Below are 1,153,433 nucleotides of genomic sequence, written 5' to 3' on the forward strand. Positions count from 1 at the left end.
CTCAATAAAAAGAATACGGCCTGTTACTGTGAATACTGCACTTTATTTAATGACTACAGAGATAAAAAGGTCTTTGAAAAAGAAGAGCTCCTTTTGTCTCTCGAGTATTTCTACTAGAATCTGTTCCAGTTTCATCTGAGATAGAGTTAATTTTCTTCATGGCTGGCATGTTGCCATGTTTTGGATTTAGGAGAAAAAATAATGCTGATAATACACTGATGTTTTTAGTTGTTGCTGAGCAGTACAGTCAAGGACTTTTCACCTTCTCATATTGCCCTGCCAGCAAGGAGGCTGTGGGTGCACAAGAAGCTGGGATGAGACAGAACCAGGACAGCTGACCGAAACTGGCCATATGATGTCATGCAGAGAAACTGGGAGGGTTGGCCAGTGAGGATTGTGGTCACTGCTTGAGGTCTCACCTGGCATCAATCAGCACGTGCAAGCACTTGCATAACTTGTTTTATGTGTAAAGCAGCACTTGTTTTGTGTGTGTGTATATATATATATAATAATTATTATTAATTTTCTTTCATTTTCTGTCCTATTAAGCTGTCTTTATCTTAGCCTATGAGTTTTACTTGTTTTCCAGTTCTCCCCCCCATGCACTGCAAGGAAGTGAGTAAGCAGCTGTGTGGCACCCAGCTGTCTGCTGGGTTTAAACGACAACAAAATCAAATTTTGTTTTAGCTTGATCTCTTTAACATAAAAAGGAAAAAGATAAGTGAGCTCTTGATAACATATAGTAGCCACGTGTCACAGTGGATTGTTTCTTTTAAATCTATCAAGAAGCAGCCATGGAACAGCTACGGGAAGAAGTGACTATCAGGGTAAATTTACTCCAAATGATTCTCAATAGTTTGAATCTTCAGTAGTTCAAAAGAACTCAAGTTGAAACCTCTTTAATACAGCAAAATGCAAACTGAAACAAAAATAACACCATAAAGGAAGTGACTTGTTATGAAGATTGAATGATATTGATGACTCTCTAAACCAATCCATTCATTAGTCAATTTGTAAAGAGAAAAAAAAAAAAAAAAGAAAAAAGAAAAAATTTTGAGTGGAGGTCATTGTATTTCACATAAGTTTTCTGAAAAAATCAGATAGCAGCTATTGCTCATAAAAATAGAGCATTTCAAATACAAGCCATAGGTAAGATCATACTATGTGGCCAATATATTCATGTGTGTGCTAGAATTTATTTCAGGTTTAAATTTGTCCTCTTCACAATTGCATAATATCAACAGTTCTTGTGTGTTTTGTGATCATAGAATCATTAAGATTGGAAAAGACCTCCAAGATCATCTGGTCCAACGTTACTACCAACGTCACCCACCAAACCATGTCCCTAAGCACTGTCTCCACTGTCTCCAACCTTTCCTTGAACACCCCCAGGGACGGTGACTCCATCACTTCCCTGGACAACCTGTTCCAATGCTTGACTACTCTTTCTGATGAGAAATGTCTCCTGATTTCTAATCTAAACATCCCCTGGCACAACTTGAGGCCATTCCCTCTAGTTCTATCACTAGTTATGTGTAAGAACAGGCTAACACCCAGTTCCCAACACCTTCCTTTCAGGTAGTTGTAGAGAGAAATAAAGTCTCCCCTAAGCCTCCTCTTCTCCAGACTAAACAACCCCAGCTCCCTCAGCTGCTCCTCATAGGATTTGTGTTCCAGAACCTTCACCATCTCCACAGCCTGGTCATGTTCTAGGACCTCAATGTCTTTCTTGTAGTGAGGATCCCAAAAGTGAGCACAATATTTGATGTGCGGCCTGACCAGAGTTGAGTATAGGGGGGTAGAGTATAGAGTATAGATCACTGCCCTGGTCATGCTGGCTATGCTCTTCCTGATACAAGCCAGGATGTCATTGGTCTTCAGTTAATATATCCATATCTTCATCCTCCTTATTTTCCAGAACAACACATTTCAGCTTATCTGAGAAAATCTTACTGGTCTGTAGAAATATGAGATTAGTGCTTCCATCATTCTACTTTTATCTGTTTTCATGGCCAGATGATTTTTTAAATCCACCCTTTATCTTGATCCATTTTTATATTGATTCTATTTTCTTTGTGCAAGATGATAGACATATTAAACTAAATCAGTCCCCCCAAAATATCTACCACCTTCCTCTTTGGGATATCAACTTCCTCTTTGTTCTAGATCTCCACATTTTGTAATTAGAGAGCAAGAGAGGCATATAACATATACCAGTCAGTAGGTTGTGCAATTATTTCTTTGACTTTCCTGTGGCAGGTTACCTATCTTTAACAAAATTTTAAATTCCTTTTTAGTAATTCAGATTGTTTTTCTTTTCAATAAATTACTGTATGACATTGGTCTGTAATTCTTCTGAAAATTTCAGTTAACTAAGTGTTCAGTTGAGAGAGTAGCTCTGCATCGAGTGTTATAATTAAGGGAGAAAAATTATAAATTTCTCTCATGTTAAAAAAATCTAAAACAATATGTAGACATCATGCAGTTTGTAATTCTGTCTTCAGATATGTCATTCTCTAAAATTCCTGATATGTAAGCATACTTGGAAAAAAAATATATATACACATACATATATATATATATACATATCTGTCATGTTTATCTGCTAAACCCACTAATACTCCTCTTTAAGAAAACAAAATGAACTCCCTACCAAAGTAATTTTGCCAGTTGATAAAGTTCCTTCACTGAAATATTTATCTGAAAAGATATTTATCTGAATATATTTATCTGAAATATTTATCTGAAAGAAAACATTTCTATGGAAAAAGGGGAAAAAGTGACTGCAGATAAATGGTGAAAAGGCTGATCTCATAGTAGTGAAAAAAGCGTGCAGGGATTTAGAATAAGGAAGCCATGCCTATAATGACCTAATGGACATCCATTTCTTGAGGAAAAAAAACAAGCTAGCTAGTGGGTAATGGAGAAGAAAGAACACCTTACAAAAGTGAAGGAAAAATACTTAGATTATGTGAGGTAGTAAATGGACCAGGAACAGAACTCTACCAATGGAGCACATAGAATGTCCCCCATAAAAAGTCTGTGTAAAATAATGAAACCTGAAGCTATTGCTAGTTTTTGTTTGTTTGTTTTTATGAAATCAAAACATTAACAGCAACAACAACAAATCTGTAGTGATAAAGTGCTACCAATTTATTTGTAAAACAATCCTATAATTCTTTGTAAGAGTTGCCTACAAATAAAATAATCCTTCTCAGATTAAATTAATCTCATTGCAGTAATTTTTGTTGCACTCCTTGAGGGCTTGTTTTTTCTGCCTTTTTTTTTTGTTTGTTTGTTTTTTTGAGGAGGTGGGGGTGTGTGCAGAGGGTGAGACAGTGGCATGATGTGAATACTGTCATAGAAAAGAAATTGAACACATAGGGGATAACAGTGCTTGAATAGCTTTCCAAACAAAAGTGGCTTCAATATAAAAGCAATCATTTCCTCAGTTACAGGTCTTCCACAAAAATGCAGACATTCCTCCAGCAAAAGAGCTGTCTCTGTAGATGGGCCCATCCATCATCTTCCCTGAGAAATTCCATTCACACATCCTTTTCTATACCTAACCACACCCACAGACCAATTCTGCTAGCACAGCTCTTTATAAACTGATCCATCAGTCAGTCCTATCTGTGATCATTACTTTTATTTTATTCTCCTCAATATTTCTCCATTGTAAGCAATTTTCCAGAAGCCAGGACACTGAACAAACTAAATGCTACATAAGTATTACAGAGAAAAATAAAATAAAATTCCAGTGTAGTAAGACCATTGCATCCAGATTAGAACCAAATCTCTGAGGTGACAGACCTAAAACACCATGCCATTTATATGGGATGAAGAAGCATACTGTTTATGTCAATCCAGGACATGTGAGAATTTTAATGGATTCCTAACAGTCTAATCAAAATGTATTATTATTATGGTTTCAGTGATACCAATACTTACTTTCTAAAGTTCGCTACAGTATTACAGATTCATTCAACATATGGTCTTTCTCAAATATACCCAATTCACTCGGCATTTAACTCATTCTTCCAGTACGTTCTGTGTCCTAAAGTTGATCAGGATGTTTTAGTCAAGAAGGCAGTAGAAAGGCTTTACATTATATTGCCTTCATCATGATTTATATCCTAAAGGACTGTGATATTGGTGTTAAGAATTTATTCTTCCTAATTCTGAAATTTGCTTTGGATTTTGTTTAGTAACATATTTTACATATTCTGTAACAGTTTTCTAACATATTTTACACCTTTGTCTTTCTCCACTGGGCAGTAATTCCACATGATGTCACAATTCTCTGTATGTGGTTCCTTTACCTATGCTGGATAATTGCTCTGTGTTTCCATTGTTATTCGTAAACCCAGTATTACCCAAGACCTCGTTTCTTTAATGGCCAGTAATTGACCACTAATAATTTGTATCTTGTCTAGAGATTCTAGTTTCACATTGTGCTCCTCATTTCAAGATCTCTGCTGTCAGCCTGTACTTGTATTCCTCAGTGTGAACAAACAAAAAACAAAGTTATTATTTCCTATTAGTTACAGAAATGTATAAAAATTATGAAATTATTAGAACAGTAGGTGCTACATTGCACAATTGCCCAAAGTTAAACTCAAACTCTAGCAGGTACTAGCTACCAGGTCATTACATGGTTGTTTTAATGGCTAAACATGCAAGATGATGGCAGACCAATGTAAATCCACACGAAAGAAGCTTTATTAATCAGTTTTCTGTGGCCTTGCAGAGTTAATAAAAGTTTCTGGTATGTTAAAACCATGGCAATATCATACTACAGAGTATAGAAAAAGCCATATCACTGAGAGAGATGAATCTTGTTAAATAATGTTAGAAGTCAGTGCCAGCTCCCCCAGCCACTCCAGAAAAGCACAACTCCAGCCTGGCCACTGGAGCCCAGCCCTGTGCCCGGGACTCAGGGTCTTTGCCCAGGCTGGGGGATATAGCTGCTGCTCTGCATTTCACAGGTTCAACCAGTTGCAAAGCTGACCACATATCCCAGAGAGAAACATAAAGTCACAAGATAGTGACACTGCTGGTCACAGACTGCCACAGATGAGGTGCTGCCTTCAACAGCACTGAACAAAGGGCTCATGAAAAAGACAGATCCAAGTCCCTCTTCCTCTCTGTTTTGCAGAGACACAGGTTACTAGTGAAGATACACACACAGCACTCTCTACATTCACATGCATACACACATTTGCAGATGCCTCAAGTACCAGCACAGTCCCTGTATCCACCCAGCACCTCTTCCTGGATTCTGGGCCCCTTACCCAATTCACAGGTAGCCTGCTCACTGGATAATCCATCTTGAATTTTGCTGCGTGCACACACACACACTTCTTTCTCATGCATGCCACATTTACAAGTCCCCTTGGACATGCCAGCATGGACCCCCAACCCACCTTATCCCCCAGCCTAGAACCAAGGACCCTGCTATTCACTGACTGGTCTAGCTTAATGCTTGCTAGCAAATACACTCTCACACTCCATGCACACCAGGCATGGGGTACATACAGACACTCGTCCCCACCCCTTTCAGCAGCTGGCACCAGGTACACAGGCTGTGACCTGTGGCCCTGCTCCATCCGCTGGTGTAGAGCCCACACTTGCCTCACTCATCCTGGTTTACTCCAGTGGCTGATTTTGGAACACATACCTCTCATACTCCAGTGGTTTGGAGCAGAAGACCACACTCCAGTAGTTGATGCTAAGACACAATAAGCTTCAGTAGTTGGCACCAAAGGATGGGGCTGCCTACACCCCTGGTCTGATTCCAGTACTAATTCCACTCGTGCTGGTCCCCAACAGTAGCTGCATTTGTGGATCAAAGTTTGTAGAACCCTCTCTAGATCCAGAAACACTCTTCCAACTACTAATGCTAGGACTACCATTTACTCTATCTGGCACCATAGGACAGCCTGACCCCAGCATCTCCACTGATTTCCCCTTACACAGACACAGGTATCATCACTAGCTGGTACTTAGTCATGCAGCACAAACACAGGACAGAATGTGAATACACAGAGAGATAGTTAAGGAAAAAAAAAAAAAAAAAAAAGTAGGACAGACTGCAGTGATCGGATGCGGGGTTCAGTCAGACATGCATTGATCAACCCTGTTTTACACACGACCAGCCCTTTTATAACCTTTTCTACATACCCACATCTTTGTTACTCCTTGCACCACCTTCCCCTGCACAGCCCACCATGGATTTGCAGAGCTCTACTTGATTCCCACACTCTTTCCTGTCCAGGACCCCCCTGTTTCACAGTCTCATCAGTTGCAAAGTGCAGGTTGATCTTCCTGGAAGTGATGCTTGTAGTTTGATAACCCACCAATTATCATGACTGGGAGGTTTGTTTCCTGTTATTTTCTCCATGATTGTTTTGTCAGGTCTATATCTTGTTATATTTTAGGTTTTGGCTTCTTTTTCCCTTAGTTTCCCAATTGACAAGGTCCCCAGTCAGATAACCTCACTGGATAAATATTCTCAGACTCTAACATGCCCTCATGTAACAGTTACCAGGTTTTGTTCCCATCACTGCCTCCCTTACCATTTGTCAGTCAGGTTTATGCACCTAAGTGTTCTTGATTGTGGTATTGATTATGATATTGATTCCTCTATTTCTTATTATCCCCTGTGGTACTGAAAAAGGTCTTTGACCATGCACCCTTAAAGGAGCAGACGCTCTTCTTCCACTAACCCTTACAAATTCCTAATTGGATGTTAATTACAGATACAGGACAGCTATGGACCTTACAGATGGAATGCATTTTAAATGTTGCAGTAATAACACTGTGATGTAAGTGAGGATGTCTTGACCAACATGGGTTGCTCAAAAGAACTCTCTCCAATGGGCTGTATCAAAAATAGCAACCGCGTATGTGTCCCTAGCACTTACTACAAGAGGATGTATCCACTATAAAGTGATTATGTTTAATTTACACTAGCCTTGAAAGGCAATAAAAGCATTAACCATTGAATTTGTATTGAGCTAAATACTATGGGAATAAGCAAAGCTTCTTTAGTATACTAAGAAATTGTGATGGCAGCTACAGGTATTCACTATTCCCAGGTTACAGCAAGTTGCATTTTAATATTTCATCCTCAAAATGTCAGGTTGATCCCAAATCTTTCAATATTATCAGACATTATGCCAGGACTCCTGATCTGTGTCCAGTTTATGATTTCACCATCTGTTTAAACACAGGATTTACCTCCACCTTCAGGCCAGCCACCAAAAGTCGAAACACTTGTTAGACTGAACACTGATCTGCATAGTTTTTTTTTCATTAGGCTTGTCCGGTGCTTCCAGTGTTATGCCAATTCAGAGCCTAAACCAGATTTTAAATCCAAATAACTCTTATTTATACAAAAGAGCTACAAACACTTTATTATTATTACTATTACTTTTTCCATAATCAAAAAAGAACAAATTCAAATGCTATTGTTTGTTTAAGAGGATTCTGTATAGCTTCAAGAGCATGCTCAGAAATAAGGCAAGATAAATGTTAAAAGCAGATTTCAACTAGTCCCACTCAAAGAATAATGACATATATTTATCTTCATCAACATTTTCTCTGCGAAGGCTCTAGGCTAGTGTAGACACTTATAGTGGGTGTCTCTTCCAGCTGTAAAATAATCAAGACTGGAACAAAAAAAAAAAAAAAAAAGTGAGTTAGCAAGTGTTTTTTGTAATTCAATATGTATTCGTTCAATTGATGTCATTTTTTGGGCCTGATTTTCACAAGGCTGAAATCAGGCCTCTTACAAAGCTCTCAAATTGCTGAGGGTAATTAATTTTATGAGCCTAAAAGTTTATTCAACTGTGAGTCAAGCTGCCTGCATTTACTGAACAAACCCCAGTTTCCCTGTAGTTTGGGGGCTTTTGTGGTGGTTGTTGTTGTTTTCTCCTTCTTGACTTTGTAATTTACATTGTCACCAAGGAGAGAAAGTCGCTTTTTGTTTCTTTCAGAAAATATGAAATTTTCTTTATGTATCTATGCATCTTTGAAACCATAGGGCATAGTACCCTACGTTTAGACATTTAGTGTTTACAGCCCTTTGTCTGGTACTTTACATCTTCAGGCAAGTGCACTGCTTGTTTTATGGATTATGTCAACTTCAGTTTAATTTGTAGCACTTTTGTCTGTCACAGATTGCTTGCAAAAAGACTGCCCTAGGAATGTATACTCATGTCATATATGTTTAAATATCATAAGTGGTCTCACTGCTGTAATAAAACTTGCTGAGGGGCAGTCATAAGTGACCAAGAAATTTACCTCTTTTCTTTACTTACTGTCGAATATTCTTTGTTTATAAATATGAAAGATAAAATGCCTGCTTGTTCCTTATCTTAACCAAGTCTGTTTCTGTGTATTGTGAAAGCAACCTGACAATGCTAATAGCATCTGCTAGGTCTGTTACGTATATCATAGAAAAAAATATTCCTCTCAAAGTGTTCTCAGAATAATCAAAAGATCTCTTTGGGATTCTGTTGTATGATGAACAAAGTTACCAAGTCTGCATATTTGTTATATATATATTTTTCATTAATTTCAAAATTTTCCTTTCCATATTTTGCAATAATTGTTGTAATAATTTAAAAAAATTATTAAAGTGATCAATGAAAAAGAAAAAAAGTGATCAATGACTGTCTTGTGATACTGTACTTAAAATCTTCAGCAAAATTTACCACATTGCAGAGAACATTCACTACTTACAGCATTATAGCATTTAGGAGACAGCCTTAAAAAATAAATAACAATAATAACAATAATAACAGTAACAACAAACAACAATAATAATAATAAAGGCTGCTCAGTGGACTTAGGTTGGTTTTAGTCAACACTGTTTGCAACATTTCAATAATTGCCATAGCCTGTATATTTAAGCTGTAGAAATTAAAATCAAGAAGTGACAAGAAAACAAATAGTAAAATGCCTTTTTGCCTTTTTGTTGTCTTTCTTAATGCTAATGGCCTTATACTCGTAATTACTATAGTTTTTGTTGTTGTTGTTTGACTGATTGATTCTCTTTAAGAGGATTTAGACTGAGCCCCTGCTATTTTTCTAGCACTTGTAGCTCCAGTCTGTGTCTTTTAATTTGCATTAATGAAATTTTAGTCAGATTTAATGAGATTTAAAACCATATGTGACATGTGTCAATAACCAGAATGATAGTGGCAGCAAGACGCTTCCTGTCAAGAAAATAAAAACTGTGCTCTGTTACTTGATTATGAACTTTATTTTACATGGATCCAAGTGACACGTATATATTTTTTTCTTACTTCTCTCTGAAATTAATGTTTCTGAGTGGGGTCTAGTGCTTAGGACATACAGTACCTCTAAAGTATCTCAGGAGCCAGAAATTATGAGAAGTTAATACAGCTTGGGAGCTATGTCAATAAATATTTTCACAGTTTGAAGTGCTTTTGATTCAGTCATGTTTGCATTTTTATATTTTCTGCTCTACAAACTTGTCAGTACTATATATATTTTGTTTGTTTGTTTTGCTCAGATCTTTGAGAAAAATGGTGTTTCTCATTTTTAGCAACACTGTTCTTTATTTGGTGATCATTTTTTGTCTTTGAAGCAGAAATAAAGTAACACCTGCAATTCTTTCAATTAAAGCCAACCTCGGGAAGGTAATCTGTAGGAATACTCATGTCATTGAGAGGTGTAGTTGGGCAAACCTGCATGAATGAAGTTTGAACGAAATATCAAGTTCTAAAAGCAGTCTAGTCATTCATCCTTAAGAGTTTCAGACCTGTCACTGGATGTCAGTCCCATCTTTAGCTGGTGCCACAATTACTGCAAGGGAAAAAAGCTTCTCTATGTAGCCAATGGAAAGAGAAGCATTCCACTATGTTGCCAGACTATATTTGAAAATTTGTGTTAATTTTGAACTTTGTAGCCAAAGTGCAAAATCAGGTAGAATAGTGTTAGTGTACTAAATAGAGCAGAGGAACTTAAGTATGGTGTATTCTCACCTGTATGGTTTATTGAAGGGGTACATGTAGTGAACTATCTCCAGAATCAAGCATTTGCATTCTGTGTTAAAAAGATCTCACCAGAAAGACACATATGCAGTGTAGCTGATCAGAAGAGTGGGACCTGAAATGGGAATGAATTTCCTATTGCAGAGGTTTTCCGAATTTGGTTGAGGGAACAACATAAAATGGCAACATGAAATGATCTTCTAGCTTAATGTTAGCATTAGCAAGAAGAGAATCCAGTCTGCAATCCAAATTTATTTTATTTTATTTTATTTTATTTTATTTTATTTTATTTTATTTTATTTTATTTTATTTTATTTTATTTTATTTTATTTTATTTTATTTTATTTTATTATTTTTAAGACTGTTAATGACACAACTCTCACACCATTGCTCTCTGATGTCTATCTTTATAACTTACGATTTTTACAGTACAGTTTATACAGCTGACAACCGTTTATGTTCTAAGAGCAACAAACTACTGAAGAAATAAATCCTGAATTTCTCCATCCATCTCTTATGCCTTCAATACTAGGCATATATGAAAGAATGAAAAGTAATCTACTTTGGTGAATGGCAAGAAAAATGCACAAGATGACATATTTTGGCCTGTACCCTAGTGTTTATAATACCTCCTGTAAACTGCTGAAAGAACAAAAGAAACATAGAGTATACATATTTTTGAACCACAGAAATTTGTGACATTTCTATTTCTCATCTTGTCTCTTGCCTGAAACCCTTGTGTATGGGAGGAATAAATACAAAATGCATCAAAAGTCTTGAACTTTTAACATAAGGCAAATGGAAATATTTTAGTTTCAGCTACTAAAGAAAATAAATAAATAAATAAAAATAAGAAAAAGTGCCAAAAAATTTAAAACACTAAAGCAACACAAGGCAATATAAATAGAAAAAAACATTTTCATTCTGACTACTTAGTACTCAGGTTTCCTAATTTTACTTACATGGTTTTATGTTTTGATTCAGTCATTGTCTGCATAACAAAGAATTGAAGTCAAATTAGGGTAAGGGTTTGTTATTGTCTTTTTCCTTTCACATTAGTATGTGAAAATATTTTTAATGGGGTATGAAATGTTATGATTCAGATTAAAAGCATCCACAATGTAAAGCATTCATATTTTAATGAATTTAAGATCAATTACATTATGACAAATTATACAGTTCAGATAGATAAAATTAAGCATATATTCATGCAATTTATAATTACAGGCAGAATTTGTTCTTTGTTGTCACAACCTATGTTCTAATATCAATACAAAATACAAATAAGCATGCATTTATCTACTAACTGTCATTCATAAGTTTTTGTCCCCTTTCTTGAGAAAGACATGCAAAACCAAAACATATTCTCTCCAGTTGATTTTAATTCTGCAAGAGAAAATCAGTTGTACCTAGAATCCAATCATTAACATACTCTTAATAGTATTTATAAAATCGATACAATAGTCAAAATATTCCAGAATACCTTTCTTTCCTGTCTCCAGTCTTTAACACTGTTCTTCTTAAGCTTTTTCTGTGAGTTTAACTACAAATAATGAGGTCTGAATATAAAGGGAATCTGATATAGCTGATGTAATGTGCTTGTTGGAAAGAATTTTATATCCTGCTCAGAAATATCAATGTGTGAACTGTGCATTTGTGAATCAAAAGAATGACACTTCATAAAATGTCTGAAGATCTCATAAAAATGTTTGATGTGAACTAAATATTGTCACCAGTGACTTTGCTTTGAATGGAGATTCCTAGAAGTACAAGGAAAGGAAATACCAAATTAGTGTTATTTACAGAAACATGAAATAACACTTAATTAAATTAAGAAAAATAATTTCTTCTTCTTGCTGTACTCATAAGTAATGCTGCATTTAGATTAATCATAGTGCACTTGGATTGTTTCCTGATGTTACTCCTTTAAAAATATTACACTAAAAATATGATTATTCTAGTTCATGCTCCCTGTAGCATATTTTTAAGAATTGTGCAAGTTATTATAAAGTCTATAGACATTCCGCAGAGAAAACAAACAAAATCAAAACAAGCAAACAAAAAACTCCTAAAATAAACAACAAATGTAAGCCACAACAACATCTTGCATCCCAAGCCAAAAGTTCTACATATACATACAGTCCATGAGGCTCGTAACTCTCAGTAACTCTCAGCATTTCCAAGATGATTGTGGTAGGTGGTACTGAACTTTGGTAGGTATTCCTTTTACCAGCCAGCATATTGCCAGCAGGGATCTGAACAGTCTGATCACTCTGCTTCAGCCTTTTCAATTATTTTTGCAAAGATGAATTATTTCAAACATTTATTTCATGGCTTTACCAATTCCAATGACCATCTTTGTAGAAGAGCTAGAAGAGAAATCAGGTCTATATAAACTATATAAGCTCTAAAACAAGAACTAAATTTAAGTAAAGTTTTATATATGAGCTGTTAAAATTTATTGAATGAAGAAAGAAAAAAGAAATGAATACTGCTTAGGTAGGAGAATCAAACTATTCCTTCTACTTCTCCTCAGCATTGTTTTCTTGGAACATGTGATCTTTATTTAAAATATTTGACTTTATGTTGTAAAAACATTAATTCTGTCAAATAAATAGCAAAATGTCTGGCCTGATAAAGTTATGGTGTAAAGCATATCAGCAAATAGAAAACAAAATAAACAGACATTCAGATAATGCAGAATGAATGGTCTGCTGAAAACAATTAATAAGAAAAAAAAAAAAAAAAAGTAAACAAACAAAAACATAAGGTGGTTTATTTGAATTTTTGTGTCATATTTATGGTATTCAGCAGAGGTAAGTTTCTTAATCCTCCTCAAAACTCCTCAAAACTAAATGAAATAAGATTAGATTTACCAAATTGATTTAGGTAACTTGATTCTGCTGTGCCTAAAATTTAATGGACATAAGATCCTTAAAAAAAATAAAATTAAAAAAAAAAAAAAAAGCAGATAAAAAATATGACTGGGATTCTTAACACCTGTCAGCTGTTAAAAAGCCTATAAAAAAAAAAAAAAAAGGCTATCTCTTATTTGCTATGTGGCTCTCTGAAAATGTGATTGACTCTCAAACATTGTTATTTACTTAGGCACATAGTTTGCTATTTTGATCTAAAGGAGTGTTTTGCATAATGGCCTAAATGAATTGTTATTTCTGCTTGTTACACTTCTGGCAGTTTGCTGCTTTATTTAACTGCTTATATGTCTCCTTTACAAACCGACCTCATAACTAGAATTAAAGTATTTTCAGTCTTTCCCAATGATACTGAGTCATTATAAAGCCAGGCTGCAAATTTCATGAAGGTCCCAGATAAACAGAAAATAGCACTACTTACCAAGGCAGAAGGACTTTGACATTGCTTGGTTAATGTAAAGTGTATGAGAAACAACTTGCAGTACTGAAAATTATGACTAGATATAAGGAAAAATAAATCATGGTTATGGCACTGCAACAAGATAGACAGAATATATGGAATCTACCCCTGTAGATTTAAAAAAAAACAACCTACTAGGCCAGGCCTTGAGCAACCTGACCTAACTTCAAAGCCATCCTTAGTCTGAGAAAGCACTCAGCTAGATGACTTTCAGTTGTCCCTTTCACTCTATATCTTTCTGAATAGGCTCCCCAAAGAGAGGTTTAAAACTCTAAAATATCTGTTTTCTTTATCCTAAATAGCTTTTGGTAAGAAATAGATTCATGCTTAGCAATGGCAGAGCCTTGCATGTCTAATGAAGTTTTAGAACCTAATGTTTTAGGCAAGGCTTTTCTAACGTGCTCTCCTGGACTGAAGAAATTATACTATGAATAAATTTCATAAAGTCTAATAGTCCAGTTTAAGGACTTTATTCAGACCTTCTTTAAGGTCTAAAATCACTAAATAAGTCAAGAGAAAATAGGACTCTATAAAGTGCATCGGGTAACAATGATGTTTGCAATGTCCATTCAAACTGAACTGATTAGCTAACCAGAAATGCAAAAAAAAAAAAGTATGCATCCTCCTTCCTCAGATATACACACCTGATGCTAAGATATGAAGGGGTGTTTATTTAAGATGAGATTAATTTTTCTTACATAAACGTAAGTTTTAAAAGAGTGCAAAGGAGTTTAAAAGAGTGCATCACTCTTACAAAAATAACAGGGGAAGACAGAAGAATTTTTAAGGTGTAGAAGATTTGCAGTTCATGTCATCCCTGTCTGGAGGATCCAAATCCTTATTTTTATTTATTAGAAGATTTTTCTGACCTCTTAACAATAGATTTACGAGAAAACAAATATGACTGTGCATCCTCATGGATACTGTTCTTTTGTAACAACTGCTTATGCCTGTGGTTCCAAAGATGTGGTAGACATGCAACCTGTGAGACACTTTAATATTATTCACATACAGGATATAAAACTTTAAAGGAAGGTTATTGCAGAAAAGCACATTGTGTTTTTAGTTGTTCAACATTGTTTTCTCTGTACTTGAAAATGTTGGGAAACACTGATTTAATGATACATTATACTCTATCTAGAAAAATGGAACAGGACATTGCTATCTTAAACAAGAAGTTGTATGAAGTTTTTAGTCCATTATGAGAAAGGAGAATTAAGAATTATGTTAAAAACATGAAGGGCTATCTTCACCACATATTTGAAAAGCGGTGTTATGACATGCTTGTGTATGAAACATTTTTCTAGTCCTCTGGCAATACAGGACATTATTAAACATCTGTTAGGAATAAACATTTTGAAATAAGCAGGCCTGGATTGCTTGAAGCTGTGTCCTAAAAGCAGCAGCTTAGGAGATCTCTGGCATACATCTTAAACTGGAGAAACATACAGTCAAACCCAACAAAAGCAATAAAGATATCATTTTTAGGATATTTTTTGTTATATCATCCAGTTAAATTTCAAATATATCTAGGAACTATAGGTCAGATCCAAAACTTATTGATTCTTGTGTGAGATTTAACATCAACTTCAATGTTCCATGTATCATGCTGCAGTTATTCAAGAGGCTAATAAAGAAATCTAACAGATTAAAAATTCAAAAGCTGTTTATAAACTTATGCCTGCCAAATCCATATTCTGATCTGACTGATATCTAGTACAGACCAAAATCCACAGTGGACCCACAAGGTAAGATTTGTTTCACCTCTTTTTCTTTCTGATACTAACACTCACATGCTTTTAGTTCTGAAAGATCATTTACAGTTTATTTTAAAAGGTGAGTCTGAGAAAAACAGCTTCCTTGTTAATTAATATTAGTTAATACTAATTGTTTGCAAGACTTTTGAAAGTATGCTAATGACCTGGGAAAGTCAGTAAAAGCGCTATCCAATGTCATGACAAGCACCAGTCTTTACACATATATGTTAGCCTTTCATCTAGTTATCCATAACTAGTATTTTCTTCCATTATTAATATTATACTTCCCCACCTGGATTCATTAGCTTGAAAGGAACAAGCTAATGCACAAATTCAAAAATGTATATTAAATATATATTAAAAGTAAAACATCGAAACCCCAAGTTAATACAGGATTTAGATATGCTACATCTACAGGCTGGTCACGTCCCTGAGCTCTGCACTCTAGATCTAGATTCCAAAGTTCTCTGTCAGACCAATCTAGCTGAACAGGATGGGAGATGCTATATCTTAAAAAAAAAGTGCTAGAGTAAATGCATAAATGATAAGGAATACACTGCCTATGCCTTCACACATCTTTGCCTACACAGTTTGCACGCATTGGACAAAGAGACTTAAAAGTCAAGTAGGTAGCAAGAGCTTTTGGTCTACTAAAGCAATTTTGTCATTCTTGATAAACCCTTGCTAAGCTTAATATTTCTACTTCGGGAAAAGAGGAAGAATAATTCTAATTATTACATAATCTTAGTTGTGTTTGTCCCCCTGACATCTGGCTAGAATCAGCCTGCAGGACAAGTGCTAGAAAAGTTTTTACAAGGCTATGCATCAAAGAAAAAGCTAGTTTCTGAGATGGAGTTACTTAATACAAAATAACAATGGATTTGGAAACTTAGAATAGAAACTTAAAATGGATTTTAGAAACTTAGAATGGTTTGTGTTGGAAAGATCCTTAAAGATCATCTAATTCCAATCTGCCTGCCATGGGCAGGGACATCTCCCACTAGACCAGGCTGCTCAAAGCTCCATCCAAACTGGCCTTAATTTCAGGGTCAGGGTATCCACAACTTCTCTCAGCAACCTGATCCATTGTGTCACCATTCTCTGAGTAAATATTTTTTTCCTAATATCTAATCTAAATTATATTATATTATATATATATATATATATAAATTATATTATATATTTTCCTAATATCTAATCTTCTTTAGTTTAAAGCCTTGTCCTATCACTACACTCCCTGACAAAGAGTCCCTCCCCAGCTTCTCTGTAGGCCATCTTTAGGTACTGGAACAATGTTAAAAGGTCTTGTGGAGCCTTCTCCAGGCTGAACAACCCCAAACCCCGACCTTCAGGTTTTTCTTATTTAGAGTGACAAAAGCTCAGTTAGCTAATGAATGAATTAGTATGAATAAAATCATGTGACACTTTGGTTACAAACATAATATGCTATACTATGTTAAGCTAATGCATATTCTAAGGAAAAACATAGAAACAAAACAAAAGTGTGCCTGCAGCCGTTGTTTAATCTTCAGCTAAACTGCCTAGTGAAGCATCTTTTCCAAATACACGCTTTACAGTGCAAGTTTAAAATTTAAATAGGTCTTTAATTAATTGAATATTTATTCTTGAAATTTAAATTCAAGCAGACCATTTTTCCTAATAGTACATTATTATCTAGTTATATATTCTGTGCTGCTGATTTGGAAATAAATTATATTCTAGTTAATAATACCAGATAGTAACATGCATACAAGGTTAAATATGTACAAAGTGAATAGGTAAATATTTGAGTCCCTTTGGGTTAGGATCAGCGGGAAGGCCAACAAGGCAAGCATCCTGGTGGGGGTCTGTTATAGACTGCTGAACCAGGATGAGGAGACTGATGGCAGGTTCTACAGGCAGCTGACAAAAGTTGCTAAATCGTCAGCGCTTGTTCTCGTGGGGGACTTCAACTTCCCAGATATATCCTTGAAGCACAACACAGCCCAGAGGAAGCAGTCTAGGAGGTTTCTGGAGAGCATGGAAGATAACTTCCTGATGCAGCTGGTTAGCGAGCCTAACAGGGGAGGTGCTCTGCTAGACCTTCTCTTCACAAACAGAGAAGGACTGGTGGGAGATGTGGTGGTTGGAAACTGTCTTGGGCAGAGTGACCATGAAATAGTAGAGTTTTCCATTCTTGCAGAAGCCAGGAAGGGGACCAGTAAAACCACTGTATTGGACTTCCATAGGGCTGACTTTGAACTGTTCAGGACACTGGTTGGTAGAGTCTCTTGGGAGGCAGTTCTGAAGGGCAGAGGAGTCCAGGAAGGCTGGGCACTCTTCAAGAAGGAAATCTTGATGGCGCAGGAGCGGTCTGTCCCCACGTGCCCAAAGACGAGCCAGCAGGGAAGAAGACCGGCCTGGCTGAACAGAGAATAGTGGCTTGAGCTTAGGAGGAAAAAGACAGTTTACAATCTTTGGAAAAGAGGGCGGGCCACTCAGGAGGACTATAAGGATGTTGCGAGGCAGTGCAGGGACAAAATTAGAAAGGCCAAAGCTCAGTCTGGAGCTCAATCTGGCTACTGCCGTCAAAGACAACAAGAATTGTTTTTACAAATACATCAATGCAAAACAGAGGACTAAGGAGAATCTCCATCCTTTACTGGATGCGGTGAGGGGAACTTAGTTACAAAATATGAGGAAGAGGCTGAGGTGCTTAATGCCTTCTTTGCCTCAGTCTTTAGCGACAAAACCAGTTGCTCTCTGGATACCCAGTACTTCGAGCTGGAAGGGGATGGGGGGAGAATGTGACCCTCACTATCCATTAGGTAATGGTTGTCAACCTGCTACAGCACTTGAATGTACGCAAGTCGATGGGGCCAAATGGGATCCACCCAAGGATACTGAGAGAACTGGCAGAGAAGCTGGCCAAGCCGCTTTCCATCATTTATCAACAGTCCTGGCTATTGGGGGAGGTCCCAGTCGACTGGCAGCTAGCAAACGTGATGCCCACCTACAAGAAGGGCCGGAGGCTAGACCCAGGGAACTATAGGCCTTTCAGTTTGACCTCAGTGCCAGGGAAGCTCATGGAGCAGATTATCTTGAGTGTCATCACGTGGCACTTACAGGGCAACCAGGTGATCAGGCCCAGTCAACATGGGTTTATGAAAGGCAGGTCCTGCTTGACGAACCTGATCTCCTTTTGTGACAAAGTGAAGCGCTGGGTGGATGAGGGAAAGGCTGTGGATGTGGTCTACCTTGACTTCAGCAAGGCTTTTGAAACTGTTTCCCACAGCATTCTCCTCAAGAAACTGTCTGCTCTTGGCTTGGACTGGTGTACGCTTTGTTGGGTTAGAAACTGGCTGGATAGCCGGCCCAAAGAGTCGTAGTGAATGGAGTCAAATCCAGTTTGAGGCCAGTCACTAGTGGCGTTCCCAAGGGCTCGGTGCTGGGGCTGGTCCTCTTTAATATCTTTATCGATGACCTGGATGAGGGGATCGAGTGCACCTTCAGTAAGTTTGCAGATGACACCAAGTTAGGTGCGTGTGTCGATCTGCTCGAGGGTAGGAAGGCTCTGCAGGAGGATCTGGATAGGCTGCACCGATGGGCTGAGGTCAACTGTATGAAGTTCAACAAGGCCAAGTGCTGGGTCCTGCACCTGGGGTGCAATTACCCCAAGCAGAGCTACAGGCTGGGAGAGGAATGGTTGGAGAGCTCACAGGCGGAGTAGGACCTGGGAATGATGGTAGACAGTCAGCTGAATATGAGCCAGCAGTGTGCTCAGGTGGCCAAGAAGGCCAACGGCATCCTGGCTTGTATAAGAAGCAGTGTGGCCGGCAGTGCTAGGGAAGTGATTGTCCCCCTGTACTCGGCTCTGGTGAGGCCACACCTCGAGTACTGTGTTCAGTTTTGGGCCCCTAGCTACAAGAAGGACATCGAGGTGATCAAAAGAGCCCAGAGGAGGGCGACGAAGCTGGTGAGGGGTCTGGAGAACTACGAGGAGTGGCTGAGGAAGCTGGGCTTGTTCAGCCTGCAGAAAAGGAGGCTTAGGGGCGACCTTATTGCTCTCTACAGATACCTTAAAGGAGGCTGTAGTGAGGTGGGGGTTGGTCTGTTCTCCCACGTGCCTGGTGACAGGACGAGGGGGAATGGGCTAAAGTTGCGCCAGGGGAGTTTTAGGTTGGATGTTAGGAAGAACTTCTTTACCGAAAGGGTTGTTAGGCTTTGGAATGGGCTGCCCAGGGAAGTGGTGGAGTCACCATCCCTGGAGGTCTTTAAAAGACGTTTAGATGTAGAGCTTAGTGATATGGTTTAGTGGAGGACTGTTAGTGTTAGGTCAGAGGTTGGACTCGATGATCTTGAGGTCTCTTCCAACATAGGTGATTCTGTGATTCTGTAACTTCTAAAAAAATAGTTTTGATATTTTATTTGCTCTCAGGTTGTTATTCTTTGCTGGTTTTGTTCCTAACTAAATGCTTTGTTTATTTCTTTCCCTTACAGACATATCTTGATCTTTCTCAAAACCACCTCATTGTAACAGCCTTCTGAAATACTGTCCCATTTGTCTCTTTCTATAAAACTCACACTATTGCATGTATCGATGTTGGAGTCTAGTATTATACCCTATTGAAAACTACTAAAACTATTAAAATCAGCTTCTCTTTGAAAATGTGTGAGCATGCACATTTGCTATTTTTGTTGTTTTTTCTTCTCCTTCTTTTCCTTCTTCTCTCCCCCTCCTCCCCCTCCCCCCCCCCCTTTTTTTTTAAATGTTTTATGCCTTTAGTCCCCTGAAATTGCTTCCAAGGAGAAGTAACAAATTGGTTTTGATTAAATTTCAAATCCTCTTCTTTCCATTTCTTTTGGCTTTACCTCCAAAGTGCATTTCCTACAGTTTGACATTCTCTTTTACATTAACTTTCAAAAGTATAAGAATCTTCAGATTCTTCTGTCTCCAACTGTTACAGAAACAGATCTTCTGGGCAGTCATTCAGGGCTCTAAAACATGTCCTGATGAGCCAATTACCTCTTAAAAATATATTGTTCTGTAGCTGTTCCAACAGCAGCCAAAGTGGTACTGATGGGAAAGCGATTGTGGTGGAAGAGAGTAGAAGATATTTTACTTCTTATTGCAGCCCGTGTGTGCTAGCTTTATGTGGAACTCCCACACTGTGAGGAAATTATGCACTTTTTTTTTTTTTTTTTTTTTTCCTCAAGTGGAGGTTTAATTTCATATAAAATGTGCTTGTTACATTTTTGGTAAATTTAAACTTGGCAAAATCCAGATTTCTGTTGTGGAAAACCACGGCCATTTCAAAATGAGTGATACTTGTGGCAGCACAGATAGTAGTATCATAAAATCATAGAATATCCAGAATATCCTAAGTTGGAAAGGACCCATATAGGTCATCAAGTCCAACTCCTGGCTCCACACAGGATGACCCAAAATTGAGCCATGTGTCTGAGAGCATTGTCCAAACACTTATCCACCAGATTGAGCAGTTCTTCAGCCTGTGTGCACCTCCCTCAGATGTACTCACTGCTGCCATCAGACACTGACAGAAAACCTGGGACCTGGATGCCCAAATGTTCCCTTGGGAGCTCTGTCTGTGTAGCTGTATCACTTCCAGTAGATGGAGAGGCTACAGGGAATGTGGAGGACGTAGCGTTCTGCTGGGTGGATACCATGACTGGAGATCTTTGTGAGCAAGTTACAACCACCATTGGAAGTGGCAGTGACATGCTCCTATGCAAATTGTTGTGCTCCACCCTGTTTGCTCATGTTCCCTAAGGGTTGTTTTATACATGTAGAGGTGGCCACTGTGGCTCCTGGCCCTGCTGAGCCTCATTTGCCACTCTCAGGAGACTGCCAGCAACCGGCAGCTCCCTCTGCTCCCTGGGGTTTCCTCCATGCAGGAACATCCCTGCACAGATCCCCTGCTCTACCACAGAACACACCTGCAGAAGTGCTGATCACTTTGGTGAGTTAATCACCCTGGCAATTAACACAATTATAAGAAATGAGGAATTCAGCTTCAAGACCGTTGGGAAAGACAAGGAGAGGAGAGCATAAACCTGTTTCCCTACGTTTGTTGTGATCACATGATTTAGCAGCAGAAGTTTGAATTGATTTTTTTCTCCTCAAAGCTCAAAATAAGACCATTAGTTTGAACTGGAAAGGAGGCAATCCAGTTCTGGTCACAGATAATAGTTTCCTAACAGTATATGAATAATCTGGGTTAGGCTACTGTATGTATAAACATATAGTGATAAACTGTTTGGTTGTTTTAATTCTTATTTCCAGCTACTTGTTTATGTTATTATCTCTGTTGTTTTATTTTTTTTCATTGAATAACTTAATCCATACTAAACTACTATTTGTTTTTCTTCTGCTGCTACATCGTTTATCTGATACCATGTGCAGAATTGTTCTATAAGGAGGAAGCTGGAAAAAGAACAGACAGCAATGTATCATTATAGCAGGATTGTTAATTTGAACTCCATGATATTGGTTAAAATATAACCATTGCTTTCTAGAACTGATTCCAGAGTGGCAGTTTAAACCTAAAAGTCTATGAAGATCACACAGAAGGATTATTCTGCACTGAAACTATTCTGCACTGAAACTACTGAAAGTTGTAGAGCAACTGCAGAAAGTATAGAAAGTATCCTTGCAAATTATGTGTGCTGATTTTTTTCACTCTAAATTGTGAATTCAAACAAGGCTTTTTTTTTTTTTTTAATAGAAAGCATTTTGATTTACATTAATAAAAGTGATGTTCTTTTATTATATATTTTACTGACAGTTAAACAACTGTGGGCTTAAAACTATATTAAACTGTTATGTTAAATGCTTGCAATTATATATTATTTATACCATTAAAATCCATACTCATTTGAGTGACAGTATTAAAGTGACACATCATTTGCAAAAGCTAAGATTAACACTGAAATAAAAATAGAATAATAGAAAACCTAGGTTTTTATTGTACATCTCATTTATACTTTAAAGACTGAGCATTTTAAACACTGTGAAGGGGCAACAGACCTAGCTATCTGGCTAAAATGAATGTTAATTTCTGAAACTATAACTGCCTCTTACTATCTTCAATATTATTGTGTATAGAACCACACAGAAGCCAGAAAGTTAAGGCCACTGCTTGGCAGATGAAATGTAAATTCAAATCTTTTGTCAGGCATTTAAAAAGGGTATTTTATATAATTAATAAATATTAATGGCATTTCTATTTAATCATATATTTGATAATAATGAACATAAATCCTGTGAGAATTTTAAGAAGGTGCTTTTGTTATGTTTCTGAATAATTACAGCATTAATTTAGAGCTATTTGAAGTTCATTCTTGTCATTGCCAGTAATTATTAAAGATTTTCACCTGTATAATTGAAATGAAATACTAACCCATTAGTAACTACAAAGATGGTCTCAGCATAAAGCCAACTTGTGTTGCATTTTTTGATTTACTTAATAAAACTGTAACAACTGCATAGTCTTTCCAGTTATGTTCTCAAAATTCATAAATTATTACGAATATGAATTCATAAATTTGTAGAGAACTTCTATTGCTCATTTTTAAGTATATCTGATACTTTTATTTCTTTTTATTGCAAGATCACATAAAGCTAACATTTGTTTTCTTTCCATACTTTATCAACTTTTCTTCAAACTTTTATTTGGATTTAATTTTTCACTGTACCTCTATCCCAGTATCTGTTTATGAAAATTCAAACCCAGACTATGAACATCTTTTCATGAATTATGTTAGGGGTCTAATACATAGATTTTTTTAAGGAAGTTTAGTTTAGCTTAGTTTATTATTATTATTTTAGTATATAAGTTGTGATTAGACTGTTTCAAAGTTGGAACTTGACATTTGAAAGAAGACATTCCTCCCTCTTGTTTATCCCTGCGAAAATCTTCCTAAATGCAAATGCAAATAAATAAATAAATAAAAATCAAATATTATTATTTAGCTTTTTGTTTGTTTGTTTATGTTTTATTTTTAATCTGAAATAAGTTAACCTGTGGTGCCACTGTACTGGGTCTGGCTGGAATGTTAACTTTCCCGGCAGCAGTCCATACAGTGCTGTACTCTGCACTTCTAGCTGGAACAGCAGTGTTATCACACCAGTGTTGTGTCTACTGCTGAGCAGCACTGGCACAGCATCGGGCCTCTCTCTAACCCTCCTAGGGGGTGGGCAAAAAGTGAGAAGAGAAACATCACCAGGGCAGCTGACCTAAACCAACCAAAGGGATATTCCATACCATGTGATGTCACACTCAGCAATAAAAGTTGGAAACAGGAAGAAGAGGGGAGGGGTGGGCTCTCGTTGTGAAAATGTCGGTTGTCCTCTGGAACACTGGCTACATGTGTTGAGGCACTGCTTCAAGGCCGTGGTCAATCATCGCTCATTTGTGGGAAGTAGAGAGTAATTTCTTTCCTCTGCACTTCCACATAGCCTTCATTTATTTTATTTGTTTGTTTTCCTCCCTTCTTTTTATTTTCCATTTCCCCCTCCCTTTTCCCCTTTCCCTTTTGATTTCCCTTTAGTTAAATTGTTTAGTTCATAATAATCTTTCTTTAATTATTATTATTATTTCCCTTTAATTAAATTATCCTTATCTCAACCCTTGAGTTGTTCTTTGCTTTACTTCTCCCCCTCCTCATCTAAAAGAGGGGGAGTGAGAGAGTGGTTGTGGGGTTTAGCTGCCCAGCACAATTAAACCACCACAGCCACACAAACTAAACAGACACCAGCCTAGGAATGAGCAGTATCTTTTCTTCATTTGATACTCAAAATTAAGGCTCTGCATGAGAAATGACAGAAGACAGTTTTGAACCTCTGTGCTCTTAATATGACAATATGGTAACAGGATTTATAAGTACAGGCAGGAGATGAAGGGAGCAGACTGGCCAAAATTCTGAGTCTGGGGGAGACAGAACAGAGCCTATGGCACCACATTCTGAACTACCCACCACATAAAACACAGACTGAAAGGATTGCTGTTACTGATGAAGCACCTGCTGAAATTCCACAGCACTCTCTTAAGTGAAAAAAAAAAAAAAAGTTTTATCACTCAATAAACTCTATTTTTATGTTAATCTCCTTGCCTCTGCTCACCATCTGTGCAATTGGGATAATAATTGACATTGATGTATAATTATACTGATTACATTTATGAATTAAAAACATGAATCATAGCTCATCTAACAATGAACATTGTAGACTTCACATATGCACACCGATACTTTCAGATTTTACAAAATTATGGGAAAAATTCTTGAACTCATATGTTCTTAGATGCTCAGAATTTTTCAGCATTCCCAAGAACTCAGAAAAAAAGAGAGTAGAGTGGAAGGTCCAATGCTTTTGAAAGTACTTTGATCCTTCAGTGACATTTATTTATTTATTTTATTTTAGGAAGATCTCTGAAGCAACAGGAACTGCCTTCTGGACAAACTAAAAAAATCAAAACAGAAAATCATGTTAAACTGTTGAAAGATACACTACACTGAATGCTACACTGAAGAGTAAAGGCTCTGAAGGTGATTTCACTGTCATAACGGACAATAAACTAACTGTAAATACTTAGTTTAACGCTACAAGAGATTGTGTGATGCCTATCTTGGATAAATCAATGTAAGGACTGTGAACAGGTTGATGAAATGTGAATTCCAATACTAAACTTAATTCAAGTTTATTTAAAGTCTTCAGCAAAAACCGTTAGCCAGAGGAACCTTGACATGAGTATCCAGTTAATGTATTTGAATAATTCTTCCTATTTCATATTTAAAGTTATTAACTCATTACTGAAATTATGATTTAGAATCAATCATAGTGTCTCATCTGGTGACTGACTGGATTTAAGTCTTAGAATCAAGTTGTCATGGATGAAAACTACTTAACATTTTTGTTTTTGCACTTTTTCTATCAACCCTGTTATCAAGGTCTTGATGAACAGGAGCTCAGTTGGAGCGAATTAATTGGTTCCAAAAGCTGAGTGAATATATCTACAATTTATATGGCAAATCATTTATGCTATATTTTTTGTTCTGAAACATCCTGAATTTTCTTACTGGGGAGATAGTGCACTCTGTCAATGAATAGCCAATCAAATTGTCGATCTATAAAGTAATATGCAATTGTATATTTATACAGTATATGTCACAATTTTGAAGTACTTGCAAATAAAACTGCAGTGCCTCTTTTGCATCTCTAATCAGAAAGGAAGAAACTGGGCATAAAATAACTACTGTTTTAGTAATGATATCTAGTTTATTTTATTTTTAAATTTATACATTTTATTATTTTATTGTATTTTATTTTTACTTAAGAGTTATTTAATATACCTACGACACTCTGAAAGCCAATTTATGTATCATGATGTGCAAAAGACAGATGGTAAAAGACCTCTATTTTTTTGTTTTTTGTTTGTTTTTCTGATTGTAGTTAATTTTGTTTAACTAACAAGTAATAGGTGTGATGCAAAAAAGCAAATATTTAACATTTTCTTGTAACAAGGTGAACTTGGATTAAAAGTGGGATTTATAGTAGGCACAACTGGAGTTAGCAATGTGGTCCAGGAGTATACTATTATAATAGAATGTTTCATCATAGTCAATGTCTGGAAAACAGGCAGATGTGGTGCCAAGATAAATTGTCTGGGTGTATTAAAATGATGTCTTGCAGCCTAATAATAACTCAAATCATTCTTCTAAAGGGACGTAGTAAATTGTGAATTGCTGGTATATATGGGCTAATATTAATGTATTGGGATGTCAACATAATGATGAAAAATATCTTTATGAAGGAGTTTCCTTTCTCTCTAACGTACAGTAATGTTGGAAATACTCAATTACAATGCCATCCGCTGAATGATACTTAGAAGAGTATTAAATATATTGATAAAAAAAATTGATACCATCAATTTTGTCAGTCATCATTTTGTCATCGATGTCAGTCACCAAGGAAGAAAACTTACTTCTCTGATAATGCCCTTTGATATTTTATAAAAAATATTTTCTCTGTATTGCTCTGACATTTTAGAGTTATATTATATGTGGTAAATGCAATATTCTTCAAACACAAGGGTATCACATGGAAGGAGAGTAAACACTTTTCCTGTGCAGGAATTATCAATGTGCTAATCCTTTCCTTCTAGATAAAAATTATAATCAAACCTTTGCTACAAGAGATTCTAGCACCTGCTTCCTTTTCATGTCAGTCTGGTGCTATGGTCCACACTGACACTCTTGCTTCTTTCTTGAAATGACGCAGTCATCTGAACCTTTCTCTGTAGTCCTGTATCTGTGCTTGAATTACCTTGTATTCATTATTGTTCAGGAAAGCTGAACAATATTAGCTTTCCTAAAGACATAAGTTATTTCCCTTCAGAGTATACCTCAGAGAAGAGATTTACTCTTCTACTTGATATTTTAGCTGTAATTCTCACACAAAAAGAATCCTTATATTCTGTGAAGGAAAATAAACCAGATTTTTGCTTTTATGACAAAATATGTCATGGAATGAGGAGGGCAAAATATACACAATAACTAACATAGAATAGAATCATAGAATATCCTGAGTTGGAAGGGACCCTTAAGGATCATCAAGTCCAACTCTTGACACCGCACAGGTCTACCCAATGGTATGTTCCCATGGTATGTATTTTAGTAAGATAGTTTTTCATAAAGAGCATGTATGTCTCAAGACAATAAGAAAGGTTTATTTATTAATGGAAAAAAAAGCAAATAATTGCTTAGTAACTAGACAGAAATTTTGGAAGGTAATCTCTCCTGGTCAAAGAATAATGATCCCCTGCTAGAGGAATTAAAACATAAAATGTATGCTCTTCCAGAAAAATTAATGTAGTTTTGCAAAATGCTTTCTTTTGGAATATTTTGAACAGTAGTTGTAAAACTAATTATGTATGATTCTGCATAGCAGCTGAGAAATAAATACTGAAAAAAATATGTAGATTTTACTGTTTAAAAAAGCAATTGGCGATCAGGCCAAAAATTTCATTCTAAGCTAAACAAAAGCAAACTAAACTGAACTAAGTAGATAAGTAACATCATATCTCAGCTGAGGTTTCTACTAGGAAATTAGAATTACTTCAATTGCATTTTTTCCTCTTTTTGTGCATAAGGTATGCAGACAGAGAAGAATCCAAACTAGTATCGACCTTTTTTGTGCAGAGAACAAATGAAACCCACCTAGGACAGCTTACCCATTAAGAAATAACTTTTAATTTTTCTACCAATCACTCTATGATGTGGTAGCATTTCAGATTTTTTCAGGAAGGCAGGAGAAGAGAGGGAGGGAGGGAAGGAGGGAGGGAGGGAGGGAGGAAGGAAGGAAGGAATATAAAAATAAATAAAATAAAATAACATAAAATAACATAAAATAAAATAAAATAAAATAAATAAAATAAAATAAAATAAAATAAAATAAAATAAAATAAAATAAAATAAAATAAAATAAAATAAAATAAAATAAAATAAAATAAAATAAAATCTAAAAAGGGAATAGGAAATGGCTACTATCTGGTCACAACACTACCCTTTGCCTGTGATACTTACTGTCCACACTGTATGCATTTCCACCTGACTTTGAATCTACCTTCCTCTTGAACAGTGAAAATTTTGCTTCAGTGATGAACCAGGTGTCAGGAAAAAATCTGTGGGAACTTTATAACCTATTCCCACCAGAAGAAATCTTTGTATATGCAGACTGCCATTTTTGTATCTATCAGTTGAAATATCTTGGTAGCCTCTGGAAAAAAGTTATAAGCACATAGAAAGCACCAGAACAAATATCAGTTTTCTTCTTTTGCTTTTCCAATTTCGAGGTAATATGAGTCAGTGCATATGTTTTGCTACATTGCAACATACAGAGTAATTCTTGCTATTAACTTTGTGGTTTTGAAGTATTTCAGTGCATCTGAAATTTATGTTAGATTACCAGATTACCAGATTACTCATGCATTCGTATTATAGTAAATGCTAAGAGCTAAAACTATCACCCATCTATATATCTTTCATTTAATCACAAATAATATGAGTGATTTTTCAAGTAAGAGTTGAAATATTTAATTAATGCAGAGATAACATGCAAGTTCATATATATTTTTAAACTAATTGACAGTATGTGGGTGTGTAGATAGATGATTTTCTCTAAATATATTATTTTTGAAGAGCAGAAAACTTAGCAAATTTGCAAGTGACCTTCTAACTCATGGCAGCTACTGTGGGGGAGGAATCTCCTATTTTTATAAAACGTGTTTTTTGTACACAAGTTCAACTTCCATTTTATCCCTGGTGTAAGGTGGTATGTAATGAAAAAAAGGCTTTTGGTGACAACACTGAAGGGGACAGAAAAGTTAACTTCAGTGTAAATATTACATTTAATGTAGGAATAAAAAACCTATTATTTCCTTTTTTCCTTCTTAAACATAACCTGCTTTGCATTTATGAAAATGGGTTTGAATACAGTTTCACACAAAATAGTCCATGACATTTAGACATTTGGAGTAAAAACTTGCTTCCCTTGTATTTCTCATTTTTCAAATATTGGGGGAACTGTCACTCACAGTTATTGTAACACTGTTCCAGTTATACTTGAAAAGAAAAGTTTAAAGATATATTTGAAAAATAGAAATACACACTGCAGTATAAAGAGCTTACAGAAAAGGATTATTTGGGGACAATAACATATTTTCTGCATATAGGTTCCATTCTGATGATACCTGCAAGACACTCATGATGAAACATCTTGCACCATGCTTTGGAAGTCAGCATTTACAAGTTATTTATTTATTTATTTACTAAATTTTGAGAAAGGAAAGTTTTGAAGAAGCCTATCAGAAAAACAAAAAAAAAACCCTCAGGGACAAATAAATTAAGGCCACAGTGTTCGAGAACGATGAATAAGGAAAGTACAAATCAGTCCTTCTAAGAATATCAGTTCCTTGTTAAAGTGTCTCAGGAAAGGTTCATATAGACACTCAAGAATTCTAGTTATTCTGATACATTATCCTGTTATGTTATTTTACAATGCTGGTCTAAGAATCTGAGCTGACACATAGGAAAAGACTGATGCATACAATTCCCTTAGTATGCACGATGTGGTCTCAGAGATGATATATTATAACTCGATGTGCTTAGGCTTGATGGATTTTTTATTGGGGGGAGAGGGAGGCAGGGGGGACTATGGGAGTTAGATTTTAGTTTAAAATACTTTATTCAAATACCTTACTATTTTTGAATACCTATCCACAATATGAATAATGAAGAAAGTGGCTTAATAAAGTGGATCTGCTTACACATATTTTTATTTTTCAATTATAAATCCAGAGTCTGCTTTTCAGGCCAATTATCACATTTGTAACGAAAGGCTAGCTGTTTGTCTATGAAATAGACAACATTACCATGAAAAATAGGCCTCTTCAACTTTCACTAGTAATATAAGTTAAATTAAGCATGACAATATCTATGCAGGATTTAACAGGAATTAAAATAATAATAATAATAGTAATCATATGAATTACTAAATTTATGCCTGTTAGTTGTTTTCATCAATGTATCTGTTATATTTTATTATCTATGTTTAGAGTGTTCTTAGTGTGTATGCCAAATGTTAACATTTTAATTTGTCAGGCACTCAAAATAAGCAATTTATACCCTTTTAAAGACACTTTTAATTAAGTTATTATAATACCCAGTAAAATCAAACTATATAGAATTGATTTCCATGCAGATTAATTTTATAAGCATTGGGATGACTTCAACCTTTACACTTTTCAGGATAATGTAATAATGCACAGTTTCACACACAGAAACACAACCCACCACATTTAAGCAACATCTGAAATAGTATTCATGACCTTCATCTCTCAAAACACCAGGTGAGATAAAGGAACAACTTCAGTATCTCAGCCAATTGTGAGGTACATACATAAGTTGGTTAGATCATAGTTAGATCAAGTTGGTTAGTCTACGGAACAGAGGATAAAGCCATCTCTTTGTAATACCATTGATATGTCAGAACAGTTGCTATTTTCAGAGTGTACACATATGCAGATCTTATTATAATTAGACAAATGTGAGAACTGAACAGTTCTCAAAAGGAGGAATAAGAAACCATTGTTTACGAAACTTCAAATTTTAGTTGTCATACAAACTGAGAAGGTATCAACTTTTCTTTGGCAAGATCAAGGCTTGAAGGCTTCATTAGAAAACTAAAAGGTATAGCAAGAGAAAAGCATGTAGAACCATCTCTGAAATATCATTACTTTACTTTTTTTTTTTTTTTTTTTCCTTCTTTGTATTTATTCTCTTCCCTACAGTTCATTATTAATGAAATTACATTGGGGCACAAACCTGACAAGTGGTACAGTCATGAAGACATTCTTTAGGCTAAAATGTCATGCTTATTATCATATGCAGTGAATTTCTAGTATCCTGAATGCAGATGAAATTTTGAAGGACAAAAATTAGGTGCAGAATATCAATATACACTTTTACGGTACATTTTGTACCATTTGTGTGATGATTATTATTATGGTTTTACATAGATATAAATAAACTGGGTCATATTAAAAGATTATCTTTAATTAATCTCCATACATTCTTGATGACTTTGATATCTCAATCAACAGAACTTAATGTATAATAAATGTTAAATGCTGTGCCTTTTATTTATTACTGCTGTGGTTTAACCCAGCTAGCTGCTAAGCACCACACAACTCACCCTCCCCATTCCCTCTCTGGGATGGGGGAGAGAAATGGGAAAGTGAAGCCTGTGGGTTGAGATAGAGATGTTTTTTTAAGACAGGATAATAATAATAACAATAACAAATAATAATAATAATAATAATAATAATAATAATAATAATAACAACAACAATAACAATAACAATAATGCGTATGAAACAAGTGATGCACATTGCAATTGCTCACCACCTGCTGACCCATGCCCAAGCTATCTGCGAGCAGCTGCCCCCCCCCATCCTGGCTAGCCACATTGTTTAGCATTACATCAGATGGTATGGAATACCTCTTTGGCTAGTTTGGGTCAGCTGCTCTGGGTCTGTCCCCTCCCAGCTCTTGCTGCATCACCAGCCTGCCTGTTGGCAGGACATAGTGAGAAGCCGGAAAGTCCTTGGCTCAGTGTAAGCATTGCCCTGCAACAACTGAAACATCAGCATGTTATCAGCATTCTTCTCATCCTAATCCAAAACACCCAAAACAATCCAAAGCACCCTACCAGCTACTAGGAGGAAAATTAACTCTATCCTAGCTGAAACCAGGACAATTACCTATAAACAATCAAACAAAAAGTTTCAATGAAATATAAAGATTACTTGCATGGACAAATCAAGATAGCTGCTGTATATATATATACACTTCACTTCTTATGTCAGGTTTTGGTTGTGTATTTGAAAACTAACTTTTGTGGTACCTTGAACTTGAGTTAACAGTGTAATGTTCACTTTACAAAAGAGACAAATGGTCTTTCACATTCAAATGGAATGTGAAAAGGCAAGAGTTAATTTCCTTCTTTAAAAATAAGGAGTACAAACCAACTGAAACAGTTGTTATTACTACCATTTGTAAAATACACTTTGTTAACTTGGCATACACCAAAAATTCACTACCAAAAATAAAAAATAAAAATCATATTTTACTTTCTGTAGTTCACAGATTCAAAAATCTGGGCAGAATCTTATATTTTATATTCTTAGAACATTTCAAAAATGAATGTGCAAAACTTCCATGGAATTGTATGGTGTAGACCTGTAGATGCCCTTAAAATATTACTACTGTATTTGTTCAAAGTTGATTAGAAATAATAATATAGTTTACTAAATGTTTTTCTTCCCTATCCCCACAGTGGTTTCTATTTACATATTAGACTCTATTAGTATAGAAACAGCCATAAACTATAAAATTTAGAAGCTTATATTTACTTATTGTAGATAAAATTAAACCTAAAACATTAAAGCATATCCATTCAGGCACAATAAAACTCACTGTTTTATGGCTGGGCATTTTGGGCTGCAAATAAGTAAAGGAATTTTGTTTAACTAAAGATGACAATTCTGTAAATACTTTTCATAACTAAGGCATGTGTCTTAGTGATTTACTATTTCTTTTCAACTAAAACAGGCACATGCAAATCAAACTTCATAACATAATTTGTCTGGAACAATCCCACTAAATATGATACGTACATGTAAAAAAAAAATAAAATACAGAGCAAAGTATTTATGTATTGTTTGAAAAACAATGCAAATATTCAGTTATTATACTTAAAACAGATTTAAAAGTTAATAGAACTACCTCTCCATACCAAAATGCCAGGAGGCATCTGCTAATTTAATTGTAAAATTTCATTATATACGACAAAAGAGCTGTACCTTGCCATGATACATATTAAATGTTGGTTGGTTGTTTTTTTTTTTTTTTTTTTTTTTTCCTTGGGTCCCAGGATAATGATTTTTCAGTTATATGAAATGCTTTTGTGTAAATAGACTCTTCCTTCAGGAAAATAAGAAATGACTAATAAAGAAACTTGGCATTTTCAAAAGCAATTAGTACAGCTTGAAATTAGATATGCAAATTAGCAATGCTCCAATAAATTGGTGGTTCGTTCATAGATTTTCTCTTTAGAAATACAAAACAAACAAACAAACAAAACAAAACAAACAAAAAAAAAAGGCCAAAATACAGAAAGAACAAATCTCTGCTTTCTTTTACTTTGAAATATTCTAGAGTTTTGAAATATTCTAGAGTTTTAAACATTCTATTCATGGTAAGTGGAAGAGTTTATTCCTACATTTTGCTTACAAAGCAATAACCATATTCTAGCAAAATAAATTTGGAGGCCAAAGAGGCTCATTAGTCTGTATAAAAATTTTATCACACCAACTATGACTTTCAAATTACTCTTCACTGGTAAATATATATATATTATTAATATTATTATTGATATTGTTATTGACATGTCTGGCAATTAAGAACAAAGACATCGCTGAACAGGTAGAAAAGTTGATGGGCTCTTGTTACATTCTACGAGAAAAGTGCTGGGGTCATCAGGCCACATCTGATTCAGTTGTTAGCAGCTGGTAAAAGAGCAACTTTTAAGCAAAATTTACTGAAAATTAGGGCTAGGGAAAATGGAATGGAATTATGTTTCCTCCTCCATTCCTGTAACTTATATTATATTTTGCAAAAATTACATTCTAAACTAAGATATTAAGAAGTAAACTGCGGAAATATGACCCACATTGTTTCATTTTGAAACTAATACATACATTCTGCAATAATGAATTAATTTTAGTAAGGAACTATTGAAGATCATTACTTCAAAGTTAACAAAACTTTGAAGGAGAAAGGAATGATCATGAATAACTGGAAAACTTTGGTGGAAAGAAAGGACAATTATTATTGCACTGGAACATGGAAAGGGGCAAATAACTTTGTGTCAAGCTTATGTTTACAGCAATCGAAGAATATAAAAAATTGTAGATCAAAATTTATATATATTTCCAGATGTTCAGTCAAGATGTATCACATTTTTCTAGGGTATTTAATTAAGTATCATTGAAAATAACTAAAATAATGGAATCAAATATTAAAAGTTCTATTATGATCATATATATTCTTATGCATAACATAGGACACAAATTTAAATCAAGTAGTTTCCTCGTCAAATGAACTCAGTGAGAACTCCCCATTACTTTCAGGAAAGTCTTAAAGCCCTCAAGTGTCATAAAATATATCAGGTTTTCTAACAATCATCTCAACAGTCAATGACTTACTATTAAAATTTGCAATATGTGCCAGATCTTCATATATGATGATAATGATGATGATGATGATGATGATGATGATTATTATTATTATTATTATTATTATCATTATTATCATTATCATTATTATCATTATTATCATTATTATCATTATTATCATTATTATTTAAGAGCTTTGACATTCAGAATTATCAGAGAAATTCATGACTGCTTTAGTTTATGCTTATCTTCTTCAGTTACCATGATGCACATGACAGTTTCATATTATATAATATATGCTTCATGCAATATGAAACTGTGGCTGCACTGTTAGATACATCCAAAACAGAGCACAAGTTTTGTTGTTGTTGTTGTTTGTTTATTCAGTGTTTTTTATGTAATGTGAGGGCAGTGTAATAGACACTACACTGGGATTTTCAGTAGCATGGCAACAAAGTAAGGGCACTCCATGACACTTGGAGATGTTTCAAGACTGCAGTTTGTTGTAAGTGTGTGCATAGGATAGAGATTGGCAAATTTATTCTTCTCCTATGCATGCTGCCTGTAAATATTGGTCAATAGTGTAAGACAAATGTCACTTCTAGAAGGGTAAGGAGAAGGATCTGAGCAACTATAGGCTGATCAGCCACATTTCAGTGCTGGAGAATATGGTGGAGTAATTCTTCCTGGAAACCATTTCCAAATATATTACAGATCAGGTGGTGATCAGGATTTACAAAGGTAAAACTGTGTTTAACAAACAAGCTAGATTTCTACAGTGGGATGACTAGCTCATTGGATAAGAGGAGAACAGTGAATCTTTTTCTGATACTGTCTCCCATTATGTACTTACACAAGCTGATAAAGTAAGGGCTACATAACTGGACAATGAGGTGGATGGAAAACTGGTGGAATTACCAGGCTCAAAGGGTTATAATTAGCATCATAAAACACAGCTGGCTTTATGATAGTACTCACTAGCACTAACTCAGAGGTCAACATTTGGGACAATACTGCTTATAAAGAACATTAATGATTTGGAATTTGGGACAGAAAAATTGTAATTGATAAAAGGAGGAGTGTTTGATACACCAGATCGTTTTGCTGCTTTTCATGGACCCTGATATGCAGAATGAAAAAAATACTGCTTAGCTTTGAGGCTCTAAAACAGGAATCAAATTTAAGCTCATCAACTTTTTCTCAGTAGTTAATCTCAAAATAATTGTGTAAAATGGAAGGAATGCCTCATCCTATGGAGGAGCCTATCTTTTCCTATGAACTGGAAAAGAAGCATGAAAAATGTGTCTTTTAAATAGCTGAAGTTAGATAAGATGAAGCATAGTTGGTGCATGCTAGATACATAATGAATAATACATAAAAGAAATCCTCCAATAAAGCTCCCAGAATCCTAGCACACAAGAACCCATTAGGTGAGAGTAAATCAGCAGAGCTGAGCTTATTCATCCAGCAATATTTTTAAATAATTAAATAAACAAAATGAAAAGAAAGTATGGACAGAAATGGACAAGCTATTTTAGCTGCAAATGAAATCAATCCAAATAACTTACCATGACTGAAACTTCTGAGACTCATTTCAATAGAAATTCTTGCTATTTATATGGTACTGCATGTGTTAAACACAGAAATAAGTTATATGTGTAGCTCTGCCATATTCCATATTGCCACTTCAACTGATCTTTAATTACCATACATAATATGACAGTAAAAGCACAGTACCGGTATCTATTTTAGATACAAGTGAAGGATCTAGAAGGCAAGATGTATGAGGAGTGGATGAAGTCACTCAGTTTGTTCAGAGAAAAGGGGGTCTGCTAGAAACTTGTAGGTATACACTTACACCCTTTATGTGTTCCAGGAAAAGGAGAATAGCACTGAAAAAGTTTGTTTGTTTGTTTGTCCATTTGTTTTGTCTCTTTTGTCTTTATGAAAGAAGCTGGTGAGGATCAATGGTGAGGACCATACAGGCAGCTGAAAAGAGGTTTTATACATGGATTGTAGCAGATGACTGGTTTATCAACAGCTCCGAGATTAAAAGATCAGTCAAAGGGGCTTCACCAGCTTCTAACACGACAATGCAAAAATACTGGGATTTTTTTTTTTCCCTTAGGATATTTAACGCTGGTTTCCTGTCTAAGTGAAAATGAAGAAAAAGCATTATCTCATTAACTGCCTACCAGTCTGGGCAAAGGAATTATCTGCCTCTCCATGACACGATTTCCTATGGCAGTTTCATGAACTCTTTTGATTTTCTTTTGTTGAATCTTTTGTTTTGTTTGCACGTTTTTGTTAAATTTGTTTTGCTTAACAGCTTGGGGGAAAAAAAGAGACACTATAGCATTGGTAAAGCTAAGGCTTTGCATGAATCTTTTGAGAGAGAGGTCAGATATAATTTATTCTAATAATATGGTAGCTAACATACATAAAACAATAAATTGCTTTAAAGGATTATTTTTAGTTTAGGATTTCAGTAATTTTGAATAATATTGCCAGACAATTAAAGAACCTAAAAGAAAATGTCATGGTAATGGAGCCATCTTTCCTAGTGTGTTAATCTTTAGTCAGAGCTATTATCAATTGCTGTTGCTTTACTTACTGTATTCTAGCAGCAGCTACATGACTTCTTTAAAGTCATGGACCAAGGATCCTTTCTGTTGCCTCAAGTTGAGCCAGGGGAGGTTTAGGTTGGAAATTAGGAGACATTTCTTCTCACAAAGGGTAGTCAAGCATTGGAATGGGTTATCCAGGTAGGCGGTGGCATCGCCATCCCTGGGGGTGCTTAAGAAAAGGCTGGACATGGTGCTTAGGGACATGGTTTAGTGGGTGACATTGGTGGTAGGGACCAGATGATCTTGGAGGTGTTTTCAACCTTAAAGATTCTATGATTCTATGAAAATCTTTTGTTTCTCATCTTGCTCCTACACTGTCAAGGCTGGTAATTATTTAAAAAACAGTAATGACTCCTGAGTGAAATTCTGTCCCCACTAACATCAGTGGAAAAATCTTGCAGACTGACTTGCAAAACTTTACTCATTAATGATATTCAGGAAATTCATGGTGAAGATATTTGTCAATATCAACAACAGCTTTACAATAACAAGGAAACATTAGTTTGGCTAAATGCCTTTTAGTCTTCTATAAAAACAAGGATTTACAAATCCAGTTGTTTATACACTGAAGAAAGCAAAACAGCTTGTTTTTTACCATTTAGTTACACAACATCTCTTTTCAGATTAGAAGTAAGAGTACTTCAGCATACTAGCATAGGAATGGTACTTCAGCATAAGTACATGTTATAGTCTGAACTGTACAAGTATTCAATCTCATTTTGCAAGTTATTTATCAAATTCATTTGTGAGACTAAAGTGGATGCTTCTCTTTGTGCAGTGAATTCAAAGTCTCTGGGAAATGAAATAGATCAAACACTTAAAATAGTATTAGCTTACAAGTTTTTCCTGTGTGATCCGCACAATGTACAGACTGGTCTTTGAAGAAAACAGTACAGCATGGACTTGAAGAAGTTCAATCATATCTGTTTCATATGTGCGTTTGTCTGTGCATGCATTTATGTGTAGGACTTGTGACTTATCTTCAAGTTGGATTGGCCAGCAAGTTAAAGGAGATCAGAATTTGGAAAGCACTTCCAGTGCTGTCTGGAGGCAGGACAAATGGGTCCCAGGGCCTGGGCAGGGACTCTGGGAATATGTGATCTGGACAGATGGATCTATGGCTTGATGGTCATACTGAAGCGTGTGTCAGTGGATCAATGAAATGTGTGGAGTGCCTACTGGGGAACTCTTACAGTGGTAAGGTGGAGAAAAAGAATTCAGCTGTCTTGTTGTTCATATATTTGTGTGTTCTGTTGGTGTTTATGTAGTTTCAACAGCACCGGATCGTGATATTCCTAACACAGTACATCATTATAAAAGTGCTATTTTTATGCACTAATCAAGAGATGCTTACTACATTACCAAGACAAAGTCCAGTTATATACAATAATTTTGTGTCTTCCTTTATTTTTCTAGTGTCCTCTTATAAACAGCTTTTCCATTTTTATAGTCATCCTGCCTTTCTCTCTTCTTGTTCCAGTTCAATTCATTTTCATGACCAGAGAGAACTGGAGCTGTATACAGAATATCAAATGAGTTCTCAGTGATCCTCTTTATAAATATATATATTTTAAAAAATAATAAGAAAAAAAGGAATATCTCTCAATTCCTAATAAAATTGTCTTTCTTGAAGGATTCTAGCTATGTAATCTGCTTCCATTAACAAGTACATCCACATCCTTTTCCATCTCAATTATTTCCAATTAATGAGCACAAAATCTTACTGAATTTTTAATCGACTCTAACACTGTAAATTTACATTTCTTATAACTGATTTTTGTCCTCTTTCTCTAGTAGCTCCTCCTCATATCTTTTTTTCTCCTCTTTGTTGTTGAAGTGTCTCAGCTTTGTGCCACTGGCAGATTTCTTCACTACTAGTTTGTTTGCCATGGTGACTAATTAACACAAAACTAGATGGATTTTTGTACATATTATCAACATTCTCATTTCAAGATGATACTTCACCTTTTAATATTACTTGCTAAACCATCTTCTGATATTTCTTCTATGAATCCTAGCCTCTCTGAATTTTATTGATTATATTGCACACACTGACATTCAGACAGAGAAGTTCAAAAACATATTCTAATTTTCTAAAAAATAGTTTTTCTTTCTTTTTTTTTTTTTCCTGTATATCTCTTTTTTTTTTTCTTTTAAAGTCTGAAGAGTTTAAGCTTTACTTATTCTTAAACATATTTCCTGTCTTCTGAAATGCATTTGCTGTCATACATTTATAGGCTATTAACAAGGTTTGATCAATTTCTGAACAGTTATTTCAGCAGAAAAAAATATTTTCTCAGGAGTTCTGAATAGTCCTTAATGCCCTCATGTTCTTTCAGTTTGCTTTTCAACTGAGCAAAAATATTTGTTTAATTTTGGTAATACTCTTAACGTATCCTATTTGAACTTCTCATTCCCTATTCTTCTATAATAGATGTATTCCTCAATACATCACTAAATTATCTTGCTTTTAATATGTTTTAAAGATTCAATATTTCAAATTCTCCATCTATACTCCTTCTGGAACTCTAAGATACACCTTTACTGAAAGATACATATTTTTTTCCTTCTGTATAAATTCTAATTCCCAGTAATTTTATTGCAGTAGCTATTTACTTAGTTGCATAAGGTAACTGCTCACCTATTTTCTTTCCTCTTTATTTCGAATAAAGATACCAGACAGTGGTTTTGACTAGATAAAATTCTAGGCCTCCCTTCAGTTTCAAGTCCTCCCAAACTGTCATTTTAATCTTAAATGGAAGGCATTCTGAGTAATAGATTCAGATCTTTTGATGGTTCTAAGCAGATTTTATGTGATCAGATAAATCTGAGAAGTAGAATAGTGTTCTGAAAATAAGCAGAGTGGAAAGCAACAGAGACAAAACACTTTTGCTCAGGCTTCACTATTACTGGATCTCAGATAAACCCGGAGGAAAAGATAAGGAAAAAAAGAACTTCTGGAGATGTTATAAGCTTTATCTTGTCTTTTGTCAATAATGTAAAGGGTATTTTTTTGGCTTATGCAGGTCTTCTGATAAAATATAGTCTGATGAAATAGATCTAAACTATTTTTTTTGTATGTTTGTTTTGCATTTTTAGTTTAATTTCATCACAGCCTATGAATTTTTAGGTTACATTGTGTAATTCCTGGGGAGGTGGGAGTGGGGAAGCCAGGGGGAAGAACTTTTGATCTGAAGGGAGAGATATGGAAGAATCTTAATTTTTTATTTTTTATTTTTTCTTCTTCCCAGTATTAGTCAGATGATCCACAGTGATTTACCAACTACACAGTAAATTCAAGCATGGAATGAATGTCCAAACAATGAACCCATCTATCATGTAGTGTATTTGCACAAGTTTGCATATAGTGTAGGTTTTACAAGCAAGTTTCTGTTTCCAGTATATTGTGCATCTGTTCTGGTTTGTTACTTAAGTGCCTGAGTCTCTTTTCTACAGACAGAAGAGTCATGATACCTTCATCTGAAAATAAAAGTGGATATTGCATTTCTACATGCTTTGTGTATTGTTTGTCTTAGTATTCTTTTGAATTAAATCAGCAAGATGAAGCAGGCAACTCCTACACCACCATGTGGAATGACATGTATGAGTTATTCTTATAGGATTTATTATAAAAGTAAGATGGTTTGGATATTTTCTTCTTTTAATTAAGATTTTTAATTATTCAAATATCAAATTCAAGTAAGTACATGTGTATTTTAGACTAATAAAAGGCTTTAAAATTAAAACATAAAACTAAGGATTACCTGTTTCCTTGATTTTATGTTCCAAAAAGACTACAATCCTCAGAGTTAGTAAGTCTTCAAGATCATGAGAAGTCTGAGACTCCAGATATCATCTTTTTTTGTATGAATGCCAAACAAACAACAACAACAACAAAAATCTGCACACAACAGCTGGTAGAGTGAGGACCAAAATGCCCTGCAGACCCCAAGGTCAGTTCAGAAGGACGGGGAGGGATGAAGAGCTCCAGGCTCTGGAGCAGCAGTTCCCCCATGGCCTGTGGAGAGGCCCCTGGTGGAGCAGGCTGTCCTTCTGCAGACCATGGTGCCCATGGCAGAGCATATCTCCACATTGCAGCCTATGGAGTATCCCACAGTGGAGTAGGTGGATCTGACCTGAAGGGGGCCGTGTCCTGTGGACAGCACCCCACAGGAGCAGGCCCCGGGCCAGAGGTGCAGACAGTGGAGAGGAGCCCACGCAGGAGCAGGTGACCTGGAAGGAGCTGCCACCAGTGGGCAATTTATGTTGGAGCAATTTGATGGATGGACCCTGTGAAAGGGACCCATATTTGGAGCACTTGAAGAGCTGCAGCCTGTGGGAAGCCCACCTCAAGATCAGTTTGGGAAGAACAGCAACTCATGGGAGGCACCCCATTTGGGGCAGGAAAAGAATGACTGTGAAGGATCGGCGGAGATGAGGTGACTGACCTCAACGCCCATTCCCTGTTCCTCTGTGCTGTCTGGGGGGAGGAGACGGAAGAGGGTGGATGGGGAAGGTGTTTTTAGTTTGTTTTCTTCATTTCTCACTTCCCTAGCTTGCTCACTTCTCTAACAGGCAATAAATCTTACCATCTCCCTACTCTGAGTCTGTTTTGCTTGTCATAGTAATTGTTGAGTGATCTCCCTATCCTTATCTCAACCCTTGAGCCCTCTTCATTGTATTTGCTCCCCCTTTACGTTTGAGGAGGGGGAGTGAGAGAGAGGTTGTGGTGGAGTTCAGCTGCCCAGCTGGGTAAAACAATCAAACAGAGACAGGTGGTTCTTTAAGCCATAGAGACAGAGGGATGGGAGCTACTTCAGGGCCCTTGGGGAAGAGACTAGGCTGTCTGGGCACTGTCCTAGTGTAATGGAGGAAGGGTAGCAGGGAAGTGCAGGGGGCAGCAGTTAGTGTTGGTCAAGTCCAACACTCACCCTGCACACCTGTACTACAAGGCAGGTTCAAGCTCTAGCCAGAAAGGAAAGTTGGTGGGCCAGTCAGAGATATGAGACTGGGCTGAGGGCAAAACTGCCATGTCAGTCGGGCAGAGACCAAAGGCAATTCCTTGAATTTAAAAGCAAGCACCAAGTAAAAGAGGGGCTGAATTTTGCTAAGTCACTGCAAGACCTGCCACTTGCACATGTCTGAGCTGGCCTGGAGCCCAGGCCACCAAAACCCTACCTGAAGGGAATGTACTCAGAGCCGTGACATGTGATTGGTTTTCTAAAGGAAGACTGTCCAAAACCTGTAATCCATGTTTTAGCAAATTAAACCATTTAGGAAAGCTGATATGTACCTGGCAAACCTTAATATTAGCAATTAATGAATCGCTAAATAAAATTCATTAAGAGAAAGAGCAGTATTAAAATATATATATGGTGTTACACAGGTGGGTGTAACACTGACTAAACAGTGGTGCTTTATCAAAAAAATAAAATTTAAACAGAAACTGATACATAGATTGTCCAAAGGGTTCTGAATCTCATTTATGTCTTTGGGAAAGCCAGAACATTGCAATGCAGTATGCCAGTGAATAGGAAAATCACAAGTTAAATGGGAAATCCAGATTCCTGTCTTTGCTCAGATGCAAATTAAATGGCCATGCCCTATTCAAAAACAGTCAACATTAATGTTTGTTATGCCTCTGTAGGATGATAAGCATTGAAATACAAATATTTGTTTTGAATCAATCAAAACAGAGCTTTTGATATCACACTTTCATATTAAAAACCCTCACCACTGACATGACATACTTAAATGACCTCTGAACTATTTTTTATTTTATGTATGTATGTATATATTTATTGTGCATGTAGAATAAATATATATATATTTCAAAATACACTAAGGAGGATAGATTTTTGTTTCCATCTTATCTCCCTTTGGTAGCAATGAAAACAAGCACATGTAATAAAATCTCTAAATAGGAATAAGAAAAGTATGTTATAAAACAGAAGTAACTGTCTACATCATAATTTATACTGGAAAAATGTACTACATAAAAAACATGTACAGCACTCACAAAGGCAGGAAGGAGAGGAAAAAAGCTTTAGTTTTCAAAGCTTCTATTATTGCATTTAGCATACCTGTCCTGTCTCCTTTAAGAAGCCAAACCAACTTCACTGAAACTTCAAAATTAAAAGCAATGAAGCATTTTAAATGCATGCTATCAGGTTCAATATATTGAATCTTAGACAATAATTGCTTATCTTGCTGAGACGACAGCTGCAGGCAATGCAACAACTCAGTTTTAGTACATACTATCTTCTACTGGCTATATGAAAATGTAAAAGCCATTTTTTGCTCTACAGTAGATAATGTAGATAATTTTACATCATAACTTCAAATGATAAGCTAATGTCAAATATCAATGAAAATGACATGTCCCACATAATCACAATAGATTGTCTAGAGACCATACATGGGACCATGAATCCACTGGTTCTAGGAAACTAAAATTATATAACAAACATACAAACAGATAGTTAGATTCCTAAATAGTCTAATTACAATACATTAGTTGTGTTTGCATGAATAGAAAACATATAATCATATGTTTTATATGATTATATGAAAATCATATAATCATTATAATCATTTAATATGATGTCTGGCATTTTATCAATATAGATTTTTAATTAATGACTATTAACTTATGTAGTTTATGATCATGACTCTTAGATAGACTAGCAAAAGTTATTCTGAAATCTTAGAATCATAGAATCATAGAATATCCTGAGTTGGAAGGGACCCTTAAGGATCATCAAGTCCAACTGTTGACACCGCACAGGTCTACCCAAAAATCTGTTACATTACCTAAAGACAATGTTTTATGAATACATACTAAACAGACACACACACACAAAACACTAAAATTATGTATTAATAATTAATTAAGTATTAATAAAATGCAAAATGCTACAGAAAAAAATGTGATGGTACTCATCAGTGTTTTTGTTGTAATTATTTATTGTCCTTGCTTGGTAAAAAAGAGGCAGAATAAGTACTATATTATTAATTTCTGTGATAATCATAACAACTTATTTTTGTAGTTGATGTACAATGTAACAACACAACTGTATCATGCTCAGCACAGACAGCAAAATATGGAATATTCCATTAGTCTACTTCAAACCTCTTGCTCCTAATATCACTTTCATGATATATGCTTTGCTTTCTTTAGTTATTTTTCTGGCATTACATATAGAGTTTCCATAGAAAATTACTGTCACAGTTAATCAATCAGGAAGTGCGACCTAGATGAGTGGACAGTGAGACAATTGAAGAGTGAGGCAATTGACTGGATGGCAGAACTCAGAGGGTTGTGCTTAGTGGTGCAGAACCTAGCTGGAGGCCTGAGCTAGCAGTGTCCCTCAGGGGTCAGGACTGGGTCCAGTCTTGTTCAACTTATTCATCAGCGACCTGGACAGTGGAATGGAGAGCACTCTCAGCAAGTTTGCTGAAGAAACAAAGCTCCGAGGAGTGGCTGATAACCCAGAAGGCTGTGCAGCCATTCAAAGGGACCTTGACAGGCTGGAGGGATGGGCTGAGGGGAATCGCATGAAGTTCAACAAGGGCAAGTGCGGGGTCCTGCACCTAGGGAGGATTAACACTAAGCACCAATATAGGCTGGGGGGTGAGCTGCTGGACTGCAGCTCTGCAGAGAGGGACCTGGGAGTCCTGGTGGACAGCAGACTCACCATGAGCCAGCAATGTGCCCCTGTGGCCAAGAAGGCCAACAGTATCCTGGGTTGCATTCAGAAGAGTGTTGCCAGCAGGTCAATGGAAGTGATCCTCCTCCTCTACTCAGCCCTGAGGGCCCTCAGGGCTGAGGGGAGGGTGTCAAGAGGTTAGAGCCAGTCTCTTTTCACTTGTGCCCAATGAGATGAGAGGCAACGGGCACAAACTGACGCACAGGAAGTTCCGGCTGAATATTATGGGAGATTTCTTAACTGTGAGGATGACAGAGCACTGGAACAGGTTGCTCTGAGTCTCCTTCTCTGGAAGGAGACCTGCCTGAATGTCATCCTGCGCAATGTGCTCTAGGTGATCCTGTTCAGGGGCATTGGACTAGATGATCTTCAGAGGGCCCTCCCAACCTTGGCCATTCTGTGATTCTATGATTCTGTGATCATTTAATTATGCCATACATATAAAACTGACTCCCCAAATGAAAGGCATGGTTTCTTTAACAAAATTGTCATAACTGTGTAGTACTGTGTTTTGATCCAGGAGCGGGTTTACAGTCAGGATTGTAGGATAGTGAGTAATTGACTAGGCAGTAGAGATACACCACCCTGCAATAGTGGTGTATAATTAAAGTTATTAGATTAAACATCTATACATTGTAAACAAATTACTAACTTTATTTATAAGTCTTATGGATCATTACTTTGTATTGCTTCATCTGAAAGATATGGAATCATAGAATGATTTAGGTTGGAAGGGACCTTAAAGATCACCTAATTTCAACCACCCTGCTATGGGCAGGGACAACTCCCACCAGACCAGGTTGTTCAAAACCCCATCCAACCTGGCCTTGAAGACTTCCAGGGATGGGGCACCCACAACTTCTCCAGGCAATATCAGGAGTAGATATATTTTTTCAAAACATTAGTCAGCACAGACCTTCCTAAAATGTTTTTTTTCAGCTCATTGGAGATTGACTGACATGTGATGATGTACTCTTGAGACATATCCTATTTTCAGTAGCTAAATAAAATTAGTAAATGTTCCAAATATTATGTTTTTCTGTAAATTATTGAGTTATTATTGAGAAGGGAGAGCAAGGATGATTGTGGGTCAGAAAAGAAATGAATATTGTGAACAGTAAAACAATTTAGTTTTTAAAATACAATCAGTGATATGATGTTGTAGTAGATCCCTGTATTTTGAATTATACTCTCCAAATTAAAATGTCAGCAATTAAGTACTGTATAACTACTGTATTTTAAAAATAAAAATATTTTTTCAGAGATTTGCTAATTAAGTAGAAATTATGTATAGAGTACAACCATAGAGTACAACCCTCTGAACATTCTTTGATTTTTTTTCCCTGTAAAATTTGCACTCAAATGTCCAGTTTAACTTATTTTAAAAGTGCAGAAATTATGTTGAGACTAGTAGGTGTTATTCCAGCAATTAATTTGGGGCACATAATTTATTCTGGCTACTGAATCCAGGCAACTGTAAATATATGTGTGTAATTCTATAGTGAGTATGAGATAAGGTTTTGCTCAGATCCTCGGACATAGGATCTGCAGCACATAGTGCTGCACAATACAGCACTACAAAATACCACAGTCCCATTATTATCCAAATAGAGTCTAAAATACCTGGGAAGATCTTAGGTTTTAGGCATTGTATATTGGTCTATTCCTGCAATTGATCTGTGAATAGAGCACTTGGGACCCTTTGGGTGTATTGGGGATGTAGAGAAAATAAGGAATTGTATGTTTCCAATACACGTTTACCCTGGTGAACCCATTACTATAGTATGCCTGTTTTGTCAGCCACTGTGAAATTAATTCTACACAATGTTCTTATGAGTCCTTGGAGATGCATATCTCTACCTTCACCTAGTGAAATTGCCCATAAAAATCCAATCTGAGTGGTGAAGTTGCCCATGAAACACCACTGCTCAGTCACTCTTGCAGGCTTTTTTGTCCCTAAAATACCAACACGACTTTCTGAAATTCTACAATTCTAATTATTCTAGGATGATATGCAAAAGAACACACAAGTGATGCAACTCAGATTGCAACAGGTTATGAAGGATCTTCCCAAAGGAGAAGGGAGCAAGACAAAGGTAGAACAGTTCTTTCACAGGTTTTTTAGGCTCCAAAGACTAGTTTATTGCTCAGGGTTCTGGCGAAAGTTAATTATTTGTGTCACTTGATACAAGTGAGGTCTCCCGTCATGAATCAGGTAATCAACAGACATAACAAAATGTTGTGATCATTAACAGCCAGAAGGGAAACCTTGTGGATACGATAGACAGTTTCATGCAAACATCAGCTCAGTTTTCAATAGCAATCAATAAAGCAAATAAGAGTTATTTGAAAAAGAACAGAGAATATCAGTATTATAGATGTACAGTTTACCTAACAATGAGTAATTAAGTTTCTGTAGCATTGAAAAAAGGGGAAGAGTAGCAAAAGGAATGGAAAGTACACATCAACAGTATCATAGTTCACCCTGCTTTGAGCAGGAATTTGGACTAGATATTTTCTGATTAAACTGTCTTATGAACAATTAGAGTCCTTCAGAAATCACCTTCAGGACACACAGCAGTATTTAGCAGATGTGAACAGACATATAACATAAGCATGCAAATCTGTTAACTATTATCAGCATAATTTCCTTTCTGTGGGCAAAGCATTGCTGAAATTTTTAATACAACCTTATAATAAATAAGACCCAGTAATAGTTATCTACATAAAATTAAGACAGGAAAAAAAAATAGATAAAGAAATCAAGTGGCCAGGATACTGCTGAGCAACAGCAGAGAAATAGAACTAAATGAATTACTTCAGAATCTGCAAGGGAGACATAAATTTTTAAATAGATATTCACTGAGACTAAAGTAAGAGTAAAGATATGTAAAGAGTAAAGTGATAACTTGGGGAACCCTGGATGAATTACTGTTAATGGGAAAACAAAAAGGCCACATAGACTAGGGCCTGTAGGCAAATGCTTTGTCTGTCAAGATGTTTATGGTCAGGTTTATAGTCCAGATTTAAGAATATAATTGCAGGGCACAGACACTGTAATTTACCAGATATGTTCCATGTTAGATAATGACTGTGAAGTGAGTGTTGTTAAGTTATATGTTTAGACTTTCCATCTTGTGCAGTAAGATATATAGAGGAACAGAGACTGAAGGGAATAATAGGACCACTACAATTATTGTCAGTGAAAAGCACAATGAAGGAATGGGCTTTCAGGGAGCTTAGGTCTCTGGATTATAACATGTCTACACAAAAAAAAAAAAAAAAAAAAAAAAAAAAAAAAAAAAAAAAGAGCAGCAAACAGCTCCAGAGACCCACTGGCATCCACATATTCATCTCATAAAAGGGCACTAGGGTTAAACCATCTCGAAGTTGTCTCTTCAATTACTTTAAAAGGCTAAAAGAATGATGATCTTTTTCTAAGGCCTTGTTACACTGGATAGTCCCTGCAGGTGAAAAAAGATAATCAGACTGACAAAATTCAATGAACAGACAGTTAGTGCTCTGTACTGCACAAGCCAACAGCCTGGAGACAAGGGAGGAATGTCAAGTCCCAGTTTATTATTGCTTCAGTGGGCTTGTTAACTGTTGCTTTTTTTAGTTGCATAACATTGATGATATTTTGGATGTCACTTGAATCTATTACCACATGTTCAACTCCTCTTAAATGCTTGCTTGAAGCACTGGACCAAACTGTAATCTCAGTTACCACGGTGTAAATTAAGAGTAACTCCAGTACAGTCACTGGACTAACCTCAGTTCAGAAGAAAGCTCTCTGAATATATGCTGTGAATTTGCCTAGGAGTTTTTTTCTGGCGCGTAAGTACATGTGAAATTACCCCTGAAAAGCTTTCATATAGCTATCCAGAATGTGTACAGCATGCACTGGTTCTTCTTCCCTGCAAACAACAAAGGTATTCTTTCCTGACTCCTGACTCATCCAGTCATCATCCCACTCCTAGATTTTGTACTACTCTTGTGTGTCTCATAAGGAACAGAGAAGCTGAAAAAAAGTCTTTAAAAATAGCCCTGAGAATTTTAATACCAAAACAAGACAGGCTTATGGACCTTATTTGCATAGATTTTTATGCTCAAAATTTTGTTTATAGGCAAAGAGAAAAAATACACTATGTACATACAAACCAAGATTTTATTGTTAGTATAAGTTAAAAATAAATATTATTAGCCAGTTAATTATTCCATTAAAAGAAATAATAATATATAAATTGATATTTTTATTATTTAATATTTTATTAAATATATGCTCTGCAGCTCCTACTCTTGATATCACAGAAGAAGTGATATCTCCTGTTATTATGCTCGCTCTTCCCTTGCTTCTATATCCTCAGTTTTCTTTCTAGTGTTCATAGTTGTGGGTGGGGTGTTACAGTGAATTGTTAGCATCTGGAGACCTTTGCCAAGATGGAAAGATATAATGTTCATGTCATTATGTTTTTCTTCGTCTCTCTATAGTGTATTTTGTGTCATATTCATAAGTTTGGTAGAATCCTCTTTCTTCAGTTGTCTTCATCTCCAAGTTATATCCAGATTGAGTGGGTGTTTTTAATGTATGTTAAGTACTTGTTCTCTGTTCTCTTTGTTACCCCCAGAACCGGTTATATCCAGCTCCAGGCAGGTCAGCATTTCTTTAACTGATCACAGGTGAGTGGTTTATAGTTGGAGGATATCCACTGATATCCACTAAGTGTGTTCTTATCAGCCGGTGTCCATACTCCTCTATGCTGTATCCTGTGTCCCCAGTTCTCAAGAGCTATGCTATCATATCAGGCCTGCATCATTGTGTTAGATTTGTAAAACCATGGTGCTACCATACAAGTTAGCTATAGATACGATGTAAATTAAAATAACAATAATAATGTTTTTACAGCGAAACCAAATAAATCATATCTGCAGGTAAGACATTAAAAATTCATAAAGGCAAACCTGGAAAACCACAGACTATATGCCTTGCAAACTTAGTATAAAGTTTACAGACTGTAACCAGCAGTGGCAATACCACATGGCAAGTCTATAGATTAACAGGTACAGCCTTCACTTTTCCTCTGGCTTATGCTTTGTGGTTTTTGGGAAGATTGTTTTTTGGGAAGCAGGTGAGATTGGACTAGGTGATCTTCAGAGGTCCCTTTCAACCTTGGCCATTCTGTGATTCTGTACTGAGAGTCATAAATATACAGGCTCACAGCCCCTCCAGTAAAAATTAAAGTAAAACAAGTATACTAAAACAGATTTTCATTCTTGAATCATCCTTAAATTATTCCTCTAACCTAGCAAGTACTATACATTGCATGAGAATTTGAATCACTTCATCAGAAGATACTAAGCTAGCTCCACAACTGAAAGTCCACTAATCTGTGTTTTTTTTTTCTAGATTATATTTTCAGTGTTGCCCAAGATAAGTGGTTTTTATTTTTTTATTTATTTCTCCTTAATAAGAGACAGGCAGTTCTCAAATCAAGCAATTCATGATAACTTATTAGGCTACAGTCACTGGATCATATGTGTGAGCACCTGCTTTCTTATCTCACGTGCTTTTCTACAGTATTTGTTCATCCTCATTGAAAATGTCATTTCAAACTCCAGCAGCTGCTTGAGTAACTTATGCAATACACATTACACTCTGCATTTTAAAAGAAACAGATAATTTATAATAATTCTGATTTTGATATACCAAGAAATTTTAAAAAGAGGAGAAAAACACACCAGGAGTTATAGTTTTTGTTAACGAGAATAAGTGATTACATTGTGACCACATAAGATAAAAATGTGGTCTAAAATAAAAATCTGGAGAACGTATCTGGATGTAATGAAGTACAAAGATTAAGGATGTTATAAATGGCTCAGTATTAAAAATAGGATTATAATCAAAGTTTACAATTTATTAAAGGAATAGAGGTAAGCAAACAGCGCTGGGTGCGCCGGGAGTCTCCGCTCCACCAGGACGCACACCAGTTACATCAAGTAGCTGATTTTTATGCTCCTAGACTGATACATATTCATTACTACTACTAAAAAAATAGGTTATTATAATTAGCTTCCGGGATCCAGTCCCTCCTACTGGAGCATGTGCATCAGTCTCCGGTGGTCCCTCTGGGGGTTTCTAGGGATCTTTCATGCTGAAGGCTCGTAGTCTTCCTCTCCAAGTTTTTTTCTTGTCCTTCCCCTTTGTACTCCTTGGCAGCATGTCAAGCTTACACAGCGTCCCCTGCAAGTTTTGTCTCCTAGCCGTCCTTCAGCTTCTTTTTTTTTTCTTCTCCTTAATCTCCTGGCCACCTGGCCAGATATCAGGGGCTTGCATAGTATCCCATTCAGAAGCCATAACAGTCACTTGTTGTTAGCAGTTGTTCTGAAACCCCCAGACATCAGAGACTTCAAAGAAAGAACATACAAACACAAATAGCTCTCTTATTTACACTAGAGTAGTTAAAACATTCCTCACAGGCCATTCACAGGGACAGTCACACCTATAGCAGTGCTAAATCAACCACAAAGAAGACAAAAAAGGCTGTAACTGTTAGAAATAAGAGTTCAGAATAACAAAAGCAAATAGGCTCATGGATTTGAGGAATATTTCTGAAGATTTGATAGTTTGACTATAATGAGGGGGAGATTGGGACACACTGGGAGGAAAGGGAAGAAATGTTCCATACTGACACGAATCAGATGAACATGTATATCAAGGAGAATGTAGATCTCTTGGGATTCTTGAAAAGACAGAAAAATATTTTTTTCATATAAGAAAAGTCTTTAATAAGGCTTGAAATGTGAATCATTAGGGATTTTAATTAATGTCCCATTGATTACTCTGGAAGGTTGTTTATTCCTGGAGGATATGCTTTCAAAGATTTCTGAGAAGTCTTCAAAATCAAAAGCTTTTAGTGACAAGACTCTAGAAACACTATTCTGTGTGAATAAGTAGAAGCTGATGAATATATTAATTAATTTGATTTAGCCATCAATTCTTAGGAAAATTCCTGACATCTATTAAAGTTTCTTAACATTTTACAGAAAGATACCTTTTGGAAATATGGAACGAGGAAGAATGATATTTAAAATGAAAATTTGTCTGAAAACTGTGATCTGTGTGTTACACGTTCAGATACCCCAGTGATTAGTTTCGTAAAGTCTTTCTTCATTTAGGAGAAAACGATGGAAGCTTGGAAGTCATTATGGAGATAATGTCAAATCAAATTAGAAATAAAACAAGTACTCTATCTAAGAGGAGAAAGTTCTAAAAAAAAAAAAGATGAAAAGGATGAAAAGGTGAATAATGGAATCAGGCAAAGAATTAGCTATAATTAAAGTGCAAAGAGGATTAATGAATGTTGAAATGCAAACCTGAAATAATAGCTAGGGAGTTATTTTGTTTAGGTTAACACCCTATTATTCTTGCAGGATAAGCTGATAAAATAAAGAAATAAACCCTCTCCTTACACATATTTCACGAATAATGGTATTTATTCTAAAATAAATAAATATGATAAAATAGTACGTGTGTCTTGCTCCTTCACTTACATGAAGTCAGGAAGAAATTCACATACTCACAGAGTGGTTGAGATTGGAAGGGGCCTTTTAAGGTCTGATTCATCAACACTGCTGAAGCAGGGTCATCTAGAGCAGGTTGCCCAGGACCACATCCTGGCATCTTCTGAGGATCTCCAAAGACAGAGAATACACAGCTTGGTCACCCTCATGTTAAAGTACTTCCTGATGTTCTGATGTACCCTTCTGTGTTCCACTTTGTGCCAATTCCCTGTTGTCCTGTCACTGGGAAGAGCCTGGCGTTTTCTTTGTATCTGCCTTTCAGATATCAATGTGCATTAATAAGATCCCCCCCGACCTTTCTCTTTCCCAGGCTAAACTACCCCAACTCTCCCAGTCTGTCCTCTCAGGAAAGGTGCTCCAGTCCCTTGATCATCTTGGTAACCCTTTGCTGGCATTTCTCCAGTAGCTACATTTCTCTCCTTTACTGGGAAGCCCAGAACTGGACACATTACTCCAGGTATGGCCTCACTTGTGCTGAGAAGAGTGGAAGGATCACCTCCCTCAAACTGTTAGCAAAACTTTGTCTAATACAGTCCAGGATATAATTATAGGATCATAGAATCATAGAATCATAGAATCATAGAATATCCTGAGTTGGAAGGGACCCTTAAGGATCATCAAGTCCAACTCTTGACACCGCACAGGTCTACCCAAAAGTTCAGACCATGTGACTAAGTGCACAGTCCAATCTCTTCTTAAATTCAGACAGGCTCGGTGCAGTGACCACTTCCCTGGGGAGCCTGTTCCAGTGTGCAACCACTCTCTCTGTGAAGAACCCCCTCCTGATGTCAAGCCTAAATTTCCCCTGCCTCAGCTTAACCCCGTTCCCGCGGGTCCTGTCACTGGTGTTAATGGAGAAAAGGTCTCCTGCCTCTCGACACCCCTTTACGAGGAAGTTGTAGACTGCGATGAGGTCTCCCCTCAGCCTCCTCTTCTCCAGGCTGAACAGGCCCAGTGCCCTCAGCCGTTCCTCGTACGTCTTCCCCTCCAGGCCTTTCACCTTTCAGTTAGCCTTCTAAGTGGCAAGGGCACATCGCTGGCTCATGTTCAAATGCCATCTACAAATTGCTGGGGATCTGAATGAACAGGAATATCTTCAACTACAAAATTTTAAAATTGTCCTATTCTTATATACTTGACCTATACATAAATAAGACTTCTGTCACAAAGAGATAAAAACAAATGTATTGAAAATATGCTGGCAAATTTTCTTTCAAAAACTTTGATTGTATCTTTACTGAATCTTCTTCCGTAAAGAAGATATACATCCAACATATATGGATAAAAATTCGTTTAGTTCCCAAGAGATGAAATCTTTGTAATAGGTTAGCCTGATTACAAAATTACTACTAGTCTCTCTACTTAGATACAACATATTAATTTAACTAATTTTTTTAGTCATAGTCCCCCCATTTCTTTCTGTGCATATTCATTTATTTTTATTTTATTTTACGTCTAGTAAGTATTGTCACAGTCTTGGATGTCAGTGAAGTTTCAACACGAACATGAATTTTTGGATGGAATATATATAAACATCCACAATTTTCATAGGGGATTTATAAACCTGGGAGATCTGAATTCAAGGCTTGCCACAGTAAGAAGGTAAAGGAACTGCTTGAGATGAAAAAGGCAAAACCAATCAAAGACAGAATAACAAAAGCAGCTGAAGAAGCAGTTGCTCAGCATTTTTTAGTGCTAAAGCCTATTTTTTAGTTATTTTAAGTTTCAAAGTTTCCAGGATACAGCATGCCATATATTGGAGTTCTCAGGGTGAAATGCAGACAAAAATAACTTTAAAGTTCTATTAAAAACTGATGTCTACTATACTGATAGTTTTCGTTATCTGCATGATTTGAAATTCAGTAAGGGAGTAGTCCTGTAATCAGTAATACTCTTAGTATCTTAAAAAAAAGGGGGGGGGGGGGGGTAGGAGGAGGAGAAGGGAGTTGGAGGAGGGAAGCATTTCCTGATATGATTTGCATTTGAATCTTTCAAATATCTCGCATGGATTTTGATTGACTTATGAAAAGTCAATACAAAATGTGTAACTCCTTGTTTGTTTTGTTGTTGTGGTGGTGTTTTTTTTAAGTTATTATTATTTTAAAGTATGCATATCAAAGCCTCTAGGCTTATGAAGGTTTGAATTTTTGACTCATAATATCCAGAGGACTTAATACTACAGTCCTGAGAGATGTGGCAGTGGACCTTACTTGTGACCAATTTTTTAAATATTCTTTCTGGATGGATTCCATCAAAGCCATAGGAATCAGAGCTTTTATTCTCTTTTTGCTCTCCTCAAGATACTCTACTATGCTGCATTACACAGAAGGAGGTTGACAACTCTAACAACGCTAATGTTTGAAGATCAGGGTCCAAACTTTTTTCTTCCCTATCTTTCTGCCTTACCTACTATCTATTTATTCAAATCAGAATTGTTAGGAAAATTGTAGGCAAATATCATGATCAGATTGTACATTTGTACAGCACAGTAATTAACACGTTTCTGGGGAATTCTCTAAGGTAACAAAATGCTAAAATAAAATCAATTTATTGTTAAAGTAAAGTTTGAAACAACAGTACTGTAAGCAATTTAGCTGGCAAAATTATAGAGCAATGGCATAAATAAGGTATGTTTTTGTTTTCTGTTCTGTAATGAACAGGTCCAATTTCCATTTATGATTGCCAAATAATATATATATATATGAAATACTACAGTTATTGTTCATTTTTTTAAGATGAAATATTTGAGAAACAAATGCAAAACCTATATTTAACCAGTTCCTTTCAGCATGGGAGTACACTTTTATTATTTTTATTCCAATGTAGATGCATTATATTGGTATTTATGTGTGCTTTCTGCTATCAAATTATGTGTAGATTCCCATGTTAAATGTTTCATATCTAACTGTCAAGGAGGTAAAGAATCATCCATGACGAATTGTTTTAAAAGCTTCTACTGGTTGATGTATTTAATCAGACACTTCCCAGGAGGCATATATTAAATATGAGCTAATTTTCAGTAATGAAAATTACTCCTACTCCTTTTTCCATACTTTTCTAAACCTGTGCCGTTGTATAGAAAATAATGAACAGTTTATGGAATGAAATGTTCAAGTAGCAAAGAACAGTAGGAGCATCTGTGTGTTCAGAGAAGTCATATCTTAGAGTTTCCACTCCCAGGGTTGCCCACACTTTTGGATTAAAAGATTTTGCATTTAGAAATACAACAAACAAAGAAAACATACTCAGGAAAGTGTTTAAGCAACTGTTTTGACAAGCTGAATAGATCTGAAGCCAGGAAGAGCACTGAATTTTTTGTTCTCCTACTTCTTGAACAGAGGCTTTAAGTTCCAGGCCTGGAATTTAGTTGACTGTATCTCTCCTCCACAGTGAACTTTATTTTTAAGCAAATACAGTACCTAATTAATTTCCAAAATGTTCTAAATTTTCTGCATGCTGCAGATTTCATCTAATCACATTCTTAATAAGCTAGGCCACTGAGAAATGCAGTTTTCCTCTGCGTAGGTGAGAATATGATTTTTCCTATAACTCAGACAGGATATAGATAGATAGCCATCTGTCAAGATGTATACATTCTAAAAATCAAATGGCTAGAAGTAGGGAACAATGACTTGTTTACTGAGTTTTAGGTACTTCCAGAGCATGGGACCTGCTGAGCAGAGTTCTCTTTTTTTCTTTTTGTGATATATAAGGTCTAAACAAATAATTTTATGGATCTGTGTGCAGAGTGATTAAGATTAAAAGTATCCTTTATTTTATAATTCAGAGTCTTGAGACCGAGTCTTGCATTTGTAAACAAAATGAAGCTAAGTCTTTATCTGTAAATTCAATATGACTGTTTTCTTGCTGTGAGGCTAGAAACTCTGGGGTGGTTGCCTTTTCCTTTCTAGGTGTCTCAGTCTTATCTCTACTATGAGCACCTGATCCTTTCATTCCTAGGGAAAAAAAAAAAAAAAAAAAAAAAGATTTGAAAAGAAAGAAACAGAACAACAATACTGTTGGATAATGAACATCCTGTCCAGAAGCTGGACGAAACAAAGAAAACTAGTTTTTATTAGGAGGTCTTTCATTAGACAATTGTAATATCATCTTACTCTAGTCAGGTCAAAGTAAAGACACCAGTGCGTAGTTTAGATCAAGACTTTACTGTGACTATAAACAAGTATAAACAAGTATCTTGTTTCATTGTCAAAAATGCCTGTCTGCCAACTTGAAATGTTCTTTAGAATCCATCATTAAAATAAATACATAAATAAATATTAAATGTGGGGACACTACATGAAGTAAATTAAGAACACCTTGGTCCATTTTATGGTACTGACCCTTGTCCAAACTACTTCATCTTGATTGTCTGAATAGATTTTCATCACATTTAAAATGCCTACTGAAAATTATGCCTAGCCCATACTAACTTCTGAGCCTGCTTAGAATTTGTTTCAGAATGTTTTTGTCCAAATTAACACTAAACCATGAGTTTTAAGTCCTTATCTAACTGCTTCCAATTCTAACTATTCTTCCAACTTAAAGACAATAAAGTTCTAATGACTGGGAATATTCCCTGACTTCACTAATCATACTATTAGAAATCAGAAAACAAATGTAAAGTTTATCACAACAGTTTTGTGCAGCATTATTAACAAGCTGAACATCAAGTGCAAGCTTAACATTATTCCAAAGGCAGTATTCAACAGATTTTAAAAGATTAGTTATCTTCCTATAATCTCCTGGCTCTAACTATATGCCTTTCAGCCTCAGTAACAAAAGGAGACTTCATTCTTCCACATAATAGGTATTCTATATTATCAAGATTCACATAAAGAACAATTCTATTTCTACACAGACTAAGGCAGGATTCCTGTGGAAAATATGAAATTTATGGTCTCATAAATACAGAATTGCAAAGAATTCTTGTAAAGAAATTAAAGAATAAATGGGTAAAATTATATCTGTCATGTGACTCATATAATTTTCTAACTTTCGAGGACTTTGTTTTCAAAGTTAAAAAATATAAGAATAAAATTTGTGGATTTAAAGTCCTAGGTGTGTGTGCATGTATATATATAAGTATGTAGAAATACTGACTGATTATACAGTTTCAGACTATTTTTTTGTATATTTGTATATTATGAATTGTATATTTCTTTTGAGCAAGGGAAATTTCTATATTCTCAGCTAAACAATTAACTTTCATTATCAAATCTAAATATCAAGGTATACGGTACAGTATATATATTCTATTTTAAAACATTATCCTCTGCAAGAATCCTCAGCATTAAATATCAGAAACCACCAAAGGAGGTCAGAAAATTATAATCAAACCAATAAATGTACTCTGATTAGCTGGGAAAAGAGGAAGTGTTTTCATGCTATTTCAGTGTGACCTGTTGTAAAGCTGCCAACTGAGCTAGTTTTGCATATATGAAGAACATGCTAATATGAAGCTTATATCATATGCCACATGTATATTACAAATCCAGCACATAATAGAAGGTAGCAACTATTTTATTTTCTGTTTGTTATTTCTTCTATTTATAAAAGCTTGTTAAGCTGTTTTTCTGTTTGTTGCAGAAATAGGACACAGATTTTACTGACATGATACCTTCAGTCTTTAAGAAAAGATCAACTATATAAACCTGTGAGCTGAAATATATATATATAATCAATGTTTTTCCTAAAAATATAACATGAAAATTAATTGTAGCAATAAAATTCAAGCAAGAGATGAGACACCTGGTGGTAAGGATAGAACAGCACTGCGGTACATAGGAAAGGCTGTGGAGCATCCACTACCACTGTTAGTTAAAACAGACTAGAAGACACATCTGCCAAAAATGACTTAATGCAACTTAAACAGAAAATGAATTAGTTATGTTCATGTGCCCCCATCCAGCCTCTATGTTTAAGACAATACATGTGACTCTAGAACAGAACAGAGATTAAATGAATGTCCCCCCAATGGTACAGAACCATTCAGAATCAAGATTCTATATAATAGAAACTATGCATATTTATAACATGAATTAAACAAGTTTATTTATACAATTTATGTAACTTTTTATATTTTTTTATTATTATTTTTATATTATATATTCAGCTGGAAAAATAACACAAATTCTACTTCATTCAAAGAACATTAAATGTATACAGTACCAAAGTCTTCAGTGTATTGTTTATAATACTTTAAGGTATACAGACTACAATAAAACTTAAAACTGAATGACTTTCTGTTAATAATCATAAATATAACATTACAGCTTACAGTACCTGCTAGATTGCTTCCTTTTTACATACTTGAAATCTTTTACCTTGATTATTTCAAAAACCATTAACTTTCTTATAACCTCTTAAACATTATTTCATACTTATTTTACCAAAGGTTTTACAGATTCCTCTCCATATAATAGACAAACATTTTTATGCTTTAATAACAGCTCATGAAATTGGTCTTAATGGTACTGAAACAATATCTTAATATTTTTTACTCCATTTGCTAGTTAATCACTTCTAGTTTCTCTCTCCTTTAATGTGTATATGTAAAACACACATTTCTGTGAACTCTGAAACCTTCAAACCTTCTGAAACCCTATGAGTAAAAAATTTCTTGCCAATAATTAATCTAAACCTACCCTCTGTTAGTTTAAAGCCATTGCTGCTTCTCCTATCAGTACAATCCCTGACATAGAGTCCTTCCCTAACATTCCTGCAGGCCCCCTTTAGGCACTGGAAGGCTGGTACAGGGTCTCCCTGGAGCCTTCTCTTCTCCAGGCTGAACAACCCCAGCTCCTTTAGCACGTCTTCACAGGAGAGGTGCTCCAGCCTCCACATCATGGAGAGGTGCTCCATGATCATCCATGTGGCCCTCCTCTGGACTTGTTCTAATACAGAATCACAGAATCACAGAATCACAGAATTTCTAGGTTGGAAAAGACCTCAAGATCATCGAGTCCAACCTCTGACCTAACGCTAACAGTCCCCACTAAACCATATCCCTAAGCTCTACATCTAAACATCTTTTAAAGACTTCCAGGGGTGGTGACTCCACCACTTCCCTGGGCATCCATATCCTTCCTTTGTTGAGGGGCCCAGAGCTGAACACAGCACTCCAGGTGCTGCTCATGAGAGCAGAGTAGATGGGGAGAATCAGCCTGACCTGCTGGCCATGCTTCTTTTGATGCAGCCCAGGATATGGCTGGCTTTTTGGGCTGCAGGTGCACATTACCGGCTCCTGTTGAGCTTCTCATCAACCAGTGCCCCTGGGTCCTTTTCCTCAGGGATGCCCTCAATCCATCTTCCACCCAGCCTATATTTGTGCTTTTACAGTGCAGTGGTAGAAAACCATATATACTCTTCACCTCTAAAAGCAGTCATAGAAACTGGAAACTATCCAGAAATTACTGGAAGAGAATGTAAAGCTGTCGCTGATACACAGAACAAGGTAAGAATAGTTTAAGGTATAGCTCATCTCCTCTGGAGTCATTGTACTTCTATGTCATTCTTTTACTAAAAACCCCAAAGCTGAATGCAGTACTCCAGAACACTGTATAATAGCAGTAGGACACCAATTTCGAAGTTATTACAGTTATTATAAGAATTACAGTTACTATTATATTATAATAGTAATATTAATTATAGTAATATTAATTATATTATATAATATTATATTATATTCTTAATTATAAGAATTAGAGTTACTAATTAATTATAGTAATATTAATTATATTATATAATATTATATTCTTAATTATAAGAATTAAAGTTACTAATTATTTTACAGCTTTAATCTTAGTAGATTACTAATTATTTTACAGCTAATAATTATTTTACAGCTTACTAATTATTTTACAGCTTTAATCTTAGTAGAGAGAGACACACTGTGGTGTAACAAATATATAGGCTATATGGTTTCAAAAATGATGTCTTCTGGCGAGAAAACAAACAAACCAAAAAAAAAAAAAACAACTAAAATTACCTCATATTAGAGGAGCTTGGTGCTGCAGTGACATGATTATGCAATTATACACTTCCACATAAGTTTTGGAAATAACTAAAATAAAACAAATCTCCTGGCATAGATTTCATGTTATAAACTAGTTAAAGCAATGCCCCCTAGGCACTGGAGTTGCTTTCTTGTATGAATTTTATTTTCATTTTTAGGGGAACTTTATGAAAGAGTATATGATATATCAGGATGGTCAACTTTTATAAATGTGAAGTCTATTATTACCTTGGTATCTAAGCATATATATATATATAATTAAGACAATATGTCCTATGACATTTTACAGCCTGCTTCATAAACATAAGCCTAGCTAAACCGAGTAGCATGGCACTCCTCAAAATTATCTCAGTTGTTCTGTAGATGCCATAGGTAGATGGTTCACTCATGCAGAATATGTCCCAGAGTAGTTATGTCTTGAAAAAGACAATGCTTGGGGCTCTGCTTTGACACTGGATGGGGAAGGATACCAGTGAGACACATTCAAGGTCAGGATTATGACTGCTTCATAGTATTAAAAATGAGAGGAGAAAAGGGCAGTTAGAATTATGTTGGAAAAAAATAGCTTGTACAGTCTAAAATCTTGACTAAAAAGTTAGAGACTGACCTTGCAACGATCTGCATTCAGGTAAGATTTTCTTTCCTTGATTTTTCTCTAAATGTTACTAGATGTTATGTCTCTTTGTTACAAAAAAACTATATAGTGCAGGACCTGAAAATGACTGATTTGCAATTCTACTGTGGAGAACATTGAAAAAAAAAACATAGAGTACCTGCACATGTTTTGATTAACTAGCTGCATGGACACATAGGTGTTGGGAGAAAGTATTTCTCTTTGTTTCTAGTGTTAGTCGACACATAGGTGTTGGGAGAAAGTATTTCTCTTTGTTTCTAGTGTTAGTCTTTCAGAAAGATATCATGTGTACAATAGTTCCATTTCCCCAAGTTACCCAGACCAAGACAATGAAAACGAAATCTCTGGGGGGAAGCACAACCATGTTACTCTAGCACAGGTTTCAGTTGTACTAGTTGAGGCAATAATTAGCAAACCAGATGGGCTTTTGGGGCACTCAAGTCCCTCTACATTTTGCAGGTAGTAGTTGTACATTTATTGAGGTAAGCTACAGGACAGAGTTGAACTCATTGGTCTCATTGTAAAGAGACCAAAAATGCTTATTTTCTAATAGCTGGTGTTTGGGCTTGGTTTAGTTTGGTTTGCTTTGCTTTGCTGTGCTTTGGTAGGGTTTTCATGTCCACTTGCCGTAATCATTTCATGATGTCAAAACATGTATTTCATAAACTTATCAAATGAGAACCAGTAAGTGAAAAACTAATTTTGAAACCTCTGACTTTTGCCACATTCTACCTGTATTGATATTGCTGGTACAGCAGCCATTTTCAGTTAAAAAAGTAATCAAAAAATCTCTTTTCATTTCTGAAAATAAACTGGTTTTCCTACCAGGATGTTCTAATAATGCCTATTCTATATGACTATTCTATTTGTCTATTCTAACAATGTCTAACAAGAATCAGAATAATAAAATGGTCAATCCTTTGTGAACAAAGCTTAATGACAGATGAAGTTGGCAACCCTCGGTGTTTAAATGAGTGTTTCACCAGGATTCTAAACGGAAGCAGATGGCAACTTCCCAGAGACTGTGCATATTCCCCAGGGGAGAGGAGAAGCATTAAAACACTCCACCATTGCACTGGAGCAGATAATTAGACAATTAGATCTATTAAAAGCTGACAAAGGAAAAAGTTTAGATGAACCTTCTCTTTAGGCTTCAATGTGGCAGTATTTTTAATAGCCGATATAGAAAATCCATTGAACACCTGATTTACAAATTTGAAAATTTGAAGACTTATTTATTGTAATTTATGTATATATGTGCATAGGCACACCTAATGCACTAAGTATATTTTACATAAACACATATATATATGTATATACACATATGTTGTATTGATTATGAATAGTTATTTCTCTTTTCAGACAATAACGGTTTTGTCCAAAGGGCAACATTTTGTCCAGTGGACTTAATTCCACACAGATCTATTTCAGGATGCCAAAATGTGAGTACTGGAATGTATTCTCTCTTCATAGAGGATAGTTATCTGACCCAGTGCATCTGGAAGATACAAATGTTCTCAACAGTACAAGAGGAGAGTGAGTTTCTCTACTTCTTAAGGAATATATTTGCTGATCCACTGGTCTGCAATGTGGACTCTGTGTGTGTGTTCATTTGTTTGTTCTTCAGCACTAGCCAGATGAGCCAACTGCAATGACGGATGTCATGGAATGAAAGATTGCTGTGGACTTTTTAACAAAGATTTGCAAAGTATTACTAGTTGTAGGGTGTAACATAAAGCTTCTTAGAAGCCTATGAAAAGAAGTAGATCTTAGTGAAGGGTATCCTTGTCAATGTTACCATAGAAACAATTCCACAAAAATATAATGCATTACATGAGACAGCTCTGTCAACAACTTTCTGTTCATATGATTTTGTACTTAGTAAAGCTACTCGTGGAACTAGAACTAATTTTGCTGTCATTTTCTTTGTTTGGTTAAATGTGAACACTGTAGGTGCTGTAATTCAATTGTATCAATTAGACCTGCTTCTTTTCAGTGCACAGTTGTCAATAATAGATTTTACAACTTGTGTTTTGTTTGTTTCTTGTGGCTAGAAGGAGAAAGGACAGATTCAAATATTCTTCTTAACCTTTTTTTCATTAGACAAAAGTGGAAGATAGAACTATAAAAAAAAAATGATATGCAGAGCAAGTTTATTCATAATTTTCTCTCTTGTCTTTTTCTCTCTATATATCCATATATATAGGAATGTTATTAATAGCCTATTATCAGTTATATATATTTCCATATACTCAATATAATTATAATATATTAATTATTGATATATATCAATATATATATATATTTCCGTCATGGCTCAGGAGCCAGTCACTGTGGCAAGTATATATGAAATAAACACAGGAGAAAACAACAACAACAACAAAACACTTATGAATCCAGACTTTCAAAATCTATACTACAAGTATTTTAAGAAATACATATGACAGTATGAATATAAAACATAATTGCAAGTCTGATAATCAAGTAAAACCAAATAAAATGACACAAAATAGATGAAAGTACAAGAAAGAGTATAAAAATTCACCAGAATTAAATTAATAATAAAAAGAACAAGCATAAATAAACAGAGAAGGCAGTCACTAGGAAAAAAGCACTAGGAGGTGATCAATATCATCAGTTTCTTAAGACCTCAAGATTCAAAAAAAAAAAATTATTTTAAATAACTTTTCTTTTTAAAAGGCAGAATACCATACTTAGTTTACAATTCACCAATATGTTCCTTCTTGCATTATTTCTTTGCATTGCAGACACAAGAAAACTGCAAACTTATTTATCTGCAAGTGATAATACATTTTCTCTATTACTTCTTGGTTTTAGTTATTTTTAAAAAGTTGGTATTCTTGAACTATTCTTACTTTGTTCTGTGTATCAGTGACAGCTTTACATTCTCTTCCAGTAATTTCTGGATAGTTTCCAGTTTCTATGACTGCTTTTAGAGGTGAAGAGTATATATGGTTTTCTACCACTGCACTGTAAAAGCACAAATGTAGGCTGGGTGGAAGATGGATTGAGGGCATCCCTGAGGAAAAGGACCCAGGGGCATTGGTTGATGAGAAGCTCAACAGGAGCCGGTAATGTGCACCTGCAGCCCAAAAAGCCAGCCATATCCTGGGCTGCATCAAAAGAAGCATGGCCAGCAGGTCAGGCTGATTCTCCCCATCTACTCTGCTCTCATGAGCAGCACCTGGAGTGCTGTGTTCAGCTCTGGGCCCCTCAACAAAGGAAGGATATGGATGCCCAGGGAAGTGGTGGAGTCACCACCCCTGGAAGTCTTTAAAAGATGTTTAGATGTAAAGCTTAGGGATATGGTTTAGTGGGGACTGTTAGCGTTAGGTCAGAGGTTGGACTCGATGATCTTGAGGTCTTTTCCAACCTAGAAATTCTGTGATTCTGTGATTCTGTATTAGAACAAGTCCAGAGGAGGGCCACATGGATGATCATGGAGCACCTCTCCTGTGAAGACGTGCTAAAGGAGCTGGGGTTGTTCAGCCTGGAGAAGAGAAGGCTCCAGGGAGACCCTGTACCAGCCTTCCAGTGCCTAAAGGGGGCCTGCAGGAATGTTAGGGAAGGACTCTATGTCAGGGATTGTACTGATAGGACAAGCAGCAATGGCTTTAAACTAACAGAGGGTAGGTTTAGATTAATTATTGGCAAGAAATTTTTTACTCATAGTGTGGTAAGGCACTGGAACAGCTTTCCCAGAGAAACTGTGGATGTCCCATCCCTGGAGGTGTTGAAGGCCAGGTTGGATTGGGTTTTGAGCAACCTGATCTGTTGGGAGGTGTCCTGGCCCATGGCAGGGGGGTTGGAATTAGATGATTTTTAAGGTCCTTTCCAAACCAAACCATTCTGTAATTCTATTAAATCTTTGTCCTACCCTGAAATGAAACTGGGAAACACTCAGACATCTCAGAACATCCCTATCTATGGCTTCTCTTTAATTTTCTGATTTCTACAATTCCTTTAAATGTTTCTCACCTCAGCTGTAGTTTGGTCTTTTTAATTACATTGAATTATCTCACTTTTGACTGCAGTTATTCTGTTGACTTCCATACATGAAATAAATGTTTGTTTTTCATTTAGGAATACTTATAACTGCAGATCAGAATTCCCCAAATGGTGATATACCATTTACTTTTTTGAGTACCCTTACAATTACTTACAGCATTCTCTTTCTGTCTCAGTTCTGTCTTGTACTTTACAGGCGTGATTTATTTTATTTTATTTTATTTTATTTTTCACAGCAAGAGCTGGGCTGTGTGGTTCCTTCCATCACAACTGTATCTAGTTCAGTTATATGAAGTTTAAAATATCTTGTGGAATTTACTATAATAATTTAGATATTTCAGAATTCACAACATCATGCCTATTATTTACCACCAAAGTTTTGTTCATTTTTATTGTTTTCTTGTAGAAGATTTATGGTCAAAACCCAGCAAAAGTTCAGAAACTGCATATTTCATTTTATTCTCAGAGTGTTTTGATGGCAAAAATACATATTTTGTACTTGGTCATTATTGCACTTGTCCTCTTTGCATTGTGTCCTTTCTATTGAAGAATGATGGACTAGTTTCAAAAGCTGTATTAGTACCTTAAAAAAAAAAGCATTCTTGTTGTCACCAAGCTCTAATATTCCAAAGCCTTAAAGATACCTTCCAGTTTGATTTCCTGAATCCATGAATAGTTATTTATTTCTAAAGAACATCAGAGCTTAAACAAGGGGGCAGGAGAGTTTCTTTTCTCCTTCAGTGTTTCTAGTCCAGACTATGCTATGTCCTGATATTTAAAGAACATCAGAGATGCTCTGGCAGATGAGAAATGTGGTTTGCATCCAAGTATCCTACTTATGCAGAAAGTGTGCAATCTGCTGAGACTTCTGAGTTTCTCAAAGAGATTTTTGTCATCTTATGATGGTGTAAGTAAGGTGATAACTGCTACAGCAGGGTAGGAAATGATTCCATTTTAATGAGTTGATAGACAAATGCACAAGTCTACGTGTAAGTATATTTACCTGAAACATGACAACACCATTCATTTCATGAGCCACTCTAGTGCTGCTATTTTTTGATGCACCTTTCACTTTAGAATTTTCTTTTGCAAAGACATGCTATGTTTTCCCCCTAGCATGAATTTCTATTACCACCAATTTGATTTTAAGAGTTTGACAGGATTGGTCATTTAATTTAAATAAATAAGCATTCTTGAAGTACTTTCTTTTGGTAACTCTTCTTTTTTCCTCATATCTTGCAATTCTTGGTTCTTTGTATATTTAACTGACTTATATGTTTCAGAATTGCCACATAGTCAGTATTCATCAGGAATTCTTGCTGGCCAATGTTTCATATCGTACTATTTGGTGGCAAAGCACACACATATGGTTGTCTATGTTTCTTTAGATATAGTGTGTCTAAAACAAATCCATATATAATCACTATTTTTTATGACATTTCCTATTTTACATTTTATGGTGAGTTTTGGTACCACACAGTTGGCATTTTCTTCAAATATTTTCCAAAGACCAATCTTTGAACATCAGGAATTAAGTGCCACTGCTTTTGCCCCAAACATTCACAAGCTATGTCAGCAAAACAAATGACAAAAAATTCAGGTTTACTGTTGGACATGGAAAGGAAATTATGCTCTCTCCCAGATAGTAGTTGACACATAGCCTTGATTTTTCTCAGAATCATGAGTGTTCCAAGCCACGTTATTGAGGTGGAAAATAAATTAACCAATAGCTGAAAACCTTTGTCACAATATAGCTTGACAAGGCATGCATTTAGCAGCTAGGTGCCAGTGCCAGAGCAAGGAATGTACCCAGCCTCTCCTGGGTGCAACTGCATGGGTTCAGGGCAGTCTAGAATTGATGCCACTGGTGGCCAGCAGACAAGTCTCCTGAAAAGTTCTAAGAAATTGCATGGAGGCTTCCTCCACTATAGTTCTGTGGACAAATTTCAGCAAGGTTTCTCCCCATTTTGCTCCCAAGTGTTGTTTAAGTGAAAGCATTTGTGCTTGATCCTTGCCTGATCTATGCCTGTGTTTGGCCATATACCCCACTGATCTAGAGATGGATGCAAGCTGACCTACCAGCTTGACCACAGGTTGGCCTCATCCTTATAGACTTTCTAGCAATCTGGCTTCTAAGCTGAGGCTGGTATTACTCTAAGTCTAAAAATAGGCAATGGCAAAATCTGTGCTACTGCCTCCCTGGGGATAGACTTCAGCTGGCAAGACACCTGTGTTGCTAATTACCTCCCTCAGCCTTTGAACAGCTGTTCTTGACAACACCCTAACAGACAGATATTCTTCTAAAGAGAAAGAGGTATCCACAGCACTTCATGGCATTGGAGATAGTGCTCTCTGTTCCAGAGAAATTCTGGATTGCTAGATGGGGAAGACTCTAGATCTGTAACTCAGGGTGTGAAATGGATGGGCGTTCAGACACCTGTGGGTGTTCCTGTTGTCCCTTGGTACACCAACTCACTCTATTACATCAGTACCTCAGTTTCCTGATTCTCTCCACAAAACACAGTGAGCCACAAAAGAAGGGTTCTGGGATATCGAAGAAAGACTCCTTCAATTTAAGAAAGAAAGTGACCAATTTTTAGTTGCTAATATTCTCTTTCAATTTACTCCTTGTTTTCAGTTCACAACTTGAGGTTTCAGGGCTACTAAAAGTGTTGTAATAATCTTTGTATGGGTTAAAGGGAACATATACATGTATAAATATAAGAAACCAAGATATTATCATCTATTCCTTTAACAGTCCAATTAAAATACTTCAATTAGCATTAGATCATTTACAAAAGTAATAATAATAATAATAAAAAATAGTCAAAAAGAATGCAGAAAAGACTCATTAATGGACTTTTTATTATTTTATTTGTGCCTTCATTTTCCCTTTGTGTCCTGTGCATCACCAGTCTTCCCCAGACAGTGAGTCATCAGCATATGAGGTCTTCACTGGGAGATGTTTGGTTTGTGGTCAGGGTTCTCAGTCCCCTCAGTCTCAAGGTCTGCTGAGGAATTTCTCATTTATTAATATACATTACTTTTTTAGTAAGCTGCAATTCTGGTGTTTTCACCCTGTGAAAGTATTTACCTGCTCAGGGCATACATAAGGATTTCAATATCTAGAATTTTGATTTATTTGAAAAACAGAGTGAAAAACAAATAAGCATTTTCCAAGTAAGAAAAGCCCCACCTCAGAGGAAGTAGCACACTGATATAATCTCTTATGCTTTATAACTAATAAGCAGACTTAACTCCTGGAGAAAATACCTTGCACTGAAAGCTTTCACTCCTTCACTCCTTTATGTGCCCTCTCCACATTCATCAAAATAAATAAATAAAACGTCAAAAGAGAAAACAATAGAAAAGATGTTCTGGAGGCAAAAAATATAGGAAGCTGAAGACCATGACTTCAGTAACATCTGCTGAAGTGATTCCAGCATACTCATAGGACCAAAGAGAGGGGTAGGAATACCATTTGCATGGCTGGTAGAGATGACAGTAAAAGAAGCAGATTCGGGAGGAGCTAGAGATACAGTAGGAATACAGGGTCCCAGTACAGAAGAAATAATTTCATTTGGACCATAAGAGAACCAAGCTTCTGTCACTTACAGTTAAAAAAAAAAAAAAGGTCAGAAGAGAGAATTTAAACTGAAGAACAGAAAGAATACTGGAAAACAAAGGAGCACAAACATTTGGGATGTTAGTTCTATTACAGATTAAAAAATTAATTTTTGTGTCCATTAGAAGAAAATATGTCATGCCAGATCTAACAGCCTGAGATAAGTGAGGCTGCCGCTCCATGTTCCCAGGGCCAACAGCCAGACACACAAATCACAGACAGAAATTCACAGATGTGATGGTTTCACACCAATAGGTCACTAAGCGCCACCATACCGTTCTCTCACTCCCCCTCATCAAGAGAACAGAAGGAGAAAATATGATGAAAAAAGGTCTTAAGGGTTGAGACAAGGACAAGGAGATCAACAAGTATCATCATGGGCAAAACAGACTCAAAACAGGGAGATTAATGCAATTTATTGCCTATTATTAACAGATGAGAGCAGTGAGAAACTAAAAGCAAATTAAAATCACCTTAATCCCATCCACTCTCTTCTACAGGGGGAATAGGGAATGGGGGTTGTGGTCAGTCCATAACACTTTGTCTCTGCTGCTCCTTCATCTTCATTCCCTTCCTCTACTCCAGTTTAGGTTCCCTCCCATGGGATACAGTTTTTCCCAAACTGATCCTATGTGGGCTTCCAACAAACTACAGTTCTTCAAGAACTGCTCCAGAATCAGTCTGTACCACAGGACGCCGTCCTTCAGGAATAGACTGCCCCAGCGTAGTTCCCCTGTGCATAGCAGCTCCCACCAGATCACCTGCTCTACTGTGGACTCCTCTCCACAGGCTGAACCTTTGGCCCAGATCCTGCTCCTGTGGGGGCGCTCCATGGGCCACAATCTCCTTCAGGCCACATCCACCTGCTCTGCTGTGAGCTCTGCCATGGGCTGCAGCATGGAGATCTACTCTGCCATGATACCCCATGGGCTGCAGAGGGAGGAGAGGGAGTGAAAGAATTGTGGAGCTGTTCAGCTGCCCTGACTGGTAAAACCATTACACTTACTTAGTCTGAAAGGTGATTACAGAGCTCCTGATGACTCATCTGGATAGGCTTCACACCTGGACACTGGGGCTGAGGTTCTTCTGGTACTACCATAAGAGGGTTGACTGACAGTGCTCTTCCTCTGAGTCCTTAATATGTATTCCTACCTGCCATCGTGTCCCTGTGATCTTCAGGGCTTATGAAGATGGGCCCGGGATAGGCTGTTTTTTTCTGTAATGGTCCCAAGAATAGCCAAGCAGGATACTGTGCCTCTTTGTGAGTATACAGATAAACTTTTATCAAATAACCTAACAGTATCCACATGCAAAGGAAAATTCAAAGAATGGAAAAATCAAATAAGAAATTGTAAACAAACTGTCATTTACACAGGATTCTAGAGGAACAAGAGTTGAACATGAATTCTAAGAAATAATATAGGACATAAGGCACCTTGGTCTTCATGAAGACATTAATGAATTAAACATACTGTGAACAAAGCAGAAGACAGCTAACAGAACACTGCAGTATTATCATACGAAAATAAGAAAGCAGACTGCTAGTCAAGAACCGTAGTATATCTTCAGCAGAGCTTTGAATCAAATTAATACACTAATTTAAGCAATTTTACATACAATGAAAATGGATTAGAGATTCTAGATAGCAAAAGTATAATAAATTATGGTGTGTCTGTCAGTTACCTTTGAATCTGATGAGAAACTCTGAGCAGAAAATAATTTGTAGTATGAGATTGATAAGTATGATACTTGAAAACTTTCCCTGATAATTGGCCTCATATGGCCATTCCTAGAGACAGATACTGGAATAGTTATGACATTTATATAATAAAAATTTACACATTATTATACATTGTATTTTTATTCTTTTCTAATTGTGAACTGTATGCATAGTCCTGCCAATGCAATACACGTAACTGCTATATTTAAAGACTTCTAAATAATAGGAGCCTCAGTATTCAAGAAGTCTCTATGGAACATGTCAAGGAAATATGAATTAGAAATCCTTCCCCCTTTTATTTATTTATTTATCATTTAGTTACCTTTAACTTATTTTTCAATTTTGTTTTCTTTAATGTTATCTTGATTTCAGGGATAGCACATAAAGAAGCATCACGTGAATCCCCAAAATGGCATCCCTGTCATCCACTAGAACTTTAATATGACTAATAAGAATAACTTCATAAGAGTTATTGTAACTGAAAGTGTCTTGAAGCTGATTGAAAGCTTTGACTATCACAAGGATTTATGCAAACTGCAGGATTCTTTTTCCCACTTAAAACAAACAATCAAAAGTTTATCAGATTGATATTGTGAGTGTCAAAAATGCAAATTATTAACAAGTCATCTGTAGTCACAGCTCAGCATTTCACTTTATTTGAACCAATATTATGTTCTGTAGATCAACTCAAAGTGCTGGTAAATTGATGTCACATACTCTACAGAAAAGTCTTGTTGTTTCACACCTCCAGTAGAGCTACAGTCACCAATCTGTTTACCCTCCGTGAGGTTTACAAACACTTACACAATTGACTCCCATTCCAGACTTTAATGCTTTTTTTATTTTTAGACTCTAGGTCTAAAAATAAGCAATGGCAAAAATACTAAACCTGAATATTGCAGATATCTTGTATGTTCAAAAGGAAAATTTTATTTGATTCACATCCCAATAATTAGAATCATTAGAAGACCTTAACAGCCCCAGAGTGCTTTTGGGCTCTTTGATTTGCCTTCAAGGAAGCTAATCATCATCCACTCGGCAAATAAATGCTTAAATGCTTATTTGCAGCACAATATATTGACATTAGCTGTGGACCCACCCATGAAAATATATATTTAATGTATAAAAACATGAAAGACTTTGAAAATAAAAGAAGGAGAATAAATTAAATTATTTAATTACAATATGACTGAGAAGTTAGGTTAGATTTCTGCATTTTTTCATAGGTTATTTGCCTATAATGGGAAAGTCTATTTGCTGTCTTTGTTATTAAATCATCACATGCTAAAATTACAATAGTGCATGCCACCAACAATATATGCTTGGAATTTAAAGTAAATATTTTAGCAAAATTTTCAACTAAGTATTTCTTTTCAGTCATAATTTGGGACAACAGTAACCTATTATTTATATTTTGGGGCCAAAAATGCAATATAGAAATACACTTCAAAATTTCTTCTAAACATATAATTATAAAGTATTAATACAGCTCTCTACACATAACCTCCTCAACCAGTAGATTTTCTAGACAAAAAACATAATTTACACCAAATTGTGGACAATTTTTAATCAGTCCTACTGAAACAATTCAGTTTATGACCTCCATTTGTTTAACATACTGTTACACTTACCCTAAAAATTTATGTCTTTCCATTTTATTCTATTATACAACACATTACGCCTTTTTCAGCAGCAATGAAAAATCTACCTCCACTTGTGCCTCCATAGAATTATTTTTTTCTCCACTTAATCTATGTTTCTTCCAGTTTACCCGTGTCCTTGTAACACAATGCCAGACTTTTATGTTCATAGAAGTGATCTAACAAGGGTCCCACAGAAACCGTTGTCTAGTTTGATCCAGAACATGATGCCTGTGTATGACCATATGTTTTCATTGATCAGTATCAGTTTTTCCTTTTTCCAATATCTTTCAGCATCATTTTGGGAATTAGAAAGATGGAAATAGGATTTTTTTTTTTTTTTTTTTTTTTTTTTTTTTTTTTTTTACAAAAGACAGAGGCATTAAGACCAACACAGAAAATTCTAGCAGAAGATGCTAAATCCTAGAGACAGCATAGTTTCTGGAAAAGAGAACAAGAAGACACACCAGTGTCGTGTTAAGAGGTGTAGATGATTAACCATTATGGGCCCATTCGGATTCAGGGTACTGAACTATCACAATCACAGATTTCACCAATAGCGCATTAACTGTTAGGAATCCAGTCAGATTCACCAATAACGCATTAGCCCTTAGGGGTCCAGACAGATATTCACCAATAACATATTAACCATTAGGGGTCCTGTCGGATATTCAACAATAACACGTTAACCGTTAGGGGTCTGGTTGGATTCAGAACGCTGAACTATCATGGTCATGGATTCACCAATAACATATAACCACCCTTACCCTAGCTGCACTTAAAGAGAGCTATAACAATGCAATCAAGTGCAATTTATTACAGCAACAGGTACACAGGTTCTTTGGATTGCCAGTGATAGTGGCTGTCTGAAAAAGCAAGCTAGCATGCATGAAATACACAGGTGTTACAGGTGCACAGCCTAGGAATTAACATGTTAAGAGGATCAAAGACTCTAGAAACATTTATAACCAAGTGTTCAAATCTCACCCAAAGGTGTCCCAATGTGGGGAAAGAGAGTCTCAGCCTGTCAACTGATCCCAGGAGTCAGGAGGTCCTAAGGATGTTGTATTCCCTCAGGATTGTATCTCCCCTGATGCTGCTATCTTCCCTAACATCCCCTCTCTCTTGGGCCAATTTATATTATTTTCTATCTTTTAGGTGGAGCTTGAGTGGCTCCAGTCAAGCATATCTTAGTTATGATTGGTGAAAAGTTCTCTCATTTCCATTTAAAGTAATAGGCTCCGAGAAATTCAGAACACATGCTCAATGAGGGGTGGTCGCACCTTGGAGGCTTTTGGGATGGAAGTGTGTTTTGGTATTATAATGATATTATAATGAGCAAAAGTACACTAGGGTACAGCATTTGGCAAAACATGACAGGTCCTTGGCTCAGGGTAGCAAAAAGTGCAGCTTATCTGTCTCAGTGTGCACAAGAACAATAGAGTCCCCACCTTGTTACAGAGCCTAGCTGTGGTGTCTCCACTCCACTCTATGCTCTGTACTGTTCCTTAGAACTAGCACATCAGGTTCCCCCAGTGTGATAGCATCTAAGGTTAGAAGCCTAGAGAACGCTCAGGTAATGCAGCTACGCCCCACCCTGAAAGCTTCTTCAATGCTGTACGTTTTCTTTAAAATGTGAATGTTAGTTTTATTTTCCTAGTTACTTCAGGCAATTATACCACAAACAGTCTGCAAGGTATTGAATTCTTCCCCTGAGGTTAACATAAGTTGAAGACACATTTTTGTAGGGCTTTCTTTATTATAGGCAACAGCATACAATCATACAATCACAGAATCATAGGCTTAGGTTGGAAGAGATCTTAAAGATCATTTAGTTCCAAACCCCTTGCCATGGGCAGCGATGCCACCCACTAGATCAAATTGCCCAAAGCCTCGTCAAGCTTTTTGTCCTCTAGAACTCCCAAGTCTTTCTCTGCAAGGCTGCTCTCAATGAGTTCTTCTTGCAGTCTGTATTCATGTCTGTGATTTTCCTGACCCAGGTTCTCCACCTTGCATTTAGACTTGTTGAACCTCATTAAGTTCACCTGGGCCTAATTCTCAAACTTGTCCAGGTCCTTTTGGATGTCATCCCTTTAAATCCATTTAAACAGGACTTTAGCTGCAGTGCAATATAAATATGCAGGACTGGCTTTCCCTGTTCCTTTTCCAAGTCAAAGGACCAAGCCATCTGTTTCTCATAATTTTACACTTTGGGGAGTTGAAATATATGATGACAGATAGTATTGCTAATGGCCTCAGAAATTTTCAGACAGCTTTTGAGGGAAAAATCTTTACTTTCAATTTACTGATATTCACCATCTATAGCAACAATAAGTGTTAGCACCAGAGAACAGGTCAAAAATAAAAATCCAGACAAGCTTTTCCAAACAGATGAGTGACTTCATACAGAGATATAAGTATCTATCTTGCCATGAGCAAGCAAGTAGATAAGGCTTTTAAACCCTTCACTTCATAACAGTCGTGTTTCCGACACTATACATATGCACCATGGGGGATGTTTCAGAGACATTATTTATACTGCATCTATTTCAGAAAATAAATTCATGTTTCAATTATTATTACTCTTTTTTCTGGCTTACAGTGTGGGCACTAAATTCACTGCAAAACTGAGCCATCAATAATCAAGTTAATGTAAAATTACTGGCATAAATAAGTATCATTCTTAGATACTTGTCTGAAAATCATAATGGAAGCACAGGCTAATTAATTAAAATTGAAAACAATAGGGGAAATATTGCAGTAGGATTCCTAATTACAGGGACATGAGAAGATATCTGGAGATATACAGGCTTTGCTGTTTCAAATTCTCCCACATTTCTAAGGGTATTTTCATCTGAATTTATTTTCCATTTTATTTCATCACATATGACTGAAACTGCTTAAAAGATTTATAAAGACAAAGATGTCAGTTTCTGGTGGGGATGCATTAACGCAACTAGGCTGAAGTGGCAGGTAAGTGATGGGCAGCTAATCTGAACTCCCACTATAAAAGAAAATGAGCCAGCAGAGGTGATAAAGGTCACATTCACCTGGTTAGTTAGTTGTGTACCCAGCTCCTATAAAAGACATGTAAGACTGTATGATAGTTTTTGTTCTTTTCTGCCTGTGAACTGTCACCAAGACTCATCTTCTTATCTTGTCTAAATGTATGAAAATGGTGATAAATGGTTCATAGTCTCATGAAGTGTTGCCACAAGTAATTCATAATGCACTGGTTAAATAATCATAGAATCATAGAATATCCTAAGTTGGAAGGGACCCATAAGGATCATCGAGTGCAACTTCTGGCACCACACAGGCCTACCCAAAAATTCAGACCATATGGCTAAGTGCATAGTCCAAATGCTTAAACTCTGACAGGCTTGGTGCTGTGACTACATCCCTGGGGAGCCTGTTCCAGTGTGCGACAACCCTCTCTGTGAAGAACCTCTTCCTGATATCCAGCCTGAACTTCCTCTGTTGCAGCTTGACACCATTCCCACAGGTCCTAGCACTGGTCACTAAAGAGAAGAGATGGGTGCCTGCTCCTCCACTCCCCCTCATGAGGAAGTTGTAGACTGTAATGTGGTATCCCCTCAGCCTCCTCTTTTCCAGGATGAACAGGCCAATGGACCTCAGCTGCTTCCCCTCTAGGCCCTACACCATCTTCATAGCTCTCCTCTGGACACCCTCACATCCTTTTTGTACTGTGGTGCCCAGAACTGCACACAGTACTCGAGGTGAGGCCACACCAGTGCACAGTAGAGTGGGACAATCACTTCCCTTGACCAACTAGCAATAACATGCTTGATGCACGCCAGGATACAGTTGGCCCTCCTGGCTGTCAGGGTACACTTCTGGCTCATATTGAGCTTGCAATCATGGATTTTTATTGTAACCTCTGAGAAACTGTAAGGTAAGATGAACTCTCTTATGTAAGACCAAACAGCAAGTTATTGTCTTGTTCCACCTCCCTCAAAAAACAAACAGTTCACGTTTCCTCCAAACCAGTAGTTTTCAGTTCGGTAGTTCACATGATTTATAAAAGCAAGTTCAGCCATACAAAAGTCCTGCCAAACAGTGAAAAATTTCCTCTGCTTCTGAGACTCACAGAAAATTGTCTTAGAAATTTCTGCATTTCTAAAAAAGTCTTAACTGTTAGAGACATCTGTAGCCACTACTATCTCTCAAAAACTGCACATTTTAGTTCATGTGCTTGAACATTTCTGAAAGCAGATTGGAAACCTGTCAACAAGGACCTTATTTAAGCAAAAATAATTTGTGAGTAGACAAGGCTTTCACTGAATTCAAAGATAGCTGAGAAATGCATAACATTTTTTAAAGTCTGTTTTTATGTGATTTTATGTCTTTGTTTCACAGTCTACTTACAGTCATCACTGTAAGTAACAACGAAAATGAATTCTATATTATATCTTGGCTTTATCACACACAATGTTTTATATGTACTGTATACTTATTCCTTGTTGCTCTTACCAAAAACATATTTGTCCAGCTCCCACAGCTGTATTCTTTTAGAGATCAGTAACTGACCATAAGTGTTTATCACCTTGGACCCTCTGTTATCATTCCATACCAGCACTTTCAAGAAAGTTGTCATCAAGTTGTGCTTTTACTTTGGGGTGCCTCTGTTTCACCATCTAGTACTCTGTACAGTTTCAGCAACACAATCTATTAATCTTGATCTGAATCACACTTGCTTCTCTTATCTTTTTTGAGAGTTTTAGACTATAAAATAACTGTGATTTGAGAAAATAAAATAAATATTCTAATTTCTGACAAAATCATCAAATCAGGCAAAAACTGTCCCAGACATTGAAAATGAAAAGGATGGAGAATGTGTGTGCAGGTAGCATGTGAATATCCAATGTTACAATCTAATAATCATTACTTGGGCTAGATAAGGTAATAAGCATACTCAATATTAATTGAGTTGTAGATTTTTTGATACGGAAGAATGAGGGTCTTTATCTCAACTTGAAAAAGCATTCCTATTTTAAAAGTCAAGAAGTGTGGAGCTGTATGTTACTGAAATGACAACAAAAGAGAAATTCTATATGTGCTCTGTCCTTTTTCTGAATACTGACCTGTTCAAGGCATCTTTTTGTGTAAGCCATATACCTGTTATGCCCAAAGAAACTCAAAGTCACAGAAGACCTGTTGCTATCTTCTGAAAAAGACATGGTGACAATCATTCTAAAAGAAAAAGGTTAATCAATTTAGGATAGGATAGGATAGGATAGGATAGGATAGGATAGGATAGGATAGGATAGGATAGGATAGGATAGGATAGGATGGGATGGGATGGGATGGGATGGGATGGGATGGGATGGGATGGGATGGGATGGGATGGGATGGGATGGGATGGGATAGGATAGGATGGGATAGGATAGGACGGGACGGGACGGGACGGGACGGGACGGAATAGAATAGAATAGAATAGAATAGAATAGAATAGAATAGAATAGAATAGAATAGAATAGAATAGAATAGAATAGAATAGAATAGAATAGAATAGAATAGAATAGAATAGAATAGAATAGTTGAATTGGAAGGGACCTTCAAAGATCACCTAGTCCAACTACCAATTAGGTCCTGTTTTCTTTCAGACAAAAGTATTTTATGATGAATTAAACAATTGAAATATATTTTTGGAAGCATTTCAAAATTTGGTTATTCCTAGAATCAATGGCAGCTGCCACTTTGCTTCGGAGGTACATGAGTCCACACATATTGCACTTCTCACTGGATCATTTATACATATAAAATATGACCTAAGTCAGAACTGTTGGAATCGGGTTTGTTTTGTTACTCTCCACTATATTTAATACACATGGAAGAGATATTCAGATACATATTATGCAATTTCCCACAACAAAATTGCACAGTCATAGGGTAAAGGCATACCCTGTGTTCAATGCTATGAACATGCTGACCATGATATGAAGATAGCAGCTCCTGCAAAGGTGGTGCTTCAAGGGCTGTTATGTTCTAATCACATGGCCACATGGCCCTGTTCACTCCAACAGACTGTGGTGGTTTTACCTTGCTGGGACTCCAACACAACCACTCTCTCACTCCCTCTCTTCAGAAGAAGAGGGGGAGAAGATAGTATTCCGGAAAGATGGAAAAACAAAACAAAACAAAACAAAACAAAACAAAACAAAACAAAACAAAAAAAAACCTCATGGGTTGAGATAAGGATAATTTAATTAAAGGTAAAAGGAATTGGGAAAAAAAAAAAAAAAAAAAAAAAAGCTGCCCTGCCGATGTCCCCTCCCTACCCCTTGCCCACCCCCAGCCTGTTGGCTACTCGGATGGGCTGGAGGGAGTCCTGATGCTGTGCCAGTATTGCTCAGCAATAGACAAAACACTGGTGTGATGCTAATGCTGTTCTAGCTACAAGTGCAGAGCACAGCACTGTATGGACCACTGCAAGGAAAGTTAACTCCATTCCAGACATACACAGCGCACAGGCAGACCACACACTGTAATACCAGAAGTGTATACTGGTATGGTACATATACTGCTCTTCTGGTACATATACCACTCTTCTGTTAAATTAATTGTAAAAAGCATATTTGACCCTTATATGCCAGATAGCTACAACCTGCTACAGAGTCTGCTGGTAATGAAGTGGATCGTGACTGAAATAGCAGAAGCAAAGAAATTAAAGACACGATGTAAATATGAGAAATCTGAAGACAACAGGGTGAGAGAATTTGGAAGTCTTTTCTGACTGGAAGAAGAACTGAGGGCATTGCTGTTAACACTGTCTCCTGCTGAAAATACAGGGGGGGGGGGGGGGAGGTTCATTTAAATGAAAGAGAAATGATTTTTAAAAGGCCCAATTTCATAAAATGTTAACTCTCTCACCCAAAATGATTGACAATATTCCAGTGCAAATTAAAGTGGCAGGTTAAAGGGTCACCCCTGAATTTTGATTTATACTTAAGTTCAATATGCAAAGGTATGACATTCCCAACACAGAATCACAGAATAACAGAATTTCTAGGTTGGAAGAAACCTAAAGATCATCAAGTCCAACCTCTGACCTAACACTAACAGTCCCCACTAAACCATATCCCTAAGCTCTACATCTAAACGTCTTTTAAAGACCCCCAGGGATGGTGACTCCACCACTTCCCTGGGCAGCCTGTTCCAATGTCTAACAACCCTATTGGTAAAGAAGTTCTTCCTAAGATCCAACATCACATTTAAATTAATTCAGAATACTTACCTCTTTGTTTCAGCCGAAGGACTATGAAGAATACTCTTTATAAAACTAGAAAGAAATATATTTAATGAAAAAATAAAATTAATAATAATGTTACTTACCTTTCTAGAAGATAAGAATATATTACTACAAATTTGAGTGTAATAAAGCCCAAGGAATTATTTCACGAAGGGATTTCTTAGATTAAGGTTAAGCATTATTCAAGATGTTCTACTTATAAAATCTATGGAGATCTTATTTAACATTTTCTTCAGTAACAAGTAAAAGTAAAAGATAATTAAGATATCACCAGCCTACTGCAGACTGGGATTTTCTGTGATATTTAACACAAATCTCATACTTGAACTTTTACTATTATTTTAATTAGCTTTGCCTTTTGGCTCATTTAATCTCACAGAGAATGGAGGATGTTTAAAAAAAAAGTCCAACATCTGTATTTAATTTTAGGAATGTAAATCATAATTATAATGCTGATTTACTATTATTACTATTAACAATAATAGTTCTGAGACTGAACCAAAAATGTGGAGGAAGAACTGCAGAACTATGGAATGGTTTTCACTGCAGTATGTATTTCCACTAGTGTGTTGGGTCTGTCTGAGCTGGAGTCACCTTTTCCCTGCAGCAGCTCACACAGTGCTGTGCTCTGCACTTGTAGCTGGAACAGCACTGATGTCACTCCAGTGTTGTGTCTATTGCTGCATAGTGCTGGCACAGCATCAGGACTCCTTCCAAGCCCCCAAGAGCCATCAGGCTGGGGGTGGGCAAGTGATGGGGAGGGGACATTGCCGGGGCAGCTGACCTAAACCAACCAAAGGGATATTCCATAACACCTGATGTCACACTCAGCAATAAAAGGGGGAGCTCTCGTGGGGGAGGGGGCTGTTCCTCCTGAACAACCACTACGTGTTTTGAGGCCCTGCTTCCCAGGACATGGCCAAACATCACTCATTGATGGAAAGTAGAGAATATTTTTTTTTCCCTTCTCTCTGTGGTTCCGCGCAGACTTATTGTTTCTTTTGTTTCTTTTTCTTCCCATTCCCTTTCCCTTTAATTAAACATTTCTCATCTCAAACCTTGACTTCTCTGTGATTGTATTATCTCCCCCTTCCTCCTTGAGGAGAGGGGCAGTGAGAGAGTGGTTGTGGTGGAGTGGGGGAGCTTGGCTGCCCACCTGAGTAAAACCACCACAGTCCTTTTTTGCACACAACATGGAGCTCGAACCCACAACCCTGAGATTAAGAGTCCCATGCTCTACCAACTGAGCTAGCCAGGCAGCACCTTTTACCGGGAGGTAAAAGGACTGTGGTGGTTTTACTCAGGACTGGGAGGTAAAAGGACTGGCAATGTCCCCTCCCCAAAATTAACTCTATCCTAGCTGAAACCAGGACATTTGGTGAAGTGAATTTATCACCAGCAATCCAAAGAACCTGTGTACCTGTTGCTTTAATAAATTATACTACTCATTAAATCTAGCCATGAGAGTTACAGAATCACAGAATCACAGAATCACAGAATCTCTAGGTTGGAAGAGACCTCAAGATCATCGAGTCCAACCTCTAACCTAACACTAACAGTACCCACTAAACCATATCCCTAAGTTCTACATCTAAACGTCTTTTGAAGACTTCCAGGGATGGTGACTCCACCACCTCCCTGGGCAGCCCGTTCCAGTGCCTAACAACCCTTTCAGTAAAGAAATTCTTCCTAACATCTAACCTAAAACTCCCCTGGCGTAACTTTAGCCCATTCCCCCTCGTCCTGTCACCAGGCACATGGGAGAACAGGCCAACCCCCACCTCGCTACAGCCTCCTTTAATGAACTTATACAGAGCAATAAGGTCACCCCTGAGCCTCCTCTTCTCTAGGCTGAACAAGCCCAGCTCCTTCAGCCGCTCCTCATAGGACTTGCTCTCCAGGCCCCTCACCAGCTTCGTCAGTTCTAGTTGAACGTGACCAAACTCTAATTGTGGCTGTGGTAGTTCATGGAATGTAACTTTGATTGCATTCCTGCAAAATTGAGGGCGTATTATATTTTTTTGTGAATCTGTAATCATGATATTTCGGTACCCTGAACATGACTGGACTTATAACGGCTAATTGGGCATCAGTCCCAATTACGTTAACATTTAATGCAACATATTTCAGGTCCTGCACCCTTTGGAGATATCATTATACATACATGTATGTAAGACCTCATACTATAAATACTCATATATTTGTATGTCATATATTCCAAATTATGCCTTCAGACAGCACACAACCAGGTTCTGAGGGCAGTCAAAAAGATAAAGAAAAGAATATGAAAGAACATCAGATACTGATGAAACTGCATATTTTGAGAAGGTGTCTGTTGATATGCCTGTCTTCTGACACACCCTCAGAGACTAAAAGTAAGAAGGAGGAAGGAGCTTATATTGGCCTACTCTTTTTGATTGAAATCAAATAAATGCTTGTTAAAGATAATGACCCTTATTGAACAGTATTTTTTTCATTTAGTATTTAGTATGACTCTTCTGGCCCTTCTTGAATTGAGAAATGAAGGATGAGGACATCACCCTCTCTATTAAAAATGGCAACAAATAAATAGAGACAAAAGGTTATAACAACCCTGTCATTATTATAAATGTGTATTCTCTGTACCCCAGACTTGAACTTTAGTCTGCTCAGCCCTTACCTGCTGCTACTTGTTTCACCATAGCTCGTACATTTTTACTTACGTGTAATTTTCCACAGATTGGTAGAAATCTACTCAGTGTAAATATAACCAAAAACAGAAGAAGTACCTTCCAGGTCAGCTATTACTACTTAATGGAAATGTTCAGAGGAATTTAAATATCTGAAAATGCCAAATGTGATTTAAAATATTAAGCTATCTATCAGACACAAAGTTTCTATTTGAGAATATGTCTTTGAGAGCGTTACTGAAAAAGACATCATGAAAAGGTCTCAATAACAAATGTATATTTATTAAGGAATATAAGGATAAACACAAAATCCAAATTCCTGTAGCAAATAAGATATTTTTTCTTGAAAATCACTACTGCACATTTTATGAGGAGTTTCGTTTCTGTGTGACTATTCACTAAGTCTTTTATAATTACTGACGTTGGTTAACAAGTTTCTAATCAACAGAGCATTCCTGAGATTGGATAGTGACCTAATTCTTTCCAAACTGTTGAACAATATACCAAAATGTAATTTATATCTTTCTTCTCAAACTTCTGACTGTTCTTATATCTGAATAAAGGACTATTCAGCAATCTTTTTTGCATATATTTTGAGGTTCATGTTAGAAAATTGCTGCTAAACAAAAGACAATCTGTATAACCACTTTGAAAAAGGAAAGGAAAGTCCAGTTTCCTCCTCAGAAGGAGCCATGTACTACATCTATCATTTGTTTATCTAACTCCCTCCCAAAGTGCATAGCTATTCAACCAATATTCAGTTTGGCTGTGCATAATAAGAATTTTCTATAATAGTTACAAATGACTGCAACATGCTGATCTCTGAAATACATTTTTTTACAAAGCTAAAATCCTTAATTAAAATATACATATATTTGGATGTAAGATGATGTATTTTTATGAAAGAGAAAATTTCAGTAGTTAGCACTAACCTTCCCTAATGATTTCTTTAAATATAATTCTGTTTTATAATCAAAATGCACAGTTGGTCTTACTGAGCAAGGAGAATACTGAATTTCTGTTTATTTTAGCAAGGTCCTCCTTTGCTGCTGTTGTTGAAGATGAGTTATTGTACTCTAAATTAATCCTTTCATTTTCACTTGCATTAAATTTTAGGAAATTGAAAGCTCTGCTATTTTCATTTTATTATTTTACAACATACGTTCTGTTTTTTCCTTATTTGAACAAAAGCCATTTCCTGAGAATTCTAATTAAACAATAAACAGGTTCTGATATATGCTGAGATGAAAATGAAGCTCTATTGGGCCAAGAAGTAAATATGGTCCAAGATTTACCTCTTGGTGAACAACTTTTTCAGTGATGTGTCTCTTCAAACCTTATATCAATATTTTGTGTGTGCGCGTATTTCTACATGCCTACAACTACTGCATCTGCTTTGTTTTTGCTGTCTTTCAGAAGTAATGTGATTTTTTTTCATTAAATGGAAACAAAAACTACCATAAAATTAATGGTAAAATTAATGAAATTAATATGAATAAACTTAATTAATTCTGACATGAGGATTTTTCCACTTTTGAACCTCACTCAATCCTTAAAATGTAAGTATTCCATTGTATTTATATCACTGTATTTAGCTAAATAAGTAAGTGAAAGTTAGGTAGACTATCAGAAAACTGATTTTTAATTAGGTGGGTGTGGCAAGATTTTGGTAGTGGGGGGCTGCAGGAGTGGCCTCTGTAAGAAGAATCCAGAAGCTGCCCATAGTTGATAAGGGCTAGTTTCATCTGGCTCCAAAGGAACCCCATACTGCCCAGAGCAGAGCCAATAAGCAATGTTGTTTACACCTCTGTGAGAGCAGATATAAGACAGAGGAAAAAAACAAATGCTGCGCAACATCATCTGGGAGAGTGAGGAATAAGAAACAGCCTTGCAGACACCTCTGGACCCACTCTAACAGCTCCACAACCTTCTTGTGCAGAGGGCTCCAGACCTGAATGCAATGCTTCAAAAGAGACCTCACAAGGGCAGAGTAGAGGGGGACAATCAACTCCCTTGACACACTGGCCACTCCTTTTTTAGTGCAGGATGCAGCTGGCCTTCTGGGCTGCAAGTGTGCACTGATGGCTCATATCAAGCTTTTCTTCCATCAGAATGCCCAAGACCTTCTCTGCAGGGCTGGTCTCAATGAGTTCTTTACACAATCAGCAGGGTTCAGGGTCCTGATTTTGCTCTTTGCCTGGCACACATTCCTCAAAATCACAAACTCAACCAGGGTTTGGTCTCTGCACCCAGACTGCCTCCAATTTTGACCTCTTTCATGAGCTCTTCCATGTTGGTGAGCACTAGGTCAAGCAAACCTTCTCCTCTGGTTGGTTTGTTTAATACTTGGACCAGAAAGTTACCCTCAATGCACTCTAGGAATCTTCTGGATTGCTTACAGCCTGCCGTGTATTTTTCCCAGCAGACAGCTGGGAGGTTGAGTTCCCCCATCAGGATGAGAGTGTGTGAGAACAATGCTTCTTGTAGTTGAAGCAAGAATGCCTCATCCACAGGGTTACTTAATCAGGCAGCCTGTAGCAGACCACAGCTACAAGCTGTCTTCTATTGGTGTGGTCTTTAACTCTCACCCATAAGCTCTCGGCTTCTCTGTGGCTGTTTCTCAGAGGCAACTCTTCACAATCAATCCCTTCCCTAATGAAGAGGACAATACCCCCTCCCTTCCTTCCCTGTCTGTCCCTTCTGAAGAGTTTATAGCTCTCTATAGCAATATTCCAGTTACGTGATCCATCCCACCACATTTCTGTGATAGCAATCAGGTCATATTTGTTTAATTGCACCATTGTTTCCAATTCTTTTTGCTTGTTAACCATGCTGGGTGCATTGGTGCAGAGGCACTTCTGCTGGGCAATCGCATTTCTAGAACCCTTCCTGATTGCATTGGGACAGTTCACAAGATTTGCCTTCTGTTAATTAGAGTCATAGTGTTTTCAGGTATTCTTGTGATAGAAAAAGCCAGTAAAAAATAATGTTATTTCAAATCTGCACTGTTAGTACAAAGTCTTTTGTATACATTTTTTGAAAATTAGAGGTCATTTTAATAGAAATTTACAATCACTTAATAGACTGTAAAAACAAGGGGCTGAAGCCATCTGCTCTTAGGTTAAGGGATAAAGAAGTAAAAAGACAGAGATAGCTATATTTATTCATGGTAATGCTCTTTTCTACTAATGGCAGGTAATATATAGTGTTTCCCCTAGATGTAATTTGTTTATTTTTCATTCTTATTATCTTTTATATATACTGAAAAACTGAAAGCACATAACTGTACAGATCTCATCCAATGATGGCAAGCATCAGCAGAACAAGAAATAGTGCATAACTAGTAATGAAATGCCTTCTTCACAGATACTCACTTTAAGCCTTACTGCTTTTTGGAGGCCAAAGAGAAATTCCTGAGCAGGAACCTGGAGCTATCACTCTTCCAACCTCAATCTTTAGCAGAAAACTATCAATCAATCAATCAAATAAACAAACAAACAAAAAAACTTGGAACCAACCTCTGACAAGAATAATAAGACAATGGAGCTGGGGAAAAAATGTTTCCTGACATATTTATTAATTTAGTTTTGATTTTTATGTGTAACTTACCTGATGTTTTGATTTAAGGGTCTTGACATGGAAATAACTGCTGGCATCCCTGTCAATACACACAGTGTGCAGTTACAGCAATTTCCAGTGCAGTATGTATTAACAGACTTCCAGTCATATTGCAAAAGGGCTTAGAAAAAAAAAAAAAAAAAAAAAAAAGGAGGGTAGTATTTGAACTCTGCTCTCCTTGAAGGTCAGGCACTAATCAAAGCTCCCCGCATTTAAGAAAAGCCCAGGAAACTGCTATACTTCTCCAGTATATAATCACCCATGGAAAGAAAGTAGCTCTGACATAAATGAAGGGGAATGGACACAGACTTCTTCCCTCATTCCTCTTAACAATATCCAAATTGCTTTTCTAACAATATTCAAATCAGAAACTCACTTTATTTATTTATTTATTTTTCTCCAGATATGACTTATTTTAGCTACCAAAGCATGCTGGAAAATGTTATGCAGATTCCTTCAGTTCATCCTTGACTGGATTCACACCAACTTATATCCCCAAAGGTTTTGCTTAAAATATCCATAAACAAAACTTCATCTGCCTTTTCTATATCTAGTGGCCAATTTCATTCTATTGCCATACATATATGATATAGTGTGCCTAAAATGATCATAAGATTCTTCTGATAAACCAAGAATTGTAAAAGTTTGTTCTTAGGTCCTTCTGGTTCTTGGAGAAGTTGCCACAGGCTTCAGTGTGAGATGCTGGAGACATGAGGAATAGAACAAATAGCCAGAGAAAAAGCTGAAAGAAATGAAAATGTTGGCAAAATTTTCTTTGGTTTTAGAAAATCAGAATATTAAGATAAAAGTAATACTATAAAAGCACGTAAAAGCACGTAACGCTATAAAAGCACATAATACTAGACATTTTCTATTCAGGTACAAACAACTTTCATCCACCTCTCTCCCTCTCTTTCCTTTCCTGTTATCCAAAGATTTTTGAAAGTCCATAGTAAATCAAAGTTTAGTTCAGCTTCCAAAACTAGAAGTTAATTTAGGAGACAATAAAAGTTCGTAGATGTGCAAACATCTAACACAGCATCAACTGAATAAAGTTCAGACCAATAAGTTATACGTTATGTCTCCACTCCTGAGCAAAATAGGCATAGTGATGAAAACTCTTCTACTCACAAGCAATTATTTATCTTAGTCCTGACATTTTTATGAGCATCTGATTACTCAATTCTTGTTAAAAGAGAAGGTGAAAGAGAAGAAAAAAAAAATGAAATAACTTTTCTGATGGAAATATGGATAAAGAGCAACCTATTAGCCAATTCACCAGCAATAAAAGATACATCAATGAAGTCAATACATGAAGGTTTCTGAGTGGAGAATCAATCAAACCCTTGGTCCTTGTGTTGCACCCAGAGGAAAACAAAATGCTAATGTCTGTTCTGGACCTAAGTAAAAAATACTATGATTATGGACATGTTTTCTCTCATGATGTCTATCTTTCACTTCAGCATGTTCTCTGGAATGCTGGTGGTTTTTGTTTTGTTTTGGTTTGGTTTCTAGCAAAAGCAGATGGCAAATGACTAGACCCACAGGCTATATTTATTCTAATAAACTAAACATGCCAGGATCATTCTGTAAAATTGAAATGGATGGCACAAAATTGCCCATATTTATACTATGTAGCTCTTTTACACACTGGCCACACTCAAACTGCCTACTGGGATTTTTTTCTTCCCTGTTCCAACTCTCAAACAGTAGTATGGTCCAGTCCTGTCCCATGTACCAGTCTAGCCTGTTTAATAATATAGATGACTCAATTCTAGAAGGCACTCATACTTAAAAATTGCTAATGAAATAGGAATATGTATATATTTTGATACTTCCTAGACACCTCTATCTTGACAACATATCTTAAAAATAAATTCCTTACAGAACAGACTTTTTGTGAAACAAAAGGCTTAGGGAAAGTTGATTAATCAATTATTATTATTATTACTATTTATGCTGAATTTATACAGTGCATGTCTGAACTTGGACTCAAAAGAATCATGTCTACTTTATACTTCATTAAGGTAAATAATGAATGCATCCAAAAATGAGACATATTATAATTTACTGAGCAATAAACCAATGCAAAAGAGTACAGAACCAGAGAGCAAATTATTATTCTAATCTAAAGACCAAATAGAAGCCCCTCTACATTGTACCTCCAAGCTAAATGTATTGGTTCTAGCTTCTGTTATCCATATAAATAGATTTTGCAAACGGCCTTCCTTTGAAATGAGAGGTTCAGACTTAGTATAAAGAGAAACTTTTTCACCATGAGGCCAGTCAGGCTGTGGAACAGATTGCCCAGAGACATTGTACACTCTTCATTGTTGGAACTGATTAAGACTCAAATGACCAACCTTAGAAACGTGGTCTGACCTCATGACTGATCCTTCCTTGACCAACAGGTTGGACTAGACCTCTTCTGAGGTCCCTTCCAACCTCGACTTTCTTATGAGCCTATGATGTTGTAATGGATAGGACCGTTTATATCTTAGAAAACAACACAGATTTAACATAATTACAGATTTTACTTATTTATCTATTTATTTAAAAGTGATTTCACTTATTCACACTTTCATACACTTATTCTCCTAAGCAGCAAGAAATAAGTGTATACATAGGACAGCAGGACTAGGGAAGTGATTGTCCCCCTGTATTCGGCTCTGGTGAGGCCGCACCTCGAGTACTGTGTTCAGTTTTGGGCCCCTCGCTACAAGAAGGACATTGAGTGAGTTCAGAGAAGGGCAACAAACCTGGTGAGGGGTCTGGAGAACAAGTCTTAAGAGAAGCAGCTGAGGGAGCTGGGGTTGTTTAGCCCGGAAAAGAGGAGGCTCAGGGGCAACCTTATTGCTCTTTACAGGTACCTTAAAGGAGGCTGTAATGAGGTGGGGATTGATCTATTCTCCCACATGCCTGGATGAGGGAGAATGGGCTAAAGTTGTACCAGGGGAGGTTTAGGTTAGATATTAGCAAGAACTTCTCTACCAAAAGGGTTGTTAGGCATTGGAACAGGCTGCCCAGAGAAGTAGTGGAGTCACCATCCCTGAAGGTCTTTAAAAGACGTTTAGATGTAGAGCTTAGTGACGTGATTTAGTGGAGAACTTCTTAGTGTTAGGCCATAGGTTGGACTAGGTTATCTTCGATGTTTCTTCCAACCTAGATGATTGTGTGATTCTGTGATTGGAAACAAATGAAAAGCCTTTGACACAGTCTCCAACAATGGAAACAAACTGCATCCAGAATTCATCCAAGTTCAGAGAGACTTTTTCTTCAGCCTACCACTAGGGAACTTGCAGGTAATCTAAAATGATCTTTGAAATTTCAAAATATTGCTGTCTTGACTGTGCGATTACTTTTTTATTCAGCTTCTGAATTATGATTAATAAATTTTTATATCCTTGCATAAGTAAATTATTCAGATAGTAAGGGAGAAAAATCATGTTTTGTTTTGTTATATACTACATATGCTATGCAGGTAAAATGGGACCTGCCTTATTGATGAGGTGACCAGTAGCAAGAAGGAAACTAGAATTTTATTTATTATGTGTGCTTGACTACCAGAGCCTCAGAAAAAGTCAGTACTTGGCTGCTAATCAAGACATTTTCAAATTATTCTGTTTGCAATTAGAGTATACAAAAGTCTGAGACATTTTTCTTCCTTTTGACTACAAGTTGGTCTCTTAGGAGCCCCTTGCTCAGAAGAAAACAGCCTATAATGTCACTATCACAGTAGTAACTGATTTTGCTTTTAAACAATCCTCAACCAATGGAAAATGGCACTCACTTTATACTAATCCAAGACTAACACATTTAAAATTAATATAAACTGTATAAACAATCTCTAAGCTTTATCTTTCTGTATCTTTTACAAAATATGAATTGTAATGGTACATATAGAATCATAGAATCATTAAGGTTGGAAAAGACCTCCAAGATCATCTGGTCCAACCATCACCCTACCAGTAATGTCACCCAATAAACCATGTCCCTAAGCACTGTCTCCAACCTTTCCTTGATGACACCCAGGGACGGTAACTGTACCACCTCCCTGAGCAACCTGTTCCAATGCCTGACTGCTCTTCCTGAGAAGAAATTTCTCTTAATTTCCAACCTAAGCCTCCCCTGGTGCAACTAGAGGCCATTCCCTCTAGTCCTATCACTAGTTACCTGTGAGAAGAGGCAAACATCCAGCTCCCCACAACTTCCTTTCAGGTAGTTGTAGAGAGCAATAAGGTTTCCCCTAAGCCTCCTCTTCTCCAGGCTGAACAACCCCAGCTCCCTCAGCCGCTCCTCATAAGACTTGTGTTTCAGAACTTTCATCAGCTTTGTAGCCCTTCTCTGGACAAGTTCCAGGGTCTCAATGTCCTTCTTCAGGGGCCAAAAACTGAACACAGTACTCGAGGGGCGGCCTCACCAGAGGAGAATACAGGGGAACAATAACGCCCTAGTTCTGCCAGCTACACTATTCCTGATACAAGCCAGGATGTTGTTGGCCGTCTTGACCACCTGAGCATACTGCTGGCTCATGTTCAGGCAGCCATCAATCAGCACCCCTAGATCCTTTTCCTCTGCACATCTTTTGAGCCACTCTGTCCCAGGCCTGTAGAGCAGCACAGGGTAGTTGTGGCCAAAGTGCGGGACCTGGCACTTAGCCATGTTGAACCTCATCCCATTGGCCTCTGCCCATCCACCCATCCTGTCCAGGTCCCTCTGCAGGGTCTTCCTACCCTCTGGCAGATCAACACTTCCCCCCAACTTGGTGTCATTTGCAAACTTATTGAGGGTGCACTCAATTCCCTCATCCAAGTCATTAATAAAGATATTAAAAAGGATGAGCCCCATCACCTAACCCTGGGGAACACTGCTGGTGACCAGTCACTAGATGGATTTCTCTCTGTTAACCACTACTCTCTGGGCCCAGCCATCCAGCCAATTTTTAATGCAGCAAAGAGTGTACCTGTCCAAGCCATGGGCTGCCAGTTTCTCCAGGAGAATACTATGGGAGACTTTGTCAAAAGCTTTGCTGAAGACTAGGTAGACAAAGTCAATGGGCTTTCCCTCATTCACCAGGCAGGCCACCTGGTCATAGAAGAAGAAGAGGCTGGTCAGGCAGGACTTGCCTTTCATGAACCCATGCTGACTGGGCCTGATTCCCTATTGGTCCCACATATGCTACATGATTGCATCCAAGATGACCTGTTCCATCAACTTTTCTGGCACCGAGGTCAGGCTGACAGGTCTGTAGAACCCCGGGTTCACCTTACAACCCTTCTTATGGATGGGTGTCATGTTAGCAAGACTACAGTCATCCAGGATCTCTCCAGATGACCAAGACCACTGATAGATGATGGAAAGTGGTCCAGCGATAACATTCACCTACTCCCTCAGCACCTTCAGGTGGATTCCATCTGGCCCAATGGACTTGTGACAGTTCAGGTGGAGCAGGAGTTCTCTAACTGTTTCCACCTGAACTGTGGGGGAGTTCTTCTCTTCCTTGTGCCAGACTTCCATGTTTGGGAGTCTGAGTATTCTGAGGATAAGTGGTCTGGCTAATAAAGACACATGAAAAGAAGGCATTAAGAACCTCAGCCTCTTTCTTATCTTCTTTAGTCATGTGTCCGTCGTCCCCGCCCCATCCAGTAAAGAATGGAAATAGAATGGAAATTCTCTTTGGCTCTCCTCTTGACATCAATATATTTATAAAAACATTTTTTGTTATCCTTGACCATAGTGGCCAAGTTGAGCTTGTACTGGGCTTTGGCCTTCCTATCAGGCAGAACTAGTGATTAATAGGTCTGCTAGAAGCATCAAAATGGATAATTTTACTTACTTAACATGCACAATAATCACACTCAAAGAAATCATAATTTCTTGCCTGTAGAGGAGAAACACTTAATTCAAAAGTAGTTAGATGAGAATCATATCCAAAGTACATTTTGTCATCATAGATTAATAATGAACTAACTATTGAACTTATTTGTCATTCATTATTGAAAATGCTGTAGGATTTGGGGAGGAGGTACTTTGTGGGAGTGGTAGCAAAATTATTTTTGCTGTTCTCAAGTTTTTGGTTGTTTATTTGGTTGTTCGGTTTTAAATATGATATAACAATGTCTGTTTGTCCCAAATCACTGAAATATTTTTAATACATATTTACACATTCAACCTTACCCACTGACTTCAGTGGGATTTAATTGTTGCAGTACTTTGATAAATTCATATATATATATATATATATATATATATATATATATATATATATATATATATGTATATATATGTATATATATATATACATGTATATAATTTTTTTTCCCCCTTTGGCAACACCTGTAAGAAATAAGGCCCATGAAAGCAATGAGTTGGTAACTCCAGCTCCTTCAAAATAAAATCCTGTTAGATTTGACAGAATAGCTGCTCCACAGTCTGTGTCAAACAGAGACAGATATAAATGTGTCATGCAGGACTTCTTCCACCTGGCACAGTCCTCTACCACTATCTGAACAGGACTTGCACTTCCAAATATGTCAACATGCCCTCATGCTGTGCCCCATGTCAATACATGTTTCTGATGCCTTCCGATGAAAGGCATTGCTCTTTCCATATGTTAGGTGCTTTGAGCTATTAAAAAACAAACAAACAAACAAACAAAAACTGTTTAAAAGGATATCTCCATTCAAATGCCAATTACTCTGAATTAGCCACCGGTCCACTCCTGACTGAACTAAGAGAGGAATGAATATAAACAAGCATCCAGAGCTATCCACACAGCCAGCTCATTCTCTAAGAACACTTTCCTTGTGGTGGGTCTACAGGGAAAATATAGAAATAGCCACAGGCATCCAAACATATAGTTATGCTTAGGATCTTTCTTTATAGTATCATACTCTAGGAACAAGCCCTTCCTCCAGAATAGGAGTTGTGACTTAAATGTTTTTAAAAACAGAGAAAAGACATCTTTAATGTCTTAATCTAGTTGTAAAGGAAAATCACTTTGCATGAAATTCTCTTTCTGAGGAAATACTAATAAGCTGCAGACCAAGAAAAAAAATCTGAAAAATACTAAGTTTATGTAATGTCTGATACCTGAAATGTCATTATGGCATAAAAAAGGGAAGTGGTAATAAATACTAACTTCAGGTTTGGATTCTGATCCAAACCAGTGTCACACATAGGTAGTAGACAGTGGAACAATCTCTTAGAGTTTTTTTTTAAGCATAATACTTTTATGATACTTTTTACAGAGAACAGCAAACAGTCAAAGATCAGGTTAGGAAAGCTAAAGCCCTATTAGAATTAAATTTGTCCAGGATTCTTTTCTGTGTAGAGAGATGTAAATGCAAGATGGATGTAAGAGATGGGAGGAGGAGAAATGTTTGCTCTGTTGTTAGGCTCAACTGTGAAACTGTGAGTCACTTTATTAGAGCCTTATTAGTGAAGAGGAAAAAAAAAAAAAAAAGTTTTATGCTTTCCAAATCTCCTGCTAACTCCATGCCGTGCTTTAAAAAAGGTAGTTGTGGAAAATCCTGAGAGTTTTGGCACTAAAAATTATTCCTTGTTAAGCTTTTCAGTACGACTTCTGATACTTTTGCATAGCAGCAGCTGGTTAAGATACCCACCTGATAAGTACCAGGTTGTTCTGAGATGTGGGGTGCAATAACCCCAAGCAGAGCTACAGACTGGGAGATGAGTGGTTGGAGAGCTGCCAGGCAGAGAAGGACCTGGGAGTGATGGTTGATAGTCGGCTGAATATGAGCCAGCAGTGTGCTCAGGTGGCCAAGAAGGCCAACAACATCCTGGCTTGTATAAGAAACAGTGTGGCCAGCAGGGCTAGGGAGGTGATTGTCCCCCTGTACTTGGCTCTGGTGAGGCCGCACCTCGAGTACTGTGTTCAGTTTTTGGCCCCTCGCTACAAGAAGGACGTTGAGGTGCTAGAGCGAGTCCAGAGAAGGGCGACAAAGCTGGTGAGGGGCCTGGAGAACAAGTCCTACGAGGAGCGGCTGAAGGAGCTGGGCTTGTTCAGCCTGGAGAAAAGGAGGCTCAGGGGTGACCTTATCGCTCTTTATAGATACCTTAAAGGAGGCTGTAGCGAGGTGGGGGTTGGTCTGTTCTCCCATGTGCCTGGTGACAGGACAAGGGGGAATGGGCTAAAGTTGCGCCAGGGGAGTTTTCGGTTGGATGTTAGGAAGAACTTCTTTACTGAAAGGGTTGTTAGACATTGGAACAGGCTGCCCAGGGAAGTGGTGGAGTCACCATCCCTGGAAGTCTTCAAAAGACGTTTAGAAGTAGAGCTTAGGGATATGGTTTAGTGGGGACTGTTCGTGTTAGGTTAGAGGTTGGACTCGATGATCTTGAGGTCTCTTCCAACCTAGAAATTCTGTGATTCTGTGATTCTGACTCCGAATCATTGTACACCAAGCACAAACTGCTTTTAATTCCATAATGCTCGGTAATATAAGAGATGAATAATGTAGAAAGCCTTCTTCAACTGTATTATCCCATTAGATGACTGATTTTAAAATGTTGCTGGGTTTCTCTATAGTTTCTTAACTTAATTTAAGGTACCTAATAATACAGGATTTTCATGGTTCTAGTTCTGTGAAAATACTAATTTTAACAACACAATGGAATTATGACTAAACTGAAAATATTTTTTTCTCTATGCAAGAAAAAGACATTAAAAAAAAAAAGGAAAAAAGAAAAGAATCTCAAATTTCTATTTCTGTTGAAAAAGAATCCTACACATTTGCAATGAAAAAAAAAATGCTTGAGAAGGAATAAAGTCCAAAGCATTCTTGCAGTCTGGATGCATACATCAGTTGATGCTTAATGATGTCTAACAAGTTCAGCCTGTAAATCTTCACATATCCTCATCAGCTGCTGTTATACATCCCACTGTTATACATAGAAATAAAAATGTCATAAGGTTTCAAATGCACCAGTGAACAACCCCACCATCCTCCCAAAACTTATATATTAAACCAGGGAAAACAGGACATAAATCTTCATTGATAGTTTAGTTCAGAAATTATTGCATTGATAACCATGTCATTATGGGTAAAAATTGAACAGATCGCGGTTCTTCCAGGGAGGTCTTCTGCATTGAATTGGCCAGAAATAATACTATGGAAGAAAGCAATAATCGACTAATACGTAGATAATATAAAATGATCGACTAATATGTAGATCAATTTGTTCAAAGCGTTTATTCTTGCAGTGCGAGATTGCTTGTATATTCCAGTGCATCTGTGATACATAAGTGGGGTAAAAAAGGAATCATAGAAGGAAAGCAATTTGCTGAGGCTTTGTGCAAACATTACTGACATTCTTTCTGCCTATGTAACATGCTGATGAACAACTTACCAAATCTTCTCAAACTACTTTTCCTTTCAATATGGATAATGTACATGTATAAGACTGGAAATTGTGCTTAGAGCAAACTTTGCATTAGCACCTTCAATTGACCCATTAGACAACAGTAACAATATAGCTGCAGAACACATTATCATAGTATAAAAAAGTTATTGACATTTAAAATGCTGAGTTATATATTTATTAATATTAATCATATAATTCATGAACACAACTGTTTTTAGGTATTTGTAAAAGATTAACATTCTAATGGAAATTAATTTCCATCTTGGAGCCAAATATAACTTGCAGTTACAATCCATTGATGTATATCTGTATTGGACATATGTGGTGGTTTTACTTGGGTGGGCAACCAAACTCCACCACAGCTGTTCTCTCACTCCCCTTCCTCAAAGGGGAAAGGGAAGACAATATGACACAAAAGGCGCAAGGTTTGAGATAAGGATAATTTAATTAAAGGGATAAGGAAAAGTGTGGGGGGAGGAAGGAGGGGAGAGAAGCAAAGGCCACATGGAAGCACAGAGAGAGAAAAACGGTTATTCTCTACTTCCCATCACTAAACGATGTTGAGCCACATCCTAGAAAGCAAAGCCAATACGCGTAGTGGTTGTGTGGGAGGACAGACGTTTTCACAATGAGTCTTTCCTCCTCCCCTCCCCCAGTTTCCCTTTCCCACCTTTTATTGTTGAATGTGACAGCACATGGTATGAAATATCCCTTTGGTAGGTTAAGGTCAGATGCCCTAGTGATATCCCCCTCCTACCTCTTGCCCACCCCCAGACTGCTGGCTCTTGGGGTTTGGAGGGAGGCCTGATGCGGTGCCAGTATTGTGCCACAATAGACAAAACGCTGGTGTAGTGTTTTGTTCTAGCTACATGGGCTGCTGCAGGGAAAGTTAACTCCATCCCAGCCAGACTGAGAACAACATAAAGAGTAAAAGTTCATTCTAAATGTATAGGATTAGGATCTCATAAAAATATAGCTTATTTAAAGTTTATAAACAGATGAAAGAAAAACACAATGTAACACACAAGGCAGGACCTAAGACACAATCAGTTATTCTAAATTGCTTTTCTCTTTTTCCCTTTTCCACACAGGAATTTTTTATCAACCATGAGAGGAGAGGCAAGGGAATAGAAATATTTACCATGTTACTTTGGGTTTCCTAGACTAATTTATAATTAGTCTTTGAAGCTACAATATTGTCTTTTTACTCTATGGAGATGTTCTTAATACACCTGTACCAGTTTTGGCAGAGATGGAGTTAATTTTCTTTGTATTTGATGGTATGTTCTGTGTTTTAGATTTAACATAAAGTTAATGTTGATAACACACTGAAATTTTAGTTGTTGCAGAGCAGTATTTAGACAGAGTCAAGGACTTTCCAGGTTCTCGTAGTGTCCTGCCAGCAAAGAAGCTGGGCATGCACAAGAAGAGGGATTGGCCAGGGCAGTGGCTGCTGCATGGGGACTAGCTGGGCATCAGTTGGCAGGTGGTAAACTGCATTATGCATCCCTTATTTTGTGTGAATATATATATTATATGTACACATTGTTTTGTATGCACACGTACATATGTGTATATATGTACATGTGTATATAGATAAGGGTGTATACATATATATTTGTATCGTCATTATTTTCACTTCCTTTTTTGTCCTATGTGGTGGTTTTACCCAGCTTGGCAGCTGAGCTCCACCAAAACCACTTCCCCTCCTCAAAGGGAAAGGGGAAAAAATACAGTGAGAAGGGCTGAAGGGTTGCCATCCTTCCTGAATTGACCCTTCGTGGGCTTTCCATAGGCAGCAGCTCTTAAAGAACTGCTCCAATGTGGGTCCATACCACAAAGTCCATCCATCAGGAGCAAACTGCTGGGATTGCGTGGGTGGCACCTCCCTTCAGACTCCCTGATCCTGTGTGGGCTCCTCTCCATGGGCTGCAGCTCCGGCCCGGGGCCTGCTCCTGCGGGGGCTCTCCATGGGCCGCAGCCTCCTCCAGGCCACATCCACCTGCTCCACCGGGGGCTCCTCCATGGGGTGCAGCGTGGAGATCTGCTCTATGTGGGACCCATGGGCTGCAGGGGGACAGCCTGCTCCACCAGGGGCCTCTCCACAGGCCACAGGGGAACTGCTGCTGTGTGCCTGAAGCACCTCCTGCCCTCCTTCCACAAACACCTTGGTGCCTGCACGGCTTTTTCTTGCTGCTTACTCTGACAGCAGCTGCTGTGTATCAGTGTGTGGTTTTTGTTTGTTTGTTTTGTTTTGTTTGCTTGTTTCTGTTTTTTCCTCCCTTTTCTTAAATTTTCTCTCACAGAGGAACAAACAACATTACTTATTGGCCTGACTCTGGGCAGCAGTGGGTCCCTTTGGAGCTGGCTGAAACTGGCCCTTAACTACCATGGGGCAGCTACTGGATTCTCCTGACAGAGGCCACCCCTGCAGCCCCCTGCTGCCAAAACCTTGCCACATACATATAAACCCAATACATCCTCTTAAATTGTCTTTATCTCAACCAATGAGTTTTCACTATTTTCTGATTCCCTCCCCCATTCCATTGGGGAGCAAGTGAGGGGCTGTGTGGTGCTTAGCTGTCTGCTGGGGATAAACCACAGCGTCTGAAAACAGTTTTGTCCAGCTCTTGCAAAGAATGTTAGCATCTTCTATCAGGATTTTGATGTAATGATTCAGCTGTTTTGTCTTTTGTTTTAGGACTGCAGGATTTATTTTGGAATGAGTATCTTTACAGGCAAAATTCCCCTGGCCTTGAAAACCATGTTTTGGGCATAGTTTCTCTTCAGAGCATTGATTAATTTCCTCTCTGGGATTATTAGTTCATTAATGTTTTTCTGTATCTGTACTTTCTATTTTACTTTTGGGAAAATCACTATAACAACTCTATAAAATAATTTCCCAAGTCTCTGTTATTTCTTTAATTAACAACAGTATTTCTAACGGTGCTTTTTACTTATAGTGCACTATCTGTGTTAGAGCTCTTGTTCTACAACAGATGGACACCTTTAGTAGGGACTTTTTTTTTTTTTTACGACAGAAAAATTATTAAGCTTGATTATCAGTCCATATTTGTATTTAATTAAAGTGCCAAAGCTGGATTAAAGTGCCATAGCTGGATTGTTCCCTAAACTTCCTAACATTCAAGCCGTCCTACATCTTCAAACCTACCATTAAAATAAATACAAAACCTGCCCGCCACATTAATGATTAGCCACTACAGAAAACAGATCGTAAAGAATTCCCTTTATTGATCATACTTTGCTTCCCTGTCAATGAGATCTGGATGGGTGATGTCTTGGTATCTGGGTGGGTGAAATCTCCTCTTTTAGTAGGCTGCTCGTTTTGTTTTTTTCCTGTTGTGGATTTCTTGTGGTCCTTATATTGCAACATCTTGAAAATGTTGAGATTCTCAGGGAAAAAAATATCTAAAAAAGTAAAATTATTTTGAGTGTTTACAATATGTAACTACAAAATAAAATTATTACTTTATAACTATACACTTTTCTATTTATTTTGATTTATGTGAAATAATCTTAATTAATTATTTTTACCTTAAAAGTAACCCAAAAGTATGGAATAACCAAGCTGTGACTGTTCCTGACCGGTTATGAAGAAGGGCAAAATCTCTTGCTTCCACTAGACCATAGAAAATTCACGTTGTACATTCCATTAGATGAGGTGGTTTTTGTTTGTTTGTTCATTTCTTCCATAACTAGTTATTCATAACATCTGGATGCTCATCTTTCTCAGTTACTTCTTAAGCTTAAAACTACAAACTTTAAAATTTTACAGCTGTCCCTTAACCCAGAAGTGTTGAAAACAAATGGAAAGTTTTTATTCAATGTGGAGTTGAATCCTTACAGACAGAAAAAGAAAATCAGTAGATTTCTTCTGTTTCTTGAACAACTACTCCTACTCCTTAATTATCCTAGAAAACAAACCAATGAAGATTACCATCATTATTGCAAAATTAAAGCACCTACTGTTTGCCATCATGAACAATAGGGTAGAAGCTTTGACTGCCAGCACTCTTGTTTTCTACCACAGGTCCAATGTAAATAGTTTTTCTTGCAGTTTCCCATTCAGGGGAAGAGAAGCAATTCCAGTGTCAAATCTTTCTTAATCATTGTCTACTATCTAGGTGTCAACAGCTGACTTCAACGTAATGCTTCTTTGGGGCACTGCTCCAAGATTCTTTTTTCTTGTCACATAGCAGATGGTAAAGTGGGGTGATTCTTTTTGAGTTCCAAGGGTCGATCATTGCAGCATCAGAATGAATAGTAAGAGAAAAGGTGAGGGTATGCAGGGCATGTATGGACTGTGGGGACATGTATGGTTTAGTGGGGACTGTTAGCATTAGGTCAGAGGTTGGACTCAATCTTGAGGTCTCTTCCAACCTAGAAATTCTGTGATTCTGTGGATAGGAAGCAATATCCCTAATAATATTCTTAAAGGTTCCAAGAAGACCCTGGTCTTAAAGACACTGCTCTTTTAGGCTTCAGGGCAGATGTAAATAATGTGTTGGTCTAGACCAGACTTGGGCTAGTGATCAGTACTCTGATTTGGGGTGAAAGGGATATATATCCCTAGTAATAAGTAGACAACTGAATTTTAAATTTTAGGGATAAAAGATGTGGAAGGTACAGCACTGAAGCTGCAGATGAATGGATAGAAAAAATGTATGACTTCCTAACAGAAGGATGAGAAAGGAACACCTGGGACAGTCATGAGTTTTCACTGTTGCCATCACATATTGTTGCAATTGTCTTTAACAGTGGTAGCTGTGACCTCAGTTTCACCACTGTTGATGGCGTCTTCTTTATCTTTTGTCTGATATTGTTCTTTATTGTTACTATACCTTGCAATGCTGCTCTTATCATTTTTATTTTATTTTATTTTATTTTTAAGTCCTCTCTGTTACTTCTGTGGTCAATTAACTCGCTTTCATTTTACCACAACTCTGCTTCAAAGTTCTCTAGGATTTGTTCATCTACAGTGGTGGGTAACATCTTATTAACCAGGCACTTTTGTTTTCTTATGATGATCCATTGTGATGCAAGTCCAGCACTGAAACATTTAAGATGTTCTGCTGCTGCTTATAATTTCCATAAAGACTGTGGTGGCTTCATACTGACACCTAGCCAAACTGCACCACACCACTCTCTCACTCCACCTGCTAAAGGGGAGAAAATACAATAGAAAAGCACTCGACAGTTGACATAAGGACAGGGAGGTAACTCACCAATTACCGTCCTTGGCAAAACAGGATCAGCGTAGGGAGGTTAAAGTGATTTATTGCCTATTAGTAAAAGACTGGAACAGTGAGAAAAACTAAAACCAAACTAAAAACACCTTCCCTCTTCCCTCCCCCCATCTTCTACGTCCCTCCATCCCATCCCCTCCCTTCGAACAGTGCAGAGCAATGGAGAATGGGGGTTGAGATAAGTCTACAACACTGATATATCTGCCTCTCCTTCATCCTCACTCATTTTCCTTGCTCCACTTTTGGATTCTTCCCACAGGATGCCATCCTTCCCAAACTAATCTTGTGTGGCCTTCCCACAGACAGCAAACCTTCAAGAACTGCTCTAACATGCATCTATACCACAGGGTCCATCCTTCAGGAGCGGAGTGGTCCAGCATGGGCTGCAGCATAGGTATATGATCCATTGTGGTACACCACAGACTGCAGGGGGACATCGTGCTCCTCCACGGTCCTTTCCACAGGCTGCAGGCAACTTCTGCTCTGGTGCCTGGAGCACCTCTTCCCATTTCGTCACTGACCTTGGTGTCTGTAGGGTTTTTTTTCTCTTATGTTTTCTCATTCTCTGTTACAGTTTAAAACAGCAGGCAGCTAAGCACCACAGAGCTGCTTGGTCACTCTTCCCAGGAGGGATGGGGGAGAGAACTGGAAAGGTAAAAGTGAGAGAACTCATGAGATAAGACAAAGACAGTATACTAGGTAAAGCAAAAGCCACGTTCACAAGCAAAGCAAAACCAGGAATTCATTCACTACTTCCCATCAGCAGGCAGGTATTCAGCCACTCCCAGGAAAGCAGGGCTCACCACACATAACAGTTTCTTGGGAAAACAAATGCCATCACTCTGAATGTCCTTCCCCTTCCTCCTTCTTTATCGCAGATTTTATTGATGAACATGACTCCATATGGTATGGAATATGTCTTTGGTCAGTCTCAGTCACCTTTCCCAGCTGTGTCCCCTCTCAGCTTTTTGTGCATTCCCAATCTCATCACTGGCAAGTATGAGAAAGTACCTCTTATACTTTCTACAAGAAGTAGAAAAGTCCTCAGCTCTGTATAAGCAATATTCTGCAACAACTATAAATATTGGTGTGTTATCACCATCATTTTAATCAGAAGTCTAAAACACAGCATCATATGAGCATCTATGCAGACAATTAACCCAGTCCCAGCCAAAATCACGGCACTCTCCTCTCCCAGATGCTGTTGTGCAGCATTTTTTACACTTTCTTAAATCTGCTCTCACAGAGGCGCAACCAGTGCTGCTCATTGGCTCGGTTTTGACCAGCAGCAGATTCCCCAGGCTGGAACTGGATCTTATCTAACATGAGGCAGCTTCTGAATGCTTTTCACAGAGGCCACCCCTGTGGCCTCCTGCCCCACTACCAAAACCTTGCCATGTAAACCCAATACAATACCAAGATTTTTTTTTAACTTTATTTTGCTTTTATGTGACATTTTTGTTAGGTACTTTCACAATTTTAACTGTGCTTTTGATGCTAATTTATTAACAGCTATCCTCTTGCAGTCAGTTGTAACCCTCAAGTGCCATCACAGGTCTAATTATTATTCTTGTGAATTTTCCCTGCTGGTGCATCTTTTGCTTGCTCATCTGTATCTCTTTACCTTGCTGTTGACCATTCCTGATCTATCAGGGCTCTTCTGTTGCATGATCTAGAAGCCACTTTTTTATTTTCTGATGTCTAGTAGTAGCTTATGACTTGAATTAGTTTCCTTGAAAGGTTTATTTATTCAATTTAAGCCTGATCCTCTAACACACTCTCCATTAAAAATTTTCACTTTCCTTTTTGTTCTTTTATCACTTGCTCTAAAACCGACCTGACATTATGAATGTTGTACTATTTGCATCTCTGCTTTTCAAGATTTTTAAAATGCTGTTGATATTTTCTCATCTAGTCAGCATAATTACAGTTTGGATCTCTATTTTCCTTTGCAGCTAACAAATTGTGTAAAATTTTCAACACATGGCTGTAATTTAACTCATACTTGCAAATGCATTTCAAAGGAAAATAAAAGTGCATGTTAACACTGAAGAAAGCAAAACCTATTATATATAAAAAAATACCCTTTTCAGATGCAAATGTTTTATTTAATTTATTAGTGAAAAAATCCAGTATACAATGTCCTGTATTTTTACTGGCAACTTATATATAGATATGGATATTGATATGGATATGGATGTATATGTGCACATATATATAGATATTACAATGGAAAAAATAACACCTTTAAAGAATTAATAACAATTCTTTTAAGTTTTCAAAAACTTTCATTACAAATGATAATATATATATATATATAAAAGGAAAACATATTTCCTCTATCTGAAGAACTGTTGTCTTTAAATCTTAGGATAGTCATTCACTGGAAACATTCACTGTACACAATCATTGTGCATTACCTGTTCATTAGTCTGAGTACAATTGTTCTTATTTTGTGACTCATTCACCATACTGACATGGTCTTTAACTCTTCTGATCTTAATTATCTTAGTTTTGACTAGTTCCATTATTTGTATTATTGTATAGATATTGAAACTGAGTACCATAAGATACATCTTTAATTTTTTTGAGAATAGGGAAAGTCTGGTGGGAGAGGTGACAGTAGGTGGCTGTCTTGTCCAAACTGATCACGAATTAGGTGAGTTCAAAATTTTTGGTGTAAAGAGAAAAAAGGTCAGCAGAGTTGTCACCCTGGACTTTAAGGGAGCAAACTTTAGTAAACCCAGGAAGATAGTTAACAGTGTCCCCTGGGAATCTACTCTAGAGTGTTTCAGGTTCCATGAACTGATCACTTTTCAGAAACCACTTTTTAAAAGCCCAACAGCAGGCAATCCCACTGTATCACAAGTCAATCAAGCAGGGCAGAAGACTTGCCTAGCTGAAAAGGACCTGTAGTTCCTCCTGGAACAAGGTTCAGACAAGAAAATACATTATTTCTGGAAGCAAGGTCTGTCTTCACTGGGAGAGTACAGAACTTTAGTTAACATGTGCAGGTAGAAAACAAGGAAAGCCAAAGCCCAATTTGGGTTGGCACTGGCTACTGTGATGTGAGTCAACAATAAAAGAGCTTTTTGAAGTATGTCAACAGGAACAGGAGGTCAAAGGAAAACATTGGACTGGTACTCAGAGTGGATGGTAACTTAACAAATATGGAGGAAGAAAAGGTGGAGGTACTTAATGCCTTTTTTGTCCCAGTATTTAACATTGATGACAGATCTTGAGCTGCCCAGACCTCAGAGTTGGAGGACTGTGACTGAAGGAGCAGTGACTTTCCATCTATGGTACCAAAATTGTACCAACTCAACACTCAGAAGTCCATGGGGACTGAAGGGATTCACTCCTAAGTGCTGAATGAATTAGTGGATGTTATAGTTGGACCCATCTTAACAGTTTACCAAAGGCCGTGAGAGTGTAGGAAGGTCCCTGCTGACTGGAAGCTAGCCAGTGTTATACCTGTCCATGGAAAGAGAAGACCTAGGAAACTACAGACTTGTAAATCTAACCTCAGTCCCTGGAAACGTTATGGAGAAGATTGTCCTGGGGGATATTGAAAGGTACTTAAAGAATAAAGCGGTTACAAGGCATAGTCAACATGGGTTCATCGTGGGAAAGTCCTAATTTGAAAGGGGAAGAATTCCAGAATCACAGAATCACAGAAGAGACCTCAAAATCATCGAGTCCAACCTCTGACCTAACACTAACAAGTCCTCCACTAAACCATATCACTAAACTCTACATCTAAACGTCTTTTAAAGACCTCCAGGGATGGTGACTCCACCACTTCCCTGGGCAGCCTGTTCCAATGCCTAACAACCCTTTTGGTAAAGAAGTTCTTCCTAAGATCCAACCTAAAACTCCCCTGGCGCAACTTAAGCCCATTCCCCCTCGTCCTGTCACCAGGCACATGGGAGAACAGACCAACCCCCACCTCGCTACAGCCTCCTTTAAGGTATCTGTAAAGAGCAATAAGGTCACCCCTGAGCCTCCTCTTCTCCAGGCTGAACAAACGCAGCTCCCTCAGCCACTCCTCGTAGGACTTGTTCTCCAGGCCCCTCACCAGCTTCGTCGCCCTTCTCTGGGCTCTTTCAAGCACCTCGATGTCCTTCTTGTAGCGAGGGGCCCAAAACTGAACACAGTACTCGAGGTGTGAGGTGCGGCTTCACCAGAGCCGAGTACAGGGGGACAATCACTTCCCTAGCCCTGCTGGCCATGCTATTTCTGATACAAGCCAGGATGCTGTTGGCCTTCTTGGCCACCTGAGCACACTGCTGGCTCATATTCAGCCAACTATCAACCATCACTCCCAGGTCCTTCTCTTCCAGGCAGCTTTCCAACCACTCATCTCCCAGCCTGTAGCTCTGCTTGGGGTAATTGCGCCCCAGGTGCAGGACCCAGCACTTGGCCTTGTTAAACTTCATGCAGTTGACCTCAGCCCATCGGTGCAGCCTATCCAGATCCTCCTGCAGAGCCTTCCTACCCTCGAGCAGATCGACACACGTACCTAATTTGGTGTCATCTGTGAACTTACTGAGGTTGCACTCAATGCCCTCATCCAGATCATCGATGAAGATATTAAAGAGGACCGGCCCCAGCACCGAGCCTTGGGGAACGCCAGTAGTGACCGTCCTCCAACTGGATTTGACTTCATTCACCACTCTTCATTCACAACTCTTTGGGCCCGGCTATCCAGCCAGTTTCTAACCCAATTAAGCATACGCCAGTTCAAACCACGAGCAGCCAGTTTCTTGAGGAGAATGCTGTGGGAAACGGTGTCAAAAGCCTTGCTGAAGTCAAGGTAGACCACATCCACAGCCTTTCCCTCATCCACCAAGCCCGTCACTTTGTCATAGAAGGAGATCAGGTTCATCAAGCAGGACCTGCCTTTCATAAACACATGCTGACTGGGCCTGATCGCCCGCTTGCCCTGTAAGTGCCGGGTGATGACACTCAAGATAATCTGCTCCATGAGCTTCCCTGGCACTGAGGTCAAATTAACAGGCCTATAGTTCCCCGGGTCTACCCTCTGTCCCTTCTTGTAGATAGGCATCACATTTGCTAGCCGCCAGTCAATTGGGACCTCCCGCAATAGCCAGGACTGCTGATAAATGATGGTAAGCGGCTTGGCCAGCTCCTCCACCAGTTCTCTCAGTATCCTCGGGTGGATCCCATCTGGCCCCATTGACTTGTGTACATCCAAGTGCTGTAGCAGGTTGCCAACCATTTCTTTGTGGATAGTGATGGCCACATTCTGCTCCCCATCCCCTTCCACCAGCTCAGAGTACTGGGTATCCAGAGAACAACCGGTATTGCTGCTAAAGACTGAGGCAAAGAAGGCACTCAGCACCTCTGCCTTTTCCTCATCTTTTGTAACTAGGTTACCCCCCGAATCCAGTAAAGGATGGAGATTCTCCTTAGTCCTTTGTTTTGTGTTGATGTATTTGTAAAATTATTTGTAAATTATATCTCTTGAACTGCTTGCAGTGTTCTGCTTAATGCAGCCCAGGAGCATGTCCTTCGTTGTTACAAGGCACATGTTTGGCTTTTGTTCAATATCTCTATTATGATCCACAGCGTATTTTCTACATAGCTGCTTTCCATCATGTTTGGATTGTAGCCTGTACTCGTGCATTCTGTTGTTCCTCCCCAGTTGCAGACTTTGACAATTCCTCTGTTGAACTTCATGTTTTGTCCACTTATAATGTTTGTTAAAGTACCTGTGATGGCAATGCCCCCTTCCAATCTGCTGACCACTCCCCTCAGTCTGATGTCCTCCACAAACCTGCAGAGTGTGCTCCAACTTGACATCTATATTTGTAAACATTTGAAGTTAGAAATTAAAAAGTATTGTTCCCCAGACTGATCCCTGAGGTACACTGTTAGTTAGTAGCCACCTTCTGGACTCTACAGGTCCTTGTTCACTTTATTCACTAAACCATACATCTGGCAAAATGTTTTTGCAGCCTTTACTAGAAAAGACAAATTTTATATTTATATGTGCAAAGCTTAATGTGAAGTCAGTAGAACTTTCCTTTTATTATTTTTAATTGAGTTTTCAAACTCTAAAAGCTATTTCATAAGAGTTATGTAAGCAGCAAGAAACATATATAGAATGAAAAATGTTTCATCAGGGATATGTGCTCTAAAAGCTTCATATTAATCCTTGTAACAGAAGGTTTCGTACTTTGTCACCTTGAAGTTTTCCAAAAAGAATTTATCTATGATGTCCTTTTAAAATACCTCTTTTGAAAAAATGCCTTTTTAATGTAATAAATACCTTACCAATAGAAATCCATTTTATTTACTGCAGTGGCACTTTTCTCCAAGAAACAGCCAATCAGTATGCAATTGGTTCTGTCATATGTCCCAACACTGAATCTTAGAAAAAACATGAAGGAGAGTATTCTTGCTTTAACCCATAATTTCCAAGATGAAAAACATCAAAGAAGAAATAAATTCCTGCTTACCTTGATGTAGCTGAGCTGATGAAAATTATATCATCTCTTTATAATTCCCAAATAGCATAACAGCATATTTGCAGAATACATGGAACCATTTTTCAAGAGAGGCAAACAGTTTGGTATCAGAAAATCTACCACTGACTGCATTAATCTCTAGCTAAACACTGCTTCTCTGATCTTTGAAATTTTGCTATTTACTTCTGCTAAATATGAGGAGGACCTCTGCATTGTGGAAAGACTGATTCTGGGCTGGAATGTAGCTCATGTTTCACATGGGGTTGGCTAGGACATTGGGAATTGAACTGTTAGTTATATCTCAGCAGTTCCAGTCAAAAAGAACTGCATAGAAACATATTTGTCCTACTCCCATCTTTTAGATGGCTCCCAGTATGCAATGATATTGATGTTGAATTTCATTAAACTTTTATTGATCTTCTATGGGGAGTGAAATTCCACAAGAGTCTAAGATTTGTGCTGAATGGGCTGGACTTGCTCCAGATCAAAAGCATTTTGGAAATATTGTAATTCAGAAATGAAATGTTCTCTGGCTAGATTGCCCCCCAAGTGAGTCAGCCTCACTGATGTCAGTGAGAAAATGCTTACACATTGATTTCTCTAATGAAAAGCAGTATGTCTTACAGTGCTGTGTTAACCTTCCTTTGCAGTGAAATTATGTGAAAAATAAAGGTGGTTTTTTTTTGTTTGTTTTTTGTTTGTTTGTTTGTTTGTTTTTTCTTCCCATTATTTTTTATAATATGAATGTGAGCATCCATGTTGATTAAATGGATAATACGTGCATCTTCTAAGTTAAAAAGAATAATAGAAGTAAAATACAAGTAAAAACAGAAGCAAAAAAATAAATTCATCTTCATGCTTACTCAGAGTGCCATGACTACACTTTCCCTTTAAACTTAAGATGAAGTAAATTTTCTATAGATGAAAGTATATGCAACTGTTTCCTACTTCCCTGAAGTCCTGAAAGTAAATAAATAAATAAATAAATAAATCACTGGATTAAAACATTCGAAGCATCTTTTTGCATGTATGGGAAATAAATTTGTCAAGTATCAATTATTGACTTTACATTTGTTTTGCATCTACTCTTTTGTGTACGTGTGTGTGTGTAGCTACACTTCAGGCTGTTTTTTTGTTTTGCTTTGCTTTGCTTTTAGTAAACTGTTATTTGTTTGGATGTGTTAAGCATTTTATATCAGCTTCAGACATCTACATGATTCCTCTAGAGTAATATCTATGTTTGTTATTTTCTGTGATGAAAGGAGACAGTGCAGACCTTGTTGACGTGGTAGAGTACAGGTAATCAACATTATTAACCTGTAAGACTGCAAAAGCTCATGGAAGTAGCAAAACCTATCTGATGGTAAGAGATTAGTGTGAGCTTCTGCACTTCCTGTCTGTGTGCCCCTAATGCCAGTGAGATTTCATCTGTAAGAATAAATTTATGCATAGCTTCACTTCCTACTGACACATGAAACATGTTAGATTTATTTTATTTTAGAGAAACATATAGATTTTACCACTAAAAATAAAATAAAATAAAATAAAATAAAATAATAAAATAAAATAAAATAAAATAAAATAAAATAAAATAAAATAAAATAAAATAAAATAAAATAAAATAAAATAAAATATATTTTTCTTTTGATATTAGCCAAGGCATTTATATCCCTTTTTCTTAAGAAAAGACAATTTAACTAAGGTTAATTTGAAAAGAAATAAATGCTTTGTTGTAACTTTGTTCCTTCTTGGGATGGCTGTTAACTGATGAAAAATTTATATTATGTTCTAGTTACTTCTGATCAGTCCCTGCCAGCAGAAGAATCACCATATTCCTCTACATAAAGTTCCTAAGTTACAGCATATTATCTTTATCTCTGTATTTTTATGTGATAATGTAAGCATCTTAATTTCATGTCGCTAAACTAGTCTGCTTTCTTGTCCAAATGCATAGAATAGATGTTAAATTCAAAGCCAATTTTGATTATATTTCAACAGGTGGAAAGAATAATCCTTGTACAGCTGTACATTCTGATATAAACAATGTAGCAAATAAGTAATTGCAGCATATTTACTAGAAATTTTGTATCTGGCTAAACTGCAAATGCAAGCTGGATGTTAGAATTACTGATAGACTATTTCATATTTCATAAATAATTAGAATTAAAACACATAAAACAAAGTAGTCTTTCCATTGGAGTATACATTACTGGTATTTTCATTATTATAAGTAGAATGGCAGAGCATATTTTATACTTCCAAGTGCTGGCTCAGGCTAACTTGTGCTCAAAGGTATAAATATCCCAAAGGTGAGATACTGCCATTTGCAATTTAGTGCCAAACATACTGCATTTCATGGTAAGCAATGCTTTTTTGTTAAATTTAATCATGAAAAATAACAAGAAAAACTATAAAAATTTGAGTCTGCCTTTTCTTTTACAATTATTGTTTTTCCTTGCACCCTACACTATGTCCAAATGATTAGAAGAAAAGGAAAAGGAAAAAAATATTTTTAAAAGGAACAAAGTAAATTGTTTAAAAACTAAATATCCAATCCAACAAATCTAATCTTAAAAAATATATATATATATATCTTTTTGGTTTCCCTTTCTCAAAAAAAATATTTTCTGCTAAAGTTTCATGCAGCATATATGCAAAATAATGTTTTATTTTTTTTAAATACATTCATTTTCCTGAGAACAGTATTCAGAAATGTAACAAGATAAAAATGCATACATTCAGAAGAGAAAATAAAGCATTTGCATGTTTAACGTGAGCATGTAGGACAGCAGAACCTCTCCTTTTCTCTTGCCTTTTTTTTTTCTTTCTTCTAAATATCTCAAGATGGCAGTGTTTCAGAATAATTCTAATTCCTTTGTTCTACATAGCCTTAAAAATTGTTTGATCAGTTTATTCGTCATAATGACTGCATCTCAGTGTTTGAACTGTGTGGGGGTGGAATATAAGGTATGGGGAGATCCAAGTGTTTGTATTTGACATTTTTTATAATATTATAGAATGTCCAATATAGGGAATGTATGTGAAATATGGATCTTTATTTCAGAGTGACTAGAAGTTCCTGCAAGGCTGTTTCTCAGTCCTCCCTCTTTCCCAGCTGCTGTTCCCCAGCTGTTTTTTCTTAATATGCTGTCACAGAGAAAAACATAGTTTATTGGCTTGTCTCTGGCCAGTGGTGGGGCCTTTATCTAATGTGGGGCAGCTTCTGGATTCTTGTCTCAGAAGCCACCCCTATGGCCTGCTGCTGCCACCAAAACCTTACCATGTAAAGGGTTAAAGAGTAAGGTTGAGCCATGGGACAGGAGCAATCAACAATAAGGAAAAATAAATGGGCTTGATCAGCAGTCAGTCTCAAATGCTTCTGAATCAACTGGACAATCTCCTGTGCCAGCTGAAGGACTGCAGTAACTATGATATGCATGGGACAGGAATACATGACCAATCTCCTTCCAGGCATGATATCACAATCTCCTTATTTGGACAAATTTCAGTAGATAGAGAGTTGTCGGAAGGGATGGTAGCTCTTGAGAGAGCAGTTAGCTCCTGGATCTAGGTTGGGATTTCCAAGGTAATGGCTCTCTGGAATCTCTTTTTTGTTCCCAGAAAAAGAAACCATCTACTGGTCTTGTGAATCATCCCAGGATTAACAGCAATTTTTTATTCTCTGCTAGCAGCACCTAAACAGAGCTTCTTAAATAAGAGTCCCTTTGCTAACACACAGAAATCTAAAAGGCCTTCATAAGAAAAAAAATGTTTTTATTATTAGTATGGGATCAACACACAGGAAAAATAGAGAAAGAGAAGAAAGGAAGAAATGTAAGCATGTTCAACCAACACTCCATTCACCACAAAACTTAAGCATAGTTATAATTCTCCTCACTTTACTGACGTGAGAAAGTGAAGCTCTTTTTGACCCTCATGCTTTCTCATACACTTTACTTCTCTTTTCCTAACGTGTACAGAGATTTCTATCTTTAGTCAGTCAACCTTGATGTATAATTCTTTAAATTTTAATTTAATAATTTTCCAAATTTAGTTGGGCCCCTTTATCAGAGGAGTTCCTTGGGATGTAGACTGATCTGCTGAAATTGAAAGTTTCCAAATTAACAATGGAGTGAGAATGAAGAATACAACCTTCTACCCTCATTGGTGGCAATGTCTGCATTCATATCAAGGTACCAGTGCCCATGTAATTTCATTTTTCATTGGCCTAAATTTCTTGCATTATTGTTAGCAATGACACATCTTTTCCACTCTTCAACATAGTTTATCTCTGTGTTTTTCTATTACTAAGCTGATTTTGTCTGACCAAAAGCTCATTCTAAATGCTCATTCCTTCTAGCCTCCTTATTAATACTCTAATACTTGAACTATTCCCATTATTCTATAGCCACCCTTCATTTTAACCTTCTAGTCCTCTCTGAATAATTAAAAAGTTAAATAGTGGTATTTTTTACTGTAATTAATAATGTAATAGTGTAATTAATAGTTATTTGTGCTGTACTTTCTGCTGCTAAGCATCCTGAGTGTCCATGTTGATTTTTTTTAATACTGTAAGAAAGCTTAGAAAATTCAAACTCTTCAGAAGTCCATGGGGCCTGAAGGGATTCACTCCTAAGTGCTGAATGAATTAGTGGATGTTATAGTTGGACCCATCTTAACAGTTTACCAAAGGTCGTGAGAGTGTCCCTGCTGACTGGAAGCTAGCCAGTGTTATACCTGTCCATGGAAAGGGCATGAGAGAAGACCTAGGAAACTACAGACTTGTAAGTCTAACCTCAGTCTCTGGAAAAGTTATGGAGAAGATTGTCCTGGGGGATATTGAAAGGTGCTTAAAGAACAAAGCGGTTACAAGGCATAGTCAATATGGGTTCATCAAGGGAAAGCCTCACCTTATTAATTTTGAACTCCTTCTGTGATAAGGTCACCTGCTTGGTAGATGAAGGGAAGGCAGTGGATGTAATCTTTCTGGATTCTAGTAAAGCCTTTGATACTATCTCTCATGGCATCCTTCGGGACTAGTTGTCTATTGTGAGATAAACCGGTTCACAATATGATGGGTGATGAACTGGCTCAACAGTGGGTCTCAACGAGTGTAAAGAACGGGGCTACATCTTGCTGGTGGACAGACACTAGTGATGTTCTCAAAGGCTCAGTTATAGGGCCAGTCCTTTTCAACAATTTTATCAATTTTCTGGATACAGGAGTGGGATGCAACCTGAGCGGGTTTGCTGATGTTACCGAACAGGGATGTGCTGCTGACTTTCTGGAGGAACAAAGAACTTGCAAAGGGATATAAATAGTTTGGAGCATTGAATAATGAGAAGTGATGATTCTTCCACTATACTTAGCATTGGTATATATATTAGTGTAGAATCACTGGAAGTACATACTGTATATTAAAGTCTCTACAGAAACTGTTTTCCATTTATAGGCAGTATGAACAGAGGTGAAAACTTGTTTCAAAAACAACAACAACAGACCAAAAAAAATGGTTTGCTAGAGGTGACATAGATCTATTTCTGAGCACATGAATGACTACAGGAATCTTCTGATCTTCTGGCTTTTAATACATGGGTGGCCATGGAAAATTCTGGTGGTTATCTTGTAAAACGTAACGATTCTCCTTACATCTTTTCAGTTTTGCATCAGCCACAACAACTAACTTTATGTTAATCTGTTAGTCAGGTCTCACTAAAAGCATATAATGAGGCAAGTATACAATGAATTCCCAAATTTTTTAGTTGAAGAATATCAAATCTAGTAGCTTTTAATAAGTAAAATCTATGGTAGGAAGTATAAATTTGAATTTCTACTAAATCCAGTCTTCTAAATCCAATACACAAAGTGTAATCCACTGTATATCCAAACATCAGATACATCATATAAAGAACATGACAATTTTATTTTTACTGACTCAGATTAATAATAGAGATCTCTTTTTAAGCCCCGTTTCCAAATTCAGACATACAAATGAACTGAACAGTTTCAACTCTGCATAATTCATTTAGAATTCAGTAACTTTGTTTTGGCAGTATTTTGGTTAATAATTTGACATTAATACCTGATTTTAAAATTGTTGGCATATTTGTTGTTGCATATGTGGCCTGGAAAAAGTTGCATGTTCTTGGTGTTGATAGTTCTATCAAGCTTAAAAATAGTGTATATCAAATATTTACTCTTATTCTAATAAACAATTTAAGAACTGCTCAGGCTTAGCCCTTGAAATGTACATCACAATAAATACAGGGAAGAACAGTTTTCTATCTGCTTTCATTTTTAAAGGAAATTCTTCTAAAAATGTTTTAGAAAAGATATTTTTAAAATTATCAGTTTACTGCTCTGATTTATCTATAATGTCTTTTTGTCATGTTAGTGGACTTAGTATTGTCACCAATGTGTACTTTAAGCATCAAATGACTTTCACTGCAGCTATAGCAGAGGAGAAGGATTTTGCTCATATCTCACAGCATTAGTGAATATAGTATTAGTTCCAGAATGAAATAAATAAATATCAAAATCACAGAATGAATGAGGTACTTGTGGATCATCTAGTGTATTTAGTACAGCAGGGTGCTCTGTCCTGTTTCCAATAGATTTTAGTGTCCAAGAATGGACACTCCATAGTCTCTTTAGGAAACCTGTTCCAGGGATTGACCACTGACACACTTAAAAAAAAATAAATAAAAAAAATGTGGGGAGGGGCAGATAGAGTATACAAAGAAGAAACAAACAAAACCCCTCTTTATGTTTAAGTAGGATTTCCTATATTACTGTTTGAGCCCATTGCTCCATGACCTGGATTCTACTTTTTCTTTTTTCTTTTTTTTTTTTCTTTTACTCCCTGCCATTACTTTCAAAAGATAGATTCCATATACAAGATTCCCCAATGCGTTCTCTTCTCCAGGCTGAACAATCCCTGCTCTCTCAGTCTCCAGTAGTACCAGTACTGAGTGACATTCAGCTACACTTCCTGGAAGTTCAGAAAGTTTCACCTCGCTGTCCACTTATCTATGAGAATATTATGGGAAACAGTGTTGAAAGCCTTGCCAAATTGAAAATAAGCAATATCCACTGTTTTCATCTTATCAACAAGCCATTCATCTCATTATAGAAGGCTATCAAGTTGCTCAGTCATGATTTCCCCTGTGTAAATCCATGTTGCCTACTTTCAGTTACCTTCTTGACCTTTGTATCTTTGGGAATAGTATCAAGACAGATGTGCTCCATCATGCAGGATGTGAGGTGGACTTCACAGGGTGACTAGCCTGTAGTTCCCTAAATCCTTATTCTTGCCCTTTTTGCAGAAAGGGGTGAAGTTTGTTTTCTCCCAGTATGAGTTGTCATCACCCCCCAATCCATTCACAGTTTAAATCTCTCCTGTCCGGATTGGCTACCCTGTTGGCAAAGATATTTTTGCCTCATTTGATCAGGTGGATTTAGTCTCTTCCTAGTAGTCCTCAATGCTCAAAGACTGTTCCATGGTTGTAAAAAACAAATGCCTCTGTTAGGTATGGTATGGGATCTGCTGAGTCCAGCAGACTCCATGTATTGAGGATTCCCCTTTCCTGGCTGCTGAAGCCTAGGCAAGTGCTGTCTGGGTCCCCAGGAGGGTCCCCCAAAGTCTCTCCATCCCTGTCCCATAGATATGTCTGACACCGTTTCTGCTTCTAGGTTCAGCCAGCCAGTGGTGAGGTTGTGTGTATACCAGAGGGGCACATGCACACACAAATGTGCAGATCACACACAGCCCCTAATTTTATCAAATATCCATACCCCAACTGTGGGCTTCCTTACAAAGTACAGAGGTCTTCTTTCCAACTACTCCAGTTTGACACATGATGCATGCACTAACACACATATCAGAAGCACCCATTTAATCACAGGTCCCTCAAATATTAGTACAGGCTCTCAGTCTGCCTAATATCCATGCATAGGCACACTGAGCTTCTCACCCATCCCTGGCTCAGACACTGCATCTCTCCATGTGCAAGTCTTCTCCTACTTTTCAGTTAATCATCTCTGAAGTTTCATAGCAAATTAAACATACAAAGATGTGCACACAGGATTGAATTCATTGGGGAACAATAACCACTCCCAGGTAATCCCAGTAGCTGGCATTTAGACCTTTCGTTTTCATTGTGCCCCCTCCCTGGTCCCATCCAGACCTTCAAGTCCTGTGGCTCATGGTCCTCCCAGTTCCTGGCACTTTCAACACACGCATGGATTAATGCACCAATCTCTCCAGTTGTTGGTTCTTGGTTGTTTTGCCCTAGAGAAGTGTTGGTTCTTTCTGGATGCCAATACAAAAGGCAAAAAGCTTGCAGGATGGATAACTATTTATTACTAACCTTGAAAATACGATAGCTAGTTTTAAAATCTTACATCCCTCCTGATGCTGGAAATGCAAAAACAATACAGCATAGAATGAACCTCTGGTGAGGGCACAGCATACTGCACAAAGCACATCTGTAGTGAGATTAGTCCAGCTCTAAATTCACCAGCGTTGTGGTAGGGTCTTGTTCATAATACAGATTCATCAATTGCAGACAGCAACCAAATCTGGAATGTGGGCATAACTTTGAACAGTCCTCTAGGCAATAATCTCTAAAATTCTTGTCTCAGTAAAAAGTCAAAGGTCATGAAAAAGTGCATATAATATTTCAAGTGCACAAAACAATACCCTATACATATACTTAGATTATACGCACATTCTATATAAATTGACTTATTATGTAATATGTATACATCAGTTAAAATACTGATTAAATATGCCTTGATTAAGTAGCAGTCACAAAGTATCCATCATAGAGATATGGATTAACTATTATGGGGATCACTAATTTCTCATACAATACTACACAGATGTTTAGGACTTGTAAACAAAGGTCCCTCCTCCCGTTCTTACCACTTACACATCTTGCAGCACTCACCACTCACACATAGGGTAGAGGGAGATTGCAAGGAAAAAAAAAAAAAAAGTTAGGAATATTTAATAAAATAGGATAGGCTGATCATCGGGTGTAGGACTCAATTAGACAGGTTTGACTAGCTGCCTGCTTACATACCACAGACCCTTTTATTCCCCTTGTCCCCCTTTTCCTTTGCTGGTTCTTCATCAAAATATCCTGTTTCCTCCCTTTCCTTACCTTTGGCCTTACACCTGACATTCTATAATAAGTTTTACACAATCCTGCAAGTCCACTCAAATATTGCACAATACTCATGACAGTCTTGTTTCCCTATTTGTATCAATGGCAAATTCAGGTCAACACTCTTCAAGGCAGTGCCTGAGCTGCTCCTCTAAGGACCCATCAGTCTGAGGTGGCTAGTAGGTTCTGGTCTTTTTTTGCCTTCATTGCCACACTTAATGTTTGTGGATCTGCATGCTAACTAATTTCTTTCTTGTCTGTTATTTATTTTACACCGAATAGTCCTTAACCAGATAAATCAATGAAACTGATTATCTGACATTTCAAATACCCTTACACCCTCTGGCGGCACCAGGTCTTGACCCATAGGATCCGTACTCAAGCTTTTCCCTCTCATTGACAGGACCAAGGAGAACAACATCTAGGTTCCCATGCCTTTGGCTCCCACCTCCAGAGACAAGTAGTCAAGATTGATATTCTTTTGATTTCCCCTTGCAGATTCACATGTGGAAGAGCAGTGGGACTACTAGCCTGAGAGACAGACAAGTCTTGGCAGTCTAGATCATCCTAGATGTGAGCTCTGGCAAGCACCAAACCTCCCTAGACAACAGGTCAGGTTCAACCACTGGGGTCCTCTGTCTACCACAGTGAGGAATTTCTCACTTTTCAGGCTTGGAACACAAATTTAAGTTGGGTGGAAACACAAATTAGACAAATGATTTTGATTTCAATGTGATATGCTTATTTACAACAGATTAAATTTTGATCTTTTCACCCCAGGCCATATGGATCAGTCTTTTATAAATATATTATCATAATATATTTTAAATGTTTTATTAAAATGATATACCCTCAAGAATTTGTGATGAACAATTTCAAGGGGCAGATTTGGTCCTACTCTCATTTATAAGAAAGAATTAGCATTTTCTCAGGAATGACCTTTTTCATTATTGGCATTTTTCAAAAATAGCCATTGCAAAAGTATTCTTCCTGAACCATTATAGCTCAATATATTATCTCAACATACAGCAAATATTTTCTCTCATTTCATACTTTTTTTTTTTTTTAATGTCCCTGACATTACACTGATTCTACTCCTTATGGTGTCATGTGAAGAGGAGTTGTTTCTTGGAGTTTTTGAAAAAGAATGCTCAAACAGATCTCAACATGCATCTACAGCCTGAAGCAAAATTAACACTGCAGAAAGTATATGAGCCTTTTTGCCCTTTTCAGTATGTTATGCAATAAGGTGTGAGGTTCCTGAGGCAATCTTGGGTTTTATTTTTCTTCTCTTAAGTTTCTGTTGATTTTCAAACCTACTTTTGTTGCTGTTGTTGACTTGATTTCTCCACTGGATTTCTTTATTCAGCATTTCTGTCTTTTGAGAGTTTTTATCTATCTGTCTATCTGTCTGCCTGTCTGTCTATCTATCTATTTATTTTCTACATGAAATGTTGGAATGTCAGAAATGTTGGAAATCTCCCACTGAAATATATTAACCTGATTAACTACTTCCCAAGCAACATCATTCAATTACTTCTCCAATAAGGGCTGCTTCAACATTCTTGTAGAATGACCACAGAGGCTGCTTGTGCACTGCCCCCTCTGTCAGCACGTGGGAGAAACGTGCTCAGTTCCATATTCCTCAGGCAGAAAGAGGCATCAAAAATCAAAGTGAAGTGTCTACTGCTTCAGGAAATTGTCTGTATTCACTTCAGCACTTGTAAGAATCCCTCAGTCACTGGTTCACTGAGTACAACACACAGTTCAGTACAGTTCAGTATATGCAGTGATTAAAATGACAGTAATGTCACTGTAATGTCAATGATTAAAATGACAGTAAAAGTGATTAAAACATTTGTAACAACAGCAAAATTTATGCCATTGAACATATTTTTTATTATCTTTGTGTTTTTGTTTGTTTGTTTTTTCATTAAAGAAGATTCAGTATCACCTAGTCCAGTCTCCTGACTCCTCATCACTGCCTTAAATGTCATCTTTCTGACTCTTATGTTTTTACATTACTTTTCATAATTTCTTCTTTTTCATCTTGCAAATTTTAACCACTTCTGTAGAGGCAGGACCTGCCTGTTAAACCACCAGAAATGCAGTTCCCAATATTAGTCACAACTACTGAAAAAATCAAAGAAGTGAAAGACATGGTATTCACACTAGGATAAAAATAAATAAATAAATAAATAAATAAATAAATAAATAAATAAATAAATAAATAAATAAATAAATAAACACTGTCTATTAACAAAAAAAAAAAAAAAAAGTTTACAGTCAGATCACCCACTTCATCAATCTACACAGAAGATTTTCTTTCTTCTTATTATTTTTTTTTTTTTTTCATTCAGTAGCCATAATTCCCAGAATGGTATCCAGCAATGATACTGTGATTGAATATAACTGAATTAAAACAGAATACTGTACTCTCCCTGCAAAATGTCCATCTTGAATACTCTAATTTTACATTATACATCCCTTGAGTTCATTACTTTCTCTCAGATGACAAGTGTTGTTTTCAGTCATTTCCATAAGCATTAAGTAAGGCAGCAGAAACAATATTGTCAGTAAAGTGACTAATCCTGTATTCCCAATAAAATTATGTGAAAGCCCAATTCTCCAATTAGAACCATCAAAAAACACTTAGCACTTCACTCGATAGAATGTGTATGGGCTAAAGAGTCACAGGAAAAAAGGCAAATAGGGGAAAGTATTTTTGGTAAGTGTTATTATCTGGTGCCAGTTGGAATTTAATGCCAAGGTGGAAGATTATTTAATAGACAAGAAAAAATATTTAGGATATGACAAGCAAAAAAATGTTTTTTGTTATACATGGTTCATTCTAAATACTTCTACTCATTTTTTATTACAAATCAGTCACAGAAAAATACTTAATCTGCTTAATTATAAAAATTACAGAAAAATACTAATCTGCTTAATTATTTCAATCTCAGAGAAGTGACTGCACATTAAAATTTAGAATTGAGTGAAGGTAGTGAGTGAAAATTTGATAAGAAATCCAAGTCATGAAAACTGCCTGACAGAAATAACATAAATAAATGCTCAAAAAAAAAAAAAAAAAAAAGTGTTCAAGCAAACATATATAGATTTGCTAAAAACAAAAGTAGCCAAACCCAGCTTTCCTTCTCATGCTGTTAATTCCAAAGTAGTTAATAAAATGCTCCTTCAGACAAGGTTACCAGATTTTTTCTTCCCATGTCATTTGTTTTTCTTGACCATTTAACCTCTAGGTAATAATAATTAGGGATGAACAAGCTTGGCTCCCTTTGAACATTCAGACAATTATGTTTTCTGTAAGGAAAGAGCTTAAGACATCTCACTAACTGCCCATAGCTAAGGTTTAGCTCTTAACAATACCTTTATTAGCAATCTTAGCCTCTGTGCACCAGAAGTCAATATAAAACATCTTGAGTTACTTCAATCCTGTAAAGAAAAAGTTATGTCTCCTAAAATGCTGGATAAAGGATACATTGTCTACTTAACTAGTTCAGGAAGCTATCACAAATTCATATAAGAAAACACAAATATAATTATTAATGCTTTCAAATACCTGTTCTCTTATCATCATACTTCTTTTCTTTTGTGTTTGTCTACTGAGTTTATGTGTTTATGTCTTTCATCATATACTATGAATTTGAATAATACATATATATGCATATATTTAACATATATAATTGTCATGTATTATAATATAGATAAATAATAATAGAAGCAATACAAATAGATGCAAATGAGATGCAATTTTAGTATGGGAACTCTGATTTCAATATCTGCTTAGGAAATTTTTTTTATTATCCTTAGGTGCTTTTTCAAGTCTTGGGGAAAAAAAATAATAATAATATTTGCTATCTAGACTGTATTAACAAGGTAAGAAAAGCAATAGTGACAGGAGAACAGGATTTTCTTAAATTAATAGTACTATAAAATCAGAAACATGACTACCCAGAAAGGACAATGTTCAGTGCACTTTCTCATGTTTTCATCTAGCTGAGGATTCAGGCTTTCCGGTTTCTATAGAGGGTTTTATTGTTTTTTAAACTCTGTTTATGTGCATTTCACCAAGATTTGTATGAAGAGGCAGTTTATGCAGCTCAGTGTGTCCCGAGTCCAAGTGTTCTGCTGTCACATCCCCCCAGCAGAAGTTTATTTTGTTGATGTTTCCAGCCACCTGACAAAAAGTTTTGATGTTGGTTATCAGAACAGGATTTTCTGCTTTTCATATTGCCACAAAATAAATAAATAGTAAAATAAAATAAAATAAAATAAAATAAAATAAAATAAAATAAAATAAAATAAAATAAAATAAAATAAAATAAAATAAAATAAAATAAAATAAAATAAAATAAAATAAAATAAAAATAAATCAGTTATAGCCAGTAAATATGATCTGCTAGTAGAAGGCCACAGAGTTTATATTGACCTGACAGCAAAGGGCATGAGGGCATGTCTGATATTGCCTTGTTTTGAGCTGATTTGAACTTATTTTGGCTGTGTTATAAATTGTCTATTGTCTGTTGAAGTAGCCAAGAACCATAGTTGGTTTCAGTTTACCTTAGTTGGTTTCAGTTTGTTTAGTTTATAAAAACAGTAGTTATTTGCTGTGGAATGAACTAGCTGAGAGAGTAAAACGTGGTATGGATTGACAGAGAAATGGGATGATACCACAGTTCCCAGAGTCTCACAAATCACTGCAGTCAATTTCTGGTCACTGTAGCAATACAATTTTATCACTCATGTAAAAATATATTTTATTGTTAACAGAACAGAAAAAATCAATATTTAAGGGGAAGGGGAAGGAGAAGAAGAAGGGGAAGGGGAAGGGGAAGGGGAAGGGGAAGGGGAAGGGGAAGGGGAAGGGGAAGGGGAAGGGGAAGGGGAAGGGGAAGGGGAAGGGGAAAGCTATCATAAAGGGACTGAATCAAGAAAGCATGAAAATAGACCTAAGTGGCCCAAGACTGATGAGGAAGAGAGCAGTACCATGAAAATAATACTCATCTTGATTCATGACTTTGGTGGTTTTGAACTTCAACCATGTTGGAGATAGTAAAGTTGCATAGTTAAGGCAAAAAAGACTGGAAGAACTGGACAATGTCCCATCCTTGGAATTCCTAACTGACTGTTGCATAAGGCTCTGAAACTAACATTTCGTAATTATATTACAGTCCAGCATAGGAAAGCACTTATACATACATAAGAAAGCACTTAGATTTAAGAGGGTTTAGGAATACAGCAGCCTAATTGAAAAGTGGTACTGCTGGATAATTAGTAATGTACAAGTTATATAAATGTTATATATGTTATATATATAGTAATATAAATGTTATAGAAAATGGACTGAAAACTTATTTATTTATTTTTTTTAATGTTTGAGATGTCTGTGAGTTTTGTGCTTTAAAAGGTCTGAGACTCATTGTAGTGGGTTTACATGGCAAGATTTTGGTAGCAACGGGCCATGGGGTGGTTTCTGATAGAAGGATCTAGAAGCTGCCCCATGTTTGGTAAGGGCCCCACTGCTGATCAGAGCCAAGCCAATAAGCGATGTTGTTTTGCACCTGTGTGAGAGCATATTTAAGACAGGAAAAAAAAAAACAAACGCTGCACTATAGCTGGGAAAGTGAGAGGAGTGAGGAACAGCCTTGCAGGTGAAGAAGGAGAGAGAGGTGCTCCAGGTGCCGGAGCAGAAGTCCCCTGCGGCCTGTGGTGAGGGCCATGGTGAAGCAGGATGTCCCCCTGCAGCCCATGGAGTACCACGGTGGAGCAGGGTTCCACGCTGCAGCCCGTGGAGGAGACCACAGTGGAGCAGGTGGCCCTGCACCGATGGAGGCTGCCGCCTGTGGAAGACCCCTGCCGGAGCAGATTCTGGGCCAGACATGTAGCCCGTGGAGAGGAGACCACGCAGGAGCAGGTGACCTGGCAGGAGCTGCTGCCTGTGGGGGAGCCAGGTTGGAGCAGTTTTCTCCTGAGGGATGGACCCCGTGGTATGGACCCATATCTGGAGCAGTTCTGGAAGAGCTGCTGCCTGTGGGAAGCCCACGCCGGATCAGTTCATCAAGGACTGCATCTCGTGGGTGGGACCCCACAGCACAGGGAACGAGAGTGACCAAGAAGGAGCGGCAGAGAAGAAGCACTGTAGACTGACCATAACCCCCATTCCCCCATTCCCCTACGCCGCTTGGGGGGAGGAGGTGGAAGAGGGTGGATGGGGGGGGAAGGTGATTTTGGTTTCTTTCCTTTGTTTCTCACTTCTCTAGCTTGTTAGTAATAAGCAATAAATCTTACTATCTCCCTATGCAGAGTCTGTTTTGCCCATTACAATAATTACTGTGTGATCTTCTTGTCGTTAGCTCAACCTTTGAGCCCTTTTCATCGTATTTTCTTCCTGTTCCTCTTTGAGGAGGGTGAGTGAGAGTGCAGCTGTGGTGGAGCTTGGCTGCCCACTCAAGCGGAACCACGACACTCATTAAAAGCTAAATATCAAAAGGATTTTCAGTTCTTCCAATTTCCATGAGATAAAGACATTAAAGTATAATCTGTAAAACAAAGAACATCACTAACAAAATAATAATAATAATAATAATTAATAATAATAATAATAATAATAATAATAATAATAATAATAATAATAATAATAATAATAATAATAATAATAATAATAATAATAAAATAATAATAAACTCCTGTTTTCCCCTTTTCCCAGGGAACTTAATTAAAAAAAATCATCTGTATGTAAGCAGCAGGAAAAGATTTCTCTCATTTAAAGTTTAAATCGTATACTTGAGATATGGGGTTCATTTTTTTATTTAGATCGTTTGTTTTTTATCGCTATTTTTTAAGTAAAAAGTACCAGTGACTTGGAATAATTTTCTAATCTTTATTCTGTTTTGCTCTATTCTAAAAGTTAAACAAACATCAGATTTTGTTCAAAGCAGCAAAAATACCAGTGTAATATTAAATGTAATGTAACGTAATATTAAAATATTATGATATGTTTTATGCCATTGTTGATAATATCATGTTGCTGGCATATTTAAAATGAGGCATCAGTCATACATGAAAACAATAAGACAATAACAAGCATTTCACTGTCAGTTTTCTGACCCAGATAACCTGAAAATGAAATATTGGAATATACAGTGGGGGGCGGAGGGGGGGGGGGGGGGGGGGAATAAATAAATAAATAAATAAATGATCTGATCATTACATGGATTACCATAATCCTAATACATTGGAAAATGTGAAATGATAACATAAATATGAACACTTTTTAATACTTTGTATAACTACTGATGGGGGGGGAATTTATTTTATTTTACTTATTTCTTATGGGTTTAGACTTATTTATACATATATATAATAAACAATGGTCTACCTGGCTGAAAAATACCAGTTTAAGATTAGTATTTAAATAGATATCAATCATTGTATTGTTCCTGTTGTTTCTGTTTTAGGATGAGTACAAAAGTCATTTATGATCTGTTAAAGTCTTGGAACATCTTCCTTCCTTTCCTTCCTTCCTTCCTTCCTTCCTTCCTTCCTTCCTTCCTTCCTTCCTTCCTTCCTTCCTTCCTTCCTTCCTTCCTTCCTTCCTTCCTTCCTTCCTTCCTTCCTTCCTTCCTTCCTTCCTTCCTTCCTTCCTTCCTTCCTTCCTTCCTTCCTTCCTTCCTTCCTTCCATGGAATAAAATAATAAGACTACTTGTTCAGAATAAGATTTCATGTCTTCCACTTTAAAAGTCAGAGTACCATGCACAAGACACATGATTTCTGTGTTCTACAGACAGATGATGTCTTTTTCATATTCATGTCCATATAAGTTCTACAGATGTCTTTAGCTATTTCTGCAACAAAGAGCAACCAAGGAATCTGACATAATAGTGTCAACATGAGGGAAAAAAAAAATGCTTTGTGAGAAGTACATCTTTCTTTACCTGCCAAAATAAACAATTTCATATTTTATCAAACCAAGGAGTAAATGATAACACCATTTAAGAGTTTAATAAATGATTTCGAAATAGATCTTATGATGATTAATGAAAACAATACAAATAATATATTTGAAACCTCAAAAGTAATGAGAGATATAGGCCATTATGCAGTAGAGATAGCATTGAAAATAAATTAGGTATTTCTCAAAAACTACATAAATTCTTTGCCTCAGTTATCACCATGAATGATAACTTTGAATACAGTAAAAGTAGTATGGCTAATGGAAATGGAAGTATACTTATGGGAGCGTACTACATTTGACTGTAGTTCAGAGATTTATGCTTTATCTTTTTCTCATAACAATAAAACAAATTTATTTTAAATTTTCAAGTTTTTTAGCAGGAAATAATAATAAATCTATTGATTTAGGTATATTGTTATCACATTGGAGAATTAACAGTGCGGTGAACTGCTAAAGAATCTGTCTTGGGACTGATCATATTAATATTAAAAAGTTTGTTAACTTTGATGCAACAGGTATGATAATGTACTTCATTTGTAACACAAAAAGTAGAAGGCATGAGTAAGACATGAGAGAATTGGAATATTATTCATGAAGGGATGCATAATCCTTAGGGATTGAAAAGGAAGAATGAGATGAAATTCAATGGAACCATACCTAGTCATTCATTTAATACTAATAAGAAAGTGGGGACTTGGGACTAATTGGATAGAAGCCAACGAGAAAAAAGACCAGAATATATTAGCTGGTTGTAGGGTGGTTGTAAACCCTATTTGAAGTTGAAGGTATGAAAATAAACAAATGTGATCTTAGCATACAGCAAACAACATAGACAAAAGGTAATATTACTGCCAACATTCAAAGCATTGATTAAAACTTTCCTGCAGAATATGGACAATTGTTTAAACAATATTCAAGAAGCATGAATTAAAGTTGAAATAAATGCAGAAAATGCAGAAAGAAAACAGTTTGGGACTTATTTCTTCTCTTAAATGTAAGGTTAGAAAGGATAGTAGTTATTTTCTATAAGTAAACCAGAAATGCAAGCATAAATAAAAAGAAATTATTTAAGCTAAATGAAAATGACAATAACAAAGTCATATAAACTGACCATAGATAAATTAGAGGTTGCCTCTAAGAAAATAAAAAGAAGAAAATAAATGAAGCACAAAATTATGAAAAACAACATCAAAACTGACTAGTGTACTAAGTGAGGAAATTGGTCAACTCTCCTTCCAGAATTCACATCTACATGAGATAAGAAATTCCACAGAAGACTAGCAGAGTATAGATCCCCTCTGCCTCACATTGGACAAACACATTTTGTGAGGTGAGTTGGATTTCTAAAAATTGTCAATATTTTGCTTCCAAATAAAACCCTGAAGTCAATACTGATGGCTATCTCCTGACCAATTGTTTTCCCTTACTATTTTTGTTTCATGGTTTAGACAAAAATAAATAAATAAATAAATAACAGTTTTTAAGTCTGTTACTCAAGTATTTTCAGTCAGGCAATAAAACTAAGTCATGCCTTATGATAGACAGCTGTATAAGCACTGACATTATAATAGAAGTTCCAAGTGGAACTTGGTATGCCACCTAAGGAAATATTAATCTAAGCTTTTCTTTTTTTCTGTTTCTATATGGTCAGAGGCACAAATAAGAACCCACTCAATAGTCATATAATGAAATTAGTCTTTTTAGATATTTACTTAGAGTTAAGATAAATAAAAGGGATATATAAATGTTTTATGTGTTTTAAATGTAATGTGTTTTAAATTATTTTTTTTGGTTACATTAAATTATTGAAAACATTTAATGTCATGAATAGCTATGAAGATTATGTGTTAGCTGAAATTACTGAGCAGCAGTCAGAGAGATGCTCCTATTTTTGTTCTTTCTGAATATACTATGTAAAAGGAGAAGTTATCTATTCTTGCAAGATGTGATCCCATAATTAATGAAATGGATATAAATCATGCATAGGAAAGCATTGTGGAAGTGTTTCACAACAGTTCCTTTTTTGTTGTTGTTATGTTTTGTTTTTTCTTTTTTCTTTTTTTTTTTTAAGAAAAATAAGACAAGATTTCATTAAAGAATCTCAGACTAATAGACTTGAAGTTATCATATAGTGCCCATGTCATCAGCTGATCTAGGAATTTATAGCACCATCTCTTTCATCTACCAATGAATACAGATGACCATGTAGTTTTGGGTAGTGAATTTTCATGTGACTCAAAAGGGAAGCAATGTTTTGCAGCACTTAAAATGGAGGTCTGCATCAAGATGAGGCAGAATGAAAATAAATAAATAAAAAGACAAGAATAAACATTTATCTTTTGCATCAATTTGAATTATTTCTATCATTCTCTAGGCAATTCATTTCTGGACAGAAATTTTTATTTGGAATAAACCTTGCTAGCTAACGTACACTAATGCATCAAGGATTTCTTCTGTCCGAAGGATAATTAAGTACTTGTTTAAAGTGCATGCATTTACTGAAAAATGTGTCTTTCCTATCCCTAGCCCTGGGAAAACCTATAAACCTATAAGCTTCATTATGATGGTGGAAAATCACCATAGCTGGAGAGTAAATTTGAAGCTTGGTAGGTACTCCTTCTAAGCCCATATGACCATATGTGTTTAACTGAAACATTCTGACAAAAATAAAATTATCTGGGCCATTCAGTACATTAGGAACTTGCACAGCCAAATTGCTAAAGACACAACAAGTGGAAAGCTAACTTTCTAGAGAAAAAGTTCAAAATATTCTCCCTTTAAAATAAAATGATTTATGTCCTTTAGTAGAATTATGGAATTACCTTCTACCCTCTTCATTCAGAACAAGTTATTTAATGTGAAAGGAGAGGGTTTCATTGCTCTTCTACAAGTAGTCTCAGAAGAGAAGGATTTGCATGATGCTAAGAGGAAGCAAGATTTCAGAACACGAAAAGAACATAGTTTAATATTTATATTAGATATTATAAAAGTGGATGACTTCTAGTAATGAATACATATGTTTTATACGCTCTTGTTATTTATCTTTTCCATTTATTTCTATTAGATTAAAAATGCATCTCTACTCATAACAAAAGCAAGAGAAATCTGCTTAGAGAGAAGAAATACCTTTTTTTTGAAATGTATACTCTCATACAGCCTAGGAAACACAGACTTAAGTTTCCACTGAAAGATTTGTATATCAAAATTGAGCATCACTGCAAATCACATAAATTATATATTTACGATTGCAACTGCTAAAGTTAATGAGTCCTATAAAGATCTCTGAAGCATTCTGGAAATGGTCAATCCTAAGTCTGAAGAAACTCATGAACATAAAAAAATAAATAAAATTAAAGAAGAAAAAAAAAAAAAACAACTTTATTTATTTATTTATTGTCTGAAATTATCTGTTTTGGGATTAGAAAGTAGTTTTCATTTCTGAATACGTCTAACTGTTGAATGGAACATACATGAGCTTATGTAAACAAGAAGTGAATGACAGTAACTGATGTCATTTTTACATGTTGTTTATTTATACATACATTTTCTCTTCCTGTCTCTTACTTTTTGTTTTCTTTTTTGTATATATATTACCTGGGCAGAATGTCACCTCCTGCAAGGCTATCTACTCAATACTGATGAATTTATGATTAAACTTCCATATTTAACTTTAAACTTCCACACAGTATATAGCATATATACTAAACATATTTGTTTTTTAATAATGGTTAAATTGTCTAACTGATAAGTAAAAGAGGAATTAAAACATTTTTGATGTGTACCTTGCATAGAACTCAATATAAATATTTGGAATATTGCTTAGATTGTGAACCTTGCCAGTCCGTCAACACTATTTAAATATCTATCTTCTACTTGGTGGCATGATTTAGACAGCTGAACATTCTCTGAAATACACTTAGCTATCTTTGGTCTTCAAGCAGTCACATGAATTTGATCGCTTTCCAGTGATTATTTTTTTTTTGATGATTTACTGCTCAGACTAGGATCAAGATCTAAACTATGCACTTAGATGAATAAACAGTTGAAACTTCATTGACTTTATATGGGGAATATCTCAATATGAAGAGATATATTATTGTAGTAGATTTGCATATGTGCATGTATGTGTTTGTTCGTGCATGTATGTATACATGCATGTGTTCAGGTATTCTAGGCTGCATTAAGAGGACTGTTGCCATCATATTGAAGATGATCCTCCTCTTCTACTCAGCACCAAAGACACATCTGGAGTATTGTGTCCAGTTTGGGGCTACTCAGTACAAAAGAGATAAAAACATATGGAGAGAATCCAAAAAAGCACCATGGAGATGATTATGGAACTAGAGCAGATCTCTTAGGAGGAAAGGTCAAGAGAGATAGAACTGTTCAGCCTAGAAAAGAGAAGTCTCAGAGGGGGTTATCAAGGTATAGAAATACTTGAATGGAGGGTGCAAACAGGATGGAGACAGAATTTTTTCAGTGGTGCCCAGTGACAGCAAACACTTTTTAGGACCACAATATGCTGGGGTACACCTCGCAAGTGTCTGTACACTAATGCACACAGTATGGGAAATAAGACAAATTAGGGATGTTTGAATGTTTGAAGGGCTGTGATCTTACTGGCATCATGGAGACATGGTGGGATGGCTCCTATGACTGGACTCTTGGAATGGTAGGATACAGGCGTTTTAGGAAGGGCAGGCAGGGGAGATGAGGAAGAGGCATTGTACCCTGTGTCAATGAGCAGCTGGATTGCATGGAGCTCTGGCTGGGAATGGATGAGGAGGTAACCAAACATTTATAGGTTAAGATTAAAGGAATGACAGAGCTCAGTCACATTAAAGTGGGGTCTGCTACAGGCCATTTGACCAGGAAGACTGAGAAGATGAGGCCCTCTACAGACTGATAGAGTAGCCTCAAATTTGCAAGCCTTGGTCCTCATGGGGGATTTCAACCACACCACTGCCTTTTGGAGGGACAGCACAGCAGGGCATAGGCAATTCAGGAGGTTCCTGAAATGCATTGATGATAACTTCCTTCTCCAAGGGACAGAGATGCTATTCTGGACCTTGTTCTCTCCAAGTTGGTGCTTGTTGGGAATTGTGAAGGTCAAAGGCAGTCTTGGCTGCAATGGTCATGAAATGATGGAATTCAAGATTGTTAGGACAGTGAGGAGGGCGCACAGCAAGCTCACAGCCCTGGACTTCAGGAGAGCAGACTTTAGCCACTTCAAGGATCTGTTTGGTAGAGTAATGTGGGATAAAGCCCTGGATGAAAGCGGGGCCCAGGAAAACTGGTTACATTCACGGATCATCTCCTTCAAGTTCAAGAGCAATGCATCTCAACAAGACAGTCAAGCAAAATGCCAGGAGGCCTGCATGGATGCACAAGATGTTCCTGTCCAAAATCAAACAGAAATAGGTAGCTTACAAAGGATGGAAGTAAAAACAGGGAGCCTGGAAGGACAACAGAGACATTAACCTCCTTCACTTTCTAAAAGTGAGATATTTAACTCTAGACTTCAAGTATGTTGCCAGACTCTTGTGTCCTTACACTGTTCTTATACATATTCTTCTAGAGGTAGTAGATACCTTTCTAGTAGATACCTTTCTACATACTTTCTACTATTCTAGTAGATACCTTTCCACAGAGGAAAGTGAAGGAGTTTTTCATGCCTGTTGATTGCAAGGACTGTTCAATGTCTTTATCTGTCAGTAATTGCATGAAATAAATATTTGGAGACAAAATGAAAGAGGCTTAACTCTTTTCAGATGTGCCTTGAATAAGCTTAGTGGATTAGATACATCTCAGGAATAAGAGGAAATAAATTAATAAAAAGAGTAGGTATACATAAAACTTTGTTCATATCATAATGAAGAGCTATATGTACCTATCTTCTCAGGAATTTCTGCAGCCAGGCTTACTTTCAACAGCTTAGAAAACTCTTAGATTAAACGTGAAAGTCAGTGAGCATTTCACTTCTGGAACATCTGAGAACTTTGGTTTCTAGTTAAGATTTTTACAGCACTCATTAGACCTAAATCTTATAAGTTTGGATGGAAAACTGCTTTGGTCACTACGTACTTCTAGCATCAGCAAAGTCCCAGAATCCTTTTTCAAATTTTAAAGTGTACTACAGTGATGATCCATAGACCAGGTCTGTGGTAAAAAATGTATGCACCAAAGTCATCAAAGTTCAACAGGTCTATTTTTTGTTGTTTTTGTTTGTTTGTTTGTTTTTAAGGGGGGGAGGGGGCATTTGGTTGTTTGGTTGGTTTGTTTTGTTTTAATTAATGATGTTGTTTTGTGTTGTTTGGAATATATACATATTTATAAGCTATTATGCCCTGGCTTTTACTGTGTGCAAACAAATCTTGTTTTTCAGATTTCATAAAGTTTACAAGAACTTTCTTAACCTTCTGCATCACTGTTTACTTCTAAGCCTGGAGAGCTTAGTATCCATAGCCTAGGCTGTTTCCCTACATGTCTGGCATCTGAAAGTTCTGAGAATTCATGTTTTATTTGGAGTTTGGTTCATCCCTAAGTCCCTGAGGAAAACCCATCTGAAGTTAACACTGCAAAAATCACTAGCCTCTAACTGCAGACCAAACTATGTGATTTTCTTTAAATTCACAGATTCAGCCATTAATGTGGTGACCTGCTACAAAGCTAAACAAAATCAACATTCATCAGATCCATTAATGCTGTTAACAGCAACAACATTGACAAGAAGGTCAGTTTCACTAAGTAGCTATTGGGAAGCTTCTTGTTCACAGAATTGTTTTTTAATGAATTGGATCTAATTTTAATCAGAGGCATATTGTGAAAAATTATTTTTTTTTCCTTAAACTTGAGATCTTCCCTTATGAGTATCTCTAGTCCTAAATGCTGAATCCCTTTCATGCAATCTTGACATGGAAATGCACACCCCTCCTTATGTACCACATGCACTGAAACACATACACACACAGATATAGACACACACACATGAATATGCACAGTGATGCAAATAAGAATAATAAAAAGCTTCCAGGCATCTGTTCAGCACCATATTCAATATAATACAAAAATAATAAAATGGACCATGACAAGCCATTAAACAAGGGCACCTACAGACACTGAAATGGATTTTATGGGTGAGATGAATTTAATACAACCATTTTACCTCTTTTCCTGTATAGAAAGCAGTCTCCATCAGCTTTCAATTACTTCTTAAAAATCACATGGCGAATTCCAGGGAAACTCTTCTGTTTTTCTGAAGCTAGACTGTGGTTATGCCATTTACCACATTTCTTTTCATACCATTACTTTTATGTTGTTCTTTCAAACTATTTAACTTTCTGCCATTAACTATGCTTACACACTAAGCTGCTTAAGGAGAGGGATTATCATTAGCTGACTTCTGCAATTTGTTTACTGCTTTTGTGAATCAGTGCAATTTAGTGCATTGTGAATCAGGCTATCATGTAAAGTTTCTCAGCTTTTACAACCCTCATCAACATACATGTGAAATGGAGCTGTAATTCCTGAGTGAACTCCATGGTTTTATATATATAACATTTTTGTACTGCAAATTATTGTTGTCTTCTTCTCCATATGAGTCTATTTTCTCTGTGTCAAAAATTCTACTTCTTGGAAAATAAATAAATAAATAATATTATTTAAGAAAACTCTGTGAATAAATGCATTAAAAAAAAAAAAGTGTCAGTTAGGAGTAGATTCAATGAAAAGTTGTTACCTGAATAGGAAATTGTCAAGTCTTTAGGTTCCTTTTACAGTTAACAGAGAGAGGCAGGCGTTAGAAACACCAAAGTTAGACTTCTGTTTTGAATTGCCCTCTACTGAACCTTTCTCTCTACTCTATGTGTTGGCAGCCTATAATAATTTATTCATCTAAATTAAATATCCACATAATATGGCTTGACTGAACACTGTAGACCTTTCTAAGGATTTGATAAAAACACTTCATACAAACCATTCCTATCACCTTTGTCAATACAGACTGTCTGTCATACAGATTAGCAAAATGTGGTCAGGCAACTGAATAAATACTTGAGCCATGAGACATAGTAAGGTTAAAGTACATTAAATTGCATCTTTACACCACAGTATACAAATATGACTAAAAAATAAATACATTTGCAAGGTCAGGAAGACCATATGCAACTCTGGTGGCAATTTTCTTATTTGGAGGTAACAACTATGATGTAGTCAAGAGCTTGATTAGAGCTCTTATACAGCATATTGTTCTTCATAAAGGTAATATCCTCAGGGAGGACACTGAAGGTCTGGCTCTTATCTTCAGTAAACCTGTAGCACATTCATAGTTCATCTTTGGTCTATCTACACTGTTATCCATCTTTCAGTTACATTGTGCCTGTAAGAGAGATAGAGAGTTTTTTTCCATGTCAGTGGATGTTATTTGCCAAGACAACGTGCATTTAGATTGCCAGTGTGCAAATCACTTTTAAACCTCCTCCTCATGCTTCAGAAGCTCCCTCCTCTGAGACTTCATTACCTCATTATTTCAAGTGCATCTCTGTTGGACAGCATTTGATTTGCATGTGCCAAAAAATTACCTGAATAGAGCAGAAGAAAAAAAAAAAAAAAAGGATTCTATATATGCATGTGGCTGCCAGCAAGGCAGAATGTATTCCACTGGGCGTGGAAAACCCATTAAGAACAGCTGTGATGTCAAAATACATGCAGCTCAAGAGTGCAGTCACACATTTCATTTGAAGTTTGCAACTGGCAAACGGTGATATCAATAGAAATTGAACACACAATTACTTACATTTACTTGACATGGGTGATATATGTTTAAAAACATTAAAAATACATTATAGGTCCTTTAAATTTTGTTTTTCAAATGCAATTTTTAGTGTGAAGGATGTGGATCTTCAGACTCCAGGAGCCAATTTGCATGAATGAATCTTGTGTGTTTTGAAATAAGCATATACAATTGGCAGCTCCTGAAGAACACTGTGTAAAAGAATCAGCTGAATCCTTGGTTCAGACTACTTACAGTATATACAAATTTCAACTACAGCATGAAAAAATACTTACATTCCTCAACCTTCACCATAGACTTTTACACTTCCCTGATCCTGATCCTTCCACTTCCCTGATCCTTCTTCCAAACTCACCTGAATTCTCTCTTCATCTTCAGTTTAGTTTGTTACATGGGGGAGATTCCACTCCACAGGTCTTTCCCAGCATAACTAACACTCTGATTTTTGTCCCACCCTTAAGAAAAGGCCCCAGTACAGACTGAACTATTTTAACCAGGTTTAAACTGTGACAATTGTTTCATGGTGAAACTACTGTTGTCTACCTTATCTGCACCTGACTCTGAGACCGCTATATACGTTAAAGGACTAGCAATACTGGGTAACCACTGCATGAACAGTAGCCCTTCATGTGACTTGGGGCTGGGAGAGGCTATGGTGCAACTTTCAAACTGTAACATTAAAGAAAGGAGGCTGCAATAAGAAAGACAATGAATAGCATAGCATAACGTAACATAGCATATGAATAGCATAGCATACAATACAACACAATACAGTACAATAAAACACAATAGTTCTGTTGGAAGAACTATTCAGAGATCATCTAGTCCAACTGCATGACCACTTCAGGGCTAACTAAAAGTTAAAAAATATTATTGAGAGCATTTACCAAATGCCTCGTGAACACTGACAGGCATGGGCCATCAACCATATCTCAATGTTCATATCTCAAAGCCTGTTCCAGTGCTTGACAGAAAAGATTTTTTTTCCTAATATCCAGTCTGAACTTCACCTGGCACATCTTTGTGCTGTTCCCTGTCAACAGGTACAGGGGAAAAGAGGATGGCACCTACCTCTCCACTTCCCCTCCTCAGGAAGTTGTAGAGAGCTATGAGGTCAGCTCTAAGCTTTCTCTTCTTCAGACTAGACAAACCAAGCACTCTCATCCTCTCTTCATAGGACATGCCTTTCTGCCCTTTTACCAGCTTTGTTGCCCTCCTCTGGACACTTTCAAGTACCTTAACATCCTTTTTACATTGTGGAGACCAGAACTGTACACTATATTCTAGGTGAGGCCACACCAGTGCTAAATATACTGCAAGAATCACCTCTTTTGACTAACTGGATATGCTGTGTTTAATGCACCCCAAAATGTGATTTGTCCACTTGGCTGCCAGGGCACACTGCTGACTCATGTTAAGCCTACTGTCAACAAACACCCCCAGATCCCTCTCTTCTGAGCATCTCTCTAGTCACTCATCTCCCAGTATGTACTTTTTTCCTGCATTACTCTATCCCAAGTGCAGTACCTAGAATTGACCTTTGTTGAACTTCACATTCTTGAAGATTGTCCAGTGCTCTAATATTTCTAGATCCCTCGCTGCAAGTCCCTCCAGAGCATCGCCCCATCAACAGCATCTCCCAGTTTAGTATCATCAACTAAAAAAGGAGTCCTAAGCAGACTCAAGGCTGAGGATGAAGGCATCCACCATAAACTGCATTCTTTTCCTGCTAAATGACTTCAGGCACTGATGAATCAGATGACATTCCTCATATTTCTCCTTAATAAATGCTGTTGACATAAAGATTCAAAAGAACACTGTATAGGCAAAAGTAAGACCAGAGTAAAGAGAATGAAACTAAGCTTTTTTCTTTGTTTTAGATTTTTCTTACAGTTTCTTACAGAACTAGGAGTGTTGTCACCAGAAACTTCTTGCATTTATAATATTACTAACAGTTTTATTTTGATTGGATTGTTAACACTTGAACTAGACTAGTAATATTACCTCCACGTACAAGCTGTGATTTATTTTGCCCGGAACAAGCTGAATACTTCGTCCATCCCTTAGTCTGTTTGGTCAAACAACATGTGGAAACTTTAAAGAGAGATTATGATGAGTTTTCATAGTACAAGGACTGCATCCTCATTAATGAGTTGTTTTCTGGGAATTACTTCAAAATATTCAGTTAGGAATAGATCCAGTATTATGTCAAAAAGCTTAGCATAGCAGGCAGACAAAATACTGAAGTACCTGATTGTTAGCATACAGAAACTTTCCTGTGCCTTCTAGAAATTGATCCAATTTCCATAACTAATAGAGGTCAATAGATCAGTTGCTGAATTTGGCTTCTTGAACCCCTGAGCAACTAAACTTATTTAAATCAGTCTACCAAATTGTATTATTAATATATACCCAATTTTCTAGCATTAATTCATTTTAGCTAAGGTTGATATGAAGCTTTATCCTAAAGCATTATTATAAATATAACCATATTTTGGTTAATTATCTCTCTCTGAAAATAATATAGTTAACTAGCTCAATCATCTTAAAATATAATTAGCAGGGAAAAAAAAAGTTTTCTTTTGTTTTTAATATGAAAAAAAAGTATAAGTAGTGCAATCATTTTGCAATAGTAAAGGCAGAAGGAGTTTACAACTCATTCCTAGAATCACAAAGGGTAATTTTATTAAGCCATACCAACAACATTTAAAATATTACCATTCTTTCTCATGGAATTATATTTCTTCCAAAACTTGGCATCTAGTTTTGAAGGTAATTATATTTACTTCAGACACCACACATGCAAATATTCTTATTTCTCCCAGTGCAGTCATCAGAAAGAAAAGTAAAACCAGAATTTGTCTCAAGGTGATTTGCAACCTATGTGATAGAAGATGACCCCTTCATTTAAATATCACATATTTGCAAAGCCAACAAAATACTGTTGAAATGAACTATCAGTGGTTGAGAAAAACGTCCCCTTTTGTTGTAATAAATAGTATGTTTGATTTATTTATGTCATTATATGTTTTTTGCTGCTAAATTTACATCTTCATTCATGAAGGCAATTCATCTTAAAAAGATTTTTAATATTTTAATTTCATAAAGTGAGGCTTCTAAACTGAAGTGACAAATTACTGAAGCAGTATCACAAACGTAATCTTCCATTATGAAAAGAAAGAACTTAATGCAAAATTATTTCTACTCACATACTGAGCTATATCTACTCTTTTATTATTAATAATAACATGTGAGGAATGTGTTAACAATTCGTGTCCATAAAGGACAATTCTGTTTGAATCCTGTCTGCCTCTGGGCCCTGCACTGGCAATTTAGTTCTTGAACCACAGATGCAGTGTGTCCCAGTCTCCCCCTCATTCTAGTCAATTTATCACGTCTTCAGAAAACACTCCTTAAATTTATGAACCTGTTTGCTTTTGTTATTCCGGACTTCTATTTCTAACAGTTACAGCTTTTTTTTCCTGTCTTCTTCGAGATTGATTTAACACTGCTATAGATGTTATGTAGATGACTGTGAATAGCTGGGAAAAGAATGTTTTAATTGCTTGTGAGTCGTCAACCTGTTTGGGAGTTTCAGAACAACTGATAACAACTAGTGACTGTTATAGGATACTATGAGGATCCTTGGTATCTGGCCAGGGGGGCCAAGAGATTAAGAGGAAGAAAAAAGAAGCTGAAGGACGGTTGGGAGACAAGACCTGTGGAGAGTGTACAGAGAGTGTTCCATAAACTTGCAATAGTGCCGAGTGAGTACAAAGGGTGAGAGGAAGACTACGAGCCTTCAGCATGAAAGACCCCTAGAGACCCCCAGAGGAGACTGATGCGCATGCTCCAGTAGGAGGGACTGGACCCCGGAAGCTAATTATAATAATCTATTTTTTTAGAAGTAGTAATGAATATGTATTAGTCTAGGTGCATAAAAGTCAGCTGCTTGATGTAACTGGTGTGCGTCCTGGTGGAGCAGAGACTCCCGGTGCACCCAGCGCTGTTTGGTTACCTCTATTCCTTTATATTCTTCTAATAAATCCTATTTTTTTATTTAATCCTAATTTGAATCCTGAGCCATTTATAACAAACATATTTATGTTCACAAAATAATTTTATTACAAAAAAATGTGACATATAGATTTTAATTTTTGCTGAGCAAGCTGTCATTGAAGTTTTTCTTCTTCTAGTTCCAAAGATTTATTTACTATATTTCAAAATATGTTAATCACTTACAGTATCTTTTAGAAAAACACTTTTTTCAAGTTAGCATTTTAGATCTTGCTTTTTCTCTTCTACATCAAATATACTTGTTTCTTTTAAATGTGATTTTGCTTCTACCTGGTAGTTTTCTATTTCTATTTATAAAAGTCTATAGTATTAACATCATACATGCAGACCCTAATAAGTGAACACTTTATATAGTTTTGTTGACAATATTCAGTTCTTGACAAGGAAGCTGGAATGCTGACAGCAATAGATTCCAGAGAGGTCTTGCACATGATGTGAAGGGAATTCAGTTGCTAAGAGATATTTTTAAACATTTGAATATGTAAGCAACATTTCTGGGAGAAGAAATAATAGATTAAGAGATCAGTTGGGGGGGTAGTGGTAGTATAGATTACATATTTTCTGTTTTCAGATATAAACTTTATATTGAAAGGCTGGGTAGCATATAGGGGGCATGCTAATAGACTTACCATCAAATATTTTTTGAAGTTATTCACATTATTCTGTATGATACAAAACATATTTAAAGGCACTAAAAATATTTTCTATGCATTTTTTGTTTATTTGTTTTTATTACAAAATTATACTCTGAAAAGAAGTAGGGAACTAATATTTGCATGCTTATAATGCCTTGAAGTTTGATTCCTTTCTAATATATCCTGAAAAGTCAGAATGCTGATCTGTGCTTCAATAAACCAACCCCATCCAACTGTATGTCTTGTTAAGGGAACAGAGTGACTTCCATTGCTGTATTCAGCCTTCAGATCACCATAGATACTGCAAACTTTAGGTTTCGACATTCATAAAGGCTGACTGAACAGTGTACTGGGTCTGGCCACAAAACCACCACAAACAGAAACTTTAATTAGATTAGCAACTATTTGAATACTGCTATAAATAATATTCCAAAGAAAAGCTAATAACATAATGACCACTGATTAATATAATCTCATCAGCCTAACTGCACAAACAAGGATCTCTTACTGACAAGTAAGCTCCAGGTGGATTAAAAATATTTATGTACACTGGGAAACTGTTGTTACTAGTTTCAACATTAAATGCTCATTACAATCACATGGTGGTGCCATATTACAAAATAGAGCTGCTTTTATAGAGAAATACCTCACGCCCTTCTTGCTTGTGGTTGACGGTAGGTGGCTACTGCTTGCATGCATTGAGGAATACTAAGAAGAAGCACAATGCTTTGCAAGTGAATAGCAGCAGATGGCAAATGCAGTCATTCAAAAGATTCATGTAGTATCACCCCATGCAAACTTGGTAAGAAGATAATTTTGTGTCCTGACTTTGAGATCTGTTTTCCTCAGATATTTCTCTTAGGTCACTGTAGTCCAGGTCACAGCATGACCAGGTGCAGGCCATGCTTCAGGCATTAGAAGAAACATTCAGTACTTGCTTAATGAAGCCTTGTGAAAACGGAAGACACTTGTCATTAGCTTGGTTGTAAAAGGTGGAAGGAATTGCCTTCCACAGTATATCCTGACAGGGTCCTAGGCTTGTCCCTCTGTTTCTGGGGATTTGTCTACTGCACTCAAGGCAAATTATTTGTCCAGCTGGGTTCAAGGACAGGTGGTAAGATCTGTTGTGAAGAAGAAAGAGCCTCAGCAAGCGTCTGTTCCTCCTTCTCACAGGAGCTTCTATTAAGCTGAGGTTCCTCACAAGCTACAACTCCTGCCACACTGAAGCCCTGCCCTTCCCTGCCCAGCCATGGGACTTACCGACCTTGACCCACACCTATATGCTGACATCCCAATTCAGTCTCAGCCCACACAGTCTCACTCCACAGACCTGCCCAGCAATCCAGGTTTCCTCAGCGGGCCTGGTTGTAACCTCCCTAAGCCAACATCTTTGCCTTGCCTAAGCCTGCCTTGTGGAGATGCTGGACAACCAGGCTGCTTCCTGTCTGGGGTTATGTGACTGGTACTGGCTGTGACGCCCTGCCAGTACCCATGGGGACCCCTGCAGTCCTTGGCTGCAGGTCCCCACCCCCAAGGGTTGTTGCTGGCCCCTGCAGCACCCTGTTTACTCATATTGCCATCACCCACGTCCAGGGCAATATGTCCATGTCCAGGGTGACTAAAAAGATACCATGAGCAAAAATGCTTATTTTAGAAAATACGTGGAATGTCACCAATGTGATGATTAAATGTTTTGAATTCTAGCATATTGCCCATATGGCCAGCAGAGGTGGACAAGTAGCAAGTGTTGTGAAGCAAAGAGCAAAGAGAGTGAAGAAGGTTCTGTCAGCTGCTTCAACCCAGGACTGCTCCTGCCCAGCCACTGGGGCCCAGCCCAATGCCCAGGGACCTGGGGTCTCTGCCTGGGCAGAGGGACATGGTTGCTTCCTGTTGGGAACTACAAAGTTCCCTTTTGTAGGTCCAACCAGTAGCAAAGCTGAGCACATATCTGAGACACACGGAGACAGAATACAAACACAACCAAACACAAAGGCTGCCCTAGTCATGGACTTGGGCAGCATTTACACACAGGGCTCACATAAGTGTAGACACACAGCTGAGACTCCTTCTTCCTCTCTGGCTTGTAGAGAGAGGAAGGCACAAACAGAGAACTTTATAGGTTCACAAGCACCCACAAATTTAGAGATCATTCCAGTACGATGCATAGCCCCTCAGTCCACCCAGCACCTCTGCCCAGACCTCAAGCCCTCTTCATGGAGTGCCTACTCACCAGCTAGTTCAGCTTGACGCACATTCCTCTCATGCACACCACATTTGCAAATCCCCCCTGGCATTACTAGCATGCCACTGCCTACCTAATATTCCAGCCTGGAGCTGAGGCCCCTGCAACTTACCAGTTGGTCCAGGTTGAAGTTTGCTTATTAAGACATGTACACACCCCATGTACACCAGGTTTGGATAAGATGCAGACACTCAGGCCCACTGCTGCCAGGAGCTGGCACCAGGGACATGGGCTCTGACCCATGGCCACCCTCCATCTCCTGGTGCAGAGCCCACACTCACCTCACTTGTGCCAGTCCCCCCAAGTAGCTGGTTTGGGAACACACACCACTCCAGTGCCTGGAAGTAGAAGACATGCCCTAGTAGGTAGAACAACACTGCACACTCCAGTAGCTGGGACCACAGGCCAGGGGTAACTGCCACACACCCACACACAGGACTGACCCATAGCTAGCAGTCCTTGAAGTACACATATGCACAGGAGAGAGTGTGAATACGTAGAGTTAAAAGATTTAATGCGAAGAGATAGAAGATAGGACAGACAGCAGAGATAGGCACAAGGCTCAGCTAAAGAAGCAATCTGACTGGACCTGCTTTACATGCAACCAGCCCTTTTCTACCTACCCCTCTTCTTCCCCCTGCTACCTTCCCCCCCGCCACACACTCCTCATGGGATTGTCAAACACTGCAGTTTCTTACCCTCCCAGTCTGGACCCTCCCTTAGTTAACAATCTCATCAGTTGCCAAGGTTCATCCTTCCTGGAAGTGACACCTGTAACTTGTTAGCCCACAAGTTAATGTGACTGGGAGGTTTATTTCTTGTGATTGTCTCTTGCTTTAGAAGTCCTCAATCAGTCCTCAACCCTGCTGGCATAAGAATTTATCACATGCTCATAAATTAGTGTGACTTTTCATACTTGGTTCCCATCACTGCTTCATTTGATATTATTCATTGTTGTCTTTCAACCACTCTTAGAGCAACTCTTGAAGCAGAGAAAAGAAGGAAAACATAACCAATAATACAGTAGAAATATATAACTAACATCGCAACTTTATTCTAAAAGTCTTATTTAATGTTAACTTAAAGTCAACATGATTAGTGAAAATAACATTATCCATCAATAAATGGTCATAAAACATAGGGAGTTCAATCGTACTGATCAGTCTATTTATTATTAGTATTAATCATAATAATAATCTTCCATTACATAGATCTATCATTGCACTGACTGGCAATCTTTGAAAGAAAATGACCATATTACTGTTGTTGATAACACTTCTTTACTATCACTACTTTTTTGTTTGTTTGTTTGTTCATTTTTCTAAAATAAATGCTTGTAGATTCACCATGAAGAAAACCTTGATATGGTACCATACTAATGTTTCTATGGGACTTTTGTGTAGAATAGGCATCCTTCATATTGTTGATCTACAGTATATTTTTAACTGGAAAAAAGGTATGAATATAACTCGCTGACAAATACACCATAGTTGTGTCCGTTTGAACACAAGCTGCCTATCTTCTGCTAAAAAATCATACTTGTGAACTCGTCAGGTCACAGAGGACTGCTAGGTTCACATGAAACAGGCCAAAAGTTATAATCCTGCTACCTCTGTATTGAAAACTATAATAAATCATTAATGAAAATATTTTTTTCTGATGAGTGAATATTTAAGAATGCATCTTCTGTCTGCTAGCTCATTTTAATGACAGTCCCTTGTGTTGAAATGTATACTAAATTTGTCATTTGAATTTGACTGGTTTAGTTCAGCTCTGCAATCTATTTCAGGTAGTTCTAAGACATACTTTATGGAAGTCATCTAGAGGATGACCATGGCATTTGACATCCATTTGACATTTCTCATGGCCAGTATCTGGACTCCATTTAATTAAAGCAAAATTGCATGTAGCAAGTATGCTTCTCACATGAAACAGGTCAAAAACATTTTCCTTTTTTTTTTTTACTACTACTTTTTGTTTTGTTTTGTTTTGTTTTGTTTTGTTTTGCTTTTCCCCAGTAATATATGTTGTACAGGCTATCAGGGTATGATGTAGACAATTTTAAATTAAACAAACAAAAGTAACATTTTCCATCACACGGTGGAAGACATGGGTCTGAAACACACCTCGACCTTTATATTTTTTATACCAAATAAAGCATCGTGTTACAACTGTGTGTTATATCTAGTTCTTATGAAGAATATGAGATAGCAAATAAAACAACACATCATATAATGCTGAGGTATAGGATGTATAGTAACGCAGAGAGATATTGAAGTGACACACATATGAACTAAGTTCTTTAGACAATTCTTTATTTTATAGAAATTATTCTTATTCTTAATGGAGCTCCAATCTCCCCACATATAATCACTACTTATTTTTGGACTCTTCAACATCTGTAATCATGAAAATTTCCTGACACCAAAAGTGGGTATTTAAAAACTCACACAAGAAAAATAAATCAATAAGTAAGTAGGCGAAACAAAACAAACAGACAAAAAAAGCACAAGTAAATTTCTAAATGATTCAGTGTGACAATGAAGTTACATGGCTAAGTCAATGAATCCTTTTCATTAAAGATGAGCACCATCATAACATGTCTTTTCTCGTCTTACAATGTAAATAACATGACATCTTTGGACTTTCCAATGATGCCCATTTACTAATCTGTCATTGAAGCACACAAGTATCTTTGGAGGTGCCTTACAAGCTTGATTATTTCCTCTATAGAAGCCATCAAAAGCTCTTTAGTATATGCTTTTATGGCCTGTTTAATTATTTTCATCTGTAGTTGGATGATTCCTCTGTTAGTCACAGTGAAATTACTGCACCATATGCTGATAGAGAAAAGGATTCTACCTTGTCCATCACTGAACAGTTGCATGTTCTGAAATTTTCAGAGATCATGACTGAGCCTCTTGTTCTAGAGGCCAAAGGCAGATGATGTTTTACTAAATTGTTTGAAATCTGTTAGGCCCCTTTGGAAAGTGGCAAGGGAAAAAGACATGCCATAAATCTGGCAAATCAGCAATTCAGAAAATCCTTTGAATTGCTCACATTTAAATATGAATGTCAATATGTGTGATTCTTCAGATAAATATAACATATCACAGAATCACAGAATCATCCAGGTTGGAAGAGACCTCCAACATCACCTAGTCCAACCTCTGACCTAGCACTAACAAATCCTCCACTAAACCATATTACTAAACTAATACATAAGCTATATACATGAGGGAAATAAAGTAGAGAATACATTAAAATACTAAAAATATTAACAATAATTATAATAAAAAGAATAGCAACTAGAAATGTTAAAATGAGCAGAAATTCTTTAATTTGAAAATGTAGCACAGGCAGTACAGAAAATAATCATAAATAAAAATTGGGGAAAAGGTTGCTTGCACTGTGGCAGTGACTATCTGTTAGAACCTATAAAACACAAGGGAAAAAAATCAGAAAAAAAAAAAAAAAAAAAAAAGTATTATAAAAATCTCAAATAATACCAGTTAAACACTTTGTAATATTTAAAGTTTAGAAAGAAATGTTACTCACACATAACTGAAAAGCAGAGGTATATGTTGTTAGTCAATGTCTCAACTTCATTAGAGCTAATTTATTGAGCTTTTTGAAGACCCATGACCCATCTCTTGCCCAATGCTTCTCTGCTTCTTGATATTTGAGTTGTACCAAATGTGTTATGGATAATACCCTAATGCTGATTAAGGATTATGACATAAAAGTCATTTACAATTTGGGACTGGATTTATAAATCACTGTAAGGTTATTTATGATGATGTCGGTTTTTGATGCTATTGCACTGTTTAAGTGCAGAACAGCTCCTGCACTGAATCTGTTTTAAATAGGCCTGGAAGGTTATGTCATCCATTCAATAATACAGTGCAATCGCCTTGTGAACTGTATTTTAACTACAATTTTTAGATTTCTGAACCTCCTTCAGGTCCTAGTTTCATTTTCACTGTTCAGTTACACATACAGATATTCATCTGGCATACATTTACCAAAACCTGAAATTTCCTTGGAAGGTTCACAGATCATTTAAAATCTTTTAATATCTCAATGTTTTTTTTTAGGACAGAGGCTAATACTGATTTTGTTTGATACCTCATGACATTGTCAAAGTTCTTTCTTTATCTCTGTCTGCCTTTCTATTATTTGGTGACAGCTAGCTGCAAGCAAATATGAGAAAGTACTTGAAAATGGCTATATGCAGTAGCTGAATAGCTGAGTGTAATGTTTCATTGAAAATGTATAAACAAGAATTCTTCTCAGAGATGCACCAATCCTTTTAAAAGAAATATGTGTGTTTTTAAACACATACAAATTTATTCCAGGCACAAGAATCCTTCTGGGCAAGCAAAGGAGGTATACCACCATGAGATTTTGTTTCTGTGCTGCTGCTTTCTCTCTAAGTCATGTTGAGGTGACTGGATTTTGAGCTTTATTTATTCAAAATATTTTCAGCTACCATGTCAGTTAGCTTTATCTGTAGAAGCAAGAAATGTTTTCTTTTTTGGTCAGAAGGAAGGTACACTAGCATTCAATTTGTGGAGTCCATTTACAGTGTCAAATGGTGGAGATTAGGATCCTGAAGGCAGTGAGAAGGTGGACACACAGCAAGCTCACAGCCCTGGACTTCAGGAGAGCAGACTTTAGCCTCTTCAAGGATCTGTTTGGTAGAGTAATGTGGGATAAAGCCCTGGAGGAAAGAGGGGCCCAGAAAAGCTTGTTAACATACAAGGATCATCTCCTCCAAGCTCAAGAGTGATGCATCTCAGCAAAGAAGTCAGGTAAAAATGCCTGACATGGATGAAAAAGGAGATTCTAGCTAAAATAATTCAGGAAAATAAGGCCTAGAAGCTAGGACAGGTAGCCTGGGAGGAATACAGAGAAATTGCTTGAGCAGTCAGGGATCAGTCTAGGAAAGCTAAAGCCCTAGAATTAAATTTGTCCATGGACATCAAGGGCAACAAGAAAGGTTTATATAGGTACATCAGTAATAAAAGGAATACTAAAGAAAATGTGAGCCCTCTCTTGAAGGATACGGGCTACCTGGGACATGGAGAAGGTTGAGGTCCTTTTTTTGCCTCGGTCTTCAATAGCTAGTGTTCTAGCCAAACAGCTCAAGTGCCAGAAGACAAAGAAAGGGGCTGGGAGAATGAAGAACCACCCACTGTCGGGGAAGATCAGGTTCAAGTCCATCTAAGGAACCTGAAAATGCACAAGTCCATGAGACCTGATGAGATGTATCCATGTGTTCTGAAGGAACCAGCAGATGAAATCCATCATATTTGAGAAGACATGGCAGCTCAGTGAAGTTCCCACTGATTGGAAGAGGGGAAACAAATTTTTAAAAAGGGGAAAAAAGGAAGACTTGGGAAACGACAGTCCAGTCAATCTCACCTCTGTGCTCAGAAAGATCTTGGACCAGATGCTCCTGGAAACTATGCTAAGACACATGGAAAATAAGAAGGTGATTGGTAACAGCCAACATGGCTTCACATCACACAAATGAGACCTGACAAATCTGGTGGCCTTCTATGTTGTGGTTACAGCATTAGTGGGTAGGGAAAGAGCAACTGACATCATCTACCTGGACTTTTACAAAGCATCTGACATTGTTATGCACTACATCCTTGTCTCCAAATTGGAAAGACATGGATTTGATGTGTAGACCACTCAGTGGGTAAGGAATTGGTTGGATGGCCACATTCAAAGATTTGTGGTCAATGGCTTAATGTTCAAGTGGAGATCAGTAATGAGTGGTGTTCTTCAAGGTTCAGTATTGGACTGGTGCTGTTTAACATCTTTGTTGGTGACATGGACAGTGGGACTGAGCAAGTTCCTGCAAGTTTGCCAATGACAAACTCTGCAAGTTTGCCAATGACAAAAGGTGGCCTGAAAGATAACTGGAGAGGACTCTTTGTCAGGAAATGTAGTGATAGGACAAGGACTAATGTTGCTAAAGTAAAAATGGAAGATTTAGATTAAATAAAAGGAAAAAAAAAATCTTTACTCAGAGTGTGGCGAGACACTGGAACAGCTTGGCCAGAGAAGCTGTGGATTCCCCATACCTCGAAGTGTTTAAAGCCAAGCTGGACTTTGAGCAACCTGCTCTAGTGGAAGGTTTTCCTGACCATGGTAAGGCGGGTTGGGACTAGATGATCTTTTAAGAACCCTTCCAACCCAAACCTTCTATGGAATCATAGAAACATTCTATGTTTCTATGATTCCATGAGTCTAAGATTCTATGAGTTTGTATTTATGTGGAGCTTTTCAGGAACAGAAAGGCAGAAATACATTGTAGATTATTTTTTTAATTAATCCGTACTTCATTAAAAAATATCAAAACCAAAATGTTATGTATCTAGTCAGATTTTATATAATGCTAAGGGAAAATCAGTCTTTCATAAATGATTAGTCTGTATCTTTTTTTTTTTTCTTGAAGTTTCAGTTTTAAATATCCTTTAAAAAACTTTTACTTGAACTTCAAGACCTTGTCTTCATGTTATGCTTATTGAAGATATAATAGTAGTAAGACTAATGTGCTGACTCCTGAGATCTCATCATAAGATTTTAATGGCAGGTTGGCATGTAAATCCTACTGCCAAACATAGTAAATCAAAGTAATATCCTAATCAGCCATGGTGAAGGACAGTTCGTGTCCATGGTCAATTCAGATGTCTTCTTCCAATATTTTCAAACTGAGACTCATTATGGTATAATAATTGAGCATTATGATTATACTGTTTCGTGGAAAACCACATCTGCAAAGTAGCTGAATTAACAAATAAGTTCTGTCAGCAAGAATCAAAACAAAAAGAAGAAATAGAAATGAAGACAGGCAGAATTTAACATGGAAAATGCAATGTGAAAACTTTATATTGTGTCAGAAAAAGGGAAAGTGCTCAGAGAAACAGACTTTTCCTTATTTTGATAATATGCCAAGTTCTGTTCTTGAGGATATAGCAGAGTTGTCATATAATTTTTACAAAGAATGAAAGCACATGGAATTAATAGAAACCAAAATTTCTGTTGTTGTACATTTTCTACTTTACCCCATGAGTCAATACAGTACTCTTAAATGAACTTCCGTGTCCCAAGTACACCAGATCCATTTAAAGCTGATTTATCCAAACGATCTTTAGCAGATTTTTATTTAAATTGATATTGACTGTTCCCCAAGTGACACTCACTCCAGTTACTTTACTTTTATGGTATTATATATGCCTAAAACCAAGAGTCAAATCATACCTTGTGACCTTATTTCTAAGTGTTTCACCAGGCTTGAAGAGCATTATGTGTACAAAGATTGGGTCCCTTTGTGGTCATATCTATGGCATTGTATTTTTTTTCTTTGTTATTAGACATTTCCTGTGTATTTCCCTGAACTTTTTTGATGAGTACAATTTGATATTCTATTTCTGTCTTTTCATCCTCTTCCATTTATGACTTTAACAAGCAATGTGTTTATGACTTTAATGTGTTTGTGTGTTAATATGTTTATGATATGTTTATGGCTTTAACAAGCAAATTTTTCATCCCTTGTAAACTCATTTTTCCATTCTTTTGTGTTTTCTTTCTTGTGTTGCCTTTCTAATGCAAGTTTTATTCTGTTACATTCTTTGTGGCCCTAGCACCATGGTTTTGTTTGTTTGTTTGTTTGTTTTTGGTTGTTTGCTGTTGTTGTTTTTCATCAGCCACCTTCCACTGTTGAATGTTAACATTTCCTTCTACCATACATTCTTTCGTAGGTGCCTGCAGTTCTTTCTCATACAGAATTCCCAGTGAAAGTTAGAGTCACACCTAGACTCCTCTTTAAGAAGGAGTTTAGAGTGCAAGAGGCTCCATTCTGAACCTTGTAACTCAAAAGGAGGGTCTCCTGGATGAGTATGTTTAACCCTGTACTCTATGTCATAAGTAACTGAGTGTACCTTGCCATCAAATCTTGTTAAGTTGCTTCTTATTCAGAATCAAACTTTGTTAAAATGCTATATTATATGAATAAAACATATCACTGCTTCTCTCTTTTGAGTGAAGTACATTATTCTTTCCACAACAATTCTACTTACCTGATGAGTGAAAAGGCAGGATGATGAAAATCGCATGCAAAAATTGAATGAATATGAAATAATTGTAGACAGAACACACAAGTCTGTTCACTGTTTCATAGTGGTATAGCAAAGAATAATGAGAGAAAGATGGGATAAAGAAATATAGCCATGCCTAGAAACACTCTTTATTGATAATCCAGCTAAATATGCTATCTAACAGAACAAGGATAGCCAGTCAATGAATCATTCAAAATTGGATTTATCAAAATGCTTGAGAACATAAAGCATGTTACCATCCTTCATTGGTATGTGAGGGAGTAAATGACCTACAAAAATTTGATGCATTTTTTTCCTTAATACAGATTTTTACTGAAGAATTATCCCAATTATCCCTTATTGGAGCAGTTACCAGTGTCATTAACAAAATGATTTCACTAGCCAAATGTGCATGTTAGAAAAATATGAATACTAAAATAACAACAACAACAACAAAAAAAAACACACACACAATTTTTCATTCATGCTAATTAATTCAGAAGATAAACCTGCTATTAACGAGTAACTCCTAGGTTTTGTGTAAAAACATTTTCTGGATAAGAAAGATGTTTAAAATAAATAAATAAATAACAGAATTTTAACATATACACAATACAGTGTATTTCACTGCCAAGATATGATTTAATTTCTCACAATCAATGAAAGTCAAATATATGCATGAGTTACAAGGCATAGTAAAAACAGCTTTGTGTCTAGAAGAAAGATAAATTGTTCAACCTAAAGTCCATGTGCAACCACATTTATTTGCTTTAAGGAAGATTTTATTATTATTATTATTATTATTATTATTTTCCTTCTGTAATTCAGAGAGAGAGATCAACTAAATGTAGAGTAAGATATGATATACATGAGCTGTACTATACTTGAGGATCTTTGTAGCTGGTGGGGAAAGAAAAAAAAAGGAAAACAAAACAAAAAAAAAAAAGAGTTGGCTAGGTGGGCTAATCAGAGAAGGAAATAGAAGTATTTAGAAGATCTGAGAAAGAAGAATGAAATATTTTTCATAATCCTTCCATCTAAGGATATTCCCAGATTAAAACTTGATTAAAACCTCAAACATTAAAGCCTGGTCTTCTTTCCATTAGAAACATTTTTTTGACAAATAATCTGATTTACACTAGAATATTCTTATTTCCTTGATTGAAATAAGTCTGACTGAGTATGGAAGGAAAGCTTCCCTTTGAATTCAACCGAGAAACATCTTGTTCCTCCTTCTCTGTGAATTGGCCAAAATGCATGAGAATAGTAAATTTAAAAGGAAATTAAAGAGAGTGAGAAATCAACAGACACTTTCTATGATCACTTGGTCTCATTTCTGCTGGCTGTCCAGCTGCCATCCTTCACACAACTGGAAAAGAATTGATAAGCTGCTGTAATACTACAGCAACAACTGCAGAATGAAGTTCATTGTGAAAAATGTATCATGGTGCATTTGGCTACAGAACTACATCTTCCTGAGTGAAGATGTGATTAAAAAATAAAAAATAATAAAAAAAAAAAAGACAATATTTACCTGTGGAGAAAGGTAATGTATTCTACCTACATGACATTGACAAGAGAAATACTTGAAAGATAGTTAGGCATATAGAAACAGAAGTGTCTACCAACGTCATTGAGTTCAGGATTTTGCTATTCAGTGTGCTATATAATTGGAATTTAATCCTGAAGAGAAGGAAGAATAACCCAGTCTACATACATTCACACACTAAAAAACACAAAATGTTCCCCAGACCTCTGTCACAACATTAAGACCTCTACTACTTGAAACACAAACATTATAAAGCACTGGAGAGAGGGAGTAGGAGACATCAAAGGCAACATTATAAAAGGGATAAGAAAAACTTTTAAACGCCTCAGAAAAGTGCCTCTAGGGTATTTTGTGGACTGATTAATACACTTTCTAATAAGAAATGCAAGGAAATCACTATATAGCCTGTTGCAAAGAAGATTAAGAAGCAACTTGATCACAACCCCATGAGACACTATTCCATAATAGTTATTTAATTTGGTAGACAAAAGCATAACAAGATCCAATTACTAGGAATTAGGAAATTCTGACTTGAAATAAGCTTCAGATTTTTAACACTAAATGTTAATTGTGAATAGCTAAAAATAGTTAATCATTAATAGCTTTCTGGGAAAGGAAGAAAGGGAGAAAGGAAGGAAGGGAGAAAGAAAGGAAGAAAGAAAGGAGGGAAGGGAGAAAGGAAGGAAGGGAGAAAGAAAGCGAGAAAGAAAGGAAGGAAGAAAGGAGGGGAGGGAGAAGGGAAGAAAAGGAGAAAGGAAGGAGGCCAAGAGAACTGGTGCAATTTGCAGTTTTGATCATTGTTGAAGTTGTAAGCAAAAGTAAATAGCAGTGTTAATATAACAGCCCTTTTAGACTAGTGTAATTCTTCTGACCTCAAAATGCCTGAGATGACCACAATGCCAGCACAATGACTCTCCTGGCTAATCTCTTGCTGAGGCAATTGGCTCTGGGGCAGACACGTTCTGCAGCGGAGCAGGGGTTGAGAAAAGGCAGGGCCTTTTTTTGGCATCAAGGCCACTCAAAGCAGCTGAGGGAGCCGCCAGGACCCATCAGCCCTCGCGAAGGAGGCTGACAAGGCATAGGTGGAACCAGCAGTGCCCCCTCCCCAGCTGTTCAAAAACAGCCCCTAGAGAGCACGAGCGACCAGGAGCACAGCAACCAGGAGGCAAACAAGGCGTGGTACGTCAGAAGGGCACAGCATGTCAGTTCACACAGGCACGGCAAGCAGGGAGGGCCCCTCGTCGCTCTTTTGGAGTGGTCTTTCCCTTTGGTACTTGTAATCTGCTTGCGAGGAACCTGGCCATGGTATCAACCAGGCAGAAAACCATAGCCTCCACATCTTTTGCGGCTTCTTCAGCCACAGTCACCAACGTGGCTACTCAGACAGAGGGCTCGGGGAAACATACCACCATCCAGGTCTTTGGCTGCAGGGTGTGCCCGAGTCTTCTTTTTGTATCCGACAGCAGCAGTGAGGGGTATGCCTGTGGGAGGTGTGCCCAGGTTGAAGAGCTGCTCAGCCAGGTAGCAGAGCTTCAGGAGGAGGTGAGCAGGCTCAGGAGTCAGGGAGTCAGAGAGGGAAATTGACTGCTGAAGATGTACTCTACCCTCTCTGAGACAGACTCATGAGTGTGCCACAGCACTAGTGTCTCCTGCTACACAGAAGACAAAAGTTCCCTTGTCCCACCAGGCAGTAGGAGGAAACCTAGGCCAAGGGGGTAATGGAGGCAAGTTCTTGTTCGGGGTGGTAGGTGAGCCGTGTCCCTACCCACCTCACCTTTCCATCTACCCTTATATAACAGGTATGAGGGTCTAGAACATGACAGTGAGGACAATGAAGTAGACGAAAGCCCATCACAGTTGGAGAGGGTGCCTAAAGCAAGGCAACCTACCCCCTGCATTGCTACATCATCTGCTGAAAAAGAAAGAAGGGTTATTGGCGTGGGGGATTCCGTTTTGAGTGCCAAATGTGCTGACCGGACCCAACCCACAGGGAAGTCTGTTGCCTCCCTGGGGCTCGGGTGAGAGACTTCGCTAAGAAAGTCAAGCACCTCGTACAGCCCACCGACTACTACGCACTACTGGTTTTTCAGGCTGGTAGTGATGAGGTACCAACAAGAAGTCCAAGAGTGATCAAAAGGGACTTTAGGGCTTTGGGGTGACTACTTAAAGGATCAGGGGCACAGGTGGTTTTGTCTCTGTCCTTCCAATAGGGGGGATCAGTGCTGACAAGCAGATTCATCACGTTAACACGTGGCTTTGGTACTGGTGCAACTAGCAGAAGTTTGGGGTTTTCGATCACAGGAAGGTCTACATGACACCAGACCTGCTGGCACCAGATGGGATGCACCTCTCTCAGAGAGGGGTAAAGATTTTCGCTCAGGAGTTGGCAGGGCTGATAGATAGGGCCTTAAACTAGAGTTGAAGGGGAAAGGGGATAAAACCAGGCACACCAGTGATGAGCTAAGAGACGGTGCACTAGAATCAGAGGGATTGCATGCTAGTAAGGTCTATCGGTTGGCTCCACAAGGTGCTGCATGTAGGGAGGTGCATTTGAAGTGCTTCTACACAAACACATGCAGTATAAGGAATAAAATGGATGAGCTAGAAGTCTTGGCCCAGTCCCACAGCTACGACATCATTGGCATAAGCGAAACCTGGTGGGATGAGTACTGTGGCTGGTGTGTTGCAATAGATGGTTCCTCTTCAGGCAGGGTAGGTGAGGTGGCAGGGTGGTGATGTATGTGAAGCATGGGCTGGACTGTGTGGAACTTCAAGTTGGCGATGGCAAAGTTGAGAGCCTCTGGGTAAGGATTAAAGGATGAACAAATAAAGTGGATGTTGTTGTGGGAGTCTATTACAGGCCACCCAGACAGGACGACAACACCAATGAATTATTCTTTGCAGAACTAAGAGATGCCTCGAGATCAACTCCCCTTGTCCTTATGGGGGATTTAAACTTGCCAGACATCAACTGGGATCACCACACAGCTGACACAAGAAAATCCAGGAGGTTCATAAAGCACCTAGGAGATAACCTCTTGGTGCTGGTGCTAAGGGAGCCAACTAGGAAAAGTGCCCTTCTAGATCTGTTGCTGGAGAACAGAGAGGGTCTTGTGGGAGACGTGGCAATTGGTGACCGTCTCAGTCATAGTGACCATGAAGTGGTTGAGTTTAAAATTTATGGTGACAGAAGGAAAACTGCCACCAGAACGTCAGCCCTGGATATGGGGAAAGTAGACTTCAGGCTGCTCAGGGAACTAGTCAGCAAGGTCCCCTGGGAATCTGCTTTTGAAGGCATTGGCGTACATCAGTGCTGGTCAATCTTTAAGCACTGCCTCCTAAAAGCACAAGATCAAAGATCAGGCAATTCCAAAATATCAGAAGTCAGGCAGGTGGGGCAGAAGGCTGGCCTGGCTGACCAGGGATCTTCTACTGGAGCTTAAGCAAAAAAAGAAAGTGTAGAGCTGCTGGAAGGAGGGTCAGGCAATGAGGAAGGAATACAGGGATGCTGTTTGTGTTTGTAGGGAGAAAATTTGTGTGGCCAAAGCCCAACTAGAGTTGAAGCTGGACATGTCTGTGGGAGACAATAAAAAAAGATTTTTTTTAGATATGTGAACAGAAAAAGGAGGACCAAAGAAAACATAGGTCCGCTACTTGATGGGGAAGGTCTCCTCACAGACAATGACATAGGCAAAGCAGAGACGTCTTCTTCGTCTCTGTCTTCAACGCTGATGATGGGCTTTGGGACCCAGGGTGCCCTGAGCGGGAGGACCATGACAGTGGGAATGATAAACTCCCAACCGACCCTGAACATGTGTGGGATTTGCTGCTTCACCTGGATCCATATAAGTCCATGGGTCCGGATGGGATTCATCCCAGGGTGCTTAAAGAGCTGGCTGATGTCATTGTGGGACCTCTCTCAATTATTTTTCAACACTCTTGGGAATCTGGAGAGGTCCCAGTAGACTGGAAGCTGGAAAATGTTGTGTCAATTTTCAAGAAGAGTAAAAAGAAGACCCTAGCGATTACAGGCCTGTCAGTCTCACATCAGTGCCTGGTAAAATTATGGAGAAGATGATCCTTGAAGTTACAGAAGTGCATCTGGGGAACAATGCAGTCACTGGTTCCAGCCAACATGGGTTCATGAGGAGTAGGTCCTGCCTAACAAATTTAATTTCCTTTTATGATAAGATCACCCATCTAGTTGATCAAGGGAAACCAGCTGATATGATCTTTTTGGACTTCAGCAGAGCTTTTGACACTGTTTCCCATAGGATCCAACTGGACAAAATGTCCAGCATACAACTAAACAAAAACATACAATGGATGAGCAATTGGCTGACAGGTAGGGCTCAAATGGTTGTGGTAAATGGTGCCACATCTGGCTGGCGGATGGTCACTAGTGGGGTCCCTCAAGGCTCCATTTTAGGGCCAGTCCTCTTCAATGTTTTTATAAATGACTTGGATGTAGGACTAGAAGGTGTTCTGAGCAAATTTGCCAACAACACCAAACTTGGAGGAGTTGTGGACTCGGATGAGGGTGGAAAGGCCTTGCAGAGAGATATGGACAGATTGGAGAGCTGGGCGATCACCAACCACATGAAGTTTAACAAAAGCAACTGCTGGGTCCTGTACCTCGGACAGGGCGACCCTGGTACAGACTGGGCGACCCTGGTACAGGCTGGGCGACGAGTGAGACGAGTTGGAGAGCAGCCCTGCAGAGAGGGATCTGGGGGTTGTGGTTGACAGCAAGTTGAATATGAGCCAGCAGTGTGCCCTGGCAGCCAGGAGGGCCAACCATATCCTGGGATGCATCAAGCACGGCATCGCTAGTTGGTAGAGGGAGGTGATTGTCCTACTCTACTCTGTGCTGGTGTGGCTTCACTTCGAGTACTGTGTGCAGTTCTGGGCACCACAGCACAAAAAGGACATTAAACTGTTGGAGAGTGTCCAGGGGGTGACAAAGATGGTGAAGGGCCTAGAGGAGAAGACATATGAGGAGCGGTTGAGAGCACTGGGCCTGTTCAGCCTGGAGAAGAGGAGGCTGAGGGGGGACCTCATCACAGTCTACAACTTCTTCGTGAGGGGGAGTGGAGAGGCAGGTAACCTATTCTCTGTAAACACCAGTGATAGGACCCACGGGAACGGTGTTAAGCTGAGGCAGGGGAAGTTTAGGCTGGACATCAGGAAGAGGTTCTTCACCGAGAGGGTGGTTGCACACTGGAACAGACTCCCCAGTGAAGTAGTCACTGCACCAAGCCTGTCTGAATTTAAGAAGCGATTGGACTGTGCACTACACTTAGTCACATGGTCTAAACTTTTGGGTAGACCTGTGCAGTGCCAGGAGTTGGACTTGATGATCCTTATGGGTCCCTTCCAACTCAGGATATTCTATGATTCTATGATTCTGTAATCACTTCTCCCTAAACATATAACTGTTGTTACTAAACTCCTCGAACAATTTAATATGTTGACTTGCAAATATAATTCTCTCAAATATGCCAAATACTTATGTGATGTTTTTACAACAAAAAGCAGAATTTAAGCTATGTAACAGCCTTTATAGACATATATGCAATGTCTTACAGAACTGTTGACCAGTAACTTAAAGCAGGTACCAGCTTGCTTTTAAAAGAGGAAAACATTTAGAAACTGTAAATTTAAAATAAATAAATAAAACTCAAATACCTGCTGGAAGCTATACGTGGTTTTAATATGAGTGTAATTGCCAAGGTCTTCCATAAAAAGATCTGATATACACTTCAACGGCAGGCCATCAGCGGGATGCTAACCTCATGCTGTAATCCCAGCTCACTACTGGCCGATGGGTGGAACTTTTATCCATGCCGAGTCAAAGGGAAATGTACTGTGAACAGAAGAGCTCAGCAGAGCAGTTAAAGATGAAAAACAGAGGTGAGGGTAATAGCATGGGAATAAAATGCAATAATTTGGAACAGAGGAATAGGCCAGGATAGCGATTAAAAACAGAATGGAGACACACTGAGTCTTTCTTGTGAATAGCGAGGGAGGAGAGTGATTACCAGGGGGCAGAATAGACAGTACTGGAAGGCAGAGTATTTTTTACAGTGAATTCAGGAGAACAGCACTGTTGTCAGGGTAGAAGAAGAAAACAATGGGTTCCCACTGAGTGTGGATGGAGTCACCTAATAGCTCAGATGAAGCATTGCTAAACAACAGTAGGAATGTAACCATCAACCCTTGAAACAGAATATTCAAGCATAAAAATACCTTGAGTTTCAGAGCAGCAGAGAGCTGTCTAAGACCGCAAAAGTTAATATCTTGAAGAAATTTAAAACGGGATTACAAAGAAAGACCATGATCTTTGTCTTTGTCAAATTTCACATATTTTAGGTGTCCTAATAAAATGCTTCAGCAACCTGAAGTTTCATACTTAGGATCTCAATGGAGGTTTTGTGTCCGCAAAACACAAATATCTTATGAAGTCATTTCATCCATGAATAAATAAATAAATAAGTAGAATTAAAACACAGATTTCTCAAAACTACCTTCCTTCCTTCCTTCCTTCCTTCCTTCCTTCCTTCCTTCCTTCCTCCCTTCCTTCCTTCCTTCCTTCCTTCCTTCTTTTCACCTCAAAAGTGCTGGATCTTATTACTTTAGCTAAGAAGTTCTTAATCTGAAAAAAATATTTTTAAATGAGATCTGAAGTAATTTTTTTTATTGATGTGCTCTGCTCATCTCTCTTCTAAACATAAAGAAGAAAGCTAATTTTAGCCATATAATATTATAGTTTTGTTGTTGTTGTTGTTGTTTTAAAGACAACTCCCTGGCCACTACAGTCACCCTGCAATTGTTTATAAATGCTCAATACATAAATACTTAACTTGTTGCTATTTAAAAATAATATAATAATATTGATAAATCCTTCTTTTCCTATCTACCAGAATCTGTATATAACTTTCCATTAATATCACAATCAATTATGAAAGTAGAGTAATTTTTTTTCAATATTTTTCTGAACAATAATTTGTTATTCTTACAGTTCTTGAAAAACTAATATAGTTCTATCAGCTTCATCTCTACACTTAGGAATCTTAATATTTTTATACTTTTTCAAAATATTTTAAATTAAGTATAACCATTTAAATAATTTCTTCATCCCCCTAGTCCTATTATTATTTAAAGTAAAAAACATTAAATTACACAAACAAGAAAATGAGTGCTCTTTTCTTTCATAATAACATGTTTTTCCTACAGGAGTAAATAAATTAAAATAAATTGTATTATTAGCAGCAAATAATTAATAATAATAATAATAATAATTTTATGTGATTCATTTGTTCTGTTGAGTTTGACATAAAACAGATTATGACTGCTCACCCATTTTATGTTACTGAACTATTACGATTACAGAGTGACCTGAAATATTTGGTTGAATATATATTCACCAATGATGCATTTTTACATAACATGATGCTATTCATACGTAAAGGAATAGATGTCATGATTCCTCCACCCAAACCCCTGTGCAAAAAAAAAAAAAAAAAAGGGGGGGGGGGGGCGCATTTCCATCCTTCAATTTCAGTTTTTCAAGATAAATTTAAAACAGTAATTTAAACATTACTGAAAAAAAATGCAGAAATTGGGGTATTGCAACTCTTCATCACATTTAGCTAGTACTTATGACATTAATATATAATGTGAGATATAATGTAAAATCTCCTGATTTATAAGGCTAACTTGAACTCTCATTTGCTATTTTGTTAGAGATTACCCTAACCATTCCATTGTAAATTATAATAAACATATTTTTCCCCCTTCTCAGAAAAAAAATAATATATATATATTATATATATACAAGTAAGAATATATATATATTCTTATTTATATATTTTAATTATAAATAATATATGTATAATATATTAATATTTATATATAAATAAGAATATATATATATTTGTATATATATATACACAAATAAGAATAGTTCAAATAAGACAATAATAAATATACATTTATACCTTCTGGTTTCTGAATATGGGTTAAATTAACTCTCACACACACATAAATAAGTAAATAAATAAATAAAAATTTAGACTCTTCACCTCCTGAACAACTATGCTAACACTTTGACTTTTGTGTAACAAGTTCCATGACCTTGTCAGAGAGCAAAAGGATCTCCTGCTTCTCACTCTAAGAAACTTGTCAACAGTTCAGAGTGAGCCAGGTATTGAGGCAACTGTGGCTGATTAGCTAGGGTACCCTTTTCTTTGATGTTTCCTCTTGATTAGTTTAAGCAACCCTCATTTACCAGATGCCTTGTCTAGATCCTTTTTCAGCATATGCTATATAAGAAGTCTAACTCTATCCTAATAAAGAAGGTGAGGCTAGAAGACAATTTGAACACTGTTTCAGAACAGTTCATTCTATTTAATTGTTAACATGGTTAGAAGTGGTTTTGGCTTTCATCAGCTAGTGCTCTTCCAGATGATATTCAGGCAGTTTGGAGGACTGTGTACACCAGGACTTATTCCTCCCAGGCAGCAGGTGTGACATCTCCCTATTTGCAGCGAGGTGAGAGGTTAGCTAATTGACTACAAGCTATGCTTCAGTTCCTGCACTCAAGTCCAGGGAATGATCAAAGGCCATTTTTATTTTCTAGAAGACCCAGTAATATCTGAGTATTTTGGATTCCAGCATACTGTCTTCCTGAGCACCATGTACTTTGTTTTTCCACAGATATCCCTTAGTGATTTTCAAGATGTTGTGAATATTTTCAGGCCAAATACACGCTGTTTGAAGAAGTCTGGGAAAGACTCCAGGAACAGTACAGAAGAGAAAGCAGAATTACCTATCCTCAGACTTAATTTCAACACTTGAACTTTTACAGTCCTCAAATTCACCTGATTACATAGTTCTTAAAGATGAATCTGTCATCAACAATGGATAATAAATGATTCCCTCCTGCCCAAATGGAGAAAATTGAAATAAAGAGGTGAGTGATGAAATAATTAAGACTTAGAGCAAAGCAACAGATGTTCCTCTCTATGTAACAATTCAGAAAGACACTTAATCATATGCCTAGCATTAAGCATATACTTCAGTTTCATCAAACTCAATTGGACTTATGCATGTGTTAATATTAGATGAATAAAGACGGATCTACAGGCTAATTCAGACTGTGTGAGTTAAAGTATTATCATTCCAGTTGACATCAAACTGATGGATCTTATTAGCAATATCCCGATGGAAATACTAATACTAATACTAATACTAATACTAATACTAATACTAATACTAATACTAATACTAATACTAATACTAATACTAATACTAATACTAAATGATGATGATGATGATGATTAAAAAAGAGTGTATTTATTAAAAGTTCTACACTTTTAATTACTGTAAGAAAATTAAAGAATAAAAAAAATCTGGGAGGCAGAATAAAGAAAAAAAATAAGTAACCTAGCTTGTTAGCATAGTGGATATCTAATCTAATTTTTCACAGACTGGTGGTCTTAAAGTGAAATCTGCACCTAAGTTTTCACTATATTCATAGTTTTCATTATATTCATGCAATTAAAAACAAACAAAAAAAAAAATCACACTTTTTTCTCCTCTGTATTTCCTTAAATATGTTCTCTTCTAAATAAATTACCTGTTCCCATTTTTTCACTTTCAATGCAAATTATAAATATTAGAAAAATATTTGCTGAACGCATACACATTTTACAGTTTTGAAACTATGACATATTTTTGTCCTGACAGCTCAAACCAAAAGGCAAAACAACAACCAAATAAACACCAAATAGACATGACCCCCACACTTTGATTTACTTTAAAAATCAAGAAAAAATATGTTATTTTGGCTTCTAATCTCATGGTTTTGACATGTAGAGTTAATTAATCAATTTTAAACCATCAGAATGACAATAATATTTTTTTTCTTAAAACTAATGTTATTAACATATAATTGCTGTTTAATAAAGCAGGTTAGTATAGAAAATGTTGTGAAAGTTTTTGCTATTAAGAGAAAATACAACACTAAGTATAGATGGAAATACACTTTATGAAGTATGAATTCTCTTTTAACTGTAGAAAAGCTTAATCTAGCAATTGTTTATTGATTCACTGATTTATTTAACATCTTTGATGGTGACATAGACAGTGGAAATTAAGTGCACCCTCAACATAATCTGTATGGTTTGGTCAATGTGCTGGTAGGAAGAGATGCCATCCAGAGGGACCTTGAAAAGATTGAGAGATAGAGAGATATGCCCATGCTAAACTCACACAGTTTAAAATGTCCTACACCTAGGATGAGGTAATTCCAAATGCAAATGCAGACTTGGAGATGATAGGGAGCAGCCCTGCAGAAAAATACTTGGGGGTACTGGTGGATGTAAAACTTCATGTGATCTGGCAATGTGCATGATCTGGCATGCAAGAAAGCCAATCATATCCTGGGCTGCATCAAAACAAATGTACCTAACAGGTCAAAGGAAACTCTATCCCTCTACTCCACTTTTGTGAAACCCCACCTTGAATACTGTGTTCAGCTCTGGGGCCTCAAGCACAAGAAGGATGTGGCTCTGTTAGAGCATGCAGAGAGGAGGGCCACAAAGATGATCAAAGGGTTGGAACACCCTTTGGTATAGGTTGAGATAATTGGGTTTATTTAGCCTGGAGAAGAGAAAGCTCTGGGGAGACCTTATAGCAGCCTTCTAGTACCTAAAGCAGGCCTACAGAAAAGCTAGGAATGGACTTTGTCAGAAAGTGTAGTGATAGGACAAGGAGTTAAACTATATGAGGGTAGATTTATATTAGGTGTTTGGTAGAAATTCTTTACTTGGAGAACACCTGTTTAACTGGAACAGTTTGCCCAGAGAAGCTGAAGATGCCGCACCCCTGGAAGTGTTCAAGGCCAGGTTGGATGGGAATTTGGGCAACCTGATCTAGTGGAAGGCGTCCCTGACCATGGCAGGTGGGTTGGAATTAGATGATCTTCAAGGTCCCTTCCAACCCAAACCATTCTATGATTCTTTTATGATTCTATATTTCAGACTATACCAATAAAGAAGTAGCACTGCAGAAGAGATCAAATGCAGAACCAGATTTAGAAAATAATTCCCTATTTTTCCCAGTTCTGCATCTTGCTGAACCACAGGACCATAAGGCTTTCCTTAAGGCCATACAGTGATACTGTTTCTGTTGTAATCTGTTCAATCATTCTTGAGTGACTTTAATGGCACTTTAAGGAGAGTTTGGTTCTAAGAATTGCATAAAAATCTAATTAACCTTAGGTCAAAGAACATATGCCTTTCATACATTTTTATATGTTATAAATAAATAAATAAATAAATAAATTTGGAGTTCTGGTATGCACATTATTCTATGTCAGTATACTCTGTGTTGGTCTACCTATACTGCTGGTATATTTTTTTTCTTGGTGCTGCATTATTTTATTAGTTAGAGTAGAAATTAGCACCAGATGGTATTTTGCTACTCCTATCAAGCTGGGGTGGGGGAAGGGTGAGGAAAGAAAAATTAAAACCGGTATTTTGTGGGTGGGTATGAATGTATATGTGCTTTCCCATTTGAAAGGTAAAGCAGATGATGAAACTGACATTATATGACAGTGACATAACTGTAGAGCTGTGATTATCTGAAGATTTTGAGACACACAAAACCTTCGGATAATCAGAGGTAATGGGCTGCAGCTTCAATCATTCAGTATTATGACCTCCTCTTCCAAATACTTAATGTACACATTAAAGTCTTCCCATTATATTGACTCTGTAGATGATGAATCCTTTACAATGTATTTGACCATTGACAAATACAGAGCTTCAATTATGAAACTTTGTTATATTTAAATTGTTATATTTAAATATCTAAATCTGTATACACAGATTAAGACAATAAATTCAAACGTATTAAAATCAATGGAAACAGAGTAATATTGTTGTAAAAGTTCTGTGAAATAGTTGTAGAAAATAAAGAGTGTCCAACTGTAAAGTACAAATTTCTGTAACATAGTATGTGAAACAATTTCAGCAAACAAAATCAGCCCACAGAGCTAATAGGAATGTTTTTCTCTTACACTAGTTGTTTAAAAGATGGTTATATATTTTATTATTTTCTTATACCTAGAGGTAGGTGATATATAGCTTAGTAAGGGTAAGAAATCACATTATTTCATTTCTGTTTGATTTTTCTTAGATAGAAACAAATATGCCCTCAGCGTTTGTCTCATTATGCTCTTTTTGATTTCATTGAGTAGTTTCATAATGTAGTAATTCATATCAGAAAATGATCTCTTTTGAAAATTGGCATTTTAAGATGCATTTCCAAAGCTTTGGCACTTCAGTGGGACCCATTAAATAGCTTCAGGAAGTATGCGTAATATACATAATTTTTTTTCAGGATACTCTACATCACCCGAAGAAATAAAAAATTAAAAAAAAAAGAGAAAAAAGTCTTTTGAAAAAGTGAGTAATGAGATGCTTGAAGACGGAAAAGCTGAACTTAAGCTATCATAGTACATGAAAACTAAGTAGAAGCAAAATAAAATTGTTTTTATCTCTTTAAATACCCACATTAATTTTCAAAAATAATGTCTCATTTTGCTCTTCAAAACAGCAAGAAATAGGAGATGCCAAGTTCAACATACAAAAGGAACAGTGTCTGTTTTATTTTTTGTCATCCATGGACACTTTCTATACTGTCTGTACAATGGGAGTGTATTTTCATCCTTTGTATCTTCACTTATCTCACAAACATGCTCTATCTGAAATGTGCATGTGCACAGTTGCATGTCAAGTATATGCAGTTATGTCAGGGGATAATCTTTGGAAAGTTCAGGTCCAACCAGCTGAAACTAAGGCTATTCCTACAGTATTAAATTAAATAGTGCCAGCAAACACCCTATGAAGCTGTTCAATTTACACATATATACTTATCATAAATTTTGCCCCACGCATCAGGGTACTCTCCTCACATAATAGGTGCATTTATTTTTCTCATAAATACTTGAGTCTTCAAAACTAGTTATCATAAACATAGACAAGCTGTAATGACTCTCTTTTTACTTGAATATGGTGAAAAATTCTGTATATATGAACACTTCAATTGCTGGCGGGACTGATGTTATATTTCTCTGTTCATCTAGTCACATAGAGTGATCTTCACCCTAAAGCTGAAATAGAGTCATAAATAAGCCTGATAATGGCAACATCTCGGTCTTTCAGAAACTTCACAACATTATGAGAAACTGAAACGAGAAAATTATACACAAGTACTAAAAATGACATGCACAATGGCAATATCACACGTGTAGATAAAATAAATGTTTAGGTAAATGCTAAGACAGTTGACCAATGATAGTATTTCCTGTATAAATTTGATTAATTCAAAACCATTTGAAATTATTCTTTAACATTAATTAGTGTTTTCCATACCCACGACTGATTGAAAATTATATAAATAGACAACTTTACAAAATAAATAAATAAAGATTAAAATTAATCCAGAAATGGAATCTTGTTATATCAAAAGTCTGGAAGGGGCTATGCATTCATTTCCAAGACAATTGATTTGGGATATAAAGATGCTTTAGCATTATAATTAGGATCAATAATATGGAAATTCACTAGCACTGCTTCTGGGAATAGTGGAATTCTTTTTATGTTAAATGAAATCTCTGGTAATGGGCCGTTTTTAAAATGTGTTCCAAATAGACAGTGTGTCTTATCTTTTGCAAAGTGTAAGAAAATACTTTTCCTAAAGACAGGCAGACACTGCTGTTAATATCTATATAGAATATGCTGCAGTTTGCATTGGAACATAAAACTGCTATCAAATATGATGCATTTACAATAAAGAATAGATGTTCTGGAGAGTTCAAAGAGGTCAAAAGAAGTTCTCAACACAGTTTGTTCTATGATCAAACACAGACTCACACATTATTCCAGCTGAAGAATAAGTTTCAACTCATGTTTCTTCCTGTAACTGTATAAGATGATAATGCCAAATTGAATGGGTTCTTATTCACTGTTTGAATGTTCGTCACCATTCAAGCACAGACCTGAAGTCAGGAGTTTTAGGTGATAGTCCTCCTTTCAGGCTGTGGATTGGACATTCATTACCTATTTAGTACTCGTTAGAAGAGTACATGGCAATGTGACATTTATGAAGGAGTAACAGCTTCCTAAAAATTAACTAGTGATATGAACGTAATTAGAAATATTCCCATCTTATAGGCATGCACAAAGATGGGGTGACTGTGAATAAGGTCACTGATTGGGCGACTACCAAATATGAACAAGTACTGTTTAGCAACAACTCAGCGAAAGGATTATGAAATTCCATGTGATAACAACAACGATTGGCCTGTACTTTGAGAATAAGACATTATCTGTCAGAAAACAGATAATCATGTTCTCTACCTTCATCTGTAGTCTGACTCTGAAAATGTGTATTGAGGACCAAAACTTTCAGTCTGTCCAGAAAAGATAGATCATCTATTTGGTATATGGAAAAGGAAAATTGAACAGAGTCAAAAATGAAACTCTATTCTAAGAAATTCAACATAGAAGAAGTTGGATCTGCTTTTTTGGATGTGACAAATCTCTCTATCACAAACTGAGATCAGTAACACCAGGAATAAACCTTTCTAAAAAAAAAACGGAGCATGCAAGGATTTGAGCAGTTCAAAGGAAAATTTCACTGATAAATCTGAAAGACAAAGATAGAGACAACAAAATTTATACAATATTAAAATGAAAACAAACATGGAACAGATAAGAATTTTAACCCTTGCTTGGTACCTAGGCCATTAGAGACCAACATGCAAGCTGGCTTGGAAATATAATACATAATCAACCAGACAGACAAAAAGACTCAACAATGATAGGCAGTGAAGTGCTAATTATATTCACTTTGCATGACAGATTTTTTTCAAATTTCCTATAGCACTCTTTTTCTTAGATTTTAAGTTAGTCTTTTTATTTTTTAAGATGACAACTTCTAACATTCGTAATATTACCCACTCAATACACTGTTTTATTTATAACTGCTTAATGTTTTTACAGGCATTTTTTTAAACTTCTGATTTAGCAACTCCTTTGCTTCCTATCAGGAAGTCTCAAAAGGCTAACATCACTTGAAAAACGCTTGAAGAAATTAAGAAATTATGGAGTTCTGTGGAGAGTAAATGAAATTTTCATTGTTTTTTTTTTTTTTCTTTTTTATGAATATAAAAATAAAAATAAAAAATCTCTCTACTATTGCAAACAAAAAAGATTACATTGCTATATATTTTCTGACCTTCAGTGTTACATAATTTTAAAATGGTATGTATCATCATGAATTATTGTTTTACAGAAGATCAGCAGTATATATTATTCTATCTCATAAAAATTACAAAAAATAAGATACATATTTACAAAATATAGCCTAAATTAATGCGTACAGTAGAGAAGATGCACTGAGGATGATATGGTATTCTAGATAGGCCTTTAGTCCTATCATTTATGTATTTTTAAGAAATATGGTGGGGAAGAATTTGAAAGTCATGATTTATTAATATACCTTTTTGCCCCTTAGTTGCTCATTGAAGCAGACTGCTGGAAGCCAGAGATTTCTTGCTTCATAAAAGAGAATATCTCAGCTATGGAATTGATGATGCTGACTTCATGCCAATTAATACATATTAAAATGGAAAAGTGCTGGATGTGTAACAAAAAAAAAAAAAAAAAACACAAGGTTATGCCGGACTTAAAAAAAAAAAAAAGAAAAAAAGTTTGGTGTTTCAAAGTGTTACTTTTAATTTATGCATCAGCTAAAGATAGAATAGGTAGGATAATTCTGCCTGTAAGGGACCTCTGGAGTTCTCTAGTCCAGCAAGATCAGCTGCAGTTGCTCAGGGCTTTATGCACTTGGGTCTGGAAATACTCTAAGACTACACAGCCTCCCTCAGTAGCCTGTTTCAATGCTAGTTTTTCATTGTGAGGAAAAATTCATCTTCCACTCCCTGTCAGGTCCCACCTTTCACTCGTCCTCACCACCCCAGTGCTATCCCTTTTCCAGGCATCAAGCCCAGCTCCATCAGCCTCTCCTCACAAGGACAAGTGCTCCTGCACTGACAAGCTTGGTGGCCCTTCAGAGAACCCACTACACTTTATTGAAGCATTTTCTACATTGAAAGCCCCAGACTGTATACCAGATGTAGTTTGATAAGTGCTGACTAAAGAAAGATAATCACTTTATTCAATCTACAGGCTATGTTTTAACTTGTCCATTTTGTGTCAATCCAGACTATGTATTGGTGCCAGACTTTTTTTTTTCTTTTTTCTTTTTATAGGCTTTTTATAGCTAATGCTTATGGAAGATTTGTAATTCATTATTATTATTATTTATTTATTTATTTATTTTATAGTGCATGAGTTCTTTCAACACATTAATGACTTTCTATAATACTTCAAATTTCTGTGTATTTTCAGCTATCAATCTGTTTTTCTATTACTCTTTTTCCTCTGGGAATTTCCTGATCTTGCTCTCTCTCTCTCTCTGACTGTCTCGTTTTCACACCACCTCTTTACTTTTATTTATGATAAATAGATGATGATTTCCTTGGAATATATGTATTTCCCTCCTAAATTTTTGGAAGGAACCTAGCACAAACATTAAAATAATTTTTACCATAATATTTATTGCAACTTATTACATTTTTATGGTAATGCAAAGAGATGTTGAAATTAAACAACAAATTTTAAAAAGAAAGGAAGAGTAAAATGAAGAATTGTGTTTTGTTTAAGTGAGAGTAGATACTTGCAGGTTTTCTGTTGCTAAACTCTCTGTTGACAAAGTTTTATATTCATTGCTGCCACAGGGAGCTCTTCTGCATGCAGCTGTACAGGTGGAGCCGCTTCCAAATCTGACTTTCTCACCATCAGGGAGATTAAAGTGATAAAAAGGTAGCTAGAGCTCTGAGGAATAGGGAAATTCAAAAATGTCACTTATTGTTTTTCCTTTTTTTTTTTTTTCCTTCTAACACATCAAAATTGCTTGCCCAGAGGGTGCTTGCCTGCAACATTTCCAGTATGGCGTTGTCTTTTCTTCAGATATTTTGAATTCTATTTTTACACAAATGAAAAAATATCCTGTAAACTCTTACTTCCTTACTAAGTAGAAGATTTCAGCTTTTATTAAGAATAAGAATATTTTTTAAAAGACAGAGAGAGAGATTTCATTCTTATATTTCCAAGAAAAGTAATAAAAAAAAAAAAAAGCTGTCCTATAAATAAAAAATCATGTAAAAGTCATTCCTTTACACTATTCCAATTTAATAATTTTGGAAATTTCAGTGGAAAAAAAGTATGTTATTTGAGGGGAAAATTATTTTAAACAGAAGAAATTAAAAGTAATTTCTAAAAATATTTAAGCCTGTAAATACAAATTGAAAAATTGAAATATATACAAAAACTTGTGGGCATGGGAAAACACAGGAAACAGAATAATAAAGTAGAAGATTTTCTTCTTCATAGAACAGTACTGCATTTTCATCCATGAAAGGATGTGAGTGGGTCAGTAGATTCCTGACAGCCATTTTGTATCATCCAGGCTTAAAATAAGTGTTTGTAATGAACACAGTGTTTGTGTCATTAAATATTGCTCAAACACTGAAAGCAACACTGAAACAGATTTCCTCAGTTAGTGGGCCAAAAGCCAGCAAACAGTGTTATGCTAATACACTATATATTCCATGCTAGTGAGTGTGCATGATTCTTCCAAAATGGAAGTAACTGCAAGTAACTTTGAATAGTAACAGCAGAAATGAAACTGAGTTGTGTGACCTGATTGAAGTCAGACTGAAAATCAGATAACATTCATTTTAGGGGAAACAAGCAGAACACTGAAGTAGTATCTGACATACAGGAAAGCCATCACACATAGTAAATTTGGATGCAATGTGGAACTACAAACTAATGAAGGAAAAGCAAAGGTGTAAAAGTGTATTATCATAGTCACAAAAAAAAAATAAAAATGACCTCCAGTGGATCCTAGGGTAAGGAATTAGAAACTATCGACACATTATATATTACTTCTGGAGTTGAAGGTCTATAGGAGCTGACAATTGACTATTTATTAGCACCATGACCAGAATGAAACCATTAAACTTAGAACTCAGAGGAGCAGGGCAAGGGTGAGCATAAAGCCATGGAAGAGGTAGAAACAAAGTGTATATATAACAATTTGTACTGTGTTATTCTTTTTTTTTTTTTTTTTTCAATAACAATTTAGTCTGCACTAACGACTCTCCAGATTTCGATCACTATTATAACAACCATTTCTTGGCTTTATATAAGCAGATTGTGTATATGCAGATTGTCTGAGCATGTGTCTGGGAAGTCCTTTATATACAAATATCTCAGAGACATCATACATAAATTAACACAGCCTTTTCAAGTGCAAAAAGGGGAACAAGCAGAGAAAAGAGAAAAAGGAAAAAAAAATCTAGAAAGGTAAATGGCTTTAACTGCACCATTGCCTGAATCTCTTTGAGGAGTCTGCTTCTCTCTGTAAGAGGAAAAAAAAATAAATCATATCCCTCAAGATAAGTTCATGGGAACTTGCTTTTCTTAGGAGTACACCAAGGTAAAATTGACATGTACAAGTAAGGTAGTATCCAGTGAAAGACTTGACACAAGGAGCCGCAGCCAGATCTCATCTCTTACTGTCACTTTTTTAGTTATAACTCAGGTGGGAACTCCTGTGGTTGCTTTTAGCTCAGCATCCAGCTTCCATATTTGGTCACTGTCTCTGTTGGCCCATTCTTGGTCAGACAGGCATTTCTGAAGGATCTGTGTGATGCTAGAATAGGCAGTGGCATTTAAAGATCTTTGGGGAATATGAAAGTTCACAGAAAGCCTTGACATGCTTAGAAAGTAAAGCAAAACCCTGAGAAGTTCTGCTGAGGAAAAAAAAATAAATAATAATAACAAAGTCAATTTTAAAAGCTTGCGAGCACAGTCAGATGAAGGCAGGTTTTCAGGAAGACTTCAAAAGGCACATTTCAGATCAAGTTTCTAGACCCAGTTACAGATATGCTGCAGCTGTTCAAATTGAAATACTTAGCATGAAAGTTTAATAATTTTTCAAACGTACATCCAGAAAGAAAATCATTACTTCAAATGTTTAGACACAGAAAATGGAATCTTTAAATCAACAAGTCAGCTGTAGAAAAACTTAAATGTTTATTAAAAGAAAGGGAAAAGACATTGAAATTACAGTAAAATATTGCAATCAGAAATTGCGGAACTATTTAAACTTCATCTGAAACACTTTAATCAACACTGTAGTCAAAAACTGGGAAATGTGTTCCTCTGTTAAGAGAAGAAAATCACCAGATAAACCATGTGTAGCAAAGCCAAATATAAAACAACCTTTTGAATTTCAATCACAATGTAAATTTTAATCCATTCTATTCGCTACCTATAAAGGTACAATGATTTTAATACATGTCTAGAAGCACTTGAACTGTTCTTCATAGTTCACTCTATGGATAAAACTGGTATTTATGACAGTTTCCAGAGGATATCCAACTTTCTTAACTTACCTCTCTCCTTTGTCTCTATAAGGAATGAATAAATTTATTAGAGCTGTCTATTTCCCTACTTATTGTAAATTAAATTACAAGCTTAGTAGAAATCCACCCTACTCAATTTAAAAACAAAACAAAATGAAAAAAAAAAAAAAAAAAAAAAAAAAAAACAACAACAACAACTACTACAACAAAAACAGTACAGACATATATCTCCAAAAAGACTGAATCCGTCTCCAGTTTATCACTGCAGAGTTTCTCAGATGGTTGGCATATTCATTGCTTCATACACCACAGAAAGCAGATTATAGATAAACTTATATAATTAATGCTAAGAATCATAGATACTTTAAGGTTGGAAAAGATGTCCAGATGATCTGGTCCAACCATTATTTTTTTTTGAAGCATTAGGACAATTAAAAATTCAGTCTGATTTTCTGCAATAGCTGAGCTGCTCTTGGTCACATCTGAAATGTTCAGATACAACTATTTTTCCTGTTTTCTAACATCCACTTGCTTATATATAAATATATATATATATATATTACAAATAGGGTTCTACCATCTTTCTTGCCTAAAAATCTGGAACAAGAGTTTACAGTGAGGTTGTCTGAATCTGTTTTGTTGTTGTTGTTGTTGTTGTTGTTTTTTTAACGTTAAAATCCTAAAACGCATCAGATAAATATTTTCTGTTTACTACATTTAAAAATGTTTTATATACTTGTTTTCTCTTATTCCAATAATAGTCTACAAAATTACTGATTTATTTGTATTTCAGATTAATGGGCATACTAGAACTAGTTATTCAGCCAGAAGATTGGAAAAGGAAAAACTACTTTGCATATGAATAAAAGTAATTACTAAGTAAAAAAATAAAAAGTAATTACTATACTAACAAAGCAGAATGTAATCGAACAGAATTGTGAGGATTTTTTTTGAGAATGAGGTACAGCCAGACACCTTCTGCTTTCAGGACTTCCTACTACTTGATTGATTCACTGTACTCATGATGAAAATTGGCTAAGCTTATAAAAGGCCAGAGAAGTTTATTTGTAAGTGTTTGACTCTTGGTGCTAAAAACACTTTGGATTTGTCCCCACCTTCTCTTGGTCCTAATCGAATACCAGCCTGGCTACACAGGTAAGAATGACCAATTGCTTCTGTGTGATAAAAATAGATTTCCAGTTTCACAAATACACATTTAATTTCTAGAAGTTTTTCTTTAAGGAATTAATGAAGTCCACTAAGAACCAATTATCTGTGTGATCTAATTATTTATTTATTTATTAATATAACACATCAATTACTTTACTGAGAAATCAAGGGAAGAATAATAAATTTATTTTCATTTGATCCCAAGATCCTAAATAATACAGCAAGTGATAAATGGGACAATTTTCAGTCATTGTAGGGACCAGGCTGACATGCTGAACAGATGATTATACCTAGGAGAGATTTTTTTTTTTTTTTGTGCTAATGATATTTCAATTTCCTTGATGTAAAATAGACTCTGTTTCAGTTGCATTCCAAAAGCTGTACTTCTCTTGAGACCCATTTTAAATTTGGAACTGCTTTGCCATCAATATGTGAAAAATGAGGACAAGAGTCAAGCTCCTTGGATCTTGGTATTTTTGGACTTGTCCTAATTCTTGTCACAAATACAAGGGTGTATCTTCCCCCCAAAATATTTAGCTATCAAAATTAGATATCTTTACGGCCCCTCCCAACCCAAAACATTCTATGATTGTATAATCATCTTCATGCATGATAATTAACATTTAAAATGATAATTGGATCAGAAATTGCAGAATTCTAGAATTCTTTTTTTTTTTTTTTTTTAATAATTCCTTAAAACAGTCATTGAAAAACATATACAATATTTGTGACTGTGAAAAGACTCCACAAAATTAGCTTTCCACTCCAGATCTCAGGGAATTTTTAATTGTTCAGAGATAATTGTTGTATATCACATGGAGCCTACTGCTAAAAACCAGGCGTGGGAGAAACTGTGGGGGAAAAGAAAAATAGTCCCTCCAGTGGTGGCTTACTGGATCATTATTTTATACTGATAAAGACTTAATCAATATTTTATACTTCTGAGTGTCTGAACTATCACACATTCTGTACAACATTATTATTGTTCACTGATCAGAAAAATATCAGAAAGTGATAGTGCCATTCAGTCCAGTTAGCTCATTTGTGTCGGAAGTGCTACAGAAGCATAGATACAAAAATTTTAGATCTTTCCCACACAAGAAGGTCAAAGCTGATCCTTTAAGGTTCTGTTATATGGACACATCAACTGTTAGTTAAATAAAATATGTGTACAAAACTTCACAATTATACTTGCATGCAAATATCAGCCCATTTCTACATGTAGTCAATTAACAGGTTCAATGACTGACAAAATGTAGTATTTTGTCAACTCTCCTGATATATTTTATAATCTTTTCTAACAGAGAGTAATACTATTCTCATACTTTCTTCATATTTTTTTCTAATATTGGGAAAAATTGCTGAAGACAGAAGGTAAATTTGTAAGCTGGAGGAAGGAATCCATTCACTACTTTCCTAGCTGCTTTCTTGTGCTTTAAGTTTCCAGTACAGCTGGACCTGAATAATTTTCTCTTTTGTTCTTGATCTATTGTGAGACTTATTCTTAACTCCTCCATTCCTCCATTTTCCAATTTGGAAATTATTATTTCCAAATAAGAATACAGTTACAGTTGTATTGATACTTATGACTATCACATTTTTCACAAGAACTTGATCTTTTGATTGTTAAATATTATCGGGAATCCACTACTGAGAGTAAAAGGCCTGTAGTATCTTGAAAGAATGCATGCTAGACATACACTAAGATGTCAAAATCAAGTGTCATCCTTCTCATGAGGCTAAATTTTCTCTGTCAGTTGTATAGGAAAGCAGCAGGTACAACAAGCAGAATTGTACAAACTCTTCTCCTTTTACAGAATTTTAAGAAACATCTTTCCCTTTATTTTGAAAAGTACAAAGGATGATGCTTTCTCTGTCTATAGTGAGGGAAATCTATCAACCAGATTCACCAATCCAGTGAGCCATATAAGAAAATCTATGCAAGGTCTTCACAAGGGCATATCTCTCATCTGAAGGAAGATTATGTCTGGTCACATGATTTGTGTAGAAGGGCACCCTGTGGCCAATACACCACCACAAGTGTTCGTTCCAGGTAATAACAGTGCCTGTCAAGAAAGCAAAATTCCTTGAGCAAATATAATCTCAGCAGTAGCACAGTCCTTCTAACATATAATCCCACCGTCAGTTAGTGAAGTGGAATAAAAAGCTGTAAATGTAGGCATCACCAGGGCACAGGAAACAACAGCTGAGCAAGGCCCATGCACAGAGCAGAAGGCTCATCAAATCCATATAAATGATTGCAATGCAGTGTACCAGAAATCAAATGTTGCAGGTTTTCTCAGCAACTCTTGGCAATTCTTTAGGTTCTTTGCTGAAGCTTAAAATTATACATTCAGATTCCCAGAACACATGTACTATGCTATTTACTGTCATCACACTCATATCTGTGTGATATTAAGTAATGTGTTATACATAGTAATTTGTATATATATTGTAAATGTTTTATTCCAGCATCAGTAATCAACACTGAGGTCAAAGGTAATTTTTAAATGATGCATGTGTAGTGATATCAACTATTTACCCATGAATATGGAAATGAAAAATAAAAACAAAAACAAATAAAGAAAAAAACATCTTATGAAAGGTCTGAACACATATGCAGATCACTGTGAGCTTGGCTACTGCACCTGCCACTGCTGTAGCTGGTGTTTTTGCCTTGCATTGGATAATACCTCCCTGCCTTTCCTTCTTTATAGTTTTTGGGTTGAGTTCTTGGTGATGGTATCTGAGCATCACATCATTTCCGTGCTGTGTAACTTGCAAGTGTTACAATGCTAGAGCCAAACTTCTGAGATCAAGGCATCAGTTACAGATTCTCCATACAGTTTCTGTCTGCCTGGATTGCATCCACAGAACTCCAGTTCTGACTGGGCAACTATAACATAACACAAGTGATAACTAAACTTGTACCAGACTAAGTTATTGAAAAAGGCTCGAGATGACAAAGACCTCCATGCCAAGTTTTAAAAGAAGAACGAATAGACACAGGGTCTGCAGCAGTTGTTTGCATGGTTAGATAACAAAAATACTTAAATGTTTTTTTCTGTTTCCTTCGGTTTTTAAATCAGTCAGTAAATAGAAACAACAGTGACGTTCAGCTACTACTGTTATGGAGCAACAAAAGCAAGCTGCTCCTCAGAAGAAGGCAAGCTGTAGAGCTCTAGAGGTGATAGTAACATATGAAGGGCCTGTCTCAGCAGGATGAAGTCCTCCAGTCTTCTGTGGTCTTCTAAGTCTTCTAAGGACAGAAAATTAGGAGGTTGACTAGGGTCAGCCAACAGTCCAGCTCAACTGTAAAGTCAGTGCTGAAAAGACAGGCCAAGCCAGGAAGTCAAGTCAGCAGGGCAAGGTTGGGATAAGCAAGGTATGCAGGCATACCTACAGTACCACTGAAGCAAGAACAAAGGGAAAGGGCTTGAGCTTAAATGAAGCTTCTGTGCCAATGTGCAGAAGTCACACTACAGGTTTTCAGAACAATCTGTTCCAAGGTTACACACCTGTGCCACATCAGAGCAGGCCTTGAACACAGACAGCCAAAGGACTATCATGCCAAAGGGGCAGAGTTTTCAGACCTAAGTGGTCCCTGACAAATATGTGACACCTTAGGAACCCAAGCACTAATTTAACTTTTGAGGGCTGACGAGTATAACTTTTGCCCATGTCCCAGTAATAAGGTGGCTGCCCCAGCAATAGGCAGACTCCAAAGGGGGAAAGGGGAGACCTTGTTCTTACAAGAAGAAATCCTGAAGAAATGAGAGAAATACATAACTCATCAGCAGGTTGCAGTCCCATGACTTTTTAGGTCACTTTTTTTTAGACAGGTGTTCAGCCACTCCCAGGAAAGCAGGTTTCATCATGGGTAATGCTTTCTTGGGAAGACAAATGCCCTTACTCTGAATTTTCCCTCCTTTACCCCAGCTTTTACTGCTGAATATGACACCATATGGCATGGGACTGACCCTTTGGCCTGTTTGGATCAGCCGTCCTGGCTGTGAACCCTTCCATCTCCTGGTGCACTCCCAGCCTCCTCACTGGCAGGGCAGCACAAGAAGCAGAATATTTCTTAGCTCTGTGTAAGCAAGACTTTGAAACAACCAAAACCATCAGTGTGCTATCACTTTTATTTTCATCAAAAATCCAAAACACAGAATTGTGTGAACCTCTAAAAAGAAAATTAACTCTATTGCAGACAAAACCATGACAATGTTGGCTCTTATGTGGAGCTACAAACCGATGAAGGTGTAAAAACAAGGTGTAAAACTATGTTAGCAAACATAAAAATCACCTCAAGTGGATCCTAGATGAGGAAGAGAAATATTTATAAGGTGTTTCCTCTTTGCTCATCACAAAATTTAAAATGTAACAAAGTTGCTTTTTGATAATGGATCTGGGGCTGTATGAAATCCCTGACTATGTTATAGAATTGGCTTGGGTTGGAAGAGACCTTAAAAATCATCTAGTTCCAGCCCCCTTGCAAGGCACACGGATGTCACCCACTAGATCAGGTTGCCTGGGAAATTGCTTCTGACAAGGCCAAAGATGATAACTGTCCTCAACACAAAAGGTGTCATTATACAAACTCCCTTGTATTTCTCTCTGTCCTAACTGTGAAAGTGTACTCAACAGTTTACCCCTGAATACCCTCTACCTTGAGATAGCCACCTCCCAAGAGGATGTGAAAGACCAAGAATCAACTTTTTTTTTGGGGGGGAAAAAATCTTTCAACCCTAAATTCTTTTTTTCTATTGATTATAGAGCAGAACATGTCTGTCAGAAGTATAGACTGAGATATTTCAGAACAGACAGAACCCTGATAGTCACCCTGGACATCTGCGTTCAGCTTCAGCTCATGCAGACTTACATATTTCTGATATCTCCTCACACAGCTGAAGCACGCACATCCTATCCTCTTCTGAGGCTAGCACCTGGGGAACACTTATTTTAAGATTTTCTCTCCAGAGGTTTCAGCTGAAATTTCTTTTATCTCGTTACCTTTAAGAGCTTGTTTCATATTCACGAACCAGACAGACATCTATTGAAACAGTGATAAATAACATATATTGTGAAAGATGTCACAGGTGTCTGAGTAGTGGATTTAGGCACATAATAAAGCAGAAAGACTAATTATCTAGCATGATGTAGAATGAAGGAACAAGTTTAATCCTGCTGTCTTTTAAAGTCTGTCTTAAAGTATCAACCACTCAACTATAGTACAGCATTGAATAACAGAAATCACTTAGCAGTAAGTCACTTTCTTTACAAGCCTCGGGTGACAGGATTAAGTAAATACAATATATTTTCTAGGACATTTTTTCTCACATAAATGATTACATTACTGTAATATATACTCATGTTCTGAGGCTATTGCACTTGCTTGCTAGGGCTATAAACATCTCCCTCTCTGTTGTTTTGTTTTGTTTTGTTTTTCTTCATGGTGTAGCAAGCAATTCCAACTTAGACAGCTACTCAGTCACATTGTGTTGACTCTATTGGGCTACTATTGATCACAGTTAAATACCTTCTACCCAAGAAAAAAATATTGCTTAAGTAATTTTCCCTACTTTCACTAATGAAATGGGAATTGAATAACAAAAATATATATATATAAAATCAAGTTATAATACAGAGATTTTCCTAGTGATTTACATCTAAGTGAAAAACATGTTCTTTAAATAAATTAAATTCAGTATCTGAACAATGTGACTCATCATCTCTGTTTTGAAAATCCATAAAGATGCACCAAATCAAAACACCAAAGCCTAAGTGAGTAAGTAGAATTCATTGATAAATCTTAATAAATAAATATTGCCTTAGAAGAAATAGGTCACAGAAGGTGTTATGACATTTCCTTTTTAAGATTTCCATAGCTCTTATAACTCTAACATTTAATTTGTTTGTATTAAAATGAACTTTTATTCAGAATAAAAAGTATTTCTTAGGTAATAGTTTTTAAAAAGAAAATTTTGCTCACAGGGTCAGTAATTGCAAGTGTGTTTCAAGATTGCTCATTTTAGAGGTAATGTGATAATATACAGCTGGGAAGGTGGGAAAGTTGCAACCTAGTATAACTAATGACATACACATCTGGCTCACATCTGGCAGTTTCTACTACTGACTCCAGTCATGATTAAGAATCTCCTTTGCTGTTGCACTACATTCTTAGGTAGAGAGAGATGCCATCAGTCGTGCTTTTACTTGCTGTCATTGCCTGACACAGCATTTCTTTTTGTCCATGAGACAGAAAGGGGGACAGGCACCTCCACCCAGCCCGTTTTTTCATCCAGACTTCATTTATTTGTGCAGTGCCTAGTGCAGTGGAACTCCACTTTCAGTTGCACCTCAGTCACATGCCAATAAACAATGTTGTGGGCTAATCCCAGTAGGGAGCTAGGCACCACTCATCTGCTCACTCACTTGCCCCACACTGGGATGTGGGAGAGAATTGGAAGTGTAAAAGTAAGAAAGATCATGGGCTGAGATAAAGACACTTTACTAAATTGAGCAAAAGTCGCATGTGCAAGCAAAACAAAATAAGGAAATAATTCACTACTTCCCATTGGCAGATAGATGTTCAGCCATTTCAAGGAAAGCAGGGCTCCATCATGTACAATGGTTATCTGGGAATATTAATTCCCATTATTAATTAATTAATAATGGTTAATTGGGAAGCCAAACACTATAACTCTGAATGTCCCACCTACCTGCAGCCTTTTCATTGCCAGGGCAGCATGAGGAACAGAAGTGCATAAGCACTACTCTGCAACAACTAAAACATCATTGTGTTACCAACACCTTTTTTTGGCCACAAATCCATAAAATAACATCATATGAACTACTATGAAGAAAATTAACTCTATGCCAGCCAAAAGTAGCATGAACAGATATGGTCATACTCTTACAAATGTACATATCTGCTTCAAGTACTCTTAGCAATTGAAAATATTTTTTTAAATATTATTTATTGCTTGTATTATGGCAACAGCATGACATATACGTCATGTAGCAAAACCCTGAGGTGATGACGGGTATACAAATAATGTGTAATGATGGACATGAGATTTTTTTTTTGATGATAAGTGGAAAAAGATGCATAAAGCAATACTATAATGAGGTTATGAAGTGAAAAAAGTTTATATTGTTATTGGTGACAAATTACATCTTGTTAAATATATCAGCCATTGTTAGAATGAGTGTTTATAGGGATTTTAAGCTCTTTTGCCCTGTATTAGTAGAAAGCCAATTTGGAATGATATATTTTGATTATAGTAATCAGATTTCCAACTGAGTTCATTAGTTACAAAATAAGCTCATCAGAGAATGGAAAAAATACATGGAAACACACAGCATGCATTTCAAAGTTTGAATAACAATAACTTTTTTTTTGTGAACTAATCAGTAAGTATTTCAGAAGCTCATTAGATTTTGCAAAATTTATTACAGTCTATAAACAAAATATGCTTACATGTAATCAACAATTTTCTCATTTTCATTTATTCTCTCAAGTTTTTAGTAAATACAATTGAAAAGTTAAAGCTCAATTTGATTTTGCACCCCACTCTGTGAGGTGTCTGATTTTTTTTTCTCTTAAAAAAAAAAAACACAACAATGTATTAATTTGTTATTTAGTTTAACTTTTCAATTATTCCCTGTGGAACTGAAATAGACATTTGTGCCTATTGCAGAACAGCCTCCACACAAATTGATAATGTACTATTCATTCAACCATTTATCTACTTGCATCTGTTTGGCATCCCCACCATCTTCTGATTTGGTGAGCTAATTAATTTGTATGACTTTAATTTTCTCAGATTATGCACTTCCGTTTCATGAAAACAAGGACATTTATCAATATTAATTTTAATGAATGTGATTTATTTTTCATTTAGTATAATGTAAACAATCCAAAATTTAAAAAGTTTCTAAAAATATTTTTAAAAAAGAAATTAGTAGCAACTCAGTGGATTAATGATGCTATGTAGCTGGAAATTATATTTTTGGAAATATTGGATGGACAATTGGTTAATAGTCATAAATTATTTAGAACTTAAATTATCTCTGGCCTTCTGTTACTCCAAGCAGCCTGCTCTAGAAATGTCCGGTGTGTTTGTTCCTGACACACTAGAATATTTTAATGGCATTGCTCTACAAACAAATGCATTTTTTGCTGTTGTTGGTTTGGTTTGGTATGGTTTGTTTTTTATCTACAGAATCCACGTCAGCAGGATAATTCTTATTGAAGTCATACTTTATTAGGCAACCAAGGAATTCCTTTCCAAGTCATTTTATGCAAAAAAAAACGTTCTCTAAGTGAAGTACTTCCTTTTTCACACTGGAAAAAAAATGTTCAATGAAAAACAAAGCTCAATGAAATTATTTTAACTTTGTTAAATCATGACATGGATGAACTGGGATTAACTTGTTTTATCCTTGACATCTTTTGGTGCCTGTGGTAATAGGTATGCTATACAGTCATTTAATTTATCAGAAAATGACATAACATGGTCATAACATAGGCATTGTCAGTATTTTTAACTACTGTAAAAAATGTAAGTTATTACAGTAGGTGGACACAAGATTTCTAATATGTAGAGAAACAGAATTCTTGCTTATGAAAAGATGAGGTCTTGTAAGAATAGCTAAACACAGCAGAACACTGAAAGATTACCTTTTTTTTTTTTTACTTTTTTTTTTTCTCATTTAGAAATTGGAATAATGGGTAGAATACATGGGCTCGAATATGTTTTATCCCTGGTGAATACAAAAATTCCATCTCCAAACAGCTGTGGGAGGAAACACAAATATAAGACAAACAGCAAAACTCATTAAACAGTGAGTAACTATATCAATTTCCTTGAAAAACACACTGGTTGCAATATTTTGTTTTTCATGAAATTTCAACAAAAAATCCTATACTTACAAAGTAATTTTAGATCTCCATAAGTAAGAATTATATTACAACAGTATTTACAGCCTCAGGGAACTAGAAGTGGTATCTGTTTCATGGGTGGTTTCACATCTACAGAGTGAACTCTACCAAATAATATTATAACATATAATATCACCAGCTTTACATAAGTCTCTCCACTGGAGACAAGTTCTGATACAAAAATAACTTTATTATTTGGGCCATTAAATTCTCCCTAAACAAAATGGAGTTTTCTAGGACTTCAAAAAACAGATCCAAACCCTGATGTAAACAATGGAAGGAGATCAGGTTAGGTTACCTAGGTTACCAGGGATACTTGTAATCCTTTGTCAAATTACAATGTCAATGTCTGCAATGAAGTTGTGTTAATCTGCTTTAGTTTATGGCCTAGTATCAGGGTAATCATATTTCTCAGCTGCTATATATTACTATGGAAAGTAGAATTTTTTCTGCACCAAGTACTAGCACTGTAAAACATAGATCAGATTTACTGAATCTCTCAACTAGTAAAACTCTTTATATATGCTTTCAAGAAAAAAAAAATATATATTGTATGACTTTTAACTTTCTGAATTTAGATTTCTGCCTTCTATGCTAATTGGTTTGGTTCTTTCCTGTAGTCATTCCTCAACTGCAGAATATCCTAAAACCACTAGATTTTCTAAGCAACAGGTGATGCCAGCACGGTCCAGGTAGCCAAGTCTTCTTTAATTTTGTACTTAGCATAAATTGTCTTGCTGTTAGAAATGTCATTACGCCAAGGTATTGGTAATGTCCATCAATAAAATTGCTTATTCCAATTCTGGTCTCAGTGTTGTTAAACAGAACAATCTAGTTGTACTAGTACTCCATGGAAAATCAGTATTAAAGAAATACAGATAAAGGTATCATCAGTTACATAAAAGGAGTCAGAGAGACACACACAGGTGTGTGGCGTAGAAGTCTTTCTTTAAAACAAGAACAACAAACAAACAAAATATACAAATTAATTTCTTAAAAGTTCTTAGCTGTTATGCTAACATTTATAAAAATTAACTATATATTGTGCACTGACTTGTCAAACTTAATCCAACAGGAAAAAACAGTCATTTCACTTTACATATTGCATTTTTCACTTGTTGGATTGCACAGACACAGTAATCAGTAATTTATCTATGGCTCTTGTAAGAATGAAATATCTTTTTTTTTTTTTTTTTTTTTTACTCATGCTGTAAGAAAGGAATACAGTGGCTGTATTGTAGATATATGTATATTTTAATTTATCATGCATTTGCATGTATATTGTGTTTGTGCTTATTTATTTAATGTTACACAAAATCTGTAAAGTAACCTTTCAGATTTTTCCCATTGCCAAAAAAGGCTGTGAAACTCAATGCCATTTATGACTGTTTAACTTTCACCTTTGTCCAGTCTCATGGCAAAAAAAACATTAATTATTATTATCATACAGACTGAATGTAAAGAGTAAAGGGACAGTGCCATTCTTTTTATGGATGAAACAGAGAATGTTTTTTGTCTGCACTGCCATTTATCTGTCAGATGAACAAATGCTTTTCTCCTGGTTATTAGACAAATTACTTCTGTCAGAAGTGAAATATCAAATGTAAAATCCACATACAGGGTAGTTTTCCAAAGACACTTAATAAAGATGACTGTACAGTGGCGGAATTTTTCTGTTTACCCCACTACTTTATAATCCTATGTAATTTTCCCTTTCAGATGGCAAACACTTCCCAGATGCCAGCTGAAGAATTTTCCCTGCAGCAGCATCTGGTTCATTGGCAGATTCTTCAGGCAGTTGCACTGGAATCATTAGCACTGCTTGTAGGTCTTGCACATCATTATATTGATGGTTTGTCTGGGCTACTGGATATTTCTGTTAAAACTTTCATTTTGTTGCTTTTGTTCTAAATGATTTGTTTAATATATTCATTTAATTATCTAATTGCTGTACACAGATCTTTGGAATCACTCGTGATAAAACTCATGATTCTTGAATCAGCAATAGAACTATTTATGTTACAATAAATTCTTTAACTGGGGTGAATTTTGCAAGAAACTTAAATACCACTTTTTCCATTCTGTGTTCTGATGTTTTTTCCAGAAGGTTTTAACTGAAAACTGCAAACCAAAACTGATGATAAATACAAGTTCACTACCATGAAAACAAACCAAAACCAAAACAAAATCCTAATCTTAAGCAGAAATAAATAAGATTTTCTACTCTACAAAAGCACCCTTGTGGAGTTTGATCTGTGTCCTGTCTCTAAAAGTAGCAAAAACTAGATGATGAAGAGTATAATAACAGCACAAGCACATGTACTTCCCCCATATTCCTAAATTTCTCCGCAAATTTCCAAAAAAGAAAAAAGATTTTGAAGTGTTTAATAATTCTCAAGTAATTTCTTGTTCATGAGTTTTTTCTTTTTAAAAAAAAAAAAAAAGTATCCTGTAGAAGAGCTTCCACAGCCTTACTTGGTGTTTATGAACCTAACATCCTAGGTATGCCTTCTGTATCATTCTGTACAGTTGTACCAAACATGATACTTCACTGACTCCCAAGCAGAATGAAAGGTAATTTCTGCCTTAATTTATTGGTCACAGCCTAATTTGTCACTTTTTCTGTTGCCAATCAATAAACACTTGTAGCAATGATAGCAATTGTTGCCTAATTTTCTTAGCAAAAAAGTGTGTGTTTGAATTCTACTGGAATAACCAGGTTTCCTTTGAATCAATCACCGACTTACAAAGCATAAACCAGTCCTATTTTCAGAACACAAGGAAAGGTCTTCTAGAAAATCCACATCAATTTGCAGAAGTTATTTCCTTTCTTTCCATATCCGTTACATGAATATAGTCCATATGTCCCTGTTATTTCTGTGCTCTTTTTGATCAGTCAATAATTCTTACTTCCATTCCTCTGCATATAGAAAGATAAAATAGAGAGAATTAAAATAAAGGTGTGATCAAATATTCAACCATCCTTGCTACACAATCAATGCATACAAACATACAAACTTACCAATTTTTTTTTATTATTTTTATTTTTTTTTTCATGTTTTGGCTCAAGCACAAAGCTTTCCAGATAGCTGTTTATATCAGTTACAACAATATGAATTAAGAAATAGGTAATTGATTACTGGTCCCATTACACTCTCACTATATCTTGGCTTCCAGTCTCTCATCTGTGTTGATATTTCTCTTTAAATGGGAAATCCCAAAATTGGATGCAAAATGTCATACACATCTTCATGATGGCCAGGTAAAGGGCAGTCATGAAGATGTATAACTGCTTCCCTCAATCATTGACTTTGCTCTTGCTAATACAGCCCAATATAACTAATGTGTCATCTGGTGAATTTGCTAGAGGTGCTTTCTGTTCCACCATGCAGATTGTTTCTAATGATGTTAAAAACAGAATTGCTCCTAGTACTAACTCCTCAAAAGTACTTTCAAAACCAGTCACCTGTTACACTTTGAACCACTCCCTTATAATCCAAAAGTCCATTTTTTTACTTCCCATGTAGCCCTCTTATCCAGTCCATATCTCTCCAGTTTAACTACCAAGATCATGTGAGAGACTTCTAGTCTTCAGGGCCTTGATCACCAGAGCTTTTCAAACATCATAGAGACTTGCCTCACAATTGTATCTTGGTGCTCCATCTGCTCTCTCAAATACATTCAGCCCAGTCACATGAACTTGTAAAGGAGCAGTCCTCAGAAGTGATAGTTCAGTACACTGAACACAATCAGACTTGTAATGATGAATCACTCCCAATTACTTTAACCTTTAATGCAACAGTTCCTTACTGAAGTTATTCCGAATTTGAGAGAATATAATTGATCCATGTCTGCTTGAATGTAGTATAATGTATGCAGACTTTGTTTTTCTTTGAGCAATGCCACTCATTCACCCTACAATTGTGGGAAAATACTTGTGTTTTTTTTTGTTAAGAAAATCCAGTAAGCAAAAATACAGATATTTCATACATTGGTTCTAAATTAAAGCACTCAGTAAACAAAAATGGTGGTAGAAATACAGGAAAAATATTTTCAATGATTTTTTTTGAAACTTACAGAATTAATGATATCCATAAATGCTGTATATTGTTTGTTTTTCAGTATTTTTATAAAAGTCTGTGTCACTTCAGTTACACATTTGGATTTTCCTGTTATACACCTGTTTGTTTTGAGATTTTTTGTAAAAAATCATATAAAAGGATCTAAATGATGAATTGTGAAGCCACAGGACTCTCAAGATCAAGAGCCATATCAGACAGCCAAAGAAACAGTTGGTCCTTTTCTGTTTGAGCACACTGCCTGCTGTGGATGGGCAACAAGTGGAAAGTGAACATCTTTATTCCATAACAGTGTGTGCATTGTGGTTATGACTGTGTAAGAAGGCAAAACTATCTGCCCATCTGTCCATTTGAATGTTATCTAATATATTTCCAGTGCAGAAACCTTCAAAAACACAGATGGGATTTTTCATCCATTTTCACTTGATAAGGAATAAAACAAAGCATATGAATACTATTGGATCTCAGATCAATTTGTATGAGTTGATGAATATCCTGGAACATCTATCCAGAAATAAAACCTTATACTCAGTTAGTGTTTTATACAGAAAGAAAAAGTTTCAGAGTTTCGGGGCAGGGCAGGAATAACAAGAGAAAGAAAAATTTAAGTGAGAAAGCAGGCAAACAAAAACATTATTCATTTGCTTCTTCTCCTCTTCCATGTCATTTTGACTCTTCCATAAAATGATCGCTACAGATAAGATTTGATATTATTAAAAAAAAAAAAGTGAGAAGGTATGACAGAGAAATAATTTTGGTATCTTTCTTGTGACCAATCATCATTTTTCTGTGCAATGTTCATATATAGTTATTTGTGAAGCTTAGTATAAGATATCACAATTCCACAGAATGATGCCAATGTAACTCCAGCTGCTAAATAAGATCCATATTTCCATATTTTGCTGAAGTATTAGCTGATCTCAATGAAAGGCTAACAGAAATATGTGCATATATACATATTTTGGAAGTCACTGGTTCCAGATAAAGATGGAAGTTTTTATTTCTTACATAAATTAAAAAATAGAAGGAAAATTAATCTTGAATGAGTAAAATGTGTCAGTACAATATTATTCCATATCTTTATTATTTTGACCTTTCCAATACAGTGCCAAAATACTGAGTTCTACAGGAGGATGGGGCGATGTTGGTGGTAGAAAACAGCTTTTTTTTTTATTCATGTGTAAATTCTCACTCAATCTTTATCTAATCAGCTATGAGTTATGAGTGGTATTAACCTTATGCCAAGTACTGGGCTTTGTATTAAGCTGGCTGTTCCTGTTATGACCAAGAGCAAAGAGCCATTGTGGGCAGGAAAGTCCTAATGGATGGGAGAACACAGTGGCAGGATATCACTGTATCTCTCTGTTCTTGGGCATCAGTGAGCCATTTCACACCATTTATAGCAGTTGAATCAAGGACTGTATTACACATTTCCTGAATGTCATCCACAACACTGATATTTCTTTTAGGAAGACATTGACAATTCTTCATTTTACCATTTGACACAAGAACATTTTGTTTTAAAACATTGGAAGGAACCCACAAGAAACACAGAGTCCAGTTCCTGGCTTCCACAAAAAACAAACCATATGTCTGACAGTATTGTCCAAATGCTTCTTAGTGCTTGGTAACTTCCCTGGGAGCCTGTTACAGTGTCCAACCACCCCCTCAGTAAAGAACCTTTTCCTAACATACAGACTAAACCTCCCCTGTCTCAGCTTCATGCTATTCCCTCAAATCCTATCACTGTTCACTAGAGAGAAGAGATCAACACCTGCCCCTTCATTCTCCTTGCGAGAAAGCTGTAGGCCACTATGAGGCCTCCTCTCAGCTTCTCAGCTTCTTCTTTAGGATGAACAAACCAAGTGACCTCAGCCGCTCCTCATACATCTTGCTCGCTACCTCTTCCACCATCTTTGTAGCCCTCCTTTGGACACTCTAATAGCTTTATGTCCTTTTTATATTGTCGTTCCCTGAACTGTACACAGCTTTCAAGGTGAGGCATTACCAGCACTGAATAGAGCAGAACAATCACTTCCCTCGACTGGCTAGCAATGCTGTGCTTAATGCACTCCAGGATACAGTTGGCCCTCCTGGCTGCCAGTGCACACTGATGACTCATCTTGCTGTCAAGTGGAACCCCCAGATGCCTTTCCTCAGGGCTGCTCCCCAGTATGCACACCCGTCCCAGGTGCAGAATCCTGCATTTGCTCTTCTTAAACTACATATTGTTGGTGACTGCTCAGGCCTCTAGTGTGTCAAAATGTCCCTGCAAGGCCTCTCTGCCCTGAAGGGAGTCAGCAACTCCTTCTAATTTATTGTCATCTGCAAACTTTCTTAGTGTACATTCAAGTCCCACATCCAAATCGTTTTTGAAAACAGACAGGCTGCCAGTCTGTTGCAATCCCATTTACTATAATCCTTTTACCCTGACCTATCAAGTGTTCACCCATCATACCTTGTATTTGTATAGCTGTATTCTGGACACGGTCCAGAAGAATATTGTGATAAACAGTATTGAAAGCTTTGCTGAAATCCAGAAATATCACATCAACTGTTTTCCTTTGGTCAACTAGGTGGGTAATCTGGTCATAAAAGGAAATAAATTTTGTTAAGCAGGACACTCCCCTTGTGAACCTGTGTTGACTATGACCAATGACTGCATTGTCTTTTAAGTGTTTTTGAATAACACCCAGAATAATCTTCTCCATATTTTGCCAATCACTGAAGTGCAACTGACAGGCCTGCAATGACCAGGATCTTCTTGTCTTTCTTGAAAATTATAATGTTTGCCAGCTTGCCCAGTCTACTGGGACCTCTCCAAATTCTCAAGACCATTGAAAAATAATTGAAACATCACACAATGATATCAGCCTGCTCTTTGAGTACCTTGAGATGAATCCTTCTGGGCCACACAGATATATGCATCCAGCTGGAACAGAAAAGCCTGTACAAATTTGGAGATGGATGAGTGTTTATTGTTCCTGTAGTCATGGTCCTCCAACTAAGGGCTTTGGGGGTCCTAGGGCCCATCATCAGTGTTGAAGAAGCAAAGAAGGCATTAAACATCTCTCCTTTGTCTATTTCTCTGTTTGTGAAATGACCATCCTCAAAAAGTAACAGAGTAATGTTATCTCTGGTTCTCCTCCTGCTACACCTTCTGATGCTAGACTGTAGGCAGATACCTTTAGAAGACTTAGAGATTTATTTTATTACCAGGAAAAGTTTTAAGGCTTGCTTAGATATCCTTTAGATAGTTTTCTTGTGGGTGCAGGCTTTCTGCATTATACAGTTTTCTGACAAACTGCTAAGTGAGGTAGTTATCAATGACTTGGAGGAAACTGGAGAAATGTGGAGACAATCTTCACTTTCCCTTAATCCAGAATAAACTCTTCCCAGTCAATTGAAGATGGTACTGTCTTACTAAACTTATCCCCAAAGTACTGGCTACTGGCTGCTCAAATTGCAACTAGAGTTCAAAGCAGGTTGTAGAGGCGGAAATGTGCATACATGTATATTGTAAGTAGATTAGATATCTTTTTCTTTATAGTCTATTACCTCTCACTTTGTAGAAATGCACATTTGTTGTTGTTGTTGTTGTTTTTTATGTTGCCAGCTAGTACTTTTATTTACTTTATATTAGCATGGCCTGTCCTGTAAGCAACTTTAATATATTGGGTGTTTTAGTGTAAAGGAAGACCACATTGCGGTTAAAAAAGAAGAAATGTATATGGTTAAAATAAGAAAGCAAGAGAGTTACTACCTTTTTAGTAACTGCTACACAATAGATTTTGTCCAATATTTCCAAGAAACTAACACTCTTGCCTTAGCTTCACAAGCAAGTCTGAGATCTGCTGTCTAAAGGAGATGTATATCAGTATTTTTGATTGTCAGCATTATTAAAACTCTGGTTTGTGTACCTAAGTAACCTAGAATGTACTTGAACCTCAGCAGGACAGAAAATATTCAGTCTTCAAAATTATTTCTGTTAAAGCAAATGTACACCATGAGGGGGAAAAAAAATAAAAATAATTAAAAAAATAATGATAGTTTCTCAAATGTGTGGGCATTTCTGACATTAGAGATGTAATGAAAATAATTTGCAATCTAACTGTAACAATCTAACCATAGCAATCTGTTGATGCACTAATATACTACAAAGATCATCATTGTTTACATGAAAAACAAACAAACAAACAAAAAAAACCACCATAACTACACTGATTTTAGGACTTTTATTCTTATCTAAATAAAAATAAGTAACAGATGAAGATAACCATACTTTGGAAGATATAAGCAACGAAAATATTGAGTTGCAAGAAGTAATAAAAAAGATCCATAGATGTTGCTCTTTCAATGTTTGTTATAAAAACAGTAATACTGTTTTTATATACTGTTATATAAACAGCAATATACTGTTATATAAACAGCAATACTGACATATCAGTATTACATAACCTACTCTCTCTACGTTCGCCTCTCCTATTATTTGTCACATTCCTATTGGTTCTTCCTTCACAAATTTCTCTTAACCAGCAACCTAACAGCTTCTTTTTTGTTAGAGCCACCATTTTTTCTTAAAACTTTCATCTTTAATATTTCCTCATATATTATCTGATTCCAGATGAAAAATTGTCTTATATGTCCTTTAACCTTTAAGTTATTACTTCTGCATTGTGTAAATAGTAAGTTTTGTTTTGTTTTTTGTTTTTTGTTTTTTGTTTTTTGTAAATTTAGAAAGCAACACATGAATTTGTAAACCTTAAGGATGCAAAATTCACATAAAAGACAATAGTAGTTATGAGCACCTAAAAGTTTCAAGACTGGGCCCACAATGTGTGCATAAGCACCATGCAGTGCCATATACTACCACATGACACCAAACTTGGAGGAGTTGTGGACTCGAATGAGGGTGGAAAGGCCTTGCAGAGGGATCTGGATAGGTTGGAGAGCTGGGCGATCACCAACCGCATGAAGTTCAATAAGAGCAAGTGCCGGGTCCTGCACCTGGGATGGGGAAACCCTGGCTGCACGTACAGACTGGGCGATGAGACGCTGGAGAGCAGCCTAGAAGAGAGGGATCTGGGGGTCATGGTAGACAGCAAGTTGAATATGAGCCAGCAGTGTGCCCTGGCAGCCAGGAGGGCCAACCGTATCCTGGGGTGCATCAAGCACGGCATCGCTAGTTGGTCAAGGGAGGTGATTGTCTTGCTCTACTCTGTGCTGGTGCGGCCTCACCTCGAGTACTATGTGCAGTTCTGGGCACCACAGTATAAAAAGGACATGAAACTGTTGGAGAGTGTCCAGAGGAGGGCTACGAAGATGGTGAAAGGCCTGGAGGGGAAGACGTACGAGGAACGGCTGAGGTCACTGGGCCTGTTCAGCCTGGAGAAGAGGAGGCTGAGGGGAGACCTCATCACAGTCTACAACTTCCTCGTAAGGAGGTGTCGAGAGGCAGGAGACCTTTTCTCCATTAACACCAGTGACAGGACCCGCGGGAACGGGGTTAAGCTGAGGCAGGGGAAATTTAGGCTTGACATCAGGAGGAGGTTCTTCACAGAGAGGGTGGTTGCACACTGGAACAGGCTCCCCAGGGAAGTGGTCACTGCACCGAGCCTGTCTGAATTTAAGAAGAGATTGGACTGTGCACTTAGTCACATGGTCTGAACTTTTGGGTAGACCTGTGCGGTATCAAGAGTTGGACTTGATGATCCTTAAGGGTCCCTTCCAACTCAGGATATTCTATGATTCTATGATTCTATTATTATTATTATTTTGCACAACATCTGGCATTGATTCCCTATTAGAGATGATATATCTCAGTTCAATGCCTTGTGGCCAATATGGAGAACATCACACAGAGACTGACATTTGGGATCTGGTAGCAGTACCATCACGCTGCTGAACTGGAGGGTTTTAAAGACAATGGTAGTAATGTAAAGCAACTGTAGTAAAGGTTGTTTTGTTTGTTTGTTTGTTTGTTTTTGTAAAATGATACTGCAGATATACAGATACTCCTTGGCTAAATCTTAGAAAGAATACTGTCAGCAACTTTATAAAATGAGGATAGTGTTATATTAAAAGATAAAAAATTGGACAGTTAAGATTTAAAGGAAACCTTTCATTATTTCACAGAACTTGGTCTATCAGCACATTATCCATGTTGCTTTCTTCTGGGGTACTTTATACTAGCTGCAAAGAAGCAAATGCAAAATTCTCCGCTTCTTACAACTTTACCTATATACCTATATTGCATTCTTTATTCATACTGTTACTACTATCTGTCCTTATCTCTTCTCCAGAGTATTCATCAGCTAATGTTTTCCTCAAAGCACTCTTCAAACTGATGGTTACTTTTCACTAGTTTCTTACATTTGTCTTTTCTGTATTTCTTTTTCCATGTGGTTGTTCAAAGACTTCCTAACTCAGCAATATCTGGAACCAAATTCTGAGGCTCAGGTATACACTTAGTGTAACTAAGTATACTTTCAGGTAACTGTGGAAGATGCAGACCTATTGTAATCTACCTACTCTGGACATTGTGTTATAAAGTGATACTCTGCTACTTTTTTGTGTGTTAATATATTTAAATAGAATTTAAACTGTCCTCACTACCAGGAGGGGTTTCTTAATTAAGAAATAACACAACAGATGGATTAAGCAAATACATGAAAAGGAAGTATATTGAAAGGATGAGATAATATTGTTAGAATGTATGGTTTTGCTTTTTCGTTTTTGTTATTTTTTTCCCCTAGAAATTTTATATGTATGCTTTGAAGCAGCAAGCTACACTCTTACTGTAATTGACTAGGAAGTGTTGATAATGTGTCAAATACAAAATACAAGGGCAAAGTAGGCTGTCTTTGCCCTTGTAGAATCATTCCACAATGGAAGAAGAAAGGACATTATATTACTTTGTTTATAACTTTGATACTTTTGCTTTTGAAGTTATAAAATATTGAGAAAAATCTTCTATCCTTCTATGACATTTTATTCATGAATTTATGTTAAATTACTCATTATTCCAGCTTTAAGGCAGATTGAAATCATAAGGGTTTCTTATAAGGAGATTTTTTTGAAACAAGTATTAGAAAACATAATATTTGATCCTAATTTCTTTCTTCTGAGACATCACATTAATAAAGCACCAAACATATGTCAAGCAGCCCTGAATAACATTTACTGCTACTATCTACGGATATGAGGCATTTATTCTGCCAAGATCAATTATTGTTTTTCTAATGAAAGAGAGAATAGAGAGATCCAGCATTACAAATGTCTTCTTTTCACTCTGCGGCTAATGAAACCAAATGGTGGTGGAAAAGAGTTGTCCTAAGATGTAAGGCACCATAATCCTGAGAAAATAATTAATCTATAGAAATATAATGGCAACATTTCCATTTCCATCCATAGGATTGTTAAAGAGGCAAGAATGTGGCTGTTTTTTACCAAAATGAAGCAAGTTTTCTCTGATTTGTACTGATTCCTAGAAATTTATACTTAATACTAAGAATACTAAGATTTAGACTGCTTCTATATAAAACAAACAAACAAACAAAACAAAGCAAAACATTGCTTCTCGCTTGCATAAGCACTATAGAGAGTTATATATACTTTACTATTGAATGAGCCAAAGCTATTGAGTTACTGTGGCTTAACAAATTACCATGCATTAGCTGAGCCCTAATAGCTGGCTGCCATGTGCTCAATTACACCACTTCAGTTCTGGATAATTTTCTATATCCTACAAATATCTATATTCTATACCATTATGTTGAATCATTTGGCAATAGCTCACTGGGATGAAAGAAATCACCTTTTGTGATATGACCACATAGTTAATAAATTGCAACTGCCACAATAAATCATTTTCTAGTCTTAATTTTCATAAGATAGGTGTGAGAATTTCTCTACTCATACCCATTTAGTGAATCTATAGACAAAAATTTTTAGTTGATTATATTTACAAAACAGCAGGACAGAAATTTGCTTAGAGAAGAAATATTTCCTTATACATGCACAAATTAGGATCCAGCCACATACTTTTTATACAAGTACACATGCCTCTAAACTTTCAAAGAAGTGAAAAAATGATCATTGTATAAGTGACCCTATTAAATTAATGTATTCACTATAGTTTTGTTGTTGTTGTTGTTCTTCTTCTTCTTCTTTGTTTTGTTTTGTTTTGTTTTTCCCCAACAGCAATATTAAATGACAAATTTCCAGAGTGGAGTACCTTGGTCTAATCATCATGACATAGGTCCATTACATTCTGTAATATTTAAGATGTATTTCATTTAAAAAGGGGCCCAGTTTCCAACTCCTCTGCTTTCTTCTTCCCTCTAAGGAAAAAATGATTATTATATGACATTCATACACATTATCCTAATAGTGGTTTTACCTTGCTAGGCAGCTGAACTCCACCACAACCACTCTCTCATTCCCCTTCCTCAGAAGAGGAGGGGAAGAAGTAAAGGAAAGAACTCATGGGTTGAGATGAAGATAATTTAATTAAAGGGAAAAATAATTATTAAGGAAATATTATTATTAATTAAATAATTTAACTAAAGGAAAAAAGGGAAAGGGGAAAAGGCAGGGGAAAAAAAGGAAGAAAAGAAAACAAAATAAAACAAAAACAAACAAAAACAAAACAAACAAAACAAACAAGTAAAGGCTTTGTGGAAGTGCAGAGGAAAGAAATTACCCTCTGCTTCACACAAATGAGCAATGCTCAATGCTTGACCACTTCCTTGAAGCAGGGCCTCAACACACGTAGCCTGTCTTCAGTGGAGGACGGACAGTTTTGCAATGACAGCCCACCTCTGCCCTCTTTTTCCTTTTTCCACCTTTTATCACTGAGTGTGACATCATATGGTATGGAATATCCCTTTGTCTGGTTTAGGCCCGGTGATGTTCCTTTCTCACTTTTTTGCCCACCCCCCAGGAGGGTTAGAGAGAGTCCTGATGCTGTGCCAGCACTGCTCAGCAGCAGACACAACACTGGTGTGATATCACTGCTGTTCTAGCTACAAGCACAGAGCACAGCACTGTATGGGCTGCTGCAGCGAAAGTCAACATCTGAGCCAGACCCAGTACAATCCTCATCACATGGGGAGAAAAATCTTTCTGCTGACCAATGATTTATAAAGTGTAGCTTCCCAGACACAAAGTGATATTTTACTTCAAGTATGCTTTATGAACACCAAAACTTTTAGGAAAGTTTCCCCACTTCCATAGTTAAATAACATAGTTTATTATTCCATAAATTGCAGTTTTATGTTAATAACAACTGCATAATGCCCAACTTTGGGTATAAGTGGGGCAGATAAGGCTAAGGTACTAAATGTATTATTAACCTCAACAAAGAGAAGCAAAGGGAGACTTTCCACCTAGAAGGCATCCCTGCTCTCTTTGCTGAAAGGCAAGGCTCAAGGAGGAGACCTACCAGCAGTGAATGAGGACTTCAGAAAATTTAAGCTACATAAGCCCTGAGATGGGCAAACTATATCTGGTGGTCAATGGTGCTATGGCCAGGTGGAAGCTGGTGATGAGTGTTCTCCCTGAGAGGGTCTGTCTTGGGACCAGTACTGTTTAATATCTTTATCAACGATATAGACAACGGGACTGAATGCACATGCTCAGCAAGTTTGTAGACAGCACCAAGGTGAGTGGTGCAGCTGATAGAATAGAAAAAGGAATGCCATCCAAAGGAACCTGGACAAGTTTGTAAAGTGGGCCCACATGAACCTAATGAGGTTCGACAAGTCCAAGTGCAAGGTGCCCCTGTGTCAGGGCAATCCCAGACATAAGTACAGACTGAGAGAAAAACTCGTTGAGAACAGCTCTGTGGAGAAGGACTTGGGGGTTCTGGTAGATAAAAAGCCCTACATTATCCAGCAATGCGTGATTGCAGCCTAGAAGGCCAACTGCATCCAGGGCTGCATTGAGAGAAGTGGCCAGCAGGTAAGAAAGGTGATTGTCCCCCTCTGCTCCATCCTTGTGAGGCTCCACGTGGAGGCTCCAGCACAAAAAAAAAGATCTGGATCAGTTACAGCAGGTTGGGAGGTGGGACACAAAGTTGGTAAGAGGACTGGAGCACTTCTCCTATGAAGAAAGGCTGAGAGAGCTAGAGATGTTCAGCCTGGAGAGAAGTCTCTGTGGTTCTAAGGAGATCTCATTGCAGATTTTCACTACTTAAAGGGAGTTTATACAAAATATGAAAAGCAACTTTTTGCTCAGGCACATCATGATAAGACAAGGGGGAATGGTTTTAAACTGAAAGAGTGGAATTTTAGATCAGTTGTTAGAAGGAAATTCTTCACTCAGAGGGAAATGAGACTCTGAAACAGGTTGCACAGAGAAGCTGTTGATGCCCCATCCTTAGAGGTGCTTAAGATCACACTGGATGAGGCCCTAGGAAACCCAACCTAGTGGGTGGTATCCCTGCCCATGGCAGGGGGGTTGGAACTAGATGAGCTTTAAAGTCTTTTCCAACCCAAGCCATTCTGTGATTCTGTGATCCCATGATTGGGAATAGGCAGCATTAGTTTATCAAGACTAAATCATGTCTGACAAATCGCTCTTTGTTGTAGGCCTTGATTTCTAGACAAAAGGAGAGAGCTGTCTGTCATTTTCTTTGGCTTTAGCAAGGCTTCTGACACTCTGTCCAATACCACTCTTGTATCCAAGTTGGGATGTTGTGGTCTGGATACATGGATAACCGGATGGGAAAAACAGGGAGAAATAAATAAATAAATAAATAAAATGGTTGGACTATTACGCTCAGGGGGGCAGGCGTTAATGGGCCATCCTGTACCTAGATGCTGGTAAAAAGTTGAGTGCTACAGAGTTCCGTCCTAGAATCAGTGTCATTTAAAAGTTTTGTAAAAGACCTAGTGTGCCCTCATCATGTTTGCAGATAGCTTGGTGGACTAGTCAATACACTTATGGACAAAACTTCCACTGAGAAGGATCTAGACAGGTTGGATAAATGGATCAAAGAGGAGGTCCCTTATGGGAGGTACCGTACCTGGCAAAAAGAATCAATGACAGCAGTACGTGGTAGGGATTGACAGCGTAGAGAGCAACTCTGCTCTGATCTGGCCCTGGAGGACTTGCTAGACAGAAAGTTCATTATGACCCAGAAGTGTGCCCTGGTAGCAAAGAAAGACAAGATCATTCTGGAATCTACTAACAGAAGCACAGTCAGTTAGTAGATCTAGAGGAATGATTACTCTTCTTTAGTCAGCATGCGTTACACCAAATCTAGAACACAGCACCTAATTTTGGGTACCCGATACAGGTTAAAAGCTGTAAGTACAGGAGTAAGTACAATGAAAAGCCATTAAGCTGGTCAAGCCTGTAGCACCTACACTGTGAGGAGAGGCTGGTTCAGCCCAGAGAAGGGATGACTTTGGGGAAAACTCATAGAAACCAGTAAGTATCCATGGGGAGGTCATCAAGACAGGATCAGGATCTTTGCAGGGATGCCTGGTGGGAGAAAGGGAGACAACAGGCATAAGTTAAAATAAGAAAGTTTCAGACTGGCTATAAAACCTTATTAATGGTTTCAATTAATAAATGGTATCAATTAATTAAATTGACTATAAGCATAGTCAAGTATTAGCACTTGCTTAGCACAAGTATTAACACATCTTGCCCAAAGAAACTGTGCAGTCTTCAGCCCTGAGCAGCCCAGTCTGACTTCATGGACAACCTTGCTTTGAGCAGAAAGTAGGACTAGAGGCCTCCTAAGGTCTATCTCACCCTGCGTTATTGCATGATTCTATGAATTTGCATACAAAGCATTACAGAAAAATGCTCTAAGTAATGCTGACTTTACTGTCAGGAATGAAAATTGTCCTTTGTTTATAGTACCACACAAAAGTATTCTTATAGCTGGGAGTACAGTAGCCTTTAACTGCCCAGAACAACCTCACATGGGACTGTGCAAGTACAGACCTGGGATTTAGTCTCTGCCTGAACTATTCTGTAGGTGATATTTACAGGTTCCTCATATATTGCCTTTTAACATGAATACTATGAGATATGGAACAGCAGTAGCTAAATATAATTTTAAATTCTTTATAGTGATAACTGTGTTCTTCAGTGGACATGAAGATCTCACATTTCAAATTCACAGAAGCTTCATAAATAGTGTAGAACAGAAATAATGTTTAGCTGTATTCAAATAGATTAATATGATATGGATAGGTACCTTCACTTCTCCTAATTACCTGTGCTACACTGGCAATCAGGTATAATATGACAATAGCAAAATTAATGAGATCATTCTTTTTCATGTTAAAAAGTCATGTGTCAAACGTGCATTACACTTTTCTAATGACCTAATATAAAATTAAATGTTTAAACTGTATTATCTGTCTTGATTTATCATACTTAACTGCTACCTCTTTGATAAAATGTTCCTTAATGAAGTCAAAGCATATTCTGATCATAGAACTAATTGTATTTCAGTTAGAAGACTGAAGACATAGGACTATAACTGATAAAAACAGATTCAAATTCAGTGACACTAAAGAAGCTAGTATATGGTACCCACATAGGTGTCCAAATAGTGAGTAGAATACAAGAAAATGGCATGGTATAATGTACCCCATAGGCTTGTCTGTTCTGTGTCTGTGACAGCATGGTCCTGCTCCATAACTGCTGCAGTGTACAGAAGATTATAATTTGAGATTGGCTTTGATTCACTGTCCTCAGAAAAATTAAACATTCTACAAGACAAATCATTTAGAGGTTCCACCTAGAAAACAATAAAGTACATGAGGATAATAAATTTATAATTCCTCCATACATTTACATTGTTTTTTTGTTTTTTGTTTTTGTTTTTTTTTTCCAAAACATTCAAGTTTTTGGTGTTCATGCTTATGGGGGCAGTAATAGACCTAATGAGTACCACACATTTTCAGGAAAATGGGTCTTTCATTCACTGATATAAGGAAGGAAATAGTGAGAGCTGTGAAAGTCAGCCTGGAAGATACGTGAAAAGAAAGAGAGGATAAAGTTTGTATATATTAGCTTAATCAATCTCCATTGTCATTTCCCCCCGTTCAATAAATGAAGGGCAAACGAGAAAAAAAAATGGCAGCTTTTTATGACTGTGTTCCAATACCCATAATGTTAAATCATCTGAAATCCTTTTAAACCTGAGCAGCAGTGTTTTCACTCTTATGGCAATCCAGAAATTGTTATTCTGCACACTGAAAAGAAAAAAGCATAAATGAAATTACTATAGGCTTTAGAGATGTGGTGAAATATTTCATCCTGTTAACCAGGGATGTTTCTATACATCAGGGACCTAAGAACATGCTCAATGCCTTAGTAAAGTGGTAGTAATAGGTTGTGGGACTTTTTGGAAGAGGAGCAGGGAGGACTCTGACTGGAGACAGCCATCTTTCTGAAAATTCCTGTAAAGTTGCTCTGGACTCTCTTTTGCTTATTCTATTAAAAGTATGCCTATTGGACAAGCCCGAGATAAATTGTTATTCTCTGGTAATGTCACATCAATTGGTGGGAGGAAATAAAAAAGCTATATAGAACATACTACACCATTGTATTATATGCATTTAAAAGTAACCTTATAAAATTATTGGTATTACGGTTTTCATTTGAAAATAAAGGCTGCCAAATATAATGTGTATGATGTATAGAACAGAGACTTCTAGCTGACAAAGGCTAAGTAAATTTCCTACTGTGCTTAAAGCCAGCAAGGCACTTTCATTTTAGCTGGCTTTGTAGTGATTCTGCCTGGGGAGAATTAATGTCCTTTTAAGGTTGGACAGCATATACAGACATACTCCTTGACCATAAGTGCAAGGACTATTTCAGCCTGATCAGTAGACAACATTATAATAATCTGACTCCCACTGAGTTTAAGTGACAAGGTTTTGGTAGTGGGGGCAACGAATGGCCTCTGTGAGAAGAATCCAGAAGAATCCTTATCTATCATGGTAGATAAGGGCCAGTTTCAGCAAGCTCCAAAGGGACCAGCTGCTGTTCCGAGCCAAGCCAATAAGTTTGTGCATCTATGAGAGCAGATTTAAGAAAGGGGGAAAACATACATACAAACAACTGCTACACAACAGCAGCTGGGAGAGTGAGGAGGAGTGAGAAACAGCCTTGCAGACACCAAGGTCAGTGAAGAAGGGGGCGGGGGGGGGAAGGGGGGACAGAATGTGTTCCAAGTGCCAGATCAGAAGCTCCCCCAAGGCCTGTGGAGAGGACTAGGATGGAACAAGTTGTCCTCCTGAAGCAAATCGTGTACCATGACGGAGCAGGTTTCCATGCTGCTCCATGGTGGAGCAGGTGGATCTGATGTGAAGGAGTCCAGAGAAGACTCCAGTCCAGAACTGCAGTCTATGGAGAGGAGTCCATGCAGGATCATGTGGGAGCAATTTGCTCTTGATGGAACGACCCCGTGGTACGGAGCCATGTGGGAACAGTTCTTGAAGAGCTGCTGCCTGTGGGCAGCCCCCGCAGGCTCAGTTCAGGAAGGACGGCATCCTGTGGGAGGGACCCCATGGGGAGCAGGGGCAGAGAGTGACTGTGAAGGAGCATCAGAGACAAAGTGTTACAGACTGACCACAACCCTCATTCCTTATTCCCCTGTGCTGCTCAGGGGAAGGAGATGGAAGAGGGTGAATGGGGGGAAGGTGTTTTTAGTTTCTCATTGCTTTAGCTTGTTAGTAATAGGCAATAAATTATATTAATCTCCCTATGCTGAATCTGTTTTTACCCATAACAATCATTGTTGAGTGATCTCCCTGTCCTTATCTCAATCCTTAAGCCCTTTTCATCCTATTTTATCCCCCTTGCCCTTTGAGGCAGGAGATAGCAGTTGCAGTGGAACTCAGCTGCACAGCTGGGTAAAACCGTCACATGTACTTGTATCTAAGTTAACATCACAGATGCTTTATTTTAAAATTAGTGATTAGAAACATTCCCCCACCACCACCCCTTTTTCTACTTTGCTCACAATTCTTTACATGAAGGTCACATACTACCTTACAGAAGAAATGCTGATCTTGCCTCCTAAGCATATTTTTACTGATTTTTTAACTGCTTACATCTTTGCCTTGAGAAAAGAAAGCTTTAACGTTGCTAGAGATAAAACAATTTTCTCAATTTATCCGTTTTCATTATTAGTGTTTAGCATGTTTAAATTTACAAAATCATCTTACTTCATGTACCTTGCCCTATATGACTAGCTAAATTAATAAACTACACAGCAGTGAAGGAAAAGACATGTTTAACAGGTGTTACAATGGTAACATGCTCCTTCCAACTATGGAAGCTTAAAAAGACATTTTAAGCCAAACTGGCTATTTCTTTTGAAATAGATTAAGTTATTTTATGTTCTTTTCTTCTGGCAGAACAAAAGATTGTTTCACTTCCAGTATACAGCAGTAGCCAAGCAGCTGGGAAAGCTACGTCTTTGATTATGCCAACTGGAACCAGAAGAGCCAAAGCCTAAAATAAATTACATAGGATATAAATGCCTTTTAACATGCACTATGTAACATTTTAACTGCATGTCCATTTTCCTACATGCATAAAATCTATCTTAGCTAGTAACTTGACAAAGACTGTTCACCTGAATTCTCAGAATAGGAAGAAAATTATCAAATTTATTGGCATTGGATAAGAGTAAATAGTACTAGCGATAACAACTCATCACTAGGCAGGAAAAAATAAAAAGGATTTGCTATTAATAACAGACAATAAAGCAAAACCATATAGAGCAATTGAACTGGCTAAATTAGCAAATTTAGGAACAATGGGAAACAATGAGATATTGATAGTGCTAGAAACTTTGTAAACATGATCACTAGGAAAAGCAGAAAAAAAGTATCCTGTAGTTTTTCCTTGGTATACTCAGCGTGTATTACTAGTTTTTAGCCTTTTTTGGCTAAATACTGGATACATGGCTATTTGGCTGGATACTATTTGCAATTGTTAGGGGTCGCTGAACCCAGTAGCCCAATAGGGGTTTTGAAATTCGCTTGATCAAAAAAAATTGATGCTGTCTGTCGTGTCTCTATGCACAAACAAAATAAGGTACATAGATTCAAGAAGGTTCATAGACAAGTAAAGGTTACCTATATAGGTGGTGGTGTTGTTTTTATTTGTTTGTTTCTTTTCCGATGGATCTGTATGATATACAGCCACATTAACTAGCGTTACTACGCAGTTTTCTGATTACTAAGAACATTTGCTGTTTACAGAATTGTAGTGTTTTCACACAGATGTGCAGCTGAACGTCACACCACACATCTCTTCTCTCCACCTCAAAGGAAAAGGTGGAGAAATTCAAGGGTTGAGACAGGAAGATCACCCAACAATTACTGTCATAGGCAAAACAGACTAAGTGTAGGGAGACTAATGTGATTTATTGTCAGTTAGTAACAGACTAGAACAGTGAGAAATTAAAAGCAAACTAAAAACACTTTCCCAACCTCTTCTACCCTCCATGAGTGGCTCAGAGGAATGGGAAATGGGGGCTGCAATCAGTCCATAACACTGCCATCTGCCGCTCCTTCATGGTAACTTTCTTCACCTGCTCCAGCTTGGATTTCTTCTCACAGCACACGATCCTTCTCAAACTGTACTTATGCATGTTTCAAGAACTGGTCCCATATGGGTCAGTAACAGGAGGTACAGCAACAGACTTCTCCAGCATGTGCTCCCCAGAGGCAGAAGGCTCACCAGATTATCTGCTCCTGTGTGGGTATCTTTACATGGGTTGCAGTTCTGGCCTGCAGTCTGTTCAAGGGGACTTGTATCTTCCAACAGGCCTCAGCCTCCTCCAGGCCACATCCACCTGCTCCACTGTGGGTTCCGCCATGGGCTGCAGCATGAAGATCTGCTGCACCATGGTACATCATGGGCTGCAGAGGGCCTGTTCCACCAGGGGCCTCTCCACTGGCTGCAGGGGAACTTCGGTTCTGGTGTCTGGAGCACCTCCTACCCTTCTGCATTGACCTTGGTATCTGTAGGGCTGGATCCCTCTACATATTCTTGCACCTCTTTCAAAGCAGCAGTGTTTGTTGTTGTTGTTTTGTTGTTTTTTTTCCCTTTCTTAAATCTACTTTTCACAGAAGCACAACTGGCGTTGCTCAACTCTGTCCACCAACAGGTCCCTTTTGGAGATGGCTAGAACTGGCTCTTATCTAACATGGGGAGGGCTTGCTACCAAACCTTGCCAAGTAAACCTAAATTGGAATTTTAATAACTTTGTTCTTTTTGGAGATGCTAATTTTGAATTATTTTATGGATATACATGCACATGTTTGCTGTTATGGAACATATAGTGACTTCGCTCTCTAGACCCCGATACTTTTCATAGACAGAAGGGCTCTTCTTTTCATGTCCTTTTCAAAGTCTACTAGAAAGTATAATTAAAATTATCAGAGATACAAAGAAGATCGCGAACCAAGGGAGTGGAGACTACAATTTTTAGTTTGATGCTAAGATCAGAGTGGAGAAATGTTTCAGATAAATCACCCATAGATAATTTTGGTTTGGTATAGTATGGTTTTGTTTCATTCATTTTACTTTATTTAATTTTATTTTGCTTTATTTTAGTAAGTGAATCTACTTGGGTAAGTATTTCATTGGTTTTCTATGCAGATCAGTGAGCTAACAGAGAGGATATTTATAAAACATGCTATTCAAAAATAATTACTTAAGAAGACATTGTCTCATAAATACAAGAAGTAGTTTGCTCAAACAATGAGTAATTCCAAGAGACCACATTTATCTTAATTATATATCTGTAAGCATGTTTCTTAGAATAAATTTGTTATAATTTTAAGAACATTTTCTCATATTTTAAAACACAGAATACAGAGAAAAATGAAGTATTTGATCATACAATTATACAAGAATACTTGATGTTAAAGTTTGAAAGTTGCAAGTAAACTCCACAGAATTTTGCCAGTTGAAGATGTTACTTTCTGTGTAAGTAAAGCTTTAAGACTGAATTTTGGAAAGAAATTTCCATTTTACCCTGAACTGTAATGGAATTACGTCTACATTTTGCCCAAATAAGTCTTTTTTCAAGGGCTATTTGAAAAGCTACTAAGTGAAATATATGCATTTCCAATGGAATACAGATGAGTATGTTTGAAATTTCCAGTAGGAAGTTAGCAATTAATTTTGCTGAAACATGTTATTATATTGTGCTTTGACACATCATGAAGTACCGCTTAGTGAAAATATAAAAAGATTCAGAGTGATTTCCAATAGAAAAAACATTATTAGTTTAACATAGCAAATGTTCTGACAGAACTGTATATTTGAAATGCTTACTAACTGCTAGTGTATAACACACCTGGTGCAGATATAAAACCTAAATATGTAGAGACAAGATAACACACCTTTCCTTGCTCTGGCTCTTCTTTTTTATAATTGCATATCCAATCATACATGTAATAGAGTGACTTTACATAAGCTGGGGTAATAAAGTCAGAGTGGTATCATTTTTGTTGCTCTCAATTTTATCATACAAATCAGTAAATTCTTAAAAACTTACAGGAAAAAAAAATCTGAATGACAAACTATTATAGTACTGAAAACAGAAAAAAATAAGATTTTCACTTCAGTGATTCAAGTTGCACACTGGTTGCACACTGGAACAGGCTCCCCAGGGAAGTGGTCACTGCACCGAGCCTGTCTGAATTTAAGAAGAGATTGGACTTAGTCACATGGTCTGAACTTTTGGGTAGACCTGTGCGGTGTCAAGAGTTGGACTTGATGATCCTTAAGGGTCCCTTCCAACTCAGGATATTCTATGATTCTATGATTCTAAGTAAACTCTTCCGTTATGTTTTCTTCACTGTCTTGGTTTTGGCACGCTATAATCTCTTTCCAAGCTGTTTAATGTTCTCCAATTTCTTTTCTCCAGGCTGAAGATCCTTCTGTTGCTCTAATTTACCAAGTATATTGCCTCTTTGTTGTAACACACTCACCCTACAGTGACCCATACTGAACCCTCTGCAATGGAAGAAGGCTCAGTGGAGATAGCCAAAGGCTCATGAAGACTTAGGAATGACTGACCAGTGTTGCAAAGAAAGCTGAATTTATCTCACCACAAAGGAGATCGAGGGGTAGCCTTTGTTCTAGATAAATAGTTGTATCAGATGAGTGAATCAACTGCTTATATTAACTGAGTGAATCAATCAAGTGAATAACTGGCCATGAGTTAATCAGAAGACTGCCAACATATCTAACTTAGCCATATCCTTATGGGTTATGTATGTGCAGCTCAGCCCAACAGAGTATAAGAAAACAAATAGCAAACAGAAAGAACTCCAAACACAACAACAGGCTTGAGCTGCTTTCAACCCAGGTATTTCTTCCCAGTAACTGGGGATGCCTAACAATGTGACAGTGAGCATATTATACAGACCAGTAATGAAATTCACATTTGTACTGTGATTCAATTGTATATTGAAATTGGTACACTCTGCAAAGCATGTTTGTACACCTATTATAATTTAGATACATCTATCACTCCAACATCAAAAATCACAGAATTTCTAGGTTAGAAGAGACCTCCAAGATCACCGAGTCAAACCTCTGAGCTAACACTAACAAGTCCTCCACTAAACCATATCCCTAAGCTCTACATCTAAACGTCTTTTAAAGACCTCCAGGGATGGTGACTCCACCACCTCCCTGGGCAGCCCGTTCCAATGTCTAACAACCCTTTCGGTAAAGAAGTTCTTCCTAACATCCAACCTAAAACTCCCCTGGTGCAACTTAAGCCCATTCCCCCTCGTCCTGTCACCAGGCACATGGGAGAACAGACCAACCCCCACCTCGCTACAGCCTCCTTTAAAGTACCTGTAGAGAGCAATAAGGTCACCCCTGAGCCTCCTCTTCTACAGGCTGAACAAGCCCAGCTCCCTCAGCCGCTCCTCGTAGGACTTGTTCTCCAGGCCCCTCACCAGCTTTGTCGCCCTTCTCTGGACCCGCTCAAGCACCTCGATGTTCTTCTTGTAGCGAGGGGCCCAAAACTGAACACAGGACTCGAGGTGCGGCCTCACCAGAGCCGAGTACAGGGGGACGATCACTTCCCTAGCCCTGCTTGTCACACTGTTTCTGATACAAGCCAGGATGCCGTTGGCCTTCTTGGCCACCTGAGCACACTGCTGGCTCATATTCAGCCGACTGTCCACCATCACTCCCAGGTCCTTCTCTGCCTGGCAGCTCTCCAACCACTCATCTCCCAGCCTGTAGGTCTGCTTGGGGTTATTGAGCCCCAGGTGCAGGAGCCGGCACTTGGCCTTGTTGAACTTCATACAGTTGACCTCAGCCCATCTGTCCAGCCTATCCAGATCCTCCTGCAGAGCCTTCCTACCCTCAAGCAGATCGACACACGCACCTGGCTTGGTGTCATCTGCAAACTTACTGAGGTTGCACTCGATGCCCTCATCCAGATCATCGATGAAGATATAAAGAGGACTGGCCCCAGTACCGAGCCCTAGGGGACTCCACTAGTGACCGTCCTCCATCTGGATTTGACTCCATTCAGCACAACTCTTTGGGCCTGGCTATCCAGCCAGTTTCTAACCCAACTAAACGTACACCAGTCCAAGCCTCGAGCAGCCAGTTTCTTGAGGAGAATGCTGTGGGAAAAGGTGTCAAAAGCCTTACTGAAGTCAAGGTAGACCACATCCACAAATGCAGCATCATATTATCTTAAATTTACTAATTAAATATTAGGAACTCCATGTGCAGAAAAGCTGGAAGAATTTGGTCAGAGAATGTTGGATGTGCATACTGGCAGCAACAGAAGCTATGTCAAAATGCCTTATAATGGAAGTTAATAGCACTTAGATAGCCTAGGTATATTTAGGTCATATAACTAGGACTTTAGGTCATATAACTAGGACTTTAGGTCATATAACTAGGAAAGGTATAAAAGGCAAGTAAACAGTGCTGGGTGTGCGGGGAGTCTACGCTCCACCAACACGCACACATGAACATCAAACACTCTAAATATACAGAACACTGATTTTACATACTAAACCCGAGTACACCTATACATACGTACAATCAGAAAAGGTAACAAAAAAATCCTTTAAGTTTCATGACTTAACAGTCTCCATTTTCCATTCCTTTTGAACAATATGTCTCACTTTAAGTTGTCAAGCAACTAAGTCTTCAGGCCTTATGTATCCCGTTGATCCCGAATCAAAGAAAAGCATATCCATCTCGTTTTCAAGACCAATAGGGCCTGGGTCAAAAGGCACGTCCAGGTCAACAGGGGGCTTAAAAGCAAAAGCCTTCGATGGCAGTAGCGGCAGAGGGGCTGATGGTGTAGCAGTTGGATCAGTAAAGGAGCCTGCAGCTCCCTCACTGTCTGGTAAACCAAATGTTTGTGATTGTGGCCCCACATGGCCACAAGGCTATGGCTCTTTAAGGCCTCAGAGACTGCTCGCCAGGTGCCAAGCAATCCCACTGCAACCTTGTCGTTTTTAGTTGCAGAGTCCCACACCTTGACCTCAGTTTGGTCCCATATTTCAGGATCATAAACTGTCTCATTGTTAATAAGGAGAATAAGCTGTAAGGTTACCAGGACAGTCTTTGTTCCTAAGGACATATGATTCCCCATAATATGCAACTGATTACCAGAGAGGGGCAGTTGTGTGCGCGGGTTCGCTTCTCTCAGCTCAAGCTTCTCTCCAGCTCCAGTGCGCCTATTTTCAGCGACTTTCTGTACGAGCTTCTCTGAGCAGTTTGCTGAGTTTGGCTGAACCTATCTTCATGAGGAAATCAATGTACCTGTTCCTGTCCTGGTCTCCATTCTGCCAGCTTGTTCCTCTTCACTTCTTTTTCCTGATTCTTTATTGATGACATAACTTCATCGCATTGCCCTCCTTTTTTTTTTTTTTTATTTCTTCTTCTTTCTTGAGGGCAGGCCCCCCTCTTATACCCTTCTCTCCACAGCAGTTCTTTTCAAAACAACTTTTCATTGGTCAAACAACTTTGAATGTAACAACAGCAAACACCCAGAAACTTCCATGCCTTAATGTCTGGAGAACAAGAAACCCAAGACTGCATGGAGTCTCCTGAATCACCCTTCTTTGTTCCCTCTAAACTCTTTTATATTCCTGATGGCCTCATCCTTAAGAGTCTAATGTTATCTCAATCACGGGATTTTCCAACCCCCATGGTCACATTCTCGAATCTCCCCCTTCTTTATTAATATCAACCATTTTCTCAACATGAATTACCACTCCATATATAACATTAAGACACTTGTAAATCACCATCATTACTTCTTAAAGAGCTAAACTTATGGTTTTGTCTTACTTTTCTGAAAAACTGATTTTCCTAAATCAACGCTACCTTTAAGCTTTAATGTTCTCTTTTACAGATTTCAAATCTTTTCTGAAGACCCAGGAACTGGATGCATTTTTCCAACAGTAGTCAACCTAATTGTTTGTGTAGAAAATATCTTGTCTGTTTATAGTCTTCTGCTAAAAATGTAAATGTAATGCAAATTTACAGAGCTACATGACTGCAATAGGAACGCATTCAAATGGTTTTATATAGTAAGACAGTTATTTTCAGAATTACAAGATATACCTTCTCATCACTGTAGAATATTCACTTTGCAATGGGCATCATATTTGGTTACACCAAAGTTAATGCAATAGATACAATTCCGGGTTACTATTAATCTGTTTTCCAATATATCGGCCATTTCTTCAATGTAAGGGTATTGACAAGATCAAACAATGATTCTACAGTTTCTTCCAGAAAAATGATAAAGTTACTGAAGAGCATTGGCTGACAACAGATCTCTAATAGACCACAATAAATACTTATTGTAGCACAGCCGTAGATGTGAGGATACAAATTCACCATTTTTAATTGATCTGGCAAGAGTGACATTGATTTTGTGTCATAGCTTGCTTTTATTTATTTATTTATTTATTTATTTTCTATTCAGACTGCTATTTAAACACTGCATAGAAGTTCATGTATATTACATCAAGTTACTTATTTTAACCAAAGTTTTCATCAAAAATAATGTCAAAATCAATCCATACTATGCATTTTTGTAGTTTCTATTATGATTATGATTATGATTATGATTATGATTACATAACTTTCTCATTTGTTTAGATCAGTGATGACCTACTTACCATATTTGGTTATCAAGATAATTTCCTCTACTCCTTTTGAATATCACCTCTTTCATCTTTCAGTTGTCTGGTGCATTCCCAGAATTCCATATTTTTTTAGCAAACATTTCCAATGATTAAAAAATATTGCCACATAGCTAAAATCCTGCATATGACTTTTCAAGTTCTTTAGATAGTACTTTAGATAGTACAGTACTTTGATATGGGCACAATTATAATTTATGTTTTGTTGTTGTTGTTGTTAAAATGTTTTATAGGATGTTCTGTTTTGTAGTATAGGATGTTCAGCATATATCCCAGGAATGGAAATACTTCAAGTCTATATTTCTCATACTATTTTTTAGTTATATAAAAACAGTGTTGTTGTTGAAATGGTGAAATATACTCCGCTAGATCCTGCTACAAAAGAGATGACCTTTGACCTAACTTCATTGTCCTTACTCGGTTCTAGTGACTTCAAAATTGGAAAGAAAAATGAATTTTTCAAAAGCATTGATTAACAAATGTAGTTCAAGGTGAATTTTTTCTTAGCAATATGATCTCTAATAAAAATAATTAAACTTTTTTTTTCCTGATCTATAAAACAGGTGAGACATATGTCTTGAGGGCTAACCCATACTAGACACATTTATAGAGGAATTTCATTATATTAAATAAAGCGGCATATGTTAGTAATTTCTTATCTGCAACAAACTGGATCTTTTGAAATCAGATTATAGGTAATATTTGCAAATATTTTGCTTGTTGAATGTTGTTGAAGTTGTATTTCAGTTCAGTTTGGAATGTCTTTTACTCACTTCTACCAGAAGAACATTGCAATTGCTTGCAGTATTTTTCAATTTTAAGGTAAAATATTTAAGCATCTTTTCATTTTTAGCTTTGTAACAGCAAGTACTGGTGCTGAATTAATATTCCTACTAAAAATGAATTTAGTTCAGGGAAGGTAAATAATATGGCCCACCTTTAACTTGTCTAATTAATTCTGTTTAAAATATGTTAGGTTTCTGTTGACAAGGTACTATCTTTAGGGAGTGGACAGGAAGTGGTATGAGGACATCTTTCAATGTTCTTTGTTTTCCCCAGTTAGATAGTAAATCTAATGTACATTAAGGACAGATATATTCACATGCTGAATTTGAGATTCTCAGACTTTTACATGTCTCCCACAGCACTGGTACAGCTCAGTGCTTTCCTTAAAGACAGGCAGTCTCAAATGACAGCTACGTGGAAGGACAGCCTGGGAAGAACTGACTGAATAACAAGTCAGCTAAAACAGAATTTGTTTGTCAAGACAAAAGCTAGACAGGTCTGCCCTGTTGAAGAACTGACATTTCCACTGAGCAATGATCTACCAATGGATTATTTAATCACAAAATAATATGTAAGTGTAATTTCACTTTGAAAAATGAGGAGATATAATTCAAGTTACAATGTCAGCGTCAAAAGATGAGAAGCAGTAGGTCTAAAACATGTAGCAATAAAGAGCAATAATATTACAGCTTCAGCACAAGAATCACTAAAGTTTTAATGCTGAATGACAGGCACAGAAGCAAATAAACAGGGCTTGGTTCATAAATGCAGTAGTTCCATTAACCACTTGTTATTTGAGAGAAGAGGTTTAGATGGTCACATCATCTGGTGATAGCTAATAGAAAAAGAATTAACTGTCCTTCCAGGACTGTTTTTCACCTGTAGAGCTACACTCCCCTCATGCATACACAAAGTAAACTCAGGCCCACTTAATCATATGTAAATTTGAATTTGATCTTGCACTGTCTACCTTGTTCTTCAAAAAAGCCCCCCAAAATAAAAACCTATATTGAATCTGAAATTTACTGAAAATTTTATTTACTAATGTAAAAATTCTCCTCTATTTTAAGCAGATCCTACCTTCAGGTTCCAATTCAATGAGACTATTACCATTAACATCACAAGGAGCTGAATGCTGCCCTGAAACTGTGGAGGTAATTACTTTTAAAAGGCTTTGACCCCAGGACTCTAGTCATGAACAGATAGCTTACATTACCTCTTTGCTCATTCCACACATTTTCTCCACAGAGAGCGGTGTATTTACATTGAAATTGCAAAAATAACCTTTTATGAATACAGCACTTACTTTGTGCTTTATTTGTACCATCCTCCCTCTCAGGTTTTCTGAAAGGTGAACATTACGATAATGCATGCATATTCATAGAGCAATATTGCAGGATAATTCTCACAAAGCTATTATTATTCACAACTTATAAATGAATTGCTAATAGCCACTGAAATCTATAAATAATTGTCATATAGTAGGTTTTGTTGGTCAAATTAACTCATTTAACTGCAGCACAGTCACTAAAGAATATGAAGATCTAATTATCAATTCTTTTAACATAGAATTGAAAAAAAACAATTACGTCAGCCCAAACAGATATTTGATGTAGACCTATCTAACAATATCTTCTTCATTAGCTTTCATCGATAATCTTGCATCTTTCTACCACATTAGGATGGACATAGGTATTGCTACAGTGAAGTCAAGGATTCAGCTGACCAACTCAGGGTCAAAAGTACCATAATGCATCCGAGTTATTGCTCATTATGACCTCAGTAAGAAAGACACTCAGACTCCAATGCCATTTATTAGAACAAGCCCTAGAAAGAAAAAGAGGACAGATAATAGGATAGATAAGAGGAGTTACCAGTGGTGCAGTTAGTTCTGCCTACGGGGAGCTGCCTATTCCTACTGTGGGAATATAAATGTTGTTTTTGCAGAGTTACATTGTTTAGAAGGAAGGAATGTGGTATTGAGATACGCTTGCAGTGATAAGAAAGCTCAACAAACAACCTTGTAAAATGCAGACAACTGGACTCCTTTGAGCAATTAGGAGAAAATCACGGTGTTAAGTCAAGTCAGATAAGTGAAGAAATATTACCACTTTAAACAGAAAAAGTGTCAAAAGAAATTTGAAATTTAACAGGCCAGCAACTGAAGGCTGTGCATTGTCTGTGAAGCATCAGATAGATTGTGAACGTGGATTACTCACCCAGTGGGGAAACAGGGGAGGGTTCTGTCATCAAAAAGTATATAATCTGTGTTTTGGAACCAGTTGGTGCACTCTCCTGCTTGTGGGATGCCCGCCATTGCAATCGCGAATAAATTACTACTTCACTGTGATCCTCGCCTGAGCCTAAGTTATTGGCTACGGAGTGTTTCTCACTCTACCAGCCAGCTAAGTTTGTCTTCTGGCCAAATTATATGTACATCACAGCACACACCTACACCTACTCAGGTGAACTGTTAAGTAAATCACTAAATCATGTTATGTAAATCATGTTCAGTCGTCTGGTTAGTATCACAGCAGTTAGGCATCTAGATTTCCCTAATGCACAGAAATAAACTGTTACCTTTATGTTTTGATTCATTTTAATATGAAGTAGAAATCTAAAATAGGTCAGATTAATTTCTCCTTGGAATTATTTATTTATTTACATTAACTGTAATAGAAGGCAGGAAGAAAATTTTAGTTTAGATATTTGCACCAGGGTAGGTTTACGTTGGAAATTGGAAGACATTTATTTTCAGAAAGAGTAGTCAAGCATTGGAGCAGGTTGCCCGGGGAGGTGGTGGAATCAACATCCCTGGGAGTGTTTAAGCAAAGATTGGACATGGTGCTTAGGGACATGGTCTAGTGGGTGATATTGATGATAGGGGTATGGTTGGACCAGGTGATCTCAGAGGTCTTTTCCAACATTAATGATTCTATGATTCCATGATTCTTAAGATTTCTTAATTTGCTGAGGTAGTTAAAAGATTACTAGTTTATATACATGTTGCTGGAGATAAGCTTCCTTAACATATATAACTGTTTCTAAGCCTCCTTAACATTTATTATTGTTTCTAACTGTTTTAGTTTCATCAATCTAAGAAGAGTTAGTGAGTTTGCTAGACTCCGTTCTAAGACTCATTAAGAGAAAATTTCAGATTCCATTTTTCAGTAAAATAGTTTTTAGATCTCATGATTAAATAAAAGGCATAATAATAATAATAATAGCACAGTATATGGTATATATTTTAACTTTGGATAGGTGTAAGTTTTTTTTAGGGCTTCAGCTATATCAGTAAATTAAAAGATACTATGACTTATAGTCTACTTAAACTCTCAGTTCCCATTTATATGTTGTTTGTTTACATATAATTGATGAGAATTTAGGTAAGATATCACACTCTCTGAAAGCTCATTACTTAAACTGTACATCTGTGGAATACTTTTCAGCAAATGAAATATATAATAATAGTCTGCAGAGTTTTTAGCATATGGAAAATATTGCCAACACAGAGACATAAGGTGTCTAGAAACAGCAAAGACTCACCCTGCTACCCCACACTAATCATAATCAAGCTTATTTTTCCTTGAATTCACAGTCAATTCTCTATCAGCACTCTTAATTGTCTCACAGCAAATTTTAAGCTCTGTCCAATGTAATAAACTGGGTATTCATCAGACTCACAAAACAGAGTCAGATGTAAGATATCCACTTCTTGGGTGGTTTTGTCTATGTCTCCTTCTCACGGTTTAGGTAGAGGAAGGATCACCAAGATGATTAAGGGACTGTAGCATCTCTACTATGAGGAAAGACCAAGAGACCCAGGACTATTTAGCCTAGAGAAAAAGGAATCTTACTCAGGAGGAATCTTACCAATGTATATAAATAGATGAAAGGAGGGTGTAAAGAAGACAAAGCCAGGCTCCTTTCAGTGGTGTCCTGTGACAGGATAAGAGGCAGTGGGCAAAAACTGGAATACGGGAGTTTCTGCCTGAACATCAGGAAGTACTTCTTTACTGTGTAGGTGACAGAGCACTGGCATAGGTTACCCAGAGAGGCTGTGGAGTCTCCCTCATTGAAGATTTTTAGAAGCCATTTGGACATGGCTCTTGGCAACCTGGAGTTCCTGCTTGAGCAGGGAGTTGAACCAAATGACCTCCAGAAGTCCCTTCCTACCTAAATCATTTTGTGATTCTATGGAAAAGAGGTATTAGAGATGCACTAAACACCACCTGTCCAAAAATACTTGCATCCTGCCCAACCTTATTTGATGTCAGAGTAAAACTTTCACTTTAATGAGAAGCTGGCAACATTTTCTAAGATCCCCAAATATGTCTTTGCAGGGTGTCCAGAGGTATCTCTTTGGGTTTATAAGCTCAATAGGATTGGCTGGATTTGTAACTATATTTTTGAAATGTTCGTGAGATCACTTTAAATATTTAAGCAGTCTTAAAATAAAAATAAGCTGTTTTCTGGCAAAATAGTGGGTTATGCTCTCTTTCACACAGCTATACAGTTACTAACATTCCCATCCCTGTCACCCTGTCCTCTTTCAAATAAGGAAAGTTTCAAATATGACTAAAAATAATTTTTTATATTGTACTTGGTTTATAATTTTCCCAAATATCCCTCATCTGTGCTAGAAAATGACCAGCAAACCATATCTCACTTTAGGCATTATCTTCGATTCTGAACTCTGCAGGCATCTCCCTTATAATTTGAAATTAATCCTCAAAATAATTCCTTTAGTTTACCTTTCCTCTGGCTTATTAGGTTGAGAAAATAATTTGTATTAGCTGCTTTAATCAGCAGCTTTAATTCAGAATGTAAGTAAAACACAGTTCAGGGTTATGTAGGGTTTACATGATCTCTTCAACTATGTTGGTTTCCTATCTAAAAATGTTATCATCATCCCTTCTCATTTTTTCAAAACCTTGACTCACATTGCTTTTGTTGTTGTTGTTTGTTTGCTTGCTTCCTTTATTTCCCACTTTTTTTTTCTTTTCATAGCTCCTTATTACAATATGTAATCTTAAACACAAGAAAGACCACTCATAGCACAATAATAATTGTGATAGGACCAATATGACAAAGCTCATTACTCAGTTTCTCACATCTTTTAAGATCTGGACTTTAAGGAGAAATAAAATAGTAGAGAAGGCAAGCAGTAGAGATTTATAAATGAAGAATTATGAAGCACAATATTTTAAATGAAATAAGTTTTTTGGTCTATATTTTAGCTCCTTATATTTCTTACATGGATCCTAAAAAGAGGGCAATCTGGTTTATGGACTGAGGATAATCTACTTAGGACTGAGGTTCAGAAAGTTCTTTATTTTTTTTCATTGTTTAAACAACTCGTGTATTATTTCATCCTTTAACATGGCTTTTATCAATTAGTTTCTTCTTCTCATGACAGCATTGTAGACAAGAAATGCATGATGCAGGTTACTTTGGCAAGTGGGTACAAGAAGAGATATAAACAACTGACTTGAGCATGTTTACTCTAAAAGGTTTATTTTTGCCTGCAACATATTATTTAACATTTGTGTATCGAGAGTAATGGCAGACCAGGATATATCAACAGCTGAAAAACACTGTTATTTACTTTGTGGTTTGTAATCTAAATCAGACAACAGGAAACACATGCAAAAAGCTTGAGGCAAACTTGGTAAGCAATGATTAATGCTGCAGCACTCAGTATAAAGAATGCTGAGGAGAACGGGGAAAAGAGAACTATAACTTAGGAGATAAACATGATGATTATTAGCAGTGCTTGATTCTTTCCTTATGTCATGCATTCACCAGAAGGCCAGGAATTCACCAGGTCAAGGCAAGGTCCAGTCTTACCACAAACCCACTAAAAGGCACAGTCATTATGAGTCAGAACAGTGTACAAAACTACCAAGTGCAGCAATGGGCAGGAATTTTGGGAAAGATTACTGTTAGGAGAAAAATGTGTAGTGTAGCTAGAACCTTTTAGTCTTTAAAAATAAACTTTGAAAATGGGTTATTTTTTTAAAAGAATTACAATCTATTAAAAAAATGAAAATGATTAAATTAATGAAACAAACCCCAAAACACTTAGATTTGTCCTGAAAGTTACTCTTTTACCTCTGACAAAAGATAGCATCAAATAATAGATGAATATCTCTGAAGTGTTGAGAGACAGTAAGAGTGAGCAGAAAGGAGGACAGAAGGATGGGTGAATAAAAGACGTATTCTCAAAGAAAAATCCTGTTCTTGTCATGCTGAAATAGATTTTCATAAAATGAAAGTTCAACCTTACTGAATCCAGTAGAAAACATCAAAAATCTTAGAGGAGAAAATGGATTTTGGAAGTTAGAAATACAAAGTGGATATTCGATATGCAAAGATGCTAACAGGGGAAGCGAGTTATATGGGATACTCAATTTAAGAATTAGAAACATTTGGTGAAGATTGGTTTAACATCCTGGCTTGGTGCAGCAAAATTCATTCCTGACCAACATTTCCTGAAAATAGCTTTATACAGAAAAATTATAACTCTTATTAAGGATAAGAATATTGAGAAGAAACTACATTACTTCTACAGGGACACAAGATATTCCATCCTTTGTTTTGAGGGGTTAACAGCAACTGAAGCATAAAAAGGAAGGTGTTGAAAAGTAAATTATAAATGTTAAATATGTCTGAAGAAAGCACATGTACATATAAGAGCACATGAGAAGGCTAAAACAGTACCCATAATCTCTCATGGAATTCTGTTATTGTAAAGTACATTTCAGCTACTTTAGTTGACTGGAACTAGGTAAGACAAAGAAATGTAATAGAAATTGTTGCTTAAATTGCACCACTGAAATATATTTATAATGACAGGTTCTAAATAGAACCGATGTTAGAAATATTTATCACCCCAATCTGCATGTAAAAACATTTTGTAAAATCATTTGTAAAGACCTCTGCAGAGTTTTAAAAAGCTTCTGGCATGGACTATAACAGTAGATAAGATTCCATGTTGAAAATGATAAGGCTATTACTGTGCTTAAACAAACGTTTTGGGAAAAAAAAAAAAAAAAAAAAAAAAAAAAAAAAAAAAAAAAAAAAAAAAAAAAAAAAAAACAGTATCTGGACAAAACCTATTTCTTGTATGTTAAAAATTGGCTGATTGGTTGTATTTTTCCTTTTTAAAAATCAGCAGATTGTTGAGAAATTATTCCAGGGAAAATAAATAAATAAATAAATAAGTTGCCCAGAAATGGAATGGGGATAAGAATTGAAATTAAGGCCACACTGAATTGGTGAGAAGGTCAACAGCATTATTTTTTTTCCATCTTATTCTGAAAATACATGGTACTGGCTACTGCTAAACAAGGGAGTCTGAACCAGACAAACCATTGGTCTAAATCAGAGTGATTCCCTGTTCTTTTATTCCTGTGGCAAATTTTTTCTTACCTTGTATCTGTGCTTGTACTGGGTTTACGTGGCAAGATTTTGGTAGCAAGAAGCTGCCGGGGAGAAGAATCCAGAAGCTGCCCAATGTTAGACAGGGGCCAGTTTCAGCTGACTCCAAAGGGACCTGCTGCTGGTCAGTGCTGAGCCAACAAGTGATGTTGTTTGTGCCTCTGTGGGCGCAGATTTAAGAAAGGGGAAAAAAAAAATGATGCGCAACAGCAGCTGGGACAGAGAGGAGTTAGAACCAGCCCTGCAGACACCCAGGTCAGTGCAGCAGGAGGGCAGGAGGTGCTTCAGGCATGCAGCAACAGTTCCCCTGCAGCTGCTGGACAGGCCCCTGGTGGAGCAGGCTGTCCCCCTGCAGCCCATGGGACCCACATGAAGCAGATCTCCACGCTGCAGCCCATGGAGGAGCCCCTGGTGGAGCAGGTGGATCTGACTTGAAGGAGGCTGCGGCCCATGGAGAGCCCCCGCAGGAGCAGAGGGTCTGAGGGGAGCTGCTGCAGTTCTTTAAGAGCTGCTGCCTGTGGGCAGCCCCACAAGCTCAGGATGGCATCCCGTGGGAGGGACCCCACATGGGCAGAGAGTGACCATGAAGAAACTGCAGAGACGAAGCATCAGGGACTGACCTCAGCGCCCATTTCCCATTTCCCATTCCTCTCTGCAGCTTGGGGGAGCACATAGAAGAGAGTGGATGGGGGTAAGGTTTTTTTTTGGTTGTTTTTGGTTTTGTTTGTCATTGCCCAAGCTTGTTAGTAATAGGTAATCAATTTTATTAATTTCCCTATGATGAGTCTGTTTTGCCTATGATGGTAATTGTTGAGTGATCTTCCTGTCCTTATCTCAACCCTTGAGCCCTTTTCATTGTATTTTCTCCTCCTTTCCCTTTGAGGATCAGGAGTGAGAGAGTGGTTATGGTGGAGCTCAGCTGCCCACCTGAGTAAAACCACCACAGTTGTCTGCATCCTTAATTATACTTTGTTATCTGAGTATGAGAGAACTGGGACTATGTCCTGGTTTCAGTTAGAGCAGAGTTAATTTTCTTCCTAGTAGCTGGTAGAATGCTATGTTTTGGCTTAGGATGAGAAGAGTGCTGACAACACCCTGATGTTTTAATTGCTGCAGAGCAGTGCTTATACTAAGCCAAGGACGCCTCAGCTTCTTGCTCTGTCCTGCCAACAGGCAGGCTCGGGGTGCAGTAAGAGCTGGGAGGGGACAGACCCAGGACAGGTGACCCAAACTAGCCAAAGGGGTATTCCATACCATCTGACGTCATGCTAAACAATATATAGGGGTGGATAGCCAGGGGAGGAGGGCCGGACTGCTCAGGGTTAGGCTGGGCATCGGTCAGCAGGTGGTGAGCAATTGCATTGTGCATCACTTGTTTGTACACATTATTAATAGTAGTACTATTATCGTCATTGTATTATTATTATTGTTATTGTTATTGTTATTGTTATTGTTATTGTTATTGTTATTGTTATTTTCCTGTCTTATTAAACTGTCTTTATCTCAACTCACAGGCTTCACTTTCCATTTCTCTCCCCTGTCCCAGAGAGGGAGAGGGGAGGGTGAGCGAACGGCTGTGTGGTGTTTAGCTGCCAGCCGGGTTAAACCACGACAGTCTTTTTGGCACCCAACGTGGGGCTCGAAAGGTTGAGATAACGACAGATCTGACCAGAGTGTGTTAAACTAAAATTGGTGTAAGGATTAGACCTGCTTAATAGTCACTTGTCATAATGCTGATTGCTTTAATCTCAACTCTGCTGCGCCTGTTTTCCAAATTGAGTATTATAGCACATTATTTTCTGTATGTGCTCTCTGTCATGTTGTTTATCCTCTCCGGGCCCTGGTTTCAGATCATTATGGTACTGTGTGTTGTAACAGTGGCTTATGAGACGATGAAATATCTGGTCATGACTCTAACTTGGTATTTGTACTCAGTAACATCGTCGACTCTATACTTTGGAAACTGTATCTTGGAAACTATTAGCAATTATACCTGTTGCCTTTTTTCATTAGGGAGTCAATCTGTGGAGGGGAAAGGGGAAGATATTTTTTCTTACTTGATCACTCTCCCTTTCTCCTTCACCACCCTCTTATCCTCCAAGCTTGTTACAATATCTCTCCAAGATATTGAATATCCTTGGGATACTCAGACCAGCATGGTCTTGTTGTTATGCCTCCTGAACGTGCTTCAGGTTTTGCTTAAAGTTAAACAACTACTTAGGAAGCTCATCCGGAGATCAGCCAGGAGGCAGTATAGTTGTGGGTGGCAGGGTGTATGGGAGGATATGGGCAGGCATCTAGAGCAGTTGGCAAGTTCCAACAGCTGAGAGGAGACGCCTCCAGAGGCTGTGAGATTGTGCTCCATCTGCAATTGCTTTGTCAATGCCTGCATCTCTAACAAGTGATCCAAGCCGCCTGGCTTCCCTGCTGTCTAATTCTACACAATTGGCTCCAGTGTCCCAGCACCAGAGCAGCCAGGTGACAAGCTGCTCACCTATACAACGACCAAAATCTTTTCACACATCTCGTAGCTCACGCTCGTATAGGTTTCAGGTAGTTACTGTTGATTTTTCGGCATCCTCATCTTCCTCCTCCTGAATCCCTAATGGCCCAGCATCGTCGTCTCTATACCTAGATTTGGCAGAAGACTCTCCGCGTTCTAAACGACCTGAATCTCTATACCATTTTTTCACCTTCTCTACAGGGGCAACTTGCACTGCTACAGCTCGTTTCTCTGACCCCATTACTGGGTCTGCCACAGGGGTTGGAATACCCTCTGCAGGGTCAACTTGCACTGTTACAGCTCGTTTCTCTGACCCAGCCACAGTAACTAGAGCGGCTGCAAGAGCTGGAGCAGCTGCAGGAACTAGGCAATTTAGCCTAGGCAAGAGGAGGTTCAGGAGAGATCTTGTCACACCTAAAGGGAGGGTTCAAAGAGGATGGAGCCACGCTCTTTTCAGTGGTGTTCAGTGACATGAGGCAGATGACCTCCAGTGGTCTCTTCCAACCTTAAGCTTTCTGTGATTTTGTGATCTGCTATTTCATTATTTCCCATAGTAAAATGGAAAAGGAAAAAATAAACAATTGAAAATATGTTTACATATGGTCTTCTTTCAGCTTGTGGTCTTGCCATTCCCAATTATCCCATCTGCCGTATCAAGGGAGTAGAACATATTACAGAAAATAAACCTGAACCAAGTACAAGCATGTCCTTCTATTAGTTTTGCAGGGCACTTGCACTATGCGTCTGGGAAGCATATGGATTTTTCTGTTTCTTTTTTTTTTTTTTTTTTTTTTTACTAGCTATACACTATAAACTCAAGGACATAGAAAAACCTATAAATATGTCTGTAAAATTTTCAATAATATACACAGATAAAATGGGAGGTGTCATCCAAGACACAGCTAATAGCTGTAAAGCTACATAGTGTATAAAAATATAGCACTCAATACAGGTAAACATAAAGTATGTTGAAAACAAAACTGTGAAATATGACAGCAAAAAGTAGAGGAAAATATTTTGTTAATTTAAGTTCACTTAATAGTTCAGGTTTCTTCGTAAGCAGAAACAGATTGCACTAATACAGTGAACAAAAGTACTATTACTAACCTTGTCACAGCTATTTATCATTTTCAACCATCTGCAAACCATTTAGCCATCTGCCTCTTCAGGTTCATGGATTTCAAAAATGGAAACAGTAATATAAACGTTTAATGATGTGAACTATATTGAGGGGAAAAAAATACATTGCATGTAGAGTGTTTAAAAAAATAAAGTATGGTTCTGAAACACATACAGCACAAATCTTAGAAAAAGTGTCATGGTTTTGGCTGAAACAGGGTTAATCTTCTTTGTAGAGGCTCACACAATGCTGTATTTGGTATTTTTAATGAAAATAGTAGTAATAACACACTGATGTTTTTAGTTGTTGCAGGGCAGTACTCACACAGAGTCAAGGACTTTTCTGCTTCTCATGCTGCCTGGCCAGTGAGGAGGCTTGACTGGGAGGGGACACAGCCAGGACAGCTTATCCAGGCTGACCAAAGGGATGTCCCATGCCATATGATCTCATTCTCAGCAATAAAATCTAGAACAAAGAAGGAGGAAGGAGGGACTTCGGGAGTCATGACATTTATCTTCCCAAGAAGTTGCTACACATGGTAAGCCTTGCTTTCCTGGGAGTGGCTGAACACCTGCCTGACAATGGGAAGTAGCGAATGAATTCCTAGTTTTGCTTGGCTTGTGTGCAGAGCTTTTGCTTTACCTAGTAAGCTGTCCTTATCTTAACCTGAGTTCTCACACTTTTACCTTCCCAGTTCTTTTCCCCATCCCACCTGTAGAGAGGGAAGCAAATTATCTTTGGCAACTTGGTGCCTTGTCTTTATTAATCTTAGTGGTCTACTATCTGCAGCTCTGTAACCTTTCTTTTTAGTTTTTAAGGCAGTATTTTCCATTTTCTGTGAGTTAATGTGTTTGGTTTTGAGTGCTCATGCCATATTTCTCATACCGTATGGTTGCTTTTCTTATTCTTATGCACACATACAAGCAGATTTTGTGGTTGTGGTGTGTTTGCATGGAAGTGTGTATCACTAGTCTCAGAGCTGACTCTATCAACTCAGAGTTGACTGTTATCTGGCTTCCTTTCCTGGACTTGTTTTGTGAACTTTGTTTTTTATTAAAGACAACAAAGCATAATTCTTAACTGAGTGGTAATAGTCATTTGAATATGTGATAAATATTATCTAATAATTTTGTGAACAGGAATTTAACAGCCAATTAATGTGCAATTTTACTTCTGATTAACATACTTCAGTCAGTACTAATAACGTTGTGAAGACTCACATCCAATAGAGAGTTGGTGCTGCTCTTTATTGGAAGTCTGTAATATTAGGGATAAAGAACATAACAGTAAAACATCATCATCTTCATCCTCTTTACTGCTGACACCTACTGCACTGGTGAGAGCTCCCAGCGATGAATGCTCATCCAGGACTATTTTGCTCCTCTTCCAGACAGGACACCTACGGAGACTTTTCCCTCTTTTATTTACACTGTCAGTGCCTATCTCCATCTCTCTCCATCCCTCTGTCTTCTTTTAAATTTTTTCTGCTGGAGTAGATTTCACTGGGGATTTGATGAATACCCTCTACTAACAGATATCTACATCATAAAGGACTGTTGCAGCATCCTTGGTGCAATAGAAGAGAACTCGGCTGTGAGAAATGCTTACTTTAGGTAATAGTTGGGTCTGTTCCAAGGGTGAACAAAAGTACTTTGGGCTGAGAGAAAAAGAAAGGATAAAGTGAGTTGGGAATGGGGGTTGAATGGTGCTTTCAAAGAAAGGTGATATTTTACAGTTTTTAGTATTACTTTCTCATGTAGACAGAATTTTTTTCTTTACTTTCAGCGAGATCAAGGGCTTTTTTTTTTTTTTTTTCCAAGCTCTTTCTTCATGCTCTTCATCTTTCTTCATGCTCTTTATATAACTGCTTATATAACTCAGTGTCTATTGTCTGGGGTAGAAACAGTATTGCATTTGCTACAGTGGTTCCTAGAACCTATTTTCAGAGGCAGTTACTTACTGCCTTCATCATGAAATGTATATGGAAGAAAAATGGCATAATCTGAATTGAAGAAATTCTATAACAAGTCCTGAAAGAATCAAAGATATGATTAAAGTCAACTTTCCTGAGTGCGTGTTAAGATATATACAGAAAAAAACTCTTGCATGGTCTCTCTGGAGCACATAAAAGCAACCATACTGTCTTGCATAAAATGTTAATTCTTCTACTGTGAGTCTTCATCCTCTTTTTTTTTTCTTCTTTTTTTTTTTTTTTTTCTTAATATATAAGCAACTTGACCTTCTTCATCCATTTAGAATGAAATTTTTCTTTCCTCTTTCTCTTTTATGGGAGTTCAGTGCTTCCATATTTGAGGTGTATTTTATTTATTTTTAATTTTTTCCTTCTAGATAAAAGACAAGAAATGCTATTGCAAAATATAAAAAGATAAAATGAAATGTTGAAATTATCTTGTCCTTTCATGTGTTCCTGATATTTTCCCCTCAATTCCATCCAGTTTGTCTATGATAATATAATTTGCAGCACTGTAAATTTGATGAAGACAAGTTTGGCATTTGTTAAAGATATGAGGAGATTCACCAAACTCAGTGGACTCCAGGACACAGGATTCCTCCTCTGCAGCTGCTAAAGCCCAGATGGGTGCAGCCTGTGAAGTCAGGGGCTCCCACTCCCACAGATGCTGCTGGTTTTCCCACTTACAGGTATGGCTGGTAGTGAGGCTGGGCCCATGTCTTAGAGTTGTACATGCACACACACATACACACACACACACACGTGCATGACACTAACATAGCAGACTACCATAGAATACCACAGTCTTGCTTTTAGCAGCAGCCCCACAAATACCAACAGCACTCACATAAAATAGCCCAGTAATGCTCCTCCTCTCCAGCTGATTAGGACTGACATGTGAATCACACACACACTCACAAAGTCACATATTGCATATCAGTATACTAATACCCATGGCCAAACATTGGGCTGTGCATGCAGGTTACCCATATTCACAGGCTATTTCATCTTGATGTTCCTTACCACACAGACATGTTCTTGCATACTCACCTCATGTTGATGTTGCACCACTGCAGTCATAGATCCCTTGAACAGACCCAAAATCTACCTAAAGTCCACACCCAGACACTGGCTTAGAACTTTTGCCTTTCCAGTTGTAGGTCTCTTGCTTGCTGGCTAGTCCAACTTGATGTTTGTGGTGAATAACACATGTACACACATTCGATTTTAAATTCCCTTGGGAAGATAAACTCACAGTTGCTGACACACAGAGCTAGAGCCCTTGCAACTCCTAGCTTCTTTTTCATTTGATAATACTCACATATTACAGAATTCACATAGGACAGAGTCACAGAACAGAATAGTTAAGGATGTAACAAAAGGATAGACTGCATGGATCAGATATAGGTGCAGTCAGACAAGCACTGTAACTGGATGCCCGCTTACGTGATGAACCCTTTTACCCACCCTCCCCCATTTTCCCATGCTTCTTCCCTCTGAATGACCTGAGACATTCCTTTTACCTGTCTTTGGCCCTTCTCCTGAACATACAGTAATAAGTTATCACAGTCCCACAAGCCCTCTCAAATATCCCATAGTACTCATGCTAGTCTTGTTTCCGTCTTTTTATCAATGACCAATTGAGGCCAACACAATGGCCTCAAAACAGTACCAAAGCTCCTTCTCTAAGGACCATCCTTCAGATGCTGAAAGGTTCTTGTCCTCTCTGTTGTTTCCATTGCTACACAATGTCTGTGTATGTACACAATGTCTTAATGTCTGTGTGCCCATGTGCTTAATTTATCAGTTTACCTCTAACTCATTATTTCTGTTGTACTCTGTATAGTCCTTAACCAGATAACTTAATGAAACAAATGCTCTTTAATTTCATGTAACCTTGCAGACTTGCTACAAGCTCTGCTGAAAATAAACACAGTATTTAATAAACTGAGTATTCACAAATGAAAAAAAAAAAAAAAAGTAAAATCTGAATTTAAATATCTTTATTATTAACACTGTGCGTGAATTTTTGTTAAAACATTTAACTTACTTGGTTAATTACATTTCCATAAAGTGAGTTAAGAGAAAATGTTAAATCAATATTTTTGATAAGCTTCATTTCTTTTAGAGTTTCTGGTTTACACTGGGCCTTATCAAATATCAATTGAATCAGAAATGCACAGTATATATATAATACTGTGCTAATTGTAACAGTGTCTGTATAATTTTCTATATAAAACATTAGTATCTAAACCACACAACAGGAAGTCTGTATTAATACACTCAAAAAGAAAAAAAATACACACAAAAGAAAAAAAAAACACTTTTTCATATTGACAAAAATAAAAGGTGTCTGATTTGCAAATGGTTATGACAAATTCTGTTTCATATTTTCAGTCCTTTTTTTTCTTTTCTTTCTCTATTTCTTCTTATACATTTGCAGTTATGGTTTACTTTCTTATAGACCTTGATAAAGAGAAAAATGATACATTTGTGGAAAATCCCAATGATGTATTTTCATTACAAAAATATTGCATAGATTTTCAGACCTTTGAATACTGTCTGCCACTTACAGTTATAGTCTTCAGAATGGTCAGAACAGAATATTGGCATAGTATAAGGACTGATTGTTTATGGACAGGGAGTGTTTTGTGTGTGTTTTTACTGTGATTATAACTTTACAGGACTTTTCTGAAATGAAATAGTAAATCAAAGACCATAATAATAGTCTTAATGGGAACGTATAACATCCTGCACTTCTCTGTGTATATCAATAATAACTTAAACTGTCCTATTATTTTTAGGTTCAAGGTAACCTCTTGCACACAGTGGTATAGGTCCCCACCAAAATAAGTTCACTGGAGTCAAGACAATTATATGTATTTTAATCAAGGGGTATTTATACTCAGAAACAGTTTTTCCTGTATATAAAATAAAGATTAATTAATAGAAAGGCAGTTCACTAACATGTTGAAGAAGAGTAAATCCCTAAGAGATTCATCAGACCTTGTATATTTATTTACCGCTTGAATCAAATATTTACTAATAGGTAATCTGTTTATTCCTGTTATTCACATATGGGGCACCAACTTAGACGTTCATAGCATACCTGTGGACCTCTAAATATAGCAAAATCTAGCATAGGGTGAAAAAAACATGTTTTAAAAATACTCTCTGAAAATGTTTCAATAAAAGTTAACTGAGGTTATGGAAGTGGATGAATGACAATTCTGACTACAGAAGTTTTAGAGTCTTGAGTACAGAGTTTTCTGAATGCAAGTTTTTAATTAATCTGAATTCCTGTGGTTGATATATATCATGATATAATCTATACAGCCTTTATGTCCATTCCCCATTAACCCTCTCCAAAAGATGATTAGAAACTTCCACTTAAAAAGCTCTCTTTCATTTTCCCCAATGTAACAGTTTGTGTTCCTCTTTCATTAAAAATAAAATAAAAAAATAAAAAAAGGGCATTTAGCTTTTATTGCTATAATTGGATAAAACATACCTAAATGTTTTGAGATTGATATCCATCTTTGTAAATTTCTTTTACTCATTTCACTTATTTGGATTATCATTTTGTCCTAAATTTAATTAGCAGCCTTCTAAGTGCCAAATTCTTTTGGAAGTAGTTTGCTTTATTTAGCTATTAATACACTGGTTAGATTACAAATGTGTGTTTCAAGTTAGGTCTTTAGTAAGTAATTGAGTTATTATTAGTTGACTTATTCATTATGTGTAAGAAGAAAATAATAAGTTTCCAACAGCATGGCACATTAGTATGCAAAATAACAGGAGGATAATTACTGGCCACTTGCTGCAAGGTAAAGTGTTTTCTCTGAAATTATTTTTTTGAATACTCAAGGAATGTTTTATAATAGAACATGCACTAGTTGGTATGCCCAACAGAAGCATACTCATCTGCTTTTGGTAAATATAGAATCATTTTGTTATGACAGAGGGTTTGTTTGTTGTTTTGTTTTTGTTTTATAGTTTAGCAATGTAATATCTTGAAAAACTTTTCTGGGATATTGTTTTGATGCTTTCAGTTATATAGATCAATTCACTCACTGAACAGGTCACACTGAGATCACTTATAGAGTATGATACTACTTACAAGAGTATATGCCTCTGACATGTTTAAGGAAGGCCAGAAAAAGAGAAATTGCAATAATTGAAAATGATGTTATTAGTAATGATACTAATTATATTGATGATGATAATAATTGTAAGAATATGTAGGAAAGTGCCTGCTCCTTTAAGGATATCTGGTCAAGGACCTTTTCCAATGCAATAAATGGATAATTAGAAAGGGAAGGAGTAATGGGAACCAAGCCTAGTCAGGAAATAGAAATGTGGGAATGTTGATTTAAGCAAGGTTATCTGATCGAGGATTTCTGGATTGGGATGATAAGGAGTAAAGAAGGGAGAATGATAAACAAAATGCTGAGTCACAGACCTAACAAAGCAAAAAATGGAGACAAGAATGAAAAGAAATAAACCTCCCAGTCCCACTGGTTGATGGGCTATCAAAGTGCAGGATACACTTCCAGGAAGATCAGCCTGGACTTTGTAGCTGTTAAGATTGTGAACAGGGGGCTGAGGGTCAGAGGGGATGAGGCGGGAGCAGAATGAAAGGGTGCGGGAAACTGCAGAGCTCTGCAAACTTAAGTGGGTGTTTAGGAGGGAAGGGGGAGCAGTAGGAACAAAGAAGGGGGGAGGTAGAAAAAAGTGTAAAAGGTCAGGTAATGCACCTGTCACGCTGTGCTCTGTGTGTGCTGAAAGGACTAAGTCCCAGCTACTTGGGACTTGGTGAGACCCATGGGGGGAGGGGGGGTGAGTGCAGATTGGAGCTAGGGACTGGAGTCAGGCAAGGGGAGGGGGCAGCACAGGCTTGTGGTGCCATCTGCTGGAGTGGGTGAGGGTCCTAGTGTCAGCAGTTGGAGGGTCCTCTCTGGACCTAGGAAGGGCTCCACAGATTTTGGACCTGGAGACAAAATTCACCCCAGTGCCTGTGGTGTGAGTGAACTGCGTGCCAGCTACCGGAGTCAGACTGGGGTTTGAAGTGCTGTCAGCACATAAAAACCCTGTAAGGTCTTGGCATCAGCTACTGGAGAGAGTGGGGTCTTCTACTCACAGCCACTGGGGTGAGAGTGGTGTGTGTTCCCCAACCAGCTACTGGGGGGAAGGCAAATGAGTGAAGCGAGTGAGGGCTTCAGACTGGGGCTGGAGCAGGGCTGTGGGTCACCACCCGTGTGCCTGGTGCTGGCTGCTGGGGGTAGACAAGTATCTGTGTCTTCCCCAACCTGATTTGCATGGTGTGTGTGTGTATGCATTAGAAAACTTCAAGATGAATCTGCCAGTGAGCAGCTGGGGCCTAAAGACTGGGCCAGGGTATTATGTGAGTGGGGGGGGGATGTCCATGCTGGAACACCCAGGAGGATTTGTGAATGTGATGTGCATAAGGGATGAGTATGTTAGAATGAATGTTTGCAGTGAACTTCAAGCTGGACCATCTGGAGAGTAGGTGACCTGACAGACAGCGGGGCTCTGCCAGTGCTCAAGGTATCCACAAATGTAGGTGTGCTTGAGAACCTGGAGAGTGCTGTGCCAGCACTAGTGAACTTCTATCTTTACCATGTAGGGAGTAGGAAACTTAGGTGTCTAAATCTATGTTTTACATCAGGCCCATGTGTAAGTGGTGTTGAAGGCAGCCTGTGGCTGGGGCAGCCTATGTGAACTGTCCTGTCAGTCAGTGTTCTGTCTCTGCTTCTGTGTGCCTATGTGTCTCAAGGATAAATCTTCAGCTTTAAAAAGTCTTCAGACCTGTAAAAGGGCAGCAGTGGTCTTAGGCAGGAGTGACTGGAGGAGGCAGTCGTGCATCTTCACCTTTATTATTATTATTATTATTATTATTATTATTATTATCATTATTATTATTATTATTATTATTATTATTATTATTATTATTATTATTATTATTATTATTATTTAATATTTATTTATAATATTTTATAATTATATTTATTATTATAATTATTATATTATTTATTATTATTATATATAAATATATTATATAAATAAATATTATATATTATATAAATAAATATTATATATTATATAAATAAATATTACATAAATAAATATTATAAAATATTATAAATAAATATTAAATAATAATAATAATAATAATAATAATAATAATAATAATAATAATAATAATAATAATAATAATAACAATCATGAAATTCTAAGACATTGCCTATATAGACACCTCAGCATTGTGGTGTTTTGATAGCTAATCTGTAAGAATTTATATGCTTTGCTCTGAATATAAACTACCTGTCAAATCTTAAACATCTATTTACATGGAACTGGGCCATAACATCCATAGCTGTTTAAGCAAATGCAGCAATAATAATAGTAATAATAATAGTAACAATAACAATGAGATAAACCTGAAGGGATTTATCACTGTAACTGGACATTTAAAAACATCTGAAATTTGAAGAAAAAAAAAAAAAGAAACCAGAAACACTCTCTTTTTATTCTCTCTTTATTACTCCTGCTCCTAAATTTTCAGAGAGTGGGAGAAGGAAACCAAAGAAATTGAAAAGATTTATTTGAAGCATAAAAATGTAGTTAATGTGGCACCATTAGTGTTCCATTGTGGAACGCTATATGGAACAGACAAAAATGAAAAATTCAAATTTCTCTTAGAAATATGCTTTCTGATAAAAAATGTATATAGAATGAATGAAGAAATATTACATACTTATGTCATTGTGAAGCCTTAATGCCATATTTTATGAGCCCCTGCTTAAGTATTTTATTGTTTCAAAAAAAGTTCAAAAATCTTTACAGTAAAAATTCTGATTATAATCTATCAGTGTTCTTAGGCATATGTAGTTGATTCCTAACAACACATTTCTTTTTAACATACACAGTAAGGAAATATTCTTCTGATGATGTCTTCAATTCTGAAATTGTTCTGATACTCCTGCAGGAGGCTTAAACCATTTGATGACCAAAGCTACCTGCTTCTTGTAAGTAATTCCATTTTCCCTGATACATCTCCAGAACAATTCAGAGCTGTATGCTATAAATGTACATATTTGTTGAAATAAAAGCTGTTTATTGATAGCTTGAGTACAATAAATGCTCCACATGGTATTTTATTACTTATTTTGTAAATAAAAGTGTTTTGTTATGAGGACATGAATTGAATTACAAAATTCCATGTTTCAGAGAGAGAAGCAATTGATGGCCAAGGACCTACCAGTGCAGTTCTTCTTTATGGAACTTTTTCGTAAAGATGTTTCAAAAGATTTCAAGTATTAATGTTCCCTCATCATTAAATTAATCTCACTCTTGGACAGAGTTTAGTAGATGTACAATTTGAACTCAGAAATATAACTCATTCATCACACTAATTATTCCTCCATTTCAAAACAGAACACTCACAGCAGCTATACCTTTATCATCCCATAAGCTTTTAATTTTTCTGCCTCAGTTCCCTCCCTCACCACTTAATCACTTCATCTTTCTCTCTATTTTCTCCAGCTTGTTACTGTTTCATGTGTGTGCCAGAAATGAATGCAGTATGTGCCAAATCCACACAATTACAGTTCTGTTAACCAGCGTGGGACATTTATTCATGCAATCAGAATATTTTTCTTTGTGGTTTTCTGCAACAGACATTCCATTTGGTTCATTTATCTCTTTATTTGTACAGTCAAAAACTGTATCTGTCTATACTCTGAATTTTAGTTTTTCTTCTAATCTCAGAAACGCTGAGTGGTCAGCACTCTCCCTCACTTCCCACTGAGGAAGAAGTCAAGAGCAGCTGAGATACTGTCTCTCAAGAGCAGATACTCCAGGGTCACACATCCGTAATGCAAAATGAAAGAAGAAATGCTTTCCCAGGGAGGGGAAAAAAAAAAAAAAAGTGACTCAGCAAGGGAAGATTTAAAATAAAACACCAAACCAAACCAAAAATTTCCACACCTAAATTTCCTCTGTCATGTTTCCTGTAGCAACTGTTTACCATAAATCTCTTCTATACAAAAGCAATGCATAATACCATGATTTTTCTCCTTTTTTTAGAAGTAGTTACAATACTGCATTTCTCTTTTTATCAAATAATAATTAAAAAAAAAAATAAGATAGAGGACTGGAAAAAAAGATGATGTATTCTTTGGCCTGTGTTTTGTCTGGTGCACTTGCATCAGCAAGTACAATACAAAATAATTCCAAAATTACATGTATTACACCAGCCTTTGTGGCACACATATCAAACCTTTTCAGGAACACCTTTGTTACCATACCATCTGTCCACTGGGCCAAGGGGATTTGATTGAAAGGACAGATAGATATATCCCCACTAGTAAGGTAAGGTGTGTATGGGGTTTCCTCACTGAGGGATATCAGGAGCGCACAGTTTCTACCTGCTGACTCTTCAGCTGTTCTTCAGTGTGGAGATATGCCAAGATGTGCATTTGGGTTGGAGTACAATCAAGCATTCAAAAAGCCACCTAAACCTAGCCTGTGCATTTCCTAGAGCTATGTATATATAGGCTACTAGTCAAAGTGCAATTAGTGATGTCTCTACTAATACTCTTCTTTATTTTAATGTCAGCTACACAAAGAACTGAACTGCAAAACAACACAAACAGAAATCAGGGAAAAGCTATATCTGTAGCAAATAATATGTGGTATTTGACCATTTAGACCTGTAAATGAGTACTCTGTGAGACAGTTTAACTGCATCTATTTTGTTTCTAATTTGATTTGGAGTTATTCCTTCTGGTAAATACCATGATCCAAATATATATCCCCAACAATCTTTCCTAATTCATGTATATATATATATATATGTATTAATAGAGTTAAAGTGAAAACTAATGTTGCTTTACTGTTTGACTTTTTGTTTATCCTCTCAGTGAAAAAGTTTTTCCTAATATTGTACTGGGTCTGGCGGGAGTGGAGTTGACTAGATGCAGCTTCATGCCACTCCCTTAGGTTCTATCACTGTTCACCAGAGAGAAGAAATCAGTATCTGCCTCTCTGTTCCCTGTTGTGAGGAAGCTGTAGGCTGCAATAAGGTCACCACTCAGTCTCCTCTTCTCAAGGCTGAACAAGCCAAGTGACCTCAGCTGCTTCTCATTAGTTTCACCCTCTAGACCTTTCACCATCTTTGTTGATCTCCCTTGGATACTTTCTAGCAGTTTTAAATCCTTCTTATATTGTGGTACCCAAAAGTGCACAGAGAGAATGGGGTCTCAAGAAGACAGTCAAAATCTTTGCAGAAATACATGATATGAGAATGAGAAACAACAGTCAAAAATTGTTAAGGGAAGGGCTCCAGCATAACACACTGAGAAAACCCTTTCCCATGAGGCCATGAAAGTGATTGCCTAGGAAGGTTCTGTAGTTTCCATTCTCTGAGATTAATTTAAAGACCAGATTGGATAAAATCCCAAGCAACCTGTTCTGACCTCAGAGTTGACCCTGCTTTGTACAAGAGATATGGTTTCTATTCTTTGTACAAGGATAGAAAGCTCTTGAGGTATCTTTTAACTGGAATTATTCTCTGATCATATAATTCTGTGATTGTATGATTAAGAATGAACTACTTAGGTCTTTTGGAAATCTGTTCCTTCCCCATTGTCATATTCCTGGCCATGATAATTAACTTTTATTTACTGCAGAACAGTCCAGAAGAGCTTGAAGTTGGAAAAAAAAATGCACTAGAAATAAAGAGCAGGAGTTTCATACTTACATTTGAGTTCTGAAACTTATGATTTTGCTTCCATATCTAACATGAGTTATATAGCCTTATCTGCTCAACAGACTAGTGACTGGTAGAAACAGTGAAAACATTTCCAGATATTTACATGTATTTTTCCCCATAATTTGTTGTTCTATAAAAATAGTAATATTTCATAAAGACAGGTTAATGTCAACACAGTTCCACTAGAAACACTTCAGCTTTATTTAGTGCTTAGACCGTCTCAGCTATCTGTGTCAGCTAGGCTCTAGAAGTGATGGATTGGAGGAATTTGTGGTCAGCAGGTGTTCTCAGGACAGTAACATGCAGAACAAGATTCTAGCTGGACACATTTCCCCTCATGAATATTGAAATAACCCCCTGAACTTTCAACATTTTCCATAAAGTGGAATTAACTGTTTTGTTAGAGACTTTCATGGATCTGTCTTTGAATTGACAATCAGATCCCCTTTGGGATTCATATTACTGTATCATTTAAAATTGCTATATGGACCTCCCAGAATTCTTGCCTGTGTTGTGCAACAGCAGACACATTATCTGTTCACTCCTTAAGTAAACACTCTCATCTCAGGAAGATTTTCGTGGATGTTAACTATTTTTTTTTTTAAATCCTGTTTGTTTTTCAATGTTTGTGTTTGCTGAGGGACCAGCAGTTAAAACACTGTAAAGAGGCTGATGCTTTGTCATTAAGTACTACATACTTCCAGTTTTGCACATGCAAAGGAAAAACATTTAGTTTTGCTTTCTGATAATCAGGACCTGGTCTGATGATGAAGGATGGTAAAGAACAAGCATGTAGCACATCAGTTGCTGTTGCATTATAATTCTGTGCTGCACAAGTGTAAGCATCTCTTTCTGAAATCTATGGCAAGTTAAGAAAATAAAGCTTACTATCAGAGTTATGGCAGGTTTCCATATCTTATCAGCAGAAATAACAACAGCCATGTTGAAGGACAGAGTTACACATAGGTGATTATTTTTATTGTGGTATATTGAAAGTGTTTTATTTTTTGAGAATGAAGGCATGAAGCACAGATGGTGTTACTAGACTGAAAAGCATTAAAAAGGTCTTTTAAGATATGAGGCTACTAATGACTAAGTTGATTGTAGTTGTCTATTAATGCTATGATATTTGATACAGTATCTTTCTCTATAGTTTATGGTGTATCTGTATCTTTGAACATTGTTTGGAATCACAGCTTTAGCTTTCACCTTTAACATTGATGAATCCCGGCTCAGATGGCTTAAAGTGTTGCTTACATTTTATTCATCCACGGTTCTTTCACATAATGGGGGGAAAAGTATTGTATTTTCTAATGTTGCTTTTAAAAAAGAAAAAGTGCCATATTTTTATACTGACTTTTATAATCCCTGGATTTTTAAGATTGATTTAGTCTTAAGATAATAGAAACACTCTTTTATAGACAACTATACTGCATGTTCTATGAACATAAAGGCTCTTTAAAGTAATATTTCAGACTTTCAATCTTTTAACACTAAAAATAGTATTTTACTACATGTATCGAATACTCTTATTACTGGAAACATTTGCACTTAGCAGTTATCTACAAAAAAAGGTCCTTCTGCAGTTATGGCTCAATATGTGGTAAATGCATTGCAATTTGAAGCAATAAATGCTTCGCGATGATCCATTTAATGCAAAATTGACTTTACCAGATAAATAAAAGAATATATGTTTACATATATACCTCTACATACTACAAATAGATTTATAAATAGAATAAATAGTCACCCTAATCCTGCTGATTTTGCAAGCAGCAAAGTATGGAGCACTGACAAATATTCACTTGAATAATTGCTAGGGAATGTCATATCTCATTCGACATTCACAAATTTTCACAAAATGATGGAGATATTAATATTCCAAGGACCAAACTTTCAGAACTGCTACTACACTTACTCCCGGTGTGGGGTGAGGTGGGGGAACACAGCTACATCATTGGAATATTTTTTATTGTAACAAAATTTTAGTTTAATATGGGTTCTGTCTAATCTTTGACACTACAAAATCATACTTTAAACTATTTTTTTGTGAGCTATTACTCATTGTTCTTCTTTTTTTTTTTTTTTTTATATATTAGCTGTCACCTAAGATAGCAGAACAGAGTAGATAATGAACAAGATGGTTGTAGAAAGGGAGATTTATTCTGGATATAAAGATAAAGCCAACTCAGTGATGAAATAACAAGCCTTCACTTATTTAAAAAAATACTGTCTGGGATCACACAAGTATTTTGAAGAATAAATCGATATATGATAAAGGAATCTTAAATTTAAATTAATTTCCAAACTTTCCATGCTTCCCTCACATGAATGCTATCTTATGTAAGAATTATTTCATAGAGGAAATCTGAACTCTGAAAATACATTTAAAAATGAATCTAACAAAAAATTAATATAACAAATGATGCAAGCCATATTTTTCTCCAACTCTGATCATCCTATAAAGAAGCATGCTGCAATACTGCAATACATATTGCCTCTTTCATTGTGAAATATATCATCTTTTATAGGAAAAGCATGGGCAGAAGCATACAAGGTAAAAAGAATGCAATGTTCCAGCATTAGAGATCTATGCCTTACTTAAATATTGCAGGAGCTAGGTAAGACCTGGAATTTATAGCTGAATCTACATACTGGGATATAGGTCTGCTAACCTACTTGTACAGTCATATCCAAGATTTTAAAATTCCCTGCATCTTACTAACATTGGAAAAAATAAGATGAATACTTCATCATGAACATTTCATCCTGCTGTACTAGTGGGTTGAGATATAGCATAAACTTTTAAGACCTGGAAAAGAAAAACTGACTTTTAACTAAATTAATAGCTTAATGACTTGGCTTACTTTACTTCCCATTGACTATAAGAAGACATAAAACGTATAGCTATTAAGTTATTTCCCTGACTGGAACAACTTCTTGTATTGCCATGGAGTTCTTACTTGATAGGACGTCTAGATATTACTGCCAGACTTATTTCACAAATGAAAGTAAAATCAGATGTTTTTAACTAATTTTGTGATGGTCTACTTATGCTGAGTAGAACTTAGTGAGCTTAGGTGATACTGTGTGGTTTGGGGATTTTAGTAAAGAACCAGATTCTAGTAGGACTTTAATGAGAACTAGTGGACCAGGTAGCTCTTGGCATGTAGATAATGTAGAATTAAAAGAGCTCAATTAATTTCAAAGAACTCAGTGCTTCCAGGGGTCACTGTTAAGTGGCTATTGGTTAACTTAAATGAAATTATTGGAAATTTAAATGAAATTTTAAATCTCGAAGCCTTTAGTACTGCAGAATTTACCTCTATAAAGGACTCTCAGAGCTGCATAACCATCTCTGTATTCTCTCACATTTTCTGTGTGTGGTGTGTTTGCTTGAATATGGTAGCCAAAATGCTTGGAGAACAAAACAGTCCAATTATTTTCTGCTATTTTCCTAAAAAAAAAAAAAAAAAAAAAAAAAAAAACCAAGAAATAGTGAGTAGACTGTAAACCAACCTCTATCAGGCAACCTAACCTTGGAATTCCATATACCACAGTGAGAAATAACCACTGTTGTACTAGAAAGGTGTACAATTCACACAAAAACAATTAACGAGAGTCAAACAGGCCTGGAAAATACAGTTAAAGGAAAAATAAACAAATCTCTTATTTAGTATGAATGGTTCATCTGAAGTCAGTATAATCCTTGAAAAGTGAAAGCAGGATTGTAGTCTGAGCATTAACAGAATTGTTAAATCAGTTCAATCTAAGTTTTATTTACTTTTATATGTTAGAACATATAAGGTATAAAGCATAGGAAGGGTTTAACTTCATAGGTTGCATATGAAAATTTGACCACAATGTAACAGATTTTTCCCTTTTTGGAATTAATGAATTTGCTCTAGAACCCTTCTGAAAATAAAACATTAGTGCATGGCCCTTGTAATATCAATTTTTACAGTGACCCCTTGCTTACTTTTCCAATGCATTTAATAACACAGTCTGAAGTAATTTCAAAGCATGCCTGAAATCAAAGTGTGCCTTTTCAGTTTATGTGCAGCACCAAATTCGCAAAGGATTAGACTTTTTTTTTTTTTTTAACCTAGTTTTCCTATGAATAGCATTTCAGATGTGGATTTGTCATCCACTTTCCATGCCTGCAAGTAAAAGAGGTAGATAAAAGAAATTATTTTTTTATAGTAAAATAATTAAGATCTTCCCCCCCCCCCCCGCCCAAGTTCAATAAGACGTCACTGCTTTTTAATGCCAGAAATAAATACATACAATTGCATTACCCTTTAATGTGTCTTGTACATTTCTGCAGCAAGTAGAAAATTTTAATTTACAAAGTAGGCTTTCTACAACTTCAAGAAACACTGAACTTGTCTTAATTTGTTTTTTCTCTTGAAGTGAAAAAAAATAATCTGTTCTTTTTACTGGGTTGACAAGTACAAGCCTTTTATGGTTTTTTGGGGGGATCTCCTTCAAGTTAAATAGAAAATTAATTTTAGTAAATAAACTTATACATTACATTCATTGCTTTTTTGTGCAGGTAATCTAGGGCTTGCCACTTCACCTAAAATTCACATGAAGATTTAGGAAAAAAAGAAAACAAAAAGAATTTAAGATGATTTTAAGACCCACAAAAATACGAAGTTATTAATTTTGTTATTTTCTAGTCTTCACACCTGAAATCAGTTTCAAGCTCAACTTCCAAAGAAGAAACATAGTTAAAAAAAGCAATTGTCCATTTTTATTTTGTTTACATTGCACTGAAAATTTACATCATACTTTTACAAATCCTTTTTTTTTCATAAAAATATACTTCTTTACAAAAGTGTATGCATTAATATAAGAGGAGTAGCCAGTTGCAGAAGAAACATTTTAAACAATCTCAAATGTATTAACCTTAACATTAATGAATGAATTATAGTTATTGCAGTCATTTGAATAAACAAGAATAAATAACAACCAATGGTATAAAATATAAAACAGCATCCTTTTAGTAGAATACAGTTTGACAGAGTTGTATGAATATTCAAACAAAACGTTGTAAAATGGTTTATAAGAAATTCATCAAACATTGTAGAAATCCAAGCAGCAATCCTGGGTACAATGATTTTTGGTAGGCACTCTCTATTACGGTAATAAAAAGTTTAGATTTTCACAGAATTATTAATGTCTGAAAGGGACAAAAACAGATAATTTACACTGGCTAACACACAGCATTTGTGAGTCATGCTATAAACGGAAGACAATGACCTACATCAAATAAATTACTGAATTGCCACTGAATAATTCTTTTATGAAATAACTGTAAAACTAAAAACTGGATTTCCTTGGAAGTGGGTTTGGAATGTCTAAAACTTGATTTTGAGGGCTGTAGAGTCTGAATTGTCTCTAAAATGAATGGATTGTCCCTAATAAAATCATGGCTTTATATATATGTATATATATTTAATACTTTTATTTTCATTGCACTATGGTAATTCAATTTTAAACCATTAACTCTAAGGATTTGTTTCCATAAAATATGGACATGAAATAGATATGAAAACACAGTATTTCCAAATTGTAATTGCCTTCTGTCTTGTAGGTTTGATCCAAAGTTCACTGAAGTCTGTTAGAATCCCATCAACTTCAATGGGATTTTACCATGCTCTGTGCATGCATTCTGACAAAATGCTGAAAGAATAAACTGATATGATACAGTCTAGATTAACTGACAAATGAACTCCTGCAATTTTGATAGATGGATTTGATTCCTAATGTTACTGTAAAAAGCACTTTTGAACTGGAAACATCATTAAATTATGTTTTGACATTGAAAATATGGTTAAATGGTCACTCTTTTCAATGATCAACAGCGGCACATGACAAAGCTCAGTTCATCTTAGCTACTTGATTGGAAATTATGTCTAATTAATTGTATGATTGACAAAAGGAATGTAGAAACAGATTTACATCCATTCTGGGTGTTGTCAGTGGAAACAGAAAAGGAGTTTGACTTGGAACATGAAAAGGAATGATGTGAAGCACGGAAAAAAAAATCATTAAATAAGAATCTGACATTTTTGTTTTTCTTCCATGATGTAATAAGAGTAAGTTGTACTTGCTGATTTCCAAATGCTACTTCCTGGTGTTAAACAAAAACTGTTCTGAGAGAAATGAATTGCTAAATGCACTGAATAAATGAAAAAAATGGTACAAACTCATGAGAAACATGTAGCATATGACTGTTAAAGAGAGGTCAGTGACCTATTGTCTCCTGTAAGTATAGCTCTTATTTTCTACCTATATCTTTTTTTAACCCAGTCCCTCTATTATATTTTTATAAAGCACAGAAGTACTGATAGTGGATGCTCCTCCAATATATGCAAATACATTTTATGTTTTAGAATAACCTCCTTTTTTAAAAAAGCAAATAAACTGTGAGTTAGCACTCATGGAGTGCAGCAGGGTTTTTTTGTAAAACTCTCCATGGTAAACATGAAGATTTCTGATCCAGTTTATGAAAAACAAAATCAAAACAAAATAATCACAACCAATTCTTGTCTATCATCCTCAGGAAAAGGTGACCCACTATATCCTGAAAAGTGTGCTTTAATTTAAATATTTTTTTTTAAATCAGTGAACTGTGTGTGCACTGTGTTGTGTTTCAAATTCCAAACTTTGAAAACATATCATTACCGCATTATACCATTGTGCAAACAGTGTTCAAGTTGGGGTCAAATCGTACCGCTTTTCCTTCCACAGATTTTGCATTTGTGTCATACATAGGGTTTTCAAAAGCAGCTTGTCCATTATTATTTTCATGTACAGAGCATCCTGTATACTGTGTTTTAGGTGCAGTCCTGTTGAAGAAAGACAGACTATTCAGACTGCAGTATTCCATACCGACACGGCATGACTTAAAAATTTGTACAGAATTTATCTCCCAGTTCCAGTTAGGGGAGATAGATATAATGTATTACAATTTATTATTTTTTTTACAGTATGTTTCCTAAGAACTAGCACTCTCTTTAATCAAAGTATAAGATATTTATGATTCATTTGAAATTGTTTTCATTTGAAAGCTAAGTTAACAACCCAAGAAGAGGTAGATATTTCTCCTTGGATGATCATATGATAAATCATTAAGAGTACAACAAAGTCTTGTAAATATGCACTAATTCATGATCCAGATGACTGAGATATCCTTTTTTTTTTTCCTTCTGGAGACTCAAGAAGTTTATTGAAAGCCAATTCATAACTGAAACATTTTATTTCTTATTAAAACTCTCAAAATATCAAAGTTTAATCCTCTGAAAATTTGATATATATTGTTATGCAAAATGCACACTGTATTGTAAACCATTGATATAAATAGGAAAGACAAGTGATTATAGCATATTATTAATAGCAAATGTATAAAAAAAATCTTAGGCATCTACATTCCTTCACAATCTGAAGCAGTTCAAAATCAAATGGCACCATATGAAATTTATGTTACACGTTTTAAAATAATGCAGTATATATTACAATGATTATTTTCAGGCAAATGGTAGTAAATAACTATTTTTCTCAATTACTAGGCAACAAATTGGCTTGTTATTAAAGTGATGAAATTTTCTTTAGTCATCTAATGCTGTATTGCTACAGGAAAAGAGTAATTGAAACCAAGTCCAAATAATTGGATTGGATTGTGTTGGATTGGATTGGAACTGGTTTCACTATCATGAACAAAATTTGAATGTAGACTAATAAAACTGAGACGACTATTATGGCTATATAACATAATTAGATATGAACTAATGATTTTAGATGCAGAAATAGTTCCATAATGAAACTTCTCACTGGCATAGTACTTGCATATACTCATAAGCCATTGAACAGTGTAGGCATTAAAATAAATTATTCAGGCTATGATTCACAATTCTGTCACATGTCAAAACAAAACAGGCCAGGCAATCTACTGTAAATACACACAAAGCCTATTCCTTATATTATTTCCCATATGCCAATAATTAACAGCATCCATGATTTTCTAATTTAAATAAGTATGAATGAAGTTACTGCATGGTACAATAACCTGATATCTCAGTCATGTCAGATCTAAAATGTGGTAGGAAGGAATGTCTACATACATATTTTGCAAACAGTCTGTGGTTTTGCTCAACTCTTTGTTTACACTTAAAAGATCGAAGGTGATAAAAACCAAAGTAATACAGAGATTTTATTTACATAGCTTATACTTACCTTTGTTTATAAAGATAAAAGCCAAATCCAGCAAATATAAGGGCAAAGAAAGGCACAAGGATAGCAATGGCCACTGAACTACTATTTGTACCATGTGGTTGATTAGAAGAATTTGAACCCTCAGACATGTTAAGACCTAACAGGAATAATAAGAAAAAACAAGTAATATAACTGTGTGGTTTTTTTTTGTTTGTTTTTTTCCTGACACCTACTACTTCATAAACTTCATAATTCGAATAACATCTTGTGATTGTGTCATCATAATATGTTTAGCTCTATACATACAGCTGTATGCTGAGACCACCTGGAAAGCAAATATAGTGGAGAATACTATATACAATTAATAATGACATGCAAAATGTAAAGAGAACAATACAAGTACTCTGGGATATTAATTACCTTACTACATAATTCTGTATGACAGTCAAGTTTTTGGTGTTATTACTACACATTAATGTACTGTGCTACAAAAAGTCAAATGTAGAGTAACCCATACATTAGATTGATTATATTATTGATTACATTTGTATATATTACGAAGAATAAGTACTGCATATATAAATAGCAAACATGGTTAAGAGGAAAGGGTAAATCACCTGAAGAGGCAAAACGAAAATTCATCATACTGATTTCATTGGCTGTTGCTTTTGATACACAAAGTGAAAGAGGTAGAAAAAACTGTGCAGAGCTAAAGCCACATATTGATGAAAAAAATAAGAATATGATCTGCTGCATGGTTGAGGAACACATAAACTACTAGATTATCTACAAAACCAAAATACACGCTTTTTTAATATGGGAAAAGGGAATACCAATGCAGCTTCAACATTAAGCTTTAAGCTTTGAATTAGACATTGTAAGAATTGCATTGTCAAGTTAGTATTTTCTTTCTAGATCTCACAAGGCAATATCTAGAAATTATCAAAACAAAACAAACAAAGAGCCCAACAGATTACCAATATGCTAAATACAGAAAAATGAATTACATATTGTGAGGAAAATTGCCTGGGAACAATGACAAAAGCATTTTGTCATAGAAAAATCACATTTCTTTGTGTGTTTCTTTGCATAAAATAATGATGTGGTAAACATGATAAACAAAATCTGTTCACTGATTGTAAATCCATCCCTAACTTCAAAGAGAGACCGTTGACTCTCTCATTTTGTTGATTATTGACCTGATTAACCATGGTCAATGCTAGTATTTTATCATTCAAGAATTCAGCATTAACAAAATGAAAATTGAGGATTACAGGAGAAATATCATAGTTGTACACAATATCAGAAAAGTAAATGAAATTCTTCATTTTAAAATATTTCCAGTTATCATAGCTGTCATCTTCAAATAAATAAATAAATAAAATAAAGACTTTATTTGGTGTAGAAGTGAACCTGCAGAATCAGTAAGTTGATTTTTAGGAAATAAATCAGTAAGATTTTGGTCTTCTTATAAGCAACATAAAGATTTACTTTAAAAATATTTAGCACTTTCACTCTAATATTTAGGTGCGATATTTAGGTGTAATGCCACTTAAGCACCATGAATAAGAGGACTGTTTATCAGAGCATTCTATAACTTGGGCTTTCAAAATAGTTATATGTGAAACTGAATGCATTTTATATTCTTAGAAAAATATTGCTCAAGGAATTACAAATGCATATCTAAATTAAGCAGTACATTGCAAGAAACCTATAACTCCTTATAACTTCTGACATAACACTGTTTGTAAGTTCTACTTAAATGTGATTTTAAGATATGAATATCTAAACATTCTATATCATGTCAATAATGTTAACATCCTGCAGATGCCCTTAAGTTACTGGATGTAATAAAACAGAATATTGAATATTGAACAGTGAAATGACAATGACAAAATTGTCTGAATACCTAATCTTTGAAGTCCAAATTGTCCATAGTCTTTACCCTGGATGAACCCTTGAAAAACATATGTAGCTCCATCAGGTTCAGCAGAAACCTGCAAACAAAAAGTACTCTGAACTAAATGTGGAAAAAAATGTTACAAGAGTCTGTTTGGAAAAAGAAATATCTTAATATGTTTGACCGGTAGCTGTTATTCCCCATTAAAACACTTTTTTTTTTTTCTAGGAAATTAATTAAATTTAAAAGGAAAGACACAGCTGTCATGGGCACAGCTTAAAGCATGCTGGCTTATGGTGATCTCTACTGTTTTGTATTACTTCTAGCTTTTGTTTTGTAAAACCAACCAACCAACTAACCAACCAACCAAAAAATATATATTTCTGGCAATTCAAGATGTTGGTAGTTCTAGGTATCTTGCATACTTTTAAATTATCTGATTTCTTAGGAAGTACAAAGCAAAAATTGTATCACAGGTAATCCCTAAGGATGCAAGTATTCAATAATAATCACTTTAAAAGTACATAGAAAAGACTTTGCCTTCAATTGACAGTTAGTTGCTTTGTTATTACTTAATGCTCATCTATCTCAATAACTACATAATTATACACTTGTAGACCAGAAGAATATTGAAGAAGGCTCTGGAACAAAACCAAAATATGCTAGCATAATGACTTGGGGAAGGGAGGAAAGAGTTATGAATTATTAACCTTATGAGGGTTAAGTACATTTTAAAATAATAAATTTTATTCTAATTTATAGGTACTTCCTTCCCAGGATAGTTACTAAGTTTAAATTCAGTGGTCCCAAGGCATTTTCCTTCAAGATTTTCCCTTAAGTTTCCCTTTCTCAAGGCAACAAGCGTGTCTTTACCAATGACCCGAAGCTATGCTTTCACTGAAGAAAAGAATGTATTTCTCAGATGAATTTCTAACTTCAGGGTAAAGCAATCTGTTTGAGCTTTTCCAAGATCAAAATAAAAACAAAAACAAACAAAACAATCATTCACAGAATCACAGAATTGTAGGGGTTGGAAGGGACCTTGAAAGATCATCGGGTCCAACCCCCCTGCCAAAGCAGGTTCCTCAGAGCAGGCTGCCCAGGTAGGCATCCAGACAGGCCTTGAATATCTCCAGAAAAGGAGACTCCACAACCTCCCTAGGCAGTCTGTTCCAATGCTCCATCACCCTCACTGTGGAGTTCTCTCGCATGTCAGTGTGGAACTTCGTGTGCTCTAACTTGCAGCCATTGCCTCTTGTCCTATCCCCACAAACCACTGAGAAGATAAAACCACTGAGAAGATAAACTACTTCAAATAAGGACAATACATAAATAGCATATGGTATATAGATAGCACAAAACTCAATTGTGTACTTTTGTATATTTTATTTAAACTTAAATATTTTCCCTGAACTTACAATGAATTTTTCATTTCATTTAGTGAATCAGTATCTCTAACAAGATTCCAACTGGCATGCCTCAGCATTTTTTTGGTGCAGAACGTCAGTGTGATTTCAAATAAAAAACTTTCTTTCTCACTTTCTTTTGTAGCAGAAATATACTCACAAAACCATCCATAGCCCATTTTTCTTCTTTCAGCTTGCTCACGGATGTATGGGAGGGTGCTTTAATGAGATATATGTGGAGCATTAGCCGAGCTTCCTGGCTTTTATAGACTCCTGTAGAATAGACGTTTTAAAATTCATATTTGTGTTGACTAGAGAAATTACCTCATCTTTAAAAATAAGCATATAATTTCTTGCCTTAGATAGGAAAACAGGAAGAACAAGTAGCATTTTCACCAACGTTTTATTTTAACAAGATATATTATTTTGTGACTTTTTGTTTTAATTATTACCATAGAATTTCAATAGGAACTGATTTTAGTCTTTAGAGAGGACAGAAGGGAATTCCCTATACACACAGCTGTTACTTAACAATTATGGTAACAAAACATGCCTTAGACAGAACAAGCCTTGACAGTAGTTTGATATGAGATGAAAAATACTATTCTGAATAAGGCAGAATGTATTTGAACTAAGCGTACCACTTTCAAGATGTGTAATTTATCTACCAGGTAAAGAAGGTGATATAGGAATATACATATCTAAGAGCTTTCCCAAAAGCTGAATTAAAAAATTCTGAAGTTGAAAATATTTCATAAAAATGGTTCTCATCAGTGTTAAAACACAATTTCTTCCACACAATGACAAGACTTGCATATAGGAGGAAGGAAGAAATTCTGACACATCTGAATTGCTTAATATCGCAGTACTAGAAAAAAAGAAGAGAGAACAGATAGCACAGTTTTCCAACTAGAATATCAAGTTTTGTATATGTGATCAGAATAAAATGGTTGTGTTGTAATTGCAGAGGAGCAAAAATAATTTTAAAAATGGATACATCTGTCTTACTGACAGCTAAGTAAAAAAGTACATAAAATGGAAAGACATCATATGCTCAGACATATACCAGCTAAGAAAAGACATTTTACTCTGTCCTCTATGTTAGGACTTACTCACTCAAGGTTCTTACTATGGCAAGAGATGGGAACCTCAAATGTTCATTTCTGCCTAAGATGTAAATTTCCTAGCTCTATTCAGAAGCATCAGTAAGAGAGTGGGCAATAAGATTGCTAATTCATGTTTCTCATTTCCATGCTTAAAATCACAGAACAAAAGTGCTCTCCACATTAAGGATAGGTGCTTACCCTATAAGAAGTATGAGCTAAAAAGAATACTTTTGTGTTAACATTACACAGAATTCAAATTAATGTGCCTTGATAACATAGGGTTTACTCTCATGTTTTCAGGACTGCATTAACATCACATAGTGCTTGGTCACTTCAGAGCTTGGACAGTGTGCATCTACATATTTCTTTGGACTCGGGGGGGAAAAAAATCAATGCCATCTACTGTGCACGTATTGCATAAACATACATTAGGAAATGTTTGCATGAGGCTGAGGTCTTTAATGAGTGTACAGTGTCACAAGCATTAGTTTTGTACACTCAAGCAAGAATATAGAGATTTATTTTTATTTTTTTTCCCATAGACAAAGGCACCTCTGTCCTCTGCTGACTAACAATGATGGATTCACAAGCATTTCTCAGTGAAAGGCTGATGTGCTTCTTCAGTGCTGGCAACTTGTTTTCCAGTGTACAAGAGAGTGTTTTATCTGAGCTAAATCAATAGGTAAAAGCTGTACCTTTCTCTTCTCTTAATCCCTATAATAGCATTGCTATTTTCACTCACACTGACCTGATCAAATGAACATGCCCATTTTCAACCTGTAACAGACATGTATACTATAATCACAGTAAGCACGGGTGTCAAAATAAAAAAAAAAAATAAAAATTAAAGGCAACAAATGCTAGAATAAAAACAAACAAACAAACAAACAAACAAAAGTGAGAGCTGCAAGAGGAGAGAATTACTTTTCTTTCTGGAAAACCTCAAGTCAAATATAAACAACTTCTTGGCATCTCCATGTCTTTTTATTCCATCCCTGCTTCCCTGACCCTAAGACACTCTTTCAATATATACACTCTCAGTTTTCTACATATAAAATAGGGATAAATTAATTACCCAATGAACTGTGCATTGCTTGTATATAGAGTACAAATGGGCAACTAATACCCTTATGGAAATTACACTGTAGAACCTAAACAGACATCATATGAAAGATTAAATTCACAAAGACAGTCAAGACAAACATGGTTAACAATCAGAAATTATTTTAGGACACTTTTAAAAATATTTTTTTAATACCAATAGTCTGTTATTCACATCCCTGTTCTGTAGCTTGCTACTCCTGTGATGTGACAGGTCCATTGTCTGTGTGGCTGAGATGTCTCAATCAAGGAACTGACAGAGTTAGAAAAACAAAACAAATCCAAACATTTTTACAGTCTTCATGTTTGCTTGCTTGTCAAGCCATATTTGTGGTTTCTGATGATGGTTCACAATGCAGAGAGCTGCACATATTGTTGTGCCAACCTAACCACAGCAGAAATGTCATACCATACCATAAACAAATATTGTGGTCAAGGGATTCTTCTGAAACCACAGCAAGATGGGTAGCAACTTTTTTTCAACTATATCAGCCAGTCTAAAAAAAACTATGATCTCTCTTTGTTCTCCATGTTCTTTAACTATCTCTGCCTTGCCAAGTCAACATGTTGCTTATAAGTCAATAATAAGCTGTTGTAGGAAAAAAATCATTTAAGCCATTTAAGAATTAATAAAATGTAATGAATAGTAATTTAAGATTACTTATTCTAAAGGAAGAATAATGTGAATTAAGATGAATTAGTGGATTAGAATTCTTCTACTCCTCATTCCTATTAACTACAAATATAATACAAAGCTGGGAAAAGAGAAGGAAAAGGTAGAATAATCCCTTCTGAAAAAGAACTGAACTAGAATTAAAATTTTGATAAGACAAGACAGTTTTCAGCAGATGTTAAAAACTTAAGTGTTATGAATAAAGTTAGAGGGAACCAATGCATATAAAACAGAAAACATTAACTGAAATTAATATTTCTTATCCCATACCTGAAAGCAGCAATTCCATATTGCTGTTTGTAAGTGTTGCATTTACTCTTCCTGAAGTTGCATTGAAACTGGTGACTGTCAAAGTCATGGGCTGTTTCTTGCTTTTGTAGTTGTAAGAGCCTTTCCATATATAATTTTGGGCAAATACATCATCAGGAACTATACAGACATCAAACATATTTCGATACATATTTTAATATTTAGCACTTATGAAGTCAATCATCCAACATAATATACAATAAATATTAGCATTTTCTCTACTTTACCCTCTCTCCTTTTAGAATCATAGAATCATAAAATAGTTTGGGTTGGAAAGGACCTTAAAGACCATCTAATTCCAACCTCCCCGCCACAGGCTGGGACACCTTCCAGTAGAACAGGTTGCTCAAAGCCCCATCCAGACTGGCCTTAAACACTTTGTCATTAGCCCACTGTAAAATGATTCATTTTACAATTTAGTAAATGATTCATTTTACAATTACAATCAAGTAATAGTATTGTTCAAAAGTAATATGTTACCTATACATCAATACGGATATATGCAAATTTTCAAAGTCTTGACATGAGATATGAGATACCATTTAAAAAATGAAATTAAAGGTTCCTTAGAATGTCTTTACTACACTTTCCAAAGACAATATATCAAATTTAGCCTTATAATAAACCGTTAAAAATCCGCATACTCACATCATTTGGAGTTACTCTTATTTAAATTAAAGTTCTATGTTAGTGTGTACATTGGCATCTCACATCAAATAAGCACACAGGAACACTTGCCCCTTTTTCTCTCAGGGTGTCCCAAAATTAAAGAGTGAGGCACACTGGAATACCTGATAGTTTTCCTTCACTGTTTATTTTATGGGCCACAGACACAAGGTGTCTTCCCTATATAGCTTTCCTGGAGTTTTATCTGTGTATACATACAGGCATTTTTTGAAAAGTAAACCCATAAAAACATAACACCTGCATACTGGGCTTGTAAGCTACAAGCAAGGAAAATGCATGGTGCAAACAATCTGATACTGCTACCTGTTATGCCGCAATTTATTTTCCCAGTTTCAGGAAAATGGATCTTTATGTAATTTATTTGCAATTACTTGGGACTGAACAAAAATTTTCCAAATGAAAAAACTAGTAATATGCATACCAAGCAATATATCATTAACATAGTTATGAAGGTAAGAAAAACATAATAAAAAAGAAATTACCAAAACCTATCCTATAAAAATACTTTTTAAATCTTTATTCATATCAGTAGGCATTTAATAGGGATAAATTAAAAGGCTAATTTTAGTTAAGGAAACTTCTCTCTTAAAAAAAAAAATATTCTCTCTTAAAAACTTTATTAATTCTGAGCCACGCAGTGCAGTCTCACAAATCTATTCTGTTTATCTTTTCTACAGAAATATTGTTTAAAACTATAAACACTTGAAAGTATTTACCACTTAGTTTGGGACTTGGTGTTCCCAAAGCTGGTCTGGGATCCTTCACCAATATTTTGGAACCAGCTGTTAGAAAGAATGAATGACAAAAAGACAAAGTATGAGCAAATTGGTTACTCAAAAACTAGGAAAAATAATTTCCATAATGAAATTTACTTGTTATACAGGATTGAAGATGATGTTTCAAACTCCAAATACAAATGGTATTTCAGTCAATATTGAGCCTTAGTATCACAGGAGCACATACACATTGATTTCTTTTGTTGCCACATTTTTGCCAAATTTTCAAAGTTAACCAGATGCTACAAAGTCATTTGTTAATACCCAACACTGTAGGCATTCACTTCAGAATCCACATTTCAGAATTCGCAGTCTTGGACTAGGCATCTAATATGTGATATGTCTTCTAGTATTTTATCTAAGGCAAGTTTTATGATTTACAAATGTAGATTTAGTATTTATATTTAGTATAAAGTTATAGTTATATAGTATGTATATATATAGGGATTCATATCAAGTAGCACTGTGGGCAGTGCTTCGAATGTACATGCAATGTAACACCAAAGAAGAGACAAATGCATTTTAAATCATGTTCCTCTTCAGGATTTAATTATCTTCAGCAGTACTGAGAGAAACAACTTGGATTTATTGGAACAACTTGGAAAATTCTTGGATTTAAATAAAAGCCATGAAGTACATTTGGCCTGCTATAATGCTTCCTGAGTACTAATCAAGTCATGAGCTTTTTGGCAGATTACTTTCTAATACTCTCTCCCAACACTCTGCTCTGTTTTCCCCCAGCGCTTGCCTGGGATTTAATGCCAGGACACCTTTTGTGTTGTTGTTCTTTTGTTTTTTTTTAAGTAATACAAAATATTAACTTCCTGTGAAGTTAATTCCCCTTCCAAGTGGCAGCATGTGGTTATATAGCCTCTGAATGGCTCCGTAAAAGCCCTGGTGATAACTACATCTGGAAAATTAGGTATCAGTAACCTGACAGGCAGTTTAATTGTTCAGGAAATGGAATTCCAGACAGTTGCTATACTTGAGGATGTTTCTTATCTCACATGAAAAATACCATTCTCATCATGATTTTGCCATGAGGTTTTTCATGCCATGCCACCACAAGACAAAGTACACAGAAAAAAATAAAAATCTAAAACCTAAAAAAAGTGAATGTTGGAAAAGCAAAGTAAATAAATTAGTTTTGTTTGTGAGTAGTATATTGTTGTTCATATATGAATATAAAATAATCATAAACCCTATTAATTAATCCCATGCAGTAATTTAGACACTTCACAGAATCACAGATCACAGAATTTCTAGGTTGGAAGAGACCTCAAGATCATCGAGTCCAACCTCTGACCTAACACTAACAGTCCCCACTAAACCATATCCCTAAGCTCTACATCTTGCTTGGACTTCGTAGGCATCCTTCTCTAATATTGCAACTGTCATCGCTGTGTTGCAGCTGACATAGTCTCTTTAAATAAACTTATCCTTGTCTAGGTTTAATAGGTATGTGCAAAAACACTGAGGTCCTTACTCCACTGAGCTTATCAGAATGTAGACCACACCTGACTCAGTCAGAACTTTAAAAGCAGGTGTCAACCTGTCCCCAGAATTATACCTGTAATTGACACCTCTGTGCATGCAAATGAAACACAAGTACATGAAAGCATTTGTCCCATGAAACACAACTGACAAAGGATTAGAGTTATCTTCTTACATGTTCGCCCTCCTAGTTCTCCTTGCCATTCTGCCTCATCTTATTAGACTGCAAGTAAAGGAAACTTGAAATGTGAGATATGAGATATGCAGTGGTAAACAGAAGAGCCTACCTTCACAAACTGGAACTTTGCCAGTCCATGTACCATCAGACCTACAGGCTCTATGCTCTGATCCTCCCGCCAGGAAGAAGCCTGGCTGACAAGTGTAAATCAATGTATAGCCAAGTGAGGGAAGATCCATTCCTGCAACATTTGCATGAGATGGTGTTTCTGGTTGTTTACAGCTGTGAGCTACAAAGAAAAGATAAAATATCCTTCAGTCAAAATGGTCAAAATATTTCTGGAAAAAAAATAAATCTATATCCATTCTGAAAGGTAACTAATGAAGAAAAAAGCTTCAATAAGAATAACATATTAATATGTTTTAAAAAACTAGTGTTAGAAGTTATTGTATAGTCTATGATTTATAGTCCTGAGACTGTAACTACATTCTTGAAAGTGTTTTTTCCATCTTCAAGAGACAAAGAACCAGTTTAAATGCACCCTTGCACATCTAAAATTGCTCATCTGCATACATGAACACAAACAACACATTTTATCATAGTAAAAAGCAATCCTGATTTGTGACTTATATGACTTGTGACATAGAAAAATAGTAAATAAACGGGCCACCTCAAAAAAATACTATGAAAAGTCAAAGGGGAGTGGTAAGTGAGGCAAGTTTTAACTATCATAAACAAAAATTAATTCCCAACCCTAATCTCATGAGAAGTGTTTTACATCTTTAACAATCACCGGAATCTGAGAACCCTGTGTTATCTCAAAAACAGCATAGTTCCAGAGTATGAGAAGACCTTGGCTTTCAACGAACTGAGCTACTGATTTGGCGTTTGTTTAGGGGGAACATTAACACTAAATGAAACACAATACTGTTTTCTTCTGTGGATACGCTCACCACTGCTTCTCGAAGTTTTTCTGTAAGGTCAGACCATATAAGGTAAGACTGTTTCCAGAAAAACACAACTGACTTGCTGAAGAACAAGGAAGATTACCTATGAAGTGTAAAAGATGTAAAAAATGAAATGTTGCCTGCCATATGCAAGTAATAAGATAGTCTCAATTTCAGACTTAACAAATTCCAACTAAAAAAAATCTTTTTTTCCTTCTTAAAATACCCTGAGTACCTAACTGGGAAACAGTGCAAACTCTTTGCTAGACCTGGTTGTAAATTTCCAGTCCAGTACAAGGTAGGATTGTCCATGGCTTTCCTGCATGGCCTGTTCTCGCCACCTCTTCCTGACTCTGCACACTCTTCATTTGAAGGGTTGCATTCTCTTAGACAGAAACTTACTATTTTCACTATTTCTCTTGTCAATGGGCTGTCTGTGCTTCAAAAAGGATCAGATTTAGTATGACTCAACACACTAATATTCTCATTATTTTTTTTTTTTTTTAAATCTACAGGCTATTTTAGAACAATTGTTTTACTCACAAAATTTCTTTTTTCATTTCTAGCTGCTGTAAATTAGCAATGCAACTTTATATTAAATTTAGTTTAAAATAGCTATATATAAAAACAGGTAACTTTATAGAAATGTTACTGAAACTAAGTAGCAGAGAGAGAAAAAAAAATAAAATAATAATTTTAGAATTAGCATAAAAATGTATCCACCTATCAAATACTTACGTATACATTCTGGCTGAATTCCACTCCATGTAAGATCAGGAAGGCAAGTTCGTGTTGTTGATCCATGGAGAAGATGTCCTTTCTTGCACTGAAATTGAACAACATTTCCCACCTGTTGAAAAGTAGAAAGCAGAGTTATATTGTTATGAGGAAAGAACTTTTTTTTTTTTTTTTTTTTCATATCTGACAGCAAACTTCCTCACATAATACAGGCTCGATAAATTGTGGTACCCTTTCTGTAAAAAGTAAATTCAATCCACACAGGATACTGATATGAGATAGACAAATTGCTTCATTCTCATTAAAATTACTCTATCCACAAACCAAAATCCTCTGTGGATAAAAATCAAATCCTTGTGTCCTGTGATCTCTCTGGCATGTGATGACTTTCCAGGTGTGGACTTCCTCTGCCAGGTAAAAAAAAAAAAAGGAAGAAAAAAAAAAATGAAGATCAAGCTAGGAAATCTGGCAGCAAACCAGAAGGACAGTCACAGAGCTGTAATGGTCAATAGATTCTACTAGACCTTTGCTCCTTTGCTGAACTAGAGCCACTTTTGTGGAATGCTGTATGAATTCACAAGCTATAATGAGAAATTTTTCATTAGAACATACAAGGGCCTGTCAACAATGGTATCTCATGCTTCAGAAACTATAAGGTTCCTACAATATTTTAATCTTCCTTTTTCATCACAAGAGATAAAAAAATAATCTTTTTTTTATATACACATATAATAGAAACCAGAATGTAAATACAATATGGTTTATAATACTAATACATCTGATATTAGTTTTTAATTATTATTCTTATTATAGGTTTGTGTTTTATAAAATATGAAATATATTTTTTTAGTCAGTAATGGTTTGGGCATAAACATAACCTGGAATAACTTGTTAAACATGTCCAGTCATTATGATATAAATGAAAATGCAGACAATTTCCAATTTTATCAAATGCAGGGAAGTTAGATTTTAAGGATATTTGGGGAGTAGACTCTTACATGCTGTGAGTGGAGGACTCAAATATTAAGGTGTGTAGATCATATGTACTATTCTGTAGTCACCTGTATTACTGTATTTATCAAATTATGTTCAAACAAGAAGTTGAAAAGTTTGAATTGTATATGATTATTTATTTATTTATTTAAATTTTGTTTAAATGTAAAATGATTGACTCAATTTGATGCCCAAAGATAAAATATAGATGCTTTCACAATAGCTTAATCCTGGGAAACAGCATTTCACTACTACACAGTCATTTGAAACTTCATAGTACTATCTCTTTCCAGCTCAAGCTTCTCATAAGAATGAAATTTAATAAAAACCCATGAAATACAGATAGTAGCTAATCAACCCAGTGTATGATTTAAACATCATCTCTTTCCTTATTTATTTGCAGTGCTCACTGGACTATGTAATTACTTTTAAAAGATTTTGAAGAAAATATACTAAATCGCTTTCATGATTAAACACATCGTGAGAAAACACTAACAGCTTAAGTTGCACCAAACAGAAACAGAAGTACTCTTTAACTTATTTATTTACTTGTTTGTTTGTGATAAAGACCATAGCTAAAACGACCACCATCAATGTATTACTTTACAAGAAGTACTAGTCTTATAAAAGATTTGTTCAGTTTAGTCATCTAACAATGAAATCTGCATTTGCAACTATACAATGAATAACTACCCTATTTAATCTTTACCTATCAAGGAAGAAAATATTTTGAAACTGTTTTTTAAATCCTCCCCACATTTGCCTCCCCCAAAATAACACCAATTCTAGTGCAACTGGTAAATGTAGTTGCTTAATATGAATTTTTAATTTTCTTTCCACTTTATTCTTTCCAAAATGATTTTGTGATCTTCCTGAATAAAAAAGTATTTGAGAAAAGAAAAAAAGAAACTTAAACATTTTGTGAAATGGAGAAGTTATACCTCATGAAAGCCAATGAGAAAAAGGTATCTGACTGCTTATTCCCAGATACATAGTTCTAAAGTGTAAATTAGAGATTCAAGCTCTGGTAGTCAATAGCAACTCCAGGAATAGCTGCTCTAGGGGTTTAACTCCTTAGTCAAACTACATAATTTATTTCCAATTAACAAATTAACACTTTATGTGCTATATGCTCTTAAAAATAAAAATAATAATCTTTTTAGAGTTCAACAGATTTTAGGATTATCTTTCATAGATTATCTCAACATCATTTAAATATGGGCAATATTAGACCAATCAGATAACATCATCCTGAAACTTTCAGCTACTTTTGGAGTCAATCATTTAGAACTTTTAAAGTAGCGTATTATGTAAAATATATTTTTTTAATTGTATAAAATCTCTTCAGAGAAATAAGAACTCAATAGATTAAAAACTGCATTGAGTATACTCGGTAAAATTCAGCATATTATAATTCAACTCATCAAGAATTGCATCAAAAAGTTGATACTTTGTGAGTTGAAAGGGATGGAAAATTATGTCCATAAAGTCTTCAGACTTCCAGGACACTGTGTAATAGTGAAAAAGGGAGAAGTTGTATTTTCTGTGACTTCTATTTCTTCTTTAGCTGTCATATTCATGACTTTGGATAAGTTCTTTATGAACTGACTCCTTGGCCAGACAGATACACTGAAGATAAACCATTCCACCAGAAGATAACCAAGAAACACACTTTTTTTTTTCCCACAAAAAAAAAAAAGATGAGTATACAACTCATCTTCGCTGCAGCTCTAATATATAGCTTCACTTAACCAGTTCGTTAGCCCAGTACTACAAACACATTAGTGAGATAAGGAAATGGCTGTTGAACTGCCAACCCTGTTTAACCATCTTATTTTTCTTTTATAACAAGATTACCCATGTTGTTAACCAAAGAAAGCCAGATGATGTAATCATCCTGGGGCGCATCAGACACAGCATTGTTAGACAGTCAAAGGAAGTAACTGATGAGATGATGATGGCTGATGAAAACCTGAGAAGCTCAACACAAGCTGGCAATGCGCACTTGCAGCCCAGGAAGCAAACCATACCCAGGGCTGCATCAAAAGAAGTTGAGGCCAGCAGGTTGAGGGAGGTGATGCTCCCTCTCTACTCTACTCTCATAAGACACCCACATAGAGTATTGCATTCAGCTGTGGGGCACCCAATCTAAGAAGAACATGGACCTTTTAGAGTGAGTCTAACAGTGAGTCTCACAGAAGAGAAACAAGAATCATCAGACAGCTAGAACACCTCTCCTATGAAGGTAGGCTGATAGAGTTGGCATTGTTCAGCCTGGAGAAGAGAAGGCTTTGAGGAGACCTCATTGCAGCCTTCCAGTACCTAAAGGGGGACTACAGGAAAACTGCGGAAGGACTCTTTCTTAAGGAGTTATAGTGACAAGACAAGGAGTAATGGTTTTAAACTAACAGATGGTAGATTTAGATTAGATATTAGGAAGATATTCTTTACTCAGAGGGAGGTGAGACATTGGCACAGGTTGCCCAGAGAAGTTGTGGATGCCCCATTCCTGGCAGTGTTTAAGGCCAGGTTGGCTGGGGCTTTTGAGCAACCTGATATACTGGAAGGTGTTCCTGCCCATAGCTGGTGGTTGGAACTAGATGATCTTTAAGGTTTCTCCTAACCCAAACCATTCTATGATTCTACTATTCTACGATTATCCTTCTGTGATGTTGTGGCCTCACATCAACTACTACGTGCGGTTTTGGATGCTACAATGTAAGGAGGATCAAAAGCTATTAGAGAACATCCAAAGGAGGGCAAAAAATGTGGTGAAAGGTCCAGAGGGCAACACATATGGAGTGGTTCATATCACTTGGTTTTTCAGTTTAGAGAAGAGGAGACTGAGGGGTGACCTCATCCTGATTCCTCATGAGGAGCTGTGGAGGATGAGGTGCTGATTTTTCTCTCTGGTGACTAGGGACAGGAACTGAGGTAACGTCGTTAAGCTGTATCAGGGGAGGTTCAGATTGGGTATTAGGAAATGGTTTTTCATCAAGTGGGTGGTCAGACACTGGAACGGGTTACCCAGGGAAGAGGTCATGGCCCCAAGACTGCCAGAGTTCAAGAAGTGTTTAGACAATGCTCTCAGATATATGTTTTGCAGTATACAGGGATTGGATTCATCGATCCTTGTGGGTCCCATCCAACTCTGGATATTCTGTGATTCTATGGCTCTAGCTGCCAACCAGAGCCTAAGAAAGACTGAGTTGCTAGCATTCTTCATTTTCTAAAAATGATGATGATGATAATAATAAAAAAAAAAACAATACTAATAATAATACAACTGGTATTGCAATCAGCTGTTGCAATAACGCCTTTTCTATCCAAAAGAGTAACTACTAATTAAGCCATTTTCCTTATTTCCTCTTCCTGTTTTAAACAAACAAGTAAACAAAACAAAGCTACAAACCACCCATTAGACTTGATGTCAGTTTATATTCTATTTTATATTCTACTATATAACCTTTTTATGTAGGTCCACAAAGTAGCACCAAAGATACAACAGTTGACCTTATGATGAAGACATTAGAATTGCTACCAAGATATTCAATAGCAGGTTAATGAATAACTTAATGAATGAGTCTCCCTGCTAGAAGAGAAAAATAAACGAAAAGAAAAAAAGAAGAGGAAGAGGATTATAATTGTTTTCCAGTGTAGAACTACGTTTTGGGAAGTCTGCTTTGCAATACTGTCATGGCAAAAGCACCAGGTGGCGCTACAATACAGTATTCCATGGACTTAAAAAAAAAATCTGTGTTAAAATGGTCTATATTGTTCAATTCATTGTATATATTGTGTAGAAGTATCGGTGGGAAGAGCTGGAGAAACAGCCTAAATATCTATATCTGTAGTTTCTGTTTTTAGGGAGGAACGATTCTATGTGTAAAAGTTTTTGTATCAATCCTGGGGAGTGGGTGGTGGAAGAGGGCAAAAATGAAAAATATATTTTTTTGCATACTGTCGGATTGTCTCTGTTCCATAGTTACTTTTTCCATAGTATTGGTTATAGTTTTGATATTCAAATATTCAATATCATTAAATTTTCCTTTGCTGAGAACTAAAGACCATATATTTGCTATTTCCTAACAGAGGAGATATAGTAGTTAGGAAAGAAAATGCATAAACACAATCTGCAACCACCACTTATTAAAAATAGGATAGTACTTTAGATATGTATTTTAACCAAAAGTATTATAGTAACATATAATAATATATAATATTTTTTTTTATATATATATTCCTGTGGTGGTTTTACAGACCCAACACAATTCCGTATAAGAATACAAGGTATTTCTATGTGTCATGTGTTACCCCAGAATCATATTTTCTTGGTCTTTAATTTATCAAAAAACATGAAGATACTCTAACAAGCTTCTCCATACCCTGCAATTCATGTCAAAGTACTAAGGCAATGTCTGTCCTTTCTCTTCAGTAGCTTTCAGCATCATACTTAAATGAATGGAAATATAGCTTGTTAAATCTTTGGTATCCCAGTTCTACAGTATTGCTATTTTGCTAGCAACAGGCTATCGAGTTTGCAAGACTTCTGGGAAGCTTAACAGGTTTCCTATCTCTGAACTTGTCTTGACATCCTTGGAACATTTTTTGGTTATTTTTTAAACTTGGATTAATGGAAACATTTTTTCCTCTGATCACGGTCTGTGATTAATTGCATCCCTTTCTTTCTCTTTGTATGGTACAACCATAGTATATGTGTCTACTATAGTTTAAGTGAATTATAACTAGAGACATTTTGTGAGGAAGCATTTACTGTTTAGTCCCCTCACCATCCCCATCCTCTTTCTTTTTCTGCAGTTCTTAGATATGGACTAATCATTTTTGGATTTGGCTGCTAAGAGTTCAATTATACCACAAACTTGTGACTCTTTTTTTGTGTGTGTGTGTGATTTTTTAAGAGGTTTGTTCCCTTCTGGTTCATAGCAAGATGTGTAGTACATCCTAGTTCAAAACCTTCACAGACAGAGATATAGTTTGCAGGACACTGGATAGCCTAGGTAACTAACATTTGGGCATAAGAGACCATAGCAGATTTTATTTTATTTTTTACCATAATTTGATAATGTAATATACATGATTCTAAATTGTAGTTAGTCACTCACTCATTCTGTTTACCTAGGATAACACACACACACACACACACAAAGAGCTCTGTGTAATTATTGTTTGTAGTTGTATACACATTTGCATAATAAAAATCACAACACAAGTATCATCCTTTTTAGAAATTGTATGGTGTCTGATAAGGCTTAAATTAAAATGATGCAGTGATGATGCCAACTATGCTTATGTCCATAGCTACTGTGAGTTGTTACAGAACTTCTTTTGGAATGTAATCTGACAATTCAATCGCCACCGAAGTTTTGAGACTCCTTTCTGTCAAGTCTTGAATTACATCATATATGTCTGAATTTTCAATTCAAGTAATATCATAGGAAAACAAATAATAAAGACAGGAGGAACAACAAAAATAAAAACCACTGCTGTGGAAATTCAATACTTGTTATAAGTATTGTGAAAAGCAAGTGACAGTGTTATAGTCATGTAAACTAGGCATTTCTGTCAGTTGTTTAAAAGCACCAACAAAAGCAAAACAAACAAACAAAAAACCAGGACTCCATGTATGAAGACTTGAATTCTACTGTAAGCTTAGAGGCCCTCCCACCCCCCATTTGTTTTTTTTTAATGAGACAGAGACATAAATTTAAAACGTAATTGTTAAGTCAATTCAGTGACCTTACTACTATTAGTTTAAATGTGAAGCATTTGAGAGTTCCAAATCTGAGAGTTCCAACCCCCTTTCTCTTACAAACATACATAACAAAAGTACAGAACCCCAAAATGAGAAGAAAAAAAAAATACTACTTGGGGTTAGAGTCAGAAAACCATACTGTATTTTTTCAACAGTAACAACTCTTTGATATGCATGTAGTGGGTTTACATGGCAAGGTTTTGGTAGCAGGGGGTGCACATGGGTGGCTTCTGCGATAACAATCCAGAAGCTGCCCCATGTTAAATAAGGGCCCCACTGCTGGCCAGAGCTGAGCTAATATGTGATGTTGTTTGCACCCCTGTAAAAGCATATTTAAGAGAGGGAAAAACAAACAAACAAACAAACAAACAAACAAAATAACTGCTAGGGAACTGCATCTGAGAGAGACAAAGGACTGAGAAACAGCATTGCAGATACCAAGGTCAGTGAAGAAGGGGGGCAGGAGGTGCTCCAGGGGCCACAATGGAAGTTCCCCTGTGGCCTATGGTGAGGACCATGGTAAAGCAAGCTATCCCGATGCAGCCCATTGAGTACCATGGTGGAGCAGGGTTCCATGCTGCAGCCTGTGAAGGAGACCACAGTGGAGCAGGTGGACCTGCACTGAAGGAGGCTGCAGCTTGTTGAGGACCTCCACCAGAACAGATTCCAGGCTGCACCTGTAGCCCACGGAGAGCAGACCATGCAGGAGCAGGTGACCTGGCAGGAGCTGCTGCCCTTGGAGGACCCATGTTGGGGCAGTTTGCACCTGAGTTGACAGGCCACCGGTGGACTGTGTGGTACGGACCCCTACTTGGAGTAGTTCTTGAAGAGCTGCTGTCTGTGGGAAGCCCACACAGGATCAGTTCGGGAAGGACAGCATCCCACGGGAGGGGACCCCACATTGGAGCAGGGGAAGAGAGTGACCAAGAAGGAGCAGAGGAGACGAAGTGCTACAGACTAACTCCTATTCCCCCATTCTCCTGTGCCGCTCAGGAGGGATGGGGGAGAAGGTGTTTTTGGTTAATTTCTTCCATTTCTCACTTCTCTAGTTTGTTAGTAACAGGCAATAAATCTTACTATCTCCCCACTCTGAATCTGTTTTGCCCATCACAATAATTGATGATTTATCTCCCTGCCCTTATCTCATCCCTTTATCCCTTTACATTGGATTTTCTCTTCCTTTCCATTTGAGGAGGGGGAGTGAGACAGCAGATGAGGTGGAGCTCAGCTGCCCACCCAAGTAAAACCACCACAACGCATTTGCCAGCAGCAAACCATTTTTCTTAATTCTGCTTAATCTCTTTTGATCTATTGTTAAAAATTGCAGAGAACTTAAGAAATCTATCAAACAAAGCCATCTCAACTTCAGAATTTTGGAGTTATTTAACTTTCTGCTGTGGATAGAAGAAAAAGTCATTATATTATTATCCCATTCATAAAGGGTGTTAGGTATAATATAATTTAATTTATAATATGCTCTGTTTGTGGCTTAAACAAGTCATAATATTACTGAATATATATATTTCTTTTCAGGAACTACAGACAATAACTTGTCTAAAACCAATCATTTTCAGTGTCATTTCTACCCAATAAAGAGGTAAACTTTGCTTCTTGTGTGAGAATAATGCTCCTCCTCTGCTCTGTATTATCTAAGCAGTCATATTTATAGTAACCAGAAACCTTGTGCAGACGTTTAGTTCCTATACAAAACCAAATTCATTATATAGGAGCTAAAGGATTCCTTCCCTAGTCAGAAATATGACTATATCTCAAAACATTTTGCAAAATAGTTGTCATCAAATTAAACTTGCTGATTTTCCCCAGTTGTCTGCAAGGCACTAACCTTACAACTGTGGGATCAATGTTGTAAATCCTGCCAGCAGCTACACTTCTTTTAGAAATTATTTATCAGTTGACATTTTGCCTGGTATTTTAACAGTTTGATGTGAGCTGTGAGTGATGCTTTCATACACAACCACAACTACATCTCAAATGAGAAAGGCCATATTACTTCTTCAGTGATAGAAAGCTCATTAATATGCCAGAGAAAGTGTGACAATATAATATGTCTACAATATAATATGTCTACAATATAATATGTCTACAATATAATTGTAGAAAATGGTCATTACAATGATCCATTTCTTACACAGCTGAATAAAGAGTTGCTTTCTAGCATAACATAGTATTACTCCCAAAGGAAGTTAGCCCAAGGACTGCCCCTGCACATTCAATCTTAGCACAAAACAACACTCTACTTCATTCCCTGGAGAAAATTGACACAATTATATTACCACTTCTCAATGACTGTGATCTAGCAAAATCTGGAAACCCCAAATATTGCTAAAAAAATAATAAAATCACTAAGCAGTATTGCATAAAGACCACCAACATGACAAAACAAATAAATCTGTGGTAAAGACTCTGAAGAGCCTTTAGATTTGATCCATTCTTAAAAATATAATAATTTCATGTTGTAAATCTACTCCAATTTCGATTAGGCCTTTCCTGCATTTTTGGCAATCTGCAGTTTTTACTTAATTCCTGCTACTGGACAGGTACAACATACAACTTGGGAGCTTCTAGCTTGCTTTTCTATGTATGTCTGTTCACATGACTGTAGCTTTTATCCCTGATACCAAACACAGATGTACCAGGATAATTTTGACTCTTCCTTACTTTGTTCACAATTGCCTTACAGTATTTCTAGCAAACTATACAACACATTTCTACACCTGTGATTCTGCATTCATCCATGAAAACCTCTCACTGACGCTGCCATTTTGTGTGATTTAGAAATTCAGAAGCATTTTCAATTTTACATTTTTTTTATTGTTACTCTTTTAGCAGTATAATAAAAGTAAAGATCTTTCACTGCATTTTGAAGAATGTTTTCCAACACTGAACACAAGAGCAGTGCCCTTTAGCACTGCAGTGTCAAAATAGCATGATGTCTGTAAGTTTTTTTTCTGCTTATACTACATTCTAACATGGTAAATGCCTCATATATTATTCCAAAAGGAGCTCATGCAAACACCATTTGCTACAACAAAGCCTTGCAGCCCAAGTGACTGTTGGTCTACTTTGCAGCATCAGGTAGAACACTGCCATCAGGTCAAGGGAGATGCTCAGCTTTGCAGTGCAAGAGAGACAGGGACATAATGCACTGAGTCCAATGGAAGACCACAAAGGTGATTTAAAGACAGGAGCAGACAAGGAGAGGCTTAGAGAGCTGGGACTGTTCAGCTAGCAAAATAAAAGGCTCACGAGGAATGTTATCAGTGTATATAAGCAGCTGATGGGGGCAGGAAGGGAAAGAGGCAGACTTTTCTCAGTGGTGTCCAGTGGCCAGACAAGAGGCAACACAGGCAATAAGTGAAATATAGGAAATTCTGTTTAGACATTAAAAAAATAATAAAAAAATAAAATAAAAAAATACTGTAAGGTTGTAAGGGTGTATGGAGTGTCTGTGCCTGGAAATATTCAAAATTCACCTGGACAAAGCCCTGAGCAACCAGCACTAGATGATCTTTCAGAGGGTGGGGGTTTGACTAGAAGTTTTCCAGAGGCACCTGCCAGCTTCAGTGACTCGATCGTTCATTTTTGGTTATATAATGTAACATATATGTAACAACAGAATTTCTCTCAGAGAAAAACAAAAATACACAAGCACAAAGAAAGCAACAACAACCCACGCCTCAAACAAACAAACAAACAAAAAACAACACACTATTTTTTTAAAGTGTGCCTATGTTAGCAGTTTGGCATACAGTATACACACTTTTAAAGTGAAAAATCTTCACAGAATCACAGAATCACAGAATTTCTAGGTTGGAAGAGACCTCAAGATCATTGAGTCCAACCTCTGACCTAACACTAACAGTCCCCACTAAACCATATCCCTAAGCTCTACATCTAAACGTCTTTTAAAGACTTCCAGGGATGGTGACTCCACCACTTCCCTGGGCAGTCTGTTCCAATGTCTAACAACCCTTTCGGTAAAGAAGTTCTTCCTAACATCCAACCTAAAACTCCCCTGGCGCAACTTAAGCCCATTCCCCCTCGTCCTGTCACCAGGCACGTGGGAGAACAGGCCAACCCCCACCTCACTACAGCCTCCTTTAAGGTTATCTGTAAAGAGCAATAAGGTCACCCCTGAGCCTCCTCTTCTACAGGCTGAACAAGCCCAGCTCCCTCAGCCGCTCCTCGTAGGACTTGTTCTCCAGACCCCTCACCAGCTTCATCGCCCTTCTCTGGACTCTTTCGAGCACCTCGATGTCCTTCTTGTAGCGAGGGGCCCAAAACTGAACACAGGACTCGAGGTGCAGCCTCACCAGAGCCGAGTACAGGGGGACGATCACCTCCCTAGCCCTGATGGCCACACTGTTTCTGATACAAGCCAGGATGCCGTTGGCCTTCTTGGCCACCTGAGCACACTGCTGGCTCATATTCAGCTGACTGTCTACCATCACTCCCAGGTCCTTCTCTGCCTGGCAGCTCTCCAACCACTCATCTCCCAGCCTGTAGCTCTGCTTGGGGTTATTGCGCCCCAGGTGCAGGACCCGGCACTTGGCCTTGTTGAACTTCATGCAGTTGACCTCAGCCCATCGGTGCGGCCTATCCAGATCCTCCTGCAGAGCCTTCCTACCCTCGAGCAGAACAACACACGCACCTAACTTAGTGTCATCTTCAAAATTACTGAGGGTGCACTAGATCCCCTCATCCAGATCATCGATGAAGATATTAAAGAGGACCGGCCCCAGCACCGAGCCCTGGGGAATGCCACTAGTGACTGGCCTCCAACTGGACTTGACTCCAGAATCTTATTTGAATCATATAATTATTTGAATCATAGAATTATTTAGCTTGGAAAACTTCTCTAAGATCATCAAGCCTAACAGTTAACCTAGCACTGTCAAGTCTACCACTAAAGCATATCCCAAAGTACCACATCTACATGCCTTTTGAATACCTCCAGGGATGGTGACTCAACCACTTCCCTGGGTGGCCTTTTCCAAAGATTCAAAACCCTTTCAGCAAAGACATTTTTCCTAATATCCAACCTAAGCCTCCCCAGGCACAACTTCAGGCCATTTCCTCATCTTATCACATGTTGCCTGGGAAAAGAAACTGATCCCAATCTTGCTACAACCTCCTTTCAGGTAGTTGTAGAGGACAGTAATCTCCACCGAGCCTTCTTTTCTCTAGGCTAAATAACCCCAGGTCCTTCAACTGCTCCTCATAAAACTTGTTTTCTAGATCCTTCACCATCTTCACTGCCCTTCTTTGGACATGCTTTAGCAGCTCAATGTCTTGCTTGTAGAGAGGGGCCCAAAACAAAACTAATCACGGTGTTCATGGTGTGGTCTCATCTCACCAGAGTTGAGTACAGGGGGACAATCACTTTCCTAGACCTGGTGGCCACACAATTTCAGATACAAACCAGGATGCTATTGGCCTTCAGGGTCACCTGAGCACACTGCTGACTCCTATTCAGCTGGTTATCAACCAATACCTCCAAGTTTCTACCTGCTACTCTTTCCCCCAGCCTGTAGTGTTGCATGGGGTTGTTGTGCCCCAAGTGCAGGTTCTGGGGCTTAGCCTTGCTGAATCTCGTACAGATGGTCTTGGTCCATCAATCCAGTCTATCCAGATTTTTGTGTAGAACTTTTCTGCCCTGAAGCAGATCAACACTCATGCCCAACTTGGCATCATCTGCAAACCTTCTGAGAGTGCACTCAATCCCTTTGTCCAGATCATTGATAAAGACATTAAAGAGAACTGGCCCCAATGCTGAGAGCCCTGGGGGACATTATCTGTTACTGGCCTCCAACTGGATGTAACTCCATTCACCACAACTCTCAGTATTTTATCCAAAGAAGCATATGCCTGTCCAAGCCATGAGCAGCAACTTTCTCCAGAGAGTGCTGTGGGAAATGGTATCAACAGCTTTACTAAAGTCTAGGTAGGCAACATCCACAGCACTTCATCCACAAAGTGGGTCACCTTGTTGTAGAAGGAGATCAGTCTAGACAATCAGGATCTGCGTTTCATAAACCCTTAGTGACTGAGCCTGATCTCCTGGTTGCCCTGTATTGCGCTGCAAGATGGCACTCGAGATGATCTGTTCCATAACCTGGCGCTGAGCTCAGACAGACAGGCCTGTAGTTTCCTGGATCCTCCTTCCAGCCCTTCTTGTAGATGGGTGTCATATTTTCTAGGTGTTAGTCAACTGGGACCTCCCCTGATAGCTAGGACAGTTGATAAATGGTGGAAAGGGGCTTGGTAAGCACTTGTGCCACTTCTCTTAGTTCCCTCAGGTGGATCCCATCTGGTCTCAAAGGCTTGTGCATGTGTAAGTGGTTTATCAGATTGCTAACCATTTCTTCATGGATTATGAGGGTTTCGTTCTGCTACCTGTCCTTGTCTTCCAGCTCAGGGGGCTGGGTACCCAGAGAACAACCGGTCTTACTACTGAAGACTGAGGCATTAGGTACCCCAGCCTTTTCCTCATTCTTCATCACTATGTTCCACCCTCCCACCCCCCATGCAATAAAAGATAGACATTCTTCTAGTCATTCTTCTGTTGCTAATGTATTTATAGAAGCATTCTCAAACACTAGGGAGCACTTACATATTGCTTTGGAGTTCCTGAACTACTTCAAGGTAAAACCAAGAACTTGATCACCAGACTTTAATGTAGTGCATTCATTGCTAACAGGGACATGAGGTCAGTTTAAACCAGCAAGCAGAAATAAGGAAAGCACAACATTCCAGCAACCAACTTTTTTAAGGTGCAAGCAATTTTTCAGCCTCTATTAATGACTTTGTAAACTTTGAGGCCGTACAAAAAGACTTTAATATGGAAGTTAGTAAAAAATATCATACTCTACCTGATAGCCAAATGTGTTGTTTTGTGATCCATGCCTTGGGACTCCTGGATTTTCACATGCTGTGCGAGTAGGTTCTTAAAAAAATAATAAATGAAAAACAAAAAAGTACAATATTTTAGTGACATATATGCATGTATAACAAAGCTATATTTGTTCAAAAACATGCAATATGCCAATGAGAGAAACAAAAATTGAGTGATTTGTTTCATAGAATGGTTTAATTTGGAAGGGTTCTTTACGATTATTTAGTCCAAACATCCTGCCATGGGCAGGAACACCTTCCAGCAGACCAGGTTGCTCAAAAGCCCCAGCCAACCTGGCCTTAAACACTGCCAGGAATGGGGCATCCACAACTTCTCTGGGCAACATGTGCCAATGTCTCACCTCCCTCTGAGTAAAGAGTATCTTCCTAATATCTAATCTAAATCTACCATCTGTTAGTTTAAAACCATTACTCCTTGTCTTGTCAATAGTGACAACTCCTTAAGAAAAGAGTCCTTCCCCAGTTTTCCTGTAGTCCCCCTTTAGGTACTGGAAGGCTGCAATGAGGTCTCCTCAAAGCCTTCTCTTCTCCAGGCTGAACAATGCCAACTCTATCAGCCTGTCTTCACAGGAGAGGTGTTCCAGCCCTTTGATCATGCTTGTGGCTCTCCTCTGGACTTGCTCTAATAGGTCCATGTCTTTCTTATATTGAGGGCCCTAGAGCTAAACATAGTATTCTAGGTGAGATGTCACAGGAGAAAAGCAGAGGGGGAGAATCACCTCCCTCCCCACTTACTGGCTATTTATTTATTTATTAGATTTGTTAGTGATTCTTAGAGAGTTTAGAGTCACAAGAAGGTAATTCAAAAAAAAAGCTGGAAATTCCTAAACTGACTTAACAGAAAAAGGAATAATGAGCATTCAGGTAATTTCAGTAATATTGGTGTTACCTTACCTATACATCGGGGTGAAGAACCACTCCATGTGCCATCTGCTTGGCAAATCCTGGTGCTGGAACCAACCAAAATAAAAGGAGGATTGCAGCTGAAGGAGACTTCTGACTGGTAGATAAAACTCTTGCCTTCTCTTTTCCCTTGAGAAGGTACTCCAGGGTCACCACAAAACTTTGCTGTAAAAAACGACATGATAGAAAAAAAATATATTATTTATTTATTAAAATATATGAAAATAACATTTATCTAAACTCAGTCAAGCAGTTACTCCAAATGTTGCTTTTTATTACTGTTATTTTTAATTAAATAGACGTTAAATACAGAAATATTTACTGGAATTCAAAGAGAAATTAAATAGACAATTGTTAGTTTTACTTCAGTTTGCACTAAATAAAGGCTAGCTGTTCAAAATTCTTATGTAGTGAGATTTGGTCAGTAGCTTGCAGTTGATGCTCAAGGTTACAAGAGTTCTTTTATTAAGTCCCAAATATTCACAATTCACACCTTCAAACCACATCAATCTCCAAAGCTTCCTGTGGAGAGCAATTAGAGAGTGAAACGAACCTTCATGTTAGTCTTCCATCCTGTCCTGCTTATTGCCACCTATCTAGTGTTCTACATTTTTGTACAATTAAAGGATTTGTCAGATATATTTTAGGAACTGTAAATTCTTACTTCCTCATTCTTCGCTGAAAGATAAGGTTTGGTATGCAGAGAAATATAACACTGGAAAATTAGTATGGCTAAAAAAAATAAATATATTTTGGCAGCAATTTAAATGACAAACATTAATATACTGTTCTTAGTCAGGATAAATCCATCTCATAAGAACATGTTCTTAAACTGATCTTATTCTTTTCCACCTTTCTCTTGAATGTTTCCTTGTGACCGGTGCATAGCATAACTAAGTGAATGCACTGCTGTCAAATTACTGGCCTTCTTCTGTAATATAAAGTTCCAATAGTTGTTTAGAAGCTGGATTTTGAAAATTTGATTCAGGAAATTCAATCAGCTAAGATAAACTCTCAACATCAAAAAACTCCAAAAACAAATGAACACACAAAACATACCACATTAACCTGAATATACATAATGACATTTGCAAAGAGGCATCTTGCACAGGTAGTGGAATTTTCTATTCCATCTTTCTCTTCTAAAAACATAATTTAAATTATCTCTTAACCACTTTCAAAATACATTTCTAATATCTCTTTGTCACTTACGTCTTAATGCTTCCATACAACCAGCTCACAGGAAATGTTCCTGCCCTCTACCTATTACTGAGGACACTGAATGCACAGAAACTCCAGGCAAACTCATGCTGTTGAAGAAAAATGGCTTAATCGACAGCATATAGGAAATGTATATGATTTTACAGCTTTAAGTGGAATGGGACTTGTATCCCCAATTCTGAAAGATCTACGAATTAGAGATAGTGCCACATAACGAATCTTACTGGTTGACTGACAAATCGCAGTTGTAATTTATGTTTTGATTATTAAAATTATGTGCAAGTCTTAATTTGAGAATATACTAAATGTGTACAAATTTTTAACACAAAGGCTTGAAATTGTTTCCTTATCAGTTCTTTGCATTAATAAAGTAGAAACCACTCCCTAAGGAAAAGAAAAAGACTTACATTAAAAAATAGTGTTTTGTTAAGTTTTGTTAAGTTTGTTATTTTAAACCTACAAATAAGTAAGCTTCAGTGCTCATCTGTAAGATACCTTTAACCAGTCACTGAATATCGAGTGGGTATCTACCTTTGATATGGAAGCCATGGAAGTAGTATAATGGTAGAAGTGGTATATTCTGACAGTTTTCCTCAAGGTTCTCTAAGACAAATCTAGTAGGTCATAGATGACAAACAGTCAGCCAAAAAAAAAAAAAAAAAAAAGAAAAAAGAAAGAAAGAAAAAGAAAATAATAAAAAGAAAAAAAAAAAGAATATATTCTGTTCCAAATAATTATTCCACTATACTTTGCATATCTTCAGACAGTCTACAACTTTATGGAACCAAGCTGGGATCTAAATTTCTGATGTCAAGAGCTGCTTAAAGATTTCTCATTGGGAATGACTTTCAACAGCTCCTTCTCATTTCAGCCAGATGGCAGCTAGTTTAAGCTCTTTGACAAGCACTGGATGCCAATTGATTTCTACTGCAAGCCAATGGGTAACCTTTGCACATCAACAACACTCAGTTAATGTAATCTCAGCATGAAACAGCCTTTAATTCTCAGGCAGCTGTACTCTGTACTAACTATACCTTTTAAGTAGTTTGAAGGCAGAGTCTCCTTTTCAGAGTATACTGCAATATTCGAACCTCAAAGATGACAAAATAGTTTATGATATCAAAAAAAAAAAGTGAATTTAAGGACACTATTTCAATGAAGATCAAATGATGAAAAGCATTTCTTATGGCCTTTGCAGTTCTTAATATACCAGATTCTAGAAGACCTTCATTTAGTGAACTTAAACAGCAAATGGTAGCTTACAGAAACTGCCTTCACCATGTTCCAGTTCTGGTACATATAGTTTCAGCAACACTAATCAAATATTTTTGACAGTATGAGAACACCAGAGAGAGGAGGGAGGGAGATGTCATTATGATATGATGACATAATAGTAGGACCTAGCCAAAACAGAGGATATTTTTTAAAGGGAGAGATGAAAAATGCAAATAAACAAATAAATAAATAAACAAACAAATAAAAATAGTGACATAATGGATAATTAGTTTTTTCAACATTTGGAAAGCTATCTGGTAAGTTCAAATGAAGCTTCAGAAACTGTAGAGCCACCTAGATGAAATTATCCTCTTCCAGATAGACATCTAGATCAAGAATATTATAGTTTCAGAGTACTGCTGTTCTACAAATAACTACAGAACCTCATTCTTCAGTGCAAATTGACTATTATCTCAAAAGTATCACAATAACTTCCTTAGGAAGTTTTTATTTTTAAATAATAATAAAAAAAAACAACCAACCAAACAAACAAAAACATTTAAAAATAATGAGTGGAATATCACCAACCTAAAGAAAAAGGTGCATTTGCTATTATAATGAACTTTATAGAAATTTAAAAATTCATCAATGTTACACACTTAAAGTTAATAAAATTTATTGTACAAAACATATAACTTAATTTAGTCTACTGGGAAAATATAAAATTGTCAAGGAATCACCCTGGGATCTAGTAAACATTACCGACATATACAGATTTCTGTGATATCAGTGAAAGTTTAGCATGAGTAATGAGCACATAAAGTAGTTTATAATGAAATTTCCCCTTATTCTATAGGTAGCAGGATCTAAAAACAAAACAGAATTTCCTAATGCTGATTCTCCCTTGTTTATTTTATGTGCATTGCCTATAATATATCTTTTAGTTTTTATGTTTAAGGCTTCCTATGTGTTCACAAAAGATTTACAGATATTCCTATCTCTTCCTCAATCTATAAATTACGTTACAATTTTGGAAAATATACCAAAAAATATAAAAACGTTCAACAGTTATATAAAGAAATAGTAGACTATAGAGAAAATACTCACGCAAGCACTGAGGTACTTCACCACTCCATGTTCCATTCCCAACACAAGTCAAAACAGCAGGAAAAGAGAGTTCGTACCCTGGAGAACAGACGTAGCTAATGCTAAATCCCCAGTCCAAGTTTGTTCCTTCCAACCTTCCATTAGAGATCTGCGGAGGAGTTGGGCAGGTAACAGCTGCAATAACATTCAAAATAATTAGGCCCAGCTGCTATAAATATTCCCAGTGTACATAGTTACTAGAAGAACCATATGTGCTAATTTCACCTCTTTTGGAGGACAATAGAGTGAGAACATACTATCTCCTCACTGTGTTGTTGCCACATTTCCTGATGTTAGTACTTCTAGTTTGTTCCATTTCAGAGACATACTTTAATGGCTGACTGATGAAGTCTTAAATAAAACAGGATGTTTTTTCAAACAATGCAGTAAGCCTACTCAAAAATCAGTGTAGAGACTATGAAGTCTACAAAATAATATATATATATATATATATATATATATATATATGCGTGTGTCTGGTAGTAGTATACTAATTGAATTTGTTTGTTTGCTTAGATGACATAGAGTACAACTATTTTTAGTGAGGTAATAGTAAAATACTGTCTTCATATTGACCAATTTAGGCATATTCTAGATATTAATGCCCACGGATCAAGATCCAGGACATGATTCCTCCAGAATATGCATGGAAAGCCTGTTTCTTCATACCACAGTTTGGTTAGTATTTGCTGCATGAATAAATCCCCATCCAATAAATAAATAAATAAATAATCTAGCTTCTAGCTAGAGGGAGAAAAATTAACAATTTGCATTTTCTTAAAGCTGCTACTCCTAAGAATGTGAACAAGTACTGCAGTATAATTTCTCATTTCCAGACCTCCCAGGAAAAAATTGAAATATCTTCTACTCAGATGTGGGAAAGAGGACTGAAAAACATCACAGAAGGATTGTAGGAATAAACTGACTTATGTATTTATGAATGACTAAACCCTAGATATGGGTACTAACAGTTAACTGACGGTTGAAAAAAAAAAAGGATATTAAAGAAGTTAAATGAAGGAAAATGTGAATCAAAAAAAAAAAAAAAAGAAGGGGAAAATTAGGCAAAAGTTACTACAATGAATGTGAAGGAGAAAAAGAGGTGGAAAAAATGATGTTAGCAAAAGAAAGTAAGTGAAACTATAATTACTCAATTTAGTGAAGACAGGTTAAATGAGTAGAGGTGGTGGCTAAAAATAAAGAGAGAACACAGATCACAAGAATGAAGGAAATGAAAAGCATTCATAACCTTAAACTTAAGTTTAGACAGCTGTGATCTTGCATGCTCAGAGGTCAGAGGCACTTAATCAGGAACACTATGTATTTGAATGCAATCTGCAGAAAATTCTTCATGTACCATTTCACCACTAAGTTTATGTATTTAAGTTACAGAATCTCGACTACCATCTCTGCAGTGTCACTCCTGGCTCTCTGAGAATGCTGGATGAAAGTAGCACGATTATTGAGTAATGTTTTGCCAACCGGTAGAAAAATCTTAACTTTTTAAGGCCTTATTTTTTTTAATTTTTGTAGAATCATAGAAAGGTTTGTGTTAGAAGAAACCTTAAAGATCATCTAGTTCCAACCACCCTGCCATGGGCTAGGACACCTTCCAGCAGACCAGGTTGCTCAAAGCCCCAGCCAACCTGGCCTTAAACACAGACAGGGATGGGGCATCCACAACTTCTCTGGGCAACCTGTGCCAGTGCCTCACCTCCCTCAGAGTAAAGAATTTCTTCCCAATATCTAATCTAAATCCTACCCTCTTTTAGTTTATTTTAACTATTACTCCTTGTCCTATCATGACAGTCTTTGATAAACAGTCCCTCTTCAGCTTTCTTGTAATACCCCTTTAGGTAGGAAGGCTGCAATAAGGTCTCCTCAAAGCCTTCTCTTCTCCAGGCTGAACAATGCCAACTCTATCAGCCTATCTTCGTAGGTGTTCCAGGCCTTTGATTACCCTTGTGGCCCTCCTCTGGTCTTGCTCTAATGGGTCCACGTCTTTCTTATATTGAGGGCCCCGAGCTGAATGCAGTACTCCAAGTGGGGTCCCCAGCCTGTAGTTGTGCTTGGGATTGCCCCAACCCTGGTGCAGAATTTTGTACTTGGCCTTGTTGAACTTCATGAGGTTCACACAGGCCCACCTCTCAAGCCTGTCCAGGTCCCTCTGGAAGGCATCCCTTCCCTCCAGCATGCCAGCCACACCACTCAGCTTAAATTCATTGTCAAACTTGTTGATGTACACTGAATCACTTTCATGTTGTTTAAATAAAAAGGGTCGAAACAAATACTCTACAGATACTACATCAAGTGGCTAAAGTCTGTCGCATTCTTCAAGAGCTTCATTACTAGTCTTTTTAAAAAGATCTGCATATTTTAAATTCTGATCTGAATAATCAAGAAAGAAAAATCTATTAACAATTAGGAAAGCAAACAGAAGAATTAGCATGAAAACAGTAGTAATATCAGAAATTTGTGGAGAAAAAATATTATATATCTATTCATATGTATATGAATATATATATATGTATATTCAAAACAAACAAGCAAAACCCAGCAACAAGGCAGAACACCGCTCTAAATGTTTTGGTCAGAGATTCAACCAGAGCTCTGCAAACAGTCTACAGGGTTTTGGGGCAGTGTTCAAGACCATGGGGTCCCATGTAGTATTTTCCTCAATCCCATTGATCAGGAGAAAGCATGTGAGAAGAATGGCACTGATAAGAGAGGTCAGTAATTTCTGAAGAACTGGTGTTGGTGATGGGGTTTTGGGTTCTATGATCATGGGATCCTGTTTGAGGATTAATGTCTTCTTGGGAGAAAAGTGATGTACCTCTCTAAGTGGGGCAAAGATATTTTTACCAATAGGGTGGCTGACCTTATCAGGAGGGCTTTAAACTAGGAAGGAGGGGGAAGGGAGAAAGTAACCAGCAGCTCTGTGAAAGAGTGACACACAGTGCTCCTGTACAAAGGGATGGGGGTTAATGTGATAGGGAAGGATCACAAAATCACCAAAAAAGAGGCTTAAGCAAGGTCACCTCCAGCACTTGCAGGTTAGAAAGGAAATATCTGTGACGCAGCATTATGGAGAAATCTCTCAGACACTTTCCAGGTCTACAACATGCCGGGGTGCCCCTCTTCTATACGCTAATATATGCAGTATGGGGACTAAACAAGATGACTTAGGTATGTGTGTATGCTTGAAGGGCTGTGATTTTATTGGCATCATGGAGATGTGGTGGGGTGGCTCCCATGACTCGAGTCCTCTAATGGAAGAATACAGGCTCTGTAGGAAGGACAGACTGGGGAGACAAGGAGGGTAGAGTACCCTGGGATAAGGCCCTTTTAGGGAAGAAGGGAGGAAAGAAAGTTGGTTAGTATTCAAGTATCACTGCATCCAAGCTCAAAAGCAATGCATCCCAACAAAGAGGAAGTCAGACAAAAACACCAGGAAGGCTGAATGTATGAACAAGGAGCACCTGGTCAAATGAAAACTCAAAAGAGAAGCCTACAAAGGATGGAAGCATGGACAAGTAACCTGGGAGGAATATTTAGGTATGAGCAGCCAGGGGTCAAATTAGGAAAGCTGAAGCCCAAATGGAACTGAAATTGGCCAGGGATGTCAAAGGCAACAATTTGCCTTTGTTAAAAGGCAAGAAAAGTTAAGAACTTTTCAGCTTCTCACACCGCCATGCCAGTAAGGAGGCTGGGGGTGCACAAGGAGCTAGGAAGGGACAAAACCGGGACAGCTGACTCAAACTGGCCAAAAGGATATTCCATAGCAAATGACATCATGCTGAACAATTAATATGGAGTGGCTTGTCGGGGTTGGGGGGAGCCACTGCTTGGGGATAGGCTGGGAGTTGGTCTGTGGGTGCTGAGCAATTGCATTGTGCATCACTTGTTTTGTACACATTATAATTATTATTTTTTTCCCTTCTTTTCCATCCTAATAAACTGTCTGTATCTCAACCCAAAAGCTTTTAATTTTTTTTTCTGATTCTCTTTCCCATCCCACTAGGGGAGTGAGGATGAGCAAATGGCTGTGTGGAGCTTCACTGCTGGCTGGGTTAAACCACAAAACCTGGTTACCAGGATGGTTAGAAGGCCAAGGTACTGGATGCCTTCTTTGACTCAGCCTTTACCAGCAAGACTAGCCTTCAGGAATCACAGGTCCCAAAGGCCAGGCTGAATGGCTGGAACAAGGAAGATGTATCCTTGGTGGAAGAAGGTCAGGTCAGGGAATACTCAAGTAAACTGGACATTCATCAGTCCATGAGCCACAATGGGATCCATTCATGAATGCTGAGGGAGCTTGTGGATGTGATTGTGTGGTGACTTCTGATAATGTTTGCTCAGTTGTGACAAATGGGAGAAGTGCCTGGAGACTGAAGGAAGGAAAATGTCACTCCTATCTTTAAGAAGGGCAAGAAGGAGGACCTGAGCAACTACAGGCCAGTCAGCCTCACCTCATTCCCTGGGAAGGTGATGGAATAGCTAATCCTGGAAACCATTTCCAGGTACATGAAGGAGAAAAAAATCATCAGTAGTAGTCAGCACAGATTCACCAAGAGCAAGTTATGCATAAACAATCCCATAGACTTCTATAATGAAAACAACAGCCTGATGGATGATGGGGGAGCAGCGGATATTGTCTTTAATGTTTGAATAAGCATCCTTTTCTAGCTCGGCAAAGCCAAAGAATCATTTATATCTTCTGTTTCAATAACACTGTGACAATATTGTATCCACTTTCTAGCCAGTTAATTTTCCAATTATTTTAACTAAATGGTGCCAGAGGACCACTTCCTCCTGACAGTAAGAGCTAATTATTACACATTTCAAACATACTAATGGATATTATGTATTCCTTTTAATTGCACAGTTAAAAAAAAAAAAAAAAAGTGGGTATTATTAACTTACCTAGTGTACACACACAAACCTGTGCAGAGTAGAGGGAAACCGTGAGAATCCGAAAGATTCTGCATATGATTGTTATCTAGTACTTATACAAGATATAAGTATGTATGGCTAGAAACAGAAGGACTTAAGGCCAAAAGTGACAGTTTAACTCTTTCTTTGTATAGTTGTTTGAATAAAATTAGAGCTATCTTTCCTGTTCCCAGTTAGGTACCATATACTCCTTAAGAATTTCAGTCTGTGAGACTGTTGGGGAGACTGTATCGTAAATACTTGTTCTGCCTGATAATCTTTTAGCTGTTCACTCACAGACACTCTTGGAGACAGACAGACAATTGGAGCAGTATGGCCATTCTTATATTCTTAAAATTTGATTTGTAATTGAAGCTGGTTAAGAGCACAATACATGTAAAAACAGAAATAAGAGTGTTTTTTTCAAGAGTTTTTTTTTTTTTTAAGATGATCTTGAAATCTGACATTCTCTGGAATAGAAAAAAATCAATATGCTGGAAAAATAATTTAAAAAAAAGATTATCAAAGGTGAAATAGAATTAAATTAAACTTGGTAATATATGGGGACAATTGTAGTTTGTAAGGAAAATAATTGCAAATGGAGGGGGGGGAGGGGAGGAGGGAGAGATTTAAAGCTGATTTGATATGTTTTGATTAATGACATCAGGGGAGAAAATAAGGAATGTAATCATACTTCCAGAAAAGAAAACAGAAGGACGATGAATGAGAACAAAATAAGTACATGCTTAGCCAATTAAGTTTTAAAGGAATAGGGATTAGACACACTTAGTATGAGCCCAGAAAGAAAGAACACTGAAAATTTAATACCACTTTACCACAACTGTGATAGCAGTGAGAAACGCGACTCTATAGAAAGAAGGTGTTTTGAGGTTTAGCAAGAAAGATCCCGAGGGGTTTCTGAGAAAATTGTTTTGATTACATAGATAGGGTGGTCTTTCACTGAAGTTCTTTTTTGTTGTTGTTGTTTTGTTTTCTATTTAAATTTCAACAAAGATTAAAAAAAAACAATAATTCAATTAGTAAAAGAGAGAAAATTAGGACCTGGAGATTTATCATTCTGGTTTTCACTAGAGAAAATAAATCAGAAGAATGTTTATTAGGGAATTTGCTAGAAGGATTTAAACTTTTACTGAGTATGTTGATACATCACAGTGATACTCAAAAGTACACATCTAATGAGGTACACATCTTATATGGTATTATGGTTAGAGCAATTCCATAAAACTCAGAGCAATTCACCTTTGAGAAATTTCAGTATATGCAGACTCGCAAAGGCTCTCATCATATGCCTGAGTGGTGTTTTAGTAAAGACAGGGAAATATGTATATGGGTCATCTTTGTTAATTACATCTTAACCTTAACAAACAAACAAAAAATAAATATAAAACATCATAGTGGCAAATTTACCCTAGCAGCAAAGTAACAAAGTGTTCTATAAAGCTAAGAAACAAACAAACAAACAACAGAAAAACAAAACAAAACAAAACAAAACAAAAAAACAAACATGAACATACTATGCTGGCATCTTAACCTTTTAAAATGGAGGGAAAGAACCAAATAATTAAATCACTTTTCCTTCAGCCAAACAATCAATTAAACATTGTGGGAGTGTGGCCATGGGTGTCGACAAGCCCCATGGTTGGTGATAATATCGGACTCTTAATGATGAGGCCAGGAGGAACGTAAAGTGTTTAGAAGGAACAAAGAAGGCTGATTCAGGAGAAGCCCTGCTGTCTTGGACTGCTTGTTCTCCAGTCATTAAGACGTGGAAGTTGCTGGGTGTTTGCTGTTGCAAACAAAGTTATTTGACCAATGAATAGTTAGTGACTCTACTCTGTAAAGTAAATGGTATAAGGGAGCATGTCCTCAGTAAGAGTTGAGTTGAAGTTATGTCAACAATAAAGTGGTAGCAGTCACTGATCCTGAAAGAACCCTGCTATCCATGTGGTCAAGACACCACACAACAGTAATAGTAATAGTAAGTTGTGATTTCTAAAGAAGTACATGACTGACTCATTATAATAAGCAGTGGATGTAAATGACCTAGAAGAAATACTGGACAATCAAAATTAATGTTGTACCTCTGCACGTTGGGATTACTCCACTCCATGTGCCATTGCTAGTACAAGTGCGAATGGAGGAGCTATTTGATTCCATTGTATACCCAGGTTGGCAAATATAAGTAACATTTTGTCCAACAACATAATCATCACCATATCTCATGCCATTTGCTGGGACTCCTGGATCTCCACAGTTGATAACTGAAAGGAAATAATTGAAAAACAGATTTAAAAAAAAAAAAAAACTGAATTCATTTTATATATATATTTATATATATATTTATATTTGCATATAAACCATATATACCATATATATATTTATATATATATATATATATATATTTGAGGGAAAAAACAGGACAAATTAGGAACTTATTAGGGAAAACAGGAGGAAAAATATCATAAATCTTATCTCCATCAATGTAAGATAAACATGTATGTCATCCAAAATAGCTGCCAAACACAACTTGTGCAGCTGTTACATTTTGGAGAAAATTTATACACCTGTTCAAAAGCAGAAGTAATGGACTGTAAAATTTTAATCAGTAAAATTTTAATATCTTAAAAGGAACAAAAGCAAGAAATAAGCCGCTGTGCTTTGATACCCTCTAATTTTTATGTCACTATAGAGCCTCATTATTAAAGATGCAGGTATCTGTTGTTTAGTTCACTTTTTCATTTGAACATTCACTTTGTAAATGCTCACATTACAATTATACATAAACAGAAGAGAATGTTCAGGCAGTCTAAAAATATGGCCCATGGTTTATGCCAAAATTAGGCATATAGTTTTTAATGAGGGAGAGTGGGTATAAAACATCTTGTGATTTCTAGTGTAAGAAGCTAATTTATGTTAATAAGTAGATAAATAACTATAATATTTTTTTTTCTTTTTCTTTTTCTTTTTCTTTTTCTTTTTCTTTTTCTTTTTCTTTTTCTTTTTCTTTTTCTTTTTCTTTTTCTTTTTCTTTTTCTTTTTCTCAGATGTGGTAAATTTGATCTATCAGTTTCTGGAACGGTTTTCAGAGTAAGAAGCCTAGAAATCTGGAGAATTTAGATGTGACAATGATCAAAAATTGTTGTTTACAGGAAAAAAAATTAAAAAGCCACTAAATTTACGTATAGTTTGAACAAAGTACAACACTCGTGCGTTTGACAGTTCATTTTACAGTAAATTTTACAGTCTCCACACAGCAACTTTATTACTGCTGATTAATTCTGGGGGCAGTCTCCTGGGAAGAAAGCACATCTTGGCTACTTCTAACTCCATGCCAAAGCATGACCAATGTGAATAGTACCCTCTCTGTATCCTGGTTTCCAGAATGAGAAAACCTGCAGTGTGTTCTGTATTCTTGATCCAAACAGTTGATAAGCTCCAAGAAATACAGTATTTCTATACACCTGTTCAAAAGCAGAAGTATAGTACTCCAGAATTAGTATAGTATAGCTTCATAGTTTACCACAGTCTAAGTAAGCAGATATTAATTAAACTGCATAATTCAAAACTTCAAAAAGTATAAATGTCCCACACAATAGCTGCCTGTGGGTGCAGAATAGACTGTACAACATACTACAAGGTTACCTGGGTAGAGCTGTTTAGATAAAGAACACAGAAGATCAATGTATTTTGTTTTACCTGGCAACATAGTACATTTTTTGAAAACTTAAAATATATATATATTTTTATGTGTCATTCTTCAACAAATACAGAACTGTCAAAGACAGAACTGTTTTTCTTAGTTACATGAGTATATTCAAATACTGTAAATGTTCCACCTTTCTTTAGTTGACACTTTCCATTTACTGACCTTAATTTTGTAAATTCAACTAAAATCATCCTTGATGTTTCCATATACACTTCTGTTTTGACCAGATTACAACCTAATGTCCATGCCTATAATTCCCATCTTTTTTTCCTTAATATTCATTAATTACATTGTGAAGAATATTGCAAATCATTTCCTTACAAATTTAAGAACACACAAACACCATACATGTATGCAATATATGCTCAAACAGCTTCACAGAACTATCCATTTAGTTCAGGCCTGTAAACTATTTCTTTGTTTATTTAAATCTAACTAAAACCATATTCTCAGCTTTTTCAGTCATCTTCATTACAATTTCCAGGTTTTTATTTTTTGCCATTAATACCAAATTTTTGTTTCTTCCACTGTTACTTTTACTGTAGTGATTGCATTATTTCCTGCTGTTGGCACTTTGATCCTTCATACAGGAAGAGTCATCATGGCTTTGGTAGATCTCTAGATTCCATTACATTCTCAAAATTCCTACCTTCCTATCATTAACATTTCAAACCATATCTCAAAAGCAAACAATCAAATATACAAAAAAATATGATTTTCTTATCTGCTTTTGTTCTTCTGTACTCACTAGTTGTTATCTTACTATAGAAGAAAAAAGTGTTTAATAATAATAAAAAAAAGGTCAAGGGAAAAAAGTGTCATTCTTCATATTACTGTGTTGTAAAGTTAGAACCATTTGTAGAGGTAGAGAATGAGAGGTAAGAATAAGAGCCTTTCTTTTGTCTTATAGTGCAACATTTAACTTTCAAAGAAAGCAAAAGGGGATGTAAGAAGGTGTGGAATAATTACCTGAGGTGACTTAGAAATTAAGCTTATATTCACATTTCTAAGAAAAGGTACAGCACTGAAGAAGCTTCCAGGGTGGAGCATAGCTGCATTCCATAGAATTTCCCTAGATGTTGGCCACAGCAGGGGAACTTGGTGTGCTGAGTCTAAGAGAAACTGTATGGAGGGTGGAGCAGAGTGGAGACACCGCGGCCCAGCTCTGTGATAAGATGGGAACTCAAAGGTACATCGGAACCAATAAGCTGCATATTTGCTACCTTAGGCCAATGTCCTGCCATGTTTTTGACAAAATGTTCTTTGGGTAAACTTTGCACATTATAATATCATTATAATACCAAAACACACCTCCAGCCCAAAGGCTACCCGCCTCCAAAGTGCAACCACCCCTCACTGAACATGCGCTCTGAATTTCTCTGAGCCTATACCTTTAAACAAAAGTGAGAAAATTTAGCACCAGTCCTAACAAAGGTATGTATGACTAGAGTCACTCAAGCTTCCACCTGTTTGATAAGAAATTATATAAATTAGCTTAAGGGAGACAGAATGTTAGGGAAGATATCATTGCGAAAGAAAGGCTATTATCTCAAAAGATACATTCTGACTTCTGGGATCAGCTGACAGGTTGATCCTCTCTTCCCCCCTCCACTCCCCCATCCCCACCCCCATCCACCCACAGGGACACCTTCGGGTAAGATTTGAACACTTAGTTATGCCAGGAATCTCTATCTAGTCACTTCATATCTTTTAACACGTTTGTAACCAGGCTGTATTACTCAAACTTTTGGTATTTGCACGTGTTTTGCAGACAGTGAATTTATTACCAGCAATCCAAAGAACCTGTGTACCTGCTGGTTTAATAAATTGCACTACTCATTAAATCTGTCTGTGATAGTTCTCATTGAATGCGACTGAACTGTTTAAGTGTGGCTGTGGTAGTTCATGGAATGTGGTGATTTTAAAGGCGTATTACATTATTTGTGAATCTGTAATCATGCTAGTTCAGTACCTTGGATGTGATCAGATTTATAATGGCTAATTGGACATCACTCCCAATTACCTTAACATTTAATGCAACAGAAGGTGACCTGATTTTACTGAGATACCGTATTTGCTCATAAACATAGGATGAGAACTTTTATGAAAAGAAACATAACACCTACTTAGCAGGCTCAGTGGTAGTTTTAAAGGTTCACAGGTTCATAGCCTGAGGAGGTGCAGGCCTCTGCTGTGCTGCATGTCCAGCATGGCCTTCAGGCTGTGTTGTGCTGCACAGATCCCTTGTCCATGGACGCCAAGCCAGCTCCTTGTAACAGAGCAGCTGGAGGCAGCTCCCACTCAATACCAGTGATTACACCAGGAGCATGTCCTTGTTTTTATCTAGCAGTACAGCAAGAAGTTGTCATAAGAACATCATTTCTCTTTGACTATAGAAATGATAAATAGATTTGTTTCCTTGTAAGAAAATGCTGTAAGAGCTTTAATGACCAAAAGGAGAAAGTCCCTGCTATTGATGAGGTTTGCCTGTAATGCTGCACAGGGGTTGGAGTCCTGTTCAATACTACACCCCTGGGGGGCTCCCAGCATCTAAAGGGGCCCTAAAAGTTATCTATGCTATTCTCTCCTTGCAATGTTAGCTCTGATAAATAGTTTTTCAATGATACCTAACAGAGCCCAACTGACTTTCTTACTGGGATGATAACAAACAAGTACTCCTAGGTGCCAAACAATTGTGAACCTTGGCAGGTACAAAATAGTAGCATATATGCAGGGGGGTGGGGTGGGAGGGTGGGGGTAAGGGGGTACTCATGCTCAAAACCAAAACTTCTGAATAGTCAGGATGAAGCCTCTGGGTAATTGCAATGAGTGTTGTCTGGCTGTAAATTTTGAGAACACCTGGCCTAAACAAAAATGGTACATCCCAAATCTCCCTAGTAATAGAGGGGACATGAGAGATGACATTCCCTCTGGGAAAGACACAATACAGAAATACCAGTTAGGAGTCTGATACATTTTATGCACCTGCTTAGAGTGGTTTTGGAGGGAGGGGGAGTAGGGGGCTGGAAAAAAAAGTGTAGATCCTGGCTGGATAAAGGATCTTAGAAGTGGGGAAGTTCTTTGAAATGGGGGAGATGGGGGAGATGTAAGGAGACGAATGTCAGGTGATAGCCCTAGATCATGGTTGGTTACTCTTGAGTTTAAGTACAAGCAGTTACACAGCATGAACCAACATAACTTTAAACCCATCCTTCCCAGGCCAACAGAACCTTACTGGCTTCCAGATCCACTGTTCGCTGCTGTTCACTTTGTCTCACTTTTTTTTTTTTTTTTTTTTTTTTTCTCACTGTGTGACAGCCACACAGTTTAAGCTGTTCTAAAATGGTTCCACGAGGTTATAAGGAACTTTTGGGAAATATGGTCATAGTAAAAAATGCACAGCATGGTGGGAATCTAAAAAATACCAAAATTTAAAATATATGCTAGCAATGAAATAAAGTAGGTAGATAACCTTTAATCTGTATCTTTAAGCTGCATCAGTAAAATATTATAACAGCGATATGGTAATGTATTTTACTATACTTTGTCTGTCTTTCAATAAACACATCCATCTTTCTACAGCACTATATTTTTAAAGTATTCCATATACAAAATTATTTATGAAGTAGTGGGAAAAAAAAGCTGAAGACTTTATAAATCCTTTATATTGTACTTTATTGTCTTGCAATAAAGAGAAAGAGAAAAACAAGACTATCCATTAGACATGTCTTACTTGTACAGTTTGGCAAGGATCCAGACCATGTTCCATTAGCAGTGCATTGTCTTACAGATGATCCAGAAAGTATGTATCCTTCCATGCATGAATAAATTACTGAATTAGAGAATGTAGTTCCATCAATACGAAATACTTTTTCCATTAGCAGTTGTGCCTGGATTACCACATTGTACAGCTGTAAGTAAAATGTTAAATATGTTCAAAATTTAGTTTGTTAAGATAATTTATGAAATAGTACTGTCAAAGGACAATCATGCTGCCAGCAGTGTTATGTTGCAGAAACCTGTGCTGTTGTGCTGAAAAATGTGAAAAATGTAGGTTTCACCACTTACTGATAATGCATGTTGCACAATAGCTGTTTCCATTAAGTATTTGTTTTTATCCTTTCATATATAGGAAAACAAAGTCTAAGAATTTAATCAGAAAGAAAAAAAAAAAAAAGGAAGAAAGGGAAGGGAAGGGAAGGGAAGGGAAGGGAAGGGAAGGGAAGGGAAGGGAAGGGAAGGGAAGGGAAGGGAAGGGAAGGGAAGGGAAGGGAAGGGAAGGGAAGGGAAGGGAAGGGAAGGGAAGGGAAGGGAAGGGAAGGGAAGGGAAGGGAAGGGAAGGGAAGGGAAGGGAAGGGAAGGGAAGGGAAGGGAAGGGAAGGGAAGGGAAGGGAAGGGAAGGGAAGGGAAGGGAAGGGAAGGGAAGGGAAGGGAAGGGAAGGGAAGGGAAAGAAGGAAAGAAGGAAGGAAGGAAGGAAGGAAGGAAGGAAGGAAGGAAGGAAGGAAGGAAGGAAGGAAGGAAGGAAGGAAGGAAGGAAGGAAGGAAGGAAGGAAGGAAGGAAGGATAAAGAAAGAACGAAAGAATGAAAGAACAAAAGAACAAAAGAGAAAGGAAGAAAGGAAGAAAGAAAGAAAAAGCCAACAACCCTGCATTAAAGGAAAACTACTTTAGCTTCAAAGACAGACTCCCAACCAAGAAAATGCCTGACCTACAATTGTCATTGTAGACTTGACATCCTGGTATGTATGTGCTATGTATCAAAGTATCCAAGTCCTTTCTAATTCAAAGCACCAGATGGAGTCAAACTATTCTTTCATAGACAGGTTTAAACTTGGTATTTCCCAGTTCTTCAGTGCTCAGCATTGGAAATGGAATTCATCTTTCTTAAGTAATCACATATATACATCTAACCTATATGACTTAAACTAGAACAGTAGTTCTGTTTTTATATATATAACCAGAAAAGTTGTTTCCAGAGATTTAGGGGTAAAAAATAATACAGAAAGTATCTTAAAATGTAAGACAACAATTGGTCATTACTTTATATAATAGGTAAGATCAAAATAGAAAAGCAGAAAGTTCAGTTTGGTTAGGCATATTCCTTCAAAGACCAACACACCAATATGTATAGATATTTACTTTGCATCAGGGTGATAATTGTTTGGTAGGAATCATTCATATTACAAAACCAGCTTGTGAAATAAATTTTTAAAACAAGATGACTCTTCTGAACAAATAATACACAGAGTTAAAGTGGATAATAAAAGCACAGGTTCTCAAAGTATTTCATGCTATTCAGGAAGCTTTTCTTTTAAGAAAAGTCTGTTGGGAATTATTTCCTATATTTGAATCGAGATGAATAAATAATAAATGATTCTCCATAAATATCCTGTTAGAGCTCTTTTATGAAAATACATATAGCTTGAAATTTCTAAAATTATTTGCTCCAAATTAACTCGCTTTCATTTTCTATTGAAAAATAACAATGTCAATAGTTAACAAAATTAAGTGTGTTTAAAAAATGTTAACACTTCCTTGTGCCAATCATTTACTACTTAAATGTATCTAATGAAATCTTGACATTGTCATTTCACTAAAACAGCTTTTTTCTCTGAAATTCAAATGTACAAAGGTTGTAATTAAACACCAGATGATAGTGAGATTTTTGGGAAAAATCTTTCAGTAAAAATTGAGTTCTAGGGGCCTTATCTACTACTCTTTTCTGTTTATTTTTTCTACTAGATAACACGTAGAGTTGATGGTGGCTCAAAAACAAGGAACAACAGTCCAGTATACTTTTTTGTTGTTGTTTTTCCCTCAAAACTTTGAAAAAAATAAGCTATTTCTTGCTTGGAACTAATTTGAAATTTTCCATTTAAGGCCAAGCCACTGATATGTTGCAAAAACTTTAAAAAAATTGTAACGGTCTGTACGAAACCAACTTTATATCATTCACATTACAAAACTGGCAATATAAAATTGTTTTTCGGATAAGCATGTTTAACAACATAGTTTGAAAAAAAGAGTATGTCTTCTGTGACTTACCTTTGCATTCAGGTTGTTTTCCTGTCCAACTTCCATTTGCCATACATGTCCTTTCCTCTGAGCCATGGAGGATATATCCAATATCACAGCTGAAATGTACTGTGCTTTTAATTTTAAAGTTGTTTTCTTCCCTAGACCCATGACCTGGGATACCTGGATCACCACAAGAACCAGCTGTATCACCTAGAATTTGAAATGTAAAGACTGGAATAAATATGAAATGTTATTTTGCTGATACTGAGCAATTATTTTTCAGATACTGAGCAATTCTTTAAACTCTTTGGAATTTACTAATATTTTTTAACTGAGTCCTATTTTGTTATTAGTTTTTAAACATTTCTGTTATGTGTGCTGTAAATGTGTGTATTCTGAAGGTGTAACTAACATGAACAGTATATGTATGAATACACAAAAGAGATGTAGATGAGAGAAAAAAAAAAGTTTCATATTTACTAATACTATAAAAAACCCTGGCTTTTTTTTTTTTGTGTAAAACTAGTATAGAAACTACCACATTTGGTTATAATTTATTTTTCAACTTGTTTCAGCATAGACAAAAACGAGTACATTGACCAAGACAAAATATGTACATTGTTTTCTTAATATGTTCTGTCTCTGAAGATATCCAACTACTATCCAAGTACCAATTACATAGGTCAGAAAAAGATTAAAAAAAAAATAAATAAATGATTCCTTTAAGCTATATACTGGAAACATATTGATGGCAAGAAAGACTCCCCCTCACGCAATATTTACTAACAATTAAAACAGATAACATGACCTATCACAATCTATCGCCTCTATCAGAATCTACATTTACATAGATATTAAATAATAAATGGAATTAAGGCAAAGCAGAACATTTTTTAGTGACTTAGGTTTATGATTTTCAACTGATCACTGCTATTAAACTGAATCAAATTAAATTTGTGAAACAGAATATTCAGTAAAGGTGTTCAGTAAACATATATTGACTTAAGTGAGGGATAATCTATTAAAAGGACTAGACAGTTTTCTCTCAAAACCAAGTACCCTATCCTGAAATTATGTGGAGCATATCGGGCTTTATTATAAAGAGGTATTTATCATATAATTAAAATATACCAGAAGTGTCTATCAGGTAAATAGTTTCTTTGGAGATTAAAACAAAACAAAACAAGAACCCAAAAACATAATCTTAAAGATATGATTTTCTTGTTAACAGAGTTTTCACTTTTGGGGAGTTTTACCTCTTTTTACTTATATTGAGGTAGTATTTCAATTTTATATATGACTTTCCAGATTAAAAAATAGCCTTCTGATAAAATGAAAATAAATTCAAAATAACTTTAGGACACACATTAATTTAAAAGTATTACCTGAGCAATGAGGAAGAGATCCACTCCAGTGTCCATTTAATTGACACGTACGAGATGACTGCCCTAACAGAGAACGTCTACCTGTGCAAGTATAATGAACAGTAGATCCAAATGTATATTTATCTCCAGACAGGACCGCGTTAGGAGGAACGCCAGGATGGCCACAGTCAATCACTACAATGCATAATTATTGGAGATAAAAAAAGGTTATTATCACTGATCAAACAGTTTGTGGTTATCATTTTCATAACTCCAGACAGAAGTAGAACCTTTTGAAGAAGTAGACCTTTTTAGGGTTTGGTCAGAGGTGACCACATTATGTGATAAGAAACGAAAAGCATATTAAGGATCAAAAGCTGTGAAACAAATGTTTGTAGATGTCAAAAAGGTAGATATAGATATTGATGTCCAAAGGCACTCATTCACTAAGTTGAGCCTTATGGCATGAACACATACAGCAAAATTATGCATTTACCCTTCAAACAAATACAGGAAGACAATATCTGCCAAAGTCACTGCAGAAGCAGAGAATATGCAAACATGAATCTCTCATCCATTGGTCCCAAATCATTGGTCATGACATCTATTAGGCTTAGAAACAAGATAATGTTCTAATGTACCAATTCACAGGACTTTGGTTTACTTAAAATATTATGCTGTGTGGATATTCTTGTACATATTTTTAACATTTTATTGTTTTTAACTGTTCCTACATACTATCTATTGATTTTAATTGCACAGAGATTGCACGGGATAAGATCACAATTTTAGACACGATCATGGATAAACTCCCTATTAGTTTTTCTTTGTGTAAATTTTTATCAATAATTGTAAGTTATTTTCATACTGTGGTTATTTTTTAGTAACCTTGCCATTTTTGTAATTTCCACTTACAGATTGCACACCACCATATCCAAAGTTAGGTTGTACACACCTAATTCTACTACCTTGCTTAAATGTCATGAAATATGTAAACATAGCATGTCTCTTGGAACTAAAATGAGAATATGCTACAGTAGGAAATGAAACAAAAATTCTGTAAGATATATTGTCGATATGTACCTTTCATTCACAGTACACTTCACATTTAAAGTATTTTTTCTAGCAACATGTGCATAAATATGCTAAATAGCATAAGCCCCTTAAAAACTTTAATTAAAAGAAAGAATTGAAAGAGCATATTGGCCCAGGTCTCCACCAAATTCTATTTCTTCCTGTATTTATGTTAGCTAGAAGAAGAGAACACGTTGTAGGATATCACGTTTCAAAGGAATTCAGTTATTTTACAGGTGAATGACTTTTCCTTTGTCACACTGTGTCTACTCTACCGGTATTTCAAAAGAAGGTAGATTACTTGAGACTAGTTAAAGAGAGATTGAAATCCATCTAGGTCAAGATAACAATCCAACATAGGTCAAATGTTGGATTGTTAGTTTTCAGCTAGTTTTCAGCTTCTTTTCCATTGCTCTTACAGTGGAAAAAAATGTTCTGAATATTGAATGACTGCCTTGCATAAGTCCAGAAATTGAACCGATTTGCAAAATCTACCTGAAGCTGATGGGGTCTTATAAAAATATACAGTAGCTGCATCAGAATAGATTTCAGTAGACTTCTGATTATAAAATAACTTGGCTGGGTTACTATGCATTAACCCCTCTATCCAAATGACACAAATAAAGCTGAGGATGCCATTTCAAAATTCCATATGTAACTTTCACTGACAAAAGGCAACTTAAAAAAGAGTAAAATGTGCATTATTAAATTACTTTTGACAATTCTGAATGAAGACTAGGGGAGAAAAACACAAAAGTAGAAAGAAAAAAATATCTTTGAACCTTTACTTCTAGGATTTCTTTCCCTTTGGAGCTATGTCACTACTAGGTAATATCTGTCTTTCTGAAACAGTAATGGTATCTTAAAAATTAATGTTATTAACAGTTAGACTCTGTTGACTCTGTTATAAGTTTAACTGTGAATTGCTACTTATCAAACTACTTGTCCTGTTAAATGAAAAATTCCATAACTAAATGTTTTAGCCGTAAGAAGAAATAAAAATCACACACATATATATATTTAGAGTGAATAGCACAACTGGAGAAATCTCAATTAATTAAAACTAACAGAAGTAAAATTGAGAATGTGTACCTATAACACCGTAAATGCCTGTCCATGATTCACAAAAAATAAACGTCTAAGAAATGTCTGTGGTTATAACTACATTTAACTTTTTCTAACATCACAGTTAGAAAGTTATGCATAACAAGACGGAACAAACGCAGCATCTATGCTTTTGCCTTCCTAGTGTTAAATTGCATATGTCTACTGTTCAGGTACGTCTGATAGTGTGGTAAGATGAGGATATGATCCAGAAGATACTTTTGGTGCTCTACAGAGTCATACTTGCTTACTGTCTTCACAGATCTTGCTATTGTCCAAAGAGAAATCCAGGGGATATTATAGTAACATAACCCAACAGTTGGACACTGTTGTTTTTAAGTTTCAGTGTGATTATAGTTTTGTGGCCAATGGGGGAAATATATTGGTAAACTCAATAGATACGATTTTACCATTTGTCCCTGTTACTGATCATTGTGCTGAAGCATTCAGAGATTTTTGTAGTTCGGTTATTGCATTTCTCAAGGTTTCCACATTATTTGCTGCATACAATAATAATATAACTCTGCTACTTCAGCTGCCTTTGAGACCTTCCATCATTACCACACACGAAAATGTATATAAATATGATTATTCTAATTGCTGTCATAAGACTGATGTAGATGTTTTGTAAAATAATACCTATTTCAGTTCACATACTTAATAAAAGCAAATAAAAATAAGCAATAGAATAAAATAAACATAAAAACATGTTATCTACTTACTAATGCATTCAGGAAGAGGTTTGTCCCATTGGCCATTTGGCTGACAAATTAAAACTGAAGAGCCAAATAAATAATATCCAGGATTACAGTCATAAAAGACCACTGTGCCATATGTGAAATTTCCATGTTCTATTTTACTCTCTCTTATGGAATTTGCAGGAATTCCAGGATCAGAACAATTCACCACTAAAAAAGAGAAAAAGCATAAACTTGAGACCTATACAAATGCAGTTTATTAAAATAGTTGGTACATGGCTTCCTATCCATCACATATGAAACTTCGAATGTTTTCAACCTTGATTTTATTTATAATTATACTGACCTAGGAAGATGATATGAAACTAGTAGGTACTTAACCCAAAGTAAATAAAAGGAAATATTTATTCACAGCATGCTGATGTTATAATAGTCTTTGCCACTAAAAGTGGCTGAACATATCATTACATTTAGTGTATACTGACAAAGACTATTGCCAACACCTGGAAATTCGTTGGGCTAAATGGGACTAAATGTACCTTTGGTCCAACCCTTACAACAATGCAAATTTATTTTCTTCCTGTATTAACATTTGGATAATTAACAATACAGAATGATTTTAGAGTCCTTAATTACTTTAGGTTTCATACATTTAAAAATAATAGAAGACTATTTTTATTTTTATTTTTACTTTTATTTTTATTTTGGCAACTTACAGGTTTCTGTTGAGACACTGCATATTACAGACACAAGTAATAATGTTCTACAAAAAATGGGTTCTTTTTATTTTTAAATTCTGTTTTAAAACTAATAGATTTGATGCTGTGTAAAATATCAAAAAAAAAATAAAAAAATAGCCTAATCAGCTTATTTCCTGAGTCTCTGATCCCTACAAGTCAGTACCATATCAGACAGTTTTGCACATTGCTCCATTACTCTACAATTTCAGAACACCAGGGTGATTTATAGCAGTTAGACTGAAAATGATATTTATTAGGTACTTTTTTAAATTTTTTTATAGTAACTTCTCAACAACAAATAGGTCTGTGGAACTTAAACTTCTGTAAACTATTTGCTGTTATCACTTAAGGCAAAGTGATCAAAGGAAAGTGGAGAACATTACTGAAAGTACAATATAGGATACATTCCTATAAATACATAAAATAATTTGGAATTATAGAGTCACAGAATGGTTAAATTTGGAAGGGACCTTAAAGATAATCTAGTCCAAAATCCCTGCTTTGGTCATGGACAGGTGGTTCAAAGCCCCATTCAATTCCACGTTGAACACTTCCAGGGATGGGGCATCCACAACTTTTCTGAGCAACCTGTTCCAGTGTTTCATAACCTTCATCATAAAAATGTCTTCCCTATGTACAATCTAAATCTATTCTCTTTCAGTTTAAAATTGTTACCCCTTGCCCTGCGCCTACAAGCCCTTGTAAAAAATTTCTCTCTTTTATTTTTAATATATATTGAAAGGCTGCAATCAGATCCCCATGGAGACTTCTCCTTTCCAGACAAAAAGACCCTAACTCTCTCAGCCCGTCTGCATAGGTACTCCAGCCTTTTGATCAAATCTATGGCCTTCCTCTGGACCTGGAAAGACTATATCTTGTTCTCGGGTCACTAGTCCAGGTTGTGTCATGATGGTAGAGTAGAGGGGGACAATCACCTCCCTCAACCTGCTGGTCACACTTCTTTTGATGCAGGCCAAGATATGGTTGGCTTTCAGCTTTCTGGTCCAAATATGACAGAAGTGTTGAGAAAGAACACAAATGGAAAACAACGATAAGCAGTTAGATCAATAAAAATGAAAAAAGGGAAAAATACATTTTCCTATGCCATTTTTGAACTGTGTTGGCTAAAAATGCAGTGTTACTTCTGAATTAAAAACAAACAAACAAGCAAACAAACTTCTATACATAATTTTACTTAAGAAACTTGTATAATTACTTTACAAAATCAATAAAAACTACAGACATATATGAAAATTTCTCTGCAAGAGTTATCATGGCAATTTTTTGAATGTTGAACAGACCTAACTGGAAAATAAAACATGCCTAATGAACACAGTTATTAATGTAATATTAATAACTAAATGCCTGCTAGTAAGACTCATGATATTATTATTAATACATATTAATATTATTAATATTAATATTAACATATTAATATTATTAATACATATTATTATTAATACATACTTAATACATATCTTGACAGTGCCCCTTTACCTTCAATTTATTTTCCCATCTTAATTTTCCAACTTTGAAATCTGCAAATGCATGCTTCATACCTTTGCATATTGGAGGTGGGTGGCTCCACTGCCTATTGGCCTGACACTGTGCTTTGGTTGGTCCTTGCATAACGTACCCAGTATTACACGAGAACGTCACAATGTCATTGAAGTTAAAACCATTTCCACTTGTTCTTCCATAAATCGGACTACCAGGGTGACCACAGCTAACAGCTAGCATAACACAAAAAAAAGAAAGAAAAAAGCAGACAGAGCGTGCTGTTATAACTTTTCATGATCTATAATTATCATTATAATCATCACATAAGAGCATTTTAAAATTCTATAAGACAGTGGGTGCTTTCCATGAAAGGTTTACAGCTCTGAACTGAATAAGAATTGACATATTTTAGTAAATATTCAAGTGTTTCTTCTCTAATCATACTTGTATGACAAAAATATTTAAAATATTTTTTCCTTTTTTTTTGAATGGCTCTGTAGTAAGGATTATAAAAAATAATAATAAAAATATTTCATGCAGTTTAATAAAATATTTACATAAACTAATTAAAATGCGCCATATAGTAATCATAGTAAATGAAGACAATTCTTCTGAAGATTCAGCAGAAAAGGAAGCACTTGATTTTCATTACACATAGACTGACACTGAAAGGAAATACATAATTCCACAGAAATTATTTTTTGTAAATATGTCTTAACTAGTCATTCTTTTATCTTTCAGGCCTAAGTACTTAGTGAAGTTATAAACTTATGACTGGGTATATGAAATGTTATGGACAGAGTGAGTGAAAAATTTCTGGTATTTTTACATAAACTGACTACAGAAGAGCTTCCTTTTTCTCTGCCCACAAGACCAGATGTAAGAAAAATCAGTCAAAAATTAATTTGCATAAAAATAATTTTTAAAATGTATACATATTTTTCTATATTTTAACAAATCTAATAATTGATAAAGAATATAATCATCACTAATTTAAAATGAAAAGAAATAAGTGAAATATCATTGTATAAAATGCATTTTTTATCTTTTAAGAGTTTTTTTCTAAATAATTAATTAGGTCTAACAAACCTACATTCTCTTTTTCTCCTTTTAGGTCAGACCTGATAATACTAAAATAAGCCTATTCATAGACTATAATTTAAATAAACTTTAGCAACAACAAAAAAAAAAAACGTGAAAATGGTCTTTAAAAACTATTACGGCATACAGACGAGTCACAGAATATTCTATGAATATAGAATGAATATTAAATTGGTATGTTCAATTAATATGATTCTATGATTATCTTTGTATTACTGGTATCAGAGACTTTTAACATAAGGCATTGCATTTTTCCCCACAAGAGAAGTTAGAATAGTGCACCGAACTACAAACATTTGTAAAGCTGTCAGTATTGTGGTATTCAGCCACACAGAAATATTTTTCATTGTACCTAAAACAATAAAAAATTCTGTTGTGAAAACAGAAGTAGGAAATATGCATAAATATATTACACATGCATAAGCAGTAACAATACACAATGATATCAATATCTTTCCATTTTACAAGAAAGATGCAATTTTGAATTCAAAAGTAAAAAGGTCAGAACCATTAATTTTAAACATTCAATCTCAAAAAATCAGTTAAGACTTGTGGAGGTTAAGTAAATCCAAAAATGTGAAGTTATTCACTTCACTATACACTTCATTTGAGCGTTTAATCAAAAGTAAATCTGCTTCTAAGCATCTATCACAATGTTAGAGGCAGCTCCTGTTTATAACAGTCTTTGGAAAAACTAATTTTTTCCCCAAGTTTTGTGTGTTCTTCTGAAATGCTTTACTACACATTCCCTTCTATTCAGACAAATAGAGCACTGTAATAGATTGCCCAAAGAGGTTACAGATTCCTCTTTGGACATGTTCAAAATCTGCCTGGACATGATCATGGTCATACTCCAGGTGTCCCTAGTTGAGTAGGGGGCTTGGACCAGATGACCTGCAAAGGTCGTTTCCAACCTTAACAGTTCTGTAATTCTGTAAAACAGTTTCCAGTTGTCAGAGAAATGAATTATGCACACTTATGTGGCTCCTAGCAGATCTAAAACATTTTCTTTGTATTTAATTCAAAAATTCTTGATTAATGGATCAAGAATTTTTTCCTTCTTATTTCCTTGCCTCAATGTTTATATATAAGGAATATATCTGTGTTGGCCCGAAATGTAATATAAAGTAATGGTTTATTAATAGAAAATGAAGTGGAAACAAAATTAATAATATTATTATAGTAGTGTTAAGTACATGTATATCTCATTCTATGTAAAACAGTAAAGAGAGTGAGCAGTCAGGGTAGTGAACAAGGTTTTCTGCAACAAGAATGAAGGCATAAAAACAGAATATCTGCAGTTGGACAAAAAAGTATTCAATACAATATATTAAATAAAAGTGCATTCAATACACTAATATCATTGAAACAATTATCGAATTGTTATAATTCACTTGAGAATCCTTTAAGAACTCTCAAATTCTAAATGAAATACCATATTTTCTTATTACATAACAGTCTTTTGTATGGTATCACAGAATCACAGAATTGTAGGGGTTGGAAGGGACCTCAAGAGATTATTGGGTTCAACCCCCATGCCAAAGCAGGTTCCCTAGAGCAGGTTGCCCAGGTAGGTGTCCAGACAGGTCTTGAATATCTCCACATACTCCCTGGACAGCCTGTTCCAGCACTCTGTCACCCTCACCCTGAAGATATTCAGATATAGACAAACATGTTGACAGGTAGGTTGACAAACTTGTCACGTAAAAGGAATCTCATTAACAAAATAGAAAATTCATGTAAAAACAAACAAACAAGCAAACACACACACACACACAAAAACACAAAGAGTACAACTAATAATTGTATATTTTTAAGAAGTAGAAAAAAATACTATAAACTTCATGAAGCAATAATTTTAATTATCAATGCTGACAGTGTAATTCAAGAGGATCTACTTCACTCAATACTACAGTCAAAGTCAATTTACATTAGGTATTTCTAAAACCACTAAGGCATATAAAGCTATTTTCAAATTAGAGTACCTGAGTGCCTAAATCCCATCACTTTTTGAAGTTCATATTTACTTTTAAATAACAGGTATTTATTTGCCAAAAGATGCAGTAAATCTGTTGGAAATTTTAAGAGACAACATTTAACTTCATCTGATATATGAATCACATATTTTATGTAGCCATGTAGTTCTGAGGATCTACTTCAAATCATTCTCTTTTACTAAGTTTAAAGATACTCCTCATCTTTTCTGACATAGACATTCCTGTAGCAGAAATCAGTATGCATTGCCACTCTTACTTACGCACACAGGATGGAAGCTGACCAGACCAGTTGTGATCCTGTTGACATATTCGTACAGAAGAACCAATCAACCGAAAACCAGGACTGCACTGGTATACAACTGTGTCTCTATACCCATAATTTTCTCCAATTACTTGACCGTTGACTATAAGATCTGGACTACCACAGTGACCAGCTAGAATTTTCAAAATAAATAATAAAACCAAACAAGCAAACAAAAAGATCAGTAAATATGTCAGAGAAGTTTAAATTTATTTTATTTATTTTATTTAATTACAAGAAGAAAATCTTCAAATTTTTGTATAACTTCACTCAAAGGTTTATATTTATTAACTTAGGGAAAACTAAAGTATTGCACTTGTATAGGTAAGTCTTTACACATTTAAGAAATTTGAAAAAGACAGTGAGGCAAAGAGATTAAATTCCATTTGTATTATCAAACCTTCTTTCTAAAATAAGTGATTCCTTTTATCTACAGGTTTTTATCTACAGGTTTTAACCTATAGATTTCTAAATTATTTCTACTAGTTTTATTTTGGTTAAGATTAAATTGAAGTTAATGTTAGAACATTAGAAATTTAAAGAAATAAATATATAAATACATAGATACAAAAGTTCAAATAAATATATATATATATATATTCTCTATCATAAATGTAAAACTGCAGACATTATAAATGCAACCTTCTTGGCCCTTGACCCTCTATTCCCAAAATATGAGAAATATTTTATATGAATATCACAAACACACTTTTAACCTAAAGGAATCAGGGAAAGAATGAACCATGTGACTTTTGTTACCATTTTTCTAATGAACCCTGTAAAATGGGCACACAATTTGCCAAATCATGTGAAAATGGAGACCTCAGAGATGACAACACAGGACAAAGAACTCAGAAATAAATAAGACAAACAACAAAAGCAAGCAGTGTTACAACTAGTAGTTAAGGTTAAGTGGAAAAATATTACCAGCTACACAAACTCCTGTTTCCCTTTTGTCATCTAGTTCTCACAAACAAATAAATAAGTACACAAATAAATAAAGCACAATAAAATAAATAAAACGGGGTTGCTAGTAAGAAAATACATTTAGAGGGAACACAATTTGGATTTTTCTTTCCTTTGAAATTTGCAGTCTTTGTAATATAAATGCTGTTGTAAACTTGCACAGTTTTCTCAATTTTTTTGAGGGCTAGAAACTTCTCATAGGGAAGAAAAAAAAAAAAAAGGAAAAAGCAAATCTGAGATTTTTTTGCCTCAGGAACTTAATTAAAACTCACGTGGTACTCCATTGTATGAATCATGCCATTCATCAGAATTTTCAATACATGTAGTGTATTGAAAAATAAAGTGTTAAAAATGAAGATGCCTAAATATGTACCACTAAGGGGTTTTCAGAATTTATACATAACATTGGGAAAGTGATTTTCTCTCAGAAATAAGGATGAAAGTTTATTTCTCTCAGAAGTAAGGATGAAGTGCTCTTGTCCATGTTTCCACATGCTTATCCTTTCTTTTCTTTTTTTTTTTTTTTCCATCTTTTGCAAGTATATAGATTAATTCTGTAACATATCCACTGAGTTCAGGTCTACTATTTTACTAAGGATAAGTATTAAAGCTGACAGATCTATAATCCATCTGTCTTGCTGTGTATGTATAGGTCTATGAAGCCATATGCAGCAGTCCAATGACACAGGCTTTGCATGTATGGCAAAGGAATTCAAAAGGGATTCAAACTGTGGAAAGGTTACCACAGTTAATCTTTTGATAAGAAAAAAAGCAACGCATTTTTTTTCTTTAAATTTAGAACTCTCTTCAATGCTTGAAAGGCTAACAGAAAGAGGCATGTTAACTAACCTTGCTTACTTTTGTCTGATAGAAATAAAGAAAATAGGAATGTTTTGACAGTTGTATCCATACCTAAACATCTGGTCTCAATTCCACTCCAGAGTCCAGAAGATAGACATTCCCTTACAGCAGAGCCAACTAACATGTATCCTGAGTCACAAGTAAATATAGCTGTAGATCCATATGTGATTTGAGTTCCAATCTTATTTCCATTTGGAGGTGTAGGAAGTTCTCCACAAGAAATAACTTCGTGATAAAAACAGAACAGGACAGAAATGTATATCTGAGTATCACAAACATACATCCAATAATATGCAATGTTTATCAACCAGCTAAATCAAGATTGCAATATGAAGTATTCTATCTGTTCTGTAGAAGAGCTCTGTATATGAAGATTACTATTTCCTCACAAAAATACTCAAAAAATGAAAATAATAATTAAAAAACAATAAAATTGTTTCTGTAAAATTAAAAACAAACACTGTTTGGAACATTATTAATAATTGCTATTTAACTACCTCAGTTAAAGGTTAGGGTTAGTGACATTTTTTTCTAATTAAGTGATCTCAATTTCAAATTAGTTAATTGTTAATTAAGCCAAATAAAATATTTTTATTTCCAATCCACACAGCAAATACAGATGAAGCATGTACTCACTTTGGCAGTAAGGTCGCTCATTTCTCCAGCTCCAGGTTCCATTAGCAAGACACTCAATAGATGCTGGTCCCAAACCATAATACCCTGGGTCACAGCTGAAAACTACTTTTGTTTTATACTCATAATGTGAACCATTCACTATTTTCCATCTTCCATGTTCCAGTGTAAAAGAATTGATGCTTGGACACGTAACAACTTCCAAAATATCAAAAACACAGTTATTTGTGGTTTAATACAGACAAATTTCAAAAACCTGTAGAGCTATTAATTTAGAAATATATTTTATACCCAGTGAGATGATGTTCGAAGAATAAGGCTGTATTTGAAATTGCATGTATTTAAGCAGGTAACACTCTCATTTAATTAATAACAATCAATGTCCCAGACAAATCAGTGACTGGTGTAGACAGAGCTACGTAAATGGTGTAGATAATATAGCTCCATACATTGAAGTAATTCACTGTAGATTCATAGTCAGATGAATCTTTACTAAAATGCTAGCTAAGTTTAAATACAGGACTGATTTTCTACCCAGATACCTTATATAAAACTGTAAAGACTTTGGGAGGCTGCACAATGGTGGCAGGTAAAATAATATTCATATTCAGAATGCGTTTTCAGCAGCAAACACATCTTTTCCTCGTGCCCTAATTCAAAGTGTACTTCCTTTGCAAACAAACATCCTTCAACAACCCTGATCTAAGTGAAGAATGTTAGAAAGCATAATATTTTCCCCATGATCAAATGAAAATGTCACAGAATAAAATCTTTACTGGATATTGCTTTCTTTCTCTCAGTTCACATTGCTTTTTTAAACAAAGGAAAGGCATAAGGCATTGTGCCTTTTAGGCACAAGAGCAAAAAAAAAAAAAGAAAAAAGAAAAAAAAAAAGGAAAATCCTTGAAAATTATCTTGGGTATATTTTGTTTCCTTTCTAGTTCATTGGGTGAAATAATCCAAATTTTAATGTGCATCTGGCACTGTGACATTTCTGCATCAGCCTTACAGTCTTACAGGGTTATCATACCCCATTTATAAATTTGAAATTATCTGCTTCTCCTTGGAACTGAGCAGGCATTTTCTCTTCATTGATGTTTCCCAGAGTTTAGGTAGTGTCGGGTTATAATGATAGGCTGGATATAAATAATCAGCAATAATTTCAAATAATACCAGTGACTTTGGAATTCTGAACTGTTAATTGTTAACAGCATATGAACTGTGAAGATATCATTGCAGAGTTGACTTTTGCACAAACCTTTACAACCATTACCTTTGATTTAGCTGAAAATTAATTTTCAGCTTGAATGTATTCTGTAATCTGTGTATTTCTTCTGCTGTCACTGAATGTTTAGGAACATATCTCAGATACATATACTTCAAATATATACTTCACAGTAACTTAATATCAACAATTATACACAACTTAAAGTTTCCTGAAGCTGAAAGTTTAAATAATATATCGTTTTTCTATTTTGGATAAATAAACAAAATGTACAGTAACATTCTTACTCACTAGAGTTTTTTTACATATTACCTACCTACACAGCGAGGTGTTTTATTGTGATTGCTCCAGGTACCATCTGGCTGGCAGGACGCTGTGGTAAGTTCCTTGGATGATAGTCTATACCCATCATTGCAAAAGTAAGTAACACGGGTGCCAACCAAGTAATCTGTAGTTAATATCCCACCATTCACTGGAGATTTAGGAATTCCACAAGATATTGCTGATTAAAGAGAAAGCCATAGTAATTGTATCTGTTCTTCACTATAAACTGCCTTTCTCAGAGGGATTATGGACTGTAACTTCAACAGTCATAAATTCATACAAATGGATTTTTAACTCATTAATGTTTGTTTTAAGGCTACAAATAAATTCCCTTAAAAAGTTTAGGGAATCAAATCTCAGAAAGTTTTTGTCTTTTGATGGACTAGATGAACAAAAAAAAGTCCCTTCCAACCCAAACCATTCTATGATCCTAGGTTTCTATGAAAAAGAAAAAAATAAAACAAAAACCAAACAAATAATATAAAACATGGTTCGTAACCCTGCAGTTACTCATTCAAAATGCAGAAGACAATAAAAGATGATGATTAATGAAATAAAAAATATCTGGAAAAGGTATGACCATCATGGCTGAATGAATACAGCACCAGACTGAGGCATTGGAAACCTAGTTTGTAATTTGGGTTTCTTCCATCACATGACCTGTGTGACCTCTGGCAACACTAATATTAACTTTCAACATTCTATTCTTCCTCCTGTAAAGGAGAAATAAAATACCCTTTAAAAAGTATTTTTAAATTCACAAATGAAAGTGTAAGCTACTTTACTACTACTACTAGTATTCAGCAGAGGGAAAGCAAAAGAAGTAGCCCTAGAAATAGCCCTAACTAAAACATAAAAAAAATAAAAAAAATAATAAATGAATAAAATAAAATAATAAATAAATAAATAAAACCTGAGTTTTTTCCACATTTTAACACTACACATATAATGCAAGTCCGATCCCTAAAACAGAGCTTTGGCACTTAATTCTTAAGTACTTTAAAGTGGAATCTTGAACAGTAAGAGACTACCTATCCCTCCTGTGCAGAACTATAAAGAATTAAGCCTCACAATGCATAAACAGTATGTAGAAAAAAAAAGTCTTCAGTTGTTGTCCCTTTTGTGAGCTGGTCTGGTATAAGACAAATCTGCTTTATATGCAATGTAACAGTATGGCTCTGTACCAGAGCTAATAATCACAGCTGAGACACAGGTAAAGCACTAATGCTATCACAGTTTGCAGAACAAACATGGTAAGATCAGTGAAAAAAAATATGCTTGAATTTCCATGAAAAGAAACTGTGAATTCTGTGTAAAGTTAAACTATAGGACATGCTGTACTGAAAAGTTGTTAGAAAACAACAATTATTTTGCTCATTACCTTGTCTAGGCAACCATAAAAACATATACTTTATGGCTATCTACTGGCAAGTAGAAACATACATCTTTAGAAGAAAATAAGAAAACCAAGATTAGGAGATATTCAAGGCCCTGAGAGTCATTGAATTCAATCTACAACCATGTATGAAGACATGACCCAGAAGAATCAAAACTGACAAGTTAATTAAAACATATGGTCCATCTTCCACTTCTTAAAAAGCATCTGACAGACCTTTGTTATTTCACCTGACTCTACCAAAGAAAGAAACAGAGCTCTCATGACACTAAAATGCAAATGTACATATATATCAAATTCCCCAACAGCTTGGATTGCAGCACCAAATATTAGATAGACTCATCTACGCAAAGAGGAAGATAGCCAAAAGCTGGTATAAAAGCAAACAAACAAACAAGCTGGTATAAGCAATTGTTTCCAGCATAGCTCATCTCTTTAAAATCAGTTGATGGAGATTTTCACTGACCAAGCTAGCCCTGTCCTTCAAAACTACATGTAATGATAAACAGAAGTTTCAGAATTGGAATTGCCAGAAACAAGTCCATTGCCAGTTGCATCTAGGACAGCTTTCAGTAGGGTATAAAAACTAATATCCAACACCCTCCCACCAAAAAACAACAACAACACAACAGCTGCTGCTTATGATCCTGACATCTAAAACATGTCATAGCACTGTTTGTTCACGTACTATAGATTTTTGCTTCCTGCAATCAGCAAAATCTATATTTTTTTATCTATCTGAGATGTTTTATATCTACCATAGAGATTAATAAGTCCTTCAAAGTAAGTATTCAAAGTATTCAAAGATCTCCATTAGTATCTTACTTGATAAATTTTGAGTCCTATCATCCCTATTAACAGAATCAATCTTGTGGAGTAAGAAAAATATATCCTTCCCTTAACCTTAAAGTTTGAAGAAACAGATTTCATGTCAGTACACTGAATCTTTGATAACAGCCATTTATACAAATAAATAAAGTTTTCAGCAGTTACGAGGTGCATTTTACTTGTGTGGAACTTGCACAGAAAATGTCTTTTAGTTAAGGGAAAAAACTTGAAAAGATCAACACAAGTTATTGACATATCTGAAAACAGAATTAAACTCAAAACAGGATTTAAGAATACAGGTATGGAATATCCAAAATGCCCAAAACACAGATTTATCACTGAAATGTTTCATGATTATATATCAGCTTGGGCTGTAAAAAATACATTTTTGCAGATCAACAGTATAATTGTAATCACATCTGAAACACTAACACCTAGTCTTCTTTCGTGAACTTCTGAACAGTGCTCCAACCGCAAAGATCTACATGTGCAACACATGGAAGACCTCAGCTTTCTGAATTCTTGAAGATCACCTAAATACTTCTGAAGATGATCTAAAGACTTATCTGAAATAAGAAATTCATAAATTATTTTTGGACTTATATAAAGGTCTTAAATATCCTTTATCAAATGTCAAGTCACATTTAAAAGTTTCTGTAATGATAATTTCCCAAACACAAATCTGACGTTTTATCCTGTAAAAGACCTGTGATTGTTCATTTGTTCTGTGACATTTAAGAACTACGCTTAACAGATACAGCTTGAATGTTTAATATCTCAAAGTTAGAATAGTAAATGTTTTTACTTAATTTGTATTGTTATTATTATACAATCTAGAGTTCAAAGCAGTTTCCTTTTACTGCTTTCTATGGCAGAAGAATGGTGCTTTTGTATTAACTTTGAAATTTCTTTGAAATCTTTCAGGTAATTGCTGAAGTTTTGCTTGAGGCTTTTCTTTTTTCTGCTGCTTTGAATGTTTTCTACTGACATATATTTGGTTTTGTAGATAATGTAAAAAAGTTTTCACCCACTGTGTTGGGTTTGTCTGAGCTGGAGTCACCTTTTCCCTGCAGCAGCCCGCACAGTGCTGTGCTCTGCACTCGTAGCTGGAACAGCACTGATATCACTCCAGTGTTGTGTCTATTGCTGCGTAGTGCTGGCACAGCATCAGGACTCCTTCCGAGTACCCAAGAGCCAGGAAGCTGGCGGTGGGCAAGTGATGGGGAGGGGACATTGCCGGGGCAGCTGACCTAAACCAACCAAAGGGATATTCCATAACACCTGATGTCACACTCAGCAATAAAAGGGGGGCTATTGTGGGGGAGGGGGCTGTTCCTCCTGAACAACCACTACACGTTTTGAGGCCCTGCTTCCCAGGACGTGGCTGAACATCGCTCATTGATGGGAAGTAGAGAATAATTTTTTTCCCTCTCTGTGTGCTTCCACGCGGACTTACTGTTTCTTTTGTTTCTTTTTCTCCCCATTCCCTTTCCCTTTAATTAAACATTTCTCATCTCAAACCTCGAGTTCTCTGTGTTGTATTTTCTCCCCCTTCCTCTTTGAGGAGAGGGGGGGTGAGAGAGCGGTTGTGGTGGAGCTTGGCTGCCCACCTGAGTAAAACCACCACACCCACGAAAATGTGTATCTGGAAAGTTCTATAGAGCAAGATTTCAAGAATGGCCAGTATTATCTATTTAGAGGTTCAGAGATCAAGATTTCTGTTTATATAGGTATAAAAATGAGAACATAAGAAAATGCTCTAACATTATTTATGAATTTGAAAAGAATAAAAAGCAGTAATGGAAAAGGCTGCTGGCATTCATTAGTGAAAGAGTTCAGTAGTGACTAATTGTAAAGATGAAAAATGAAAAATATAAAGAAAATACATTAAATACAGTCAAGAAATATTCTGCAGGCAGCAAAAATGTTGGTCAAGGAATGGACTTGTTATTAAAAATAAATAAATAAATAAATAAATGTGCTGACTGCAGAGGTAAAGAATTCACAAATTTGAGATTTCTTCTTTCCTATAGAATGATGCCAGTAACTTCTACTGTGATTTGACTGGTAAGCTTCATTTAGGAGACAGAAAATAAATAGATTAAAATGTGATGCATTGGTAACAAAGAAATTGCAAATAACTTTTTGTTGTTGTTGCTGTTTTTTGTCTTTGCACTACTATGTAAAAAAAATTCTGAAACATTTTATGCTGTACTAAATGGTCACTTGTGGCAATCCCGACTTCAGATGAAGAACTGATTAAAATGGCTTTGCTAGCTAGACTGTGTTGGGAGAAATTGGTTAAAAGCAGAAGACTGGCAAGGAGGATGGGATCAGAATGGACAACTGGCAAGCAGGATTGTAAATACGCTTAAGTGACCTTGCAGCTGGGAACACATAAAGTCTGGGGAGCAGCAATGTAGAAAAACAAATAAATTATGTCTGCTGCTCTTTGTGTGTTTGATGACATTATCTATCTTTGCATAGATAACATAGGTGTTTGGTGGACTTCGAGGTGCCCTCTCTGATGTGCTTGAGCTCCCGGCCTTGGTATAAAGAAAATCAAAGAAGCACAGTGAGAATCACAGGATGGTGGTAAAAGCTGCACCTGCGCAAACTTTTGATAAAAACAATTGAAACCAGCAGGCCGGTGATCTCCTATCACGGACCCTGTTCAGTGGTTTCTGCATTCCTGCTTGTGTGCCTGTGCTCATGTCCCTCTGCTTAGGTGTTGTTTCAGGGATCCCCTGATTAGTGAGGTAACAAGAATAAATCTGCTCTTTACATTTTAACTGCGAGTCTGTGGTTGTTTCTGTTGCCTGCCTGTGCTGACTCACACGCACTGTAAATGTAGATGTGAAGTAGAAGGCAGGGCTCTGACTTTGTCATCTGATATTACCTGGAAAAATATGTGGTTAATGGTGGAGAACAAAACCTGACAGCAGACAAAAGCTGACTGACAGGTATTATGGGTAGTAAAACAATGATCATCACAATCATGTTATATGATCATCATCATATAACAAGTTGTTGTAAAAAGCACTAGCTCATGCTTAAAATGACTTTTGCTGAAGTTGTATTCCTCAGTAGTGGAGGCAAATGTGGAATGACAAATGGCTAATCCCTTCTGTAAATATCCTCTGTTAAAGAACATTATGTATATTTACATACAGTGTTCTCAAAATTGTAATGAAAGGGTTCATATCATAAAACTGTATCACCCAGGGATGGGGATAATTTTCACCTCAACAAAGTAAGGGGAAGTTTAGATGCATGAGTGATGCATGGAATCATCTTACTTCTGAGGGTTTTCACAGTAGTAAGGTTGATTCTGAAGAGTTTGCTGTTGTGAATTGCAAGCCACATATCATGGCCACAACCACATTTAGCATGTAGGGACTTGTTGGAAGACTTGAATGACATCTATATAATTTATCAAGCTAACCTTCATCATATGCATAATTATGATTAGCTGTTATTAAATTAATACATATATTAAGTAATTTTCAGTTCAAACAGTCGGCACCAACAATCTTTCTGTTTGATCAGACAGCACAACGTCTGACTGATATGTTTTAAAACAAAACACACACAAAAAAATAACAAATATATATATATAACAGTAGAACTTTCCAAATTATTTGAGATATCTAGGTAACAATCTGATCAGGTTCTACAAATAACTGTCACAAAAGCAGTCCTTATGTCAACTTACGAGCAGAAAAAGATAAAGAATGATATGAAGCAAATGCACCACATGTACCATAGTTTTAAAAAATACAAGCATACTTGCAGTTCAAAGACTTACTGTCAAAAAACACTTGTGGGAAATTAGCTTGGAACATTCATACAGAATTAATCTCCACTGCTCAACAGGAACAAAATGTATGCAAGCATCTAATCAAAACACTAAGCTGGGATGTCCTAATGAAGGATCTATTACTACCATGAACATATAATTTGTGAAATCTAACTGAATATAAACTGGTGTTTTCACCAGCTTATGTAAGAGTATAATGTAAATTCCTTGATATATGAAGTTCTGAACAAAAGTTAGAAAACACAGCTGCATTTTTTCATGGAAAAAAGTCATTTCAATACTTCACTGAAGAGAGATATGTAAGTTATCAGAACAATAACATTCTTCAGGAAAGGGATAATTAGAATACAATTGTGATGGACATCAAATAACCATTTTCTTTTTCTTGTTAAGGAAAACGTGTTTTGCTTTTATAATGCATAAGGGACTAAATACAAAACTATGGGGTGGGGCCTGGAGTACAAAGTAGATAGCCTGAAACATAAAACATAATCTGATTAATTGTTTTTAAATTTCAGTGTAAATCATGACAGATTAGAATGGCATTAAAGGTAATGATTTCTTTTTCTCCATTTTCCTGTTCTTGGAAATGTAGCAAGTTTCAGGTCTTTTTTTTTTTTTTTTTTTTTTTTTTTATATAGTGCTTGGATCATGATAAAGTGGCAATTAAAGTAAAATGTAAAATTATAAATTTAAAATTTTATTTATAAATTTAGAACCTAAACAAAAGAAACAAAAAAATAAATGAACTTTATACCGTTTCCTAAAAATGCATTTGTTTTTGAACAGTTTATTAGATAGAAACATACATAGATACCTCCTATTCATTTTAAGTCAGAAAACTGATTCTTTATGTTAGAAAAATAGAGTTAATTAGGATATATTATTTTATAATTAAATAGTTTACCTTGGCAAGCCGGGACTGGAACATCCCATGAGTAATAACCATATGGAGACTTCCTGCATACAGCAGTACTTTTCCCAACAAGCCGAAAACCTCGATCACAAGCCCAGCGAACCATACTGTTGAGCTGTCCACCTGTCTGACTGACAATGAAACCATGTGGAGGGGACTCTGGAGTACTACAGTAGAGGGCTTTAAACATAAATATTAAATAAATAAAAAAAATACATTTAGGATCCAGGTGGCAATCTTGACAAATTCTTATTGAATTCAGTGGACATCTGATAACAATATGAGAAAATATCAGTATAAGTTGTATTTCGTGTCCTGATCACACATGCATCAAGCAATTTCACTAAGTATAAAGGTAAAAGAATATTACATATTGCAAGAATATCACAATAGTACTGGGGCTTGTAATAGGGCTTGTAAGGGCTTCAGGGTTTAGTAGTCTGAGATACTGATCACACACACACTGATATACATGTATAAAGATAGTTCACTTTTCTTTTACTTACCATCTTCTTGTTAAATCAAGTAAACCATAGAAATTTATTGATGGTGAAATTTATTGCAATTATATACGTGTCTGTCGTATACAACACTTTTGGAAGAAGAAAATATCAAGTGCATACTACACATATTTATTTACAAATTATTTTTTTCCTTTTGGTCCTAAATAAGTTACTTTCAAGTTCTGTGATACAATGAACTGAAGTGAACTAGTGACAGCTAAATCAGATTTTAATATTTATGAGTGCCACTATGAGTGCCATGGAGAAAAAAAAAAATACTTAGAGAAGCCTTATTTGGATGTTATAAAAATAAAATAAAAATCCAGAAGCATTTATAAGAACAAAAATATCTTTGAGAAATACAGCTGTTCTAATGCAAAAGGATTTTTGTACATTAAATCTGCATGACATTAAAGATTGCTTAAGTATCACGATGTCATTATGCTTGCATTTCTTTTAAATCCCTTTTCCACTAAGTTCATGAGAACAAAGTCACCTGCTTTGGCAGTACCTTGCCAAAAAACTCCAACAGAAGAAACTTACAGCCTGGTAGCTAGTTTAAAACAAATGTTGTTTGTTTAAGCATTTAACTTAGTCTCCAATCTTTTTCGTCAAGGAGGAGGCAAGATGTTAGCTAAGATGGTATTTCCCCATTTTTTAGCACAGAAAAGTAAGTTAGAGGTTGGTTTCCAGGTGTTCCCTTCATGCTTTGAAGAAATACTGGTAACTATAAAGAAACTGTTCCATTCCTCAGGCAAATAGAGTTGATGCTTCACTTTCTCTTTAAGCCTTTCCACATCCTATGTCTTCAGGGCAATGGTTTTCTCAGGCAAAGGCATCCTTTGATAAGGATGGAGTCATATGGCTGTTCATATGGCTGAGTCATCTTTAATAAAGAGTCATATGACTTTATTAAAGCTAGCAGCAGAACATGATTTGTATCTTTCACAGCACATAATATGAAAATACTTTCTTCTTACACTACACTGCTCTTGCCTTATACTCTTAGAAGAAGCAGAGATACAAACACTTCTATTTTTTTAGTATTTAAAAACATGTACTAGTATTTTCTGAGTGTTATGGTAAATATTACTAAATACTTCCTGTCAATAGTTTTCTTACTGCCACTAAAGTTTTAAGATCTTTCTCCTCATACTCTTTTATTGGATCCAATGGGTACTATAGACAATAAGTACAGTGTAATATTTTCTGTCTAGCCAACAGTGAATTTTATCTAACTACACAGCAAACATTTTACCTCTGAGAAAACTGTCCTCTCTAAAGGGAGAGATGACACTAATACTGTTTTACAGACTATTGTGCTGTCTAATTATTTTCCTGCATTAGTGAAGTAGTCAAAAATTGAGTGAGGAAAAAGAAAAAACAAATCAGACAGAAGAATTTCATATCTATTTTCCGTTTCTTCACTTTGTAAAGTGAAATTGTATCATGATATCATGACACCAACTTCTTTACTATTATCAGTGAAACTGTTCTAAAGGTACTATCCCCAGGTCTTTTAATTCTGTGTATTCTGTGTATTTCATGTCTTTGTTCTATTATTTATTAAAAAAATATATATATACAGATTTCGTGTAACTGTTGCAAATAGTAAAAACAACTCCTCTACCTTGACTGATGAAAATTATTAACCTGTAAAAATGGTATTATACATGTACAATAGTTCTATAAAAGCAATTATATAAAAATCACTCTTTGTTAAGTGCCATCTTAATGTTAATTTGAATTAATAACACATACAATGTTGGCTTTTTATATCTGTATGCTGCTTCTGTTGAACCTTGAATTAAAGGGTATAACCTATCAGAGTCCCATATTTTCCCAGATTACAGCTGTTCACTACTGCCTTGTTGCCACCTCTTCCTCTGTCCCACCAAATACATTAACGTTGAATTGCATAAAGATCCGGGATGAAGGACAAAGGCACACAAGTGCCAATAAATGACATGTAAGAAGGAGGAAGCTGATTCTTTCAGCTTTACTACTGGCTTTAACCATGTAAAAGTTCAGTGAAACATTTGCTTAAATCTCTACAGAGCGCATGTGATGCATACCTCCTATTTAGGGTATGTGTTCTTTTTGTTGTTGTTTTGTTTTTTGCCCTCATGAAATCAGTATCACCAGGTTCACATACAAAACAGATTGGATTTCTTTTTAGTCTGGGCAATTAATGTCACAAAATACAGCTTATATTACTCTTTTCACATAAATAAATATGATCTATAATGAAACTTTATACACATTATAAAAATTTTGAATGGCATACCTATATATCTTATCCTGAATCCTTTTTTATTGGTGCCATGATCAGCTGACCACCGGAGAAATACCTCATGGCCATTGCTGGTTATGTTGAGAGAAGATGAATAGTCCCCACTGAGAGAAATGAGCAATGGGCTATGACTATTTGGTCCTTGATACAAGGAAGAAAAAATGAACAAACAAAGGAGTTACAAAGTTTTAAATCACATACAACAAATTGTATTAATATAATTAATATACAAAGAAAATATCCTCTATGCAAATGGTAAATTAATCTGATTTAGGAATGGAAATTTACATGTAGTGTATATGTATTATATACTACAGGGTACCTATTTGTTCTGAAAAAAAAAAAAAGTATTTCTAAACATAACTAATGTAGTATGGTTTTTAAACACAACATAATCCAACAACAATTCCTTTCAGAAAAACAATTCCAAATAATGTTTTATACTTAATTTATAGTTAATAATAATTAATAAATTAAATATTAAATCAATAAATTAATATATTTATAGTTAATAAACAGTGATTTGTGAGTTGCAGCACACTTAAAAAAAATGATGTATAGAAAATGTATCATACAAAACTGTGTATCCTATAGTTACCATCAAACACCTCGAGAATATCAAATTCCTTTTCTGTTTGGAAGAATTCGAAGAACATGCTGATATTATAACCCTTTTCCACAGAAATGGTCCATGCACACATCTGGAGATTTGGGTAGCTGTCAGGATAGCCAGGGCTCAGTATTACTCCTGTTGAATCCAGACGTATTTCATTGGCTGGACAGAGCACTGTGAAACAGATTGATAAAAAATCTAAAGCACTCCATTTTTGTTTCATTTTAATTGCAAGATTTTCCTTAGTTTAAAATACCTGCATTATTTATTTTATTTTCCTAAATATGGAAAGTCTGAAAACATTTTAAAAACACAGATAGTTAGTAGAAAAACACACACACACACAAAACAACAGAAAAACAGAAATAATATTTATCTTGAAAATTAGCTCTGCAACCTTCAGTAGTTATTCATGGTATTTTTCTTCTTTCAGTTTCTAGAATATATATGTTCAAGTACTAATTTGATCCATTGTTCAAAAAAAAGAAACATAGATTTTTCTTTGTCAGATTACTATTACTGTCAGCAATAATTCCATATAAAGTCTTGCACTTCAAATAAACTTGAAGGCATTGTGATTTTTGGTTGTCAAATTCTGAATAAAGTTTAATCAATTCCTCCCACAATCTGTCTGTATAAAAGAAAGCAGCACCTAAATTTTGAGATCCTCAATCAAGCTCCCAGAATGCTGACATATATAAACTGCACAATGTAGCACTATCCAGCTACTTAGTTTTAAGGTTCATAGAAATCCCAGAAAATGGTAAATTATTGCCTTTACATGCAACAAAAACTATTTGAAGTTCTATTTTTCATTCTCCATGCTATAGCCCCATTTATTTCCTATCTCTTACCAAATAAAAGAGCAAGGAAGGGTTATTATAATCACAGCTTGAGACTAGCAGTTTAGGTGTTGATGTTATACTTCTGAATGAGTTACAGAATCTCATGCTAACTCTCCTTTTTAAAACTGGTACAACAGTGCACCATAAAATTAATGCTTTCTAAGAAAATAGATATCAATGCGAAAGGAAAAAATTTAACCCTGACATACATATTTCTTTTAGCTCCATATAACTTACTATCATTCAGTTCTTTGATAACTGTGTCATTTATGTTATGTTCATATTGAATCTATATCTGCAGATCACTTCCTTTTTTATTAGATGTTTGTATGAGAAATCTTTGGTTACACATTCGTATTTCTAGTACAGTGAACTCTGAAGTTCAGAGAACCTGAAACTTTCTTTTAACCCAGAGACAGACCATCTCCCTGATAAGTAGGTACGTCAGCTGATGAAGAAACTCCAAAATAGAAAGTTTTTAATTTCTGACAGCCCTTATCTCAAATTCAACTCTAAGAAACAACAACAGAAAGGAATGTGATTTACCCTGGTCCCTTGATGGGAGAGGCTGGATCCCCAAAAATGAAAATGTGCCCTACAGGGATGAAAATTAACACTTGTTCCATCCCTGATGACTTTTTCAGTGGGTATTGCCTTCACCTTACTCTTAATAATTATTTTTTCTTAGTTTCCACATCATATTCTGAATTTATTAATCTTTCAGCTACAGATTTGCTTGAAAATGCATTGCAACTCTGGGTATTTTTAACTGTCACAGTTTCAGAAGGGAGAGAGAATGTGAGCATAGTAAATGCTAGTGTCAAAATTAATTAACATCACTACTTAAAGGATCTGTTGAAATTGAGAAAAATTGGGTTTAAAAGCATGATGTAGAGGTTTTGAATTAATCCAGATTCATTAGGTCTACATAGAATAACAATCTCATTAAAGAAAAGGATTTGATATTACCATTGGAACTTTTTTTCAAGAACCTGTTTTGCTTTAAGATATACGGACAAGTGACCTACAGGTTATTTAGAACTGAACACTGCCTGTTTAACAGGATCTTTAAAATCTGGCTTTAATATTCACAACTAACACATGAAAGTGAGTTAGTACTGAGCTTCTGTAGTTAACAACAGCATAACAGGATACTAGATTGGCTTATTAAATATGAAAATAGTTTTTTTTATGGAAAAAAAAAGTAATTGGACTGTGGAGAAAAATGTAAGTCACAGGAAATCAGACAAAAAAAAAAAAAACAGAGAGAGATAATGATCTTCTTTCATACATAAAACTCATGTTAAGATAAATTAATATGTCCATATATTTTAAATCTATTTGGTTAGATTTAAATCTATTATTTCCAAAATTACCAATTAATTGCTACATTAATAAATAAAATAAAAATAAATAAAAATAAAAATAAAAATAAAAATAAAAATAATTAATAAAAATAAAAATAAATAATAATAATAATAAAAATAAATGTTTCTCATGTTTCTGTGTTTGCCTCAGTTAATAAATAAGAGACTGAATAATAACTTCATTCCACATAGGAGTAACCAAAACTCTTATGCCTAGAATCTGGCTCTCAAACCACAGTGCTGGTAATTTAGACTTTATCTGAGGCAAATGAAAGAATTGATCCTGTCAAGTATTAAATGTACATATACACACACATGCAGAAGGAGAGAGAGAAAAATAGCCAGAAGGGCAACATAGTCATCTGGCTGATGACCATGACTATCTGGCTAATGGCTCTGACTAGCTAGCTTATTTACCACTAGTTTTGCTCTCTTTGCTTGGTTCTGCTTTGCATATTTGCTTCAGTTTCAGAATCGCCTTCTAATATTGCTCATGAATTTTGTAGAGCTCTTTAAGACCTATTTCCATACAATGGCTTCCCCTGTGAATCAAGTAGTTAAATTATTTTATGAATATGAGCTAATGTAGCTGAGATATAGTTGAGAGTTTTCATTCAATAATTTTGTCACGGTCATCTAATTATCATACAAAACATAATCTGAATCTTCTTATTCTGAAGCATTCATTTGATCTTGAATGTAGAAGCTAATTTCAAGGAAATTGAGGGCAAAGTTAGATGCTGGGTATGAGAAATACTCTAACAAAGCAAGATGATAAGCATTTACATAAGCTTGTGGAAGTAGGTGATTATTTTCTGATGGAAAGAAGGAAATCTGCATGTATTTTAAGAAATGTTCATCTAACTGATACACATAAGTGAAAAAAATAAGTCAATATAGTTTTAAATATCTGGTGTAAACGAACTTGTACCAATTATAATCAGCATACAAAATCAGAAATAGACTTTGCTTCAATATTTTCTTCTAGTAGACAAGTACACCTTTACTGAAGTATATTTGATTCAAAACAAAAATATTCGTATTTAAACTCCGTTCAACAGCACTCTTCAGTTTAAACAAATAAATGAAAGCTGAATGTAGGTATTTACAATACTGCAAATCAAGTTAAAAATTGAAGCAAAATTCAACCTAGACTCACTTCACACTGTCTAAAGTGTGTAGCATATACACCAGGTTAAGGCAGAAGAAGTTAACACTATAAAGTCTAAAATTAAAATATATGTTCTAACTGGTAAAAAAAAAAAAAAAAGTAAGAAAAATAGGATGAACATGTACCAACAGAAGAGCTAAATTTAATCCTTAAGAATAACTTTTGTGTAATGAGTTACAACCTACACAATCAAAGTATGCTAGCTTACAAATAGACCAGTATAGTATACTAAAATCATAAAAAAACATACCTTTTAGGCACATAATTTTGCTATCTCTAGGCTCTAGTTATCTGTAGATCCAGGTTTGAATGTTGAAATTTAGCTTATATATTCCTAACTTCAAATGCACACATTAAATAAATACAAGGGGAAATTATGTTGTTTCTTACCCTAGGTGACCATTTTGAACTGACATTTTAAACATTTTTAATTAATCTGATTTTTATTACATTTTATGAGACTACTAATTCTGAAGATTATGTTAATATAATTCAGCTTTAGACTGAAACAATGAGAGCACTGATTTTGCATTTAGTATTTGATCCAATATTTAGCATTTATATGTGACAAGGAAAAGATTAACTACAGTAACTGATCACTCCTGATTTTTTGACTGGGGTCTTGGTATGAATATTCACTTAACTTCAGCAACACATGCTGAGAGAATGTCTCAGGTTCAGCATGCATGTCTCTGATTGTTCCATCTACTATGACAACATTTTAACATTTAAGCAGTGCCTGGAGGTTCCTATTGTTTTCCACTCATTAAACGCTATGTGAGCACCCACTCAGTAAGCATTTTAATTTAAATTGGGGGTGTTTAAAGCAATTCCTAGACACAAGTGTACCTAAATAAATGCATGGATTTTAAGAAATTATGAGCATTATTGAAGCTCTTCTTGAAATTCACAATTCAAAAGCACTTTAAGAACTAGACTTAATCATAGGAATGACTTTGACTTTTACATAATTTTGTGCATAAAGCAGGGGAAAGTAGTTAGGGTTAGCTGACCCTTCCCATTTTTCATGACAATTTCTATACTAGTGAAACACATTAAATGTCAGATTAATAAAGACTGGTTTAAACTGTGATGTTAGTGGTTGTCAGGATTGTAAGCTTGTTTCAACCTTAACATTGAGGTAGTGTTGTTTCTCCAAAGTTTTCAGTAAAAGGTAGAAAATGAACAGACACACACACCCCTTAACAACATAAAAACTATCTCTGGTATACATGGAATAAAAATGTTGCACTGAAAAACTGATAGTATTTTGATTTTGCCATTCCAAATCCATGCTATGTTATTAACATTATATATTTTTTTTTAATTTCCATATAAATTTTCATAACATTGTGTCCTAGAGAAAATGAAATAATCTCATCTCTATTTTTTTAAATGTAGGCTCCGTCCAAAGAATAATCTGTGAAATTATTTTCACAAAATAGAGTAGTAACCCTTAATACTCATCAAATGTATTAAAACATTACTAATGATTTGGCATTAATATTTGACATATATTTGACCATATATTGACATATATTTGACCATAACAAACAGTGATAATATTGGGAGTATCTTTAAAAGTTTGAAATATTTTAAATATTGCATCTTATATAAAGATGTGGAGGGTAGTTAAAGAATCACCATTGAGCTGGTCTGGTAGAAGGAAAGAAAAGGAATAAAACACCTTGGCAAGTAGGTGGTGCTCCATCCATCTGAAGCCTTTCACCTAGTCGGCATGTCAGAATCTCATTACCAACCAATGTAAAGCCTGGTTGACACTGGTACCTTATTATGTCTCCTGTTTGATAAAAACAAAATAAACAAATAAAACAAAAAGCAAACAAAATACCATTAAACATCAATTAGTTGGAACTTTTAGCTTTGAAAACATCATTGATTAATGAAATTTCTTGCTCATGTTTAATGAGCTAAATGACCTCTGGCATAAACAACTTTGATTAATCTAAGAAGCATTGTGGTAAATGAATGTTGACTCCATTGAGGATAGAGAGACATTGCAGAGGGATTGTGACAAATCAGAGAACCAGGCAATCACCAACCGTATGAAATTTAACAAGAATAAGTGCCACATTTTGCACCTGAGAAGTGGCAACCCACCTGGGAACAGTGAATGAGAGGCTGTAGAGCAGCCCTGTGGAAAGGGATCTGAGGGTTCTGGCTGATGGTATGTTGACTATGAGTCAACAGCATGCCCAGGCAGACAAAAGGGCCAAATGTTTCCTGGGGTGCATTAAGCATGGAATTGCTAGCTGGTCAAGGGAGATGGTTGTCCTGCTCTGAGGTGGTGCTGCCTCTCCTGAAGTACTGAGTGCAGTTTTGGGCACTACAACATAAACTATAAAACTATCAGAGAGTGTCCAAAGGATGGCTACAAAGATGGTGAAGGGTCCAGAGGGATGTATGAGGATTGGCTGAAGTGAATTTGTTGAGACTAGAGAAGAGGAGACTGAGGGGAGCCCTCATTGCAGCATCATTGAGGGGGAACACAGAGGGAGATACTGATTTGGTGATGAGTGATAGCACCCAAGGGAATGGCAAGAAGCTGTGACAGGGTGTTGCAGACTAGATGTTCGGAAAAGGTTCGTCACTGGAAGGGTGGTGGGGCACTGAAACCCAGGGAAGTGGTCATGGCATTGAGTTCAAGAAGTATTTGGACAAGGCTTTCAGACATATGGTCTGGTGTTTTGGGTGGTCCTGTGTGGAGCCAGAAGTTGGATTTGAGGATCCTGGTGGGTCCCTTCCAACTCAGTATATTCTATGGTTCTATGAACTATATGGATATATACACAGGTATACTTATACACACATGACTAAAATGTTCTTAAATTTCAGTGTAAGAAAATGTGTTATTGCAAACTTTATGAAAAATGCACTAAGTTGTTTGGAAAGGAGTTATTGTGGTACTCAGATATGATCTCTAAAACATGGACAGGATTCAGGATGTATAGGGAAGAAGAATTATTTCTTAAACATTATTAGAAGAATTATTTCTTAAACATCCTGAAAAATAAATAAATAAATAAAACCAACTGATCTGTGCAAGTAGTCTTTTATACATTTTAAATATTTACATTTTTATTTATTTTCTCTCACATTACCTATTTCGAATTCATCATCCTCAGTTAGAATTTCAGCATTTGGGATGTTTGTTGGAGGCTGGCAGACCCGAAGCTGATAGGCTATAACAGAAATACAACACAGTTGACACTCCCAGACTTACACAGTTAACATAGCCATTAAACATAACTGAGATAATACCCACATTAACAGGATAAAAATAAACATCTAGTCATCTACCAAGAAGCTTTCAACAGAATCAAAAGAAACATAATTTTCAGAATGAATGAAAAATTAGAAGTTGCATTCTTCATTTTATTAGCAAAACTCTCTTTATAAATAATCTAAGAAGCTAAGAGGTAGTTACAAATTTTCTCATGTAAGTGTATACATCTAAAAAGCAGATTTTCTGTATTGTTCAATCATTTATTTATTTGTTTATTTACTAAAGTTATCCTGAATACACTTCTACTGCTGAGTGTTTCCTAATACTTTTCTGAGTTTTAATATGTATGCAACTGACAGGTAAAATAATTGGGTGAAACTAATTATTTAAATTAAAAAAAAAAAAAAGGAAAGAACAAAAACAACAACAAATAGGAAGAATATGAAGAAGCAATATAGCGTGGGTTTTTTTTTTTTTTTTTTTTTTTTACAGAGAACCGAGGAGGACAGACTTAGATTTGGACATGGATGAAATGTCCAAACCTAACATATCAATTGAATGTCTTCAATTTGAATGCAGAAATACAACCAAAGAAATCATGATGAAAGTTTTGCACTGACAATGTAGTTTTCCATGTTTAAAGGTATACAGTCAGGCTGGTCAATGACAGTATATTTTCCTGGTTTTCACTGATATCACATTTTCAGATAACATTGTTTTATAGCATCTCTCATAGCCAGGAAACATCATCAATTTACCGCAGATTCAGCTTCATTTATCCATGTCTTTGTTGCATCCTATTCTTGGATCCTTTAGTAATCGAATGTGTCAAATTTAGGTCAATCATACCTATTTCTGTTTTTCCCAGTTTAACCAGAAGATTTGTATCTTTTGTTGCTACTGAGTCACCCATATTTGATATGCTTTCATCCACTGTATGATGAAGAGCTGATTAAATCAGTGAGTCAGAAAGCTAACATCCTGCCTTGGGATAAACATACTTAAAAGAAAACACACCAAGCAAACATGGAACTGCTGTCATATTTGCATTCTTAAAAATAAAAATAAGAAATCATTAATTAAATTTTAAAAAATGATTCAACAAACAATTCACATCATTTATCTTAAATGCTTCTCATTTAAGAATATCATTCATTTTAATCCCCAAATTATCTGTTTTAAATAAATCTGGTTCCACACACTACCTCAGTTTTATTGCTGTAAATTGTAAGGAGATGACATGAAGAAGCACAGACTCAAGGATACAGAGAAATTTATTTATCTTGACAACATCAATTCATAAAGTGTTTTAAGCTTCTTCATGACTAATCCTTTGTGCTGTTCAGTTTGCATATATATTACACATTAGTTCCCACATTTTTGGAATGACAATTTGCATAATAATAAAGAAAAATAAGTAAAGGAGATTAAATTCTTTAGAGACTTTATGATCAAGTATGAACATTTTCCAATGTATTTGCTCATATATTGATATATTCATATACAAGAATATATATAAATTCACATATTCATTAAGGTAAACTGTCAGTTTGCCCTCTACAAACTGCAAGATGCAATGTAAATGCTCAGATCAAGAATCAAAATTGTGAACCGTATTGCCCAATCTTACTAAAGTAGGATATGCTCAAACCTCCATAAGAAAAATCAAGTGATGTTGTTGTTTTTTGTTTGGTTGGTTGGTTTCATTGTGGGACACAAGCTTTTTGTTGTTATTACTATTGTTTGTTTGATTGGTTTGGTTTGTTTACATTAAATTTCCTCTAATTCACCTGGTTCTTTTTTTCTGTATTCACCTTGGACTTTATTATGTCAAAAAGAAAGTCCTCTAGACCCCAAATCTGTTCAGGATCCAGAAAGCAGTCTGTTGTCTGTCCACATTGCCCGGAATAGTAAATCCAACCGGCATTCACAATGCACATAAAAGTACCCTTCTAATGACAGGACTGCAAGAGACACTTGGCTATAGAAGTGAATCACTACAAAAGTGTAATTCAGTGCATTAGTACTTACATCTTTAGTCATACAGTCAGTTTTTATTTCAGTAACAGCTTAATGTTAATTACATAGTATAGTTCACTATCTTGATATCTCTATAACAAGAGTACTGCCATCAAAATACTTAAATATCTAAGAGAAATTGCAAGCTCCTCACAAACATTTAGAGTGTGGTATTTTAGAAGCACTGTCAGCAGTGAGAAGATGAGCACCTCGAACTTGCAGGGTCTTGATTCTATCTTCTTTGCTTATGTCTCCTCACAATATATTCTGTTTTTTCTTGACTATTACTAAACTTAATATATTGGTTGAGAAAATGCTCTATTTTCATTATTCATATTAGTCTTTCACATATTTGCTAATGCACTAATGGTCACTCACATTAATAATAGTTACTCTTCCTAGAAAAATAATTCTATTAATTCAGTAATCAGTACAGACAGTAAAAAGTACAGTTTGTCATGCTTACCATGATAACTAAGTACAAAGAAGCCACTGGTAGTGAAATCACTGTGAAACTTGATCAGAATCTGATTGGAAGTGCTGTAGACTGATTCTAATGCAGTATTGCCACTAAATTGTCCAATCTGAGGAGAAGTTTGGTCTGGTCCATCCCTAAGAAAAACAGATAAAAGAAAATTTCTTTGCCTAAATAATTTAGTTTCTCCACAATTAAATACAAAGTAGCAATAGAAAAATTAAATCAAAACTAGTACTAAAGATTAGAACTCTACAGAGGACAGAATTGTAATGCAAGGGCATAACATTTTATTATTAGCTTCCTTACAGATAATAACTGATGAACATTAAATAATACAAGTTTACATTTTGTAATTGTTATATTGATAATACAATATTAACTGAAAACAATTTTAAAATAAAATTATGAATATATTTCTGTTTTGAAAATTTTGTGGCGGTACTTTTGTCCAAATTCTTGTACATTGCCCCTTTCCCTTCCCCTTGTAGTTTCTCAGGGAAATAATATGATTTGGAGAAGCATTTGAATTGTGAAAAAAATGCATTTTTTTTCCACTGGAAACAGTGCTATAAAAATTTCTGATCAGTTTTGTAAACAAATAATATCACTGAAGTGGCATAACCTATTTGATTATATATCCATTATGTATCAAATACTGCTTATACAAGCATATAAATCCTATATAAGTAACAGCATGTGTGATACATACACAAATAGCATAATACATGCTTTAATTTCAGAAAATAACCTAAAATTTATGTTAATTGAAATAGGATAGAAAATGTCTAAAAAAAAAGCATCAAAGAACATATAATGAAATTTTTTTTCTTTTTTTTTTTTTTTGATTTTTTTTGCAGAATAAAATTAATTACACAATTGTGTAATTGTGTAGAACATACACAATTACATTTATTGTTAGAACTAAGCTTATAATACAGACAGGAATATAACTGAAACCACATGAAATCATTTGGGAGAAAGGAAGAGCCAAATGGAAGGAGTACTGGAAATGGATAGTAGTGTTCTGATTTGTGTGGATGAAGTAGAGAAAGGATGTCTGTATGAATATAAAGATATAACTAAATTCAGGAAAGATTCTGAAGGTCAGCCTAAGTTTGATACATAAAACAAGTGGGGAAGAGTAAAACAGGATTCAAAATTATCTATCAGGACGATAGTCTAGATACATAATTCAAATGAAATTTTGGTTAAGCAAAAGGCAAAGCAATCAAATATCTGGGATATAGGACAAGACAGTTTGTATTATGCAAGGTGAAAGATATCTAGATCCCACAGAAATCACCACAACAAAGTACAGAGAGCTATTTAGGAAAATGGGAATGAAATGCTGATTTATATTGGAATTTATATGAAGCCAAATTAATATTTCTGTGCAACAGAAACAAAACAAATTATGAATATTCCAAATTTCCTCTCACTGTTTTGTGCTACTTAGACTACAAGACTACCCTCTCCACCTGCAGATTCAATAATCTGTGAATTACTGTTTTAGGCAAACTTCCAAAGTCTTAACTTCTGTTGAAACATCTAAGGTGCCCTTGGTAACAGTTTCATAATTACTACAGGAGATGTTCCTCTTGATTACAGCCTCCTGCCTTTACTTTGCAACTAAGAACAATGGCAGCTTTGATATCTGAAAAGATTCGTGATAGACATGGATTCGGGTATACAGAGAATGTAATTTATTTACAGCTATAGTTAGCTCAACTCTTTGTCATAGCCAAATACAAGTAAAGTCTTGACTTTTATGTACTCTTCAATAGTTTTAAAGAAGCCAACTTGGAAGACATGAAGAAAGTGTTGCTGTAGTTTCTTGTATTGGCATTAAAACACCATAATACACATGGCTGCAACTGCTTATTATCACTTTTTTCTTAATTATGACTTCTTGAGATAGCATACTTCTGTTAACTTGGCTTGATCAATAAACTGATGAGGACTACTATTATTGCTATGCTATTGTTTCCTGTATTCCTAACATCAAGGGCTATGCAACTTTATGTTGCACTGTTATCTAGAGAAAATGATACACTGGAAAACATGGATAAGTGCAAATCACTCATTTTCAGTAAACAGAACACCAGTGTCAAGAGAGAAATCACAAATATACTCACTTTCATTCATACTTTGTTGCATAGTGTTACATGAAGATTAAATAAAGAATAATAATAATAGTAATGTTTTCTTACCAGACAGTTATGAAATCATATATTGGCTCTGTTTGGAGAACCGTAAAATTGATGTAGATTCCATTTCCAGGTGGTACTCTTACAAGCCAAAAGCAATCTTGAAAATTTGGATACTCATCAGGGTATCCTGGAGAGTATATGGTGCCATTCATTGCAGTTATATTTCCTCCACAGAGAGCTATAGAGAGGGCATTTGTTTTAAAAACATTAGACACTTTTTGTATTCTTCTTAGATCATATGAAATTCATACCTTTAAATGCATTCAGTACACTGTAAATAGTAAACACCACTGTTTTACCTATAGCAAATAGATTTTACTGAGCTCCTTGCTCCTTACTTTTCACGTTGTTAGTCAAATCAGAAATAAAAATATAAGTAATTCCAAAATTATAAATACTATTTGATCTGAAACCAAAGTAATGTTTAGACATTGGGTTAAACCATTCCCCACACAAGTGAAAGCAATGAACAATCTTGTTCCAGCTTTGTGTTAATGCAAATTACAAATTAGCAGGAAAACACATGAATTATTTTCTTTATTGTCACAAGAAGATAGCCAAACAAAACTATCAGATGAAAGAAGATATATGCTAAGTTGACTGAGAATGTGTGGAAAAAACTTAGAGAGGAATTCAAAAATGAAAATTTTGTGTGCCACCGTATGAAAAACAATTTTGCACTTCCTAAGATAAATTTTGGTGGACAAAATAAATCCTTTCTGAAATTCTTACTGAAGTGTTATTTACTAATTTAGACATCACACAGTATAAGACTGACCATACAGTTTTTGGACTTTCCTAACTATGCATTTCAGGAACGCTCTTAGTGCTAACTATATGATTTTCTCCAAAAAGGTTTCAGATACATGTTGAATGTGACAACATCCATGTAACAGATGAGAAAATATGTTATAGAAACCTAGTTCTGGAAAACTGAGCAAAGCTGTGTAATTTGCTTTATTTTACATACTTCCCTCCCCATCCTAAAAAGGCAAGGAAAGGCAACCCAGATTCCCTAAAATATGCTTAAGAATCTCTAACCAAAGAACAGGTGTTTGGAAATGAAGATTTGCCTGTGGTGGTTCCAGAGTGGTATGCAGTGAAGCTCCGCCATACCACTCTCTCACTCCCCCTCTTCAGAATATGGGAAAAATAAAATGAATAAAAGCCCATGGGTTGAGGTAAGGACAGAGAGATTACACACCAGTTACCACTGTGGGAAAAAAAGACAGCCTAGGGGAGACTGGTGTAATCTATTGCCTACTGATAACAGACTAGAGCAGTGAGAACTTAAAGTCCGCTCCCCTTCCCCCCCCCCCCCCGTCCTCATCTACCTTCTCTCCCCAAGCAACACAGGGAAATGGGGAATGGGAGTTGCAGTCAGTCCATAACACTTCAAATGCCATTCCTTCACCCTCACTCTCTTCATCCTTTTCATCTGCTGCTTCCTCCTTCCTGCATATACCCACCATGGGTTTCTGACAAACCGCTCCCGCTTGGCTCTGTACGATGGGGTTCATCCATGAGGGGCAAATTGATGCAACCGGGGTTCCCCATGGGCAGCAGCTCCCCCCAGGCCCCCTGCTCCTGCGTGGGCTGCTCTCCAGGGCCTGCAGCTCCGGCCCAGGGCCTGCTCCTGTGGGGGCTCTCCATGGGCCGCAGCCTCCTCCAGGCCACATCCACTTGCTCCACCGGGGGCTCCTCCATGGGCTGCAGTGTGGAGATCTGCTCCATGTGGGACCCATGGGCTGCAGGGGGACAGCCTGCGCCACCAGGGGCCTCTCCACAGGCCGCAGGGGAACTGCTGCTGCGTGCCTGGAACACCTCCTGCCCTCCTGCTGCACTGACTGTGGTGTCTGCAGGCGTGTTTCTCTCTACGTCTTCTCACCCCTTTCTGTCAACTGCTGTTGCACAGAGGTGCAACCAGCATCGCTCATTGTCTCAGATTTGGCCAGTGGCAGGTTCCTTTTTGATCTGGCTGAAACTGTCTCTTAGCTAACATAGGGCAGCTTCTGGACTCTTCTGGACACACCTGTTTCTTTGTGTTTAGGTGAAGCATGAATTATGTCTTACATATATCCACTTTGATGCTATGCTGTAAGGTAAGGAGGTTTACTGTTCAAACAGGAAGCATGTTTAGTGACAGTTGATTCAGGTGGTCTGCTTCAAGAAGTCTGAGGTATTATACATGTATAATGTATAATATCTATGTAAAATCATGTATAATATACATTATACACTTAACCTATGCAGCCTTACTATAAATATACTAATGCAAACACAAGTTTAAAACAAAATGGTCATCTGTGCTATCTGTCATATACAAAAAAAAGCCCATATGTATATGCTTTTGGACAGAAGAACTTTACCTCAAATCAAAACAACTAGAAGATACCTAATTACATTTTTCCTTCACTAATGACAAACAAATAAACAAGAAAAGAAAGCATAGCATATAAAACTGTCAAAAACTTTACTAAAAATACTGCAGTAAATACTTGCACAAAAAAAAAAAAAAAAAAAAGCACATGTAACTTTAGAAATTTCTCTAGGAGCTACAAAGGTTGGCAATCTGTGACTATGCAGCACACATTAGAACCCCATTATCAATTAGGCTGATCTTTCGTCTGCATCTTCTTGTCACATTAATGTGTCACATTAATGTGTCACATCACATTAAATAGAAACAGAAACAGAACTTGCAGCCATTGCCCAGCAAGTTGATCAGAGGTGTCACAGAACAGCAATACGCTTTGGGCTATCTTAGAATTGGTGGTTCTGGTAAGGTAATACAAAGAAACAGAGTCACTCAATTCAGTAAGTAATTTGTCTTGATTCTGACACACAGAAAATGCAGCCAGAACTAACTAAAAGGAAAAAACTAAGCTGTTTAGCAGTTAAGACATAAACCAATACTATTCCCTCAGGATCCATAAAATGAAGGTTGAAACTCATTTGTGATGAATTAACTTCTTACCCTTTCAAAAGACAGGCTGTGTAGGTGTCATCTCTTTCTATATAATACGGTTTCTCTCTCTGAATTCAGTATTAGATAGCTCTTAATTTAGCTACTGAATCTCCCAGAAATGCCTATGGCTCACTGAATCCAGAAGGATTTTGAATAATGAGGCCTAAATTTAAATGCCTAAATTTAGGTTGATGATTTAGAATACAATGTAGAAATGCAGAAAATAATTATTTTTATTATTATTACTATTATTTTTCAGGCATTCCTTTTCAACATGCTCAATACTGAACATCTGATTCTTCATGCTGAGTTTTCCTATTTAATACAGAGAGAAGTTAGGCCTTTAATCTGAGTAACCCTCCTGAAACTGTGAGGAATCATAAAATCATAGAATCATTAAGATTGGAAGAGACCTTCAAGATCATCTAGTCCAACCATCACCCTACTACCAGGGTCACCCACTAAACCATGTCTCTAAGTACCACATCCAACCTTTCCTTTAACACCCCCAGGGAGGATGACTCCACAACCTCTCTGGGCAACCTGTTCCAATGCCTGACTACTCTTTTTGAGAAGAAATGTTTCATAATTTCCAGCCTAAACCTTCCCTGGCACAACTTGAGGCCATTCCCTCTAGTCTATCGCTAGTTGCCTGTGAGAAGACGCTGACCCCCAGCTTCCCATAACTTCCTTTCCGGCAGTTGTAGCGAGCAATAAGGTCTCCCCTGAGCCTCCTCTTCCCAGACTAAACAACCTCAGTTCTCTCAGCTGCTCCTCACAGGACTTGTGTTCCAGGACCTTCACCAGCTTTGTAGCCCTTCTCTGGACACATTCCAGGGCCTATGCCCTTCTTGTAGTGAGGGGCCCAAAAATGAACACAGTACTCAAGGTGATACATAGGAACGATCACCTCGCTGGGGTTCTGCTGGCTACACTATTCATGATACATTGGCCTTCTTGGCCACATGGGCACATAGACAGCTCATGTTTAGGCAAGTATCAATCAACATTCCCAGGTCCTTTTCCTCTGCACAGCTTTCCAGGCACTCTCCCCCAAGCCTGTAGCATTGCATGGGGTTGTTGTGGCCAAAGCACACAACCTGACACTTAGCCATTATGAACCTCATTCCATTGGCCTCTCCCCATCAACCTATACTGTCCAGGTCCCTCTGCAGGGTCTTAGATACAGGCTCCTTCCACTATAGCCAGGAATTAAATACACCTTTATAAAATCATCATTTACATACACATCACGTATACTCATTCTATCTCCCTTAAATTTTCAGCTATGTGCAAGTAACAGTTCTTTGAACCTGCTTACCTATTGCAAAGATATCAATGTAAAAAGAAAATGTAAGAAGTTAAAAAGTGTAATACAAAACAAAAACAAACAAACAAAAAAACACCATTCACAATAAATATATGTAGAAAGAGCATCAAAAAGCACTGACTGGAAGACAACTGCACTTTATAACTTCTTTGACATTTCTATCCAACTTACAAGACAGAATGTAAGTAGCCAAAGTTGGGAAATTCAATTTGTATTTCCATTTTCACTTGATTTGGTGCAGAGCTTTTACATCAGCTGGTTAAAAAAGAAGCACAGGTCTCCACATTCCTGACCTACAGCCTAACCAGCTGAAAGTAAACTTACTTTATCAGATACTTTTTCAGAGATTTCATACTTTCATAAAACATTTCACCTCTTCAGCATTACTACTACTACAACAACTACTACTACTACTAAAAATAAAAATTAAAAAATCACATAGTGAATTGAATACTTCAACTGTAAAGAATACAATATAATAATACAGGTCTCTAAAAGCTGAAACAATTTCAGTTATCAGTCCTTAGGAGAAGTTACAAATAATGAAAGGTTCTTAGGCTATTCAGGTCATACCTTCACATCTGGGGAGAGGGTGATTCCAGTTACGGCTAATACCATGAAGACAAGTCAGAGCAGAATTTCCAATCAATGTGTAGCCAGGAAAACACTCAAATGAAATAGTTTGTCCCACAGTAAAATCTGTCCCAATAACAAAACCGTTCCGGAATGGTCGAGGGTCAGGACAGCTTTGCAGTTGATATGCTGAAATAAATGAAAAATAATGTGTGGAAAGCAAATGAAATATTAATTGTGCTCACTTTAGACTTTCAAACAAGAAAGAAAGAAAAAAAAAAGCTTGAAAGCTTTTCATTAGAATAAAATTAAAAAATTGTGGACATCCAATATATCTTAAATTCCATCAGAGTGACAATTAAAATCATTGGTTTTAAACCAACAGAAAACATCCCCACAGAAATTCTGGAAATACACATAAAAATTTATTTACAATTGCTGACCTCAGATGGAAAACATACTCATACAACAAAAGTTTAAATGATCTCCTGTTCTTTAAACATTGAGAATAGAAACAACAACACAAACCAGCAACCTACTGTACAGGTTTTTGGAATGAAGCTCCTGTGAAGGCAAAAATGAGATGAGTCACTTTATCTTTTGATTTTACTAAGTACGGGAGTAATGTGCTAGAAAAGAAGAGAGTAGGAAAACAAATAGACTTTGTGTCTTCATCACTTAGATCTCCAAAAACATAGGCCACTGACAAAAAAAATGCTTTCAAAGTGTACCTTTAAGTACACCATATTCAAAATTGATCTAATTTGCTGAAAATGAAAATAAAGAAGGTGGCAGAGGAATCTTTAAACTAGAAGTATGGGAAAAGCTAACAGGTATAGAAGACAGATGTGAGGCTGCAGTGGGTTTACATGGCAAGGTTTTGGTAGCAGGAGCTGCAGGGGTGACTTTTGTGAGAAGAATCCAGAAGGTGCCCCATGTTATATAAGGGCCAGTTTCAGCCGGCTCCAAAAGGGACCCACTGCTGCCCAGAGCCAAGCTAATAAGTGACATTGCTTGTGCCTCTGGAAAAGCAGATTTAAGAAAAGCAAAAAAAGTACAACTGATGCACAGCAACAGGTGGCAGAGTGAGGAGTGACAAACAGCCTTGTAGAAACCAAGATCAGTGCAGCAGGAGGGCAGGAGGTGCTCCAGGCATGCAGCAGCAGTTCCCCTGCAGCTGCTGGAGAGGTCCCTGGTGGAGCAGGCTGTCCCCCTGCAGCCCATGGGTCCCACATGGAGCAGATCTCCACGCTGCAGCCCATGGAAGAGCCCCTGGTGGAGCAGGTGGATCTGACTTGAAGGAGGCTGCAGCCAGTGGAGAACCCCCACCAGAGCAGACTCCGGGCTGGGGTTGTAGCCTGTGGAGAGGAGTCCACACAGGAGCAGGTGACCTGGCAGGAGCTGCTGCCTGTGAGGCACCCATGCTGGAGCTGTTGCTCCTGACAGATGGAACCAATGTTACAGACCCATATTGGAGCAGTTCTTAAAGAGCTGTTGCCTGTGGGAAGCCCCCTCAGGATCAGTTTGGGAAGGACGGCATCCCATGGGAGGGACCCCATGTTGGAGCAGGAGCAGAGAGTGACTGTGAAGGAGCGGTGGAGACAAAGCATCAGGGACTGACTGCAGCTCCCATTCCCCATTCCCCTGTACCGCTCAGGGAGTGGAGGTAATTGAGGATGGATTGAGGGAAGGAGTTTTTAGTTCATTATTTGTTTCTCACTGTTCTAGCTTGTTAGTAATAGGTAATAAGTTTGACAAATAATCTCCCTATTCTGAGTCTGTTTTGCCTGTCACAATAATTGTTGAGTGATCTCCTTGTCCTTATCTCGACCCTTGAGGCCTTTGCATCTTATTTTCTCCTCTTTTCCCTTTGAGGAGGGGGAATGAGAGGGGTTGTGGTGGAGTAAAACCACCACAGATGCCATTGGAGGAATGAGGAATGAGGCTAACAGTCAATGCACCTCTAAAAAAAAGCAGAAGAAAGGTGAACAGCAGAATTGCAATAAATAGGAAAGGGAAATCAGGTAGTTTATACTGCACATCGTTGATGCATACAGTATTAAGGAACAGAATGAAGGCCAAAATGATAAGTACATACCAATATAGAAGCCTAAAGCGCTAACTAGATGTGCAAGCTAAAATGCTTAAACAAACCAAGTGCTTTGATGTGAAAGGCATTGCATAGAGCAGCAAGATGCAACGTTGCCAACACTGAGAAGCAGAAGCTTTCTTTCAGGTGGGAGAGTGACACTGTTGTTTAAGAATTGTAAGTGCCTAATAGTGGAAAAATATTATCAGGAAGAAAGAGAGGAAGAGAGGAAGAGAGAGAGAGAAAGAAAGAGAGAAAGAAAGAGAGAAAGAGAGAAAGAAAGAGAGAGAAGAAGAGAGAAAGAGAGAAAGAGAGAGAGAGAGAGAGAGAGAGAGAGAGAGAGAGAGAGAAAGAAAGAAAGAAAGAAAGAAAGAAAGAAAGAAAGAAAGAAAGAAAGAAAGAAAGAAAGAAAGAAAGAAAGAAAGAAAGAAAGAAAGAGAAAGAAACCTCATAGGTGGAAATAAAACTCCATAAACATAAATATAGTGCTTCTACAAAACTTATACACACAAAAGTGACAGTGAACAGGAAATTCTAAGTAAGATTAGAAAAGCTGCAAATATGACAGATAGCAGTAACGTAATATTCAAATATACATTAATGATTTGGATCAATACACCACTGTAATGACTGATGCACGGTATCATGCAGTGGTGCGGGCTGAACAACACCCCTGCCTTAAACCCTTGCAAGGGGATGGTGAAATAGTTTCCAACCTGAAACCAGTGGAATTGATGGACTCACAAGACAAGGGTGGCTGGACCCTTGTCTCTGCTCAAAGCAGAGTGAGGAATCTTCCTCTTGCCCCTGAAGGGCCCCTATACAACTGGGACTCAAAAAATAGGAAGTGTGCCAACAACAGCAGTGGTAATGGTAAAGACACAGGAATGAGCACCTGTAAAAAGGTAGACCAGCATACCACTTGTCTAAGAACCAGTTCCACAAAAAAAAAAAAAAAAAAAAGCATGGAGGGTGTTGGTAATTGGAGATTCCTCTCTGAGAGGCGCTGAAGCACCCCAGAAAATCTAGACAGAGAGGTTTGAGGCTACTAAGTTTGGTTAAGCCATAGAACTATCACCCGTTCCTGGTCTTTCACATAGGAAGAACTTAGGCTGTGACAAGGAGACTCAGAAACATCAAAAGGAACTTTATGTCCCTTGGAAAAGATGTTGAAGGGATCAGGAACACAAGTAGTGTTATCCTCAATCCTCTCCGTCAAAGACTGAGACCTGTGGAGGAGGCAGCGTACAGATCAGGTGAATGATCACCATAGCTGTTGCCATGATCAATGTTTTGGGTTCCAAGTTTTCAGGTGCACTTTTGAAAGACCAGGCATAGCTGACATGGGATGCTATGCACTTGAAGACATGGGGCAAGAGTGTTTTGGGCAGCAAGATGGCTGGACTCATTAGCAGGGCTTTAAACTAGATTTGGTGAGGGAAGGGAATGCACCTGTAAGTGACTCAAAAGAACTCCTGAATGCCAGTACTTTAAACAGCAGGGAAACAGCTGTGAATCATCCCATATGAATTAGGAAGGACTCATCTAAAAAGATGGCGCAGCCCTTAGCCCAACTGAAGTGCCTCTACAGCAATGCATACAGCATGGGAAACAAGCAAAAGGAGTTGTAAGCCACAGTGCATGTAGAAAACCATGATGTAATTGCTATCACAGAAACATGATGGTATGAATTACACAGCTGGAACATTGGAATGGAGGGCTACAAGAAGCATCATGCTCACAGGCTCTCATCCTCCTGGGTGATTTCAACCACCTGGATGTCTGCTGGGAAAGCTATGTGGAAGGCAGTAAGCACTCCAGGAGACTCCTGGAGTGCACTGAAGACAACTTCCTCGTCCAGGTATTAGACAAACCAAACAGAGAAGTGTTACTGGACCCGGTGGTCACCAAAGCAGATGAACTCATGAAGAAGAGGAGGCTCCAGGGAGACTTCATTAAAGAATTTCCATACTTAAAGGGGTCTTATAAAAAGATGCAGAAGGACTCTTTATTAGGCTAGTTAATGATAGGGCAAGAGGGAATGGTCTTAAACTAAAAGAGGAAGATTTAGACTAGACGTTAGGAGGAAATTCTTCATTGTATGGGTAGTTATGCACTGGCACAGGTTGCCCAGAGAAGTTGTGGATGCCTCATCCCTGGAGGTGTTCAAGGCCAGGTTGGATGGAGCCTTGGCCAACCTGATCTAGGGGGTGGCATCCCTGCCTATGGCAGGGGGTTGGAACTAGATGATCTTTAAAGTCCCTGTCAATGTGACCCATTCTATGATTCTTTTCACAAAGTGTAAAAACATATCAGGTCAAATGTAAATAGAAAATAAAGAGAAAGAAAAAAAAAAAAGCAACATATTTGAAAAAATGTCTTCCAGAAGATAGCTGATAATAATACATATATATATATATATATTTAACAACATCACAAGCAGGAAAACAGCTGGAGAACTAGTGGGCTCGATACAATAGGGTTTTTTTGTTTAAACGTTCTTATATTAAAGGAAGAGAAAAGATCAATCTGTCTGTAATTTTTCTGGGTTTTCTTAGAAGAATTTAAAGTCTCTGTAATGAATTATGAACATCAAAGATTTTCAAGATTTGAAAATAAGCTTCTTTCGCAAATCTTAGTGATCTTTTCCAAGATTTGAAACATTGACTTCTTATTATAGAATTGCGAAAATATATGCTATGTAAAATCTTTGAAATCAGAATGTTTCATGTTGCATATGTTTGATATAAACAATTTTCTCTTGTGTGGTTAAGAACTGAGAGGAACTTAATTGGAATTCTTTGCTCACAAATAACAGCATCTCCAAAATGATTACTGTTACTAGCAGTAACAGTACATACATTTAATATTACTGTCCTTCTTAGTGGTAGATTTTAGAGTTCCCTTATGGCTACAAATTATATCGTATTACATATACAAGTGAAGAAAATCATACCAAGCAGTTTAGGTCATAAACTGATTTTTGCTTTAAAAGCTAATACTTTTTCCAGTAGCTCAATTCCAGAATGTTACATAGAGTTCAAGTCAATTTGGGTTTGTTTTTCTTGAAAGAGAAATAAGGGAATGCTATAAAGGAAAATCTCTTGAAATCACCCTTTGAAATTGTTCACATCATGAATAGTTTAAAATAAACATTTGACTTTTTTTTTTTTTTTTTTTTTTTTTTCTGTGAACAGTGGTGATCTGATTTCTTTTAAAATGCATATGCAATTATGAACTTTTGGTCTTCACCAGCTCAGCATGACCTATTTGGGTACAAGAGAACAAGAACCTTCCAGGGAAATTACCAACTAGGAAACAAAATGGAATTGGAGATTTCTAGGTTAGTGTTACTCTAAACCAGCCTATATGGATCAAGTGATCTAAAACAATATTTAGAACTTTCCCTTCTCAAACCCAAGACATATCGTTGAGATTCCCATATGATTATAAAGATTGAACAATAGAGATAATAGAGATGCTTATTTTATAAGCCCATGCAATGTAAATTAATATGCCAACCAAATTCAAACATAAAATGTATCTTTCTGCCTACATTTTAACTCCTTTTTTTTTTTTTTTTTTTTTTAAGAGGGAACATTCTTTCCTTTTTTTTAATTGTAATTCTCTGGATTGGTCACAATGTGTAATGAGTTTGAAACAGAAAAAAAAACCAAACTTTTATTTCATATTTATCTTTTAGGAATGGCAAGACAAGAAATAATCTTCAACAACCATCTTGTTTTCATATAAGAATATTGAACTCTCACCTTGATACACAATATGAAATCCTTGTTTGTTCTGTGAATAATCACTGTGAAAGTATAAGGTAGTTTCATGAGTTGTGCTGAACAAAGAAGATGGTAGCTGAGGGCCACTTAGTCTCCCAATAACAGTGCTGGTTTCTGTAGATCCACTCCTAACTTCTAAGTAATCATGTATGGTCTCGGTTGAGAAATTCACAAATTGCAGATGGACACCTGAAAAACATTGTCAGCAAATAAAAAACATTGATATCAATACCAGGGGGAGAGGGGGAGGCAATAAAGTATGTAAATTTTACACTGATAATATCAGAAAATACTATAATCAGTGGAAATGCATGATATGCTCACAGGTTCTCGGTGTGAAACTGTCTTTCTTCTCATACATTACTAATCCTGAAATGTTAACAAGGCAGTACAAACCTTATCTAAGTCATTGAACTGTAAGTTATTTATAATTGCATGCTATTTTGGGGATGTTCAGGTATTTATTAATGAAAAACACCTGAAAGAACACAGTCATTGGTCACAGCCAACATGGAAACATTAAGAGGGGAAAGTCCTGTTTAACTACCTTAATTTCCTTTTATGACAAGGAAATCCCTAGTTGACCAAGGGAAGCCAAGGGAAGCCAGTTGATGTGATCTTTTTGGATTTCAGCAAACATTTTGATACTGTTTCTCATAGTGTCCTTACGGACAAAATATCCAGCGTACCAACAGATTTTGCCAGCCTTCCAAAACCCTATACACTTCCTTTCTTACACAGAGAATTCAATTCGTATCCAAAATTTGTGCTAAATTTAAATTGCCATTGCTTAATAACTGCTAACTCATGCTACCTTACTCTCTCTCTCTCTCTCTCTTTTTTTTTTTTTTTTTAACTCACTTTGATACAAAACCAGCTCTAAGATTGTTAGCTCTGACTGTCAGCATAGAGTCATTGGTTTAGATTACAATATTGGTTAACATGAAGGGGAAAAGCTTATGATCCATGACTTCTAACTTTGAAGAACTCTCATTAGAAACATTTCAACAAATGAAATCCTATAGAAGGTTCCTATGATGATGTTTTTGAAGTTTTACTTTTACTACTCAGAAGAGTTAGATGAATGTGCCTCCACAGAGCTCTAACTACAGCATCACTGAAAACAGGTTTAACCATCACTTTTCTGAATATAATTTGCTTTCATTTTTACAATGAAATGTAACTTGACTTAAATTTAAAATTCAGTTTTATTCAACTCCTATTTAACATATAGAAATGGTGCAAACGTCAAGCCCATTTCAATCTTTGCACTTTCGATTTTCTTCTAGTAAAGGGAGCTTTTAGTTTTCCTGTGCATGAACTGGAAAACAGTGAGTGTTAAATAAATAATAACATAAATACAGTGACTGAAATGCAATGTAGAAAAACTGTTTTTAGTGGAGCTAAACTGATTTATTTCAGCTAAGGCAAAACTTGAATAGTTAATTTTCCTTCCTAGTGGAGGTGAAATTAAATAGGATGTCAACAATGTAGTCTAAATGGGAGTTTGAAGACTCAAATTGGAATTGCTGGATGTGGGGTGTGAAATGGAAGTATTAATCTGGAGTATGCAAGCAAACAAAAAGGACTGAAGGAAGGAGTGAGGATTGGAAAAGAAGTTAGATAGCAATAAAGTAAGGCAAGAGGTAGAAGGGAATATATCTCGGATAAAAAGACAGCAGGTTTCATATCTATTTGAATGTACCAGCTTACGGAATTTGAAATGGAATCAACCAATATTCCAGAATTTCATTATTTCTTCTTTATTACAGAAAATGTCTTTGAAAATCTCTGGAAAACAATCCTATTCCCTTATAGCTCATGAATAGCTTTCTCTGTTGCTTTGATTTAGCATGATAAACCTACTACTGCTATTATTTATTTATTTTTAAATTTTATTTTATTTTAAATAATTCAACAAGCAGAGCTCTTAATGGGACCTGAAGATTCTAGACAACATTATGACTCATAAAGAAACACTAGAAACTATAAGGTCAAGCTCTCAAGTCAGGTAATGGCAGAATTAATGTGCCAATGCTATTTGAATAAAATGCTAATACAAAAAATCAATGATTCACTTGAATCTTATGACTTTTGAACAAAATGCACACAAACTAGTAGGGTTGTATCTGGAAATCCTTATCCCAAGATGTGTTTCCCACAAGGATAGATTCTGTTCAGTCAGTGTTAATGGAGGTTAAATATTCTTCTGTTTAAACAAGCCATGCAGAATGAATGGCTTTCTTGTAAATCATGAGTGAACCACGCTTACAGGTCTTAAAATTAAAAAGATCATACAAGTGACTTCAAAAAGAATGGAAGAATAATCTGAGCAGATTAGAATGGAAAACTATTTGGGATAACACATTCACTTTCTGAAGTAGACCCAGAAATTCTGTATTATCAAGTAAACAATATGACAAAAGATGGTAATTATCAAATTGAAAACAGTGAGGCATATCTGGAAAAAAAAAAAAAAAAAGAAAAAAAAAAGAATGCCATTCAACCAACATATAAATAAATAAAGAACAACTCCAGTAAGTGCATGTGATCCTATACAACTGCCAGACGTGTAAAAAATTAGAAGGGACAAAGGTATTGGCCAGCTTTGAATCAAAATTTTGCCACTGTAGATTTATTGCAACCTAGATGAGTGAATTGATAATTGGATGGATGGTAGAGCTCAGAGGGTAGTGCTTAGTGGTGTGGAGTCTAGTTGGAGGCTGGTAGCTAGCGCTGTTCCCCAGGTGCTGGGTCCCATCTTCTTCAACTTATTCATCAATGACCTGGAAAATGGAACAGAGTGCAGCCTCAGCAAGTTTTCTAGTGACACAAAGCTCAGAGCAGTGGCTGACACCCCAGAGAGCCGTGCTGCCATTTAGAGGGTCCTCAGCAGGCTGGAGGGTTGGGTCATGAGGAACCTCATGAAGTTCAACAAGGGCAAGTGCAAGGTCATGCACCTCAACAGGAATAACCCCAAGCACTAGTACAGGCTAGGGGGTGAGCTGCTGGATAGCAGCTCTGCAGAGAGAGACCTGGGAGTCCTGGCGAACATTGGGCTGACCATGAGCCAGCAATGTGCCCTTGTGACCAGGAAGGCCAACAGTATCTGGGGCTGCATTCAGAAGTGTTGCCAGCAGGTCCAAAGGAGGTGATCCTCCCCGTCTACTCAGTTCTGGTGAGGGCACACCTGGAGTATTGCGTCTGATTCTGAGCTCCCTAGTACACGAGGGACGTAGAACTACTGGAGCGAGTCCAGAGGAGGGATACTAAGATGATTAGAGGACTGGAGCACCTGTTGTATGAGGACAGGCTGAGAGAGCTGAGTCTGTTTAGCCTGGAAAAGAGAAGACTGAGGGGAGACCTCATTAATAAATATCAGAAGGAAGGTGTCAAGAGGATGGAGCCAGTCTCTTTTCACTTGTGCACAGCGAGAGGACGAGAGGCAACAGGCACAAACTGAAGCACAGGAAGTTCCATCTGAACCTGAGGGGGCGCTTCTTCACTGTGAGGGTGACAGAGCAGTGGATCAGGTTGCCAGAGAGGTTGTGGAGTCTTCTCCTCTGGAGATATTCAAAACCTGCCTGGATGGCATCCGGCAGAATGTGCTCTAGGTGATCCTGCTTGGCAGGGGGTGGACTAGATGATCTCCAGAGTTCCCTTCCGACCTCGGCCATTCCATGATTCTGTGATATAGGATCCATGTAAAGGTGTTCAGTGAGTTAGCCAATGTAATTGAAATGATGGTATTCTCCATGCAAAATCATGGTGAATGAGAGAAGTCAATGGTGACCATACAAAGGCTAAAGATGCATATATATTTAAGACACAAAAACAGACCTAGGCAATGGGAACTGCAGGTTTGCTGCAACCCACACGAAGATTATGGAACTTGTCTAATTGGAAGCAATTTCCAAACACATAAAGGATAAAAATGCACACAGAACCAGTCAACCTGGATTTAAAAAGAGAAAATTACACTTGATGAGTACTGATTCCTTCAGAGTACTGATTTCCTTCTGTGATTAATTTACTTGCTATACTGACAAAGGGAGAAAAGTGGATATAATATACTTTCATTCTTCTATGGTTTTTGATTTTGTCTTCTATAGCATTCTCATCTGCAAGCAGAAGATATATCAGCTTGATGAATGGGCAGAACGTGGGTTACAATTAACTGAACTTTGAGGCTCTAGTAATCAGTTGTTCAATATCCAGTTGGTAGCTAGTAACAATCACATTGTTCTATGTGTTGATATGGGAGCTTATACTATGAAATATTGTCACAAGAGACCTAGATAAGGGGAATGCATCCACACAAAATTTGTGGAGGATACTAAACAAGGGAATGTAGTTGCTAAACCATATAACAGAGCTTTTGCATTGCTTTTTTATTTGTTTGCTTTTACCCTGAGAAATGTAAAATAAAATAAAATAAAATAAAACAAAACAAAACAAAACAAAAAACAAAACAAAACAAAACAAAACACACTTGAAGATTGTGTCAAAAGGTTTGCATAAGAAGTGCAAATTTCTGCATCTGTGATCTATGGTGGAACAGCTTTATCTGTTTGTGCAGGCTGGAAACTGACTGGGAGAGCAGCAGCCTTGCTGAGAAGGTTCTGCTAGTCATAGAAGACTTCATTAAACATTACCAATGATTGCACTTTAAGTGGGAGGTCTCTAGTGGTCACTTCCAATAACATTTTCAATATATGCTGCTGCAATATTCAGTCTGGACATGCAAAAAACGATTAATGATAAAATAATGAACTCAAATGTAGCGTTTACCCCTTCTTAACTGATATTTTTGTTGGGTTTATGGCCTCACAAAGAGAAATCAACCCTTTTTAGTTAGAAAATTGTGCTTTATTCTTATTAAGCAATTTTATCTTAATCATAAAATTACAGTATATTTTAAATGAAAAGCAAATACATTTTTGCTTATTTTATTCTAAATCTTCCTTTTCAGGGTCTGATTGATTGTTTATATGAATCCAAAATCCTTTCTTACTGGGATAAATATTCAGCATATTTTAAAATGTGATTATTTTTTTAATCCATAAAACAAAACAAAACCATTTTTATCCATGAAAGGACACATACCAAAACCAATCGGCAGCTTTATTGTCCATGTGCAATCCAAACTGCTAGGATAGTTACCAGGAAATCCAGGGCTAAGGATCACCCCACTGAAGTCTGACATGGCACCACCACATTGTGCTGCAAAAAACAAAACAGACATTTCTCAGAAGAGTAGAATGAGCTAACAATTATTCCAGAATATCGAGGATCTTTTCAAGGTAAATAATATAATAATGTCAAAGTTTATATCAAAAAAAATAAATAAACATTCCTTTATCATTAAATATATGTAACAAAGTAATTTACAAGTGGGTACCTTAAAAATATTTTTCTACTCTGGATTGGCTAGGTTTAAATTTAAGCAACAAATGCACCTGAAAAGACGACAGCTGTTCACTCTGCACTGTCTGTGTGAACCACATTTGTGAACATGCAAGTGCCACACATCAGCTCATAGCTACATGAACACAATTCTGTTTTTTTGTGCATCTGGGTTTGTGTGCATCTGGGTAAGAGAAAAAATGTATTTTAAAAATATTCTGTATTCTTTTTTCTTTTTTTTTTTTCTCAAGAGACCTTTCAAAAACTGTATTTACACCCTACTGTTCTACAAGTGAGATAAAATTAATACTTCAGAAATGATAATGCATTAAATATTTCTAGAAATTCAACTAAACTCATTTTAGGGCTTAATTTTATATTTTTCCATGACATCAGTAAGTACTGTAACTTACAATTCAATGTAAGTTTTTTTTAAGAGATTAATCATGTTAAATACTATTTTTAAGTAACAGTTTTGTCCAATTAACAGTTGCTGCATCCTTTGAAACACAGTTAGAAATTATTATTTGCAAAAAAGAAAAAATAATAGAAAAAAACATCATTAAAGAGAATTGATCTTTTTCTTCAGAATTTTCCATATACTAGCACAACTCTTGTATCAGGCTTTCTAGATATATGTTAATGTTAAAAAATGAAAACTGAAGACTAACTTCCCCGAAATTATTATTAATTCCTGAATCTTTGTGAATATTAATGATTAATATATGAATCTTGGTGATTATAACATACTAACTGTGGGGACCCAGTATCTCATAGGAATTACCTCAAAGGATTAAGAACAGGATTATGTGGGAGAAGTCAAGAGGATAAATAATCTGTTCTGAAGAAAAGCAAATATAAATTTTTAATGAGATCTGCGGGATCTTGCTATCTATACGTTAGTCATCACAAATACCGATAACTTTTATTATTAGGGAACCCAAACAAAAGGCCATTTCTATTCAGTGAAAAAGAATTCAGGAACAGTTTTGCATTACTCATATTTATTCATCATCTAAACAGAACATATTTTAATTCATTTCAGATATTTCATTTAGGCTTCTGGCAGGCTCCCAGAGTTTCTTCCAATAGTATTAATATAGTCATCTGTATAGCTTAATTTGAAAGATAATACATCTTGTTAAATAGGGCAGACATGCCTTATGTTGAATTCATCAGAGATGATAATGTAATGCTATTTTTATTTTAGTATTTTCTGTAGTACTCATCACTCTACTGTGGAAATGATTCATAAATAAATTAAGTATGTGTGTAAGGGTCTCTGGAGGTCTCATCATTAATACAGAAGATTCTGACTGGAACATATGCCATTCTTTCTTCTGACTGTACATTTCAAAAAATCTTTGCTATAATATGTGCAGTACACTTTGAAAATCTTCAGATTAATCTGATCTTTTCACTTTTAATTCAGTTCTTTCACTTCTCCCTTTTTCTTCCCCTACACATATCTCTTATTTCTCAGTTCTCTGGATTTCTCATTCTGGCTTGTTTAAGAAAGTTTATGTATGATGGACATACCTAAACATATTGGAATCGGGTAATTCCATCTTCTTACTGGTCCAGGCATACAGGTGATATGTGAATGTCCCTAAAATGGCACAACATTTGCTAACTTATATAATAAAAAATATACAATATATGATACATCATTAGTATCCCAACAACAATATTTAAATAATTAAAAAAGTATATAAAAATAAGGTATAAAATATAGATTGTATACTCTGTGAATTGTATCATACCTTCTGAGAAGACTGTAACTATGTGACAGCCTACTAGAAAAAATATGTTTATTTCCTTAATATTATTTCTAATGGTCTCCAGACAAATTTCATAATACCAGCTCATTATAAACAAAGTGTCTACAAACTAAAGGTCTCATTGAAGAGATGTTTACATAGAATTTATTTGCATCATTTGTGAAACATGGAAAAAGATATACATACTATCTTTATATAGCTATATGCTATAGCATACCACCTATATACTACTAGCTTTACATCTAAAATTCATAATACCTATTCAAAATTGAGTCTTTATGCTCAACTCTGAAATAGCTTAAGTAGTGAAAAGCTGAGATATTTAAGGAAACTCTTTACAACAGATTAGGTATTATGATTTCCAGGTAATCTGTTACTGGTTAGTTCCAAGATCCACCAGAGTGGAACAGAATATGAAAATGAAAATTCTTAAGAGAAAACTGTACTTGGGATATCTTGCAAAACCACGTAGTGTACATATTAAGATGACCTAGTAGAAAAAGATCAGTAGCTTTTTAGCCTGTTTGTTCAACCTTCATATGAAAAGAAAAGTTGCTTTTCATAGCCTGTAGCATTTGACGGAACCAAGTATCTGTAAAGCATCCATGGTAATTGTAAATAATTTTTTTATTAATGTGCAAACCATTCATTTTCTGTCCTAGAAGAAAAATAAACATGCTGCCTTCACTGGCACGTGTAGGCATATCTACCCCTTGCTATAAATAAATAAATAAATAAATTGATAAATAAATAAATAATATTTAAGAGGCAAAGTCATGCTGCATGTGCTAGACAAACATTATAGAGGGAAGAGGTTTTTTTTGTGTGTATTTTCATGGTTTACATTCCAGAGTTCTTTGTATTTCCTTTATTTCAGGCAGGTATTGTCTTTTTATTTGCCAAAATAGGGACATGGTATGAATAGGTAATGATTGTTTTTTCTCTTATGCTCTCAAACAACTAGATAAAGTGGAGACTATTGACTTCAGAGTCACACAGGAGAAAACAAACAAACAAAAACCCAAAAACCAGTGATTGAAAACAGTAACCTATCAATGGAAACCTTAGTACCAGGAAGCATCTCAAGTGGAAACAATATTCAGTAACATAGCCATGTAAAAGGAACCATGTGAAATTGGAAACTTGGCTCACCTGAAGGGAGTAACCCTGGTCACACTGGAAAGATACCACATCTCCAACCATATATCTGTCTCCAATTTTGATCCCATTGCTTGGGGTCTGTGGTTCAGGACAAGAGTCCAAACCGATAGCTGTGAAAAATTGAGAAGTTCAGACATTCTAAGTAATACAGAATCCGATCCTAAATTCACACCATTTCTGTGTACATTGTATGTAGGCACACTGTACCAATGTTTTAGGAACCTGTTGGGTATCAGCAGTTTGTGGACAAACAAGTAGCATAATATTCTGAGAAAAAGAAAAAAAGAAAGAAAGAAAGAAAGAAAGAAAGAAAGAAAGAAAGAAAGAAAGAAAGAAAGAAAGAAAGAAAGAAAGAAAGAAAGAAAGAAAGAAAGAAAGAAAGAAAGAAAGAAAGAAAAAGAAAGAAAAAGAAAGAAAGAAAAGGAAAAAAGTTATAAAGGGAGGAAAACTTCCTTTCAAAAGCAAAGGAAAGGGAAAGAAATAAGCAGGGTGACAACAAACATTTCACAACAATCTGCAGTCTCAATGCAAAGTTTCCCCTGTATTTCCTTTGCTCAGAAGAAACGGTTCATACCAACTCATTCCTACTCACGGTCTCACCATAGCCTACCTAACTAAAATTGGGAGCACGTGCACTTTACTTTCTGAGCCTCTGTTCTGGGGAATGCTAGCCAATACTACAACAGGTACAAAATACAGGAAAAATAGTGCAAACCATAAATCTGTATTTATTTGCATTGTTTCTCCATCGGTCTGATGATATTTTTCCATCAATTTTTCACACATGCACAGAGTAAAATATTTGTGTAATAATCACCTCAAATTTTCCCTAATCTGTTATTTTTAACATGGTATCTTTAGTGTTATAACAGAAATATCTCAAATTCCTGACTGCAATAAACACCATGCATTGTATGTGTGCTTTTTCATGGTTGTCAAAAAAGAGAAAATAATACATTTTTCATTGCAGTTTCCCAGTGAGATAAGAATATGTCTAACATGAAGTGTAAGCAGTTCTGTTACTCTCTTTGCCTAGTACAAGTACTCCACCCTAGTTAATTGTGAAGCCAGGACTGATAAGCAACTAAACATCAGTACATAGGACAATAGGGAAATATTGTGAAATTCAGTAATGGCAGCACTTCACTATATTATCATCTTCTACATACTTGAAAACTTGGTAATGTAACTGATCTCTTCCTGTAAGAATTGAATTAAATAAAAATTACGATTTAAAGAATCTTTTACAAGTATTTATAATACATGAATGGTGCAAGCTAACACAAATTCTAAGAAATGGATAAAGTAAATACATAAATATTCTCTATAACATATAGAGTGCAGTGAAGCTTGACTTTTCCCTTTAAAACCTGTTTATACAATACATGCCTCAGATGATCGGGCCTACCCTCTGATCACATCTGGACCCTGTGATGTGGCTAATTGACAGGGACACAATTAAGGTCTAAGAGGAAAAGGACTGCACAGCCTGCTTACTAAACAAATTGGCAAAGACTTGAATTCTGGAATATTACTGACCAGAAAACAATGGCCTCACAATCGTATAAATAGCGATCCCAAACAAGAACTCTTGGAGCCCTCCAGGGATCACAGTGGGCTGCACCCTTGATCTCTGCTTGTGTTAGGACACCTCCCAGGGTACCCCTGAGAAGTGTATTTGTGAACCTTGCCAGTCACAAATCTTTAACTAAGTCACTGTTTATATTGTAGCAAATTTCTTTAGATCGTTGTGTTAATTTACTAATACTTAGATACTGATTAGGTGTCATTAAAATCATATTATCTTACTTTGTTATCTGCTATGGAGTTATACAATAAATCCTTAATTGCTACTACATTAGAGTTGTGTTAGTCTAATTCCGTGACAGAGGGTCAGAGATGATTAGAACTGTTAAGAAGAATGGGTGTTCAAATCAGTGAATTTTGCTCTGATCAATGCATTTATTCTGAAATCTCAGTTTCTTTATTCAGAGATGAAAGCTATATACCAGCAGTAAATTACGTATTTCAATTATTTGAACATGTATGAATATACAGATGCATTTTATTTTTCACTGGATTCAGTCTCATGCTAGTTTGTTTTCATAACTTTTTACATGTTTTTTCTCTCTAAAGTTGTGATAAGTTGAGACGGTACCTGTATTTCAAGAATATAGGATAATGCTAACCTATAATAAATGTTTAGATATGGAGAAGCTATCATATGGCACTTTTGCAAGGCTATGTACTCTGACTGGCTAATTAGACAAAGAGAGCATGAGATTTGCATACTGTAAAAATGACAAGAAATAACCATGAAACAATTATGCAGATTGGACACCATAGCCAATATGAGCAGAGGGAATTGTACACCTGGGGAAAAATAAAATTGTAACAAAATGTTAGTGACTGTCAGAATTCCTGTCTGTCAGCTAAAGGCAATCTCATTCAGATGGAAAGTATGTTTATAATTACAGCCTTTTCTGCTGGTGAAGTATTCAGCAATAATTTTTTTAAAATGAAAAAAAAAAAATTAAAAAATCTGCTGTTCTCTTATGTACTTAAAGGCCATTATGTAGTGCATATATTATTGCATTGGGCATAATATGCAGATTTTGGTAACAGTGGGAGCTGCAGGGGCCATTGTAAAGAGAGGTCAAGGGCTGCCCTGTGCTGGACAAAACTGTTTCCAGCTGGTTCCAAATGCAGGGCGCAGCTGAGCCCACCACAGGAGTTTTTGGGCCATGCATTTATTCCTGGCTGTTGTATGTTCTGAAAAGATTTTGAAAGAGCAAAAAATGAAGGTGAAAACAAGACAAATCAAACTTCCCAATCTATGCAATACAGATTTAAGGCCTGATCTTGCTACCTTGTAATTAGATGTAATTCTAACAAATACAGAAGTAACAGTATGTAGCTCATTATATTCAATAGGACTGAATATTCCTCTTTCGTATCATTTCAGTACACTTGATGTCTAGAACCAGAAAGCGGTCTTAATTAACAGAACATATCTGCATTACCTGTATATTCAAGATGAAATCCAGCAGCTGAAACACTGATATCAGACTGAAAGTTTAGGTACAGATTATTTGATGTGCTGTTTAGAAGTGGAGGTATGGTTGTTCCTGAAAAGAGAAATCAAAATATTATTGAAGTGCACAGAAACTGAACTAAGTACATATGTAAAATGGGTGTGGGTACAAAAAGACAGAGAAAAAGAGATAGAGAAAGAGAAAGAGAAAGAGAAAGAGAAAGAGGCAAAGATCATTAAATCAATTCTTACATATTTTGTCTTAGAATCATAAAAATCATAAAATAGTTTGGGTTGCAAGGGATCCTTAAAGATTATCTAGATGCCCCCTGTCCCCCCCCCCCCCCCCCCCCCCCAAACTCTGCCATGGGCAGGGATGTCTTTCATTAGATCAGGTTGCTCAAAATCCTGCCAGCATGCATGCTTGTCAAATATCTGCCCCTATTAAAACTTTTATTACATTTTCAGTGCATGACAATATTGGAGACAAGAACTGTGGACATTCAGGGAAACAAGGTCTAAGGTCATATCACACACTTTTATCAACAAATGGAGAAATACTCACTAGGGTTTTCATAAAAGCAAGAGAAAATCCTGTAACTGGAATAACTCCAAGCATTACAATCAAATATATAAAACAACACCAAAGATATTTAGTAAGGCTTTTCTTAGAAATGTAATTGATTACTTATTTGTTTCAGCATAAACCTGTAACAAGAATCTTAGAATGGCAAGGCAACAAACTCATTATTAGTAATCTCATGTCATACACAAGAAGTAGAATAAAAGAAAATAAGGAAAACAAACAAACAGATCTCATTTATCTAAAATAGGGGTAAAGAATGCATTCTTTAGTAATGTATTATTTCATGAGGCATCTAGTGTAGAGGTCTGTATTTCTGTCTCCTGCTATAAGAGTGGGCAAATCACGAGATTAATAGAAGCCAGCATTCATTAAGTTCATGCCTATAGTTTGGGAGTCTCTGAATATTATTTCATTCCTAAAATTTTCAATTTTTCAAATTTGTGAAAATGACTGATTACTAACAGATGATGACAGAAGATGACTTACAGAAGTCTTACAGAAGACAACTGATTACTAAAATAAAAAAAAATACTACCTGTTGTTAATCATGGGAGAAATAAACATAGAAAGGAAAAAAAAAAAAGGAACTAGAAAAAGATGTGTGTTTAAAATCTATGTTGACTCTGTGAAATATATCTTATAAAATATTCTCAGTCACCTGAATAACTTCCGAGCCTTGGAGCATTGTTGTCAGCACCATCATAAAAGTCTAAGGAATCCCAGTTGTGTTCTGTAGCAAAACTCACCACTTGAACCTATGAAGAAAAATGTGAGGTAAAGAATATAAACTTAATCCCCTCTGCATTAATGTAAAAATACTGTAAATTGTAGAACAGAACAGAAAGAAACAGAACAGAAAGGAATAGAACAGTTCATCTGGAAGGTCATCAAGTCCAACTTCCTGACCACTTCAGGAACTCTGTTGCTTTCAATCATGAAAAGTTGTTTTTTACTGTCATTGCCAAAGTCAATGGGAAATCAACATTAAGCAAATAAAATTGCATTCTAACAATTTTGTTTGGATTTAATTGCCAATTCAGACTTACAAATTATGTGACCCTTAGTGACAACCATATATTACCTCTGACAAGAGCTACACAGACATGAAAATCATGTATGCACAGAACACTATTCTAATACCCAGATTATTTGGAGGACATTGAGGGGAAGACAAAATAGAGTATTGCCAATTACTGCAGTTTCTTTGTGATTCTTTCTAGTTTATCCAGCATTAATGACAGTTCTGCAATGCCAGCTGTACGAGTATGTTCAATTCTACCACCAGGTAAGAGCAGCCTCCTGTGTTTGGTTATTTTCATCAGTAACTTATCTCCTGGGGAGGAGAAGTTACAAGCATGCTGCAAGCAAAAGGCTAGAAAACTAGGAAACCTGCAGATTGAATTTTGATATTTATTTATTTGTTTATTTATTTAATGTGTTTTCAGGGCCAGATTGCTGCTGACTGCAGTTTTTACATTAGGCATAAAACACCTAATTTAAAATATCTTTGAGAAGGACTCAAAAAAAAAAATAAAAATAAAAATGAAACTGGAAAGCTAACCCACAAAAGGTATTGTTATCCCTTCACAGAATCACAGAATTTCTAGGTTGGAAGAGACCTCAAGATCATCGAGTCCAACCTCTGACCTAACACTAACAGTCCTCCACTAAACCATATCCCTAAGCTCTGTTAGTGATTCAACTACATTTCTTTGAAGGCAGCATCCATACATTCTCACTAGGGATTTACTGCATCTTTTCTGCATTTTCAGTCTCTAGGATATTTCCCAAAATTGCAGAATGACAGACTGGCTGAGGCTGGAGGCCAACCCCTGCTCAAGCAGGACCACCAGAGCTGGTTGCCCCTGACCATGCCCAGCCATTTTTTGAAGACGTCCAAGGACAGAGACTGAGCCGTCTCTCTGGGCAGCCCATGCACAGCACCAAAACATTTCCTGATGTTCAGAGGAAACCCCCCCGGGTTTCCCCCCGGGTTTCGCTTTCTGCCTGCTGTCTCTTGCCATTGTCTTGCCATCCTCTACAGAGGATGTAACAGTCTGCAATGAATCAAGCAGATGGAAGATAATTTACGGGTTTTGTTCTTGGGTCCCACTCGAGTGTGCAGCACAGGACAGCTACTGGCAAAATCTTTGGTTCACGTAAGAGAAAGAAAGATGTAAGTCTACAGCTCTGGCTGAGACATCCTCAGCACTGTCAGGCACTTGCGGACACAGGGTTGGGCACTGGACATCTTTCATACCCTAGGTGTGAAGTATCACCTCCAGACAGCAAACATTTTTCTGCTGCAATTCAGCCTCAGCAAGTACCACACAAACCTTTAAAATGTGGCAGTGGGTAGGAAGTACCTGCAGGATTTGATGCTCTTGTAACCTTTGCTGGGCTGCTGATCTTCAAACCGATCTTACAGCTGCTGAATTTCCCTCCCCAGAATTACAAGCGGCTGGTGTTCGTTGTTATACTTTTATTTTACTTAAAGTAAAATAAAGTAAAATAATTTTATTTAACCGCTTCTTCTGCTCAGTGGGCACTGCTCCTGGCGATGCCATGGCCATGTCACAGGGGACAGAATGTTGGCGGTGGCCGTGTCACAGGGGGAGCGGCTATAAAAGGGCCGCAGCAGGCCAGGCCGGCCAGTCCGGCCGAGGAGCAGCCAGATGAGTTGGGGCTGAGAAGGGAGAGGAGAGGCCCTCCAGGGCAATGAAGGGCGGCCGCTCCCCTCCAGCTGTTGTTTTTTTTTATTATTTATTATTACAGATAGAATCCTGGAAAACAACAGAGCAAGACCATGGCTACAGCCTTCTTCCAGCACTCCACTGGAGAAGGGTCAACATTCGACAGGAGACATCCCTGGACTCCACGGCCACTTGCTAAGGAAGGTCAACACCCAGTCCCTTCCCATATTGTGCCGCTGGCACCAGCCCCACTGGTGTCACGGCCACATCACAGTGGGGCTGGGGACACGGTGGGCCCAGGAGAGGCCTGGTATTACACATGGGTGGTTCTCTTGTTGCCTAGCCTCAGCGCTGGACACGGACACGACCCCATGACACGTCAACATTCAACAGGAGAGATCCTTGGACTCCATGGCCACTTGCTAAGGAAGGTCAACTCCCAGTCCCTTCCCACATTGTGCTGCTGGCACAGGCCCTGGTGATGTCAGGCCACATCACAGTGGGGCTGGGGACATGGTGGGCCCAGGAGACGCCTGGTATTACACATGGGTGGTTCTCTTATTGCCTAGCCTCAGCGCTGGACACCGATGCGAGCCCCTGACACCTCAACGTTCGACAGGAGAGATCCTTGGACTCAATGGCCACAAGCTAAGGAAGGTCAAATCCCAGTTCCTTCCCACATTGTGCCGCTGGCACCAGCCCCACTGATGCCACGTCCACATCGCAGTGGGGCTGGTGACATGGTCATAGGAGGGGGGTGGCACAACACACAGGGGTTTGCTTGTTAGTGCTTTTGCTTCTCTGCTAGCCTCAGCGCTGGACATGGACACGAGCCCATGATACCATGCTCCTGGCCGCCTCTCCTTGACGAACTGCTGGAGACGCAGCAACATCCCACGGGACAGTCCTACAGAGGAGCAGATGGTGCCATCAGCTGCGGACAAGAATTCTGCAACACTCCGCACTTGCTATATGAACTTGTCTATGTGTAACCTTTTCTTAAGAAAAGAACTTTTCTTAATAAAATGTAATTTTGAGAACCACTATGAATTGTCATGAAGTATCTTTTAGCTGTTTCCTGCTGATTTCCTGTATGCTGTTCTCCCACAAAGACCAATGGAAACTTAATACCCATTATTCAGCCATGAGGCCATATTTACACTTCAGTCCCTTGTATGCATAAAATATTAAACTGCTCCTACACATGTCTAGAATTAATTTCTTTGGGAAGGACTCAAAAAGCTAAAACATCCTATTTTGAAAATAAAATGAAACTGGAAAGCTAACCCACAAAAGGTATTGTTATCCCTTCACAGAATCACAGAATTTCTAGGTTGGAAGAGACCTCAAGATCATCGAGTCCAACCTCTGACCTAACACTAACAGTCCTCCACTAAACCATATCCCTAAGCTCTGTTAGTGATTCAACTACATTTCTTTGAAGGCAGCATCCATACATTCTCACTAGGGATTTACTGCATCTTTTCTGCATTTTCAGTCTCTAGGATATTTCCCAAAATTGCAGAATGACAGACTGGCTGAGGCTGGAGGCCAACCCCTGCTCAAGCAGGACCACCAGAGCTGGTTGCCCCTGACCATGCCCAGCCATTTTTTGAAGACGTCCAAGGACAGAGACTGAGCCGTCTCTCTGGGCAGCCCATGCACAGCACCAAAACATTTCCTGATGTTCAGAGGAAACCCCCCCGGGTTTCCCCCCGGGTTTCGCTTTCTGCCTGCTGTCTCTTGCCATTGTCTTGCCATCCTCTACAGAGGATGTAACAGTCTGCAATGAATCAAGCAGATGGAAGATAATTTACGGGTTTTGTTCTTGGGTCCCACTCGAGTGTGCAGCACAGGACAGCTACTGGCAAAATCTTTGGTTCACGTAAGAGAAAGAAAGATGTAAGTCTACAGCTCTGGCTGAGACATCCTCAGCACTGTCAGGCACTTGCGGACACAGGGTTGGGCACTGGACATCTTTCATACCCTAGGTGTGAAGTATCACCTCCAGACAGCAAACATTTTTCTGCTGCAATTCAGCCTCAGCAAGTACCACACAAACCTTTAAAATGTGGCAGTGGGTAGGAAGTACCTGCAGGATTTGATGCTCTTGTAACCTTTGCTGGGCTGCTGATCTTCAAACCGATCTTACAGCTGCTGAATTTCCCTCCCCAGAATTACAAGCGGCTGGTGTTCGTTGTTATACTTTTATTTTACTTAAAGTAAAATAAAGTAAAATAATTTTATTTAACCGCTTCTTCTGCTCAGTGGGCACTGCTCCTGGCGATGCCATGGCCATGTCACAGGGGACAGAATGTTGGCGGTGGCCGTGTCACAGGGGGAGCGGCTATAAAAGGGCCGCAGCAGGCCAGGCCGGCCAGTCCGGCCGAGGAGCAGCCAGATGAGTTGGGGCTGAGAAGGGAGAGGAGAGGCCCTCCAGGGCAATGAAGGGCGGCCGCTCCCCTCCAGCTGTTGTTTTTTTTTATTATTTATTATTACAGATAGAATCCTGGAAAACAACAGAGCAAGACCATGGCTACAGCCTTCTTCCAGCACTCCACTGGAGAAGGGTCAACATTCGACAGGAGACATCCCTGGACTCCACGGCCACTTGCTAAGGAAGGTCAACACCCAGTCCCTTCCCATATTGTGCCGCTGGCACCAGCCCCACTGGTGTCACGGCCACATCACAGTGGGGCTGGGGACACGGTGGGCCCAGGAGAGGCCTGGTATTACACATGGGTGGTTCTCTTGTTGCCTAGCCTCAGCGCTGGACACGGACACGACCCCATGACACGTCAACATTCAACAGGAGAGATCCTTGGACTCCATGGCCACTTGCTACGGAAGGTCAACTCCCAGTCCCTTCCCACATTGTGCTGCTGGCACAGGCCCTGGTGATGTCAGGCCACATCACAGTGGGGCTGGGGACATGGTGGGCCCAGGAGACGCCTGGTATTACACATGGGTGGTTCTCTTATTGCCTAGCCTCAGCGCTGGACACCGATGCGAGCCCCTGACACCTCAACGTTCGACAGGAGAGATCCTTGGACTCAATGGCCACAAGCTAAGGAAGGTCAAATCCCAGTTCCTTCCCACATTGTGCCGCTGGCACCAGCCCCACTGATGCCACGTCCACATCGCAGTGGGGCTGGTGACATGGTCATAGGAGGGGGGTGGCACAACACACAGGGGTTTGCTTGTTAGTGCTTTTGCTTCTCTGCTAGCCTCAGCGCTGGACATGGACACGAGCCCATGATACCATGCTCCTGGCCGCCTCTCCTTGACGAACTGCTGGAGACGCAGCAACATCCCACGGGACAGTCCTACAGAGGAGCAGATGGTGCCATCAGCTGCGGACAAGAATTCTGCAACACTCCGCACTTGCTATATGAACTTGTCTATGTGTAACCTTTTCTTAAGAAAAGAACTTTTCTTAATAAAATGTAATTTTGAGAACCACTATGAATTGTCATGAAGTATCTTTTAGCTGTTTCCTGCTGATTTCCTGTATGCTGTTCTCCCACAAAGACCAATGGAAACTTAATACCCATTATTCAGCCATGAGGCCATATTTACACTTCAGTCCCTTGTATGCATAAAATATTAAACTGCTCCTACACATGTCTAGAATTAATTTCTTTGGGAAGGACTCAAAAAGCTAAAACATCCTATTTTGAAAATAAAATGAAACTGGAAAGCTAACCCACAAGAGGTATTGTTATCCCTTCACAGAATCACAGAATTTCTAGGTTGGAAGAGACCTCAAGATCATCGAGTCCAACCTCTGACCTAACACTAACAGTCCTCCACTAAACCATATCCCTAAGCTCTGTTAGTGATTCAACTACATTTCTTTGAAGGCAGCATCCATACATTCTCACTAGGGATTTACTGCATCTTTTCTGCATTTTCAGTCTCTAGGATATTTCCCAAAATTGCAGAATGACAGACTGGCTGAGGCTGGAGGCCAACCCCTGCTCAAGCAGGACCACCAGAGCTGGTTGCCCCTGACCATGCCCAGCCATTTTTTGAAGACGTCCAAGGACAGAGACTGAGCCGTCTCTCTGGGCAGCCCATGCACAGCACCAAAACATTTCCTGATGTTCAGAGGAAACCCCCCCGGGTTTCCCCCCGGGTTTCGCTTTCTGCCTGCTGTCTCTTGCCATTGTCTTGCCATCCTCTACAGAGGATGTAACAGTCTGCAATGAATCAAGCAGATGGAAGATAATTTACGGGTTTTGTTCTTGGGTCCCACTCGAGTGTGCAGCACAGGACAGCTACTGGCAAAATCTTTGGTTCACGTAAGAGAAAGAAAGATGTAAGTCTACAGCTCTGGCTGAGACATCCTCAGCACTGTCAGGCACTTGCGGACACAGGGTTGGGCACTGGACATCTTTCATACCCTAGGTGTGAAGTATCACCTCCAGACAGCAAACATTTTTCTGCTGCAATTCAGCCTCAGCAAGTACCACACAAACCTTTAAAATGTGGCAGTGGGTAGGAAGTACCTGCAGGATTTGATGCTCTTGTAACCTTTGCTGGGCTGCTGATCTTCAAACCGATCTTACAGCTGCTGAATTTCCCTCCCCAGAATTACAAGCGGCTGGTGTTCGTTGTTATACTTTTATTTTACTTAAAGTAAAATAAAGTAAAATAATTTTATTTAACCGCTTCTTCTGCTCAGTGGGCACTGCTCCTGGCGATGCCATGGCCATGTCACAGGGGACAGAATGTTGGCGGTGGCCGTGTCACAGGGGGAGCGGCTATAAAAGGGCCGCAGCAGGCCAGGCCGGCCAGTCCGGCCGAGGAGCAGCCAGATGAGTTGGGGCTGAGAAGGGAGAGGAGAGGCCCTCCAGGGCAATGAAGGGCGGCCGCTCCCCTCCAGCTGTTGTTTTTTTTTATTATTTATTATTACAGATAGAATCCTGGAAAACAACAGAGCAAGACCATGGCTACAGCCTTCTTCCAGCACTCCACTGGAGAAGGGTCAACATTCGACAGGAGACATCCCTGGACTCCACGGCCACTTGCTAAGGAAGGTCAACACCCAGTCCCTTCCCATATTGTGCCGCTGGCACCAGCCCCACTGGTGTCACGGCCACATCACAGTGGGGCTGGGGACACGGTGGGCCCAGGAGAGGCCTGGTATTACACATGGGTGGTTCTCTTGTTGCCTAGCCTCAGCGCTGGACACGGACACGACCCCATGACACGTCAACATTCAACAGGAGAGATCCTTGGACTCCATGGCCACTTGCTACGGAAGGTCAACTCCCAGTCCCTTCCCACATTGTGCTGCTGGCACAGGCCCTGGTGATGTCAGGCCACATCACAGTGGGGCTGGGGACATGGTGGGCCCAGGAGACGCCTGGTATTACACATGGGTGGTTCTCTTATTGCCTAGCCTCAGCGCTGGACACCGATGCGAGCCCCTGACACCTCAACGTTCGACAGGAGAGATCCTTGGACTCAATGGCCACAAGCTAAGGAAGGTCAAATCCCAGTTCCTTCCCACATTGTGCCGCTGGCACCAGCCCCACTGATGCCACGTCCACATCGCAGTGGGGCTGGTGACATGGTCATAGGAGGGGGGTGGCACAACACACAGGGGTTTGCTTGTTAGTGCTTTTGCTTCTCTGCTAGCCTCAGCGCTGGACATGGACACGAGCCCATGATACCATGCTCCTGGCCGCCTCTCCTTGACGAACTGCTGGAGACGCAGCAACATCCCACGGGACAGTCCTACAGAGGAGCAGATGGTGCCATCAGCTGCGGACAAGAATTCTGCAACACTCCGCACTTGCTATATGAACTTGTCTATGTGTAACCTTTTCTTAAGAAAAGAACTTTTCTTAATAAAATGTAATTTTGAGAACCACTATGAATTGTCATGAAGTATCTTTTAGCTGTTTCCTGCTGATTTCCTGTATGCTGTTCTCCCACAAAGACCAATGGAAACTTAATACCCATTATTCAGCCATGAGGCCATATTTACACTTCAGTCCCTTGTATGCATAAAATATTAAACTGCTCCTACACATGTCTAGAATTAATTTCTTTGGGAAGGACTCAAAAAGCTAAAACATCCTATTTTGAAAATAAAATGAAACTGGAAAGCTAACCCACAAGAGGTATTGTTATCCCTTCACAGAATCACAGAATTTCTAGGTTGGAAGAGACCTCAAGATCATCGAGTCCAACCTCTGACCTAACACTAACAGTCCTCCACTAAACCATATCCCTAAGCTCTGTTAGTGATTCAACTACATTTCTTTGAAGGCAGCATCCATACATTCTCACTAGGGATTTACTGCATCTTTTCTGCATTTTCAGTCTCTAGGATATTTCCCAAAATTGCAGAATGACAGACTGGCTGAGGCTGGAGGCCAACCCCTGCTCAAGCAGGACCACCAGAGCTGGTTGCCCCTGACCATGCCCAGCCATTTTTTGAAGACGTCCAAGGACAGAGACTGAGCCGTCTCTCTGGGCAGCCCATGCACAGCACCAAAACATTTCCTGATGTTCAGAGGAAACCCCCCCGGGTTTCCCCCCGGGTTTCGCTTTCTGCCTGCTGTCTCTTGCCATTGTCTTGCCATCCTCTACAGAGGATGTAACAGTCTGCAATGAATCAAGCAGATGGAAGATAATTTACGGGTTTTGTTCTTGGGTCCCACTCGAGTGTGCAGCACAGGACAGCTACTGGCAAAATCTTTGGTTCACGTAAGAGAAAGAAAGATGTAAGTCTACAGCTCTGGCTGAGACATCCTCAGCACTGTCAGGCACTTGCGGACACAGGGTTGGGCACTGGACATCTTTCATACCCTAGGTGTGAAGTATCACCTCCAGACAGCAAACATTTTTCTGCTGCAATTCAGCCTCAGCAAGTACCACACAAACCTTTAAAATGTGGCAGTGGGTAGGAAGTACCTGCAGGATTTGATGCTCTTGTAACCTTTGCTGGGCTGCTGATCTTCAAACCGATCTTACAGCTGCTGAATTTCCCTCCCCAGAATTACAAGCGGCTGGTGTTCGTTGTTATACTTTTATTTTACTTAAAGTAAAATAAAGTAAAATAATTTTATTTAACCGCTTCTTCTGCTCAGTGGGCACTGCTCCTGGCGATGCCATGGCCATGTCACAGGGGACAGAATGTTGGCGGTGGCCGTGTCACAGGGGGAGCGGCTATAAAAGGGCCGCAGCAGGCCAGGCCGGCCAGTCCGGCCGAGGAGCAGCCAGATGAGTTGGGGCTGAGAAGGGAGAGGAGAGGCCCTCCAGGGCAATGAAGGGTGGCCGCTCCCCTCCAGCTGTTGTTTTTTTTTATTATTTATTATTACAGATAGAATCCTGGAAAACAACAGAGCAAGACCATGGCTACAGCCTTCTTCCAGCACTCCACTGGAGAAGGGTCAACATTCGACAGGAGACATCCCTGGACTCCACGGCCACTTGCTAAGGAAGGTCAACACCCAGTCCCTTCCCATATTGTGCCGCTGGCACCAGCCCCACTGGTGTCACGGCCACATCACAGTGGGGCTGGGGACACGGTGGGCCCAGGAGAGGCCTGGTATTACACATGGGTGGTTCTCTTGTTGCCTAGCCTCAGCGCTGGACACGGACACGACCCCATGACACGTCAACATTCAACAGGAGAGATCCTTGGACTCCATGGCCACTTGCTAAGGAAGGTCAACTCCCAGTCCCTTCCCACATTGTGCTGCTGGCACAGGCCCTGGTGATGTCAGGCCACATCACAGTGGGGCTGGGGACATGGTGGGCCCAGGAGACGCCTGGTATTACACATGGGTGGTTCTCTTATTGCCTAGCCTCAGCGCTGGACACCGATGCGAGCCCCTGACACCTCAACGTTCGACAGGAGAGATCCTTGGACTCAATGGCCACAAGCTAAGGAAGGTCAAATCCCAGTTCCTTCCCACATTGTGCCGCTGGCACCAGCCCCACTGATGCCACGTCCACATCGCAGTGGGGCTGGTGACATGGTCATAGGAGGGGGGTGGCACAACACACAGGGGTTTGCTTGTTAGTGCTTTTGCTTCTCTGCTAGCCTCAGCGCTGGACATGGACACGAGCCCATGATACCATGCTCCTGGCCGCCTCTCCTTGACGAACTGCTGGAGACGCAGCAACATCCCACGGGACAGTCCTACAGAGGAGCAGATGGTGCCATCAGCTGCGGACAAGAATTCTGCAACACTCCGCACTTGCTATATGAACTTGTCTATGTGTAACCTTTTCTTAAGAAAAGAACTTTTCTTAATAAAATGTAATTTTGAGAACCACTATGAATTGTCATGAAGTATCTTTTAGCTGTTTCCTGCTGATTTCCTGTATGCTGTTCTCCCACAAAGACCAATGGAAACTTAATACCCATTATTCAGCCATGAGGCCATATTTACACTTCAGTCCCTTGTATGCATAAAATATTAAACTGCTCCTACACATGTCTAGAATTAATTTCTTTGGGAAGGACTCAAAAAGCTAAAACATCCTATTTTGAAAATAAAATGAAACTGGAAAGCTAACCCACAAGAGGTATTGTTATCCCTTCACAGAATCACAGAATTTCTAGGTTGGAAGAGACCTCAAGATCATCGAGTCCAACCTCTGACCTAACACTAACAGTCCTCCACTAAACCATATCCCTAAGCTCTGTTAGTGATTCAACTACATTTCTTTGAAGGCAGCATCCATACATTCTCACTAGGGATTTACTGCATCTTTTCTGCATTTTCAGTCTCTAGGATATTTCCCAAAATTGCAGAATGACAGACTGGCTGAGGCTGGAGGCCAACCCCTGCTCAAGCAGGACCACCAGAGCTGGTTGCCCCTGACCATGCCCAGCCATTTTTTGAAGACGTCCAAGGACAGAGACTGAGCCGTCTCTCTGGGCAGCCCATGCACAGCACCAAAACATTTCCTGATGTTCAGAGGAAACCCCCCCGGGTTTCCCCCCGGGTTTCGCTTTCTGCCTGCTGTCTCTTGCCATTGTCTTGCCATCCTCTACAGAGGATGTAACAGTCTGCAATGAATCAAGCAGATGGAAGATAATTTACGGGTTTTGTTCTTGGGTCCCACTCGAGTGTGCAGCACAGGACAGCTACTGGCAAAATCTTTGGTTCACGTAAGAGAAAGAAAGATGTAAGTCTACAGCTCTGGCTGAGACATCCTCAGCACTGTCAGGCACTTGCGGACACAGGGTTGGGCACTGGACATCTTTCATACCCTAGGTGTGAAGTATCACCTCCAGACAGCAAACATTTTTCTGCTGCAATTCAGCCTCAGCAAGTACCACACAAACCTTTAAAATGTGGCAGTGGGTAGGAAGTACCTGCAGGATTTGATGCTCTTGTAACCTTTGCTGGGCTGCTGATCTTCAAACCGATCTTACAGCTGCTGAATTTCCCTCCCCAGAATTACAAGCGGCTGGTGTTCGTTGTTATACTTTTATTTTACTTAAAGTAAAATAAAGTAAAATAATTTTATTTAACCGCTTCTTCTGCTCAGTGGGCACTGCTCCTGGCGATGCCATGGCCATGTCACAGGGGACAGAATGTTGGCGGTGGCCGTGTCACAGGGGGAGCGGCTATAAAAGGGCCGCAGCAGGCCAGGCCGGCCAGTCCGGCCGAGGAGCAGCCAGATGAGTTGGGGCTGAGAAGGGAGAGGAGAGGCCCTCCAGGGCAATGAAGGGCGGCCGCTCCCCTCCAGCTGTTGTTTTTTTTTATTATTTATTATTACAGATAGAATCCTGGAAAACAACAGAGCAAGACCATGGCTACAGCCTTCTTCCAGCACTCCACTGGAGAAGGGTCAACATTCGACAGGAGACATCCCTGGACTCCACGGCCACTTGCTAAGGAAGGTCAACACCCAGTCCCTTCCCATATTGTGCCGCTGGCACCAGCCCCACTGGTGTCACGGCCACATCACAGTGGGGCTGGGGACACGGTGGGCCCAGGAGAGGCCTGGTATTACACATGGGTGGTTCTCTTGTTGCCTAGCCTCAGCGCTGGACACGGACACGACCCCATGACACGTCAACATTCAACAGGAGAGATCCTTGGACTCCATGGCCACTTGCTACGGAAGGTCAACTCCCAGTCCCTTCCCACATTGTGCTGCTGGCACAGGCCCTGGTGATGTCAGGCCACATCACAGTGGGGCTGGGGACATGGTGGGCCCAGGAGACGCCTGGTATTACACATGGGTGGTTCTCTTATTGCCTAGCCTCAGCGCTGGACACCGATGCGAGCCCCTGACACCTCAACGTTCGACAGGAGAGATCCTTGGACTCAATGGCCACAAGCTAAGGAAGGTCAAATCCCAGTTCCTTCCCACATTGTGCCGCTGGCACCAGCCCCACTGATGCCACGTCCACATCGCAGTGGGGCTGGTGACATGGTCATAGGAGGGGGGTGGCACAACACACAGGGGTTTGCTTGTTAGTGCTTTTGCTTCTCTGCTAGCCTCAGCGCTGGACATGGACACGAGCCCATGATACCATGCTCCTGGCCGCCTCTCCTTGACGAACTGCTGGAGACGCAGCAACATCCCACGGGACAGTCCTACAGAGGAGCAGATGGTGCCATCAGCTGCGGACAAGAATTCTGCAACACTCCGCACTTGCTATATGAACTTGTCTATGTGTAACCTTTTCTTAAGAAAAGAACTTTTCTTAATAAAATGTAATTTTGAGAACCACTATGAATTGTCATGAAGTATCTTTTAGCTGTTTCCTGCTGATTTCCTGTATGCTGTTCTCCCACAAAGACCAATGGAAACTTAATACCCATTATTCAGCCATGAGGCCATATTTACACTTCAGTCCCTTGTATGCATAAAATATTAAACTGCTCCTACACATGTCTAGAATTAATTTCTTTGGGAAGGACTCAAAAAGCTAAAACATCCTATTTTGAAAATAAAATGAAACTGGAAAGCTAACCCACAAGAGGTATTGTTATCCCTTCACAGAATCACAGAATTTCTAGGTTGGAAGAGACCTCAAGATCATCGAGTCCAACCTCTGACCTAACACTAACAGTCCTCCACTAAACCATATCCCTAAGCTCTGTTAGTGATTCAACTACATTTCTTTGAAGGCAGCATCCATACATTCTCACTAGGGATTTACTGCATCTTTTCTGCATTTTCAGTCTCTAGGATATTTCCCAAAATTGCAGAATGACAGACTGGCTGAGGCTGGAGGCCAACCCCTGCTCAAGCAGGACCACCAGAGCTGGTTGCCCCTGACCATGCCCAGCCATTTTTTGAAGACGTCCAAGGACAGAGACTGAGCCGTCTCTCTGGGCAGCCCATGCACAGCACCAAAACATTTCCTGATGTTCAGAGGAAACCCCCCCGGGTTTCCCCCCGGGTTTCGCTTTCTGCCTGCTGTCTCTTGCCATTGTCTTGCCATCCTCTACAGAGGATGTAACAGTCTGCAATGAATCAAGCAGATGGAAGATAATTTACGGGTTTTGTTCTTGGGTCCCACTCGAGTGTGCAGCACAGGACAGCTACTGGCAAAATCTTTGGTTCACGTAAGAGAAAGAAAGATGTAAGTCTACAGCTCTGGCTGAGACATCCTCAGCACTGTCAGGCACTTGCGGACACAGGGTTGGGCACTGGACATCTTTCATACCCTAGGTGTGAAGTATCACCTCCAGACAGCAAACATTTTTCTGCTGCAATTCAGCCTCAGCAAGTACCACACAAACCTTTAAAATGTGGCAGTGGGTAGGAAGTACCTGCAGGATTTGATGCTCTTGTAACCTTTGCTGGGCTGCTGATCTTCAAACCGATCTTACAGCTGCTGAATTTCCCTCCCCAGAATTACAAGCGGCTGGTGTTCGTTGTTATACTTTTATTTTACTTAAAGTAAAATAAAGTAAAATAATTTTATTTAACCGCTTCTTCTGCTCAGTGGGCACTGCTCCTGGCGATGCCATGGCCATGTCACAGGGGACAGAATGTTGGCGGTGGCCGTGTCACAGGGGGAGCGGCTATAAAAGGGCCGCAGCAGGCCAGGCCGGCCAGTCCGGCCGAGGAGCAGCCAGATGAGTTGGGGCTGAGAAGGGAGAGGAGAGGCCCTCCAGGGCAATGAAGGGTGGCCGCTCCCCTCCAGCTGTTGTTTTTTTTTATTATTTATTATTACAGATAGAATCCTGGAAAACAACAGAGCAAGACCATGGCTACAGCCTTCTTCCAGCACTCCACTGGAGAAGGGTCAACATTCGACAGGAGACATCCCTGGACTCCACGGCCACTTGCTAAGGAAGGTCAACACCCAGTCCCTTCCCATATTGTGCCGCTGGCACCAGCCCCACTGGTGTCACGGCCACATCACAGTGGGGCTGGGGACACGGTGGGCCCAGGAGAGGCCTGGTATTACACATGGGTGGTTCTCTTGTTGCCTAGCCTCAGCGCTGGACACGGACACGACCCCATGACACGTCAACATTCAACAGGAGAGATCCTTGGACTCCATGGCCACTTGCTAAGGAAGGTCAACTCCCAGTCCCTTCCCACATTGTGCTGCTGGCACAGGCCCTGGTGATGTCAGGCCACATCACAGTGGGGCTGGGGACATGGTGGGCCCAGGAGACGCCTGGTATTACACATGGGTGGTTCTCTTATTGCCTAGCCTCAGCGCTGGACACCGATGCGAGCCCCTGACACCTCAACGTTCGACAGGAGAGATCCTTGGACTCAATGGCCACAAGCTAAGGAAGGTCAAATCCCAGTTCCTTCCCACATTGTGCCGCTGGCACCAGCCCCACTGATGCCACGTCCACATCGCAGTGGGGCTGGTGACATGGTCATAGGAGGGGGGTGGCACAACACACAGGGGTTTGCTTGTTAGTGCTTTTGCTTCTCTGCTAGCCTCAGCGCTGGACATGGACACGAGCCCATGATACCATGCTCCTGGCCGCCTCTCCTTGACGAACTGCTGGAGACGCAGCAACATCCCACGGGACAGTCCTACAGAGGAGCAGATGGTGCCATCAGCTGCGGACAAGAATTCTGCAACACTCCGCACTTGCTATATGAACTTGTCTATGTGTAACCTTTTCTTAAGAAAAGAACTTTTCTTAATAAAATGTAATTTTGAGAACCACTATGAATTGTCATGAAGTATCTTTTAGCTGTTTCCTGCTGATTTCCTGTATGCTGTTCTCCCACAAAGACCAATGGAAACTTAATACCCATTATTCAGCCATGAGGCCATATTTACACTTCAGTCCCTTGTATGCATAAAATATTAAACTGCTCCTACACATGTCTAGAATTAATTTCTTTGGGAAGGACTCAAAAAGCTAAAACATCCTATTTTGAAAATAAAATGAAACTGGAAAGCTAACCCACAAGAGGTATTGTTATCCCTTCACAGAATCACAGAATTTCTAGGTTGGAAGAGACCTCAAGATCATCGAGTCCAACCTCTGACCTAACACTAACAGTCCTCCACTAAACCATATCCCTAAGCTCTGTTAGTGATTCAACTACATTTCTTTGAAGGCAGCATCCATACATTCTCACTAGGGATTTACTGCATCTTTTCTGCATTTTCAGTCTCTAGGATATTTCCCAAAATTGCAGAATGACAGACTGGCTGAGGCTGGAGGCCAACCCCTGCTCAAGCAGGACCACCAGAGCTGGTTGCCCCTGACCATGCCCAGCCATTTTTTGAAGACGTCCAAGGACAGAGACTGAGCCGTCTCTCAGGGCAGCCCATGCACAGCACCAAAACATTTCCTGATGTTCAGAGGAAACCCCCCCGGGTTTCCCCCCGGGTTTCGCTTTCTGCCTGCTGTCTCTTGCCATTGTCTTGCCATCCTCTACAGAGGATGTAACAGTCTGCAATGAATCAAGCAGATGGAAGATAATTTACGGGTTTTGTTCTTGGGTCCCACTCGAGTGTGCAGCACAGGACAGCTACTGGCAAAATCTTTGGTTCACGTAAGAGAAAGAAAGATGTAAGTCTACAGCTCTGGCTGAGACATCCTCAGCACTGTCAGGCACTTGCGGACACAGGGTTGGGCACTGGACATCTTTCATACCCTAGGTGTGAAGTATCACCTCCAGACAGCAAACATTTTTCTGCTGCAATTCAGCCTCAGCAAGTACCACACAAACCTTTAAAATGTGGCAGTGGGTAGGAAGTACCTGCAGGATTTGATGCTCTTGTAACCTTTGCTGGGCTGCTGATCTTCAAACCGATCTTACAGCTGCTGAATTTCCCTCCCCAGAATTACAAGCGGCTGGTGTTCGTTGTTATACTTTTATTTTACTTAAAGTAAAATAAAGTAAAATAATTTTATTTAACCGCTTCTTCTGCTCAGTGGGCACTGCTCCTGGCGATGCCATGGCCATGTCACAGGGGACAGAATGTTGGCGGTGGCCGTGTCACAGGGGGAGCGGCTATAAAAGGGCCGCAGCAGGCCAGGCCGGCCAGTCCGGCCGAGGAGCAGCCAGATGAGTTGGGGCTGAGAAGGGAGAGGAGAGGCCCTCCAGGGCAATGAAGGGCGGCCGCTCCCCTCCAGCTGTTGTTTTTTTTTATTATTTATTATTACAGATAGAATCCTGGAAAACAACAGAGCAAGACCATGGCTACAGCCTTCTTCCAGCACTCCACTGGAGAAGGGTCAACATTCGACAGGAGACATCCCTGGACTCCACGGCCACTTGCTAAGGAAGGTCAACACCCAGTCCCTTCCCATATTGTGCCGCTGGCACCAGCCCCACTGGTGTCACGGCCACATCACAGTGGGGCTGGGGACACGGTGGGCCCAGGAGAGGCCTGGTATTACACATGGGTGGTTCTCTTGTTGCCTAGCCTCAGCGCTGGACACGGACACGACCCCATGACACGTCAACATTCAACAGGAGAGATCCTTGGACTCCATGGCCACTTGCTACGGAAGGTCAACTCCCAGTCCCTTCCCACATTGTGCTGCTGGCACAGGCCCTGGTGATGTCAGGCCACATCACAGTGGGGCTGGGGACATGGTGGGCCCAGGAGACGCCTGGTATTACACATGGGTGGTTCTCTTATTGCCTAGCCTCAGCGCTGGACACCGATGCGAGCCCCTGACACCTCAACGTTCGACAGGAGAGATCCTTGGACTCAATGGCCACAAGCTAAGGAAGGTCAAATCCCAGTTCCTTCCCACATTGTGCCGCTGGCACCAGCCCCACTGATGCCACGTCCACATCGCAGTGGGGCTGGTGACATGGTCATAGGAGGGGGGTGGCACAACACACAGGGGTTTGCTTGTTAGTGCTTTTGCTTCTCTGCTAGCCTCAGCGCTGGACATGGACACGAGCCCATGATACCATGCTCCTGGCCGCCTCTCCTTGACGAACTGCTGGAGACGCAGCAACATCCCACGGGACAGTCCTACAGAGGAGCAGATGGTGCCATCAGCTGCGGACAAGAATTCTGCAACACTCCGCACTTGCTATATGAACTTGTCTATGTGTAACCTTTTCTTAAGAAAAGAACTTTTCTTAATAAAATGTAATTTTGAGAACCACTATGAATTGTCATGAAGTATCTTTTAGCTGTTTCCTGCTGATTTCCTGTATGCTGTTCTCCCACAAAGACCAATGGAAACTTAATACCCATTATTCAGCCATGAGGCCATATTTACACTTCAGTCCCTTGTATGCATAAAATATTAAACTGCTCCTACACATGTCTAGAATTAATTTCTTTGGGAAGGACTCAAAAAGCTAAAACATCCTATTTTGAAAATAAAATGAAACTGGAAAGCTAACCCACAAGAGGTATTGTTATCCCTTCACAGAATCACAGAATTTCTAGGTTGGAAGAGACCTCAAGATCATCGAGTCCAACCTCTGACCTAACACTAACAGTCCTCCACTAAACCATATCCCTAAGCTCTGTTAGTGATTCAACTACATTTCTTTGAAGGCAGCATCCATACATTCTCACTAGGGATTTACTGCATCTTTTCTGCATTTTCAGTCTCTAGGATATTTCCCAAAATTGCAGAATGACAGACTGGCTGAGGCTGGAGGCCAACCCCTGCTCAAGCAGGACCACCAGAGCTGGTTGCCCCTGACCATGCCCAGCCATTTTTTGAAGACGTCCAAGGACAGAGACTGAGCCGTCTCTCTGGGCAGCCCATGCACAGCACCAAAACATTTCCTGATGTTCAGAGGAAACCCCCCCGGGTTTCCCCCCGGGTTTCGCTTTCTGCCTGCTGTCTCTTGCCATTGTCTTGCCATCCTCTACAGAGGATGTAACAGTCTGCAATGAATCAAGCAGATGGAAGATAATTTACGGGTTTTGTTCTTGGGTCCCACTCGAGTGTGCAGCACAGGACAGCTACTGGCAAAATCTTTGGTTCACGTAAGAGAAAGAAAGATGTAAGTCTACAGCTCTGGCTGAGACATCCTCAGCACTGTCAGGCACTTGCGGACACAGGGTTGGGCACTGGACATCTTTCATACCCTAGGTGTGAAGTATCACCTCCAGACAGCAAACATTTTTCTGCTGCAATTCAGCCTCAGCAAGTACCACACAAACCTTTAAAATGTGGCAGTGGGTAGGAAGTACCTGCAGGATTTGATGCTCTTGTAACCTTTGCTGGGCTGCTGATCTTCAAACCGATCTTACAGCTGCTGAATTTCCCTCCCCAGAATTACAAGCGGCTGGTGTTCGTTGTTATACTTTTATTTTACTTAAAGTAAAATAAAGTAAAATAATTTTATTTAACCGCTTCTTCTGCTCAGTGGGCACTGCTCCTGGCGATGCCATGGCCATGTCACAGGGGACAGAATGTTGGCGGTGGCCGTGTCACAGGGGGAGCGGCTATAAAAGGGCCGCAGCAGGCCAGGCCGGCCAGTCCGGCCGAGGAGCAGCCAGATGAGTTGGGGCTGAGAAGGGAGAGGAGAGGCCCTCCAGGGCAATGAAGGGCGGCCGCTCCCCTCCAGCTGTTGTTTTTTTTTATTATTTATTATTACAGATAGAATCCTGGAAAACAACAGAGCAAGACCATGGCTACAGCCTTCTTCCAGCACTCCACTGGAGAAGGGTCAACATTCGACAGGAGACATCCCTGGACTCCACGGCCACTTGCTAAGGAAGGTCAACACCCAGTCCCTTCCCATATTGTGCCGCTGGCACCAGCCCCACTGGTGTCACGGCCACATCACAGTGGGGCTGGGGACACGGTGGGCCCAGGAGAGGCCTGGTATTACACATGGGTGGTTCTCTTGTTGCCTAGCCTCAGCGCTGGACACGGACACGACCCCATGACACGTCAACATTCAACAGGAGAGATCCTTGGACTCCATGGCCACTTGCTACGGAAGGTCAACTCCCAGTCCCTTCCCACATTGTGCTGCTGGCACAGGCCCTGGTGATGTCAGGCCACATCACAGTGGGGCTGGGGACATGGTGGGCCCAGGAGACGCCTGGTATTACACATGGGTGGTTCTCTTATTGCCTAGCCTCAGCGCTGGACACCGATGCGAGCCCCTGACACCTCAACGTTCGACAGGAGAGATCCTTGGACTCAATGGCCACAAGCTAAGGAAGGTCAAATCCCAGTTCCTTCCCACATTGTGCCGCTGGCACCAGCCCCACTGATGCCACGTCCACATCGCAGTGGGGCTGGTGACATGGTCATAGGAGGGGGGTGGCACAACACACAGGGGTTTGCTTGTTAGTGCTTTTGCTTCTCTGCTAGCCTCAGCGCTGGACATGGACACGAGCCCATGATACCATGCTCCTGGCCGCCTCTCCTTGACGAACTGCTGGAGACGCAGCAACATCCCACGGGACAGTCCTACAGAGGAGCAGATGGTGCCATCAGCTGCGGACAAGAATTCTGCAACACTCCGCACTTGCTATATGAACTTGTCTATGTGTAACCTTTTCTTAAGAAAAGAACTTTTCTTAATAAAATGTAATTTTGAGAACCACTATGAATTGTCATGAAGTATCTTTTAGCTGTTTCCTGCTGATTTCCTGTATGCTGTTCTCCCACAAAGACCAATGGAAACTTAATACCCATTATTCAGCCATGAGGCCATATTTACACTTCAGTCCCTTGTATGCATAAAATATTAAACTGCTCCTACACATGTCTAGAATTAATTTCTTTGGGAAGGACTCAAAAAGCTAAAACATCCTATTTTGAAAATAAAATGAAACTGGAAAGCTAACCCACAAGAGGTATTGTTATCCCTTCACAGAATCACAGAATTTCTAGGTTGGAAGAGACCTCAAGATCATCGAGTCCAACCTCTGACCTAACACTAACAGTCCTCCACTAAACCATATCCCTAAGCTCTGTTAGTGATTCAACTACATTTCTTTGAAGGCAGCATCCATACATTCTCACTAGGGATTTACTGCATCTTTTCTGCATTTTCAGTCTCTAGGATATTTCCCAAAATTGCAGAATGACAGACTGGCTGAGGCTGGAGGCCAACCCCTGCTCAAGCAGGACCACCAGAGCTGGTTGCCCCTGACCATGCCCAGCCATTTTTTGAAGACGTCCAAGGACAGAGACTGAGCCGTCTCTCTGGGCAGCCCATGCACAGCACCAAAACATTTCCTGATGTTCAGAGGAAACCCCCCCGGGTTTCCCCCCGGGTTTCGCTTTCTGCCTGCTGTCTCTTGCCATTGTCTTGCCATCCTCTACAGAGGATGTAACAGTCTGCAATGAATCAAGCAGATGGAAGATAATTTACGGGTTTTGTTCTTGGGTCCCACTCGAGTGTGCAGCACAGGACAGCTACTGGCAAAATCTTTGGTTCACGTAAGAGAAAGAAAGATGTAAGTCTACAGCTCTGGCTGAGACATCCTCAGCACTGTCAGGCACTTGCGGACACAGGGTTGGGCACTGGACATCTTTCATACCCTAGGTGTGAAGTATCACCTCCAGACAGCAAACATTTTTCTGCTGCAATTCAGCCTCAGCAAGTACCACACAAACCTTTAAAATGTGGCAGTGGGTAGGAAGTACCTGCAGGATTTGATGCTCTTGTAACCTTTGCTGGGCTGCTGATCTTCAAACCGATCTTACAGCTGCTGAATTTCCCTCCCCAGAATTACAAGCGGCTGGTGTTCGTTGTTATACTTTTATTTTACTTAAAGTAAAATAAAGTAAAATAATTTTATTTAACCGCTTCTTCTGCTCAGTGGGCACTGCTCCTGGCGATGCCATGGCCATGTCACAGGGGACAGAATGTTGGCGGTGGCCGTGTCACAGGGGGAGCGGCTATAAAAGGGCCGCAGCAGGCCAGGCCGGCCAGTCCGGCCGAGGAGCAGCCAGATGAGTTGGGGCTGAGAAGGGAGAGGAGAGGCCCTCCAGGGCAATGAAGGGCGGCCGCTCCCCTCCAGCTGTTGTTTTTTTTTATTATTTATTATTACAGATAGAATCCTGGAAAACAACAGAGCAAGACCATGGCTACAGCCTTCTTCCAGCACTCCACTGGAGAAGGGTCAACATTCGACAGGAGACATCCCTGGACTCCACGGCCACTTGCTAAGGAAGGTCAACACCCAGTCCCTTCCCATATTGTGCCGCTGGCACCAGCCCCACTGGTGTCACGGCCACATCACAGTGGGGCTGGGGACACGGTGGGCCCAGGAGAGGCCTGGTATTACACATGGGTGGTTCTCTTGTTGCCTAGCCTCAGCGCTGGACACGGACACGACCCCATGACACGTCAACATTCAACAGGAGAGATCCTTGGACTCCATGGCCACTTGCTACGGAAGGTCAACTCCCAGTCCCTTCCCACATTGTGCTGCTGGCACAGGCCCTGGTGATGTCAGGCCACATCACAGTGGGGCTGGGGACATGGTGGGCCCAGGAGACGCCTGGTATTACACATGGGTGGTTCTCTTATTGCCTAGCCTCAGCGCTGGACACCGATGCGAGCCCCTGACACCTCAACGTTCGACAGGAGAGATCCTTGGACTCAATGGCCACAAGCTAAGGAAGGTCAAATCCCAGTTCCTTCCCACATTGTGCCGCTGGCACCAGCCCCACTGATGCCACGTCCACATCGCAGTGGGGCTGGTGACATGGTCATAGGAGGGGGGTGGCACAACACACAGGGGTTTGCTTGTTAGTGCTTTTGCTTCTCTGCTAGCCTCAGCGCTGGACATGGACACGAGCCCATGATACCATGCTCCTGGCCGCCTCTCCTTGACGAACTGCTGGAGACGCAGCAACATCCCACGGGACAGTCCTACAGAGGAGCAGATGGTGCCATCAGCTGCGGACAAGAATTCTGCAACACTCCGCACTTGCTATATGAACTTGTCTATGTGTAACCTTTTCTTAAGAAAAGAACTTTTCTTAATAAAATGTAATTTTGAGAACCACTATGAATTGTCATGAAGTATCTTTTAGCTGTTTCCTGCTGATTTCCTGTATGCTGTTCTCCCACAAAGACCAATGGAAACTTAATACCCATTATTCAGCCATGAGGCCATATTTACACTTCAGTCCCTTGTATGCATAAAATATTAAACTGCTCCTACACATGTCTAGAATTAATTTCTTTGGGAAGGACTCAAAAAGCTAAAACATCCTATTTTGAAAATAAAATGAAACTGGAAAGCTAACCCACAAGAGGTATTGTTATCCCTTCACAGAATCACAGAATTTCTAGGTTGGAAGAGACCTCAAGATCATCGAGTCCAACCTCTGACCTAACACTAACAGTCCTCCACTAAACCATATCCCTAAGCTCTGTTAGTGATTCAACTACATTTCTTTGAAGGCAGCATCCATACATTCTCACTAGGGATTTACTGCATCTTTTCTGCATTTTCAGTCTCTAGGATATTTCCCAAAATTGCAGAATGACAGACTGGCTGAGGCTGGAGGCCAACCCCTGCTCAAGCAGGACCACCAGAGCTGGTTGCCCCTGACCATGCCCAGCCATTTTTTGAAGACGTCCAAGGACAGAGACTGAGCCGTCTCTCTGGGCAGCCCATGCACAGCACCAAAACATTTCCTGATGTTCAGAGGAAACCCCCCCGGGTTTCCCCCCGGGTTTCGCTTTCTGCCTGCTGTCTCTTGCCATTGTCTTGCCATCCTCTACAGAGGATGTAACAGTCTGCAATGAATCAAGCAGATGGAAGATAATTTACGGGTTTTGTTCTTGGGTCCCACTCGAGTGTGCAGCACAGGACAGCTACTGGCAAAATCTTTGGTTCACGTAAGAGAAAGAAAGATGTAAGTCTACAGCTCTGGCTGAGACATCCTCAGCACTGTCAGGCACTTGCGGACACAGGGTTGGGCACTGGACATCTTTCATACCCTAGGTGTGAAGTATCACCTCCAGACAGCAAACATTTTTCTGCTGCAATTCAGCCTCAGCAAGTACCACACAAACCTTTAAAATGTGGCAGTGGGTAGGAAGTACCTGCAGGATTTGATGCTCTTGTAACCTTTGCTGGGCTGCTGATCTTCAAACCGATCTTACAGCTGCTGAATTTCCCTCCCCAGAATTACAAGCGGCTGGTGTTCGTTGTTATACTTTTATTTTACTTAAAGTAAAATAAAGTAAAATAATTTTATTTAACCGCTTCTTCTGCTCAGTGGGCACTGCTCCTGGCGATGCCATGGCCATGTCACAGGGGACAGAATGTTGGCGGTGGCCGTGTCACAGGGGGAGCGGCTATAAAAGGGCCGCAGCAGGCCAGGCCGGCCAGTCCGGCCGAGGAGCAGCCAGATGAGTTGGGGCTGAGAAGGGAGAGGAGAGGCCCTCCAGGGCAATGAAGGGTGGCCGCTCCCCTCCAGCTGTTGTTTTTTTTTATTATTTATTATTACAGATAGAATCCTGGAAAACAACAGAGCAAGACCATGGCTACAGCCTTCTTCCAGCACTCCACTGGAGAAGGGTCAACATTCGACAGGAGACATCCCTGGACTCCACGGCCACTTGCTAAGGAAGGTCAACACCCAGTCCCTTCCCATATTGTGCCGCTGGCACCAGCCCCACTGGTGTCACGGCCACATCACAGTGGGGCTGGGGACACGGTGGGCCCAGGAGAGGCCTGGTATTACACATGGGTGGTTCTCTTGTTGCCTAGCCTCAGCGCTGGACACGGACACGACCCCATGACACGTCAACATTCAACAGGAGAGATCCTTGGACTCCATGGCCACTTGCTAAGGAAGGTCAACTCCCAGTCCCTTCCCACATTGTGCTGCTGGCACAGGCCCTGGTGATGTCAGGCCACATCACAGTGGGGCTGGGGACATGGTGGGCCCAGGAGACGCCTGGTATTACACATGGGTGGTTCTCTTATTGCCTAGCCTCAGCGCTGGACACCGATGCGAGCCCCTGACACCTCAACGTTCGACAGGAGAGATCCTTGGACTCAATGGCCACAAGCTAAGGAAGGTCAAATCCCAGTTCCTTCCCACATTGTGCCGCTGGCACCAGCCCCACTGATGCCACGTCCACATCGCAGTGGGGCTGGTGACATGGTCATAGGAGGGGGGTGGCACAACACACAGGGGTTTGCTTGTTAGTGCTTTTGCTTCTCTGCTAGCCTCAGCGCTGGACATGGACACGAGCCCATGATACCATGCTCCTGGCCGCCTCTCCTTGACGAACTGCTGGAGACGCAGCAACATCCCACGGGACAGTCCTACAGAGGAGCAGATGGTGCCATCAGCTGCGGACAAGAATTCTGCAACACTCCGCACTTGCTATATGAACTTGTCTATGTGTAACCTTTTCTTAAGAAAAGAACTTTTCTTAATAAAATGTAATTTTGAGAACCACTATGAATTGTCATGAAGTATCTTTTAGCTGTTTCCTGCTGATTTCCTGTATGCTGTTCTCCCACAAAGACCAATGGAAACTTAATACCCATTATTCAGCCATGAGGCCATATTTACACTTCAGTCCCTTGTATGCATAAAATATTAAACTGCTCCTACACATGTCTAGAATTAATTTCTTTGGGAAGGACTCAAAAAGCTAAAACATCCTATTTTGAAAATAAAATGAAACTGGAAAGCTAACCCACAAGAGGTATTGTTATCCCTTCACAGAATCACAGAATTTCTAGGTTGGAAGAGACCTCAAGATCATCGAGTCCAACCTCTGACCTAACACTAACAGTCCTCCACTAAACCATATCCCTAAGCTCTGTTAGTGATTCAACTACATTTCTTTGAAGGCAGCATCCATACATTCTCACTAGGGATTTACTGCATCTTTTCTGCATTTTCAGTCTCTAGGATATTTCCCAAAATTGCAGAATGACAGACTGGCTGAGGCTGGAGGCCAACCCCTGCTCAAGCAGGACCACCAGAGCTGGTTGCCCCTGACCATGCCCAGCCATTTTTTGAAGACGTCCAAGGACAGAGACTGAGCCGTCTCTCTGGGCAGCCCATGCACAGCACCAAAACATTTCCTGATGTTCAGAGGAAACCCCCCCGGGTTTCCCCCCGGGTTTCGCTTTCTGCCTGCTGTCTCTTGCCATTGTCTTGCCATCCTCTACAGAGGATGTAACAGTCTGCAATGAATCAAGCAGATGGAAGATAATTTACGGGTTTTGTTCTTGGGTCCCACTCGAGTGTGCAGCACAGGACAGCTACTGGCAAAATCTTTGGTTCACGTAAGAGAAAGAAAGATGTAAGTCTACAGCTCTGGCTGAGACATCCTCAGCACTGTCAGGCACTTGCGGACACAGGGTTGGGCACTGGACATCTTTCATACCCTAGGTGTGAAGTATCACCTCCAGACAGCAAACATTTTTCTGCTGCAATTCAGCCTCAGCAAGTACCACACAAACCTTTAAAATGTGGCAGTGGGTAGGAAGTACCTGCAGGATTTGATGCTCTTGTAACCTTTGCTGGGCTGCTGATCTTCAAACCGATCTTACAGCTGCTGAATTTCCCTCCCCAGAATTACAAGCGGCTGGTGTTCGTTGTTATACTTTTATTTTACTTAAAGTAAAATAAAGTAAAATAATTTTATTTAACCGCTTCTTCTGCTCAGTGGGCACTGCTCCTGGCGATGCCATGGCCATGTCACAGGGGACAGAATGTTGGCGGTGGCCGTGTCACAGGGGGAGCGGCTATAAAAGGGCCGCAGCAGGCCAGGCCGGCCAGTCCGGCCGAGGAGCAGCCAGATGAGTTGGGGCTGAGAAGGGAGAGGAGAGGCCCTCCAGGGCAATGAAGGGCGGCCGCTCCCCTCCAGCTGTTGTTTTTTTTTATTATTTATTATTACAGATAGAATCCTGGAAAACAACAGAGCAAGACCATGGCTACAGCCTTCTTCCAGCACTCCACTGGAGAAGGGTCAACATTCGACAGGAGACATCCCTGGACTCCACGGCCACTTGCTAAGGAAGGTCAACACCCAGTCCCTTCCCATATTGTGCCGCTGGCACCAGCCCCACTGGTGTCACGGCCACATCACAGTGGGGCTGGGGACACGGTGGGCCCAGGAGAGGCCTGGTATTACACATGGGTGGTTCTCTTGTTGCCTAGCCTCAGCGCTGGACACGGACACGACCCCATGACACGTCAACATTCAACAGGAGAGATCCTTGGACTCCATGGCCACTTGCTACGGAAGGTCAACTCCCAGTCCCTTCCCACATTGTGCTGCTGGCACAGGCCCTGGTGATGTCAGGCCACATCACAGTGGGGCTGGGGACATGGTGGGCCCAGGAGACGCCTGGTATTACACATGGGTGGTTCTCTTATTGCCTAGCCTCAGCGCTGGACACCGATGCGAGCCCCTGACACCTCAACGTTCGACAGGAGAGATCCTTGGACTCAATGGCCACAAGCTAAGGAAGGTCAAATCCCAGTTCCTTCCCACATTGTGCCGCTGGCACCAGCCCCACTGATGCCACGTCCACATCGCAGTGGGGCTGGTGACATGGTCATAGGAGGGGGGTGGCACAACACACAGGGGTTTGCTTGTTAGTGCTTTTGCTTCTCTGCTAGCCTCAGCGCTGGACATGGACACGAGCCCATGATACCATGCTCCTGGCCGCCTCTCCTTGACGAACTGCTGGAGACGCAGCAACATCCCACGGGACAGTCCTACAGAGGAGCAGATGGTGCCATCAGCTGCGGACAAGAATTCTGCAACACTCCGCACTTGCTATATGAACTTGTCTATGTGTAACCTTTTCTTAAGAAAAGAACTTTTCTTAATAAAATGTAATTTTGAGAACCACTATGAATTGTCATGAAGTATCTTTTAGCTGTTTCCTGCTGATTTCCTGTATGCTGTTCTCCCACAAAGACCAATGGAAACTTAATACCCATTATTCAGCCATGAGGCCATATTTACACTTCAGTCCCTTGTATGCATAAAATATTAAACTGCTCCTACACATGTCTAGAATTAATTTCTTTGGGAAGGACTCAAAAAGCTAAAACATCCTATTTTGAAAATAAAATGAAACTGGAAAGCTAACCCACAAGAGGTATTGTTATCCCTTCACAGAATCACAGAATTTCTAGGTTGGAAGAGACCTCAAGATCATCGAGTCCAACCTCTGACCTAACACTAACAGTCCTCCACTAAACCATATCCCTAAGCTCTGTTAGTGATTCAACTACATTTCTTTGAAGGCAGCATCCATACATTCTCACTAGGGATTTACTGCATCTTTTCTGCATTTTCAGTCTCTAGGATATTTCCCAAAATTGCAGAATGACAGACTGGCTGAGGCTGGAGGCCAACCCCTGCTCAAGCAGGACCACCAGAGCTGGTTGCCCCTGACCATGCCCAGCCATTTTTTGAAGACGTCCAAGGACAGAGACTGAGCCGTCTCTCTGGGCAGCCCATGCACAGCACCAAAACATTTCCTGATGTTCAGAGGAAACCCCCCCGGGTTTCCCCCCGGGTTTCGCTTTCTGCCTGCTGTCTCTTGCCATTGTCTTGCCATCCTCTACAGAGGATGTAACAGTCTGCAATGAATCAAGCAGATGGAAGATAATTTACGGGTTTTGTTCTTGGGTCCCACTCGAGTGTGCAGCACAGGACAGCTACTGGCAAAATCTTTGGTTCACGTAAGAGAAAGAAAGATGTAAGTCTACAGCTCTGGCTGAGACATCCTCAGCACTGTCAGGCACTTGCGGACACAGGGTTGGGCACTGGACATCTTTCATACCCTAGGTGTGAAGTATCACCTCCAGACAGCAAACATTTTTCTGCTGCAATTCAGCCTCAGCAAGTACCACACAAACCTTTAAAATGTGGCAGTGGGTAGGAAGTACCTGCAGGATTTGATGCTCTTGTAACCTTTGCTGGGCTGCTGATCTTCAAACCGATCTTACAGCTGCTGAATTTCCCTCCCCAGAATTACAAGCGGCTGGTGTTCGTTGTTATACTTTTATTTTACTTAAAGTAAAATAAAGTAAAATAATTTTATTTAACCGCTTCTTCTGCTCAGTGGGCACTGCTCCTGGCGATGCCATGGCCATGTCACAGGGGACAGAATGTTGGCGGTGGCCGTGTCACAGGGGGAGCGGCTATAAAAGGGCCGCAGCAGGCCAGGCCGGCCAGTCCGGCCGAGGAGCAGCCAGATGAGTTGGGGCTGAGAAGGGAGAGGAGAGGCCCTCCAGGGCAATGAAGGGTGGCCGCTCCCCTCCAGCTGTTGTTTTTTTTTATTATTTATTATTACAGATAGAATCCTGGAAAACAACAGAGCAAGACCATGGCTACAGCCTTCTTCCAGCACTCCACTGGAGAAGGGTCAACATTCGACAGGAGACATCCCTGGACTCCACGGCCACTTGCTAAGGAAGGTCAACACCCAGTCCCTTCCCATATTGTGCCGCTGGCACCAGCCCCACTGGTGTCACGGCCACATCACAGTGGGGCTGGGGACACGGTGGGCCCAGGAGAGGCCTGGTATTACACATGGGTGGTTCTCTTGTTGCCTAGCCTCAGCGCTGGACACGGACACGACCCCATGACACGTCAACATTCAACAGGAGAGATCCTTGGACTCCATGGCCACTTGCTAAGGAAGGTCAACTCCCAGTCCCTTCCCACATTGTGCTGCTGGCACAGGCCCTGGTGATGTCAGGCCACATCACAGTGGGGCTGGGGACATGGTGGGCCCAGGAGACGCCTGGTATTACACATGGGTGGTTCTCTTATTGCCTAGCCTCAGCGCTGGACACCGATGCGAGCCCCTGACACCTCAACGTTCGACAGGAGAGATCCTTGGACTCAATGGCCACAAGCTAAGGAAGGTCAAATCCCAGTTCCTTCCCACATTGTGCCGCTGGCACCAGCCCCACTGATGCCACGTCCACATCGCAGTGGGGCTGGTGACATGGTCATAGGAGGGGGGTGGCACAACACACAGGGGTTTGCTTGTTAGTGCTTTTGCTTCTCTGCTAGCCTCAGCGCTGGACATGGACACGAGCCCATGATACCATGCTCCTGGCCGCCTCTCCTTGACGAACTGCTGGAGACGCAGCAACATCCCACGGGACAGTCCTACAGAGGAGCAGATGGTGCCATCAGCTGCGGACAAGAATTCTGCAACACTCCGCACTTGCTATATGAACTTGTCTATGTGTAACCTTTTCTTAAGAAAAGAACTTTTCTTAATAAAATGTAATTTTGAGAACCACTATGAATTGTCATGAAGTATCTTTTAGCTGTTTCCTGCTGATTTCCTGTATGCTGTTCTCCCACAAAGACCAATGGAAACTTAATACCCATTATTCAGCCATGAGGCCATATTTACACTTCAGTCCCTTGTATGCATAAAATATTAAACTGCTCCTACACATGTCTAGAATTAATTTCTTTGGGAAGGACTCAAAAAGCTAAAACATCCTATTTTGAAAATAAAATGAAACTGGAAAGCTAACCCACAAGAGGTATTGTTATCCCTTCACAGAATCACAGAATTTCTAGGTTGGAAGAGACCTCAAGATCATCGAGTCCAACCTCTGACCTAACACTAACAGTCCTCCACTAAACCATATCCCTAAGCTCTGTTAGTGATTCAACTACATTTCTTTGAAGGCAGCATCCATACATTCTCACTAGGGATTTACTGCATCTTTTCTGCATTTTCAGTCTCTAGGATATTTCCCAAAATTGCAGAATGACAGACTGGCTGAGGCTGGAGGCCAACCCCTGCTCAAGCAGGACCACCAGAGCTGGTTGCCCCTGACCATGCCCAGCCATTTTTTGAAGACGTCCAAGGACAGAGACTGAGCCGTCTCTCAGGGCAGCCCATGCACAGCACCAAAACATTTCCTGATGTTCAGAGGAAACCCCCCCGGGTTTCCCCCCGGGTTTCGCTTTCTGCCTGCTGTCTCTTGCCATTGTCTTGCCATCCTCTACAGAGGATGTAACAGTCTGCAATGAATCAAGCAGATGGAAGATAATTTACGGGTTTTGTTCTTGGGTCCCACTCGAGTGTGCAGCACAGGACAGCTACTGGCAAAATCTTTGGTTCACGTAAGAGAAAGAAAGATGTAAGTCTACAGCTCTGGCTGAGACATCCTCAGCACTGTCAGGCACTTGCGGACACAGGGTTGGGCACTGGACATCTTTCATACCCTAGGTGTGAAGTATCACCTCCAGACAGCAAACATTTTTCTGCTGCAATTCAGCCTCAGCAAGTACCACACAAACCTTTAAAATGTGGCAGTGGGTAGGAAGTACCTGCAGGATTTGATGCTCTTGTAACCTTTGCTGGGCTGCTGATCTTCAAACCGATCTTACAGCTGCTGAATTTCCCTCCCCAGAATTACAAGCGGCTGGTGTTCGTTGTTATACTTTTATTTTACTTAAAGTAAAATAAAGTAAAATAATTTTATTTAACCGCTTCTTCTGCTCAGTGGGCACTGCTCCTGGCGATGCCATGGCCATGTCACAGGGGACAGAATGTTGGCGGTGGCCGTGTCACAGGGGGAGCGGCTATAAAAGGGCCGCAGCAGGCCAGGCCGGCCAGTCCGGCCGAGGAGCAGCCAGATGAGTTGGGGCTGAGAAGGGAGAGGAGAGGCCCTCCAGGGCAATGAAGGGCGGCCGCTCCCCTCCAGCTGTTGTTTTTTTTTATTATTTATTATTACAGATAGAATCCTGGAAAACAACAGAGCAAGACCATGGCTACAGCCTTCTTCCAGCACTCCACTGGAGAAGGGTCAACATTCGACAGGAGACATCCCTGGACTCCACGGCCACTTGCTAAGGAAGGTCAACACCCAGTCCCTTCCCATATTGTGCCGCTGGCACCAGCCCCACTGGTGTCACGGCCACATCACAGTGGGGCTGGGGACACGGTGGGCCCAGGAGAGGCCTGGTATTACACATGGGTGGTTCTCTTGTTGCCTAGCCTCAGCGCTGGACACGGACACGACCCCATGACACGTCAACATTCAACAGGAGAGATCCTTGGACTCCATGGCCACTTGCTAAGGAAGGTCAAATCCCAGTTCCTTCCCACATTGTGCTGCTGGCACAGGCCCTGGTGATGTCAGGCCACATCACAGTGGGGCTGGGGACATGGTGGGCCCAGGAGACGCCTGGTATTACACATGGGTGGTTCTCTTATTGCCTAGCCTCAGCGCTGGACACCGATGCGAGCCCCTGACACCTCAACGTTCGACAGGAGAGATCCTTGGACTCAATGGCCACAAGCTAAGGAAGGTCAAATCCCAGTTCCTTCCCACATTGTGCCGCTGGCACCAGCCCCACTGATGCCACGTCCACATCGCAGTGGGGCTGGTGACATGGTCATAGGAGGGGGGTGGCACAACACACAGGGGTTTGCTTGTTAGTGCTTTTGCTTCTCTGCTAGCCTCAGCGCTGGACATGGACACGAGCCCATGATACCATGCTCCTGGCCGCCTCTCCTTGACGAACTGCTGGAGACGCAGCAACATCCCACGGGACAGTCCTACAGAGGAGCAGATGGTGCCATCAGCTGCGGACAAGAATTCTGCAACACTCCGCACTTGCTATATGAACTTGTCTATGTGTAACCTTTTCTTAAGAAAAGAACTTTTCTTAATAAAATGTAATTTTGAGAACCACTATGAATTGTCATGAAGTATCTTTTAGCTGTTTCCTGCTGATTTCCTGTATGCTGTTCTCCCACAAAGACCAATGGAAACTTAATACCCATTATTCAGCCATGAGGCCATATTTACACTTCAGTCCCTTGTATGCATAAAATATTAAACTGCTCCTACACATGTCTAGAATTAATTTCTTTGGGAAGGACTCAAAAAGCTAAAACATCCTATTTTGAAAATAAAATGAAACTGGAAAGCTAACCCACAAGAGGTATTGTTATCCCTTCACAGAATCACAGAATTTCTAGGGAGAGAAAGTAGATTTAGGTAAATAGGAAGAGTGTGCACTAAAAAACTATCTTCAGGCAGACTTAAATACCTTAAAATGGGAATTTAGTGTACTATAACTTTCTTATAATTTAAGGCAGAAAGTCATCTCAAATAGGTAATTCAAAACACATAGTACAGACTTACTTCACTGCCTGTCTTTACTGACTACATGGTAAGCAAGTTATATTAGTGGCCCTAACCTTGTTGAACTTCATGAGGTTCCTCATGACCCAACCCTCCAGCCTGCTGAGGTCCCTCTAAATGGCAGCACGGCTCTCTGGGGTGTCAGCCACTGCTCTGAGCTTTGTGTCACTAGAAAACTTGCTGAGGCTGCGCTCTGTTCCATTTTCCAGGTCATTGATGAATAAGTTGAAGAAGATGGGACCCAGCACCTGGGGAACAGCGCTAGCTACCAGCCTCCAACTAGACTCCACACCACTAAGCACTACCCTCTGAGCTCTGCCATCCATCCAATTATCAGTCCACCTCATTGTCAGATCATCTAGGTCACACTTCCTGAGTTTGTCTATGAGAATATTATGGGAGACAGTGTCAAAAGCCTTGCTGAAGTCAAGGTATGCCACATCCACTGCTTTCCCCTCATATACCCAGCTAATGATACACACCTAAATAGTTTAAATTCTGTCCTACACATTTCACAGAAGAATAGGCATTCATGATATATTAATCTTTTGTTCTTTAAATCTGGGAAAATATACTTGTTACTTTGGGATAATATATGATAATATATATTGATTATATGAAATGTCCAGCTATTTCAAGCATTTACATAAACACAAGAGCATTGTCTACCACAGTATCTCAAATATCCACCTTTGCATGCATTCACAGGTTGGAAATAATCAGTCACTCAAGTTTTAAAATGTTGCCTCAAGTAGCTGAATTTCAGAGTTATAATTATCTATATGTGTATATCATTTTTTTCCTTCTGAAGTGAAAAAAAAAAAAAGGCTAAACTGTTTCAGTCCATTTCTGATGTCATTAGAGGATATAAACGTAAGTTAAGTTCTCAGAAATATCTCAGTACAAATACTGATAGGAATTCTGATATGTACCCCATTTTACTGATCCAGTATCATCAGTTAATTGTATCAGGGACTTCAGCTTTCTCAGAGCTAGTCCTGAAAATCAAACAGGATTAAAGAATAGAGACTGAATATCATGCTTCATGACTATCTTCAGTGATAGTATTAGGCAGCCAGCATGGTTTCAGCAAAGGCAAATCTTGCCTAACCAATCTGGTAGCCTTCTATGATGGAGTGACAGCATCAGTGGACAAAGGAAGGGCGATGGATACCATGTACCTGGACTTGAGCAAAGCCTTTGATATGGTCCCTCACCACACTCTTCTCTCTAAATTGGAAAGGTATAGATTTGAAGGATGGACTTTTAGGTGGATAAAGAATTGGTTGGCTGGTTGCAGCCAAAGGGTTGTGGTCAACAGTTTTATGTCTGGGTGGAGGCCGGTGACAAGTGCTGTCCCTCAGGGGTTGGTCTTGGGACTGGTGCTTTTCCTTATCAATGACATAGAAGACGGAGTCGAGTGCACCCTCATCAAGTTTGCAGATGACATCAAGTTGAGCGGTGTGGTCAATACAATAGAGAGAAGAGATGCTGTCCAGAAGTACCTGGACAGGTTGGACAAGTGGGCCCATGAGAACCTAATGAGGTTCAACAAGGCCAAGTGCAAGGTGTTGCACTTAGGCTGGGGCAATCCCAGGTATTTATATAGACTGGGAGAAGAACTTGAGAACAGCCCTGTGGAGAAGGACTTGGGGATCCTGATGGATGAGAAGCTGGACATGACCCAGCAGTGAGCACTTGCAGCCCAGAAGGCCATCTATGTCCTGGGCTGCATTAAAAAATGGGTGGCCAGCAGGGAGAGGGAGGTGATTGTCCACCTCTACTCTGCTCTTGTGAGACCCCACCTAGAATACTGCGTGCAGACCTACTAGGGCCCCCAGCACAAGAATGATATGGAGCTCTTGCAACGAGTCCAGAGGAGGGCCACTAAGATGATCAGAGGACTGGAGTACCTCCCCTGTGAGAAAAAAGGTTGATGGAACTGGTCTTGTTTAGCTTGGAGAAGAGAAGGCTCCGGGCAGACCTCATTGTGGCCTTCCAGTACTTGAAGGGAGCTTATAAACAGGAGGGGGAATGCCTGTTTATGTGTGTTGATAGTGATAGAACTAGGTGGAATGGTTTTAAACTAAGACAGGGGAGATTTAGGTTAGAAATTAGGAGAAAGTTTTTCACTCAGAGGGTGGTAAGGTACTGGAACAGGTTGCCCAGATAGGTTGTGGATGCCCCATCCCTGAAGGCATTCAAGGCCAGTCTGGATGCAGCTCTGGGCAGCCTGCTCTAGTGGTTGGCAACCATACCCAGAGCAGGGGGGTTGAAACTAGATGATCTTTAAGGTCTTTTTCAACCCAGGTCATTCTATGATTCCATGATTAAAGGTTCTACAAACCTAATTATAATCATAGGCATGTCCATGAAATTGCATTTCTGCCATTACATTTTCACAACTATAAATGAATAACTTATTCAGAGACTGATAATGACAAGTCATGATCCCAGTTCTCTCAGCCGCTCCTCATAGACCTTGTTTTCTAGACCCTTCACCAGCTTCTCTGGACACAATCCAGGGACTCAATGTCCTTCTTGTTGTTAGGGTCCCAAAACTGAACACAGTACTCAAGGTGTGGCCTAACCAGACCAGAGTACAGGAGGACAATCACTTCCTTGGTTCTGATGACTATGCTATTCCTGATACAAGCTAGGGTGCAGATGGCCTCCTTGTCCAGCTGGAAACACTGCTGGCTCACATTCAGCCGAGCATTGACCAATACTCCCAGATCCTTTTCAGTCACACAGCTTTCCAGACACTCTGCCCCAAGCCTGCTGTGCTGCCCGAGATTTTTGTGACCGAAGTGCAGGACACGGTACTTGGTTTTGTTAAACTTCATCCCATTAGCCTTGGCCCATCAATCCATCCTGTTCAGGTCCCTCTGCAGGGTCTTCCTATCCTCTGGCAGATCGCCACTTCCCCCCAACTTGGTGTCATCTGCAGACTTACTGAGGGTGCATTCAATTCCTTCATCCAAATTATAAATAAAGATATTAAAGAGGATGTGCCACAACACTGACCTGTGGAGAACACCACTGGTGACCAGTCAACAGATGGATTTCACTCCATTCACCACCACTCTCTGGTCCCAGCCATCCAGACAGTTTTTAACCCAGTTTTTAAGACTGTACCTTTCTAAGCCACGGGCTTCCCCCTTCTCCAGGAGAATACTGAGGGAGACCATGTCAAATGTCTTTGTGAAGTCTAGGTAGACTATGTCAACAGCCTTTCCCTCATACACCGGGTGAGTTACTTGGTCATAGGAGCAGATGAGGTTGGTCAGGTAGGACCTGCCTTTTATGAACCCATGCTGGCTTGCTCTGATCTTCTGGTTGCCCTGCACATGCTGTGTGATTGCACTGAAGATGATCTGTTCTATAACCTTTCCTGGCACCAATGTCATGCTGACAGGCCTATAGTTTACCAAATCCTCTTTATGATCCTTCTTATAGATGGGTGTCACATTAGCAAGTCTCCAGTCATCTGGGACCTCTCCGTTTGACCAGGACCACTGATTTAGTCACCTAATGTGGTCTGTAATGATATATAAACTCTTCCAGAAATCAGCAGTGAGTGCCTAACTCAGGACCGCAGTCAATGTCTAATTTAAATGCTCTGAACTATCTTCACAATCTTTAGCTTTCATTACTGATTGCATAGAAAATATAGAGAATGCAGGATCCTAACTTAATCAACTGTTTTAATCAAGTAGTGTTCTTCAAAATCAATTTCAAATTTGTTTTAGTTTATAAACACTATTGCTGATGGGCAGTGATGGCTCTTTGAAAATAGAACTCATAATTTTCTTAAATGTTACCATGTATGAAATTAGGTTGCATTTGTGATGTTTCTGTTTTCTTTAAACTTTTTACATTTTTATTAAATATTTTAGTTATTTCAAACAAAAACAGAATTTTAAAAATGATTATATAGCAGTAAACTATAAAATACTATATATAGTATATTCATATACTATATATACACTATATATATAGTATATATATTCTATATATAGTCTATTCGTATACTATACTATATATATTCTATATATACTATATATAGAATATAAATAGCAGTAAACTATAAAATAATATTTTATTAAATATTATAAAATAATATTTTGTTCAACATTATACTATCTTGTACATCTTCATTGATGACCTTGATGAGGAAATAGAGTCTGCCCTCAACAAGTGTGTCACTGATACAAAGTTTGGTGGAGTGGCCAACACACCAGAAGGCTGTGCTGCCATTCAGCGAGACCTGGACCAGCTGGAGAGATGGGCAGGAAGAAACCAAATGAGATTTAATAAGAGCAAGTGTAGAGTCCTGCACCTGGGAAGGAACAACCGCATGTATCAGTCCAGGCTGGGGGATGACCTGCTGGAGAGGAGCTCTGAGGAGAAGGACCTGGGGGTCCTGGTGGACAACAGATTGACCATGAGCCAGCAGTGAGCCCTGGTGGCCAAGAAGGCCAAGGGGATCCTGGCGTGCATTAAAAGAAGTGTGGCCAGCAGGTTAAGGGGGGTGATCCTGCCCCTCTACTCTGCTCTGGTCAGGCGTCACCTGTGTCCAGTTCTGGGCTTGCCAGTACAAAAAAGACAGGGATATCCTGGAAAGAGTCCAGTGGAGAGCATCTTCCCTGTGAAGAAAGGCTGCTGGGTCTGTTCAGCCTGGAGAAAAGAAGACTGAGAGGGGATCTTATTAAAGTTTACAAATACTTTAAGTATGGAAGACAGAAGGATTTGGCCAACCTCTTTTCAGTGGTTTGTGGGGACAAGACAAGGGGCAATGGCCAAAAAATGGATCACAAAAAGTTCTGCACCAACAAGTGAAAGAACTTCTTCATGGTGAGGGTGACAGAGCAGTGGAACAGGCTGCCCAGAGAGGTTGTGGAGTCTCCTCTGGAGATATTCAAGGCCCATCTGGATGCCTACCTGAGCAACCTGCTGTAGGGAACCTGCTTTTGCAGTGGACCCGATGATTTCTTGAGGTCCCTTCCAACCCCTACAATTCTGTGATTCTGTCATTCTATGATTTTGAAAACTCTTGACGCATTAGAATACATTAAAATCTCTGTAATGTAATTTATTAAAAAACAGATATAATAATGGTTATCCTGTTTCCTTTCCAAAACTTTTAAATGTAAATTTAGAAATAATCTCTTCAATTTTAAATGGACTCCAATAGGCAATTGGACCTTTATTACATCTTTATATACAGAAACTAAGTTTTTTATTCTTTTAAAATTATTATTTTATTTTATTTTATTTTATTTTATTTTATTTTGCTTTTGAAGCAGGGACATAGAAAACTTGCTACCATGGTTTCTTGATAAATGTTAAGGTAGAAATCATATGAGATGAAGCTTGAAAGTTCTATTATAATAGCCATAAGTGCCTCACTAAATTTCTCACTAAAAAGTGAGATATACATAACTTAGCTTTATAGATAATTTTCTGCTATATATTCCATGAAGGTCTTAATCTAAATTTTTGTAAAATAGAATTACATCAGTATTTTAAAGGACTCGTTCCCAACTCCAGTTGAAGCATATTTATCTAACAATGAACTTTTGTAACTATATGTAAAATAACAGAACTTCTAAGAAAACATACATAATCTCTCCATGGAAAGAACCCATCTAATTTCACTCTGCAAGAACAAGATCTATGTAATTTGATGGAGGGAGGAAAACAAAACCAAACCAACCAAACAAACAAAAAACAAAGCAAAACAAAACTGGCAAAAAAAAAAAGTACACATGGGGAAGCATCTCTATTCCCTCTTCCTTACAATGAATCACTGACATACTGAAATAATATATCTTAAAGTTTTAAAAAGTTACGGGTATATCTTTTAAAATTTCTTTAAATCTTACATCCTTTAAGAACTTCGTGAATGAAAAGATGTGCAATGAGTTCCACTGTGACCATCATTAGTGAGAGAAAGGATGTATGAAAACCCTTTTCATGCTCTTGCACCAGGAAAAACATTTTTAAACACGATGATAACAAGAAAATAACAAGTATACTTACCTGAATCCCAGCTCCCTCTGGTACTGTGATCTTCCACACACAATTCAGATTGTTGTCATAAGGTTCAGGGTAACCAGGAGACAAAATGGTCCCTTTGCGCTTTGTTAAAATTCCACCACAGGGCACTGAAAGGAAATGCACAAGTCAAAAAAAAAGAAGTGCAAAGCCTCACAAGTGAGAAGAGTTATTATTATTAAAGCTTAATCAACATTCATCATACTATGTCTGAAAACTTTTGTAAATTTATGTTACACTTAAAAAAAATATATATTTGCCTCAGGAACAACAACAACAACAAGAAAAACAAACAAAACAACAACAAAGTGGCATCACAGCCCATGGAGCTACACAATATTTCAAGGTCCCTTCCAACCCATGTCATTCTATGATTCCATGATTCATTCATATTCCCCTGTCTTATTTATTTGGCCTTTAACAAAACAAAATTCATTCCAATATGTCCTAGGAACCTTACAAAGATAAAGTTTAATTGTTAGTGCTTAAGAATGAAGTTTAAACAGTTATGTATTTTATTAGTATAAAGGAGTAAAATAGAAAAATTCTATCTTAATATTGCTATTTTTATTGTCTAAATAATCAATATCACCAGTCTCAACTCCTTGGCAACTCTTCTTTGATTGTATGAATTAAGCAATTACAGACTATGGATCTATCATATTAGTAAAGAAATTGCTAAAGGCTTACTTCACTCATCATATCTATGTCCATGGATTAATAATAGTGTTACAGATGGAATGAGACAGAGGTGTACATCAACACCATTTCCCTTCTGAACGATCCAACTTGAATGTATCTTGACTAGTTTGTTAGATGCTCTGACAGGGACAAATAAAACTAAAGTTTAATCTAGATACAGATATTCTTTGGTATTTAAGAAGTTGAAGGAAAAGATTGATGAGATAGTTTAACAAACTGTTAGAAACATGGAATGCTTTGGGTTGGAATGGACCATAAAGATAATCTAATTCCAATCCTCCTGCCATGGATAGGGGTGCCAGACGCTAGACCAGGTTGCTCAAAGCCCCAGCCAACCTGGTCTTGAACACAGCCAAGGATGGGGCATCCATAGCTTCTCTGGCAACCTGTTCCAGTACTTCACCACCCTCTGAGTAAAGAATTTCTTCCTTCTGTCTAATCTAAATATTCCTTCTTTTAGTTTAAAACTATTACCCCTTGTAATGGTACACTTCCTGATAAAGAGTCCCTCTCCAGCTTTCTTGTAGTCCCTCCTTTAGGTACTGGAAGTCTGCAGTGAGGTCTCCCTGGAGACTTCTCTCTCCAGGCTGAAGAAAGCAACTCCCTCAACCTATCTTCACAGCAAAGGTGTTCCAGCCCTTTGATTGTGGCTCTCCTCTGTGTTTGGTCTCACAGGTCCATGTTCTTATTATATTGGGGATCGCAGAGCTGAAGGCAGTAATCTAAATGGGGTCTCATGAGAACAGAGTAAAAAATCACCCTCTCTTGACCTGCTTGCTGTCCCTACTTCTTTTGATGCAGCCCAGGATATGTTTGACTTTCTGGGCTGCAACACATTGCCATGCCCATGATGAGTTTTTCATCAACCAACCTCCCCCCTAGATCCTTCTCCTTGGAGTTAATCTTAAGCTATTCTTCACTCAGCCTGTATTTGTTCTTGGAATTGCCCTGTTCTTGAAATTGCCACTCGGCCTTGTTGGACATGAGGTTCACACAGGCCCACCTCTCAAGTCTGTCAATGTCCCTCTGGATGGCATCTGTTCCCTCCAGTGTACCAGCCGCACCACACAGCTTGTTGCCATTGATGAACTTGCTGAGGGTGCTCTCAATCCAACTGTCCATGTTGCCAACAACGATGTTAAACAGAAGCTAATGTATCATTTCTACGCAACTTCAATAAGTTCTGAATTGATTTCATTAGATAAAAATATGAGGATTTATAAAATATGTAGAAGAATGCCACTTAATAACAAATACTGTAGCTACATTTTGTATGGCATATAATTGTTAGAATCTCTTCAAATTACATAGATAAACTAAAGATCTATATAACTCAAAACGTTTAAATAATTACTTGTAAAAGGATGGACAGAATGATTGATGTCTGCTATCTCTAAGAAAACATTCAAACATTCACTAGAGTTAAGGCAATCTAATGTGGTCAGGTCTACCACTTCAATTATTAAACTGATTTAGTTCAATGGAATTTTATCCTCATATATATTTTATCACTGTTATTGGCACAGTAATTTTCACATGTAAAGTGGCCTGTAACCCTTTCACAGCTTGCCTAGAGACAGTTTGTCTTTCACAGAGTAAGTCTATATGTATATGCATATGCATATGTATATGTACATAATATAATACATTGTGATCAATGACCAAAATAATTATTTTGCTGAATTGTTATGTCTGAAAAAAAAGTGAATACATTTCAAGGGTATAAACAAAAATCAATTATATTGGTTCTACCATAGCAATTGAGGATAAATGAAGTATAGATAAATACTTCAGTTTCTTACTGATATATTAATCATGGTTCTATTCATTTTGACTGAAACAGTCCAAATAAACATTATTCATGTATAATATATTGTTAATCCTATTTTATTAATATTACTCCAGTGGCACTTGGTCGTTATCTCTGTCAAGATTTTAGTATTATGGAGGAAACATTTTGTTTTTATTGAAAAGCACTTGGTCTCTACCATGCAGCATTATATGATTAAGCAAAGAGGATTCAAAACCAACCTAATTAAAAATGTGTTTGTTTTTTTTTTTTTTTTTCCTTTTTCCCTTCCTCCTCCACTCATCTAAAACTCTGCTTATGTACTACTTAATGATGCTGGGGTCAGTTCTATAGTGTGGTTTTGCAACAGGTTAGGATGATTTTTCTAAAAAATCTATTGTCTTTCAAGAATAGTAAAGTAACTAACTCGTACATACATTTACTGTTTGGTTTGGGAACTGTGTTCTTCAGATGCCTTCATCCTCAGAATTGATGTTTTTTAATGTATTAAATTTTCACAAAATTAATGTATAGGGCAGTTGGTACTGCAACAGATGTTACAGGTGGAAAAGTTTGATGGCATTGCAAAAAAAAAAAAAAAATCCATGTAAATGACAACCAATTTTGATTCATTTATAAACAACTGTTTTTTTATATTAAAAAAAAAATCAAACAAACAAAAAAACTCAATTAAAAATAACATGCACAGCTGCCAATGTGTTGTATTTGCCCTTGATGTAAACCTATGGAAAAATCATTTTATTTCATTTTATTTCCTTACTCTGCAACTTTTCAGAACTATCACCAGATTTCCAGTCGGTACAGATCAGCTTTATTAATGTCAATGGATGCACATTAATTTTAGACTCAAATGTTGAGAATTTAATCTTGTATGACCAGAACCAGATGAGATATATTTACTGCTCTGGAAAATTACTGCTTTTTTTTTGACAAGCATTGAAATATTAGCTTAACTATTTTTAAATCTTTAATATAGTAGTCTTCTTCATAACAGCTTACACTATCTTATTAGAGACCCAAAAGGTGAGAGCATCTTAGTCTTGAAGGAGTGAGTGAGAGAATGAACTGTTATTTCCGAAACTTGATTAAAGGATAACGAGAGATGTCACTGATGTTAATGTAAAAGAAGGTAACATATAATTTATAACAGAAGGGTATGTTCATGAAACTAGTGAAATATTGCAGCAAGGTTAGAATTGAAAGGGTAATAAAATCTTAACCTTGAATGGAGAAGAAAGTGAGTAAAAGTAAGCAGGAATAAAATATTTTGTGGATGACAATGAAGGAAAACATTCAGCTAGAGATGATGGTCGACACTTTAGGCAGCAATTAGTCCTATTAAAAAGCCTGAAGAACTCACCAACACATGTAGGGAGAGAATCATTCCACTGTGCCAACGCATTTGGTACTGTATCACATCTAATTGCTGTTGATCCATGAAGGATATACCCTGGATTGCATTCAAAAAGAACCAATGACCCAACTGCAAATTCATTTCCAATCCTTTTTCCAAATCTTGGTTCAGGCACAGAGCTGCACTGTGTTGCACTTGTTCTTGGAACAGCTGCAAACATAAGAATTGTGGATTCCTAATTTTAGATTTGGTGGAGGAATACAGATTTTGAACCACAAATATTTGGAATGACTGGAAGTAACATTCACTTATTTGCCAGTTAAGAACATCTGCTTAATCCCCAACTTAATCTTCACAATGTGGATTACATACTTCTGATGACTAAGTTGCTATTTAGAAGCGCATAGCAGTGATATCCTTGCCAAGATGAAAAGCAATGCATAAAATCCATAATGAAACCTTTCTAAAATGGCACTGAAAAGAAATATCACTATGAAATGTTAATCTAATAGTTAAAAACACAAAACAAAACAAAACAAACAATCTATGTCAGATAGGTGTTTACATTTATTCATGTGGATTTCTAAATGTGTATTATGCCTGCCAGATCAGGATTTAGAATCCATAGAAAAATGGATTGCAGTTGCAAATACTGATGTATAACCATTTCTATGTTTTACCCATAAAAAGGCAAATAATGTAAATAAAGGGAAGCAGTTTAATGATAGAAAGATCACTGATTCACCCACAGGTAATACTATTTGCAGTTACTCATATTTAATGTGAGAGATTTAAAAAGAAAACCAGTTTCTTTAAAAAGAAACCAGTTTGAGCCACAAGATATATCTAGCATTAATCAATCATATTAGCAAACATAAAACAACTGCATTCTATAACCACCTTCTTAAATTTGGAACTTCCCTTATGCTTCTTAATTATTTGATTTAACATTTAAAATACAAATAGAAGAATGGTGCTAACATTATTTTTAAAAACAGGCAGAAATCATGAAACTTGTTACATCATTAACAGGCTATTAATTTCCTTTTAATTTTCAGTCTGTTCCTCTCTGATCATTTACAACTTGTGAAGAAATTAATAAATTTACAAACTTTTCCAGGCTCTCTCACCTTGGTAAACAAAATGAAATCCTTTAGCTGTTACTGGTCCAACTGAAGTAAATCTAACCGTGATCTGGTTACCTGAGCTCAATGGAAGGGATTCACCTACTCAAACAAAGCAAATATAAAGCTATCATAATCAGTTTTTACTAAAGAAACATACAAAATTCCTGTCAACAACTCTACAGCTAAGACAACCCTCCCCTCCCCCCTTCCAGTCCTGTTCTGTTTCTTTAACTTGGCAGGATAGATTCAACGTCTTAAGTTGGCAGTATCATGCTGTTCTAGAAAAGGGGGACTAAAAATCACTACGGTTATTATGAATATATATTTTTCCCTTATAAAAAGTATATATATATATATATATATATATATATATATATATTCACACCATGTCTCTGTAAATAAGTCAACATGCACATAATCTATACAATTTCACTTTGCTATAAAAAATATGCTGGCTTCCCTTTTATAATATCCATTTCAGATTGCTCACTAGATACAAGTAATACAGGCATAAAGTAAGAAGCTCCAAATACACACTATAACAAGTGAATATTAAAAAAAAAAATAAAAAAAATCCACTTGGCTTTTATTTCTTCACTAATGAACACAGTTTTGAGTGATTACATTTTTATTTTAAAATCCCAATTTCATATATTTCCCTGAACAGCATCTAAGAAAATATGACAGTTGTCTTTTCTTTTCTCTTTCCTTTTTTTTTTTTTTTTAACTACACTATCTTTATAGTTTATATAAAATAAATTTTATTTTAATGGTTTAATGACAGTTCTGTTAACAGATACCTGAATGAGATCCTGAGAGAGAAGATAACAGTGATGACTGCAGAGATGGGCCATCATATACTTCAACCACATCATGGAGTGATGTCTGGAAAAATACAAACTGGCCAAAAACCACTGATCAAACAGGAAGATGAAAAAGCAAGAAGCACCAACAGCCGAAAATGGGGGATAAAAAGAGAAGAAAAAAAAAAAAAAGAAAAGAAAACAAACAAACAAACAAACAAACAAACAGAACATACATTAATATACTGCATTAAAATATTTTAATTGAAAATATATTTATTGGTTGATTTCCCTGACCATTTAATTATTTTTCCCTGAGTATACTGTTATTTTTCATAACATAACAGCATTAAACAGATAAAAATGTAATTCTATATATAGAGAATAGGCAATGAAGGTATACGTTCATACATGTAATTGTTGGAAAATTTTAGTAATTAGGCAAAAAAAAAGTCTGTTTTTATATCTTCAAATTCTCTACTTTTCCCTCCCCACCAAATTCCTCAGCTCAATATCCTCCTTTATAGTCTTGACATATTCTTATATATGTTGTCTTATCCATTCATTTTGTTGATGTTTTCCAGCAACTAACTCAAAGTTTGTTAACTCAAACATTTGGGAATTCATATGCTGAATCACAAATATATTTATTTTTTAGTCATGCTAGATGAACAACTGAATTCAATAACGTTACTTTTGCACTTAAGTTCAGCGGTCTTTTCAGCACTTTCACGTCAGAGGTATTTGCTCTTTCAATATATACAAATAATTAAAATAGGAAAAAAAATTTTTGTATTAATTCTGACCCAAATATCTACAAAATACTTACACCCTAATTTTGTCACCATTACTAGCAATTTGCTAGAAAAGTGGCTTAAGGAGTATAAAGGGGTAAAAAAGATGGAAGAAGATATATATTTGTAGGAATAGTAACACCTACTAAGAACAGAAGGTAAACAGAACCAGTTTCTGGTTGTGGTTCATTATCCAGGTTAGGCATTTAGTGGTAAATATTATGATGTGTTGCTACTGGAGACATAATAAATTTCTTTGCCATATGGTCAGTAATATTTTTATCTGCTATATTTTATTGTAATAGATGAAGCTAGGCACTTATAGTTCTTCCAAAGTATACATTCTAATAAAGTTTTAAAATCAGTACATAAAAAATGTGGAGTCTTCAAATTGTCTTTTTTCCTCTTCCTCTTCTTCATCCTCCTCCTCCTTCTGTTCCTGCTCTTCCTCCTCCTCCTCCTCCTCCTCCTCTTCCTTTTCCTTTTCCTTTTCCTTTTCCTTTTCCTTTTCCTTTTCCTTTTCCTTTTCCCTTTCCCTTTCCCTTTCCCTTTCCCTTTTCCTTTTCCTTTTCCTTTTCCTTTTCCTTTTCCTTTTCTTTTCCCTTTCCCTTTCCCTTTTCCTTTTCATTTCCCTTTTCCTCTGCCTTTTCCTCTTTCCCTTTTCCTTTTTCCTTTTCCCTTTTTATTTTTCTTTCTCCTTGTCCTATTTCCTTTTCTATAAATTCATAGATGTAAAAAATGGCAATTGTACTCTGCTAGCTTGGGATCTTGTTATAAACTCTTCAAGAAGAAACAAAGTCCTTTTTTGAAATGAGAATCTCTTTTTGAAATGAAAGCATGGATGCAGAGTTTATAAAATGTTCAAAAAAGTAATTAAAAGAACAATTCCACGAGACATTTACAAAGTATTTTGTCTATCTTTGGGATGAACCATAAGTGAGATCTAAAAAATATCTTTATTTTTCCTCCAATCTTCAGAAAATGCTTATTTTTTAAATATTTAGTTGCATACATCTTCACTGCGGTGTTCCTGGAAATAACTAACAAGCTTAACATCTAATTACTTCTGCCATGTTGTCCATTCACGTTTGTATTTTCCTTGAATTTTCACACTCAATGAAGTCCACTTTGCCATTGAGCCAAGCAATATTCCTTGTGACTTCCACTGCTATTTTCCGTATCATGAAAAGTTACAAGCTATGTACAGAAATTTCAGGCAAGTTCTGAGGCATAGCTATTAGCACGAGCTGTATTGTGGGAAAACTGTAAAAACAGAATTGATGAACTATATTTGCGTTTTAATGGGCTATTGTAAGATATTCCGTAGCAATTATAACATAGAGTGGGCCAAGTTCAAAGGTCAATTTCTATACAAAAAAGATCAAATAAATTGAATTTATAGCTGAGACGGGAAGCCTCCAGAGCTCATCTAGTCCAACCTGCTTGCTTGGAGAGTCATCTCAAGCACAATTGTAAGGGTTGTGTCTTGTAGGAATTTGAATACTTTCAGGAATTGAGAGTCTACAACCTCTATGGGCAAGCTGTTTTCGGTTCCAATCACCCTTACAAAAAAATTTTTCTCTTTTGTTTAAATGGAATTTACCATGTTTCAGTTTGTACCCATTGCCTCTTGTTCTATCACAGGGCACTACTAAGAAGCCTGGCTCTGTCTCCTTTACTCCCTAGGTATTTATACACAATGATGAGATACCCCTGAAGCTTCTCTTCTCTAGGCTGAACAATCTCAGCTCTATTACATGTCCAGTTGCTTAACCATCTTTGTCACCCTTCATTAGACTTGCTCCAGTACATCCATGTCTCTCTTGTAGTGGTATCCAGCACTGGACATACCACCCCTAATGTGTCTCACCAGTGCTGAATGGAGGGATAGGATCTTCTCACTCAATTTTCTGGCAATGCTCTGCCTAATGTAGTCCAAGAGGCTGAAGGCATTCTTTGTGGCAAGGGCACATTGCTGGGTCATGTTCAGCATGGTGTCCATCTGTACCCCCAGGACCTTTCCTGCAAAGTTGCTTTCCAGCCAGCTATCTGCCAGTCTGTACTAGGGCACAGAGCTATTCCTCAGCTGCAGACTCTTGTTGAACCTCATGAGCTACCTGAATCTATATGGTATATCTATGTATATCTATGTATATCTATGTATATGGTATACATGTATCTATGGTATAGATATGGTGTACCATATAGATAGCACATCTATATGGTATATCAAACAAATTCAGTTTTGTATCATCTGTAAACTCACTGGGAGTGCACTCTGTCCCACCATACATATCATGAAGATATTAAATAATAGTGGTTGCAGCATCAGTCCCTAGGGTATGCCATTACTGACTGGGTGCCAGCTATCATTCATGCTGTTGATCACAACCCTTTGAGCTTGGCAGATTAGCCAGTTTTCAGTCCACCTCAATGACTTCTTATCTACTCAGTATGTCATCAAATTGTAAATGAGAATATTATGCAAGCCAGTGTTGAAAGCCTTGCTAAAGTCAGGATAAACAACATTCAGTGCTCTCCATTCAACCACCAAGCCAGTCAACAAATTGTAGCAGGCAATCAGGTCTGTAAGGCATAATTTCCTATTCGTAAATCCATGCTTACTACTTACGATAACCTTCTTTTCCTTGCTATGTTTGGAGAAGGTGACCAAGCCTGTATGTCCCATCTACCCAGGCATTTAGGGAGGTAAGGCTAACTGGCCTATATTTCCCTAGATCCATCTCTGCCCTTCTTGAAGATAGGAGTGGCATTTGTTTTTCTCAGGAACCTCCCTTGACTTCCATGATATTTCAGAGGTAACTAATCTCCCTCAGTACTCTTGCATGCATCCCATCAGGTCCCATGCGCTTGTGTACATGCAAGATGTTTAAGTGTTCCCTTACTTTGTCCTTCCTCATTCCAAACTTCTAATGGTCTCAGGGGCAAAGGATTGCTGAAGTCTGTCCTACCAGTAGAGATTCATGCAAATCACCAGGACCCCTGCACCTTTGAAAAGTGAACCACATTTTCCTACTCTTCTTTTTGTTGGTTCTGTAGAAGCCTTTCATATCTCTTGCTGGGGAGGGGACGGGAGGGGAGGGGAGGGGAGGGGGGCCAAGGTGAGGAGGAGGGGGCTGGTGGATAAAAAGTTCAACATGAGCTTGTCAGTGTGTGCTTGCAGCCTGGAAAGCCAACCATATCCTGGGCTGCATCAAAAGAAGTGTGGACAGCAGGTCACGCAGGTGGTTCTCCCTCTCTACTCTTTTCTTGTGAGACTCCACTTAGAGTAAGGTGGCTTCAGCCCTTGGGTCCCCAACATAAGAAGAAAGACCTGTTGTAGCAAGTCCAGAGAAGGACCCTGAGGATGATCTGAGGGCTGGAACACCTCTCCTATGAATGCAAGTTGAGAGAATTGGGATTTTTCAGCCTGGGGAGACCTTCCAGTACTTAAAGGAAGCCTATAGAAAAGATGTGGAAAAACTTTTTTATCAAGGAGTGTAGTGATAGGTTAAGGCTGAAAGTATCCAAGGCTGGGTTGGATGGGACTTTGGGCAACCAGATATAGTTGGAGGTGTTGGCAGGGTAGTTTTAACTAGATGATCTTTAGAGTCCTTTTCAACAAATCTTTCTGTGATTCTGTAATTCTACAATTGTATGATTAAGGGCATAATTCAAATGTCTCTTGAACATTGACAGGCATGGGACATCAACCACCTCACTAAGAAGCCTCTTCTAGTGTTTGACTATCTTCATAGTAAAGAATTTCTTCCTAATATCTAGTCTGAATTTCCCCTAGCACAGCTTTGTGCCATTACCTTGCAAACTATCATTGCTTACCAGGGAGAAGTGATCAGCATCTCCCTCTCCATTTCCTTTCCTCAGGAAGCTGTATAAAGCAATAAGGTCACCTCTTAGCTTCCATTTCTCCAAACTAGACAAACCAAGTGTCCTCAGCCTCTCCTCATAGGAGATACCTTCCAGCCCTTTTAGCAGCTTTGTTGTTCCTCTGGATGCATTCAAGCATCTTAATATCCTTTTTATATTTTGGAGATCAGAACTGCACATGATACTCAAGATGAGGCTGCACCAAGTCTAAATATAGTGGGAGAATCACCTATTTTGGCTGGTTGGTTATGTTGTGTTGAATGCACCCCACAATGTCGTTTGCCCTCTTGGCTGCCAGGGCACACTGTTGACTCATGTTGAGCCTGCAGTCAATCAGCACCCTCAAATCCCTTTCTGCTGAGCTGTTCTCTAGCCATTTGTCTCCCAGTCTGTACTTGTGTCTGACATTACTTCATCTCATGTACAGCACCTAGCATTTACCCCTGTTGAATTTCATGCCGTTGATGATTGTCCAATGCTCTAATCTATCTAGATCCTTCTGCAAGGCTTCTTGTCCCTCCAGGGAGCCAATAGCACCTCTCAGTTTAGCATCATCAGCAAACTTGCTGAGGTTGCATTCAACTATTGTATCTAGATCATTGATAAAAATATTGAATAGAACTGTCCCTAGAACTGAGCCCTTGAGAACACCACTAGTGACTGCCCACCAGCCAGATGTAGCCCAATTCACTACAATCCACTGAGCTCTACAATTAAGCCAGTTCATCACCCAGTGTAGCATGTACTTGTTCAACTCACAGTTGGATAATTTGTCCAGAAAGATACAATGAGGGATGGTATTAAAGGTCTTACTAAAATCCAGAAAGATTACTTCCACCATCTTCCCTTCATTCACCACACAGGTGATCTTGTAACAGAAGGAGATCAAATTACTAAGACAGGACTTTCCTTGGTGAACCCACGTTGATTATGTTTGATAATAGCTTTGTTCTAAATGTCTTTCAATATGCCCAAAGACAACCTTCTTCATAATTTTGTCAGGGGCTTACAGGTTTGTAGTCTCCCGGGTCTTTTCTTAGGCCCTTCTTGTAGATAGGTATAACATTGGCTAGCTTCCAGTCAGGAGGAACCTCCCCAGGCTGCCAAGACCTTTGGTAAGTTGTTGAGAGGGGTTCAGCTATAGCATTTGCTAATTCCTTAAGTACTCTGGAGTAAATCCTGTCAGACTTACGAACGTTCAACTAATACAGTGGTCCATATAGTTTCAGTGGAGTAAGATGAGCTGTGTTTCCTCACCCAAGGTTTCCTATTGACATGAATGGGGTATATTTTTTGGCTTATGATGTATCAAACTCAGAAAGCTTTAAGATGAAGTCTATTACTGATGCAATTCATTTGCCTTTATGATATTAACAAATGTCCCAAATAGGGCACAAATTATCTCTATAAATACATCTGCCACCAGGAACTATTAAAGAGTGGGAGTAAAAAGTCTGTTTCTGTGTGTGAAAGACATGAACGGCTAGCCAAAGCCATCCATTTGCTATGAATAATAATTTTAAGTTGTGCTTGAGCATGGTGTTTTACATAAATCTTTTATACTCTTTAAAAAATGAAAATGGAAGCAGGGAGTCTCAATAGGTTTCTTCTGATAGTAACTGTAAAGTCAAGGTGTTGTGGTATAGACAGAAGCTAGAGGACTTCCTCAGAATTTGAAGTTACTTCCAGAAGCTAGCTTCTCATCATTTCAAATAGAATTTTTGTCATCAGACTAAGCAATCTTCCAAAACTAGAACCTTGCTGACAGCAACACAAATGTTTGAGTTCAGTGAATCTGTAAAAAAAAAAATAAATCTTATTCTTCACTAGCTCCACTGTTGACATCTTCTCTTTGCTTATGATTTAGATGTGATGTTTTCCCTATCAGGCTTTTTAAAGCAGCATATTAATTTTATTTTATTTTTTTCTGGAAAAAAAAAATAAAGAAAAGTAGCATTGTTTAGAAACTTCAAAAGTCATTAAAGGACAGAAAAAGATAAATCTCTCACTAGCATCTTTGTGATGACTAAAGGTAACAGGTAATCAGTAAGAAACAAGAAATGCAAGCCTCTCCTGCTGGAACATAGTGTTCCCAGTGAGTAATCCCTTTAGTTTCATAAAAAGCAACATGAAAAAAAATGTATGAAATTTACTTTTCTATTTTTGATGACCTAGGAACACACTGGAATGATGGACTTACTCAATATTTTTAAATTAAATTTTATTCCTGTTGACAAACAACAAATAAATTGATATTCAACCCCTTCTACCTGAAAAAAAATGTCCAGTAAAACTGCAATATAACTTGAGTGTATGTTGGACTCTTCAAAAAGTAATTATTTTAGTAAACACAGAAAAGGTTTTTGAAGGGACAGACTGAAAGGTCACAACGAAAAAGAGGTGATCTTATAGAATTCATGCATATAGAAATATTGTTTTCAATAACCTAAATTAATTTTCACCAGTTCACACAAACAAATTGGAAGACCTGATCTTTTACTATGCAGCGGAATACGTGTTTGACATAACAATAGTGGAGTATCTTTGTGGTAGTAGTTTTGCTATTATTTAGTTTTTAAATAAAAATAGTCGTGAAATATTTTTCCTCTTACATTTCCAAACATTTTGTTTTCTACCAGCTACTGTTAACATATTCAATCTACCTTATTCCTGTAGCGGTAATCGATAATGATATGTTAGATATCTCGATAGTGGATGATACTTATTAGCATATGCTGTAGTATAACAAGAAAACTAATTGTGAATAAAATGTAGAGCCCCTACTAGTAGTATCCTGTAGGGCAAATCTCAATTTCAACGCAAATAGCCATTATAAAACAGCTGTCTAGCGTTCCTGAACTTGGAAACAGGAAAAATTAATTTGAATAGTATAAGCTTCTAGGGTGAACTGCAGACTAGACGTCAAAATAAAGCTAGTGATGGGTTTAGGTGTACACCACTGGAAGTGATGTTCTTACTGTCATAAGTAAGGGTAGAGAACTGCTTACCCTCAACAGAAAATTATTAACAAGGGCAAGTGACTTGAGCAATTGCAGATGAATGGAATTGATATAACGATACAAAAATAATCAGATGAAACAATAAAGAGAAAACATTAAATAACTGAAAATTAAAATATGTAAAAGGTATGAAGAGATAGAAGGAACAGGGCTACTGAAGCTCGATTACTCTTTCACATTTCCTAATGTATATACCAACTTCAAAAAGGCATCACAAATCTACAGAAGCCCTCAAATATAATGCAATTATATTTTAATATTATCATATGTATAATATTAGTGTAATATTATTAGAAAAAAAAGAAATATAACTGAATGAGGTCGCATTTAACAATAATGTTCAACATAAATATAGTAGAGATTTCCAAGCCATGCATACGTGTTCTAGTTGACTGTACTGGGGCAGGAAAAATTAATGTAAATTTATACTGTTCATAGTGTATGTGACATGCACCACTGTCTAGCTTTAATCCCTTTGTCTATGGAAAAAGCCTTAACTGAACTTTCTGCCTTGGATCATGAACTATCTGCTCCATTGGTAGCCTTAGCGATTATGCTCTCAGGTAGAGTCCTCCATCTCCTTGCAGAACATACAGAAGATGAGGGAGGATAAAAAAGATTTTTTTTCTTTCTGCAAACAAGGAATAGATAAGGGAGGGCATAAAGAATTCTTGTTCTTACTTCATGTGCTGTTTTCTTCCTTCCATCAAGGGGAAGAAAATATCCCAAAAGGTCTGAGCTGTAGCCCATATTCTGTTTCTTCCTTTGTTTTACTTTTGTAAAGAAAGTGTTGAATGAAAGCATGCTGGCCGGTCCTTTTTTTCATTACCGTATTCCTGCATTTCCAGAGCAGGAGGGGAAAAAAAAAAAGATGGGAAATGCTATATTTTCCCATTTTTGAGAAAATAAACTTTATATAAAGGTATGAAGAGACAAAAAAAAGTGTGTTTAGGGACACAGGGTGGAGCAGTTAGTAACACTAGAAGCTCAGCATGCAAAATAGTCAAGTGAAATTGTAGAGAAAAAATATGCACACATATTTCCCCACAAAGAGACATAATTCCATACAAAATGGAATGGGAGAGAAATGGCACTCAGGCCTTATCCTGAATTTGGAAGAGGAGTGAATTCTTGTAATACACACATTTCTTGTTTTTTCCTAAAATCAGCTATGTTGATTAGATTTCATAAATTATCATACTACTCTAAGCCTCAGAATTCTATTTCCCTTTCTGCAGCTCACATCCATCTTTCCTGGTTTGACTCATTATGATATTCACATATACTCATATGTGAAACCCTTCCTGAATCTGCAGCAGCACAATAGCACAGAAAACAAACACATAAAAAGACAAAACAACCCTAAAAACTAAAAAAAAACTGTAAATTTAAGTTTAAATACTATATACGCTTATTATATTGTATTATACTGAATATCACAGAATCACAGAATTGTCTAGGTTGGAAGGATCATCGAGTCCAACCTCTGACATAACACTAACAAGTCCTCCATTAAAACATATCGCTAAATTCAACATCTAAACATCTTTTAAAGACCTCCAGGGATGGTGACTCCACCACTTCCCTGGGCAGCCCATTCCAATGCCTAACAACCCTCTCAGTAAAGAAGTTCTTCCTAATATCCAACCTAAAACTCCCCTGGCACAACTTTAGCCCATTCCCCCTCGTCCTGTCACCAGGCACATGGGAGAACAGGCCAACCCCCACCTCACTACAGCCTCCTTTAATGTATTTATAAAGAGCAATGAGGTCACCCCTGAGCCTCCTTTTCTCCAAGCTGAACAAACCCAGTTCACTCAGCTGCTCCTCATAGGACTTGTTCTCCAGACCCCTTACCAGCTTCATCGCCCTTCTCCAGACTCTTTCGAGCACCTCGATGTCCTTCTTGTAGTGAGGGGCCCAAAACTGAACACAGTACTCGAGGTGCGGCCTCACCAGAGCCGAGTACAGGGGGACAATCACTTCCCTAGCCCTGCTGGTCACACTGTTTCTGATACAAGCCAGGATGCCGTTGGCCTTCTTGGGCACACAGCTGGCTCACATTCAGCCAACTATCAACCAATACTCCCAGGTCCTTCTCTTCCTGGCAGCTTTCCGACCACTCATCTCCCAGCCTGTAGCTCTGCTTGGGGTTATTGTGCCCCAGATATGTGATAATAACAAGTAATATTATTATGTCTTAAGTCTGCTTTGTAACACAGAGCCCTGAAAGAAACACCACACAATCTTCTTTATTTTGGTTTGTTTTAATTTGACTAACCTGAAATTCAAGAGTCTATTATTGTTATTTCTTTAAATAGGCAGTGCTGGTTTATTTATCCCTGCAGACAAAAACTCTGTCTTACCTTTCTGACTAGGTTTATAGTTCTTAAAATTGTTTCTCTACCTACAATTGTTGAATTTCATAGAATCATTGAATCATTTAGATTGGAAAAGACCTCTAAGATCACCAAGTCCAACCAGTAACCTAGCACTGCCAAGTCCACCACTAAACCATGTCACAAAGCTCTACATTTACATGTGTTTTGAAGACCTCTAGGGATGGTGACTCAACTACTTCCCTGGGCAGCCTGTTCCAGAACTTCACAAACCTTTCAGCGAAGATTTTTTTCCTAATATCAAGCCTAAACCTTCTCTGGCACAATTGAAGGCCATTTCCTCGTCTGATCACTTGGCGTTTGGGAGAAGAGACCAATCTCTACCTCGCTGTAGCCTCCTTTAAGGTACAGTGCAATAAGGTAAGGTATAAGCCTCCTTTTCTGTAGGCTAAACAACCTCAGCTCCCTCAGCTGCTCTTCATAAGACTTATTCTCTAGATCCTTAATCAGTTTTGTTGCCATTCTTTGGATGTGCTCCAGCACCTTGATGAAACTTAATACAGTATTTGAGGAGCAGCCTCACCAGATCCGAGTACAGAGGGACAATTACTTCCCTGATCCTGCTAGCAATATTGCTTATAATACAAACCAGGATGCTGTAGGCCTTCAGGGCCATCTGAGCACGCTGCTGGCTCATATTCTGGCTATTGAACAATACTTCCAAGTCCCTTTCTGCTAGGCAGCTTTCCAGACAATCTTCCCCCAGCCTGTAGTGTTGCATGGGGTTGTTGTGCCCCAAGTACAGGACCCAGGATTTAATCTTGTTGAACCTTGTACAGTTGGCCTCAGCCCATCAGTCCAGCCTATCCAGATCCCTCTGTACAGTCTTCTTACCTTTGAGCAGATCAATACTCGCACCTACCTTGGTGTCATCTGCAAAATTCATGATGGTGAACTTGATCTCCTCATCCAGACCATTGATAAAGATATTGAAGGGAAGTAGCCCCAGTACTGAACCCTGGGGGACAGCACTAGTAACTGGCCTCCAACTGGATTTAACTCCTTTTGCCATGGAGTCCTGTCCTGTCCATCCAGGCTGTTTTTAACCCAGTGAAACATATACCTGTCCAAGCCATGAACAGACAGTTTCTCCAGAAGAAGGTTGTGGAAAACAGAGACAAAGGCCTTACTGAAGTCTAGGTAGACCGCATCCACAGCCTTTCCCTCATCCACTGAGCAGGTCACCTTGTCGTAGAAGGAGATCAGATTCATCAAGCAGGACCTGTCTTTCATAAACTCACACCGACTGGGCCTGATTACCTGGTTGTTCTGCATTGTGCTGTGAGATGGCACTCAAGATAATCTGCTCCATAACCTTCCCCAGCAATGAGGTCTGACTGACAGGCCTGTAGTTTCCTGGATCCTCCTTCCAGCTCTTCTTGTACATGATCATCACATTTGCTAGTCGCTAGTTGACTGGGACCTTCCCTGATAGTCAGGACTGTTGATAAGTGATGGAAAGAGGCTTGGTGAGTACTTCTGCCACCTCCCTCAGTACCCTTGAGTGGATCCCATTTTGCCCCGTAGGTTTGTATATGTCTAGAGAGGGATAGCCTGAGAGTGTGTCAGTAAAAATTAAGGACTGGATCAACAAAGGACACCTTGTGTTTGGGGTCTACTACAGGTTGCCTGATTAAGATAAGCCTGTCGATGAGGCCTTTTTTCTCCAGCTACAAGAAGCATTGCACTTACAGGCGATCTTCCTGGGGGATTTCAACCACACAGATGTTTGCTGGGAAAGCTATGTGGCAGGCAGTAAGCAATCCAGAAGACTCCTGGAGTGCATTGAAGACAACTTCCTCATCCAGGTATTAGACAAACAAATCAGAGGAGAAGCATTACTGAACCTGGTGGTCCATTCAGATGAACTCATTAAAGAGGTTAGGATTGGAGGAAGTCATGCAATGACCATGCCCTGGTTAAGTGGATGATCCTGAGGGAAATGGGCCTGGCTAAGAGCATAGTCAGGACCCTGAACTTCAGAAGAGCCAAATTCCAGCTGTTCAAAGAATTAGTGGATGAGATTCCATGAGACATGATCCTTGGGGACAGAGGATCTGATCAGAGCTGTCAACTTTTTAAGGCTATTTTTCTTAGAGTGCAAGAGCTCTCTATTCCCATGTGCAATAAATCAAGCAGGGAAGGTAGGAAACTTGCATGGTTGAGTAAGAATCTGCTGATCAAACTTAGGCAAAAGAAGGACAAAGGGTGGAAACAGGGACACATGCCCTGGGAAGAGTACCAAAATGCTGCTCAGATGTGCATGGATGGGGTCAGTAAATCCAAGGCACTGACAGAACTAAACTTGTCAAGGAATGCAAAGAATAACCAGAAGGAATTCTACAGGTACATTGGCCACAAGCAAATGACTAAGGAGAGTGTACTGCCTCTAACAAATGAAGACGGATAACCGGTAACAACAGACGCAGAGAAGGCGGAGGTAGTTATAAACTTCTTTGTCTCGGACTTCACTAGTGGTCAGGATTCCCACACCTTTCAAAGCCTGAGCATCTTGGGTGTGGGAAGTCCCTCCCACTGTAAGCAAAGAGCAAGTTCAGGACCTCCTGATGCAACTTAACAACTACAAGTCTATGGGGCCTGATGACATGCATCCCAGGGTCCTGAGGGAACTGGCTGATGTAGTTGCCAAAACTCTCCATCATATTCAAAAAATCATGGCAGTCAGGTGAAGTCCCCTGTGACTGGAAAAGGGGAAACATCACTCCCATTTTTAAAAAGGGTAGAAAGGAAGACCCAGGAAACTACAGACTGGTAAGCCTCACCTCTGTGCCTGGATAGATTAATTCTTTTGGTAAAAGTTAGTTCTTTTGCCAAAGTTAGTTCTTTGGCAGTAATGGTTTTTAATTATGTATTTTCCTGTCATCCAACACAGCAGCTATCTATGATACTATTTCCCAGATCTATTAGTGATTAATGTTATAGTCCTACCTAAAACCAAAATAAAGAGAGAATTGTGTACATATGAACGAAATGTACACATATGAACATATATACTTTAAACATGCTGTATTTTACAAGGTTGTTTTACCAAGAAAGCAAAGCTTGAAAACTTTAATGTCTATGACACCAGATAAACTAGTGCTGGCCACACCTGCACTATTATTGCACTATATCCTGCAAGATTAACTAATCAGGTCCTTATCCAGAACAGATTTAACTTTATGACTATATCAGACAAAATTGTATAGTATCATGCATTATCAATTAGAAAGCTTTTATCCTTTCCATATTTCCATTGAGTTATATTACACAGCATTTCTGTGCAATCACTTAGGATATGGGTTAGATTTTTTATCTTAAGGAAATTATGCATATGTTAACTAAAAAGAGAATCTCATTTCACAGTTTCCAAAAAGCAATCCATAAGCTATTTCTGAAAATACTCTTTAAAAGAAAAAAAAACAAACAAACAAACAAACAAACAAAAAAAAAAACATGGTTCAACTTTAGGAAACAATAAGGAAACAACAACTGGTATAATTTTCTTGATGCAGAGAATGTCTGTCAGGAATTGTGATTTTCAATATATCATTAAATTATTTAGAAAGATGTAAAAAACAGTTACAAAATATGTTGATGGTGTTATGTTATTAAAGAAGTAAAAGCAAGAACTAACTGAAAAGTTACAGAAACACATTATGCTAATGAATGATGTGATAAAGTGTTAGATAAAATTCAGTGTAGATAAGTATAAAGTAGTGCACATGAATTAAAAAATAATCCTACTTTATATTCACAATGACAGGCTTTGACTTAGCTATTAACTATCTTGGACTAAGATCTTGAGGTTATAAAATTCCTATGAAACATCAGTTCTGCATTCAGTAGTGCCAGAAAGGAAATAAAATACCAGCAGTTATTAGGAAAAGAGCAGAGAACAAGCAATTATAAGACAAATGCGAAAATCTACGCTGCAAAGGATAGACTTTCTGGTCTGCTCTTTGCAAAAAAACGTGAGTGAAATGAGAAAAAGTATAGAGAAGGATGAACAGGATAACAAGAAAATATGCAATTGTCCCTATTGCATCATGAACAGATATAAATTCTTTCTAGAAATGAGTTGATTAAGGGACAAATATGATAGGAATCTATAAAATTGTGAGGTGAATAGAGAAATTGAACAGGGAATTATTTTTACTGTCTTTTCAAGTCTAAGAACTGGAGACCAGTGAATGCAAATGTCTATAACACATTTAAAACTGGGAAAATGTTTCTTTATACAATACATGTTTAAGGTGTGGAACTGCTTGCTAAATTATATCACAAAGACTATATGGGCTAAAAAGCAGTGATATAAATTAATGGCAGAAAGATTCATATGTGCTTCCTATAGATTAGGGAACCCTTTAAGTACAGATTAATGGTGACTGAGAAGGATCAGTGAGTATTTTCCCGAGGTTACACTTTTACCTGGTTTTCCAGATTTATTGCTGTTAAAAGGACACCGTGGTAGGCAGCTCCCTACCCTTGTTTTGTGACATGGAATGATGGTAATTCTTAAGGTCTTTGTCTTCAGAATTTATAGCTAAGACTGTAAAGTGTTTATATCATATAAACACTTATGTTGATACAAATAAGTAATGGGATTGCAGAATGTATTTAAGCAAATTATGCTATTGTCCAGTACTTCAGCTGTTTTAATAGCAGTGTGTACTCCTCTGAGTATTTCAAATTTATTTAGGTCTAAATTTTAATAAATATGAAACTAAGTCTGCAGCCTTCATCATTTTAATATGGTAACTGATACACTGTCTGATACCTGACTGTAACAGAATCACGGAATCATCTAGGTTGGAAGAGACCTCCAAGATCACCTAGTCCGATCTTTGACCTAACACTAACAAGTCCTCCACTAAACCATATCACTAAGCTTTACATCTACCCGTCTTTTAAAGGCCTCCAGGGATGGTGACTCAACCATCCAGTCTGTGTATATCACTTATTATTTGATAACGTTTAGGAATAGAAATAGTGATAGTGACAGAAATAATACTTACAAATGGTGATTTCTAATGGAGGTACATATACACATATTTTTAAGAAAGTTTTAAAAGTACTAAGTTTCAAAATCTGATACTATTTCAATTCTATTATACACAGCATAGGATATTATCCTTTATAAGAATAAAGGAGTATGCACTAAAAGGACAGAAACAGTTCTCCATTTCATATCAACTAACTATATATGCACATTACAATTGAACATGTTTCATGTAGAATAAATCATTCCATATTTGACTATATTATTGACAGTGTTAATTTTCTCAAGTGGCAATAAAAATCTAGAATCCTTTGATCTTAGTAACTGGCAATTTACAAACATTAAAAATGGAGACATGTTTGAATACATTAATATGTTTTACATATATATAATTATGCTTTGAACTGTTTTCTCAACCAGAAGGTTGAATCTCCTTCAACTATTTTATTCTCAGCAAGACATTAACCTTCATTGCTAGAAGACCAGATGATTATATACATTTTCAGAACTACTAGTTAGAACTGTGAGACTTTATACAGAAGTACAAACTGTTCCTTACTGTTTGTTTCAAATTACCTATTTCTTTCTATATACAAAAGAAAATATCTTTTTTTTTTTTTCAGAACCCTGCTTTCAGCCATTTTTTTCTCAATTATTACAGTTCTCTCCTTAGACTTCTAACATCTTCAAATCTACCTTGAACAGCAAGGGAGAAACATCTCCAACAGTCCATCAGTAAGCAAACTGAATTTAGTAAGCGAGCAAATAAACTTACAAAAGCATCTGCAAAACCATTTTTATAACTTACATTTTCTATAGGGTTAAACAACAACGACAAACACATTTTCCTACCTTAAAAAAATAAAAAATCATTGTGTTGCAAAATAATAAAAAAGCGTACTGTGTCCATCTCCAAATAGTTTTTGTTACTGAAATATTGGTTTTCATTAGCCTGCAAACCCTGTATCAAATTGTGATACATCATGGTTAGCAAATTAATTCTATATCATTTACAAGAAAATGGCACAACTTGTGAGGGAATATATGAGCTTATAAAAAGAAAAAAAATCTTACCATCAAGTTTGGTTTGTTTTATCGGTATGATATAAAACATATAATTTATATTTCACTTCACATTTCACAGAGAATTGTTTGTACTTAACTTCAAGTATTAATCTGATTAATTTTCACAGGACTTAAGGTAAATGTTATTATACCGTCTTACACACTTTTACACAGAGATACAGAGAGGTTGTGTTTTCCACAACTAATACTTGCATGCAAACATTTATTCTCCCTCTGTACTTGTTAACTATTGTTTTTATAGAACAATACCTAGTTCCTCCTTTGTTACAGTGAGACATGCAGTCAAGTATCCCACAGAAGACATGTTTTCATATTTACTAAGGAATTTTTTTTTTTTGTCTTAAAGGGACCAGGAGTAACTCGATACAGAAAACAGAATTCAAAACAATAATCTGGACTCCACCTAACTCATTATCTGTTTAACTATGTTTGGACTCTGTATCTACAGAACGTTCTTTCATTAATTTCTTCAACTCTTGAATATATATTCACATCAGAGTATGAACATGGTATTGTGGTTTTTTTTGATGTTAAGCTATTTACAGCTAGATGAAATTGTACTTCTGTTTAAAAAGCAAATTGCTGGTATAATCATCTTTCTCATCTTGTATAGTGTTGCATGACACATTTTAATGCATATTATGAATTCACTTAAGCAACATGATTTCTGCCTCTGAAGCTATACACTTTTTACTCAGCAAGGTGTTTCTTTGTCTATGTTTAATCTAGGTTGGAAAAGACCTTTAGGATCATCAAGTCCAACCATTCACCTGTCCTACTGATTCCCATCACTAAACCATGTTCTTTAGTGCCATTTTTTGTGCCCTCCCCCCCCCCCCTTTTTTTTTTCCTCTTATTTTATATCCCATTCATGGAGCAAACGAAATATGAAAGAAGATCACATTTCAGGAAAATTGGTGTGATTTTCAGTACAACATTTTATCTTGTCTTCTGTGAATTTTAATTTACTTTCAATATTTAGTTAAGAGATGGATTAGATACTTAGATAGGTATATTTTTTTTTTTGACGGTATTATTTGACAAAAGGCATTATGACATGACATCGCAAATATAAGGAATAAAAAATAAAACTGTAATAAATAATAATAATAATGCAATGCTATTTAAATTGGTGTACTGCTAACAAAAAACTTATTAAGATATCAGTTTTAATTCAAGCCTTCTTATTAATGACTTGTCTGTATACATTCTAGATTTCTGGGTTCTAGATTTAATGGCAAAGTCACTTTGAAAAAGCTGTTTGGTTCTTCAATCATCTCACAGCTAATTTAGAGCTACTAATTAAAATTACAACAGCTTTCTGAGTATAATGATTATCTTTTATTATCCTACTAGTAAATGTTATTGTTTAACTCAGATGATTCATCAGTTCATTCATCTGAAACAAATAATCACTTCATTTTACCGAATGGTGTGGATGAAATTAACACTTGAATAATTATTTTCATCAGTAGGCAAAGTCAAAACAAATCCCAGCAGAAGATTAGAAAATAAAACTAGGAGACATTGAAAAAATCCTTCATATTTATCATCTAAAGAAAAAAAAAAAACTTCCAGAAAACAACAGAAAAACTGTGAAACAAACAAACAAAAAATATTACAGTCGTTTGATAGCTGTGAATAAAAGAAAAAGAACTTTGTGGCTACAGTCCCTAAAACCATTCATCAGAGCTTCCCGTCTGGAAACAGATGTGTTAATTCCATAACTCTGTAACTGAAATGTGAACTCAAAAAATGTTTCAAGACCTAGATGAGAATTTTGTTTAATTAATTTGTGAAAAAAAAAACAAAAAACTAATCTTGCTTAACCGTAGATTTGTTGTTTCATTCCTAGAAATAACTCAGTACAGAAATAGTTGAGAATGTATTCTAAATATGAGAAGTATGTTATTATGGTGTTGTTTTTTTTTTTTTTTTCTAATTGAAAATACCAGTTTTTCATTATTATAATTAATAATGCTAGTAATTGTAATAATATTATAAAGTTGAAAAATTTCACCAATCTTTCTCTAATTCATATTAGTTGCTCTGCATTTATCACAGTAGTATGAGTAAAACTACTTTATAAACCTGAGTGACTAATGGAAATTGACTTCACCTACAGCCAGCATGTTAAAAGTATTTGTCTTTCATTTCTGCTGAGGATTTTATCACACTTCTCAGCATAAGTATCAATTATTCAAATTTACAATACTAAAAGCTATAACTCTGAACAAAACTGACTTTCATTTTTGAGGTTCAATACCACCACCATATTACTCCTTTGCTCTGTATTTTCTAGGGTACTTATTATTTCACAGTCAGCCTGTTCACAGTCTGATCTCTTAAACAATCACCAAAATCATTAAATGCCAGAATTTATACCACTTCACTTATGAGATGAAAAGAAAATTTATTCTCTTTGGATACAACATAAACATGCTAAACCTTAGCTCCTGTTAAGACTTCTCAGATCTGGTTTTGGACACTATGACAGGAAATTAAACCACCAGAGAAATCAGATTTAATATCTCACTGATATTATGACACAACATTAGGTTGGCATTATGCCAATGCTTTCAATTATAACATTCCCCCCTGTACTACTCCTCCCTTCCCCCCCACCCCCCAATAAAAAAATAAATAAAGGGTTTCAAAACAAGTATTTTGAGCTTGTGAAATTCTAAATGATCTCAAGAAAAGCATCCAAATCATCTAATAATATGATGCTATGCATACTTCCCCCTCCTGATCTGGAGACCTATAGTAAACCCCCACCACCATGTCCTCTATACAGCCCACCCCTTAATTCTTACCCACAAGCTCTCCACTTGTCCTTCACCCTCCCCCAGCTGGAGCTGGGTACACTCTAATTGCTCCCTCACATAAAGGGCAACCCCACCCTCTTGCTTCTCCAGCCTGTCTTTCCTAAAGAGGACATAGACCTCCATGACTGTGTTCCAGTCATGCGAGCTGTCCCACCACATCTCAGTGATCGCAATGAGATTGTGGCCCCAATACTGAACACAGACAGGCACTTTAGGGAAGCAGCAGGTGCAGTTACCCCTGGGGGGAAAACAGTGGATCTCATTGTCTTACCAGTGCATAATAGAATAATATAAGCAATTAAGAATAATAGAATAATATAAGCAATTATAGCTTAGTAATTCTCATCTAGCTGAGTGCTGCTTTCAGAGAGGCTTCACCCTTCGACAACATACATGTATATGTATATGCATCAATATATATATATACTACTTCTCCTATTCTTCCAAACACTTCTTCTGTTATATATTCCTTGTAATTACATAGTCCACTTCCATACTCTAGTCTAACTGACACACCTCAGGTGGAACCTGGAAACACTGGGACTATTATTAGTCTTCATGTGCACTGGCTTTATACACCCATTCCAAAGAAGAAACCAAAAATGTTCCCTAAGTCACAACTCAAAGCAAAGCAAATAGCTGCATTTTGGCATTTTAAAATGGTTTCTCAAAATATATTTCCAATTCTAAGTTCTTACAAAAATTTATTTTTGCTACAAAATGTATGCAAGGGTCTGGTTTCAATTTTTTTTAATTTTTTTTTATTTTATTTTTTTTCCCCTTGGAGGCTTTAACCACATTTTCCTGAAATTTACTTATGCTAATAGAGTAGATGCAATTCAGTTCTATCCCAATGTTTACTTGAACATTTCTTTTGAAATGACTATAAATTAATAATTGTATACAGACAGGAAAGCAACCTACTTCCTTCAGTAAAATAAACAGTGCTCAGAGATTTGGTTGTGAGACTTCAGAATAATCACCCATTTCTGCAGTCAGGACTGCAAACACTATGAAGAAACACTACGCAAAGTTTAGCAAGAACTGGAAATGCTTTTTTATTTCTTTTCTAAACAACGTTAATTGCAGGAAAATCACTCAGATAAATACTGAAATTTTGAAGATTGTATTTATATACACAAAGTGGTGAACACAGACACCTGAGTCAATGCAGATCAGTTTACCTGTGAGAATAATTTATATCCAAACAAATATAATGAAGAGGAAAGGTGACAAACATGGGCTATAACTACATGAGCAGGGCCTGATACTTGAAAGATTTACAAGGACTTTTGCAAAAGGATCTTTTTGCAGTTCCTTGACCCTAGCCTGATCCAACTAACTCCTTCCCTGAAATATAGCATACTTCAACATGGAAACTTGGATTGCACTCCTCAATGACTCCTCACTGATTTCCTGGCCATGTTCCTCTGTCCCTTAATACCTCTCAGTGAAACTCCTATACCATGGAGCAGGCACTTTGAGATTCCTCAGCTGTTCTTCTAGACTGATTGTCCTAAGGATTTTTTGCCACTACAAAAATGAAAAAAAAATACCAAAAAAAAAAAAAAAAAAAAAAAGAAGAAAAGGTTTGCTAAAATGGCTTATATCTCTTCTGGCAACTGTAAATACATTTAACTTTTTTTTTTTTTTTTTTTTCCAGATTATTTAAATCACATCTAGTGACATTTATGAGCAGCTAAGTAATGATGACTACTCATTCCTTTTCTGAAACCAGGAAGAGTTTTTATTTCCAAAACTTAATAACTGAGGTACAGGGCAAAATCCACCAATCTTTCTAGTAGAATGCTATTTGCCTACATAAAGTGTGTGCCTCCCCCTCCCCACTCACCCCCCCCAATTTTATCAATGCATTTCTTTTTCATATCTTTTTTTCATATCTTTTTTCATATATTTTTTTTCGTATCTTTTTCATATTTTTTCCAATTCATTTATTTTCCATATCTTTTATCAATCCATTGGCATTATACTCACTTTAGTTTACTTATTTTGAAAAAATTAATTTATTTGAATACCACAGATGTAGTCTTATCATCATTGCACTTTGTTATAGGCTATTAGTGAGGCAGCTATACTGTTGACATATCTTTATAATCAAACTCAATAACTTAAGCTGTTAGTGCTGTAAAAGCAACATTGAAAAAAAATAATTTCAAATCATATTAAGCAATTAAAATAGAAAATCTCTTCAAATTTTACTTCAAAAACACACTGTCTTGTATAATCTCCTTTAAAAGTCACCCTATGATGACTGCCTTACCGGCATCTGCTCACTTGGCAAACATGTTAAGTATTGAACCAATGAATGAAATACTCCCCAGCTGTGTGTTTGCGTATATAAAACCTGCCAGTCCCTGAGGAGACTCATAGATAAGTGGAAAGTGATATAAAATGACCTTCTGGCACCTCCTTAAATTATATAGTCAGCATCTAAATGACACAAATTTGGCTTTGAATTAGAAAAGTAAAACAGAAGTTAATAGTTATATAACTTACACTCATCTTTGTTATTGCAAAATTGTAGACCGCAACAAGAAGCTGTTTTAAAGAGAGTGGGTAACATACTAATTTGTGTGAAAATATTAAAAGCGTGACAAAAAATATATTCACTACCTACCTTCATACATATTTTACATACAATATATTTTTATTAACTTATTCATATAGACTGAAAATAAAAAATAATATTTTAGCTCTGTGTTTGACATATAATGAAAAACTATACACCTCTGTCACTTTCTCTTTAAAACATGCCAAATCTTCAAATACATTTTTTTACATCAATAGGAAAACAATTTCCTAATATAGATGTATATAGTCTTGCAGTACAATTAATTTTCTATCAAATTGTGAAAATATTTTTCACATATAGAGTATAATCAGCTACATCCTATGCATTTTTATAGTTTTTATTATATAGTTATATAATAATTTTAAGTAAATGTTATCAAGTCTTAAAAATATTTTATGTGTTTCAAACAAGTAGTTTATTCTGTATTTTTATTCAAAATACTGTATAATTAATGTATATTCAGTCATTAAATGAATGCACAATACAAATATTGAATTTCCACTTGTGGGAGAGGAGACTATAAGCTTCTAGTAAATGCACAAAATTTACATATTTTTCTGGCTCTAGGCAACCTAATGCCATTCAGTATTGCCCCCTTTAGTATTCTTCATTAACTCTCAAAGTTAACTTGACAAAAGAATCACGTGAAAAGTCATATCAGCCACAGGTCAGTCTACTCAGAGAATTTTCAAATAAAATTTTCTGGCAGCAAGCTAAATCAACATAATGCAGCGTTTACACTAGTGTTGCAAATGTTTCCTTTCTCGTATAATATGTGTCCATGCTGATACTACATCAAAGAAAACCAAACCAATCAACAAACAAAAAAACACTTTACCAATTGCATGTCTGACTGCATATTACTTTAATTAGGTTTATTATCTGTGGGAAGAAAAAAAATCACTTCTGTATCTGCCTGATACCTTTTGGACGATGATGTTTTTGTTCTGGCCAGGATTTCTAAATTCTGTCACAGATAACACTACCACTTATGAATGAAGATCAGTTAGTTGTCCATAGAAAAATGCAGAAAAGGACTTCCACACATTTTTAATGCTGAACTCTTGAAGCTCAGTTTTAAGAATATACTAAACATTATGGTTTTGGATACTAGTACAAGACCCTTTGAAAGTCTTGCAGAAACAAAATGCTGTTAAGAAAAATGGCAGTAGGGCAACAGAGTTGAAAGAATGCCAAGAAAAAAAAAGGGGGGGGGGGGAGGGGCTCAAGCTGTCTATCATTTGTTGATTTTAATCAGTAAATAATCTTTCCCTTGTCCTGAAATTAGCATCTTGAGACATTATGGAGTTAGGCATATAAGCATTTGGAGCAGTCTTAGTGGTTTTACTCCATTTCACTGACAAGTGATAATTGTTTGGACAATGCATTCCTATCAAAAGTCCTATTGACTTTGAAGTGGTTACTTGTATGAAAAGAGGGTAAAAATAGAGTAAGATTCACAGAATAAATTTCATACCTTTTTTTTTTCTTTTCTTTTTTGATTTTTCACATTGCCTTCTATGATCTGTACCTCCCATTCAGCAGAGTATTGCTTGGTTGAAAATATTAAAGCTAGACATTTCCATCTATTTTAATGTAAGATGTAGAGTTAAATCCTCCACATTTTAAAAACGTCATTCTATACATGTCTGTCACATTTCTAAAATGAAAGTAAGATGCACACAGCAGTGATGATGGATTCAAGTTATTAAAAGCAAATCTTTACTCAGCTAAGTATTTTCATAAATACCATTTGCTTCTTATTCCCTCTTGATGTGGGGTTGTCACTTGAGACATGCTGTTACTTATGATTCGCCCTTGACTATCTTTTTTTATTTGCAAATGTAAACTGAGTTCAAAATCCAATGAGTACTGAAATAACTCTGGTGTGACATGGCTTTTAAGTTGATGATGATTCTAGATACAGTGAAATGTCTACTCGAAATCACATGTCGACAGCATTATTTGCTCTTCGTGTGTTTTTACTGGCAGAATGTGAATGTACTTTCCAGAATTAAAAAAAAAAAATAAAAGAAAAGAAAAAAGAAAAATTACTCTTTCAAGGATCTTTTCATAAAACAAAAAAATGAATACGGTGTTGATTGTGTTTGTTTGTTTTCCTTCTCTCTATTGATTATCAACAATAATTTATTGATATTTCATAACACAACAAATGCAGAAAAGACACAAGGAGAAGATGTCTGTGAACACAAGCAAGTGTATATGGCTTTATAACGTTATTCAGAATCTGAAGAGAATAGCTGATTTTAACTTCCCTGTTTACACTAAGGCAGTAAACTAGGTCTACCTTCACTGCCAAAATTTTAAAAAGCCTTGTCCCAGAATGATGTTGTATTTGTCAATACAGTGCTTGTCATTCCTTTAATATTAGATCTTGATGGAAATGTAAAACAACTATAGTCTCCATAGAAACTAGAAAATTTCTCAATCATATGTATGTTTTTAAGCTTCTTTTTAGGGAAAAAAAAAAAAAAGTGACATAAAGTTCAAATTTTTCATTTGCTGAGGCAAGATGATATAAAATTTATTTTACTGTTAGGAATATAAATTTTAAAACAGGAGTATAGACCACATTGTTATGCAGAGCAGACCATACACAGTAGTTTATGTGCATCACGAAAACAAAATAAAATCTTAAATATCTGCATTTTAATTGTAACCAGTGCTGGATTTCAGTGTTGAACAATTAACAATCATTACACCATTTTAAAGTATCAGTGGGAGAGCATCAAAAAAGATGAGTATTCCATGTTTACAAAAGACTGCCTGTGGCATACTGTGTGTTTTTGTGAATAATTTATCTTCTAGCTTAAACCTGTCACAGTATGAAATATTGCAACTATGATTTTGCATGACAGAATAATGAAACAGTGAAAAAAAGTCCACACTGTAATGACTTTTCCACAGAATTTTGGGCATGAGAACTAGAAAAGCTGTACATGAAATAGCTTTTCCTTTCACTCCCTCTAAAACTAATCCAGGCCAATGAGTTTCCTCCTGCACATTTAATATATATATATATATATAGTTCCATTGTTTGTGTGTTTTCCTATCTGCCTTGACCTTGTCTAATGATTTTTGAATTGTGATCTATTCTAAGATATCACAGAGTGTATAGGATGCAAAAATAGTTCCTGGAGAAGTTCCATTAAGCAAATATTTGAATTCTGTATTTCACATTGAAAGCCAGCATGATAGGGAAGATTATGGAAGATGAGTTTTTGCTAGTTTCTTTATGTAAATTACTGAAAATTATTTTATGTCAGCAGTTTTGCTGGAGTACCCATTCATTCTCACAAGCATTTCTTTCAATTAATAGCTGCTGTGCTATCATTTCTGACAAATCTACATGTCATAAAGCACAATTGGATTCAAGACAAAATCTAATGTCTTCATTCACAAAGCACCCACATATCATTTCTTGGGGACCATCCTGTCAGTGAGTGATCCCTACACCATATATACCAAAGCAATATAATTTAATGTAAACTATTTTGTTAATGCAGTGTTCTCTATCAGAACCCAAAATAACAGAATTATGGGCAATACAATTCCTAAAACTGATCCTAAAGGTCTCAGCATTAAAAATGTATAGATATGCTTCTCTGCAACTATATTTGAATAATTTGTAATGAGATAAAGATAAAAGCCATTAGATCCAGCATATTCATTACACTCAATTATTTAAAATTTCAGTCTGAAACAAGTAATTATCTTGAGTTTTGAAAATGTGTTAAAATTAACTGGTGGTCAAAATTTTGGTGTTAAATAAAGTCATATTCTTAGGTGTGATGTGTCTGTTAGAATTGTTTGTAATGGTTGTTACTAGGAAAAAAAATAAGGGAACAATACATAAAAAAGAAAAAGGAAAAAAAAAAAAAGAGAACAGAGCACTATATAGTTCAATCGAAGACACACATTTTAAAAGTTGAGCTTTTGGTTGAAAGAAGTTCTGTTCCCTGTTAATGTAAGAGTATCATGGAAGAAAAGCAGCTAAAATGGAAATACTTCTACACTTATTTCACTTATTTTGGCCTCTTCAATGTATGACATCACCCTCATTTTTGAATGGCTATTGCCATTTATGTTTATTACCTTTCCCTTTAAACACACAAGTATTTATATTTTCTGTCTTCACAAAAGCAGGTTAAAAATTCTCATTATATATTTTACACATGCTTGGTGTTCTTGTCACAGTGTGCTTTTTAAGCACAGGAAAAATAAAACTTCCATCCTGAGACAGGACAGCAAAAGAGCTATCATATCATATCCCCAATAACTCACTGATTCCTTTATAACAGGGTTAGTAATATAAATTGTGATTTCTCAATTTCATATTAGCTTTTTTTTTTTTTTTTTAATATCAGCACTGTGAACAGCTAAAGAAAAAATTCTTAATACTGTTCCTAACATGCTTACTGTGGGAAGAAAATAAGTATTTGTCAAATTATTCCAAGTAATTATGTAGAAAGTTCTATACTAGGATTTTAGTAATTGTGTGGTTTCCTTCCCCCCATTTCCATAACTCATTTTGGGATCCTGTCTTCATTACAAGTTTCTTATCCTCTGATTGCAGAAGTTACAAAATTCCATTTCCATCCAGAATGTCAACGATACAAAGTACAGAGCAATAACATTTCAAATGAATCCTTTATTACAGAAATTGTAACTCTTTGAGTGTCCTCATCTGTGGCATTAACTATCTAAGAAGTATTAGACTGATTGAAACGGGAAGATATAATCTCTCCAGGTTATCTAAAATAGATTAGCTAGGTCAAAAGTGTATGCTTCTTTTATTTTATTATGAAGATTAGTAACACGAAGGAACATAAATGCCCATTCCCATCTACAGGCACCTGTTATTTAGTGAACAGCAATAGAAGCAGTGGATCAAAATCAAGTCGTACATAATCAAGCAGAAATCTGAAGTACAGGAATAAATGATATTCAATGCATGACACACTGCTTACCAAGGAGTCTAAGTGAACAACAATTTCTCAGTAGTCATCAAAGGCACTACTGGACAATAAAGTGAGATAAAATCATTCATAAGGACATATAAAACAGTGATTTAAAAGGCTGGTCTTTTTGAAGTTGTCTTTGAAAGATTCATACTATCACCAGAAATAAAAAAAAATGTTAGGGTTAGGAGTGAAGTTTTGATTGAGGATCTGGAAGTCTACAAAAAACAGACAGAGGCACACTGCTTGAATTTTGTTCTTCAGGAAAGGAAATACTAACATTGCCTCATGATACAGAGAAGCCTTCTGAAAGCAATATTCTCATCCATTTCATACAAATGGTCCTTCCCCTGCTTATTTGGACTTACTGGAGCTACATGACTATCTAGGTCTTTGGCACATGGTCTTGGGTGAAAAGCAACATTTGGCTATAATCAAAGAAATATTCTAAATTACTGTTTGGTTGTCAAAATGAGATAAAAATAAATGAATGGCAATTATTTTAAAAGATAAGGATAAATGCAAGTATTATGAGAAAACAGTGCACTACAAAAATGTTAGAAAAAAATATCAACAGAAACATCATTTTAAAATAACCTTTTCACAGTAGTATGTTTAATATTAAAGCAATCACGAAATTCATCCATAAGTGTTCAAAACATCCAAGCGATAAAAAGATCTGAATGACACCAAATCTACTTACCGAATTCCTTAGGAACTGTTATAGAGTAAACACAGTTGTGACCCACACTGTAATTCTTAGGGTAGTTTGGTGATAATACAGTGCCTTCAGAGCCTGTTGACCGGCTTCCACAGGGTGCTAGAAATTGAAGATAAGCAGTTTTTAATATTATATAATATCAGGAAAAAAAAAATCAGCTAGTGATGTGCTGTATGTTGGTATATGGCATAACAGTAAAATGTATTCCTCTTCTACACTAGATAAAATTATGTATCATTTGAAGTACTGAGTATGCTTGACTTTCTCATATTTCAAAAGAGAACTGATGACACTCTGCTACTTTCCAGATCAGTTATTGTTTTTCTTTAACATTTATCAACCATCTTAATAAAATAATGATGTGCTTTAGACACAGTGTGCTATTATTCATAGTATACAAAACTATTATTCATTTGTACAATGCTTTATATTCTGATAAAGGCATAGATTATGCATCCCATCAGCACACTAGTAAATGCCTACTCCTGCCAATAGGCTCATAATTCAAAGTAATGTATAGAACTACTCAAATAAGAGTGTCAGAATTTCTTGACTGAACATGATGTACCAATTATTTATATCTCATTTATTTATAAAATGATATATATAAGTTTATGAGCAAACAATTTTATTTATCATACAAATATCATGTTTATTCTGCCACTAATAGCTATAGTAATTGATAAAATGGGAGATAAATAACAATGCGATTTACTACAACGATGTATTTTTCTAAGACCAACAGAAGTTAGCATTTGGCTTTAGTCAAAATTGTGAAGCAAGAAACAGGGCTTTTTCTTCTCTTTCTTCATCAGATGTTCAGGTGTATTTATGTGAAACAGTAGTAAGTGTCAGGATTTTCCTACGGATATGACCTGCTTCTAATATACACTTTGTAATTTAGTAGTTGAATCTATTGTAAGGAATAAAGACATTTATTCAGAATATTTCTCTTAACTATTTCAGACTATAAAATATTTTTTGAGTTTAATGGTAACATATGCATTTGAATACATATATTTCTTCCATTAAGACTTCAGTGAGATCCTAAAATAAGTACTACTGTAAGTACTCAAAGTAGTACTACTACTATAAGTACTCAATGTTCCTATGTTAAACATATAGAAATCTATCTTTTGTGATATGCTCTCAAAATATAACCTTATGAATTATAGTGAAGAAAAGGACTTTTTTTTACTATTATTTCATAAGATTTTATCTCTTTACTTGTCATACTAAATACAAGCTATGGATTAGTGTAGCTATGAATTACGTATTTTAGGACTACTTTTAGCTAATTTACACAAAATATATACAGTAGAATATACTGTGAAAAGAAGAAATCTTTAATTGCTAAAATTTAAAGGTTTGACTTGGTGCTAAGGGACATGGTTTAGTGAGTGATATTGGTAGTAAGGGAATGCTTGGACCAGATGATATTGGAGGTTTTTTAACCTTAATGATTCTACGATTCTATGATTATATGAATTTTAAGGCTCTGTTATGGTTAGCATGGGTTTCTGTAATTTGCACTAATATGCAAGACACCTACTCTGAGTTACAGAGTAAGCACTAACACTATAAAACTTTCATGTAATATTGTTTTCCATGGCTAAAATAATAATCTCAGTGCCTTCACACAATCCACACATATGAAATATCAGAAATTCACGCTTCCTCATGAAAAGATGTTTAGCAAACAGAATTATTGGTACTTTTTGCCAAGAGGCAACACAGTCTTGGCTGCGCTTCACATCCAAGGAACTATTTGCCTTGAGTTATTTGAAAAACACAAAGTAGAAATTCTTCATGAGCTGAATCTGGCAAATACATGTATATTTTTTTATGAAAAACAACCTGCTTACTAGCTTGCAAATATTCAAAATTTTCTGTTCCAGAATTTGGATGAAACAGAAGAGATTATGGAAGAATATAAGCAACAAAGACTAAAGCTAGAGAAATAAGATTGACAAAAAGCTAATTACTTCCCCTTACACCACTTCCTTCTCTACTGTCCATTAGTTGAATAAAGAAGGTACTGCAACAAATACTAATAATACTGTCCTACTCCAGCACTCATATCATCAATATACTTCATTCATTAGCAGATATAAAACAATGTGCAAATTTGGGGTAAAATTATGATCCCACTGAAGTCAATGCCATTGAAATCAAAAGTATCAGAATTTAAACAAAGAAACAAACAAAAAAATCTTTTAAATAAGCATGCATTTTTTTTTCCATAAATAAATATAAAATACATTATTTTTCAAAGGCATAAAAATCAAGTTTATTGCAAGTTTTCCACACTTTTATTAATTTCAGCTTAATTTCCTTGTCAGCTTCCTCAGTACCTGTACCAAGAAGGTATCACCATTGTGCTTTAAGACCTGTTTGCATTAGCTGTATGGTATTCCCAGTTAATGTTACCCATAAGGACAAGGGCAGCTGATCTAGAAATATCCCTTAGTTCCTTAAAGAATAATTCATTGGTATTACCATCCTGATTGGGTGGCCTATAACAGATTCCAACAATACCTGTTTTACCTGCTTTTCCCTTAAACTTTACCCAGAGCCTTTCAACTGTGTCATTGCCACCTGCAAGCTCCATACAGTCCAGACCCTCTGTTACCTACCGCACCACCCCCTAGTCTCGCCTGCCCTTCCTATACCATCTGAAGAGCCTGTAACCATTCATCATAAAAACACCAGTCAACAGGCTCTTCCCACCAAATTTAACTTATGCCATAATACTCAGTATACTGTCCTTGTTGTGCTTTCCAGGATCATCAATGGAACACTAATGAGAGAGAAAGGCAGTTGATTGTGATAAGAATGTGATAAGAGTAAGTGTGTTGATGCATTTCACACTATTTTCTTTAAATATTATTAAGCATTAATGGTAAAAAGTCCTTTTGTATGTGTGCTGAATTTACTGTAATGGTATGTTTTCTTGTAAAATAGCACTCCCTGCAGCCCTTGAAAACATCCTATCATAAGAACAGTGAAGTATCACCTACTTCCTATCTTAAAGTGATAAACATTTTTATCTAGAAGATTGCCCATCTTGATCATTAGTATTCATTTCCCTTTGCATGTCAAAGAACTAAATTCTACCTTTTTGTGGCAATGCATCAGTAAATAGTACAATATAAAATGCATTACCATCAGCAGTGACACCTTTCCTTACATCTCAGCAAACGCTAGTTGTAAAAGAAATTTAGATGATCACAGCAGAGAGCCAAAATAACAGCTGAAACACAAATCCCTGCAGTCTATGCCTAACTACTGCTATGGAAAACAATTTTCTACAGCTCCATGAACACATTACAGGGTTAAAAGCCCCTGCCGTGTGCTTACTGCTCATGTTTTCTATCACGCTTTCACAGTTTAAACAAAAGAAAGAACTCACAAAGAAAACCTTCATTCAGTAAAAGAACTGTGAATAATGGCCTAAGTATGAGAATAAAGCACAGATGTCTTAATCTATTTGAAGAAATTCATATGTTTTCTACCAAGTATTTTTTTCTGCTGCTGGAAGCTTTTAATTCCTACTACTGCTTTCAGATTACCTAGTTGCTAGCTCCTGCAGTTAGGATCTGAGACAATATAATTGTATTTCAGATTTAATTGTCATACTGCACCATCCATTTTTTAAGCAGCATTCCTCAGTGCAATCAACAGGAAATATGACTTAAAACTGAAGGGTGCAATATGGCTTTATGTCATGCAGATAAATTTGATTACAGAGCTACACGTATGATAAAAAATGGAGAATAACAGTGCATAAACTCTGCAAAAAGAAGGAAAAACGTAACCTGAAGAACTGATAATAGGATACTGAGTTTTTATCTAGAGGGTCACTGCTTCAAAACCTAGACTCGAGTACCTAATATTTAGTTGGCCTAAATGATTACCTTAAGTAAAATACTTCATTGGTGACACGATGTACCTTTTAAATAATTGAATACATTAAATAGTTAATTACTCTTTTTCTAGTCTGTTACAGTAAAATGACATTCTGTTTACCCCTTTTAACCCAAAAAGTTTAGTCTTAATGATTTCAGTTGTAATGGTTAAGACTAACATGCAGATAACAAGAAAATAAATATAACTACCAATACAACGCCACAATAAAATAAAATAAAAATCATGCAAAGGAAATCTTAACAGATAAAAAGGGTAGGCAAATTTATTCTGAACTTCCAAATTATAGATACCTTACTTGTGGAGATCATTCTGCAATTCTGCAAATGTGAATGTGAACGTGCTGAAGCATATGAGATTGTTTTGACAATGCAATCAATGTGGAGAAGACAATTTGACATAGGAATATGTATTTTAACTACCGTTTGGAAATACAGAAATACATTAAGAATAATTAAAATAAACAAACAACAACAACAACAACAAAAAACACACCAACAAGCACCAACAAATACAGAGAGAGAACAAAAAAAAGGAGAGACAGAGAGTACCATTATGTAGCAGGAAGCAGTACCAAAGAAACTGATAGCAGAAAGAAAATGGAAACATTCCAAGTTGTTATCTCTTTTAATTTTAATAAAACAATTTAATTATGCCATTTAAAATTGATTTAAAATATGAGAAAGTATTTCAAGCCAATATATGTTAACAGTATTTAAAATTATTATTTAAAACAGAGACAATCAGGACCTGGTGAAATGCCCTCAGGAACTCAGTAATTTACAATAGCTGACTGAGGAAAATAAATTGGAGAGATTAAGAAAGTTGAAAATAAACATAACAAATTAAATACAGAGAAATTCTGAGTACCAAATGTGAAAATAAATATTAGCAAATATACAAACTGCAAACCAAAAGCAGGTGTCTGCATATTGCAGAAAAACAAACAAACAAACAAGCAAACAAAAAAAACAGGAACATCATGTATTGTTTTGGCATTAAAAAATATATAAATAAAATCTCTTAGATCTGTTGTGATCTAAAGAATTGGATGTTTACTCTCCAAAAGAAAATAATTAGATCATAGGCAGACTGATCATTTTTCCAAGATGCGGTGGAGATAAAGATCAAGGAAACAAATTGTTCTCTTCTACCACCAACAATAGAATATGGAATAATTGCCAACAGTTTTAGTAAAACCAATTAAGCTTAGATATTCTCATAACTACTTTGGGGAAGTTATTGATTTTTTTGATGATTTCTGGAAGAATAAGAGATATGAATATCAGTCATAATGGATTAAGTATATCCAAGCAGAGAAGAGAGAGTACTTCACCTTTTTACTGCTTTTTACTATCGGTTATGTAGATGTATCACTCCTGATTAATTGTAGCATGAGAAAAGGGTGCTGGCAATGTTAAAACCACAGACTTTCCTGTTATAGTTTGATGGGTAGTTTTATTTATTTATTTATTTATTTTCTAGAAGAGGAAGGATAGTATTTCATGTTGAAAGATACAAACTCATCATGCAAAAAGATTCATGGATAAGTAAGAGCAAAATGGGAAAAACTGCAAAAAACAATACTTTCAAAATTAAAACACTTTAATGAATCTGAATTGTAAACAATTTGGAAGAGTTCTGACACATATATTTCAGAATCAAGAAAAGAGGCTGAAATTTGGGATCTTGACAATCACCGTTTAACAGATGTACTACCAAATTCTGAATCTAAAAATCTAAAATGCCTTAATTGTAGATAATTATGAATATTAATCCTTTTTTTCTTTATTTTTTTCCTATTAGTCAAGAAAACATGGCTTATAAGGAAAGAATCAAGGAACTCAGAACCTGTGTAGCTTAGTAAAGAGAAAGATAATTTAATACATTTCAAGTAGGACTAAAAGTATCTCTTAAAAAAACACAAACCAAAACAAAACTTTTTTATATATAAAAAACTTTTTTATATAAAAAGTATATATAAATATATAAAATTCAATTAATCACTTAATTGAATTATTCCTATATTGTTTTATTTAACAATTCATCAATGATTACTTTTCAAACCAACCTCAACAATTACAAAAAACACATTCAAATAACTTTGCATCTGAATGTGCTTCAGCTTCCACTTATTGAAATCTTTAAATGAAAAATAAATGTCTTTCTGAAGGTATGAGAAGCAGATTTCATGTACCTGAATATGAGATATGAAATATAACTGAAAATTGTTCTAGCCTAAATTTAGATACAACATATTTTCTCAATTAAATGATTAGTGATTATTAAATTTAACTATATTACTTTTTTACTTACAAATTTTGGCACACTCAATTTAAACAATTTCTGAAGAGTTTTCTTAAGTAATGACATGACCTGTTCCCTAAAATTAGATTACTAAAGTTACTTGTTTTTGCCAAGTGTATAGAAAGCCTGCAATGAATTTTCTGGTATGAACTGAGATGTAGCAGTTCACATATCCTATAATTTTCCTCTGCAGAATGTGATCACAGCTGATGGTTCCTTCATAATACTGTCTGTTATCCAAATAGACAAAATACTACCTATTAGCAAATTTTCAGGTTCTTCATTTCTTTGTCCATTTTTTTCTTTTTTTTTTTTTTTTTATTACTAAAAAAATGTAATCAGCTAAAAGTTAAAAATGTTACTCTTTCTGTCCTGGCTGAGTTAATCAACGTCTATAATATGTGGTCAGTGGAGTGCAGAAACATATGAGAAAAATCTTGAGCTCCCATTTAAACTGTCAAAGTAGACTAGAGAGAAAAGTAACAAAAGTGAGAATGCCACTTTCTATAAATCAAAATGCTTTCCCACATAGTGTTTCCATTTCTAAATGGCAGGCTAGAGCTACAAATCAGGAATTATTTATTACCAAAATCTGTGACACGTAGATGCCAAAATGTCTAGTAGCTAAAGATAATCAGATATTAAATAAATACATGCTTCAGCCATTAATAATTTAGCAGTTACGCTAAAAATTAACCTGGTCAAAATTAGGCTGAAATTTCGGATCTTGACAATTACCATTTAACAGATGCACTACCAAATTCTGAATCCATAAATCTAAAATGCAGATTATATTGCAGATAATTATGATTTTTTTTTTTTCTATTAAAAAGCACCAAATAGCTTTTTGTAAGAAAAAAAAATCACCATGTAGTAGTGGTATAAAATAATGTCAAGTGTGGTATGGTCTTCTAGACTTTTAAGTGATGTTTAATGAACTATTTTTTTATTATTATTATTTTGTTACTTTTGGAGGAAGTATATGTGGCTCATGAAGGCCTCATTGAGTGATTACATTGTTCATTGCCTCTGGAACAAGAGATGGTATACAGACTCTGGTTCATGAAAGCTGGAGGTTGATGAGGAGCTTCCACATAAATTCATTAATGTTTCCCAGTACACCAGAGATCTCTAGCTTCAGCTGATGATAGGAACTCCATGAGAGAGAATTCCAGGAGTCTAGCTCACTTCAGGAATAATGAATAATGAGGTGCTTCCTTCATTTAAGTGAAATATTATTGTCTCTTTAACATTTTTTTAAAGCTTTAAAGTTTTTGTTTGTTTGTTTGTTTGTTTGGTTTGGTTTGGTTTGGTTTTGTGTGTGTGTTCTTTAAGTGATATTTTATTGTTACTTCAAAATCGAGTTAGCATAGCTAACTTTGAGAATGGAGCCTTCTAACAGCAGAAAATAAATAAATAAATAAATAAAAAGTGTAATATTTTGTGCTAATGTCCTTGCAGTGAAACTGCTTCTGCTCATAACAAATGGAGGTGGAATAGGTCTTTGCAGTTACTCTGTGCCTGACAACTGTTTAATTCTTCTGAAAAAGTACACTAATGCTATAGCTTCCAACAGCTGAAAAACAATAACTGTTAAAAAATTTAAAATGCTTTTCAAGTCTACCATCTGCAACAATGTTTTGATATGATATTTAGAACTTCTGAAGGAAAGCAATCTCTTTAAAACAATTTATCTATCAACAACTAAATGAATAAAAAATAAGAGAAAATAAAATTGTCGGTAACAGGGTCTTCTGATGAAAGAACCTGTTCTTTCAAGTTTATTGACAAAGCAGGAGGAAAAGAACATTACATGATGGATGTGTAAAAATAAAAATAAATCAGAGATTAATAAAGCTAAGACATTTTTAGCTACATTAGCAAGACTGAAAACATCTCTTGAGAAAGTATAAATGAAAGATATGTAGCAATCTACAGATCTCTTTGTAAGAAATAAACATATCTTCCAATGAGATATATATATATATGTGGTTTGTTTTTTTTTTGATAACACATAACTTTTGTATTATTTGTTTATTCACCTGTGGACTCTTATTGGTTCAAGAAAGAATCATTCCTATTATGTTATGAAGAGTGCCATTTCCGATTTGAACAGCTAAGGTGTTTGACAGACAATTTGGTTGGGTTCTTATTGAGAATATTTTTTGTTACATAACCCTAGTAGACAAGGGCATATGAAAAACATATTTTCATTAAGCAGTAACAAACAAACAAACAAACAAAACAAACTGTGATGACAAAAGTTAAAATTATCTGAGCTTCTTAAAACTCACTAATTTCATGAGTGCAGAAACCCATAAATCTTTTTATTCCTAGAGAGATGGTAAATGATATAATTTCCCGAATCTTTATTTGAAAATAAACCTCTCATTATTTTTGAAGGTGGGTAGAAGAGGGTGAGGAGGGAAGAGGGGATAAACTGCCTCTAAGGATCGCATTATGCATCCAAATACGATTGGTGTTCTGCTCTTTGCTACCAAACTGCAAATCCCTAAAGTGTCCCTTTACCTAAATGAATTTTCTAGCATTAGGAGTGAATCACAGCTACAAATAATGAGCTTTTTCTTGAGTTAACTGGGGATATAATCACTATATTAGAATGAAAACCTGTAACTCCTAAGGTTTTCAAGAGATTGGTTAAACAACACTGTAAACTGTCTCAAAGGCATTTACTGTGCAATATATTCAATCACAGAATCACAGAACTGTAGGGGTTGGAAGGGACCTCGAAAGATCATTGGGTCCAACCCCCCTGCCAAAGCAGGTTCCTCAGAGCAGGCTGCCCAGGTAGGTGTCCAGACAGGCCTCGAATATCTCCAGAGAGAGAGAGTACGTGTGCATATTGGCAGTTTGAAAAGAAATTACGTTAACAGTTTTAATGGGTTTTAATTCTAAATTTGAGATCTGACAACTGGTGATAAATTAACTAAAGTTACTGTAATCTGTTCCACCTCAGCTTTCTTTGCTAACACTGCTGTTTATGTTTGCAACACAGATATCAAATTAATTTTAAACAGATAGAGTTCTGCACTTTTAAAAGTTTTCTTTAAATAATCTCCCATTTCATTTTTCAACTGGATTCATGGGTAACTAAATTTACCAGTGGATTCATATCTACACAATAAATATCAGACCGCTATAATAAACTGTCAGAAGTTGAAGTAGCAAGTTGACTAATGAATAAAATGCCATTGTTCATTGTTTTCATTGTTACAATAGTAACCATAATAAATGTAGTTCTGTAGTTAATAGGGAAAAATAAATTAAAATGCAAAAAGTAAAAACAATCTTCTCAATTCAATACTTAAATTGTTGAGTTAATTAAGGGTTAACAGGGTCATTCTGAAAATAGTGGCAAATTAAATATGACAATTCAATAATACATCTGAGAGAAAAAGAAAAATCATGGAACACAAGTCATTCAGGAAAACAATAACAACAAAACATTGCTCCTTTTAGATATGTATGTGTAAATCAGTACAGTTGAAAAGAAAGAGATTTCCCCCAGAGGATGATCCATCTCACCCGAGGATAGAAATGTGAAAGCACCTCTCTATCAAACAGTAAAAGAAACACCTTTGAAGATTACTCTTTAGATGAGGCCAAAGATTCACATAGCTTCATTCCAGGTTTCTAAAACATAACTGACTGGTCATCTATAGTAAACAGTTGCTGTGAACAAAGGGGGTGGGACGGTGATATACTTATTCCCACTCAGGAGAGCTTAGTTCTCAGCGACTAAATGAAGAAGATGAAATATCTTCAATATACATAAATTTTAAATCAAGGAGTGAACTGGTATACAAAGAACCAGTATCTACTCTCTGAAGAAGAGCATAGCAGCTATTTTTCTACTAAGATTTTAATAGTCTTTGAATTCATTAAGTTAATTAGTTTCAACATCTAGCAGTGCCATAAGGTGAAAATAAAGCAAGCTCGCCCGACTTTGTGTGTGGAAGACCTTCACATGTACTTCACTGGCATCACTACAGACTTGGAAAATCTTATTACCTCCATTTCAGATCAATGAGTTGAAGAAAGTATTCAGTATCAGAAAGACAGATTTAAGGCACTTTGATTCAGCTATTTAAAAGTATTTTTAATTGCATTAATCCAGCAATCTAACACTATTTTGTTTTCATGTATTAAAAATCACATTTAAAAGTTTCCATTTTATTTTCCCATTAGCTCTGAGAAATAAACTCAGTTTTGAAGGCAAGAAGCCAACATTACTTTCATGTTTTATTATTTATTCCAGTGTTAATACTGACTCATCTGAATATTTCTCATGGTCAAGGATGCTCTACAAATAAAATAAATAAATAAGTAAATGAATAGTTCTTAAAATGTTATCCTGACATGGCTTTACTGTTTTGCAAAGTAATCATCATAATGATTCTAAGGTAATTTACCTAAATACTAAAAGCTAATTTGTTATCGTCAAAAACTTATATTTATGATTATTTCTTCTATAATCATTTATCTTGCTTTTAACAAAAGTGAAACTGATGAACATTTTACTCCCTAGTCACACAGTACTGAGAGATCAATCTTTGCACATTTGATTCTAGATTTGATGATGCAGCAAAATTTTGCAGTATCTGTGAACCCTGTTGTTTCAACCTCGTGTGAAGTTGCATTGGATGGCACAATTCCCAGTCCAAACATGTACAGGATCGTTGTGGTAACCTTACCTTACTGGATAACTATATATATATATATATATAGTTATATATATATATATATATATAGTTATATATATGTGTATATATATATATATATATATATACACACACATGTATATACTGTGTATATACATGTGTGTATATACTGTATGTATATATATATATATATGTATAGTAAGGTAACATTACCTATATATATATATAATTAGTATATATATATATATATATATATATATATATAAATAGCATAAAGCCCACCATAACACCAACTTTCTTATCTAATAACTACATAACACCCTGTACTATGTTTCACTTAAAATCCTTCTTCATGAAATTGTAAACGTTTTTAACAGTTCAATTATATTGTAACAATTGTTGCTAATTTCATCCATATCTCTCTGTTTTCCCATTAAGCTTCAAAAGTTCACTTCAAGAGTTACACTGAATTTTCTTCAACATGTTCAGTCATGCAGTCTCCTTATGCTGTTCTTTATTATAATATCTACCAATTTTCTAATATGGATATTAGCCAATCCTTCATCAAGGAAGACTTTTGACATATTCATTACCTTCCACTGCTTTGATATACAGGCAAACTTAACATTAAGGTCAACATTTGTACTTCAAACGCTTAATACCTAGGCTCTTTTCAGAGCTCCACAGAAAATATTGCTTAATCCTAGCAACCTTCTATGGTTCATTTTATAGATTTTCTTCTAGACATCTTCTATAACTGTATCCATTTTGACACAGTTCTTTAAACTGAAAGGTACGGAAGGACCTCTCTGGTCTCTTCAGGAACATAACTAACGTAACATAGCACAACATAACTAATTTACTTAGCTTTCTGCAATGACATTGTCCTTGAACACATTTTTGCTATTGATCTTGATAAAGTATAGATACTTTACTATGTTTCCTTCTTTTCTCATGCTTTAACAAGTACTTTAGTGGTTTTATTAGGTTCACTTCTTTAGAATTCATTTCTCAAAACCATGCTTGAAACACCTCCCTCATTTGAAACTTCCTCCCTCATTTAAACATGATTTATTTTTTCCTGGATTAGATATTTTAATTTTTGTTAGATTCCTTCACTTTGTTGCTTCTGTGTGCTTTGGTTATCCTTTCAGGGTTTGCTTCTGAATGGCGAGGCTCTAAAACTGCTTTTTAAAATGATTTCCATATCACCAGTAAATACTTCTGCTGTTTTCTTCAATTTCAATTGAATGCCACAGTATGATATAGTTACTTGTACCAAGTCAAAAATTACTTTGTTTTTCCTCTTCCCTTCCTCCCAGGGTGTCCAATTTGAGTGCATTGTGGACACTTTGGATACATTGTTAATATATTATTGTCACATTTACTCTCATTGAGAAAATCTGTTCTGCTTTAGGCCATCTGTTTCTCTATTCATTTGATACCTTTATCTCAATGCTGAATTAAAAAGATGTTAACTGGACCACTAATATTTGAACTGGGGATAATTAAAATATCACAGTAATGTTCTCTGACCTTCGTTTACTTACATGTACTCTCAATTGTAACTCTATCTAAATATAACTTAATGTCTAACTTTTAATAAAATTCACCCACGAACCAAAGCAATGTGTTTGGCACGATACATAAGTACTATTCTAAAATACCAAATTAATCAGCAACTCTTTATCAAAGCAATATAAAAATATAAACTGAAGTGCAATACAATAAGGAAGGAAATGTGATCCTCTTTATTCATAACAAGAAAATGAACTTGTGCAGTAGTTCGAATACATGGCTATGTATTAGAGTTGTAATTAATGAATTATATGTTAACACAACCATAATTCATGATATAATAAAGAAGTATGTAATATAAAGGTTCCAATTAATATCTAACAACAACAACAAAAAAAAAAAGTAAAATTTGTTAGGGATTATACTGTTTCTTCCAGACAGTATGAAATCAGAAGAAAAAAAAAAAAAGTTACTGTATACAGTTTATGAGTAAAATATCAAGAAACATGAGATCTTAAAAGAAGAGGCTATCCATGTTAAGCTGGAAGATTATCTTGTTTACCATTCTTAGAGTTGATTGATTAACTGCTATATGTGGCCCAGTCAAGAAGGAAAAGAAAACTGAATTCCATTTAAACTGATGAGGTTTTTTAATTGCAGCTTTTCCTGTTCTACAGAACACTCATCAGGTCCTCATTGCAAATCAATCCAAATATTATACAACTTTGTGCAAAGAATGAGATATGAGTCTTTTAAGAGTTAACCACCAACATTCTCCACCTAATTAATCTTCTTATAATTGAGTGGGTTACTGAAGTCTTAGACAAGAGTGAGAATCTTCAGACTGCTGCCCAAGATTAAGAAATACACATGCTTATCAAGTACCGCCAGCACAGATGACTGTATCAGTTTCTTTAATTCCACTTACTAATTAATTGATTTACCTTGATTACCGACTGATACTACATAATCCTATCCTACTTCAGTGCTTTGCAGTCATCGGACAATAAATATTTGCTTATCTGTGTGAATAAAAAGTGTGGATTCTTTTTTTTTTCACTCCAAGAGTAGAATACTCTAGTCATCTTGTCTGCTCAGAAAAAACTTTCAATGAAAAAGATGCAGCTGTGATGTCAACACTTAGAACAGAAACAATTATACAAAATTGTTTTTCTTCTCTTCATCTCAGAATGTATGATGGTATAAATTTTTCTTAAAGGAATAATAATGCTTTTCAATCTTCTACTGAAAAAAAAAAAGTATATATTCAAACAAACAAAATTAATGTGCAGCCCCACAAAAGTACATACTTCATTCTGCATTTTTATCTATTTTCTATGTGATTTTATTGTCAATTAATTTACAAGTTTTATTATTTGCATGCTCAATAATACACAAGTTACCTGTTACATTTTCTTTGCTTTTTCAACCCCTTTATTCAACATAGCAATTGCATCTAAGTAGACATATTTAAAATTACGGCTTGGCTATACAAGCTTGATTTCAGATACATTTTTTGCAGTAAGGACTATAAAAAATAAGACTAAAACCCCTGAAGTTTACATAGTTTAAACTATTTTTTCATGTTTATAACATTTTTCCTTCATTAAATATTGCTTCTAAAAATTGGAGGCAGATTTAATTCAACACAAGATGGAATAAATACTTGGTTTCACAGTGCACTCTATTTAACTAATCCCTTAAACACCTTGGAAATTAGGATTCCCTGGCAGCCAGTTTTAATGAGGTTATTGTAATTAACTACTATTTTTCACTTCTTATGCTTTATTTACCATTATATTACATAAGAACTTCTTAAATGAAAGCTTGAAATAATTATATACAGACTTCATTATTCAAAGAGCACTGTAAAGCAATATTTTGAATTCCAAAATATATGCAATAGGTGTGTACTCAAAATAATGCTTGCTGTGCGTATATGTATGTCTGCATTTATTTTAATTGTTTTGTAAGCTTCTAGAATTATTAACCTTTTTAGTTCTTCCCAGTAACATGTTCTCCGATATGAAGAGATGAACAGCTTTAAGAAAAGATGAAAGTTTAATATAATGACATGTAATAACATTTTCCAAAAGCTGCATGCTTTTTGGCAAAATACCAGGTACCTGCATAGCCATATAGAAAGACTTTATTTCTGTTCTCTATTCCCCAAAATATTTATGCATTTTACAATATAGAGTCAGTGGCCTTTCATAGGAAATATCTCAAAGAATAAATATATAAATGTATCATAAAGTATAAACATAATATAAAAATATAAGATATAGTATATAAAATAATATAAAATTTATAAAAATATAAATATATTTTTAATATAAAATAAATTAAATAAATTAAAATATAAATATATTTTTTAACCAAGTCTCTTCTCATTGCCAAATCCAGTAGGCAAAAGTTAGGTTTCCTCTTTTGGGCATTTTGAATTGATAGTTATTGGTGTACAATAGTTTATTTTCTACCAAGTAATGATGAGTGAGTTCCTAAAGAAACAGTGGTTTCAGAGTGAGGATTATAGGTTAAGGTATACTCAGATGCAAACTCTTACTTTCTCAGGAATCTTCTAATGGATATATTTTCACACACACACTCTCTCTTGCTCTTGCTCTCTCTCTCATTAAGTAGCCTTATAATCCATCCAAAATAGTGTCTGCTTTATGTTTTAATTTCAAGCAGTACAGCTTCCACTGTGTATTTGGATATTTCACTGTATTAATGGTAAAGGAATGGACGGAATAAGGAGTCTGAGTATGACTATGGGTCAATCACTTTATCTTATAAATGTAGAGGTTGAAGGAAAACATGGTGGAGAAGCCTTTCGGCAACTCAGCTATGGCTCATGATTACATAATGTTACTTCAGTCCCCTATTGTCAGTGGGCAACAGGCATAAGAGGCGAGTACGAACAGGCACTTCCTGAATGTATCTCAGACCCTGCAGTTTGGGCTCTGGGAAGTAACAGAACTGTGCATTCTAGGAGGTACCAGAATAGCAGGGTTGGTGGAAAATACCAGAATTGCCTTATCTGAACCATAGCCAGGATGGAAAAGTACTGATTAAGAGTAGATTGCCTCAGAGTCCTATAAAGAGTGGTCCCAAGTGAAAAGCCCCTTGAGCTCTCCAAGGACTGCAGCACATGACACATTTGATCTCCCTCTAAGCTGGAATGCATCTCAGTGGTACCACTGAGAGGATGCACATCTTAGGGTTGACCCTTTGAAGAACAAGCTTGTCCACAGGCAAACACCAACAAGGAAGCAGGGATACCCCTGAGGGGATGTGCATCTCAGGGCTGACCCTTTGAGGAACAAACTCATCTGCAGACAAACACTGACAATGGAGTAGGGTGAGTAATTTATTCTAGGGGGTGGTTTGGAAGCATGCAGCTACCTACCAGGACCCTGCAACAAGTCTCAGGTGAAACTTGTCATTCTCAAATTTTTAAATAAGTCACTGTTTCTTTGTAGCAAATTCTGTTAAAATCATTGTATTAAATTGGCTGATGATCAAATGCTGATGAAGTGCTGTTAAAATCATACAATTTAACGTTGTTATTTGTAAAATGAATCCTCAATTGCCGCTACATTAAAGTTGTGTAAAAATCTATTCTGCAGCAACATTGTATTGGGTTTATGTGGCAAGGTTTTGGTAGACAGAGTGCTGTAGGGGTGGACTCTGTGAGCAGAGCCCAGAAACTGCCCCGTGATAAATAAGGCCAAGTTCCAAGTAGCTCCAAAATGGGAGCTGGTATCTTTGCTACAACCCTTGGAATCCTCCACACACGGAAAGATGGATCTAGCCTTTAAACAGGCTACAGACCATGGAGAGGAGCATAAGGTGGAGCAGGTTTTCTGGCAGGAACATTGCCCATGGTTTATACATAATGGAGCAGTCTGTTCCTGAAGAACTGCACCCCATAGTACGGATCCATACTGGAACAATTCTTGAATAACTGCAACCTGTGGAAAGAACCCCACACTGGAGTGGAGGAGGGCGGAGCACCAGAGACAGCGTTATGAATTGGCCACAGCCTTCCTGTTCCCATCTGCCTGCACTGTTCAGGGGAGGAGGAGGTAGAACGATCAAGAGTGAAGCTGACTCTGGAAAGAATTCTGGTGAGGGAAAAGTGTTTTTGGTTTGTTCTCACTATCTTTGGTTTGGTCTCACTATCCTGCTCTGTTCTTAATTGACAAGAAATTACCCCAAGCTGGTCACCGGTAAGCAATCTATATGTCCTCATCTCAACCCCCAAGTGTTTTTGATTGTATTTTCTCCTGCTGTCCTGATGAGGAGGGGGAGTGAGAGAGTGGTGCTGTGGGCACCCTGGCAGCCAGCCAAAGTCAAATGATCATACATATAAGTTAACTATTATTAACAATGGTTTAATACTTTTAGAAACACACTATACTACAGTCTGTAATAATATTTCAAATATATTTAATATTTTAAAGAAAAAATGTTTTATCTCTACACACTTAATTTTCGTTTTTCTTGTTTCACTTCACACTTCACAATTTTAAACACAATCTTATGCAAATTAACAGAGTAATTACAGAGTATTTGGTGAACAATATCATAAACATGTCTACTACAGGGGATTTTTTTTTCCTAGTACTGGTTTTATAGCTGTTGATTACAAAGATTTAAGGGAACTGATTAGTGTTAAAATAAAAGCGCAAGTCTTGTCTCTTTGTTTATGGTGTAAATATAAGCATACCTCCATTAACTTTTTCTTTACCTACTCAAAGGAGTTGTGTAAGCGTGATGGCTCATGAAAAAAGTGTACTGAAAACAACAACAACAACAACAACAATCTGCTATATCTTATCTGAATGATCACTTAAGAAAGGTTTCTTACACAGAAGTCTAGCCAGAACAGCAGAGCAGTCCCTTTACAGAAAAAAATCAAAGAACAAGTAGGACAACTTGCTCCCATGCCCTTGGCAATTAATGATTTTCATTCTGTAATCATAGAATCATAGAATGGCTTGGGTTGAAAGGGATATTAAAGATCATCGAACTTTAATCCTCCTGCCACAGGCCACCTACTAGATCAGGTTGGTCAAGTCGCCATCCAGCCAGGCTTTGAACACCTCCAGAATTGGGCATCCACAACTTCTCTTGGCAAACTGTTCCAGTGCCTCACTGCCCTCTGAGTGAAGAATTTCCTCCTAACATCTAATCTAAAACTCTCCTCGTTCAGTTCAAAACCACCACCCTTCATCCTGTCATTATCTGTCTCTGTAAATAAAGTAGTTCTCCATCTTTAAATCCCATGCAACACTACAGGCTTGGGACAGAGTGCCTCGAAACTGTACAAATGAAAACGACCCAGGGGTGTTTGTCGATGCTTGCCTGAATATGAGCCAGCAGTGTGCCCAGGCTCGTGTGTGTGCCAAGCATTCTGGCTTGAATCAGGAATAGATAAGCCAGCAGGACCAGGAAGGTGATTGTCCCCATTCTCTGCTCTGGTACACACCTTGAGTACTGTGTTCAGTTTTGAGACCCGCACTATAAGAAGGACATCAAGGATGTCCTGGAATATGTACAGAGAAGGGCTACAAAGCAAGTAAAAGGCCTGGAACACAACACCTGTGAGGAGCAACTGGGGTTGTTTAGTCTGGAGAAGAGGAGGCTCAGGGGAGACCTTATTGCTCTTTCCAACTACCTGAAAGGAAGTTGTGGGGAGCTGGGGGTTGAACTCTTTTCACAAATAACTAGTGATTGGACTAGAGGGAATAGCCTCAAGCTGTGCCAGGGAAGGTTTAGGATAGAAATTAAAGAATCACAGAATCACAGAATTGTAGGGGTTGGGAGGGACCTCAAGAAATCATCGGGTCCAACCCCCCTGCCAAAGCAGGTTCCCTACAGCAGGTTGCTCAGGTAGGCATCCAGATGGGCCTTGAATATCTCCAGAGAAGGAGAATCCACAACTACCCTGGGCGGCCTGTTCCACTGCTCTGTCACCCTCACCATGAAGAAATTCGTTCGCATGTTGGTGCAGAGCTTTCTGTGATCCATTTTTTGTCATTATCCGTTGTCCTGCCCCCATAAACCACTGAAAAGAGGTTGGCCAAATCCCTCTGTCTCTCACACTTAAGGTATTTGTAAATATTAATAAGATCCCCTCTCAGTCTTCTTTTCTCAAGTTTGAACAGACCCAGGTCTCTCAGCCTTTCCTCATAGAGAAGATGCTCCAGAAGATGCCTTGTGTTATCTTTGTGGCCCTCTGCTGGACTCTTTCCAGGAGATCTCTGTCTTTTTTATTGTATGAGGAAATTTCTTTTAGGAGAGATTTCTTATCAGAAAGAGTAGTCAGGCATTGGAACAGGTTGCCCAGGAATGAGGTGGAGTCATCGTCCCTGGGGGTATTTAAGGAAAGTTTGGACCTCGTGCTTAGGGACATGGTTTAATGGGTGACATTTGTAGTAGGGTGATGGTTAGATGATCTTGAAGGTCTTTTCCAACCTTAATGATTCTATGACCCCTGTAGGTATTGAAAGGCCTCAATGGAGTCTCCCAGAGCCTTCTCTTCTCTAGGCTGAATGTGCCCAGATCTCTCAGCCTGTACTTAGAGGAGAGGTGCTTCAGCCCTCTGATCATCTTTGTAGCCCTCCTCTGGACCACAGGTCCACATCTTTCTTATGCTGGGGGCCCCAAACCTGGATGCAGTACTCTAGGTGGGGCCAATCACCTCCCTCAACCTGGTGTTCTTTTGATGCAGCTGAGGACACAGTCAGCCTTCTGTCCCATCTGGGGTGCCACGCTGGGTGGATGAGGGAAAGGCTGTGGATGTGGTCTACCTTGACTTCAGCAAGGCTTTTGCCACCGTCTCCCACAGCATTCTCCTCAAGAAACTGGCTGCTCTTGGCTTGGACTGGTGCACGCTTCGTTGGGTTAGAAACTGGCTGGATAGCCGGGCCCAAAGAGTCGTGGTGAATGGAGTCAAGTCCAGTTGGAGGCCAGTCACTAGTGGCGTTCCCCAGGGCTCAGTGCTGGGGTCGGTCCTCTTTAACATCTTCATCGATGATCTGGATGAGGGCATTGAGTGCACCCTCAGTAAGTTCGCAGATGACACCAAGCTAGGTGCGTGTGTTGATCTGCTCAAGGGTAGGAAGGCTCTGCAGGAGGATCTGGATAGGCTGCACCGATGGGCTGAGGTCAACTGCATGAAGTTTAACAAGGCCAAGTGCCGGGTCCTCCACCTGGGGTGCAATAACCCCAAGCAGAGCTACAGGCTGGGAGATGAGTGGTTGGAGAGCTGCCAGGCAGAGAAAGACCTGGGAGTGTGTGTTGGGTCTGTCTGAGCTGGAGTCACCTTTTCCCTGCAGCAGCCCACACAGTGCTGTGCTCTGCACTCGTAGCTGGAACAGCACTGATATCACTCCAGTGTTGTGTCTATTGCTGCATAGTGCTGGCACAGCATCAGGACTCCTTTCAAGCCCCCAGGAGCCATCAGGCTGGGGGTGGGCAAGTGATGGGGAGGGGACATTGCCGGGGCAGCTGACCTAAACCAACCAAAGGGATATTCCATAACACCTGATGTCACACTCAGCAATAATAAAAGGGGGGGCTCTCGTGGGGGAGGGGGCTGTTCCTCCTGAAAAACCACTACGTGTTTTGAGGCCCTGCTTCCCAGGACATGGCCGAACACCGCTCATTGATGGGAAGTAGAGAATAATTTTTTTTTCCTCTCTCTCTGTGCTTCCGCGCGGACTGACTGTTTCTTTTGTTTCTGTTTTTCCTCCCTATTCCCTTTCCCTTTAATTAAACTTTTCTCATCTCAAACCTCGAGTTCTCTGTGTTGTATTTTCTCCCCCTTCCTCTTTGAGGAGAGGGGAGTGAGAGAGCGGTTGTGATGGAGCTCGGCTGCCCACCTGAGTAAAACCACCAGAGTGATGGTTAATAGTCGGCTGAATATGAGTCAGCAGTGTGCTCACGTGGCCAAGAAGGCCAACAGCATCCTGGCTTGCATAAGAAACAGTGTGACCAGCAGGGCTAGGGAGGTGATCGTCCCCCTGTACTCGAGGCCACACCTCGAGTACTGTGTTCAGTTTTGGGCCCCTCGCTACAAGAAGGACATCGAGGTGCTTGAGTGGGTCCAGAGAAGGACGACGAAGCTGGTGAGTGGCCTGGAGAACAAGTCCTATGAGGAGCGGCTGAGGGAGCTGGGCTTGTTCAGCCTTGAGAAGAGGAGGCTCAGGGGCAACCTTATTGCTCTCTACAGGTACCTTAAAGGAGGCTGTAGCGAGGTGGGGGTTGGTCTGTTCTCCCACGTGCCTGGTGACAGGATGAGGGGGAATGGGCTTAAGTTGTGCCAGGGGAGTTTTAGGTTGGATGTTAGGAAGAACTTCTTTACCGAAAGGGTTGTTAGGCATTGGAACAGGCTGCCCAGGGAAGTGGTGGAGTCACCATCCCTGGAAGTCTTTAAAAGACGTTTAGATGTAGAGCTTAGGGATATGGTTTAGTGGGGACTGTTAGTGTTAGGTCAGAGGTTGGACTCGATGATCTTGAGGTCTCTTCCAACCTAGAAATTCTGTGATTCTCTGATTCTGGGTTGCAGGTGCACACTGCTGGTTCATGGCGAGTCTTTCATTCATGAGAACCCCCAAGCCTCTCTCTGCAGGGCTGCTCTCAGTGAGCTCTTTTCCCAGTCTGTACTCTTGTCTGGGATTGCCTCAACCCAGGTGCAGCACCTTGCACTTGGACTTGATGAACCTGTCCAGGTCCCTTTGAATGACATCTCTTCCATAATAATATCATTTAACTAGTCATAATTCAAATTTAAAATTAGTAGGGATAAATTTCTTTTACATCAAAATGTCATTCTCAAAGTTTCTGGCTGAAGCCATTTCTTAAGATGAGAAAGATTAAGATCAGATTTCTGAGGCTTAATTCTGCAACAAATTATTTAGTGATTATAAGTCATCCTGGGTTTGTATCTTCACTGTATCTCTGCTTCTTTTCCATCACCTCATTAAATCCTTTGCCATCTTCAAAGCATGAAGACAACGTATTAACTGTAAACTTAATTCTCTGTTGCAGATACATTATATTTAAGAAAGTCAACCATACTAAGACTCTGCAAGCCTCTTGCAGAAAACTGCAAAATCAAGCATCAGTCCAGCACATTAAATTTATGAAATATTGGAAGGACTTAGATATGAGTGCTCTTAGTAACAAAACTACAATGAAAAATCAATTAATGTGCAGTAACTGCAGTCAACTCAAAATGCAGTTATTACTATACATGTAGATATTATTGTAAAAAAGTCTGATCCTGACCTGAGGTACATTTAGACATGAATTTGTTCTTTCTACTGAAAACAATTTTGTTTGTTTGTTTGTTTGTTTTGTTTACTTGTTGTTTGTTTTTTTCCTAGAAACATATTTTGTTTGGTTGCTTTTTTTGATAAAGGTAAAAATGTTAAATACCACAGGTGGAAAGATGGGCATTAATGAATATTAGGCTTCTAACAAGTTTTTTGTGCTTTTCAAAATCTTCTTTTATTTGCTTGTGAATGATAGTTGAAGAACTGAGAATATAATCAAGAATTCTAGATTTGTACTGAAAAAAATGGAAGAAATATGCTAATGAATGTTCCAACTGCTTTAATCAAAATCTTGAAATACAAATACTATAAACACAAAAATACTTCTTACCTGCATCAAATAGATAAGCAAATTCTGGTTCTTACTAAATGTATTTAACATACTTGAGCAATATTAAATAATATAAATTAGAGTACCTAGAAATTCAACCTTATTTTAACCTATCTTTTCTAAATAAAAGTAATCCAGGAATATATGTGCTTCAGTCTTTTATATTCCTCTGGATTCAAATCTGTAAGAATATAGTCAATAATGGTTAATATATATTTGCTTTTTTTTTTTTTTTTCTATTTCTAATATTACTCAGTCTGACTATACAAATAATTGGCTGACAAGTCATGGTTTCAAAAGGCCACACTGGTATGCAATTACCACATTAGAATCATAGCTTTACTGTGTAAAAAGTGCCTTAAAATTCCTCCTGTAAAGTTAGTGATCAATATTGCATAACTGATGAAAAAGCTGTCGTATTGTATTGCAGAATAATAAATAGCAATATTAAGCTTTTCTGTGCAGCCTTCCATCCTTAAAGGTATCACATCCTAAAAGGTTTCAGCAGAGCACAAGTCAGAGCAAATTAAACCAAATGTCAATCTCAGGGCCAAAACAAAGGTATTTCCTCTGACATTTCAGTTTTTAGGTAAACATTACTTTGGGAGATGATACAGTTGCAGGCACCCTTTTCCAAACTCCTAATAATGCAAATTTTGTCATATGACCTTTAGGTCATATGACAAAGGAGTGTAAGACTCCTTTGTCAAGACTCTCACTTCCTTCCTCATATGCATCCAGTCTTCAGAATGGTCTGTAATCACTGAAGTGATATGGTATGTAATTGTGTACTTATGCCCCTAAGATTAGAAATTAATATTTCTTGTTGCAAACATAATTAAGAATGTTTCTGTTGATTTAAAATGTTATGGTGTGGAATTGGTTTTTTGGTTTTCTTTTAAACACATCTTACAAAAAACAGCACATATGAATATATTAAGTAGTGATTTCTTATTTTAAAAAAAAAAAAGAGGGAGAGAGAGGGAGAGAAATCATGGCATAGACATTTTATGACAATATGTGATACTGTTATCTATGTCTTTCAGATAGAGATCATTTGAAGTCTGCACTCACATATTTCTGAGGACTGAACAACTGACTATAAAGAAATTTAGCAATATTTTTTAGTGGTCAAGAAGTTATTTATTCTGTTCGGAACAAGGTATAACACTCAGTCATAAATGTGATTTTCCATTACAGGCCTTTTGTAATTTTGTGAACAGTTGTTGCTTATTACAATAAAATAAAAAATAAAATTAATTAAATAAATAAACTATAGTTGGTGCAGCTAGGAGAAATTATTTATCATCATCTCTGTCATGGGAATATTGCATTTGCATATGTTAATTACATCCTGTTCTTAACATCCACCATGAAATGCCAAGTAGCTTAGCATATTAGCCTGAATAATTTTTGCATGTGTTTATTAAAAAAAATAATAAAAAAATGGTTCGCTTCCCACACTTATTAGAGATACCCAAGGTCATCTTGAATAATGACTTCAACCAAAATCAAGTCATGCATCATGATTAATCCTATAGGACTACGCCATAAAAAAATATTTGGTGCATAAAGGTGCACCTGCAGAAATATTAGCTCTCTGCACTGAATAGATTTTGGAAAACTATTCCTCTATGATCATGAAAGCCTTTATTCTGCTTTTACGTAGCTCCAAAATCAAGTTATTAACTTTCAGTGTCTGTAGACACTCATATTTTCTAGTTTTGCACATTCCCAAGAAGGCATGTTTTGACAGACTAATTCATTAGCTAGCTCATGCTGAAGCCTGACCAGACCCAGAACACCGGTGTTCCTCAATAAATATTTCCTATGGCACTTGATGTAGCAGATGTTTGGGATGACTTTAAGCATGCTCAGAAAACAATTGCCCTTTCAATATCACAGAACCCTGGCCTACATTTTCTTTCTAATTATGAGTGGGATTTTTTTTTCCCCATATTTTATCTAAGAAGCTATACCTTAGAACAAGACCCTTAACCACTCTATCTAAATGGATCCCTCACCCTCACCTACAGTCTCTCAGGAATAGGTGTTAAACTATTAGAAGTTTTTGAGAATAGGTACAGAGATGGCACTCCATTCTCCTCTTTTGAGGAGAATCTTTTTTTTTTTTTTTTTTTTAACTATTCAAAGTAAGTATCGGTATTTATTGCAACAAGGAAGTCTGATTTTGTACTGGTGTATATCAGTTTCACACTGATACCAAGTTTTTCCATATTATTTATCTAATTGTTTTCTTAATGTAAATGATCAAATATTATTGGCAACAAAATTCTTTTTAAAAAGCAAAAAAAGCTCTTCTATGCTCTTTGAACTATCTTTATGAGACCAATTTTGCATATTGGAAAGCATGTCCCTTGAGCCCTGATAGACATTTGGAGTGTCAAACATTATTTGTACCTCTCTTCTGTCCTACTTAGCTCCAAACATAGGCAAAATGAAAATACCCTTTAATAATATTTTTCTTTTTCACTTTCTGAGGTGCCTCACTCCCCCCTATGACTAAATATGACTCACAGGATAGAAGATCCTCAATTCTAAATAAATATGAAAAGTATAAAGGTTTAGACAATGATAGTCAATTTTTAAACAAACTTCTTTACTGCCTTGATAACTAAAGTTTAGATCAAAATACTTCAGTGATAAAGGGTGTTCAGGTTCTCAGAAAAAAAAAAAAAGAAAAAAAAAGTATATTCAGGTTCTCAGAACAAATAGTAAAATGGAAAAAATAACACAAAACAAACTGACGTGTATTGTATACCAATTTTATTACAACACTGAGAGTTTTATGGAGTTTCAAAAATATAGTTGGCAGCATGGAAGACTATCAATTCTCGACTAAGCAATTTTTTTATTTAGGTCAGACTGGACAGTTGTCAGGCTCAAAAATGCAGCTCACAAAATGCTTCAGCCAGCTCCACGTAGTTGGAAGCTAATCTACTGTTATTGTCTTTCTAACTGTTAAGTGAATGTTCTGTTTTTCTTGAGTTAAATTCCCCCCAAATGGAAAGCATTGATTATATGGTAAAATACACATATAATACATCACAGCAACATATTTATGAATCTTCATCAACTCTGAACTGGAGAAAAAGCAATAAAAGAAATGTAAGTGAAAACTACAAAGCCAAGGATTTTTTAATGGATCTTAAGTTGTGACAGCCTATCTTAAGAAAGTAGGGGACACACCATCTTTAAAATAAGGCCTTGTTCATCCAGAAACAAACAAACAAACAAAAACAGCAAACAAACCAACCCTTGTCAAAAAAATATTGGTTTTGTAATTTTGCATTTTCATGTTCTTTACTGGTTAGTTATTTGATACGAGTTTTGTACTAAATATAGAATATGTGAAAATAGGTGTTTTTTCTTTTGGTTGTATTTGTTGTTGGTGGTGGTGGTTTGTTTTTTTCTGTACTGGTTATAAATTGCTGGAAAGCGTTAAAATCATATCAGGAAAATTGTGATCAAATCTTTTCTCAGTATCTAATTCTGAAAATTCTTGTGCTTGAGATAGTGGTAATATTACCAAAAGCCAAGAGGTTACTGAAATCAGTATTGTTCATGGAATATTTCATGTATTAATAGAATTATTCATATCTATAAAAGTTTGAAGGATTGGATGTTTGCTGCAATTCCAGGCTGAATTTTTAAAGGGACCACATGTCCAACAGGTTTAATCATGAAATCACAGAAAGGCAGACATTGGAAGGGACCTCCAGAGGTCTCCTTGTCCAACCTCCCTGCTCAAGCAGGTTGCCCAGGATGATGTCCAGGCATCTTTTGATTTACCTCCAAGAATGAAGACTCCACAGCTTCTCTGGACAACCTGTGCCAGTATTCCCACCCACACAGTAATCAAGTGTTTCTTGATAATCAGACAGGACCTCCTATGTTTCAGTTTGTGCCCATTGTCATGTTACTGGGCATCACTGATAAGAGCCTTGCTCCATCCTCTTTCCAAACTCATTTCAAATATTTGTACACACAGATGAGATCCTGCCCAAGCAGGACCCTGCCCAAAACCCTTTTCTAGGCAAGAGAGTCTCAACCTTTCCTCATAGGAGTGATGCTCCAGTCCCTTCATGATCTTCATCACCCTTTGTTGGACTACCTCCATGAGCTCCATGACTCTCCTATACTGAGGAGTCCAGAACAGGACACTACTCCAGATGTGACCTTACTAGTGCTGAAGGTACAGGCAAAGGATCATCTTCTAGAAATACCTTTATCTAATGCATCCCAGGATACCGTTAGCCTTATTACTTATTTTAGCCTTTTTTACTATTTATTTAGCCTTATTTACTGCAAATGATGTGATGTTGAATAAATACAATATTTTATTTATATGGTTAAAAAAGCAGTAATAAGAAAAAGAAACAAAAATACATTGTGGCATTCAGAGTATATTTACTACTGTATTTAAATAAATGTCTATGGCATGATATCTATATATGATATCCTGTAAATTAGCTAATTCAAGAATTCACACAGACATAGAGAACAGCACTACTATTCACCTCTATACTCAATAACAACTTAGCAATACTTATCCAATGGCATTAACATTTTGCAGCAATATTTATCTAGAGTTAATAAACATATAACTGGAAAGAGCTTTTGTTCTAAACAAGAGATTAATTAAAATTGTTTTTTCTAATTTCGTACTCTTTCTTCCGTGCAACAAAGCAAGAATAAAAGTAGCAAATTTAACAAATGAAAAATTGTTCTTACCATGACAACTGGGCAGAGCCCTGTTCCATCCAGGTCTTCCATCATCTCCCATGATACAAGTTAGTGTAGAATATCCTTGAAGAACATAACCTGCATCGCAGTAATAAGTGACAGTTGAGCCCAGTTTATAATCCATTCCAAGCCTCGTTCCATTCATTATATTTCCAGGATCAAAGCAAGACTCACGTAGTTTTGCTATAAAAGAAAAACATGTAAAGAAAATTCTGAATATAATCTAAAATATCACATGATTTCTAGAATTCTCTCAAGGTCTTCTTTGACCACCCTGTAGTCACATAATGCACTCTTTACTTTTATTTATTTTTTATTTTTTAAGAATCCCTCCCTTTTACATCAATTTCCCATGACTGTAGTCATCTTTCCTTTATTTTAAAGACTGGGTACATTGCTATATAATGACCCAAGCCATATCTCTTATATTTTTCCCAGATAATTCCCAGATTGCCATTACAAGAACTATTTATCCAGAGATCACTGTGAACAATGATGTAGTTATCCAGTTGGATGAAGTCAGATCTTATGGTCAGGAAGGAAGACTGAGGAAGATGTTGGCCTGCTGCTGAATGGGGCAGGTGCCCTGTTGACAAAGGATACAGAGAAGGCAGAGTTGCTTTTTATTTCCTTCAGTTTTTACTGCTAAGATCAGCCCTCAGGAATCTCAGACCCTGGAGACAAGAGAGGAAGTACAGAGAAAGGAATACTTTCCCTTGGTTGAAGAGGATCGGATCAGAGATTATTTAAGCAAACCTGACAAATCCATGGGCCCTGATGGAATGCACCCACATGTACTGAAGGAGCTGGCCAATGTTATTGCTAGGCCCCTGTCCATCATCTTTGAAAGGTTGTAGGCAACAGAAGAGGTGCTTGAGGATGGGAATAAAGCCAATGTCATCCAGTCCTCAAAAAGGGCAAGAAGAAGAGCCAGAAATCTACAGGCCAGTCAGCCTCACCTCCATCCCTGGAAAGGTGATGGAGCAGCTCATCCTGGAGGTCATCTCCAAGCATGTGGAGGATAAGAATGTGATTAGGAGTAGTCAGCATGGATTCGCCATGGGAAAATCATGCTTAACCAATACAATAGCCTTCTATGATGAGATGACTAGCTGGGTAGATGAGGGGAGAGCAGTGGATGTGGTCTACTTTGACTTCAACAAGGCCCTTGACACTGTTTCCTGTAACATCCTCATAGACAAGCTCAGGAAGTGCAGCCCAGATGATCTGACAGTGAGGTGGATTGATAACTGGATGGATGGCAGAGCTCAGAGTGCTGTGCCTAGCAGTGTGGAGTCTAATTGGAGGCCTGGAGGCCTGTTGGAGATCTGTAGGCCTGTTGGAGGTGGTGTGTCCCAGACCGGGTCCAGTTTTGTTCAACTTATGTTGAACAGTGATCCTGACAACGCAATGGAGTGCACCCTAAGCAAGTTTGCCAACAATACAAACCTTGGAGAAATGGCTTATACCCCAGACGGCTGTGCTGCCATTCAGAGAGACCTTAACAGGCTGGAAGGTTGGGATGAGAGGAACCTCATGAAGTTGAACAAGGGCAAGTGCAGGGTCCTGCACCTAGAAAGAAATAACCCCAAGCACCAGTACAGGTTGGGAGCGGACCTGCTGGAGAACAGCTCTGTGGAGAGGGACCTGGGAATCCTGGTGGACAGCAGACTGACCATGAGCCAGAAATGTGCCCTTGTGGCCAAGCAGGCCAACGGTATCCTGGGGTGCATTCAGAACAAGGGAGGTAATCCTCCCCATCTACTCAGCCCTGGTGAGATCTTACCTATGCTGTGTCCAGTTCTGGGCTCCCCAGTACAAGAAGGACATTGAACTTCTGGAGCGAGTCCAGAGGAGGGCTACGAATAAGTTTGGAGGACTGGAGTACCATCAGGACCCACAGATGTATCTTATAAGGTCCCATGGACATGTGCACCTTTGGGTTCCTTAGATGGTCTTGAACCAGATCTGCTTCTACACAGGGAAGTTCATTATTCTTCCAGTCCCTCCCTTTGCCTTCTGGGACCTGGGCCATGTGTCTGGAGCTATTGTCAATGAAGACTAAGACAAAATAGTCATTATGTAACAGCCTTCTCCATGTCCCAGATGACCATGTCTCCCATTTCCTTCTGGAGAGGGCCCACAATTTCCCTAGTCTTTCTTTTATGACCAGTGTACCTACAAAACCCTTTCTTATCGCCCTTGATGTCCATGGCCAAATTTAATTCTAAAAGGGCTTTGGTTTTCCTAAGCTGATCCCTGGCTGCTTGGACAATCTCTCTCTATCCCTCCACACTGATGTTTTAGTGGTTGCTGAGCAGTGCTTACACTAAGTCAATGTCTTCAGTTTCTCATACTGACCTGCCAGAGAGGAGGTTGGGGGTGCAAAAGAACAAAAGAAGCTGGGAGGGGACAGAACCAGAACTGTCCAAATTGATTTTCCATACTGTACAACATCATGTAGAACAATAATACTGGGAGGGTTGGCCAGGAGGGCAGCTACTGATCAGGGACTGTCAGAGCATCATTTGGCCAGTGTAGAGCATTCATTGTGAATCACTTGTTTTCTGCATATATATGTATTAACCTGTATTTATATATAACAGGGAGGAGGAGCGAGTGAATGGGTCTGTGGTGCCTAGCTCCCTGCCAGATTAAACCACAGCATTTCAATGAACTTACATACTGGTTGACTTAGGTGCTTCCTAACTCTTTCTTACTCCACTATGGATAAAGCTACACTCCAACAAACCCTTCTAGTATGCTCAGGGAGGACTGGGGACAAAATATGCCTGAGGTAAAAAGGTATTAGGTACCACAAACTTTTCTTGTTCCTATGCATTGAGTCCCTAGCCCACTGAGCAACGGACCACCATATTCACATAATCATAGACTCATTAAGGTTGGAAAAGACCTCCAAGATCATCTGGTCCGACAAATAAAGGTTTTCTTAAAAGTTTCTTATTGTTTTCAATTTACTATAAGGCCATCCTTGACCATCACGGCACTGATCATTTCTCTGTTAAGTGAGTAACTATTCCAGCAGAATTTCAGAATTTCCAGAATTTACCCTGGTCAGCTACAGTGTCACCTGCATCAAGAAATTGTAACAAACACAGTCAAGAGATGCCCTGAAGTAGCTATTGGAGTAATTAAAATCCCCCAAGATTACCAAGGCTAAATTTCTTCCAGATATGTGTTTTTTTTCTTGGCCAACTAGTCTGTACTAATCATCTACAACAACACTATCTGTAGTTACTTTCCTCAATAATCCAATCATTCTCTGTTCTTGAAAATGCAGAACACAAAACAACAGCTCTTACTCAAAGTAGTTTAAAACTTGCAAGTGTACACCTTAAACAAATTCTTCCTCTGCCTCGTTTATTGTATGTCACACCATTAACTGCTTAGTACATTGCCTGCCCAGTCACGCATTATGAGTTCAAAAGACACTAGGTTCATAAAGCATTCTGTTAAGAGTTTTTTCCTTATTAATGTAATTACTATTTTTGGCTAAGTTAACTGTATGTCACTTTTCTATTGCAGATGTCATACTTACAATGTTTTAATATTTACAATCCACTAATGACAATATTAGAATAAAACAGATAGTACCAGAGTCATGTAGGTGAAAATATTTCTTTCTAAATGTAAAAGCTGTCCTATTCAAATTATAGTTTGAATTTTTGTTTTAGTTTTCAAATGTTCATTCATTGTTGCTTGATTTTTTGCTTTAAATATGAGGATGTTTACTAAATTATTCCAGATTCTTAAACATGTAGACACAGACTGGAAATAAACAAGTCACTAAGAACAATTTAAATAATTATTATGAAATGTAACAAATGTTTTTTTGTCATCTAATAACAGTTATATCGCTTTCAAATTTTAAGGCTTGACAGTTACTACACTCTTATGATACCCCTAAAAATAAATTAAGCAGTGCAAGGTCAAATTTAGCAGAGAGTCCCAATTAAAACTGAATAATTCACCAAACAAGGTGTTTCTCTGCTCATCAGAGTTTGATCTGTCCGAATTTACTAATTCTTGAAGTTATTTTTATTGGCGATTTTAAAATGGCTCCTTTGGTTTATGTCTCACTCTTCAAAGGCAGATGTTGAAATGCATACTCCGGATATTCTGACAATATATCAGGTAAACAAGAAAAATTAGAATTAGGTTGATTACTCTCTCAACCTATCCCTTACTTGCATACAGATAAAAAATATATATATATATATGTATATATATATATATATATATATATATATATATATATATATATATAATCTATTATCTACATCCTTTTATTACTTAGATTTCCAGTCCCTTTACAGAAGGGGAAGATCTATATATTGTCTTTGAGATTAGAGGTTCTTAGAAGCACAGAAATAAATTATTTTAGTGGCACATACACAGATTAATAGTAATGCTAGAAATAGAATTCTGCCTGTATTCCAGACTACAGCAATTCATTTCTTTGTTTAAACCTAGATCAAGAATGAGAAAAGACTGTGTCCCGAGTGAGTATCTTCCCAGCTTTGATTGTTGTATGAGAGAAACCCTTTAATTCCACAAGACAATAATGTATTCAACTGCACAACAGAAAAAAAAGAAAAAAAAAGATTGGTCTTTTTGAAAAATCAATATAGTTGCTTGTTCTAAAAAAGTTCTGCATCGCTGAGCTGCTTTCAATATCACTCTCATCTTCATTTATCATTCTTCAATTTAATTGAGAAGCTAGAAGAAATATTTTAAAGTGATGTGGAACAGTGCATACACCTTGGTTTACCATCAACATGTGGAAGAGCTACTTTTAACGTATTAGGACCAGATCATATTGTGGAGACAATTTTCTTTACATACATAGAATCCAAGGCTTTAGGAATGTAAAAGAACACTTTGTGGTTTTGCCAAAGTAACTACATCACCAAAGTAACATATTTTTTTCATTTTGTATACCTTAATCTTTACTAATTTCTTTCAGAATACATGAAAAATAAAATCAGTCCAAAGAGGTTAGTTTGTATCACCACTGTTCTAGCAATATCCATATTTTCCCTCTGGTTGTCTTCACAGATTATTGGATATTTTTTCTATTGACTGTATAATGAATATTTCTGTTTCTTGAGTCACACAGAGAATTTTGAAAGGTTATACTGATTATGACTTTTACAAGCCTATATTTTCCTGTTTACTGTGTTATGACCTCAGAGATTTCTGTCAGAGATATATGGACAGATCTATCGTACAAACGTCTAGCTCTAATTTTTCACTATTGGTCTTAGCTTCTAGGACACAATTTCATTTGACAGGAATCGTAAATTCAAATATTTAAATATGCCCTACTATAAAGGAAAAAAAAAAACACTAATTATATTCTGGGAAAAAAAAATGCATCAACGTTTTGTTACTGCATCAATATTTTGAAACATTTAAGCCAATGTATTTTTTTTTAAAATCAATCATTTAACATTACTGGGTAGCAGCTAAATTAAATCATATACTAATTTAAGTCAGAACCTCTGATATGTTTATAATGTTATATTTTGTACATATAGATATATACATATATAAACATATGTACATCTACATATACACAAAAATATACATATAGATATGTGTACATATATACATTATCATACCTATAGACAAAACCAATATATGTCCAGGAATAAAACTGTGAAAAATTAAAGCAGATTAAACTTTACACTTATACTTAAAATATTTTAAATAGAAAACAAAAATGACTTTATTTACCTTTGTACTCCAGGTGGAATCCAGTGAAACTTACAGACCCATCGCTCCGAAAAGCCAAATGCATGGTATTTGAACTGCTTTCTATCCTCTCTGGAAGCTTGCTATCTTGAAAGCTTCCAATTAGTGGGCTATTACTATCTGGCCCATCATAGATATAGAGAAAATCATAATTTGGTTCTATACTGAAACTGTAGAAGAAAAAATAGAAATATTAGATAAAATATGTTTGGAAAACATTTTCACTCAAATCAGCTTGCCAGATTGTATAAATGTTCCCATTAGCAGTGTTTTACTGAGAAAAAAAAAAAAAAAGAAAAAAAAAAAGAAACACTATATTGGTTCTCTCTGAACCACTATTTTTCTGCTAGTCAGAAAAAAAAAAAAAAAAGTAAAATTTTAAAATAGAAAGAAAAAATGATTAATGACAATATTTCTGTGCCTGAAATAAACAACTTGAATCAGGAAAAAATCAAAAATAACAAATAATAGGAACCCTTGGCAGAAATGCTTTACAATATAATGATAGTCAGCAGTAGAGTAGATAGTACATAGCTCAGATAGTACACAGTTTAGTCAGACTGAATACTTTCATATAGCTAAGGGGTGATCCTCCATTAACCCTGTTAAGAAATTATAACATTTTGCCCATCATCAGTATAGCTGAAAAGGTTTAGTATTCAAATCTTTCTTTTGAACTTTTTTTTTTTTTAAATTTAATTAGTTTAGTTAATTAAATTAATATAGTTCATTCATTTAATTTTGATAATTTTGAACTTAATTTTAATCAAAATGTGGTTAACCACATTTCCTTGTAACATTGTCTGTGTAGAAAGAAGTAAAGCAAAAGATTTGTAGTAAAAGAATGAAGATAACCGCTAGAAATATTTTGTCTCTAGTTGCTAGTATGTCCTGATAAAATAAATGTAGAAATTAAAGGCCTAATCCAGCCTTTTCAGTGAAAATACTTTTTCTAACTTTTGGATTATTTCCAAAATATTTCCTTACAAAATAAATAAAAAATTCAATAGCTTTGATTTTCAAAGTACAGTAGTTGGTGTCTGAGTTTAGAAGAGGTAGGTGGAATAAGTCCCACTCGAGTCACATGTAACAATACTAAACAGATTTATTTTTTTTAATCCAAAGTTTTGCTCATATAGGAATTTTGTTGTTGTTGTTTTGTTTTTCTCTCACTCTGGGACAGTCTGCGTGTCATTAGTGAGGCAAGTCTCAGTAAGATCTACTTTGACTACGACTGAGCTTGTCAGTTTCTGTCAGGAATCACAATAACTGTCCAGATTTTTAGAATGACTGGCCAGTAATTGGGATCTATATAGTCTTCACATAAAATACTGGGTTGCACCGTAAAATACTTTTTTTATGCTAAACCTTAGAGTCTCGTATAAATAAATGTAAAATAGAAAGAGCAAATGGTACTTAGGCACCTTCTTAGGTACTTTGAGCTCATGATATTTCACAAAGCTAAAAAAATATATATACATATATTTACAAGTGCTAAAGTACAATGTCAAAATGTTTAGCAAGTTAAAACATACAGAAATCTCTAAGCAAATAGTTAACTTGTTAATTACATATATATTTTTGAGCAATTAATTTTTGAGGAAGGAATACTTTATGTCATATATTGTCAATGAATCATCAATGGAATAGTGAAATTAAAATTTTAAATTTATTATGTTGATTTATATCAGATATTACTGTCTTTGCAATGAATACTTTAGTTTGCGTTCTGATGTCTGAATCATTTACCTAAATATGAAACATAGCTCACTGAATGCTTTTGAAAATGCTTTTGTAAATGAAATGACTGTCTAGACTAATCAAACATAATGTAATAAAAGGTTTCCATGGTGCAATATAGTTGGCATCTAATATTATAAAAGTAAATATCAAATATATTTATCAACAAAGCAAATACTATAGCAGCAAATACAGCAGCAAATAAACAGCTACATGACCAACATCACTAAAGAGTCATCATATTGCCACTGATCAGAAAAATAAAGCCACTGTTATAAAACATTCAGCATAAGTAGGGCTTAAATTTGATGGGACATTACCAATATAAATTTTGTGTGGTATTACCATATTCCACTATCGGGATGCATATTTTTCACACATAGTAAACATGCATATTAACTTACTTTATGGGTTACACACAATGCACATATGAGAAGTTCCTCTGTAAATTCTATTAGCTCTATTTAATGTTTCATTGTAATAAAGGGAAATTGATCTTGGAGGTCTTTTCCAGCCTTTATGAGTCTATGATTCTATTTATGGACATGGTTTAGTGGGTGATGGTGGTGGTTGGACCAGGTGATCTTGGAGGTCTTTTCCAACCTTTATGATTCTATGACTCTATGAAATGCTAAAACTGTTCCATTTAATAACCAGAACAACATGAAGTATACTACTGTTCATGAAATGATAGGGGTTACACTGATAAATACATAATATAATAAAACTACATTTAAATACCACTTTTGATATTTTCTATTTAATATCAGATGAATTTTTCTTTAGTATCAGATGAATGTCTCATACATTTAATGCAAATGCATTAAAAGACTTTCCTGATGGACTGGGAAGTATTCAGAGTAACCACGTCACTTTCTCAGGAACAGAATCTCAGTAAATTCACCACTATCCCCTTCCACATTAGTCAGGGTAAACTGAGGAACTGAGGGTTCTTTAACTGAACAGGAGTAATGAGCTGCCAAGCTACATCTCTGTGTGCAGTGAATACTTTAATACCTTTGATGAGACTGCTAACATATATAACAATCACTAATCACACTGATAGTTAAATGGAATATATCCAACATCGCTCTATATATCCTACATCGCTCTGATCATCTGCCACTAGTAAAGTCACAGCCATGATTTTTAAAATTATGAGCAAGTAGCACTTTACCTGATAAATGCTAATGATATAACATAGTCATTATTAACAGTGATAGTCCAGTCACAGTCTCTGCTGTGGGGATAAGGATGAGGGAAGTTTGGTGAAAGTATAAAACCTGATGAGCCAGTCAAGTTTCCTCCACAGGGAGCTGTGAATAAAAACAAATTGGAATTAAGGAAAGAAGGTAGGAGAAAAAGCAACTATCAGCAATCTGTTCACCAACATTTAACGTCCCTGAAAAGTTAAACAAGAAACAACTGAAGTATCTAAAGGGCCTTAACAGAAACAACAGCTGAATTCACATTTCTCCTTAGACAAATACTAATAACACTCAGTAAAGCACTTGGTTTTGAACTCTGTGTCCTTTACTTTGTTTCCGTAACACTATGTGAGGCTTTTCTGAAAACACTGTGAACTTCAGACATGTTCTAACTGCAGACATAAAAAACATGACTGGATAAGCTTTTCACTTTCTACTTCTTGTTACAGGCATTCTAAAAGAATATTTTAAGGTTATGAAATATGATTTACTTACACTGATAATGCAACTACCTGCATTTTCACCATACAGAACTGATTAGTAATTCAGATCAAGACTGATAATATAAAAAATCAATAAATATAAAAATCAACAACAAAAAAAGTCTAGTAATTGCAACTTTCACATTCAATGATAATGAAATTAACCCCCTCATCCTGTCATTATCCGATTAAGCAAAGAGTCACTCTCTGTCTTTTTTTATAAGTCCCCTTTAAGCACTGAAAAGTTACAATGACGTCACCCCGGAGCTTTTTCTTCTGCATGCTGAACAGCTCTTTCAGCCTTTCTTCATAGGAGAGGTACTCCAGTCCATTGATCATATTTGTGGTCCTCCCCTGGACCCTCTCCCACAAAGACTGACTATCAATACTTAAAGGGTTCTTATAAAAAGGATGGAGAAGGACTCTTTACTCAGGTAGATAATGATTGGACAAGGGGGAATGATTTTAAACTAAAAGAGGGGAGATTTAGATTAGAGGTTAGAAGGAAATTTTTCACTGAGAGGGTGGTGAGGCACTGGATGAGTTTGCCCAGAGAAATTGTGGTCATCTCTGGAAGTGTCCAAGGTCAGGTGGGATAGGGCTTTGAGAAACCAAGTTTAAAAGGCACCTATCGTTTATAGTATTAGACACAAGACAAATACTGAATACTATAATAAACCATCCAGAAAGAAAGGCAAATGACAATCTACTAGGAAAAAAATATTTGTAATGTATTAGACAATGAAAACTAGATGTAGATTATGTCATCCTATCTTCACAGACTCAGAATTGTCTAGGTTGGAAGACACCTCAAGATCATCGAGTCCAACCTCTGACCTAACACTAACAAGTCCTCCACTAAAACATATCGCTAAGTTCAACATCTAAACATCTTTTAAAGACCTCCAGGGATGGTGACTCCACCACCTCCCTGGGCAGCCCATTCCAATGCCTCAGTAAAGAAGTTCAACCCTCTCAGTAAAGAAGTTCTTCCTAATATCCAACCTAAAACACCCCTGGCACAACTTTAGCCTGTTTCCCCTCGTACTGTCACCAGGCACGTGTCAGAATACGTCAACCCCCACCTCACTACAGCCTCCTCTAATGTACTTATAAAGAGCGATGAGGTCACCCCTGAGCCTCCTTTTCTCTAGGCTGAACAAGCCCAGCTCCCTCAGCCACTCCTCGTAGGACTTGTTCTCCAGACCCCCCACCAGCTTTGTTGCCCTTCTCTGGACTCTCTTGAGCACCTCGATGTCCTTCTTGTAGCGAGGGGCCCAAAACTGAACACAGGACTCGAGGTGCAGCCTCACCAGAGCTGAGTACAGGGGGACAATCACTTCCCTAGACCTGCTGGCCACACTGCTTCTTATGCAAGCCAGGATGCCGTTGGCCTTCTTGGCCACCTGAGTACACTGCTGGCTCACATTCAGCTGACTATCACCCAATACTCTCAGGTCCTTCTCCGCCTGGCAGCTTTCCAACCACTCATCTCCCAGCCTGTAGCTCTGCTTGGGGTTATTGTACCCCAGGTGCAGGACCCAGCACTTGGCCTTGTTGAACTTCATACAGTTGAACTCAGCCCATCTGTCCAGCCTATCCAGATCCTCCTGCAGAGCCTTCCTACCCTCAAGCAGATTGACACACGCACATAACTTGGTGTCATCTGCGAACTTACTGAGGGTGCACTCGATGCCCTCATTCAGATCATCGATAAAGATATAAAGAGGACCGGTCCCAGTACTGAGCCCTGGGGAACGCCACTAGTGACCGGCTCCCAGCTGGATTTGACTCCATTCACCACGACTCTTTGGGCCCGGCTATCCAGCCAGTTTCTAACCCAACGAAGCGTGCACCAGTCCAAGCCAAGAGCAGCCAGTTTCTTGAGGAGAATGCTGTGGGAGACGGTGTCAAAAGCCTTGCTGAAGTCAAGGTAGATCTCATCCACAGCCTTTCCCTCATCCACCAACCACATCACTTTATCATAGAAGGAGATGAGGTTTGTCAAGCAATACCTGCCTTTCATAAACCCATGCTGACTAGGCCTGATCACCTGGTTGCCCTGTAAGTGCTGCGTGATGACACTCAAGATAATCTGCTCCATGAGTTTCCAGGCACTGAGATCAAACTGACATGCATATAGTTTCCTGGGTCTGCCCTCCAGCCCTTCTTGCAGATGGGCGTCACGTTTGCCAGCCGCCAGTCAACTGGGACCTCCCCCAATAGCCAGGACTGTTGATAAATGATGGAAAGCGGCTTGGCCAGCTCCTCTGCCAGTTCTCTCAGTATCTTCAGGTGGATCCCATCTGGCCCCATCGACTTGCGTACATCCAAGTGCCATAGCAGGTTTCCAGCCATTTCTTCATGGATACTGAGGGTCACATTCTGCTCCCCATCCCCTTCCACCAGTTCAGGCTACTGGGTATCCAGAGAGCAACTGGTTTTGCTGCTAAAGACTGAAGCAAAGAAGGCATTAAGCACTTCTGCTTTTTCCTCATCTTTCATAACTAAGTTCCCCCCCGCATCCAGTAAATGCTGGAGATTCTCCTTAGTCCTCCATTTTGCCTTGATGTATTTGTAAAAACATTTTTTGTTGTCTTTGATGGCAGTAGCCAGATCGAGCTCCAGATGAGCTTTGGCCTTTCTAATTTTGTCCCTGCACTGCCTCGCAACATCTTTATAGTCCTCCCGAGTGGCCCGCCTTCTTTAACAAAGATTGTAAACCCTCTTTTTCCTGCTAAGCTCAAGCCACAACTCTCTGTTCCCCTTCCTGGCTTCTTCAAGAATGGAGAACTCTACCATTTCATGGTCACTCTGCCCAAGACAGTTTCCAACCACCACATCTCCCACCAGTCCTTCTCTGTTTGTGAACAGATGGTCTAGCGGGGTACCTCCCCTGGTAGGCTTACTAACCAGCTGTGTCAGGAAGCTATCTTCCACGACGTCCAGAAACCTCCTTGACTGCTTTCTCTGGGCTGTGTTGTGCTTCCAGGATATGTCAGGGAAGTTGAAGTCCCCCATGAGAACGAGCGCCAACGATTTTGCAACTTCTGTCAGCTGCCTGTAGAACTCCTCATCCATCTCCTCATTCTGGTTCGGTGGTCTATAACAGACCCCGATCAGGATGCTAGCCTTGTTGGCCTTCCTGCTGATCCTAACCCAAAGGGACTCAACCTTGTCATTCCCAGCCTTGAGTTCTACAACATCGAAAGATTCACTAATATAGAGAGCCACACCACCACCCCTTCTGTGCTGCCTGTCCCTTCTGAAGAGCCTATAGCCAGTCATTGCAACACTCCAGTCATGAGAGTGGTCCCATCACGTTTCTGTGATGGCAACCAAGTCGTAGCCTGCCTGCCGCACGGTGGCTTCCAGCTCCTCCTGTTTGTTACCCATGCTGCGTGCATTAGTGTAGATGCACTTCAGTTGGGCCATTGCCTTCTCCTCTGGCCTTGCCATTGTTCCCCCTGGCACAACTCTAACAAGCCTTGTTTCAGCCCTGTCCCCCTTCTCACCTAGTTTAAAGCCCTCTCAATGAGCCCTGCCAGCTCCTGGCCCAGGATCCATTTTCCCCTTAGAGATAGGGACCCGTCTGCGGCCATCAGGTCGGGTGCTGAGTAAAGCACCCCAATTTAAAAAAAAAAAAAAAAAAAATTTCTGTGTTGGCACCAGCCTCTGAGCCACGTGTTTATCAGGTGGGCTTTCCGTGTCCTCTCTGTACCCCTCCCTGCCACCGTAGGGATGGACGAAAACACCACCTGTACCAGCGCTCCATCTACTACTCGTCCCAGTCCCCTAAAGTCCTGTTTGATGGTCTTCAGGCTTCTCTCTTCAATGTCATCACTGCCCGCCTGGACTATTAAAAGAGGATAATAGTCAGAGGGGCGAACCAGGTTGGGAAGCTTTCTGGCATTGTCCCTGACCCTGGCCCCAGGGAGGCAGCAGACTTCCCTGCGGGTAGGGTCAGGACGACAAACAGGTCCCTCTGTTCCCCTGAGAAGGGAGTCGCCCACAACAATTTCTGTCCTGGTGGAGGCAGTCCTGAGGCATGGAGCTGGACTTCCTCACTCTAGGCATCCTCCTGGGTAGACTTACTACCTCTTTCTCAGCTACTGGTCTCTCAAGCTCCAGCACCTCAAAACTTTTGCATAAGGGCACCTGGGAAGGTGGGGCCAGTGGGGAAGGGCATCACCTGTGATGTCAAGCAGGGACCTGTCTCCATTCCTCCTCATCTCCTAGGTCCCCTGCCTCTGCCCGACAGCAACAGGGCAGGGGGTTCACCCCATTTGGGGTGTCTCACCCCAGTGCCTGCCCTTCAGGCCGCACAGGGAGTTTCTCCACAAGTCTATCTCGCACTCACACTCCCTGATATCCCTCAACCTCTCGACCTCCTCCATGAGTTCTGCCATGAGGTGGACCAGGTCATCCACCTGCTCTCACCTCACGCACATACATGTAGTCTCTTTGCCCCCCGCAGGTGGTAGCAACAGGCTCAGGCACTCCCTGCATCCAGAGACCTGAACTGCCGTAGTTTTGAGTCAGTCTGGGTAGTCTGGGTGTGTACAGACTTCCTGGAGAGTACACTGTGCCTGGTGTACAACATTGCAGCTGAGCTAGCAGTAGACTGCCATTAGAGGAGGTGTTCGTATGGACGGGGGGGTGCGCTCTTCCTTTCCTGCTCACCCTGCCTGCACGAACTGCAGCGCCACTCCCTTCTGATGCGCCACGCCCTGTTTGCCCATCCTGTTTGACCGTCCTGGTCGCTCTGGCTCCCTAGGGGCAGCTTTTGAATGGCTGGGGAGGGGGCACTGCTGGCTCCGCCTACGCCTCATTCTCGCCTCGTTCACCTCCCTCCTGAGGGCTGCCGGGTACTGGCAGCTCTCTTGAGTGGGCTTGGTGCCAGAAATATTAGCCCTGCCTGTCTGATCCCCCACTCCACTGCAGAATGTGTCTGCCCCAGAGCCAATTGCCATGGCAAGATTGGTTCATAAACCTCTCTGTAGACATAGTGGTAAGCCAGCATTGTACCAGACAGTCTGGTACAGAAATCACAGAATCATTAAGGTTAGAAAAGACCTTCAAGATCATTTAGTCCAACCATCCACCTACCAAGCAATATTACCCACTAAATCATGTACCTAAGTACATCTACCCTTTCCAGGGACAATGTCTCCACCACTTCCCTGGGCAACTTGTTCCAATGCTTAACCACTCTTTCTGAGAATAATTTTTTGCTAATTTCCAGCCTGAACCTCCCCTGCTGCAACTTGAGGCCATTTCCTCTTGTCCTATGTTACATGGGAAAAGAAGCCACAACTCTCCACCTCAACACAGTCTCCTTTCAGGTAGTTGTAGAAAGCAACAAGGTCTTCCTTGAGCCTCCTCTTCTCCAGACTAAACAAACCCATTTCCCTCAGCTGATCCTCATAGGATTTGTGTTCATAGTCCTTCTCTGGACACATTGCGGGGCCTCAATGTCATTCTTGTACTGAGGGGCTCAAAGCTGAACACAGTACTTAAGGTGCAGCCTTACCAGATCTGACTGAGTACTGGGGAACAATCACATCCCTGGTCCTGATGGCTACACTGTTTCTGATACAAACCAGGATGCCGTTGGCCTTGGACACTTGGGCACATTGCTAGCTCATGTTCAGCTGAGCATCAACCAACACCCCCAGATCTTTTTCCTTTGCACAACTTTTGAGCCACTCTCACCCAAGCCTGTAGCATCACATGAGTTTGTTGTGGCCAGACTGGATGACCCAGCACTTAACCTCATCCTGTTGGCCCATTGATCCATCCTGTCCAGGTCCTTTTTCAGGGCCTTCCTTTCCTCTGGCAGATTGACACTTCCCTCCAACTTGGTGCCATCTGCAAATTTACTGAGGGTGCACTCAATTCCCTCATCCAAATCATCAATAAAGATATTAAACATTACACATACATATTACCAAAATAAATTAAATACATATTGATATCAGTTGCTTTCATTTTATTTAATAAGAGACATTAAATATATTTATGTCACCTCAAATATACATAACTGCTGCCAGATCTTCAAAAAAGCACATATGTCCTTGAACTTTACTTGTCCCATAGCTATTGGAAGTATACATTTTTTCTGAGATCAATAATAGTGATTAGGATTTGCCTCAGAAGAAGTTATTGGAAGGTTACCATCTATTCATATACTGTTGTAATTTCTTATTTTTCACCATGAATCAGCTAACCAAGTTAAATGCTTTCAAAATCTATTTAATATGAACTATGTTAATCAGAATAGTATTAGACACTAAAACAGTATTTCCAGAAATAAATGGTAGATTTTTTTCTTTGTAAATAAATGAAGACTGCCACAGTAATGGTAATGTACCATCTTCTAATTATTTCCTTGCATAATTTTACCTTATCTATAAAAGTTCTCAGTGATATGCCCTTACATATGGGCACGTGAATTTTAAACATATCCTCCACAGTTATCACCATTCTTTAATTTTTAAGGCAAAGCTAACAGTGTAATTGACACTGATTTTCTTGCTTTCATTCTCATGGATCATCAAGCTATAAATAACATGGCCTTGTAAGGGAAAGGATAACAACTATCACACTAACAACTACAGAGGAAAGATTCTGTTAATTCCCGCTGAAGTTTTATACAGAGTAAATAACAAATATGCATTTGTTTCCTCCAATAAAATTCCTAGAGCAGTAAGATTAATTACACCAGAATTTCAAAATTTTGGAAAGCATTCTTTGATTGTTTTCTGCATACCTATACAGACTGGTGGGTTGGGCTGCCAGAAGTACCGATTTTCTACCTGAATGCAGGTTATTCTCTCATCTCCTTGCAGCTCATACCCAGGGTCACACTGAAAAATCACAGTGTCTCCAGGTTCTCTTCCATCCCCATTTCTAGTTCCATTCATAGGGACACCAGGATCACGGCAGGCAGTAGCTACAGAGCCTATCAGAGAAGAGGAAAAAATAAAATAAAGCAGGCAGCTTTTCAATCCATGTTTGTCACATTAAATTTTTCTAATCAGGTAGCTCTGCAAATCCAAATTTTTCCTACTGACTTCTAAAAGTTTGAGAAATCATCCAAACATATATGGACAACAGTATGCAGCTTTCATAAAAAACTATTTTTTTTTCTTTTTTTTTTTTAACCATGTTTTAATTATTTACAGTGTCTAATGTTTATTTAATATTTTTTGGGGGACAGATTCTGTGAAACACTGAAATTTGTAAAAAGAAAAGTAGAAGATTTAGTAGCACCCTGAACACTCAGGACTAACTAAGAGGAATTTTTAATATAAGTAATAGAAAGTAGACTAAGAACCTCAGATTGTAAACTATGCTTACATACATCTTAAATTCTCCATAATCCTGTACTTCTTAAATCTATGTACTGTGTAACACCTAGTTGCAAATTTGTAAGTGAATCTCATTCATTTTATATTTATACACTTGCGAATAAAATATCTACTGTGCTAGGCCTTTGCAACACTTAAAGAAATCGCCTACACAAAAGCATGCATAGACATAGTCTGAGAGAAGATATTTATACCTAATACATAAATACAGATTATTCCTGTGGTCCACACAGAATCACAATGAGAAGTTATTTCGAGATTTATATATATTTTCCCAAGTTTTAACATACTACGATCAATGTATTATTTAATGTTATGCAGCTAAATATGAAAGTTTAAGTGACAAGTAAGCACACTGATGTTTTTTGAAGTAAATATTTCCTACTTACATTATAGAACTGCAACATGCTATATGCACTATGAATATATGCACATAAATAACAAATGTCAGGGTGGTATGTGGAAGCAAACCCAGTGACCTCAGCAGTCTCTATAATATAAACACAAGGTAGCAGGACTAGGAATCAGTTTTGATACCCTCGTTCTGGGGAGCTTATATGAGCAGAAAGCAATATATTAATCTGAAACGTGGGGGTTTTACATATTTACCATATTCCTGAAGAAGATATGTTGGTCTAAATTTATTAATTCCCTTAAAGAAAAAATATAAATCTATATTCAAAAATAAATAAATAAACAAAATGTTATGGGGTTTCTTGTGGTGTTGTTTTCCATTTAAGAAGTCCTGAGTAAAGAAAAAAATAATAATAAAATAAAATAAAATAAAATAAAATAAAATAAAATAAAATAAAATATACGTTCAACAGAAATTAGGGAAAATTTTCCTCCATATTTCTCAAAGATTAAATAAACATTTCTTTGAAATGCTAACTGCTGATAACAAATGAAAGACTTTTTTTTTTTTTTTTAATATAATCATGACAGTTTTTAGAAGTTCTGCCTCAGACACAATGACCAGGTGTGCTGGTTTTACCTTGCTAGGCAGCTGAACTCCACCACAACCACTCTCTAACTCACCCTCCTCAGAAGAGAAGGAGAAGAAGAAAAGGAAAGAAACAACTCATGGGTTGAGATAAGGATAATTTAATTAAAGGAAGAATAATTATTACGGGAAAATTATTATGAATTAAATAATTTGACTAAAGGGAAAAGTGAAGATGGAGAAGGAAAAATTATAAATAACAATAATAACAATATATATATATATTAAAAAAAAAAAAAAAGCCCATACAGAACATGTGGAAGTACAGAGGAAGTAAATTTCTCTCTCTCTACTTCCCACAAACGAGCAATGCTTTACCACCCCCAGCCTGCTGGCTTTGTGAGTGTTAGAGGGAGTCCTGATGCTGTGCCAGCACTGCTCAGCAGTAGACACAACACTGGTGTGATACCAGTGCTATTCTAGCTACAAATGCAGAGCACAGCACTGTATGGGCTGTTGCAGGAAAAGTTATCTACATCCCAGCCAGACCAAGTACACCAGGACTCCTGTTTATATCTTCAAATGAGCTACTGATTTCTAATTTAAAGTATATTAATAAAATATGGAATTACTAGATTTCACTGTGCTATACTAGATCTTGTAAATGCAACATGCAACAGAATAAGATACTGGAGCTAAATCACAATATCACTTCAGTATTGTTCAACACCTTTGCTAACTACCTGGACAATGGGACAGACTGATCTCTTGCCAAGTTTCCAGACACTGGGGGATCAGTTGATATGCGGGGCTGCTATGCAGGGAGACCTCAGCTAGTTGGAGAAATGGCTTGAAAGAAACTTCATAAAATATTGTGTTTGGGAATTTTGGTAATAATATGCTGTTGTTTTTAGTTGTTGCAGAGCTGTACTTATTACACAAAGCCAAGGACTTTCCATCTTGTCATGCTGTCCTGCCAGCGAGTATGCTGGGGGTGCACCAGGAGGGGACACCGCCAGGACAGCCAGCCTAGACTAGCCAAAATTATGCCATATGGCATCATGCTCAGCCATAAAAGATGGGGAAAGAAGGAGGAAACGGGTGTGAAGGGGAAGTTTGGAGTGATGACATTTGTCTTCCCAAGAAACCATTATGTGTGATGAGCCTTGCTTTCCTGAGAGTGGCTGAACACCTTCCTGCCAACAGGAAGTAGCGAGTGAACCCCTGCTTGTTGTGTTTGCATGTGCAGCTTCTGCTTGAGCTAGAAAACCATCCCTATCTCACCTCATGAGTTCTCAAACTCCTACCTTTCTGATTGTCTCCCCCCTTCCACCTGGGGAGAGGGAGTGAGTGGCTGTGTAGTCTTCAGTTGCCTGCTGGGGTTAAACTACAGCATATTATGTCCAACCTTGGAGATATTCAAGGCCCTAAGCATTATGATCTGTTTGACTGCTATGATCAAGAAGTTGGACTAGAGGTCTCCAGAGGTCCTTTAAAACTTTGTGAATTCATATTAAATACACAGAGACTTCATCTAAAAATAAAAAGACTGCTTTAAAACTGATTTTTGCATTACAGCATTAAAATGCAAAAGACAGGTGCTCTGCATCCACAGCAGAGGCAGATAAATTGCTATTAAGTCTGGATTTTAGGCTTTTAAGCACTCCATCTTTAAAAGTCTAATTCTCATTTTTCAGAGTTTGTTAGGTAATTTGCAAGGCTTTATTAATAGTATCAATTCTAATTGAAGGATTTATGAAATAATCGGACAGACAAGGTGAGCTCTTATTTTAGAATCAACTGTTAACATCATACACAGATTCTCAATAGGTTAAATAGAGTAAGTTAATATATTTTCAATAAAAAGAAAGAAAGAAAGAAAGAAAGAAAGAAAGAAAGAAAGAAAGAAAGAAAGAAAGAAAGAAAGAAAGAAAGAAAGAAAGAAAGAAAAGAAAAGAAAGATGGAAATAACCCAGCATGTCATTAAACATAATAGGAGTCATGAAACTACATATTAATTTTTACTTTCTCATAAATAATTAGTCTTAATTTGTCTAAAATCTGTAGAAAATAATACTCACTTTCTCTGTTAAAGTCATTCTTTAAAGAGTCCATTTAAGAAAGAGAGAAAAAAAATCTCCCTATTTCATTACATGCTTTGTGATTTATTTATTTATATAATTGTATGACATTATTATCTGCAGGATAATAATGGCAGTGAGGACTTCTTAGTGCAACTATACTGTTGTATTACAAAGCTACTAACTTGAACAGTTAGAATAGTTGTCTTAGTCTGGGTTATGTGATTGGGCAAAATTGGATAAAATCTGTGGATAGGTATTAACATCGGACAAGTCTAGTAAAGATAAGGTTTTGACACATCTCTTGCTCTAAATGTTTACTTTATCTCTATATAAAAATGTTTACTTTATATAAAGTCTTCTAGATGTTTCTGTTAAGAGCAAGCACTCAATTCAGTTTTAAATCTGGCACCTCCATTTCAAAATATATACACCTATACAAGCGTTTTACAAATCTCACAGATCTGGATACAAAATTTCTCCTGTCATTTTGATTTGATAATATGCAAAGTGGTGATAGTAGTAGAGGTTTATGTTTTTTAGTAGAAGTAACTAAGGATTATAACAATCCTAAAAAGAGCATTTTCATCTACAGTTCTTTAAGTCTTTAAAGTTCCTTCCCTTTAAATCACTTTAAAAAGAATATAGTAGGAAAAGGTATCAAAAAACCTTTCCACACTTTTGCAGTGAGAATAAAATGAAAAATAATTATTCTCTTATTCTCTTTCTGACAACCACATATGTTTTTTTGTGAGAGTATGTTTAAATTAAACTTACTTTATTATGAGTGGGATTCATTTAACTTCATTTTGTCCATGAAACAATTAGGTGTCTTATATTTCAGATTCCCTATACAGACACTATAACAAGAGAAAAACATCTATTTCTGTCTCAGACACTTAAATTCTAATGTGACAGAATGGAAGGGAATATAAGGTCAATCTTTCTTCCACTCAGAGAAAAATCCAATATGAATTGTTTATATTAGAAATCTAACCTTTACCCCAAGAATATATTTGTTACAATAAATATTACTTTGACCCACATGACATCATATATTTGACTTAAAAGGAGATTGAAGTGAATTGTCATTTTTTTTTCTTTTTTTTTTTTTTGGTGTTTTGTTTGTTTTAAAACAAATCAAATTGTCAGAAAAATAAGTTTCAAATACGGAAATATCTTTTCAGGTAGACAAAGTTAAAAAATTGTGCCACAAGAAGAAGACCAGAAAAGGAAAATTTCAGTACTGTATATGGTTATAATACCACCACATTTCTTGAGAGCTAATACTTACTAATCATATATTCAAAATTAATTTCTTAATTCCATCTTTCTGTCATGTCTTCTCTAGTCTTCAGTTTCTATTTGATTGTGCCCATCCTTATTACTGTTTTAAACTGTGATTTGTTCATTTGTTTGATTGAGAGAGGGTCTCTATTATCAGTCTTGATAGGTCATTTTCTGTATTGTGTTCTCTACTCACTCTTTGCCTCTTCATTCTGCTTACTTATTAATTTATTAATTCATTTATTTTTCATAATCTTTCTTCAGATTATTTTTATCTCTTTCAAAGTGTATTAACTTCTTTACTTTTGAAATAGATATTCCAGTAGAAGAGCTGATCTCCACCCCCATTAGATGTTCAATAACTACCATCATCATTTCTCATGAATATTTGTTGAGTGAGCAGGAACAATGAAGTGCTGTATAACTCTGCTATCATACCTGCAATGCAGTCTTGAAAGCTTTCTGCAAAATAAATGGAACCAGCTATCACAATTTCATTATTATTCATATATAGGATCTAAAGTACTTTGTGACATATGAAATAGATAGCTAATTTATGAAAAGAATAGATTGATTTTTCATTCTGTCATTGTAGAATTGTCACTGTTATCACTGTAAACTCAGCATTACAAAAAATCTCTTAATGTCACATCATCTTGAATACCTCATGAGGTATGATTTGTAAATGTAACAGATTACAGTGCAATAAACTACATGTATATCTTAGCTGTGAAAAAGACATACTTCAAAAGCTCTCTATTACCTAGTACACAGCACAACAGGTGCAAGAACAACAGGGTTTAGCATAAACTTGTGTGGGGTCACTTGAGAGCTTTGTTTCCTAATAAAAATACAGAAATGTTCAAAAATAATTTATTCTATTTTTTGACAGTTGGAATAACTACACTGTAATTAAGTCAATAGATCAAGTACTAGATTAAGAGCTCAAAGAAAGAGTTCCTGATGAAGAACTCCAGATTCATGGTGGGGCTGAATGAAACTTGATACTCAGTAGATTACTTATTAGGGGACACATTAGACATACAGAGTTTGTATATCTACACGGTCGGGATGACAAAAGTGTTTCAACAATAGCATTTCATATTTCAGAACTGAGTGTGTTTTGGAATCCTCTTACAGAGCTGCAGAAGCCATTAAAACAACATTTAGTTGTACCCAGAAAGACTTCCAAACACAGATCTGTCTACAGATTTTGTTGATGTGGAGTATAAAAGCATTTTGATACATCTGTTTATCAATAAGGCACCAATGTACATTTAAGCAACAAAATAAGTATTACAAATTGATCATTCCTGCTGCAGAAAAGAGCAAATTAATGCCAAGGTCAAAAGGTTTCTGATAATTCATGAGCCCAAGCAGTTTGATATGTGACTAATGTCTAAACATGACAGCTTTATACCATATGCAGGAATATGCATATGGTATAAATGCAAAAGAGTGATAAGGCAGTAACAGTAACCAGTAACAGTAACCAGTAACACTGATGCTGGGATCAATATAATAAACCTCTGGATTTCTCACTGTTACAGTGATTTCTAAATTTAGTCTTATAATGCATGCCAAGTCTAATTAAAGAGTAAAGAGTCTGAATACCAACCCTGAGACAAAATAACTGTTTTGATTAATTTGCAAATGTCTTCTGGACAGAAAAGAAATAGTAAATTTTGTTTATCTGATTACTAGATTTATTTATTTATTACTGCAGAGCACAAGATCAGGGCAGAAGCTTTAAGTTTTCTAAGTTTCTAACTTTTCTGAACCCACAGCATGTCAAACAAAACAAAACAAAACAAAAACTTAACTTATTTAAATCAACATATTCTTCTGAACTCCTATCACTTTAAATTCAGCTTCCTATAACTGTTGGCATTTCAGGTGTGCCTCTGCCTGAACCAACCCTGACAGACTGCACCTTCAAAATTCAAGCTGTCCTAGACTCCTTTACCCATATAGACAGTGAAGTCTCCCTGCATCTCTAATACTTTCTGTTTCAGAATCAGGTCACCTTGATGTTTTCTATCTCAAAACCAACCTACTACACAACTTTTCCTGAAAAAGAAAGAATCAAATGGCCACTCTGTTTTCACTCAGTCTTCTACCAACAGAAACACCGATACGTTTTTGTCTATTTTAAGCTTTAGTATCTGCTAGATCTATCAGAGATTTAGGAGAATAGCCAATATAATTCTTAAGTAAATTCTAGCCATAGAGTTAGTTTGTTGATTTTGCATGACTTTGTAGATTCTAAGTTTGTCAGTTATTATTTGAAGATTAAAATGAAAAATGTTAAAAATAAAGCATTGAGTCAGAATTTCATCAGGAACCATCCCCAACAAAAGGAGTACAACATTTTGCACCGTCAGGGTCATTAAGGTTGCCCAGTCAAGTTCTCTGTTTGCTTAACTCTTAGCTACATCATAGGCACTTAACTTGAGGTTTCATTCCTCTGTGTCCTGAAACAGTAATTAAATAATTAGGAAGTGTAAGATAGGTGAGAGGGTTTTTTTTGTTGTTTTGTTTTTTGTTTTTTTAATTTTTATGAGGAAAACAGAAGTTAGGGCACACAATTAGTAAATTGAGGCAGACCATAGTTCAAATCTCTTGTTAACTTGAAGAAGGAGATAGAATAAATACTTATACAACTTATCACATAGAAATTTCTGAGTAGTTTAGAGTCAATAACTTATAGAATGCAATATATGTCTTAGTTTGAGGTTCTGTTTCAAATACTTTTCAAGTATTCTAAATAAAAGTGCTTAGAAAGAAAATTGCCATAGTTCTGTTTCAAATACTTTTCAAGTATTCTAAATAAAAGTGCTTAGAAAGAAAATTGCCATATCATCAATATAAACTCCTGTTGAAGATCTTCCAAGAAGATCTGGAAACAGATGGAATTCTGAAATTAATTTCTGGAAGAAAAGAAAGTCAATGTTGAATGTCTAGACCTTAGACAGAGGATTGTCTTGTTTCTCTTGTTGCTGTATGGATTGTGAGAGATGAGAGAGCAACATGTGCTGTGTAACACACTGTCAGTAGCAGACTCCAGGCTACATGCTCCAAACCTTCTTAGAGCAGCAGCAGCAACCTGATTGACAATCTAAGGTGTTGGCATAGCCAACAGGTCATTCCACTGTCCAAAACCTCAAGTACTTATCTTGCAGACAGCTGGGGCCGTATCCAACAGATCTTTATAACCCTCATTGAACTTTTCTGAGTATTATTTTCCTCTAGTATTAAGCATTGACTAAATGCATCCTAGCACCAAGCTCACTAACACACCAGGACAGGAAACAGATTGAAGAGGAGGTGTGTACTGGAGCAGGAAGGGTTACACTCCTGAGCAGTAGCCCTCCCTGATGTCACAGGGACTCCAACTTGTGTGGAGTTAAAAAAATAAAAAAAAATAGACATGCAACACAAAGTTTGAAGGTCTTGACACTTCAACTATCTTTATGATTTTCTGTACTTTGACTGTTGTCAAATGAAAGGTTAAGTCAAGAATTGTTTTGTGTTGAAAACCAAGTTCAATGAGTTACAGGTGTCTTATGCATTTGTGAACCTGTCTAGTCCTTCAACAGTGATTTCACTACCTGTCCCAAGGCTCACAGAAACAGACAAGCAACAACTTGTATTGAGCATGGAAAAGTGCATGAAGGAAATGGCTGCAAAGTCCTTTACAAGGTACAACCCCAGTTTGTCAAGGTAAGGCAAAGGAACATTTCCATTTTGTTACGATCATCTTGATAATAAATAAGCAGTAACATTTTTGTGTGGTACTGTTCTCTTAAACCTCTGTTGCATTATTCAAAGACACATGCACAGGTTTATACACCCACATCCACACATAAATCAAAAACATTTTTTTCTGTGAAAGTGTCACCAGCAAAAAAGCATTAGGCCTGAACCTGACTAGCAATCTTTTGATAACTATTATTACCAAAAGCTATAGAAAGCAAAGCCATGCCTAGTAACCTCCATACTATTCTCTAAGTACACATTTGACAAGTGGGAAATCCAAGTGAGAAATTGTAGGGATTTGGGGGAAAGGCTTTTACCCTCTGAAAATGACTACCAAATCCTGCAGCGTTATCATGGCTATGCCTGATTTGCAGTCCACCCAGGAAGGAAGCTTCCCACAGCATAGGGAAGAAGGGTCGGTACAGGATCCAAGCTGCCCACAGCTGCGTGTTCATCCAGAAGCCCGTGCAGGGCTGAGGGATCTACCCAGGTACAAAGCCCCCTACAGAAAATGTCCAAGGGGTCCAGACAGGTGACTGGAGACCAGCAAAGCACTGCTTAGGAGTCTTGTGCTGAGCTGAAAGGGGCACATGGGCCCATAGGTGAGGATGTGAAGCTGGCCAGGGCCTGCAAGGCCTACTTAGTGTACTCAGGATCCTGATATAGGGAAAGATTTCATACAGAAACTTTGAAAGGTAACAGAAGCAGATTAAGTTTTAAGAAGCTGGAAAAAGCTGATCTTTTAAAAAAATGTTTTACTGAATTCGCTGCTCTTGGAAAGACTGAAATAATTACTTAAATTTCTCTCTGCACGGAGTTGACATCAAGGACCTTATTCTTAGCTATCAGAGACAGATATTTTTAGCTATAGTTTATTGTAATTTCATTTAACATGTAGGAGAGTTATTAGTCACCTTGGGGAGGGAGGGGAGAAGGGGAGTTGAGAGAGGAGGAGGAAGTGGGGAAAGAAAAGAGAATAAATATGGACAGTGCCTTGAAAAAAAGAAAAAGAAAAGAAACATAATGTTGTCTGGTTTGTGTTTGCATCTCATGCCACATATTCATAGTTTTTAGTTATACCCCTGTCCATGTTTGATGTATTTTGGAGTTTATTAACCATTTAACTCCATAGACAGTCTGTTCAGTGTAGATTCACCTGTTCCTTGTGTGGACTTTTCATGACCAAACAACAGATGGAGTTTTGAAAGAAATCACAAAGTCTTGGTTGACAGAGATGCCAAGTCAAATGTTATTATATGGTCATAACATTATTTTTATTTTATATCGTATATAATTTTTTATGATATCTGGAAATTTTATAGTTCTGTATTTCAACAGTAATGGTTTGTATGACTGGTAATTACAAGTTTTAGAGTGCTTTTTGCACAACTCAAGTTGGAAAACACAGACTACTTGGCTAACTGCATACTAAAATATTAATTCATTGAAATTTTATTCAGAATTTGAATCCAGATTATTTTGTTTAACAATCAGTAGAATGTATAACGGTATTTAGTGGCAATTCTTAATGGAACCTCTTTTAAAAATATCTTTTACATTGTAATCTGGTATAGTCTGATGAATTTTTGTGGGGGGAAGTGTGGAGGTAGAGTTCTCTTCAGAGGGACTTTTTCTGATTTTACTGTCAGATACATTTTATACCTTTGCACATGTAGGTTTAATCATATGATCTAACTTGCTTAACTTTTTTGTTGTCAATTTACTTCAGATATTTTTAACAAAATGCATTGTGATGACTAAACATAGTTTTTATTATGACTTCTTGGACAACATTAAAAGCTACTTTTTCCCAGTTCATAAGTAGACCTCTTTTTCCACAAAATTACAATCTTCAGTTCTGAATATCTATTCTCTCTTAAGCACTTGCTTATAGCTCTGGCACTGAGTATGAAATCCAGCCCCAAATAAATTAACTTATGGTTTCAGATAATTGCTGGAAAACAGCATAAAATAGACACTGTGACAGCATGTGATCGTGCTGGCAGTGCATTCCAGCTGGGGAGGAAGTTTTATTTATTTACTTATTTATTTATTAAACCTTAGTGTCTTTCTTTTCTTTTCTTTGTTTTTTAATTACTGAATTATTATTTATTTTATTCTTTTGGAACTAAAAACTTCTTTAAGCTTTTTGTACTGGATCTATCCCTGTTTCAGACGGCATCAGGGAGAAAGAAATAGCTTTTCAGGAAAAAAAAATAAAAATCATTAGGATCTTGGATCACACACAAGGGCTACTCGTGCATTGAAAATCCTAATGATCATAATCCTGATGATGCATATTTTAATACCATTTCTACTGAAAAGATCATTAAGAGGACCTGAATGAAAATACATTTGTTTAAGTAGATTCTATACAGAATACTCACAACCTGTTCTGTTAAGGATACAGTTGTATACAGTTGTGCAGTATTGAACAACACTGCTGGTTTGCCTTGATTTTGCACTCTGGGTAAATTGGAATCCTCTGAAGAGAGGAGGTATTGCTCCCGTCTTTTTTATTTATTTATTTATTATTATTATTTATTTGTTTTTTTTTTTTTTCTTTTCCTGTCTTTTACAATTGTCACAGTTTGTATGCATATGTATATTTGCATTGCAGCCTTACCATTTCAAAACCCTACAATGTTCTGGGAGTTCTTAAACACAGGGCAAAATCCTGACAAATGGTTAAGTCAGAAGGTGTTTAATCTGTTTTTTAATCTATTTGAAGCATTCATTCTTTGTTGATCTGTTGCTTCTTCTTCTGTTCTTTTGTACTATAATTGAACAGGTTGGCATTGATACAGAACTGACCTTAGTATTGATAATATTCTAAGCTTACACATAAGCTGTTACTCTAATATTTGTTAAGACTATCAAAATTTATGAGTTAGGAAAGCATTATACTATTGGTCACTTGCAAAAAGTTACAGAACCTTAGTCAGTAAACAGCTTCTGTTTCAACATTACACCTTCCGAAAGCACAATGGGAATACAGAGAAAAAAGAGGATCCAATTGTTATTTTAATTTTCTTTTTCAGGCTTTATTGCCTTTATGAAAGTGAAACTAGAGAACCTGAGACTGCACAACTGAGTATGTCCAGTCAATAACTGAAGTTCTAGTTGATGCTTTTTTTTTTTTTTTTCCACAATCATATACATGTATAGAAGACTGAAGGATGAACATTGTTTCAGTCAAATCTCTTTGCTAGATCTGTCATTTATATATGTGGGATGCAAAAATCCATATATTCAATTTGAAAAATTACAGCTTGAGAAAGATGCTCTGGATTCCAGTGGTGAAAGATTTCTAGGTTAGTTACAGAACATGAAAAAATATCAGTGATCAAGTATAAATCTAGTTTGATATGCCTTCAAGGAATTTCACTTACATAAGTGTATTTTGGCCATTCTATCAAAATATCACTTCTTTCTAGGTACATTTTTGTGATGTATTCATTCCATTAAAAGGCAGCATATCTTCCAAAATATCCTTCTTTCCTATGGTACAGATTACCTAACATAAAAAATAACTTCAATAACACTCATTAACTGAAAATACAAGATGCATAAGTGACAGGAGGCCAAGACCTTGGAAAAACAGATGATACATCCAAAAATAACTTCACACTTATATTTATGCATTATACAGTAATCTAAGTGTGGTAAAAAAGTAACAGTCTTGAAGTCCTAACCTGTTCCTACAGAAAAAATCTCATCTTGTATGTGTGTTTATGTATGTAAGCATGTATCTATGTACATCTATAAAGAGTGGCTCACAAATTACACAATGGAAAGTACTGATACTGAAAATGAAGAGCAGCAGAAAATCCACCCCCAAGTTGCATTAATGCAATATCAGAGCTTGTCACAGGAAACAGAGCACAGAATACCTATGGCATCTAAAGTATTTACCATGGGGTAATAATTTTTGCAGTCACATGACAAAATGTCAAACCTGTTCTGTTTTATTCTGTTTTGTACCAAATACAAATAATATATAATAAATATAACAATATTCTCCAAAATAACTGTTGGAGAATACTACAAAAGTAGGTTGATTCTGTCCTACATGTAAAAGATATTCCACTGCTGCAGGATGAACTTTGTATGTATCTGAAGATACAAATGTCACACCTAAATGGTTCCACCAAAGTAATTCCTGTATACCTCAGCTGATGAATTTGCCAGTCACATAGCAGTTTGTGTGTAGTTCTCTGTAAGAGTGCCAAAAAAGACTGCTGAATAATCGATGTAGTGTATGAATTCACAGACTTTTTTTTCAGGGTGAAATCTCCACACGGAAAATGGTTAGGGAGATGTTTCTTTGCACAAAGAAAACGAAAAGTACTAAGTCCTGCTCTTACACCATTTTGCTCACACATTTGTAATAAAGGAAATGCAGGGAAGAGAAAGCTTAACTGAGATTTTGAGATTTTACTCTTTATCCAGCCTGTTATGAAACATAATTATGGTCCCAAAGCTTCAAGTCTCTCTAGCTACAAGCTATTACCAGGGCATTTACATGGAATCAGTAACTCATAGTATTTGCCCGAATAAAAGACAAATGTCCTATGTATACTAAGTGACAATAGCTACTGAATAGTTAATGTCATTTAATATCATTTACCTGTGACATTTTTGGCATTGAAATCCCATAAATGGTTATTCCGTTTACTATTGTTAGCTATTTTAAAGAAAGGCAGTTGCTGATGGAGGGAAACAGATCTACTTAACAGCCTTAACAGCTTCTTTCTCTTAAGTCTGTCAATGCTATTAAAACAAACAACAATAATAATAATAATAAAAAAAAAACTTCAGGAAAAAGAAAAAAAAGTTGCAGGAAAATAGTCATCCTCAAATTTTACATTTTACATCATTAAATATAAAGGCCTCCTCTCATGGTTGAAAGAAATCGGCAAACAAGGAAGCATTAAGACATGAAAAGCTTGTTCTGCTACGGAATAGACACAAGAAGAATAAATCCTATTTTCTGACTTCATAAAAGTGAAAACTGGAGAAAATAAAAGAAATAAAAAGTAAAATATGATGTTCAGTGTCAAAAAATCTTCCTAAATGACTGTGGTGAATGTGTCTTTCTTTGAACCACAATTAAAAAGTGAATAAAGAAACATTTACCAAACTGCATGGCTATAAAAAGGCACTAAACATAATTTCAGAAAACTGATTTGTGAGTGTTTAAGCTTTTAGCCATTTCAAGTAATCAAAGTAAGCACTATAATTCTAGACTGGAAACTATTATTGTCAAATTTAAGCCATCCAGGTTAGTATCTGATGCAAGTTATCTATGCTTTTTTTCCATCATCCACATGAACCAGCACTGTGGCCAGGTGGCGAAGGCCATTATCACCCTGGCTTGTATCAGAAAAAGAGTGGCCAGCAGGACTAGGGAAGTGATCATCCCTGTGTAGTCATCACTGTTGAGACTGCATCTTGAGTAGCATGTTCAGTTTTCAGCCCCTCATTACAAGAAAGGTATTTAGTTGCTGTACTATGTTCAGAGAAAAGTGACAAAGCTGTTGAAGAAACTAGATAACGAGATATATGAGGAGCGTCTGAGGGCACTGGGGTTTAATCTCAAGCAAAGGAGGCTAAGGGTAGACCTCATTGCACTCTACAACCTATCTGAAAGGAGGTTGTAGAAAGGATGGTGTCAGTCTCTTTTCTCAGGTGACAAGTGATAGGACAAGAACATCCTCAAACTGCACCAGAAGATGTTTAGATTAGATATAGGTTAGATATGAGGAAGAATTTATTCACAGGAAGGATTGGAACTCCCTCCCTACCCCTAACTTTTACAAAATTATTAATTTTGATGCCTTGTAAAGGACTGTGTTGGACAGGTCTGGATAGAGACAATTCTAATAGTACCAGCTCTAATTACAAATACTACTTAAATTATAATTATCTTTATACTGTTTGCATAATATATCAGCTTCTCTAGGCTTGTCCTCCTTCCCCATTTTATTTGGTGAAGAATGCTCTCAGTTGTTAATTGCTACCAGATAGAAATTTTTTTTCTGTATTTGCTGGGTGAATTATAAAGAAGAAATATCAGGTATATTAGTTAATTATCACATTAATACATTAAATTATTATATTATCATCATATTACATATATTATATCATAAACTACATTATTATTATAATGTATTAACCATATTACATTTGTTATAAATGTTAAATTAATTATATTGTATTATTATATTGTATTATTATATTAACACATTATAATTATTATATTAATACAAGTTATATTACAATATAAATGGTGAATATTTTCACTTATTAAATGAATTATAGATGCTGAATTGTGTAGGAACAGTTGATAAAAAAAAAAAAAAAACTTTAAGGAAAGCTGAACTAAAAATCTCTTTCTACAAAATGAATTAACAATTAAGGAAATAATATAAAAAGTCAAGCATTCTGGGTCTTCAAAGGGTTTGAATTCCTTCAAGAGGAATGCTACTAAACTACAACAGATATTGTAAAAGCACCAATAATCCACTTAAATACTCATACTCTCTTCCACAAAATGGCAAGAGGAAAGTAAAAGCAGATACCTCCCCTGTGTGAGCTTTCTGTTTTTTAATTACACTGCAGCTAAAGTACGCAGACACCATCTGTTTCACTCAGACAACATTATAGATTCAAAAAAAGTACATGGAAGATTAAAACAAAATTACATAGAATTTCTTTTTCCTCCCTCTACTCAAATATAATTCTTTCCTGGTTAGTAAAATAGTATGGCCAGAAGCCTGTGCAGGCATTCAGAGGGACCTGGACAGTCTGGAGGGTTGGGCCGAGAGGAACCTCATGAAGTTCAACAAGGGCAAGTGCAGGATCCTGCCCCTAGGGAAGAATAACTGAATGCACAGGCTAGGGGGTGACCTGCCGGCGTGCAGCTCTGCAGAAAGGGGCCTAAGGGTTGTTGTAAAAAAAATTAACCATGAGCTAGCGGTGTGCCCTTGTGGCCTAGAAGGCCAATGGCATCCTAGCTTGCATCAAGAGGAGTGTGGACAGCAGGTTGAAAGAGGTGATCCTCCCCTTCTACTCAGATCTGGGGAGGCCACACCTGGAATATTGTGTCCAGTTCTGGGCTTCCCAGTACAAGAGGAATGTAGAACTTCTGGAGAGAGTCCAGCATAGAGCCACAAAGATGATTAAGGGATTGGAGTACCTGTTTTATGAGGAAAGACTAAGTAAGCCTACTTAGCCTAGAGAAGAGATTGATAGGGGATCTTATCAACCTCTACAAATACCTGAGGGGACAATCTAAAGAGGATGGGGCCAAAGTCTTCTCAGTGGTGGCCAGTGATAAGACAAGGGGTGATGGGTATAAACTTAACCACAGGAGGTTTCATTGCTATCTGAGGAAGAACTTCATTACAGTTCAGGTGACAGAGCACTGAAACAGGCTGCCCAGAGAGGTTGTGGAGTCTTCTTTGGAGATACTCAAAACCTGCCTGGATGCAATCCTGTGTAACACGCTCTAGGTGATCCTGCTTGGTGGGGGGGGTTGGACTAGATGATCTCTGGAAGTCCCTTCCAACCTCAACCATCCTGTGATTCTGTGAATTAAAAACTATTCATGGCTCCAATAAAAGAGAGAAGAGGCATTCTTTCACTACAACTTAGCTATATTTTACTTTGTCCTCTCATTCACACACTTGATTCTTCCTTCAAATCACTGTATGCATGTCCACATGCATTTTTCATATACATAGAAAGAATGACATTAGGGGGAAAAAGGACTTAGACAAATATCAAATACAGAAAGCACAACAATGTTAATAATGTTACCATTAAAAGTACGAGTCTCTGTATCAACTAAATTATAAACATTGCTACTGCTAGACAAAATGATATTATGAGATGAGATCTTGCTACACTTGAAAAATATATATATTTCATTGATCAGCAGTGAGGTCAAAATGGACCTTATTTAATGACTTCTATTTCAACATGAAAAGTGTCTAAAAGGATTTAATAACAGTTAAATAAGTGTTTAGATTTGTCACTATGCTGCCAGCTTGATTAATCCAATAAGATGAAAGAAATAGTGCTAGAAGACAGAAAGGAGAAGGACACTACTCTTCCTGCAGTGCTATTTCCTGTTTCATCCTATACAAGTGCAACAGGAATTAAAATTCTGCACAGATGTCTCTGAAAGCAAAAACTCTTATGGATTAGAAAAGGATGAAGTTGTTAACATGCTTACAACACCTCCTTTGTGAAAAACGCTAGTCATAATTATAAGTATTCCTATGCTTTCCCAGTTGGTCTTGAAATAAAGCCAAATTAGTAAATGACATGGATTTGTATTTATTCATTTTAAATAAAAACATAGCTTTAGAACAAATCTGATAGTTTGGACCAACTCTTTCCTTACTGAAGTTAGAAATGGTGTCACCAATTTCAGCATAATAATAAATAAATCCATCAACTTACTTGAAAACTGTATGGCAAACCCAGATTTGCTGATATAAAAATCTGTGTCAAATTGGATAGTTACTATGTTGAGTGTACTGTGAATGCCTTCAGGAACAAGAGATCCACTAATTTCCTTGAGTAACATCTCGTTCTCAGGTGGTCCATCCCAAACTCGTAGAATATCATGTGATGCCTCAGTATCAAATGCAAGAAACTGAAGGCTGTAAGAACACCATGATTTTATTGTCATTTTTACATTATTTAACAATGTATCTTTAGCAAAACAAAAACAAAACAACTAAGAAAGCAAATAAACTTTGATTTTCAAATGTATTTTTTTTTTCCTCAATATTTTTATACCTGTATCATTGGATGCATAAAAGAGAAAAACAGAAATATATTTGAAAGCTAAATTCTTTCACAACCAGTATTTGAATTTTGTGAACCATGAAATGAATACATATTGCTTGAGCCATTCAAATAATATATAAGCATCCACAGACTTTTCAGAAAATATTTTTTATCTTAAAACAGCATTATGAACTGTATAATTGCATTCTCATTATTATTATTATTTTTAAACCAGATTTCCAATTAATATTTTGTATGTCTTTGAAAATGTTAACAACAACAACAACAAAAAAAAAAAACACAAGTAATTTTAAGGGTTGATTAGACAACACAAGACTACATATTGAAGTTTAGAATGAGAAAAATACTGTTCCTGAGCTGCATCTTAAATCCTAAATCCCTTTCTTCCTCAACTATACATGCAAGATTGCTTATTATATAATTCAAAAAGATTTGTTATAAGATTCATTTTCAATACCTGACAATATTTCCTGGGTCTACTTCAATCACCCACATGCAACGTAGATTATTATCATAGGGAAAAGGATAGCCAGGAGATAAGATTCTTCCTGATGATTCTCCTTTAAAACGGCCTCCACATTCAGCTGATGAAAACACCATTGCATAATGTTACAGATAGTTTTCCATGTGAGCAATCAATGATGAGATCTACTCCCTTGCTAAATAAGTAACACAGCTGAAACACAACACACCTGACTGTATGTCCCAAGATTGTATGACAACATATAAGATCTTCAAGTAGTTTGGGAAACAAACCTGCAAATGTGTTTTTACTTGAGTATTTTTGTATTTTCCTTTCATATCTATGGTCTTTCTAATAATTTTGAACACACAATAATTAAGAAGTATACTATGTTTAATGAAAGAAACAAAGATTGTTACTTAAAAAGAGAAACAAACAAAACCACAAGAACACAACATCACTCTAAAACAGTCAGATAAAATTAATAAAACTGCAAAGGAATAAGTAGGAAATTAAAAAAGAAAAAGAAAAAGAGAGAAAATACACTAAATTAAAAATTAAAGCAGGCTATTCAGAGAGGAAATCAGACTTTCAGTTTAGAAAATTAGAAAATTAAAAAAAAAAAAAAAAAAAGTAAGACTTCTTACCTGAGACTCGTCCTCATAGTGAAGCTATAATATTTCTTAGAGGATAATAGATGGTAAGTAGATCCCTGTTAGTTGGCATTAGCCAGCCAATCACTAGGCAAAATTCAGTATATAATAACCTAGATACCTAATCTATGAGATTTTTATTTTATTTTGTAATCCCTTAGGCCTTTAAAGTTTTCTTATTTCCCCTTCCTTCATTTTAAAGTTCCTCTAATGCTTTCTCTCTTGTGAAGTCCAAAGCCAAAATACTGTTTTTATTAAATCTCTTTGGATAGTTCAACTGCAGTTTTATTTTGATTTAATATCACCTAAAATATTTAGTTGACAGATTTATTATGATCAGTGAATTTCCTGATAAAATGTAATTGAAATCATGAAGTATTTTCCTGAAATAATAAAAACTTTTTTTTAGAAGACAGGTGGTATTTCATATCTTTTTAAACACTCTGCCAATCTGTTAATTCCTAAAATCCTTTAAAAACAATTTTTTAAAAATAGTATTTATTCAACTCATATGATAGAATAGTCTATTATTCTTCCAGTGGAGTAAGGATATAAATAAATTACACAATAAAGAAAAAAGCGTTCATTGGCAAACAATGAAATAAAAAAATAATTACATTTTGTCCAGGACCATCGAACAACGGTACATTTATAAATTCTAATTTTCACAGAGGATTACTGGTTTGTTTTTTATTGGGACTTTAGCAGGTCCCTCTCTCCCCAGTGGTTTATTTCCTCCTCTTCAGCAAGTTACAGCTCCCTATTTTTGCTGGTTGCTGACTCAGCCATGACAGTATTGACTTCTCAGAAAGCAGAATCCTCACTGATGGCAGTGAGAAGTAACAACGCAAAACATCTTCTCCAGTTTGCTCACTGTGAAGACAATCCTAATAAGAATCTTAATTCTTTCAGAATGTCAATTTTAGAGATTCAAGGATTTCAAGTTAAAGGAAATACTTAGTAATCTTTATATCTTCTTGCAAATTCAGTAGATAGTACTCTGTACTATAATGTTTACTATGTTTAAGATTTATGAATACTAGAACTGCTTGGAAATACTTTTATTTTATTATTTTTTTTAAGTGTAGTTGTGCCTCATGTATTGTGATTTTGCATCACACATGGTACTTTGAACTGGATGGGTAAGTAACTTCTGTTAATATCAGAATACATAGATGTGTTCAGAATAGCATTAATTTAAAACTGAACAAATTTACACTATAGAGAGGTTCACATTCTAAACAGGTTCATCTACACAAAACATTTAGGACTAATTATAATGTAGTTTTCACAAAGAGTCTGGTGACAGCACAAAAGATAGTTGCTTAATTTCTTTAATTTTTTAAAAGACAGTGATCTGAATTGGACAGTGAATCAGTATTAAAATAAAAAAGAATATGAAGACCATCAGGATATACAGCATATCATCATTTTTAACAGAGGACCAGCCTCACCTGTAGATTTCAGTTTAGTGATTTTTTTTGTTAGTTTATACCAATTCTGAATCCAATTCACTTTGTAATCCAAAACTGACCAAGCTTTTCATTTATATTCATCTATGTTGGAGAGGGACAGCTGAATAATTAAATCCCAAGACAGTTTGTATTAATCATTTTTGGACCTTCTTCCAAACTTCCTTCTTCCAAGGAGTCAACAATGTTTATTTCCTATATACATGAGCTGCTCTAGAGATTCCCTTCCTGTAGCCCTTCTAGATGTAAAATATATATTATGTTTTGAGTATTTTCTTGGAAGGATAAGGATGTTGAATCTCCCACAGTTGGTGAAAATAGTGCACAGTACACAAATAGATCATTAATCATTAAAAACATGAAGGAATAACTTTAGGCAGATTTACCTTGATCTGTTTTAAAATTAAGCAAGAACTCATTTATTTCTGTTACTAAGGTGATATATCCTATGATTTTTAATGTTAAATAATAGAACTGAAAATATTATTTATTGATGAAACTTTCGTTTTCAACTTTCTTGGACCATCACATTTTATTTTATTTTATTTTATTTTATTTTATTTTATTTTATTTTATTTTATTTTATTTTATTTTATTTTATTTTATTTTATTTTTAACTTCCATCGTATGTTCTCTCTGTGCCTCCTAGCTGCTTCTTACACTTTCCAGTGCCATGCTTTCCTCCTTATTCTACTGTTACAAATATTCCAAATAATGTAGAAATTAGTTATCATTGGGTATATTCAAATATTCAAATTTGGGACTTAAGCATTTATTCTTTAATAACTTCTTTCAGAGAACTTTTCAGTTCTTGATTGTTGTTTTATATATGTTGTTTTATGAGCTCTATCTCTTGATAAAGATATGCCAAAATACATTGTTTTCTGTCAAACTTAAACTGAAAACAAAGTGCATGTCATCCCTTGCTTCCTCTATTCACTCATGTCTCATTTCCTCTAAATAATTATGAAAAAAAGAAAGAAAAAAAAAAAAAAAAGGAATACTAGAGTAGTTTAGTCTTGTGTTATTTTTGCTTTCTCAAGGAAGGAATTGCAGGTGACCGCAAAACTTATAGTTACTGTAATATTGTAATAGAGTATATAATAATGTGTTGTTATTCATCACAGAAAAATTACAGAAGTGATAAAAATACAATATGCCTAATATGATCTTAGTATCTTCATTTTTTTCTTTTAATTTATTTTGTAGTATTTATATATAAACATATGAAAAGCTTTTTCTACTGTAATGTTATTTAGATACAGTTAGGGAAAACTAATTTTATAGCCCATCATTAAAATTATATGGTCCTGATTAAGCTTTTTATGTTGTCTATTTGCTGACTTTAACAAGACATTTACATATTAGCAATTTCATTATGCATGTTTAATAATTACTTTTTATTTTTTTCTTTCCTTTTTTAACCCCCAAAAAGGTAGCACCACTCACATATATTAGGTAAGGTCTAGTTAAATAGATCCGCCAAGGTGCATGTATATTCGTGTCTTTGCAAAACACAAGAGTATTTTTTTTCCTTGCTTATATTCAGATAGCAGTTTAATTAAAAAAAAAAAAAAAAGGAAATAAATAAATAAATAAATAAAGGTATACTACCAATACACGATGGCAGAGGATAGTCCCATGCCCTTCTTTCTCCAGTCATACACTTTAGAAGGCTACTTCCATGCAATGTGTAACCTGGATTACATCCATAAATTATAGTGCTTCCAGCAAAATGACCTTGGTCACTGATTTTATATCCAAACTGTGGCACGCCAGGGTCTTCACAATGTGAAAGCTCAAAACCTGCAGTAAGAATAACAAACTGTAGTTAAAAAATCAAACTCATAAATACATTGATCAAAAAATAAGATTTTCTGTTTTCTAGCAGAAATCAAGTATTTTTAGAATTCAGGCAGCAATATATTTAAGGTTTCTTTTCTGTTTCTAAATAGTCTAAGTAGGATAATTGTCTGTACATCTCTGTCATACTTCAGAGTGTAACTCTACTACTTTCAAGCTGAGCCTGCCAACCAAACTGTTGTAACATCTTTTTTTTTCTAAAAGCTCAGTTAAAGACTGAGGAGGGAATTCATGATAATTATCAATCAGTTCTGAAATGATATTATAATTTATAAAATGGCAGTTAAAATGACTGCCTGTTTATTTTGATGACAATCTAGTTTGTGAATGGACATTTGTAGGCTCATAAACAAGCCTTTGAAGGAGATTTGTTATTGTGCACACCAGTGTACACCAGTGGCAGAATAGCACCTATGGCACAAAAGAAATAGTGGTATTCATAACTTCCTACCCTAATCCTGCTTTCAGTAGTTTGTAAATTTAATCACTAAATGCAGGAGGCAACAATGATGATGATGATAGAGTGAATTCAAGCCAAATATTCGGGCACTTCAGAGAATTAAAGCTGTGGAGCAAGACTTAGAATGACCGAAACATTATAAATAAGTAAAACATTACAGGGAAACATATGGGGAAACATAACCTATAATTTGGGCAAAAGACTCTCTACTCCAAATAAGTTTTCCTGCTATTAACTGAGAAGCAGTTCAAAACCTCTTTGTTCAAGACCTCTTTGTTCAAAAACCAATATTTTTTAACAATATCATGCAGCTCAAACTGAGTGCAGCTAAAAAAGACACTTTGTGTCAGTTTGACATTCCTTTATGTAGCTGACATGGGAGCAAATGAAGGGCTTTTCATATGTGCATTGTTCATTGAAATCATTTACACAGTATTTGTCCAGCTGGCCAACAGTTGGTACAGTTGGTAGCCTTTCATCATCTCTCTGCAGGTACTGAATCACTACTACTTGTTAATTGAAAAAAGGTTCATTATTTTATTTTACAGACAAAATGGTTTGGGTTGGATACGCCTGTTTGCTCATATGAGGAAAAAAGTAGGTCAAATGCCATATCTTCACAGTTCCTTCAGCTCATTTCATGTCTCACTGAAAATGGCTTACCTCCTGAAGAGTCTCCATAACCTCTGAGCTGAACTTTTATCAATCTTAGATGAGATATTGTTTCCAGTATAGATCACACTGCAGAATCTCTAGAAGAGGCTAATATGAAGCCCATGTGAAGAACCCTTTTAATACTGCCAAACTATATATTTATTGACCAGTTAGAATTTCCTGTTTTCTAAGAGAAAATGTTGAACACAGTTCAACATTCATAGTGTGTGAAAAGAAGTTAAAATGTCTTGATCCCTGAGATGTCCTCCTGTATGGACAGCCTAATTAGAGATAAAGCACAAAAGTAGTCTTTTTGACAGATCACTTCCTTCTTAAGGATGAGAGAAAACAAAACAAAACAAAAACAAAACAAAAAACTAAAACAATATCAACAAATAGAAACAAAACAAAACAAAACAAAACAAAAAATCAAACGTAATTCCATTGCCTAAGCATAGGTACTAGCAGTGTTCAGGTGGTTCAGGTGCCCCAAGTGTAGGAACTACTGGAGAGAGTCCAATGAAGGACCCCTGAGATGATTAATGGACTAGAGCATATCTCAGATGAGGAAAGACTGAGATAGCTGGGACTTTTCATCCTGGATGAGAGAAGGTCCAGGGGGTCTTTAGGGTGTATAAATCCTAAAAGGTGTAAAGGAGTTGGAGTATACTTTGTACATATGGGATTGACTAACTTTTTTTCATTGTAGCCCATATGGTGCTGTGGATTAGGTCGACCAAACCGGTGTTGATAGCATACCAAATCTTTCTGCAATTGCTAAACATGGATATCTTCTCTGTTCCTCACTCCGCCCCACCAGGGAGTAGGCTGAGGGTGGCAAGAAGTTGGGAGAGGTACAGCCAGGACAGCTGAACCCAACTGATCAAAGACAAATTCCATTCCACATAGTGTAATACTGAGCAATAAAGCTATTTTTATAATCTTTCCAAAGAGGTCGCTGTTCAGAGACTGGCTGGGAATTGGTCTGTTTGTGGGAGATGATGAGTGAACTACATTTGCACTGCTCTCTTTCCTATACAACTCACTCCAAAAGTTTTTTCTCACTTTTGTTCCTTAGGTTCTGTCCTATGTCAACCATTCTGTAATACTTTTGTACCGATACTGAGCAATACTACAATTAATGAAGGGAGTGCAACTATGAGAATTAATTCCATGCTATCTGATCTCTTCAGTTAAGGGTAGTATTTGTGAAGTAAGTTATTCATCCTATTTAATTTAGGATGTCTAAGAAACCAGCATGTATCCCATGCAGTTTCCCAATGAAGTACATATTTACAAAAGAAGATTCAGCACAGTTCAGACTAAAAACTATTAATTCAGGCTAGGAAAGTATATTCTACAGAAAACACTAAGAATGCATTAGTAAGTACTCAAAGGACAGGAAATGTTAATTATAACGTTGAATTTACCTATATAAATAAGATAAAATGAAATATTGTGACACTTGCATAGTGACGCAGAACTGAGAAGACCTATTTTTAATCATGCAGTACAGTTCTATGATATCACAGGCTAGTACATGGCATATTTAAGCAACTTTGACCTCAAAAATAATTACATGCCTTTTCAGTATCTTGAAATATTTTACTTTCACTCTGCTAGATTTATAATAGTTTTATGAGAATTAGTTTTAAAAGAATGACAGAGATGTTTTGTAGCAAAATATTTTGAACAGTTGAAAATGAATGACAGAGGAAAAAAGAAGGATGATGACACAGAATTGCCTCATAATACTGTTCTGTGTGCTAAATCTGTTTTATATAGAAGGATAATTCAGCAATGACAAAATTATGCATAAAAGAAGTCACGTACACCATGTGCCAATTGACACATGTAACTATATACATTTTCAGAAGTTGCCATGTGATATACAAGATGAATATAGCTGTATCCTGTATACACTCTAAGCCACAGATCTGAAAAGATTTAACCTCTTCTAATATCTATAGTTTAATTTTGTCAGTTGATGTAGAGATAAAAAAGATTTGTTTGGAAAGTTTCTTAATCATTTGGGTTCCAAATTGGATTGTTTTAAACAATAATCCAAACTCAGAAATTGCTAGTCTAATGTAGTTTGTATTGTATGTGAGACTTAAAAATAGAATTTTACATATAAAAAGTCTTTATGAAGTAACAGCATTAGATTTCAAATTTAAAACTACTCATCTGCTTAAATACTTTCCTGTCCTCATACCCTTACTTGAAAATTATCCCATTGTTTCCTTATCATGTCCAAGACCGAAAAAAAATTCAAAATAGCTCTCCAGAAAAACACAGAGATTTTAAGTATCATACTAGACAAAGCACTCTAACATCTTTGTCGATGACGTGGACAGTGAGGTCGAGTGAACCCTCAGCAAGTTTGCTGATAACACCAAGCTGTGCACTATGGTTGACACAGTAGAGGGAAGCAGTGCCATCCAGAGGGACCTGGACAGGCTTGAGACGTGGGCCTGTACAAACCTCATGACGTTCAACATGCCAAATGTGAAGTCTTGCACCTGGTCTGGGGCAATCCCAAGTACATATACAGGCTGGGCAGAGAATGGATTAAGAGCAGCTCTGAGGAGAAGAAGCTGGGGATGTTGGTGGATGAGAAGCTCAACATGAGCCAACAGTGTGTGCTTGCAGCCCAGAATGGCAACCATATCCTAGGCTGCAACAAAAGAAGCAGGGACAGGAGGTTAAGGGAGGTGATTCTCCCACTCTGCCTTGCTCTCTTAAGACCCAACCCCAGCTCCGGGGCCCCCAGCACGTGAATGGCTTAGACATATTACAAAGAGTCCAGAGGAGGGCTACAAAGATGATTAAGGGTCTGGAGCACCCCTCTTGTAACTGGGGTAGTCAGGGTTTTTAAGCCTGCAGACGAGAAGGCTCTGTGGACACCTTAGCAGTCTTCCAGTACCTTAAGGGGGCCTACAGGAAAGCAGGAGAGAGACTCTTTGTCAAGGAGTGGAGGAGGTACGGTAACATTTTTAAACTGAAAGAGGATAGATTTAGATTACATATTAGGAAAAAATTCTTTACCCAGAGGGTGGTGAGGCACTGGAACAGGTTGCCAAGAGAAGCTGTGGATGCCCCATCCCTGGAAATGTCCAAGGCCAGGTTGGATGGGTCTTTGAGCAACCTGGTCTATGTGTCCCCCCTGTCCATGGCAGAGGGCTGGAATTAGATGATTTTTAAGGTCTCTTTCAACACAAACCATTCTATGATTCTATGATTCTGTGATATCCTTAAAGCAAGATTTTAGTATGTTGTTTACAGGAGCTTTTGAAACAAAATTATAAAAGTACTTTATTTTGATGAGTGAAGAGTGATTTGCTGTTGATTTTATTGTTTGACTTTGGACTGCATTTTTATCTATTACTATTGTTTTCTCAAATACTTACTGGTATACACAAGTTGAAAACCTTCATCAGTGGCCTCTACATCTGAGTTAAATTCCAACCATAAATGATTTGAAGTACTACTTAGTGTCAGTCCCCTTAATGATGCGCCAGTATATGCACCCAGCAGGTGAGCAGTGTTGTCTTTGCCATCATAGATCTGTAAAACAAATACGACATTTACAGTTACTAAAACAATAAATGCATATATTTGATTTCCAAAATAACTTAGTACATTTCAATTAAGTGGGAGGATAGCTCTGCCAAGGGATAGATATATTGCTAGTCAGTCCAGAGCACTCTTCAGATATGCTGTTTGCCTCTGTTCAATTAAGTTGATTTAATTGTGATTATTTTTCAAATGCACAATTTGAAATATGACAGTTGTTTTTTGTTTGTTTGTTTGTTTGTTTTTTTCTTAAAAATAGAAGTGGGCAGAGTTGCCATATCAGCTCAATGTTTTTGAACATCTGTGTTTTCTCTTACGCTGCCAATACTGTAGTACTGGTCACAGACTATCAGCAAACAACTGTTTTGCGTAGCTGTGTATGCCTCAAGTCACTGAGGTGGCACAACAGAAAAGCTAACATCTCCCCAGTTTTGACTAATAAAATAAACATTTTTTTTCCCTGTGTAAAGAGAGAGGTTTAAATATAACTAGAAAGTAAAAGGAGACTAAGAAACAAGAATAAAATAAATAGAATAACTGCTTCTGTAATTTTAAAGAGTAATATATATGTAAATTGGAATACAGAACTTTTATTATTTATTTTTCTTCAAGAGTTGAAATGGAAAGTTCTATCAGACTACTAAATATATAAAACAATCTTTTTGTAATAATTAGTAAATTTCCTCACAAGGTTTGTTGCTCTAAGACAGACTGGTCATTGCATTCCTGTAATTCTTTAAAATAGTTAAGCTATAATTTAACAGTGGTTGCTAATCCAAGCACTATATCTTGTAGGATTTGTTTATTGACTTCTATAATCTCTAAAACTTTGAAAAATGGGCATTAAGAAAAACTCTTGCAAATAAAAAATCTGAACTCTAAATAAATTTCAAGTTGCAATACAGGGAGGTTATAAAGCTTTTCTAAATAAACATGGAATTGTCTCCAGTTCTAAATAAGATCTAATTGTATTAATTTGAAATGTAATCAAAGCTTGCATTTTTAAACAGGAATTTATACCAGAATAAAACCAAAACAAATACACCAGCAATAGTAGTAAGACAACAAAGTGAATATAAACTATGATTTCTGTTCCCCATCTGTCGGACTTGTACTCTTAAGTTCTATTTTGCAGAAATTCTCATGTCTCTAGCAAAAAGAAAGACTTTTTATTTAATGATATGCTAAAATAAAACAAATCAAGCCATTTTTAGCCACCTCTAATCAATAAATAATTGTACAGCAGTTTACAAAGCACTGCCAAATGACTTGGCGTCATTTCTAGGTTTCATTGAAACAAGCAAATAAATTCCAAAGAAATATCACACTTAAATGCTAATGTCCTTACACGGAGAAAAAAAATAAGAAATTAAAGCAGAACAAGGTACAATTAATGGTTATCAAGTAAAAAGTACTTTAAAAATATATAATAACATAAATATGGATATTTTGCATAATTTAATTTAAAAATTCTTTAAAACTAAAGTGAGAAAGGTAGTCAAACAGGACAAGAAAAAAAAAAACAACAGAAAATTACTTCTGAAATGGACTTTGTTCTGTTTCAGAAACTGAAAGAAGGTCAATTCCAGGAGAATTACTGCTATCCTGCAGTGATATTTACGTTATGACAGACTTAAAGAAAACCCAGCTTGTATTTGATGCTCTTTCTCCTAATCGCTCCAAGATACTTATTAACTAATAAAACCCAAGGATTCAGGATTTATTTTATTTTTAAACACTACATAACAGTAATCCATTTTTGGCCATGTGTGTGAATCAATAAATTAACTGAAAGAAGCTATTAATAAGTTCATAGAATAATAAAATAAAAAAAATAAGTTCATAGAATAATATAATATTCCAAGTTAGAAGGGGCCTGCAAAGATAATCGAGTCTAACTCCTGGCTCCACACAGGAGCACCCAAAAATCAGCCCCACATGCCTGAGAGTGTTGTCTAAATGCTTCTTGAATTCCAGCAGGCTCAGTGCAATTACCATTTCTCTGGGAAGCCTGTTCCAGTGTCCGACCACCCTCTCACCTTTCCCTAATACCCAACCTCAACCTCTCCTGTCCCAGCTCCATGCCATTCCTTCAGGTCCTACGGCTGGTCACCAGAAAGCAGAGATCAGCACCTGCCTCCCTGTTCCCCCTGATGATGAAGCTGTAGGCTGCAGTGAGGTCGCCACTGTATTCTCTTCTCTAAACTGAACAAACCAAGTGACCTCAGCTGCTACTCATAAATCTTGCCCTGTAGACTTTTCGTCATCTTTGTTGTCCTCCTTTGGACACAATCTAATAGTTTTATATCGTTCTTACATTGTGGCTCCCAAAACTGCACACACTATTCAAGATGAGGGCAAACCAGTGCAGTTACATGAACTTAAAGGCTTGCCAGAACTTTGCAGAAGACACTTCTGATACAAATTTTCTTCACGTTAGTTTCCCCACACATATCTATTGCCAGTTTTGTTAGCTGTACTACCGTATTAAACCTTTTCCTTTGACACTGCCTATTGTGAACAGTGGAATCTCTTCAATGTTAACAGTAATTCTACTTTATGGACTAACTAGCTGCCTCACTCTAAAATATCTCCAAGCCTATGTCATTTCAATGAAGGAACAAAAATTAAAGTACTCTAACACTTCTGAAACTCTAATTCTTTGTATAGGAGAAATACTTATAGGTGAGGGAGAGATGTGATTCATTTGAACATGAAATTTAGCCTTTTTTTTTTTGTTTGTTTGTTTGTTTGCTAACTTTTAAATATTCAAAGTAACATATACTCCTCTTCTTGTGACAGTAGGAGCTCCCTTAGTACAATAAATGGATGCATATCGTGCAATTCTTTATTTAAGTCACATTGTCTTTCTTATAATTCATTTAATTACTTTGAACTAAATACAGATTTCTGGATCTAATTTAAATGATATAATTTATGCATTATATTCCAAATCTACCATTTTTAATAACATATGTAAGTTGCAAAGAAAGTCAGAGAAGCCTGCATTCTTCTGAGATTTGCAGACCCAGCATTGTCTTTCCAACCTTCCTAACATAGATGGGTGTTTTGCTTAAGATTTTGAATGAGTTAGTAATTCAGCATCAGAATTTGATCCAGAGGAAAATCTGATTATCTGGGGATTAAGATAGCATTATTATCTTATTTTTAATATAGGAATACTCATTTTCATCAGCCTTACCAGCACTTTGGGGTTTACATCACTTGGGTAATGTATGGCCCAGGATAATCTTTATGAAATATGAGTTCATTGTTTGTATTTTCTAATGTCATCCTGTACCACTAATGCAAAGATAATTGATCCATGACTGTATAATGTATGCATAACCCAATAACAAGCCTTTCAGAAAACAGAGGTCCAAATTTATCAGGTATTTAAAGGCCTCATTTGTTAAATGATTAATTCATACAGATGAGCAAAAGCACAGAAAAAATGCATTATTATTCCTAATATCGTAATGCTACTCTGAAATATTACAGAGGAGGATGCTAGCAGGGAACGATGTCTATATAAATGTAATTTGAACTGAGAGATGTACAGTTTATTTGGAGGGAGGGGGAAGGAGGACATTTTGTTATGCTTTCCAGGGACTCCATTATAAATACATTTAAAATGAAAAATAATGTGCTTTTTTTTTTTTTTTTTTTTTTTCTCTACCAACTTGTTTGACCATCCTCTGTAAAATTTTACCAAGGGAATAGTATAGAGTGAATTTAGTGCATTTTAATCAACTTTTTTGAGGCTTGCCATTGAAACATAAAAGGCATATGGATATGAAGATCTGTGCATTTATAAAGAGAAGAAACAACATAAAATCAGCAGCTCATAGCTGAGGCTGTCAACACCTTGTCAAATATATCATTTATATCACATGCAAATAGAAGCACTAATAAAAAGACAGAATAGGGCCCATATGTTTGGACTTTTTCCTCTTCTGCATTTGTTGTCTATTTCATACTCATGTTTTCAGTATGATATTGCTAAAAGGATTATGATAGCACATGTGGAAATGCTTAAGAAACAAATTAGCAAAAATCCACAAACATTACCTCCCTTTAAAGTCTTTCCTTAAAATCCTTCAAAAACTGAATGCTGCACACATTTCCAAGCTATCCCACAGGCTAAAGAGCAAACAAATGCAGTAAAACTGAATTATACAAATTGTGCAGGCACACAAAATAAGAGTGCTGAGCCAAACACAGGGGAAATTAAAATAAATATATAAATAACAATGCCAGTTCCTCTGTGTGGTTTACTGACACTGTTCCTTGCCTGTTGCTGCACAGTGTTTTGAAAAAAGTTAAAAGACAGACTGTTTCATTGCAGTATCAAAAATAATTCTCGAAGTTATTTTTTTCCTCTTAGGTACAATCCCATCTGGCACATCAGCTCCCACTCTACATTTAGCCAAGCAAAAGCACATCACATGACCAAGGACAGTGAGAGCTGTCATTCACTGCAGAGGTCTGTGTGTGTGCTTAACATTTCTCTTGCTCCTGCATGTCATCTGCTATCTATGAAATGTAATGACTTGCTGTTATACAAATTTTCAGAAGAACAAAATTATGTTCAAAAACAAGCGCATTGTAGCATTATAATTATTATTATTATTATTATGCTTTCATTATGATTTTTATATAGTGTTCTTCATTTTCAACTGTGGACTGCTTCTTTTTCCCAATAGATGTAACACCCAGTTAGACAAAACTCTAGACTTACTGTGAAACATTTTTCATCGAAAATGTTTAATCATTTTTCAACATCTAAAATGTTGATTCTTGACACTAGATATTTCTGCCTCACTCTGTAAGATCTTATTTCTTAGACACAAGATGATTTTCCATTTCTGGCAAAAATGAAACCCCAGAATCAGCGTGTGCTGATTTTGTTTCAAAAAGGGGATGAGTGGGTGGAATCACCCAAATTTTGAACAGTCTTCAGAAACTTTGAATGAAACGTATGTGATTTATCTTCAAAATGGACAAGTTTTTCCTTTTTCAATATTGCACATAACTATAGTCTTCAAAATGAGAATTTCAGAATTTCTCAGAATTTCTCAGAATTTCTCAGAATTTCTCAAAGCCAATTTTTTTATCTATTTACAATTCTTAAAAAACAAACAAACAAAAAACACCTTTACTATAAGACATTCTTGGTCAATATATCTACCACAAAGCGACAACAATAAACACCACCACCAATATAATAATAATAATAATAATAATAATAATAATAATAATAATAATAATAATAATAATAATAATAATAATAATAATAATAATAATAATAATAATTTTTTCCATTTCAGTCCTCTTCCTTCTCTGGAGATATTCAAGACCTGTCTGGACAACCTACCTGGGCAACTTGCTCTAGGGAACCTGCGCTGGCAGGTGGGTTAGACCTGATGGTCTCTCAAGGTCCCTTCCAACCTCTACAATTCTGTGATTCTGTGATTCATACTTAGTGTTCTTTTCTTCAGGTTCATTTATGGAACCTGCCTGCACTTTTGTGATTCATTTATTTTTTAAAACATTAACAGAAAACTACTCTCCTCATTAATCAGTACCACACACACACATATATATATTTAATTTATGTTGAAATCTACTGAAAATAAAGAAAACAATCATATCTGTGTTAAGAATTCAATTTTAATGAGTTGTCTTTCCCCTGATAAATTAGAAAATCATATTTGCACATCTTGGACATAAAATAATACTTTCTACTTTGAACTCATTTCAACACAAATAAAGTGTTCACCTACAACAATAAACTATTCAGACAAATAGGATAATGCCAATTCTGTTCCTTTCTGTACAAATCTGAAGAATTTGCTTACACCTAACAGACTACAGAGCTTAATGGCAAAACCAGCGAATTGAGCTAAATGCAGGAAGAAAAGCAGATACTCATAGTTTAGAAAACAAGTATTCTTTTTCCTGCCTTCCACACAGGCAGGAAATTATGGAAATATTTTAGTGCACAAACTGAATTATAAAAATTACAAAGAAGAAAACAATTGTTTTACAGTTTCTGATATTCATTTTTAATGGGTTGGCATATAGTGACTACACAAATCTTAAATTCTTCATATCCTTTCATGAAACTTTCATCAATACAAAATTAATATATGACAGTATCAAAAGCAGGTGATAGCCCTACAAACAACAACAATAAAAGGAACTTTGTATTTCCCATAGCTTAAAAAAAAAAAAAAAAAAAAAAAAGTAGTTAGAGAGCTAGAACTGTTATAGCAATAAGAGAATTGCATACTAAATGAAGCAAATGTAAAACAACATCTTCTGCATCCTTTGTTCTATACCAGTTCAGAATTGATAAATTATATCTCCTCCTTCTTCATCCGGTGAGTAACAGTAAGGGTGATTTATTTGTGTCAAATATGTTTCCCTCTAATGTGGTATTCCCCTGTCCAACTGTTTCATTGTTTCATTCATAGTGTTCATCAGGCATAAATTTGTTTCACAGTCAGTTAATTTACATGGTAACCAACTGACCCTGTGACTTGCTTAAACAAGAGTACCAAAAATTTTGGAGAATATTCAATTAATTCAGACTTCAAATGTAATCTATCTGCCTGGCTCTAGTAATCTAAAATATTAGCTCATAGAAATAGTATCTTTGCGTATTAAGTCTGAAGAACGGAGATTAACGCATTATCCATTTCTTCACCAGTTTTTAGCTAGAAGACTGGCATTGAATTGGGAAATATTATTGGATTGCTTTATTTTTGAAGCATTCATTTCCTTCAGGAAATGAAAGCCCTGTCCTGATGTTAAATATCATTGTTAAATATCTTCCAAATGGTGAATTACTTGCATCACATCATTCTTTACCTTACTTCTTACTATTCTTGACTCGCCTCAAAGATTTCTTAGGGTTTGGCCCAGGCATTCATATTCATATACGTTTACAAAGTAGTGATACAAATCTTAAATAGGTGTACAGTATTTCTTCACTGTTACTCATTCACGTAAAACTAAGGTTACAATAAAACCCTAATGCCCTACTGCTGTAGTGAACAGTGTATTCTTCACAGGCAGAAAAATAGGCAAATTAGGAAGTATTTTCTCTTTTTTTTTTTCATTGTAGATACCAGCTCCATAAAAATAAAAGAAACTTCTTGCAAACGTCCTTAAAGATGTTTTACTGAGATTTATGTGTATCAGTCTAAGAGAATAAAAGCACATACATGTATGTATATAATCAAGCCTGCGTTCCTGATCTTGAACATATTAACAGAAAATACTAGTCATATTCCCAAGTCAAACGTACACCAAATCTTACGGTGATTCTTTTTCAGAACCTGGATTTGAGCAGTAATTCATAGGATAATAAAGATCAAAAGAAAAATTCAGAACTGGTACCATGAAAAATGTTCTGTAATGTGTAACTGATGTTTTGTACTTCCTGAAACAGGCATCTGGAAAAAGAGTCTGATGGGATTAAGGCAATTTGTAAAAGCTTCATGTGAGAGATTAGGCAAGAAAGGGTTCAACAGATATTCTTTCCCAGGGGTGGAGGGCCTCTTCCTACAATGTCACACAGACGGAAAAAAAAAAAAAAAAAAGATAATTATAATAAAGAGTATTTCTTGCATTTTTATTTATTTATTTATTTATTTTTAAATAGATTAGGAGGAAGTTTGGCTCATTATAATTCAAGGCTGCTGACCTGAAATACAAAATACTCTAATTACTTTCATCTTTCAAAGATACTACGTTCATGTAACAGCCACAGCCACAAAACACAGCAAATATTTCAGCCATTTACATCAGAATATAATGGCATCACCTCTTTTATGATTAAGTTGATACCTCTCTTAAGTTCTCATTAATGGAGTAGCAATATTAAAATGAAAATTATTTTATAAACCTATAAGTTAATGTTTTCTAGTTAAAAATCAGTAGTGCATATGGTTGGAACAGCACTTGAGAAAACTTAAGTGAATAGATATTATAAAGACTGAATGTGCATTAAATGGTTAATGAAGATAAAGAAATAAAAAAAGAAGAAAAAATCTTTGATCTGCTTGAAAGTTTGTATTTATATGCGAAAAAGTCTTGAGGAAAATGTATCCATAAACTTTCAATGGACAAGGATAAAAATGTGAACAGAGATACTAGAATAGTAATTTCTGGACAGAAGGATTCCAGTTCAAATGTAAGAGTGGACTTCAAGTCTTATGCTAACGTTGGGTAACTTAAAGAACTTTCTGTAACTTCACTAATTTTTCTGCTTCACTGGAAAAATCTGAGACTGAAAAATTACATATCAGCATACATGATTTGGATGTTTTACTGTTAACTAAACAAAAACAAACAAAAAAAAGCTTTTTTTGCCATGTTATTTATATGCTAACAAATACTAAGAATTTCAAATTATTTTTTTTTCCTTTATCAATTGAAACACTGAAATACATCTCCTCAGTTATGATGCAAGCAATAAAACTAAACTAAACTAAATATACTTGAGCATTTTAATAACTAATATAATTAATAATAACTAATATAACTAATTAAATAAACTAAAATTAATACATTATTATTAATTCTATTAATATTTGCTTTACTTTTTTTTGCCTTTGTTTTGTTTCAATACAAAATACTTATTTTTATTTAAAAGCATATTTAATTTTTATATAGCTTTTTCTTGCTGCTGATTTCATTTTCATTAGGTTTCATTAGGTTGCTTAGGTGTGCTTATGCCTCAGCCATAATTAACTTATTTTTGAAGTGCTTATGTCTGGCAACGTATGACAGAAATTCTAACCTAACTCTCAGATGACCGAAGTTAATAAATCCCAGCTCCGATTCTTAGAGATAAATCTTACCATAGCCCTTTATATTTTGATAATTAAATAGAAGAATCTGGCAGAAAAACAGTTTTTATTAATCAAACATGATTGGCATGGTACTCTTACTCCTTGGCTTTCTGGTAGGCATATTTAATTAAATTGAGTGTTCTGAAAAAATAGACAATTAGTTCATCCCTTCTTACTGCATTTAGATTGCATGTGCTATAAGACACCTTGATCATCATCAACTTTAAATATACAGTTGGTTAAGCAATATATGAATTTGGAAATATGTACTTGACAAATACAGTAATAACATCTATGTACAAAACAAAATTAATGTTACTGAATTTATGAAGGACAGTAAGTCTATAAAAAATTGGAAAGTTCTAATATCCTTTTTTTCCCCTTTGGTTGTTTCTTCTTTGTTCAAAAACAAAACAGACAAACAAAATATAAACTGCCTTCACATAAAATTGCTAGTGATTGTCATTTTGCAGGAGATGCTACATACCAAAGAAGATCAGAGTCATTTGAAGTGTAAACCTCATGTACTGCAGTATGTGACATTGTATTAAATTAAATTTCTGTGTGTAAACAGCTAGGGAAAAAAAAATATTATGATTATATCACAGAATAACTAATGAAGATACCAAGGAAGAAAAGCAGAATTTACAAAAAAATGTAACCGTTCAAAGATGAATGTTTAATACTAAGAATAGAATACAAATATAAGTTAAGGCAATACTAGGTTTACAGTTTCTATTTCCTTTTTAAAATACGCATGGTCTGAAAAATGCATGTTTTAAAGAATATGTTATGGAAACATCTGAGGTTTCTCATTTTTAAATCTTTAGAGATAGAAATGGTTTAGACAAGTATTTTATAAGTACGTAATATAACCTTACCTGATACTGTACAGACAGATAAAATTAAATGGTTTGAGGCACTAAAAGCTTAGAAACAACAACAAAAAGCTACATGAATTCTACCTACCTTAAGAACATCTCCTTGGGCTAAATGAAATGTTCTGGCAGAAATGTTGATTCCTTTTCCTGCTTGTACTTGAATGCTATAAATACATTCATGGTTGTTTTCATAGTTAAGAGGATAATTGGGGGACAGTAAGATTCCTTCATTATTTGTCGTGGAGGCTCCACATTCAGCTGAAAGTAAAAGGAAATGTTAAGGTATATTTTAATAATAAACAAATAAATAAATAAATATTATAAATAATGGTGATAAGGGTTAATGAACTAGGTTAATGTAACCTAGTTCACATTAGTAATGCTTATTAATGTCATAAATCTAGCTGTTAACATATGTTCATGGTGATTGAAGAATACAAGACTACATTTCTAACATCTTATAGTACTTTAATAAATATGTGTTAGTAATATGGATAGTTATAATCATGTTACTGGCACATTCCATAATGCTAATGTTTTAAAGGATCCTTCCTGAATTTTGTTTTGGAAGAAATATATTTTGTATTTATTAAAGCTTATTTCTCCAATATAGAAATTCATAAAGACATATAAATGTCTTCCAGTATTCCAGAAGTTTATATGTGCATATATTTATTTATACACACACGGGTATATATATATATACATACATGCAGATATGCACATACTCAGATACAGATAAAAAAATCTCTAATATCAATTTACTAACATTAACATCATTCACTGCATAGAGTAGAAAAAGAGTTATTCTAAATTTACCAGCTAAACCAAAACTCATTAATAAGTAGAAAAAATGGTATCTCACAGAAACAAACAAACAAACAAAAAAAGTAAAGAAAAAAGTATGAAATATGCATAAGAATCAAAAATTAAAATTGAAAGGTGTTTTGAAGTAATACCATAATAATTCCAAAAATGAAAACTTTAGTTGAGGACTTTGGTGATTTATTTTATCACAGAAAACACAAACATGAAAAGTTCTGAGAAATCCACATTAGGCATTAATAGCTAACTTTCATTTACTATAAGATTTTGTAGTACTTGCATAATTTCAATTAAATTATTTTGAGCATTGAAGTACTAGGTGTATTAAATTATGACTGACAAACTACTACAATTTGTTCCTTCCCTTTATATTTAGTCTTTATAAATAAATAGTTTATATACTGCAAGGACAAAAGCAGTTCCTCTCTTTTGAATAGATTTAGATTCATTTTAAATTTAACCGTAGCATTGACTTTTCTGGATTTGTTTTCTGCATTACTTCATTATTGCAGTCATTTATTTTAGCCAATAATATAAGAATGCATCTCCAGTTGTTTTAACTTGGGGAAATCATTAGTTTATAACTTCACAGAACAGGAAAATGTATTATGTAAAACTATGTGATACTTTTAATGGGTTGAAGATACTTAAATAATCTATGATATCTATTTTAAGATCTCTTATTTTTATTAGCAATTAGGATCATGAGAGTGATATCCAGTATATTGAAATATACATTTTGTATATTAAACTTGTATATTAAATGACCATTAATTAGTTGTTCTTCAGTATTCAGCTAGAAGAAACAACTTGCATACAGATATATCAAACACAGAAGAAATTCTTGATGACTGTGTATACTTCAATAGGATTATGTAACAAGTACTCAAATAATTCAGGTGTCACCATTTTGTCTTAGAAAACTCAGAAAACACATAATCTAGATACAAGTGGGAATTGTTCTAGCCCACATGATCATTTCTTTCCTTTTATTGTCAAATACATGGCTATTTTCTGCTCTGAAGATGCATAGGTGCATAGGTCAGTTTGAATTATAGCATGTAGGAATGAAATGACTGTAATTCCATTTGCGGTATATCCTTTCCAATTTATGAGAGAGAGAAAAGTCAAAAGGCACAAGATTTGTACTATTAAGTTGATCAAACAATTGTGTTTCTGTCAGAACTGTAATTCAAAGCAATTTTTTCAAAAATCTGAATGCAGCAGTGAACCAAATGTTTGTTCATTTTTAACTGATATTTGAGAACCATGCATTATTTTCTGCTAAAAAAATGAAATTGCTCATATCATTAAATTTATCAATCTGATTGGACTTTTCTTAATATAGAGGGAGAATACACCTTAAGATGCTTGCAACACGTCATATATGGCCTCAATCCTCATGGTAGCAGAAAAGAAAGGAAGTGTAGTAACAGTAGTTTTGAAAACCAAAATATAAAAGAATTTCTCCCATAGTATTCAAGAAAGCCATTGTATTTCCCAGGAAGCATGCACCATGGCCTACAACAGTTCCTTCTTTTGTACACTTCTGAGATGTATTCTTACAAAACCAGTTATTCCCTTGCTTCTCTACTTGCCTCCTGTCAGTGCAAATTATTTCTTAAAACATAAAAGTATAACTCTAAATAAGCACAGAATCAAAAATAGAAGATATGTATCTAATATAAGATTTTCCAAACTATACCATAGTTGCTTCTATCTGCCTGTTTCCACTTTGACTTGTAAAGCTGAACAGTCGTTGTATTCAAAACTATATGCAACTTCAAGTAAGCTATGGCTATGTTCTATTCTTTGATGTTAATACTATAGCATAAAGCAACACAGACCATAATGCCTCCACATGTAGTTAAGGGCTGAGTAAAGAAAGGATTAGGGAAAAAATATTAAGTGAAATCTTAAGCTTAAAATGAATACAAAAATTAAACAAATGTAGTTTGTTTAAAGAGTTTGGAAAATAATCTTAGGTGCCACAGAGAGAATGTCAGAAAAAGAGACAGAAGAGACAAACTGTGATAAATGTAGGGAAAATGTGTAATCACAGAATCACAGAATGGCCAAGGTTGGAAAGGAGCTCTGAAGACCCAACTCCCCTGCTGGGCAGGATCACCTAGAGTGCATGGTGCAGAATGGCATCCAAACGAGTTTTGAATATTTCCAGAGGAGACTCCCTGACCTCTCTGGGCAGAAGGAAAAAGAAGGAAAAGTAGAAGACAGAAAAGGAAAAAGGATGTTTTCAGAAAACTTTTTTTTTTTTTACTTTTTTTTTCAGAAGTAAAGGCAAACTCACATGGGAACAGGAAGACTATGACCATTCTTTAAAATATACTTAGAGCTGTATCTATTGCGAAACATTTCTACATTGACTTAATGTTTCACTGTAGTAGTATTCTTCAGCAATACTCAAAAGAGATGAAGGTCAAGTTGTTTTAAAGACAAAAGTTAAAAAAAAATTTGCATATCTCAGATGAAATAAATTTAGCAACTGCCCTACATAGTTTACTTGTAGGTAAAATAAAAATAAAAATAAAAATAAATGAGAAAATACTCCAATATTTATTTTTTCCAAAAGACTTTAATTTAGACTTATGTAAAGCATAAGGATGAATATTAAGATGGAAATAAATCACTGTTTCTGAACTATACAAGAAATACCAAATCAGTTCAGTATTAGAAAGGAAAATAAAAACAAAACAAAACAACAACAAAAGGTAAAATACAAGTAATTAAAAATACTGATATAATGAGCGATTATGTATTACAGGAAAGAACTGTTAATTTTTTTCTTATGAATGTATGTACATCATTGCACATTTTCGTAATAGAACAGATGAGTTTAAACTACCAGTTATTAATGCATATAAATTCTGTAATTGTATAAAATACCATTGTTATTACAATTGAGGAATTAAATGCATCTGTTCTGGTAATGTAACCATTTGAAAATAATTCTTCAATGATGACTTTTTTTTTTCTTTATTTTTTTAAATATGCTCATTCTGGGGAATTTTGCAAGACTTCTCAAATTCAGTTGATGAAATGCTTACCATAAATTATCAAATACCAAAATATAATCTAATAATCTAAAATATAATATAATCTACAGACTGAAATTTGGCCATTGTTTTCTTCAAGACATTCCCTTGAAATCAGAGGATAAAACCTCCAAATAACAGTTCTGTATTTTGAAAAGATGTTATATCTGTTAGGAGACTAAATAAATTGCAAAAGCATGATAGGGCAGTAAGTGCAGCATTCTCAAAAGGATTTTATCTTAGTGATAGTAGACTGCAAATCAAAAGCTACTACAGCAAACATGTCTAAATTCAGAGGTAAATGAATAACTTTTTTATAAAAAATCTCTGGAATTTGTACCTCTTCAACTGATGGCAGATGTAAGCAAGACAGTAGTCTTGTCAAAACAAGACAACAAAACAGATGGTAACAACACAATCTTGAAAGGGTTAAATTTTGACTGAAGCATTCTTTCCTTGAATAACGTGAGTTATGATGTCATCAAGAGTTTTTCAGGTGGTTTTGGTATCCTGACAAAGTTAAGCAGCATTATTTTCAGGGAACCTTATGTTGAAGAAAATGAAAATAACATTGTCTTCTTTAATCAGCAGGAACAATAGTGTTTTCTACTTTTATTTTACATTGTTGCAAAAGATTGTATTCCCTTTTGTAGTTCTAGAAATGAATACTTGCATTTTCTGATAAAATGCAGTATATGCATCTATATTTGAGCTGATCTGAACATCTCAGTTTCCTTCAACTGAGATTAGATTAGAGAGTTCATCATGACTTCCAATAGAATTAAAGTCAAAATTCTTTTCCTTATGAAGTAGGTATCTTGCACGCTATGCTTCATGGTCTTTAAACAGGAATTCGGACAGTTAGCTCAAAACTATACTGCATCATAGAATCATAGGATGGTTTGAGCTGTAAGGGACCTTAAATATTATCTAATTCCAAGCCCCCTTTCCCAGGCAGGGACACCTCCCACTAGACCAGGTTGCTCAAAGCCCCATCCAACCTGGCCTTTAAAACCTCCAAGGATGGGGCATCCAAAACCTTTCTGGGCAACCTGTGCCTGTTCCTCACCACCCTCTGAGTAAAGAATTTCTTCCCAATATAAACCTACCTTCTTTTAGTTTAAAACCATTACTCCTTGTCCTATCACTGCACTCCCTGACAAAAAGTCCCTAAAGTTAAGATGGATCTTGCTCTTGATAACAAAAATAATTGCAAAAGCAAGAAAAAAAAATAGAGTGGAGAATTATGATATTCACTCTAGTTGGTGGCCACTAAACGTCAAAGCAATGTCTTTAGAATATTCTGATGAAAAGACAGAATAGTCAGGTAAATACTATTCATTATATGCACGTAATATCACAACAGGATATTTTTTTCCACTAAAATGGCCAAATAAGAAAGAGTTAATTTGTGGAAACAATATTTACATTATTATTTTCCATAATTAATAGTTCCAGTTGACAATGATGTGGAGGAGTCCCACATATTTTACAAAATACGCTTCTATATCACAACCAACAATAAGAGGACAGAGAATAACACGACCAATGAGCTTCTTCGTTAGTATTAGAAAGATAAAATATATTAACAAATATATGTTCTTTATCAGGAGAATTTTAACAACCAATGTGCACAATTTGGCTTAAAATAATGATAACCATGAAAAGCACCAAAAAAACAGACTCGAGAACTGTTGAAACTGTTGATTTTTTTTAACTCGGTAAATAGGAGCAATTAAAACATTTTGCAAAACATTGGGCTACGTAAGAAACATAATAAATGCTTATCATATTATGATGCCATTATATTACAGTTGGTGAGCCTTCAATGGCTGGATTTTACATTGTTCAGGACTTCTATCCCTGAGGAAAATAACAGAAACATGAGATATTCATGAAAAATGACATGAGAAATATTTAAAGGAATAAATTGACTTCTGACTGACAAAAGACAGATTAGGATTAATTTGTTTCAAAAGGAATCAAAGATGCATTTACTAGTAATATTACAAATCTTAAACTGAGCATCATCCCTGCCTCCAAAACATTCCGTATCTTAATACAACAACACAACACAACCATAACTAACTCAATTAAAACTAACAAACAGAGGCCTTTTCAATTCGAAAACATCAAAAGCAACATTATGCCTTAAGTTTTATATATACACAGTAATGGATAAAACACTGTTGGCAATATGGTATAAGAAGAGCAGAGTGTAGCTAATGGGTCTCCTGCTAAGGGACTTTGCAATTACTGCATACATACCAATTGTAGAACCTTCACTTCATTAGTTACCTAACTGTGCATCAGTTCAACACTGAATTTATTTTTTCTCACTTAGAATATAACCTTTTTCACTCCCCAGGTATTCCCTGAAAACCACATTCACTCATGCCATATACATAGAATCATAGAATCACCAAGGCTGGAGAAGACCTCCAAGATCATCTGATCCAAGTATCACCCTTCTACCAATGTTACCCACTAAACCATGTCCCTAAGCTCCAGGTCCAACCTTTCCTTGAACACCCCCAGGGACAGTGATGCCACCACGTCCCTGGGCAACCCGTTCCAATGCCTGACTACTCTTACTGAGAAGAAATGTCTCCTAATTTCCAACCTAAACCTTCACTGGCACAACTTGAGGGCATTCCCTCTAGCCCTATCACTAATTATCTGAGAGAAGAGGCCAACCCCCAGCTCCCCACAACTTCCTTTCAGGTAGTTGTAGAGAGCAATAAGGTCTCCCCTGAGCCTCCTCTTCTCAAGACTAAACAAACCCAGTTCCCTCAGCCACTTCTCATAGGACTTCTGTTCCATAGGCTTTGTAGCCAATCTCTGAAGGGCTAGAAGGGCTTTCTAGCCCTTCTCTGGACATGTTCCAGGGCCTCAGTGTCTTTCTTGTAGTTAGGGGCCCAAAACTGAACACATGATACAAATGAACGGGTTTGCCTGCGGATTTTACAAGCTTGTTTGTCTTCTTTACATATTTGTAAGAGATACAGTTTCTTGGAAATGTGTATGACCTAAACATCAGAGACTCTGACCTTTGCAGTTTATGACATACTGAAAAAAAAAAAAAAAAAAAGGACATAAAATGTTATATGGAGAAAAGTAACTAGGTGTATCAGCTAAGCAAAAGAAAACTATTTTAAAGTCAGCATCTTCCAGCTAATGTTGGGAGAAAATAAAAATAATATAAATAAATAAATAAATAAATAAATAAATAAATAAATAAATAAATAAATCATGGCCTTGAGAAAGCCAGTGTTGGAAAAAGTTCTACACAGCTGGAAAGCTGACTAGATTATTTTCTTTACAAAGAAAAGATATTGGACTAACTATGGATTATAAATTGTCACATGACTGCTATGGTGAAAATTAATGTTATTTAGCAACTAGGCAGCCTTATAAGGGAGGGAAGAAAAAAAAAAGCCAAGAAAGGAGGCCTGAGCGTACTGGGTTTACATGGTAGGGGGGACTGCAGATGTGGCCTCTGTGAGAAATGCCCAGAAGCTGCCCAATGTCATACAAGAACCAGCTCTAGCTGGCTCCAAATGGACCTGCTGCTGGTCAGAGCTGAGCCAATGAGTGAAGTTTGTCATGCGTCTGTGAGAGCAAATTTAAGAAAGGGAAATAACTACTGGGAGAGAGGAGTAAGAAAATGTAGGAAGGAACAGCCCTGCAGACTCCATGATCAGTGCAGCAGGAGGGCAGGAGGTGCTCCAGGCATACAGCAGAAGTTCCCCTGCGGCCTGTGGAGAGGCCCCTGGTGGAGCAGGCTGTGCCCCTGCAGCCCATGGGTCCCACAGCAGAGCAGTTCTCCACACTACAGCCCGTGGAGAGACCCCCGCAGGAATAGACTCCAGGCCACACCCACAGGAGCAGGTGATCTGGCAAAAGCTGCTGCCCATTGGGGATCCATGTTGGAGCAGTTTGCTCTTGATGGACAGTCCCTGTGTTACGGACCCATGTTGGAGCAGTTCTTGAAGAGCTGCTGCCTGTGGGAAGCCCATGCAGGATTAGTTTGGGAAAGACGGCATCCCGAGGGGGCAAAGAGTGACTGTGAAGGAGCAGCAGAGACAAATCATTAGGGACTGTCCACAACCCCCATTCCCCGTTACCATGTGCTTCTTTGGGGGAGGACACAGAAGAGGGTGGATAAAGGAGGAAGGTGTTTTCAGTTTGCTTTTTAGTTTCTCACTGTCCTTGTCTGCTAGTAATAGCCAATAAATTATATTAATCTCCCTACATTAGGTCTGTTTTGCCTGTGATGGTAATTGGTGAACGATTTCCCCGTCCGTATCTCAACCCTTGAGCTCTTTTCCATTATATTTTCTCCCCTCCTTCCCTGAAGGAGGAGGAGTGAAAGAGTGGTTGTGGTGGAATTCAGTTTATCAGCAGGGTAGAAAGACCACACGAAGAAAAAAAGACAGAAGAAATACTGGCATAAGAAGACTTTTTACATTTCAATAGAAATATAGGTAATTCCAAGAGAGTACAGTGTGTGTTGAATCTAAACACTGTTTGGTGATTATTATTAAATTAAAGCATAAATAGAAAGCATATAAGGAAGGACTGTACTCTGACAGATCTTCAATCTTCATTATTGTTCATCAAAAAAGTTTAATTTTATCTATTTTTTTTTTCTTTTAAGCAGCAATTGTTCATTTTTTCTTGTCTGTAATGTAGTCACAAGGAAATTTAAACTGGCTTCTTAAAAGCTAACTGTGACATTCAAAATTTTAAGGACCACTGGGCAGTCATCTGAATCAAGTCTAAATGCACTAGAATCAATTCAGAGATGTTACAACCCTACAAATGTACCTGAATTGTATATTCACTTTCTGTATCACAAGCTGAAAATGTATCCCTACACTATTGTTGAAAACGTTGCTTTCTCAGGACTAAATAGAGATTAGAATTTTTCTCCTAGATAAGTCTAAATGAACAAGTATTCAATACATTCTTTAAGGATTTTGTTAATCTGTTACTCAGAAACGATTTATTTTTTTCTGTCTATGTTTATGTTCAGAGCAAACATTTTCTTAACTTTAATTATTATTATTATTATGCGATTATATATACTCATTAATAGATTGAACAAAATTTGACTGGGATGAAGACAATTTATATCAGACCATACTGTGCTGTGTTTTAGATTTATGACCAAAACAGTACTGGCAACACATCATTTTAGCTATTGCTGAACAGTGCTTGCACAGCATTAAAGCCATTTCTGTTTCTCATTCTGCCCCACCAGCAAGTAAGCTGGGTGTGGGCAAGCATCTGGGAAGAGAGAAAGTTGGAACAGCTAACCCCAAGTGACCAGAGTTGCTATTCTATGTCATATAACGCCATGCTGAGCAATAAAACTAAGGGAGTTTCTACTAAATTGTTGTTTCTTAGAGATTGACTGGACATTTCTTTGCTGTTGGTGAGTGACATAACTTTTTTTTTTTTTTCTTCTTCTTGCTTTTTTACCCTTCCAATTCAACCAGGTGGGCACTCTGCTGCCGGCTGGGGTCAACCCACCATGTAGGTTAAGATCCTATAATATGCAGACTGTTTCAGAGTCGTTTCACAAAATATTAAAAATATGTTGCACTAACAAAAAATTAAAAATATGTTGCACTAACAAAGGAGCCTCAAAAACCTATTCTAGTGCAAAATTTCCTAATATTCTTTTTTTTTTTTTTTGTGTTCTCCCATGACATGCCATTCTGAATGTTGTTGAAATATTGAAATATCTTCAATAACCAGGAAGAAAATTCAGTAAAAATAAATGCATTTTTATGATTAGATAGGAGTAATACATTGCACAGAAAAATGTTGAGAGTAACAGAAATCAAAACCTCTGACTAGCTCACCAGTGTGGCTCACCAGTGTGGCTTTCTCACCGTATTAGATTAAGACAAATAAATGTGAGTACTGACTATGTCTCTTCTGTTTGATAGTGGTAAGGCTTCAGATTTGAGTACTGTATTGAACTTGAGGAAGTTCATTTCAAAGAATAAATAACTGGATAAATATAAGTATTCCAGAAGCAAGAGACAAGAATGATCACAGATCTGAAAAGACTGAAGATTGTTATGATTTAATAAGAAAAAAAATATGAGTCTTCAACATGTAGAAGCAACTGAAGAGAGAAGTGGAAAAACATATCAAATTAAATAGGCTTGCATGTGATTATTTCTAATTACCATGTTCATCACGATTTACAGCTAGCATTAATTCCATCACAGGTTTTCAACACTGAAATGATTAGTCATTTAATAGAACCAGCTAAATAAAAAGAATATTAAAAATATTTCTACATTTGTAGAAAAGCCTATTATTAAAATTGTTCCCACACAACATCATGTTCAATGGAATTCAGGGAATTCTATCATTTGAAAAGATAAACTTTGAAAATTTAGTACATGTTATTTGAACATTACTTTTAAATGTAAGCAATATAAAGTCTTAATTTTAATTTCCTTTTTGAAATAGTATATCCTTAGAAAATGAATAATAAGAACATCAATTAACATGTATTATTTATTTATACAAACACCTGAGTAAACAGAGGAAAAATAGCTTTTGCTTCTTTGGCATATTATTTCATTTAATTTCGACAAATGATAATCTATTATGATTTGTTATTTTTGTTTCAGGACTCACTGCATTGGCATTCTGTGCATCCATAAATGAATGTTTGATAAATATTCTGGCAAGAAACAGGAATAGGATTGTTATCCACTTATATCTACAACTGTATATTGAATTTATTTGTATTGTTGATCAGAACTATTTCCATAACTAAAGCAATGCTGAAAATTATTGAATTCTGTCAGGTTTTTTTTTGTTTTTGTTTTTGTTTTTTTTTTTTAATTTCAGCTAAATGGTTCTTACATTAAAGGGAAAAAAAAAAAGAATCTCTTCATTTTGTTTTCTTTTGCCATTTATTATAACAAACACAGAGGCTTCATAATCTCTCTTTTTAATTTTTAGATTAGAATGTGTATACAAACTCATTATCTCTTTTCCTGGCCCTTCTCTGAATTCCTACCAGTTGATGAACTAATGAACATCGCAGGGGACACTACAAATAAAACTAAAGTCACTGCAAGCAGTCTGTCCGAAGGCTTCTATACAACTTATTATTTTTATCTTGAACCCAGCCATCAACGAACTGTTCTCAGTGACTCTTAAATCAATTCGTTTGAATTCCTAATCCCATTAATTTAGAAGAATGATGACTCACTTTTTTTTTTTTTTTCTCCGTCATGGAGAGAGGTATCACGTGAGGTATCAACCTCACATTTATTTTATCATACAGACTTTATCATACAGATTTTATCATTTATTTTATCATACAGACTAGATTACCTGTCCATTCATTTAGTTTATTATATCTAACAGGTTCTTCAAAGTTCTCTTCTGGTTTAAACTATTCTAATCAATATTGCTATCATGGAGTTCACTTTACTTTTAGAACACTAATGAATGCAGTAAAGCAACATTAGAACAAATACAAAACCTGAAATAATTTTAATTGATCATTTCTAACATGCATGCTCTTCATTTTCATTGCTACCAAATTTTTGCTTCTTAAGGGTTATTTTAAACTAATGATAAATTCATAGAATCTCACATGAAAGCTTCTTAAGATTTAGTGGGGGGAAAAAAAAAGTTAAAGAGTTGCTCTTTATCCACTCCATATTCTTCATGAAAATTTAAATAATTATTTCTCAGTACAGGACCAAAAGCAATGGGTGAATGCTGACATGAAATTCTGACCTGTAAAGACTGTTATAACTGATGGTCTAACTGTTGCAATGTCTGCCCAAGGTAAAAGAAGGGGGGGGGGGGGGGTGAGAAGATGGATAATTTACCTAGAATTTTGACCAGTTAAAAAATGTCTCATCTATGTACATGAGATGTTTTCTTAATATACAGACAATTATAGAGAAGATTACAATCTCTTATTTCCTCAGGTTGCAAAGGAGATAAAACTATACTGGGACTAAACTAAAGAGTGATAATAAAAACTGAGAATTACAGACAGCATGTCTTTTGTCTGTACTTAAAGATTACAGACAGAGAAGAATTACTAACTCTTAAATACCCTCAGTCTCCTGGATATCTTATGTAGGTATGCACTTCCAGGAATCTCTGTACCATATCAACCAGACTTATCTGACATTTGGCAAATATGCCTTCTGTTGCTTCTCTTGTTCTTTTTGTATGTGGAACCAGAAATCCAGCAAGACCAATAAAGACTATCTTGTGATGATTCACTGAGAATCTGAGAAGAGCTAAGTTCCTAGACTAGGTATACTGACATAGCTACTGCATTTTTGTTTATTTTCTGTCTGTAAATTACAGGTTTTACTACATTAACTTAACTTTGCATTAAACTTCTAATAAAATCTGTTACGTATAACTCTAAAATATATTAATGAGCTATGATTCTTTCTAAATTCTCAGGAAAAGAAAACAAGAGATATAGATAGAAATATGGATAACCAAAACAGAAAAAAAAGTACATAAGACTACAAATGTATCACAAAATGAAGAATATTTTACTTATTTAAGTGGCCAACTTCAAGCAACCTAAGGGAGCTGATATCCCAAATTGCACTGAATTTTAATCACTGGAAACAAAATAATCTAGTATAAAATAATTTTGGCTACAGACACGTTTCTAAAAACAAACAAACAACAACAACAACAAAAAAACACACATAAACTTCATAATGACATTAATTTTGTAAGAGTACAGAATAGGTTGCGGGAAGATCACATGCTGTGACAGTCCAAAAACAGTCTAGGAGGCAGCAATAATACTTGTGGAATACAGAGCAAATTATTTCTTCCTACCACCTTGTATTTGCCTTTGGCTATACTGGAAAAGTGGCTCGTTAGAATGCATAAACTTTAAGCAATTGCTTCATAGGAAGAGGGGATAAAAAGGAATCAGTACAACCAGAAAGGATTTGGAAACTGACATATGGATGGTATCCACTCAAATTTCTAGGCATTAAGAAGTTATCAATGGTACATATCAGAGCAGCAATCTTTGTAAATAGGGCTTCCTTCTCAGCAGGGCTTAGAAGGCTTAAGTCCTCAGCAAGATGAATTTCAACAGTTGTAGCTGATTCATATACTGGTAAAGGAAGTGGAAAGGCCACACAGATCCCATCTGAGATCTGAGGAAGGGTACCAAGACTCTTATTGCAAGGTACAGCAAGGCAAGAACTACCCTCTAGTGTCTTGATGATTTTAGACAGAAAGCCTACACAGCCTAGCCACAGATAAGACCTGTTTTAGGGTTGGGAACAGTGGAGCCACTAAAAACCAGCTTGCATGAAACAAACAAACAAACAAAAAACAGCAGTTAAAGACCTATACTATCTGGGCTTCTGGTGGTAGCTTCCAAGCTACCTAAAATACCTGTATGAGGATATAATTAAAGCATATCTTCTATTCTGTTCTTTATCCCACCTGCCCAATGAAATGACCAAGAGTTCATACTTATCCATTGGATGTAGACAAGGCAAGCATTTTGAAAACAAAGCTGTTGATCTAAAACAACACCTTATTATCATGCTGTTGATCATCCCCGCCCTGCTCCCCCCCCCCAAAAAATCAATAATAATAATAATAATTATTGCTATGACACTAATGTCAAAGACATTTAACATACACAATGGACAATATATAGGCAAATAAAAAATGGGCTGAGACAACAATATATCTTCTGCAAGTGCTATGTATATGTAAATACATAAAAGAAGAAAAAAAAGGAAACATCAGAATCGTATTCCATACTATTATATTATCACAGTAGATAACCAATAATTTGAAAGAATGAAACAGCATATAGAAGATTACTATTAGAACACAGAGGAGAAAAATCAAAATTAGAAAAAGCAGACTTCATAATTATTTTTGGAACTTATAATTTCTTCATATTTTGTGACAGGAAATACTGCTTTGTGTACATACAACCGTTAACAATCATGTATCTTTCTCATCTAAATTTGAATAAGTTATACAGATAACAAATTATGCTAATGGATATAATTATACAGTTCATTATTTTTATTTATTTATTTTAAGAACTGTTACAATACACTATAAGTAGAAATAGAAGCAACCTCATGTTTTCAAGCCTTGGTCCTCATGGAGGACTTCAACCACCCCAACATATTTGAGGGACAACCCAGCTGGGTGTAAGCAATCCATAAGGTTTCCTGGAATCTGTTGAAATAATCGCCTTCTCTAAGTGACAGAGGAGCCAATAAGTAGAAGATCTATGCTGGACCTTGTTCTCAAGGTCCAAGGAGGGGCTTGTGGAAAATATGAAGGTCAGAGGTCAGTTTTGGCTTCAGTGAATGCAATCAAAGAAAGTACCATGAAATGGTGGAGTTCAAGATCCTTAGGACAGTGAGAAAGGCACACAGCAAACTCACAATTTTGGGATTTCAGGAGAGCAGACTGTGCTTTTCAAGGATCTACTTGATAGACATTCATGGGTTGGGTGCCCTTGGTAGACATGTCCTGGAGGAGGAGGGGAAGGAAGAAAGCTTGTTAATATTCAAGCATCTCTGCCTCCATGCTCAGGATCAATGCATCCCAACAAACAGGAGGTCAGGAAAAAAGGCCAGAAGGCCTGCGTGGATGAACAAGGAGCACCTAACCAAACACAAACTCAGAAAGGAATCCTACAGAGGCTGGAAACAAGGACAGGACCTGTGAGGAATACAGAGACACTGTCAGAGCATCCAGGAGTTAGGACAGCTGAAGCCCAAATGGAATTGCAACTGGCCAGGGATGTCAAGGGCAGCAAGAAGGGCTTTTATATATCAGTGACAAAAAAAAAAAAAAAAAAAAAAAAAAGACTAGGGAAAATGTGCACCCTCTTCTGAAGGAAACAGATGACCTGGTTAAAGAGGACAGTGAAAGGGCCAAGGAACCAAATGCCTACTTTGCTTGAGTCTTTACCAGCAAGACTGGCCTTTAGGAATCCTAGGTCCTAGAGGCCAGGCTGAAAGGCTGGAACAAGGAATGTTTACCTTTGGTGGAAGAGGATAAGGTCAGGGAATACTTCAGCAAATTGGACATTCCTGGGTCCTGATGTATGCACCCATGAACATTGAGGGAGCTTGCAGATGTAAGTACAAGACCACTTTTCATAAGTTTTGGTTGATTGTGGCAAGTGGGAGAAGTGCACCCAAAGTCTGGAAGAAAGCAAATGTTACTCTCATCTTCAAGAAGGGCACGAAGAAGGACTCAGGGAACTAAAGGCTGGTCAGCTTCATCAACTTCCCTGAGAAGGTGATGGAACAGCTAATCCTGGAAAACATTTCCAGGTGCAGGAAGGAGAAGATCCTCTTAGAGAAGCTGTTGAAGTATGGACTGGATGAACACAGTGAGATGGATCAAAAACTGGCTGAACAGCTGGACCTAAATGGTAGTGGTCAGTGGCACATAGCCTAGCTGGAGACCAGTACTACATGGAATAACTGAGGTGTCAATACTGGGTCCAATCCTGTTTAAGGTCTTCATTAATGAACTAGAAAATGGGGTACAGTGGATCCTCAGTAAATTTGCAGATGACACATAACTTGGGGGAATGGCAGATTCACCAGAGGGCCATGCGGACTGTTCACCAGAGGTCCAGAGAGACCTCAACAGGCTGGAGAAATGGGCTGACAAGAATCTTGTCAAGTTCAGCAAGACATGCAAAGTTCTACACCTGGGAGGAACAGCCCCAGGCACCAGTACATGCTGGGCACCACACAGCTGGAAAGTAGGTTTGCAGATAAGGTCATGGGAGACCCGGTGGACACCACGTTGAACATGAATCAGCAATATGCCTTTACAAAGAAGGCCAACAGTATTCCTGACTGCACTAAGCAAAGTATCACCGGCAGGTCGAGAGAGGTGATCTTTCCACTCTATTCAGCACTGGTGAAGCTGCACCAGGAGTATTGTGTCCAGTTCTGGGCTATGTAGTACAAGAGAGACATGGACACGTGAAAGAGAATCCAGCAAAAGGCCATCAAGAAGTTCAAGGGACAGGAGCACCACTAATGTAAGGAGAGGCTGAGAGAGTTGGGACTATTCAGCCTACAGAAGAGGAGGCTTGGATGACCTTATCAATGTATGTAAACACGTGAAGGGAGAATGAGTGAGCACTGGTACAAGTTGCCCATGTGTCATGGGGTATCCATTCTTGGAGATCTTCAAAAGCTGTCTGGAACTGGTCTTGGGCATCCTGTTCTAGGTGTCCCTGCTTGAGCAGGGGTTTGGACTAGATGACCTCCAGAGGTCTCTTCCAATTTCAACCATGCTGTGATTCAGTGAAACTGACATATTTATCTTTCAAATATAAAATTTATCCTCACAAGCTTCAATAGGAAAATCAGTTAAAAATAAAAACATCTATCTCTAAATCAGAAGAAAAATTTTATGATCCTTCAAAATACAATACAAAATAAAATACATAAGTATATTTATCTACCATCTGCTTGACAATGAAACAGAAACTTGCATATGTTGTAATGGAATAAAATGTAAAATACTTGTATAATAAGGGGCATTACAATTCTATATGAAATAATGGTAGAACTATTGATTTTTATTAAAAAAAAAATGTTCATAGTATGCTGATGTACCAAGAGGATGTGGGAAATTAGTAATAGAAGTGGTTTTGGATTAAAGCAAAATAAATGTCACTTTGTAAATGCAAACACCCTCATATGCATTGCTAATAAAAGGAAGCAACTTAGTCATGTACAAACAATCGATCAATTGCACTAATTCAGACTCTACTGTTGAATGATTTTTCACAAGACATTGATTCCACTGATTTTTCAAATTTTGAATTTAGTCAAGGTCAGGATTACTAAGTGCACAAGATACTATACGGTACTTTTGCAGCCAGTAAACTACATCTGAACATCACCAGAACAATTCATTCTGATTGGTCATAAACTCTATGCATCCTAGAGCCTTAAACATCAAGAGCATGTGAACAAAGAACCAGTCACAGATAACATCAATTGTTCTGATATTCTATTTATTCCTAGAGTCTTTCTGAAGGCCCCAAACACTATCTTCTGTCACATAGCTGGAATTTCTTATTTTGTGAATGAAAGCACTTTTATTATATGCTAAAGAAGCACTTTGGTCACTTTAAGTGTGTCTACACTACTAAATGCATCCACTCCTGGAAGAGATAAGTGGTGACAATGGTGTCCATCTACACCACTCAGAGCTAAACCCATCTGGAGAAGCCCAGGAATGTCTATAACAAACACTATTACATGGTGTTATTACACTGTGGTGCTTCTGTGGTCCAAAAGCATCACTAATTTTCTCTGTGTTCAGAATATCCAAAATTATTTGAGAACTATACTACACCCAGAATAACAGTGGCTATTTCTTGTACAGAATTAAGCAAATTTGCAATATGACACGAAGATTGGCACGGTTGTGACTGACTATACAAAACAGGCTTGTTGAAAATGCTGTTAGGAGGTCTCCACAAGGCATTGGGGCCAAGTCTAGCAAAGTTCGACTCATATCACCTACTGGAAGGGTATTCTGTGGTGAACTATCCTTAAAATAAAACCTTGTTGGGGATATAAAGGGAAACTGAATGGCTAGCACCTGAAGAGACCACAGAATGAGTAAAGAACTATGCAATTTGTACTATCAAAGGACCAAGACACAGGTGGAAGTAGACAACCAAGATATGTAACGTACAGCTATTCATTATGAGCATTTACTAATAAAACAGAAATAATAGTATGACCCACAGGACTCAACTAACTATCCCTATCAAGAGGATGCATAATCAAGAACACGGGAAAATTCAAGTTGGAAGGGACCTTAGGATGTCTCTAGTTCATCCTCCTACTCAAAGAAGGCTCAGCCCTGAGGTCAGACCAGGTTGCTCAGGGCTTTAACCAGTTGGGCCTTGAAAACCTCCAAGGGTGGATACCACCACCTCTCTGGGCAACCTGTTCCACTCTTTGACATTTTCTTCATAAAAAGGTTTCTGTTTATTTCCAGTCTGGAATTTTATTGTTTCATCTTATGCCTTTTCCTTTCATCCTCCTATCATAAACCCCTGTGAAGAGCCTTAATGGTCTCCTCACAGGTAGTCAGGGCTGCTATTAGGTTCTATTGAAGCTTCAGTCTGGAAAGGACCAGTTGTCTCACCTTTTGTTGCAGGATCAGTGGTCCAGCTACTAACCATCATTTATTTGTGTCTTTCTTGTATTGTACTGACCATGTGAGCACAAATAGTATGAACAGTGGTTCACTTCCAAGTGGGCTTTTGAGTATGTGAAAATGTATATATCAGAATTATTAAAACTTGTGAATCACTTCTGTAGAAAATGCCAGACATGAGCAACATGAACAATATATAGATTTCTGAATCCAGTAAAAGTGGTCAATGGAAGGTGGATTATTTACAGGGAGAAAGTAGTTCAGTAAGTTGTTCTAGTGGAGACCATCTTTCATTTTCAAAGACAAGGAGAAAACACATTGACTGAAACATAATTCAACCCTTGCATACCAGCTTTTGTCTCTCTCTCTTTCTCTCTCTTTTTCTATTTTTTCCTATCACACAAATATAGATATTATTTTCTATGTCATGAAAACTAAATAGCAATTATTTACATTTTTGTTTCTGCACAAGGTGTTTACTGATAACTTACTGATTCATTTTCAGTATACTAATATTTCCAGGTATTTATTACTAAAATTTCACCCATTTTCACAGCTTTGCATGCATTCATTATTTTTCTTCTGGTTAAAAAATCACCATCTCCTACACAAAAATAACTTTTATTCATACACTACACTGACCTACACTGACCTAGCCTCTAAACCATCTTTTCTGTAAATGCACACATAAATGTTGCTTGTGTATTTGTGAAATTCAGAATTAAATTTTTGATACAGTAACTAACACAGAGTATAAGCAAACAAGTAAATCAATTATTATACAATCAGATCCTGAAATAAATGGGTTTCACTATCATGCAATTTAGTTTGAAGAAAAGAAAAAAAGATTCCAAATGCACACTGATATAGATATTTTCATATATAAACATTTCCATACAGCAAATACCCTTACATAAGTAAAAAATTACAGACACTTAAGTAACTATCTTACTTTTTAGAAATATTATGCTTTTTTTTTCCTTTTCCTTTTTTCTTTTCCTTTTCTTTTTCCTTTTCCTTTAGCAATTCTCCATAGAAGTGAAACAAAAGACCTTTAGGAAGAATTCATCTCAGACAACTTTAGCCATTAAAAGTTAAGTTTCCAGTCAAACCTACAGTGAGTGGAAAGTTTTAGGAACCATTAGAGGTTACTTCAGTTATCATAGCTACTGTTTTCAAGCCAGGACAACTGTTCTCTGAAGATACCCTTCTCTAACTTATCTAGGAAGCCCATGTTGTCTGTTCTTCTACACATGGACCTACTTGTATGAAACATATCTGGTTTACGTTATCTAATTATATTTATGCATTTTTGTAATACAGGTATCACCTGGAAATTTGCACTGACAAACGAAAGCCAGTTATTAGATATCTGAACTGATAAATATTGACTTAAGTTTATACCCAGTTTTCCTAAGGTATTTATCAAAATAAGAACAGTAAGGATTTTGTCCTCAGTTTGAAATGTTATGAAATCTATGAATAATTCTAATATTAATTATATTAAAAATAAATTAAAAAGAAAGAAATTTGACTAAAGAGATATGGAGGATATGAAAGTACCTTACAAATTAAGAGGTGTATTACCATGCATTTCCATGCTGTATATCTGCAAATCCATGGACAATGACTACACATACAAGCAAATGAAAGCAGCTGACCACGTACCCACACACCTTGGCAGAGGTGCACTCCATACTCGTCGGCCACCACCTAGACAAATAATCTCTGAAGCTCCTTCCAAACGATATCCAGATGAACAGGAGAATGTCAGAGTATCTCCCACTCCAAAATTAAATCCTATTCTGTTACCAAACTGTGGGATCCCAGGATCTTCACAAGGTTCTAGATTATATTCTGAAAGCAAGAGAGCAAGTCAGCTTGTACAAGTGAGAACAACTTGTGTTTTCTATCAGCCTTTTTTCTAATCTTGCAATCTACTAATTTCTGTGTATTTCCAACTGACCTTGGATAAAGATTTCAGTTTTAAAAACACAATGAATGCATGAATGTTAAGTTGGCAATTAGACTACCTTCAAAAGCTAGACTAATGAATGCATTTATAACATTTTTAAGATGCATAACACAACATGATTTATCACACTTATTAGAGCCATAAATGCCCCAGATACATAAAACAAATGAAAACAATGGTACAGCGTAAGTCTGACTGACTGACTCATGGGCTCATCTGGAATTTCACTAACTGAAATTAGACCAATTCTGTTTCTTCCCCTCACTTGAATGCTGCTTACAGTTTAGTGTCCTCTTACTTATCATGTAGCAGAGATTTCAGAGAGATTTTCTTGCTTTAAAATTGCTGTGCTTAAACAAACAAACAAACAAACAAACAAACTTAAATAATTTTATGATTCAGTATATCATAAAACAAACTATTCCAGGTGTTGTTTCCTTACCAGAGAAAGAAATGTTAAATCCTTCATATGATATAGAAAAATCTGATATAAAGCGTAACTGGGCTCTGAAATTTCCATAGAGACCTGCGTTGATTGGTGAAGGAAGCTCTGAGCCAGTCAGACGTGCTAATGGTTGTGTGAAACTGCCATTCTCTGTTATTAGTAAGTAGTCGTGATGATCCTCCAAATGGAAAGTATAGAAGGTGAACTGTACTCCTATTAGAAAAAGTAGAATTAATTTATGTATCACACAGTTATCATGAATGTAACTAAGACAATGATTAAACCAATACATTTCAGTATGAATCATGGTTCAGAAAAGAAAGACTTTCAGTACTTAAAGGGGGCTCATAGAAAAGATGGAGAGTTGGAGATTTTTTTTTTTTTTTTTATGGGCAAATAGTGATAGGACAAGGGGAAATGGTTTTAAACTAAAAGAGGGGAGATTTAGATTAGACCTTAGGAAGAAATCCTTTACTCAGTGTGATAAGGCACTGGAACAGGTTGTCCAGATAAGTTAGGTATGCTCCATTCCTGGAGGTGTTCAAGGTCAGGCTGGATGGGGCTCTTGGAAACCTTATCTAGTGGGTGGCATCTCTGTCCATGGCAGGAGGATTGAACTAGATGATCTTTAAGGTCCCTTTCAACACAAGCCATTCTATGATTCTATGATCTTTGGGATTCATGCTTAGTCTTTCTGGACTAAGAATAAGTCTTTCTGCAATGGGAATAATGAGAGCAATCCCTTGGGTCTTAGAGACCTCTAGTTAATGTCTTAGCTTTTCAGAAATGGGAAAATTGTTCAGCCTTTTAAAGTAGATACCCTCTTTTCTTCTTAGAGCTCCCCAAGCCAAGACTTATTGTAGCTTGTGGATCCAGATAAACATGCCCTTACTTAGTAGCACTGGCAAAGAAATTACTGGATCAGGTTGCATTTAACGTATAAGATAAAACAAAACAATCCCCAAAATATCTTTGAGAATTAAAATATCTTAATCTAATAATTGTATAAGCAAAATCACTCATCTGCTTTGAGCATTGTATTTATTATCTTCAAAGAAAGTTTTTTGGTAGCAACTCCAAACATTGGAATTCCTATGAATTCACTGAGGTTCACTGAATTTTGTTCAAACACAAACTCAAATTTTAACTACAGGGAATGTTTCAGGCAATTTTACAGATTGCCATGGCATTTCTAAGCAAAACACCAAGGTATATCCTAGTTGTATAATTTGGTTTTCTGTAGAAAATGCTCTAATCTTATTAATATATTTTATGTGACATACTGTGTCACAGAGAATTATTTAAAAAATATATATTCAGGTAGATTCCTTCTTATTTTGCACATGCCCCTTTTTTTGTAAGGGGAACATATATATATGTACATATTGACTAAAACCAAGAAGGCATAATGTCATTTCTTAATATTGCAATCCAGAATGTTGGGGAGTGGGAGGAGGGTGTGGGGAGAGGGTAAATGAAATGAATTGTTCTACTAGTTAGTTGTTTAAACTATACCATTGACAGTCCACAAAATTCACTTCATTATATTTGAACTACATGCTAACAACAGACACAATATAGGAATTAATGTCACGATAGATGATTAATTTCCTCTTCAGGTATAGCACACATTCCTAGACTTATTAACTATACTTAAAGTGCATGTTGCAATATTCTAATTATCAAAAATAAAATTGAAAATAAAAAAAAAAATCATAGCAAAGTTTTTAGTGGACATTCAAAAATCTTAATACTGGTCCACATGAATATGAATGAGAAATCAATCCAGAATTTCCTGTTTAATGCAATTGAATAGTGAAAGCAAAATATAAAAATATATATTGCAGATGTTATTATTTCAGACAATACATATGCATACAGAAACAGAGCTTTTCTTAGCAATACAACATATGCAGATATAACATATAAATCTTAACTCAATAAATACATTTAATTACCTGCCATGAAGTAATAGCATTATGAAGTTGCAACACAAAGATACATGTTTTAAAGTACCCCCCCACCATGTTACATACATGTAACATACATGTTACATGTTACATACATTTGCTTGGTAGTCTGACATCAGACTGCCAAATTTTGTCCAAATAAAAAAAAAAGCTTAAAGAAAAATATTAATTATATTCTACCAAATGTATCACTAGTTAATAGCCAGTACAAGATACTCCTTGACATTCTGAAGTACTAATTATATTAGATATGAAATAGAGCAGAAAATTAGATTTCCAGAATAAACTTTCTCTCCTCCATTTTAAAATCATCCATGCATATGTATGGGATTAATTTTCTCTAATGGTAACCATCTAACACTTTAAAAAGTCTCTGAGTTTCCCCTTGGACAATTCATCCATCAGATAAAGCTCCTGGACATCAGATAATAGAGGTAAATAGGCACTTTCAGAGAACAATTCATTCCATCTATTTTAGATACGTTTACTTTGAGATAATCCATGTCCTGAAGATAAATGATTTTTTCCATTAAATACAGAAGTGGCCTAGTGGACTAGCCTACTGAGCATAACGCTGTACCACTAGAAGTTTAAAATTAAACCAGGTAAACTTAATCTTCCTGTTTCTTTGACAAAGGGAAAGTCCTCCTTTCTCCGGACTTCCTCCCTTGTCTCCAGGGCTGACCTTAGCAGTAAAGACTGAAGCAAAAAAGGCATTCAGCAATTCTGTCTTATCTGTATCCTTTGTCACCAGGGCAGCTGCCCCATTCAGTAGTGGGCTGACATTTTCCTCAGTCTTCCTTTTTCTATTGATGCATTTGAAGAAGCCTTTCTTGTTGTCCTTGACATCCCTTGCCAGATTTAACTCTGAATGGGCCATGGCCTTCCTTTTCACATCCCTGCATATTCTGACAGAGTCCCTGTATTCCTCCCAGGTGGCTGGACCATTTTTCCACAGACTTCCTTCTTCTGTCTGAGCTTTGCCAGGAGCTCCCTGCTCATCCATGCAAGTCTTCCCCCTTTTCTTGCCTTCATACTCATATGGATGCAACGATCTTGAGCTTGGAGGAAATGATACTTAAATACCAACTAGTTGTCTTGGACACACCTTCCTTCCAGGGCCCTAACCCATAGATTTCTTCCAAGTAGATCCCTGAAGAGGCCAAAGTTTGCTCTCCTAAGTCCAGGGTCGCAATCCTACTTTTTGCCCTGCTTCCTCCTTGCCAGAAACTGAGCTCCACTATATCATGGTCAATCAAGGCTGCCCCCAACCCTCTCATCTCCAACTAGTCCTTCCTCATTCATTCATACAAGGTCAAGCAGCATACCTCTCCTTGTTGTCTTCTACACAACCTGTACAAACTCAGGAAGTGAGCTTATCCTAGACAAACTCAGGAAGTGCAGCCAAGATAAGTGGACAGTGAGGTGGATTGACAATTGGCTAGATGGCAGAGCTCAGTGTTGTGCTCAGTAGTATATAGTTGAAGCCCATAGCTAGTGGTGTCCCACAGGGGTCAGTAGTGTGTTGTTTAACTTACTCATCAACGAACGTGATGATAAAATGGAGTGCACCCTCAGCAAGTTTGCTAATGACATAAAGCTTGGAGGAGTGTCTCATATTCTAGATGGCTGTGCTGCCATTCAGAGGGACCTTGAGATCCTGGAGGGTTGGGCTGAGAGGAACCTCATGAAGTTCAACAGGGGCAAGTGCATCTAAGGAGAAATTACCCCAAGCACCAGTACAGGCTGGGGGTTGACCTGCTGGAGAATAGCTCTGCAGAGAGGGATGCGGGAGTCCTAGTGGACAGCAGGCTGACCATAAGCAGGCAATGTGCCCTTGTGGACAAAAAGGCCAACTGTATCCTGGGGTGAATTCAGAAGAGTGATCCTCCCCATCTACTCAGCCCTAGTGAGGCCACACCTAGAGTACTGTGTCTGGTTCTGGGCTCCCCAGTGCAAGAGGGACATAGAACTACTGGAGTGAGTTCAGAGGAAGATCAAAGGATGATGATCTTATGAAGACTGTCACAAGTCCACGGAGCCAGATGGGATCCACCCGACAGTGCTGAGGGAGTTGGCAGATGTGATTGCTGGGCCACTTTCCATCATCTGTCAGCGGTCTTCGTTATCTGGAGATATCCAGGATGACTGGAGACTTGCTGATGTGATGCCCATCTATAAGAAGGGTTGTAAGGAGGGCCCGGGGAACTACAGGACTGTCAGCCTGACCTCGGTGCCAGGAAAGGTGATGGAACAGGTCATTTGGGATGCAAACATGCAACGTATGCTGGACAACCAGTGGATCAGGCCCAGTTAGCATGGGTTCATGAAAGGCAGGTCCTGCCTGACCAACCTCACCTTCTTCTATGAGCGGGTGACCCACCTGGTGCATGAAGGAAAGGCTGTTGACATAGTCTATCTAGACTTCACAAAGGCTTTTGACATAGTCTCACACAGCACTCTCCTGGAAAATCTGGAAGCTCATGGGCTGCACAGGTACACTCTTTGCTGGGTTAAACACTGTCTGGATACCTGCCTTCAACAAATAACCATTTTTTTAAAGTCTCCTGTCTCTCATTAGTCATTAGTTTAGTCATTAGTTCTTTCTTACCATTCTAAATGTCTCCTGAAGTGGTTGCATTATTTATCTTTTTTTCTCCATCCACATTTATTTCTAAACCATATTATTTATTGAATCTCTAGATGTACAATAAGCTACCATTTATATGCAGCCACCCTACATATAAATGAAAGAAACTATTTCTTTCCTTCAAAATAAAGAGACTTCTCTTTCTGACATTTCCTGGTCAACAGCTAGCCATAATGTAAAATTTCACATGATGAAAACTATATTTAAAACAATTCTCTTCTATCTTCACTTCTTTTTATGACATATGAATAACATTCTCACACAAGTCTTCACTTCAGATAATTGATAAAAAATCTAAATATCAAGGACTATTTCTGTCTAATGTCTCTAAGAGAAGGCATTTTTTCATGAACACAGAAAAAAATCCACCTTCTTTCACCTGTATGGATTAATGTGCATTTATACAATTGTCTGTTACTTGGACTACAGTCTTTCAGTGATATTTTGTTCTGTAAAAAACATTTGGCTTTCCATTGGGCCTAGTCTACATCTGGAATTCTAGGAATTAATACAATAAATATAAATACAAACAAAAATCAGCAATACAATCCTAATTCAGTGTGGAAAACCCAGATCTGGAATCTATATGCGTAGGACAGAACACTGGACCTTTACCTATATGTTTAAGAAAAAAGCAATTAAAGAAGGGAAGGGAAGGGAAGGGAAGGGAAGGGAAGGGAAGGGAAGGGAAGGGAAGGGAAGGGAAGGGAAGGGAAGGGAAGGGAAGGGAAGGGAAGGGAAGGGAAGGGAAGGGAAGGGAAGGGAAGGGAAGGGAAGGGAAGGGAAGGGAAGGGAAGGGAAGGGAAGGGAAGGGAAGGGAAGGGAAGGGAAGGGAAGGGAAGGGAAGGGAAGGGAAGGGAAGGGGAATAGAGAAAACAATGTATTTACCTTTCCCATGGGTAACATCCACAGTCCATGTACAATTCAGTGAATTTGGATAGAGTTCTGGATAACCAGGGGATAAAATTGTCCCACTAGGTCCTCTAACATCACCACCACACAAAGCTAGAATTAACAAACAAACAAACAAACAACTAGTATATTAATAAAATAATATAGAACATACAGCTTAGGAAAAAAAAAATGAAAAAAGAACAAAACTATCTTTTTAAAACTTCTGGTTTTAAAACTACTGAAAACTAGTTGATCAAATGGTTCATCAATCTTACTTATGGACAATAGTCCATTTAACACAATATGAAAGGAAATAAAATCAAAGAATGGTTAACGTATTTTTTGCTAGTTATTAATAAAACAAAAAGTGAGTTTCCTTAGCTGTTTTTTTCACATTTTCTTGTGATTCCGTGAAAACTCAAAAGTCCAGCAGGAGGATGAAGGCAGAAAATATAGAACCAACAGCACTTTAGCCAGGTGCTAAGAATGGAGAGTTAAAATTGAGTAGATTAGACCTTAGTATTGAAGAATTAGTGACTGGTAATATTAATGCAGGGAAGCATGACATCCTTTAGTGTATCATGCATTTACATCTATAACTGACAACTGCCAATATAAGAATAAGCCATACTGTAGTATCAATAGTGACTTTGTAATCAGCAATTGAGTGATATAAAAATTAAATTACCACTTGAATTAATACAAAATACAAAAGTAAAATCATCACAAAACTGGCATAAATTTCTTCAACATTCACCATTAACATAAGCCAATATTCAACACTTCCACTATAAACCATAAAGTTTTCCCTTTAGCAGAAACTTTTGAAAAACTGTTGAAAGGCAGTTTGGGAGACAGGTAGATGGCAGATGCATGTCTGCAATTCCAGTTGATACAACTACCAATTCCAGTTCGCCTCATTGCTCTCCAAGCTGTTGCTTACCTATAGCTCATCTCTGTGCTTCCCGGTGGTGTGCTGTTACATGAGCAAGGAAGAGGGAAGGAGGTTGTCACAGGCTGAAGAAGCAATATATTTATTTATTTTTTTTCTCTGAGAGGCTGCCCCACCAGCACTAACTGGTATAACATGCATCTGCCCCTCTTTGAACATCATCAGCAGCTACAAACACAACACTCAAACATCGTACAGAGCGTGAAGGTGGGAGAAGTTTGCATTTCCAATATAATAACAGTACTCAAACAACATCCTCACACATTAAGTTTTATATTTGTGATGATTTGTGCTAAACACTGACAGGGTAAATTATGAAATGCATAACTATGGTTTTTTTTGGTTGTTTATATACATGTATATATATATATAAACGTTACATATTACTCCCTATTATATGTTATAATGTGCTATATTAGCATGTTATATATTATCCCCTTTAGGGTACTGAACATAAAGAAGTATACATTTAATTACAGTTTTCTTATAGAAAATAAATGAAACTTGGATACTGTTACTATACACTTTATTCTATATGCTAGGATACAGTAAGACTGCGGAAACACTGAAGATATTTGCAGTCTTAGCTGGGGAGAGAAGACAGAGAAACAAACTCAACATCACCCACACTCTGATGGGAACCCTACTCCATTTATGAGAAAAAGTTTATGACAATTAAAGGTTGCTATTACCTGTAACCTTTAGTCTTTTCCCTACTCATATACACATCCAATTAAAATAAATAAATAATACCCTATTTTGCCTAGCTAAATTGGTTTGATTGTTGTAGCTAACCACTTTCTCTTTGAAAGGTATTTTTATCTCATCATTTTGTGTGTGTGTGTGTGCGTGTGTGTGTGTGTGTGTGTGTGTGTGTATGTGTGTATATGTGTCCATGTGCTGCTTTTCCTGCCAGCTTTCTAGCCTTTTTGGCCAGATTGTAAGCTAGAAAGTTGGAGATCCAATACCACAGGCTGAAATTTTAGGACCACTACTGCCCAATCTCATCATATTTGCCAAAAGGAAATGATGCTCCAACACATTTATTTTCCTCCTCATGATGAAGATCCAATGAGGTCAGTTATCATCTGATCTTGTTATATTTAGACATTAGCAAAATAGAATCAGGGCATGTTATAACAGCATGTTATTGCAGATTCTGATGGTAACTACCTACTTTGTCCACACTTTAGGTCAGCCCTATTAAGAAGGGCTGCAATAGAATATGCAATCAATTTTTATAATCATGGGAAACAGCCCAAAAAAATAATGCATTTTACAGTGGGTGTTTGAAAAATCTTTCAAGAATGCAAGTGATGACAAAATGTCTATGGCATTCACTGTAACTGTATGAAGGCTAGCAGATGGCAAACAAAGGCATCAAGGGACCAGCATGTTACGAAACAAAGCCAAGTTGACAGATCTAAAATATAAAGTGTGCACTGGTCCTGATAAGATGGGAAACAGCCAGAGCATATAATATCAAAACTAGTAGCTGACTCTTTTTTGGAATGCAAAGGAAAATAAAAACATGTTAAAATGAAAACAGCAAAAGATACTCTTTACACATTTTTCTAGAGTCTGTAAGAAACCTCCTTTTCACTTCATTGTCTGATATATGGAGACATACTAAAACAGGACAGACTAAAAGTATAATGAATAAATAAGCAAATAACTGAAGCACTAGCTTGGCATTCTAATGTGGAAAATTGGGTACATGAAATGTGTTGTTTTGTTTTGTTTTGTTTTTGATCATCATTTATTGTGTTGCTAACATGACATTTAATTTCTTTGTTATGTAAGAAAAACAGCTCAGTCAAGACATGCCTTAATCTTTATATTTATTTATTTATTACTGTGTTTTGTGAGAAGGAATTAAAAACTAACAAAAAATTAACAAAAATATCTGCATGTAATACAGATAGATATCTGGATGTATAGTACAAAGTACCTTTACAACAGTGTGATATTGGGAAATAATGTAATAGCTTATGAAGTAAGTCTTGGTTAAATGTGATTGAAGATTAAAATTTAGTAGTGGAATCAAGTGACTAAGCCAGCTGTTCAAGTGAAATAAGATTCTTATAGCATTGGGTTGCTTGAACACTTTTGTTGTAATGGATCATAACTTCATTCCTTTTGCTCAGTAACAAAAGGAGGAGTGGCAGCAAGCAAGACTAGCTTAGAAAATTGCCCTATATTAAATATATATATATATATTTTTCCCCAAACAATTTTAGAACCTTTACTCAGGCTACATATAAGTGTCTCAGTGGGAGGCCATACTTAATCACTGAAATACATAACTAGTTGTAAGGAAAACACGTGACTTATGTCATTCATAAAATCATCAAGCTCCATTTCAGGTCATATTTCATCCATCCTACTATTATAAAAAATCACTGTTCCATATTAGAAATAGACTTGTAATTTCTAGCCTAAATTTATTCATGGTTAATTTTCACCCGTTTATTCTTATTATAAACTGTCATTATGTTATTTTCCATCTTGGAAATTCACTTTGGAGGGCTGGCAAAGCATGACAGTTTCTAGCTTTGTTTGATTCACTTAAATGAGACAACATTTCTTAACCTAGTCTTGAAAGATATACTTTTGGTCTCTATGACCACTGTATTACCTATTTCTAGTACTTATTTATCTTTCTTGTCACAGCCTCTGTGCTACACAAACATATTGCTAGGACACTACAATAAAATGTGGCAGCAGTTAATGAGCAAGGAAGGTAACATTTCTGCTCATATAAGTCTTTTCCCATTTTTTTGCATGTGTCCTCAGTTCTATTTTTAAATGTTTATGTTTTACTGCAGAAGTAAGCCTGTATAATCTCCTCCTGCAGAGGTCAATCTGCATAGCTTTACTTTAGCACTTCTTTGTAGAAGATCCCCTTACCTCTTTATTTTATTTTATTTTATTTTATTTTATTTTATTTTATTTTATTTTATTTTATTTTATTTTATTTTATTTTATTTTATTTTATTTTATTTTATTTTATTTTATTTTATTTTATTTTATTTTATTTATTTTATTTTATTTTATTTTATACTATGAAATAAAACTCAGCATCCAGTAACTATGTTCTCTGTTATCTGAGGTCTCTGAAAAAGGATTATGACCAATTTAAAATGATTTATTTATTTCTATGTAACTATTTATTAATTTTAAATTAAATTTATTTTGATGTAACTGAAGTCTACTTCAGACCCATAAAGGGTATAGCAATGATATGAAGATATCAAGAAGACTAAATGTGAGATAAAAGGGTTTGACCACATCCAAGGACAGAAAACTGTCAAGAGAACATACTTGTTATTTAATTAAAGCAAAATAATACACATTCTACATAGATATGTGTATTGATGTATTTCAACATATGGTGTTCAATAACAATACAGAAAAAAAATAATAATCACTGACCCATTTTGCCTGACTGAAGATGGTGATATTTGTGAATTAGAAATGTTTTCCACCTTTTAAACTGATATCACCTACCATTTTCATAGATAAATTTAAAGTTTTTTTCAAAAGACTAGCTCTAAGTCACCAACCACAACATGAAAACTAATCTGCAATGCTTTATCACAGTTTTCTCAAAAAAGAGAAAATATGCATAAGAATAGAAGCTTCTGAAAAAAGGAAAAAAAAAAAAAAGACTTTTTTTTTTCAGTAAGATGAACTTAATGTAAATACAAATAAATGAAATCTATTTGTTTTCCACAGCGATGGAAGAGAAAGCATAAATTTATAATTTATGCTTTATGTAATACTGATTGGTTTTACAAAAGGTTTCAAGCATTAGCAAGAAAGACTGGTAACATGAATTCAGGAAGAACCACAGAATGGAAAGATAAACCTATTGTATGTGTTTGTATAAATATAAATCTATATACAAATACACACACAGTAGTACCATTGCATTCAGCTGTTTAATTGTCTCTGACTTCCAAACAACAAACTAATTCTAAGTTGATTTTCATTTAATATGTAATTTGATTATAGAACAGAAATATAAAGATAGCTAAAAAAAAAATTGAAACAGTGAATTACAATTTAAATCACATGCTGTGTTTCGTAGATAAAGAAATTTCAGCATCTGGCTTCCCTATTTACACTAGATGTAATGTGCCTTAAAATGGGATGCATGCAAGGAGTAAAAATAAAATAACAATACAGGCATCCAATGCTTACTAACAGCTTCCTGAAAGAAACTTCGGACTTGAGTTATACTATACAAGAAAAGAGCATAATAAAGTCTAGATTATTCATAATGAAAGCTGTTATATCTTTATCTCCTTATTTAAATCTAAAACATATCAGGACATACTAACACCTTCCAAGTGTAGATTCTACCATACTGAATATTTGCATTTGAATATATATTTTTAATAGTTGAAATTTTAATAAGATTATTGTTTTTATCTTAGAGATACCTTTACAAAAATAACGTAACACCTTTGCCAGATCTCCCTGATAGATTCCTCATGACACTGCACAAGTCAGATTTGCTAATTCATTGTAACATCTTGGTGTTTTCAATATAATCATTGAATGTCTTCCATCTAATTTGAATGTTTTTCTTGCTGATGTTCTCTGTTTATTCATTTTCTTAAGCAAATAAAATAAAGATCAAGTGGGATGCCAATATTTACCCCTAATCCAAATACCTGATAAGGATTATTAAGTAATTAATTTCATGTTATGATGAAGAAAAGAAAAAGGACATTATACTCTTAATTATTTAAACATTTACTATTTTTTCCTGTCATATTTAACAGGATTAATATATTACTTTGTATATTGTTAATATAGGTTTTCTCACAAATATTCACAGTTTAAAAGAAGATTTCTATTATAATATTCAAACAGAAAGTACACGATAAGCCAAAATTTTTCACTTAAGCACTGGGAAGAGTTACAGTCAAATTCAAGGGAGTACTGATAGATACATACTGAGTAAATCATACATGGATGTTACATAGGAATGGTATAAATGTAAAACAAGTAACATTTTTCTAAACAAAGCTCAAAAACATCTATTTTCTCTCTTAAGTGCAACTATTTTCTAAAGACCTGTTAATATTCTTATTAGAAAATAATATTTGTTATCTATTTGCATATTTGTTTTCCTAGGTATTGTGCCCTGTATTTAGAGCATATAAACCAAACTGCATCTGCAGATGTACTATTTAAGAATAAATAATTATAGAATAATACAAATAGGTTTTCTCTGTTCTATGTGGATAAAAACAAACAAAAAGATACGAGCATTTTACCCATGAGACAAAGAAGGAAAAATATAGCAAAAGTGGAGGCCTCCACTCTGAAGTGGAGGCCTTCATCACTGCCACTTCTTTTTAAAATAAATTATATATATATATATATACATCTATATATATATATAGTCAATACAGCTGTCCATAAATTGGTCACACTTCCCCCGAAGGACTGTTAAAGAATCTTCCTAATAACAAATTACTTCATTTTTTTGAAGAGACTGATGGCTGGACAAAGAGTTTTACTCTTAGTTTTATGGTTGTATAACATATTTTAAAACAGTGGAGCTGCTGTCTTGAAAACTGAAAGCAATTCAACTACTGGAATAAAAGTTTGGACTAAATCATATTCTGACATCCCTTCCAGCCATAACTCTTCTATGGTCTTGTATCAGAGAATTTGAAAATATTTTCCTTTATCTTTGAAAAGCATGAACAGCAACAGATAACATTATCCTCAAAATTTTATATTCAGAGATCTCTAAAATTAACATTTCAGAACTCCTTTGCTATTACAAATATAAATGTGTGATTGCATGTGTATGTATGTATACACACAGAGCAATGCATAATACAGTGACTGTGCATCCCTTATCCACACAGATACATGTAAAAATTAAAACTAAGGAAATGACCAATAAAATCCTTCATGTGTATCAATCATTCAGATATGAATGAATTATACAACCTGTCATGATACACCCCTCAGGCTAGTCTTTACAGATGGAGACAGCTGTTTTGTTTGTTCATTTTTAAACCATTATTCTCAGTATCCTCTAAATGTTCCTATAGACAATGAAGTGTGACTTCCTGGATAAGCTTTTTGTGATGCTTATCTGTAATATCCAAACACTTAATGAAAAAACTAGCTTATACTCTTTCAAAGAATGCAATCACAATCAATGCAGTCTTCAACTCTGAGGAAGAACAGGGTCTGAAAAATCTAATTTTTTTTTTTTGTATACCCCTCTACTTGAAAGCACTTGCATTCATGAGTTGTCATGTTTTGTTTGCACAATTGTTGCTACATGATGTAATTATCAAAAAGAAATACTTTTAACTATCTAGAAATAACCCAGCTCCCCAAAAACTGATACAGCAATATAACAAATGAGCAGGAACAGTTATCAACTTGTTTATTAGTGGCATGGTTAATATAAAGCCATCCTCATAGTTTATAAAACCAACAGCCCATTGAGCAAATGCCCTTTTTTCCCTGGAGGTGCAAGGACTCTGGATTCTATTTAAAAACATTTCACTAGAGAAGAAATTCAGCAATAAAATTAAAATGAGTTCAACCATGAATTGATTAAATTTACTAGAATAAATGTACTCAATCCTGCCTTTAGAGCATATTCATTCAATGGACAATTGCCATTTAGCGATGTGCTCTAGAGAAAAAAAAGCTCATTTACTTAATGAATGCATGCTAGTGCAGCATCTTGAGGAAGAAATTCATCACAATACATGCGTTCATTTCACAGCGGAGCACAGTATTCATAGGGAGTGTGTTAATACTGTTTGTTTTAGATGGTTAGCATCTAGTGCCTATCAACATAAGCCACATCTTCTATTTACAGCCTATCCAGCCAAATATAGTCTCCCTGCCTGTGAGCTATTGGAACTCTCATCCCAAGAATTAGACTAAGAAACAGAATCCTTTAGGTTTGCTGAATAGAGTGCCATTTTCAGGAGAGTGATTATTCACAAATTGCTGGTATCATCATACCCTTCCATGTTCAACATAGTCATATATAAAATATGAAGCATTTGCTAACTAATTAAGCTAAAGGCTTAAGTAAGACCCTACTGGTCAAAGACTCTATAATCTATAGAATGAAATTCAGTGGAAACTATTATATTTACATATGGAAAGTCATACATCCATGATTCAATAAACATTTTTCTTAGTCTTCTTTCAAGTTCAGCTTTTACATTCTGTTATAAGATGCTAAAAATTGTTCCAGGAAAATAGATTATCATATGCTTTACATAGAATTTATGTATTCAGTAGATTATTTTTTTAATAAATGCTACCTTAGAATTAATTGGGTGAATTATTCCTGACAACATTTTTATCATCAGAAAAGCATGTTCCATATTCAAAGGAAAATATTTATTTTGAGAAGAAAACAACTAAATATACACCCTAATAAACAGAATATACTTTCTTAATATTAAATATAAATGATATTATCCTAAGAGGAAAAATGTCATAAAATCGATAATTCTCAGAAATTATTAATTTTTCAAGCAGATTCCATAATGACATGCTGGCAACTCCGAAATATGTGAAAAAAAAAAAAAAGTTACTTGATACCATTTTTGTTGCATTTAACAATCATACGCACAAACATCAAATATCATGTGGCACTAATCAGTTCTTACAGTAATTTAAGGGTGACAAGTTTTGTTAACAAATTAGAAACACAGTGATCAACATCAAACTGGAAAAAATGCAGTTTTGAGTCAGGTAGAAATAAACCTCATCTCATGTTTTGTATATCAACACCAAAGATGGATACCCAACCACAAATATGTGTAGTTTGTAACAACTTTACAAGAAGATGCGCATTAGCCTTACATGCCTTAAACTAACAGGTAATCAGTTAGTCCATGGTAACATATATTCAGATATACATATCTTCAATAATCTTCCAATTTAAAGATTTATAGAATCATAGAATCATTAAGGTTGGAAAAGACCTCCAAGGTCCAACCATTTTTACATCATTCTCTCCATTTATTACTAAATATCACATCAGATATATCACAATATATCACAATATATAATCTTCATTTCATCCAACTATATTTTTTTTCTTAAAATTAGAGGATTTTTAAGCTCCATTTAAGTCATTTGACTAATATTTTGGCAAAATGTGTAAATCTTAAGGTACAATTTATTTTAACCATTCACTCTTACCATCACAAGTAGGGAGTGGGTGACTCCACCAGTGATTTTTCTCACACAGCAAAGGCTCCTCATGACTTAGCCTATAACCTGGATCACAACTAAATGAGACAGTGGATCCTATAGAGAAGTCATGTCCATAACGGCGTCCATGCACTGGTATGCCAGGATCCAAGCAAGAGTAAGTATTAACGGTTACACCTAGATTATAATAAATGAATAAATAAATAAATAAATAAATAAATTCTAACCAATTTGTTTGCTTGTTTGTTTGTTTGTCTAAGTAATTCTCTGTAATGGGGTGGTGTGTGGGAAAGTTCTATTATAAAACGTTTTCAGTGATTTATAAAGCAATTATAAAGCATTTTCATTGATTTATCCTTGACATTTGTTTCTCTGTGTTACCACTGTAGGTCATTATAGCCAATGAATTGCATTCTGCTGATATTGCAGACAAAAAACATTGCAGAATTTAGTGTAAATTTATGTTGATCCTATCTCAGTAATGTTATGCATTGATTTACAGAAATTATTTTTACATAAATTATTTTCAAATCTCATGTTCTTTGACATGTGAGATATTGGGGAGACAAAAAAAAATGCAGAAAAAGAAGTAAAGATAAGTTGACTTGATACAGAGAATATTTGTATGTGCTAAAAAATTAAACCTTCTACATTATTTCCCATTGAGAATAGTAACTTCATTATGAAAGAATTTGGGGAAAAAAGAACAAAAAACTCTAGGAATATTACTGAGAGGTAACAAATTAGAAGAAACAGTTGGTGTAGGATCTTCTGGGTGTTTTATCCTTCTACAAAAATTTGTACACAAAGGATATCCTTCCTTAAAAAATAATACAGTGTGGAAATAAAAAAAAAAAGCATAAAAAAAAAAAACACAAACAAACAAAAAAAACATCAGCTTTCAATAGGATTGCTGAAGAGAAAAACACTGAATCATTTAGCATTATTATCATCCAGAAAGAGGAAAACAGATTTGCCCTGTACTGGAAGCAAAACACAAAGAAGCAATAAAAATTGAACAAAAATAACATGCATATTAAATGTCTGTACATAAACAGATCATGGTAAGCAGAAAAGCTACTAGAAATAGCTTATATAGTGTAAAAATTATTAAAGATGCATATTTTTAGAATTCTCCTATATAAACTGAATATAGTATAGTAAAAACTATAGTATAAAGTATAGTATAATATAAATTGAATATAGTATACACTGCACTTTCATTCTTCACAAGTTTAAAGCAGAACTCTGGAATGGGGATCAATTTTAATGAAAATGCATTTTATAATGAAATTGAAGAATTCATACATTTGAAAAGAATATTCAGGTTCCCTTTCAAAATTTAGTTAATTAAAAGAGTAGATATAAAGGTACTTCTAGTAAGTACATCTTTCCTCTTTTTGCTGTTCACATTCCTGAAGTGTAATTTCTACCATTAAGCATTATACGTTTAGCCAATTATTTTAAGAATTAAATGGTCTTTGCTGGGAGCATTAATCTATTTTTCCTAATGTGTAAGGATAGATATCCCTCACATTTCATATTGATGAGAACTTAACACAATCATTAATTCTCCACAATGTCGATGATAAACATGGAAGTACTAAGTGAAGTACTCAGTGAAGGCTGAGACAGTAAAGAATTTTGAAATAGTAGATTTGCTGGGATAAAATGCCAGAACTTTGCATTTAATGGAGTTCAAAGCAGCCAAAATTGTAATAGGCAAAGGAAAGGCAAATGAAAGGATATTATATTTAATATCATTATCATTAGTGATCATAAATAATGTGAATGGTCAAAAATATGGCAAAAAATTAGGAACATCTGAAAATTCCTTAGTGGTAGTCCCAACAAGTATGAAATAGAAATTGATAACAATGTGTTCTTGATGACAGTAATTACAAAAACTATTTTTCACATTAAAATACATTTTGGTAAAACAAACATATATTTAGAAAAACAAAAAGTAAATGACATGATAATATAGCAAGTTACGTGAATTTTAAGCATTCATAAAAATACAAAATCTTACTGATACTTTCTACAGTGTAGTTTATACTATACTAGACTATAATATAATTTATAGACTATAATTTATATACTAGACTATAATATAATATAATATAATATAATATAATATAATATAATATAATATAATATAATATAATATAATATAATATAATATAATATAATATAATATAATATAATATAAGGGAAAATGAATACTTCTACATAAGATTTATAATCAACAAATCACATATGGGTTTTTAGATCCCTAAAAATCCATAATCATGCAATTTGGTAATTGATTTTTTCCACTCATTAATGTAAATCACATTTCCTATTAGCTTCAGAATTTCAGATCCATCAGTCAGGACAGTAATTCAGACATTTGCTTTAGAATTTCATAATTTTACTGATTTTATGCAGTCTTATACATACAAAAATACATTATATAAAAGGTAAGAAAAACAAGACATAATAGCAACATCCAGAAGAAAGGCATTTATGTGCCATTCTTATTTTCTGATTCTTAAAGCACAGAGCACTACAGTAATTACATTAAATGAAATTACTATGCATTGTTCTGCAGTTTAATATCACCAAATCTTATTCAATTTGAAAAAAAAATAAGAGGCCTGACTCAGCAATCTACCAAAGGCAGAGCATTTAGACATTTATATCTTTATGACCATGATAAGCAGAGAAGAGGAAATCAAACCACACAGTTCACAATGACTTACTTTCATAATGAATCTTGAATCCATTGTTAGAACGGCTGTTGTCAGTTGTAAAGAGGAGATAAATGAAATTGCTACTGCTAAATAGGAATTGTGGGACCTGAGTACCATTGTAGGATCCCAAAAGTGGAGATAATAAATTAGGTCCATCATGAACTTCTAAAACATCATAATTGAGTTCTGTCTGAAATCTGGAATTGAGGAAACATCCATAGGTACAAATATAAGAAGCAGATAAACCAAACACATAGCAAGTATGTCACATTTTTAAAACTATGCTTCTTTCCTGACTATAATATTTTAATTATTTCTCCATATTTCTACTTTACAAGATCAATTTTATTATTACATAATTAATACAATAATCACATTTCAGGTTTGTGTCCTGGTAAGATGAGAAATAAGTGTTAACTCCTTGAGCAGGTTTGTGTTGCAGAAAAGTAAACAAAAGTAAGAAACTAATAAAAAAAATCCTGGCTTGCTAGCAGAGATTAATATTACTTCCACACACTATTTTATATCACATAATGATTTTCATTTATGGAAAAATAAACTAAATGATATAGAGGATAGGTTTATGTGTTCCTGTATTGTATCTATTCCATTTGGCACAAATATCATCAAAGTACTTTATATTACCAAAAATCATACTCTGACCACTTACCCTCAAAATTGCCTATAAGCAGGGATAGAACCACTTAAAGACTCTTTGAGACTCCTGTCACTTTGTGCGAGTCACGGTTCAGTGCAAAGTAGTGGCAGAAGTTAAGTAAATAAATAAATAAATAATCAAATCTTATTTAGAAAGCATTACAAAGTGAAATGTCCCTTTGCAATCTGCATGTGTGCTGTCTTTGTCAAGAAAAAACAGAGTATGATAATGCTGCTAGATACCTACTTGTTCTTGTTTTTGATGGTATCACCAGTCCCAAACCTCTGTTTGTTATTTTGACAGCAGTTTCCCTCTTGCAGTGATAGATCTTACATTAATCATATTGCTTTAATGGACTCTCTGATGAATTACTGAAAAACCCTTCCAGCATTAGAAAGAAAAACATTAACAACAGGATCTTTCAGATATTCCTAACTCTCTCTCTGATTCACTTAGATGCCTAATTCAGCTTTGTGAAATCCATTCAAGGAACAGAATGACTAACAACAATGTACTAAAGAACTCTCTGTTTTGAGATTTTTGTCCCAGGAACCTTAACCTAAAATCTAAAGGAGTCTGGCAAAAGAAGAGAAACCATATTAAACCTCCAGAACATGTTTTCTTTTATTTCTGTTCTGATCATATGAAATAACATAAAAAGAGTGCAAAGAAATAAAATACTAGGGAGTTAAAAAAATAAAGCAGGATAAGCCTAGAGGCCAGACAGCTGAAAATTTAGGGGAAATGAATGTTTTGTTTTTTTTTTGGCTAGTTCCCACATGAGCTCAGAATATGTTTCTAAATCAAAAATACTCTGCTTCTGTCAGACTACAGTGTTCTTCCTCCTTAATAAGCCACTAATCTTAAATTAACCTGGATGCCTTCATTGCTGTGTTAAGTCTATTCTTATGGAGGACTTTCCAATGTTCAGTCGAACAGACAGGAGTGAAACAAACTTTAATACAGAAGGAGATGCACACTTTTTATCTTATTTGAACAGCTAAAGCTGCTCTAATATTTATAGCACACATTTTTGTTTTTGAGACAACCTGCCAACTCTGTGGTGTCAGGATATAAGCAGAATACCCCAACACACAGTGTATTCTCATTAGTCAAATGTGACTAGTGCTCCAATCAGTAGTTTGCTGATTAACATCCCTAGCATTTAAAGGCTCATAATTAGGCTTCATGATAAACACTTCATTACAATGAAGAATGGCACTCACATTTCTCACTTTCATCATTTCAACTCAGCCTGCATAACTACTGACTTACAACAGAAATCCAACAGATTATCATAGCTATGACTGTGTAAAAGGAGTAAACTTATCACACTATTTATTAACAGTCCTGAAGCAAAAAATGAAAAAGTCCTTACGAACTCCTGGAAAGCACTAAAAGAAATAGCTATTATTCTTTGTCTGTAGTTCTCTTTCTTTTTTTTACCTGTGTGTCAGGCTTCATGGCATAGGAATACAATAGTACATACAGGGAAAAAAAAAAAAAAAAGCTTTTAAACCTATCGCAATGATTTATTTTTTTTTCTTACAGAAGATCCTCATTTCCATATCCTGCTTAAAATGAATTTGAAATTGTATTAAAATGAAGCAGTATCTTCTCTTCAGATTGAACGTGACCAGGACCAGTCAGAAGATGCAGTATATATAGCAACTGAGAAGTACTTGAATGATATTTGTGCATATAACTTTTCAAAAGACTTTTTTTTTTTTTTTCCTGGATCATAATCTAATCTCTTAATATTTACAATTAAGAATAATCTAGAACATGCTTAAAATATGTAGAACATATGGATTTTTTTAAATTACATTTCATATTTTGCTTTCTCATAATGAGTTTAGATTCAACACCCACAGCTTGCTACTATTAGATTTAAGGCTCCTAATATGTTTCATTCCTTTGAATCAGGAAGGGATATAACAGGCAAAACAGGAGAAGTGAACTGCTTCAGTAATTTGGGGAAACTGTAATTGCATCCTGTAAGCACCACTCCTTTCAGAAAAACAGATCAGATGACCTTGTAAATATTCATGATGGATTAAAAAAAAAAAAATAAAGTATTTAATTCAGTTACGACTGTTAATTCGGATTCTCAGAGTTGAAGATTTCACACATTTGAGAAAAATAAAATGGCTTCATAAGTATAATTCATCACAGTAACACATTTACAAGCAAATTGAACATGTTAATCTTTATAAAGAGACCAAGCTATTAACTAGGGCAGACAGACTTAAATATATACAAAAGGTAGGAATTTCAAAAGCTTTTCAGTTCACTGAAATGAAATTTATATTGAAGATAAAATTCATGATCTGCAGGCACTATCATGTTTTGGAAAATTCTACCCAACAATACAATTACTTGATTTCAGAAAAAGTGAAAATTAAGTTTACAATAGAGCTAATAAACTATTGCTTCTGATAAAAACAAAATTGAAAATATTAAATAAGAAAAATATTAGCCAAGACCTTTCAAATGTAATTTTGATAGAGTGTCCTGGTTCAGCTTCTATCACCCACTCACAATTCAAGGAGTCTTTATAATACCCAGGCCAGCCTGGAGAGAGGATTACTCCACTGGGAGATGAAAAATGTCCACCACATGGAGCTAAAAATAAAACAAAGACAAAGGTATAATAACACAAACTTATGATAAGTAATTCACCATTACCAATTTCATTATAGCATATGTATACTTAAATTTAAAAAATCCAGCTGCAAGAAGATGCAAGAAGACTTGAAGCTGACAGACTCTGCAGGGCTTGGAATTAGATGGAGAGGACTAAATTATAGATAAAGAACTGAATTAAGATAAAATTAACATTGCTCAGGAAGTGATGACATAAGCTTTTATACTGTATTTTTACAGCTACAATACATTTTACTGTAATAACGGACATAGAGCAAAACACAGGGTTTAAAACCTGGGATTGTTTCTGCTTTTAATTATGAGCAGAGAGAATCAAAAACAAACCAACAAACAAACAAACAAGAAAACTATGCAGAAGTTTCAGTTGAATATTAAACTTGAAATTAGTAAAATGTCATTTCAGCTTTGACATGGATCCACTGTGAGACTACATGCATTTTATTTGTCAGCTTGGCAGTTCAAATTCTGTGTTCCTGAAACAAATATACTTACCATTTTTACAAGATTAGCTAATATTTTTGAAGCATTTGGCAAATACATTTTAAATGTTGTAAAATATCCATAGTCAAACAGAACTATTAGAAACAGTATGTACTATTTCTCTCTGTAATAGTAAGCAAAGACAAGCTATTAAAACATAACTAAAAACAAAATATCTGATAATCATATTCAAAGTTTTTTAATGGCTTAATAATGCATTAATTACAGGAATAATCTCCACAGCTGTAGGTCTTGCAGAGATGTCTGCATTCCTGCTTGAAGTGTCACCTAGAGCAGGTTGCCCATGAGCAGGTCCATATGGTTTCTGAAGATCTCCCAGGAGGAGATCCAAAATTCTCTGGTAAACCTGTGCCAGTGTTCTGCCTCAACAGTAAAGTGCTTCCTGATGTTCAGACAGAACCTCCTGTGTTTCAGTTTGTGCCCATTGCCTCTTGTTCTGTAACTGGGCACTACCAAAAAGTACCTGGCTCCATCCTTTTTTGCACCCTCCCTCTAGGTATTTTTAGATAGTGGTCTGATCCACCCTGATTTTCCTCTTCTCCAGGCTGAACAGTCCTAGCTCTTTCAGACTTTCCTTACAGGAGAGATGCTCCAGTCATCAAATGATGCATCCTTCATCATCTCAGTCAGTGGCCCTTTGTTAGATCCCTTCCAGCATGTCCATGTCTCTCCAGATGTGGTCTTACCGTTGATGAAATAGAGAAGGATCACCCCCTTTGACCTGCTGGCAAAATGTTGCCTAATGCAGCCTAGGATACCATTAACCTTCTTTGTGGTAGGTGTACATAGCTGACTCATGTTCAACCTGGTATCCATTTTCTTTTCTGCCAGGCAGAAAAGCTGGATGGCCTCCACCTGTACTGGTGCCTGATGTTGTTCCTCCCTGAGGACAGGACTTTCCACCTCTCCTTGTTGAACTTCTAGAGATTTTTGTATGCCCATTTCTCCAGCCTGGTGAGGTCCCTCTGGATGGCAGCACAAACTATCAGCCACTTCCAGCTTCATGTCATCCGTAAACTTGCTGAGGGTAGACTCTGGTCCATCATCCATAAAGCTATTTATGTACTTAATTATCAGAAGACACATTTATTTATTTTTTTTATTTACTTACTTATTTTGTTTATTATTACTAGTATCATGTAAGTATCCAGTTAGAGGGCAGAAACTTTTGGGGAAAAGAATGCCGAACTATAAACTTTCAGCACTCTTTCAATTCATTCTTTATGCATACATGGCTACACAATGATGAAAAGAAATGTGCTACATTTTATACGTCTGACTGTATTGTTGGGAAGTCGGCAAGTCTCTTTACTAAACAGTGAATTTAAAAAAAAAAGTCAATTTCTTACTTTTTTTTTTTTTTGCTTAGTCACTTCATATTCTCTGTATTTTTGCTGCTCATTTTAATGAAGCAGCACTGTACATGCTATTGTCTAAATTATTCTGTACTTCTCCATTACAAAAATGTTTTAATTTTGTTCCATTTGACACACCTTCAAATTGAAGATCATGAATTATGACATAAATATCTGAATATCTCATAAATATCTAAATATCTCTGTTTTTCTCAGGAAATTACCAGGGTCCTGTATTGAAATGATGAACTGTTGTAATGAAGCATTTTATATTTTTAAGGACATAATATCCCTTCTTCCTCCTATTGTGTGGAAAAAAATATATATATTCTAAAAGCTATATAAAATTTAAAGTTCAGAACTAACAATACTGCAAACATCTCTAAATATGCAATTATAGAGTTTTAGTCTCCCCAATCCAAACCCCTCCCTGTCTTAAAATATCATTTCTTAACTTTCACCTTAAGGTCCTTTTGTCAAACTACCTTCATCAAACACTATCAGTCAAACATACAGTATTTAAACTAAGAATTACATCAATACTTACAGTTGTAAGGTTAGCATTAAAACATTAATCATCCCTACATTTTATTGTATATAACTACTTATGCATATCCAAAATACATATGGAGCCAATATACTACAAAATATACTAACAAGAGTAATACCAGATGGTCTTATCCTGAGCTAGTGTACTAGCATAGTTGGCACGTAGTATTGCTAAATTTGTGCAAAGCTCCACTTTATCACTAAATTTACATTGAACTGTTAAAGATTATATTTGGAAAACAGAACTCTTTTACAAAAAATGATTCTACAAATATTACATTTGAAATAATACATATCTCTTTGATTGTGTAAATTCACTATGATTTCTCTTTGTATTTGGGATCTAACATAATAGTTTTGCTTTGATGTTTTTGTTGTTTTTTTCTATTGTTTAAAGAAAATTCTGCTTGTCCTTCCCATGATTATGGTTCTTCCTGATGTCTTCAGTGCAAATTCTTTATCTGACATTTACTATCACATGCTAATTTCTTAGATCCAAGAATTCTTCCCTTCAGAATAGCTGGGTGACTGGGCTTATCTTCTTCTCTCTTAAAGAGTTTTTTTTTTTTCAGAGATTAAAATTCTCCAGGCATCTTGCCAAATAACAGTTTCCCCATCTTTTTTTTTTTTTTTTTTTTTTTTGCATTGAGTTTTAGTCCCTGTTCTTCCAGTTCTGTGGCTGGCAGATGTATACCCACTGTCAGTGGGTTAAAAATAAAATACCAGAAATACACCATAACCAGTGTTTGTCATCAAACAGAATATTTTTATCAAACACAAGCTTATGCAAATCACCAAAAAATAGTCAGCCTGATCTATGAATTCCCACAAATCCATTTCTATTTATTTCCATTTCCTTGCATACTAAGGTATGGCAGTTGAGTCAGGAAATTTTTATGCATGAGTATGAGGAAAACTTTGATGATAGGATAATCAGTGAACAGAACACTTCGTAGGTTCACAGTTCTAGACATTTTTTTAAATTTTATTTTCCAAAATAAATTCTGGAATTTATTTTCTCACTGTAAGCATTACAGGAGTTATGCAGGTAGACCAAGAGTAGAGCTGCAGTCCACGTGTAACTGGACTATATTACAAGAGATTATGTGAAAGTCCTTCATATGACTCTCACACAAGGAGGATGAAAGACACAGGGACATGAATCTCACATGTAAATGCATAGTGGAATCACAAAATCAGGACTCCTCTGCTAGGTAAATGAAGATAGGAGCCAAGGGTGATGACACATATAGATGCAGTTAGTGCCCTCACCAACACAGCATCATTGCACTCCATCTAGTGCATCTAATGAATGACATTGCTAGTCGGTTGAGGGAAGTGATTCTCCTGCTCTACTCTGCACTGGTGTGGCCTCACCTCAAGTACTGTGTGCAGTTTTGGGCACCACAGTACAAAAAGGATGTGAAACTATTGAAGAACATCCAGAGAAGAGCTACTAAGATGGTGAAGGGCCTAGAGGGGAAGACATATGAGGAACGGCTGAGTTCACTTGGTTTGTTCATCCTGGAAAAGAGAAGGCTGAGAGGAGACCTCATCACAGTCTACAGCTTCCTCACGAGGGGGAGTGGAGGGGCAGGCTCTGATCTATTCTTGCTGGTGACCCATGATAGGACCCGAGGAAATGGAGTCAATCGGCGACAGGGGAGGTTCAGGCTGGATATAAGGAAGAGGTTCTTCATTGAGAGGGTGGTCATGCACTGGAACAGGCTCCCCAAGGACATAGCCATGGCACCAAGCCTGTTGGAGCTTAAAAAGTGTTTGGACTATGATCTCAGTCATATGGTCTGAATTTTTGGGTAGACCTGTGTGAAGCCAGAAGTTGGACTCAGTGATTCTTGTGGTTCCCTTCCAGCTTGGGGTATTCTATGATTCTATGATTTGAGCAAGGTGAGCAGGACTAGATTGGTGACAGAAAAGGGGCCTGGAGAACAAGTCCTACGAGGAGGGGCTGAGGGAGCTGGGTTTGCTCAGCCTGGAGAAAAGGAGGCTCAGGGGCAACCTTATTGCTCTCTACAGGTACCTTAAAGGAGGCTGTAGTGAGGTGGGGGTTGGTCTGTTCTCCCACGTACCTGGTGACAGGATGAGGGGGAATAGGCTAAAGTTGCGCCAGGGGAGTTTTAGGTTGGATGTTAGGAAGAACTTCTTTACCGAAAGGGTTGTTAGGCATTGGAACAGGCTGCCCAGGGAAGTGGTGGAGTCACCATCCCTGGAAGTCTTTAAAAGACGTTTAGATGTAGAGCTTAGGGATATGGTTTAGTGGGGACTTAGTGTTAGGTCAGAGGTTGGACTCGATAATCTTGAGGTCTCTTCCAACCTAGAAATTCTGTGATTCTGTGATTCTGTGATTCAAGTGACTATAGGTTGAATGATGAACCAGGAGTTGAAAGGGCAGGGACTGACAGCCCCAGGCTGAGCTGAAATGGGGTACTAGGCCATGGACAGGTTGGGGGGAGGCCTCAACAGAGGCTGTGGCAAAGCCTGCCTGTTGGTGCATCAGGCATATTGCCCTGACAAATTAGTATGCTGACCCTACCCACCTGTACCATATTATTATATGGTTCTCTCCTATATACTGTAACAGAAGACATTTCTGCAGTGAAGAAAAAACTTCACATTAGTCACATCCAGTATTTCCTGGTCAGCATGTTGAGTTCATGTATTTGACCTGTTATGTATGACAATGAAATTATGAGGTGTGTGAAGGGCAAGCAGACTTGAGCTTATATAAAATGTCATTGTGTTATGAAGTCAATAAAAATTCAAAACATCCCATCAGACCAAATTAATTACACTAATAGCTTAATCTTCAATCTTAAAAATATACCTAATTCTGCAGTAGATAAATACACTTAATTCAAATATACCAGCTACCCAACCTTTAGGATTCCAGTCTATGCTCCATCTAGTGTCTCAGACAATTTGAGCCATCTGAACCATTTAGAATGTATGGTTCAGACTCCGGTGTAGAGACAGACATTTAAAAATATTCCTATTATTTTAAGTATTTTATTAGCAATGTTTAACAGCTCCATAACATCATAATAAAGTAAGGTCCACGACTGTGTATCATCTAGGGAAACTGACCCATCTTGTATCTATGAAATCATTAGAATTTTGAACTTAAAGTTAAATGGATATGAATATTATAAGGAGTCACATTCATATATTAAAATTAAGAAAATTTTGTTAGGAAGGCAGTTCAATAGTGGAAATCTGAACTAAGCTTTTATTTGATATAAAATTGAACACACTTTATAAATCGCATATCATCATTGATCAAATCGTATTTTTTAAGAGATGAAAATATCTTAAAATACAGGAAATGTAATGAAGCAAAGTTTATATATACCTCTTAGTATAAAAAAATACACAGAAATATGCTTAACATTGTTTTAGAGATTGTGATGTACAGAAAGTACTTAATTTCTTTAATGAGAAAGATCAATTGTCAAGAGAATCTTCCAGAGGCTATATGTCACTGTGGATAGAAGAAACGTAAGTGGAGCAACAGACAACTAAGACCTCTCTAATGGTATAAAATATCATTGCCCACGATCTGAAAAAAAGATCAACTTCTCCATTCTAATCTAATATGCCACTGAATGCTCACTATTTAAAATCATTTATCTGTCTGAAGTCAGAAATTAATAGTTGTGTTCTGAAGAAAACCTTCTAAATGAAACTGGGTGAAAATAACCGAAAAGCAAACAAACAAACAACAAAAAAAAAGAAATTGAAGGACAAACTTCTTGACTAATAAATACTAAATACCGAGTGGCAAATTGAACTTAGATGTTTATATTTGGAAACTGAGGAACAGAAATCTTCAATATATTTCTGTCAGATTCAGTGAAAACAGTGATTTTCTTTCCTGCTATTTCTTTCTCCTATATATTGACTAAGCTGACCAGGATACTGACGGGATTGGAATTTAAAAATGAAGACATGAATATTGTTGGTGTACTGTGGTGCCTCACTAGACTCCTTATTATGGAGTTGGTATTACAGGAGCCTTCTGCTATCATTATCAAAAGTTTGAATTCCCTTTAGTGACAACTTAAAAGACATTACACTGAGTCTTCATGAATCAGAAAGAAATATTATACATACCTCCACACTTAGGAATAGGTCCACTCCACATTACTTTTCCATCCACTAGCATACAAGTAATTGTTTCAGTTCCCTGTGTTTTGATAAATCCTTCCTCACAGATAACAGAAATTGAACTCCCCAACTGAAAGTTGTCACCAAAACGCCGGGCATTGATTGGTACTCCAGGATCAGGGCACTCATTATGTCCAAATGCTGTGTAAAAAAATAAATAAATAAATAAAATGGGGAAGGAAGGAGAGGGGGTAAATAGTGTTATAATTTTTGCAAGTAATTTGTCAGAATTTTACTCTGTTAGTAAAACCAAACAATAGGGAAATAAAGCTTGGCCAACAGCAGAAAATACACACTATATATATACTACATATAGGACTATATGGTAAAAATATGATTTTTCACAATATTTTTCTGCGGTTTTACTTATACATCTGTTAGACAAAATGTATCCAAGATACCTCATGAAATCTCCCAAATGTAAACATTATTCAAAAAGAAATATTAATTTCTTAAAACATATTTAAGAAAAATGAATTGTTCCACTTTATTTCCAGGAAATTATTCAATTTACTGTTAACTGAAATCAAACAAGGTATTCATATTAGTTTGCTTTCATGCTTTGATTGCTTCCTGCAATGTGCAAGTATTCAAGAAGGTTCAACAGACACTCACACAATAATTATGGTAGTAAAATACTCTTTACAGAAAAATAAAATATATGAAGAACTTCCAAACATGTTAGTATACAAAATAAAATGGAAATGTTTAATTATTCTTATCGTTACTATAATTAATATCTACCTTTTTAAGAATATTGATTACACAAATATTATATATTAAAGGAATGCAAATGTTACACTGCTCTGAAAAGGATACAGATTATAACATGATTTTAAAATCAAAATACATTTAAAATGAATAAACAACCTTCTTCCCTTTCAAGAAAACTGTATATAAAAGTATATAAAAATAGCATATTTTTTACTAAAATTGTTAAGTCAGTTTGTATGAAGCAAGACTATAATTATTTCCAAAAACACAATTTTTGCTTGTGTTAGTTATATTTGCAAACGGTTATTATACTTTTCTTTTTTTTAAAGTTGCATCTTGTTAACAAAAAAGACTTTGCAGATCTTACATTACAGAAGTATTAAGCATCTGAATAATAACAGACAATAGAAAGTATTACTATATTAACATTTTGACTTAGAAAATGACACATACATGTGTATTGGGAATAAAAATAGTGCTTCAATAGTTATCTACCATTGGAGGATAGCTTTCAGAAATGATGCAATCATTTTTCTTTTTCCATACTTTTTCCATTGGGGTCACAAAATTTTTGTCAATACATTAAACATACTTCTCACTTTTAGTGAAGGACTGATTGCACCTTTTTTCTTACTAGCTTCAGATCAACCACACAGAGATAGATTTTTAATAGATATCTGCAAATTTAGATAAAAGTCAACTCCAGGTATAGGTTGCTTATGTATGACGCCAGCTTATTAAGGCTGTAACATCTGTTCATTGCTCTATATTTCAGCTCAGGAATTGAGAATTATGCTGCTACTGTTGCTCCCATGGAAGTGACTGCAGTGCATGGGATGGCTCTGGGAGGCAGGAGAGTGACAGATAGCCTACCCAAAAACAGTTGCTCTCTTAGCCTGGCCTGGCTGCAGTTACAGTACTTGATTCAGTATTCAGCCTGCCTACTCTTCTAAAAAGATTGATGGTGGAAATGTAATAGTAGTATGCCTGAAACTGAAAAGAAAAAGCACAAATTTGCATATTCTTAATATTGACATGTGAGCCATCATCTATAGATCAGAAAACAATAGAAAAGTTCTTCATGCAATATTACATGTAAAGAGGAGATACAGTTTTCTTGACATTTACTTATCCACTATTGTGTTTGCACTCGTATTTTAAGCAGAACCTCAAAAAAGCTATGCAGCATAAACATAGTATAGGGTGACAATGAAGTACTTTCACCTCTGATATTAACTCAGAAGGATGTTAAAACCTGTATTTTGCATTAAAAAATGTGAAGAGGAGGAATGGCAAAGATCTGAAAAGACAGGAAGGTAGGAATTAAGCTAACTGTAACCACAACATCTGTTTTGAAACCTGCTCTGAAAGGTCCTTGGAAATAGGGCCAGAAAGGAATAGTCCACTGGCATGATTAATTGTTTTGGTAGATCGTTCTGCAAAGAGTTTTAGCTGATGTCTACCAATGGCTTTGGAATATGTAACTCTTTCAGAGGAAAATACCAAAGAGGAACCAAGTTAAGAGAATATCAAATAATAAAGTGATATTTCAAAAAAAAAAAATGTTAAAGGTAATGTAAACAACTAATAGGCTACTCAGTATGTTACTTGTAAAATCATACTACTATGTAGCACACAACACAGTGTGAGGAATTCTATCCTGGGAAGTTCTGAGACTAGAAAGTCTAGCAGGAGGGAGTGCCAGCAAAAATTCCTTGTGATGGATATACCCTATCACTGCAATAACATGGACTAAAGGATATAAAATAACATGAACTTTGGATATAAAAACAGTGCTTGTGAATGTAAATGTCGTGGCCTACTGAGATAAAATCACACAAGTAATTTGGTGTAGTGGGTTTACATGGCAAGGTTTTGGTAGCAGGGGGCCATAGGGGTGGTTTCTGTAAGAAGGATCTAGAAGCTGACCCATGTTTGGGAAGGGCCCCATTGTTTTCCAGAGCTGAGCCAATAAGCGACGTTGTTTTGTGCCACTGTGAGAGCATATTTAAGACAGGGAAAAAAACGCTGCGCCACACAGCAGCTGGGAGAGTGAGAGGAGTGAGAAACAGCCTTGCAGGCGCCAAGGTCAGTGAAGAAGGAGGGGGAGAGGTGCTCCAGGTGCCGGAGCAGAAGTCCCCTGCGGCCTGTGGTGAGGACCATGGTGAAGCAGGACATCCCCCTGCAGCCCATGGAGTACCACAGTGGAGCAGGGTTCCACGCTGCAGCCCGTGGAGGAGACCACGATGGAGCAGGTGGCCCTGCACCGATGGAGGCTGCCGCCTGTGGAAGACCCCTGCCGGAGCAGATTCTGGGCTGGACCTGTAGCCCATGGAGAGGAGACCACGCAGGAGCAGGTGACCTGGCAGGAGCTGCTGCCCGTGGGGGAGCCAGGTTGGAGCAGTTTTCTCCTGAGGGATGGACCCCGTGGTACGGAACCATATCTGGAGCAGCTCTGGAAGAACTGCTGCCTGTGGGAAGCCCACGCTGGATCAGTTCATCAAGGACTGCGTCCCGTGGGTGGGACCCCCCAGCACGGGGGATGAGAGTGACCGAGAAGGAGCAGCAGAGAAGAAGCGCTGTAGACTGACCATAACCCCCATTCCCCCGTTCCCCTGCGCCACTCGGGGGGAGGAGGTGGAAGAGGGTGGATGGGGGGGGAAGGTGCTTTTGGTTTCTTTCCTTTGTTTCTCACTTCTCTAGCTTGTTAGCAATGAGCAATAAATCTTACTATCTCCTTATGCCGAGTCTGTTTTGCCTGTTACAATAATCACTGAGTGATTTTCTCATCCTTATCTCAACCTTTGAGCCCTTTTCACATATTTTCTCCCCATTCCTCTTTGAGGAGGGGGAGTGAGAGTGCGGCTGTGGTGGAGCTCGGCTGCCCACTCGAGCGGAACCACGACATTTGGGTGATTTCAAATGACCAGACACACTTCTCTAAACCTCTGACAACTCATTCCTCTGCCAGTGAAGAAAGGAGAGGTAGAGATAATTTTTCTGACTTTTTGGTCTTCTTTGCATTAAGTCCTTTGTCAGAGAAGCAATAAATATCTATACACCTTCACATGGGCCCAACTGTTGCACAGAAATTAATGTACACATTTTGCCTGTCCTGACCTAAACTAGAAAATCCAGACTGAAGCAAAGCAACTATATAGCTGCACTGATGTAATTTATGCGACTATATTCAGATAGTGTGTCTAGTTCTGATCTCCATAATTCAACAAAGATGTAGATAAAGTGGGAAGCATTCATAAAAGAGTCACAAATGTGATAAAAAGTTCATAGTTCTCCCTTAAATTGACGAGTCCAATGCATTTAGCTTATCAGAGGGAAGATTAAGGGATGACTGAGTTTATAAATAACTTCAAAGAGAACAGAAATGTCATTAAGGTCTCCTGGGTTTGGGATATAAACTGGTAGCAATGAGCCAGGAGTAAGTATGCAGTTCAAAGCAACTTAAACCAATGTAATTTCAGGCAGCTATGTTCCTATTTTCTGTGCTACCCAAGAAAGCACCTTCCAGCCTCATCATCTCTTTGACATCAACAGCGGTGCATAGGCTATATATAAGTAAACCCATACACAGATCTGACCTCACTGAAACTCACAGCTTTTAGAGTTGCTAGGTCTTTGGTTACTTAAACATTTTCTGTATCATCCATTTTTCATGTCACACAGTTCTGTGGGCTTGTCCCCAAATTTAAAATCAGATAAAAGATTTCTAATAAGTTATCGGATTTGTTGAAGACTTGGAGTAATTCTAAAATGAGATATTTGAAAAAGAAAACATTTTTTTTTACTTCCAACAGAAGTTGAATTTAGGTTTAATTTTACTGAAACAAGAATAATTATCTGAAACCATGTATGTTGCTGTAATAAAAACAAATATGGAATAAAAACAGTTTGTGAGAAATGCTATTTTCTCACAAATATATATATCAGATCATGTACTAGCAGATCAATTTTACTCTTCTCTATCCTATAACTAAGAAACCTATCAATAAAGTTATTTATATTAGTACCTTACATTATTTTTAGAAAAGAGTAATTATGTTGTACCTTTTCTGTGATATACTTTTTCTACTTTTGATGGGGAAAAAAGAGACTGATAGCTTTGAAAAGATTTGGATATATACATAGTGGAAGCATTAGCAGAAAATGGATATTTTTAATTAACTTTGGTTTTAAAATTGCCAAGACAAAGAGAAAATTACATTAATTCCATTTTTATTCTGTCTTGGTGTTCAACTATTTATTGTGGAAATTACTTCTGTAATTTATCAGACTGCAGCTGTTTTTACTAAAGTAAGATTGGACACATTTTCTGCAATTATTTTCTCTTTTGTAAGTAGATATTAACTACAGAGTTAAATGCACACACACTTCCATTCTAGCTTAAACATACCTTCCCCTCAATAAAAACATATATATGTTAAACATCTCATCTATATAAAATAATTCTTTAAAATAAATCTTTTTAGAGTGAGTGAGTTTCATTATACTACTGGTAAAAATTAATATTGTATTGTTACTTCTTCATAAAAATAAAATTGCACCATTTGGCATTATCAACACATTACTTGATATGATTGCTAATTGAGTGATATCATAATTAGACTAGCATGTAAAATAGCTAAACACAATATAAAATGTGACAGGAAATAACTGGCTTCTTTTCCAAAGGCTAGGTACAACTCAGAGCTCTAAAGACAGAACTGCTATTTACTGCTGCAGCTCTGAATGGCAGTCTAGAAATTTTTCTCCCTGTGTCTGTAACAGCTTTAAGTTAGAAATATATTAATCAGGATATAAATAATATTAATTTACCTTCAGCCTATATATAAGCAAACCAAAACAGTGTGACTAACAACAGTATTTAAGAATTCTTTTTAACCTTGTAATGGTGTAGCCAGACTCAACATACAAGCATTTTACATAAGCATGTGAGCAATCTGATTACCAAAAAGGAGGGATAGGCAGGGCAGGTGAGGTAGAGGTGTTATGTTGTACGTAAAGGAGAGATTCACAGAATCATCTAGGTTGGAAGAGACCTCCAAGATCACCAAGTCCAACCTCTGAGCTAACACTAACAAATCCTCCACTAAACCATATTGCTAAGTTCAACATCTAAACGTCTTTTAAAGACCTCCAGGGATGGTGACTCAACCACTTTCCTGGGCAGCCCGTTCCAATGCCTAACAACCCTCTCAGTAAAGAAGTTCTTCCTAATATCCACCCTAAAACACCTCTGGTGCAACTTTAGTCCATTCCCCCTCGTCCTGTCACCAGGCACTTGGGAGAATAGACCAATCCCCACCTCACTACAACCTCCTTTAAGGCACTTATAAAGAGCGATAAGGTCTCCCTGAGCATCCTATTCTCCAGGCTGAACAAGCCCAGCTCCCTCAGCCGCTCCTCGTAGGACTTGTTCTCCAGACCCCTCACCAGCTTCGTCGCCCTTCTCTGGACCCGCTCAAGCACCTCGATGTCCTTCTTGTAGCGAGGGGCCCAAAACTGAACACAGTACTCGAGGTGCGGCCTCACCAGAGCCGAGTACAGGGAGACAATCACTTCCCTAGACCTGCTGGCCACACTGCTTCTTTCTCTGTTGGCCTTCTTGGCCACCTGAGCCCACTGCTGGCTCATATTCAGCCGACTGTCCACCATCACTCCCAGGTCCTTCTCTGCCTGGCAGCTCTCCAACCACTCATCTCCCAGTCTGTAGCTCTGCTTGGGGCTATTGCGCCCCAGGTGCAGGACCCGGCACTTGGCCTTGTTGAACCTCATACAATTGGCCTCAGCCCATTTGTCCAGCCTATCCAGATCCTCCTGCAGAGCCTTCCTACCCTCGAGCAGATCGACACACACCCCTAACTTGGTGTTGTCTGCAAACTTACTGAGGGTGCACTTGATCCCTTGCCATTAGGGATGATGCAGTTGAAAGCTTCTGGGTGAAGATTACAGGGAATGGACAGCAAAGCAGATGTCATCATGGGGGTCTACTATAAACCGCCAACCCAGAACAATGGCACAGATGAACTATTCTACAGGCAACTGAGGGAAATTTTGGGACCAGTTGTCCCTGTCCTGATGGGAGACTCCAGCATCACAGACATAAACTTGGAAAATCATACTGCCACAACAAGTATGGGAAATTCCTAAAGCCTGCTGAAGACAACTTTCTGTCTTAAGTACTGAGTGAGCCAACTAGGAAAGATGCCCTCCTGGATCTGTTGTTTGAGAATAGGGAAGGCACTGTGGGAGATGTCATGGTAGATGGCTGTCCTGGTTTTGGCAGGGATAATTTTATTCCTAGTGGCTCTTACGTTTCATGTTTTCGATTTACGAAGAGAATAATGCTGTTAACACACTGAGGTTTTAGTTGTTGCAGAACAGTGTTTACACTAAATCAAGGGCTTTTCAGCCTCTCATACCGCCCTGCCAGTGAGGAGGTTGGGGGTGCACAAGAGGCTGGGAGGGGACAGAAACAGGACAGCTGACCCGAACTGGTCAAAAGGAAAATCCCATATGACGTGTGGATCCTATTCATCCATCATTCAGGACAATAAAAACTGGGAAGGTTGGCGCGGGTAGGAGGACTGCTGCTTGGCAACTGGCAGGGCATTGGTCAGTGGGTGATGTGCAATTGCATTGTGTATTACTTCTTTTTTATATATGCTTATTATTGTTAATATTATTTTCCCTTCATTTTCTACCCTACTAAACTCTCTTTATCTCAAATCATGAGTTTATATTTTTCCCTTCCAATTCTCTCCCCCATCCCACTTGGGGAGGGGAGTGAGTGAATGTCTGTGCAGTGCTGAGCTGCCTGCTGGGTTAGACCACAACAGTGACGATCTTGGCTGCAGTGATCATGAAATAGTTGACTTCAACATTTTTGGTGTAAGGAGAAAAAAGGTCAGCAGAGTTGCCACCATGAGAACAGACTTTAAGCTTCTGAGGGAGCTAGTTAGCAGTATCCCTCGGGAATCTGCTCTAGAGGAATTAAGGGTCCATGAGCTGTTTGCTTGTCGAAAAACACCTTTTAAAATCCCAGAAGCAGACAATCTTATTGTGCTGCAAGTCAAGCAAGTGGGGCAGAAGCCTAGCCTGTCTGAACAAGGAAGCCTTCCTGGAACTAGGGCAGAAAGAGACAGTATATGACCTGTGGAGGCAAGGTCTGGCTTCACAGGGAGATTGCAGAGCTGCAGTTTGCATTGAAAGGTATAAAACAAGAAAAGCAATACCCAACTCGAGTTGACACTGACCGGTGTGGTGTCAGACAACAAAAAAGACGTTTTGAAGTATGTTAACAGCAAGAGGAGGTCAAAGGGAAACATTAGACTGATGCTTGGAGCAGATGGTCACTTCAAATGTAAGGAGGAAAAGGTCAAGGCCTTTTTTCCCAGTGTCTTTTTTTACCTCAGTAACTTACAAGGGCTTCTGGGCTGCTGAGACCTAAGTGTTGGAGGACCATGACTTTCCATCTGTGGTCACTGAAATTGTAAGGAAACAGCTGTATCAACTTAATGTTCCTAAGTTCATGGGGCCCGATGGCATTCACCTCAGAGTGACGAAGAAATTAGCAGCAGTGTTCTTATTAGGTGGTCCCTTCTCAACAATTTACCAAAGGTCACGGGAGTCTGGAGAGGTCCCTGCTGACTGAAAGCTAGCTAGCATTATATCCATCTACAAAAAGGGCTTGAGACAAGAACCTACATACTTGTAAGTCTAACTTCAGTCCCTGGAAAAGTTATGGAGAAGATTGTCCTGGGGGATATTGAAAGGCACTTAAAGAACAAAGCTGTTATCAGGCATAGTCAACATGGGTTTATGAAGAGAAAGTCCTGCTTTATTACTTTGTTCTCCTTTTATAATAAGGCCACCCACTTGGTGAATGAAGGGAAGGCAGCTGACGTAATCCTTCTGGATTTCAGTAAGGCCTTTGATATTGTCCTTCACAGTACCCTCTGGACAAATTGTTCGGCTGTGAAATAAATGTGTTCATTCTATGCTGGGTGGTGAATTGGCTCAATGGTAGAGCTCAATGTGTTATAGTAAATGTGCCTGACAGATGGTCACCAGTGGTATTCCTCAAGGCTCAATTCTGGAGCGAGTTCTGTTCAACATTTTTATCAATGATGTGGATGCAGGATTGAAACTCAGCAAGTTTGCTGTTGATACTAAACTGGGAGGTGCTGTTTGCTCCCTGGAGGGACAAGAAGCTTTGCAGAGGGATCTAGACAGATTAGAGCACTGGAAGATTAGGAATGGCATGAAATTCAACAAAGGAAAATGCTGGGTTCTGCTCCTGGGAAGGAGTAATGACAGGAACAATTACAAACTAGGAGACAAGTGGCTAGAGAACAGCTCAGCAAAAAGGGATCTAGATGTGCTGGTTGACGACAGGCTCAACATGAATCAGCAGTGTGCCCTGGCAAGCCAAGAGAGCAAACTGCATTATAGGGTGCATTTAACACAGCATAGCCAGCCAGCCAAAAGAGGTGATTTTCCCACTATGGTTTGCACTGGTGGAGACTCATCTTTAATACTGCATACAGTGCTGGTCTTGAGAATCTAAAAGGATGTTAAAGTACTTCAAAGCATCCAGAGAGGGCAACAAAGCTGGTTTTTTTACAAGCTTGGATGGAAGTCATGTCCTATGAGGAGAGGTTGAGAACACTTGGTTGTCTAGTCTTGAGAAGAGGCTAAGAGGTGACCTCATAGTTCTCTGCAGCTTCCTGAGGAGGTGAAGTGGAGACTTCCCTAATTGTCAGTCTCTTCTCACTGGTAGGTTTTGACAGGACACACAGGAATAGCACAAAGATGTGCCAGGGGAGGTTCATACTATATATATGGAAAATTCCTCTATAGTGAAGGTGGTCAAACACTGGAACTGGCTTCCTAGAGAGGTAGTTGATGCCCCATGTGTCTCATTGTTCAAGAGACATTTGGACAATGTCCTCCATAATAACCTTTAACATTTAGTTACCTCTGAAGAAGTCAGGCAGTTGGACTAGATGATCTTTGAAGGTCATCTAACTATTGACATCCAGCTGAACTGTTCTGTTCTATTTTATTCTAAAGGCAAAGAAAGATGAGTATAGATGCACACAAAAGGTACCCAAGTAGCAAAACATTGCTAAAAGGCAAGATAAGCACAAGGGGCTACAAATAGCCAGCACATCATCCTGAATACACAAAGATGACTGGCAAGACAAAAACATTAAAAGATGTAACACTACCAATGAGAACAAGACATCTGTTTTCAGGGAGTGGAGAAAAAAGCTTAAAATCGTCAGGCATATGGAAGGAAGATCAGACAAAAAGAAGATAAGCTTAGTGAAGTTCAACATATCAAATAGTTCTCATGGCTCCTCACCTTGACTTCAATGACTAACCCGCAAAGATTGCAGCCATCAGCTCCAGGGTATTATATATTCACAGCTCAATTAGTATATGAGTTCTCAGTGAGCTTTGTATGTGTAATGATAATTAATATTATGTAACATTTAACCAGTAGCACGAACGTTTAAAGTGATTTTAACAAATTTACTAAAGTTTAATTTTATAATTTGAAAATGACCTAATTTTCAGTGTTCTAAACACTCCCATCACAATGATCTCTAATTCAGTAAGTGATAAATATACACGTTTTCAGCTGCAAAATTGCATCTGAAAGGCAATCTGAGCACCTAAATCAGGTATTTTTTTGGTATATAGGATTTGTGTGAAGGTGTCTTGTATTAGTGTAACATCCTTTTTACATGCGTATATATTCCCCTCAAACTATGTTGAAAACAAAATACACACTTTCATTAAAAAAGTAAAAATAAACTATTACTCACTGTTGTAAGTGATGTTAAATCCACGTCCTGACATGGAATGGTCAGCTTGAAACTCCAGCCGCAAAATATGACCATTACTGGTAAGATGGGAAGGAACTTCAGCACCAGTAAATGTTCCTATTATAGGAGAATCTGGAGAGTCACCATCTTTAACTGCAAGGAAGTCAAACTGAGATTCCAAATCAAAGTCATTAAAAGAGAGATGGATTCGGCTCCCAGGGTCTGAAATTATTGTCCAGATACAATTTAAGTTATTTCCATATCCTTCTGGATAATCAGGTGAAAGAACAGTTCCCATTGGTGCAGTGAAATTGGAAAGGCAAGGAACTGCCAAAAAAAGAGACAAAGACATTAGAAAATAGAAGAAAACAATTTAAGAATGATTTATTTTATTATAAGAGATCTTAAAACTTGGTTGTTTTCACAACTGAATAATTCAGCATTTGTTACAATCAGGTGTGAAGCCACAAAGGAAGGTTGCTGAGTCTTCAGGTAATAATGAATAGCCTTGTTGCACTGGAAACCTACAGCAGTCCTTATAATGTACTCATGTTCCACAGTCTTTAATCAGTTGGCACCACTTATTTTCTCCTTTAGGGAACTGTTTATATGAACAGACCTCTCACAAAGCCCACTAAGTTTCAAAAGGTCGAGTACCCTTATCATTTGTTGTTTACACAGAAGCTCAAGATATTAACTAGCCTCAAAGAGACAAAAGAGTTGTTTTGCTATCACCAGGATAATATTTTATATTCAACCATTTCAGTTTAGCCATATTAAATTGCAAGGATGAAAGCAACTGATTGCACTCTGTATATATTTGATCTGTACTATTTTAGTGGAAATGTTAAGAAAGAAATGTGTTGCCACAGACACTTATCTCAACATTATTTTTACTTATGTTGCATAATTTAAATGATAAATGATCATAGACATGTATAGCTCTAAATTCTAAATTGTGTTCAGATATAAGACATGGGGAAAAATCCATAAATAATTTAAACCCTTGATTACAGTTCAGCAGTTGGTAATCTAAGTAAATATATTACTTTAAAAAATCTACAACTTCCTATAAAAAAGCCAATAATAAAATATTACATCTCAGTCTATGACAATTTATATCACATAAAGGCAATTCCTTTAATACTACTACTAATAATAAAGTATTTTAACAGTTCTAGAATTTTTATTAGGCATAGCCTTTACGGAAACCCACCACTGAACAAAAGCAAATTCATTCTGTAAGCAGAATTAATTATACTATGCTTTTTAATAAATCATACAAATTATTATCTATAATTGAAAATGCATTGTAATGATATGTATGATAAAATAATAATAACAAAAGTTTTGTTACATACAAATACAAATTGGTATGTTTGCAGACCACTGGTTATTTTCTTGACAAATGATAGATTTCTCTCCGATTAATTCAAATCCAAACTGACACTCAAATCTTAAAACATCCCGGTTGGAAAATCCATCCCCTTCTCTGATACCATACAGTGGTGTTCCAGGATCCCCACAGCTTTCCTTTTCAATTTCTGTTGAAATAAAAAAAAATAATAATAATAATAAAAAAAAAAAAGAATTTACTTCTAGAAGAATAAAACATATAGTATAAGCAAATGAAGACTTCACATAACACCCGCTGAAATGCACCACTGAGTTTGATTCTATGCTCTAACTTCCTATTGAGGAAATTCTGTGTAAGGATTTTAGAAAAATCAGAGCTCTTTGTGTTAATAGGGCACTTCAAATTAAAATCAAATGAGCAAAAATATTTCTATTTACTTTAAAAAAAAAAAAACAAATTAGGCAATAATAGTATCAAGCAAAATACTATTTGCATTACTTAAGCATTTAAAATTACTGACTGAGACCAGTATCCCACTCTGTCAAACACTGTCCAAATTCCAATACACCTTAAATTAATGAAACAATGAAATAGGGGGGGGGGGAGGAAGAGAGAGAGTAGGAAGAGTCCTCAGAAGGTCTCTAGGCCAAGCTCCTGCTCAAAGCAGGCTCAGCTCTGAGGTCTGACCAGGTTGCTCAGGACTTCTTTTCCAGTCAGGTCTTGAAAATCTCCCAGGATGGAGAGACAGTTGTGGGCAATCTCTTCTACTGCTTGACTGCCCACATGGGAAAAACACTTTTATGCAGTATGATCTTCTAATTTTAATGGCCATTGTCTCCCATCCTCCCATCATATGCCAATGTTAAAAGCCTCTGTCTTCTTGATAACCTTCTCGTTAAGTACTGTCAGGCTGACATTAAGCCTCACTTCTCCAGGTTGGGCAAGCTGAGCTCCCACAGGCCCTTCTCACAGGGCAGGAGTTCCAGTCCCCTGAGCACCTCTGCAGCCCAGTTCCAGTTCCCTGAGCACCTCAACAGCCCTCCACTGAACTCAATTGATCTCTTGCTCCACTCAGTCGATATGTCCCTCAAACCTGGATGCAGTCTAATGAATGCCAGGTAAACAAGAATAATCACTTCTATCAATCTGTGCTGATGCTATCACCCTTTCTCTGCTGCCAAGGGCCTTTCTGAAGAGACTTTCCCCACCCAATGTTGCCAGGAGTTATTTGTTCCCAGGTGCATGGCTTTGCACCTGACCTTGTTGAATTTCATTGAGTGACAGCAGGCACATTCTTCTGGTCTGTCTAGGTTCCTCTGGATAGCATCCCTGTTTTTGAGCACATTCAACTGTTTCAGTTTTGTGTCATCTGCAGACTTTGTGAGAGTGCATTCCATAGCGTCTTCACAGTCCATGACAAAATGGAAGATGACAGAGTATACTCCTGTAGTATTCTTCTTGCTCCTGGTATTCAGGTACAGTATTAACTACATTAACTACTAACCTCTGTCCTTTCATCCAGTCTTACCACCACAACCACCTTGGGAATTTCACACATCTGGTTATCTTCTTCCTTCTGGTTATCTTGCATCCAAGTCAGGACATTATATTTACTACTTGGGATGAGTGGACAGAGTCTAAAGCCCCAATAAGGTTGGCACAGGCAACATCCACTGCTCTCCCCTTGTCCAGTGATCTAGTGATTTATTATAAAGGACAAACAGAGTGGTCAGATGCGATTACCCTTGGTAAATTCATGCCGAATGTTCCCATGAATGTTCTTTATGAAATGGCTTCCAAGAGGACTTGACCTGTGATTTCCCTAGGAGTTTTAATAAAGATGACCAGGCTGCAGTTGCAATTGCGCAGGTCAAGTTTCTGCCTTTTGTTGAAGATGGGTAAAACCTTTTTCCAGTCTTTGGGGATATCTCCTATGCTCCACAAACTGCCAGAGATGTTAGAAAGTGACCTTGCAAGAAGATCCCACAGCTATCTCAGCAACCTTGAATGCAGTCTGTCATGTCTCAGAAACTTGTAGGGAAATTGTTATGCTCAAGGTATGAAACTTTGGTTCATCATCATATAGATTCATCATCTATAAACACAGAAAAATTGTACATAGGTAATAGAGATTCAGGACAAAATTATTTTCTCTGTCTAACCCAATTATCACAAACTTCTTTCACAAGGGGTCCTAACTACAAAAAGGACATAAATTTTAAAATAAAATTAATGCATAATGTGCATTAGCAGTAGCAATAAGTATCCCTAAACTGTATTTTGAACATTTCACTTTAAGAACACTTTTTTGAACATTTCACTTGCTGTCAGTTATTCCAGGTTTCCACATTTGGTATTTCAATTTTCACTCAACTAAGTTTTCTAGAGTCATATTGTCATCAATAGAAGCCTCATTTCTGAAATACTTCTATTATTGCTCTGAATACAACTGAAACATGACAAAATCAAATTTATAATGTTAATTTCAACAAGGCAATTAAAAGAAGTTGAAGATTTGAAGACTGACTCTTCTTCTAGAGGTTTGAAAGGTTTTTTATTCCATTTGATTAAAGAAAAATCAAACCCAACCAAAAAATCTAACAAAGCACAATAAATATCAACACTTATTACATGTATTTTTTCAAACACTCCTAGGAAGAGGAGAATATGACTCATAATTAAAGAAAGATAAAAAAAAGGTTCAGACTCTCGCGCCAAAATATACAAATAATATATAATAAAGGTTAGAGCTGGTCTGAAGAAAATATCCTTAAAACATCCTAATGAAGACAAAAACTCTATCCTCCTACCTGCAATGTTGATGAGACTGTGAATGTCAAACTGACAGAATATTCAACTGTTGCCAAAGGGAAAAAATCTAGGCTATCCTGGGAAATTAATAATAATCTAAGTACCTCAGTCATTTCATATTTTGTTTGGGTAAACAAATATATTCTATAAATATTAGTTCTCCAACAAGTAATTACATCAGGTAACATTATGTAGTTTTCTCACAGAATATATGATAGACAGTAAATGTCTTTATATCTACTTCTATGTATTATCTTCTGGGGCTACTGTTCTGAAATAGCTACACCAATGGTTTTCTCTAATTACTATTTTATACTAAGTATACTAAGAGTTTCTATGTCTTTTTGTCACTTTTAATAAAAACATAATGGACTGAAGCTGATACAGTGAGCTTGCTCATCTTGTCTCCTACCAGACATTAAGAAGACTTAAAGGAATTGATTCTGCATTTCAAAAGATCTTATGTGGAGTATAATTATTAACAAGAGTAAGTTGGAAAAAAAAAAAAAAAAGTATGTCACGTATTTATCTTATTTATGTTATGTATTGTGTGAGAAAGCATTCATAAGTTCGTATTTTTTTTCACTTTTATAAATGGCATTAAGTCGAAGAAGATGTTATTTAAATGAGTTTTAAATGAAATAAACTATCCACAAGCTCAGTTTGTAAGTGTTTACATTTACAGCAATATTTTCTTTATTACTTTAACCTTTTCTGCACACCTTGCTTATACTCTACAGTCTAAATTTCACGTTGGTATCAGTTCATTTCTGAATTTTAAACAGAACACTTTTGTGTCATTACTTAGTTCTTCCTAAGAGTAGAAATGATAGCTATTTGTTGGATTTAAGTGCAAACAGCTTTTGGATTTGTTTGGAGAATGGCAATGATCTTTCTTCGAAACAAAAAAAAAAACAAAAAAAAAAAACTGCTTACTGGGCTTTTGTCAGATAATCACATTTTCAGTAACATGATTTTAGGATAGAGTACTATTATAGCTTTGTTTGAAATCCCTACAAGGGATAAATGATATTCAGATTCACAAATTTTGCTGCTAGCTCTTCAAATCTGTTTCAGCTTCCCTGAACTGAATATGTTTCAGTAACTCCTAAAAAGTTAGTTTCAGAGCCTGACAAAGTCTCATTTCTTGTTATGAACAGGTTCCTTACTGAAAAAAATAAATTTGTAATAAAGAACATACTTCATGGTTGTTTAAGATTATCACAATAGACTTTAATACATTTCACTGAGTAATGCCATCAATAAAATTTATTTTTTCAACAATATATAAATATAGACAGATATATATGACATAGATTGAGAAGATAGAGATAGAGATTAGATAGAGATATATAGATATAGACATATAGATAGGTATAGGTATAGGTATAGGTACAGAGGAGAGAGAGAGAAAGAGAAGAAACTTCAGTATGATTCACCAAACAGACAAGAGAAAAAAAAGGCATTATGGGCTAATATCCTGGAATATAGCTGCATTTAAAGAATCTACCTCTGTAACTTTTTGACAAAAAACGTCACAGATTATAATACAGGTTTTCATACAATACATACAACATGTAACAAAGTTGCAATTTACAGCAGAAGTTGTTATAACACATTTTAATGTTTGTTGTTGTTGTTGTGTTTGTTTTTTTTTTTTTTTAATTTTACTAATATTTTAGTATTTTAGTAGTTTTGTGTTTTAGTACTATTACAGGATATTGGATAGTATAACTGTTTGAAAGAAGTCTGTTACATGTAATGACTAACTTCGAAAAGTCAAAAGTCATCTTACTTCTCAAGCACATTTTTGCACTTTATTTTATATTTTGGTTACTTTATATTTTTATATTTTGCTTTATGTTATGTTTTATGATTTATTCTGCTTATTGAGATTTGCAGTTCACACTAGATACAATAAGAGATGGCTAGGATGGATTTGTCATTTTTCTGTGGTCACTACAACCAACTTAAAGTTTTATGATCCAGAACACCAGGATAATTATTTGTGCCTGAGAAAAAATGACTTATCATAATATTATTTCCATTAGATCATTCTTTCCTTCTTTGTTAAAACAAAATTAAATTAAAAAGCACCTCTATGTGTAATAAGAGTTTGATAAATGTGTTAATAATTACTCAGGAATCTCAGGTTTAAAGCTATTGATAGGAGCAACAAAAAATGCAATCAGTTTGTTTTCAGAAATTATTTCAAAACTCCACAGAAAAAATAAAAGTCAAAGGTCATGGCTGGTTAAAAATTCTGTTGATATTATAATATATATATGCTAATGCTTATTATGCTTATTATAATATATATATATGCTAATATATATGTGCTAATGCTTTCAGCATAAATCTTTCTTTCCCCACTGCTCCCGCCCCCTGTTTCTGAATGCCAGTGACTAGGGAGAGGGAAAGAGGGAAGGGAGTCAGCTGGAACAAAAATGTTTTGTGATTTTTCACATATTCCTTCAAAGTCCACTGTACCATGCGGAACATAATGACATGGAAGGGAATTAAAAGAGGCATGAGCTCTTTTTTTGTTAAAGACTAAATCTTGTTGGGATTGTTTGGGATACCCTTTGTTTTGGAAACTTGATCAAAGAAAGCTGCTAAGTCTACGATCCCAGTGCACTGAATCAAGCTTATAATTGCCAACATATTTTCTAACACCAAATATCAAAGACAGAATCACAGAATCAAGGAATCATCTAGGTTGGAAGAGACCTCCAAGATCACCGAGTACAATCTCTGACCTAACACTAACAAGTCCTCTGCTAAGACAAATCAATATAGAAGGAAAAAAAAAAAAAAAAAAAAGGAAAGAAGAAAAATTACCATTTTTATTGGGCATCTTACTGAAGGGTTCCATACATTTCCAGTGATGCACTGAAAGGGAGAACCCAAAACTACAGTACCTATTAGTACAGTGATATCAATTAAGGAATGTTCTTTTTCTCTTATTCTCTGTCTTTCTGAAGGACAGGCATATTCTGGAGGTGACTAAATGGTCCTTGGGGAAAAGAAATAGTCATTTACTACACAAATGCATTTTGACAGAGGGCACTGAAGTTAGACTTGTCTATCTTACCCTCCTGTAATTCAAGGGTAAATAGAAGAGGAGAATGTAATTCTTATAGGGGAAAACAATTCTGAAGGAAAAGAGATTACTGCTGCACAGTGAAAAAGTACATACTGAAGATGTGAAATGACCTCAGCAGAGACGCAAAGAAATCTATAGCACTTCATGGAAATATTAGTCAAAGACCATTTAGTATTTAACAACATTTTAACACAGTGTCCATTTGTTGTTTCACTGACCACATGAATGGAAGTATGACATTATTATTATTATTATTATTATTATTATTAATTATTATTATTATTATTAAAATTGAATTAAGTACATACTATTTGCTGCAACAAAGCATACTGGATTAACTAAATAATGGTATATGAAAAGGAATAGCTTTGGTGTTTAATTCAAAAAGAATAAAGCTGTCTGATATTTGAATTTTCTACAGCAAAAGCTGCAAATATTCACCATCATATATTGATATCTGGCATTTTGCAAGACAATGGGGAAAAATCTAAATGATCACACTTTCAAGCACAAAGGTGTATATATACCTTTGAATAATTTAATATATTTATTTTATTTTAATTTATTTTAATATATTTGCACAATTCATATATATGTACAAAACTGAGTACACTTTATATATCTAAATTTGGTTGTGAAATAGGCATGCTATTGTTTCCACTGTGGGACTTGCATACTTGAAATCCTAGGAAAAGATATTATTATATATTTGCACAACTTCTGACCACAAAGCACAAAGGCACTAGTAATAGTATAATTGCCTATCTTATCTTGAGCCTTAGAACTTAAATCATACAGAGAAAAAGCACTCAAAAAGCAGCAAGCCAGAAAATAGTGTCATTTGGGATGATACAAGCAATGTTAAATCATGCCACATGTCTTCATAGTATCTATCTTCAAGAAGAATAATCTTAAAACTATGTAACAGGCAAATAATTTTGAAGCTATTTCAGCAAGATTTTAGATTTTGCTTTCCAATTTACATAGGAAAAGATTAGATGAGACTTAGTCATATTTGCATGAAATAGAGTTTAGATATTGCTATGATCAGCCAACAAAACAGAAAGCAATTTGAATGATGTTAATGATTACACATTCTCCTAGATATTACCATGTCCATATGCTACTTCAGGTAAAGGAAACTGTTTTGGCTGTTAACTACTACTGTTAAAGCGTAAGTACTTTTATAAGCAAAGGATGGAAGCCATTTACAAAAGAAAAGGCTCCAGTGCAGTGTGATTTTTCAGTTGTATATTAAAGGTTATCAACACACTTGCTGCACTTTAGCCATCAGAATTTTTATGCAGATTTCATGTCTTAGGTATGTCTAATAAATAAAAGAGTTGCCACACTTTCCTATCCAGAACACCTATTGCAATGTATTTAGCCTCAATTCTAATTACAGTAGGTTTTATGTTTTTGGGTTTCATTTTGGTTAGTTTGAAAAAAGATTTGCTCTGATGTGTGTAGTGGCAACTTTCCTAGGAAATAGCAAATGTAAGTGTAAGGAATTAATCCTGCACTGCATGCAAATACTTATGGTCTAGAACATCTGTATCAAAATCAAGAGACGGTACACTCCACAGTGCCTCCAGCTGTACTGCACTGCCCCAGAGTGAGCATGTTGTAGCACTTTCTTTGTCTGTGCTGCTGGGTGCCCTTATAAAAGAAACAGGTATGCAAAGCGAGGAAAAGAGAGAGGAGGTGCTTTATGCATGCAGCCAGGTCTTCTCCCTGAATGGATTCACAAGGTGATAAACATACAGTGTTTTAAGTAGAACACCTGTTAACACCCATTTAAGTAGAACACCCATTCTGTGATTTTGGAGTAGTCTCTGGAACTTAATTTAGGAGGGTATTTTTTCCACAACTCTTTGAAATACATATTGAAATTTACAGACACCAGTCTTCAGGATGTTTTAAAAATTCTCTTAGCACAATACTGTCTTCATAGTGTGTTATGTTAGCTCTCATTAATACAGTCACTTCAGCCTGGAGAAACTGCATTTGAGTGTTATTAACTAACTTAATTCTCCTTGTCCTGATTGTTTCTTGTCTTTAGCTGGACTAAAGATGGATTACTGGATAATTTAAATAAAGTTTCATCCAACTATTAACATTTTTATTTTAAAGGCTGAAATACAATCCCATGTTCAGGAGTGCTTTATCACACAGTTACATTAAAAAAGCTTCGATAAACACAGCAAACACCTATCAATTTCTGCACCGCTCCCTAAAATGTAACTTTTAATAGCAGACAACTATGTTGTGAATTTTACTTATGGAACTACAGAAACTAGGCAACAGCAAAAAAGAACGACTGAAAAAGTAATACCAACGAATCTTATCATCATCTGTTGTCCTTTATGATAACAGTTCCAATAAGAAGACACAGAATATTCTACAGTCCACAGATCACTACTTGGTCTGTCAAAAATAAATCACAATGCAAGTAGAATCTGAACAAGTATTCTCAATTAATAAAATATTTGCAAGAGAAGTGCCAGAGCCACAGAAATATTCCAGGAAGAAAGATGCTAACAAAAAATGAGTAATAACTTTGGAATATATTTTTCTAATTCTTGACTTTGCAGGTCTTTTTAAAGGAAATGACAACAATAAAACACAAGCAACAGCTATAATTGCATTTGCAAAGTATATACTTTGGACATGGTAATAGTCACCATATGCAGAAATGACTGAGATTGTTTACAAGGCTGCATTAAGCCTGAAACCCATTTATTAGCAGTTACATAAACTCAATAATTTCTGTCTTTGAATCTTCTTTCTGTAAGTGGATGGGGTATAATATGGTGATTCTCTTTCTTCATTTTAAAATAAGAAGGGTTTTGTTCCACAGACGAAATCCCTCGATTTCAATGAGAAAAGTATAAGCACATTGTTAAAAACCATACAGAGAATGAAGGTGAAGAGAATGTCGTCCTTCAACGCTTGCAAAGTATTCTGAGACTATCAAGTCATGAAGTATACTATTTTGCTAATATGAGAAGCAGCAGGAAACTCATCTCTGTCACTGCTGATTTGACTAAGGCATTCCACTGTCAGCTTTAGAAAATCTTTGGGGAAAAAAAAGAATGTTTTAATAGATTCAGTAGCTTCATCTCCATCTGCCAGGATGCTTATGAAGACCATATAAATGAAAACAGATGGTTTCAAGGGATTTTTCTGCCATTATACAAGTAAAGCAGACCTGTACATACTCTCTTCACCTTTTTGTTCTGCATAGTACTGCTCTTTTTCTTCTTAATATGGTGTTTGCAGATAGATGTCCAAATGCAAGACTACTAAAGCTATCATCCAGAATTCAGCTCTTCACACATCCATAAGTTATCTGTTCACAACTGTGAATTTATTCGAAATCGGTATATCATCTGTAGAACTTTCAAATCTGTTGCTGTTTTTCTTACTAGTAATATGAAGTAGTATCATTTCTGCAACTCTTCTTTGGTAGAATTCAATGAATCTTGTCTTCCATTGCCTTGAAAAACTCACGATGATTATCTGCATTAGATTCTGAATATATGCGTGACTATACAATACCACTAAGGTTTTAATTTGGTATCATCCTTAACATTCTTAAAAGTTTGCAGTTTTGCTGACCTAAACATCTAGTCAGGATGTGAGACTATTAGTTCCAGCTTGCTTTTCTATAAGAACATTCTAAAACTTCCCTTGGGTCTTGTCAGACCAGTGCCAATAGGAAGAAGAAAGAGAAAAGTTAGTGACAAATCTATGATGAAGGCATCACATTTTGGATGAAGCAACAATCCAAGATCAAGGTCATAAAACAGAATAAAATAAAAAGCCTGTAGAGAAACAGGCTTTATATATATATATATATATATATATATATATATATATATGTATGTATGTATATATGTATATATGTATATATATATGCATATATATATAAATATATACACACATATATAATGTATATATATATATATATAGTCATTGTTAGCCGTTTATATATATATATATATATGTAGCTGTTATATATATGTATATAATAAAAATACGTGCTGGACCTATAACCACAATTTTTTTCTTGTGTGCTGATCTACTCACATGGGAGTAACAACATGAACACTACAAGTAAATTCCTGCACAACGCTGAAAAAAAAAACAGTAGTTAAGAGAAAAAGACAAAACACCATGAATTTCACGGCTAGAATTAGACAATATAAATTATACAGCCAAAAACAATTATAATTTATAGTAGGGATCCACTACTGGCAAAAGCTAAGCCCATCAGCTATACTTGCACCACCCCTGTGACAACATATTTAATAAAGGGTTAAAAAATACTGCACAGCAGCTGTGAGGGAATGAGAAAATGGGAGAGAAACAGCTCTGCAGTCAGTGAAGATGGAGGGGGAGGAGGTGCTCCAGACATGAGGACAGAAGTTCCCCTGCAGCCAATGGAGAGGACAATGCTGGACCAAGCTGTCCCATTGCAGCTCATGCTGTACTATGTCAGAGAAGATATCAACACTGCAGCCATTGGAGGACCTCACACCACAGCAGGTGGATATGGCCTGAAGGAATCTGCAGCACATGGAGAGCCACAGGAGCAGACTCAGAGCCAGAACTGCAGCCCATAGAGACAAGAAGCAGGTGGTCTAGCAAGAGCTGCAACCTATGGGATACTCATGCTAGTGCTGGCCATTCCTGCAGGATTGCACTCCATGGTACAGACCCTTGCTGGAATAGTTCTTGAAGAACTGCAACCCACACACAGGACCCACACTGGAACAACTTGTGATGGAGTGGAGCAAAGGAAAAGTGTAAAGAAGGAGCAGCAGATAAGTATTATGAAATGACCACAACCCCCATTATCTATAGTGTGCCAGGGGAGGAGAGGGTACAGCAAAGAGAAATCAGGAATGAAGGAGAGAAGTTGAATCTGGGAAGGAAAGAGTGTGCGAGGCAAAAAGTTGATTTTAGTTTTATCTTTGTTTCTCACTGCAATACTCTGCCATTAATTGGCGATAAATTAAATTAAACTTCCCTGAGATGAGTCTGTTTTGACCATGATGGTAACTGGTGAGTGATCTCCCTGTACTTAGCTCAACCCATTTGTTTTTTTCACCTTATTTTCTTCCATTGTCTTGCTGAGAAGGGAGCTTGGTGGGCACCTGGCAACCAGACGGTATCCCACCAAAATGTTGCATCTAAAGGTTATTGTTGAATGTAGATTTTTTCAGGTTAAAAATTCAGTACACTCACCACACCCACCCCCCAAAATAAAGAGAAAAATAGAGATTGCTGGAAGCTCTAATTAGATTACAGCTTGGATAAGGATGAAGCTCTCAGGGATTTTAGTATCTGTAACCTAAATCCTCTTAAAGAAATGAGTAAGCATATGCAAATTAGAATTTTGCAGACTGAATCTGGTTAGATATTCTTCCACTTGCCAAATTTCAGGGAGCTGATCTTATGTGCAGAAATGCTAGAACTTATCAAAAGGGTTGCCAGATTATATTTAACGGCTACAAAAGAATGTATTTTCCTGAAGCCATGTTCTTCAAAGCTACTAGTGTGTTTTGCTTCAATCTGCCCTTAAGCACTACAAATGAGACATCCATCAAGTACAGATAATTTCAGCCCAAACAGTTCAACTTTAAATTTTCTAAAATAGTAAAACATAGATTAAACAAACTGGGTTTTATCTTACTTAGGAAAGGATGATTCAACTCCAAACTAATGCATCAGCCTTACCCATAATATGTCTTATTATTTCACTCTCTATTATGGTTAAAATACATGTTAGAGAGAAGATATGATTTGTATACGTGTGGGAGAAAATTATGTAAAGTTAAGAAAAATACTTTCCCACTGTATAAAATAATGGCAAAGATATTGCTATGACTGTGTTCCCAAGACTTTTGAAAAGATATTGAAATACTAGAAAGATGGCAATCTGATGATGAAAGTTTTCCAACCCATGTATTGATATAAATCTCAGTCTATAAAATGTATGATTTATTTTTAATGCACATTTGAACATGAGAAAGTCTCAGAAATATCTAAAGAGTCTGAAACAGAGGTATAAAATTCCAAACTCTGCACATGCAATTTAATAGCAAATATTTTAAATATTAAAACAATTAATGACAGAAATCAAAAGTTTAGCTTCTAAATTGTAAAGATGTTCATCTGACAATTTAATGCTTTTTTAAACTATATGTTCCAGATCTTCTGCAGGCCATTGAACATACCCATCCAACAAAGTACAGAAGCACATCAGCTAGTCTTCCTTTTTCCCCTCTAATGTTCTCCTCCTTAGGCTGAGGAGGATCGAGTTAGAGATCATTTAGGCATAACTCAGGTTATGCAACCGTGAGTGCTGAGGAAGCTGGAAGATGTCTTTGAAAGGTCATAGAGAACAGGTGAGATGCCTGAGGATGGGAGGAAAGCCAATGTCATCCAGTCTTCAGAAAGGGCAAGAAGGAGGAGCCAGATATCTACAGACTAGTCAGACCCACCTCCATCCCTGGAAAGGTGACGGAGCAGCTCATCCTGGAAGTCATCTACATGCATGTGGAGGTTAAGGTGATCAGGACTACTCAGCATTGATTCACCAAGGGTAAATCATGCTTAACCAAACTGACAGCCCTCTATGATGGAATGATTGGCTGGGTAAGCGAAGGTGAGCAGTGGATGTTGCCTACCTTGACTTCAGCAAGGCTTTTGGCATTGTCTCACACAACATCCTCAAGGGTAAACTCAGGAAGTGTGAGTAAGATGAGTTGACAGTTAGGTGGATTGAGAACTGGCTGGATGGCAGAGCTCAGAGGATTGTGATAAGCAACACAGTCTAGATGGAGGCCTGTAGGTAGCAATAGCAATGTCCCCCAGGAACCAGTATTGGATCCAGTCTTGTTCAACTTATTCATCTGGATAAAGAGACAGAGTGCACTCTCAGCAGGTTTGCTGACGGCACAAAACTGGGAGGAGTAGCTTATATACCAGAATGCTGTGCTGTCATTCAGAGGGACCTGGACAGGCTGGAGAGTTGGGTGGAGAGGAACCTCTTGAAGTTCAACAAAGGCAAGAGAAGGGTCCTATACCTAGGGAGGAATAACCCCAAGCCCCAGTACAGGCTTGGGGCTGACCTGCTGCAAAGCAGTTCTGCAGGGAACAAACCTGGAGTCCCTGTGGACAAGTTAACCATGAGTCAGCAATGTGCCCTTGTGTCCAAAAAGGTCACTGGTATCCTGGGGTGCATTAGGAAGAGTGTTGCCAGCAGGTCAAGAGAGGTGATACTTCCCCTCTACTCAGCCCTGGTGAGGTCACACCTGGAGTACTGTGTCCAGTTCTGGGCTCCCCAGTGCAAGAGAGACCTGGAGATCCTGGATAGAGTCCAGCAACAGGCTATGAAAATGACTAAGGGACTGGAATATTTCTGTTGTGAGGAAAGGCTGAGCAAGCTGGGCCTATTTACCCTGGAGAAGAGATGGCTGAGAGTGGATCTTATCAATGTATATAAGTATCTTAAAGGGAGGGTGCCAAGACAATGGGGCCAGACCCTTCTCAGTGGTCCCAGAGGTGACCCTGCTTGAGCATGGGGTGGGTTGGACTAGATGATCTTCCAACCTCAGCCATTGTGTGATTCTGTGATTCTCCCCACTCCCCTCCCATGAAATATACTGAACTTTACTGACAGTTTATACAGCAGGTAAATGTAAATAATTCATTATATTATTATAATAGAATAGAAAATAACATCACAAAATAACATCAATGTTTCAGCCTTCCAGACTGTCTAAAAACAGACTGACTTTTAAGACTGACTCAAAACATTCTAAAGAGCTTTTTATAACCATTCATTAACCTTTCAGTTTGCATTGATCCATGGTACAGTGCATTTGTCTGGATTTTAATACATAGATCTCTCAGAAGAAACCCGCACAATTTTATCTTGGACTAAAGAATACTTACTACAAGCATCATATTATGAAAGGCCATTTGCATTGTTAGTAAGGCTGAACTGGTAAAAGAAGAAGTAGAATTTATAATCCTGATTTATTAAGAAAAAATGAACTAAATTCCGGAAAGCATTATAAATAGGGTTCAAAAAGCTGGGCATAGAATCTTACAGCAAGAAAAATACTAAAATACAGTTAGATTAGAGAAACAGAGATAACTGTAAACAGAGAATTCAGTGCTGCCATGCACATCTAGTCAATGAACTACAAATTTCTACTATTACTTGTAAAAATGTTTAGTATAAGTACTGAAGAAAAGCAGACATAGTTTGATGAAGTATGACATAACACCTCATATAAGAAATATAAATGGGAACTTCTATTGCTTTTATATATACAGAATGTCTCTCAAATAATATGGCTGCATACAACCTGGTAATGATTTTGCTATATCAGGACATTTTAGACTACCTGAAAATATTGTAGGAATCTGTCTGGATTATCTCTTATGAGCAACCTGAAGAACTAGTGTCCTTTACCTGATTAATTAACTTAATGTAAAAGTAACTTATGACATTTTCTGACCATTCCATACTGGATGAAAAAGCAGGACACAATGCTTCTACAGTTTATAATCAATGATGAATTTATTGACCAAAGAATATATCAAATGATTAGAGAAACAACTAAAAAACAGCATAGTTGAAAGCTAACATGTATGCAGCATGAATGACTAAGGAATTAAATCTTGGAATGAAACAGGAGGTGCATTAGAATAACAATGCAGGAACAGACTAACTGAAAACATTTTAAAGTTTGTTATATAACTGCTCATTAACCTTTCAATTTGCTGCTTACCTGTCCATACCTAATTTGTCCATGCTATGCATACTGGGTAATTTTATATTAAGCAGAGGTGTTTTCCACTTTAAATGGGTAATAAGAGTATTGTTACAAATTTACCAAGAAGCGCTACAGGAAACTTCAGTTTTGCTATTATAGAAGTCACTAAAAAAAACACCATCAGAAAAATCAACATGCCACCTACTGGGATATTTATGACACTGTTACTACACCATTTGACTTGACAGATATCAAACGCCCTTAAAAAGCATTAAAGAATGCATTGTTAAAAACTCTGAATCTTCTTAGCATTGAACTCATCTATAAAACAGACAAAGAAGAAGAACAAAAATAATATTCACCATTGTATGGAGTTAGATAAATCCCTGACAGCAATACAAGATTACTTTGTAAATAGACTGTGCAGATTATTCAGAGATGAGCTTCAGTTGTGTGAAATAGCACTGCAAGCCTTTCCTGATCAGATGAGCTACATATTATTTTTGAAGCAATGCAAAGGATTGATCATGAACAGTCAAATGTATCTAGACCGTGTGCTAACACAATGTGAATAGTGGTATCTCTGATTATGCACCTGGGCCAGTACTTTCTCGACTCCACAGGAAAAACACTGAGAAAGACTTGCACCTAGAAGAATTACCATCAAAGTGCTTGAAGATGCAATAACTTTTATTCAAATTGTGTGCGTATCGTATGACAGCCCAGTTAAAAGGATTCAAGCATATGACTATGAATAGACTGATGGACAGAAAAATTACTTTAATCTACCTATTACTATTTTCATGCACCTATTACCCATTCCCCTGTGCCACTTGGGGGAAGGAGGTAGAAAGGAGGGGTGGGGGAGAAGAGGGAGGAGGTGGTTTGAGCTTGCTTTTAGTTTCTCAGAGCTCTAGTCAGTAATAGACAATAAATTATATTTATCTCCCGATGCTGAGTCTGCTTTGCCTGTTATGGTAATTGGTGAGCAATCTCCATGTCCTTAGCTCAACCCTTGAGCCTTTTTTCATCGTATTTTCTCCCTGTTCTCTTGAGAACGGGAAGTGAGAGTGAAGTTGTGGCTCATAGCTGCCTATCAGCATGAAACCACCACAATGGCCCAACAATCTCAAATACCTTATACCAATTCTTCTAGAACACTGAGACTACAGCACAAAAATTAGATGGAGATGATTACAGAGTCATTATTTCAACTGGTTTGCCAGCAAATATAATATACCAGGGCCACAACAAACTCTTAGAACAGAACAGCACTTACGCAGCAATTATGCTTACTGTCAGAGCTAGATATTGAAACAACAGCTGATAAAAAGCTCTGGTTATTTTCCAGTCTCACATCAAGACCCAGTGATTCTGTTGCCTTCACAGCCTGCTCCTTTACCCGACCCTTATTTAGGTAAAACATTTAATTGACTTTGTAGGACAATTTAAATAAGCCACACTTGATTACTGCCTTGCTCAGAAATAACATTTCTGTCACTACCTCATTTGCTACTGCATAGTTCCACACTTCTGAGAATTATTTTCAGAAGAGATCAAAATCTGAAAGTTAGCCACCAATGATTCAAATATCTTCTTAGAACAGGAAAGCTTTCTGAAGACAAGTTGTTCTAGAAGATCACCAGTACACTACTTCCAAGCTAACATAGATATTGAAAATCTCACAAGAAATTTGAAAGGAAGTTCAGAAAACAAAACTCAGATAGGAAAGCTTGAAAGGGCATTCACTTCAGATTTTCTTCAGTATTCTACATTGGTAGAGGCTTCTTGTTAAATTATACCTAGTAATTTCTCCTACCTCTGGTAAAAAAACAGTAAGTCAAGAAATGCATCTAAGTTATTAGAGAGTATTTTTAAAATGCACTAAATATTTAGTAAAGGTGAATAATATTTCCTTCCAACCTGACAAGTTCAGCAACAATGGAGTTTGGCTGCTGAAGGCCACCAGATCCATTTTAGGTAAAGCAGTAAAAGAAGTTACTAAAACTGAGCTAAAATTAAAGGTGTGTACTACAGAACAAAACTATTATACAGCTAGCTGCAGCACAATTTAAAATAAGAATAGCCAAATGCTATCCTGAAGTAATAGAAAGGATGTTTATCAAGCACGTTTTAAGATGAGCTGCTCTGATGTTGACTAAGTGCTACAAAACTGTAAAGAACATTTTTGAAGTCTTTATTTTTGTCCCTAAATTGTCATATAACATGATTTCACCTGCAGCTGGTTATTAACCAGCATAAGAAAGAAAAAAGGAAAAATTAAAAAAAAAAAAGAGGAACTTGACCAGGTTTTCTCTTCTGACAGGCATCAGAAAATTATTTGCTTCCCCCATAAGTATGCACTTCTCAGAGTGAAGAAAATTTTGCCTGTACATCTCTCTTTTAGGAAGAAATTTAATCCTCTCTTATCTATCGCTTTGATCCACATACTCCAAACATAATTGTTTAGGATTGTAAGTTGGGGACAAGTTCTATTTTCTGATGCAGCAGAATAAACTACTCCCTGTTTTGGAGGAAAAATCACAGGAGAAAACAGCATAAGACAAACACTCTAGACAAACAATAGGCATTGTAGCCAAGAAAAACATGAAGAGACTTTGCTAGGAGTGGTCTAAAAGAAATAAGAAACAAAAATATTGGTGAAAATTATTATTTTTCCAGTGAACAAACCAGGTCTGGACATGCAGCATTCATTGATCTATCTGCATAGACTGTCCTAAATAATATATTAAATAATAAGTGATATAATAGTTCTGAGGGTAGGTAAATATTCTGCCTCACCTTGTGCAAATTTTATACGCTTCTGCATGATATATAGATCTTGTTGTTGCAACAAGTTGATATTTGATGCATTAGAATTTTATTAAAAGTCCTTAAATAACTAAACTTTCATATAAAGTTTCTGGGTCTTAAAATATTGTTGGGCTTCAAAGCGATTCTGGACAGGGGTTATAGGGTATCATCCAAAAATCAGAGGTAAAAGTTTTGTCTGTGATTAACATTCCAGTGCCAGTGTTCCTGACCTTACCAGTATATCATCCTAGTTAGCATACCTTACTATGATGAATCATATCCTATTAAACTTACTCTCATGTCTTGTGAATACGGAGTAGACACCCAAGCATATATTTCCCAAAGTGGGAAAGCAGCAAGAACTAAGTGTGTTTGAGACCAGACTAAGTACTTCATAACAAAGGAGGTTTCCTTTCAGTGTCAGAGCTGTATTTTTAGCCTAGGCCTGAACCCAGTGCCCTACTCCAGGAAGGTTTAGTCCAGAGACTTCAAATCACTGTCTTTGTACCTGAATTAGGGTAAGAATAATCATGTATGATTGATGGATAGCACCAATTTCAGCTGAAAGGGTGAAAAAACATATCTGAGCCTGGAGAGGAATGGAAATGGGTAGGCCATATTCAGTTTGAATACAGTCTTTATTACACATAAACTTTTTTTTGGGGGGAAAAAAACACTGGAATCAAAAGACTCACAATAGCCTTCAATAAAGAGGTACTGGATTTACAGGCTATTTTCCTTTCTTGTGACAACTCTTTTTATTACGCTATTCAAAGTTTGCAGTTGCATTGACTATAAAGTGTTCTGTTTGCATTGCAGAATAGCAGACTTACTTAAAGAGTATCTTAATTTATAAACTGATATTAAATATTAATTTATAAACAGGCAATATACATTGCCTGCCTTATTCAGGCATTGTTTTGATCAGTCACCTGGTCAATCCCATCTACATCAATCTGTCAGATATAAAGTGCAGAGTTCACACTTCAGAAAAATTTGTTATAGTTGTCCTAAAGCTTGCTTAATGAAAAACAAATGAATAAAACAAGCAAACAAAAAACATCACTAAACATAATTTTGATAAACTGGATCTACTTTGAGCAGATAGAGACCACAGGCAGTATATCCTTATAATACCTTAGAAATAACCAGAAACCCGTAAAAGAGCAAATTCAGAGCAAATTATTTTATAAACTGATTGTCTAGTTTCTTAGATGAGTACAATACTCAAGAAATCTTCTATTAGATCACAAAAAATATGCCAAAAATATTGTAGATATACGCTACGAGTTATGTGAAAACGTACCAAATACCCAAAAGGTAGGGCCTCAACTACCTCATGAAGTTATATATCAACACTGAAGCTAAATCATGCAGTCTGTAGTTCATGGACAAGGAGACTAGTCTAACCCAATGAAAGAACTTAAATGATAACATTCTTCTACAAGTTAGTCAACACAACAATAATTAGTAGTTATTTATTTATTTTTAAACTCCATCCAGTCATTGGAATGGGAATTTATTAACGAAAACAGAAAATTTATGTTCTTAGACAATATTGGATTTTATAAAGAAATTGATAAGGAATCCAACATTTCTATTCCCGTCTTTAAAAAATGTCTTTTTTAATTAAAAAAATAAAATAAAAAAAATCCCTACAGTCGTATTTAAAATCAGGACACTCAAAATCAACCCAAGCAACTAATTAGGTTTAAGAATAAACATCCATAAGCATCATTTATACAACTATGCCATAGTTTTATCTGCTACTTGTAATTTTTATTTACAAGTACAGCAGTGAGGTGGGCTGGTAGGTCTTTACAACAAACATTGCCAAGTTATGTCCACATGTATCAGTTTTATGGGAGAAAATAATGTATTTTAAAGTAATTTATGAATCACTTTATCAGTGCCCTTTTCAATGGTCATCAGGACGTAGTATTCAAAGAATAGTAGGAATCAGTGTTCCTGAGACCCACAGGCTAAATAGTTTAAACATACAAAGACAGACTGGTAATTAAATTGATAGGAAACAGACTTAGTAAAATATGTGGTAAAATAAATAAATAAATAAATAAATACATTTCATATTTGTCTTTGCCTTTATCTCATATATCAGTCCAGCTTCTTTATGTCATCTCTTATATTGCAGGTTATAACGTCCCTTTTAAAGCAACATGTATGTGTTGAACAGATTGTTTCCTTCACACTTTGATATTGATAAAGAGCTTATATTTTTTCTTGTTACGTAAAAAAGTATAGCTGGAATTAAAACATGTCTAGACATTCGTGCAGTTCTCCCTACACCTTTCCTTTGTGTATCCTTGCTCACCACAAGGGCACGTACCTCACTATTACCTCTCAAATCTGCTACTTCTAAACCCCTATCGCTTTTAGTAGAAATTAAATTAATTGCTTGGTTTTGCTCTTTTCTCTCCATCTCATGCACCTCTTTGTAGGCAGCTAAAAGATTTACCATCATCTTTTTTTCTAGGTATCCCTTTCTCTATTCTCCATCTATCTCAGCTCCACAATTAAGGGAGAAAGAAAATAAATTTAGGACTATTAAAAACAAAAACAAACAAACAAAAAACAGACTGGTGCACTGATAAACTCCAAAAGAGTTTGGAGTATGTCCTGTCATACTACAGTTCTGCATTATTCATCTGGAGGCAAACTAAATTAAGTGGATTTTCATAGTATGTACAACAAAAAAACTATGAGATTATTCCAGCTTGTCTCAGAACAATGCAAAAGAAATAACGGATTCAGCTGGAACCAGATTTTGAAAATACCATTAACTTAAAATTCTTCTGATCTCCTCATAACTTCTTTTAGTCAGAACTTGTCATCTTCTCTTTTCTCAAGAATGTGATAAGCAACTAAAGCTAGTTTCTCCCAAAACTGCTTTAGTACACTGGGTTTTAGAAGGAAAAAAGCAAACACTCAACCAAAACAAACAAAAATACTAAAAGTGTCCTGAAACACATGGTTGGACTCTGTTAACAGTTGTTTTGATTATTCCAACACTGGTTTTTTTTCATTGTGGGTTTACAACAGCAGAAAAAGGAGGTAAAGATAAAGGTGGCAGCTCATGAAGTACTAACCAGCTTTTTTTAAATGCAACTTCTTTATACTTTTCATCCAATTTCTATTTTCCTTTAATGTTATCAAAATAAGACTGTTCCCAGTTTTTTTTTTTTTCAGTGAATTATATTCCAATAATTAAACATTATTTTTTCTACATGTGCATCATATCTACCTGAACAGTATTATCAAGATCACAGTAGCCTTCAAAGATTCTCATGAGAACCCCAAGCAACAGAACTGCCTAACTCAGATGTCTTACTAACACATCCTCATAACCTATGTAAAAATGTCTCCATAGCCCATGGAAGTTTACACTTCTGCAACAGACTAACATGTCATAAGGCTACTTATGACATGTTACTTATTTGACATTGACATTGCTACTTATGACTTCCACTACTCTATTAATGACTTTATGGTAAAAAATTAAAATCTAATTAAATCTAAGAAAATTGCGAAGAGCTGCCTTTCAGAAAGAGCCATGGATGTGTTGAGAGCTTGTGGGTAAAAACAACAGACACGGAGAAGGCTGAGGTACTCGACAAGTACCTCAGTCTTCAGTACACCAGTCTTCACCTCAGTCTTCACTAGCTATCAGGCTTCCCACATCTCTCAAGTCCCCAAGCATCTAGTCAGGGGCTGGGGGAGCAAAGTCCCTCCCATTGTGAGTAAAGAGAAAGTTTGGGATCTCCTGATGAAACTGAACAGGTACAAGTCTATGGGGCCTGATGGCATGTATACCAGGATCCAAAGAGAACTAACGAATGCAGTTACCAAGCCACTCTCCATCATAATTGAAAAGCCATGTCAGTCAGGCAAAGTCCACAGTGACTGGAAAAAGGGAAACATCACTACAATTTTTAAAAAGGATGGAAAGGAAGACCCAGGGAACTGCAAACCAGTAAGTCTCTCTTCTGTCCTTGGGAAGACCATGGAACAGATCCTCTGGAAGAAGTATTAAAGCATGTGCAAGGAAGTGATACGAGACATGCAGTACAGCTTTACCAAGGACAATTTGTACCTCATCAATCTGATGACCTTCTATGATGAAATAACTGCATCAGTTGAAATGGGAACAATGTCATCTACCTAGACTTCTGTAAGGCTTTTGATACAGTTCCACACAACATCCTGATCTCTAAATTGAAGAGGTATCCACTTTATAGTCTAACCAAAATCAAATCCATATGGAGCTGACTGAATGGCTGAAGCCAGGGAATTGTGGAAAATGCCTCTATGTCCAGGTGGAGGTCCATGACAAATAGTGTCCTTCAGGGGACTGTCTTGGGACCAGTGTTGTTTAATGTCTTTAACAGTGACATAGACAGTGGGATTGAGTGAACCCTCAGCAAGTATGCAGGCGACACCACACTAACTGGTGCCGTTGGTACTGTGGAAGGAAGGGATGCCATCCGAAGGGACCTGGACAAGCTTGAGAAGGGGGCCCACAGAAACCTAATGAGGTTCAATGAATCCAAGTGCAAGGTGTTGCACCTGGGGCAGGACAATCCCAGACATGAATACAGGGTGGGTGAAGAGCTCATTGTGAGCAGCCCTGCAGAAAAGCACTTGGGAGTTCAATGGATGGAAAGTTTGACATGAGCCAGTGGTTATGTGCTTGCAGCCCAGAAGGCCAACTGCATCCTGGGCTGCATCAACAGAGGCATGGTCAGCAGGCCTTGTGAGGCCCCATTAGGAGTACTGCATCCAGGTCTGGGGCCCCCAGAGTAAGAGGATATGGACCGGTTACAGATAGTCCAAAGGAGGGCCACAAATCAGAGTGCTGAAGCACCTCTCCTATGAAGACTGAGAAAGTTGAGGTTGTTCAGCCTGGAAAAGAGAAAGCTCTGGGGAGGCTTCACTGAGGCCTTTCAGTACTTAAAGGGGGCTTATAAAAGAGAGGACAGTGACTTCTTTTGTTCCACAGGCAGATAATGACAGGACAAGGAGGAATGGTTTAAAACTAAAAGGGGGCAGATTTAGATTAGATTTTAGGAAGAACTCCTTTAAGTGTGGGAAGGCACTGGCACAGGTTGCCCAGAGAAGTAGTAGATGCCCCATCCCTGGAGGTGTTCACGGTCAAGTCAGATGGGGCCCTGGAGAACCTGATCTAGGGGGTAGCATCCCTGCCGATGGCAGGGTGTTGGAATTAGGTAATTTTTCAGGACCCTTCCAACCCAAGCCATTCTATGATTCTCTCCTTAGGAACCTTAAAAAACAAACAAACAAAACACCCAAACTACACACATACTGAAAGCATATTTATGTAAATATTATTCCTATAGGAAAGATACAGGATGCAAAGACCAACACACCACGCTAACTACAAGGAAGAACAAACAAACAAACAAACAAGTAAAACAAACAATTTCTCTCTTCAAGAATATAAATCTTGAACAGTAATTGTAAGTTGGAAAATGTTAATTCACCATTTTTTTTTTAATACACAAAACTTTGACATATAAGGAAAAAAGATCCCCCCCAATTTAAAATCTAATTAATTGCAGCAAGTTTGTATGTAGGCACTGACCTACCTCAGTGTCCAGCAAATCCTTTCCTGAATTTAGCAAATTCTTTAGAGATTAGTTGAGATTGACTCTTATCTCAGTTTTATATAATTAAACTACACTAAACCAGAAGTTCCTAAATATGAAAGAAAAAAGAAACATCATAACATCAGAGAAATACCAGCAGTGTCCAGATCCGAAGACACAGATTCTCAAGACTCTGGTATTTTTTTTTCAATTATTTTTGAACGTAAAAACCTCATGTTTATACCATTTACAAATAAAGCCTATTCTTCCTACTTCCGTATATTAATAACTGTATCACTCGGGAGAAGCTGCATGTCCTTTAAGTCGTAAAGTGTTAAGGACGCTACAACAAACAATAGACAATGGGTTAATTTACAGAATGTTTGTGCAGAAATGCATTATCTGCTTCTCCCTTTACCATATAAGATACATATTCTTTGTTTTTTAAACTGTAACTTGCACAGAATTAAACCTAAGATTTCTTCTAAACTAAACATTTCTTCTAAAATCCAAGAAAAGATATAGTATCTCCTCAAAGAGAGAATAAGTTTTGTCAAAGTAAATACAATATTTCTGGATAACATAAAACTACAAGTCTACAGCGGGCAGTATAGTGTTTTAGAGTTTTTTTTCTATGATGAATAAAGCATTAGATGAACATGGTGACAAAGAAAGAGTCAACATACAATTGTTCACAATCACAGATAAACTGAATAGATAAGGCCATGAAGAAAAGAGCAGAAGACTTCAGGACTTAATGAATCTTATTTTAATGACTGTGTAATTTCATCATATTTCATTAGTATCTTGGATAATAGGAAAAAAACGCATACAGGAAAACAAAACACCAGAATAAATAAATAAATAAATAAGACACACCAAAACCCTACATAGCTAAATACTCCTAAAAGTAATTGATGGAATAAGTAAATAAATATAGAAGGAATAAGTAAATAAATACATTTTGGAAAAGGCATTGTAGATCTTTCTTAAAATCCCCACTGGGTAATACATCACTAATAGGTGTGGGGACTAAAATTGTTGAAAATGGAATAAAATTTGACCCACCATCCATCTTTCTCAAAACCAAATAATTATTGATTTAATTGACTTGGCACACTATACATCACTCTTCATATGTCACACTAGATCATCAAGTGATTTTGTTTAGTACAAAGCTTTAGAAAAGATGCCTTGAAGCTTTCAGGTAACTCATTTCTGGTTGTTCTATTTTACAGACATTTTTTATTTTGACAAAATCTACGCCAAGGGCCTAAATTCCCCCATGTGCAGCTTTTACTCATTTTAATTCAGTACTAAAGTAGAAAACAATGCAACACACCATTATACTAAATGTAATGTATTATTTATTACATTGTGTTCATGCTTTCATTTTATGAAGCCTGGACTGTCAGGTTTCATGTGTCCTTTACGTTGATATAAAAAGTTAGCTATAGAGATGGATTTGTTAATATAACAGATAGCAACTGCCTACTGTCCAAGTATTAGTCATTCTCCCAGCTTATAGACACACTGACACAACACACATTTTCAGGATTATTTTTCATTTAATTTCTCTATCTTTCCTGTATGTTTATACATGACATACATACATATTTGCAAGCCTATAGATATTTGGAGGTTGGGTGAAAAATTAGCCATTTGTTGTGAAAATAGCATTAGTAAATTAAGTTTAAATAAATAAGCTGGAACTGCAAAACAATATCTTTATAGACAGCCACAGTGCTCAACGGTTTTGATCAATGCATATGACCTTTTAGAACTTAAATATCATCTAAAAATGCCACATGGAAAATAGCCATAACAGTTTTTCCAGAGTAATTTCATACTTTTTATAGTAAAATTTCAGATTTATTTTTAATTACATTTATTATTTCTTTCAGCATCACACTGCCAACATGAGTTTAGAGGATTTAAAAACAGGTCTTCAAAACTATTGCAATGTATGCAACCTATAGCGATTATGGTTGTATCTATTTTAAGCAACCTCAAGATAACCGTCCAAAACTAATGCATGGTTTTAAGTTATATTATTGACAAGTTCAAAACCTAATAGCTGAAAATGAAACGTGCTTTTATATTTTGAAGCATTCTGCTGTTATTTTCATCAATTAAAATAGGAAGAACAGGTGTAATTCACATTTTTCATCAAATCCTGAGGAAACTTAACTTTACCATTGTCTTAAATCTTATTATTTGACAATATATTTTGTGAAATTAATGCTAGAAATTACAGAGGTTAAGTGACTCTAACCTGTACTGAACAATATCACATTCTACAGTCTCACTACTCCTTGTCAATTTATATTGACTATACATGTATACTGACTTAAAGAACACCTTTTGTTTCCTCAATGAAGTGTTTTTTTGTAATTAAATGTGTATTTATTACAGCGTTTGTTTAGAAGAATATCTCTCAAAGTTCAGGGTGTCAATGTCTTTTATCCTTAAGTTAAGTTATCAGGATGCCACAGTAACTGCACCTTATATTCATTTACAGAATATTAAAATGATGCAAGATAGTCCAACTTATAAATACAAGCCTCCAACAACATGAACAAAGAAATATAGCTTTTACTTGACAAAAATGAAAATAATTCCAGGCATTAAAAAACAAAATCTAATATTACCAAAACTAAGTATATCTATTCTGATCTTTCATGACCGAATGTTAGAGAACAAGATCATTTTACATCATGAAATACAAACTCAAGGAGCAAAAAGCAAGCATTTACATGTTAGATTTCAGGACAGATCTCCAACATAAAAGCACATGTCCGTTCCCTGAAATAAATAAACTCCAAATAGGTAATTTGTGATAGTAACTAGGCTTTTCCAACAAAAAAGGGACTATATTCAGTATCAACTATGCATGCTATTTTTACCACTACAAGTGAAAAAAATACAGACAAAAGTGTTGTCTTAAAAAATCAGCTAAAATTTTAAAATGCATTTCCTAAGCTGTCTTCCATTTTCTTCATCACTACTGATACTATGCTACTATAAAAAGTTTTTTTTTTTTTAAATATAATACTGTTTCTCAGATAGACTAATGAAGTCTTTCCCCTTTTGAAATTTCTCACTGTTAATGCTTTCATTTTTTTTTTTTTTTTGTATTATCTGCTGTAAACTAATCTGTAAGCATAGTAATTTCTCTTTATTTATAGTTACCTTTGCCACCTGTCTGATCTTTCCCTTAGCACTTTTACTTGTGACATGGGAAATACCTCTTTTCATCCCTGCAGTGTTAGAATCATTTTCATGTAATTTGTTTTCCACATCATTAATTCAGATACTTTGACATCACATAACAAAATGTATGTACTTATGTAGTCTATTTCTTAACATCACCTAAGCATTCACCTGGAGAGAATTCTGGGTTCTGGACCCAAGTCTATGAAAATATTTCATTTTATTTTAGGCATATTATGTGGTCCAGCAAATATGATTTACTGCCCCATTACCATTAAATGACCACAGGCATATCTTTGACCTGCCAGGGCAGGACTTGGGTGTTTGACTCAGTTTGCCTTGGGCAGTGCTGCATCTAGCTGGTTTGTGCTGAGATTATGATTGTTTGTTAACAGAGTGGCTATGTCTTACCCTGAGCTGAAGTTCTGCAACACACACAGTTAAACCCTGACTAAACTGGAAGATGCTACAAAGCGTCCAACAGCCCTTGTGTTCATCTGAATGGGGGGAGACTACTATGACTATGAAAACTCGAAACAAAAGCTGAGAATCAAGAAAAACATGGCTGTTTGAAGAACGCATGCAAGAATTATAGCCCAAGCAGACTCAATGATAGAAACTACACTATGAACATTATACTTCTCCAAGGAATGACCCTAGGATGCTGTCAAATCATAGAATGTTCATCCCTACTCCACTCTGCATGTGGAGGGCAAAAGATGTTAACATTAGGACCCATGGAGACACTAGGAGGGTGAGAGCAATTTCTGGGAAAAGGATTAGATATTTAGGAAGGTCATGTACAACAATATCTGCACTGTTAATAAGACTTCTCTGTGCTTAGCTCTACTTATATCATGTTCCCTTGTGCTCATAACTAGATTGAATGTCGTAATAGGCTCCACTGAAGAACAAGTTACTCTTCTATCACATCCTTTGGCTAGGATTGGATGGCAGAGCACTCAACATCCTTGCTTCATCAGCTCACCTTCTCACATGCAGAGAATTCTGGAATACTCTTTCTGGATTTGAAGCTGTTGTTAGGTACTAGATGTCTAAAAATCTACCTAGTATCAATTTACAAACGGCTTTAAATTTGGAAATTTGTAACGTTGACTATTTCCAAGAACTTCAGTTTCTGATAATTTTACCAGTAGATGATCTACTAATTTCCATAGATTATTATATGCCTGCTGAAATTGACTGTCCTGGTTTAGGCTGGGATAGAGTTTATATTCTTCATGCTAGCTTGTATGGTCCTATGGTTTTGAATTTGCGATGAAAAAACAGGGTTGATAACACATTGATGGGTGTGCGATCTACTGCTGAGCAGTGCTTGTACAGCACCAAGGCATTCTCCGTTTCTCACACTGCCCCATCAGCAAGTAGGCTAGGGTAGGCAAAAAGCTGTGAGGGGACACAGCCAAGACATCTGATACAAACTAACCAGAGGGATATTCCAAACCATAAGACATCATGCTCTGCAGTAAAAGCTGGGGGGGTGGGGGGAAAAAGGAGGAGGCAGTGGAGCCTTGGAGTAATGGTGTTTGCCTTCCCAAGTAATGTTAAGTGTGCTGAAGCCCTGCTTTCCTGGAAATGGCTGAACATCTGCCTACCAATGGGAAGTAATTCCTTGTTTTGCTATGCTTGCACACACAGCATTTGCTTCACTTATTGACTTCTCATTTTCCCTTACTCTTCTGACTCTCTCCCCCATCCCACTGCGTCGGAATTGAGTGAATGGCTGTGTAGGGCTTAGCTGCCTACCAGGGTTAAAATACAATAGCTGGGCAAACCTGAAGAACCTAGAGTTTTATAGCTCACAAGAGATGCAAATACGTTACAGAAAATGCCAGCCAAGAGCAAACCAAAATAAAATGCCAACAAATATAAATTACAGTCTATTCTAATACAATGCAATTAATAGATGTTTCTCAGAACATGAAAATGCATGGTGAACTGGCACTGCTGATATAGTAGTTTTACAGCATAACAGCACTTACATAAATTAATTATTGATGGATTGGGTTATTAAAAAAGAACACTCTCATGGCATAACACTTAGCAATATGGCAAACTCATAAGTGCAAGAAAGAGAACTACAGGACTCTGGTTATACTGATTCTTCATCTGGAAATATTTTGAGAAAATCCATTCATATGCACATTTTAAATTTAAATTCTGTTTTACACATAGTACCTAACTGCTTGTAGCCATCATACGTACTAAAGTATGCAAAACCAAACATGTTTCTTTCTTCACTCTTCATCCAAGCAAGTAAAATAAATTTCCAGCTCTCTGTTCCATTAAATGCCAAGAGCTAAAGAAATTTATCAATAACTCTGTCATGATGTTACCTCAATAGATAGCTGGAATCCTTGCTTCTGCCACCCTTTGATAGGCTGCCTTAGCAGGAAATGCATGTGAACATTTTGAAAGGAGACATCTCCAGAGTCTGTCACATGCAATCCCTTCACCATTTCAGGAAACACACCACAACCATAAGGTAGACATTCAACCACATGATTTGAATAGGTGTAATAAAAGGAGACTAATCAGGTATATTACATTCTCACTGTTGCAAAATATGAAAAGGAAAGCACTAGGCTTGAACTAAGAGTTCTTTGCTAGCAGCAGACAGTACTGAGGTGAATTCATAAATAAGATTTAATAAATAAAGGCAGAGAACCTGGAATTAATGGAACTTCTTAAAGTTCTTCAGCTTCTAATTGCTGCTCTATTATGCTGGGGTTTCAAATTCTACCCTGTGCCCAGCAGGATTTTTCCAAATGCATGAATTGTTTCACCATTTGTCTGTGGGGTCACACTATCAGCTACAAAGTCCAGAAATGTTCACAAGAAAAAAAAAATAGATCAACTTCCACAAATGAACAAGCATCTTTAAGTATAATTTAACCCCAAAGAGGTAAATATTTCTATCTTGTAACATACATGCTTTATACATAAGGCAATTGAACTGATTGTAACTGAATACACATTGAATTGCTGAGGGGGATAAGTCAGACTAATGGCAATTCAGCTTGGTGTCCTGGCTCAAGCAGTAACTAATACTAAACAACATAGCAAAAGATGACCTTTCCAAATAGAATGTATTCGTTATTGCTCAACAGACTAACGTCAGGGCAGAGAAAGTCCTTCCCCTCTTTTCTTTATAAGTATTAGAAATCAAACATTTGTGAATGTTTTTCATTCTATATTGTAAAGCAGTTAGAGTGACCTACAGTTACACTGAACAAAATTAAAATGTCATGGGAGTTGCCTTCAAATAATAATTTCTCTGCCCAGCTCTCCAATGACATGAGGAGAGTTGTAGAAAAGGATCATAAATTGTCTCATGATCAAATCCCATGCAATTTATAATCTATGCCTCTATATAAAGCATAAAATAGTAAAGTATATGGTTTAAAACATGTATAAATTACAGATTATATACTAATATTTGAGTTCTCCTTGGATTATAAGTACACAAATGTGTTTAAATACACATGGACATAGTCAAGTAGCTTCATAGTCCTGATTAAGAGCGGACAGCATGTTGTCAGAACAACATTAATCTCTTCATTCAAACCCAAATGCAAAACATTTTCAGACAGTAAATTTCCTATCAGAAGAACACAGAAACTTTTCTAATAATAAACAGTATTGGGTTTATGTAGCAAGGTTTTGGTAGCAGGAGGTTGCAGGGGTGACTTCTGTGAGAAGAATCCAGAAGCTGCCCCATCTTAGATAAGGGACAGTTTCAGCTGGCTCCAAAGGGACTCGCTGCTGGCCAGAGCCAAGCCAGTAAGTGATATTGTTTGTGCCTCTCTGAGAGCAGGGAAAAAAACACAACCACCACTGTGTTGGGTCTGTCTGAGCTGGAGTCACCTTTCCCTGCAGCAGCCCACACAGTGCTGTGCTCTGCACTTGTAGCTGGAACAGCACTGATATCACTCCAGTGTTGTGTCTATTGCTTCATTGTTGTGTCTATTGCAGTGTTGTGTCTAGTGCTGGCACACCATCAGGACTCCTTCCAAGCCCCTAAGAGCCAGGAGGCTGGGGGTGGGCAAGTGATGGGGAGGGGACATTGCCGGGGCAGCTGACCTAAACCAACCAAAGGGATATTCCATAACACCTGATGTCACACTCAGCAATAAAAAGGGGGGCTCTCATGGGGGAGGGGGCTGTTCCTCCTGAACAACCACTACGTGTTTTGAGGCTCTGCTTCCCAGGACATGGCCAAACATCGCTCATTGATGGGAAGTAGAGATTTTTTTTTTCCCCTTCTCTCTGTGATTCCGCGCAGACTTATTGTTTCTTTTTCTCCCCATTCCCTTTCCCTTTAATTAAACCTTTCTCATCTCAGACCCCGAGTTCTCTGTGTTGTATTTTCTCCCCCTTCCTCCTTGAAGAGAGGGGAAGTGAGAGAGCAGTTGTGGTAAAGCTCAGCTGCCCACCTGAGTAAAACCACCACAACCACCAACACAAACAAACAAACAAAACAAAAAACAAACAAACAAAAAAAAGAAATAGCTGCACAATAGTAGCTAGCAGAGAAGAGTGAGAAACAGCCCTGTATACACCAAAGTCAGTGCAGAAGGAGAACAAGAGGTGCTCCAGGCATGCAGCAGCAGTTCCCTTGCGGCCTGTGGAGAGGCTCCTAGTGGAGCAGGTGGATGTGGCCTGGAGGAGGCTGCGGCTCATGGAGAGCCCCTGCAGGAGCAGGCCCCGGGCCAGAGCTGCTGAGTAGCCCACACAAGAGCAGGTGATCTGGGAGGGAACTGCTGCCTATGGGTGACCTGTGATGGAGCAGTTTGCTCTTGATGAATAGACCCTGCAGTACAAACCCATGTGGGAGCAGTTCCTGAAGAGCTGCTGCCTGTGGGCAGCCCACATGGGATCAGTTCAGGAAGGACAGCATCCCGTGGGAGGGACCCTACATGGAGCAGGGGCAGAGAGGGACCTTGAAGGAGAGGCAAAGTGCTACAGACTGCAGCTCCCATTCCCTTGTTCTCCTGCAACACTCAGGGGAAGGAGGCAGTAGAGTGTGGACAGGGGATGCTATTTTTGTTGTATTCTTTGTTTCTTACTTCTCTAGCTTGTTAGTAATAGGCAATAAAAATCTCTAATCTTCCTACACTGAGTCTGTTTTGCCTGTGACAATAATGGTTGCATTATCTCCCTGTCCTTATCTCAACCCTTGAGCCCTTTCCATTGCAATTTCATCCCCTTTCCCTTTGAGGAGGGGCAATGAGAGAAGAGAGGTGCTTCAGCACTCTGATCATCCTTTGTGGCCCTCCTTTGGACGAGCTGTAACAGGTCCATATCTTTCTTGTGCTGGGGGCCCCAGAGTTGAATGCAGTACTCCTAATGGGGCCTCATAAGGACAGAGTAGAAGTGGAAAATCACCCCCCTCAGCCTGCTGACCATGCCTCTGTTGATGCAGCCCAGGATGCAGTTGGCCTTCTGGGTTGCAAGCACATAACCACTGGCTCATGTCAAACTTTCCATCCATTGAACTCCCAAGTGCTTTTCTGCAGGGCTGCTCACAATGAGCTCTTCACCCACCCTGTACTCATGTCTGGGATTGTCCTGCCCCAGGTGCAACACCTTGCACTTGGATTTGTTGAACCTCATTAGGTTTCTGTGGGCCCCCTTCTCAAGCTTGTCCAGGTCCCTTCGGATGGCATCCCTTCCTTCCACAGTACCAACGGCACCAGTTAGTGTGGTGTCGCCTGCATACTTGCTGAGGGTTCACTCAATCCCACTGTCTATGTCACTGTTAAAGACATTAAACAACACTGGTCCCAAGACAGTCCCCTGAAGGACACTATTTGTCATGGACCTGGACATAGAGGTGTTGTCTACAATGAAGGGAGACTCTGTCTCCCTTCAAATCCATCTGTCTGCACTATAGATTTCAGGATGTTGTGTGAGACGGTTCCAGGGCCTTAAAGAAGTCCAGATAGATGACATTAGCCAGTCTTCCCTTGTGAACTAACATATGGATAAAAAAGATATCCACAAAGTAGCATGGCTTTTCTAAAGGAAGGTCCTACGTTACAAGCCTCCAAAGGCTTTCAGAGAGATTAGAAGGCACAGAGACGAGAGAAGTCCAGTTTAAGTAAAATATTTGCACTTTCAAAGGGCATTTGCAGAAGTACCTTATGACAGGTTCTTACAGAGACTAGAATTTCTGTCTTAGGTGCAGGCTTGATGGATGCTTATTTAAAACATATTTAACAGATGGTAGCAGTAAAATGGTTGCTTCCTCTGGAGTAGAGAAGTTAAATAATGGACTTCTATATTATGCATTCTGTTTGACAGTATATTCATAAATATTCTGGAAAGAAGATGATTAATGAGATGACCAAGTTTGCTGATAGTATTAGCTTATGCAGAGTAGCACTGTTGACAACCACCTGTGAAGAGATAATGGTCCTGCAAAACTGAGTAAGCAGTGATATGGTAGATTAAGTACAGTCCATTCTACAAAACGGATCAAAAGGCATCAGATGAAGCTAGTAAAACCAACATGAACAAAAAGGTACTACTGTACTGTAACCTCTCCAGCATAAAAAAATTTGGAATACTAAGAGTGTGCATGGGCTTAAGATGAAAATTAGACAAGTCATGGATGAAAAAGCATTCAAGAGCTTCTTATTATAAATTGACTATACTTAGGAAGTCTCTGTACCACAAACTGTTGGAGCATAGGAAATAATTCCAAAGAAGCAACACTATATCATTACTTGTTCTCTCTTCCATAAGCAGTACTTGGATAAAAGGATATTCAGTATGACTTTGTACAACTGTTCTTATGTATTTTATAATGTAGGGATTACAAACAGGTGCTCTTATACTTTATGTCCAATACACTGAGATAAATAAATTAATAAAACATTTGGATAATACCAACAGAGTAGGTCTCCACTGAAAAAGCTTGCCATGAGAGTTGTGAGCTACAAAGCAGGAAGAGCAAAGAGTAAAATAACACAGGTTGGCAAAAAGTTAGCCAGGAAGATGCCCCAGTTTTCTGTACTGGATATAATTTTGCTTAATATATTCAAAAGAGATGCAAAACAGGAATGAGATTGAGTTGCAACACTTGTGAATAACACACTTTCAACAAAAATTGAATCAGGTACAAAAAAAGTTGTGTTGTATTTATGAAGTATCTATGCTTTAGTACAGTTACACTAAAAGTGTAAAGTACTATTTTTTTAAGACTATACTACAGTATCTGTATTTGAGTATTTGAACTATTCCTGAGACTTAGAAAATTTAAAATCATTTGTATTCAATTAGCACAGAAATTTTAGCCATTAATGTGGAACTCTGCTTGTTGTTTGTTCTGCAGAATACAGTTAGGATGGCACAAGGAATAGAATGGAGGGTATTAGAATTCAATTAAACAAGTCATTGGTACAATTTCATCTAGTTAACACACCACAAAACACATACAATCACATGACAACAAACAGAGGACAGTGAATACAAAGGCAATAGAAATTATCTAAAGAGTGGAAACAACACAAGAGAACAAAAATTGAAACAAGGAAGACTGAACAGTTTGGAAACAAGAGATCTAACATGGATTTAATTCCTGATTTTGAAGTGCAGAAAGTACAAATGTTTCACTTCCTACTTCATCATTAAACAAGGATGAGGTAGTATTTAACAAAGTTTTGTAAAAACACAAAACTACAAAATGAAACTGACTAGACAATCTCACTGAGTTCAGTAACATACATTTAGAAAATAGCCTAAAATAATATGAACAAAAATAACTACAGCTGTGTTTTTAGTAGAACAGACATGAAGAGACAGGCTACTCTCATAACTTGTAGATGAGATATCATCTACATTTTAGAGATATCAGATGAGATATCTCTAAAGCCCATATTACTATAAATGTATCTTACTTTGCACATCTGAAATTTGTGTTTGCAAGCACAGTTAGAGGACTAACACTGTATTAAGCTGTTTATCTAATGCAGACTATTCAGTGTTCTGTCACCAACAGAAAAGCAAGTGCTGTTGGGCAGTTAATCCTGGAAAAACATCTGTGACAAAAACAAAAGAAAACCCATACACAGATATGTGTGCAACTTGGTGTTTACTGCTATGAAAACAGGATGAAATGTGGATGACAAATTCCAGAAGTCTACCCCAGGCTACAATAGTACCCCAAGCACTCAGGCACAGAAGCCATGCAGGCAAGCAGAATGAGTTATGCTTTAAACAGAAAGAAATCTTTTTAAATACCGAGTGTCAGAGTGTAAATCCCAACCCTAGAATTAGATCATCTCTGCAGAAAATCGAATAAGGAAATCTACTTCACTTTAAATTCACTATTTTACTTCAGTCTCATCTAGCTTGACATCTTAGACAAGCCTATTGTAAACCTTATCATTACACTCCAGTCTGAGTAACCTTTATTTTCTTATACAATTAAGTTTAAAGTATCTGATATATCTCAAAACTTAAAAAAAAAAAAAGAATAAATAAAAAAAAATGTGCAGATAAAAAATGAAAGGTGGAGATGTCAAAAGATCCTACTTGATTCAGGAGTTTTTATTAGTGTGAGGTCAGTTACCTTGAGAAAAATAAAATTAATTAAATAAATAAAAAATAAAAAATCCCTCACATCTGACCACTGCTCAGAACCTGAGGGTGTGACATAAGGACCTGACAGAACTAGACTACCCTGAGTGTTAAAAACACATTTTCTTATTTCAGCCCTAAGAGGATAGTGTCTTATGGATAAGAGGAATAACAGAAGCTCAGCTTATGCACATACGCTAATGCAGGATGGTTTTGAATATGTTTGCATGACTTTGACTTCATTCCTTAAAATATTTTTTCCTATGAACTGTCACTGTGATTATTTATTTTATTCTGAACTTCCACAAATTCAATGGTAAAAAGTGTCTTTGGAAAACGTGGATAAAACATAACTAGTTAAAAAATAAAAAAATCATATATATCCAAAATTAGAAAAGGAAGCTGTTTTGCATGAAAGATACTGCAATTCAAGAGTTCTTACAAAAAATTTCCAAGAGCTATTAGTACTCTATTGCTACATTTTCATTCAGTTTTTGAGAAATGAAATAAAGACATGTTTCTTCAAAAAGCACATGATCTTACAAAAAATGGTACTATTTTCTAGTCTTTGAAAGCTATGCCACAGTTTTATGAATACGTCTCTTTTGTATAGCTACTTTTTCCTCAATTCTAGATGAACTGGAACTTTTAGTTCGAGTGTTAAATATGTTGGAAACTGCCTGTTTATCCATTTTTATTCAGATGGAAACTTCTTTCCCCTTTACCATGGCTTTAGGAAGAGCTACTGTGATTAAATGGCATCATAGAGTTGCAGAATCATAGAATCACTTGGGTTGGAAGGGGCCTTTAAGATCATCTAACTCCAACACCCCTGCCATAGGCAGGGACGCCACCAATAGATCAGATTGACCAAGGCCCCAGCCAGCCTAGCCTTGAACACCTCCAGGGATGGAGAATCCACAACTGCTCTGGGCAACCTGTGCCAGTGCCTCACTACCCTTACAGTGAAGAATTTCCTCCTAATGTCTAGTCTAAATCTATTCTCTTTTAGTTTAAGACCATTCCTTCTTGTCCTATCATTGTCTAACCAAGTAGAGTCCTTCTCCATCTTTTTTACAAGATCCCTTTAAGTACTGAAAGGCCAAAATGAGGTCTCCCCAGAGCCTTCTCTCCTCCAGGCTGAACATCCCCAGCTCTCTCATGCCTTTCTTAGGAAAGGTGCTCCAGCTGTCCAATCATCTTTATAACCCTCCTCTGGACTCCTTCTAACAGGTCCACATCTCTCCTGTGCTGGGGGCCCGAAACCTGGATGCAGTACTCCAGGTGGGGCCTCACGATGGCAGAGTAGAGGGGCACAATCACCTCCTTCAACCTGCTGGTCACACCTCTTTTGATGCAGCCCATGATGCAATTGGACTTTTGGGCTGCAAGCATGCACTGCTGGCTCGTGTCAAGCCTTTCATCGACAAGAACCCCTAAGTCCTCTTCTGCAGAGCTGCTCTCAATGAGTTCTTCTCCCAGTCTGTTATCAAGTAGATAACATCAATAACATCGGTCAGACTTCCTTTGTTGACTGATACAGTCATTCCATCATAGAAGGCCACCATATTGGTCAGGCACAATTTATCCTCAGTGAAGCCAAGCTGGCTGTCCCAGATCACCTGCTTGTCCTGCATGTGCCTTAACATTGCCTCCAGGAGGATTTGTTCCATGATCTTGCCAGGCACAGAGGTGAGGCTTACTATCTGTTGTTCCCCAGGTCTTCCTTTCTACCCTTTTTAAAAATGGGAGTGATGTTTCCCTTTTTCCAGTCAGCAGGGACTTCACCTGACTGTCAGGACTTTTCAAATATGATGGAGAGAGTCTTGGCAACTATATCAGCCAATTCCCTCAGGACCCTGGGATGCATGTCATCAGGCCCCATAGACCTGTAGTTGTTAAGTTGCATCAGAAGGTCCCAAAGTTGCTCTTTGCTTACAGTGGGAGGGAATCTGCTCCCCCAGCCCCCGCCTAGAAGTTCAGGGACTCAAGAGATGTGGAAATCCTTACCAGTAGTGAAGACCAAGGCAAAGATGTTGTTAAGTACCTCCAACTTCTCCACATCTGCCCCTACCAGTTCTCTGTTTTCATTTGTCAGAGGTGATACACTCTCTCTTCTCTTTCTTTTGCAGCCAGTGTAGAACCCCTTCTTGTTATTCTTTGCATCCCTCACCAAGTTTAGTTCTGTCAGTGCCTTAGCTTTCCTGATTCCATCCCTGCACATCCAAACAGTGTTTCTGTACTGTTCCCAGGGCACATGGCCCTGTTTCCACTGCCTACGCATTTTCTTCTTTAGCCTAAGTTTGACCAGCAGATCCTTATTCAACCATGTCTGTTTCTTACCTTCCCTGTTTGATTTATTACTTATGGGAATAGAGAGCCCTTGCACTCCAAGGAAAATATCTTTAAAGAGTTGACAGCTCTGATCAGATCATCTGTCCCCAAGGACTGTGTCCCATAGGATCTCATCCACTAGTTCTTTGAACAGCTGGAAGGTGGCTCGTCTGAAGTTCAAGGTCCTGACTTTGCTCTTAGCCAGGCCCATTTCCCTCGAGATCACAAATTCAACCAGGGCATGGTCACTGTAACTCAGCCTTCCTCCAGTCTTAAACTCTTTAATGAACTCTTCTGCACTGATGAGCACCAGGTCCAGTAACGCTTCTCCTCTGATTGTTTTGTCTAATACCTGGATGAGAAAGTTGTCCTCAGTGTACTCCAGGAGTCTCCTGGATTGCTTACTGTCTGCTGCTTAGCTTTCCCAGCAAACATTTGCGTGCTTGAAATCCCCCAGGAGAATGAGAGCCTGTAAGCATGATGCTTCCTGTAGTTGGAGCAAGAAGGCCTCATCAACAGGCTCCTCTTGATCAGGTGACCTGTAGTAGACCCCAACCACATGATTTCCTTTGTTGGTCCCGTCCTAATTTTTGTCCACAGGCTTTCAACCTGATCTTGGCTGTTTCTCAGAGGGAACTGTACGTAATTGATACATTTCTTAACATAGAGGGGACCCCACCACCAACCTTCCTTCCCGCCCGTCTCTCCTGTAAAGATTGTAGCTCTCCATTCCAATATATCAGCTATGCAGTTTGTCCTACCATGTTTCTGTGATAGCAGTTAGATTGAAGTTTTCTAGTTGCACTGTGGCGTCCAACTCCTCCTGCTTGCTTTCTGTGCTGCATGCATTGGTGTAGAGGCACTTCAGCTGGGCTATGGGTTGCACCATCTTTTTAGAGGAGTCCTTCCTAATTCTTATGGGATGATTCACAGGTGTTTCCCTGCTTTTTAAAGTATTGTCATTCAAGGGTTGAGTCACTTACAGGTACAACCCCTTCCCCCACCAAATCTAGTTTAAAGCCCTCTTAATGAGTCTGGCTAGCTTGCTGCCCATTTCCTGAAACTGCATCATTTCCTGAAATATTGAATGATGTAAACTACTCATTTAACTTGTCAATAATCATTATTAATTTGTATTTTCCTTTCATAACAGTGATTTGGAAAGCCTAAAAATATTTACTTGTTTTATTTGATAATAGTATGAGCACGATAGTCATAACCCATATATAACGGAAGGACTATGATTGTCAAGGAATCCTGAAAATTATGACTTTGAAATAATGAACTTACAATTTCAGAATTGTAATTATTCCATACTTTCACATAAACCATAAAATCTACATTAACATTTTAAACACAAAAACACATTACACAACAGAAAGAGAACAGAAAAATAAAAAAATATCTCTATAATGAATCTGGGCTTGTGTTTCTCTCCTGTCCATTTCTGATATTTATTTTTCACCTAAGTAGGTGTTTTTGTTGTTGTTATTTTATTTAGTTGTACACTGGGATAGGACTTAAAAACAAAACAAAACACACATTTACTTTAAAATATTAATCTTTCTTAAATGTTTGCATCTCTATTTTATTTTTCAAAAATTGTAATGAGATCTAGGTATTAAAAGCATAAAATGTCTACATGGCATCTTAATCTAGAAAATGTCAAAGATTATTATTTCATGAATACCTTCTGGATTCTCTCAAATGGCAGATATGCAAAAGAGAATAAATTGTCTGTTTCTGTAATATTTTGAATTTCAAAGAATTCTTCAGCTGAAAATCTACTGTATTAGAGAATGCAGAAGTATTCAAGAACTTACTTTTCTATTTTTAATCATTGAAAATGATATACATTCCATCTTATTACAGTCAGAAAGGATTTGACCTTCTGTCTTCACCCTGGGCAAGTAAACCATTTTGGAGGACAATGAGTAAAGAGCACTGGGTAGTGACATTCCACAACTCTTCATTCCTCCCTTCATATTCCACAGAGGAATTGGAACAATTTATATTCTTGAAAATCCTCCCAGACTCAGACATAAATATCAACTGGATGGAAGAATGTCTCCATGAATTCTGATGGCACGAGGCAGGCACATCTCTGCCTTGAGCTTCAAGATTCACAGAAGGAGATATTTAGGCATCAAAACATTTCAGTGGGAATTTATTCTGGCTATTAATGAGTACATTATCAAGTAATTAGTTCCAAAAGAAACAAGATTGTAGAGTGAAGTAACAGAAGATATAGTATCAATACAATCTATAAAATTTCACTCTGTTTTTCTGTTTTTACTTTGGACAAGCTTTATTAGGACTTACAGACTAAATGCAGCTATTATATATCATGAATGTTATTCAAGTGCATTCTGTGAACTGCCTCAAAGAAATTTACCTGGTGCCTCTCGGGATTTCTCCATCATGAAAAGTGAAGCAAGCGGAGTGATTAGAAGATTCACTTCAAAACAAATTGCTGGATCTAATCTAAAATGCTAAGGTATTTGCACCTCTTATGTAAGCAGAATCCTACAGGATCTAAATATATAATATATAAAAATAGATACAGTATTAGCCATAGTTAAGATGTCTGTGTGTGTAGTGGAAACTGTGAGACAGAAGGAGCCAAGCTCTAGGAATGTTATTTCATCTAGTCCATTAAATAGAAATACAAGCAAATCAGGCATGTGTTCTTAATAATTTATATAGTCATTTAAACTAAAATGTCCTTCAACCCTGAAACTTAGAAAAATAGTTTTGTTAAGTAGTTGCATAAAATTTTGAAAGTCTTTGCAATTTTATTTACTTATTTATTAGTACAGAAGGCAGTGATATGTCATATGCTTAAATGAATCTCTGAATTGAAAGCCAAATCATAACTTCAAAAATTTCTGTAATCGCAAAACTGCTTCTTGTCTGTTACATGTTACATTATCTGTTTCAATTTCTCTATTAAGAGTCTACCATCACTACCAGGATGGACTTCAAAAATATTTTATGAAAGGAAATATTGGGTTTCTTGGCATCTTTAATGAAACACCTTCTCAACAATAAAAGCAAAGGAAACTGATACAAAAATCTTACCCTGTACTCTAGATTAAAAAACAACAACAACAACAAAAACAAAAAAAAAAACATCTATTTGTTGAAAGCTTGGTGCATTCACATGCTATTTAGTTACCTAGTATAAAGTATCAGCATAAGAAAATAGATACAGACTCAATGTTTAAGTACATGCAATTAAAATTGATTATATGGAGATGAAATTGAGAATAGTCATCACTACCGTCCACCTCTACCTACTCATATTCAATTAATTTTATTTTTGCAGAACAAGTGTTTATAAGAATTAAAAATAGCTCATGAATAAAACAAGATATAGTACACATTTTAAGAAACTAAACAATAATCCTTTGCCCCCTGAAAACTAAAATTGCTGCAAGTAAAACTAATTTTATTCAAAAAAAAGAAAAATCAAGTAAATAAAGTCAATGAGTACTGGAGTCCTGCAAAATATTTCAAACTCTGATACATAAAGATTCCACTTCCATTTTGTTATGGTTCAAGGTTTTTTCATATTTTCATATTTTTTCATATTAACAATAATACATGCCAACAGCCAAAAGAATCTTGGGGACATAAAGAAAGAGCAACTCATGTGTTACAGGTTGACTTCCAATATGCTTATCCATTCCATCTGTCATTCTTTTGATGTACCTAGCTTCCCCCTGTTCCTTAACCTCCTGCTTCTCATAATTCCATTCCTGTCACAGAATGATGAACCTCAGTCCTTCTCCCTGTTCTCCAAATTATTCATAAATTATTGTTGTATATTTGGTTCAGCTTCTGGCGTTTTTGTCTTCCCTTATGGAAAATAATTATCACACACTCTATTGCTTTTTGGCAGCAGGAAAGGACCGTGTAACTTTAAAATTTGTTTCAAGAAACATATGCAACTATGTCAAATTTGATATTAAAATAATAAATGTAACTATTCTATAATAATTCAGAAGTGTTCACATCTGATATTCTTAATTTTTTGGCTTATTCTGCTGTCCATGATATATGAAAATTATACATTCTCCCAGAAGAATTAGATAAAAACAGCTGTTTAACGTTTTGTATTAAAGATCCCTCACCTCTTTTAGACAATACGGAACACTATTAGGTCATTTTTTCTTTGTCTTGTCCCAAAACTCTTAAGTAATTCCAATTTCCGGCTTCTGTTTTTGTTTGTTTATTTGTTTGTTTGTTTTTTCTACTGTAGTAGGTATAATGAATGTTTCAAAAACACATAGGTGTTTATGCTTTATTTGTGCATTTATCATTAAATAGTCATATCATTTCATTTTTATCTTTTTAACATGAAATAACACAAAAATGTTAATCTATATGCCAAAAAATCAGTTGCTGTTATAACACATTTAATAAAAAGTAAATAAAAAGCAATTTCATATGACATAAGACTTTTAAATTGAGATTTTTTTTGTATATTTGTCCACTTAATTTGCATTTTCTTGTTTTGAAAACCAACAGAATTAGGAACAGAATTGAGATAAAAAAGAAAACCATGAAATAAAAACATTTCAAAATATTAATTTTGGTATACACTTAAAATTGCTTCTAATAATATATTGTTACCTTTGTAATTAACCTTGAAACCAATTGAGCCCACACTTTCATCTGTTTGAAGATGCAGCCACATCTGATTACTCATGCTCACAATTAAGTCTGGTACAAAGCTCCCAGTTAACCTACAGACAGAAAACAAACACAAACAAACTAAACCAGACGTAAAAGCCAAGAAGGAAACCTTAATAACAGTCTCAAAGAACTTCCACTATACCAGTAGCAATTAAGTATTTTTAAGTATTATTTAAGTATTATTTTTTGCTTTTTGTAAGTGTTGATATTTAGACCCAGGACAGCAGGAATTTAAGTAACTAATTTTTATGGATTTTTTTTTTTTTTTTATTTCATCATGGTCATCTCACACCAACTGAGCTAATACTAAGCTCAAGGATCCAATGAATATAGATTTGATAGTTTCAAAGTTCAAATTTCAATGCAATTCTAAATGTGTATCCTCTTTGCTGAATGGAATAGTGTAATAGTGTAATATTCTGAAACTTGCAGTTTGATGTTTTCACAAAATTTTGCCTGAAATTTGGTAAAAGTTTATCAGCTAGAACAGAATGTTGAAAAGTAGCAAAACATATTTCATTCTTGTAAAATGAATCACAAGCACAAGACTGTATGAGTGAAAACTGTTTCTTTTTCTTTTCTTTTTTTTTTTTTTAACCCAGTTCTGATTATTTTTAAAGCTAGCTGAAACTTAAAATGGACTATTTAAAATATATCATGCAGTTTGTAGTTAATTTTAGTTCTCCCCTCTGATCTTTTTTAGTTTGTTTTTTTATAAAATGTTCTGCTGTGGGAGAAACTCCTGTTAAATCCCCACATCTGTGTTCACAGATGGAGCTACGACAAAGACTCTTGCCAGAATTGAACAAGTAACTGCATGGCCAAAATGATGTACTAACTGCTCATTCCCACACTAAGGGAAAGTGGTTTCAGACTATGCCAAATTGAAAGATTAACTCTGTTGTTACTCAGAAACAACATTCTTGTTAACAGCTAACAGAGTTTTATAGCTGTCAATGGTGACTGACAGCAGACTTGGTGAATATCAAGACCATTGGGGATATTAATCTCTTTGTTGTATCAGACAGAATTCCTATTGCAAAAAACACACACAAAAAAAATTGTTATTTCTATTTTCTGAAGTAAATTATAAATGCATATTTTTTAATACACATTAATACACATGTTGGAGAGTGTCCAGAGGAGGGCTACGAAGATGGTGAAAGGCCTGGAGGGGAAGACGTACGAGGAACGGCTGAGGGCACTGGGCCTGTTCAGCCTGGAGAAGAGGAGGCTGAGGGGAGACCTCATCGCAGTCTACAACTTCCTCGTAAGGGGGTGCCGAGAGGCAGGAGACCTTTTCTCCATTAACACCAGCGACAGGACCCGCGGGAACGGGGTTAAGCTGAGGCAGGGGAAATTTAGGCTTGACATCAGGAGGGGGTTCTTCACAGAGAGGGTGGTTGCACACTGGAACAGGCTCCCCAGGGAAGTGGTCACTGCACCGAGCCTGTCTGAATTTAAGAAGAGATTGGACTGTGCACTTAGTCACATGGTCTGAACTTTTGGGTAGACCTGTGCGGTGTCAACAGTTGGACTTGATGATCCTTAAGGGTCCCTTCCAACTCAGGATATTCTATGATTCTATGATTTTTTCAGAAACCATATTTTTCAATGAAATAGTACATGGGGCAAAAATACAATTTGTAAATGCATTTTTTGAAAATAGTCAAAAAAGAGAACACAGAAATAACTTGTCCTTGCTCTTTTACATTGGTATTTTAAGTTACACATTTTAAAAAATAGTTTTCAAATTCTTAGCAGCTATAAATTTCTATAGCTCTTCAGCATCGAGTTGCTAATAAGCAGAGAAACTTGTCAGTGAGGGAACGACTTTCTGCAAGAAAAGAAAATCATCACTGATTCCAGAGAGGCACGGTTTATCTGTTATTTCTGCACCTGCAAGACCTGCAGAGTCCTGTTTTAAGTGCTTAGTGATCCGTGTACAATATTTGGGAAGATTTTGGGGCCATCAGTAAGATCAAGAAAAAAAATACCATTATGTGGCATATATATATATAGACTTCCTCTACTGTGGAGACCACTTATGGATGTAGGTTCTTAAACCTCTTTCAAAAGCTGATCAGTGAACACTGTCAACAACATAAATGGATAGATGCCTCCCTTTTTATTATAAAATTTAACAATAGTTATGACACTCAGCAGGGTGTTTTCCCCCTTTCCCTCTTCAAGACGATCTTTCCTACATGCTAGTGGAAGTCCTGGAATCACCAGGACTGCAATTCTCAAGTTAGAAAGCATAATTCAAATGCCAAATGAAAAAACAGACATATTCAAACCAATGTTCATCAGCAGTTTGCTGGAGGAAAAATCATTATTTTAAAATTTACAATCTAAATTTACAATATCTGATTTCTTTGCTGTGCATCACATCTTAGGCAAAGTGTGATTGGCTCAGGGAAGAAAATATTTACAAGCTTTTTTAAGAACTGAATTATGCTCCATCTTCTATGTAATTTTTAATGGTATTTTTAACCTAATAACCACAACTCTGATAGTTCTGATCACAGAATAACCGGTGATCAATCCACTAGTAAATGAAAACAATACATGTGACTGAATGACTGATTTTACACTGCTATTTAATATTTCAATATATATATATATAATTAACTGGGGGGCTTTCTGCCTTCTCAGTATCCTCATAGTAATTATTCTTAAAAACAATATTTCTCTAGTTATCTACAAAACAGATTCACTTACACGTTAATACTTGACAATTGTAAATAACTCCTTAATAAAATAAAATTATTTAGAATTCCTATGTATGGATTACAAGTTTAATTCTGCAATTCCATCACTTCTCCCCAACATGGGTCTCATCATCAGAAATACTTTTATAAAATATCAACAATGAAATAAAATTGGACCTTTAATTAAATAAAATGTACTACATCCATCAAAATTTAAAATATTTTTGTACTGTGCCTCATTGTGTTAATTTAATTTAAATAACAATACTTAGTTAAATGTTAGTAAGACTTGGTGAATTTCTGCTTAGTAAAAATGAGATGATAGTCAATAGAGTTTAGGCATCTAAGAATAGAGTTTAGTAGTCTTATATGAAAAATGATGAAAAACTCAGTGCCTTTTTTTTTTTTTTTAATAATCATAAGTGGTTTGGGTAATACATTGCTAAGTTTTTTTGTAGAGTTTTCTTCCCTATACTAACACATTTCTGAGCTTACCTACAATAGTTGATAAGAACTTAAAAATTGACATTCTATGCTATCCTCTTTTGCCATACCAAGCTTGCTAGGAGGTTTTAAAAGTTCATGTATAAGTTGCCCATCATTGTCTTAAGTGATCATTTTTAATATGAGACATTACTTATACAAATGGAGCACAACAGCCCCCAAAGTTTATATTCATATGTATATACAAAATATACAAATGTAAAACCTCTACCTTTACAAATTCTGATGTTAGTTCACTTTTTCTGCTGTTCAGTCCACCTCTTTCTGACTTTAGAACAGTAAATGTTCTAATTACATAATAATGTACTGTATTGGGTTTATTTAGCAAGATGTTGGTAGATGGGCTGCTGCAGGGGTGGCCTCTGTGACAAGAATCCAGCCCTGGTTCCAGCCCTGGTTCCAGCTGGCTCAAAACAAACCCACTGCTGGCCAGAGCTGAGCCAGTGAGCGATGCTGCTTGGGCCTCTGGGGGAACATATTTATGAAAGGAAAAAAACAGCAGCTGGGAGTGAGAAAATGTGAGAGAACAAGCCCTGCAAGGTCAGCAAAGAAGGAAGGAAGGAAGGAGGTACTCCAGGTGCTGGAGCAGAAGTTCCTCTGCAGACTATGGTTGGACTATGGTGGAGCAGGTTGCTCCCCTGCTGCCTGTGAACCCCATGCTGGAGCAAGGGAAGAGAGCAAAGATGGAGTACCAAATTATGAAGTCAAAGTGCTCTGGACTGAACACAGCTCCCGTTCCCCTGGGCCACTCAGGTGGAAGACACAGAAGAGGGTGGATAGTAGGGAAGGTGTTTTTGGTTTGTTTTAGTTTCTCACTGTTCTTGTCTGTTAGTAATAGGCAAACAATTATATTAATCTCCCTGCATTGAGATTGCTTTGCCCGTGATGGTAATTGGTGAGCAATCTCCCTGTCCATATTGCAACCCTTATGCCCTTTCTTATCATATTTTCTCCCCCTCTTAGTTTCAGGATGGCCAGTGAGAAAACAGCTGCGGTGGAGTTTAGCTGTCCATCAAGGTGAAATCGCCAAATGTACTTAACCACCACATTACCTTCAATCATTTTTCAAAATCTCAGTAAAATTATTTTTTGTTGTGATTCAACGGACTGTAGTCACTATTAACTCTCATCAAAAATCACATTAATGATATTCTGTAATGTATATAAACTGTAAATGCAAAAGACTCACACTTGAAGCACAGTTTTAGGATCACCCACTTCTCCTCCATCACCAATTGTCAGTGTGTCATAGCCAATCTCCAGATCAAATTCTTCAAAATTTATCTGTATGACCTAGGGAATAAAATGAACGAAAGTATTTTAAAAATACAGAAATAACCTGAGAAATGCCTGTAAATAAGCTTTTCAGCACTACAAGAAAAGGACAATTTCAAATTAATACTTTTACTTAACTTTAGAATATCTTACAATAAATTATTACAATTAACCCAGGTTTACTTCATGAAATACAAAATTATAATAATTTTAAGGTATCATCTCTGGTATCACTCTGCTGACCTCCTCAAAGTACTGTCATTTCACTTATTTATGTAGTTGTTACATATTTAATACAATACTGAATAATTGCATTACATTTTGATTAAGATATAGTCAAAGGGCAACATAATTAGTTGTATTTTGTGCAATGCAATTGTCTTCAAATAGCAACTGAATAATTGCACTTTGTTGAATAAATGCAGTAAAGGTGAGGAACATCATTTATACCTGACATCTGGCTCAAGTGGCATAATGCTGGATCAAAGGTATAAACCAATTTTTAATGAAAAATGCAACCTTCAGGAGCACTATTTTATTTTATATCATGTAATCTGAACTTCATTATGCATATTTATTGCTTGAAGGATGAAAATTTCAGCTCTATTTAAAGAATACAATGAGTATTTCAATTAGAGCAAAATTCAACCATATTGTTAGAAAAGAAACATATTTCTCCACCTATCTATTAAGCATACATAATCTTTCTTTATGAAAATAACAAAAGTTCCTGAAATATTCATATATACAAAAATGACAGAAGACCTATGTACAATAATTTTTAATACTCATGTCTATAATAAATGGTCTTTAATTATTGTTATAAGTGGGAACTAAGAATGTGCTTGAGGTGTGGAAGTAATTTTGATGGATAAATATTGAGTATTTGACAGCTCATGCTACTACTATGTTACACTGGGGTTCTAATAAGTGTTTGGAAAAGGACATTTTTATTATCTTTCTGAAAACATATTTTAAATCACCTGTTACTTTTCTTGGCCACAAAATATAATAAGAAATAACAACAGAATTGGGAAAGAATATTTGCAAGTGGAAGACAAATGCTAGTACAGGCAATTTGGAGAAACTGATGTATGTTGCAAGGAATGTAACATGTTCCAAAGGAAGGAGGAACTCTTTTCTTTACATGTGTAAATAGGAGCATATGTACAGTGAGGAAGTATACAGTTTACTCAACGTATTCACACATGCAAACATGCATGTTTATGTGTATTCATGTGTGTTATACCCCATGAAATAACAGTCAGCTAGAGATAGTTAAGCACCAGATGGAGGGGACAAGGAAAATTGAGTTGACGCTTAGCTGCTTTATTCTTACTGAGTAAAGTAGGCGAAATCTTCCTAATATAAAAACAATATTCCAGATAGCTAGTATTGTTCTAAGAATTTAAAGTTTGCCATAAGAATTTAAACTGAAATCTGTAACTAGATTTAAGGTCAATACATATCTTGTTTATTTTTTATTTAAAAAAAAAAAAAAAAAAAGGTTTCATTTCTGGCCCATCTTTAAATTATGTGCAATTATATGTACTGTTACATCAGAAAGGCACAAAAGCTAAACAACAGAACATGGGAGTTTTGGAACAAATAATCATAGAATCATAGAATCATAGAATATCCTGAGTTGGAAGGGATAATGTTAGTATTGAAATCAATTTGAACATATATATATTGCTTATTAATAGTTAAATAGATTTGCCTATCAATATCAAGACACACTATATGAATTCCCTATGCTATAAGGGAACAAGACATCTAAGATGTAAAGAAAAAAATATGTATAATTGTTTCATCAAGCTAAATCCTCATCCTGTGTTCCACTGAAGATAATTCATATACACTGGATACAGCCAAATTTAGGGAAAGCTTCTGTCTTTTTGTAACCGAATTACTTGACTTTAAGTGTCAGAATGCTAAAACAGCTTTTCATTAGAAGAATTAACAATAATACTTGGCATATTTCACTGGAAAGAAGAGGACTGAGGATGAGGAAAAATATAAGAAGTTCCTTTGCAAGAGTTTCATGGGTTTACTTAGGGCTGAATCAAATCTGTTTCTTTATCGATGACACTACAGTTCACAATATTTTATTTATTTCATTGGAAAAATGTGTGATTTTTCCCATTATTTCATAATGTTGCTCAAAAATAAAGAAGTAAGAGAAACTCCATGAAAATTGTCTAGCTGGTCTAGCAAGGGATTATTTTTTTTTTTTTTTTTTTTTCAAATCACAGGCTTCAGCTTGAGTCTACATGTCTCCAGTCAATCCCTAAGTTATTTACTTACTAGGTTATTGGCTGTTCTGATGTAATGTCTCATTCTTTTGCAATCTGACACTCTTTTCTGAGATAAAGAATGCTTTTATTTTCACTCAAAATGGATATACAGGGGAAAAAATGTTTATTTCTTGCTTTTCTTGCATTAAACTCTTTCAGAATAACCTATTTTATTAGATTTGTAACCCACTCTATTTGTAACTCACCTAAAACTGCCATAACAGGAAAGGTACAAATTTGAAAAGTGTACCTGTATAGAACCATACGTACATTTCTGGGATTTCATGCTGTGTTGTTTCTTTTTGACATGCCAAGTACACAATATACAATATAAAATGTACTTGAAATCTTTGCAAATGTGTCTGAATGGCAAGAAAATAAATACTTTGAGCAGTAAGATATACTCTTAGAGTCCTTGTTTTACAATGTATGATTTAGTTTGACCAGACCCCAAAATGACTAGAGCTGGCATTGTACTGATTATTCCCTTTAGAATACTGAGCAGGCATTTTGATGATATCATACAGAGTTGAGGATGGTGAATTCTTTCAAAATAAAAACTGAGGTTTAGGTAAGATAACTGAATAACATATATCTTTGTAATAAATGCACCAAATTTATTTTTATTATTTTTTTTTCCTGAAAAGGTGATATAGCTGTAAATGGCAAACCGAAGTTAGGTGGCATTCTTGAATTAATTTAACATGAGAGTAATACAAGGTAATTCTAGATTTTAGTCTGCTATTATTTATAAGAATAAATAAATACTTCAGGGAAAACTGTGAAACTATGCTGATTTATTATTATATTCTCCATATTTTTAAACCAGATCAGCATTACTAAATTGTGCCTTTGATATAGGTACTACATACACAGCAATCAGAGGCAGAGAGACTGATGTTCTTTATGTATAAATTCAAGTAAAGTCTTTTTTCCAGTTTTCCAGGGCAAGATGGAAGCAGTATTAATGTAAATGAGAGATGTGAGCTTTCCTTTCATCATATTTTCTCCCATTCTCTTGACGAGGGGAAGCTGAGAGAGTGGCATGGTGGAGCTTAGTTATCCATTGAAAAGCACCACACTATCCTGATACAGACTAATTATATTTTGAATTTTATTTCAGATTAGTTTATTCCAGGATATTATTAACTATGTTTCTAGAGGCTACTACAAAGGAAAAAATAAATTATTTTATTATTTTATTTTATTTTATTTTATTTTATTTTATTTTATTTTATTTTATTTTATTTTATTTTATTTTATTTTATTTTATTTTAATGTTCCTCCAAATATATGAAAACAACAAATTTATATAAAATTAGCGTATACTGAGCTGTGCATTCCTTATTAGTGAATAAGGATAAAATAAATAGAAAAGAAAAAATAAGGATAATAAAGAGAAAATAAGGATAAAACAAATAGAAAAGTAGCTAAAAGGAAGGCGATATTCTTTTTCCATCCTGGACTGCTTTTGCTGTTTACAAACCCAGAAGCAATAAACAATTTATAATTCATAGAATCACAGAATCATTTTGGTTTGAAAAGACCTCCATGATCATCAAGTCCAACTGTTAACCTATCACTGCCAAGTCAATCACTAAACCATGTCCTTAAGCACCACATCGACATGTCTTTTGAATACCTTCAGGGATGGCGACTCAACTCTGGGCACCCTGTTCCAATGTCTCACAAACTTTTCAGTGAAGAAACTTGTCCTAATATTCAACCCAAATCACCCCTGGCACAATTTGATGCCATTTCTTCTAGGCCTATCATTTGTTGCTTGGGAAACAAGTCCAAACCTCACCCCAACTGGAATTAATTGTTGAGTTAAATTCATAAACCTAAAAGAAAATAGCAAAAATACAATAATACTAATGATAACTATGCAAAGTATAATGAAAAATAATGAAAAAACTATCTGAAAATTATGATGTTAAACTTACAATAATTTTGTAAGCACTCTTCCAAAGGAAAAACGTGAGCACAGTTCTGGTCTAAAAAACTTCAGTAGACTTATCACCTTTTTTTTTTGCCTTGGAATACAATATCCTTTGGAATCCACTCCTTGGGCAAAAACTAGTTTGCTGCTCAGACTCAGAAGTAACACATCAGAAGACTTTTTCTGAAAGCTAATGTCTGATTTAAGAACTTCCAACAGTTCTTCTGAAGGAGAACATGCTTACATGGATGTCTTCCAGACATCAATCTTTCTAGACAATTGTTTGATATTGTCTAGTTCCTGATGGAACTAACTCACCAAAGATTTTTTTCTAGAAAATTAGTATTTCAGATGGAAAAAACAAACAAACAAACAAACAATGTTTTTAAATTTTAAAACATTTGAAGCAAAATGGTGTGTAACAGAAGTTTATGTGCATCAGAACTGCTTCTGAAGGGGAAGTGTAAAGATTTAAAGTTGTATGTATTTCCATATGTGCATCTGTTATCCTAAAGCTTCCAATGCAAATGTAACTCTAAAAATATTTTTGGATATGTAGTAATATTTTCACTCCATAAAATCTGTCATTTTTGCCAGTAAAATAACTATGAAGATATTTCTAAAAATGGTACAAATCTCTTCTCCTCAGAAGAGTACTTAGAAATTAAGCTAAGATATAGCTTAAATAAGCTGTATCTTAAGACAATATTAATAGTAAGAAATGAATTTGAATTAAAATATCCTGCCAAGAATACAATATAATTACACACAATTTTGCTGCACATTGCACATAATTGAATGATTCAAAATATCCAAGAGCTGCTAGCAGTGGTGTAGTATAACAATAATTTCATTTGCTCTTTGCTAGCTACCTACTACATGAGCAAAACGTAACCCCAAATGAAACAGTCTAAATATTAAGCACTTCTAGCACTTCTGTCCTTTTATTTATTTATTTTTTCAACATCAGAGGGGAAGAGAAAAGGGGGAAAAAAAGGAGACAGAAAATTTGGAGATTTATAAAACAGTACAGGAAAAGGCTACTCCTTTCAGAAGACAAACACTAGCTCATCCTACCACATTGCTGAGTCAATTAGACAATTTGTTAGCAATAGGACTCATACTTAACTGCAGGCATCTACAGTGCAAACATCAGTATTGGGTGTAGGTTTATTCATAACCAGTGAAAATATGAGTAGAGTGTAATGTATTTCACCAGAAGGCAGGTCAAGCATAGATCAAGCATAGATCAAGCATACTAGATCAAGCATAGTCTAGAAATACCTATTTCTCTTTCTTGAATATAAAGTAAGACTGGGCATTTTTGAATGTGTATCTACACTATGGACATCTAAAATGGAATTAACTTGCATAAATATATTAATGTAGTACCATCTGAGATGCAATGAAGAAGCCAAAAGAAACACAAAACTGGCAGATACCAGAACTCTTTTGGGCAGGCTGGTGGAGAGGTTTATCCTGGAGTATTTTATGTCGGTGGTTGCCAGTAATTTCAACCCTCCAGACAGCAGATGAATTCTGCTTTCAGAATGATTATTTATGTTATTTCTTTCATATAGTTCTTTAAAAGGACATTTTGTTTTGATTTGTTGTTGTTGTTGTTGTTGTTGTTCTAACTCCAATATTAATTATAAATTTAATTAATTTAATTTTCCATGGAGGCTAATCCTGCAATCAGTTATTTATAAAAATCCTTTAGTTATATGTGCTTTGGAGCTACAATCTTTGAAAAAAAAATGTGTAGCCCTTTCTCATTTGAGACCAAATATTATTAGAAAGTCTTACAAGGGAAGAATAGCACATTAAAACAACCGCATGAAAAGACTATACTTTAATTTTTTAATTGTATAGTTTTCTGTTTGCAAAAAAACTATAACCACTATTGTGCCTGTGCACATTCACAACAGTGTTTCAGGGACTAATTAACCAGAGGAATACAGCTTCAACATTTAATGTAGTCCCAACACAAAGAAGAATTCTACAAAACAGAAATCATCTTGTAAATAAGGCCTTCAATCGAAGAAAATAATAGTAATGAATTACACAACTTAATTCAGCTATCAATAGAGCACCCACAAAGGGAAATAAAGGAGGGCAAACAAATCATTAAACAGACACTTTGGTTTAAACTTAAGTCAGTGCATTTAATGTGTTCCCCATCACATAAATTATTATAGAACTTAAATACTATAAAATAGATTTTTATTTTTTTCTCTAAGCAAATATTTCAGATTGGATATTGTCATATTTTCTCACTTTAAACACCTTAACCTTTGCAAATACTATTTAATTATACATCTAAAAAAGCTGTAGTGTGTTTAAGTAAAAGTAAGTTATTTCCACTTGCTTTTATTGAGCCACTAGAAAATAAGATATATTTTTTGATCTGGACCCTGGAGGAAATGACTAGTAACTAATTTTAGGCTGGTATGGGAATCAAATTTGTACCTAGAAGACAGTAAGAGAGGTTAGATTTGGAAATTCCAGCTGTCTTTCTAGTGACAGAACATCTAACACTGATCCATAAAGAAAACAACTTCTGCAAGCATTATCTTACAAAAACAAACAAACAAAAAAGGTATGATCAAAATATACTAGCAACAGCAAGAACTCCACCCCAGTCAAACACGTGCAATATACTTACTTTCATCACTTTCTGCTGTTACTCTAGAATAACAACATCAACCAACCAAACAAAACTATAGATTGATGCCCATCCTTTGCTCATCAATCAAAATGAATTCTCTGTTTACCTTCTTCACTGGAAAAAGTGAAACCAAACAAGGAGATGAAAATACATGTTGTTTGTATCTGTTTGTCCTTAAATGCCCTCAGTGTGGTTAATTGCTTTTGCGCTGAGGATGTCTGACTACTTCTCATTTAGTAAATGATGTACATCTATATCAGATGGTATGAGGTAATGAAATTATGCCATCTGATTGATAGCTTTACCTCCATAATTTTCCATGGAATCATAGGTCTCTCAATAATATAACCATGTTATTGTATCTTTGATTATGGAAGAATAATTTCAGTAGGAAATCTATCACTTATTATAAAAATGAGGTTTAGTTTTATTTAACATTAATACTACCAAAATGTAATCAACTAAAATTAGGCGTCTAATAAAAAATGATCACTTTCACTACCTTCACAGATAGTGCTTTTGCACAGATAAGCTATTTGGAGAGGAATTCATCTTGCTTATTTCATTTCTCTTAGGATACAAAATTAATCAGTACATTAGAATTCATATCTTCAGTGAAACTAGTATCTCTTCATTAACTTTAGAGAGAGTCTAAAATAAAAGGTCTACCAGCTATGGCACTTAACCTTTTGTTGACGAGTTAGATGACATTGATATGCACAAAGCCTTTCTCTCCCATTAAATCATCCCTCCATGTCTTCTTCACTGCAATTGTGAAAAAGATGAGGGTGATTGTATGTAAAATGATGTGTTAATTATTTCATATTGCATCTAGCTGAATATGACTCCTATCCAGGTAGCATTTGATACATTAGCATAACAAAGAAATGACAGATTTTAGAGAAAGTTAAGTAAAGATAAAATTGCTTGTTACTTATAAGGTACAGAAACACGTCTATATTCTTGAAATATACATCCCAAGTTGGACACAGCTAACCTAAGATAACAATTGTTTTCTTAAGATCAGAATAGGTCAGCTGTAAACTCAAAGGAGAAAACAGTTTTGAAATATCTCTAAAGATTACTATACAACAAAGAAAAAAAATATATGCCAGAGATCAAAAGGCTAAGAATGTGAAGTTTACAAAATCCAAGACATTATATTTGGAGCCAATGATTACAACACAAGAAAGGGAAACAGGGATGCCCAGGTAGCCTAAAAATATAATTAGAGAAGACCATTAGAAATTATGGTGATAGGCACTGGCAGCAAATATATATATATGTATATATATATATATATATATATGTATGTATATATATACATATAAAGCAACGATACAAAGAATTCCTGAACATCCTTCCCTCATAAAACTGAGTTCAATGTCAGAGTTGAAAAATAAAAATAATTGTTCTGTAAGAGTAGTGCAATCATAAGAAGGGGCTGAGGGCTTCTGATTAACTTGTCCCTCCTGTTCTCTCATTCAGTAGTTTGTTAAAATCAGCATCCTTGTAAGCAGCACAAAATCTGCCCTTTATCATCCCTCTGAGAGTAAGCAGTCTGATCCAAAACAAAACAGAGAAGTCAGTGACTGATGCCAGCCTAACCTACAGCACATGCTAAACATTCTCAAGGGAACAAACACAGGAGTGATATTAGTGACTTATGTCTCAGTGGATGTGGCTCCCCTTCAAGCTTCCCCTTCAGTTCACAATGTGAATGGTACCGTGAGCCTTTACAGAAGTCACTTCATAGAAAATAAATATACCTATCAAACTATCGGTAGCTTAATTTTCCCATAAGATATCAGCAAAAGGTGTATACAGAAAAAAAGGTGTTTACAATATAAAGATCACTCACAAAAGAAACCAAGGGAATTCAAGTGTGGAGGAAAGATACAAGTCTTTGTACCAGAAATTCATCAAACAAAATAGACTAAACATACCAACTGTTCGTAGTGCATGAATTAGAAACTTCCTAAATAATTATCTGGGCCATAGACATTGATGTCTTTTTAAAAGTTCTAGCTATGTTTGCATTCAGAGTGTATAGTAGAAATAACTTGGACCACTTTTAGGAACCTATAGAACTAAACAGAACTAAAATTCAGATTCAGCTTTTAACTCTACCTAAACATTTAAACAAAGGCAGTGTTGATTCTTCAAACTCAAGTTATGGCTAGACCTTAAAATTGCTGTTGGCCAAAAGACAAACAGTTATTCCTGTTCCAGTTATTGCAATAGGTGTGATCTCTCATCTATCCCCTATAGGGAGATCATATTTTCACAATGTAAAACAGGTGCTACCAGGACCACACAACCATTCGCTCACTCTCCCCAAGTGGGATGGAGGAGAGAATTAAAAATAATAATAATAAAAAAATAAATGGAAAATAATAACAATAATGATAGAAGAATACAAAACAAGTGATGGACAATGCAATTGCTCACCACCCACTGAACAATGCCCAGCCAGCCCCCAAGCAGTGGCAGACCCCATCCCTGGCCAACTCCTCCAAGTTTCATTGTTCAGTATATTGTCATATAGTACAGAATGTCCCTTTGGCCAGCCTGGGTCAACTGTCCTGGCTGTGTCCCCTCCCAGCTCCTTGTGTACCCCCAGCATTTTTGCTGGCAGGGCAGTGTGAGAAGCTGAAACGTCCTTGACTTAGTGTACGCACAGCTCTGCAACAGCTAAATCATCAGTGTGTTATCATCATTACTCTCATCTTAAACACAAGTAAGTACCATAAACCAAAGTACCATACCAGCTACTAGAAAGAACATTAACTCTACCCTAGCTGAAACCAGGACAACAGGGCTCATATACTCACAAAATTAAAAAAAAAAAAAAAAAAAAAAAAAGGTTAGTTAGATAACATCTACAATAACTACAATAACTAAGGATATGCATCTGTCTTCCTCTCATAATGAAAATAGAGAAAACCAGACATAGTAAAATTGAAGGATTGGAGGACAAGTCATTAATCTGTTTGTGATTACATTATCTTTTTTTTCCCCTCCCCAAATCTGATTATTTATTTCACAATTTCTCTCCAATGCTTAAACCACAGCACATCCATATACCTTCTGACTCCAACTCCGCCTTCATCAATTGATTCCATTCCTTCACTGCCAAATCTGCTAAACTCCTGTCTCAGAAATATTGGGATATTTTCTATGCTTGTATGCCAATAAAACAATCTCCTTTCTCTCCAAATGTGTTTCTAGTATACATATATAAAACTGCTTTATGTATATAACTGATATTTTTAACTGGATCAAAATCATAGAATCATAGAATGGCTTGGGTTGGAAGGGACCTTAAAGATCATCTAGTTCCAACCCCACTGCCATGGGCAGAGATGCCACCCAATAGATGAGGTTGATCAGGGCCTCATCCAACATAGCCTTGAACAACTCCAGGGATGGGGCATCCACAAGTTCTTTGGGAAACCTGTTCCAGTGGTATACCATACTGTGAGTAAAGTATTTCCTCCTAATAACAAATCTTGATCTCCCCTCTTTTAGTTTAAAACCATCCCCCCTTGTCCTATCACTGTAAAAAGTTCTCTATCTTCTTTATAAGCCCCTTGAAGGAGAAAGGACAAAATGAAGTCTTCCAGGAGCCTTCTTGTGCTGGGTGTTTCAGGCCTGGAAGCAGTACTCCAAGTGGGACCTCACAAAGGCAGAATAGAGGTCCCCTTTCCTCAGCCTGCTGGGCACTCCTCTGTTGATGCAGCCCAGTCTGTAGTTGGCCTTTTGGGCTGCAAGTACACACATACTGGCTCATACCAAAACCCCCAGGTCCTTCTCTGTGGAGCTACTCTCATTGAGCTTTTCTCCCAGTCTGTACCCATGTCTGGGATTTCCCCAACCCAGGTGCAGCAACTTGCACTTGGACTTGTCGAACCTCATTAGGTTTATGTGGGCACACTTCTCAAGCTTGTCCATATCACTTTGGATGGCATCCCTTCCTTCTGTTGCATCAGCTGCACCACTCAGCTTGGTGTCACCTGCAGATTTACTGAGGATTCACTCAATTCCATTAAGTCATTGATAAAGACATTAAACAGCAAATGTTTTTGAATGATATGGAAGAATAGCAGCAATGAAACTAGAAGGCAATTCAATAGCTTATGATCAGGAGTGAAACATTTTACATCTCCTAGTTCCATATATAATAAATTATCTTATTTTGATAAATACAGCAGCAGATTTTCTTTATCCACAAATAACATGGAAGAAAAACGGGATTATGGTTAAAATATATAGTTAAGAGTGAGCTTAAATATTATCATATTTTCTGATCATTTAACTGCAATATATCTTGACAACAGGCTTAGGAAAAGCCAAGTTTGAGATATTTGATTTTAAAAAGAGCATTCGTGTTGTTTGTTCGAACAGGTCTGACTAAAACAGACATCATGAAATGAGTGTTTGATTTCATGGTAAACTACCCAGCCTGTCTGAGATTTATACTGTCAACATGAATAAATATGCATGGCAACTAGTTTTAAGCTTGATGACAAGCTTAGGAAATGTTCCATTGACAATAGCTAATGAGATAACACAGCTGTGGTAAATTAAATGTAAACATTCAGCTTTTTTGCTAAGTTTATTTCGCATATTTTGGCTTTGACTAAAAAGCACACAAATAGAAATGCAAAGATGAAGTTTTTACAGGAGGGAAACAGCAACATCGTGACATAAGGAAGGAGAAGGGAAAGAATGGAATATAAAATATTTGACAGCCAGAGAAAGACCAAGCAAATATACATATATATATATATCTGTATATAAGAGAAACAAAAAACGAACAACCAACTCCTAACTCTCAGAAGCAAATCATTATTGATTTCAAAATTATTTTGATATGCAATAGATAAAAGGTGAACACTGGCAAACTGTTGAAACATTCAGGATACATTTACCTATTTATTCAGATAGTAAGAATACTTTTACACACTAAGTACACTGAATATAAAATATAAAATATGATTGTGACAAATGAACAGCAACATAGGATATGATCATGTCAATTTCTTTATATAAATTCTTGTCAAGTAAAATTAAGAGAAGGACCTATTTTTCTAGTCCATCAAATTTAACAGTGATATTGTTTGATTAATTTCTCCTTAAAAATTTTGGAAAACAGCTTGATCTGTTTTTAAAGAATCTCTTTTGCTTATTTTTCTGCTTCCTTGTGGTGAATTTTATGTGGTGTGAATATGTCTGAGATCTGTCAGAAAGGCTGTCATTCTAGCACTGACGCTTTCCACAGCATTTCTATCACTGGATTACAAAAAAATCAACAAGTATAATTTGTAAGATTTGAAGTCTGGTTAACTTTAGCCCTAGTTCTGATCTCACTGAAGTTTTAGCCTGTTATTAAATCTAGACTGAGCATCTCATAAAATTCTCATCCTTTTGAAGAACAAAATCAAGAATCAAAACTGACACTATCTCATCCCACATGTTATTTAAGCTAAACAGTATGAACTAGGTTTTATTGCAGACTAGCAAGTATGATTTTTTCCATTACTAGTAAAAGCCTTCAGGATTTGTACTGACCTGACAAGAAGCATCTCAGAATTATTTGGTTTTCTCTTGGCCAAAGTTGGTTTTAGCATGCTTAAGCTGTGATAACAATTCATAGCTGTGAATTTGTGTCACTAGCGGCAAGAGTTGATACTTCGATTTACAGAACCAAAGAAGCATAGGAACTAAGGCTGTGTCACCAGACAGCACAATACAGAAAATCTTGCAGTGCTCCTAACAAAATGAAACTTTTTCCATGATTCTATTCTCTAAGTTCAGGGAAAAAAAAAAAAAAAAAAAAAAAAGCCTTTGCATGAGCTCAATCCACCTAGTGTTTTCTTTGCTAAGATGAGGTCCTGTAGGTATTTACTGAATGAAATGTTAAAGACACTGTCTTCATATCATTAGATTCTTCTACATATAGTTTTCACATATAAAGCTTTAAAGTCTGATCTATGCTTCTCTCTTCAGAGATTGCAAACTGCTATTTCCCTTTAACAAAGGCTGTTAGTCCATGAATAAAACAAAACTTTGTTCCTAGTCACATGAAGAACAAGGCCTAACAAGACCTGAGAAAAAGACAGCACTGGAGCAAGATGCAAGTAACTGTAAAATTCAGTCTGTAACCTGATTTCTGTGCATACAGGTCATACCCGAGATAGACTAAATGAAATGTGATACTACAGAAAATTATAAGCAATATGTGCAGCTATTTCTTGGTAAGAAAAATAACTCTCATCAGGCCCCATAGATTTGTACTTGTTTAGATTCATCAGGTGGTCTTGAACCTGCTCTTTGCTTACACTGGGTGGGACTTCACTCCCCCAGCCTCTGTCTACAGGTTCAGGGAAATGAAAGACTTGGTAAGCCTGACTGGTAGTGAAGACTGAGTCAAATAAGTTGTTGAGTACTTCAGCCTTCTCCATGTCTGTTGTTAACAATTCAAAATGACTGATGAAACTACCTGATGAGTTTGTACAACATCCCATGAGATACCCAAGTATCATTTCCCTAACTAGATGTGAGAGATGTAATGAGGTTGAATCCAAACTGAGAGAACCTTATTCTAATTTCTGTGCAGTATATTTCCTATGGACTCAAGAGATTAACAATATGAGAATTACAGTTCAAGCCAAAGCAACAAATTTTAAATTCTGTTCTGTATTTAATGTACCACAGAGAGGCACATTTTTCTTGAATGTTCTTTCAGGCAAATCTCTGTAACCCCACCTTTAGCATTTTAGATCAATTTTTTGAGAGTGATAATGAAAGGAGGTCTCCATTTGACATTACATTCCCTACATGAGCTATATATTTTTGGATAGACTGACAACTACATATATTCAAAATTAAGGAAAGACTGCAATACTTATCAAGACTTAATGACAAAACTCATAAACATTTAAGTAAAACATACATACATGTAGATAGGCAGATACACATAGACTGATATAAAAATTTGAGAAAAATATTTTAAAAATATTCTGTTTGATGCTCTTGTCATATTTTATGTACCTTTTCTTATAATCATTTGACCACATTGTGGCATGCAGTGCATTGTTCCTTATATGTTGTCAAGACAGTTTATCTCATTTTAATATTTGACAATTTTAAAAAGCAATAATAATTAAATATGTAGAATAGATTTTCACACCAAACAAAATAATCCATTGTGCTGTATTTTGCCATACATACATACATATGACCTCCAGTTTAAATTAATCATATTGGACAGCTCATAGCAAATAGGTCTGCTGCTAGCAATGCTACACTTCTGTATACATTCACATAGAGTTTTAAAGCCAAGATACTCTTTCTAACCAGACAGTAAAAGGCATAGTGACATAGTGATTTTTTCTAAAAAAAAAAAATAGAAAAAAAAAAGACACGAAGTTTTGTTTTGTTTAAAAGCATGTAATGAGAATATATTTACTTTAAAGACCTTCAGAGAGGAGACATCCCTTCTTTGTTTTCTCTAGCAAGGGACATGAGTGGAACAAGAGCTTCTACATGTATGTTAGCAATAAAAGGAAAATTAAGGAAACTACGGGCTCTCCACTAATGTAGCAGGACACATGATGACAAAGGACATGGAAAAGACTGATATACTGGATGCCTTTTGCACTTGTTTCACTGAATTCAGGAATTACAGAACCCTGAGATCAGAGGGAAAGTGTGGAGAAAGGAAGACTCAGTAGACGAAGATCAGTTTAGTGAAAATTTAAACTAATTGGAAATACAAAGGTGGTGAGGGAACTGACTAGGGAAGGTGCCCCACTTGTTTGTTAACTTGCCCCATTGTTTGTTAACAGGGAAGGTCTCATGGGTGATGGTTGGAGGCTGTCTTGGGCATGATGGTAATGAGATGACATTCTCAATCCTTGCAGAAGCAAGAAGGGTGGTTACCAGAACTGCTACTTTAGATTTTCAGAGGGCAGATTTTGGCCTGTTTAGGGAACTGGTTGAGAGAGTCCCTTGGGAGGCAGTTCTGAAGGGAGAAGGAGTGAAGGGAGGCTGGACATTCTTCAATAAAGAAATCTTAAAGGCATAAAAGCAGGCTGTCCCTAGGTGCCAAAAAAAAAAAAAAAAAAAAAGAGCAAAAAAAGACCAGCCTGGCTGTACAGAGAGCTTCTTCTGGAACTCAGGAAGAAAAAAGATTTTATGACCTTTGGAAGAAGGAGCCAGCAACTCGAGGACTGCATGTTGTGAGGTTATGCGGGTACAAAATTAGAAGAGCCCAAGCCCAGATAGAATTTAACTTGGCTATGGCAGTAAAAGACAATTTAAAAAGTTTTTATAAATGCATAAAAAACAAAAGAAGGGCTAATGAGAACCTCCATCCTTTACTGAATGGTGAGGGGGGGAGTGGAGGGGGAAAGACAGCAGATGAGCAAAAGGGGAGTAACTCAATTTGTTCTTTGTGTCAGTCTTTATTAGTAAGACTAATCCTTCTCAGGGTACTGATCCTTCTGAGCTGGAAGACAGAGACAGGAAGCAGAATAAAGCCATTATAATCCAAAGGAAATGGTTAGCAACCTACTACACTCCTTGAACACATACAGATCGACAGGGCCAGGTGGGATTCATCCAAGGGTCTAGTTTGCCTGAAGAAGGCTCAGTGGGATCTTAATGCATATAAATATCTGAAAGGAGGATGGATCAAAGATGGAGCCAAACTCATTTTCAGTGGTGTCCAGTGACAGGATAAGAAGAAAGTAAACAAACTGAAATGCAAACACGGGAAGTTCTGTCTGAACTGAGGAAATCTCTTTTTCATTATGAAAGTGAAATAAGCACTGGAATAGGTTGCCCAAGGAAGCTGTGGAGTTTCACTTCTTGGAGATATTCAAAGCACATCTGGACATTGTCCTAGACAACCAGCTCTTACACGTCTCTGCTTGAGCAGGGGGTTTGTAAAAGATGACATCCAAAGGTCCCTTCTAACCTCATTCTGTGACTCTGTGAACCATGCTGACTTCACCACTTGAGGGCAGTGAAACACTGGAACAGGTTGCCCAGAGGCCAGAAGTGTTCAAGGCCAGGCCGGATAGGCTTTTAGGCAACCTGATCTGGTGAGAATTGTCCCTGCCCATGGCAGGAGGCTTGGACTTAGATGATCTTTAAGGGTCCCTTCCAATTCAAACCATTCAGTGACTCTAGGATTCCATAACAATTGGAGACAAAATGTGCTCACTTCTTACTTTCCTGCACTCAACTTTAAATCCAAAATTTCTTAAAACAAAAAGTGGAAATGTGTAAGGAAAACAATACTGATGAATAATGCTTTTGAGTGCGCCAGTGAAAAGTACTTTTGATCGCAACAAAGTTTTGGAGTTTTGCAGATAACATGGCATCATCATGTTATGAATTGGTGAGGAAGATGAAGGATGGCATTATTAAGACATAAATGTTTCTGTCCAAAAGCGTAATTCGTAAACCTCTTCAAGTCATTAATATCTTAACTCTGGAGCCACTTGAGATTTGCCAGATGGTACATACTAATTGTGAGTTTAAAGTCATTCTCACATAATTTTTTTTTATGTAGGCATGCTCTTGCTGGATTTAAGAAAGTAACGTATTTTAAGTAAAAATATGTCCTAAAGGGTCTTCATTTAATTCTATATAATAGCTCAATGATAGTTTTAAAACCAAACATTTAGATCACGTGTTCAAATTGTAGGAACTGCACTTAACTTCCTCAAAGAACATGATATTAAATTCTATACACCACCAAATTTGACAGAATTTGCTCTCAGAAATTCTAGATATGCATAAATTTAATCTTATTCCCGAAGGGTTTTGATTAATAAAAATAAACAAATATAAAAACATGAAGCTTCTTTTGGATAGAGAAATGGAGCTTTATTATTTTGAACTTTGGAAACATTTCTGAAACTGCAAATACAATGTCACCTGGAGGACAGACAACTATTGCTCTCTGCATCATCTTTCAGGACCTCTTGACAGATTTTTAAAGACCTATAAATTGGATAAACTGGATTAAATAGAACAAGTATAAAACAAACAAACAATCCCCTCAATATCACCAAACTCCCACCAAAAACATCTACCCTTTCCATTATGAATATTCCAGTCACTTGATTAAATATTCATTTTTCTTCTTCCAAAGTAGAACACAAAGGTGGCTGGAGACAGACTCTTCCACACAGGACAGAATAGACAGAGAAATCTAGCAATGTAGTCAAATGGCTTTTGAAACGTGATCATGTTTTCGCTGCTTCATGATTAATAAATTCAGTGTGGATGAGGAGGCCTTCAAAGCCTCTGTGATCAGTTCCTGGGGTGTGATGCAGATGGCAACACAGAAAAGAAATGAAGAGGTAGAACATACTACTGATAGCAGCAAACACAGACATTGATAAAACATTCCTAAACTATACAGTTAATTTCTTTTGTTTTACTTCTAAACAAGTCCATTACTCTCAGTTAAGATGAAGTGATTCACCTAGAAATACAGTCATTGCTGCCAGGTGCCTATTTGTTGGAATTAAGGACAACTGGTATCATAAATTAGCTTTATTGCTTTTATTTGACTCATCTGGCATTATCAGAAATCCTAGTGCTTTGGTATAAACTGTAGGTATAAAGTGTGTGAGATTTCAATAAACAGTTCAGACAGTGGAATAAGTTATACAACTTTATAATAGTCCTTCAAGAAGTAAAAGTGAATTCATGAATTTCACTGATTTCTCATGCAGTCTGATGCCAAATACAATGCAAGCACTTTTACACACAGTGCAGCTCTACTAACTGTAACACAATATTTGTGGACCCATGATATTGTTTCATACCATAGGTAATTTCTTCTGGGAATTCATTTCGAGAACGATATAAAAACATGATGGCAACTACTCGGCATACAAAAAGTAAAACACTCTTAGGAAAAACAACATGTTTTAACATCTGTCCATACCCATCTAATATCAGCCATTTCATAGAAATTTCTGCAATGTACCACATACAGCAGCTGAACTGTGGAAACAAAACATATTAGTAACAAATGTCATGGCCTAATTATGATTTTGTGGCATTTATTTTTAAAGTAAAGCCATAATGTTAAACTTACCTTATTAGTATTGATAGCTGTGATGACCCACACACATTGAGCATTGCTGTCATACTGGAATGGAAAATTGGGTGATGTGAAAGTGCCACCAGGACCCTGAAGATTGGATCCACAAGTCTTAACTGCAAAAAGAAAGTTCACATTTTAATTCAAATATGAAATGCATGTAGCAGTATCATAAAACAAGCTCTAATTTAAGTTAATCAAGGTATAAAGGATTAAAATACCATTGAGCAAAAATAGAACCACCTAATACGAGACAATGGAATGACTCATGTTTAGTTATTCTAACAAAATAAAATATACTTTCGCTTGTGTCCAAGCTTTTCTTTCAAAAAACTAATGTACTTGGAGTGAAAAGAGAAACTGTACTAAGATAAATTGCTCTATTTACTTTAAATAACAGTTTAGATTGAACAGTTAAAAATAATTTAATAAGTTTATGCTATTACCTTCTTGAAAGACAAGAAGTTATGAAGTAGAACACCAAGATCACTCTTATCGCTGTATATTTTTGTTTGTTTATTTATTGGTGTATGACTATGTCTATATTTTTCCTAGCAACTTTAAAGGAAACGTATAAAACTCTTACACAAAATAGTGCTATCTGTTTTTAAGGATTGTAAATAACATTTAGTTACAAATTAAAGTCTGTATGGTTATTTACAGTAGTATATCATAAAAACAAAACAAAACAAGAAACCCACAACCCAACTGATACCATTATTTACTTTAGGTTGCATCTAACATCACAAATACCTCGAAGGACAGAAACAGGGACATTTCTGCTGAAGAATTTTAGGCACTAACTTCAGCCTGCTGAAGCCAATGAAAGGCCTTTATTGTTGGCTCCTTAATACTTAGATCTTTGTTGAATGCACAGTTGTTTTTTCCTGGATCCAGACTAATTTATCCTTTTTCCCCATTAGTCACCAGAAATAATTCAAAATGGAAGCACACAGCTAACCACTCCTTAAATAAAAAAATAAAATAATAATAAAAAAAAAAAAAACTAAAAAAACTCCTTAGGCATTTTGGCTCATTTCTGGTTCTAGCTTTTACTGCATTTCTGCTAGTATACAGTTCTTACACTTATGCAGCTATATGAAAACTTCTGCCGCTGTATGAAAATCTCCTGATAAATATGACCCTGTTAAAAGAGCTCATTCATAGAATGATTATGTGGAATCTCCAGTGGGAATTATTTATGCACCATTTTTTTCACCATACAAATTCACAAGCAATACCTAGGACATTAAAAACTTCCTAAATTCTTAGGAAAACAATGCTGGTGATCGATTACTGTGACATTTTTTCTTCATATACTATACAATTTTAAATACGTCAGAGAGGAAGAAAAAATTAAGGTTACTAGAAAAGACAATCAAATGTGACAAGCACATTGTTTCTTCAGTACTGCCACACAATTTGCACCACCTTTACCTATCAGAGAATCATCAAATTATGTATGTTAGAAAAGACCTTCAAGACCTTGTGAGCAGTTGCTCACAAGATAATTTGCCTGTCTGTGAACTGCCATTATGGTTCTGTGACGGTTCTTGCAGCACTGCAAGGCTAAAGCAAAGTAGGTGAAAAAATAAACTGTTCTCACTGAATTTTGGAAGTACTGACTGAGAAGATTTATGCATTTCTTCACATGAGTAAGTCTATTTAACATGAGCAAAGCTTACAGAGAAGCTGAAAGTTGCAAAAGTAACTACTGTTGAAGTAGATAATTCTACTAACCATCTGCTAACCAAATAAAGAATATGTCAGATGAATAGTTTGAGTCAACTTTAGTTCAGCTATCTGTATTTTCAACTGGTAAACATGCAAAACAGATTAACAATTTCCAAATTCTGTCATTTTATTTACCCATGCCAAATAGGTATCATATATATTTGGGAATATTCTCAAAAATGAGAATATAGGACTGATAAATGGAAGCAACATGACCTGAGAAATATATTAAGTTACTCTTTTAAAATTAGATTATACATTATATGCAGTTTGGCAGCTGAATTATGTAAAGCACACATACACATTTCCTCTATCAAGTTTAATAAGCAGAGACTGAAATCACAAGGTTTTAGAAACATGGGGGGAAAAAAAAAGTTAATTAAAAGGAAAACAAACTGTAAGAAACAGTAAGAAACTGATTTCCTGAAGACTGTTTTGTAAAATGCAAATAAATAAATATACTAGGAGCTAGTGCTGCTAATTCTGCAGACATGTCTAAATATGGGAACATAAAACTGATATTCTTATATTTGTGAGAAAACATTGCTAATGACAGATTTTTTACTTTCTTTTTCAGTGCATGCATCAATAATTTCCAACACAATTATGTTGTTTTTATTTTCTTCCAGAAGAAAGTGTCACAATTTATTTTCAAGTTGAAATGCTGAAGTTAAAAATCAAACAATATGTAGAAAAAGAAAAAAAAAGAAAATCACATACATCACCTTAAGAATTATTGTGTTACCCACTTTCCTGGTATTTGTCATCACTTAATAGAGAAAATTACTAATTTTGATGAATTTTTACACCATGTTCCCTAGCAACCCCCTTTGTTAGAAATAATATTGTTGGGATACTTGAAGTAAAATATGTCAGATTTTACTTCTTTATTTAAAATGGTAACAACGTCTATAACACTTATTTTTAACTCTCATGTAGATAGTTGTCCATTAGGGACTGTATGGAGTTAGGCACAGAGGAATTTAGGTTATCCTAATTTTACTTGCCTTTTTTTCAAATGAAATGGGTGACAGTTAAAAGATGGGACACAGGACACTATATGTTTTGCAAGAAAACTGATTATCTGTATAACAGATATTATGAACATGATTTTTTTGAGAGAGAAAATGAGGGAACAACCTAAGTGCTGTTCTTCTGTCCTAATAAATCATAACACAAGTTAGCAATACATGACAAGCAAAAAGATTCTGCATTCATTTAGAATGTAAAAAAAATCTTAAAATCAGGAAATAAAAATTTGCATAGAAATAATGCTAAAAACTATAGATTGTAGCGGTGGTGGTGTTTTATGTAAACACAGGTAGGAACTACAACTTTGATAGCAATGTAGCTGTTTGGTATTACATTTTAGACAAGCAGCTGCAAAAAGGCTTTTTCAAAAAGAAAGACTTTCAGCTCTTTGAACATTCTATAACATTTCTGCATGCGTTGAGAGTGTTATATTACATATTAAAAAATGTATAGCAGTAAGTTAACAACACAACGCCTTTTCCTTAATTTGTTGAATCTGTCACATTTTAGAGGTTTGAGAACCCTACTTTACAACCTTAATATAGGCTAGTCACTTGTATGGGTGGTTGGGTACCTGTTTCCAAAATACAATGCAGAACGGGAGTTTCACAGGCATTCAGATTCATCATGAGTAGTTTTTTTTGACATAAGAAGAGTCCTTAATATAGACATATATGATGCCTATTTTTGAAGGATTTTAAAAGTCTGTCAAAATTCATTATTTACTACTTCAAGATCACAGTACAAGCTAGCCTCAAAACACTAGTCAAAATCTGAGCTGTTGCATTTTCCAGTAATTGAAATATACTAGTGTGAATATCAAGAAATGAGTCACTATTACTACTGAGAAACCAATTAGTTCTTTCCTAGTTTACTCCTGTGTCTTCTGAGGTTTCTGTACTGGCTTTGGTTCACTATTAACCAGCTAGAAATCTCTTTATTTTTTGGAACTGTGACAGGAACTGTTAAAGGCATGAATTAGATTACCATTCCTATAGAGATAATACATGCATTTGAAGATTAGTTATGACTGTGCTTCTGAATATTTAATACAGAATTTGGAAATACATAAGCATAGAGACATGGATGTCTAACATCTTTAAAAACAAACATTTTTAAATTTATACTAGCAGCTTATGGTCACAGATGTATATTGAACTCACTGCCTTTAAACATAACATAAGCAGTTACTTCACTGACTCAGTGACAGCAGTAGCAGCTCAGTAAAATACAAATATGAGACTGATCAAATTTGACCTTTAATATTTTTCATAAAAAAGGGATTTTTACTGCACCCATCTACAAGCAAATTATTACACATTGGTATGTATGATCTGCCATTTAGAATTAATAAGGCTTTTACTAAATCACTATATGTTTGTGAAAACTGCCGTTTTCTTACAGTACCACATCTGATTGCAGACAAACTGTAAACACACACAAAAAAATCATTAATTAATTTTACATGTTACAGATAAAAAAGACTCATAAGACTACACTGTCTTCTGAGCGTTGAAGCAGCTCTTGGTGAGAGACAGAAATATGTGACAGCTTTCGCCATTTCAAAATACCAGTCTGCTCTTCAGAAGTTATTATGAGTTTTACTCATATGCACAGATACGCACAGGAATTTTGTATTTGAGATTATTATGAAGTAAGAAAACAACATGATCAGTATGGCAATTAATTTAGCTAAATAAATATGATACATACAAAGATGTAGTTATGAAACCTGAACAAAAATTTGTAGGATATCCGGCTTGCTGTCACAGCTAGTGAGCATCAGAAAATTAATATGATCAAAGATATGAAGGGAAAATATTTCTGGTGGAATAAGATTTTTTTTCTCTGACCTATAAATTTTCAATAGATGAAAATTAATGCTTATCTATTTTCAATTTCTTTAAAATAAATAGATGACCATTGCAGTTAATGGAGTTATGTGTATATATATCCATAGGAGATAAAAAACCCAATATTTCTGTTAAAAAGGAAGTATTTTTTAAATTACAAAGCCATTGGTGTCACTTAAGAGATTTCCTAAATGTCTAACTTCCTGAGGTTTTTACTCATCTATCTCCTTATCTGTTTCCAAAGTTGTTTTAAAAAATTGAAACTCACTCTAACAATGCATATGTGTGCTTTCTAACTGCCAGAGATGTGAAACCTACGTAGTTAATTTAAGACCACACTGAGAAATCATGAATGATAATTATACATATGGAAGTACGTGCATAGATCTATAAACTCTAAGGGAAAATAAAATTTAGAGAAAACAATGAACAACAATTGAAAATAAAAATCAACAAGGATAAATTAATATTAAAGAAAATAAATCTCCTTTTTTGGAGTTTTTACTGAACCTAGTAAAACAGTTAATCAGAGATTATATTTGTTGTACAAGTCATGTAGAAACTTTCATTTAAAAAATCTAACATCACCACTAAAACACATAAGCAGCAATACATCATCCTGAGAGCAAAAACAAACAAGGGACACCTTCAGTACAGGAAAACTGATTAAAGATACGCAGTCTATTGAAAAAAATGTAACTGATGATTTGCCTGAGTGCAATAAAGAGCTCAGAACAATGTGTAAAAGAGGAAATTTCAGCTTATTAGACTTCCATGGAAAATTTGCCAGATTATAAGATAACGTTAACCAGATAGACAGACTTTATTTGGATTTTCAAAGAGCTATTAGCAAGGCCAATCACTGAGAACCACCTAAATGGGAAAAAGTGAAAAGCAGTTAACCAACTAGAAAAAAGATAAAATAATGAACTTACAGATATTTCCATCACAGTTCTTATAAAGAATATAAACACGTGTGTACATATGTATGTATAGATGTAGAGAATGAATTTATATATTAAATGCAGAAAAGAACAAGCATCTTAGCATACCACATAATACACTAAGGTCTTACCAGCTAGTAGCTAGACCAAACTTTGTCCATGTTTTAAGATTCAAGGAAAAAAAAAAAAGTCATTCTAAATTAAAAAAAAAAAAAATCACTAGTCACTAACCTTTAGAAAATTTAGTCTTTGGAAGCTTCCATAAAAATCCTTAATTAATAGTACATATGTGAAAATGGCAAATAATAGTTTTTTGTTTGTTTGTTAGTTTGTTTTTGTAATAACGTTTCAGCTTTTCAACTTAACTAGGTTGTGAAAAACAGAACCTCACTGTTTGCAAAGTAATCTTGACTATACCTTACTTCAAAACAGTAAAAGGAGATATTTCTATAGTTTTGTTTTATGTATTCTAATTTGAAAAAGAAAAACCAAGATTTATTATTATTATTACTCTTTGGTTGATTTTTTAGAGTTCTGTTTACATCTGACAGCCATTGCTATTCTGAAATTATTTATGGATACTGTATGAATTTAATTATTCAGACAGTAGATTTGTCATTGTTATATCTCATGCTGTATATCAACAACACATTTCAGAATAATAAAAAACTAGTGTAGAACTAAAAACAAAATAGATCTAAGTAGTATTTTAAGAGTGTATTACAGTAAACAAATCCTACTATTGAAAAAAAAAAAAACCTTCAGTGAAATTTTCCAGAATGAGAGGACCTTTCATTGTTGCATTTAAAATAAATGTTTTTGTTTGTTTGTTTGTTTGTTGCTGATCTAGCTTGCACAGTATACAAGGAAAAAAATGCACAAAAGAAACAAAATATATGAGGAAATCAGACACAGAAGAACAGAACTGTGTGAATGCTAGTTTACAATGACAAGGCGAAAACTCAGTATAAGTTAAAGCACGGCTAAAATTCCCATCAATGTCCTTTGGAGAGGAAAAAAAAAAAAACTTTCATTAACAACCTTTTCATATATATATCACATTTATGTATGCATATGTGGGTGTATATACATATGTAATACCAATATATATTCATGCATGTGAATGGCTAAATAGCCAGAAAAATGGAGCAGCTCCAGGGGCTGAAATGGGGTCCTGGGCAGGGCATGGGGAAGCCTCAGGTGGGGCTGGGTGCAGTAGAAACAGCTGTCAGACTCTAGGAGTCCTGAGAAAATCTGCTTGCTGCTATAACCACATCGGTTTTGAGCAAGTCACCTATGTGTCACAGCCTACCCAGAACATCTTTCAATGTGGTAATTAAAGAAGAAATTGATTTCTTTTAATGATCTGACTAAGGATAACGAACAAAACCTATCTGTGTTTTTTCTCCCCAGCTTTGCCACTTTAGTCAGGTATATAAGAATATGAAGCTAAGTAACACTGATGACCTGGCTCAGAATAGCATCACTTATGGTGAAGGACACTTTCTAGGAGTGTAGAACATGCACTTTCAGATGTAGACACAGTAGATGTAAGTCTAAAAGTTTCAAAAGGTGAACTAAACCAGTGGTCTCTAAAGTGCGGTGTATGCATCCCAGGAACTGTGCAAGAAAATCTGTTGAGGTATTTGGCATCTATTATTAGAATAGAATTTAATGTGGTAATCACAGGTGCTTGCTTCTTTTACTTGAGATTACGTGATATTTGCCATGTTGACAGCAAGCTGAATATGAGTCAACAGTGGGTCTTTGCAGCCAAAATGGTCAACCTTATTATCCTGGAGTGCCTCAAGCACAGCAGTGCAAGCTGGTAGAAGGCTGTCCCACTCCTTGCTGATATGGCCTCACCTCAAGCACTGTGTGCAGTTTCAGGCACCACAATGTAAGGACATAAACTACTGGAAAGTGTCCAAAGGACGGGAACAAAGATGGTGAAGAACAACAAACCAGCAGTGGCTGAAGTCACTTGGTTTGTTCAGCCTACAGAAGAGGAGACTGAGGGGAGGCCTTAGGGTCACCTACAGCTTCCTCACGAGGGGGTCAGAGAGGCAAACACTGATCTCTCCTCTCTGGTGAACAGTGACAGTACCTGTGGGAATGGCATGGAGCTGGGACAGTGGAGGGTCAGGCTGGATGTTAGGAAAAAGGTTGAGTGGATGGTCAGGCACTGGAACAGGCTCCCCATGGAAGTGGTCACAGCACTGAGCCTGCCAGAGTTAAGAAGCATTTAGACAACACTCTCAGACACATGGTCTGATTTTTGAGTGGTCCCATGCAGAGAAAGGAGTTGGATTTGATGATCCTTGTGGATCCCTTCCAACTTGGGATACTCTATGATTCTGGGATTCTATATACAGAATACATGTAGTTCATTATATCTATCCCCCCAGATTAAAATAATTATTTTTCTAATGTAATAATACAGAAGCTGATACTGTTTGGTGTGTTTTAATCCTATTTACGAAGAATGGAAAAAAATATATATAATCCTGCAATTTTCTGTAAGCTTTTAGATAATGTATCTTCAGATGATGTTCTGGAAATTACAATTATTAAAAAGTAGGACTAAAGTAATAATGACAAGAAAGTTCAGAATCTTCACATAGGAGACTATGTGAAGATTCTGAACATGCAGATAAATCTTAACATACCTCATTAGGCCTAAAAAGTTACATGACAGTCAGAAAGCAAGATTTTAATACGTTTACAAGCCTGATGGAGCAATCAAGAGTATATTATGTTGCATATATGAAGAGTGACAGCTAATGCACATTTTATATATCACTAATTTCTGGTTAAGTCACAGAACTGTACTACATTTCAGTAAAACATGTTTTTCACATTTAGCAAGACTTCTACTTAAAGATTTAAAAATCATTTATAAACACTAATTATTTCAGTTTCACAATACCTGTGTGAGGTGAAAAGGCTCATAACTTTTGCAGAAAGAATATCCCCACTTAAAAATTATGGACTGTTTTCAGATGGTCTAAATTTTGGTTGAAATCCTTAATCCTTGCTTACTCTTCAAAGAAAATCTCCAGAAGCTCAGCAGCAGACAGTAGAAAACACCATGACAGGTGTACTTCAAGACATCTGTGATGGCCCAGGTTACACAGTAATTCAATTACAAGCTCAGAATTTCTCATTCAAGGCTTTTGCTTTATTAGGTCACCCATCTTTTGTCTCTGTTTGGGAATGCCAACAGAAGGATCTCTATTTAAAACATCTCTATGTCTGCATTTAAATGATGTCTAAATATATAAAGAAATTATGAATATCAAGCATATATCCTAACCCTTATCCAAAGCCAGATTATTTCCTAAAATATATCACTTTTATTTTGCCCAGAGTACTTTTAGTATTTAATTATTTTAGCTTTCCCTCAAGGAGAATATACTTTCCTCTCCACTTACGCAGACATAACATTGCCATACCCGGGCACAGAATATAATGGGATGTACTTTCTGAAATAGCTTGTTAAAATACTTTGGAGCTCAACAACAAATAATCAATGATGAGCTGGGGCAAAATAAATACTGACTACCATGCAAATTTTTTTGATGAAAATTCATTTTCATTTTTGCACTGGATTTTATAGTGATAGTGTCTCATGAACCGAGTCTCCCTGAAGAATGGAACATATTAATTTCCCTTTATGGGACGTCCAGTCTCCTAATTCTGAATTTCTGAATTCTACTCAGTTATTTTCTGTGGCCTTATTTCCATTAAGTTATAATCTTTGTCCTAAAAAAATTAATTTCAGTTACAAACTCATTACATTGCTTGCATGTGTTGCCATATGCATACACTTGAAAAGACAAATCTGTTTGAAACGGTCATGTCCCCCTCAGAACCAGGCATACTTTCTTGTTTTAGAACAAATTTAATCTCTCTCTGCCATAGAGACGATTACCTCTCTATACCTTAAATGGCGATGGTAACACTTTCTTATTTCTTCAGAGGGCTAAAGAAAATCTATTTGTTAGCCACGCTTGACTCCTAAAAAGTATTAACACCCTCCATCTAAATTAAAAAATACGTACAAATTAATTTAAAAATTAAACTAGCTCTGTCTTAATAAGTAGTTCTTACATGACACTCTTGAGATTTATAGGCATTTGCATAGATTTTTAACACAATTCTCATTTTTCTTCTTGTCAAACTATGCAAAGGTAAGTTGAAGATATAAATCAGGAGTCTAGATAGTAAGCACTATCCATATTGTGTTCCCGTCTGGCTGCAGAAGCCATTAAACTTAATTGGACATAGTTTTTAAAGTTTTACAAGCATACTTGTACGGAAGACATATCCTCACTGACTCGTAGGCTTTTACTTTTATGCCTATATCTTTACTGATGTACAACAAAATCTTTCAAACTGTATTTTATACATCCTCACTGAAAATACATTCTTTATCTGATGATACAACATGAGAATGTTTTAATCTTTTAATTTAGGACATCCTGTATATGTTTCACCTCTCTGAGGTATTACTTAAATCTATGTTTGTCTAATATTACACCGAAGTATGTCATTTCTGTCAGTATTTAGGAAGCAGCAGACAGATTTGTTTCAGATATTTTTCTCTGCTCTTGTCTAAGCTAGTTACTTCCAGTATAGAAACAAGAAACTAACAGTAATGAGTCTTTGCTTACTTTGCTATAAAGTAAATTCAAAATATGGAGATTTTGAGGAGTCTTCCCGAAGTTTCACTGTAAGTAGCTATTATATCTATTCACAATAAGTTATCACTCCAATTAAGAACGGAAACATTTTTACATATTGTACTCCATTACTTAAGACACTGCATGATATTTAAGACGCTAGAATGTAAGCTTTTATTTGAAATTCTTTAGAAGTATGGTGTTGATTTCCTTAACTTCAGAAATCTGTAGTGCGTAACAGCAGGAATATCCAAGGGCAACAATCACATCCATAGTTAAGCTGTTGAAGTATGTGATTTTTGGTGAGTCAATTTTAAATGAAAGTATGCTTGAAGAGTTTAATTTTACTGCCAATATAAACAGTAGCACATTTAGCTTCCTGATGGCATTTCAGTTATGTTAGTTCTGAATTAATAAATTTTCCCACATAATATGCAGTACAGTTTCATTTATCAAATTCAAAATCATAAATAATCAGGAAGTACCTTTTATCAGTGAAGATTTAAAAACACACTTTATTCTTCACTCCTTGTCTAAGAAAAAAAAAATAATAATCTGTACTGCAGTACAGTTTATTTGATTGTTTTTGGTTTTGTTGCTGAAAGAGAATGCAGGACTCTTTGTTCATGTGATCTGTACCTATGATTTTAATGTGCAAGTAGAAGACGTAAAGAAAAGAGAAAAAAGAAAAAGTGCTTAAAAGATGAAAATGTTTTTACTTGTGAAGACAAAGAAAAAAAAAGAGAGTGAGAAAAAGGCATACAAAACATCTATGTTTACACAGTTTGTTGTTGAAGAAATTTCTGTTGGAGAAGGCTGCAAAAAGAGGTGTCCTTCAAGAGCCTCAAATTTTTATTTCCTTTCAATTAAACATCACATGGATAAAACAATTATATGAGGAAATTTTTAGAATTATAATGGGAGGGAATATATAAAGGTGTGAGAGGAAAAACAGTTACAGGAGTGTATGACTCTCAGTGGTACTTGTTAGGCCACATCTACCATACTGTCCATTTATGGTTAAAAGAGATTGAGAAATTGAAATAGGTCCAGTGAAAATGCACCAAGATTAAGCATTGGAGAGCTTCACAGATGAAGAATGACTGAATGAACTGGGTTTGTTCAACCTAGAGATAGAATACTCAAGGTAGAATCTAATCACAGTCCTCTGGTACCTAAACACAGTTATGGAAAAGATGACACAGAAACAGAATAAGAGGTAGCAAGCACAAGTTTCATTAGGGGAAATTCCCTTAAGAACACAGGAACAGGTTGCTGATAGAAGTGGTAGAATCTCCCTCACTGTATCTAGTTTAGACTTGTTTTGAGATAACCATGGATTACCTAATCTAACTCTCTGCTTAGAATAGGAGATCAGACGATCTCCAGAGGTCCTTTCCAACCTAGACTTCTCTCACTCTTACTGTCAAAAGGAAAGAATAACTGAGAGGGGGTTTACAGAGGTTTACATAGGTCAGATTTCATTCAGTATTGTCATTAACTCCTTAGATGGCAGAATAGAGTATACTTATTAAATCTCCATTTAACACAGAGCTGGGAGGGACTGTGAATATATTAACAAACACAATTTGAATTGAAAATGAGAAACTGAAAAAAATGACACTGACGTAGGATACAATCCAATACAGACAAGGATAGGATAAAAGACAAAAGCAGGTATAGTCAATTAATAAATACAGTATAAGTAGCAAATCATTAGAAATAAACACTTTAGAGGTTACAGTGACATGGAAATGTAACCCGAGTAAAAATATCCTACTGTTATGAAAAGACAAGTGAAAGTGGATGATATGCTTTCATCCACTTTTCAGTGATAGGTAGAGAAATGTGTGAAAATCTGAAAAATTCCTCCTGTCAACTGAGTGCTGGGAAAGCCCATTCTAAAACAGAGTCAATTCTTAGAAACTTTATTTTAAGGAAGACATGGACCAGTTGGGAAAATGATGAAAAATATTATAAGTCTATAAATGTAACCAACAATAAAGGACTGACTGAACTACTGTTGGTAAGTTTAAAGATGAGAAAGTATTCTTGAAGTATACAATAAGCCATGGAAAAGAAGAATTAATTAACCTGCTCTCTATGGAGAAAAGCCTATTGAACAAAAGTTGTTTAAGTACAGCACAAGGGTTCACATTTGAATTAGTAATAAATCTTCTACTTGAAAGGCTAATAAAGGACTGGAGTGCATAAGTAGGATCTAAAAGCACTTCTCCTGGAAATAAAAAACATTAGACAAATATCTTCTGGGAATACATATAGTTGTCATATGAAAATAGATGCTATTAATAATAAGACAACTTCCAGAGCTACTTATCTATGATGTGTATCTGCATATATGGGTGTGCATGTACATTTATACACAGACATTCTTAATCAGCACCACATTTAAGAGGTCCAGCTACATTACTGCATTTCAGGCAGAACTGAGGCAAAGGTGGATGTGGTGGTTTTACCGTACTGGGCAGCTAAACCCCACAACCGCTCTCTCACTCCCCCTCCTTTAGATGAGGAGGGGGAGAAGTAAAGCAAAGAACAACTCACGGGTTGAGATAAGGATAATTTAATTAAAGGGAAATAATTATAATAATTAAATAAAGACTACCAGGAACTAACAATTTAACTAAGGGGAAAATAAAAAGGGAAAGGGGAAAGGGAGGGGAAAAAAAGGAAAATAAAAAGAAGGGAGGAAAACAAACAAACAAAATAAATGAAGGCTATATGGAAGTGCAGAGGAAAGAAATTACTCTCTACTTCCCACAAATGAGCGATGATTGACCACGTCCTTGAAGCAAGGCCTCAACGCACGCAGCCGGTGTTCGAGAGGAGGACCGACGTCTTCCAAACGAGAGCCCACCCCTCCCCTCTTCTTCCTGTTTCCACCTTTTATTGCTGAGTGTGACATCACATGGTATGGAATATCCCTTTGATTGGTTTAGGCCAGCTGCCCTAGTGATGTTTCTCTCCTCACCTTTTGCCCACCCCCTAAGAGGGTTAGAGAAAGGCCTAATACTGTGCCACTGCTGCTCAGCAGCAGACACAACACTGGTGTGATAACACTGCTGTTCCAGCTACAACTGCAGAGTACGGCACTGTATGGGCTGCTGCTGGGAAAGTTAACATTCCAGCCAGACCCAATACAGTGGATTTTTCAAAAATGTACTAAATGTAGGTGAAAGTATTTTAGAAATTATAATGAGAAATTAGAATAGTTCAGTTGGCGGGCATTGTCCAAATGCCTCTTGAACACTCACAGAATCACAGAATCACAGAATTTCTAGGTTGGAAGAGACCTCAAGATCATTGAGTCCAACCTCTGACCTAACACAAACAGTCCCCACTAAACCATATCACTAAGCTCTACATCTAAACGTCTTTTAAAGACCTCCAGGGATGGTGACTCCACCACTTCCCTGGGCATCCTGTTCCAGTGTCTAACAACCCTTTCGGTAAAGAAGTTCTTCCTAACATCCAACCTAAAACTCCCCTGGCGCAACTTAAGCCCATTCCCCCTCGTCCTGTCACCAGGCACATGGGAGAACAGACCAACCCCCACCTCGCTACAGCCTCCTTTAAAGTACCTGTAGAGAGCAATAAGGTCACCCCTGAGCCATCTCTTCTCCAGGCTGAACAAGCCCAGCTCCTTCAGCCGCTCCTCGTAGGACTTGTTCTCCAGGCCCCTCACCAGCTCTGTCGCCCTTCTCTGGACCCACTCAAGCACCTTGATGTCCTTCTTGTAGCGAGGGGCCCAAAACTGAACACAGGACTCGAGGTGAGGCCTCACCAGAGCTGAGTACAGGAGGACGATCACCTCCCTAGCCCTGCTGGTCACACTGGTTCTGATAATAAGCCAGGATGCCGTTGGCCTTCTTGGCCACCTGAGCACACTGCTGGCTCATATTCAGCCGACTGTCCACCAGCACACCCAGGTCCTTCTCTGCCTGGCAGCTCTCCAACCACTCATCTCCCAGCCTGTAGCCCTGCTTGGGGTTATTGCGCCCCAGGTGCAGGACCTGGCACTTGGCCTTGTTGAACTTCATGCAGTTGACCTCAGCCCATCCGTGCAGCCTATCCAGATCCTCCTGCAGAGCCTTCCTACCCTCGAGCAGATCGACACACGTGCATAGCTTGGTGTCATCTGTAAACTTACTGAGGGTGCACTCAATGCCCTCATCCAGATCATCGATGAAGATATTAAAGAGGACCAGTCCCAGCACCGAGCCCTGGGGAACGCCACTAGTGACTGGCTTCCAACTGGACTTGACTCAATTTAGCACCACTGTTTGGGCCCAGCTATCCAGCCAGTTTCTAACCCAACGAAGCGTGCACCAGTCCAAGCCAAGAGCAGCCATTTTCTTGAGGAGAATGCTGTGGGAGACGGTGTCAAAAGCCTTACTGAAGTCAAGGTAGACCACATCCACAGCCTTTCCCTCGTCCACCCAGCACGTCACTTTGTCATAGAAGGAGATCAGGTTCGTCAAGCAGGATCTGCCTTTCATAAACCCATGCTGACTGGGCCTCATCGCCTGCTTGCCCTGCAAGTGGTGCGTGATGACTCTCAAGAGGATCTGCTCCATGAGCTTCCCTGGTACTGAGGTCAAACTGACAGGCCTGTAGTTTCCCGGGTCTGCCCTCCGGCCCTTCTTGTAGATGGGCGTCATGTTTGCTAGCCGCCAGTCAACTGGGAAAAAAAACTCACAGGTGTTGGGCATCTCCCTAGGAAGCTTGTTCCAGTGTTCGATCATTCTCACCGTCAAGAAAATTTTCCTAATATCTAGTCTGAATCTCCACTGACAAAGCTTTGTGCCATTCCTGTGCATACTATCAGTGGTTACCAGGGAAAAGAGATCAGCACCTCTCTCTCCATTTACCCTCCTCAGGAGGCTGTAGGGAACAATAAGGCTACCATTTAGCTTCCATTTCTCCAAACTAGTCAAAATAAGTGTTCTCAGTCTTTACTCTGAGGAGATGCCTTCCAGCCCTTTTACCAGCTTTGTTGCTCTCCTCTGGATGTGCTCTAGTATCTTAACATCCTTTTTATATTGTGGAGCCCAGAACTGCACACAGTATTCGCGGTGAGACCACACCAATGCTAAATACTGCCAGAGAATCACTCTCTAGCTGGCGGGCTATTCTGTTAAATGCAATCTACAATTCTGTTTGTCCTCTTGGCTGCCAGGGCACACTGCTGACTCCTGCTGAGCCTGCTGTCGACCAGCACACTCAGATCCCTTTCTTCTGAGCTGCTCACTAGCTCTCTATCCGTACTTGGGTCTGGCATTACTCCTTCACAGGTGCACCACCTATCATTTACCTTTGTTGAATGTCATGACACTGATTTCCCAGTGCTTCAATATATCTAGATCCCTCTGCAAGCCCTCTCATCTCTCCAGGGAGCCAACAGCACCTCCCAGTTTAGCTTGCTGAGGTTGCATTCCACTCCTGCATCCAGATCATTGATTAAAATATTGAACAGAACTAGCCTCAGAATTGAGCCCTTGGGATCACCACTAGTGACTCTCCAACAGCCAGATGTAGTCCCATTCACTGAAACTCATCAAGCTCCGCCGTTGACCCAGTCAGTGTTGCATATACCTGTTCTTCATTAACCACCTCATCACCGAGGTGATCAGCTACAGGGCAGATGCATTCTGCAGCACAGTGAAGGATCATGGCAGGCGGGGAGGGGGAGGGGGGTTAGTGTCTTGCACAGAGAGAACTGGAGGGAGCTGCCAGGAGCCAGCAGTCCTGAGAGTGGCCGGAGAGGCTAGGGCAGAGTGGAGAGTGGCCATGCCCCACACACATACCAAGGCAGCCCTCAGGGAGCACGAGCACCAGGAGCATGGTGATCCCATCCGCACGACAGCAGCAGTTCATCAAGGGAGGGTGCTGAAGCTTGGCCAGCTCAACCAGGGAGCAATGGAATCTGCCCAGCATAAGGTTATAGCCTTTCAGAGCTCAGCACCCACTGCAACTTCTGAGACAGAGCTCCAGGGAGAATGTGCTGCTACCCAAGTGCCAGGCTATACAGTGTGCCCTACTCTTACACCAGCACAGGTTGGCAATAGTGAGCACACCTGCAGGAAGTGTGCCTAGGGAGAGGCACTCCTGTGCTCACTGACACAACTCTGGGAGGAGGTGAGTAGGTTGGAAAGTACCAGGGACTTGGAGATGGAGACATAATGGAATTGTTCCCTACCTTCCCTGAGGGAAGCCCAACAGGCAGAAAGGACACACAGTATGGAGGATTTCCTGTCCTCTCTCCACCTGGATGCACTCAGCGACCTGATGGATAGGAGGCAATGGTGCTCCTGCTGCCCAGTACAGCAGAAGCATCTCCTCAGTGACTACCTGACCTTTCCAGGTGTTCTTGAGCAATAGGTATGAGGCTCTGCAAGTGGAACCAAACAAAATTAAGGAATACAGTTCATCTGGCTTAGAGTCACCAAGGTTAAGTCAGCCTATGCCCTGCATCAAAACAGCTGCCACCAAGGAAAAAAAATAAAATAGATGGGTAGTTGTCATAAGAGACTCCTTTCTGAAGGGAACAGAAGGCCCACTTCATGGGGAAGTTTGCTGCCTCCCTGGGAACTGTGTTAGAGATGTGAAGAAAAAGCTTCTTTCCCTTGTGCAACCCTCAGATTATTACCCATTAGTAATTTTTCAAGTAGGCAGAAGTGAAGTTTCAATCAGAAATCCAAGGGCAATCAAGAGAGACTTCAGCGTGTTGGGACAACAGGTTAAAGGATCAGAGAAACAAGCAGTGCTATCCTTAATCCATTCAGTTGCAGGGAATGATGAGAGGAGAAACAGGAAGAGTCAGAAGATCAATACCTGGATCCAAGCCTGGCATCAACTTTTCTACCCTTTCATCCTTTGTCTACCATACCCAGGGTCTTATACCTATTCTGTAGTGGAAGCTGAGTGAGCAAATGGGTGCTCCTCTTACGGCTCTATTGGAGCTTCCACTCCATGGTGCCCTTCACCATGGATGCCACAGGAACAGAAGTAGAGTGCAGGGCATTCTGCCAGGTGGTCACTGTGTCTGCATCTACTAGCTGCCATGTACCTGACAGCAGTGTTTAATACATTGCTCTGTGTTGAGGATGCTGCCAGGGCTGCGGCCCAAACCTTCTAGGGAGCAGAGAAGGTGAGCAGCAACCTGTGTCTGTAGCCCTGGTTGCTGGTGCTCCCTAGGAGTGGGTTTTATGAGGCTTCACATGGCTTGAACTGTCCACACTCAGCCAGCATTACCCAACCCAGCCCTCTTGCCTGACTGGTCACCTGCCGGCTGACTACAGCTGATGCTTCCCCACACACAGCTCACACAGTATGCACGGCCTGAGGGTGTCAGGGACCAGAATCCCCCTGACAAGGCTTGTGGCCTCACAAGCCATGCACTCATCTCAGTACCTGGCAACTACTGATGCCACTGTCACTGCTGCCCTTGCTAGTATATTTATAAGGCAAGGTGTAATATTTGTTACATACATTCTGATCATATATCCATATTAATCGAAGTGAGATTTACAGCATGCTTTAGTCTATCAAATGAAAGGTACTACCTAATGAGTTCACAAATTCTTTTTTGTTACAAAAATGTCTTTAGTCAGTGAAATTAAATGACCAAAATGTTACTTGAAGAAAAAAAGTGTTCTAAAATTTCCAGAGCCCAACTGCAATACATAATACTGTTTGTTTCTTGTTCAACTATTAATCCAAAGTATTCTGTAGCCTGCTTATTAATTGGGTGATCACAATGTGAATGATAAATGGAATGATAAATAATCCTTTAGTTTTCTCCAATACAAAGAATTATTTCAAAAACACTTTTTCATTCTACAGATTAGATGAGCTTTCTTAAAATACTGTACTTGTTGCAGAACTTGTTGCTGACTTGCCAGCAGGCTTATGAAAGGAGGCATTCATAAATGCTTCACAGAGGCTGAGAAACAAGCAAGCAGAAAACAGGAGCGGCAGGCATGAAAATAAAAAGGCTAATCGACCAACTGTGAATAGATCTATCTGTTTCATTTCCTGAAACGTAAATGAGAGGAAGAGATTTATCAACGAGCAAATAGTTTCATAAAGTAGATAATTGTCTCTGCTTAAGCAAGTTGGCTTTGTAATCCTCTTAGCTGCAAATTAGCTCCAAATATTACCCTACAGGGGAATATTGAATCCCATGGCATAAATAAGTAGGGTGTCAATCCTGAAGTGTTTAAACTTTCTCTCTTGAAGGAAGCTACAGACAAATCAATGTAAGCAGTCAAGTTATAACAACTACATATATTTAGAATTTCTTGGGACAGGAAATACCTAACAACTGCAGAAATTTTCTTCTTTCAAATAACACACTTCAGCTGTAATTATGTGTGAAGTAAATACTTGTTCAAAGACTCTCATGTCATCTTTTAAACATTTTTCATCATTCTGTCATTCTCAGGAAGGATGGAAGGGTACTGTTTTGTTGGGTTTGTTTGTTTGTTTTGTTGTTGTTGTTGTTGTTTTTCTCTTGCCCTTTGACTTCACTATGCTACGAAATTTATTTGCACCTCATATGTATAATATTTTCACTCACTAGAATTCCCAGGGAGGTGGTGGAGTCACTGTCCCTGGGGTTGTCTAAGGAAAGGCTGGATGTGATGCCTGTGGGTGTTGGTGGGTGTTGGTGGTGGTGGGGGGTATGGTTGGACCAGATGATCTTGAAGGTCTTTTCCAACCTTAATGATTCTATGATTCCGTGGTTCTATGAATTATTTTATTTGCTGAAGGTATGAGTGACAGCAAACCATAAAGTAAAAAAAACAACTGTTTTCATTCCTGAGGTTTAAAATATTTATACATTTTTCTGCACAATACTGATATATCACATTTCCTAATCATTGCTAGGAATCACTAGCTAACAACAAGACATGATCTTATATTTTACAGAAACACATTAAATAGAAATAAAAAGGTATAAATATATATATTATTATTATTATTTTATTGGAGACTGAATGTTTAAAGTGTTCCTGCACCCTAGAGAAATTAAGTACCTATCATATGAAGTACATTAAGCAAGAGAAAATTGTAGTTCTACTTGAATTCTTTCCTAACTCAAGTGAAAAATAATGTTTTCTTCATCAGTAAATAACACTTCACATACATTAACAGTATAAAACTGCAAGTTATTCTAGACTGGCATTTTTGGGAAAAATATTGGATCAAAAACATTGTCAAGGAAGTATACATTACAGTTTGTCTTTTTGTAAAAGTATGGTACAAGAGGATAAAATTCTGATGTGAGATGATGACCTAGTTGGAAAAAGGAAATTCTATATGTGGTAGAAGTGACCTGAACAGGTAGAGTGAGAAAGGCCTTTCATCATATGTTATTCTGTCTTTTGTTTCTGTGGCTGCTTCCTTATTCTCATACAATATGTGATATTCTATTTTAAGAAATGTAGATAAACTATAAAGGCAATTAATCCAAGATAAAGAATTCATTAATTATTATTTGACATCTTGGTGGGTTAATGATTTGGAGCACAAGGTGAATTATTTTGCAACAAATTAAAAACACCCCAGCAGAACTTTAGGTTTCTATGATCTTCAAAAATTCCAGCTAAAAAACATGTGTCAGAGGACTGTGTCTTACAGGTTTCTCATAGTCACTTTGAGAAATCAAAATGTTCAGAAATCAGCTAGAACTCAAGAGTAGCATTGTCCTGGAAACTAGTCTTAAGGTCTAAAAGATGTTGATAATAAGCATATTTGCTTATATTTTAGAAGGGATGCATCTGTTTTCCTCCTCAAAGTCTTGTTATATTTCTTTTGCAGAAATACTGCAGGATCATTCCAGCTTTCACTTTCATTAACATGATACTGTGCCAGTTCCAGCTGGTATTATATGATAACTCCTAAAGAGAGCTAATCTTTCATTTTTGGCAGGCAGTTACACTCCGTCACTCATATGCCCTGTGAGAACAAATTATGAGGATTTATGCTGTCAAATCAAATGCATCTCATAGAACTGGAAACTTCCTGTTTAGAACAGTATATTAATATACTGAATAATTGATATTCATGTGCCATTTTTGAAAAATGTATCATTACTGTGGGTTTTTTGGTGTGTGCACATTTATATAAGCGAATGAAGACAAGTGCTAGCTGTACTGTTCAAACAGGAAACAAAAAATTATAAAGAGTAGCACTTTAAGAGACATTTTAAAGAATAACAGATAAAGTTTTAATACCACCTGTGCCCTCATTATCTGCAAAGCTGCATCAGTTCTCAAGACAATATTAATTTCTTGCACAACATAACATTTATGCACGATTGATTAGTTCGCCTACATGGTTTGTGCACAGACATGCAAGTTCAACAACACACATAGTTTTGCAGGTACTTTCTTCATGTTACTACTTAATATTAATTCTACTTAAGCAAAAAAACAAACAAACAAACAAAAAACTTCAAAATGTTTACTGTATGCTCTGTGCATGGGACTAAAAGAACACAATTATTAGTCTAGAAAAAAAGTTTATACTTTAGTATATCTAAGAATCTAATTAAAACCTGTTGTTAATCAAAAGAACAAAATTACAGCAAACTAAGGGTAGTTAAATCAGCAATTAATGACACACTAAAGAACTTTATATTTGACATACTATAATATCTATACCATCTGTCTGCTTTTTCACCATATGGCATTATATCAATTCCTAATAACTTTGTTAGCATTGGTTCTCTGCTTTTTAAGGTGGAATCAGCTAGCTTTGAAGTCTGAAGAATGTGAATCACTGTCCTTCTTGTTATGAATTATGTGCTCTACCTATGAATAATAGTCTTACATATTTAGTTGATAGGTGCTCTTTAGTTTCACATATAGGTACAAGTGTTTAAGAAACTCAGTTTCCAACAAAAATATTGCTTTTTTTTTTCTTTCTTTCTATTTTGGTATTAAAGCTTACTTTAGCATTAGTTACATGTTTACAAATCTGATTTGTAAATCATTGTACAGTGTAGTTCTTAATATAGTTACAGAAGGTAAAGAAGTAAAAAAATGGACTGAAGACTTTCACCCCTTTATATGAAAGTACTTCAATACCTGCTGTTATAGAGAATTAAGAACTTATAAAAAAATTAAAAGCAATATATTTAACAATGATTTATGCTTGAAGGCCATAGTCTCCAAAAGCTATCTTTCTATTTTTCTCTTAGAACTATCTTTCTAAACTTTCAAGTAGCTATGTATACATCTCAGTCTTACCAAATTGCTGCTGATCACACTTTATTGTATGTTATAAGAGATTTATTTTTGAAATAAGTGACAGTGTGCAACTGTATTTTGGTATTGTTAAATGAAATGCTATTCACAATATGCTTTCTTTTTTCAGTATCTTTTCAATGACATTACTAGATTGTATTATAAAACACATAACACATAGAGGACAGTAAATTTTAGGGTATAATTTATGTTCCCATTTACCTGGGATGTGAAAGTCTACATTTTTTAGAATGTCATTTTGTCACGAAAAGAAATCCTGTCATGCAGCCTCATTTATATATGAGATTAATGATTATTTTCTTTTCAGGAATTAGTTTTGAATGTGTTCATTCATTTATGAAACACAGAAAATAAGGATTGGAAAATTTTGAAAAGCTTCTTAGTCCATTACCCCATCTCTAGATTAGACTAAATGTACTTAAACTCTCCTGGACATATTTATATTTCACATATTCTTGAAAACTTCTACTCAAATTCACTTTCAGGACTTTACAACAAGTCACAGAATCACAGAATTGTCTAGGTTGGACGAGACCTCAAGATCATCAAGTCCAACCTCTGACTTAACACTAACAAGTCCTCCACTAAACCATATTGCTAAGTTCAACACGTATTTAAACAAGTTCAACAAGTATTTAAAGCCCTGAAATACAAGTGTCCCTTTTGCTTCCCATACCCAAGAATTCTTTGTGAATAAACTGTACTCTTCAATACTAGGTGTTTACACCCATGACTACATGTACATGTATATGTACACACTAGTAGTATCATAATATATGCTAATATATATTTATAAAAATGTATATTAATATTTTTATTCCTTGATTCAGGTATTCATCATACTTCTTGCCGTAGTGTTCAGACATCAATTACATTCAGTAGTATGACTTTGTCTTTTTATTCTTTTACATTTTTCATTATTTTTTACACTTTATCCACAGGTAAAGGTTGAAACCAGGTGTAGACTTACTTCTACAGTCCTTATCAATGTTAGATTAAAATCTTTATCATTTGCTTAGCAAATCTGCAATGAAGTAAATCTGCTTTATGAACTACTAATTGTACACTGAATCATTGCAACTTTGAAATCCATCTCTTATTAAACTGTAACTAAATGTGGAGTCTTAATACTTACCAGTTCTTTATGAAGTGAACTTCATTATTTAAGTTCCAAAGTAAATTAAAGTGCATGGAAACACAGACAATGTTCATATTATACCAAACTGTATAGGTGGTATTTTTCTCATTAGTGGGGACACTAAGATTAAAATTTCAGGTGTTTAAAAATATTAATAGATTTGGCTATCACGCAGTAGACAGACATGGAATGAACAAATCACTAAAGGATAAGAATTCCTCTTTACCTTTGCACACAGGTCTATGATCACTCCATGCAGCAAAAACTTCAGCTATCCTCTGACATGTGATGCTTTTTGAGCCTTGTAACACATAATCTTCATCACAAGAGAATTGTACTGTTGCTCCCAAGCTGAAATCAAGGAATGGCATAAAAAGAAGATTCATTTTTTTAATATTTTTGCATCATACAACACATTTGAAAAACAAGGCATGTAACCCATTAAATACAATTTTTGTTCTCAGTAGCAAAAGCCTTCTCTGGGGTTGCCTTGGCCAGAGATGCTACACCTTGTTTTAATATTTGTCTGAAGGTCAAGTGACTATTCTCTGACCTAGCTTCTGACTTCCATATAGTAAAGATCTGACATATTTGAGCACTGTGTAACAAACTGGAGCCAGGAGATGGAATCTCCTAATGGAATCTCTCCAGATCTTCGTGAAGATTGCTTCCAACTTGGGCTATTCTATGATACTATGATTCTATGAAACAGCAATAATTTATGTTGACTGAATCTAGAAAACCAGGAGAAAGATTGATAAGATAATCAACAAGATGAGCCGCAACTTTAACCACATGACTCAGGACTATATACATTATACTCTTCCTGGTGAAAGCCTCAGGATGCAGATGACCTGTTGTAAATGTCTCTCACCCCTCCTTTTTGATGAAGACCAGTGCTTTTGACTTTAGAACCCAGAGGGACATTGGAAGACGTATAACACCAGAGAAAATAATTAAATATTAACAATGTTTCTTGTATTAAAAAATGGTATACTATTAATAAGACTTTCCTGTATTATTTTGAACGAGGAATGCATTACTGTAAATAATAAATTACATTTAAACTATTTACTACTACCATAGTAAATAGAATCACAGAATCACAGAATCATCTGTATTTAAACTATTTACTGTTACCATTAATAGTTTAAATGGACTGTAAATAGTCACAGTTTTTATTCTTTGACTAGTAGGTTAAAATTTTAGTTAGGCTAACAATAAAATCTTGGCTCCATGTATGTGGTTTGTTTTCTCTTTCCAGTAACAAGATTCTGAATGCAACAATTACTAGAAAATGGAAGTTACAAGGAAAAAAAAAAGGAAGTTACAAATGTACAAGAACATGTACATTTGCTCCTTTAACTGGCGTATGTTTCTCTACATAACTAATGGTATTCCCTAGTCTATGCACAGCTACTGGGGGACAAGAGGTCGATGAACAGCCTCGCAGAAAGGGATCTGGGTGTTCTAGTCAATAGAAAGTTGAAGTCAACAACGTGCCCGGGCAGCCAAAAGGGCCAACCATATCCTGGGATGCATCAAGCACAGCATTGCTAGCTGGTTGAGGGAAATGATTGTCCTGCTTTGCTCTGCAGTGGTATGGCCTCACATCAAGTACTGTGTGCAGTTTTGGGCATGACTACAAAAGGGATGTGAAATTATTGGAGAGTGTCCAGAGATGGGCTACAAAGATGATGAAAGGTCTAGAGGGAAAGACATATGAGGAGAAGCTGAGGTCACTTGTTTTGCCCAGCCTAGAGAGGAGGAGACTGAGGGATGACCTCACTGTAGTCTACAGCTTCCTCATGATGGGGAGGAACAGTTGCCGATCTCTTCTCACTGGTGACCTCAAATTGGACCTGAGGGAATAGCATGAAGCTGCAACAGGGGAGGTCCAGGCTGGATGTTAGTAAAAGGTTCTTCACCCAGAGGGTGGTAGGGCACTGGAACAGGTTCTCTAGGGAAGTGGTCACAGAACAAACACTTTTAATCTAACTAAACATAGGTGTGTTGATATTCCGTGAAAACTAACAAAATTACAGTCCTTATTAAGCACACAGTAGGGAGAAGTAAACTATTTTTAATGGTATTTTTCACTGCACTTTTTTATCATTTTCCAATGATTTTGTATATATTTTTATATGTATAGGAAGATTTAAAATTAATTTAGAAATCTGAATACCTAAAAATTACACTTTTTGATTTTCTCTATTAATATAACTATTAATATATATTAATATCTCTATTAATATAACTGAGCAAAAGAATGTAGATTACTTATATAATAACTTCTGCAGAAAATTAATTATTTTATTATGATACAATACCTTGAAAAATCTTCCCTCCAAATTTGTTCATATGGAAATTATTGTAACACAAACACCAAATACTAGCAGGGCATTTCATTCTAATTCAAACATATAAAAATATCAGATCACAGAATCATTGTTTTCAAAGAGGTTTGCCTAAATTTGAATTTACATTACTTCTAACATGAAGTAACATGTTTTCTGAGATCACAGTACGTGCTTTCCAATTCTGGTTTATTCTACTTGAATTACAGGATGACTCTTGCTTCAAAATACATTATTTTAGAGAATGTTAGCTAACAGATCTGAGAATCAGGTCTTTCTTTAAACTTTCCTAATGCATACCCCATCCAAGGATCTTAGAATCCTAACTGCATTTGCCTAGATAAACGATTTCCCATCTAAACATGGCCGTACACACTTTCTAGATACTTTAAGCTTCAAGATGAAGTAGTTTCCCAAAAACATGTTCTAGTCTATGTTATAACAGCTTTCCTCTCATAAATTATGGAATCATTTCACCCTCCTCTGATGGATAATATCCTATTTTCCAGTCTTTGACATGCTATCTGCTTTGAAAATTCTTGTTTTGTAAAACTCTTATTTCTGTGGTGGCATAGTTCTTCATTTACCTAAATAAATGGTTTGAAGTTGTTTTATAACTCTGAAAAAGGCACCTTTGCAAAGATGCCTTTGAGGTTGGAAGAGGTCTGAAGATATCACTCAAATCTAGCTTGATACCACAAGGTACAGAGTTCATTTTTGCTGAAACACATACTAAAATTTATTAGTCTATGCAGGGTCTGGCTTGTAAAGGAAGAACCCTGTTGTTGCTGTTTGTTTTTTCTTTTCTTGTACATGAGGATTTTAGTGCTGCAATAGTAATTTCAGTTTCAGTTCAGTGGACAAAGACAAAAACTGCAAAAGACTGAGCTTTAGAGATTAGCTTGTCTTAGACAACCAACACAAATACATCTTTGATTAAAATAGTTAAAGAAGATTGATACTAAAATGAATAAAAATTAAATTTAAGGGAATTAGAATAGTTTTCTTACTTTGTTTGAAAAGGAATGGTGACTAGCACAATCTCTTGTGCTGATGAAGTTTGGGGAGCACTTGCGATTTGCAGAGACATAGATGGGTAAATGGAAGTTTTGATAGCAGATAATAGTTCTATAAATTAAAAAACAAACAAAAAAACAAAAAAAAAAAACAAAAAAAAAAAGCTTCTCTGTATAAGAATCAGGATGAAGCTCTTTGTGAAAGAACAGGTTAAAGAAGAGCTGAAGTAAAAACTGGAGAAATTTGTAAAAGTGCAAAAAAAGAGAAGGATAAGGATATAAGTCAATATAATGTAAAGTCCCTTGCAAGCTAAGGCTGAAAAAATATATGGTACTAATGAGTAAAAAGAGCCACAAATCAGATTAAGAGCTGGAGAAAATTTCAAAATTATGATATAGAAAATGATCTTATTACTAATGTTAAGAATTGTACTCAGCTACACCAGGTTCTATATAGTTTAGGTGGGTTAAAAACTGGCTGACTGGCTGATCTCAGAGGGTGGTGATTGGCGGTGCAGAGTCCGGCTGGATACCTGTGACTAGCGGTGTTCCCCAGCGGTTGGTGCTGGGTCCAGTCTTGTTCAACATCTTCATCGACGACCTTGATGAGGGAATAGTGTCTGCCCTCAGCAAGTACGCCGATGACACAAAGCTGGGAGGAGTGGCTACACACCAGAGGGCTGTGCTGCCATTCAGTGAGACCTGGACAGGCTAGAGGGATGGGTAGGAAGAAACCAAATAATAAGAGGTTTAATAAGAGGTCTTGCATCTGGGAAGGAACAACCACATGTATCAGTACAGGCTGGGGTATGACTTGCTGGAGAGGAGCTCTGAGGAGAAGAACCTGTGGGTCCTAGTGGATGACAGGTTGACCATGAGCCAGCAGTGTACCCTTGTGGCCAAGAGGGCCAATGGGATCCTGGTGTGCATTAAATGGAGTGTGGCCAGCAGGTCAAGGGAGGTGAACCTCCCCTTCTACTCTGCCCTGGTCAGGCCTCACCTGGAGTACTGTATCCAATTCTGGGCTCCCCGGTACAAAAAAGACAGGGATCTCCTGGAAAGAGTCCAGTGGAGGGCCACAAAGATGATACGGGGCCTTGAGCATCTTCCTTATGAGGAAAGGCTGAGAGACCTGGGTCTTTTCAGTCTGGAGAAAAGAAGACTGAGAGGGGATCTCATCAATGTGTATAAACACTTGAGGTGTGGGGGACAGAGGGATTTGGCCGACCTTTTTTATATACACAATATATATATACTAAGAGGTTTAAATGTAATTATAAATTATATTCAGAAATTATGAACACAGATCAACGATACTGCACCAAACTTTGTTGATCTAGTCCAGTATTGCTGACACTGACAGGGATGATAAGTGAAGTGCATGCTTAGAGAAAAAGACACATATTTAGTTCATCTTCTGATCACTACCATATGAGCTTCTGTTGGTATATTAGTCACAAAAGGAAGTTCATGTACTATGTGGATCCTTTAACAAATTGGTGAGGAAACCCTGTGATGTTGGAATATAATGTGGAAATGGCAGAAGTACTCAATGCCTTTTCTGAAGCACTGTCACAATTTGGAAAGAGGAGACACATACAATGATGGGGAATGTCAGGTAAAAGAAGATGGATATATTCAAAAACATAGGACCAGATAGTATTCAACACAGGATGCTTAAAAAACTGGTTGATGCTATGCAAGGCTGGCATCATCTATGCAAGCTCATGGTGATGAAGACAAATTCTTGTTGGCTGCAAAAAGGCTAACACCACGTGAATTTTTAACAAAGGCAAGGAGAAGCTAGGAACTTCATCTCAATCCCTGGAAAGTGTGTATTTTCTAGGAAAGCAGGCCATCAGGAGCAGTTACACAGAATTACCAAAGGTGAATCATACTTGATCAACTTGATTGTCTTCTATGGCAAAATGACTACATATGACTATGTAGTCATTTGACTACATAAATGACTATGGCTACATAGACCAGAGAAAAGTGATAGATGTAATAGTGCTCAGCCACAGCAAGGCTTTTAACACTAACTCTTACAGCATTATCTTTTGGAAGCTGAGGAAGTCTGCACTGAATAGATACTCTGAAAATTGGCCTAGCAGCTCTGCTCCAAGGATAGGACTCAATGGCTTCATATTCAGTTGGCCACCATTACTGGCCACCTACATACTCAAACTACATACTCAATTACATCAGACAAAGTGGTGGCAGCAGATCAAGTGAAATTATTACTTAGCTGGTGAGACAGCCTCTGAAATATTAAGCCCAGTATCTGGTCTTCAATTTCAGACAGGTTATTGATAAAAACTCCAAAGGTGTCAAAGGAGTTAACTGTAGGCCTAGAGCACCTACAGTGAAACGTTGAGGGAACTTGGCTTAATTAGTCTGAAAAAGACTAAGCTACCTGCTAATAGCAGACCATAATTACTTCAAGAACATTTACAAAGATGATGAAGCCAAACTTCTTTTAATGTAGCAGTGAATAGTCAGTTTTGGAGATTCAGGTGCTACATTACAGGAAACCAGGAAAGCAGGTCAGAACTGGAACAGTTTACCCAGACTGCTGTGAAATCTCCGTTCTTGGGAGTTTTTAGGACTGGTTAAACAAAGCCACGGATGATCTGATTTAGTGTTGGCATTAGTCCTACTTTAGGCAGGAGGTTGGAGTAGATGCCCTCTCAAGGACAAATACAATCAATATTACACTCAAGCTGTTCAATTTAGTTTGAACCCTTATAAACCCTTGGCATCTATGAGATACTGTTCCTAGCTTAAAAGATGCGTCCTTGTCCCGTGTCTCTCAGCAACTTCATCTGCAAATTTATATTTATAGAAGAACAAAAGAAGATTGACATTAAAAATAATAATAATTTTCATTAGGAAAAAGTATAGCAAAATACTATAGCATACTATAGCAAAATACTATAGCATACTATAAAAATATAGCAAAATAGTATAGCAAAAAAAGTTTTGCACATAGAAAAATAAAAAAAATAAAAAAATAGAAAGCTATATGAATTTGAAAAAAAAAACAACACACACTTCCATTTCATATCTATTTTTTGAAGAATCTTTAGAGAAGGCAAAGTAAATGCAGTAAGGAAAAGCCTAAATTGAAGGTATAGAATCTGTAAAGGAAGGATGTGAAAGAGAAGCTTTAAAATTTTGAACTTCATATGAAGTTCCCATTGAATGTTATTATTGGCAAAGCTGGCATTTGTGTAGAAAAAACAACTAATTTTAGATTATTTTTCCATTATTTGTTATATTCTTTATTATTGAACAAAAAACAATTATGTGAGGATTCAAAAGCTCAGCTGTAGCGAGAAATGATATATATTCTGGGTTTTGAATTTAGATTTTTCATGTAAATTTTGTTTGGTTTTATTAGCTGGGTGATTTATAACAGACATTGTAGAATATGTTGGTGAGCAAGGTTTAATGAAGACCAAATGTCTTTGCAAAGTCAGATCTTATTCAGCAGAAGATCTTATTCAGCTGTATCTTGGCAGAAACCCTACTATCCTGAGTGTGTGGCTGCTTACAAGCCTCTAAGGTGCTCTACCTGGTAAGAGCAGCCTGTTTGTATTTTGACTTACAAAATTCACTAAGAAGAAACTAAGTGGACACTGACAAGAACTGTCTTGAATATATACTACATATACTTCCTTCTATCAATAGAATCTGTATTTTTAAGACCACACTAGCACCTTAGTGGCTAAGAGCATTCACACTGGGCTGTTGTGATCCACATTTGATTTGAATCTCATCTTTAAGAACTTAATTGGACTATACTACAGAGTTAGAAGGTAGGTTCATTGATTCATTTCATGAAGCCAGAACTTTGGGATGTTACAGAGGTACGTTTGCTTCATAATAAAATACCTGCCCAACTACAATTCACTTTGGCTATGTGACTTCCACTAGAAACAGAGAGAAAAAACAAAAAAGCATCCCAAATTAAAACAAACAACCCCCCCCCAAATTAAAAACAAACAAACAAACAAACAAAAATAAGATTAAGTGAAATTTATTACATCTTAATGTATTACATCTTTTTTTAGATTTGATTTGATTCTAAAATTTTAGAATCAAATTAATTGATTCTAAAATTTTACCCATGGAAAAAATGTTTATTTTACTGAATGACAGGTATCATAAAACCAGTGACTGGAAATTCTAGCAGAATGAACACTTCTACATTTACATTTCTAAATAAGTTTTTTTGAAGTTTTCTTTTTGAGGCAAAATATATTTTTTTTTCAGTACAGGAAATGCTGGTAGCTATTAGCAAGTCTCATTGTCCTTTTTTTTTTTTTTTTTTTTTAAAAAATCTTTAAAGTCCTGTAGATGCTCAAAGAGCCATCTAGTATCAGAGACAAAGTTTTAAATTTAATTCTTTTAAAGCTTTACTAAAATATAGCCATGGGGATTTTCACGTTTGAAGAAAAAAAAAATAGAAACAGTGAACATGGAATGTTAGGTCCCAAAGGACGTCATGAAATGCTGCAGTTTGTCTTACAGCCTGCGTTATATATTTTCTAAGTCTGTAAGAACATGTGAATGTGCTGAGAAGGCAAACAGTGTTTTTAATCAGAACAGGCGTGAAATTGCACTAAAATCCTTCCAAATCTATACCTTCACATTTGAAGAAAACTAAAGAGAAGTGAGATATGTGACATTCACTAGTCCCGTTCTTTACAAGTACAAATTTCACCATTCACATTCATAAGACGTTTAACAAGCCTTAGACAGGAAATAACTTTATTTCTCTCTTACATGTAAGATCATAGAATCATGGAATCATTAAGGTTGGAAAAGACCTCCAAGATTATTTGGTCTGATCATCACCCTACCACCAGTATCAACCAATATATCTTTTATTCTGTTGTTAGATAGTTTGAATGCCTTCTCCTTTCACTTTTCTTATAAATTCATTTGAAACAGGAAAATTTGACAGTCACATCAACACAGTGTGTAGTGGGAACAAAAAAAAAAAAAAAAAAAAGTTTAATTATCTCCTAACAGTTGGCCCTAAAAAGAAAAATGAGGGCAACATGATCACCATCACCTCTGAGGTACACAAAAAGTACTTCACAAAAGTTTAACTAGAATTTCATTCAGGTAGGTCTTTAAGTGGACATTTGCAAAATAGGAAAAGACTTTCAGATTCTTTGTCAAAGACTTTCTCTACCAAGACATATCTCTGATGTTAAAATATGAAATACTGACCAAAGTAATGATTCTAGAAAGCATGACTGTTAAGAAATATAGTTCATTTGTTTTTATTTCTTTTAAAATACTGAGAAATCATTTTTTGTCAGGTAATGTCAGAAATGACATTTCATGTAAAATTACTTATAAAGCTTTCTCTGATGCGTGCTGAGCTTTTTCTGTTCTCAAAACTAGAGAACAAGAGAGACCATAATAACTGACTGCCAGCTAGCACATTCACTTGGGTTGTCATTGTCAATTCTATATTCAGCTTGATTGCAGGGAGAAAAGTAAAAACAAAACAGATTAAAAAAAAAAAAAAAGTACAAGTTACATAAAAGAATGAAGTAACACAAATTTTTTAAATTTTTGGTCATCTACCAGATTCCTCTAATACTCACTATCTTCAAGCATTAGGAACTGTCCTGTATACTATATGGAAAATACATCTTTAGAACAAAACTGAATGTAATAAAACCAATTCATTTTAAAATTATAAATCTCCTTTCTCCTTATTTCTTTCTTTTCTCTTTCCCCACTTAGCTGTTTGAGATTTATAAAAATTATAGAAAAATCACATTAATATACAACTCAAAGCAAGAACATAGCCCAAGATCTTCTCTTAATACAGTACAAAATTTGACTATTATTAAGTATAAAATATGTATGTTTAATCCTTTTTAGTGTATGATGAGACCAAAACCTTGCCACATAAACCCACTACGATGTTCAACATTCAAATTAAAACAAAGAAAACAATTTGGAAACTTAGATAGCTAAGAGATTAAAATTAATTCAAAACATAAAACAGATCACTGGCAGCGTATGATTCTTTGGAGCCCTTTTAGAAATGTTCTATAAAGCCAGCTAGGAATGAAATTTAAAGCATTTGATAGAAACAAAATACAATTCTATGACATAGTTCTGTTTTTTATTTTTATAGCGCTATTACTCACTATTGATTTGGCATGCAACAAAGAGCTAGCATTAAAAGTCTGTATTAAAAATGCTACACCATTCTGAGGACTACTATGGAAGTTTAATACACCTGCATGTATCAAACATTTGGGGTCATGAAAAATATACTGCAGAAAATACAATATTGTCCATTAGATCCTAATAAAGATTTTATATAATAACATCTGAAACATCTGCAAGTTTTTATTGTGGTTCTGTGTGTCTGTGTGTTGCATTCTTTTTTTTTTTTTTTTAACATCCTCTCATGTCCTTCACAAAGACCTTCAGTTACATGTGTATGTCAGTATTTGTACAACACAGTATTTACATGAGAAAATTATTTTAAATTACCTTCAATAGTTTTTTTCCCAGATCATCCGAGATGATACGCAGTATCACTTGTACACTTACGTACAGTACATTATGTATTTTATGTTCTTTGCATACGAAGAAAAGTTTATATTGCACCATGTAATGTCATATAGAATTCCATTTCAGTTTTTACTGAGAAGTTTAATTTTCAAAGAACAGCTCAACAACAAAAATGAATTTTCCAAGACATTTTCAGCAAGTTAAGTATTAGAAAAATGATACAATGGTAGGTTTTATATTTTACCTGAAGTCTGAGCCTATCCGTTTTCCATTCTCAGGTTCTCCAGGATCTGGACACAAATTGGATGCCTGTTTAATACCTCCCTCATTTACTGTAAAACAAAACAGAACAAACAAACAAACAAACAAAATAATACTGTTTTTAGGAAATGCATATTTAAGCAATTAACAAACATGAAAAAGTATATCTATACCTTTTATCATTTAAAACAGATTTTCTACAGAATATGAGCATCTACATAATATCTAGTTTCAGTACATAACATTTCTCTCTATCTCAAGCAAAGCATGTATTTCTGTATGTTTAAAAATAATAATGAGTTTTCTATAAGTTGTACTACTCAGCTATTTTGTTTGCTTGTAATACTACTGAACCCATATGTAAATATTACTGCTATTCCTTTACAAACATTCACATATAAAAGAGTGTTCATCAAGGCTGTAACATTTTACTCTGAACATAGTTTAATAAATGTCATCTCCACTGAGAGCTGACCTTTTCTCCTTGAACTTGAATGGGTAGGCTCATCCTGACAGAATCATCCTTAATTAAAAATGCAGATACCCCCAGAATGCCAGTTTGATTTGCATACATTTATCTTACAATAAACTAAAAAAGATCTTCAGAGAGAAACTTCCTGTGAATCTTTCAATATGTTTTTCCAGAAATTTGTATGTAACCCCCATTATATTGCTCCCTCTTCGTTTGTTTTTGCTTTGTGTTTTGCTTTTGTTTGTTTGTTTGTTTTGGTTTTGGTTTAATGCATCATGCACTTTCCCATAATTTCTATAGATTTGTAAAGTATATATTGCAAAAATAATTTTCAGGCCAAAATAATTACATTCTTCAAAAAGTAGCATAGATTAGTCTGTTTTTATTTGGTAAAATCATGACCCAATAGAAGAATATTCTTTTCAGCAATTCAAGTTGACAAGAAACCAAGGGATTTATACTAAGAGATTGCTTGTTGGATTCATCTCTCTTTCTAGAGAATTACCCCAATGGATTCGCAATATGAGTTTATTAATATTAATTTATTAATATTAGTATCATAACTTTCCTTATAAGAAAAAGTTTGCATAACTAGGCTCATCACATTTCATATTGTAAAAAATGTAGTTTCTAACTATACTTCTAAAGGCTGTGCATTAAACCTAAGCTTTTCATGATGGCCAGTAACATTCAGAAATATATGGGGACCTTCCCTTCCCTGAAATTTGTTGTCTTACACATACACAAATGGAAGAATTGGCTCAATACCTCAGAGGAAGGCAAAGGCCAAATAAAAATGTTGTAGAGGATTGAAAGGAAAATGTGTCAAGTTAGCACTCTTCTCTAGTCAAAAACTGCCAAGCTCAGTCCTTGTCAACTGGGATCACAGACCTCTGCCCCAGCAGAGTTCTACCAAATTGGTTTTAATAGCAAATAAATGCAACCCCTGTTCATCTGCATCACTATGTTAGGGGACTTCGGATTAGCAGGGCTCTTCCTCAGAGCCATATTACTTTCCATCGTTTCTCCCCCAGTACTGTAGATAAAAGCATGGACATAAAAACAAGTTCCCATTACTGTTGGAATGCGTGTATTTCTAACAACTGTATATTGTATTATATAAAAATTATATGTAATCTAATGATTCCTTAAATTGCATTCCACAAAGCCATCTATGAGGAACTTGCTAGGCAACTATTTTGAATTAATTATCTTAGAAATGTCCATTCATTTAAACAGTTTCAAAGCCTGAGAAATTCAGAAACATCACAACCAGCCTGTTAAATATAGACAGAACCTTAAAACTTGAGGAAGATGGAATTCACTGAGCAATTTTCCACAATGTAGGAAGGTAGAAGAATTATGTCTGACAACAAATAGGGAAAAAGATACCTTCTTGGTTTTGTGACTGTCCGTTAACTATCCTAACATTAAACATATGTTAAATATATAGCTAGAAACGTTCTCATGATGTTGGATAATAATAATAAATATTTTATTATTTTTTAATAACTGTTTTGGGACTATATCATAGCATAGAGATTTATTTATTTTTTTACTATAAACAAAGTAAAATTACCATATTAAACAACTATTTATGTTTATCAGTATTCAAGTTCTAATATTTAAAGTAGTTTTATTTTTATACAATACATTTTCCTCTCTTAGGTAACACAGTAAATATAAATATTTAAAAAAAATAATCTATTGGATTTTACAGCACGAGAATTATTATAGTCTACAATTTCTACCAAAAATGGCAACTTGAGAAACCATACTGTTTTCTGACATCTTTAATATAAAGACTTATTCTTTAAAATACTCAATGAAATTGATTTAAAAAATATAACTTTTATATTTATTCATATTCTTAAAAACCTGAAGCGTTATTTAAAGAAAATCAATAAAATACTTACAGTAAAAAAAAATAAAAAATAAAACAACATATATGACAGTAGCAATCCAGAAGAAGGTTCTATGTAGAAGTCATAAAAATGATTTCTCCATCACATTTGGTCCCAAATCAGTAATGCATTTAAGGCAAATCTATTCTGATTTCTGTTCAGTACTTTACAAAAAATATGTACAACTTGAATTTTGAAAGTTTGTATTCAAGTTAATGTTTCCAGACATAATGCTTGATTTTTCAGTCTACTGGAATCCACTTCTCAAATAGCTCCCCAAGACTACCTCTTTATCTACCTGTCTATATATCTACCTACCTGTCTATGTACTTACACTCCAGATATTCATGTGAGTGTTAGCAGTGATAGGTTTTCCTTTCATTTAAAGTTAAAGGCAGTTAAAGGCAGAAAAGCATTCGTTCATGGTCTGATCATGAAACTGAGAGAAAGAAATCTCAGAGTTCTAATTTAGATTGATCTTTTTTATGTTTTTAATGCAAAATGAAATTGATGCATACTTATTTCAAAATATATTATTATATCAGAAGCTACCATTCTGGCTTCAATATGTGCCAATCAACTATGCTGATGTCATGCTTTTGTTCTTACAGGGTAAACCTGATAACAATAAGCATTTCAACTAAGCATGTGCATAAATGTTTGCAGGATTAGGGACTATCTTTTAAAAATAATTTCTATATGAAGATAATTACATGGTATGTTAGATAACCGGTACATTGAAAAATAGGAAAAGACATACACATGAGAAATGTTAGATGATTTCTAAAGACTTTTATAATACAAAGCCTATTGTAAAATAGGTATTCAATTATGCATATCTTAGTTCCACTAACAGCTGAATGACCATCATCCTTTTTTTTAAAGACCCTACCTGTCACTGTAATGCAAATAGAGATCCAGCTGAGGTCACACTGGGAATTTTATCTAAATCAAAAGCTAAATACATAGGCTTTTCATGAAGTGCTTTCTCTTCAATTTCACCAACTATGGTGACTAGCTAACCAAATGATAGACTACAATATAAAATCTAGGTTATCTTTTTATGACCAGATTATGATTCACTAAAGGTACAAATCAACAAGGTTTTCACCTATGCTTGTTATTGATTCATGTAGGTAATCTAATCTGTGTAACAAATAAGCCAGGATATAGAAGTTTTCAGTTCTACATAGACTATCATAACATTAAATGATATACAGTTTATTTAAAATATTTATAAATAACTTTAATAATTAATTTCATTACAATGACTTTTAAATATCACAAATGTCTGGTACTTTACTATAAATACTCAATCCTTATTAATGCTTATATAATGGAATAGTTAATGCTTTGCATAAAACAAATGTAAAGAGAAACAATCTGTTTTATCAGCCATTTTACTACTTTCTAATTTGTAACTATGAAAGCACAAATGGACTCTATCAAGAAGAGACCTTAATGATATAAACACTATTTATTTTGCTGTTATTTCTTGTTGTGTAATCACTCTACTTTGCAGTCACACGATATATATATATCAAAGGAACACTTGTTCTTAAGTATCTCAATACATTAGTTTTAAATAAAACAGAAATGTCTTTCAGAACTGTTTAGATGATGCAGTTTACAGAAAAGTTGAATGTGGCAATAAGCTACATTATAAAGCTGAACAGAAGTATATTTTGCTTTGTTTTTCTAACTTAATAAAAGATCTTGCTCTGCTTGAAGACAGCTTTATATATATATATATATATATATATATATATATATATATATATATATATAAAGTCTGACAGTTTAAAATCCAAAACTGAAAAATACTTTAAAAATATGCCAGTGTGCCCCTACTAAATTTTGGACTCTGAATCAATCACGAACACCCTGGGGGAAAAAAATAAATAAATAAAAAAAAATTTAAATGTGCCCAGCGTAAGGAGCCTCAAAAGTAAGTCCTTCCACTCCTGTGAAGAGTAATGATATGTAGTATAAGCAGACATATGCTAATATGCTAAAGCATTTAGTCCATCCTTTAACTCATTACTTCATTTAAAACATGGTTCTAGTCCAAAAAGGAGTTCTATAAAAATGGCATCTTCTTTTGAAAAAAAAAATATATCCTCTTTCAGGTAATTGTATATAAAATCGTAGCTGTTTAATTTATGTCAAAAATGTTTTTGCTACTCCTTATGAGTTAATCAGGACTCAGTCCTATAAGATGCTGAGCACTTTCTGTTTCTACTTTCTTTAATTACAATTGAAGCACTAAGCATCTAAGCATCTCCAAATTTTTTAAACTTACAGGTAGTTAATCAGTTCAAAATGTCAAAGTTAATGAAGAAAAAGAGATTTCAGGAAGTGAACTCAAGGGTGTTGCTTGAAAAAGATATTTGCTTGTATGTTTGTAAATGAGGATGGGCTTTGGCTTGCATAGCCTTTTCCTATTAGTACAAGCTTTCAATTAAAATAACATATCTCCTGATCCCAGCTAAGATTTCAGCTGACAACTGGGAGGCTGAATATTTATTTCTTTATAAACACTTTAATTTTAATGTGAAATTCCTGAGAAAATAACATAATTCCACAACACCAGATTTATAGAAAGTCTGCCTTTAGAGTAGAACCATATTTAAAATTTCACCATGCAGACTGGAGAAACAGATTTAAGTTAGTTATACTTTTAGAAATACATAAACAATTTCAAAAACACACGAACACAGCACAAAGTTCACTCTTGCACTAGAAAAAAGTAACAAAAAAGGAGTACACTCACAGATAGAAAACTTGTTGCTGTTGTCTTTCCCTGGAAACAATTTAAATCCTCTAGATTTAAAATCTATGGCCTTTTTCACTAGTTAAAAAACAAACAAACAAACAAAAACACATATCAGGCAATACAGTCTAAAATATTTCACTTCATTTGATAAATTTAATCATGAAACTATATACAAATTAGAGTACCAGCTACCTAGCAAGCTCATATTTTGTACCTATTGTGGAAAACAATTTACTAAAACAAGTTGAAGACCAATTTGTGTGCCTAACAAAGGACAGAAGTAAAATCTGTAACTAATTATTTCTCCTGCATAACTGAAAATAAAATGAAGGCCAAAAGTATTTATTTCCATGCACTATTATCAATGTAAAACATTGTCACATATTTATGGAACCTGGGAAATAAATAATAATAATAAAAAAGTTAGGTATGTTGCTTGAAAACTGTTGACTCTTATGTGGTGTTTCTACTGTATACAGAAACACTAGTACTTATCTCCTTGACATCAAAAATAAAATAAAATAAATACTATAAAGAGTACTTGCCAAAAGAAGTCAGCAACCTTTAAAAATAAAGAAACTCTGAAATTTTTGAAATAGCTGAATTTGGGGGGAAATTTTATTTTATTTTTTTTTCTTTCCAGTAACTGAGTATTTAAGAGGAAACAGTGTCATCCACAACATCTTATTGAAAGCACACTAGAATCAAAATATTTTCCCAAATCTAAATTCCATCAGTGTGCAAGCAATAGAGGATTTATACTACTTTCTGCATATATTCTGAAAAGGTTTAGTTAGCAGTAGAAATAACATATTTTTATCAACATATTTGCCTGTTACTTCACAGTTGAAAAATTATATTAAAAATCAGTATTACATTTCGTTAAAAAAATAGACAAAGAAACACTGTTACAGCTCACAAAAAAAATCCTTCTAAAAGTAGCATACATTCTCAAGATCTACAGACACTCATATCCACCCCATGTTGAAGTGTCTCCACTAGTTCTTTTCAAATCTACCTTAGCTATGTCCCTAGCTTTAGTACCAAAAAATTTTTTTTATTCAGGATATATACAGATTTTATTTTCCTTTTTAAATTATTTTTCACATAAAAACATAAACCTTTCATTAATAGGAAAAAAAAAATTCACATTATTTAACCAAACATACAAGACTAAGGTACTTTTTTAACTGAAGAGAATTGGATATTAAAACTGAAATACAGTTTGCTGCTCTACTGTTGGATCTGCAGCTGCTTCTTTCTCCACTTGAAAATCCTTATTTTCAAAGTGTGATATGGAAGGTAGCTGTCTCTCACCTCACCCCCACTCACCACCGGCTGAACTATATGTGTAAAAGCCTATGTTTTGGACTGTCTTTGTGATAAAGGCAGTTAAATGAGGCAAAACACGTGGTGTTAATGTATTTTTGAAACAAAAAAATAATAATAAAAAGAGAGTAAACCTGAAACAACAGATATAAAAAATTAAGAGAGAATAAAACAGAAACAGAGACTTAAACTTGTTTCTTTCACTCAAGTGCTGTTTTCTCTAATTAACTTTGCCAGTGAATAATGAACTCTATATAAAAGAGGACCTAATTAAAATAATAATAATAATTTAAATTTAATATACAGGTTAATATTAGGTACATTATAATCAAGTGACTTCATAGACTACATATATTTACAAGCTATAGGGAAGAGGAAGTTTTATGTTGACTATCAGGAAATAATGCTGTGGAATACAGAGATAAAAGGAATTAGGTCTAAGAGAATTTAACCCCAGAAGACAGACAGTATTCTATCAAAGAATTATTCTGCACCTGTCAAATTATTACAGGAAAATAGTGAATAGTGATATTACTACTTATACAAAGCAAAAATACCAAAGTAGCAAAATAAGTAACAGTAATCATTACCATGCACAAGAGCAGAAAAAAAAAATCAGGAAAAAACAACTAGTAAATAAGACACTTTATAGGATAGTTGAGAAGTCATGATAAATATTTTACACTTCCAGCAGAAGAAACTATACTTTCATCTAAGTAAATGAAGGTTTTTATTTCACAATGTAAAATGTAAATTTCCATCCTAATGTAACCTATGTACATTCCCAATGGTTCTGGGAAATAAGCTTTTGCAGGAGTGGAATGTATCTGTTATCAGAAAATACTATTATTATTATTTTAAATAATTGAAGCCTTAAGCAATGCTATAGTCAGTGGAAGTCACGGACATAACTGTATCCTCAAACAGCAAAGCCATACTGAAATAATAACAATCACAGAAACAGGGAATCACAGAATCACACAGTAGTTGAGGTTTGAAGGGAACTCTGGAGATCATCTAGTCCAACCTCCCTATTCAAGCAGGGACACCTAGAGCACACTACCCTAGACTGTGTCCAGGTGGCTTTTGAATATCTCCAGGGAAGGAGACTCCACAGCCTCCCTGGGCAAACCGTTCCAGTGCTCCGTCAGCTTCAGAGTAAATAATTTCTTCCTCATGTTCAAGCAGATCTTACTGTGTCTCATTTTGTGCCTGTCATCTTATTGCTGAGCATGACAGAGAAAAGTCTGGCCCCATCCTCCTGACACCCTCCCTTCAGATACTTATACTCATTGATAAGATTCCCCCTGAGCCTTCTCTTTTCCAGGCTGAACAACTCCCTCAGCTTTACCTCATATGGGAGATGCTCCAGGACCTTTATCATTTTAGTAGCCTTTTGCTGGATTGTTGTATACTGGGGAGCCCAGAATAGGACACAGCACATCAAGGCTGAGTAGCGAGGGAGAATTACCTGTGGGCAATGCTTTTCCTAAAGCACCTAAAACACTGGCCTTCATGGCTACAAGTGCACCTTGCTGGTTTATGGGCAACTTGTCCACCAGGATTCCCAGGTCCTTCTCTGCATGCTCTCACATAACGTTGGGAGATTTTTGAGATGCTCTTTATACACAAATATGAACCTATGAGTATAGCTGTAAGCTTCTTTATGCCTTTGAGGATCAATGTAAAATAACTCATGGATCAGACAACATGCCTGGTATTTTTTGTAACACCAAAGTAAAATGGGAGTGGGCTTGAATGTATGATCTCAGGTGCTGGGATGGGTTTTAGTTCTAGTATTAGGGAGATGTGTGTCCTTTATTTTTAGAAATCATCATACCAACATGACAAAGAAGACCTTTTCTTTGCTTCTTTTCAACCTCAGTCCTTAAATGGCATATCCACAGTTTACGTACACAAGAAACAGAGTTTACAATATATAAAATGGAACTGTAAAATAGACATGAGGTTCAACAAGACTAAGTGGAATGTGCTGTCAAGGCAATCCAAACATTAATAAAGACTGAGGGATGAAGGGAGAGCAGCCCAATGAAGAACTTAGGAGCAATGCTGGATGAAAACCTCATCATGAGCTGGCAATGTGTGCTTGAAGCACATAAAGCCAGCCACACCCTAAGCTGCATCAAAAGAAGCATGGCCAACATGTCAAGGGCGGTGATTCCCTGTGCTCTGCTCTAATGAGGCCCTATCAGGAGTACTGCATTCAGCTCTGGGGCCCCTAGCACAGGAGATACATGAGCCTTTTGGAGTGGGTCCAGAGACCATGAAAATGATCAGAGGACTAGAATACCTCTCGTAGGGTAGGGAGGCTTAGGGAGCTGGTGTTGTTCAGCCTGTATAAGAAAAACTCCAGGAAGACCTTATAGTGGCCTTCCTGTACTTAAATGGGGCCTACAAGAAAGACAGGGAGAGACTCTTTATCAGGGAGTTTAGTGATGGGGCAAGGGATAATGGCTTTAAACTAAAGAAGAACAGGTTTAGATTAGATATAAGGAAGAAATCGTTCACTGTGACAGTGGTGAGGCACTGGAACTAGTTGCCCGGAGAAGCTAAGGGTGCCCCATCCCTGGAAGAGTTCCAGATCAGGTTGGCTGGGGCTTTGAGCAACTTGACTTAGTGGAAGGTGTCCCTGCCAATGTTAGAGGGGTTGGAATTAGATGGTCTTTAAGGTTCCTTCCACCCCAAACCATTCTATGATTTTATAACTATTTGCAACACCTTGCTGTGGCTATTGAATAGTACAAGGAAAGCAAGCAACAAGAACTCTGAATGTTCTTTACACGAAAAGAGGTGAAACATACTTTTATTTTATTTTTTACTTTTGTTTAAATGCTGATTTATTGAACAGTACTTTAGTAACACAGTGTGAAGAAGCAGCTATAAGAATGTATTTTGTACAAACATGCACAGTGACTAAAATATGTGTCAGGCTGTATATGCATACACATACATACAACCTAGACACATACAGACAATATATAGACTATGTAATTTTATCTAAAGCTTTAGATAAAGTCCAGTGTTTTCTGCAAATACAAAAGATGAAACTGAAGACTTCATTGAGGAAGGAAGAATATAAAGAGTTCTAAAAATAAAAGAAGTCTGCATGGGAGATGAAATTTTGCATGCCAGATGGGTGGTCTGAGATTCTGGTAATAAAGCAAGCTTGTATACACAGTAGTCAATTGACATATAAACTTAAAGAGATTCAGAATAATTTTGTTGAAGTCTTTGTCCTAAATATCCTCTTATGCAAGATAATGAAGCTTCAGGTACTTTTAGGCTATGTTTTAGACACACTGAAAAAAATATATTTTTTTTTTCCTTTTGTAGAAAAGTTATATATAACTGTAAATTTATTCATATTCCGTGGCTTGCCGGTTTTTACATTTTTCTATGGAAAGCAACTCATAGGATGAAAGCTCTTCAGAACTTATGAGCTACACATTTTGATTAGGTCCTTGAGATTTTTAGAATAGAACCACATGCCTATTTTCTACAAACACTGTCTCAGAAAATAAAAACAAACAAACAACAACAAAAAAAACACACTGACTTCCCAGTTTATTTTTGTCTTTCTATACCATATTTGTCTTAACTGCAGTATGGATGTGTTGAAAAGGATGGAAATCTTTGGAATACTGCCTAAACATCAGAAACAAACAAAATATTCCATATGCTTAAGAACACTCTCCATGATTTAACAGAACATGTTGCTGTTGACAGAGAAACAACATAAAACAACATGCTTCTTGAGGAAACTGTTTTATATTTATCTTAGTTAATCACTATGAGAATCAAGAATTGCAAAGTATTTCTTATTTCTTAATACAGGATGAATGATATGACTAATGGGAATCAGGATGTAGAAAACAGGGAGAAAAACTACTGATAGGTTTCCATTTAAGCTTCAATAAATTAAGTTCCAGATGTCGAAATGGCAACTCAAATGGTAACTCAAAGTGTTGAGTTACACATAAAGCAAAACAGACAAAAAAGGATTCAAGTAATGTGAAGCCAGCAACCAGCTGACTCCATGGTTTTTTCTCTTAATATCTGCATCCAAATTTTTACTTCAAAGGCAGATATACTTTCAAGTATATCTGAAAGAATTGCTGTGTTATGAAGGTACACAGTCTTTCAAAATATTCTAAGACATAGATCTTAATTCTGTATTCATAGTTAAAAATAATAATAATAAATTTGGAACAAATACCTTAATACTGCCATTTTACACATTTGTACTTTTGGTGAATACATATACAAAACATAGGCAAAAGGTTGACCACTAGACTGGTCTCAATTTTCTCTTTGATGACATTTGTCTCGGTAGGCCAACAGCTTTTGGAATTCCTGGTTTCTTATTACAGAGACCAAAAATCAAGTCAAGATTTTTAACCATGATGACACATGGTGGTACAAGCTATTCTGAACAAAATAGAACTTCCATATAATATTCCAGTGGAATACAGGAAGTAGAAAGTCAGTAGCGATCTCAGAAGCGTTAGGCAGGAAAAAAAAGAGGAAAACAAAGAACACAAAGAGTTTGAACTCTCCTTCTAATTATCAATTATACAGCTCTACCAACTTTCTTCAGAGGTTTATCTACTTAGCTTTTAGCCTGTGGTAAAGCCTTGACTCTTTTGAAAGGGATGACATAATCAGTCTGACGGGCCAGCTCATGGGTTATGATCTATACTTAGTTTAGATTCATGTCATTCTGATATAAATAACAGTAGAAGATGGAAGTTTGTACCAATACAACAACTTAACTCTGAACTGAACAAAAAAGGCAGAGTAACAATATATATATATATTATATTTTCAAAATGTGGAAACCAATGTTTTAAATTATATTAATATTTAAGATAATATCTGCTATTTATGATATGTAAGGAGATACAAACCCTTGTGGGAGAGGACTAATCTTGACAATTACTGCATTTAGCACATTTACTCTTTATGCCAGTTCCTATATTGAAAATCACCTCAGCCAAATAAGAATATATGTACTTATATTTTACGGCTGCCTATTATACAATAAAGACTTAGAAATATAATTTCTGTAGGAACCTTGAATACAATAATCTCTCAGACACTAGAAATGAAGTTTACAAACTAAGAACTATTTCTCATATTTTACAATTCTGGCTCTGCTGAAGAAGTATATCCTGAGAGACATGCGCAAGACAAAAACTTCCAGATGGAAAATTTCCTTCTATAATATGGAAGCATCAAAGATAACCATGCAAAGTACTCTATTTAAAACACAGACAACTCAAAAAATCATGTATTTTTTTTAGTTATGCAACAGCATTTATGTAGAGAAATTGTCTAACTTGTCTTGTCCATACTTTCTTACTTTTCTACCAAGTACAAAGAACATTTAAAATGTTGAAGACTGAAATTCACCAAAACCAAAAGTTACACATGTAACAGGCACTCAGGTTGTATTACTACAAGAAACTACACAGAGTAAAAATCATTGGAAACTGAGGACTCTTCTGACCACGTATACTTCTTTCTTCTTTAAAGTAGTTGCTCATAGTAGTTCAAACACCGAAACAGCCCCTCTCCTGAAACTCTGTCACATTAAATTCACTGCACCCCAGCTAATAGAGGAGAACAATACCATATTATCAAAGCTGTATTTCATGACTGCACTTAAATTATTGCCCTCCTTAAATGACATCTGCTGAGATACAATAATATGAAAAAAAAAAAAAAGGCAATAGACTGCTCATTTGGCTGTGCCTATATACGAAGGCAGGGGATGGCGATTCAGGAGAAGTATAGAGCTGTTCTCAAGCCATGAAGGGAGGAAATCAGATGGGCCAAGCCCCATCTGGAACTAAATTTGCCTAGTGTAGCATAAGACAATAAAAAATGCTTTTAAAAATACATCAACTGCAAATGAAACCTCGAGGAGTATCTCCATCGTTTATTGAATATCAGGTGAAATGCAGTGATGAAAGATAGGGTACTTAATGTCTTTTTTTAACTCAGTCTTTACAGTAAGACTAATTATTCTCAGGGTGCACAGCCACCTGAGTTGAAAGATGATGACAAGGAACAAGATGAAGACTACTACATAATCAATAACAGTAAGCATATTCTCTGCATTTACGCTATTCAGGAAATAACAAGTAATTAACTGCTTTCTAAAGAGAGGAAAATAGTTGTTTTTAATACAGTTTAGAACTGATACAGTTTAGTGCAGAACCACTGATTGCTCCAGAACAGAAAATATTAGATTATGACAGATTTTATTTGCTGCATATACTATTTCTAATGATGGAAACAGGAGTCCAGTATACTCTGGATTTCCCACATTCAGTGCTTATATGCAGATATATCAAATAAATCATACATGATACACTGAATTAGACATATGCTTGGAATTATGTGTTCCAAAAAAGTTGGTATGCATGCACAGCAGATCTACCAAGCCTTAAACTTGAACTCATTATTCATGCACAGATCATTTTATTTATTTTATTTTTTTTTTTTTTTGGGGGGGGGGGGGGTATTTGTTTTTTCATACACTGCATGTTTACTAGGCATGTAACATATATAGTTATCCAGAATTTCCAAACTCTGACTACACAAGTCCCAAATATGAAGATGTCATTGCTATTACAACTTCACCACTTCAAGGGACTGTAAAAGGCAGATAAAAAAAAAAAGAAAGGTGAAAGGTGTGTGTGTATGTAGATATTGCAGCCTATTTAGATATCAGGTGATAGCACTTCAGGCTCCAGAAATCTTTATTTAAAAAAAATCTGAACCAAAGTATTCCATAATAAACCATGCTCAAACACACTGATGCTGCAGCACAATTTTCTAGTCTTTTTGCATCTTGAAGGTTGGCATTAGAGGACATAAATACAGAATTAAATAAGTAGATAATGATTATTTTTTTTAATATGAAGAATGATTCAAGACGAGCAATCAGACTGTAAAGTGAACCATCCACTTTTCACACTAATTTCTTTTTTTTTTAATTTGTTTCAAGATCATACTATAATTTAAGCAAAGTATCTTTGTGCACAATAAAATGACTAAAATAATATCAATTACTTTTTGACTCCTTGCAAAAAGGAGAGATGTTTAAACAAAGTTCCTGTTCATTACAATATATTAAATGAATAAAATGAGATTTTGAGTCTCTTCCAGGTATATAAATTTTGCTGGCTGAAGATCTGTTTTAGTATTACCCCTTCCCACAGTCAAAATGTTTTATCCAGAATGGAAGAAAATATAAATGAAACTGAATGTGATTATTTTTTTTTTCATAAAATGATGGTTCAACAAACACAATTATATACTTTAGAATTATATGTCTATGGCTTCATTAACCTAACGTGTGCATTTCACGTTTATATTAAAATATAATGTATTTTGATTTTACTTTAATACATTTTCATTTTAATAGTGCAAGTTCTCAGTTCATTCTTAATCTACAGATGAAAACCTATGACGATTTTAAGAGAACAGTACTGTGTATTACATTAGCCACGTACAATTTAATATGTACTTGAAAAATTCTCATTGGGTTCTTATCACAGAAAAAATACACTGAAAGGAAAGACTACACCAAAAAGGAAAAAATCTCTTCTCTTGACTTAAAAGTATAACTGCTGAAAAGCTGCTGGAACAATAGAATTATTGCAAGTGTTTGCAAAATAGGAACGCTCTCACTTTACTTCCACTAAAAATTACAAAAATATTTTACTTCTTTAGGTAACTTCCAACAAATATAAAGAACATCTTTGTACAATAATGTAATGTAATTATGATCTGAACTTTATAAACTGTGATAGAACAAGTACTGATAAAAATAAAATGTGTGTGATACATGTTATATAATATAGGTTATTCTATATATTAGTACTGAGCTAAGAATGATGAGGAGGAATGATGAAGAAATAATTTTAAGACTTTGAACATCATAAAAGTTCTGTATAGGGACTACCTTTGGTCAGTTTGGGCCACCTGTCATGGCTGTGCCCTGCCCAGCTTTTTATGTGCACCCCCAGCCTCCTCACTAGCAGGGTGGCATGAGAAGCAAAAAAGTCCTTGATTTAGTATAAGCTCTGATCAGCAACAACAATAACAAAGGCGATATCACCACTATTTTAATCCTAAATACAAAATCAGTTACAGTGAATAAAATGAACAACAAAACCAGGACACCATGCCTTTTGTCTATTTAACATGTCTCCCAATAGATGTGCATCTGGCTACTGTAGTTTTGCTTTGCAGCCTTTCCTGACAGCACTTGAACTGCACTAGCACAGGCTGCTCTATAAAAGAAGGTTGTTAGTGGCCACTTCGAATAAGTGTGTGTTAAAAAATGCTACATCTTCATTTTTAGTATTTTGTAGTTATTTTAGAGCGATAATAAATAGATTAAGAAGATTTTTTTTCTCTCCTTTTTCTTCCTTCTAATCACACTAGACTTAACTATTGGATGAAAACCGATCTCCTTTCCAAAGATGACTTTGAAGTTGGAAGATGTAAAGAAGCTTAAATCACCATTATCAGTTTTTAATCTAAGAAAAATATTTAAATTAACAAACCATGGATTATAGATTTCATCCAGCAAACAGATGTCTATTTATCTCAATGCACACATTAAAGAGGTATTTCCAAACACTTTATGAAAAGTTAAACAAATATAGTTATGCTAATGAGAATTTCTTGTGACTTTATGAACTACTGCCACTTCGAAGACACAGAGTACACAAACCTTATGTATGAGTATTCTTATACAAATACATGAATGCAAAACTCTTACTTTTACTGCAAAATGTAATGATTTTCTTCACATTCGCATTATTATAGTTGTGGGTTTCACTCATCACACACACCAAAGAAAAAACCTGCAAACATATGCAGTGGTTGCTTATATGACTCTATTAAAAATCTTTAACAGCTCTTAGTAAAATCTCTGCTTCCCTGCTCCTCACTTTCTTTTTCTTCTTCTAAAGAAGAAAATCTCATAAAATGTAGGATGTAGGAATATATTTTCTATCAAATCTTTAAAAAGCTTACATCAAATAATCACAGAGCAGTGCTCTATTATTTTACTGAATCTTTCAAAAAAAAAAAATCAAGACAGTCAAATAACTCCCTCTTTGGTAAATAAACTGATTGAAGAGAGTTTCATTAGCACCCAATTTAATTCCTCTCATTTTCTCTTATATTTTGTGTGTTCTCACTTTATGACTCTCTTTTACTTTAGAACAAGTTTTAAACTAACCTTGTCTCCTACCTTCAGACACTCTCCTGCAACACAGCACAAAAAGAAATCCAGGATTAATGGGGAACATCCAGCAGGAAAGGTCTTTTTTGTTTTGTTTTTCCCTCGCTGAATCATTTTTTCCTGGTTATAACTATGATACTACAAAGTCAGATATCAAAAAGCTTAAGGCAAAGTGTGATAGTTAAGAGTTCTAAAAGAAGAAAGTGGCAAGGACAGAAATGAGAAAGCTTTGTGTTTTTTTTTCTTTTTTTTTTTTGTTTGTTTGTTTTTTAAAGGAAAAAAATGCTTAAAAAGTAGGGAAATAAAAGAGAATGAAGACATCAGTAAACTGAATAAAATAGACTTTGAAAAAAAAATCTAGCTAAAATAAAACAAAAAATGTTAATCCCAAAACTGAGCAAATACTCTTGCTCAATTTTCATTCATAATATGGTTAAAATTTCAGTTATTCTCAGAGGTATTTAATGAAGATGAATGTGTACTCCTGTATTTAAAATGAGCGTGTATCTTTAGACAGTCCAAACATGCTATGAAAGCACTCACTAAGAAAAGTTATAAAATATTGCTCATTATGTTTGCATACATTGCAATAAAAATTCTACTGTGCTAAGAAAGAGAAGATCAACCTAATATGAATTCTAAAACAATTCAGTAGCATCAACTACATTACTAAACTCTGAATTCTTAGTTTAATGAGACATGGATTATACAAAAGAACAAAATGTCAGATTATCCCCCATTAATGTAGTTATGACCACGCTCACAGTACTTAAATACTTCAACAGAAAATAAACAAGATAAAAATCACATTTAATTTCCTTCCTGACTTCACACCTGAATAAGACAGATCATACTAAAAACTGTGATGTAATAACCATATGAGCTTCCTCCCACCCCATTTTGAAATGGAGGAAGCAATACACTTTCCTGAGCTTGAATTCTTGGTTCATGAGAACTTAAGAACAAAAAGATTCTGTTTTTCTTCTAGCTGTAGCATCTAAATATATTCTTCGTTGGCTAATCAACCTGTAAAATCAACCTGTCTTGAAAGCAAGATTTTCACCTCCTCCTTCCAGAAGAGTTCCTCACTCCAATAAGAAGAATTCTTCTCACACTTCACCCTAATATACCTGTTTATATCTTATATACTTATTTGTCTTTACATTCCCTACATATTTGCATTCACTTCCTGAAATATTTATCCCTTCATCATTACATTTTCTTTTGTAAGGTCAGATGCTCAGAACAATATAATAGCAGCATAGTACTTTTATTTATCCAATTCAGTCTGAATTCTTTTTGATGAAGGAACTGTAATCATGTACAATATTCCTCATGAGATCTCACTGCCACCTTATTATTTATATTTGCACTGCCCTATCACTTGTGGAAATATTTCAGAGAAAGCTACTGGGTTTCCTTTTCCATCTTTTAAGTAGTTGTAATAAAAATTCTCTCTTCTTCTGTCATTTCCAGCTTACAATCAAAGAGAAGAAATTCTTCAACCATCCTTTGACACAAACTACAATTATTTTTGAAGTCCAGACAGTAAGTGTGGTAGACTAATTTTCATCTAGTAGATTAACTTTAGACAGAACCTCTAGTTCTCTCTTTCATAAAAACAACACAAAAGTCAGTTTAATAACAAAAATAATGTTGTTTACCATTTCTGGAAGAACTTATTCACAGAAAAATACAACAGAATCCAACATTAGGACTCATTCTATATATATATTCTATATATATATTTTTTTTTCCATCGATGACAATATAATAAAGTATGGCACTATTTTGATCTAACTAGCAACATTCTAAAAACAGTCTATGGTAAAAACTACATGTACAGTAAATTTTTAACGAATCATGTATGCGCATGTTTCAAATGGTAAGTTTTAGTAAATTGTATTTAGTATATTAAATCTTTACAAGCATAAATTACCTCACATAGGTTTGGAAGCAAAATTTTTGAGTTATGCTCAAGAACATGTGAAAAAAATAGATTTCCAGAATATAACCTAATTTTTAATATCTGTTAAGTACAGAAAGAATTAAAAAAGGAATTTACATAAACTTCTTAAGCAGGTCTAACAAATAGTTCCATAGGAAATTTAAATATGCAGAGCAAGACAATTGGTTGGATATTTTTGTAATGTTTTCATTGTCAAACAGAAGCTAAAATGTTTCAGTAGAAACTCACATGAAACTCTATAGAAATACCTGTGGAATATCTCCCCAACATGGAAATTACTTCCTGTGAAGAAACTGTAGTCACACATTCACAACCATTCCTTCAAAACATGTCTGTGTAATGAGAAATTTTGTATAGTAGACCATAACAGGTTAATTAGTCAATCTGATACATTTTCATGGCTACTGTAGGTGTACTATCAAAAATTGGTGATTACCAAGTGAAACCATTTTTTTTCTCAGTATATGAATATCCACTCTATCATCAGATGTATACTGTGATGTGGGTATAACACAATAAAATTATGTTTAGAAGATGTCTAGCAAATGCTAACAAAATCAAGACCATAAACATGCCATGAGGGGAATAAACTGCAGACACAGCTAGGTATGGACTTCATTCTCTAGGAGAGTGTATACAGTATTGATCTCATCTGTACATGTGCTGTGGTTTAATATTTGGATAAAATAATAATAATAATATAAAAAACAACCAACCAAAAAAAACCCCATAGCATTAGCTTAGCAAAATCTTGTCCCTTGTTGTCATCCTTCCCCCTCCTCCCAACCCCCCCCGCAGTGTAAAATTTTGTACTTTAACATGGCAATGTAATTCAGAAGAGCCTTATATATGTGTTAGATTAAAGGACAGGTCAGAGGAGAAAAGGACAGTGAAACAACAGTGGAGAGGACATTGTAGTACAATGACTACAAACAAGTGATAGAAGAAACTGTATTCACAGTTACTGCCAAACCTATCCGCCAAATTACTATACTCATATCCATGAATTAGAAGAGATTATTACAGACCTTCAGATACTCTTTCATAACTGAAAATAAGACTGTTTTCTACTTTTTAAACCTGACCAAAGATATTCTAAACAGAATGCCTAGCCATATAATCTGTAGAAACCAAACTCTTAATTTGTATCAACTGATAACCACAAAAAAAAAATAAAAAATTGTATTGTTAGAAATTAAAACAATTAAGAGACAAAAGCTATTTCATGATTTGTTTTGCATGCAAACCAAATCAAATACAGTTCTTGTTTTTTTTTATAACCTACTTAATTTACATAATGTTTTAAAATTCTGTACAACTGCAGCTGTGTCAATAGGTCTTAGTAAATGAAGCTACAGTCATTTATGCAAGGTGACTATCTGATCCAGTAGGATAACAGATTCCACTCTAAAGTTGTCTTTACAAAACATTGACCATATACAAAGACATCTACAAATTGCTTGTGCTATAAAAGCTCTTGCTTTTCAATATTTTTGTGTTTCTAAGTTCTTCAGGTACAATAGCTGTACATGAAACAATGGACTAGCATAAAATAATAAATAATAATACGTAATAAATATTATTCAATAACATTAACCTGCACCATTAACATCTGTATATGACAAAAAAAAAAAAGACAATCCAATTTGTTTCTGAATGTCTCTGGTGGTTAAATTAAGACATTCAAGCACTGCTGTTACTCAGATTTAATTTTCATATTGCTGTTTACCTTTAAGTGAAATAAATCTTGCTTTGTGTAGGCTCCAAGTGTTCATTATTAGTACTTTTGCATGTGGATTAAATCATCTGAATATAGGAATATAGCAAAACTTTAGATTTAATAATAACTTAATACTCTCCACTGAATTCCTTTCTGTACAGTCACTAATGTCCATTCACTGATTTCATATTTGATAGAATAAAAATGTATACACATTTAAAAAAAGCCAAACCTTTGCTGAAGATTTTATCAGAAGGGAGATGGATACATCTACACCACTGGTTAGTTTAGAAAAAAACAGCTATTTACAAAGTACAGTTTTGTTGTTTAATTGCTTATTTCTAAACATATATGTAGCATAGAATAATGTTTTTATCTCAACTTTTATCTCACACTAGCCTTGACAATGAAACACGATATAAATTATGAAGCGAAAATTCCTTGCTCTTCCCTCCCCCCTTTTTTTTCCTATAACTTAAATTAATTTAAATTACAATGACAATATTACTTACATTTTTTCATCTGTCTGCCCTCATTAGAACTCACTTTTTAGTAGATTTAATTCCTTTCCCATTTGGTTTAATCACACTTCTGGAATGTATACCTGACCTTTCATTTTTGATTTATACAGAATATTTTTCCATAACTACATGGGCACAAGTAAAATAATATCCAATACCTCTATGAGTAACAACTGCAAGTTCTTTAGTTCTTTCTATCTGCTCAGCTTTTCTTGGTCGTCTTCTTGTGCTTTGTATGTTTGCTTGATGAAGGGAGAGTTCTTCCTTGGAAGAGGCAGATTCCAGAATTGATTTTCTTATATTCATAGCTTGCACTTGTTGCTCTTCAGAAGGTTGTTTATGGGTGGATACAGTAACATCTGCAGATGTGCTAGCAACAGTAATAGCACCAGTTGTGACCGCAATAGGCTCCTCTAACTCACCAGTGGAGGCAGTTTTGATCAAAGTGGAAGAACCTGTGGGACACACAGTAGCACTGGATGCTAACTTTTTCTTTTGAATTGCGTTTTTCTGTTAAACCTAAGAGATTAAATTTCCCTCTGTTTAACATAGTAAAGACAACTGACATGAAAAGAAGAAGGTCAATATGGTTTATTTAAGTTTTGGAAGTAATCAGAACATTTTTTAATGGTAGTGAACATTTTTGTAATTATAGTGATATTATACATTTAGTTTTAAATGTGCTGCAAATGTTTGTAGTATTAACTTTTGTACCAGTCAGAATGAGAGCACATAATTTCTACCCCTTGAAATTCAGCCAAAAAATACCATGGTAGAAGCAGAAAATAAAGCCATATCATTAAAGCAGAAAATAGAGCCGTATCTACCCCATGAGTGGAAAAGTGATAACCGCCTTCTTGAGGAGTGATACAATAGCATTATGTGGTAACCTAAGCAGAAGGTGAAACTTTGGTAGTTCAACTGCTAATAAGGCTGTCAAATATGTTCACATACCCAATTCTTTCATCAGCTCTTGACAGGCTTCTAAAAGCTCATTAAAGCATTTAGCGTTGATACAAAGCCAAGGGCGGATGGAAAAAGGTACATGTGTATGTACATGTGTAAAAGGTACACGTGTAAACAAAACAACATCTAAGCATATTTATCTCTATTTGATATCGGACAAAGGCTGCATCTGTAATTTTCTTGTTACTCTCAGATTTCTGTTTAAAAAAAAAAAAAACACAACAACAACAACTAAGAAAAAAAAGTTTGATTAATTAAAATTTTGTCTATGCACTGCTTAGGAAAACATTTGTTTAACACTTCTAAGTTGTGTAGTAGCTAAAAATATGTAAACCATAGGGGATTGTTTTTTAAAATATTTTATTAACTTTTTCATCTTTCCCTATCCCCCAGATTCGTTTACAAATGTTTTGAGGTCAACTCACCCACCTTTGAATATTTAGAACATCTAACACAATAGCAACTCCATCTTGACTGGAACAGACAAATAACTGGGCAACACATAATAAAATTCATAATAAAAAATTAACATTAAAAAAGATGTAGCACAAACTGTACTATGATCTATTAGTATATTTAATACATAATACTGAATAAGGGACTTTTCAAAACTCATTCAAACATTCCACACTTCTATTTTTACTCCTGAGCTGTCTTCTCATGCACATTTTGAGACTTTGAAGTGTAGTGCACGATGACAGGATTTGCAGTATTTGCACTGTTAGAAGAATCACTAGAAAATGGAAATAAAACTCACAGTGGAACTGGGCAGTATATAGCACCTTTCATGCACATGCTATATCAAACCTTTTTACAAAACTATCAAATATACTGTATAAACAAATCAAACATCTTAAATGTTAAAAATACTCAGTCTTGATAATAAAGTCCGTGTTGTTTTTGGTTTTGTTTATGCAGAAATTTTAGGTGTGAAATGTTTTATTTTGCTACGAATAGTGTAGCAAACATAATGGTATCTAATAGGTAAAAAACAGTATCTAATAGGTAACAAACAGAGCTTCTGTATGCATGGAATAAGTTGTTTTTACTATCTTACATGTAATATCTTTATATCTGTTCCTCAGAACAGCAGTTCTAATTCATACAGCGGGAGTTCTCCCTGCACAACTAAACAACTTTAAAAGCACCAGATACATGTATAGCTACAGGTTTATGTGTAGGAAACAGAACCATGAATCTTCTAGTAGGTAATAATAGATAATAACAACAAAACAACAACTAAACAAACAAACAAAATCCTTACTGTCCTATGATGACAGCACTGTAACTAAAAATGGACCTAGGCGTGTTTTGTTTTGTTTTATTCTGGAATAAAAGAAGAAAAAAAATCACAACAATTAATAATATTACAAGACTAGACTAGTTATGATTCAGCTTACAAGGAATTTTCATAGATTGCTATCAAGATTAAAACATAGAAAATACAAGTGCATGTCCAAGAGATATTTTGGAACAGGATAATGTTGCTTAAAACAAAGAAAGAAAACTTACTGCATGTTGCATTATCACTACTTTTAAAGTAAAATATATGTGGATGTATCTTTATCATGCAAGCAAATGTACAAAAATAAGCAGTAGTCAGCTCCCAATATCAAGCTCAAAACAAAATTATATTCAGAATCTCAGTCAAATGGAATGTTATGTCCTAGTGTTTTAAAGACACACAGCACTTTAGTAGAAAATATTAACTAGTTAAGAGAAAGCCCATTTAAAAATAAAAAAGAAAAACAGCAAGAAAAATACTGCTTACTTAAAGCTTCAAACTGCATACATTGAAAAATACTGTACCACTGTGCTAGAGAGGCAACTTTCAAGCAAAGACACCTACCTTGTTATGCTTGTTAGTCAAGTGGAAGGAGATCAAAGTGATAAAACACAGGGCAGTTTAGTTCACAAAACTAGTCTGAATGAACCACTACTCAAAAGTGTTGTAACTGCTAAAACTTTGGATAATGGAAACATATGGAAGACCCATAAGCCTTTCTATTTATATAGGGGTGGAGGTTGCTCTTGATTCCAGCATCATTTCTAGTAAAGAAGAGAGGCAAGTGCCTTTGACATTTCCCTGAGACAAAGCTCCAGAAATAGATTATGAATCTGTGCTAGATGCACATAATTTGCATATGCAATATGCTATAACTATACACAGGGTTCCTCTTGTAAACATACGATAGCAAAGGAAATTTACCACACATAAACCCCCAGTGGAAATTCTGATTTAAATTAATCTCACAGTCTAATAGCTAGAATTAGCTAATAAAATGAAAATGCTTCTATTGAAAACATTTTTTCCTTCCCGTTTAGAATACTACAACTTGGGAAAGCTCACCTTAAAATGTGGGAATGCTCGAGGAATGTATCATCCCTTTTTAATTAGTACATATATTTAAAATTTACTTATTTTAAATTGTAAAGAATGTGTCCGTAGTGAATTAGAATTTAACCATGTTTAGAAACTCTAGGCCTGAAAAAAGTAGTGACATTTACCACAAGAAAAGTTCATGTGTTGGAAAGAAGGATCAGACAAATGCGTTTCTTGAGGTAGATCTTAATTCAAATTTCTGTATTTCAGAGACAATTTATTATCTTAACCAAAATTAATTAATCTCAAACAAGATGACCTGAGTTTTATGCTCATTATAGAAGCTTGAGTTCTAGGCTTATTACAGTCATAGAATCATAGAATGGCTTGAGTTGAAAGAGACCTTAAAGATCAACTAATTCCAACCCCCTGCCATGGGCATGAACGCCACCAACTAGATTCAGGTTGCCCAGGGCCTCATCCAACCTGCTCCTGAACACCTACAGGGATGAGGCATCCAAAGCTTCTCTAGGAAATATGTTCTTGTCCTCCCAATTAGTGAAGGATTTCCTACTAACATCTAACCTAAACCTACCCTCTTAAAGCTATTCTTCCTTATCTTATCACTCTCTAAGCTACTCTCCACCTTTTTATAAGCTTATTTTAAGTAATGAAAGGCTGCAAAGATGTCTCTCCAGAACTTTCTCTTCTCCAGACTTAATATCCCCAGCTCTCTCAACCTCTCTTCATAGCAGAGGTACTCCAGCTCTCTGATCAACTTTGTGGTCCTTCCGTGGACTCATTCTAACAGGCCAATATCCTTCACATACCCCAGACGTGAATACAGCGCTCAAAGCAGGGTCTCACAAGTGCAGAGCAGAGCAGGAGGAGACAATCCCTTCCTTGACAGGCTGGACACCCCTCTGGTGATGCAGCCCAGAATGCAGTTAGCCTTCTAGGCTGCAAGCCTAGGTTGCTAGCTCTTGTTGAGCTTTTTGTCCACCAGAACCCCCAGGTCCTTCTCTGCACAGCTGCTCTCAATGAGTTCTTCTCCCAGTCTATGCTCATGTCTGGGATTGCCGCAACCCAGGTGTAGCACTTTGAAGTTGGACTTGTTGAACCTCATTAAGTTCACATGGGTCCACTTTTCAAGGTTGTCCAGGTCCCTTTGGATAGCATCTCTTCTTTCTGTTGTATCAGCTGCACCACTCACGATATTGTGTTCAATCCCAGATTAAGCTGTAGATTTCACCTGTAGCTGCTATCTCCTATTAAACCAGAACTGTTTTTCTTTCCTAGAGGGGCTAGCATAAGCAAGAACTACCAGTGATTAGTCAATATACATTAGCACATGATTTAAGACTCAATTTTAAAAGTAAAATTAACATAATTACCTGCCGATATTTAATTAACATTCTTTCTTATAAGATATGATTAAGAAAAATGTTTTAGCAGGATTCAAAATGATAGGATTTTAAGGAAAATGAATTAATTCTCTAAATTAAATTGACAGTGTGAAATTACAATATTACCATGCTTTCAGATACTAACCATCAACTGGACTTAAACTATTCTCATCACAATGCCAGTTTAAAATAAAGCTTCAATACAGATTATATTACCATGACTTCTATTATTACAAGCCAACTGTTATAATTCCATAGACTGAAAAGCACAGGTATAGCCAGCACAATATAACTGACTTGAAAGCCATCACTAAACGTTTGAAATGCAACCAAATAAGTATGATTCATCAAGAAGTATTCTGAAAATGTTATAAAGATTTTCTAAATTTGCTCTTTCTTCAGAGACAACTGATAAATAAATATTAACATTAAACTAGTGTTTTAATACTACTTATTTGTCCACTAGTTAGTAACACCATGCTGATTAGGAGTCAAAAAATAAAATATAATCCAAAAAGGTTAATATTCTATAAAGTGAATTTGTTTTGTATCACACATGGATTAAAACAAATGTTATCCATAGGAGCATAGAATAACTCAGGACAAAATGTACCACAGGAAGCCTCTTAGCCATGCTTCTGCATAAAGCAGCATCAACCCTGAGGTCAGAGCAAGTCACTCAGGATTTTACATGGTCAATTCTTGAGAAAACCTCACAGGATGGAGACTGCCCAATTTCTCTGAGTCAACTTGTTCAAAAGTAAGATTCACAGCAAGTTTATCTTTATATATGGTCTGAAGATCTTGTTTCCAACCCTGCCATCTTTCTCATTTTCTCAAAACCTACTCCACCATGAAAAGCTTGGTTTTGACTTTTCAATGAAGACACCAGGAAGCTGTTATTAGCTTTGCTGGCTTCTCCAGGGTGAACAAGACCAGCTCCATCGGCCTCTCCTCACAGGGCAAGTGCTCCAGCCTCCAGCTGCCTCAGCAGCTCTCTACTGAACATGCTGTAGCAAAGAACTTGTCTTCCTGTATTGAGGTCCAAAACTGGATGCCTTATTCCAGCTGTGGTCACATGAGTATTGAGTAAAGGACAATAATTCTTTCCTTTGATCACACATTCCTGTTAATATAGTGCAGAATATTGCTGCCAGGGCACATTGCTGGCTTGTGCTCTGATTGTTGTCTGCCAGGACCCACAGGGCCTTTTCAGCAAAGCTGCTTGCTACCTACCATTCCTATGCCATTCTGTCTTCCTGGGTGCAACACTTTACATTTGTCCTTGTTGAGTTTCATAAAGTTCCTGTTGGCCCATTCCTCTAACTTCTCTACATCTCTCTGGAAGGATCTATCTATGACTATATTGACTATTGGCTGATATTTTGGCATCATGTGCAAATCTGATGAGATTGTGCTCTGCCACTGATTTTAGATCATTGGTAAAAACATTGAACAGAACTAGTACCATGACAGACCCTTGCAGTACTCCACTTAGATTAGAGGTAGAGTATGGCCTGTTATCAACTATCCTCTAAATTTACAAGTTAGTAACTTCAGCAGTGGAAGAATAAATGAAAATCGGTGGATTATTCATAAAGTAGTTCACAAAAAAAATATAGTATATGCTTGAAAAAGACCAAATAAATGGGACAATTTAGACTATCAGACTGCAAAAACATCAGTTGACATAGCAATAGATTTTTAACTCCATATAAATTGTGTTCCCTTTGGCCACTGTGTGTAACATTATATAGTATAAGTGCATTACAATCCAACTAACTTTAGATCTGAAGTCTTATATATCAGTATTAAATTACGCTTCTATGTAATGACATTTCTATGTAATGTAGTCGTATGATATACCACTGAGGTGTATAATATATGATTATCAGGACTCTGAGGGCCCTGGTGGGCATAAACAGCTCTGCCCAACATCCCCTAGATCTCCCCCATCCCTGCCTGTGGCCCAGGATCCTTTTTCAGCCCCTGAGGCTGTCAGCCCCTGCCCCAGTGAGACCACCACAGGGCCAGTCTCCAGCTCTCCACAGCACTGCTTTGTGCAGCCATGAGCCCCACCCAGCCAGACCCAGACCCCAGCCTCCCTCTGTCCTCAGGGAGATGCCAGATGCTCAGGGCTAGGGCTGTCCGAGTGTCCCTGGCTCCCCTGCTCCTGGCCAGGGTGGTGGGATGGGTTCCTGCCCTGCTGGTCTGCATGCAGATCACCTGCGGTCCACAGCTCACCAGCCCTCAGGGAGCCAGCTGCTGAACCTTGACAGTAACTGTCTCTTCATCACTGTGAAAAATACACTGCCTACATACATTTAAAAGCATTACATTTAAGAAGAGGTAAGTAATTCTCTCTTATTTCTCACTCAGAATAAATAAACTAAGTTCATGTCTAAACAGAGTAAATGTTACTTATAAAGTAATATAAAAATGAACTACTTAAAAATGAAACTCTACCATCTGGTCTTTTATGACCTAAATGATTCCATGATTCTATGATTTTTGTTGTTGTTTCACTAAAAGGTCAAAATACACTGAATAAACAAGGAATGTTTTTAGTAATGCTTTTCAAGAAAGGTCAAGTGCGAAAAAAAACAATTCTCTAGGAAGAAAAGTTCTTTCAGTGTACATAATGATCCAAAACCCACTTAAAGAGATAAAGCTATTCCTACAGAACATTATGTGCTCTCAGCATCAGGTGGGCAATAAGCAAACTTTTGAGCAATGAAATGGGCATCCAGTACAAAACATGAACTTTGCCTCAGGAAAAGCTTCCCTGGGAGGTGTCCCAGTGATCCATTAGTCAACAATTTCAAGATATCTAAAGCTAAATACTTACGTGTTACAGTTAATTTCAAATGTATTCTTTCTCCTGTAGAGTGCCCTGCCTAAAAGTACAACAATTTGATTTTCAGAAATGTCAGATGGTTTCGAATACTTCTTACATTTCTTAGCTAATAGTACTTAAGGAGTTCTGAGGAGAGTGGTTGCTCAGAATATCTGTAGAATGGTTTGGGGTTGGAAGGCACCTTTGGAGATTGTCTAGTCCACTGATTTCCTAAAGCTGGGTCAACTACAGCATGTTGCTCATGATAGTGTCATGTTTTGGATATATTCAGGGATAGAGACTCTACAGCTTTTCTGAGCAAGTTGTGCCAGTTTTTATTACCTTTTCAGTAAGAAGGTTTCTTCTGTTTAAATGGAATTTCCTGAATTTCAGTTGTTGCCCATTATCATTTATACTTAGACTTGGCACCGATGAGATGAATATGGTTCATCACCCTCTTTATACATGTATGCACCGACATAATCATTTAGGCTTGGTCTTTAAAACACAACATTTTTTTGTTAGAGAGAAGCGTGTTAAACAGCTACATTTTCTAAAATGGAATCACGTATTTAAAGAAATGCATATCTGAACTAGAAGTTTAAAATAATATACATGCTACACATTCTTTCTACTTTTTCTTAGAAAAACATCCTACCCTCAAGTCTAACTACCTACTTCAACAATCAAATTTTTTGATATAATTTTGTAGGTCAGCACAACAATTTATTTTCCAGAAAAACTCAAAGCTGACACTGGAAGAAAAAAAGGAAAACAAAAACAAACAAACAAACAAAAACTCCCTGAGAGATTTATCCTGAATAAAAAAGCAAATAATAGGTATGTATCACTCTAAAGAATATTCTCAAAAACAAACAAAAAGATTTTTACGAAATTATCAATATTTCTTATATGTGTTGAGATAGTAAAATACCCTTTCAAGCTGTTCAGATTCCTCAGATTATCTAAAATATCTCCTTTATCTAAAACAAGGACATACAGATTCCTAAACTCAATCACAAAATCTATTCCTCCATCCAAAGATGGAAATTCAATATTTTCACAGATTTTTCCAATTTTCTAGAGTCAATAACCAAACATGGCTTTGTGGCTTTCTGTTCTATGGGGGCCTCCTTTCAGCAATTTCTTTATGTCTGTAAAAAAGAGCTAACTACTCTAACTACATCAGACCATGAAGACAAAGAAAGAGGTAGTGGTAATTGGAAGTAGGATTTAGGTTGCAGATGATAAAAAGGAACAAAAGACAGAAATGAGGATTAATATTAGGCTAGGGTACTTGGAAAAAAAGCACAAAAGACAGACTGCAGAATCAGGAGACTAAACTGTAGAAACTAATGTCTCAACTAGTGTTACAAACTTCTGTTTGTATTTTTATTTATTTCCATTAAATTATTTTTATAACTGTTAAATGAGCAATATTCCAGTCTTAATACCCCCTGGGAACAATAAAATACTAAATATAATACTTTTTAAGAATGGATTATCTGTTGGTTTGTTTGTTTGTTTCTTTGTTTTCCTTACAAAAGATTTCATTTTTTTTTTCCTCATAGGGATTTCTTTGCAGTATATGCCATTTCTTAGAACTTAAAGTCCTTAATAAAAAACATTTTTTAATAACTATTACTTAAATATGACTGGGATTAATATAATCAGTTTCATATCTTCCTCTGCACAATCTATCTCACAGTGTTGTCATTTCAAAAGTACTTTATATAAATTTATAGTGATGGTAATTAATTTGTATTAAGCATGTCTTTCCTGGAATTATGTGTGCATTTCTGGCCAGCAGAAAGCCTTTTTGTGTGGTTTTGAGGGACAAAAATTCAGTTACACAGAATCACATAATCACAGAATGCTTGAAGTTGGAAGGGACCTCCAGACATCATCTAGTAGGGTCACCTAGAGCAAGTTACACAGGATCACATCCAAGTGGGGTTTGAAAATTAAAAACCTTTCCCTTCTCAAAATGTAATTATGAAAGAGAATGGAAACCTTTTTGAATGGGTCTTGTATTGAAATGATCATTCTTTATTCTGAAGTTCTACATGCTTATAGCATATTATGTTTCTGTGTCTTTCATTAGGTTCTGGCTATATATGCCTAGAATTTGGCTGTTAATAGAACTGCTAACAGTTTTACCATCATTACTAGGTATTTACTTCACATGAATTAAATGGCACTGTGATCATGTTGGCCGAGGCAAGAATTTCTGAAAGATTCCACAGAGTTCCCACAGTAAGTTCTTTTATGTGTAAGAAAAAGTTACTGGATGAAAATTAAATGAGAATTTTCAGCAAGTATTAATTTTTTTTTTTTTTTGTTAGCCTCCACAAGAGGTAAAATTGTGAATTTCTTCCAGATTGGTTAATATTCATAAACTTCCATTGGGGTCGTTGGGAAGATGAATGATTATTAGCGTAAATACTACTGACTGGTTTTCCATAAGTGTCAAAAAAGTGTGCTCAGACAGGTTCAGAAAACCAGCCACAAGTCAATTTCCTAAAACTGAAATTTCTTTCAAGACTGCAATTATAAATTTGTTTTGACTGTTGATTTACTTAAGACATAGAGGTTTTTGAACTTTCCAGAGCAAAATATGATTTAAACTTGTAGTTTTTATGTCTCTTTTCTAAAAAAAAAGAAACAAAACAAAACAACAACAACAACAACAAAAAAAAAAACAACTATGCAGCACCAGGCTGCATACAAATGAAAAGAAATTCTTACTTCTTGTATCTCCAGTTATAAACCTACATAGATCCTATGCTTATTTGTTACACTAACATATATATATATTAGGAATTAAAAGGTTGTGACTTTAATCCCAAATTTACTAATAAGTGAGAGAAGGAAGGGGAATGCCAGGTGAAAGTGCCCGTTCCTATTTGCTTTTGTATAAGCTTTATTTGATTTGAATATATGTCCTTCAAAATTCTCTTCGCAATGTATTTGTACAGATCGGGGGGCATCAAGAAGACAGTACTATAAGCAAAAATAAAACATTACTACCTAAGAAATTGTCAGCTTTGTGAAAAGTGTTAGCATTACCTAGTTTTCAGGTGCCCTCGATTGAGGCTCAAAAGACTGAGGTGCCCTACTCTTCTAGGAACTTTCCAGGCAACTCTCAGCAAGTCACTTCATTAGCATGTGCTTCAGTTTTGTCATCCAAAACAGACAAAATAAGTAATTCGATAGTGAAATTATTTAGAAATACGTATATAAAATGTTACATAAAAATCAGCTATTACTACTCTTCTCTTCCATACTGGCACATTTGAAAAGTCAATACTGCTTTAAGCTAATATAATTCAGTTTTAAATAATATACAGTTTCCTAACTCTTTATTTCTGTTCTGTCACACTAGATGCCTCCCTTTTGTTTGTTCCAATATTTCAATTTCTACTATTCTATGGCTTACTTCAATTTCTGCTACGATTCCTGTTATTAAAAAGGCAGTATGAAGAACAGTTTAATGCATAAAGTATCTGCCAGACCCAAGTGCCTAAGTCTGCATTGAAGATAACTCTTTTTACAAGTTAACTGTTTGGTTTTTGTTTGTTTGTTTTAATTGGGATACAGAAAGTACAGTTTAAGTTTCTTCCTTTTTGAGGAAGTCAGGATATACATTTTTCACATTCCAGTCAAATTTCTGAACTATCAGAAAAGTATAAATCTCTTTCAATTTCTCCCAAGTTATTCCCCTTGATACTGAGAATTTAAATATTCATTGGATGAAACAAAGACCAAAAATTACTCACTTAGCCTAATTTTATAACCAAGTGATTAAAATGTAAGGGTACTGGGAGAAATTTTCCATTTCTACCTCACTGAATAAAGAAACAAGAGTAATAAGCTAGGCAAGCATTTATTCTCTGATTTTAGTCCCTTTTTAAGTATTTACTGAAGCTAATTTTCCATGGCAACTTTTAACTGATACTCTCTTTAACCAGACAGCATAGGTTTAAATGTTGTTTCTTTAACATAAATGTTTGGTTTTGTTTCTGAATTTTTATTAAAAAAAAGATAAATCTAATTTTTTTCTGAAATGCATAGACCACAGCACCAACAGGAGTCAAAGTAAAGGTTGATTTATACAGTGGTGTATTTTCTGTTTTGTCCTCCATTCCTTTCTAACATTTAGCTAGCTTTTTCAGGCACTCTAACCTTAGAACTGTGTGGTGCACTTTGACTATCTTAGAATGGAAGAGCTTGCCGATATTACTGAAAATAGCAATGATCAACAGAGCCCACCATTTTACTTGCAAGTTAAGATTATTGTTCCAGTGCTTGCTATGCTAAGAAAGTTACAAAGAACTAGCACAAGCTAAGGTCTTTGAATTCCTCAGAAGTATACCAGGAAGACTATGTAACTGTAACTGTGAGATCCCAGTCACACAAAGACAATCCATGTCATGATGGAACTTGTACCAGGAAACTGGTACAAACGTCTCATGTGCTGCTTGTTAAAATGAACCTCTGCCTAGTTATAGTGATGATAGTTTGCTGTTTCTTGAGGCAATGAAGGTGCCCCTCACAAAGCATGGCAGAAGTACCTTTGCCAACTTTCTGGCCAAACTGCTAAGAAGAGATTGAAGGTAAGAATGATGAAGAGGGAGATGAGTCACATTTAAGTGAGATAGCAATGGAAATGAATGCAAAGGATTTAGAGGAATATGAGAGACTTTAGAAATGATAACACAAGGTGAAAGGACACCTTTCTCGTGTACACATTCTGTGACAGCAAACATGTTTATTAAATTCCAGTTGTTTGTGAATGGGGGGGGGGGGGGGGGAGGAGTTAAATTTTCATCTTTCTGGTAATGCTACTAATACAGTACACAAATAGAGTACCCATTATTAACATATAAAAAGATCCACTGAGTGGAACCAAAGTGGAAGTAGTGTAGCTGGAAACTGAAAAGGTAGTTCAGAATACTCTCACATTCCTTATTTAGAGTAGAAGTTATTAAAAGCTAGACTTATCATTCAATAGATTTGAGGATATAAAATCTTATTTACCAAGGTGTTTGGAGGATACTTTGCATGTTTTTACTTCTGTAATGAGATAATCTTAGCTTTGAAGATTGAAGCCAAACATCATCACCCTCACCTATACTGTGAATAAATAAAAAAAGTAGTATCTTATTTAACAGTAAGAAATAACTTCTGACGCACCATATTGCATGGTTCATTTCCATTTTCATACTGCAGAACAGAATTTTGAATCTAATTTCTCCACTGGAAAAATAGTAGCTTTCTTATCTTTAGGCAGGAAACTAATACTAATTTTGGCTAATACTCAGTCTTCATGCATATGATGTGATTAGAGTCTTCAAAAATAATGCAGGGGGAAACATTCAAAAGAACAAAGCAATTATATTTCACATATTTTATGTTTCAACACAGTCCTGTTCATACAATAAACTATAAAAACTACTGCATCTATCTTTAAGGTACAAAAGCACAACAAAAGTTCAAGTGCTCTCAAGCAACTAAGCAACAAGCAAGCTGTCTGAAGAAAATAAATAGAGAGAAAGGGTAGTTCTGTACCATAGGGTACACAGTCTGGTTTGAAAGTATATGACAAACTTAAATATGGGGCAAGACACCAAAAAATCCCACATTCAGTTATTTCATTATCTAGTTCTCTACATCTGGCTATTATCAAAATTATCTCACTCTGTGCTTGGATGTCCCCTAACACTACAGAAAAGATCCTGAAAATGAAAAATGACCTCCTAAAATTAAATAAGAAGAGAATGTTAGGCAGGAAAAAAAAAAGGAGTGAGGTGTGGGGGAAGGGGAAATCATCCAGCAGAAATACTTCTATCTGATGTAACTGACAGTATTCATTCTAACACTTAAAATCTGTTTTCCATAATTAGACTATTTAAGGTTTGTTTATGTTCCCACTAAACTACATAGTGGTCAAAGGCATTCAAAAATTAACTCAAATGGCTTATCGCTTTTAATTATCTAAGAAAAAATAAATAAATTTTCCACACGAAAATTAAGTCACTTCCTGAAAAAGCCCAAGCATATTATAGGAACATTTGAATGTCACCATTTTCAAAGGGGAAACAGAGTGTTCCAGCAGTTTCAGTACCAATAGATATTCTGACTGTATAGCAGTGCTTTATCCCACCTTTTTCCCTCCGTTTTATCCTGAAATGAACAGATTATCTGTGCAGTATGTTACAGTGATTGGTGGTCATGAAGCAGATATTCAGATTAATGTATTACTGTTTTGACCTTATCAAAATGAAGTATCTTAGCTAACTTTAAGTCAAGAATAATTCGGTACATTTTTTCCTCTTCTACAAAGGACTTGAAATTACTTAAAGCCAGTGGCACATAAAACATAGTCTCTCTCTTTTGTAAACAATGAGCATGTGTAGAATATTAAACACATTAAAACGTTTGAATGCAACTAAAATACTCATGTTGTGTTTTTTTTTTTTTTTTTAAGAATATGTAAAATTAAGAAGACACACCTATTAAATCATCAAAAAAAATTAGGCAGGACTGTATACTATATCACAACATTAATTCCAGAGTGAAAATACAGTCCATCAATTTAAACATTAGCATGCATTTGAAATTTTCAATTTCAAACAGCTCTTTTTTTTTTTTTTTTTAAGAATTGTGTTCTTATTTGAAGTAGAAAACACTGAAGTAAACTTTAGAAATGGATCCTTCCAGTTCTATATGCAGTAACAGAACTAAATTAACATTCAACAATAGTTTTATTAAAACCTATAAATGTGAGAATTCTAAAAATACATTTTAAAAGGGGAGGGAAATGAAATAGAGCAATATTTCTCCTCTGACTTGACTACAGAAAAAACAATGTCATTCTATGCACTGTCATTGTGTGGATGAATAGCTGTACATAAAAGACATCTCAAGAATGCAAAGGTGAAAAATCATCTGCTCAGAAAGTAAGATGAAGCAAGATGAAGCAAGGCTAACAGACCCATGAGTATGAAACTCTGCTGCAAACATTTATTTTTGGGACAATATATGAAATTTAAGTTCTTGTTATGCCTAGGGGAAAAAAAATCTGATGAAAAGTTTCCTTCTATGAAAAGAAGATTCCTTTTTTTTCTGTCTACTGCTAAATCAGGTAGCTATCTGAGCTGTATTTTGACAACAGGACTTCAGGGTCTGTAAAGAGCTATGAATCTACAACACTAAGAATTAGATGTCTGTCATTGAAAACAAATAAACAAACAAAAAAACCCAACACCACAACAACAACAAAAAAAGCAATCCACAAACAAACAAAAAGCTTATCTGCCAAATAAATTAACAATGCAACAAGCAACTTCTTTATACCACCTTCTATTTTATATTACAACCACTTCTATGGCTGTAACTCAAATGATGCAGCACTTTCATTTCTCTCAGGGAATCTCAAGATCCCATGAATGTGCTGATATTAAACTTCACTTCATGTGAAATCCCATCCGAGATTAAGACACCTACATTTGCGTGTCTGGACTTGCCCTAGGTGTCCCTAGGTGTATAAACTCATTATAATCAACAGAAATTAATCAATGTAGTCAGTAAAATACAGCGTTTTAATCCATCTCAAAGAACATCCCTTGCACAGCATATAATACCTGCCTAAATGCTATTAGTTGCCATTTTACGTGTTCTTTGACATCTTCCAGTTCCTGTACAGAAGGGTATGGTCTCCTGTAAATTCTAATTTGCTAATACTATGCAGATGTATTGTTTACTCTAGAGCATCTCTACCCAGCCCCTCCCATATGGTCATCTGTGTAACTGCAACCTGTACCAGCAGTAGGTTGACCTTCCCAAAGTGTGGGGATAATCTTCCTTAAATTGCCTATATGTAGTTTGGTCCAAATTTTGGTCCAATTTTGATACTTCATACTGCTTTTATAATATCTTGCTTCATCTCCAAATGCCAGAAAAGCACATGCACTTCTGTCAGCACCATAAGGATACCTTAGATACACGTGCACTGACATATGAGATAGGGTATCTGTGGACGGATGAATTGTGTCCAGATTTAGTAGGTATTTAGAGAAAACCTATAGATGACAAAACAGAGGTATCTACATTTTGATGTAGACGTCTTGAAGCTGGATCTCACCTACAACCTTGTCATAACTGCTGAGTCTTCCAGCAGAAGTATTGTGTACTGTTAGTTGCAACAGGTTTTGAGATAAGTAAAGACAAATTGCATTTAAGTTGTTAGAGTTTCTGAAAAAAAGTGATAAAGATGGTTTTCCCCTTCTGGCAATTCTAGCCAAAATGTTCTGAGGCAGATCAGTACTATTTACTTTGGAGTAAGAAGTTTTTTACTTGGCTGCCAATTGCTTCAAATTATCTCTCAAAGCAAAACAAACAAAAAGTCTAGCTCCATAAATCATTTCTGAATGAAGACAGATTTCTATTCATATGCAAAATAACATAAAGAAAAAAAGAACAACAGAATATCAAACAGTGAAAGGTTGAGTGTCAGTTTTCTCCATATTGGACACATTGGAAGTGCTGGCATTCACCTTATTCAGCTACACTTAGCTCACTGTCAAGTTTTAGGCAGAGAAACCATTTGGATGCTTTTCACACATGAGAATGACAGATAAATTTTATCCTATTCTCATGGATATGTTTCATCCCTTCATCTGTATTTTCCTATAAGCAAAGATTCTTAATAGAAGGCAGACATGATTACTGTGTATTGTATATCAGTGTACTCAACTGACATATCTGATACTATTTTGTTCTTGAGTATTATTTTGTATATGGCCTAAACAGTGCAACTGAATTACTACACACAAGAAAGGGTGGAGAAAGCCTAAGTAGTTAGGAAGTTGATTTCACAAGTGAGCTGAACTGCAAGTACAGTGCTACCACTGGAACCTTCCAAAGCTTTAAAAAGGATGAGAAAGAAAGAGAGGATGCTGGATCTCAAAAGAAAGCAAAGTTAGAGTCTTAAAGTAATGTTTAGCTATTAGAAAATGGAGAATTCTTTTCCAAAAGTCCTTTCAGAATCAAGCTATGCTTGACATAAAGAATATTGAAGATTGTGTACTCCCATCTATAAGACTAGAAGCTGTGAAGATACCTTAATCCCTTCTGTCCACTTGGATAGCATTATGGATTCATACGTAAGAGATGGGGTGCAAAAACTAGCCAACAGAAAGTAGCAAGCACAAGGAAATTTTATAGGAACAGTGAATGGACGGAGTAAAAAGGAACAACTAATTTTAAAAACAGCAAAAGAGGATTACCAGTGCTGAGAGACATTGCAGCAGCAGCTTCAGGAAGATCCAAAAGGCTTTGGCTGTAGTTCAGTAAACAATTTCTAACTCAAAAGGAGTTTTAACAAAGCAGTAAGGATAGAAAACACCAAGATGAAAAACCTTCAGTGAATAGAAAGAAATGCGGAAACGTGATGAAAAAGAACAAGTGTGTCTTGGTTATGACACTACAACCTGGATAGGGTGGAGGGAGAAATCATTTTGATTCTTTTCTAATTAACATATATCACTTTGATTATCATTTGCAAATATCTGTTAAGAAACGTATAATTCACTACCTTTCATGAATGAAAATGCCTATTAAAAGGAATTAATGTACATAACATGCATGACCATGTACTCACATGAAGCTGACAGTTTCCCTTAGTTTCGTATACCTCAGTAAGTTTAATTTGTTCTGTATAAGCCAAATCATACATTTTCAAAGGTGTTTGCAAGACTGAAGCCTTAAACAGAAAATTAAGAAAATTACAACAATTAATGAAATTAAAAGGTTGTTTAGGACATATTATGTAATTTCCCTAGATTTTTGGATATGCACCTTATTTTTAAGGATTTGTATAGCAACATTTTTACTCTTCTTTTGAAATGGTTAGGTCACAGTAGCTTGAGATGTTATACTGAAGCTACACTGCATGAGGCTACCTTGTGAAAAAGAAACTAAAAAAAAAAATACCAAAACCAACCAACCAAACAAACAAAAAAAAAACATTTAAAAAATAAATAAATTTATGAGAATGGAATGAAATAAGATTCCGGTATTTCATATTTTGTGTAACAGTGATCATATAACCTGGTTTATTTTGTTTCATTTTAATAAAATAACTAACAAGTTTTTGCAGATTGTATTGGTTATAAATGGCAAAGTTTTGGTAGCAGGGGGGTTACATTTTTTACTTTTATGACAGAAAGTCAGGGGCTGCCCCATGCAGGTCACAGCTAGTTCCAGCTGGCTCTGCAGTAGACCCACAACAAGACACAGCTGAGCCCTTCAGGGGGAGTTTGTTGTACCTGTGTGAAAACATATTGAAGAAAAATGGGTAAGCACTGATATAAAAGAACAAGACTACAGAAGGAGGAAGTGCTCTGTTGCAGAATGGTAATACCCCAAAGGGGTATCCCATGTATCCCTGTATCCCATGGATAACCTATGTTGCGCATGTACTTCCCTAAAGAGACTTTAGCCAGCTGTTTACCCAGACAGAGGAAATGAGTAAGAAGGAATGCATGTCAGAAGAAAAAAGTGAGAAAGGAGGAGAAGCAGAAACAAACTCCTATGCTCTGGCTCCAACCATTAACAGTGCCTATCAACTCTTAGAATAGACTTCGGTGTATGTAATGTGTAGATATGAGGAAGAGGAATGAGAGGTGTCTGGAGCAAAGATAAGCCTGCAAAAGGAGAAGTGTTTTCTCTGGCTATTTCAATGCATCTTTGTTTCCTAACACCCAAGCCAGTAACTAAATGTTCTGAAGTCAAATTTCCCAAGTCAAGTCTGTTTTGACCATGATGGTAATTGATAAATGATATTCCTTATCTTTGTTTCAACCCACATGTTTTCTGGATTGTATTCTCCCTATTTTCTGCCTTATCCTAAAGCAGGGCAAGAGAGAAGTGAGCAAGTGGCTTTGTGGGTGCTTTGCCGTCAGTCAGCGTCAACCCACCTCACAAATATATTAGCACAAAATACACAGTTGTGCAAACAACAGCTAGCCAAGGGAGTGATTAGGTGAAAGGAGTGTTGAAGTGCCAAGCAGTGATGAAATAAGACCATTATGTAGTATTCTGAAGCTCAGAATTTGAATTTTTTCCTTAGAAAGAGACAAAAATGCAATAAAGAAAGATAAAGTAAATGAAGTGATAAGAAATTACTAAATCTAATTACAGAAGGAAGCCAGAAAAAGTTAAATTAATATTCATCTTAACTAAGCAGTTGAAAGAGTGTGCTTTTGCAATGAAGTTATTACAGCATTAAAAAAAAGAAGAATAAGGTAATAATTTAATATATTGAGAGTATTATCAGATATGCTCTCAAAAGTGAAGTGGAAATAAACTCCTGATAAGAAAATCTTTCTCATCTATCTGTATCATACTGCCCTTTGGAATAACTGTTTTTGATTTTATTAATCATCTTCTTTTGTGACAACTTGTGTCAATATACCAGTGAAATTAGTGATTGAAAATTGTCTTTACAAAAGGGCTTAAAGTTACCTCTGATAAAAAAAGGTTTTTCTTCTTAAAAATAAATAAATTTTGTATACATTCTTGATTTCTAAATTTACGAAATATTTTTAGTATGTTTACTTCCTTTCCTTACACTCTCCTACAGTCTACATCATCTCAGAGACCACTCATCTCTATTACCTGACCTTACATATTTCATTTTCTACTGTCAAGTTCAACTTGTAATGATCATATCTGCTTGAGTATGAACATTTAATGCTTTTGAGTGCTGAAATTACTGTCCATATATCAGTTTCTTTCAAAAAGCTGTAAAAAATATTTTCTTAATTTCTTTATACCACAGCCTTTCACAACTAAGTATAGAGTACACTTTAATATACATTCAGAAGTACATCATTAAAAATTAAATGAGCAAAGCAATAATAAGAATTCTATACCATAATCACTACAAATTTAGGCATACTAGGTGGTGAAGAGAAGCTGCAGTTACACAGCATATTCAAATATCTGAAACCTGACCATAAAGTATTTTATGTGACTTGCCAAAAACATTCCGAAACTAAACAAAAGTCTATTCTCCTTCATAAGCTAGCACTTCTGTTTTTTTCTGAAAAACACTTCTGGCAGGAATGTTTAGATTTAGTTTGTTCTTGATAATTCAAAAATGAACATCTGCTCAATCCAAATTGCAATCTGCCAAAATAGTTATCACATTGTTTCTCAGTTGTTGAGTAGGATCCAACACAAAATTTCTACTGGTTTTCAACAGTCCCATAAGCTAAATATCTTCCAGTAAAGTATGTGGTTTATTGTATTGGGTATGAAGGATGCCATGAAAAAGATGTCAGTGCCTTTTTATAAGAGTTACAGAAGCTTTGCCTACAGTAAGTAGGCTCCTTTTCACTGAAGTCACTTACGGTACACATTACAAAATCTAAGAGTCTAAATACAGGTAAACATATTTGCCTAATTAGTAATCAAATTCTACTGTGTTCTTGTATAGAATGTATTATTTGAGGCAATCACACAGTACTAAAAAGTTAAAGGATAAGTTACGTGAAAAAAAAAAATGTTAGCTGTAATTTTTATATTAGTTGATTAATTTTACCAGATTCTGCAAACATTTATGTAGCTAATATTTCCTATGCTGAATTAGAATGGAGAAATGTAAAAGAAATTCCTGAACTAAGTCTCATAAATAGGAGTGCTATGATTTTTTTTTTTTTTCAACAGATAAACGGAAATGCAAAAGAGCCCAAAAAGAACTACTGTTCATTGAAGATCCACTGGTAGCCCATAGATACTGAAAGATATTATTTACAGTAATGTTTGTGAAAAAGTAGACAGTATTACAATACACTAATGAAGCACAGTTTTTATCAGCACTTCATCATGATAATGATCTTGCTCCAAATGGTGATGCTCCCAAGTTAATGTTTTCACTCTTATTCAAAATAATGCTTGTTCATAAAAACAGTGGATAAGAATCTTACAGGTTAATTGAACCCTTAATAGCACAATGCATTCATAAATAGGTAGTAAGAGATAATAGTGATGAAATGCCACATTTGTAAATGGAAACTTACTCACTGTTTTACAAACATGATTTACAAGACCATAGAGGCAAACACATATTTTAATAATAAAAAACATTATTTCTGCATGTGTTTTGCAATCTTTCAGAAACCAGGACCATTTTAAAAGCTAAGTACTGCACAGGAGAGAGTGAAATAGATACCTGCTGTAATGTTATATTTATAAACTATACATATACACACGACTCATACTCTAATATACTGTAATTTGGTATGTCACACAGCTGACTTTATCATTCATGTAAATACAAACTACACCTTTAAAGGGATTTTTTTCTCTAAATGTAAAATAGATCTTCCCATTTCCTCCATGACTTCAAGCTTCTTTTTTTTTTTTTTAATAAAAACAACAACAAAAGAAATGTATTTATATAAATGTACCTTGGTAGTGAGCACTAAATCCACGGTATCGATGATTGCTGTCTGTTACAAAATGTAGTCTGAGCCAATTTTTGTTGCTGATAACTGGAGGAGGTATATTCATGCCAGAGAGCCTAAATCAAAATAAAAAAATATTAATAAGAGATAAAATAAAAAATATCAAGGCTGAAGATCAGTACATTTTTATAAAGCTCTGACAAAGATCTTGTATGGAATCTTTTTTAAACACACATGCAATTCATAATGCTGGTGAGTGAGACTTTATATATCCTTGAATAATATGTTATGACAAGTGTGAACAGACAACATTGTCCACTCTGCATGACAAAGTGATGGGATAGAAATCAGCGCTAATCTGGAAACCGTACAGTCACGCTATGGATCAGGCACAGCATTATCATAACGCTCAGGCTAGAAAGATTTTGCGTCTATCTAGGTCAGTGGACAAGTTAGGCAGAACACTGCTCTGGGCAGCAGGAAAGGTATTGCACCCTGTGACTTTCATGTTCAAGATATGGCACAGGAGAGCTTAAATCATGCAGACCACTGAAAACTCTAAAACAGACACATTTTTCAAAGGTTAATATTTCTCTAAATTCAGGGAAAACAGAAGTAACTGTCACTCTGTGGCTTCAGTGAATATGCAAACCAGTTATTAGAAGAGAAGGGAATTGTGGTGGATTGACCCCATCCACCAGCCAAACACCACACAGCTGCTCGTTTGGTCCCCCTCCCCTTACAGCAGGACAGGGGAGAGAACAGGAAGGGTGAAATCAAGAAAACTCATCAAGTTGAGATAAATACAGCTTAAAAAAACAGCTTAATAACTCAAGCCGGGGGGTGGGGGGGGAATCCAATGATACAAAAGCAATCGCTCTGCACTTCCCACAGATGAGATCTAGCCAGTCTTCAAGCAATATCTACCTGCCCTCAAAGCACCCTCTCCTCAGTTTTTATTGCTGACCACGATGTTGTATGGATGGAATATCCCTAAGATCAGTTTGGGTCCCCTCTTCAGCTTTTGTATCCTTCAAGCACCTTGCCCTTCCACAGCCTACTCACTGTGGCAGCAGAGAGATAAAAAGAGAAAGCCTTGATGTCGTGCAGGCACTGCTCAGTAACAGCCAGAACACTGGGGTGTCAGCAACTCTGTTTTCGTCACAGACCCAAGCTACAGAACCATATAGACTGCCATGAAGAAAATTAACTCAAAAGAAGTCAGGCCCTGTATAGAACCTATTTTTTGTTGTCGTTTTTCTTGCTTTTCTGTTTTTATTGTTAGGACATTGTTCCAATTACTGTAGCCTTTCATCTTGACTTGCTCATTATGAAGGTCTGAATTAGAGGTAAATTTGTTTGTTTTGTTTTGTTGTTTTGCTTTTAATAGATGAAGTGAATGTCAAAAGGTGAATAAGCTTTTGATAAAAAATCCTTCAAATCAGTAATCCAATATATTTTTCTTACTAAAGCAGAAAGAAAAATCACATCTTCAGGATATCTACATACCCACCTAGGTCCTTCCCTTTTATTTCTAAACAGAGTTCTTGCTGTAGTTAGAAATAAATACGAGCCATTTTATGTTCAGACATTGTGGATTCCCCTTCTATGTTTAAAAAAAATCTATAATGAAACAGGTCACAAAGCTATTCAGGCAATCTACTAGTGAGATTCAGTTTTAGTAATTTCTTGCTTTTACAGAGGACTTTTCATCTAACCTTTAAAGTGGCTTTGCAACGTACAATAATGTCATTATCAGTATTTTTATCTCCATTTTACAGACAGAAAATCATGCACATGGAGGAAACTACTTCAATCACCTAGCAAGCCAGCAACGAAAAGAAAACTGGAAGAAAGAATCTGAAAGTTCTGAGCTCTGGTTTTTACAACTTTGCAGTAAAGTTAGATGACTACAATGATAATTTTAACAAAAAACTAATTCAACCATTATTTCATTAGTGTGTACATGGTTTCTAGATGAGGAAGTGGTCCTGATTTCTCTGTATTATTACAGCCTTGGCTGAAAACTGTGCTGGGGCGGATGGGAAAGTGACCTTTGTAGCACTGAAAGAAATTGCTTGCATTCTCAGGGTAAAACCAATTTCTTTTGGGGGTCAGCCTTAAGGAATTTGCTTGGCTCTACCATTATTCAATTCCAGACTCTGAATCGGTTTAGTTATTGTTATGGACAATGATCAAGGTACATTTGAAGTCAACTGTATTCACAGTGAAACAAGTAATTTAGAAGTGAAGAAATATAAAAAGTATCCCTTAAAAATGTCTAATAAGCTTGTGTAGGTGATATTGTTTTGTAAGGAAGATTTTGAAAGAAAAACAACTTGGAGGTGGTAGTGTTCCTTACATCTTTTCACAACCAAGCTATCTGAAAACGGAATTTGTTTTAAGACCATTGTCCAAATTTCTGAAACTGTGTTAGTGCCCTCTTTCCCTAAGGGACTATCATATCTGACAAAATGTCTGGCTGTCACAACTTGTTATTTAAGGGCCTGCAAATACTTGCTTTAGAATGTTTTTATACTATGGAAACCCACTAAGTGATGATTTCAGATCATTTCAGATATGGAACATATGGAATCTAACTTTTTTCCAGCTTAATGCCTGTTAAAAAAAAAAAAAAAAAGTATGATTGTTTAAAAAAAGAATTTAAGAAAAGAATAGTGCTATGAAATTGCAAAAGGATATGTTTAGTGGATAAATCCATGGTGAGTGTATAAGCAAGTATTTATAGAGGTATTTATACTTCTTTTTGGTGTTCTCCCCCCCCCTCGCCTCTGCCCCATAGAATTGCCAGTCATTTCTGCATGAACCTGAAGGAAACCAAGGAACAATGGTTTTATACTAGTTGCTATGTAAGATCTGGGTATTCAGTGTACTTCTCTGATAGGCTTAAGCCAGTAATACTATTCCTAGAACAAAGTATGCAAAATATAATCAGAAATACCAGTTATGGTGCCTCTTGTTTTGTGTAATTTATTTATTTATTTATTTTGATTTTTGGCCTTTTTTTTTTTTTTTTAGAGAGAGAGAGAGAGAGAGAGAGAGATTGCTAATTAAGAAGTTGCATCCCTTCTTCAGGAAACTGTGGATATCAGTTTAATCCTTGTTTCAGGCAAAGGGATAAAGGAAGGGGAAATCCAAAATGTCAACTAAGTTCATTATCCTCAACACAAGATAGCATCTATAGAAAGAGGCAGTTTCTGTACAAATACACGTGTAATTTATGTGCACTTTCTACCATTTGTATTTCTAAAATGACCATTCTGCAGAAAGGATTAAGGTTTTGATCAAGCAATAAGGAAAATGAAACTTACTCTAGCCTGTAAAGATTAGACTGCAGTCAGATGACAAAAATCTTCCACTTTTGAACTCTCAACCCTCTTTCAAAATTGTTTATGACTTTTTGACAGCCAAGTTCCCCAAAGAATCTAGATCATAATGGTACATGCAGACTGTCAGACAGATTCCAACTCCAAAGTCCTACACCAATTATTTGTGTAAGCAGAGCATTCTTCTTGGCTTGTGTTCATGGTGAAAGACTCATTTTTGCATTAATGAATTCTACCTTCCTATATCATTTTATTTTTTAAAAATACTAGTATTGAATTAGTATTTGTGATATTAGATTGTGACAATCAGTATGTTCTACTGAAATATTTTATTTTGAAACCTTTAACTAAAGCCAAAGAAGCAGGCTGCTTATATTGTTTATTGGCCAGTCAACAGCTCTTTTGGCTGCTGGTTAGGCTGGTGGTACTTCGTAGCCTGGCTGCCAGGTTAGCAATTGGCCTCCTAATTGCTTGATCATTTGGCTTTTTTCTTACTTGCTGCCCAGTAAGTACCAAAATGTATTTTGTTGTTTGTTTTTTTCTGAACCACTTGAAATTCCATAAAGTTATGTTCAGTACTGGTATCCAGAATTTCATGAAAATGAACAAAACCAGATGAATTTCCTTTTCTGGTTAGCTTTATTACATGGTATGTTTTTCTAGCAAGTTATTAAAATGCATTTGAACATTTCTTTGTACTGATTGAATTTAAAACAGTACTATATCCCGTATTCAGCATAAAAGCCAGAAGCCTACGCCTTCAGATTAGGAAACATGAAATCTTTCTGCATTATCACTGTGTATGTGAGCACTTTCTAAAAGCCATAAAATGACTTCAGTTGTTACAAAAAATTTTGTTATAAATGTAAGACACATACTTTAGTTTCATGCTTGGTTTTTGGAAGGCAGAGGTTTAATTAACTGTCCTTTTTGGTACAGCTATTTCTCCATACAATAGTTACCTAATGATACAAGACATTACAATACAGCACTTTCATTTAAATTCTCACCCCTGTAACTAACTGCTTTGCAAGACAGAAGCAACATCATTTCACTGCTTACATATTTGAGAATAAAATTATTACTGAAAGAGGTCTTACTAAATAATTGAAACAAAAATAAAGCTGTACATCACATCTTAGCACCTACTTGACTAGTGTATTCTGCCTATAACAAGGTTTCTGTCCTAGTAATCAAAAAAATGTGAAAAATAAACTGGAAGTTTATAGTCCAAGGCATGGGAAAATTATACCCTAATTGAATATGCTCATGCAAAAACAGTAGTTTTAATTTTAAAATATCTAATATATAGTTAAATTTGTCTATGGAGTCAATTATTCATTAATACATTTATCCCTGACAGCTATGGGTTATGCTTAAGATGATTCTAAGTAAGCATGTAATTATGTTGGCAGAGTTCTAACTAAATGCACAATTCCTAAAATCTGATCTTTATAATTTGTGATTTTTATGGGATTGTTCCCAGAAAACAGGTTTGCAAGCTGACAGAATTTGTAATGACAACTGGCAGAAAATGGTTGCTTATTCTGCTCATATAACTTCCCTTTACTCATGTCAGTTTATCTTCTTAAATCGTAAAGCTGTTCACCATTACCATAATTCACTGGGGGTCCAGCCTACTTCTGTGACCAATATCATTTCAAGCATAGCTACACTGCATCACCTACAGTATTTTCCTAAATTTTGGAGAAAAGTACCATATTCAGTACAGTTAGCTATACTTGTATATGACTTACAATCACTTGCAAAGATTTCTAGCGTCCTTTCCTTTGCCCTCCATGATTGACTTGATCCCATAAAATGGTAACTCTTGTTATAAAAAGCTTCATAATGAACATTTCTATATAAGAATCCATAACAATGTAGACGTAATAACAGTAACTTGTGGATGCAAGACCAAGATTTGGGTCTCCGATTTAACAAATTCATACACAGAACTTCAGAAAAAGTTCTGGCCTTTTGCAGAAGCCTTGGAAGGCTTCCATTCTTTTGGAAGAATGGGGAAAGGATTTTAGTCTTACAGTTTTGTGGGCAAAAAATATTTCTTTCAGCTCTGTTTAGAAATAATTATATTAATTTCAAAGAAGCAAAGCTGAAACTGATTTAATATATAACACATTGCTTGTTTTGAAAGATCCTGAATGATTTTGTGATTAAGACACCAACTTAACCATTAATCTTTTAGTCACACACTATGCGAGTAAGATTTTATATGGCTAGGCCATCAATGTCCTTTATGTTTCCAATTATGGGTCTTAATGGCGGTCATTATAATTGAGAATGTCTTTTTCATAGTTGCTTGGAGTACTGGCTTCTTTATCCTCACCTCTCTACCCTTCCCTCCCCCCCCAAGAAATGTTCCATCTAAATTATACTAAATCACTTTGGTGCAAGGACACTGTGACATACATTGTCAAACAGAAAACCATCCCTCCTATTTCTTATGAAATCTTTCTGTTTAAACCAAGAACTCAATATTTTAATTTTGTCAAAGATATCAAATAAATGGTATATGCTAATAGATATTTTCAGCTATCTTTGAATGGAAAACAGGATAGGTCAACTAGATGGATAATTGTCTATAAATTGGGCTTTTGTGAAAGTACTTCCAATTTAAATATTCAAGTAACATGAAAGCAAGTATTTTCAGAACTGTGGATTTCCTAGAAATTTAATTGCAGCTTACATTTATGCAATTGCAATATATGCATTTATGCATATATTTAACACTACTGTATCTACATTGGAGAAAAAGATGTAGGAGCTGCAGAATTTTTAAGTGAGTAGAAATTTTCTTTGAATTGTATGCATGAAACTCAAGCTGTAGGTGGGTATCAGGGCTTCTCTTTTGTGTGCATCCTGTACACATTAATTCCCCAGATGATTCAGGAATTTACTATCCATTTAGACAGACAGACTGGCTTGAGAAAACAGACCAAATGGAGAGATAACTATGGTGTTATTTCATTGAAATATGTAAAGTTTCACTGTTAAGTCTTTGAAAAAATGCAAGCAAGAAACAATATAAGAAGATAAAGACTACCTTAGAGATACAGCATACATATAAACAAAGAAAACAAGAGGAAGGAAGGGAATTGAGTTAATCTTCTGCACTGCTGTAATTCAATGTCCAGGAATAAGGGATGACAGAACTCTTTCAGAGGAGAAAGTAACCAGTAACCATTCGATCTTTAAGGAGAGAAGGCAGACTTTTCTCCATAAAAACAGCTTAAAAGTTACAAATGCAGCAGAAAAGTATTTAAGTAGTTACAAAGGCACAAGTCAGTGAAAGACTTCTTTCCTAACACCAGTCACCTGTAAAACTGTCTATAATAGGACTAAACATTTTATTTAATCAAGAATCATTACACTGACAAGCCTGAAGCTGGATGCAGACTTGACTGTTGTTTACATATCTCAGAACTGAAGCCAAATGAGAGACAAAAAGTTGTTTCTCAAAAACAGTAGTAAATTACCACTCTCCAAATTTAACCACATGAGCTATTCAGCACTAAATTAAGCTTTTTAGGTAGAAACAACACCATGAACACTTATTTCTGAATTATAAAACAAAACAAAGAAAACTTAAGCCAATGTTTGGGAGGAAGAAAAGAAAGTTTTACATTTTGTCACCTTGAAAAAAAAAAAAAGCGTTCCAGAAAGTCCTTTAACAATCTATTAATTAATTTTATTCAGCTAAAGGGATAAAAATAATTAATGCTAAGACTTTATCAAGTTCATTATGCTGCCTGGAAAACTTTAAAAAAAAAAAAAAAAAGACTTTTTACAAATGTGAATTTGTTTTACAAATATCAGTGGTGAAATATATGAAAGTCCTGTCATGCCTTTGCAATGCTGGAAAAAATTCAATTTCAAAGTAATGTTACTGCCTTATAAAGCAAGTCCATGAGAAACCACTACACAGTCATTAAGGACTGAAAAAGATCTAACATGATAAAAAATGACATACATGATAAATTACATTTTGTAGTACTATGGATAAGAAATGTTGAAAAGTGCCAAGATTAAGAAATATTTTTTAATCATCAGAAGTAGATTACAGTTTATAAATCCAAATGTTCTTAGGACAAAGATTTTCCAATTAATCTATTGAACTGGTGAAGAAGGAAGTAGGATGAACACTAAGACTTCCAAACACATTACATTGAATTTTTAGTCTATCATACAACTAATGTGTTGCTTATGACACAAGTAATAAACACAATAATGCTGGATAATGTTGCGATCCCAACCATCTGAAGGACTAGTGTATTAAGTTGCAAATTTTCATAGAGATGTTAGGGACTCTGAAGGTGTCATTATTCGTAAACGTGATGCAAATAAAATCATAGAATCACAGAATCATTAAGGTTGGAAAAGGCCTCCAAGATCATCTAGTCCAACCATCCCTCTACCACCAATATTGCCCACTATAATATTTATACTAAATACTTCATATACAAAGTGACATCGAGGTTAGAACTCCTTTTTACTCTGAGCAGATCAAAGAATCTAAATACATACTAACTTCACCTTGGCTGCACACAATGTTAAAGCTGGGTCAAGTTGACTAGTTCCTTGGTGTAACTGGGGAGACCGAGCCAAGGTCAGGGCAGCCAACAAGACACAGAGGGGTCTGAATGTGCCATTGAGAAGACTGAGCTGGCTTGAAAGTGAGGCTTCCACCAAAGGGACACAGCCTGGTGGCCCAGAAATTATGTTAAAGAGGACACCAAAAGTTGCCACAGCATTTGTTTTCCTGAATGTACTACGGCAAAGCAGTGGGATGTCGTCTGTTTCAAGAACATTAAATCTCTAAGGGCCACAAACTGAACCACAGGAAGTTCCAGCAGAATATGAGAAAAAAATTCTTAACTATAAGGGTGACAGAGCACTGGAACACGTTGCCCAGAGATATTGTGAAGTCACAATACAGTGCAATTCTGTGCAGCGTGCACTAGATGACCCTGCTTGGCAGGGCAGTTGGACTAGATGATCTCCAGAGGTCCCTTCTAATCTCAACCATTCTGTGATTCCGTGAATACAACTTGCATCTGATTACTTCTCTGAGTAAATCAAACTGAGTAACTGAATGATGTAAACATCAGTGACATGTTTACATAGTTTTCCTGTCTTAAAGTGTTGCCAACATCTTATTATTTCATATTTTGGTTATTTTCTCCACTTGCTTTTTAGGAAGAATGGAGAATTACTATATTTCCATGTCTACTCGCTGAACAGGGAAAGGGAGATTGTTCATGAGACTGTCTGGCAAGTATTAATAAAGTGAACCAAGCAAAATAAAATCATGGAATCACATGGTTGGAAAGGACCTACAAGATCATCTAATCCAACCATTCTCCTATCAGCAGTACAACCCACTAAGCTATTAAAACATAGCTCGTAGCACCTCATTCAGGCACTTTTTGACCACCACGAGGGACGGTGACTCCACCACCTCCCTGGGCAGGCCGTTCCAGTGCCTGACCACTCTAAGAGAAAAAGGTTTTCCTGATATCTAATCTAAATCTCTCCTGGCACAACTTGTGGCCACTTCCTTGAGTCCTATCAATAGTTATCTGGGAGAAGAGGCCAACCCCCTCCTCATCAGAACCTCCCTTCAGGAAGGGGTAAAGTACAATGAGGTCTCCCCTGAGCCTCCTCTTCTCCAGACTGAACAATCCCAGTTCCCTCAGCCACTCCTCATAAGACTTGCACTCCAGACTCCTCACAAGTTTTGTTGCCCTTCTCTGGGCATGTTCCAGGGCCTCAATGTCCTTCTTGTAGTGAGGGCCCAAAACTGAACATAGTACTCAAGGTGTAGTCTCACTAGAGCTGAGTACAGGGGGATGATCACCTCCCTGCTCCTGCTGGCTACAATATTTCTAATACAGGCCAGGATGCCATTGGCCTGCTTGGCCACCTGGGCACACTGCTGGCAAGCATCAATCAACAATCCCAAGTCCTTTTCCTCTTCACAGTCTTCTAGCCACTCTCCCCCAAGCCTATAGCACTGCATGGGGTTGTTGTGGCCAAGGTGCAGGACCCAGCACTTGGCCTTGTTAAGCCTCATCCCACTCACCACTCACCTCAGGCCAGCAATCCAGCCTATCCAGATCCCTCTGAAGGGCTACCCTACCCTCAGGCAAATCGACACTACCTCCCAACTTGGTGTCATCTCCAAGCTTACTGAGGGTACACTTAATCCCCTCATCTAGGTCATAAATAAAGATATTAAACAAGATAGACCCCAGTACTGAACCTGGGACACCAGCTGGACTTAACTTTATTAACCACTACCCACTGGGCACGGCCCTCCAGCCAGTTCTTTACCCAGAGAAAAATAAACCTGTCCAGGCCACAGGCAGCCAGTTTCCCCAGAAGAATACTGTGGGAGACCTTGTCAAAGGCTTTGCTGAAGTCTAGATAGACTACATCAACAGCCTTTCCCTCATCTACCAGTCTGGTCACATAGTCATAGAAGAAAATGAGGATGGACAAGCACGACCTGTCTTCCATGAACCCATACTGGCTGGGCCTGATCCCCTGATGCCATGCACAGACCGTGTGATCTCACCCAAGATGATTTGCTCCATAACTTTCCCTGGAACAAAGGTCAAGCTGACAGGCCTGTAGTTCCCTGGATCCTTCTTACAGTCCTTCTTGGGAGTCACACTGGCAAACCTCCAATCAACTGGGACCGCTCCAGTTAAAATAGGTACACTGACAGATGGTGGAAAGTGGCTTGGCAATCACCTCCACGAGCTCCCTCAGCACCCTAGGGTGGAGCCCGTCTGGTCCCATGGACTTGTGACATTCCAGATGGAAGAACAGGTCTCTGTCTCTTCATGAATCACAGGGTGTGATTCTCTACCTGACTCACAGGGGACTTCCAGATCAGGGCATAAAGTACCCGGAGGATAACTGATCCGACTAATAAAGACAGATGTAAAGAAGGTGTTGAGAACCTCAGTGATCACATTTCCTACTGCATCAGGTAAAGGACAGAAATTCTCCTTGGTTATTCTCTTACTGTTAATATATTTGTAAAAGAATTTTTTGTTCTCTTTTACTGCAGTGGCCAATCTGAGTTCAAGCTGGACTTTTGCCTTTCTACCTTCCTCCCTGCATATCTTAGCAACTTCCTTGTAGTCGCCCCAAGCAGCCTGTCTCTTCTTCCAGCAGGCATAGACTCTTTCTCACAGAGTCCCAACAAAAGTTCCCTGTTCATACACACCAGTCTTCTTCCCCTCCAGCTCACCTTATGGGACTCAGGAACAGCCTGCTTCTGTGCCTTTAAGCTTTCTGTCTTGAGGGGCACCTGAGACTTCCTGTACTTCTTTGCCCTTCAGGAGTGACTCCCAGGGGACCCCTGCAACAAGTGTCCTGAACAGATCAAAGTCTGCTCTCTGGAAGTTAAAGATAGCAGTTTTGCTAGTTACCCTTCTGACATCACCAAGAATAAAACACTCTACAATTTCATGGTCATTCTGCCCAAGACAGTCCCCAACCTTCACATCTCCCACCAGTCCTTTTCCGTTACTGAGGAGCAGGCGTACTGGGGCACCTCCCCAGTAGGGTCTCATACCAGCTGCATCAGGAATCTATCTGCCACACACTCTAGAAGCTTCCTGGACTGTTTCCTCTGCACAGTATTTTTATTACCTTTTTACCACAGCATTTATAGTACCTGCACTTTCTTAGCCCGCTCTGTGTCTTTCACCTCCCCAGAAGATATAGAAGAAAACACCACTTGCACTCCACTCCTTGAACTATTCACCCTAAACCTCTGAAATCTCCCTTCACAGCTCTGCCACCATCTTCCACCAGCTCGCACCTCACACACGGGGAATGCCTGCCACCCTCCCCTGGCAGCAGCAGCCTCTGGCACTCCCTGCAGCCAGAGACCTGTACAGCCACAATTTTGGACAGCCTTCTGTTTGGGTCACCACAATCTTTCTGGGGCAAGTTCTCTGCCTGGTGGAGACCACGGCAAAAACCGAGGTCACAGAGACTGTCAACAGATAGGATGGACTCATAAGTGAGGAGGGGCAGAACTCCCATGCCTTGCCACGCTGCAGCACAACGCGGATGGTACTCACACGCTGGTCGACCCTCCCTGTGCCTGATGGGCAGCGAGGAGCCTCCCCAAGTCTTTTTTAAGCCTGAGGGTGATATGAGTCTATGAATAATTGGTGCAGAGGTCCTGCACCCTGCCACACCAGTGTGCATTGGCCACTCCCTGCTCGTAGTGGGCAGCAACATTTCACTGCCCTCCCGGAGGCTCTTTCTAGGCAGAGGGCGGGTGGAGGCGCAGTCGCCACTGCCCTGGCAACGCCCACTGCCTGTCAGCCTTTCTCGCGAGTGCAGCCTGGTGGCGCTGCTGTCCTGGGCCACCCCTAGCGAAGCAAGGGCTCAAAATCCCCCTCTAACTCGTGGTCGACCACTGTGGGGCATCTGCGCAGGTTCTGAGGCAGCGGACCTCGACTATTAAATAAAAAATTAAAATAAAATGAAAAAATAAAATAAAATAAAATAAAATAAAATAAAATAAAATAAAATAAAATAAAATAAAATAAAATAAAATAAAATAAAATAAAATAAAATAAAATAAAATAAAATAAAATAAAATAAAATAAAACGTTCCTGGTTCTATAACTAAATGTTTAATAAGCCATAGATGCAATAAGGTGGTATAGCTTATTACACACAGAATCTTCTTTGGTCAGAAGGGAACATCCCATAGATGGGGCCAAAATTACTCTTAGTCCAATTAATGCTTTAACAGATTTAAATTTTAAATACATTAAAGTTTCATTAATAAGAGTAACTTTGTGAATTAAATACACCTTCTTAGTCTCTATCCCTTTTTACTGCTGTTATGCTCATCCTCTTACTTACTGTGTCCTGAGATCAGCACTTCAGTTGTTCCCAAGAAGAAGGGATGTTTGAGGGGTGTATGTCTGAGACTCAGTATCACGATGTCATCCATGGGAAGATATTAGTGATTAAACTCTCCTTCCTCAACTCTGAATCACCTTAGTTATGTATTCTTGTATTGGCTTTGTATGGCAAGGTTTTGGTAGTGGGGGGCTGCAGGGATGCAGATTTCAGAAGCTGCCCCATGTTAGATAAGAGTCAGTTTGAGCAGGCTCCAAAGAGACCCACTGCTGTCCAGAGTCAAGCCAATAACTGATGTTTGTGCTTCTGTGAGAGTAGATTTAAAAGAAGGAAAACAACAACAACAAAACCTGCTGCATAACAGCAGCTGGGAGAGCAAGGAATGCAAAACAGCCCTGTAGTCCTAAGGTCACTGCAGAAGAAGGCCAGAAGGTGCTCCAGGCACACAGAAGTTCCCCTGCAGCCTGTGGAGAGGCCCCTGGTGGAGCAGGTGGATGTGGCCTGGAGGAGGCTGCTTCCCATGGAGAGCCCCTGCAGAAGCAGGCCCCGGGCCGGAGCTGCTGCCCATGGAGAGGAGCACACACAGGAGCAGAGGGTCTGGGGGGAGCTGCCTCCCATGGGGGACCCGTGCTGGAGCAGTTTGCTCCTGGGGAATAGACCCCATGGTACGGAGCCATGTGGCAGCAGTTGTTGAAGAGCTGCTGCCTGTGGTAGCAAGCTCAGTTCAGGAAGGACTGCATCCCGTGGGAGGGACCCCATGGAGAGCAGGGGCAGAGAGTGACTGTGAAGGAGAAGTGGAGATGAACCGTCAGGGACTGACCACAGTCCCCATTCTTCTGCACTGCTTGGGGGTAGAAGAAAGAGGGTGGATGGGGAGGAAGGTAGTTTTTGTTTGTTGTTTGTTTGTCACTTCTCTAGATTGTTAGTAATAGTTTAATAAATTACATTAATCTCACTATTTTGAGTTTGTTTTGCCCATGATGACAATTGTTGAGTGACCTCTCTGTCCTTATCTCAACCCTTGAGCTCCTTACAACTTTTTTCCCTCTTTCCCATTGAAGAGGGGGAGTGAGAGAGCAGTTGTAGTGGAGCTCAGCTGCCCACTTTTTTTTTTTTTTTCCTCTTTATTGGTTCCCAGCCCCAATCCCAGCCTTCCCCAGCCCCAATTAACATAGAGGGCCAATGGTTGTTACATGCCAGGTGCCTCAGATTCAGAACTTCACATGATAGTCACACAGAACCTTGACTAGTGAGCAACTGTCAGAGCTCAAGACGCTAAGGACAGCTCAGGTCAAGACACCCCAGAAGAGTTCTAAGACAATCTCCTGTCTGATAAGTGGCCTGTGGCCATTTACCAGTAATTAAGTAAAAGTCTTATTTACTAGGCTACTACTTGATATCTGTACTGCTGAATTCACACTACAGAAACTGGCACATGTAGGAAACAGGAAGGAAAAAGTATTTCTCCCTGCAGTTAATTCTCACTCTTCTCTCCCTAATCCTTAGCATTGCATGTAGCTACAGTAGTTAAAATGAAAAGCACATACACGCATGCAATATTCAAACTGGTAAAAGAGTTCTAATTATATTTTCCTTACAGCAAAAGGAAAATTGGCATGCAACTCTGACTAGAGATAAAGTTTAAAATATAAGTCAAATTATTCCCACTCTGTAACAAAATTAGGGACCCCATGGGTCTTATTAGAAGTACTTTTAGAATCTGAAAGTTTTTCTGAGTATCTGACACTTTTGTTACTCATCGTTAGACATTAAATCCAAATGCAAATGTATCTTAAAAGCATTGTTCCCTAATATTAGAATAAAACCCAAAAATGCTGTCATGTTAGGCCTTAGTCAGTTATGTTATCTGTTTTGAGGGTGATAAAAAGACAGTGCAAGTCCTAAAGCACCTTTAAAGGACAACTCCTCAATACAAAGCAAGAGGATAAAATTTAAGCAGCTGGATTCAAACTACAGGTGATCTTTTTCTGAGAGTTCATTCTTTCCAATTTCCTGTTTTCTGTCTCTGAAAATGAGATAAAATATTCTGTCAGAGAAGACTACTCTAAACGTAATTGCTGTCTAGGAATCTATGCAGATCACTTGCAGAAACATTCACCCAAGCTAGATTCCACCTTATTTTCAGGGAATTTATATTTTGCTTGGTTACATTTTTTTGCAACATCTTGCTTCTGTATCTCAATCTCAGGTCTACTGAGTGTACTGAATTTATCATATAAGACATTAACGTTTTAAAATTGCTTACATTTATCTTCAGTGACCTTCCCCTCTTCTGTAATATAACTATAAACTAATACATTTTGTACTTGATAATTTTATAGAACTTTTGTCTCAGAGGTATCTCACAAATATCAAGCCTCCTCACTCTTTATTTAATCAAAATAAATAATAAATATATATAAAAATAAATAATAAAAAGCATAAAGTAATATATTGTTCTCTACCAGAAAAATCTAAGGCAAAACTTGAAACTGTTAGTGCCTTGAGGACATTTTACTAGCCCTGCCTGGGTTCCCTGATGGGGACCTTGTGGACCTTCTGCTCTGGGGCCCAGGAAATTCAGCCTGAAACAGCCTCAGCTCTGCCCCTGGCCCTGTCTGCTTTTGCTCCTGACTGAACTCCTGGAGAGATGCTGGACCTCATTCATAACTTGCCATAGCAGGGGCTGTCCATGGACCCTGCTATGTAAGGAACCTTTTGAAATTATTCAGTTTAAGTTGCCTGCCAAAGCAGGTTGCCTATGGCCATGTACAGTTGGGTTTTGAATATCTCCACAGACAGAAACTCCATAACTTCTTTGGACAACAATAATCATTTTATTCTGTGCAGATAGAATTTCATGTATTTCAATTTGTTTCCAATAAAACTCTGGTTCTCTCATCTGCTTTCCCACTCTTCAGATATTTATACATATAGGTAAGATTTCCCTTGAGCCTTCTCTTCTTTATTGTGAACAGTCCCACTTCTCGCAGCCTCTATAGGAAAGATGATCCATCATCTTTTTGGCCCTGTGCTGGTCTCCCTGCAGTAAGTCCGTAACTCTTTTGTACTAGGAAGTCCAGAACTGGATACAGTGCTGCAGATTCAGTCTCACCAGTACTGAACAGAGGGGAAGGATCACTTTGCTTGATCTGCTGGCAATGCTCTGGCTAATGAAGTCCGAGTGACCATTGGCTTTATTTGCCACAAGACTGGCCTCCAGCTGGCCCCCAGCGTGTACTGGTGCCTAGGGTTTTTCCTCTCCAGATGCAGGACTGTGCGTTTCCCTTTGTTCATTCCATGAGGTTCCTCTCAGGCTATTTCTCTAGCTTGTTTAGGTCCCTATGAATGGCAGCACAACCATTTGGTGTATCAGAAGCTGCTTCCAGTTTTTTATCATCTGTGAACTTGCCAAAGGCATACTTTATTCCAGTCAGGTGGACCTTGACTTCCCTAATACTATCCCTGTAAGATAGGACAGCAAGACTATACTCTTCCTTTCAGAGATATTATTTTGTTATATATTAGGGTTAAAAGACATCAGACAGAGGAATCCCAGATACAAATGTGCAAATAACTGATGAAGTAATATGATGGATTGATTTAATAAATCTAATCCCTCTTATTTAGCAAAAGAGCAGAAAGATTTGATTATGACATAAGCAGATGATGAAGTACTTTCTACTTGAAGAAACATACTAAATGACATCTATAGAGATTAAATATTTAAATCTGAAAACAGATTATTTGGGACTGAGTAACCTAAAAGGGCTTACTCGCTAAACCTCTGTTTCTCCTTTAATTTCTGTATGGTGGATTATCGAGGAAGATTCAAAATATAAGTAACATTGTGCTAATGAGACCCTAGCAAAAGAGAGAGTGGCAACAAGGAGAGAGTTTACCATGTTTGTTAGAACAGATTTCAGATGGAAAAACAAACAAACAAACAAAAAGCAAATAAAAAACATGCTACTCTTTATTTTGCAAGTAAATATAAATCCACAGTTGATTTGATGTACAGTTGATGCAGAGATTGACTATAAAATGGTGAAAAGAATATAGCCATTGTATCAGATGACCTGAATGCCTTAGTTAGCTAAACAGTGTTTGTTTTTTGTTTTCATTTTGTTTGTTTGTTTGTTGTTTTTGGTTTTGTCTTCCTTGGGAAAAAGAAAATCCAGGGACTGGAACAGTGATGAAATGCCTACCGTAGGAGAAGATCATGTTCAAGACCATTTAAGGAACCTGAAGATACACACATCCATGGGACCTGATGAGATATATCCATGGGTCCTGAAGGAACTGGCAGATATAGTTGCTAAGCCACTATCCACCATATATGAGAAGTTGTGGCAGGCTGGTGAAGTTCCCACTGATTGGAAGGGGGAAACATAACCTCCATATTTAAAAAGGGAAAAAAGGAAGACCTGGGAAACTTCAGGCCAGTCAGTCTCACATGTGTGCCCAGTGAGATCGTGGAGCAGATCCTCCTGGAAACTATGCTAAGGTACATGGAAAAGAAGGTGATTGGTGGCTTCACTAATGGAAATTCGTGCCTGAAAATCATATCTTCTAGGATATGGTTACAGCACTGGTGGATAGGGGAAGAGCAACTGACATCATCTACCTGGACTTGTCTCACATAATATCAATGTCTCTAAATTGGAGAGACATGAATTTGATGGATGGATCAAACTCATGTCTCTCAGTGGGTAAGGAATTGGCTGGATTATTGCACTCAAAGAGTTGTGGTCAACAGCTCAATGTCCAAGTGGAGATCAGTAATGAGTGATGTTCCTCAGGAGTCAGTACTGGGACAGGTGCTGTCAACACACTGTGTGGTGCAGTCAACACACTGAAGGGATGGGATGCTATCCAGAGGGACATGGACAGGCTTGAGAGGTGGGCCTGTGAAAACCTTATGAAGGTCAACAAGGCCAAGTACAAGGTCTTGCATCTGGGTCGAGGCAATCCTATGTACAAATACAGGTTGGGCGGAGAACTGATTGAGAGCATCCCTGATGAGAAGGACCTGGGGGTGTTGGCAGATGAGAAGCTCAACATGAACCAGCAATGTGTACTTGCATCCCAGAAAGCCAATCATACCTTGAGCTGCATCAAGAGAGGCAAGTCACGGGAGGTGATTCTCCTCCTCTGTTCTGCTCTTGTGAGACCCCACCTAGAGTACTGTGTTCAGCTCTGGGGCTCCCAGCACAAGTAGGACATGGACTTATTCAGATGAATCCAGAGGAGGGCCACAAAAATGACCAAGGTGCTGAAAAACCTCTTCTATGAAGACTGGCTAAGAGAGCTGGGGTTGTTTAGCCTGCAGAAGGGAAAGCTCTGGGGAGACCTTTTAGCACCTTTCTAATACCTAAAGGGGGACTACAGGAAAGCTGGGGAGGGACTCCTTGTCAGGAAGTGTAGTGACAGGACAAGAAGTAATGGCTTCAAACTAAAAGAGGGGAGATTTAGATTAGATATTAGGAATAAATTATTTACTCAGAGGGTCGTGAGATGCTGGAACTGGTTGTCCAGAGAAGCTGTGGATAACCCACCCCTGAAGTGTTTAAGGGCAAGTTGGATGTGGCTTTGAGCAACGTGGTGTAGTGGAACGCGTCCCTGCCCATGGCAGGGGGGTTGGAACTAGATGATCTTTAAGGTCCCTTCTAACCTAAACCATTCTATTATTCTATAATACCATGAAAGAGGTTCACACTACAGAGCACAACAGTCTGTCTTCTCCGTTGTGCCGTGTGACTGGCTCTGTGTTTCAAAGTGAAACAATGCACAGAGATACTCAGGTACACTGAGAAGCAAAAGTAATTGCCCTGAGCAAGGATTCCCACTTATGCATCTGTAGTGCTTCCAGTAAATAGAACCTAGGTTAGTAAGGCACTGACTTAAATCTTGCAGGTACACATGAAGTGGTATGTGCAAACACAAAAAAAGCAAGAATCTAGGCCAAATTCTATTGACCTTCAGTAAGTCATGTTGAAAATGATGCACCAAAACAGATGTGATATTGAGTGATTACTGAGTTTATGTATGCTAATATATCTGGAATATCGTAGATACATGTGTTTTATATTTTTAGAATAATAAATATAGGAACCATTTAAAATATAACATTTGTGACAAATCTTATGAGAAATTTGACATAAGGGATTTTCGTTTCTTAATTTTTATTTTAATTGTATATACAAATATTTGAAAAAAATTTCTATTTTGTTCATGAGAAGTCTTCATGCACACACATGCAAAATCATAATTCATATAACTGTTTTATTTAAAAAACTAAACTCTACTCTCAAAAATAAGCATACACAACAGGGACATCACTGCATGGGTCTGGCTACTAGCTACCTGATGTTTCCAGTAAATCAAACTGTGAACTAATGATCCATGTCACAGCATTTTGCCCTCTCCGTGCTTTGGAACCATGCCTCTCAGATGAACATTTGTAGTTTTATTTGTCCAACAGAAGACAACATACTACTTGTTAACAGAGGCCATACCGAAGATTTAAAGAGCAATAAATGTCTAAAAGACCAATACAACAAGAAATTATGAGCTAAGAAGAATGCATAAGATTCTCCTGAGTGCTATCAAATCTCATACTATTTTTTTTTTAATTGTGGATAAATAATACTGTTATAAATAATAAAAGGTCATTAGTAATTGTGACTATTTCAAAATGATTTTACTAGAGGAATCTGTGCTATTTATGATATTCCCTGTATTCAAAAGTCTTCCATTTACAGCTGTTAATAGGGCACATATTTAAAGTGAATGTTTGTGTTTTAAAATAGAAATGCAACATTTTCATTGTCATGTAAGCAAATATCATTTGTTCTTAATTTTCATCACTTTGCCTTCTACTCTGCCCCCAAAACTGTGACCAAGGTAGAACCATGGAAGAATGGTTGTGTCCTATATAGGACAGAAACACATGTTTATCAAAATATTTATTTAATATAAAATTCATATTTAGTGTTTAACATATTGACTAATATATATACAAGTTATGCTAGGGAATAAAAACAAAATTTATAAGAGTCACTGATAATCTGTGTTGTGAGTACGACATATTTTATACTCTGAGAAAATCTGGTGCCCAAGGCCAGTGCATTCTGAAATTTTCCAAACTAGAGCATATTGTAAGCAATCATTCCTTAGAACAAAGTAATGTTTACTTACTTTACCATATAAATGTATTATTACTTCCAAAAAAATAGTTTCATTTCACAAAAATATTTTTTGGTACAATACATTTGGCTGGAAAGTTATGTAGTGTAATCTACCTTGAGTTGAAGCCAACTATAAAAACTTTAACATTTCTTGCATCTGAATTTAGTACCTGTTAACTTCTTGTAAGATGCCTATTAGTGATACTAGTGGTAATGATGATACTAATATGTGAGCACCCTGAGAGACCTTGCTATTCTGGGCATAATCTGAGTTGTAAACTTTGCAATTATTCAGATATAAAAATTGATAAAAGACAAAAGATCATTGATTCAATTATAAATGAAGATTGACCTTTAAAGTATTTTGTTTAAAATAATAATGTAACAAGTAGGAAGGTAATGAACTGAGTATGAACATGGGGAGGTGAAAGAAAGCTTAGGCTCCACAGCTGTGTCATTGTTCTTCAGTCCCAACCTGTAATGCCCATCCTAGCATGACACAGAAAACAAATATTAGGCTTACTGGGCTACGACATCAGCTAATGACATTTTTTAATTTTTTTTTCAGAAAGACGTACTGGGAAATAGCTCATTAGGAAACATGAAAAGATTTGTATAACTGCTAATGCAGTTTATAAGTCTGTGTAAATATCAAATATAATTTTCATCTGCAAATTAACTTCAATTTACATTTTTTTTCAGTTACTTAAGAATTCAAGGCTATTCACAGTCTCCATTAACCCTGTTTGTAACTTAATAAGGTTGTGTACCTGCATAAATGCAGGGTAAATTCTAGAGTAAGAATTTACAGGCACATACAGTTCACTAATGTTTGTTATAACTATTATCTTTTTGTTTTTTTCCTCATGTATTGACTATTATTTCTCTGTTGGGGTTTATTCCTCATTTTGCATTTATGCCTTTATTTTCTCCTGTTAGTCTACAGCATTTGGTAGTTGACTACAGTAAATTTTACCTTAATGATGTTTGCACTTTCATTTTAATTTATCAGCATCATCTTGAAATATACTTCTGTCCTCTAAAAAGCTTGCAGTCCTCCCACAGGTCTGTGTCATTAAAAATATTTATGCGTAGTTCCTATTTCACTGTCTAAGATAGAGCAAAAATATGTAACATTACCAGGCCTAGAACAAAACCCTCTAGGATGTAATCTGAAATACATGTAGCTTACAGAGGCTGGTAACTGTTCTTTTCTCAACTAAATACACCATACAATGAGAAAACACAGTGAGTCATTTATCCCCTAGTTTCTAATAGCAAGTGAAAGCCTTCATGAAACAAAACCCATTTTGCATTAATTTTTACTTTCCCTGCCCTGCCCTGCCCTCCCCTCCCCTTCCTTTTCTCTTCCCCCTTCCTCCTTTCTCCTTCCCCCTTCCCCTTTTCCCTTCCCCTTTCCTTTCTTTTACTTTCCTCAGCCTTTTTTCTTTTTTATTTTCTTCAGCGTTTAAAGCTAACTGGCTTTGTTACAACTTCCCAGATGTCCCTGTTCTTTTCCACATCACTAGGGACCTGTTTTCTGTTGTTTTCTTTTCACTTCTTGTGTATGTATACATACTTTCCATCATTGTCCTTTATATCCTTCCGTAGTTGTAATTCACCTAGTGTAATGGCCTTATTGTATCATCACAGCTTCCTATCATTTTATGTTTTTATTCATTCACTTCTTGTAAAATTTCTTTCTGGATATCTTTATGAATATATCAGGATCTTTAATGGTCTCTTGGAATGATTTATATTTTTCTTTTGTGTTAGGATTGTCTGTTATTATGTACTTAATATAACCTCTTTCACTTACTGCCAGATCTCCTGCAAATCATCATAACCCTTCTTTTTGGAAGTTTAGTGTCATTGTGTTTTTTTCGCTGTCTTTTGTCTTCATATTCACCACTGATGTCCCCTTTCTTTACTCATCCATAATAATACTCACCCAAATTGCCTTAATCCTTCATATTTATACAGTGTTTTGTTGTTGTTGTTGTTTTCCTCATAACTAAACCTATATTTGTTACGGCCTCAATAATTTCTTTAATGAAAAACTAATCTTTCTTGATTGTTAGATGGTACATGCAGAACTCAGAAGCATGGTTTAGTGGTGGACTTGTCAGTATTAGGTTAAAGGTTGGACTAAAGGATCTTAGAGGTCTTTTACAGAGTGGATGATTCTATGATTCTATGTCTTGCTATTCTGCACTTTCAAGTGATTTCCAGATAAATTAAGTACTGACGGAAGGAAGGCAGGAAGGAAGGAAGCAAGGGAGGGCAGAATGCCTTGCTTCTCTAGTTTAACATTCTAAATATTTTTTATTAACATAAAAATATTAATAGCATCATTCCTCTTTTATTTTCTACTTTTAAGAATACCTGTTATATAAATATAAAACTAATAGATATATATAGTAAGAAATCCATCTTTCATATTTTCTTACTTGATTTAACATAAATATATATAGGCCATATATTTGATACAGTACATCCACCTTTCTTTTTTGTCTGTTTGATTCAATACTTATACAATCATGTAATTTATCCAACCAAATTTCTTTGTTTATGACAATTAAACAGTAATTATGACACCTATTTTTTTGGAATGCTAGGGCATCAGGTTCTTCCCTTGAATCTCCTCTCCTGTCTGCAGACATCTTAGATTTTTAGCTGGTTGCCATGTGATTCTCTTCATTGGCACACGACTTCTAACTCTGATTTCTTTGAGGGTTAGTCTCAGACTTCATTTATTGGTCCATGGATCTTTTTAATGGAAAATATATATTCTCTGAACTACACAGATGTAAAAATCAACTGGTTTTCAGTCTGGACACTATTGTCATGAATTATAAGTCACTAAAATTTAAATCCAAGTGTCATATTTCAGCAGCTAAAGAAAAATTAGAGACCAGAAATACAGGATGTATTGCTAAGTATTGCATTGCACTGTGTATGCAGAACTAAGCAACTGAAACAACCAGGTACATTTCTACCTTTTTCTGCAGCAGTTAGAGGCATAAAAAAAAAAAAAAAAAGAAAAAAAAAAAAGGAATAGGTATGCTGCTTTAATTTAGAGTTGTATTAATTTTTAAATTAGCACATAATTGAAATCACAAGCCTTATTTCTGTGTATTGAATCTTTGTAGAACAGGATAGCGAAGTGTGCTGTTCTACTTCACAGTGTTGAGGACTCTGCCGAGATGGAACTGTAGCATTCCGATGTATGTCAATAAATGCTTAATGCACAGAATATAGTAAAAAAAAAAATCAAGAACACTTACCAAAGCTATAGCTCAATGTTTATCAGAATTTTCAGTGTCGTTCATCTAGCCAGTTTAAATTCAGTAACAGTTTTGAGGAAGTTGGTAGCAGGTTCATTTGTAATTCAAAATAAAATAATACTCTATGCAGGGTTAGCCTTTGCTGCTGTAATAATCATGTCTCATTTTTCTCCCACTGTTGCTGAACTCTACATATGCAATTCCCTCAACATTGTAATACTTCCTGAATTCCATTTTATTAAGGAAATTCCCCTTTATTATAATTACTCCTTCTTGGGAAAAAACAAAAACAAAAAAACAAAAAGAAATGTTCCTGTATTTTAGGACTGAATCTCAAAATCTTCTAAATTATATAGAGTTGGAAAGTTTTGTTACAACGTTGTTAGCTTCAATTGAAGGACTTTTTTTTTTTTTTTTTGAAAGACATGGGGTCAGCTACCAAACAAATTAAGCCATACTGCAACAGTCCATCAGCCACCTTGCCCTTAACTTCATTTAGGACATACAGGGCAGTTCTTGCTCAGCAAACATGGTTAATGGTAAAAATTTATCCTCTGACATAAAAATAATGGGGAAAAGCAGCAGTGAAGCAGTGCAATGTATCGACACAAAAGATGCCAGAACTTATGTTATATGCTTCACAGATGAGAGAAAATGTACTATGGGGTAGGTATTTTTCTGCTGATTCAAATATACCATCCAACAGTGAAATTCTGAGTACAGAAAAGGCAGACTGAGAGATATGAAGGTTACAATTGTGGTTTTACCCTGCTGGAGAGCTGAGCTCCATCCATCAGACCCACTCTCTCACTTCCCCTCCTCAAAGAGAAAGGGAGAGGTAAGGACAATAGAGATCACTCAACAACTATCATCACAGGCAAAACAACCTCAAAATATTAATTAATGTAAATTATTACACTATTACTAACAATCTAGAGAAGTGAGAAACTAAAAACAAACTAAAAACATCTTTCCTACTCACCCTCTTCTAGCTTCTCCCCCCGAGCCACACAGGAGAGTGGGATGTGGGGGCTGAGGTCAGTCCCTGATGCTTCATCTTGGCTGCTCTTTCATGGTCACCTTCTGCTCCTGCTCCAATGTGGAGACCCTCCCATGGGATGCCATCCTTCCTGAACTAAGCCTTTGTGGGCTTCCCACAGGCAGCAGCTCTTCAAGAGCAGCTCTTCTCCATTATGGTTCCATACCATGGGGTCCATCCGTCAGAAGCAAACTGCTCCAGAATGGGTCCCTCATGGGCGGCAGCTCCCCCCAGACCCCCTGCTCCTGCGTGGGCTCCTCTCCACGGGCTGCGGCTCCGGCCCGGGGCCTGCTCCTGTGGGGGCTCTCCATGGGCTGCAGCCTCCTCCAGGCCACACCCACCTCCACCCAGGGCTCCTCCACGGGCTGCAGCGTAGGACCCATGGGCTGCAGGGGGACAGCCTGCTCCACCGGGGGCCTCTCCACAGGCCACAGGGAAACTGCTGCTGCCTGCCTGCAGCACCTCCTGCCCTCCTGCTGCACTGAGCTTGGTGTCTGTTTCTCACTCCTTGCTGTCCCAGCTGCTGTTTTGCAGCAGGTTTTTTTTTGTTTGTTTGTTTCTTTTCTTTTCTTTTCTTTTCTTTTCTTTTCTTTTCTTTTCTTTTCTTTTCTTTTCTTTTCTTTTCTTTTCTTTTCTTTTCTTTTCTTTTCTTTTCTTTTCTTTTCTTTTCTTTTCTTTTCTTTTCTTTTCTTTTCTTTTCTTTTCTTTTCTTTTCCTTCTCTTAAATCTGCTTTCACAAAGAACATTACATATTGGCTTGACTCTAGCCAGTGGCGGGTCCCTTTGGATATGGATGAAACTGGCCCTTATCTAACATGGGGCAGTTTCTGGGCCTTTCTCAGAGAGACCCACCCCTGCAGTCCCCCGCTACCAAAACCTTACTACTAAACTCAATGCAGTGACTTACGTAGAAATATCCCAAAAGTTTACTTAGCCAAGAAAGAAGAGTGGGTTTAACCAAAATATATAAATATCCTCATTAATGAGCTCTTTAATGAAGGGAATAAAAAAATCCAATAAGAATCCTGATTGGCTGGAAAATGAAACCAGGAAAATTACATTAAAAGTATGGCTTACATCTTAAGAATGATGAATACCTATGTAAGCACTAAATAGCTTCTCTCAGGTGAAATAGTAGATTCTGTATTTGCTGAAGTATTAAATAATGTCTTGGCAGCTTTAGTTAGTCTTTTCACAAGCCCTAGATGAAGGCAGAATATTTTTATAACATAAACTGAGAAGGTCTGAAGTTCAGCCCACAAAATGTCTTACAGATGCAAAACTTTGGCTCTTAATCCTGATATATCCCAGTTATGATGATTTCTTTGTTTTGCATGTCATGCAAAAATCGCTTACTGACAGGTCTGGAATTGTAATGTCTTTTATAATATCCATCATATCCTTGAAGGTATGTAAAAATGTACGTACTGCTGTGTCAGATCAGCAATACACCAAGACTAATGTTTTATTTCTGAAAATAAGCAATAACAGATAATTCACAAGGAGTGTCAGAAAATGTGATTATACAGAAAGAAATTCATCCCTTCATATATCAAAGCTTCCAGTAACTATGGACTGTTAGCTTCTCAAATTGAACCCTTCAAGCAGGCCTTTACATTATACAGCCTTTGATAAATTCTCCTTATATATATATTTTTTATCCATTTTCAATCTATTTATAGTTTTGCTATCTACAACATCATGTCAATGACTTCCACAACTCAATTATGTATACTACAGAAAAGTGCTACTTTTTTTGTAAAACAGTTGTCTTATCATTGAGGATCCCTATTTATTCTACTATCAGAAAACATAAATAAACATTACTTATTTATCTGACATGTAATATTAAATTTTTCATGAATGGCTTTCTTATCCTTTTTCACTCATTTCTTTTCAAGTTTTAATAGGCTTTAGCTTATTTTATTCCTCTTTTGTAGAGAGTTTTTTACATATCCGTTTTCATGTTTGTTTGTTTGTTTGTTTTTTTCCGATTTCTGTACTGTTTCCAATTTTACTATACCTTTCTTGACACAGGATATCAGAGCATTAACATTGTTCAGGAAGTAGGTCACAGGGAAATTACAGTTATCTTTCAAATGTTGACATTTTAAAGTTATACTTAGGTGAATTTATGCTCAGGTTTCAAAATACTGAAAATTTAACTATTCTATTTTTTGAAACACCTACAAACTTTTAACCTTAAATATAGTTTAAAGTTGCTGGGATAGAATCATTTATAGAAACTGACACAATTTCTGAACAGGCTTAAAAAACAAAACAAAGAAAAAAAAAAAAACAACTTTGGGCTTTTTTTTTAAATTTTAATTTAATTTTATTTTTTTTTTATTTTCAAAGCTCTACTGCATTTTGGTGGGGTTTTTGTTTGTTTGTTTGTTTCACTGGCATGACCTACTGTATGCAGAAAAAGTAAACTAGAATGACTTATTTTCTTTTTTACTAACTATTATGTCATGACCAGGAAGCTGTGTGACTAAGCACTGGATAGCATGTAATTACTAAATCTGCTCTGACACTGTGTTGATCCTTAATAGACATTGCTATCTTAGGTTCATAAAATATTTAATGGCTGTTTAATGGTTTACTTTATTTGCACCCATTCCTAAAATGATTTTCCCAGGCAAAACAATGGACAAGCATAAAAAAAAGAAAGCAACATCCGAAGCTCTGAGTAGTCCATAGGCCCCATATAAGCAATGCTTTATCTTACTGTCAGGATTTATTCATGGAGGCACAGGGTTTCATTTACATATCTGAATTCCACTTTTGACTGTTGTGGCCTGAGACATAAAAGTTGAATAATGAATGCATACAGTTTACCCAATGTACTGATTTTTACCTGGAATCTATAAGCCAGAGTGATTTGGATCTTTTGTCCTGAGGCCTTTTGCTTACTTTGCTGAATAAGGCAAATAGAGATCATGGTGGGGACAGAGAACACATGGGAGGGAAGTGTGAAACCTATATGAATGACAGATTAAACAAATTTGATAATTACACAGTTTTTGTTGGTTTTTCTTTTTCTTTTCTTTTTTTTTTTTTTTTTCCTGCCTTTTTAAAGCTTTATGTTCTCCTTTGCTTTATGTGTAATACTCCTTCCCTCACTATATAGCTCATGAATCCTAAAATGGGGCTTGTTTCAGCCTTTGAGATATGCCTGTTCAGTCACTGATGTCAAGACAGCAGCAGTGTCCCTTGCTACTCCTGTTAATTGTCATCCTTAGACAACAGTAAATGACCACACCAAATCGAGTGCAGTATTCTGCCTTAGTAAGCAAAGTGAAAGCATATCCTGTTAAATCTTTCTAGCAATCTTCCCATCTCTCTATTTTTATTTTTTCCAGAAACCGCTGAGTCAGAGACTCCAAAATATTTTTTGTGCTTTCTTTTATTACAGCTTAATAATTCATTAGTAAAACACCCTAGAACTAGACTATCATTTATCTCATTTATCTGGTTCTTACAAAAAAAAAAATAAAATAAAGTAAAAAAGTTACAGATAAGCAATACTAGAAGCACTCAGGGCTGCTTTTTCCAAGGAGGGTTTAAAGGGGCCATGGAAGTGCAGAGACAGCAGTGATTAAATCTTTGCACAAGTGGGATGGTAGAAAAACCTGAATACTTTCCTACTGGATAAGGAGTCTTGACAGTTCTTTCAATTTGTTTCTGAATGTTGGTAAGACTTTGGGAAATGGATCCAATCCTATCTCTGTTGAGTAGAATGTACCCAGAAAGTCTGTCAGGTGTATAATTGATCATTTGAAACTGCTTTTGGATAGCTCTTTGACTTCAGATGAAAATAACTTCATACATATTAATTACATCATCATCATAAAACCATGCATATTCAGATAAGGCTTGTTCACTTTTGCAGTACTCATGAACATAGGAAAGGTAAGAAATTAGGAGTGATTTCAGAAATCTTAACTCGCTTCAAGAAAAGTGCATTTTACTACCATTATATACTTTTTTTTTTTTCAAAAACAACAACAAAAAAAATGCTGCCTTCTTAACATTGTTTACCTTAATTGGAATCAAATACTGCACATCATGAGAATAAATTTCTAACTGTAAAGGAAATCAACTGTGTGAAGTCTATGCCTACCAGGTTAAAAATTTGCATCTCTTTATGGATGCTGTCACTCAATCTACAGTACCTGAGACCAAAACAGTTCGGGCTTTGTTTTGAAAATAAAGTAGTCCTATTCCTTCAGGAACCAGTCTTCCACACCCAATGTGCCTCAATGTTCTTCTCAACTCTTGTGCTACCTTCTCAGTAACATTGGAACAACAACAACAGCAAAAAAAAAAAGGTTATTTTTCATCTGTATCACTTCCTGGTGCAATTCCTTTGTTAGTATACAAATGCCTGGGCCAAGAGGTGGGGATGAACTGGAAATTGGAGTGGGAACTTAATTTTCAAAAGCAGGATCACTTTGTGTCCATGTAAAGTGTTAATTTGCAGCACAATGAATCTACCTAGCTCTGTGACCATGTTTGACTCCATGTGTGAACCATTTACACACTGTAATCTAACAAGCAGCTGTCTCACTGTGGTGGTTTCACGCAGAGCATAGCTGCCCATCAATCACCACTCTCTCACTTCCCCTCCTCCTCCTCAAGAAAAAAAGAAAAAAAATTGTTTGGGGAGAAAATATGACGAAAAAAGGTTCAAGGGCTAAGGCCTGGGAGATTGCTCACCAATTACCTTCATGGGCAAAACAGATTCAGCATAGGGAGATTAATATAATTTACTCCCTATTACTAACAGACTAAACTAAAAACACCTTCTTCCTCTTTCATCCTCTCTACCTCCTTTGATCAGCACAGAGGAATAGGGAATAGGGGGTTGAAGTCAGTGCATAATGCTTCATCTCTGCTACTCCTTGATCTTCACTTTCCCTGCTCCATTGTGGAGTCTTTCCCATAGGATGCCATCCTTCCCAAGCTGATTCAAGATGGACTTCTCACAGGCAGCAGTTTTTCAATAATTGTTCCAATATGGCTTTGTATCATATGGTCCATCCTTCAGGAACAAACTGATTCAGCGTGCAGGTTCACAGGCTGCAGGTCCAGTCCAGAGTCTGCTTCTGTGGGGGCTCTCCGTGGGCTGCAGCCTCTTTCAGGCCACATCCACCTGCTCCAACATGAGCTCTTCATGGGCTGCAGCATGGAGATCTGCTCCATAATGGTCCTCTCCACAGGCTGCAGGGGAACTTGTGCTGCATGGGTGTGGTCTGGGGTGATCTTTGCAGCTTTTCAGAACTTAAAAGGGACATACAAAAAAATGGAGAGCAAATTTTTGCTCAATCAGATAATGACAGGACATCGGGGGAATGGTTTTAAACTAAAAGAGGGGAGATTAGAGATTAGGAGGAAATTCTTCACTCAGAGTGTGGTGAGGCACGGGAACAGGTTGCCCAGAGAGGCTGTGGATGCCCTGTTGGTGGAGGTGTGTTCAAGACCAGCTTAGAGGGAGCCCTGGGAAACTGACGCCACTGTGTGGCGTCGCTACCTATGGCGGGGGGGTGGAACTAGATGAGCTTTAAAGTCCTTTCCCACCTGAGCCATTCTAAGATTCCATAATTATTTGATATATGCCATTTTCCATTGGTTGTATCTAGATTTCTACAGGAAAACATGATAATTTAACTAAAACCAGATACAGAGTAATGATCTAGACAATCCAATACTTCAATTTACTATGAAAAATTCTAAGTGTCCCTTACATCTTAGCAAGGTCAAATAGCATATATTTTGAAATTCCCAAGAATACACTGTCAGTAAGTGAGATGTGAGTTATTTTGCTTTAGAAAGAGTAATTGCATCTTATTTGAAATTTCTCTTTGCGAACTGAGAAAATACTTTGTATGAACATGCCAGTGGTGGGTCAAATGTTAAAACTGCACAGCTTTTCTTAGAAGTGCATTCCTACACAGAGAGAACAGATCTGAAAACTTTGGATTTTTTTCCTTTTGTCAAGGCAGAAGTGGAGTACATTTTCTCTACAGCAGTTGAGACACCCTGCTATGCTCTCAAACACCTTAACATTAATGCACATCTTCATGTTAACAAATAATAAGGTAGTTGCGTAATTATACGCTCTTTGAAAAAAAAAAAAAAAAAAAAAGTGATCCTAATTCAGACTATCACAATAGCTCTCTGAATGAGAGCAGTAAGCCTAAAATTTAATGACAACTACTGCCTTCTATTAGAAATAGAAAATAGTAATCACTTTCCAGTATACTTACCAAAATGCATGGGTTCAGCCAAAACTAATAATCATTTCAAATTCAATTAGCCTAATACTTTTGAATAATCTTTTTGTAATAAGCAAGCTCCAAATATGTAGGAAGAGAAATTATCAATTTGGTTTTCAAAAATAACTAAATTAAACCATAACTGAGAATAAAGGATATATTTAATGCATTCTTAGGAATTAAATGCATTCCTAATGCATGACAATGTGAAATATATATTTGTACTGGGTCTGCTTGGAATAGAGTTAACTTTCCCTGCAGCAGTCCATACAGTGCTGTGTTCTGCAGCACCAGTTCTGGGAAGGAGCTTCTACCATTCTATACAGTTTAACTAGTCTTAACAACTGTTATAACAATTTAGAGTAGAGTATGTGCTGGAATTGAGGACAACCACAGCAAAGTAGCCTAGAGAATCAATCCAGTTTTTCACACACTGAGTATAAACTATTTGATTTAAAATGAACAATAGCAAAATAAGAGACTGAAAAATTTTAAGTGTCCTAAACAGAAACGTTAGAAAACTCATGTATTTTCAGAAACTTTCTGAATGATTAACTGAACTTCCATATACTGGAAAAATTGTCTCAAAATGAAATTGCTACTTTTTTTCAACAATGAGTATCTCAAATCCTAACTTTTAATTTAGATAAAAAGGAATGTTTCATTAGATCTCATTTCAGTTTTTTTTTTCTGTTGAGAAAAAAAATGTTGAGAAAAATAGTTTCCTTAAACTATTAATATTCTGTCAATTTCACTTCCAAAATGATAAAATAAAATAAAATAAAATAAAATAAAATAAAATAAAATAAAATAAAATAAAATAAAATAAAATAAAATAAAATAAAATAAAATAAAATAAAAATCAATCATCTTTCTTGAAATTATGAAATGTCAGAGTCAGGCCTTGACACCAGACAGAAAAAGACTGAAAGGTATCTATGCAATTTTTCACAGTATTTAATGAAAATGTCCTGTTAAGATTTTCTTAAAAAAAAGACCTGGAATAACTGAAATATCACAATGACTGAGTGGAAGATTATGGAAAGTTATAATTCCTAGACATTTCTTGCGGATAACCCTGGACTATCAATTTTATATATATTCTTGTTCATTGTTTTTCCTAGAAACAGAAATTATTTTATAATACAATTAGGTGTGCTGAAGGAGAATAGTTTTATTGTTGTTTTAAATCAGTAGGTGTAATAGTCATATAAAGCAACAAAAGGTTTAAGAAATGATTCTATACTACTACTATTGAAATCAACCAATATGTTTTTAGTAATTTTACAAATCAGGTGCTATTTGCTTTACAGAATAAAAAAAAAATAATAATAAAAAAAAATCAAGAGTCTGGTTTTAGTTTTAGAACTGTACTCGTTTGTACAGTTTATAAATTAAGATGTCATGAACTAAACCTGAAGCTATATTTATCTAAGGAGATATAAAATATAACCACTGTAAATCTAATTAACAAATTGTTGTTAATTAAGATTTCCAAATCTATTTTTCCCAGCATATGGGGGGGATAATTTTACATAACTGAATACATCAGTCTAATTTGGGGAATATAAATGACAAGCTAAAAAAAGAATGTACTCTCAATCTGCTTCTCCACATGAGAAATTATTAAACTAACATTGCAGTTTTTTGTTTTGTAAATAGATAATATGAGAATTTCCACTTATAAAGTAATCTTGTTATATCATTTCAGTATAGACAAAGCCTTTTTCAAAGAAAAATAAAAAAAAGGTCATTGTTTTAAGCTCATGACTGAATACATAAAATGCTTTCAAATATCATAAAATGCACATTTAGCTATTCAGATGGTTCATATTCTCAATATGTCATTGGTGTTACTAATTATTATTATAATTTATTGTTTTAATTTTTTTTTAGTTGACAGTTAGTTCAAAAGATTTCAGTTTAACAGACTGAGAAATAAATGGCAATTCAGTAGTAGTCTAATTCAGGTAATTAACTATGTAGGTGGCAGTATGAATTAACAAATTATAAAAGACTATTCAGTAAAGCTAAAATTCAGTGTATAAAATTCTACTATGCACTGACATAATAAGGAATATAATTTATATGCATCAGTTATAGAAATTGAGTTTTGTTTTCAAAACAATATGGCCTAATATGCCATATTTTCTTATAAAATTTGAAATAATGTAGTTTACTGGGTTTGTGTTTTGGTTATTTTTTTTTATTTTAATTAAAAAATTAGAAAATACGGCTCTACTGACAAGGGCTAGCCAATTGCTTGTTATCAAATGCATCTACCTATTTTGCATATCTCTCATAATGAGATATGTAAACCAGTTAGGAACTTAAGATTTTCCTGGAAAGCATCAATGTTATTTATGGTTTTGTATACCTCCCCTTCTTTGTGAACTGATAATATATTTAAACCAATACAACACACAAGGATTTTTGATATTCACATCTCTTCAGAGGAGTGTGATGTTGGTGCCGTAAAACTATCAGGCCAGAAAAACACAGAATGCATCAGTTACTGCATTTTTTTTTTTTTTCTTTCCAAATGAAGTGAGTCTGATCTTGAAAGAGTTTGTATACTGCTCTTTCTTCTCCTTGTATTATGCAATGCAGTTACACTGAGATCAGGAATTGCAGAAGCCAGCCTAGAAAAAATATTCTTGCTACTTTAAAGTCAATAAATAGAAATTAGCTACAAATAGAACATAGCATATATACAACTAAAATAAAGACAAAAAGTGTTATGGCTACCCAGGGTGTTGTATCTCAGATCAGGATGAAAATGTGGACATTTGTACACTCATTTTCATGAGTGCAATACTGACAATATCCCCACCGTATTATAAAATGAGGCTACATATATAGCTTTCCATGCAGAAACTCCTCCAGAGAGAACTGTGACCAACAGGTGTAAACCAGCTCTTTCCCCAGCTCTGTGCTGAAAAGACACCATTCACCTTCTGACATCCTGTAATTCCCTGAAAGTTCCACCAATCCTTACCATCACAACCGCCCTTTCCAATCTGTCTTAAAATATACATTTTCTAATATGGTTAAAAATTAATATGGTTAATATGGTTAGAATGGATAGATCAGCAAACAAGGAGGTGAACAAGTCTACAGTGCCTTTCATATCAACATTCCACTCTTGGAATATATTTTGAAATTATTTTACAGATGCAATTAAAATATGAATATACATCATATATATCAATATGTGCAACAATAACAACTGTCTGCCCTCTCCCCCTTTTTTAGCTTTAAGAAAGCCTGATGTAGTGAGAAAGGCAAAAGTCACAAAAGTTATCCTTCCACATTTTCCTTCCCTTGTTTTTTACCAAATTAAAATTGTAGTGTGTAGCTTACCATATTGTAGGTGGTTCAGAACCTTCTACTTCTAAATAATCATATTTTTCTTCCATTTGGAAATCTGTAAATATGAGTGAGATAGTATCCCCAGGCTCTGCCACAATTGTCCATGTGCAATCTGCATTATTATGATACTCATTAGGAAAGTTGGGGCTCGATATGATACCGCTGGATCCTCTCATAGTTCCTCCACAAGCATCCTCAGCTGTGAAAAACAAAACAAAACAAAACTTAAATGTCATTAAAATCACCCTTCTCATTGAAAAAATAATGTTGCTATCTTTTAGGTGACCAATTATTTCATTTTTTTAACAAGTTGTACTCGAAATACTTGAAACTTCAAAGTGTTAACAAGTAATTCCTTTAGTTTTTAATTACTTCAAATTATTTTAGTCAGCACATATTTTTATAACCTACTTTTTATTATTTTTATTAGCATTGTTCCACTCATTTTACAACATCATGCAAAAATTTAATGAGTTCTTTTGCTCTAACAAAAATGTTGTCACAAAACAAATTGAGTTTAACCCGTATTACACACAGTCTACACATGATGTGCAGCAGCCACATCATACTGAAAGAAGCATGAGAATCCTATCCAATTTACACTACTTGTATTATCATAATTGTATTTTTGTGACTTGTTAGAGATGGTTAAGTATTTTTCTTCAATAATCTTTTCCAACTCTCAAACAGCTGATCAGTTTTCAAAAGGAAGCCATTCCTGGAAGATTTCCCAAATGTCAGATGCAAGACAATTTCACAATTTCACCATAAAAATGTTTACATCAGAGTAATTTCATTTTTTATTTATTTATTTTTTTAATTGATCATTTCTTTCAAATGCAACCATTGAAATACTTTTTTTTTTTCTTTCTTTTCAAAATAAGTTTCCAAGTTTCCATTTTCTAATGTACAATCTTATGTTGGAAAAGCTTCGTTCTTTACTAAGGTAAGAGAAAATGACTGAATTGTTATATATTTTCCAGTTTACAGGTATAATATGCCTAATAATTCAAAAATTGTTTTTGAGGATATCATAACAAAAATATTTCCAGGAGTTAATAAAATTTATCCTGAATGTGGTGTTTTTAGATAACTTATATGGAAAAACCTTTTTACTGGATGGAAATACCATATCCCACTTTTTATCTCACTTACTCAGTTTATTAGCCAAATGTCTGAGGCATACATGTACCTGAAAAGCAATTCTTGCTTCTGCTTAATTAGAACGTTAACACAAATAAAATGTGCTCAGAAACCTGAAATAAACAGCCGATATTGCTGAAAAATTAACAAGGATTTTTTATTATTTTTATTTTTATTTTTATTTTTTTATTTCCAAAGAGTCATCACAGAACAAAAGCTATAAAGAATTCTGACTGACATAGGGGCTTGATCCTAAGGAAGAAAATTTTAAATAAATGTAACAGACCTCTTAATTATAGTAATTTTTAGGAGTTTAAAACAGCAGGCTTTGTCCCTTAAAAGTTTTGTTAGATTATTATGTAAATGCATAGACCACCTAAAGTAAAAACACTTCTTGGGTTTAATCTTATGAATTAACCAGTGCATTTAGTATGCAAAAAGTAAACAAAAAAACTGAGGAGCCTCAACACATTACATGATCAGTTTCCTTACTGTGAAAGGAATAAAACTAAAACAGTATATGAAAGGTAATAATGAAGTTTGGGTTTTATGCATCGAGGAGCATCAGGAAAATAATTTTTAACTATTAGTTCTCAAAAGGAAAATTTCCATTAAAACAACGTGGAAAATACTTTCTAAATTACTTTGAAGGACCTTTATAGTTACATTAAATATTGATTTACATGTTTTATCATCTGCTGTTTTGAAAAAGTTCTTAAAGATAATTTTTTTTCAGCTAAATTAATTAAGCTTATGTAATCCGGGAAGACAAATAGTAACATGTGGAATAATTTTTCAATACATATAACAAGTTCAAAGCAGAAGATTAGGAGTATCATGCAACACTAGAGATTTTGGAATAGCTTTCCCTCAGACTCAAAAACAGAAGTACTTTTGAAAAATGCTGTACTACAGAACTCATTATTTTTGCTTTTCATAAATGAGTTATGGAGAAACCTAGCCTAGTTCCCAGTAATATAAAAGCTGTTCATTAAAAATGTTGCTCTACTATATTAATAGTTAAGAGAATAAATAGAGTGAGCGTGTTTAAAAATAGAGGCTGTGTCAATGATCGTCTGCTATTTCTGAGCTCAGAAATCTCTTCGTAGGGATTTTTGCCAAAATGTAATTTTGTCACCATCAACAAAATGGCCTTGAGAAAATATCACATATTTTGGTCTGATTCGTGTAGCAAAGTGATTAAAGTGATACTAATGTTTAATTGTTCTTAACGTAACCAAAAGCATACCATATATCTTCTTAGCCTTTGTAATGCAAGTATTAGCCCAATAACCAACAGAATTATTTTGCTGTGTTCATTTATCACTTCACCTATAGTATAATTTATATATTTTTCAGTTGGTTGGTTGGTTAGTTGGTTAGTTGGTTGGTTTTTGTTTGTTTTTGTTTTATTTTGTTTTGTTTTGGCACTAGTCTTGTAGTCAGATCCTCAAAGGCTAAGGGAAAGCTTGTCTGGGAAAGGGCTAAATAACATCAATGTTTATTAAACATCATGAAAATGTTTGGTACCTTAGACTGTGAAGTCACCGGAAAAGATAATAGGCCTTCGAGAAGGCTGAGAAACACTGAAGTCAACAGGAGCTGACTTCAACAGGAGTTGACTTCAGAATGCATAAAACACTTACAAATAAAATTAATTTAAAAACTGTTTCTATAGAGTCTTCTTTTAGCAGCTGTATCTCTATACTCAATATTCTATATTTCTATCACATTCAAACAGAAGAATTGTTTAGATGTCAGCTCTGACATAACAAATAAAAGAATAACTAGTAAGAGAGAAAATATTTATGAAGACTAACTTGTATCACTAGGTGACAAGTTTAATGACAATATATGAACAAGGGAGAAAGAGGAGAAAGATAAACTTTGTACTGAGAATTTCTGCACTCAGAATCCATATTTCTCTATTTCTTTACCTTGCCACAACTTTCTGAATTACCTCTGTCAAACTACTGAGATGCAAATCTTCAAAGATACTTAAATATCTACCATTACAATCACTGCAATCAAAATGTAGTATCTAAACAGCAGCTAAGCACCTAAATGCCTTGAAAGAACTGCATACTATTTCTTTTAATTTCCAGTTACCAAACATGGAGGAGAATAGGAATGATACAAAGGAGCGATGACAAGACAATACTTGGGTAAGACTTGGTACAGTCTGAAATTATGCAGTTCCAAACACATAGCAAATATGGATGGCATTTAAAGAAAAAATACTCTTTTAAAATACCTACTCCCTATTTTCAAAAAACAAATTAAATTTATTTTATCACATATTCAGAAAATTTATCTAGCCGTCAAACTTGCAAATGTGATACAAAGGCATAAATGCAAAAAGTATGCACACTGCCAAGATGTCACTTTTGCAAACATACTTCTCTGATCTTAACCATATGCTGCAAGGGGAAGATTTTTCAAAGTGATATGCAAGTGGGGACTTGGCTTAGAAAAGCTTTTTGAGGTATTAAGAATTCAGATGAAGATCTCTATTTGAATATGCATGAGGGTTCATAAGGAGAGGGAGTATCTCCGCTATTATGATGTGAGTGATGATTGTGAGAGTATAAAGGTTTAGAAGGGTTTTCTTCAGCTTTTTTTCTGGGCGTACACAGATTTCTAATTTTATACAAAAATACATGCTATTTTTTATTTTCTTATTAAATACCATGAAAAGGAAGAAATATTTGTGTAATTTCTGGTAAAAATTAATTTCATAAAATTTTGTTTTTTAAACACATGAACATCTTCCTTGCTTGCTGTTCATTATTCCGTTTTTCATATTGAATTTTGAAAATATTTTTCTCTAGTTAATCCTCTCTTATTTAAACTTTATTTTCTGCTTATTCATCTAGGTTTTGGTGCTATTCACAATAAAATTACATGAACATTGAACTGTAATTTTCAAGAAGACAGATGATCAAAGACAGGCAATGCTATGAGTGATTTATAGACCATGCAAATTCACTGATTTCAGTGACAGTTCAATGAGATCGCATTATTAATCAAATTTTAATTTGGCACACAATGCATCCTGTCATCTGATCTATCTAGATATTTATAATGCATTGAGCAGTTGAACTTAAGTGTATAACTCAACTTCACGGAGTAATTGACATCTGTTATCTAGTCTTAAGAATAATGTAAGAAACAGTGTAGCAGCTTGCCTAGTTAAAACAATGATTTTATAGCAGCTAATAAAAGTTATGAGCAAGCAGAGACACTTTAGAAGGAATCCATCAAGAAAAGCTGAGATGACCTGTAGCAATTATTCTGTACTATGATCTTAGCCACACACACTCTATGGATTCATGGGACACTACTCACTTAGTGTAGTTCAGGTACAACTCCAGACGTAATGTGGTCTGCTCATCTAAATTTTAGGAAGACTTATGTCAGGCAAATTGGATGAGCAGCCTAAAGCAGTCAGCATTCTACTCTCTCCTTTTAATCATGTAACAGTAATTAGTTCTTTTAAATATACACATTAATAACTACCTTGTCAAAGGTCACAAAATATCTTTACATTAAAAGCAATAAATTCTTTGAGAAACTCCAATGATTTTGCAAATAATTAGTATAGGTGAACAGGTAACACTAACTATGTGTCTTATCAATATGTATAAATACCTTAAAGGAGGCTACAAAGACAATGGAGCCAGGCTCTTTTCAGTGGAGCCCAGTGCCAAGGCAAGAGGTAATGGGAACAAACTAGAACACAAGAGGTTCTGGAAGCATTTCTCCACAGTACATGATGGTACATGATGGAGGACTGAAATGGATTGCCCAGAGACATTGTGGTCTCCCTCCTTGGAGACCTACAAAAGCCACCTGGACACAGTCCTGGGCAACTTGTTCTAGGTGTTTCTTGTTTAAGCAGGGGGTCTCTAGACCCTCTCTAGATGAGAAGGTCTCTAGAAGTCCTTTCCAACCTTAACCATTCTGTGATTCAGTGTTTTCAAATATGCTTTTTTTTTTTTTTATTGTTGTTGTTGTAAGGTCAACTAAGATTAACATGTCAAATTCTACTGTAATATTAAAATTCACCACAGCTCCTGTTTACTGTTTTATTAGCATAAAATATTTCTGATCTTTTAAAGGAAAATTATCAGAATGAAGAACTTATGTAATCTGCTATGTGAAAAACTTAGTCAGTTTTAAAGTCTGCTATATAGTTATCTATGAAATTTGAAAATAAATTCAGTAATAAATTACATAGATCAACACAAAAATATTTGTAAGGAGCTCAATAGGCAATGTCATTTTCTAGCAGATTTCTCTCTGTTAAAGAATACTACTTTGCACACACTACCTTTCCCTGTAAATCATCTTCAGAATAGCCTTATGGTGTTCAGAAATGTAAATGAAATAATTACTAAACATTCTTCAACTGAAAATCTTTAAGGATAGTTTTGATGATTTGTCATTAATGACTTACATAAAATTTATCCTTCTTTTGAAGAAAGGGACATAGAACATCTCTTAAGGACAACGAAGATTTGTTTGCTTTGGCTTAGTGCTGTGACTTGTAAAACTCACAGGGATTCTAGATCCCAAATAAACCCAGGAATAAAATAAAATGACATGATTCACATCCTCAAATCCTTCATTTTGCACTTCTATGTTCAGTATAACTGTACAATTTATACAGATTTGACAGCCAGCAAAAAAAAAAAAAAAAAACAAATAATAGCTTCTGCAGCTAAAAAGGTGAGGAAGCTCAGGAGCTTACACTGTGCTCTTGCAGAAGTTAAATGGAATAAATTACCTCCTAACTTGCCTCTTCTGAGACAGAATCACAAAAATGAGTGATGCTATTGAGAAAACACTACCAACACCAACACAATTGTTTGAGCAGCCTCTGCTCAGACACAAGTGGAAAAGGGCAACAGCTGCCTTGGGTGGGTGACAGCACTGGAGACCCATAAAGGGGAACAGTTGAATGAAAAGTATAATAATCTACACCCCTTTGCGTGGCCCCTGGAAGAACCCATGCTGGAGCAAAGAAGCATGGGAAACAAGGATCAGGAAAAAATGGAAACCAGCAGATGATAACCCCCATCCTCCTCGCCAGTGGTTCTGAGTGTGAGATGGGGCAGTACTCAGCAGCACTCAGCAAGGCAAGAGTGGAGACTGGAAAGGGGCAGGAGGAGTCTAGAGTGAAGTTGAAGCAGGTAAAGGGGGATGAAAGGTGTTATCTGTAAGGAATTTAATGCAATAAGTTCTGTTTCCTTTTGTTTTGCAACACCTGAATAAATAATTAAAGAATTATGTTAATGGTTAATAGATTGCATTTCAGTGAGATTATCAGAAACAGGGGTGTTGGCCTACAGCTGTATATCCTCTTGTGAGTGTTCTTCTTCTGAGTAACACTGTGCTGAAGAGTTTCCAATTGGAAAAGCATACATTTTCTAGTAACATGGCAGAATGATCACAGTGACAAAGATGATTATGCTAATGTGTAAAATACGAATGTGACCATTACCTAAAAATGTAAAGCAGTACTTGTTTTATTTATCTGATGGCAATGTACTGTGCAAAACATTAATTTCTGTTCTGATAAAATGAGGTGGGGAGGAAGGCTGTTTGACTCATCCTGGTTTCAGCACCTAGTGCCATTCACATCAGCGGAGGGGAGGACGAGATGACTCTCCCCTTGGCACCCACTGGCCAAGTGGTACCCTCTTGGATGAGGAGTGCAGTGGGCAGGATGTGAAAGACCCATCTAGAAAGTAGCCTTCATGAAAGCAGATGAAGATAGTGATCTATGAATGAGCAGTACACATCCACACCACAGCATGGAAAATAGAAACTTTCCTGTGTTCTGAGATGTTTGCTGCAATCTAAGGAAATGCAGAACATTGCTGAAATCAGAGCAAGATGAAGGGAAGGTTGAGTTTCATAGTCATCCTGGAAGGGAGAGGTCTGTCCTCCAATCATCCTCTTATGGGTTTGGTTCAGCTGGTTTCTGTGTAGCACAATGTAACAATTCCTGCTCTGGGCACCCCTCCCAAAAAGATATTGATAAACTAAAGTGAATTCAGCAAAGAATCACCAGGACTGTCAGGACTGGAGCACAGATAAGGCTCAGGGAATAGGTCTGGTACAGTCCAGAGAAGAGGCAGCTTCAGGGGATGATAACAGCAGCTCCCAGTGTCTACAGGGAAACAACAGAGGTGCTCTCTTTTCATTGGTGCACAGAGACCAAGAAACAATGGGAGTAAACTGAAGAGGGATTCACACCAGGTAAATGTAAAAACTTGTTATGATAAGAACAAGAAAGCAGTTGAACAGAAAAGTCTGTCCATACAATTTCTGAAATTCAAATGTTGCCCAAGCTCATAATACTTCTACTTTAAAAGACTGATTCAAAATGTATTATTGATTCATCTTCACCTAAAGTTCCTTCTTGCCATCTCAAAACTATACTTCCAAAAAGAAACATATATTTATATAAATATTTAAATATTCCAACTTCTGAATTCCATTTTGACAAATATTACCAAGTTGGCTACATTAGGAAAAAAATGAATAAGTGATTTTTGATAAAACCTAACAAAATATAGATATTTTGTGAATGTTTAAATTAAATAGTAACATAAAATCAAAATTGGAATTTCAATAGAGTAGTGGACTTCTTTATTTCTCTTGATTTGTATCATAAACATCACTAAAATATATTTTATTATCGTGTACATCAAGTTGCTAACACTATGGTTTTAAATTAATTTATTAATAGTACTTAATTAGAATTTTGAAAAATTTATAGTTAAATAAAAAAGTCAATTCAAAATTAAGTTGACAGGTGCCTCTTAGAAAATAATCTCATTTCTCAAAAATCTCTGGATACATAATAGAATTATTTGACAAAACTGTATGGTGGACACATTTTAACCTTGAATAAGTTGTCACCTGACAAACAACTCTTAAATGTCAAGAGCTGTTTTTATACAACTTCCCTCAAAAAGGGAGCATCAATAGCACATACCTGAGAGGATTTGTCCACAGAAAGTGTCTCCTTTTCTGTAGTGGCTTACTGGAGAAACCTAGTACAACTATGTTCACACCTGCATACATTTTGGTGAACTGAGTCCAAGACTCTGAAAAGATGGTAGAATGGTAGAATGTGTCTTGTGTCTTCTTTTTGTACATGATAACTTGCCTGTCCTAAGACATTTAAGAATAATGTCTTATGTACCCACAATGTGGATGTGTCAAGACCTGAGTAGTAAGTACAGTACAGTATCTTAGTATCTTTCCCTCCCCTCCCTTCCTTTCCCCTTTTCTTCTCTCCTCTATTCTCTCTTCTCTCTTCTTTTTTTTTTTTTTTTTTTTTTTTTTTTTTTAATCTAATCTACAACCAAATCCTTAAGGTGGGACCAAATCCTTACTTAATTCCCTGACAGTGAAATTTGTGAGTTGGAAGATTTATTTGCAGACTTATTTCTTTGTAGCCATAGCATGCTCAAACCATGGAATAACAATTCCAAGCACATTACTATTCTTTCTTTTACTGAAACACGAAGATCCAGACTGTGGTGGTGACAGACTCAACACACAGACTAATAATGTTTAGACTATTAGTATTTCTATCAAGCTAACAGAAAATTCTTGGCTTTAGTTAGATGTAAGGTGTGCTTCCTCTTTACCCGTAAACAATATTTCAAGTTTCCGAAGTGTTTATACCTTTAAGATACTACAGTAAATAATGTTTATTATACTTACAATAATATAAACTTTTAAAGATCTCATTCATAAGAATTATGCTATTTGAGGAGCTGAATCAAATAGAAAATATGTTTATATGTATAGTAAAGAAAATATATATTTAAAGTTTCAAAAATTTTGAGTTGGTTGGGTGGAACATCTGATCTTTGACTACATAGAAGAAGGCTATGGAAAAGATAGGGTTAAACTTTTTCCATGGTGCACAGGAAAAGGACAAGAGGCATATTGAAAGTATATTCCATTTAGATATGAGGAAAAAAATATCACTGCTACAGAGGCTAACCATAGTACTGGGTTACCTTTAGAGACATGTGGAACTTTCATCCTTGGAGATTTTCAAAATTGAACTGCACAAAGCCCCAGCCAAACATTTCTGTCTTTAGTTTTGAGAGGTGTGTTGGATTTGGTAACATCCAGGGTCCCAAAACAAGTTGTCCTATCATTTTTATGATAGCTTACATATAGGAAAGAACAACAAGAACAGCAAAATTGAAAAAATAAGCAAACAAACAAAAAATAAATGTGAGTTGTCTGAATTATCCTATTATTATTATTACTGTTATTGCTGTTATTATTATTTATCTCCCTGCATATATACTGGACTGTTTAGTGCAGGAAGGAAAAAAAAAACTTCTATTTGTTTTATTTCAGCTCTCTGGACCCAGCATTTAAAGTTTTTGTTTGTTTTCTCAGAACAAGTGCATTGACTTGTTGCATTGACTATATTTTATTTTATTTATTTATAAAAAAATTTATAAAAATTTCACACCATCTAATGGAGAAAGTATCGCAATGTAAACATATTAAATAATTTTTATCTTTACTATAAACACTGTGGAATGAGACCACTTGAATCTCTTTTTAAATACAGCACCATACAATCAACCCTTATTAATTTCCTCTATTAGTAACTTAGCATTCAATATGCTTACTGGGAAAAGAATCTATAATACTTTTCATTGTCTAGTCCTTTGACCCTTCTAACCTCATGACAAACAAATTATAAGAAACATGCAACTTGAAATAATGTACTTTATAAACTGAAGAAAAATGCAAGTATAGATCTAAAATAGACAGTTACAGGTCTATAAACACCTAAACAACAGGGTGTATCCTTGTTGGGCACCATACAATGCAGGAAACATGATTTTTGTTGCGCATGTGTGTTCTCTTTACTTCTAAAATTTTTTAGGTACCTAAAAAAACCTGCCTTTTATCCCAGATTAAAATGGCTAAGGATGACAAAGATTTCAAGATTTCAGAGTCAAGATTTCTGTACTTGCTTAATTATGCACAGACCTTAAAATTCAGTACTCCTGAATGTGATCTGTGACTAGTGCTTCACCAAAAGAGAGGAGCAGGACTTAACCTCTTCAGAAGATATTTTCTCAGCCAACTTATGATGACTGATCTGACAGCTCTTTTATCTTGTTTGCCAAAATTTATCAAACTTAATTTAAGTCTGCTTGCATTTGAAAAGTTCACAGACACATTCAAATTTGGAAAACTAAAATCAGAACATGAAGAGAAAGATTTTTACACCACAGAAGTATTTAGAAATAAAAGTTTCAATAATTTGCTTGAGGGATGTATAAAGAAGTTTTTGAAGTAGAAGTTAATTACATCTCCTTCCTGTTGTCTAAATGCCTCTGCTACTTATGTTGCATCCTGCCTCCAGATGGTTTCTTGTTTTCTTGTTACACTCAAAGTATTCCTAGGGACAAAAAGGAATATTATATATATATATGCAGACACTTTTTTTTTTTTTTTTTTTTTTTTTTTGTCTTATTAATGATTTAATGAGAAAATAGTCCAAATTACCTAATGAATGCAGAGAAACTTTGTTAAAAATACTTTTAAAGATGTTGTACATTACTGTTTTATTACTATAGTGCCTGTACAGTGATGCTTGCAGCATGGCAAACAAACAGGAATAAGTACAGGTCTGCATGCCCTTATAGAGCTATGTGATCTCAAGGGGGTCGCAGAATTGTTGTGAGTAGCTCACACAACTGGAGAACTGAAATGGAATACTGGATATACTTTTATGAAGGACAGACCAGGACAGACCTGAACTTGTTATGAAGGAACAGCAGTTACTACTCCACAACACAGAGCACTGCCTAGCAAACAGACAATGAGACAGATGAAAGCTTATGAATCAGGATTAGAGGCTAGACCAATGCGGGTGATGAGGTGATAGGTGAGAACTGTAGTTGATTACCAGATAAGAAGGTAGAAGTAGATACAGAAGTGCAGAAGGCAATTGTCTGCCTTCTTAACACAACTGGAAGTAGCTCATATTTACAGGCCGTGGTCCACTTGGGGTCTTGAACTGCCCTGAGATCTCCTGGAGGGAGGATTCATAGCAAATCACAAGCAATCCACAAATTTTCTACAGTGCCTTGATGAAAAATTCCAAACACAGATGTGTAATACCTTCTACAGATTTATCAGCAGAAAAAGGAGACGAGCATTCTGTTAATGGTGCAGGGGCCTTTGGACATGGAAAAGGCCAAAGTACTCCAAAGTACTTTTTTATTTTTTATTTATTTTTTTCCCCTTGGTGAGACTTGCCTTCAGGAATCCCAGACCAGAGACAAAACCCAAAGCAAGCAAGAATTAATTTTAATGGTAAAGGGTTAGGCAATTAGGCTAGGAAACACGTAAATAAACTGGACATACATAATTTATCAGGATCTGATGGAATCCACCCACAAGCCAGTAAATGTCACCGTAAGCCACTTGTCAATTATACTTGAAACGTGGAGGTGACTGAAGGAAGTTCCTGAGGACTGGAAAAAAAAACAAATATATCTCCTATCTTCAAGAAAGGCAAGAAGGGGGATATGGAATGCTACAAGCTGGTCAGCCTCACCTTGATCACTGGAAAGGCAATAGCACCAAAACTTTTGGAGACCATTTTGATATGCATGAAGCACAAAAAAATGTGACTGGAAGTAGTCTGCCTTGATTTGTTAAGGAGAAATGCTGAGACAATTAGCCATCTACAAATATATTACTGGCTTGGTGGATGTGGGTAGAGCCATGGATATTATCTTCTCTTCAGCATGGCTTTCAACAATGTCTTTCATAACATCTTCATAAACAAAATAGTAAAATATGAACTAGATAAAGTGACAGCAAAGTGTATTAAAAACTGGCTGAACTCCCAGGCTCATAGTGTGGTGAAGTGTATGAAGTGGTATAATGTTCAGTTGGAGGCCAGTTACCTTGCATCTAGAGTAATGCATCCATTTTTGGGCTCCCTCATAAAAGAGACATCTGAACATACTGGAAAGACTCCAGTGAAAGGCCACAAAGATGATTAAGGGACATAGCAGGAGAATTGAGAGAGATGGGGCTGTTCATCCAGGAGAAGAGATGGTTCAAAGGGATCTTATCAAAGTATGTGGATAAATATTTGATGGTGGAGTGAGTAAAGATGGAGCTAGACTATTCTCAGTCATATTAAGTGAAAGGACAAGAGGAAATTGGGCACAAGTTGAAATACAAGAAATTCAGTTTAAAGAGTTTTTATTTGGTTGGTTATTTTTTATTTTCTTTGTATGTTTGAACACATGAACAGGTTGTACAGGGACACTGTGGAATCTCTGTCCTTTCAGATACTCAAAATCCTACTGGAAATGGTCCTGAGCACCCTGCTGTAGGTAGTCCTGCTTTAAGCAAGGGGTTGGACAAGGTTTTACACAGCGATGCCTTCAGTAATTCTGGTTCTGTGATTCCATGACATGGAAGTACCATGCCCTAAACTTGATCAAGAGCGTAGTACATTGAAAACGGATTGTATCAAACCATGGCAACAGGATAACATGAACAAGAATTGAATGTAACAAGCCTTGGCACTGGCCACAGATCAACAGCTGTCAGAACAGTATCAGAATCTTGTGGAAAAATATATACTGTTATTGTGGACTGATCTGATTGGCTACAAAGAACCTCCAATGCAGAGATCTGATAGGAACATTTGAACAGAGGCATACAAAATCATAGAAAAGCAAAGTGCCCTCAGTGGAACTACTATGTGTTGAAGTCAAGTTGCTCTACCAACACTGAGAGTGACTGGACCTTCCTTAGGCTGTACTGACATCTGCACTGGAGCAGTAATTACAATGTCTGTCAGTGTGCACAAGATAAGAGCTTTACCCTGACACATCATATTCCTCCCTTCTACTTTAAAAACAAAAACAAAAACAAACAAACAAACAAAAAAAAAAACCACAATAATATACATATATATATATTTCCAAGTTGCAGTTTGGTATTTCTTGCAAACCTACATGCCTGCCCACCCACCCCCCACTTCCACCCCTGCCTACAACCATCATACCATCTCTTTATATTAAAATCTTTGCATTTTGTCCACTGTAATCAAAAATGTTATACGTATGTTCTCATATATAAGCCACTTAAGGTCATCTTAAAGAGCCATTCCTTTAGAGCCATTAGGGCCACTGATATATATCATTCTTATTTCATGCATCATTTACTCAACAGGTAGTAATGCCATATTCAGATCCATTCCATGGTTCTGAGTTTTGGATTCATCATATGAATCCAAAGCATAAAAGATCTGTGCCCAAAATCATTACAGATTTTTTGCTGGAAAATTACAGTGCACGCATAATAGTCAATCTAAAATCCCAGCTTGGTGTCCATTTTGCTGTTTAACTTCCAATTTAAGAAGTACTTGAATTGTGGTCCAGGAATTTATCTTTTATTTTCACTTGCTTCTTATCAGTTACTAAAAGTTACAAAAATGTCTATTACCAGGATTCAAATACATGGCAAAACACGGAATAATGCTCTTGGAGAGCAGAACTGAGCTTTAAAAATGATATACAATGCTGTTTTCCATTAAGGATGCCTCAGTACTTTTATTGATATTATGGTTCACGGCACTCTATATGTACGAACTGTATGACCACATTTGATATGTGTACTTCTCAGACTGAAATAGAGGTCAGCTGAAGAGCAAGTAACTGTCTAGAGAGGTCTTGGAATTAAAACTCTGAAATCCCTGATATTAGACCTTATACTAAATGCCATTCCTGTGAGAATATGGAAAGGAATTCTGAAAATGCCTCTCTTGATTACAATATTCATCCTTTATTCCCCTACTCATCCTTGAATAGGGTATGTGCTACAAATGCTGGTAATACATGTTCTTTTAAGCATTGATGGGTAGACATATCTCAGGCTTTGTTTTGCACATATTAAATAAAAATGAGCTTGAGTGATTGCTTTCATAAAAATGTCAAATTCCAAACTTTCACTGACCTACCACAGGTGTGGTGGGTTAATCCCTGCTTGTCAGGTCAGCCCCCACACAGTTGCCCACTCAGTCACTTCCCAGTGGGGTGGGGGAAAGGACTGGAAGGGAGGTAGCAAGGAAACTTCTGGGTCAAGATAAAGACAAGTTAAGAAGTGAAGGAAAACCAAAACCAAAACCAAACCAAACCAAACCAAAACAAAACAAAACAATAAAAACAAATGATGCAAAAGCAATCACACACTACCAGTAGACATATGCTCAGTCATTCTCTGAACAATAGCTACTTCGGAAAAACTTCTGCAGTTTTAATGCTCTGAATGACATTATATGAAAGGGGGTATCTGTTTGGTCTCTATAGAGACAGCTGTCCCAGCTGTGTCTCCTCCCAGTCATTTGCCCACTCTTAGCCTACTTGCTGTGGGGACAGAGTGAGAAACATAGATGGAGGCCTTGGCACTGCAAGCACTGTTCTGTTAAAATGTCAATAAGTTATCAACTCTGTTTTGATCACAAATCTGAAACAACACTGCACATACAGCTAGAAAGAAAATGCAACTAAATGCATTATATTGGATAAGAAGTTTTTTATTTCCAGCTCACATTGAGTTTAGTTTGAATTGAAGGCATAAAGTACTCTATTGAAAAAATAAAATGTTTCAAAATACAAGACATTAAATGATCCCATTTCATAAAGCCTTGTGAACTGTCCTGTTTTCCATTAAGTTTAAAACCTCTTCAGAGCATTCAAAAAGCTGAACACATATTGGTAAATGCAAAAGTATGAATACATATTGTTGCTGCTAAAGTGCTCTCCTGATAAGCATAATTAAAATCAGAATTTACAGTATCTGGCTATCTTATGTGATAATCCATCACTCTTTATTTGTAGCATGTTGAAAATGAAATACAAAAATACAATGGAATCATGCTATTGAACTGTCTGAATTAAATAAATATCAAAAGGCACTGAGTATGAACATCTTACTTCAATGCCAGTAACTTCACACCGGGTAGGACATCAGTGCTGAAGCTAGGATTCTCCCCCTCAACTTGTTTTTTTTTTTTTTTTTTTTTTTTAATCTCCCACTCCTGTAGCTAAAGCAGAGGTCTATGACTCCTATGCATTAAAACTGCTTCAATCGGGTAATCAGGGTTTAATTAATATTAGCTTATTTTGAACTCCAATATAAGTTTCCTAAAGCAATGTAACTAGTTTAACAGTGTAACCGATAGTTCTCATGCATTTTGCGAATGCCACAGAAAGACACAATACATAAGCATTTTGTCAGCAATCTGATCACCACAGGGGCAAAGATGCTTAGAACTGCACATAGGAAGCACCCAAGAAAAACTATTGCAAGATAAGCACAAGGAACTACAAACTGATGTCCCAGCCATTACACAAGAACGACTGGCAAGGATATCACTTCAAGACTAGCAACTTTGTATATGTAATGACACTAATTAATAATATGAAAGAACTGTTTGAACAAAGTATCTTGATAATATATGTGTTTAGTAAAAAATAGTTTAAAAGTTTAAAACTAGCTTCATTTGTCAGTTTTCCAAACATTCTTCTGACAACAGCCTCTAACTCCCTACTATCAACATGCGGACGTATATTCCATCTCAATACTCCTTATCCAATACTTGTCATATCATAATGCTTAAAAAGATGATGGGATGGTGTGTGTATTGATGGACCAATTTTGCAATTCTATCTGGACTGATGGCATTATACAGGATTTATTAAAGAAAGATTTTTACTCATTAGATTAATTTAGAGGTACATGAGGAAAATGACCTAGGTCAGCACACTCAATTTCTTATCAAAAGAATTTAAAAAGATAAAATGTAAAATAAAATGTGTCATCAATGCTGACGCAATGTGAATACTGTGTCCTTATCTGGATATCTTCAGTGCAGAAACAGCAAAGAAAATCAAAAATAAGGAGCAGACTGGCTGAGAAAAGAAATCACACAATTCATTGGCCATTGGCTGTTGGAGTATTTGCATTAAGCGACAATTCCCAAAGCACACATGTAATGCAGTAATAAAATGCATAACATGCTATTTCCATCGTGGTGTCAGTGTAACAGTTAGAATCAAAGGAAAACACATTGCTTATAGAAAAACACATTCCAACACAGACTACCTGAAAGTTAAATAATTCAATGACAGCATAAATTATTGTCATATAAATTAAACATTATACTTAGAAGAACGGAGTACATATGATTAACATAACCCAAGAGAAGCCAAGGACTACATTACTGAAACTTGATGCTGAATTTATTATACACATATAAATATAAGTTTCAGCTTGGCTTCTTCCCACTTTATTTAATCAGATTTTACCATAAAGATATTTTATCATAAAGAGATTTTGAAAAACACTGATAAAATTTTCATGAAGATAGGCAGCTGGATAGAGTTAAATAACTGCTTCCATTGCAGAAAATACTGTAGTGTGTATACAATAGTACTGTAGTGTAATACTATATAGTACTGTAGTGTGAAGACAATCATATTATTAGGCACTGAAAATCCAGAGAACATTTTCCCATCACAGAAACCCCATCACGCCAAAACTTTTTTTGGTGCCTTGAGGTGAGGCTTCCTGGCTTGTAGTTCCCTAGGTCCTCCTTTTGGCCCTTCCTAAAGACAGGTGGAAGGGGATGGGGAGCAGGATGTGGCCCTCACTATCCACAAAGAACTGGTTGGTGACCTGCTACGGCACTTAGATGTGCACAAATCGATGGGGCCGGATGGGATCCACCCAAGGGTACTGAGAGAACTGGCAGAGGAGCTGGCCAAGCCCCTATCCATCATTTATCAGCAGTCCTGGCTATCGGGGGAGGTCCCAGTCCAATGGCGGCTAGCAAATGTGACGCCCATCTACAAGAAGGGCTGGGGGGCAGACCCGGGAAACTACAGGCCTGTCAGTTTGACCTCAGTACCAGGGAAGCTCATGGAGCAGATCCTCTTGAGAGTCATCATGCGGCACTTGAAGGGCAAGCAGGCGATGAGGCCCAGTCAGCATGGGTTTATGAAAGGCAGATCCTGCTTGATGAACCTGATCTCCTTCTATGACAAAGTGACGCGCTGGGTGGACGAGGGAAAGGCTGTGGGTGTGGGCTACCTTGACTTCAGCAAGGCTTTTGACACCGTCTCCCACAGCATTATCCTCAAGAAACTGGCTGCTCTTGGCTTGGACTGGCGCACGCTTCGTTGGGTTAGAAACTGGCTGGATAGCCGGGCCCAAAGAGTTGTGGTAAATGGAGTCAAGTCCAGTTGGAGGCCAGTCACTAGTGGCGTCCCCCAGGGCTCGGTGCTGGGGCCGGTCTTCATCAATGATCTGGATGAGGGCATTGAGTGCACCCTCAGTAAATTTGCAGATGACACCAAGCTATGCGCATGTGTCGATCTGCTCGAGGGTAGGAAAGCTCTGTAGGAGGATCTGGATAGGCTGCACCAATGGGCTGAGGTCAACTGCATGAAGTTCAACAAGGCCAAGTGCCGGGTCCTGCACCTGGGGCGCAATAACCCCAAGCAGAGCTACAGGCTGTGAGATGAGTGGTTGGAGAGCTGCCTGGCAGAGAAGGACCTGGGAGTGATGGTGGACAGTCGGCTGAATATGAGCCAGTAGTGTGCTCAGGTGGCCAAGAAGGCCAACGGCATCCTGGCTTGTATCAGAAACAGTGTGACCAGCAGGGCTAGGGAGGTGATCGTCCCCCTGTACTCGGCTCTGGTGAGGCCGCACCTCGAGTACTGTGTTCAGTTTTGGGCCCCTCGCTACAAGAAGGACATCGAGGTGCTTGAGCGGGTCCAGAGAAGGGTGACGAAGCTGGTGAGGGGTCTGGAGAACAAGTCCTACGAGGAGCAGCTGAAGGAGCTGGGCTTGTTCAGCCTGGAGAAGAGGAGGCTCAGGGGCGACCTTATTGCTCTCTACAGATACCTTAAAGGAGGCTGTAGTGAGGTGGGGGTTGGCCTGTTCTCCCACGTACCTGGTGACAGGACGAGGGGGAACGGGCTTAAGTTGCGCCAGGGGAGTTTTAGGTTAGATGTTAGGAAGAACTTCTTTACTGAAAGGGTTGTTAGACACTGGAATAGGCTGCCCAGGGAAGTGGTGGAGTCACCATCCCCGGAAGTCTTTAAAAGACGTTTAGATGTAGAGCTTAGGGATATGGTTTAGTGGGGACTGTTAGTGTTAGGTCAGAGGTTGGACTCGATGATCTTGAGGTCTCTTCCAACCTAGAAATTCTGTGATTCTGTGATTCTGTGATTTGAAACCACCATAGAAAGTCTTTTTTTTTTTTTTTTTTTTTTTTTTTTTTTTTTTTAACGTAAAACAAACAAACAAACAAACAACTTTTTAGAGGACTAGTCCTGTGGCTGAATATGTAATTTTCTAACTCTACAGTCTAAATTTTGAAAAATCCTTGATATTTACAACTTATAACTTTTTTCCCCTCATATTCCAAACTACTTTGTTTTTGTAAATGGTTATATTTCTCAGTCTACAATAATTTCAACTAAATGATTATTATTTTTCAACCATGTTCTAATTTATTCCTATCCATTCTCTGATTTAGGAATTTCATATGCTTCTGCAGAAATTATTAAAAACAAAGATTAAAATGTTATACTTTTAAAAAGTTAGAGCTTCTGAAAAATCGTAACTGCAGTTCTCAGCCTATGGAACACCACTAAGCAAGCTCAGAAATGGAATTACAGTCTCAGCAAAACACACACACAAATAGGAAGTCATTGATAGAACAAGTGCCTGAAAAAAATGTCTTTTTCCTATATATCTATATAATACTCGGTACTTTTGTTTTATCTTTGGGAATATTATTTGAAGGACACAGATGAAAAAAAAAAAAGTGTAAGAACACTGTTAGGCTTTCCTAACATTTCAAATTTTGTAACATTTACTCATTATATCGAGGTAGGTTTATGAGCTTTTTCTTGCTGGATTCTTTTAAGTTTACTTTTTATGAACAGAATATGCTGTAATAAATAAATTGTTACAGGGCTCTCTGATGGCATTAGACTAATTTCCATTTAATAAATTAGTATATGGACAAACTGAATTTTATCATTTTTTTTTTTTTCTCATAGCACACTGAAAATCTTTAACTGAATTTGGCAAAGTGCAATGTGCCATTTTTGTCAGAACATACTAAAGTAGTTATAGCAAATGAAAACCATCAGTCTCTTGATATGATCATATGTTGTTTGACAGGAAAAAGAAGAGAGAGAAAATCTAGATATACAGCTCCTAACCAAAAGTATTTTTTTTAAATAGATTCATATACACACAAAGCAAAACACAACCATCTGTCACTTTTTTTTTTTTTAAATTTTTTTTAATATTATTTCCAGTTGTAGGTATATATATCCTTTTACAAACCTTCTCCATTTCCTTATCTGTGCCTCAGCTTTGGTCCTTTCTCCTTTGGTCCCTTCTCCTTTGGTCTTTTTATCAATAATCAGTATGTTTTTTTATATATTATTTTATTTTATGTCCATCTTTGTGGGCTTTGTTTTTATTTATTTATTTATTTATTTATTTACTATTAACAGGTCAAAATTGTTCCATTTCTCATAATCTTCTTGCCTACTGTCTCTTGTCTTCCCTCATGCTGCTCCTTATTAATGGACTGGTATTTTGAGACAGATTTTCTAGCATTTTCTTTCTCTTTGTGTTTGCAGAATACTCTTTTAACATGTCAAACTAGAGATCTCAGCTAGCTTTTGATTAACATTTCTCTATATACACATTAGATGTCTGTGTTTCTGCTAGTGCTCTCTTCATAATCAATAATGAGAAATTAGCACTTTTAAGGTGAACCACATCTGATTCGAGTCGAGTATTGGAAAGACATAGGCATACTGGACTGAATCAAGCAGAGTGCTGCCAAGATGATTTGGGGGCTGGGGCACAATATGAGGAGAAGCTGAAAGAACTGTGTCTGTCCAGGCTGGAGAAGGGAAGTTTTGGTGTGAGATCTTATTGTTGTCTTCAGCTACATAATAGGAAGGTACAGAGAAAATGGAGCCACTTTATTCTAATAGGTGCAAAGTGAAAATGAACATAAGTGAAAGAAACAATGAACACAACCTGGAACATGGAAAATTCAAATTCAATATAAGGAAAAAAACTACACGAGGCAGGTCAGAGGCCCAGAGATGTTCTGTAATCTCCATCCTTGGAGATATTCAAAACATAACTGGATGTGGTCCTAAGCAACCTTCTGTAGTTGATCTTGTTCTGAGCTGAAGATTGGACTAAAAACCTCCAGAAGTCTATTCCAACCTACAATGTCATGATTTTATAATTTATTTTAGCAGTGAACATTAGACAGACTAGAAGTGCTTTATTCTCTCTTGTGGCCTTAAAAGTAGTCCAGACAGCTAATCAACATACTTCTGTACTTAAGGTATTTATATTTGTTAAAGAAATATAATCCTCCATATCCTGTGTATTACAAATCCAATTAAACACCACTCTGATGGATAGCTTAATTTAAGTTGATCTCACAGGAAGCTTTGCAACTCCTAGGTCATTAAGCAGACCTCCTAACTTCTAAAAACTTGAGAACTATCATAAAATGAATTAGAAACATGGTGGCGGTGATGTGAATTAGTCACATAATATGATTGTAAATTATCATAAGTCATGCTTTAGAAATGCAAAAAGCCAGACATACAAAAACAAAGAACAAAAAACACCACAGACTTCCTTAAACTCTTATTTTTTTTCATAAATACTGTAATAGATTATGTTTCCATTATTAAGATAACAGTTTGATTTTCATTAAAAAGGTAGATTTAATGATTTATATACCGCTATCTTGTTGAATGAATCTTTCATTAAAATGCCTTCCAAGATTAATAATATGTTTTGCAAATATGATTTCTCTATAGTTGCCATCAAACATCTTAATTGAGTATGTGTAGTTCAGAGCCCAGAAGAGATGTTTACATGCAAACATTTCAGTCAATGGAAAGAATGGAAAGAAACACTTTGACTCGAAGTACTCTTTAATAACTATGAAAATTCAGAGATGGCATAAGCAAGTTAGTAAGCTGGTGTAAGTCACATGCCATGAAGGTGATCATGTATTTCATCTTTTTTATCTTCTGTTTCTCTTTTAGAGTCACACAAAAAAGTAAAAATGGAAACATAGCTGTCACTTTTCCTCCTTCAACCACAGCCTTTGCTTGTTTTTTTTTTTTTTTTTTTTGTTTTGTTTGTTTTTTGTTTGTTTTTGTTTGTTTTTTTTTTGTTTTGTTTTTTTTTTGTTTTTTTCATATAGCTTAATTTTCCTTTCAATCACTTCCATAGTTTTTAGTGGGAGCAATACTATGCCATGAAGAAATAATCCACACAATATATTTAGGCATGATTTTAAACTCATAAAACTTTTACTTATCATCATTTATAAATTTGACTCAATTCTCTCAATTTTCAAGAATTTCTTTGCAAATGCTGAATCTGACAAGGCTAATGAGCATGGTAGTGATAAGAACTATGAAATGACTACTTTGACATCAGTCCGCAAGGAAATACATTTAACACACTGACAAATTTTTAAAACTTTTCTAGAAAGTGTTCTAAACTTTAATTCAATATTAATTCATAACCTGGCTCAGAGTTTACAAATCTAAATGTAAGCTTGGAAATTTACTGAACAGTATTGAAATAGCACTGAAAAAGTTTAAAAAACATTTAGTACATGTGTCCAGAATGAAATTGTATCTAGGAACCAAGAATCTGAACGTTTTGAAAACGCATTGGCTTATTGGAAAATAATAATAATAATTATATAAAAAATAAAATAAAATAAAATTAGAGGTGGCAGGGGAGAAATAACAGAAACAAACACAAAATATATCCAGTACAATGAAGATGACAACTATGTTTTAAATAACAATAATGAAAAATAAATCATCACTGGATTTTGAATTTTGGTCCATGGAATAATGACTTTACTTCTTAAGAAGTCAACTGAGTAAAGGGAATCTATGTCCTACACTGTATGCACAATACAAACTAGCTAAATAGATGGAATGGGGATGCGGATGGGGAGGGTGGAAACTGGAGAAAGACAAGACATCTTGGAAGCTTTAATAGCACTGTTTCATGAAAGCATTACCCTTGTGCTGGAAGGAATCGTCTGGGGAACTGGTGATTATATACAGCAGAACTTCCTCATCATCTAACAACAACTTATTTTATATTTCTAAGTACAAATCTTCATTTAAAATTGCAGTTATATTGTCAAAGTACACAGAATACTTTTCATAAAGAAAAGAAAATTAAAATAACTTACAAATATATTACAGAAAAAGACAAAATAATGTTGACTTCCAGCATTTCTGCAGTTGCACCTAGTTTATAATTAATTTCCATGATAAATAAATAAATAATACAGATAGAAAGTAATACAAATCCAGAGAAGCAATACAATGCATGATATTCCAAATAAACCTGAAAACAAACAAACAAATAAAAACAGAAAAGAGAAAACTAAATCTACTTGAGCTGAGTTGAACCCAGCCACCTAACACATCAAGAAACTCTGTCAAGAAGCTCTGTACAAGCGTTGTAACATTTATTCTTATATAGAAACTCCACAAGAATACTCACATTTTAATGCATTTATCTACGTATTTAGTAAGAGGGATCATCTGTATATGCACATAGGTGTAGCCAAAATGTCAGACTTTTTTCCATGTATGAAAAACTCCCCATTATACACAGTGGACCTAAAACTGCTAACAGTGGAGCTGAGAACTGAATCAAAGCATATATCAACTCTTCAGGCACTTGCAAATTGTTTCCACACTTATGCCTTAACACGGGATTGCCTTGCTTTCTTTGGGGCAGCCTTTACTTCAGTGTTATTGTTTGATGGACTTTCATACTTCCTTTCATTAGCAAGCTCTGCAAAACACTCTTTTTCTTTTGTTGTTGTTGTTGTTTTGTTTTGTTATGTTTTCTGATTCTACAAAAGGCTTCACTTTACACAGTTCTAATTCACTTGTTCATAAATACTATAAACTATTTTCTGAAAATTTTCATCTATAGTATTACAAAATGTATTGCACCAAGATATGTTGCTGCTGGAGGGAGCTGTTAAGAGACCATGAAAATTATGTGTTGACTGTTTACCGACCTGCTAGAAACGTCTGTGACTTAATCAGTTCATTTATCTTCATTTGCTATTTTAGTTTGTTTTAGTATGAACCTGAAATTGTAGTCTAACAACATGAAAACTTCGGAGGTAGCTATGACAAATGTTAAACTTAGACGTAAACAGTTTGTCTTCAGAACTCCCTAAATAAATAGCTGGGGGAAGGGGAACACAGCTCAAAAAAATGTATTTTTGTTCCAGAGTTCCATCTTCTTTCCTCAATTTACAATTTGTATGACAGGCATCATTAACTCAAATAAACTTATTTGTTCGTTTTTAATGAATATATATCTTCATTTTTTTACATATTTTTCTATGTGTGTTATATTGATGCATTAACTGAAAGCCCTTATATAACAGAGATACCCGAACACTGTCCAGAAATGAGCTCATTCTGTTAATATTCTGGGATTTGCTGACAAGTTTCAAGCTCTTGTTCAGAATGTATCTAAATAATGATGAAAAAGTTCATTACCAGCAACTTTGCTATGTAGACTGTGGGTCTTTCTGACGCTTATGCAAAGTTGGAACAACTATGAAAGAAGACAGATCTTTAGAAAAATTGAAAGAGTGCAATACTGTGGATGACAGAAGGAGAGCTTTTAGTGTAATTATTTGTGCAAATTTAGAAAGCATCTCAACTGGACTTACTATGTTCTCACCCACCGGGGAAATAGTTGAAGTTTTTTACTGCATAGAGTTAGAAAATTGGAATCTGGTACAGTATTTCTGGCCAGTATGTATTATATTGGAGATTTATAGATTGTAATCAATAAACACAGTAGTAATTTGGGAGTTTGGCTAGATTAGTAGTAATCCTGGAGTTTGTCTAGATCCTGGAGACTGGAGATTTGTGATTTACCACAGGGCTTTTATTTCATGGGCGATATAGGAACATAAAAGCTTGCTCATTTACCTGTAATTCAACATTTAATTCATAATAATTCTGAAACAAACAAACAAACAAACAAACAAAACTCTAATCAAGACAGCATTCCAGCATTCTCAACCCAGGACATTATTCTAAAAGTGGGCAAAAATTAAAAGAGCCTTCATAAACCAGTTAGGTGAATAACTGGACACATTTGCCACCAAGAGAGCAGAATAGAATATGCTGTAACTGTAAGTTCTGATCAATGAATCACAGAAATTCTTATCCTCTATTTGCTTAATTGGTTTCCAACGTTCCATACCTGCTGCGAATAGATCTTGCTGTGAGACATGGATATGTATTCCTTAATATCTTCTGAAATCTTTAGTTTGCATCCTGCCATGTTGACTTCATCAGAAAGGATACAGTTCCCCATTAGAGTCAATTGGAGACTTCCCTGAGCTGTTAAAAGAACATTTTACCCACACTCACTTCATTTTATTTTATCCTCACACTGACCCGGGGTAACCCTTCCTGTGTGACCCATATTATTCTCTGTTCCTGAGCCACAAGCCAGCCTTTCCTGTATCCCCAAGAGCAGCTCCATAACTCCAAGCTGCGCCTTCACACAGGTGCCACCACTCCATCTTCTCTGCCTGTCTCTCCTGAGTAATTTGTATCCACCCATAACCAAACTCTATCTCTATGAGCTGCTTCACTTTGTCTTGTGGTGTGCCGGTTTTACTCAGCTGGACAGCTGAGTTCTACCACAACCAATCTCTCACTCCCCCTCCTCAAAGGGAAAGAGGGAGAAAATGTGATGGAAAGGGCTCAAGGGTTGAGATAAGGACGGGGAGATTACTCAACAATTATAATCACTGGCAAAACAGACTCAGCATAGGGAGATTAATAAAATTTAGTGTCTACTATTAACAAGCCAGAGCAGTGAGAAATTAAAAACAAACTAAAAATGCCTCTCCTCCCCCCCCCATCCACCCTCTTCTACGTCCTCTACCCAAGTGGCACAGGGGAACGGAAAATGGGGGCTGTGGTCAGTCCCTAACACTTTGTCTCAGCTGCTTTTTTGTGGTCGTTATCTTCCCTTGCTCCAACATGGGCTCCCTCCCAAGGGATGCAGTCTAAGGCACATGAATGTATGCATGTCCACAGGACATGAGGAGATACAGGCGAAGGTTTGAGGGAACTGGCAGAAGAAGGTGCTAAGCCACTATTCATTATATTTGAAACATCATGGTAGTCTAGTGAAGTTCCCAGTGACTAGAAACAGGTGACACATAACCCCCATTTTTAAAAAGGGAAAACAGGGATATTTGGGGAGCTACAGGCCAGCCAGTTACACCTCTGTGCCACAAAGATAATCAGAGGGCTGGAGCACCTCTCCTATGAAGAGATGCTGAGAGAGCTGTGGATGTTCAGCCTGCAGAAAAGAAGGCTGTGGGGACACTTCATTGCAGCTTTTCCATACTTAAAGGGGTGTTGTAAAAAAGTTGCTCTGTTAGATAATGACAGGACAAGAGGGAATGGTTTTAAATGAACAGAGGAGAGATTTAGATTAGATGTTAGGGGGAAATTCTTCACTCAGAGGGTGGTGAGGTACTGGAACAGGTTGCCCAGAGAAGTTGTGGATGCCCCATCCCTGGAAGTGTTCAAGGCCAGGCTGGCTGGGGCTTTGAGCAACCTGGTGTAGTGGCAGGGGGGTTGGAACTAGATAGTCTTTAAGGTTGCTTCCAACCCAAGACATTCTGTGATTCCATAATTCAAGAATATAGACCAGATCCTCATGAAACCTATGCTAAGGCATGTGGAAAACAGAGAGGTGGTTGGTGACACCCAGTGTGGCTTCATTAAAGACAAGTTATGCCTGAAAAATTTGGTGACCTTCTAGGATGAGGTTACTGCATTGAGGGAGAAAAGATGAGCAACTGACATCATCTATCCATACTTGTGCGAAGCATTTGACACTATCCTGCACAACATCCTTGTCTCTAAAATGGAGAGACATGAATTTGATAGATGGGTCCCTCAATTGATAAGGAGTTGGTTGGATGGTTGTACTGAAAGAATTGTGGTCAGTGGCTCAATTTCAAGTGGAAACCAGTGACAAACAAACAAACAAACAAAAATCCTCTCACAATCAAAAAAGTAGAAATGTATTATGTCAATGTAAAAAAAAGGTAACTATATCCAAAACACTTTCTGTCCAAAAAAAAACACAAGTGAATTCAAACTAGTGGATACACAGACCCTCTTGTTAAAATATGCTCTACAACTCTTTGTTAGAGCAGAAAAAGTGAAAGTGAAAAGACTAATACTTGTAACCTGAATGATTTTTATTTATTTATTTATTTATTTATTTTCATGAATAGTAACATTAAGAATATTCTGAACTTATAATTTTAATCTATATTTATAGCCAATGAAAGAAATGTAATTTTCTGTGTATGGTGACAGGCATAATTTATGCCATCCTTAAGCAGAAGTCTAAAGTTCTATGAGATGATAACTTTTATTTTAAAATAACATGGATCTATTTATGTCCATTGATAATGAAGGCTATCTTAAACAATCAGATTTGACATAACTACCTAAATAATGGAATCTAAAGTCAGATAGCATGAATACTGTTAACTGTCAGCAAAATAAATGAATAAATAGACACATCTATCTGGAAAACATTGCAAAGCAGCAGTAGGAATTTTGGAAAATTCAATTTCCAGCTCACCTAACCTTTGTCATGCTTGCATTTGCTTGTGTGTTTGTTTCTGTTTGTTTTAAAACTAATACACTAACTTTTTCCACTTCACAAGATTGTTCTCACAGGAGCAAGACAGCTTCTTAAATATGAAGGAAGAACCTCCCTTTCTCTTCTCCTTTCTATGCTCTTTCATTGAGAGAAGAGCAATGATACTTTAATTCTCCATCATGGAGAATTAACCCGTCCTGTATCCTTGAGAAAGACAGCTTCCAGAAATTCGAAACACTGAGCAGCAATCATGTAAACAGGCCTTGTATATTGTCTATACATCTTGTTATATGGAACTGAAAATTCTAACCATGAGCAATGTTCCAATATTTCTATCTGACTTCATGACAAAAATTCAAATTTTTTTTTTTTTTAGTTTAATAGTGATAAATAACTTGCAGCTACACAAGCAACAGTGAAAATATTTTAATAGAATTATAACTAAAATATACATAAAACTATAACCTTTGTAAATTTTTTCAAAAATTTTGAATTCTAAAGGAACAGTTTTAGAATGAAAATTCTTATATGATGATAGTTATTTTTACCCTGGAATGGGAAAAGTTTTAAAATTATGAAAGTCAGAATACCCTTTTTTTTTTTGTAAGTAGTATAATCTTTATAAAATGACAATATTGCATATAAGTGTACCCTTATTTATTAACCTCAGTAAATTATTCATACCTTGTTGCATTATTGAGAAATTAAAAGCTGCAACATTAACTCAGGAATGGAAAGTAATATGCTAAATCTTTTGTCATGCTTCACTGTTGAAAACAACCTTATCAAATTAATTTGTCAGGGATGAAGACTTTAAAAACTAGTCACAGGTTACGCACAGTATAATTGACCAATTTTGTTTTCTTTTAAATAAGGTGTTTTTGCATTTCTATTAATTCTAATAGAAAATAAAATATATGTATGTATGTCAGAACATGTAATTGGCAGGTGAAAAAATCTGTGCATTTGAACTATCTTCACTGAGAAACAGGATGTGAAATAAAGCAACGGTTAGACGTGCACTGATTTTCCAATATGGTACCACAGAGACTAGTAAAGAAAAAAGAAGGCATTTGATGAAGAACATTTTTCTCTTTCAATAAAATTAGACCCAAAATATAGAACATAAATAATACAAATATCAGTGTTATGCATCAGATATAAACCATAAACTTGTTTTAAATGTAATGACCATTGGTAGAGAACAGTAAGACATTTATCAGAAGAACTCTTTACAGATAAGTGTTTAATCAAAGAAAGTCTCCATGGCAAACAGAGAGAAAGAGATAAGAAGCTCATTACTGCATAATCACCTTTAGCAACCTCCTGCAGAATTCTGTGTTTAGATAATTGCATTAGACAAAATTAGGACATATCTATTAGAATGGAATCACAAAGGTTTCCATATTAAATGTAAAGCTAGATGTTTCTAATATCAAACATAGAGTTACCGTAATTAGTGACATTTTTAATTGAAATAAGACCAAAAATTCCCTAACAGTATGCAGGTGCAATAAGCCTTCAAGCCATTAAGCCTTATGTTAAAACTTAAATCAAAATTTCACGTTGCTACGTGTAATTTCAGTAATTAGTAACCACCACTAATAATGTCCACAGTGTTTATTATTGCTGTTGTTGTTTTTGTTATTATTATTATTACTTTAAAATAAAATGATTATTATTTATCATCATCATCATTTTTATTATTATTATTGTTACTTTATATAATAATAATAATAATTATTATTATTATTGTCAGGGTTATACTCCTTGGATTCTTCAGTGCTGTTGGTCTAGACTAGGGAGCTGTTTGGTCTGAACCAATGTTGTCCTTCTGCATGACTTTCTATAGTAAATCAAGTCACATCTTCTTTCACATACTGTGAAAAGCGATCTCCTTCAGTCTCTAGATAACATGAAAATTTTGAAACCTAATATAACTTACTTCCTCTTTTTCTGAATCCTTTCCAGTTTATCAACTCTGTTTTTCCCTACAGATGATGATCATGATCAAGAAGAATGTGTACTTTCTATATTCATATATGATAGTCTTCTGCTTACATGTTAGAGTTATTTTTAAGCGCAAGACTACTTTGGGAGCATATTATTCCAAAGTTGTGCTGTGCATTTCCCTTGGAATAAGAATAAAATCTGTCAAAAGTTCTCCTGAATGAGATACATCAAAAGAAATTTTATGTAACATTGTGACTGAGGTGATTGATTGACAAGTGGAATCATCAAGTTCAAGTCTGTCATCTTCATTTCAGGGTGAAATTTGAATGTCAACTCATTTCATAATTGGCAGATCAAGAATTTGGACAATGGTGTAAGCTGAAGTTCCTTAACCTTCACCTTTCTTACAAATTTAAGTTTTGTCCAAATTCACTTTTCTATCAAATCTTTTATAATCATCTCCTTAAACAAAATTTGTAGTTATGCCTTGATTGTGTATCTTTGTCATTATGAGCCAGCATTTTCTGTCTTGTAGGAATGGAAGAATTAGGAGTTATTAATGATTTTACTAGAAAATTATGTGTAATAACTGCATTTTCTTCGAGATCAGGGATAAGCATAGCTTTACACCAAGAATAAGAAAGAATAGAATGGTATTTCCATATATGATATGCACTTCCCGTAACTTGTTAAATTGTTGTGGTACTTATTAATCAGGTTTTAATTCAACAGGTTGTTATTGTTGTTGTTATTTATTAAATCAGAATGCTAATTTCAGATGGAATGTTTTTGTCAACTGTATAAGAGAGAGTCAAATGTTTCAGAGCAATTTTACTGGAATACTTACTGAAAAATTAACAGGTATGTATAGATATAGATAGATATATATGAGCAAAAGATAAAAATATTCTAAAATATTTTTTTCTTTGATCACAATGTTAAAGTTAGTAATTTAAACAGACATTTTAGGTAATTCAAACTAATACACATAGTGTTATTATTATATATTTGAGAATATCATTGTAGTATTTATCTTACCTCTACAAATAGGAACAGGGAAGTCCCATGATGCAGTATTCACAGAGTTAGCTATGCAAGTAAGCTGAGGATGGCCATCCAAAATATATCCAGTTACGCAGCTGTATCGGATTTTGTCCCCAACATCAAATCTTGTACCGTACAAGATACCCTTTGGTGGAATTCCTGGATTGCCACAGGAGCTACTCTGTAATTCTAGAGAATAAATATTTATTATTACTTACAATATTTTTATAAATCAATACTGCGTTTTGCTGAAAAATAAAGAAAATGTAAATTAGCGCAACTTTGGGTAGATAATGTATTTTAATGAATATTTTTCAACTCTTAACATTGAAAAACCTTGTCTCAGTCTATTGAGCATTTGCATATATATCCACAAATACAAAGCAGAATGTGCTTATATGAAAGTAAGCACAAAGTTTTCCTTAAACCCCAGCTATAGGCAAGCTCATATATTTTTCTTAATCACTAGCAAAGAATTGCTTACATAGGAAGAACAAACAAAGGAACTTGATGTTTTCATGACTCTTAAGTTGTACAAATGCAGAATAGTAAACAAAACTGTAATACAGATTTGGAGAATGTCAAATCTAAATCAACCAAATTTCAAAGAAAGAAAAAAAAATATTCAATGGCAAACACTGGGAGTTTTTAACAAATCAGCATGATAATAAAAATGTTAAATGATTTATTAGGTTTTAGATATCGAGACAAAAGTGATGAAATATTGTTCGTAACTGATTTCTAAGCAAAGCATTGGTTAATTTAAATGTATGTAATACCATAGGTCTGTGTTACTTCTGTTCTGATTCAGGGATTTAAACTACCGAGAGTCAAAAATGAGTCACAGTTTTGTCACTGAGCAGATATATTAGAGTTCAGGTGGTGCTTGCACTTCAACTGTATATTCTTTTGGCTGTTGTGTAAACTGCTTAACTACAACACTACACATGCCCATTGTTACTGAAGACCTTTAGTTAATAGACATAAAAAGATAGATTTTGCAAAAAGTGTGAGTGAAATAATTACCTGGCCTGTGTTCTTCAAAATTTGTACCAAGTTGTAAATACTTGTATTTAAAATCCTAATGCTTAAAGGGAAGAGGCAAATCAGGTAAACCTGTACTTGGATGCATTGTAAATTTCCCTAATCCACCAAAGAAAGGAAACAAGACAACAGCAGTTGGTTATACATGTATTATCTTACTTCCTTTCCTGTGTTCTATGTAACTAAACTGTTCCTCTGCATCCCCGATGTGCTCATGAGTGTGTGTAAATGCACATACATATATATATGGATTTAAATATAGTATGGAAAAAAAAAAAAAGAACAAAAAACTAGAACTGTAACAGTACATTTTGATTAAACTAAAAAAGCAGAAGTGTTTATCAAAATAAGCGGTATGGCTCATGAGATGTATTACATTGTCCAACTTCTCTGCCAAGAACTACCAAGAAATATGATATATTATTATATTTCTAATACCAGACATGAAAATAACTATAAAACAGCTGTTAAAAGGAGCAACCCAGTACAACCATATATGTCTCTCTCCGTATGCTATAAATGTCTCTATAAAATTGCTATATATATGTGTATACAAATACCAAGACTTGCAGTAGCAATCATGTTTTCATGTGAATATGAACATAGGAACACTTAAATATGAACATTAGCTATGGTGCTGCTATTATTGTCATTGCTTTCTTTCTCTTACATAATAACATAATAACATAATAAACTGTATAGAGATGGATTTGATTCTTATTACCTTGCACAAGGATACAACACAGAAGTAAGAAGATAGTGACCTGTCTCATCATGGTCTCTTTAAGGCTTACATAAATGTTCTTATTATTGCTTTATCAAGCTGTGTGTTGTGTCCTTAAGATATCTCTTAAATCCTTAAAAAGTGTTTCCAAGGCCATTCAAGTTATTCAGTGTCATCACACAATTTCAAAATGAAGGTTAGAAAATCATCTGGTGATTTTTGGTTATCTTATAAAGTTGTATTCAATTAAGTTGAAAACTTCACCTGTACACAGTGTTTTTATTTTTATTTTATTTTCTCCAGGAAGACTAAATCTTTCTGTGTTCCTTAGTGGTATGTGAAAAGGCCACAAAAAGATACCCAGTCCTTCAAAATTAAGAATATAAAGACTAGTGTTGTCTTTAACAGTCACTGCCTAAAATTGCTTGCTTTACTCTTACTGTTCAAAAATTACCTAAAGAAGGCAGTGTATTTTTATACTGGGTTTATGCAACAAGCTTTTGGTAGTGGGGTGTTGCGTTAAGGGTATACCCAATTAGCTATTATAAGTCCAGTTGCATTCAGGGTACTGAACTATCATGATTATAGATTCAAAAATAATGTAGCACATTCTCACTCTAATCGCATTGCATGAACTACCATGGCCACATTTAAAGAGTTTGGTTGTGTTCAGTGAGAACTATCACAGACAGATTTAACAAGTAGTGCAATTTATTAAAGCAACAGGTACACAGATTTGTTGGACTGCTGGTGATAAATCTGCAAAACACATTCAAATACCAAAAGTATGAATAACACAGCCTGGCTATAAATGTATTAAAGGGCATAAACATGTTAAAGGGTATAAAGACTATAGAGATTTCTAAGTTTCCATGGAGACACCTGTTATAATCAAGTGTTCAAATCTTATCCAAAGGTGTCCCTTAGTTTGCATTTAGTTTCTTGCTGTTATAGTTAGTAATAGGCAATAAATTCTATGAATATCTTATGCTGAGTCTGCTTTTTATGGTAACTGGTAAGTGATCTCCCTGTCTTTATTTCAACCTTTGAGCCATTTTCCATATTATTTTCTCACCCTTTTCCTTTGAGGAAGGGAAGTAAGAGTGTGGTTGTGGTAGAGTTCAGTTGTTGATCAGGGTGAAAACACCACAATTATTATGAAATGATATAATATCTTAAAGCACAAATTAAAAATCAACCTTCTTCTAAAATTAAACTGGTTTTCCTGTTACATTACTATATGACTTATTTTAAAAGAATAATGGGCCTTTTCCATGAACTTTTAATATGATTAAAGTAATTTAGGGAGTACATCACTACTTCTAGCCCTTCAAGTCATTTTGTTCCTGATTCTAAATAATAAAGTAGATAATAAACTATACAATTTAAAACATATTGCTTCTATGAGTATTTTCAGTTTGAACAACTACAAGTACATTCATTTAGAACATATACAAATGCATTAGTTTTCACCAAATAACTGTATTAGTCTTGTCTTTTTTGATAAGTAGAATCCATTTTCATTTCCATATTTCTGAAATCATTTCAATCCTTCCAATGGACCAAACTTCAAGAAATATAATTTGTAAAGACAGGTAATATGTAATTGTAGATCAAATTAGGTCAAAAGCTTATGTTTGCTTGTTTTTCACACACTTCCAGATAAGCATCAGAGATTTATTAAACATTAAAAGTAAGAGGTCTCCAGAAGCTTGGAAAAAATAAGGAGAGTTTATGTAAGTTATGCAAGAGTTTGTTTGTTTGTTTGTTTTAATAAAACAGAATTATTAACACAAAAGTTCTTAGTTTAGAAAATTGACATTTTGAGAAGAATACAGAATTTCCAACTGTCCCCAGTCTTAAATTCTACTATTTAATTATTCAAGAATTAGCAGGAATAAAGTCTAAATAAATAAATAAATATACCCTCTTCATGTTCATTGCTCTTTAAAATTTAACTCACAATGAAATCTAATTTTGAAATAATACTCTTAGAATCTTGTTTAATTAGATATAAAAAATATAGCATGATAAACAGTAAATACCAAAGAGAAAAACTCATGCAAAACTACTTCATATAATTATCATTAATTTAATTTAAAAAGTGTATATTAATAAAGTAATTAATATCTACTTTTTATTTAAAAATAAATATTTTATCTATTAGAAAATTATACAAATATTCACATTCATCATGCAAATATTAGAAATCCAAACAACTTTTATTTTTGTTGGGACATATAATAACACTGAGAGGAAACCATGTTCACTAGGCATTGCATTTAATTTAGTCCCTTATCACAAATCTGCACATTGTGGGACAAGCAAAATCTCATTTACATTGAACTAAAAAAGAATCGGGTTTGCAATTTTTAGTAGATACATTACAACTGTAAAGTACATCTGGATACAGAAGATGTATTCATTTATTTACAACTTTCAAGACTCTGTTTTCATTTAAGGCAACACAGTGTATTAAAAATAAGATGCCTACAAGACTGGAAATACTGTAATACTGTTGTATACAGATAGCCTTTCAAAAACCAATGCATATATATATTCTTACAAGAGAGAACAGTACTGTATGGAAGTGTCAAGACCAATTTCAAAAGTGTGACGTAGTTTGTGTGTGGGTGTAATGAGTACTATACATCCCAACATACCCAAATACTGGGAAAGAAGACACATTTATAGCAATATGAAGTAGATTGAAATTCAGTTGTCAAAAATTCAATTATATCAGACCTTCTAATGTTTTGTTTGTTTGTTTGTTTGTTTGTAATGGTTTTCAAAAGATTATGTACACTAAAAAAGTAACTTAATAGTCTCTACCCCATAATATATTTTCTTTCTCAAAATTTATATTTTGCTTATTTTATTATTTATTTATTTATTTATTTATTTATTTATTTATTTATTTATTTTGTTCTCATTCACATTGGTCTGAACATATGTATAATTGTCCTCTAACTATTGATCTTAATGGGACGAGAAGAATTCACTGATCCATATAGATATTATGAATCCAATAGATATCCAATTATTATTGTCTTCCCAGGTATAAATTGAAAAATACATATACATACCCAGCCAACTTGAATTTACAAACTGAGGGAAACCCCAAGGAAAAGAAAAAATAGAGTGGGTACAATGAAGGAAAACATGAAAAAGAAAAGATCAATATCAGCCAGTCATATGCTACTTCTTGAGATCAGCAAGCATATTAAGAAAGCATTCTTAAAACATCCTGAAAATAAGTGCAAGTCCACCAAAGTAAGTTGCTAGGAATTACCTATCCATTTATGCCTTTTAATCTTTCTACAAAACCATGATAGATTAATTTATGACACTCTTCAGATGACTGAGCTGTCATGAATAAATAGATGATTTGCATTCATTTATACCTTTTTGATTTGGTTTGGTTTGGCTTTTGACCTACAATAATATTATTTTCCCATAACTATTTAATCCCACCAAAATTTAGGATGAATCATAATATTGTATTTGGCAAAAGTACTGAATATAAAATGGGCACATGAAATGTGACAGGAGATGTAGCAGTTCATGGCAGTGAGATACCACTCAGGAAAAAGTGAAAGGTATGTTGCACTAGAAGCTTGGGAGCTTTTCTTCATCAATTAAAAAATGCTGCCTGGTCTATAGTATATCAGTTTTTGAGATTCAGTTAAAGCATGCTACAAACCACAAGAATTAAATAGTGCTGAAAAAACAATCTGATTGCAAATATATTAACAGAATACAAGCAATGATAAATTGCACTCAATCTGTCAATAATAGTACATATCATTATGAACATAAAACATCAGTATTCATTACACATATAACACACAGCATTTTCCTTATAACATTCATGGAAAGGATATGGCAGATAAAGATATTTTTATGTACCTTCACATTCACATTTCACTCTCTTCTCATTTTTATAGTAACCAAGTTCTTCATATTTTAATGTGTAGTTTATGAATTCCCACAACATTTGTATTTCACCAGTTACATCCTGTATCGCAAAGAAGTCTCACTTGTATACCATATGCTACTAAGTAAATTAGTAACAAAGATGATGCATAGATTAGGCAACTGAAATTAATTTAAGCATTAGTAGAAATCTGTGTGCTCTACTGGGATTATCACAATCCATCCAGATTTCTATATGTTCTTGAGGTACTTTTTTATTAATAGTAGTAAAAAGCAAAAAGAAAGAAAGAAAGAAAGAAAGAAAGAAAGAAAGGAAGGAAGGAAGGAAGGAAGGAAGGAAGGAAGGAAGGAAGGAAGGAAGGAAGGAAGGAAGGAAGGAAGGAAGGAAGGAAGGAAGGAAGGAAAGAAGGAAGGAAGGAGGGAAGGAAGGAAGGAAGGAAGGAAGGAAGGAAGGAAGGAAGGAAGGAAGGAAGGAAGGAAGGAAGGAAGGAAGGAAGGAAGGAAGGAAGGAAGGAAGGAAGGAAGGAAGGAAGGAAAGAAGAAAACAGTCTTCCAGGGATTCTGTGCAGATCTTCAGGGATAACAAAACAGTCTGTTCTGCCTGTTTCTACAAGTGAAGCCTACTGCTAATATTTATGTTATTTATGTTGGTGCTTTTTGAACCCATTGACAACATTCACCAATCCAACAGCAAAGATTTCATGCATGCTATTGTAGGTTTGTTTGCTTGGTTTGTGTTTTTGGTGGTTTTTGTTTTTGTTTTCTTCAATTAATAGATACCTACATGGCACTTTAACTATATAAATATTCATGGATCAAAGACTGAAGAAAAAGATATCATTAATAAATGCTCTGTAAGATCTTATATGAGCAATAAAGATGTATAAAAACAGAGTAAATGGGAAAAAAATCCTCTCCTCCAAAAACCAAGTTTCTTCTGTGTTGTAATTAAAAAATAAAACTGATTATTCCTTGATTTCAACACATTGTTCACCTAAAGATACAAGTTCAGAATGAGTAGTTACCATTCTGAAATTCACTGTTGTTTACAGCAGTAATAGAAGTGACTAACAACCAAAACTTCCCTGAATTTCGTTCTTTTTTGTTTTTAATATTGGTCAACTGTCACATTCTTCTATCTATCTATACATAGGTAGGTAAGAGGAAGTCTGAGAAAGATTTCTTCTTTTCCTATAGGAAAACAAAACAATTATATATATATAAAATATATTTATAAAATATATATTTTGCTCCTGTTCTTAATTGCTCTTCACTGATAGACAAATATCTTTGCAAATCGTAACCTGACTGAGGGTCTCTACTGTTCACTGAAGATAACACAGTGAAAAAATATTGCATGTTTTCTTACTTATTTTTAAATGAATGGCATATTTTTACTTTTTTCTTCTCTTTGAAATTACCTTCCTGGAAAAAAAAAAAATAAAAAAAATGGCAGAGGAACTTGATTTACCTGAAATAAATCTACTGATTAGTATAGGAGTGTCTTTTAAAACTCCTGAGGGAACTTTAAAGGTAGATTTTGATGATACCAAGTCTGATTTTGATGATAACTAAGTTGAAACAGTCATTGCATTTGACTTATCTGCAAGCAACACATGATTGTTTCTATTTATAGCATTAAAACTATATTTTAGTTTTCTAAGAACATGCCGCTTTAAGCATTAAGTAAATTAGAACTTCATTCATGTAATGTTTCTACAAGTAAAAGAACAAGAACAGCAAAAACAAACAACAACAAACAAAGTCTAGGTTATGTGCAGGAAACAAGTGACAACTGCAGTACAGTAGTAACATTGATAACTGTGAGCATGACAAATGGAATGCAATAAATGGTCCAGGGTTTGCTGTACATTCCCTTTGCATGCAATACACCGTTCTGAACACACGTTTAAATCAGTTGAAGAAACAGAACATGATAATGATAACAAAATAATGACTGTAAACTTCAGTAGGTATGGATTAAATCTGACATCTTGACAGCAAACACACTTCTGAGGTGTTACCTTAAGAGAATGACAAACAAGTAAATACTGCATATTTAGCTCATACAGAGATACAGTTTTAAAAGTATTAGCCACCCTTATTTCCCAGATAGAATGGAATCTGGTCAAGGACATCAAGGGCAACTTCTAAAAATACCTCAATGACAAAAGGAAGACTAGGGAAAATATGGGCCTGCTCCAAAAGGAAACAGGAGATCTGATTACCAGGAACAGTAAAAAGGTCAAGGTACTGAATGCCTTCTTTGACTCAGTCTTTACCAGCAATACTAGCCTTCAGGAATCCCAGATCTCTTAGGCCAGACTGAAAGGCTGGAACAAAGATGGTCCCTTTGTTGGAAGAAGAATAGACAGGGAATAGTTGAGCAAACAGGGCATTAGCAAGTCCCTGGGTTTGGGGTGGAGTGGCTGACTCACTGGAGGGCTGTGCAGCCATTCAGAGGGACCTGGACCATCTGGAGAGGTGGGCTGACAAAAATCTCATTAAGTTCAAGAAGAAGAAGGAGTTCAGTGTCCTGTATATGGGGAGGAACAGCCCCAGGAACCACTGTTTACTGAGGGCCACCCAGCTGGAAAACAGCTCTGAAGAAAAGGACCTAGAAGTACTGGTGGACACCAAATTGAATGTGGGCCAGCAATGTGCAAAATTCTTGGATGCATTAGGAAAAGTATCACCAGCAGGTCAAGAGAGGTGATCCTTGCCCCCTGTTCAGCATTGATGAGGCTGTGCCTGGAGTACTGTGTGCAGTTCTGGCACCCCCAGTACAGGAGAGACATGGACACGGAAAGAATCTAACAGAAATCTTCAATTATCAAGATTATCAAGATTTTACTGTACCAGTGATGGAACATTGCTAAAGGTTTCCCAAAGAGGGTGTAGAGTCTCCCTCCTTGGAAATCTTCAAAAGTCATCTGGATGTGGCCCTGGGCAACCTACTCTAGGTTGCTTGAGTACAAGGGTTGGACCAGAAGACCTTCAGAGGGCTCTTCCTACCATTGTCATTCTCTGATTCCCTGTATAAAGATCGATTCGTATTTGGTATATTAAAGCATTATCTGTAATAAATTCCTGTACAGCTGCTGAGTTCACCATTTAAACGCCAATTATGGCTGGCAGGTAAGGTCACATATTGGAGTGAGGAAAACAATTGGAGACTACAGGAAGTTTGGAACAGGAGTAGAATTGTTGGTGATGATAGCACATGACAGAGCTTGCTCCATCCACACTACTCTGAAAATATGCAACGTAATCAGCATAGTGCCAAGACTGAGGAATGATATCTGCCACATATAGTGTTTTTTTTTTCAGTTTCCCAAGTTGATGAAGCCCACACAGACGCATCCTGCCTGCAAATAATAGCTGTGTAGATAAATCCATATATCCACAATTGTTCTACTTAGACTACAGTGTTCTAAGTATTTTTATTTTTATTTTTATTTTGGCATTGCTGTATTGTGTAGGCAACTGGGAAGAGGCTGTTGTAATTACAGAGCAAAGATTAGTTCAGAGTCCAGGACAATTTGAAATCAAAATTCATCCTAAAACTTAAACCATATTGCTATTCTTTCTGTAATATGTAGTAATACGTATTTATTACTATGCCTTGCAGAGAAAGAATATCATCCAAAATCTGAATAGTTATGGCAAGAAATATGTCATAACATTATTTATGTTTATACCCCTGTTCCATCAATACCTCATCATATTTCCTTTTATGCTAGTTCCTGTATACATGCTGCATTGTTCCTCACTGACAACACATACCTGGAGAATTTACAGTAACCAAAGATAAGAGAAGCTAACTGAATTTAGGAAAATGCAATTTACCCATTGAAGGAAGATGTTATAACATAAAAAAGTTGTGTGGAATCATATATACAGTGTCTTCACACAAAATTCATGGGGAAAAAAAAAAAAGATACATATGTCAAACAGACAAATATGTTAAATAAGTTTTATTACTTTCATATATTTGATGTACTGTTATATCTAGACTCTTGTTGAAATTAGGGTTTTATTTTGCAAGGCACAGCATAATTATTAGGGAGATTAATAACTTTCTACTCAAGTTTACAGGAATATTGAAAGAATGGAACAGAATGAAATAAAACTTTATTATTTATTTATTTATTTATTTTTGGGTGGAAAAGTAGTGAGAACTCCTAAGGATATTTAGGAAGGACACTTGAGCAATGACAGTCTTTGCTAACTAGTGAATTGACTTTTAAACTGTTAAAAAGGCTAATTTGAAATATTTATTGCTTAAATGATGATAAACTAGAGATTGGTTATTATGGGGGGGGTTGGGGGGGGAAGGTGCTTTTGGTTTCTTTCCTTTGTTTCTCACTTCTCTAGCTTGTTAGTAATAAGCAATAAATCTTACTCTCCCTATGCTGAGTCTGTTTTGCCCGTTACAATAATTACTGTGTGATTTTCTCATCCTTATCTCAACCTTTGAGCCCTTTTGACATATTTTCTCCCCATTCCTCTTTGAGGAGGGGGAGTGAGAGAGCGGCTGTGGTGGAGCTCGGCTGCCCACTCAGGCGGAACCACGACAGCAAGGCTAATCAACCATGTCTCATGTCTGACTTATTAGACAAAGTTTCACCACCACAGGTCTTCTCAACATACTGTATTTTAATATTGAAGGAAGAGATCTTCTGGCATATTGAAATTATTAACTTGCTTTATATATATATTGTTATATATATATTCCTTGTAAAGTGGATCACTCAAGGTTTAAAAATGGAATTAAATTATAAGATGTGGATACGAGATGTGTTGTAGACACATTATTAGATTGTGGCAAAAAATGTGCACATAGAAAATTAGGAGTTTTCCCCCTCGTAAAGGGATCTAACCAAATGAGAACTGGGCAGTATGTGGCACCTGAAACCTTCAGAGCCATTGTACGACTGTGGAGAGTGACAAACATTTCCTTCAGTATATGTCACTAATATATAGCAGCTCTGTGAATTACTGACATAGGACCAGCTCTGCATCATGGCTGATTGACAATGCTGCTCAACAGGTAAATAGGGTTTCTAGTTAGGCAGTGCCTTTGTGTAGTCAAGACTAGATTGCTGCAATTACTTTTCTGAATGTCCTGATCATATCTTTCTAATATCACATCTTTTTTAAAAAACAAAGTTCTCGTCTCTATGTGTGCCACAGGTGTCAGCATATCAGATGAAATTTAAAACCCTTAACACAAATTCATGAAGACTTCAAGCTGCAGAAGCACAGCTTTCAAACTATGTATGATACAGCTATTATGATATAGCTTATTCAGTTAGCCACATTTTACTGTATCACATAGCTGTCATTGATATGTATTCATACTTTCATGAGTGTAAATTTGTGATAATGTGTAATAAAGTAAAAATATCACATTTTCAAATACCACACAGTATTGAATATCAAAACATTTTTTATCAAAATGCTAGTAATATATTGTCCATTTGATATTGTCAGAAGTTTAATCCACTTTCTTTACGTCAAACAATACTCATAAGGATCCTGCATTCAGAATATAGATGAAAATACTACTGATATAAAAAGGGAGAAAAAACAGCTTACTGTTCTATAGTTAAAGGCATACAACTAATAGTAACAAAACTATTTTGTTCATTTTGCTCAGAAATACATTAAAAATGCATGTCTTACATAATAAAAGGCTATTCTCAGTCATTTTTCTAACCACAATCATACTTCTAAGGTCTGAAGCAGGTGGCTACATAATAAAGTCATTTTTATTAGAAAAGTTCTCCTTGGTAAATTTTAATCTTGGGTATAAAATGAATTTTTCATTAGAAATGTTCAGAGAAAAAGTATGTAAAAATACTGGGTCAATGATATATACATGATTCTGCTTTTAATGGTACTTACCCTGGTAATTTCACACCGCTGAATTGCATTATGGCCTGAAGACTCTACTGAATAAGGTGAAATAATACAACATTTCTATCTTGTCCAAATTACACACAAGATGATGCATTAACCAGTAAATACGGTGTACTCAAATTAATTGATAGAAAGAAATAAAATAAAGAGGTATAATAAATAAATATCTGCAACATGACATTCATCAAGAGCAAGTACAAGGCCTTTGGGTAACTTATATTCCTCAAAACAAAGTTTCTTAAAACTGGTCTCACAGAGGCACAAACAACATCACTTATTGGCTTGGCTCTGGTCCCTTTGGAACCTGCTGAAATTGGCCCTTGTCTAACATTGGGCAGCTTCTAGATTCTCCTCACAGAAGCCACTCCTGCAGCTCCTCCCTACCAAAACCTTTCCATGTAAACCCACTACATATGGGCTTATGTATTTTTTAGAGAATATCCCTCAAGACTCAAAATTTCTGTGCTTCACCTCAAGCTGGAAGCAAGTTCCATAGCACGTTTGCAAAAACATTTTCAGAATTCTCAGGCATAGAAGAATGAAAATAGTATATTTGCTGACGAAATGTAATTTCCTTATGCAGGAGTTATTTAAATATCTTAAAAAAAAAAAAAAAAAGAAAGAGCGTTCAAGCTGAATATTTGGTACCACTGTGCTACAAGCAAACATCATTTGTGATAGGGGGAACTCATCTACATAAGCTATGTTTTGTAAGGTTTGACTAAAGGTACTTAATTTATTTTTTTTCTCTATAATAATGAAAAAATCTAAGAGGATTTAAGTATAAGCTGCAGCTATGATAGAGCTCAATAATGTTAAGTGGTGACTACAAATTGGAAGATAACAAATTGGAGATTAGCTTGTCAAATTTATCATCTCCCTTTTGCTCACAGTTTTAAAAAGCATTTTTCCGTACAACAGTTGAGCACGTTTCAGGGCTAACTGTTGAACATTGGTTCTCTAGCATATCAAAAATTAAACAGAGAATGGAATAAAAATATTTGCCCGTTTACTTTTTTTTTTTTTTTGGTAAAATAAAATATTTTGAAACACATAATGATTTATTAAAATTGGAAATCGCAGCTCTCCTGAGCTGTTTCTTGAAGGCTGATTTTTATTGGCTTTGTTACACTGCTGACATAAGTAAACCCTTTCCTTTGATGTTACAGTTTATGGGACTGCTTAGCTATTAAAAACTCTGTGTTACTTAATTGTGTTTGAATAAACGTTTAAATATATGAATGGATACTCAAGTTCCAGAGGACTAAAGACTTATTGCTCTTGATGAGAAAGATTACTATGACTTTCTGAATAAAGAAATAACTTCATATTTATTTATTTATTTATTTTTATTCCTGTATTTCTATGCATTAGATTATAGACACTGTATTTAGATTCTTATTTTTAAATTAAGAATAACAGAAAATCTCAATTTTTATTTTCTAGGCACAGTCAAGTCAAATTTAGTTATATAAAGTCAAACTTTGCATAATTTGTGTATAATTATATTTTGTGTTGGAAAAATGTGCTTATTTTTCTTCATTGTTTTCTAGTTCAGTCTTTTCTTGAGAGCAGTCTGGTGACAGTGGTAAAAACAGAAAACAATCTACAGAACTCATAAAGAATTTGATTTCATCATCAACTGCATGAAATTCTACTTCCTCTTCAAAAGTCAGTGCTGTCTTCATTGCAATTCTCTGTCTCATAGCTGCAACTTGAATTGTAAATATCAGCAGTGTCCAGAAATGCTAATTATTATTTTATAGCTACAACAGTTTTCAACTTGTACACTAGCATTAAATGACATCAAAGTGTGTTCCTTCCCCACCCCCTTTTAAAAAAAGTTTTTAACCAGTGGTTAGAAATGGATGTCAGGCAACCTCAAACATCTCGTAACCCATGTAGCAAATACTAGAAATTAAACTTCAAGACTTATGGTTCTTATGGTTCACTTTGAACTTCTCTTAAGTAGATTGATATTTTGATAATATCAAATTACTGTGAGCTGATTGTGTTCTAAGAATATTTATTCAGTGTAATGTATTTTGATTATTTAGATTGTTTTTTTTATTATTATTATTATTTATACCAATAACTACATATTCCTAGGGCTCAAAGTTACTTTTTACTCATTTCAGAATTTACTTGGTGTTTAGTCTCACTCTACATTTTGGCTTTCAGTAGTCTTGCTTTCAAAAATACTCATTGTGTTTAAAATCTATTGCTTTTTCATTTCAGAAATATAATTTAGTGCTCTTTTGAAAGCACTTCATACTGCAAGATGTGCTACTTATATATTAATTTGGATTAAATATATATATATATATCTTAATTTTACCCCAGACTTCTGTCTGTCCATAACGCTTAAAATGAGGGTCACTGTTAAATCTTAATATTTAAAATTAAGTACATCAACAATTCATTGCATTATAAGTTAGGAAAATAATATATTCTATTTCAAACGGGTCAGCGTAATGCATTACTTATGATGTAATTGACCGGGATAATGGATTTAATCTTAGTATCAGTATGAAAGTATCAATACTTTTTAAAAATTTTCATTAGAATTAGTTTTCCAGTTCTAATTTTCACATAAAAAGTTGTCATTGTTAAATTATAAATCAGTGCTATCTCTAAGGAAAAAAAATGCCAATAAGGAGAATTATATCAAACATTTCTAGCAGCAGTCTGGGATACTATAAAGACTCTGTGAACTGAGACATACAAAGGGAGGTTTTAACTCTCTGGCTATCATCAGACCACTTCATTTACTTGGCTTCATTTACAATTGGCTATCCATCACAGGCACACAGGATTCTACAGGCTGTTCAACAGATTTTGAGGACACTATATATTCCTGCTGTAGGGTCTTTTTCTACATATGTGTGTGGATACTTACATGTTCTAAGCATGTTTAATAGGACATAAAATTCTAACATAGAATCACAGCAGAAGAGGGATGGTCTGGCTGCAGGAGCAGCACAACTGAATTTCTCAGTAAGTTTCTATAGTCTACCTGTCTTTGCATCTTTGTCTTTGATGTTATTTGCTGCTAGTCCTTGTTTTTAATTAACAATGTATTCTACTAAGCAGAAAGTTCCTAAATGAATCTCATTTAAAATCTCATTTAGAGGCAGGAAAGGATCAGTCAGGGTTTAAGTTTTTGTAAAGGCAGGAGTGAAAAGGGTGACAATGTTCCATTTCCTGCAAGAAGCCAAAGAAGGATAAGTTGGTTGTACTTACTCTCCTGTTTTCATTGATGTTTTCATGATGAAAAATGTTTGTGATGGAACAAATAGTGGTACCATGGTGTCCTAAGATAGAACCTTTTTTTTTTTTTTCCCGTAATTTTTTACCTTCAGCCATCATGACTGATTTTACAATCAGTCATGCAAATCTCCCTATGTTTTGAGACACTGACTGTAATATGTTGCAGTCAGTATATTCTATATATAATATATATATAATATAATATATAGAATATATAATATATTCTAATTATTCTTAATGTTAAACATCAATGTGAAGATCTCATCAATGGTGCAGTAAGTTTGAAGTAATACAGATTTCAAATTGGAACAATTGTTCATGGGCATAGGTTAAATTAATTGAACAGTAACACACACATGGAATACTTACATTTTTATCAATTTCAAATATAGCCAGATTTTGCCTGCTATTAAGGTGAAGCATTAACTTAATATAATGTACATTATTTTGTCTCCAGTTATTATCTAATTTGTCCTCATCCCATTAATTTTCCTCCTTCTGTTCACAGGCAGGTTGGATGGGGCTTTGAGCAATCTGTTCAAGTGGAAGGTGTCCCTGCCTTTGGCAGGGATGATCTTTAAGGTCCCTTCCAACCCAAACCATTCTGTCTTCATATTTTTACTTTGTTTCTTTTTATTTGTTTGCCTGAACAGTCTTCTCTCGAATTAGATGAGAAAAAAGAGTCTAAGGTTAGAAATGACATGTCATGAAAATCCTAAACCTTGTTTTTTTAAACCTCAGATCAAGATAGATGTATTTTAAGATGCCATCTGGTATCTTCATACAAAACAACACAAATTTTGTAATGAAAGGGATTTTTTTATTAGACAATTATTGTTATCTAAGAGTGCTGATTTACATGAAATGAAGATTATTTAGCAGTGTTCAATTGATTTGTGACACTACGCCAGTTTGTTCTCTTATGTTTAATGGATATAATGCAAAACTTAACAGCCAAAGCAAAGCTTTTGCAATGACCTAGGAACACATTAAACTATGAATCAGAAAGCACTTATAAATATGAAAATCCATCAAACATGTTATTTATTTATTTGTTTTTAATGGTAAGGACTCTTCTGCTCAGTTGGACTTGTACCTACTCCCAGTATGCACCCTCCCTAACTGTGAAAGGACAATTGCTCAGTCATGAAACTAATTCTTAAATGATCTTTCATCTTAAGATTAATTATTTTGTATCTCCTGTTCAAGACTGAACCTAGGAATGGTTGCTTTTTTCCAATGCTACCAAGTTAGTTGTGAGTGAAATCTCTTCCACAAACCATCATAAAAAAAAAAAAAATCCTGCTATTATTTGGAAAATGTTAACTATTTAATTTCAGAATGGTTTGAGGGATACATTTTATGAAGATCTGAGTGTCAAAAAGCTGCTAAATGCTGTGTTGTCTTATCTAAATTTTAAACACCCATCTCCCACAGCTGAATCTAAAAATCTATATTCCAAGTCTTAATTCCACAGATTTTACAATTAGAAATGTCAAGTAAATACAGTTCATAGGTTTGGATGTTGAGCATGGAAACATAGTACTGGCTAGCTGGTAAAAGCTGAGCACAAGGTATGCTATGTTACCTTAGAGTTTGAGACTACATAAATAACTAGTAAAGAAATAGGTCACAAACTGTGATCTATTTCTGAGAGCTCATGTCAAGACAAGGATAAAATCCTTATGGCCTAGGGTTTTTTCCTAAAACATGATGGCTTCATACATACTGCTTAAGCCCATGCAGTCTCCCACATAATGCCTGGGAATTGTGCCAAGGTGCTAATTGATACAAGTGGAAAACATGCCAGGGAATAAATATTCTGACAAATGGCACAGATGATCAACTGCTAAGGTCTGTCATACTGCAGGCATGTTCAGTTTACTAGTATACAAAGAACTCAAGTGATTACGTCAGTGCTACAAAAATGCTTTTCCATCTGCTCAAAACAAGGTCTTGTTAATTATAACCCCTGGAACTATTCTTATAGAGATCAAACTGGGATCACGGTTTTATTTTTCATTTTGATGCAGTCACAAGAGGAAGATGTGTTGTGAGTGGAGAAAAGGCAATCTGTGAAATGGAGACTCTCTGTAAGATTCTCTGGGAATCACTGTTAATAACAGCGTAAGCAGAAAATCAGACCCCCACTGTAAACATTTGAAATTAAATTTCCAGACAAATTGATTTATTATTATTATTATTTTTTTTTTTTTTAAGCACAATCATGTGGTGGGAAAAGATACTTGTAGATATTTTTACTGACACCTTTCAGATAGAATACAAAACCTGAATGCCAGTAAGACTGTTGTTTGGCTTGATGAAAGATGATGCTGTAAGACTTTGTATTCCTAGTGCAAATGACTAATAGAGACCACATAAATTGCATTCTGAAAGCATTCCTTTCTCCTACACCAAAAAAAGCCCAGACTGTTGAGGTCACACAATAAATATATACACTGTAGGTGCTGATGTTATCTAATGTAAGTCACGGATTATATATCTTGCATACATATGTGCTTAAACACTCAGACTTTTGTGTGTTTATATACTGCAGAAGATGTGCCTAGACTAGACTATTTACTTGAAGTTTCTACACTACTTTATAGACAACTAAAATAGGAAAAATCTGAGGTTGGGCATATTCATCCTCAGCTTAAATAAATATTTTCAGAATTCACATTTATTTTTTAATGTGATTATAAGTAAATTGCTATCTTTCCGACTATTTATTTAACATATAAACTCCTGGCCACTTGCCTGAATTTTAATTCTCTAAATTACATTAACATTCATTTAAAATAAACAAACAAACAAACAAACAAAAATAAGTCATTACATACAAACAAACAAACAGTTATATAATTAAAAATGGTAAGACTATCATTTCTTAGTTGTGTACACCTTCATATTTAAATTCTGTGTTTTAAAGGCCTGAGAATATCTAGAATGCTTTCAGAACCAGCTTCATCTGGATCAGTTTTTAAATCTGTTAATTAACACAATTAATTTTTTATGACCAGTTTCATAAACATTTGAATTAAAATTAAATAAGCTGCTATTATTTTTCTCCATATACCATACAACAAATCTTCTGAAGTCTCAAAACGTATTAGAGAGAAGAAAAGCATTTATGAATGTTTTGGGTTTGGAAAAGGCACAATACAGTGGACATTAATACAGAATATACACAAATTTCTGGACAAGTTTAAACCATTTATAACACAATTATCAATTATGCTTGCAACACAGAGTTTAAATTTTCAGGAACTCTTAGGATAAATTTCTACTGAGTTTTCTTTATTTTCTCTTTTTTTCACTGTGAAAGTTTTGGTTTTGGTACACTTCCTGATCTTGATTGTGTCATCATGACCTGAGTTACAGAGAAAACAAGTCACCTGGGGAAGATTAGTAGCTCCAAAGAATCCATTAGAAAGGTTGGGTTTCTTAAATCTAGTTCTTTTATTATAGGCAAAGGTGAACATGTAACAATAACTCTCTTTAATTAAAGTTCATTCCAAGACTGTGATTAATAAAGCTGATATAAGTGTTGCTCAACAGACAGACATGATAAAAAAGCTGAAAAAACTACTCCTGCTCCACAGAAGTAGGTCATATGCATCACTCATTGCTGTTTTGCTGGATCAAGTGCTTAGATATTGCCAATGTGTAAAAGCAAAACACAATATAACAAACCAAATACAGCACCAAAAAAACAATAATCAAATTTTCCAGGACAGCAGAAAACAAATCCAGCCATCTATAAAAGATATCTCTGAACAGTTCATCTAAAGTCCATTGATAATTAGTTGAAACTGGCATCTTTAAAAAACAATTAATGAAGGACATCAGCTTTAGAATGAGCCTGTCCAAAACAAGCCAGGAAAGATAAAGCCTTCACCTATGGTAAAAGGAACAGAACTTCCCTTCAGACATCAATGTTTTAAACAATTGTGACTAAAGGAGACGAATCTGACCCATAATCATTTATTTAATATTAATATCAATTATTTAATCAATTATTTATTCATTTACTTAATATTGATTTGGTAACCATTGTTTACCAAAATTAAAATATAAGAAGTAAGTCTTATCTGAGTTATTTTCTGTCTTTTATTTCCACAAGTATTTCCACTTCTTAATAACTTTTTTTTTTTTTTTTTCCTGTAAATAATTATGCAGGTTTTGAATTGTTCAGAGATTAAATCTAAGGAAGTCCTCCAGCTACACAAGCACCAGAACAGATTAGATTTCATTCACAATGATTCCATCTATGGAAATAACTACTACAGATACTTCAGATAGGATTTTCTATTTAATCTGCATTAAATTGAAAGCAGCTGTACTGTGTCCTATATAATTAGATATACCATCTTAGTCTTATACCATCTTAGTCATCATCAGATATCCCTGCTGGAAGTTGATTTTATTACATTGCCAGTTATTAGAATTCATTTTGTCCTTTATTATTTTTGACAGAGGGTAAAGTCTGGACATTGAGAAAGAAGAATATATTTAACGTATTTAATAAAGGCAAAACAAAGCTTTAATTTTCAGTGCATGACCACTGTTCTTTTTTAACATGTACATGAATTAGAAATGATAGATTCACCATGAAAAAATAATAAAGTAAAAAAATAATGAAAAAATAATAAAGTAAAAAAATAATGAAAAAATATTATCAATAAAACTAATAATTAAAGCATATGCATAGATAGGTACAAAATCAGTGGACAATACTGATCATTTCCATCATATTATTTGAAAATTCGAAGCTGAAATCAGGAAAATGCAAGAAATGTGACCTGGAGTGCTTTTAGTTCCCTTTTCTGTAAATGGATGAAATAACCTGCAAAGAACAACTTCCACATTATGTGTATATTTATTATTATTATATATATATAACATATAATAAATTTTGTATAGTTGGCTTGGTAATCATGCCTTCAATTCACCCATAAAATTCATATTAGTGTAAATGGTTGATGTAAAAATGAAGCAAATGCAAGGATTTATTCTAAGTCCTATGGCCCTCTGGAGTGCTGCAAGGCTGTCAGTTTGCATTAGAAGATATTTCCTTGCATTTGGTATCGTGAAAAAGGACTGACAATTTGAGATATACAAGCAAAGTTTTGTTTCCTTATTATTGGCTGCCAAACATTCTAACATATTTTTCTTCTCCAAGTTAAATGTATCATTTGATTATCATAATATGTGGTCAGTCATTCCAAATTAGATGGTAAATTTTACCCTCAGCTGCACTTTATAGGCAGCTATGCCAGAACCTACAGGCAGAATTTGATAGTTGAACAGATATAGAAAATAAATAAATAAACATAAATCCTGTAATGCAGAAGCAGGTAAAACAGAACATATACAACATTTGATTTTACTTACTCTTCATTTTGTCTTCTTTTGTTACAGCTTTATCTGGAATATTTTTCCACTAAAATATCAAATATCACTATCCCAGATCACTGAAGGTTCATTGTACTAACATTGTCCTATCAAACCATTTGTCATTGTTGCTAACATGAATAGAATTCATTCCTAGTTACCTTTATAAAGATTCCAGTTAGGCATATCCTAAATAAACCACTTATTCTGAAAAGAAGATTGCTTTGCACACAGACTATATTTATGTTGCTACCTTGCTACTGTATTCAAAACCCCTATTTGATACATCTCAGTTACTACCCAAAATTTTTCATGCAATCTAAACCATATCGTGCTAGTGGAAATGATAAGAAGGGAATACCAGCTCAAAGGCTGCTTTTCACACAAACAGAAGATAAACAAAAGCTATGCTTGTGAACAAACTGGTAAGATGTGCATTGTCACTAACTTTGTATGTCAGTATCTCTACTTTCATTTCTGTATGTATGTTCAAATACATGCTGGAGATAAAACAGTAAAGTAAAATGGTAAGGAGAAAGGAAGCCGGAAGGTAAGATGAGAAAGATTTTAAAGACTAGTTCACTATCCTCTTTCTTTTACAAGTCCATTTCTGTGGGAGCCTATAAGCTTGAGCAGATACCCCCAGACATCACAGCTCCTCTGCCACTCACACAAACATATAATAGAAAATAAAAATACAATGTTCCTGTCAGCCTTGGAGTCAAAGGCCTCGGACTCTTTGCGTTTGAAAACTGAAAGGGCTTGAAAAGTTCCTCCTTCACAATTTAAAAAATGTCTTATCAGTTTTGCTGCTGTTATGCTGTTGTACCCAGCAGAAATGCTGACAAGAAGCATTTTTAATTCAAAGTTTCTGCTCAATAGTTCACAGCAGAGAAGTGACCTAGAATCCTCTAGATTTTCTATGTCAGACAAACTGTCAGTTAAAGACCCTGGAGAGATTATTTTTAAAATATCACTGTATCTGAAAGGAAGTTCCTTTCTGAAAGGAAGCATCCTGGGTCCCACCTTGTCTACACAGACATTGGTGTAGATGGGTTGGGGACAGAGGAGGTGTAGAAGGAGGAAAGAGAGGAGAAGTTGTCATGATTTGAGAATAATAAGTAAAATCTCAATAATGTTACTGCATGCATGAAACGTCACAGTACCCTTTGTATAGATTTAGGTATAAAACTTCAAACTTGCCTTTTAGTTACTCTTCCAAGAAAAGAAAAGAAAAAATAAATTCCAAAATCTTTGTCAAATGTACAATTAAAACCTTGACTGACATTTTCTGTGTCCTTTTGAGTCCTTTCTGAGTCCTTTGTCCAGTCTTGCAATTTTTTTGGCTTCAATAGTGACTTTCTCAGGAAGGCTTTTATGCCTATTTTATTTTCTTAGTTTTCCTTTTTCATGTCACTATAATCAAGTTGGAGTTGATTTGCTGGAGGGAAGTCCCTGGACAGGATGGGTTGATGGGCAGAAGCCAATGGGATGAGGTTCAACATGGATAGGTGCCAGGTCCTGCACTTTGGCTACAAGAACCCCATGCAATGCTACATACTTGGGAGAGAGTGGCTAGAAACCTGTGTAGAGGAAAAGGATCTGGGGGTGCTGATTGATGCTCACCTGAACATGAGCCAGCAGTGTGCCCAGGTGGCAAAGAAGGCCAACAGCATCCTGGTTTGCATCAGGAATAGAATACCCAGCAGGACCCCAGGGAGGTGATTGTTCCCATGTACTCTGCTCTGGTGAGGCCACACCTCAAGCACTGTGCTCAGTTTTGGGCCCCTAACTACAAGAAGGACACTGAGGTCCTGGAACATGACTAAAGAAGGGCTACAAAGCTGGTGCAGGACCTGGAACACAAGTCGCATGAAGAGTGGTTGAGGGAACTGGGATTGTTTAGTCTGGAAGAGGCTCAGGGGAGACCTTATTGCTCTCTACAACTAATGGAAAGGAAGTTGTGGGGAGCTGAGGGTTGGCCTCTTCTCACAGATAATTAGTGATAGGACTAGAGGGATTGGCCTCAAGTTGCACCAGGGGAGGTTAAGGTTGAAAATTAGGAGACATTTCTTCTCAGAAAGAGTAGGCATTGGAACAGGTTGCCCAGGGAGATGATAGAGTCACCGTCCCTGGGGGTGTTCAAGGAAAAGTTGGACCTGGTGCTTAGAGACATGGTTTAGTGGATGACATTGGTAGTAGGGTGATGATTGGCCCAGATGATCTTGAAGGTCTTTTCCAACCTTAATGATTCTATGATTCTATGAACAGTAAAAAGCTTTCCCAAAAAGTCACCACCAGAGATCCTTATCAAAAGGTCATATCAGTAATGTTGTGGGGGAAATAAGACCCAGTGAGTAATCAGATCTCTTTAGTAGGCCCTGGGACTCTACAAATTCTCAGTCTTCCCCTTGATCCTGCTATGAGAAACCAGGGATCTTAAAGGAGCTGGATAATAGTAGGAAATATGATTTCAATAAATTAAATCATACAAAAAAAAATATATATGTATATAACCTGTAGATCATAAAAGTATACAGCAGAATCAATCTCTCAGCCCTTTGTCTTGTGTATGCTGTGCAGCACATTCAACTTAAAAACCATTTAGGAACAGGAGACATTTTACATTTCTTTGTAAAATGACATGTAAATTAATGATACTTTAAAAATATCTAAAATGTTAGATTTCATTAGATTTCACTTAATTTCATTTCACTAGATGATAAAGTGGAACAATTATACTTTTAGAAAGGAAAGTCACAATCAATATTATGAGTTTTGCTTGCACTCAATATCTATTGCATTAACTTCAGAAAATGGATAAAAAATAATTACCATAATGCAAGTATATTCTAATGGAGTGGAATACAACACAACATCTATGCGTTTTTGTGCTTAGGATTATGCATACTACAAACAAAAGAATTCTTGGCATTAAAAACAAATCAATTACGTTACAAATATTTTTCCAAATTTTAGCTCTAACCACCACGTTTTCCTACTTTTTATAATACAAATCATAAGAAGGAGACTCCATTTTGAACTCAGTGTTACAAATATTTTAGAAATTAATAGTAACCAACTAAGTATGATAACTTAGTTACAAATCTACTATTTGAAATTATAGTAGTGGTCATTGCATTTTTATTTATATTGTTAATTTATTTTTTTTATTCTTAAAATGGTATGATTGCAATTAGCAATATTCATTAAAACAATGTTAACTAGAAAGTCATTTTGGCTTTGCATTTCTTAAATGGCATAGAGAAAAATAACATTTAATTCATTGGATTTGTCCTTTGTTTTTCCTTCTTGCTTAAAATCTATGAACAGAACTGATTTATACATTTTTTATATAATTCATTTACTCTCCAAGTCAAAAAAAGAAGCAATGGATCAGCTGAACCATAATGACATCCTAATTTTGATCAGGAATGGAAAAATGCATACTTAGGTCAGATTTGTAGACATAATGTTAAGTCCACAACAAAAAAAGCACATTCTGGGAATAATGAGCTTCCTAGCTTCAGATGTTCAAAGAACTGGACAAATTCAGAAATATGGCAAAATCTAGTCAAAATCTAGAAGGCCAAAGTAATTAGAAAAATCAACAAGCAAATAATGGGAAATGTTCAGATAAATTAGTTGCAGGTAGCATGAGGTAAGAGTCTGACTTGTCCTAATGGTCTGATCATGAAACAGTTGTAGCTTTTTATCAGTTCCACCAGTCAAAATCCCCAGGTGACCTGTGGAGTCAATGTGGTGTTCATCTGTTCGTAAACTAACAACAGATGTGACCTGAAGGCAGGAACACTGATAATGCCATGTATACCTATCTTTTCCACCAAGTCACCTGCACTCATGTGACAATACAGCCCTTTAAACTGATGAAAATTTCTGTGGCAGCAAGGGTTAAAAAATGCTAAGACTATCATTTTATGTCATACACTCTATCAAAGATGAAAAAAAAAAAAAAAAAGAAATGGTACAGGTGCAGCTAAGTGTGACTAACCTGTATGCTTACATGTACCTTTTGCTTATGCTTGCTTTATGAAAAGTATTGAGGAAAGTAGTGAGATCATAGAAACATAGAATCATTTAGGTTGGAAAAGACCCCTAAGATCATCTAGTCCAACATTTAGAATTCCAGAGAACTCTAGAAATGTTTATTTCTGTTCTTTCCTATATAGGAAGTCTACAAGGACAAAGTAAGATATGGACATCAGCACTGTAACTGTGTACTGCAAGCTTTGTGAATCATGTAAGAGGATTTATAAACTGACGTAGTAGGCTTTAAAAATGTTACCTGCAAGATAGTGTACTTGGCTGGAATGAGGAATGAGGTGACGAAATAACAGTTAAAGTGATTTTAAATAATCTAGCATGAAAGTATTACAATTCCAGGGAATAAGGCAATATTTTTTTTAATTTGCATTTATGACACAAGTAGAATAGGAGAAAAAGACTGATTCATATAATGAACAGCATAAATTAAGGACCTGCTATCTATCTAATAAATGAACCTAAATGGAATTCTAGCAGATAGAGAGAGGAGGAAAAACAAACAAACAAACAAACAAAAAAACCTCTCTTAGAAGGGAGCAGTGAAAATATATTCTGAAGTAATTTACAAGTGAAAGACAACCTTAAAATAGGAAGGATTGAGGACTGAAAGGAGACCTAAATTTCATGAGAAATGGAGGCAGCCTAGGGAGAAGAAAAAAAAAAAAAAAAGTACAAATTATATGTTATATTGCAACTTCTTAAGTTTCTTAAGTTTCTTAAATTAAGTTTCTTTTGTAACTATTTCCAATCTGTAATGAATGTGCAATCTTTGGGATATTTTTTTCTTTTTCATTTATTGTTTCAAATCTGTATAGTGATCAAACTGGCTTCAAGTAAATATATACATTATTGTATAACAACACTGTATAATAGTTTCATCAAAAACCCAGATCCAAATATGACAATTTTTTTTTCTTTGTAACCCAAAACAAGGTTGGGAATCCAAGATATTATGATACATTTTCTTCTAATGGGAGAGCCAGTTTTGTGCATTCAGTAAATGTGCCTACAGGCATTACACAATAGCAAGGACAGACAAGTGGTAAAACAGGACTGTTATAATCTCTTATTGTCTCTCTGCATTACACATTTTGCATCAAGATGCAGTTTGGTAAATGTTTTAAATTAAGGCAAAAGAGCAATGTTTTTTTCATGCTACCAGCTATGTGTCCCATGCATGCCGTAGGTTGTTAGCATTTTTGAGCCATGCAGAAAGCTGGATCAGAGAAAAAGATGGGGGTATAAGTGGAGGCAATGCAATATGTATTCAACCATACTAATTCCCTAATCCGTCTGCATTGCTTTGTGAATGCTGCAGCAGCCAAAGAGGGAGGGAGAAAGGAATGTGTGGCTGGGGACCAGACTAAGCCAGTAACATTTCAAAAGCAACAATACTATTTTATTCTAAAAGTCACATAAGCACTGTTTATGCAGTTCCTTAGCCTGCTCTCTAGTTCTGGTTTAATCTTACCAAATTGGTGGTTGCCTCTCTGAAAAACTTCTCTAAAACAGTGCATATTTGTCTTGACACTTTGGTCAAAATTGAAATGTATTGCCCACAAACACCAATGTGCCAGTGTTTTTGTGCCAGTTTGCACTTAAAACCAAGTCTGCATTGAGAACACTTAGCTTCTTTCTTAATTTCTGTTATCATCTTCCAAGAGATTCTTCCTCTTTTGATTTATTTTGTCCAATTAACTCCTTGGTTTTGCTCAACTTTTCCTGGCTTTATGAACATTATTAGTATTTATACTGTACTTTAAAAGGTATATAATAGTATATAAATAATATATCTAATTGAAGGTTTCAGTAAAAAGGATCCTTTCAAGGGAATGCTGAGCCCTGGAAAAGGTCAAGGTGTAAGGAGGTGTATTTCAAGATGTATTTCAATACACCTCAACAATATTTAAATTTTGAATGTATATTAGATGTTACTTGCAGAATTGTGGATGAAAGTAGAAAAAAAAATTTAAGACACTTCATACCCAGAATAACACAGTCTTATTGCCAGCTATAGGAGCTCTCATGACAAGCACAAAATTGAGCAATGTTCTACTGTAAACAAAGATGACATAACATGCTGTTATTTTACAACACTGCTCATCTATAAACATCTTATTCTTGTCATCTGTTTACTTACTAATAACTAGTAAACTAGAGAGACAAGACACTGAAAGGAATAAGTATAAAGTAGAGGCTTTCATTTCTGTGTCACCAGTTCAGACCCAGTGGTGTTCATGTTGAAAGGAGCATTTCCTTATACCATGGTTTCAAATCATTTCTCAGATGATACATATCTTCATCACAAAATCAGTTCCATAACTGCCACTAAGTGCATCAGTGTTGATCATCTCTTTAGAGAGACTGGAAATTGAATGTTGCAAGTGAAAATGGTATCTTGCCCTGAAAGAACTAAGAACACGCATGCCTCAGAGGCACATTAACAGGAGAGTAAGGGAAAAGTAGCATATATGTTAATTTAAACAGAGGAAGAGAGAAAGAAAGATCTTTGTAATCTTACTGTTTCGATTTCTTAATTTCTTCTTTAACTAACTTTAATAAATATGTAGGGAAGAGTTCTAGTATTTTTGTTTGATTTTGTTTGCTTGTTTTTATAGAAGCATTAAGATTAATTTCTGATATCAAGTCTGTTCACTTTCTATATACTTAAAGTGCTGATTTGTAGCAGGGCAGCAGGAAGGTAGAGAATGTAAGATGAAAAATGAAGACAAAGAAGCTATAAGAATTACGCACCAAACTTGTGCTGGTATTTTTACATTTTAATAATTTAATTGTCACTATATTCAGAAAATTATGTTTTGTTTTGTTTTGTTTTTTTTTTTTTCTTTAAATGCTTTGAAAATGCACTGATGTTTTTAAATTACGTAATCGTCTAGTTCTTTAGACCAAAAAATGTATCAATAATTCATTGGAATTTTTCTTTAGGATTACATTCTTTATTTAAAAAAAAAAAAAAAAAAAAAAAAAAGAGGAAACTTTGGACTTTGAAACGTTTTTGATATAGAGCCTCATTTTAAAAAGAAGTTTTAAAATCATGTCAATATATTGGGACAACTTTTCCAGTAACACCTAAGCATGAACTAAAAAGCTTAGCTAATTCATCTTAGCTGTGACATGCAATTTATGGTCCATGGGATTTTAGAGGCCTGCTGTCAATATTGCAACAAAGGAAGACTGTTTTTTCTTCCTGTTCATGTAGAGAGGTTCATCAACAGAAAAGCAGAATTACCACATGAGAATGTCTCTTTCGACTAGAAGACTTGTATTCATTTGTAGATATATTTGCTTTCAATTATTTTGACTTTTTTTTTTTTTTTTTTTTTTTTAATTGCCAGGCATCCAATTCCTTGAACAAGGCATCTAATCTAGTTCACAGAGTTATTCCACTCATTCTCAAAGTTGTCTAAATTTACGAAGAAGTTGACATTATTGGCTATAGAGCAATCTTCTGTTAAGAACTGTTTTTTTAAAAAGCATATATATTAGAAACAAAACAAACCACCAAAAATCCAAAGCCACCAAACACCTTGCAGAAAATTCTATTTCATTTTCAACAGGCAGAGAACTGTAGTATTTAGTAAGTAATTACTTCTCTATTCTTAAAAAAAAAAAAAAAAAAAAGGTCTCATTATAATCACAGCAAAATGATAATGTTATAATGGTATTGTTCTGGATAACATCAGTGACTGACACAACTGGGTACTTAATTACAAACCTAAAAAACATTCACTTATTTCCAGGCTGAACTATACATTTAACTATACGTTTAATGGAACTATACATTTAACTCATATGAAAAACTAGCAAACTTTGAAAATCTATTAAGATGAAAAAACATGTCTGTTCTTGGGCCAGAGTTCTATATTATTGATATGCATGTTCAGCATCAGTAGTTTAATTTTTATAAGCACTATGGATATTTCAAAGTGTGCTATTGTGCATTACTGCTTCAAAATTTCATTGAACTGTAATTTAAGAAAAGTGTGAAGGAAGAAACAGTTTATAAACATGGAGATGCATTTAATTTGATACTTTAATGAACACTGCATTAGTTTCTAAAGAATACAGTTTCAGCTTTATTGGATTACAGTTATCTCTACTTCCCTAGACATGGGATCAAAATGTGAATCTTAAATTAGATTGTCTTCAGATTTGTTTTTGTCCATGTATTGTATTTATCCTGTAGCTGATTAATGTAAGTTCACAAAGAAAACATCAGAATCTCTTGGTAAATGTCTTTCAAGACTTGCAATGTACATATATATATATATATTGTTCATGAAAAATGACATTGAATATATATGAAAAGAATAAAGTAAGGTTGATAGATAATTAGAATCATAGAATCATAGAATATCCTGAGTTGGAAGGGACCCTTAAGGATCATCAATTAAGATTTCAAATTAATTACTGTCTTAATTAAATTTTGATATGAACAGGTTGATAAACATGGTTTATTTAGCAACATTATTCTAAAAGAAATAAACTAAACAAAACACTGAAATATTGTCTTTTTTTTTCTTTTTTTTTTTTTTTTTAAATAATATCTAAGTATGACATAAGGCAGAAGAAATGATAGATTGCTAATTGTTTTTAACTTTCCAGTAATGAGGTTTTGCATATGTTATAACTGATTAATTTATCTCCAGCTATTATGCTTGGAACAAAACTAGGCATAGTTCTCCATGTGGCTCTTTAATCAATTAGCTCTTATTTATTTATCTAATTTTTAGGATTTAGAAAAGAAAATGTAGTACCCAACTGGCAACAAGTAAGGTCAAATGCATAGTTATGGTAGAATAAAATACTGTTAATAATCAAGTGCATATCTTTTTAACTACAAATGATACGTTATTTTGTTAATACAAAAACCTAAAATATAATAAGGAATAGAAGTTCTATTTTGCTGATTTTTTTCTTCCATATTTTTTCTAAAATACAACTGTAAACCCTTGGATGCAGGAACAATCTTTAACTTTGCTTTTGCATGGTGTTATTAAAGTGACACAAAAGCCATACAGAGCCTTTGAGATGTACTAATGGTTAGATACACACTCTGCCTAGCACATTCCCCCTTCTTACAAGCCAGACCTACAGTCCTGTAAAGTTTGCTTCTTTCCTAATGCCCAGACTGTAATTTCTCAGAGCAAGAGCTGTTTGTTCAGCTACACAAATGCTGCCTCATGCTTTTCACCAAAGGATAGTAATATGGCCTTAAGGAGATCTAAAATTTCTAAGGGATTCTGAGGGTGAGAGCAAAGGGGATTATCTCAGTCCTTCTGGTTAGGAGAACTCTGACTATGACCAAGCGAAGGAAACCAAACAACGTTTAGATTGTTGGTGTTATCTTCCAGGGTCTGGCTACCTTAATCATGGTACCTCATATAAAAAAGAAAGAGGACTGCTGGAAGGTGAAGCAGTGGAGTTCTTTATATGAGACAGTAACTGGAATGCATGGATCTCTGCCTAGGGGTGGATGAAGAGTGAGCAGAGAGTTTATGGGTAAGGATTAAAGGGTTTAAGTATCAGCCAGTACCATGGCTGATACTGTTGTGGGTGTTTGCTACAGGCCACCTAATCAGGAAGAGGAGGTAGATGAAGCCTTCTTCAGACAGTTGGAAATAACCTCTCAGTCACAAGCCCTGGTTCTCATGGGGGACATCAACCACACAGATACCTGCTGGGAAGACCATACAGCTAGGCACAAACAGTCCAGGAGGTTCCTGAAGTGTATTGATGACAACTTTTTGACATGGTTGGTGGAGAAGCCAACAAGGAGAGGTGTTCTGCTGGACCTTCTATTAACAAATGAGGAAAGTCTAGGGGGAGATGTGAGGGTCAAGGACAACCTTGACTGCAGTGACTATGATGTGGTGTAGTTCATGACCTGGCAAGGAGGAAGCTGGGCAAAAAAATAAGATTGCAGCCCTGGACTTCAGGGCAGCAAACTTTGGACTCTTCAGGGATCTACTTGGAAGAATCCACGGGTTAAGGCCCTAGAAGGAAGAGGAGTCCAAGACTTCACATCCTCCAAAGCTCAAGATTGGTGCATCCCTATGAGTAAGAAGGGAAGCAAAGGGTTCAGGATGAGCAGGGAGCTCCTGGTGAAGCTCAGACAGAAGAAGGAAGAAGAAGGACATTTACAGCATGTGTAAAAAGAGAAAGGCCACTTGGGAGGAATATAGGGATTTTTTCATAGTATGCAGGAATGCAACAAGGAAGGCTAAGAACCATTTGGAATTGAATCTGGCAAGGGATGTCAAGGACAACAAGAAGAGCTCCTTCAAATACATCAGTAGAAAAAGGAAGACTGGGGAAAATGTTGGCACACTACTGAATGGGTTGGGTTCCCTGGTGACAAAGGATACAGAGAAGGCATAGTTGCTCAATGCCTTTTTTGCTTCAGCCTTTATTGCTACGGTCAGCCCTCAGGAATCTCAGACCCTAAAGACAAAACAAGTCCAGAGAAAGTAGGACTTTCCCTTAGTCAAAGAGGATCAGGTCAGAGATCATTTAAGCAAACCTGACATTCACAAATCCATTGGCCCTGATGGAATGCACACATGTGTGGCTGATGTTATTGCTAGGCCACTCTTCATCATCTTTGAAAGGTTGTGGAGAAAAGGAGAGGTGCCTGAGGATGGGAAGAAAGCCAATGTCATATCAGTCTTCAAAAAGGGCAAAAAAGGAGGACCCACGCAACCACAGGCCAGTCAGCTTCACCTCCATCCCTGGAAAGGTGATGGAACAGCTCATCCTGGAGGTCATCTCCAAGCATGTGGAGGATAAGATGGTGATCAGGAGATTCAGAAGTCCCTTCCAACCTTGGCCATTCTGTGATTGTGTCTCTGTGTGCATTTGTTTTTCCTTTTACTTATTTATTATCCCCTTTTGTATTGAAAGAATCCTTGACTGGATAATCTTAAGGGTGCAGACACTCTCACCTTTTAAATTTCCTTACAAAGAAGAAACGACTTGCTGCGCGGACAAGGTAAGTGAAAGCAGTTGATTTAGCATAACTTGACTTTAGTAAGGCTTTTGGTATAATTTTCCATTGCATTCTCATTTGGCAGATGATGCAGTGTAGGCAGGATGAACATTACTGATCATTATGAGCATAAAAGAAACTGAAATAACCCATCAGTCAGCATTAGGACCCATACTGTCCAACATCTTCATGAACAGTCTGGGTGACTCAGTGCACTGTTAGCAAATTTGCAGATAAGAGTGAACCATGAAGAAATACTGATATGCCAAATGACAGTTTAAACCTTAGTGAACTGGAGGACTGAACCAATAGAAACCTCATAAAGTTCAATAAGAAAAAGAACAAAGTCTGGCATGGAGTGAACTGACTTCATATATGGATTGATATAAACAGGGAACTGACTGGTTGAAATTCAGCAGATGCAGAAGGCTCAGAGAAGAAGCCTACAGCAACTTGAAAGGCAGTTAAAAAGAAGAAGTCAGTGGATAAAGATAGCAACTTGAGAATTTCAGGCTGAGTGTCACGAAAAGATTTTTCACCAGGACAGTAGTGCAACATAAGAGCACTTCTCAAAGACACCAAGGAAACATCTTCTTCAATGGCCTTCAAGATACAACTAAAGATAGTCACAGATAACCTGATTTACCAGCAAGAAAATATTTTTGCTTCAAGCAATTTGGGCAACATGACTGCACAAGATATTGGTCAATATTTCTGTGATTCTATGAAAAAAATGCACTAGACAACAAAATAAAATGGGCTCAGACTGAGATAAAACTGCAGAAAGGGGCAAATGCAATATTCACGTGGTTATAATTAGTTCTCTTTACAGCATAGAAAATGTTTAGGATTCATGACACTCACAAAATGATAAAAACACAAAAGAATAACACAAAATAATTTATAATCTGGAATGAAATATTTTATATTAAGACTTAAAAAGCTCATATTAAAGAAAAAGAATACTCTGAAGTATGTGACTTTATTGCAGTACTTAAAAACCTAATATAAGAACAGATGCTAATATCAAGGGTCCTGTAATCCAGCAGATAAAAACAGAGCAAGAGCCAGTGACTAGAAGTTAAAAATCAAAGTTTTAATTCTAAGTGTGGCAGGGTAATCAATGAAATCAAAGAAAGTGATAGCTTCTCTAAGATCTTGATGTTTTTAATGGCTGAGTTTGTCTCCAGAAGTTATTCTTTAGCCAAATCCTAATTAGTGATTGCAATATCAAGAGAATTGGGTGAAATGAAATTTCAAAAAGAGAGAACAAAACATGTTCAGGGATGTTTCCCTGAACATCCAAGCACACTCTTTTTTTTTTTTTTTTTTTTTTTTTTTTTTTAAATCACATGCTGTGGGTAGTGTCTGATCAGGCACTGTTGAGGTATTTTCTGTTTTTTGTTTTTGTTTTCTATATTAGATGTAGTCACATTTTATGTGACTACATAGAAAACATGACAGATACTCATACTGGAAGATATGAGCATCTGTCAAAAGGAAGAAGCTCTAGGACTATTTTTTTCCCCCTTGGTTTTCATTGAGTTGAATGGGAGTAAATATCCAGAATTTAGATTTCCTTCTTATATTTATTATGTTTCATTTTTGAAAACAGGAGTTTCCATGGTGAATGTATATGTTTAGGTAATTTAAACCATCTCTTTTGAGTGTGTATGTTTTTGGACTTTTCTTTAAGAAACAGTAGGGAAATGTAATTTAATTCCATTTTTAGTAAGGGCTTGCTAAAACAATCTTTTCACAGAAAGCAGAAACACCCAAAATAGCTATGGCAAAATCTGAACAATAAAAGAAAAAAGAAGAAAAGAAAGAATCCTAAAGTATCTGTCATATAGTAAGTTTGGTGAAAACTTTACAGCTTAAAGTCTGTGGCTTTTACAACACTAACCTAGCAATCACTTAAGTGTACCTTTTACAGATACCACTCCAACATTAAACAATAATTCAATAACAGTCCTTTTATTTTATTTATTTTATTTTATTATTATTTTTTTTTTATATGAAATTAGTTGTGATGTTGTTTGCTTAATACAGTCAATACCTGGTGTACATTACCTAAATGTGAGATTTAGATTATCTGTAGCCACATTTCTGAATTCTGGTATGCAGGACAGCTAAAAATAGATTACATAGATTACATAGATTCAATAGATTTGTTCACATTTTCTAGCTCTGTACAAACTGCCAAAATTATTTTTAACATTCACATCCTGGCAGTTTAAGTCCTAATAATATTTCTGTTATACATACTTCAATAATCCTGTATATCAGCTACCTTTTTTTTCTGAGTATTTCTGAAATGAATGCATGATTGGTCCCTAAAAGTCACTAACTGGAAACTCTGTTCTGTTAATAAACACCACCTACTTTCCTACCTCTCTTTCCCATCATCAATGAAGATGAGATCAATCTTGACATGTTTAACATTGCTCTCAAAACCCCCAAAAAGCATTTCAACTAGATTGCTGTGTTCCTACAGTGCCACTCCACTGAAAACATCAAGACCATTTCATTATTTATAGTGTCTAATAATCCAGTGTTATACTTCAGCTTTAAATAAGAAGTGTAGACATTCAAAAAAATGAAATGATATTTCATAACACTATTATAACTAATTATAAATTATTACATCCAGGACATTCAGAGTTTTCAGTATATGAATAATCCATAAATGAAGTTATTTTTTCTTGCTTGTAATCAATAGAATAGCACAAAAATGCCTATCATCTTTACATTGAATAAAGACTGCCACAAACTTTATCAGTAAAATTGTTATTGAAGTCAATGATTTTTAACTATGCCAGATACCTGTTTAATAACTGTAAAATAACGCAGTAAGTACAAAAGGAATCACTGTTCAAAACAGGACTATGTTCACTGAATCCCCTTGCTGTGTGGTCCAAGGTACTGTATTGCTTTCTTTCTTAGCAGCTGTTATTTCCCCTTCCCAGTCACAATGAATAAAGCTGCCTTATATCTCAGGACAACAGGAAATAGAAAAGTGCATCTCAAACTCTTCTGTTCAAAAAGCAAAATAATTATGTTGAAAATAACATAAAAAAGGAAGAACTACACAGTGACTTGATTAAATGATCAAATAAGGGATTAATTATAACATTTCTCCTCTACATATTACCGCCCATACATGTTATACAAACCCTGGAAGCTACTATGAAAGAAAGGGATGATAGAAACTTTTCAATAAACAAACAAACAAACAAACAAACAAACAAACAAAAAAACAGCACTAACTAACAAAACAAACAACAGCAACAAAAAAGGCAGAGAATTAGAGAATCAGCAGACATGCAATTCCCTCATTCCTCACTCCTGCCAGCAAAGCTATAATATTGGGCAGTGATTAAATGAATAATAATAAAAAGCACTCTGCTGAAAACTAGTGTAGATCAAGTGTTTTTCTTAAAAACACCTTATTTTTTTATTGTATTTCATCATTTTCTACTGTCACTGTATGGGAGGTATTTTTCATTTCAGTAATCTGTATCAGTTCTGTCTCATTAAATCCTTTCCCCACCTTAGGGGTGTCATGCTTTATAGGTATATTTCTCATATGCATTCCTTCTCAAAAATGAACATAAAGAAGTATATGCACAATGGTACCAAAGCTAACCCAAATTTGACATGGAGAAAGAAAAGACAGAAGGAGGAAAGATACAGACTGAGTCTTACAGTATTGAGAGGAAGAGTCCAGAGTGGGTATTTCTGTAGTCTGTTGAGTATTTAATTTGATTTGATGCAGTTCCAGGGGCTTATATAAGATTGGTAAGTACATTCCTATTTACTCAATCATATATTTTAAATGTTTCCACAAATATTCTTGTTGTTTTCCTATGCCAAGAAAGTCCACAGTAGATGTATATGTCTCGCAGACTCTGTCAGATACTTTGGAGTTTTTTACTGAGTTTCAGCTCAACTGAAAATATATCAAGGATGAGATAATATATCAAGGACAGAGAAAGAGATGTTGACAGGCCTTTTTACTTTTATTTATTTTTTAAGATAATGAAAAATAATACACTCCATTTAATCATATGCTTATGCCCAAACATTTCAAAGAAAAGTATTTTAAATAATCACTGATTGTGAAACATATGTTCCTTCTTTTTCAAATCACATTACACCTGGATCTGAACCGTTCAGGTATATGTCTATACTGCTCACCCTGTCCTCTCATGCTATCTCTGTCTATAACTTTGCTTTATTGCAATGATGTTGCTAATCATTTCTATTTTAGGTCTCAAATTACATATCCATAATGAAGCACTTAAGTATGGATCTGATATTTAGGGGTACTAAGTATGCAGATGTTTCATCGGGAAGCTAACAAGGAGCTACTGGGCAATCAACATTGTTGAAAATTGGGTACTAGGTAGAACCAGATCTGAAAATGTTGATTGCAGGGTTATACACCTTCACAAAGAGTACACGAACAGAAATAGAGATTGATCTGATGTGATTATCATTTAAATACATCTATTTTCTCACATTAAGGAATGAGACATGAGATGAATATCAACTAATGAGTTTTCGTTTCTTTGCTAGTTGGGTATAAAGACAAGTAGTATCACAGGAAATCAAAAAAAGAGGCACTGAAAGAAAAAAAATCTCTCACTGAATATAGCTGCCTTAATGCAGCTCTCAAATAAGTAGTTCTGGCCTCCTAAATAAGAGACTCCAGTGAACTAGAACTTTGGAGTCTAGCCTAATTGATCTTGATATTTCTGATTTTACAGAATAAATCTGAGATTCAAAAAACAAACAAACAAAAAAAAACCACAAGTATCAAATTAAAGGTAACATGTTTATGTTTTGTTCTAAAATACTGTTTTCTGTGATTGAAGATACTTTTTACTCACATTTCTCAGTGATTTTAGGAGCTAGATATGAGCATGATATTTTAGCCTGCAAAGGAACTATCTGAGGAGCTAGTCATCTGTGAAGTCATTGTTGATCTTGCATTTTAGGTTTAATCATTCTCTGTCAAACTGAAATGCATAGTACCCTTTCTGCTAGCACTGGTAGTGTAAAACCCTTCAGTATGCAATGTATGAGGATACCAGATGATACTATATATAGTAAATTTAAATTTTTTGATTTATGAAACCAAATCAGTCATAAAAAATGCTACATATTTTCCTAGTATGCATAAGAGAAGGATGTACCACATTTTGCAAAGTAAAAATTCCATTGTAATTACACAGTACTTTACAGCAGTTTTGTAATCACACTGCTGGAGAGCAAAGTTATTGAACACTTGAAACATAAACAAACTACAAAGCAGCTATAATCCAGCCAAAATCAGTTGTTAACACAGAGTCAATGTCTATTTTGTAAATTATCTTAACATAACTGTATATAGGTGGGAATTTCTGTGTGAAGTAGCATTCTAATACATTATAGCTGAAAGTAAGCTATGTCTATTGTTGAAGACGTTTTACTTCAGAGTCAGTATCGGCTGCTTGATTTCTATGGCCTCTCTTCATGCGCATTACCAGATTTTGGATATTTTCGTAGATCTCAGTGTGAATCAGCTATTTATGTTCTGAAAGATTAGTTCTCTGTTGCTGATGGACTGAGTAGGGTACAACAACAGCCTGAGTAGGGTACAACAACAGCCTCGGAGCTTTTCCAGGATGTTTACTATAGCTCCTAACTTGCCAACAGATACATTTAACGGAAGCAAAAAGATTAATTGTCCTTACATCAATAAGGAAAAGGAAAAGGAAAAGGAAAAGGGAGAGGGAGAGGGAGAGGGAGAGGGAGAGGGAGAGGGAGAGGGAGAGGGAGAGGGAGAGGGAGAGGGAGAGGGAGAGGAAAAAGAGAAAGAAAAGGAAAAAGAGAAAGAAAAGGAAAAAGAGAAAGAGAGAAAATACTTTTTGTTTATATCATGTAAATATATGTTAGAATTTATAATCTCAGTGCCAAGAAAATTATTATAAAAAATGGATGGATCATATACTCCAGCTCTTCAAATATGACTTAAGTGAGCTTGATTATAAACAAGATCTTTCCTGGAACATGGAAACTGAACTATGAACTATTATGAACTATTATGAACTTCTAGACTTCAGGAATGCATCTGCCATCTCACTTGCTCTAGGGTCTGTGTGAAATTGGCAGACAATTGCCAAACCACAGTAGTGAGGTAGCTTCATGGTAGTTCAGACAGCTGAGTCAGCATTTCTTCTATGCAAAATCATGAAATTTGCAGATAAAAATTTAAATATCTAATTAAATTCAGGAGTAACAAGCGGCATCTTGACACAAATTTGGATGACCAAATTTGAAAGACTAGAAAGATTAAGATTTCCTTTTCAGAATTCAAAAATTTGGCATTATTAAAGTAAATGTCAAAAAAGATTCTTTTCTGGGTGAAAATCTTTTCTGGGTGAAATCTTTTTTTAAGATTTTTGGTTTCAGATGGGAGTCATGCAATTTGAATGACTGCAAGAAAAGTAATGTGGATAAGCTTTATATGTGTGTTTGCACAGCTAGGACATTTAATTTTGTTATGTATAGACATCAGAGAAAAAATCCAAATCCTTTTGTTAAGCATGTCTTACCTTCATAGTAAACTTTGAACCCATGAGCACTAACAGCAAAGTCACTTGTCAAGCGCAGTGAAAATACAGATTTTGTACTTGTCACAGGTGGAGGAAGATGAAATCCTGTTAATCTACAAAAAAAAAAAAAAATGCAACTCATGGTTAATTGTCTTAAAACTGTATTATAGCTTGCTGTGAATATATTGCTGTTTCATCATTGAAAGGGCAGACAACTTAAAGTATATTATATATATATTATATATAACTTAAAAGTTTTTATGATAGTTTGAGACATCGGTATAAAATATGAGGAGTTTTAATGGACACTGAGTCAGGTAAGGTACATTGGTTTGAGAAAATGTGTGTGGTAGAGATGATTGTATGATATAGAAACTGGACTTTAAAAAGTGTCTAGAGTATCAACGGAAGAAAAAAAATAAAACAGCCAATTTACACTATTTAGGGTTATGTTCAAATTTCTATTGCATTATTAATTTTATATGGACTTGTCTTAAAAGTTATAGTGGATGAATTTTCTGCTGCAGTATAATGGAAAATGAAGAAAAAGTTCATAAAGAAATCTCTCTTGAAGTGAATTACAGGGTTGCTAGGGAGCTGAGGGTTTGGTGGAGTGTTTTAATTTTTGTTTGTTTTGTTTGCTTTGTTGTTTGGTTGGTTGGTTGGTTGTTTTTTTTGTTTGTTTTTAATTAAACCCACTCACTATATGTGAGATGCATATGAAACGACAATTTTTGTGTACTCATAGCACTGGTGACATGCACTACAGATATCCATCTCTAAGCATTCTTTTTGTTTTATGTACATATGGCAGCATTTATTTTTTCTAAATGATTTGGAAATATTCTAGGAGAATATAACCTCATCAGGCTTCAGAATATAACCTCATCAAGGTATCAGACCAGTAATCCCCATGCTATCTACAAGACAAAAAAATCTAAAGAACAAGTTGAATAATTTTGCAGTGTATGCTCACCAGCAAATCTGGACATGCCATTAGAGCCCAGTTTGTCTTTTGTGGCAATTGTGTAGCAGCATAGGTTGACTTACTTTATTAATGTTTAATGTTAAATTGTTTTCATGTGTTCGTAGCTGAGCACTGTAGTCCACAATTCTTGGTTACAGTCATAACTGGTAAGACAACCAAATGGTAAGGTACTGTTACAGCATAATGACCAGGAAATAGATGAAAAAAAGTAGTTATGATGATTAAAGAGATGTATATACAGATCTATATGCAAGAAGTCATCAACGCATGTATCCAGAAACCTGTCGTTGGTTTTGTCATTTGTATCTTCACGAATAATGTAATTAAACCAAGACTAGATTTAAACAACTTATGTTTAATATGCAGAGGCAGAGTATTAGTTGCAGAACACTTTGGATTTAGTAAGCACATTTTAAATTTGATTGCAAGAATATAGTTTAATTCAAAGAATAAAACAAATTAATAAGATTTTTACCTCTCCCAAATGAGCATAAGTATAATTATTTGACAAGTCAAGATAAATGCACATTTCCTATTAACTTTTTCGTAATCTAATAAATACATTGATCCATTGGTAAGTATCACCACATGAAAATAAACTGACCAAGATAAAACCAAGCCAAATAATTTCACTAAAAATTTAATTTGCAGCACTCAGCTCCTATCTATTTACCTACTCAATGATTTGAGGGAATTGTGGAACACATACCCACAAGAAAGAAGTACAAATTTATGCCAAGGTGTTTATTTTTTTATGAGTGGCTTGTATGCACAACGTGGGTAAGGGAGTTTTAAAATGAAGACATTACTAGCTTATCATCCCCTACATTTTCTTTTCCTAAAAGATTATTATTACAACTGTTCATGATGACATTTAGCTTTCAGGGATGTGACATTTATCACCATCATTATCCTGCTACTCAGAAAGGTAATGATTGATTGTTTCTTTAATTTCATTTTTGCACTGAAATTTGTCTGAAAAAAAAAAAAAAAACAAAAAAAAGTTTTTATTTGTGGATTAGTGGGTGCAAAATTAAAAAGAATTTTAAATAAGAATAAAATGATATTCCTCTATAATATTATTTGGTAAACTACTACAAATTTTCAAAAGGAAATGGAATGTAATTTGCTTGGACAATTGAAGTTATTTAGTAATGTGACAACTTGAGTATTATTCATTGTGTAATCCAGGTCTTAAGTCTCACTTGTATATAAAATTCTACACAAAGCTACAAATGCTAACTAGAATAATTTTCTTTGATCATATAAAGCAAGTCCATAATAACTCAAGGAGAAAGATAGCAGATAAACAGCAAAATGCCTGCAAGGTAATATATGCTACATTGATCTGATCATCACAGGTTTAGACAATGGACAGGGATGCTACCAACTAGATTAGGTTGCCCCAAAAAAGAAAACCTTTAGGTGGGGCACATGCCAAGTAAGCAGTCATCTCCTGAACACAAACACATCAAACACATATTAAACACACTTAAAATTCAAATTTCTCTATAGGAGCTCAAGTGCTCTCTCTCTCTCTCTCTCTCTCTTTTTTTTTTTTCTTCCTTCTTTATTTACTACATTTATTATTTAATTTTCCTTCCACTACTGGTTCTACTGGTTCTAATTTGTACGAAATAATGCAGAAACATAAAACATGCCAATTTATTATAACTTTGCAAAATTAGAAAAAGTGTCAGAATCCATTCTCACTTTTAGTTTGATCTCCAAATAATCATTTATTTTTTTACATCAAACAAAGAAGATAGATTCTGAAAAAGATTCTATGTATAAAATAAAAGTAAGTAAAATTAATACTTTTCATTTTTTCACTGAGAATCTTCTCCACAGAAAAAGCCATTTTTTCTGAAGACAGTAGAGACATTATTCCATATTAGATATTTTAAACGTTAAATTATCTGATGTATTCAAAGCACAAATGTAATATTTCTGATTATAATTTTTGCCTTTGTAATATTAATGTAACTTTTTTTTTTTTTTAATAGTAATGTAATTTTTCAAACTTTCGGTCCATGTGATACATATGTAACTTAATAATCTTTGGAGAATATTATTATAAGAAACCATAGTACATGAAAAAACAAAGTTGCAAAAACAGTGGTCTACTCCCATTAAAATAATACAGTATTCCTGACAATTGTATTGTTTGAAGTTATGTCCAGTAACTTCATAAATATTATTTATGTGGACACTGCCATTTAGTGCTTACCAAATAATAACTTAGGAAGGTACTGATAGGACTTGCTCTTTTTGGACTATATGCTGATGAATTAACTATTAGCTGGTGAAGTTGCATCTGCATGTTAGTATATTCACATACACTTCTATTCCTTTGGAAAGTAGCAGATGATTAAAATTAATATCTGACTTGCCTGATGTTGCAACCATTCAACTTCAAATTTGTGTTTTTATGTGCCAAACTCTTAATATTTTCCCACTAGTTCTGATTAGTGGGGGGAGGGAGGCAATTGAAACAATAGCATAGATATCCTCCATTGAAGAGGTTGCTTATTTGCATTTTGAAAGATATTGCTCTTCTTACCCACAGTTTCCTTCTGCATTTATTGTGGTCAGATAAAATTTGCATCTGGTTGATTGAAATAAAAGGCACATTTTCATTTTTCTCTGCTAATACTCAATAAATATTTGTTTCTGGTTACCCCCGAGTTGTACATGCTATGGAATTTTCTTATTTTGCATACTGAGATATCACAGAGAATATATGATTACTTAATAAAGTATGAATTTTAAAATGTTGGTGTATTCAATTTAATATTCGGATTTTGACTGCCAAATTAAAATTAATTATTTCCCCACTAACATATGTCTGGTTGTTCTCTTTTAAGACAATGCAAAACGTAGCATCTGTTTCACCCTGTTTTGTGGCATTTCTTTCTTCAGTATTTCTCCCATAATTCCTCATAAATATGATCTCTGAACAGTAAACTGGATAAACTTAATAGCAGAAAGTTGCAAAAGCAACTAAAAACTAAATAGTTAAAAACTAGATTGTTAAAGAGCAGTAGCAGTTAATCATAAGAGGTAGCCAATGAAAAAAACTAGGACAGTCAAGGGAATATGCATTTAAAAATTAAAGTATGCATTACACTACTAAGATCTTTGAAGATATCTATGGCATTAAATACATTATTTAAACATCAGTGGTGATTTTATGTTTATGAAGAAGATAAATTAAATTACTTAAAAGAAATAGTTATCTACAACTATCATTTACATATATCCTTGTTTTTACATAAGAGCATGCAACATCTAAGTAGCCCAGAAGGTATTACCTCAGTGTTTCTCTTTCTTCCCTAAAACTGAATTGTCTATATCACATACAAAATGTTGTACGGGTCTTTCAGTCTCTCAATATTGGATTTCTATATCGAATTCCACAGCCTAGTGCTTGAGATTGAAATGTAATCTTTTTAGCATCTTTTATCTTCTCAGTGTCCACTGTAAACTAGAATGAACCCTACAAGTGAAAGAAGTAGATTTGTTCCAAGCTCGCTTTGGCTTTCCCATGCCTCTTAACAAAATTACATTAATCTTACAAAATAGAAAGGTTGTCCTACCAAAACAAAACAAAAACAACAACAAAAATTGACTGTATATCTCCAAATATTTATTGCACATTACAGGAAAACAGGATAATTCAGGTTGGAATGGACCTCAGGAGGTTTCTGTTTTAACCTGTAGCTCAAAGAAGGGTCAGCTCTGAGATCAGAGCAAGTTGTTCAGGTCTTTGTTCAGCTGAATATTGAAAATCTACAGGGATGAAGATGGCCCACCCTCTATGGGAAGTTTGATCCAATTCTTAACAGCCCATATCCTGATATACAGTGTCATATTCAAGTTCTTCAGTCGCCTAGTAGCATTTTTTTCACCTGATCTAACATATCTAAGTGACCTCAAATACCAGAATTGAGTTCCTTGTACTTCTAACATCCTTATTGTCACAATGTACACCAAAGTAGGAAAGTACTCTTCTCCCCAGTGAAGGAACACATCCCAAGAAAAAGAAATCAGGATTTAGAATTGTAAAAGCCCAAATTTCTGTCATTTTTTCTTACAGTCTTTGATCCGAAGAAAATACTGTAGCTAGTGGGTGGAGGCTAGAGAGGAAGAAAACAAAGCTCAGGGGAAAATACTAAGGAAATATAGATTGCCAAAGAGAAACACAATGTCTAACATGTCAACCTACAAAAGTTTGATGGTGGAAAATAAATTGAAGTACAGAGCTACTAGGACAAATTAGTGCGTTTTATTGTTTACCATAACTTAAGTAAAAATTAACTGATTAACATGTAAAACAGCTGTAAGTCTTTGTTAGTACATAATGCTAGTTATTTCTTGTACAGACCTTACAGGAATATTTCTGTATTTGCAAAAAGACATCTTACTTCTCTTACTTTCTAATAGATGCTTGGGGTAGGTTTTTCAAGTGTATTTATTTATTTATTTATATTTTTTATTTAGATAAAAGCAAAAATTAAGTTTCACACTAAAAAAAATGAAAATGAAAAAAGAAAATAATGAAAACATCTTAAAATCAAACCAGAACATTTCTGAGTGTAAGAAACTACTGCTTTTTTTAGACATAAGAAATTAAATATCTAAATGTCTGAGACTCCTATCTATAAAATCAAGTCAACAACGTTTTCATGATGACATATTTATGATTGTTCTAGTAACTGTTAGAGCAAAACTAGTTTCCCTTTACATGTTCAGTGTTGTGGTCTTTTCTCACACCCATTTTCAATGGATCTATTCATGCATCCATGCCTTTCTGGATTTTGAGCACAACAAACCATGTCAAAACAGCAGGTTCAGAAAACATCACAGACTAAAATGTCAAGGAGTGATAGTACTTAGTCCAAGAGAAGATCAGATATACTAAAAAGGAACTGTGAGTAATGGATCATACAATTGATTATGATAGCAATTAAGTCACTGCTCACACATATTAATACATTTTGGACAGAGAAATAATGACTTAAACTTCAGGATTTTATTGTTTTTGTAGATATGCTCCATTTTTTCCATCATTATATTGTAATGTAAAATAATCTAGAACAACTAAACATTGTAATATTGTAAAAATAACTATAATCATAATATTGAATTATATCCCTTTCTAATCCTTCATTCTCTAAACATTTTCCACCATTTAACCACTATTTATTTCCTATAGTACTCAAATAATCAAATATTATATTATTTCCTAGTGTTCTGCTATACTTTTAGAAAATAACTATTTTAATTTAAAGAAAATCTATTCATCAATTCACAATAATAGATTTCTATTAAATTTAAGAGTGGCAAATTAGAACTGATAAGAGGTTCTTATGATAAGAAATTATATGTTGAACTAGTTATTTTATTAATCCAAAAGTTTAAAAAGAATCCATAAGCTGATTGGACACGTAGCTAGTAAGTAAATTCAGAGTTTTGCAGTATATCACTGAAAGAATTGCCAGTTTTAGAAAGGATACAAAAATATCACAGTTCATAGTTAACTAGCCTCAATTAGTGAGGCTAGTTAATTTATTTATTTATTAGTGTAACTAATTTGAGGCTTTGTAATTTGTGTATTTTATGTGGGCTTTAGGTACAGGTGGCAAGCCTTGGGTAACAGGTGAGGCTCTATGAGAACAGGCCAGGGCTTCCTTGTGTTAGATACTGTCAGTTCCAGCCATTTCCAGTGGCCCAACTGCAAGACAAAGCTGAACCCAGCAGCCAAGGAAGTGGTGCCTCTGGGAAAGCAGATTTCATTAGGGCAATATGCTGCCTGGGGAAGAAAGTGAGAAATAGCCCTGCAGACACCAATGTAAGAGAAGGAGGGGAAGGAGGTGCTCCATGCACTGGAGCAGTGATTATCCTCCAGCCTGTGAAGCACGGTGGAACAAATATCCACACCGTGGCCAATCGAAGACCCACACTGGAGTAAGGGTAAATATGAGGAGAAGGAGAAGTAGAGAGAAGCTGTTATGGACTATCCCCATCTCTCCTGCACCACTCAGAAGAGATAGGAATGGAGGAGTGAAGTTGAGCCTAGGAAGAAGGGGGAAGAAAGAGTGTTAGTTTTTGTCTTTGTTTCTTACCATCCAACTCCATGTTAATTAGCAATAAAATAATTTTCCCCAAATTGAGTCTGTTATGTCTGTGATAGTAATTGGTAAGTGTTTTCCCTGTCTTTATCTCAACACAAGTTTTTTCATCTCATTTTCTCATTCTGTCCTGTTGATGAGGGAGACACAAAACAGCCGGGGGGGGGAGCATCTGACAGCCAGCCAAAGTCAATGCACCACAACTTTTGTCATTCATGCATGCCAGTTCAGAAAAAAAAAAAAAGAAATCTCAAAAACTTAATAGAAAGCAAAAGCACTACTACTCAGTTGTAGACAACTTAGTATGAATCTGCTCAGTCTTTAAGATTTTGGCTATGAATGCACTCACATTTGCACATTGAGAACTTATTAAATGTGTTGAATTTTAGCTGCTACTATTGCAAGTTTAACCTGTGGCATTCTTAGAAAATTTAACTAATGTTGGGTCTTCCTATTTGATTTCTCAGGAAGCAAATATTTAGCCATAAAGTTAGAAAGAAAGTTAAGAATTGAAAAATTGTTTTTAAAAAATAATTTCAATTCAGATATGAATAGGAGTAACTCCTACACCTTTGTATGTCTACTCAGTTTAAAATAAGTAAAATTTGTCTTAATAATCTATAGAACAAAGCAAACAAGATTGAACAGTAGAGTGACAGGGTTCAAGTCCTACTCTCACTATAATTTGTTAATAAAAAATTCTTGTATTCAGAAAAAGATTATCAAAACAGCATATGATTTATTAACTAATTTATTTGTTCAAGTGATACTTTTTCCCTGTCAAAATGCAGAGAACTGTTCATTATTTAAAATAATGATCATAGGCCAAAGCTGAATATTTTTAATTGAACAGCTGCTTTTAACTAAAGAATAAATTGCTCATCAGTTTCTGGTGTGATCATTTTCTTTACAAAGAATGTTTCTAAAAGCAGTCACTATCCATTATCAGTCTGAAATTTTTATTAAACAACTCTCCGCTCATTTTTAGTATCATCAGTGAAGCAGACATTAAATATAATTACCTTTCCTAAGACAGTCAATGGAGCTTAATACATCAAAAATATCAAGAAAAAAAAAAAATGGAGTAAGAAGAACCATATATCTCACTACCATACAAAAACATTCTTTAAAAATCTCTAGGGTCTGGATTTGGCTGCTTCTTGGATAGAAAAATAGATCAGAGTAAAACATATCAAACCACTTACTTTAAGGACCTAAAAATGTTTTTGAGTTCTTTAAATGTAACAATATTTAAAAAAAAAAAGAAAAAAAGAAAAAAAAAAAGCAGTATATATTTTTACTCTCTAACATCTAAACCACTATGATAATAGAGTTTACTTTTCTCTTCTTAAAATTGGGTTAGGATGAATAGCATAGCTTTTGGAGCTTTCTAAGCACCAGAGCAGAAGACTCCTCCTTCCAGCTTTCCCGCAGCTCTACCACTGATTTCACAAGGCTTTACAGAGTCCTCTGTGAATTGGTTCATCTAACCACCCTGTTGAAGAACTAATCCATTAAAAACAAAAACAAGCCTATACAGTTCACAAAGGGTGATATCTACAGGGTGATGAACCTGATGAGTACCAAAGCCAATGGAAGTGACGGGAAGGATCAAACATAACCAAGGTCAGAGCCAGTGTTGTTTCTTTAAGTGACAACAATCTTTTTGATGATCTTAACTATCTTCTGTAACTTTACCTTAATGTGTGAAAATAGCACGATATGGAAAGGAGAGATGCCATATTTTGCTTATCAACACTGTAAGTGTCAGGAATTTCCAGAGCAGCTTCAACTTATATTAAATATTCTACCAAGTTTTGGAATTCATCCATGAGCAAAATGACGTTATCATTGTACATGTCATTTCTGTTCTGGTACATAGATAAAGTTGTAGTGGCAGGGCATGTGAAGGAGGAAAAGCTATCTGCTATTATATCTATTATTTTATATTTATATGTAAATATATAAATATATTTTATAAATCTCTTTCTTAGAATATAAAGTCATTGTTGAGTAATAGCAAAAAAATAGAATAAATCCTATCAGTTCATCATCTATTTTAGCTGGAAAACATACTTCAGAGCTTGCACTGCAGTAGTTAAATATATATATATATATATATATATATAATAATCCATGGATTTTATTTCATTCCATTTTCTTCCAGAAATCTTGTACTCCAAATCAAAAGCTACCTACTTTTCTCAGTCTCCTGTTCACTTTAAAGGAGAAAATATAGCCTGAGTATAAAGCAAAGAGTAAGACAGAAGCTCAGGAGATGTTAGAGAAAAATCGTCCTCCTCCAACACCAGATATTGCTATCCTTTTACAGAAAGGCATATGGTACTTTAAGGCAGAACCTGAATCCACTGCAGTGGAGAATGAAGTATGTGTAAAGATTTCATTTTAGACTTCTGCAGTGAGAAATTAATCTTTCTATTTCCCATATCCATTCCAAAATGCCCTTGAGGTGGGGTTAGAGGAACAGCAAAACTTTTTGGTTGCTTGAGAGGAAGTGATCATAACACAGAAAATAACAGAAAAATGCAGGGTAACAGAGACAGCCACATCCAAAACAAAGTAGAGGAGAAAGCCAAGATAAAATGGAAAATATTTTTAATTGCAGATCTAAAATTGTAAGGGAAACAGATTTGGGGGGGAAAAAAAAAGCTGTGATATTGAACACATTATTTACCGCATCATGTCATAAGTGGAATAACATAAAAATAAATAAATAAATAAATAAACACACAGATAAGTAAGGGGCTGTAGATTAATGCTTATATTACATGAGCACATAGAATATAAATGAGTCATCTTCAGTCCCATAACAGTTAGGTATATAATTCCATATTGATTATTATATCCAAAAAGTCACAGCAAATTTTACACATTTGTGCTTGACAGAAGTTTCAATCAAGAAGGTAAAAAGCATATCTAAGAAAATCCATGCTGAGTTTAAAATTGAAAATAAGGTCCCTCTTCAGAGGGAAAAAAATCTAATAAAAATATCAGACTAGGGAAATGTAGATTTTCATATTTATTTAAAACTTTTTCTTTACCCCCTGAAAATCAATGCATGTGAACGATTTGATCTTCTGTCCTCACAAATAAAAGGTATAAGTTTCTCTAGGAAAAACAAAAAAACATAATCTCAGCATAGTTAATTTTCATATTTTTCAAAACAAAATAATTAAGTGTAATTTTCAAATTAATAGACTGCTGTCTTCAAAGAACTCCTATGATAAGAAATGAACAGAAAGAAATGGTAATGATCAAAAGAACTGCTGTTTACAAAGGACAGTGAAACATTTTAATCTGGTATAAAATAACAGAAAGGTATCAGGTACCCAGTTCTAACCTGCACTTTTGAAAATCTTCCCTTAATATGAGCATTTTTCCAAAATTAATGTATTAATTATAATTAATTATAATTAATGTGTACAATCAATTTAAAATGGCTGCATCATTACCATCAAAACTTTTTATACACTTTCTATAAAAACTATTATACTATTAAACTATTATTTATATTATACTTTTAATCAAAACATATATATATATCAGAGATCCTTAGTGCTCACTCAATTTGATTCAGAATCCAACATAATCACTGGGTATCTTCCCCCTGATTTCCCTGGGCTTTGAATCACACCTTTAGTTCCTTTACATCCCTGCTCTGAACTTTGCCATTTAAATAAAGTGATCTGCATTTTCTGAGTAATTGAAAACCAAGCTTTTATCTTGATATACATAAAAGACCACTGAAAAACATCACCTGCCTGAAACAAATTAGTTAGCATATAAAGTACAGAGCTTTTCAACTATATATATATTCTTAATAGGTAATAAACATAGTTAGTCATTCCAAAAGTCATGAGGACAAAATGCAGCTTACCCTTGACAACAATAAATGCACTAGAATATTATTCTCAATTTTATATATAGCCTGAGAATGTAGTCTATTACATGTCATTCTGCTATGCATGAAAGCATACAGTGTTGTACTATTGTTCAAAAATTTTAACATAATGCTTCTCTAATTTTCTTAAATATTAAAGAATAACTAGAACTGTTATTGCAGCAATAACTGAGTAATTAGTTTTACAGTTTTAAGAACACACTCTTTGAATATCTGTACTGCTCCACTGTTAGAGACAGCCATTTAAAAATAAAATACTGCTTTTCTATACAAAGTAACACTTCTACTAAACATTGCTAAGAAAACTTTATCAGGAAAAGGTCTTTTTGATTATATTCTGATAATCCAGAATTTTAGCACAAAGATAAATTCAATCCCATTCTTGGAGTGTCACGACCATTTAAAGGAAGAAAAATTAAGATATTCTGTTACATTTGCTGTAAAGAGGTAAGAAGATACAACTACTGTTTGTCTCTTTATATACTATTAGACAATAGCTATGCTTGTATAAATGCAAATAGTTCTGCCAGGTCTGCACCCAGTATGTACTTTAAATGTGGGATAGGATTAAATAAAAATAAATATATAAAACAGATTTGAGTCCACTTAGCTATTAATATATTTTGCTGTTTTCAAACATTAGGCTGGGCTGTGTTGTCTTAATTCCACTTTATGAGTGATTTTTGACATTTTGACATTTAATATAAATTAATCTTTGTAAACAGTATCAGATGGTACAGTAAACAAGACTTTTAAAGGAAATGATCATTACTGCAGACAGGATACTGCACCAAAAAAAAAAAAAAAAAAAAAAAAAAAGATGTGTTAGCTACTTAGCTACTTATATTTCATGCCAACATAAGCTGTCACAGTTGTAACTTTTTGCTACTCATAATAATAATCAAACAAACTAATCTCCACAGGAACTTTCTAATGTTTTCATTGACTATTGTCTGAGTATATGACTGTGTAATAAAAGTTCTGTGTATAGCTTTTCCAAACCACTGAGATAACTATTGCAAAGCCTGTAATGCAAATATTATTATCAGAACACCTCATATTTGACAAGGTACAGAGTAAATATGTTTTTTAGAGCACTGCAGGTTAGTCCAGTTCCATATCTGTCTTAGAATTTTACCTTTGAATTAAATACTAGGAATAGCCTTTAAATACCAGTTGGATAAATGTACTTTGTTTAAGCAAACATACTTTTTATCATTAAAAGAAAGAAAAAACAAACAAACAAACATAATTGATCATAAACCAAGTTGCGTTTGTGTTTTCAGGTTTATTATTTTAATATACAATGATCTCCCTGTCCTTATCTCTACCCTTGATCCTTTTCCATCCTATTTTCTTCTTTTCCTTTGAGGAGGAGGAGTATGAGAGTGGCAAATATGGACTTCAGCTGCCCAGCAGGGTAAAAACACCACACAGTCTCATCTCCAATTTCATTTTTTCAAAGGCTTGTTGTTGCTTAGTGCCCCATTTGAAATTTTTCTTCTTCCAGGTCACTCAATAAAGAGGTGTTACAGTCAGACTAATTTGGAATATGCCTTCTCCAAGAACCCACAACACCTAAGAAAGCCTGTGTTTCCTTTTTGCTAGTTGGTGGAGACATGGTTATTTTGTTGATCGCATCCATTGTGATTTGATGATGTCCATCTTACCTTTTTATTCCTAAAATGGATCTCCTGGGCAGGCCCTTTGACCCTACTTTGTTTTATGGCAAAACCAGCTTTCAGAAGGATTTGGACGATTTTCTTACCTTTCTCAAAAACTTCTGCTGTGTTGTCCCACGCAATGACGTAATCAATGTATTGCAGATGTTCAGGAGTTTCCCCCTGTTCTAGTGCAGACTGGATCAGTCTGTAACAAATGGCAGTGACATGTTGTCATCCCAGGTGCAGTCAATTACAGGTGTACTGGCTGTCCCTGCAAGTGGAAGCAAACTGTGGCCTGCAGTCTGCTGCCAAAGGGATTGAGAAAAATGCATTACAGATATCAATTGTGGCATACTGTTTGGCTGCCTTTGTCTCTAGTTCCTAGTGAAGTTCTAGCATGTCTGGCATGGCAGCACTCAGGCGGCGTGACTTCATTCACACCATGATAGTCCACTGTTAGCCTCCACTCTCCATTACACTTTCACACTGGCCATACAGGACTATTAAAGGGTGAGTGAGGCTTGGCAATAACTCCTTGGCTCTCCAGTTGATGAATCAGCTTATGGATGGGAATCAGGGAGTCTTAGCTGGTGCAGTATTGCTGCTGCTGCACTACTGTAGTAGAGATCATCACCTACTATTCTTCAATGCTCAGCAATCCCACAATAGAAGGGTCCTCTGAAAGGTGGGGCAAGGTAGGCAGCTGCTTAATTTCCTCTGTCTCCAAGGCAGCTGTACCAGAAGTACAACAGTACCCTTTGTGTCCTTGAGGTAGTCTATGCCAAGGATGCGTGGAGCCTCCAGGCCAGTTACAATGGGGTCCTTTTGCCATTCATTCCCAGTCAGGATCATGTCAGCCTCCAATACAGTTAGCTGTTGGGATCCTCTTGATACTTCAGGATTTTGTCCCTCTATAGACTGATGGCATTAGGATACACTGTGTAACAGTGTCCACTAGAGCCATATACTCCTGAGTGTCTGATGTACCAAGACATTGAATCCACACAGTCCCATAAACAGTTATCCCTTTCCTGCACCTGGCTGGAGGTAGGGCCCCTTTAGTTCTGGTCATTATATTCATTACTCTCTTCTTGCAAATGCAAGTCAGAAGTCCCTTTATTAAAGTCAGAAGTAAGATCAACCCTTTTACTCTGGGGAACTGCCCGCTCAAAACTGGAGCTGCAATTTTCCTGGAAGAACACACTTTTTTGATTGTTTTTCCTTGCAACTCATGTACCCATGTTTCTATGATTGAGGTAGATTTTCCATCCCACTTCCTCATTTCCTCTCCATGCTCTCACATGTGAAATCACAGGGTGGCACATGGTCTGTATACACTATATCCGGTCTCTTGAGAAGAGGAATGCTTATTTCTAATAGCTGAGACAGTGGACTGTAGAGATGCAAAGTAGAATGTATCCTCTGAATTGATGGAACTACCAGGACAGATTCTTCACAGCCAGATGCAGGCCTGTAGGAAGGAAGAGAGACTTTCTTCATATTTTTGGAGTTGGCCAGAATTCATCCACTGTTTGTCCCTCTCCATCTTTACAGGTCATTACTGTCAATGACTTAACATAAGTCATTGATGGTGTGTTCCATAAAAACTTCCACCACATGGGTTATGTGCACTTGACTTTATCTGAATATTTGGTAATTGTCCATTGTCCAGATCATCATAAATCACCTCCAGGCTATTTTCCTCAGGTACTGGTACCTCTCTCTATGGTGGTCCACTTGTCTGAGTGACATACAACATCTTCCTCAAAGGGATGCCTTTCACACAGAACTGCATGGAATCATCTAGGTTGGAAGACCGCCAAGATCACCGAGTCCAACCTCTGACCTGACACTAACCAGTCCTCTAATAAAACATATCTCTAAGCTCTACATCTAAATGTGTTTTGAAGACCTCCAGGGATGGTCACTCAACCACTTCCCTGGGCAGCCCATTCCAACGCCTAACAACCCTTTCAGTAAAAAGTTCTCCCTAACAACCAACCTAAACCTCTCCTGGTGCAACTTTAGCCCATTCCCCTGTATCCTATCACCAGACATGTAGGAGAATAGACCAACCCCCACCCTGCCACAGCTTCCTTTAAGGCATCTATAGAGAGTTACAAGGTCACCCGAGCCTCCTCTTCTCCAGGAGGAACAATTCCAGCTCCCTCAGTTGCTCTTCGTAAGACTTGTTCTCCAGACAGATCACCAGCTTCATTGCCCTTCTCTGGACCTGCTCAAGCACTGCGATGTCCTTTCTGTAGTGAGGGGCCCAAAACTGAACACAGTACTCAAGGGGTGGCCTCACCAGAGCCAAGTAAAGAGAGCCAATCATTTCCCTAGTCCTGCTGGCCACACTGTTTTTTGTACAAGCCAAGATGCTGTTGGCCTTGTCCACCTGAGCACACTGCTGCCTTCTTACCCTCAAGCAGATCAACACATGCACCTAACTTGGTGTCGTCTGCAGACTTACTGAGTGTGCTCTTATTAACCTCATCCAGATCACTGATAAAGATGTTAAAGAGAACTGGACCTAGTACTGAGTCCTGGGGGACTCCACTAGTGACCGGCCTCCAGCTGGGTTTAACTTTATTTATCACAACTCTTTGAGCCTGGCTATCCAGCCAGTTTTTAACTTAAAATTCCTTCATACTTAACAGGAGTAACCTCTTGAGGCTGAGGGCTTGTGGCCCTTTTCCTATCACTTTGTCAATGCTCCCTTCCCTGGAGAGGGATCCCAGCTGCTTGGCTTCTTTGCTCTCTAGTTCCATTCTACTGGCCCCCATTATCCCAGAATTGGAACTGCCAGGTGACAATGTGCTTGCCTGGATAATGGAAGAAATCTTTTTGCATATCTCACAGGTCACCCAGGGATAGGAATCAGGTGGTTACTGCCTCATTTATGAGTTCTCCCTTTTTCTTTTCTGTTCTTGTGATGGTCCTGCTTTGAGTAGTCTTCTTTTATCAAATTCTTCCTCATTCCCCTTCTTTGTAGGAGTTTCTTCCCTTATTAAATGAGCTGATTTTCACACCCATCGTTTCTTCTCATGTATGAGGGTGATCAGAAATGACTGATATTGGTATGGGTTGTTTCTCTGGTTCAGCTGCAATGCCTGTTGCAAGGCTGCAGTAGCCTCAGAGCAGCTGTAGAGCCTGTTGCAGGGGTTGGAGTGGCCTCAGTACCTGTTGTTTTGCTGTCAGATCTAGAGACATTCTTTTCCCCTTTGGGGTGCTGAATAATGTTGAATAGCATTCAGTAAGCATGGGCCAGGCCCCAGCACATTGCAGTGATTGTTGTCTCTCTGCAATTGCCAGGATGACAACATTTTTTTCCCCATTTTTTTTTTCAGGATTCTGAACTTTTTCAGGGGTGAAATTCCAAAACACTGGAGGTGTTGACTGTCTTAGGTGCCTGTTCATACTATCCCCTGCACCCTGCTACTCATAACTATCCAGCCCTAGGGCAGGATCTCTCATCGGTATTCTTAAAGAGTTTTTTAGCCTTAAAACCTGAAGCACATTCAGGAGATTTGGCAATAGGAACATGCTGGTTAGAACATCCCAAGCATATCCAAAATTCCCAACACATGTTGTAATTAACCTTGAGAAGAAGTAGGAGGTGAAACAGAAAGAGTATGTGAAGGAGTAAGGGAAAGTGGGCCCCATTGACTGGTTGAAAAAGATTGGAGAAAAAGAGAGTGTAATTATTAATAGCTTTGGAAAGATGGTTCCCAAAGAGCAAAGATGATGACAATGCTGAGTACAAATACCTGATTAGTTTCATGACCTGCAATTTTATTATGTCTTAAGCCAGTATTACATGATACAGCAAAAGGGTAACCTTAATTCAGCCCCCAGGGGTGATCAACATTACAGGGAGCAGAGAGCAAGTAAGGTACAACATAAAATGACTGCAGGAACAAACAAACATACACACACAGAAATCAACATTGAAACCAGCAGCTTTAAACTAATACAGTGTTTATAACAAATGTTATTTTAACTTGTTGTGGTCAGATCCATCACTATCTCAACATTTTGTGTCCCAAGCTGAGTGCCAAAAGTATTGTTGTGGTTTAACTCAGCAGGCAGCTAAGCACCACGCAGCTGTTTGCTTACCTCCCCCTTCCCCACAGTGGAACAGGGGAGAGTATCAGAAAAAAAAGGTAAAATTTATGGGTTGAGATAAAAACAATAGAATAGGAACACGAAGGGAAAATAATAACAGTAAAAATAATAATAGTAACAATAATAGAGGAGAATTATACAAAGCAAGTAATGAACAATGCAATTGCTCACCACCCACCAACCAATGCCCATCCTATCCCTATAGCACCAGCAGCCCCTCCCCCAGGCCAACTCTCTCCAATGTTATTGTTCAGCATGATGTGATATGGTATGGAATATTGCTTTGGCCAGTTTGGGGCAATTGACCTGGTCTTGCTGCCTCACAGGCAAGGCAGTGGGAGAAATTGAAAAGTCCTTGACTTAGTGCAAGCACTGTTCAGCAACAACTAAAACAGTGTGGTTGAGCAACCTGATCTAGTAAGAGGTGTCCCTGCCCAAGGCATAAGAGTTGGAATTGTATGATAATTAAGATCTCTTCCTACCCAAATCATTTTATGAATCACAGAATCACAGAATTGTCTCCATCGGAAGAGATCTCAAGATCATCGAGTCCAACCTCTGACCTAACACTAACAAGTCCTCCACTAAACCATATCGCTAAGTTCAACATCTAAACATCTTTTAAAGACCTCCAGGGATGGAGGTCAACCACTTCCCTGGGCAGCCCATTCCAACGCCTAACAACCCTTTCAGTAAGGAAATTTTTCTTTACTGAAGTTGGTTTTAGTTGGTTCTTCCTAATAACCAACCTAAACCTCCCCTGGTGAAACGTTAGCCCATTCCCCCTCGTTCTGTCACCAGGCACATGGGAGTTTATGATTATATTGGCCTTATTCTGTTCCAAAATCTGAAACACAACACTATCCCAGCTACTAGGAAGAAAAATAACTCTATCCCAGCTGAAACCAGGACACTAGTATACTGTTGATATTAAACTGTACTTAAGTAAAATAAAATATAACAATTTATATTTACATGAATAATTTGTATGATAAAATGTTCATTTCAAACTGTGTAACATAATCCATGCATATAGTGTATAATGTAATCTAATTTGTAGTAGCTGCTTTTCAGTAATAAGCTATCAGTTTCACTACTAAAGACAAATATTAGAGAGACAGAGGAATGTTCTCCAGTTTAAGCCTTCTCCAAACATTACTTAATTCAAATTAGTGTACATATAGTGTATACGTATAGTGTACACACACACATGCACGCATTTGCACACCAATTCATATGTGTTTTTTTTTGTTTGTTTTTGTTTGTTTGTTTGTTTGTTTTGGCTTTCTGCAGGAATATCAGTTAAAATAGAATGAACATGACTTTCTTCAAAAATAGAGATAGACTGTTCATATAGGAACTAAGCATTCAGAGACCGGAGTAATAATTTATAATAACATATATGTTTATTACGTAGCTGGTCTAGGTACATTCTGGATCAATTATCAACTTTTTGATGTATGAGATATTGATAATTTCAACTACAGAAATATAAGCTGAATTTTCTCCATGTAAGCAAGTCAAATAGTAATACACCACTGCAATACAATGACTTTTTCCTATACACTATAGCTTTCTGGGACAAGATGGTTATTGTGAACTACACTTCTTTCTGCTTACATAGCTGGAAACAGGTGGAAAAATAATGATCACAGATTGGTATGCTGTGGCATAATGTCATAAATTAAGTGGTCTCAACAATAATCAACTTTGCTTCCTAGACTTTTTCATGTCCAATAAAACAATTAGCAAAGCAAAACAAAATGAATAATATTTAGCAAAGGTAGTTTTTCAAGATGATCACATTCATCTCCTGTTATTTGAATTCTTTATTTGTAAAACACCGGTTATCAGCCTTTCCAAAAATGTTAATAGATCTCAGAGGCTATAAAGGAGGTTTTTCTTCCATTACACAAAAGGTTAAGTAAGCAAGGTAGTGCAATATCCATCAGCTATTTCAAAGTATTCAAACTGCTCACGGAGCAGATTATCTTGAGTGTCATCACATGGCACTTGCAGGGCAACCAGGCGATCAGGCCCAGTCAGCATGGGTTTATGAAAGGCAGGTCCTACTTGATGAACCTGATCTCTTTCTGTGATAAAGTGACATGTTGGGTGGATGAGGGAAAGGCTGTGGATGTGGTCTACCTTGACTTCAGTAAGGCCTTTGACGCCATTCCCCACATTCTCCTCAAGAAACTGGCTGCTCATTGCTTGGACTGGCATATGCTTTGTTGGGTTAAAAACTGGCTAAATAGCTGGGCCCAGAGAATTGTGGTGAATGGAGTCAAATCCAGCTGGAGGCTGGTCACTAGTGGCATCCCCCAGCACTCAGTACTGGGGCCAGTCCTCTTTAATATCTTCATCGATGATCTGGATGAAGGGATTGAGTGCACCCTTAGTAAGTTTGCTGATGATACCAAGTTAGGTGTGTGTGTTGATCTGCTCGAGGGTAGGAAGGCTCTGCAGGAGATAGATAGGCTGGACAGATTGGCTGAGACCAACTGTATGAAGTTCAACAAGGCCAAGTGCCGGGTCCTGCACCTTGGCCACAACAACCCCATGTAGTGCTACAGACGGGGAGATGAGTGGTTGGAAAGCTGCCTGGCAGAGAAGGACCTGGGAGTACTGGTTGATAGTCGGCTGAATATGAGCCAGCAGTGTGCTCAGGTGGCCAAGAAGGCCAACAGCATTCTGGCTTGTATAAGAAACAGTGTGACCAGCAGGGCTAGGGAAGTGATTGTCCCCTCTGGTGAGGCTGCACTTTGAGTCCTGTGTTCAGTTTTGGGCCCCTCGCTACAAGAAGGACATCGAGGTGCTCGACTGAGTCCAGAGAAGGGCAATGAAGCTGGTGAGGGGTCTGGAGAACAAGTCCTACAAGGAGTGGCTGAGGGAGCTGGAATTGTTCCTCCTGGGGAAGAGGAGGCCCAGGGGCAACCTTGTTGCTCTCTATAGGTATATTAAAGGAGGCTGTAGCGAGGTGTGGATTGGTTTATTCTCCCATGTGCCTGGTGACGGGATGAGGGGAAATGGGCTAAAGTTGCACCAGGTGAGGTTTAGGTTGGATATTAGGAAAAATTTCTTTACTGAAAGGGTTGTTAGGTGTTGGAATGGGCTGCCCAGGGAAGTGGTGGAGTGACCATCCCTGGAGGTCTTCAAAACACATTTAGATGTAGAGCTTAGAGATATGTTTTATTAGAGGACTGTTTAGTGTTAGGTCAGAGGTTGGACTCGATGATCTTGAGATCTCTTCCAACTTAGATGATTCTGTGTGATTCTGTGTGTGTGTGTGAAACTGACCATACCAGTTACTTCAGAGAAAGATATCCCTTTCAAGTTCAGCAGTGGAGAAGTCTCTTCCTAAGTTCAGTTTGGAATAAAATTAACTACATCTTAAATAATGGCTACAAAATTTTATTTTCGTTTTCATTTGATCTTTACCATTTAACCTTGGACATCCTTCTAGCTAAGTGAATATCTAATCCATTTTTTCCAAACTTGTTAAAATTTTGGCCTCTTTGTAGTAATGTAAGCAGAAGTTCAAGAGGCCATATTTGCCTTTTCTGAACAAGCACTTTCTTATATCAGTTTTAATTACTTTTTTTTGCCTTTCACTTTCAATGAGTATCTGGAAATTTAACATCATACCAAAATATGTCCAATAATACAACTTATTTGGTGTGAGCTGAGATTTTCTTAGCTTTGTGTTTATAATCACAATGCCAAACATTTTATTGCTTCAATGCATTTTCTTCATGAAGCAGTCCTTTCAGATTGCAAGACAAATCTCCATTTAAATGTCTTGCCTGCTCAACACCCATATCTCAGAGCTAAAATCCCAAATGTCTATTTATCATTACATTCTGCTACATTTGTTTCAATTATCTTTTTTCTTTTATCTGCAAGCCTTATTGTGTTCATTGCCGTATGTCCAGGCAGTTTCTAAGAATATACATATTTTTGGTTTACACTTTTGCTTTATTTATTTTTTGTTCACATAGTGTAATTTTTCTTACTTAGATTCAATCACCTTATCTATCTCATCATTTTCCTCATTGCTTGCTGTTTCATGGTGCCTTTGTTCCCTGTTTTTAATTGCTATTATTCCCTCCCTCAGTCTACACTGGTCTTTGATCTTTTTTCCTTATTTCCTTACCTCCTCATTGATCTTTGATTGGAACTTACACTGTTTTATTTTCTCTTTCTTTGTAAAAGGAGACTGTCATCCTATTTGGTTTTGTTCATTGGTCACTAAATTCCAAAGTGAAATTCTTTTCTTCCTTTGTTGTTTTCTCTTTCCATGCAAATAGTGGAGAAAGTTAGAGAATAGTGGCTCAACCGAAAGAAAAATCAATGACTCAGTTATCAGTGGTTTGAAGGTGTTTCCAAAATGCTGAATCCTTAATTTAATCCTAATCAACTCATGGTTTCTGCTCTGGTTAATAATTTGGACATAAAGAGAACAGTGATGAGAGAAAAAAAAAAGTGCCTGTATTTAGAGCATAATAAAAATAAGTTGAGTGGAAAAACAACAAAGAGCTGTGGTTGCCTCTGATGGAAGGAAATCTTTATGAGAGATGCCTCTGATAAAGGAAGCTTTTTGAGATTCAGTAAATGTCCACTGTCTCCCTGTCAATAGCTATTATTTTACATCAACAGCCCCAAATGCTTAAACAGAAAAAGGAAAAAAAGTGAAAAAGGAAGCTTTGCACATTTTCAGTAGTCAAGATTATTTGGGAATAAACCCTGAATAATTTCAAATATTCTACTCTGACATATGTCTTAAAGGCTTAATAACTGAATAACCAAAGAGATTTTGTTTCTGACAGATTTAATCTAGAACCTCATTATTGTGGTTTTACCCAGCTGGGCAGCTGAGCTCCACCACAACTGCTCTCTCACTTGCCCTCCTCAAAGGGAAAGGGGAAGAAAATACAATGGAAAGGGATCAAGGATTGAGATAAGGACAGGGAGATCACTTGACTTACTACTTACAAGCTAGAGCAGTGAGAAACAAAGGAAACAAATTAAAAACACATTTCCAATAAAAACACCAATTCCAATATAATTGTAGCAGGTATGCTACATTTTTTCTCTGCTTAAAATAGATCTGAATTTGTTTCATTGAATTCAATGCAATGTTAATTTCATTATGAATATTTAAAAATTAAATCAATTAACTGGTTACGTACTGGTAATTTTGGGAAATACATTTACCTGGAGCTGTGAACAAAGTTTGGGTAGATAATCGCAAATTGTTGTTCAATTATTTAAAACTATTTCCAATATCACACTACAAATTGGGGTAACTAATTAGATCAATAAATTATATTAATTATATTTTAAGGAAAACAAAAACAAAACAACACACACACACACACAAAAAAAAAAAAAAAAAAAAAAAAAAGGACATTTCCTGATAGTACATTAGATGTTATGCTCTGGAATTTCTTAAAAACTAAACATACAAAAATTACATAGGTTGTAACGTAAAACAGTTACTAAGAAACGTCAGAACTGAGGTTGACATTCTCTCAGTCACCTACAAATACATTGTATCACTGCCACTAATTGCATGTTTTAAAATTACTTGCTGTTTACATATGAGTATTCAAGGACTGATATGAAGAGTACTCAATGAAAAAATCATACCGTTAATCCCATACTTTATACAATATCTAAATGTTTCTGTGAAGGTAATTATTTAATAGCTTTGTCCCAGATTTTTGTATATGGTATCAGGATCTCGAGGAACCCAACAGACCCTCCTTGCCATGACCAGCCTCAGTTGGGATTCACACTCACTTTTGCACAAGGGTCCTGAGACTGTTACAGCTCACCCTGGGCTGTCCAGACAATGCCTCAGTGAGGCAGGTTCTTAGGGAGGTGCTCCTACCTAGCTCTGTCCCTGTCCCTGCCTCATGTATGAGTTTTTTACTCCCAGATGAGATTGTTGGAGGGACCCTAGACCTGGTTCATCACTTGTAATGTCAGGGACTGTTACTCCTGTGACTAGTTCCCAGGACCCTGTTACCAGTTCCCAGGTCTGCACTTGCAGGATTGAGCCCTGCTGAGAGCACAGCCTGTATGTGGTCAACCTTGACACCCAGCTTTTACCCTTCAAGAAGCAATCCTGTTTCTGGTAATCCTTGATATATGGCACTAGCTACTACAGTGAATTATTTACAAGTTTTACTAAAATTTGTTTTCATAATATGCAAGGGGTATCATTAGATGACTCCATCTGGCTTTTTCAAAACTGGTGGTTTATGTGATGTTTTATCAGTTCAAAACATAATTTCCATTTATTTAACTTAAAAGTGAAATTTCTTATCATAAGTGCTTGTTTCTCAAGCTGAGCACCCAAAATTTTTTTAAAAATGTTATTGATATGCATCTTCAAAAAACTTGTTTGAAAGCATCTAGTAACATACAAAAACTTTTTGAAAGGCAGAACATTTATAAAAATGGAACAGGACTTCTACCTGAAAATACAACACTTTCACTCAGAATAGAAGTCAGAACTATTAGCTAATTTCCAAAAGAAGATGCATTCAAAGTGGCAATTTTAAATCAATCACATAAAAACAAACCCTGCCTTTTTTTTTTTCTTTTTTTTTTTTTCTTTTTTAACTAAATGTATCAACATGAAAGATACAGTACACAGAAGTGTCACAAAGATGCACAGGGAAGACAAGAATAAAAATAGTGACATGCTACAAGTAGAATAACAGGAATGAAATTTGCTGAAAGCAAATAGTAATATTTTTTTCTGCTAATAGATTTTTTTTTTTTTTTTTTGTGGATGCTACAGAAATATGATTTATAGAAATATATATATATTTGTCTTCACAGCTTTATTCTAGATTTTCTGTATTTATCGTTTGAGGTATCTAGCACATTAAATATGTTTGATCAAGCATATACAATAAAATAATACATGAAAGTATAATATTGACTGTACACTTTCTTTAATGGCCTTATCTGATATGCTTCTCTTCCATTAGTGGATGGTTTAGCTGTCATTAAGTGCCATCTAAACTACATAACGCTGTTAAGCAATTTCTGAAGACAGTCAATAACTGCAAAATTCAACAAGATTCAATTTTGAGGAGAAAATTAAAGGATATACAAAGCTGGATGAGGATGGAGTCAGAGGTCATGAGTTTCACAAACATCCCAGCTGGGAAATTTCTTTATGTCATACAGAAACCATTTTCAATGAACAAAATGTAGTAGAAACCAATGTCTGAGATCATTTTTTAGCTGTCTTGTTATGTACTTTGCAAATAGATGTGTATAATCCCCTGAGAATATTTTAGTCTTTAAGGTGATGGTGAATTGATTAAATTTTTATGAACGTCACTAGGTAATAAAACAAAATCGACTGTCATGTCAAGAAACTTTCCACAAGAATCTGTATACCAGTAAAACTCTACTTAAGTAAATAACTTTTGCAAAAAGAAAAGTTCATGAAACATTACCTTACTACTTCCTACAGTAATCTGAGAAAATAAACATCACCATGAAAGATCTAATAGAGCTTACATAATTTCACTATTACTTTCTTAAATTAAAACCCAATACTCCAGTCTCACACAAATGTATACTATTTTTTTTTCCCTGCACCCACACACAGGCAAAATCTCGCAAGTCTTGTGAAAAAATCTATTTCAAGACTTGTATGGAAACTTAATTGCATTTTCCTTTTTAAGTGCTGATTTATTCAACTGACTTCTACAGAATTCTTATCTATTTCCCTGCCATACTGTAGTGGCATTCTAAGTACACAATACCAAAACTTTGAGCATGCCAGACTTCCTTGACTTTGCTTTCAATATATCAAAATATAAAAAAATAAAAGCATCCTAAAACTTCAGATTTGAAGGCTAAGTTTAATGTAAAAGGAATCCTGAATACATATATAAATATATGGAGATAGATATTTATATATATATGTTTGTACAGATAGGTGTACATAGAAGTATGCACATATGCAGCCACACAAATACCTTCTTTGTGGTTTGAACAAGTTATACAAATTACAAGGTATTACTTTCCTCTTCCTCACATCCTTCTAGCTTTCTTCACCTGTTTTCTCTGATGTTCATTAAGACTATAACTGAGTAAGAACTGTAATTCGTAATATTCATTATTAATTATTCTATTGCAATTGTACAGAATGTTGTTCATGTGTTCCCTGAGATTACAGTTTACAGTATATTCACCAGTGGAAGTCCTGACTGACAATGAGGGTCTTACTTTTTGGACTCCTACATGAAATCAAATATCCATGTAAACTATTTTTTGAGGAGTGGGCATTAAGGAGGAAAACAACATGTACTTCTGTCTTCTTCTTGTGGAAGACAACTCTCAAAGTTATGGGTACCCTCTTTCCTGCAGCTGGTATTAGAATTGCACACAAACACTCATGAAACAGGAAGTACAAAGAGAAATATAGAAATACGAAGAAAACAACCTTCATTACAAATACGTTTCCCCATATCTGCTAGGTGTTATTCATTTGACATACAGAATTTGCAACCTACACAGACATGAGTCAAAGAATTTTACAGTTCTAATTCTCCTCTAGTAATTTGTTACATCATCATTGTAGTGTACAGGTGCGGGACTGTTAGTCACTGTTAGACTGTGACCCATCAAGCTCTTGATTTTTCAAATATTCTTTTCACTGTTGAGATCCCCTCATCTTAGAAGTTTCTTATAAACAATAACAAATATATATTTTCTATTTAAAAGACATTTTGTTTTTCAAATCCCTCTTGAAAGCCTCCTATTGAAAAAAATACAAAAGTTCTACAACTCAGGGCGGTCATGCGCCCTGAGACACACCATTTCATCATCACTTTATGTTCATTCATACATGTATGTTTCTTAATTCATTGCATTATTGAGACAAGAGATTTTATGAGGGCTAATGTTTTTAACACTTATTTTAAATGTAATTAAAACACATAATATACACTTAAAATCATTTTTAATTGATTAAAGAAAAGTTGTACCTTAAAATCTAAATAACAAATAATTAGTAATATAAAGGCATTAGTTTTAACTATTTTCTCAGATATTTTTAACATACGAATAGATGTTACATTTTAATAATGTTTATTATTTACCTTGTCCTAAAGTTTGCAGGATGAGGATGCCCATCATATAATGACAAATAATCGTATTCTTCTTCAAGAGCAAAAGACTGAAAGACAATCTGTATCCTGTTTCTTTCCTCTGCTATTATAACCCATGTACAATTTGCACCATTTGGATATCCATATGGGAAGCCAGGGCTTTCTATAGTTCCATTCAGTCCTTTTAAAGTTCCACCGCAGGTATAAATAAATCCTAAAACAAGCAAGGAAACAGAAGTTAGCAAAATGGGTTTTGTTTTGTTTTAATATCAAGCTTCAACAAAATGCCATTTCAATTCACAATTTCACTTTTATCAAAATACTTCTCACCAAGCTCTGGCTTAAGAAGGTAAAGTCCATGGTTTAATATAAATCATGGCCACTTAATTCAAAACCACCCATACAAATGTGTTTTCCATACTGTTTATATAAAGACATGGTAGCATCTTCGCAAATAAATATATACGGATGTGAAACATATTTGCTCATCTATGAGAAAAACTATTTGCATAAATTCATTTTTTTTTTTTTTTGTAAAAAACAAGAGGAACTCCATAGCAGTTAATGAGTCCTATTCTTCTGGTACAGTTCTGCTACAGATTATATCCATAATCCTTTTGCTGCTCCTCCCCAGATTTTGGGACTGGAAGAGGCTGGAAGGCTATTATGAGAAAGCTTTTTATAAACAATAATTCGGTTGTTTAAACTGTATGCTTAAAAGATCAAGATGAAATAGTCATCTGTTACATCCCTATGTTATCTCATGTAAAAACAACTCCACTGTGTATTTGTAAAACCAGAAAGAACTTATTAAGCTTTAATATATATAAATACATTAGTAAGATGAACAGCTTGTATGTTGATGACCAAGTGGATCAAAAAGACGGATCTGCCATGGATCCTCTTCAATGTGACTATCCCCAAATTCCTGAAATAGCCTCCACATAAAAAATGTAGGACTATTGTTAAAAAAATGTGAAAATTCTTCTTCTTCTTCTTCTTCTTCTTCTTCTTCTTCTTCTTCTTCTTCTTCTTCTTCTTCTTCTTCTTCTTCAGAGAAAAACATTTGTTTAGGAAAAATGAGAAATCAATAACAATTATTAAAAAAATCCCTCTCTGTATCCTGGCAGGACATGTTTTTCTTTTGCTCTAAGTTTCAGTTATAGCAGTTCCTAATTGCTTTCTCCAGGCTTTCTGCTCTTTGATCCCTTAAAAAATTAAATTATTTTTCCTGCTTTGCCTTTTGTGCTCCAGAAACTTCTCTTCCCTAAGTGCATTCAGAGCAAGCGTCTTCCACTAAGAGGAGAATTTCATTGAGAGAGGCAGCTGCTCGGCATGCTTTTTCAGAGAAAGATGATATGCTTTTCATAACAAAATACAAACAAGATGTCATTTTTTTACGTATATATTTGAGCTCATTAAATCATCTTCATTATGACACATTCACAAGCATGTCTTCATGTTGAACATTTAAATGTGCAGAGATCCTTATTCTGAAGTGTGAAGTAGAAATCTCTTAAGATTATACACTTTGTATTGTAACACTGTAAAGTAGGTTGTTTTTTTTTTTTTTGATAATAGAAGAGGAACATGTATAATTTTATTTATTTTTTAAATCTTAGCTTTTTCGTATTTATCTCCAAAAGTAAGAAAAGATTACTTTTATACAGTATGATTATTATTTTACAGGCAATATATCATAGATATGTAGGACAGAGGGAATGGAAGGTCCTCTTAGAGAGTAATTAGGGCTTTGTTTGCCTCATCTGACATGCATAACAAATTTTACCTTCTTCTGCAAATTAGCTTAGAGAATTCATTTTCATGTCAGTACCTATTATGACTCATTTGTTATTTTCATTGCTAGTAGTCTGTTTTATTTATTTATCTCTTTCTGAATCTCTCCCTCATATACTGTTTTAGTTCTTTATGTGTTATTATTTATTATTTAGGCTCAGTTGTTTTGTTTAGCACTTTAAAAATCTTTTGGAATACGGTTTGTGCACGAGTCCCTTTACAAAATTAAACTTATTATATGACCCTCATCATAGAACTCTAGCACCTTCCCCCAAACACAGTCACTGGAATAAAACATTTAAAATAGCTAATGGTCTGTTCATATCTTTAATATATTCTCTCTCTCTCTCTTTTTTTTTTTTTTCCTTAATTTATTTTATTATTATTTTTTTAATAAATCTCTTGCTGAGGTCTACTTCAAAATAATCTAAGATAAACCTTAGAGAGAGAGACACTTGAAAATTATATAGTGTGTGCTGATAATTTCTGTCCATCTCTCCAGACCAAATATGGAAAACACAATGTGAACTTTAGCTCAATGTTATAATGCAGTTCCATAATTCCAAACCTGTGTCACTGCTGCCGTGTCTAATGTGGGATACCAATTACACATATGTTACTGTGTTCATTCAATGTGAGCTATAACAAAAAACTCAAATACAGATTTTCTGTGACCAAAAAAAATCATATTTTTTCCATGAAAAGAACAGTGTCTATACAGAAAAATGACAGAGAAAAAAAAAAATAATAATAATAAAGTGCTCTGCAAGGTTATATGCTTTCTACTAAGGAATATCTTAATGAAACCAATAATTATTCCTATCCACACATACGTATGAAATAATGCATAAGATAATTCCATAAGATATAAAACTTCCATAAGATATAAAACTTCCATTTGCTGCTTATGTTGCTTATCCAAATTATAACAAAAGAAAATTATTCATACATACCAAGATGAAAAACTTGGACATTTTTCAGTGATGACTAGTAGAATGTAACAGAGCTATGCGTGTATCAGAAGATATGTATTCAAATCCAAAAGGGGAAAAGCAATGAAATTTGATTTTGATAGGTCTGTTCTTTTTGCCAGTAAAACAAACAAATAAACAAAGAAACAAATAAAAAACATGGCAAAAGAATCCATATAACATACACTTTAATCTCTACTTTCAAAACAAATGCAAAGGCAAATTTCATGCTGAAATAACTGCTAATGCATACTGTGATCATTTTCATCTGGATTTCATAGCTAACATTTAGAACATGATTTACTTGCAAACGTGTTTTTCATTAAAGGGAAGGATTGATTCAAAGCACGAGATAAAGAATTTTGAAAAGATTGAAGTTGCTATAGAAAAGAAAAATACTTATTGAGTTAAGTGTGAAGATGCACAACACCATTGATAAAGCCCTCTTGATTCAAAGTTTCCAATGTACTGTTTCTTACAAGATGTTAAAATTCAGTTATTTAATTCTCGCCTGTCTTATGGGGGTAAATATTTATTGAAATCATAAAACATCACCTGATTTCAATCATGCTTTGGGTGATGGTGGAGTCACAATAAACATCAGTAACATCAGTTTTTACCTCATGTAAGTATTCAATTTTCATTTATTTCTACCAAGGCAAGTATCATAGAATCATAGAATGGCTTGGAATGGAAGGGACCATAAAGATAAGGTCCACTTAATTCCAACCCCCCTGCCATAGGCAGGGATGCCACCCACTAGATGAAGTTGCCCAGGGCCTTTTCCAACCTGGCCTTGGACACCTTCATCCACAACTTCTCTGGGCAACCTATTGCTTCACCACCCTCTGAGTTAAGAATTTCCTCCTAATATCTAATATAAATCTCCCATCTTTTAGTTTTAAACCATTCCCCTCTTATCCTAACTGAGCAAACTTTGTGGTCCTCTCGTGGACCCATTCTAACAGGTCAACATCCTTCTTGTGCTGGGGGTCCTAGACCTCAATGCAGTATTCCAAGGGGGGCCTCACAAGGGCAGAGTAGAGAGGGACATCACCTCCCTTGACCTGCTGGTTCTTTTGATGCAGCCCAGGATGCAGTTGGTTTTCTGGGCTGCAAGCATGCACTGCTAGCTCATGTTGAGCTTTTTGTCCATCAGAACCCCCAAGTCCTTCCATGCAGGGCTGCTTTCAATGAGTTTTTCTCCCAGTCTGTACTCATGTCTGAGATTGCCCCAGGTCAGGTGCAGCACCTTGCACCTCGAATTGTTGAACCTCATTAGGTTCCCATTGGCTCTCTTCTCAAGCTTGTCCAGGTTCTTTTGGATGGCATCCCTTCCTTCTGCAGTATCAACTGCACCACTCCACTTGGTGTCATGTGCAAACTTTCTGAGGGTGCACTTGATCCCATTGTTTATGTTGCTGATAAAGACCTTAAATAGCACTGTTCCCAAGATACATCCCTGAGGGGCACCACTCATCACCAACCTCCTCCTGGACATACAACTTTTATCCACCTCTCTCTGGCCGTGGCCACCCAGCCAAATCCTTATACACCAAACAGTTCACCTTTCAAATCAAAGTTCACCTCTTCAAAGACCAAGATGTTGTGTGGAACTGTGTCAAAGGCCTTACAGAATTCCAGGCAGATGACATTGGTTGGTCATCCCTTATCATCTGATGGAGTCATTCCAACATTGAAAGCCAATCATTTTGGACAGGCAAAATATGCCCTCAGTAAGGCCATGCTGTCTGTCTTAGACCAGCTCCTTGTCTTGCTTGTGCCTTGATGTTGCTTTCAGAAGGATCTGTCCCAGAATCTTTCCAGGCACAGACTCACTGGTCTGTAGTTCCCCAGGTTTTCCTTTCTACCGTTTTTTAAAATGTCAATGATGTTTTTTCCTTTTTCCATTCACTTTGCCTGTCATTTTTTCCACATAAATACAAACATTAATTTCCTTTCTTTAATATTCTAGATTTTGTTTCTTCCTGCACTTCACTTTCTTCTCTACCTCCCTCAAATGTCCTGCTGTTTTCATACTTTCTCTACAGCACTTTCAGAGAATGGATGACTTTTATTCTAAGGACACTCATTAGTGTCCATTCTCAGCAGACTGCTATAACCCCCAGTATTTTCTCAGTTTCATTTTCCTCCATTTTAGGTGTGGAAGGCGTACATATATTTTTTTCTTATTTCCTTGGTTTTATACTGTTTCCCTCAATCTAAAGAAATTCCAGACATTTCTAACAAAGCCTGATAAAGAGCACAAAAATCTTATGTTTTTAAAGTACACAATGTAAGATCAACATTACAGTGCATCTGAAAACTAGCTTTTATGAATTACAAGAAATTTAGGACTTCCTAAGTTAACCAAATTGCCATTTCATTTCTATTTATTTTAAAAGACATTTGCTTTCACAAGTGAGGTAATTGAAGGCTTGTTCTCTGCACAGCTCAATGTAAATGCTGCCAATATATAGATAACAGAAAGTGTTCAGTAGAAGCTGCTTTTAAGACTCTTTCTATATGATTTACATCATTTTAAGGCTGTAAGAAGAGATAGCTATACTCCTTTGCAGATAATTGTATAAAATAGGTTGTCTTGCCCTTGCATAAGCAAATGCTTATAACAAAGAGACAAAATGACTTTTTCAGTCATTTCATAGTGTTGGCTTATAACCAACTCAGTGAAACTGGTACAAAATACCAGCCAAAAAATAAGCTATCACTGTCAAACAGTTATCACTGCATTTGAAGAACTTTGTGGAAGTACTGTTTTTCCTTCAAAGACTAATTTCTTATCTGTGTTACAGGCATCTTTTCTGAAACAGGTTCAGAAACTTCTCTAAGTCCTCTACTTGTCTCAGCCTATCTACCACCCTATAAATCATCCAACAGATGAAGATGGTCACTTCCCTGAGAAAACACAAGATTTTTCCCTGCCCTTAGGCACTGAGATACATTGGTTTGTTCATAACTCCTTTACAGGAGGTAACCTTGTGTTTCTATTTTAAAAACATTGCTTCCAGTGCTGTAGGATGAAAGTCTGTCTTCAGCAAGGCAGCTGATACACACTGAAGATTTTCTCCCCAGTATGAAATTAATTTTCTTTTTGAGGATATTTCAATACTTCTTTCTAGTTCCTCATGTAATAACTCTGATGCCTTTTATACAGGAGTTCTGCTGTTTCAAAGTAACTGCCTTCTTGCTCATGCAGCCAAAGAAGGGTAATCTCTCAGATGTAACAAACATCTGGGCAATTGCACTAAACATAAAAACAAGAGCAGACATTTGAAATCCCATCAGAGTGAATTAAAAATCCTCCCTGGGATTGAAAATCTGCCATATTTAATGGCACCTCACACCTGCTTACTGCTGCCAAACTGCAGGGGAATCAGATTTCTTGTTTGGGGAGATTGCAGATGAACACTAAAGGTGTTTGTTTGTTTAAGAATTTGGATCCAAATAATATATTTCCTGTCTCAATGGTATTTTTATAGCCTTCTTCTCTCTCCTGGGTCTAAGGATATACATTCGGAGCAATGACTTCTTCATTTTAGAAGAACTAATCGTGGAAAATACCTTCATCAGTACTCTGACCCTCTGCTCTTTTTCTCCTTCTATTCACTCTCCCTGTAATTCTTAAACTTGAAAAGTCAAAAGTATCCATCATGCAAGCAGAAATTGATCCAGGACTCAGCTTCCTGGCATACCTAAAGAGGACACCTTATCAAAGTCATGCCTGGAAATAAATTCATACAGGTTTCATTTTTGATTACATGGAACATTTAATTCATGGAAAAGACATAAACAGAGATTTCACAGTAAAGACAAGCTTTTGAAATAATTTTATTTAATTAGTATTCCCTTACACTCTTACTTTTTTTTTTTTTTTTTTTCCAAAGCTAAACACATCTAAAGATTATGTAGTGTATTTAATTCGTTGCTTTTTTTTTTTTTTTTTTTAACGTGTGATCTCAGAAAATGTTATCTTCATAATTAAGTCAGAATATTTTTAATGTTAGTTTAGAACCATCACTTAACAAGACAAAATGGCATGACTTCCAGAATAATATGGACTGCTAACACCATTTTGGAGCATTTCTGTTATTTTAGGTATAACAATTTCTAATTCATATAAACTGACTACTTGAAGAGTAACATATCTTAGAAAAAGATATCTTTTCATTAAAATGTGCTGGTAAAAGTTGTCAGTCCTTTTCATGTGAACAGCATGAAAGACTGTCAAGATACAACCATTGCAATAGAAGGTCAACTTAAAAGTTCTGAAGTAGTTTATCATTTAGTTGAATCCATGCAACATATTGCTTTTCAAGCTTCATTGCTATTGCATTTATTTCCTACTAAATTTAGATATTGATAGAAAAAAAGATTTTCCGCAAAGTGCAAGCCTGTGGGCATCTGGACTATAAATAGATAGTAAAGCTTGAAAAAATCTTGTGTGTAAAAAATAAAGAATAAAATAAATTGTCTACAACAGAATAATTAATTAGCAATAGTAAGAAATTTGTAAATATCGGAATTATTAAATAAACAAAAGAAAGCAGTTGCACAAGATATTCTAAGTCTTTGAATATAAGCAAATACCCACTTTAAAAACAGGTTATAACAAAATTCACTTCTGAAGAAACTGAGATACATTTAGTATTATACTTTTAAAATAAACTTAAAATGCTCAGAAACCAAAATAACAATTTTCATGCTACTTGTAACATTAAAATCTTGGATCTGCATTATGGACCAAACTAAATTCAGTTAGCAAAAATCCTTAGAAGAACAGCCCACCTCTAAAAGTAATATATGTTGCAATATGATTTCCTCAAGAACTAGCACAGATCTTTTTTAAAAGCATAAATGAATTCTGTCACACAAACTTTCTAAAAAAGTAGTTTTAGAGCGAAGCAGTCTTTTAATAAATTAAAATTCCTTCTTCTCATCCAAAAATGTACAGATTTTTATTTTTTTTTCAAAGCATTTCTGTGTCTAAATGCAGAGTTAACTTTTCAGATATAGTCAGTTCTGCCTACTTTCAAATTTTGAAAAACTCTCTCTGTGCATTTGTGAATTTGCAATAGGTGAAAATTTAAAAATCTTTACTATGTATTTCTGTCATAAATGTTTTTTAATCATAACCCAGAATATAAATTTCAGTAGTCAATTGAGTCAGTACAGACTGAGGAAAGATCAAAAAAAAGTTACAAAGTATCTTTAGTCATTGAGATATCACAGAATTTCTAGGTAGGAAGAGACCTCAAGATCATCGAGTCCAACCTCTAACCTAACACTAACAGTCCCCACTAAACCATATCCCTAAGCTAAAAATATCTCAGTTTGCAAGATTCTAAAATGAGATGTCAATTTACATCACTAAATCAATAACTTTACTATTGCTACTATTGTTTATATTATGCTAATTCCTACCAAATATTTCAGTATGTATAAATAAATAAATAAAATACAATATAATGTAATATATAATATAAAATATATGATATAATATATATATATATAAAGCTATCATGGAAGGCTTGACTCTAAAATATGTGGTACTAAATAAAACAAATAATTGGGTAGAAAGAAAAACAAATAAAGTTTACATATCTATTCACTGGAAAACGCTTCCTAGTCATGGGAATTTTCCTAGGAATGATGATAAAACTGATGGTAGTTCTACTTTATAACAGGAACAATACAAATGCTTTTGAATTTCTGGCATTGATAGCTCTTGAGTTAACCTCATTTTTTAGAATATTTAACAGAGATAGCTGTTAAAATATTACAGAGACAAGCAGGATGATCAGGAGTTATTTCAGATTATGGCCCCACAGCCACAAGAGGTACTGCTATTACTGTAAAGTTTTATTCTGGTACAGTTCCAGAGACAAACTCCTTTGTTGCAGAGGTAGCCAGATGTCCAGAGGAGCCCAACATATTACGATAAAACTTTGGGATTTTATGAGAATAACTAGGTTTTAAACTTAGGTTGATGAGGAGATTCACTGGGCAGCCATCCTTGACAGTGAAACTTGGAGAGAGGCAAGGAAGGACATATTAAATGATTCATCCATCCCAGATGATTTTGCTATACAAAGTGAGATAAAAATCAATCAAAGAATGAAATAATCATAGAAACATAGAATCATAGAATGGCTTATATTGGAAGAGACATTAAAGATCACCTAGTTCCAATTCCCCTGCCATAAACAGGGATGACACCCACTACATCAGGTTGCCCAGGGCCTCATCCAACCTGGCCTTGAACACCTCCAGGGACAGGGGCATCCACAGCTTCTCTGGGCAACCTGTTCCAGTGCCTCACTTCCCTCAGTGTAGAATTTCCTCCTAATATCTAATCTAAATCTCCCCTTTTATTTTAAAACCATTATCCCTTGTCTAATTAAGTCATGTTCCATCTTTTTAATAAACCTTCTTTAAGTACCAAAAAGCTTTAATAAGTTCTCCCTGGAGCCTTCTCTTCACCAGGCTGAACATCTCAGACTTTCTTCATAGCAGAGATACTCCAGCCCTCTAATCAACTTTGTGGTCCTTCTCTGGACCTGCTCTAACAGGCCAACATCCTTCTTGTGATGGGGGCCCTAGACCTGGATGCAGTATTCTATGTGGGGCCTCACAAAGGCAGAATAGAGTGGGAAAATCCCCATATATAGTAATCACCATCAAGATTTTTTTTTTTTTCTCTCTGTCTGGCTATTTAAAAGCTAGATTTTAACTCTGAGCATTTGCAGAAAAGGCAAAAAGGAATACATTTTTAATGGTATGATTATCAGGATTACTTCCTTTCCTTCCTCCCTTGAAAGTAACAGACAAACCTCAATCACTCTATCCCAGCATGAAAAATAAATAAATAAATAAAGTTTCTCTGTAATTTACCAGTTACCCATTGTCATATTTCTGTCAACATCTTATAACGAAACATGTTGAGTCGCCTGATCTCTTTTTCAAGAAAAAAGTTATGTGATAAGCCAGACTGAAGAATTTCAGTAGAAAAGGAACACATAAAACCATTTAAGAATGAAAACAAAACAAACAAAGAAAACAAACAAACAAAAGCATCTATAAAGGGAACCAGTGCAGCACTGAAATTGCAAAAATGGCAAGAAAAAATTTTACAGTAGTTTTAACTTGGATGTCATAACTTAACTTGACATGTAAAACTTTTTTTAAAAAGTTACATAATTCTGTATTAAGAAATTATTCTTGTAAATAGTGAGATTTTTACTGTTCACTTGATGTCTTCATGTTCAGTTGCATGAGACAAAGGAATCTGACATTTTTTTGCAATATCTGCTGATTGGAATTTGGACAGTTTGGCTAATAGAGTAAATATTAACAGTTCATAAATGTTCCATACATACCATTACGCAAAGAATACAAATACTTCATGCCTAGTAAAAATGTAAATATCTGGTCCAGGTCTTTTTCTCTTGGGTGTAATCACATATCAGCAATAAATAAATAAATAGTTGGGTTAATTATTTCTTAATACTTAATGACTAGTTGTTATATAATGGCTCAAGGCACAGCCTTGGATGTACAGTTGCTCCTTCCCAGCCATTAATACTCAGCAGGAGCCTGTGTCTCTTGTTATAAAGTTAGTAACAAGCATCATTTTCTATTACATTGTTTGACTTCATAACTTTAATTGATGCACTCTCTGGTTTTAGCTTATTTAATCTTTTGGCAATTGTTACTCCAAGAGTACATTTATCAGTACTTATATCTGCTTTCAGTATCTAATATTTCTGAAGTTAATCAGTATCCCACATTTCTAATAAATAAATAAATAAACAAACAAATAGAAATTGCTGGTAATAATGCTGCTGGCTTAATCAACCCCATTAATATGAAAAACTAGCTCTAATAGGAAAGCTATTACTTTGAAACAAATCCCATTGCACTGAAACATTCTCAGCAGTAACGGATCTCAGCAGAGTATTAAAATATGTTCAGTGTTGAACAAGGAAAGAGAATCCTTCATGTCTTTCTCAGGTTGAATCAACCATATCCTCTTTTTTGAGTACTAGGTAACAGCAGCGTGTCAACAAAATTTTCAGGAGGGAGGCACTCCTTTCATAGGTCTTTAGGCACTGTATACTTTGATTTTCATTTTAACACTAAAAAAAAAATAAATAAAAAAAATGTGATACTCTTGGAACCTATAAATATTAAGGAGTTCTTTTTCTCCTCTCCTCTCCTCTCCTCTCCTCTCCTCTCCTCTCCTCTCCTCTCCTCTCCTCTCCTCTCCTCTCCTCTCCTCTCCTCTCCTCTCCTCTCCTCTCCTCTCCTCTCCTCTCCTCTCCTCTCCTCTCCTCTCCTCTCCTCTCCTCTCCTCTCCTCTCCTCTCCTCTCCTCTCCTCTCCTCTCCTCTCCTCTCCTCTCCTCTCCTCTCCTCTCCTCTCCTCTCCTCTCCTCTCCTCTCCTCTCCTCTCCTCTCCTTTTTCTTTCTTTTTTCCTTCTCTTTTTTTCATCTCCCTTTCCTTGTAACATTTTCCTCCCAGTACCAGGAGGAGCAGAAGCTCAGTGGTGTCCTCATCTATTCTCTCCCTCTGTAGGAGAGAGAGAAATGCAGGGAATCCCAGGACAGAATCTCTAATCCTAAAATCAGACTTTTATGAGTGCATGGTACAGTTGTCAGGGAGAGGGCAGTGAAGAGGGAGAGATGAGTGGAAAACAGCAGTACTGCTTAACCAGCTCTTGAGAAACACAATGAAAATTGTATCATCTCTGCAGCTGATGCTGAATGTTCTGCACTGGTTTTCTCTTCAGAGTGCTCCAGTTCACATCAGTGAGCAACACCTTAACAGAAAACATTCAGACAAGAGCTAGAGAGCAAGCACAATAATCAGTGAAAAATATATTAACAGAAATCTTCTACCTTCCCACACAAAATATCTTTTCTTTGTGTTATAAAACTTCTGTACCTGTGCAAAATTTGATGCAATAACAAATTTTAATTGCTGCTTAGTGTGCCAATAGAATGCTTTACAGGAATGAGGAGTGGTATATTCTTTTATTTCTTATTTACTATCTCTATAATTAAGAGTATATGATTATGCTATTAGTGCAGTGAAATGGAAATAGAATCCACACCCGGTATGAATAACTTACCCAGACCGCATGGAAATTACAGAATTTTCAAACAAAAGGTAATTGTATTTTTCTTTCTCTTTTAATTAATTTATTGTAATTTAAGGTATGTTATGAAGTTATTAATGCAGTGTAATAAGCTGAAACCTATGCACAGTGAAACTAACAACTTCTTAGAAATAGCGTTTCTTGGATGTAAAGGATGCACTGAGTTTGTTGAATTACTGTGGCTAAATGCATATGATGTGGCTAAATCCATATGTGAAGAGAGGGAATGCAACTGCTGCTCAGTGCATTCAGAAATCCAGATTGCTGAACTATAATTGTTAATCAAAGTAACTGGTAGAAATCATCAGAAAGCTTAAAGAAAGCAGTACTCCATATAAAAAAGCTGAATATTGAATACATTTATGCCCAGATTCAGTGACTTCTTGCCTTACTTAAAAGTTCATAGCACTCTCTGAAAGTTCAACATACATGCAGGAGCAAAATGCAGACAGAACTCTTCAAAAACATTAAATTATGGAGGTAATGTAATCAAGAGAATACCTTTGAAAACATTCATTCAAGAATACAACTACATTTGTACTTGTCTGGAAAACGTTTACTTGTACTTGAAGAGGAAATGCAAACATATTTTTTTTAAGCTACACTAGACATAATTGTATTAACAACAATAGAATTTCATGCACTAAATACCCACTGAAACAGGAAATTTGATACTGTAAGGTATGTTCTAACATTCAGAAATACTGAACATAAGGCAGCTCCTAATAAGAATCAGACTGTTTATTTATATAAATACCGGTTATATTGTTAAATTTCATTTAGAAGATGTGGGCCACTTTCTCTTATTACATTTTTTCCCTTTAGAATTTAGTTCACCAAACACCTTTAGAAAAAAATGCTCTCTTGTTAACAAAAAAAACCAAAACAAAATAAAATTATGATAGATGAGCAGAAATTGAAAACAAATGAAAAAAGAGAAAAACCTCACCAACCAACAAAATGCAATAAATAATTTAATAATATTGAGGTATGTTTCAATACAATATTCAGAATTAATAAAATCAGAAGATTTAACTTATTTTCTTTAGACTTTCATCCCTTATAAAATCTTCATAAAATTCACAGATCCAGCAGAACAGTTAGACATGTTCTCCACCCAAAGAATTCTTTCCTGTTTTGCATGTAGATTTGGTCAATACTTTCCTATACTATAATACTATATAAACTTCAATGATGATAAACTTCAATATAGATGATATTTTTTCTCTGATTATGCTTTAAAAGTAATAGTTGTTGACAATCAATTAATATTTTCTTTTCTCTTATTCCTAAAACTACATGCCTCCCTATTTTTAATTAATTAATTAATTAATTTTGATTTTTTGCAGTAATCTGAAGAAACATTAAGGAAATACTATTTTTAAAAAATTGCCAAAAAACACCAATGGGATGTTGAATTGAAGCTAAAAACAGCAGTATAAAATCTATGGCAATATAGACTTCAGTAGCATGCAGAAGCTAGAAGAAAATACTGAAAAAAAAAAAAAAGAAAAAAGAAAAAAAATTGAATAATAGTATGAACTTAGTATTTATTGAAAATAATAAAATAAAATAAAATAAAATAAAATAAAATAAAATAAAATAAAATAAAATAAAATAAAATAAAATAAAATAAAATAAAATAAAATAAAATAAAAACAGATGACCAAGATATTAAAATGCTGTCAGTCATGCAATGAAACAAATACAGTAATGCTTAGAGTTTTCACCTGGCATGGGAATTGCAATACTTGATGTCCTAAGTGGTATTAAATATCGGAATATACAGAAGTTTTTAATAAATACTATAACTTTGTTTTATTTTTTCTTGTGTAGTAGCATACTGGAACAGGTCACTTGAACAAATTATCATGGCTTGGACTATGAGAAAAAGAAAAAAAGGCTCTGAAGCCTAGAGTCATCAAAATAAGTCAGAGTGAAAACAGTGGTATGACTTACATGAATGTCCGAAAAGATTTGAAAAATGTACTTCACAAGAGCTTTTAAAGACTGTAAACTGAGCAGCAAAGCAGGTTGAAAGATAACATGTTGGTACGGATGGCAGTGAGGAAGTGAGTAGAAATGCATTATTAGTCATATTTATTATTTCAGCATCTATGAACAAGGCTAGAATCAAACTTCACTGTTCTAACTTCTTATGAACATAGTATACCTTTTTTTTGCCTGGGTGTATCAGATTATAAATTGGAGTGTTAAGAACAGAGAGAAAGAACACTCTGTACTACATCTGTAGTACTTTATTTATTTATTTTTAATGGTTGATGATTTTGGAAAAGGGTAAAAGAAAAGGCACCAGAACTTCCCAGTGATTACATTGTTTGAGATGTGCAAAGACAGAAAATGCCAGGATGTTCATAAGGACCAAAACAGGTGTTGACGGAAATGACGGTGGGTGAAAATGGCATAAATTAATATGATTTAATTATCTTCTAAATGAAATGTAACTTGTATAAAATTAACGGAAAAATATATATATAAAAAAAGCCAACAACTACAAACAACTACTTGGACATCTTTTTATCTGATCTTAACTGTACTGAGACTAATCTAAATAATGCCTTTCTCTTATTTTATTTCATTATTTTATTTTATTTTATTTTATTTTATTTTATTTTATTTTATTTTATTTTATTTTATTTTATTTTATTTTATTTTATTTTTAAAGGTAATATCACAAAGATAATTTAATGCTGTTATTTTGAACCAATGAATCTGGAAGTTTTCACCTGAAGTAATAACTCACTTCCTTATCTACTATAAATTGGAATAACTCTAATGAATTTAAGCAAGTTACAATGGTATAAAACAGCTGATACCTGTTCAACTGCATTCATAAACACATATAATACAGGAACAACCAGAAAAATATGTGCATAGACTCTGTGAGACTAATTGAAAGGAGGTGATTTAACAGATATAGATAAGAATGAAATGCGTAGGTTGGACACTTCAGATAAGATGCTCTGGAACTATTGTTTTGCCAAATTATTGTGTATTAAAAGAATTATACAGTGTATATATAAATAAAATTTAATAATTTATCTATTTAAATATAACCATTTAATTATATAAATACAATTAATTAATTTAAATATAATTTAATTAATTTAACCAGTGTGTTCTGTGGAATTTGTTCATACAAGAAAACATGTAGCATGTGAATTTACATAAAATGCAAGATGGAAAGGATTCCAACAATTACATTTCATAGGAATAGAAGCAGTCACTTTCTAGATATTGATACCTATAACTACATAATGTGATTATGAAAATACAGCTACTGAATTTTCTCTCCTGTAATTTCACTAGTCCTAGCATTTCTAAGATCAAAAAAGATTCAGAAAAATGTTCAGATGTTTAAACCTACACTATCCTACAGAAACTTTTCAGATGAACCACTAACTGAAGCTGCAGTTGAACAGTCAGAATTTAGCTCCATTTCAAAATGCTCTAGAGAAAACCCTTCTATGTTCTTTCCTTTTAAAACTATACAATGATAATAAGGGTATGAAATTACACAGTCCAAATAATGTATGTAATATACCTATTGTGACTGTAACAAGGTTTTTGAATCCCTGTATGTAGTCCTATTTTCTCACTTTCTTGTTAATTTAGAGAAAAATGACGTAAACTAACTAAAATAGTATAACTAAACTAGCATAAACTAACAGTTTATATGCTTTTCTCTTTTCTTCTCTATGTTAAAGTGATACCACACCAATTCACCCGATTACAGAGTCATTGTGATGAACATCACAGTCTTTTTAACATCCTAAGTATTTATTACTATCAAATTTAAATTTAGTAAATACTGCTTGTTTTTTGTTGTTGTTAAGCAACATCATATCTGTATTTTTCTCATCGGCTTTCCTATATGAACAGAGATGCCTTATGTTTTCCTTATTATTGCATGCTTCCCACCTAAACAGTACATGTTCTCACTGATGGCCCCTAACATTAAAATGGAAAGAAACAATGGAGGAAAGAATTTCTGCCATTGGCTGAAATAATAGGGAAATGTGTACTGCACATTCACAGAACCATATGTATAAAATATTGACAATGTCCAATATGAATTTTGTTTTCAAAACCACATTTATTTATTTATGTATTTATTTATTTATTTATGTTTTTATTTATTTCTCCCCAGGAAAGGATAATATTTGACCTTTTCCATATGAATAACTTGAATAACTTTGAACTGTATTGCGAACCTGCTGTCAGTATTACCTTTCTACAACTTTCTCTGTTTTGAAAGAGAAAAAAAAACAACTAGCTTGAAACCCCTCCAGAATAAGACTTTTTTTTTCCAATAGTAATAATTCCACTGATGAACAATGCAGCTCAAAACTTCCTACTGAAAAAGCAATAGACATCAACTGTATTATTTATCTTTATATATATATATATATATATATATATATATATATATATATACTATTTCAGTTTTGATTTATTTTTCTTCAAAGGAAATGGAACATTTTAATTCAAAACCAAGTGTGAAAATCTTTTCATGCAGCACAAAAGCATTAAGCCTGACAAGGTGCTTAAGTTATTTTGTCATCAGTCTTAATTTTCAAAATATTTATTGAAATGATACAGCAGTGTTTTTCTCTATGAATTAAAATTATGAATGCACTAAACACAGTAAATTATATATAAAAAAAAATGTCAGCAGAGAATTATTTAGTAAAGAAACAAAAATATCTGACATGTTATATCTGTATTGCAAAAATATTTCTGCTTGTTGTTTAGATAAGATTACTTATTTATTTACAGAAGTTTTCCTCCAGACAAAAATAATATTACTTGGATAAGTAAAATTAAACATTAACATAACTCTAACAGTATGAACTGCAATACTGGAAGGGATGTTTTGCTTTTATAAAATGGCTTCTACAAAAAGATCCGGTCTCTGTTTGTTTGTTTGTTTTTGTGAGGAAGAAAAAGGATTAATGACACTAGGCATTTGCATTTTTGCTGAGATGTTCAAATATCTGAAGTCTGGTAGCCAAATACACACACCAAGCTTCCAGTTTGGAAGAACACATATTTTCTTCCCAAACACCATATTTTTTTATGTTTTTCTACATGGTAAATGGTTCAAATCTCACTTTATTTAAAATGAACAAGCAAACAGTCAAGCAAACAAACAAACAAACAAAAATTGGGGTACGTTTTTAACTTACAACTACTCAGAGCATTTCTGAAGGATTTTTCCTACTTTTTTATTTTTTCTCCTAAACATTCAGATACATCAAGATGGAATAACATCATAAATTTGATATGGACATAGGACCTGTAAGTAAGAGATACAAATTTCCTACACAGGAAATTTTACTTTATAAAAAGCACAATTAAAAAATATTATCAAATAAATATTAATATCAAACACTTACTAAAGCCAAACTTCCTTCCATCATTTAGGTTGGCATTAGCATTCTAATGTATGTGAAAGGATTTTTAATTTATGTATTAATTCCTTGGTGCTGATAGGTGTATTTTTTTTATTCATAAGCAGAAATTTTTTTTTTGAAACATTTCCAGTGATGGTGATGTTCCTAAAGAAAATGTCAGAGTCATCTTTAAACATTTAGGATTCATTTGTTTCATCTCAACAATGTCTGCTTATGATAATAGTGGCTCATCAAATTTGAGCCAGAGGATTTATGCAAATAACTTAGATTATCGTTCATGGGAAAGCGTTATTAAAAAGATAATGGAAATAATCCTATGTTTTCAAAAAGTAAGAATAATTGAGGTGTTACAATATGCAAATTCTTGACCAGTTTCTGTTACTTGAGAAACATTTTATCTTCAGCAGTTCTAAAAATTTAACTTACATGGATTTGTATGAGTCTCTACTTACTCAGCTGTCTCCTTTTTAATTTAGATACAGTTTCCATTTGTATTACATTTCTTTAAAAATACCATTCCTTGTTTCTTTTCTCTTAAGCAACAGTTTGTTAAAACACAGGTCTGTCTTGGAAACTCGTATCTGTCTTATGTGGCTCTGCAGGTTTCCCATGTAACTACTCTGCTATTGGCTAGCTATATTGAACTTCATAAAGTGTTTTATGGTGTGCTTAGAGCTTTTGCTATTATTCAACCAGCAATTTTATTTCTCCTTCCATCCAAACTCCATTCTTATTTTGAATATCCTCCAGAAATAACTGGTTTTACCTTTTAATTTTCAAGTTATGGTTAATATGATATCATTGGTTGTTTATCAGTCATTCTTGCAAAATGTCAGTAGTATATCACTGAATTGGAGAACAGGGAGAAAACTGCTGCAAACTGTATCACACCTCTAGTAATATCACACCTCTAGTAACAATATCTGCCATTTGCACTAAGTTTGTCCCTTATTCATCAGAACAGTTTTGGCTGCATGATGGACATCCTTGTGATTTCTTCACAGGTGTTGTGTCCAAGACAATTTCAGTTTAGATAATCCATAACCATGAAAGCATAGAAGTATTGCAGCACTTGGCAATTTCTCACAATAGGTTATTTTCTATATTAGCAAATACTGCAATCCGAAAGCAGCACAATTTCATAATGAAATAGCTGGAGCTAAAGAACCATATTTACTCTCTATGACTTTCAGACAGAAAACATATTTCTAAATAGTTATAAAAACAAACAACTCTTTTTTTCTTTCTCTCTCTCTCTTTTTTTTTTTTTTTATTTGATTTTTATTTTATTACAATACATAGTAGAATAGATAATGCATTTGTATATTACAAAGTAAAGTAGCTAAACACTGAGATTACTGTACTGGGTGGGTTACCTCATTACTCAAAGAGTTCTTCAGAAACTGATTTCTGATACATGTTTACATAATGAAATCTTTATCTGTTTAAAGAAAACACTGTAACTGAAAGTAAAACAATTAATGCAAGGCAATCAATCTCAACAAAGACACTTTTCAGGTCCAGTAGAGAATTTCTAAAAAGATCATCACTCTCGGAGACAGTAGTCATCTCAGAAAAGCACAGTGCAGATTTATAGAGGATATGCAAATGAGCCTTCCTGTAGTCAAGTAAACACCCTAAATGCTAAAGCTGTGTTATTCTGACATCAGTCTTTGAACTGTGGAAGGTTCATAATGTTCCATTTAAGAATGAGATGTAATTTCATAATTTTGCATCTTCTTTAAAAATACGTGTCTTATGGCTAGATGTGCTTACCTGTGATGTGTTTTTTTTTTTTTTTTTTTTTTTTTTTTTTTTTTTTTTTTTTCCTAAGCATAGAATAAGCATATTGTCTTTGTGATCACTGGCTTGTCTCCACACACACGAAGGAGGGGAACCCCTTTGGATTCCACTAGGAAACATAGGAACTCCTATTCAAATAGGAGCCATAGGAACTCCTGTGCCACAGAGACTTGAACTCCTGCCACTGCTCCTAGGAAAGCATTCTGGTATTGCACAAGTCTAATTATAGGAAATTTATTAGAGTATGATGTGGGGTATGATGTGGGGGAGGGGAAAGATCCAAGTTTTTGTTTGTTTGTTTGTTTGTTTGTTTGTTTTAGGAGGTGGGGTAGGGAACATGCAAAAATGGGGAAATAAGAAGGCAAAAGTAATTTGTTACCTGTCAACAGTTTGTGTACACTTGTCTGGTCATGCCACATGCCCGGTCTGTCCTGTCTTCTCATTAAAAACTCCTTTTCTAACTCTTTCTTGGGCCAGGGTTTCTCTTTTCTGCATGTGTTTGGGGTATGAGTGCAGCAACTGGCATGAGACTGTGAGAGACTGTGTCTATGAATCAGCAACTGGACAGATTGAAGTGTACAGCACATACACAATGTGATAGGTAGGGAATATCACACGAGACTAGTCCAGTAAGTAGAGTAAAAGATTTGTATCCAGGTAGGGAAGCTAGATCTTGGACAGACCAAAGGGTCCATGTATGTTTATGTGTATGTATATACTTGTTTGGGACATGGGGATGCTGGGGCCTCTGAGGCTAGATCCAGGGGATGCCTGAGTGTTTAAAGATACTTAGGCAGGGATCCCTACTGTGATTATTCTTTGACTTAGAAAGTATTTTTGAAACTGGAGGTGGGAGAAATAGGAAGATAGATATTCAACCATGTCCATTGTGCTGTTTTATTGTATTTCTGTACTTAACTGTGCTTATTTTTAGGTAAAGAACATTTAAACCCCTAGAAATTAAATAAATCATAATTTCTGTTAGATGACACTTGTGGAAAATCTGTCCTAAAATAACCAAGAGTACAAAAGTGTTTGAATAGGACATAATTAATATGATACAAATTGGAAAAACAAAATGAAACAAAACACCAAAATGAACAAAAATCTCTCACACAAATGTCATATGACAAACAAACAAGACAGTCAATTCCAAGAAGGTTACAGTAGAATTGTAAAGCAACATTTCTGAAAGGTCTACCTCACGTTTATGTAAACCAGTTTAGATCGTGTGAAAGTGTAGGAAGTATACAGAACTGTATTCACAATTGATAATATATAAATCATTTCTGTAATTATGTGTTGTGTCACTGCTGCTTTATATCTCAAAGCTCAAACCACAAAACATTTGATTGCTTAAACGACTAAGTGTAACTACTGTGAGGCAAGGGTTAGGTATCAACTTTCTGAAGAAATTTGAAATAACTGTATGTATTAGTGCAACTGAAAAGCTCCATCTGCTGGCTTCCAGATCCATTGCAATAATGCAGTTCTATTTATTCTTGGTAAGATGTTCTCACATTTTCCTCAGCCAGCATAAACTGAGCAATAACACCAGTAATACTCTCCACAGTTGACACACTCTCTGAGAAGACATCAATAACTTTGACCATCCACATGACCACATATTAGCCAAATAACTTGTAATTAGTTATTCTTAATTGGTTAATCTGTAAGAGTTACAGAAATTAGAATTTTACAGACTTCTGGGTTACGGGAATATGGAAATGCAACAAATCTCACTTGTGAAAGTTTATGTGTGTCCAAAATTCCAGTTATTTCTAGTGTCCCTTCTGCCCTGCCACTGTCACAAAGTCTTTCCTGATCAGGACCTAACAAATTATTATAGCTTTAAAACTGTAACAACCCCCACTGTGTGATACAAAATGTTAGGGAACAGATCCTTAGAACCTTTTATCAATGACATTCCTCATCTCATTCTTTCTCTGCTAAGAAAAATAAATGTTACTGAATAACCTTATACCTAGCTCTGGAAAAATCATTTCGGTAACAAAAGGAGCTGCACTGGTCAGCCAAACAATAATTTTGATCATAATATCAAAGGTCAGAATGTCTCCAGACATAAAATTCTCTGTATGGATTCTACTTTTGGGATCTAGGTAAGTGCAGAGGACACTCGTGTCATAGCAATGGACAAGTGGGAATCAGAACTTCAGAGAAAGGAAGCAGTTAAATAACAGAGAAAGATGGAGTTGCTGCAAACTTGCAAGTATAAGTCCCTATCTATACCACACTCTTGCCATAATTTAAAAGAACAATTCTTGGGAAGATGCCCATGTAATTTCAATTAGAATCCTATAATGAATTTGAAATTCACTAGTTCATAATATGAACTAATTAAACGAAATAATTCTTTCTCTTCTGATTTTCCTTTGAAGGAAAGTATCATGAGCTTAATTCCAAGGATTGTTGAAAAAAGTGCATATTTGAAAAAATTGCATGTGCATAAAAATTGCTCTTAAGAAACCTCAAAAGCTTTCCTGTGTTACATAGTGTTTTCTCTAGAATATTTTTTAAACAAAATAATTAAATTGATTTGAAAATGCATATAGATGCTTACAATTTTTCCCATAACATGGGCTATTTTAGACTACAAATTTTGAGATTAATAGAAACTGAAAGGTTATATTTATTTATCTGTGTACACCAACTGCTAGAACAGAAGAAGAAGGGATTGTGTAGAGGGATCTCAGATTCTCCTATTCTTAATCATAGTGAGTAGTTCCTGTAAATCTGGTTTTAATATGTAGGTTGTAAAGCTTTCAAGGCTTTTTAAGAACAATTCATGATGTTCTGTGTGTGTGATGGTGTGTTTTGTTTGTTAGTTCGTTGTTATATTTTAACATATATTTGAGATTATATTAAAACAATCAAAAGGAACACAAAAAGTGTATTTTACTCCTTCGTTCTACCCAAAACATTTAATGATGGCTAGCTCAAAAAATCTATAGTATTTATATTATTTTCACAATTATTCTAGTCATGAAGTACTAGGAAATGTGAATAGTCATAAACTACATGGTCTATATACACTTATCATATGCCAAGTACATACAATACTTGTGTGTTGTGTGTGTGTTTGTATGCAATAAAAGAATTTTAAGCAGTTTTAGAAATGGACACAAAGAACCACTAAAGGAAAGGTTAGAAAGGTAGACCACTAAGCATGGGAAAAAAATATTTATGTATGGAAGTATTTAGTAATATGGGAATCACAGAGAATTCTTTAAGGTTTACTTTCAGTTTTTGGTTCACTCTTTCTGCAACATTATGAACTTAATTAAATTTCTTTGTGACTCAGTATTCAGCTACAGAAATAGAATAATAATCATTTTCCTTTCCTTCAGGCCTACATATTTAACTTGTTAGTTCCATAAAGCACAGGCTAAATATTTTTCTTGTCTTTCATTTCCTGCTGTTATTTGGAAAAGATGTACCAGTCAGATGCTGTTGAATTATCTTATGTTGGGAAAGATAATACTGGAAACTTGAAAAAATCCAAGTTCACAAACATACGTGTAATTTAAGGATAAATTTTTGTGGTCTCAGCTTTCATATTGAAAATCTAATATGCTTCAAGAATGACAAAAAAAAAACCCATAACTTTTATTTAATAGGAAAAAAGGCGTGAATTTATTTACAACCAGATACATAGTGATTTTATATATGTGTGTGTGTTTGTCTCAAGAGATGAGACATCAGGAAAGCTAATATATAAGTATTTTGGAACAACCTATTGTCTCTTATGGAAAGATCTAACCTGAAATATTTTATTGTGATGCAGTAAAAAACATTGGCAATAATGTTTCACCAAAGACCATTTGTTCAGCTTTATTTCTATACTTAAAATAGTATATCTGTTTTTATATTCACTATCAAATTTGATTATGAATTGTAGCTTAAAATTTTTAAACAAGTGAAATTATTTAATAATGTGGTTTAGTTTATTCAATGCATTTTATGAAAATTGGAGTTTTCAAATTTGTGTTCCAGTGTTCTTTTCACAAATGGAAGCAGGTTCTGAAATCACAGTGTTTACACCAAAATATTTTCCAAATGGCAGCGCTTACGCATTTGGCAGAATGCCTCTCTCATAATTCATTTTTGTTGTTGTTGTTGTTGTTTTGTTTTGGTTTGTTTTGTTTTTTTAATGTATAACATTTAATATAGTTATTTAAAAATATATAACAACATTATGTCGGCAAGAATGTATTGCACTTCATCTATTTATCATATTACTTTCAGGGAGTTAATGTAATGCAGTCCCAGGCTTTGTTTATCTGTGTAAGCATGCCTTTGAGTCTTTGCGCCTTGGGGTGCTTTTAGCATTTGGCACTATTTTTGCTGACAGGCGCAGAAATGAATTTTCTCATCTTGTAATATGAAGATCCTAAGTGTCTGCTCAGCAGCAGTTCAAAAACAGTCATTTCAACCAATGAAACACCATTCCCAATTGCACAAACCTCCATTTTAGAGAAAACATAGCAAATTGTCCACCTCTTGAATTGTGTGTCAGTCTTAAACAAAGATCAAAAAATAAAACATTCACAATTAGCATTTTATTTTAGACTATGATAAAACAATTGAAAACAACAACAACGACAAAAAAGCAAACAACTGTGAAATGACAGATGATTTTACCATTGAAATAATGTGTGTGCTTCAGATACACTAAGTCCTCTGCAAGTATCCAGTTATCAGAAATGAAATTATGGCTTGATCAAAAAATATAAGTGGAATTGAAGCACACAGGTCTTCAAATCCAAACTTCTTTTGGTTTACATTTAGAGTCATGTAATTTCTCCCTCTCCTTAGCATCGTGTAACCCTTTGTAAGTTCCTACAAGCTCAAAACCACATTACTGCTGACGACTATTGCAATTGGAAGTCTTAGCACTCCTGAAAATTCAGTCTCCAGGACCTTATATTAGTTACTAACAAACATACAACTGTCCTCTAACAATTATGTTTTAAGCCACTTATGTAGCATCATTAAATTATCATTAATCATTAAAAAGATTCCAAATAACAGTGAATGTAAGGGGATTATTCTCACCTAAATCCAGATTTATGATCCTCACTCAGTTTAACACAGGAGGTGCCGACATTTCATTGACAAAGTAATTTATCACTTCAAGATCTTTAGAGGCTTAAAAAGACAATCTTATTCTATGATAACATCAAATCAGCCAGTTTGTCCAAATTACTTCTCTGTGGAGCTATACTTGTTTTTTGTTTATACCCTAGAGTAATTTGTCATAAAGCTTTGTTGCTTAGCATTGTTAAAGGCTTTTATAATCTTCTAAAGAAACAGTTATAGACATGTAAAGTATGGGGATTCATATGTTTTCTTTGATGATTTAAGTATGAAAATCCTGAAATTACAGTAATCCTGAAATTTCAGCAACTGGAAGATGCCAGCCACCTAGTGTTATCTATCCAAACAGCAGTTTCTTTCAACTACCAGTTCTCCTGACCACCACCCCTTTCTGTATTTTTTATGTATTACACATCTCCTACTACCCTTACTGCAAAACAAAGGACACAATGCTGCAGAAAAATACAACAAGAAATTTGTCTTTCACTGACAACAAAGTAAAAGCAGAATAATGTTGTCAATGGAAAGCATAACATGATATTTTCCCTTTGTATTTTTCTCAAATACTTGCCTTCCCTAGCTTTTAGACAATGACAAGAAATCAGTCTAGGTTGTTAAAAAGTAAATAATTTTTCCAGTAAAAGTGAGTTAAATTTCAGCTTTATTCTCCAATAATACAAGGAAGAAGTAGGAAAAACAAAGAAACACTCAAACAAACAAACATTTTTTTTTGATGAAGTTATATTACAGTTCCTGTTCAACTTTCCTTGTCTTAGAGGAACCTGAAAACCTATGTATGCTCACCCAGCTTAAAGACACAGTTTTCTTTTAAACAGAAAAGGTTAAAGAGCCTGAAAGATCTGGAGTTGCAAACCCTGAAATACTTTCTCTGCTGTCCTGGGAGTCTGACAGTTAGAGATGTGATGATTCTTGCATCCGTTGCTATGCAACCTCTGTGGCAACCCATGAGCTCAAAAATGTCTGTCTTATACTTCATGTACAAAATGGGGAGAAATACTGTCATGCTGGGGGGTTATATGAGTATTTTCAGCTTGCTATTTAACCCAGAGAACTTGCATGGGCAGATCTAGAATAAGTGAAAATACAGGCTGAGAGAAAATTTAACAGGCATAATCTTAAAAGACAATATATATTAATAGCTTTTATGAACAGCTAAACAGTACTTTATTCAGAATACTCCTGTATGCTTACATTTTGTTTAATTTTGTTTGCGTTTGTTTTACTGATTTTCAACACCTGTGCAGAAAGATTTTTTCTGAAAAAAAAAAAAAATCCCGTAAAATCTACATTTCCAACAATTTTCCCACTCAGACCCTGATCTGAAAACAGAAACATAATAGAAATAGAGTAATAATAGGATAGGAAAGAAAAAGTAATTCAGGAACTTTTACTTGTATCTCCTGCACTCTGATATCCATTTCATAGGTTGCTACATTCCTAATATAAAATAGAAATGAAACAGACTTTTTCTATTTACATAAATAGATAAATAAATTCTATTTCCATTAAGAAAAATATTGAATTATGAACTGAAAATGTTTTCTTTCTATTGTGCTCAGTCTGGTCTAACTGTAGTGCTAACCTTTATTTTGCTGTTTTTGGTGTTTTTACAGACAATTTTACAAGCAGTTCCGAATTATACTAATGAATGCAGTTTCTGGGTTCCTCTAGTTCACTTGCATTCATAATGATGAAATAAGGGCTTGACCTACCTGGCCACAAACTATTTTATAGAAAATTATATGATACCATCTAATTTTATCAAGAACTTGCACTCAAGTTAGTAACTCCATGTGTAGTTAAACCTGAGTGCTTTATGGTACCGTAACTCAGATGGTAGTGGAGAAATCTGGTTTTATTACATCCTAATTAAATTCATAAAGCTTACCAATAATAACAATAGTAATCCAAAATGAATTTCAGATGCATTACAATGGTATTAAAAAAAAAAACATTTCTCTCTTTTATTTCTATACTTATATCAGAATAATAGATTAAAATTCAAACCTAACAGCCTGTAAAATCATTAATTTTGCAATATCTGCCAACACACCTTGGTTTGTTTTTCTCCTCCCCTAAAAAAGCTTTCATACTGAGATATTCCAATAAAATACTATGCACTCCAGGTTTTGGTTCATAAAAGTTTGTAAGGTTCCTAAAACAAGAACTGTAAAAACAACAGTACTGATAGAGGAGTAAAACAGACACAGATTTCACATGATAAATAACAAGCAAAATGGAAGTTGAAGGAAATGCATTCACCATCCCTGAATGGAATTAAAGATTTTGTCTTAATACAGTATTTATTCCCAAATGACCCGCCTGGTTTCCTCTGTACATGAGCTAATTTGCAGAAATAAGAAATATCAGGCAGCTCCTATTGCATTTTCAAAAACATATAAGGAAAAAACAGACGCTTTTAGAAACTGCAAGTCTATCAGCAAATTCTGCAAAAAACTCTGAATGTTCTCAACATGGAAAATTAAGTCATACATTCAGATGGCTAACTAGTTATGTGGAAGACAGTTTTATTTAGATCTTATATATACTCCCAAAACTTGTTCATTTGAAATTGAGTTCTATAAGGATATGTTTCCTACATTTAGATTAAATGAAATAAAACAAAGAATGAAGATATAGCTGTACTTTGATAATCTTTTTGGAGACACAGTATCTTACTGAACACTCACTTTGCTGTATTTTGTAATAGATCAGTGAATCAACCTGACATTCAGGTTAATTCATCTATGCTTTCCCATGTATCTTTCATAAGTCATTTAGTTTGTATGGTGAGTTACAGAACTTTAAAGGAGATTTTACTGAATATCATTTTTTTTATAATTATTTTTTCCTCCCAATTTGTTGTCATCTAAATCTTGGTGAAAGTGCACTTCTCAGCCTATCCCAGTAATTGATAAAGATGTTAAATAAGACTCTACTATACTCCACTTTTTATCTGCATCCAGACAGAATCCAACCCATTAACCATTGTGCTTTGAGTTTTTACCCATCTGATTTTTTACTCATCCAGATCATAATGATCAACTTTTTTAGACACAAGAATACTGTGGTTGACAATGTCACAGGTATTGCTTGTTAAGGTAAATGACATCCACTGCTCTCTTCTCACCTGCAGACCCAGTCATTCTACCATACAAGAAAATTAGATTGCTCACATGTGATTTACCCCTGGTAATCATGGGCCAGAAAATCTGCTAAGCTGCACATTGCTTTTTGCATCTTTGACCTCATTTTTTTTTTTCTTTATAATCTTCAGGAAAAGAATGAGGACCATGTTTAAATACCTTCATTATGATTAGGCATTGATATGATGATAATTAAAAACGGAGTTTCAAAGATAAACTCAACATTTGAGAGGAGCTTTGTTCTACAAAAATGAGATTTGGACTATCTACAGTCTTGATTTTGAAGTATACTGTACAAGTTTAAAGGTTAACAACTATAGTGTACAAGTTTAAATCATCTTCCACACATGTATGCAGACATAATATTCACAGGTGAGTTGGAGTTATATTTTTAGCATTGCACTTTGTTTTTCTTTAAGTGCTGTAATATTAGTTCCCATTCTGAAAATATATGGTGAAAACATAAAAGGCTTATGTGATTTTTTTTAATCAGCCAGGTGATCAGTTTGCATAGGATGCTTCCTTCCTTTCTCCTTGTATAAAAATCTAAAGGGAAAACTTGGTAATATTATGTAAGGAAGACAAGTAGTTGACTAGATCCATTTTCTTATCTTGTTGAAAACATGCATTAAGGAACAAGGTAAAAGAACAGAAAAGCTTTAGAAAATGTATTCTGATAGCTATTACAGCTCCTATTTTTATGCTCAGGACCAAAAAGAGAATGTGCATAAAACAGATGTGTCAGAATTACAGTTTGATGCATTCAAAAGCAAACAGGATAATCCAAAACTTATGCAATTGTGCAAGTAAACTGTTCTTAACATGAAACTAGAGACAAGTCATTAAATACCCATAGTCATCTTACTTCTGCACTTTAATTCTACTAAAACAAAGCCTTTCTATGAAGTAACTGACAACCTCAGGAAAGTGGTTTGTTTCTTCTAGAAAGAATAAGATACAGGAAATTTAACCAAAACATTTCAATATTCTGAAATCACTAAGTGATACCTTCAGGTATCACTTAAAAGAAATTTTCTTTTATACAGCCACTGTCTTAAAAAAATAAAATAAAATAAAATAAACAAATAAACAACAACAACAAACAACAGTAAATCAGTGGATGAATTGGAGGAATGGAGGATGAAGAGTTTCAGCTATCCTTGTGGTTATTACCGAAAAAAATACTTTCTTTAACCCTACCTTTATTTGAATTCATTTGTTGACATTTAGCTTCATACATTTTTGAGAATCGAGATTGGAGTTCTGGAACAATTAATTTAAGAAAATAAAAATTTAATTGTGTGTGCAATTCAAATGCGTATAACTAGCAATCTCAAAAGAGTAGCACAAGTTCTTAATGCAAATAAAAGATGTGAATTTTCATCCTTATGCTCAATGAAGCATTCAAGAGGACAATTAACACTACATTCACAATGAGATTTTTCAAGAGAATAATTTCTTTTCACAACTGCACTTTCTCAGTGACCTCTTATTTAATGTCCCACTGTGAAGCTTCTGAAACAAAAAAGAGAATGTATTCTAGAGGGCAGCTAGGTAGTTGGAAAAACCTTGAAATAGGTAGTTGGAAACACTGAAATACTTCTCTACAAAATTTCCTCTTAAATATGTACATACATTTCACACCTTCGCTTTCTTCAAAACCACAGTTTAGAAGTTTTCACAGAGAGACACTCATTTCACAAGGTTAGAATGTCAGTGTTTAAGCGGTTCTATAGTTCTATGGAATAAATTAAATGATACATGTCAAGAATGTCAAGTGTCATTTATAACTTTCTATGTTTATACATAATTGATGTTACTCAAGGCAGATAGAAGGTTTGAAAACTTTTTCACGTATCAATATGATATGATTAAAAAATAAAACAAACGATGATATTGTGAAATCAAATATAAAGGAAATTCAAATTTTATGAATGTATGAGAAAATTTACAAAATAAAGTATTTAAACAGTTCTCAATAATGCATATGCATATATGAAAATATATATTCAAGTAAATATCTCTTCATGGTCAATTACAGATTTGTACTTATTCCTGTAATATGCTTCCCAAGACCATCCAGTTTTCTTCTCTGCTGTCAGATTTGTCTGCCAAGTGATATGTTCTTAACCTCTTATTCACCTTCATTAGGATTGTGACTGAAAGCAAGCCTCTCAGATTTAGGCAGGTCAAATTCAACTTTCATACAGCTTTCCATATTTTTATATATGAATTAGCATATATGCATATGCAAATACATACAAAACACCACATACATATACATACACATATACATATGTACATGCTTTACGCAAATTTTGAGTCTTTGCTACCATTGAACTTCTACTATAAATACCATTCAGAACACACAGAATGCAGAGGTGCTTGAATGAAAATCCTTTCTCGTATCATTCATTCTTATGACACTCTCTCTCTTCAGAGAAATAAGAAAAAATCTGAAGTCAGTAATACACAGTTTTTAAAGATGAGTCTAAAAAAAGGACAATCACTTTGAGTCCTGAATATGTAGGTAAAAGCAGCAGTAATCTGCTTCTGCTTTACATGTAGTTTTCCTGTTCCTTCAGAATGCATTAAAAAGTCCATACAAATTTAGTGACCAAAAAAACATTTTCCCTTTTTCGTCTGAAGACTCTGCTTCAGGAATTTCTTCAGAGAAATAATCCTGAAGAATAGGCACCTGAGAAACCACATGCTGCTGCCTCCCTGCATGCTGCCCCAACCATTGCTTGTTCTATGCTTTGTTCTTATTTAGCCAGACTTCTAAGGAAGCTCTCATTACCAAGCAGTTTTGTAAAGAAGTATTCAGAAGAACTAGACTATTTTGATCTTTTGAGATAGATTTACAAAGGCAGTATACACAGACTTTCTCCATTATCTTGAAGCTCAATACAAAATTATAGATGATTCAGATTTTTTGAGCATCAAATGAATTGTCAGTGTAATTTCAAACAAATGTCAGATTACATGGGAGGACACAAAAGCACAACATAATTATTAATAGCTATCTAGGTATGTAGAACACTGCTGTTATGAAATCCTCAAAGAGACATATTACTAAATATTACTAAAATAACCACTTGAATATGGATCCTCATGTAGGTACAATTTCATCTGATATGTGATATCACATATTGATAAGTGGTACTGGTAGGCCCAATTTCTACTGCTGCTTTTCCCAAATCACTTAACGTTTCGTTATTCCATTTCTGAAACTGGTCTATGACTGTGAATTTATATGAGTAGAGAAATAATAACAAATAATAAAATGAAGGAAAATTAAAGCCATCTTGACTGCACTGAGGAAATAATAAAGAGTAGAAAGTTCTAAGATGACCCCCATAATACATGACCGAAGCAAATGATCAGTGACTCTAATGCATATTCCATTTTTTTGTTGTCTCAAAGTTAGAATGAATGTCTATCTGGAAAATATGCTTTTGGCAATTACCACATTGTCTTTATGGGCAAATGTATATTTATTGCACAAGAAAATATACTACATTATTAAATTGTAAATTTGGTCTCCAAAACCGCCTAATTCTGACAGTGTTAAATTATAACTCCTAAATTAAACAGTAGTACAAACGCTGAAAATAATAAATTAACATTTTATTTTCTTACATCTTGTTAAAAATATTTTTCCACAGAAACCTTAAATCAATAACTTGAGTCAGGTTTGTAGATATTACAGAATAAGAAGGAGAAGAAGGAGAAGGAGAAAGAGAAGGAGAAGAAAATGACACAGAAAACAACTCCAATCCACACTGTCAAATTCTGAAACATGCTGTGATATTTAAAGCTCCCAGTTCTTTAGAGAAAAAGAGACAAGAGTTCAGTAAACATATTCTACCATCTGCTTGGGATTCCATAAATTAAAGAAGTCTGGGTATTTTTAACTGTATTCATACAGACTTGGATATCTTTTCTCTGTTTTGCATCTGTCATGTTTAGCTCCTTGGTATGAAACTAACAGAGGGATTTAAAAGGGTATGGAACATACTTTTCTGGATTGTGATATAATGCAAAGAGATACCCACAACTCTGTAGAAGATGTTAATATTTACTATAAAGTGTTTACTATCTTTCTATTCTGTTCTTTCTAAACTCCAAAATACTCTTACCTCAACTATAACTTTTCTATTTGTTGACAACTTTCAGGAACATTAGCAGGAAATATACAAAGAAAAAACAAATAATTGTGAAAATATTTCCCTTGAAAAAGAAGTCATTAACTAGGTTACAGTGTTTAGGTAACCAGACAAATAAATGATCACTAACTTTTTTATATTTTGGTAATTGTTTGTCTTCTGCAATTTCTCTATATTGAAAAGCCAATTTTAATTTTCTAAGTGCTATGCAAATTTTAATGTAAATTTTGATTTTCTGAAGACTATGCAAACCAGATAATTTTTGACTACAGTTATTAAGAAGTTTCAAGAAGTAACTAGTAAAAGAAAGAGTACATCTGAAAATGAGTAATAGAGTGAAAGCTCCTATTATAGTTCTTTAGGAGGCAGTTCCTGAAGAGGAAAAGTAAAATTTCCATTTGGTTTTATTTTATAGTTGATGGATTGTTGCAGTCATCATTTTTTTTCTTTATGCAACATGGAAGGAGTAACGATATAGTGACTATTTATTTTTATTTTTATTTTTTTTTTTGTACAATCTTCCATTTGTAGTGTATTCCTGAAATACTTGTCTTCCACAAGATCCTCATAAAGAAGATGATGAAATATGGGTTAGTGATGTGGACAGAAAACTGGATGAATGGCTGAGTGACCAGTGGCACAAAGTCCAGTTGGAGGCAGCAACTAACAGTGTACCCCAGGGGTAAATACCAGGTTCAGTCCTGTTCAACAGCTTATTTAGTGATCTAATTGATGGAGTAGAGTACACCTTTAGGAAGTTTGTTAATGAGAAAAAAGATAGGAAGAGTGGCTGATACATCAGGGAGTCCTGCTGCCATCCAGAGAGGCCTTGAGGAAATGGAAAGTCAAGAACCTAGTGAAGAGAAGTACAAACACTTGCAGCTGTGGAGGAACATCCGCAGGTACCAGTTCATTTTGACAGACACTCAGTTGCAAACCAGCTTGGACAAAAAGACCCTGAGGTCTTGGTGACTAAGCTGACCATGAGCCAACAATGTGCCCTTGCCACTAAGAAAGCTAATAGTATCCTGGGCTGCATTAGGCAAACTGTTGCCAGCAGGTCAAGAGAAGTGCTCGTATCTGCTCAGCACTGGTCCACACTTGGAGTACTGTGTCCAGTTCTGGACCTCCCAGTACAGGAGAGACATGGAAAAAATGGAAAGGGTTGAGAAAAGGGTCCCACCAAATTTGCAAATGGAGCTTGATTAAGACAGTATTGTCTGCCATTTAATATAATAGACCTATATCTAGATCTTCATTCACATTTTATTTTTTCAGAATATAATACATAAAATGTTAATATGACAATCCTTCCAGCAGTATCACGATTAATTGATGGATGAGATTTACATACATATTTACATAAATGCATATAACCCATTGGACTGTAAAAACCTCCATATTTGTCCAAGTGACACGAGTGTTTTTGTCCCATTCTCAAAAATAAGGAAAGCATTAGTTACTTATCAAAAAAGGCTTTATTATCATTTTTGTCTTTAGATCAATTTTCTAAAATATAAATTTATAGTAGCATATCATAACCCTATGGGCTGGTCAGATTTGAACACTACCTCACATGGTTTTATAATATGCTGCCATCCCTTACTGGGACATATGTGGAAATATAAATACACAATTTACTAACATCAGACTGACATCCAGAATCTTAAGGACCAGATGGCCTCTACAGAGTCATATACTGGAGACAGAGATAATATCTATCATTTCCCTTATGCAAGCAACTGCAGCATAACACTACAATACACTTGAGTATTTTGAAGTCCCAAGGTAAAAAAAGCATTCAGATAATTGAAGTCTCATGTAATCAAAGGAATTCTCAGTTTAATCATGACAATCTTTTTAGAAAAGAGAGTTTTTTATGTAATTGAAATCATGGTGTGATTGTATGGGGAAGAGCCATGTGGTAGTTGTATTTTTGTGGCAATGGCAGATGTACATTTATAAAACCAAGCTCCAGTGAGGAGATGATCACCGAGACTGATTTTTCCAGCTGGTCATGTTGTCTTGGGCCATAAACTTGAAACTTGAATATTAGAAAGCATATTGCTTTCAATGATAATATTTATGGTTGCATTTCACTCAAGGAAGGCAAATGGTGTCTAGACAAAGGTCCTCTCACCCACTGAAAAACACATTGAACCTGCTGCTTGTCCTAGTAGTTCCAGAAGCAATTATTAACATCATTAGATTGCCTGGGATTCTGCACCATAAATTAGAATGATGCCTCAGGTTGTATGGTCTTGCCTCTCTAGAAAGTCTGAATGTGACTCTTTTTACTGCAGTACAACTAGGAACACTAGACCTCTATTCATTGGAAAAGTAATTACAAACTACAGGGAAATTTAATACTGGACAATAATAATTCAGAAAGAATATGTACAATACAATATTTCCCACCGCTTAATTTGATATTAAGTTTTGACTATGCAGGTTAGGCTTTTAAAAAATATGGTTTTGTGGTTTCGTTTTTCATTTTATATTTATTTATTTATTTATTTATTTTTTCCAGAGCTAATAAGTTTAGGGAGCCATCTGAATTTTCCCTCATTGTCCTGCCTTTCTGACCACCTATTTCAGCCCAAACCCTCCTTTTGTTAGCAAGAAGAAGAGAGGAGACTACGTATTTCTTTTCATTCTATTTAAAGCAGTTGAATATAATTATAGAATAGAATCATAGAATCACTTAGATTGAAAAAGACCTTTAAGATCAAGTCCAACCATTAACCTAGCACTGCCAAGTCTACCGCTAAACTAAGTACCCTAAGCACCATATCAACACACCTTTTGAACACCTCCAGGGATGGTGACTCAACTACTTCACTGGGCAGCCTGTTCCAGTGTCTCACAACATTTTAAGTGAATATTTTTTTCCTAATACCCAACCTAAATCACCCCTAGCACAACTTGCAGCCATTTTCTCTTGTTATATCACTTGCTGCTTAAGAGAAAAGACCAACTCCCACACAACAACCTCCTTTGAGGGAGGGTTGTTGTATGGGATTGTTGTGTCCCAAATGCAGGACCTGGCACTTAGGCTTTTTGAACTTCAACATGATGGTTTAGAAGTAGCCTCCAAAAGTCATTTTCAACCCATACTAGGAAAACACTCCCCTATCCTGGATTGAGAACACTCCCCTGTCCTGGAATTTCACACTGGGATCAGGCATACCTTTTTTTCTGTTGAATGATTAATCTTCTCCATTAACTTAGGGTTTAAAAGACACAATTGCTTCACAAATGTTGACAAAACCTTACCAAAAATCTTACCAAAAAATATTCCCCCCCCCCCCAAAAAACAAAACAAAACAAAACAAAACAAAACAAAAAACAGTAACAACTAAAACAGTCATTTTCTAATCAGAAAGCAAATGGTGCCCATGTTTGAATGATTACTTTTAAGACAACAATGGAGGGTTTGTTATTGTTTTAATAAACATTTAAGAATCTAATTAAGAATCTAATTAAGAAATGAATGCCCAGAGCATATATGAAAATGAAAGTGTGTTTATTACCTAGTATCCTTTGCTTTCTGTGGAAAATATATTTCTTTGACTCTTACTCCAACTAGCTATTTGTCAGACAAAAAAAATATATGTTTCATACTGTTTTGTTTCTATAAAGATATAGGAAGGAGAAAAGGTGTTCTAAGAGGGATGAAAGTGTGATCAGCTTGTGGTCTACAATGTCACTTCTTTTTTCATTATTTATATATTCTCTAAAAATATGCTTTTCAGATACTGATATTCAATATTCCATTTTTATTTACTTGGCGTTAATGTAACCTTTCCTGAAGCTACGTAAAGTTAGAACAGGCTAAGAAAAGTTTAGTAGCTTACTGTCTAGCAAAAATTGGATAGTTTACTCATAAGCAAATATTGCAGCCTATGTCCATGATTAAATACAGATAAGCCACAATTCACTTCTATTTTGAGTGTCAGACAGAATTATCTACTAATTTCAGTAAAAATTTTAAGCAGTTCTGAGAAAAGCCAATGCAAGATATTTTTTCTAGTTAAAACTATTACTATTACCTGATCTTGCTACCAAGTGTAGTGATGACTTTAGTATATTAAAGCACTTAATTCAAATACTTGCTGATATGCAGTTGTGCTTTGAAATATATGCAATTGAATTATATAAGCAGCTCTACTTTTTAAAAAAGAAAATGTATTACGTATACTGTTTCTGTAAAAGCTCTTACATCTGCACTGTTGCCCATTAGCTATGATAAAAAATATAATTGTAAGTCCATTCAGGAACCATTTTAAATTAATCCATTACTTCTACTTGCATTGCTGAATACCACAGCATAGTCGATATTTTAATCTTATTAATGCTTTCTTATCCATATATATACCAATAGCTCATTTCAATGAGTTTGATACAACTATTAGATGGACTAAAGGCTTCCATGATTGGACAAAATATTTTTTCTAAAAGTATTTAAAATAAAAAATGTTTAATTCTTGACTTATTTCTTCCAGAATATAAACAAACAAACAAACAACAACAACAAAAAACTTTTTGCATACCAAAAAAGGTAGTAGATTTTCTCCAAAATTAAATAGCTGTAGAAGCTGTGGGACAAGACCGAGGTAGCACAGTGGTAATAAAAAGCAATATAAAGAAAATAAAACACAGAAATCTCAGTCCACCAAGTAAACTTAAATCCCGAAGAATGCATGACAGTTCCCATGGGGCAATGTGATGATATTTCTAAAACCAGTTTTCTCCATACTGCTGAAAAGAGATTTCAAGGTCTGTAGAATTTAAACCGGGCAAACATAAATGTTTCTAAAGGATGGAGTTGGGGGAAGGAAAAGAGTATTTTCCAGAAATACAGCTGCTTTTGTGCTAATTCTTCCATCTCCCTGCTGAGGCAGTTGCAGGAGAGGTCATAACAGTAATTTATAATAGTTGTATTCTAATTGTATATGGATGTTCATATTCATTCCAGCAAATGTCTTTTACAAAGTGGCCTAAAGTTAATCTTATTTGTTCAAAGGAGAGCAACAAAGATGGTGAAAGGTCTAGAGGGGAAGATGTATGAGGAGCAGCTGAGGTCAGTGGTTGTGTTCAGCCTAGAGAAGAGGTAAACACTCCCTCCCCTCCTTCCCTGTCTTATCTTCTGAAGAGCGTGTAGGCCTCTATTCCAGTGATCCAGTTGTATCTCCCACCATGTGTCCATGATAGCAATCAGGTCCTATTTGTCTAATTGCACCAATGTTTCTAACTACTCCTGCTTGCTTCCCATGTGTGCATTCCTGTAGAGGCATTTCAGCTGGGCTATCGGTCACATCATTTTCCAGAAGAACCCTTCCTGATTGCTTTTGGACAGTTCACAAGTATTTCTCTATTGTTTCTTAGAGTGACAATGTTCTCAGGTTTGCTTACTTCACTCAGAGGTACATCTCCTTCTATTGCATCTAGTTTAAAGCTCTCATGTTAAGCCCAGCCAGTTTACTACCCAGAACACTGCTGCCCCGCCTGGTCAGGTGTGCCCCATCTGGTTTCAGCCGACCCAGTTTATCAGAAGTTTATCCAAGGTCATAGAACCCAAACCCTTGAGCACGGCACCAGCCTCAAAAACAATCATTCATTTGATCCCTTTGTTTCTTTCTTGGGTCCCAGTCATCAACTGGAAGAACAGACGAGAACACTACTTGCACTACTGATCCCTTTAATATCTTTCCAAAGGAGAAAAAGTCCCTTTTGATATTTTGGAGCTTCTTGTTGCATCCTTGTTTGATCCTATGTGAAAAAGTAGGAAAGGGCGGTAGTCTTTGGGACCCACCAGACTTGGTAGCTTCTTTGTTATATCATAAACGTGGGCCCCAGGCAGAGATTAGAGAAATTATCTGGATGGCAAATGGATGCCTCAGTGCCTCTCAGTCTCCAATGACTAACACCCTTCCTGCCTTTTTTACGGCACTGGTTCTGATGCAGGTCAGAGACTGAGTCAGCTTTGTACGGTTGGCCTTTCTGAGGTTTGTACTAGTTCTCCCAGAGTTTCCTCTCTCCTGCCCTAGAACATCATTATCTGTTGTGCAGAGGCACTTCAGGGGCAAGGGGAAGACTCCTCTGGATCTGAGCAGAGAAGGGTTCACTCTCCCTTGTCCTGTGAGTCTTTCAAATGTTCTCGTTCTGGACTGGCCGCTTGTTTACCTTCTCCTTGCCAGGACTTAAGGCAGGGCTGTTGCTCAGCCCATGTCAGTGCATAATACCATTTGTCAACCTCCTGCTCAGATTCCTGTATGCTACGTTGCCTGATGAGCACCTCTCACAACAGAGACACCTGTTTGAAAAGTTCACCCAGCTGACAACACTTACACCCATGACACCCACCTCTGCCTTCAGGACCTATGGGAAATGCCACAGACAAGAGTTCCTTGGTACTGAGCGTCTGGGCAGGTCTTTTGATCCCTGGGAGGTGTGTTTGGGGGTAGGCATCTGCCTGGAGAGGTTGCAGCCTCAGACCAGTAAGCTCAGCAGGTGGACACCATTTCTGTAGCAGTAAAATGCTCTTCTTCTACTGCTCCCAGAATACAAAATGACCCACCTTGCGCCCTGCCTGTGCGCACTGCTGTGCAATCTGCCACACTACGCCTGACTGACGTCCCATGCACTATTTGTCCACTGTTTGCCATGCTCCCAGTTGTTTGCACTCCCTAGGGGCTGGCTTTCTATAACAGAGGAGGTGCACTCTTGACACTGCCCCATGCCTCATCAGCCACTATCTTGAGATCTGACGGGTCTTGGCAGCTCCCTGTGCTGCCTCAAGGGTCCTCAATGCAGAATCCCCCCTGCATACTACAATTCATACTTCAGCTGCAGAATGTGACTGCCCAAGAGATTACCTCAGCAAGTCAAGTCATGGTACAAGATTGCTGGAGGTCAAGAAGGATTTTGGGTACCACTCTCAAAGTTCTTTTGTTAACACAAAACCTGTGAAGAGGAAAGGCAAAGAAGAAATGGGAAGCTTTACATAAAATAAAGAATATGAAGGAAATAATACTATGCACATAGTATTTCAACCAGCATTCTAATGTGAAACAAGACCATAAAGATGCCAAAATGAATAAATAAAAGTACAGTAACACATGCAGAGCTGCTGAGTAAAGTATTTGTCTTCATTAACTTTGTCAAGTAAAAGTACTAAAAAATGCAGAAAATGTCTGCATATCAATTCATGTAAATTTGTATCCTCCATACAGAAACATATGGAAACACACGGAGTCTTATTCTGTCTGGATGCTTGTACATCAGAATCTTTTCTGAAAACAACCACCACCACAACAACAACAAAGAAATAAGAAAGGAGTAAAACCTATAATAGCAGTCTCTAGTCCTTCACCAATTGCAGGACAGAAGACAAAATGGCTGCCAAATATGTTTCCTAGATTTATGAATTCTCTGCAGCAGCACATTGTTCAAAAGCAAATATTTTGCATTATAAGTTTGCATAAATATGCTAATTTAATTCATCTCTGGTAAGGCCACACCTCAAGTACTGTGTTCAGTTTTGGGTCCCTCAGTACAAGAAGGACATCGAGGACCTGGAATGTGCCCAGAAAAGAGCTGTGAAGCTCATGAAGGGCCTGGAACACAAGACAGGTATGAGGAGCAGCTGAGGGAACTGGGGTTCTTTAGTCTAGAGAAGAGGAGGTTCAGGGGAGACCTTATTGCTCTCTACAACTAACTGAAAGGAAATTGTGGGGAACTGGGTGTTGGCTTCTTCTTGCAGATAACTGGGACTAGAGGGAATGGCCTCGAGTTATACCAGGGGAGGTTCAGGTTGGAAATGAGGAGACATTTCTTCTCAGAAAGAGCAGTCAGAATGGGTTGCCCAGGGAGGTGGTGGAGTCATCGTCCCTGGAGGTGTTTAAGGAAAGGTTGGACGTTATGCTTAGGGACATAGTTTAGTGGGTGACATTAGTAGGAGGGTGATGGTTGGACCAGATGATCTTGGAATTCTTTTCCAGCCTTAATGATTCTGTGATCTACGTTAATATATTTTAACAGGCCTTGCATGGGATACTTTACAAAAATACATATTAGAGTAATTATTTTCTTAGGAAATGTAATTTAAGTATTTTATATATATATATTTATATATATATATATATATTTATATATATATATTTAGTGTTTGCTTTTGTTTTTATCATGGGAAAATAATGTGTTTTTCTTGCCATCATAAACACAGTCTGGTGTATGAATGAAATCATATCTTTGATTTTTGTTGTTTGGAAATCATATACATTTGTTAAAAATACTACTTTCTTCACATCTATATTACAGCTTTAATAATGAAGCATAGTAAGAGTTAGACTGGCCAACTGCCTGCCTGCTAGCTTTGTCAGTAAATTAAATTACTGGAGAAAAATATGAAACAAGGTAATCATGAAACAAAACTTCCTTGCAGTCAAAGTCTTTGTGAATTTATGAAAATAAGATACATCTCTTTGTGTCTAACGTTTCTCAAAGATTTTTGTTTACTATTATTTCCATTATTTGTCAGGAGAGGAAGTATGGGGTGGGACTGAGGCAATTTAAATGTAAAACAGACATTCTATGAAGATGCAATGAAGATGCAATGAAGATGCAACTTGATTCCCTTAATATTATGAAAAGCTGATTTTGAAAATCTGTAAGAAAAATAAAATAAAGACCCCGTGATGTTTGAAAAAAAAAAAAAAATCTTAAAGAAGCTGATTAAAATACATTATATGTTTGTATAAATCATTTATTTTTTATGAAATGATCATGTTCTTTTTATAGATCACTATAATTACTGTCCTTAATAAGCAATTCTTTTGCTAGGTATTGCTGAATTGAGATCTTTTAAGAATAACCATAATAAACTAAAATGATTTAAATGTTCAGATTTGTTCTATATTTACCCTTATCTTCTGTATCTAATAGTCCAAATTATTTGGAGTGAAAGCATTGCTTTATGTTAAAAACATATAGTGCACTAAAAACAGTCAAGAAGAAATACAAAAATAATGTAATGGAGTCCAGGTTAAGGTAGAAACACTAAAAGACGAAGTTGGTTCATCATTACATGAATTACACAGACATTTTCCCGTTTATTTCATTAGTAGATGGTGACCTAATACAGTATTTTGCTTATGTAATTTTCATTCTGAAAAAAAAAATCATAATTTTTCCAATTAAAAACAGTAGGTACAAGTGCATAGTATTATTTTTAAATATTTTGTCTAGTTAAGATTAATTTTCCTTGCCTACATCTAGCAGTAGTTAGGAAACTAGTGTAAACAGTGGAACATCACCTCAGGACTACAAGGACTATAGTCCTTGGCTACATTTATTAGAGATGCACAAGTTATTTCTTACATGGGATTACAGTATGTGCTTGAATGAGAATTGACGTTAAAATCAGTGGGGGAAACATAACATCAGTGAAGTGTTCATAGAATCATAGAATGGTTTGGGCTGGAAGGGACATTAAAGATCATGTAGTTCCAGTCCCTTATGGGCAGGGACACCTGCCACCAGACCAGGTTGCTCAAAGGCCCAACCAACCTGACCAGGGATGGGGCATTCACAGATTCTCTGGACAACGTGTTCCAGTGCCTCACCACCCTCTGAGAATTTCCTCCTAACATCTAGGAGGAAATCTAACATAACAGGTTGGACTCGATGATCTTGAGGTGTCTTCCAATCGAGACAATTCTGTGATTCCATGATCCAATCTATATCTCCCCTCTTTTAGTTTATAGCCATTACTTGTCCTATCACAACAGTCTCTGATAAAAAGTCCCTCTCCAGCTTTCCCAAAAGCCATTTTGAAATACTGGAAGGCCTTGAGTCTTCCAGGAGCCTTCTCTTCTCGTGGCTGAACAACTCAAACTCCCTCAGTCTTTCTTCACAGGAGATCTGTTCCAGCCCCTTGAGGGCCTTTGTGGCCCTTTTTTGGATTTGCTCTAATAAGTCCTTATGTCTGGGGCCCAAAAACTGAATGCAGTACTTCAGGCAGGGTCTCAAAGGAGAAGAGATGTCACAAGAATTGCTATCAGTCTGAGAAATAAATCACTACAGCAGCTGAAAAACTTAACTGGCAAAATCTGTGGTTATGAAAGAGAAGTATAGGTACCTTGTGGTGTAGTTTTTTGAACAATGTATTCCTTCTCCACTGACTTCCTTTTTTTTTTTTTTTTTTTTTAACTCACCAGTAATTAAATGACTAAATTGTAGCTTCAAGACTTTATGTACACTAGATATATCTGTCATTTATTTAGTAGATACTCATGGTAAACCTCTTTGTAATGGTACCTGCAGATTGAATAGTGATGTGAAGGCTACTAACCTCTAATCATTGGCCTTGTGGATGAATAATGAAAACTATGTTTAGTATATAACCTTGATCTGCAACTCCAAAGACAAATCTTTTCCACAGCAACATATCTTTTCCACTTCACATCTTTTCCACAGCATATGTGTGTCCAGTATTATTTCTCAGGTTTCCACTCAGGGTTTTGTTACTTCCCAGATTTAGTGGTGGGCCAAAAGTCTACTCTGTTCTAATATGCCATTTTTCTTGTGCCATTAAAATTCAAGTAGTTTGGAAGAGAAATGAGTATATCCTGAATTAATTTTCTTGATGATTCGTACCAGGAGACATGACATTAGAGTTCTGACATTGAATTACTTCACACAGAGGATGAAACCTATGCATTTTAAGTCAACTCTGTATTTTATTCCCAAGGTTAGCTGTTAAAAACCAAACAAATAAATTACAAAATAAGTTATTATTAAGTTAGTACATACATGTATACGTATCAGCTAATTGTTATCAACATATCCCCTATGAACTAGAAGAGAAATACAGTCTTTCCTGTAATCTTTACTTAGACCTGAAAACAATATTCTGCAAGTAACATTATTTGTACAAGAAAACAATCTAATGTCATCTAATGTGCTGTATCATTTTCTTGTTCTGGGTTTTCAGCCCCTCCTGATTCAAGAAGCCATGCAAAATATTAGGAGTTCTGTTCACTTGTATCTTGCGTATCTTGTATCACAGGCATGCAGAGTCAGTAAGATCTGAAGGAGGCAGAATGGATTATTTTAAAATTATAAGGGACTGGGTAAATATAAAAATGCAAATGTAATTAATCTTAATTTAGCATGCTTCTACAAGGCCAAAGGTCCCAACATCAGAATGTATTTCTTCAAGATTAAATGACAAGCTCTAAAACTGGAAACATTTCTCTGCTTTGTATAGAACACAGACTGCAGCATTAATACCAGTGAAAATGTTTATCAGAACATAACTTTATGAAAATCAGAGAAATACCTCAATGATTTTGATATCCTGAATAGAAAACAGGATATACATCTTGGAAGTGGGAATTAAATTGGAGTTTTCTACCACTAGTTTCTTATGTCCTACTTAAAATTTAGCAGACTTATGAATTAAAAGCTAGGCATGTACATCTGCAGATAGAGCTGCAAATTATTTTTTTGTGTACTGTTGAAGGTACCGATAGATGCATACCTGTATATTTTGATGCTTCTTTATCATAAAAACTTACAAAGTTTTTAATTTAAATAGGATTATTACAAGGCTAGATAGATTAATGATTATGAAATAATCATTCAGTGTCAGAGTGATATAAAGAATATAAGGAAAAGATTATTAATGAGAGGAAAAAAAAAAAAAAAGAATCCCACAACCCAAGCACAAGTTCATATTTCCCAAACACAAATGTGTGTGCATACCAGTGTGGCCTAATGCATATTATAAACAGCCTCAATACCAAAAAACAAACAAACAAACAAAAAAAAAACAACTTTCAATGCTGAGGTTTTTCCTGATGAATACAGCAGCTGCAATGCTGTTTTGAAAAACTTATTTACTGTACAAAAATAGTTTTATTCTGGGACACTGTTTCAGCACTGTCTGCTTTTAAAGATTAAAGATGCCCATCCTCAGGAAACCCTGGAGGAACAAGTCTCTGCAGAGGAAAAGAACCAATCTTCTTTTAAGTTTTCTTTTATCTATTTCTATACAATTTAATTGTGATGACCTAGATAGGTACTTCATGTTATCATCTTTTGTTATTTTCTGGACAGGGAGTATGGTTTAATGACAGCTACAGAAAATGGGAAAATATTTACCACCCATAGGAAATTTTAGCAAACATCATTATATACAAATCACAAGGAATTGTTATTTATGGAACAGAGAATAAAATATATTTGGAGAATAAGAGGCAAAAAAATCATATCTATGGAGAATGATGCAGACTTTATTATAAACTTCCAGTGTTTGCCAACTGAACATTCAAGGTTGACGCTTAAAGAACATTCTGTATCATTATTTATAAAGCACTATAAACATGGTGCTTTGCAGGTATAAACAAAGATATGGATTCTTTTCCTGGAAGAAGATTAATACTTTATAGCACAAGTTATCATAATCTCATAAGCTATAAAAACCTAGTAAAGATTTCTCTTCAATCCACATAACTGGGTGACAGCATCAGTTGTCCACAGTAGCACCACACTATACATCACATATATACCTGAAGCTGCATTTTAACCACTTCTTCATAACCCTTTTTTGCTAGATATTATTTCAGGTTTAGATTAACCACTGTTGGGACAAATCTGCTCACATGAGATTCAAGAAAGTTAAATGCTGGGTGCTGCACTTGGGTCATAACAACTGCAACTGTAGTATAGGCTTGGGGAAGAGTGACTGGAAAGTGACCTGGCAGAAGAAGGACCTGGGGGTGCTGGTTGACAGCCAGAAGAACAGGATCCAGCAGTGCATCTAGGTGGCCAAAAGGCCAATGACACCCTGGCTTGAGTCAGAAATAGTGTGGCCAGAATGACAAGAGAAACGATTGTCTCAGCACTGGTGAGATCATACTTTGAGTACTACATTCAGTTTTGGGCCCCTCAGTACAAGAATAATATTGAGTTGCTTTAGTGTATGCAGAGAAGAGAAACTAAACTGTTGAAGGAACTAGAAAACAAGACATACGAGGAGTGGCTGAAGGAACTGGGGCTGTTAAGTCTGGAGAAAAGGAGGTTGAGCCTCATTAGTCTCTATAACTACCTGAAAGGAGGTTGCAGCAAAGAGGGTGATTTCAGGTAATTTCTCATGTAATAAGTGATAGAACATGAGGTAACAGCCTCAAGTTGCACCAGAAGAGGTGTAGACTGGTCATCAGGAAGAATTTCTTTATGGAAAAACAGTTAGGAACAGGCTGCACAAAGAGTTGGTGGAGTTGCCATCTTTGGAGGTATTTGAGAGGTATGGATGTGGCGATTAGGGACATGGTTTAGCAGTATACTTGTAGTGTTATGTAGATGGTAGGACTTGATGAACTTAAAGGTCTTTTCCGTCCTAAATTATTCTAGGATTCTACAATTCACCTTGAAAACAAAAATCCCGTGATAAGAATAGCTGCTTTTTGACTCAGATAAATTTTCATTATGTCCTAAGAGTCTACAGGCCTAATTCTGCTGTTTTTATTTAGTCAGATAGAAGAAACTGGACTCTTAAATACATCACTTATGTACAGGCAAAATTAAGAGTTATCCATACTCTACTGTACTCAGCCAAAAAGGATTTGGTGATGTCATGTTCTCTAAATACAGCTATTTATGGCAAGAAATGAGGAAGGTTAAAAGCAGATTTATCGGAGGGGAAAAGATTAAATAATGTTTTATCTAATTTAAACTAGACATTCATCTTTTATTTATTTATTTATTTATTTATTTATTTATTTTTTCCCTGCTTTTTACCTTTCAGGACATCACTGTTCTCCACTTACCAATATGATCTTTGAATTTCTTGCCAGCTTTGTTCAAGTAAGCAGGCTCTACTTGTGTTCGTATCAAGGTTAAACTTAGATATATAGAGCAAATTATACTCTCAGTTTCATCTCACTGTAAACAGTGAGTAGTTGAAATCAACAGACCTACTCCTCATTTATACAAATGTTACTAAAGTGTGAATTTGTTGTCTCTGAGGTCAGTACCAACGGTCTTGCACACAATTACATTAACTTATATCAGCTGTATAGTGATGTCAAGGATACTGCTACTTATAAAGCTGCCAAAGGCTGCTTAAGAGCACTAAGTTTCCATAATGGAGGCAAAATTAATTTTAATATAAAAGCAGCAGCAACCATCTTTCTAAATATATATCCTAGTCACTTTAATGCTGATACAGTATACACTGGCAATCAGAAACATAAACACTACCTACATGAATATGAAGCCATTCTACTATTGAAATGAACATTTTTATCCTATTATGATTTCAAAATATTAGAAATTTCAATGAATTAATTTATATGTTACTAGTGAATCGGTATCAGAAAAGATGGAAAATTAGAACTGATTATTTTAGTTTATGTAAAACTTCATTGTTAAGCAAATAATACTTATTATTATAAGTGCATATAAATTGTATAATTTAACATTTTTCCATCTATTTTAAAAATATATATATTTCAGTATTTTAATATATTACTCAGTTAAGCTATTGAAATTTTACTCTTAAAAGTAGCTACACAGGCAATATTTTCAAATTGGATGGCTCAGAAGAACTATAAATTAACCGCTAATTTTCAGAAGTACAAGAACTTACTGGTATTTAAGAGGTTTTATGCCATTATTGTTTTTTAAAGGCAAATGAAATAGGTACTGTAAAAGATGCTAATTCTATACCACAAATGAAAATATTTCAAAACCAGAAAAAAAAATGTAACCAATGAAGCATGACATGAGATCTAACAATTGCATGACCAGCAGATTCATAAAGTCTGGTCTTTCATTACTGGATTTTGTATTTTGTATCGTCTGGCAAATTCTAAGTCTTGATTGCATTTATTTTTTTTTTTCTTCTGAAGCCAAGTTGTTTAATCATTTAGGTAGGTTTTCTATTGTCTGGTTGTCTAGCTGATTCCTTTTCAACCTTTCTAAGGCATAAGAGGGAGAAGTACTGTTTCAGATTTTTTATTTATTTTCACATAAGACAGAGAAATGGAAAGCTCTGTAACCTCCAGTAATATGCTGACATTTGGTACAGGAAGACATTTGGTACAAGAAGAGTAGAATTGATTGAAGTAGGACAAAAGCAAGCAACAGAACTGTGCAGACAGAACTGTGTCATTGAAAACTGTATTCGAATGTGAGACCCTGCTTTCTAAGTAAGAAGGCACAGGGAACCTATGAAGATGGGTGAGGGAGTTGAGTTTGTTCAACTTGGAGAAGAAGGCTCCAGGGAGAACTGATAGGGGTCTTTCAATATTCCCTCAATGAGGCCTACAAGAAAGCTGGAGAGAGAATCTTTATCAGGGATTGTAGTGATAGGACAAGGAGTAATAATTTTAAATTAACAGAGGGTAGATTTACATTAGATATTAGGAAGAAATTCTTTACTCAGTGGGTGGTAAGGCACCGGTAGAGAGTTGTGAATGCCCAGTTCTTGGCAGTGTTCAAAGCCAGGTTGGATGGAGCTTTGAGCAACCTGGTCTAGTGGGAGGTGTCCCTGCCCATGGCATGGGGGTTGGAATGAAGTGATCTTTAAGGTCCCTTCTAACCCAACCCATTCTATGATTCTAAGAACCTGTCACCTTTCCCCACTGAAACTTTTGTACAATTCACAAGCAAACCAGGACATAGACTATCCACCACCTCAACTCTATCAAGAATGTAGCCACTTCTATAGGCATGCTTGAGCACCCTTCTTTCCATCTCTTTGGCAGATCCCATTTATTGGAAATAAATATGGATTGAATCTGTATTTATAAGTAGGTAGCTAAACCTGCCTTCCCAATATAATAGGAATTCTTAAATAATAGGAATTAGCTTAGCAGATGGATTTCATCTTCTTACAGCATGCTTGAATACACTCTGAAGACTTAGATTGGGGAAAGTGGATTCAGTGCCATCCCAAGTGCAACATTTTATAGATGTTCATAAATAATCCCTTTGCTTCCAACTTCAGTCTTAGATACACTTGTCTGAGAAAAAAATAGTAATCAAGCAAACCAAAAAATATTAAAAAAAAAAAAAGTAAGGAAAATAAAAGAAAAAGAAATAGGCCACTAAAGTTATGCTTCATGTATACTGAATAGCCCTTGGACAAGTCCTATCTTTAATGACAAAATGTCACATCCAACTATATTACCAGAGGCAAAGAGTGTAAAATAGCACATATAGCTTTTAGCAAACTTGTTGTCTTCTTTCTGTTGCTACAGTTTGTATAACTATCAGCAATATTTGCATAGAAGTAGAATCCAACTTGCACTTAATTAAACTGGTCACTGCTGGATTCCCTAAGAAGAAATTAGCAATGTCATTGACCTTAGCAAGTAATTTGTGAGCTGCTTGCAGTGCCATTGCACATATGACAAAATAGCAGGAAAAATATCTGGCTCATAAAGCACAGTTGGGGGATTACTGGAATGTGAAGAACCTTTTCTTTCCTGAGACAGAAAGATTAATAACCAGTTCCACAGGTGGAAAGCATGAATTTAACGCAGGGCCCACTCTACCTGACTTCTTCCTTCTTGCGGTTTTCTTTCCTTATCCTCACACCATAACTGGCTCAAACTTTGCAGATCATTTTAGTTTTGATTTCTGTCCAGGGGATTATTTTGTAAGAGTCAGAAAAAGAAGAGGAATAATAATAATAAAAAGGAATAAAGAGGATTAAAATTATCCTAGTTTTTCAATCATATTACCTAGCTTTCTAACTTGATATTGATTACAAGATTTGCTATGTATTGGACTACTCAAATGACATTTTTGAGTGTATTTTCTTTTTATTTACTTAATTGACAAGTAAGAACTTGAGTTTACTTCATTCACAAGTAAGAATAAATAAATAAATAACCATGCTAAATAAATAAATACATAAATAACAGTGCTAAATTAGAAGAGGTAAGGTTTTATCACAGAGTATATCTGAAATCTCTATTTTAGACAACACAGAGAGATCTGGACATATTGGAGAGCTGGACAATCACCAACCACATGAAGTTTAACAAAAACAAGTGCCAGGTCCTGCACCTGGGGTGGTGATAGAGATAAATCGTATATAACCTCCGAGTGATTATGTAAAGGTGTTTTTATTCAGCACCAGGAGCTAGGGGTGCTATTCAAATCTAACTCCAACTTGGATACACAAAGCAGCTATTCTTATACTCTTCATTTTTAAATAGCATACTACATATTCATTATAATTTGCAAGCCAATCCCACAGCCCCACATACCATGCTAATTTCACATTAATATAATTATGTGTGCACAAATCTTATTGGTGGTCTTCTCAGGGGTCCTAAGTAATGAAGGCACTCCTCTTCCTCGCGATTGTCCTCTTCACCTTTCCTCAGGAATGTCTTGTTATTCTTGATTCCGATTGGTTCCTTTCCTGTTTCCATGGTCCTGTTTCGCTTGCCTGGTACTCCCAGACACAGACCTGGATAATGTTACATTCCATGGATGCCTCCGCTATTTACTATTCACACTTTAAGCAGCAACCTTACCGCAACAAAACGGGTTCTGTAGTAATTCCCTTGATTAATGCAATTTATAATCCAACAGTGGAGCAACCCTGGCTATATGTATAGACTGAGTGATGAGACGCTGGAGAACAGCCCCGCAGAGAAGGATCTGGGGGTTGTGGTTGACAGCAAGTTGAATGCTGCCAGCAGTGTGCCCTGGCAGCCCAGAGGGCCAACTGTATCCTGGGATGCATCAAGCACAGCATTGCTAGTCTGTCGAGGGAAGTGATTGTCCCGCTCTACTCTGCGCTGGTGTGGCCTCACCTCAAGTACTGTGTGCAGTTCTGGGCACCACAGTATAAAAAGGACATGAAACTGTTGGAGAATGTCCAGAGGAGGGCAACAAAGATGGCGAAGGGCCTAGAGGAGAAGACATATGAGGAGTGGCTGAGGGCACTGGGCCTGTTCAGCCTGGAGAAGAGGAGGCTGAGGGGGGACCTCATCACAGTCTACAACTTCCTTGCGAGGGATAGTGGAGAGGCAGGTGACCTATTCTCCATAATCACCAGTGATAGGACCCACGGGAATGGTGTTAAGCTGAAGCAGGGGAAGTTTAGGCTGGACATCAGGAAGAGGTTCTTCACCAAGAGGGTGGTTGCACACTGGAACAGGCTCCCCAGTGAAGTAGTCACTGCACCAAGCCTGTCTGAATTTAAGAAGCAATTGGACTGTGCAGTTAGTCACATGGTCTAAAATTTTGGGTAGACCTGTGGGGTGCCAGGAGTTAGACTTGGTGATCCTTATGGGTCCCTTCCAACTCAGGATATTTTATGATTCTATGATTCTGTGATTTTAGACAACACCGAGCTTTCTCTCCCCGTTTTCTGCAGCTTTCCTTTTCTTCCCTTGACAGTTTGCCCTGGCATACACACAGGCAGCTCTGCTTGCAGTTACTCCACAGCATTCTTTATCAGGATCATATTTACAATAGAGATTTAAGCCAAAGCTAAGTATCTTCACTTCTGAGAGACTGTATAAACATCTTGAAATAGATCGGGCTGCTGTGGCTAAAACTTGTCGAAGAAAGTTGAGAAATACATTTGCTATCTTTTGAAATTAGTCAGAGGAAGGGGGGGATTAGGAACAGCAGAAAAAGAAAAAAAAAAAGGAACAGATTTCAAGTGAATGCCACAGCTTTAAAGACACTGACTTTTGTGGAAACTACATGATTCTGGTTTTCCACACAGAAGAAGCAATTCATATTTACCTGTCCTACCCACATCAGTGTGACCTGGAGTAATCACTTCTCAAACCATTCTCTTTCTTTATGCCAGCAGAATCAATATTGGCATGTCTAACCCCTGCCTAGAGGTTCTCAGTCAAGAGATGTGAGGAGCCCAAATGCTAGTGAAGACTGAGGCAAAGAAGTTGTTGAGTACCTCAGCCTTCTTCATGTCTGTTGTTGCCAGTTCACCCTTCTCATCCATCAGAGCATGTACGCTCTCTTTGGCCTTCCTTTTCTGAGCAATATACCTATAGAATCCCTTCTTATTATTTGCATCCCTTGCCAAGTTCAGTTCCACCTGTGTCTTGGCTTTCCAGATCCCTGCACATCTAGACAGCATCCCTGTACACGTAGCAGGGCTACGTGTCCCTGCTTCCACTGCCTATGCATTTCCTTCTTACACCTCAGTTTGACCAACAGGTCCTTCCTCAGCCATGCTTTCCTTGATTGATTTCTTACACATGGGGATAGCTCTTGTGCTCTAAGTATCCTTAAAGAGTTGTCAGCTGTAATCAGTTCTTCTGTCCCTAAATGTAGTTTCCCAGGAGATCTTATCCACTCAGGTAAGTAGGAATTAATTCTGAAGATTGTTTTTGTTTGTTTGTTTGTTTTCCCATAAAGATCCCTGTTTATTTTATTTTATTTTTTTTCCAGAAACAATGAGAAACAGAACTCCACACAAGTAGTTCCAAGACACACACTTCAAGTCCCAAGACTTACTTTCAGGTGCTCTCTTTGGATTTCTTGATTTAAAGAAATTTATTTGTCCCCCCACCCCCAACCAAAAAAATAAAATTCTAAAATAATCAGAACAATCTTTTTATCAAAAGAAGACCGAGTTACCTGTCAGTCATGTTGTTCAAGGACCTTCACTGGGAGGGATAAGAGGAAAGTAAGTCTGACTGACAGGCCAGTGGAGAGTGGTATGAAAATTAAGCTAGAGAGAGAAATCTCAAATTAGCACTGTAGTTATATTTTTGTGTAGTTAAAGGGTTTTCAAATTCAAACTGTGTAACCTACTTTCTAATTAATTCATTCAAAATGTAGATTATAGAGCACAACACAAAAATATATGAGGGAATTGTGGCATCCTAGGTCTGCTTTTATACCTTTCACTTAATTCGTTGAAATTAAAGCATAGAACGGTTACTGGAAAAAAAAAAACAAAAAACAGTTGTTGATTATAAAAGCAGTGATCAAAATAGATGCATATTTGTGACACTCAAGTGTTTTTTTCTGTTGTTTTTTCCTTCTCAGAGACATGTTAATTTATTCATCCTCATTCAGTTCAGTTTTAACTTAAATGTATTGCAGTCCTTTTGGGACTACAAGGTTTTATCTGAAGCTACAGCTTTATATGTCACTCATTGTTGGCACTAATTAAATGCTTAACATTACTATGAAGTCATGGCTTTTCCCCTTAAGTTGTTTATACGAGGCTTTGCATCCATAAAATATAATAGAAATGAATAAGTATTACTAATCAGAATGGATAGGATTTTCAGCAGCACCTAGCACTGACAGACTTCCTTTCTTTTGTGGACACTAGAAATAACTGATATAAGAACAAGACTAGGTGAATACTTAGGGCCTACAATACTGAATTTTGCCAAGTGAAAATATAAATATCTTAAAAATTCAGCACACTACCTAGCACACTTAGCATCCATTATTAAGCAATTAAAACTCTGTAGTTTATAAAATAGCTTGTTCTAATAAGCAATAGCCTGCATTTTGTAGTAATCTTTTCTGGCTCAGTTTTCAGTGAAATGAATAGTTCGATTTTGCTTTAATTACTGAGTTTGATTTCCAACAATGGAAGACACTGAGATACTATGAAAGCCAAAGGCATATTTAAATAAAGTATGAGTCATACAGGAACGGGTCATGAGTGAGAGAGAGAAAAAAGTACCCAATATGCTATGCCTAAAAGTGCATTCTGGTTTTCAAAATAGTTTTGTTGGGTCAGTTCTGAGTAGTGATGAACAGTGTTGGAGAATTAAAAATGCATTATGGCCTATAGGCAGTTTACAACCAAAAGGTAAAGCATCTCTTGAGAAACAAACGAAGTGTTGAAATGTTACAGAAAAAGATGGGAATCTTGATATATTCATTGCAAATATACCAGTAAAAAACAGTATGTTGGATATTTAAGAGGATTGATATGGAACTAGGATAGGAAAACCTTGTCATTGACAGACTGCAAATCACAAAAGATAGGCTTGTAAATATACACTCGTTTCCCAGAAATGTGGGAAACAAACAACTTTAGTCTAAAGAGATTTTTATCTCCTTCAAATTAAATATATATTACATATATATATATATACAAATATATATATTTGATACAGGAAAAATCTCTTGCCCAGTAGTTTGATCAGAAGGTAACTATCTATTCTGAAAATTAATTCAACATCAACTCACATCAACTATCACACAAATGCCAGCTCTGGCCAAATTCTTTTATTTCTTTGCTTGTTGTTTGTGTTTTACAGCATGAATAGAAAAAGGAATAACAGCTATCTGTTGCCCAGGGATGTTTCATATGTTTAAATCAAAGAAACATCTAGGAAAAACAAAACAAAATAAAACAACAACAAACACTGTAATTCACTAAAATACTTAAATTTAATTGACTAATTTAAAGTATGTGCTGAGCTATCACTGACTTTAATGTAACATCAACTTTATACATAAGACTCCAAAAGACACTTTCTGTTGCCAAATAGGAACAAATTATAGGGTTAATATAGATGGAGTTAATATTTGTTTTCTTTTATTTTCCTTTTTTATTTATTTTTATTTTTTTTTCTCATTTCTGTTCATTTTCCTGTACTTTCAAGTCAAATATCTTTGCCTTACCAAAAAAACTTCAAAAATAATCTTCTAAAATATCAGCAAGAAAAGAAATTGTGTTTCTTCTTCAGATGGAATTGTTTTAGCTCTAAAATATTCTGGGAGGAATTCTCTGGGAAATATGTTATAGCATATAACACTGAATAGATCTTCAATATAATAATGGAAGCATCAATCCGAGTGTAAAATTCTATAATTTATGTATGTATGGAAAAATATAGCTCCCTACTCATTTCACCATCACTTTTTCTTATTATCACCTTAGTTAATTTCTGAATGCAAAACCAATCCTTCCTTAGATAGAAATTCATTGCATGCACATTTCTCTAGCTTTTTAAAATAAGTGCTTAATAAATGTGATGCACAGGCTGCAAGTTGATCTCAATGACATATTAAAAAAAAAAAAAAAAAAAAAGCACTAGGGGCAATCTAAGCTTTTACCTAAGCTAAACACAGCTCTGGTCCAGCTGATGTTTTTTTTTTTTTTTTGAGATGGCCTCTGGAAATAAGAGAGGAAGACAGCACTACTATGGGAGCAAGTGAATGATGTTTGTTCTCTGTTACACACATAATTGGATCTAGCCACCCAATTAACTTTACATATTGAGAATTTTGTCTTGTCCTTCCAGTCCTGGGGGAGTTTTGCCATTCAGTTTGATGGAAAAAGAACAGGAATGAGTTAATTTATTATTTAATGAAATTAAACTTTTGTGTGCAGGATCCAACACAGAAGCAAGAATATGTAGATAGGTATTATAAATCATAAAGTACAGCTACTTAATTTTCCCTAGTGTTTCAGCACAAAATTTTATAATCTCTTGCAAATATTAATTGGTCTCTAGGATATAACCTTGGGGATTGAAAAAGAATTTTTCTGCTTGCAAAATATTTTTTTCAGTAAAGGTGAAGCTGTAGCAAGAAATTATCGTATCTGAAATAAACATCTGAACATTTATTTTGTGCTTTATTTTGTGCATTAGAACCATTATGCAAATAGAAAAACTATATGTAACTTGTAAAAAGAATTTTATATAACATGAAAATGATGCAATTCACAATTCACATGCTCTGTTCATCTGATACATCCCATAAACAAAGATTTTTAGACTAATCAGCTTTATGACAATGAATTAGCAAATACAAGATAAATAATCACACAGAATCACAGAATCACAGAATTTCTAGGTTGGAAGAGACCTCAAGATCATCGAGTCCAACCTCTGACCTAACACTAACAGTCCCCACTAAACCATATCCCTAAGCTCTAACGTCACAAGTCTGCTAAGAGTAAAAGACTAGAAGCTGTGGCTGACTTCCAATTATCAAAATGCACTAAAAATAAAGTAACTGCATCCAATTATTTTCCTGAGCACTGAAATATTACAGTTTATTATTATGATTGTGAACATTTCTCTTTAAAAACGAAACAAAACAAAACACACACACAAGGTCCAGCTGGTTTAGTTTCAGCAGTTGTGTACAGTAAATGAAGCAGCTCTCTCTCTCAGCAATATAGATGATAAAGAAAGTCCATGTGGATGCCAAGTTTTTCTGTAGACATTGTAGCACAGAATAGAGAAGGTTTAATCCCTAATAGCACAAAGAGTTGCTTTGGCTTGAACTCAGCTATGAGAAACAGAGCAGTTACTGTTGTTCACATGTAGCCGTTTCATGCAGGGCCAATGAATTACTGCTGATGCATTCATACGTTGGGAATTTACAGAGCCAAGGGGAGGAAGGGTAGACACCAATATGAAAATAAGATCTGCACACTCCATTAAATATCCACCCAGCAAAGCAAATATAAATCCTGGAACAAGCCATACATTATTCAGCAATAATCGTTTAATACTGGTTACTCAAATAATTCACTGTGTAAGAATTTTAAGAGAAGGTATTTTAATTCAAACATATTTTTTTTTAGTTGTTAATATACTCTTTTGACTTAATCACAAACCTATTCCCTTATAAAAAAGTTAACTTTTTTCCAGTTCTCCAACCTACAAACCTTCAAAACTTACAGTGGATGTGCTTTGTCTCAAGTGTTGGTGTTATCCAAATATTCTTTTTACCTACAATTGTTATAACAAAGTATTGGGGAATAAAGAATATCAGGCTAAGCTAGAGTTGAAGCAAATTACTTGTAAAACCATTGATGCAACTGTAATTGAAGTACCTCTGAAGAACTGGTCTCTTAACTGTGAGGTATAACCTTCTAAGTCTCTCCTATTAAGAAAGTCTGAGAGAGCTGGGGATGTTCAGCCTGAAGAAGAGAAGACTCCAGAGAGACATCATTGCAGCATTTCAATACTTAAAGGTGGCTTATAAAAAGGATGCAGAATAACTTTTTGCTGAGACAGATAAAGATAAGACAAAGAGGGCTGATTTTAAACTAAAGAAGGGAGATTTAGATTAGATTTTAGGAGAAAAATCTTCATTCTGAGGGTGGTGAGACACTGGAACAGGTGGATGAGGGCAACCTGATCTAGTGGGTGGCATTCATGCCCATGGCATGGGGGTTGGAACTACATGATTTTTAAGGTCTTCTTCTCCAATCCAAGGCATTCTATGATTCTATGAAGTCTGCTTGGCCATCTTAAAAAAAAAAAAAAACTACATGGTCTGACATAACCTTAAATGCCTGGACTCCTTTATCCAAGAGGAATAAAGGTTAGATATTGACCAGAAAATAAATAAATAAATAAATAAAAATGTATGGAGCTCCAGGATAGGCAAATTATCATCTGGTGTGAATCAGCATAATTCATGACACAGTTCTGTGGTTTTGGTTTTTATTCTTGCTTAATACTTTTGAAGTTGTCAAGTGAACTATTTATATAAATCATAAAAAGTCATATGAATAACATTTTAAGATAGGATCCCAGCAATGCTAGGAAGAGATGGATTGGGCATCTGAATTAACTGTACACACTAAATTGTGTGAGTTTATGTTGTAAGATATTTCTTCATCTTCCCGTGTGTTCCTCACCACTACATAACATATATTAACTACATATTTGGATAGCTAAATTTGACCTCTATAAAAATAGCTTTTATATATATATATATTTTTTTTTTAATAAATATTTTTATATATTTTTAATAATTATTTTATTTTGCATAACAATTCCTCAGTTGCCTAAAATTCACTCTAAACATTCTTTGCTGTGCTTCAATCTTGATTGAATTGAGAACCCTAGAGAGGATCAAGGCCATCCATTTATTCATGTCTTCATGAACTACTGGGCATTCTCAAAATATATCTAATAGGTTAAGTCTCATAAAATTCTATAAAGGTCACAACTTTATGCTAAATATACCAAGTGAACATAATGCTTAGTTCCTCTTTCTGTTCTCCCAGATAACAACAACAACAGATAGCAGAAACACTACAATGAAGCTTATAATTATAATTCTTCCTGCTTCAAAAATTCTAAATTCTGCCCGAGGGAATTTAATTGTCTTCTAGATTTCCCTAAACACCAAACTATGGTTGTTGGACATCTTCCAGTTCTCCATTTGTAATCATTCTATTGCTGTCTAGCAAAAAGAAGAGTGAAAATATGTATTTACTGGAGATCAAGAAAGCAAGTCAAAAAATATCTTTTTTTCAGGCATCAACAATCACTTAAATGTTGTTTTTTTTTTTTTTTTGTTTTGTTTTGTTTTGTTTTTTGTTTGTTTTTGTTTCTTCTCCCCTGGTTTCTTGATTTATACATCAAAACAAAATATGGATGTGATGCTATGAGTAGAATTCCATGCATTTAATATTATGATTTTTGTTAGCCAATACAGCTATGGCAAATAAGGACAAAAACCTCCAATACTCGGGAAAGAAAAAAAAAAAAACCTACATGTTGTGTGGGGGGGAAATAATATAAAGTTTACATTAATTTGAACTTCTAATGAGTATAGCCACTACATATCAGGACAGAATATCTGCACACAGCCAAGACACTGTAATGTAAAAGTGCAAGACAAATAATGGAGCCTAAGACTCCATTACTCTGCATTTGGTTTGATTTTCTTCTATTTTGCAGTCACTTTTATCACTGCAAAATGACTATAAGAAAAATAAAATAAAAAAAAGAGCTAAAAATAGTATCTTACACACCTATTTATGACTAAATGATAGTAATATAATGACAAAACATAATAATTATAAAAACGTTAACTCTGTTTTACTGTTCTCTGTTATGATGGTGATCATTTTGTACTGGCTACAGCTGGCCTCTTTATATATGGATTTGAACATATTCCAAGGAGGGCAGGGGGAGTGGAATGGGAGGGTTGGCCCATTTTTTTTTCTAGGATTTCTGCATGAGTAGAGATCAGTGTATTCTGTAGTTGTATTTTCCTGCAGCCCAAGGAAGGGAGTTTTGGATGCAGAAATCAAAATTAATGATGTTTGCCAGAGATGTATGTTCCACATGTATTAAATGAAATGTGGACGGAAATACAAACCTTCCCAGTGCACACTTGAAAAAGATCAGGATATTTATAGATTTGTAGGCATATTTTTACAGAATATCCTATATATAATATTAAAATTAATTGCTCATTATTTCATGCTAGAAAAAAATATCCTTCAAGAAATGCTAAATTTCTCTTCATTATGAATTTGTAACTGATTAAGAGATGACAAAGTTCCTGTTATTGTTTGTGATGTTCAACAGAAATATTATGCACTATAGCCTTAAAAAACAATGTTTTGAAGTTAATTTTGTAAACTATGGTTGTGTGTGTTTTGATTAATTTTTAGCCAGTTTATTGGAATCTGCTTATGAGATTTAAAACATTTAAAGTCCAGTTTGTTTCCAGGCCAAGAACTCCACAGAGATGATGTTTGATTCTTCTCCATGAATCTCCTTTTGTCATGGATGTCTACAAAAAATGGACATAAATTGTTGTTGCCATTGCAAATGCAAAATTATAATTTGGTATAACTTAATAGCAACTGTGCTTTTCAGACCCTGTAAATTAACTATGTACATATCTTCCACCATTATTATATGACAATACTCCTGAAGCATTGACATATACAAGGTGTAATTGTGCTGTGCACTGCACAAAGACAGGAAAGACTCAGATAAGCAATAATTCTGATAGCATGTTAGGAAAAAAAAAAAAAAAAAGAGAAAGAGGAAGAGGAAGAGGAAGAGGAAGAGGAAGAGGAAGAGGAAGAGGAAGAGGAAGAGGAAGAGGAAGAGGAAGAGGAAGAGGAAGAGGAAGAGGAAGAGGAAGAGGAAGAGGAAGAGGAAGAGAGAGGAAGAGGAAGAGAGAGAAAGAGAAAGAGAAAGAAAAAGAAAGAGAAAGAGAAAAAACAAAACAACAATACTAATTGCTTTCTACTAGACACATTTAGCAAATCTTGCACATATGTTTTGTAATTATTGTTACTTGTACATTTTAGTCAATATTAATTACTCTCATATATATTCCTTGCTCCAATAAAAGATTTTTTCCAATGGTTTTGAATATACATACCTATCACTGATTAGCTTCATTTAATATTTAAACTTGGTAAAAGGAACTATTTTTAAGTTCACAGAAAAAAAAATAAAAATGAACTAACAATTAGAGTTTTTTTTTTCACTTCTATTTTATGAATTATTGCAATCATCTGATTATTTCAGATAGTTGACAGATCAGCACTGAGAAGTGGTGTGCAACTTACTAGGAAAAAAAAAAAGCAAAAAAAAAAAAAGCTCGAAGCTCTTGGACTTCTGTATCCTTGGGAAGTCTATTGGCTCATTTTAAAAATTCCTTAGGGTTTTTAAAAGGTATTTAGGATCTGGAAATCCATATAGGCCATGGTACAATTCTGAAAAAAGTGCCTATTGAAATAATGGGACTTAGACATTTAGGCTTTCGTCGATTCTGCTTGGAACTTGCCTGCGTCATTAGGTGCCTAACTATCTTTAAAAAAAATGGTCCACAACTGACTTTCAGGAAGACTGTCTATCTGCAGACAAGGTAACAGGCAATACTATTGCCTGATGACATTGATGTAAAGAAGCATGCATGAAAGATTATAACACTGCTATAAATAATGCTAAAGCATGGAGTGGCATGTCAATGCATAAGACACCAGAGTAGAAATAAAGGTGGTTCTTTAATAGAAGTAGTAGAAATATCTACTGCTAGAAGTAGTTCTACTACTAGCAGTTCTACTGCTAGAAGTAGTAGAAAAATCTAGTAGAAATAAAGGTGGTTCTTCACCACTGTAGAAATAAAGGTGGTTCAAAGACAAAAAGGATTAAGTACATAGAAAAACTGATTTGACGGAAGCAGAAAATAATTTAAAAAATTAAAAATAAAAAAAAGTAATAAAAATAAAAAAAGGAAAAGGGAGAACAAGAACAACAACAACAACAAGAACAAGAACAACAACAACAACAAAATAACTGATAAAATAACAAGAACTGACAAAATAACAACTGGTAATAAATTTTGTGACAGAAGATAATCCAAATGGCAGTGCATGATAGAGTTAAAAAATATATGGGTAGTACTCAGAATCACAGTATCATAAATGGTGTCTGGTCTGGTCCAGCTGCCCCTAGAACCTCTTCTAGGAACATTTTTCTATTTTTTCTTCCTACCATTTTTATTTTATATATACTATTTTTTAATTGATATATCACTCTACTCTCCCAGTGGACTTTTGGACCAGAGTTTCTACAATATCATGTTTGTGTCATTCTTGCATTCTCTGTATTTGAATGTAAGTCTGTTATCCCAAAGTGGAGAAAAACACATTATGAATGTCTGTAAAATAGTACAATTAGAAATATTTATAATATATATACATATTATATATTATAATATAAATAATTAAATTATATATAATTATAATTATATATAATATAATTATATATAAATTATAATATAAATTACATATATGTGATATATATATAATATTTTATATATATATTATAATTATATATATATATATAATATATATATTATAATATTAAAAAGGTAAGGCAGCTATTATTAGGAAATAGAGTGAATCTATCAAATAATTTTTCTAATAAGTCACTTTAAAACAGATAATATGATGAAGAGAAACCACCAAGAAAAATTAGCCTGATTTTTAGTTACTACAAAGCATTTCACATTTCACTAGTAATGTAAATGCATGTGAGATCTAACATTGACAGTGACTGAAAAGATGAGCAATTAAAATCACCATAATAAACATACAAGCTTTGTACTTTTGATACATTCACATACACACATTTAGTAACTAGAAAGAACTACCATATTTGTTGACTGAGCAGCATTATGAAAATCCTTTATGAAAAAGTTAGCTGTGCCAGAGTTTATTAGGAAAATACTGTTCTGCAAAAGATACTGTTTCTACAGTCTAACACAGTTCCACCTAGAAACACTGCCAATGTTTACACCACATGAAATGCAGCTTTTAAACATGCCTGAGGAAACTCCTAGTGCTGATCAGTGACAGAGAGAAGTGAAAATTGTCGTTTATAATAACAATAAACCAAAATGGTGAGTAGATCATCTGCCTGGTTGTCACCTTCTTCCCTACACACAACCGTCCCTTTCCACCAGTTCAAACACTAGATATTTGTAGCTTATTTGTAATGTGAAACTATGATAATTTCCATTGAAATTTATTTTTAAAATTGTAATTTCTTTAAAACAAGGAATAATAAATATTTCTGTGTTTTATAGTTCCAAGCACTTAGTGCTATTTTTACAGATGTTTCACTATTTGTATCATTGATGTTTATTTTTCTTGATTTTAGCTGCTGCAAAACCCTGAAGCCCTGTGAATTTTAGCAGGAATCAGGAGTATTGTGTTGTTTGTATCAGCATTAGGCAGGGTTTATAATCCTGAAACAGTGTGGTAAGTACGGTAATCTCTGTGAGTTTCAGTGTTTAAAAGACTTGCTCTGGGATCATGATTTATTTAAATATTTTGTTCACTATTTCCTGCCTATTGCAATGGCTGAGCAAATGACAACTGAAGTACATTAACACAGATGATTGTTTTACTATTTTTTTTAATGACACCCTTTAGAATGCTTACTTTATGAAGAATATATGAGACAATTACCAGTTCCATAAATGTATATAATAATATATATTCTAAATATTATATATTACATATATATAATATATATGTATAATATATATATATATTATATATAATTAGATTTTGTTTCTTTGCATATTTTAGGCTCTTTTACATGCACACACTAATATTGCATTTACTAATATGGCACAATGGACAATTCAGTCTACTTCAAGGATGGCTTAAACTTTTTCTCACTGCTAACAATAAGGTTCCAACACTTCCCATTATAAATATTAATATCACAGACTATGTGAGATATTTTTTCAGGTAATAAGCTCAACAATACAAATGTAAAAAGTGTCATAATTGCGTATTTTCCTATTTTTAGATTTTGCAGTGAAATGCTCTTCAGTATATAAGTTAAAATTTTCCATATCAGAAGTATAATATTAATATCATACATGGCATGAAAGTCTAAAGAAAGTTGTCCAAGATAAGATAGATTTAAGGTACACTGAAAATCTATTTTTTCTACTGTAAACTTCCTTAGATTTTTTTCTTTTTTTTTTTTTTTTTTTTTTCTCCCAGCTGGAAAAGTTAAAAGGGACCTCCTTCTGCTTTAACTTTGCTGGGTTGAATGATTTTGCATCGAGATCTGCAGATGGCTCCCTGAAGCTGTGATTCCCCATTATGTCTCAGCATGTCTGCGGTTCAGACATTGTCAATAATGAAGACACTTGTAACTGTGCATAGTTTAGATTTCTATCTTGATGTAATCTTAGAAAAATCACTTATTATTCACATGTTGTTCAAAGTGCAAGTGACTTCATAAATGCAAGCAGAATAGAGTAAAGCCAAGGAGATCCCATGAACATACTAAAGTAGAGAAAACGGCTGATAGGGAAACTGGCCTTCATCATGACTGTATTTTGTTGTTCTCCAGCAGAGGGGAATGGATAGGAACAGTTGCCAAAAGCATTAAGAGCCTCAGAAATTTGATATAAATTTTTAGGTGAAGTGACATGTGTAGGAATATTGAAGCCATCCTCAAATATTTTGTATGCAGTAAGAAAGTGAAGAGTTGCATTTTTGTTGACAGTTTTTATCACTTTTATCTTAACTTTTCTGACTAGCTTGGTATAAGCTGGTAAAACAATAGAGAATAGTTGCTAATGTTCTTACCATAGTTTAATTTAGTTCTTATATTCAAGGAGGGAATAAAAGTAGCAAAAATATTTGTTATGTTATGCAACAAAACATTAATAGGAAAAAACAGATAGAATGGGCAGACTTCATACAGGCTGCGGAAAACATCCTAAAAATGAGAAGCATAAAGAGGATAATTTGAAAATAATATGATGTTTGTATGGAAATAAGATGCTGATGATCTTCTGTTTCTTACAGTATATTCCAAAAATTTGCCACAAGGCAATGTAGAAAGCAATAACAGTGAGCTAACATAGTAGGAAACCTTTGAATGTTCAAAGGGGACATTCAATCATTTAAGGCTCACAATGTAACATAGTGTGAAATTGTTATAATATGGTGGGAAATGGCCTACTTAGCACAGAGGATGCTTCACTCTGCATGGCTGCTTTGTATTCTGCAGAGCAGTTGGTGTTCCCTGCAGGTCTGCTTGCCTGTGCAGGTGAGCAGCTAGGCTGGCTCACCATCAGATGAACCTCCTAACTGAGGGAAGAAAATGACAGGGAGACACAAAAGAATTATAATAGAACTTATAATACAAATAATTTTAGCATGGAAGCATTGACTTTTAACCCAATACCATGGTTTTGGCTGGGGTAATGTTAATTTTCTTCATAGAGGTTCATATGAAGGTGTGTTTTGGATTTTTGATGAAAATAGTGGTGATACCACACCAGTATTTTTAGTTTTTGAAGAACAGTGCTTACATGGAGCCAAAGACTTTTCTGCTTCCCATGCTTTCCTGCCAGTGAGGAGGCTGGGGGTGCACCAGGTGCACCAGGAGCTGGGAAGGGACACAGCTGGGACAGCTGACCCAAACTGACCAAAGGGATGTCCCATGCCATGTGGTGTCAGGTTCAGCAATAAAGGCTGGGGAAAACGGGGTGGGAGGGAGAGGCACATATGGAGTGATGACATTTGTCTTCCTAAGAAACTGTTACACATGATGAGCCTTGCTTGGCTGAACATCTGCCTGCTAATGGGAAGTAGTTAATGAATATCTTGCTTTGCTTTGCTTGTGCGTGTGTTTTTTACTTTACCTAGTAAAATGTCTTTATCTCAACTCATGAGTTCTTGTGCTTTTACCTTTCTGATTCTCTCCCCCCCCCCATCACAACCGGTGAGAGTGAGTATGCAGCTGTGTGGTATGTAGCTGTCTGCCAGGGTTACACCACAACACCCAAAGGATCACCAAGTATGCTGCAAACTGAAATTCAAACTGTCCTTTACATGTGTCTTCAAATCAGTGTCTCTGGAGTCAAAGAAGAACATGTTGTCTTAAATGCATAAACAAGAATCATTTGGCTCTTTCCTTTCTCATTCTCAATACGGAAAGTCATCCATTGCTTGTGAAAGCTCAGAACTATGCTCAGATGAAGAGAATCCCCAACTCTTCTTCCCAACTCCGTCTTCTCAAGAAGGAACAAATCAACCAAACAAGAAAAAAAAAAAAAAATACAAACTAACAGAAATTGGTTCTGGTGGTGAGGTTCCAGAAGCTGTTCCTACACATGGATTTTTGAATTGTATTGAGGAGAAGAATTAGTATATGAAAGACAAAACTAATCTCCTTAACTTAGAAATAATTAGAAACTTATACTATTTTGTTTTCAATATAAAGAAATATGCCACAATTACTTTTTCTTCATTTCTTATTTTTTGCAAATATAGAACTTTACCTCAGTTTTGTATCTGAATCTTTGAAATTCATAGAGTGAGAGACATAGAGGTTATTCATTTGCTCCTGCATGATTTTTCAAATGTGAAACTTTTTTTTTTATTTTATTTATTTTTTTTTAGGAATTGAGAGAAATAACAACAAAAAAAATAGAAAATATGTCATTAGAGAGGACTGAGTTCACAGTAGTGAGTAAGGGAAAGAGGAAAGGAAACACATGTTCATGGACTTATTCTGTGATTGTTCAAGGACATCAGCAAGTCAAGAACATGCTGTCTCTTAGTTGAGATGTGATGATGTGTTGTGGGAAGTAAATTAAATTATTTTAGTTTTTGTATCTCTGTAAGTTTGGTCATATTATGATATTCCATGGTTGTATGAACAGTCACAGAGAGTTTCAGAAGCTAACACAGATGTTCAGCAAGCTCAGAAGGATGAAACATTGAGCGGATGCGTAGGTCTAAATGGTGAAGTTGATACGGTTACTCATCTATGGTTTTAATTGTGTGTGTGTTTCAGTGTTTTAAATAAGACTATTCACTCCACTAAACAGCAGGGAAATGTTTGGTTTCAGATACAAGATGTATTATTGAGCTGAAAGTTAGAAATAACATATATACATACAAAGTGAAAAATAAGGCAAATATGAAAGTAGAATAATTTTCAGAAAAAGTAACTCTTTCAGGTATAATGTTGTTCTGTCAGTTCCCAAATAGTACAATAACATATTAAAAGCTCCAATACTGAAAAATCAGTAAGATGTTCATTTAAATCCCCTCAAAGTAGAGAGAAACCAAGCATTTCCTAGCAGTTTATCTAAAGAGAGGGTTTTTTTTTTGTTTTTTTTTTGTTTTTTGTCCTAATGTAAAATCTAAATCAAGAAACTTAGCTTCACAACATGTATTAGTGAAACACAAAAATAAAAATGAAGAAATAGTTGGAAATATGGGAATAAATCCTTCAACATAGTCTGATCTAAAACTTCAGTTTTTTTTTTTTTTTTTTTTAGTCTGCACTGGAATTGGACCATCCAGCTTCTCAGAACAGTTATAATAAAAACCATTGCTATTTCTCAATGTGCAGATGCTAGATGATAGTATTTGCTCTTTTTTACTTTACTCATGTGACTGAGAAAAATAAATCCTACCATAATAACCCTAGAAAGGGCATATAAATATTTTTATGAATAATTATTCATGATTTCCATATGTTTAAAGTAATTAAAGCAGCTGATCAGAGAATCACAGAATCACAGAACTGTAGGGGTTGGAAGGGACTTTGAAAGATCATCAGGTCCAACACCCCTGCCAAAGCAGGTTCCTCAGAGTAGGCTGCCCAGGTAGGCATCCAGACAGGCCTTGAATGTCTCCGGAGAAGGAGACTCCATGATATTTGACCCTGTAACTGCAAGTTATTATTTTTGTAATTTCTTTAGCAAAGGACAGCTGCAGTTCCCTTGAACCCAATGTCTAATATAGTTGTAAAAAAATGAAGATTTTGAAGGACATTTCAAACTAGAATGTATAACTTGATTTTTCAGCAATCTATAAGTAAATTACAAATCAAAGAAGCTGAGGTTTTGCTAACCTACCAATAATGAAGCTGTTTAAAGGAGAAATTCTCTTTTTCTTTCCCCTTTAAGAAGACAGTTATTTTTGTTTGGAACTATGCATATTGTGTTATATTAATATGTATTAATTTTGTATTCAAAGATGAAACTAAACTAATGAAAATTTTGTATGGAGAAGACTGGAATAGTTGTTAATGCAGCTTTTGGCAACAGTAAATCACAGCAATAACCAGGTCAAAAAGGTTTCTATGCTTCTGTAACATTAGAGAAATTATCAAGCTTTGAGATAACAATCCAAACATTATCTGCACCGTAAGAACACTCTTTTCTTAAATCAGATCTAAATCAAAGAGCAATAAATATAAACCCCACTTCCATTCAATCCAGGTATGCATCGAATTTATGAATACCTAATTTACCCATAACATTATGTAAAATGCATTTGGGATTTTTTTTTGTTTGTTTGTTTGTTTTAACATGACTAAACTTAGAGATACAGTTTAAGGATGAGCATATATGAGTTTTATTATGATAGATCTGTCTTGAACTAAACTAATGCCAAACAGTAGTAGAAGTCTTAGAATTGCTATGAACTTCCATTAAGCACATTGAATTGTTTTGTATAAAACCCACAAAAATAAATTTTTCCCATGAGCCTAAACAGAGTTTGCAAAATATATGTCAGGATAATCATGAACAAAATTGTTAACATTGTTGTCCTTTCTTCATGGAGAGCAAAAATCTTCTCTGGCTTGATAGAGGGTATTGTATGCGAGTTAAGTAAGATTGGAAGAAGTTATACAGGAGAGGGATTCTTCTGGTTTAACATAATTGTGTCCCCAGGCAATTCTGGGCATCTATTGAGGCAGAACATTTCTGTGGACTCCCTTTAGTTTGTATCTCTCTTTAATGGTGAATGCTACTATTTTCCATGGGGTAAAGAGGGAGGAACAAACACCAAGTTTTGATGGAATGATGTGTTGAAGCTCAACAAATTATCTCTAAATCATTCTAGTCCAATAATTAGGACTGTTCAAAAGCACTTTGAATGTGGTTAATTATTTTATTATTTTATTTTTATATCAAAACAAAGTACTGAATGAATCATATACACAAGAAAATTTTCCACTCAACAGCATCTGAAATGTTTCCTTTTCATCAATTTATTGCAGTACCAATACTATCTGATTTCATAACAGGTCTGACTGACCAATTTTTGTCCCTTTGATTTTATATTTTTTTATATGAGAAACAAATACAAAGCTTTTGCACTGCTTTACACCTCTATGTTCTCTTGCATACTGTAGTTTTGTGTATATATCTCTTCTCTTGAATAAAGAATCTTCATTTAAAACTACAAAACCTTGCAACATTTATGAAACTTTCCATTTAAATTTCTCCAGACTCATATTTTTATTCTTGTGTTGAGCATGTTATATTGTTTATCTAAAATGTTTCCATCAGCTCTAAATTAAATTGCAGCTATCTTGATAAAGAGGTAGTTTCCTTTTGTACAGCACTGAGGAAGTCTTTATACATGGCAAGCACCACCAGCACAGCTGTGTAATTTGTCATTCAACACTTAGAAGTCAACACACCTTCTAAAAGAGTCACTTTACCCTAACATTAGAAGCAGCTACCTTTGAGATTAAGCAGAACTATTATTTAATAAATCACAGAAATGCCCCTCAGAAGATTAGTAAGGAAGGTGTAGAAGGTTATTTAACATACTCTGCTTAGAGAATTTAGATAGCAGACTGTAATTATCCAAATTGGAATTTAGCCAGGATATGAAGGCTAATAACAATATTCTGTGAAAAACACCATGCAATCTTTCAGGACCAGGCAGACCAGCAACATATCATCTGAAATATGGCAACTTCAACAGTTCAATGTCTTTAACACTTGGCAATAGTAGTTCAGTTTGAATTCTAAGAAAAAAAAAAATGCTTCCAACTAAATGAATTCCAGAATTTTTTTTTTAGAAGTCCCTTATTAATGTACTAAGTAATCTTATTCTACTTCAGAAGTATCATAAAAAATGTTCTGAATCATCCCACAAAGTATTTATGACTCTTCTGTGTAATGGAGAAGGCAACATACACAGGCCTCTTCTCCCATAATTTAGGTGTTTGACCTCGTGAGGTTGAGTGCTTGCTTGTAAGTCAGATGTTGCAGAGCTGAGATGAACTTATTGCCGTTCCTCTGACCCTTCTTTCAAGGGATAAATAATAGGATATCAGGTCCAAAACAGGAGTTCAGAAATGTACATTAGGTCCCATGTTCCACATACTTCATACAGGAGAGAATTCAATTCCACTAGCATTGACTACAGCTAATGTGCTGGGATTTCTGTGGGCTGCCAAAGAGAGCCCTCAGGAAAGAGACACATGGGAAACTCCATCTAGGCTTACACTCTTACTTCAGTTAGGCACCTCTGAAGTTCTGATTACGAGCCTAACTCTTTGTACTAGTCCTTCATGCTTGGGCCTTCGCATTTCTTCCAAGCACTGTCAGTGACTGAACTAATCTTCTCCATATTGCATGGTGGTGATAGCTCTTGCTCAGCATTTTATGGATCTATAGTTTTTGTATTAAAGTTTATGAAAGGAGGTGTGAGACAGGCAGATTATTACTCTCACTAAATATCTGGTTAAAGCTCTCATCCAGCAATAGGAAATTCTGGTTACAAAACCACTAATCAGAATAACTAGTCTTTAAAAAAAATTAGTCACTGTAAGCATACAACTGCCTTTAACAAAGCTGTCTACCAAATGTTATTGAAGAAAATTAGTTACCACAGAATAGGCAGAAAGATTATTTTATTTACTTAAATTTGATTAAATGATAAGAATGGGAGTAGGGCTTAATTGCTTGGACAATGAAGACAAAAGTGGGGTTGTCCCAGGATCAATGATGGGATAAGTTTTTCTCCATATCTTCATCTGCAATAGATTAATGAGTAAGAAGTGAAATTTGCAAGACTAGGGATGAAGCTAAGGTCCTTTGAATAGTCAAATGACATATTAATGTTGAGGAACTCCAGAATGCCCTTACAAAAGGGCAAAAGAGTGTGAAAATGTGTAAGTGGCTAAGTCAGTTTTAGAGTAGATCAATATGCATATATATTTAAAAAATAATAATCTAAATAATACCTGCACAATACTGAATTTAGAGCTTAAAGTTTCAGTTCCAGAGTCATCACTTGTATTTCTCTGAAATCACTAACTTAATGTCATCAATGGAACCATTCCCCTTACATCCCCCACACAGCATATTAGGCATGATCAGAAAGAGTAGTGAAAAGGAATCATTTATCCCCTACAGAAAACCCTGAGGCACCCATATCTTAAGTAATGCCTGGAGTATAATCTCCACGTCTCAAAAAGGGTAAAGAGAAGATACAGAGATAAAGACTGAAGAAGATGCAGAGGTAAGCAAGTAGCTGAGATTCTAATGGAAGCAACTGCTTTATGAGGAGAGAGTAAAAGTCCAGGAGTGTTTTTGCAGAACATGGAAGTTTGGAAAGAAGGTATTGGAAGATTATATTCCTCTGTTTTGCCTCTGGATACTTTATTTGAGCTTTGCCAGTCCTTGTGGAAGTGCAAGAGAAACAGATTTCATCCTCACAGCAAACCACAAAGGCCAAAAATCCTAGAGGACATTCTGTTTAGATGAAGAGCTACTGTGCTGTATGATGGTTTTTTTTTTGTTTGTTTGTAGGTTTGTTTTTTTCTGCAGGGACAGAGGGACAGGTGTGCACTCTGACCAGCACACAGAGATTGTTTGGCTATGGGACAAAGATTGTCTATCTAATCAGTCTCTGCAAAGTAAAAGTTATCTAGTTTTTCAGGTGGTCAAAACCTGGCCAAGATTTGGAAGATTTTCACAGAGGAATGAAAGAGACACTGAAAACAAACAAACAAACAAACAAAACAACCTAACAACCAACCAAACAAAAACACTTCCAAAGAATCTGCAAACCTCTACTCCAAAGATGACTGTGGTGGTTTTACCCTGATGGGCAGCAGGCACTATAACTGCTCTCTCGCTCAACTTCCTCAAAGGAACAGGAGCATAAAATATGATGGAAAGGGATCAAAGGCTGAGGTAAAGACAGGAAGATCACTCAATGATTATCGTCATGGGCAAAATAGACTCAACATAGGGAAGTTAATATAATTTATTGTCTATTACTAGTGTGCCCTCAGCAAGTTTTCAGACTACACCAAGCTGAGTGGTGCACCTGACACTGTAGAAGGAAGGGAATCCATCCAAAGGGACCTGGACAAGCTCGATAAGTGGGTCCACATAAACCTAATGAGGTTCAACAAGTCTAAGTGCAAGGTGATGCAACTGGTTTGGGACAATCCCAGACACAAGTACAGACTAGAAGAACTCATTGAGAGCAGCCCTGCAGAGAAGGACTTGGGAGTTACAGAATCACAGAATCACAGAATTTCTAGGTTGGAAGAGACCTCAAGATCATCGAGTCCAACCTCTGACCTAACGCTAACAGTCCCCACTAAACCATATCCCTAAGCTCCACATCTAAACGTCTTTTAAAGACTTCCAGGGATGGTGACTCCACCACTTCCCTGGGCAGCCTGCTCCAGTGTCTAACAACCCTTTCAGTAAAGAAGTTCTTCCTAACATCTAACCTAAAACTCCCCTGGCACAACTTAAGCCCGTTCCCCCTCGTCCTGTCACCAGGCACGTGGGAGAACAGGCCAACCCCCACCTCACTACAGCCTCCTTTAGTGGAGTTCTAGTGGATGAAAAGCCTGATATGAGCCAGCAGTATCTGTTTGGAGCCTACAAGGCCAACTGCATTCTGGGAGTGGCCAGTATGTCAAGGGAAGTGATTGTACCCCTCTACTCTGCCCTTGTGAGGCCTCACTTGGAGTACTACATCCAGGTCTAGGACCCCCAGCACAAGGAGGATGTTGACCTGTTAGAATGGGTCCAAAGGAGGGCCACGAAGATGATCAGAGGGCTGGAGTACCTCTCCTATGAAGGAAGCTTGAGAGAGCTGGGGCTGAGAGAGCTGGGGCTACAGAAGAAAGGGCTCTGGTGTGATCATACTGCAGCTTTTCAGTATTTAAAGGGGGCTTACAGAAAAGATGGAGAGCAACTTTTTGCTCAGTCAGATAAAGATAAGACAAGGGGGAATGGCTTTAAACTAAAAGAGAAGATATTTAGATTAGAGGTTAATAGGAAATTATTCACTCAGAGGGTGGTGAGGCACTGGAACAGGTTGCGCGGAGAAGCTGTGGATGCCCCACCCCTGGAGGTGTACAAGACCAGGTTGGATGAGGCCCTGGGCTACCTGATCTAGTGGGTGGCATATCTACCTATGGCAGGGAGGATGGAACTACATGATCTTTAAGGTCCCTTCCAACCCGAGACATTCTATGATTCTATGTTTCTATGATTCTGTGATTGATTCTGTGATTCTATGACTAGAACAGTGAGAAACTAAAAGCAAACTAAAAACTTCTTCCCCTGTCCACGCTCTTCTATGTCCTTCCTTCAAACAGCACAGGGGAATAAGGACACAATGGTGATTATGGCCAGTCTGTAATACTTTCTGTCCACCACTCCTTCAAGATTACTCTCTTCCCCTGCTCCCCATGGGGTCCCTCCCACGGGATGCCGTCCTTCCCAGATTGATCCTGCAGGGACTGCCCACAGGCAGCAGCTCTTCAAGAACTGCTCCAACATGACCGCATACCACAGGGTCCATCCCTCAGGAGCAAACTGCTCCAGCACAGATCCCTCACGGGCGGCAGGTCCCCCCAGACCCCCTGCTCCTGTGTGGGCTCCTCTCCATGGGCTGCAGCTCCGGCCTGGGGCCTGCTCCTGTGGGGGTTCTCCATGGGCTGCAGCCTCCTCCAGGCCACATCCACCTGCTCCACCAGGGGCTCCTCCACGGGCTGCAACGTGGAGATCTGCTTCATGTGGGACCCATGGGCTGCAGGGGGATAGTCTGCTCCACCAGGGCCCTCTCCACAGGCCGCAGGGGAACTTCTGCTGTATGCCTGGAGCACCTATTATTTTGTATTTAGTATTTACACCCAGTATTTAGTATTTTGGCAGAGAAATATTATTTTATATATTTGTTTTTGAGAGGGTTTTGCTTATTTGTTTGTTTGTTTTGCCATTCCATGTCAGTAAGAAATTTATTCAGTAATTAATTCTTTATTCCTACATTAAAAATGATTTACATGGATCTGTTTACCTATACCTTATCAGAAAGGTGAATCAAAAAGATTGAAAATTTGATGCTAAGTTAAACTTTTTAACACAACTAGTTGATTTTACAGTTCTACAGAGAGGGCTGCATTATTATTATTATTATTATTATTATTATTATTATTATTATTATTATTATTATTATTATTATTATTATTATTATTATTATTATTTATTATTTATTATTATTATTATTATTATTTTTTATAATTTCTTGTCACTTCTGCCACCATAAGTGAATGCCTAGAAAAGAATATAGAATTGGTACAGTTTAGCATTTCCAACATAAAATTCCTTTTTTCCTCCTTTCAAGAATTTGTATATTTAACTCCACTGTGAAAGATTAGACAGATAAAGAAGCTTTCAGCAGAATCACAATACAGGTAATTACGGGTCTGTCAGCATTTCCATTATGAAATCCATTTAACATTAAGGGCTTAGCATTTTTCCATCATTTTAGAAAATGTCAAACTGAAAGCTGGCATGCAGATTAGCTGCCTGGATGAAAATTTGTTTATACAAAATATTTAAATCTGCTCAGCTGTTTTTGATTTAGAGATCAGCCAGAAACTTTAAACTCTGAGGGTTTCTCCTATGTTCCTGCCAGCTTCTAGAACAGATCATAGTTAGATAAATAAATAAATAAAGGAATTTCTTAATAAAATATAGACTCATCTTCTAAAGTTTTGAAATTATTTCCTTTAGGCTGTAAAATGGAATTTAGAATTTCTGTTAATTTTGCAGCTCTGGTCTTTCTCCTGCCATCTTTATAAATTAATAATGAGTTACAATAGTATTCTAACACCATAATAAAAACTGATAGTAATCTTAAAATCTGAAACAATTTGTTTTAGAATCCACTTAACTACCATCATATGATAGTGAGCAGGAAAGGACCAAAGCCTGTAAGGTTTTGAAGAGGGTCAGTAGCTTGACCCACTGACTCTAGTTCTATGAGTGCACTGGCCGAAAAGAATCTGATGGAGACTGTTACAGATCAACTGATACAGATTTTCAGTTTCATTAGTTTAGTCCCATGTATAGTACCAGAAGTTATGTAGTTATCATATCCTAAATAAACTCCTCTGTATTGAAAGGAGAGTTTTTGTGTTATAACTATGAGCTCTTTTTGGCTAAAAGGAGAAACTGAACCACTAACAGAAACATAGTAGAAAGTAGAAAAGTAGAAAGTAGAAAAATATTATTAATTTAGTAGGAAATAACAAACCAAGTTTGCAAAATATGAATGATAATGGGCATATTTAAGATACTGATAAGAGATGAGCAATCATGAAAAATGAAACAGCTCCTAAAAAAAATGTGCAGTGATCCAAATGTGCCTAACAAAGAATGGGAACATAGCCCCAAGCAACCTGTGAAATAAAAGCACAAGAATGTGTGGTATAAAAGACACGGTGCAAATAAACTTTGTGCAAATGAAGCATGGAGGAAACAGATAAGGAGAAAATGATTGATCAGCTAAATATATCCAAAAAGTTTTTTTTCAAAGGATGTTCAATCTTGTTACCATGAAGAAAAAGTACTTCATAAAACATACCTCAGATAACATTAAAGTACAGCTATACATTTAGAAGTATCTCTGCAGATTCCTCAGTGATGATTCAATGTTAATTGTGATGTGCACTACATTTTAAAATAAATGATTCATTTCTATAGTTACCTTAAATTTACCCAAAACTCTAACAAGCATGACTTCTTAATAATGACAGTTTCTACTAAAAATATTCTCTCCTTAGCTGATATCAGTGGGATTCTCTGACTCTTTACATCAGACATTTGTGTTAACTCAACTGCCAATGCATTTTAAGATGACTGGTACAAGAGGCCCCAAAGAGAGCAATTTGGAAGAGTAACTTCCACAAGTCAGATAAAACTCTCCTGATTTCACGGAAATGTTCAGAATTAGTCTTGAAACAAGCAAGTAACAGAACCCCTAGAATTCTGGTCCTGTGACACAATATGTGATTTTTTGCCTTTTCTATTTATTTATGTATTTACTTAGCTAAGATACACTCTAGAGTCTGATCATCCCAGAACAATATCATCAATAAAGAATGTAAGAGCAATGTTAGATCTGAAAAATTTCCATTACCATGTTACAGGAACAGTTTCATTACATACATTAGAGCTTGAAAAATAGAGAAGATACATCCTAGATTTCCAAAATTTACTAAGAACTATCCAAGTTTTAACCATCTAATTTGATGGTGTTTATTTCAATGCAAGCAAGGTTTTTATCTTTAAGTTACTGTTAGGTTTTAATGACTGTATTCGTGTTACTCAAAGTTGCTTTAATTTGAAGTAAAAGAGTTTACCCCTTACATTGTTTTGTTTATGAAGAAATAATCACATACAAAGAGAATAAACTAAAGAATGTGAAAACAAGTGTAACTGATACTCTACTTTTCCAATCTTGCCTTCCTGCAGACAATTTAAATTCCAAAGAACATGCTAAAAAAGTTAATAATCTATGAGTGTAAGGCTGGGAGGATATTCAATTTCCTAACAGATTGACCTTACATTGCTATTACTTTGGGCCACAAAAGAACTTAACAAATGACATATAAACTGAAGGGAACTTTCTATATTCTACTGCAGGCTTTATCTTTTGGAACTTCTCCAGTAATGCTTGTGGAGTGGGAAGAGAGTTTGAAAAGGGAGCCCAGAAGTGCAGGGGAAGCTAGATAAACTGGGAAAAATTCCAGGAGCTAACTGACAAGCTAAAATTTGAGTGTAGTGGAAAATATACAGATAGAGCTTAGGTGGATTGGGGGTGGGAGGTGGGGATTTTTTTATATTTTCTGGTCGGTAACAATTTAAAGTTAGCTGAAATTAGTTCAGAAACTCACACAAATTTCAAACATTTGCAGTTGTAGTAGTAAAGAGACTTAGGAATTTTAGAAGTATATACTTATGAAAATGATGTAGGCAGGAATGCAGGAGTCACTATGGCTGTTGAACTCGTAGTACATTAAGCATTGATTCTGATGCTCATTGCTCTTTCAGATAAATAGCTTGGAGAAGAATAAATTTGTCAGGATGTTTATAAAAATCACTGTGTCTTATATGGTTGATTGTTGCAACTTTCCACTGCCAACAATGAAAATGCTAATAAAATATATCTCACCTATTTGTCACAGGAAACATCCTTGCATGAGAAGATATGAGACTGCTAGGACTGTATTTATGAAAAAAATAATAATGCCAATTCTAATCTAGTGTCAATTATATTTTTCTTTTCACATAAAGTGGTTGAAAATTAAACTTTCTCAAGAATTTCTCTACCTGGGTAGAATATTTTGCCTCTGAAGAAGTATAATAACATTCACATTCTTACAAGATGTCTATAATTGCTATATAAAAAACATGGCTGAATTTATGATATATGAAAGTTCATTAAATAGAACATATAAAAACCTCTAAAGAAATATTCTCCCAAATGTCAGAGGTATTTCATTTTCCCATGAAGGAGTTGCCAAGATTGAAATAAAGGGTAAAGTGGTGATATTATCAAAATCTCTGAAGCTAATAACTATGTGAATTGTGTGAGGGAAATGATTGCCCCCCTTTAAAAGAGCTCACAGTCACAGAAAGGAGCAGCATTCAAGAAGGAGAATTCTGAATAAAAGTGACAGATAACCTGAATAGTGATGTGGAAAGGGGAAAGTGATGATGTTTGTGTTAGTTTTCAAATGAAAGATCACTCCAAGAAACTGAACAATAAGCAGTCAATTCTCCTTATTGGAGAACTCCTTTTGATTGTAAGAGGACAATTTTCCAAAGAGATATATTTCGTAAATAATGTGAATGCTGTAAAAATCTTAGTAATTTTAGCAATAGTCCTATAAGAGGGAAGGATGGTTGCTATGAGTATTGCAAAAACATTCACTTGGTAAAGTACAACTTGTATTGTGCTACTTAAGTCCAGAATGATGAAAATTCACTATTTAGATATGAACTATATTGATGTAAATATTTTGGTGAAAATATCTTCATCCTGTTCTCTCAGTTCTACATTATGAATTATACTTACTTCTTTTACTGTGCTCATTAAAAATCCCATGTCGTGCACAAAGCATTGCTAAGATTGGTAGCAGTAGTCATATGATTGAAGTAGATTAAATTCATCAAAGAAATATTGGTGAACATAGATGTGCGTAAGGGAAAATACACAAGATGAACACAGTCATGAATTAAGCATAGGTTCTTCTTTGTAGCATACACAGCTACAGATGCTGGCTGTCAAAATTGCTGGTGTGCACACACATTTGCATGTATGCTTGTATGTATCTGTGTTCCCACACACTCGCATTTCATTCACACATATCCAGAGGTCCATGAAAAAGGTAGCTTTTACGTCAGAGTATGTGTGGTGACTGAAGACCTAGTCTCCTTTCTCTTTTCTCAATCTTAGTTTAACCTTCCAACAGTCAGGATTAGGACTTATTTTTTTTAATTATTTATTTTATTATTTTTTTTTCCCCCAGACTATTTTATTTCTTGTGATTTCCGTTCAATATGTTACATGTTTTTAGACTCTGAGATGGTGGAAACTAAAAAGAACATGCTAGCAATAGATAAATACAACAAAATAAATGTGTGAATTATTCCCTGGTTTCCTTTCTTTATTATGCTAGCTTATTTAACATTTTCAAATGTAACTGCATATCTAGTGTATGTGATAATCCAATAAAAGTAAAAAAAAAAAAAACAAATAATAAAAAAATGCATTAATAATTACATTTGAAAGCATTATAAACTGAAATCTATTTTTTTTCAGTTCCTTCCTATTCCTCAGCAGCTATTAGCAGCCTTCTGCAGATTCAGAAATGTTTTACTGGAGAACAAAAATGTAATCAGGGATGCTGAAAACAGGTTGCAAAATGGCTGTAATTCAGCTCATCTCCTGACAAAAAAAAAAAAAACAACACGAGTATCTTGTGGCTTCAAGGACTACAGCTGACACTTCGTCAGCCTAGTACTGTTACACTGAATCTGGTGAACTGATCTCCAGAAGTGCTGACATGATGATTAATAAAATATAGAAAAAGAAATTTTCTGACAGTATGCATATATATAATATATTTCCTTTAAACAGAATAATAAACAATTTACTTTGGCAACTTTATAATACAATGTGAGTTTTCCAAAATACATTTCTATTGTAAATTTCTAATTCATTGTGAAGTACCTGACCTCTATTATAATTTGTATTTCTAAGTCAAATGAAGTGTATGTACGGAAAAATGTAACTCAAAACTCAGTTTGAAAAGAATCAGAAGCTAATCTATTTTCACAGTTCATATTCTGGGCTCTCTTGTTGATTTCCCTGGAGGTGTTCAAGACCAGGTTAGATGAGACTTTGAACAACCTAATCTAGTGGGTGGTGTCCCTGCCCGTGGCAGGGGAGTTGGAACTAGATGATCTTTGAGGTCCCTTCCAACCCAAGCCATTCTATGGTTTCAATGGTCTCAATAATAGTCAGTTTAGAAACTATTTTTATACCCATTTTATAACTTTTATTCACCTTTGCATCAAAGCTACTATACATAAGAAAAATGCAACTTTCAGTTTACACGTTTGAAAAAAAAAAAAAGTTTAAATTAGATCAAGCTTCAATTCTCAAGGAAAATTACACTGAAATCAAGGAAACTATATATAGTAGAGTATGAATTTCTCCTTGTAGGTCAGATTGAAATAATGAAGGAAAAGTCTTGTAATTTGAGAGTTATATCTCAAAAGTATATTGTAACAAGAAAAATACTCTGCATTTATATACTTAATTTTAACTAAGGACTCCAAACTGCACTCGCAAATATCCTCTAGCTGTGTTTGATGACAGTTCAGTATGAAAATAATAAAAAATAATAAGTATACTGTTTCTCACAATATCCTTCTGGACAAAATGTACAGCATACAGCTAGACAAAATCACGGAAGAACAACTGTCTGATGGGACAGGCTAAAAGGGTTATAGTAAATGGGGTTACAGGCTGGTGGCCAGTCACTAGTTGGGTTCCACAGGGCTCCATTTTAGTTCCAGCTCTCTTTAATGTTTTCATAAATAACCTGGATGCAAGACTCATATCCATACCTAGTAAATTTGCAGATGATACTAAATTAGGAGAAGCTGTTGACTCCCTCAAACACTGAAAGACTTCACAGTGAGGTCTTGACAAATTAGAGTGCTGGGCAAATACCAACCATACAAAAGTTACCAAGAGCAAGTCCTTAATTCTGCACCTGGGAAAGGGTAATCCTAGATATATGTACTGACTGGGGAATGAGACGCTGGACAGCAGCCTCTCAGAAATGGATCTGGGGTTTCTGGTCAACAGTAAGGCAACAGTGTGCCATGACAGCCAAAAGAGCCAACCATGTCTTGAGGTGTAGCAGGTATGGCATAACTAGCTGGTCAAGGAAAGTTATTGTCCCACAGTGCTTTGCACTGGTGCAACATCACCTTGAGCACTGTGTGAAGTTTTGGGCACCGCTGTATAAAAAGGACGTAAACCTACTAGTGCCCAAAGAAGGGTTAGGAAGACGGTGAAGGATCTAGAGGGCAAGATGGAGAGGAGCAGTTGAAGTCACTTGGTTCATTCAGCCTGAAGAAGAGACTGAGGGGTGACCTCATTGCAGCCTACAGCTTCCTCATAAGGGGAGCAGAGGGGCAGTCGCTGATCTCTGCTCTCTGTTGATAGCAATAAGACTCAAGGAAATGGCAAGAAGCTGTGGAGGTTCAGGTAGGATACCAGGAAAAGTTTCTTAACTGGTGGTTGGGCACTGGAACAGGCTCCTCAGGGAAGTGAGCACAGAACCAAGAGTTCAAGAAGCATTTGGACAACACTCTCAGAATATGGTCTGATATTTGGGTGATCCTGTGTGGAGCCGGGTGGTGGACTCAATGATCCTTGTGGGTCCCTTCCATCTCAGGATACTTTAATATTCTGTGGTTCTGAGAGGTAATGGATTACTTAGGAAGCACATACACTTCAAATTGTTACCTACACCTTTGTAAAGTAACACTACTTTAGTTTTTGTTGAATTGATTCATAACATAAACACATATATGGGTATAATTTCCACATATGCAAATTATATAAGTAAGTGAACATCTGCATGTATACACAATTGCATGAGAATTAAATCCAACAAGCCACAATGCATATAGGTATAAAACTAAGAAGAGATGAAGATATAAGAAACATAAAATACAATTCAAGGTCAGAAGTGATGATTCATTTTATGTATAATCCAAGCAATTACTTAGTCATTTCTGCCTTAAGCACTCAGATTCCTTTAGTCCTATAGCAAAAATAATCTGTGTTATTTACAGGCTTCAGGAGGTGAGAATTTATGACCCTGTGCAATCTCTCTGCGGTTAAGTACCCTTACTATTCTGTAACTTATTTCTATGATACAATATGAATATGACACATGATAATATGAAGCATTTTGTGGAACATGAGGGAAAATGGAATGTCTGTCTTTATACGTCTCTGCTGGTTGCTTCCTTTCTCTTTGACAATTCTATGAGAGCAATAGTTGCACTGGAATCCCTTGCATGACACTCCCCAAGATTTTGAGGCTCTCTCTCTATGAGTAACAATGTGCCTACACCTATCATCATAACCATCCTAATATTTCAGACCATGTGAAGGAGGTGATTGAATTTCCACCATTTCCTTCTTTGACATTTACATGCTATTCAGCAGTTCTAATGCCAGGATTATGGAGATATAGTAAATCTTATGTGATCTGTAAAAACTAAGCAGTGAAATTATACATATGCTCTTCTCCCCAAAAGTAAACAACTAAATGTAAACATCTACAAAAACATGATATGTCTCTTTGAGTACATGTTTATTTTAATAGGCTTGCTCACAGTCTAATATCCTTGTCCATTCTATTGCCCAGAAGAAAACTGGGTGTTAGGAAGCAGATATTCAACATTTCCTAATAGTGTATATATATATGCATATATATATATATATGAATTTATATCATATATATGAATCTTTGAATCTTTGATAAATGTTGTTCTGTACAAAAACTATACAATTTCACCAGGAAGGAAATGCTCCCCAGAGAAGTTGTTTGAAAGGCTTATAAAAGAATGAGAATTTTGCAGTAAACCTTTGCATGGAATTATTCAGTCATAATGATAATTTTTACAGTCTTACAATAACAACTTTTATCATATGCCTGTCTGATTTGTTACTTAAATATTCTTTCTTCAAATATCTCAGGTAGTAAAAACTGACTTAAATTACAGGGTTCTAAGAAAAAACAACACTTTGTACTAAAGTGTCTGTTCCCTGATTTTTCTTTCCTGTGAAATTGTGTTAGAGTAATCTGGTAAACTAATTTTTCACAAAGACTTTGTTCTATCATTTCAACCTTAATCATTACACAAAGAAATACAAGCAGAATGATGCTCATAATTAAGAAATTGTTTGAGACTTCACAACCCTGCAGAGTTAGAATGGAAGTTTCCTGTTAGGAGACAAGTCAAAACAGTTTTTGCAGCAAATCGTAAAGCCTTTCCTATGCCTAATAAATAAATAAATAGATAAACATCCAATGTATGAGGTTCTATAGATTTAACATTTTACATATAACTGTAAGATCTTTTATAGACATTTTCCTTTGATTCATTCTGCCTCTCTGTCACAGCATTATAACATTGGACTCACTTGGCCTTGCTTCAGAAGTGCTAACTAGCTCCCCAGGCTCTTACTGGAGCCAGGTGGAGTTGGAAATATTCAATACTGCTAAAAATAGGATAGATTGTGTCAAAGGCACTTTTTATTTATTTATTTATTTATTTATTTATTTTCTTAAGGTGGGGGTAGGGGATAGGAGGCTACATTATTCTTCATAACCTTTTTTCTGAAACGGTGTTGTAATTACTCAAACTGAGACATCCTCACAGGATATTTCGAAATTTTTTAAAACATCTCTAAATAATGTTACACTTCTATCTCTCATTACTAGATCCATATACATTCAATAATTACAAATCTTAAATCTGGAGTATTAATCTGTGCAACCCATAAAAAACACTAGGTATAATACAGCCAAGTTTAATGTAACCTTCTCTACTATTAAGTGCTTTCAGTCAGATACACAGTGTATAAGATGGAGGACGCATAGGAAAGCAATAATATGAAACTATGTTACAGAACTTTGTGAAGGATGAAAGTACAAATGCTAATTGAAAAAAAAAAAAAAAAAGAGTGGATGAAGGAGAGAGAGAACAGTTAAATGAGTGGAGCACAGGTTAATTCATGTCTCTTAAAAAATGGTGTTCCAAAAACACCCTGTAGCTCGGGTGAACCCCAAACTGTAGATTACTGATATCTGGGATGAGGTACCAGTCTCTCTGTACCTCTCATCTTTCCCTAAACTGCTGCTAGTATTCACTGTCGGAGGTAAAGAACACTAAGATACATGGGTAATTCATCCTTCTTGGTTTGTTCCTACTTAAAACAAACAAACAGAACCAGACGGACTATAAGTTTCTGCTATGTTTTGGAAAAGGAAGGATTTGTAAGCACATTCACAGAGTTCCTTAGGTTTCGTGGGCTGGTGCTTCCAAGTCGGAATGCTGACAACTGAGTTGAAGGTACAGCACGTAACTCTTCAGCCAGTTCGGTTGCCTGGAGCTCCCATTCTGCTCCCACGAAGGGGCTCGCTGAGCTCAGGGAGTGAGGGGTTGTTTTTGTGTGTCGAAAGCGAAGAAAAAGAAACGAAACCCTAGAGCTGTCTCAGATTTGCAAACCACAGGCTTGCGGCAGTCACCGAGCTAAAGAGAGCGAAGCCAATCGGCATTTTCCGACAGAGAAGTGTCAGGGAGCTGACTCCCTGGAGGGACGGTCTCCCCGGGCGACAACGGAGGCCGATGCCAGTGTCGCTATCGCTGTCGCCGCCGGTGTCGCTGCTGCTGCCGCCGCCGGAGCTGCTGCCGGTGGCGGCGCGGGTGGAGCTGCCGCCGCTCGCTGCCTGCTCCGCCTTGCGACTGCTGCTGCTCTCTGAGAAAAAGCGGCTACTGCAGGCGACGTTCCTCCGGTGGCCTTTGCGGATCCCTAACGGCACGGGCAGGGGAGGGACAGGTGGTCCCTGCTGCTGCGAGGGGGCTGCGTGTGCCTCGCTGCCACCGCGGGGAAGGGGAGGAGGAGCCGGGCGCTAGGCGGAGGGTAGAGCAGAGCCTTGCTTTAGTCCTGAATTAAGGGGAAGGCGGTGGCTGAGGGGTGGGTTAACTTTGTCTGCAACCCTGCGGAACTGTGCAGCATAGAAAAAAAAAAAAAAAAATCCTCGCTGAGGTGCTGCCCGCAGCCCTCTGAGCAGAAGCCCTGTGTGATGTGCGTGAGCTCGTGGGGAAAAGGCATCGCAGAGGAGCTGAGTGTGTGCTGAGGAGTTAAAAAGAAGGGGGACGTTGCCTCTTCTGTCAGCGTCTCCCATCGCCCCTGCGTGCTTGTACACACCTGCAGACACACATGCACGGAGATGCGGCAGCGACCATCTGGAAAGTAGACTACATTAATGTACTGTTACTGGCCTCGGGGACACGGCAAGCACCTCGCCCATGCCCCACTGAGGAAGGCCAACCACCAGTAACCCCAGAAGTCAAGCGGCTGTCCAAGAAACAGTGAGGAGCGGTTGGTGGTTCCTGAAATGATCCGTGAGAGAGTGGGGTTGAGGTGGAAATGGGGGACAGAGGGGACTGCAAAGGTGGTTGAAACAAGTAGGGTATGTTCTTTGTCTGCTAAATATTTCCACATGCCAGGTACCCATCACTTGGAAATCCTGTCCATTTTCTCATCACCTCTTCTGTCAATGAGCCATTTAAAATTTCACTGCTTCATCTCCCTTTTATTTTGAAGGCTGCCCTTGTTTCACTTGTCACAACTGCAACAGGGAAACAGAAAAACAACAGCAGAGACAAAGCTTCATTTTAGCCAGACAGACAAAAGAGCAGACCTCTTTGCTCTGTCTTGGAGTGACAACTACACAGAAGATTTTGAGGAGTCTTGTGGTCATTTCGCCTGGTTTCCTTTCTGTTTTGCTCCTGCAAACAGGCCACAAGTATTTTTTAAATTTCATTTGGTGGAGAGAGATGCCAAACTGAATGGGTGCAGATATCAGTGATTTCTCTCTTAAATCCCAGGAGGCAAAGCTCACTAAAGCAGCTTGTTTCATTTTTGCAAATAAAAGAACTGTCCTGGACAGTGAAGGTTTTTGATTGCTGCTCCTCCAAGCTTGATATGTATATCCTACACCTAAACAATATTCTTTATTTCTTCTGGGGGAAGGAGGATAGGGGAAGGAGCTCTCCTAGGTGTCTGCTGGGAAGAGTACAGCATCCATCTTTCCCTGCAGCTGGCCACGAATGACTCTTGTTGGCACTTGCTAAGGGGTTGTTTTGTTTGTTTGGTTGGTTGTTTTCATGCCTTCTCTCATTTTTCAATGGGGGCATTTCTTTGCTTTTTTACTGCATGAATCTCCAAGTAAGACTATGTTGGAGATTGATCCAAGGCATAATGGGATATTGTGTAAGCAGTTAAAGGTTTTCATTAAAGAGGTATAATTAAAGAGGTATAATTCCTTATTATCTCTTATTATCGCCCCTTCTCCAGCAGCTGGTGATTTCTTTCCTCCCATTTTCTCTTTCTTGCTTCTTCCTTTTCTAATCCCTCACAAGTGCAGTTGCAATATTCCAGAAAGGCATGAATTTTCAGATAAACGTGAAGAAATTCTGTGTCTACATGAACACACACAAGGAAGACGTCAACATGGCTGCATAATCTCCCAGGTATAGTTTAACATCTGGAACACAGAACAGTGGAAAAGCTGTGGATCAAGACTGTAGAAATGGTGACAGGAAGATGATAGAATTAGGAAGGGCCTGAGACGCACATACGAAATAAAGCTGTGCAAGTAGCTGGAAGAGCAACAGTTTAGGTATTACAGTGTGGTGCTGGACTATGAAATAGAGGTGATCAAGCAATCAAAAATATGTGATAGAGCATGCTTTGGTAGGGTGTGGTGAAAGGGCCTTGCCAGACAATGCCAGGCAGATGTAGGACCCAGGGAGTCACCTTGCTCCCCACATCTGGAGCATTTTAAATAGGCAAGTATTCATTCATTGTGTGCCTCTGCCAAGGTTTCTGGGAGCTGGTGTGCATGCTGACACAATGGGAATGTAAATCAAGGTAAAATGTATTCATTCACTGGAGTGGGGAGAGAACTAAATATAAATGCCTAAAATAGATGCAGTACTGCAGTGAATCTAAGCCAGCTCTATGAAGCCTGGCAGCCTAGAGTTCATGTCCAGGATGTGAAATCTTACTTAGCAGTCTCCCAGTTGTTGAGAAGACCCCCAGTATGAGGAAAACCTATGGAAACTGTGAGGCTCTGCAACTGGGAAACTGAAGTCCTGACACTATGGAGGAGAATGCTTCACAGCATCTCTCTGAGACTGTGTATGGGTAGGAAGAAAAAAGGCCATTTTTGCTTTTTTTTTTGCTTTTTTTTTTTTTTTTTTTTTTTTGGTGCTGTTTTAGGTGCTTCATTCCAGCTTTTGCCCTCGGTACCCCCATTTTTTTCCTTTCCTCCAAGGGCAAGGGAAGCGGCTTCTCAACAGGTGCTGTGGAAACTTGCACGGCTCCCGCGGCCGTCGCAGCACGAGGAGAACCGCCCGAGCCTTTAGTTCTGTAGGATGCTGCCGCCCCGCGACTCGTGCTCACAAAGCAGTTGCTTCGGCAGCAGCTCCGGAGCCACCCATTACCCCAGCACCTCCGCACCGCACCCGCTGTGCGCCGCGGAGCGGCACTGCGCGCCTCGCAGGCACCGAGCCCATGACTTGCAAATGATCGCACCCGGCGTGGAGAAACCCTTATAGGCAAGGGGGAGACAGGAAAAGAAATGCCCCCCACAATCCCTGGCTGGACTTGACCGGTAGACCTCAAAAGCGGGGCAAGCGCAGAGTGCCTACCGCTTCAATGGACGCAAACAGGGGAAAGCTGCCTGTAATTAAAATGTTCGTTAACGTCGCAGGCAAGACCCTTCGCCTCGGCTCTCGTGTCAGGATAACGTAAAACCTCACGAGCCCGCTCCCCCCCCACCTTCCCCCTCCCTTAACGTGAAAAACGAATGATCTTTTCCATGAGATGCAAATGGGGAGGACAAGCAGCTGCAAAGCCGTACAATAAACTGTTTCATCCAAGGCAGAGCCAGCTTGGGAAGGCACGCCTTTGAATGCCCCCCCCCCCACCCCCCCAAGCACACCTCCCTCCCACCCGTGCAGGCAACCTCTGTAGGCGATAAGCAAGTCTAAAAACTCGGAGAGGATCGATAATGTCTATCCAATATTCTGGGAGAACGTGAGTGTGGTGGGGAGGAGGGATGAGGATAAGGAGTGGGATAAAAGGGTGATTAATCAGATATTAATCACTGGCCACAAACAAGGGAAGATTATTTCGGGTAGGCAGCCGAATGTGGGGAGTTGCAGAATATGTCCCTTTACTGAAGGCACGCGCGATGGGATCAGCACTTCACCGTTTAGCCTGTGCAATATTGGAGGTGCACGTTATTCAAGCCACATATTTCGTCTTTTCTCTGTGTGTGTCATTTCCCTTAACTGTCGATAAGCACAGACTTAGTCGAGGTATTCATACCGCTAACTAGCGGTTTCCTTTCTGCCCTCCTTTCATGAAGACAGAATCAGGAATGAAGCAAAATACCCTCTGCCCCGAAAAAGGGACAAAAAAGAAGAAAAAAAATCCTATAATAGAGAAACCACGGGAGACCCCAACAGGGAAAGGGGGACCAAAAGAAGGTTGAGAAAAGGTGTCGATCTTTGCACACAGCGGCAGACCATGCCTTCAAGGCTGAATTGCTAACATACCTCTTCGACAGTCAGGGAGCCCTGCATGCATACAAACAGCTGAGCGTGAAGCGCATTTAGGGCTGCGAGAGGGCTACGCACACGCTGGGTCCTCCGTAACTTTCCCCACGCAACGGGTTAAACTAATAAGTGCATCGATACAGGCATTCCCGCAAAGAGCCCAGTTGCTCGGCAGAAAAAAAGAGAAATGTAGGTAGTCCCCCCACAGTACCAACATCATCACCTTAAAAAAGTCGCCCGGTGGGATTTGCGTGAATATACACTAGTTAGAGGCTATATGAACCAACTCACGTCTCCGTTTGAGCATACTGCAAGAATATTTATTGAGCCCGAGCTCAGTCACTGCATTGAACGCCAAGCCTGGCAAAGCAAATACATTTCCTATCTCCGAAGAGAGCTCTGATTCAACTCCTTCTTTTCTCCCCGCTTTAATAATCATTTATATCTTCCCATTGCAAAGTACCCAGGGTAAAAATATAAAATAACATATTACCACATTTTTAAATATACGTTTGTATTAGACGAGAGCTTGCAACGCCCTGACCAAAAGCAAAGGGACCCCTAAAAATATACCCCTCAAATTCTACCCTACCTTTCACACACGAAACCATCAATAAAAAGACGAGGTTCCAAAATGTAAATCCACTTTTAATCTCCATTTTCTTCACCAGGATGAAGTCCAGCCGGCCACATTTAGTACATCCCCTTTCCCAAAAGCCTGCTAATTTCGATTCCTTTGCACGGATTTCCCCTCTGCAGATCCCTTTCATATTATTCTTGAGAGCTCCTAATTCCTATTCCTTGGCCAGGCGCAGCGGAGTTGTTGCTGTTGATGGTGCGCGGTCACAGCTCGGAGTGAATGGTGTTTCTGGGATACCACAGCAACCTTGACGAGGACTCAACCATCTCTCCAACGGGGGCACAAAGTCTCAGCTACTCTCGATCGTGTCTTTTCCTTCCCCCCACCCCCCCGCTAACCCAACTCCCTGCACAGCCGAAACCCACCACAATCCTGTCTCCTTACAGCACCCACCAGGATCTACGGAAGAACATCTTAAAGCACAGACGCTCTCTAGAATAAACTCTAAATAATATTTGCAATTGAGATTCTTTCCTCCGCTCCCCCGTTCCCCCAAGAGGATCAATTCTGCCTAGGAAAACGGCTCGGGAAATAACACAGTGGCGAGGTTTCTACGGACTCCGGAGCCGAACCGGCGGGGCTCATCCCTCCCGCCGCCGCTCGGAAAAGCGATCAGTGTCTCGTTATTACCATTATCACCCGTGCGGTGCTCGGGGCTGTGACCGCCACCACCGCCACACACCCACTCTCACCGCCTCACGCACACCTTTGGGCACACACCTCGCCCGGGAGCATGTGCCGCTCCGAGGGGATTTGCGGACTAATTGCTCCGCATTAATTACAGGCGGGTCTCCGCGGGGAGGCGGAGGGCCCAGCCCCGCTCCCCGAAGGATGGGGCCGCAGCCTGGAGGGGGGGACACCCTTTGCCACCGCCGGCGGAGCAGGCGGGGCGGTAGCTCCGTGAGGGCCGAGCCGAGCCGAGCCGAGCCGAGCCGAGCCGAGCCGAGCCGGGCCGAGCCGAGCCGGGCCGGGCGGGGGCGGTGGGCCGGGGGCGGTGCGGCCGCGGCTTCGCCAGGAAGAGCGATGGTGCCACCTAGCGACGCTGCGCGGGGGTCCGCGGCGATGCGCAGCGGGTTTTGGGGGGGAAGAGCCCCGGGGAAGGGCTGGTGAGGGACTGCGGGAGCTCGGCTTTTCTCGGCTGCCGGACGCAAATGCCGCGCAGGGTGCGCGGGGCGGCGGTGCCCTCCGCGGTGGGGAGCGGGCAGAGGGGGCGGGCAAACCAAGCCCGCGGTGCGGGGGATGCATGCGGGGGTGTGCATGCGAGTGGCTGTGCGGAGGTGTTTGTTCCAGGTGCGTGGGCGTACATGGGGTGTGTGCGTGTTTGTCGTGTAACTGGGTGCTTCTGTGAAAGCCTTTTTTTTTTTTTTTTTTTTTTTTTTTTGTGGGGGTGAGTGTGTTTGGGTGCCTGCATATGCATGCGCATGTGAGTGTCTGCATATGTTCCTGTGTGTGTGTGCTTGTGTGATGTATGTGCTGTCGTGCTGAGCGTGTGTGGGGGTGCGCGTGTGCCTGTTAGTGTGTGTGTGTACGCGAGTGCATGCATTTGTATTTCTAAGTGCACCTGTGTGCATCTGTATTTGTGCGCGTGTGTATGTATGACTGCGTTTGAATGTGCACTTGTGTCCTTGTGTGTTTCTGTGTGCATGAGTGCAAGCATGTGTTTTGTATGTACATGTGCATGCCAGTATGCATGTATGCATATCCGTGTGTATGTGTGCATGCATCTGTGCATACATTTACTTTTTATGTATGTTTATATGTGTGAGTGGATGCCTTATGCATGCCAACAGGTTTGTACCTTTGTGTGCACATATGCTTTGTCTTGCACCTGTGTGTATGTTTGCGTGTGTGTAGTATGTATGTGTGTATGTGCATATGTGTACATATGCATGCATATGAGTGCACAGATATCTAAAGTGAAATGCCAGCTCATATGTATGGACTTGGAAGTCTGGCAGACAGACATGAAGTGTGGATATTTGTGTGTGACCATACTGGGGTTTGCATTTCCCCATTTTGCACAGTGTGTATTTTTCATATGTACATGGAGTGTGTATGTCTGTGAAAGGTATGCCCTGATTAGGAACTGTTGTCAACAGGCACATGGGTGTTGTTTGAGGCTTATGTATTGGTAGGTGCAAATGTGAATTCGTATGAACATATCTGTAAGGATTTTATATATATGAAGTAGTGCAACAGGACTAAGTAAAATAGGATTGGAGGAATCTGGAAGGGTTCAATTCATTCCTTACTCCCAAAGCACAGATGGGAAAGAGGAAATTTGCATAGCTGTGTGTCTGTTCACTTGTGGGTATTGGGGGGACCAGTACATATCTTCCATCTTTATTTATGTCCCTGCTCTGTTTCAGTGAGGCCAACAGCATTTAATGGTGTCTGGCCTCACATATGTCTGGTTGAAGTCATCTCTGTAACTGTAAAGCTGTGTGTAGCTGGCAAGAGGAAAGAATACCTTTAGCTACAAATGCTGACACTAACCAGCCCCACTGGATCCATACAGGTTTGTTTACTGGGAAGAAGCAAAGGTATTGTCTGACCTCATGTACTGTCCATAGCCTGCTCTTGTAGACACATATGTTTTGGAGAGTGATTAATGAAATTGAAACTTGGTGGGTCTGTTTCATTCCTCTGCAGCAGCTTAGAAAAGTGATTTCACAAATGGTATAAGCCCTGTGCTGCTCTTAAGGGCAGTGCCATATTAGGACCCAATACCTCCAACTTCATGACAAAATTTCAGTAGTTTGTGCATTAGGTAATGTGGGATGGGTAAAAACCACTGTGTTCTTTAAAGAAATTCTAGTGTATCGCTCTTTACTATATAGATATGTACATTTGTGTATGTATGTATACATGTAACTGGAAGCCATTTTCCAAGTGTTTCAAAACTGAAGAGAGAATTGTGCTTTCAGAATAGCCCAGATCAGCTCAATTCCAGTATTTAGCTTTTGTATATGCTTTCAATAAAATTCTGTCTTTATTTCCCCAAGAACACTTTCCAGATCAAATCTGTTTGAGGTAAACGCTTTGTCAGTTGTAGGGGATAAGAAATAGATATTGAATAGATATTGAAGAAATAGATATTGATATTTTTAATGCAGGCATTGCATTGCTCATTGCTTCAGTACCTATCTTATTTAGGAGACATACTGTTAGAGCTCATGTCTATTTGACTTCCAGTAAGATTTAAGCTCTGAGATATCTTCATTACTTCTGAAAACAAAATTTTGGCTAATCAGTTACATGTTAAGAATGAACAAAGAAACCCATCTAGTTAAAAATAGTATTCCCAGGATATTTTTGTAGCTAAATTCCTACTAACTTGAAAGATCCTTAGGTTTCCAGGTAAGTTGGGTGCATTTAAAAAATAGGAATTAAGCTCCTAAGGCAAAGACGTATTTGATGTAATGATGCTAGGGATTGATTTGAATTTCTTTATAGGAAAAAAAAAAAAAAAAACAAACAGGAAAAAACAACAAACCTTTGCGCATTGTAGTGCTGCATTCTTATTGTGGTTGTTTTGTTGTTAAATCCTAGCCTCCCATAACCTTTTGAATAATTCTGGGTTAAGGTTGTGGATTATACTACATTTCATACATGTATAGCGTTCCTCTCCTTCACCTACTGCCTTTCCCCTTCCCCATCCTCTTCCTCCCTTCCTCCCTTCCTTTCTACTACCCCCTTCCTCTCCCTTTCTCTCCTGCTTTCTTTCTCTCTCTCCTCTCTCCTGCTTTCTCTCTTTCCCCCCTTCTTTTGGCATGGTCAAGCTTATTGATCATTTGGGTACCAGTCAAGGATGAAAGTGACTTGGCAAGGACCATTAAGTCAATCACTATGATTAAATACTCCCAAGAATTATAAAATGTGCTGAAATCAGAAATGGGCAGATACTTAAATTTCTGACCTGTCAGACACATGAATATCAGTACCACTTGTGGAAAATGTGCATTGGAGTCCTTACAGTGATGGTGTTCCTTTGTGCTGTTATTGCTAGATGCTTAGTAAGCTAAATGATGCTGCGATGCCTTAGTTATGGTATCTATAGCAGGCACATCTCAGAATCTCTAAGAAATAAATACACCAAAATAGTTTCATGGAAGAGTATACTACAATTGTTATTCACATTTCCCCCTTTTACAGCTCCCTGTTCACTTTGCCAAAGCAGATGCATTTTAAGTTTAGATAATTACATTACAAATTCCTCCTACATTTTCAACTGGATTTGTTTTTCTTCATTCCCTGCCATATACTTTTGTGTAAAGGAGCTGTATTTTGTTAAATAACTCCTACATTTTACTCCCAAGTAACTTCACTCTAATTGTAGGTAGATTGATTGCTTTGCTTTTAGAAATGCACTGGGGTCTTCTGTGACAAATAACACTATGAATAATATGATATACAAGTGCTTGCAAGCACAGACATCATATGTATGCATGCTTAAAGAACATAGGCAGTGATATTTAAAAGTGTTTATTTGATTTAGAATATAAATCTCATTCACTCATACCACACAAACATTTTTAACATCCTGATCTAACACAGAACACAGAATTTTCTAAATTCCTATACCTTAGGTTATGTGGTTGTAATTCCAGATATGATTCTGTTAGCCCTAACCATGACCCTGATCAGCCTGCTAGTCTGTCTGTAAGTCCTAACATTCTTCTCTTACCTTTAAATAGTGGGACGGTATTACAAATATACTCCCAAAATTCCATTTTTTCTCACATGTGCTTTTCAACATGCTGGGAGTCCTTTAAAGGAATTCTCAAAGAGGACATTGTGCTGTTACCAGGTAGGTGGCACTTCACTCCTTACTTCTGCTTAATCAGAGGATAAAAGTTTTACATGTGAAACTGAGAATGAAGTGTGGATGAGAGTGAGGGAGGCAAGGATTATTCCATGAATGTTGGGATAATGTGATGTACTGATGTTACAGACATATTCACAATATGTGGTATAGCCATAGGATAAAGATCAAGTGTAATGCAGCTCAAACAGAGATGCAGTAAAGCATCTGATGGAAATAGCTGGAAAGCAAAAAGGGTCATAATACTCCTCCTAATTGCTTTTTATCTTAAGTTTTCATAAATCAGGTTCTAAGCTGGCTCTGGAACAGAATAGCTCTGTTCAAGATAACTGGATACTAACAATACTCAAGAATTTCAATTTACATTCCTAAATTAATAATAACAATAATAATAGTAATAAAAAAAAATATCAGATGCAATGTTCACAGGGAGATAGAGGTCACATTTCATTATCACAATTAACTGTTATTTTGTTATCTTCCTATTAAATATTCCTTACATTTTACTAGAGACCACGTCTGAAATCTGTTTATAGACATGACAGAGAATGCAATTCTATGTTATGCAACATTTTGTGACTTAGATATAGTGCTATGTAACACTTAGTTTTCAAGTGAAATTCAAGGAATCAGCTTTGATCTACCTCTATAAGACTTTGCATATCTTACTGACTAAATTAATTTTTATTGTGTCACTCATGATCAGTCAAGATGATCTTGGTGTGTAGTTGTGTTTGTTTGGGATTTAGATAACTGACATTCTCAGCAAAAGCTGTCATTGCTCTAATGTTCTTCCATCTGGTCAGCAGAGTTCGAATTTGTTGATTTGGAAGTCCTATAAGGTATATGAAATTCAGAAGTGACTGAGTTGTTTACTCAAGTGGAATGACATGGTAAGTGCAGTGAGACCAGGCTGTGGTACAGTCATCTTATGCAGAATTTAGATCTCAATTCCCATCTCCTTAGAAATCAAATCTACTGGCATACATTGAAATGGGTATCTGAACTCTAGCTGTATTACCCATTAGATCTGGCAGTTGAGGACCTGTGTTACATGACCAAAGATTACATTGTTTATTCTGTTCAGTGCACTGCTTTGAGATACATAAGTAGCTCCAAACAAGCTCATGCATGCAAGTGATTCAGTGCAACATTGTACAGTGAAAGCTTACCAAGAGACTGTAGAAAAGTTTAGAAGAGACATTTATTGTGATTGTTGTACCAAATACAATTATTTAGTTAATACATAAAGAAAGATTTCGAACTGGCATTCAGGACTACATAGACTTTTAAAAGTCCCAAATTCCATAACAGCAAATATCAGTGCATAGTGTCAGTAGAATAAAAGAGAGAAGAGGTAAATAATGGGGAAAAAATGTAGTAGGAAATTGCTGCTGAAGTCACTGAAGTAATAAACAAAAGAGAATTGTCTAGAGATGCATAAAGTATTATCCTTCAGTTATAATAGTACTACTGCAGTATGCAAAGAAAAGAAATCAGGAAGGGGTAGTTAGGTGCTAAAGTAGGAATAAAAACAATGTGTATTTTTTTTTTATTATTATTTTTTTTTAGAGGATTGTGTGGGTAGAAAGTTGGGTGAGCTGGTGAGGAAGATAACTTTAGGGAAGATTGAAACATCCTTCTGAATTTTGTTTTCCTGTTTGCATTAGATTGAGACATAGCAGAGGTACATGAAGCATTTCAGTTACTTAACTGTAAGTCAGTGATAATCAGATCCAATGTATATACTGTGGTTCTTCACTGAGCGAATCTGAACTGCATCCTCACTGGTGAATGCAGATTTTCACATCTACTTATCTGAAACATCTAATTATTAGCCAGGGGATAAAAATAATACTTTATGGGAATAAGGTTTCTACTGCATATCAGATTTTGTTTTATATGACCTTTTAAAATGAATAATTTATATTACTTTTAATCTGTATTATATGCTGCATTGTTTAATGTTTTAATGACATCGTGTGGTTTTTGGAATGGTAGGGAAGATAAGCACTACAAATATAAAATTAATAATTAATTATTATTCATGATACTTACAGGATTTACATACATAAATCCTCCAACATCTCCATGAGAGCAAATCTTGAAGACCTCTGTTTGTTCTTATTCTTTATGAAGGATTTTCCTTGGCTTGAGCAGGAATTCTATGCACTAAACTGTAGAAAAAGTAAACCTCTAAAATATAAATAGTCTTGGCTACAATCTCAGATTGAAAATGATTAACATATTTTATAACTCATTCATACCTAGAAAAAAACCCTGTCATTCTAACTACATGTCATATATTTCTTAATAAACAGTTATGAGCTCAGAAGCAGTTGACATTACAGAAAGGTTTGGTAACCAGATTTGAAGAAATATTTCTGGATACTAAAGAAGTATACTGATGGCTTTTATATATTGTATGTGAAAGTTATAAAGGCATAGATAGGTTGGGAGATTTTGGTGGCAAGCCCCTATCCATCATTTATCAGCAGTCCTGGCTATCGGGGGAGGTCCCAGCTGACTGGCGGCTAGCAAATGTGACGCCCATCTACAAGAAGGGCCGGAGGGCAGACCCGGGGAACTACAGGCCGGTCAGTTTGACCTCAGTACCAGGGAAGCTCATGGAGCAGATCCTCTTGGGAGTCATCATGCGGCACTTGAAGGGCAAGCAGGCGATCAGGCCCAGCCAGCATGGGTTTATGGAAGGCAGGTCCTGCTTGACGAACCTGATCTCCTTCTACGACAAAGTGACGCGCTGGGTGGACGAGGGAAAGGCTGTGGATGTGGTCTACCTTGACTTCAGCAAGGCTTTTGACACCGTCTCCCACAGCATTCTCCTCAAGAAACTGGCTGCTCTTGGCTTGGACTGGCGCACGCTTCGTTGGGTTAGAAACTGGCTGGATAGCCGGGCCCAAAGAGTTGTGGTGAATGGAGCCAAGTCCAGTTGGAGGCCAGTCACTAGTGGCGTCCCCCAGGGCTCGGTGCTGGGGCCGGTCCTCTTTAACATCTTCATCAATGATCTGGATGACGGCATTGAGTGCACCCTCAGTAAGTTTGCAGATGACACCAAGCTAGGTGCGTGTGTTGATCTGCTTGAGGGTAGGAAGGCTCTGCAGGAGGATCTGGATAGGCTGCACCGATGGGCTGAGGTCAACTGTATGAAGTTCAACAAGGCCAAGTGCCGGGTCCTGCACCTGGGGCGCAATAACCCCAAGCAGAACTACAGGCTGGGAGAGGAATGGTTGGAGAGCTGCCAGGCAGAGAAGGACCTGGGAGTGATGGTGGACAGTCGGCTGAATATGAGCCAGCAGTGTGCTCTGGTGGCCAAGAAGGCCAACGGCATCCTGGCTTGTATCAGAAACACTGTGACCAGCAGGGCTAGGGAGGTGATCGTCCCCCTGTACTCGGCTCTGGTGAGGCCGCACCTCGAGTACTGTGTTCAGTTTTGGGCCCCTCGCTACAAGAAGGACATCGAGGTGCTTGAGCGGGTCCAAAGAAGGGCGACGAAGCTGGTGAGGGGCCTGGAGAGCAAGTCCTACGAGGAGCGGCTGAAGGAGCTGGGCTTGTTCAGCCTAGAGAAGAGGAGGCTCAGGGGTGACCTTATTGCTCTGTATAAGTACATTAAAGGAGGCTGTAGCGAGGTGGGGGTTGGCCTGTTCTCCCATGTGCCTGGTGACAGGACGAGGGGGAATGGGCTAAAGTTACGCCAGGGGAGTTTTAGGTTAGATGTTAGGAAGAATTTCTTTACTGAAAGGGTTGTGAGGCATTGGAACGGGCTGCCCAGGGAGGTGGTGGAGTCACCATCCCTGGAAGTCTTCAAAAGACGTTTAGATGTAGAGCTTAGGGATATGGTTTAGTGGGGACTGTTAGTTTTAGGTCAGAGGTTGGACTCGATGATCTTGAGGTCTCTTCCAACCTAGAAAATTCTGTGATTCTGTGAAGTGTTTGCATTTTTTAATTGTGAAGAAAAGAGAGGCAAAAATGGAACTTAAATGTATCTGATAAACAAGTATCACAACTTAGATACTTAATTTTGATTCATGACTCCATTATTAATGTGTATCATTGTTCATGGTGTCCTAATAAGATATTTCAGACTTTTGGTCATAGCATTTACTGTCAGACATTGATCAAAGACTGAGGGAGAGTGTGCATGGGGGAAGTTAAAGAAAGTGGGTGGAAAGATTATCGAACTAGTTTCAGGATATTTTGTTTCAGCTAGATATTTGGTATGCGTGAACATAGCCAGACCCTTTTCCTATCTATTTCACTCTGTTCTCCACTTTCAAATGATTTATAATGTTTGAATCCCTTTGTCTGTTTAGCCAAGTGCGGTATTATAGAAAGAGTATATCGGTGCTGATTTTGAAGAGCATTTCACAACCAGGTCTGTCCCTCACTTCTTTTTCTGCAGAGGCATCACATATTACTTGGAGAATGATGATCTAAAAGTGATGTGATGATGCTATAATTTTTGTGCAGCCTGAAAAAGAGATCTGAGCTGATCTGTGTTAGAGTATACGCTGAAGACTCCTTCTGTCCCACACACAGAGGAGATTACAGAGGCAGAAGGGGATCTCCAGTGCCCCAGTCAGAGACACGAGTCCCTGCCTGGCCTCCCCAGCACTGTCACAGAAAAGCATCAGCCATACAGGCCAGGAGAGACCCAACACTATGTGTTCATGTGGGGAGCTCTACAGGGTACTGCACAGACTGAGTGGTCCCTGCTCTGAGTGATGTGGCACATTATGGGATGCTAGTGCAAAGCATCCTGTGTGTGCAAGACATAAAATATGAGATGTTTAAGGCAGAAACCAATGATAAGGAAAGGGATGGCCTGAGGTGGTTTGGGGAGGAAAAAATGTGCAAAAATGGAGATATAAAGGGAAAGAATCATAGAATCATAGAATGCTGCATTGTAAGGGACCTTAAAGATCAACTAATTGCAACCCCCCACCATAGGAAGGGACACCTTGCACTAAACCAGGTTGCTCAAAGACCCAACCACCCCAGCCTTGAACACTTCTATGGATGGGGCATCCACAGCTTTTCTGGCCATTCCATTCCGGTGCCTCTGAATAAAGAATTTATTCCTTATATCTAATTTAAATCTTCCCTCTTTTAGTTTAAAACTATTGCTCCTTGTCCTGTCACTACACTCACTGACAAAGAGTCCCCCTCCAGCTTTCCTGCAGGCCCCCTTTAAGTACTGGAAGGCTGCTATAAGGTCTCCCCAAAGCCTCTTTTTTATTTATTTATTTTTTATTTTATTTTTTTTCTCTCTAGGCTGAACAACTCCAATTCCCTCAGCCTGTCTTCATAGAAGAAGTGTTCCAACCCTTTGATTATCTTCATGGACATCCTCTGGACTTGTTCTAATACGTCCATTTCCTTCTTGTGCTGGTGGGGGCCCCAGAACTGAATGCAGTACTTCAGGTGGGGTCTCAAGAGAGCATTGTAGATGGGGAGAATCATCTCCCCTGACCCTGGGGAGAATCATCTCCCCTGACCACACTTCTTTTGATATAGCCCAAGATACGTTTGGCTTTCTGGGCTGCAGACGCACATTGCCAGCTCATGTTGAGCTTCTCATCCACCAATGCCCCTAGGTCCTTCTTCTCAGAGCTGGTCTCAATCCATTCTCCACCCAGCCTGTATTTGTGCTTGGGATTGCCCTGACCCCGGTGCAGGACCTTGCATTTGGCCTTGTTTAACTTCATGAAGTCCTCACAGGCCCATCTTTCAAGCCTGTCCAGGTCCACCTGGATGGCATCCCTTCCTTCCAGCATGTTGGCTGCACCACACAGCTTGGTGTCATTGGCTAACTTGCTGAGGGTACACTCTATCCCACCATCCACATTTCTGACAAAGACATTAAACAGCACCAGTCTCAATACTGACTCCTGAGGAACACCACTTGTCACCAACACCACTCTTCACTTGGACATTGAGCTGTTGACTACAACTCCTGAGTACAACCATTCAGCCAATTTCCACTGAGTGGTCCATCCATGAATCCATGTCTCTCCAACTTAGAGCCAAGGATATCATGCGGGACAGCGTCAAGAGGCACAACTCAGATGATGTCAGTTGCTCTTCCCCTATCCATCAGTGCTGTAACCCTGTCATAGAAGGCCACCACATTTGTGAGGTACGATCTGCCCCTAGTAAAGCCATGATGGCTGTCACCAGTCACCTCCTTACTTTCCATGTGATTTATCATAGTTTCCAGAAGGATCTGTTCCATGATCTTGCCAGGAACAGAGGAGAGACTGACCATTCTGTAGTTCACCAGGTCTTCCTTTATTCCCTTTTTAAAAAAGGGGGTTATGTTTCCCCTCTTCCAGTCAGTGGGAACTTCACTGGACTTCCATGACTTCTCAGATATGATGGACAATGGCTTAGCAACTACATCTGCTAGTTCCCTCAGGATGCATGGATGCATCTCATCAGGTCCTATGGACTTCTGCACCCCTTCAGGTTCTTTAGATGAACCCGATTTTCTCCTACAGTGGGCAGTTCTTCATTCTCCTAGTCCCTGACATTGCCTTCTGTGGCCTGAGCTATGTGGCTAGAGCTCTTGCTGATGAAAATGGGGGCAATAAAGTCATGGAGTACCTCAGCCTTCTCTGTATCCAAGGTGGCCAGGTCTCCTGTTACCTTCTGGAGAGGGCCCACAATTTCCCTAATCTTTCTTTTATCCCTGATGTTTTAATTCTAATTTCAATTTTAATTCTAATTTCAATTTTAATTTTAATTCTAAAAGAGCTTAGACTTTCCTAGCCTGATCCCTGGTTGCTTGGATGATTTCTCTACGTTTCTCCCAGGCTATCTGTCCTTGCTTACACTTTCTGTAGTCCTGCTTGAGTTTGGCCAGGAGCTCGTCATTCATCCAGAAGGGGGCCAGTCACTTGTCAACAATTTGCTGGGCAGTATACTTTTCTGGCCATGCCCTTTGCCCAGATGCTCTTTTTGAGGAGAGGAGGGGAGGGAAGGGGGAAACATGTCTGTTCCAGCAGCCGGAGTGGGGCTGTGGCCTCAGGGATTATGTCTGGGCTTCAGCACCTGGAAAAACTGGGATCCAGAGGCAGCAACTAGGCACAGCTGCCCAGGGATCCACCTTTTACTTAAGCGTATATATATTTTCACTAGAGGACCTCCATCCTGCTCCGCCAGAGAGAGGAGCAGGTAGAGGCCACTGGTGCTCTGTGTGTTTATGTGAGTGCTCTGATTCTGACTCTAATGTGTGTGACTGACCATACACATACAGGCTTGTTTGTGTCTAGCCTCACTACTGGTGGGACATGGGGACATGTAGCTGCAGCAGCTTTTCCACCATCACAGTAAGATTTGGCCTCCAGTTCCACACATTGCATATACTGTATATGTCCATACTGGATGGGGGAAAAAACAAATCTGTTATAGCAACCTGTCATATCATTTGCAATTTATTTAAGTGGGTTGGAGTGTTTTGATTGTGAAGCATATGGAATAAAACCACAAGGAAACTGAGAGTGGCAAACCTGTCACAGTTAATTGTCCTAATGGTGCAAATATCTGCAGTAAAAATACTCACCCTGGTGTAACTGTATGGCAAACGTTACCTCCAGGTAGTATTTTGCTGATTAAGATTTTTTCATAAATTAGAACTACTAATTTAAGTTTTCCACTCTATTTCTGAGGTAGTCCCTGATTTCTAGTGTTTTTCTTCTGCTTCTAAATTAAGCAGATTTTCTAGGGTGAGAATTAGGTTCACATGACTGGTGCTGTATGCTTTTATTCTTTTTTTCCAAAAACTGTTGGTCTTGGTCTTTTGTTATTCATTAATGTGATGAAGATGAATGAAGATGAGATGGTGGGCTCTGTTTTGAAGCACTATGCATCTATAGCTTACTTAGCTTGATACTCTCAGATATGCTACTTTTTATTTATACTATTGATGGGTACTTTAGCAACATGAAAGTAGCAGAATTTGTTGGCATGGTATGTACACTACATTTGATTGTAAAACTATTCTTTGATGATTATTTTTTTAATCTATTTTTTTTTTATCTCTTTCTAGAGAGACCTTATAGCAGCATTCCAGTACCTAAATGGGATCTGTAAGAAACCTGGAGAGGAACTATTTTGACTACCCTGGGAATGTAGTATTAGGACAATGGGGAATGGCTTTAAACTAAAAGAGGGTAGATTTAGATTAGATATAAGGAAGAAATTCTTTACTCAGAGGGTGATGAGACAGTGGAACACGTTACCCAGAGAATTTGTGGATGCCCCATCCCTTGAAGTGTTCATGGCTAGGTTGGAAGGAGCTGTGAGGAACCTGGTTTAGTGGAAGGTGTGGTGGACCCCCCCGCCCATGGCATGGGGGTTGGAACTAGATGGTCTTTAAGGTCCCTTCTGACCCAAACCATTCTATGACTCTATAAGTCTTTGAAAATGTAAAATGTGTAACATTACCCATTCTCAGGAATGCACTAGATGAACTGTTGAATGCACCAAATGAACTGTTGTCTTGATTCCTCCAATTTCAGTTATCAATAATAATAATTAAAAAAAAAAAATAAGTATAGTATTAATATCCATAGACACAGTTTTTAAAATTTTCCATACTCTAACATTTTCCTACATATAAAAAACCTATATCATCAACCTATGTTGTTTTATTTTTCTTCTGATGTATTTTTACAGTTTTAAGATTTCCAGTTCCCTAAAAAGGTGTAAGCTATCTTTCCTAAACAGTCACCATCTACATTTTTTTATTTCAAGCATAGTGTATATCCATGTATGTCTTTGTCATTATTATAAAAACAAGAAAAAAAGAGTAGTTTATTGTCTTACTGAATGTGTGAGTGGATATATATCTGTCTATTTGCCTTTTAAAGAAAGTTGCATTTACAAGCAAGTAGTTTCTTCTCTGAATCCTAATAGTCTATGGCAAAGGTATATATAGAGACAATAAGTGGCATCAAAGCATTTTATAGTAAATGAGAAATCAGGTTTGCACTAGAAACACTAAAGGGCTACAAGGGAAAAAATAATGAGATCCTTAAGTATTGAATATGTTGAGAAAATGAGAATGAACTCGCCTGAGTATAAAAGAACCTTTACTAGCTGTACAATCATTAAATGGAGCAGGTTCAATTTAAGTGTAGATATTTCAGAGTTATTTCAAGAAAATATGTTGGAAATTAGGTAGAATATTTGAAAGGGTAGTCAAAATAGTTCATTTGCTTTCATCACAATAAAATGTTGGTATAAGTCTGGAATAAGATGGAAAATAAATTGAAATATATATATATATATGCCATATAGACTCGATATAATTTTTCTATGTAATTAATTCATAATATAATAAATATTTATGTAACCTGAAAAAATAACCAAAATAAAGTGCATATAAAGGCAAATACCCCTTGTTTAAAAATTTCCTCAGCTGCTGAATAAAGATGTTACTCACATGATATAGGTAGGATGATGCAATTTCACATTAGCTGATTATATTGGTCCTTATGTCCATTTGTTTTCATTGCATATACAATTTAGTGGAAACAGGTTTTGAATACAGAATAGAAAAAAATGATTAGAGAAGAGGAAATATTTCTGAATATAACAAAAAAGTTGGGACATATTAAATGTTACTTTCTCTAATATCTGTTCAGTAAGATTTTTATGTTATACGGACTAGGATTAGACACAGGTTTCTATTCTCCTAAAACAATCTCTTAAATCATTGGATGGTTATTCATTCATGGCCCTCTCAAGGTAAAAAAGCATGCTTATCTCCTTTGATTGGTGTCCATACTTTTCACATAGTTTGTCTCTTGTATTGAGCATTCGCATGACTCTCTCAAATTCTGACAAGCACTCTGCTCCTGAGGTTTTTACTAAGAACCATTCCTTCCAGACATCCAAACATATATTCAGTCATATTTGCCTTTAAGTTTAATTTTAAAGCACTGGCCATCAGAGAAGGAACAGTGTTTTATCCCTTCAGCCACATCCTCTTCCACAGATATTACTTCCATCTCTGGATCCTTTCAGTTGCAAGGGTGTCCCCTTCTCTTTCTCTCTTCCAGACAAGTGGACTCCTCATTGCTGCTATCACCTCTCCCCTGTGCTGTCAGCAAGGACCTAGAAACACTTTCTTGTTGGTAACATTTACTGATGCAGTAGCTGTTCAGCTTATTCATACTTGCTTTCTCAGAAGGGCGCTCTTCTTGTCCCCTGCACAAAGCTGATACCTCCATTCTCACCAGTCCTTAGAGAATCCTAGATCCATAATTACATACTTTTCAAAAAATTATTTTGTTAACAAAACTATTCAGCCTGACAGCTTTCATAGCTTGCCACTGAAACACCTAGCATTGAACAGTGTATGAAAATTAGATAAAATGGATCTCTGATCCATCAGATATGTCTCTGATCCATCAGATACTATGTTCCCATGAAAAAAAGATTAATCAAACAGCTGAACATAATGAGTCAAACAGCTGAAAATAATACTGTGTTGTATTTTTAATGGATATATGCAAAAGCAATTCAAAGCAAATTAAAGCAAAACTAATATATTGTCCTGGTTTCAGTTAGGACAGAGTTAATTTTCTTCCTAGTAGCTGGTAGAATGCTGTTTTGGCTTAAGATGAGAAGAGTGCTGATAATACCCCGATGTTTTAATTGTTGCAGAGCAGTGCTTATACCAAGTAAAGGACGTCTCAGCTTCTTGCTCTGTCCTGCCAACGGGCAGGCTGGGAGTGCAGCAAGAGCTGGGAGGGGACAGGTGACCCAACAGGTCACCCAGGACAGGTGACCCAAACTAGCCAAAGGGGTATTCCATACCATCTGATGTCATGCTAAACAATATATAGGGGTGGCTAGCTGGGGGAGAGGGACCGGACTGCTCGGGGTTAGGCTGGGCATCAGTCAGCAGGTGGTGAGCAATTGCATTGTGCAACACTTGTTTGTACACATTAGTAGTAGTAGTAGTAGTATCATCATTGTTTATTATTATTATTATTATTATTATTATTATTATTATTATTATTATTATTATTATTATTATCCTGTCTTAATAAACTGTCTTTATCTCAACTCACAGCCTTTACTTTCCTGTTTCTCTCCCCCATCCCAGAGAAGGAGGGGGGAGGGTGAGCGAATGGCTGTGTGGTGTTTAGCTGCCGGCCAGGTTAAACCACTACACATATCTAATTCAAAGGTAGTAAAAATGAAAATGTTTTGAGCACACACACACACACAGAGCATTAACACAGACAGCCATGCAGACCAACACAGACAGGACACTGCCTTTAACAGCAGCCTCATGAACACCAACAGCACTCACATAAAATAGCCCAGTCGTGTTCTTTTTTTCTGGCTGATCAGGCCCAGAGAAGAGAAGGCTCGGGGGGGGGGGGGGGGTGGGGGTGGGTGGGTGGGAAGGGTGTCTTATAAATGTGAATTGAATGCAGGGCACAAGGACGATGGAACTGTGCTCTTTTCATTGGTACCAGGACAAGAGGCAGTGGGCACAAACTGTAACACAAGGTTCTGTCTAAGCACTTTACTGTGTGGGTGACCGAGCACTGGAAGAGAGACTACGGAGTCCTCATCCTGGAAGATATTCAAAAGCTGCCTGGACATGGTCCTGGGCAACCTACTCAAAGTTGCTTGAGTGTGGGGAACGGATCAGATGACCTCAAGAAGTCCCTTTCAACCTGTACCATTCTGTAATTCTGTGATCAGTACTGAGGTGAAAAGTCACACAAAACCTCAGTCTGTAGATTCACAAACACACAGAGTCACAGATCCCTTGCACATCTGTTCGTCCTCTCAGTCCAGCCATGGCCAGACCCTAGGCCCCTTACCTGCTGTGCAAATCTCCCCCTACTTGCTGGCCAGTCCAGTTTGAAGTTTATTACCAAACAGATGCATGCATTTGCACACTCATCTCACACTGATCTTGCACCTCCACAGCCACTGATCCCTCAAATATTAGCACATGCTGTGTGCAGCACTCAGAATAGACAGTGAGACAGCACAGAAGAAAACAGTAATAAAAATATTTAATAAGAGCAAGCTCAGGATATGTGTTATAGGTATTTGCAACATAGCACCTGAGTGTTTTGTTTATTAAACTGAGCTGGTATAAGATCAATTGTTATAAAGGACCAGGTTTAGGGATTTTTATTTTTTTTTTACTTTCCTCAGGTAAAATTCTGGTAGAAGAAGAAATAAATAAAAGTGGAATAAAGAGTTCTGTGTTTGGTGTAAAAAGTTGAAATTTGGTTTGGATGTATTAATGTATTACTAATATAACTAACTGGGGGGACACTAGTAGGACAAAGATTTTTTTACTCTTATAAATTCATGTGATGAAATTAAGAGATCTGAATCACAGAAAAATTGCAATAACTTATTACTGTCCTCACTGAACAGCACGTACTTTTGAGCTTCTGACTAATTGTACCATTTTCCAGAAAAAAAAAAAAAGAAATCTGAAGATGAGATTAAATTCCAGAGGATGGTTTTGATTTGTTAATGCATTCTTTCTTTGATTTGATCCTTGCTCACCTTTGAGCAAGAAATTAATTGACTTTTTTCCATGACCACAGGAACAGTGTCGAAGAGGTAATGTTAGGGATGCAGTTTAGGGTATATGATATAATCATATTCTCATTTTGGTTGGAAAAGACCCTTAAGATCATCAAGTCCAACCATCACCTAACACTGCCAATCCACCAGTAACCATGTCCCTAAGTGTTGCATCCACACATCTCTTAAATACCTCCAGGGATGGTGACACTACCACTTCCCTATCCAATGCTTAACAATCCCGTCCCTCAAATAAATTCCTCATGATATCTAATCTAATACTCCGCAGGTACAACTTGAGGTTGTTTCCTCTTGTCCTATTGCCTATCACTCGAGAAAAGAGAGTCACACCCTTCTTGTTACAACCTCCTTTCAGGTGGTTGTAGAAAGCTATGAAGTCTCCCCTTAGTTTTCTTTTCTCCAGACTAAACAACCTCAGTTCCATCAGCTACTCTTGAAATGTCTTCTTTAGTAGTTCTTTCACTGGCTTATTTCCTTTTCTCTGAACATCTTCCAGCAACTCAATATCCTTCTTGTTCTGAGGGGTCCAAAACTGAACACTGTCTCACCAGTGCTTAGTACAGAGGGACAATCACCTCCCTAGCCCTGCTGGTCACACTATTTCTGATGCGGGCCACAATGCCATTGGCCTTCTTGGCCACCAGGGCACACTGCTGGCTCAAGTTCATCTGGCTGTTGAGGAGCATCCCCATGGTTGATAGAAAATTGAAAGGAAATTCCAAATTCAAGGCTACCATAAATCCCTCAATTAATTTGAAGTTGATAACACTAGATGTGTAAATGGAGTCCAAATAAGCAATGGTCTTTTTACTTCCATAAAATGGGGAAAAGAATAAAAAAAAATATGACAGGGGAACTTTAAACGAGCAACATTTAGACAGTTAAATACTGACATATGAAATGAGGAGAAAATTCATGGGGAAATTTCATCACTTTAAAATCTACATTATTTTTAAAGTCTTTGTATAGTTGCTCTAATCACAGAAGAAACTCTCTTTCCTTGACTATCACTATTTTCATCAAGGTTAAAATCTCTTCAAATGGTTTTAAGAAAAAGAATGAAAAAGGAAAAAGGCTTCCACAAGGGACGTAAGGAAAAACCTTCTGCTTTAAATGCCTGAAGCTAACATTGTAAAACTTAGAGCATTGCATCTTTTATTTATTTATTTTTTTATTTATTCATTTATTCATCTATTTTTCCAAGTGTGAGGCTGATGCTCATTAGGGAGAACTTTATAAAACAGCAAAATACTAAAAACATTTATGTGTAATAAAAAATCAAATTATCCAGCACTTGCAGTTCTTAAGCGTAGATTTTAATGAGAGATAGCTATTACTGAATAATTTACCAGAGCATATGTATAAAAAATAAAAGTAACAGAAACAATTATTCCTATGACATTGGTGTTCACTCAGATATATTACAGATGCAGGCTCAGAATTCAGCTGGATTTTTCTGGACCGAATTATGATGTTCAGGGGTCTTAAACCAGGCCAAAATTACATACATTTTTGTGTACAAAAGCCCAGTTGTGACTAAAAATGAAAGGACAATGACCTTTCTATGCAAAATTGTCAGAATGAACATGTATTGCACATCAGATGGAAATTTAATGGAGCAGAATATGTAGAAAATTAAAAGTGCTAGGAACTAGCTAGTTATGCTCAAGCTGTCTTTTATAATGTAGAATTTCTACAATGTGTTGTACAGACGAGCATTTTTCATATAAAAGTTTACTCTGTGTAAATGGGATTTCACAATTCACTTGTTCAATACAAAGTTATTCTGCATTAACTAAAATAAAATACTATTACCCTGTTTTCATTTGAGTTTTTGTTTGTTTTGTGTGAGCACATTTTTATTCTTTCTTAACTGACAGACTTTGCCATCTAAAATGACACTAATAAGATTTATTTTACCATAGGTACATAGGTTTAGCCTGTAGTTTCTTCATATCAAGTGCATAACAATCTATCTTTTCAGTAGTAGACTGTTAATTACTACTTACTTCAAAGTTTCATAAGATAGAAAGAAATGTAGGTCTTTAAGGTAAAATGGTGTCATACTGATTTATGCTAGTTAAACATCTTAAATTTGATAGATAAGTTAACTAGTAACATGATCCCAGCAAGGTGGCCAAAGAAGCTAGGCTGTAACTGGATGATATTTTTTATATTATATATAAATAAGCCTTCTTTAAAAATAAAATTAAAGAAAAAAAAAAAGTTCTTTAATAAATATCTTTAAATGTTCAAAATAATTTATATTTATAATTGGTTATAGCATTCTTGTCCTAAATAGAATACAAATTAATACATTTAAAATATGTAGTATGTGATTAATAAATCAGATTACAAACAAAAAATGAATTCCTCCTGTTTTACATATACACGTTGCATAAAGCAAAAACCAAGTATGTGTGACAGTGTTTTAACATTAACATATAGATGCTAGTTAGAGTCCAAACTATTACATTTAAGTGGACAGTATATTGTTTCGGTTAAATATGCATCTAAGGAAAAAAGTTAGGACTCTTCCAAACTATCATCTCAACCTGAACAGTGTTTATAAATTCATTGAACCTTTTAATGCATTTTTCTGTTTACCAAAGGAAACATCAAAACATCAATCACAAACTCATTTTGCCAGATAGGGTACAACAATTTAAAGTTCTATATCTAGTACATCAGAAAGTTGTATCTTTCACATCAGAAGGATGAACACTGCATTGAAAACCCTTTGTCGGTCACGTTACTCTGACTCAGCTTCATCATGACAATCCATTTTTCTTAATTTCTTTCTGCAACAATGTTGTATATACTGAATAAGGTAATAGTTGTATACTTGTATTAGATAACAGCCATACTTACCTGTAATGAAAGACCATTCAGTTCTTTTTTACCATGAAGAATGAATGAGAAACATTTCCAACAGGAAATGATAGTCAACAGTAAGTAAAATTGTATGTATAATGACAGGCTTTCAACTGTATTGTATTTGGGAAATAACTCACGAGAAGTCAGAAATGAAATGAAAACCAGAGAAAAAAAATCCAGTGGTGGATAATTATGTTTTCTTATCATTATCAGAAAAGATGTGATACTTGGGTCTTTGCTCCCAGCTCCTGCATGAAAGCAGGGCTGGCTTTTGAACCTCTGAGTAATCTGTGAGCTTTTTAATTGCTGAACCAATGGATCCCACAGAGTTCAATTTATGTTGTAGTTTCTCATTGCCACACACATTTTTGAATGATGTGGTTTTGTTTCATTGTGGAATGTATTTTTAAAAATCTCCCGTCTAACATCTCTACTGAGTACCAAAACAACATTTGCCAAAAAGCAGCAACTGTTGCTGAATCATTAAGTTTTCTGTGTATCAAGCTGTAGAGGGGATGAGTGTACATGTTTCCTCCAACACCAAAAAGAAGGTTTCTAGAAACTCAAATAAAATGATGAAAAGTGTGTTTTCCCTTGATGCTTCTTGGGCTTGATTATAGGTCTGTTTCTCACTAGTTTTGTCCTGAGAGACTGCAGCAGAAAACAGAATTTCAGCATGGTTTATAATGGCCTGACAAAACACTGAAAAATTAATGAAGGAAGACACAAGTACAAACACGATTTGTCTCTCAAATAAAGTTCTTACTATAGATATTGTTAATGCTAGTAGAAATGTAATTCAAGTGAGAAAGTCTTCTGAACTCTTTCAGTACAATATAAAAATAATATTAAAAAATAGTAACATTTTCAAGGGGTTATAATTAACAAGCAGCTATTTTATTCCGCATCAAAGTTTTCAATCAGGCATGTTTTATATCCTTAGATTCATGGATGGTGGCAAACACTCTGTGGCAGTGACCACAGCAATGGAAGCAGAGCAACTGGCAGCACAGAGGTAAAACCGTCTGGACTGCTGCATTGTGGCAAGACTTCACTACCCAAGTGGAAAACAATGATGTAAAAGTATGTCATGTAGGTGCTCATGTGCCCATGAATTGTGCCACTGAAGAACATCAGAATAATTAGTGGGTGGACTGGGCTTCAAAAATTAAAGTGGCTCAGGTGGACCTGGACTGGGAACATAAGGGTGAATTGTTTGTAGCTCTACAAGCCCATGAGACAAGGGGATATCTGTGGAGAAATTCCATATGCAGATGGGCTCTTGACCAATAAGGATGTTATACAGATCATGACTAATAAGGATATTATACAGACCATGAGTGTGAAACATGTGCTGTGATCATGTGAGCCATGTGAGTAAAGTCTCTCTGCAACAGGGGGTAGTGGCTAGGATTTCCATAAGGTGAGGCCTGGCAAATTGGCTATACTGGACCATTACCACAAACCTGCCATAGCATGTGTTACTCACCATGGTAGAAGCAGCTACTGGGTGGCTGAAAACATATCTGGTAAACCATGCTACTGCCCAAAACACCATCTTGGGCTTCAAAAGGCAAGTTCTGTGTCATCAAGGTACCCCAGAGAGAATCGAGTCAAACAATCCAAGTCACTTCTAAAATAACCTTGTAACCTCCTGAGCCAATAGGCATGGCATTGACTGGGTGTATCACATTCCCTATCACACACAAGCCTCTGGAAAGGTTGAGAGATAAAATAGTCTGTTAAAGACTATGCTGTGGACATTGTGTATGTGCCCATAGGGGCATGGAAACACTGGGATGCAAATTTAGCTGAAGCAACTTGGCTTGTTAACACTAGGGAATATGACAACCATCCTAGTCCTGCTGAAACAAAACTGCTACACAGCATCAGCAGAGATAAAGTCCCTGGCAGTGCATGCAGGGAAGTAGCTGGGGAAGGCACTGTGGGTTGCTTGTACCTTGGGAAAAAGCAAACACATTTCTGGGATTGTCTTCTCCCCAGGACCTGTGTGCACTTGGTGGGTGATGTGAAAGAATGGGGATATTTAGTGTGTGCCTCAAGGAGATTTAATGTTGGGAGAAACTGACCTGTAATCTGTAGGAAGACACTGCAGAACAAAAAACAGATTAGCTTCTCAAGAAACCAGGTGAGTGCAGTAATGACTCAGGATAAGCTGTTGTTGGAATCCAAAAATTAAACATCCTGACCTGCGCAACCACCTTGGCAGATAAGACCTAAGGCATTGCCAGTTCTTATTGATATTTTGGAAGAGGCTCATGGAACGTGAAGGTAGTATCTATGTATCTGTTAAGGGGCAGGGAATAGTGGTGATGAGAATGTATGCATATTTATGTTGGATGTGACAGTGATCAGAGGATACAAATATAATAAAGTATGTGGAACCTGAGGGTGACACAAATGATATGGAACAAGGGGTGGAGGTTGTGCTGTGTTGGGATAGATTTAACTTTCCCTTCAGTAATCCATATAGTAACCCATATAGCACTCTGCACTTGTGGCTAGAACAGAGTGGATATCACACACATTAATATTTTGTCTTTTGCTGAGCAGTGCTGACACAGCATCAAGACTCTCTCCAACCACTCTCCAAAAACAGTAGTCTGGAACTATGCTAGAGGTGGGGAGGGGACATTACCAGGACAGCTGACCTAAACTGACTGAAGGGATATTCCCTTTTATCATTGTGTGATGAAATACTTGGCAATAAAAGCTGGGAAGGTGGAAGGAGAAGTGGGTATAAGGTTGGGGAAGGGGGGGGTGGCTATTGATATGAACATCCGTACTCCTGAACAACCACTGTGTATTCAAGCCCTGTTTGCCAAGACATGGCCAAATGTTACTTTATTATTTTACTTTAGTATTATCTCCCCCCTCTTCATTCAACAGGGTTTTCTTTAAACGTATATTTCATGAGACCTCTTTACTCTGCTTCTTGAACAGAATTTGAAATTTGGTATGTTCTTTTGTCTTGAATTCACAGAAGTCATGACTTAGAATTCAGATAAAGCTACTACTTTCCAGACTGAATAGCAGTTTGTATTGCTATTGCTTTGTAATTAAAGAGAAACATAATGACATGCCAGGTAATGAATGTCAGCTAAGTGTGAGCTTTTGTAGAAACTAAGAAACAATACCTAAAATACAGAAGATGCTTGAATCCACTGTATATAGATATTGTATTATTTTCTTTATAAGATTAAACTAGGGAACAATGTAACATTAATAGAATAAAGGCGTGTTACTTGCTGGGAGCTAAGGCTGAAGCAAATAAGAAATAATACAGGGGGTACTGAGCTAAAGGTAGAATATCTGTTATTTAAGTTGTTCTATCCTTTGCAATAGCTGAGGTTTTTAGTGGGTTATTTACAGTAATAATCTAATGAAATGTACGAATTTCTATGCAGAAACAGAGCAATGTTGAAAACCTCTTTCAGTACATCCCAGATAACCACAGAAGTAAATTAATACTTTTGTACTTTTTATCTATGTGGGATGGATTCTACCTGCTGAATCTAAAGTGGTAATAATGACTAGGCATTCTACAGCTCTTTTCATCAATGACTCCCCAAGGGAAGAACCATCCTCACTCCTTTCCTAAAAATATCACTCACTAAACAGACCAGTGTTATTGCTAGAATGGAACTGGAATTCTGTTCTGAAGTTTTCAGAATATGTATGGACTTTACCATAAATTTTAACAGCTTTTTCCCTACATTCACTGAAATACGCCAACAGAACTGTGTAGTCTTGAGCAACAAAAAGATTGCTACTACAAGGAAGTGTGTAGATATTGGTGTATCTATTAACGTTTCTATGTATGTGTACACGTAAATACCTAGCTGTAGTTATGCTTATGCTTGTTAGAAGACATTTATTCAAGATACATTTAATCACTCATAATTAATTACTATTTAAGCCCAAGGGTTTTATTTATTTATTTATTTCTATCAATTTCATTTTAGTATGCTAGTGTGGTGGTTTTACTCAGGTGGGCAGCTGAGCTCCACCACAACCGCTCTCTCACTCCCCCTCTCCTCAAAGAGGAAGGGGGAGAAAATACAACACAACTCGAGGTTTGAGATGAGAAAGGTTTAATTAAAGGGAAAGGGAATGGGGAGAAAAAAGAAACAAAAGAAACAATAAGTCCGTGCGGAAGCACAGAGAGAAGGGAAAAAAAATATTATCTTTTTCCCATCAACGAGTGATATTTGGCCACATCCTGGGAAGCAGGGCCTCAAAACTTGTAGTGGCTGTTCAGGAGGAAGAGCTCCCTCCCCCACAATAGCCCCCCTTTTTATGGCTGAGTGTGACATCAGTTATGGAATATCCCTGTGGTTGGTTTAGGTCAGCTGCCCCTGCAATGTCCCCTCCCCATCACTTGCCCACCGCCAGCCTCCTGGCTCTTGGGTGCTCGGAAGGAGTCCTGATGCTGTGCCAGCACTATGCAGCAATAGACACAACACTGGAGTGACATCAGTGCTGTTCCAGCTACGAGTGCAGAGCACAGCACTGTGTGGGCTGCTTCAGGGAAAAGGTGACTCCAGCCCAAACAGACCCAACACAGCTAGCAATTATGAAGGCCATCTATTTACATTTTTCTAAACACATCATACCACGTCATCTAAAATGCAGAGCAATAGCTTCTTTCTTATCAACTGTACTAATGACTGAAGTAGTTTACTTTGCCATCATCTTACTCATATAAGCAAATCTTTGTCTTGCATAATATAGTATAAATTTTGCTTGACACAATATATGAAGCTTACAAACAGGAAGCAGAGAAAAAGGTTTAAGGAGAAACTATGGTCATATTCTTAATATTTTTTTGTTATTGCAAATTATATTAATGTTATGGTTGTACTTAAAGGCCAAAATCATTCAAATGTTCCTTGTCATAAAACAATACAGGAAAAATACTGTTTATCTTTTCAAGATTTAATGTGAAGTTGGAGAAAGTAACTCAAAGAAATGTGTGCCGCATACACAAAAAGTAATGAAGGTGTAGGCTGCTGAATACCTAGTTGGTTTAACTGTGAAAAATACAATAAGAAGGTAAGATCAACATCATACTCTTCAGGATTAGTTAAAGAAAATGTTGTAGTTTAACCCTGGCAGGCAGCTAAGCACCACACAACTTACTCTCCCCAGCTGGGAAGAGGGACAGAGCTGGAAAAGTAAAAGAGTGAGAACTCATGGGTTGAGATAAAACAGACAGTTTACTTGGTAAAGCAAAAGCTGCATGTGCAAGGAAAGCAAAACAACAAATTAATTCACTGCTTCCCATTAGCAGACAGGAGTTCAGTCAGTTCCAGGGAAGCAGGGCTCATCATAGCTCAGTTCCTCACAGTTTCATCACAGTTCCATTGGAAGACAAATGATATCACTCTGAACATCTTCACTTACTCTTCCTCATTCTTTACCCCAGCTTTGATTGCTGAGCATATAGTACAGAATATCCCTTCAATCAGTCTGAGTTAGCTGTACTGGCTGTGCCTCCTCCCAGCACCTGGTGGACCCTTAGCCTCCTTGTTGGCAGGGCAGCATGAGAAGCAGGGAAGTCCTTGGCTCTGTGTAAGGACTGTGCTGCAACAACTAAAACCATTGTTTTTTCATGATTATTTTCATCAAAAACAAACAAACAAACAAACAAAACAAACAAACAAAAAGCATCATGTGATCCTCTGCAAAGAAAATTAAATCTATCCCAGCCAGAATCATGGCAGAAAAGAAAAACAAAGGAAAGTAAAAACTTTGAAAAGATCATGAAAAAAGGCAGAAAATGGAGAGGTAAGAAAGACTGATTTACAAGAACCATCGGCTCCACATTCACTTTTCTTTTGAAGATAGATTTACTTCATATTAGGCCTATGAAGTGAATTATTTTTCAGGTCCATGTAAGTACATTGTCAGTCCTGAGCTAATAGGTTATATTATTATGTTCATTAATGTCTAAAATAAAATTTCTTCAGATTTTATTTGAAGACTCAACAGCTGTATTTGTCTTATAAATATAATCTCTTTAGTAATTTCTTGTGTTTTGTCTAATACAGGAAATATAAAAGATTTTTGTGGGGCAGTCAATGTACTTTCTTTGATATGATATATTTCCCATGTGAATATTTTTTCCTGTAAGTAGATGATAGTAAAGCCCATACTTTCATTTTTGGAAAGTATTAGAAAAGAGTCTAACATTCCCAAGTTTTTTAACAATAAAATATTTTCTCAGTGAGAAATTTGAAGTAGGAGCTCAAAGACTTCATGTTGCAAAGATGATGATTTTCTGTTGCTTAACATGAAAATATGAAACACATATAAATCTAGAACATAAAATGGTCATTTTGAGTAGTTTCAAGACGCCTTTTGAAGATTTCTGACATACACTGGGTTTACTTTTCTGATTCAGATCTAAAGTCAATTCACTTTTTCCCCTTATTTTTTTCCTTATCTGGAGAGTACAAACACAGAGAGTCACAAAGTTAGTGGAAAAAAAATTATCATACTAAGTACAGTGAGCTCAGTAAACAGTGTATGTTCCAGGAGTACATTTTTGATGGATCAGTAAGTTTTACATGGAGATAATTCTAGATGGTTACATAATAAAGTTATATTATGAGCTCACAATGCTCTTAGCTGAAGCATAGCACAATAATTTTAAGAAAAGCATAGATTACAGTCTTTAATAGTAATAGACATAAATAATAAAACTACTAATATGATGGCTTTTAATCAAATCGGCGTCTCTTTTTATTAAGGTTTGCTTAACTGAAGAAAAAGTATATACAATACATTCTTGCACATCCTCCCCTCCCCCCGGTTAGCGAATATGATAGAAATTTCACTGAAATAAATATTTCCAGTCTTTTGATGAAACTGAGATCTGAGATACATCTGATTTCTTTTCATGCATCATACATGAAATTAATCAACTGATTGCTTATTTTTCTTCTTGCATCTATAACTCATATAGGTCAAGATTTTCTGTTAATTGGTTAAGATATCTGTTATCAGATACACTAAATTATATACAAGTATATGCATATAAATATAAAAGGTCACTTCATATTAAGTCAAGAGGAAGGTTAACTTTTCTTTCTTTAAAAAAACATATTATCTACTTCCTTATTGCTGAAGCACATTTAATTCAACATCTCTCTAAAAGACTATAGAAATAGACACCCTTCCTGCTTCATTGAAGGAATGCTTAGCCAATCCTCAGAGAGTAATTTATGAAATCAATAGTCCAACATGCATAAAAAAATAATATAAATTTGTTTCAAACTAACTGGCAGATTTAAATTAAAAGGAGGCCTTCTATTGCATGAGGAAATGCTGCATTCAGCTAATGTGTGATGCAAGATAGTGTAATTGTACAGATAACCTTTTAAATAAATGTGTTTTTTTTCAGAACTCCAAGCGGAAGTATCATAATCTAAGGTCACAGCTGGTAACCTCCAATAGCTTAATTAACATTAACATACATAAACATTACATACAATTAACAATCACATACAATATTTTTTACAGTTTATACAATTAATCATTACATACAATTAACATTAACTTATATTAAAAATGTAAGCATGGAATCAGCTGCTGTTGGAGTGCCTCTTTGCTAGCAGCATGTTCTGTGAATCAAATCAATACACTCTCCAAAGACCTTTCTGTGTGTTTATTGTTTGCTTTTTTTAAAAACTTAATAGTTCTGTTAAAAAAAAAAATATATATATAATATATATATTTGTTAAGTAAGACAGGATGAATTATTAATTGCACAGATAAAGTTTCATGTAATCTGTGTTTGTGGATTGTTTGCTTAAATAGCCAAATGTCACTGAATTTCCTTTCTTTTCTTTTCCTTTTTTTTTTTTTTTCTCTCTTTTCCTTTTCTTTTTTTTTTTCCTTTTTTTCCTTTTCCCTTTTTCCCTCCCCTCCCCTCCTTTCCCTGAACAGTTCAGATGCACAAATTGCTACTTCATATACTGTTATAAATTATGCTCTGTTCATTGTTATTACTTCATTTGTGGGTAGTTTGGTTAATCAATTTGTAATGTGTGCAGGGACTACAATTGAGTGACTGAAACTTTTACAAAAGCTTATTAATTCATACAAATAATAAAAGGTACAGGTTTCAATGTAAAAGAACCAAAATCCATGTTTTTATTGTTATTAATAACAAGAGTTATTTATTTTTTTCTTATTAGGACCCACTAGACTGGGGAAATTTTGGAATACTACAAAATGGTAGGATCTCTAAACACAGAAATATTTATAAAATATGTGAGATGGCATTTATGTTTTACTTAGAAAATATTACCTTTGAGTTTTCATTTTATTTTTGATTTCTGAGTCATTTCTTACAAATACAAAAATTGACCTTGTTGCAGGGTTTACTGTACTATTGATTCTACTTTGCTTATTCCTAATGATCCTTTTTTCTGAGGCTTATATGGTTTGCAGAAACCTGAAACAGGATCTCTTATGTAACTTCCATAACCTGTTCCTCAGAGAATATCTGTAAATTGTTTTCAGTTAACATGACTTCCAACACTGTGGTATTGTAGTTATCCTTTGTGTTACAAAAAGATAAATTCTGTGAAGTGTAAATTGTTATATGTGTTGTGCTGAGTTGTCTTGTTGAACTCACTCTGTGTTTACCTTTCAGCTAAAGCTAGTGCATATCACGAATTTTAACTGAAACAGATGTTCACTACTTTTTAAGTTCAATTTCAGAAAAAAAATTCAACACATAACTCTCGCTTTCTGAAAAAAACATAAACACTACCACCCTACAATATTATATAGCTCATAGCTACTTGTAAGTCATCAATTGCTGTAAAATACTAGAATTGTAAAAAATATAAAAATAGAGGTCTGTTATTTTAGCATATAATAGAAAGATATGTGATGACATTCACATTTAGGCTTTCAGATGTCTTACATAATCACACAATTAGGTATTTTTTTCACATTTCCAGAGAATACCACAGGATTTGTTAAGGGGAAGAGCTAACATTGATTTGTTGTTGTTGTTCATTTTTTCAGTGTGATGCCAGAAAAAAAAAAATAATCAAGAAAACATGTGTTTTAAAAACTCACTCTAGTGACACTTTATGTAAGTCTCTTGACACTGGAAGGCAAAGCTGTTTTCAAAAATTTGTTTTCAAACCTCTAGACACTCTGCTAAATAATTTACTTTATTATAAAGCAATTCAAGAATACAAGAAATATCTAAAATATATTATAAAATTACATTTATAATGCTTGCTAGAGCTCTGAAAGCTCAAAAAACAATAAAATTGTACTCTTCTGCTACGATTTTGTTTATTGGTCATTGTCTAGCATAAAACCCAAACATATTATAATTAGTGAATTAGTGAATTTATATTGAAATATTGGATGTTAGACTTAATTATATCACAATAAAGCAAGAAAAAGTTGCTCTTTTTATGTTGCATGTATAAGAACATGTTCTTTTACCATAAGAACAGGTCTCTTGTAGCACACTTTTTCCTTGATATGTACCCGAGTACACTGTTATTAAATATGTGAACATTTATTGAGCTGGATGTAATCATATGATGTACAATGGAAAGCAAGTAACATGACATTTTTGCGTACTCAGTCCATTGCTATCATTCTGAGGGAAGGCACAGTCACTGTAATAAAGGTGGGAGATTAAGCATGGATTAATAAAACTTGTAGCTGTAGCTGGAAGACTGGGCTTTAGCGGGGAATAACAGTTTTTCTTTGTTTACAGTCCTCAGGCAGGCATTTCTTTGTGCTCAGATATAATTTGGTTATAATTAGAACCAAATTTGTATCTGCTATGTGCATTCTTATTATCTTCAATTTTCTTTACTTTAGAAGTAAGTTGAAGTTCATAGCCAATATTTAGTAACATATCAAAAATAATGGTGAAATAGAGCTGAAGATGTGCAACTCAAATTAATATTTGAAGGATAAAATAAAAATATTTCTAATAGAGATTTCCTTTTTTAAGTCTGATACAATTGTAGAAAATACATGTATTACAATTTAGTCTTCAGACACTAAAAATGATGTACAAGTATTTTAATGGTAAGAAAATTCCAGTGAATTTTTGGGATTCAAAATCTGATAGAGAAATGTTTAAAAAGAATAATTGCTTGAAATTATAAAGTCAACTGAAGTTTGAAGTAACAGACACATTTTGATAAAGGAAGGATGCAATTAAATCAATGAAGTTAGCAAGTGGTAAAGCTTCCACTTTCTTATTTCTTGAATAAGATCCATTTTTTGAAAGATATTACTTATCATATTCAATCACTGAGATCAATAAGAACTACCTTTAACAAAAGTCAAACTTTATAGTATAAGAGAAAAGCTTTATTTATTATTATTATTTTTTTTTTTAATCAATCTGGGCTGAATTACCACCTTCTAACAAGATACCATTCACCTGCCTTATCACTACAACGGACTATATCTTCTTAACCTTGCCATAAGGTCAGTTAAAATTTATATCCTCATAAAATTAGTTTAAGGTAATGCATTTTACCTCAAAAGTTAGGGTGAGTTAAGTGTACACATATGGTCCTTTGTAAGTAACCTGATGAACAGTAACTTGTAGAGCTGTCATAAACTGATTGCTTTTGATTTTGTGCCCATACACTTCTATGAATAGGAAATATTCTCTACTTGTGCATTTATAGCTTGGCTCTACATGGGTAGTAGCACTTTCATGAAATGTGGCAGATACATAATTCTGATGGGAATAAGTACTTTTTAAAATTATGGTACAGATGAACAAGCTGCAGAGAGCTGACCCTTATTTAATCAGTTACAGGATCTATTTATTTATTTATTTATTTATTTGTTTGTTTGTTTGTTTTTGTGAAAAGCATGATGTGGTTCATACGGATAATAATATTAGATATTTGACACAATATGATAGACTTTGAGACCTTGGCTAACGTGTAATTCCTTTAAACCCACTGTTCTGCTCATTGAGGGCTGCTGGAAGCATCTTTAAGTATAACAAGGTGACCACAAAGGGTAAACAAAATGAATCAAAATGAGTCAAAATACCAGAATCTAAATACTACAATGAAAATATCTTCCAGTAGTAGAAAATGTATACGTTTTTTCAAAATTAAAGGCCATAACAGCAATAAACAAATAAACAGACATGATTACAAATTCAAGCTGAAGAGATGAGCTATAAAATTATATATATATATATATATATATATATATATATATATATATATATATATATATATATATAAAATCCCATTTACATTTAAGGTGACTCGTGTGTGAAAGATTAATTTTTTGAACAGATTAAATAAAATGTTTATCTTGTTTATAAAAAAAGCATTCTCTACAGAGTGCTCAAATGCACCTGTACTGTAGCAAACTGGAATTTCTAAATACAAGTGTTTTGATATCCCTCTCCCAATACATTATATTAGCTTCTTTTTTCTAAAACAATTTATCATTGATTCATCAAATGAGTTTTAGAAGAAGCTATGTCATTCTTGCATAATAACTTACCTCTGTGTCACCCTTACTTGGTGAACAAAGAAAATGAACAACCTTAACACCCTTTCTCAGGTATGCTTTTTCCGAAACAAGGCTGAAACACCTACTGGTATGTCTGAGAAGCTAAAAGTAATGACATCTGCTCTGACAGAACACTGACAAATTTTTTTCAGTGCTCTTAATGCAGTATCTACTGATGCCATGCAGTTTTATATAACCCATTTTCTTATTTTCCATATGGCCAAGAATTTTGAATGAAAACAGGATCTTAACAGCTCATCATCTCTACTTGAATTAATAATATTCTGTTTGTGATATCACAAATTATTGCTATGAAAATGATTATGATTTCACAGAAGTCTGTGGTAAAAAATAAGCTGTAAATGCTGCTAATCAAAGATACTCTTTTCATGCAAATGAAAATCTAATTAGAAGAGGAAACAATCTGTTTTTACAGACCACCATGAAAAGAACTGCTCAGCATTATATACAGTTTGATAAAAATATTAGCCTGAAAAAGCTACTGGAGTAAGTAAAAGTTATTGAATATTTAATCCTGGCTTTTAAGATACAATCCTAAAATATTCAGTCCAAGGAGCTTCTGTTGAAATCAGAATAACTTCTTCTATTGGTGCCCTTGCAAAAGTGAATCTTTAGATTTCTTTTGAAGTTTCAGTTTCATTGAAATGTGGAATTCATGTTAGATATATGGTCTTTCTGCACACAGAATACTAACATAAATTCTAATAAAATTGTTGAAGTGCTGAAGTATATTATGCTAGGGTTGCAAGACTAACTTTGTCATATTGTATATAACAATATTTTAGATTCAGTTTTAATTTGCCTTTTTTTTTTTTGGGGGGGGGGTGTTATTTTCCTTTAAGAGTCTCTTTTGTTGACTAAGTAATTAATATTTTACACTAAAGATTATTTATTGTTTTTATCCTTAAATTATGGTTATTTCTTTTAGCTCTGTTTATTTCAGAACTTGCTCCTTGAAGAATAACATCATCCCGATAAAGAAGCTGCTTCAAGCCAAAACTTGCAAAAGCTTTCAGTATTGCATATAGAATCAGTTAGTAGACATACGTGTTGAGGGATTCTTGAGACAGCAAGGAACTTGCTTCCACTGAGCAAACCAAGCTGCCTGGACGAGTATGAGAAGTTCCCATGATCTACGTTCCCACACGCCCGACTGAGGAATTAAAAAATATTGTTGCCAGTAGCTGGCTTCAAGGACAAGATCTACGTGACTGCTAATCACCAGGGGGTTGCTTTCTTGCAGGTGGGGTTGTTTTCTTGCAGTTTTTTGTCTGAGTGCTTTTGACGAATAATCTTGTGTGAGACACTATCCGCCCCTGTTAAGTTTGCTATAAAAGTCAGGCTAATAAAGGAGAGAGCATGATCGGACCATACTAGTGTCTGTCATGTTTTCGGCTGTTCTTCTTGCAACACATAAGTACCATAAGAACTTATATTTTATTAGATTATACAAAATTATGAATATCAGAGTTCTTCAGAGAAGCAGATTGTCTTTTAGCAAAATGTCATTGAGACATTTTTCATTTTAGAATGAAAAATTTCAAGCTGATAAAACAGGGAAGCTGAAGAAAACCTTGGAATAACTGAAAACCTCTAGATCAAGTCTTTCCATTATTTTACCTTCTCAAATTAATAAAATCTTGATGATCAGTTTATTAATACCTTTTGATTGCTTTGATCCTTTGGATACTTGTTTGTCTTTTGTCTACTTCTAACAGGGTACCATTCTGTAGAACTTTATCACTAGATGGAGGAAAGAGATCCATATTGGTTCATTGGTTAAAGCCTAAACTATGGGATTTCCAGAGGTATTTATATATATATTACTGATCTGAATATATATTTATATATATGTGTGTGTGTGTGTATATATATATATGTATATATATTACTGACCTGAATATATATTATATATATCTGGTATATATATATTACTGATCTGAATGGGGAAAAGTAAGAATTTTAAATAATGCCTGCTATATACCACAAAGGTTTGAAAGGCTGAGATTTGAGGTTCCTTATTCTAATCAGGAAAATCAGAGATACGAAAAACTCCATAGCTACAAGTTTGTGTAACAGAGAAGCATGAGATTGTTCCAACATTTGCTAAGTATTTGGATCATGCATAGCCCAAGAATTGGGTAAAATAAAAATAAGCTTCAGTAATATATCCACATCTTTATATTCACACTAAGGCTTTTTCTCAGGGCATTCTTGCTACTATAATGGCTGATAAAAGACAGAGAGACTGAAGTCCAGCATTTAGTCACAGTGTCAATAGACAACAACAATTAACCCTCCCATATGCTCTTTGCTGAGGTCTATTTCTGTTCAGAGGAATCCACTTCTAGTAGTGTGTTCCTCACATTCATTGCCCATGCTATTCTGAATGTGAGCTGCTGATGAAGAACGAGAAAAATACAATCTAACAAATCATTACTAGTGCTCTTAGATGATTTAGTTCCCACTAATTGAGAAAACTCCACAGAAACAGCACTGATATTATTCTTTTACCTCCTCCATTAAGACAAAGGGATAAGGAAAAATGTGGCATATGTCCTTCAATGATCAGGCCCAATAGAGTCATGACTTAAAGATTTTCTTTTACTCTACTTTATGATGTGAAGATACATGGCACATCTTAACCATAGACATGCAATTTATTTTCCTCTGTAAAATTAACTATTTCTCTGTTTTTATACATGCACACACATACACATATATACATATGTATTTGTACATATATGTTTGTATATATATGAATGTGTATATACATATATTTATATATACACATAGACATACAGACATGCAGATGTACTTATCTACCTAATAAACACTTTCTTCAATCAAGATTCTAATGCAGTGATACACTTTCCAGAAAGACTGATTTATAGGGTTCCTTGTAGTTTTGTAAGATAGTACTGATTCAGAACTATAAATCAGTTCTAATAGGAACAGAACTAGATAGTCTAGAGGTCACCAAGAAACCACCTCAAAAATGTAAAATCCTCTACCCCTAACTATGCTATGTGTTTGGGATGTTCAGTGTAATTTCCACAGCTGGAATACAGGAAAATTAAATTTATGGCCTTGTGCACTAAAGAAGTTCAAGGAATACAAAAAATAATTTAATGCATTATGCATGTTCCAGTTTTGTGAAAAGGGAGGCATATGTTGAATATATATAATGCACTTACTATTCCTTGACTTCATGACAATATGGACAAGTTTATTAAAATGTTAAATTAAGAGAAGGCTATTGGAATCTAAGCACGTTGACTATCTGTGGTGGTTTTACACTGATGGCTAGCTAAACTCCACAGTACTGCTCTCTCACTCCCTCTCCTCAAAGGAAGAGGGGAAGATGATATGTAGAGAAAGAGTTCAGCAGTACAGATAAGGACAGGGAGATCACTGGCCGATTACCATCACAGGCAAAAATAGTTTCAACAGAATGGGTATTAATGTAATTTGTTGCCTATAGCTAACAGATTTGAACAGGAAGAACTAAAAGCAAACTAAAAACACCTTCCCCCAACCCACTGTTCTACCTGTTCACCCTGAATGGCAGAAGGGAATGGGGTTGTGTTCAGTCCTGAACACTTCATCACCTGCTGCTCCTTCATCTTCACTGTTCCCCTGCTCCAGCATGGGGTCCGTCCTAAGGGATGCCATCCTTCCCAAGATGATCCTATGTGGGCTTCCTACAGACAGCAGTTCCTCAAGAACAATTCCAGTACAGGTCTGTATCACAGGGTGCATTCATCAGCACCAGACTGCTTCAGAATGGGTCCCAAAGGTGACAGATCTCCCCAGACCCTCTGCTCCTGTGTGGGCTCCTCTCCATGGGCTGCAGCTCCAGCCCGGGGCCTGCTCCTGCAGGGGCTCTCCAATGGGCCACAGCCTCCTCCAGGCCACATCCACCTGCTCCACCGGGGGCTCCTCCACAGGATGCAGCATGGAGATCTGCTCCAGGTGGGACCCATGGCCTGCAGGGGGACAGCCTCCTCCACCAGGGGCCTCTCCACAGGCTGCAAAGCAACTTCTGCTCCAGTGCCTGGAAAATCTCCTACCCTTCTTCTTCACTAACCTTGGTTTCTGCAGGGCTAGTTTTCTCTACATTTTCCTACTCCTCTCTTCTAACTGATGTTGTGCAACATTTTTTTCCCCTTTCCTGGCACAACCAGTATCATTCCTTGGCTGAGCTCTAACCAGTGGCGGGTCCCATTTAGAGCCAGCTGGAGATGGGTCTTAACTAACATGGGGTTGGTTATGGGCTATTCTCACAAAGGCCACCCCTACATAAGTGCAATAGACTTCACCAGTAAAACATATTTAATTAATAATTATACTGAAAAAATTGTTTCCCTTTTCACATTGTTGCCTGCTCTTTTATCTAAAATCTCTCTATAAAAATGTGGCATTTTATAAATATACTCACATACATCCAAATATATAATACTTTGTTCTATATTTTAAAATAAATTGTTATAATTTCATGATATTATTGTGAAAAAGATGATATTAAAATCCAAACAAAAGTTTAAGTATATATGTCATTCTTGTAATTTGTATTTATACATAGATATATTATTATTACAGCCAATACCCCTCCCCCCCCCCCCCCAAAAAAAAAAAAAAGCAAGTTCTCAATTAGAGAAAAAAAAAATAAAGCAGTGTTAACTAATCCTATTTGTGAATTTAGGACAAATCCAATGAATAATGTAAGATGGAACAAGTCATGGAATTGGTTACATAGGAGTTGTCCTTGATTGTACTATTCTTTCTGTTTAATTATTATATCTAGAATTTAACATTTACATGTTATTAATTATATAACAAATTAAGACCAGAAAACTTAATTTTGTACTTTGCAAAATGGGTGCCTTGTCATGTTTAATTGGAGAGGGTGTGGGGGTGGGATGGACTGTGTGTCTCAACTGCACGTCAAGGACTCTTTATGCATTTTACATTTAAAATTAATTGGATAAAATGTATTATTGCTGTTGGGAATGTGACCAGAAATTAAGAAGGGTCTTCAGGCCCAGCAGAAGCCTTACACAGCAATCAGGCTTTTGCTTATTCTGTTATTATTAACACTGAATTTGGTTACTCAAAAGCATCCCCTCTTCTCAGGAAGGCTAAGAGCTCAGCCCAGGTGTGGCTTGGAAGTTCAGAAACTTGCTCAGAAGTCAAGGCTATTGGTTTAACCCCCTTTAGAATGAGCAAGACTCAATGCCCAACTTTAAAGCATGTTCACAGAATCACAGTATCACAGAATTTCTAGGTTGGAAGAGACCTCAAGATCATCGATTCCAACCTCTAACCTAACACAAACAGTCCCCACTAAACCATATCCCTAAGCTCTACATCTAAACGTCTTTTAAAGACCTCCAGGGATGGTGACTCCACCACTTCCCTGGGCAGCCTGTTTCAATGCCTAACAACCCTTTCGGTAAAGAAGTTCTTCCTAAGATCCAACCTAAAACTCCCCTGGCGCAACTTAAGCCCATTCCCCCTCATCCTGTCACCAGGCACGTGGGAGAACAGACCAACCCCCACCTCTCTACAGCCTCCTTTAAGGTACTTATAAAGAGCGATAAGGTCGCCCCTGAGCCTCCTCTTCTCCAGGCTGAACAAGCCCAGCTCCCTCAGCCGCTCCTTGTAGGACTTGTTGTCCAGGCCCCTCACCAGCTTCGTCGCCCTTCTCTGGACTCGCTCGAGCACCTCGATGTCCTTCTTGTAGCGAGGGGCCCAAAACTGAACACAGTACTCGAGGTGTGGCCTCACCAGAGCTGAGTACAGGGGGACAATCACTTCCCTAGACCTGCTGGCCACACTGGTTCTTATACAAGCCAGGATGCCGTTGGACTTCTTGGCCACCTGAGCACACTGCTGGCTCATATTCAGCCGACTATCAACCATCTCTCCCAGATCCTTCTCTGCCTGGCAGCTCTCCAACCACTCATCTCCCAGCCTGTAGCCCTGCTTGGGGTTATTGCGCCCCAGGTGCAGGACCCGGCACTTGGCCTTGTTGAACTTCATGCAGTTGACCTCAGCCCATTGGTGCAGCCTATCCAGATCCTCCTGCAGAGCCTTCCTACCCTCGAGCAGATTGACACATGCACCTAGCTTGGTGTCATCTGCAAACTTACTGAGGGTGCAGTCAATGCCCTCATCCAGATCATCGATGAAGATATTAGAGGACCAGCCCCAGTACCGAGCCCTGGGGAACACCACTAGTGACTGGCCTCCAACTGGACTTGACTCCATTGACCATGACTCTTTGGGCCCTGCTATCCAGCGAGTTTCTAAACCAGTGAAGTGTACACCAGTCCAAGCCACGAGCAACCAGTTTGTTGAGGAGAATGCTGTGGGAGACGGTGTCAAAAGCCTTGCTGAAGTCAAGGTAGGCCACATCCATAGACTTTCCCTCATCCACCAAGCACATCACTTTGTTATAGAAGGAGATCATGTTTGTCATGCAGGACCTGCCATGCAGACTGGGCCTGATCGCCTGCTTGCCCTGCAAGTGCCACGTGATGACACTCAAGATAATCTGCTCCATGAGCTTCCCTGGTACTGAGGTCAACCTGACAGGCCTATAGTTCCCCGGGTCTGCCCTCCGGCCCTTCTTGTAGATGGGCGTCATGTTTGCTAGCCGCCAGTCAACTGGGACCTCCCCCGATAGCCAGGACTGTTGATAAATGATGATAAGCAGCTTGGCCAGCTCCTCTGCCAGTTCTCTCAGTATCCTTGGGTGGATCCCACCCAGCCCCATTGACTTGTGCACATCTAAGTGCCATAGCAGGTCACCAACCATTTCTTTGTGGATAGTGATGGCCACATTCTGCTCCCCATCCCCTTCCACCAGTTCAGGGTACTGGGTATCCAGAGAACAACCAGTATTGCTGCTAAAGGCTGAGGCAAAGAAGGCATTAAGCACCTCAGCCTTTTCCTCATCTTTTGTAACTAGGTTTCCCCCCGCATCCAGTAAAGGATGGAGATTCTCTTTAGTCCTCCATTTTGCGTTGATGTATTTGTAAAAGATTTTTTGTTGTCTTTAACGGCAGTAGCCAGATTGAGCTCCAGATGAGCTTTGGCCTTTCTAATTTTGTCCTTGCACAGCCTCGCAACATCCTTATAGTCCTCTGCAGTGGTCCACCCTTTTTTCCAAAGATTATAAACCCTCTTTTTTCTCCTAAGCTCAAGCTGCAACTCTCTGTTGAGCCAGGCCAATCTTCTTCCACGCCGCCTCGTCATTGGGCAAGTGGGGACGGACCACTCCTGTGCTATTAAGATTTCCTTCTTGAAGAGTGCCCAACCTTCCAGGACTCCTCTGCCCTTCAGAACTGCCTTGCAAGGAACTCTACCAACCAGTGTCCTGAGCAGCTCAAAGTCAGCCCTCCAGAAGTCCAATACAACGGTTTTACTTGTCCCCTTCCTGGCCTCTCCAAGAATAGTGAACTCCACCATTTCATGGTCACTCTGCCCAAGACAGCTTCTGACCACCACATCTCCCACCAGTCCTTCTCTGTTTGTGAAGAGAAGGTCTAGTGGAGCACCACCCCTGAAGTGTTCTTTTTCTTTAAATGCTAGATTGCTTTGTGAAAGAACTTTCTATTTGTTCCACCAGTCCTGTCTACTCAGAAACATATTTGGTATCTATTCCTGACAAGATTTTTGCTGTGACTCCTCTTTTCTGCAGCCTGGTCCTGTTCGTTGATTCATTGTTTAGAAATGAAGGTGGAGAAAAGTGTCAGTGGGGAAAAGTAGGCGTAACTTCTCTGAAAGGTCTTGATGACAAGCTGTGGATGGAATATGGCTGCATCACTTAGGAGATCAAAATAATCCTGCTGGAGCCATAAGACTTTTTCTGTGTTCTGATCTATCTATATAGGTAGGCAGAAATTGGCCCCATGTTACTTTAGAGATCATGATCAGACCCTCAACTGATATAAAGCTGACATAAATCTGAGTGAATTTAGGCCTCAACCTTTAATATTCAGTGGTAACACCTTGAATACTTTTAGTGGTATTTTGTCTTCATTAACTTTCTCTTCTGGTGCTTCAACAGTTTCAATATTTGGATCTGCAGTTGGATCTTTTTATTGATTTTTTAAATTAAGTTAGAAAAGGTTGTTAAATTCTTCCATGTAGATATGAAATGATTTATCATTAGAGAGAACTGTATGTCTCAGTAGCAGAATAGAAAAGAAAGGCTCAGATCCCACACTTACAGTTATGAGTTCACTTGCATTTTGAGCTACACTGTAAAAGTGTAGGAAATCTGGCATTCATTTAGGTAGATTTTACCATGAAGATAGACATGAAGATAGCAATTTGATGACACCTTCACTTGAAGACTGCAAGATCAGAATGGAAAAGAGTGCCCTTTTCTATACTGTATTTTTTAATAGTATTTTGAGATAACGGCAGATTCTAGTACACTAAAAACAGTCTATTTGTATCAGCTATTTCCATACCTCTTCAACTCTTTCTTCATCTAAGCGTGGCAGTGCACCTATCCCTCACACTTTTCATCCCTTCTATTCTCTTCCCCTTATCAATTACTTTTACTATTACATCTCTTCTTCTGCACCTTTATACTTTATCCAACCATCTTCTGTACCTCAATAAATATTGTAATTTTAAATATAGTAATTGCTGTTACTATTAGAGGGCCCCAGGTCTGCAGACTCAGAATTTCTTTGTGCATGTTTTGGTGTTGGCTATTTTATCTCATTTTAGCAGTTGTTAGCAGAAGTGTAACAATCAGGTAACTTTTTTTTTTTTTTTAATTGCATTTTAGTTTATAGTGATAATGTGTAATTAAATATTCTAAATAAAAATTCATATGGGCAAGTGGACACAGAATGATACCAGAAACTATTTCCTAGTATTTAAGATTATTATTGGTACAGCTCATATATGCAACCAAAAATATATATTATTAATACATTGAAAGTCTTAACAATTGAATCAAAGAATTTTCATTTTTTTCACATTAAATCATTACATCATACAGTTAAAAATCAATTATAATACAGTTTAAATTGTTGCACACATGTCCTAGTACCTACCCTTTTTCTGGAGTCGCATCTTTTCCCTGCTCCTCTGATCTGAGGTAAATGTTCTGGTAAATAGTCTGGAGTTCTGGTAAATAGTCTGGAGCAAGTCTTCAGAATAGTAAATACATAATAAGGAGTGTGATGGTAATGATGGTGTTTTCTGTCTTTTCCTCTCTCCAAGATTTACCCAGTACTATTTTTATTTATTTATTTTATTTATTTATTTTATTGCTAAATTCACTTTGCAAATTGATCTTTCTTCATTGGCCTGCAACCATGTTATGTATATGGTGCATTTTATGTGTACTGATTATATTTTTTGTTCTCTCTAGGGAAAAATGCTAAAACCTGCTTTGTCCAGCTCTCATGTCTGCATTTCTGAGTTATTTATAGCCCTGAAGCCTGGGCCATGTGCCCTGTCTCCCATGTTTGTACTTCTGCTTGTAACCACAGGTACACTATACAAGCATAAGCAAAAGTAAAACTGAGAGTCAGTAAACGTAACAGCAGTCACTATAAAAGTGGCTGTTACAGACAATAAAACAAGAGCAAATTTTCAGGCAGTTTGAAGCAAGTTGAGATGAAGTAAACCTTGTAAACTCCAGACCTGAGAATCTGCAAAGCCATTATATGTCTGTGGTGTGTTACTGGGTTACAGAACTAAAAAATCATAGTCTGCAAACATAAATCACAAACCACACTTGGTAGTATTCAAAGTAAAATCAATTTTAAAGTTAATAAAGAGGATAGAAAAAATGAAAACACTGAACAAAAGGACACATAAACCAACCTAGGAGAGTCCCACAGAGAGAATCAAAGTGCTGGCAGACAGTTTGGGATCCTGATGACTTGTGGTGATGCCCTGTTGTATATTTATAACTGTTTATAACTTTCATATTCTGATTAGATATTATAATTGCATTAAGAATAAATTCTTGGCTTCTCACATAAAGTGTGTTATTTTCATGCACTCAATGGCAGTTTGAGTGCAACACAGTTTTTTCAAACAAGAAAAAGAAAATATTGATCATTTATTTGACTAGAAATTTCCAGTGATTATTCTGTCATTTTCAATTTTTAATGCATTGAAAACCTTTCTCAATGACTTTCTAAGTCTAAAATTATAAACAAGATTTAGTCTGAGTTTACTACTTCCGATGAAGAAATTAGTATTCATCAGCTGTTGGGACTTAGCTTTTGAAACTCTGAAATCAAACATTTACAGAACCAAACTAACCTCTGATTTTGGCTCTGCATTCATGTTCTGCCTTATTATAAATAAAGTTAAATTGTCTTATGTGTATCCTACCGTATGACTTGAAAGTCAGAAATGACATCTTTTTGAGAAATTCTTGTCAGTTAGTTTTGTCATGTTTGGCTTCATAAGAAAAAGCAAAATCAGCATTTATTTATTTATTTATTTATCTATTTATTTATTTATTTATTTATTTTTAGTTGTGCAATCAAGCAGCAAATGTTTGAAAAGGCTTGAAAGACTAAATCAGGGAAGGTGAAATAGGGGTATTAGTGGCTACAGAATAACTCTAGTAAGATACAATTACAATAAGAAACCATACTGGTTGTTATATTTGCCTTCATTTTTATCATCACTCTCCTTCACTTTCTATAAAATTATCTTATATACAGAAAAGAAAAACATCAAGGAATGGAAAATTAAGATAGAATACAACCTGTGGAGTATATCTCAATATATGCCCAATATCTCAATATCTCAAAATATCTCAATAATTTTTTTTTTTCAGAAAGGGTATTCTGTGAAGCTATTTTATTCGCGATTGCAATGGTGTGTGTTCTGCAAGCAGGAGCACACGGAAAAAGTTTATCATAATCTTATATTCCCTATTACCCAAAACCTGATTTCTCCTGTTTCCTCTTTGGCAGAGTATTACAGGTTCACAACCTACTTGACACCTTTCTATACCATATATGTACAATTTTATTTGACCAAACATTATTTTCTCCTTTTTTTTTTTTTTTTTTTTTTTAATCTTTCCTTCTTCTATCATGACTAGAGGTCCCATGATTTTTGTTTTTACTGATCTCATACTGCTCCTCCTGTTTTTCTTAGCTATCCTCGTTATTTTGGGACAGCAGGACCTTCCCCTTATTTGCTTAACATACTCCCCACTGCTATGCTACTGTCATGCCTGCACAATCACTTCTGAATATGCAAGGTTAGTGGATTTTCCACTGCAAAAACTGTAGGGAATGTTACAAGCAATATGGTTAATACAGTTTACACTGTTAAGCAGATCTTAAATGACTGCTAAGTGATTTATTATGTCTTGTTGAGGCATTTAAAAAAGGTGTAGATCCGAGCAGCTTAAAAGCCTATTTCTTTTATGGATGAAGAAAGAAGTAATTACTTCAGTAAGCAAATCAGCACCCTAAGGAACATGACTAAAATATAGCAGCTGTGAAGTCTCTAAAAGGTCAGGTATATCAAAATCAAAAAAGAAGTTCAACATCATGCTAAGGCAAAACTATAAAAAAAATACATAACCAGGGAGTTTTACTAGGAACGGGATAAATAATGGTTTTACGGCTTCACAAGATTATATTTTCAGTAATGCTTCTTTTTGGGGGGTCCCTTACTCTGTGGTTACTTTTTAGTCATTTTTTTCTTGTTCAGCTTCCATGCTGAGTGCCAGATAGATGGCTCTCATATACCATCTTTTTTATCTGCAAAGAGGTTACACAATATACAACAGTTAGAACATTGATTAGGGTGTCTGCCTGTATATCTGAGTTCAGCTATGCCTTATCTAAAATGGCCTAGCATTCAAAACTTGGATTTTGATTAATTATAAGCTTTAAGGGGCAAAAAGGAGAAAAGAAAGTGACTTGAACTGGACTGAGCCTTGTTGATATGACTGTGTATTGCAGCAATTGTTATTTATAAGCAATATTGTATATGTAACACATAAAAACTTTCTCTTTTTCATTTGGAATGAATGGAACAGATCCTTTTGGAAGCAATGTCAAGGCACGTGCAAGATAAGGAGGTGATCTGAGACAGCCAACATGGCTTCACCAAGGGCAAATCATGCCTGACCAATCTCATGGCCTTCTGTGATGGACTGACTGCACCGGCTGACAAGGGAAGAGCAACCAATGTCATCTACCTAGAATTTTGCAAGGCCTTTGACACAGTTCCACATGACATCCTGATATCAAAATTAGGGAGATGTGGATTTGAAGGGTGGGCCATCCAGTGGAAAATGAATTGTCTTGAATGAAAACTAACTAATTCATAGTGGAAAATGAATTGTCTTGAAGGCCGCAACTAGACAGTGATGGTCAATGGTTCTATGTCCAGGTGGAGGGCAGTGATAAGTGGTGTCCCTCAGGGATCTGTCCTTGAACCGATACTGTTTAATATCTTTATCAATGATATAGACATAAGGATATAGTGCACCTTCAGCAAGTTTGCAGATGACACTAAGCTCAGTGGTACAGTTGATACTTCAGAAGGAAGGGAAGCCATCCAAAGGGACCTGGACAAGCTTGAGAAGTGGGCCCAAGTGAACTTAATGAAGTTCAAAAATCCTACGTACAAGGTACGGGACTTGGGTTGGGGCAATCACACTGGGAGAAGAACTCATTGAAGGCAGCCCTTCAGAGAAGGACTTGGGGTTTCTAGTGGATGAAAAGCTTGACATGAGCCAGCAGTGCATGCTTCCAGCCTAGAAAGCCAACTGCATCCTGGCCTGCATTTAAAGAGGAGTGGCCAGCAGGTCACTGGAGGTGATTGTGCACCTCTACTCTGCACTCATGAGGACCCACTTGGAGTACTGTGTCCAGGTCTGGGGTCCCCAGAACAAGAAGGATGTTGACCTGTTAGAGCAGGTCCAGAGGAGGGCCACAAAATTGATCAGAGGGCTGGAGTACCCCTGCTATGAAGAAAGGCTGTGAGAGAGTTGGGGATGTTCATCCTGGAGTAGAGAAGGCTGAAAGCTCCAGGGAGACCTCATTGCAGCTTTTTAATACTTAAAGGGGTTTATACAAAAAAAGGATACATTTTATTTATTTATTTTTTCTCAGATAATAAGGACATATCTGAGATAATGAGATATTTTTCTCAGATAACAATGAGAAATGAATTTAAGCTAAAAGAGGGGAGATTTAGATTAGAGATTAGAAGGAAATTCTTCACTCACTGAAGCACTGGAAAAAGTTGCAACCTGATCTAGTGGGTGTTAACCTCTGCCCATGGCATGGGAGAAATTGGACAATCATTAAAATCCATTCCAACCCAAGTTATTCTATGATTCTGTGATTTTAAAAATGTGCCATTTTGCCTTTGACTCTTACTTCCAGAGTGGTGTACTGACTTTCTACGTAATACAGTGTCTAATTGTTAATAACATCTTCAGATTGCCTTATCCCACATTTGTATCTATTAACATGTTTATTTTCTTTTTATCTGTAAGGTTGTTATAGTTTTTGATGATGGTACTATGACAGGTTATTTGGTGTTTAACCAGTGGTTTTGTTTCCAGTTTGTGTTTTCACATCTGCTTTTCAATGGTTTTTCAATGTTAAATGCAACTGGAAAAGGCTTGGTCTGTATCCTATATTGATTTTCATGATGGCAAATTCCACCAAATGGAGTCCACAACAAAACATTCACATCCTCAGTTCTATCTGTTGATGATTTTTCCTCTTTTTGTTAGATTTATTGGCTATTTCATAATTTAAACAGTTTTTTTCTTCATTTTACATTTTTTTCCCATATGGTAGGATTTCTTTTTATTTCTTCTCTCTCTCTCTGTTTTTTATCTTTTTGTTCTGTAGTTGCAATGCTTATTTGCCAGTTCCAAGCAAAAATATTTGTATGTCTTTCTTGAACCACAGAGATTTCAAGAATCTTTACTATATCCTCAAGTAACCTAAAAAAAACTCTTCAATCATTAATAGAACAAAATATTAAAAATATTTTAAAATGAATTACAGAAATAGTTTTTCCTTTAAACTTAAAATACTAGCCTTGGTGCATTTAGTTCATATGAAAATAAGCAAAATAATGTTTGGTATAATTTCTGAGTGTACCATTGAATTAGACAACAGGATGAAAGTTTTACTTTCTATGTATACAGTTTCTACTAATAAACATATAGCACTTGGGAGACCAAATTTCAAAGCCCTATTTGTCATTCACATATTTTCTGACCTTCTGTTAATCGCTCGTGTCTATTCATTTATCTGTTTCCAAACTGGATATAGCTGAATATAATGAATACTAAATCCACTATGTAGTATGGCTGTGATGATACAGGGAATGTTGTGAAGGGTGTAGGAACATGCTATTTAGTCCCATCTAAATGAAATAAGGTATGTGGAATTATGTATTTGGAGAGGAAAGAGAATAGAGGAGAAGATGGCTGGTAATTTCTATATCATATTTTTTCATTTAATTTAACTAATTATGGTCTTTTCTCTCTAGTGGATCTTGAATGACATTATTGAGGACTTTATGACATATTTTATTATGACATATTCAGGACTTTAATCATTTCCTAAAACACAGCACTAACATGTTATATAATCATTGAATATTTTTAAGATCCCCAAACTCTTGCTGGCACTGCATAATTCTAGCATAAACAAATAGGAAAAAAAAAAAAAAGTCCTTAGCACCTACATTGTTGTACATTTCTTGTTGTACATCTTGTACATATGATCACGATTAATACTGAATCAAAATCTATCTCATTCATTTACTCAATTGTTCCATTTCAAAATCTAATAGAGCATATTTTCTAATCTAGAATCTTTGAATGCCTTCATTCAGAATCAAACTTAATTCATTAAAAAATAAATGAACAAGGAGACACATGCATAAATTCAGTATAGAGGAACCCACAAAGATAGTAAAAAAAAAGTTTAGATCAGAAATATAGTGTTTAGTTTTTCAGGTTTAAATTTTGGTTTAAACAGGTTTAAACAGGTTTTAACTCTGTATATAGACAACAATAAATGCAAGCAATTTTGATCATCAAAATGATCTAAAGTAAATAAAGTAAATAAAAAAATGATCTAAGTAAATAATCTAACAATTTTAACACTGCAGGTAAATTGTGTTCACTTGATAAAAGTACGACTGTAGAGTAGTTTATCAGAAGCTTTGTATCTCCTACTCCCAGTACTGGCATGATGTGCTGATGTTAAGCACTGAGCAATTCTATGTTGAATTTTTTTTTTAATGAATCCATAAGGAATTTGGTAATAAATTTATATGCATTAATAATATTAAATATATCAATAAATTCCACCAAATTTTCAGTCTTACAATGCAAAGAAAAATGATGCAAAGTGGTGAGTCATTTGGATAACCTACCTTACTAGTTTCATAATTTCACTATATATTTCAGTATATTTAAAAGAGAAAAGATTAAAAGATTTAAAAGCCTGTCTGTCTCACCACACTTGTCTTCTTCAATTATAAGGCAATCATTTTCTTCTATTTGTTCACATGCTACACATAAACAAACTAAATTATCTTGAAGTCACTTAGATTCTCTATTTTAGTCACTTTGTAAGCAAATTTATTTTTGTTAGAAACATATCATTTCCATATCTGAAGCCTTCTCTTCCTTTCCCTGGTGACTGCTGATAAGAACTTATTTGATTTCATCTGTCACTTTTTTCCTATGATGCTTTAGAGAGAGAAAGGTCTCCCATATTTCCCATATTGATCTGTTTTTTTTTTTTTTTTTTTTTTTTTTTAATTCTTATTTTTCTTTAGTTCACCTGAGTTTATTTCTGAAGAGCTAAACGTGAGCCAAATCCTAATACAAAAAGTATTGTAACAATACTCTTGCAAACATTTCACTGCTGTTAGCAGTGTTCATCCAGGATAACACCTGCAGACATAACAGACCTACACTGAATTTGAAGTAATTGGTATCCTCAGTACCATGGCAGGCTCCCTAAGGAATCAAAAAACTATAGGTGACAAAAGGGAAATTGGTGAATTATAGATCACTGTTCTTTGCATCCGTATGAAGAAGAACTAGTAGAGATCCCATCTTAATGAAGTGATCCTTAGTAGGAACACTGCTGAGAGGACTTACTGAGGCACTAATGACAATAGAGTGAATGCAATGAGACCAGAGAGCAGCAAAACTCTTCCCTTCTGCCTGTCCTAGTGGATTCCTCTGTTGGAGTCTTAGGTTGCTCTGGCTGCACAAATGCAGGGGTTCAGTGAAATCTTATCACTTCCTTAATTAACTAATACATTTGAGAGCTAGCCTGGTTTTCTTTTTCTGCTTCCCTCATACTTGTGCCTCCACTCTCTGGTTTAGCTCAAGTCCCTTTGTGTTCTGTAACAGTCCTTGGAAGGTCTGGATCAGGCTCAGGTTAGAGAATCAGCCTGATTGTTATGACCCAGGAAAAATGGAAACTGTGAGTATCCTCTTAAAAAAGTTGAGTAAAATCAACTTCTTCTGGCACCTGATGCTTTGAAGAAAGCAAAAGAAATTCTACTGTTTTCCAGATGGAATGAATTGACTGCAGCAGTTGAATCTCATGTTCTGTTGTTGATACTTTTTTATGAGAAACATATGGTTTATGTGTATATCAGAAGCAGACAGATACACTTTTTCTAAAACAAACAAATGAAAATATATATATAACTTTCAGTGAGGAAAATAAAATGAAAAATCTACTTAAAAAACAAACAAACAAGCAAGCAAACAAAAAACAACTTAGAAATAATTCACCAGACAGTTCCAGTGTTTACCATAGAAATCTTACGTCACTGCAAGCCCCTGGCAATAGTACATAATGGAAAAAATTGTGCAGATAGGAGAGTCAGCCCGGAGAGGAAAATGGGCATTTGGGAAACAAAATCTACAACTTGAAACAATTTAGAAATGTTCCATTCTGAAGACTTTATATAATCTTTCTGTTTTATAACATTTTTTTGTTGGTTTTCAAAGCATGATAGATATTTCCTGTGGAAAACAGAGGACACATAATTCCCTTTATTAGATGTCATAAACAAATAATTAAATTTATTTTAATTATTTTGATCAGACTGAATTCTAAATAGTTTTAAACCTAGTTTGAAATGAAATTAAAATTTTTAGCTAGTTCTCAGAGCAAACTGTTGTTGTAAATTGAAATGAAAGGAATCTATGGAAATGTGACAGGGAGTTTTCTGACTGCTATGTGAAAGAGTTACATCTATCTCCAAACTCAAGAAGTCAGGCTTTAAACAGCAAGTATTTTTGATCTCTTGAACATATGGACTTCTATCCACTATCTAAAAATTTGTGCTATTTTAATGAACAGCATTAATTAAAAAGAAGAATAAAATATATTATACATGGTAGTAAAATAAAATGATAAAACCTTACTCCAAATGTGCCAGAAGTGACAATCTAACATTTTTCAGAATCTTCCTAAAAAAAATATTAAATTCAGTGCATTTTCTTCTCCTATTCCTTTTGAACTATTGTGATTCCCCAAATTATTTACAACCTATTCAAAGACATATATTCTCTTTGGTTAAAACTTGAACTGTAATTTCACTTTTTTTTTTTCACTTTTTTTTTTCTTTATCATTTAAGTTGTATTAATATAGGAAAGAAAATGAAGTGACAATGTTCTCTTTCATCTGGTCTAACAATTTTCATGTTTGTACAGACACAGAAGATCTGGTGCAATAAGAATATTTGCATAATAAGACACATGTACATGTTTCAAAGCTGGTCATGGAACCTTTGATTTTCTGTTCAGATTTTGTTCATGCATATTTTCTTGTGTACTAAGTAAATGAGTATGTTTAAACTGGAAAGACCTCCTACTCTTTCTGTCATCTGCTGTGATAGATAACTCAGAAGTATAAGTTATTTCATAAACAAAATGAAGTTTATCATGTTTTGTCTTATTATTATGTGATTCTGGAGAAGCCCACATAAGTATTCTCCTTCCTTTTGAGCGGAACACTCTAAAGGTAATGTATTATTTCAAATAAGAAAATGTCTTCACACATCTTGATGACTCCTAGCATTATTGACTTTTAATACTAATGCTGATTTCCAGTGCTGTTGACAGAGTAAAGTGAATGACTCACTTTTTTTTTTTTTCACATTTTCTTTTAAATTTGTTTGTCTCAGATGTATCTATTTGAATGTGTTTGGTACATGAAAACATAAGAAAGCCTTGAGATCCAGTGGTATTTATAATCCAAAAGTTTAATCTGACTGAGTAGTTTATGCACAAATGGATGAGAGTCCAGAGGCAGCTTGCTTCAAAAATGTAGTCAGTGAGAAAATAAAATACACTTACATCCATTTGCCTCTTATTATTCAGTAGGGAGGCATTCACAAAGCACATAAGTCCATAAGAATTGCAGTTTAACAATAAATATAAAATGCATGAATTATGAAGTGCCTAATAGGAAAATAGCAAGAACTCAAAATTTTATAAGTAACCATGCACAGATGCTAGAATCAGAAACTTTGACTCAATGTAAAGGTTGTTACTGAATCTTTTTAGCAATCCACCAGAATGCAGTAATATCATAGAATCATAGAATTATTAAGGTTGGAAAGATGACCTCCAAGATCATCTGGTCCAAGCATCATGAGAAGAAATGTCTCCTAATTTCCAACCTAAATCTCCCCTGGCACAACTTGAGGCCATTCCTCTAGTCCTACTGCTAGTTATCTGTGAGAAGAGGATAACCCCCAGCTCCCCACAACTTCCTTTCAGTTAGTTGTAGAGAGCAATAAGGTCTCCTTTGAGCCTCCTCTTCTCCAGACTAAACAACCCTAGGTCTCTCTTCTGTTCCACTTAGGACTTGTATTCCAGACCCTTTACCAGCTTCATAGCCCTTCTCTGGACATGCTCCACGGCCTCAGCGTACTTCTCGTACTGAGGGGCCCAAAACTGAACACATAATTTAGGTGCAGGCTCGCCAGAACAAAGTACAGGGGACGATCATGTACCTGTTTTTTTCTGGCTACACTATTCCTGATAGAAGGTAGGATGCCATTGGCCTGCTTGAACACCTGGGCACACTGCTGGATCATGATCAGGTGAGCATCAATCAGTTCCCCCAGGTCCTTTTCTTCTGCACAGCTTTCTAGCCACTCTCCCCTAAGCTTGTAATGTTGCATGGGGTTGTTGTGACCAAAATACGGGACCTGGCACTTATCAATGTTGAACCTCATCCCATTGGCCTCTGTCCACCATCCCATCCTGTCCAGGTCCTTCTGCAGGGCCATTCTACCCTCCTGCAGATTGACATTTCCCCCCCAACTTGGTGTCATCTGCAAACTTACTGAGGAGGAATTGACTGAAAATCAATTCACTCATCCAAATCAACAATAAAGATATTAAAAAGGATAGGCCCCAACGTCAGGGCCAGTGGCGCAATGGATAACGCATCTGACTACGGATCAGAAGATTGTAGTTTCGACTCCTACCTGGCTCGCATGGTCCTTTTGGGGATGTTTAAGGAAGGGTCGGACCTGGTGCTTAGTTCAGTGGGTGACATTGGTAGGAGGGTGATGGTTGGACGAGATGATCTTGAATGACTTTTCAACCTTAATGATTCTATGATTCTATGAACACTAACCCCTGGGGAACACCACTGGTGACCAGTCACCAGCTCTCCATTCACTACTACTCTCTGGGCCCGGCCATCCACCTAGTTTTTAAGTGAGCAAAGAGTGTACCTGTCCAAGCCATGGGCTGCCAGCTTCTCCAGAAGAACACTGTGGAAGACCATGTCAAATGCCTTGCTGAAGTCTAAGTAGACTACATCAACAGCCTTTTGCTCATACACCAGGTGGGTCAACTGGTCATAGATGTAGATGTGGTTCATCAGGCAGGACTTGCCTTTCATGAACCCATGCTGACTGGGCCTGATCCCCTATTTGTCTCACATATTTTATGTGATTGCATTAAAGGTGACCTGCTCCATCACCTTTCCTGGCACTGAGGTCAGGCCTGTAGTTCCTCGGGTCCTCCTTATGACCCTTCTTATAGATTGGTGTCACATTAGCAAGTCTCCAGTCATCTGGAACCTCTCTGGATTACCATGACTGCTGACAGATGATGGAAAGTGGCCTAGCAATCATGTCCGCCAACTCCCTAAGCACCATCTGGCCCCATGGACTTGTGGCAGTCCAGGTGGAGCAACAGGTCTATAACTGTTTCCACCTAAACTGTGGGGGGGTGGGGAGTTCTGCTCCATATGCCTGCCTTTCAGGTCAGGAGGCTGAGTACCCTGAGGATAAGTGGTCTGGCTAACAAAGAATACTAGTAAAGAAGGAAAAGACATCTACTAAAGAAGTCATTAAGCCTTTTCCTTATCCTCAGTACTGATGTTCCCTTCTGTGTCCGGTAAAGAATTGAGTTTCTCTTTGGCCCTTCTCTTGGCGTTAACATATTTATAAAAACATTTTTTGTCATCCTTCACCATAATGTCCAGGTTGAGCTCATACTAGGCTTTGGCCTTGCCGTTTTCTTCTCTGCATATGTTGTCAACTTCCTTGTACTCTCCCTGAGTTGCCTGCCCCTTTTTCCACCAGACATAAACTCTCTTTCTCTTGGACACTCAGCAAAAGTTCTCTGTTCAGCCATGCCAGTCTTCTTCCCCACCAGCTCATCTTACGGCACATGGGGACAGCCTGCTCCTGTGTCTCTAAGACTTCCTTCTTGTGGAGCGTCCAGCCTTCCTGGATCCCTCTTCCTTCAGGAGTCACTCCCAAGGGTCCCTCCCTACCAATGTCCTGAACAATTCAAAGTCTGGCCTCTGGAAGTCCAATTTAGCAGTTTTACTGACCCCCCTCCTGACTTCACCAAGAATAGAGAACTCTACCATGTCATGGTCACTTTGCCCAAGACAACTCACTACTACCACATCTCCCACCAGTCCTTCTCAGTTCATGAACAACGTCTAGTGGGGCACCCCCTTTGATAGGCTCACTAAGCAGCTGAGTCCAGAAGCTGTCTTACATGCACTCCAAGAACCTTCTAGACTGCTTCCTCAGGGCTGTATTGTATTTCCAGCATTTATCTGGGAAGTTAAAGTCCACCATGAGGACAAGTGCTGGTGATTAAGAGACTTCCACCAGCTTCTTATGGAACACCTCTTCCATCTCTTCATCCTGGTTTGGCGGTCTATAACAGATCCCCAATCCCCTGAAGTCCCTTTTGATATCCTTCAGGCTTCTGTCAGCAATTTCATCACTGCCAGCCTGAATTATCACTAAGGGATAATAATAGGGACGAACAATGTCAGGAAGTTTCCCAGTAATGTCCTGACCTGGGCCCCAGGTAGGCAGCAGACTTCCCTATGGGTAGGGTCCAGCCAATGCATGGGGCCCTCTGTTCCCCTTAGAAGGGAGTTGCCTATGACCATTACCCTTCTTTCCTTCTTGTTGGAGGAAGTCTTGAGGTGTGGAATTGACTTCCTTGCCCTAGACAGCCTCCTGGGTGGACTTTGCCCCACATCCTCATCACCCTGTCTTTCAAGCTCCAGGGCCTCACACCTATTGTGTAAGGGCACCTGGGAAGGCAAGGCAGGTAGGGAGGGGGCTCTCCTGTGACACCAAGAAGAGACCTGGGACCTGTTTCCATTCCTCTCCATCTCTCAGGTCTCCTCCCTCTGCCTTACAGCAACAGAGCAGGGGGTACACAACTATTTGGGATATGTTGCCCTGGTGCCTTTCCCTCAGGCATGGCAGGGAGTGACTCCATTGGTCTAACTACTGCTCACTCTCCCTGACACTCTAATCTCTCTGACAGTTTAATCTCTCTACCTCCTCCCTGAGCTCTGCCACCAGGCTGATCAGATCTTCCACCCGCTTGTACCTCATGCAGGCAGTATCTCTGTCAGCCTCCATTGGTAGCAACAGGCTCAGGCACTCCCTGAAGCCAGAGACCTAAACAGCCACATCTTTGGGCAGGCACTCAGTCTGGGTTGTCACAGTATTTTTGGCAGGCACTTTGGTGTGTGCTTGCTGCCTGGTCGAGACCATGGCTGGATTTGCTGTCCGGGAGGTAGCTGGTAGGTGAGCTGGTCTCCTAAGTGGGGAAGGATACTCCGCTCTCCCTTCATGAACTGCTGGACCAGCTGCCATGCCAAGTACTGTGCCACACCCTGACTGATGCACCACACTTTGTTTGCCCACCCTATTCACCACACTCCCTAGGGGCTGCCTTTGTATGGTGGTGGTGGGGGCTTCTGGCTCCGCTGAAGCCTTGTCAGCTGCCCTCATGAAGGCTGCCAGATCCTGGTGTCTCCTTCAGCTGCCTCAAGTGGCCTTGATGCAGATAACTACCTGCCCACCACGATCCCCCATTCTGCTGCAGAACATGACTGCCTTAGAGCCGATCACCTGGCGAGTGGCTGGGTATCAGAATTATATGTTGAAGCCTTTTAATGATGGTATCCATTTGCCACTCCTGTTCGTAACTCTGCCCAGGACTTTCCAGTAACTAATCTCACTCTCAAAGTGAAATCCATTTACTTTAAGAAAGGTTTTTCTCTCTCCACCTCTTTGATAATACAAATAGCAACCTACTTCTCACCCAACTGGCCCTTGTTAGATTTGCATAGCTGAATTGTTGCAAAACAGTCTTTTGTATTAAAGATACAGAATGATTTTATATAAAAGTTTAGTTTGATTCATGGATAAATAAAAGAGATTCTTCCTTCCCCCCATGCCTAACCTGGCTAGATCATTTGCTTCTGCTTTCAGGCAAGAGGTAGTTATATAGACAGTAGGAGTTTATTTTTTCCAGGGGAAGAACATCTTCTGTAATGGAAGTGCAACAAAAATAAACTGGACTGAAGAAACAACTATATCAAGAAAATATGTTTCCCAGGCTGTATTTAGAAAGATACAAATCACACACAGAATCACACACAGAATTTCTAGGTTGGAAGAGACCTCAAGATCATCGAGTCCAACCTCTGACCTAACGCTAACAGTCCCCACTAAACCATATCCCTAAGATCTCCAAGTTCAAAACAAACAAACAAACAAAAAAGTAGGAAATATTGCTATCTAAATTCAGAGTATGAGTATGAGATCAAGTTTAAAACAAACACAAACACAAAGTTTCCAGTAAAATCAGTAAAACACTTACAGGAGCACTATATCATATACACATATTGAAATAAAACATACAGATAAAATCAATTTTTTCTAAAAATAAAAATCTTTATCCTGATAAGAAGAAAGAATGCAGTATAAGAACATGAGGCCTCAAGGATGAGACTCATCTTGTCCATTTTACACAATAGAACTTATAGTATACTTTTCTACTTTAATACTATCTTATTGTGGTTTGGGTTGCATCAAATTAGAGTCTTCCTTTTTTTTCCCATTTTATTTTTTTTTAATTTTCTTTTTATTTATTTTTTATTTATTTTCTTTTTCTACCTATTTTACTAAATGTGAGATATTGTTCAGAATGTTTCAAATTATACTACATAAATCAAAGTAACAGTGATCTAAGTAAATGAAGGACAGCCTTAATATGCCCCTCTGAAACTATTTTGCCTTCTATCTCTTCAATATTTTCACAACTCACCACCCCAAAATTCATTTGCTCCTGTCCTGTTGGTAACTAGATTTTATTTCAAAGATCCACTATTTTGGTTGGAAAATGATAAAGGGAAAGAAGTGTGAAAATGGGATGTTGTCACAGTTGAGACAGTTTTTTTATAGATCTTGAGTTCCTGTGGTGGTTTTACCCAGCTGGGCAGCTGAGGTCCACCACAACCACTCTCTCACTCTACCTCCTCAAAGGGAAAAGGGGAGAAAATATGATGAAAAGGGCTTAAGGGTTGAGATAAGGACAGGGAGATCATAACAATTATTGTCACAGGCAAAACAGACTCAACACAGGGAGATTAATATAACTTATTACCTATTACTTACAAGCTAGAGAAGTGAGAGACAAAGAAAACAAACTATAAACACCTTCCCTCCATCCACCTTCTTCTACCTCTTCCCCTGAGTAGTGCAGGGGAACGGAGGTTGTGGACAGTCTGTAATGCTTTGTCTCCACTGCTCCAACATGAGGTCCCTCCCATGGGATACAGTTCATCCTGAACTGATCCTACATGGGCTTACAAGGAAAGTAATAAATGTACATTGACAGCATTTAATCTTGCATGTAATTTTCCTGTGAGGATTCTATAGCTGCTAGCATCCTTACTAGGTTTTAATTACATGTGGAAGTTAAAGAGTGTCTGCAAAAGATTTAAAGGAAACAGCACATCAGAGTATTCCGTAATCCTGTCCAAGGATACTGTCATGAAGTATTAATGAGTGTGTTTTAAAAGCTTAAAAGAAGACAGAATTAAACTTAAGCTTCTGATAACCCTGGTAAAGTTCTGAATTTTTGAAATAGTGAGAAAAATATTAAGGATATTGCCTGTGTAAGAGTTTATATAATAAAAATACAAAGTACAAATTACAAAAGTGGTAGAAGAACTCTTTTTTTTTTTTTTTTTTTCTCTGTGCATTAAGAGTCACAGAACAGTTGAGAATGGAAGCCTCTGGAGGTTGACTACTTCAACCACCAAAGTGCAAGGGACTCGGGTATAATCCCAGCTGGATTTTGAATATCTCCAAGAAAGGAGAATCCACAACCTCTCTGGGCAAACCTATTCCATTGATCAGTTACCTACACAGTGTCTATATATTTGCTTATGTTTAAACAGAATTTTCTATATTTTCAGTTTTGCCCATTACCTCTTATGCTGTCATTGAGCACCAATGAGAAGAGTCTGGTTTCATCTTCATTAGCTTCATTAGTTCCCTCTATCAAATATTTACACATATGGATAAAATTCCACTGAGCCTTCTTTTCTCCAGATTGAAAGGTGCCAGTTCTTCTAGTCTTTCCTTTATTTCATATACCCCAGTCCCCTAAACATCAATGTGGCCCTTCTCTGGACTCTGTCCAGTATGTTCAAGTCTCTCTTATCCTGGGATGCCCAGCACTGGACACAACACCCACATACGTCTCACCAGGGTTAAGCAGAGGGGAAAGACCCCCTACCTGCTGACAATGTTCTGCCTAGTGCAGCCCAGGAGGCTGTTGACTGTTTGTCATGGGTAGAAAATGATATGCACTTAACTCAGAAGAGAGAAACAGCACTATGATTTATTGATAACAAAACTCATGTGAAATAAAAAAAAAAAAAATTGATGATGGCAAGGTACAACTGGTTATAATTGGAAGATACATTAAATTACACACTGTATAAAAGGTCCTATATATTACTCAAAGACATAATTAAAGAGGTTATATGCTACATAGAAACTGTAAAAGGAACTGGTTTAGGCAACATTATATTAAGGAAACCCTCCAGTTGGGTCACAAGCTTCAAAGTGTATCCCTTGCTTTCTAAATTCCTGGTACTAAGGAAGTAAGGAGCCTAGAAGGAGCCTAGGTGCAGCTGAATCCACTCCTAGGCCCAGACTTGGTCAACAGTTTATGTCTAAAGGATTATATGCATTATGCAAATTCTTTTTGCTACTTAGCATAGATTATAAAGTGTGATTACAAAGCACCATAACAGTGTGTTAGAACATTGTCAGGAAAGCTCAAAGGGCTCTTGCACTACTCACTGTTTATGGTGTAAAATGGTTAATTTATGGTCATGTTTGCATACAGATTTTTTTTTTCCAGATTTGGCCAGCTCTGTGGTTTGGGAGGGGATCGTGTGAGGTAGGTGGCAAGATGTTTATTGCTCAAATTAGCCCTAGTATATTCATCTTCTGTCTCCCCTGAATCAATCATAATCAGACACATTCATCACAACTGCCCTTGATGGCTATCTGCTTAGGCTGGATTATATGATGGGGGGTGGGAAAGGAGTGGGAAAGTGAGGAAGGAAGGGAGGGAGGGGAAGTACACCATCATGTTGTTTTTGCTTCAAGGGCAAACTGTTGTCTCATGGTCAGCCTGTTGTTCACCAGAACCACCAGCTCCTTTTCTACAAAGCTTCTTTCCAGACAGCTGCACCCCATTGTGTACTAGTGTATGGGTTTATTCCTCCTTAGGCGCAGGACTTGGCTCCCCTTTTTGTTGAATTTCATGAAGTTCTTGTCAGCTCATTTCTGCAGCCTGTCAAGCTTCCTCAGAAAGTTGGCTTGACCATCTGTTGTGTCAGTCACTTATACCAGTCTTGTATTATCTAGAGATTTGCTGAAGGTGTTCTCTGTCTCATTACCCAGGTCATTAACCAAGATCATAGAATCACAGAATCATAGAATATGCTGAGTTGGAAGGGACCCACCAGGATCACTGAGTCCAACTGTTAGGTCCCAAAGGACCCCCAAAATCAGACCATGTGTCTAAGAGCATTATCCAAATGATTCTTGAGCTCCATCTGGCTTGGTGTCATGACCACTTCCCTGCAGAGCCTGTTCCAGTGCCCGACCACCCTCTCAGTGAAGAACCTTTTCCTCATATCCAGCCTGAACCACCCCTGTTGCAGCTTCAAGCTATTTCCTCAGGTCCTATCTCTGGTCGCCAGAGATAGTCATCAGAACCTGCCCCTCCACTTCCCTTCGTAAGGAAGCTGTAGACTGTGATGAGGTCTCCCCTCAGTCTCCTCTTCTCTGGGCTGAACAACCCAAGTGACTTCAGCCACTCTTCATACGTCTTCCCCTCCAGACCCTTCACCGTCTTTATTGCCCTCCTTTGGACATTTTCTAACAGTTTTATATCTTTCTTATACTGTGGTGCCCAAAACTGCACACAGTACTCAAGGTGAAGCCACAGCAGTGCAGAGGAGAGTGGGACAGTCACTTCCCTTGATCAGCTAGAAATGCTGTGCCTGATGTACCCCAGGAAATAGTTGGCCCTTCTGGCTTTCTAGGCACACTGCTGGCTCATGTTCAGCTTGTTGTCGATCAAAACCCCCAGATCCCTTTTTGCAGGGCTACTCTCCAGCCTCTCATTCCTCAGTTTGTTTGTATAACTAGGGTTGCCCCTTCATGAGTACAGAATACAGCACTTGCTCCTGTTAGACTTCGTATTGTTGGTGATTGCCCAGCTCTCTAACTTGTTTAGGTCTCTCTGCAAGACCTCACCACCCTTGATGGAGTCAACAGCTCCACCTAATTTGGCATCATCCACAAACTTGCTCAAAAAACCTTCAAGTCATACCTCCAAAGGTTTTTTAAGAAAACATTGAAGAGGACTGGTCCTAAAATGGAGCCCTGGGGAACCCCACTAGTGATGGGTCGCCATCCTGGTATAACCTCATTTACAAGAAACATCTGGGCCTAAACAGTCAGCCAATTGTTCACCCATCTTATTATGCTTTTATCTAACTCTATTCTGTTTATTTTGTACAGTACTAAAAGCTTTTCTGAAATCCAGAAAGATTACATCAACTGTCTTCCTGTGGTCAACTACCTGGGTGATCTCGTAAAATGAAATCAAGTTTGGTAAACGTGACCTTCCCCTTTGGAACTCATGTTGGCTGTTATGAATGATTGTGTTGTCCTTATGTTTTTCAGCAACTCCCAGCATAATCTCCATAATTTCACTATGCACAGAAGTGAGACTGAGAGGATCTTCTTTCTTGCCCATATTGAATATTGGGATGTCAAACTGTATTGGCCCAAGCCTGGACTCTTGGGGTACAACACTAGAGACTGGCCCCCAGCTGCACTTTTTGCTGCTGTCCACATTATTTGAGCCTGGAAGATCTGATTTTCCATTGACCTCACTAACCGTATATCTAGCCTTTATTTCATTAGCTTGTCTACAAAGACATGATGGAAGTCAGTCCTGAAAGACTTACTAAAGTCGTAAACAATTTCCCTCCGCTACTGAGCCAGCCATCTAACTGTAAAAACTACCGGGTTGGTCCAGCGTGATATTCCATTCATGAGTACATGCTAACCAGTCTGTCTCCTTGTCTTTCATATGTTTGGAAATGATCTCTATAAGTTCTTTGCGAGCTTCAGCTCCAGATGGGCTTTGTTTTTCCTAGATACATCCATGCAGGCTCAGTATTTCTGTATTGCTCCCATGCCACCTGTCCCTTCTTCTACTTCTTTTATCCTTCCTTTTGATATTTGATTTTTACCAGGAGCTTCTTATTTATCCTTGCAGGTCTTCTGCCACCCTTTCTTGACTTGTTTCTCATCAAGATGAACCATTCCTGAGTATGGAGAAGGTGATCCTTGAAAGTCATCCAGTTCTCCTGGATGTGTGTTCTCTCCAGAACTGATTACCATGGGATTTTCCCCTCAACAGGCTAGTTTTCTCTTCTGAAGTCCAAAGACATTATGCTATTTTTTTTTTTCTGGCTTCTACCTCTTGGGATCCAGAACTCCCCCATCTCACATTCACTAGAGCCAAGGTTGCCCCTGGTCCTCACATCTCCAGTTAATTCTTCCTTATTTATAAAGTCCTGAAGAGTGTCTCTCCTGACCGTCTTCTTGATTACCTGTGTTAGGAAGGTGCCATCAATGGACCCCAAAAACCTCCTGGATTTATTATGTCCTACTATGTTATTGTGCCACCAAGTTTCAAGGGGGTTCAATTTCTTGCATGAGGATCAGGATCTGTTAACATAAACCTTCTTCCAGTTCTCATCTGCTTCTTTCTGGACAGACAGTCTGTAGAAGACTCCCACCACCATGGCACTCAGGTTAGTCTTTTTGCTAATTTTGACCCATGAACACTCAACTTGCTCATCATCCATCCCAGCCTAAATTGCTGTTGCTCCTTCACATCAAGAACAACTCCCCCTCCTTGACTTTTTGGGCTGTTCTTCCTAAAGATTCTGTATCCATGCATTTATAATCCTAGATACTTCTATATGTGTGTAACTGCCCAGGAATAGAATTATCGATGCCTAGAGTATTTCAACATGATTATTTTTATGACCACAGGGCCTTGGGCTCCTACAGCCAGGTAGGAATTATGTGAATGCAAGGATCTCAGTGTATTCAGGTAAACCCTAGAGGAACTATTTGTTTAATAAATCTCTCCTTATAGATCTAGCCCAAACAATTACTTTCTGTCTACTACACTAAAAAAATTCAAGTTATTTTCTAAAATATGTTTAATGTTTTAATTGAAAAAGATGAAAAAATATACCACAGGCATTATAGTTTGATTTTGAATAAAATAACATTAAACATAGGAAAAAAATATCGTTTAAGAGTATTCAACCATTTTAAGTGTTGCGCTTTATTCAATTAGTGTGTACTAAGAAACATACCTTATGTGTAAAACTCAAATTTAAAGTTAGTCTAATTAAAGTTTTAATAAGCAAATCAAAAAGTCACTATTAATTCAGTTACAATATTAGCATTTATAGTATAACAATGATACATTTGCAGTCTAAATTTTTACAGAAAAAAACAGTCTTTTAGTGATAATATGGTTTAAATCATTATACACACTTCCTAGTTTTCTATACCTTTTGTCTGTTTTTATATTTGCCTTAGAAGTTACTCTGGGATCCTAAGGTCAGCAGGGATAGTCTTCCACAAGAAAAATGGATGGGTGACTTTGAGGTGAGTCAGCAGTTGACTGATTTTTATTTTTTTGGCCAAAAATGGTATAACATTTTTAATGGGAGTTTTTTCCTGCTGCCTCTGAGAATTACTTGGTGCAACTTTGTTGTTGTTGTTGTTGTTTTTGTTTGTTTTGTTGTTTCTTTTTTACAAAGGATCATTATTTTGTCTTTATCATTCATATGCAATTTCCCTTTATATCTTAATTGTACATATATATATGATTTATATCTATTGGGCATTTTTATTTGATAACTTGGTTATTCATAAAACTAGTTTTATGCAGCTCAGAAGACTACATTCCATTAGTGCCCAGGATCATTTTCAGATGTTTATTGTTTAGAGCCTCATGTAACCTCTTATGCCTACACTTTCAAGGCCTACGCCACCATCCAATGCTTGTACTCCTTTACATGGCATTTTTTATTCTAGGATCATTAAAACAAACAAACAAAAAAACAAGCAAACAAACAAAAGCCTTGTTATTAAACTCCTTTTATTACAGTATTTTTACAAAATTATCATAAAAAGATGTGTAGTAATTTCATAAAATTCAGCTATAGCTAGATTCTGTAAGGTAGTATTCACCTGATTCTTAGAGAGTTGTTAGGGTGAAACAAGATAAAACTCTAGGCATGTTAGGATCAGCACAGATGATTTTGACTCCTGTGGCCCTGAAGAGTTGTTGTGGTTTAACCCGGCTGGCAGCTAAACACCACACAGCAGTTCGCTCACCCTCCCACCTCCCTCTCTGGGATACAGGAGAGAAATGGGAAAGTGAAGCTTGTGAGTTGAGATAAACACAGTTTATTAAGACAAGAAAATAATAATAACAATAGAAATAATAACAATAATAATGATAATAGTACTACCACTAATAATGTGTACAAAACAAGTGATGCACAACACAATTGCTCACCACCCGTTGAACAATGCCCAGCCTATCATCGAGCAGCCAGCCCCCCCACCCCAGCCAGCCACCCCTATATATTTTTTGGCATGACATCAGATGGTATGGAATACCCACTTTGACCAGTTTGGTCAGCTGTCCTGGGTCTGTCTCCTCCCAGCTCCTGCTGCATCCCTAGCCTGCCTGCTGGCAGGACAGAGTGAGAAGCTGAAAAAGTCCTTGGCTTGGTGTAAGCACTGCTCTGCAACAATTAAAGCATCAGCATGTTATCAGCACTCTTCTCATCCTAAGCCAAAATATAGCACCCTACCAGCTACTAGGAGGAAAATTAACTCTATCCTAACTGAAACCAGGGCACAGTATGTATTAACACATATGTATTAATAACATATTATTAATACATAATACAGTGGCCAGTAATGTCATGTTTACTGGGTTACAACAGAACATCATCAAATAGCTTCCATCTACCTGTGCAAAAAATAGATATTTTGTGAGGGTGAATCCAAGACTGTCCAGGAAGAATCACGATTTCCAGATTATTATTCAGTATTGCTCTATATGTTTGTAGCTCATTCAAATCACAGTGAATTTACAGGATTGCACATCCTCTGCCGTCAAATTAGCAAAGATAAGTAAAGAATACTACACTGGATTGAATAATCCCCAGTGGCAATACAGGCTGAGATATAGCTCTTCTGAAATGCCTCTGGGGATTGTGTTGGGCAGGAAAATGAATATCAGTTAGCAGTGTCCCAGTGCAGCAAAGAAGACAAATCATGCCCTGATTAAATCATGCCCTGGAATTCATCTGTGGATAAAGTAGATAAAGGAATATAGTTATTCTACTCTGTTTGTTACTCATTAAACCACACCTGGAATAGTGTGCAGTTTCCAGTTCAAGTGAGGAAAAAAATGAAAAAATTGAAAGGGTCCAGTGGAGAGCCACGACTCTGATAACTACAAGACTGGAGAATGTGATAAATGAAAAAAGTTTGAAGAAATCAGGTTCATCCAACATGGAGAGGAGAAGACCATGTGTGTGTATTTTTCTAATCATAGTCTTCTAGTACATAAAAAGTCATTACAGAGAAGATAGAGATAATTCCTTCACAAGAATACATGATAACAGGCCAAGAGGGAACAAATACATTTCTTCAGGGTAATTTTCATCTAGATATAAGAAATATATTATTTCCTATAAAAATAATGAAACCTTGCAATAATTTGCCCAGAGGAGTGGTTGAATCTCTTTCACTGGAGATATTCAAAACTGTTTTGACAGAGCCTCAGAGAACCCAATTTAATGCCTAGTTTCAACAGAAATATTCAAGTGATATCCAGAGTTCCCTTCTAACCTGGAATTTTGTATGATTCTGTGATTTTCTATGATATCATATTGTTTATATATTTCAAGTATATGCAGGGGATTTGAAATATATGGTCTGAGGAAATATCAGTTGTATTGTTGCAAGGAACTTTGAAGATTCAAAGAAACCCACTAGAATCATTAGATTAAAACATAAGTTTTTTTTTGTTTTGTTTTGTTTTGTTTTGTTTTTTTCCTAATTACAACAATCAGATTTGGATGTACCCTTAAGTGTTTCAACTTATTGAATTTTTGGGGGGAGGAGTAGGGAAGTGGGGGATGGGGTGGGTGTCTATTCTAAGAATGCCTAACATTATCGATATTCTATCTACACATTGGACTGGGACTTTTTTTTTGCTTCAGACATCACTTGTAATTTGCTGCTGTGATTCCAGAAAAAAAAGAAACAAACAAAAGTTAATGGTTCTGGGGAAAAAAAAAAAAAAGAAAGAGAGAGAGAGAAGACATTGTTACAGAATTAAGTTACATTAGCTATGTGCTTTAATAACAGAAAATATATTGCATAAAAGAAGACTTTATCTTAAATTTAATGAATATACTTTGAATATACTTTGAATATATTCTGAAAATATATAATTAATATATTATATTAATATATATAATATATATGATGAATATATTTTGAATATATTCAGAATATATAATGAATATATTTTAACATAATTTTGAAATTGTATGTGAAAAAGCACAGAATATGTCAACGCAGCCATTCCTGATAACGTAAGTGTGCGTGTGATTAGCTCTAATTTAATAGGCACTAATAAAATTGTGGAAAGCAAAAGCATTTGGATGTGTAAGGAGATTTGTGTTAAAAAAGAAATGGAAAGAGGTACAGGAAATTCATTTATAACACTCTGCTTTAAAAACAGAAGACCAATAAAAGACTTACTGTTCACCGGGTCTGACTGTGAATGTAAGGATAGCTTGAGTCTGTCTAGCATGTTAATCAAAAGACCATCCCTGGAAATAATAGGGCACTTTTTTAGCATGTACCACTTAGCAATTGCCCACTCAGTAGGTCAGTGCTATCTATCATCAATGTACAATTTACTAAGGAGATATAAAATGTGGGTGCATGTTTAGAGGATCCAAATACGTAATTTCTAAATTTTCACACAAAAGACCTTAAAATGCACAGATAGATTGGGATTCAACTAATTCAACTTCACCTGTCACAGATCTTACAGTGTATACCCATCTAGGCTTCATCAATAGTTAAAGTGAAAGACAAACACCTGTTCCAGACAAAATTTTTAATTGACTACAGAAGTATCCTAAATACATTTTAAGGCTAATATTAAGTAAAATAAATCATATGCTGAAATTAAAATGGATATATAAAATAGGAGAAAAAATGAAATGGTAGAAACAAATATTTTTGAGCTTGATCCAAAGTCACTAAAGAAAATGAGAGTTCTTTTATTGACTTCAGATTATTTCAGTCTGTTAGAGATACCTACTCACAAAAAGGTGATGCTAGAGTGTAGAATATTTTACTTTAAAATTCCTTTTCACCATTTGAAGTGTGATATGCCATGTCTTAATTTCAAACTGAAGTCTTCATTGACAAATTTACTTAAACTGAATTTATCTAATGAATTGAAATTTCCTGAACTTAAAATAAATAGAGAAGAGAAGAGAAGAGAAGAGAAGAGAAGAGAAGAGAAGAGAAGAGAAGAGAAGAGAAGAGAAGAGAAGAGAAGAGAAGAGAAGAGAAGAGAAGAGAAGAGTTTTGTTTTTGTTTTTTTTTTTTTTAATAACAAATGAAGCATTTAAAATTAAACAGAGAGAATTTTAAGAGGACAAAAATATGTGTACAGAATCATAGAATGACTTGGGTTGGAAGGGACTTTAAAGATCACATAATTCCAACCTCAGACACTAGAACAGGGTACCCAAAGTCCCATCCAACCTGACTTTGAACACCTCCAAGGATGGAACATCCACAACTTCTCTGGGCTACATGTTCCAATGCCTCACCAACCTCATAGTGAAGAACTTCTTCTTTACATTTAATCTAAACCTGTCCTCTTTTAGTTTAAAGCCATTACCACTTGTCCTATCACTACAGTATCGTTACACTCCTTGATAAAGTCATCTTTCTTGTAGACCCCCTTTACGCAATGGAAGGTCTCCCTGGAGACTTTTCTTCTCCAGTCTAGACAAATACAACTCTTTCAGACTTTCTTCGTAGAAGTACTCCAGACCTCTGTTCATCCTTGTGGCCTTCCTTCAGACCTGCTCTAACAGGTCTATGTCTTTTGCTAGAGGCCCAAGAGCTGAAAACAGTACTCCTGGTGTGGCCTCCTAAGAGTGGAGTAGGAAGACAGAGTTGCCTCCATCAAGTTTGAATTTTTCATCCACCAGTACCACAAGTCCTTCTCCACAGGGCTGCCCTCTAGCCACTTATTGCCTAGCCTGCATTCATTCATGTTTGGGATTGCCCTTACCCATGTGAAGCACCTTGAGCTTGACCTTGTTGCACTGCATACCAGCTCTGCTTTAAATTTCCTTAGTAAAAGGTCTGAAGTTTTTGTAGTTAAATAAAAGCAGACTTTTCTGCAAAAGATATACAAATATTTGAATAAAGACATAAAAATACATCAGTATTTAGCACAGGCATGGAGGAAAAGAATTAAAAAAAAGTCTGATGTGGATATTTGGTGGCTTCCTTTAAGACATCACAGAAATACAGAAATTATCAAATATTACTTTTAAATACAATCATCTTTATTATACTTTGTCCTGTTTTCTGCTGAGATGGAGCTGATTTTCTTCCTAGTAGCTGGCACTGTGCTGTGTCTTGGATTTAGGATGAGAATAATGTTGATAACATGCTAATAATGTTTTAATTGTTGTAGAGCAGTGCTTACAGTACTTCACAGACTTTTCAGCTTCTCATACCACCCTGCCAGCAAGCATGCTGGGGGTACACAAGAAGCTGGGAGGGGACAGCCAAGACAGTTGACCCAAACTGGCCAAAGGGATACCTCATACCATATGACAACATGCTGAACAATAAAACTGGGAGTTAGTCAGGGGAGTGGCCACTGCTCAGGGGGTGGCTGGGCATCAGTTGGCAGGCACTGTGCATCACTTGATTTTTTTTTAATTCTTTTTGTCATTAGTGTTGTTGTTTGATTTTTTGTTGTTTTATTTTTTCCACTTTTTTTTTTTTTTTATTTCTTATTACACTACCCTTTTCTCAACCCATGAGTTCTCGGACTTTTCAATTTTAATCCCTAACCCTTTAGGGGGTGGTGCAGGTGTGAGTGAATGGCTGTGTCACATTTAGCTGCCTTCTGGGTTACACCACAACACATATGAATGATAGCAGTTCAAAGATCTAAAAAATCCTTTTTTGTTATGTTTTGTTTTCATAAGATATATGTTCAAAAAGAGATCTGAGAACTCAAATTTATATTTAATAATAATAATATTCATTTGTAACACTGAGGAACCTCTTTCCATTCCAGAGCAATCTACAAAAAGAACTATTTTATTCTAATCTTTACGTCTGCAGTGCATAGAGAAGAGAGAGAACAAGAAAAATAAAATCAGAATGACTGCATAACAATATAGCTTCTTTCCTATTAAATGTATGCTTTTTGTCTATTAAATGACCATGTGTCTTTTACAAAATAGAAAGGAGAACAGTCACAAAACTGTAATTTTTTATAAGATACATCAGTATAAAAACAGGAAGAAAAGAAGATTAATAGTACACTGACATAGGTCCCCCTATGTTCCCTGGTCTAGTATGATAAATACAGAAAATTGCATTTCATTATACTGTTGACAGTGTACTAATACATGGAAACTCAGTGGATCAGCTCACAGGCAACCTTGGCATGGGTCATTCCAACTAGCAATAGATTGCAATACACATATGAACAACAGTTTTGAATTTAAACTATGTTTCTTTAGAATATTTGCTGTACATTGCAGTGCAGCCATGTTATTTTGGAAGTAACATTTGAATTTTTTTAACTTCAGATGGATAGGGTTATTTTTCTTCTGAATAGTTTTTATGCATACATTTTCTGTTGTACTTTATCAAGCTCTATGTATTTTTTCTACATGTCCTTAAACTTTTTGTTTGTTTGTTTGTTTTTGTCTTTTTTTTTCTTTCTCTTAATATCAGAATTAATGTTCCTTAGAAACTTCCTACTAACATGATTTGTTATTGCAAAGATTTGGTTACCTTTCAGTCATTTTTCTGTTCTTTGAGTAGTCATATCCAAACCCTTTACTTGTATCTTCATTTCTATAACAATTACTGTTTTCTAGCTCTCACTGTCTTTGGCACAAAAATTTCCCTTCCCTTCCCTTCCCTTCCCTTCCCTTCCCTTCCCTTCCCTTCCCTTCCCTTCCCTTCCCTTCCCTTCCCTTCCCTTCCCTTCCCTTCCCTTCCCTTCCCTTCCCTTCCCTTCCCTTCCCTTCCCTTCCCTTCCCTTCCCTTCCCTTCCCTTCCCTTCCCTTCCCTTCCCTTCCCTTCCCTTCCCTTCCCTTCCCTTCCCTTCCCTTCCCTTCCCTTCCCTTCCCTTCCCTTCCCTTCCCTTCCCTTCCCTTCCCTTCCCTTCCCTTCCCTTCCCTTCCCTTCCCTTCCCTTCCCTTCCCTTCCCTTCCCGTGTTATACAGTGTAATTGCTCACCACCAGCTGACAGATGTTCAGCCTATCCCCAAGCAGCCAGCCCCTCACCCTGGCTAGACATTATATAGCATGACGTCAGATGGTATGGAATACCCCTTCGGCTTGTTTGGGTCACCTGTCCTGGGTCTGTCCCCTCCCAGCTCCTGCTGCACCCCTAGCCTGCCCACTGGCAGGACAGAGTGAGAAGCTGAAAAAGTCCTTGGCTTGGTGTAAGCACTGCTCTGCAACAATTAAAACATCAGCATGTTATCAACACTCTTCTCATCCTAATCCAAAACATAGCACCCTACCAGCTACTAGGAGGAAAGTTAATTCTGTCCTAACTGAAACCAGGGCAATAGTTTAGTTGCAACTGCTAAATTAGGATCCTGCTCCAAATTCAAGGACAGTAAACTAAGACCTAGTGAATATGTTTAGATCAAGTGGAAATCCACATTTTTACTTTAATCTGAGAGTTATTCTTTTGTACATACCTACACACAACCATCATGGAGAACACACCCTACAAATATGCATGAAATCTTGTCAAAAATAAATGTCTTCATCCTAGGTAGAATTCAATAATTTATTTAAATTATTTGGGAAATATATCCTTTTAAAATTTGTTTAGTACTAGTGACTCCAGAGTGAATTTCTCAAGTCTGTCAGAAAAGCAAACTTTTTTCTAATCTTTATAGAAGTATTGTAAACAGGTTTTTTAAATACGTAATACTTGATACTCAGATTCTGTGGGTTACTATTATTAATTATACACTTTCCAGCTTCTTATACCACCCTCCCAGTGAGTATACATGACATTATAGCTATTTTTTGATTTGACTATTTCTGGTATGGATATTTGAATGTATAAGCTTTTGAATTAACTATATCTATATTCTTAATTTTTAAAGAATAAGATGAACTCTATTTCTGTCTGTGGGTCCACTGGAACACTGGACACTCAGATGGTTTTATTTGCCTAATTAATTTAGCAAAAATGCAGATGGGCAGTAATTCATAGAGAAGGAAATGCCTATCCTCTGCTCATGAAAGATGAATATAAAATATAGTTGAAGATATATATGAGGTATATATATTTCAAATACAGTTGAAAATATATATGAAGAGGTTGTGTGGGGTTTTGATCAGAACTGTTCAAATTTTGCAAGCACTATTACTTTTTACAAACTTAGATTTGTTGATGGAAGAAGCATGATGTGAAGGAAAAGGAGTGGCAAGGACTGTTTCAGATAACCTTGATAAAAATGACATAGCTAATGTATCATAGAAATTTGGGATCTGTATGCTTCAATAGTTCAGTAAAATTAAGCAAACTACCATTATATCTTTTCTTTCAAGCATTATATGAAGCAGAAATTTTAACAATTTCATGACAGAGAATGAGGATAGTATTAGGTAACATTTCCCAAGAGACCTGACACAGGTTGATTGAATACGCTCCTCATTTGGGAATTGAAAACCAAACTGCAATATGAGAACAACTTTCTAGATGGAAAAGAGATAAATTATGTGGTGCTGGGCTCTACTATTCATGCCAGCTGCTGAGAAACCAACGTAACAGTATCCTGTCAAGATACTATAACTGTTTTATTTATTTTGGATTAACTTGCACTAATGAGGTGTTGCATTTTTTTATTTTATTTTACTTTATTTATTTTATTTTATTTTATTTTATTTTATTTTATTTTATTTTATTTCATTTCATTTCATTTCATTTCATTTCATTTCATTTTATAATGATGTATTCCTCATTTCCTTGTTTCTTATACAGAATCAGAATTCACTTCACCTAGCTGCAACATAAAAAGAAAAAAACTAAAGGAATATTCCCAAAGGCTAACTATAGCCTAGTGATTTAAATCTCCCTGTGATCCCTCTGTAATTGACAGAGAAAATTAGGCGTTTATCCTGGGGTGAGAGGCAGGGAGGTTTAAATATAAGGATACTAGGGGGTTGTAATTTGTGATTCAAAAAATTCTGGCTAGGTATGTGATTCGATAATATTAGTTTTAAGAGTTAAATCTATGTATTTGAACTTAGTTATTGATTTCACAGACTGGTAAAACTGTGGTGTAATATTGCAGAATAATTAATTTAGAAAGAATACAAATAACCAATTTCTCAATAAAAATTGATAACAATTTTTTTATTATCCATAATTTAGTTGGATTATTATTATTATTATTATTATTATTATTATTATTATTATTATTATTATTATTATTATTATTATTATTAAAATAATAATAATAAAAATGAATAAATAACCATTCCTCATTGGAAAGAGATTATCCACAGTACTGAATAACCTGATCTGAGGGGGGGGATTTATTGTATTGCTCTTTCATTTTGTCATGATTTCTGAAGTTTATTTTATATTATTTTTATTAGACAGTTTTATTGGATTTATTGGATTTTCTTTCTTGCTTCTTTGTACTAAGGGAGATTGAATATAGGAACACATGGCTTTGGAACACATTTTTGGGGGTCAGTTTGAAATCACGTGCAGCTAGTTAACACTCCTATTTTAATTGCTTCCTAACAACTTTCCACTTTCTTTTAAGATTTGTTACCAGCATTAATCACAGGACTTCTATTTATAAAAACAGAAAGTTATTTCCAAAAGACTTGTGTAAACATGAAGGAGTACTTCACTATCAGAGGAACTAATAAAGAAAAATGACCTGTGTGTTCTTCATAATATCAGTATATTTGTCAAAATAAAAGACATAACAGGTGAGATCTTATGAAAATGTAAAAGAGGTAATGTTGGATTAGTGCCATTATTCAACCTACTATGGCTTTCTGCTTCCACAAGCAGCTGTCTGTACTTGATACTTTGAATAAAAACAGAAGGCACCATAAAACACCTGTCCATTGTTTAATGTTGTAATCAGAGAAGAAAACTTCTTTCATGACTCCCACAGATTATCAATTTTTGCTACGAAGCATACAATTTTTATTGTCATTATCTGAGTTTGCATAGTTGTAACTGCTATTAATGATCATAGAATTGTGGCTTTGTGATGTAAATGTATCAGATAAATGAGTAAGACAGCATAACAGGTTACTAATCCTGATTTCAATAGGAGCTGTGGGAGCTCAGCAACCAAGTCACTTACTGAAGTGTTGAAAGTATGGTTTTGGTACTAAGAAGTACATATCTCATGCGGGGGGAGAGTCCTCATTCTTAAGCATCACTATCATTTTATGGATTGTGAAAAGGTCATCTAAAAGTTTGCACAGACAAGGTACTTGACTGTCTTGGTTTCAGTTAGAACAGAATTAATTTTCTTCTTGGTAGCTGGTGGAATGCTGTGTTTTGGCTTAGGATGAGAAGAGTGCTGATAACATCCCGATGTTTTAATTGTTGCAGAGCAGTGCTTATACCAAGCCAAGGACATCTCAGCCTTTTGCTCTGTCCTGCCAACAGGCAGGCTGGGAGTGCAGTAAGAGCTGGGAGGGGACAGACCCAGGACAGGTGACCCAAACAGGCCAAAGGGGTATTCCATACCATCTGACGTCATGCTATATAATATATAGGGGTGGCTAGCCGGGGGGAGGGGGCTGGACTGCTCGGGGTTAGGCTGGGCATCGGTCAGCGGGTGGTGAGCAATTGCATTGTGCATCACTTGTTTGTACATACTATTATTACTTACCTATTATCACCATTGTATTATTATTATTATTATTGTTATTATTATTATTGTTATTATTATTTTCCTGTCTTATTAAACTGTCTTTATCTCAACTCATGGGCTTCACTTTCCATTTCTCTCCCCCGTCCCAGAGAGGGAGGGGGAGGGTGAGCAAACGGCTGCGTGGTGTTTAGCTGCCGGCTGGGTTAAACCACGACATTGACATACTATCAAGCTGTCAGAAGGCATAAGTGGTTGCAGTCTAAATAAAGAATGGGAAACCATCTGGATATCTTAGCTGAACAAAACCTCTTAATGTTTGTTTGTTTGTTTGTTTGTTTATTTATTTATTTATTTATTCCCAATCTAACATTACTTCAGGTGTAGTTTTAGATCAAGAGTAGGCAAACAGTACTCTGTTGCCTCTGAGCTCTGAAAGAAACATGGGTAGTGGTATGCAGAAAACTTTAGAAATTAAACCTGAACCCAATCTTGGAATCCATAGAGAAAATGTGCCCTGAAACAGCTGGAAAAGTGCTAAAACTGTACAAAAATGCCAAGAAAAAAACACAATCAAAGCATGAACAGAGTATGCCCTTGTTTAACCTGGAAGGCAGCTAAGCACCTCACAGTCATTCCCTCATTTCCACCCACCACCCCACCACCCCCATCCCTCCACAGCAAGGAAAATTGAAAAATGCAAGAACTTGTGTGTTGAGATATGGATAGTTTAATAGGACAGAAAAGGGAAGGAAGGAAGGAAGGAAGGAAGGAAGGAAGGAAGGAAGGAAGGAAGGAAGGAAGGAAGGAAGGAAGGAAGGAAGGAAGGAAGGAAGGAAGGAAGGAAGGAAAATAATGATAATAATTAATAATAACAATAACAATAGTAATAATAATAATATAAAAAGCAGGTGATGCATAGAATCACAATGCAGTTGCTCACCGCCCAGCCACTCCCTGAGCAGTGGCCACTACCCTGACTAACTCCCAGTTTTATTGTTCAGCATATGGTATGGGACATCCCTTTGGCCAGTTTGGGTCAACTGTCCTGGCTGTTAGGGCAGAGTAGAGGTGGAGGATCCCTTGACCTGGTGGCCACACTCCTTTTAATGCATGCCAGGATCCCATTGGCCCTCTTGGCCATGAGGGCACAGTGCTGGCTCATGGTCAACCTGTCGTCCACCAGGACCCTCAGGTCCTTCTCCTCAGAGCTCCTCTCCAGCAGGTCGTCCCCCAGCCTGTACTGATACATCCAGTTGTTCCTTCCCAGGTGCAGGACTCTACACTTGCTCTTATTAAACCTCATTTGTTTTTTTCCTGCCCATCTTTCCAACTGGTCCAGGTCTTGCTGAATGGCAGCACAGCCTTCTGGCGTGTCAGCCACTCCTCCCAGCTTTGCATCATCGGTGTACTTGCTGAGGGCAGACACTATTCCCTCATCAAGGTCCAAAACATAAAACCATATCAGCTACTAGGAAGTAAATTAACTCCATACCAGCTGAAATCAGGAGAGAGGCTTAGCATTAATAATGGAAAAAAATGTAGAAAATTTTCAAATGTAGAAATATGTCAATGTCTATTTAAATCTGTGTAAATAGATTTTCACTGGATTTTATTAACAAATTACACCCTGAAATTAGTAAGTAAACAATGTAAACATATATCTATATATTCTTATTTCACAGCATGGTTCTTTGTTCTTATTTTTCATCCATTTCAATATGCAAATATGCCATGTTGCAAAGACCAAGCATATTATGCAATTTAGGAATTAAAGACTTTGCATTTAACATTTATGGAGAAAAAAAAAAAGCAAATAAACAAACAAAATTGCACAAATATGTGTTGATTGCTAATATACGGAAATGTGTGATGTTCTATGTCTTTTCATTCTAAGTTATATTAACACAGTTGCAATTTTCATGCAGTGTAATTTTAACTAAGTGAATAAAATGTCAATTGGGATAATGAAAAGTGTAGCAAGTTGCTGCCTAAAATTAATTGGAGAACCAGAAGATGCATTAGAATATTGATATTTGTTCCAGTCTTTGACTTTAATACATTTGAAAAACAACAAAGAAAATTACTCTCTACTTTTTGTTCCTGGATAGACCTTTCTTTCAGAAGGAATCTAGAAGTGCCTGCTTGGAGTCGGGAGGAAAAACTGTTTTTAACATCTTCCATTGCTATCACATAGATATTCACATTATTTAGCATCTGTTGTTTTGTTGTTCTCCAAGAAAATAAACGTTACCATTTCATTTGTTTTCCTGCTCTGCCACAGTCAAAATACCAAAACACATGCTGTGTTTTCCTAAGAAAGATCAGAAAAATAAGAGGGTCGAGATGAATTAGAAGTTTTAAGTATTAGAATATGTGAATGTGGAGGTAGTTTTGCAGTACAAGTTAAATCTTTTTATATTCTTTGTTTTCTGTATATGGAGATTTGTTTTACAGACCAGAGAAGAGATGCTGCAACAGTTGAAACATTCTTGTATAAAGTTTCTTACATAAGTTTCCTGTATAAACATACTAAATGTCTGCCTAATGATTACTTTAGGGTTAGGAACTTTTCAGCAGTCTTTTCAGTCTCTTGTGCCATATTAGGTTTACTTACTATTAGATGTCTCAAAGAGTTTGTTAAAATATATTTGGAAGAAAGGAATGAACATTTATATCTCTGTAGAAACTCAACAGAGTATACCAAGCTTAATACAGAAAAGAAAGAAATGTATAAATTCATGTATCTGACACTGATTGAACCAATATGCACAATAAAAAAATTGTTTATTGGAAGTTGATAGTAACAAATCATTTCAAAAGGTAAAACTCTGCTTGGCAATGTTTTTTAAATTACATTTTAAAGGCAGTTAAGGGTAAAACCAAACTAAATAGTTTTCTGTTATTTCAAAGTATTTTGAACTCTACATCCACTACTTTCCATTGAGATGTGTCAACACTATTATTTCATTTAACTTAGTATATTATTTATTTTAGTTAACTCTATTACGATTTTGAAGGGCAGAAACTCTGAAAACTTAGGTTAACTGGAAAAAGACAAGGCCTATGATTAGCGCTCATTTGTGCCAGTGCAAACATTCTTGCACTAGAGTTCTTAGGTTTGAGGTATAGAACACTATAAAATAATTTGTGTGATATGAATAAAGAGAAATGTGGTGCTTAATATACAATGGATAATGAATGACTTATAACCAAAACACTAGTTATGCACCTTTTGCTTACCTGAATGCATATGGAAGTACACATATCCACTGTTGGGAGGAGCTTAGAACTCACTTTCTTGAGACAACAGACTAATCAAGACTTCTCTCAAGAAATCATTTTTCTCAGTTTGTTTTTCCAGTAAAATAAATAAATAAATAAATAAATAAATAATGTATTTCTTATCCAAATAAGGTAATGCAGAAGCTTTTCACAAGTCACAAGAAATATATCAGAATAAATTAAAATAAAAATTTGCTTTTCCAAACAGCTTTAAGAATTGAACTAGTAAAATTTTGTGCAGGCACTGACTGAAAAATTTTCAGATGTGTTGTTTTTTTATGAAGCAATAAAATAAGATTGTTTTTCTTCCTCATTTCAGTTTTCCATAGAGTCTGAGGATAAGTCTGCCTAAATGTATTCCTTACTTCTATGACAACTAACCATTCACAACTTTGACACTAACCATTCAGCAATTCACGAAGGAGGAGAGGGAAAATAGTAGGGGAGAATAGTTTGGAAGGTATATTTCTTATAAAACACTTACAGTAACAGTGGAGAGACTAAGGGAAAAACAACAAGATACTGTAAAACATTTGCTTACTATTCCAATCAATATATAATTTAGTTAATGTTATTGTTATTAAGGTTATTGGGATTTTTTTTTTATTACTCTTTTTTATTTTCTTTATCCTTCCTTTTTTTTTTTTTTTTTTTTTTTTGTTCTTTATTAATATTATTTCTTCTTCCATTAGGATTTTATTAGTTTAAAATACACTTTTGTTTGTATTTGGAGCTGGTGATGATTATTAATTTATTTTAAGAGTAACCTGGTACTTAAACCTGACTTTTCTTGCTGCCAGTGACACCTGACAAAAAACTTACAAAGCAATAATATGAAGCTGAGGGTCTTAACTGCTGGTTGCAACCACTATCTTTATTTGAAAAATTTATTCACATGGAACAGTAAGGGTTATTGTGCAACTCCTTTTCATGTTGGCAAAGAATGTACTTGCAGGAATAATCACTCTAAGATGAGCAATCAACAACGCAGTGAAGAGGCCTTAGATTCAGTTGTAATAGGTGTTTGCAGAAACAATTAATTTATAGAGAACCGTATTACATCTCCAAAACCACATTCTGCTTGAGACAATATTTTTACCCTTTGTATTTGATATATTCACATAAAATGTAATAGTAGCATGGTACATGGAAATAATATCATAAACTCTCTCCTTGGCAGTAGAAATAAACCAGTACTCACTGTCCACTGCAGTAGGAGTATTCAATTCACTATTAATTATACAGCTTAGTATAGACAGAATACTCACATGTGATCAAATGAATAAATAGCTCCCCAAATATCATAATGGATCACTGGGATGATTTTTTATGGATCTCAAAAACAAGAAGATATACAGAGAGTGAATAAATCAGTTTGCTAATAATGGGTCTGCCACTATCAAAGTAGGAAACCACTAGCAGACAATGTTAAGAAAGCCAAAATGTTTAGTAATTTTATGTATAATGCTTGGCTAAAATGCCAAAGGAAGCCTAAAAGTCAATATAATTAAAACCTAAAATAAAAAATTTCAGCCTTGAATAAGTAAAGAGTAGGCTAGAGAGTATTTATATAAGTTAAAAGTTCTCATATTTTACATCTGAATTTCTTCATATGTATTTAAAAAATACAGTGGTAAAGTTTAAGCATCAGTGTTAATTATTCTGAGAATTTGTGGAGCAAAGACAAAAAAGGCAATTGCAGTGCCACGCTTTAAAAAAAATATGACAAAGGAGGAATTGTGCATGTTGGCTTTACTTCTATTTACAAATAATACCTGGAATAAATAATCAAACTGCCAAACTTCAAGGTTCTCAAGATAAAAAAAAAGAATAAATAAAAATAAAAATAAAAAAATAAAAATAAAAATAAAATAAAATAAAATAAAAATAAAAATAAAGGAGGAGAAAAAAAAAAAAAGGAAAAAAAAGGGGGGGGGGGGGGGGGAGAATAATGTAATTGCCCAATAGCCAAAAAAGACATGTCAAGAAGAATCACTTAAAAACAACCTGATCTACTACAATAGGCTAATAGGACGTCTAGACAAAATGGAGGTATTAGATTCCTATAACTTGACTTTTAAAGATTTCTGACTTTGTGCCTCTGTACTGTACTACAAGAAAACTGAGAAAAAAATGTTTGAATGAAAAAGCTTAAGGGTAGATTTCCAGCAAATCTGACAAGAAAATTGCACCTGTGTAGAAATTCTTAATGTTTCACTGCTAAAATCATGGAGTTTTGCAAGTATCAGTAAGTTTAACAAGGCACTAAGAAGCCCTACTTAGGAAAAAAGTTAGATTCTTCTTACTGGGTCTTCAAAAATGGTTTAAAATGTGCCACAAGTTATAAATATATATAGTTAGTATATAATATGCGTATCATAGAATGTCATGATTCAGGCAGGTGAATAGAATGAATAATTTCCTAATATTCCTGCCCAGCCCATAATTCTTTATTTCTTCCTGCATTAAAAATTTATGTAAGAATATGTTGTCATTTTTTTACTTCCAAGTTCTGTTACGTTGCTAACAGTTTTAACATCAGTGGGATTAGTTGTAGTTAGGTACCTCCAGAATTACACAGCTCGTATTTTTGTAAATACATCTAATTGTTGTTGAAGAAAATATAGATCTATGATTCAATCCTTGCAAGCAATTTCTATTTCAAAGGCAGAAGAGATTTCTGGACCACATGTATGTTGTATGATATTCATTAAGTTAAAAAGTTAGGTTTAAATTTAAAGGCTACCAAGACTCTGAAGTCTAATTCTAGGGAAGGTTCAAATAGTGCTCTGTGCCTCTAACTGCACCATATGGTCTAAATGCTGAGTATTTTATAAATATGCCTGAGAGCTCTGAAGTAGATCATGGCTAAAACAGCAAAATCAAAGTCAAATTTGGGTCAAAAGGACCTGCTTGTCCTTTTCGTCTTGCTCAGAATTAATTCAATGCATAAATCATGTACATCTGCATAATGCCTAATTTGTGAATCATGTTTTCATCATTAAAATTTCATATGTTGAGTAAAAGCACAGTGTTCCATCAATATCAAGTTATGCTTTACACAGGGAAAGAAAGTCCTACTTAGATAAATATATTATGTAGGCCTACATATTATCTCCACAGTTAATAGGTCCTTAAGGTTTTTTGAGTTCTTTCAGTTAAAGCTGGATTAAAATTCACATGTTCTGCAGTTCAGTGACTAAATTCATTCTCTACATCTGTTGTTATTGCTTCTCACTGTGTAGTTGATCTTACTGCAATGTTGTATATTAATCCAGAATAGTTATATATTACATTATACATATGCAATAGCTTTTAACATAGTAAAATATGTTAATTTCTTTCCTCAGAGCCTCTTAGTCTTTTGATGAATATCACTGGTATGATTTAATATTGATGTATCTCTGCAGACCCAGAAACTTGGGAAAATCAACTGCACAGGACTCCAAGCATCTCAAGAATGCATCTGCGTAAAGTTCAGCTTCTAAAGAAAGCTTGTCTTTAAATGTTTTGCAATGCTTTAGCATAGGTGGCATCACAAAATGGTTTAGGTTGGAAAGGACCTCTGTAGATCATCTGGTCCAACCCTGTTGCTCAAGCAGGGCTCTGCAGAACATGTTGCCCAGGACCATGTCCAGATGGCTTCTGAAGATTTCCAAGGAGGGAGAGCCCCACTGTACCAGTGTTGTATCACCTGCACAGTAAAGAAGCATTTCCTGATATTCAGACAGAACTTCCTATGTTTCACTCCCTCAGGGGATGTGCAGGCTCCTTTACTGTCACCATACCCAGATAAACGTTTTTATGTTAGCAGGGTCAGGGCAACCCAGACTGACTTAGCATGGGCAGGGAGCACTGACGAATTAATCAAACATGATTCAACAAAACTTTGAGCTTACAATAACTACTATCAAGGCAGATTTGGATAGCTATACTGAGCTGATCTCTAGAATCCCAGCTCCTTCCTTTGCCTACAGAGTGAGACTTAGACTAAATGGTTAATGAGAATAAATACTTCTGTTTTTTGAATGCTTTGTATTATTTTTCCACATCTAAAGTATATTATTTCATATGATTCAGCAAGGCAATTATTATGTAAGTATGAAGGAAACTCTTCATACATTTTATTTTTTCTGAAATCCACACATTTATTTTTTATGTTTTTATTTGCACTGTACTTCAAAATATGTAAAAATATATCTTAAAATATACCCTAGTTCCATTAATATTTTAGTGATCTATATTAGTAAAAAGTATTTTTTTGCAGGAAATGCCTTCCTATCCAAATTTGTTTAAGAGGTAAACTGAATGGAAAGTGTTATTATCCCATAGCAAGTTTCTCATAAATATAAGGGAAAAAAAAATATTCAAAAGAAAAGCAAAAATAGTCTCAAAAAAGAGTCTCAAAACCTGTCTTAAAATTGGCATTGTTAGGTTCCCTGCACTGTAACTTTTTTTCCAGAAGACCAGTCTTTCAGGAGTTGCCTGAAAACCAGCTGTAGCACATCATAGTTTCTTCTCAGGCTTCATGCCTCTATTCTTCCCTTGTCTATATACGTAGTTAAGAATTGCAAGAATATAAGCAAAAGAGTAAAATCTACTTCTAGATTATAATACTTTCTTACATTATTAACTTTGCTTTTATACTCATGTCCACATTTCCTATTTGATAATACTTTTTCCATTCCTTTTTTGTCTGTCTCAGTGTTTTCCAAACTTTTATATTCTTTACTGAAAGATGAGTTTCTTCTAAGAAAAACAAATACTGCATTAAGGCAATATTACAATCCTTTACTGCATTTATAATACAGTAATAAATAATAATAAATAAAATAAATATAAATAAATAATATTTATAAATTGTACAGATCGGATTAATATTATTTCAATCACTTTTTTTCTCTTAACTTTTTATTATATTTAACTTTTATTATGATTACTACTATATTAACTTATGATTTTAAATATATTTAATGTTGCCTTTGTGTCTTGTTTGCTTATAATATCTTTATTGTCCATCTTATTTCATATCTAATTTCTTGATTCTTGCATTGGGAATTGATTCCAAATATACCTTAAAGTTCTGACAGAATATTTGGCTGATTTACTCTGTCCTTACAGTTTTCAAATACCTCATGCTTTCCAGTTACATATAAATTATGCACATTTTCTTATTATTTATAGTCTTTATTTTTAGTGAAATGGTGAAACTATTTCTAGTTTCAAATAAATAATTTTTACTGCAGTTATTTATTTTTACAAGAAGTAATTAACTTCATGATTATAATCTGTTTTTGAAGGATTGATGAAATTTTTAGGAATCTGTTTTTGTCTTTACTAATTGGATTACAGGAATATCATAAAGTGTCATTGTGCTAATCAGTGTATGAATGGATAGTAAAAAATGTCCCAGTCCAAAGTAGTCTGGAGTCTGCATAACTATCCAGGAAAAAAATAGACAAGTAAATGGACTTTCAAAGTTAGAGGTGATGCTCCTGTATTTAGATTAGAAATGCTCCTGTATTTCATTCTATATTGTGCCCCAACATATTTCCAAGCTTGTCCATATATGCTACCACTTATTGTTAATTGGATTTTACCATAAAACTTTAAATACAAAAGTATTCATATAGTTCCACATGAATTCATGTATTTCCATATATATATAAAATAACATATAACATATATATGTTACATAAAGAAATAATTTATAAGTAATAGAAGTAATTTATACCTGTGTTCCTATTCAAAATAGTGTATTTAATAACTGAAGAAAAAAGATCATAGCTCATGTAGAAAGTATCACTTATCAAGCAAAGCAAGAAGTAATGTAGCTTGGTGGTAGAAGAACAATCTCTAAGTGCTATATAAATCTGCAAATTGTAATGTAATTTGGGCAAAGCGGAGGTCAAGCATCCTTTAAATTGAGATTAAGCATATTATTCATGACAGTGTAGACATCATTAGGCATATATAGTATCTATGAAGAGCAATCTATATGAGAGGATATCAGTAACTGAGCTTTACAACACCAGCCAGCTGAATCAGATTTCTCTTGTGATATATAAACTGTATAAATATTCAGAAACATTATTTTATGCTAGAACTGGAAACATAATCTTGTGCAATACCAAGTCATGGACTTCTAAATGAATCTCTGTACAATAATGCTTTTGTTTTTTTTTTTTTTGCAGCTGATAAATGACACACAGCATGAATAGAAAAGTGGAAGGTAAAGCTTGGAAGGTAAAAAAATAAAGGTGAGAAAGAAAAGGGTGGGCAGAAAGTAAATAAAGATGAATGACTTTCACAGATACCATAAAACCCAAGTCAGTGATTTTAGGATAAAAGATGAGAGAAGAAAATACAAGAATAAAGATGAAAAATATGGAAAAAAAATCAGTACTGTTTACTGATGTAAATTATTCGATGAATTTCTGTTGTAGTATTATCACCAGATATTATGAGAGTTTAATATTTCATGTAAAATGATAAATAGAAAGATATTTTATGTAAAACGATAAAATTGATATATTGAAAGAAAAAAAAAGTCTGAGATTCATGTCCACAAGAAACTAGTCAACCTTTTTTGACTACCATTGTGTCACTTGGCTGGTATGAAAGGTTTGTTGTAGAAGTCTTTTAATTTGTTTATTGTGTACTTACAAAGGTATGTATACATATTGACATACGTATATATATATATATCATGTTGATGTGATTTGTAATATTAGACAGATCAAGGACAAGATACAGGGCTATTATTGCGGAACTGTTTGTAAACTATGTACCAAACCACTATTTCTAGGACACTAGAAATAGACATACAGTTTTTTTAAGAAATACATAGGATAAAAGGCAGAATGATCATAGTAGCACCTGACACACACACACAAATCTCTACATGATACCTAATTATCTATTAGAACAATCCTCTTTTCAGCCAAAGTGCTTTGCAGATGAACTTTGGTGGTTGAACCTGGGCAAATACGCAGTGGACTTCTACTCAAATGAGTAGCAAAAAAGGTGAAAAGTATTTAAACGACGGTCTTCTAACCAAGATAACCTGTTGTGGAGAATAGTCAGACTTGTTAGTGTCACTAATAAGCACTGGCCTTGGGAGAAAAACAGTTGAATAGTTGTTCCTGCTTATTATTTATACGAATTTTGCAGATGGAGGTCTGCAAGCTTGGCATGAGAGGTTGCCAAAGAAGGGAGTCTTGCAGTGGCTGGACAGCCTTGATTTGATGGCAGAACAGAATCTTGAAGGCCATGGTGCCCAGAGTGAAATCTTTTGCTTCATTATTTATGAAATGAATATTAAAGTCAACACCCTTGAATATGATAATGAGATTAATAAAGTATATGCTAGCCATATATGACTATAGTACTACTCAACTCTCCACCCAAATCATGCTAAACATTACCCCTGGGGGAACAGACTAGGTTAGAATATTAAAAAAGAATTAGTTTTAAGAGTTAGTGTTATGAAAAACAAAAACAAAAAACAAAACAAACAAACAAACAAAAAGACAAAAAAAAGGTTAGTGAAAGAGAAGAGCAGGGGAAGAGGAGAAGAGGGGAGATAAAGAGAAGAAACTAGATACGTAGAAGAGGCAGTCAATGGGATGCACTCCTTTCTCCTTCATCAAGACAGGGACCCTTCTTTGGTAAACCTTTACCCAAGAAAGCATTTTGCTTGCACTATTATCATATATTAGTGCTATTGCAGTAAGTGTATTTATCAATGACAATTACAAGTCTGTCATATATCTTACCTTATTATATACTTTTAACTTTGTGAAACTGTCTTAGTGAAAGTCCTTAGCAGGGCTCTGAAGCAGGCATACATTTGACTCTGATAAGTCAACAGAGTCAGGTCACCTGTATCTGCAGATCTCACCTTTTATTATAACTTGTAGATCTGGTAGCTTTTCATTTCATATTTTCTGGTACTTTTGAAGAAATTCTGCTTTCAGAAGCTAAGAATTTAATCTACCTAACATATTAAAAACATTCCTGACACTACATAATTTGCAGTAAATCATGTACCGTTGATAAGGATGAGAATTCAGACAGATATTGCAACATTTCAAAAGATACACATAATTTTATAAAAAAAAAAAAAGAAGTCTATGCAGATATGGATGTATTAATCTAAATGCCTGCCTGACTAGACAACTCTGCTGTAATTTTTTCCATTGCATCAATTCTTAAAAACAAAGTGGAAATTTCTAGGTATTTATCCTTTCTCAAGAAGTTGTGATGATTGTTTGTTTTTCCTAAATAAATATGAATAAATAAATAAATAAAGTATTTTACATGTTCACTGAGATGATTTCTAATGATTTAAATATCTTTTATCATTTAAAACTATGTATCTAATATTTAAATCTATCAATTTGGATGCTGAATTTGATTTTTTTTTTTTTTTTGAGAGAGATAAAGAGATAGAATTTCTTATTTAAAAGAAAAGGAGAACCACTGTAAGTACAAAAGAATAAGACAAGAACATAGCCTCTTAAATCAATTAAATCAATTTAAATTTAAATTTAAATCAATTTAATTTAAATCAATTAATTTAACTGAGCTTGTGAGTATGAAAGTAATGAACTATAGATTAAAACATTTTATGGGTAAACAAAAGAAAGGAATACATCCACTGCTTTGTTGCATGACTTGAACAAGGCAGATTAGATCATGAGTCTTCATTACCAAATTTCAATTCAATGTCCATCTATGCTTTTCTTTTTCCTCTACAGTCATACTTCCAATACACAGTAACATAGAGCTCTTAAGAAAAACTATGTTATTTAAAGGAATACTTGATGATATGGAGATGGCTTCTGAACTGATAATAAAAACACAAACACATCCTTGCACAAACCCAGTGTATGTATCAGATATACATTATTTGTAAGCTCACACTAGCAACTTTTCCTTAAAAGAAATCTGTCTTCTGTTCACTGATAACTAACAGGCAAACATGAATATAAAATAGAAGACATCCTTAAGGTTTACTCTGACTTTTCTCACAGTATCTTATTTATAGGCCTGTATCATTATTTAGATACTTTGGTTAGAAAGGATATGTGTTAATCATTATGCTGAAGGAAATTAGGTGGGTTTTTAATAGTGTAAGAATATGAATCAGGTCTATCAAGTATACTGTAGTTTTGATAGTTGGCTATTGAACACAATGGTCAATTCATCTCTGAAATGCTTATTGCTACTACTTAACACTTGTCAATCTTTGCAAAGATTTTAAGTTCAATATTTTTTAGCTCAGACAAAAAAATAACATATAATAAGATACAGGTCAAAAATGGGTGGATATAGAAAATGAAGATAATCATATCTTTATAAAAATATTTTGAGAAATATTTTGAGTAATTAATTTATTTCAGCAATACCATTAATGCTTTTATAGTTGCAATTCTTTAATTTACATTACAGACTATTTCTCTGGGTTTTGATATTCTTGTTGTTAAATGTATCTTCAGGGTAAAAATTAATATGCAAGTAATTTGATGTGCAAGATGTCTGTACAAGTGTAACTTTTTCAGAGCTTCTTATAGAACATATTTTTAAATTTCTGTTTATAATTATTTGTTGGTTAACTTTGAATATATTTCATATGGTTTTCAATGTTCCTCTGTCATTCTTTTTTAAGAAACACGTAGAAGTCGGGGCACACCATTAAAAATAAATTGTTTCCTTTATTCTTATATTAAAAAATAATAAAGTGTTGAAAAATATGGTGTAAATATAGTGAAGAGGCAGTTTTACTGACAACTCTAGGACATGCACTTCTATAGGATCTTTAGCTTTTTTTCTGAGGTACATTTGACAAGAACCTAAGCAATTCACAAAGGGGATCTTCTTATGTCCTGCTTGTTTTGGTATGTGCAGAGTTCCATTCAAGTTCTTCTGTAGAAAAAATCATGACTGGTATATTTTGTAACTCACATTTTGGTAGTCTGTTCTCTTAAATATTTGAAAAAATCTGCCAGAATCTACTTCCCAAAGACTCTGAACTTAAAGATTTAATCAAACTCAGTAGTTTTTTAAACTGCTTACCAGAAACTTATGTCAAAAAGATAACACAGAAGATAAAAATGGTGTTCAGGCATTCTGAGACATAGATAATCTTGCTTCTGCCAATTAAAAAATGTTTGGTCATTATACATAAATGTATACATACATAATAAATGTATATACATATGCATTTACACAAATATATAATAATTTGTATACGTTTATACATATACAAAATATATACATAAATATATATATACATAAAAATCAATAACTGCATCTTAAAAAATATGTATTACATCATTTGGATTGCACTAATGAAGTCCATACATTTGTAAAACAGAACAATCATTCCACCAGCAGTGTTCAAAATGTTCATTAAAATAATGTTTAAAATAAGATATCTTGGAATTAATTATTTTATGAGGTTGATTTTTTCCCTCTGATGTTCATTATTTTTCAGTGATTAGCACCCACAAGTCAATTTCATTTCTATCTTCCAAAACAGGGTGTAATTTGTTGGTACATTTTAAAGAATCTTGGACTGGATTTTTTTTGTTATGTATTTTTTATCTAATTCTTCAGTAAAAAAAGTTATTTTAAGAGTTTTCTCCAAAATTTATACACATAAATCTGATTCAGCCTGACTAGAAACATGTAAAAACATTAAAGTGAAAACAACAAATAATTCCAATATAAATATATATATGTATCTTTGTTTGAAGTCCCAAATACAGAATCACAGCATCACACAGAATCGCAGAATTGCCTAGGTTGGAAGACACCTCAAGATCATCAAGTTCAACCTCTGACCTAACACTAATACAGATATTTCAAGAACCTTGTCCATAATTCTAGTTTGTTTAATACTGTTTATTCCTATTCCATAGAATTTTAAATCATTTCCATTAGCAAGTAAGTCAGAAGTAAGGTACAGCTTTCTTTCTTTTTTCTTTCTTCTATTTTTATTTATTTTTTAATAATTCTCTGACAAGACAAGAATATTAATCAACCATATTGATAACATCTGCAGGAGATCAATACCACTACTTCTTTTGTTCAGTTAAACACACAAGCACAATATTTTTATTTTTTATTCTTTCCTGCCCTAGCTGACTACAAGTACCTTTAAGACGAGCCCCTGAAAATATTGTCCAAGGAGTCCATCCTGAATTTCTGTTGCAGCTACCATCAGGAAAACTACAATGACAGTCCACATTTCAGCTGTACTATATTAGAAACAACTACCATTAGTAACAACAACTACCATTTGTAGCAACAAGTACCATGGGATGAAGGTCAGACCTACTACTACAGACCGTGAAATGGTGCAGCTATGACATGGACTGTCTCTTGTAGACTGCAGCCCCATTCATCTTGGTGCAACTCATGTCCTCAGTGGCATAAGAGTTACACCTATTGGTCTGAGTACCTTCAGAATCAGAGATCTCAAACTAAATACCATAAATGTCAAATTCTTGTGCTAGTCATTTAGAATTAATAAAACATCCAAATTACTGAAAGAAAGAGAGAATACAAATGAGTCAATTTATTTGGTAAACTGGTGTAATTCCACAGCAAATCTTTTAACATGTTTGAATTGTTTCTGCTTTTACATTTTTTATCATAATCTGGCAAGTGATTTTCAACATGTTCAACCAGAAAGAATAAAGTAATACTAGGCTTACTGACATTTTAATCATTTGGATTAAAGATTAGCACTCAATGCTAATCTCTTCTCTTTAAAGGTTTAAGGTTTAAAGGTTAAAGGTTTTATACTGAATAATTAATTTTTATATGCACACTCTCTTTCAAATATTGTATTTCTGTTATTAGTGTTATTACTGACAGAATACAAGACATTTCTTTTGGAGGTCAGCATCTTGGAAATCCTAAACCAAATACTTATAATTAGAGAACTTGTAAGGAATTTAACTTTAGGAGTTTAACTTATTTATTCTATTTCTTAATTTCATCAGCATTTTTCTAACTATTTCAATTTTTACAAAGAGTGAATTAGAACAGTTGCCTGGAAGGAGCTTCTGTGATGCAAATTTACAAACCCAGATGTGTGCATGTGTTTTGTGTGTGTATGTGTATTTCATGCACACATATGGTTATGTTCTTTACTAACCAAGGAAGAACTTGCTTTCCAGCTTAGTAAGTTTATTAATAATAAAATTATTTTCTAACAATGTATAAAGTTTGTTTTTCTTTCTTTTTTTTTTTTTTTTTCAGGTTAATATGACCTAAAATAATTAGTTTCTAAATCATCAGAACAATCTAAACTAAGATTGTTCTGTTAAAATAAAACAAATATGGTCAACAGACTTCTTGAGACTGACCTTGCAGAGTATTTCTATAAACACACTATTTGGGAATCAAGATAATCAGCCATAAATTCTACTAGCTTAGAATGAAGAGTGAAGATGACATTTTCTTCTCTCTATGTGACACAGGTCTGGCAGCCTATGGACAATTTCTGTTTCATTCTGGTTCATTTGTTCTTTTTCTCTCATATTTCTTCCTGAAAACAATAAAACAACAACAACAAATCTCAGTTTTATCTCTGTTTCATTGGCTTCATCCACTTTCAGTCCATTGTGGAGAACTCTGAACCAGGCATTTTTGATAGAAAATTAGATTGATTTTCCATATGTATCTGACTCATGTTTTAACATGAATTATTTGCCTACTAAGTTCCAAGGTGTAAAACTTCTGCATTTATGTGGAAGTGAAAGATAATGGAGGATAGTAAGAATCAACAATATAAGCCTGGAACCAGATTTCTGTAAAACAATGAGTTGTAATTATTTTGTCCTTTGAACTGGACTAGGTATTACACTAACCAGCAAAACCACAATGCATCTCCATAAATAAATGCAAGTTACACCCCTGTATTACCACTGTTTACTTCCTACTGTTCATAGAATTATGGTCACCTTTATACAAAAAATATGTGTTCTTCCATCTTCCTGCTGAGACATAGCCACTGTGAATGTTTCTTTTTTTTTTTTTTGGCACAAACTATGTAAGAATGAATCTCCAATCTCAGGTGAGGTGAGAAAAAGTAAGTGAGGAATGTAGGCACCATTTCTGTTCTAGTGGATATTTTTATTAAATAGAGCATTCAACAGGAAAGAAGAGGCTCTCTCACCCATAGCAGAATCCCTCCAGCTTCATGGAGTAATTGACTAAACCAAATTGTCTTTACTGAGGGTATTCAAATGTTGCTGAACATTTTTACTGAGTCAGATGTTACTGTCATGTTTAACTTCTCAAAAATAACATTTTTTAATACATCATATATGTATTAGTGGTCATATTCAATCAGTGCTTCTGCTTTTGTGTCAAAGTCCATTTAAAGGTGGACTGGTAAAAAGGTAAAAATGATTGACATGTGCTCCTAGTTTCAGTTCCAGATCAGTTTCTGCTATAATTCAGTACAGCTGTGCTGAATGTCACTGGATGTCAGAAATGTCAAAACCCTCAAAACCAAATCCAAATCTTTAAATGTAAATTGTGACATCAGAGTTCATAGTACTGGTCTCTGAAAGGTCTGTTTGGTCTTCTGGAACATCAACCTTGGCTTCAATTTTCAGTGAAATAGCTAGAATTCTTATAGTAATTGCTTAGCAGTAACTATGATGGCAGTGAAGCATCCACTCCAAAAAAAGAGCTATATGTTTAAGGAGGAAAGGAAAAGAAATTCCATAATAAAAACTGCAAATAACAGTTTGAGAATTCAGATTAAGGATTTAAAAAATATATTAAAATATATATATGAGACATCCATACCTTAATTTCCCTTTACATGAATGTTGTCCATACATAAAAGTCTCTATTTATGTAGATTTATTCGTACAGAACTGTACATTATGATACAACTTTTCAGAATGATTTTTCAGCAACAAATAACAGCTCTATGTCAACTAACCCCATCTTTCAGTTGAATTATCACTTATGTTTTGGAAAATATACCAAGAAGGGTCTGCCTAACAGCCTCTTCATAAAACAGATCATTTCAGGGAAAACATACCAAATAATATCACATGTGAACTTGGGCCTTTTTTTTTTTTTGTAACTTACAGATGCTGAGAGTGCATATTTGCTTAATTATGATTCTTAGTATTATTTATTTATTTATTTATTTATTATCGATCCTCTATCTACTGACTTTACCAAGCTGTGGATACGACTAATGTCTCCAGTTAGAATGGATAGTCACCTTCATTCCTGCCATTAGTAGCTACAAACAGAGAAGTGGTCTGTATTTACTGGAGATAAACATATTTTTAGAAATTATTTCATAAAATGATATCCACAGATTCTTTTCTATGAAACTGATAATGCAATTTAAGTTGTTTGAATGATCAGAGACCATAAAGACACCAGACACCACACAATAGTGATCACTGGACTGGTTAGCGTGTGTTATAATACCTTGCTGTTAGTTCTCTGCTCCCTTTCTCTTGATTTTTTTAAAGTAATTATGTTCATGATGGTGGCAATTATACATAATAGAAATGCTAGTTACAGATAATGACAGGGAAGACCAATGATTTTTCTTCTTTTCTATTTTTTAATGTAATGTGAAACTATTATTTATCATCAGATTTTTTCTTTATCCTGTCACCCTTCTGTGCTGTCTGAACCACAGACATTACTCCAGCAGAGCTGTTCCTAACATGCCCTTTCTCCCCCTCTTTAATGTGTCACCTAAGTTGATGATTTACAGAATGATAAATTGGTCCACCTAACTCTCCATGCCAACTGTAAAAGATCGAGAACTGCATGGTAACACTGCCAAGTCCCCCTGTGCTTTGGTTTGTAGTGTGTACCAATAGCTGTTCATGTATTCAGGATGAAAGAGACATTATACTGTGATTTGCTAGAAAAGATTTGTAATATACTTAATTTGATTCCAGTAAAGACCCATGTAAGGGATATGGATATCACATGAATGAGGAGAATGCTTGTTTTGATGCATTGCATAGAAAAAAAATTGGTATGGATGCACAGCAACCCCTTGGGATCTGTACCAGTCAACTATAAGAGATTCCTCATCTCTAAGCTAAAGCTAGATGCTTTGTTCTGGGTTATATCAAATGGACTGATGCCAGAGAGACACTTGGGAGGCATGATCTTAAGTAGTGATTTTAATTAAATATTAGAATTTCAGTTAATAAGTGATGTCATCTGAACACTCCAGTATTCCAAAAACCCATCGAAAATATGAAAATGGATATTTCTGATATAAGAAGTTTATTATTATTACTATTTTTAACAAAGTTCTCCAACAATCTTGCTCAGACATCTATAGCCACAAACAAAATTAAGTCCCTAAGAACATCCTTAAAACTTTGTATCAGGTTGTATCAGCCTACAAGAACAACAAAAACAAAACAAAACAAAACAAAAACAAACAAAAAACTAGCTTTTTTTTTTTTTTTTTTTTTTTTTTTTTTTTTTTAACCTACCTTTGTTTTATTGCTTAAAGCAAACAGCAATAACACTGGAGCTGGTTTACCAAACAGTGTGGAATCTCCATCCTTGAAATACACAAAATGTGACAACACAGCCTCGAGCAACCCACTTTAGCTGATCCTTCCTGCTCTGAGCACAGGAATGTACTAGACAAAAACTATGAGCACAGGAATGTACTAGACAACCGTGGAATCAGAGAATCTTAGAACAGTTTGGAATAGAAGGATTATTGAATCACAGCCCTGTCCCTCCAACTCCCTATCCCCCACCCCCCACACACCCCAATGGGCTTCCATTTCCACTAAAACACACTGCTTAAAGTCATATCCAACTTGGTCTTGATTTCCAGAGCTGCCTTCCCACCTTTCCACCTTGTTTTTGTTAAGTGTGTGTGACCAATAATTCATCTCTTAAACAAGCCAAAGAAACAGTGTGATTTTTTTTCCAGCTCATCAATATGTGTTTGATGCATATACAATATGACCATTGTATACCCTTTCACTCTTTTTTTTTTTTTTAATTTTATTTTATTTGATTGCTATTGACATTTCTGTATGACATACTAGCGACACAGTCATATCCTATCATATTTTCCTATCACTTTTATATTCCTTTCTTTCTTTCTTTCTTTCTTTCTTTCTTTCTTTCTTTCTTTCTTTCTTTCTTTCTTTCTTTCTTTCTTTCTTTCTTTCTTTCTCTTCTTTCTTTCTTTCTTTCTTTCTTTCTTTTCTTTCTTTCTTTCTTTCTTTCTTTCTTTCTTTCTTTCTTTCTTTCTTTCTCTTTCTTTCTTTCTTTCTTTCTTTCTTTCTTTCTTTCTTTCTTTCTTTCTTTCTTTCTTTCTTTCTTTCTTTTTCTTTCTCTCTTTCTTTCTCTCTTTCTTTCTTTCTCTCTTTCCCTCTTTCTTTCTCTCTTTCTTTCTTTCTCTCTTTCCCTCTTTCTTTCTCTCTTTCTCTCTTTCTCTCTTTCTCTCTTTCTCTCTTTCTCTCTTTCTCTCTTTCTCTCTTTCTTTCTTTCTCTCTCTCTCTCCCTCTTTCTCTCTTTCTCTCTTCTCTCTTTCTCTCTTTCTCTCTTTCTCTCTTTCTCTCTTCTCTCTCTCTTTCTTTCTCTTTCTTTCTCTCTTTCTTTCTATGTTTTAGGATTAAGAGTGTGTCTATTATTTTTATATGCATCATATCACTTAAATATATGCTATATTTTATAACCAGACAAGAGAGACAGCAAATTAGTTTCTCCCTTTTTGTGGTTATTAATGTCAGGTAAAAGACCTAATGTTCTGATTGGAGCAGACCTCACCTAGGAGAACAATGTCATATCTATGAAATTTTCTGGGGATCCATGAAACAGTACTGTTGAAAGCAGACAGAAGAACCATACTATATCTCTGTATAAGCTGCTCATGGCTATTCTTCAGTAGGCTATTCTTCAGTAGTACAGTGGCCATAACCCACATATTTGAAAGATTTCTGTGTTTATTTAGGGCTTTCACAGACTCTAAACAGTCTAAGATTATAATCTTATGTAAAAAGGGGAGTTGATATATAGGGGAAAAAGAAAAGTAAAAAATAAAAAAAAATATATGTTACTTTACAGTATGTTTATGTAGAATGATACCAGGATGATGAAAAGTTACTCAAGTCCCAGGAACCCCGCTAATATGAAGGAAGCTAAGCAGTAACTCGAGCAGTTATAAGTTATAAGCGGTCTCTACTTGCTTATAACAGAAGAGAAGAGAGCCAGGCCAATGAAGGACAGCTACAGTGATCCTGGAGACAAGGGTGACCCTGTGCAGGCTGTACCCTTACTCATGGGGCTGAACACAGGGGCAGAACTGAGGATTGGTAACAGGGTCCATCTACATGACAACACATGAACCAGGTCCAGGGTCTCTCCAGTGAGCAACTGAGAGCAAAAGAAGATTTGTTTCATATTCCTAATCTCATTTGTCCTGAAAAGTGAGAGATTCTGCGTAGAATTATAGAATCATTAAGGCTGGAAAAGAATTCCAAGATCATCTGATCCAACCATCCGCCTGACACCATCACCCACTATACCATGTGTGGTATACCATGGTACTTGAGTGGGCAGCCGAGTTCCACCACAACTGCTCTCTCACTCCCCCCACCTCAAAGAGGAAGGGGGAGAAAATACAACACAAAGAGCTTGAGGTTTGAGATGAGGATGATTTAATTAAAGAGAAAGGCAATAGGGAGAAAAACAAACAAACAAACAAACAAAAAAAGTAACAAGACCATGCGGAAGCACAGAGAGAAAGGAAAAAAAGTCAGCTGCCCTGGTGATGTCCCATACCCATCACTTGCACACCCCCAGCCTGCTGGCTCTTGGGGGCTCAGAGGGAGTCCTGATGCTGTGCCAGCACTATGCAGCAATAGATGCAACACAGGAGTGATACCAGTGCTGTTCCAGCTATGAGTGCAGAGCACAGCACTGTGTGGGCTGCTGCAGGGAAAAGGTGACTCCATCCCAGACAGATCCAACACACAATGTTCTTAAGTACCACCTCCAACCTTTCCTTAACACCCTCAGGGACTCCACCACCTCCATGGGCAACTGGTTCCAATGCCTGACTACTCTTTCTGAGAACAAATTTATCCTAATTTCCAACCTAAACCTCCCCTGGCACAACTTGAGGCCATTCCTTCTAGTCCTCTCACTAGTTATCTATGAGAAGAGGCTGACCCCCAGCTTCCCACAACATCCTTTCAGGTAGCTGTAGAGAGCAATAAGGTCTCCCGTGAGTCTCCTCTTCTCCAAACTAAACAATCCCAGTTCCCTCAGCCGCTCCTCATAGGACTTTTGTTCCAGGACCTTCACCATCTTTGTAGACCTTCTCTGGACATGTTCCAGGGCCTTGATGTCCTTCTTGTAGTAAGGGGCCCAAAACTGTACGGAGTACTAAAGGTGCAGCCTCACCAGAGCAGGGTACAGTGGGACAATGGGGTCAGGGACAGAGACAGGGACAAGTCAAAATGTATGGCTGAAGGGTCCATTCAGGGACAGGGACAGGACTGGATTCTGGCACTTTTACAGTGTCTCTGGGAAAGGGACTGACAACATTAGGCTAAGATGAAATGAAGTCACACATCCATGGTCAAGAGTATGGGGTGGATCATAGGTGAGGCTGCTAATGTCCCTTAGGATTGTGACAAGGCGTGAAGTGGTTCTCCACCACTTCAATATCTTAGCATGATTTTGGTATTGTAACTCAACCAGAATGGACACTGATACTTAGTGTTTTTTTGTTTGGTTTGGTTTGGTTGTGTTTGTGTTTTTTTTTTTCTTTTTTTTTTTTTTTTTTTTTTTTTCTTCTTTCTTTCATATATGTAGCCTTTATACCATTAACTATACTGCAAATGTATATCATTACACTATTTTCCTACTTCCCTACTACTCTTCCCTATCTTATTGATCACACAATAGATAAATGCAAAAGCTTTCACTGAAATGTGAAAATGAAACCTTTAAATTAGAATAACAATTTTCTCAGCCAAGTGAAATTTCTCAGCAACTCAGGTGAGACAATACCGAAGTTTCATGTGTTTCTTTTGACTTTGAAAAACGTGAAAATAAAACAGATACACAAGACCGCCAGAAGGCACAGTACCATTTAATCATGATACTCTGACTTTATAACACACATTCACAATTATTTGTTGAATAAGACACTCTATTAATGTCTGCAATTCATAGTGATGTTCCATGTTCTTTTTTTTTTCTTTTTTTTTTTTTTATATATATAAATATTTGTTTCTAATGAAAGATCTTAGCATAATTACAAAGAGTGGCCATGGTTGAGAAGTTCTTAGTGAATACTTTTATACCATGTAGTGCAAGAACAAAGTGTCTGTATTTTATGTTAAACAAAAATTAGTCATAATCCAGGTCATACACAGTTCATATTGAATATGAAATCAAATGACTTTAATTCTCTATGCTTGAATTTCAGATATTCCTTCCATTGTTTTTCTTTTTTCCTTTTTAGTTATTCACAGGCATATTTTATGTAGTAAATACTAATTTATGGCAGAAACACATAGCTGATTTGTGCCTAAACATACAGTTAAAAAGTTGCATTTGCATTTTTACTCTCTTATGTTTTTACTTGCTCTATATACTCTACCAGGAAAAATTTTGACTTACAAATGATTACCAGAATCTATTCTTAAGCACAAGTCTTATAAAGATCCCTGTCACTTGTCTTATCTGACATGTTTCCTCTTAGCCTTTAAATATAGATTAATTTTATACTGTCTTTATCTTACTATCTTGATTTTATTGAAATGTTATATTCAGCTCTATCCATGCAATCTCATTGATATATTTGGTCGTGATTGTGTTTCTGAAATTAAACTATTGCTATAATGCTATTGCTGTATAAGAAACACAAATTTAGATAATCCTAAAATGCATATGTACCTATGTCTGAGTGATTCAGAGGGTTAATATCAGGTGTTTAGATTATGAAAGCAGTTGGGTGGAGAGAGCTACCTTGGAAGAGTGATTCACTGTTCTAGCAAGACTGATCAGTGTAGTTTGCCCCAGTTACCATCAGAAATGGTAGCTGTGAGTCTGTCTGCTTACTCTGCCTGAGGTTCTTGCCAGAAGAATGTCTTTTCTCAACAGGATATAACAAAAGAAATAATAAGGACAAAAAGGTCTGTTGGAATTCACCTGGGATAGTGCATACCTAAAGATGTGACAGTCAGAGGAAGTAAACCTGTATTACATTTACATGGCAGGGTTTTGGTAGTGAGAAAGCTTCAGGGGTGACCTCTGTGAGAACATATTTAAGAAAGGGTAAAAAATGTTGTGCAACTGGGAGAGAGGAATGAGGAAATAGAGAACAACCAAACAGACACCAAACTCAGTGAAGGAGGAGGAGCAGGAGGTGCTCTGAGCACAGAGAAGATGTTCCTCCATGGACCTTAGAGAGGCCCTTGGTGGAATAGGCTGGTGGATGGAGCAGCTCATGGTGGAGCCCACATCAAAAGAGTTTGATGTGGCCTGAAGGAGGCTGCAGCCCATGGAAAGCCCCAACAGGAGGTGAGAGGGTCACAGATGTAGAAGAGGTGGGGTGGAGGGAAGATTGTTTTAGTTTGCTTTTAGTTTACTATTGCTATTAGTCTAGTCTATTAGTAACAGGCAATAAATTATAATAATTTCCCTTACACTGAGTCTATGTTGCCTGTGATGATCATCAGTGAGTGATCTTCATGCCCTTGTCTCAAGCCACAAAGCCACAAGGTGTTTTTTGTTTATTTGTTTTTTAGTATTATTTATTTATTTATTTAAATGGTATTTTCTCCTCTGTGTACTTGAGCAGGGAAAGTAAGAGAACAGTGTGGCTTTGCTGAAGTACCTACCCGTGTGAATAGTAAAGGAGTAGAAATCCATGGATATATAGTAATATTTGGGGTATTTTTCTGGCACCAAATGTTTCTCTTGTGGTCCAAACTCCAGAAGGTCCAAACTCCAGAACTAAGCATACATACAGTAAACTGTCAGAGCCAGAATCAATTATGTGCTTAGCCACACCAAAACTCATTCAGGGACAATCTTAGATCTAGTCTGTTTGCTTGTATCTTCATTGTTTCTTGCTCGAGAGGGAATAGGAAGGAATATGTAGTTAAGAGACATATAAGAAGTGAAAGGTGGTCTTGAGTTATGGTCATTTAGGCAAAATTTCTCTAGACTGTAATGTTAATGGACATGGACGTATCTAATATGCTTTTTTTAAATTTTTGTTAATATATATTTTTGGCAGGCTCAGAACTCTCTTAGGAGATTAAATTTTTCTCTAAGCTGTATCTGAAGGTAGCAGAAGAAGAGAAACATCTAAACATTTGGTGAATCTATTCATATTTAGAAAATATATTATCCTAGCTGCCTACAACTCTTGCTGTTATTAAATGGTAATGCTGACTGTATTACAGACCTTTTTGGTTAAATCATTAGTGTAAAGTTGAAATGCTTTTTTTCCTGAGATCTAGGTACTTAGATTCCCTTGACTTATTTTAGACACCTTAGTTACTCAAGACCTCAACCATCAAACCATAAACACAGTGTGACGTCAGATTTGATGTCAAATAAGTGTTATTAATTTAAATCTCTTATTGCCTGACCTGTGTGCCAAGCTGCAAGAATTTTCAGCCTGTCAGAACTTGTTCCACATAAGATGTTGAACTGCATGACATTTCTATTAATTTCCAACACAGTACATCCTGCTTGTGTGCATTCCCTTATTACACAAATTTAAGGGTTGTTTTTCAATTATTTAAAGGGCAGATGTGCAAACTAAGAATATGCATAAATGTAACAGTCTTGTTTTCCAGTTTAACAGAGCTTCTGATCTACAGTCTAAAAAGCTCAGCTTGCTAAGGTCATAATTTGCCTTCTGTTGCCTCTCTCATCTCCCATATTACTGTATGGTCAGGAATGTGTCCCTTAACTCTTTTGTGCTTCATTGCCAGAGGGAAAAAAATAAAAATTGGAAAGCTTCGATTGAACTCTATAATAATTCTATGTTTTCTGATTAAATGCTACCTACTAATCTAATGAAGAATGTGAAAGAAAAATTAGTATCTCTAATATTTTATTTGGCTTTTAGGCATTTTCTAATTTTTGTTTTGTTTTGTTTTTGTATACTTTTATTTTACTTCTAGACATTTGCTACAGTGTCTTTTTGCTTACTTACTATTTCCATAATTAATCAATAAAGAATAGAAGTGTATAATATATATATCACACATATATATGCACACAATTATATATCATGTCATGTCATGTCATGTCATGTCATGTCATGTCATGTCATGTCATGTCATACTTTTATATATATATTATAAATATATATAAATATATAATTATATACAGACATATATTTACATACAGACACATATATATATTTATAAGCTTATATATATAATATAATATAATATAATATAATATAATATAACATAACATAACATAACATAACATAACATAACATAACATAACATAACATAACATAACATAACATAACATAACATAATATAATATAATATAATTATTATAGAGAGAGAGCCCAAGGGAATAACATGAAGATGTCAGGGGAGGGTCAGATTGGATATTAGGAAGAGGTTCTTCACTGAGAGAGTGGTCTGGCAGATTCCCCTGGGAAGTTGTCATGGCACCAAGGCTCACAGAGTTCAAGAAGCATTTGGGCAATACTCTTAAAAATATAGTTTGATCACAGTGATCCCTGTGTGTCCCTTCCAACTCGAGATATGCTGTTATTATATGATAAAATTGAGAGAGAGGTATGTAAAAGTGGACTTGAAACGAGGATAACAGGATGGACAAGAGGTTGATACAAGTATCGCTATTCTCTACTTCTTGTGGGATATATGTGAATATGCTTTACATGTGTTCTACATGTGATCAGTAAATCCAATCTTCTTCAGAAAATTCTGTGTTAATTCTGTGCATAAAACAATGGACAAGGCATATGTGGAAATTCCATTGAGGATTTCTGGTAAACAATGGATTTACTGTGAGGACAGGCAATGACTTTGGCCTAAAGACTAGCTAATCACACTTTTGAGAACTCTGGATTTATATAAACACTTTTATGAGCTTTGGCTCTCACAACATGGTATACACATAAAATGTCTTCAACAAGATTTCCAAGTTTTACTGCAGTTGTCACCAGATTTTTTGATATACACAGTTTTATTAGGGATAAATGATCTCTTCTGGTCACCCAACTAAGAAAATCTAATTGAAAGACAGTTCTATATATAACAGAGTGATAAATGTAAGAAAGGACATACAGAGAAAAATTATGAAGCTAGAAATTTAGAGAAAATTTAAGAATGGTGTTTATCTAGTTAGGCAACAGCTTCTTGCATTTTTAAGTTGGTTCTTCTGTGATGTAATTCTTTTCTCTACATTTTTCAGGACTAGACCTTTACTTTTTCTGACTGTATGTTGTGGTCTAACCCAGCTGGCAGCTAAACACCACACAGCCCTCCCTCTCTGGGATGGGGGAGAGAAATGGGAAAGTGAAGCCTGTGAGTTTATTAAAGACAGTTTATTAAGACAGGAAAATAATAATAACAACAATAATAATAACAATAATTATGATAATAGTACTACTACTAATAATGTGTACGAAACAAGTGATGCACAATGCAATTGCTCACCACTCGCTGACCAATGCCCAGACTAACCCCAAGCAGTCCGGCCCTCCTCACCCCAGCTAGCCACCCCTATATATTGTTTGCATGATGTCAGATGGTATGGAATACCCACTTTGGCCAGTTTGGGTCAGCTGTCCTGGGTCTGTCCCCTCCCAGCTCTTGCTTCACCCCCAGCCTGCCCACTGGCAGGACAGAGTGAGAAGCTGAAAAAGTCCTTGGCTTGGTGTAAGCACTGCTCTGCAACAATTAAAACATCAGCATGTTATCAGCACTCTTCTCATCCAAAGCCAAAACATAGCATTCTAACAGCTACTAGGAGGAAAATTAACCCTGTCCTAACTGAAACCAGGACACTGGAAAATGGCCAGTCAAAATGTTTTGGGTGTCAGAGGATGTAATATTTATATCATGTTAAATATTAGTAAAAACGGGTTAGAATAAGATGTGAAAATGGTCTTTAAACTCTCACATCAGGGAAAAGACAAGAAAAATGATTAATATTGTAAAGCAGGATTAAAGACTTCCTGTAGGACATGTGCACATAACAATGACATACATTTATCTGAGGTCACTTTGGAACAAAAAGTGCTGTATTCTGCATATTATTTTTGACCATAGACATTGCTAGATATAAATGAAGATTGAATTGATTTCTTTCAGGAATAATGTAGCACAAACAATATTAAACTTAAGATTTGAATGTGTACAGAACAACTGAATTAAGAGATTATTATTATTTTTTTATTACTATTATTTTTAATTCTGGAACTACCTGTACTACAGTATCCAATCATTTGTTTAAAATCTTTAAATAAATAAATCTTTAAATAAAATACCAGTTTAATAGAGCTTGCTAAAAATGTAGGTGAATTACACAGTCATCAGAAATGTGCATTAAAGTTTTACTTAGTCATCTAATTTATATTTGAAGCCTTTAGGTTGTTTTCCACTCGGTAAACAATCAGAATCGACAGTATGGGAGAAAACTGCTTCTAAGTTGATGATGATGGTTGGCAGTCTGAATTATCATTTAACCAATATAATGTCCAATTTCTATGGATTCCTGTAGAGACTTCATATTCTAGTGAGGACAAGGTGTCAAGTCTTTCCTGCTTGTTAGAAATCAAGTGATTCTGTATAATTCACCTCCATATGGGTAAGTGACCTTCAAGACAAGGTAATTGTCTTGAATTCAAGCTGCCTACTTTTTGGTTCATCATTCTCCTGAACCAGGCTCAAGCATTGTCTAGGTGACTGAGATTTTGCATAAGATAAAACATGTTACTGAGAAAACAATTAAATGGTACGAGTGTTTTTTCACCAGTCTTTGATGTAGCACAGCACCTGGTTCTGTTTGTTTCATTAGTATAGATGTCACCTTGAAACTCCCTTCAAATCAAAGAAGAAATTAAGTACAATGTTTGGTATTCAGTTATTCAGAACATGTAGCATAAAGCAAGCCAGAATCATCTTAATGAACTGTAATCCAAGTCCTTCTCTTCTTCTTCTTCTTCTCCTTGTTCTTCTCCTTCTCTGTCTTCTTCTTCCTCTTTTTTTTTTTCTTTCCCAGAATTTCTTGTCTTACTTTTCCCCAGATTTCTTGTCTTACTTTTCTCTTTCATTTTTCTCCATACTTCTCTTCCTGCTCTTTGCATTGCGTTGCTCAGAGATATTTGGCTCTGTTACTTTTAATGCCACATTCTGCTGAAGGCTTTTTTTCCTTTATACACAGTTTTTGACTAGCTTTGCACTCTGTTCCCTTTTGTCATTACAGCAATTGTTTCATCTATCCTATTTTACAAAGAAGCCTAATCACTTCTTAAATATATTTCCAGCAAAAGATAGATTGCATATTCTCCAGTTTCAAAGAGCCTTATGATTGCTTGTAGCTCAGAGATATTCCTGCTGCTAGAAACCAAATTTTTGTCATAATATATCATTGAATATAGGCATCTCCTTTGCTTGACGTCTTTGAAAATTGTGTTTCCTGCTGAGAGAAGTCACTCTTTTTACTACAAGTTTCTTTTATGTGATGAATTTTGCTTAAAAGCATGCAAGCTCTTCCCAGAAGCAAGTGTTTAAAGGCAGAATACAATGAAAAAATGAGAATTTCAACTGGCAACTTTCACTGATGTAAAAATAAAAATTAAATAAAATTAAAAAAATCTGTGGGACCACACATCCTGGAATATTAAAAAGACCAAGGAAAAGTAGGTGTAAATCAAGGCTGCAGTTTTACAGGAACATATATTCAGTCTTATTAATGTTCACTGTACAATCTGCAGGAGCTGGAATAGTCTTTTGGAGTCTAAAAAAGTTTTCTTTAGATAAAAATGTGGAAATTAAACTTTTTTTTTTTGGGGGGGGGAGGGGGCAGACCTCCTCATTAATTTTCTGGTTCATCTGGGACATCAGTATGTTTATAATTCTGGCAGTTGTGGAGTAGCGAGAGTTAGATTCAACAAACTAGAGATTTAAAGCGTTTGATGTTTCCAACCATCATCTTTGATGGCTGGACTATATGATCTTGGAGGTCTTTTCTAACTGTAATGATTCTATGATTAAAGTAAGAAATTAATAGATTTCCAGTATAATGTTTCCCCATAAAAACAAACAAAGAAACAAAACAAAAACAAAACAAAACAAAAAACACACGTAATCTCTGAAATCTTTCTTTTAAAAATGGATTGATAGTGTTTGGCTTCCGTAAAATCTTATATCCAGTGTAAGGTCAATAAACTCAAAGGTTTGATATTTATCCTTAGATTCAGAACCGCAGTTTGCTTTGTGGGGTTGACTGCAATTTGTCACCTACAACATTTCTCAGCTATATTCTAACTGGAATTTACTTTTAGGAGGTTATGTAGCTGGTCTTGTATGACTGCACTTTCTCAATTGTCCTGCAGATAAAATGGAGGTTTTCACTGATGAATGGTCTTTGCGTAATAAGATAACATATTTATTTATTATTTACATTTAAAAAGTAGATGCTATAGAAATAGTATATATTGATTAGTAAAAGATATTTAATGCAAAATGTTGGAGAGGATACTCAACTCTTTTAGCCTTTTCCAGATAGAGTTGATGACACCTCTTCCCTAGGACAACAGCAGTCTAGCCATGCACCAACAGCAGCTGGTAGAACTTGGACATATTTACTTTCATCTGCCATTCCCCTCTGAGAGGCATCCAGGTGCTTTTTTTTTTCCAAGTGCTTTATGTTAATCTTAACTTACATAGACATCCTGGTACAAGTATTAAAAAGAGATGAGATTTAAAAAAAAAAATATAAGTTTTGCATCTTCACTTATTTTGCATCTTCACTGAAAAGGACTGTTTCCTTTTCAAACATTTATAGAAATTATCATAAAATCTATGTATCTTTCTTTCATTTATTTATTTATTTATTTATTTATTTATTTATAAAGTTAATTTGTCTGCCACCATGGAGTAAATCACTCAAAAGAACCAGTGAATGCCAATACTTAAAAAAAAAAAAAAAAAAAAAAAAAGCAGGGAAACATCACCGAATCATCCCATAGGAATTAGAAAGGACTCCTTTAAAAAGGTGACATAGCCCATGGCCCAGATGAGGCAGATGAGGTGCCTATACACCAATGCATGCAGTTTTGAACACTCAGACAAACAAAAACTTGTAACAAAGTCGTCTTGTGGTATGAGCAGAGTGACAGGAATCATAGAATCATGGAATATCCTGAGGTGGAAGGCAACCACAAAGATCATCGAGTCCAGCTCCTAGTTTCAGACAGGGACATCCAAAAATCAAACCACTTTTCTGAAAACATTGTCCAAATGCTTCCTGAACTCCAGCACGCTTGGTGCCATGACAACTTCTGAGCAGAGCCTGTTCCAGTGCCTAACCACCCTTTTAGTGAAGAACCTTTTCCTAATATCCAGCCTGAACATCATATGAAACTTGCCATCAACCTCTAGATCCCTCTCGGTGGGACTGCTCTCGAGCTTCTCATCCCCCAGTTTAAACAGGATCGCCCCTTCCCAGGTGCAGAATTGTTAGACTTGCCCTTACAGACTTCATGTTGTTGGTGATTGCCCAGCACTCTAATTTGTCAAGATCTCTCTGCAAGGCCTCTCTAACCTCAGGGAAGTCAACCACTCCTCCCAACTCAGTGTCATCTGAAAACTTGGTATATCTTCAAGTCCTTCATCCAATTCATGATGAAAAATTTAAAGAGAACTACCCCTAAAACAGAGCCCTGTAGAACCCCACTAGTGACTGAAATGGTTTACTCTTCTCTGTTGGCAAATAATCAAGATTCTTATATTTGCAAAACCAGTGGTGACAGTCTACTAAGAGTTATTGTCCTCTAGTTATAGTACTTAGATGACTGTGCTATATTCTTGAAATATATATTTTTACAGTCTTTTCATAATTTTGTAGGACTACCAGAATTAGATTTCACAGTGGTTTCAAATATAGCTTTTACAATTTCTCCAATAAGGATTTCTTGTAACTTCATATACCACCATATTAAAAGGGAAAACAAACAAACAAACAAACAAACAAAAAACAACAAACAGGGAAAATGTAAAAGCAATCACTAAATCAGACAGAAATTGAAGGTATGTTAATCTGCGTGTGATCCTCAATGGAAAAAAGTCCAATGCTGCTTTTTTTTTTTTTTTTTTTTTTTTTTCAGAATAATTATCTTTTACAACAAGTAGTAAATAGGTTTCTCTACTCACAATACAGTCACCTTCCTTCTTCCTTAGTGTACAAAGAGGAAAACATATGATGGTACTTCTGAGTTAATAAGACTGCTTAAATAGTGGAAGTGGTAATTTGTTCTAAACTCTCTTTATGACTGACTCTGTCTTATGAGACTTCTCTCAGCTCTGAGGGACATAGCACAGAGAAGATCTGGAGTCTCTAGAGTACTGGGAAAAGCCCCATATCTAATTCTGAACAAAAATTAAATCTCAAAGCTCTTAGAAATATGTTCTGTCAAAAAAGTTGGAGAAATTTATCAAACTGTCTGAGGAATTACGTTGGCTTAGATAATGGCAAGAAGATCTGGTGCTCAGAACTAAAATACTTTTCTAATGGCACAGAACATTGACAGATGAATCTTCAGTAATGGTCATTTTTGGCCTCAGACACCTAACAATATTTCTCCTTTGCAGTTCTTTTATCATTTTTATCACAGAAGCCATGCCTATGTTTCACTCACTCTTGAATTTATTGCATTGGGTTGGGAGGGCATAGTTTATCTGTATTAAAATCAACATACAATCTTGTATACATTACACATGCAATTCATATTGTATAACGACATTTTTGTTGATAGCCATTTTTTTAATTAAAACTAAAAAGAGTGATTTTCACAACTTAAAAGGATATCAGACATAATAAAACTTGGACTTTTTCTAGGACAAAAAAAGAACGAGAAACATGATGGACTTTGAATAACACCTCAATGGTAATGCTATATAATTGCTTTCCATCCCTTCCATCAGCAGTGAAGCTTAAAAACCTTGATCAAAGATGATGACTAACACATAACACTTAGGCTGCAGTACATTGTTATAGTTCTTCACCCTCATAATAATTGCAGCATGAGCTAGCATAAAGATGAATATTTTTTCTTAAATGGTATTTCAGTCCAGACAGATAGGATGAATCTGACAGGAATGAGCTGTATTAGAACACGAATGTCAATAGATCTATCATGTCCAGTTGACTGAAATGGATGAAAATACTCTGAAGATTTTATATTACTACACAATATATTACTCACTGTCAAACTCCTGCTCTGCAGACAAGCCATCTAAAGCCTCAATTGACAGATTGCACACTGAAGCTATTTGAAATTAAACATTAATTAGCTGATGACATAATGTGCTTAATACCTTACCCACCATGATTTGTCATTAAAAATATTGAAATAGAATGGTGCTATTGAATACAACTTACAATCATAGAATCATAGAATATCTTGAGTTGGAAGGGACCCAAAAGGATCATTGAGTCTAATTCCCAGCTCCACACAGGACCACCCAAAAATCAAACCACATGTCTGAAAGCATTGTTTAAATGCTTCTTGAACTCCAGCAGGCTTAGTGCTGTGACCACTTCCCTACGGAGCCTGTTCGAGTTCCAGATCACCTTTGCAATGAAGAATTTTTTCCACATCCAAGCTGAACCTTTCCTGTCACAGCTTTGTGCCATTCTGCCTTGCCTTGCCTCGCCCCTGCCCTTCCCTCCTCTTCATCCAAAATATACTGAAATAATATTGGTTTACCTTTACTAAACTGAAGTATGAGCAATATCATCTAATTTTCTTTAATATTTTTTTTTCTAGGTGCGTGTTTCGATCTACTCGAGGGTAGGAAGGCTCTGCAGGAGGATCTGGATAGGCTGCACCAATGGGCTGAGGTCAACTGCATGAAGTTTAACAAGGCCAAGTGCCGGGTCCTGCACCCGGGGCGCAATAACCCCAAGCAGAGCTACAGGCTGGGAGATGAGTGGTTGGAGAGCTGCCAGGCAGAGAAGGACCTAGGAGTGATGGTGGACAGTCGGCTGAATATGAGCCAGCAGTGTGCTCAGGTGGCCAAGAAGGCCAACAGCATCCTGGCTTGTATCAGAAACAGTGTGACCAGCAGGGCTAGGGAGGTGATCGTCCCCCTGTACTCGGCTCTGGTGAGGCCGCACCTTGAGTATTGTGTTCAGTTTTGGGCCCCTCGCTACAAGAAGGACATCGAGGTGCTTGAGCAGGTCCAGAGAAGGGCGACGAAGCTGGTGAGGGGCCTGGAGAACAAGTTCTACGAGGAGCGGCTGAGGGAGCTGGGATTGTTCAACCTGGAGAAAAGGAGGCTCAGGGGCAACCTTATTGTTCTTTACAGATAACCTTAAAGGAGGCTGTAGTGAGGTGGGGGTTGGCCTGTTCTCCCACGTGACTGGTGACAGGACGAGGTGGAATGGGCTTAAGTTGCACCAGGGGAGTTTTAGGTTAGATGTTAGGAAGAACTTCTTTACTGAAAGGGTTGTTAGACACTGGAACAGGCTGCCCAGGGAGGTGGTGGAGTCACCATCCCTGGAAGTCTTTAAAAGACGTTTAGATGTAGAGCTTAGGGATATGGTTTAGTGGGGACTGTTAGTGTTAGGTCAGAGGTTGGATTCGATGATCTTGAGGTCTCTTCCAACCTAGAAATTCTGTGTTTCTGTTTCTGTGTTTCAGAAGATATCGGTTCTGATGTAACTTGCTGTTTTGGGATGTGTTATGGACTCAGAGGAGATTATATGGTCAGAACAGAAAACATCTGAATTAGTTGCATAGTCAGTGCACTCACTTCATTTCTGCTTAAGTAAGATATATTTAAGCTATTATAATCAGAAAAAAAATATAATCTATGAAGTAAAGCAGATGCAACAGAAAGAAATCCAACCTGGTAACTGACATTAGAATGTTCGTGAAGGTGTTTTATTTGATAATGTCAAAACAGTGAATGATTCCTACATTTTTCATATTAAAGTGAGTATCACAATACATAAATAAAATAAATAAAATAAATAAAATAAATAAATAAATATCAGCTGTGTTATACAAAGTCTTTTTTTTTTTTTTTTCCTCTCTCCTTAAAATCATAGAATATCCCAAAATGGAAAAGACCCACAAAAATCATTGAGTCCAACTCCAGGGGCCCCAAAGGACAACTCAAAAAAATCAGACCACATGTCTGAGATGTGTCCAAATGCTTCTTGAATTCCAGAAGGTTCAGGGCCATAACCACTGTCCTGGGGAGCCTGTTCCAGTGCTCAACCATGCTCTCAATGGAGAAGATTTTCCTGATATCCAGCCTGAAATTCTTGTTTTCATTAAAGGAAATAAAATGACTTTGAAATACTTTTTTTGAAAAGAAACTCTTCTTTTGTTTTGTTCTGTTTTCCTAATGTAACATAGGTTTTAGTTCCATGGGCCTATAGCACTTTGTCTCTGCTGCTCCTTCATGGTCACTGTCTTCCCCTGCTCCAAGGTGGGGTCCCTCCCACAGGATGCAGTCCTTGCTGAACTGATCCTTTGTGGGCTTCCCACAGGCAGCAGCTATTCAAGATCTGCTCCAAATATGGGTCCATCCCTCAGGAGCACACTGCTCCGTTATGGGTCCCCCATGGGCAGCAGCTCCTGCCACCACCTGCTCCTGCATTGGCTTCTCTCCATGGGCTGCAGGTCCAGCCTGGAATCTGCTCTGGCAGGTGTTCTCCACAGGCTGCAGCCTCCTTCAGTAGTTCCCCTGCTTCACTGTGGTCTCCTCCACAGGCTGCAGCATGGAACTCTGCTCCACTGTGTTACACCATGGGCTGCAGAGTGGACAACCTGCTTCACCAATTCTAAATAAAATGAAAAGCACTTCAGTGAAACAAACAGCAACAGCTCAAACACATTAGTACCTACTTTTAGTTTTCTTGTACCTCATAACATCGTTAAAACCTAAGTGTATAATGGGTTGTTTGCCAAAAAAAATAGATAAAAAAAATAGATAAAACAAGTAAGGTTCATTTTGAAGCAGATACTCCCATTACCTTTCTTAAAAAAAAAGAAAAAAAAAGGTATATATATTCATATTTCTGTCCTCTTAAAATTAGTTTAATTCAATTTTAAGTACTTCATTTGTTATTAAAAACAAAAGACAACAAAAAATTATTCTTTTGTTTTAAGTTTAGGAAACTTCAATTCATTAGGTAAATTCAATTTAGGTAAATTTGACAATGAAGACTTCATTTTGAAATTAAGACATGGCATATTACACTTAAAACACTGAAAAGGAATATTTCTGGAAGGCCATATATCTCCATTACAGTACTGCTATCATCATTTATTGTGTGGATGTACAAATAGCTTAATTATTCCCAAAAGAGGATCTTCATGCAAAAAGACAAAGTTATTTTGACTTTCTCATAGGTAAATAGTGTAATAAACATACCAGTCTACTTTGCTGCAACAGTACTTTAAAGCTTACATCCACTCCCACTTCTAGAACTGGACTGCAAGTCTGTCAGTGTTTTTAGCTGGAGTTTCCTTCACATTTTCTTTAACACTGTCTCCCAAAACAACAAAAGTCTAAAGTTTTAAAGTCTATATGTTCTCCCTTTCTTCTCTACAAGGTGTGCGCCTCAGATCTCACTGTCAGAGTGGTATCTTACTGAATTCTTAGATGGAAACATCAGTCTCTCAAATTTCTGAGTAAAGGAACATCTCTCTATGACTGCCTATGGGGTTGGAAGGAATTACCAGAATCAATGTCCTGTCAAACTTGCATCAGTCAGCAGAACCAGGAGTACAGCTAATGGGAATGCTCCTCCTGAACACTGGAGTGATTTAAGATATCTCTGAAGGAAAGGAAAATCTCATGTTGCCTGTAGAGAGGGTACATTTATTGTCTTTTTTTCTTTTTCCAATCACATGTATGAGCTTCCATATTTCTAAGTGGAATTTCACCTACCTGTCCATATTTTAATGTCACTATTGTAGATCTCATTAGTAAATCAATATTTGCTAATACTCACAGAGAACTTTCATTGTATATAAAGTGTCAAATTGATAATGATATTGCAAATATATGACTGGAGTGATAACTATTGACAGAATGATTGAGCACTGATATTGGTGTTACTATAACCTCATCTTTATTCTTTCTTTTTCATAATCTGGCAATGTGGCATAAAGACCACATGGACAGCAGAGTTCTTTCAGGATCAGTAACTGCTACTACTTTATTGATGACATAACTTCAACTCAACTTTCTTACTGAGGACAGGTGCCCTTATTATACCATTCGCTCTACAGCAACTTTTCCAACTTTTCCACTGGCCAAACATTCATTGGCCAAACAACTTTGCCCAGCAACCGCAAACACCCAGCAACTTCCATGTCTTAATGACTGGAGAACAAGCAGTCCCAGACAGCAAGGCATTTCTTCAAGCGCCCTTCTTTGTTCCTTCTAAATCCTACATTCCCCATGGCCTCATTGTTAAGAGTCCAATGTTATCACCAACCACAGGGCTTGTCAACCCTCATGGCCACACTCCCACATGGGATTAAGAACTTGGATATTTTCTAATTTTCTCCACACTATACAAGGATATTAAGGTACTCGAATGCATTCAGAGTACAGCAACAAAATTAATAAAAATGCATGAAGGCATGTCTTCATGTCAGACTGAGGATGCTTGGTCTGTCCAGTTTGGACAAAAGAAGTCTGACAGGTGACCTCATTGATCTCTGAAACTTCCTGAGGAAGGGAAATGACAGGACACATGGGAATGACACAGAACTACATCAGGAGAGGTACAGATGATATATTTTAAAAAGTTTCTTTACCATGAGGGTGATCAAACAGTGGCATAGGCTTCCTTGAGAGATGTGGTTTTACCCAGCTGAGCTCCACCACAACCACTCTCTTACTCCCCCTCCTCAAAGGGAAAGGGGGAGAAAATGCGATGAAAAGGGCTCAAGGTTGAGACAAGGACAGGGAAATCACTCAACAATTATGGTCACAGGCAAACCAGGCTCAGCATAGGTAGATTAAATAAATTTATTACCTATTACTAACAAGCTAGAGAAGATAGAAACAAAGAAAATAAGCCTTCCCCCAACCACCCTCTTCCAACTCCTGCCCCCAAGCAGCACAGGGGGACAGCAGAATGGGGGTTGTGGTCAGTCTGTAGTGTTTTACCTGTCATTCCTTCAGAGTCACTCTCCTCCCCTGCTCCATGTGGGGTCCCTCCCACTGAATAAAGTTCTTCCCAAAGCTGATCTTACGTGGGCTTCTCACAGGTAGTCACTCTTCAAAAACTGCTATATAGGTCCATATCATGGGGTCCATCCTTTAGGAGAAAATCTCTCCAACATCGGTCCCCCATCCAGGGGCAGCTCCTGCCAGATAACCTGCTCCTGCATGCATTCCTCTCCACAGGCTGCAGCGTGGAGATCTGCTCCACCATGGTATCCCATGGGCTGCAGGGGGACAGCCTGCTTCACCAAGGGCCTTTCCACAGTCCACAGAGGAATTTCTCTGTACCTGGAGTATCTTCTTCTTCAGTAACCTTGGCGTCTTCAGTGCTGTTTCCTCACTCCCCACTCTCCCATTTTTTTTCACTTTTCTTAAATATGCTCTCACAGAAGCAAAACCAACATTACTTATTGGCTCGACTCTGGCCAGCAGCAATTATTTAGAGCCGGCTCCCTTTGGAGCCAGACTGAAACTGGCCCTTATCTAATATGGAGCAGCTTCTGGATTCTTCTCATAGAGGCCGCCCTTGCAGCCCTCCACTACCAAAACCTTGCAAACCCAATACACATGCCTGTCAGCGTTCAAGAGGCATTTGGATAATGCCCTCAATAATATTCTTTAACATTTGGTTAGCCCTTAAGTGATTGGGCAGTAGAGTTAGATCATCTTTCTAGGTCCATTCCAAATCAACTATCCTATCCTATTCCTTTCATGAAATTCATAAACATTTTATTTACTCCATGTAACAGAAAATTAATATAAGTACCAACAGAATCACTCATGTCATCTCTATTTCTAGTGATTTATACCACTCTGAGACAGCTCTCAGTCTCCATGTTCATTTGCACATAATTTTGTATCTTTTGAGATTTACACAATTGATATAAAGTTCACATACATGTTACTTTCATTTATTTATTCTTACTTTAGCCATGAATACAGTAAGTATTTTAATGAAAATTTTGTATTTTTTCAGTGGTACTGTTTAAGAAATCTATTTATTTAGTGTAAACCCAGTTTGGTGTAATATTTTCCACTAAGAACATTTTTTGAGATTGCAGTTAATTCTATTCCACTTAGAGAAATGTTAGCTATCCACCAAACCAACAGCAGTCTTAGTTATCTTGTGACCTGTCCCTGAAAGAGAGACTGGTCAGGTAGTTTTTTGTTTGTTTTTTTTTTTGATTATAGACTGTGTTAGTAATAGGTACACTTTTTTTTTTTTTTTTAATACTTCCTATCATCTTTTCATCTGGAATGTAAAGTAAATTTTCAATCATATAAATATGCAACGTTCTCATCTGTATTTTTTAATTGAAATTATTTTTCTTCTATTTTTTTCCTTTAATTTCTTTAACTGAAATTCAATAACAAGAAATTACTCCACAAAGAAATGTTGTATGAGACAAAAAAAAATAAATAAAAATGAAAAGGATGTATACAGAGCCACATCTGACAAGAATAAACTCTTTCTTTCTTCTCTTATGATAACATTGTGTACCGTGGTTGCAAAGTGTTTCTTTTTTTTTTTTTTAATTTTCCAGAAATATATTGCTGATATATGTTTATACTACTATTTCTGTGAGTTTGAAAAAAAAAAATCACTTATAAGTGATTGCTATTAGCAATCTAAAACCTCAGTATTAGATATACCAAATAACCAAAGTTTTTCTTGTAACTAAGAAGAATAACATTTTCTAAACACTTCTGAGAATCATACTATAAATTTGTCTGTATAAGTTTCTGGGCAAAGGTTTGCAACAGTACAGACATTTTCAGTGTTATGAGCCTGAGTATTGTCTTTGAATACCAGGATGTTGCAAATGAAACGGTGCTTTTCTAGATGAATAAGCGTTACATACATCTATGAATACGGTGTTATATACATCTATGAATACTGCACAGTGATGACTCATCTGAGCACTAGCGACTTTTTTTTTTTTTTTTTTTTAAAGTTAGATTGAATGGTTTAACTGATCTAAATTTTTAATGTTTGGTTTGCCTGGTATGATTAAAACAAGCAATGCTCTCTTTTACTCTCCACTGCCATCACCTTGACTGTCTGTCATACTTAAATTAAAAAATGAAATAGAATGATGATGCCTAGTTCATGTGCAATGCATTTTGATAACAATTGTTGAAGCAGGACAGACATATCTATTTGCTCCCTTATGGAAAGCTTCATTAGTAAACAGGATCAAATGAGTCTGGATCAAGTCAAGAAAGAATGCATGTTTGACTGATGGCATTCACCATTAAAATACAATACACCTTTTCTTTCTCAAATTTGCCCAAGTTCCCTCTCCTTAATTACTACAGAAGTGTTTATTTCATGTCTTAAAAGGTTGTTTCTAGTTTTTAGTATTGTCATTTTATCTTGCTGAAAACCAGAACTTCTTTTTTGATAGAAATTATTACCGTCACAGTTTGATATTTTTGATAAAAGCATTTGTTAGTTAACACTTAGGAAAGTTATTTTCTCCCTCTTATATTGTACTCTGACAGATTTTCTCCCACACCTCCAAGCCTACAGAACAAATAGACAGAATTTTTAGAATTTATTGAAACATTACTTCTCAAGTAACAAAACACTTCATATTGACATTTTCATTTTAACTATTATATATTATATTCTAAATAATAGTACTGAAGTGATTTTTTTATCTTATCTATACAAAATGTTTTGACCTTATCAAACAAAAAGGTTTTGACAAGTCAAAATCTAATACTTTGTTGTTGTGATTGTTGTTTCACAAAAATAGTGAAATTTCATATTTTAGTTCCAGTCTAGGATGCAAAAATGAGCAGTTTCATCCAGTCCCACCAAGACCTTGGCTTAATATTTATTTTAATTAATATGCCTTATTGAGTAATATTTGAATAAATTCCTTGACATCTAATGAGTCATGTAACAGAAAACTCATACATCTCTTTCTTACTTTATAAGCATTCTCCCTTAGCTACCTTTGTAATTTTAATCATTAAAAAGAAAAGTTGCTATTTATGTTTTACATAAACTCTCAGCTGTAGGAATTAATTTTTCCTTTAATTAGGAAAACAAAATGCACACTAACATCACTGTCACTGCTCAGTTTGAGCAATAGTTCAGATATTTCTTATAGTTGTATTTCCTTACATATTTGTCCTCCATGGAGAGTTTGTAATGTTCCACATAAACAGCTTCCTCAAACAAGGAAGTCTCTGCTCTTCTATCTGGAGCTTTGGCTGCTTCTGTCTCAATATTGTAATACTGCTTCAGTGCTAATTCCCAGTATTTGTTCTAAACACTCTCAAACTCAAGCAAGTTTATTATTTAGCCCTCTTCCTTCTTAAACATATCTGGATTTGTTTTTCACTACGCTATGTCTCAGGAGTAAATCAGAGGAATTAGCCTCTGTCCTATTGGGCTAATTGCTGCATCAGTCTTTCAAATTTATGTGAAGAAAACAAAGAGGCAGAAAAAATGTGGAATATTAATAAATAAATAAATAAATAAGGAAAGAAGGAAACTCAACAGGTCACTTTCCACCATCTAACCTTTTTCAAACTCAGTATTTCTTGATGTGAATGACTTACTAGATGTCTTTGTTGTTTCTAAAAGTGAACACTGTTTTCATGAAAAAAAAAAAAAAAGGGAAACACTTAAATTTATATGGTAACCAGTGAGCAGAATTCTATAATAAGTTTAAATTAGTAACTTCTACCAATAAAAATAAAGGGAATTGATTTAAACCTCTACAACAGAAAACTTTCAGGACTTTTTCTTTAGTACCTTATATTCTGTACAGTTGTTTCACACCAACATTAAACAATTTAAAAGTGATAGTAGGTACTTCTTATTTAATCATAGAATCATTAAGGTTGGAAAAGACCTTTGTGGCATAACAACCACATGGACACCAGGGTTCTTTAAGTATGGATAACTTCTAGATCTTTGAGGGCATAGCTTCCATTCACCTTATTGAGGACAATAACTTCAACTAACATTACTTTTCCACTAACTATTAAAAACTTCACCAGCAACAGCAAACGCCCAGCAAATTCCATGTCTTAACAGCTGGAGAACAAGCAGTCAGCAAGGCTTCACCTGAAAACCCTTTTTTTGTTCCTTCTAGATTCCTTACATTCCCCATGGCCTCATCGTTAAGAGTCCAATGCTATCACCAACCATGGGGCTTGTTGACCACCATGGCAATACTCCCACAGACCTCCAAGATCACCTGGTCCAACCATCACCCTACTACCAATGCCACCCACTGAACTATGTCCGTAAGCACCACATTGAATATTTCCTTAAACAGCCCCAGAGGTGGTGACTCCACCACTTCCCTGGGCAATCCATTCCAATGCCTGACTATTCTTTCTGAGAAGAAATGTCTCGTAGTTTCCAACCTCAACCTCCCCTGGTGCAAATTGAGGCCTTTTCCTCTAGTCCTAGTTACCTGTGAGAAGAGGTTGACCCCCAGCCTTCCCACAACTTTCTTTCAGTTAGTTGTAGAGAGCAATAAGGTCTCCCCTGAGCCTCCTCTTCTCCAAACTAAACAATCCCAGTTCCCTCAGCCGCTCCTCAGAGGGCTTGTGTTCCAGGCCCTTCACCAGCTGCATAGCCCTTCTCTGGGCAGGTTCCAGAGCCTCAGTGTCCTTCTTGTGCTGAAGGGCCCAAAACTGAACACAGTACTCAAGATACAGCCTCACCAGAGTAGAGAACAAGGACACAAACACCACTCTGGTCCTGCTGGCTACACTATTCCCAATACAAGCCAGGATGCCATCAGCCTTCTTGGCCACCTGGGCACACGTGTGGCTGACTCATGTTCAGGAAAGCATCAATCAGTACTCCCATAATCTTTTTCCTCTACACAGCTTTCTGGACACTCTCTCCCAAGCCTGTAGCACTGCATGGGGTTGTTACGACCTAAGTGAAGGACATGGCACTTATTAATGTTGAACCTCATCCCACTGGCCTCTGCCCATCAACCCATCCTGTACAGGTCCCTCTGCAGGGTCTTCCTACCCTCCAGCAGATCGACACTTTCCCCCAACTTGGTCGCATTTGTAGCTAACTAAGGATTCAATCAATTCCCTCATCCAAATCATCAATGGAAATATTAAAAAGATGAACCCCAACACCAACCCCTGGGGAACACCACTAGGGACTGATCACCAGCTGGATTTCACTCCATTCACCACTACTTTCTGGGCCCAACCGTCCAGCCAGTTTTTAACCCAGCAAAGAGTGTACCTGTCCAAGCCATGGGCTGTCAGCTTCTCCAGGTGAATACTGTGGAAAAACAAGTCAAAGGCTTTGCTGAAATCTAGGTAGACTACATTAACAGCCTTTTGCTCATACACCAGGCAGGTCACCTGATCATAGAAGGAGATGTGGTTCGTCAGGCAGGGCTTGCCTTTCATGAGCCCATGCTGACTGGGCCTGATCCCATGGTTATCTAGCATATGCCGTGTGAATGCATTCAAGATGACCTATTCCATCACCTTTCCTGGCTCTGAGGTCAAGCTGACAGGCCTGTAGTTCCCTGGGTCCTCCTTGCAACCCTTCTTATATATAGGCATCAAGTCATTTGGGACCTCTCCAAATGATCATGATTGCTGATAGGTGATGGAAAGCAAACCAGCAATCACATCTGCCAACTCCCTCAGCACCCCCATGTAGATCCCATTTGGCCCCATAGACCTGTGATAGTCCAGGTGGAGCAACAGGTCTAACTGGTTCCACCTGAACTGTGGGGAGTTTCTTCTGCTCCTTGTGCCAGACTTCCAGATCAGGAGGCTGAGTACCCCGAGGATAAGTGGTCTGGCTAGTAAAGACAGATGCAGAGAAGGCATTAAGAACCTCAGCAGGCATATTCCTTTCTGTGTCTAGTAAAGAATGGAAGTTCTCCTTGGCCCTCCTCTTGTCATTAATATATTTAATACATTTTTTATTATCCTTAACCATAGTGGCCAGGTTGAGCTCGTACTGGGCTTTGTCCTTCCTGTTTTCTTCTCTGCACATGCTGCCAACTTCATTTTACTCTCCCTGAGTTGCCTGCCCCTTTTTCCACCAGACATAAACTCTCCATTTCTCTTGGACACTCAGCAAAAGTTCTCTGTTCAGCCATGCCAGTCTTCTTCCCCACCAGCTCATCTTACGGCACATGGGGACAGCCTGCTCCTGTGTCTCTAAGACTTCCTTCTTGTGGAGCGTCCAGCCTTCCTGGATCCCTCTTCCTTCAGGAGTCACTCCCAAGGGTCCCTCCCTACCAATGTCCTGAACAATTCAAAGTCTGGCCTCTGGAAGTCCAATTTAGCAGTTTTACTGACCCCCCTCCTGACTTCACCAAGAATAGAGAACTCTACCATGTCATGGTCACTTTGCCCAAGACAACTCACTACTACATCTCCCACCAGTCCTTCTCAGTTCATGAACACCCTTGATCCTTATCCACAGGGACTCTACCTTATCATTCCCAACCCCAAGCTCAACAGCATCAAAACACTCTCTAATATAGAGATCCATGTCACCATCCCTCCTTAGTTGCTTGTCCCCTCTGAAGAGCTTGCAGCCATCCATTGCAGCACTCCAGTCATGGGAGTGGTTCCACCATGCTTCAGTGATGGTCATAGTTTGTCTGCATTGGTTTCCATAGTTTGCCATTTGCAGCATAGTCTGCTGCAATGGCTTCCAGCTCCTCCTGTTTGTTGCGCATACTGCATGCATTGGTGTAGATGCACTTGAGTTGAGCCATTGCACTCACTCTCAACCCTAGGACTGCCCCCCCAGGCTCATCTCTAATAAAGCTTCATTTGTAGTACATCCACTTAAAAGGCAAAGCACTGTGTAGGAAGCCAGATCTGGAAGATTCTGGGAATGCACTAGAACTATGGGAGATGTTCTCTGGAGCTATCTTCCAGCAAAGCACTGCAATGTGCTGACTATTCTACTTCACACAAAACCAGTCATACAAGATGTACAAGAGCTAGGTTCAAATCTTTTTGTAGTGAGATTTGATTGTCATCTCTCCTTTCTTGGAGAGTTCCCTGCTATCAGGTTATAGTGTTTTCAGAGTCATATATCTTCCTAAAGACCACAAAACTTGCCTGGAAAAAAAGCAAAACAAGCCACACACACAGACCAAACCAAACAAAAACAAACAAAACAAACAAACAGAGAAACTCTAACCTGATTAAAAAGAGAGAGAAAGACCTTATGTGAACTTCATCTTGTCATTTCAGCAAGAAAAAGGGAGACGTAGGTTTCCATTGCTAACAATGTCACTGTTTTACATAAAGTAGAAAAATGTTAGTGTAACATAAAGATTAGCAATCAGTAACACTCCCTGGTCTGTAGACTGCAATACTTTGAAGGGAGGTACATGATATTGTTCACATTTTTTTACATATGGATGAAATTAGTCAGGTTTTCATTACTTTGTGTTATTTCCCTCCTGCTTAGAGAGGAGCTGCTACCAGTGGTATACTGCAAAAACTGAGTGTTTGGTGTTACAGAGCAGTACAAATATGTGTTATCTCCATATTTACTAGATCGACATGTAATTGAATCCCATTTTCTGACACCTTAACCAGTTATGCAGGGTTTAACAGCTCATTTCCACACCTGGAGATGGGAATGTTTTGCAGATCTTTATAAGCATATCACAGTAATATTGTGGGAAAATCATCAGTAGACTCTTGTGAGATTTAGGCATTGTATGCAATACTTAAGTAAAATATGGCAATATTTCGATAATGTATGGGTTTGTTTATTTATTTTCCTATTAATGAAGATGAAGCCTGGAACTTGGCTAAGCTAATACATTCTAGTGGTTTGCAGATATCCTACTAAAATTTTCTGAAATTGAAAATTTCAGCAAGAGCTGTGCCAGCACTGCTCTGCAATAGACAAAACACTGGTGTGATATCAATGTTGTTCTAGGTATAAGTGCAGAGCACAGAACTGTATGGGCAAAAAAGGTAAGTATGTGCAATAGACAGTGATAATCAAGGGAGCTTAATTTATCCATTCTCAGTTGGTTGAAATTTACATGAATCACACATACCTTTTGGAGAAAGTGAAATGTTACTTCTGAGGTTTGAATCACACTTAAGAAAGATGAGTTTACCTCAAGTCAGTGAGGTAAGTGAACTTAAGAAAGTGAGGTGAAGCAGAGGCAGACAAACATAAATACCATTCAGAGAGCCTGAATGGCGGAAGAGGCAGTGGGGTAATTATTTATATTTTGTCCTACCAAATTGCACTGTATTTTCACTGTTTTGTAAACATTTATTTTTTTTCCCCAGCTTCTAGTTACAAACCTTCCTTAAAGCTTGAAAGCCAATTTAGGTCTTTCTTAGGGTCTCGTGGTCTATTTTCTCAGGTGGCAAATAATAGGATGTAAGGAAATCATCTTAAGTTGCACCAAAGAGGTTTAGAATGGATATGAGGAACCATTTCTTCACAGAGAGGGTGAGAGACGGTGGTTTCTTCATAGAGAGGGAGGTTTAGTTGCTCTGGGCTGCCCAGGGAAATGGTGGAGTCTCGATACCCAGAGGTACTAAAGACTTCCAAGAGCTCCTTTCCTCTCTAAGTCAGAGCCATTATTCAATCGTAGCCTGGATCTTTTAATGTATTGGAATAATGAATTTACTGAATGCAATACAACGGAATTGGTCATTTAACAGCACATGCTTCACAGTATTAATCATAAAGAATAATATGTTTCCATGCAATGCTGGACGGATATATATTTTTTTCACAGTTCAATCACTTGTTACTGAAATACATACTATAAATTTACAGCACTGTTCTACTGAAATATTTATGAAGTCTAAAGCACAACCCTATACTTATCTTCTATCCTGAGAATAGTCTCATGATTTTGTATGCTTCAGTTGTGAAAGAGGAAGGTTAGGTGTGTCTTCAAAGATGTCTCACTCAGAAATACTTAGCATGATAATTATTTTGATTTGTTCCCAAATAACATGTTTAAGAACAAAGAAGATTAACTAGTCTGATTGGAAAAATAAAAATGGTAATGTCTTCCCAGTGGTCTATCTGATCCCCTTGTGTATTCAGCTTTATAGCTGCTAGCTTAGTGAGCAACTTCAACTCATCATTCTGTTTGTCGTGTCAGTGGCATCAAAATACTTGTAGAAAAGTTAATTGTATACTATTTTGGCCATATCATCGTCAGGATTGTTGACTAAATTTTGTGTAGAACATTTAGTGTTTGGATATACACTGAACAAAATTCAGCTTGACTGACTGACTACAGGCTACAAATAGACAGATTTTTGAGACATCTGATAGATCTACCATTGCGCATAGGCCAAGTCAGAACCTTTGGATATGATCCATGCTTTGCTCAGTTTTGGTCACCTGTACCACTTACCTTCTGAAGTACCTTCTGAAGTATCTTCTTAATTTAAGGTACATTTTAGGTTCATTTAAGAGACGTTTAAGATGGGCCCATGATGAAGATGACTTGCTGTCTGGAATTCCTTTGTGCTGCTCTTTAGGTGCTCTCCTGATGATCCATGGCCTTCTGTAGTCTCTGGGCATCTATCACTGATACTATAATCAAACTGGAAGTAGTAGGATGGATTGAGGTACAGCAAACTTTAGTTTAAAAACTAAACCAGCAAAACTTTAGTTTAAAGCCCTCTTTGCCAGCTTGGCAAGCCTATTACTGAAGATGTTCTTCCCCTTCTCTGACAGGTGAACCCCATCAGTCAGTCCCCAGCAGACCAGGTTTCTCAAAATGAGTCACATGGTCTAAGTAGCAGAACCCTTTTCTCTGGCACCAGTCCATAACCACCTGTTGATTTGCCTGATTCAACTGGCCCTTTCAATCCCCTTCCGTTACTGGGAGGACTGATAAAAAAAATACCTGCACTCCTGAGTCCTTTACTGCTGCTCCTAGGGCTCTACAATCCCTCTTGATGCTCCTCCCTCTCTAATTCCCCTCTTCAAGAAGCTGTAGAGAGCATCACCCATCAACATCCTTTTCTCCAACTTTAAGAATCCCAGTGTCCTCAGCTGCCTTGAGGAAATGCCTTCCAGCCCTTTTATCAGCTTTGTTGCCCTCTGCTGTATGCATTCCAGTATTGCAACATCCTTTTAAAATTGTAGGGAGCAGAACTGCATAGAATATTGAAGGTGAGGCTATACCAATGCTAAATACAGCGGAATAATCACCTCTTTTGACTGACTGGCTGTTTTTTTTTAAATGCATATCAGAAAATTGTTTACCCTCTTGACTGCCAGGGTGCACCGATGGCGCATGTTGAGCCTGGTGTCAGCCAACAACGCCAGGTTCCTTTCTACAGCCACTCATCTCCTAATCTGTACTTAATCTGTATTAATCTGTATTTAAATCTGGCATTATGTCAACTGCTCCAAGCAACTGCCTGAGCTAACTTAACTGACAGGCTTTTCTTTGCAGTCAGCAGTACTATGATGGTCTTCGATGTAATAGGTAGTTCATGATAGAAACTGCAATACTAATATACTGTTTAGTATAGAAGTTCCTTGTATGCTCTGTGAGAAAAGAGCAGGGAAGAGACAGGTGCAGTACTTTTGGAAGATTCCACCTGTCTTTATCTTGGCTGATATATATCTATACACACAGATGTGGTATCCTTTTCTTATTTCCTTTGTCTCCAAACTGTCTACCTACATAAAATAACGAATTAGTTTCATGGTCTATGCTTGAATTCAGTTTGGACATCTGAGCTCTGAACATCTTCTGAGATTATAAATTGTAGTACTGTGATTGCTGATGAATTCAGCTGAATGGATTCAGGATAGTAGGAAGATTATCATTTCCTTCTGTTTTTCTGAGCTAGAGTAAGAAGAAAACTGTAGCCAAACTTCCCTGCATTCTGCTGAATTTGGTACAAAAAGTGCAACTGATGGCAAAAGGTTTGAATGAGCTTTTAATTTAACCAGAGCAGGTTAGCTATCTCTGACAGAAAACCTTTCAAGTACTGACTAATACAAACACCAAAGAGAGAGAGAATTCTGTTAAGCAGGGTCCTATAGATTCATGTAGGCAAATAATTTTTTCTCCTTACTTGAATGTGCTTATGTGTTGGGTCTGTCTGAGCTGGAGTCACCTTTTCCCTGCAGCAGCCCGCACAGTGCTGTGCTCTGCACTCGTAGCTGGAACAGCACTGATATCACTCCAGTGTTGTGTCTATTGCTGCGTAGTGCTGGCACAGCATCAGGACTCCTTCCAAGCCCCTAAGAGCCAGCAGACTGGGGGTGGGCAAGTGATGGGGAGGGGACATTGCCGGGGCAGCTGACCTAAACCAACCAAAGGGATATTCCATAACACCTGATGTCACACTCAGCAATAAAAGGGGGGCTATTGTGGGGGAGGGAGCTCTTCCTCCTGAACAACCACTACGCGTTTGAGGCCCTGCTTCGCAGGACGTGGCCGAACACCGCTCGCTGATGGGAAGTAGAGAATAATTTTTTTCTCTCTCTGTGCTTCCGCGCGGACTGATTGTTTCTTTTTTTTCTGTTTTTCCTCCCCATTCCCTTTCTCTTTAATTAAACCTTTCTCATCTCAAACCTCAAGTTCTCTGTGTTGTATTTTCTCCCCCTTCCTCTTTGAGGAGAGGGTGAGTGAGAGAGCGGTTGTGGTGGAGCCTAGCTGCCCACCTGAGTAAAACCACCACATGACTTCAACTAATTCTAAGAACTCAAACTAGGTAGCTTACATTTGGTCTTTTCCTACATTATAATGGTTTTTGAACTTTTCTTTCTAATGTATGACAGAGCAATGGTTTTAGTATGCTGTAAATGGAGACATGTATTTTGCTTTTTAGGCCTCTAGCAGAACTTTCTTTTTACACAGAAGCTCACCAATTGAATGTTAAGATCATGCTTGGTAATTCTGAAACACATAGTGAATTTCCAGTGTCTGTAAATGTCTGTTTAACAAGTATTTAATATTCAGGCAAAGAGCTTGGATTCTATACCTACAGTTATACTTGGAGCCTGAATGATTTATTAGTGAGGTCCAGTGACATTCAATACCTTTATTTATTTATTTATTTATTTATTAAGAATGTTGCAATCTACTGTTATGAGATTTTCCATTATTTGCACAGTTAGATTTCAAAATGTTAAAAAAAAAAAAACACTTAAATTTCATATATTTCTATGATTCTCTTATTGAAACCTTAAACATATTAATGAAAAATAAAATAATTTCAGTTGTTTAGCATTGAAATTATCAACTATTTTTCAGTATTTCTGTATGCAGTTTTAACAACTCCATAGTTTTTACATTATTTTTCTGTAGGTCAAAACTTATCTTGTAAACACATTAAATTCTTTGATACACTGCTTCAACAATTAAATAGTTCTTCAAATCTGGGACAGACACGCAATTTTCTGATTTTATATTATTTTCTGTTTTAAATTCTTGTCCCTTCTTTTTCTTTTCTTAACATTCCAAATAAAATTAAGGGGTGAGACTGTCCCAGGTCCAAATTAGAACAAGCACAGAGTTACTTGGAGCTATGCTCATAAAAATTTCCTCTTCCCTATTTAAATAATTGTTTCCCACAGTTTTGATTAGGTTTGCCTTTTAGTCAAAGGCAAAAACTTTATAAGAAGAATGTAATGGATATAGTCCTTGATCACTTTTCCCAATACAGTATCTTCACCTCAGCCTTATGCTTCCAAACCTGCACACCTCCTTTACTCTTCTTCTTCTTTTCCATAGGTTTTATTACAGTCTCCCATTTCCTTATTGTAGTGGGTTTACGTGGAAAGGTTTTGGTAGCAGGGGGCCATAGGGCTGGTTTCTGATAGAAGGATCTAGAAGCTGACCCATGTTTGGTAAGAGACCCACTGCTGACCAGAGCTGAGCCAATAAGCCATGTTGTTTTGCGCCTCTGTGAGAGCATATTTAAGACAGGGAAAAAAAACCCTGTGCCACACAGCAGCTGGGAGAGTGAAGGGAGTGAGGAACAGCCTTGCAGGTGCAAAAGTCAGTGAAGAAGGAGGGGGAGAGGTGCTCCAGGTGCCGGAGCAGAAGTCTCCTGCGGCCTGTGGTGAGAACCATGGTGAAGCAGGCTGTCCCCCTGCAGCCCATGGAGTACCACGGTGGAGCAGGGTTCCACGCTGCAGCCCGTGGAACCACAGTGGAGCAGGTGGACCTGCACCAACGGAGGCTGCCACCTGTGGAAGACCCCTGCTGGACCAGATTCTGGGCCGGACCTGTAGCCTGTGGAGAGGAGACCACGCAGGAGCAGGTGACCTGGCAGGAGCTGCTGCCCATGGGGGAGCCACGTTGGAGCAGTTTTTTCCTGAGGGATGGACCCTGTGGTACAGACCCATATCTGGAGCAGTTCTTGAAGAGCTGCTGCCTGTGGGAAGCCCACACCGGATCAGTTAATCAAGGACTGTATCCCGTGGGAGGGACAACAAAGCACATGGGACGAGAGTGACCGAGAAGGAGCGGCAGAGAAGAAGCGCTGTAGACTGTCCATAACTCCATTCCCCCATTCCCCTGCACTGCTTGGGGGGAGGAGGTGGAAGAGGGTGGATGTGGGGGGAAGGTGCTTTTGGTTTCCTTCCTTTGTTTCTCACTTCTCTAGCTTGTTAGTAATAAGCAATAAATCTTACTATCTCCCTACGCCGAGTCTGTTTTGCCTGTTACAATAATTACTGCATGATCTTCTCATCCTTATCTCAACCTCTGAGCCCTTTTCATCATATTTTCTCCCCATTCCTCTTGAAGGAGGGGGAGTGAGAGAGCAGCTGTGGTGAAGCTCGGCTGCCCACTCGAGCGGAACCATGACACTTATGTAGATGTATTTAGCATTCCATTTAGCATGTAACTGAATCATATCCTAATACTCAAAATAACTGGGTGGATGAGGGAAAGGCTGTGGATGTGGTCTACCTTGACCTCAGCAAGGCTTTTGACACCGTCTCCCACAGCATTCTCCTCAAGAAACTGGCTGCTCTTGGCTTGGACTGGCGCACACTTCGTTGGGTTAGAAACTGGCTGGATAGCTGGGCCCAAAGAGTCATGGTAAATGGAGTCAAGTCCAGTTGGAGGCCAGTCACTAGTGGCGTTCCCCAGGGCTCGGTGCTGGGGCCGGTCCTCTTTAATATCTTCATCGATGATCTGGATGAGGGCATTGACTGCACCCTCAGTAAGTTTGCAGATGACACCAAGCTAGGTGCGTGTGTCGATCTGCTCGAGGGTAGGAAGGCTCTGCAGGAGGATCTGGATAGGCTGCACCAATGGGCTGAGGTCAACTGCATGAAGTTCAACAAGGCCAAGTGCCGGGTCCTGCACCTGGGGCGCAATAATGCCAAGCAGAGCTACAGGCTGTGAGATCAGTGGTTGGAGAGCTGCCAGGCAGAGAAGGACCTCGGAGTGATGGTGGATAGTCGGCTGAATATGAGCCAGCAGTGTGCTCAGGTGGCCAAGAAGGCCAATGGCATCCTGGCTTATTATCAGAACCAGTGTGGCCAGCAGGGCTAGGGAGGTGATCGTCCCCCTGTACTCGGCTCTGGTGAGGCCTCGAGTCCTGTGTTCAGTTTTGGGCCCCTCAATAAAAGAAGGACATCAAGGTGCTTGAGCAGGTCCAGAGAAGGGTGACGAAGCTGGTGAGGGGCCTGGAGAACAAGTCCTATGAGGAGCGGCTGAAGGAGCTGGGCTTGCTCAGCCTGGAGAAAAGGAGGCTCAGGGGTGACCTTATTGCTCTCTACAGGTACCTTAAAGGAGGCTTTAGTGAGGTGGGGGTTGGCCTGTTCTCCCACGTGCCTGGTGACAGGACGAGGGGGAATGGGCTCAAGTTGCACCAGGGGAGTTTTAGGTTAGATGTTAGGAAGAACTTCTTTACCGAAAGGGTTGTTAGACATTGGAACAGGCTGCCCAGGGAAGTGGTGGAGTCACCATCCCTGGAAGTCTTTAAAAGACGTTTGGGCCCCTCCCTACCTTCTTATAGCGAGGGGCCCAAAACTGAACACAGTACCCGAGGTGCGGCTTCACCAGAGCCGAGTACAGGGGGACGATCACCTCCCTAGCCCTGCTGGCCACACTGGTTCTGATAATAAGCCAGGATGCCGTTGGCCTTCTTGGCCAACTGAGCACACTGCTGGCTCATATTCAGCCGACTATCCACCATCACTCCGAGGTCCTTCTCTGCCTGGCAGCTCTCCAACCACTGACTCTTTGGGCCCGGCTATCCAGTAAAGGATGGAGATTCTCCTTTGTCCTCCTTTTTGTGTTGATGTATTTATAAAAACATTTTTTGTTATCTTTAACGGCAGTAGCCAGATTGAGCTCCAGATGAGCTTTGGCCTTCCTAATTTTGTCCCTGCACTGCCTCGCAACATCCTTATAGTCCTCCCGAGTCGCCTGCCCACTTTTCCAAAGATTATAAACCCTCTTTTTTCTCCTTATCTCAAGACACAATTCTCTGTTGAGCCAGGCCGGTCTTCTTCCCTGCCAGCTCATCTTTGGGCACGTGGGGACAGACCGTTCCTGCGCCATTAAGATTTCCCTCTTGAAGAGCACCCAGCCTTCCTGGACTCCTCTGCCCTTCAGAACCGCCTCCCAAAGGACTCTACCAACCGGTGTCCTCAGCAGCCCAAAGTCAGCCCTCCGGAAGTCCAATACAGCGGTTTTACTGGTCCCCTTCCTGGCCTCGCCAAGAATAGTGAACTCCACCATTTCATAGTCACTCTGCCCAAGACAGTTTCCAACCACCACATCCTCCACCAGTCCTTCTCTGTTTGTGAACAGAAGGTCTAGTGGGGCGCCACCCCTGGTAGGCTCACTAACCAGCTGTGTCAGGAATCTATCTTCCACTTTCTCCAGAAACCTCCTAGACTGCTTTCTCTGGGCTGTGTTGTGCTTCCAGGATATGTCAGGGAAGTTGAAGTCCCCCACGAGAACAAGCGCTGAAGATTTCGCAACTTCTGTCAGCTGCCTGTAGAACTCCTCATCAGTCTCCTCATCCTGGTTCGGCGGTCTATAGCAGACCCCAACCAGAATGCTAGCCTTGTTGTCCCTGCAGATCCTAACCCAAAGGGACTCGATCTTGTCATTCCCAGTCTCAAGTTCTACAACATCGAAAGACTCTCTAATATAGAGACACACCACCACCCCTTCTGTGCTGCCTGTCCCTTCTGAAGAGCTTGTAGCCAGTCATTGCAGCACTCCAGTCATGAGACTGGTCCCTCCACGTTACTGTGATGGCAACCAAATCATAGCCTGCCTGCCGCACGATGGCTTCCAGCTCCTCCTGTTTGTTGTTTGTTACCCATGCTGCGTGCATTGGTGTAGATGCACTTCAGCTGGGCCATTACCCTATTCCCCCGCCTTGCTATTGTTCCCCCTAGCACAGTTCCAACAATCCTTGCTTCAGCCCCATTCCCCTTCTTACCTAGTTTAAAGCCCTCTCAATGAGCTCTGCCAGCTCCTGGCCCAGGATCCTTTTTCGCCTAAAAGGTAGGGACCCATCTGCGGCCATCAGGCCGGGTGCCCCATGGTCGAAAAACCCAAGATTTCTGCGTTGGCACCAGCCCCTGAGCCACGTGTTTAACAGGTGGGCATGTTCTCATGCTGAGTCTGTTTTACCCATGATTATAATTGTTGAATGATCTCCCTGTACTTATCTCAACCCTTAAGCTCTTTTCATCATTATTTCTCTCTCTTTCCCTTTGAGGAAGGGGGGTAAGAGAGCAGTTGTGTTGGAGCTCAGCTGCCCATCAGGGTAAAACCACACTTTCAAATTGACTTAATCTGTATTTTGTCAATATTTTTCTTTCCTCTTCAGTCCAAAATATGGGAATGATTTTTTAAAATTTTTATAATAATAATAATAATAATACTAATAATAATAATAATGATGATGAAGAAGAAGAGGATGTTTTCAAATAAAAAAATAATAAAAAGGATTTATTTTTTTAATGATGGAAAAACACATTATATTCACTACAATGTCAAATATTTTTCGCAAATTAATTGAAAACTTAAGTAAGATTATAAAAAATACAATTTCTATGTGTATACACTATCTTTTTCTAGGATCTTTGTTTCACGTGTTTTGAAAAGATTGGAGACTCTGCCTTTAATTTTTAAACTTTCTGAAGAATGTTCCTTCATCCCTTTTCTGAAATGTGCACTATAATTTGATAAAGAATAAGTTTATATATATATATATATATATATATATATATATATATATATATATTTGGTGAAACTTCCATTTAAATGAATGGCATTTAAAATATAGAATAAGGAAAAGGAAATAAGAACTGAATGTGAGATTACACAACTGTAGTTACAATTTATAGTAGCAACAATGCACTGAACATGATTTTAGTGTCTGAAAAAAAAAGCTCATGATAAAAATTGAACTGAAATATACCATTTTATTAGTATTATTATTTTAGTTCAAAGCAAAGTTCCAAGGCGTATTTTTTTTTTTCTATCAGGTTACTGTATATGTGCAAACCCATTTTTCTCTCAGAAACAAGCATGACACAAGTAAACTTGTAATAATTTGAAAAGTAGCAGATAAAAACTACCTAGTAGCCAGTAAATGAACTGGATAATTTATCATTTCTACTACTGATATATCCAATTTAGGCAATATAGATGGTCTACAAAAACCTTCCAGATCTTGTTTTTTAAATAGATAAAAATTATTACAGGAAGAGCAATTCTTGTGTGAGAGCAATCTTATACTGATGTCCATATTTGATAAGATTTTTAAAACTGGTGAAGTCACAACAACTACAATCTTGAGTATCTGAGTATTGAGAAACATAATTTTTAATACAAATATAAGAAATCAATCTATTTATTATATTAAACAGAAATTTATGCAGTAACCTGATCATCTAATACATATAAAAAGGAGATACCTTGTTGTGAAGTGTCAGTTTAATCTAGCACAAAGCCCAAGGATAAAGATAGAAAACTCAAAACTAAATATACATAAATATTTGTAACATTGATAATAATTAACTGATATTATTTAACAACTGGAAAGCTAAAGGAGTTGTTGGAGCATGAATTACTCTCCACATAGAACAGCCAATCTGTTCCAAAACAGTGTGCAGTATCTTATGTAAAATGATATTTGACACGGATAAATAAAGGCTTAAGATTCTTATTCCTTGATTTGCAATAGTTTCTCATGCTCTTAGGTTCTTAGGACATAGTGGTTCTTGATTACCATTTCTTCTTCTTTCTTCTTCTTCTTCTATTTATTATTTAAGGAGTTGAATTTCTGCCCCCCTCTCTGCCCTGATACCCCTCCCAGAGCAATAGATAATGAAATAGATAATAGATAACAAAGATGTGAGTCTTTCTGTTGTATGTAAAAAACCATTAGGTTTTAATTTTATCTCAGGGCAATACAGTTGGAACTACACAGAGTAAATGTGGGTTTCACCGTAATATGAGGAAGTGTTATGTTACGTTAAGTTCTGATTTAGATGACAGATACATTTCTGAATAATCAATTAAAAAAGCTACTGTATACCTGTACATATGAGAACTATATTCTCTGTTCCATATACAAGATCATCTTGGCAATATTAAATATTTGTTCAATTGAAATTAATTGTTGTTTGATAAGGATGCTGAAGGCCCTTAGTCTAGTTTTCAGCAGAAACATTAAATCATCCATCACAATCTGGGCAGATTTGATTGCCTGTGACCTAGCAGGAACAGAGACTCTTAAAAAAATATAAAAATAATAATAATAAAAAAGCAGTTTTAGCTTTTCTGAGTCTAAGACAACAGACAGCTTTTAGGTATACTTAAATTGAACTTTTTGTCCCAAGGGAGCATGTTTTCAAAAGAGATACCATCCAATTATTATCATAGTAATACTTGGATTTGGGAAAGATTTGTTCCCTATGAAAAATGTGCATTAAACACGTACATGAGAAACAACACACACTATAAAACAGAAGATATATTAGTTCCACTTACTTTCAGTGATCAATACTTCTGTATGTATTCTATCTTCATATATTGTTCTGTTTGCTGTAACTCTCATTGGGATCTCACTGGGACAATATTTGTCCTGAAGCACTATCAAAACAGTGTTAGAGGCAACTTAAAAATCATTAACTGAACCCTGCCAAATCCCTTAACTATGGACAAACAAGTTAAAAGTTAATTATGAAAGTTATCAGTGATCTGTTCATGAAAACTGCAGTATATAGCAGTGCTGAGAAGAGAAGGGAAAATTTCACATTTCATGTGATTGTCTAGATCTATTGCTAGCACAATAATACATCTGTTCAATAATTCATCGATAAGCATGAAACAGATATTGTCTTTTGCTTCAGTGATAGAGCAGAGATATACGTTTTAATAAAACAAAAAATAAAAAAACATTGTTTTAATTAAATATCATTAATTCTTCATTAGCTTAAGATAAAGAAACATTACCCCATGTATGATAATTCCAAAAATCTCTTCATAGTGGTAAATGTCTCTTGCATGTGTTTTTACATATTGAAATAATTAGAAATATTTATATTAAAGGAAATGACAATACCGAGAAAGAAAGTAAGTGGTGAAAGAATGTACATCGATTAACTTCCTGGACAAAACAGGAAAAAATCACCAATAATTAATTATTTTTTTTCTCCCAATTAGAAGTAAAAGAGCATGGTGTGAAACAAACACGAAAGCTAAGGCACCTGCCCCCACCCATTCCCTTTTTCTCACACTCAACTTTAGTCTTACATTCCCAGGTCCTTTACCTCTACCTACTCTGCATGGCACAAGGGATGGTGAATAGGTAGTTACTGTTGCTTCATAACACTGTCTCTACTTTGCTCCTACTTCCTCTTCCCACTTTTTTGCTGCTCTAACATGAGCCTTTTCCACAGGCTGCAGCATCCTTCAGGACATATCCACTTGCTCCAGCATGGAGTCCTCCATGGGCTGCGTGGGAAATTTTTTGCCCTGGAACACAGAGGGAAAACTGATATCTGGAGCACCTCCTCACCCTTCTCCTGCTCTGACCTTGGTCTTTGAAGGGTTGTTTCTCACACTTTTTTTCCTCACTCTTCCCTGCTTGGCAGTGAGAATAAACTGCTTCCACTTGCAGTTACTGACATACTGACATATGGTAACAGTAATGTGATAGTTAACATACAAGGAACAGAACAATGCGGAATGCAGAAAGTTTTATTAGAAGACACATGGATGATCAAATTTAGGTCCCTCCTAGAAGAAGGCTGAAGAAGATACCCTACTGCAACATAGGCCCTAACAAGAAGAGGAGGAATGCACTATTTTCAACATGTGCGATGTGTACAGGCTCTAGAAGAATGGAATTTCTTATACTGGAACCTGATCTTCCAAAGAAAGACATGAACACCACAATTGTCTGTTAAATAACAAACTGGAAAAAAATCTCAAGGAAATGGCAAGAGTGGGGAAGGTCTGCTGCCAAAGTGATAGACTGGATGACAAAAAAAAGACCCTTCTCATCTTGAACATCTCAACTCCCATCACTCCTTGGTAGTGTATTTTGCACTACTGTAAATGTTTTTCTCCTCCTATGCACTACAAGTACTAACTATAAACAACAGAGGAACAGTTCTCATTACATAAATACAAGCAAGTCCATAAGTTTTTGCATAATTAGAAGCTTACGTATCTATCCTGAAGGATAAATTGAGCTTGATGATTGCATGATGTCCAAATGACATCTGAGACAGTCTGAACAAGGGACTGTCTACATAAAAGAAAAAAAAAAAATAAAAAAAAGTTTGTAAATTTGGAATAGTAATTGGAAATCAGATAACTGGTTTAATCCAAGTCATATTCTTATATGTTGGTCAGTATGAAGTTTCTAAATCTACAATTTTACAATATTTTGTTGTCATATCTAATTAGCTACTGTATTAGTTTATTTCAATAAATATTTATTGTGTATTTTCCCCTTTAAAATGATTTCCAGCTAATGAAGCAAATGTAAATCTGCCAGCCTTGCAATAATTCCTACATCATAGCATTATGATTAGTTTCACAGAAAATCTGCCAATTATTTAAAAGGGTCTTTTCATTATTAATACTGCCTAGTATGAGCTGCCAAAAAGTATTTAGCATGTGATACGAAAAATCCACTATTATGTATGTGCCTAGTGAGAGCAACTAGTGTAAGATTTTTATATTTCCTCCAATGAATTTGATTGAAATGAACTCTGGGCATCAATACGTATTCTCTGGTAAAATTAAATTGTTATTTTTCATCGTCCAATCTGCACGTCAATGAAGTCATAGTGAAAAAATAAATATTTTCTTAATCCTATTTTTATGGATGCTATTCACATGCAGACAGTCATTTGCTTGATCTCAATGCCAACACCATAATATACATATATTATTCCTATTGAGCCATAGCAAGTATACTTTTTTATCACAATAAAATTCATGTTGTCATTGCCCCAGACTATGACTGTGTCCTTGTTTTTTTTAATCCATTTCCCCTTATCCTTCTAGCTCTGCTGGATATCTATGTCTGGCTGTGTTCCCTCCTCTGATGCCAGCTTAGTGCTTCACAGCAGCACAGCAGTGCTCCATTGGACACATTTCCTGACGAATCATCCAGTCATGATAAGATTTATCTGATTAGTCTTGTTCTCTCTCCTCTGAAATTAGATGTGAGCTCTTCATTTCATGGGCCATGTCTTTTTATCTGTCCTATAAAGCCTACATGGCATTTATGGGAGCAATGTAAATTAATAATAATAAACATTTTATACTCAACTTATATAAGTTTAAGTATTTGAACTGTAAAATACTGCCTTCACTCTGAGCAGATTCCAATGTATGATTGCTCCCATGGACTCAGAGGTCCCTGATTGCTGGTGGCTGCTAGGGGCCAGGACCTTCCCATTGCCCCACCCAGGAGCAGGGCAGCCAGGGGCACTAGGGACAGCTCCAGCCCTGAGCATCAGGCACCTCCTTGGGGATGGGGACAGGGATGAGGACAGGCATGTACATGGGCCTGGCTGTGGAGAGCTGGAGACCAGCTCAGCTGTGGCCTTCCTGGGGCAGTGGCTAACGTCTCCAGAGGCTACAATGGGGTCTTGGGTCTGGTCCCAGTTCAGGAAAGGCCTGGGGGAGGCTGAGTAAGGGCAGTTAGGGATGGCTGTGCTCCCAGTATTCTGTCAGATGAACTGGTTGGGACAACCATTTATTTATAAATATTCACATGTATATACATATAGAATTCTTATGTCTCATAAAAAATATAAAAGTTAAGCCAGCTTTGGAAAGAAGAAAATAGATTTTGCAATGGCAGTTCCTTTGTAGTTTACAGAATTAATGAGCATGGGTAGGTAACCATAACTATTTGCAGTTGGCACTTGCTTGTTTTAGACATGTACATACATAGAATCATATCATAGAATAATAGAATGGCTTGGGTTGAAAAAGACCTTAAAGATCATCTAACTCCACCCCCCCTGCCATAGACAGGGATGACACCAATAGATTGGGTTGGCCAAGGCGCCATCTAGCCTGGCCTTGAACACCCCCAGAGAAGGGACATCCACAACTTATCTTGACAACCTGTTCCAGTGTCTCACTACACTTACAGTGAAGAATTTAACATATATTTGAATGTGCTGCACAGAATGAAAACTGTAAGGCCTGTTAAACAAGCAAATATAAACAAATATGTTTGGAATTTATTCCCGTTCTTTCTGTGTCTTATTCACTGTCATATGATTCTCAGCTACACTGAGACACAAGGTATACTAACACCTTTAGTTTTGCTTCTCTGTTCATTCACAGAACTGTATTCATCAAAGTACAGACTGTGTATTTACCCAAAGAATTAGTTAAAGCACAATGAAAGCAAGACTGCATATTTGATTGTTAAATGTCCTAAAGAAAATCTTGATGTTTGTATGAGAATCCTTATGTCAAACTATGCATAGGTGTGCCTGGCTCCTACTTTTCTTGTCATCACAGCTATGGATTAGGATGCAGTCTTAAATTATGCTATTTTTCTGTGACTGTTTTTCTTAAACAAATGTAACTAGAAAGAATGAAAGAGTCGATTCATTTCCCTATATTTCATTATCACTATTCCATCCCTTCATCACTACCACCACCTTTTCTACACAAATGTTTTGGTCATTGTCTGAATTCATGAATTCTTTGAAATTTTCACTGATCATCAAAGTGCAAAATATAACTATGACAGAAATGCTTTTCAGTCTATTTCCATTATATATACATATTATTACATATATGTTGCCATATATGTAATACATAGTTCCATATAACACATATGTTATATGTTAACACACAGTTCCATTTTGATATGTGTTTTTATGGTCAAACTGTCAATAATTTCACTTAATGGAATTTTAATGCATAATAAATCCATAACCAAAGACGTCAGTATGTGTGCATGGTTACATTATTAAGAACTATCTTTTATCATACTAATGTGTGTTCTACCCTTCTCTTCTATTTAAACCTGCATGGAAAATATTGAGAATAGAAACTTTTCATTAGTTATCATGTTTCTAAGAAACCTGAGCAACATATGCATTTTCACAATCTTTTTAGTATTGCTAGAAGGCTGATCGGACCATGATCTTAAAAAATTTATTATATCAGCTTCATGACAAGCAGCAACATTTTATTCTACATCAGTTAACAACTGAGCCTACACATTGTAGCATGAAATCTTGAGTATTTTGACATTCGGCAAGTTTCTGCATGTCTAGGTATTTTACTTTAATATCTTTTTCGGTATTGTGGTAGGTCTGAATGCTCTTCCCAGATTTTGCAAGAAGAAATACTGAGGTGCTCAGATCATTTTTGAAACAATTTTTCAGAGCTGTTTTTGAGGAATTGTGACTGTCTGTAGATAGATTTAGGAACGCCATATTTGAACTGTTGCTCAGGATTGATATTTTATTGTATAGGCAAAACAGGTTACAGCTTCATTGAGTTTCTTAAATAAATAATATATGAGAATCACTAATCACTGGAAAATGGTTTTGTTTATTTCTATAATATAGTCTATTTCCTAGTAAAAGAAAAAGTATAAGCAAAAATGCCAAATTATTTCTATGATTCATTCTGTAGACATTGTGTTGTACACTAATTTGTTCCATTTGCGGGTTTACTTTTTTTTTTTTTTTTTTTTTTTTGGAAGAAAGGGTACCATTATATACTCATATATACATATATATGTATGTTATATCAACTGTTATACTCATAAACATTCACTCAAAGAGTTGTGATCAATGGCTTTATGTCCAGGTGGAGATCAATAACAAGTGCTGCTTCTCAGGATTCAGTGCAGGGACCAGTGCTATTTAACATCTTTGTTGGTGACATGGACAGTGGCATTGAGTCCACCCTCAGGAAGTTTACTGATGACACCAAGCTGTATGGTGCAGTTAACGCTCTGGAGGGGAGGGATGCCATTCAAAGAGACCTTGACAGACTTGAGAGGTGGATCTATGGGAACCTCATGAAGTTCAACAAGTGCAAGGTCCTGCATCTGGGCTAGGGCAGTCCCAAGCACAACTACAGGCTTGGTGGAGAATAGATTGAAAGCAGCACTGATAAGAAGGGCCTGGGGGTGTTGGTTGATGAGAAGCTCAACATGAGCAATGTGTACTTGCAGCCAGGGAAGCTACCCATATCCTGAGCTGCAACAAAAGAAGTATATCCAAGGGAGGTGATTCTCCCCATCTACTATGCTTTTGTGAGACCCCACATGGAGTGCTGTGTTCAGCTCTGTGGACCCCTGCACAAGATTATTAAAACGAGTCCAGAGGAGGGCTACAAAGCTGATCAAGGGCCTGAAGCATCTCTCCTATGAAGACAGTCTGAGGGAGCTGAGATTGTTCAGCCTGAGAAGATATGGCTCCATGGAAACCTTATAGTGACCTTCCAATACCTAAAAGGGGCCTACAGAAAAGCTGGGGAGGGACTCTGTCAGGGAGGATAGTGATAGGACAAGAGGTTATGTCTTTAAAATAAAAGGGATAGGTTTAAATTAGATACAAAGAGGAAATTCTTGAGCAGTTGTGGGAGTGTTCAAGGCCAGGTTGGATGGGTCTTTGAGAAACCTAGTTTAGTAGGAAGTGTCCATGCCCATGGGTGGGGGGGGACAACCCAAGCCACTCTATGATTCTATGATTCTAACATTCAGGAAAATATTTAATCTTTCTTCCTCTCCCTCTTTTCCTCTTCCTCCTCCTCACACTCCCCCTCCCCCCCCCCCCCACCCCCAGAAATTCAATACACATTAATGAGTGTCAGAGCCTGCTGCTGCCATCGGCGGGAGGCAGAGACGCTGCGTGCGTGAGGTGTGAGCAGGTGGATGACCTGATCCGCATGGTGGCGGAGCTCAAGGAGGAGGTAGAGAGGTTGAGGGCCATCAGGGAGTGTGAGCGGGAGATAGACTTGGGGAGTAACTCCCTGCAGGGCCTCAAGGAGAGGTACCAGGGTGAGACACCCCAAATGGGGGTGGACCCCCTGCCCTTTCGCCGTCGGGCAGAGGGAGGGGATCTGGGAGATGAGGAGGAATGGAGACAGGTCCCTGCTCGACATCGCAGGCGATGCCGTCCCCTTCCGGCCCCACCTTCCCAGGTGCCCTTACAAAACAGGTTTGAGGCCCTGGAGATTGAGAGACCAGCAACTAAGGAAGAGATAGAAAGTGTTCCCAGGAGGATGCCTAGGGCGAGGAGGTCGACTCCACGCCTCAGGACTGCCTCCATCAAGAAAGAAAGAAGGGAGATGTGGGAGACTCTATCCTTAGGGGAACAGAGGGCCCTATTTGTTGGTCTGACCCTACCCATAGGGAAGTCTGCTGCCTCCCTGGGGCCAGGGTCAAGGACGTTGGCAAAAGCTTCCCAACCTGGTACGCCCCTCTGATTATTATCCTCTTCTGATAGTCCAGGCGGGCAGTGACGACATTGAAGACAGAAGCCTGAAGGCAATCAAAAGAGACTTTAGGGGGCTGGGACGGTTAGTGGGCGGAGCGGGAGTGCAGGTAGTGTTTTCATCCATCCCTACGGTGACAGGGAGGGGTACAGAGAGGACCAGGAAAGCCCACCTGTTAAACACGTGGCTCCGGGGCTGGTGCCAACACAGAGATCTTGGGTTTTTCGACCATGGGGCAGTTTATTCAGCATCTGGTCTGATGGCCGTAGACGGGTCCCTATCCTTTAGGGGAAAAAGGATCCTTGGCCAGGAGCTGGCGGGGCTCATTGATAGGGCTTTAAACTAGGTAAGAAGGGGGATGGGGGTGAAGCAAGGATTGTTGGAGCTGTGCCAGGGGGAACAATGGCAAGGCCGGGGAATAAGGTAATGGCCCAGCTGAAGTGCATCTACACCAATGCACGCAGCATGGGTAACAAACAGGAGGAGCTGGAAGCCATCGTGCAGCGGGCAGGCTACGACTTGGTTGCCATCATGGAAACGTGGTGGGACCAGTCTCATGACTGGAGTGCTGCAATGACTGGCTATAGGCTCTTCAGAAGGGACAGGCAGCACAGAAGGGGTGGCGGTGTGTCTCTCTATATTAGAGAGTCTTTCGATGTTGTAGAACTTGAGGCTAGGAATGACAAGATCGAGTCCCTTTGGGTTAGGATTGGCAGGGACAACAAGGCTAGTGTCCTGGTCGGGGTCTGCTATAGACCGCCGAACCAGGATGAGGAGACGGATGAGGAGTTCTACAGGCAGCTGACAGAAGTTGCGAAATCTTCAGCGCTTGTACTCGTGGGGGACTTCAACTTCCCTGACATATCCTGGAAGCACAACACAGCCCAGAGAAAGCAGTCTAGGAGGTTTCTGGAGAAAGTGGAAGATAGCTTCCTGACGCAGCTGATTAGTGAACCTACCAAGGGTGGTGCCCCGCTAGACCTTCTGTTCACAAACAGAGAAGGACTGGTGGAGGATGTGATTGTTGGGAGCTGTCTTGGGCAGAGTGACCACGAAATGGTGGAGTTCACTATTCTTGGCGAGGCCAGGAAGGGAACCAGTAAAACCACTGTATTGGACTTTCGGAGAGCTGACTTTGGGCTGCTCAGGACACTAGTTGGTGGAATCCCTTGGGAGGCGGTTCTGAAGGGCAGAGCGGTCCAGGAAGGCTGGGCGCTCTTCAAGAGGCAAATCCTAATGGCGCAGGAGCGGTCTGTTCCCATGTGCCCAAAGATGAGCCAGCGGGGAAGAAGACCAGCCTGGCTGAACAGAGAACTGTGGCTTGAACTTAGGAGAAAAAAGAGGGTTTATAATCTTTGGAAAAGTGGGCAGGCCACTTGGGAGGACTATAAGGATGTAGCGAGGCTGTGCAGGGACAAAATTAGGAAGGCCAAAGCTCATCTGGAGCTCAATCTGGCTACTGCCGTTAAAGATAACAAAAAACGCTTTTATAAATACATCAACACAAAAAGGAGGACAAAGGAGAATCTCCATCCTTTACTGGATGCGGGGGGAAACTTAGTTACAAGAGATGAGGAAAAGGCGGAGGTGCTCAATGCCTTCTTTGCCTCAGTCTTTAGCGGCAATACCGGTTGTTCTCTGGATACCCAGTACCCTGAGCTGGTGGAAGGGGATGGGGAGCAGGATGTGGCCCTCACCATCCACGAAGAACTGGTTGGTGACCTGCTACGGCACTTGGATGTGCACAAGTCGATGGGGCCGGATGGGATCCACCCAAGGGTACTGAGAGAACTGGCAGAGGAGCTGGCCAAGCCACTATCCATCATTTATCAGCAGTCCTGGCTATCGGGGGAGGTCCCAGCTGACTGGCGGCTAGCGAATGTGACGCCCATCTACAAGAAGGGCCGGAGGGCTGACCCGGGGAACTACAGGCCTGTCAGTTTGACCTCAGTACCAGGGAAGCTCATGGAGCAGATCCTCTTGGGAGTCATCATGCGGCACTTGAGGGTCAAGCAGGTGATCAGGCCCAGTCAGCATGGGTTTATGGAAGCCAGGTCCTGCTTGACGAACCTGATCTCCTTCTATGACAAAGTGACACGCTGGGTGGACGAGGGAAAGGCTGTGGATGTGGTCTACCTTGACTTCAGCAAGGCTTTTGACACCGTCTCCCACAGCATTCTCCTCAAGAAACTGGCTGCTCTTGGCTTGGACTGGCGCACGCTTCGTTGGGTTAGAAACTGGCTGGATAGCCGGGCCCAAAGAGTTGTGGTAAATGGAGTCAAGTCCAGTTGGAGGCCAGTCACTAGTGGCGTCCCCCAAGGCTCGGTGCTGGGGCTGGTCCTCTTCAACATCTTCATCAATGATCTGGATGAGGGCATTGACTGCACCCTCAGTAAGTCTGCAGATGACACCAAGCTAGGTGCGTGTGTCGATCTGCTCGAGGGTAGGAAGGCTCTGCAGGAGGATCTGGATAGGCTGCACCGATGGGCTGAGGTCAACTGCATGAAGTTTAACAAGGCCAAGTGCCGGGTCCTGCACCTGGGGCGCAATAACCCCAAGCAGAGCTACAGGCTGGGAGATGAGTGGTTGGAGAGCTGCCAGGCAGAGAAGGACCTGGGAGTGATGGTGGACAGTCGGCTGAATATGAGCCAGCAGTGTGCTCAGGTGGCCAAGAAGGCCAATGGCATCCTGGCTTGTATCAAAAACAGTGTGACCAGCAGGGCTAGGGAGGTGATCGTCCCCCTGTACTCGGCTCTGGTGAGGCCGCACCTCGAGTACTGTGTTCAGTTTTGGGCCCCTCAATAAAAGAAGGACATCGAGGTGCTTGAGCGGGTCCAAAGAAGGGCGACGAAGCTGGTGAGGGGCCTGGAGAACAAGTCCTACGAGGAGCGGCTGAGGGAGCTGGGCTTGTTCAGCCTGGAGAAGAGGAGGCTCAGGGGCAACCTTATCGCTCTCTACAGATACCTTAAAGGAGGCTGTAGAGAGGTGGGGGTTGGCCTGCTCTCCCACGTGCCTGGTGACAGGACGAGGGGGAACGGGCTAAAGTTGCGCCAGGGGAGTTTTAGATTAGATGTTAGGAAGAGCTTCTTTACTGAAAGGGTTGTGAGGCATTGGAACAGGCTGGCCAGGGAGGTGGTGGAGTCACCATCCCTGGAAGTCTTTAAAAGACGTTTAGATGTAGAGCTTAGGGATATGGTTTAGTGGGGACTGTTAGTGTTAGGTTAGAGGTTGGACTTGATGATCTTGAGGTCTCTTCCAACCTAGAAATTCTGTGATTCTGTGATTCTGTTTTGATAGCAAGCAAAAGACTCAGGTCACATATGCTGAGCACTAGAAAGTGTATGGGATGAGGCAATTCCCCCAGATTCTTTACAGCCTGTATTCTCAAACATAGAGTTGATTTAGCTAATAAGTTTGATTGTAAACTGGACTTCAAATAGCTAAGATATTAAACCAGACAATCAACATATGAGACTACATTTGCAGAACAATTGTGGAAATGTAATTCTTAGAGATGAGAATTCAACAGATTGTCCAACTGCCTGATAAACATGCTTGAATAACTTTGAATATTCATTTTGGTGAACGTGGTTGTAGTGATTTTCATCAGAGAAAATCATTTTTTGCCTTTTCAAAGGTATGCATTTAAGTAATTTTCAGATTTTCCTGGAAGAATGAAACATGGATTGTTATTGAAGCAGGTGTCTACGACTCTAGATGTTCAATAAAAGGGTCTTCAGAACATCAGTTTAGCAGATTTCAACTGTCCAGGCATTCCTGCTCTTCTGGTTTTCTGGAATGAGAAGAGCAACTGAGTGGGAATGAGTATAACAAAGATATACTGTGTATGCTGGCCAGGAGTATAAAGAAAGCCCTGGAGATACGAAACAGAGATGGATGAACTGGATGAGAATCAATTATCCTACAACTCCACTCTCATCTGACCTACGTTAAAATGGGATGCAGCCATGTATTTCCAACTGCTTTTGAATATTTCACACAATGAAAACAATAGTTTCCAGAGGGACCTAGATTTCTGCTGAATTATTTCTATATCATTGTGACAGGAACAAAAAGAGAGTATGATACATAGAACAAATTTTAGATATGCCATAATGCTGATTTTTTTTTTTTTTTTTTCCCAGGAGAAATCCACCTCCAGGTCTCACTCTCCCCAAACAAAAATAACAAACAAACAAAAAACACAAACAAACAAGCAAACAAAAGGAAACTTCAGAATGAAACAACAAACTTTTGAAACTTTTGAAACTTTCAAAATAAAACAACAAACAAACAAAACCTCAAAGTTTGCATTCAAAGCATATGAGCAAAAATATCAATTGCAAAAAATGATCTAGAAATGAGAATGTTTCTATGAACATCACCCAATAAAAGAGCATGGCTAATCTTCTTTACATTATTTTCATTTCACTGCTGAATTATTAAACAGCAATTTTTCTACTGCTTTGAACTCTGAAATAACATTTTCTGCTCTCTGGTACCCTGCATCAATCAAATCTGTCTGCCACAGATCTCAAATAGCTTGTTGGAAAAACATGGTAATTTAACATGCTGCCTGTACTGAACCACTTGATAAAGCCACAAAGTGGTAAGGTTGTTTCCATTAAAAATAATTGTCCAATATTGGCTTCCTAATGGAGTTTTGGTTAATTGACAATTATTTACTTGTTAAATATTAAGGCAATTTAAACCAGTCCTTAACCCTATCTCATTCTTCATTTAATTTACTATAAAAGTGAATGAAAAGCTGTAAATGCAGGTACTGTAGAATGAAGGATTTTAGTGATGTCTCTGTTTGATGACAAAAGGAGATGGAGCTAGTAGTATAAATGATCAGTGCAGTTAAAATGGCTTCAGATCACATGCAGAAGAATGCCTTAAGGTGCCATCAATCAGACTCAGATTTACCAAGTTGCAAAGGGAGCCCCCATCCCTCAGCCAGGGTAGTACATGCCCCTTCTGCATTGTATGACTAGTGGCAGGCATGTGGCTGTATTTCCACACAGATTTCTATCTTTTTAATCAAAACCCTCCTTCATAAGATTAGGGGAAAAAAAAATAAAAAATCCTGTGTTCATAGTCTACTTCATATTTGTTCACTGGGAAGAAGTTTCTTTTTTTCTTTTTTACCTTTTTTTTTTTTTTTTAAATTTCTCTGTCTTCATGAAGAAATGATTGCTAATAGGTTAAATGTACTTCTACTTTCCTACAGTATATTGAAGGAGTGTATTCTCTTACTATTAAGTAGGTAAGAGTTTGGATTAGACATTATCTGAGAATTCTGGATAAAATAAGATCAAACTAAGAAATCAAGTTTGGACATCTATAAATCCAAAATCAAATAAATACCAAATCTCTGTTATATACTTAAAAAAAAAAAAAAAAAAAAAAAAAAAAAAAAAAAAAAAGCTGTGGGCAAAAAAGGACTTATTGGTAAAAAGAAAAGGGGGTTGACAGTGTTGCTGTAATGCTGGTGGTTAGCTGACAATTAACTTGCTGCCTGGGAAGAAGGCAGAAATGGTGGGAGCAGGAGCTTTCACAGTCTTAAACCCACTCTCAGCCTGCATAAGTGTAGTGGTTTGACGTGGAAAGGTTTTGGTAGCAGGGGGCCATAGGGCTGATATCTGATAGAAGGATCTAGAAGCTGCCCCATGTTAGGTAAGGGCTTTGCTGCTGACCAGAGCTGAGCCAATAAGCAATGTTGTTTTGCACCTCTGTGAGAGCATATTTAAGATAGAAAAAAAAAGAAAATGCTGCACCACACAGCAGCTGGGAGAGTAAGAAACAGCCTTGCAGGCGCCAAGGTCAGTGAAGAAGGAGGGGGAGAGGTGCTCCAGGCGCCGGAGCAGAAGTCTTCTGCGGCCTGTGGTAAGGACCATGGTGAAGCAGGATGTCCCCCTGCAGCCCATGGAGTACCACGGTGGAGCAGGGTTCCATGCTGCAGCCCGTGGAGGAGACCATGGTGGAGCAGGTGGACCTGCACCAATGGAGGCTGCCGCCTGTGGAAGACCCCTGCTAGAGCAAATTCTTGGCTGGACCTGTAGCCCGTGGAGAGGAGACCATGCAGGAGCAGGTGACCTGGCAGGAGCTGCTGCCCGTGGGGGAGCCAGGTTGGAGCAGTTTGCTCCTGAGTGAAGGACCCTGTGGTACGGACACTTATCTGGAGCAGTTCTTGAAGAGCTGCTGTCTGTGGGAAGTCCATGCCATATAAGTTCAGCAAGGACTGCATCCCATGGGACCGACCCCACAGCACAGGGGACAAGAGTGATGGAGAAGGAGCAGTAGAGAAGAAGCACTGTAGACTAACCATAACTCCCATTACCTCGCTCCCTTGCACTGCTCAGGGGGAGGAAGTGGAAGAGGGCGGATGAGGGGAAGGTGCTTTTGGTTTCTTTCCTTTGTTTCTCACTTCTTTAGCTTGTTAGTAAGAGGTAATAAATCTTACTATCTCCCTATGCTAAGTCTGTTTTGCCTGTCATGATAATTGCTGTGCAATCTCCCTGCCCGTATCTTAACCCTTGAGCCCTTTTCATGGCATTTTCTCCTCATTCCTCTTTGAGGAGGGGGAGTGAGAGAACGGTTATGGTGGAGCTCAGCCTCCCACCCAAGTAAAACCAACACAATGCGGATGGATGGAGAAGGTCAGGGGGGTGGTGGGAAAGGAGGTCAGATGGCTGCGGGTTGAGCAGGTGCTACTGAAGCCCCTGGCAATCTGCAGCCATGATCACTGTTTTGCCAGCAGAACATGTGATACCTTGGCTGCACAGAAGGATGCACAACAGAGCTGCCAGATGAATGAGTCTTGGCAAGCCTAAAGATGGAGAGGGAAATCTGAAGCCTCTGGCTAAAACAGGAAAATTAGTCAGGTGCAGTCTGGATTCAGAACACTGAAAACAAAATTGTTATTCACTCAATATTCCTACCTAATCTTGCTTGTATAGTGATTATATATGTGCCCATTAATTTTTTAATGTGTGTTCATATGTGCCCATTTAATTTTTTAAAACCTTTTACATGTTTTTTATTTTATTGGATAAGACATGATGATTTTGACTAGCTGTGAAAAGAGTTTATGTCAGAAAAGAATAGAAGAAACTCATCTGCAAAGCTCCAAACTATTCTTATGCTGCATAGGAAACAAATTTGCAAGTTTATTAAAGGAAAATCAGACAGTTTTCATATACCAGCATCAACAAAAAGGATTGAAAATGAGAGACTCAACCTTTTTATAAACAGAATGCAGAAAATCAGTCTCTTAACTCCTCACTAATGCTAATGTGAATTAGGTTAAACAGCACCTGAAAAGAGATCTCTAAGCAAAACCACAGGCAGATAGCTTTGGAAAACTTGGCTTAAAAATATCATAACATATCATCCACCATTAGTGATTCTGGCTTACTGAATTGGCTGGACAGAGCAACAGATTTCTGCCTTGTCAGCATTTTAATTTGAAGGAGGACTGCCAGAGATGTGGTAACACACATCCCCTCCCCTCCCCTCCCCTCCCCTCCCCTCCCCTCCCCTCCCCTCCCCTCCCCTCCCCTCCCCTCCCCTCCCCTCCCCTCCCCTCCCCTCCCCTCCCCTCCCCTCCCCTCCCCTCCCCTCCCCTCCCCTCCCCTTACATAATGTCTGTGATTCATTTTCCTTTTATTAAGCAGTGCCTCATCTAAAAGCCACTGCCTATGGGGTATTTAAGAGATCACATCTCCTGTCAGCTACAGACTTTTCTGTATGAGTTTCACCAGAAAACTCATATACTATAATGTAGAGAGCACTTTAGGAAAATTGTTAGTGTGTATTAAGTTGTCGTGATATTATGCCTGTTTGCAACAGACTTCTCTGATGGATACCGGTCACTTTGCAAAGTACTTCAAATTCTGACAGTGCATGCTCCATGGATGTATATGTGAATAACCTAAAACTGAATGTGTTAAACTGCATGACTAAGCAATTAGGAAGAACATACATGTATACATTCCTCTTACAAAACACTAGTCTAGGAAAGTTATTTAAGAATGAAACAAACAATGCATAAGGAAAAAGAAAAGGAGAATTAGCAATAACATACAAAAAAAAAAAAAAGCTTTACAGAGTATAAGGATACAATACAATAGAAAACTCATTGACTTGGATAAATAAAAATACTTTTAATAAATATGTTAAGTAGATCAAAGTAGTATGCAAGACTAGAAGGAACAAGCAGAACCAGTACTAATTTATAAAAAGACTGAAATGTGAAAAGGCTTAGAAAATAGTAATTCTAATTCTTTAGGAATTCTAATGCATTAAAAATGTCAAAAAGATTTAAAAGAAATAGAGAAAAAAAATAACAGAGAAAAATTTAACACAGAAAAGCTTACTAGCAACAAAAACAAGAAAAGACTAGAAAACATTCTGAGTGTGGAAGCATCATTATAAACTTTGATAAACTTTTAGTTCATAGTACTACTTCCATAGTTTTGACTCCTTATATTGTGGATGAAGACATATTTTTCTGTGCTATACTTTTTTTTTTTTTCTTCAGCTTGAAAAAGAAGACTAAATCTCTTTTATTCCAGCCATAAATCAATACTGTGAAAGAAGCATAGAAGGTCAAAATAGTTTCAGCTTTTTTTTTTTTAAATGTGAAACTTTCACAAGTTCCCAAACATGAGAATTAAAAATGAGTGCAATTTCAAAATACTCACAAAAATACGTAATAATATATAAATAAAAATAATGTGTTGTACAGAATATCTTAACTCTAAAAATGTAATTTTAATGACAGTTAACCCTTTAGGAGCTCAGTAAGTCCTTTATGTTATATGTTCTTTTATCAAAGTTAGTATCTATTTTTCAAGACTGATCATCTTTGATTTGAAGAGATCTGTTCTCCTGAACCCTTCCCTAAAACCTCACTCTTTCATTCTCTTCATTTAAATATATATATTCTGTCAACTAATCAAATTTCTATACAAGCATAGTCGTTTCACTCAGGTGGGCAGCCAAGGTTCACCAGAGCCATTCTCTTACTCCCCTTCATCAAAGGGGAAGAGGGAAAAAATATGATGCAAAGGGCTCAAGGGTTGAGATAAGGATGGAGAGATCACTCAACAATTATTGTGATGGGCAAAACAGCATAGGGAGTGTTGTGGTTTAACCTGGCTGGCAGCTAAGCACCACACAGCCATTTATTTGCTCACCCTCCCCATTTCCTGTCTGGGATGGGGGAGAAAAACAGGAAAATGAAACCTGTAGGTTGAGATAGAGACAGTTTATTAAGACAGGATGATGATGATGATGATGATGATGATGATGATGATGATGATAAGAATAAGAATAATTAATAACAAGCTAGAGAAGTGAGAAACAAAGAAAGGAGAGAAACCAAGAAATCAAAACACCAAAAAAGAAAAAAAAAAAAAAAGAAAAAAACCTTCCCCCCCATTCGCCCTCTTCTACCTCCTCCCCCCCAAGCAGTGTAGGGGAACAGGGGAATGGGAGCTGTGGTCAGTCTATAGCACTTTGTCTCTGCTGCTCCTTCACAGTCACTCTCTGTCCCTGCTCCACATGGTGTCCCTACCACGGGATGCAGGCCTTCCTGAACTGATCCTGTGTGGGCTTCCCACAGGCACCAGCTCTTCAAGAACTGCTCCCACATGAGTCTGTGTCACAGGGTCCATCTATCATGAGCAAACTGCTCCAGCATGGGTGCATCATGGGTGGCAGCTCCTGCCAGGTCACTTGCTCCACCATTATCTCCTCTCCATGGGCTGCAGCTCCAGCCCGGAATGTGCTCCAGCAGGGGTTCTCCAGAGGCCACATCCTACTTCCGTGCAGATCCACCTGCTCCCCCATGTTCTCCTTGTGGTTTGCAGCATGGAAACCTGTTCTGCCTGTACCACTGCAGGTATCACCATGGTCTGCAGGGGGACAGCCTGCTTCACCATGGTCCTCACCACAGGCCACAGGAGAACTTCTGATCCATTGCCTAGAGCACCTCTTCCCCATCCTTCTTCCTTGACCTGCAGGGCTGTCTGCAGGGCTGTTTCTCTCACATTTTCTCACTCTTCTCTCTCCCAGCTGCTGTTCTGTCTCTGTCATTATTTGGTGGTGTTTATTATTATTATTATTATTATTATTATTATTATTATTATTATTATTATTATTATTATTATTATTATTATTATTATTTTGTTTGTTTGTTTTTCCTTTCTTAAATATATTCTCATAGAGGCATGTAACAGAGGTTATATTCTCACACGGGGCAGCTTCTGGATTCTTCTCACAGAAGATACCCCTAGGGCCCCCATCTAAAAACCTTGCCATGTAAACCCACTACACTCATGGGCCCAGCTCTGGGTAGTGGTGGGTCTCTTTTGGAGTTAACTGGAGCTGGCTCTTTACTGACATGGTGCAGCTTATGGACTTTGCTAGCAGGGGCTATTCCTGTAACCCCTACTAACAAACTCTTGCCATGTAAACCCAGAACAAAAAGTTTCTATGTTAAATAATAAATAGGAACATTTAACCACCAATGTTAGAAATATGTGGTTAAGAAAGTTAATCTTTTCTGATTTTTACTTTCACAAGTAAATCTAAAAGTTATAGCTAGAAACTACTCCTTTTTTTTTTTTAATTATTGAATATGATTCATAATGCACTACATCAATTTTGTTATATCTTTTTTTCCTTCCTTTAAATGGAGGGCTTTCCATAAATACTCTTGGGCTCACATGCATACCAATATCTCCTGCATTCTAACAGTCACATATGTATTTATTGTATTTATCTCTGTTTTTACCTGGTTTTGTCTCTCATAGTGCAAACATTTCATTGTATACTGGATGGAAATAAAAGATAAGAAAATAACAAAAACACCCAGTCTGGAAATAAAAAGTTCTTTAGTGCTCCATATTTCAACGAGATTTCTTATTGTTCCACAGGAGCTGTTTTTTGAGAAATTTGAATTTTGCACTACAAAACATTTGCTAAAGGAACATTTTCTAGATCCATACTAGATGACTGAGAAATGCAACGACCAACTCCAGAGTAGTTCATTCTCACAGTTGTATGGAAACACTGCAGATTTGGCCTTGCACAATTATCTCTCTCTAGTGATTTGTTTGCAGTAATGCCGGATTCTCTGTGGTTCTTTTTTTACAAACCACTCTAGGAATTTGGCTGACAGAGTTTCATGTCTTTGCGGAGTAATGCCCAAGAGAGATTCAGAGAGAATTGCTAAGGTATCAACAATTTTAAGATGAGAGTGTTAAGACACTCTCATACACATAGTTGCTGTAGGAAAGACTTGGACACTTATGGAGTGAGCTCTGGACATCATTTCCAACCATTTTTCCCATGTCAACCTACTTGTTCAATGTCTACCACATGTTGCTTGTCCTGCTAAGAATGCATCAACAAATCCAAGGCAAATTAAGATAATGGAACAAATCTCCATACTGGGAAAATGAAAATAATAATTTCATAATAAAGTCAGTGATTTGATACATTTTATAAATGCATAAGTTACACTGGGAAACAGAAAGGAAATGAGCTTCAAAAACAGGGCTGAAAGAATTAATTGCATTCATTTTTTCCTTTTTTGAAAGAAATTCCATTTCCTACAATTTGTGGAAGTGGGTTTTTTTTTTTTGTTTGTTTGTTTTTAAATGTCTTGTCTTGACTGGTGTTTGACTCAGCTGTGGCCTTATGAACTCACAGTAATGTATCTCCTCCCAGCATCCCATCGTTTTGTTTATATATCCTTTGTTTATGGTGGTTTATCTATAATAACCTGTTTACTTCCTGTTAAAAGAGGGTTAAAAAACAAACAACATAAACAACAACAAAAATGGAATTTAAAATTATTACACTTGTTTATAATGAATCCTCAGTTGTGTTTGTAGTATGGAAGGAATAAATGAAAAAGACCTGCACGTCTCACAATTTCCAGTTAGGAATTTTATTCCTCGTAGCACATGGACAACAAAGGTGAAGAAAAGGGAAACATGAGGAAATAAACAACACTATGGTGAGCCTATTGATGTACTGAAATATAGTTCCTTATCAAGTGTCAGCTAGTCACATGAAAATTTCTGTCTGTTTGAGAATTGACAATTGTATACATAAATTGGACTTTAATTATTTTAAATTACCTGAAAACCTGAAGCTTCAGAAAACCTGCACTAAACTGTCATAAAATCAGAGGAAGATGCTGGGAGTGAAGAAGGAGAGAAAGAAAAACCGAAATAAAAAAGAAGGTGAAGGAAAGAAGCTGATGGCCAACTGATATACAGGGAATATAATATAGGCAAATGGCTTCTTGGTGCTATTGTAAACATTTTTCTTAATTTTTTATTCAATTACTTGGATAAAAAGAGCAGTTTATGGTAAAAGAAATGAAGGAAAATTGCTAAACAAAGGGAGCAATTTGCTAGGGATCAGACAGCACACTGGGGAATAGAGAGATCTCAGATCAATTTTTCTGTTGCCTATACCATCATACTCATATTGATGCTGAATTTACCTTTAATTATAGGACTACCTTTAATTACCCTTAATTATAGGATTTGTATGACTTTCACCTAATTGAAAGAAATTCGTGTTTGTGGAATGTTCAGTGCTTGTAGAAAAGGAAGTTATATGCCTGGATGGACAAGGGGTCCTTCAGTGTGCACCAGCTTTCACTTCCCAGGCCAATGGTATTGTTGTTGTATACTTTCAGTATGGTTACTGCAACTGCATCTGGCCCTGCCCTGATTATGTGCGACAAGACTCAAGAATCAAATTATGAGATCTCCTTCAGGTAGTTATTGTTGTAATTCTGTTCTGTGTGTTTATTTTAACTTGTTACTGTCACCTGGGAAGAGGAAATGAGGAAATTTTTTTAGAATTATTATTGCAATCCATTTTTGTTTCAGGAAATGATCTAATCTGTATTGCTTTTCACTTTGTAATATATGAAATTGATTCTTTCTTTATAGTTTCTTTTCTATTTTCCTTTAGATACATATATATACAATTTAACTAGGATATAAGATGCACTGATTCAATGGTGAATTTTTGATCTACTTTTCTTAAGAACTAAAAATTTACTTTTGGTAACTGACAGTTCTGGAGATGTCCTTCCTGAGCCATGTTACCAGGGTGGATCATGCATCCTGTCTCTGCCTTACTACTTTCAGAATAGCAAAGCCATTTTAAACAAGTTTCTATTATTAATACTTTAGTTATGAAATTTCATTTGCCCCATAGCAGTTTTGATGACTAATGCATCACTCCTGGGCTGAAGAAAATTATTTTTGTTGCATATCTTTTATTTATTTATTTATTTATTTATTATTTAGTTATTATTTTTGACATTCTGTACAGTGCTTCCAAGTGATAAATGTTAAAACAATTATGCATCTTCACATATACATATTCATACACAAAATATGTTTGAATATTTGAGATTTCAGTGACACGTTAAAATATTTTTAACATATTCCTTAAGTGGTTAAGAAATACATTTTACATTTGTCTTTTTAAACGTCTTGTCCCTCACAGACCTCAAATAAAACATTTCTATTAACATCTCTAGCAGACCTTGAGGGCAAAATTTCTAAACATTACATTGGAGACACAATACTATTTTTTATGGATTTTACATGCTTTTATCTGGTGTTATAGGTTGAATATTTGTGCAACAGAATTTGTTTGCTAAATAAATTGAATGCAACAACATATATGTTGAATTGATATTAACATTCTTTGCAACATGATAATTTTAATGTTGTAACACAAAACAAAAAGCAGTAGAATTTCCATCATAGGGTTCTGTGTGTGTTTTAATTCTTCCATTATCTTGTAACATTTAAAACATCAAAATACATGTGTCTTGAATGCTGACGGAGCTGATTCAGCCTAAATTAACAATGAGCTGAGATAACGTCATGTCATGATATACATGTCATGTCATGTATATCTCAGTGTAATATAAAGTAGAAAACTTTCTTTCAGACTGTGCCTGACCTGTTGAATTAAGGTAATTAGGTAATAAAAAATATAATTACTTCAGGTGATCACTTATTATGAAGAGGAGTCTTCCAGGAACAGTAGTGGTAATGGACATGAAAAAGGGTGTGCTGGATTCAATTGTCCACAAAGATCAGAATTCTCTACTACAGAATAGGACATTATGGACTGCAGTGTAGGTTTTTGTGTGTTTCATATAACCTGCCAATCTTCTGATATTTGGATAAGAAACATTTTAACTATCAGTCTCTGATTTAATTTATTTTATTTTATTTTATTTTATTTTATTTTATTTTATTTTATTTTATTTTATTTTATTTTATTTATTATTTTTAATCTCAGGAATAGACTTGATTTTAGTATCACAGTGAAAAAGCATAGTAGTCATGTTCAAATTAAAATGGACTGTGTTGGCTCTGAAGAGCAACCAAATACAGCAGCATTTGAAATATTTAAATCACTTTTTGGACTACATCAAAATTTGGTCTGGAATAAAGTTTCCAAACATTACTGTATTAAATTTCTACAGTTGTTACAGTTCTTACTGAGCTGATTTTGAATTCAAAGTTATACTAGATTTATTTCACAGTTGGTAGCTGAAGTCAACTGGTAAGAAAAATTGTACTGAAATTTCACATATTTCTAATGTTTCCTTTGTATGACCTGTATGAGTTGCTCTTGTATGACCTGTATTTCCTTTGTATGACCTGTATGAGTTGCTCTGTAAGAGGATTTGAACATCTGAGATAAATTATAAGATGTTAATAGCTAATAATATTTAAGCAGTCCTGTCTATTTTCATTTTCTTTTGTCCATTTTCCAAAAGGAAGTAGAAGTGATGAATTCAGTTGGAGAACACATAGACACTTAAGGCTTGTGTAATACATTTGGTTCATCTTCATGTGAACAAAATTCAATAAGAGATGTCTAAAATGCTCTCATAAAAAGAAAAAACAAAACATTCTTAAATTTTCTGATAAATTATGCATCGTCAACTTGATAGAATCAACAAGAATAGAAATAAACTCGTATGCTCCATTTATTAGGGAGTTTAAAATGGTTATATACGATATTCTTGTTTGTTTGAAGCATGTAGGTTTATATACATGGTGGCAAATATACGGCATATATACATGGAATGCATATATACATGCTGGCTTCAGTAGCCAGCATTGGGTAATATTAACTCCCTTTCTGAAAACAAATAAAATGCTGAAATCAATATGACTTTGCATTATCTATCATCATGAAATGGTTTCATACAGTGAGCTCAATAATAAAATGTAAGATACTTCTGAATAAAAAACTCTACTAAAACAAGTCTACTCCATTCTTTATTTCTTTTTTGAAAAGAAGGTTCTTTGTGTGTGTATGTACAGGGAGAAGAGACAAAAAACAGCATTTAGTAAAGAAATTACTAAGTAAATATGGAAAATAAGTAAATAAATTAATAAATTAAGTTTCACAGCAATGAGCCTCAACAGACACCTCCACCATGTTACTTTTCATAACTAAAAATGATCAGTGTCCAATAAAAAGCTAATGACAGCAAAGGAGAAATTTTATACTACTCAGTACCACAGTCTTCAGCATCATGAGAGTGTCCAGAGAAGGTCTACAAAGATGGTGAAGGGCCTAGAGGGGAAGGCATACAAGGAGTGGCTGAGGTCATTTAGCCTGTTCAGCCCAGACAAGAGGAGGCTGAGGGGAGACCTCATCCCAGTCTACAGCTTCCTCACAAGGGGGAATGGAGGGGCAGATGTCAACTTATTCTTTTTAGTAACCAGTGAAAGGACCCAAGGCAATGGAGTCAAGCTGCAACAGTCTGGATATCAGGAAAATGTTCTTCACTGAGAGAGTGGTCATGGAGTGAAACAGGCTCCCAAGTGACATAGTCATGGCACCAAGCCTGTTGGAGTTTATGAAGCATTTGGACTTTGCTCTTAGTCATATGGTCTGAATTTTTGGGTAGACCTGAGTGGTGCCAGGAGTTGGACTCGATGATCCTTGTGGGTTCCTTCCAACTTGGAATATTATCTGATTCTATGATCATTGTTCCACTTACCTTGACAAAGTCTATAGCTAATGTATTCTTTCTAGAGTCCCTTTACAATCAATGGAGAGAAATATATGAACTTTTAGAGTACTTTTATGTGCTATGTTTTAGACTACTATTTTAAAATGAGAAGAATTGTCTGTGTCTTTCTCTGGACTGTGAAGATATTTTAGGCTGATAATTATATTGTGGTATGTCCAGATACATTTGTTATAGACAGTTTGAAAGATGTAATTTTGTTTCTAAAATTCACTGGGATAAAAGCATTTGTATTTACAAGCAGTAAAACCAAATAAACTATTCAAATTAAATGCCATCTGCACCTGCATTACAGCACTTTAGAAATGATTGAAGTAAATTAACATCTACATAAAATTTGCAAACTTGACTCTAAAGATCTGATAACCTAGGTGTAAGGAATGAAACAACTGATGTTGAGGAAAAGGGAAACAATGAGACAATATCAGTAGACTTAGTGTGTAAACAGATGTGAAATTTTGTAGATATCACAGCTGTTCATACACGGACCACATATTAACTCATCCCAAAAATCATTTTTTAACTAGGAAGGAGTAGGATGACAAAAATACTTTAAAAAATACTAACTTCTTGTGCAAAGGCAAGCAGATCTCAAAAGGAAGCAAAACCAGTTTGATCATCATTAGGTAGCACTGCAGATATGGAGACTTAGGAACAGGGGTAGTCCTTCCTGGGAAAGTTGATTCTTGAGACTTCTATTTTTGTAGCTGTCCAGACTGATTGTCTTTCACCTGTTGATTTCTGCTACACTTAATAGAAGAAGTTGTGGTGGTTTTACTCAGGTGGGCAGCTAGGCTCCACCACAACCGCTCTCTCACTCACCCTCTCCTCAAAGAGGAAGGGGGAGAAAATACAACACAGAGAACTTGAGGTTTGAGATGAGAAAGGTTTAATTAAAGGGAAAGGGAATGGGGAGAAAAAAGAAACAAAAGAAACAATAAGTCCGCACGGAAGCACAGAGAGAAGGGAAAAAAAATATTCTCTACTTCCCATCAACGAGCGATGTTTAGCCACATCCTGGGAAGCAGGGCCTCAAAATGTGTAGTGGTTGTTCAGGAGGAAGAGCTCCCTCCCCCACGAGAGCCCCCCTTTTATTGCTGAGTGTGACATCAGGTGTTATGGAATATCCCTGTGGTTGGTTTAGGTCAGCTGCCCCAGCAATGTCCCCTCCCCATCACTTGCCCACCCCCAGCCTGCTGGCTCTTAGGGGCTTGGAAGGAGTCCTGATGCTGTGCCAGCACTATGCAGCAATAGACAAAACACTGGAGTGATATCAGTGCTGTTCCAGCTATGAGTGCAGAGCACAGCACTGTGTGGGCTGCTGCAGGGAAAAGGTGACTCCAGCTCAGACAGACCCAACACAGAAGGACAGAAATGAGAGGAAGCAGTGATACCATTGTGCAGCAGTTTACCTCTTGAGATATCCTTTGAAGCCACAGTCACTGTGGATCTATTTCTCTTCTCCAAACAAACAAGATTATATAACTGCAATTTCTTACTCTGTGGGAAGATCTTGGATATAGAAGTTTCATATTTCTTTTCTTATATCAAAATGTTCTGTATTGAGCGGGGTCATTGTTACTGAAGAGTATGTTCTCTTTTCAGATTGATGAGTTATTCAATCTGTTGTTTAACCCCATAACCTGAAGTTCATTATCCAGGACCAGAGTTAAAATTATGCAAAGAATGATAGTTTTTTCTTGATTCTTTACCACTTTGGCTGTTTTTATGATTCACATTCTATGATAAATCCCTCTTCATTTTCAGCATACTACATTTCAATATATCTTATATATCTTTGCTTCTCAGATACAATCTAATTCTTTTTAATGGAGTTTTGTGACTAATAGTTAGAAAACCTACATTTTCAACTAATGTGTAGCGTGGAAGAAGACTTTTCTATGTTTTGTGCTAGAAGAAGGAAAAAGAAAAGAATGGAAGACAAGTTAAATGAAGAGGTTTAGTGACATCTCTTTGAAATTCAGTCAAAAAGTTCAGAACTAAAATACATGATGAGATGATTATGAAAACTTATCTCAAATTACTCTGATGACCATTTGATACCACAGATCCCAGACAGGGAATAAGTAACATTCTGTAAAACAGAAAAATGTTTGCTTTTAAGAAATTCAGAAAATGCTGTTTTTGTTTATTTGCTTGTTTGCTTTTATTTTGTTTTGTTTTGGTCTTTAACTCATACTTGTCTATATTCCAAGGAACCTTCAAGCTTGTGTTGATTTTGGTGTGATTTGAACTGAAATGTAAAGATACTTAATCATAATTTTGTATTTTAATGCTTCAGTTAAACCATCAGGTATCAATAATCCCAGTGTCACAAATATATATGAATACTGAGACCTCAAAGCGTGCCTGTCACTTTGTCTTTAAACTTATGTGTGCAAAGTTGGCTCTCATCAAGTCTAAATAAAGAGAGTAACAGAAACAATATGTCAGTCCAGGCTTCTTTGAAAGGCCAAGAACACATTTGAATTTATTATTTATAAGGTAATGAGATTTTTAAAATTCAAATGAATAAAGTGTGAAGTGAATCATTTTGGTGAATATATTCCATTAAAAAAATGTTAGGCTTAGGACACAAACAGCTTTGTTAGTTCAGAACAAATGTCTATGTAAGTGTGAAAAAGATATTTAAACTTCTTTAGCTGTATACTTAGATTCAATAATTTGAAAATGAAACTTAAGCTATACAAAATTGCCTTGGCACACTTGCACTTAAATGAGGGTGTTAAAATTTATGCAAAGCATAACTACATTTTTAATAGGTAAAAGGCACATTAATCATTCAAGTACTAGAGCATCCTTAGAAGAGTCACATTGCTATGCGTCAATGTAAGGACTATTTATAGGCACACTGATTGTTCTAATTTCAGAGGAAACATAAATTCCACAAATTTAACCAAGTATTTAATAATTTAGAGAATCACCCACCAATGAAAAAAAAAATATATATATATACATATTTATTTTCCTGATGAACAGACTGACCTTTAAAATAAGAAAAAATCTTTTATAGCCTCTGGTTAAGGAGATTTTAGCTTTTGATTCTGTCTCAAGCATTTTTGTTTAATTCTTTTTCCTACATTCTTGAAGTATCCTGCTGTGTTCTTGCTACCATAATTTTGACACATTCTAATCCAACTCATACATTTTTTTAAAAAGGACATAGATAAAAATCCCAAAGTAATTATATACATGTTTAAAATAACATATGCACTTATTTCTTTTACCACGCATCTGAACTAGGTAGTGAAGGGGTCAGTTTAATTAAAGTGAGCTATACATGTCCTTCTGTGCCATCAAGAGATATGAGAAGGCGTGCACATGGAAGTGTATTGGGCTTTGCTAAAGAAATTCTCCTGGTTTGTCCCCTTCATAGTGGAAAAAATATATATATTTGCCATGGGGCAGGTTAGGGGTGAGGTAACCACAGTAACAGAAGCACTTTTCAATTGACAAAAAAATCTAAAATTTGCTTCCTGAATGGATGGGTAGCCTGAGTGGTTTGAGATTTCACATGCATGTGTGCACACATACTCAGACAAAATTACACTCTGCACAGAACAAACATCAGTCAAGGCTTTTGTTCCACCTGTGACCATGTGACCATGGGGAAGGGAATCAAGGGAAGAAGACACTCACTGCAGCTGGTCAACACGTCTGAGTTACAGCTTGTAAACTGTTGTAGTTCTACTTTAGGCTTAGCTTTCAGCATGTTGGGTTTTAAATGTTGGTTGTTTTTTAAATGTGTTCCCCCACAAAGAGGTTATTGTTTTCACTATTTCTTTCTTTCTAATTTTACTGGTTAATAGACTTTCCTGTGTTTTCCTTGGCCAGCTAGTTGGTTTTGCCTGGATTATTATCTGTTGTTCTGGGCAGCCTACTTTAGTCTGGGCAATCCTGCCCAGAGCAGGGGGGTTGAAACTAGATGATTCTAAAGTTCCTTTTCAACCCAGGGCATTCTATGATTCTGTTATTAGCATCTGTCTTCCTGCTATAAATGTGTTATAAGGAAGTAAATTTGTTAAGCATCCATCTCTGCCCCTTTGGTTCTTTTTCACATAAAGCTAAACCACCACATCAGAGCAGATATGGTTTTGATCAAACCTCCCTATAACTATTATCTGTGCTTTGTTATTGTTCATTTGGTTGGTTGTTTTGTTTTTTTGTTTTGTTTGTATTTTTGGTTGTTTTGTTTTGTTTTGTTTTGTTTTGTTTTGTTTTGTTTTTCCCCTGGAAATACTTGAACCACATAATAAGGTAGGGATGGGTGGATAGAGCCAAAGTAACAACATTCTGTGCACTGATTCTGGGTAATCTTCACCCAGTTATAAGGTAACCACTATCCAAAAGATGAAATTGATAAACAGGAAATGGTTAAAAGAACTTGACATTTTCTTATAGGTTGCTTATTGACACAAAAATTCAAAGATATTCTGCATTTCAAAGCTGAAAAATATTCAAATATATAATGTCATCGAGCTCTCTACTACATTCAGCATCCAGATATACTTTTTGACCAATGTCCTATGTTTGAAATATCTATAGTGAAAGGCAATGAGATTTCATTCAGCTCTAATCTTATTGCAAGAAAACATTCATAAATTTCACCTCTGTATTTAAAAGGAGAAGACAGCTTCTTTTGATGCAAGACTGAAGGAAAGGCTAGTGAAGAGATCACAAATCCTTCTTCCTTACATATCTCACCACAATTTTTTTTTCTTCTTTGCTCTGGTTTTCATAATTCCATGTTTGTAGGGATTTCTTATTTATTTATTTATTTATTTATTGGTTGATTGGTTGGTTTGTTTTGCTTGTTTGGTTTGTTTGCTTGGTTGGTTAGTTTGCTTTTTGTTTGTTTGGTTGGTTAGATTTATGCATCTTTGAGGACAAGTTTTCTAGCTCCATTAATTTTAACTTAATTTTGAGGTCATCTAAGAGTGATCTCTCTGTGGACCATAGTTGTCATGTGGTGATCTATTCAGTGCCAGTCTAAAATTATTTTTTTCCTATGGTAGATTCATTCAAATAAACTATTTTAATCATGACTTAAATCTATTATTTTAATTATAATTAAGATAATTAATTTTAATTGTAAGTTTTGTTTATCTTCTTCCCAAAGATAGTCTCAGTCTCATTCATTAGCAGAAACATTAAATCAAAAATCAGCTGCACCAATGGGCTGAGGTCAACTGTATGAAGTTCAACAAGGCCAAGTGCCGAGTCCTGCACCTGGGGCGCAATAACCCCAAGCAGAGCTACAGGCTGGGAGAGGAATGGTTGGAGAGCTGCCAGGCAGAGAAGGACCTGGGAGTGATGGTGGACAGTCAGCTGAATATGAGCCAGCAGTGTGCTCAGGTGGCCAAGAAGGCCAACGGCATCCTGGCTTGTATCAGAAACACTGTGACCAGCAGGGCTAGGGAGGTGATCGTCCCCCTGTACTCGGCTCTGGTGAGGCCGCACCTCGAGTACTGTGTTCAGTTTTGGGCCCCTCGCTACAAGAAGGACATCGAGGTGCTTGAGCGGGTCCAAAGAAGGGCGACAAAGCTGGTGAGGGGCCTGGAGAGCAAGTCCTATGAGGAGCGGCTGAAGGAGCTGGGCTTGTTCAGCCTAGAGAAGAGGAGGCTCAGGGGTGACCTTATTACTCTGTATAAGTACATTAAAGGAGGCTGTAGAGAGGTGGGGGTTGGCCTGTTCTCCCATGTGCCTGGTGACAGGACGAGGGGGAATGGGCTAAAGTTACGCCAGGGGAGTTTTAGGTTAGATTTTAGGAAGAATTTCTTTACTGAAAGGGTTGTTAGGCACTGGAACGGGCTACCCAGGGAGGTGGTGGAGTCACCATCCCTGGAAGTCTTCAAAAGACGTTTAGATGTAGAACTTAGGGATATGGTTTAGTGGGTACTGTTAGTGTTAGGTTAGAGGTTGGACTCGATGATCTTGAGGTCTCTTCCAACCTGGAGATTCTGTGATTCTGTGAAAAATACCCATTGCAGTAAACTTAGAATTTCTTTTAGTAGACTGAAAAATACAATACAGGAATTTGTTTAAATAAGAAAAAAAAGAAACTGTGAAGAAGGAACATACATTAAATCACATTATTATGTACTTTATAAATATATTTATTAAGATAGTGACTGGTCTACTCTCTTGGAAAGACACCTGGTTTCTTGCCCAAAGCTGGAAAAGAATTAGGTTAATCATATTAACAGTTTAGACAATAGCAGGAAAGAAGATGTAGAAGGAAGATGCACTTTTTCAATGGAATCTGAGAAAGGTATGTCATGTAGTAAACTCTCTTTCTCAGTGAAGTAAAGATGAAACCTTCTAGCACTCTATCTCACAGTGTACTAGGGAAAGGGTTTGTGTTGTTTTTTATACTTCTATTTATGAATTACACTCCAGGAAAAAGACCTGGAAAAAAGACTTAAAAAAGCACTGTTTTTTTAGAGAGAGAGGTTGTGAGAAAACTTCCAATGTACAGTTAGCATATGGAAAGGAAAGCATTTGTTGGAAGCATGTAATTTGAAACATTACATCTTCAGTCATTGTTTGTGTCAAGCCTCATTAGTATGAAAATTTAAATTAATTTATTAAGATACAGTAAAGCTGTTTAAAATAATTTTTATTAGTTGAATAAGTCTTTAAGTTTCAAAGTCTTACTTGCTGAAACGTTCATGTTATACTTCAGAAATGTACACTTCAGTGTCACAGTGCAAATCCTATGTGATTGATGAGTGGATTGCAAAAGTATAACTAAAATATTTCTGCTAAACAGAAATGGAAAATATTAGCATTTAAAAAGAAATTAAGTATTTACAGCAGAAGTAGGTGAGAATGTTACATTTAAATGAAAATTCATTTTCTATAAAATGAAAAAAAAAATCTCTTCTTTTTATTTTAAGCCATTTAAAACTAGCAAATATATTGAATAAAATGTACAATTATTTTCCTTTTTTTTTTTTTTTTCTTGTGAAGGTTTTGTTTAAAAAAGGGAGATTACATATCTGCTTTTTTTTTTTTTTTTTTTTTTTTTTTTTTTCTGGTATGAATTTGATAGTCTAGATGTTAGTTGGACTAAGCTCAGATTGAGATGTACTCCAATTTATTTTGAAATGTTTATTTTTAGACATATATATATATTTTCCTTTAAAGAGAAGAAAAACCTTAATAGATGGGCTTCATTTTTTAGACATAGCCCATTTTCCTCCTCTACCTTTTGCAGCAGGAATTTAACTGGTAGTGCCAATACTTGGTTCTTCACTCACTACAATTTTTCAGTTGGCAGTGGTAATTGAACTGTTGTCCTTCTGTCTCTGGACAGCAAGCCCATATTGCTGTTTCCAACCAATTCCTCCAGTTCATTCTTTGTCTTCTGCATTCTCAGCTGCCTCTTACTTATTGGTGGAAATATATCACTCTTTTTTTTTTTTTTTTTTTTTTTTTTAAGGGGAAAAAAATATGGGAAGAGAAAGGAACTAGTGGACTACAGAGTAATGCTAGCAATCCTAGCATCAAGCAGCAAATTTGTTAATTTGTTGCAGCTTTTTTTTTTTTTTTACTGGTTAGTTGGATGTTAGCAGGCCTGAAAATGGAATGATGCTTGGTTCCATAAAAAATGAGAAATAAAATTCTATAGATTTTTTTCTATAATTATATAATGAAGTGAAATGTGCAAAAAATGTCTTTCTTCTGTCCTTTATGCAGAGAAAGTAATCACACAGTCCAAATACACAGTTTTAATTTACAACCTGAGGGGAATACACTAACTTGCAAGATATTTTTTATTTAGCAAGTATATACAATTTAGTTATGCTCAAGGAAACCTGAGGGAAAACACTTCTATAACATAACCACATAATATTTTAACAGACATATAAAATTGTGAGTGAGGGAATAATGTCATCTTATATTCTTACCTTTTGAACAGTGAGAATATATATATATATATATATGTATTTTTTTTGTATACGAAGAAAAAATAATGGTTGACTAGTTCTTAATTAAAAATGTCATTTTGGATGCGGTATCCAAGCAGATATTCTTAATCTGGCATTTCATATGATGCCATCAAATATAGTCATAAGTACATACATATAAGCCAAACATAAAATTGAGACAGAAAATGAATGAATATTAATCTCTTTGAACACATACGACAACAGAATAGGATGAATGAGTAGCAATGAAAAAGAACCAAATTCACTTGAAATACAATGTACAATTATAACAAAGATTACTACTGACCTTTGGAAAATGTAGGAGCTAGAGGACTTTTCATTATGTGAAACTGATTTAAAACTGATCCTGGTTGAAAATTAGTTGTTTTTTTTTTTAAGTACCGTATTATGGTTATATAAGAAATTACTGTCACAGTGTGAGAATGAATAAATATTCCTTTGTATGTTTTAAGTATTAGATCAGAATACAGAGTACACTTCTTATCTGATTCTGACTAAACATTTAGATAACTGATTATTATTTCATAAGTATCTCCAATTACAGTTTTCTGAACCGCCTTTGCAAGCTGTTCATTTGAATTTAAGTCATTCAGGTCCTATATGAATATATCAGTACTCTGTATCATCAAACATACAATGGTTTCTGTTTGTCTTTTTTGGCAAGTTACTTTACTAACGTTCTTTTAATGAAGTAGATCTACATTTTAGTGTAAATTTAACCTGAGAAATTTATCAGTCTTTCAATTCATAGCATGTTTGTTAAAACAGCTTTGCTGGCAAGTGGGTCTTTTGTCCCAACCTGAGATTTATTTTTTTCTTGTTGTTTTTTCACTATAAGAACTTTTCAGGGCTTTTATTACTACACTGACAGAATTGCCACTCATTTGACTGGAAACCAAACCATGGAGTAGATAGAGGTTTACCATTGTCTAAGGTACCATTTTCCAGAATAACATTTTTGACTTATTATTTGTCTCTAAAATAGTATAGAAATCCAATATGCCAACTTCAGTTCTTCTTTTCAAAATTCTGGTAAAAACAGGAACAACTCAGAACCATTTGCATACACCAATTTAATGGTCTTGGTTAATAGCTGGTTATACTAAAACAAACATCATTAAGTAGGACGGCAAGAATTTCAAACAGAGCTACTGGAGAATACCAATTACAAGGAGAATTAACTATGGCAGGGAAAAATAATAACAAGACACAGGAAGAATGATGAAGGACAATATCAATATGGAAATATTAGATCCCTTTTAAAGTTTGTGAGGGGAGAAATTGTATTTGCTTGGTGCCAGAAATACTTCTGAAAGTCTCTTTTTTTTTTTTGTGGAGGGAAGAAGCGGGGGCAGCAGAGGGATGGAAAACAGCATGCTTTTAACATAATCTAAATTTAAAAACATGCATGCAGCTTTCATTAATTTAATAATTTACTTGTTTATTAAGTACTTCAAACCTGTTGTTCTAGTTTACATATAAAAGAAGTAAGGCATTTTATATTTCTTATTAAACAAATCCTGCTAGGTAAACATTTTTTAAATAAGATCACATATATGAAATTATTATCTCAAAATGACACGGAAACTTAATTATTTATTTGGATCTAGAATAGCAAGATATAATTACTACTGGATTCTTACACTGATGTTACTGCTGTGTTAGGTAGGACTGTATACATGTCAGTAACTGCAGTGTTATCAGGTAAGCCAGCCCCTTCTCAATTTGTAGTTGGAGTTATACAAACTCATTGTAGTTGGATTCTCTTCCCAGGTATAAACTTAAAGAATAGCAACCTGTTGACAAAGAGAAAAAGGAAAAGCTATTATACAACAACATACAAATAACTTCCTAAATACTGGAAAATGTAAGGAAATACATATAAAGTGCTATGACAATATGCCATGGCAGTAGTGCTAATTGCAAATAGGAACAATACTGCTAATGTATTCTTTTCAAGATCAGCAGTGCCAAGTTTTCAGCTACTCACTTAAATTATGTCTCAAGTTAATATGCACAGTACTAACATTTAACCAAAAGAAATAATAAAGGTAGACAATAGCATTTAGTACCAAACCCTAAGTATTAGGCTGAAAGGCTTCATTCATTTCAGCAGTAAATAAAATGTAAATTTTTGCAACATTTTCAGACTATAATGTAGTTTGAATATATATTCAGGCTCGTTTTAAAACTTCAAATATATATTTTCCTTTCCTTTCCTTTCCTTTCCTTTCCTTTCCTTTCCTTTCCTTTCCTTTCCTTTCCTTTCCTTTCCTTTCCCTTTCCTTTCCTTTCCTTTCCTTTCCTTTCCTTTCCTTTCCTTTCCTTTCCTTTCCTTTCCTTTCCTTTCCTTTCCTTTCCTTTCCTTTCCTTTCCTTTCCTTTCCTTTCCTTTCCTTTCCTTTCCTTTCCTTTCCTTTCCTTTCCTTTCCTATCCTTTCCTTTCCTTTCCTTTCCTTTCCTTTCCTTTCCTTTCCTTTCCTTTCCTTTCCTTTCCTTTCCTTTCCTTTCCTTTCCTCTCCTCTCCTTCCTCTCCTCTCCTCTCCTCTCCTCTCCTCTCCTCTCCTCTCCTCTCCTCTCCTCTCCTCTCCTCTCCTCCTCTCCTCTCCTCTCTCTCCTCTCCTCTCCTCTCCTCTCCTCTCCTCTCCTCTCCTCTCCTCTCCTCTCCTCTCTCTCCTCTCCTCTCCTCTCCTCCTCTCCTCTCCTCTCCTCTCCTCTCCTCTCCTCTCCTCTCCTCTCCTCTCCTCTCCTCTCCTCTCCTCTCCTCTCCTCTCCTCTCCTCTCCTCTCCTCTCCTCTCTCCTCTCCTCTCCTCTCCTCTCCTCTCCTCTCCTCTCTCTCCTCTCTCTCCTCTCCTCTCCTCTCCTCTCCTCTCCTCTCCTCTCCTCTCCTCTCCTCTCCTCTCCTCTCCTCTCCTCTCCTCTCCTCTCCTCTCCTCTCCTCTCCTCTCCTCTCCTCTCCTCTCCTCTCCTCTCCTCTCCTCTCCTCTCCTCTCCTCTCCTCTCCTCTCCTCTCCTCTCCTTTCCTTTTTCTTTTGTAAAGAGGACATAGGAAGAAAAGTATTATACTACTCCTCCAGTTAGCACTTAAAAAAGTCTTAATTTTCCAAAGTTTTCCAAGGAAATACTTCATTAATAGTTGATATGACGTTTTCATAATGTAAAATATAATGAACAACTGCTGCCAGAAATAAACTTCTGGGATTTTGCTAGTGTATTTAAGTCTCTTACAATTCTAAATACTGAAGAAGTTAAAAGATGTAAAACAAAGACTTTCAAAGAGTATGGAACAATAGAAATCAAGCAAGGCTCTGCATCTGTTGCTTAACACTTTTTGACAAACAAATGACAGGCCATGATTCCAGTTTTGGCAGCCATTAAAATTTGAAATAACAAGATAGCCTTGAAGACCTTTTAATTTCCTTTAAGTATTCCCTCATAACCCCATATATTCATATAAGAATTGAGAAAGGAACTCTTTATTATCATCTGTGTCTATGATTGTCAAGTACTTTCAATAACTACACTGAGATCTGACTGAATGTCTGGCCAAATATAAGTGGATTTTCAAATTTAGGTCCTAGCTTCAGCAAGAAACCATATATTGACTCTCTAATCCTACTTTTATAAAGATTCTCCCCAAAACACTTTTTTTTTTTCTATTCCATCACTCTTAATACTTCATTTTACAACAAAACCCATTCATTACTTGTAGCTTTGCCATCGTCTAACTACTTGTCTAATGTTTTATGTGGTGAATGTTTCCCTCAGGATATTATTGGAGATCTTTCAGCTAAAAATAAATAAATAAATAAATAAATATTAAGCTGTTTCCAGGAGAAGTTGGTGAAAAAGATACTGGTTTCTCCATAGATATTCATAAGAGGTAATACTGGTTACTTCTTTCTAGTTAGAATAAAACTATTCAGATCATCCCATCCACCATTAGGAAGCAATATTTTAATTAAGAGCTTTTGAAGTGAAGGATCAGGGAAAAGCCTTGATGATGCTTGAAGATAACTATTCCATGCACAGTAAAACAATTTTATTTTCTAATTTTTGTACATTTATTTCTTATTAAATTTTTATTTTTAATATCACCAAACATACCAAGAGCTGAACCCTACTTTCAGTCATGACACATCTTGTTTAAGAGAAATAGGTAAAGTATAAGACTTTGTGCCTAGACGGTAGAAAACTAGAGGTTATTTTTTGTGAAAAAAAAGGTCATTCAACACAGATTATTTCTGGTGCAGAAAACCAATGCAACTAAATAATTTGGTTGCCTTCTCTCAAGAGGGTGATAAAATAACTGATGTAGAAATTACCTAGAACATTTTAATATTTCTATTTTCTCTTTTTAGAATAAAAGAATTATAGAATCACAGGATCATAGAATCAAAGAATCATAGAATGGAAAGGACCTTAAAGACCATCTAGTTCCAACCCCTCTGCCATGGGCAGGAATGCCACCCAATAGATCAGGTCATTCAGGATACACCTCCAGGGATGGGGCATCCACAGCTTCTCTGGGCAACCTGTTCCAGTGTCTCACCACCCTCTTCCTGGTCCAGGTACTATACAAACCAACCAGAGAAGAACTGTTACCGGACCTGGCACTCACCAACACAGCTCATTAAAGAGGTCAAGATTAGAGGCAGTCTAGGCTGCAGAAACTATGCCCTGATTGACTTTGTGATCTCAAGGAATCTGGCAAAGAGCAAAATCAGGACCATGAACTTTCAAAGAGCAAACTTCAAGCTATTTAAAGATCTAGTAGCTGAGGTCCCCTCGAACACTGTCCTTAAGGACAATGGAGCTGAGGAGAGCTGCAGACTCTTTAAGGATGTTTTCCTTAGAGCAAATTGTGCTGGGTCTGGCTATGGGTTTGTCCATGGGCTGTGGGTCCCCTGCAGAGTGTCCTAGGATTCAACTGTTTTAAATTCTCCTCAGTCTCTGATGCTACCCTGCCTTTTCACTGCCTCCTTCAGCTTGGCCACCTGCTGAGGTCCTTCAACTAGGCACACATTTTGCAGGCAGTTCCTACAGCATTTGTTCCAGAATCAAATGCATATCTGTTGCTGTGTCCGTCTGTTTTTCATGAAGATACAATTTTTATCTTGTCCTTGCCTGGCAGCTAAACATTCTTTCAAGACAGTTTTTGTGCATTCTGAGGACAGACTTGAAAACTGATGGTGATTCTACTGATTGCCAAAGAATAGGTGTTTAGAATAGAAGATGTTTATCTTGCTTAGTGTCTCTCACAAAGTAGTAGACTCAGTCTACTGTATAACTCAGATAAGATACCTCTATCAAGATTTTTCAGTGACTAATGATTTTGGATGCCCCTATTCTTAGACGGGCACCTGGGATAAATCTTTTATTATTTTTTTTTTCTTTTGTTTGCTTGTTTTTCAAAAACTGCTGAGCAATCTTTTTGCTGAAGGTCAAAGCTCAACTGCAGAGCATCAGAATAGAGTCTGCATATTTCCTAGCAATTTCTCAGGATTCTAGTTAAAAGAATTTTAAGAAGGATTGAATGAAAGAAAGAATTCTTAAGATCCTGTAGAGAATAAACATTACAACACAGAGAATAAAAATATAAATCTATGTTAAAAACAAACAAACAAAAAACTTTTGTCTTTTTAAAAGGAAGAAAAAGCACAATGCGAAGTAGATGGTAAACAACCGATCTACTGAAAGCTTAAACAAAAACATTGATTAACTAATGCAGAGAAATAGAGTGGGATCAAACTGTATTAGGAAGGACTAACTACTGTGGGTGCTTTGAATTCTTCTCTGAAGGAATATCTCTCTAAGGACTATAAAAGGCCTAGGACTTATCTGTGTAAACTAAAGTTACACTTCCTTTTTTTTTTTTTTTTTTTTTTAACATGAGAAATAATCTTAATATCGACAAAGGTATGAACTATTTATTAAACTTCCATCATTATAAACACCTGTCCTCCAACCTCCCATCCTCTGAGAAATAATTTAGTAAGAAATTGTCTATTGATATATTGGTTGTTTAGTGCAGCAAAGAACATAAACATAAACTTTATTTTAACTATATGTAACCACTACTTGTATACAAAGATAAGGACAATATTGAATTGTGCATCACACACTTGCTAAAATGTAGGTGGAAAGCACTTACAAACTCCTGGAAGGAAGTCTTATGTATCTGTTATCATCTTATATTTAGATGTTTGTTTGAGAAATATCTTTTCTTTTACAGTCTAAAAAATAATTTTATACTGATCCATGTAGTATCTTGTACCTTCTTCTATGCAAAGTTCAATAAGGGTTTTCTTCTTACATTTGAAATGAATTTCAAGTTTGATTTCACATACTATAACAGTTATTATCCAGATGACACACAAAGAAAAAAAAAAAAGTGGTTATGAGGTACAAAAGATTGAAAAAAAATGTGCTTGTTTGTAATCACTACTTTTCACCCAGCTTGATAAAGTCAAGTCTGTTAAAACATATAGTATATTTTAGCTAGGTAAAATTTTCTACAAAAAGGGAAAAAATCTTTTATTATATTCACCCCTTTAATATTAAATAATTCCAGTTTATCCTGTGTCTTCACTTTATCTGAAGGTGGAGAACAGTAATGGTAACTTTTAATATATATATATATATATATATTTAAGATTTACATTAACATTTTTATCATACACAGGCCAGAAGCAACTTGTTAAGTGCCTTATAGATGAAAATTTGCTAAACTATGATGTTTTGTTTGCTTTGCAGGAAATTCACATTCCATAAAGCTACAGCTGATGTCCCCTAAAATCTATTTTAAAAGGTTTCAGAGTTAATGGAGAACTTTCCACATTTTCTGAAACTCTACTGAAATACACAGGATAAGGTTATTTGGTATGGTGGTTTTACCTTGCTGGGCAGCTGAACTCCACCACAAATGTTCTCTTACTCCCCCTGCTTCTCAGAAGAGGGAGAGAAGAAAGTACGCTTGAAAGGAAAAGAAAAATATCTCGCAGGTTGAAATAAAGATAATTTAATTAAAGGAAAAAGGAAGAGGGAAAAAATAAGCAAAGGCCAAGTAGAAGCACAGAAAATTTATTGTCTACTTCCCATTCTGACATGTCCTGAGAAGCAGGGCTTCAATATGCATAGCGTTTGTTTGGGAGGAGAGACCTCTTCATAACAAGAGACAACCCCTTCCCCCCACCACACACACACACTTGGTTGTCCAAAAAAAAAAAAAAAAATATATATATATTATATAAAATTTTATATATTTATATATTTATATATAAATATTTTATATATTTTATATATATTTATATAGGTTATCTCTCCAATAGTGCTTTCCTATGCATTCTATGCATTATATATATATATATATTTATATATATTTATATATTTATATATTTATATATATATATATTATATTATATATTATATAATATATATTTATATATATATATATTATATTATATATTATATAATATATATATATATATAAATTTATATAATTTTATATAATTTATATAATTATATAATTTATATAATTTATATATTTATATATTTATATATATATATTTATATATATATTATATTATATATTATATAATATATATTTATATATATATATATTATATTATATATTATATAATATATATATATATATATATATATATATATATATATATATATATAATGCATAGAATGCATAGGAAAGCACTATTGGAGAGATAACCTGTATAACTAAGATACTAAAAAAGTTAAACTGTACAATAAAATCAACTCATCTAATAAAGATGTTCTTTAGAATACTTCAGATTTCTACTGGCACAATACTTAAAACAATGTTCAGAAGTATTTTTTCTTCTCCCATAACTTCACGATTATTTATTTATTTATTTATTTTAATTAGAATTTTGAGAGGAGGCTGACACAGAATTTTAAAAGTCTTGCATTGCTTTGTGTTTTGATCTGTGAATAGAATTTTAAATTAATGCTTTATTAATATGTGAGAGTCATTGCCATGACATGCCTCTAGAGATAAATATCTGAGCTAATGTGTGTGACTGTTATCTTCATTCTTACATTTAGGATGTGTGATCTTTGAGAAATGCTTTTTTTTTTTTCTACTGTGAGTTTGAGAGCATTCTCAATTAAATCAATAAGATTTTTTTCATTGGATTCAATTACAGAAGACAGGTTTGATAGTTTATCCTTTGTGAAACTTTCTTTCAGAATCTTTTGTTGCACTGGAAGATTTCTATATTATATGCAGAATTATCTGCTTACATATTGTTTATGATTGAAAAACAACCATCAGTGTTAGAAAGTGGAGGAAGGTAAAACTGCAAAAATAAAGGAAAGGAGCCTAAATATACGCAGAATAACAGGATTTGGAAGGGACTCAAGTATCATGGAGCCCATCTCCTATTATAATGTAAAACCACAGTGATGCATTTATAACACCAAAAAAAAAAAAAAAAAAAAAAGTTTTCATATTGGAAAAGTATGATTTGAGAAATTCTTGGAATCCTTCAAAGCCTCTGAAGATTTTGAAATCTTTTCTGTACTGTGTCCAGACAAAAACAAGACTTACCATTTCCAGGGAGAGGAAGAGGGGGAAGTGGGAAGGAAAGAAACTGTAAGTTCCATTAACAATAAAAAGTATTATAGCATTAATTCCCCAAATATTATTTTTAAAATGTTTTATTATGTTTGCTATTTTTCCAGTCCTCTCGAAAAGCTGTACAAGTTTTCAAAGATATTTACTGATAAAAGTAAATCAGCCAGATGCTTAAATCTTGTAAAACGAAATCCTTAAAGCCTAGTTAATTTTAATACACTGAATTTATCTAGCTATCTTCTAACCTGCTCTGTTTGAACCAAACTGAAGTTTTGTCCTTCTGTCACTGATAATAATTGTCATAACTGTCTGAGTTCACTTACCTTTAAAAAAAAAGTAAAATATAAAAATTAAAAAAAAAAAAAAGAAGAGTTCATATCTTTGTCAACAATTTTCCTGTAGCTCTGCAGTTTTGTGCTCCTGTGGAACAGCAGCTTTCCTCCACTAAGTGGCACATCGGCCTAGTTTTCCCTCTTGATACTAATTGGCTTCTGGCTACTGTTAAATCTTTCTGACTCATTTGATTTTGTCTCTCAGAGCTTTCAGTAAACATCTTTATTCAACTCTTTGATATATTTTCTCTTTTGTGATTGAGATATATATTCGGCTCCTCTTTTAACAAGAATGTTCTTTTATTATATTTCCAAAATTTCTTCATTTTTTTTCTTAGACTTACCCATTATTACAATTTGAAAATAAATTATCTAATTTAATTGAGACATATAATCTTAAATATTATTTTTTATCATTTTTACATTATTCTTCTTTCTGTATTAAATTTCATGAAAGCTCTCAGTTAGTTGTCCCAGTTATTCAAGTTAACAATTCACTCTGAAATTCACTCGGTATTTTTGCTTTGTAGAAGCAAGGTTTTCACCAATCTGTCCTAACCATGGTGAAGATCAAACAGTATTTCAGAAGCGCATTCCCAAATTTTCTGGATAGTCTGTTCTCTTCTGAGTAGATACTTAGTAGATACATTTCTTTTGTTCTGCCCTCAGCAACTTCTGCCTTCACATACAGAATTCATAAAGCTGAGCATTATATAGTAGTTTGGCTGACTGCCATTTTTAGAGAGATTCGATATATGATATACTAGATGTTTGGAATAAGGTGTATATTTCCATCAAAGCTGTCAGACCTTGTCCCTGAGATGCCTAGATCTGTAAAATAAAGGGCATGTCAGGTAAGGCTTAAAGTGCCCAGACAGTCAGTCTAGTAAGATTGGAAAGTTTTGTTTTTCAGGATACCTTACCCTTTTTCTAAATGCACTGTAATCACTTTTGTATGTGCTAACAACACTGCCATTTTTACAAATCCATTTAAATTAGATGGTCTTTTGTGCTTTAAATTTTGACAGTTTTTTCACTTATGTCATCTGATCTAACAAAGGATGTTTATTTTCTGTATATAATTTACCTAAGGACTTCTATACTTTTATATCTACTCCTTATTTATTAGGTGCTATGTATATATAGGTTAACAACAAGTTGCATGTGAAGAGCATGTGAAGACTTCAAGCTGATCTTCACTATAGCTACTAGGAATCTAGAGATGTTATCTGTCACAATATACCATGTTATCTAACAAAACTAACAATTACATGTTCCTGATTAAGATATGAAATAGAATGCTGTTGCCAAGAGAACAGAAAAAACTGCCAATGAAGCTGGGAGCAATATATTTACAATGGAAACAAAAGCTAGTTTCTCAGGGCCAGCTAGTCTATGTGACAGACAAACTGTTCACAAAAATTAGTTTACCTTTTTCATGTTTCTGAATTTTCTGCCTTAAAGATGGATACTGGAATTCTAGTGTATTATCCTATGTGTTCCTAAACAAAATGCTTATTCTGACGGTGGAGTATGACCTTATTTGTCAGGGTATTTGCCACACATCTTTATCTGTTGCCATGCATCCTGTGCCTTGGCGGAAAGAATTGGTAAAGCAGCTAAAGCAGACCAAGTATTTATTTTTATAGCTGAAAGAGACAAATAGTTGTATAGGGAAACTGAACTAAACACATTAATAGTGGCTTAGTTCTCTTTCTGTAGGGAGAGGTGTAAGGTAACTTATGACAGTTATGCCAGTGCATCCATTGTTCAATATTATGTCCAACAAAAAGCCAAGAAAAAAACAAAACTGACTGAAAGTGGTAATACTAGAGATGAAAATAGTAGCCTTTCTGGGGTTAGTCCTCATATGTTTTTGTCTTTATGGGTAAACATCAAGATTGCAGCTGGTAAAACATACAATGTAGCCAACATGCATGATGAAAAAAATGAAGATAAAGAGTCAGTCTTTCTTCTCCAGTAGCCATTTAATTATTTTATAGGGTTAAATATCTCCAGGAAGACAAGAGCTTCATGCAGTTCTGAAATCTGCGTAATTCGATGGGAAGTAGGAGATCCAAATTTCAAAATAAATTTGGAGAAATACTGGGCTTTTTCGTATACTGGTTTGAGATATGCAATGTTGATGTTCACTCTCTGATACTTAATTTTTCTTTCTTATTACTGTGAGAAAAGAATAAATGTATCTACTTCATTCCAAGTGACATAAGAACCAATTTCAATACTTCAGAGTTGTTTATGTAATAGGATTCTTACCCTCTAATCAACTGGGTAGTTTTCTTAGTTGTTTGTTGTGTTTGCTAACCTCTTGGATTTCTCATTATATTTTAGAAAAGGTTTATTTTCTACATTTTTATTTTTTCCTAGGATGAAAATAATAGGAAATCTAAACAGACAAGCAAGAAAAGGGCAAAGACTGCTTCCTGGCAAAATGGTCTGGCACTACATTTTTTCAAAAAGTCTTGACAAGAGGCAATCTCTAGTATAGTAACCAGTGCCAAGTCCTATTCATTTTCAGATCCATGGCTGGAGTAAGAGTAACTTTGTAAAGTAACTTTGGAAACCTGACAACTTAAAATTAAAGTAGTAGCAGAGAAAATTCCTTTCTTAGACCCTTATCACTTCCAACTGGCAAGGAGTTGTAATCTTAATGAGAAAACAGGATTTAAAAGTAATGAAGCTTCTTGGTTTCAGTTGTTTACCTAAAAAAAGTCTCATTCTGTGGAGTGCTTGTTTTTAGTTCCAAGTATTAACAAGAACAGTTTTTTGTCACTGTTGGACCAGTATCATTATTTAAAAAGATAAACTTTAAATGCTATTAGCTTTAAAGAGTAAGATTACCTCAGTTCCTATATTATGTCTATTCCTAAGTCTTTATACTAAGATAGATAACAGAAAGGAAATAAGTATGCTTCAAACCTACTCTTTTCTGTCTTTAAAAGGAGATATGTATTTGCTTCTGTGGAAATACTGACATATTGACATTAGTAGCTATCATATAATTAAACTAATGCCCTAAAACTAATAAATGAATTTACTTAGACACTCAGAATGATTTGTTGTGATTTGAACAGCTATATTTTAAGATAACTGACATTTTATCTCCCTTACTATGGAAATATGCTAATATGTATATTTTTAAATGTCTTCATGTCTTCAACTAACAATATGGATAATCTATCTGTTATAAACCTAGAAGTTTCAGTGATAGTATATTTAAAGTATCAGCTTCTGAAAAACAAACAAGCAAACCCAGCTGATGATATGATTTAAAAATAACAATATTTATCTCTTTTAGCACTTTATGTTAACTTAAGTGGATGTTGTTTATCTTGAACATACTAAAGTTTTTGACACTGTCTTCCATAACATTCTCATAGACCTACTGAAGAAATACAGGCACTATAAATGAACAATAAGGTGGAATGAAAACTGACTACTGCTGTGTTCAAAGGCTTCTGAACAGCAGCATGAATTCCAGATAAGACAGAGAGTAGTCAGATATGCCAGACCAATATATCATGGAAGGAGTCATTCACTTCACTCATAAGAGAGAAACAGCAGTATGTTTTATTGATAAAATACATTTATTTAGTAAAGTTTGATTGTAAATAAGATGGTGACTTAACAAGATTTGAAGGTACATTCTATTATTTACCATATAGAGGATAGGGTTAAACACACATATCCAGGAGATTCTCCCTTAGAGGATTCAGAGTGGAACCCCTTGCATTCTAAACTCCTTCTCAGAGAGGAGCCTAGTTGTGGCTGGATCCAAACTTAGTACCAAACACTTGGTCAACAGTTTATGTCTAAAGGTTGAGGAAACACTCCTCATGAAGTCATGAGGTTCAGACTGAACCCCCTTGCTTTCCTAACTCCTTGAACAAAAAAGATAAGGAGCCTAGGTGCCTCTGAATCTACTCCTAATCTAAGATTTGTAGATATCTCAGCCCTGAAGGTTTTCAAGACCAGGTTGGATGAGGACCTGTGCAGCCTGGTCTAATGGGCAATATCCCTGACAATGGCAGGGGGGTTTGGAACTGGGTGATTTTTTCAGGTTCCTGCCAACCTGATTCTTTGATTCTATGATTTGGTAAATGGCTTATATCTAAAGGATTACATGTGCACAATCAATCTACGATATGTCAGTGAAGCTTGCAAAGTTTAGCAAGCTTTTAGTCACTTACCAAGCATCTATAGTGTCAAGGAATCTATTGACATCAATGTGTAAGGGATCTCTGCAGCAGATGTAACCTTGAAAGGCATCCCTACTCAAGAAGAGATACTGTCATGAAGCCCACTGCAATACAAGAGAGCTCAAAAGACTCTTGGGTGCTCACTATTTGTAGGGTAAGATAATTGACTTGTAGTCATGTTTGCATACCAAATGAAGCTAGTACTTCCTTTTAAATTTGGCTTGAATTGGATACTCCCAGATGTGGCCATTGTATTGTTATCTGTCTCTCTCAAGTCCATGATGGGATGGATGCAACCACCATGACCAGAAGACAACCACCACAACCTCCACTGATGGTCATCTGATTAAGTCAGATGCAGCCATCTTGACTGCCAGTGGTGGTTATCACTTGAGCAGGGTTATGGGAAATAAAGGTAACAAAGATGGGTGGGTGTGTTGCAGGGGGAGCACAACATCACACTATACTGGGACCAGTACTGTTTAAAATCATTAATGACTTGGTTGGTGGGACCAAGTGCATCCTCAGCACGTTTGCAGATGGGAAAAATAATAAAAAGTCAAAAGCAAAAAAAATAAATTAAAAAAATGGCTGATACACCAGAATGTTGTCCTGCCATTCAGACAGATCTAGACAGGCTGGAGAAATGGCCTATCAGGGACCTCTTGAAATTCAACAAAGAGAAGTATAAAGAGATTCCATAATTCTATGAAAACATGAATGTGCTGTTCTGGATAAATGATCAATAGAAAGTTCCATCGTAAATGATGGGGGTTATTGAATGCAGTAAGTCACATTTATTTATTTTATGATTTTATTATTCTTTAATTGGATCTGCCACAAACTATTAAGAAACTCTATTAAGAAAAACATGTTTCAAGCAAAAAAAAAAAAAAAACTTGTCTGTCCATCATGTCTAACATTAAGAGTGAGTGAATCTACAGCATATGGGACTGACTGCACAACTTAGCATGAAATGACTGCAATTCATTTCAGTTTCCTCTGCTTCAAATACATGTATATGTAAGTCAAAGAAAAAATGTTTTCTTTTCTTTTTTTTTTTTTTTTGCTTAAGTGTTACAGAGGTTTCCTGATTAACATGGCAACTGTCATTGAAATAAGTGAGTTACAGAAACTTGCTTGTGTAGACTGATTAGCAAGCTAAAAAAAAGTTACTTTTCAGAAGCTATCTACTGCCAGCTTTCTCTTGATATGTTAAAAGTGACTGAGGATCAAAAACTTACCAGAAAAGATGGTCTCTGAATTTCTTTGGTTAGAATCCAGTGCCCATCATACATTATTCTTAACCCAAATAACTTTAAAATTTTTTTTTTTTTTTTTTTTTTTTTTATTTCTATCTGCTTTTCACCTGTTCCATTCCTGCTTCCACACCTAAACCTTACATGTGTTCTAAACAAACCACATAATTCTCTTCCATAACAGGGTCTAAAATAAAATAAAATAATATTAATAATAAAAAAATAAAATAAAAATAATTAAAAAATAAACAATACAAAAACAAAACAAAACAAAAACAAAAAATAAAATAAAATAAAATAAAATAAAATAAAATAAAATAAAATAAAATAAAATAAAATAAAATAAAATAAAATAAAATAAAATAAAATAAAAATCAAGCTGGGTAGGGCTCAGAGACAAAAGAAGGTGACTGTTTCTGAAGAAAGAGCATTAATCACTCCATACTTTTAGTCTCACAAAGTAGTCTTACAGTCTACAGAAGAGCTCTTTTAAGGCAAGAATTTTCAGAAAGATATTTCCACCTGGATGCCTTTCTGAGCTGATCAAGTTAGAAACATTATTACTGAAAAATGATTGTTTAATAATTTTTTCAGAATATTTTAAGTTGTCAGAGCAAATGACCTCTTCAATTCCCAATGTTTCTTTTTGCAAGTATGTTTCTAGATCAGATGCACAATATAATTTAGGACTTAGAAAAGTCCACAAGTAGTTTTAGCTATAAATGAAAAAAACACTTTTTAAAATTTGTAATCATACGAATATGTCATCACTGGTTTTTAACCCAAAGTATTTCACTTACTTGCTTTTCAGAGGTCCTTCACAAATTGAATCAGAATAGCTGAACGAACAAAGAACTGCAGAGTGGAACTGGAAAGGACAGCTAGCAAAGGCAAGGACCAGGAATTCACACATTAGTTTAGCCAAACAATAAAATATGCATGAAGCATATCCTAAAGCTATAAAACATTATTTGTACCAAGGGATTAAAGATGCTTTTAAAATCAGTTAGCAAAACAGAATTGTGGGCATGGTAACAAACAATAAGAAAGAGATTAAATCATAAATCAATATCCTATTTTTCAAAGCATTCACAGAAATTCATCCAACTACTTTGGAAACAGATTCCATGCATAGTACCTAGAGGTTTCAAAATAACCTGTAAACTGTATAAATCCATTTAAGAAATTCAGTTCTGATAAAAATGAGATATGCTTCTGTGTAAGTCTTTCAAGACACTTTGAGGCAGACATGTAGATCAACCACCAGCTGTCCCTTCTATTTGCTGACTGATACAGTTGATTCATTGCAGAATTATTAGAGATAGACAAACTGTTGAAAAATACTCTTATACCTGGAACCCTTTGATTGGCAGCTTATTTCTGTTGTGGGTGGAGAATGCTGGGAATGTAGAAGGCAATATTGTGGAGGTCTTGCTATCCTTCCACTAACTTATGACTGCTTTTCATGTATTCAAAAATTGCTCAGTTTCTTAAGTAATATATTTTCCTCGTGTTTCCAATTTATGAAACAACTAGAACTTATTTGCTACAGTTGTGGCCTACCAAATTATTTTAGAATTTCCAAGGGAGACAAACTCTTTAATGAATGAGTTGTGGGAGAACTAGATTTTCTTCTCTGCTGATTAAGAATCTGATCCCAAACCTATTTTGCATGGGATATTGGACGATTGACTTCAATGACCTTATGGATCTTACTTTGATTTTTTTTTTTTTTTTTATTCCTCCAGTCCTCATTTACTTATTTTTTAACTGATTCCTGTCTTGTTCATTTAGGGATCAAGCTGTCTAGAGATTTTGTTCTAGCAGGGTATGTCTCATTATGTGTTTATATAGTGTCTGTGACAACAAAATGAGAGTTCTAGGCATTAAAAACTATCACAACAGTCAATTTTCAAAAATTATTTTATTTATCTGAATATGTCAGTTATGTCAGTTAGCAACATAAATCAGGGGTTCTTACCACAGGATGTAATTCTAATGTACAATATTTACTTGTGGACTTGAGTGTGTATAAATACTTATAAAACCTGAGATTTTGACATTATTATTGTTTGTCAATTTGGATTACAGCACTATGTAGATGTTCCAACTAAAGAAGCTTTATTATACTAGAAACAACACAAACAAGAAAGGATGTGGTGTCATTATTCAGAACACTGTATAGTTGATTAAGATAAGATGAACAAAAAGTGAAAAATCAAATTCTCAGAGAAAAATCTAAACATGACATTTTACACAACAGGATAATGGGAAAGCCAGAAAAATAACCCTGTCTGCCGGAACACACTCTGTCTCATTTTCTGTTTTTGTTTTCAGGTCAAATATTATTGATGTTATGTGGGCTACTGTAAACTTTCATTATGTTCAAGCTAATGTTAATAATAATGTATTTTCTTTTGTATCAGCAAAAGAGCAACTATTACTAAGTTATTCAAATATGAAAAAATGTTTTTCTTTTTACTATAGAAAAATGCAGATAACTGACAAAATATTGTTGTATTGGTTCATTTAAGCCTCATTTAAGTCTCTTTAAGAAGAATGTTCAGATTCAAAAATTAACCCAAACATTTTCATGTCATCATGAGAAACATTTAAGGTTGTCAGTTTCCCACATATGCAACAAGATCTTTAATCATGCTTTCTAATTTGAGGTGCAGTCTTGGATTTCAGAGGTTAGAGCTTTGAAACTTTGGACTCTGCCAGCTTTCCTCTCACTTTTGGCAGGTTATTAGAAGAGTTAAGCTTAAGAGACAAGTTTCACTCAATTGCCCCTGACATAAGATTCAGAACTGACATGCAACCCTAATTCTAAACATCTCAAAACACCCTATGGACACAATGGACGACATTTTTTGAAAATTTGACTTGGAGTGTCTCAAATACCTGTAAGATCCATTGTCAGTTATGGTACTCTGTTATCTGTTGTGTATTTTAACTACAAAAAGCAACAAGTCTGTACTTGGAATGAATATAAACTGTCTTGACTTTCTTGTCTATGCTTGGTGTAATTAGAAATACAGAATTTCACCAGAATTTTTGTCTTGTACATCACAGTCTAACATCAGACACAATTGTTTGTGTCTATTTAGTCCCTTTCACTATCTTTCAAAAATCTGAAACAAATGTTATGTTTTACAACAAACTGAACACTTATAATGATCCCTTTTCTCAGTTCCACGAAGTCATAGAAAAACACAGGTTGAAAGGAATGTCTCAAATTTGGGTTGTCGAAATGTCTGCTAAGAGCAGAACCAAGTCAGTAAAAGCTGTTTGGGGCCCTGGGCAGTCAAATGTTGAGTATCTCCAAAGATCAGGTTGTCTCACTGGGCAACCAGCTATAGGTTTTGACCAACTTTACAACACATTTTTTTGCTCAGCTCATGATTGATTTGTTGCATCATTTTGTCACACACACACACACACACACACACACACACACAAAAGTAGATTTAAATGCTGAATATAGAATTAGTTGTTCATTCTTGGAATTAAATACCCAAATGATGTAATGACCTAAGTTTAGGTACCCAAATCACTTACAAGGACAAATCAAAACATTTATTTTTTTAAAAAACCTGTAAAATATGTCCAGAAAAGTTGCAAAACTATCATTTTTATTTGGATGAATTCACTGTTCCTGTGCTCTGATTGTGCATAGATTAACCAGGTGCACAAAGAGTGAGTCACTGGAGAATCAACATTTGTTTGTTTCCTTTTCCTTTCCATTTCATGGATGGATGATAAAGGAAGTTATTCTGTTCTTATACTCCAAACAAATATTTATATATTTCTTGAAGCAGAAAGTTGGGTCTTTTCTTGTGAAACCTTCTACTGCTATTTTTATTCTTTCATAATTTATATTATCCTCTTCCTTCCCAGGAATCTTTCTTCCTTCTCCATCAGGAGTTCTCAGTAGAGAACTTCCCCTTACTGTGCTACTTATTAATAATTCTAGTTTGACTAAAAGAATAAATAGAATCATGGAATCATAGAATATCCCGAGTTGGAAGGGACCCATAAGGATCATCAAATCCATCTCCTGGCACCGCAAACGTCTACCCAAAATTTTAGACCATGTGACTAAGTCCACAGTCCAATCGTTTTTAAAATTCAGATATGCTTGGTGCAGTGACTGCTTCACTAGGGAGCCTGTTCCAGTGTGCAACCACAAGAGATGAAGAACCTATTCCTGATGTCCAACCTAAATTTTCCCTGCCTATGCTTAACACCATTCCTGCGGGTCCTTAACACCAGACCTGCGGGTGATTACGGAGAATAGGTCACCTACCTCTCCACTCTCCTTCGCGAGGAAGTTGTAGACTGTGATGACGTCTCCCCTCAGCCTCCTCTTCTCCAGGCTGAACAGGCCCAGTGACCTCAGCCACTCCTCATATGTCTTCCCCTCTAGGCCCTTCACCATCTTCGTCACCCCATAACAACAAACTTGTGAATTTATGAACACTGTTATAGACACCTGTTATATTTATATAAGTAGAAAATTATAGGGGTTTTAATTTAAACATAATATGTATACAGTCACCCGTATTCTAACATCTAAAGTATTTGTTTATTGTTGACATATGTTATTATGTTGTATGTATGTTATTCCCCTTCTGTTCTAGTTTTGGGTACTGTACTTAGATTGCCCTATGGAATACATCTTTTCCACTGTACTGTCTCCCTCAGTGCAGTCTTCTGTTGAACTGATTCTGTTGTAGGGAACAAAACCTATTTTCTTCAGTCTTTTTGAACATATTTAATTTCCAGTATTTTTCACACTGACCTTTCTTTTGGCTTCCCTGTTTCTATGATATTCTTTCTAAAATAAATAACAAGGTTTTCTCAAGGCATACTTCACCTTGCAAATTATATGAGTGCTATATCTCCTGTAATTTGCATTCAGTGCATGATCTGTATTATTTTTATTTAATATTTGAAACATTTCAGATTTTGCCCACCTCAAATCTTTTTCATCTGAATTTTAAAACACATTATTATTATTTATTTATTTATTATTTTTTCAGTTTCTACTCTCTGTTTCATCTTTTGAACCTTGAGTTAGATGAACCATTTTTCATTTCATTGCCCAGTTAGTATTTCACTGTCCTTTATAATAGTCAGCTCCCACTCTGCAGTGTATTTACTTCATATTCCTTCTTTCAGTTAAATTTTCTTCACCAGCATCTTTCTTTCTTCCATTCTGATGAGAATATAAAGGTCTGCATTAACAAAAATACAATGATTCCAGATTTGTGTAGCATGAGAGATCAGAATCTATCGCCTTTATCATAGTACTTCCTTGTGGTTATATTGTAGTCGTCATCTGATTTAATGCACAACAAAATGTTTTTAGTGTCTGTTTCATCTTGGCCCTTTCCTAATTACTACCTAATTACCTAATTACTACACATTTACTGACCACTACAATTACAATGAATATAACTGGTCACCTTTGCAAATGACAATAATAGTTTAACATGTGGAATACCACATGAGAGAAGCTGGTCTGGAGAACAAATCTTATGAGGAGTGGCTGAAGGAGCTGGGATTGTTCAGCCCAGAGAAAAGGAGGCTTAGGGGCGACCTTATCGCTCTTTATAAGTACATTAAAGGAGGCTGTAGCAAGGTGGGGTCTGATCTATTCTCCCACGTGCCTGGTGACAGGACAAGGGGGAATGGGCTAAAGTTGTGTCAGAGGAAGTTTAGGTTGGATATTAGGAAGAATTTTACTGAAAGGGTTGTTAGGCATTGGAATGGGCTGCCCAGGGAAGTGGTTGAGTCACCATCCCTGGAGGTCTTTAAAAGATGTTTAGATGTATAGCTTAGCAATATGGTTTAGTGGAGGACTTTTTAGTGTTAGGTCAGAGGTTGGACTAGGTGATCTTAGGGGTCTCTTCCAACCTAGATGATTCTGTGATTATGTGAGACATTTCAAATATTGTCACTTTACTAGTGTTTTATGTCATTTCACAGTCCTTGAATTCTGGCTTGTATGTTAACGTTTACCCAAACACAGAGTCTTAGGCTGAGCCCAGTGGAAAATTATACCTTTTTACACTATGAATAACAAACATATTATCTTAATCTGAAAGCGTCATAGAGACTACTGAATTTCAAGTGTTGTTGTGAGGGTTTGTTTTTATTCCTGGAGTTGAATATTCCCATATCAATCTGAGTATTACGACAATACTTTTTCTTGTTTATTTTATAAAGCAACTGAATAGTGATCCATAGAAAATATCAGATCTGATTTGAACTTTGGATGACTTGGTGGCTGAGACAGATTTAAGGCACCTATGTGCTCCCTGATAATCTAGAAATTAAGATAGAGTCTCTACAGATAGTGAATCATTTTAGGATTTTGTTTGTTTGTTTTAACACTATCAGTAGAAAAGTAAAATCCTGTAATATATGTGTAAAATTGGAAATATGGGATGCTTTTGTCCAAGGAAGCATATGATGAAAAAGCATGAACAGATTTGAATAGAATTTTCTTTAAACATTTTTATTTGCTTGTAATTGCATTTTCATAACTGTATTTCAGATTCTCCTAATTTTATTAGCATTCTTCATCAATACCATGAACTCGTCTGTATGCTGTTGTCTGTGCACCTGTCTATTTTGTTGGACTTCCATTACACTTGCTACTTAAATATTTTAGCAATGAAAGAGGGCACATGATGCACTTACCAAGTTTGCCCTTGTTTAATAAAATACAAATACAATTTCCAATACAAAATGAGTTCATAATGACAGAACAACACAAAACCAGTGTCTACTGTTCAGAAAGTATACTCTCACCACCCAGATTGAATCTGTAAAAACATCACTTGGGAGAAATTTCCAATCAATTAAAATTATCAAAACTCTATTAACTCCTAGTGTTTGTTCTTCCTGTGGCTGGCTTTTGTTAATCAGAAACATTTCTGTTACTCATTACTTCTTATTATTTTTGCAGAGATTTAATCAAAATGAAATATGTAAAGTTAAAACAGGGCAAATACTTAAAAGTAATGTGAATCACAGTCAGTAATGAATGACTTATACATTTCTAATATTAATTAGAAATTTGGGTAGGACAAAGGTGATGTGCTTGATGGCACACAAGCAGAATCAGATAGTAGAAAGCAGTTTAAAAAACAACAAAAACAAACAAACAAACAAACAAACATGAATTTGATTTTGGAAAAAGAGTTAGTTCTAAGTATACTGCAGACAAAAATGGGTAAATAAAAATTCTCACCCCACACTCATTTCACTTTCTTGCGCACATCAAAAACATGTCTGAGTAAGTTGTATGAGAGGATATTAACTACCTGGGAAGATTAGAAAGGAAAGAAGGGAAATGGGACTTAACATTTGCTGCAGATCTGAGGGCAATAACCTGTTAACAGACAGTAGCAGTAGTTATTCATTCTGCATGATGAACGGTGTTGAACAGCTATGTTCAACTTGGCCTAAATGCCTGTTTAGTCCATGAGTTTGGGATTTGTCTGTCATAATTTATCTGTCTTTAGGACAGAAGAATGGTGAGTGGTGTTGGATTGTTGCACGCTGAGGACAGTTCTGGTTTCATCACCACTGCACTTGTCCAGTTCTATCACTGCTACACTTCATTCAATTATTCAGTTCCATCAAAATTCATTCTTCACTAATCTGGGTGACTCTTACTGTAAAACCATTTATATGGCATATAGAAACTATTAGTGATAGCACACAGGATTATATAATAATTAACATAGTACAATTATTTCCCAAAATCAAATTGGCTATTCTTTCCCAAAATCAAATCCCCTTGTGGTATACATCAGCCTTCCCCATTTTCTCACATTATCCATCAAGTTCAACCAAGCAAAAGTAATCCCACAAAGGGATTTGCCTTTGCCCAAAACAGGAATAACCGTAGTTTAGGGAATATCTACACATCCTTCACATTACTTTGTGCATCATGAGAAGACAAACGGTTGTGATGCCAAATGAAAATTTTCAGATGTTCTTTCCACAACCTTGATCTATAGTAGCAACACAAAGCAAGAAATAGAATTTTATGACCTACATTTTTTTTTTTTTAATTTTATCGCTAATCCAACTCTTAATGGATTTACTCCAAAACAAAATTTTTCCATTAGTCCCTATTAATATCCAAATACTCACTGATATTTAATGCACTGAGCAGCAGCATTCAATGCATAATGCAGCCTACGAGCACTAGACAAAACGAGAAAAATGAATAAACAGTTATGTCTAAGTCAATGTCTGCAATTTGTTTAGATTAATAGTTCAATACAGGTCTTCTGATTGTTCTCAGTTACTGGACTTCAGATTGAATCACGGTTCTCAGTTACTGGACTTCAGATTGAATCATGGAGATTCAACTTGGAGATTACAATGTTCCTCTTAGATGAAACTAAACCAGATGATGCATCCCAGAAGGACACCTAATGCACTGTTGGCATTACTGAACATTCATCTCTTAGGATCAGGCAAGAGCTAATCTGCAGACTCTCCCCTAAAATGTAGATGTTGAACACTGGATATTCAACACCATCTGTCTTCCTCTGTAGATCTTTTTCTCCAGGGCCAAACTAAATTCTAATATAGACATATTCTAAGATTTTTGTTTTTTTTCTCCCTCTGTTCCTTTGGCCCAGTCCCTTAGCATCTGTTTCATCTTTCCACATATTAGAGGTACAGTCTCTGTGTTACATTATTTTTAAACTGTATCCATGCATAAAGAAATTTTTGGGGTCACTGAAGGCTAAAAGGTTGTATGTGCTGCTCGCAACATTTAGCAGATTGTAAGCACCTGTTAGTTGGCTAGTCCATCAACCCATGTAGTCCTACTGGCTGGTCCATCCAGTGTGTGTAACTCTTTGTTCCTCAGCCATAATAATATAAAGTGTTCTTCACAGATGGCTGGATAATCAGCATACACTGATGCTATTTTGAGGAGGATTAGCAGCAGAAGAAAATGGCATCTGTGTTCTTTTCCAATAATGTTGTTATGAAACTCATGCCACTGTTACCACTTCCACAACTTGTCCTATCTGAGGCAATATAAGAAAAAAGAAAGGGGCACTATGGAGCACCACGAGTTCAATGGGAAGTTGTCAGATATGCTGAAGTAAGGTCAGTAGTATCCCGTTTGCTCATTTGAGTGTGTATTCTTTCCTAAGACTTTTTGTTATTCTGGACTCTATCTTCATTTATCTCATGTTTTGTTTTGTAGGGGGTCTATTTTGCTGTTGATATTGTTGTAGTTGTTGTTTGTTTGTTTGATATAAAACAAAAGTGCATTTAAACCTTTATTTTTTGGTGTGGAATGAAATTCTTGCCTTTGAATTCCCAGGTATTTTATATTCACAGGTACCACAGAAATGCTTTTTATTATCTAATATACCTACTGTTATGTAATAATAACTAGTATTGCGTAATAACATGTACTGGTTTTACCTTGCTAGGCAGTTGACTTCCACCACAACCGCTCTTTCAGTCCCCCTCCTCAGAAGAGCAGAGTAAGAAGAAAAGGAAAGAAACAACTCATGGGTTGAGATAAGGATAATTTAATTAAAGGAAAAATAATTATTAAGGGAAAATTATTAGTAATTAAATAATTTAACTAAAGGGAAAGGGGAAAGGGGGAAAACAAACAAACAAACTAAAACCAAGAAAAGACCATGTGGAAGTGCAGAGGAAATAAATTTCTCTCTACTTCCCACCAATGGGCAATGCTTGACCACATTCTTGAAGCAGGGCCTCAACGCATGTAGCCGTTCAGAACGAACGGGAGGACATTTTCACAATGAAAGCACCTTTTCTCCCCCTACCCCCCTTCTTCCTTTTCCCACCTTTTATTGCTGTGTGACATCATATGATATGGAATATCCCTTTAGTCAGCTTAGGTCAGCAGCCCTAATGATGCAGTGCCAGCACTGCTCAGCAATAGACACAACATTGGTGTGATACCAGCAGTGTGATACCACTACTGTTCCAGCTACAAGTGCAGAGCACAGCATTGTATGGGCTGCTGCAGGGAAAGTTAACTCCGTCCCAGCCAGACTCAGTACAATAACAATTGTTAACAATAATAATAATACCTGCCCAAGACAGAATTGTTAAGCAGTAAATGCCCATTAAATCTTGACAATTTTCTTATAGTTCCATTGAGGATTCTGACAAATAAAATGAGATATAATTACTTTAATAAGTCTTGATAACTCATTGCTACAGTCACTGTTTTTAAAGGTACACAGCAAAAATCTATATTTGAATTCCTGTGTAGTGAAAATGTAAAGATTTGTGACATCTCCAGACATTTTTTTCAGTTTTCAGTTTACTCCATATGATTACATATAACAAAATAGTTTTTGTTTTTGTTTTTTTTTCCAGACACTGAAAGAGATTGTTTAACATATTAATGACCTCTTTTAATATGCCCATCAACATGGAAAAAGAGCAGTGTAGAAGTTAAAACTAAAGAAAGAAGACAAGCAGAAAAAAAGAAAAAAAAAAAGAAAAAAAAAAAAAGAAAAAAAAAAAAGAAGCATCTGACAGTAGTTAAAAGTGTATGTACTGAAAAATACTTTGCTGTGCATAGTAACCTAAATACATAATGGAGCTCTATACTCTGAACACAAAGGCAGGGTAGCCAGCTAGTCCTATTTTCATTTTAAACTCCTGTTAGTCTGGGGTTAAATACTGTGTCTCTACATTTTATTTTATGCAAAGCATAAGGAGCATCCAATTGGTCTTTATACCAACACATATATCAGGTTTTGTAGAAAAGCATACATGATTTCATCACTGGTTTGCTCAGTGGGCTGTGGGAGATGGTACAGAAATGCCAAGGGCACTGGAAGCCTTGGTGTTACAACTCTTTCAGCTCTTCATATGCATGACCATATAATTCTGCTGGATAAGTGAAAGGTATGAATATAATAATCCTCGTCATTATTCTCTCAAGAAATCTGGATCTGCAGTTGTATCAGATCCATGAAAAGGTCAAAAGACCTTTGGAGGATTTCATAAATAGGAAAACTTTTGTTTGGTACTTAATAACAACTACTTATCAGAGAATCACAGAATGACAGAATGGATGAGGCTGGAAGGGTCCTCTGAAAGGAGGTGGACCCTCTGGAAGGGTCCATCATCTAGTCCACCCCCTCCGCCAAACAGGATCACCTAGAGCACATTGTGCAGTATGACATCCAGGTGGGGTTTGAATATCTTCAGAGAAGGAAAGTCAGCATTGTTTTCTATTATGCTTTCATGGAAGTAAGCTGACTTCCTTCTCACCTTCTTCATATAATCAGCAGGACTGAGATCTTCTCTAGTGAATATAGCATTCTAACTTCTTGTGTTATACCTCTGATATGAATTGAAATGGAAAATAACTGTGAATTTTCTATCTGAGTTGGTATTTGTCATTTTGTGTTCTGATGCACACATAAAAAAACTTTTTCTCTATTTTCTCTTTGTATTCATATTTCTTACACCACAAAAAGTGGTTTTGAAAAAATAAACAAACAAACAAAAGCTATTGTGATGTTGTTCTTTTTTTTTTTTTTTTTTTTTTTTTTTTTTTTTATCTGTAAAAATACTGATATTTCATGGAGTTTTATTTTGCAGCCAAACCATAGACGGAGGGCTTTAGATGGATAACATTTCAACTAGTTAATCACTTGTTGATGAAATACTGAAGCATTAAATATATAACATAATATATTTGGAGACTATGGTTCCTATTGCAAAAGAAACTCTGAAATTTCATATATAAAAAATTAAATCAAAAGCTCTTTAAGGATCTGGTTGCTGAAATATCTACTGATTTGACAAAATTTTGTTTAACTAAATGATCAGAAAAAAAAAAGGAAAAACAAACAAACAAGCAAAAAAAACCATTGCTGAAGAAGATCTACCTCTAAGCAATTCTAGTGTTGATAACAGTCTGCAAACCTCATAAGATGAGGTTTACAGAAATGACATTAAAGGAACTAGTGCAAATAGAAAAAGTCTCTGAGAAGATCTTTTTTACCAAATTATTAGGTATAAAACAATTCAAAGAGATGAATGAATATTCAATGAAATGAAAATTCTATATTAAAAAAAAATAATAATATTTTTCCCTTTATTAATTAAATTAATTTGCTAAATAACTTGCTTAAAACAGAATTCCTTTAACAAAGGGAATGTGTTCCTTCCTTTAACAAAGGGAGTGCTCCCAGAGCTCAGCTGGATCATCTCAGAATGACTGAAGACTTGGTTCTAGCCTGTAGTGCCCTAGTGGTGGCAGAATCATGAAATTTCCCCCACCACAGGAGTGAAGAATAACTTCTGAAGGCTGCATGCAGAAAGAAAAGCAGCTTAAAACCTGTGGCTGGATAACACCATCAATCCTTTAGAACAAGAGTTCTCGTCCAAAGTTCCGGGAGGTAGGAAAGATAAGAAATGAATTTTTACCAGCAGTGGTGATAGAAACATGGTATAAAATGCAGAGACCACTTTTGAAATATTGACTGGTACTGTGGTATGTCATGTTGCCAGTGGATACTAATACTATATTCATGGGAAATATTTCCTTATCTTATGTTTAGGAGACTTAGTAAAGATTATCTCAGGATCTCCTAAATGCAGGAAAGTCCATGTGACATAAATTATTTTACAATCCAACCCTAGAAATTTGGAGAGCTGCCAAAATATGATTTTATAGTAACTTAGATTCACACGGTTGAAGTAGAATACTGAGAATATTTTTTTCCCCCAATGCATACCAGTGGACATTTCCATCCCTTTAACTTTAATTTTCTCTTCTTCACACCACAGAGCAGAGAGAAGCATATTAGCTGGTATTCATGATAAAAAGCCTAATTTAGGATTCACAACATTCACTTGCAATATGTTTGGTGATTTAGTCAGGATAGAGGTGTCTAGAGAGTAAATCTACAGCTGTTGGAACATGTTGGAATACTGGGTGAAAACAAGCTATTAAGTACAGCTCAAAAGTAGAAGGAACTAAGGCTCCAAAGTTTTCTTACTGTGGCTATCTAAATCTGCATATGAAACAAGCCAGAAAAATAATTTAACTGTTAAGGCCATCAACCAGTTCTACATAAGTGTACCTTGCAACTGCACAAGGCTCCACTGTGTTCATGGTTGTCTGAATTTAACAGAGGGTAATTTTGGAATCAAAGGTCAATTTTTTTTTTAATACTTCTTTTATATATATTTACTTAATTGTTCCATAAAAGTGTCAATCAGGATGCAGAAATAGTGTAGAGGAAGAAATAAATGAAAGATATACTGACCTAAAAGTTCTAGGAACAGTTTCTTTTTTTTTTTTTTTTCCCTTAAAATTACTGACTATTCCAGTTTCAATTGTTTTTGCCTTTGTTGTTGTTTTTTGTTTGTTTTGACATGGTGATTTCCTCTGCCTAGAAAAAAAGCAATAATTTGTGACATTCTTTCAAAAACAGTTTTTTCCTTGCACCCTAATACTTACACATACAAAGTAAAGGAGCGCCATGCTTCCTATTCATCAGAAATGTTTCAGGTTTTTACTTTTAGATAAAATATGTATGAGATGATCACACATGTCTAAGAGGTGACTTGTTTATTTCAAACAGTGAATCAAAGACTAAAAATCAACATAATAGTGTATTTTCTTTAGGGGGAGTATGCATTATTTCAAATTATCTGAATAAAATGAAATTAAAAGTGGTTTAAAAATTTGCTCTCAAATGCAGTATCTTAATATTTTTAACATTCATTATAGACTGTTCAAAGTATAATAAATACAAAAATCTTTTTATTTGATGTCATACTTGATGTTTTCTCTTTTAGTGTGCTTTGATTAAATACTTGAGTTGTAATAGCCTTACAAAGTAAATTTTCAACTTTACCCAGAGTGCCATCTAATGGTACTGTTGTCTCAAATGGATGGGGGAAAAACAAAACAAAACAAAACAAAACAAAAAAACTTTATATTGAAGATTTCATTTCAAGATACAAATAATGAATTATATCACTGTGTGTTTGAATGCAGCCATTGATTTGTTCAGCTAGTAGAACAGGTCAAGCTGTAGTGATCCAACCTCTGTACTATTTTCTCATGGGTTTATTTGTCAACAACACAAATTCTACTTTAGTGAAACAATAAGATTACAATATTTAGGAAGGCATGGAACTGAAATAAGAATAGTGGTAGGACAATCTGTGTCCTTTCTTTCATCCTCCTTTTCTATTCTCTTTTGGGTTATTAGCATTTACAGTAATTTTGTTTGTTGACTTTAATGCAGCAAAGAGTTTAGTATTAAACACAAACTTAAATTCAGCTGCAAGGATGTATGTAATTGAAGATACAGGATAATCCTAGAATCTTAACTTTCCAGACTTGATTTGTTCTATGGATTTCATATATGTGGCATCTTTAAAGATGACTATTAATGATGACATATGGTTCCAGCTAGTGCCTACAATATATGTCTAATGAATTACTTCAGTTTTGCACTTGACTTGAAGTCTGATGTTTTGTTAGAGCTTGCACTGACTGTAAATCTTAACTATACTAACTCTCATAGTAACATGGCAAGTGCACTTCACTGTGAGACAAAACTTAGCTTGAAAAGCCCTGTACAATATAAAACCTTGGCCTCCATTTACTTTTATTGTAAAGTCAGAGAGATCTGAATTCATCTCACAACTGATTCTGGTCTCAAAGAAAAAAAAAATGCAGTGCTAATAATGTACACTAGTCCCCAGATAATGGTTTAGAAAATGAATAGTTTTTTTATCATATTCAATTTTATTCTTTTCAGTAGAAGATGTACATTGTTGAGATTGAAAAGGTACAGCAGAGGGCAAACAAAATTATTCAGGTTCTGCAGGTCTGCATTACAAAGAAAGATTTGCCTGGTTAGTTTAGAAAATAGAAGTCTAAGCAAAGATCTTGTGGATGGGGAAATAAGATTTCAAAAGAAACAAACACACTGACACTAACATACTCACAGTGGTTAATAAGAAACAGTGGGGGGAGACAGTAACTGGCCTGAATGACAGAAAATGGCAAATTGATCCAGACATTGTACCAAATACTTGGTATTTGTGCCAAATACTTACACACATTCAGTAAAATAAAACAATTCACTGAAGTAATAGACACACAGAAAAGCCAAAAATGAAAGATACCCTGTTGATGTTGATACCCTGTTGATGTGACAGCAATGTACACTAATCTGTTGCACACCAAGCTGTTATGAGAATGATCACATAGATGCCAACAAGAGCTGGACAAGAAATTGCATATTTATGGTAATCTTAAGCTTCTTTGACTAACCTATCATGTCTTTTATTGGTACTTATAAAGCAAAGGAGATGATTAATCTTTCAAGTGTGAGTAATTTACTTAAGTAAAAATGTGAGCATAAATTTGTATCCTATGTGCATGTTAAAGCATTTTCATCCCTCAAGCACTCCCATTCATTTTAAAATCAGCATATTGAGCTGGGAAAAGGCAAACAAAAAACACCACTTTTTTTTTTAACTTTTTTTTTTTTCTATCAGTAATTAACTTCGGGTCTCAATAGCTTTCATTTTCTCTCTTTGCAATATAAGGGTAAAATTTTTACAAATCACAAAAGGTTTTGATTTTTTGATTTTGAAAAATTCCTGATGTCCTACAAGAGGAATGTATTCTAAGTTTTGTTTCAGGTATCTCTCCAAACTGAAAATTTCCTAGAGGAAAAAGGAAATTTTACAGCTCTTGCACTGCTTATCTAAAACAGCAACATATAGTAGACAAGCCCATGTTCTGAGCTTACTGTATCCATTCAAATCAATTAGATTTAGTGAAATTTTCTTAGTGAAAAAACCTACAATCTACCTCACAATATTATATTAAATAAAGTAGAAGGAGACCAGTTTTGATATTACTTCATTCATATATTACATCCATATATTTTGGAAATGACTGGATCTCACTTTGTTGTGAGTCCTGAGTCCTTTGTCTCAGGTCAGTTCATTGGCTCTTCTAAGTAAACAAGGTGGGGAACTCCTAAACCATCCAGAGAATTAATAACTAAGTTTACTGCACATACACAAAGGTGCAGCCCTCATACCCTACTAGACCTCAGTTGTAGCTTAAATTCTGAAGATTTTGTCACTATATTGTCCAGAGAGAGAAGGATGATGAAATTAGTAGTAAGAGATCCAAAAAGCAGACAAACATTTCATATTGGCTGGATGGCTGCAGACAAAGATGTGGTCAATGCCTCTATGTCCAAGTGGAGGCCACTGGTGAGTGGTGTCTCAAGGGTCTATCTTACAACTAATACTGCTTCATATCTTTATCAATGACATAAGCAGTGGGAATGATGACACAAAGCTGAGTTGTGCAATTGATGCTGCAGAAGGAACGGATGCCCCCCATCCAAAGGGACCTGGGCAAGCTTGAGAAGGTTCAACAAGTGCAAGTGCAAGGTTCTGCACCTGTGTTGGAGCAATCATAGAATGGCATGGGTTGGAAGGGACCTTAAAGATGTATCCTGGGCTCCATCAAAAGAAGTGTGTCCAGCAGGTCAAAGGAGGTCATTGTCCCTTTGCTCTGCCCTCATGAGGTTCTGCTTGGTGTACTGCATCCATGTCTGGAGCCTTCCAGCATAAGAAGGATGTGGAACTGCTACAACAGGTGCAGAGGAGGTCCACAAAGATGCTCAGAGGACTGGAGCACCTCTCCTGTGAAGAAAGGATGAGAGAACTGGGGATGTCCAGCCTGGAGAAGAGAAGGCTCTGGGAAGACCTCATTGTGGACTTTCAGTACTTAAAGGGTCTTATAAAAGAAAGGAGTTCAACTTCTTACTTGGGCAGATAGTGATAAGACAAGGGTAATGGTCTTAAACTAAAAGAGGAGAGATTTGCATCAGATGATAGGAGGAAATTCTTCACTCAGAGGGTGGTGAAGTACTAGAACAGGTTGTCCAGAGAAGTTGTAAATGCCCCATCCCTGTCTGTATTCAAGGTTATTTTGGATGGGGCTTTGAGCAACCTGATCATGGGGAGGGTGGCATCCCTCCCCATGGCAGGGAGGTTGGAACTTGGTGATCTTTGAGGTCTCTTCCAACCCAAGCCATTCTATGATTCTGTGATTCCATATTCTATGATTCCGTGATTCTATAATTCTATGACATCAGAGATACCACTATTAACACCTATTTCTCATTCATTCCTATACACTAATCTCCTTTGCTCAATTTGTCCATCAAGAAAGTCTGATAGATTCATAGTTTTTTGTGTTGAACAACAAATCAGTGCAGTGTATCTCTTTGTAACACTTTCCCAGTGTAAACAGTACGAAACTTGAAACTTAGATTCAATGGCAGTTTCCATGTACAAAAAATGTTCCCTTTCTATATAGCATAAAAGGAACTATTTCTAAGTTCATACTGTAACGGTGAAGATGAACAGTGATGAGATGACTATTTAGGAAATCTTTTCTACTAATAATATCTGCATGGGAGTAAAAGGAACAGTTTAAATATGTGTCTTCACAGAAGAACATACAAAAAAATGAACATTTTCTTGTTCAAGCGAAGCACGAACCTCATGAGGTTCAAGGAGGCTAAGTGCAAGGTCCTAGGCCAGGGAAATCCCAAACACAACTACAGGCTGGGTGGAGAATGGATTGATAGCAGCCCTGATGAGAAGGACCTGGGGGTGTTCGTTGATGACAAGCTCAGCATGAGCCAGCAATGTGCGTGTGCAGCCCAGAAAACCAAATGTATCCTGGGCTGCATCAAAAGTAGTATGTCCAGTAGGTCAAGGGGGGTGATTCTCTCCAATTGCTCTGCTCTCATAAGGCACCACTTGGAGTACTGCACTCGGCTCTGGGGCCCCCAGCACAATAAGGACATGGAAGTGTTAGAACGAGTCCAGAGGAGGGTCACAAAGATGATCAAGGGTCTGGAGCACCTCTCTTACAAAGACAGGCTGAAAGAGTTGGGATTGTTCAGCCTGGAGAAAGGAAGGCTTCAGGGAAACTTTATAACAGTCTTCCAATGCCTAAAAGGGGCCTACAGGAAAGCTGGAGAAGGACTCTGTCAGGGAATAAGACAAGGAGTAAAGGTTTTTAAGTAAAAGAGGGGAGATTTAGATTATACATAAGGAGAAATTTTTTTATTCAGAGGGTGGTGAGGCACTGGAACAGGTTGCCCAATGAAGCTGAGGATCCCCATCCCTGGCAGTATTTTGGGTTTTTGAGCAAACTAGTCTCATGGAAGGTGTACCTTCCCGTGGTGGAGGGGTTGGAACTAGATGATCTTTAAGGTTTCTTCCAATCCAAACCACTCAATGATTCCATAATTCTATGAAAACAAGAATGTGCTGTTCTGGATGAATGCTCAATTAATAAAAAGCTCCATCATAAATGAAGGGGTTTATTGAATGTAGTAGGTCACATTTATCCATGGTATAATAATTTTGTTGTGATACACTAGCATGACATCAGCCATGCTCTTTTCATACGTATTTATTTAGTCAATCAACACAATAATATTCCATTTGCATCTTATTATAGATGTTACATTAGAAACAAACCCAGGAGATTATCAAACTTACAGTGGGGTACAGAAAAAAATATGAACATTATTCTCCAATGAAAACTGCTAAAGCTGCAAGGACTGAGGGATCATATTTCATCAAAGCAATAAGAGCCTCATGAGGATCCAGCTACCACTTTCACCTGTTTCAGTCTTTAATTTTGAATATAGTAGACCTCTTTCCAAACCTATTTAATGTTTATTTTTCTCATAAATCTTTGTTATTTTTATTTTTATATTCTGATTTGTAATTTCTACAAAGGTGCACACAGATGTAAAAGGTGAGAGGGAAAAGAACCCACATATTTTAACAAGCTTTTAATGTTGATCACTTGGGTATCTCTAGTATTATGATTACGACATATATGACAGCAGCTGAGGTCCTAAATAACAGAATATTAAAATAAATAAATAAATAAATATTGTGGAAAGTAAGATGATTCTTATGTAAGTATAATGTATTGATTCCCAGATGCACTTATACATCTGCTATATACTCAATTCGGAATTTGTAGTTTGTCCACTTAAAATTATTATATAATGCTTATCATTTTTCTTGAAAATGCTTGCAAAGATCATTTTGTCTGCTGGATTTTGATTTTTTCCCTTTCCTGTGAATATCCTGATTATAGGGTAAAACAGCAGCTAAGACTTTTGCCACAGACTTTTGTCTGACTTCTTGGTGGAAATAATTTCCTGTTGAATTTTTTTTTCCTAATGTTTTCTTCTCCATAGTGACTCTCCTATATTGACTAAATTCCCAAATCTTCTTTCATTGTTTTCACAACATTCTTTGAACATCCTTATTTAATTGTCCCCTTTACACAGCATAGTGCATGAGCTTTTTGTTTGTTTGTTTGTTTGTTTGTTTTTAACATCTTAAATATTTCTGAAAATATCAGTTATTTTCTGTATTTTGGAGACAACTGAGGGAACTTTTTGTTGTTGTTGTTGTTTGTTTGTTTGTTTGTTTCCACAAACTACTTGATTTTATTTCTGTCAGAGCCATTGAGAAATGATGCTTGTGTTCAATAACGGTAAGTCTTACCTAAATTTCTTCAGTGTATAATAGATATGTGAACATGAGAATAGACAATTCTGTAAAGTCTGCAAATGTAATTCTGTAAGTATAAAATAGTGCTTATATTATCTTGAATATTTACTGTACTTATGAGACTAATTCTGAGCATAATGTTGATTTGATCAGATTGATAACAATATAACCTTAGCAATTTTACTAGAATAATTATTGATCTATGATTTATATAAAATTGGAAACAAGCTTCAGAAAGAAGTATTAATGATTTTGACATTGAAAGCCATATAAAAGTGTTTTGGATCTATTTTCCTCTGAAAATAAAAGTCAAAACAAGATCCCAACATTCACATGCTACTGCCATAAAAACATATTGTCTGCTCATCCATCCTGTTCATCACTTACATTTCCTCTTCATTTTGTTACCGAATTACCTCTGCATATCTCCCTGATAATCTCTATTAAACATTTATAGGTTAAATTAAAAAGGTTGAATTAAAAGGCAGGTATTGTTTATTCATTACTCTAAGCCTAATGATATTCATCTTTGTAGGTGGATGATTTTTTTCATTACCATAATGAAAGTCATCTGCTATTCATTCCCCACTCTCAGAATAATGTTCTTCATATGAGATAATTAAAACAGTTTAAAATGTAACATGACCATTTAGTATCTTTTTGAAAGTGTTTTCTGCTAAACCTAACCAAATGCCCAATTACAGAATCACAGAATTGTAGAATCACAGAATGACCGAGGTTGGAAAGGACCTCTGAAGATCATCTAGTCCAACACCCTGAGCAGAATCATCTAGAGCACATTGTGCAGGATGGCATCCAGGCAGGTTTTGAGTATTCCAAAGAAGGAGACTTCACAACCTCTCTGGGTAACCTATTCTAATGCTCTGTCACCCTCACAATAAAGAAGTCTCCCCTCATATTCAGCTGGATCCTCCTGTGCTTTCAGTTTCACAACCAAAGAGAGATCAGCTCTTGACACCCTCCCCTCACATATTTATGTACATTAACAAGGTCTCCCCTCAGTTTTCTCTTTTCCAGGCTAAACAGACCCAGCTCTCTCAGCCTCTCCTTATACGACAGGTGCTCCGGTCCCCCAGTCATCTTCATAGCCCTCCTCTGGACTCGCTCCAGTAGTTCTATGTCCCTCTTGTACTGGGGAGCCTAGAACCAGACACAATACTCCAGGTGTGGCCTCACCATTGCTGAGTAGAGGAGGGGGGATCACCTCCCTCGACCTGCCGGCAACACTCTTTCAAACGCAGCCCAGGATACAGTAGGCCTTCTTGGCCATAAGGGCACATTGCCGACTCATGGTCATCCTGCTGTCCACCAGGACTACCAGGACATGAATATTTGGAGATATGCTCTGGTATCCTTTGTTGAATAGTGTCTTACTCATCAAGATTATGAGCTGAACACAAATAAATTATGCATGGAGAACATATCTACCAATTTTGAACAAGAGAAACAGAGTATTGTTTCTGTGGAACATGCTACCTGTTATCAAAGAAAATATTTGGTAAATATTTGAGTGGATAAAAACTTAATATAGTTAAAATGTATTGACAATAAAATTTACATTTTCAGACGGATCTAAACCTAACAATATTTTTCTCATAAAGTACTTGGACATCTGTGTTTAATACCAAGGTCATTTTTCTTGTTGCTGTTGTCTCTGTAAAATTCATATGAATATTATTGTTATGGATTTATGAATGGATAAAATCTTTTATTGTTCATTCATATAACTACCCTATCAAAATTAATGTTTTCCTGTCTGTTTTACAAGAATATAGCTTACAGGATTTAAACGTTAAATTACCCATTTAAGTCTAATGAGACTGCTATCACCAGTAAAGTGAGACATATGTGGTACAATGCTTCCAATAAAAAAAAAAAAGTGATTATTACTGTGATGAGATAGGTAAATAGTATTTCTGGATTTTTTTTTCGCAGTTTTCAAAGTGAGATTCAAAGTAAAATAATATAAAGTATTATAACATAAATTCTACAAAAAATAAAATAAAATATAAAATAATATAAATTCTATGAAATAATATGTTATATTAAAATAATCATCACCTGAATCAGACATAAGTATTCAAAGCAGAATATGTGACAGATTTTAGTTCTGCATAAACTTTGTTTTGGCCTCTTTCAGAGAGGTGAATGTCATTCTATGTCCTTACCCAGGCAAAATTAACTGAGTTCTGTTGGGAATTTGTACTGATGAAAGGATTTAGATTTCTTCCTACTGAATATTTATGGTTTACTTTAGTAATTTAAACTTCAAGATAATGGTAAAGCATTTAGCTTTTATTTCTGTCACAGTATTTCTTGGAATAATTCCTAAAGCTTTAGTGAACTGGATGATTTTCTTCTCCAACGAGCTTCACTCTCTTGCCCCTCCTCCTAAACAAGTTTACAAAACCCTCAAACAAAACTACTCAGCTCAGACCTTCACATTCCCTTAAGAATCCAAACTAAAAGTTCCTTATAGCTTCTGGATTTGATGGGCTTATGTGCCAATTTGTAAAATATACTGTGGACAATCTTAAATTTCAACTCATTATCTGTTCTATATTGCCCAGTATGTTGAAAAATACTGAAAATTTCATAAAAATTTCTCTTTCTTCTTAAGGAGGAATCATAATTAAACATTCTTACAATGTAAAGTGTTCTATAATCACTCTATGCTGGTGTAACATTGACAGAGTATGTTAAGAAAAAGAAGGTTTATAGATAATTCTAAAATGGTAATGACTGTGCTATGCTGTTGTGTCTGTATGATGCAGAGTCCATTTCTGTACCTCACTGTTTTCCAACTATAAAATACAAATAAGGATTAGATGACAATGTATGTAAAAGTATGTATGTAAAGTTAAAGTATGTTCTGGTTGTTTTAAACTGTGTTAGCATCACAGAATATAAATCAGCAGTCTCTGGAAAGATGCTCCACAACAGTATATTGTCCTCTGCTATATTAACTGTGTAAGGAAAATAATTCTGCAATAAACTTCACAATTATGTTTAGTGCTAGGCAGCAGGTTGAGATAAAGGATTAGAGTGTTACTTAGCTTCATTTACTTCAGAATTTGCTTTAAAACCAAACATTTTGTGACATCACCATGGAATTACACTGCTAGTGCCTATGGCAGTGAAAAACAAAACAAACAAACAACAACAACAACAACAAAACAACAAAACAGAGAAACAAACAAGCAAACGAAATGATCTAGGGACTCCCCTGAAGTATAGCTATTCCTTCAGTTGTGCCCTGTCATAGGTGAATAAGCTACAGACTTAAATGAAGCGTGGAAACTTTGTGCATTTGAAAGGCACAAAAACAGAGAGACTACCTAAAGCCTTTAATTCATGGGGATGTTATGGAGGTTTTTGACACTGTCTCCCATAACTTCCTCATAGACAAGCTCAAGAAGTGCAGCCTAGATGAGTGGATGGTGAGGTGGATAGGCAATTGACTGGGTGGCAGAGCTCAGAGGGTTGTGCTTAGTGATGCAGAGTCTAATTGGAGGCTGGTAGCTAGTGGTGTCCCCCACGGGTCAGTATTGGGTCAAGTGTTACTCAGCCTATTCATCAACGACCTGGACGATGGAATGGAGTGCACCCTCGGCAAGTGACACAGAGCTTGGAGGAGTGGCTGATACCACAGAGGGTTGTGCTGCTATTCAGAGGAACCTTGACAGGCTGGAGGGTTGGATCATGAGGAACCTCATGAAGTTCAACAAGGGCAAGGGTCCTGTACCTAAGGAGAAATGACCCCAAGCACCAGTACAGTCTGAGTGTGGTGTAATGACCACACAGACACCAGGGTTTTTTAAGGATCAATAACTTCAACTACTACCACTTTACTGAGGACAGGCTCCATTCTTATACCATTAGCTCTACAAGCAGGACTTTACCACTAACTATTCATTGGTTAACAACTTTGCCCAGCAACAACAAACGTTTAGCAACTTCCATGTCTTAACAGTTGGAGAAAAGTAGTTTGAGATAGCAAGGCTCTCGTGAATCACCACTTCTTTGTTCCTTCTAACTTGTTTACATTCCTCACGGCCTCATCGTGACCAGTCCAATGTTGCCACCAACCGCAGGGTTTGTTGATCCCCATGGCGATAATCCCACAGCTGGGTGGTGACCTGTCGGAGTGTAACTCTGCAGCCAGGGACTTGGGAGTCCTGGTGGACAGCAGGATGACCATGAGTCAGCAATGTGCCCTTATGGCCAAGAAGGCCTACTGTATCCTGGGCTGCGTTTGAAAGAGTGTTGCCGGCAGGTCGAGGGAGGTGATCCCCCCTCCTCTACTCAGCAATGGTGAGGCCACACCTGGAGTATTGTGTCTGGTTCTAGGCTCCCCAGTACAAGAGGGACATAGAACTACTGGAGCGAGTCCAGAGGAGGGCTATGAAGATGACTGGGGGACCGGAGCACCTGTCGTATAAGGAGAGGCTGAGAGAGCTGGGTCTGTTTAGCCTGGAAAAGAGAAAACTGAGGGGAGACCTCGTTAATGTACATAAATATGTGAGGGGAGGGTGTCAAGAGGATGGAGCTGGTCTCTTCACTTGTGCCCAGCAACAGCACAAGAGGCGGTGGGCAGAAACAAATTCAGTTACCCGATTTTAGGGACCTAGCTCTAAAATGATTTATTTTCTTGAAGTTATATGTATTTACAAAATCTCTAACACCAACCTACACTTCCTTCTGCACAAAAACTAGAACTGCAATCCTTTTTGCAAACACATCACCTATCACTGTTCTAGAGATCAATCTGATGATAAATAGGTTACCAGAGTTGAAACGGTGTCTACTATATAAAGGGTATCAGCAGTGTCATGCTCTCCATACTGCTGTGCCACTACGTTTCAGTCCCGACGTTGCCCAGTGATGGAGGATTGAAACTCCTGTCCCTCACAATGTTTAAATCCATTCCAATCAGAAAGACAATTGTCAGAAAGACAATGGGAACTTTAGCAAGGTTTTACGTTGTTACAGACTCTTTACTGCTGATAGCTCTTTGACAGTACACATACTTCGAAGTCTGTGTTTGACTAGCAGTTTTTAATGGTGCCCTTGAAAAAAAAATAAATAAAAGCTGGTAATTATCATAAGTGGAAAGCAGGATGTGCAGAAGGTAGAATCTAAGTGCAAGGTATTAAATAGTGCTTTGTCACAAGAAAATATCAGCAACAGTGCTTTTCCTTAAAATAAAAAAATAATTAAAAAAATAAAAAAAATAATAATGTTCAACAAGAAAAATCTTGGTGATACCCACTAACAACTTTCAGACTGTGCACATTATTTAGACACTTCTTTGCTACCTGCAATTGACTATTTTGAAGTGGTAGGTGGTTATGTGTTCTGATAAATCCCTATTCCTTTGCAATTTATTTCCCCAGAGAGTATGGGTTAGGCACAGCAGCTGGCTGTCACTGTGACTTGCTTTTTACTCAGCTGTGCAGCTGAGCTGAATAAGGAACATGGAGAGAAAATCAGCAAAGTTGTCCAAAGTCAGTCAGTGCCACAGCTGTGACTGGAGCAGGGAACCATCATTACTCCCAGACTAACTGCTGCAGGAGTTGCATGGTTTTGTAAATTTTTGAAACTTTCTTTCTATTCTGTTCTTCTAAATTACTGTATATTGCAACTTATACGCTTTTTGTATACAAGACTCTGCTCAATGTTTCCAGAATACAAAAACTAAGACTTGTGAATTCACTGGAAAACAGTAAAATGGATCTAACTTGAGGATAAAGACATGGAATAGGGGACAAAATGGATCATAATTTTTAATGCTTTTCTCAATGAATAGTGGTCTATTTTCATGGTATTGTAATTAATTTGTTTTAAATAATATAATTTCAAAAATCCTAGTCATATATGTAATGAAAGCTCATGTTCAAATAAAGACTTATAGTTCTTTTTTAAATAGTGTGATAACAAATTGACAATTTCCGAGAAATCATAGCTTGAGATGAATTTTTGTGATCATAACATATCCCCAGATGATATGCTGATATTTCTTTACAAGTAGTGAAAGTGTGTGGTTATTTCACTTCTCACTTTACTTTTCTAGAACTACTTATACAACTGTGGCTTTGACATTAACTGCATGACATACACTATCACCTTAAGATTTATTTATTTATTTATTTATTTACTTGAAGAAAACCTGCTACTTCGAGCAAGTCGAGATATATCTGCTTAAGGTAGTACATTGGTATTCAGAGACATCTAAATGAGTTCTATATAGTTCCATAACTATATATGCTACAGCTGAGTCAGTGCAATTTTGCTTCAGTTCAGTAAACCATAATCTTGCTGAGAAACTAGGCAACTGGCTTGGGATAAGTGATAATCTGAGTTAGTACTTCTGTAGCTACTACTTTATTTCATGTGGAGATAGCTGAATATTTGCAGCTAGCTTTTAACTTGTGGATGCGTTCATGGAGTCTTACAAGATTAATGAAAAGTAGTGGTAGCACTTAGACTACCAGGACCCAAAGAAAGGAAAAACTATATATTGAGAACATAGGAATAAAAGGAACACCTGGTGACTGGGCAAAGAGATACAACTGAAGAACTAAAGATAAAGGTATGTTTGTGGACAATTCTGGAAGCAGAACGTGAACTCTGATGTTAATGTAACAATTCCACATAGGAAGTCATTCAACATGTAAAGTCAGTAATTGTGTTTAATGAAAGACTTGGTTACAATTGCAAGAGCGTATACAGGCTCAGGCAAAAGAATACTACAGAAAGGACAAAGAACACGAGAAATTTCTGATTCGGTGTCTACACTGTAAGAGTAGATACCAGATTTAGTGATTGAGAAAAAGCAATACTCTAATCTGTCATAGCAAAATGCAGGTTGGAGGGGACTTCAAAAGCCTAAATGTCTTTTTGATGATTTCCTTATTAATATGGAAATGTTCTCCCAAAGCTAAATCTTCTTCAGGTTGAACAAGACCCATTGCCTCAGCTTTTCCTCACAGGACAAGAATTCTACCTCCCGATCATCCCACTGTGTCTCTGCTGAACTTGTTACCAACACTTGTACTGGGGGTCCTGAACTGGTCTCAGTAGTCTAGATTTGGTCTAATGCTGAGTAGAGAGGCCTAATCTACCGTGAATTCTCCTGTTAATACAGCTCAGGATGCACTGGCATTCTTTGCTGCCATGGCACACAGCTGGCTACTGTTGATCCTGCTGTTTGCCAAGAACCCCAGGCAATTTCAGTAGAGCAGGAAGTTGGTGCTCATACTTTGTTGCAAGGGCTTGTTATTTCCCAAGTGTGGGACCCTGTCTTTGTTGAATGTCATGAGATTCTTGCTGATCTGTTCCTCCAGGTCCCTCCGGAAGGCAGACCTGTCCTTGAGTGGTATTGAATGGTTCTCCCAGCTTGGTGTCATTTGCAAACTTGAGAGTGCACTACATAGCCTTCTCCTGGTCACTGCCAAACAGGACAGGATACAGAACAGATACTTTTGTTATTCTACCTGTTGCCCAACTTGAAGCAGAATATGAACCCCTAACCATTAAATTCTGAACCTGAACATACAACAAGTTATTTAACCATCTAGACCAGAATGTCCCAATTTGGATATGAGAATGTTGTGCAAGGCAATGTTGAAAGCCTTACTGGTCAAAGTAGTTGATATCCACTATTCTTCCTCCATTGGTAATCTTGTTTATCATAAGAGGCAATCAGGTTGGTCAAATATATAGATACATATTGTTATATACAGTTATATGTAGTTGTATAGTTATACAACCTTTAGAAGTCAATGCTGACATTTTCAGTTATCTTATTCTTATGGTCATAAGTTTGTTCCAAGATGACATGCTCCATAATATTCATGGTAAGAATAGTGAGACTGGTACATAATTTCCTACATTGTTCTTTTGGCATTTTTATTATTATTATTATTATTATTTATTATTATTATTATTATTATTATTATTATTATTATTATTTTTTTTTTTTTTTTTTTTTTTAAGATGGGTGCAATATTTGCCTTTCTTGAGAGTTCTGCTTCTATCTTCATGACCTGTCAAACACAGGTCCAGATCTCCCAATACCACTGAATGTTGAGCACCAGGTAGTTGTATAAATTAAGTTCTCTCATGCAATCCCTGACTTATCCAATGCTGGTGGTTCTCAAACTTGAACATTTTCACTGATCACAGGGGACTTGAAGACCTTATTGGTAATGACTGAGGCAAAGACATGGAATGACCTCAGCCCTAACTATGTCCACTGTCACTAAATCACCTGCAGTCCAGGTATTGCCTGAATAGATTAAGAGTTCCAGAGCGTAGCCTATGTACACTGTTTCCAGAGATTCTTAATGAACACATATTGCAAAGAGGACTCAAATGCCATATTTGCAACTAGGCTAACAGACTGGAGGTTAATTCAGTTATACTTATAATCCAAGCAATATTGCAAAATAGCAGTATTATTTTCAGCCTCACAGTTGAAATCTATATCTATATATTATATCTCCTAATTACTCTAATCTTGAGAACAGTGGACAAATATATGATGTCCACTATACACATATAAGAATGTTTTACCCATAGTTGTATAACTCTTGGGCAAAAATGCAGTGCATAAATATGACCACATACATAAATATGACCACAGGTCAAGTTAAAGCTATCCTCTCAATAGGGATTGTAGACAAAACTGCAGAAAATATAAAACATTCTCATGTTTAATGACATACCCAAAATGAAGATTTTTATCATGCAAAATGAACTGAAAAAACTGCAAAAAAATAAGACTTCAATATCCTTTATGCAGTTAGTATTGAGAAAACTAGAAATCCAGCAATGTGAGAAAACATTCAAATTAATTCATACAAAACCACTCAACAAAGCAATGAAAGAATCACTCATCTTTGCCAGCTATTGAGGACATGCTACATGATTTATCAGATTAAATTTCTTTTACTACATCTATTTTTAAATGCAAAATATCACTGCCATTGGAACAGCCTGGCACTGTTTCATGTACCTCTTGGCATGTGTTGTTGGGTAACAAGAGCTGTGAGTATGAATAGAGATTTCAAGTCATTACTGATGTAAAGTAAACTTATCTTTGAAGGGAAGTACATGCAACTTGATTATAGTAGACTATGTTCTTACTTAAATTAAAGAAGAGACGATTCATAACCGTGGCATGGAGATGCAATTGTATTAAACAACTTTTCAGAAAACATTGTAGATCAAATATAAGGTAAAAAGATCTACTGCTTCCTTCTTCAGATATCTTTTGACTCTGAAAAAGCTCTGATACTGAGAGCCAGAAAGACATTACAAGCATAACTAGGCTGTAGAAAAAAAAAAAAATAAAAAATGAAGGACAGCAATTTACTTTACAAAATCAGTCAGAAGCCTGAGAGTATTCCAGACAAGTAGCACAAAAAGAATACAGCACTGAAATAATTGTAAATCAGGAACTAATCTTTCAAGTGATTAAATACATAGTTGATTCACTCATCCTGAAGTACTATAATCCAATGCAGTAGCCTAGAATGTAATCGTATTATGCTGCTTTTTAAGGATTATGAAGGGCAGCATTTGGGAAAAAAATAATAAAATAAAGCTGATAGCATTTTCTAGATACAAGCAAGGACAGAAATGTTCAGGAAAGTATATCATGGCAGCATTCTTCAAAATGATATAGCTCTACTTTGATTACATTTGGGTGCAGGATAGCTGTTCAAGCAGATCACAAGTCATTAAAAAGCATCATAAAGAAGCCACAGCTGAGTGCAACCAAGTGTGTACAGCAGATGTTACTGAGATCTGAGTGTTATGATGTGAGAATAAGCTCCTATCCCATAAAGATGCTTGTGTTTTAGATATTCTGGCATAGATCAGAGGCATAGAAGATCAAATAACATTTTAAATTTGAAAAAAAAAATTGCTCAATATAAATTCATTAATGACGTGCATATATGAGTAGAGAATTATATATATATTATAAATATACATGTATATTTTTATAAGAACTAAGGGGAGCCAAATACATTGAAAAATATCAGTGTTAAAGAAAACAAATGTTTGTAAGAAATGTAGGTGGGACCTCAGTTAGTCAGAAGCTTGACCTGAAACTGCGCCTAAATAGACATAACAACAAACATCAGTTTCTAATCTTCAAGGCTTTTAACAGAATATAAAAATATTTAACAGAATATAAAAAAAGATACTGTGACAGAATCATTCCAAAACAGAGACAATTCAAATTTACAGAGTGACATGATCTTGCTTTCAACGTCTGCTTCATTAGAAAACTCAGTATTGCACAACTTTTTTTCTCATTTGAATCTTTATATGTACCAACTGTCTCAAAAATTACTCTGGCTGTATTACTTGCATGTTTCTAGATCAGGGAATGTTACATGAAGAAGAGGATTCAGAAGCTCATTTTACACGTCTGTTGTTGCTAGGGAGAGCACTCCACTGGGATCCCTTTCTAAGCTTATTTGTCTCTCTCTAGCTGGGATTTTCAAAGTGACAGCTCTGTGACATAGTGGAAACTCAGAGTGATTCAGGTTTTTCTGTTTGCTTTTCCATCATATCTAATTCTGCAACTGTGGAATTTCAAAACAATAGGTCAGCTCCTCAGAGGACAGTAAGTAGTTTTGAGGTTTTTGAAACATACGGAGCTACAGCAATTTGACAGCCCCAGGTTGTTAGTGCCTACAGAGAATTTAAAAAATTCCAGTGAACTCAGAACCAGTCAGTTACCTGATTTAGGATCCAACATGATTTCTGCTAAATCCATTGTCAGGTTTGTGACAGACATGAGGAAAATTAGAATCAGTCCCAAAAATCTACTCAGCGTTTTTCTTGTTCCTCAGTTTCTCACCTTTAATGTTTTAGATTCATCTCTTGATCTTTTTGTTTTTCCTCCCTTTTTCTCTCTCTCTCTCTCTCTTTTTTTTTTTTTAATTTTCACACCTTCACCCGGCACTTGGCCTTGTTAAACTTCATGCAGTTGACCTCAGCCCATTGGTGCAGTCTATCCAGATCCTCCTGCAGAGCCTTCCTACCCTCGAGCAGATCGACACACGCACCTAGCTTGGTGTCATCTGCAAACTTACTGAGGGTGCACTCAATGCCCTCGTCCAGATAATTGATAAAGATATTAAAGAGGACTGGCCCCAGTACCGAGCCTTGAGGAATGCCACTATTGACCGGCCTCCAAATGGACTTGACTCCATTTACCACGACTCTTTGGGCTCTGCTATTCAGCCAGTTTTAACCCAAAAAAAGCGTATACCAGTCCAAGCCAAGAGCAGCCAGTTTCTTGAGGAGAATGTTGTGGGAAACAGTGTCAAAAGCCTTACTGAAGTCAAGGTAGACTACACCCACAGCCTTTCCCTCATCCACCAAGCATGTCACTTAGTCATAGATGGAGATCACTTTCGTCAAGCAGGACCTTCCTTTCTAAACCCATGCTGACTGGGCCTGATCACCTGATTGCCCTGTAAGTGCCACTTGATGACACTCAAGAGGATCTGCTCTATGAGCTTCCTTGGTACTGAGGTCAAACTGAAAGGCCTATAGTTCCCCAGGTCTACCCTTCGGCCCTTCTTGTAGATGGGTGCCATATTTGCTAGCCACCAGTGGACTGGGACCTCCCCCGATAGCCAGGACTGTTGATAAATGATGGAAAGTGGCTTGGCCAGCTCCTCCGCCAGTTCTCTCAGTATCCTTGAGTGGATCCCATCTGGCCCCATCGACTTGCGTACATCCAAGTGCCATAGCAGGTTGCCAACCATTATCTCATGGATAGTGAGGGCCACTTTCTGCTCCCCATCCCCTTCCACCAGCTCAGGGTACTGGGTATCCAGAGAACAACAGGTATTGCCGCTAAAGACTGAGGCAAAGAAGGTATTAAGCACCTCAGCCTTTTCCTCATCTTCCGTAACTAAGTTCCCCCCCACATCCAGTAAAGGATGGAAATTCTTCTTAGTCCTCTGTTTTGTGTTAATGTATTTGTAAAAACTTTTTTTGTTGTCTTTGACGGCAGTAGCCAGATTGAGCTCCAGATGAGCTTTGGCCTTTCTAATTTTGTCCCTGCACAGCCTCGCAACATCCTTATAGTCCTCCTGAGTGGCCCGCCCTTTTTTCAAAGATTAAATTTCCAAAGAAAAAAGACCCTCTTTTTTCTCCTAAACTCAAGCCACAATTCTCCATTCAGCCAGGCTGGATGTGTTTCTTAAATTCAGTTCCTCAACCTGTCTTTCTTCATCTGTTTTCACTTTAATTTAGTTTGGTTTGCCACCCTTCAAAATAACATTAAATTTCAATACTTGTATTACTTACTGTAACATCTTTGAGAAGGCATATAAAAAACTAAAATTTATGAGCTTTCTTATTCCTAAATGAACCCATGGGAAAGGACCTCTGAAGATCATCTAGTGCAACCCCCCTGCCAAACAGGATCACCTAGAGTACATTGTACAGGATGACATCCAGGCAGGTTTTGTATATCTCCAAAGAAGGAGATTCTACAACATCTCTGGGTAACCTGTTCCAATGTTCTGTCACCTTCACAATAAAGAAGTCTCCTCTTATAATCAGTGCTTCAGTTTCTGCCCACTGCCTCTCGTCCTGTTGCTGGGCACAAGTGAAAAGAGACCAGCTCCATCCTCTTGACAACCTCCCCTCACATATTTATGTACATTAATGAGGTCTCCCCTCAGTTTTCTCTTTTCCAGGCTAAACAGACCCAGCTCTCTCAGCCTCTCCTTATACGACAGGTGCTCCGGTCCCCCAGTCATCTTCATAGCCCTCCTCTGGACTCGCTCCAGTAGTTCTATGTCCCTCTTGTACTGGGGAGCCTAGAACCAGACACAATACTCCAGGTGTGGCCTCACCATTGCTGAGTAGAGGAGGGGGGATCACCTCCCTCGACCTGCCGGCAACACTCTTTCAAACGCAGCCCAGGATACAGTAGGCCTTCTTGGCCATAAGGGCACATTGCTGACTCATGGTCATCCTGCTGTCCACCAGGACTCCCAAGTCCCTGGCTGCAGAGTTGCACTCCAGAAGATCAGCCCTCAGCCTATATTGGTGCTTGGGGTTATTCCTCCCTAGGTGCAGGGCCAGAGCTGATCACTCTATTAAAGTTTCCCAGAAACTCTTGGAATATTTTATTTCTTTTTTCAAATCAACTGTTGATTTGAAAGTTGTTGATATCTATGCAGAATATGAAACTATATCAAGGGCTTTTTATCCTGCAAAATGTCTCAGATTTATAAAGCTTCTCTGAACTCCTCTGAAGAGAGTACTGCTGGACTACAGTACTCTGTACTCAGAAAGTAGAGATTACTTTCCTAATCTCTTTATACTGCCAGTAGCATCTCTTCCTCCCTCCCTCCCTTCCTCTCTCTCTTCCTCCCTCCCTCGCTTTCTCCTTCTCTCATAATATTCACTCTCTAATTCCATCTGTAGAAAATCACAGAAAATAGGTCATTTTGCTCTTGTTCTAAAATAGTGTCATAATCCATTTTTTTCTCAGAACAAAATTTTTGTTTATGATATTCTTCTGGAGCCAGGATAGAATTAATATGTCAAATATTCATTTTTTTCAAGGGTGAAAGAATGGCTTCAAGTGGATTCAGTGAGTAAGGGACTTTTAGCTAATGGAGAGGTCTTTGTGTCAGTGAAGAGTGCAAATATTCTGACATGAAGATGTATGATGACTCCATTCATATCACTACACCTCCACTATAAGAGATTTTTCTGGTTCTTTTATTGCATTCTCCAACAGTGTGATCTTTCCGAATACGAAACTCTAGAAAGTGATTTTAAAAATAAAAATAAAATAAAATAAAATAAAATATTTAAATTAAATTAAATTAAATTAAATTAAATTAAATTATTAAATTAAAATAATAAAATAAAAATGCTTTCTTACTCTCATTATTGAAATACATAGATATTGTAGAAAAATACAATGAACTTTTAAGTAAAGGTAACCACACTGGTTGTAAGTGAAAGACAACAGGTATTTGTAACTGAGAACATAATAAACATTTTCTGTGTAATTACAATAGAGGTAAAGGAGAGAAAATAGTCTAAAACATTTGATTACTGAACAATGGATAAATATAAGGAACATAAAAATAAAAATGTAAATAATATAAATCAAACAGCTGTCAGACTCCCAATATGACTCCCCATTTCCCATCTTTCAGTCTCATACTCAGTCTCAAACACCATGTTCTTTATTATTAAATAATAATAATAATAATAATAATAATAATAATAATAATAATAATAATAATAATAAAAGAGAGAGGAGGAGAGAGAAGAGAGATGTTTTTTTTTTCCCTGATTTTCTGACTGTCTTCCCAGAGCAGTGATAGTAATAAAAAGAACATCAGACAAACCACAGATTCACAGAATTGTAGGGGTTGGAATGGACCTCAAGAAATCATCAGGTCAGAACCCTCTAGGTTCCCTAGAGCAAGTTGCATAGATAGGCATCCAGAGGGGTCTTGAATATTTCTAGAGAAGGAGACTCCACAACCTCCCTGGGCAGCCTGTTCCACTGGTCTGTCACCCTCACCATGAAGAAGTTCTTTCACGTTGGTGTGTAACTTCCTGTGATCCATTTTGTGGCCATTACAACTTTTTCTGTCCCCACAAGCCACTAAAAAGAGGTTGGCCATATCCCTTTGTCTCCCACACTTCAGGTATTTATAAACATTGATAAGTCTCAGTCTTCTTTTCTCAAGGCTGAACAGACCCAAGTCTTTCAGCCTTTCCTCATAGGGGAGATGCTCCAGGACTCATATCATCTTTGTGGCCCTCCACTGGACTCTTTCCAAGAGATCCCTGTCTTTTTTTGTACTGGGGAAGTGGAACAATACTCAAAAAGGAGGAAAAAAAAGGAGGAGAATACTAAGGAGGAAAAGAAATATTTCCTGTACTTTTAATAAGGGTTATCATAGTTTAAATGGAGACAAGAAAATCCTTAAAACCCTGACTCTGGGAGAGAAGACAGATTCTTTGATAAGGCAATCTGAGAGCTGCTACTAACTGTCTACTTTCCTAAATCTTTCTACTTTCATTAAAATCTCTTCTTTTTGAATATTTATAATATTAAAAAATGGCAAATCCATGTTATCAACATTTTTAATTCCTGATGAATAATTATATGTTTTGGTGTTTGCTAACAGTTACCTCATTTCAAGAGGGCACAGAGGTTTTGAGCGCAGGCACATACTGTCACTGTGGTTTCATTAACATAGAAATTACAGAAACCATAAGTAAGAGTTGCTACCTGACATATTGAAAAATATCTAGGTAAAGAAGTCAACAGTGTCAAAGGTGAGGAGAGCCCATGAACAGTCTTTTTGTAACAGATGAGAAAAACAAATAATGTAGCAGGATAAAGGGAAGGGAAGAAAAAAAATTTTTTTTTGTTTTTTTTTTTGTTTTTTTTTGTTTTTTTTTTTTTTTCCTTGGAGCAGGTAGGCAATATACCAGGGGTAATGGGTTGTTTTCATTCCTGGGAAAAATTACCGATGAAGTTATTTATTTGGGGTTCAGCTCTGTTATTTTCATGAGCATATTAAAAGCTAATCAAACAAAAAGAAACAATTTGCTCTTTCTCCATTTTCTAATTACCTTTTTTATCTTGTATAAGCATTTGTTCAAGGTCATTTTGACCCCCATGAATCTTCTGACTTTTTGCCTGCCTTCAGATACAAGCACAGTATTGCAAAGGTTGAATACAAGTAATACAGCTCCCAGCTATTATATGCAGCTCCAGGGAACTGATTTGGAATTTTTTTTGCTCAGATATTGTACTGAACTCCTGTTTGGACAGTTACTTCAATTTTTGTATTATTTTTTCTTCAGCAACTTTACACCTCCATATTGTTTTGCAAGCTCCCTCTATTTATCCAAGCTGGATTCACTGATGTTGGTGAGACCAGTCCTTGCCCATTTAGTAAAGGCAGATTTCAGCTTTATCTACCATTAGCATTGCTTTCTCCAGCATTAATATTGCCAGATTCTACTACTATAAAAAATAACATGAAGGCAGTGGAGCTATGTACTTTAATACTGCTTAAGGAGGTATAGCTTGCACTCATCAGAGTAGAAGGTTAGGGCCTTGGACTCTTCCTTTGACATTTATACTTGGGGTATACTTACAGTTGTATGCAGGGAACTGTCCTTCTTCATAATAATTACATAATTGAATTGTGAGGAGGAGAAGAAGGGAAATATTTAATGTATTCTAACATTTCTTCACAAGCAAAACAAATCTGCCTTCCAGTTCTTTGTATCTGGAAAGTCTGGAAGAATCTTCATCTTTACTGTAGGTACAAGTCAATGCATAAAAGTTTAATGTGATTCTTCCAAAACCAAAAAGCACAATTAATATTAAAACACAACATTAAAATGAGATATGCTGGTGGAGCTATATCTCTTGTTTGAAAATAAATATTTTAAGTTGATATTTTATTATAGTTTTATTATAGTATATCCAGAACCCAAAGTTACCCTGGAGATGAGTAGTTCATTTAACGCAGATGACCTACAGCTTATATTCTATAACACAGATATGGATACAAATGCAGAATATCCGGAGTTCAGGGTCATTTGTTTCTAGGGTCTGAGATGGCGTTTGTATGTCCTTTTCTATCTGGGTGTCCCTGTCAAGGTTTTAGCAGGGGTCAGGGGAGGGGGAAAACCAGCAGGGTGGGGGATGGGGGTGGTGCGATGTGCAAGGGTTGCCTCACTGTGAATGCACCAGAATGCACCAGGCACTGCTCTGTGCCAGGTGCAGCCAGATCTGGCCAGTTGAAGCCATCTCCTCAGCGAACTCAGAACAAGAGTCCCAAAAACAGAAATAACAAAAAGTCAAAATACTGTGCAGCTCTGTAAGAGACAAGAATGAGGGAAAACAAAGCAAAAGAACATGTAAAAAACAGCCCTGCAGACACCAAGGTGAGAGAAGAAGGAGGGGAAGGCAGTGCTTCAGGCCCCCGAGCACAGGAATCTGTGAAGGATTCATTTTGGCGTAAGTTTATCTTCTGTCAATAAGAACTACAGACCCTGGAAAGGACCCATGCTGGAGCAGTTCTTGAAGGACCTGAGAAGGACCTGAGAAGGACCTGAGAAGGACCAAAGCCCTTTCTCTGGGCTTCCATTTTGTTGTCAATGGGTAGAAATAGGCTCCTTTAGAATAAAATGCATCTGACCTGCATAAGGATGAGCTGAACTGAATATTAACTTGACTATAAAAAGACACTGGATTGACTGGCTCAGGCTTATATGTCAAGCTTTTAGACATCTAGTTTCTATCCTTGTTTCATTCTGTTAAATTCTGGATAACAACCTTGATATGCTGTCAGAGAATATAAAGTCTTTATACTATAGACTTTACTAACCTTGTTTCCTGTAATAATTGTTAGGAAGAAAATAGTTACTTTTCCCTATTTTGCAATTCACCTTCATACAACTCTTTTCACTTTTTATTCCAGGGGAAAGAATGATCAAAATGGCAACCAAAGGGGTTTGGGAAAGTATTTATCAAATATTGAGGATTATATTGTGCTACATATATCTTTTCTCTGTATGGGCATTACTACATTCTCCTCATTGATCCCCAGTAATACTTTCATTTCATTAGCATCCAATGGAGAAAAACATTTTTGACCCCCCCCTTATAAAAGTGAATTATTTTATTCCTTTGGCTGTTTATCAATACTGTTATCACACAGTAATTGACTGATCACAGGAATTTCATTTCTCAATGGTGTTTAATATAATCTGTAAATTATATTACAGAGACTTACTCATTATATCTGTCATACTCTGCATTTTGACTGGCTAGCCATACAGCCTCTCTTTAGAGATTCAGATTGCCAGAAATGTAACAGAGAACTAGAGTGGCTTCCTGCCAATCAAATTATAGAACACTGAAAAGGTCAGAGTTACACAGTATATTACTGTCTTTCAGAGATTGTACTGGGTATTAAAATTCTCTGATGTCTCATTTCACTGACAAAGATTGTAATGAGAACAGGAAACAGCACAGGATGGATCAGGGTTTGTGACCATGATTTTTATGAGGATGAGAAATGTGTGTGTGTGTCAGTTAGAAAAATCCAAAGAAAAACTTCTTAGACCAGCACTATTCATGCATCCCTTGGTTACAGACAGAACAGTAATTCCAACTGAGGAGTAAAATGTGAAACAAATTTTGAGAGAAAACGACCAGATCTAAATAGTAAGAAAACTGCATCAGGTGATTTCCTGCTGTAATTTACTGTGTGCTCTAAAAAATTCTAAGTTGATGTTCTTGTTACCTCTTCAGGGCAGAGTTCAATGCTCAAAACCATTTGCACACTTCCTAGATGAATAAAAAAGTAACATCTATCAGGAAAGTAGGCATTCACAGACCCTCAGTGAGATCAATCTTTAAACTCATTAGTATTTTACCATTTTGGACTTAGTCCACCACAATTCTTCAGCTTACATCTCAATTATCACACACAAATATTACCACATACTGATATTCCAAATCCATAGAGGTTTATTGCCTTTTTCCTCTACTGAAAATGGCTACATAAGGATAAGTTGTACTAAAGTTATCTTGGATCATATGTTTGTATCTATGTTATGGGACAGTAAGTCTCTGTTACCTCTTCACATCTCATATATATAAGTGGGAATAACTGGGAAAAATAATAGAGGTTTGGGTTGTCTTTCTCTGTAGGCATCTTTTTTTTTCTGTGGTAAAGAACAGTTTAGCTGGAGCAGGTAGCATAAAGTTAAGATAAGCTCATGATATTAAAAACAAAAATGAATAACAACAGAAAAAAAAAAAAAGAAAAAAGAAAAAAAAATCAAATAAAGAGCAGTAACAAAAAAGATTAACATAAACTTTTACCAGAAAAGCCAAGCAGAGACTATGAACCCTAAGGAGTTAAATATCAAAACTTACTTTTCCACAAGGAAAAAAATTCTTCAGAATAAATGCCCTGTGTTAGAAAAATATGTTTTAGAAAGAGAGAAGCATTTATATTCAGGCTTTCCTGAATCTTATTTATTTGTTTACTTTCCTTGTTGCAAGTCCTGCAGAAATACAATTCTACAATATCATCTTTCATCTCATGTCTCATTGTACTGTGAATACATTTTGGTAATCTTACATCTTCATGTAAGCAAAAATATGACAAATACAGGAACCAACAGAGAATCATTCCTAGATCCACTGAAGTGTGTTGAATTCCATAATTCAGCTTATGCAGACACACATATGTCTAAAGTTATGTTGAAGCCATTAGGAGACTTAGGTCCCGTTGTTTTTTTTTGTTTGTTTGTTTTCTTGAAAGTTCACATATTTATGTGAAATTCAGTTTTTAAATGCGGAATGTAATGTTTTTGTTAGCCTTTACTGGTATTGTATTGGCAAGAGCACTCATGGTTGTGAGTCCCACAGGTGTCTTACAGTGATGGGAGTCCTGTGTTTGCTTAGATTTGAAACACTGATAACTGCCGTGTAAGTCTGTACCATTTCCTGTAGTATGCATGTTAATGGTACAATCTGGTCTTTCTTTACTGTCACAAATAATTTGATAGGAAATAACACATTTGAAAATATCAATAAAAACATATTTCTTCTTCGTAATCAATCAAATTTATGACAGTGAAACCCCCTTCAAATCATTGGTAACACTGAACTAGAACTGGTATTTTCAGATGGATATAAAGAAAATTTGTTGGAGAATAACACAGCATTTGGCGTAATTTTAGAATAATTTTCATTAAAGGAATATGAAGTTTTGTGCAATGGATTTGAGAAATTGGTCCAGAACCTTTAAATTTATGACTTCAACCAGCAATGCAACTACATTTTAAACTAAACTGAAAAATCGAACAAGTTGCAAATTTTATAAGCTGTTCTCACTTTGCTAAAATTCTTTACCATGAAAACTGACAGTATTGTTATTCTTGTCTCAGAATAATTTTGAAATTAATTTTCTTCCATTACAGATAAACTTTTCAATGCTTACTACAGCAAGATAGATGGCAACACATATACAAAGCATTAGCCAACGTAGAGTAGTTTCTACTGCAAAATAAAGTTTCTTAAAATATTCTGTTTCAGTAAAAATCAGAAAATCTCTCCCTCTGCTCTGTTTTAGAAAAATAATTGCAATATACTTAAATTAGAATTATCCATACATTTATTTTCTACAGCAGCTAGAGAAGGGGATGTATAATAGTGTTTATTAAATATAAAAACAGTGGTCAATGTTAGACATTTTCCTCTGAGTTTTCAGTACTAAAAAGGAGATACAAAGCAAACTAAATACTCTGTTATGTGACTCCTTCTCTAAACCATGAACAAAGCTTTTGCCACTATATTCATGCAGTATGAATTCTATGAGTGAGTAAGGAAAGCGTTGAATACAATTTTTGTAAAAATGTGTATCATTATTGAAATAGGACATAATTCTGTCTGCTTGGCAGATGTCAGATTGCAGTTGGATTTGAACTGTCAAATCCATCAAATAATAACTGTAGTCTAGTTGGCACATAAGCCAAATTATTAATGCATTTGATAATGCTCCATGCTTGGATTCTTTTAGTCTTTTACCAAGGTATCAAATTTTGGATACTAGATTTGGTAATTATCCATTGTCCACAGCTGACCTGACAGCTCCTAAGTATCTTTTTATATGAGTTGTCACTATATCTATGATCACTGAAATGCATAGGCTAGAGTGAGACAGGGGATTGATCTTCAACAGATGAAAAGGCAAGGAGAGAGAACAAGGTCTCAGTGGTATCACTGACTAATTAATGTAACAGATCACTGCCCAACAAAAACTTGTCTTTTCTGACTTGGTTGTAGTTAGGGGCACAGAGTCAAGAAAATGAACATATTTCTCAAAGTCGGAGAAAGACAGTAATTTATTTCCATATGAAAGTAGAAAAAAAAAAAAAAAGATCTCTGTGAAAGTGAAAAGAAAAAACAAACAAACAAACAACAACAACAACAACAAAACACCATGAAATCATACAAAGCTTGGAAAAAAAAATTACATATTATGAAAATTCATGAAAAATCTCATGCATGTGTATTTTTGGTGCTCCTTACCATAGGCTGTGATTTACATTGTGCTTGACATATTAGTTATAAAAAGAGATAGTCCAGTTATAATATTCCATATAGTCTGGGAATGATTGGTACAAATTATAAAACTCTTTGACCTTTCTAATATTCTGACAGTTAATTTGATAGCCTTTACTAATTCTTCTTCAGAACATCAGTCACCTCCAAAAAGGGGAATTAAAAAACAACAAAAACAAAAACAGCAAAAAAAAACACTACCCAGCTGAACAAAAAGTTCAGGGACAGTTACAGAGTTCATTTTGACTTAATGGATTTATTATATGACTGCTAAAAGCTTTTGCAATTGATTGCTTAATTAACAACATTAAGTTCTATCCTGGAACTGCACAATGGCTCTGATCTATACTTAAAATTAAAGCCCTGTTGTCCCATATACTATGAGAAAGTGCTTAGTGGATTTCCTGAAATAGATATAGTTATTGTGGGTTATTCTTTAAAGCCATTAAGAAATCTACATTTTAAATTCACAGTGTCATCTAATGTATTTATATATAAAAGTAAAGCAAAGCAAGTAACCCCATTTTAAAAACTGGGTTTTAATGGGTTAGTGTTGTTACCTAAACTCTACTGAGACAAACCTGTGAAGCCAATGATAGATCACATATCATAGATTATAAAGGATATCAAATGTGATCTCCAGTAAAAACTAGGATTTGATAGGCAATTGATAGGGTGAACTAGAGAAACAATCAATCCAGGTTTTAGTATTGCCTTCAATGCACAGTCAGAATTTTCTGTAAGCTATCCTAGTAGATAATTATCTCATAACTTAAAAAATAATGATTATTTTGTTACTGGAATTAATCTGCTTAGCTTCAATTTCTAGGCATTGTGATTTTTTTAATTTTTTTTTTTTTTTTTTTTGGGGGGGGGGGGCTACAGATAAAGCATATTGTTTAGTTTTATCTTTAGACACAGAGATTTAGAGTGGGATTCATCTCTCCTAGATTTAAAGGTGAAAATTTAAAGGTGAAAATTTTAAATTTTCAGTTTGAGATGAGGAACCTTAAATTTTATGTATGCATATGTAGGTGTCTATAAGTAAGCTAAGATTCCCCAAATGCTGTTTTTAGACAATGAATTCAACAGCACTTGTAAGCCTACTCATTTGGCCAGCCTGTAAGTTCAGCTAAATTGATCTCCATGCTCTTCTGAGTGTACTGTCCAAAAAAATAGAAAATAACAGGATTTTAGACATTCACTATACGTGTATTCACTTGTTGCAGGTATTTCAGTATGTACTTGAATCATAGTCTTTCTATCCAGAAGCTGATCATCTGTCTATACATTCCTTCCATTGAATTCTGGAAATTAAATAATTTGCCAAAATCTGAATAAAGGCTCTGTATATCGTTCTTCATAAAACATGTAGACACCTAAAAAAGCACAGCAAAGTGAATAATTATTTTCCCAGTCAATCAGTGTCAGCCTGACTGAACACATTACACATTATAGTATGTCAAAAACTATTTTCCAATGTAAAGCCAGTTGAAGTTTCAACAGCACAGAGATTATGACATCTGAAAAACACTGTAGAACTCAGTCATAAAATGCTAAATAATTTCTTTAAATATAAGACCTTTTTTAGTCAGTGTGCCAACTTGAGTGTTGAAAGTTAAGCAGATGGTTAAGTTCTCTGCAGAACCTGGGTCACAGCTTATACTTCAGAGCATATGGGGACTCATGATAAAGCAGACTAAAAAATAAGTGACTGCAATTAAGCTTCTATTTGTATGTTGTCTCCTGTTTTTGTTTAATCTACCTTTGTACTTTTTATATCTTGAGGACTGTCCATAGCATCTGGCCAACCGTCTGCATCTTGTATAGAGATCCAAACTATGCCCACTAATAAGCTTTCACATATTAACTGAGTAACGCATAAAAGTTCAAGAACCTTTTAAAAGAGCAACAAAATAGTTGTGAAGTGTGAATAACACTGATGAATGACATTAAGGTCTGTAATCATGTTGCTTTCTGTCTCGTAGATTTTTCTGTGAGAGTACCTTGTACTTTCCTGATTGAGGAAAGACGGGGGGGTTGTACAGAACATAATGTCAAGAAGGAAAATGAGAAAGATTCATTTGTTTGCTTGTTTAATTAAGGAATGGATTTATTTTAAAAGGTTGTGCTGCAATCAGACTACACTTATGAGAGAAAGAACTGGTGCCAAGGTCTTACTTTGTAACAACCTGTATTATAAATATGGATGAAAGCCAGATTGCTCTTTTACAAGAAAGGGTGCCAACGACAGAAGTGGAACTGATTCTCTTCTCTTTATCCACTCTTAAGGTAGAAAAAACAAGTTTCACATTTCTTTCAGTAATTGCTGTATATGCAAAGGAGACAAGAAGCTACCTTTGTTACCTCGACTAAATAATTTGTCTAGATTTAAATGGATGTAGACAATTTTATGTCTACATAAAATGCAGTATTGATGCAACAATGGAATTCTCACCAAAATTCCAAGACACGTACATAAGTATGTACATAAATAAAAAGCTACTATCCTCAGCTATTCTATGCTAGCAGACCAACCTCTGTTCTCCAATTAAACACCACAAGTGGTGACAGGTCACTGGAAGATGTTCTGTGCCTCAGGGTAAGTAAAATAAAATAAAATAAAACAAAATAAAATAAAACAAAATAAAATAAAATAAAATAAAATAAAATAAAATAAAATAAAATAAAATAAAATAAAATAAAATAAAATAATAAAATGTAGTGTTCTCTTTAGCCTCTAAGTTCCTGATTCACCACCAGATTCTTCAACACCGAAGCATTACACAAGTGACAACCATAAAGGCACTATATCACCTTCTCAGTAATCAAGGTGAGGCAGACCAGCCTGTTGTTCCCTGGGTCCTCCTTCCTGCCATTTTTGAAGGTAGGAGTGACATTTGCTTTCCTCCACTCCTCAAACATCTCTCCCAATCATCATGATTATTCAAAGATTGTTGAGAGTGGCCTTACAATGACATCTGACAGCTCCCTCAGCACTCAATGGTGCATCACATCAGGGCCCATGGACTTATTTATGTCCAGTTTGCTTAAGTATTCTTAAACTAATATTCATCTACCATCTTTTTTCCAGCCTTTCCACATAGTCTCTTGGACCCAGGATTCTTGAAGAATGGTTTTGCTTGCATAGACTGAGGTGAAGAATGCATCAGTACCTTAGCCTTTTGCATTCCCTGTGTTGCTAGATCCCTTATCCCATTTGTCAGCTGGCCTACATTTCTCCTGGTCTTCCTTTTGTCAACTTATGGAAACCATTCCTAACCTTCACATCCCTTGCCAGATTCAATTCCATTTGATCTTTGGCTTCCTTAATTTCATCTCTGCATGCTTGCACAATGCCTCTTTGATCTTGCCACATTTCCTGTCACAGCTTCCACCTTTCAGTATGCTTCCTTTTTGTGTTTGAGTTGGTCCATGAGTTCCTTGTTCATCCATGCAGACCTCATGGCAATTTTGCCTGACTTCCTACTCAGTGGGATGTACAGTTCTTGAGCTTGGAGGAGCTGACCCTTCAATATCAACCAACTGTCTTGGGCCATGCTTCCTTCTGTGGTCTTATCCCAATCAGACATCTTTAAACAATCTTTGAAGAGCAAAGTCTGCTCTCCTGAAGTCTGCTGTGATCATCGTGATCATCTTGTTGTTTTTTTTTTTTTTTTTTTTTTTTTTTTTTGTTGTTTTTTTTTTTTTTTTTTCCATGCTCCCTCCTATAAGGATTCTGAACTCCATTGTCTAATGGTCCCTGCAGCCAAGACTGTCTTCAGCCTTTAGATCCTCGTTGAGTCTTGTCTTGTTTGTGAATATGAAGTCCAGGAGAGCATTTCTCCTCATTTGTTCCTCTATCATTTCTGTCAAGAAATTGTTATCAATGATCTCCAGAATCTCCTAGATCATGTCCTGCTGTGAACTCCCTTCAGCTGATACTGGGGTGGTTGAATTCCCCCGTGAAGCAGTCTGGCAGAAACAAGGAAAACAGTAAGTGATGTGGATTGTCAAATGTCCTAGCTTTCAGGTACTTTTATATACTTTTGATTTTGATTCAATTGAAATGTTTACCATTTTAATTCTAACTTAATGAAGTGTTTCTCAACAGGGTAGGAAAAAAGTAAAAGAGCCAGCACTAGTCTGAAAATGAGGGATGTGCAAAGACGAATTTTTCTTGTTCATATTTAACACTGCACCGAGCCTGAATATTTCCACTTCGGCTTACTCAACTCATTTACATCAGTGACAGTGGATGTATATTTGAATGAGTGCAATAAAAGCCTTGTTTCATTACTGTATAACTTTTCTGTTACTCTTAGTCTGAGAAATGTAATTGGAGCATGTACTGGGGAATGTATACTTGGAATGCATGTCAGGCCCATACCATGAAGAGTTATTTCTTCTGCATACCAGAGGAATGCATCCTGCAAAGAGCAGGAACAAACAGTGTGTAATGCTGTGTCAGAGCTTCAGAGCATATTACTATTGGCATGCTTTGTTTAAAAGTGTGTTAACACTTCCCAAGGTTTTACCAGCAGTGCATTACATCCATACATGCATTGAACACCAGAAAAAAAATCTTTAATTTTACTTTTTTTTTTTTAGACACTTGAATTTATTACATGCTAAAATGATCTTAAATTTTATTTAAGAAATACCATCCTCAATAACTGATCAAGCTAAACCTCTGGTGGGTTTCAACCTTCAAGAGTCCTATTTCAGCCACAGTGTTGCCTTTCTAATTCATTGGAAACAAGGATAGATTGTAAGTATTATGCTGAACGGTCATTCACTGACAGTTGTAGACATCAGGAATTTCTATAATGACGTTATCATATTCAGAGGAATTTTTTCTCAGGCACAGGACTTTCAATCAATTATTTTCTTTTTAAGTATTGCAATTGATGGAATGCTTTTTAATTATTCAAAACAAAGAACAAAAAGAGGAAATTGACAACTGACTTACTTCCCTACCTTCCATTGATAGGAGTCCTACACCATTTTCAGAAGCAATAATAGATTTTTGTTTGTTTTTGTTTTGTTTATAAAAGATGTATGAGACAAACATGTTCTTTATCTAGGTTCTTTATCTATCTTTATCTTTGAATATAAAAAGAAAGGAATGAAAGAAGGAAGGAAGGGAGGAAGGGAGGAAGAAAGGAAGGAAGGAAGGAAGGAAGGAAGGAAGGAGGGAAGGAAGGAAGGAAGGAAGGAAGGAAGGGAGGGAGGGAGGGAGGGAGGGAGGGAGGGAGGGAGGGAGGAAGGAAAAATACAAAAAAGCAGTTGAACAAAATTTTATGTTTAACTAAAAATTAAATATTTTTTCTCTCACTGAGTTGTCCATTAGTTTAGTCACAGAAAATACACTTTTCTATCACTGATTTTCAATTTAAAGTTCCCATTGGATCAAGTAACTGCCTAAAACTACAGGCTTATATTTCTTTATTTTCTACATGAATATTTAAACATTACAAACCAAATTAATCACTCTGTCAAGAGGAACTGAGAGAATCAGATCTCAAAAGAACACTAGCCGGATGCACAACATATGTCAGAGAAGTGATATGCATCCCTTTGGACATAAGAGAAAAGCATCAGTTTTCCACATTCTGTGGAAATGGATACTAACCATTTTGCTGATAAATCATGAGAAGCCCATGGTATGCTTAGTTTGTTCTTTGTTCTTTGTGAACTTGCATAAAGTTGTCCATATCTACCTAATTTCTATATTAGAGTTAATAGATTATTTATTTAGAGTCATTTATGAAAGTGCTGCTATTCTTAGTTGAACATTGCAAGAACTCTAGCCTTCATTTACTGTTGCTATGTGAAACTTGATAGAATTTGAGTCTTCTATCCTACCTATCCTACTATGGATGAATTATAATGATTTGGATGTTTTTCCTGGTGTCCAAACAAAAACGTTTTGTTTTGTTTTGTTTTGCTTTGCTTCAAGAGTCAAAAATAAATCACAATAATTTCAGGGAATCCAATGTGCCAGATTTCATTCTTTCATTGAAAGAAAAAAAAAAATAAATCATAAAAGAATTCTGATCTGTAGAAAAGTGTATGGAGAATAATTCCCTTCCAGAGGGGTTGTGAAGACAGAAAGATAGAACTTAATTCCATGAAAAAGAAGCAGGAAATTGCTTAACTACTGATTCGCTTGAGTGTCGCAGAATGAAGTCCAGTGATATGGTCAACCTGGTTGCTGTAGACTTCAACACATATGTTGTCTTGCTGATTTATTTGGTAATTACAACCTTATTCAATGGCCACATAAATCACTATGAGTATTTCAGTTGATTGCAATGGATGTAGGATAGGAATCTACACCATTTTATTTTTCAATGTATCTTTCCAAATCCAATGGAAAATTGTTTTTTGAATTATGGCAGAGAGCATGGAGAGAAACAAACAAACAAACACAAAACAAAACAAAACAATAAACTGCAGCCTGAATAATATCTTAAGGAGTACTCTTAAGTCTGAATCATTATTTAATTATTTAAGGCTTCTCCTTCTTCCTCTTTTTTTTTTTTTTTCCCATTACTTTCTGATGTTTCTTCTCTTTCTATCATCTCTAATCAGTTTTATAGTAACACAAACACTTCCCTTTGTGTTACAGATAAAAATTCCATTGACTACAGAAACAGAAGGATCTAGAGGAAGAAAACATGAGCAGTGAGTTTTATAATGGCCTTTTAAAATAGATAATATATTTGCTCTTCGTAAAAATCAAGATTGCTTCCTTTAGCATCCCATTGTATGTATGTTAATAAAAGGATACTTTTATTATACAGCTTCCCCAAATTTACTACAGAAAGTCTTCTTTCTTTTACAAATGAAATTGTGTATCAAGAAAGAAAGTGAATATTTATACTGATAACAGTGCATACATTTTTAGGCTCATGATTTAGCACAGACAGGTAATTACTTAAAAATGATGCAAAACAGAGTTATAATGTTGCAAAATTTGTATTGTAATTTTTATTTTTTTTAATGTACAAAAGCTATAACTTGATGAAAACCTACCCTCACCTACCCTCAGACTTGACTTTCTGTATTTATGTTTATATCTTATAAAAGGTTGTTTTCAAGGAAAGGCACAGTTCTCCTGTGTTTTGGTGAGAAGTTGAGATTTCTGATGCCTGTAACTATCTAATTCATCTATGTATTACCTGAGGCAGACAGTCATTTACTGGAACATATTCAGTATTAACCTGATCTCATCTGACGGTTTTACTAGTTTGGCAAGACAAATATATATATATTTTTATTTTCTGTATTACTATCAAAACTGAGTTACAGTTGCTATATTCAAGTTAATGTGCTCAGATTAAGGAAAGCAATCTACCTGGGAGTATTTTAATATGAACCTTGAAATGTCCTCCCTATACATACAGAGTCATGTGTCTTTTTTTTTTTTTTTTTTTTTTTTTTTAAGTTTGCTTAGCATAAGCTAACTCTTTGGTACAGGTAAAAATATATAACAGATACAAGATATAATGCAAGTCCCATGGAATCATTTGACTTAATAGAGTCAGCATTACACACACTTTTTGCCTATCTATTTATAAACTGTGATTTTGAATTTTCTATCTTCTACTGAAACATCAGCAAAATCAAACTTGAAGAGCCCATTTATGATTTGTGCTGCAATTAATGAGAACATATTATTATTATTATTATTATTATTATTATTATTATTATTATTATTATTATTATTATTACAGTGGAGAGAAGTATCAACTCTTTTTTATTTGCCATTGACATGGATTTTTTTTCCTCCTGGTGCTTCTGAAAAGAACACTGTAGGGAATTTCACCCTAGAGCTGATGCAGCAGTTGTCATCATCTCTCATCACTGAAAATTAAGTAATGTTGGCAGTAGTTGCTTATAAGCTCTTACTGCAGATGATTTATAAATTATTCTGTCCCTAATGCCCAACGTGCCTATTCTGTTATTGCGATTTAGGACTATGATGACTTTCCTTGTCAAATCAAATAGTTTTAGGGACAGGAACAGGCAAGATCTCACTGGAAACCAATGATAAAAATTAACACTGTTGTATATATATATATATTTTTTTTTTCAAGATGACAAAATACTTCCTTTCTTTTTCCTCTCAGTGCTATTGCCTTTTCTTGCCACATAGCTGTGTTTGCAGAGTAATGTATTTCACTGTGGAAGTATACCAGGTATCCTCTGATACGAGAATGTTTTAACGAATCCTACAGCATTGTAACATTTAGTAAAACTTATTAGACATCAGATAATGTTATTCATTTGGTGGACTACTACCACTAAGTCACTACTAGAACATAATACAAGAATTTCTCTCTTCTGCTAGTGGCAAAGTCCACATGCAGGTTTTATCATGAGCTACTGCTATGCCACACCATAATTTTTTTTAAGCAGAATTATTTTTCTTTCTGGATGTAACATTGTGAATTATATATATGATAATAGATGATTCCACATCATAATCTGGCATAATTACAATAGTTGAATAGCAACAGGGTCTTAGAAATACTCATTCAATATCGTGTTACACCTCATCTCTTAATAATGCAAAAAAAAAAAAATTAGAACCTTCCTTTAGTTCTCAAACTGCCGTAGGTAATCTTGAGAAAAACAGATTAAATAACTGTGCTATACAGGAGATCTGCATCTGAGAGATTTTTTAATTGTGAGATCTGAATAATCTCACAAGAAGGCTTTAAACTGTGGAGCTTTCATGGGGTTTCCCTGATGTATTTTTCTTCTTCATCCTGTTACACATAAAATATGAAAGAAAGGCAGATGTTCAATTAAATTTCATCATCATTTGTACCTTGTTGCCATATTAAAAGCAAGAACAATATTATTATATATTATACATTAAAAAATGTAATTATAATTATATATACATATATTTTATATATTTATATAATTATAAATATAATATTATAAAAGTGTTCTGATTCATTCTTTTTTAAAAGAAATTGCAATTCATATATATATGTCATTGGGCTGTCATAGTACTTAATATAGTAGAACCATGTGCAGTAAGTACACTTAACATCAACTAAGTTTCCCAGTTCTGCTGCTACTTGTTTCTACGGTAAGCTAGCCTTGCCTGCATAATTTGCAGTAAAAAATATGTTTAGGCCTTCTTTTAGAAGTTTTAAGGGCATAATACCTTTTATTTTATATTTTATTTTATTTTATTTTATTTTATTTTATTTTATTTTATTTTATTTTATTTTATTTTATTTTATTTTATTTTATTTTATTTTATTTAAGAATTGCTTCATGATCATATTAAAAGCATGATGTTATAAATTTTACACTGAGGCATTTTCCTATCTTTTTTTTTTTTTTTTCTTTTCTGAAAGCATGTTGTGGAATTTACGAATGCTGAAGTGAGAAAGTCCATGTATCAGTGAGCATACGAACCTTGTGCTATTTTTTCAGAAGAGATTATTTTGGTTTGCTTTTCTGTATATAGGTTTAAGGTCATGATTAATCAATATAGTTTAATCAGTTTTAGCAAAGGTATATTGTTACACAAGACTAAGATGAGTTCAAACTGTTAAAAAGACAAACACACAATGAAAAACAAAAACAAGTCTTCTGTGATGCTACCAAAATCAATTTCAATAGAAATCACTTACATTAGAGAGGTCTGCTTGTAATACAGTGAAAAGGTCAATACAATTTCTTGCCTAGTTAGCAATGCAGCTTTCAAGCTTCCCTGTGTAGGAGCTGTGATCACAGTATCTGGCAAAGTCTTTTTTCCAAAGACCTTGTGTTTGTCACATTACTCTCCAGAGCTCAACAGGTTGTCTGTAGTATTCTTGACTTCACAGCCTGCTTTCTCTTCTTTCTTGATTTCATTTAGCAAAATTGTCAGTAACTCCATACCTCTTGTCATTAAAACACAAGACTGTAAGGCACTGGTAGTAATGTTTGGCTTTCACCTTAGTATTCTTTAACTTTTCACCCTTACACTGCCTGCAGTTTTATCACCACAAGTTAAGAATGCTACTGCTTTATACTTACACCATCACAGCAAAACACAATGGGATCTGAGTAGTCAAGAAAAAAGAAATCTAGACGGTTAATCTAGACTGTTATTAGGTAATACGCTAACTCATATGAGCTGATATCTCTGTTGTGCTATGGGAGTCTGGGTAGAAGTGAAATAAATAATTTGAATCCCAAATAATCCCTTCCTCTACAAGTCAAAGAATCATAAGTATGATACAGAACACTTGTTGGTGCAAATATATTTTTTCCTTTTTGACTTGACATAAGGTAGTAAAAGCAACTTTTAACCTATACCACAAAAGAATTTTACTTTCTTATATTTATTTAGAATAGCCTGTGAATTTTCTTCTGATTTGATTTTTATTTACACGGATGTTCACATGGTTGCTAAAGCCTTCAGTCAAGCACTGGAAGAGCATCTAATTCTCAAGAGATTTTTGTTCTCATTAAAATCATTCTTCCCACTGATTTCAAAGAAAACAGATCAGGTCTCTAATTTACTAATAGAAATGCTACATGTGGTGTTTCTGAAAATGGAAAGTAATCTTTTAAAATGCTACTCGTTATGATCAAATTCCACATTTTTATAGAGATGTTTCAGAAAGAAGAACTAGAGAGAATGCTAACCCACTCTGGCTATTAAACTTGTGGCTCATTATGATTTTGGAGTGGCAGTTTTATGTCCAGCTATATTAAATTCTTTAAAATTCTGTTGCATATAAAACTTGTATTCTTTCCAGAGGACTCAGCCTCTATCCACTATGTAATGTAGTCAGTGTTTTGGTAAGACAGTGGCACATAGGATGTCTAAATTAGCACTGTACATCTTCTTCTTCTTATCATCATCATAAGAAAACATGAAATGTTTAAGAACTCCCCAAATAAATATCATTTCTTTTCTAAATAAATGCTTTTCTAAATACATTCAAATAAAGTCTGCAAAGAAGTAATAATGAGAAAATCTCTGAAAGACTGGTAGAAGGAAAAAAAAAAGGTAAAAATAAATAAAAGGAAAAGAAGATATGGGGGAAAATGAACACTTCTTACATAAGAAATATCTCATAGACTTGAGTATTAAAAATATTTGAATTTTCAACATTCTTAACAATTTGGTAGCATATATCACAGGAATTTGCAGCAAAAATTGTGGTTATGAATGAGTTAAGAACTTCTGAAAATTTCACCCATTTCCTTTTTTAACTTCATGTTTTGGTTTTATAAGAGGATATTGAAAAATGACAAAACATTTGTGAAAGAAAGAATAATTTCAGCACTTAGTGTCTAGAAAATTAATCTCTGATTTTATCTCACTGGTCTATGATTTGCAATTACATGTTATGTCACTTGATTTAGTACTCTTTATTACACCCTTATTTCACTTCCTTTTCTTCCTTTTCTTCTTTCTTCCTTTTCCTCTCTTACTATCTGCTGTTGTTTAGGAGAGAAATCTACCAGTTTTCCAGCTTATTTGCCTTCAAATTACATCTATTTGACTGTGTTATTATTACTTCAATTGCTTTTACTGCTTGGGACCTTAAGAAAGGAAAACTACCTCCAAGATGGTATTTCAAAAATAATTTAGCCATCCTTCATGCATTGTTATTTGAAGTAGCAGCACAATCAGTAGATGGTACAATAGTGGCTTCTCAGAAGTGATGTGGCTTCTCAGAAGTGGCTTCTCAGAAGTGATGTGTCCCATGTCAATGGTAGTTGTTACTCAAAACCTGCTGTCACCCCTAAATATACCACTCTCCTCTTGGTCTTTTCTAATGCTTACAACCTGAAAAATAAGTGTTTTTTGTTTGTTTGTTTCTTTGTTTTCCCAAAGCAAATGCTCACCAATCAATTCTTGTCTATACAGTGTTTGTACAGTGAGGCTCCAATCCCAACAAGTAATTCTGCAGATATTGCAATATTAAAAACAGACAACATAGCATTGTCTATGGACAAACTCAGTGGACCTAACTATATGAATTTTTAGATACAGTTTTTCTTGGAATTTCCTCTAGAAATTTTGTATAAAAGTTCATTCCATGCTATTTGCCAAAGTAAATTAACTATTTTTTTTTTGTTTTTTGGTTTGGTTTGGTTTGGTTTTTAACAAAATGAAGTAAAAACAAAAACATCAAAATGAAACAAACAAAACCAAAACAAGTGTCAAGCTTTCTGACCAGATACTAGATCTAAGAAAAAGCCTCAGGCTGCATGTGCTGTGTCTCGAGCTGCTTTAGGGTCCTTCAAATGGGCTCAGCAGGACAAAGCTCTTGTAGACCTATAGCTGGCAGGAGCAGAACCCCATGAAGCTCACCGACGCTAGGGCTAGTTTTTTAGCTCCACCTAGTGGAGTTTTGGACGTCTTCTCTGCACGTTTCTGCTTCGGGTACGTTTGGAAGTCGAGTTATTAGGATATTTATCTAGTACTGATTGTTCTTCGACCACTTCAGCCATCTCAATCTTACTATATTTGTGTTGTGTATGTCCTTCTCTCTCTGTCCCTGAGAAAGAAGCATATCAGTCTCCTACAGTGAGGACTCAGTGCTTTCATCATCAAGGTTGACTAATGCTCAAAAGCATGGACATTTGGTTGGATTGTTTTGAAAGTTAGAGTACACAGATTCAGTAGTGTAAATCTAGGAAAAAGCTTATTGAAATAAAGGAATCTGGGAAGAGAAAAATAAGCAATTTTCTAGAGGTCAGTTGATTCTTCTTAGAACCATAGACTAAATATATTTGATATCAGATCCCAGTGGCTTTTGCATAGCACCATTTTTTTTTCTGAGAAAGTGGAATTTAAAATAGTAGTCTTGAAAAAGTTAGATTGTCTTGTGTGCACATGCAAGTCTTACAGATAAGGTGGATTACATTGTGTATGGATAGACTGAATTGCACAGAAATTATATTTTAAACATCAAAAATCCTACCATTTGTAAATAAATGTTAGGTACCTTGAGGGGGTATGCAGTATTTCTTTTGCTTTCTCTGTGCATAGTGTAAAGCAAAGACAGCCTTTTCCAAGAATTCAAGGGAAGCCTTATTCCTACAGTCTTCTTCTGGAACTGACTTCTGGGGTCAGGAATAGGGGGTGAGGAATGCAGCAGACCAAGGGAAACGGGAAGGTATATAAAGCCTTTGCAGAAGAGGTTTCGTTCCAATTTGTTAGGGGTTTGAACTTTTCTCAATGTACCTTGGAAGTCCTGTACTTTTTTTTGTGTAAGAAACAAATGGATGTGCTCAGAGTAGGCAGGGAGCAGAGGTTGTCAGACTACTCAGACTTATGGTTTCAAACTGCCTTCATGTCTCTGAGATGATTTAATTGAGCTGAAAATCTTGTTAAGATCTCTACTATAGTAATAACCATTTATTAACTTTGGATTTCGTTTAAATTTGCTATATTTCATGAATAATATAATATTAATTATCCAAAACAGCACTCTGGAAATAAAGTATTTCTGAAGATCAAAAGCAATTGATCTTGCCCATTCAGGCCACACCTCCGTCTGGTCCCCAAATCCTTGTCACAGCACAGTTATCTCAGTGTGTTTTGGTCACTCTTGATTCATTTGTGTTATTTTTGTTGTTGTTGATGTTATTAACATGAAACAGAATGAAAGCTTCAGACGGTTTAGGTAAGCAGAAACCAAAAGACCTGTGCGAGGGATAAAATGGAATCCCTGGCTACAGTTAAATTGCTTTTTCTTAATGTCTCACAAGTGAGATTTACTTGTGGGTTCTAAAGAGTTCCAGAGAGTGTCTTTTCCTCTCCTCCCAAACTGTGGAAGTAAAAGGTTGCAGAACGCTACCATTTAAAGTGTCTCTGAAATATTCTTTGTCTCTGAAAAGCCACCAACTCAGTCCAAAGTCATTGAAACTTGAAATATCTAAATGTTAAATGCAAAGCTAAAGCACATGTAATTCCTCTGAGAAGTGGAAAATTGGGTAGGAGATCAACAGACTGACTGAGTAAATAAGCTCAGTTCAGAATGTCTGGCTGAAGCACTCAGACTCCAAATGGGTTATACTCATAAAGGGAAGTCTAGATGATTCTAAGATCTATGCAGTCTTGTAGCATGCTCCTCTCTGTAACAAAATTATAGGGCAGCAGAGGGTGTAATGCAGCAAAGAGCAACAATTCATAGACATTTTTTTTTTTTTTTTTTTATGCTGTTGATCTACTGTGTCAAGAATAACAACAAAATCTAGAATAAATTGAAAATGTTGACAAACATCAATTTTTCAGGAATGGAGAAGTGAAGAAAGAATGATACATACATATCTCCATGCATATGCATTATTTATTCTAACCACTGTCATTAATTTGGGCTAGAAATGAAACTTTATAGGTGGTAAACTTTATAGATATTATCAATTTAATGGTCTGGAGGGGTCCTTTTTTAGTGTGAATTTGCCTTTTATTTATTCTTGAGAGTCCTGTGGTACACACTCAGGAACATCAGCAATGAACTTAATATCCTCACTGAAAGTCACTCACCGGGGCACCATCCAGAGCAACCCCTGGCAAAATGGACCCAAGGGCCTCCAGCAGTTGGCTTTCTGCATGTGCTATACATTCCCAGAAACAACACCTTGTGCAAACTCCATTGTGTCTAAACATACAGTGTAGAATTCAAGTCTTGGAGAGATAACAGGTCATAGCAAACATAAGCCTGATCCTTTCCTCTTTGCACAACATCAGTAAGTAACAGAAATAGAAGGAATGATTTTTATCATAAGCCTAATATGTTCTTTTTTATACAAATGTGTTCAAGTGAGAGGAAAAATGCTTAGAAATCATATTGCTGTGGCTGTATATCAGCTTCTGCCTAGCTAATAATGGTAACTATGTAAACAACGGTCATTGCCTAGCAAAAAATAAATAAATAATTAAATAAAAGTCTCAGTGCAATAAAAAACAAATCAAACAAAAATCCCTAAAGAAATTAACTGGAAATGAAATGTACCAGTCCTTCATTAATACAGATTTACAGTTTCTAGGTGGTATCTTGTGGTGTGACACAAAAAAAAGTTCAGTTCATTAAAATTCAAGTTTCTGAAAATAAAGTCAAAATGATTACAGTCAAATCTGAAAAGTACTTTTGCCTTATTTTGTCTTTATCAGGAAATGCCTCTGATGCAGTAAAGAATATACATATAAATTGTCTTTGAACTGTACTGAAAGTGCAGGTAGATATAATATTCTGATAATCAAACACTTAGGGTAAATGTATACCACATAGTTGAGCACAGTGCAGAGCTTCCAAGGCTTGCAAAGATCAGAGGCAGTATAGCTGCACAACCACTGCAGTCTGGGGAGGAAAGATTTGTTATTTTGGTGCAGGGTTGCATAGTAGAAGTATATTTCTTCCAAGCTGAATCTGGCTTGTAACTCTCCCTTTCAAGCTGACTGTACATTCCACAACTTTGTATTGTCACATCAGGTGGGTAGAGGTCCACCTCCCACACCCTTAGTTTTCTCCACACATATACAGTAAGTCTTTCCTGCCAAATATTATTTCTTAATTCTGTTTAACTTACAAGTTTGCAACTTTTCTTTTACCTGAAGTAGGCTTGATGGAAATGCTTAAGGTACCACCTGCTAAACTTGATCTGACCTGAAGATATATATTTTTTTTTCTTGCCATAATTAATACACCATGCCTCAGTATATTCTGCATCTTATACATATCACCTGGTTGCAGAGAATTGACATGAAGATACTGAATTGATCAAATTAATTATAAATCTATCAAAGTACAAGGTTGAATTTCCCACAATGATGAATTCTAACTTAAGACACCAAAAGGTGACCGAGAGAGGGCTAACAGTGATTAATTAATATATTCTACAGTTACCACTGGATATAGTCTACTGTGTATGGGACTGTAAGGTTAGTCCATTAAAAGTAACAAAATATTCCAGACAGTACCTAGATATTATTTAATAACTCTTTAAATCACAACTTTTATTACAGAACTAAAGTTTTTCCTGCCTCATACTGTGAACACACTAGCAAAGGCCTGCTACAAAACTACTCTGAAGCCTGCATATTTATAGATACTGTTGATGAATTTTGTGAATAATCAAGAATTGAATATAATGCATGTTCATATCTTAGCTTAATTATGTTTACAATACTTATGAACATTTAATGTAACTAGTAATATACTGCATTTTATAATTAAGGATTTTCACTAAAGCTTTCTAAAGAGTTACTGCAGTATGCAAAAGGAACCCACATCTAGTTTTTGAACCTCTGCTAATACAAGATATATTAAAACTTGTTTTGCAAAACAAAAGAAGCTCTTATATATAACATTTGTTTATATACTTTAATAAAGTGGTAAGAAAACATTCTTTCAGGAAACAGTAAAAGAAAAACCTGGTTCAAAGTACAAATGCAAAGTTAAGTCACACGGTGAATGGGTAATTGGCAAGGGACATGGGGACTGAGTAAGGAAGGTCTGGCTGAAGCAAAGGCATCTGGAGAGTTACTACAGCATTCTTTACTTGGTAAATGGGAGTTTGCTGCTTGGTACAGGAAAAATAAATAAATAAATAATATGTATTGTGTTACGTTCCCTAGGGACACTGATAGCATTTTCATTGCCTTTTGATTTATTAATTCTAAAGTTTGGCTAAGACACCCACCTTCAGGCTGTTCCTTCAGTAGGGACTGCTCAAGGAGTATACACTTCTCAAACCTCTTCAGAGGGACAGACAGTTGATCCATTTTTCTTCCTACCTCTGGCCAAATCCTGTATAGCACTGTGCATAAATACATTCAAGGAAAAAAATCAAAGATATCCCCACTGCCTCTGCAGACTGCAGCTAGTTTATGGATCATTATCTATCTCTACATGTCCTGCAAAACTCCAAATACTGTTTCTTATTTGATTTCAAGAATAAATTGAAAAGGGCAGCTCAGCTTTGTTACATCCCTTCCTCATAGTGTTCTGAAGGATACTGGAGAACTCAGTCGCTTCATCTGAAGACACATTATTAGAAAGGCATGTTGATATCAGATTGGGCCCTTAAAGGCAAAGGAGTGAAGGTCATGATAACCTGTGATACCTCTTGCCTATTTGTTAGCCTTCTGTAGTTCATATAGTTTTGTCACCTAATAAATTGAATTTCCATGAGGTGACTGTGTTTCTTTCTGTCATGGATGTTCCCAGCTGTAACCTAGACATAATTATTCTTTGAGTCTTGAATTAGTAGCTAAACTGTTCACATATAATGTGCGTACAAGATCTGCACAGTTCTCCATTGAATTAACTACCAAACAGAAAGCAGAGAAAGAAGGGAGTCTTATCCTCTTGGGAGTCATCATGCGGCACTTGAAGGGCAAGCAGGCGATCAGGCCCAGTCAGCATGGGTTTATGGAAGGCAGGTCCTGCTTGACGAACCTGATCTCCTTCTATGACAAAGTGACGCGCTGGGTGGACGAGGGAAAGGCTGTGGATGTGGTCTACCTTGACTTTAGCAAGGCTTTTGACACCGTCTCCCACAGCATTCTCCTCAAGAAACTGGCTGCTCTTGGCTTGGACTGGCGCACGCTTCGTTGGGTTAAAAACTGGCTGGATAGCAGGGCCCAAAGAGTTGTGGTAAATGGAGTCAAGTCCAGTTGGAGGCCAGTCACTAGTGGCGTCCCCCAGGGCTCGGTGCTGGGGCCGGTCCTCTTCAACATCTTCATCAATGATCTGGACGAGGGCATTGAGTGCACCCTCAGTAAGTTTGCAGATGACACCAAGTTAGGTATGTGTGTCGATCTGCTTGAGGGTAGGAAGGCTCTGCAGGAGGATCTGGACAGGCTACACCGATGGGCTGAGGTCAACTGCATGAAGTTTAACAAGGCCAAGTGCCGGGTCCTGCACCTGGGGCGCAATAACCCCAAGCAGAGCTACAGGCTGGGAGATCAGTGGTTGGAGAGCTGCCAGGCAGAGAAGGACCTGGGAGTGATGGTGGACAGTCGGCTGAATATGAGCCAGCAGTGTGCTCAGGTGGCCAAGAAGGCCAACGGCATCCTGGCTTGTATCAGAAACAGTGTGACCAGCAGGGCTAGGGAGGTGATCGTCCCCCTGTACTCGGCTCTGGTGAGGCCGCACCTCGAGTACTGTGTTCAGTTTTGGGCCCCTCACTACAAGAAGGACATCGAGGTGCTTGAGCGGGTCCAAAGAAGGGCGACGAAGCTGGTGAGGGGCCTGGAGAACAAGTCCTACGAGGAGCGGCTGAGGGAGCTGGGATTGTTCAGCCTGGAGAAGAGGAGGCTCAGGGGCAACCTTATCGCTCTCTACAGATACCTTAAAGGAGGCTGTAGAGAGGTGGGGGTTGGTCTGTTCTCCCACGTGCCTGGTGACAGGACAAGGGGGAACAGGCTAAAGTTGCGCCAGGGGAGTTTTAGGTTAGATGTTAGGAAGAGCTTCTTTACTGAAAGGGTTGTGAGGCATTGGAACAGGCTGCCCAGGGAGGTGGTGGAGTCACCATCCCTGGAAGTCTTCAAAAGACGTTTAGATGTAGAGCTTAGGAATATGGTTTAGTGGGTACTGTTAGTGTTAGGTTAGAGGTTGGACTCGATGATCTTGAGGTCTCTTCCAACCTAGAAATTCTGTGATTCTGTGATTCTGTGAAGGGGGTTAATAGAAATCCCAAGTGATTCGAATTCATTTTGTATGAAAATGAGACAAATAACATGATCTACACTTTCTTATTTCTTCACATAAAATAATTTTTAAAAAAACATTACTTTGTACAATGTCTTTTTTTTTTTTTTTTTTCTATGAATTATTATTATATATTATTTTTCTCCCCATCTGCTTTTAGGTTGTAAGAGCTTTCAACTTAAGTGGAGCTCTTCGTTCATTGAACTGAAATCCTTTAGGATCCATTGTGCAGCTTCTCAGAGGTGTCAGAATTTTCAGAATTACCACTTGGTTGCAGCTTAACCTCATGGGCTCTAAAACTTTTTAGATACTTAAGACTACTGTCTTTCATAAAGATAAATGAATTGAGATTTTTCTGGAAGCAAAACAGCTACTATTAGGGCATGACAAAGAGAAGAAAATCCATACAGTTCCCAAGTCTAAACACCAAGAATTCCCAATTCAGTTGGGATAACCTAACTGAATCTTCATCTGAAGCAAGATTACCAAGCAATAAATAAACAAGATATGAAAAAAAAAAACAACAAAAAAAAAACTGTTGGGGAAGGAGGCAGAAAAAATAAACACACACACACACACACAAAACAAACACAAAACAAACAAACAAAAAAAAACCTACAAAGTGCAAAAGAAAAGTAAATTATGTATCGTGCACAAGATAGGAGCAAATTTTGTCCTACAAAATTATGGTCCGGCTGTCCAGTTTAGGCTCTTAAGTTTAAAAGACAGTTCACAGCTTTCATAGCAGAGGAACTGAGAGTTATCTCAAGTCAAGAAAACAGGAAATGGACAGAGGAGGTATAAAAGTGTTTAAGGACACTGCAAGGCATTTCAGGAAGGAAAGATTTCTTTCCAATCTCTTTTACCCCATCATCTGTCAAGTCAAGGACAAGTATATTTTTTTGCAATTCTCAAAGTTCTGTTTTCTCCTCTTCTGTTTGTAACTAACTATATGCACACCCCTGTTCTGTCCCTGGCACTACCATACCAGATGGTGTGCTCTACATGTTCAGCCATCTATTTCTCAGAAGGTCAGAATAAAATTACGGAAGCAAAGAAGCCTTCTAGATGTTGTTTTTGCCTCCAAGTTTGTTCAAATATTAGTAGTTCAAATATAGTTCAAATATTAGTTCAAGCAATAATGGTTAAAAATAATTATTCTTTTAATTCGGTTCCACAGAAAATAAAAGTATTTTGAACCCTGTTTTTTTGATGACATTGGAATCATGGCAAAAACCTTTAAACACCTCAAAAGAGATCACAGTGCATTCTAATGTAATTTCAAAATCTCCGATGTCCTTATTGTGCTAAATCCAATGTAGTATAAATCAACAGACTTCAAAAATAAATTACAGTGAGAAGTTTTGATAGTTTTGGAGTAAAATATTTTGATTTTGTTGATAAAATCTATGTGTTCATATATCATTTGATTTTTTTTTCTATAAATTATGTTGTCACAATTTGATATATGCCTGCAGAAAATGAAGTTTTAGATAAAAGGAGGTTTTATTGATGGAGAACTGCTTCATCAAAAAGAAAAATCAGTTTGCTTTACCTGTAGGTTTACTACATTTATATTATCTTAGAACTAGGAATAAGTACTTCTTTATTCTGGTTAAATATTGATGACATCAAAACAAAAACCCATTTCAAAAACAGAAATAAATCATTGTAGCAAAATATCAAACAGTTATTATTTCTTGTGCTTTAGCCTATTGGTTGTATGTCACACAAGTACTGTCCTACCACCTCTGTTTATTTAAATATGATACGTAGTGATTAAAGACAGTTGCTGTATGCATATTCTATAATTGGTAGGATCAGGTATTTTATCATATATATTATCAAAAGCTCTGATTTACTTCATGAGACTTACTCTTAAGACTTTTTCTAAGTTTTTCTTCCTCCTCTCCTGACCCAGAGTAACTGACAGTTAACTTATATATTCCCTGTTTTGTGTTTTACTACCCCTGTGTAGTACTGAAGAAAAAAAGACTTTCTATGAGCTCCTTTAAATTATGTCATTTTATATATATATCAGAACAAGAAGCCTATCGTGGTTTAACCCGGCCAGCAGCTAAACACCACATAGCCGTTCGCTCACCCTCCCCCCTCCCTCTCTGGGACAGGGGAGAGAAATGGAAAGTGAAGCCCATGAGTTGAGATAAAGACAGTTTAATAAGACAGGAAAATTATTATTATTATTATTATTATTATTATTATTATTATTATTATTATTATTATTATTATTATTATTATTATTATTATCATATATAATAATAATATTATATTAATATAATAATAATAATAATAATAATAATAATAATAATAATAATAATAATAATAGTACTACTACTAATAATGTGTACAAACAAGTGATGCACAATGCAATTGTTCACCACCCACTGACCGATGCCCAGCCTAACTCCGAGCAGTCTGGTCCCCCTCCCCCCTATATAGCCACCCCTATATATTGTTTAGAATGATGTCAGATGGTATGGAATACCCCTTTGGCTAGTTTGGGTCACCTGTCCTGGGTCTGTCCGCTCCCAGCTCTTGCTGCACCCCCAGCCTGCCCGTTGATCAATATATATTCAAATATTTAAAAATATATATTAATTTGAAAAATAATTTTCTAAAATAAAATATTATTACTTTGTTATTAATAGTATGTATCTGCAAGTTCCATATTTCTACCAGATTTTCATATTCTGTGACATTGGAGTATCATCTGTTCTGATTATCATTAGGAGAATGATGGATTAACAGTTTGGATAAAATAAAATCTATTTTGAAGTGTCACAGAACACTGAATATAATCCACATGTATTAGCTAAAGGAAACTATAGCACAAAAAGTACTGGAAAATCACCTGCTCAGTGGAAAATCAACAACTTCTTGACAATTATAGTTGTTTCATTTGATTTGTTCTCTAGCCTGTTCTTCAATATTATGGCATATTAGGATTTTTTTCACTCCTTGACCTTCCATACACTGCATGTTTTATCTTGGAAACCTCAGAAAAAGAAAGATTTGAATCCAGGAGCAAAGAAGCACTGAGCAATCACAGAGATCTACCTTTTTCAAATACAAATTGTGAACTAGCCTTCCCAGAGAAATCTTGCCAGAAGTGAATCATTTTACAAAAAGACCAAACACTGAGTGAACTGAGGAATAAGATGACATTCCAGAGCAGGTACTGATTTTTCTGTGAAATTTTAGTTAAGTTTGTCAAGATGATTTTTTAAGGAGAAAGCAAATCAAAATTTAGAAAATAGCTATGAATCAATCATTTTTTAACTGAGTGAGATCTAATTTTATGTTTATTTACATGAAATAAATGCTGCATGTATTCAGTTTGTGGGTCTGTGGATAGAAATGTAGATAATAAATATATATTATCTAATTTACATATTTTAAAAGGTGTTTATTCTTCCTGGATGTATTCAGATAAAACTGATTAGATGGTATGTTGGATCAGGCAGGCAGAGTCTGCTTCATATCCTATATTCCTGAGGTTAGACTACTTAATGTATTCAATTATGATATAATTCATTCTTCTAGAACATTCCTCATTACAGACTCAGCAACTGGAAGATTTTCCTTTCTTTGATTTTTGCCATTCTTTTTTTAGGAACCAAATTTCACTGCAGTTATGTCATCTAGAGCTCATATGTTTGGAGAATTATTGTCTGTACCTACACGTTTACTTTGGATAGTCACTGCAGGCTGTACATCAGAATCACACTGCTGGTGCTGTTTACAGGCCACACATGCGTACACTTTGTGACTAAATGAAAATGTGTATGTAACTGAAGGAAAATAAAAGGTGTTGTGCCAACTTTCCTCTACTTCATGCTCTGAAAAGCTTAAGATAACTATCAAAAGTTTAAATCTCAAATGTTCCAGTGATGCTGTTGTTTCTGCCTTTGCTTGTTTATCTCATTTCCCCTTCCAGCTTTTTTGTTTGTTTGTTCGCTTGTTTGTTTGTTTTAAAATAAGTACTTCACCATGTGAGTTTTTGGTAGTTTTTAGTGCTGTATTTCTGTTTGTGTACCTGTACACTACTTCAGTGAAATGTATGAAAAAAGCTTTGGGGTTTTCTGTCTCCAAAAATGTCATTATGTCAATTCACATTTATATCCTACTGTTTCAAAACAAACAAATAAATAACAACAAAAACAACAAAACAACACTGCAGTTAGGAACATCAGTATCAAAGAAAAAGAAACAACAATGAAAATACTAGCTTGAGCACTTATTATTATCCTTAGCTTTGGATAATTTCTACACTGAAGTACAATACCTGACTCCAGGACAGAAGATGGCATTCCTATTGGTGAAAAGTTGAGTCATACAGTTTTCTCTTATGAGAGGATACAATAAAGAAAATATTTGGTTTGTGGGTTTTTATTTCCCTAACTTACAGAATTTTGTTTAATTTATAATTTTAGGAGACAGAAAGTTGAAAATTCTCTCATTTTCTCTCAATTGTGGCAGCGTCATTGTTTAAGTATTAATATTTTGCCAGTTCTACTATTCTGTAGAGCTAATTGAGTCAAGACATAGAAACATATTATTTCCAAAATTATTAGGGAAGCAAGACTGATAGTGGAGTTCACAAGTTGGAGCACTAAGGAGAACCTACATCAGTATCTTTCCTTGAGCTTGTAAAAACGCAAGAAAAATATGGCTCATTAATTCACTTTTTGCTGCCACAAACTGGAAACAAATCTATTGAAAATGAAAGCATAGTGTTAGTATAACTGCCAGAAATCAAATCTAGAGACAGTAGACCACACCAAGTTCATTTGTCTGCTATGACAGCAAATATTTACATAACATCTATTTTACAAATCAGAATAGCTCCTGCAATCTTTTCATTTCTTCCTTTCATGTTAGAAGGCTGTTCTGAAATTTCACTTTGGTGGTGGAACGTCTTCCAGTTTCCATTTGAAATTTCATCCTGATCAGTTTATAAATATTTATCTTATGAAAATGTTGTTCCTGGCTTTTTTCTTCCTGAAAAGAACTTCTAAAGAACTGAGAACTGAACTATATCAAACATTTGTATGCTTTTGTGAAGATAGATAAACTATTTGCTTTTTGTTTCTGGAAAAAAAAAAAAAAAGTTTAAAAAAGTTTGTCTATTTTCCTGATCATCCTAGTAGCCATACTTTCATTCTACTGCACTATAAATCAATTCATTTTTATGGAAGTATGAAGACACATCAGTCTCACTGAAGTCTTAGCTTCTTCAGTTACAGTGGCCAAAAACACAAGAAAACTGAGGTGTGAAGAAAACTGCATGAATTAATATCAAATTCTCAAGTAAATAACCATACTGAGATCACAGTAGCTGAAAAAAAGCACCTGCTTTTACCATTAACTAAATTCAGATTTTGTGTGCCAATCATGAGTACAAGCCAACCCCCAAAAATTTAAAATTTCACCTGCAGCTAAAAACTAATTGTCACAAATACCAGAAACTTTTTGGAATAAGTAACAAATCCTCCAGCAACATTCTACCCTCCTGTTCCTAAAAGTAACATCATACATACTTCATATTTAAAAAGTATGTTTAAATATTTAATTATTTTCTTCTGGCATTTATATATAAATCTGTATGTTTTAATCCTGACATAAAACTTTCTAATAATGTGAATAATGTGCTAATGATAAATGTTGTTATGTTAAACTATGCTTTTTTAAATTCCTCTGAGCAACATCAGCTGTTCTTAGTACTATATTTTCAGTAATTGACAATAATGTAATGAAGTAATATAATAATAAAATAATATAATAATTGGCATGGATGTTATGAATTACTTACTTGAGGCTCCTACCTGTAATTATTATTAACATTAATTTTCCCTATACTTAAGGGATGTGAAATACAGACACATGAGGTCATCACAGAATGGAAATTTAGACTAGATTGATTGTAGCTGATAAAAATATTACATATATAAAAACACACATATATGTACTTGAAAATGTAAATATGTATTCTACTATTGGCATAACATTTAATGTAAATATACATACATGCACACAAGTGTATTTGTTCCCAAATGAAATGTTTCCATAGATGTCCCTGTCATCACCATAATAGTCATTTATTATAGATCTTTCAGTCTTCTTATGTTTTCTTAAAACGAACAGCAAAACTTTTATAAATAACTGAGGTGTGGGAGACAGAGGGATTTGGCCAACCTCTTTTCAGTGGTTTGTGGGGAAAGGACAAGGGGCAATGGCTAAAAAATGGAACACAGGAAGTTCAGCACCAACATGTGAAAGAACTTCTTCACAGTGAGGGTGACAGAGCACTGGGACAGCACTGGGACAGGGAGGTTGTGGAATCTCCTTCTCTGGAGATATTCAAGGCCTGCCTGGATGCCTACCTGGCAGCCTGCTCTAAGGAACCTGCTTTGGCGGGGGGTGCAGGGACAACGACGACGACAACACTCCATGATCTCTCGAAGTCCCTTCCAGCCCCTACAATTCTGTGATTCTGTGAACTTGTGAGGTTAATTTACAATTAACTGAACTGATGTAATTACACAGGAATTATTTTATTTATATTTTAAGTTCTGTAACTGTGAACAGCTCAAGAAAATACCCAGCCTACCAGAAAAAAAAACACATACTTTTATCACACACTTATAGAAGTGATAGAAGTGAACTGGCTATTGATAAGTATGTCTTCAAGAAATATATTTGCTTACAGCGAATAATATGAAGGTTCTGACATTTTCTGTGAGAGACGGGACAATGTCTTTTAATATAAGAAAGCAGAAAGAATTACCATCCCATATTTCTTGGTACATATGAAAGCCATTCTATATAGTCACAGAAAGGTACAAAAAAAACTATGAAAGCCCTGGTCAGCATGGTCTGTATCAGCTTAAACTACTCTGACAGCTGTAAGACTGAATCCCACTCTAGTTCTTTAAATTTGGTGATATGAGTTTCCTCTGCATAAAATCTTGTATATGGTCACAAAAAATGAGGGAATAGAATGGGGAAAAGTAAAAATAAAAAAAGGTCCAGGGGAACCTTCAGTGATTACTGCCCTGAATGAGAATGAAGAGAGATAATCAGGCAGTGGTACACTCAAAACTGGAGTGAGTGTAGCATAAGCTAGAGGAGGGATCTGCTTTTGAAAAAGAAAAAAGAAAATAATGAGTACAGTAGGAACTGACTGAAAGGAAAACAGACAGATTCTTGTGTGATAAAATAAATGGGAGCTAGAGGTTAATAGAAATGGCCAGTACAGAAATGGATTTTCCAAGCTGAAAGAAATTGATATCATTCAGTTTAACTCATGTAGGATTCATTTTTCTTAACCTTTATGTTACTAATTCTTAGTCTAACATATAGTACCACTGGATAAGATTCATTTCAACCAATTTTATCCATCTAAAAGTTAGACATCTAGTTTAAGCAAGTGCCATCCATTGCAGTATCATAGGAAACTACAAAGAGTGATCTATTCAGTTTTAGCTCAGACGGCTATAGGTGAGATGAATCACATTCCATGAACAGAGATTTCAGACACACATCATACTTCTTGGCATATATATGATGAATGAAAGTTAATTATCTCCTATTAGATAACATGCAGATTTGTGATATAAAAGGAATGGAGGAAGGGAGGAAAGAAAAGAAGGGAGGAAAGAAAAGAAGGGAGGAAGGGAGGAAGGGAGGAAGGGAGGAAGGGAGGAAGGGAGGAAGGGAGGAAGGGAGGAAGGGAGGAAGGAAGGAAGGAAGGAAGGAAGGAAGGAAGGAAGGAAGGAAGGAAGGAAGGAAGGAAGGAAGGAAGGAAGGAAGGAAGGAAGGGAGGGAGGGAGGGAGGGAGGGAGGGAGGGAGGGAGGGAGGGAGGAGAGAAAGGGAAAGGGAAAGGGAAAGGGAAAGGGAAAGGGAAAGGGAAAGGGAAAGGGAAAGGGAAAGGGAAAGGGAAAGGGAAAGGGAAAGGGAAAGGGAAAGGGAAAGGGAAAGGGAAGGGGAAAGGGAAAGGGAAAGGGAAAGGGAAAGGGAAAGGGAAAGGGAAAGGGAAAGGGAAAGGGAAAGGGAAAGGGAAAGGGAAAGGGAAAGGGAAAGGGAAAGGGAAAGGGAAAGGGAAAGGGAAAGGGAAAGGGAAAGGGAAAGGGAAAGGGAAAGGGAAAGGGAAAGGGAAAGGGAAAGGGAAAGGGAAAGGGAAAGGGAAAGGGAAAGGAAACCTAATATATGAAATTCTTTATTTGGGCACATACCCAATACCAAATCTTTTGAAGCAAAGATATGCCATTTATATTTCCTAGAAGACTATTAGAGACTAGAAGACTATAGAGACTAGAAGACTATAGAGACTTCCTAGTTTCTATAGTCTTCCTAGTATAGACTTCCTAGTCTCTATAGTCTCTGTAGTCTTCCTATAGTCTTCCTAGAAGACTATAGAGACTATTCACCTAGAAGACTTTTTCCACCTTCTTTCCAAACTGGATGTTTGATATACACTTCTGTCTTCATGTCTTTTGTATTCTGGTCTGAATGAATTGTCACAGTCACAGCAGAACAATTACAGTGCAGATTAGATCCAGAGATATCTATATAGTAATACACAAGTTGTAGAAATCGCAATGCAATCAATTTACAATAAAGATAGAAATGACAGACAGGCATATGAGATTAAGAAAGTCTATGTGATCCCACTCTTACAGTTAAGTCTCAGAGGGGCTGATTCTATGTCTACACCTTGAATTACAGTGCTCTGTCAATGGCATGTTGGTTAAATGTTAGCTACAAATTAGCTGATACATCCTAGAAGAACACTACTTTAACTTAAATGAGAAGCAGAGGAGAAATATGGAAGAAAAAAGGTGTGTAGTTTCATGACTGCTACTGTAGAAGTGGTGCAGAAATGTTAGCTAATATAACTACGCAGTATGATACTATGTTTCAGCTAATTAGCAATATGTCCCTAATATCTATGTCACTTTTCATTTTCAAGTTAGCTCAATTACATCTTGGTATTGCTTAGTGCACATGTTCCTTAAGTGACTCATTCAAGATCATATCAGAACTCCGTGTCAGGGATTGTGGCTAATGCCGTATCTGTGACTCAGTGTGATTCCTCAGTCAGAAGACCTTTGTAATCTCTCAAAGGTGATGGCATATTAAAATGCTATTACTTTTCTTTTTTTTTTTAATGAGTACAAAAACAAACAAACAAACAAACAACAACAACAACAACAACAAAACAAAACGAACGTCTATCTGCAACAGATAAATGATTCTAAGTTCTTAAGCTGTTTACTCTTTCAGGTCAGTCACTCAAACAGTTATCCTCTTAATCACAATAACATACATTAAATATTTCTGCAGCTGTTCACAAATATTTATTTATCTTTTGGCAGAACTTTAAAAGACTTATCTGAAACATGGTAACGTGCATTTTTCCTCCTTTGATTACAGAGGGTTATGCCAAGTCTTTACTAGTTTTAGCTTAGAACCCTTCTTTGGTGTGAACCGCCACATTTTATCCCATAACTTTTAATAAACATCAAATGATTCTATAAAATCTCTAAATGTTGACTGCTCTTTCCACAAAACTTCCATAAATGGTAAATTCAAAAGTTTAGTTCAGTCAGCTTTTGAGAAAGATACCATTTTCTTCTTTGTCACAGTTTTTCACGCAAAAACAGTTAAGGAGAAATTTATGCTGACTACCTATACTAATTACAGGTAACAGCATTATTTGGCACAGATCAATAAGTTTCCTATAAGAACCACCTATGAGGCATCAAACACATTTCAATACAATATAAAAAACACAACGTTTTCTTTGCTATTATCATATTAATATTTTTAATATTTTGCAAGTTAATCATTTAATGCTAATGCAGTATTTTTATTTCCATTCCAGGTGTGATATTACAGCCTTCTTACTAAGTGTTAGCCCTCTCACACATTCTTGTTAGGTTTCACCTCTCCCTCCCCCTTCATATCTCCCCCTCTGCCCCATGATTGTCAAGAAACTTAGATATTGGAATGTTAAGAATTAATTTACTGGCCTAGAGGAATCATCTTGTATAATATTCAACATGCATAAAACAAGTGTACTGGGAAAGAATATTGCAGTGAAACAGAAGTTCTTCTATTGAAAAAAAAAAAAAAAAAAAAAAAAAGTACCCTTAGCTCTGAAGAGAACATTATGGGTAAGAGATTTTATATGACATTTAATTACATTTATGAGCAAAAAGTGAATAAGACATATGACTATATATGGATAAGGTAATGTTGTGGTTTAACCAGGCTGGAAGCTAAACACTACACAGCCGTTTGCTCACCCTCCCACCTCCCTCTCTGGGATGGGAGAGAGAAATGGGAAAGTGAAGCCTGTGAGTTGAGATAAACACAGTTTATTAAGACAAGAAAATAATAATGACAATAATAACAATAATTATGATAATAGTACTACTACTAATAATGTGTACAAAACAAGTGATGCACAACACAATTGCTCACCACCTGTTGACCGATGCCCAGCCTATCCCTGATCAGTCCAGCCCTCCTCCCCCCAGCTAGCCACCCCTATATATTGTTAAGCATGACAGCAGATGGTATGAAATATCCCTTTGGCCAGTTTGAATCAGCTGTTCTGGGTCTGTCCCCTCCCAGCTCTTGCTGCACCCCCAGCCTGCCTGTTAGCAGGACAGAGTGAGAAGCTGAAACATCCTTGGCTTGGTGTAAGCACTGCTCTGCAACAATTAAAACATCGGGCTGTTATCAGCACTCTTCTCATCCTAAGCCAAAACATAGCATTCTACCAGCTACTAGGAAAAAAATTAACTCTACCCTAACTGAAACCAGGACAGATAATTGTAAGAGTTATAAGAAAATAAAAGCTGCATTTAACAAATAGTGAGAAGTTATCAGACCTGTACTTTGTGGACTTCCCTATGTGTGTAGGAATACTTCTAATGCATACAAGAAATCAGTAATACTGTGGTTGTCTTGAATGGGAGGAGAAATGTAAATATATGCAATAGCTTCTTCTTATTATCACAGAATCACAGAATTTCTAGGTTGGAAGAGACCTCAAGATCATCGAGTCCAACCTCTGACCTAACACTAACAGTCCCCACTAAACCATATCCCTAAGCTCTACATCTAAACATCTTTTAAAATCTTCCAGGGATGGTGACTCCACCACTTCCCTGGGCAGCCTGTTCCAATGCCTAACAACCCTTTCGGTAAAGAAGTTCTTCCTAAGATCCAACCTAAAACTCCCCTGGCGCAACTTAAGCCCATTCCCCCTTGTCCTGTCATCAGGCACATGGGAAAACAGACCAACCCCCACCTCGCTACAGCCTCCTTTAAGGTAGAGAGTGATAAGGTCACCTCTGAGCCTCCTTTTCTCCAGGCTGAACAAACCCAACTCCTTCAGCTGCTCCTCGTAAGACTTGTTCTCCAGGCCCCTCACCAGCTTCATCACCCTCCTCTGGACTCACTCGAGCACCTCAATGTCCTTCTTGTAGCGAGAGGCCCAAAACTGAACACAGTATTCGAGGAGTGGCCTCACCAGAGCCAAGTACAGGGGGACAATCACCTCCCTACCCCTGCTGGCCACACTGCTTCTTATACAAGCCAGGATGCCATTGGCCTTCTTGGCCACCTGAGCACACTGCTGGCTCATATTCAGCCGACTATCAACCAGTACTCCCAGGTCCTTCTCTGCCTGGCAGCTCTCCAACCACTCATCTCCCAGCCCGTAGCTCTGCTTGGGGTTATTGCGCCCCAGGTGCAGGACCTGGTACTTGGCCTTGTTGAACTTCATGCAGTTGACCTCAGCCCATCTGTGCAGCCTATCCAGATCCTCCTGCAGAGCCTTCCTACCCTCAAGCAGATCGACACACACACCTAACTTGATGTCATGTGCGTAAGACTGGATACTTTGGCTTTGACAAGTCAACTTGACAGTCCGAATTTCTCCAGAAATTCAGTTATTCTATTTGTCAAAAAGTTTTGTCATGTTCATTTTGGTTCTTCCAAGAACCAGAAGCTGTACTCTAACTTAGTTTCTCTCTGTTAAGCAAGAATCATTTTCACTTCCTTAGACAATTCTAAACCTACTTTAATTCAACTTTCCTACCATTACAGGTAGGAAACCATAGAATCATAGAATCATTAAGGTTGAAAAAGTCCTCCAATATCATCTGGTCTAACCATCTAGCTTCTTATTTTTAGTAGGATGATGGTTGGACCAGATGATCACAGGAGCATGGAATTGTAGGGATTGGAAGGAGCCTTGAGAGATCATCAGGTTCAACACCCCTGCCAAAGCAGGTTCCCTAGAGCAGGTTGCTCAGGTAGGCGTCCAGGGGTGTCTTGAGTATCTCCAGAGAAGGAGACTCCACAACGTCCCCGGGCAGCCTGTTCCAGTGCTCTGTCACCCTTACCATGAAGAAGTTCGTTCACATATTGGTGAGGAACTTCCTGTGCTCCATTTTTTGGCCATTGCCCCTTGTCCTGTCCCCACAAACCACTGAAAAGAGGTTGGCCAAATCCCTCTGTCTCCCACAGAGACCCGAGTCTCTCAGTCCTTCCTCATCAGGATCTTGATCTCCCTTGATCTTGACAGTCTTTTCCAACCTTGATGATTCTATGATACTATAGAATCCCTACCACCACTGTCACCCACTAAACCATGTCCATAAGTACCACATCCAACCTTTCTTAAACACCCATAGGGATGGTGACTGCACCACCTCCCTGAGCAATCTGTTCCAATGTCTGACTACTCTTTCTGAGAAGGAATGTTTTCTAATTCCCAGCCTAAACCTCCCCTAGTGCATTTTGAGGCCTTTCCCTCTAGCCCTATTGCTAGTTACCTGCAAGAAGAGGCTCTCTACAGATACCTTAAAGGAGGCTGTAGTGAGGTGGGGGTTGGTCTGTTCTCCCACGTGCTTGGTGACAGGACGAGGGGGAATGGGCTAAAGTTGCGCCAGGGGAGATTTAGGTTGGATCTTAGGAAGAACTTCTTTACTGAAAGGGTTGTTAGACATTGGAACAGGCTGCCCAGGGAAGTGGTGGAGTCACCATCCCTGGAAGTCTTTAAAAGACGTTTAGATGTAGAGCTTAGGAATATGGTTTAGTGGGTACTGTTAGTGTTAGGTCAGAGGTTGGACTCGATGATCTTGAGGTCTCTTCCAACCTAGAAATTCTGTGATTCTGTGATCCCCAGCACCCCACAACTTCCTTTCAGGTAGTTGTAGAGAGCAATAACGTCTCTCCTGAGCCTCCTCTTCTCCAGACTAAACAACCCCAGTTCCCTCAGTCGCTCCTCACAGGACTTGTGTTCCAGACCCTTCACCAGCTTCATAGCCCTTCTCTGGACATGCTCCAAGGCCTCCATGTCTTTTTGAAGTGAGGGGCCCAAAGCTGAACACAGTACTCGAGGTGTGGCCTCACCAGAGCTGAGTACAGGGGGACAATCACCTCCCTAGTCCTGCTGGCTGCACTATTCCTGATACAAGCCAGGATGCCGTTGACCTTCTTGGCCACGTGGGCACATCGCCAGCTCATGTTCAGGTAAGTGTCGACGAACAACCCCAGATCCTTTTCCTCTGTACAATTTTCCAGCCACTCTCCCCCAAGGCTATAACATTGCATCGGGTTGTGACCAAAACGCAGGACCCAGCACTTAGCTATGTTGAACCTCATCCCATTGGCCTCTGCCCATCAATCCAACCTCGGAAGACCGTGTCGAAGGCTCTGCTGAAGTCTAGGTAGACTATGTCAACAGCCTTTCCATCATCCACCAGGTGGGTTACCTGCTCATAGAAGGAGAGGCAGTTGATTAGGCAGGACTTGCCTTTCATGAAGTCATGCTGACTGGGCCTGATCCCTTGGTTGCCCCACCTATGTTATGTGAATGCTTTCAAGATGACCTTCTCTATCACCTTTTCTGGCACTGAAGTCAGGCTGCAAGGCCTGCAGTTCCCCTCCTCCTCCATACAACCCTTCTTGTAGTTAGGCTTCACAATAATAAGTCTCCAGTTATCTGGGGCCTCTCCAGTTGACCGTGACCACTGAAAGATGATGGAAAGCAGTTCAGCAATCACATTGCCAACTCCCTCAGCACCCTCAGGTGCAATCTACCAGGGCCCATAGATTTGTGGGTGTCTAGCTTGCCTACATAACCTCTAACTCAGTCCTCTTCAACCAGGGGAAAGTCTTTCTCTCTCCAGGTTTTCTCTCTTGTTTCCAGGCTTAGTAGCGTGTGGGAGCTTGCCTTAGCAGTGAAGACTGAAGTAATGAAGGCATTCAGTAACTCTGCCTTCTCTGTATGCACCATCACCAAGGCACCTATCTCATTTATCAGCGCATCCACATTTTCCCTAATCTTTCTTTTCCTGCTGATGTATTTGAAGAAGTCCTTCTTGATTTCTCTTGTTAAATTTAATTATAACTGGGCCTCGGCCTTCCTCATTGCACCCTTTAATTCTCAGTCAATATCTCTGTATTCCACCCAACTGGTCTTTCCCTTCTTCTACATCATGTATGCTTTCTACCTAAGTTTTCCCAAGAGCTCCTTGCCCATCCATGAAGGTCACCTGCCCCCCTTGACTGAGTTCTTTCTTGTGGAAATACACTGATCTTGAACTTGGTGGAAGTGGTGCTTGAATATTATTCACAACATTTCAAAAATGGACAACAAAACTTGATTACTAAGTAAAATGAAATATATATTTTTGTTGGTCCTTCCTCCATGACAGTGAATCTCTAGATTGCAAATAACACTAGTTCCCATAAAATCTTAAACATGGCATACTACTCTTTCCTTCTTCTATGGCTATGTTTGCAGTTGTCAGTCTGAAGACTAATTTAAGTTCCCAAAATATCCTCCTAGGTACATTTATAAAAATGTTGTCAGATTACCCCTGGCAAAATACAAGGTACTCTTGTCAGCTATGAAAATCACACCATTTTTTTCACATCCTTTATACAGTTGATGTGCTATATCGGGGAAGATAATGCTAACTTTACAGTGTGTTTTGTCACATGACAAGATGTTTGCAAAAAGGTTTTTTCAAAGCTAAAATCAGATGTTACAGATAATAACATCTGATTGTCCAGTGTTCAGCTTTATCTGAAGTGAATCTAAAGAAGTATAGAAATATACTATCTAAAGAAGTATAGAAATATAAGTGTACGTTATACATCTGAAATTTTTAAATTTCTTGGGAGTTCAGAGAAAGATTATTTTTTAACCATTTATCCCCATGTACTTCATATTAGCTCTACACACAGCAGTTTAGGCAACTACAACATGGAAAAATACAGTAATAAACCTAGGAAGTAAACCTCAATGTAACTGGAAAGTTAAGTATGTTAGTAAGTTCCTCATTTTTTTCAGGAAAAAAATCCAAACTATTGTTTTTATTAATACATAGCAATAAACATCATAGGTAAAGATCACTTTATTAGAACCACAGAACCTCTTAGAGCAGATTAGAAGTTGTTAGA

At 36.4% G+C, this 1,153,433-nt stretch overlaps 1 protein-coding gene, 2 long non-coding RNA genes and 1 other non-coding gene across 4 annotated transcripts; 2 read left to right on the top strand and 2 right to left on the bottom strand.

The window, feature by feature from the left end:
• The first annotated feature begins 199,212 nt into the window (after nt 1-199,212).
• On the top strand, nt 199,213-202,037 carry LOC137851842 (uncharacterized). The gene is made up of 2 exons (XR_011093530.1): nt 199,213-199,322; nt 201,505-202,037. It is a non-coding gene; the product is annotated as an uncharacterized lncRNA (long non-coding RNA).
• A 33,856-nt stretch (nt 202,038-235,893) lies between these two features.
• On the bottom strand, nt 235,894-904,705 carry CSMD3 (CUB and Sushi multiple domains 3). The gene is given in 72 exon segments (XM_068672527.1): nt 235,894-236,260; nt 237,645-237,780; nt 239,533-239,620; nt 241,090-241,202; nt 244,080-244,238; nt 245,522-245,587; nt 247,363-247,542; nt 248,939-249,050; nt 262,598-262,671; nt 263,535-263,708; nt 267,087-267,260; nt 274,160-274,339; nt 279,518-279,656; nt 279,658-279,695; nt 281,831-282,013; nt 283,189-283,362; nt 286,068-286,253; nt 288,343-288,516; nt 291,642-291,815; nt 293,561-293,734; nt 294,146-294,340; nt 295,684-295,869; nt 302,643-302,831; nt 305,442-305,588; nt 306,046-306,234; nt 311,131-311,244; nt 312,566-312,646; nt 315,176-315,321; nt 317,398-317,575; nt 322,269-322,457; nt 328,128-328,337; nt 333,255-333,371; nt 335,094-335,163; nt 336,488-336,606; nt 339,520-339,624; nt 340,775-340,871; nt 379,382-379,506; nt 383,269-383,472; nt 384,393-384,488; nt 385,190-385,303; nt 412,488-412,604; nt 439,376-439,570; nt 445,148-445,335; nt 448,083-448,221; nt 455,368-455,559; nt 472,511-472,713; nt 473,322-473,448; nt 477,067-477,258; nt 481,840-481,996; nt 491,839-492,008; nt 511,532-511,720; nt 512,281-512,496; nt 517,792-517,908; nt 526,967-527,155; nt 529,723-529,910; nt 532,858-532,996; nt 539,575-539,769; nt 550,197-550,523; nt 551,558-551,740; nt 593,499-593,611; nt 597,969-598,072; nt 616,090-616,211; nt 639,005-639,129; nt 648,951-649,038; nt 654,117-654,194; nt 669,106-669,402; nt 689,957-690,069; nt 723,383-723,590; nt 753,413-753,607; nt 791,391-791,503; nt 817,364-817,586; nt 903,950-904,705. Coding segments are annotated over 72 exon segments (11,109 nt in total). The 5' UTR covers nt 904,128-904,705; the 3' UTR covers nt 235,894-236,100.
• Nucleotides 904,706-955,372: 50,667 nt separating this feature from the next.
• On the top strand, nt 955,373-955,445 carry TRNAR-ACG (transfer RNA arginine (anticodon ACG)). Its single transcript has one exon. It is a non-coding gene; the product is annotated as a tRNA-Arg (tRNA).
• Nucleotides 955,446-1,010,705: 55,260 nt separating this feature from the next.
• LOC137851843 (uncharacterized) lies at nt 1,010,706-1,023,922 on the bottom strand. Its single transcript, XR_011093531.1, has 3 exons — nt 1,023,787-1,023,922; nt 1,023,289-1,023,481; nt 1,010,706-1,011,497 (listed from the first exon to the last, which is right to left on the bottom strand). It is a non-coding gene; the product is annotated as an uncharacterized lncRNA (long non-coding RNA).
• Between the last annotated feature and the right edge of the window lie 129,511 nt (nt 1,023,923-1,153,433).

The sequence above is a fragment of the Anas acuta genome, chromosome 2 (assembly GCF_963932015.1).
Source record: "Anas acuta chromosome 2, bAnaAcu1.1, whole genome shotgun sequence".
NCBI classification, from domain to species: domain Eukaryota; kingdom Metazoa; phylum Chordata; class Aves; order Anseriformes; family Anatidae; genus Anas; species Anas acuta.